The 1,153,433-nt window shown below is 40.2% G+C and overlaps 4 protein-coding genes, 1 non-coding gene and 3 pseudogenes across 21 annotated transcripts; 4 read left to right on the top strand and 4 right to left on the bottom strand.

The window, feature by feature from the left end:
* The first annotated feature begins 113,566 nt into the window (after positions 1-113,566).
* Positions 113,567-113,645, top strand: LOC113267223 (small nucleolar RNA SNORD116; annotated as a pseudogene).
* A 302,946-nt stretch (positions 113,646-416,591) lies between these two features.
* On the bottom strand, positions 416,592-421,863 carry DNAJB9 (DnaJ heat shock protein family (Hsp40) member B9). 3 transcript variants are annotated; one of them, XM_026509399.4, is made up of 3 exons: positions 421,586-421,863; positions 419,084-419,310; positions 416,592-418,102 (listed from the first exon to the last, which is right to left on the bottom strand). In XM_026509399.4, the coding sequence occupies exons 2-3, from the start codon at positions 419,298-419,300 to the stop codon at positions 417,651-417,653; spliced, it is 669 nt and encodes a 222-aa protein (XP_026365184.1). In that variant the 5' UTR covers positions 419,301-419,310; positions 421,586-421,863; the 3' UTR covers positions 416,592-417,650. The 3 variants fall into 3 exon arrangements, with proteins under 3 accessions (XP_026365184.1, XP_026365175.1, XP_057160112.1); XM_026509390.4 differs by lacking the exon at positions 421,586-421,863 and adding an exon at positions 421,089-421,263; XM_057304129.1 differs by lacking the exon at positions 421,586-421,863 and adding an exon at positions 420,944-421,118.
* Positions 421,277-428,257, top strand: THAP5 (THAP domain containing 5). Its single transcript, XM_026509368.4, has 3 exons — positions 421,277-421,550; positions 424,281-424,473; positions 424,969-428,257. The coding sequence occupies exons 1-3, from the start codon at positions 421,471-421,473 to the stop codon at positions 425,872-425,874; spliced, it is 1,179 nt and encodes a 392-aa protein (XP_026365153.1). The 5' UTR covers positions 421,277-421,470; the 3' UTR covers positions 425,875-428,257.
* Positions 428,258-433,316: 5,059 nt separating this feature from the next.
* Positions 433,317-1,123,413, top strand: ELMO1 (engulfment and cell motility 1). Of its 15 annotated transcripts, XM_057304123.1 has the most exons (33): positions 433,317-433,430; positions 466,660-466,730; positions 525,342-525,400; positions 525,926-525,977; positions 534,493-535,105; positions 537,606-537,668; positions 551,584-551,650; positions 563,372-563,568; positions 572,692-572,814; positions 587,541-587,646; positions 596,281-596,349; positions 608,724-608,787; positions 715,036-715,186; positions 738,413-738,453; positions 739,384-739,456; positions 775,042-775,092; positions 779,041-779,210; positions 788,541-788,576; positions 795,617-795,716; positions 803,334-803,485; positions 805,611-805,689; positions 811,043-811,093; positions 813,846-813,968; positions 815,618-815,749; positions 863,763-863,867; positions 895,696-895,804; positions 968,506-968,642; positions 1,082,823-1,082,986; positions 1,090,575-1,090,687; positions 1,099,861-1,099,968; positions 1,107,441-1,107,523; positions 1,116,544-1,116,621; positions 1,122,021-1,123,413. In XM_057304123.1, the coding sequence occupies exons 13-33, from the start codon at positions 715,109-715,111 to the stop codon at positions 1,122,219-1,122,221; spliced, it is 2,184 nt and encodes a 727-aa protein (XP_057160106.1). In that variant the 5' UTR covers positions 433,317-433,430; positions 466,660-466,730; positions 525,342-525,400; positions 525,926-525,977; positions 534,493-535,105; positions 537,606-537,668; positions 551,584-551,650; positions 563,372-563,568; positions 572,692-572,814; positions 587,541-587,646; positions 596,281-596,349; positions 608,724-608,787; positions 715,036-715,108; the 3' UTR covers positions 1,122,222-1,123,413. The 15 variants fall into 15 exon arrangements, with proteins under 15 accessions (XP_057160106.1, XP_057160105.1, XP_026365139.1 ...); XM_057304122.1 differs by lacking the exons at positions 433,317-433,430; positions 466,660-466,730; positions 525,342-525,400; positions 534,493-535,105; positions 551,584-551,650 and having other exon boundaries at positions 525,688-525,977; positions 715,039-715,186; XM_026509354.4 differs by lacking the exons at positions 433,317-433,430; positions 466,660-466,730; positions 525,342-525,400; ... (7 more) ...; positions 596,281-596,349; positions 608,724-608,787 and adding an exon at positions 618,665-618,994.
* GPR141 (G protein-coupled receptor 141) lies at positions 446,264-486,216 on the bottom strand. The gene is made up of 2 exons (XM_026509377.3): positions 486,080-486,216; positions 446,264-449,300 (listed from the first exon to the last, which is right to left on the bottom strand). Exon 2 carries the CDS (start codon positions 449,284-449,286, stop codon positions 448,381-448,383), a length of 906 nt encoding a protein of 301 aa, XP_026365162.1. The 5' UTR covers positions 449,287-449,300; positions 486,080-486,216; the 3' UTR covers positions 446,264-448,380.
* Positions 490,641-491,303, top strand: LOC113262858 (60S ribosomal protein L10-like; annotated as a pseudogene).
* On the bottom strand, positions 500,055-500,237 carry LOC113267302 (U2 spliceosomal RNA). The gene has a single exon (XR_003320696.1). It is a non-coding gene; the product is annotated as a U2 spliceosomal RNA (small nuclear RNA).
* Positions 681,846-682,092, bottom strand: LOC113262874 (40S ribosomal protein S21-like; annotated as a pseudogene).
* Positions 1,123,414-1,153,433: the final 30,020 nt, after the last annotated feature.

The raw sequence follows: 1,153,433 nt of genomic DNA, 5'->3' as shown, positions 1-1,153,433 counted from the left end.
TTTTTATAGTTCATGTTTTTGTGCCCTATCCAAGAAATCTTAGACAAAGAAAGAGTTAACATAACCCTAGGACAAAATTCTCAGTGTATATTTTTATCTGTTCCATGTTCATGTTAACTGTTTTATCCTCCTTTTTACTGACTGAAATTGAAAAGAATGTGTACCATAAGCGTTTACCCATATTAACTTGCTCAAGTAATAGATACCATGTCTAATGAAGCAGATGTTCTCAGGGCTACAATTTGGTTAAGCTTGTAGTTAAGTCCATGGTTATTCTTCAATATCCTTTTGATTTCTGCAGGAGCCAGACTGATAAATTAAATGGAAATACAATAGGTAATATCAGTTCTGCATCCTTGAGATTCTTAAGGATGGCACCAATTTCTGCGAACATCCCCTCCACACACCTACAAGAAGAATGAGATACTGTGTTTTCTTTCTCAGCACAAGAAGGGAGGGCAACCTTTCTCACCATGCTTGTTATTTCCCCACAGGTCAAGGACTCAAAGCAGTTACTTTAACTGCCAACTATGTTAGTTCCATTTATATATTCAGAGACCAGGAGAATGATCATTGATTGGGTATATGGACCCAGTGGACCTACTATAAGCCAGATTTGGGTCAGGACTCCATTCACTACAGGGTCTTCAAGAGCTTCTATTCTTATATCGATCAATGATGCCCCTCTAGTTTTCAGATATCAATGTCAACTTAAACTCTGTGTCTGATAGTCCTCAAAATGTCTGGGTATTCCTCTTTCCCCAGGGTACATTTACCCAAGAAAATAGCTGTAGGTCCTTTTGGGGCATCATTATAATATTTATTTGCCAATGGTTTTACAGGATCCTTCCTCCTGTGGACATGGCTACCTCATTAGTCAGTGGTTTCTGGGTCTGAAAACTGTCTCAGGCACCTGGAAAAAGGACCGTGGCTTTTTACTGGGGAAACCATCCTCAGCTCATCTATTCTTGCTATTAAATTATCCAAGAGTATTTAACAGTACCCTTCTGAGCTGCCTATATATTTTGCCCATAGGGATGCCATGTCCATTCAAGAACTTTGGGAAGTTTTGGCCATTAATTCTTTAAATATTTTTTTTCTGATCCATTCTCTTTCTCCTTTCATTCTATACTGATTAACTATATTTTAAATTTGTTGAAATTTTTTTAACAAGTCTTTAAAACTCTTCTATTTTTTAATGTATTTGATCTCTCATCTGCATTTTTTCCAAATTCACTGGCTCTATCATATTTATCGTACTACTAAACCCATGCACTAAGTTTTTTAAGTTTTGGATATTTTATTTTTCAACTCTAGAATGCCCTTTTTGCTTTTTATATTTTCCATTCAATCTTCTGAGATAGCCCATCTTTTCTGGCATCACTGAATTGGGCATACTTTATAATAACTACTTAAAGCTTATCTGAAAAATTTTTTAAAATATGATCACCAGCAGTTCACCTGATTGTTTTCCCCCCCTGAAAATGGTCGCATTTTCCTAGTTCTTCATATTTTAAGCAAAAACAGATTTTATTCGAGCACCACAAAATTTGTGTTGTGGAGTTCCTAGATTTTGTTATACTGTTGTGAAAAAGGTTCATGTTTTCGATTTAGCAGAAAATGCAAGCAATTAATTTGGTTAGATAAAAACTCCAACTCCATTTCACCTGCAGTAGATGGCAACTCAAATTTCAATTAAGTCTTTTCATCCTTAGCATTGTTGAATGTATCCTTATGTGTGTGGTCTAGGCCAGCCTGACGTTTAGGTGGAGTTCACATATTCCTATCGGTGCCCATACTTTCTGACAAAGAAATGCAATGTTCAGTGTTTCTCTCTCTCCTTTGTCCTTACCTTGCTTACCTCTACCTTGCAGCAAACTGTTAATGTTATAATACACTAATGTTGTCACTAATTAAAGAAGAGAGTTAATCAGATGCTTCTATCATTCTCTGTCTAGAAGTCTAGATAGAGTCTTCATGCATTTATTATTCCTAAAGAGCTTCCCAAATGCTCTTGGGACTCACACTTTCCCTCTGGGAATGTCTATAGGAGTCCCCATACTTTTCTCCCTAAGATTTAAACTGTTGGGGCCAACAGTTTTATTGATCCTGATGGCTCACTGGTCATGCATCTATGTCATCTTTCTCTGGGAAAATACCATGGATCCCTCAGAAGCCACTTAAAGTGTTATGATTTCTAGGAAGGTCTGCCTGACTCTCATAATCACCACCAGACTTTGCTGAATTTCTCTGAACCCTTCTAGTGACACTTTGTATCAAACAATTTACAAAATTATATGTTCCATTATCTTTTATAATTTTGTTTGAGTTTCCACACATACCTGGGGCTTCCCTTTTCCGACTGTCTCCTCTTACTTCCCCTTCAGCTGTAGCTGCCATCAGCTCTGTCCTCTATTACTCTGGTCATAAAGCCAATAGGTTTTCTATGGAAGTTTCCACTGCCCTACACCAAGACGTGAACTTCATCCCCAGACTGAAACCACAAAAACAGGGAAGCTACCATTTGCCATTCCCTTTTCCAAGTTTTACTTCCCTCCCCAAAAACCTATAGGCTGAGTTTAAGATATACGTGGAATACCCAGCTAGAGATGTCAAGTATGAAAACAGATGGGCCAAAACTTGATTGGGTACCCCAACTGTAGATGAGCTATTCATAACTACATTCTCCCTGCCTATCTCCGTCACAGAAGACAAAAGCTTAATAATTAATCTTACAGCCCACCTTAAGGCTATAGATAACCAACTAACATTTCATCAGAAATATATCTGAACACGTGCTTGGTGGGATTTTTAGTGAATGTTTTGCTTTCTCATAAAAAAAGACAGACTCAGCTGTTTATCACTTCCTCCACATTCCCTTTCTGGAACACGGATGTGATACCAAAAGACATAGCAGCCATTGCATGACTAGTAAGAAACAAGCATTAGGACAAAAGCTGATATGCTAACAGTTCTGGAGCAGAAAGATAGATGAAAATTGGCTCATTAATGATTAGAAGGTCTTCTGCAAAAGCCATGGACTGACTTGAGTGTGTGAGAAAAAGTATGCCCTATTTTTGTCAGCTGTTTCTCAGATTTTGTTAGTTACCACTGACACTTTCCTAAGTGATACAATGAAAATATAGAAAACAACTCAAGAAAGAAATCTAGGCAGGAAACAGGTCAACAGGCTAGACCTAGCAGTTGAAGCCCTAGTTTTGAATGAGATCATCAAGTGAAAATATTAAAGAGTAAAAGGAAAACGGGGCTGAGAATCAAGGGTTGCAGAACATTGGTACTTAAGAGGAACTGGTAGAGGAAAGAAGCAGCTGAAAAAAGACATACAATCATAAAGAAAAAGAATTAAAAAGAAAAAATGATGACCTAGAAACCAAAAGAAGAAAAAGCAGGTGTCAGTGTTCAAATGCTCAAAGTAGAGCTAAACAAGTGCAGGAAAGTGTCCATTAGGTTTGGTGATATCAAAGTAGAGCATTTTAGTGGAACAGGAATCAGGTTCTAATAAAGCTGGCTTGTGGATAATCTGTTCCTCAGCCTCAGACTGAACTGCACCCACCACCTCAGTAAGTGTACCTTTCAAGACAGCTGTTGGTCCCAGAGTAGATCATGAAAGGGAATGTGGATGGATCACTGCTTCAACAGGAAATACAATTCAAAGGGCAGGCTCAATTGACAGAAGAACAATAGGACCTTTCTTAATATCAAAGGCAGCATATTTTATATCCCTTGAAAATAAAAATAACAGCTTAAGTTTAGAATGACCTACCAAGTGGGCAACAGAGTAGATTTTCCCGACCCTTTCAACTTTAAAAAAAAACCAGCAAGATTCTAAGGTTCAGTATCTGCCTGGTTCCCTGCAGCTGTTTCACAGCTTTGAAGATAACAGGCACTTGAGTCAGTGATATAGGTGCAGGAAAGGAGAAGACGAGGGGATAGAATGGAAAAACTGAAATGTAATGAAGGAATGATTAAGTGTTTCTTCTGTCAGTAATCAATAACCTGAAAATATTAGCTTAGGATTTAAAGACATAAATTCTACAGAAAAAGTTATTAAAAAGGAACTACAGATGTAAAGAGTGATTAAAAGGGAGGCGGACCAACTTTCAAGGTCTAACTTAGCACTGAGGGGTCTTCATAGCTGCAGGAAACATTCCTTTTTTCTTTCTATTGCTATGGAATTGATAAGAACAACTTGAAAAGGCATGTGAGAATTTAAAACTGTGTCTTTTTTTTTTATTCCTGTCTTTTTGAGAATTCTTTTAACTTAAAGAAGATGTATGGAAAACCCACAAAGCAATTAGTAAAAGTGAAAAGATGGTTAGGAACAATTAAAATCTTTTCTGCTTCATTAGCTTTTCATTGTTAAATGTCACTGATTAATGCCCGGTTGAGATGTTGAATATGTCTCTCAAACAGCAAATATATCAAGAAATGAATCAAAGAAAAAAAGCAATACGAGAGCACTCACAAAATAAGCTTGTTAACAACATGACACAGGTTAAAGGCTCAAATTAAAAGTGTACATCTCTATTCTGAGCATTCCACTGGGCACTTTGTGCTCACAAAACTATGTATGTGGGGTTATCGGCCCTTTTCACATTTTCCAAAATATTCCTCACCAATATAAATATAATACAGGTGAACAGGATTAACTACATGATTTGCAAGGCCCAGCACAAAATGAAAATGTAGGGCCCCTTGCTTAATAAGCTGGAAAAAACAATGCCTCTAAAAGTAAAATATATTTTTTCTGCAGTCTCTCTTAACTTTCTGTGGTATTTACTGTTTGCTATTTAAAGTAATTATAAATGTTTTAAATTACAACTTTAATTTTACCACTCACTTTATATTTTGCAATGTCATTTTAAACAAAAGTATGAAAGGATTTAACTCATATGCAGCATCACAAAATAATGTGATTTGTATGCCTCAGCTTGCACATGTATATGTACGTCATTCTCACCAGAAGAGCAGAAACAATCCACAAAAGTGACTCAACTGGTTTATTTTACTTCTTCTTTAAATTAATTTCTACTGTTTTTAATTGTGGTTAATTAGCATAGCATAAAATTCACTATCTTAGCTGTTTTTAAGAATATAGTTCAGTGGTCTTGGTACACTCACACCACATTATACAATTACCACCACCACTTCTATCTAACTTCTCAATATGCACACATTCTACACTCTACCTTTGGCTGACTGACATGTAAGAAAGAACCAAGGGGGGGTAATACCGGAAGCCTTATTTTTCCTTTCATTTTACTATTTTCAATGTAAGTGGTTGGTTAACGCAAAAAAGTAACACAAGTAAGAAAGGGTATGCTAGAGTTCCTTGGCTGTTTATTTTTTTGCATTCTTTCTGCATTAAGAACAGTCTTGTTTCTACACCTCCCCCCCCCCCCCACCTTAGCCTCCTCTTAACATCATCCCTCCTAGCGGCTCTGGTTATTACTTAACTCCCAAGTATCAGGGATTTTGTGCTGGATGTAATTAAGCGGCGGCAAGGAGATGTGGACATGCGTATTATGCATATTTCGTTTACCACTGGCCTTCACTTACAAAACACAAGTTAGAAGACAAAATTGTTAAGCATATCAAGATGGCGGCAGTGCGACCTTTACTCAAGCGCGAGGCTTCCTGAAAACAAGGTCCTGAGTGACTGCACAGGCCACACGCCCAGGAGGCTTTTGCTGCGGATTAGGGAAGCCGAAAACGGTAAGTCCTCGCACTTACAGTGCACTTTATCGTTTACAGAACACATGCTCACCCTTTCCCTCACCTGTCACGTTATTTCCGTCTGCGAAGAGCTGGTGCGGTCACTCTTAAATTCAACTAGGAAGCCTTTAAAACGAGCGCGCCTAACTCCAGGGCGGTGCACGCAAACAAAACGCTAAGGCACCAACCAATCACAAACAGCCTCCCATTTAAAAAAAAAAAAACCGCTAAGAAACATTCAATCTCAAACAGCCAAGTAGGCTGTCAGCTGTAGCCACGGAAGAGTTTCCTTTCTTTGCTTCCTTTCTTTCGTTAGGGGTCTTTTCTTGTCTCCCGTCCACCTGCCTCTCCTAACCACTCACTGTGTGGCACTGCCCAAACCAAATCTATTTTTAAATTTCTTTAAACACTTTTACGAGTTTCATTGTTTCAGTTCATCTTTCAACACCCCACTTACGTGCTGGAGAGATGCCTGACTAGCCCAACTTCTGTAGCTAACTAGGGGCATAAGGCGGACTAGAAGCCAGGCATCCTGATCCCTGGTTAGGTACTCGTCTCACATTTCCTCTCCACTCTGAGAAGAGCCGCCACACTGCAAACGCACCAACTACATTTGTATGTCCGTGGGATGCATTTTCTGCGTAATCCCAGAGACAGCAAAAGCCATTCAATTACGGTACACAGAATATGTTAGTTACAGAAGGATTAAACTAAAAGGATGATCAGACTCAGGAGGAGTGACCCAGTGAAATCTCCCAGCATGGCAGAGGTTTTGAGGAAGGATTTGAAATGAATATTGAGTAGAGACAAAGCCTGTGGAGAGAAGAAACGTCCTCTCCAAAAAAAGCAAGTGAATGAACAGAGAAATCAGTCTGGGAAGGTCACGACTTGCATGTCTGCATGAAGAGTGTCAGCTGAAGATGCCATGTTTGGCATAAATTAATTTAATCTTACAACCCATCTGCCTAAAACTTTCCTTCTGTATCCCTTACGTAGTTAAATCAGTGGTGTCTTCCTAAACTCTTTTGTTCTAATAGCCAAACAACCCATAGATGCAATTAATACAGGCAAATATATGTATGACATATTTCTGAACTCATGGTTTTTGTTTGGTTGGCTTTTAAATAGGACAATTTAGTAAAACAAATAAATATACACCCCCCAAAAAATCACTGAAAATACTAAAGTAGATAATATATAAATTAGAGAAAGACTTAAATACTCTAAAGATACATAATCAATTTTTCTCAGTAACGCTACCTGTTAAAATCATTTATTAGTTACTACTTAGTCTAACGTTACTTCTTGCCACCCAGCTAAGATAACCCCCTCTTTAACTCATCAAATATCTTCTTGATTGTTCAGTGTTTTTTTAGACTTGGCTTTTCTGCAAAAACTATAACCATATCTGCATCTAAAGCCATTTCAAGAGACATTATTTGAAGACATTCACAAGCAGGAAAGACTGCCTATTTACTAATGAAAGAAACCCTCTCATTCAATATTCTCAGAAATTCTTATCTGGACATAACTGCCAACATCTCACTCACCTTGAAAGAAAGTATAGAACATCAGCATAAGCAGCACAAAACCCCTAGCTGAAAAGAAAATCATAATCATTTCATTACCTACTGTTTCTTACTTCCCCATCCACTGCCTAAAATTTTTCTTAAAAAATTGATTTCATTTGCTACTCTACTCTCTAACATTAAAAACACAATAACTTTTTTTTTTTTTTTTTGCCAAAACATAATATTTTTAAGTCCCTGGTCATAGAAAATAACTTGGTGAAATGATTTCTTCACCCAGGGACCAGTATCACAATGTGAAATTACCTGGGGGGATAGAGGATGAGATAAAAACAATGGAGAGCCTAATGACAAGGTGGGGCTCTAGATACCAACTCTTTGGTGATATCATCTGTCTTATCACTTTTCCCCCAAACATAATACAGTGCCTCTTTTGCTATTTTAGTCAAAGAGCTTTACGTTTTTCAGTATTTGACTCTAAAAATGGAATGTTGAAACTGATTAGGTAAATTAATCCACAGTTGAAAATAGATAAGGAAAAGTTTACTCAGTCATTGTTCTTATTGTGAATTTAAGCATGACATTGTTTTTACCAGCTCTATTTTTAAGAAGCAAATAATCAGACTGTGAGAGCTCAAATATGCAGATTCTTCACCTGAACCGCTCAAGCAGGTAGCCAGATGAGCCACTGTCACCAACATATACAGGAAGATTAGTGGATTGCCAGAAGGAAAACAGCCTCCTCTATCCTGCTACGCCTGTTGTTTCTTTTTTTTTTTTTTTTCAGATAGTGACGCAGGTTGTATCTCTCAATCTGTTTATAATTACACAACTATAAATAACATGATCTCCCTCAGGCATCCTGTGAACAATAAAAAGAAGTTTCCAAGAATAATAATAGTAAAAGTCAATGAACTATATTAATACAGTATAAAAACAAAGTTGTTCTCTGGCAATTTGGTGGTGTAAGGGAGAGGTTTATTGAAAATTCTTAAGTAAGAAAGATTTTTATGTTACCCCAGGAAATCTCTTTTATCTTACTCTGAAAATCCAGTTTTAAATGAATAAAGCCAATATAAAAATCCTATTAAAAAAAAAAGACACATAACCTTCCCCCTTCAAGGGGAAAAAAATTAAATGAAACAAAATTTGTTAATAATAACCCACTGATAATTTTGGCTAACACTACAGTAATCTCAGCCCCAGAGTAGAGATTCACCATATCCAGAGCAATGTTTTACAAATGTGTGCACAAATCACCTGCAATATTCAGATTCCTATGTTCCACACAAATCTATTCAATCATAATCTTTGAAAATGTGGAGATCTGCGTATTTGACAAGGTTCCCAGGTGATTCTTTTGTATACTGAAGTTTGAAAACCACTAGTCTAGAGTTAGCTGGTTAATTTCCAGATAGCATTTCTGGACTGCATGGTGAAATAGTGTATTATGTGCCCACCCAAAATGCATAAATGCAAACTCATACAAAGAAAATCAACTACCCCAGCACTTGTCTTCATTAGGTTTCTTTTTATTGTAAAATTACATCAACTCTCCCTGTTCCCAGTTGACTGTCAAAGCATTTGGGTATGTCTTTAATAAACCATTTCAAAATTCTGTACTTTTGAATCATTTCAGGGAATATAACATTGGAATTTCTGTCATACTATTCATACAAAATTCAATTACAGAATTTTCATGGAGTATTAACTGAAGGATGCTCAGTTCATCTCTCCCTATTCCAGTATTATCCTTTAGTCAAATCAGACTACCTACCAGGCAGTGGCCAGACTTAACACAGATAGGACAACTAAGCTAGTTTTACAAACCTACACTTTGATTACTGTGGTGTGTTAGCAGTGAGCTTTCTCTGAAATTTATTGGGAAGATACAGGTGAGTACTCTGTTGAACACATCATAGTATGTATCTGTTAGAAGACCCAGGGTTTGCTTACCAAGGAAAACAACAGCTCTTCCTTAACCATAAATGATTTTGTATTTCTCTTTATTTTGGCTGCTTGGATTAGTAATATGAAGTATCTAATACCATAAGTTTCATGGTAAACCTAAATTCTAGCTGACATTCTTTCCCTTTCTTAAAATTTCCCTTCTTTTTCTTTTGAGCCAGTTTTCTTCACCTACTTTAATTTTCATCTCACTTGTCATTTTTTTTTTTCTCTGAGGCTCCTTGATTCATTTTTGGAATAATGAAGGACATAAACAAACCTTTATTATACTAATGATTCAGAGTTGCATAGTCATAGCTATTCAAAATTCCACTGGATATAATTCCTATTATACAAATTTTATCTTTCAACCCTCTGTGTAAAATGTCTAATACACAAGTTCAACATTTAACATTACACTTATAATAAGAAAAAAATAATCATTAGGACTTGAGTAAAAATAGGATGGGCAATCATGGGGATATAGTGAGTTCTCCATTATAGAAGGTAGTCAAGGAAATCAAGCAAAAGCTAAGTGACTACTTAATAAGAACATCATGGAAGAGTTTTATGTCAAATAACAGATTGGATGACAAATATCTGGAGTCTCTTCCAACTCTGATATTCTTAAATCTCTAGCTTTAAAAATTTACATATTTAATGTTACCAGAAAAAAAAGGCAGCAAAAGAATTAAAGAAACATGCATTTCTCAGGAAAGAGTATTTCTAAATACATAATCAGGGAAAAAATTATATTTCTAGAAATAGAATGAATAAAAATTTGTCATATTGTATCTTTTTTGTTAATATTAGCAGGCATGCACTGCTTGCCTGGGTCCCCAGTTTCCACCTCAAATTTTATGAATGAAGAAGCTACAATGAGGTCTGAGAGTGATTTAAGGACTTAAGTTCAGCTTTTGCTTCCTATTTCTTCTGACAATACTGTTTTTAGAAGTATAATCGTCAGTGCCAGGAAATCAATTAACTTTAAAAATTGCCAACGTTGCCAATAACCAGTAATATGAATATAACCCTTTTGCATCTGGGGCATGGAGAAATTAAATGACAAAACACATTCTGCTAAATCCAGCCTTGAGAGAAGGTTGTTTCTTTGCAGTGAGGTTCTTTGAAATGAGAGATGGAAACAGCAATGAAGGAAAAGGCATCTGAGTAATTGTACAAAGCCTTCCAAGTGGCACTCAGCCCAGAAGACACTTTTGTCCTGTCCAAAGGCACAAAAATCTATGAAGACCCATCTGACCCCAGCATTTCAGGGCATAATGGGACTCTCTCCACAAGAAGGCCCTTCTGTTAAGGCAAGGTTTATGCAAATTGTTAATAATAGTTACAAATACAAATGATGATCAAGATAGTGAATATTATTATTGAATTCTAGAAAAGATATAAGCTTATAATATAAAATTAAACACAAGGATATTGCAAATAAAGAGATTGAGAACTATCCCATTTACATACTAATTCTGACACTTAATAGGACCAGACCAGATGGGGCACAGAGAGAGGTAATTACATTTTTTTACTTTTTCGAGTCTCTCTTTCTGATCTAGAGTAGTGGCCAGCAAATGACAACTGAGAGCCATAGCTGGTCTGCCCTGTATTTTCGTATTAAAAAAAGGGGGGGAGGTTTTATTAGAACACAACCACACCATCCTGTATGTCCCGTCCCTCACTGCTTTCGCCTTACAGCAGCTGCATTGAGTACTCGCCACAAAGATGATATAACTGGCAAAGCCTGATGGCATCTCATCTGAAGTGTAGTCAAGTTTTATGCATGTCTATGTGTGCTTCCTTTTGAACTATGTTTTTAATAGTTCTTCATGAAAGTATTTGCGAGAAGAAATATCGTTTGCTTTTGTGTCACTGGGAATACCTTAACTTACCCCTCTTTCTTGAATGATGCTTTTTCAGTGTTAAAATCATTCAGCATTTTTTTTAAACATTTTATTTATTTATTCAACAGAGACAGAGACAGCCAGCGAGAGAGGGAACACAAGCAGGGGGAGTGGGAGAGGAAGAAGCAGGCTCCCAGCAGAGGAGCCTGATGTGGGGCTCGATCCCATAACGCCGGGATCACGCCCTGAGCCGAAGGCAGACGCTTAACCGCTGTGCCACCCAGGCGCCCCGCTGTGCCACCCAGGCACCCCCATTCAGCATTTTTAAATAGCATTTCCTTGTCCTCTTGTACTTAGCATTGTTGATGAGGAGTCTACTGTGATTGTAGCTGCTGTGTAAATAACTTGTCTTTCATTCATGCTTACACTTGAAATTTCTTTTTTATCCTTGATATTTTCAGTTTGGAGGTAACATTTTGGTGTGGTTTTATTACTATCTATCCTGATGCACAATGAGCGTGCACTTTCAACATTTAGTTTATAAGTCTTCTTTCTTTTGAAAAATCTGCAGCCATTATTTTTTTGCATACTGATTTTTTTATTCCCTTCCTTTCTCTTCCTCAGTCTGTGTCCACTGCAGTCTGTTACTATTATTCTATCTTCTCTGCTCCACAGGTTCTCCTTCACATTTCTTCATCTCAGCATCTTATTTTGTTAATATCAAGGTACCTCACAATCATTTTTCGATTTGTCGAATTCTCTCTTCAACTGAGTACAGATTAAAGTCTACATTTTTCACTTCCCGGATTTTGAATTAGTTAATTGTCAAATACATCTTTTCTTGTTTTTTGCTTTTGGGTGTTCCTTTTTATAGGTATTAGTTCATCTACCATACTTCTGAATTTACTAATCAAATATTTCAAAACTATTTTAAGATCTTTTATTTTCATTTTATGAGCATACTTTCTTTTTTCTATTAGTTCATTTGGGAGCAGTCTTCCTTTACTTATGCACTTTGGAGTGCTGGTTTGTAGATTCATCTTGAGAAGGGATTTTGGGGCACCTGGTGGCTCAGTTGGTTAAGCTTCTGCCTTCGGCTCAAGTCATGATCCCTGAGTCCCAGGATAGAGACCCATGTTGGGCTCCCTGCTGAGCAGGGAGTCTGCTTCTCCGTATCCCTCTGCCCCTCCACCTGCTTGTGCTCTTTTGTCTCTCTCTCTCAAATAATAAATAAAATCTTAAAAAAGAGAGAGAGAGAAGAGAGAAAAGGGATTTTTGTCATTATTATTGTTGTTGCTCTTCTTGCTATTGCTGTTGTCATTTTTATTCCCACTCTTAGGGCCCATTCTTTTCTATGAATTTTGGGGTTTCCCTTAACTGGCATTCCTACCCCACTCTCCCATGCAGAAATAGGTCTAATACTGGCAACTTGGAGCTCCTGACCCAGAGTGAGCCCAGGGATTTTTAGCCCCTGCCATAGAAGTAACAATACCTTTTTCCTATTTCCATAAATAGTAAATTTCATATACGCCACAACCTAGGCAATTATCAATCACAACTTTCTTTCAGGTTTTTTTGAGAACGTGGTTTCATGTTGTGAACTAGCTCCAGCCCTTTACCATGCTTGAGATACACTTAAATACTGTCCTCCCATAAGAGATAAATTCTTCCGGATTCCAGACCCAGAGTTCCACCTTGCTTGAAGCTTGGGTATTTTTCTTTTTTTCCATTTCTAGTCTATGGAAATTCCTATCTTCTTTCAAGCACTGATATATCTTTTTTAATTTCAATGTTAAATGTTTAATCTACTATTGCTGGTTTTGTTGCCAAAAGAGGAGAGATTCAAACCACAAACTTTACTCTGCCATTTTGAAAAGATAGAAGAGTGAGCACTGAAATTAGAGAGATAATCAGACTGATAAAAAGTTCTATAGTTATGACCCAGAAATTCCATTCCTAGGTTTATACCCAACAGAAACGTCTACCCATATATTTACCAAGACATGTACCAAAATATCCAGAGACATACTATTCAAAATAGCTTTAGACTGGAAGCTATCTAAATGCTCATCAACTGTAGAATAGATAAATAAATCATGGCACCGTCACGCAGTAGAACACTATATAATAATGAGAATGAACAATCTGCATCTGGTCATAATAATATGAATAAACCTCACAAGTAAAATGGCAAGAGAAAGAAGACATACTATAAAAAGACTTGCTATAGAATTCCACTTACATCAGAATCAGAATACGGCTATCAGGTTAGAAGTCAGGATAACAAGTACCCTTGTTAGGGGGTTAGTGACTGGAAAGGACACCAAAAAGGCCTTTTAAGATGTTAGCAATGTTGCTTGTTTCAGATACTGATTCCACAGACATGTTTAGTTAAGGAAATTCATCAAGTTGTGTACCTGTTAGATGTTATAAAATATGTTATGCTACTGTGAAAAGATTTCCACAGAGCTTTATCAATTTCGTGGTTTTTCAAACCACACTCCTAAACCCCTATGGATCTATGGACCTCAGGGCTAGTTCTTGCTTCCAATTAATTGTAGGTTTGGTTTGGTTTGGTTTGGTTTTATTCTCTCAAAAGGACACTGTTTTCCAACACTCGCAGCTATTGGGTAGGAAGAACTTAATCTCCAGAAGAGCAATCAATTAAAGAATTGTAAAAATTATTTTTAACTTCTTTAATCAATAGAATAGACTTGCAAAGAGGTTGTGAAAAGTATATTTACAGAGAACTTTAAAAATTGACTAGAACTTGGAATTCCTGAAATATTATTGTCTTTATATCATTCTAACCCTTGATTCTGAGCCTGGTCAGAGCTTCCTTCCATAGGTTTTAACCAGCCTTATAACTGAACCCGGGCAGAGAAATAGAAGGAACCTCAGGACATTGCTCATCAGTCCAATGCCACCAATCCATTGATTAAAGTGCACTGATAACTAGATTCCTACCTCATTCACAATTACCCTGCTTGGTTTCCTAGACTTCCATTTTAAAAACTTGCCGCTGTTTTATAGAAAATCAGTATCTCCATGCTAGAACGTCTGTCAATTACCTGCTCCAGCGGGCAGCTAAGATCTTGGATTTTGACTGAAGTTGCTAAGGGAAATGGTGCATCCATCATTTCCTTTCACTGATGGATCTTTTGGTTTTGAAAATCCACAATAGCCCCAAAGCCAGATGTTCCTACTGAATCACTGAATTTGGCCTACAAACTCTCAAATTGCACCTAATTTTGTCCAATATTCAGAAGCCTTCTACGACTATGCCTTTTTTTTTTTTTACAAGCCTATCTTTGAAAAAGCAAACAAAAAAAGAAATGTTATCTCCCCAACCAATTCACTTTAGACACAGAGGTACTACGTTATCAGGACCCAGTGAGCATACTCAGTGGCTTAGCCTAAGCCAACAGAATCCTTTTGGAATATATTTCAAAGTCCAAGAGGAAGATGTAAAACCATTACCCATATAAACTAGAAACCCAAAAAGAAACACTAATATACAACCATTCTCAGCTTCCCTCAGCCAGGAACAGTCTGAATCTTTCACCTCAATTTTTTTGATTCCAAGCTAAGAATCGTCTGATATAATATGAATCCACATTTTTCTTCAAGTCTGGGTTTAGGCTATCTTTTATATATAGTTAGTTCCTAGAGTATACATGCACAGGCCGTCTATTCATCATTAAACCCAGTATCTGCTTGACATTAGGAGTCCTACAAATTTTCAGCCCTAATCTGAGCCCTGGCTTATTTAAGAGCCATTTATTTTGAAAGGCCTTGTTCAAGGTAAGAAGTCATGATCACTCTAGACATTCTCATGATCACTGCAGACATAAGTACTTGATTATGACACTCTCACCAGGCTTGAAATTGGTTTCACAACATCCCGATAGAGCAATTCAAGTAGCCACTACTAATTGACTGGAGTTTTCATGGGAGATAAAATGTGCTGAAATTCAAACTTAAACCCTACACAAGTTTTAGTTTAATTATCTGTAGGCTACTCTAACTCAAGAACATAGGGGAAAGTTGGACTTAAATACAAAACAATAGATTAATCAGACTGATTGATTGATTAACAGATTTTCCTTCTTTTCTATCTAAGCTCTCACATTTCTAATTCTTCACATTGCCCTAGTTCTTATCACATATACATCTTTTAAATCTATTTTACTAATTTATTAAACCTTTCCTTAGTTTATAATTTGCTTTCTTAACTCTTTGGCATCCTGTCACATTTGGTGGGGACATACAGGGTATTATTATTATTATTATAGGAGATAGAATATCAAGTCTACCTGGTCAGTTATCTTCTGAGGACTTTTGGCTACATCACATCTGGCAACATATCATTAGCAATCCATTCTGATACTTTCTTTTATTATCACACTTCCTACATATTTCTATAACTTTCTGGCTCATTGCTATCCACTCCCTCTATCCACTGATTCCCGCTTATACTATATTTTAAAAATAAAGCAACTATGCTTTATAGACAGAAGTAATAGAAGAAATAAAATATCTACACAAGTTTACGTCTTCCCACTTTTTTTCAAATTAATGAACAATTACTCATGTTCCTTTGTCTTCACTCTTTTTACAAGGCCACTTAAAGAAATGTATTGTATTATTATTTTTCATTTTTTTTATATTCCATGCACTTAATTACTAATACTTTCAGTAACCATATTTTACTTGAACTAATGTCCTTCTCAACAAGATTTTTTGACCATCACTAGTTTAGGTATTCAGCAGCTAGCTCCTAAACTAAATAATTGCTTGAGGATAAGTCCAAATCTCATGCTAGAAAAAATAATAATTCTTTTTGATTAAAAAACAAAAAAACAAACGAACTTGTAATGGATACTAGAGAGGAACTCTGTCCTAAAAGCCAAAATGTAAAAACAAAAAACAAAAAACAAAACAAAACAAAAAAAACAGAACACCAGCAGGAAACTCATCCTTTGAATATGTTAGTCTCTACCTGTGATAAGAAACTAAGCTTCTCCCTGGGGATTTTATACTCTCCCTTCTAGAACCAGGTGACAACCAGGAGCAGTACATGACTTTTTGACGAGAGCTTTATTTATTTTCCTCTCATTACCTAAGAGGCTGAGATGGGTCAGAGGAAAATGAAGAGCTATGAAAGTTGGCAGTGAGCACAAGCAACATTCAAGCGCTGCATTGTCCAGAAACTATCTCCAATAAGGTAGAATGGGCTCTGGAAGGGTCTTTGGTTTCTCCTAACTACAAACTGATGCTTTGAAGTGCAAATTAAAACTGAGAAGCCTGTCACTCAAAGAGACTGCTGATAGCCTTTACGTGGCTGAACTAATCTCATGCCAAGATGGAAGAATGAATTTTGAAGTAATTTGCAAAGTAAAATATGAAATATAACTTTGAGGGACCCAGAATGATGTTCTTTATTAATTTGGTATAGGGACTCAGAATATGTAGTAAAATTCTGCAATACCATTCTCTATAATGAGCTTTGCCTTTGCAGGCCCAGAATAATTTTCAGTGCAAATTCACTGATAAAGCCAAAGTATATATTTCTTACAGTTTGGGGCATCATAGATAGGCTTTCCAATTATTTTTAGTTTCAATTAGATTGGTGAATTTCCCTGTAACTCATCTGAGTTTAATCATATAATTATGTTCCATTTAATTGAAAATGAGTAGCTAAAAATGTTTGGATTAAAAAAAAAAAAAGTAACCCTCAGATGATGAAAACTCTGTCAAATATTCCAAACAAGACTTCTAATGTCATTATCCTCTGGATCGTAGACCTTGGAGCAAAGATAACATAAAATGTTGAAGTAAAGCAAGCAATATGCAAAGAAAAATTGAGTGTAACTTATTAAGTACAGCTTAATGGTTAGAAATCTAAAATTTAGTGTTCAATTTCCAGCCTTAATAACAAACTAATAGCATTTCTAAGTCTCAATGTCTGCAAAATGTAAATAATCGTGGTAACTACCTCTGTGGGGCACTACATCTCCATCCCAATGTCCTTCTAGTGGGCACTCTCTTAGAGCTAGCCTGCATTCAAGATACGTTCCACCAATTACATGTACTTTTGCATGTTTGAAAGTAAAAGATGAAGCAAACACCACCTTCTTCCTCATTTTGGCTTTGAAAAACAAGGGCATGGAGATGTAGATTTTGTTTTCCTTTACAGTCATATTCCAGTGTGCAGCCCCAGCTTAGAAAGATCAGGAGGGACCAGTGGGAGGGCTGCAGTAGACCCCATATGCCAGTGTTCAGTCACTAGCTTCACATGTCTTGACTGGAAAGTTGCTTCACTGATGGCTCATGGAAGTGGTTTCACGTCACCTCACAATTTTTTAAATGGTAGATACCATGGGAGCCTCTGATTTTAGTAGAAGTCGGAAAGCATCTTCTATGTGCTTTCTAGCCATCTGTGTATCTTCTTTTACAAACTGCCAGGTTTTTGTCCTTTTGTTTTATTGGGTTGCCTTTTTTCTATTTTATTTTGAGGTATGATTAACATGCATTACCCTTACGTGTCCAACTTAATGACTTTTTACTCAAGTATCCACCTGGGTAAGCACCAATGCCCTTAAGATATGGAACATTTTCATTGTCATAGAAAATTCCCATCCTGCTTCTATTTTCTAAATCTACACTATATCACTTTCAGCTTTCTAATGCATTTTTTTCAAGTTTTGCTTATTCTTGAAATTTATAAAAATGGTATAGTGTACATTATATTCTTTTGTATCTGACCACTTTCACATGATTAATCCATGTTGAATTCATCCCTCTTGCTGCCTGAACCATCAGATTGTTCTTGTTAAAAAAAAAAAAAAAAGTTATTCCTGAGGAGTATTCCTTTTGATAAGGAATCCATTTTCCTGTAAGTTTATCCATTTTCCTATAAATGGACTTCAGGTTGTTTCAACTCTTTGGCTATTATGAATGAAGCTGCTAGAAACTTCCTTGTACAACTCTTTTGTAGACATATGTTTTCTTTTCTCTTGGGTCAATATCAGGGGTAAAATCGCAGTCATTGGGTAGATTATATTGAATGAATAAGAAATGCCCAATTTTCCAAACCACATGAACATTTTGTACTCTTACCACCAATACATGAGAACTCTATTTCTCCAAATAGATGGAAATAGTTAGTGTGTCAGTCTTTTCAATTTTACCCATCTTGTGTTGTGAAATAGTATATTACCGTGGTTTTAATTTGCATTTTCATTTCCTTATTAGCTATTCATTTGTATTTTTATGAAATGGCTGTTCAAGTATTTTCTCGATTCTTACATTGAATTGTTAATCGTTTTATTGTGGATTTTAGTAGGGCTTTTTATAGTCTGTGTAAAAGTCTTTCTTTCAGATATATGTGCTAAGAACATGTTTTTTCTAGACTATAACTTTCTATCAATCTTATAATTTTTTAAAGCAGAAATTATAATATTTACAAAAATACATTTTATCAGTGTTTTTCTTTTACTGAAGTCTGTATTCTAACCAAGTAAACATTTCTCAAGATCTTGAAGATATTCTTTATTTTTTTAAAAATACTTCATTGTTATTGGTTTTATTTTATAAAGCCTATGATTAATCTCAAATTAATTTTCATGGACAGAATGAGATTGGGGTCAGGATCCTATTTTTCCACAAATTCAACCAGCTATTCAGCACCATTTATTTTTTAAAATGTATTTCCCAATGGATTGCCTTGATGGCTTGTTAAAAATCAATTACTCATTTTTTTTGAGTCACACAAATTTTATTGTTTGTTTGAAATATTTATCTCTCCATTATACCAACACCACATTATCTTAATTATTGTAGCTTTATAGTAAGTATTGAAACCAGGTGGTGAAAGTCCACCAAGTTTTTTGTTTTTCACCATTGTTATGGCAGTTCCAGAATGAAATTTCATATGAATTTTGGAAATAGCTTGTCTATTTTTTCAAAAGAGCCTGCTGGATTTTGGTGTGAATTATATCAAGCCTCTAAATTTATTTGGAGTGTGGTCTTTATTCTTTCTTACAAATTCACCTTACACTTCCATCTGGCATTACAGTTGACTCTTCCTTGAACAACATGGGATGGAACTGCACAGATCCACTTGATAAAGTACTGTAAATGTATTTTCACTTCCTTATGATTTTCTTAATAACATTTTCTTTTCTATAGCTTCCTTTATTGTAAGAATATACTATATAATACATATAACATACAAAATATGTGTTAATCAACTATAGGTTATCACTAAGATTTCTGGTCAACAGTAAACTATTAGTAGTTAAGATTAAGGGAAGTCAAAAGTTGTAAGTGTTTTTTCAAGTGTGGGAGGTTGGCATCCCTAACCCCTACATTGTTCAAGGGTCAACTCTATTCACTTTCATCCTGAATAACTTATTTTATCCATCTTTGTAGTGCAGATCTGCTCCAGACACATTCTTACAAAATCTGACCCTGAAACAGCTTTATTCACCTACATTCCAAAGGCTATTCCTCTGTGGACTGTTGTCAGATTTTTTTTTTTTTTAATTTTAAGCAATTTAAAGATATTGTTCCACTGCTTTTTGGTCTATTTTGCTTCTGCTGAGTGGTCAGCAGTATTTAGTGTCATGTTACCTTGTATGTAATGTATCTTTTTCCATCTTTTTCCATCTTTTAAATTTATATCTAGTGTCCATATCTGCTCTTCGTCATTGGCTATGATATGCCAATGTGTGGATTCTATTTGCTCTGTGGGTTTTTTCCACTTAACTTCTTAGAAATATAGGTTGAAGTCTTTCATCAATTGCTTTTAAAGTTCTCATCTAGTACCTCTTCAAATACGTCCTTTGTCCCATTCCCGCCTCTTCCCATCGCCATCTGTAAATGTATTTTACACCACTGATTATCAACTAGGAGCAATACTGTCCCCCAGAAAACATTTGACAAGGTCTAGACACATTTTTGGTTCTCTAAACTAGAAGGATGTTTGCTTCTAGCATACGGTGGGTTGGGACCCGGGATGCTACTAAACCTCCTGCAATGCACAGGAAATCCTCCCACAACAAGCACGTCTCTGGTCCAAAATTTCAATAGTGCCAAGGTTTGAAAACCATATTTTAGACTATATGATCATTTCATAGGTCTGAGACATTTTATCTTGCATTTATTTCACTCTTTTTCTTTTGTATTTTAGTTTCAATCTTTTCATTCACTTGTCATGAATTTGCCAGTCTTTTCCTCTTCAATAGTCAGTCTGTTGTTAAGCACAGCCAATATATTCTTTATTTTTGATATTATTTTTTCATTTCTAGTATTTTTTATAACATCCATATCTCTGCTAAAATCATCACTTCTTTTCTCTTGATAGCTACCTTTTTCATTAGAAACTTTAGCATTTTTATCATACTGACTTTAAAGTATGATTCTAATTTTTCCAACATCTGGGCCATTTCTAAGTCTGTTTCATTGACTATTTTTTTAAATACTTTTTTATTATGTTATGTTAGTCACCATACAGTATATCCTTCGTTGTTGATGTAGTGTTCCACAATTCATTATTTGCGTATGACACCCAGTGCTCCATACAATATGTGCCCTCCTTAATACCTATCACCCAGCTAGCCCATCCCCCATGCCCCTCCCCACTGAAACCCTCAGTTTGTTTCCCTGAGTCCATAGTCTTTCGTGGTTCATTCCCCCTTCTGTTTACCCCTGCTCCATTCTTTCCTTCCTCCTCCTACTGATCTTCCCCCTTCTTATGTTCCATAAATGAGTGAAACCATATGATATTGTCTTTCTCTGCTTGACTCATTTCACTTAGCATAATCTCCTCCAGTCCTGTCCATGTTGCTGCAAATGTTGTGTAATCGTTCTTTCTGATGGCTTAGAAATATTCCATTATATATATGGACCACATCTTCTTTATCCAGTCATCTGTTGAAGGGTATGTCGGCTCCTTCCACGATTTAGCTATTGTGGACAATGCTGCTATGAACATTGGGGAGCATATGGCCCTTCTCTTCACTACATCTGTATCTTTGGGGTAAATACCCAGTAGTGCAATGGCTGGATCATAGGGTAGCTCAATTTTTAGCTATTTAAGGGACCTCCAAACTGTTTTCCAAAGTGGCTGTACCAACTTGCATTCCCACCAACAGTGTAGGAGGGATCCCCTTTCTCCACATCCTCTCCAACATTTGTTATTTTCTGCCTTGTCAATTTTTGCCATTCTAACTGGTGTAAGGTGGTATCTCAATGTGGTTTTGATATGAATTTCCCTGATGGCTAATGATTTTGAATATTTTTTCATGTGTCTGTTAGCCATTTGTATGTCTTCATTGGAAAAGCTTCTGTTCATATCTTCTGCCCATTTTTTTTATTTGATTATTTGCTTCTCATGTATTGAGTTTGAAAAGTTCTTTGTAGATCTTGGATACCAGTCTTTTATCTGTAGTGTCATTTGCAAATATATTCTCCCATTCCATGGGCTGCCTCGTAGTTTTTTTAACTGTTTCCTTGGCTGTAGAGAAGGTTTTTATCTTGATTAAGCCCCACAAGTTCATTTTTTCTTTTGTTTCTCTTGCCTTTGGAGATGTATCATGAAAAAAGCTGCTGTGGCCGATGTCAAAAAGGTTGCAGCCTATGTTCTCCTCTAGGATTTCGATGGATTCCTGTCTCACATCAAGGCCTTTCATCCATTTGGAGTTTATCTTTGTGTATGGTGTAAGAGAGTGGTCAAGCTTCATTCTTTTGCATATAGCTGTCCAATTTTCCAAGCACCATTTATTGAAGAGACTGTCTTTATACCACTGGATATTTTTTCCTGCTTTGTCAAAGATTAGTTGCCCAAAGAGCAGAGGGTCAATTTCTGGGTCCTCTATTCTGTTCCATTGGTCTATGTGTCTGTTTTTCTGCCAGTACCCTGATGTCTTTGTGATCACAGCTTTGTAGTATAGCTTGAAATCCAGCAACATGATGCCCCCCAGCTTTGTTTTTCCTTTTTGACAACTCCTTGGTGATTCGGGGGCTTTTCTGGTTCCACACAAATTTAAGGGCTGTTTCTTCCAGCTCTTTGAAAAATGCCATTGGTATTTTGATCGGGATGGCATTGAATGTGTAGATTGCTCTGGGTAGCGTAGACATTTTAACTAAGTTTATTCTTCCGATCCATGAGCATGGAATATTTTTCCATCTTTTTGTGTCTTCTTCAATGCCTTTCAAGAGTTATTTGTAGTTTCTAGAATAAAGATCCTTTACCTCTCTAGTTAAGTTAATTCCGAGATAATGTATGATTTTTGGTGCTATTGTGAATGGAATGGATTCCCTGATTTCTCTTTCTTCAGTCTCATTGTTCGTGTATAGAAATGCAACTGATTTCTGAGCATTGATTTTGTATCCTGCCACATTAATGAATTGCTCTATAAGTTCTAGTAATTTGGGGGTGGAGTCTTTCGGGTTTTCATATAGAGTATCATGTCATCTGTGAAGAGAGACAGTGTGACTTCTTCTTTGCCAATTTGGATACCTTTTATCCCTTTTTGTTGTCTGATTGCTGTTGCAAGGACTTCTAGTACTATGTTGAATAATAATGGCAAGAGTGGGCATCCTTGCCGTGTTCCTGATCTTAAGGGAAAGGCTTTCAGCTTTTCCCCATTGGGAATGATATTCGCTGTAGGCTTTTCATAGATGGTTTTTATGAAATTGAGGAATGTACCCTCTATCCCTACACTCTGAAGGCTTTTAATCAGTAAAGGATGCTGTATTTTGTCAAATGCTTTTTCTGCATCATTTGAGAGGTTCATACGGTTCTTGACTCTTTTCTTGTTGATATGATCTATCACACTGATCGATTTGTGAATGTTGAATCACCCTTGCATCCCAGGGATGAATCCCACTTGGTCATGATGGATAATCCTTTTAATGTACCTTTGGATCCTTTTAGCTAGGATCTTGTTGAGAATTTTGGTGTCCATATTCATCAGGAATATCGGTCTGTAATTCTCCTTTTAGATGGGGTCTTTGCCTGGTTTGGGGATCAAGGTAATACTGGCTTCATAGAATGAGTTTGGTAGTTTTCCTTCTGTTTCTATTTTTTGAAACAGCTTCAGGAGAATAGGTATTATTTCTTCTTTGAATGTTTGGTAGGATTCCCCGGGGAATCCGTCAGCTCCTGGACTCTTGTTTTTGGGGAGGTTGCTGATAACTGCTTCAATCTCTTCATAATTAATCGGTCTGTTTAAATTATCAATTTCTTCCTGTTTCAATCTTGGTAGTTTATAGGTTTCCAGGAATGCATCCATTTCTTCAAGGTTGTTTAATTTATTGGCATAAAGCTGTTGATAAAAGTTTCTAATGATCCTTCCTATTTCATTGGTGTTGGCCGTGATCACTCACCTTTCATTCATAATTTTATTAATTTGGGTCCTTTCTCTATTCTTTTGAATACGTCTGGCCAGTGGCTTATGGATCTTATTTATTTTTTCAAAGAACCAGCTTCTAGTTCTGTTGATCTGCTCTACTGTGCTCCTGGTTTCTAATTCATTGATCTCTGCTCTAATCTTGATCACCTCTCTTCTCGTGCGTGGGTTAGGCCTGTTCTTCTGTTCCAGCTCCAGCTTCTTGAGGTGAGAATATTAAAACTGCATTTTAGATTTTTCTATTCTTTTGAGTGAGGCTTGGATAGCTATGTATTTTCCCCTTAGGACTGCCTTTGCAGTGTCCCATAGGTTTTGGACTGATGCGTTTTCATTTCCATTGGTCTCCAAAAATTGTTTGACCTCCTTCTTAATTACCTTCTTTACCCAATCATCCTTGAGCAGGATGGTTCGTAGTTTCCATGTTTTTAAATTTCTTCCAAATTTTTCCTTGCGATTGAGTTCCAGTTTCAAGGCATCGTGGTCTAAGAATATGCAGAGAATAATCTGTCTTTTGGTATTGGTTGAGACCTGTTTTTTGACCCAGTATATGGTCTATTCTGGAGAAAATTCCATGTGCATTCAAAAAGAATGAGTATTCTGTTGTTCTGGGCTGTAGTGTTCTGTATATATCTATGCAGTCCATCTGGTCCAGTATGTCACTCAAAGCTCTTGTTTCTTTGTTGATTTTCTGCTTAGGTGATCTGTCTATTGCTGATAGCGGAGTGTTGAGGTCCCTTACTATTAACGTATTATTATATATATGACTCTTTATTCTGTTTAAGAGTTGGCTTGTGTATCTAGCTGCTCCCCTATTGGGGGCATAGATAATTATAGTTGTCATATCCACTTGTTGGATACATCCTTTAAGAATAATATAGTGTCCTTCTGTATCTTGAACTACAGTCTTTAGTTTAAAATCTAATCTGTCTGATATGAGAATTGCTACCCCAGCTTTCTTTTGAGGTCCACTGGCATGAAAAATGGTTTTCCATCCCTTCACTTTCAGTCTGTATGTAACTTTAGGTTCAAAATGAGTCTCTTGTAGACAGCAAATGGATGGGTCATGTCTTTTTATCCAATCTGCAACCCTGTGGTGTTTTATGGGAGCATTTAGGCCATTCACATTGAGAGTGATTATTGAGAGATATTATTTTAATGATGTCATGTTGCCTGTGAAATCTTTGTTTCTATAGATTGTAAATTTCTGGTCTGTATCACTCTTGGGGCCTTTTTACTTTTATAGAACCCCCTTAATATCTCATGTAGGGCTGGTTTGGTGGTTACGAATTCCTTCAGTTTCTGCTGATCTTGAAGGTCCTTTTCTCTCCATCAATTCTGAATGACAGCCTTGCTGGATAAAGGATCCTTGGCTGCATGTTCTCAGATAGAGCTTTGAAAATACCCTGCCAACCCTTCCTGGCCTACCAGGTCTCTGTACACAGGTCTGACGTTATTCTAATATTTTCGCCTCTGTACACATTACCCCCTGGCCACTTTCAATACTGTATCCTTGGACCTAATATTTGCGAATTGCACTATGATGTGACATGGTGTAGGTCTGTTCTCATTGACCTTGGGAGGGGTCCTCTCTGCCTCTTGGACACGAATGCTTGTTTCCTTTGCCAGATTAGGAAGCTCTCAGCTACAATTTGTTCAAATATCTCTTCTAGACCTCTCTCTTTCTCCACCCCCTCAGGGATGCTGATGATTCTGACATTGGCATGTTTCATTGAGTCAATAATCTCCCGTAATCTACATTCTTGAGATTGGATTTTTCTTGAGACAAGTTTCCATTTTAACTTTATCTTCTACCATCCTATCCTCCAATTCACTAATTCGTTCTTTTTTTTTAAAAAGATTTTATTTATTTATTCGATAGAGATAGAGACAGCCAGCGAGAGAGGGAACACAAGCAGGGGGAGTGGGAGAGGAAGAAGCAGGCTCCTAGCGGAAGAGCCTGATGTGGGGCTCGATCCCATAATGCTGGGATCACGCCCTGAGCCGAAGGCAGACGCTTAACCACTGTGCCACCCAGGCGCCCCCTAATTCGTTCTTCTGCCTCATTTACCCTGGCCGTCAGAATGTCTAGTTTAGACTGCATTTGATTGATAGCAGTTTTAATTTCTGTCATATTCACTCTCATTTCCATCCTTAGAGATTCTATATTCTCGTTAATATTTTCGTTAATATTTTTTTCAAGCTTATACATCATCTTGACCATTGTTATTCTGAACTCATTTCTGACAATTTGGTTATATCCCTATCCATCAGTTCCATGCCAGAAGCCTACAATCTCTGGCTCCTTTCTCTGCTGAGCCTTTCTCCTCCTCGTCATTCTGATGAGGAGACATTGCGGGGATGCACAGAACCCAAATTATTGACCAGGAACCAGGCAGTGTGCACTTGTTTTATAGGGACCTTAGGGATGTGGGCTTCTTGATTTTTCAGCCTGCCTTCTGGGGGAGGGGCCTGCCGCACTGATACTCAGGCAACCCTGTTTGGGTAGAGTTGCCCAGTCCCCTGCGAGGGGGGATGGGGATGGGCACAATGTGAACTGGTATTTCCAGGCTTTTGTTCTCTGGTGGGTGCCCCTGGTGATTTTCTGTGCCTCTTCTGAGAGTCAGAGCTGCAGTGGCCGTATCCTAGCCTCTGTCTCAGAACAGAGAGAATGCAGTCCACTCTCCACTGAGCTCTTTTGGGCACTTTAACTCTGTTTCTGTCCGTGCTGCTAAAAACCCTGGAGTGTACCGGGATGCGTGCCCCACTGCCGCTCTCCCAGCCCTCACTTCCAGGGCTGGCACGTCTCTGTCCTTTGTGCTTCTAACACCGCCAGCCGCCCCTGGTTCCTGCGCTCGCTCCCGCGTTCCCTATTTCAGTGTTGTTCGCACGTGCTCCAGAGCTCCAGTATTCAGTCTGGTCGCGCGCATTCCCGGGCTCACGGTCTCAGTCTGCTCTCTCGAGGGTGCTGGTCTGGGAGTCCGCCCGCTCCCCAGTGCAAGTGGCTACTGCTTCCCGGTGCCCGAGCGCAGCAGCTCCCTCCCCTTTCCGTTTATCTTCCAATATCTGTGCAGGGATTCACGGCTCCCCGCTTTGTACCTCAATATTCTGCGCTGGAGATGTTCGTTTGTAGAGATCCAGATGTATCTTCCTGCTGGTGATTTAGTGGGTGTTCAGGATGGTCTGGTAGATATTCAGCTCAATTCAGGGGACCAGCTGAAGAAGGGGCCCCTACTCCTCCACCATCATTTTCCTTCCCCCTGTTCCATTGACTATTTTATGTCGACCTTAGGTCCCATTTTCTTGCTTCTTTTGTATGTCTTTTTTTTTTTTTTTAAGTAAGTTTAACACCCAATGTGGGGTTTAACTCATGGCCCTGTCAAGAATTGCATGCACTACCAACTGAGCCAGCCAGGCACCCTTCTTTGTATGTGTTTAAGTTTTTTTTTTTTTTTTTATTTATATGACAGCTATTTTGTGTAACAGAATAATAATGAATGAAGTAATTAATATCTGTCCACAGAAATTACAATGCCTCTTCTTCTTTTAAGCTGCTAGAGTGTAGACCTAAAGTAAGCTGAGATAAAGTCCAGCTGAATTTTAGCTTGGAGCAAATTTAGTTTGATTTAGTTCATTAGTAGTTTTAAGTACTTTGTGAATAAAATCACTCTATTCTTTTTATTAAGACCTGTGATGTAAACTCTACCAGGATTTTGGAATTGCTATGCTTTTTAAATAAGTTGTTAGCTTTCAGAACAGACTTTAAGAACTCCCTTTGCTTTACAGTCTAGCTTTCAAGTTTTTAGAAATTTACAGTCTCATAATTTATTTTTTTAATATTTTACTTATTTACGTGAGAGAGAGAGAGAGAGAGCACAGAGGGAGAGGAAGAAACAGACTCCCTGCTGAGCAGGGAGCCCAATGCTGGGCTTGATCCCAGGACCCTGAGATCATGACTTGAGCCAAAAGCAGACACTTAATAGACTGTGCCACTCAGGCACCCGTCTCAGTATTTTGGACAGTATACTTGCTATCCAATACCAAGTTCTGTTTTCTGGATTTGGGTATTTTCTTTTAGCCTTGCTGCTTGGTACAATATTGAATAGATGTAGTGAGAATGGATGTACTTATCTTATTCTCTATTTTAGGGATAAAGTCTTCATTATTTCATCAGTAAGTATAATGTTAACTGTAGATTTGTTGCAAATACCCTTTATCATAGTAAGAAAGTTTTCTTTTACTCTTAATTAGCTGAGACAGTTTATCATAATGGGATATTGACTTTTGTCAAATGCATTGTCTAAATTTTATTAAGATGATGGCTTATCTGCTTTTTTCCTTTAGTATAAAAAATTAGATTAAGTTTTTGGATTTATTTTAATTTACATAAAGTAAATGTCACATTTTTTGGTGTAAGGTTCTATAAGTTTTTACATGTGCATAGATTCTCATAACTACACCCAGAGGTAGAATACAGAAACGTTCTTATACCTCAAAGAATTATCTCATGTATTTCATTTGTATTTAGAATCCCTTCCTTTCTGAACTCCTGGCAATCACAGACCTGTTCTGTGTTCCTGTATTATTGCCTTTTCCAAAATGTCAAATAAATGAAAGTATGCAGTATGTAACATTTTAATATTGGGTTCCCTTAATTTAGCATAATGCATTAGTGATTCATTCATGCTGTTGTACATATCAATAGTTTGTTCTTTTTATTGTTTAGTTGTATTCCATTAGATTGATTTGCTTTTGAATAATAAGCTAACCTTGCATTCTTGAGAGGAAACCTAGTTGGTTGTAGTATAATTTTGTTATCTTTTATTATAGATTGCTAGATTTATTTGATATGTTTCAGTAGCAAATGTGACTCTATATGGTACATTGTTCTCTAAATTTGTTTTCTTATAATGGCATTGTTAGGTTTTGATATTACTGATATCTTGGATACATGAAACAATTGGAGAAGTCATCTTTCCTTCTTTATTTTCTGAAAGAACTCTTGCAATACTGTTGTTTCTTCATGAAATATTTGTTAGAGTATACCAGTGAATCCAAAATTATTTGTATGAAGACTTTAAATTACAAAATTAATTATTGTAATTGATATATGGATATTCATATATCATGAATTTATCATGGATTTATTATTTTTTCTTGATTAATTTTAGTATGTGTGACTTTCAAAGATTTGTTCACTTCACACAGTTGTCAAATTTATGCTCATTTATAATTCTCCTTTATCATCTTCTAAATATCTGTACAACCTATAGTTATACCCCTCTTTCATTCCTAATATTGAGAATTTATTTTTTCTTTATTTCTTGATCAGTCTTCTTAAAGATTACCAATTTTAATAATCATCGCAAAAAACCAATCTTGATGAATTTTTCCTATTGTTTGTTCATTTCCCTATATAGTATCCTGTAGCTATATTTCATAAATGTTGATATATTGTTTTATTGTTATGATTCAGTTCTCAGAATTTTCTGTTTTGTCTTTTGATATCAACATTAGCCAATATGTTGTTTAGAATTGTGTTATTTTCCCCTCAAATATTAAGATATTTGTGTACATCTTAAATTTCTAATTTAATTACATTGTGGCAAGTCAACATACCCTGCTTGACTTCAACCTTTTTCAAATTAATGAGATTCATTTCATAGCCAATTAAATGGCCAATGCATTAGCCTGCATTGGTAAACATTCCTCAGTCAGTTGTTGGGATGGAATTTTCATTACGTCAAGCTGCCTGATACTGTTTATATTTTTTATGCTTACTAATTATTTTGTCTATTTGTTCTATAAATTACTGAAAGAAGAGCATTGGAATTTCTGAGCATTATTATAATCTATTTCTCCCTTCGGTTCTGCCTGTGTTTCCTTCATGTATTTTGAAGCCCTTTTATTAAGTACTTTGACATTCTGCCTTGCTGATAAAATGATCCTTTTATCATTTTGAAATACGTGTTTATCATTAACGATACTCTTTGTATTCTAGTCTATCCTGTCTGATATTAATGTAGATGTATCAGTTCTCTCATGTTTACTCTTAGCATGGTATATAATTTGTCATCCTATTACTTTCAACCTACCTTGTCCTTAGATTTAATGTACATCTACTGTAGACAGTTTATAACTTGACTATGCTTTTTATTATCCATTCTGGTAATCTCTGCCTTCTAATTGCATTTTTCTTAAATTGAAAATGAGCACAACTATGGTTGGGCTTATGTCTAACGTTTTGCTATTTGTCTTCTATTTATGCTATGCTTTTAGTTCTCTTTCCTTCCTGTCATTTCCTCTTCAGGTTATTCAAATTATACTCACTATCCCAGTTATTTCTCTTACATGATTTTTAGCTGTGTAGGCATTAATGTACTGAGATAAGGAAATACAAATACAGAATGGGAAAATGTGAGAATGAAACTTATGCTGTTGGATATGATTTATAAGTATCAGTATGAACTAATGATTGTTTAAAAAATATACTTCCAAACTTTTCCACTGAAGGGCTCAGAAGAAATGTCACCCAAAGCAATGAGTACATATAGTCAAATGCCCAGATATCAGATTTTAAATGTCACTTCGAACTAAGATATGAGTCTGAAACCAGAAAGTAAAAGGTGAGTCTGAACTATTTTGTTGCATCAGAAATCAAAGATGTGTTCATGTACTAAAGAAGACACATCAGAAGAGTACAGAAGATTACCTGAAAGGACTTCCACAGGTCAAATCTAAAACGAATTAAATACAAAAGGATGATAATGGCTTATAACACATTGATAGGAAGAGAAAGAAAGAAAGAAAGAAAGAAAGAAAGAAAAGAAAGAAAACACCCAGGGAGTTATCTTTTGAGAAAAACAAGAGGCTATGAGTGAGGGAGAGATCTTCCTTACAGAATTAGAGAAATGGAAAAAAGTCACCATTTTGCAACTAAAAATGTAAATAATTTTACAAATTTCATGAACAAATGCTAAAATCAGAACAAAAGAAGAAAGATGTATTCATATTTGAAGATTTCAATACCCCATCTCATTAATTGATAGAATAAGTAGGAAAAAAGCCAGTAAAGATAAAAAGATCTGAACAACACTATCAATCAACTTGACTAATTGCAAATTCTAGAACACAGTAACAACTAAACAATATACATCTATTTCAAGTGCACAAGGAATATTCACAAAGATACCATATGCTCAGCCAGAAGGTAAGTCTTCATAATTATCAAATAATGATATTAAATTGCATTCATTTGCAATTAGATATCCATAAACCCTCAAATATTTGCATATCAAACAAATACCTCTAAATAACATGGATCAAAGAAAAAATTACAGCATAAGTTAGAAAATATTTTCAACTCAATAATAAAAATACATCTCTAAATTTGTGGAATGCTGGAAAACTAGTGATTAGAGGGAAATATGTAACTTTAAACCCTTAGATTAGAAAAGAAAGATATAAGTAAAACTAAGCCATCACTTTAAGAGGCTAGAGGAAAAAATGAAACTAAGCAAATAAAGCCCAAAAAATGTAGAAGGAAGAAAGTATAAATATAAAAACAGAAATGAAATAGAAATAGGGAGGAAATATTTTGAAATGACAGCCTCCTTCTATTTAGCTGGGATATCTATCTTCTTATTCATTTGTTCACAGAACCTATATTTATTTTGCAACTACTTTGAGCTTGGCACTAAGTGAGACACTGTGAAAAAAGCTGTGATTACTGTCCCTTTCCTCATTGTTCTTAGGAAAATAATTATATAAATAATAAAATTCTGTATTTTGATCCATTCTATATACTACTTCAGGATGCAGTGAGATTGTAACAGAGGATTAAAGCATCTCAGACGGATTATGTATTACACACAAGGAAAGAGCACATACATCACCCAAAATGTTCAACTGATTTTATTTAGTAGTGCTCAAAGGTTATAGAAACTTAGCTCGAGTGAGGTGACCATACAGAGCAGAAGATACAACAGATTTTCTTGAGACCTGCCCCATTTCTTGCTCCCTCCACTGAAGTCCTTAGTGGCAATAGCTAATAGTCATTATTGCTGAGTACAAATATTCTGGTCCTGTTCCTTTAGAATAAATGACAACACTGTAATTCTAGGAAGAATTCAAGTGTGCAATTCACTGTGTGCTCTTCCCCCTACCAGGATGATCATGAAAGTTAAAATGGAGCCTCTCCCTTCGGCTCTAACAGAGAAGATACATAGCAGAGATTGCAGCTAACTCACAAGAGACATGTGGCACAAGCAAGAAATAAATCTTTGTTGTTTCAAGTGAAGAAAATCTTGGGAATGCTTGTTAGTACAACATAACCTAGCCTGTACTGACTAATACAGGGGCAGGAAGCTGCTGGCGTCCCTGGGGTCTTGCCAGAACCAGGAAGATTAATATTGTGTTGTGCTACAGCACTTGAAATAAAAGGAGCTGACATCACTATTTAGATTTACATCAGCAAATGACATTACCCTGCCAGAAAAAAATGGACATTCAGCTGTTCGGTGACCCTACACTATATTTCTGCCTCAAATTATCCAAGATTCTTTAAAGCTCATTTCTGCACAGAGGCTTAATCAGGTCTGTTCTGGTCAGGGATCATGCAGAAAAGGTCATTAAGGCTCCCCTGAGAAAGCAAATATGATTGTAATGTGTTTAGAAATTCACTTATTTTACCCTGGAAAGAACGATTTTCCCTTTACACCTATATATAGTCCCCTACACATACACAGTATGAGTTTAATAAATAACTGTTGGCATTTTATTAGATAATCTGTGTTTTTACAAAGGTAACTTACAGAAAATAATAATTGAGGTGAACCATAAGTGTATGTTGAGAATGTTACATAATAAATTTTTTACAGAGCTAAAAGTATAAGTAATGGAATACTAAACCACGGTCAATGGGCTTAAGTAATTAACCACATCAATAATTAGATATCCCTAGTGAGGTGAGACTAATGACTGAGTTTCAGGATCTATTATATCACAAAGGAGTATAATTCTTGCTTATGTGGCACTAGTCTGGTATCAGTGAAATAATTTAACTTTCTAATGACCTTTTCATTCAGATTTGATTAATTCCATATCACGGCATTAGCTCATGCAGTGAGCCTTAATGCCATGGTAGATATTATAATTACCTAGCAGAATCAAGGCCTATAAGCACTCAGAACTGCAATAGAAAATGTCATCATCTGAAAGTGCTTTGGCATTGGAGACAGATATAGGAAAAAATTATCTATTATCCGTATACCAATCTAATATCTAGGTATCAGAGGGTATTAAAATGTGCTTATATTCTCCATAACTTCAAATTAACCAAGGTTATTAGTAATAATACCCTAATGTAAACAACTTGATTGCTTTTCAAAAATATAAATTTGTTTTTCTTTCTTCTCACTTATGCATTGGGTTTAGCTTTTGGCTGCTTCCCCAGAATCCACTGGTCGTATGCTACCTCCAGGGATGCTCTAGGCTGATAAAAACTCAGGCATACTGAGTTGCCAAACATTTTAAGAAGCCACCAATCTGTTATTGGAAAAAATTAATAGTGCTTAAACAAAAAGGTATTGGAGATTTGCAAAGAAGTCCAAAACAGGAAAAAACATCTAGCAATTTATAACAGAAAGCATTTCTAAGAGAAAATGAAATGCTATTCTGTTTTTCATGTAATATATGGAAAAGTTCATTTTCAAGGAGCCTGAGTCAGACTCAGGATAGTAAAGCTCTTCTGGCAAAATGCTACCTCAAATGTCTAACTCTTCGGTAAACAATTTTACATTGCTTTAGCACCTTAAGTTTACAAATTATTTTCAGATTTGATCCTTATGATGGTTCTGAGGAGGTATGAATGGTATCGTTCTCCTTTCACGGAGGAGGCTACTGAGGCCAGAGCTGGGCACAAGTGATGAAAGTCATTAACTATTTAACATCACCATGAGGGTGGTGTCAGTAAGAAAGCGTAGGCCAGAATATACCTAAGATCCCATCCCGACTACTTCTGTGCCAGCTGTGTGTCAATGGTACTGTTTCCAAAATCTTCTGGGCCTCATTCCCCAAATCTACAAAGAGAAGATAATACCTATTTGAAGGACTTGTCATAGAATTAAATAAGAGAATAAAGGAACATCATTTCAGTGTTTGCCAATAGTATACTGACAAATATTAAATAAGCTCTCTGAAGAAAAAAAGTATGCCTATGTGTATGTACGTAAGCTTTTTATAAATGCTATTACCATAAAGGATGTTTAGCACATAATTGACAAATCATAATAAAATACACAATACTTATTATTACAAACTCTGCATAGCCAATTGATGGCTAACAGAAAGCTTCCATTGGTATTTTCCAAACTGTTACGTTGGTAGCCAAATTATAGCTCCAATTCAACCAGGATTTGACAAACAGAATTGGATCCCAATCTGCTCTCTTTCCCCAATTGGTGTACCATCAATAAACCTGATACGTGACATGAATGCTAGTTGATATTTTTATTTAATGAGTTAGGAGAAGAGTGAAACAACCAAGATGCACATCAGACCTCACTTGTTCATCAATGCTGTGAATGGCATCTTTGCTGAATCAGGTTAAGTTTTCAAATGATAAACGAATATTTCCTCAATTTCATACTACCCATAATGGAATTGCATGACACATTTTCAACTTAAATCTGCATTATTAACATTTCCTATGATTAGACAATCCACAAAACAAGAAATCAGCACCTACTTTGTAGCATTTGCCAACCATGCCTAAAATCAACCGCCAATATGATGTCACAGAAAACAAAGTTAAGAAGAGATGGGCAGAAGCACGCTGTTACATAGGATTTCCACCACACAGGGACAACGATGGAAATAGCCTCCTCAAGAATGCAGATAAAGGCAAAATGTAGAAAAATAATTTGGACGTGATGAGCTAGGAGGGGTTATTATCTTTGTTTCATATTTTATGTAAGTGCAGGTTTACACAATTTACTTCTAAATAATAGATGTTTTGAACAACTGGCTTCAACATTTCTTCAAAATTTAATAACGTGCTCTTAGGTGACCCCATACCAACTGGCTACCATGCCACACTGGAACCCACCACATATTGGAACCCAAGGAAAATTTTTTTTTTCTTTTTTTTTTTTCCTTTTGTCTTGTTAACCTTCTCCTTGTATCAGTTAAAGGCTCTACCCAAACCAATTTAGCATTTCTACCTGTGGCATCTAAGAGCTTTGAGGAGGTACCATGATAGCTGCTCTGAATTAAGCCAACTTCAAAAACTTCCAAACATGCCTAGTTTCCCTCAACAGTCATTATGCAGCTAACATATAAATTTAGCAAAAAATGTTTTGAATCTATTTTTATAATCTGTTTTGAGAGAAATAACAAAAAAGAAAAAATTGATTATTTTTTATTATTGTTGTTCTCTTTAGAGCCAGACTATGGAAAGCAGCAACATCTATTAGTATCTTTTCTCTTTGCAAGATGCTTACTCTTAAATCTTGGGGACCCTCTATGCTAAGAATCCATTGCTGACCCAGCCAGTGAGAATCCTGGCCAGAGGCAGGTATTAGCAAAGACTCAAAGCTCCTCCAGGACACCGCATCCCACTATGTAGAGCAAGGTTTCCTCTCGGTAAGAGATTACCAAGTGATATATCTGGCCCTCCTTGTTATTCCTCCCACTCACATATATTCTCCCCCAGAGATTGATGGAACCTCTCTTGATTCCTGCTACCAAATGTCATAAAGCCTCACTGGGAAGTGTGATGAAGAATATGATGTTTATTCATCCTAACCATCTTGATTACCCCACACCATGAGGGAACAAGCCCTGCGTAAACCTGGGACCTTTTTTTAAAACATATTTTATTTATTTATTTGAGACAGAGGAGAGAGAGTGAGTGAGAGAGAGAGCATGAATGGGGGGAAGGGCAGAAGGAGAAGCAGGCTCCCCGCTGACTATGGAGCCCAATGCAGGGCTCAATCCCAGGACCCTGAGTTCATGACCTGAGCTGAAGACAGACGCTTAACCAACTGAGCCACACAGGCACCCCAAGCTGGGACCGTTTTTACCCACTAATCATGTTACAGTTCTGATGGGATGAACGCCTACCTAGCATTGCTTTACTCTTACCTTTCTTTCTTCTCTAATTTTTTGGGGTATGGGTGGGGAGATGGGTTATAAAACGTTATACAAGCATCTTCTTCTCTCAGTCCATACAAAACCCTCTTCTTGCTTCCTTTATCTCCAAATCAAAAGCACTCAAGTGTTTGTTCAGAGGCCACATGTTTTACAATCCCACAATAAAACAGAGCTTCTCCCAGACTCAGGGAAATGAGATGAAGTACACTTTCTTCATTTCATCAACACTTATTTCAACTGCTATGGATGCAGATTTCTGGACAGACTAAAAAGTAATTTGTTATGAACTATCCCCCACTCCTTATGGGGTTGTTAGATTTGGTTTTGTATCCTAAAATAACCTCTTTACTAGGTGCCAGCGTCAGCCCTTCTGCTTAATAGTCTTATGACCCTAGACTTATCACAACCTCTAGTGTCATCCGGGAAATGGAGATGAATAACATATTCCTACTTAGCCGATCAAATGATGGGGGAATCGATTACAAAATGTATGTTAAAATGTTCAATAAATAGAAAGATACAATGCAAGCAAAACACGGTATTATAGTTTATGTTTAACCTTTCAGCTCCAACATGGTTATACACAGTTTTCCAGAGATAGACACAGAGGTTTTTGACAAGGAGCCTTACCATCCTGAGGGGTCTAGTTAAGATACTAGAGTGTTTCTAGGAATACTCACATCGTACCATGAGCCAGCCACTCATTCTGAGAGGCTCCAGAGAGAGAGAGAGATGGATAAAAAAGGCAGAGCAGGCGAGGGGACATTCTTACTATGTGGGACTATTGCTCCAAACGGAGTCCACAGCAGGACTCTGAGGGGGCTGGATTTCAGGAAGCAAATCCTTCTCACCAAGAGTAGAAAATTTGCTTCTGATAACGGACCTGGTGTAATTGTGGAGAACTATACTCGTCAGAAAAGCCGGTAGACGCATTTTGCTGTGACACGTTCTGATCATCGCTTCAGCAACGCTGGCCTGGTAGCTCTTAGAATTCCACACTGCAGTTACCACAAATACCTTCGACCAAGGCGTTCATCTCAACCATCATGCTCAAGTGTGTTCTGAGATCCTCTGCTTAAGAGGCAACTGAAGGAAAATTATTCTGGAATAGGAGTGGGAAAGAACCATTTTTTCCAAAATACCTTTTTAGGGAAGGGAAGTTTAAAAACACCTCTTAAATTCTTTCTTGTTGTTCTTCTCTAGGGTGTCTAAAATCAACCCAGCCTGTGTGTTTAAATAGTAAAATGCCAGAATGTGGAAAGATTTTTAATATCCAAACAGCACCCGTTTCCTAAGCCATGCTGCCTTTCTGTCTGTCCAGTGGCCTCATCTTTAGAAGTCATAAAACCCAGCAAGGAGGCACACTAATAAAGGATTTACGCCTCTCTTATCGACACATAACTGTTAGCCAGTAATGATGAATTAGGAAACATTAACAATAGATGATCCTTAACTATAAATTTCTTGACAGGTGCGAGTTTGAACATTTTATTCTTAAACGTGTTCCAGGGTTTAAAATGTGCCTTTAGAATTACCATAAAACCTGAGGTGTTTTTTTTTTTTCCCTTTGCAGTTTCAATATCAATTCAGTTCTCCTCATCTGCAGTCTCATTCTTAAGTCTTTAAAATAAGAGCTTGAAAAGAAAGCAAACCACGAAGAAGGGCAATCTCAATATGCGATAAGCAACAGAGATAAAAAGGGATGGGTAATCCTTAAGTGGAAAAGCATCATCATAAGGAATGCTCAGAGAGGATTTCTTTCACTCATAAATAGGTCGTATTCGTGGGGATTTGCACCAACACAAGCACTTCAAAAAGACTGCACATAATCTCTTCTCAGATTTGGCATTTAGAATCAAGTCCTCTACTCCCAAACCTCCAAAGATATAAAAAGTCACCACATTTTCTATCAACACCTGCAAACTCACTTCTGATCAGAACACTGACCTATGGAAGTGGTAGGTATATGCCACTGATATAAGCAGGCTAAAGTTCTTCCCTAGCCTTGGTCTTTCACCCTCTGATTTCAAGTAAATCCAATCAATTATAGTAGAAAGTGATTAGTAATGCAGCACCAAAATTTTTATTCTATGTAATATTTATATTATAGGGTGTTATATATTTTATTTTCTTTAAAATATTCCCAGAGATAAAAAAAATTGTGTAGGGCCTAGACCTGCACACTATACCGATAAAAACATAACCATTGACCTTTTATACGGCGCATAGAACACAGTCATCGCAGCACACAGCATGACAGCAGTGCTCTATTAACATTTGTGACGTTATGCCCCAAATTGTTAGCTTATTGGATGCAAGGATTTTTTTTATTTGAATTATCAGAGTTGTCTGTGCATAATAGATACATGATGACTAAGAGAAAAGGTTTTGTTGCAAAAATATGTAGAAAAATAGATCTTCAACATGAGCTGTCACCCACAAGAGGATATATTTCATCAAAAGAAAAATCCAGCAATGGTAGCTGGTAGTGGAGAGCAAGCACCAGATGGAAAACTATTACCTTAAAATGATTGTGCCATAAACTATGAATGTGTTCAGTGTTTAAGCATGTGTGTATGTGTACAGTCTGCTTAGAAAAGATAATCCAGCCTTGGCTCCAATAAACTCAGGATAAAGAATCAAAACCACTGAGGTACAACGAATTGATAAAAATCTATGATATTAAGTAAGTTTTCTTTGATATTAAGAAAAACTTGCTCTCAAAATGTAAGAAACTGAAAAGTCAAGAGAAAGGGTTAGTGAACCTGCTCTGTAATAAAAACAGAATGCTTTGAATGCTCTGATCATTCAGAATATCTATATTAGTTATATGACAGATTAAAGAACTTTAAACTCTCCTCAGTGACAAAGTCTGATCTAGCAAAACTGGGAATTACCTTGTCTTTGACAATGCAAGCTTTGGGTTGTTTTTTGAGAAAAACAAATAAAGCAAATAATTTTAACAAAAACAAAAACAAAAAAAACCTCTAGTGATCCATGTGTTAGTACAGGAGAAAAGGATTTTTGAGGGATGGAAGTCCCAGCAGGGGAAACAAAAGATTCAACCTCCCTCAAGGAAAGAGGTAAAACGCCCCCCTCCCCCACTGCCTTAAACCATACAAAGAACTACTCTCTACCCGGATTAGAGTGCTTATTTGTACATTTCAGCAGCAGTCTCAGTACCTGGGAACAAATGGCAGAACATTACTTCACTTTTCTGAACAGAACCTAACAATTTAAACAGCAGGAGTTCAAGTGTTTTATCAACAGCATGCTACTATCTACTCAAAACAAGAAAAAAGAAAAGAAAAAAGTAAACCCACAAAAACAAAACCCCTTAAGGAATGCAGCATGAATGTTTAGTGAACTATGTGTTTGTAATAGAAAAGGTGTCACGGCATGCAACAAAACGGCAGTCATTCAGAACTGCAGTGAAATTATCTTTTCGCTCTTTTGAGCTTCCAAATATGCCCTCTACTCTATTCTTCTTTCTTTGCAAGCTGTAGGAGGAATACACTGTCTAGAAAATAACTGCTTCCCTTGGGTTGCCTAGTCTGAACCTTGTTGATTACACCATTGGTCATCATCCCGGAGAATCATAATGACCCATTTCTCAATGTCATCAAGTCACGAGCACTAGTAAGTTGTCACAGATCACCGGATTGACCGGTGTAAGCCCGGTCACTGTCACTGCTGAATTAAGATAAGGTCCCTGCCCAGTTTCTGCATTCCAGGGAAAACTCCGAGTTCACACAGCCATGCCAAATTTCACAAAGAGATGGAATGGAATAATAAAACATACGGAACAAATTTGGGGATCCTATTTAAAGCCCATGTTAGTGCTCAGTACACAGAAATCGGAGGTATTACAACAACTGTAAATACCTTTAAAGGTTCCCATAAACTCATGCCATGTTAAAATCTGCTTTGACCACTCCTTCTAAGTTAATACTTTTATTTCATCCTATGAATTGATTTATTATTTCATAAATGTTTATGCTTTCAATAAATGCACCAGAATGCAAGACATTGGGGGTTGTAGACAAGACTCAGCCCCTCACTTGTAGGAACTTCTTGCCTACCCGAAAGCCAAAATATTGGTACGTAATATATTAAGAAGGAACATAACGTATCAAACTATGCAAAAAGGCAGAACAAAGTCAAAATCTAGATGAATGGTTAATTAAATAAATGCTGCAAATTCAGAGTTAGGAAAAAAGTTGCAATGAGGTAGCATAAGAAATGGATCTTGAAAGATAGTTAATGTTTGGATGGATAGAGGTAAAATACGAAGGCATTTTCAATGTGGGCCAAATGAAAATGAACCTGGTTTGTATGGAGCATAAAGGTGACAAAAGTGATTACAACAGGTGGTGTATAAAGATGTCCTTGGAATTAAGATATGAAAAGTAAATTGGATTTAGATTGTAAAGTGACCTGCATTTCATCTTAAGATATACATATCAATATTAATTAAGTTGCATCATACCACGGTCTGAAATGATTTGAAGTAGTTTAAAAAAAGATGCAGCTAACTAAGAAAAATAACCTAATTTACACATCAGGAAAAAATGAGCTAACATTAAAATTAAGATTTAAAATAGTGAGGTGTTCCAGGAAAGAAGTTAATTTTTTAAGAAGCATACTATAACAAGTTATACATTTGTTAAAATAGATAGACAAGATTACGTTGTCACACACTAAAAGGGAAAATCAGGTAACAGATTGAGTGATATAAGGCACGAACTAACCCAATGCTCAGAAAATCACAAGTGATACTAAGACTAAAGACCTAAAAAAGAAGTCAGTGAATAACATGATAGGTAAACGACATCCTCAACAACACAGCAAAAAGTTGACAGAACGATATTCAGAAAATCCCTTAATATAAGTCAACAATAGAACTGTGTTTTAACTGTGTTAAAAACACAGTGGAGTAATGTCTTTGAGGAATGATACTGTCCAGATATGTTTTGCATTCACTGCCTGACTTCATACAAAAATATGAGGTTAAAAGTTCTGAGAGACTTCCAAATAGGACACCTACATATTTAAAGACATATATCAGCTGTAAGATTTCCTCCAGGCTCCCTTTTTGCATCAAAAATACAGAACCTTTGAAAGAGTTTCATCTATTAGCATGTGGACATTGTCCTCACAATTTCTCTTTTAACCCTAGCTCTGTAAAAGATACTCATTCTCAAGAAAAGTATGTTTTTCTTCCCTGAGTTACCAACAACACGAGTTTTAAGGTAGATAGATGCAGGGCTGTAGAAACCATGCATCAGAACTGGGAAAGCTTTAACATGAAAAGATAGGCATCTGGTTGTCAAGGGCACTATTTGCTTTTAAGTTGGTGATGGAGACTTGCATTTACTTCATACCCCATGCATTATTTGAGGGTCCGCCTGGTGGAAATGGCAGTCCCTTCTGAAGAAGGTGCTACTGCAGTGAGGGAAATAGGTCATGAATTAATAATCTTGTTTGAGGAAGTTTCATGACACCTGCCAACACTCTACACAAAGAAAGCTTTTCTCAGTCCGGCGCTTTCATGACTGGTGAATTAACTCATATATTTTACAAAAGAAGTGCTCCACGCTACAATCATTTCTGTCTTCTGACTTCTGCTCTGTGCATATCATTGCCAATCTAAGATATGCCACTTGTCAGTTATAAGTAAATCAGGGTTTATAAAAATATAAAAACAGTACTTTAGGAAGATGTAAAGGGCCTTAGCAGAAATTGACAAAAGTCACCAAACATAAATCACAACCTTTACCCTAAAACTGACAACTTAAAACTTCTCACCACAAAGCTTGTTGGACATTCTTAAAAGGAGTAAGAAATCCAATTTACCTAATTGCGATATATATTTCATTAATCTTGTATGGTTTTTTTTGAATAGTATAAAATGTTCTTTTAACTATTAACTATTTTACAGTAATATATTTTACACTTTATTTCTTTATATTATTTTACATTTAAATGTATTTATTTTTTATCTAAAAATCAAGAAAAGACATAAATCCTTCAATATGATAATACTCTCTGATAAATGTTACATGTGGCTACCTTTTTCAGTAGCCATAAAAATTGAAATAAAATTATTCAGTGAAATAAATAACAATTCTTTAAAGTAATAACACGCCATGTTATTTAGGGCATTGTTATGTAAGGACCAAAATGGATAATAGTACTACAGTTCAAATAGCTAAATCATTTCATAAGTAATGGTAGTATCTTTGCTACATTATAGTGTTGCTGTAATAGCATGCCTTTGAAATGGCTTTCCTAAAGAAATCAAATAAAACCATGATTATGAAAATAGGCTATGAATAGTGTTATTGGGGAATCTATCAAATTAAAAAGTGGTTCATCATCTTTTAGCTACACTTTTCCTGGACATACTTAGATTCATTTCCACACCTGCAGTGTACCCTTGTAGTTCAGATAATCATGTAACAGAAACTACAAGAATATACAAATATATTTGACTAAGAGAGATTTTTCTTCTGTTCAATTTCTTTTTTCACAAAAATACAGAGTCAGAGTGTGTACTCTCTCTAAAACGCCTACTAAAGGCATCTTTTATTTTCTTTAATTGTGTGTGTACGTCTGTGTGTGTGTGTGTGTGTGTGTGTGTAGCAGTTAAGCTATGATGTGACAGGTAGATGATTTCAAAAATGGACAAAATAATATATTTACTTTTCTTAGTATCATTATAACTTGTACAAGAAATGCTTGCCTTGTCCTTAGCCCACTGATTCGTAAATACTTGGGGAAAAAAACAACAAAGAAAGGAAGCATGAAATCAAAGGGCTTTGGACTAATGAGAAAGAAGTTCCCAAGTGATTAAGAAAAGTTAATGATAACACACCCGTGTCCCAAAGAAAACTGTCTGACATCTCTTACTAGACTCTTCTTATAATCTTTACCCATTTATTATTAACAGACATATTTTTTGTGTGTGAGAAATACTCGATGAGGAACTGCAGGTTATAGAAAGTACAGTTTGCAGGAAAGTATTTAGAAGATATGGGTTATTATCAAGTCAATATACTTCCACAAAGTGATTCCACTGTATACAGCTATTAAATTTTTATAGTACAAATATTGCTTGCAATGTATTAGAAAATGAGAAGAACCATAAATACAGTGCTATTTCATTTTTTATAAACAGATACGTCCACACACATGCATGATGAAGGTAAAAGGAAAAAATAAACAATTATTATCATTGAATGGTTGGAGTAAGAGGAGGTTTAGTTTTTTGGTTTTGGGGGGGGGTTAAAGATTTTACTTATTTATTTGAGAGAGAGAGAGTGAAAGAGAGAGAGCACGAGAGTCAGAGAGGGAAGCAGGCTCCCCGCTGAGCAGGGAGCTGATGTGGGACTCGACCCCGGGACCCTGGGCTCATGACCTGAGCCAAAGGCAGACGCTTAACAGACTGACCCACCCAGACGCCCGAGGAGGTTTAGTTTTTAATCACATGTTTACTTTTCTATATTCTCCATATTCTCAGCAATTAACACATGCTAATTATTAGTGATAATCTTAATGTAAAGTGTTAATATACAATACAAAAAGCAAGAAATATTTCAGAAAACTAACACCCAGGTAGAAGGTGCACCCTTTCAACCCTTATATCCCCATACTGGATAAATTTAAACAAATCCTTATTAATAATCATGATAAAAATAAATGAACAAAAGTTCTCGTTCTGCTTAAGATGGCTAAGTGCAGGGCGCCTGGGTAGCGCAGTCGTTAAGCGTCTGCCTTCGGCTCAGGGCGTGATCCCGGCGTTCCGGGATCGAGTCCCACATCGGGCTCCTCGGCTGGGAGCCTGCTTCCTCCTCTCCCTCTCGCCTGCTGTGTTCCCTCTCTCGCTGGCTGTCTCTCTGTCACATAAATAAATAAAATCCTTAAAAAAAAAAAAAAAAAAAGATGGCTAAGTGCATTCCAGCCTATCTCTCATGCTGACTACAACTATAAAAATGGACAGAATGCATGAAGTAGCTATTCGAGGACACTGAAAAGTAAATAGCAGGCACATTAGGTAAGAAACTGAATAACCACCATACCTGCATTGAGTGCACCATCTTTTATTTTCCTTTGGACTTCTAGCCCTGAATGCTGTATACTTATAGAAGTGGGTAGCAGAGAAAGATAATTAAAGCCTCAGTTTTCTGGGCAGAGGACTGAAAAAGGAAGACTCGGGGAACCTAACGGTACCAGGGAGATCACAGACGGATGGCAGGGCTCAGGGAAAAATAAAAACAACAACCTATAGAGTTGTTCATGAATTCCTGGACACTTCGCCAAGTTGTGCATGTGTGGATAGAATCCTAATCAGGATATCAAAGCTACTGAGAACAGAACTCATGCATAAGCCACTGAGTCAGTGGCAAACTCGTTACTGGGTGGTACTCACAAGGGACAGGTCCAAACAGCAGTACAAAGCTTAGAAAACTGAACTGAAATTGGAACCACGGACCACAGAAGGTATGTTGGAACTTTCAGCATAAACCTAACCAGGTTGACTGCCTGCTGAAAGCAAAAAAAAATGTTAACATTTTCCTTGGGATTTAAAATAAACCAGGAGCTTTATAGCATAATATTCAAAATGTGCAAGATACAGGCCAAAATTGCTCTCCATGTGGAAACCTAAGATAATTTCCACTTGCAGGAGAAATGACAACCAACAGATTCCAACCACAAAATGACACAGCTGTTGAAAATATCTGAAAAGACTTCAAAGTAGTTATTTTACAAATGCTCCAACAATCAGGGACACTCCAGAAATGAATGGAAAAACTGAAATTTTTGACAAAGAAATAGAAGACATAAAGAAGACACAAATGGAAGTTTTATAACTGAAATATACAATAACCAAAACAAAAAATTCACTGGAGGGGAGAATCACTAGCAGAACGAAGATGGCAGGGAAAGGAGCTGTTGAACTTGAAAATAGATCAATAGAAATTATCCAATCTGAACAACAATGTGTTATCAGAAAATATATATGTACCAAGATCAGTATCTATTTTATATTCCATAAAAAATAAAAATAGGGGCGCCGGGGTGGCACAGCAGTAAAGCGTCTGCCTTCGGCTCAGGGCGTGATCCCGGCATTATGGGATCGAGCCCCACATCAGGCTCCTCCGCTAGGAGCCTGCTTCTTCCTCTCCCACTCCCCCTGCTTGTGTTCCCTCTCTCGCTGGCTGTCTCTATCTCTGTCAAATAAATAAAATCTTTAAAAAAAATAAAAATAAAAAAATAAAAATAAAAACAAAAATAAAAATGGTTAGTGGGAAAAAAAATTACTTCATTATATTAACAAAAACATAGAATATCTAAGGATAAATTAATAAGAAAAACATGGGACCTATATGAAGAAAACTATAAATCAAATGGAGAGAGATAAACAAGACCAGAACTGATGGAAACGTATGCCAGGATATTGGATATCATGATCAATACCTTAAAACTGCCAGTTCTCCACAAAATTAAAACCAATTATAATACAATCTAATTACTATTCTTCAACAATTTTTTATAGAAAGATTAGGTAGAAATATCTTAAAGTTTATGCAGAAGTTAAATACCAGCAAAAAGCAAGAGAAATATTGGAAAAAAAAAAAAGAACAGCAAGAAGGTACTTGCTTTACCAAATACCAAAACATACTCTAAAGCCACTTTAATCGAAATAATATGGTACTAATGTAGGAAGAGCATAAAAAGCAATGGGAAAAAACAAAACAGAAAACCTAGAAATAGACCCAGGTATATACGATATATATTTAGTATATGACGATTTTGGTGGTTAACTCAATGGGAAAATGATTATTTACTTAATAAATAATATTGGCAAAAGTTACTATGCATTTGGGGGAAAATAAAAGAAGGAATAAAAATTTATATATTAAAAATTTAAAAATCCTAAAAGAGAAAGGCATCTGAGTGGCTCTGTCAGTAGGGTGACTGACTGTTGATCTCAGTTCAGGTCTTGATCTCAGGGACATGGGTTCATGCCCCGCATTCAGCTAAAAAAGAAAAAGAAATCCTAAAAGGGAATCAAGTACATGAAATTAGTATTCCCCCTACAAGAGATCTTTGAACCCATTATTAAACCAAAACTTAGTAAAAATAATTTAACATGTCAATATACAAAATTTTAAAACTTCTGTATAACCATCTGTAGTTACTATTACAATTAGAGCTATAGAAATTGAGTGATATTTAAAAAAGGAAACTGAATGATATTCACGAACTGTTTATATAGTAATAGGAAGATTTATAGAAAATTGCATAAAATAAAATCCCATTTTGTACATCAATGATAAAAATCCTATGTATGCACACGTAAGGTATTTATGTGTACAAAACATCGAGGTGGAAGTATATGAGAATGAGAAACACATGAGGGACTCATGGTACGTGCTTAACATGACACGCTGAAGTGTGAAAAGGGAGTTCTTATGACTGAAAAGAAAAACAGGGGAATTACGGAATAAAGATTTAAAATTGTATAAATATATTCTACTTTTAAAAAGTATGTGATGGGGGGGATGCACATGGGTGGCTCAGTCAGTTAAGCGTCTGCCTTCTGCTCACATCATGATCCCAGGGACCTGGGATTGAGCCCAGTGTAGTCGGGCTCCTTGTCCAGCAGGAAGCCTGCTTCTCCCTCTGCCTGCCACTCCCCCTGCTTATGCTCTCTCTAGTGTCAAATAAATAAATAAAATATTTAAAAATAAAAAAGCATGTAATACTAGATTATATTTATGCAAATTAAGAATATTAGTTGGTGGGACCATGGTCTTCAAATGATTTATGTTTCAACAGAGACTTTTGAGGTCAGATGTTTTTTAACTACAAAGAGCTCAGATCTATTCTTTAGGTACAGTCTAAAATAGAAATTTAAGCAACCTCTGTTTTTAAGTCTCACCAGATCCTCACTGAAGAATATTTATTATGGAGACAAATTAACAAAAGAAAAGGTAATTTTAATTTGTCTCTTTCTTATAAACTTATGGAGAGTTGGAATTTTCTTATATAATTTTTAATCCTTCACAAAAAATAGCAGAGTTGTATGTAAATAAAGAGACACTTAAGCATATTTTAAATTGGATATATTTTCTTTATCAGTTCTCTTTATTTAATACTAAAGCTCTTATTAAGTGCTTTAGGCAATAATAATCATGAAGGTCAAATATGGTAACAGTAATGTCAATACTGTTATGTAATGACCCTGGCTGAGAAATGACACTTTGGAGTGGGGAATGTCTAATTATTCTAGCCCATTATGCACAGTTACTACATTCCTCCCCCGACAATGTAGTATCACACTGTCTATAATAGATCTGTACTTTCTAGAGAAGGTAGATGTCTTATTGTCAAGAAGAGAAAGAAAGATGTCATGAGAGATTTAAGAGCTGCTGATCTCCTGCTTCATATAGTCACCATGATAAATTTCCATGTTTTATCTGAGCTAATCCACCTAAGAACTCTCTGAGGAAGAGATAATACTACTTTCCTTTTTTCCTTAGATGAAGACCCTAGGTTCACAGAATTTAAGAAAAATATCTAAGTTATAGTGAGCGGCAAAGTTGGAATCTAATTTCAATACATTCTTCTTTTCTACGACCTAGTGCTGTCTCTACAATCAGGAAAATAAAAGTTGAATTATTTAGGAATGTCAGCATTATTTGTCTTAAAGTGAATTCTTCATTTTTGTTTGATTTGAGGGTGCATTTTGTTTTACCGGTCCTATCTCATGCCTCAAAAGAACTAGAAATAGACTATCATTCAAAGTTAGATGAAGGAATTTTTTTAATCCTCCTTTAGGAGAGACTCAGTGTGTTTTGGTTGAAAATGAGATAGTTGCATCACAGCAGGCTGAAGCAAGACTTCCCTCTTGTTAATATTTAACTATGTTTTGAAGAAGTACATATTGCTACCAAGTTTAAGTCCTAGAAATAGAACTAGAGTCATTGGTTCCAAGGAACCTCCATTCGGAAGGATATCCAGGTAGTGTGCCCCCACCAATAAAACCATCTTGGCTTTTCACCTTCCCCACCCCCCCAAAACACTGGGAAACCCAAAACTTTCAGTATCATATTCTACTTGCACAGAGCCTGTAGATATTAATTAATGAGATCTCCATTTCCCCTTTTCCTTTAAAAATAAGTATTTAGATGCCAAGTCAGAATAAATTTATGGGATCTTAGATATGACAAAGTTTTGCATAGCATTTTATGATGGAGAGAAGACAGAAGTAGGGTATCTATCAGTCTTATGGTTGAAGGAAATGGCACAGAAAAAGCTGGAGTATGAATAATCAAAAACTACTACAGGTTAACCATGGGCAATAAGATTTAGGATGATCTTGGAGGTAGGAGACTGTTATTACAGATGACGCAACCAAAGAAAAGCCCTTCCTCTTTTTTATATGTATGGATCGGGGTTCAATGAGTGAATCAGAGACACAACTAACGATTTTTACTTTTTTTACTATTTTTTAAAGATTTTATTTATTTATTTATTTGGCAGAGAGAGAGGGAGAGAGCCCAAGCAGGGGGAGCAGCAGGCAGAGCGAGAGGGAGAAGCAGACTCCCCACTGAGCAGGGAGCCTGATGTGGGGCTTCATCCCAGGACCCTGTGACCATGATCTGAGCCAAAAGCAGATGCTTAACTGACTGAGCCACCCAGATGCCCAACAACCAGTGATTTCTTAAAAGGTATTTATCATAGGGATCTAACTTCATGCAATTATAGGAGCTGAAGAAACATTCTTGGTTCTGTTATTTCTTCTGCTTTTAGTGCTGACCTTGGAGTCACAGTACAGAAGGTCAAGAAGGAAAGACAGACAGGAAGCCAGTGAAAGAAGGAACCACTGAAGCATGCAAGGAACACCTGTGACCTATATCTATCTCATGTTTGTCACTCCTCTTCAACATCATGAATGACGTACAGGAAAAGTTGGCCCTTGTTACAGACCCACACTAGCGCCTGATCAAGGATTATAGAAAACCAAAAGAAGAAATCCATGGAAGTAGTAGAACCTCAGAGTCCAGCGGCTACACATGTCAGCCAAGTGTGCCACCAGATACTGACAAACAGGCACGAACAGCAACAAGGCTTGGCCTACATTAAACTTTAATGAGTAAATATGACTACTGCTTCTTTCACTTCTACCTTCCAAATATTACACAGATTTTTCTTGTGGCCAACTCTAACCAGAAACATACAGGCAAAGAAATGCTTAGAAACATTGTTCAGCTCAACCAAGCTGATACATTACAAAGCCACAACAGTCCATCCCTTGTCACCATGGTAACCATAAACATTTCTTTAAACCATACCAAAATTGCAAATAAAGACAGGAGCAAAGTCTTGCTCTGTCTACAGTGCTACTACTATCGCATGGACAACAAAAAACATACTAACCCTGTCCCTAAAACAGTATTAAAAAAAAAAAAACCTTTTCCATCTTGGAGTGATGTTTATCCATTTTTCTAGCTGACTCATAGTCTACTTTTGAAATCCTGTAAATTAAATACTAAGAGAAAAACCTAACTGCTATTAAGACATTTTATGTTCTATGGCAAGAGAAGAAAAGAGGGGGAGGTAAAAAAAAAATTATTAATACTTATAAATGTGTTTATTTCAAAATACAGGGAAAATGTAATACTCATAACTGTTACAGATCTTGTTTCTGCAATTTTTTAAAAAGATTTTATTTATTTATTTGACAGAGAGATAAAGAGCACACAAGCAGGGGGAGCAGCAGGCAGAGGGAGAAGCAGGCTCCCTGGCTGAGCAGGGAGCCCTGTGTGGGGTTCGATCCCAGTACCCCAGGATCATGACCTGAGCCAAAGGCAGAAGCTTAAACGACTGAGCCACCCAGGTGTCTTTGTTTCTGCAATTTATCCCATGGTCATAGTATTTATAATGACTTTCTTCCACTACCCATTCCATATACCCTTTACCCTCAGGAGCACCACAGCTGGTTAAACGTTCTTGACTGGTGTGGGGGTGGGGGGGTGTGACTGAAACCTTCATTCCTGAAGAGAGTGTGTCATTAGTGGTTCTATAAGTTTATTGGGTTGTTGTACATGAATCAAGTACATGGAAATACTGAGAAACACCCTAGGGGAGTCCTTGCATTTCAATTTCAGACATATTGGTCCTTCATCCCTCTATTAGTTATTCCTTGCTGTTTGCTAAATTACCTCAAAATTTACCATCTTAAAATAACAAGCTTTTATTATCTTACACAGTATCTGAGTGTTGGGAATCTGAGAGAGACTTAGCTGGATGATCCCCTGTCCTGTAGTCACTTGCAAAGTTTCACTCACGATAGCTGAGTCTGTTGTCATCTGAGTGCTTCCCTGAGTGAGCCAGCAAGAGAGCAAGGGAAGGCAAGCAAGATGGAAGTTGGAATCTTTCTGTAACCTAATCAGGGAAGTCATACCCAACTTTTCCTGAAGGGAGTCACAAGATCCAGCCCACACTCAAAGAGAGCAAATTACACAAGGGTAGGAATACCAGGACGTGGGGATTATTTGGTGGAATCTCACAGGCTTACCACAGCAACGCACAGAATTAGGCTATATGAAGACTATAATTGAAAACATATTTTCTCTTTGCATTATTAGAACTGGTTGTATAACAATTGGAATTAAAAGAACTTCATCTAATTAAAACCACTTTATTTATCTAATGCCAGTTCTTCATGGTGTTCCGAAGTCTATGATTCCATTTAAAGATTAAATGGATTTTTAAAATGTATTAAAACAACAATTAATGGAAAACATGGATTATGTACCATTACTTCTACATATAATTGTATGTAGAATTTTAAAATAGGGATATTGTATATATATTTTATTAAATAAGTCAAAATCATCTTACGACATTCCTTTAAAAAGAGTGCTAAATTTGGAAAAGGCATTGGACAACAAGTAGTTCAACTTCTTGATTGTAGAAATAAGGAAAATCAGGAGTTACTCAAATGTTCATGGCCATTTGATGGTAAGTCTAGGAGGGGACATGCTGGAATTGACTTGAATGGGCTTGCAGGAATTGTGCACACCTCTTCCTAACTCCACTTTCAGTGACATCATGTTGGTAGCTTGATATTGGCCACAGTGGGAGTATTTACACCATGGAATGTTGCAAACATTACAAATCAGTGTTTTCTTTCCAGTGAGACAAATTATTAAACATTCACTAGCACAACACTAGGCTTTCTCGTCTCTGGTAGTTCTCCGTTCACTATACTAGTTGTGTTATCTTTACCATGAAGACCAAAGCTGCTGAAATAATTATCTTATATAATGTTTTATCCTCCTCAACCTGACCTGGACTTTGTACATAACGTTTCTTTGGAAGTTATATTCAGTCAAATACACTGTTAATGAAATGAAGGTTTATATACCCATAGTAATTACTGGGTCCTCATGATCTGTGGAAAAGATGGATGTCTATTTTTTCTATTCCAAATTGTTTGCCACAAGAAAGCAATTAACCTTATTTAATGCCTACGTACTGTGGCTGTATTTTTAACACTGGTACAGAGTATTAACCATACTCCTGGCTTTTCATGTGATCTATGTAACAATTAAATTTAAAAACCTTGTTTCTTCATCTTATGCATATTATAGCAAACTCTCTTAATTTCACAATCTCTTGTGGGGGCAACAAATACAAACAACACAAAACATAAGCCCAAAAGTTAATTAAAAATAATGTATTTTAAAATGTCCTCATATTATTTCTCCATCCTGTCCTAATTTTCATATTCTTATTTCTTGACCTTTATTATCATCTTTAATTACTGCATAATATCATATGGTCTTTTCTAATTAGAAATAATGACAAGTACAACAAATCTGTCATTCTGGAACCAGTAAAAATTGTGAGTTACAAAGTTTCAACTCTTTGAGTTTGTTTGTTTATGCAAGAATTTCAGTAAAAAATGTATAATTTTGGTAGATATTTGGTAACATAATCGTCCTTTAAAAACCTGCATTACTGGGGCGCCAGGCTGGCTCAGCTGGTAGATCGTACAACTCTTGATCTCAGGGTTGTGAGTTCCTGCTCCAAGCTGGGTGTAGAGATTACTTAAAAATAAAATCTTTAAAAAAAAAACTTGCATTACAGTAATTAATTATCAGATGCTAGTTATCTCCAGGAATTCTTACATAGTGAAATGCAAAAGTAAACCTGCTGGGGTTTTTTTCCTTCAAAATTTATCTAGAAACTGACTATCACCATTTGTGCAGTTACAAATCTGGTCCAGTCATCATTTCTTACCTAGATCATGGCAAATATCCTTGTCTTAGTCCATTTGGGCCACTATCACAAAATAAAACACACTGGGTAGCTTATAAACAATAGAAATGTATATCTCAGTTTGGGAGGCTGGGGAATCCAAAAGTGAAGTGCCAACATGGCTGAATTCTGGTGAGGGTCTGTTTTCTGGTTCACAGCCGGGGACTTCGCCATGTCCTCAGAAGGTGGAAAGGCTAAGGATCTCTGTGGGGTCTCAATTAGAAAGCCTTAATTCCATTCATGAAGGCTCTCCCCTCATGATTTAAGCAGCAGCCAAAGTCTCTACCTCCTAATGCTATCATTCTGGGGTTAGGATTTCAACATATGGACTTGGGAGACACATACATTCAGATCACAGGAGTCTTCTCACTAGTCTTCCTGTTTCTATTCTGGCCTCCCTACAATCAATTCTCTGAACAACATAGAGTCATCATTTAAAAGCTATGTGAAATCTGCTGACTCCCACAAGGACTTCCCATCTCACTCAGAGCGAAAGCCTGAGTCCATATAATGTCTTACAAACCCTATGTGGTCTGACCTGTTTTTTTCCCTGACCTCATCTCCTCTCTCTCCCTCCCTCTATTTGCTCCAGCCACACTGTCCTCCCTGTTTTATTTTGTTTTTTCAAAAGGTGCAGTCATGCTTACAAGCCAGGATCTCCCCATGAATCAGTTCCCTCTGTCTGGAGTGCTTTTCTTTCTGATACTTGCATACGTCACTCTTTCACCTCTTTCAAGTTTTGCTTAAACGTCATATTCTCAGTCAATTATTGCTTATTACTATGCACAAACATGCAACCTGCCCTAATATCTGGCTTTCCGTTCTCATTTTTACTAACTTACTCTTAATTTTACTACTTCTTATGTTAATGTTTATGGTCTGTTATCCCAAGCCATACTAGAATATGTGTGTGTATAAAGTCTGAAATTAATATTTTCAAAGAAAGGAATGAAGGAAAGTAAACCAAAAAGGAAAAAGTAAAATACATATATATAAAAAAGTAGTGAACATAGAAATTAGTAAGCATGCTGGTCAACCTATTTAGTTACAGACTTTAAAAACAAATTAATAATGATGATTAATAGGAAGGGGTAGATCTAACAGACCTGATCATGATAACATGAAAATAATAGAAAGAGAATAGTGTTTTTATATTTTTAGACCCTTGCATTATTATGCGATATTGTTAAGACTAGAATGTGGTTTGGGGTGCCTGGGTAGCTCAGTTGGTTATGTGTCTGCCTTCGGCTCAGGTCATGATCCCGGGGTCCTGGGATTGAGCACCGCATCGGGCTCCCTGCTCAGCGGAGAGCCTGCTTCTCCCTCTCCCTCTGCTGCTCTCCCTGCTTGTGTTCACACTCTCTCTCTCTCTCTGTCAAATGAATAAATAAAATCTTAAAAAAAAAAAGTATAGAATGTGGTTAAAAATATAGGGACATTTGTAAAGAAAAAAAAACAGTAAAAATTAACATAAACAAAAAAGAAATTGACAAATCTACAAACATAGTCAGAAATTTTAGACACCATCCTCAGAAACTGAACATCAGACAAATTGGCAATAAGATTATTGAAAATACAAAAAAGGACATCTTCAGGGCACCTGAGTGGCTCAGTAGATTTCGGCAGAGGTCATGATTTGGGGTTCGCGGCCTTGAGCCCTATGTCTGGCTCTGCGCTCAGCAGGCAGTCTGCTTGAAAATTCTCTCCCTCTACCCCCCCTCCCCTGAATCTCTCTTTCTCTCTCTCTCTCTAAAATAAATAAATAAATCTTTTTAAAAAGTGAAATTATCAAGCTCTCTTTTATGAACCTGTAGACAGCCTTTATGGAACAAAGAGAGAAAATAAATCCTTTCAATCACAAAAATTGCCTACATCCAAAAGAACATCTTCTATAAACCATTTCTTCATTATGATGCTATGGAGTCGGAGCGGGACACACACACACACACACACACACACACACACACACACACACACTAAAAATACACTTCTGAATAACCCACTGCCCAAAGAATAAATTATAAGGAAAGTTACAAACTAGAATTGCAAAATGATGACAGCAGTAGAGATGAAAATGTGCAAATGCCCCTAAAGCAGTGCACAGAAAGAATGTTTAACTCTGAGATCATAAAATCGTAAATCAGGACTAAAAATTAATAAGTTAAGTGCTAGAATCAAGATATCAGGGAATGACAGAGAAAGCCCATTGCATAAGGAGATCATAATGGTGAGAACAGAAACTATTTTTGTAAACAGGAAAAATAGAGAATATCAACAAAATCAAAAAGTGTTAAAAATAATAAAAGATATATAAGCAAGACTGATAAACAGTATTAAAAAGAGATTAGAATTTTTTAAGTTTCGTAAAGTTGAAGAGGATATAACTATAAATAGAGATTCAAGAGCATCAAAAGAAAATATTATGGAAAAATTAGGCAAAAAAATCGAAAATTATATTAAAAGGACAGTTTCTAAGAATATTAGCAAAATTGACTCAAGAATACATAGGACAGAATACAAATGCAACCCTTAAAACACTGATGTAGCAGAAATTCTATCAATTACAAAAGGATGAGATTCTGATAGAGTTAAAGAATTTTACCAATCTTATATGAACTAATATGGTTTTTAGTGTATCTACTGTTGTGCACCATCACCCCTCTCTAATTCTAGAACATTTCCATCACCCTTAGAAAACATGTGCATGTTAGCAGTTGGTTCCAATTTCCCCCTCTCCTCATCCCCTGACAACTACTACATAATACTTGTTTTTAAATTATAATCATTAACATAAGTGAGAGCATTCCCATAGATAGACTTGAATAAATCCAATTTGCATTGGAAGGCAAAAGGAGTGTTTCCTTCACTGCTCTCCATTTCATGTTAACTTTAAATAGGAATCAACATGAAAATTTTTCTATTAAAAGGAATAACTTATTTCTCAAGTGAATTTCTCTCCTGGTAGTAGTATAATTAACATTTTTAATAGACATGTTTTGAAGTTCAGTTCCTAAAGAGTCAGTTAAATATAAATTCATAATGCCAGCTTGTACCATGCTGCATTTTTAAGATTGTAGAAATGTATATGCACTTGTATATCATATGTTAGTGAACTGAGTCAACATCATTTAGCTGTATTGAGTTATTATGACAGTATGCAAACCTCTTTAAATTGGCTAATGTATTAGCAGCATTTATACAGCTTCAGCATAATCTAGTCTAATGCTTCTATTGGGCAAGGAAGAAATTTGAACCCCCTTCCACGGAGTATCCCAGTCTCCAAATCTCCAACCTTCCTGGGCTGGAGACAAGCATCACCTCCCCCAGAAAACCTCACCTCATCACTCTCACACATAGACCTTCCCATTTTGGGAATCCCTCTTTAACACTTACTCATTTTAGACAGCTAATGGAACACTGTGTTACAGTTTAATTGTGTGAACAAAGGCAATGAGAGTGACGGGATATTTTTAGATCTAACAGGTCTTTTGCATCCAAGTGTTTTAGCACTAGAGTCCTGGCAGAAGGAAGGCACTCACTTCAGTGATGGAATCATGACTCCAATCATCTTGTTAACTCCTGGTGTAAATCATACAGGGCAGTTTCCTATAGTATGCTAATATCTTCCCTGGTGAGGATTCATGCTCCCCCAACAAAATCGCTTTCCTTTCTTGCCTTATATTTATTTTATTTTTTTCTTCTTTTTTAAAATTGAAATTCAGTTAAGTAACACATAATGTATTATTGCTTTCAGACGTACAGGTCTGTGATTCCTCAGTCTTATATAATACCCAGTGCTCATTACATTACATGCCCTCCTTAATGTCCATCACCCAGTTTTTAATCTCATCTATCTACTCTGACCATGGTGCTTACTTCAGATCCTAACCTATTGTTTACTCTATAATCTGAGGGGGGGGGAAGAGATTTTTTCTTTCTCCGAGAGGAAATTGGGTGTATAAAATTTTTCACAAACTGAGCATTAATTTCTTTATGAAAATACCTTAAAATACACAACACAATGAGAGACTTCTTAAAGCATAAGTCTCTCCTTCTAGGAGTTCCTAACCCAATTGTAAAAGCAAGCCATTTAAGACCCACTTGTCAACAATATGCCTTATTTTTTAGTACATAATTATAAATTTATATACACCTATTAGTACAATGACAGTTGTCAGGTATTGGTGCTGGAAAATCAGAAATAAATGATATAGTCATAGATTTATTATTTGGTATGAAATGTAGAAAGGAGCTTTACTGAAACAAAATTTCAGAAACTAGAGATACAGGCTAAAAGTGGAAGTCAAGAAAACTGAAAGATGAAGGAAAAAACTAGTTGGTGTGTCTCCAGTGTTGCCCAAGGAAACTGGAGGTAAACTGTTATATCTTATAGGATTAATAAGAAATGAACACAGTCTCTTTCAAAGTTCTCACTTCCTGGTGACTGGAAATTAGAATGACCTTTTTAGTCTCTTCCTAAATCCTGTGAGGTCAAGGAGTATATTTTGTTCACTCACAAGTAGTGATGCTAAACAATATTTGATGAAGATTTTATGAATGAGTGATGAGGCTCATTGATATTAATTCTTAGCTCAGTACCTGGTCAGTGCAAGTGATACTGTCAACTTTGAAAAATTAGCTTGAACTGAAAAAGAGCTGACATCTTCCATAAAATTTCCCCTGTTTGTCTCAAGGTCACATTTTATGAGAATTTATTCTTCCCTAATAAAGGAATACAACTGGTAACTTTTTTCCTTTTCTTTATGAACTTTGTTAGCTTTCATGAGAAAGAAGTCCCAGAAAGCCCTTGAAGAAGTGGAATATAGTGCAAAGCTTTGGGGTTTTTGTCAATGGAGATTTCAATAAATGCATCTTCTTGCTAAAATGTCAAGGCAATGATTGTCAGGTCCTAAGCTGAAAATGGCTCCAATTTACCAATCAGGTTGTATTATTATCTCAGGGAAAAATTTTAACAAAGGTCTTTTTCAGTAAAGAAAGATTACTGTTGATGTTCTTTGCTGTTAACGTTCTCATTTTCATTCCATGCAAATGAACTAAGAATCTTAAATGACTTATTTTCTCAACAATTAACTGCTCATCCAAGTCTCAAACACTATTTTCATGACAGCATTTTGTTGGATGCTGTTAAATCATTTGATTTTGCCTTGCTGTTAATTGATTGTTAAGTATTGGGGAAAAAATGGCTACATAAGCAAACACTGTGATACACTCTTCTCAATAAAACTCACAATAAATTAATTCATGTAGACAGATTCTTACCCTTTATTATAGCGCCTTTTCCCTCAATGAAAGATTAAGACATGAACTTGAAAACTGATAAACAGCTTCATTCGGTGTACCCATCTATGGAGGATCCGAGAGAGTTATTTTCTATTTGATTACTTGTCTGACTAAAAAAATAAATAGCTTGAAAGACAACTGTAAAAGAAATCATTTTCATACTATTTACCATTTTGCCCCCTGACTAAACAAACTGCCACAAAGATGTTGTCTTGTGATTTCCATCCTGATTTGTCTCGGATAATGAAGAGGCTGCAGGTACGTGTGCAGGGCACAATGTTTTGTCTGTCGTGATTTGGCTCCATCTGTGATTCTATCTCTCTAGATACATTTTTTTTTCCTAGATAGGATGATGCTTTATAAAAGTCACACATTAGCTGATGAAATGTGTTTGCAAGTTTTTTGGTTTATCATTACACATGGTGCAAATCAGCATGTCTTCGTGGACATATTTAAAAAGCAAGAGATTTAACTGATTAGAGGAAGCTAAATTTTTCAACAAACAAATTGTGTCAGTTTTCATATACTTCATTCTCTCCGTGAGCTGCCTTCCTGTATGTCACGTCCCTCATTCTTCCTGGCTTTCCTTCCTGTACATCATCTAAAGACTGGGTGCCTTTCGCATATTTTGGTTTGGGTGCATTATGTGGTCCTGTTTACTTTGCACTGGTCATAATAGCACTAAGTCTTTCCAGAGAACACACACACACAAACGTATTTTTCCAATCACTGCCTACACATTAAAAGTTTCTCCGCTTCAGATTTTGGGGACACAAATGGAAGTCCGCCAAAATGGAAAAGTGATATCCTTACAATTTTGCTTATGAATGCACCATGTGACAAAATATTAAAAGAGAATAAAAATGTGATGTTTTCCAAATCTTTGCGAAAAATTCACAGCACAGAAATATGACTTTTCTGCAGCTGTGCACATCTCTACTCATCAGTATGCTACTATTCTCCAATTTGAAGAGTATTGTAGAGAAGAGATGTTCCAGGACATGGAAGACGTAGCCCTGAGGCATTCAAGTCCTATTTAACTAAAAGCCCAGTCTTCCATTTCCTAACCTGGAGAAAGTGTATTTCTGTGTCTATTTTATGTTTCTATCCAGGGCTGACTACCTGGATACAGTTATTCCATAAGAACTCTTTAAAACAACAGCAAAATGGGATTTGCTCTCTTCTGGGTAGCTTGCTATAGAAATTTCCACTGCAGCAGATGAGCGTATATAGGAGGAAAGAGGGAAATAATATATTCCCAGGACTTAACTTCTGGAAAAAGTTAAGACTTTGTGTGACAACATGGAAACTTTCATTTCATAAAAGTACTTCAGCTTTCTCTACAACCCTAGTTTTATGTCTCCATTTCTCCTTCTTTTCCACTTCCCTACCCCGCCATCGACTTTTATTACATCAGTGGTATGTATCTATTATCTTGAAACTTTATTGCTATAGGGTGAACGTACTATCAATGCTACAACCACCTGAGAAACCAAACATAGGACTTGTGCTCACATATGTAAAACATGGTATCTGATGAGAATTGTCCAAAATTAACTTGTTCTCCAATTTGTCAATCAGGATCTACTAGGGATAATGGTACATAAAAAATCTAACTCAGAAAGCCACAGAACACTAAGTCAAGCAGAAAAAGACAATCATCATATGGTTTCACTCATTTATGGAACATAAGAAATAGCAGGAAGATTGGTAGGAGAAGGAAGAATGAAGGGGGGGTAAACAGAAGGGGGAATGAACCATGAGAGACTATGGACTCTGAAAAACAAACTGAGGGCTTCAGAGGGGAGGGGGCTGGGGGATTGGGATAGACCGGTGATGGGTATTAAGGAGGGCACATATGGCATGGTGCACTGGGTGTTATACTCAAATAATGAATCATGGAACACTATATCAAAAACTAAGGATATACTGTATGGTGACTAACATAACATAATAAAAAATTATTAATAAAAAATAAAATAAAATTGTGTTGCAGGTTAAGATCCTTAGGAAGCATACACTGAGATAGAGGCTGGCATTCAGAAAATTTACAGAGAAATGCTCTTAGGATCAACACGTGTGGAAGGTAAGGGAAAGAAGCAGGACTGGGTACAGGGAAGAGTTGGAATGATATGCAGTCTCAACAATGGCTAGAGCCAAATGCCACAAAGAGCTTTGAAGATGGGATGGTCCTTCAGATTTTTCCCACATTATTGTGAGGAAGCCAATATTCTAAATATATATGTATTTGATATATGTGTGTGTGTGTGTGTATATATATATACGTATATATATATGTATACATATATATATACGTATATATATATACACACACACACATATAATATATATATATAATTTATATCTCACATATATTTCAATATATTCTCAAATATATTATATATTATATATCTCTCACACCTCTTATATTCTCAAATCAACCAGTCATTGGATGTAGGCTACCTCTGAGAAAGACCTGTGCCTTTGAGAGAGCAGCTCCTCCGACCAAGGGCTAGTTCCAGAGAAGGATGACAACTGAGGTTTTTAGCAATTACTGTAACAAGCTATCTAGTACAGAACAGGAATTTGAGAGCATATTACAGCATCTGTTGCTGATTATCATTTTTCTCTTCAAGTCATGAAGTATCCATTGACCTTTTCAAACAGACATATCACAAGGCAGATGTTCCTTACTGTAGAAGGAAATAAAATGCACCTAAGTACAAAGAGTAGTATTTTTTAATATTACAGATTGGAATATATAGCCCTGCTTGATTTTTGTTTTATTTAATTTACATTTAAAAGCTTAATTATTACGCCAATTGATACAATTTATTGAAGCCCTTCCATGTGCTAGGCACCATGCTAGAGGCTTTCATATAATCCTGCAATAAATCTAAGAGTTAGTTACTGCCAGACATTGTACAGATGAAGAAAGAAGTCTGGGGTCCTTGATCACACAGTAGTAGATGCCTGAGTTGTGTCTAACTCCAGGGCTATGTGCTTTCTATTATTCTGCACTGCTACTTTGATTAAATGGAATACATTCATAAAATAATTTTATGATTTATTAATCTTAAAATTCTGGATCCCTTGTCCACTCCATTTGTAAATCACAGTGGACACTGCTCTTCATCTTAGTAATTCAAAAACTCATCTAGGTTTTTTGATCAATTTCCTCAAATATAAAATGGGAATAAAAAAGTATTTTCCTGGGGTGCCTGGGTGGCTCAATCAGTTAAGCATCCAACTCTTGATTTCGGCTTAAGTCATGATCTCAGGGTCATGAGATCGAGCCCCGCAGGGAGTCTACTTGAGATTCTCCCTGTCCCTCTGCCTCTCCCCCTGCTTGCTCATGCTCTGTCTCTCTCATAAACAAATAAATCTTTAAAAAAATACTTTCCTTACACATGCAAATAGCTTATGATGAACAAATGAGATAATGAATACTTAAGTGACTTAAAAAACTATAGAGTGCTAAAAAATACATTTTTATATAATACATAATTATTATAAAAGAATTACATATTACAAAATACATAATTATTATTATGATTATTTCTTTTACACTGATTCATGCTAATAACTTTTGGAAAATAGACTCAACATGGTATGATTTCGAAAAAGCATATGCCTCATGCACATGTTCGTTTGATAATATTTAGCTATGGCCTTCACCTTCAGGCTTAAAAATATCAGATAATATGAATATTCAGTAGAAAGAAAAAAGGCCATATTTTTATTCTAATTAAATAAAATGATTTTTTTAAATAATAATATTAATAGTTATAGCAGTCATATAAAGGTATACCTTGCTTTGTAAAAAATCTTGCACTGGATGATTAACGACAGGTTAGTGCTTGAATTCTACCACTCCTTTGCCCTTCTGGGCTTCCATATTCATATGACAGCCAAATGAGGAAGCGAGTATAAGAGGAAACAATAGCTGGGTAAGGTTCCTATAGCTCTACCAATACCAGGTTGCTTGGCAAAAGCTGCTTTGGAGAATGTGGCCTAAGCCCAGACTCAGTTGAGTCTTTCTGTTCCTTTCTGCACCAGCAGAGCAGGAAGTACATCCAGAATCTGTTTATCCAATAAACTGCATGGAAACAGGGCTGGACTTACAAATAAATGGCAACCTGATTCATCAGATACTCAAAGGATGTAGTGAGGAGACCATGACTCACATGGGCATTGGCCTTTAAGACACAGCCATCCCCACAAATAAAACACAACCTAAAATTAGCTACTCTACCAAAATGAAGAACCATCAGGTGCGTGAAGAGAGAGGCCAAAATCAATACAGTCGATGCTTCGAAATACACACTGGAAAGATTCCATGTCTCGTGCACACACACACACACCTCCTAACATGTAGATAGAATCTCTGATGAATTCTCTAGTAAATGAAGACAGAATTCCTTACGCTAAAGAAAAAAGTGCTTAAAGGAGACATAAAACAAATTGATTTCAGACTTCAATGTGCTAAAGATGCCAAATATACCCAAATGTATCTGTAGATTCAATGCAGTCTTAATAAAAATCCTCAGGATTTTTGTCAACTTTAAAAACATATTCTGAAATTTATACGGAAAAGCAAAGGTCAAAATAGCCAAAATATACTTTAAAAAATAAGACCAATAAGGAATACTTGCTCTATTAGGTATAATAATTAAGACAGCGTGGCTATTGGCACAGCAAAGAAAAAACAAATCAATGTAGCAGAATACAGAGTCCAGAAATAAACCCATGCATATGTAAATATTTGTTAAATGTAGCATTGCAGATTAGCAAGGAAAGAATAGATTTTTTTTTTCAGGAAATGCTACTGGGTTATTTTTGTATATATACGGAATAAATTAATTAAATCTCTACCTTACCCCATCCATAAAAATTAATTTCAGATAGATTATAAAACTAAACGCAAATTTAAAAAACTATAAAGCTTTTAGAAGACAATACAAGTGAATATTTTCATTACTTTGTGGCAGGGAAAGAACTCTTAAGACCCAAAATGCTAAATTTACCACTTTAAAAGTAAAAATTTCTGTTCATCAAAAAACACTATCCAGAGAAATAAGAGAAACTGCTAAACTGTGGAGAATATATTTGCATGCTATTTAACTGAAAATGGACTGGTATCTAAGATACACATAATGTCTAGAATCAATAGACATGCTGTCTAGGGAACCAATAAAAATGTGCAAAATATCTTAATAGATACTTCAAAAAGAGGAAATTTATTTTAAAAAAAGATGCTTTATCTCACAAGTTATTCAGGAAAAAATGGGAATGACACCAATTTCACATTTCATCTGATTGAATAAATCCAGAAGTCTAACAATTGCAACTCTTTTTTTCCCGATCTTATACCAGTGTACATTTTTTTAAATTTTTTTTAATAATATTCAGTTAGCCAACATATAGTACATCACTAGTTTTTGTTGTAGTGTTCAACGATTCCAACTCTTATGAGCTGTACGTATGAGTGTCATTTGGAAAAATCCCTTTGGAAAATCATTTGATATCACCCAGGAAAGCTGAAAATGTGCATAGCCTAGGATCCTGCAGTTCTCACAGTACGTACAATCACAGAGAAACTCAAGCACTTGTGCGCCAGAAGACATGGAGAAGTATTCACTGCTGCATTCTTTGTTAAGTTTCACACTAGAGACAACCCAAATATCCATGAAAAGGAGAGTAAGAAAATAAAGAACGGCATAGAATAGAATGCTATACAACACCAAAAATGAATACACTACTGCTAAGTACAGTGAATAGTGTGTGTTGAATGAATGAAACAAGTCATGGGAGTATATAGACAGTATGATTTCATGGTCTATGATTTCATGGATGGTCTATTTCAAAAATAGACAAAACCAAATTATCTTGTTCAGGTATGCAAACGTGGGTGGTGAAACTATAAGAAAAAGCAAGGAACTAATTATGAATAAAGGTGATTTTCCCCCAAAGGGAAGGAGATGTGTTTAAGAAGAAATAAATGTGGTATGGCTGATATGTTCCATGTCTTAAGGTATTTTTGTGCTAATTCGTCTACCAGGTAATTGCGAAGCTTTGTTTAATTTTATTTTCCCAAAAAATAAAAGTTGAGAATTTACTATATGCATGGCACTAAAAATTTTGACATCAGTTTATATATTTAAGCCAATCTCTTTATTTGTTGCCATGCATAATACTACGTGTATTATTCTAGGTTAACTTTCTTCTTTCTTTGAAGGATCTCTTGAGGCATGTTTTCAAATGAAAGACTCAAACTGTCAAAATTGAGGAGATAAAAAAGAGGTCCGTTTCAGCTGGGATAATTGTTTTCTAGAACAGGTGGCACTGGAAGTACACTTGGAAAGGTACAAAGCAAGTCAGCATGAGGGAAAGAGCTACGCAGCAGGCACAAACAGAGATATATATGTTCAATGACTGACAAATAGACTAGTTTGACTGAATCAGGAATTTCAAGTATGGGAAAAATTGGAGTCAAATCCAGAGAGATCAAAAGGTCAATTCTGGCAATTTCTCTGTCTCTTCCCTGCCCAGCCACCCATACCCCTAACACCAATTAAGACAACTCTTACTCATTCTTCAAATCTCTGTTTCCTGTTTTGCCTTAGGGAATCCTCCCTTTAATCTCTAAATTAGGGTGAGCTCACTGCTGCAACGTATAGACATCATAAATACAATAAAAGTTTATTTCTTGATCGTGTAATACCACAGGATGGGTGAAGATTTTGTCAGCCTTCCTCCACAATTATTCAGGAAGTCGTGACTATCCACGCCCTGTGATCTCCATCATGTGGCTTGCGTGGTAGTTCTCGGTTCAGTTCTATCCCAACAGTCACAAGAAAAAAAGATCGTGGAGATGCTGTGTGGTGGAACAATTTTATGGGCCTGAAAACAGATCACGTCTACTTACAAGCTTATGGCCAGAGCTTACTCACATGTGTACATATATCTATAAGAGAATTGAGAAATGCAGTCTATCTGTATATATAGTACATAGCTTATTCACACGCATAGAGGAAAAAGGAATACTTAGGTTTTGGTGAACAGCTAGCCATTTCTTCCACATACCTTTAAATAGTGACAGAAAATTTGAAAAGAAAGGAGGAAATTTGCCAGACTAGTCCTAAAGAAAAGATAGACGGTGTCAAAATGTTATTTAAAAAAAAAAAAAAAAGATTTTGTTTATTGATTTGACAGAGCATACAAGCAGGGCCAGCCCCAGGCAAAGGGAGAGGGAGAAGCAGTCTCTCCGGTGAGCAGGGAGCCCAATGCGGGACTCGATGATGATCTGAGCTGAAGACAGACGCTTCACGGACTGAGCCACGCAGGCATCCCTGGATTGTGTTTTCTGCCCCTGGTATCAAAATGTTATTATGAGAAAAAACAGACTTGAAACCCAGATTCATTATTAGAGATGAACTGGATCACCAAGTAATAATGATATTCAATTAACAAAGAAAAATTAATTAAATCTAAACACATCTATTAACATCAAAAATATATATAAAACCAATATTAACGGAACTGAAAGAATTTCAGAAAGAAACTGACAAATCATTATGGGAGCTTCGAAGATGCTTCTCTATATAATCAAAATTTTAAAAACCACTGGGGAAAAAAGATGAGATCATAGAAGATTGGGACAGAAACTTAATCAATTTTGATCTAATAACCACATACAGAACTCTGCACTTAATAATTAGATTACAAATTTTATAAAAATGAAACACGTTGGTTACACAGAAATACATATGCCAAAAATCATTAGTCTGCATCACCAAGGCTTATATACTTATGGCATTAAGTTGTGGCTTACTAAGAAACATAGACCATATAAAGGGCCATAAATTGAGCCTAACCAAACTCAAAAAACAGAATCATGCCTTTTATTTTATATGGCATCCTATAATCGCACTGTATTTACACGAAAATAGGCAACAATCTGATTTTAAAAATAAAACACCCTAAGACCCAATAATTGCACGACTGGGTATTCACCCAATGAATACAAAAATACTAATCCGGAGGAATACACGCACCCCTATGTTTATTTCAACTTTATTTACAATAGACAACTATGGAAGCAACCCAGTGCCCATCAATAGATGAATGGATAAAGAAGATGTGGCATATATACATATATATATATAAAATATTATTCAGCCATAAAAAAGAATGAAATCTTGCTATTTGCAACAACATGGATGAATCTAGAGAGTATAATGGTAAGTGAAATTAAGTCAGTCAAAGACAAATATCACACGATTCCACTCTTACGTGGAAGAAATAAAACAAATGAATGAAGGAAAAAAGAGAGAGAGAGAAACCAAGAAACAAACCCTTAACAAGAGCAGAGAAAAAACTGGTGGTTACTGGAGGGCAGGTGGATGGGGGGATGGGTGAAATGGGTGAAGGGGATTAAGGAGGGCACTTATCTTAATGAGCGCTGAGTAACCTATAGAATTGTTGGATCACTCTATTGTACACTTGAAACTAATATAACACTACGTTAACTATACTAAATTAAAAAAAATAAAACAAAACAAAACGAACATGGAATAAAACACTACATTCTAAACAAATTATGTTCCACTTCCTTCTTTGTACCTATTAGTTATTTCAGTCTGAAGAAACATGTCAGAATTTGTACTTACTCTATACTCATTTCCTTATTATTCACAGACCCTCATGGCTAATCTGAGTAATATTGTCATGTAGCATAAAGTGGATTCAGACATACTGGCAGCAAGTTTTCTTCATATCCAGGTTCTCACGAATTCCTCCTCCCTTTGCTTTTGTTCTCTTCTTCTCCCTGAATACACTTTTGTAAATGAAGCCATTTATTTTGGAGAGAGGGTGACAGGCAAATCAGTACATGTCATTCGCATGCTCACTGACAGATTCGGGCCGCATGGCTCTCCGCCTTGTCTTGATGTGCCTAGCACTTTATTTATTGAACATCCTTGGCCTTAAACATGCATTTACTGAAAACTCCTTGGCCGTGAGTTGGTATTTTGCACTCCGGGATAGTACACGGTACTAGAAGTCCATGTGACCCCTAGTATCCTATTCTGGCACTACTTGCCAGAGCTCTGGGATAACTGAGGGTCCTACAGAAATGCAGTATCTTAACAGACTCTTTCAGAAACCTGAAAACTAGAAAAATGCTGAATGATACAAATTTTTAAAATTCTACTTGAAGGCTTTAAAACTTCCTGGGCCAATGATCCAGAAATTAATCTGCAATCTACGTTATTTAGCATCGACTCAAACATTTACTTGGTAAGGTTTGCCTCTATGTAAGGTGGTTCTACTATGTATCGATCTAATAAATCCCATCCTCCTCACCAGCTACAGTGTCGGGTACCTACTGACAAAAGAGCCCTATACGAGTCCTGGGTAGTACCTGTCCAAACCCAGAGGTGTGAGGGGTTCGTGTGTAGTTCTCTACGTTCAAAACCACAAAAATAATTAATAATTTATTTTAGGCCAGTTAGTTATCAGTTCTGTAATAGATTAAAAGGCAAAATACCAAATTTGATTGTAAATCAATGGAATGCATTCATATTTGAACAGAACCTCCCCAAACAGTAAGATATCCTAAACCTAAATATTACCAAACATGTTTTATTCTATAAATGAGAATATATTTATAATACAATATTGTATTTTTTTAGTGTTAACTATAAGATCAGGGGACATAACCAAATTGAATACAGGAGACAACTACAGAAGAATTCTTTTTCCACCACATCTCCTCCTTGGGGCGTGACATAGAAACAGCTTTCCTCTGAAGCAACTCAAAGCAGAAAAAAAGAGGCAGGACTCCTTATAGCGTAACTGGAGATTGACTTAGAGGTGATAATACTCATGCTCAATTTTTGTAAATGTTTGATCCTGATACCTGTCCAGTGGTGTGCATTCTCATCTCTCTACCTGCACAAAGCCAAACTCTCTCTAGTTCAATTAGAAAAAAAAAAAAAGTTCTATGTTACAATAAGAATAAAACACTAAGTCCAGAGATTTTAAACCCTTGAGGTGGATAAGGAGATCAGAAGAGTCCCAGGGTAGAGGTGTCCCGAGGGACCTGAGGAGACAACCCCAGCAGCACCTCTAAAAGCTGTGTCCACCATGCCTGATAAAGAATTAGAAGGAGTCCAGCAGATGAATAACCCTAGATTGGGATCGGTGGCTTGTGCACAAATATAAACAGCGTCTCTTAATTCCATGGGTGCATCTTTTTTAACGGACAGCATTCTTCTGCCTTTGCAATAGTGGGAAATTATACAACTCCAACCTCTTCCTCTGTCCCTAACTTGGGCAGAACTTTTTCTATGTATTTCACAACGCCCTTTGTTTCATCTCAGCTATTGTTAAAATGTGATCGAATTTATGAATACGGCCATGTTCTCTTTCTAAGAAAAGGAGGCAGTTAACTTTAATTACTTCTAACCTATTCTGAGTTTCAAGCAGAATGATCAGTGTAAACTATGTGCTTGTAAATATGTTCTATGGTGACACAATTATTAGATGAAAAGTCATAAGACAGCTTCATTCTAGGTGCTCACAGTTACTTGGTCAAGTGACTTTTTTTTTTTAAGATTTTATTTATTTATTCGACAGAGATAGAGACAGCCAGCGAGAGAGGGAACACAAGCAGGGGGAGTGGGAGAGGAAGAAGCAGGCTTCCAGCGGAGGAGCCTGATGCGGGGCTCGATCCCAGAAGCCGGGATCACGCCCTGAGCCGAAGACAGACGCTTAACCGCTGTGCCACCCAGGCGCCCCCTGGTCAAGTGACTTTTAGCTTTACTTTCTTCTTCTGAAAACTGGAGAACTGTAAAGTAGCACCTGCACTGTCTAGAACTTTATGTTAATGTGAGACCAAATGAGGTAACATGTGCTGAATGGATTTTAGAGTATAAAATCATACACTATAGGAAAGGATTAAAGGGTAATGTAGAGACTGCTCCACATGGCATTTTTTTAAACCTAATTTCTCATTTAATGAATATTTAGAGTGTCTCCCACATGTATGGCTATTATGAGCCCTGAAAAGGGTGAATGTGTGTGAGGGAAGGGAAAGGATAAATCATATAAAAAGCACCATGGTCCTTAGCTCAAAGAGCTTATAATATTTTGGGAATCAAGACACATAAAAAAATTGAAAGCAAAACAACAATTTAAAGAAGCAGAGGATTAGATGGTGAGAAACAGGGAGAGATAATTAGTGCTAAAAATGGTCTTTGGAGAGAGGCCATTAAGTGAGTGCTGGAAACCCTAAGCCCCTCCAGGACTTTAATTCCTTAATTAGCATTCCCTAGTACATTAAAATATTTTCAACTTTTAAAGTCTGTATTTTTTACACAAGAAGTACTTGAATACATTTTCATGATTCAACAATCTACAAAGTACAAAATTAAAATCCTACATTGTGTCTCTACCTGCCCCCAACCCTGGCAAACTCTAATCCTAATCCCATTTCTTTCCCCATCAAATACCACTGTTAATAGTTTGGTGGTGTGTGCCCTAGAAATTTTTGTGCATTCACACACACACACACACACACACACACACACACACACAACTTTGTAATACCAAGGGAATCATAACATACAGACTCTTCTCAAACTGGCTGATTTTTACCTAACAGTATGCCTTAGCGACACCGCTATGAAAATATCGTATTTATCGTATTCTTTGTATCAACAAATCATACACTATTTATTCTCCTATTATAGTCATTTCTATGTTTCTACTTTTCCAGTCTTGCAAACCATGAAGTACCACTATCTGAGGGCCCATAGGCTATTTGATCCATCTGCATGGGATGCCATGTGACATCCCATCAGACCAGGGAACCCACTATACAAAAAGGAAGTATAAGAATGTACAAGGGGGTTTGGGACGCCTGGGTGGCTCAGTCGTTAAGTGTCTGCCTTTGGCTCAGGGCGTGATCCCAGAGTCCTGGGATCGAGCCCCGCATCGGGCTCCCTGCTCCACTGGGAGCCTGCTTCTTCCTCTCCCACTCCCCCTGCTTGTGTTCCCTCTCTCACTGGCTGTCTCTGTCTCTGTCAAATAAATAGATAAAATCCTAAAAAAAAAAAAAAAAAAAAAAAATTTACCAGGGGGTATACTGGGTGTATTACATACTGTACTACCCAGAACCTGCTGGCCTGAGAGAGATTTGAAACAGCTTCTTAAACCCCTCTGTGAGGATAGAGAATGTTTTTTTCTGTATGCAGGATACACACTGAGTCAAAGACATTTATATATACTGTACCTTGAGTAGCAAGAATTCATGGTTCTGGGAGCCAGGTGATTAGCACTAGGGGAATTTTGCTTCCTGTCCCTTCAACAACGTTGGGTTTTGCAGAATTAGATATCCTCATCCCCCAAAGAGGCATACCTCTGCTAAAGGACATAACGGAAGTCACACTGATCAATAACATAGTGCTGCCCTCCGGGTCCATTAAACTCTTTATGTTTGGGGCCAGCAAGTAAGGAAAGGAGTCACCACCATGGCAGGAGTTATGACTTTGATTATCAGGAGGCGATGGGGCTGCTATTATGCAATGGGCTTAGGGAGGAATATGTGTGACATACAGGGAATCCACTGCGGTACCACTTGTATCTCTCTTGCTCAGCTGTGGTGGTAAATAAAAAAGTGCAGATGCCCCTGGCAACAACCAATCTACTCTCCGTTTCTATAAATTCAATTTTTTTAGATTCCATATATAGCATACAGTGGAGTACACTATGTAAGTACAAATCATGTAGTATTTGTCTTTCTGTCTGACTTATTTCACTTCACTTAGAATAATGCCCTCAAGTTTTTTCCACTTTGTCACCAATGGCAGGATTTCCTTCTTTGTCACAGCTAAATAATGTTCCATTGTTTGTATGGATGGATGGGTGGAAGTGTATGTATATGCATATATACATTTTTTCTTTATCCATTGATCCATCAATGGATACTTAGGTGTTTCCATGTCTTGGCTATTATAAATAATGCTACAATGAACATGAGGGTGCAGATATCTCTTCAAGTTAGTGTTTTCATTTCCTTCAGAGATAAAACAGTCTCCCCTGATCTGCAGGGGATACATTCTAAGACCTCCAGTGGATGCCTGAAGCAAACCCTAGATGCTTTCTTCCTACACATGCATACCTATTATAAAGTTTAATTTGTAAATTAGGCACAGTAAAAGAGAAGAAGAATCATCTGCTTCTGGATTGTGTTTGACCCTGGGTAACCAAAACCATGGAAAGCAAAAAAGTCATAAGGGTGGATTACTCTGCACCCAGAAGTGGGGTTGCTGGAACATAGGGTAGCTTTATTTTTAATTTTTTGAAGAACCTGCATATTGTTTTCCAGAGTGCCTGCACCAATTTCCTTTCTCACCAACAGTGCACAAGGGTTCTCTTTTCTCCACATCCTTGCCACACTTGTTATCTCTTGTCTTTCTGATAACCATTCTAACAGGTGTGAGGTGATAGCTCACTGTGGTTTTGATTTGCATTTCCCTGACGATGAGTGATGCTGAGAGCTCTTTAATGTACCTATTGGCCCTTTGGGTATTTTCCTTGAAAAAAAAAAAGTGTTCAGGTCCTTTGCATTTTTAATTAGATTATGTGGCATTGGCTACTGAGTTTTTTCAGTCACTTATGTATTTTGGAATATTAACCTCTTATCAGAAAAGTGGTTTGCAAATATTTTCTCCCATTCCATAGATTGCCCTTTCATTTTGTGGACTGTTTATTTTGCTGTGCATAATCATTTTACTTTGACGCGGTCACACTTGTTTTGTTTCGTTTGTTTGCTTTTGTTGCTTGTGGTCTCGGTGTCATATCCAAAAAATCACTGCAAAAATCAGTATCGAAAAGCTTTCTCCCTATGTTTTTTTTTTTCTAGGAATTTTATGGTTTCTTTTCTTACATTTAAGTATTTAATAGATTTCAAGTTAATTTTTGTAAGTAAATGTGAGATAGACGTGTAGTTTCATTCTTTTGAATGTGAATATCCAGTTTTCCCAGCACCACTTATTGAAAGATTATCCTCTCTACATTCTGTATTCTTGGCTCTTTTGTGGAAAATTAATTGACCATAAGTTCATGGATTTATTTCTGGGCTCACAATTCAGTTCCATTGCTCTATGTGTCTGTTTTTATGCCAGTACCATATTTTTTTGATTACTATAGCTTTGTAATATAGTTTGAAATCAGAAAGTGTGTAGACTCAAGCTTTTTTAAAATTCTTTCTCAAGATTACTTTAGCTATTCAGGGCCTTTATGGTTTCATACAAATTTCAGCGTGTTTTTTCTATTTCTATAAAAAATGCCATTGGGATTTTGGTAGGTACTGCATTGAATCTGAATCTACAGGTAGCTTTGGGAGGTACAGATATTTTAACAATTTTAATTCTTCCAATTCATGAATATGAGATATCTTTCCTTTAATTTGTGTCTTCTTCAATTTATTTCATCAGTGACTCATAGTTTTCAGTGTATCGATCTTTTACCTCCTTAATTAAATTTACTCCTAAGTATTTTATTGCTTTTAATGCTATTGCAAATGGAATTTTCTTTTTCAGATAGTTTGTTGTCAGTATATAGAAATGCAACTGATCTTTGTGGGTTGATTTTGTATCCTGCAACTTTACCGAATTCATTAATTAGTTCGAACAGTTTCTTGGTGCAGATCTTCAGGGTTTTTAAATATAAGATCAGGTCACGTGTAAACAGAGACAATTTTACTTCTTCTTTTTCAGTTTGGCAAATTTCCGTTTATTTCTTCTTCTTGCCTGATTACTCTGGGAAAGACTTCCAGTAGTACTATGTTGAATAGGAGGGCTGAGATGGGCAACTTTGTCTTATTTCTGATCTTAGAGGAAAAGCTTTCAACATTTCACCGTTGAGTATGATGCTAGCTGTGCATTTGTCATATATAGCCATTATCATGCTGAAGTACATTCCTTCTTTGCCAGATTTATTTGAGTTTTTATTATGAAGGGATGTTGAATTTTGTCAAATGCTTTTATTGCATCTACTGAGATAATCATATAATTTTTTATCTTTCACTCTATTAAGTATGAGATATCCCATTTATTGACTGGCATATAATGAACCATCCTTACTTTTCAGGGGTGAATCCCACTAAATCATGGCATATGACCCTTTTAATGTGCCACTGAATTTAGTTTGCTAGTATTTGGCTGAGAATTTTTGTATCTATATTCATCAGGAATATCAGCCTGAAGTTTTCCTCTAGTGTCTTTTTCTGCCTTTGGTGACAGGGGAATGCTGGCCTCATGAAGTGAGTTTGAGAGTATTCACTCCTCTTCAATTTTGAGAAGATTTTGAGAAGAACTGACATTAAGTCTTCAAATGTTTGGTAGAATTCACCTACAAAACCATCTAATCTTGGGCTTTTCTTTGTTGATTACTGATTCAACCTCCCTAGTAGTTATTGGTCTTTCCAGGTTTTCTATTTCTTCATAATTCTGCCTTGTTAGGTTGTATGTTTCTAGGAATTTATTCATTTCTTCTAGATTGTCAACTTCGTTGGCATATAATTGTTCATAACTATCTCATAATCCTTTGGACATTCATTTTCTTAATGGTGTCTTTCAATGACCAAAGGTTTTTATGAAGTAAAATTTATTATACTTTATTTCTTTCTGTGTCCTAAGAAGTCTTTGCTTACCCCCAGGAAGCAAAGATATTTTCCTAAACTTTCTTCTAGAAGATTTATAGTTGGGGATTTTACACTTGACCTATGGTCTACTTTGAATTAATTCTTCTATATTCATATAGATATCCAGTTGTTCCCATATTAGTTATTGGAAATAGTTTTCTCTCTTTCAAAATTATTTTGTCACCTTTATCTAAATCAGTGGCCACATAAGTGTGGATCTGTTTCTGTACACTCTGTCCAATTCTCTTATTCTATTATTGTCTCTATGGAACATTACACTATTTTTAATATTATAGCTATGCAATTTCTTAAAATCAGTGTAAATCTTCCAGCATTGTTGTTTTAAAAGATTTTTTTGGACTTTGTAGTCAGTTTGTTTTTTCATGTAAATTTTAGTATTATATTGTCAATTTATAAATACAAAGAAAAGTTTGTTGAAAATTGTATTGCATTGAATCCAGAGTAGTGAGGATATGTGGCAGAGGAGTTGGCCTAGGAATTAAAATATGCACTTTAACTTCTCACAATCTACTTAGTTTTTTGCATTATATTACATTTTACCATTTCATATTACAATATATCCATTAGGCAGCCCACCATCCTTTATGCTGTTACAGTCACATATATTATGTTCACATATATCGTAAACTCCGTAACATAGTGTTAGAATTTCTGGCTTAAATAGCTACATATTTTTAGAAAAATTAGGACCAGAAAAAAAATATATATATATATACATGGATTTTTGCATTTGTTTATGTATTTTAAAACTTCTAGTCCTTTTCTCTTCTTTCTGTAGAATCCAAGTTTCCATCTGGAGGCATTTTACTTTAGCCTGAACTACTTTCTTGAACATTTCTTATACTGCAGTCAGCTGGCAACAAAATGTCTGGTTTATTTTTCTGCTAATGTTTACCTTTCACCATCAGTTTCAGAGGACATTTTTGCTAGATATGGAATTCTAGGTTGATAGGTTTTTTAATTTTCTTTCATCCTTTTAAAATTGGCATTCTGGTGTCTTCTGGCTCATTCTTCCTAATGAAAGAAACCACTTGTCACTTCTATTACTGTTCCTCTGTAGGTACTACGTTGTTTCCTCTGGCTGCTTTTGAGAATTTTTTCTTTCTCTTTGTTGCTCAGCAGTTTGCTGATTGATGTGCGTGGGTGCAGTTTTCTTTGTACTTTTTTTTTTCTGCTTCGCATATACTTAGTTATTTTGCTCTGTGGGTTCATCATTTCCTCAAATTTGGCAAATTTGTGAACATTACTTCTATAAATATTTGTCTTCCCTATTTTATATCTCGTTTCCTTCCTCACTATCCAGCTGCTCTGGCCTTGCTGATTTTTGTCCTATGACTCTAGTACGATTGTGCTCTTTTGCCTCAATTGTAGCTGCCCCAATACCATACATCCTGGGGAGGGCCCTCGAGTGCAAATTTTCCCCAGTGCAGTTCTCTTGATTCTAAGGACAACTCTGCTCCAGTTTCCGCCTCTTTTTAGTTCTTTGTAATCCCTTCAAGTTATTATGTGGGGTTTATCTCTCTAGAGTTTATAACAGTTGTCTATGGGAGAAATTGGGACAAGATCTTCCACCATTATCTGAAGGGGATCTCTCCACCTAAACTTGCAGGAATCTCTTCATTTTCCCCTGCACTCAACCAAAAAGAAGCTGCTTTTAGTTTTTCAAGTATGCTAACTGCCCCTTCCTGCCTCAGACCTCTTGAAATTATCCATCTCCTCAGAGCGCTTGCTTTCCATACCAACACATGTGCACACATGTGCACGCACCTGGTTTAGACTCATTTGTTCTTCAGAACTCAAGTTAATGACTGTATATATTGTAATGAAGCTTTCCCTTATCTCTTAGGCTAGATAAGTTCTTCCTGGTGTCCCTAATGCTTCTTATAATTTTCTCTCATAACCCTTATCACAGTTTATAACCTTAGGCTTTTATCTGTGATTACTTGATTAATATTTGTCTTTATCATTAGAACTTAAATTCCAATGATTTGTGCTCACCAATTTGTACATAGATGAACCTTGTACATTTTGCTAAACATTTTATGAGAAGTGCTGAGCAAGTATCTCGTACATAGTATGTGTTCTCAAAATATTAATTTAACTAATTAATTAATTCACTAATCGATGGCTCCTCACCTGTATTGCATCTTGACTGTTTCTAATTAAATAACTCATGGGTACCTTAAAATCACATGCCTCAAACAGAATACATTTCTTTCTACCAATCTTTACCTATCCTCTTTTATTTCTAGTAAAAATTAATTATTATATCTAATAAAAATTAATTATAACTCTATAGATCCAGGTGCCCAAAGTAGAAACTTCAAATCATTTTTAGAGCTTTCCCCCCTCTCATAAACACCTCCCATAAATGTACTCCTTTGGTATATTTCATTTGTTGAAAATTCTATCATCTTCCCATTATCTAACTGCCCTAGTTAAGGGCCTTACTTTTTCTACCTAGTTCTACTGGTTTTAATCTTTCCCCTAGCCATTCTGCCTTTACTATTCACCCCTACTCTCTCAACAGATGTATATTTCTAAAACAAAAATTTGCCAGGTCCTGCATTAAAATCCTAAATATCTCATTTTTAACTGGAGAAAGTTCAAGAACTTTGACATAGCCTACATATTTTTCACCAGGTCCCAGAGTTACATGGTAAATTCACAAATTTAGGCACTACAACAGAAGGAATACCTCAGCTACTTTATCTCATATAAGTTATCAGATCTTCCCTACACAGTCCCAGCCTGTTATATAAACTGAGCCATTTGCTCAGTGTTCCATCCATTCACAGGTATTCTTAGACTCTCCATTCCCTGTTACTGGGGCGCTAGAAACTTACAGACTCTTCCACACTATGTACAGAACATGAGGAGCCTAGATAGGTCCCTCAGGGCTATCTGTCTTGCCATCTCTTGCTGCCAAAGGTTCTCGACTGCTCTGACAAGATGGTAGAAATGGTCCCAAGCCAAATACTGGACTTCACCCAGGGTCAGAAGGCTGAAGGCTATGTCTTCCAAGTAGGCCATGAACCTGATGTTCCCAGGAGACTCCATACATACCGGCATGTTTTATTGCTCCCTGACGCTATAGACCAATTTTGAACTTGTTGTGGATTGAATCTGGTACCTGATCTCTTTGACTCCCTTTCCCTTCTTGGCCTGCTCCCCTGGAAGGGGGTAGGAGCAGGCTTTCCACTTCCTTTTACTTCTGTTCAAGCCAACATTCATTTTGTCCACTTAGCTGACAGAGTGAAGGTGGATAAAATGTCTTAGCTATAACTGAAGATCTAAAAGTAGTAACCCTGTTACCCTAAATTTATAGAGTTTTCCATTTTATTCCTAGTCATGTCCTCTTCTCACCACCTCTAGGCAGAATTAATTGCTATCACTTCTCCCACAGCACCTTATTCATATTTTTATTTTATCATTTAGCACATTATAATTATAATTAGCTTCATGTTTGCCTTTCCTACTAGACTGTGACATCCTCAAGGACAGGGACTAAATCTTACTCATCTCTTTATTTCCCCAAAACATACAACAGTACCTGATACAGAGTAGGTGTCCAGTGAGTGTCTGTTCAAAAAATGAGCAAACCTGCTAGGAGGTGAGGCTTCATATGAAGGAATAATGAAGGGAATGCAGAGTTGGAAAGGAAAATTGTAAGCACCTTACGTAGTGCTCTGATTTTGGACCATAATCCTGCAACAGGTATCAATTTTATCACTGAGAACGAATATTTGTGAAGATTTTCAGTGAGTGATGAATGTATTTTTAATAATAAAAATAGCATTAGAGATCTGCTGTATACAATGTATCTATAGCTAACAATATTGTATTGTTCACCTAAAAATTAAGGGGATAGTTCTCATGTTAAGTGAGATGTCCATTATTCCAAACTGATGTTTTAGATGATTTTCTTAATTCAATTAGATTTTATTTTGGTCTTACTATAAATTATTTTGGTCTTCTACAGAGTATTTTTTAGATCAGTGAGTATACCAATTTATCATGATAAAAACTAGGTAGGACATAGCTCAACACTACCATATATATAATAACATTACAAATGTATTTATCATACAACTATGGCATGCTTTCTATATTAGAGATAATTCCACAAAAATATATAAGAAATATTCTAGCCCACATTGGTATTACTGGCCTAAAGCTTATGTGAAAAATGGATGCTCATAGGAGTATTATTTAAATGTGAACTTTTATTAATTTAAAACTTTTTGTTACAGTATTAACCTGTTTTAGAAAACAAATATACCAAAGAGATCGAAGCAGAAAGTAAAACAAAAATATTATTCATCAAACAGAAGCCACTGTTGTTAACATAATTCTTTACATCTCTTGAGTATGTATGTGTGTGTATATGTGTGTAGACTAAATGAAAGGAAGATTTAAAATGTAGAAAAGATGATTTATGTCACAAGTGCCATTTTAAAGAAAAATATTAAATATAATTTTCTTGAATTTTAAAGATAAAAATATATAAAAATAGAATTTAATTGATTCTTCAGATAAATGTTACTTTACCATACAAGATAATAAATTCTTAAAACTCTTTCTAAAACAAAAACATAATTATGAAAACCATTAGGAATCTGAAGTTATATTTTCTTTTTAACTATAGTATCAATTGATTCCCTGACTTTAAACCTAGAAAATGTATACATTTAAATCTCTTCCATTTTCCATTTCTCATGCTCTCTGAAAGTGACTTTATTATTGTTAACATTTGGAGTCCATCATCAATCCCTACAATGCTGCTTTCTATTCCTGCGTACTTTATTCTGATTTGTCATTTGTAGAGCTGTAGTACATTGCCAATTAGTTTAGTTTAGTTTAGTTTAGTTTTATTTCAAGTAAAGTTTTTCCATGTTTAAGACTGTGGTCTTTCATGGGGTGCCTGGGTGGCTCAGTTTGTTGAGTGTCCCACTCTTATTTGAGCTCAAGCCATGATCTCAGGGTTGTGAGATCAAGCCCCATGTTGGGCTCAGTGCTGACTCTACTTGAGGAGTTCTCTTCCTCTGCCCCACCCTCCCTCTAAAATAAATAAATCTTAAAAAAAAAAAAAAAGCATGCGGTCTTTCATTTGAAAGGAATAGGCTCTTATAATGTAGATCTGAATTATGTTTTCTGTCCCATTTGCTCTGTTCTTTCCTTAGGGAAGTTCAATTAAGTCTATGAAATATAATTTTACTTTCTCCTATATCTACCTTTCTCTCTAAATCTAATTTATATCTTCCTTATTTTCCACTTGCACTTTTCGGTGCTTTCCTCAAGCCTGTTCACCAAGTCCCTAAGCATCCTTTTCATCCTATTTACTCTTTTGTTGTAGTTGTTGTTTCTAATTTGACTTTCATTTTACTAATGTATTTAACTGTCCCTTTCCATTTCTTTAATTTCCATTCTTTCCTGGCACCAATTAATGTCCCTTTTAATCTTTGAATCTCTTCTTTAAACTCTCACGTTGACTATAATTTTGTTGAGAATATGGGAAACCATTTAACTGAATTATATCCTGATTTTTTTGAATACTTTCCCTTATCATGTACATTCCACATACTGTTAACGGGGTTGGCCTCTTTTCCTTTGCTTGTCTGTGTATTTATTTACCGTATTAGCGTGTTAGACAAGTGCTGGTTCTTTTTTTATTATTATTTGTCTCTGAATGAACTAAACTATTTTGTGAAGAATATGGAGAAAGACACTGGGGAGAACTGTAATATTTGAAATCTCTGTTTCAGTTTTTTGCACGAGAATTTTCTCCCCAGTCCTTTCCCCTTTGAAACAACTCTCCCCTTGGTTTATGTATGGTAGGAATCAATCTAACAAAACCCTTTAACGGTTTGTCTGTGTTGTTGTCTGGTGATCACACTTTTCACCATCCCACCCCAGCCTTTAGAACCTCACTTCTCCCATTTTCCTGAATTAGGATATGGCCCTTTAGAAAATTATAAATGACATGTCAGTGGGATTTCTCTTAACCTCCATTCCCCTAACATACTACAGTATCAAAATTGATTACTACATGGGGCACCTGGGTGGCTCAGTCAGTTCAGCATCCAACTTTTGGTTTCAACTCAGATCATGATCTCAGGGTTGTGAGATGGAGCCCACTGGGTGTGGAGCCTGCTTAAGATTCTCTCTCTCCCTCTTCCTGTCCCTCCCCCCAACCTTCTCTCTCTCTCTCAAAAAAAAAAAAAAAAAAAATGGTTACTACAGCAATATTCTTCATTTTTCCCACTACTTATCTTACTCCTAATTTATGTGTTTTTATCCATTACTTCATTTGTTTATTCAAAATCATTTAATTGTTTGTCTATGTGTCAGGCAATCATCTAAGACTGAGGGGATACTGAAGTTCCTAATTGCTTCAGACTTACATTCTGGTAGAAAACAAGGAACAAATTCACAGATAAATATACAAGATACTTTCTGAAATGACAAATGCTCAGAGCACCTGGGTGGCTCAGTCAGTTAAGCATCTGCCTCTGGCTCAGGTCATGATCCTAGGGTCCTGGGATAGGGTCCTGGGATTGAGCCCCACATCAGGCTCCTGGCAGAGAGGCTGCTTCTCCCTCTCTCTCTGCTGCTCCCCCTGCTTGTGCTCTCTCTGTCAAATAAATAAATAAGATCTTAAAAAAAAAAAAAAAAAGAAATGACAAATGCCAAGAAGAAAGTAGAATTTGGGGCTCGCGATTAGTGGAGGTTAGCTGATGTGCTGCTGAAGCAAGGATGGCAAGTGGAGGCCTCTTACAGGAAGTGATGTCCAGGTGGAAAGATAGAGAAGATGCCAACCCTACCTGGTCTGGGGAATCAGACTTCCAGACATGATGGACAAGTCATGCCAAAGCCCCAGTGGGCAGAAGTCCAGTGTTTTGGATACAACTTTCAGCCTGGCCCACCAGCTTTCAGGGACAGCTACTCTGACCTTGAGGTCTGTTTCAGCTCTCAGATTTCTGTTTATTTTCACTGCAAATGTTCATAATTGAAGGTCAGTTTATTGGATTGTGCTCCCGACTTGTATCTGCTTGCTTATTTCCTTGAATGTATAATCTCTTTCTTGTATTTTGCTATTTGCTTTTCAGGTGGTTTTGTACTTCTTTTGGTGGATTTTTGAGGATGGGAACTGACTAAAATTGTCTATATTATGGAATCTTTATATTCCGGTTCTAAAGAGCTTTAATTTAAAGGTATGTAATTAAAGGTATGACTACACAGACCCATATTGATGATAAGCCACTTGACATTTTGATGAAAATTAATAATGGAAACACTGTTTTTTCAAAAAGCGTTATCAAATGTGAATCCTTCAAACCCCTCTGAAATAATGGGACATGTGCAGTATTCCTTATGGTAGCTAGTTGACCAAGTACATACGTCAAACATATGTCACACTAAACTTCTCATTTATTTTATGTTTGCTTAACACAAATTACCTTAGAAATACAGAAAAAAAATCTAATATCCTCGTACTACATACTGTAAATAAATTACCCTTCAACTCATCAAGTACATATGTAAATCCTTAAGTGCTAAAAGTTCACTTGATAAAAACAAAGTTTATAGTATCAATAAATTCTAAAGATACAGTTTGTCTAGAATTTCAACCAGAATAAATTGCATTTGCTTTTAGGTGGCTTCTCTATTTTCTCCTTAAGAGGAAATAGAATAAAATATGCCACTTGTTTGAAGAAACCGTGGATCTTGAAATAGTTTAGCTTCCCAAGTTGCATATCATTTTGTATTTTTTTATCTGGAAGCATAAATTTGGTAATCTTAGCACACACTGAGATAGCACTGTGTACTATCAAATCTTATCAAGGCCCCTTTAAACACAGAAGTTTAACTCTCTACGGCATCAACTTTATCAAAAATATTCTGCCTTTTCCCCACTGTGCTGCCACACCTTTGGAGGACTGACTCTGGAAGTAAGTTATCTAAGCTGGATAAGCTGCCTACATTTTTCTTCCTCCCAAACAAACAATACCGAACGGACAACAACAGAAAAGTATCAGTAAGCACTCTAAGCCCAAGGCTCAGAATTCAAATCAGAAGGTAACAATGACTGCATTTTTTATCAAAGACAAAGGTCAGGCTAAATTAATCCCATGGTTTAATCTTCTCCCTTTCTCATACTCAGGTATTTTTCTTTACATAAAACAAAAAAGATAGTGCATTACAGCTAACAGTGAAGTCAACTCTGAAACCTATCTATTCACCTCCCTCCTCTCCAAAGAAGAGAATCATGAATTTAGTGAGTGTATTTCTCTTGTCATGTGTATATAAAAAATGTACAATATATCCATTTATAATTAATAGAATATGTAACAAAGAGTATAGCTTGGTGTTGTTTTAAAAGTACATACAGCTACCATACATAAGTATCTATTTGCAACTGGCTGTTTTTATTCATCGTTAAGTTTTGAGATTAAACCACATTGGTACTCATTTATTTCTTTCATTTTAATGGCTGCACAGTATTAATTACATAAATATACAATTTTTAACCTATTCCTTAATGAAAAATTGTGTCTGTTTTTTTAACTATTATGAATAGAGATTCAACAAATTTATTCTTTATCTACATTGAAAACAATTACAGGAATTTAAGATGATTTCACTTTAATCTCTCTTAAGTCATTTCTCAATCTATTGCAGTTTGGTTTTCTGATTTCTCTTTAATTTTCCCCAAATTAGCTTTTTAAAAAATGTTCATTATGTATTGAACCTTAACAACACATTTACCAATTTATTTGTCAGCACTGTTTTTTTCATCCTACTCATTTTTCTGAGTTAGTTTTCTTCTGGTTCAATGCACCTTTAAGTAGCTTTTTCTTGGAATATATGTGAGTTGTAAACTCTTTCTCTTTGTGTCTCTATGAAAGTCTTTATTCTCTCCTTGTTCTTTATAATCATTGTATGAATATAAAAATGGGGGGCCAAGTGTTTTGTTTTCAGATTTTTGGAGGTATCATTCAATTGTCTTCTAATAGAAATAGACATAGAGAAGAGTCTGTAAAAAGCCTGATTGCTATTCCTTTGTAGATAATCTGTGCATATACATATGTAATATAGAGCCTCCCAATAGAAAGCTTTTAAAAATCTGGATTGGTCTATGGTGTACTGCAATTTCACTCTATGTTTTTAGGAATAAATTTGTTTTTACTAATCCTGTTCAGGAATTAACATTTTTTAAAATTTTTGATAATTCTTTCTCTATTTTAACTTCATATAAAGTTCCCTCCCACTTCTATCTTCTCCTGAAATTCCATTACAGTTATGTTGGCTCTTCCTCTTTTCACTGTTCACACCTCAAACTTCTGTTTTTTATTTTCTATCTTTAACTCTTTATACTGCACTTGAGTGATGCTTGTAGATCTGGATACTACTAATTCATTAACTCTTCAGCTAAATCTAATCTTACATTTAACCTTCACACTGAAATTTTTATGTCAAGGACTGCATTTTTCATTTCTTTAAACTTCTATGTGGTTCTTTTGCAGTCCCTCCCTTTCATCCTCAAATAATTTAGTCTATCCTTCTCATTTCTATTTTGTGTTACCTCTTTGGTGTACTTTAAATTCTCTTGAATGTGCTCTGTATTCTATCTGATGCCTCTTCTAATGGTGGTTTGTTTTCTCACAACATTAGTTGTTTATCATAAACTTATCTTTGTCAGGAGTTACTCTCATGGGACTCCTGCATGTCTTAGAGGATGGCAGTAACCCTGTGGCATGGTTTCAGCACTACCTCTGCTTTGGGACCCACACGTGTCAAGTGTTCCAACTTGGATATCCTCATGCAACTACCCGCATGAATCCAGACCCAACCCTGCTCCGGGCTCGTGGGCTTCTGTTCCCTCAGAGGTAGCTCTTCTTTCCACCCTTGACTTCTGCAGTTGGCAAGCTTCCTTGCTGCTTTCCTGGTCTAAATGAAAGTCAAGCTTTCCTATCTTTATTTCACATATAACCTGATCACTCATGACTGTTTTAGAAACGAAGTTCAGCTCCAGAGCTACCATTTTCACAGTGCCTAAAACCGAAAATTTTCTTAACACTTCAACAAAATAGCCGTCTCTCTCTCTCTCTCTCTCTCTCTCTCTCTCTCACACACACACACACACACCCCAGAAAGTAATGCAATGATTAAATCCATGAAAAGAATCCATAAACACTGAATTCCACTGATTTTGAATTCTCTCTCCAATTCTCTGAGGATCTTCTCCTGCTTCTTTTTTTTTTCTTTTCTTCCTCTTCTCCCTCTTGCTCTTCTTTTTAATTTCAAGCCCAGTTTTCTATTTAACATTTCTGTATGTGTTTATATTTTATCCAAAACGCACTTGATGAGGGAAGGTGATTTCCTATACCAGGTTAGTCTAATATAGTAACTGAAAGAATATTTTCAGTTTCTCTTTGGATTCATGAGTACAGAAAGCCACTGATTTCCACAGTTGACTGTCCGGGTTAGAAAATAATCGTTTTTTTCACTTGAAAGTACATTCTACTCCTTTAGCAATTTTAACATTTAGGGCTCTGGTTACTAAAGACCAACCTTTTTGACTCTAGGAAAAATTGTAACTCCTTAAATAAATCTAGGATAGTTTTATTTCATAATGTTATATTCAGCATCAAAAGGTTTTACTGAATGAATAAACTGATATATGAATGAACACTTATTTCCTTCCTAAACACCAAGGCCTAAGATTGTTTTTCTTAGAAGTTTAGCTTCTCATTTAAGAGAGGATATGTTTTGGACTGTGTTTTCTTAGTCAGTTTCCTGTTTTCCTCTCTTCCACTAAAATGCCTTGCTATTTTTTCTTGAAATGGATATTTTCCAATTTTTATAAATTCATTATAGAACTTGGTTTGCACATTATAATGCTTAGTGTTCAAATTCTTTTGTCAAAGGACTCTCAACCTTATTCATTTGGCTATGTATAAGGTTATAACCTTTGTTTCCCTATTCCGTAGTATTTAGAGAAAGAAGAAAGAATCTCCTGATTTTTACTGACTGGATCCATCAATGAACTGGGTGCAATAAAAAAAAAAAAAGACATTTCAGAACTTTTTATTTGTTTTCATTTTAAACCAGTGGTACAAGAAGAACAAGTTGCTCAGAGCCACATATTTTATTTCTAGGAATATTTTTTTATTCTGCCTTCCACATAAGCAATTCCATTTATTTATTTAACTAATCAAAATAAGAATGATAATCCCCAGTATTTCCTCTTTTATAAGGCTAATCAAATTGAAATCTACTCCTTCTTTTTACCAAAAAACTTTACAATCTACAACTAAGCCTCATAAACCTTTTCAGGCATTTTCTAATGGCAGATCGCAGAGCCAGATGCTCTAAGGCCTCAAAGAGTACAGAATGCATGAGAACATTAACTGATGACTAATTGATGAGAACTGTCATCTTTTAAACAATGGCCAATTAGCAAATCCTAAGAAAGCTTTCAGAGGACTCATGAAAGTTAATCACGCTTAAATGCCATAAAGTCACCTCACTTTAGTCAATATATGTTCCTAAAAACTGCATGTCAACTGAACATCTACATGTTAAAGCATATGTTTTCATGGACCTGAATTATCAATGCAGATAGGCTTTGTCTTCATCTTTAATCGAACTGGTATAGGCTATGGCTCAAATGCAGTTTGGCCCTTTCAGCTTCCTGCTTCTTTGTCAAATAACAAATATTCCCATGCCCCAAGGGAAATTATAACTTAGAGTATGTTTTGTAAAGTGAATAATTGTTCTCCTATTGATTAGGAAAGAGAGGTATACTCACAATATGGACACAGTTGTTGCTAAAATATTGTAAGAAATTCTTCTGGGAACTGTGAGGAGAAGGTAATGGAAAAACTCTGCAAGGGCAAATTCTTTCACAGTTATCTCATTTAAACTCACAACACTCCTAAGGGGGAGGAATTCTTGTTCCCATTTAGCAAATTTAGGATCAGTAATTTTAAGGAAGCTAAGTGGCAGAGGCAGGATTTGCATCCTCTCTGACTCTCAAGTCCATCCACTTCCTACATGACCACGGGTCTTAGCTGGGACTGTCTCTGGAAGGTCATTTTCAAATTTCAGGAAGAGCTTTCTCTCTCTCTCTCTCTCTCTCTCTCTATATATATATATATATATATACATATATATGTGTGTGTGTGTGTGTGTAATTATTTATTATTTTAAGTTTTTATCTTAATCACCCAGTGCTCATCACAAGTGCACTCTTTAATCCCCATCACCTATTTCACCCATCCCTCCACCCACCTCCCCTTTGGTAACCATTAGTTTGCTTCTATAGTTGAGAGTCTTGTCTCTTGGTTTGTCTCTCTCTCTCTTTTTTATCTCTTTGCTATTTTGTTTTGTTTCTTAAATTCCATATATGAGTGAAATCATATGGTATTTGTCTTTCTCTGACTGACTTATTTCACTTAGCATTATACTCTCTAGCTCCATCCATGGCATTGCAGAATACATCATGTAAGGAACTGAATATTGCAGAAGCCTTAAAAATGTTTTCTAGGAGACTGTCTTTGAACAATTTAAATTTTAAATCTAAAGATTTGTTTACAGTTACAAGTGCCATGATTCCAAATAATCATACAAATCAGTAGATAGTAGAAAGTTTTCTCAAAATCCACAAATTCAACATTCTGAAAATGGGAGAGTGGATAGAACATACATTTTATTAAGACAGCCTTAGAGAAACATGAAAACTTTAGCTAATGAAAAATATGCAAATGCACCTCATTACATTTTACTATTAAGTGAATACATGGAGTAATGTCGCATAAATGCACCCTGCAAATTTGGAAAAGGTTTACAATTTGTCCCTAATGGTAATGTAGAAAAATTAATTCTTAATTGTAATACCTAAGGCTCTAAGGACAAGGATCGGCTGCCCCATACAGTTTTTATTGAGGCAAAAATAATCTTAATTTTGTGCACTTCTAACTTTACATAAACGGAATTCATTTATGTAAATAATCTATGTAATTTTTAAACGTCCTTCCCAGTAATATGGGCAGCATACATGGATATTACTTTAGATAGAATGATCTGTTATCCTATCTCAACCCAATATTAAACGTAAAATAAAATCAAAATTACCAATAACATCTAGTTGAAGACAAGGCTCAGGGACCCCATCACAGAAAATCTTCCCTAAGCCCCAAACTGATTCAAGCAAGTCTGCTTTGCTTCTCTTCTTTCTCTCTCCCTCTACTCCCTTAGCCTTCATCCCAAAGAATGAGAAACATTTTGCCCACACAGCAACAGAAACTGTAATTTTATATTACTATGAAAATTAAGCAGCATTGAGCTTGTGATCACAGGAGGCCATTCACATTGAAAAACTGAATATAGCTGAGATATTATATAAACTCCCTAATAAAATACAAGCGAACTGGGAGGACTGAGAGATTCAGTCAGCTTGATTCACCACAGATTGCTCACCTAGACTAGGAGCAGTCGGGAATACCTGTCCACAATATTTATAAGGTAATCTTAATGAAGTAGAATCGATCTGACACAAAACTCACGACTACATCATGTTTGGCCATTATTGCATCTAAACATGATCTCCATCAAAATATTTAAGACAGTAGAACTATTTTCATATTTGAAAAAGATGTCTAGTAAAATCTATTTTAGCTAGATTTATAACAACCACAAACTGAGTTTCTAACATCCCACTGTAAATGAGTAGTTGCCATATATTCTCCTTTGATTGGATGCACTTAAAAGTTCTTTGCTGAATTTTATACTTCAACAGGGAATTTTAAGTTTCCATTTATATGCTACATACAAAAGGTAGTTGTAATGTCTGACTTGTCATAAAGGACAGAGCTAAACCATTTTTAAAGTGAAAAATCAAGATGTCCCCAAAAGGCAACTAGAATTAATAAATGCAGTTTCTAAAACATGATTCTATTTTTCACACCAAATGGGTGGAAGGGAATATTTAAGGGAAAAAATGTTATCTAAATATTTTTTTCCTCAAATCTATGAGGTACACCTTGCGTTTACTCTTAAATTTTTAGGAAGTTGGAGTCAGTAACATAAAGATTATGTATTATTTAATTACCCAAGAAAACACAATTCATAAAATATTCTGCCTCTTCGAAAATACTCCAGGTATTTTACAAGGAACAATATAGTTAGAGTACCAAAAATATACACAACCGCACAAGCAATTAAAATCAGTAATAAAAATCAAACATAAAATCAGTGTACCGTGCCAAAGGCCTTTTGAAATAAAAGAGCTTTAAACCTACAGAACATAAAAAGAGGCTAATTCAGTGGTTGTCCTCAATTGAAAAGAGAGGACGTTCCGTAGCCCTAGGCTAGAAGACAGAAGTTCTTGTGTCTGTGCCTGTAAGTTTCAGGATGAAAATTATCTTGCCATGAAAGTTCACAAGTTCTTTAATATTACTCTTCTTTTCAAGATATTCTGCTTCGAGAATAGTGTCACCAAAGGGACCTTAACTATGAGGTTCAATTATAAATATATAAAGACACATTTTTTTCTATCACCATGTTAGCCTTCTGACTTTATGGAAAATAAAATAAAATTTAAAAATAAAATTATTCACTGTTTGTACTTCTAACATCAGTCAAGCTCCTTGAGAATGTAAAAATCTGGACACTTGTGGATGAAATGGAAAATAGAAGACAGCTTCAAAGCAAACCAAAACTACCTCTTTCTAGGAAAAACAAAACCAAATGAAAAACTTTCCCATATGTGTGACTTTCTGATAGGGTGGGAAATGCATTCATTCATCTAGAATAAACCAAAAGAAGATCCAAATACACGTGTTGCCAAATGTTAAAATGCTGCTTTAAAACAAGGGAGACAGAGCTCCTACTTCTTAAACTTTATAAAAATCAAACTGCTAGCTTCTTTCTATGAATGGCCAAATGTTACTCGAAGGCTCTGATCTTAGCATGGACTCGTTGGAAAAAGTATACAAATTCTTATTCCTCTCCAAGAATGAACTCCAAGCCATTGTAATCTAATATGGCCTGGCATGTGGTTGGGATATGAAAAATGGAAGAGAGATACCTTTGTCACCAAGAGCATACATTCACGTGAATTTCAAACGCATATATTTTGCTGAGTATATTTTTAGTTTTTCTAGCATCAAAGTGTTTGAAGAAAAAAACTTCACACTTCTTTTCCACCTAATCAGGGGAAGCTTTGTGAAATTCACAAGGATGGAAGAGGGAGAAAAGAACATTCACAGATATGAAAAAAAGTTTTATTTTTCTTTTCCTTTTGCATTAGGAGAGAAGTTGAAAAAGAGAAAAAGTGAGAAGCTAAAAAGGATAAAGGAGTCAAACCAGTTTACCTGAAAAAGAAACTTCAGGTCAGAAAACAACTCTCGCCTGCTAACTTCTCCTGATCTGGCTTTAAGTGCACACCAGACTTTTGGACAATAGCCTAAAACTGACAGCTTCTGTTCACCACTGTCGGTTTCATGTACTAGGCCTGAACAAAAAACAGAGAATATTCTGTGCCAGCACCATAGGCGATGTATCAACAAAGGAAAGCATTATTCAATATAAGTTTTATTTGAAAAGAATTATATATAGAATATTTGTTTTATCTGAACCATTTTCTATCTTTGTCTTGGTCCAAGAGGTAGAATAAACATTTGATATCAATATCATCTTTAAAATCCAATATTGTCAATGTGGCGTGTACCAGGTGACAGTCATTTTGGTCTGACAGATTTTCCTCGTATCTTAGTCACTTTCATATTTTAATGAGGAAAAAAAAACTATAATAAAATGCTTATGTAATTTTTTTTATCATCCCAGCATTAACTTCAATATGCTCAAATTTTATCCCATAAATGATAAGTTGATTTTATATCCCAAAAAGCCCTTCAGTTCATTCTGGAATCTTTTAGTACGTCAATATTTTGAGAGAGCTAATTCATATTCTTTAACTCTTTATACCTTTAAAATATCACAAAGGGTGTTTATAATTTTGCAAATTAGGCCTTGAAAGCCCAAAAAATCATAAACCCACATTCAAGTACGCAAACATGCATTTCACTGTATACTAGTGTCATGACGAAATGGGAGCACTGGGATAAAGGTGGTGACACCTAGCTTCTGCCGTTGACCCTTGACTGCCGAGAAAATCGATATGGTGTTGAACAAGGCCATGGGTGCTATTTTGGTAGCCTACAGATGAGAGAGACATCTCCTAGAATTTTCTGTGCATACCTGCAAAACTACATTCAGTAATTCTACCTAATTAGTCCTGTATCTTTGGCTCAAATATTTCAAACTTCTCTGTGATTCAATTTCTTCAGTAAAGGAGCTACAGAATCCCAAATCCTATGACTTTAATGATACTAAACAGTCTCCTCTAAAGGTTTAAAAGCCATTAAAAATGCTTCTTAGTCCCTTCCACTTCTATGATGAGTTGGGAGTAATCAGTGTTAAGCTTAGATATGGCTTCAGCAATAGTATTTCTACAGTAGGACTTTGCCAACTGAAAAAATCTAAGCTGAGAAAGAGTGAGCATCAAGAAATAGTCGAGCAACAGACTTTTAACCATAGAGAACAAACTGATGGTTATCAGAGCGGAGGTGGGTGTCAGACAGGCAAAACAGGTGGTAGGGACTAAGGAGTGCACTTGTCCTGCGAGCACCGAGTGATGCATGGAAGTGTTGAATCACTGTATTATACACCTGAAACTAATACTATACTGTATGTTGACTAACTAGAACTTAAATAAAAAACAAACTAAAGAAACTGTCTTAGCTAGGGAAATTCTCAAACGGTGAAACAAAATTGCAAGAAAATGGTATTTTAAAAAAGAGAACAGATCATTTTAAGGGCAAAATAAGACATTAATTGACTTTTTTGGTGCTTGCTTACTAACTAGTTCAGGCTTATATGCCTTTTGATTAGGGTAATTTTATTCTTATGGAGTGTTTCTCAACCCTGAAGAAGTTTCGTTATCAGAATCAGCTTCAGAATTAGCTAACATTAGCCAACTCAAAGTGATCCCACAGGAGACATCTCGTGATAAAGTATCATGTTTAAAATAAGGAAATGCTTTGAGTTTTTCAGCAGCATTGGGTGTATAACTGTATTTCTTAAACACATTGGTAATTTTTCCATATTATGCAACACACAACTATGAGATCTCAAGACAGGCTTTTGGAATTTGCTTGATTATAACTTAAACTGTTTTCTGAGAAAAAGAAAAGGTTAATTTTGATTGACCTTCCCTTTAAGAGAGAATACAAATCTGATTTTTAAAGTTCTACGGATGTGTTTGTTCCCTCTCATCAGTATCGAAAATATACGCTATAATTTAAGGAACATCTAAAGCAAAAGTCAGCATTGGAGAATTCAGTCTTAATTGGCAGAGCTCACTGAACACTAGATGACAATTGAGGCAATTAACTACTACTTTCAATATTTTGAGCCAAAATTATTTAAAACCTAGATTTTCAAACATAGCTCGAACAACCAAATTAAGACTTAGTAGACAAGTAAGAGACATAACATTATTGGCCAGGCACAATTCCAAAAAAGAAGGGGAAGGAGAATGCCAACAATTCATAAAGAGTGCCATGAAAGGGGGATCCATATATTGGGAATGAAAATAAGGACCCAGAATACATGAAAAAGAAATCCCAGTGTAACAATGGAGCATGTGTCCTAAAAAGCAATTTTCTTTGTTAGAACAGGAAATCAGAGCAATCACAGAAGATGGTCTTCAAGAAAAAAGTGGCTCTGATTGGGATCACCTAAACTGTATGATTAAGAAAAAAGATCTTAATGATAACAGGAAGGTATGTACTCTCTTTGACAAGGAAAAAGAAAGACAACTAGAATTTCAAAGGAAAACAAACAAATTATACATTAAATTCACAGTTCGACTAGGAACCAAAGCAAAATACGGCATAATTTTGGCAACTGGTAGAATGTGAGGAAAAAGAATGAATTTTATCGTGACACTTTAAATAATGTCTTCCAGCAACACTGAGTTAGTGGCAGAGGAAAATATTTTGTTGGCAATGTACAAGTAATGCCATATCAGTAGAAACAGGGTTTAGGGCAAAGTTGGACTGACGAGTAGAAACTCCAAATTTCTCATTTCATAATGTGGAGGTTCAAGAGACACTCCAATATGTGTTGATTTTAAACACTGAGTTAATTATTCTAGTTATGGAGCAGAAATAAAAATCAGTAATTAAGAAACACTGGGAAAGAGGTGCCTGGGTGGCTCAGTCAGAAGTGCATGTGGCTCTTGATCTCAGGGTTGTGAGTTCAAGCCTCACATTGGGTGTAGAGATTACTTTAAATAAAACTTTAAAAAAAATTGGGGAGAAGAAAGGAATAGAGGGGTAGTATATCTTCTCCATGATAATGAGAAGATACTAAATTTTATCCAACTTGTTGAGTGAAGAAATAGCTATATGAAAATAGTATTTAGGTGTTTTGAGGGTAACCTTCAGAAATATGCACAGAAAGGGGTCAAAGAAATTACTTATGTGGTGTACAACTGGGAATTGAGAAGGGATGGGAGAATTTCACTTTAATTTCATGTTGTTTTTAAATTGATTTCAAATACATGTAACATCTAAGCTATAAAAAAATTTAAAAATTGAAATTAAAATGTAAAAAAATATGTCTCTGTGTAGTATTATTTCAAGTCCTCATATAAACCTTTCCTTTAGTTCCAGCAATGCCCTTAGTCTCACAGATGGCCATAACCTAGAATCATTGCTGTAGACTTACAGTTCCTGTTGTTTGTAAAACTGTAGTTGATTTTATTAGCCAATATGATATTCACTGTACTGAGACCTTTGAGATATATTCCTGTTTGAGTGCAGTGTCACAAAAATATATTTGTCTCTGCAGATAAATTGTGTCTTTTCTTTTGTCAGAAAATAAAAATTGTGAGGCCTTTGGCTGTCAGGAAACTTAAAAATCAAGGCATTGCTCATCAATTCACCTAGGTGAATTAGGTAGCTAGCAGTTCACCTAGGTGTCTAAACTTTTAAATCATCTTTATTCTGCTCTTAATCCTTTTATTTCCAGTGACAAAATAGGCATTCTGAAAGCTTCCTCAAATACTTGAATTACTAAAACTTGTACTGATGCTAAATATATGAAACGAGATTAGCGCTACTACTATCACCAACGTTTGCTCCAGTCATAGCTGTGCCCACACTGTTCCCTAAAACATTTTAAAGGCCCTGATCATACCAATTGTATGTCATGTATTTATATCCCCACAACTCTAGCGAGTGCTAAGTATATAGCAGGTGCCCATGAAATGTTTCCATGTTGGACTAACTTAATCATGGTTACCACAGTTTCTCAATTTATGGTCAGCAGTAAAAATATTTCCCAAGTTACATATAAACAAAAAGAGTTTTACCTCTTAGCTATTTTTATATGTGCTAATAAAATTCAGCTAAAAGAAACAAAGCAAGTATAAAACACTAACTTGTGATTCATAAACACAGTACTATTGTAGTTACCTTTCACTGAATCATTTTAAATGCAATTTTACTTCAAGAAGTGAATATGTACAATGAGCAACAACAACAAAAATCCTTCTGATAATAATCCATCATGAATGATATATAGTAGTGAGCAGTCTTTTTCTCTACAAACTCCTGCATTTAACAAATATCTGAACTTAAATAGGGATGGAAGAAAAAAACCCAGAACTCTGATATTATTATGAGAAAAATCAATTCCTACACCTTTAATTGAGAGCCCAATCTGTTAAAACAGTCAGTAGTCTCACATATGGAAGTTTGCTTTCAAGGGTCACTGAGCAGTGATGTTTTCCTGCTGCACCACAGTCATAGAAGTACTTTGAAAAATAACACTGCACCATTAATTCATAGTGAAGTATCAATGTTTCATCACTCAGATGCTTCCTTTTTCTCAGAGGTAGGCAAACCAATGTCACTTAACAAGCTGAAAAGGTGATATCACCAAAAGAGCTATTCCTTTGCAGAAGTACAAGGGAACACCGGTCCATGGTGTCACATGGAGACCATAGACTGGCTTACCTGTCCTCAAATGTTACCCCCACCAGCTTGAAACAGAAACAGAAATTTCCCACTATCCTTAGTCCTTTAGGTCATGGAATCATCAGTAAAAGGCTAAAGTTAACAGGATAGTAGCTTACCAGAGACGCCCCATTCAAATATTGACAGCATTGCCATAAATACCTCTATTACAAAAGATATCCAGCAACCAGTAGACATTAAAAATAAGAAAGAGGACAGGGGTATTTCCCTGGAGGGTAAGACTGAGAGCAGAGGGAAGACCCAGGGATGGTGCAGAATGGAGAACCCATGAGCCACACGGAGAAGCAGCAGACACTGAAACGAAAAGAGAGAGCAAGGCCAAAAAGGAATGGGAATGTCGGTCAGAACATAACATCATAGATTTTTCTGTGGTCTCTCATGCATACTGAAATTTTTTAAAAATGGTAAATGAAAGCTAAAATTAATAACAAAACAGTAGATTTTTATTACAGTATGTCAATTATTGCAGGGCAGGAAGATAAATCAAAAATCATTGACCATTTGCTTTTCTTGAAGAAGTACTTTTGACCAGGGCAGGACAACCTCTTAAGACAAGAGGAGTAATACAGAATGACCAGTTCTGGGTGAAATCCTTAAGAAAATTAAACCTGAAAGTGGTTTCACAAAAGGGACACTTAATTATGAATAAAGTGTCAGCAATGATTCTCAACTCTCACTGCATATTAGAATAACCTGGGAAATTTTAACTAAGAATGAATCCGGACACTCGACCCTTACCAGATATTCTGATTTAACTAATCTGAGATGGGACCCATAATATAGATCCGAGTATTAACAGTCGTGCTCTAGAATAGGTTTCCTGTTGTGTGGTGGACCTAGATTTACCCAATTTGTCAAGGCACAAGTAACTGAATTCTAAATGCTACATTGTGGTTGGGAGGCTCATGAATTTAAGTGTGTTGATCGTAAAGACAGTGTGGTGTTAAGAAGTCAGCCTTTCGGGCACCTGGGTGGCTCAGTCAGTTAAACATCTGCCTTCAGCTCAGGACATGATTTCAGGGTCCTGGGATCTAGCCCCACGTTGGGCTCCTTGCTTGGTGGGGAGTCTGCTTCTCCCTCTCCCTCTGCCCTTCCCTGCTGCTCCTGTTCTCTCTCTCTCTCTTAAATAAAACCTTAATAAAGAAAAGAAGTCTTGGCTTTTCAAACTGGTGACTGTCAGGGAAGCATAAGAGAATTACTTACAAAGGGGCATGAGAAAATGTTTGAGGGTAGTGGATAGGTCCACTATCTTGATGGTGATGTTCGTTTCACAGGTGTATATAGATATGTTGGAACCTACCAAATTGTACACTTCAAATATGTGTCCTTTATTGAATGTAAATTACAACTTAATAAAGTTTAAAATACAAAAACTCTTAGCTTTTTATTTTATTTATATTTATTTTTAAGATTTTATTTACTTATTTGACAGAGAGAGAGACAGCAAGCGAGAGAGGGAATACATGCAGGTGAGTGGGAGAGAAAGAAGCAGGCTCCCAGTGGAGCAGGGAGCCCGATGTGGGGCTTGATCCCAGGACCCTGGGATCAGGCCCTGGGCGGAAGGCAGACGCTTAACGACTGAGCTACACAGGTGCCCCAAAAAACTCTTAGCTTTTTATATCTTTCAAGTTTGTTATGTCTTATATAAAAACTATAAAAGAAACATTAATTTCATTGCTTCAAATCAGTTACCCTGTCTTCAAAGATCAAGAAATTTGAAATCAAAAGTGATAAGAAAGATCCCAACCCAACAGCATCCCTCCTACTAACCCATGATGGTACATGAACTCCCTTCCGGTAGTTGAAGCTAATGCCATAAATGTCAGATGAGAATTGTAATGTCATCCTATCAGTCGCCATATAAGCACCACAAATTCATTCCCGTCTCCCAAAGAGAGAAGGACTTATACATAAAAACAGCAAATCTGAGCTAGAAAGAAAGTGAGAAAATGAGCAAGGAAGCCACCGAGTTTGCACTCGGAAATTCTGGACACCTGAATAGTTGGCAGGGTGAAGGTGCTATGATGGAAGGGGTCTACAAATGAGAGCTATGGTCATCCGAGAACAATATAGGCCATGAAGAGCATCAGATGCAAGCTAATCCTTACTGGTTTTGCTGGCATTGCAAAAATAACCATTCTTTAAGAATACTTATATAAATAGTCCTTAAATAATCGATGTCCCTGGGATTGTTCAGGAAGACTCTTTACTTATTGATGTTCTCCAAATGCATTATTCTCATTAAATATAGAAAGCAGAAGATAAGATTGTTGTCACTTTGATAAAGATCGACTAAGTCCTACTAAACTTATACGCATACAGTTAAGGAGGCAGATACTAGGATGTGTCGTCTCAAAACCCCCACATTTATATCAGAGTAAGAACCCCGCATAAAGAAGAATTTCTAACTTAGTAAAACCCCACTGGGTGAATCTATGATAAAAACAGTATGAACAGACAGTGAGCTTAAAATGAAGAAAACATGGAAACTGGTAGCTTCCAATTAATACCATAAAATACAGAGTTTCTGTTACCGTCACCCTTTAATTTCTTTTAAGATTCATAAATTAAAAAACTATATCTTCCAAGACCATGAAATTCCAGGCCACACTGTGAAAATAGTAATATTTTACTAGAAATGCCAGGAGGCTAAATTTATAACATTTTTCATCAATAGGCAAAAATGAGCTTCCGTATTATGATAGCGAATTATCTACCATTACAAAGTAGTTTATGGTCCACTCCAGAGACATTCAGTAGGACTACCTGGTATCAAAGAATATTCATTTCTAGTCATTGCACTAGAGTAAAAGGAAACACTTGAACTTGGAAGAAAAACTGCTGTCACTCTAGTAGTTTCCTAATGGCTTTCCCAGAGTAAAAGCCTTAAGGGAGATTTTTATTATTGTTCTTAATTAGACTAAACACCTCTAGGGAGATGATCTCTTGTGATTCAGATTAATTTACTGGGAACCATGAGAGTATTCTGAAAATAAAGAAAAAAAAAAAAAAAAAAAAAGAAAGAAACCAGCAGAGGGAATACATACTCTGAAAAGAACTCTCATTTTCAAAATGCTGTGCTTATTCAGTCACAGAAATTTATTTACAATATTTACTTTGTGTCTTTTTAAAAAATTTAGGCATTTCCAAGGCCAGCCCTTGGCAACATTTTGCTTAGGGAACCCACAGGAACAAATCGTTTTTGTTTTTTGGGTTTTTTTCCCTTTCAAGGGAATGCCTCCTATTACTTAATATTCTCTCACCCGCCCCTTCTCCCTCACCTCGTTAACATGTATCTGTCCTGTATTTCACACCACTGGATCTGTGCCCTGTTGGATAATTTGAGTATTTTTTCGGGTTTGACTTAAGGTATAGCTAACAATGTATGAAGCCTATTGGAAAACATTTTTTGCATTTCAACAGGGTTCATAAATTCCTCTGCCAAAAGCAGTAAAGAACGATGGAAATTTCACACATAATGAAAGGTTCTAGAGGTCTCAAAATATCTCTTTGAACAAAATGGCTTTTTCCATTGTTCTCCAACAGAACCTCAGAAGCACTCTGAGACAGACCTAATAATGCAACTGAAATGAGTTACAGGTACTAAGTGCTCAATAAGCATTCATTTAACTAAATGAAGCATTGTTTACCTAAATGAAAGAGAGAAGAGAAGAGCCAAAGAACTGATCCCACTGAAAATATGTATGAGACTGGAGGACAGTCTGAGTCAGGATCAGAGAAGTAGGAAGAGAGCCGAGGTAGAATCGATTTGCAGAATCCAGTGGGGAGACACTTTCGGAGAGAATTGGGATTATCAATATTGTAAAATCCTACAGCTCTAGAAAGCAAGGAAATGAGGACTAAAAAGTGATACTGACTGGTTTTTAGGAGCTCATTATAATCCCCAAGAGAGATTTTTTTTCCCCCTAATGTGATGGGAGCAGATAAGACTGTAAACAACTGAATTACAGCAAAGTAGGAACATGGTAACATTGGAGATAAACTACTCTTATAAGCAGTTTGGCTTAAAAGAAGAGAAAGAGAAATGAATCAACATGCAAAGTGTTGACAGGATCAAAAGAAAGAAGATTTCCACAGATGGGAGAGAACTGAGAATGTTTATACTCCAGGATAAAGAAGCAAGCTGAGTGGGAGAGATGGTATCTGTGAAAATAAGGAAATCAAAGCAGATCTAAAGAAGGTTAGAAATAGGGCATTTGGTTTAGAAACAAGAGAGTGAACTACATAATTTAGAGAAATAAATATGGAAAAAAATCATGAATTTAAACTTAAATGTGAGAAAAGGAAGAAGTGAACCTCTACTCCATCAAGCAAAAGTTGAGCTCATGCTCATGGTTTGCAATGGAGCTGGAAGATTCGGCAGACATTAAAATCTTTGGGAAGAGATATTAATGTCCACAAAGAAAACACATTTCCTTTAAAGAAGAGCTATAAAGTCTAACAAAAATGCAAACACAAATCTTAAAACTTGAAGAAATGAAATGTGAAAGTAAAGAAATGAAGTGTGAAGGTGAATAAAGCAATGAATCTACATGCCAGATTTTTGCATACTGAAGTTTTATTTATTCTAGTCAACACTTTAAATTTTAAAACTTAAATATAGTGGCCCAATGCCATGTATTTCATAGATAAGATCAATAAAGGAAATGTGTTCTAAGCTCTTCCTTCAGTGAGTGGACAGGGGACATGGTACCACTACTTTTCTCCATAGTTTCTATACAATAACATTTGTAAGTCTAGCCATTTCAGTGGGAATTCGTGTGTGTGTGTGTGTGTGTGTGTGTGTGTGTGTGTGTGTGATGCCATACTTAATAGCAAAAGACTGAGAGGGAAATGCAAATTTTCAGCTAAACATACTAATGAAACATTGGGAAGTTTGGCTGGCTGGAAGCAAGGGTGAAAGTAGGTTTTCAGTAGGGTTTTGGATTGGAGCATTTAGGAAGAGCTCTGTACTGACCTCTCATTGCTGAAAAGGGGAGAGGAAAAGAAGGAAGATGTAACTTCTTTGCTCTCAGATCTACTCAGGACAATGTCAAAGAAAAAAATTGCTAAGGACTCCCTTTAAAAGGAATAAGGGAATTCAATCATCCCTGCACCTCAAAAACAACAAAGCCACCAGCCACTGAAACATCAGTGGAAACATTGCATTGTGAAGTCTTCAGACAGTAGCAAGTTAAGACAAGCGTTCCATCATGGCGCATGGACTATTCAGTGCAGGCTTGGCATGCTTACTGCCCAACACTGCTTACCAAGGATGCTGGTGAGTCAGGAGGAATTTAGAAGCCCATGGAGATCTGTAAACTAGCAATCAGATGAGAATGGTACAGAAAGAGTCGTTCCTAAGGCACGTATTGGGAAGAGGAATTTATTATACCCACTCAGGATTGTGGACTGGTAAAATATTTTGGTTTCACTTAGAATGCTGTGACTATGGATATTCTTCAGGGTTTCCTCAGAAGCAATTTAATCTCTTTCATTCATACTCCCTGACTTGGATCCCAGCCAAGAAGTGTCATCCTTTGGTTGATGACTCCCATTTCTCCCTCCTTATTTCTGGTCTTTTCACTAGAGCTTAAGCCTTTTATTTCCAGCTGCACTACAGGACATATTTTCTTGGTTACCATCTCACACATAACATGATTAGGCTGATTCTCACCTTCTCTCCCTTCCTAAATTTCCCACTTGTCTTTTTTTTTTCCTGGTCCAAATTTCCCCAGCGTAAGAAGCCTCTCAGTACAAATTTAAATGATTATTAACATTCAAATTTCACTTTATACTTGCAAAAATAGAACTTCATATTGGTTGAGAGTTTCTCCAATTCCTCTAAACATTTCTAGGTATCTCCAGAAAAAAAAGTATCTCATGTCTCTGATCTTTCACAGTGCCAGAGTGATGTGCATAGACAGGATGGATGCCCCTTCCCTGCTCTATACCATACCCTTCCTCCAGAAGAAATAAACAACATGTTTCATGGGTCTCTTAAATGAAAGTGAGTCCTCCCAAATCAGTCTTTAGCTCTCTATTTTCATGCCTCAGACTTAATCCTTGAAATGGCCCAAAGATCCTGTGCCATGCCATCCTACATTGCCTCAAAATCATGTGCCTCCCCCCAGCGCCGCGGGTAGAAAACTTTCTCCTCCAAGCAAGTAAAATCATGCAAACACTGGCCTGAGAGACAAACCAGAATCAAGTCTTTCTGGGACTGACATTCAGTTCAGGCACAGCTGAATCTGTGTTGTTCTATGGAAGTGACACCCAGGCTCTCATTTCCTCAAGCTATAAAACTGGATGTCCCTTTCGAGATAGTCTCTTCTTCTATTTCACATGGTGAACCCATCAAAAATTCATTCATTCTTCAGCTTCTCTATGTCTGAAGTTAACTGGGTGACATGCTGGAGCTAGCTCATACTGGCTTGCCGAAGCCAATTGTTTTCAGGAATTTGGTGAATCAGTTGACCTTACATTGCTAGCTTGAATTCAGTCATCGTGAAAGTATTTACACCACAGAAAGTGGCAAATTTCAAATTAGGGCATTTCCCCCTAGAGTCAACTGTTAAATATCTACCAGCACACCACTAGATAAATCCACTATTTTCATGCAGAATGGTACAATTCATTAAGACCCAGATTTTCAGAGTAATCTCTTAGCTGCTTTCCGTGCCTACTTTCCATCTCATAAACTCATCCAAATCACTGATTTGGGTGCCTGGGTGCCTCAGTCAGTTAAGCGTCCAACTCTTGATTTTGGCTCAGGTCATGATTTCAAGATCGTGAGACTGAGCCCCACGTCAGGTTCCATGCTCAGCGGGGAGTCTGCTTGAGATTCTCTTCCTCTCCCTCTATCCCTCCCCCCAACTTGCACCTTCTCTCTCCCTCTCAAAAATAAAGAAATACATCTTTAAAATAAAATCACTGAATACTTAAAGATTTACATTAGTTCTACTGCTAAGGGATCAAATGTAATTGTGAATGAAGTCTTACAATATGTTCCTGCCAATCTTCAAAAATGGGTTACATGAGATAATCAATGTAATGCACATAGCACGATGCTCTGGGCCATACAAACCATTCAGTAAGTATTAGTTGTTAGTATTATTTTTATTGGCACTAATCTGCTATGCATTATATGTTTATCCTCACTTGTGTTAAGAGAACTTCCATATTATTCTTCAATACACCAAAGTCATTCTTATCTCTACAAGTTTATTCCCCACCTGACATGTTCTCCTATTTTCCTTTCCCTTAACAAATATTTTCAGATCCAGAACAAACTTTATCTTTCTCAACAGCATATTCTGAATAACCCCAGACCACAACTATCTCTTTTGAATTCCTTAAATACTCTATTCTTACCAATACTTTAGCACTTATGAATACAATGCCACTAATATTGCTCTGAATTTTTATTTTTGGGCATGTATATTTGCTTTCCATGATAAAGTATGAGTTCCTCAAGAGCAAGAAGCATAATTTCAACTTCTGGGGACCAATTCACATATACGCTTTCTTACGAGTGGCCTTCATCTGTTCTCACCCACTCTCAACAGAATAGTGTTCATGAGTGTAGATGTTGTGTATAGGAAGCCCTCTCAGCAAAAACAATATTAATCAAACATAATCCCATGACTGCTGAACTTCCAATGATCCATTCTAGTTTTCACTTGGGAAAAAATAGCATTCTAAGGCAGAAAATACACCTCCTTCCAAGCTGTGACCCCTGTGGTACATCCTTATTTTCTTTCAACTCTAGGAACAAATTAAAAATGATTAAAATATGAAGCAGTTTTCATTTATTTTTATTACTTCATAATTCTAACCGTTTATAACTCATTTAAGCATTGCCCATAAATTTCAAAATTATGTGGTAATAAAAGTAATTAAAAAACAGAAGTTAAAACAATGCCAATGGCAAATCCTTTCCAAACTTAATACGAACAGTGTCAGCAGAAAGGATGTTCAAACTCAGAAGGGGTGAGATGCATCTTACACTGGGATTTCGATGTCATCAATATTCAGCTAGAGTCCATCCCCAATACGACAGTAAGGGAATTTGCTTTCCAAGGCTAAAAATCCCACGTGACCAAAAAGGCCCTGATCCATCACAGGAGGAAAGCTAAGCACACTGATTAGCTACATGTCTATGCTGAGTGCATTCGTTCCCCTGGGGTCTTTTCAGGATTGAATATTGAATCCATCAATATGTTCTCTATTCAAACCCAGATGAGAAGAGGTTTATGGAAATTGCAAGGTCCAAGATGGAGGTGATGGCACAACTCATTTAACACTCCTAAAAATAAAAGATACAATTTAGCCCCTTGTTAGCTAAGAGGTGGGAGGAAAAGAAAAAGTTTTTCCCCAAAAGATACATCATTTTCACTGTGTTTATATGTAAGTGTGAGCAGGGGTCTGAGTGTACGTGTATGTGTGTGCATGCATTTATTTCATTAATGGACTCTGATGTGCCGTTAATGCAGTTTTCGAGCTACACGGAACTAGACATAAATATCAAATAAGTTAGCAGCACAGTTCAAAAAATACAATGACTTCATCAGCTTCAAATCATTCTCCTTGGACCAGAATTATTCTCTGGGGTTAAAGATGATTTCCAAAAATCATCTGCTAAAATTCATATCCAAATTCATATCTAAACCAAGATGAGGCTGGGCATTGGAAAAGATAACCTTCGCACCCCATGTATTAATCACAAACAATAACTGCAACAATGGTTTTTATCACACCAGGGAAATCAAAATGTATTTTTGCAGAGTCTTGGCATTTTCATGATTTCAATAAATGCCTACAATCTTGGCGAATAACAATAGATATATGGAATCTATGGAAATAATATTCCCATAGATTATTTTCCATAATCATTATCAAGGGAGAGAACCCTCCTTTTAATGACAAAGTAGTTAATAATCACCAGTACACACATTGGTTTCAATCATGCTGATACCACTAACACTATCTGAAGCAAGGCCCACGTAAGATGAAATCAGCAGTTAATTGCAGAAACTTAAATGTAACAAAAACGGCTGATCCTAAAAACGTTAGTGGAAAGTGAAAGATATCATTTGACTTGTATTTGTGTCTGGTGATGTAGCAGGAGAACATCCACAAACACAATTCTTCAGTTAATTAAATTGAATTCTACTGTGTGAATTCCTAGGACAGGATTCTTCTTAGTAAGAAGTCAAAAGTGTTCTTTCAGGCAATCTCCATTGCGAAGTTTGCTTTCACCACAAACTTTGCAGACTAAGAGTGACAGGGCAATTGAATTTTCATGGATTGGATTAGTGCTGATTCCAAAGAAGGGAGAGTTTACTCCCAGTGTTGCAATCTATGATAATGAAATGAAATATTTAAATTGAATTTCAGGTGGAGCACCGTTTCCCTGCAAGATGGCCCTGGCAGCTGTCTCTGAATTTCTCAATACAGTACATCACCCCCTACATCAATTGCACACTTATGCAAATGAAGCTGCAAAAAGCAAGAAGTCTGAGTACAAATTACTTCTTTTCCAATCTGAAGCATTGATTCAAACCACCCTAAGAAGAAAAGTACTAGGCAGTATTTACTTCAAGGCATCAACTTCTAGAAAAGAATGCCTATATTTATTTTTTTCAGAAGGAAGTAATGAAGAAGAAGAAGAAGAAAGACAGAAAGAAACAATCACAATGAAGGCTTTTCTTAAAAGTAGCTCATTCTTCCGTGTACCTCATTCAAATAAGAAACGGAAGGCAGAAGACTGTTATCAGAGAAAAAGCCAAAATTGCATTTTAACATCCTTAGATTCAATCTATAGCTTTTTCTTCTTTTCTGCTCTTTTTATTCATGGACTCTTTACAACTTCACTCAAAATATGTTACCCAATCACCAGCTCCACAAACAGAACTTTTGAAAGCCTTACAACTGCACCGAGGAAGTAATTCTAAAAATTCAATACAGTGATGAGGAGATAGATCCTTTGCGTAAAACTCTATTAGCTGGGATGGTGCTGGAGGGTGAGGCGGAATTAGGGTTTTACTTCTTCTACTGATAGCTAGAGTTTTCAGCGGAAAAAAAACCTCCTGCCGAAAAGAATAAAAGGCAAAACAATTTAAATTTGCGTACGCATAGAAGTGCTACAAGTCAACAGCAATTTCTCAAAAGCAAAACGTGAGGAGCTTGGAGTTTGTCTGAATCAGCACGCAATGTTTGGGTCCGTAATAGTGCTCCTGTCACTGCAGTTGCCCTATCTTTGCATTTCTGTACCAGTTTCCCACTTAACCCAGACAATCAAGAGTTCATTCAATGAGCATTTATTAAGTGCCTAACCTATGCTGGCATCAGGCTCCATGACCTAGAGGGGAGCTAGGCTTTAACACAAACATATATAAACCCAAATAGTATGCAATCTTTCTTTATGCCTAGGGCACCTTGGACAAAGAGTGGAGAACAAATAAATGAATTTATACATTTGTATCACAGCTGACTTCAGGAACAGCTAACTTTTTACAATGACTGAATATTCTGAACACTAAGCAAAATCAAAAATGTTTAAATAGAAAATACAGTTCTAATTGTTATTCAAATCACTTCAACAAAACAATGTTAACATTTTCCCACTATATCCACTTTAGGCATTAGTCAAGCAACGGGACTGATGTTAACACTACCCACAAGACAATGTTATACCTATACCAAACAGGCTGTAATCTCTTGGTTTGGAGAAAAAAAAATCCGATAATCTGTTCAACGCCATTTATATATTTTTTGTAATTCTTACAAGCACAGAAGTGAGAGTATTTGTTTTCTTTTATGCCATAAGTTCCAATAACTTCTACCACTGGTGTGGCTCAATTACAATACTCGAGTTTAATGAGAAGTACACACACATATTGTTTATATACATATATATATATAACTGTATCAGATTTATCGACAACGACTTCAGGAACTTAAGTTAGGAACATAGACTATAGGTAAGTGTTTACATGCAGAATTTGAACATACTACTCTGAAATTTATTTTGTTATTTAAAGGAGTAAAATGGAGAGTCAGATGGATGCTACGCAATTAATAGTATTTCTTTCCAATTTAAGCTTCAGAGGCCATAGAGAAATTATACTAATTACGTTTCTTGCAAAACTTCTTCTAAATTGTAAATCCAAAAGCCACTTATAAAGAAGTTTTTTTCCTAGATTTAAACTGCTCAAGACAAGTTCATTACAAAAAAAAAGCCAATGTGCAGAAAAATTTTTCTTTCAAAATCATTAAAAAACGATTCTTACGACTAGAATTTAATTTTAAATATATACATTCAAAATTAGCAAAGAATATGCTAATAACTTCAAATATTTCTAAGAAAATATATAATTTTTCCCTTAAAGTTTTTGAATGTCAGAGATATTTTTGCTCTTAAATTATTAATTAACTCAAAACAATACATCCTGTTTAAAATATGACCCTGATTATGAAGGACAAGGAAAGACTGAGGAACTTTCACACAAAGGAGGAAATTAAATAGATTTGACAACTGAATGCAATGTGGGATTCTTGATGGAGTTCTACAACAGAAGAAAAGGACATTAATGGGAAATTGTTGGGATTCAAATATCATTTGTAGTTTAGTCAAAGCATTATGCCAATATTGATTTCCTGGTTTTGATTACTGGACTATGTCTATGTAACACGTTAACATTAGGGGAAGCTGGGTAAAGGGTACGTAGGAATTCTTTACACTGTTTTTGCAAATTTTCTGTAAGTCTAAAATTATTTCAAATTAAAAATGTGAAACAAATCCCTGAGTAGAAATGTTCTTTGTTTCCTTATGCAATTGGGTAGTTTGGGGCTATAAATAAAATATATCTTGCAACATGCCTCAGGGAAGATCTTCTGATAATAAGAAAAACAATTCCTCACCACCTTCAGAACACTTACTTGATGGCATCATTTGCATGAGTAAAAATATAGTTTTTATCTTGTTAAGGAAAATGCTTAAAAATTCAGCAATTAATGACTTCCAAAAACTGTGATAATAATGACAATGATTGAAACTACCTCATTGCAAGCTGTAGCCTCTGCATTATTATGTTAAGCTATAATTATCATGTTTTTTCTCCAGAGACATTTTTGATTCTAAAATTCTAGGTAAAAAGTGCTTTTTCAAACTGCATTCCACAGTGTTCTTTGGGACCTTGTCATAACACCATAAAGTACAGCAGAAATCAGGAAATGTAGGCTAAAGGGGTCCTCCCCAAGAGGGTTTGCTAAAGAAATGACTAATGGATTTCAGTATGAAGCAGTTTCATTTCAAGTTTATCCCAAGACCATTAGCCCTGAGGGCTGTGTTATTGGGAACTTTAAGTTCAATCTACTTTCCTTGTGAACGGGCTGCAAAGGCCATAATTATGGCCTGTCTTCAGATCCCTAAATTTTAACTTCTCCAAATTATTCTTGGTCGGCCAGCATACTTATCCTCAAAGGAATGAGATATAATATCTAAGAAATAGGATTTCCTTTACTTTAGAAAGTAAGCAACTTTGCTATTTTAAGGTCACGATCTAGCACGCCTTCCCAAAGTCAACTCTCCTCTGGCCTTTCCCATGACATAAATTCTACCTTTCAGACACACATTGGGTTTAAATTTTCTGATGGCAGCAGGCTCACAGGAAAAGCAAACCCATTACTTATGAGGGCACCCATGGGTCCAGTCATCCACTAATAGACAAACTAATAACAGGCAGATTGGCTTGTTTTTTAACTCAAGAGAGAAAGAGGACTAGCATAGGATATGGAGAACCTGAAAGTCCAAAACGAGAAGCTTCTGTCCAGGGAGGAGGGTAAGGAGTCGGAGACTCAGGACCTGGGGAAGAGGGAGAAGTGGCAGAGGCACTAATGCAAACTTCACCTGCTTGTAACTGGCTGGAGGAAAGTCTATCAGACACCATCTCAGAGGCGATGACGGTGTCTCTCTGAGGCAGTCAGGGTGCCCCAAGCTGCGCAGTCAGAGAGCAGAAAACACACTCACAGCTGTGAAACGGTACTGTTTCAGATCTCAACCAATGCAAAACCCAAGACGCCACTTAAAATATTTACTTGGAAGTCTGGGCTCAAACAAAAGGAATGCCAAGAACACTGTCATAAAGTCAATCACTGCAGAATAACGACTATTGTGGAAGGGAAAAAATAGTTTCGAAGTTGTTTTGAAACCACAAAACACTACATTGAAGGTTACAATACAGTGTATTTATTGCCAAGGGAACTTTCCCCCACTGGAATAATAGGATTGGGCAAAATACAATGTTAAAACACACACACACAGAAATTACACAGTTGAACTACCACATACACTTTAATTATTTTAGCTGTGGGCCATTGCAGGTAAGCTAAATGCCTCCAGCCTTTTGAAAGCACCTCTTCCCTATGCTTTGCCAGCCCCTCCAAGAGATTTCTTGTCAGTCTTTGTGCCCCGTGTGTATCTCCAGCTGGCTTTCCAATTTCTTGAAACTATTTGGAAGAAACCATTACATCTTTTCATATTGAAAATTTTAATTGGCATAAACAAAATTATCATATGATTTCAACACCTCCTCTTTCCATGGTGCTCCTTCCAAAACTATTTAACTAATTATCCGTTTAAGGACTTGGCCCAAATGCAAACACAGCTTCTTTGTTGAAACAATTTCTCACCTTTTAAAAAGATACTCTGGCAGGAGGGGCTTAGTTTTTATTTTATTTGTATTAGTTATCTTTTCCCTGTGGGTAATACTTTTGGAGTCAAATCCAGTCCTGTGTATCTATCAGATTGAATCCAGGGTCCCCATCATTCCAGGCAGGACTGGCTTCATGGGACATGGGACCTGTGCAGTCACACATGGCCCCATGCTCAGAACTGCCCTGCGCTTGGTTTAATGCTCTGCTGTCACTATCTGAAAATTCCTAATTTTTGAGCAGGGGCCCTGCATTTTTCATTCTTTATTGGAACCTGAAAATTATATACCTGGCCTCAGGTAACACCATAACTAATCCCAGCCATAACTCCCTGCTCCATGGTCTATCTCAGTAGGCCACAATGGAATTCCTACCAGGAATCTGGCCAGATCCTGAAGATATTCAACTTCCTAGAGAGACATTTTTCAGAACGTTACTACAGATTTGCTTCTTAGCTGGAGCCAACGTTCAAAAGACCAGGTAAGTAACAGGATGAGGATAAAGAAGTATGCATAGGGAGGAATCTCAGAAAATGCTTTGTGAGGTGGTTTTTTTTTTAAGTGGGACACAGCATCTTGACAGTTTCTGAACAACAGGCCTGAATTAAGCTAGTACTATATCATCGTTGGATATCCCAAAGGAAACATGACCCTCCTATCCCTGAGCACTTGGATAAAAAAGGGAAACCTCCATTGGTTATACACACACACACACACACACACACACACACACACACACATTAAATAAATAGTAGGCCTGAATTCTAAATACCACTCTCTATGAATGTATACTATAGTCACTACTGAAAGAGCAAATAAACAATTTCAACTTAATGAACATAGCTTAAAAAGTACAAGAGATTTTCGAAATCACATAGATCAACCTTTTCGATTTTCTATTTTACCAGCAACATCAAGATAAAGAAGTCCAAAGGCTCACATACGGTTAGGAGTTCAACAGTGAAGGAAGTCCAGACATTCTGGTCCCCAGCCCAGGGTGCTGTCAAGGACACCACTCACCCTCTGAAAAACTAAGTGCCCTGCACATACCTGACAGAAGCACAGTTGTGATGTTGCCAAGGATGGGCCAGGACATCATCCACACCTATGTACAAAGTCTCCCCCTACAGAGAGCACCCAAGAAGAGCTGGTCATACTACGTGAACACCAATGCCAGATTCCGCCGCCCTGGCCTGGAGAATGGTGTTTGCTGTGGGTCTACATTGCTGTAAGGGGGAGCAGGGGTTGACAGTTATAAAGCATATTTGTCAAAGTATTTTTTTCATAGGAAGTGTATATTGTGGCTCTCACTGTATATAATCCTATATTTTAGACTTGTTTAAATATCGCTGGTTCTGAATAATGGTCCTGTCTTTATTTGTAAGTAAATGTGGCATATGATGCCCCCCAAACACATTTTTCTTTTCCAGACCCTTTTCATTTTATTATTGATTTTTAAGGGGAGGGGGTATCCTTTGGCTATAGGTAAAATTTAAGACAGTAGAAAGAGTTCAGTTCTGGTTTTGTTGTGAAGTTAGAGCTCCCTCCAGTGATCTCTCTGGCTGACTGAACTTAAAAAAAAACAAAAAACAAAAAACAAAAAAAAAACCTTTCCTTTGCAACTGTTCTTCGATGCACACAAACAAATCTAAGCTTTAGCCTTTTCAGTGCAGATTTTTTTCCCTTCTAAAAATTAAACTCAGCCAGTAAATACATGCATATTGATTTCTCCTAAAATCTTAACTATCCATAGTCATTTATCCTCCAATATGGAACATTTGGAGGGTAGAATCAATCAAATAAGACGTGGTCAAGGAACTTTCATTTCGGCAGAGACAGTGTCCATGCATTGTCATTACATATAAACTTTTCTGACTCTGCAGGTGAGAGATCACTTTCACAGTTATTAGCAAACAGAAACTGGATAGGATAAGTGCCTACCATTCACCCTGGAATTGTTATTTATATTTCGGAGGCTTTTCAAATGAACTGAAATAACTTTTTAGATTTATCACAGCCACCTCTAGCATTCCTCCTATACACCACCTTCAATTTACCGGCTCCTACAAGCCAAGCATGACACCGTATCAGTGATGCCACATAACTCGATCAACCACAGGGAGCACCTAAAGGGAGACATGAATAATTCATGAAAATAACTGAGGGCCAAGCAGATATTAAATCACTTTTGACTGTGAGAAAACTAGTTATGATTTTTGTGATTTATTTAGTTACTTATTTATTTAATTCCTCTGAATACCACATTAGGTACTCCTTTGCTCCATATCACAGAATCATAGCCAAGGTAATTGGTAAGATGCTCTCTCAACCACACATTTGCTTATTTTCTCCCCTCCCTCCTCTCGTTCCTTCCTCCTCTTATCACTCCTATTTTATATTTCTCTTCCTTTCCTTTCCCCCTCCTAAAGGTTTCATTGAGGCTCATAGCTTTAGAGCTGGTAACTTACATTAAAGATAATCTGATACAATCCCTTCTGATTGTATGGAAGGGAAATTGAAGAAGGTCGAGAAGCTTGGCCAGTCACACCAGTTTCCTCTTCCTTCCTCCTTTCTTTGCAGCAAGGTCTTAAGCCCCCAATAGGTTCAGCGAAAACCCTGGGCGTTTCTGATACAGCTGGCCCATGGCTCACCCCAGTCCATGTCTATGGTTTGGGAAAACAGTCAAGAATACGCATGCAACAATGAAACTAGAGATCGTAGAAATAGTTTTTTGTATAAAGAGATTTTAGAAAATTAAGAATCTAGGGAAATTACATGAGCATGCAATATTTCAGAACTATCGAGGGCGCCTGGGTGGCTCAGTCAGTTAAGTGTCTGCCTTCAGCTCAGGTCATGATCTCAGGGTCCTGGGATCAAGTTCTACCCACATCGGGCTCCTTGCTCAGAGGGGAGCCTGCTTCTCCCTCTCCCTCACCCTCTGCTGCTCACCTAGCTTGTGCTCTCTTGCTGTCAATTAAGTAAATAAAACCTTAAAAAAAAAAAGAACTATAGAATCTGTTATTTTAAGTTTTCTTCTCCTGAAAAATGCCTCGCTTTTGCCCCTTCAAACAAACCTAAACAAAATAACTTGATTTGACATCCCTTTTCTTGACAATGATGGTAATACCGTTGCATTTTATTTCTCTTTATACATTTTACCTTACTAAGTCTTCTCACCTAGTGTTCCACTCCAGGTAACTAGAACACGATCTCCTTGAACTCACGGACTCGTGCAACAAAGGGCAGAATGTAAGGAAGCAATGGAGACCTCAGAGTGACCCTTGACATTTCATGCCACCATCAGCTCAGGGTCATTGCACAGCTGAGTTCTATATGCATAACGATGTTTATGCAGTTTAAAGGAGATATCAAATTTAGCGCTTGGGGAAAAAAGCTTATCAAGGTATAGACAGTTAAAGCAAATTGCCTAGCCAAGAACAACTGTTGCAGGCTCTACAGCAAGCACAGGTGTCCTTGTCACTGTTGCCCACTGCCTGCAAGTCCAGCAGGAGAAATAAATCTAAGGACAGCGCCTGCTGTTTAACCTGAGCTGCAAAGTTTCCTTTAGAGAAATCCACCTACGTGGGTCAAGATGTTCGGTGAGAGAAGGTGTCGGGAACATCCAGGCATCTTGCTAACTTGGATAGGTTTGCCGGATGTAAGCTATTCTAGTGAGAAAGTAATTGAAACTTACAGCGAGCAGAAAGTTCACTGTGTAGAGAAACAAAGCAATGCCAGTTACCCATACATTGCAAACAATCTCCTCAGCAACAGAATAGCTTCTATGACAAAGGCAAATCAAACCTCTTACCCTGATGCGGGGATCTCAGATTCTAGGAAGCATGCACATTGCTTGAAAAGCTTGCTAGAGTGCAGATTCCGAGATGGCCTCCTCCAACCCTCTTTCAGTAGCTACAGTTATCTTTCTTTTAATCTGGAATTTGAGGTGATTCTGATGGGTACCATGCTTTGAGAAACAATATGTAAACTACGTCAGTAAAATATAAAATATGCATTCAGTCCAGGAGAAGGGTTGACGACTACTGTGTTACTTTCAGTGACTTCCTTTGCCACAGTAAGAGGATTGACGCAGCTCTCTTCCTGCCTCTGCACTAGGGAATCACCTAGGCTTTCTGAGCAGCATCAGCGACCTCATCATTTAAGATGTGCTTTGCAGGGGCGCCTGGGTAGCGCAGTCGTTAAAGCGTCTGCCTTCGGCTCAGGGTGTGATCCCGGCGTATGGGGATCGAGTCCCACATTGGGCTCCTCCGCTATGAGCCTGCTTCTTCCTCTCCCACTCCCCCTGCTGTGTTCCCTCTCTCGCTGGCTGTCTCTCTGTCACATAAATAAATAAAATCTTTAAAAAAAAAAAAAAAAAGATGTGCTTTGCAGAGTACACAAGGTTACAGGGAAGATTTTTTTTTTTTTTTAAAGATTTTATTTATTTATTTGACAGAGATAGAGACAGCCAGCGAGAGAGAGAACACAAGCAGGGGGAGTAGGAGAGGAAGAAGCAGGCTCATAGCGGAGGAGCCTGATGTGGGGCTCGATCCCATAACGCCGGGATCACGCCCTGAGCCGAAGGCAGACGCTTAACCGCTGTGCCACCCAGGTGCCCCAGATTTTTTTTTTTTAATAATGATTTTTTATTATATTATGTTAGTCACCATACAGTACATCCCCGGTTTTCGATGTAAGGCTCGATGATCCATTAGTTGTGTATAACACCCAGTGCACCATGCAATACACGCCCTCCTTACTACCCATCACCGGTCTATCCCATTCCCCCACCCCCCTCCCCTCTGAGGCCCTCAGTTTGTTTCTCATAGTCCATAGTCTATCATGTTTCATTCCCCCTTCTGATTACACCCCCTTTCTTTATCCCTTTCTTCCCCTACTGATCATTCTAGTTCTTATGTTCCATAGATGAGAGAAATCATATGATAGTTGTCTTTCTCTGCTTGACTTATTTCACTAAGCATTATCTCCTCCAGTGCCGTCCATGTTGTAGCAAATGTTGAGAACTCATTCTTTCTGATTGCTGAGTAATATTCCATTGTATATATGGACCACAACTTCTTAATCCAGTCATCTGTTGCAGGGCATCTCGGCTCCTTCCACGATTTAGCTATTGTGGACATTGCTGCTATGAACATTGGGGTGCATATGGCCCTTCTCTTCACTACGTCTGTATCTTTGGGGTAAACACCCAGTAGTGCAATGGCTGGATCATAGGGTAGCTCAATTTTTAACTTTTTAAGGGACCTCCACACTGTTTTCCAGAGTGGCTGTACCAACTTGCATTCCCACCAACAATGTAGGAGGGATCCCCTTTCTCCACATCCTCTCCAACAGTTGTTGTTTCTTGCCTTGTCTATTTTTGCCATTCTAACTGGCGTAAGGTGGTATCTCAGTGTGGTTTTGATTTGAATTTCCTTGATGGCTAATGATTTTGAACATTTTTTCATGTGTCTGTTAGCCATTTGTATGTCTTCATTGGAAAAGTGTCTGTTCATATCTTCTGCCCATTTTTTGATTTGTTTATTTGTTTCTCGTGTATTGAGTTTGAGAAGTTCTTTGTAGATCTTGGATGCCAGTCCTTTATCTGTAGTGTCATTTGCAAATATCTTCTCCCATTCCGTGGGCTGCCTCTTAGTTTTTCTGACTGTTTCCTTGGCTGTGCAGAAACTTTTAATCTTGATGAAGTCCCATAAATTCATTTTATCTTTTGTTTCTCTTGCCTTTGGGGATGTATCATGAAAAAGGTTGCTTTGGCCGATGTCGTAGAGGTTGCTGCCTATGTTCTCCTCTAGAATTTTGATGAAGCCACTCCCAAACTATTAGAAGTTATAGAGCAATTCAGTAACGTGGCGGGATACAAAATCAATGCTCAGAAATCAGTTGCATTTTTGTACATGAATAACGAGAACGAAGAAAGAGAAATTAGGGAATCCATCCCATTTACAATAGCACCAAAAACCATACGTTACCTTGGAATTAACTTAACCAGAGACGTAAAGGACCTTTATTCTAGAAACTATAAATCACTCTTAAAAGACATTGAGGAAGGCATAAAAAGATGGAAAGATATTCCATGCTCATGGATCGGAAGAATTAACATAGTTAAAATGTCCATGCTACCCAGAGCAATCTACACTTTCAATGCTATCCCGATCAAAATACCGAGAACGTTTTTCAAAGAACTGGAACAAATAGTCCTTAAATTTGTATGGAACCAGAAAAGACCCCGAATCTCCAAGGAACTGTTGAAAAGGAAAAACAAAGCTGGGGGCATCACAATGCCGGATTTCGAGCTGTACTACAAAGCTGTGATCACAAAGACAGCATGGTACTGGCACAAAAACAGACACATAGACCAATGGAACAGAATAGAGAGCCCAGAAATGGACCCTCAGCTCTTTGGGCAACTAATATTTGATAAAGCAGGAAAAAACATCCGGTGGGAAAAAGACAGTCTCTTCAATAAATGGTGCTGGGAAAATTGGACAGCTACATGCAAAAGAATGAAACTTGACCACTGTCTCACACCATACACAAAAATAAACTCCAAATGGATGAAAGACCTCGATGTGAGACAGGGAAGATTTTTTAAATACCTGTAACACCGAAGTGAAGTGTTTACTTTGCTAGGGCATGAAATGTTAAGCAAATTTTCCAGCATCGCTTACCATGTCCAGATACATACCTGAACTCAGAATTACCATGTCTCCTGATTGACAAGGACTCCCACATACGCATTCCTTGGAAATCGGAACAAAATGAGCAAAAACAAAAAGAATTACAATGTCTTTTCTCCTTTACTTGATTATTGAAAATGACTGAAGTCAACGCCTCGAAAAGGGTATGAACCCCTGGTATGAACACCTCGAGGAAGATGTACAAAAGTTACAAACAGCATCAATAATAATAAAAAAATAGCCTTGCAAAACTGAACTTAGTCCCTCAGTGCGAGAAAGCACTACTGCTAAATTTGCCCTACTTTTTCTAAGTGGTTTAAGTTAACTTGAAAATGGAGTCCACGTTCTTCATCAAGATAAGCCAAAATCATAAGAGCGGGCATGCTGACCTAGTAACGATGAGAGGGCCTTAGACTGGGACAAAGAAATGCCAAGTGCACCAAATCAAAGCTCTGAGTCATCTTAATACCTCAATCCCCTCATCCCATAAAATGGGGATTAACAATGTTTTCCTCCCCTCGAGGGTTGTTTAAAAGGGATAACTAACAAAGTAAATGGCTGCAAATTATTTTGCAGGCCTGCTGTGTTCCTGCCAAATAGGAAAATTTCGATTTAAAAGCTCGGATCTTTAGAAGCTCCAAAATATTACAAAGCAAGTCACATTTCATGGCTAATTTAAAACATCAGGGGTTCACACAAGTTGCTTATAATGATATTTTCCAATTCCCATGTTATTTGATGATTTATACAGCTTCAACTTTTACAGTTGAATCCAGCCATTCCTATCTGGCCATGATTCTCTTTTATCAATACTACCGGCTCACATAACTGTCTATATCTTTGGGGGATTAAGCACTATTTTTTATCTGGACCTGGAAAGAGTAAATTCAGAGACGATAAGAAATTTCTGGTTGCAAGTCCAATGTGTTATTTATTTATATCAGGAAAAGAGCTGTTATATACAGGTTTAGGAAGACTTTTTAAAGCACTGATAAAATCTTTGTGGGTCAAATGCAATGGCACTGAAAATATTTTAATACCTTAAAGCTCTTATGAGTTGAACTAAACTTTCAGTAAAAGAGTCTGATTTTCCTTCTGGATTTTTGGCCTTCAAAGACAAAAAACAAGCCAAGCAAACTAAAATGACCCAAAAAAACCTAATTGCACCAAATCTTTAAATCACAAATATTAAGGTAAACAATATTCATACACTTAAAGGGAACCAGAAGAATCAGAAACTGCATGGAGGTAGTATAAAGGATAATCAGGGTTTGCCAAAAGTAACTTATACTAAGAATTGGCTAGGGCATTAAAAATACAATTTCCCAGACTCCACTCTAGTCTTCCTGAATGAGAATCTTGAGGAAAAAAAAAAAAAAAAACACAAACCCTGGAAATCTGAATTTTCAGCAAGTACCTAAGATTCTTTTACATAAGTTGTTGGTGGACCAGCAACATCAGCATCACCTAAAACTTGCTAGAAATGCAGAATATCAGCTTCCACTCCAGACCTACTGAATCAAGCCCTGTAATTTAACAAGCTCCCCAAGGTATGTGTATATACATAGAAGTGTGAGAAGCACTGCCCCAGATGATTCCTACATTCTAACGAGCTTGGGAAACAAGCGTAATGGAATGAGTTAGATGATTTAGGTTTGGGTCAAGCCCTGGCTCTGCCACTAAACTCTGAGCTTCCCCCTTACAAATGCCTGGGAGTAAAAAAGAGATTATTTTAACTACGATGAGCCATCAAAGAAGTTCTTCTTTCAAGAAAAGAGAGAGGAAAGACTAGCTAGACAAGAACTGTTACCAAACAGTTGTTGAGGACCTACCATGGGGTAGGTAGGTGCCAGGTGCCAGCCTGCACAGAATAAAGTGTGCACACACACTCAGGTGTGCCTGTAAGCCTGGTGCAATCTCAACGAGGTCAGTGCACTGGACCAATGGCAATTTCCTGGTTGTGAGATGGTGCCAGTTATGCAAGGTGTGGATTAGAGACAGTGAGTGCAAGGTATACAGGGCCACTCTGCATTATTTCCTACAAGTGCACGGGAGCCTACAGCTCTATTAAAAAGTTAGCGGAAAACAAAAGAAAACTCCAAGCCCAACGAGGATCCTCAATTTGTGTTTGAGAAATCTAAGGCCTGGAAGTGTAAGTAACGTTTCCAAATGTCCTTACTAATAAAATGGGTGATTTTTTTTCAAAACAGTAGCCTATGGTGGATGGTGCATCAGAGAAGAAATTTGCAGACTGGACTGCATCTCTGTGACTTCTATATTATGCTATGGAGTATAAATGTCATTGCTTGTATCCTATTCATTAATGCAGGCACTACTGAATCTAGGTACTATATTAATTCAACATAAAACAGAGAGAAAAGAAAGGGGAAAATAAACCTCTACATTATAAAAACTATTAGATCTACTATCAGGGAACAGGAAACAAAGTGTTTTCTTTTGTTTTAAGATTTTATTTATTTGAGAGAGAGAGCAAGAGAGAGAGCATGAGCAGGAGAAGGGGCAGAGGGAGAGGGAGAAGCAGGCTCCCCGCTGAGCAGGGAGTCTGACACAGGGCTTGATCCCAGGTCCCTGAGATCATGAGCTGAGTTGAAGGCAGACGCTTAACCGACTGGGCCACCCAGGCACCCCAGGAAACCATGTGTTTAAAAAAAAATAAATAACTCATTTTTAAATTTCAACCTCTTTCTTTCTTTCACACCTTAAAGTGGAACTATTTTGCTTCTTAAGAGGAACAAGTACTATATACCTACTCCAAAGTGTAAATCAAAGTCAACAGAAAATCTTCTCATCTTGGAAGCACTTTTTCTTAAATGTTATTTTTAAAAATATTTCCGATGAAATTTGTTTAGTATAAAGAAAGAGAAAGAGAGAAAGGAAAGAAGGAAGGAAGGATAAAAGGAAAGAAAGACAAGAGGAAAGAAGGAAGAAAAAAGGCTAATAAAAGAAGTGAACCATTACTAAACCATTGTTTAGTAAGGGCTAAATAATACACAGGACTCCATCATTTTTTTTTAAAAAAATGAGCACAGAACAAAAATAAGAAATTCATAAACAACAAGTCAATAGAGTTTTCTTTTAAATGTCCCTCCCCACCCACCTCAGAGCCGAAGTCTGTCTTCGGCTCAGGGCGTGATCCCGCCGTTATGGGATCGAGCCCCACATCAGGCTCCTCCGCTGGGAGCCTGCTTCTTCCTCTCCCACTCCCCCTGCCTGTGTTCCCTCTCTCACTGGCTGTCTCTCTCTGTCAAATAAATAAACAAAATCTTTAAAATAAATAAATAAATAAATAAATAAATAATGTCACCCCCCCCAATATGTGGATACACATTCTTTACCTATCAAATTGGAAAATATATAGTTAAAAATTGTAAGTTCTGCTAAAGATGTGGCAAGATAAAGCTATCCTGTACTTACTAGTGGAAATGGAATGGGCATAGCCTTTCTGGAATACCCTGGATAGTATGCCTCCAAAAGTACAAAGACTTCTATGAGAGGACATTCATCATGTCATCTACTAGCCAAAAATTAGAAATAATATTAATGTCCAACAAGTATCCATTAAGTTATAAAACATCATAATAGGATGAAAAGTCATTCAAAAAATATATTTGAGTAATATTTATTGACCTGGAAAGTGATGATTATGTTAGAAATAAATATTTTAAAATACTAAGAATGGTGATTTCTGGAAGGTGAATTATTTTCATAAACAATGGATTTTCTAGATTTTTCTCAATAAAAATGCTTTAATTTAAAGATTAAGAATGGATGGCTGGAGGTCCACATTGGAAAAGAAAGGGGAGGGGCCTGCCTCTCTCTGTGATTTCCATTTTCCCCACTAAGTTAGGTAACCATGGGCAGAAAAGGAAATAAAGAAGGTCAAGAAAAGTTCAAAGGTTGGAAAAAGGGCTAGAGGTGTGTGTCTGGCCAGGATTTCTCGAGGACAATGAGGTATGGCCAGTACGGAAACCAGGACTGTCAGTCATGTGAGCTCTGCCTGCCCAGCCCCTTTGTGATCACCTTTGGTTAAGAGTAAAAAATGAGGTATTTCCCATTCATCAGTGGACTCATCCATGTCCATGCTTTTCTGTGTTTTTCCCCCCTAAGTTTCTTATTAAAAGTTTGTATGTAAAAGTTCCACCTTGTTTTGCCTTGTTTTCCTCATCTTGGTCAGGCTAGACGAAGAGCAGTTACACCTGTAGGAGGCCAATGAGACAGTGGTTTCAGTTGACATCTGCTTGGGACCAGGAAGGGCACTTGGAGACGGGGAATACTGAAGAGGTTAGCTAGCTGCAGCTGCAGAAGTTGCTCCCTACTCCTTTTGGACTTGGCTTCTAGTTTATACCCAAAATAAGCTAGACTCTCGCAGCAACTTACAATGTCACAATAATACTGAAATGAGGGTGTCTTTAAATATGATATCAAAGGAGTTCTTGAACAAAAATAGACATTTAAGCACCAAAATTCTGTTTACTTCTTACATTTTTACAAGACAAATGTCTGGAGTCTGTGTACATACAAGCATGTATGTGTGCAGGGTATCTGTGTGTGCTCAATGGTGAGACTTCTTCCCTCCAAAGGAGCATAAAACAGAACGGACTCCAACTCTAATAAAAATTTGAACCTCTTCTTGTACATAAAAATTCCTTTGTAGCAAACAGACCAGTCAGCTCAGGGAGAAGAAAAGGACAAATATAGGCAGGTGGTTAAAATGTAGCCCAACCCACGGTAACAATCAGGACAGGCACCTTCCTCCTCCTTGTGAAATGGCAATGTCGGACGCTGCTCTTGCTCGGAGTCCTTCAGGGAATTGGCAACACACATGAATTTCCATATACTATACATGAACACAGGAAATGACTAACAGCTGTTGAATAAAACCACAAAGCTGAATACTTTAGGGTAGTAAAGAATATGGGGTGGGGAGGATAAAAACAGGGAGGGGAAGCATCTCATAGTCATAACTGCTCTTATTTCTGTACAAATCGTTTATAGAAGGTGCTCTATTTTGATTTCTGATGAAAAAAATCAAGATGTAAATAAAGCCAAGTCATGCAACGGTAGTCAAATTTTGTCTGAGAACGTTCAATACTTTTGAAAAGTCAGCCCACGGAGGTGAAACTCAAATCATTTACTGGATCAAACAAGTTAACAGAGAGGTAGTAAGTGGGGTTTCATAAATTAACAAAATAATACTGGACTTCTGAAAGTCTCTTCTTCCAGCTCACCATTTGATTTTCATAGATTTCCTCTCTTTACACTCGAAAATATCCATCATCATAGAAAGCTTACATAGACTTGATATACAAGTGGCTTCCCTTTGCTGAGTGCCAACAGCTGCAAATTTCTATATGTATATAGTCTTAGAGTTTATGTGAAAGAACATGCTTACATGCATCTCTTACTTCAGTAAAAAGCCTCTACATTTTACTGTTAAGACAAGCTGACTGTTACTTCTTAGGAAAGGATTTCTTCAGCATTAAAATATAGCTTCTTTCCTCCTTGATTTAGCAACACAATCACCCATCGAGTCCTGAAGTCCTCATTCAAAATCAATAATGTTGATCTAGGGTGAGTGTTCATCTCGGGTGACCATATAATGTATTGGACAAACTGCAACACTTTTGATAGTAAATGGAACCACTCAATAGACAGGTAAACCTGGACGCCTGGTCACCCTAGTCCCGTCCCAAACTCAATAGCTGCTTTTGGGTGCATTTACCATATTGCAATCACTCTAGAACAGAATAAGATACAATTTATTTTTCCTACAATGTAAAAAAAAATTTTTAAGGCCAAAAATACAGAAAGGCAGAATGACAATAATGTAAATGATTATAAGGTGATAGCAGGAAAAATATTCATTACCACCCACTCTCTCTGGGTTTGCTCCTTTCTGGCTCAGAGACCCTTTCTGCTGGTATTTTCTGCCCCTGTCATGCTCCTGCCAGGCTGCAGGCTACACACAATAGAGCATTAAGCAAGTTACAATACCAGCAGCAAACAATCACCTCATAAGGTGATTATTTCAAATACAAATGGGATGCAAAATCCGTCACAGAGCCACTGTGGAGAACATGATTCCCCTAGAAAAAATGAAAATTTGCCTTTACATCTGTTTGCAGTTTCAGTACTGGAGAAACCAAATCTCAGAATATTTTATCGTTCTTCCCTTCTTTTCCCTTGATATCTGCTCCTGCTACTCACACATACTCTTGCATATCTTGAAGCACTGGCATTCCCACTCTGATTCGTCTTCCCCTTTGCCACTCTTAGAAGATTCAACCTCTAAAACTCGCTGATTCACATTTACATTCTTAAAAGGTACTAAGTTGAAAAGAAACTAGCTCATTTTCTGCCTTTTTTCATTCTGATACCTGATTTTCCCATGGACATTCAGTATACATCCAGAGACATCAATCTGGGTGATTTTTCAGAAAGATAAGTTAATCCTGAGAAAAGAAGCCACCATCTATTCTGAATTTGCCATATTTCTGGTAATGGAGAGGGAAAATAAATAAGTTTCTACTTCCAGAGCAAAAGAAAGGAATAAGATGAGAAAGGGAATTAGAATCCCACTCTATATATGTGGCCCTCTGTCACCAAGTAGCTCTTAAAAGGATGTTGCTCTAAGCCAAAGCATTATTTTTTTTAATGTACAACTTCATCTAGGTATGACATACACAAGTTCACTGCTCAATGCATTTTCACAAACGGAACACACCTGTAGAGCCAAACCACAGATCAAGAAATAGGACAGTAATAGCACCCTACCCTATCTCCATGACCCACCTAATCAGTACACTTCCTTCCCCAAAGGTAACAATTACTTTAACTTCCATCACCATTGATTAGTACTACTTACTTCAGGACTTCATTATATGATAATGAAAACTCTTTTTGCATCTGGATGTGTTTAGTTAATGTCAGGTTTTCAAGGTTTATTCCTGTTGTTTCATTAAGCAGTAGTCGTTCATTCTCCCTGATGATTGGTATTTCCTTGTATGATTATATCACAATTTATTTATCCATTCTACTGTTGATGGACATTTAGGTTGTTTTCAATTTGGGGCCATGACCAAGAATTGTACTACAAATCTTCCTAAATAAGTCTTTTGGTGTTTATATATTGGATGCAAGAATAGAATTGCTACGCAAATGGTATTTACATTCTGCCAAGCAATTTTTCAAAGGACTTGTATTACTTTAGTGCATAAGAGTTCCCATTGCTCTACATTCTCATCAACATTAGTACTGCCTGTCTTTTAAATTTCAACCATTCATTGATTACTAATGAGATTGAAGTACCTTTTCATATGTTTATAACAACTGGAGTATTCTCTTTGTGAAATGTTTGTTCAAATTTTTTTTTCCTTTTTTCTACTTGGTTGTCTTTCATTTTCTTATTTATTTGTAAGAATTCTTTGTATATTCTAACTCATACGTGATTTGTGCTTTGTGTTTTTGAGATGCTATTAATGTTATAAAATATTCTCTAAAATTTTCCTCTAGATGTCTTACGGTTTTTATTTTACATTTAACTGGAATTTGGCTGTATCCATTACGTGAGATAGAAAGTAAATATTCATTTCCTTCATATGGATGTCCAATTTATTGAATTTACGATTTCTAGAAAAACTCATACTTTTCTCCCTACATTCAGTGTCACCGCTGTCATAAAATAAATGACTACATGTATGTGGCTCTATCTTTAGTATATGAATATAAGGCTCTCTGGTTTTGATATTTATGCATCCCAAAGTTTGTGTATGTCTTATAAGTTAATACAAAATATCTTCTCATTCTCTTGTAGTTTTGTTTTGCTTTTACAAATAGTTTTTTTTTTACTCATAGTTTTGGGTTTTTTTTACTCATAGTTTTATTCTTCTTAAAAAGTGTGTTGCTTGCTCCAAACATTTGGAAATAGTCTAATTATTTTGTAATTGAGTCTCAGCTTTAATGCTAATATCAAAGGAAACAGTCTCTATGATTTTAACTAGTTTAAAATGTATTAATGTACTGAAACTTTCTTAATATCCCGGCATTAATCTGATACCAATTTAGTTATAAATTGTTCCTTTTTGTGTGTCTACATGTTATAATTTTTCCTAACACTTGGTTTTCAATATTTGTTTCAACATTTCCTTTTATTTAAGGTGTATTTCTTTCAAATAGCTTATAAATGTGTTTTATCTTTCATCCAGTCTAACAATTTTCTTTTAACGGGAAAATTTATATTTTTACATTTAATGCAATAACTTCTATACTTAAGTTTAAATCTATCATCTTGCTTTTTATTTCTAGTTTTCCCCACATATTCTATCTTCCCTTCTTTCTTCTTGAAGCAATGGATAACAGGTTATACATTCTTTCACTTGCAGTGATAATATTAGAGATCCGTAATTTATTAGAATTGAACATAAATGAGAATTTTACCACTCCGCAGCTAGTGGTATGTCCTTAGAACACTTAAACTTTATTTTCTATCTCTTACCTTTTGTGTTATCACTGTATAAATTTTTATTATAGATATAGTTAAATACCTTGAGACATTATTTCTATTATTATTTTCACTTAGGTTTACTCACATAGCCACATTTTGCATTTTTTTAAATTTTTTTCCTACTTTTTGTCTGCTATTATTTTTCTTCTGCCTAAAGAGATTTCTTCCACATTTATTTTAATTCAGGTCTGCTGGCAACAAATTCTTTCAGTTTTTGTTTGTATACAAATATCTTTATCTGCCTTTTAAAGGATATTTTTACTTAGTTCATAAATCTAAATTGGCAGGTATTTTTTTTCTCCACACTTTAAAAATGGCATTTCATTTTCTTTTTACTTCTATTGTTTCTATTAAAAATTCAGTTCCACTTAGCCTTTTAGTGCTTATCTTCCTGGCTTCTAAGCCTCTTGTTCTGTGCAGTTTAGGACTCAGCAAATGCCCCAAAGGAAAAACTGTTGTAGACTCTGGGCTTTCTTCTTTGCATCTCCCTTCTGTCTATAACCTTGGGCTCTCAAATCTTAGGTGTTTTGGCACTTTCAAGCTCCGACTTTTGTCTCCTTAGTCTCCTAAGATTGTTTTAAACTCTACTGGCTTCTCAGCCTCCTCAGCTGACCTATCCTTGGCTTCTGAGTCTCTCACTGTGTGCTTGTGAGAGTCAATAAATGCTCTCCAGTGGAAAGCAATGTGTAGAATGTTTGCCCAAGTCAATAAGTCTCTTCTTTCCAAGATAACACCCTGTCAGGACCTCACTGCTTGGCAGGCCCTCTGATATTCTTAAACATATATATATATACATAGATATTTATATACATACATTTTTAAACATATGTTTACAACATACATATACATACATATACAGCTGAATTTTAAATATATATTTAAAATTCAATAAATATATATTGGAATTTATTTTTAGATATTTATAGATATTATATATTATATTATATATTATAATATATACTATATATGTTATATATAATATATATTATATATATATATGTATTTAAAATTCAGCTGTTCTGGTTGTTCTCACTAGAAGCACTGTTCTATGACAAGGCATTCCACAGATCTGGAAGCAGAAGTCAAAATGTTGTTTCTTGAAACTTTCCTATTTCATAATGGTCTTTTCAAGAAGGTTATGGTAGATTTTAATAATAACAATCATTAGCTTTCCCTTCTAGCAGTAGCATAACTTATCCCTATATTCATTGGCATTAGCCTGGCTATCTGACTTCAACTGGAACTTTGAAGAGGCAGTTTGTGGATTACCAAGCCTCTTTTCCTTCTGCCTGAGGCCAACAGTGATCCAGATACAGGCTGTTTTATTCTTGTTTTTGTTTTTGTTTAGATTTAATTAATTTGAGAGACAGCACGTGCCTGCACACAAGCAAGGGTAGGGGCTGAAGAAGAGGGAGAGAATCCCAAGCAGACTCCATGCTGAGCGCAGAGCCCAAAGCAGGGCTCCATCTCAGGACCCATGAGATCATGACCTGAGTTGAAACCAAGAGTCAGATCCTTAACTGCCTGAGCCACCCAGGAGCCCCCAGATACACACTGTTCTATTAGCATGGATCACCACAGCTGACTGGACATGGACATAGAGCATTTATTATTATTAGGGCCTAAAATTTGGGATTGCTTTTATTGCAGAGTAACCTAGCCTATCCTGACTGATACAAGGTACACAAAGGACACTGGTGCATATAACTCATGTGTCTCCATCATGATGTATCTCTACAGTAAGAACAGTTTCCCTTTGGTCCAAAGATTGCTGTAATAGAAGAGACTTGATCACTAAGAGCCAACTTGTCATTTCTATACCTGGAAGAGTCTTTTGTTAAGATTTCCGAAGAAGATTTCCGTATGGTCCATATATACAATGGAATATTACTCAGCTATCAAAAAGAACGATTTCTCAACATTTGCTGCAACATGGACGGGACTGGAGGAGATATGCTAAGTGAAATAAGTCAAGCAGAGAAAGACAATTATCATATGGTTTCTCTCATCTATGGAACATAAGAACTAGGAAGATCAGTAGGAGAAAAAAGGGATAAAGAAAGGGGGGGTAATCAGAAGGGGGAATGAAGCATGAGAGACTATGGACTCTGAGAAACAAACTGAGGGCTACAGAGGGGAGGGGGGTGGGGGAATGGGATAGGCTGGTGATGGGTAGTAAGGAGGGCACGTATTGCATGGTGCACTGGGTGTTATACGCAACTAATGAATCATCGAACTTTACATCAAAAACCAGGGATGTACTGTATGGTGAATAACATAATATAATAAAAATATTATTATGGAAAAAAAAAGATTTCCGAAGGCAAAGAAGATGGAATAGATCCCAATGTGGTTTTGACTTTGACCTTTTCCTAAAATATCCCATTATTAGAATTCAAACCATTATGTAAATTCAGTCATCAAAGAACTAGGTTCTTTTACCAGAAAGTCATTCAAAAGATTTCTAAGCTTTCTTTCATATCCAATGGTAATGAAAACTTTTCCCCGACCTATTTATTTTCATACAGTTGCTAGAAGGCTTATATGAGGAAAATACTTTGAAGAAGAAGAAAGCTTCATACAAATGGAAGGTAGTAAAAAAAATACATATACATAGGTATCCTTTTATTTACAATAAGATTAACCTCAATCAAATATTTCATTTTCTTTTTGTAAAATTTTTGAAAGATTTACTTATTTATTTGGGGGGAGAGGGGCAAAAGGAGAGAGAGAGAATCTTAAGAAGGCTCCCCTGACCCCCAAGATCAAAACCTGAGGTGAAACCAAGAGTTGTATGCTAACTGGCCGAGCCACCCAGGCGCCCCCAGACTGACTTTTTTTATTATTATTTTTTAAAGTAAGCTCTATGCCTAATGTGGGGCTTGAACTCATGACCCTGAGATCAAGAGTTGCATGCTCTGCTGACTGCCTGAGCCAGCCACGTGCCCCAAGCAGACTTTTAAGAGGTGTTATTACGCATTTTACTCTTTTTTTTTTTTTAAGATTTTATTTATTCATTTGACAGAGAGAGAGAGACAGCCAGCGAGAGAGGGAACACAAGCAGCGGGAGTGGGAGAGGAAGAAGCAGGCTCCCAGCGGAGGAGCCTGATGTGGGGCTCGATCCCAGAACGCTGGGATCACGCCCTGAGCCAAAGGCAGACGCTTAACGACTGCACCACCCAGGCGCCCTGACGCATTTTACTTTTCTACAGAAAAAACACCCACTTATTACTTGCACCTAGAAGGTACGCTTCTCATCACCCTCTCTTGACAAACTGTTGTAAGGGAAGAATATTATACTGGAGTATAGTGGGAAAAATGGGAGGAAGTTTCCATGAGACTAGTAAAGAAGATATGTAATATTTCCCTGAAGGCAGCTGAAGTCACTAAAGGATTTAACTTTGTTTCATTTTTATTTTTAATGTTTGTTAATTTTCACTATTATAAATGAATACATATTTGTCAAAACTATAAAAATTAAGAGTACAATGTAAATGGAAAAATTGGGTATTCATGCTCCATCTGTGTAGTGAACATTGTTAATATTTTAGTTAATATTTTATTAATATTTAATTTAGTTAATATTTTATTTCTGCCTAGTATTTTTTCATGCACGTACATTATATATGTTCATAGTTTACATTTATGTGCACGATTTAAATGCAGTTTGATATCCTGCTTTTCACTTAACTGTCTATCATGAACATTTCCCCATACAAGTAAAATTTATTTAAAGCCAGTATTTATTAATTTTTCTTAATATTCCATTATTGGATTCATACAATTTTTTTAAGATTTATTTATTTATTTGAGAAAGAGAGTGAGAGAGAGAGAGAGTGGGGGGGGGGGCAGAGGGAGAATCCCAAGCAGGCTCCATGTCAGGGTGGAGCCCAACTCAGGGCTGGATCACACGACCTTGAGATCACAACCTGAGCCAAAAGCAGCAGGCGGCCACTCAACTGACTGGGCCACCCAGGCACCCCAAGTTATACTTCTTTATTGACACAAGCTTCTTATTTATTTTTTCAACATTTGGAGAAAAAAATATATTGAGGAAAGTTAAAGAACTCAATATAAGAAATAAGTTAAAGATACGTTAAAATGCTTTCTTTGGTTTCATAGCTTCATAAAACTGATAAGAATACCATATATATGTCAGTAGCAGGGCATGCCCATAAAATGAGAAACTATCATTGTGCCCTTGTCTAACGCTTGTAATACTGGGCTCACACTGAAGCCCTACGTGTTTGCTTTCGATCCACGGATTTACATGTTTCTTTTTAACTCATGAATCAGTTGTTGACTCTGCCTGCTCTTCACCTGGTCCAGATCTGACTGCACAGAGGATCTGAATATAAGTAAAGATATGCATGATTCAGCCTAATTTGATGAATGGGGTGCTTGATGCTGAAGTGGCTCAGAAGGGATCACTTTGGATTAGAAGGGAACAGTTATGGGGCATTGCCACCTGCAAATTTGTTCATGGCTTTGCCTGAGTTTACAGCTGAGCTTTGGGCTGAAAAGCTCTTAAACATGATTTATCAACAACTTCAGAAGTCTCCATGGGGTCTGCACTAATTCAACCAGGACTTTCTGCTACTGAGAAGAATTTAAGCACTGCTTTCCAAGGGCATCCGTGACCTTCACAGATCGATTTAACAGGTCATTTCAAAGTTAGAAAACAAAAAAAGTATTTCCAAAGACACTTAGTATTTTTAATTTAATCTACAGTCTCATTCACACTGTACCACATCATACATGTTAGAATTTGCTTCCTTCCTACTTTCTGTGATACGACTTCTGTCACAGTTTTATTGCAATGAGAAGACACTCTCTCAGGGTTATAAAATCTACCCATCATATCAGAACTTCACTTGGGGGCAAATTCTGGGTTCCACATGAGACAGCAGAGGACCACAACTAAGATGCTGCCAGCTATGGGATCAAATAATTTTTAGATTTTTAACTTTGTGACTTCCATTAATTATCAAGGAGGGAAAACTGCTCTCTTGGGTAAGCATAGGATGAAGCTGTTTGGTTAACAAGTTTGAATTCTAATAGTTTGAATTCATTTAGTAAATGTTCAAATATTACTTGGACGAATACATTTTAGAAAATGAAATATTCAGGACTCCTGGGTGGCGCAGTCAGTCAAGCATCCTATTCTTGGTTTCTGCTCAGGTCGTGATCTCAGGGTTGTGAGACAGCCCTGCACAGGGCTCTGCACTCGGCAGGAGTCTGCTTGTCCCTCTCCACTGCTCCTCCCTCTGCCCTCTCTCTGACTCAAATAATAAAAAGACAAAATATTTTTTAAGAAGTTAATCTTCTTAACATTATCACCATTATGATTTTAAAAGTTAGTGGTAAAATACTCTTCTCTACAGACAAATAAACAACTCCTGAGGCAAAACACTCCCAACCGTCTAGCCGTTGGTATATCACTATCTCCTCATTCCATTAATTCCTGTCTAGGTCTGCATATATTAATTCATCAGAGATTCTCTTCTCCCTCTTTCTCTCCTGCAGAAATTTCTCATAACCTTTAGACTAAGTTAATAGGTCTTCCATGAAAACTTTGCCAATAACCCCAAAGTTCTTCAGGTGTTTTTATGTATTACCTTTAGTCCTTCCACATGTTTCTATTAAAGCTCTCAATACATCATGTTATATTTACTGACCACATGGCATTTTCTTTTACCATGCCCTCTCTCCATCTTCACCGCATTACCACCCTGCATCTTTCTCAGATTTAAGCTCTAGTATGCGACAAGCGCAATATTGGCACAAAAAGCGAGGCAACGTGCTGGGTTGTACAACTCTTGAAGACATGTGAATGGAACAGAATCTAAAAGACCCAGGGAGGGCATGTCTTCTTCTCCAAGAGTGGATGAACTCAATTCTAGGAAGCAATTTCTGAAGTTTTGACCTCAAAAGTAAACCACGAAAGGTGAACCTAAAGGGAATCATTTTGAGAATTGCTTTGCCTTAGCTCTGTTTCCCAACTGCCCATCTCCATGCCTTTAGAGAACAGGGAGCAAAACACGCCTATGAGGAACGAAGATAGCTCCATATCTGGTACAGAATCTCCAGCCAGGAGCAAAAAGTATCTATTTCAAGAGATTATTCCCTGTCGTTGGGATTAAGCCCAGCTATAGGCAACTGTGGTTAAGGAAGATAAAGGATGCATTCCGGGTCATAGACCACAAAAATGTGATATATTCAGCAGAATGAAAAAAAATAACATCAATGTCATAATTCTGCTGGTGTCCCCTGCTCCCAGAGTGGGATCTCCTGACTTTCATTGAATGTTCAATATATGATTATTGAATTAATTTTAAAAATTGCCTTACGTGCTTTTTGGTGATATAAATACATGTGTAAAAATCAAATTCCCATTTTGAAATAACATTTCAACTTCCTAACTTCTCCACTAATTTATAGAAAACATGAATTCAGTAAGAAAGGAAAAACAAGCATACACAACCGGACTGTGCAGTTAAATCTGGTTCTATTTCCGACCCAAGTGGAACTTGCTTGTGACGAGAAGCCTCTACCTTAAAGCTGCAGCCTTTGTTACTCACTTGTTAAGAAGAAATACTGGCATGGATGTTTGCTAAGATTCAAGCCAGTAATCTGAGCTAACACCGGCTCTCCAAGGAAGAGATGGTAGGTATTCTTCCTGAGCCTGGCAATGAGAAAAACAGGACAGAGGCTAAAACACAGCTTCATTTCCTCAGCCCTTGGGTTCTAGGATGCCTGGGTTGAAAACGGCTCATCATCTTGCTTACAGAGCTTTTGACCTTGCCCTGCCTTGTCTGCAGGGAGAAGCCATGAGACTTCTGTGTGAGATTACAGTACACTGCCATTGAAATTGGATAGACCACGACTTTAGACAAGCCTTTCAATTTCTCATGCTCTTATTTATATGAAAAGGGTAACAGTAATATCTGCCAGACAGTGTTACTATGAGGACTGTACTATAATGTAATATATTCAAGAGCTCACTGTAACCCTTGGCACATAGTAAGAGCTCATCAAAAAGTAATTATTAGAATTATTACTGGATCTCTTAGATTCCTGGGGCTGCAATAACAACGTAATACAAACTGGATGGCTTAAAATAATAGAAACTTATTGTCTCACAGTTCTCGAGCCTAGAAGTCTGAAATTAAGGTTTTGACAGGGCCATTCTCCCTCTGAAACCTGAGAGAGAATCCTTCTTACCTCTTCTGACTTCCAGCGTTTGCTAGCAATCCTTGGGATTCCCTGGTTCGTAAATGCTCACTACAATCTCTGTTCCTATTGTCACGTATCCATTTTCTTCCTGTGTGTTTCTATCTCTGTGGCCCTTCTCCTCTTTTTATAAGGACACCAGCTTAGGGTACATAGTAATGACCTCATGTTTACACGAGTACCTCTGCAAAGAGCCTATTTCCAAATAATGCCCCATTTATAGATACCAGGAGTTAGGATTTCAAAGTATCTTTTTAGGGAGGGACACAATTCAGCCCTTAACAATGGGACTAGACCTAAGAATTGTCACCTATCTAAATGTATACAATGTGTTTCAAGGGACCATCCCTCTAGAGGAACTTTCTAAAGAGAGCCAATGCACTCACAATACCCCAAGGTTAAGTAAGAAGTATGAGTACAAATGCAATAATTTGTTGAGAGTCTCTGTTGATGACAAATGGGACAATAATGAGGGTCTGTGTTTTCATCGGATCAGAGACTCTTCTTGGTCTACTGTCTGGGGTACCTTCTCTCTCCACCTTGATGTCTTGGATTAGCTGTTTTCTAAGTCACAAAGAACATATCTGGACTAGGGAAAACCTTACTTATTTTTCCTCTCCGGAATCTTCCTCATCCAATATAATCTTCTCGTTGCAGACAGACCTCAAAGCAAGTTGTTCTCCTTCTACAAAAGATTAGCGGCTCTTTGACCCCTTTCTTGCCTGGCACTCAAGGTCTGTTTACTGGTCAGCACTGGGGCTCACTCTCAGAATCCTTCTCGGGTCTTGTCCATTTGGCCTCTGCTTTGTCAACTGGACTGAACTTTTGCTCACTTTCAGGCCCATTCCCTCTTGTGTTTTTACACATGTATTCATATGATTTCTCTGTGCCAAACAACCATCCATCAACCTAAATCCTTTCATCCTTCACATTTTATATCCATTTCCACTTCATTGGAGAAGAAATCACTACAAATGCAAATTCTTTGTCCTTCCTCTGTATTTCTGTAGTTCTTACGTCAATTCCACTGACTTAGTACCTTAGTACCATTTGTGGCCCAGTGATGGCAAATACTGGGCATGCTTTATTCCCAAAATTACAAAATGAAGTTCTCAAAGAGGGTAAAAATGTCTTATCTTTTTACCTCGTACAATGTTTTGTATATGTTAGATGCTTACTGATTCCAGTTTTGTTAGGCAGAATATATACTCTGAGAATTAGGGCCTTAGAGAAGGGACACCACAATTGGAATCACCTGGAAGGAATGTTTATTGGCCCGAACTTCCACAACAGAGCCAGCCAAGCTAAGTCTGAACTTGGGGTTTGACTCAACACACATTATGTGCACTATAAACTCCTTCAAGTCTTAGTAAAATTTGAGCTACAGTGGTCATTTCTAGAGAAAATTAATTTTTTATAGAAAAAGAGAAAAGTGTGTCCAAAGTGTTCCCTAGGCCTCATTTTGGGGTTCTGGCCATGATGTTTATTTAAGGACTGACGTAAAAGAAGAGGGGTCTGTCTGAGGAATCTCTCAGTCGCTCCCATACGCAGACCACAGACCTGATTACTCTGCGCAGTAACTGAGGTTTTCCTCCAGTAAAAGTGCACCTGGAATGATTGACTAATTTGGGGACTTTTTCCAGTGTTCTCCATGTGGTGTATTTTAATCAGCAGTACAATTTAGCAGCTGCATTAATTAATTAGCACATTAATCAGGAGAACATTTTAGCAGCTAATCCCTAGCAAACTAGCAGTTTGTGATAAAATTTTAGCAGCAGGAGAACAAGCAGCATACCAAGTTATTTTTCAATGTTATCATCACTGTGGGCCTAGCAAGGGCTGAAATTATGCAACCAAATTGAAACCTTTCCTAAAATATACCCATGCAGGGCACACTTGAGAAATTGTATGCTTCACGTAGAAAGGTTTAACAATTACTACTTTTCTCTACAAAGCAGCAGTTCTGAAGAAAACTGTCAGGCTCTCCAGGAAACAAACTCTCCAAGTGTTCTTTAAATAGTCCTTGTGTAACTTCAGAATTCAAGGATCCTCTTCCAGGAGCAAGATTATTTATGCAATAATGAGAAGTTTCAAGATATTATTTTACAGTTACTTATGTTACAGCGATTAAAAAGAAGGTAATACTCGCCTTAGCAATGAAACTGTTGCAAGTCTGATTTTTAGCTCTTTAAAACCTTTACAGTGAACCTCATACTTGAGAAGGGCACAGAAAACATATTTCTTCCAATACAATGTGTAGAGATAAATGCACGTAGCACCACAGCCAAATGTAATATACTTCTGATGAAATATAAATTGGAAGATTTCACATGGAAACATCACTCCTTTTTTGCTTCGTTATATCCAAAATGCAGTGACATGTGCTTTTATTGAATCCATGCATATTGAATTCCACATGTTCCAAAATTTAAAATTTGACTGAAAAGTCCCACAGGCTGATATGAAAACTTCCCTTCATTTATGCAACCTGGGGATATTGAATTCTTATATACTGCAATCTATTAGCCCGAACTGTTAGGCAGTTCTTTATCTTCACAACATTTCCTAGGAGAAACCAGCTTTCTTTCATGACTCCACATCACTTTCTCAGCCTCAGAATGAAGAGGGTCAGGGTAACTGAGGGAGCATGTGCTGGCTAAGCATTTCCTTACATTTCAGACTCTTGTTATATTGATTTTTTCCTCTGGTTCATGGAAATTGCACTCTATTTAAATCATATAATACAACTTGGAAGAATTTTAATTTCCACTCTGCCTTTTGTCTCCATTTATAAATCACATTTATATCTCTCCATCTTATACTCTCTCTTTTCAAAAATTTCGACTCCTCACAACATATTTATCAGCAGTTCTATTCCAAGCCCAGAGAAATTCCAAAATCTTCCAGGGAAAGACAAAGGAGAATGAGATATTTCTTTACCAAAAAAAAAAAAAAAAGTATAAATTACGGCATTTAGTAAGGATGTGAATGAGCTATTTTCCTATAAATGCCTTATAAATAAAAGGCCTACTGGTTAAGGGCTACCCATGCAACTCCAACTACAGTTCTTTGGAGACAATGTCATGTCTTGTAGATTCTTACATGCGTAGGTTGAAATTTATGCACACCTTTCGTCACAGCTAAGATCATTGTAATTATGTTGTTAGTGCATTACTTGGCTTCATTTGTGAGCACAGTATTTGTTACCAATAAATGCCTTATGGATGAAAAACCTCTTTTAACTATGAGTCACCCTCTATTGATGTAATCCTTCTTTATGAACTTTTATAATTAATATAAAGTTTGCCTGGGCTCACATTCTTTCTCACTGACTGTATTTCCTATTCCCTTCTGCATTCCCAGTCAGCTTGGATGCAAGTACACACACACACACACACACACACACACACACACACACTGATGTAAACACTCACACAAGCACACACATGAACACAAGTACCAGCGTTTCCCTGTACGCTCCATTCGAGGGGACCCTGGTGCAGTACTGATGAAGGTTGCTCTTTATGAAAGCACTGAGTGTTGCAATACTCACTTGTTCTCTCCCTCATGGCAGATTTTTATATTAAAATCTGGATTAAGTCTAAACTAGGCATCCTCCACTGATTGGATCAGTGTACCTCGAAGAGATGTGATTAAATTAATTCATTTATTTGACCAATATTTATTGAAAACCTATTACATGCATGGCTTTTGCTCTTTCGTTCCTCATAATTTGCTTCCATGTCTAATACAATACATCTAACCCGTCTTGCCAACAGGTCTCCCTCCACCAGTGAACTATCATCTTTCACACTGTTGCTGGAGTGATCTTCATAAAACATAAATCTGATTGTATTACTCCCCTACATCAAATCACTAAATGTTTTTTTATCACATGTAGGATAAAAGTTAACCCCTATAGGATGGCCTACCACATCCTCTAGATCTGGTCCTTTTTCACTTCTACCATACCATCTTGTTGTGATGGTTAATTTCACCCGTCAACCTTACTGGTCTTAGGGATGCCACAGAACATTATTTTGTAAATAAACATTATTTACAAATGCTGGTAAAACATTATTTCTGGGTGTGTCTGTGAGGGTGTCTCTAGAGGAGATCAGCGTTTAAATCAGTAGACTGAGTAAGGATAGTTCTCACTGATGTAGGTGGGCCTCATCCAACCAGTTGAGAGCCTGAAGAGAACAAAAAGGTGGTGGAAGGGTGAATTTGCTCTCTTTGCTTAAGCTGAGACATCCATCTTCCCTACCGTTGGACATGCCACTTCTGGTTCTCAGGTTTTTGGACTCAGACCCAGGTCTGACACCATGGGCCCACCAGTTCTCAGGGCTTTGGACTCATGTTGAATTACACCACTGACTTTTCTGGTTCTCCAACTTGCAGACAGTAAATTATGGGGCTTTTAGATCTCCATAACCATGTGAGCCAATGCCTATAATAAATCTCCCCTTCTATCTATCTATCTATCTATCTATCTATCTATCTATCTACCTACCTACCTACCTATCTCTACATCCATCCATCCATCCATCCATCCATCCATCCATTCATCCATCCTATAGGTTCTGTTTCTCTGAAGAACCTTGAGTAATAGACACCTCTAGTCACCTCTCTACACAAATCCCCCATTCCAGTTTATTCCATATGTTGTTTCCCAACAGACTATGCTCACCTGCTTCTGTGACTTTGTGGATGCTTCTCCCTAAATATGGAGTGCTTCTTCTCTCCTTGCCCTGCATAACACATGTTCCTTTATACAGTGATTCAACAGTTTCATATATTACTCACTACTCATCAAGATAAGTGTACTCTTAATCCTCTTCACCTATTTCTCCTATCCTCCCACCCACCTCCCCTCTGATCACCATCTGTTCTCTATAGTTAAGAGTCTGTTTTTTAGTTTGTTTCCCTCTTTTTTCTTTGTTCATTTGTTTTGTTTCTTAAATTCCGCATGAGTAAAATCATGTGGTATATGTCATATGGCATTTGGCTTACTTCGCTTAACATTATACTCTCTAGCTCCATCCACATTGTTGCAATTGGCAATATTTCATGCCTTTTTTTGGCTGAATAATGTCACATGTTTATTTTTTAAGACTCATTTCTGATATCAGCTATTCCTCCCCAACACATTCTGTCCTGAAGTAGACCTATGTCAATTGCCATCTATGTGGCAAACCTGTCTTAGTCGCTTCCTTGCACTAATAGAATTCTATCTCTCTTATAGAAGTTACTACCTTTAACTTGAATGATTATCTTGTCAGTTTTACCCACTATACTGTGAGCCCCTTGATGTCAGGGAATGCCTTTCATTCCCTTTTCCCCAAGACTTTGCAAAAAGCCAAGTATATTAATTCCTAATGATGTTGGTTGAATAAGAGTAATTTGTGATGAGAAGTAGAGGGTGGTATCAACCTGGAGCAGAAGCTGCTGTTAAAGGTTTAGGGTACCACGATGGAAATAAATGGTGCTAGAAACAAGGAGAGGTGCTTTAAAAACGTGACTCACAAACCTCAAAGTGATGCTGGCGACTTTGACAAAACTTGGACTTTTGCAAATCTCATGAAGTCCATAACTAGAATTAGTAATAGAGTAAAATCCTCAGGCTACTATGGATTTGTCTTATAGCTTCAAGACAAATCAACTTACTTTTGAACTCGTTAAGGGATAACACACCTTCATTGTGCCTAAGCAATGGCAATTTGGGAACAATGAAATTTGCATCACCTCAGTGGCCAAATCTCTCAGAATAAGTTATGTAACTCATGAGATGCTAGCAAGAAAAGTCTCATCTAGAGAAGGACAGTCCTACAACATGGATAAAACACCCATGACCCCTATTTTAGATGAGGAAATGGAAGCTCAGAATCACTTAACGATTTGCCCCAAGTTGCACTGCTAATCAGTAGTAGATGTAGGTGTCATACTTAATTTCTGAAACTAAATCCACTATGCTCTTTATGCTACAAACCATGTACCAACATCTTAAAAGTCTCAAAAGTAACCAGGAATTTGGACTAATGAAACTCATAACTGCTACTGGGTGTGTATGTGTTTCTGTCTGGGGGAGCGAGAGGTAGTGAGGAGGTGGGGCACAATTAATGAATACCATTCTGACATTGAATCATCTTATTATTTTTATACATTAAGTAAGGTAAACCATTTTGGGAACAAATTTCCAATTACTCATTATTAGGAATAAGTGTATCTTTTCACCCAGAAGTAAAGTGTCAACCAAGCTAAGTCTACTGCTCTTATGTCTTCTGAAATTAATCTTTTCTGAAAATGAAGGCTGCTGGTTGGGCCAAGAGGAGAAATGATGGAGACGTTACACTGGCTAAATACATTGATTAGCTAATAAAATAAAGTTACACCCAGCAATAAAAGTTCATTTTATATGGCTTCCAACTATACCTATCACCAAATACTTTAGAGAAAATGTCTCATCAGATAAGAGCAACGAGAAAACATGGAGAGGTCCAGTAACTCAGGAGGAAAGAGAGGAAGTTCTAAGAGGTACTACAAAACAACAAAAGGCCACAAACAAATCGAAGTTCTATCAACACAGAAAGAAATGTTAGAAATTAGGTAGAAATGGTGAGAAAGAGGAAGCCACCTTGCACAATTATACTTACCAGCGGCTTTGAAGAGCTAGACCATCTCCCAACAAAGGAGAAACGTGCACCCCAGCTTTATTGCCTTTATGCCAGTGATGAAAGAGCCCTGAGAAGCTGACACAGATCAAACATCTGGAGGACTGAAATTACTTGCAAACTTAGTTGACTGACTGATGAGGAGAAATTTCTTTTGAGAAACAGGTATTGTTAGGGTTAGAGATTTATAAATTGGAGGAGTTATTTGGGGCACCAACATCAGATTAAAAAATCATTCTTCAACATTGAGCCCACATTCTTAAGAGCCTGCTGTACACATGCTAATGGAGGCATGGTGAGAATAACCATCAGCAGCACAACTGTCTTTAGTTGAATTTCCAAACCATAGCCTAAAATAGTCATCTGGGGCAGGGTTTTGGGAGTGAGAAGGAGAATGACAGTTCTGTCAGTTGTCATTGATGCATGTAGTGGACCCTCCGCCAGGTCTGATCTTCATGACCAGCCACTGTGCCTCAAAAGTGGAAGTGAGAAAGGTTCCTGGGTGGCTCAGTTGGTTAAGCATCCAACTCTTAGTTTCAGCTCAGGTCATGATCTCAGGGTCGTGAGATCAAGCCCTGTGTCAGGCCCTGCTTGAGATTCTCTCTCTCCCTCTCCCTCCGCCCCTTCCTCCCTAAAATAAATAAATAAATCAGAAGGAGAAGGAGGAGGAGGAGGTGAAGGAGGAGGAGGAGAAGAAGAAGAATAGTAGTAAGTGAGAATGACCCCAACCCTCATTGTAGAGGGAGAACTCCCACAAGCAACAGCATCTCTCTTCTGGTAGAAGACAGAGCAGTAACATGCAGCTCTGAGTTATCATGGAATCAATAAACTTTTCCTGTGCTTTCCTCTTATTAGGACTGCCTGGCAGTTATTATCCTAATGAATCTAAGTTTGATAGCAACAGTATTCTAAAGGGTGTTGGTACTCTCTTCTAGGCATAAACTTATATAATTTCTGATCAACCATCTGTCACTAAAAAGCAAGATTAGCATGAAATCCTCAGCAAGAATTGTATAGGCAAATCACAGTGAAATAGTTGAGCAGTTAATCTACTTGGGAAACACTTTTCCTACCAAGCAAATTTTATAAGTCAATCAACTGTATTAAATTGAGGATAAACAGCAAATAAGAAGGCATCGACTTCAACAGGCTCACTCAGTTGTACAGTACACTTATTATCATCAACTATCACTCTTTAATAAGAGGCAGGGCAAGGATCACTATAAATTAGCTTCAAAGTCCTTAGGAGATTTCAGTGGACAGAGGAAGGAGACTGTAATTTAAAGAACTGAAAGGATGAAGCACAAAGGCAAACCTTGCCAGCAATTCCACTGCTAAGACAAAAGTACGAAGAACTTTGAAGGGGAAAGACAGGAGGAGATTGCTAAAGCCAGAGAAGAAAATTCTGATAAAGCAAATCATTGGCAGGTAAATAAAAGATGAGTTGAAGATGCGTAATTAGTAACAATCATAACTTTCAATTAATAACATAGCATTTAACCTCAAAATAATGTAGTTTTATTGATTCCAACAATAATTTCTCTTCTACACAACTGGGCTCAAAATACATTATTAATGCTCTTTCTTTCTTTCTTTCTTTCTTTCTTTCTTTCTTTCTTTCTTTCTTTCTTTTTCTTTTCCTCTTTTGTAGGCACTACCCCATTATTCCAACTACCAGTTGTATTTGTCTTTCCATTTTCTTGACCCACATTAAAATTAGGCAAGTATGAAATTAAAACTCCAAACATTTGCAAAAGCTATTTCAAATTCAGAGATTTATATCCCTTGCAAAATGGGATTTTGACTTTGACGCAGGTCTGGGACGCATTAGATCCCTAAGCACATTTCAATACAGATATGGAACAGTTAGGGTAGTGTGAGGGGTGAGTAATTTTTTTAAGTATCTGAAAGTCCTTTGTGACTAACTTTTCCAGGTTATTTATGTAGGAGCTTTTGACAAATTCTAAATAGGTTCTTTCCAAGTAAAGGAAAATGGACTCTATTTTCTTGGTAGCATTTAACTTATATAATGACATAGAGGTGTTGGAAAAAAGATACCTCTATGATTCTGTCCATACTCAGAATCAAATATAAGAAATGCCACTGAAGGTCATAAAATGCCCTCTAAACCCAATGACAACATGAAAGGCATAGAAAAAGGCAGTCAATATACAGGTGCAGTTATCTCCAGCTTGCTCTGAAATCCATGGTGCAGAGAATGTTTCATTATCACTTAGAATATAAAATGCCACCTTGATTAATATTTAGTGAAAATAAATGCCTAGAAAGACCTTTCGTAAAGAGCAAAAATTTAGAAAGAGCTTGCAGTTTAGCAATAAAAATGTTCCACTTAATACAAATGAGGGCAGGGTCCCTATATACAAAGAGCTTTTAATTAAGCTGAGAAGAAAACTCACACGTGATAAATCAAAGAATCCCTTTTTCATACACACATACAAACACACACAAATCGAATTAAGTCAGAAAAAGTGTTTGCTTAAATCCTGCAGAGTACATTTGAAAGCGGGAATTCTAGGCAGGTGTACCTGGACAAAATCCCAGCTGACATTCACTGGCAGCAGAACTGCCATCCACTTACTTAACCTTCCTGAGCCTTGGTTTGCTCAACCAAACACAGGAGAATATTAGTACCTCCTGCAAAGGAAGGCTGTGAAATTGAGCTGGGAAAATGCAGAGTGCCTGATACACAGAAAACAGTCAATACATATTAGTAAGAAGGAGTCTGTTTTTAGTGCTATAAATGGAAGACCAAATTCTGGAGCTCCAGATACTTTCATTCCTCACTTCCTTCTTAATTCCTTTAAGAACTCAATCTATAAGCAAAACTGTGAGTTAAAATTCATCTTCTCTACTGACACTCATTACCACTGTCACCATCTCATATATTCCCTTCTCCTGTTCAGACAGATGGTGGCCTATCATTTATCAAAATATGCTCAGGAAAGATGAAATCTCGATAGCACTCCCAACTTTCTCCAAAACTTGCCCTTCTAGTTTGTCTTCTTAACACTCATTCTCTCCACTACATACTCCTCTCAATCCACCATGATATCCATGAACTCCCCACCTATAAACAAACCAAAATCGTTGCCCCAATCTGCAACCCACTAGTTCTTACTATCTCTTCCTTTTCCCATCACCAATCTCTCGTGGAATATGTCTCACATCAATCCTCTTCGTCTATAATGAATTCCAGTCCCAATCATCCAACCATATCCTGTAGGCTAATGATGAGCTCCGTACCAGGTCCTGCTAAAGGGATTTGCACCTTCACCTTGTTCTTTTCCTTCCAACAACCATGTGAGTGACCACATCATCATCAACCAATCGCTCTTCCCGTGCCTATGAAGACAACATCCAAACAGGATATCGGATAGAGACTATAGAGAATTTTGTTTGTATTCAGCCCGTCGTGCCAGTTCTCGCAGCCCCTGGCATGCTGTCTTCTTGATCTCTGCGATGACGTTTGCTTCTGTTGCTTCATCCTTGGTACCTTGTAAGCATTTCCATGGGTGGTGTTTCTGCTCCGTTCACTCAGTGAGGGTGAGGAAAGGGCCTCTGATCCATTTGTCATCACCAGGAGACTTTCTTCAGGCTACAGGAGTTACTGCTCGACCCGATATTCTTTATATTTTCAAATGAACTACAATCCTGTCTGGATTTTCTTGTCATGTTTATCAAGTTTCAGTGATATCATGAGAGCTATGAAAAAAATATGTGCATATAATCCAACTCTGTGAATTTTCAAAGTTATTGAAAATGTTGATCAGATGTGATATTACCTGCAGCTGAGTATGAGTTAACTATGCCTTGGTTTACAATGTTTCCAAACCGGTAACATCACAGAACATTTTCATGCAAAAATTTAAGAAAAGGCAATACAGGCACACTGGTAAATGCTTCAATTCTTCCAATTCTGTTAGTAAAAGCTGCCTGTGTTCTTCTCTGCACAGACATAGCTGAGTAATCTAGGAGTTGATCTCCTTTAATAAGTATCTTTATTTAAAAAAAAAAAAAAGCAATTGAAGTCCAACTAGAGATACGGTGCTTTGGTCTATATCACAAATTAGAAAGAGTACTGGCCCTCTTGTAAATTCACTAAATGATGTCTTCATAAATGTCTATCTAGATGATATTACCCACAAATGATTTTACTGAGTTTTCCTTAAAATTAATACATTGGGATCTTTTGGTTTGGTTTGGTTTTTGGGTTTCGGTGGGTTTTGAGTTTTATTTGTTTTGTTTTGTTTTTGTTTTTTGTAGAGCATGTATGTCCTGGTTCTCTTAGTTAGATGTCACAGAGGAATATAAATATCAATGGCTTATTTTCAGATCTCACCATTTATTGTTAAAAAGAAATATAAAGTCTAATTTTTATATCTCAATTTATATTTTTATTATGAAGAGATTTTTTATATTAAAAGGAAAATCCTATTTTATTTTATTTTAAAGGTTTTATTTATTTATTTGTCAGAGAGAGAGAGAGAACAAGCAGGGGGAGCAGCAGGCAGAGGGAGAAGTAGACTCCCTGCTGAGCAGGGAGCCCGACATGGGGCTCGATCCCAGGACCCTGGGACCATGACCTGAGCCAAAGACAGTCGCTTAATCAACTGAGCCACCCTGGCATCCTAAGGAAAATCTTATTTTATTAGTATCAATAAAGTTCAGTGTAGAGGCATTTTTAGTGGAACAAATTATGCAAAAGTCATTTTTGATAGGGTTACACTTTATATACTGAATGACCCATTTACACAAAACTTTATTACTGTAATCTTACACTTTCTTAGCATCCTATATTAAGATATCTAGAAATATAGTTTAATATAAACATAATCATTTTAAAAATAACTTCTTCAAATTGGGATGAAAGTAGCCATCCGCCCAGTATTACACCTGACATAGCTGTCAAACTTCATTTTATGTGATTTGTTAGACATTTAGTATTTTGTTAGTATTTTGAGGTTTTTCTTTCAACTCTAACTATTTTGGCCTACCGATCAAAAATACTGTGTGATTCCACTTATATGAGGTATGTTAAGCAGTCAAACTCATAGAAACATAAAATAGAATGAGAGTTACCAGGTCTGGGGGAGGGGGAAACAGGGAGCTGCTGGTGAAGGGGTTCAGAGTTTCAGTTTTGAAAGATGAAAAAATTCTGGCGAGCTGCTGAAAAGCACTGTGAGCATACTTACCACTACTGAACTGTACACCTGAAAATGGTTAAGATGGTCAGTTTCTGGTATGTGGGAGTCTTTTGTTTAAGTTTTTATTTTAATTCCAGTTAGTTAACATACAGTATAATGGTTTCAGGTGTACAATATAGTGATTCGACACTTCCATCCATCCCCAGCACTCACCACAACATGTGCCCTCCTTCATCCCCATCACCTATTTCACCCATCTGCCCTCTGGTAATATAGTATGTGTTACTGAAAATAAACTTCTAAAAGATAAAAGGAAAACAACAAAACTAATAATAACCCACAACTAAAAATATATATTTGGGCCTAAATGCCCTAATTCCACACTACGATTGTATTTAATTTTCCACCTATATTTAAAGTCATGTTACTTAAGATACATAAGCTAGAGTGTGCTAAAATAAACTATGAATCAGGATAAATTCTGGTCAATTCAAATAAGGAGATTTTGGTTTTTCCTCATTATGAAGTAGATCGCTAGTTGTACTGAAATGAGAGGTCACCTTATTTGACTCTCTCTACAAGAGGAAAGAAATTAGGTGTCTTCAACAAGATGGAAAATTTAGCTTTTAAAATAAGAAGTATGAACCTAGTAAATAGTAAAAACACTTAGCCCTTGGTGTAATCGGCAGAAAGATGGCCCAAAAAAACATATTAGCTTTACAGACATCAACCACATCATCAAAAGCACTGTTAAACTCTTTCTTTCACCTATTTATAATTAATAGTACAAGGTGAGCAAAAAAATTAATTTGCAAAATTAAAGCAATGTATTAGTAATGCCTTTAGAAACAGCTGACATCTACCAATTCTATTTCTGTATTTTCGTAATAATGACTTTTGAAAACAGGTTTCTGCACTGGGAGAAAAGTATTCTCTGGTCAACTTCATCTGTACCACCTTGCCACTGGATCGTTCCAGATGGCATTTTCCAATGGATCAGAAAAATTATATGACCCGGCTAAGCCACGGAGCTATCTGTACACTTGAAACTATACACTTGAAAAATCCACTTCGGAGAAACAAGGCATTCCATACTTATGAAGGCAATATAGGTAGATCTGCCATTTACTGCACATTTTTACATGCTTCAAGATACTTTACATGTGTTATATGTCATTCAATACTAAAAATTCCATGAATTAAGTAATAACATTCATTTTATAAGAGTAAACCAAGTTTCAGTGAGGGGGAGTGACAATGAGAGCATGAACACAAAGACACAGTTCCTAAATAATGCACGTGCTAGCCACAGCACACAGGTTGCTCGGGCTTTTCTTTTTTCCTCCCCCACTTTAATTTCTTTTTTTTTTTTTTAAGATTTTATTTATTTATTTGACAGAGACAGAGGCAGTGAGAGAGGGAACACAAATAGGGGGAGTGGGAGAGGGAGAAGCAGGCTTCCCGCTGAGCAGAGAGCCCAATGTGGGGCTGGATCCCAGGACCTTGGGATCATGACCTGAGCTGAAGGCAGACCCTTAACGACTGAGCCACCCAGGCACCCCCTCCCCCACTTTAATTTCTTTTTCTCCCAATCCTATTCTTTCATTTGCTTAATCTCTCCCCAAACATACCCCCATGGATGCATACATTATCTATATACAGACTTAGTAATGCTTTAAAAATATACAGCTTATTAAAAACACTATAAAATATAATTTATAAAATAAATTAAATTATATTTAAAATAAAAGATAATTCATGAAAAAACACTGTTAAAAATATCTAGATTTAGGGTGCCTGGGTGGCTCCATCAATTGAGCGTCGGATTCTTGGTTTCAGCTCAGGTCATGATCTCGTGGGTAGTGAGATGGCGCCCGCCTGGTCAGGCTCTGCACCCAAAGGGGAGTCTGCTTGAGGATTCTCTCCCTCTGCCCCTCCCCCTACTCACATGAGCACTTTATCTCTCTAAAATAAATAAGTATTTTAAAAATATACCTAGATTTAATAAATCCATAAGTTGACTTTTTTCCCCTTCTGGAGGTTAGCTATTTGTCAACGTTAATCATGAGACAAGGCTCTGAATGAACCACTCACAAAAATGAAACAGAAAGCCTTTCACTGCTATCATGTCCTCACCTTCACAGCCCGCTGTGTTCCTTTACGCTGTATCAGTTTTCACATTGACTGTACATGTCCTTAGTTCTGACCCTTTATAACTAGAGGTAGGACAATTCTATTGTATTTGCCAAAAGTTTAGGGAAATTGTACTTACGTGCTCAAAAAACATGTGACTATGCATTAAGTCTATCTCCACAATTAAGAGTGACAAATCTGATTTCTAATGATAAGTAGCACGGGTGTTTCTACCATTTTTGAAAACTACTGCACAGCAATTTCACCCAATTGTCTATTAATGTCAGCTTCTATGTTGCTACTTCTTTTTATTTGATATTCCCAAGACTTGATTTGACATTTACCCATTATTCTATATTAAATGCTGGCAATTCAAACACATTTTCTATCTTACTGCCAAACTAGTATTCATGGTCCCCCATTGCTAAGTGGTTCTTATTAGTGACATGAGATACAGAATTACATAAAACCATCTAGTTACTCCTTGTGGTATTAGGCAGCTCAACAGGGTTTCCAGAGGAGAATGGGCATTGTTTTCTGTTTTTAAATTTTCCTTCGTTCTTTTATTTTTTATTATTTTTTTTATTTTTTGCTTCTCATCAATCTAAATGACATAAAAGTTTAGACTAGTTCTCATATGAAAAGATTAATACCAATCCTCAAAGACAGGACAGGCCAGCCTCTAGATTGGATTCGCAGAAATGTCTGATTTGTTTCTGTTCATAATGGGATACATTGTTATACAAACATGTTTAATATATTATCCCTCTCTATTTATCTATATATCTGTACATAATTTAAACCCTTTCCAGTTAGAAGAAACCACCCTCTTCAATACAATATGCAAAAATCTCTATACATTGTTATATACTTCCTGTTTTTCATTATTTTTTCTCTCTCCAACATCTGTCATATTCATTGTGACCTTCAAGAGCCACAGCTTCACATTGACATAGCAATTATTCCACCAATGAAGAATGGTAAAGTCACCCCAGATCATGTGCCTGTCCTTGTCAGGGGAGAAAGTGGGCCACATGTTGTTGAAATAGGCTTTGCCAAGGCAACTAAATAAATGTTTCTCTCAGACTCCACTTTTCCACAATCTATTACCTTTAGTCCAACCTGTGCATTAGCAAGGCCACTTAAAACATTAAGGAAACAAAGTTTGCAAGTGCCCTATCTAAACAGACCCATAATTTCCTAGAAATCTGGAATGTTAAAGTGACAGCATAATTATGAGTGTGGGATGTGAGCTGTATCTTATAAAGTTAGCACATCTTTTTGTCTAATTTTTAGCAGACCTTGTCCCCTATTTTCAGACAACTCTCAATTGACTTCTGACTATTGCTGTGTGTGGGAAAATGCTTCCTTCCCACATTCATGGCTAGCTCAAATCTCCCCCACTTGAAGAAAAATAAAACCAGCTGTGTAAAAACATAACCTAATTTTCTTACTGCCACAATTTCCCCCAGACCAATATTCTGGGGAATCTGTAACACAGTTAACTGGGCACTGGCTTAGGGAGTTGACCAGTGTGGTAAGAAGGTACAGAAGAAGTAAACTTTCCAAGGCTTTTAAAATTATAAACAGTGATCCATAATCTAAAACAATGTGGACAGAATGACTTCTCAACTTCCACATATGTACCCAACAAGCTATCAAAGATGGCATTTCTCCTTTTCGAGATGCCTTTGCTTTTCATTTTAAAATGATTCACCTGTTGAATCATGTTGGGGTGGAGAAAGAAGGATCAATAAGAGAGCTCTGGGCAGTGAAACTAAATATTTCTGCCCACTATTTACAATGACCCTTAATAACAATTTATCTTCTCCTCCTACTCAGAAACAGGTTAAATGACCAGTGAGACCAGACAGAGGACCAAAGCTGACTTCAGGAGGGATTGAAGCATAAGACAATTCATCAAACCAAGAAATGCAATTAGTTGTTTTTCAGTCAGTCAACCTCTTAGCCAAATTCAAACAAGCATGGTTGGACTCTCTGCAAAGTGGCATTGACCAAAATGACAGAAACATGCATAGAAATATTAGAAGATGGGGCGCCTGGGTGGCACAGCGGTTAAGCGTCTGCCTTCGGCTCAGGGCATGATCCTGGCGTTATGGGATCGAGCCCCACATCGGGCTCCTCCGCTATGAGCCTGCTTCTTCCTCTCCCACTCCCCCTGCTTGTGTTCCCTCTCTCGCTGGCTGTCTCTCTGTCAAATAAATAAATAAAATATTTAAAAAAATTTTAAAAAAAAAGAAATATTAGAAGATAATTGGTCCAAAGAAGACAAATATGGGTGGTTAGAAATGGAGTTCATAGTTATTGAATACCTCATTTAATCCTTACAACTTTTTTTAATAAATTATGCTTACTATTCTTGTTTATAACTTATATAATTGATTCCTGAAATATCAGATAATGCTTGAGATGAAATGGGAAAATACACCTCTTTATTGTCAAATTAACATTTCTCCTTTCCAGTAACTTATTTAAAATTTTCATTAAAAAGATGGCTATAAAACAATAGTTGGTTCTGAACATTTTTTACATAGATCATTTTGAGAATTTGAATGAGAATTATGGGTCTTCTTTCCCAGAAAGTTGTGCCTACAGAATGTGTACATATACCCAAAATTACTGACACAGTTTCAGGCGACACCACTGACTGAATTTCACAATTTCATGGCCCCCTAAGCATCCTGCTCCTTACTTCAATACCCGTACACTGCACACACACACACACACACACCCCCCAAATTCCCAAAGACTGCAGCCTTGTTCTTTCTCTGAGTCCTTACACCATCCCCTATTCCTTGATATCTAATTTTAAATTTTCCCCATTAATTCCTTGAACAAAATCCTTTTCAACCACAAAATAATCTGTTCAGAGAAATGTGCCCTTTATATTCCAGCCACACACAGAAGATGCTTAAGAATCACGTGGGGCTTGATAGAAAGGAAAATGCAAGGACAGGTAAGCCACGATTACATGAGATCCTACGTATTGCCTTTGGACCGTGGAATGTTTCCACTTAGAAAATGCTGAGACTGTCTCTAGTCATTGCTTCTTCTGCATCTTTTATCCACTAAATCAAGGATTACAGCATGACCCTGTGATGTTTTACACAATCAATGTCGAGCTCTGTCCTATAGTTAACTGAATTTCAGCTTCAGTGAGCCAAATCCACACACTTACAGGACACAAAGTTTGAGCCCAAGTTTTGGAGCTTTAGAAGAAAGATATCCTTACTTCTTCCTCTATCTCTGTTCAGCATGATACTCCCTCATTTGATGTCTTTGCACTGTGGGGTCAAATCTCTTTGCCTTTGTGTCTGACCTAAGGCCATCTGAAACTACCAGGCAAGGACTAGGACTGCCATGGGGCTTCTTTTCATGTGGCAACGTCACAGAGCAAATATGCTCATCCTGGAGAGGAGTCGTGTCCCGCTTTGGTTACAGCTAGGTAGGTCAGTTATCTCAGCTGGCCACCTTATGAAGTCCCCTGAGAACAGAGTAGAAAATTGTTATCTGATGCTGAGAATTGCAGAAATCTCAGAAAACGTTTTGATACTTGATCAGAGCTTCAAACCTACTTCTCCTTTACTAAGAAGACAAAAACAAAAACACGTGCTAATGTGATGACAGGTATCACATGCAATGCCATGTTATTTTCAGCTTCCTTGACTGAACCTAGTTATCATCTGAAATGAAAATACATGAAAAAGGCTTTTTAAAAAGAAGTCTGTACTAAAGATCGCTTCCTAGGAAGTGGATTTAAGACAAAGAATGTATGATGCACATAGCTAGATTTTTGCTTCCCTTCCCTGGTTTTATCACAGTTACACTATGCGAATAATCAGAGAAAGAGAAAACAAGTGTTTCTCCAATTTTTACTGGCCATTTGTTTCTTTTATAGACTCTACTCCTCCTCGTCTTGTTTTCTCAATGAAATGATCAGTTTTTCGTGTAGACAGTGCTGAATCTACAACTAAGAAGTTAATTACAGAATTTGCCATTAAGGAAACAGGATGGATGAGTGTGAGAGGTTTGTGTGAACCTCAGAAATACCAAAGTGAGCTTGAGTTGTGACTTAACGAAGGCCAGCTAGTGAACAGTGGCTGGGAAGAACGGGTAGTCCCAGGGACATAAACTGTCTGAACAAGGCCTCCCGCTAAAGGATCATTCAGCAGCTATCCTATAATGAATGACCTGCTGAATCTTGAAGTTGTTAACTTTGGAGGAACTCACAATCCTAGATTTGGAAGCAATTTCTGAGTAAACCTGGGGCAGGTGCTCTAGTCACTGACCTGCCACAGGCCACAGAAAACCCATCAAGTGGAAACCAAAAGCAAAGAACAAAAAGGGGTGGGGGTGGGCCGAAATGAGAAGGACATTGTGAGTCCAAACATTCTCAGCCCGTAAGGGACAGGCAGAAACCAGGATACTATTCCGTTAATACAACATGAGAGCCAACTTCGAGGAGTTCTCAGAGAACAAATGCCACCTCAAAGACCTTCTTTGGTGCTTGCTAAGACCCAAATGATTAATCATCAGAGGAAACTTGGCCTTTTTCCAAAGCTTGGTGATGATTTGAAGTGCCCTTTCATCTACACAGTTGGAAGCAGCCAGAAGTTTGAGTAGCGGCCCTGTTCCACCAGGTAGAGGGTTAGACACTGCTAAGTAATCTATTATTATTTAATTTCTTTATTGTCCATATATCTGAGTGGAATCCTACACTCAGAAGGGGAAAAAATGAGATAGGAAAATCTCAAAAGGGATATTTCCTACCCGGGGAAAAATGACACAAGATGCTCTTTCCACTTCCTATTACCAGCCCCCTTTGCAGACTGGGTATAACCCTCATCTACATCACGTGAAATCTGACTCCTGAGTTGTTTTTTTCTTTTTTAAAGATTTTATTTATTTGTTTGACACAGATAGAGACAGCCAGCGAGAGAGGGAACACAAGCAGGGGGAGTGGGAGAGGAAGAAGCAGGCTCATAGTGGAGGAGGCTGATGTGGGGCTCGATCCCGTAACACCGGGATCACGCCCTGAAGGCAGATGCTTAACCGCTGTGCCACCCAGTCGCCCCTGACTCCTGAGTTTTGACGAAGGCGCTTAGGGTTGCATCTGGTAAATCTGTTTCACCAGTTTTTCAAATGATGTCTCTTACGGACATATGAAGCAAGTAAGTGAAAAAAAAGATAGTTCTGACCTGAGCCTAAATATGGTTTCGCTAAAAATGAACCATTTATTTAGGAGGAAACCGGCTTTAATAATCATACCACATTTTAATTCAGTCTCCAAAACCTATTCTCTGCATTAGACACTATTAGTGCCTTGGCAAACTGTGTCCAACAGTTTTTCTGAGACTTTTGTTTTCTTTTCTTTTTATATTCTGAGATTTCTTCAAAGTAAAAACAACAATGATGAATCATGAAAAAATTACTTTTGCCTTCCAAAATACTCACATCTGGTCTTTGTTTAAATAACTCTAGCTGTCATTTTTCCCTACAGAAATCAACCACAAACCATGAAAACAGACATCAAGTTTGGTATCATTGTAGTTCCCAAAGGCCTGCCACCTTTATATTGGTTTCCCCAAAAGGCAAAACCACCTAAATACCACAGGAATCACTACCAGCCTATATTTCTTCCTGACGTGATCCCTCAGTGAAATAGTAAATGTTTCATTCCTGCGACTACTGTTTCTCGCTGTCTCCTTTCATTTGCTTTCAGCATGAGTGAGACATTTATTTTTGACAGTTTATTATTCTATGAGGAACTACTCATGTTGGACTGTAAAACACTAGAATCTTTTTCAGAATAGTTACTGAGCACTTCCTCTTCCATCGAAATACAGGCTACACCTTTACAGAATTCCTATTAAATATCAATTATTGCAGTAGCATCATCGAATGATTTTGAAATGTGATAAAAGCAGGTGGTCCAAACTGCCATGTATTTGCCAGCTTCATATCCAAAGGAACGAGGATTTAGACCCTCATTTTTGTTGAGAAGAAAACAAGTGATTTTTTTAAAAGATTTTATTTATTTATTTGAGACAGAGATAGCACGAGAGAGCACAAGCAGGGAAGACAGCGAGAAGCAGGCCTCCTGTGAGCAGGGAGCCAGATGCGGGGCTCGATCCCAGGACCCTGAGATCACGCCCTGAGCCAAAGACAGATGCCACCCAGGCGCCCCAACAAGTGATTTTAGAACTCCCTTGACTGTTCCCAATCTTACTCAGTTAAGAGGCCCTAACCTTCCCCTTAGCTTGACTAAACTTCAGACATTCTTTTTCCAGACTATAGGCCCTGACCTCCCTATTTTTTTTAGAGCATTTACTTTATAAAACTTGTAAATTCTTTCTTTGTCCTTTTGAGATGTAAATTAAAAAAAAAAAAAAAGGTTCTTGCCAGTCTTACAATTCAAGAATATCTTTCTCAAGGACAAGCGAGCCCTCTCTTTGAAATGTAAACACCCAGAAAGCCAGTGCCCCTACGTCCTGGTCTCTTTGAGAGAGTAGGAAACTAACTTGGTGGGCACCTTGCTCCAAGTTGTAAAATTGTCTTCTGTCATGAAGATGACTTTTCCTTTGGGTAAAGCCGATTAACAAACCCAGATGACCTAGGACCCCACCTCCTCACCCACGTCTTAAAAGGACTTTCCCACTCTTTGTTCTAGTGAAGCTGAAACTCACACTCAGTTCTTATGTCTCCTACCGTACTGGCCTTGAAGAAAGTCTTACTTGCCAGGTAACTTTGTCCAGCACAATTTCTGCTTTGACCAATGCTTATAACATTCCATTCTATAGTATCAGTATAATCAAGGTTTCGCCATGCCAGTCTCCTGACATATTTTTAAGTATAAAAAAAAAGAAGATATCAAAAACAGACTTAAGGCTATTACGAGATATCAGAACTGATATAAAATCAAACCAGCTGCTAATAGAGCTATTAAAATGGTCATAGAAAAAAAAAAAGTTCAGGAAAAAGACCAGGACCAAAAAAAAGAAAAGGTGATTTATTCACTTCCTGTATCTTTCTTCAAAGGACTCAAGCCAGTTTGGAATCAATAAAATAATAAACACAAGTAAAAAATAAAAAGGAAGAATAATACAAATACTCCTCCCAGAAGCAATAACCATAGGTGTTGTGATTAAGCCTCATATTTGGTTCTGAAGTTTCTGACAGCCGAGGAAAGAAGGAAAGAGTCAATTCCTCAAGGCAACTTTTCTGAAGTAACTTCTAAACAATGTGTTCATGTAGAATTTCACGTACAGGATACTAAGAAATGTAATAGAGAATGTTTTCATGTTAAATGTGAACTGGGTAGGTTAAATGTCGGACTCTTGGTTTCCAGTCAGGTCATGATTTCACAGTCACGAGATCGAGCCCCACATCAGGCTCTATGCTCAGCACAGGTCAGCTTGGGATTTTCTCTCCCTCTGTTCCACTCCTTCCCTCAAATAAATAAATAAATCTTTTTTTAAAAAATGTGAAAATACTTTAGCGTTTACAACAAATGCTAGAACATATTTGCTATGGTTATTTGTATTAATTTGTCTCTTTTTTATGAAGAAACTTTATTGTTTAGAATAGCTTGAGATTTATAGAAAATTTGCAAAGATAACACAAAGTGTTCCCTATAACCCAAACTCAATGTTTCCTATTATTAACATTCTATATTTGTAAGGTGCATTTGCGGCAATTGGTGAGCAAATACTGATATGTTATCATAACTAAACTCCATACTTTATCCAGAGGTCCTTAGTTTTTATCCACTATCCTTTTTCTCTTAGGAACCTCTCCAGGATACTATATTACATTTAGTCATCAAGTCTCCTTAAGTTCCTCTTGGTGTGACAGTTTCTCAGGCATTTCTTTCTTTCTTCCTTCCTTTCTTTCTTTCTTTCTTTCTTTCTTTCTTTCTTTCTAATTCCAGTTAGTTAACATACAGCATTATATTAATTTCAGGTGTACAATATAGTGATTCAACAATTCTATACATCACCCACTGCTCATCAAGAAAAGAGTACTCCTAATCCCTTATGGTTATTTGTTATAGTGACCACTGATAGAAGCAAAGGGCTTAACCCAGTAATATGAGAAGGTGCAGGAAAGGTGATTCTAGAAGGAGAATAATGGGGTGTGATTGTATCAGGCTTTGCTTGTAAGACTGGAATTGAGAATAAAGTTTGAAGTGCCTTAAGAGATGTAATATTCTCTTTTTCTCATTTATGCTTTGGAAACAAGTAACCCAGTGGCAGAGTTGGTTTTCTATTGTGAATTTAAGAAAGCTAAGAAATGTTCAGAACTGGATGGAGGTCCACCCACCTTTGTCCAGAAATAGACCCTAGAGGCATCACTGGTGTTTTGCACAACTCCAGGAGGCACATTTGCATAAAAAACAATGTGATTCGAGTTTTCTGGCACTATGTGACTTATGGCAGTGCCAGAATATGGGGAACCAAAGTTAGGATTTAGAGGCTGCTTTAGACAACCTCTAACTCCAAGGCCACAAGAACACATGGAATAAATATATTTTAGCAAGAAAATTTTTGTGGCCGGTGGTAGTAGTCACCTACTACCATCTAGAAAGAGTTTAATAATAATTTCAAAGTGGTCTGATTCTGGGAAACATAGCATATGGTGGTAAGGAAAAGAAACTGTAGAATTTTCTATTGATAGTTATTTTTTCTCTCTCAACTATCATCTGAATTGTGAGCATTCTCCTGACAGTTTATTCCTCTGCTCACTATAATAATAATAGTAACAACAACAACAACAACATTACTGGTATTTGTTATGTGCCACACACTGTTCTAAGAATATATATATATACTCATTCAAATTTCATAAGGCCTCAATAACAAAAGTACTATTGTTTCCCCCATTTCACAGAGAAAACTAAGGCACAGTCTGGTTAAGCAACTAGTCTAATGTGATGTAGAAAATGCATAATGAGGAGCACCTGGGTAGCACAGTTGTTAAGTGTCTGCCTTCGGCTCAGGGCGTGATCCCGGCGTTCCGGGATTGAGTCCCACATCGGGCTCCTCCGCTGGGAGCCTGCTTCTTCCTCTCCCACTCCCCTGCTGTGTTCCCTCTCTCGCTGGCTGTCTCTCTGTCACATAAATAAATAAAATCTTTAAAAAAAAAAGAAAGAAAAAAAAGAAAATGCATAATGGAAGCAAGATTTACACTCTGACACTCTGAATTCAGAACTCATTCTTTGGACAGAGACAGAGAGTGCCCTTCAATTATTAGAAGCGCTCCCTTGTAATCTTCAAATGATTTTGCTGGAAAAATGAGAATGGGGTCATGTGAATCCTTACCAATTAGTTATCGGTATAAAGAACATGGGTCATTTCCAGGATGAGACAGTTAGGATCTAATGTATCTCCTCCATTCTTATCTTCCTCTTTATAGTGAGTTGGAAGCCACCTATGAGACAACAGTGTCACAAGATGGAGAAGGGCCAGATCCCAGAGTCATCAGATAGAGGAAAGCACCCATCAACCTACAAAAGACTTTGTATTAAGTGAGAGCTAAACTTGAAATTTTAACTGGAAAGGAAATTTATTATCTCACATAGTCTTTTCTACTTTTACTAATACGGACCTCTTAAATACTACCCTATGGTTCTCATTCACAGCTCTATATCCATTCCCTAGATGATTAGATCCACAAACTTGATTCTAAAAATTATCTATTTGCTAACGGTTTCCAAGAGTAAATCCAAATTTGATATTCCCATATCTAACTACTGTTTAGAGGATGTAGATTCAATATCTTGAAAGCTTATATCCATAATGAAAACTCTCAGTAAACTAAGAATAGAGGGGAATTTTCTCAACTTGATAAAGAATATCTTCAAATAATCTATGGCTAACACCATACTTAATGGTGAGAAACTAGAAGCTTTCCTCTAAGATCAAGAACAAGGCAAGGATGTTCCATCTCACCACTCCTTTTCAACATCATGCTGGAAGTCGTAGCTAATGCAATGAGATAAGAAGGAAATAAATGCTACAGATATTGCAAAGGGAAAAAAAATAAAACTGTCTTTGTTCATAGAGGACATGATCACCTACGTAGAAAATCTGAAAGAACTGACAAAATTTCTTGGAACTCATAAGTGTTTTTCTGACAAGGTTGTAGAATACAAGGTTAACATACAAAGCCAATTCTACACATCGGCAATGAACAAGTGGAATCTGAAATTAAAAACCAATACCATTTATATTAGCACCCCAAAAATGGAATACTTAGACATAAATATAACAAAATGTGTATAAGATCTATATGAAAAAAGTTACAAAACTCTGATAAGTGAAATTTTAAAAAGAACTAAATAAGTGGAGAGATACTCCATGTTCATGGATAGCAACACTTAAATATTGTCATGATGTCAGTTCTTTCCACCTTGATCTATATATTCAATACAATCCTAATCAAAATCCCAAAAAGTTATTTATGTGATATTGACAAACTGATTCTAAAGTTTATGTGGAGGGGCCAAAGACCCAGAATATCCAACACAGTACTGGAAAGAACAAAGTTGTACCTCAAGATGTAAAACAAACCTATGGTAATCAAGATTCTTGAAGAATCAAATCGATCAATAGAACAAAATAACGAGTCCCAAAACAGACCCCCATAAATACAGCTAACTGAGAGGCTGAGACAAAAATAATTGCTGGCATAGAATTCTACACCTAGCAGAACACTCTTTTAAGAATGAAGATGAAATGAAAACATTTTCAGACAAACAAAAACCGAAATTGTTTACCACCCTCACTAAAAGAAGTTCTAAAGACTATATTTAGGATGGAGGAATATCTGCCAAAAGCTGAAGATACAAAAAGAGCAAGTAATGAATAAAAATAATGGTAACTAATGTTGATAAGTAGTAAGCAAACAATACCTCCTAAACATTTAGAAACATGTCTATAGGGATGGTGGGGTGAGGCAAGGGTAGGACATCTATGATTTCCAATTGGTTTTACCCAAAGGAAAAGTAAACTTTCTCATGTCTTCATGATAAGAGGTAATTTTACAACTTGGAGCAAGGTACCCACTGAAGTTAGGCTCCTACTTTCCCACAGAAATTGGGAGATAAAGAACTGTCTTCTTTGATTATTGCATTTCAAAGGATGGCTCCCAGGTCCTTGAAAAAGATATTCCTGGTTCCATAAAACTGGCAAAAGGCTTTTTAAGAGATGTACATCTGAAAGGGCTAGAGAAATATTTATAAAATTGCAAGTTTCTAAAGTAAATGCTCTAAGAAAAGGGAGTTCAGGGCCTAAAGAAAAGAAGTCTGTCTTAAGTCAAACTGAAAAACACAATTAAGGTTTTCTTGATCAGCAGGTGTATGGACTGAATTTTCTCTCCCCAGATTCATAAGTTGACTCCATAACTCCCAATATTTGGAGATAGGGCCTTTAAGGAGGTAATTAAGGTTAAATAAGGCCATAAAAGTAAGGCCCTAATCCAATAGGACTGGTATCTTTATAAAAAGAGGAAGAGACACAAGAGCTCAAGCACAAAGAAAAGGCCATGTGAGGACACAGTAGGAAGGCAGCCAGGAAGAGAGGACCCACCAGACGCCAACCTTACTAACATCTTAATCTTGCACTTTTAGCCTCCAGAACCATGAGAAAATAAATTTCTGTTGTTTAAGCCACACAGCCCATGGTATTTTATTATGGTAACCTATGAGGACTAACACAGTAGGTATGAATAAATGAAAGAATGAATGAACATTACCTCCCATTATTCGGTATTCATTTTAAGGCAAGTCCAGTGAGATTTAATTAAAAAATGAGAATTAGGTTGGCAAATGTGGCATTCTTCTGGCACACTGATATAATTTTTGGTGATTCTATTAGTATAACTTAGACCAGTGAATTCATGAAGAAATGGTGCTACCTTCTTATAATTTAATACTGCAAATTAAATATGACAAGTCTGGGGAGGTGGTTAGTAAAAATCCAAGGCTTATAAATCAGAACACTCAGAAGTTCATCATTAAGCTCAGTAATTGGAGAAATGTACTAAGAGCCAGGACTACCAGAACAATAAGTTTTACTGTCTAATTTCTAAAAGAGAACTATGAAGGAAGCAGTGGTCTAGAGATAGGCACTTTTGATCTGACAGAATGTAGGTTTTAAATACATCCTTACTTCAGTTCTTCTTTGCTTTAAATCTTACCATGCTTCACTTATGCTGCCACTTAATATGCTTTAATCATAATCTGTTTCCATGTTATTCAGAGTTGCCTTTAAGATTCTAATTATTAATTCATAGCCCTGAACTTAGAGGGAACAACATACCTCAGTAAGCCATATACAAAAAGCCCACAGTGAATATCATTTTCAATGGGGAAAAACTGAGAGCTTTTACCCAAAGGTGAGGAACACAACAGGGACGCCCACTCTCACAACTGTTGTTCAACATAGTACTAGAGGTCCTAGCCTCAGCAATCAGACAGCAAAAAGAAATAAAAGGCATTCAAATTGGCAAAAAAGAAGTCCAACTCTCACTCTTCACAGATGGCATGATACTTATGTGGAAAACCCAAAAGGCTTCACCTCAAAATTGCTAGAACTCACACAGGAATTCAGCAACATGGCAGGATATAAAATCAATGCACAGAAATCAGCTGCATTTCTATACGCTAACAATGAGAGAGAAGAAAGAGAAATTAAGGAACCGATTCCATTTATATTTGTACCAAAAGCTATAAGATACCTAGGAATAAACCTTACGAAAGAGGTAAAGGATCTATACTCTAGAAACTACAGAACACTTATGAAACAAATTGAGGAAGACACAAAGAAATGTAAAAACATCCCATGCCCACGGATTGGAAGAATAAATATTGTTAAAATGTCTATGTGACCCAGAGCAATTTAAACACTCAGTGCAATCCCTATCAAAATACCATCAACATTTTTCACAGAGCTGGAACAAGTAATCCTAAAATTTGTATGGAATCAGAAAAGATCCCAAATAGCCAGAGGAATGATGAAAAAAAAAAAACCAAAGCTGGTGGCATCACAATCCTAACTTCAAACTATATTACAAAGCTGTAATCATCAAAACAGTATGGTACTGGCACAAAAACAGACACATAGATCAACGGAACAGAACAGGGAACCCAGAAGTGGACCCTCAACTCTATGGTCAACTAATCTTCGACAAAGCAGGAAAGAATATCCAATGGGAAAAAGACAGTCTCTTCAACAAATGGTGCTGGGGAAACTGGATAGCCTTGTGTAGAAGAATGAAACTGGACCATTCTCTTACACCATACACAAAGATAAACTCAAAATGGATGAAAGACCTAAATGCGAGACAGGAATCCATCAAAATTCTAGAGGAGAACATAGGCAGCAACTTCTATGACCTCAGCCACAGAAACTTCTTGCTAGACACATTTCCAAGGACAAGGAAAACAAAAGGAAAAATGAACTACTGGGACTTCATCAAGATAAAAAGCTTTTACACAGCAAAGGAAACGGTCAACAAAACTAAAAGGCAACCTAAGGAATGGGAGAAGATATTTGCAAAGGACATATAAAGGGCTAGCATCCAAGATCTATAAAGAACTTATCAACCTCAACACCCAAAAAAAACAAATAATCAAGTCAAGAAATGGGTAGAAGACATAAACAGACATTTCTCCAAAGAAGACACAGAAATGGCCAACAGAAACCTGAAAAAATGCTCAACATCACTTGGCATCAGGGAAATACAAATCAAAACCACAATGAGATACCACCTCACACCAATCAGAATGGCTAAAATCAACAAGTCAGGAAACGACAAATGTTAGCAAGGATGCGGAGAAAGGGAAACCCTCTTACACTGCTGGTAGGAATGCAAACTGGTGCAGCCACTCTGGAAAACAGTATGGAGGTTCCTCAAGAGGGTAAAAATAGAGCTACCCAACAACCCAGCAATTGTACTACTAGGTACTTACCCCAAAGATACAAATGTAATGATTCAAAGGGGCACCTGCACCCCCATATTTAAAGCAGCAATGTCCACAATAGCCAAACTATGGAAAGAGCTGAGATGTCCATCAACAGATAAATGGATAAAGATGTGGTATTTATATATAAAACAGAATATTACTCAGCCACCAGAAAGGATGAATACTTACTAATTACATCACCATGGATGGAACTGGAGGGTATTATGCTGAGCGAAATAAGTCAGAGAAAGAAAATTATCATATTGTTTCACTCATATGTGGAATATAAGAAACAGCACAGAGGATAACAGGGGAAGGGACGGAAAACTCAATGAGAAGTCATCAAAAGGGGAGACAAACCATGAGAGACTCTTAACTATCAGAAAAAAACTGAGGATTGATGGAGGGGAGGTGGTGGGGGGATGGGGTAACTGGGTGATGGGCAGTAAGGAGAGCACGTGACGTGATGAGCACTGGGTGTTATACACAACTGATGAATTACTGAACTCTACATCTGAAACTAATGATGTACTATATGTTGGCTAATTGAATTTAAATAAAAAATTATAAAGCATATCAAATGAACCTCATTAACTATCTGAGTTCAGAGTCTATTAATACATTAATAGAAAAATAAAAACAATTACTTTTTCCTTTTTAATAAACTGATTTTGAAGCAGTTAAGAAGGTTCCATTAACTGGTGAAAATGATACTGCACATGAGAGGGGCTTGCCAAGAAGTAGCTTACCTAAGTATGTTCAATTAGTCAATCTAATGATAATTCATTAATTGTAAGCAATTAATAAATAACATATCTTGGACATTCAAATGGTAGCATATAATGCTGCAGCCTCTTAAAAATGTTACCGAATTTATTAATCTTGCACTGTAAAATCATGCGAGTATTTGGATAATGAACAAATGAACTTAGTATGCAGCTCTAACTTCATCTTGGGACTTTTTTTTTTTTTCATCACATTTATGTTGTTAAATAACTTACATTTTAGACATATTAGATTTTCTAAATAACTCATAAGATATGAATTAATGAGACTGTCATATCTAAAATGTAGTGACTTCTTCCTGATCTTAGTGATGTGAGGAGTAGTGGGTCTCAAGATTGTCACTACAAATATTTTCCAAAGAGCTTACTAGAGAATCATCTATGCACAAAACCACCTATGGACAGAATGCTCCATTATCTACGGTTTCAAAGCTCCTTGCCTAAAAATAACCAAAGGGCAAGATGTTCTGCTCTAAGAAGGAAATATAATAACAGTAGCTTCCTCTCTTTATTTTTTTTATTAGTTAGTTGCAGGGATTCATCCCATTTTCAGGGAGGTAAACACCTCCTTTATTAAAGTCTTCTCTAGTAGAAACCAGTAATAAAAGGAGATAATCTCTTTCTCATATACCATGTCTTTCTCTGAGTAGTATATTTTTCACATCATTCTTTTAGTTTTATTAAAAAAAACCATCCTCATAGCAGAGCCAACTTTCAAACTTTTAATACAATACCTTTCTCCAGTTTTACTTCAGAAATTGGGCTTGTCTTATGAAATGGGATGTACATAAGTTTTAAAAATGTAATAGTTTTAGTTTCTATCCCATGTGTTCCAATTATTTGAATTGTGTATTTAAATAGAGAGAGCTCCCTATCAGGTGTGCAGCCATTTTAGATATGGGCAAACTTGGCCGATTTTTAGACAAGTTTTTAGTGGGAAATCATGCTAGTGCTAGATATTATCTATCCTACCAAAAAACTAAATTCTTCAAGAAAAAAAATCATCATGCAAAATAAATTGATTTCCTAAAATACAAAAACCAAATTCTTTGTCTAGCATAACAAAGTTTTTAAAAAAGTAAGCAGGTAAAAACCTAACCCAGGTTTTCAATTTTCAGAAAGCAAACAAGAATGTAGCTATCACTATACCAGGAAAGGGATCTAGGAAAGCCCTGGAGATCCAATTAGTTTACTACCTCCAACTAGGTTTTTTCCCTACTGGGAGATCCATAAAAACAACAGGTGACATGTTTCTATAAGGACAAATGTACGTATGTGTGTGTGTGTCTATGTCATTGCATACAAGGCCAGAAGAGGCCCTGCTCTTGTTGTTTGTGATAATTTGAAAGTTGAAATGTGCAAACCCAAGCTGTCAAATTCTGTCACTTACCTTTTTATTGGTCTGTTTCAGCTTCAAGACTGAAAGAAAATGAAAGCTAACTTACTGTTTTCTCTAAAAACACTATTATTGGAATGATTATAAAACAGAACAATCAAATTCAACCATTATGTAGATCGATACACACATTTTCATTGATTCTCAGTGAGGATGAAAATGTAATTTACTTAAAAATGACAAATGTTTGTAAGAGTTAAAGAGAAGTCGAGAAGACATCATTCATAAGTGTGATCTTGTCGCTGCATGTCAGGTTTGATGTAAATAGCTTCAATGCAGAATTACTCCTCTCCTCAGCCTCCTCAGCCTTTGACCTTTTGTCTAAAAAATCACTTTCCTTTTGGTAAAAGGTCATTTGATTTCTTATGTTCCAGAGACCCTTCAGAAAAAATTCTTTTGAAAGCTGCTATTGTATTCTGTTAGGTCCATCAGTTGCAATTCTAAAAAGCCCGAAGTTCTATTTAAGTAGAAAATTAGGTTTATAACTTGTTGGTTGCTCAATTGCCCTTATTTCCAATACAAAGGAGAACATTTTATGTGAGATTTCAATCAGGAGAAGAAAAGAGGAGGTACAGGTAACTACCTGTACCCTTCTATGGCGCTGGGAGAAGCAAGGACGACAGCATAAGAATATGACAAAATTATTCACTGGAAATGAAATACTGATACACAAATAAAGGACCCTATGACATCTACCACTTAGGGGACACATTTCCCTCCTTATAACTAATGACAATCAAGAAACTAAGTATTTTTTAAAAAGAAGTTAAATACTTAAGTCAGTGTGCTTCATGATTAGAAATAATTCTAAAAAAAAAAAAGAGAGAGAGAGAGAAAGAAATTCGTGTGTCTGTGTGCGTGTGCACACACATGTGGGTATATTACATTTAGTCCTAAGTGTTTTTGTTTTGTTTTGTTTTTTAAGACAAAGTAGACATTCAAAGGTTTGCCTTTGCTTAATTGGGCTGTAAATCAGAAAACACCCTAAGTGCTGTGAAAAGTATTTAATCCACTCCAAAGTCCCAGGCTATTATACTTGCCAAATAGCCAGGGTTCTCTAGAAAGTGGAGCCCAATGCAAGAATTTAAGTCCTGATGCTTTACTTGAGAGGTACAAAATAAGGCAGTGATGACAGTGAAAAGAAAAGTGGGGCAAGAAAGGCTACAAACCAATGGGAGGCGAGGCTTTCCATGTTGTTATCACTTGCCCACAAAGCAAAGAGAGGGCAGCAAGATCAACAGGTCCAGCCACTTAGGCCATGAGTCTTCTCTGGACCAAATGTAAAGAGACACTGTGCCCTGAAGTAGTTGACAGTAATTGAAGGTAAGGAAGTGAAGAAATTTATTTGCCTGTTCCCTCCTGATTCGCTCCCCAATGGTCACCTCTTAGGGCATTAACTCCTATGCACTCTGGACCTATTATCCGGCAGCCCCTTCCACAGCCGCTCAGAATTCCAGATCCTACCCTGGTAACTTGGTGTTTCACCAAGCTCTGAAATGATAGGAGGAGCCAGAAACTCTGCTCGTGTGTCTGGCTGGCTTGGCGGGCCATCCTGTTTGTGCAGTGTGACCATATAGAAGGGCCTACTTCTCCCAGGGTAAGTGACTAACCAACAGACTGACCCTCCTGTCTTAGTGGACAGAACTGAGCGGACTGTATCTTCTGTCCAAAGAGGAAGTGACTGAGGTGGAAGAGAAGCTGGAGGTTTGTGTAGGAGGCAGTGCCTCCGAAATGCAAGGAAGAGCATAATGCATCCGTGTGTGGTAGATAAAGTCACAGGTTAGACTAGAATACAAAAGCAGGAAACACACAAGGGAAGATGCCCAAACAAAGGAATCATTTTGTGGCAATAGGATGGGTTTCTTAGACTGACTTGATACCAGATTATACGAAGTCACTCCAATTCTCAGCAGTTTCTGTTTGATATCATAGAGCTGAAGGCTGCCACACAGTCCATGGCAGACTGTATGAGTGATGGAAAATAAGTCAAAGCTACTGGCGTCTATGTTCCAGAAGATAAAGACATTGTGGGATTCACATACCACTGATGCCACTTCAGACTGAAGGCAAATGGGTAACGGCTGATGTATCCGGTCTTTTTTCCCATGATACTATGGACATCAACACAGGCTCTATGCACATTATATCTGCAAAAGTTACCTGTCATGGCTCATATTAAACAAGACAGAAACATCAATGAAATCTGAGAGTAAAGTCAGAAGAGATGAGAAACGATTTTCTAAGACATATCTTCCTTTTCCAATTGCCCAGAGAGAATAACTTAAAGTGGTGTTTTCTGCAGGGGCACTTGGAGAATCACTGCTTTGGGGCTGACTTCTGCTCCATGCCTCTAACACTGAAAACAGAAAAGAGTGGCTTCAGAGGCAAATTACCGTCTGGATACGGTTATATTGATGAGGTAGAGGATATTTTTCAGTCAATCTCATGTACTTGCGACCAGCAGAATGGGAGGTGGTTTGTCTAAACTCTTGAGGTTGATGGACTGTCCGTGAGAGAAGAATTCCAGGTCTAAGTGTGGTTTTTTTAGACCTGCTGCAATCCTTATTTAAAATGCTGACACCTGGGGCCCATCAGCATTCTGAATCATATTCATGTGGGGTGAGGACTAAAAATCTTCATTTTAATAAAAATAACCAGAGTGATTCTGAAATAAAGGTTATTAAACACTGACTTAATGTGATCTTCAAGGAAAAAAATCTACTTGGTGCCCATAAATGCTTTTGAATATTGAAAAAAAATCACCTGATACCTCAGGGTTCCTTTCTAATAGTAAAGGTGCTAAGGCTTCAAGCCGAGATTTCCATTACAGACCTAAGGAGACAAGAGCACTCCCGTGCTGTTAATTAACAACCAAGACCTATGATCTCCCCACCAATGAAAGGCTCTTAAGTAGCTCTGACTTGATCTCCCAGCACTAATAACTTAATTGGAAACATAAAAGACCATGCTAATGGAACATTAGGCAAAAGTCTTATTCAAGCACTGCTCACTAAGTAGACTGTTAAATTGCTTGATGTTCCCTCATCTTAACTGTAGTTCTCATTTCCGATATCTACCCCATTTATGTGGCTATTGACAGATGTTTGTGGTAGCCAAAGCGTCCTTTAACTCAGATCTTTACAAGTGTTCTAAGAGTCTCTAAAGAAGAGAAGATTATATGCAGGTAGAACACTCACCAAATTTGTACTTTATATAAATTACTACATATTAAAACCGAGGTTTGGCAGAAGCCAAATAACATAATGGGTTTTGTACCCCATAGGAGGCACTAGACCATATACAGAATTCAAAAGGGAAGTTTCTGGAAACTATTCGTGTGTGGTTTAACCATGAGTTCACTAGAAGGATTTAAACAGAGTAAGATTTACATATTTGAAGAGAATTTGGAGGGAGATTTCTCTGGGGAGAGCTGTGCTGCAAAACCCATCCATCATTTGGCAGGGGTATTGAGAATCTAATGGGTGAAGACTACTGGGAGACCTTTCCAGGTGTCATGCCCAGTTTAGAGACACAATGGGCAAGCATCTGACTCACACTTAGGAAATCTAAAGGGTGAGAGAGAAGGTAGCTTGCTGTTTTGACAATGGACTAAAACAGTTGGCACTGGCTTATACATCTGGATTCAGTGCAAAGAATTCATGCTTACTTTCCATGGACCAGATATGGGGGACACACACAAGAGACCTAGTGTGGGGTCATCTCAAGTCCCACCCAAAAGAATCACATAGTAGTTGACAGTGACAGAGAATTTGAAGGCATCAAGAAATTTTAAACGGCTGAGAAAGCAGTGAACAACTATCCAAAATAGAGATGCACTTGGCACAACTTAGGTAAGATTTCCTGAGTGAACATAATTGGGATAGGGAACAGTTTCTAAAGTAAAGGGAAGGAGCCCATTTTAATTTTCTAATAGTCCCAGAGAGTATGGTACCGGCTAATAATAGTACCAGGCAGTTAAGAACTCTTCTCCCTTCGTTCTCCTCCTCCCTTCCTACACCCTGACTATAAAGTGGTCACAAATACAGTAAGCTAGATCAGGGGAAGGAGGTGAGATGAAAAATGGAAGTGCTAGAGAGCCAAACAACCACATCTTTTCCCAGTTGTAGGATTCCAGCCCACAACTGGCTCAAGTTAGGAATAGGTAGAAATCTCAAGTTTAAGGTTAGAATTTTGATTAGTACATGGGAATGGACATTTTAATTATTAACTAGACATTGTGTTTGAACTTAAGGCAACCACAAGTTGAAGAACCACAGACTTGGCCCGTTTTCAACAGAGACAAAAGAAGAGCTGGCCCTATAAAAGAGATTTTTAAAAAACAGCAAAAGACAAATATAAAATTGTTTTATAATTACATCTCAGGAGTCATTTTGGTTCAATGTAATGATTCCTTTTACTCAATGCTTAATTCATTAAATTCACATAACTAAAAAGCAAAACTTGGAAGATTGATTTCTGTGGACATTTAGTTATTAACTGTAAAGTTGATTAATTAAATTCCTTTAAACAATTTAAATGGCAATTAGCAATTCATTGTGACTGATTTTTCTGAATACTTTAAATACCCTAAATAGCAAATAAAACATACACAAACACAATGAGTCAACGATTCCATAACTGTTCAATACCTTAGAATCATACTGGTAGCAAAAGTGCTAATAGCATGAATGAAACTTTGCTTTACTTCTTACTTTTACATCTTCATAAGGTTCTAATTTTTATACCTTCCTAAGCTTTCTGTACCAATGTTTACAACCTTTTCAGAGAATTAAAAAAATTTTTTCCAGATCTATATGAAAAACAATGCTAACTTAGAATACCAGAATCCAGGTTGTTGGCTGGTTCATTGATGTTTGTGGCATGGCACTTGGTAGTACGGTCCAAGGTAAAGCAAACTTCTGTCTCTGTAATAGATCAATTGCCTTTTCATATAAAACTTTCACTCATGGGGCACCTGGGTGGCTCACTCAGTTAAGCGTCCAACTGGGCTCAGGTCATGATCTCAGGGTTGTAAGATTGAGCCCCACGTCGGGCTCTGTGCTAGGTGTGGAGCCTGCTTAAGATTCTCTCTCTGCCCTTATATCTGAGAGACTGCTCTTGCTCTCTCGCTCTCTCTCAAAAACAAAAAAAAAACAAAAAACAAAAAACTTTCCCTCATTATATCCTGAGATCCACGTATCCCTGTCTTTAATATAAATTTTAATTTTTGAAAACTTATCTTTCCATTCCTATGGAAGTCCTTATGCCAATGCCTTGACATTATGATACATTGACCTGGTTTGTTTCAATTATGAAAATATGTGTATTCCTTATCAGTATTTTATTAAAATTCATAGGGGTTTATTCATAATGAGTACAGGCTTCATCTCCTAGGAGATGAGGGATTGAATCTCTACGCTTTTCTCCTCAGAACAGTTGGATCGTTTATAATTTCAGAACATCCTGTTTTGTAATGGTCATTGTGTATGCCTGTATGCCATAGTTGTAATCAACTTTAATAACCTTGTGAGTCATTATTATATAAGGCCATTAATTCTGATAAGTCCTTTAGCATTTAGTATGTTCCCATCTTCTGGTCATTTCTATATTAAGAAAGAAGTTTACCTCATTTTGTGGCAATCCTGTGTCATGTTGGTTCATTCATATATTTTAATTCCTCTTTCTTACACAAGAGTATACGTGCTACACATACAGAAGTATATGCTAAACAAAGAACAGAATGTCATGTGTCAACACCCTCCTACTTATTTAAATCAATAAAGATATAAAGATCCTATTGGAAATTCTTTTGTTGTACTAGAAGTACCTCTTTGCACACGTTGTGTTTTCTCTTCTGAATATGACTGTGAACGCATGGCTTTTTGCAGGCTTCCCAATTGAACCATTGGCATTATTACTCTTATTATTATTTGCTGGTTCTTTTGTCATTGAAGCGCTTCCCCTGATGTTTCAAGAGGCAGCTTTGGTTTCTGGTTAACAGATTGCTGTGGACCCATCTCATTTTGTCTTTGTACTAAACTTAGAGGCAACTACCCTCCAGGGAACAGAATTTGTGTGCTAAGGGTGAACATGAGGGTTGGTAATGAATTAGAGTAGTGCCCCTGCTGTTACGCCATTTATGATAATGATAGAGCTGGAAAAGAAGTCTTTTAAGGACATGAATTCACACTGATTTTTCCAATGTAACATATACTGAACCCAACTTTTCTTGTAGACTTGCTTTTATGCTTATAATAAATATGTAATAAATGGAGAAAATGCGTTACTTTCACAGTTGGTACCAGAATTCTTCCTCAGGAGAAATAGACCTCTCTTTCATGTTTTGATTCTTTAGAGTAAAAGGTGAGCGCTTCTCTCTTCCCAACTCCCACCATCCAGGTCTAAGAAAAAGCTGCCCCCAAAGTTTTAGTGAAGCATGTGGCTACTCGAGGGCTGCTCAGAAGCGATTTGAGTACAGCAGATAAAAGAAGGGGAGGAAAGCAAGGCTTAATGTTGTTACTGCCTCTCACAATGATGCATCGAATCACTACAGATCACAAACCACTAAATTCTCGGTCTGCATACGTGGCAGTGTGTGCAGGCGCTGTTCATGAGAGCCGAAGTGAGGGCTGAGCGCCATCACAGTTTGAGGAGCTGTGAGACAGAGTATGCAAGAGCGCAGGAACACAAAGACTTCGAGAGACCTGCAAATGCAAGTCCTCTATAAATTTGCCAAAAATTTGGCCTTGAAGCTTCCATAGACTAGAATTGGTGAGTTGGACACCAGTTTCATTTACGTACTGAAAAGTAGGAAAGTCCTCTGTCTTTAAAATGAACACTATTTGCCAGATTTAACAAATAAAAACATAGGACACTCAGTTTGGTGTGAGATTCAGATAAACTTAAAAAAAAATTTTTTTTTTAGTGTAAGTATGTCCTGTGCAATGTTGGGGGCATATTTATGCTATCAGGAAATCTACCAAGAGACACTGAATCCACCTAATGGAATGGAATGAAAATTGTAAACAGTTTACCAAATGTGATATATATCTCTAAAACTACAGCTGATACTCAGGTAATTATATGATCTGTATCCCTTATCATTATAAATACACAAAACCCTTACTGATAGATAGAAAAAGCTCCACCCCATTCATTTTTGTGTTTATTTCTGTTTTGGTCATCCAGATTTTGCATTGTCTCTTCATCCTTTGCTTTCCATGGGCCCCATGACAATATGTAACCACTCATGTTTTTTCTAAACCTACTTTCCAAAAATTTCACAATATCTGTGTGTGAGTGCTGAAGAGTCAAGTAGAAGGTCTATAAACTGCTTCTTCAGCTCCAGTTAACTCTTCTTCAATGCACAAAACATATCGTGATCTCAAACACTCAAAGACACCCATGTAAGTTTTACAAAATGATGGTAATGACGTCATCCAGAAAATGGTCCTTCTCACATTTCCACACCTCATCTAGCTCATCAGAGCCTTCTCAGCCTCAACTGCCTTGCAGTGATGCTCTGGGGAAGGTGGGAAGTTCCTTTTCATAGAAATAAACATGGAATTTGGTAGGAATAAAAAACATGGGTTAAAGAAAATGTCTGCCTCATTCTGCAGGAATCCTACAGCGTACTGGGAGACATGGAGCCTTACCTGCATTTTCTCAGCATTTTTGCCCTCTTTCCTGATTTCACACTAGCTGTACTCCTTCTGCACCACCACTCCCCCACCCCGCCCCAGTCTCCTGCCTTCCCAAGCATTTTTATATCCTGGGACTTTATACATGCAGTGATGTGAAGGGAATTCTCAATTTAGTTTTGTCATATGATGAATCAGAGACACAAAATTAAGAATCCATGAGGGATACATATTTCAAGTGAAAGATGCATAACTAAAGATCTTCAGCAAGAAACCAGTGGTTTATGCAAAATCCTTTCCAAATGAAACAGAAAAAATTTGTAAAAGTTACCAAAAACTTTACAAAAGTGATTGTGTAGCAGTGAAATGGATTTGGGAAAAGTTTAAAAACATGGCACTCTCGAAGTCCTGCAGAGAGAAGAGCTGACTAAACTCTGCCCAGCTGTGATAAAGCACCCCCAGTGACCCCAGCCTTCACAGGGATAAGATAAGAAAGGGAGACAGGCTTGCTTGGCTTGCCAAGAAGTGGGAAACACTCTTCAAGCCTCTTTTTATCTGTACAGAAGGGACTGGACTAAATTGGTGATCTGCAAGCTGGGCTCCAAACCTACCTGGTATTTCTGTGGCGACGCAGAGACAGAGGAGGTGGGGCCGAGCATCACATTCCTAAACCAGAACAGATCTAATTTTTTTACATATTGGAATTTGCAGAAAATTTCCATCGAAACAAAGGTTTAGCATCTGTGTGTTTCCCAGGGCTGCCATAATAAACACAAACCTAATGGCTTAAAACGACAGAAAATTATTTTCGGTTCTAGAGGCCTAAAGCGTGAAGTCAAGGTGTGGGTAGATCTCTACTTCCTCCAACAGCTCTTGGGAGATTCTGTCCCTTGCCTCTTTCAGCTTCTGGTGGCTCTTGGCATTTCTTGGCTTGTGGCTTCTCAATCCAGTCTCTGCGTCAGCTTTCACACAGCCTTCTCATCTTCATGCATCTTCTGCCCTTCTTTTCCCTTATAATATCACTCATCATGGATTTTGGGTCCCCGCTAGTCCAGGATGATCCCATCTGGAGATCTTAAATTAATTTCATCTGCAATGATGGTTTTTCCAAATAAGGTCACGTTCACATGTTCTGAATGAACACGTCTTTTGGGAGGCAGATATTCCACTCAATGTTGGTTCTTTTCATCTATGTTTTCAAATATGGACTAACACATGCTTGTTGCAATAAATAAAACATACAAAGACGTATAGATAAAAAGCTAATTATCTGCTTCCCTCCAAAGTCACCTTTCCAACATTTCTCTCCAACTCATTCATATCTACTGCCCCTTCTCCCAATCAATCTGATAACCTATGTTAATAACCCTGCGTTTGTAGTTCTGGGCTTTACTTCAGTCTCATGTAATTTTACACGTGCACGTACATGCATGCATTTACATGTACCTCTGCATTGATAGGGAGTCTGGGATTGATTATAAAAATTGTATCATATTATGCACACTCCTCTGTATCTTATTTTTCTCACTTAAAAATGCCTTCAGTATAACTGGTATAGTTCTAATTTTTAGTATGTTTACTGGAGGCATAGTAGCAAAATATTTCACAGTGTGGACAAACCAGTATTTATTTAAAGCCTTCCCCTATTTATGGATATTTAGTCTATTTCCAACTTTCAGTATTTTTGCCCATCTGAGAAATTCTGTAATACATAATTCTGTACATACAATTTTATAAGCTGATGATTTTATTACTACAGTTGACCCTTGAACAACACAGGTTTGAGCTGCATGGGTCTACTTATATGCAGATTTTTGAGGGCATAGTACTGTAAATGTATTTTCTCTTCCATATGATTTTAACATTTTCTTCTCTCTAGCTTACTTTATTGTAAGAATATAGTATATAGTACACAGAACATACAAAATATATGTTAATCAACTGTTATTGGTAAGGCTTCCAGTCAACAGTAGGTTATTAGTAATACTTTGGAGGAGTCAAAGCTACAAGTGAATTTTTTTTTTTTTTTTTTGAGAGCGAGAGAGAGAGAGAGAGAGAGAGAGCTGAGTGAGAAGCCTGAAGCAGGCCTCCATCTCAGGACCCCGAGATCTTGACCTGAGCTGAAACCAAGAGTTGGACACCTAACCCACTAAGCCACCCAGGTGCCCCGATTTTAAGGTTTTAAAAGTAATTTCATCCAATTCATATTTTACTTAGGATATCCTCTGAAATTTTGTCTAACATGCATTCAATTTCTCCTGAAATTATAAGCTTTTTTTTTTCTCCTTTAGTTTGTTAATTAAGCCAATCATAATGAGATTTTGCTATTGAACCACCTTCGAATTTCTGTATAAATTCTAGGGGCCTAATAAATCTTTTGATACCATGCCAGATTGAAATACCTTTACCAGGTTTGGGAATTAAGGTTGTACTGGCTTCAAAAACAATTTGAGGAACTTTTCATCTTTTTCTATTGTGTAAATTGATTAACATGAGACAGACCTGTTCTTTTGAGATTATTTAGAATTCAGGAAAATATCTGGTCACAATGTCTCTTTTAAGTGTGATAAAATATACATATACAATATAACACAAAATTTACAATTTTAACCATTTTTAAGTGTGCAATTTAGTGGCACTAAGTACACCGACAATAGTGTGCAACCGTCTCCACTATCCATTTCCAGAAATTTGTCATCATCCCAAACAGAAACTCTGAACCCACCCTACATTCCACTTTTTCTCCAGCCCCAGGTAACTTCTATTCTATTTTCTGTCTCTTTGTCTATTCTAGGAACCTCATGTAAGAGGAATCCCAATATTTATCTTTTACAGCTGGCTTATTTAACTTAGCATAATGTTTTCAAGGTTCATTCACACTGTAGCAAGTATCAGAACTTATTCCCTTTAGCTGATCCATTGATCTGTTGATGACACTTGGGTTGTTTCCACTTTTTGGCTCTTTTGAAGAATGCTGCTATGAACACTGGTGTACAAGTATCCGTTTGAGTCCTTGCTTCCAGTTCTTTGGGGTATAGACCTGGGAGTGGGATTGCTGGATCATACGGTTTATGTTTAATTAATATATAAAACACCAAGCTGTTTTCCACAGTGCCTGCATCATTCTACATTCCCACTAGCAAAGTACAGTCTTCATTCACAATGGTTTTTTTAATGAGATCACCTTTCTCTCTTCTTTGGTCACAAACGTTCTGTTCTAGTTCTATACTTTGTTATCAATTTTGGTAATGTTGACTTTGTTGAGAAATCAGTTTTGGGGGGGATTTTCAAGTATGTCTCATTCTCTTTCCCTTTTACTGTACCACTTATCAGAGGGATTTAAGACTAAAATTTCTTTTTCCTATGTGCCATGGGTTTTGATAGTCATCCTTTTTTACCGTTCTCAGATAGTCTAATTTTAGTTTTCATGTGGTTTTGATCCATGAGTTAACCAGGAATGCATTCATATTTTTCAAGTAGTTATTATCCGGGCATTAAAGAGAAAAAAAGGGATCATCATTTCCTTATTTATAATTTTTAAAAATATGGTCAGAGAGAGTTGTCTGTAAATATTATGCTTTTTTCTTTTTAATATTTGCTTATTTATTTTAGAGACAGAGCAGGGGGACGGGCAGGAGGAGAGGGTGAGAGAGAATCTTAAGCAGACTCCCCGCTGAGCACATATAGATCTCACAAGCCCGGGGTCATGACCTGAGCCAAAATCAAGAGTCACATGCTCAAATGACTGAGCCACCCAGGTTCCCCAACATTTTGCTTTTAAAATTTTATCAAGATTTGCTTTGTGGTCAATTACATGATCCATTTTCTTAAATATTCCATGGACAGAGAAAATAATTTATATTCTATATTCAAGGGATATATGTTTCTGAATTTTTCTTTTTGTTTTGATCTCTCTCCATAAGAAAATGTGTTGACATCATTGATCAATTCCCCTATATATTATTCTAAAATGGGTATTAAGGTCTCCCATTATAATTGTAGTTTTGTAATTTACCCTTGTGTATCGAATAGATACTGCTTTCTATAGTTAGTTGTTACGTAATCTTGGGTACTTTGGTGTTTTAGAACCTTCATAAATTGTTCATTTATTCACTTTATTACTACAAAATGACCCTCTGCTTAGCTTAATTAATACTTTTAATTCTATGTACCTCTTTTCCTACTATTAACATTGTTCCTGATACTGCCATACCAGCTTTTTTTTTTTCTTTTTTTGCAATTTCTTAGTATCTCTTTACCCATCCCTATATTACAATCCTTCCTCCAAGTCCTGTGACCTTGGTTCTCAGGTGCTCTGCTCACCCAGAGGGGAGAAGGTCCCCACCAGCACTGTCCATCAGAATTAAACCTTCGCCCGTGGTCTTATTTTGAAACCCCAGGGCAGGCACACCTTTCTTCCTCTAACAGATGATACAACCTTGTTAGATAAGAAAACAAGTGACTGAAAATCGTGCTTCCTTCAGGCCACAGTATTTCCAGAATCCTCTCATCCTCCATTGCTTTACTCCTTGATAATTTTTCTTGTTGCTCTCTGCTCTTAAATTCCCTTACTTAAATGAGGGGGAAGGAATGTTTTTACAGAGAGTTAGGAGACTTGTGTTTTTAATAAAACTCTGCCAGTAGTTGTGTGACCTTAATCAAGTCAGTAATGTCCCCGGAATTATGTTTTCAGTTGTAAATTGTCCAAATTGACAAGATGACCTCTAGGGTCCTTTCTAGCCCCACGATTCAATTTCTACCATTCTAGAGAGGAAAAATCAAGAAGGGAGGGGGAGGATGTGAAGTTAGCACAGGTGAAGTACCTAAGGGCAACTGCAAATTTGCAGGGCTAAGGACAAAGAATCCTTTTTTCTGGTCTTAATTATATAAGAAAATATTATAAGCAAAGCTACTATATGGCATCACTAACTTTTAAAATAATAGGTGTGAATTGGGCTATATGCTTTAAAGCTAATTCTATGGTTCATTTAGACACCTATTAATGTAAATTGAATACCTTAAAATTACATATCGGCCTCCATAATTTTCTAATTCAACCCCGAAGTGACGAACAATTGTGTATTTGATAGGCACCTACGTATGAGAGAGGGAATTATTTTGTGTGTATTTATTTCAAGTCACGGTACACTTATCAACCATTGCAGCTAAAATCAGAATCAAATGCCATAGTATGATAATCCACCTCTCCGAAGTTTAATGGCGAGAGCAGGTTAAATTGTGCAGTGTAAGTTTCCACATCCACTCACAAAAATTGCAGCATTTCTCTTCTTTATCTGAAGGAAGGAGAGTGTGGCAGAAATAATCCCTTAGATTTCTGGTAAATCTTAACACTTAATTGACTGTCCCAAAGCCTCTCTACAGTCCAACAGTGAGAATTCTGGGAAACAAGTCACATTCTAATGCTTCACTCCAAGTACATTGTTTCTTACGTGGTCTGAATATTTGTAGACTCCAGAGTCAAAGCTGAGATTTTGCTTCTCCTGAACACAAGTAAACCAGACACAGGCCTCCATTCTCAACACTCTATTCTTTAAAGTGTTTAAACCAATAGATTTACTGAGTGCCTATTATGAGCATTAGTTTGCATTAACATGTGAGATAATAAAGCAGAATAAATATAAAAACATGGAAGATCTGATATCTACTCTTAAGGAATTCACCTGATTCTGGATATATTTTTTAAAATGCTGTACAAAATAACATGAAAAATAGCTACAAGACAAACTCAGACAACTAAAATGTCATTTGGTCAGCTGAAGAATGGCTACCCAAAGATATCCACATCCTCATCCCTTAGATCTGTGACTCTGTTACCTTACCCAGTAATATGGATTTCACAAATGTGATGAAGAATCTTGAGACAAGAGATTTTCCTGGATTGTATGAGTGGGCAGAATAGAATCCCAAGGGTCCTTATAAGAGGGAGATAAAATGGTCAGAGACAGTAGCAGGAGATGTATGAAGAAAGCAAGCAGTTGGAATGATGTACAGAAAGGACCACAAGAACGCGCTACAAGCTGAGAGAGGCAAAGAAACGATTCTTCCCTCACACCCTTCAGAGGGAATCGGCCTTCTGGATACCTTGACTTTAGCCCATCAAAACTGAGTATGGACTTCTGACTTCCAGAACTGTAAGAGAATAAATCTGTATTGCTTCAGCCACTAAGTGTGTGGTAATTTGTCACAGCAGCAATAGTCATGGTATGACTGGAAGAGATAAAGGTGGAAGATAATACCAAATTAAACAATGAAATAAAGCCTAAGAGAAAGGAATTATTGATAACACAATGATGACATTGTGTTAGATGGGAACATCTTCTCCTGGTCTTTATTTCCATGAGGAAGACTTTTATCTAACACCCCTTCTCTCTCCTGACCCTTTATTCACTCAGACCCTGATAATATAAAATCACGTCTCTGGTGAATTTGGAAAGACTATCTGTGCATGCTCAGCCCAGTTCTGCTTGTAAAAAAGCTTCTTCCGGGGATGAGCATGTCTGCTCTTCTTCCTTTTCCCATGGGTGGGTTGGCCCCCGTGGTGCTGCTATAACAAGTTAGGTGAGTCCGCCTAATTTGGGGCATTACTTACACTCAGCAGACGAATCTGTCTGTCAAACAAAACTGCATTGCCTAATCTGTCTTTATCATTAATAAGGAGCTATTTTGCCGGTGTCTTTTTTTCCCCAAAATTCTCAAGTTATTCAGAACCCCGGGTGGGAAAGAGAAGTGCAATTTTGTTTTAATTTTAAAAGATTTTATTTACCCATTTGAGAGAGAGAGAGAACATGATGGGGGGGAGGGGCAGAGTGAGAAGGAGAAGCAGAGCTCAATTCCAGGATCATGACCCAAGCCAAAGGCAGACACTTAACTGACTGAGCCAACCAGGTGCCCTGAGAAGTGCAATTTTTTTAGGGAGGAGGAGTGGGTCTCAAATTCTCGAATGTTAATGTTTATAGAGTGCATACCATGCAGCGGGTACTATAGAAAGCATTTTGTATATGTCATTTCACTCTCACAAAGACGTTACGAGATTAAGTACTAACGTTACTTTTATAGCTAATAACACTAAGGCACAGAGAGGTTAAGTCACTTGTCCAGGGTGTCACAACTTAGAAATGAGAGTTATGATTCACATCCAGGTCTTTCTCACTTCAAAGCCAAGGCTTCTGAACACTCCGCATATTGCCCTTCCTCCTGCAGGCCATGAGGTTGAAACTGGGTACTAACAATAACTCCTAAACAAAGTTCTGTCTTCTTGGCATAAATCTTGGTTTGACTCCTTTCTAAGAAAGTTGCTAGATATAAAGCGAAAAGAAAAGAAAAGAAAAGAAAAAAGAAGAAAGAAAGAAAGAAAGAAAGAAAGAAAGAAAGAAAGAAAGAAAGAAAGGAAGGAAGGAAGGAAGGAAGGAAGGAAGGAAGGAAGGAAGGAAGGAAGAAAGAAAGAAAAGAGAGAGAGAGGGGCACCATAGATCACAGCAGTCTTGCTCTGTATACTCATTTGAATGCTATTAATTGTCTGGGTGGCTTAGAATTTGGACACAGCTTAGATTTGATTACAAAACAAAACCTCTTTGAAAAGATTTCACCGTTTAAAATACAACCACCCAGAGAGCCTTTAATCTTCCCTGACATGGAACTATCCCCAGTCAATCAGAAGCTGCCTAAGGGGTAATCTCAAAAACGGATGCCTATGGCTGAAAATTAAGATATCAGACTTTCACCTCATTTGACCAGTTTTATTTCACTTTTGATTCCACTTCCTTCCCCTTCTCTTATCCTGCAGGCAGTGGACCATGTATTTCTCACTTCACGGAGGATTTAATAGGTAGTCACAATTCTACAGCTGGACATCCCACAAAGCAATATTCTCGTGATAAATTTTAGCCATTTCTGACCCTCAGCTTTCCTTTGAGAGCCATATCAACCATATTGATAAGACCTCATATTACCATCTCAGGAGTATAACAAGGTTAAGACGATTGCTGTCTCAGCAAGATGCTGAGCTTTTGATTCATGCTTTTATAACAAGAAGGCTGGATTACTACAATTTGTTGTTGGCATCCCTCCCAGAATGCTCACTGCTTTGACTTGACTTTGCAAAGGATTCAGCAGTCTGGATGTTCAACAACGAATACACCAATGCCTCCACATACCGTATCAGTACTGCAAACATCAGGCTGAAATATAGAATTGGTTTGAAAAATTGTAGGTACAAGTCCTTGCTTTTAACCCTATGAAACACAGTGAACCTTTTCGTTCTAGAAACAAGGCTTTCATAAATAACCCTGGTGTAGAACCGACTATGGCTCAAGAGGTCTAAGTTACTTTGTAAGAATGTGACACTTCACTTGACTTAAGGCTCTGATCGGAAATCTGGGGAAAATTTCTCTTTTGCAGCCAATTCCCACTGGCCAGCACACTTAGCTATATTTTATCAGAAAGAAAAGAAAGAGTAATACTTACAATACAATAATATTCTCTAATCTGCATTAACACCTTAGAGAAACTCAAAGCACACAACGCCCCAGTGTCTCAAGGCTCAATGACATGTATTTCTTATTGACTCTTGTAATATCTGGATGAAGTCTCTTTCATCCACCAGACCAGAACTTATCAAAGAATGCTCCTAGAGCCACCCACCTCAAGATCACCCAGAGTTTTCATTAAAAACACAGATTTCAGGGTTCTACTCCTAGAATCATAATCTCTGGGGTCAGGGCTAAGGATCCGCATTTTTTAAACAAGCTTCCCAGGTGATCCTAATGTACACTAAAATTTGAGGACCTCTATCTACTAGCCACTGTAAGCTCTAGGAGGGAACATTCACAAAGCCTCCTCAGAACCCAACATGCTGGCTCTGGTAGCTAGCCACTGTTTCTACCAGTGATGTGTGAATAAACGAGCCATTCACGAATCCACGTGGGAATTCACAAAGGCCAAAGTAATGCCCTTCTCTGCTCTTGTGATCTGCTCAGCATTTCTGTCAGAGGTGGACACGCCATGAATAGAGTTGTGAGACTGAACAAAACAAACAAACAGACAAAAAAATGAAAACAGAACACCCAGTGAAATCTGAATTTCAAATAAATAATTTTTAACGTAAGTATGTCTCGGAAATATTTGGCAATGTGAGCCCCAGACTACATAGCCCTACACTGACCCAGTGTCTTTCTTGGCTGGTGTCCCCTCCCAGCCACAGAAGGATTAAAGGTCAGAGGACCCCTGCAGGGAAGCCAGAGGTTGTCCCTGTGCCTCCAGGAGAGCTGTGGGCTTTACCCTTGAGGAGCAAGGTGAGATTTTCCTCCCAGTCTCATTGCCACTGCCTGGACAGGGCCTTGTCCAAGGGAGGGGCTTTTGCTTCTCTGATCCTCTGATATCTTGTCTATTTTAAAAAAGGCAAAAACGTTCCCTCATAAGGGCTGCTATGCTGATTAAGTGAAGTAACATGTATAAAGCTTAACAATAGTATTTACTTCCTCACTTTTGCTCTCTTCAGAGCTATATCACTTCACTTTCGATATTAATAGTCTCATCATCCGCACCAACTCACTTACACACATGCACACACGCGCACAAGTAAGTGTGCATGGGCTCACCCTCGCACAGACACAGCCACGTGAGCACGCACACACCCTTTTGGACTTCCACTTGTGCTCCAGGCAAGAGCTTGGCATGTTAGCAGAGAGGTCAAGAGAGAAGAGGGTTCTGAAGCCACGCATTCAAATCCCATCTCTGCCATTTATGACTTTTGTGTGACTTTGGCTATTTATTCAACCTCTTCATATCAGAAATTCCTCATTTGTAAAATGGTAATAATGATGCCGACTTTATAAGGTTGTTGCCAAGATTAAGTACGTTTCTACAAGCAACCACTGAGAAGAGTGCCTGCACACGGAGAGCCTCAGGAAGCTACAGCTATTAGCTCTTGTGATTTTTATCACTATCACCATCATCATCATCATCTCCATCCAAACCACATATGTCCCTGATGCTCAGGAACCTCACAGGACCAAGAATGACTTCCCCCAAGTAGTCCCTCTCACTTAGGACAGGAATGACCTCCAAATGCCCATATTTTATTCTCACTAGGACCTAGAAAAATAGTTGAATCATACCTCACTAAACTGATTTCCATCCTCTCAAATTTCTAAAACCTATTTGTTATTGAGATGCTCTTTTAATTGACCTAAATAACAACAAATAGAGGAATGGCTTAGAATTCTTGTGATTCTGCATTTATTTTGGCAGCTAGCTGTTTGGTTGAAAAGGCTTGTCCTTAGAAATTGTCAAAACATCAAAATATGTAAGCCATTATATTTTCAATGTTTCTATAAACACACAGGATCAAAACGTGTCCATTCTTGGGAAAAATGTGATTCCCGCTGTCACTACTGATTTAAACTTTTGTAAAGAATATGCCTGGTTCTTCCTCATTGACCATCACTATCTCACCTAATGCCTTTTACCCAGCAGATAACACTCACATACATGGAATATTAACATGAAAGACATTTATATATTGATCCATCTATTTCATAAATATTCACTGACTGCCTCTATGTGCGAAGTGCTGTAGACATAGCAGTGAACAAAGCATACAAATAAACCTGTTCTCATAGAGCCTACATTCTACAGGGGGAATGGGCACCAACAAAAGGGAAAACACAGAGGATATCATTTGGTAATAAATTCTGTGATACAAAATAAAGCAAGGATTTGGCTCGGAAAGGGTAATGAACACTGTACTTTTGCTTACAGTTGTCTGGGAAGACCCCACTGATATTTGCACAGACACCCAGGAGAGGTGAAGATATGAGTCCTGCAGATACCTCGGCAGTTAGGGCAGCAATGCAACAACTCAGACAGGACAGTGCCTGACACACTTGGTTAAGAGAAAAGAGATCCGTGTGGCTGGAGTGAAGAGAACAGATGGAGTAGTAATGGCGTCAGAGAGGAGCTGGTGGATAAAGGGCACTGTAAGCAATCATACGGACTTTTGCATTTCCCAGGCCGAAATGAAACAATATTGCAGGGTTTTGAGCAAAGGAGTAACAGGATCTGGCTTATCTTTTAGAAGGCTCATACTTGTTGCTATGCAGGGAAGAACAGTTGTGGAGAAAGTATAATAAAAGGAGACCTATTTGGTGTCATTGCAATAATCCAGGTGAGAGATGATGGGGGCTTGGACTAAGATGATAGCGTGAGGGGGTGAAGAGTGGATGGATTCTGGATATATTTTGAAGGTACAAAATAACATGGTTTATGCCATCTAAAATCTAAGCACACAGTTAGAGTCATAACCTAAAACAAGTGGAAGTGTAGTAGAATATTTCTTAAAATATTAAATTTTGAATCAGCAATGATGTCCCAAGGTGTGAAGTTGAGAAGCTACCCTGGGAGTAATGCAAGGAGAGATCAGAAAGATAGGAAAGATGGGGAAACATCCATCATGCACTTCTGAGGAGTTAGATGAAGGCTGTAGATAAGGAAGAGTGTTAAATTTGTTGTTAAACACATCAACCACTTCTACTTTTCTAAAATGAAGCCTGAAAAATAGCAGTATAGCTTTAAGTACCTTGTGAGAAAAAAATACTGGTGGATGCATACTATCTCAAGCTATATTTACACAAGTAAAACGGTGCCTTTTCCCTCAGTAAAGGTCAAGTGCTTTCTAGAATGGAGTACCCCGTTCTGGATGAGTATTGTAAGTCAGCAGACCAAGTAGGCTTCCTGACCAACATTATCGGTGAAAAACCACCATTCCACTACGTGCTTTCTGCATTCCCCTCAACTGTAAGAAATCTGAATTCTCTAAAAATTGAGTTTTACCTGCTAATACTTTGATTCAAATATAATGTATTTCCCAAGAATCAAAGATGGATAAACATGGACAGGAAATGGATCTACAAGTGAAAGGAAATGGATCAGAAGAACCCAAACGAGCCTTGAGAACACAGATGAGTAGACAGCAAAGATTAAATTCAGAGACTTTTAAGTTTCCTCAAAAGAGATTTTCTCTAGGTCAAGCATCATAAAAGGTTCAGAGAAAAATAAAAATATTAAAGGCTTGGAAACTGAATTTTTAAATATTGTAAGAATACTAGAAAATGCAACCTGAAGAAAAGGTAACAAATATTGGACATAAATTGGCTTTTAAAATAAACATATCAAAATTAGGATTTACTACTAAACCTTGTCCGCTGAGAACGTATCAGACAAAAGCTGCAACCCAATTAAAGCTGACATTCCCTTTGCCTGAGGTAAACTCTCTGTGACCAGAATGATGATTCCAAAAGTCTCTACCAGCAATATCAGTAATTATGGACAAATTCATTAATCTTTATGAATTACTATTCATAAATAATAGAAATTTTACATGGTAGCCTAATGGTGGCTATCCTATTGATTTCTGAAGCAGAACTGCTCTCTAAATAGTCTGATGTGGGTTTTTTATCTTTTTTTTTTTTCCTGGACGGGAATTCACTGACAGCCAATCGGAACTCATATGACCAAATTAAATTCAAAACTGGAAAGTTTTTTGCCCAAAATAGGTACTAAAAGCAATCAGTTCAAATCACAAAAAAAAAACAAAAACAAACAAACAAAAAAAAACCCCAATGATTTGTCTTAAATATTTATTTATATTAAATAAATAAAAAGGTGTCCTAGAGGGAAGGCCCCACCTGCCAGGGGACCTACCTATAGAAATAGATTGTTTCTCTATAAAAATTCACTTGTGACAAAGACTGAAATATCTCTTGAAAATGTGTGTAGTTAATCATATTTTGCTATCTTCTTCTGCTAAGTATATCCCTATTATGGTGTCTGGGGCTGGGAAATGCTACAGTACACACTTAACTTATAACACTATTATAATCTCATATGCCCTTATAAATCTTCATTCTATTAATGTTTCCATTCTTTTTGTACCTTAAACTTATTTATGGGCAAAGGTGTTTTGAATTCCTTTGATGATGTATACAACATGGTCACTTAACACAATTTCAGTGACAAGGCAAAAACCGGAGAGTATTTAAAGTCATGGTAATAATAATAATTACATTTATTGAGTCCCTAGATGTGTCATGCATTTTACATATATTATTCTTCACCTCACAATGACCCTGCTGATACACATCATTATCCTCATTTTTTATATATGATAAATTTATTCATATAAATTTAATTTCTTGAAGGAAACAGAGCCAGGAAGTGATAATGTTGATATTTGAAACCACATAAATCTGAATTCAAAACTGCTGGACCTTCTACTATACCACATCATGGTTTTAGTAGCATTTATTCAGTTTATTTGTTTAAATTTGCATTTAAATCATTCTTGTTTGGTTGATATTTCAGAATACTGAAGACTGAAAAATTAGTTTTGTTAAAAATGCTATTTTGATTTATTCTTGCAAAATAGTGTGTATGGGCAACATTTTAAAATGATACTTGGGGGACATTTGGGTGGCTCAGTCAGTTGAGCGTCTACCTTTGGCTAAGGTCATGCTCCCAGAGTCCTGGGATCGAGTCCCACATCAGGCTCCTTGCTCAGCACAGAGCCTGCTTCTCCCTCTGACTGCCACTCCCCCTACTTGTGATGTCTCTCTCTCTGACAAATAAATAGGTAAAATCTTAAATAAAATAAAATGATACCTGGGACTTTTACTTTTTTAGTGTTCTATTATAAATACCATTTTTAGAAGCTGAAAAGATTTTAATATTTGGGCTCTATCAGTGGTGAATTCTGTTCTACGAAATAGATGAACTCATTTAGCAGTGAGACTTGAAAAGCTGAAAATTAACATCGGCTCCAACCAAAAACCATGGTTTGGTAGGCTTTCAGAGAAGACTGCTCAGGTAGCCAAAGCAGAATGATCGCTTACACAAGAGAGACCCTGGAGCACAATGGTCTCTCAAAACTCTGACCTCCCAGTGTCACATAAGGACATTTCTAGGGTCACTGTAAGCCTATGACAGCACCAGAATGAACTTAAAATCAAAACAAAAAACAAAATAAACCATGTTTATTCCCTGTTTCAGAGGGGAAAACATTTTTCAGACAAAAATATTTCTGAGGATTAGAACGTAAATTTCCCTCCCTCTGAAAACAAATAAAACAAACAATAAAATTCAAAGAGGCTTGGGACACCTGGGTGGCTCAGCCGGTTAAGCATCTGCCTTCGGCTCAGGTCATGATCCCAGGGTCCGGGGATAGAGTCCCACATCGGGCTCCTTGCTCACTGGGAAGCCTGCTTTTCCCTCTCCTACTGCTGCTCCCCTCACTCATGCTCTTTCTCTCACTCTCTGACAAATAAATAAATAAAAATCTTTTTTAAAAAATTCAAAGAGGCTAGATTACTTCTAAATTACTTAGATTAAGTCAAGCCACATAGACTCCACGCTGGGGATAATCTGTGGCCCAAACCCAAGGGTTACCTACCAGACTACCACCGTATTGACTCAGCACCTTTTCTGTAATGAATGGAGTAAGAAATTCAGTGAGTGAGCTAAACTGTTGAGGAATCAAAATACTCTCCTTACGCATGTTACCACCATTTTGCTGATGCACTCACCCATACCCTCTCCGACTGCTCAGGGACACATAACTGGGCCACTAGGAATAGTATCAGTTGGTCTGAGAAAGAAAAAGGCAGGGCTTGTCTTGGCGTGGTTGTTTCTGAGAACTCTAATTTCAGTGCTGATCAGGATGTGATTTAAAAAAATGAGTATTTTTCATCATTTCCTGAGCTATTATATTTATATTCAACATCTTAAGTTGATTTTAAACAAAACAAAAAAACATCACTGAAGAAAAATATGAATGCAGAGACACTTCTATTGAAAAAGAACACTTTCATTTCATGGTTGATTTTTTTCTGCCACAGAGTAGACAATGAAATGCATGACAATGCTTCTGTATTTTTCTCTCCTGCAACAAACACAGAACATATATATTTAGATGCTTTATAAATCACACTTGTGACTATTCACCAACCACAAAATCAAAACCCATAAAGGCTACATCTGATCAGAATATTTTGGTTGCAATGATATATTCTACAGACAGAAAACTTGACTTTAAACTAGCTCCTGAAAAAATACTGGCTCTTATAACTGAAGTATTTCTATGTAATTTTAGTTTAGATACTACTTTTCCAGGGTTCAAATGATGTCTTCAGGACCCAGTTTCTGAGTGAAGAAGTACATAAAATTTTAAATCAAACCAGATTCTAAGCCCAGCTCTACCACGTTCTTTCTGGGGAATATTACAGAAAGCATAAGTTCTGTGAATTTCAGCTATTTGAAAAATGGGGATAATAATAACCCTCTGAAGTAGGAGCAAATGAGAATGTAAAGAAAGGTGTTGGTAAAACTCTAAGGTATCATACAAACATTAGAGATGAAAGTATATGACTTTCCTACACATAGAGTATATTACGGAAATTTTCGCTTTGAGAGTAAGGGAGCTGGTGGGGGAGATGAAAGTGAAGAAGTCGGAAGAAATGTGTAGAGAAGTAGGTAAGGAGCATGACAACACTGGATGGCTGATCAGCAAAGGAGAGAGAACACCAGGAATCTGGAGTGTAGCATGGCAAGGGAAGTGGGAAGCCTTATAATATGCCTGTCCCTGTCTGTACAGCTACATGTCATGAAGTAAACTATTCAGTGATGGTATGGTTAATGTGAATATCTCAACAAGGAACTGCCAGAGACTCTTTCCTAGAGTCTAAGCCTTGGCCCACAGCTTTCTCCTTGGTCAAAAAAGGAAATCAAAGTTGAAGTGAAGATAATTTAGATAATGCATTTATGTATGAAATAGAAGATACCCTGACACTAGCATCTAGCTGGCAAGCCAAGACATAAGATGCTTGCAAGTTTGTATTTCTTCATTCTTTGAGCAAATGTGCATTGAAAATCAGCTACTGTGTGCTCGGCAATGAGTATACAAAGATAAATAAAGGACTGTCACTATTTTCTTGGAAATCAGTCTGGTCAAGGAAATTTCTATAAATGAACAATGAAATCATACTGTAAAAAACTGTCTAATAGGTATTTGCATGTTAAGGAGGCATACAGAAGTAACTACCTCTGCAGGGTTTGGGGAAGGAGTCACAGAGGAGAAAATATTTGAGATGGTCACAAAGAAAGAGTGGGAGTTGATGGAAAATAAGGGGAGAGTCATCCATGAACAGGGAAGGACATGTGCAAAGTCACATGAACCTGAAGACTGGCATCTTGCTCAGGGTGACTGCACCATGTTGGACCATACTGTTGACAAGATAAAGATCAAATCTTATAGTGTGTGGTATGTTTGGGCCTTATCCTAGGGACAATATATGCTGAGAATACTTTAAATAAGAAGGGAATATGATCTGACTTATGTTTTAGTGTGCCAACTCTGGAAGACTATAGAAAGTAGATTGGAGTTTAATGGAGATAGGGTGTATAGAAGCAGAGACACTGAAAACAAAGTGTGGTGAATTATTTGAGGGATCTTCAGAATATATGTTCTACGGACTGGGTATCTAATTGGATTTAGAAGATAGCAGGAAGTTTCACAGAATGAATCCCAGGCCTCTAAACTTGACGATAGTGATGGTGTCATTAATAATGTTTGAACTTGAAGGAGGAAGAAAATATTTAGGTATCATTTGAAGTGTGTCTGGACTCTTGCATGTGGCAGCAGAATAAACAAGTCTGGAGCTCAGAAGAGAGTCCTGAGCTGCAGACACAGATATTTAAAGAATATCAGCATACAGTAAAAGTTGAAACTATCCAAATAATGTAATTTCCCCAGCAAGACAACATGCAGTGTAAAAAAATCTGTAAATCAGTGAAATGGGTTGGGGTGTAAAATTCAGATAAGGAACTGGAAGGAGTGACTGTCAAGAAGTCAAATAGTGTCTTTTTCTGGGTGCTGCCAAAATACCTTTCCCTCCTTAGGACCTAGCAAGGTAAATGACACATAGCAGAACTTTCCAGTCTGTGAACTTCTGGAGAAATGAACTATAAATTATTTATCATCTTATCCTTAAGATACAGACAGTGTCTGGTTTTCAATGAATGTTGAATAAATGAAAGAATGAAGGAGAGAATGATGTTGGGGAGAATGCTATCGCTTGAAGGGAAAAATAGAGCAGAGACAGAAGAGATTTTATTTGGAATGGGAAATGGAACATAAAAAGCTACAAGTTCATTGGGTATTGGTCATGAATCTGTGCTGATAGGACTAAATGACTGACTACACAAATGAATGAGGGAGAACAGATGAATCCTCCTTACAGAAATATTCCAAATAATACACATACATAGTCCTCTTCCCTTGAGTGTAGGCTGGAATTAATTACTCATGTCCAAACAATAGAAGATGAAAAGGGAAAAATAACTTGACAACAAGAAATCTGGCAAGCATGACCTTAACCAAGCTATCAAGGTTAACATCACTCATGATGTGCATTGATCTCCTGTACCTCCTAATATGATTTGATGAGAAAGGCCCTTCATCTGTGTGGCATTCCTCCCCAAAATCTATGACTCTAGTTTAATCAGGAGAAAAACATCAGACAAATCCAAACTGAGAGACATACTAGGAAATAATTAACCAGTACTCCTCAAAACTGTCAAGGAAAGTCATTTAAAAAAAAAAAAAAAAGGAAAGGAAAGAAAGAGAAACTGTCCTCTATCAGGGATAACTAAATGTAATGTGTTACGCTAGGTTGGATCCTGGAACAGATACAGGATGTTAGTGTAAAAACTAGGGAAGTCTTGGGAGGCCTGAGTGGTTCAGTGGGTTGAGCAGCTGACTCTTGGTTTCCGCTCAGGTCATGATCTCAGGCTCCTGGGATCGATCCCCACATCAGGTTCTTTGCTCAGCAGTGAGTCTGCTTGAGATTCTCTCTCTCCCTCTGCCCCTTCACCCTGCTCACACACACACATGCTCTCTCTCTCTCTCTCTAAAATAAATGAATAAATCTTAAAACAAAACAAAACAAAAAGTAGGGAAGTCTAAACTGAGACTAGACTTTAGTTAATAGTATTATACCAGCATCAGTTTCTTAGCTTTGACAAATGGAAGATGGGAAAGTAAAATGGAACATTACAGGAAACCACATGGGGAGTGGTCCTGGCTTCCTAGGCTGCCATGACAAATTAGTACAAACTTAAAGCAACTGAAGTATATTCTCTCATGGGTCTAAAAGCCAGCAGTCTGAAATCAAAGTGTCAATAGGACTGGTTCCTTTTGGAGGCTCTGAGGGAGAATCCATTGTGTGCCTCTGTCCTAATTTCAGGAGGCTTCTGGCAATCTTTGGTGTTTCCTTGTTTGTAGAGTCCAATCTCACATGGCTTCCTCCCTCTTTCTCTGTTCCTTATAAGGATACTTGTCATTGGATGTAGGGCCCACCTACATCCACGAGGATCACCTCTCATGATAATTATATCTGCAAAGACCCCATTTCCAAATAAGGTCCCATTCACAGGTATGAGTCATGAGGCTATGATTTGGCAATACTGTTGGGTTACTCTCCAATCCACTACACAGGTGTACGAGAAATCTCAGCACAATCTTGCAACTTTTCTGTAAAACTATTCCAGAACAAAATGTTTATTCACAAAGGGGAGGGGGCAATGGTTAATTGGATCGGTATGATGGAGGTGAAACCTTAGATATTTAAAAAAAAAAAAAATGTCCTCAGGAATGAATACAGATGTTTGTAGGCATGTAGGTAAGATGTCAGGATTGTTCATGGGGGAGAAGAATCCCATTCACTCTGAATATGAAGTAAGAGTTTTATAAGCAAAGTGGGATTGGGAGAGGGAGAGGGAGGGAGGAAGAGAGGGAGAAACAGAGGAGTTTGGAGAGAAGAGCTATGAGTTTCAGAGAGTGGGAGAATGATGCTCAGGAACGGCGCACTAAGCAGTCTGGGATCCAGCAGAGGTCACAAACTGTGAGTAAGCATTGGCCCCAGTCCACTCAGGTCACTTCCTCTGGCAGCCTCAGGACAGTGCGGGTGTAGCAGCAGGAAAAGATGCTGGTTTGACTGATCCAAGGAGGAGATGGGTCAATGGGTACAATGACAGATAAGCACGCCGGTGAGGAACAAACTGCAATGTGTGACCTAGACATGCAGGCAAGGCAGGAAACGAGGTGAGTAAAAACTGTTAGGGGGGACGCTTCAGTGGCTCACTTAGTTAAGTAAGTATCTGACTTTGGCAGGTCATGATCTCAGAGTCCTGGGATCCAGCCCCGTGTCGGCTGTTCACTCAGCAACCAGTCTTCTTGTTCCTCTCCCTCTACCCCCCTCCCCTGCTCACGCTCTCTCTTTCTCTCTCAAATAAATAAATAAAACCTTTAAAAAAAAAACTTCATTAAAAAAAACTGTTAGGAAAATCTGAAAGTATTAGAGCAGTCCTTTTCAAATTTGTGTGTGCATATGAAGCCCTTGAGGACCTCGTTAAATTGCAGATTAGCTTTAGGGAGGGGCCAGGGCACTTCCAACCAGCTCCCAAGTGAGGCCAGGGCCAGGGCTGCTGGTCCATGGAACTCATTTTGAGCAGCAAAAGAGAATCTAGAGGTCTCAAAGATGTCAAAACGCTATATAGAAAAGGCCCAGAAGCTGTAGGAAGAAATGAAGCTGTGGGGATTCAAGGATTCTGTTTTCTGAAATGGGTTCATGTTAGAGAACGACAGGTGCCCAGGGAGTAGCTCTGGGCATGACCTGCTGAGTCCAGTGGCAGTGAACATCATTTGAAGAGTGCTTGGAGTGTTTAACGGGTCCTCCCTGTACACACGGAAGCCACACAGGAAGAGGACAGTTTAAGTCCAGAGGAAAACTGTCAGCCAAGTATCAAATTCTTCAATGCATCTGAAGAAGAAAGACCTAGTGGCTACTGAAGGGTGTTGAACAGAGATTGTCTGAAGGGGTAGATTTCTATCCATATTTTGGAATAAAAACTGTCTGGAAAATACTGAGCCCTGTTTCTGAGACATAGGGAGGTGAGAGAATGCACAATCCCCAATTGAAGCTTTTCAAACGAGCTTCACTAACAACCTGAATTTACTAATAAATTCCAATTAAATAAGAAGGCAGAAAACAAAAATCAATGAAAAAGATTAAAGTGTGAGGAAAACAGAATACAGGGCAAAAAGTGGAGGGAGGTCAACGGAGGAAGGCTGGAGAAAGGTGGTGCAATCAGAAGAAAGAACGTCCAGGGGAGGCACTTGCCCCGCCCACAGGGACCAAGAGAGCCAGGATGAGAGCAGGGAAGGGCGGGCTGCCAGCGAGGAGGGGCCGAAATAAGGTCAATAGAGTGTCAAGACGCCGTAGAAATCACAACAAAAAACTACTTCTCTCCAAAAAAAACCCAAACTTCCTAGTTCTGCACATGTATATAAACGAGAAACAGCAAGACTGCTTCTTTGACAAGCTTCCGATTCTAAGGAAGATGGTTATCTGTGCAACAGCAGTGGGTTGAAGACGTTTCAGTGGTATGATTATCAAGTTTATTTTAAATTCTGATACACAAAACGGTGGCTTTTTTATTTTATTTATTTTTTACCTCCTACCGTTGATTCTCATGGAGACCATGCTTATCATAGGCTGCGAGAAGCGTAGCTCGGGGCCCCGCAGTGACTGACGGGAGTGCCAACAGTGGATGTAATCCAGAACGGCGGATTAGAGATGAGAACTTTAAAGCTGTCCTGCATTCTAATTAGCCGACAGTCATGAAAGATGTAAGCTTCAGACATTGACACTGTCACTTCAGGCAAGGACAAAAGTCATCTAATTTATATTAATATGAGAGAAGTTTAAATATGCCCATTAAATATGGGAGAGTTTAGGCAAATTTTCATTAGCTTCTTTGGCTGATAAATGAAATGGCTGCAAAACTCTAAAAGCCACATCATTTATTCTATAAATTAATAGAGACATAAAATCATCTTATGGTAAATCACCCCTTTTATCAGCAAAAATATCTCTGAACTGAAGCATACATGAGAGTATTTAATTATTGTCTTAAAAATCTTACTCTTGTTATTTTTAGAGCCATTTACATTACTGTCTATCCCATGAATTAACGTGAGGAGAAAATACTTTGGTAGTGAGTTGTGAAATCTGGAGATAATACGGAAGATACTTGTATCCTTAAAAATACACATTTGCTTTTAGTGTTTTATTCCTCCTAATTATTTAGGGAAATGTGGTATGTTTATAGTTTTAAATGCCTCAATCTAATCCCCTTTAACTTTAGTATACTATTGCCTACAGTGATTTAAAGACATAAAATCAAGACTCAGATTTTAATTATTAAGGTAACGCTTACAGTCTTTTTTTCTTTTTAAACTGCAGCGCTTTTGCCCTTACTCCTCAGGTGCAATACAGTGTTACAAGCCAACTGCAGAATAAAGGAAACATTTTCATTTCCTAGAATTCCACTAATGGATGTGGGTAAAAGGCAAACCAACAACCGTTATATTTTTGAAAAGGATTGTCACAACTTGTTTCCTAACCAACAATGCATCCTGAACTTGGACTTGTTCATTTAACAAACAATTTGTTGACCTTCAGTGTGTCCCTGAAAGCATACTAAGTATTTGATTTCCAGGGAGGTTTAAAACATGATTCCTATTCCCAAGGAGTCTAAAGCTTAACTTAAGGACAGAACGTATAAAAATTATAAAGATAACTAACCATCAAGGCAGCATATGATTAAATGAAGGACACTAATCTTATTTCCTTCATTATACAGACTAGGTTTTCCCAAAACAGCTTACCTCTAGAATCATTACCCAGTACTTGGCCTTTAGAAAATCCCGATTCATTCTAGAACATATTCTTGAGGCTTACTATTCTTTTGTCAAGGTCTTCGTCTTGAGCCATTTCTTTTAGTGTGTGGCACAGAGTAGGGACTGAACAGATGACTAAACAACTGACTGAGTGAGTGAATCAAGGAATGTTGAGAGAAAATGCAAAATATACAATATTCCTCAGACATTTCTTCCTCATCTGAAAACACGAGACAATTTAGTTAACTGAACCTAAGTTTTCATCACTGTTTCTTAAAACAGAGCTAGATATTAGGTCCAAGTAGCATAGCCTAGTAAACAGTACTATTCTCTCCGACTTGTTGACCCATGTTCACTTGTTCATCCATACAAATATCTATTCAGTGAGAACTACTTTCTCAGTAATGTTGTCTTGGATGTTTTCCTTCCTCACACTTTTCATTTATTATCTAATTTTTTATAGTAGCTGTTTTCAAGAAATATAAAGCACACTTGAAGGGTCCTCCATCAACTGATGAGTCATAGGAGCCCCCAATATTTCCCCCTCTAGTCCAAACTTGCCCTTCGATTTCTTCCTGTTCTAAGAAGATGCTGTTCTCTTCCTTGACAATCTCCTTCAAATAATATTTCCATGTTCTGAGTCAATCTTCGCCGTAAAGATGCATTTTTTAATGTTATTTCTGCTAATTTAGGATGATTATCTTTAAGTCTTTTTTTCCATTTTAACATGGCTGTGAATCATCTTGATACTCTAGAGCAATAGGAGTAAATTGTGAAAAAAAATTTAATGGTCCAATTTAGAAATATTTTTATTGCTGTTTTCCTCCCATCCACTTGTTCTCATTTTAAAGCCTGGGTAACTATGCTGTCTCTTTCTATGCCTGCCAGAAGGCAGCTACAAAAATAAATTTCAAGGAACAACAGAAAAAAAAAAAGGTAACAAAAGGCATAATACATATTAATAAACCTGAAAAATATTCAACCAACAGCCTATTATTATTCTTTACATCAAAAGAAAACACAGGAACTGAGCCTCAGAAGCGAAAATGAAGGGAAAAAAATGATAACAACAGAACTTGGAAATTAGATGAAACATCAGAAGGCTGAAGGGGGTTCAAGGAGAGAAGTCAAAATATCCAGAAGGAAGTAGAAGAAATGAGTATGGCAAGAGTTATAAATATGCTACTGCATGAGGCAACTGGTAACAATACTCACTCAGAATTAACATTATCTTATAATATGTTCTTTTTACTTTAAAAAAGTAATGCCTTCAGGCTTCACCTCTCCAATTAAATGCATGAGGTACTTCTAATGTGAACTAACTTAATAACTAGTTATTCATGCAGTCACTCGTCAGAAATGAAACATCCTTACTGCTCAAAGAATGCACCCAACTTCCAGAAAATTTCATCGCTTGCTGACCCCAGGGGATGATGTGCTTCAAGAGGACTCCAAAAGACCAAGGTTCTTTCTCACTATAAGTTCCAACTATTTCATATTTTTATCATGACTGCAGATTTCTGACGAGATTTTAAAAATGAGTCAGACACAAAATGTCACCAGAGAGAATGAGCAAGATCCTACACAACTTGTTACTAGCGGGTTGTCTACTCCAACCCTAAAGATGCATAGAGAGTAAGCGCCACTAAGGCAAACGCCTTATTTACTCATGTATCCTCACCACCTATTACTAATGAAAATTAGGATTAGAAATGACTTCACAGAGCCATTCACAAAACTAGCTCAACAATTAGGTGTGTCTTCAGCTACATCTTCCACACTTTCCACTATTCATTATTCAGTTATTTAAGGAATAACGTAGTCATAAAATGAATATTAAATTCATACAAGGGATATCATTTTGATCGTATATTCATATAATATGATATTAACACTGAGAAAACAACTTCTCTGAAGAGTGAGTGTTAGTGACAAAAATTAATCCAACAGATGATAGGATAGGTCTTTAAAGGGCATTTAAAAATGTGGCGAGTTTGCCAATTCATAACTCATATTACAGAGTCCAAAACGTGAAAGCGTGGGGAAATGCAAGGAGTTTCTTACCTAATAAGCAATGGAGAAATAGTACAGAATTGGGCAAAAATAAATAATGAAGGAAACTGGTATTCTACAAAAAAGAAATTAAAAGGACAACTTCAAACAGACAAGGTAAACGGAATATACAGGATTTAACTGGGCCTAATCTGAAAGCATTCTTAGTTCTGGGGAACCTGAGTAAAAAGGAAAGGGCTGCCCAAAAACAGAGTGCCAGATACACAAGGGAAGGCAGCAAAGCTGCAGAACTGTAAGACAACCAGGGCATTCACAGCTCCATTAGGACAAGAGATATTTGAGAACAAGAAATGAAGAATGCTGGGATGAAAACCAAGTTATAGAAGAAGGCATGAGAAGCAGACAAAAAACAGAAGACGGTCAGTACCTATCTAATGAGTGGATGAGTGAGGGGGCAAATAAGTAAGTGGCTACATGCACATTTTAGCTGTTCTAAATAATTCTCTTTAAGAAAAATAAAATGTTCACCCCACAGAAATGATTCTCAAAGTGAGGCAGTGTAAGAACTCTGAGGCTCTTAAACCCAATCCATAAGTCTTGGCGATTTTCTCTGGGAAGATAATTTTGTAACATGACCACATCTACAAAGTGTGCCCATGGAAAGGAGTAGCTATTTTCTTAAAACATGACATGAAATTTATTTATTGAGGGGTGCCTAGGTGGCTCAGTTGGTTAAGGGTCTGACTCTCAGTTTCGGCTCGTCATGATCTCAGGGTCATAAGATGGAGCCCTGCTTTGGGCTCCAAGCTGAGCATGGAACCTGCTTAAGATTCTCTACCTCTCCCTCTGTCCCTCCTCCCTCCTGCTCTTGCTGAAGGTCGCGCGCTCTCTCTCTCTCTCTCAAAAATAAATAAATAAATAAATAAATAAATAAATAAATAAATAAATAAATAAAAAATATTTATTGCGATGAACAAGCAGGCTGGAGATATATAGGATATTTTAACTACTACTTTTGCACTGTTAAGTAGTCCACAAACAACTTTGAAATATCAAAAGATAATGATAGGAGAAAGTTAAAAAAATAAATCTAGTATAAAATGTTAAATAAATACCCTGGGGATAAGAAGAAGGTAAAAGACAAGGGCTAAGAACAGAAAAGGAAAAAAAGAAAGACACAGAGAATAGTGAGTGGATGGGAGGGCAGGGGTGGGGAGTGGGGAAGCCACCAAGACTGACTTAACTTTAGACAAGTTTCCTCCTGGCTTTCCTTTTCTTTGGGCATTTACTGTAGAAAACTCTTCATTGTAAATTCCTTCCCTGCCCCTTTCATATGTATGTAAATCTTTCCAAAAGCCTCTTGGTGGTTTTAAACCCAGGAAAGAACCATTTATGTACAATGTGAGGGTCAGGGATGATAGCGCCCCTATGTACCTGTTTCTGGGGGAGGATAGGAGACTTCTTACAGTGGGCCTGTTTTGCTCCATGTTTTTAAACTACCTCCCATCACAAAGATACAAGAACGTTTACTTTTTCTTTAGGTAAAACCAACTAACAGATGGTCTGTGTTCTCCCTCTCATCTCAATGTTTAAAAATCTCACACCCTCTGTTTCTGGGGAGTTGAGTTCAGACCGAGTCCTGATTTCTCTCCCCTATTGCAATAGCTTTCAACAAAGTCTTCCTTACCTGTTTAACTCTTGTCTGGCGCAATTTTTGTTTTGACAAAGCAAAATTTTTTGACAAAAGAGAAGGGAAAAGAAGAGAAATCAATAATTATTAGTTTTAAAATGTGATAAATGACAGTGGCTGGTGAGCTCAGTTGGTTAGAGCATGGTGCTGATAAAAATATGATAAATGAGAGCTCTTTCATAATCACTGGTTTTAACTGAGCATTCAGCAGATCTTGAAACTACTAGTCCATCACACATGCTAAACCACCACAAAATGGACGTGTCACCAGGCATGAATCATTCATCAAGAACTCACTGAGCCTGTCATAGAACAGGCTCAACTAACAGGCATTTGGGAACCAAAGGAATACAGGTTGGTTGTGAGGAGGAAGAAACTAGGACAGAAACATATAGGTATTGGAGCCAGCAGCTGCCAACCTGGGTATAGGGCTATCTACTGAAGATGACCTTGACCTGATGTTCACCCGCTTAGCACTGGGCCGTTGAACCCTTGGTTCGGGCAGGCACCGCAGACCAGGCTAACAAAAGGAGTACCACAGCAGAAAACCATAGTACAGGTTGATCGAAGTCGAGCAGATTTCCAGAGTACCTTCAGTAGTCAGGAGACAGGGAACCCAGTGGATTCTTCCTGTAGAAAGGACTTGGCAAGGACTCGGGGAAAAACTAGCCAGAGAAACATAAGCCAAAGACCAATCGGGTGGCCTGAACATTCACAATGCCCTGGGGGGAGGAGGAGGAGACTGCAATTTAGTGGACATACATTTGCTCATGTCTTCAGGTATCCTTGGTATTTTCCTTCTGCCAGCAAGACAAATTCCTGATTCCAAAGGCCAAGTGGGCAGACTGTAAAAATGCATCCCAAACACAGGACTGTCTTAGATGCTCAGAGACAGGAACGGGAAATGATGATGGGGCAATGACATGGACTGAACCTTTATAAGGTAGAGACAGTCAGGGCTCAAATCTGAAAGGGCTGGTCAAGAGTGGGTGCCTCAACTGCCTTCATTCTTGCTCCAAGGCACTGGGCCTTGTTCTATCAAGCCTTTTAAGAACTTCTGAAAACTCTTGCTACTTTTCTCCCTGGGGGCAAGCATAGATATTTATTTAAGGGTGTGATACACTAAACTTTTTCATCAACTCACAAAATGTAAACCCTTCCCAGAGAGCAAAACAGCACACTCCTATTGTCTTTCATTTCCAAGTGCCAGAGGGGAATAGCTTTTAATAAATACTTTTACACCGCACTTCAGTCGAATTGCTATCGTGCGAAAACAGGCCTGAGGAGAATAACACATTGCCAAATTCCCTCCAGCGAGTGCAAAATAATGCTGTAGGTTCTGGCAGAGAAATAAAATGGAAATCTGATTACTTTGTTTTATTCTATGTGGAGATAATGTGTGAGCACATTTAAATACATAATTCAACGTATTTCAGCTATGGCCCTAGATGATGATTTAATGTCAGCCTTACACTAACCTTGTAACATGAGAGTTGCATTTAGAGCTGACAACTAAAGAGAGAGTTGATGAAATTACACTTTATTTTATTTTCTGCAGAGCTAAGCAGACCTGTTTATTCCATTCCTAATGCCAGCTACTGCCATAAATTTGAGGAAACTAAACCTACCCAGAGAAGGCCATACATATTAATAAAGCTGAAAGAAGTGTCTGCTTCCCATATTGGAATAGATTCAACCAAGAAATAAAAAATAAATAAAATGTGGAGATCATTTTCATGGGTCAAATTATAGTAAGTCATTTAAAGTCCAAATAGATATACAATGACTTAACTTTAAATTATATAAAATCCACAATTGTATTAGAGATAAATAAACAGCTACTTTTGAAGAAATACAGAACGGTTTTGGGAAATGCAGTACAGAAGATAATTTGCATAAATAGTTAAGAGTTTAGGAGGCCACTAGTAAGATATTAAGGAGAGAATATTAATATTCTTTGGTGATATTCTAGAAGAGTTGAAATAGCTCACATTGGGAAATAGTTTTAATGGTAATAATTTTAGGATGACCATTGTAAATTTGGGTTACTTCCATTTCACATATTTTATTTACTTCTTTGGCAACAAGCATTGGGTAGCCCAGAAAACGGAAACTTCGAATAGTTTCAATCCTAATATTAATTTTCAAGCCACGGACATAGTGGATGATACACTATTAGGAGATTTCCAGAATCCTATGAACCTGTTATGATGATGAAATGCTTCATAATGTCCACGTCAAATTTAGGTTACATGGCAATATTCACATCTGCAAAACAGTCTCTTTTCAAAGGTCAGTTTTACAATTGCTACTTTTGTGGGCCTAGAAGGTAATTGTATCTCCTCCCACAACACAAGCAGGAAATAAAAAAAAAATGAAATTTTAGAGGGTCCACTTAACCCAATTGTTTTTACTTCTTTACCTGTATGATTTTTTGGCATGGAAAAGGAGTTATGAACTAATACAATGACATGGGAGAACCACCCCCAATTTTACTAGATCTTAATGGATTACGTATGACAAGGGTATATTCGCATTTAATGCCAAATTTCTGATATCTTCTAACCACAAGTAAAATAGAGGCTCAGTATTAATGAAATTATCTTTGGTATTATCAACTTTTGAGTGCTAAAACACTTTTCTTTTGCTGATTACTTCATTTGTTTTACAATGTAGATTTGGGCAGCATTTGTCTGTTTACATTTTAATTAATAAATTATAGCTGTTTTTGGTAAAAATAAAAAAAAAGATTTCGTTAAGCATCTGCCTTCTGCTCAGGGCATGATCCCAGAGTCCTGGGATCGAGCCCGGCATCGGGCTCCCTGCTCCGCTGGTAGCCTGCTTCTTCCTCTTCCACTCCCCCTGCTTGTATTCTCTCTCTCTCGCTGGCGTCTCTCTCTGTCAAATAAATAAAATCTAAAAAAAATAATAAAAAATAAAATAAAATAAAATAAAATAAAATAAAATAAAATAAAAGGAGGGGGAGATCTGAAGCAACCATCTCCAGCTTTGTCCTGGCTGTAGGTTTCTTTTGAATTCACTAAATTCCAATTAGGAATATATAAACCTGTCTGCCTTAATTGCTACTGTTGATACCTCTGTTTCTACTCTTTCGCTACCACTACTTTTCATGTGGCTTCTACCTGTCTTTTTATAATTAACAAATCGCACTGAATTGCACAAGAGGCTTGGAAATGCCCATGTCTGCTTGGGAAATTCTATGACTATTTAATGTGCTGCATTTGCACAAAATGTTTTGGCCCCAGACTGAGAGCAGGGCACTGCAGGGAGCCCACATGGTGAGGCTCCACTCCCTTCCTACCCCACTGTGGGTTCTCTCTTCAAGGCCAACGCCTCAATCCCTTCAGACAGATGGGTATGTCCATTACAGTCCTTACCAATGACCTTTTATAAGTGTAATTGTTTGCACTAGTCACTTCCGCCCTTCTGCAAAGGACTCTGGATTTTTTATTAGCCATCTCAGCTGTCACATTTGCTAATGGCCACTTGGGCTATGCTGAGAATTTCCACACCAAACACTCTGGACCCGACTCTGGTCTCATCCTATCCACCGGTCTCATTATGCTCTCTTTAGATTTTCATGTCTCACAACGAACAAGACATTCTGGAGTTTGGACCTTAAAAATGCCGAATATACAAAAACTGCCATTCACTTGCAAACGGCAGCCATATTGTTCCATGGCTCTTCTCCGTATTTTCAACGTGTTCTAAGGATTATGCTTTCAGCGTTGAGTCTAGATGATACCAAAGAAAATCCCTAACCCAGTGCTTTCATTTGCCACAACTCCTGAAGACTGCCGTTATATCTTTATACACAGCATCTCCACATTGCCAGCCACTCCCTGGAATCTGTGCATTAGCCATGGCAGAACTGACCCAGCGGCCTATTTAATACTGCTGGAGTCCTTCTGGACTCGCAGGGATCCAACATCTCCAAGCACCTCGGATCTGAATGAAAAAGCTAAAAATCAGACCAATTACAATTCACAGGGGAAAAAAAAGTATAGCTAGACAATAAACATTGACTCAATGCCTGTCATAACAGAAAATGTAAATTAAAATGCATTAACTGGGGCACCTGGGAGGCGCAGCCAGCTGAGCGTCCAACTCTTGGTTTCGGCTCAGGTTATGATCTCATAGTCGTGGGAACCAGCTCCACGTTGGGCTCCAGGCTCCGTGCTCAGCGCAGTCTGCTTGAGTTTTTCTCTCCCTCTGGCCTTCCCTGCCCCCACCCTCTCTCTCTCTGAAATAGATAAATAAATCTTTAAAAAATGCATTAACCATCATATTTCTTAAAAAATTAAAATATTCAATAATATACAGTCACGTTCATTTAAACATGTTAGAAGAATTGGTGAAATCTTCAAGGAGGCAATGTGGAAATATGTGTCTTTATAAATCGTGACAATGCTGTGTCTCAGTTTCTTCAATTGAAAATGGAAATAGTAATACGTATAGTATGTTGTAAGAAATAAACTAGTTAGTTTATACAAAGTAATTAGAACTGTGTCTGATATACACACACACAAACTCTACGTAGGTGTTGGTCATTATGATCATTATTATTATCAAGATTTAAAAGAGGCAGTCTTCTGACTTAGCAACCTCACTTACAGGAACTTATCCCAGAAACAGAGGCAGATCTAGACTTTGTGAGGCCAGAAGCTTATGCAATCTGGGAGGCCCTCTTTAAGAAAAAGAATACAGCAGTGTGAATTCAAAATTAGTTACAAAAGTGAATATTTATAATGAGAAAAGAAATTAAAACAAATTATAGACATCTTGGAAACCAGGTCTTTTCTTTTTTTATAAGTCGTCTTTAGGATAATTACCAGAAATGCTCACTTAGAAATGCTTTCTGTTTGCATCCTGATTTCCCTCCCACCAAAAATACTCCACAACTCTTGGCATTTAAAGAGCCATGCAAGTGAGGGGTCCTGAAGCTTCGGCTTCATTAAATTCAGAGGAAATCCACCTCTGCTAGGAAGAACGCTCACATGTGTGAACAAGGATATCATTAAAGGTTGTACTTTTTAGACATTATGTATATTTATATATGCAGTAAATTTCTAGAGACATTAAAAAAAAAAAAAAAAGAAGGCTGTCCATTGCAGCATGGCTTCTAGCTAACACAGGGAGAAGAAAATTAATATCTACCAACAGGCAGCAAAGCATGATGATTAAAAGTAAATTCTGAAGTCAGATGGACTCAGGTGAAGTCAGGGCCCCACTCCTCATTGCTGTTTGACTTTAGGCAAGTTCCTTAACCTCTGTGTTTATATGTTTCATTATCTGTAAAATAGCGATAACAATAGTTTCCATGTCATTAGGTTATTACAGAAACTCAAGGAGTGGCTATTTATAAAGTGCTCAAAATAGTGCTTGGCACATGGTAAGTGCTATTTAAATATAAAATAAATACAGGGGCGCCTGGGTAGCGCAGTCGTTAAAGCATCTGCCTTCGGCTCGGGGCATGATCCCGGCGTTCCGGGATCGAGTCCCACATCGGGCTCCTCCGCTGGGAGCCAGCTTCTTCCTCTCTCACTCCCCTGCTGTGTTCCCTCTCTCGCTGGCTGTCTCTCTGTCACATAAATAAATAAAATCTTTAAAAAATAAATAAATAAATAAATAAATAAATAAATATAAAATAAATACAAATCTACTTGGAGATTAAGTTAAGTCCATACATCCATACAATAGAATGCTATATAGGCAAGAGAAAAGGAAAGAGAAATTTATATTAAAATTGAATATTGATACTGAGAGCTGTTATATAAAAAAAAGAAATTACAAAAGAGCAAAATTCAATAGGATACCAAGTATGGGGTTGAGGGGAGGAACAGAAGCTTGCTTTTATATTACTTACAGGCAGGGTGGCTAGATATAATACTATTGAGAGATATTATTTCTAATGTCGGGGAAAATATATAAACAACTCATTATAGTACACCGTTCACACTTACGGAATTTTAAAAACAGTCCCACAAATTTTTTACTTTCCTGACATAAAGAAATGAGGTCTATTTCCCTATCTTAGAATCTGGGCTGTGTCTCTGTTCCACAACAGATAGGGTGAAAAAATGACACTGCCCAGTGTCTAGGCTCAGGCCACTGAGAAACTGGCAGTTCCCACTTCCTGCCTCTTGGAATGCTTACTCTTGAACCCAGCTTCTGCTCTGAGGAAGCCTAGGCCACAGATCTTCCTTCAGCCTAGGCCATCTGTAGATGTTCTGGCTGACAGCCTTCTCAACAACCAGCTGAGGCCCAGTCAACAACCAGCATCAACTACCACACATATCAGCTAATGTACCCCTTGCAGACATTAGTCCTAGCCTTCCAGTCTTTCCAGCAGAGATCCTAGCCCACAAGGAGCAGAGACAAGCCATCCACACTCCGCTTTGTCCAGTTCCTGACCCCAGCGGCTTGAAGTATTAGAAATTGGCTTTCTGGTGTCATTAAAATGTGTGTGGGTTGTTACACAATAGATAGGTAACAGGTAATAGATAACCGGAATAACACATTTATATTTCTTCCCGTGATCTGAGTATTTTCTGTGCTCTCAGCCAATAATGGTATCTCTTTAGCAGACTATGCTATATACTTCCAACCAGTGGGTTCCCAATAGTGCGTACAGAATCAATGAGGTCCATGGCTATAAACTGAGTGAGGTCCACAGCTTTCATTATTTGCTGAACGATGATCTATCTTCCTGCCATTTATCTATGTACTAGCAAACACATTAAATCCATAACGGTTGTTAAAGGTTTGTTAGTGTCAGTGCTAGTCCTGCTGCAAAGGGAAAAGTTCACACTGCTGCTTAACACGCAAGCTTTGAGATGCACAAAGGGCTTCTGAGAGAACAGTAAAAGAAATCAAGGAAAGCCTCACCCAGCAACTGAGAACTAATAGAAGTGCTTTGATGTGAAGGACATGCTAAACATCATCATAATCTGAAAGGAGTGGGCAACAGTTGCATGAAATCAGCAGAAAGCTGGGAAAAATCTTAGCCAGAGGCAAGAGAGGGAGATTTAATCTCCGGGAGATTAAATAAACAGGGGAAAGTAATTGCTCCACATGGCGCATGAAATGTGCCTCCGTGTGGATGATGCCCTCCGCTGTGTTTGCGTCAATTCACTCACTAAGAGTTCCCCAGGAACGCTACCTCGTCCGCTGTCAAACGGTGTGTGGTTGGGAAAGCACCAGCCCATATGTGTGTGGACGGGGGGTGTGGTGTGTGTTTTCCTACACGTACTTTTATATGAATCAAAAATGCCTGGAAGCGTGTGCAAGAAATTCATAATAATAGTTAATAATGGATCCTTAGGGAGAGTCTGGGGATAGGATTTGGGGAAGCAGATGGTCTGTGGGAAGGGTGGGGAAACTTTACTTTTTAATTTCATTTTTTTTACAAGAAGAAGGCATTCCTTATATAATTTAAATGAAAAATCAATTTTAAATAAATGAGTCCAATTAGAAACATGGAGTTTATAACTTCACTTCTTGGCTCTCTCACAGATAACATGGCAGAATGTTTTTGTCCTGGCAGGTTTCCCTCCACTCCCTCTCTGAAAATGACAGGACTGGATAGTGGGTTGTAAGTAGTCATTTTTAGCATGGGATGGTTATAAAATGTCAAACCCTTACGCTTTTCCTTTATATTATTTAGCTCCAAAGATTTCCAGGTTCTAAAAAGAAGATAAATTCTCCTGAGTTTATGTACCTTGGGCATGTTTTAAGTACACAGTAGTCATTTATGAAGTGTGTATCTAAAGGTGGACATCAAACCGTGTTTGCAATAATCATTTTTCTTTTCAAGCTATTTCAGAGCAATCCCAGGAAATGTTCTTTCATGATCAAAGCAAATCATCTCCTGGAAAAATGCACTATTTTCAGTTAACTCGGCTACTAGCAAGTGCCAAACGCATTTGAAGACAGAATGTTTCACACTAGAAAAAGTTAAGTACAGCACTAAAAAGCAGCCATGAGATCACCAAGAGAATCTACACAAAAAACATGTGGGCAGACTGTACATGTTTATTCAGGGCAAAACCACCATCAGTGTGCAAAATTTAGTTTTATATATCTCACAACATGCCCCAGAGAAAATATGCATGGCTCTCAACTGTCAAAACAGGCAGTTGGGCAACTATATTAATCGTGATTGAAAAGCCTTATAACATTCTATTTCGATGGTATTCCATCTTTTCCCGTGCGGAAAAGAATATAGTCCCTATCAGAAAACGGGCAACCAGCAGTTGAACTAACTTAAAAGCCCTTGCTAAGGGCAGAGATCATAGAGTTTCGGTCCCAGTGGAGGGTATTTCCGGATTAAGAAGACCACAAAACCTACAGGTAAGGGAAAGTCACAACTGCAAACTCACAGAGCGGCTTCTGATTAGGGAAAGCTGGTCACAACAGACACATTCTCCCTTTTGTGCTCTTCCCACCTAAATTAATATCAACGTAATGATTACGGAGAAGATGCACACCTGACTACGGGGAGCATGACAGTGGGAAGGGAACATACTCGATCTACTTTAAAGTAGTTAAACAGCCTTGCTACTAACAATGACTCAAAAAGTCACCTCTCGTTTGCCACACAGCTTGTCCCTGTTACTATGTCGCCAGAGCAGTCATTTTTGAAGTGAGATGTGGGAAGAAAATATTGAACTTCCATTTATACTCATCTATAGATAAAAAAAGAAATTAAACTTCACTAATAGTTACTGTTGGATAAACCTGGGTTTGCACTCAGTCCATTTGTCAGAGTCACGTGTCACATACACTCTGCGTAGGAGACCAAGGGAAGGGCAGGACTTTCCCAGCTCACCATTTTCATTGGTTCTTTGGCTTCCAACGTATTGCAATGAATTACAGATGGTGCGTGCCTAATTAGATAGATTTAAAGACTATCTTTATTAAGTTTCCAACTAAATCTCAAGGCGGTCAAAGAGCTTTCAAAAAACCTTTGTAACATAGACCAATGAAACAGAATAGAGAACCCAGAAATGGACCCACGGCTCCTTGGGCAACTAATCTTTGACAAAGCAGGAAAAAACATCCAGCGGAAAAAAGACAGTCTCTTCAATAAATGGTGCTGGGAAAATTGGACAGCTATATGCAAAAGAATGAAACTTGACCACTCTCTCACACCATACACAAAGATAAACTCCAAATGGTTGAAAGACCTCGATGTGAGACAGGAATCCATCAAAATCCTAGAGAACATAGGCTGCAACCTCTTTGACATCGGCCACAGCAACTTTTTTCATGACACATTTCCAAAGGCAAGAGAAACAAAAGAAAAAATGAACTTGTGGGACTTCATCAAGATAAAAAGCTTCTGGGGCGCCTGGGTGGCACAGCGGTTAAGCGTCTGCCTTCGGCTCAGGGCGTGATCCCGGCGTTATGGGATCGAGCCCCACATCAGACTCTTCTATGAGCCCGCTTCTTCCTCTCCCACTCCCCCTGCTTGTGTTCCCTCTCTCGCTGGCTGTCTCTATCTCTGTCGAATAAATAAATAAAATCTTTAAAAAAAAAAAAAAAGATAAAAAGCTTCTGCACAGCCAAGGAAAACAGTCAAAAAAACTAAGAGGCAGCCCATGGAATGGGAGAAGATATTTGCAAATGACACTACAGATAAAAGACTGGTATCCAAGATCTACAAAGGACTTCTCAAACTCAATACACAGGAAACAAATAATCAAATCAAAAAATGGGCAGAAGATATGAACAGACACTTTTCCAATGATGACATACAAATGGCTAACAGACACATGAAAAAATGTTCAAAATCATTAGCCATCAGGGAAATTCAAATCAAAACCACACTGAGATACCACCTTACGCCAGTTAGAATGGCAAAAATTGACAAGGCAAGAAATAACGAATGTTGGAGAGGATGTGGAGAAAGGGGATCCCTCTTACACTGTTGGTGGGAATGCAAGTTGGTACAGCCACTTTAGAAAACAGTGTGGAGGTCCCTTAAAAAGTTAAACATTGAGCTACCCTGTGATCCAGCAATTGCACTACTGGGTACTTACCCCAAAGATACAGATGTAGTGAAGAGAAGGGCCATATGCACCCCAATGTTCATAGCAGCATTGTCCACAATAGCGAAATTGTGGAAGGAACCGAGATGCCCTTCAACAGATGACTGGATTAAGAAGATGTGGTCCATATATACAATAGAGTATTACTCAGCCATCAGAAAGAACGATTACACAACATTTGCAGCAACATGGACGGGACTGGAGGAGATTATGCTAAGTGAAATAAGTAAAGCAGAGAAAGACAATTATCATATGGTTTCACTCATTTATGGAACATAAGAAATAGCAGGAAGATTGGTAGGAGAAGGAAGGGAAGAATGAAGGGGGGTAAACAGAAGGGGGAATGAACCATGAGAGACTGTGGACTCTGGGAAACAAACTGAGGGCTTCAGAGGGGAGGGGTAGAGGATTGGGATAGGCCGGTGATGGGTATTAAGGAGGGCACATATTGCATGGAGCTGGGTGTTATAGGCAAATAATGAATCATGGAACATCGCATCAAAAACTGGAGATGTACTTTATGGTGACTAATATAACAAAATAAAATAATAAAAAAAAAAAAACCTTTGTAAAGAAATGCAGATTGAAGGTAAACTAATGAGGTGAGTTCAAGCAGATATAAAAAAATAAAATGGCAGAGTTAAATGTCTACTCTTAATAGGAGTTCTTTGCCACGCTGTAAATAAAAATTACAACGATCTAATCATATGAGAACTTATGTCAGCCTTCAAATTTAAAATTATCAAGAGGTTTCTATCTACATTCTCTAATGATGAACTTCTTGTAATTGTATATTATTCCCTGAGATATTAACTAGATGTGGTATATACAGCATATAAATCTATAAATACATTTTGGGGCATGAACGCTCATTTTCTTTTAATGATAGGTGTGCATATTCAAAAATATTGAGGCCACTCTTCTAGAACAGAACAAGGGGTAGGAAGAGATCAGTAAAGAATAAAAAGCATGCCAATTCTTAATTTCCAGTGGATTTGCTCTGAAACGCTGACTAAGCCTATTTCCTAAGGAAACACTAATTCAAGCACATACACATTAATGGGATTGTTGTTTTCTTTAAAACCACCTTGTTTTGCTAATGTTGGCCCACCCACCTCCAGAGCCATTTTCCTGATGTGATTAACTTAAGAAATGTACGATGACACCCTAGATTCCATGTGGAAATGCTGATTCACTTAAATAAGTGAGTAATTTCCATCTTACTTAAGTAGTTTAAATGCAAATGATCCATTTTATGTTTTGTTTCTATGTCTTCTCTTAGGATAAATATGCATATTATTTCACAGTGAAAGTAGAAAAGCTTCCTTTGAATATTAACAGCTCCTAACAGGGAAAACACCTGCCAGGACGGCCTCTTCATCTCTCCCCATGGTACAGCTGGAAGGGACATCAGAAATGAGCCCTCCCAGCCTCCTCATTTTACAGACGGCAAACTGGGGGCATGGCAAGATGAAGCTACATTAGCAAGACTGCACAGCTCAACAAGCCACAAAGCCAGGACCAAACTCTTCCTGACTCACGGACCAGTCATTCTGCAATGTAAGGAGACAGAAGCAGAAACCCCGTGGTATCCTTAGCATGGTATCCTTACTCAAAAAATTAATTCAGATACAATTGCTTTTCCTGAAAGGACGACCTTCCATGGAAATAAAACCTAGGAAAGGAGGTGAAGAGCATGAAAAGAGGGAAAAAAATACCTTAGGATATAATGCAACCTTTAAATGGGGCTTTAAAGTAATGGCACAGCCGACTGTTTGACAGCTGGGAACAGTGAACATTTTCAGTCTTTGTACAAAATCTCAGCTATTCCCTGGGAAATGCTAGAAGATAAAGAAACACATTTATGATAGTTTTACCTAGCATAGAGAGTCTCCACTTGTATTTAAAATATACCAGAAAACTGTGTAGATCCTCTTTAATATGGGTAATCCAGTGACCCGGTGACCTTTCTTGGTACTCTATCTCTCTAGTGTGAAATCGCTTTGTCTTCGAATACACTTGGCACTTGTGAGCAGCAGAATTAACTGAAAACACTGCATTTTTCCAGTAAGTGATTTGCTTTGATTACGAAAGATTTCTTGGGGCACCTGGGTGCCTCAGTTGGTTAAGCGTCTGCTTTCAGCTCAGGTTATGATCCCAGAGTCCTGGGATTGAGCCCCACGTTGGGCTCCCTGCTCAGGAGGGGAGTCTGCTTCTTCCACTCCCTCTTCCTCTGCCCCTGCTCTTGCGTTCTCTCTCTCTCTCTCAAAGAAATACATAAAATCTTTAAGAAAAAAAAAAAAAGATTTCCCATGAGCTCCTTACCAATCTAAGGTAACAGTTTTAAAAAAATACAGAATCTTAGAGATTCCGATTCACTGGGTCTGGAAACTAGCATTTTTAAAAAGCACCTCTGTGATTCTGATGCAGTAGCACACTTTCAAAAATAGTGCTTTGTAAGAACTCTTCCATACACCAATGTTAGAGACAATTCCCTTAGGAGGGAGCAAGTAGAATACCCCTACATGTGCTCCGTGCTGTACCTGCTTGATACTGCATAGGCAAATAATCTAATATAAATGAATTTTACGGGGCGCCTGGGTGGCACAGCGGTTGAGCGTCTGCCTTCAGCTCAGGGCGTGCTCCCGGCGTTGTGGGATCGAGCCCCACATCAGGCTCTTCCACTGTGAGCCTGCTTCTTCCTCTCCCACTCCCCCTGCTTGTGTTCCCTCTCTCGCTGGCTGTCTCTATCTCTGTCAAATAAATAAATAAAATCTTTTAAAAAAATTAATAAATGAATGAATTTTACACAGTCAATGAAATAGACTTCTTCAGGGCTTTCCTAACCAAATCTAAATTTTGAGGCCCTTTTTGTATGTTTCAAATAGTCCCCACTTGTTAAAGAATAAATCACATAAATGAGCATCTAATAAAGAAAGCCTTTATATTGCCCTTCAGAGAAGTCTATCACAGAACTTGTCTTGAGATGGAAATGAGGAACTCCTAATTGGGAACTTTCCCCTTTTTCTCTTCTATCATATCCAAAATTCCTCACAATACCTGTTGTCTTCTAAATGCTACCTAGAAGAATCACATTAATCCATCAATGGCTATTAATGTGTAAATGGTAATGGACTTACCAGAACATGGGAGAAGGAACTAATGCCTTAATAAGAATTCAACCCAGCAAAGATCGCAATGAGATTCTAGGTTTGGTGCTCTGGCCTCGGAAGGCCTGCCTCGGAAGCAGCCAATTCAGATAGCCAAGAGAAGCACGAGGGAACTGAGGCCAAGGGAAAAAATGACAAGAAGAGAGGAAGGAGCTGCTAAGGATAAACGAAAGCTACTTCACAACCTTGGCATTGTCCTGACCTTGTCCCTTAGCCCTTTCATCTTGAACATTTATAACAACCCACCCTCCTGAAGGTGGCAAGCTGGAAGCTGCTTGCAAATCCAGTAGACCAGAATTTGCAAATCCAATAGACCAGAACTAAAATCCAAGCTCCAACAGTAACAGTGTGACCTTCTGTGTTACCTCTGTTCCTCGAAGTTCCCCATCTGGGGATAATCCTCAATGGGGATAATAATTGCTACCTGCGGAACTGTGAGAATTAAAGCAATGGGTACATAAAGCTCCTGATACGGTGCTTTATCTCTTCCTCTGCTCCCCTGATCCTTATCTGCTCACTCTTCAGTGCAGGAAAGAAGAGAAGGGGAGGTGTTTCTCCCCAATAACATATCTGAGGCATCTCTGAACTGGTTTCTGAGTTTCCTTGCAAGGATTTGTATCTTTTTACAAATTTTGCAGCATTTCCAGGGAAAAATAAACATCACTTCATGAATGTGAACTGATTATAGCTCATTTTCTGTCATTTCAGTACTCTTGTAGAAAAGGTGAATATACATTTGGAATATTATGCATCTTATGAAATAAAACAAAACCAACATTAATTCGTTGAGGCTTCACTAGGTCTGGCACTAGAAGAAATGCAAAGACATATAAGACACAGTTTCTGCACTAAAGAAGTTAACAATTGATTAGAGGCTCAAGGCAAGTGAAAAGTTTCAGAGACATAAAAAATTAAACAACAGCTCAAGACATAAAAGGAAAGATGTCATGAGGCAGTTCATGATTAATTTCAAAATGAATAGCACAGACAATAATTGTTATATGAATTTCGTGTATATATATATTGAGGAAAAATTTGAAGCAGAAATTGCTGGAAATTGGTGGCCTATAGGCTGAAATCAACCAGCAGGCCTGTTTAATTTGACGCTCTTCCTGTTTGTTTTTGTTTTTGTGTCATTTTTTTAAGAAGTTGACAACATCAAAAATGAAGAGAATAATGCCTATAGTCCAGGGAAGCCTTTCCAGAATAAATTGGTTATTGTGGGAATTTAAAGGAAGAGGAACAAGAGAGAACATCCAATTACAGTCTTCCCCTCCATTAGTTCATTCACTTATGAACAGCATCTCTTTTCTATCTGGGCATTTCTAGCACTGAAATATATCCCCTGTCTTCCGTACTGTCAAAAATTCTTGTTAACAACTACCTTAAAGAGACTTACTATTTCTTGAGCTACCAAAGATAATTAAAATCATCAGGGTAAAAACCAGCCGTTCTTCCTCCCAGGTGATTATCAGCTTAGAGCTGGCTGCACAGGCTGACCACTTCATAAAGTGAACAAGTGGGTAATTAAATCCTCAGATCTGTAGGAATCCACAGGGACTAAATGGCAACAAGCAATTTTCCATTTGAGACATTTTGGGAATCGGGCCAATGAATAAACAGATATCTCAGATTTGATTCCAGCAAATACCCTGACGGCAAAGCAGGAAAATAAAAACGAAGAGCTTTATTCCCAGTCACTGTCTTTTTATTTAGCACCAATGTATTAGTAGAACATTGAAATGTTCCCATTTAAATATTCAGAAGCCCAGGATGGTTTGTTCTCCAAAAACTTTTCTTTATCATATAACATATGTCTATCCTTGTGGGCTTAATTGATATTTACTGCCTCAAGTTGCTTTCAAAACTTATTTTATTCATTGCAAAACATTCTGTGAACCAATATGTATATCCAAAAGATTTTTTTCATACGATGTGTTTCAAAGATGGTTCTACTCATACCCTGACTTCGACTGAGTAGTGCAGCATACTTTAATATCTTAATAACACTTTGGTCTCTGAATTTACCTTCTGAATTTTAATTGACAACCAGGAGAATCACTCCTATCCATATGCAATGTTAGAAGCAACGATTTGGAATAGGAGGAGGAAAGATAAATATTTTCTAACAGAGTAGAGCCACTTAACCATACACATCTTCCTCATACCCACCTAAAACAACTCAGCAGATAAAAAAATTAGCTTTCCAAAAATAAGACATTTTTTTTTTTACTTTATAAAACGTTCTGAGCGTGTCACATGGTACCCATGGACATTGCCTCTGTGTCTTGCACATAGTAGATATTTGATTCATTCACCAAATATGAATAAAATGACGAAATGAAACGATCATCAAAATCCGCATTTTATTTTCAACTTAATTTTCTTAGAAATGTGTATATTTTTATTATTTGAATATACTCTGTGTTGTTTAAGATCTTTTTTACCCACTTTTTTACCCTCTTTAAGAAAAAACAAAAACAATTCATTTTGGTCAAGCCTGGGGAATCTACAACCTAGTCACGTTTAAAGTTAGCCCTGAGGATATCCAGGAATCCGCTGTAAATTCTTTCAATTTATAGAGTTTCAGAGGATAAATGGCACTAGACCACTAACCTGGCAGCTCAGCCACTTGGGGTTATAATTAAACAGATTGCAACCTTTCATTAAAATGTTCATTCTTGTAGATACAGAGAAAAAAATTATGGAGATTAAAGTGACCTTTGTCATTGCATAACACTAATATATTTTCCACCTAACCTGCTATGGGGAAATGGACAAATAATAATAATAATGCGGTTGCTTTAAATGTGAAGTGGATGAGGCTCGGCCGCAAGCTGTCCTAGAGAGGACCAACTACGTCTCCTAAGGCGCGTACAGTCCTGAAACTTGGACAGTGTTTAAATTAGATCCCTCCACTGGGCAAATCCGACCCTTTCAAAGAAACAACACTTCTTGCCCGACCCTCGTGTGAGTATAAAACAATATACAGCCACAGGCTCACAAAGCTGGCCAACAGTCCAATTGCTCTAGAGGATACGCGCTCATTTGGACAGCAGGGGGATAACCCAGGCCTCTAAAGCTCAAGCTTCTGCTTTGTTCCAGTCTCTGCGGCAACGTGCTCTACATCATAGAGCTGAAAACAGGGCAAATATTAGCTGGGTGTTCAAGGCGTGAGCTTAGAAAAGGGGGGATTTCACGGTTTGGCTTTTTCTCTTGCTGTGAAACCTCCTATTCAATTACTGTTCCCTCTTCAGCTCTGGCTTCCAAGCTTATTGCACTGAAACTCATCTTACCGACATCACCCATGACTTCCCAATTACAAAGTACTGTTGACATTTTTAGGCCTTTCTCGAATACACCTTTCTGCGGCATGAGCATTAATCCATCCCCCAGAGCCTCTCCCTCATGGGCCTCATGAACTTGCATGCCGGCTCTCCTTCTGCCTCTGCTCCACCTTTTTCCATCTCCTTTGTAGACCTCTCTTTCTCTACCTCCTCCTAACAGACCAGTCTTTCCAGTTTTATGTTCTCTCTGGCCAAGGTTTTGTTCTGTCTCGTGGCTTTACTTACAACTTATTCATTCAGAAAATCCACACTGGTGGCCAGGGGCTGTGGGGTGGGGGGATGAAGTGAGGGAGAGTTGTTGTTTAAGGAGTATAAAGTTTCATATTTGCAAGATGAAAAGTTCTGGAGATGTGTTTCACAGCAGTGTGGTTACACTTAACACTGCTGGACTGTACACTTAAGCATGGTCAAGATGGCAAGTTTTACGTTGTGCTATTTTTTTCCATGATAGATAAATAGATGGACAGATAGATAGCTCAATCCCGATCCCAAGTTTAGGATAATTCTGGTTACGAATAGCAGAAAGGTCATCCTCAGCATAACGGCTAGCTCATTCCACAGGTTAAAGATAGTTGCACCTGCTCCAGGCTGCACATTCTCACACATCAATGGCCTTATGAGCATTAAGGAACTCTCCCAGCAGGTCCCAAAAGACATCCCTTTATTTCTCATTGACCAGAATTGAATCACCAGCCGCTTCCTAAGCAAATCACTGGCAACGGAAATGGTTTCACTAGGATCAAGCTGAGAGGCAATCCTTGTTGAGAATGAGGTTAGTCTTACCTTCCCAAACTGTACAGAAGAGGCTGAAGACACACAGTCAGAGCTTGACCAGCAAGAAAGAGGTGAAATGCTACAGATTTAGTTGGACAACAACTACATCTGCTACACTGACCTCAACTTTGAGCAAGAGACTCATGGATACAACTGTTTCTAAAACATCAGCTCTCATATCAAACTTAACATGTGCAAAACCAAAGTCATTATCTGCATTCCTTCTTCCATGAGAACTCTTCTCGTATTTCCTATTACATTAGATAACACTTCCGCAAAACCAAAAGCCTAGTCAGAAACCTGGGAGAAATCTTCAGCTTCTTTTCTCCTTAGGAACAATCCCCAATTCTGGTATTTTTGATTCCCTACTTCATTTCTATTGCCATTGGCTCCAAACTCACCTCCCTGCCTTCTCACACCCAGTCCAACCGCTGAACTGATAGTAACCAGAACAATTAATCTGAAGCACAAAGACTTGGGACTCTCTTTAAGCATCATCTACAACAGGGGTTCTTTGGACTATGACTCCCCTGAAACTAGATGTAAAATTTTTTGCATATGTAAATATGTGAACTTTCTGGTAGATTATCCCAGAGGAATCCATGACCCACAAGGGCAAAACAAAACAAAACAAAAACAAAAAACTCTTTGGGCATAATGGACAGAAATGTAAAATATTCTTAAAAAATGAAAATATTTATTAGCATGGAATAGAAGACCTTTTATACTCTGTTCCCTACCTACCTCTGCAGACTCATCCTTTACATCTCTTTCCCTTACATCTTCTGTTCCACTTAAACTACTTGCAGATACTCAAGTATACCCCTGTGCCTATGTATAGACCATTACTTCTTTCTAGATCATTTCTTCTGCCCTAATCCATTTAGCACACACCAACATATCCTTCAAACTCCAGTTTGTATATCACCTCCACTGTAAAGCCATTATTTATAGCCCCAGAACATACCACTTCCCTCTATGCACTTTTAGTCTATATTTTTTCATTTATGATATATTTGACATGTAATGTATGTTTACCTCTTCCCTCCATCAAATTGTGAGCTGCCTAAGGAAAAGATGGTGTCTCATTCTTTTTTGTATCCCTCTGTCCTAGAATAAATCCCAATACAACATAAGTGTGTATGAAGTATTTCTTGAAAGTAACAGTTTGAAAACACATATGCCTATAATTAATAGTGGGATTGTGGATAAACCTAATATTGAGCATTATCCTTATAACTGCTTCATTTCTTTTACCTCTGTCTGATAGCAATCGTCCTCAAATTTTAGTGTTCACCAGACTTAACCAGTGAAGTTTCTTAATGATAAAGAAGCTTTGAACCCTATCCCAGACTTACTAGGGCCAGAAACTCTAGAGCTGGAGCCCTGATACCTGCTTTTTAAATAAAAACATTGAGTAATGTATGGAATTGTCAATTCACTATTTTGCTGTATACCTGAAACTAATATAACATCGTATGTCAACTACACTTCAATCAATCGATCGATCGATCAGCAAGTTACCTACATGAGCATCATGCACACCAACTCCTAATGACTCCACCAAAGCCAAATGTTCTCAAGAATCGAAAGAAATCAGTTTCCATTCCGGGACAAGGATCAGAAAATATTCTTATTGTCTTCCCATTGTGACCTTAGGTAGAAGGTTCTGTCACTACTTACCACATCAGAGGTTAATCTATCTTAGTCATTGCCGACCTGCTTCCCTTGAAGTTCCAGAAGACATGTAAAAGGAGTTTCAGTCCTGGAAGTCATTTAGACAGTTCCAGTTGAAGAGCCATAGCAGAAAATTAATATTCCAGCTCCCAGAAACTTTATTTCCACATTTCTTCTGGGCATAAATAATTTGTAAATCAAATAGAATTGTTCTGGCTCTAGTGATTTTGCGTAATGACTCAAAGCATAGCTCACAGTCAGTATTATTTTCCTTCCATGTCCACAGAAGACTGACCACACTATTCCCCAAGCAACCCAACAGAGCCTCCAACTCACACTCAACCCCCACGCTCGGGCCCATCGGCCACTGAAAGACAAAAAGGTAAGACTGTTATACCATAAATCAGAAATGGCCCAGAAGATAAACCTGGCCAAAGACTTGAGTGCCTGCAGCGACCACAGCTATTTTCTTTTTGGTTGAGGGAGCAAGCACAACTCAGACTCTCTCAAAGTCTGCTAATCAAGATGGTGGTTCTTCTCTGATCATTTACTCTTTAGGAGATGGATCAGACATTGGTGTTTACTTATGCTTATAAGCCTAATTACTTCTTACCATATCTCATCTTCCCAGCTTTATTTATGGAATACTTACCTGGGTAAATAAATATGGCAGCCATGGATGTGTCTTACATTGCCATTCAACAGAACCTACTGTAGGAAGCATAACTGATTCCTAACTCTAGCTATTGTCCTTTGGATCCACCAGGCAATTATTTTTTCTCAGTATACTTCTAGCCAATGACTTAGCACAATGCGGTATTAGATACCACTCATTTTTGCCTGCCATGGACTCCTCCAAAGGGCAACTTTTGCTCAGGGCTGAGACTCTGCCAAGGTTCCATTAAAGTTTGAGTCTTTTACTACCCAATCCTCCTTTCTCTCTTTCCTTTCATAGATGTCAGACCTTCATTGCAGTGTAAAGGCTCTGACTATTCTGCTCTCTCTCTCTTTATGCTTCACAGATGTTTACCCTCAATAAATCTCCTGCCTATCTAATCTCATCTTGGCTTCTAGAAAGACCCAAAACTAAACAGTGTTTGCTGTGTTAAAATCTGTCGCAATTTTTTTTTTTTTTTTACAACTACTTCCATTAAAAGGTGGAGACTCAGGGAGCCCAGTCTTCCAACCATCCACACCAGGATGTCAAGTGAAAATACCTGGGAAACTGCTGACTAGTTCACCTGCCGGCTAAGTACCACTAAGTTATCCCCATCAAGACAATGGAGGAGCAGAAAAATCATGCAGCCAAGTTCTTGGCTGAATTCCAAACCCATAAAATTTTGAGATGAAGTCAAATAGTTGTTGTTTTAGACATTAAGTTTTGGGGTAGTTCTCAGCAGATTTTTCTCTCTTGTTTAGTTGAGTTAAAAATCAATACCCTATGTACATAATTCCTCATAAAAGAAAAAGTTTTAAGACTTTATAAGAAAGAGTATTTTCCATAGTCTCTCAGGCTATACTTTTTAATGTAAGATTAGGTTTTATTCAAATCTAACCTGTTGGGTTCAATAGAAACTTCTTGTAATTTCAGGTGCTAAGAAAGCACCTTTCAAAAGCTCTCCTACCTATAGGTTTTTAATTCATTGGCTTATTTTTACCTTAACTTTAAAGGGAACAACTTATTAATCTTCCAGTTAGTATGCAATTCTGTAAGACTTTTTTATGCTGAAAAGAGGTAGGTGGGGGGTGGAGAGTTTAGTGGGAAGCTTTTCAAAAAAACTGGGGCTGCTGAAAAGAGCATGCTGCTGAAGGCAGATTTGAAATGGAACACTGATTTTATTTTTATCAATAAATCCAGATAACACAAGGCATTACCATTCTCAAACACTGCAGATTTTGCTTCATTTTAACTGAATGTGTCTTGTGGAGTCTTGTTTTATTCTATAAAACAGAATGACAATTTTCTTTCCCCAGCCAGAGAAGTTAGACCTATCTGAAATCAATCTTTCAGCACAGCAAATACACTGTAAATTATAAGGCAATGTGTATACTAAAGCAAGTGTCGTAGTTAATTTTAACAATTTTTTAAAAGCATGTCAGGATTTTGATAATACCAGGGAGATGAAAATTTCTTACACAGCATGCCAGATCAGCACAGTTTTCAATTTGAGATTATAGGCCACTGACTAACGTGTCGTAAGGTTCACATAATATTTATGGTCTATATGCTCAAGAAATTAAAAGCATTCAATCTTGGGCAAGCTATACATGTGAATGACTAAAACAGAAGACCTGAAAATATTACGGTTGTGATAAATACATACCTTTACTAGATGTTTTGATTTATCTTCCAAGGAACCCAACACCTGCTTTAAAATCACAAAGCCATGGAAATTTTCTAATACCCTGGTGTCGCCATGTCCCTTAGAGGCACCTACAGTTCAGGCCATTTCAATACCCTTGTCCGTAAATTAACTGATTCCCAGAGCATAGGGCTGCATAATCTTAGCTTTTTACTTTATCTTTAAATGCCATTTTTTCTTTAACGTTGCTCAAAAATCCTTACTTTTTTGAAGCGTAAGTAATTCATTCGTACATACATATATCCATATATATCCTCTACTGGAAAAGGTAAAAAAAAGCAAAAAGAAGAAGAAGAAGAGGAGGAGGAGGAGGAGGAAGAAAATTGTTTGGCACAACATAACTTGTTTGATTTTTCAGGGAAGGGTGTTTGTTTGTTTTGCCTGTTAGTAGTTTGGCTGGTGATCAAGTTCTGGGACTGATAAAGACAGCTAGCTGGAAATGCACAGATGTCCGGATCTGCATTCCTATCACTTTCGGGCCCCCTCTTCTGTCTTTTCACTGTCTTTTTTGCTGATCCCATGCACCCTTTTAGCTACAGCCGCCACCTCCTGGCAGCTGAGCCACCATCTAGCTTACGACTCTAACCCGGACTTCTCTCCTAAGCTCCGCTCTGAATTTCTGCCTGCCTTTATCACATCTCCACAGAGTTGTTCCCTTTACAACTCAAAAACCAATATTTTACTAAAGTTCAATAAGTACTCATGTAATCTAAAACCTGCATTTTCTGGATGTGAAAACTGAATCCGAGCATGGTTTACCAGGTTAATCTATAGCCGCCTCTTGCAAACAAAGCCATTTCTCTAGAAAGAACCAATAAAGCCTAAAGTTCGTTCTTTGAGACGCCTAATAAAATCGAAAAAACTCTGATTTATCAAAACAAAAATAAAGAAGGCATTTAAAAAATTACCACCATCAGAAAACAATGATTTTCAGTTCTTGATTTTCCACTTATTCTTTATTATAGATTTCAGCTTTCCAGCAAAGTTTTCCATTTGTCATTAATTTTTCCTGAACACAATTTTTTTTTAAGATTTTATTTACTTAGGGGCGCCTGGGTGGCACAGTGGTTAAGCGTCTGCCTTCGGCTCAGGGCGTGATCCCGGCGTTCTGGGATCGAGCCCCACATCAGGCTCCTCTGCTGTGTTCCCTCTCTCGCTGGCTGTCTCTCTCTTTAAGAAAAAAAAGAAAAAAAAAAAAAGATTTCATTTACTTAGAGAGAGAGCATGAGCAAGGGTGAGAGGGGCAGAGGGAGAGAGAGAAGTAGGCTCCCTGCTCAGTAAGGAGCCCGATGCGGGGCTCGATCCCAGGACCCTGAGATCATGACCTGAGCCGAAGGCAGATGCTTAGCCGACTGAGCCACCCAGGTGCCCCTCCTGAACAGAATTTTTAAAGTTATTTTAAATTCCAATATCTGAATCACCTGTGGGTATTTTTTATTATCTACTCTTTCCCAAGGTGATACATTTATATATAATAAATCAGGAGAGTTTATAGAAAAATTGTAGAAGACCAAAAGGGTGATGTCATCTTTTTCCAAAGGGCTTTTCTTAAGCTTCTAGAAGGCAGTGTTGAGCAGGAGCAGGACCATTAACCCACTCAGGGCTTAAGCTTTGTCAGGCCTGATCTGTTTGTTTTGCCCTTACTCCTCGCATGTTGACATTTAGGGCTTTCAATTGAGAATCCGGGCCCATCCACCTGGCAGACCCTACAGTCCAGTTTTATCTCCCCCGTACCACCAGACTTCCCATAACTGCTTTTTGCTCAGCTTCTCTGACTCCTGGCCTGCACTGCCTCGGGGGCAAAAGTGGCTTAGAAGGTAAATCTCACTTCCCTGCAAGTCTCTTTATTCTGGGATTATGACTCCTCAAATCCTGGCTGCCTTGGAAACCATACAATACCTTCAAGCAGATGTTTTCCTATATTTTATCCAGATTTTCTAGTTGCTCTCGGCAGGAGGATTAGTTAGCTCCAAGCCAGTCCATCATAGCTGGAAGCCAGGATATATTCTGAAGATACTGTGAATGGGATTCGCTGACAAATTAGACGTGAGAGGTGAGTGAAAGGAACTAGTCAGTAATGACTCCAAGGATTTTTGTTTGTGTTTGTTTTTGTCCTGAGAAACCATAAGAACGGAATTGCAAGTAACTCAGATGAGCAAGGCTGTGTGGAAGAGACAGGTTTTTGGAGAACGCTGATAAATTCAGCTTTGAGTATGTTACAAGCGAGACACTTACTACACATACAAGAGGCCATGCTGAGCAGGCAGTCGGATATGCACATCTGGAGGTCAAGTCCAAGATGCAGACGTGAATCTGCAAACCTTCAGCCTGTACATTTTGGAGTTTACAAGGTAGAGGCTGAGATGTGCATACTCAGAGTGCAAAACAGTGAGCGTCAATCTTTAAAAGATGAAATAAGCCCCTTCATGAATCTTCTACACTTTTTAGCAAGACTTTCAGATTAGAATGACTCAAGTGCAGCAGGACAATGAGAGACACAGGGGCAGAGTCTGTGCTTACAAACAAATGCGACCGCGCTCCAGTTTCTCTAAAGGCAAACAAGCATGACTACTTGTCTTCGCGCTCAGGTAGGAGGTTTGGCAGCATTAGTTTCCCTTTCCACTCCCCGTCCCAACGGGCCCCATCCGGAGAGACGAGCCCAGCACAGAGAGAGAGGTGTGTATTAAAAGGGAAATCAGAGAGTACCAAAGGACTTGGGAAAGAGAAGGAAAAATGACGAGAAGGAAAAAAGGTGAATTAAAAACACCAGACACTTGAAAGCAAATAATTCTTGTGTTTTTAACATGTACTCATTTCTACCTACTTACATTAGGAAGTCTAGGGGTGTTGTGCTTGAGTCTAACCTCAGTTACCTATAAGGAATACACAGCTTTATCATTAAGTAGCAGTGACCTATTATTTAACTTGTTAAACAGCTTTTCAAGGAAGAAGAATAAATGCTTTTGTAAACTTAAGAATCCCTACGTCTTGTTTTTGAAAAGTCATTTTTTCCTGTTGGCTCCCAAAACACTCTTACTTATCACTGCATAGACACTATCACCTTTGAGTAAGAATCCACCCAGGACAAAATCAGAATCACAAAGGTTGAGGCTTGGGTGGCTGCATGTTCTAATTTCCACAGATTTCAAAGCCTTGGTTAGGAACCGTGACAAATAATTTTTCACTTTTCCCCATTACTGACATTATCCAGTCACTAACTGCTATAGACTGAATGTTTGTGTCAAAATCCATTTGTTGACACCTAATCTCCTATGTGATGGTATGGGGAGGTGGAGCCTTTGGGAGGTGATTAGGTCATGAGGGCCTGACCTCATGAATGAGATTAGTGCCTTTATAAAAGAGACCCCAGAGAGCTCCCTCGCCCCTTCTGCCATATGAGCACACAGTGAGAAGATGCCGATGGCGAACCAGGTGGCTGGCTCTCGGATACAGAATCTGCTGAGGCCTTGATCTTGGACTTCCCAGCCTCCAGAACTGGGAGAAATAAACTTGTGTTGTTTAAGCCACCCAGTCTAGGGTCTTTTGTTATAGCAGCCTGAACAGACGCAGACACTGAATGAAGCGTGGTCCACAGCTGTCACCCATCACTGGAAGCTACACTATCTCATGTCAATTTTGGATCACCTCAGAAGCCTCTGGTATCATTTTCTTTCTCTTGGTTTCTCCCTGACTTTTTGCCAGTATCCATATAAGTGATAAAATAATCTTCCTAGAACATCATAAAAGCACATCACTCCCTGATGAAGAATCTACCTCGGTTTACTGCTGTATCAAGTTCCTTTTTTGTTGTTTTAATTCAAGTCTCCCTGAAATAGCACCATAATTCTCTATCCTTGTCTCTAATGTCAATCTCTCTAATGTGTCATATAACAAAAATTCAATCCTGTTTATATTTTATTTAGTTTCATAAAGCCTTCTTATGATTTATAATGTGCCGCACTGTTTGTGGATAATGTATGATGTAATTAGTAGCAGACTCTTAAGGGGTTGACTCTCCAAGTATTGCCATAAGGGCCACCTCAGAGAGTATTAGGAATATAGGCGCTTCATGACCTAAGTGTCAGAAGACCAGAATTCTAGCTTCGGCTCTGATGGTAACCAGTTATGTGACCTTAGGAAGATCATTTTATCTCTTTGAGCCTCTGTTTTGTCATCTGCAAAACAGAAGTCTTATATTTAATTATCTCTCAGGTCCTTGTAACTCTAAGGCTTTATAAGGCTCTTACTTCTCATAAAGAAGGGTGAATTAATGACTAAAAATAAATAGCATTAGCTTATAAGTTAGTCATTTTATAGGAAATATGCATTTGTAACAACTTAATGAACTTTATGATACTATATTTAATAGATATATAAATTAGCAATGTATTCTCATAGAGATTTTTATTTGTTGTTTTTGTCATTTGTGCAAAGCATTTTGGCTTGTGTTTATAATCTACAGCAGTCTACCTCTGACTGATGTGTCTGCTTTACACAAACTCTAACATTTCCAGACAATTCCAATTGCTTTGAATCTGCTCACATCTGGTCACAATAAAGATAAAGCTGCGATAACATTTCTAAAAATAAGTTAAAATTATCTGAGAAGCCAAAAAACAATAAACGTAATAATAGAGATTGCTACATCTGGTGAAAAATGAAGGGAACTGCTGCAGATTTCTGGCATCTCGGTCATTTTTGCCTCCAAACTTTGCTCAGACTCTCATCCACACAGATTACGTTGTAGGATGCTATCAGTACAAACCCATTATTTCTTTCAAGCTCGGGCTCAAAACTCACTTCACTAGCCCTTCCCTCTCAGCGGTCCTCATGAGACAGCAGTCAGGCTTAGCTCCACTTCACTCCCTATCCAGTTACGAACCCTCTCTCCCATCTTAAACATCCACACCAAAGCAGCACCACCACCGCCATCATCATCATCACCACTCTCCTAGCTGCTCAAGAAACACATCCTGACGGGCCCACTCCTCATCCTCCACCCCAAAATTCTACACCACATTTTGGATATATCCTGGCCTGTTCTTCTGGATTACAGATAGATTAAAGCAAAATACATTGATGACCAAACAGTAGCACATAGGTTAAAATGAAAATATATTTATTACAAGGTGCAGGTTATGGGGCATTTGATAGTGTAAAAAAAGGAAAAAAAAAATCAACAACCAACCAACCAGACTTCTGCATAGTAGAGTTAGCTTTATCATGTATCAGTCTGATTAGAAGTCAAACCTTCCATCAAATGGAGGATGACCCATGGGATTCTTCTGATTGCTACATAGAAGAGAGAGAAACCATTTCAATAATGCTAATAGCCAAGTTACGTAGGCAAAAGAATGAAGTTTTTGAGAGATGGTAAATGGCAGTGGTTAAGGGCACCAGCTCTGGATTCAAGCTGTCCAGGCTCAAGCCCCTTTGCTAATTACCAGCACAGAGACCTTGAGCAAGTCACTCTACATCTCTGTGCCTAAATGTCCCAGGAATACGGTAGGGATGGCACTACCTCCTACCTCATGGAGTTTCTGTGACAATGAAGTTGTTCACACATATGTTAAGTGTGTAGAACAGAGAAGCATTCCCAATTGTTGCTGTTATTACAAGGTCCCTCAATTAAACACATAAAGCAGCCAATTAAGAACCAATAGAGGGCTGGTAACAAAACCTGCACTTAAAGTGTGAGTTTTACCAATTGCAAATGAAACAATTGAGAATTTTCAGCAATGAGTCAATCAATCCTGATTCAAGGAGGGAAAACACATGAAAAAGAATCTGGTGACACAGAAGAGGATCGTCACACACACACAGTTTTCAAAGAAAGACCCAGAACAGATCCAGCATAGAACATTCCTGTAGCATCTGATTCTTTAGTTGCCATCAATAGCAGAATACTGGGAGTCCTAGTGGAGTTTTTCATACATATATGTAAAGAATAATGTTTATGGTTATTCAGTAGTATTATATTAATTAAATACGATTCATATATTTGGGCTCAGCTCCTCTCCTAGTCATTCTTAATGTTGTTGTTTGTAAAACCCGGGCTCCTAAGCAGTGAATATCTGTACCTTGTGATCCAAGTGCCTGGCACGGCTACAATGCTGGACCCGGGACGGACAGGCTGGGTGAGCAGCACTTCCTTCCGAATGGCGCCTTCAGAGGGCTATTCCTTGTTGTGCTGCCAGTTCAATTACATGATGCCTCTGACGCGTCCTATGAATTATTACAAAGGCATTTGAAAGCTTCACTTAAAGGAACAGGTTCAATCATTTCACACAGCCTACCCCCCTCCTTTCCAGACTCCTGCCCATGTACGACTCCAGCACATGCAGAGACAGCCAGCTTCTTGCCTTCTTCCTCCCACTCCTCCCCAAGGCTGCTCCGTCCACACCTCTCCACTCGTGAACTAATACCGTGTCTTCTTCCCAAGACCGCTTTTCTTTCATCTAGGGAACATGGTGTGTGACCCCTCACTTTCTGCCTTTCTTACCCAAAAAACAGTAATTCTCTGTGATTTTCACTCTCTAATCTTTTTGCACATAATTTTCCTCCTTCTGTATCTTTCATTTAACAAATGATGTGCCAGACCACTAGTCACTAACTCAGGAAGATGTGTTCCCTCTCTTCATTCTATTTATGAGTTCAAAAGCTAGCCTAATCTTGATGATTTAATAATAGTGGTGACAACATATGTGTATTAAATAAAAGGAAAAAATTAAGTTTTATCAGATATGGAGTATAACATTCTTATCTCAACTTCTTTATGGCAAGGACCCTGGAGCCTGATACTGGGAGAGCCCATCCTCACCAAACCTCATTCCTCCAACTTACTCAGAAAAGTATGGTGGTGATGTATCTTGCCAACAATACCCTTGGAAACTTGACTATTCTTGTCACTATTCTTGACAATGAGAATGATATGACATTTGTCCATGAGAAAGAGATTTTTCCTTTACTATGGCTGGTCCAGGCTATCAACTACTCTATTTGAACATAGTATCAGGGCTTCATGGCCTTCAGTAGTCAAGAAATATTTAATCCTCAAAGAAGACAGTAGGTGCCTACTTCGTGAAAAGTAACAAAGGCATAACTCGGGGTGAGTATCTGGGAAAGGAGACATGTTTATCCCATAAACAGAGAGGACACGACTCAAGAGGAAAGCTCAGTACTATTATAAGAGCTATGCACATATTTTAAAAAATATTGGCAAAGCTATATTTGGAGAACTCTCAGGCTATCCATAACCCTACCTGCCTCAAGAGCCAGAAAACAGGAAAAGTTGTGATTGACGTTGGTGAAGATATCTGGCTGACCAAGAAAAACAGCACAACTGAAACGATGCCAGAAGTGGGCAGCAAACCCAACAAGCCACTGGACCCAATAAGTAAAAAAGCAACAGTCTGATTAGGCCAACGGGCAGAACACAGGGGTGATATGTATGAAGGACGACCACTATGGTCAACTTCTAAACTGGAAGCCATTCACTATGTTTGCATTTCTTCCTGATAATGCCAAGAGTTGGACCATATGGTTACCATTTCAGATAAGAGAAAACTGAGATTCAGAGAAATTGACTCACTTCCCTACGGTCATAGAAGCCATGAGGGAAACCAGTCTCCTGAAAGCCTGTGTTACTCTACCTTCCCACTGTTATTACCCAGGACCCTGCGAAGAAGGGCAGCTTGGGGAGGGAAAAAGTATAAAAGAAGAATCACAGCAGGGAATTCACACCTGAATAAGAGGATGGTGAAGAAAATTCCTGAGAAAATAACTTGTTGTAAATGGCTGAAGCCACATCTTAAAAGCATTTATAGACACCTTAATATATAGTTAATTTAAGGATAACTATTGAACAACTGTAGATAAGGTATTCTTGGAGTATGGATAAAAATGTCCAACACCTTTTAGTTAAGAAACTTTTGAAGAAAGCACAAAGGCAGGGCTACTTGGCCACATTAGTGCTCCAAAATTACGACAGGGAAGGCTTCATAGAGGGGTGACTCAACCTGAGTTTCATAAACTAGCAGGCATTTACCAAGTGGAGAGGTGTCAGGGAGAAAGAAGAATATAGGGATTCCCAGCAGAGGACATGAACAAAGGTACTGAGACCTGACGCAGCATAATCTGATTTATAAAAAGCAAACCACAGAAGTCTTCTTTGGTAAAATTTACATGCCTGAAATGCAGTTCAATGAATTTTGACACACATAATCAACTGTGTAACTCACACCCCAATCAAGATACAGAGAATCATCGCCCCCTAAAAAGCCCCCTTTGTGACCCTTCAATTCAATTGCTATCAACCACAGTCAATATCAGTTCTAACTTTTATCACTATGGATTGGTTTTACCTGTTCTTGAATTTCTTCCTAATGGAATTTTTGGTATGTATTCTTGTGTCTGGGTATCAACATAGAGTTTCTGAGCCGGGTGCATCAGTTACATTGCTTTTTGTTGCTGAGTAGCATTCCAGCGCATGGATATACTATAATTTGTTTACCTATTCAAGGAGCAGGTTGTTTGATGGCTAATGCACAGAATTTATATGGTGATGGGCTGGGAGTAATGGGAAGTGTATCTCAAAGTGAACTTGAAAAAAAAGGACAAAAATCCTGGCATACGGCTCACTGAGGAATTTGGACTTTATCCCAAGGGCAACATGTAGGCATTAAGGAGTTTTAAAGGAGTGGGGTGTATAAATAATCAGATACCAATACCCAGCCTATCACTGAGGCCAAATCTCAATCTCTAATCAGTAATTACTTACATTTCACCTCAAGGTCTGAGTGTTTGTAACTGCCATCCAGAGTGGATACATTCCCTCAAATATCCCTCATTTTCACGTTCAGTTAACATATTTTGAGCATCTATATGTGTCAGGCCCATTATTCATAAATGCCACACACATCATGGTTCTTAAGGTTCCTGACATCTTCATTGCTCATGAGGGTACCTTACATCCGTGAGATCCACCGCTACGACACAGGCTGGCCATGTGATTCTGTTCTGCATTCTCCAGGTGCCTTGTAATAATGGGAGGATTTGATTCTGCCCATTCTTTTTGGAAGAAAACATAACTCTGTGATTGGAATTGCAGCTGAAAACAGGTCTCCCCACAGTACAAACACAGTGTTTCAGTGGCTCAGAGGTATTAGTGTTTAAACATTTCATGTTCCGTCTCATATAAGCTACTGGTGCCAGTTGGACAACCAGTTGGCAATTGTCAGTTGGAATGGCAGTTTTCTGGACTATCCAATGGAAAGATTTTTCTGACCCTTTTGATGGGACTAGAGCCAAAAATGCATTCACACAAAATACCCTAGACTCCATTTGTCACAGGTAGTTCCAATGTAGGAAGTATAAAAAGAACAAGGGCCATCAATTTCTAAAGCTTTTGCGAAGATTCAAAATCATTTGCTTGTTTTATCCTCCTCCATTTAAAACTGCTTTTATTGAGTACAACTATTTCAGAAAAAATCAGATTTTAGCAAGTATAATTGATTTAATACAGAAAAATACTGCTCACTTATAGAGCACTACATGCTTCATAAAATGCTTTGTGACTCGAGTTTTATGTCAGGGAATTTTGGAAAACAGGTTAGCAGGTGATGCCAGACATTGTGGGGAGAAAAGAAAGAGAAATAGTAATGCCAGAGGAAAACAACTGAACAGACATTCCTGCCCCCTGGTCCAAGATGAAAGGTGAGTGATTTGCCAGCAGTGGGCCTCCCAGAATTCAGGGAACAAAGACTACAATAAGGACGGACTAAGCTCAGGGATCCCAGAGGAAACTGAATGCAGATTTCCTGGCAAGCAGGAGAAGCTGGGACCATGAATGCCTACAAACTGGAAGTGACCCACATGGCAAAGGCCTCTGATGGGCAACTGAGGGCAGAAAGACTCACATTTTGAAGACTGACTGTTTTGCTGGATTCTCTTCTCCCCATTCTCAGTCTATAGATAAAATGGTGTGTGTGTGATATGTGTGATATGTGTGAAACAGGATAATTTTAGTATATATTGTTTGGCCTGCATTCTCATTCCCTTCCTTTGCTTTGAAGCAGACAGTAGGCTCCATGTTTGTTTGTTTCAGGAGAAGTTCATGCCAGAGCAACCTGGTCTTTCTTTTCAGAAGCTTAGCACTTTGGGAAGGATAAGGTTTGAAATGCAAAGAATGTCCCGAGGTTGAATTATGAGCCTTTGGACTGGGAATGGTACTATAATCTGTGGTCACACAAAACTTGAAGGAAACTGAATCCTACCTGGGTCTTCTGGATTGACCAGGACCCCATAATCCAAGAATGGCACGGGGAAAGCAGAGCAAGCTGACTGAAAGAGTGAGGCAGGTTGGGAGGGTAGGTATATCAGTGGTTCTAATTCCCTAAGATCTCCAAGCAATCCCAAACCTTCAGAGCAATAATTAGGGACAGAAAGAACATCTGCACAACAGAGCCCTATAGTCTCCAGCCAAGGTGATGGGTGGAGGAGGTAGGACTGCTTTTTCAGTACAAAGTCCCTTTCAGACCACAGGTAGATGGGAAATACAGGCAGGACCACATGGATTTGCAATGGCTTGGTTGATTGTCACTGAACATCATTCATGCTCTTTTGCCCAGCAGTTCTTAAACCTCCAGGCTAAATTTAGTCTCTTTATAGTTAAAAAATTACTTTCCTCATCATTTTATCTTTTATCTGCAATATGGAACCATCAAAGACTTTTCCCTGAACTCCTACCCCCCAAATGAAGTTGTAAAACCATATAAACTTCTAATTGTGTTCCCTGATCTACGGTCTTCTCTCTGCTCCTGATTCAGTCTCTGACTCTTTAACTTGAAAGAAATCCCTCTTGCCTTAATCCCACTGGAGTTCAGCTTTGAAAACAAAACCCATGAAGCCCTCCCACAAATTGTTCAAGACAAAGGATCAGGAGACCTCACTATTTCCTTGAATAGAGAGGAAAAGGAGTTTTTCTCATTATAATATCATTATAAAATTAAGATTCATCGGGAAACTGGGAGCAGAATAGGTACAGTTTCCTCATTTCTGTAATGTTAATTCTACTGCATCTAACATCTGTATTCTAGGCTTCTCTCCTTCCTTGGGCTAAAAGTACAAAGAGCCTTTTATGCTCCAGTCAACACATTTCTCAATCTACCCTCCTCACAATGGACATTTCAGTCATGCCTATGGTAGAAAGACAACCAGTGGACCACCAAGGCCAACCCGAGAACTTGGTAATATATGTGGAACCTTGCTACTGTAGATGAAAGGGAAGTCACAGGGCTGACCACACTCACATCCCAGCCAGGAAAGAGGCAGCCGGGAAAGAGGCAGAACAAAACTTCCATTGCCCTCCCAGGAGAAGCAGTAATTTCATGCACAGTCTCACCAGCCAGACTTCCTGAGTGGGGAATCCCAGCTCCATCAGGATTGTGTGCCTTTGATAAGGTACCTGGCCCCTCTGTGCCTCAAACTCCTCACTGGCAGAGTGAGAATATGAACAGTATGTTTCAAGTGTTGTGGGGATGAGGAAGTCAAAATTTACAGATACCCATATTACAGCAAGAAGAGAAAGCTGAGGGGAGAGGACACTCCTCCCCTGAATGTTCACACACTGCTTGTGCTTATGTCCCATTGGCAGGAATGTATTCACAGGGACACATCCTGTAGTCAAGGGAATGTGATCTTTATTCTGAGAAGTCACGAGCTAAGACTTGGGGCATTCTGTTTCTGAGAGAAAGGGAGAAGAAGTATCAGAGAACAATTATCACTTTGTACCAGAGATATCTCTTAAAAGACTGAGTTTATGAGTGCAGATTCATTCCTGCTACATAAGCTTATTTCGTCTCCTTTAACACCCTGTATGATGTATGAGGAAAAGATGTTGTTTTTCTCCAAAATGATAAGAACTTCCACAAGATTGGGAGAAGATATGCTAACGAAGGGGGTATTCCTAAATTTAGAAATCTTACCTCCTACAAAAGAGTATGAGCAAACTAAGAGTTACTCAAGATTAATTTCATTTGATGCCAAACCTAGCTTATATGGTGGACAGGACAAGCACTATAATCCTGACTTTATAGATTAAGAAAATTGAGGTTTCTTATTCATACAAAACTTGGTCTCTTATCCATGACTCCCGACCACAAAACCAAGTATTCTTTTCATTAAACTAAGTTTAGTTTGTAGCCTATCTAAATAACTAATCACTATTTACAGCACTTTTTTACAGGAAGAAATGGCTCCGAGCAAACAGTATTATGATAAAGTTGTATTTTAGAAGAAGGGCATCTGAATTCTCTTCTCAACCGACTGCTACTTAGCTTGTGTCTTGGACAAGTGAGTAATATTTATGTGCTTGACTTACCAGATTGAAAAATGTGAAAGCTTTGTAGCTTTACTCTTAGTTCTATATAATGTGTCACCAACTACAGTATGAGCTATTCCCAGGCAAGAATCTAGCCCTTGTATAACAGACGGAAAACCACCTGTCACTGAGCATACAAAAATAACTCTATACTATGTGATCTGTTGGACTAGATGACCTTGAAGGTTATATGGAAAAATGTTTGGATACCCACAAAGCGTCAAGAAGCATTGAGTAAATGACTGGTGAATAAGTAAAAGCACCTCCGATTTATACTGTTTAGTGAATAAATCATTTGATACTTGTGGCAAGTGAACCAAAAGGAAATTGAGATATTCTAGGAAGCAAGGTGAATCAGACAAGAGTCTGGAAAAAAAATTATTTTTTAATGAATTTAACCGCTGGTAATTAGGATTGGCAGTAGAAATTAGCATAAACACACCATCCAAATGATAATGCAACTAGAACATTGTTATAAATTCTTAATGCCTCTTTTAAGAATAGAAAATGACAACTCATCAAAGAACAATTCATCGGGGTTCACCCAGCACTGACCTGAGCGCTTCATTGCTCTGAACTGTGGAACCCTTTCCAATTTACCAGGCAAAATGCTTAGAGTGGAGAAAAGAGAATTTTCATACATTAATAGTCTAGATTGGTAGGTTTCAAAATTTCTTGGCTGAAGAAAATTGTTCCATTTTTCAAAGGAATTAGCAGGCAGAAATCCAATGTAATAACAATAATACTAGCAATAACTAATATTTATTATAACTATGTGCCAGGTACTATTCTAAATATATGTATTAATATATTTAAGCCTCAGAGCATTACACAGAGATTGGTAGTATTATTACCCCCAGTTTACACCAGATGAAGAAAATTGGTAATACTGAGATTAAGTAAATTGTGGAGATCACCCAAGTTGTAATGGAAGGAGCCAGGTTTCAAACAAGTCTACCCCGGAGCTCAGTTATATACTCTTTGCTTCCATATATAGCAGAGCTGTCTGGTTGGAAGTGAATGGATCTGAAGGACCACTCCCCAAGGGCTGCCTACTGGTCTAAATGAAATCAGCCTTCAGAGCATCTCATATGTAGATATCGGGGAAAGTACTCCTGAGGTTGTCCTTGAATTTACTAAACAGAAGTATCTCCTTTACAATTTACTATTTTTTAATATTATCTGACCCCTTTCCATTTAATTTTCCAGAGTCAGCTCTAAGATATAGTCATGTCTGAGTGAGACACAATTTTTTCAAGTCTCTTTTCTGGAACAGAAGTGCAGAAGAAACAGGAGATTGTCGGTAAGGAAAATAAGTTTCAGAGCAGCCACATGTAACTACAGTGGATATCAGCTGATTGTGGTCAAGCAATGACCCATGGAACTCCATCCTTTACATATTCAAGAGATGACCAACAACAATAGTGGTCAGAAGGATGTATAGAGAGGGAAAAGGTATGGTTTCCATTTCCATGTAGTGAGTGTTTCACCTCAGTCTGTTTCTAGGCCAGGACTTGCAGCTTTAATCATGGTGTACTCTCATACGAATGCCAGGCCCTTCTCTCATTCTGACGCCCTATTTTTTTTTCTTTCTCTGTTGGATGAAGTAGAATATATCCCCAAGTCACAGACCCCTGGTCTGCAATACATGCAAGTGACCAAGATCGACTGAGGCAAGAGAGTATGACCAGCAAACCATTATCAAAATTCAACTACCCTAGGAGACACTCAAGCATATCACCCTGACTGCACATCAGTATGATACTGTCTTGTTCAAAAGGCGGCATAATTTTGTATCCACAGGAACACAGACCTCAGATAATAGCAAAGAAACTTCCACATGCTTTAAAAAATCCTTCTTGGGGTGCCTGGGTGGCTCAGTCGTTAAGTGTCTGCCTTTGGCTTGGGGCGTGATCCCAGGGTCCTGGGATCGAGCCCCACATTGGGCTCCATGCTCCACTGGGAGCCTGCTTCTTCCTCTCCCACTCCCCCTGCTTGTGTTCCCTCTCTCACTGGCTGTCTCTTTCTCTGTTAAACAAATAAATAAAATCTTTTAAAAAATTAAAAAATAAAAAATCCTTCTTATAACTCGATTCAGTAAAAGGGTATCCAGCCCCCAATCTGTTCCTGGCACCAGTCATACCAAGATGACAGCGACACAGCATCAGCCTGTCAGTGTACTACAGTAATCATGATCATCTTTGCTCATTTGTAAACTTAATTTGTCAACCACTCCTCTCCTACCGTGGGTGAAAGTTCTCATCCTTAAATACTTTTCCCTCAACAGTGAAAAACTCCACGGCCTCTCCTGACCCAGCCACAGTAGGAAGGAAGTACTCATTTCAGCATCACAGAAACAGCCTCAGAGAGCAAGGAGTTCCCAGAACAGGCCCAGGCTCGGGTTCACTCCCTGGAAATTTAATCAACTTTGTTAGCGCGTGTGAAGAATCCTAGGGCACTGACCACACATCACAATCGTTGTCTTGCTTTGGTACTTGTATTATGAAGGTTTTACCGGCTGGATAAATTGGCTGTTCCAGAAGAAAAATCCTCTATATGAGGGAACAGTGTGTAAGTGGAAAAGATGTGACAGATGATGGTATTGAAGGAAGATCTTTTTTATGTCCAAATCTGAAAATTCTAGTTTATACCAGAGAAATGGACAGAAAGATAGAATACATGCACCAGAGAGAAAATGAGATTTCCAGCTCTAGGCATCAGTTCTTTACAAAAAGTTTTAATTATTAAAAATCTTTTCAAAAAAGATAAACAAAGAACATACATAGTTCCAAATAACACTAAATTTAGCTTAGAATTTTGAAAGCCTATTATTTAGATAAGCAACTAGATTACTATTCCTGCTGTGATCATAGATCATAAAATATGCAAGTGTGAGACTTCTATGCTTCACTGATTACCTTTTCTTACATTTATTTTTAATCTATTTTATTTTTTTGAAGAAAAACAGATGCATGTACAGCCCTTTGGTGAAGTATGACTACCACCGTATCAGGAGTTCATTGGAAAGTTTATAACTGATCACAATAATTTAGTAGTACTTTTTTTAAAAAATTTGATAAAATTGCTGCACGACTCTAGAATGCACAGAAGTTGTGCAATTTAGTAGTCATTACAAAGGAACATAAAAAATAAAGTACCCATTTTTCCCAAGAGAAATGGAAATGCAATTTCCTAAACAAAATCTATTCATGTTGGAATTTTTATTAGCTTTCTGTAATGGAAAGGCTATTAAATATATATTGTTTTGTGCTTCTGAATAGTTTTCACATCTTCTGAAGTGAAGACAAGATCAGTACTGCATCATGAAAAGTACCATCCACGCATTGTAAGCTCCAGTTCACAATGCAATGGGCTGGATAAGGCAAAATAAATTCCAAAATCTAAATAGGGCAAATGTGTTAAGACGAATGATAGCTTTATTACTTACTCCATAGATGCCACAGAAAGGAACACAAAAACCTAAGATTTGAAACTAGCTTTTACTGAAATGGTCCTTAGAGCCATTTATTTGAAAATGTAATGACATCTAGTGGCAGATTCAGCTCATCACTACTGTGTACTCGGAGAGACCTTTGGCCAGCCACCACTCAAGAACATTCCAAAAATAGGAAAATAAATCTGGCATTTGGGGTCAACATGAAAGACGGAAAGGTAGTTTTCAACCAAAGGTACTATTTCAACTAAAGAGCAAGTTTTCATTTAATAGTCAAGGCTGACAAAATGAGCATAAGATAGCTATTTGAGAGAGGGAGGATATTGTTCTCTCTCCATATTCCCACGTGTTAGTGCTCCACATGAACCTGAACAGAATTTTCTAGAGTCCATTCCATCACTTCAATGAGGGCAATTAAATTAACTAAACCTTATTAACGTCTATTCTGGTAACATATGAAAATGTCTACTTGTTCAAAATGATGGGCAAAAGTATGGTCTTGATCCAGCCCCACTTCAAGTGAACCACAGAGCTTCACCTATAGTATCCTATCAACTTTCCCTCTCGTCTCGAAGGAACTAAATCCAGTTAGATCCCCTGAAAGCATTTACTGAGAACTTACAGGCAGGTTAAGGATCCTTTCTTCATACGTGCCTGCTTAGACACCACAGGCTTACATGGACAATTTTTCTCTTCAGAAGGATATGCTCCATTACGTGAAATATTTAGGCCAACTTTAACACCTAAAGAATCCTCCACCGGGTGTGATATAAATTAGAAAGTATTGGGTTATTTGTGGAAATGGTTTGAGAAAGTTTGAGATTTCAATAAAAGCTCCATTCCCACGGAGTTATACTTGGTTCTTAATTTTAATCAAAGACATACTCAGCACCGGCTAAGCCCCAGGCACTGCATTAGACCTAGAAGAGTAAAGTCACATAAGTCCGAAACTCTTGTCCTTGGGACTTCTCAGTCTGGTGGATTATGAAATCAGGAAGCACACCAATGCTAAAGCAAAGGTTAGCACTAGATCCTTTTATGAGACAGGAAAGAAGTTACCTAGCCCATTTTGTACAGGAAAGGGGAGGAAGCAATGACAATGAGAAAAGTCTTCCCTGACCAGATGGCACTGGTGCTGACTTTTAATTGGTGATGAAGAAACGCATGGCAGCGGGGAGAGGGTGGAGCTTCAGGAGAAGGAAAGGATAAAATGCCAGTGGGGTGCTGGGGAGAGTATAGGACGTAAGTGAAAAGCAAACTATTCAACACACATTTTACACTAAAGGTAATCAGCTACCTTTGAAGGATTTTAAGAAGAAACACTTTTCTTGAGGCGCCTGCACGGCATACTTGGTTGAATGACCAACTCTTGGTTTCCGCTCAGGTCATGATCTCAGGGTCACGATCGCAGGGTCCTGAGATCAAGCCCCATATCAGGCTCTGAGTTTGGCAAGGATTCTGCTTGGGATTCTCTCTGTCCCCCTCCCTCTGCCCCTCCTCTCTCTCTCTCTGAAATAAATAAATCTAAAAGAAAAAGTAGAAAAGTGATAGTGCTGAATTGAAATTTTAGAATGATCACTCCCCCCGGAGTGAGGTCTCTATGAGGCCTGTTAAAGTCACAGAAGACTATGTAGGAGACCACTTACTGGATTCTGTGAGGGAAAAAAACCAAGCCCACCTAGTTTAATTCCAAGTTAGCTATAGTTAGACTCAGGATCTATGGAGTTTGGGCAGAGAATCTCACAAATTGGCAAACTAGTCATTTTTAGCAATCCAGCAAATTTCAGTCATTTCACTAATCTAGAAAACTTTCAATCTTACTCCTCTTACCTAACAACAACAAAATTTTAAGAAAGAAAAGGAGAAGATGATAAAACTGACAGTGGTGAGAGTCCTTATGAGAGTTTTCCTGATGCTTTGACTGCTCCCAGACAGGCTGGCCATCAGTCAATGCTAGAACTAATGTCTCCAAGGGGTACAAGCAGAGAAGCAAAATGCAGATCAAGAGAGAAAGTGCACAGCTTGGGGAGAACTGTTGAGTCTAATTCTTCTATGGTTGGGCTGGTGGTTTTTATTGCTTTAGGAAAATGGCAGAATAACCTCTCGGACTGTTACTCTTCCAGATATCATTAGGAGCCAGACTGCCCTAACCTTCCCCTGAAGCACAGTCTGAAGATATGACTATTTCTCCAGAAAACCTCACAGAACAAAATCAAAGCAATGAGCACAGAGTTAATACAACTATTGAAAGCATTTCAGAAGAACTTGGATTTTGTTCCTGATGTGTTCTGTACACATAGGAGGAAAGGAAGGAAGAAGGGACCACTGTGCAATATGCAGGCAAGAAAATAAACACCACGAAAACCAATGACCAAGGCAGCTGCAGTAGTCAAGCCAAGAAACGATGTGGGTCTAAACAAAGGCGGTGAGAATAGAGGGGAAAATGTAACCTGTTTTGAAAATACTAAGGAGTTTGAATAAAACTTGCTGACCAGTAAGTAGGATGTAGAATATAGAGGAATGGAAAAATCTGAGATAATGCCCACATTTCTGGCTCAGAAGGCTAAGCAGTGATGCCACCAAGCTTAAAAATGTAGGATGAGCTAAGATTAGGGGAGAGAAGGAATTAAGTTTTGTTCAAGTAAGGCCGAATTTTCCGTGGGACATCAGTGAGCTATCTTTCAGGGCATTGAGCTGAGTAGGGAGTCTGATACCGGGCTCAATCCCAGGACCCTGGGATCACGACATGAGCCGAAGGCAGACATTTAACCAACCAAACCACCCAGGTAACCCTATATATTTTTATATTAACCCCTTATCACAGACATGATTCATAAATATTTCCTCCCATTCTGTAGGTTGCCTTTTAATGTTGTTGATGGTTTCCTTTGCTGTGCAGAAGCTTTTTAGTTTGAGGTGGTCCCATTTGTTTAGTTTTTCTCTTTTGTCTTTGCTTTTGTTGTCACAAAAAGACTTTTTTATTTTAATAATAAACTACCCAAGCTACGCCCTTATTTTATTCCCTCTTTCCAATTTTCTTTCCTTTACTGCCTGCTTACTTCTGAATGAGGACTTGACTTTTCAGGATGATGTCTCCTTAGCATCCTCCTATATATACCCACTCAGACATGCACACAGCTCCTCTTTGAAATGCCCCATAAAGGAGAGGTTCTATTTTGTTCTACTGCGGGGTGGGGTGGATACAAAGCAATCTCTAAGAAGCAGAATCAGGGACAATGAGGTATATCCATCTACTCCAACATCCCTTCCCTTTATGGACAAAAGAGAGCATCCAAACCCTTCTTGGCACATTTGGGTCACTATGAAACAGACTTGGAGGACAGAACCATCTCTCTAAGGGGACCTCAAGGTTCTCAATTCTGACCATGTTTTGTATCTTCTGAGTTAACTAAAACTCCCAGGGAACAGGTCTAGTAGGCCATTCTGAGTTCTTATTAGATATTGGCCATTTGAATATCGAATTCAAGTTATGATGGCAAATGTCAATACTTACCATGTGGCCCTTCTGAAATCACAAAACCAAAATTAAACAATAAGAAAAATCTCATCTAACCTCAAATAATTTTGTTTCCCTGACTTTTTTTCTTACTAGAAACCCATCCACTACTAATTTCATTCGCTCTATCCTCCAGCAAAATAACCTTATTTAAAAAAAGAAGCATGTGTCAACAAGAAGATAAAAGCATCAATTTTAAATTATTTAAACAACCCTATTACAATGAGATTTAGTATATTTATTCTAATACAGAAGTCAGCCTTTTATTTTTTCAATATTTTATTTTTAAGTAATCTCTACACCCAACATGGGGCTCAAACTCACAACCCTGAGATCCAAGAGTTGCACACTCCACTGACTGAGCCAGCCAGGAGCCCCACAAAAATTAGCACTTTAAAATGCTAAGGCCTTTATATGTAATCATGGCTAGAATATTCCTATGTATGAATATGGAAACCCATTTACCCAAATAACAAGTTGCATGTAATCCAATATTAGTTCAATGGTCAACTCTGCTTTGCCATAATTTCAAAAATGCAGCGATTATTTAGCACTTGTTATATGCTAATGCTGTGCCACATAAAGGTGACTGATGAAGGAGTTAGTTCTTACCTCCAGAAAGCACAGGGTCTAGTGGTGCAAGAGCGCTTCATAGCCCAGGAGCATTGATGTAGTAAGTGTCTTGCTGCTGGCACATAGTTATGATGTGACAGGCTCTTTAAATCTACTCCTTAATTAGATGAGTTAATTCATGTCAAAAGCTTAAAGAGTGACTGGCACACTATAAACTCTCAATAAATATGAGCATCTTTGGGAGGAACATATCAGTGATCCATTTTAGACATGATTGAAACAACATACCAAGAGAGATTAATAACTTAGCAAATTAGCTAGAATGTGGAGAAGCTGTGTTTGGCACTGATGTTGGTCTGACATCAAAACTCACAACCTCCCCCACATTGCCCCACAACTTCTCAAAGTGTGCAGAGAAGAGACGCGAATAGGGCTTCATTCCGCCTCTGGACGGGGAGTTAAGGAGTTCTTCACGGAGGCAGCAGCCCAAGAGCTGGGACTTGAAGAAAAAATTCATTAAGAAGCAAAGAGCAGCAGAAGTAAATTCCAAACAGGGGAAAGCATGTGCAAAATAAGCAAGGCTCAGATGGGCATGACATATGTGGGGTGACAACAGTAGTCCAGTGTGACTGGAGACTCAGAAGTTCAGGAGAAGATGCAAGAGGGGGTGGAAAAGACAAGGCTGAAACACAGATGAGGAAAAGCCACAAAGCCTAATTAACACAATGCTCTTGATAATGAGCAATCATTTGTTGTTTTAAGAAGGAAAGAGACATGGGGGGCTTGAGTGGCTCAGTTGGTTAAGCGTCGGACTCTTGATTTCAGCTCAGGTCACGATCTCAGGATTGTGAGATCGAGCCCTGGGTTGGGCTCTGGGTTGGGGATGGGGTGGGGAGAGTCTGCTTGAGATTCTCTCTCTCACGTTCCCTCTGCCCCTTGCCCCATCTCTCTCTCTCTCTCTCTCTCTCTCAGAAGAAGAAGAAGAAGAAGAAGAAGAAGAAGAAGAAGAAGACGACGACGACGAAGAAGAAGAAGAAGAAGAAGAAGAAGAAGAAGAAGAAAGAGGAGGAGGGGGAGGAGGAAAAAACATGATAAGGGAAAGATATCAGAGGTAATTTGGGAGAAGTATGGAGAGGCATGAAGAGAAATGAAGACAAATAAAGACAAAACCACTATTAGGAGGCTATCTGACTAGACGATTGAAACTCACTCAGAAATGAGAAAAGCCAAATGAGGAGAAAAGCAGAAAAAATAAAGGAAGGAGAAAGGAACCCCAAAGTTAGTTTTGACGGGCCATCAGCAAGACTTACTGACTTACTGACTGGTTCCTGGGGATGTGAGAAAGACAAGTCACAGATGTCCAAGTTTCCTGGGAAGATGACTGCAAAGTAATTCTGAGAAGAGGGAAGAGGGCAGATGTGCAGAGGAGGAAGAGCAAGTTTACCAGGAAACAGAGTAAGCTCTGTGATCTTTGAGGGGCCTTCAGTCCCACCAGATGAAGCTGATAACTGGCAGCTCTGACATGAGGTCTGGACTGGATACAGAGTTTTGTGGAAATCAAGCATGGCTGAGGTGATGGTAAGGGATAGGAGCAGGAGCACAGCAAAGAACCAAAAACTCATCCTTTGGTAATACCCAATATTCACAAGCTCCTGGAAGGAAAAGAAACCTAGAAAAAGACTGGTGAAGAGTGGTCAAAAAATTAAGAGGAAATTGCGGGACAGTAGTGATTCCCAAGACAAAGGACACTTTGTCATGGCAAATGCCATAGAGGTTGAGGAGGAGAACTGCTGAAAAGAAGCCATTAGGTGAGGCAGGCTGGAGGCTATCAGTGAGTGACCTCCAGAAACCGGCTTCTGTAGAGTGATGGGTGTGAGAATTTTGGAGGAAAGACTGAGGCAATGAGTAGAGAATTTTCTTTCAAATGCAGCTGCAAAGAATGGTGATGATATTGAGCGACAGGAGGACTCGAGATCAAGAGAAGCGGAAATAATTCCATGTGGACACTTTTATATATTGACAAGCTGATAAAGGGCCAGTGAAGAGGAAAATTGTGGAGACATGAGAGAGTTGGGATATAAGACTAACTCCTAAGAAGAGTCAGAATGGAGTCTTTAAGGATGAACAAAGCTCTCATCTTATATATAGGTTTTCCTTTAGTCCCTTGCCATGTCCCAGTGTTTTCAGAGGAACAAACTCAGCTCACAGGTGCTAGGAGCCCAGGATAAATTCTTTTAAAAAAACAATAATTGGCGTTTCTCAGGCAGTCATTTTTTATCATCTCTTCAGACACGCAACCCACTATTTTTGCAACGTTCAGCAATCTCGGTCCTCAAATCAAGGTGTTTAGTGGCAGACACCTGCAGTTTCAGAGCAGGACACCTCGTCAGTGCCTTCCTCCCTCTCTTTCTTGACAGGCCTTTTATTTACAGCTAGCTCACTTGCACGTTCCCTCTCTCTTATATCCATCTTATATATCTATCATACGTATATATCTTATATATATCTTGTAAAATGCTTTAGGTATAGAGCACTCTCTCATTAATTCCCTCCTCACTTTCCAGGATTTATCCCACCTGCTACTAATAAATGGGCATGATTTATAACATGCAGTTTACTTGCACCCATTATAGGCATCTCAGCCTAGCTCTGAAAGCTCTCCAAACACTATTCCAAACCTTACTGAAGCTGAGCCTCAATCTATTCTCAGTTATTGCACAGAATACCTTAGAAAGAAATGCTGAAGGCAGCCTAAGTGTCCCTTCACCTAGTGCACGGGCTCCCCTCTAAGAGACAGTTACACTGCGCCAGACCTGGAATAGGCTTCCACTATTTTGTCTTTTTTTAATATATATAGACATACGTCAAATTCATATTGAGGCTTCTATGCATCTTTTCACAGACATGTCATAATAACTACTTCAGAATATGTTTTCTAAATGCCTTAAGGGGATTAGTTCTCCTATCAGTGAGAGTTTAGGTAAAGTCACAACCTCAAGGCAAGTGGATGGACTGGTTTGTATATTCTGGTTTGTATTTTCCTATGTGGCATAATTAACCACATACTGAAGAGACCACAGGATGACATTCTAGATGTTTAGTTCAGGTGTCCGTATTTCATCTTCAATTACCCAAATTGGGGCCATATCTTCATTGTTACTGAGGTGGGGGAGACTGATGGAGGAGCCATTATGGGGAGGAAGAGACAAGTGGAGATCGAGAAGCTTTTGAGGAAAATCCAGATGGAGGCAGATGTCTTACTCTAAAACGTATGCTAAAGTTCAGGCCCAGAAAGTGGACCCCTTACTTATTTTAGGAAAGATCCCTGATATTTGCCGGGTGGGGAAAGTGGCTCAGATAACATTATATTTTATTTTCTTCAAATTGGCACTCAGCAGTCCCAGTGTAGGAACTGTCATAAATGACGAAGATTAGTACCAGTTTTCCAAGGATAAACATCAAAAAATAGCTCTAAGCCTTAAAGATTCTCATTCAGCAACCAAAACATAGAGTAGGTGGAAACAAATGGTGATGAGATTTCAGATGATTGGTTTTCATCCTTGGTATGAGAATAAACGGGTTCCATTTAATCAAGTAGATAGTTGTTTCTTAGCTCATTTTCCCTTTATCCAGCTTTCAAGCCCATACAAATGACTACAGAGGAGGCTGGGAACGGGGCGAAAAATTAATAGTAAATCTGAGTTACAGAAACATGAAGGAGGTTAAGATTTGATGTGCTTCAGCAAAAGGGAAGATGTGGAATTCCTATAAGAAGTTACCATTACAGGGACGCCTGGGTGGCTCAGTCAGTTAAACATCTGCCTTCAGCTCAGGTCACGATCCCAAGGTCCTGGGATTGAGTCCCGCATCGGGCTCCTTGCTCAGCAGGGAGGCTGCTGCTCCCCCTGCTTGTGCTCTCTCTCTTTCTCTGACAAGTAAATAAAATCTTTTTTAAAAAAAGTTACCATTACAAAAAAATACTCTAGAAAAAGATTTTCTCCTTGTTTACAAAAACAGAGAGAAAATAAGCAAAACTATTTTCCTGAAAACAACATAGGCACCACTTCTGCTTTCCTTTGATAAGCCATTATGAAGGGAAATAATTAATCATGGCATCTTGTTACCATTCATCCACAAAACTTCCTTAGCAGAGACATGTTCTGTTCTACAGTTTATAAATGGATCTAGGCTTCCATATTCCATATGAAAGCTCTTATTAAATGAATCACTGTATTCTGTAACAAGGTCCTGGGCTCTCTCCAGAAATCACAGCCGCACACCAAATTCCATGGGGATAGGCTGTCTAATTTTACATGATGTCTTATTCCCTTAGTGCATAGCATTAGGGAGACAGCATGATGTAGTATCAGGAATTTAGGCTTGAGAATCCATAAACAGGTTCTGTCACTGTTACCCACTAAAAAGTGATTTCTACGAGTTACAACCTCTTTGAAGATCAGTTTCCTCATCTGTTAAAAAAAAAAGGAGGAGGGTATGTCTTCTTCAAACTCTTAAAAACTTGATTTTCTTGTTACAACAGAATTTGGTTGATCATAATTTCACAATAAGCTAACATCACTTTTTTTTAATGAGAATGCTTCATTAAAAAACCCAGAGACAGAATTACATTCTTAACTCTTTATATTCTTTTCGGAGTTATCTGTAATTGTAATCGTAGCCGTACTGCTTAATATAAAGGGTAGATCATGTAATTTATATTTTATATTTAGACCAGTTAATGTGTTCAAACGGACTTTGTTCTTTCTGAAGTCCTAATTTCCATATGAATCATAAACACCTTTGTTAGCAGCTGTTCTACGATAACGTCTTTCCTGGAGCACGTAGGTGTGAGAGTATTAAGACCCACCAAATGCACAGAGAGATAAATATCCTCTTAGCCTATTCCAGTCATACAGTATTTCTTCCTGTGGTGAACATTTTCTGAAGAGTCATTAAAACACTATTTTCCCTGCATAACTAATAGCAGCATGGGGTTAAGTCAAGTGAATAAATGACTGAACGGAGATCATTTTCTTAGAGAAATTGTTTTCCCATACATCTAAAGCTTGTGAATTGTCTGGTATTTGTCTGACCCATCATCATTTTTAAACATTATGAAGTAAACAACACATGTGCATATTTACACTCATTTACATATCACACAATAGAGAAACAGACATCACGTCCTAACATAAAAGCCTGAATGGCAACACACATCTAGAGTTCTAGAAGGTGGATTAGATAACTAGCTTCAAACAGTACTGATGCCCATGTTTTATAGGGCACAGACCTCACCCTCATATGCCATTCATTCATTTGTTCGTTTGTTCATTCACTTAAGTACATGGTAATGGACTGGGTCCCAGGCTAAATGCTGAGAAAATATAAAAATAGTCCCTATGATCAAACACTTCTCAACTGATGACAAAAACGGACATGTACTCAATACTATATATATATATATATATATATATACACACCTTATAATTATACCAATATACCTTGTAATAAAGGTATATTCTGGAGACTAGGTCCTGCAAAAGAGAGCACCTTTGTTGTTGTTCAATTATCCTTCCAGATTCCCCTTCTACCCTTCTCTGTGGTGCTCTCAGGAGGCAGAATTTCTGGCGATTTCAGCAGCCTTACCTTCTGGCTTCACACTGAGTCCAGATAATGGAAGACACTGAAAACGGGACAGAAGGTGCAAGAATTCTGAGGACAGGGTATTTATTTCCCCATTCCTCCTTGAGAGACAGCTACAGGTTATACGACAGACTTCATCTCTAGTGAGGTGGTCCTCCCCAGGGTAAACGATAAGGCATTAGCTCCTCTTGCCCCATCGGGCACAGCTGCTGGCAGTTCTAAGACCCTGAACTATCCGCTATGGGTTTTTCTTAATCATATCTACACCTTTGTAAATCAGCCCTATATTAAGCCCTCCTCAAATTACTCATTTTGAATTTCTGTTATCTGTTTCCTGCTGTTTTCTTGATACATCATCCAAACCAAAATGGGCTGGGAAGGAACACTTTTAGGAAACCAAAGTGTATCACCTGGTCAAAAGCAGAAGTAAAAGTTGGCTAGGAAAAGAAAAGGATTGAGGAATGGACTGTGAAAGTGGAAGGAGCTGCATCTGCAAAAATGGAAGGCAGAGGAAGATCCGGCAAATCTAAAGCATCTGGAGTCATTGGGAAAGCGGTGTAACAGACCACCAAGGAGGCTGACAGGGGTCAGATCACGTAGGGCCTGATGGGCTGCTATTCAAGGGAATTTGAGTCTCATTATGAATGCAACTCATTTTCCTTGAAGCATTTTGTTCAATGCAGTTTCAAAAGGTCACGATGGTGGCATTTTTGAAATTAGAGGGTAGAGAAGTGAAATTGGAGACAGGGAGAGCATTTATCAGTTTATTACAATTATCAAAACAATGCAGTTGAGAAGTAATGCAAATCTGGACTAAGGTCATGACAGCAGGGACTGAGAGAAGGAAACAGAGAAGCATACATTTGATAGTACTTTGTGACCGACCAATTCAATATTGGGAGAAAGGTAATGAAACATACTGGCTTAATGGCTAAAAAATGATATTTCGGGGGGATTTATTATGTGCTAAGCACTGTTCTTATAGTTTTACATATTTTGACTTGTTTTTATCCTCCCAGAAGCTCCTAAAAATAACAATAATTTTATCCCTATTTTTTCAAATGTAGCAAGCAAGGTATAAAGAGCTTGAATAACTTACTCAACATCACATGAGTAATAAGTTCAAAAGACAAAAGTGCAGGAAAAGGAGAAAGAGTTTAGAGAGGGGGTTGAGCAAGATTATCATATCAGACTGGAATACCAATAGGCTCTCTAAAGTTGGAAGATAGTCAAGTAAAGAAATCTGATGAACAGATATACTAGCTTGAGATTCAGAAATATAGAAATATCACAGCTAGAGATAAAAACTTGACAATTTTCAACATATATTCTTCCTACCTGAAGTCTTGGGAGAGGATGTGAGGTCCCTAGGGAGATTATGCAAAGTGAAAATGGGTTTGAGGTTGGAGACCAAGGCAACATTACATTTAAGGAATAGAGTAAGAGGGGCTTGAGCGGTAGACTCCACAATCTAATCCTGTCCTAAAACTCCTCACTAATCTTCCACCTTGCCCCACCGAGACACACTCCAGACAAATTTATCTCCTCTTGTATTTTGCTTCTTCTAATTAACTCCCTTGGAGTTACCACTTCTGTATTCCACTCTTCCAAACCTTTCTCAGTCTTCAGAGACCATTTAAAATCCTACTTCCTCATTGGAATTTGGTCCCAATTACCTCAATCTAGGAATTGTAAATAGCACCTGGCTGTAAAACTCAAAGGATGTTCTCAGTTCCTTCTGCAGATATTGATCTTTACTACTGCCCATCTCTGCTTTTTTCTGTAATGATACATTCCCAAATAGATCATAGACTCACTAAAGGAAAAAACATTCTTATTTCTATATCCCATTGCTCCCAAAATAATGTCTCACACATGGTGGATATTTGATAAATAGTGTACGCTTTTTGATTTGGAGTTCACAAGGACTAGACAGCATCCCTGCTAGCAAGTATGTTCTTTACTAAGTCTCTGGGGACAACCATCAGAGTTGAAATCTTTTACTCCACTACCATTCGCTTCTCTCATATGCCCAGCGTATTCACGTTTATCGAGATCACTCTCTCTGAGGAAATGTCATAAGCTCCACACCCTTTCTGATCTATCTCCTATATGAATCATCTGACCACAACTCCATTCTCTCAGTGCCATTCTTTTTACAAATGAGAACTGGTTAACATGGATTTTTTTTTTCCCTCCTCCAAAAAAAAGGTGAAATTTCCAGGCTCCATGTAGAAGAAATGCACTAGGCCTATAAACGTAATTCAATGGCAGTAATCTAGGCACTACAGAATATATTTTGAGACAGGCTGGATTTGTGATGTTCTTTAAATCTTTCTACAGTACTTCTCATTTCTAATTAATTCTAGCATCTTGACTTGAAACCTACTAAAATACAAAGGCCCTTGGGGTAGAATTTTCCCACCTTATAAACTAAAAACTTTACCATTTCTTTTCATGTGGCTTTGGAAGAATTTTTAGGACTAGAACACACTTCACTGAAAACATATAGTAGGAAGAATATCCTAGTCACATTTACATCATCTCAGACATTTGGCATGAGCACACTGTCCACTTCCCTCAACTTCACACTGTATAAATCTTAATATCTAAAATATCTGTAAGTTTACAACTAATGTTTGCTTTGCCTTTAAGATGAATTTGGTATGTCTTTTTAATTTTTCAGTATAATTGTACATGGATTACTAAAAATGGCATGTGTAAGTGATAATATTAATAAAATACTAATTTGTGCTCTAATAACAGTCTCCCACTGATAGATAAATGCTAGGAAAGTTATGTTGACATTATTTCTGAAGCAGTTTTAGCTCATTACAAGAACAGCAAACCCGTCTATCTTTTGTTTTCTACAATAACAGCACAGTTTCAAAGAGCGTCATCCATTTTACTTTCATCTAAAGAAAGGAAGGATATTGATGGCTAAAAGTAGCTCTAGAATTAATAAACTGGATTAAGTGCTATTTCTCACTCATTAGTTTTCCTTTTTGAGAACTAAACTTCTCACTAATTTTTTTATCTTTTAGGAAATAAACTCAACATTTAAAGAATCTATATGGCTACATCCATACTAAATATCTACAGTGACCTGGAATTGGGGAAGTTCTGTGTGCTTGGAAGCAGGTTTGAGTTTTATCTTTATTATTTACCACCTCAAGTTATTAAATAGTGATTTTTCTCACCTATAAGGACCTTAATAATGGGCAAATCACGCAACTACAAAGATTCAATTAGCTACTAAATGTAAAACTTAAGTGTCCTTAACTGGAAAAACCCTATATAAATATAACTTAACATTACCCTGGGTCTTTACAGAGCTTATGGTTCAATGGGGTATCATGGAGGAAAAGTGAGTTTTGGAGTTCAACACCACTTCCTAGTTATGGAAACTTGGATCATTTACTTAATATCTAAATACCAAAAAATCTCGGTCATTGAAATTCCACTTTAACTAAAGATGCAGAGAGCTACATTGTTTCTAACAACAACAAAGAAGCTGGACAATTTACACAATCATAATACATCATGACCCTGTCAGAGAACCGAAGCCACCAGGCGTCCAAACGAACTAAATTCCAGGGAATGATAAGCATCTTGGCAGGGAAATAGGACACACACACCCCTTCATCTTTGGCAGAGCACGGAGGAAGAAGTGGCTGCAGAAAAGGCAGAAAAGAAGAGACCTGAGAAGCAGATACAAAGTGAAAGGCTAGCCTGATATGTTAGCATAACTGGGGTAACTTAACAGTTTAGAATTAGACAGAAATGACTGAGGAAGAATAGGAAAGGAGGAGAGCCTCCCTTGGTGGCATACACGTGCACGTGGTGATCAGCAGCCGCTGTAAACAGGATGAAATTCTGACTACTTCCCCATACCCTTCTCTCATAGAAACAGAGAGCATTAAGCTGTGAACTACTGAAGCTAAACACCAGTAACAGAAAGCTCTCTGGAAAACCACTGAAGATTTAGAAATTAACCACACAATTTTCAATGCGTCTATGGATCAAAGAAAAATACCACAAAGGAAATTAGAAAATTCCTTACTGACTGAAAAATGAAAACACAACATATCAAAACTTGTGGCACAGAGCTAACACAGTGATTACAGGGACATTTTACCATCAATTGCTTTTATTAGAAAGAAAAATAGAATTTTTTTTTTTACAGAAAATGAGAGCAAATTAAAACCAAAGCTGACAGAAAGTAGAAAATAATAGACTGGTAAACAATGAAATTAAAAATAGAAAAATAACAGATAAAATCAACACACACAAAAGCTAGTTTTTTTAAAAGAGCAACAATATTGATAAATTTCTAGAGAAACTGGTCAAAAAAGAAGAAACAGAAGACAACATTTGGATAAGAAAGTTTGATATTTTGATAAGAAAAGGGGGGCATCACTGCCTATCACATAGTTAAAGGGACATTCAGAGGATATAATGAACAGCATAATACTGGTAATTTTGATGACTTAGATGAAATAAAAAAATTTCCTGAGACACTATCAAAATTCACTCAAGAAGGAAAAGATGAATTAAATAGCTAAATGTCTATACAATAAATTTAATTTGGAGTTAAAAAAATCTTCCCACAAAGAAAACTTGGGGCCTAAAGAGCTTCGCTAGTAAACTCTACTAAATACCAAAGAAATAAATACGTCTACCCAAAATCTTCCAAAAAACAGAGGAGACACTTCTCAATTCATTTTATGGGTCTGACATTCCCCTAATACCAAAGCAAGACAATGTTTTAGAAGAAAAAAACAAAGGGGCACATGGATAGCTCAGTCGGTTAAGCATCCCACTCTTGATTTCAGCTCAGGTCATGATCTCAAGAGTTGTGAGATTGATCCAAGGGTGGGGCTCCACGCCCTGCTTAAGATTGGTCCCCTCCCTCTGCTCACACACCCTCTTTCTCTCTCTCTCTAAAAAAAACTTTTAAATAAATTTTAAAAAATAAAAACTTAAACATAGATATAAAAGCTCTTACAAAAAATGTTAGCAAATAAAATCCTGTAAAATCAGACTAAGCGGGCCTGAACTTAGGAATGCAAATTCAACATCCCCAAATCAGTCAATTTAATTTGCCTTGTCAACAGACTAAAAAAAAAGAAATGACATGATGATCTCAATAGATGTCCCCTCAAAAGGCATTTGGCATAATTTAGTATCGATTCATGAATTTCAGCAAAATAGAAGATACTTACTTAGGAATAAGTATAATAAAATATGGGTATTAAGTACATGCTGTAAGCTAGAAACTATTAATGAGAAAAAATAAAGGAAAGTAAAATTAAATCCTGTTCATGGACTGAAAGACTTATTATTGTTAAGATGTCAGATCTGCCCAAATTGCTGTCTACATTCAATGCAATCCAAACAACATCCTAGATGGGGTTTTTGTTTTTGTTTTTGTTTGCAGACATTAACAAGCTAATTATAAATTTTATTACATGGAAATGCAAAGAACTTAGAATAACCAAAATAATTTTTATTTTTTATTTTGATTTTTTTAAGATTTATTTATTAATTTAAGAGAGAGAAAAAGAGAGTACGGGAAGAGACAGAGGGAGGAGGAGACAAGCAGACTCCCCACTGAGTGGGAGCCCTATGTGGGGCTCAAGCCCAGGACCTTGAGATCATGACCAGAGCCGAAATCAAAAGTCAGACGCTTACCCAAGTGAGCCATCCAAGTGCCCCAAAATAATTTTTAAAATAATAATGCTGGACGACTCACTATCATTGATTTCAAGATTACTATAAAGCTAAAGCAATCAACTAGTAGTCTAAGGACATGTGCAGATCCATGGAACATAATGGAGAATTCAGAAATAGGTCCACATGTCTAGGATCAATTGATTTTTTTTAAAAGATTTCATTTATTTATTTTTCAGAGAGACAGAGAGAGCACAAGCAGGGGCAGTGTCAGGCAGAGGGAGAAGGTGGCTCCCTACAGAGCAAAGAGCCCAATGTGGGACTTGATCGATCCCAGGACCTTAGGATCATGACCTGAGCCAAAGGCAGCCGCTTAACTGACTGAGCTACCCAGGCGTCCCTAGGGTTGATTGATTTTTGACAAAAGTGTTAAAGACAGAGATAAATGAAGACAAGATAGTTTTTTAGGCAAGAGTGTTGGGATATCTACATGCAATTAAATAGAAAGAGACAGAGACAGAAGAGAGAAATGAAAAAAGGAAACAAAAAAATATCCTTGACTCTTACCATGTACCATATGTAAAAATTAACTCAAAATCAATCATATACCTAAATGTAAAAGCTAAAACTATAAATCTTTTAAAAGAAAACATTGGTGAAGATCTTTGTGACTTTATGTTAGGCAAAGATTTCTTAGCTGTAACTCCAAAAGCACAAACCATTAAAAAAAAAAAAAAAAGATAATTGAGACAAGCAAAATTTTAAAACTTCTATTCTTTGAAAGATATAGCAAGACTAAAGGGCAAGTCACAGGGCACCTGGATGGTTCAGTCGGGTAAGCAACCAATTCTTGGTTTCTTTGGCACCAGGTCCTGATCTCAGGGTCCTGAGATTGAGCCCCAGGTTGGGCTCTGTGCTCAGTGCAGAGTCTACTTGGGATTCTTTCCCTCTTCCTCTCCCTCTCCATCTGTCCTTCGCTGTGCTCTCTTTCTCTCTCTCTCTTTCTCTCAAATAAGTAAATAAATAAAATCTCTGAAGGGCAAGCCACAGACTGACTATTGTAAAATTCGTATCTGGTGAACAGCTGTTATCTAGAATACATAAAGAATTCTCACAGCTCATTAATAGAAAAGAAACAACCCAATTAAAAAAATGGGCAAAATATTTTAACATACATTTCATAAAAAAAAATACTGGTGACAAATAAACACATACAAATACATCATTAATTATTAGTGAAATGCAAATTAAAGCCATAATTTGATACCATTCTATACCCAGCAAAATGGATAAAACTAAACAAACTGACAATAGCAATTGCTGGAGAAAATGCGGAGCAACTGGAAGTCTCGAACACTGCCGGAAATGTAAAAGCGGAATAATTACTTTGGAAAACAGTTTGTTAAATTCTTGTAAAATTAAACAGATACTTGCCATATGACACAGAAATGGCACCATAGGACCCAAGAGAAATGAAAATATCTGTTCACACAAAGACAAATACACAGTAACACGCATTGAGTTATGAGAATATTGTATTTGCTTCTCATTTTTGTGGACGTGAGCTCAATGATGTGATTTTCAAACATATTGTTAGACTCCTGGATCTTTGATGTCAGGGGACCCATGCAAGACTTGGTGCTGGATTGTTCCCTCTCTAGAGGTACTGAAGGAAAGTTCTATGAGAAAAAGTAACTCAAACCCCAACTCCGTGCCAGCGTGAAACCACTCCCAATTTAATGGAACAGAAAAAGAAAATTAAGAAAGAGCAATCTGTAGACTTGAAGGATTAATTTTATCATGGTATGTGGAAGGAAAACTAATTTTGAAAGTTTACTTTCTCTTTAGTACCAGGGGCTTTATCTCTCCTCGGCAACAAGGAGACTGAGGTGAACAGATGCCTATTATATTGTATGACCTTGAAATTAATAGTCTTTATCCATCTCTTTAGACCATTAGACATTATTAGAAAAGCAGAAACACTTAAGGGATAGCAGAACTTCCCTGACACTCCTCTACTTTTTCCTCCAGGAGAAATGACCTAATTAATTGAAACATTTAATTTTAAGTCCAGGGGCTTAAAGAAAGAACCAAAGGAGGTGGAACGTAAATGTATGAGAGGGAAGCCTCTCAAGACTTTTTCCTTGCACCATCCTTCTTTGGACCCTCCTCAAAGAAGAAAAAAATGTTAATCTGATTCCAGGACTGAGGTTAGCCATGTTTATTAGTAAACAGGGTAACTATATTTAAATGAATGAAAAAATTAAGTGGCCTATAAATACAGCTATCCCCTCACTCTGGTACATTCTTTTTTCTTTCTTTTTTAAAATATTTTATCTTTCCATGAAATAGTGCAGTAAACCCTCAAGCTTGGACCGAGAGGCAAGGAAAAGGTCAGGTAATAAGAACTCTCTGTTGGAACTTAAGGCACAAATAATTAAGGGATTTCTTTGCTTCCATGGTTATATTCCTTGTGCATATATCTTTCTTAGGAACACAGGGGAGGGTCGTCTGTAATTTGGTGAAGGATTTAATTATCCTTGAGTATCTCTGGCATAATAATGCCATATACCCACCATCAAAACCTCACTAAGGCTTCTAATATATATCATAATAAAATTGAGAGAATGTCTTTATTGCTGATAAAGCATATTTGCCACCAGAACTAGGCACATAACTAGCTATGGAATGATTAAAAGCTTTAGAAAAACTAGTATTTATTGGAAACCTACCAAGTGCCACAAGATGTCTACCAATAGCAACAATTTATTGAGGTCCCACAGTGTGCCAGGGACTACAGTAGGTGCTTAATGTGCTGTATTGACTTTAAATCTCACAAAAGCTCTATAAAGTAAAGTTTATTACTCCCATTTTACAAAATGAGCTGAGGGTTAAGGAAAGCAAGGTCAAAATTACTCTATCAGTAAATTGTATCTGCAACTGGAGGTTTAATTTTCCTACTATATCACATTGCTTGGTTAAACCATTTGAAGTTCTTATGTTATAGTAACTTAATAAGTTACAATTGTGTAATACTTTATACTTTAAAAATGTCATAATTTCCAAGAATAGTAGCCCTTGATATGACCCAGTCTCGCAAAGTGTAGCTTCTAATTCTTCACCATCTAGCTCTACATAGCTCTCTATTTATATTTTGAGGTCCCCATCTTAGCTGCATCTCCCATCTCCTGATATGGAAACTCTGTCTTGTTATGAAGCACATTGTTTCCAAATGCAAGTCTCCATTCATATGTCCCCACTCAATCAAAGAAAACCACACCAGGTATTAGAAAAGATGCAATATCTGTTTCCCCATCACTCCTAGACCCAAGTATGGGATCTTATCACTGCAGTACTCTGAAAGCCATATTCAACACACATTCCAAAATGCGGGAGTAGATGGAACAAGAGGAATTCTCTCTCAAGGCTAATGTCAAGTTCATCTAGAAAGAATACGGTCAAAGTCTGAAGCCTAGACCTGGCTGGAAAACCAGAGATGGAGAAGCAACAGGCATATGGAGCTGCTCATACGGAGTTGGACAAAACTCTGGAAAAAAAACAAAAAGGGAGCATATGATAAAACATAGTCAGGATTTCTCTGAGAACACAGCCTCAATCAGTTCATTGCTTCAACTACATTGGGCAAGAAGGAGGAAACTCTGTACGTGATATATCAATGTGCAGTGTCCTTGCCTACTAGCAAATACTGCCCAATCGATGCTTTGAAATTTAACCAATTAAATTAGCATCCCTTCACTTTGGGGAGGACTAAAGAGGGAGGGTAGATGCGAGGAGCCTACAGAGTTGCCACATCAAGACATCAACATTATATATTTAGTAAATGATTTATAAGGAATAACAATCACCAAATCTTTAGAAAGGGGTATATTTTCTTCTATGCCCTCTTTCCATCATTGTAATGACCTTCAGGTCATTCTTATTCTCAAAGATCTCATTTATCATATTCCTCTTTATTTAATATAATTTGTTTTCAGGTTTTATCTCTCCCCTAAAATGGGAAATTTATCTAGTAAAGATACTAAGCTTCATTCCCCTTTTGTGTTCCCTATGGTGCCTTCCATATATTATTAGTTCTACCAATATCACTTAATGGAATTAATCTCCCTACTGCTCTTTTCAAACAAGAAGCCAAGCCAAAAGGAAAGAACTCAGAAGTTTTATTTTGCTTCACACTCTGACTCAGCGAACATAGTATTGACTCTGAGTTGGAAGGTAAATTTTAGCCAAGATTTTATTACTTCTTAGCAAGGTACTTCATTATGACTTTATTTGTACTTTCAAAGTTTTCACTGGAGAATAATGGTCAGTCTCAGATCTACTGGACTGGATGACAGAAATTCCATTTGGCGTCATTTATTATATCCAAACATTATTATGCACTGTCATTAATTTTGTCATTTCAGCTGTGAGAGATCTAATCTTACAAAATGACTTAGAGGAAAAAGCTGAAATATAATTGGCAGCCCTTGTGGTTTCCCTGTGGAAAGACCCATCAGCTGAAAATCTAGAATAAGTCATCATCACCAGTCAGATCACTCATCGCATTAAAAAATACCAGAGCTAGTACTTTCCTTCCCCTGTTGTGTATTTGGAAGGTCAGGAAGATCAGTTTTATAGCTGATTTTAAAGCCACCAGCTATTATAAATCTTGTATAATGTAAAAGCAACTTTTTAAAAGGTTGAACAATCAATGTTTGCAGTGTTCTACAATATTAAAGGAGTTTGGGCCAAACCAGTTCTCAGGACTGAAGCAGGGAACTGTACAGGTGTAGATGATAGTTGAAAGTGTTTTTCATGTCCTGTTCTATGAAGTGGTGTTACTTAATGTTTTGTTTGTTTGTTTGTAACTGTTCCCTTGAATTTCCTTCCAAGAGAGTATAATGCGGTTTTGAAACCCACTTAAAATAAACTCTACAGTCCTGGAATATTGAGGTTTGTTTGCATGTTTGTTGGGGAAATACCTGCTAAATGCAGCAACAATGTGGCATGGAGTTGGAGATCCCAATCGTTTACTCTAAGACATCCAGCACTACAAAATATTTCTAAATTAACGCACTCTCTGACCCACCAACCCAAGACTCCCTGCTGCCCTAACCACTAGTTCTTTACCAGTTTTGACTATTACCTCTCCTTTCCTCAGTCACTGTCAAGCAGGTGCTAATCTAGACTCTCTATCAGTCTTACAGATACCTTCTTGAGAAAGCCCTCGTTAGCTCTGCTACCGTCAAACTTCAGCCACAGCCAATATAGGTTATTAGAACAAACTTCGCTGCCATGAAGCCCAGATCCTGGCCTTACCCAGGCGTGGTTTAAAAACTGACCCAGTCCCTGAGTGTGTCTCAGATTAACCAAACACCTCCAAATCTAGGTTTTCAGTTCTTTATAGAGTAAACCAATGTTGATCAAAGTAAGAGATTCAGATCAGTAGTTAACTATTAAAAGAGTGGGGGGAAAAATCAGGCAACAAATAAATTTATATTTAAAGGAATTTCTTTCTCCCCATAAAAATTACATACACATTATATTTTAATCCTTTTCAAATTAATCATTGGAAATCTCTGGCAGTCTGCAGTCCCTCAGGTACCTCATATCCTATCCCATCATTCACATATTCTTTGCTGAAGATGTTTTCTTTTGCAGCTACTCTAGAAGTGAACGTATTTGCTTTATTTAATTTTATTTTATAAAATTGGATTATATTTCCCATGAAAATGTATAATTAAATCTCTTCTGCTGCTGGAGAGGTTAATTGTTTCAAGTAACAATTGTTATTAGATTTTGCTATGACAACATAAAAACGAAGTTTCTTTTGACACACAACTTTTCATAGAAATTATGGAGAAATCGATCAATAGAGAAAGGACTGTGATCTGAGTCTTCTTGCGTTCAAGAAATCATTCTTTTTTCTGCCAGAATTGATTCATTTTACCTAAGAGTACTAAGAATTCATTTAACAAACTAAACTCAGGAGCTTCTTTAGAACTATAATTTGAATTCTCTAGTAAACTTACTTGCATGATCCATAATTCATATTTTTGCCAAAAAGTATGACCTTTCATTTAATGAGCATTATTGACAAATAGCCCAATTAATTTTTTAAATAAAAAATATTGCATTAGGATCAAAAGGTCTAATGTCTCTGAAGGGATCATAAAAACTTGAAACTAGATGCCAAAAAAACAGTAAACACCTCTGGAGTTTCAAGTATCACTGCCATACTACCTACTTCATCTTAAATGTCAGGTTCACGTGGGTTAAATGTTAGAAGTCCATAAAGTTGTAGGATAAAGGTCTTGGATGCATAAATATGTTAAGCAACTACTAAGGAAAAAAATCCTTATAGTTTTAATAACTTAAGACAAAAAAAGATCATTTCAAAAAAAAAAAAAAATCATGCCCAGCTCTCTTTTTTATTGACATGGAAATAAAATTATTTAGTAAATCTTTTTATTATTATCATTCAATGCTTATGACCAAAACAGATCTGATGGGGAAAAAAATTGGTATTATCTTAATTGAGTATCTCTTATATGGCAGAGAATCTTTCAATGTGAACATGAAAATACGGTATCACTGCTTATGGAATATTCACCCTGTACTTGGCACATTACCAGGGAAGGCAGAGGTATGGTTTCTGCCCAAGGGAGTTACCATCTAAGAAATACAGACAAAGCCATTTGCATGTAACAAGAAAGTCAATACTTGAGTTAAATGTCAGAGTTACAGAAGTACAGACTCTCAGGCAACTCTTCAATTGTTTGCCCTTTCTTCCTCCTATATCTTCATTTTTTTTTTCTTTTCTTCTTTCAGTTTCTTTGCACAAAGAATTTTCATAGAAAGGGTAAAGAACTTTCACGTTAAGCACAAAAGACTAAAGGAAGGGACAGTTCCAAGCACAAAGGGCTGCTGAGAACACAACAGAGAAGAGGGGAAAATCGAACCAGGACACAAGAGACTAAGAAAGGTATAAGGCAGAGAGACAGAACCAATTCCTCCAACTGCTCCTGCGCTCCTGACTAGTGGAGACTGAAGTAAATATTCAGCGCTACCTGGTTTTCTTTGAAGCCACTGGGATTGCGGAGGAAGAGGCAGAGGCTGAAGGCTCACTTTATAACCGTCTGCCTAGGTTCCACTTGGGGTTACACTAACTAATCTTGCAGACAGTGGCTCAAACACGTAGGAAAAAATAACCTGAAGGTCAACTTGACATCCCATGTGGGTCTGAAATATTACTATTTTAGGGACTCAGAAAAGTTAAGTTTAAATGACTCTATTTACTTGTCTTATATTAGAATAATCAAAAAAGCATGTCCTGAATTGGTTCCACTTTCCTTTTGTTTTCACCAATTTCATAATGAGATAACTTGGAATGAATTTACAGATGCAAACACTGATCATCTTTTAATGATATGGGGAGAAAAGGAGAGTTAGAACACTTTGATAATCTTGACTTCTGCAAGCATTACCCTAATAACGCCTCACAAGAAGTCTCCAGGTAAAAACTATCATTATCCCCTTTTTACAAAAGAGGAAACTGGAGCTCACAGAGGTTAAATCACATGTTCAAGGTGACACAATTTGTGAGCAGTAGGTCAGGATTTGGACCCACTCCTCTAACTCCAGGGCCAACACCATGATTCACTACACTACTTACCTAAGGGGCTGGAGCTGATCAGATAGACAGGGAAGATAGGCTCACCGTTTTTCACAAAATGTGGTACATACAGCACTGGTGGTGTTCAAGATGAATTTCTGTGCTATATGGACAGACTTTTCAAAATGATAATACTAATGTATTTAATTATGTGAAGAATTAACATGATCAGCTTATTAAACCCATTATGTCATGGATTTTTTTGTTTGGCATGAGACTAAATTTTTAAAAGTGAGCTGTTCAATATGAATGCAAGGGAAAAACTCAAAGAAAAGTAACAGGACAGATGGGAACTCAATGAGGGAAAGGTACAAAGATAAGAAACAAAATTTGGAAACAAAGTACTCCAAGCTGAAGAAATCACAAGCATAAAGTCATAGGGACGTGAAACAAACAGCGAATGTAAAGAAGAGCAAATATGTCATTATGGCTACAGCATAGGGTGGACAGAAAAGAGACCGGAGGAGTTAGCATATTAAGAAGTTCAAAATTTCAAACAAGAGACATCGAGAGTCATTAATAGATTTGACATGGTCAGGTTTACAGGTAAGAAACAATGCTGTGGCTGTAGAAGAGGATGGATCAGAAGAGAGAGATCCTGGCAACAAAGAAGCCAAGTTAGACAGCATTACGTCACACTCATTATGACGGATACTACCAAAAAAGCCAGCAAATGGCAATTACTGGCGAGCATGGGGAGAAATCAGAATGCTTATGCACTATTGGTAGGAATGTAAAATGATGCAGCTGTTATGGAAAACAGTATGGTGATTCCTCAAAATATTACAAATACAATGACCATATAATCCAGCAATTCCACTTCGGAGGATATAGGGTATATACCTAAATATATAGGGCATGTTATTCAGCCTTAAAAAAGAAGGGAGTTCAGACACATGCTACAACAGGGTTGAACCTTAAGGACATTACGCTAAGTGAAATATGTCAGTCACAAAGGACAGACGTTATATGATTCCACTTATGTAAAGTCCCTAGAAGAGTCAAATTCACAAAGACGAAAAGTGGAAATGATGGTCACCAGACATGGAGGAAGAGGGAATAAGAAGCAATTGTTTAATGGGTATAGCCCCAATTTTCGCTTTGCAAGATGAAAAGAGTACTGTGGCTGGATGGTGGCGATAGCAGCACAACAGTGTAAATGCACTGAATGCCCTTGAATTGTGTCATTAAAAATGGCAAAGGTGGGGGCGCCTGGGTGGCGCAGTCATTGAGCGTCTGCCTTCGGCTCAGGGCGAGATCCCGGCGTTCTGGGATCGAGCCCCGCATCAAGCTCCTCGGCTGGGAGCCTGCTTCTTCCTCTCCCACTCCCCCTGCCTGTGTTCCCTCTCTCGCTGGCTGTCTCTGTCAAATAAATAAATAAAATCTTTAAAAAAAAAAAAATGGCAAAGGTGGTAAATCTTATGTGCATTTTGCAGCAATGTTTAAAAAATTTTAAAGACAAAAAAGAGACCATTACAATAATACACACACACACACAAATGGAAGCCTTTGCTAAAACTTTAATTGGGTGAAGGGCAAGAAGCAATAACTGCAGGAGTCACTGGTCCCGACTCCCAGTGAGAGCTGCATAACCAACAAGGCACAACGAAGTCAACTTCTTGCCAAGTTGGGTCACTTCAGATGTTATCAGTAGAGTAATGCAGTCATGGAGCCCATGAATTTGTCTCTATAACAAATAATTATTGAATAATTACTGTGTACAAGGCTGTGTAAGACCCAGGGATAAAGCAGTGAACAAAATAGATACTATCCCTCTGATTTTTTAGAAGAGGACAGGAAGGGTGACAGGTCTTCCTACATTGACAGGTTTGTGCCCTTCAATTATTTTTACCTTGTGAGTTCAGATAGCACCTTCCATCCCCAGCCCATTTCCTTAGCCAAGGTTTGGACTAGGGAGTTGCCAACTTCTTATTTTGATAAGGAAAGATAAAGATCTTTTCAATTACCATCAATTCAGAAAAGGAAGAAAATCCTAACATACAAACAATAGTCTAACACTAGACATAATCTTAAAATAAAGAACAATCCAATAAATATATTTAGTTTTAACTTACAACCTGGACATTATTTTTTTCTTTTTTTGCCATGAAACAATAAAGGCATCTTCAAGGGCATTCCCTTTCCTTTGGATATTCCTCTGGATTAGCAGTAAGATACCACTGGATTTAGGTACAGCCCATTCCTCAAAAGTCTGGGCCAGGTTCTCTCTACCCTCTTTGGAGTAACTAATGGCTTCATGAGCTCCCACTTCGGCTGTCTTTGAACATTAATACCTATAAATAATAGGTATAAATAATAATACCTGTAAAATACCAAAGGCTTCCAACAGACCTCTAACAGTTCTTATAGCCATTAAATGATAAATTCAAGTCATACTCAGATAACAGGCTAAGTACTAGAAATAAAAAGCCCCTTCACTATAGGGTGGAGATATTATCTATTATCCAAACTGGGACACTTCTAATGAAACAGGGCTCTGTTAATACTTATGCCAGAAAAGCTGACCCAAGCAAAATAAGACCGATGGTCACCCTACTTATGGAACTCACAAGTTGATAAGTATCGTGATCAAATTGTTATGAAAACTCAGAGGAAGAGGCAATTCATTTGGAGGAATAGGAAGGCTGAGGGTGGTGATCAGGGTATGCTTCCAGAGAAAGTAAGGCTTCAATTAAACTCCAAAGAACGGGTAGGATTTCACCCCTAGGAAGAAAATGAGAAGTACATTTGAAGCAAAGGAAACAAAGAAGAGCTCATTAAAATACTGGTTGCAATGCTAATATTGTCAATTACAACGGAAAATATTGAGGGTTTGTAAAATAAACATTTGTCAGCATTCTTTACTTTAATGGAGCTTGTCATTTTTAAAAAATGTAAACACAATTTTTAAAGGCAAAATAGTGGACAAGGCTTTTCCCTGGACTAGAGAACACATACACAAGGTCCAGACATGAACAAACTACCAGATTAAAAAAGGAGGTGGGGGGAGGAAGAGTGAAAGACAATTTACCAGTATAGTTCAGCATGGTTCTTGACCTCCACTAACTTCCAACATAACAGCTTTCAAAGTTTAAGGGAGAGTCCAAGGATGGATGGATGGTAGATTATGTTACAGATTCAAGGACCATATTTTCAGGAGCTGTTGCTTTGTTGTTCCAGAGTCACTAACAGAAGACAAAGCTGGTCTGGTTTATAAAATATCTGAGTTGGGTTTTTTTTTTTGTTTTTTGGGTTTTTTTTATAACATGAGGTGTTACTTCCAGAAGTGAATGTGTGAGTGTCTCCAAACCCACTCCAAGAGTTGCACATTTGAATGAAATTTAGGTAAGACACCCTCTCTAATTACAATATTTTATAACCTTCTCCCAGGTTCAGCTTCTTCCCATCATCATGACAACCCCAAAAATTATCAGGTTAGAGTCAGCCTGCCCCATAGTCCTTTACTTTCTATTCCCTTTGCTAATTTTCATCATCTTTTGATTTTTAGCTAAGCTTCATGGCACCTGGCCCTCATGTCCAGTGTCATTAAATCACGCATATGTAAAACTACATAAATTCTACATATTAACTAGGGCCAGGTTCCAAAGTGTGTTTTATTGGCCACCCACCTCAGATTTACCTGAGCAGTACTTACTAAAATGCAGATTTTTTTTTTTTAAGATTTTATTTATTTATTCGACAGAGATAGAGACAGCCAGCGAGAGAGGGAACACAAGCAGGGGGAGTGGGAGAGGAAGAAGCAGGCTCCCAGCAGAGGAGCCCGATGTGGGGCTCGATCCCATAACGCCGGGATCACGCCCTGAGCCGAAGGCAGACGCTTAACTGCTGTGCCACCCAGGCGCCCCTAAAAATGCAGATTTCTAAGCCTAGTTTCAAACCATTATTTCAGAAGCTTAAAAGATGGGTCCTGGAAATTTGCATTTTTAACAAGTTCTGTGGAAATTTCGCCTCCACCCTCCTGCCATTAAGATATGAGGTTTGAAATAACTCCCATTTCTATTTGAGCTACCTTAACAACTTGAAGTAAAAAGGAAAAATCATTTCAAAAGGAACGAAGGAAAGGCTATCTCAGAGGCAACAACCAGAGATGTTGTAAAAATAGTATATTTCATCATCTAATAACTTACTTGGCTACAAATGGCTCACATGCTAAAACTACTTCGAGAGATCGTAAAATTTTGTAATTGAAGGGTGTATAGGTGAAACCTTAACTCAACCTCCATACTAAAGCTGAGAAAATCAAGGATTATGGAATCCAACTATTATCTATTATTTTACTTATTTTGAAATAGAGGATTTTTTCCTTGCTTTTTCAAGAATCATACATAATAATGACACATATAAAATAAATGCACTTTTCCAGAATAGCCAGTCTCCCCATCCACTGAGGGAGTATAATCATAGCAGGCCTAACTTATTTTGCTATAATTTAATCCAATTATCTAAACTCCAAATGTGAAAAAAAAAAGAATTTATGTGAATCACTGGTTCAGTCTCACAGTTATAAATAGGTTACGATTGTGTCAATCATCCTATGCCCTCAGAAGGCAATGAAGATACAATTTCAAATGTCATGCTTTTGCCTGCTAGGAGCCACATGAAGGTTACTGAATTTTAAACATATTTGTTGCTTAGTAAGTACAGATTCTTCTACACACATGCCATATGAGCACAAGAACATTTTGCTTATTTCTGTGTTATGTTTACAGAATCATCTAACATGACTCAAATCACAAAACACCATAGAAATGAGATTTTTTTTCATGCCCCATAGAAAGAAGCATTTGACCAAAAGCTAAACAGATTTAACCGACTGTCCAGCAGAAATCCACAAAATGCAATCCTCAGCAAGAGAGGGAAAGTGGTTTCTTTTTTCAGGGCATGTAACTAATAAAATGTGTTTTCATTGGGAAAATAAAGTTGTTAATCACACATTGTTATAATCACTCCAACACCTGCTTCTGTCTCCTTGCTCGCATTGCAAGTTTCCATTTCACTGAGAAATCAGATGCAATCCTAAGAGAATGTCCACCAGTTCTGACCATAGCATGAGCACATCTGTGCTTATAAATCCTGCCTTCTCTCCTTCAACAGGAATGAGCTATCCATTCTCCTCAAAAAGGCCAAGCTTTCTACTCATACTAAATCTTAATCCTCTTATCCTCTCAACGGAAATCACTCCAGTGACTATTTCTCCCACATTCTCAATGGTTTTTCCTTTCTAGTAGATTATTCCTATGGGCATATAAAAATCTGCAATATTGCACATCAAAGGAAAGGAACCAAAGAAGGGAGGGAAGGGAGGGAGGGCATGGGAGGGGAGAGGAGAGGGAAAGAAGTTAAGGAAAACCCCTCCCATACCCCTGTACTGCCTCTGGTTACCTAAGAGATAAGGCTCACCTTGTCAAGACTAATCTCCTTTAGTATGGGCTCCCAGAAAAGAATTCATTGTCCTACAGAGCTCCCATGGAAACTGGGGAGTTAGTACTTATTGTAAGCAATCCTGGTCAACCAGAATCTTGAGCCCCAGCCCTGTGAGCTGTTAAGGCAGGGACTGAAGGAATCAGGCTGGAATCAAAAGTAACACTACAGTCCCAGATCACATCAGGAGAGGAGGTGGTGCAGCTTTAAAGCCCCACAGCCTCATGTCAAAGTAGCTCTTCTAGAATCTGACACTCAGCCCTGCTAGCTCTCCATGAATTGCCCTAAATGCGTCAGGCAGTGGGGGCTCAAGCACCCCCCCCCCCATACTGGTCCTGTCCATCTGAGTTTTCCCCAAACACACACTGCTGCAGTAGGCATGGCCTGTGTGCTGTCTGGCCATTCACCCAACAACCCAATTCCGTTTACAGCAAAATTCAATAATTATTTATACTACTCTTTATTTTTTATCTTCTTTTTCTCACTCCAGAAAGACTCTGTCTCTATCATTCCTCTGAGCAACTCACAAGATGGTCAATAACTCCCAGCTACCAACTCAGTCCTTATTTTACTAGCCCTATCCATAGCTTCTGACTCAGGCATTCCTCCCTCCTTCCAGAAGCGGTTACTTCATTCAGCCTTAGAAACACCACTCTGTTTTGTTTCTGCTTGTATGTCACTATCTGACCCCTCAGTCTTCACGGCTGATCCTCCAACCCCTAACCCTCAGCTCCCAGAACTTCTCTATCTAAACTTTGTCCTGAAATGGTCTCTTCCGGCTTCCTGTCCTTAATGGAATTAAATGGCAATTTTATGCTGATGATTCCTAAATTTTATGTGCAGCCACGACCTCTCTCTTGGAACTAAAAACTAAATACTAAACTCTCCAACATCTTTGCTTGCTTTACTTCACACTCAACATCAAATCCATCAGGAAACTGTCACCTCTATCTTCGAACTATGTCAAAAATCTAATCACTTTTCACATCCTCTATTTTTATCATCCAGACCCAAACCACTATCTCCTATTGCTTGGATTTGAACTGGCCCACCCTAGTGTTTCTCCAGTCAGCCACCCTTGCAGTTACTCTTGCAGCATCCAGACTTATCCCTCTCAATGAAAATAAGATCAGGTCACTTTTGTCTTATGACTCTCTCCTGGCTCCCCATCTCACTCAGAGTAAGAGTCAAAGCCACACAACGGCTTCCAAGGCTTTGTAAGATCTAAATCTGTCTCCCTCCTTAGTGATATCTGCTATTCTCGCAGCCACACAGGCTTCCTTGCAGTCTCTTTAATATACTCCTGCCTCAGGACATTTGCCCTTGCTCTTCCTTCTGCCTGGAAAACTCTTTCATCAAACACCTACATGGCTGACTTGCAGCTTCTGTAGGTCTCCAGAACGGCTTTCCCTAACCACCATATGTAAAATGCCTACCATCAATCCACATGCACTGGTATCTTCTATTGCCTCTATCACCTTCTACCAACCTGCTCTATTTTTCTCTCTATAGTACTTACTGCCACTCGATATATTATATAACATTTTTTAATTGCGAATATTTATTCTCCAGAATGGGAACACCATTAAGACAAGGATTTTCTTTGCTTTGCTCTCTAGTGTACCCCCAGAAATTAGGACAACACCAGCCTATTGCAGGCGATTATTATTTGTTGAATAAACAAATAAATATATAAATATTAAAATAATGAACAAACTAAACTGTTTTTTTTTATACTTCAATCACGGTTTGACTAAAAATATAATTATTTCATATTCCAATGAAAGGTTTTTAATAGTCATGCAAGAAATTACTTTGAGATGGCTGATTAAATATTTCACTTCCCAAACTAAATCTCTACCCTTGGGTCACACTTTCAAACAACCTTTCAGCCCTTTTAAAAGAACCCCTCAAAGATTATTATTTACTCTTTTTATTTTTTCCTAACATTCTCAAAGATCAAGTAAAAAACACATGTCAAAGCAATTTTTCCCTGTTTCTTCTGATTAAAATCAATATTCTCCCTGCTCTTACCAGCAGTAAAAATCAACACAACAGTTTCTGTTAACTCAATAGAATGTCAAGTGATATCTTAGTGTATTGTTACCAGCAGGGATATCAACAGAAGACTACCAACAGCCTATAATCATTGCTGTTTTTATTATCTACAAAATGTCATGTGTGCATATGGCATTTTACAAAACAACACAGTGAAAACAAGGCTCCTATCACAAGCAGCTTAGAGCTTATTTAGACAAAGAACTAAAGAATGGGGAGCCATAACTTAAAAGGAGGGCCTGCTGTTGCGAGAAAAGAATATGATTGATCCAAGTGTTTAGGGCAGGGGGGTAAGTCTCATTCCTTACGTGACTGTACTGCTTGATTCTGCTCTTTGGATCACAAACAACAGCCATAACCCTAATTGCCTTTCTCCAAACACTGAGCCTGTTAGTCATAAAGAAGAGAGCTCAGAATACGTCCATCAGCAAATACATTGTTAGAAATGTCCAACAACAATATAAAGCCACATACCACCAACAGTTGCTAGCAACATCTTGTAATATTTAGTATTTTAAGAAAACTGATCTTTCCCAAGAAGTCTCATAAAAACTACCTTGAGCATAGCTTAATAGTGAATATCTAAGTTTACATAATTTAGAACACCTGATTAAGGATATGTACAATAAGGGTTATTAGTAATAGTTAGTAGCAATTTATTTCAATTACTAAGAAATGATTGTACAAATACATAAAAATGTGCAATAAAAGGACTAAATACAGTAACCAAAAAAAGAAACAACCTAAATGTCCAAGAAAAGTTGTTTAAAAAGATTAGGTAAATAAATTAAATCTATACCACACCATACTACAGAATACCACTAAGTCATTAAAAATGGCACTTTGGATCTATATGGATCACTATAGAAAGGTGCTTTTTTTTTTTTAATTACAAGGCAGCATGTGTCTAATGGTCCTATTTTGATATAACTATATGTATATATACACACTTACACATATATATGTTCATATACTCCATACATATGAATATGAATACAGAGAATGTAAAAAACAGCAAGAGTGTGACAGAAAGAAGATCAAAGGCAGAGAAGCCAAAATAAAAGATAAATAGGGAAGCCCTTATAGATACAGTGGAGAAAAGCATGTTTAAAGAGAAAGCTCAACAGAGAGAGAAACAGGACAACCCAAGCAGGGCCACCAAAGACACCCACAGAATGAGGCATACAGATTGCATTACACCCACACAGGTTCATACAGACAGGAGAAAGTCTGAAAGGACATATACCAAAAGGTTAATAGTGATTAAATCTGAGTGGAGAGGTTATAAGAAAGTGTCACTATACCTTTCTCTATCACTTGATTTCTTTACCATGAAAATGTGCAGCTTTAGTAATCAGAAACGATAAAACAGAAAACTACTTACAAAAGAAATTGGAAGTCAAGAATATAATGGACACGCTTCAAACATAGAAATAAACAAATAAAATCTTTGAATTCTTAAGTGCTAAAATTTAATGAAAATTTCAATCACCCCTTAAAATCTTGGAAGGTTTGGTCTTTATTTACTCAAAAGTGTATCTTAGTGTAGTTGAAGAAAAAGCCCAAGCCTGTCTTCCAAGTGCCTCTTAACTTATTCTATAAGACCCAGTGCATGCCAACAAAAAAGTTATTTCTCATTCAGAATATCATTTCCATATGAAAACACCACATACGTATTTGTATTTCATCTTTTCTTTACATCTCAGAACTTCAAAGCCTGGAGGCAATCTCAACATATCTAAGTAGGAACAAAGGTAATCACCATCATGTCATCCAAAATCAGATACAGAAGGGAGTTTTTCAGAGAAAAACAGAATTCTTGATCAGAATTATATAGTTCTTAAAAGTCACTTCAGAGACAGACGCAAACGTAAGGAAAAGTTTGCAAAGGTGGCACACAATTTTTGCTTTAGAGAAGATCAGAAAAGATACACAACTTCAGCAAATCATAAAATAAGTCACTCTGTATGCCCAAGAGTAATGAAAAATAGACTGTTTTTAACTCACCAAATTAGGATTTTTAACTCTTCCACCAGATAATTCATTAGTCTGAAGAACAAAGCTAAAGATGACCATTGCTTTAGTAAATTAAAAGGACTGGTATGTAAGTTTTATTTCTGAGCTTAAAAATCAGTAACTTTTAAATTAGAGAAACTGAAAATCAACAGTACAGTAAAAACTGATGATTTTCCACTTAAACAAATTTCTTATCATATAAATACAGCTGTGTGCATTAAAATAATAGTAACAATGTATGTTAGATTTTCAACATCAGAGAAACATAATGCTTTGAGGATTACAGATTAGTTTTCATTTCTACCAAAATTTTGAATAAACTTCATTTAAAATCATTTTATTCTAAAGATATTAACTCCAAATACTGAGTAGAATAACTCTGAGTCACTGGAAGTTTATTGGTGAATATTATTTACAGAAACCATAATAATTCCCTTAAAACACATCACTCACAGAATCATCACTTAAGTTTATTTCACTGCCTCCAAAATAAAATTCTAGAATTAAGCACTTTCCATGATTTTCTAACCATCTACTATTCCTTAACCTTAATCATGAGATTTATTCATTGTAAGCTTTCTTTTTTGCCATTCACATACACGTTTATTGCCATCTAAGTTGAACTATAATATCAATAATCAATTAGATATGTAATATTAAAATATATATTATATATTGTGTATAATTGCATATTATTATAGATTATATATTTTGTAGATACTATAAAATATATTTTAGAAAGAGAGCTATAAAGAAAAATCAGAGGTCCCCAGGGCTTACTATCAGAGAGCCTGATTTAGTAAACTGAGAGTAGGGGCCCAGGCAACAAAAATTTAAAAAAAAAAAAAAATACTGAGGTAGCAAGTTTGTTAAAGGACTTTGGAAACCTTTAGATCTCAGCCCTGGCTACACCACCTCATGGTATCACATTACACTTTGCACTTTTCAGCACTTCATATAAATTAACCTAATTGATAGAGGTCCCATTTCATCCCAAGAACTTTTCATTTTCACTTCTCAGCATATTCTATGTCTCCTTTGAACTCTATTTATTTCATATAGAAAATATTTTGGCACAATTCATATAGGGTCTTGAATGACAGTGTGAATGTCTTTAGGCACATGTGTATTCTCTCCTTAACTCATGAGTTAGAGATTTTATCTTAACACCTCCGTGGTCATCTTTCCTCTCCTGTTCTCTCATCTCTATGTGGTTCTGCACCTATTTCCACATCCCAGACCACTCCTTCCCTTGTCCATCTCTCCCTCATTATCTCATAGCTGACCTTCCTCTTAATTATTTCCAATTCTGGAGTTCCCAATTCCATGACAAATACTCCTCTATCTCCTTGGTTGCTTTACAGGGTGTTCTCATCCTTGTGCTTACATAAAAACGGAAGTCTTCTCTTAGGAGAAGGCTTGTCTTACAACTGCTCTGAATGGAGGCTGCCCTTGTGCTCATGACTCACATACACCAAGGCTTTAAAGGAGATGGCATTTGTATCTTCTTGGCTTCCCACGGGCACTTTCAAATCAATTAATTCAATCCACCCAAGTGTGAAAAGAAGACATTTCTCCTTTGATTCCCATACCATCAGACACTCTAACTTCTCCCCTTTCCAATGGGGTCACTTAAAAATCAGTGCTCATTCACTGCAGATGTTAGTATTTAGATCTCTCAGATTACTTCCAGTTTTTATCCAGAGGGACACTAATACCAACGGAGAGCCTCCTAATCTCTTGACCTGCTCAACTGTTATTCCCTTCACTCCTCTTCAATATTTCTCTTTTAAGACTATATAATGAACCTTATCATCTAGTCAGAAGTCTTCTGTCTCTGAAAGAAAGGAATTCAACAGCCAATTCTGGTCATATTATCTCAAACGGCAGTGGTCCCAGGTCTTGGCTCCACCCCAGACTTCCTGATTTGTTTTCTCGTTGGGAAATCTTAGTCCTGCCAGTAGATTCAACTTCCCCTTATTTCCTGTTAACCACCATATCTATCTTTCTAATTCAGATTGCTCCCCTAAACTACAGGTCTCTATGGCTAGCTCTGCTGTAAATTTCTACTGTGCTGTTTTATAAACACTTTAAACTAATAATCAAAGCTCTAATTTCCTCGTCCATCCTCTCATACCTACTACTTTACTCTAGGTTCCAGTTTATCAGAATAATGATGCAGTCAACTACCAGCTAACCAAATAACTGAAAGAATCATCCTGGATGCACCTGTCACCCTGCCACACAACTATCAACTGTTCATTTTACCAAGAAAATCATCTTTCTCTCTCTCTCTCTCTCATCTCTACTACCTCTACCCCAAATCTAGGACCTCAACCCTCACCTTCATAATTACAATAACTTCCAAACTCAGCAATTCTATAACATTGTTTACAAAAGGATCACTTGATGTACATCTTTGAAAATGCAGATTTTTGTGTCCCTTGCTCAGAAATACTGTTCAGTTGCTAGAATCTTCATTATTAACAAAGTACTTTATCCGTTGCAGGTGATTCCAATCCCAGTGACCCATTTGGTCACACTCTGGGAAGCACTGAATTATCTGGTCTCCCTGCCCCTTCTATTTCTTTTTCATTCCATTCTCCCACTGATGACAAAATTACCTCTTGTTATATTCAACGATCATGTCTCTGATTGTTCTAGGTACTTGTATTGACCAAAATTCTTCAGTTGCAAATGGCAAAAACCCACCTCAAATTAACTTAAATTTAAAAACATACACATGCAAATTGGTTCGTGTAAAAAAAAAAAAAAAAGCCATAGGAAAGGAAGAAAGAATTTGTTGACACCAAAAAGAAAGCTCTCAAGCACCGTAAAGAAATTCTTTTTCTCTCTTATTTCCACTTCTCACTGTAGTTTACTTCACTCTCCCAGACTAGCTTCTCCAGAGCAATGAATTAGTGGCTAAGAATTCATACCCTAATGATCTTTTGACATAGAAAAGAAACGCCCATCCTCAAACTATAATTAGAAAAATCCACAGAAGTATTCTGACCACCTCAGTGTGGATCATGAGCCCATCCTTGGAAAAGTCTTTCTAATGGAGGGGCTGGGACAATGATTTCTCCAGCTGTAATAGAGGCCCACCCCCCTACCATTCAAAGCCCATGGCTAAATCTGCAAAAGGAGCAATTCCTCCAGAGAAGGTGAATACTGATTTCTGAAGAAGAGAGAGTACTGAGTAAGCAAAACATTAGTTTCTTATTAGGTTAAAATCTTAACTCCTCTATGGGCCTTGTAAGATCCTTCAAAATCCAGTCCTCACCTTTGTCCTTAGTGCAATTCTATGCTCCAGTCAGGCTGGTTTAAGAGCTCTTGCTACCGGGGCGCCTGGGTGGCACAGCGGTTAAGCGTCTGCCTTCGGCTCAGGGCGTGATCCCGGCGTTATGGGATCGAGCCCCACATCAGGCTCCTCTGCTATGAGCCTGCTTCTTCCTCTCCCACTCCCCCTGCTTGTGTTCCCTCTCTCACTGGCTGTCTCTATATCTGTCAAATAAATAAATAAAATCTTTAAAAAAAAAACAAAAGCTCTTGCTACCATACCTCCATTGTATCTTACCTATATCTCCTTTGTGGTACTTACCACACTGAATCCTATTTCTTTGAGAGACGGACGGTGTTATGTCTGAATCCCTGGAATATCTCAAGATATCTTCATAACTTTAGTGTCTTGCAAAGTGTTTGGCATAAAATATGGGCCCTGTAATTAATCAGTATTTGTGTACTGATTATGTAAATAAATTTTAAATATAGAAGCAAAAGGCTGAGGTCTCTGACCCAGACTCCAACATTAGTGACTTGAACTGGGAAAATTCTTTCTTTCTTTGCCTGCTAGGTCAGTCAAGACATTAATTCCCAGATCCTGCCACCAAAGCTGCAGTTAGAAAAGACATGTTCCAGGCATTCCAAAGTAGAACATTGAGTTTCCCCATTACAAATATAATTACACGGAAAGTTTAATTTCTAAAACAGCATTCACACAGTAATATTTTGGGCATGTTACATAATAAATTTTTATGTTTGTGCCCAGAAGCTAACATTATTTCTGTGATGGTAAAAGAGTATGCTTGAAGTCACAACTAAACATCAAATCTCTGACCATAATATTCCACAAATTGAGAATTTTCTTCTGAATATACTTTATTTGGCTATACTTACTGAATTCTCTTAGCATATCAAAATTGCATTTATAATATATATTACTCTTAAGAGGAGTATAATCTACTTCAAAATAGTTCCTCCTTATTTAGACTTTATCAGCTATTATGGAACGCCAGCAGGTAACCACGATGACAGTCACCACCTATTTGAACAACACAGGTACTATCTACTTTCCTTCTAGTCATTTATAGATACAGTCAGTTGATGTCTATGAAATACCAAGTAAAGCATCATCAAAGTGACTTGTTTATGGAGATTCCAGGAATCATTGTTTTTATCAGTTATTACTGTAATAAGTGTTCTTATTATTATCAGTTGATTCTTCAGAGAAACTGAATGAATAGTATATAGAAAGAGATTTATTTTAAGGACTTGGCTCACGTAATTATAGGTCCTGACAAGTCCAAATTCGTAGTGCAGGACAGCAACCCAGAAAGTCAGACAGGAGCTGATGTTGTGGTCTTGAGGCAGAATTTCCTCCTCTTTGGGAAAACTCAGTTTTTGCTCTTGTGTGTGTGTGTGTGTGTGTGTGTGTGTGTGTGTGTGTTGATTCAGGGATCAGACTGAGTTAGCTTCTTTCTTTCTTTCTTTCTTTCTTTCTTTCTTTCTTTCTTTCCTCCTTTCTTTTTTTAAGATTTATTCATTTTAGAGAGAGAGAGAATGGGGGAGCGGCAGAGGGAGAGAACCCCCAAGCAGACTCCCTGCTGAGAGCAAAGCCCAATGTGGGGCTCAATCCCACAAGCCAGGAGATCATGACCTGAGCCAAAACCAAGAGTCGGACACCTAGCTCCCAGGCGCCTCCCTCCCCCGCAGTTTCTGCTCTTAAGGCCTTCAATTGATTGAATGAAGCCCACACACATCCTTGAGGGTAATTACCTTTACCTAAAGTTTGTAGATGTTAACCACATCTATAAGACACCTTTCAAAAATACCCACGTGAGTTGGATTAAATAACTGGGTTCTATACCCTAGTCACATTAACACATAAAAATAACCATCACACTATCGACAGGACAACTATCTGGCAACTTTTTGGTATTTAGCATTCAGGCCTCAGGGTTACTTATTTTGAAGTACTGAGGTACCAAGGTATATTTCTTCTGTCTTAATTCTCTACAGGTTAACCTGCCTTTTTCTCTAAAGAACTTATGTGTTTAGTTGCTTGGGACCTTGCAACTTCAGGGAAAAGGACAAAATAACCTACACCAAGTTGTCCGATTGCTCAATAATGAGGAGGAGGAGGAGGAGAGAAAGAAGAGACAAAGATGAAGACAGAGACTAGGAAGATGACAAAGACAAGAGCAGCGCTGAGGAAGAACAAGGAGGAAGGGGAGGAGTATTCTGAGGAACAGGAGGGAGAAGGAGGAGAAACTGGATCCTTTAGGAAAGAACAAAGGATTTCAAAACGTGTGATTACAGAAAATCTCTCACTCACTCATATATGAATTTAAAAAGTATAACACAGCATTACAAAGAGCACAGGAGTTATTAAATTTGGACTCTGATCCAGACACCTCAGTCAATCAGAGTCCAAAACCAGAAACTGTCTTCGTTCACCGCACCCTATTTATTTGATGACGGTGATGGGAGCGTGTGTGCCTGTGTTTGTGTTTGAGTGGGAGGGTCCCTGAGTCACAAAAGTAAACAGATTGGGGGGGTTCTTTAAAATCACCTCACATCTGGTAGGATGGCTATTCAAAATAATAATAATAATGTGTTGGTGAAGATGTGAAGAAAGGAGAACCCTCCCGCATGGCTGGTGAGAATGTAAATTGGTGCAGCTGCTGTGGAAACAGCATTGAGGTTCCTTAAAATATTAAAAATTTCTTATGATCCAGCAACCCCACTCCTGGGTATATAGAATTGAAATCAGGATCTCAAGGGGATATCTGCACTCCCATGTCCACTACAACATTATTCACAATGGCCAAGATAGGGAACAACCGAAATGTGCACTGATGGATGAATGGGAAAAGGAAATGTACATATGATGAAATATTACTCAGCCTTTAAAGGGAAAGAAACCCTGCCCTATGTCACAAGGTGAACTCAACCTGGAGGATGGTATGCTAAGTAGAAAGAGCTGAACCAAATAAAAGAACAAATACTGCATGAGATCCCATACCCATTAGATATCCAGAACTGTCAAACTCATAAAAACAGGGAGTACAATGGTGGTTACCAGGGATGAAGGGAAAGGGAACTGGAGAACTCTTCTCCGGTGGGGATAACATGTCAGTTATGCAAGACAATTAAGTTCTAGAGATCTGCTGCACATTAGAACTCATAGTTAACACTACTGAGTCATTTAAAAATGTGTTAAGAGGGTAGACCTCAGGTTAAGTGTTCTTATCACACACATGCACGCTCGCGCGCGCGCACACACACACACACACAAACCCACATAGAAACAAAGCCAAACCACGTATTTTTAAATGTGCTAAATTAGAAAAGATACATGCACTGAAAATATCAAAATGTTATTTGGATCAAAATAAGACTAGTTAAAAAAAAAAGACTAGTTTCACTACTTCATCTGGTTCCCATCTTTCACTCAAGATACATAAAATTGGAAAAGATACAGCCTCTGTGCTTCATTCAGGCTTTTTCACTGATAAATCCGAAGGAAAAACTGATCCATCACATTCATTCATTCAGCAAACATGTATTGAGTGGGCCAATACAGGGAGTCACTGTATTAGGTGTCACACAGTAAAGAAATATAAGATAATGTACCCGTAATCAAGAAGCCTATAATCTACAAGTGCAGACATGCACATAAACAGCTAAACATTACACAAGGGAAAATGAAACAAGGGCTGCGAGTAGAGGCAGAAGCAAATTGCTGCCAGAGCACAAAGGAAATAGCACTTCAAACGGAAAAGGACAGACTTCAAGGAGGAGTTTTCACAAAGCCCTTAAAGAAAGTCATTGTCAACTGCTAGAGACTGTGGAGTAGTTGACAGATGTCATGGGGCAGGAGTGAGCATATGCACAGAGGGTGAAACTGCACAGCAGGTTCTGGGAATAGTAAATACTCCAATGGGATAAGGATACCCAGTCCGGAGTAGCCCTGAAGCACCTCGTCCCGTCTCTCCAATGTAGTTAGATGTTCATTTTCTAGAGTGATCCAGTCACACACCTGTACTTTCCCTGGAGCCTGATCACCCTGAAGGGCAGATAATTTTATTTTCTTCTAAAATGTTCTCCCACATAGTAGAGTGAGACACTATCTTATCGGCAATATTCCCCATAAACACATGTTCACATGGAAACAGAAAACTATCCATAAGGTACAAGGACAAATGGTGAAAACTGTCTCAGACTTCCCCTTTTGTCTCTCTCTAAGTCTCTCTCTTCACCTAGAAGTAAAGCAAGTTTGTACAAGCCCTATGAAGCACACAACAGTAGGTCCACACTGCAAGGACAGCAAGCAGGTGGAAACGTGGAAAGAAGTAATCTAGAAAGAGATTTAAACTGACTAAGAAATATGGATTTTAAGGAAAGAAAAAAAAAAAGGAATCAAGGTCCCAGACACTGAAAAGACTGCTCCACCTCTCTTACTATCCTATCCTGGTTTGGAAAGCAAGCCAGGTCTGTAGACAAGCTTCGGTTCAATCTTAAAGGAGCCCTCAGAGAATTTCTTTGCCCTCCCTCTACCCCACGGTAGGGAATAGGTAGGGAATAGCCGTTGTTTTCCTCTCACCATCAATTTTCACCTTGTTCTAGGAACAGCCCGCAGATTTCCTTTTGGACAGCTACCTCTCACAGCTTGGAAATATCTGAGAAAATGAAATTGGTGCTTGACTAGTGACTAAAAAGAAGGCACGTAGGAACTGCTTTAAGGCATGACAAGAGTTTAAGGGTCAGTATCCCAATGGAGGAACACATTGTTACACACTCTTATCCCCCTTGCATTAACTGATTGCTAATCTTGCTTTTATTCCTTAAAGTTTTATTGACTGTTATTAATGGGATGGTCTTTAAAAAACAATTCCAAGTAGCTAAAAGAAGGATTTGCTCTCCAACAAGAAACAATAGCTTTCTCCTCTCTTCAGTACGCCTGTTGTTCGGGTTAAGATGGAGTTACAGCCACCTCTAAGGACACCGCTCAGCCGCCCCTCATGTTGTCACTCCAAAGATAATCTCACAAGCCACATTTTTCACATGATGGCTTTGACAGAGTCACTGCTGTATTCTGACAACATTTCTTGTTAAAGTATTCACTATTCAACCACAGATAATGGCTTTTTTTAATGTATACCTTCTTTTTTTAAAAAAGATTTTATTTATTTATTTGACAGAGAGAGAGACAGCCAGTGAGAGAGGGAACACAAGCAGGGGGAGTGGGAGAGGAAGAAGCAGGCTCCCAGCGGAGCAGGGAACCCGATGTGGGACTCCATCCCAGGACTCTGGGATCACGCCCTGAGCCAAAGGCAGACACTTAACGACTGAGCCACCCAGACATCCCTTCCTTCTTGTCTCTAATAATGGTTAAGAAAAAAGGAAGGAAGGAAGGAAGGAAGGAAGGAAGGAAGGAAGGAAGGAAGGAAGGAAGGAAGGAAGGAAGGGAGGGAGGGAGGGAGGGAGGGAGGGAGGGAGGAAGGAAGGAAAGAAGGAAGGAAGGAAGGATGGATGAAGGGGGGAGGCAAGGAGGGAGGAAGGGGAGGGAGGGAGAAAGGAAGGGAGGGAGTGATGAAAGGGAGGGAGGAAAGGAGAGAAGAGAGAGGGATAGAGGGAGGAAGGGAGGGAGGGAGGAGGGAGGAATAGAGGGAGGAAGGGAGGGATGGAGGGAGGGAAGAAGTAGGGGAAGGAGGGAAGTAGAGGAGGGAGGGAGGAAAGGAAGGAAAAAGCTTTCTACTTTGGTATTCTCATCTCATTTTCCACATCTATAAGAAGAGGGAACAGACAAGATGATTTCTAAAGGTCCTTTGGCTCTAATAACCTGTGATTTGAAAACACACTAACCATTTCGGTTGGCAGCACCGTCAGGTGGAGTGACCCTCACCCTGTGTTACTATTCGGAGCAAAAGCTATCATTCAATATGTAGATGAATTGGCTCAAGACAAGTTGACATTGTTGCACCAGGACTTGCAGATACAGACCTGAAGTCTGAGACCCCAGTGCATTATAGAAATGAGTTTCTGTAGAGCAAAAGCACCGGGATTCATAGGCCTGGAGCTGGGAGGTAAGTTTTGGCTGGGAGGGGGCTGTTGCCTCCTCTATAAATGTTAAGCAGTTCTTATAAATCCCATTTAACAAAAAGACATAATCATAATGACATTTCCAAGGAATCCTATAAAAGACATAAAGCACAACCAGCCCCTTTGTCAATGTCTTCTATTATACTATGAGTGATTTAATGAAATTTGAAGTTGACAGTAATGGTCTCATAAAATAACATACTTTAGCTCAATAAAACAAAGGTGAAACAAAATATAATCTAGACCATATGCCTGGTATTTTAAAGATACATACTTGCAACCTATCACAGGAGTCAATTATCCTGACACGTTGTATTCATGTATATGAGTGCATGTAAAATACGCACTCAATTAAAGGTTTCAACTTGAGTCATGCAGTCAGTACTAAATACGGGCCACCCACCTGAGACAAGACAGCAAGGACAGACTCTTCATGCCTTTACTTACTTATATTTTCCAGAGTATGTAAAATGAGGAGTGGGTTTTCCTTCCCATTGTACCTAGAATTCAACGACTTTTTCTCCACTTCTACAATAGATTGCTACCACTCTGTACAGCGCTACCATCTTCTCTTACATGATGACTGCAGTAGCCACATTTTTGGACACCCTGCTTTCACCGTGGTCTCCTCCATCTATTTGTTACACAGAGCCAGATCATGCTTTTAAAATGTCACTCCTCTACTCTTCCCCGTCCATCGGTTCTCATATCATTCAATAAAAGCCCAAGTGTTTACCATGACCTACAATGCCCTACAACATAGCAACTGCATCATCTGAAAGTTTGTTAGAAATGTAAATTCTCAGGTCCCACCCCAGACCCGTTGAAACATAAAAATTCTGGGAGTAGGGCCCAGAAATCTGTCTTAACAAGTTCTTCAGACGATGGGGACAAAGACTAATGTTTGAGAACCACAAACTTATAGGACTATACTTCCCACGCCCTCTCACTACTTCTTTGACCATCTCCTATTCTTCCCTTTGCACACCATGTTCAGCTCCAACTACAATAGCCTTGAACTTGCCAAGCATGTCCCAAGCTCAAGTGCTTTGCACATTTTGCTACTTGCACACATAAAACTCTTTCCCTGATAACTGTGAAACTTGTTCCTTCACATCCTTTAGATTTCTATACAAATGCCATTTTATATAACAGCCTTCCCCGACTACTCTATATAAAATAGTAAGGCCTGGCTCCAGAACTCCCTCTCCTCCTTACCTTCCCTTATTTTTGTCCATTGCATGTATTATCCCTTGACATACAACATGTATCCGTTAATAGTCTGTCTCATCCACCAGAATGTAAACTCCATGAGGATGGGATCTTTGTTATTTACAAATAACCAGTGTCAAGAACATTTCCTAATATGGAGCAGGCACTTATATATTTATCGAATATCGTATAAATTCAGCTCCCAAGTCTGAGAAAAAAGACAGAGAGACCCAGGACCAGACCAATGTGTGACTGTAACTTAAACATCTACCAAAGTTCCCTTCTTTTTCAAAGTCAGCCTTCCCACATCATAGATTATGAGAGCATTAATAATTGAGTCCCCTTAAAAACTTTATTAAGAGAAAATGCATTTTAACTAGCTACAACCATATCAGAGACATGTTTACCTAATTAACTACCACATATACACATAGAACATAGACTATGTAGCCTATGGCACACAGGCTCTTTTGGGGGGTGGGAGGGTACAGGAAGGTGATGGAGGGCTGCAGAAGAAGTCGGAAGCTTATTGAATAGATTCTTCATTGGCAGCCTCAACAAGCAAAAGACCCATTAAAACAGAGTAGGGAGCTACCAAATAGCTGCGAAAACAATTCTGTCACGGGCATTACTGCAGACATCAGGAACCTGGGAGCTGGAGTTCATGTGGTGGGTGCCAGAATCAGAATCACCAATGAGCAGAACAACAGACCAAACATAATAATTTGAAATCAAGAAACCAGAGGTGCAAAAAAGAAGGGGTTGTGGTTTAATGGTACCATAATGGAAAAGAAAATGAGGATTTCAGTTGACTGCAAGTACAGTCATGTTGTTCAAGTACTAGAAAAGTTCTTGGGAACATCAGTTATTATTTGTAAAATATAATAATTAGGAAAATGGAAGAAATAATTGCCCCCATTACTATGCAAGTAGAATTGGTATGGCATGCTCTGACAGGTCACAGACCAAAGAGAATTGGTCAAGATAAAAATAAACAGAATATTGAGAGGGAACAAAGCTATGTCATGCAGGAACACCCAGCTCACAGGAGTTAACAAAATCTGGGACATTTACCCACAAAAATAGAAATATGAGAAAAGGAGACATTAATGGTTGCCTGTAACTATATAAAGGACTGCCATACAGAAACAGAATTAAGTTTGTCCTATGTAACAAGAGGAGAAACTAAGAAAAATTGGTGGAAATTCCAAGATGGTGGATTGACTCTGTATAAGAAAAACTTAATCAATAATCAGAGCTATCCAAAATTAGTAGAGGATGGCCCCAAGAGGTATTCAGACATATTCTGATCATAATCCAGGTCATCATCCCTCTGCCTGGCTTACTGCCACGCCATCCTTGGTCTTCCACCTCCAGCAGCTCCTTCTCCGACAGCCTGAACAAACCATTCAAAATATAGAACTGCTCTGATTCCCCCACCTAAAATCCTCCCAAACACCTATTGTCTTCAGGATAAAATCCAAACTTCTCCTTCACAACTCTACATTTCCAGCTTTCTGGTTTGCAGTCCTAACCCTGTACTCTGGGCTTCAGCCCCAAAAAACATTTTCTAGATCTTTGTACAGGACATGCCTCTCTCACTTCCAGACTTCAACCCTCACTTGTGTCTCCACATACAATACGATGGCTTCTCGATGCCTGGGCAAGCTCCTTTTGTTCACAGATTGAAACTTTGGTACCCAGCTCAGATCTCCTTCTCTGTCCAACAAGCTAAAGTCACCCCCAAGGTCATATAAACTAACACAAAATCGCACTGATTGTTTTAAATATAAATCAGACCACCTCACTCCCATACTCAATCCTGAATGGCTTCTATTCACATTTAAAACAAAACCCTCCTCACCATGGTCTGCAAAGCATCCTGTTCTGACCTCTGTCCATTTCCATCCTCACTCGCTACCTGTCAGTCCTTCCCTCTGCTCTAGCCATGCTGGTCTCCTTGCTGTTCTTCAAACACATGATGCCTCCTTCTGACCTCATGGTCCTTTCACTTGCAGGCTCCTCTACCTGGAGCAAACATTTCCTAGATATTTGCAGAGTTGGTCTCTCACTTCATTGAGAATTCTGCTCAATCATCACAGCCTCGGGATGTCTTCCTCACCACCGCCCCAGCAAAATAGACCTCCCCACTCTTTCCCTTTCTCTTTCATTACTTCATCTTAAAACCTGTATCACTATGTGACTTCCTACCACACAGTTTTTGTGTCTTGTTTCTCTTCCTTAATAGAAATAAATGAAAGCTCCATGAAAAAAGTGACTGTGTCTTACTCTCTGTATGCCCAGCTCTTAGACCAGTGCTAAGAAAATACCTGGCACTCGTTAAATCTTAACATAATGAAGAAATAAATCATCCTGTTTTTCTACACGGCACTCATCACTGCCTGAAACTTACACCATTCATTTTCTCAGGTGTCTGTTCACTGTGTCTCTACCTTCCAGATAGAATGTAAGTCCTATGAGTTTATCTGTTGAGCCTTGCCAGAACAGTGCCTGGGAAGAAAGCACAAAGTGACAGATTAATGAGTGAATTTAGACGACACATTTTTAGAAATATTTACTGAAGCCCTCATCCCTACTTCACCTAGATAAGGTACGTGTTTCTTATACATTCTCAACGTAATACCCTGTGCTTCCCCAGTCATGGCCCTTGTACTTCACAATAATGCTTGTTTTGTTGGCTGTATTTCCTGCCAAACTGTAGGCTCAGAGAGGTCAAGAATGTGGTCATTTTTTTTGCCAGTCATATCCTCAATACTTACCCCCAATCTTTCATATAAAAGTTCATTTCCTAAGTGTATCCATGTTTGTGCAAAGAAGGGACAGGGGTAGAGGGAAGGACAGATGAAGAGATAGAAGGAAGAATGAACTAACTTTTCTGGGATTTTAAGAGATTATTCAGTTTCTAATACTGGTTGAACAAGATGACCATTGAGGTCCTTGAGTTTTCCCCAAGGTAAGCCACAATGGGATAATTTCTAACTTGGGGCTCTAAATTAGATTCTAAGAAGCCAACTGGAGTCTCAGGATCCAAACACTTGCTTTGGTCAGACAAAGGGGCAGTGCTCCCATTAATGCCAAAGACATATCAATCACTTGCATAAACAGTGTTCAAAAAGTTCAAATATTTTTGTTTGCAGGACCTGAGGAAAATTCTGTTTTTCTCCTTGAATCTGTATTTCTCTCCCTTGTTTCTACAGCATGCTATCTTTATAGACATATTTACACTTGAAAGTCATTCATTATCACCTTATCAACTTATCTCTGCCACAAATGTAGAAATTTATTTTTAATTTCTTTTAAACACAAGGCTATACATTTTCTGTGAATTAAGAATTCATTAAAATTATTATTGGTATAAACTTGATAAAATAATCTACATCAATTAGCATACATAAACTTAAAAGATAAACACAAACATAAAAGTGTTAATATATAAGGTAAAAATTCTAAATACAAAAAGCAAAACTTTATTGAGACCATCTCTTCATGAGAAGGGGAAATTTATAGTCCCTTAATTAGAAGAATAATTGGACTGTCCCTCTGTTGTTATCCTAAAGGTTTTGAAGTCCCAAGGTCATGCCCAAGAGCTAGACTACTGATGGGAAAAGTAGGCTTTTCTTTTGTAACACAGGTAAAGACATATTGTGGATGAAGAGGTAGCAAAGAGAATGTCTACCTCAGATAATTGCTCAAGTAAATCAGTTTTAGAAAATATCATGTATGACGGCAATTATCTGGTAAACAGTTTTCCTTAAAATGACCCACCAGTGTAACACTTAGAAAGTCCTTTGTACCTGGTCTGAGGATCGCTAGTGGACACCATCCTGTGGGAAAACTTGTGATGCTCTCCTCTCCTAGGCATGTCTCCCTCACTCTCCTCACTGCAATTCAGAGCTCTGCTTCTGAATTCCAGACCATCATTTCCAGCCCCTTGCGTGGCAGTCCCATAGGCACACCTATCTGTTAACTCATACTCCACATGCGCCACAGTAGAACTAACCCTGTCTCGCTCCCAAACAAACTACCCTGTCTTATATTTTCTGTTTCACGTAATGGTATCCACCAGAAACTTGGGAAAACTACGAGACATACTATTACAGAGTCTGGAGATATGAAGAGATTTAAGTGCTCTGAACTAATATTTTGCCACCCTCCATAAAGACTCACCCGAGGGAAGTGTATTGGACAATAATTACTAATATGAGACTATTCCCACAAACGCTGCTAAAAGTGAGCATTATACAGGACTCCTTCCATTTCAAAAGGCAGAAAATCAACCTAAATGGCTGAAGGGGGAAAAAATGGGATTTCTTAGTTTACGTAACCGAAAAACTCAAGGGGGTATCCGCCTCAAACACAGCTGGACCAAGATGTTCTTAATGCTAGTTTTTCTCCCCATTTTCCAGTTCTGTTCTCTTCTTCAGTCAAATTCACTGCATCCAACTAGGGAAATGAAGGGGAATAGATGCTGGCATTTCTACACTGTGATCCGCATAGCTTGTGATACACAAAGGAAGGAAGTCCATACACCCAGTCTTCTGGGGGTGAGGAGGCTCTGACTGACCCAGCTTTGGCCATGTGCATGTCCTTGAACTAATCATTTTGGCCAGTGGAACTAGGGAGTCTTGTAGTAAGTCCTCCAGGGGAGGGGCTGAGGTAGGGCAACTTCCTTGATGTGATTTGGGGCAACTTTGAAAAGAGAAAGGTAGTGTTGTGTTTGTGTGAAGAAAATGGGTGAGAGATAAAGGAAGAATTTCAAGTATTGCTTTAGATTGTGTAATGCCTTTCATGTGGTTTGAGCAAACAGGGAAAGAGAGAGCTATTCAGAATTACTGTTGGGTTTCTAAATTATTCCTTTGACCACTTCAATAGGACTAGATCCTTTACTATACAAATATATTCTATTTGTGTTTGCATATCTATCTCCCCCACTAGATCCAAGTCTCCTTGAACATAGTAGTTGTATCTTATACTTATTTCCATAGTGCTTTGCACACAGAAAGGAGGACTCATATGTGTATTTGATGAATGAATGACAACTTCATGATAAATGATTTTTCTACTCTCAAGGTACTCCAATAAAGTGTGTCCTTCAAATTTTTAAAAATCCTAAAGAAGGTGTTTCCATGGCCTCCAATTATAACACTGACTGTAAGTAAACAAGAATTTCTTTGTACCTTTCATAAATTCATTCTGAGGCATGTTCTCTGTTCATCTAAATCAAAACAGTTAAGGCAATAATAATCCTTCAACATTACAGAATCAAAGGAATTCAGGCATGGAAGAGAACCTGAAATACTTAAACCAATTTCATGTTTTATGGAGATGGAAATGAGATCTCTTTTTAGTTAAAATTATTTGTTCACCCAAATATTATTTAGTGCCTAAAACCAGTACCTAAGTTCCTAAACTTTAGTTTCAGGATGATATCCACATATCACCTTGCCCCCTGAACGTTATACTTCTTAAAGACACATTCAAACCTCCTCTCTTCTCATCATACTAAATAAGCATAATTGTCTGCGCCTTTCCCATAGTTCCTTCTATACAAAATGTACGCGAATAATACGGGTAGTATAAAAACATAGCTTTAGAGTCTGACAAGTCCTGAGTCTGCCTCTTTAATGCTGTATGATCTGATGAAAGTTTGCTTAAAATGAGTGTAGTAACACCTATAGCTAGGGAGTATCTATATGGTAATGAATTGTGAGCACATAACAAGATAAAACACCGAATATATCATAGACCCTGAACAAGTCTTGGGTTTTTCCCCCGCCAAATTCAAACTCCCATCCATAACCAAATAGCATCTATGAAAAACACTGAAACATACAGATTTCTATGCTGGAAGTCTATTTTAGGTCAATGAAGAAAGTGTGGTCGGAAGTTGGAATAAGAAGAGATTTCAGTACTCTGTTAAATTAAGCATTCTCCAAGTTAATAATATTTCTTGACCAATTCAATGTCCCATAATACTAATGAAATGAAATATTCCTTTAAATTTATTTTTATCATAAGAATGTGTTAGCAGCAAACAAGTGCTGTAGCCCAGACCACAAAGTACTCAATGGGGTCTTATGGGATTTACTTAAAAGACAAAATTATTTTGTCAGTAAGAGAAGCAGAAATTAGAAACTAAGTAACAACTCCCTTTTTCAAACATTACCACCTAATTTACAATACCATGGCAACAAAGAGGGCAGTGGTGAAGATAAAAAGTAATTTGATAAAATAATGGCTGCCATTTTTCTACTGCAATTGCTCTGCGACATAATTTATAGGGACCATACTTCTCCTCTTCTTGATGACAGGTAATGGGAAAAGTTCAGCAGCAAACCTTGGTAGCAGGCTACAACCATTGGATCAGTACAACTAAGTCATTTTTAACTGTTTCCTCAATTATTTTTTTCAACTTCTACTCCATCAAAAAGAAGGACAAAGATTGATGATAAAAAAAAATCTCTGTTCAAAACTGAGATTTGTAGACTAAAAAACAGCTCTAAAATGATTTTTACTCTATATTGTAAGGATAACGGTTCATTTTTTACATTGAGATGATCATGAATTAGTGTATAACTTGTCACTATGAATATTAAAGTATGCAATAAAGAGTTACATATACAACTCTTATGAAAATGAAGCTCATAGCTTTTTGTTTAATTGACTCTGGGTCCTATGCATTTCAAATAAATCCTGAAGTAATTTAAAGATTATCACAGATTGCAAAATCTGATATTTAAGAATAAAAATGAAACAGATCACCTGAAGGATGCAGGTGGAATATTCCTTTTAAGCACCTGAGTTGAGTTGATTAAGTTCCTTAAATCCTAAATTTAGCTGTTGAGTTTCTGGAATTAAAACATATAAATAATGGACAACTGCAGTAACTTTCATTTTCAGCCACTCACGTCATACTTTTCCTCATATTTTATATGGATTCTAATTTCTCCTTTACTATTTCAATTACTCTTTGTATGGATCTTCTCTTCATCTTAAAATTATGTGGAATAAAATAATGAGTAGATAATTTAGATCTTTGATCTTTAATAACTTGTACTAGTAATCGCTCAGGTTGCCACATCTCTATGCAAGATAGTAGGAAAAAGATGATTCAAAAACTGAAAGTTTAGTGGGGTGGCTTGGTAGCTCAGTTGGTTAAGCATCTGCCCTCAGCTCAGGTCATGATCCCAAGGTCTTGGGTTCAAGTCTTGCATCAGGCTCCTGAGCAGGGAGCCTGTTTCTCCCCCTGCTTGTGCACACCTTCTCTCTGACAAATAAATAAATAAAATCTTAAAAAAAAAAAAACTGAAAGTTTAAACAAGAAAGTTAAGACATGACCAATTATATTTTATAAATATGTGGTAAATATGACAACTCAGATTATGCTATTGATGTTTAGCTACTCCTTCTGGTAATTGCTAAGTATGAAGCTTAACTTCATAGAAACCACTCCTAGAACAAGGCAGTATATTCTATTTAATATAGTCAAAGAAGCTGCCATCGGTTTTTACACAAGACAACTATACAATCCATCTAAAGAAACCATTCCAAAATATTCAGATGAAGGTCTGTATATTCATTTTTTCAGTAGGTACTCAATGGGAAGCTTCAGTGTTCTAGATACCATTCTAGAAGCAAGAGATTCAATACCAAAGCTGCCTTTGTAGAGTTTCCTTCCATTCTAATGAAGAATACAGACAAAAATAGTAGATAGGGAATAAAAGGGGTAAATGCTCTGAAGAAAAAGGAGCATTAAGAGAAAAATGTAGGTAATACTTTACATATTATTAAATATTAGTTGATCTAGATTGATATTTTCCAAGGTGACCAGAGAAAACATCTTTAGGAGGAAGACTTTGGAGCAACCTCATGAATGTAAATATCTTAGGAAAGAGTATTCCAGACAGAACAGCATCTTTCAAGGTCTGGAAGCAGGATATTAGAAAGGAATCCTCAAGTATAAACCAGGCTACTGCTAATTAAAAAAAGAATTCCATATAGTCTTATATTCTTCCTCCCTCTAACTGGGTTTTGACAACAATGTTTTAAAAGATTGGAGAAATAATCAAAAAATTAAAAAAAAAAAAAAAGACTGGTGAAATAATGATTGACCAGGATCAACTTCCTGTGCATTATTAGGCCAATATATGGTTCCTGAATGTTGAAGAAAAGGATTCTGATAGTTTAATTAATCACTAAATAGCCTTTAATCATCCTTGGCAATTTTTCCTAATACTATGAAATTGCTTTGTGTAGTAACCAATAATAGAACACATGTCTTAAATTATGCTTCTTATATAAAATACAGTTTGACGAAATGATAGCTCAACTGTTTCTAAGCTAAAGGAATTTGAAATGTGTCTCAAAAACTTTATTCATAATTTCGAGGTTATAAAGTAATCCCCATCCTGAGATAAGCAAAAAAAAAAAAAGTACTAATTGAATTTAATAGTTTGGCAAAGATCAGGGCTCATCACTGAGGAAGGATTCTGCAGCATTGTTCAACTTGACCTGTGAGAAATTCTGAGGGAAATGATGCTGAACTAGCCTAACTGTGGTGGGGGTACTGACGGATGCTCTGTGGAGAGACAAAGTCTGTCACGTGTATACCACGATGGAAACCGCAAGGTTTTATGAGGAACTTGGCAACAACTAAAACTGTTTTCTTTGATACCCTAGTTGGCCAGCTCAAATAAAAAATCTCCAGCCTGAGGGGCACCTGGATGGCTCAGTCGTTAAGCATCTGCCTTGGCTCAGGGCGTGATCCCGGTGTTATGGGATCGAGCCCCACATCAGGCTCCTCTGCTGGAAGCCTGCTTCTTCCTCTCCCACTCCCCCTGCTTGTGTTCCCTCTCTCGCTGGCTGTCTCTATCCCTGTCAATAAAAAAATAAATAAAATCTTTAAAAAAATAAATAAATCTCCAGCCTGGCCTCTCTGCTAGTTGCCAAATAAGTAGTTTACCCTCAAAATGTACAAACAAGATTTTTTGTTCTCAGGTCAACTATAGTTGTTGTTTTTCTTTTTTTTAATTACCCTCACCTCTCTCTCTTTTAATCCTGATTTTTCCTTTGTCCCTTGACTCAGTCTCTCTCTAACATTTGAATGTACAATTTTTATTCAAAATAATGTTTAAAGTGCACAACACCCAGCTAAATGTCTCCAAGTTATACTTTGGTTAATTTGGTCTTTTGAAACACTGTACTTAATCTAGATTGATCCTTCAAGAACCTGATGAAGGTTACTGAATCTCTTCCCCCCAAATGCAATGCATCCATACACATCAAATTTTACACAGATTCGCAGGCTTCCTGAAGCATCCCCTTGTTCTAAGGACATAAAGGGAAGAGCCCCTGGCTGATACAGAGTTATAGACTTCTCCCATCCCATCCCCAAAAAGCTTTAGATCCACTTACAGTTCAGATAAATAGAAACTTACCCTTGAAGTCATTTACAAACACTAGCCCTTCCCAGTTCTGCTCTAACATGAAGCCATACCAAAGGCACAATATCTCCGTATCTGTCAAGAGCCTATCTTAAATACCTGATAAAACCTGCCTCCTTAGAGAATGTGATATGTTTAAATTGTTATGTGAGCCAACTAATCCTTTGAGTGGATTTTATTGACTTGCTTATAACATTGTCAAGATAGTTTTACCTAATAGTTCTGGCATCCTATGGGATTTTGCCAAATAATAAAGTCAATATTATCGCTCTATTTCTTTAATCGAGACTGATTGTGGCACATCTACTCTCTGTTTCACATAATTAGAATTGCTCTTAGTGACAAGAATGAAAAAAAAATCTCCCTTTGGAATAAATTTTGGCAGACTGGCTAGCATCTTCTTTATAAGAACGAGGCTCAAGGATTCCTCAGCTGTGACACAGACCCACTATGTGCACACCATTTAATTAGGCCAGTCTACATCACTCCACAGGACTTGGGGGATAAGAGGAACCATTGAGAATATGGAGCTCAAGCTTCTTTGCTGGGTCAGGAGTAATAAATCCTTTGTCTCTGATCCAGGAATCTCATGTCTTCTGCCAGCATCCTAAAACTGTGGCAAACTAACTGGTTAGTTTGCAAGCAGGGTAAAAATCTCAGGCCCTTCACAGGACTAAATAAGCAAAAGTTTATTTAAGCTAAATAAGCAAAAACAATTGAGATAGAAAATAATATCCAGAGATTTCTGCATCTGGCCTAGATCGGGTAATGAGTCAAATTTGGCCTCATGCTTAAAACAACTAGAACACTGAAAATAATAAATGAAAACAATGCTTTTAAGACATTTGGACATCAGGCAATGAGGCACAGGGCAAGGAATAGTTTGTGTTCCCAACAGCCAGAATGTAAACTCATAACTGATAGAGAGTAGAAGAGTATTGCCTCCGTAGTGGGATAAAATTATCCCAAGACCAAATATTATTCTGGACCCACCAATGCCTCAAAAGGATCAAACTATTCCCAAGTTAACTTAGCTGCATCCTAGAACAAAGCTGAAGAATACTTACAAGAATACAAAAATATACAGCATCCAACAAGGTAACATTCATTATGTCTGGCATCCAATCAAAAGTTACCATACTTGGGAGGGTGCCCGCAGGGGGGGAAAAAAGTCACTGTACATTCAAAGAAGCAGAAAAATGGAGATATCCAGGGGTATTCTTTCTGTTCAAAATGTGGTTCCCAGACCAGCAGAATCAGTGTCACCTGGGAGCTTGTTAGAAATGCAGAAAGACTGAAGCCCAACCTCAGCTCTACTGAATCAGAATCTGCATTTTAATAAGATCCCCTAGGAGTTTAAATGCACATTAAAATTTGAGACACAGAACTAAAACTCACAGTCAGGGGAGTCTCTCCGAGTGACTTAGAGGAACTACTTGTTCAGAGACGCCTATGACGAATATGTGGAAAAGGAATATTTATTCCAGATTTCAGGTATTTTCTTTCCTAAAAATACTATAAGGTAATACATGCACTTGTTTTAGCAAATCAAATGCTCTAATAAGTGTTTTAAATGAAAAGTAATGGTCCCCAAGCCATTTTTCCAATCTGAAGTCTGGCTTCCAAAAGGTGACAGCTTCTAAGTTTTTTGCTGTACCTCTTCTAGTAGTTAGTTCTTTAAGCTTAAAAACATACACTAAAATCTCCTGATCTGTCAAATTTGACTCTGGTATGAAATATAAAGATTAGCTTCACATTATTTCTACTTCCTCTCTCTAGGCTCTCCTATTTTTTGATGGGCTTTATAAATTTTTACTATAAATTGACTATTCATTTCTACTGGACACTATATAATTTTAAATAACAAACATATAGAAATATAATAGTCTTTTTCCATGAATTTGTGGCAATATTTCTGTACTCTCCACTCTGTAGCACAAGGCCACTGGCACCTTCTCTTATCTGTCAGCTCTCTCTTCACCTTTATATTGTTAAGGTTGCTAACATTTACATCCTATTCTGTTTATCAAAGTGTATTAAGCTTTGTCGATAAACTGATTATTGAAAATGAAAATGCACTAACAGCACTTCCATGATTATGGCTACACACATATCATTTACCCAAAGCTAAGAAGTGTATTAGGATTCTGTATTTGTTATCCTAGTATCCAGGTCATATGGCTTCTCTTACACCCCACTAATTTCTCAAAAGCTGCCAGTTTGTTTACTTGCTTCATATTTGGATTATGGCTTTGCTACAGAGGTCTCTTTGTGCATGTGTGTGCTTGCTGGCATGTTTTCTTGAGTTCAAATTTGCCTTTATTTTCTCGTGTTGAGAAAATTAACTGTCTTCTCTACTATATCACTAATGTCTTCCAGTTACTTATTTTACTCTTGAAATTCTTAATCTACTGCTTGGATTCTATTCCATTCTTCTTTAGCAAATTATTCCTGATACTTGATTGTAGGCCTGTTGTATATCTGATATCCTGAATGTCTCCAATGGACTTGGGAGTTAATTCTACATTTTTTGAGTCTCTCATCTTCCCTTCTATTGGTTTTCAAATTTGTAGCCCTTGAAAAAAAATCCTCAAGTAACTAACTTCCTTATATATACATAGTGAGGGTTAATTTTCTGCACCTCTGCATATCAGAAGTGGAACATCATATCTGAGTGGGTATGGAAGTCTAGATTCAAAATAATTTGAAACCATCAGAGGTTTAAAGATATTGTTCCATGCTTTTCTAGTGTAGAGGATTGTCAAAGAAAATTTTGATGCCAACCATTCCAAAGGGAATGAGAATTGTTGTTGTTGTTGTTGTTGTTGTTGTTGTTGTTTTCCTTTTCTGTTTGTAGGATGTGTACTTTTATCTTTGGTGTTCTAAAATGAAATGATAGAATAATCACTAGAGAGGTGCGTGTGCATGTGCACACGTGCATATATGTGTATATTTTCATTCACTATATTTTATACTTGGTGGCTCTTTTCAATCTAAAAACATTCATTTTTCCTACTATTGGTCTGATAATGTCCTCATTTCTTTAAAGATTTATTTATTCATTTTAAAGAGAGAGAGAGCAACAGTGAGCGTGAGCAGGGGAATAAAAACATTCATTTTTCCTACTATTGGTTTGATAATGTCCTCATTTCTTTAAAGATTTATTTATTCATTTTAAAGAGAGAGAGAGAGAGCAAGAGTGAGCGTGAGCAGGGGAAGGGGCAAAGGGAGAGGGAGAGAGAGAATCTCCAGCAGACTCCCCGCTGAGCGGGGAGCCTGATGCGGGGCTCTATGCAGGCTCGATCTCACAAGCCCTGAGATCATGACTGAGCTGAGGTCAAGAGTCTGATGCTTAACCGACTGAGCCACCCAGGCACCCCATATAATTTCCTCATTTTATCTTCTTTTCTCTATTTGAAATTCTTATTAGATGGATGTTATGCTGACCTTGATACAGATACTTCCCTCTCTCTCTGATACATTCTATATCTTTCTCTTTCTACTCTGGAAGATTTTCTACTTTACTCCCTGACTAATTTCTGACCAATTTACCATGTTCTTGTTCATTTCACATGAATATTTCTAATTTTTAAGAGCTCTTGGTTTTGTTTGCATGAGATGTTGACCTGGCTTTATCAGTCCTTGTATCTTATTCTTCCTAAGTATAGAAATTAGATGTTTGGAATTTATTGTTTATATTTCTTTTAAGCTATATTTTGTCCTCTGAATTAGCTCTTTTTTCTTTGAGATGTTTCTTCTGCTGTTAAACACATGCATCTTTTTTCCTACTAGGTCTCTTCTAAATAGGAAGTTTGACCAGGAGCTGTATATGTGGACAGGACTTATGACCTGACAGACTTCAGTTTATTTTTTTTCTTAATATTTTTTTCACTTATGTTTTGAGAGAGAAAGAGAGAGTGTGAGTGAGAGAGAGCACGAGCAGAGGCAGAGGGAGAAGCAGACTCCCCACTGAGCAAGGAGCCCGACATGGGGCTCGATCTCAGGACCCTGAGATCATGATCTCAGCCAAAGACAGACACTTAACCAACTGAGCCACTCAGGCATCCCCAGACTTCACTTTAAAGTAAAGGGTAAGGAAGCAGCTTGTAGGTAGGAAGAGAACCCCAAATGTCAGAATAGCAGCCCTAACTGTTCCCAGGCAGTTTATTTAATTTCTGTGTAGAAGAATCTTCTGGATTTTCTTGTCAAAGTTTAAATATTGAGTTGTCCACATTCTGCCTGCCAGAGAACAGGAAAAGGCAAAAGGAAGGGAGGTGTGGAAACCAAAGTATTTTTGTTCCAGCAGGCACACTTTTAATTCCCTCATGCCTGTTAACACACTTTCCCATTCTCACCCTCCTATACTGGCCCACGACAAGTCTGGTGCCTTCTGAGGGGTTCTGCCAGACTTATTCTGGCCTCTGGTCCCAACCGGGCTGCATATACCAGCATGTTCCTATCTGTTTCATCTTCCAGATAAGAACTGAAATACCCTGTCAGCTGTTGCTCCACTCTCTTCACCACTATGAATATTCCATTTCTTAGTCTTTCATATTTTACTTGGATCTTGAGAGGGAAAGGAGGCTAATACGTGTGCTCAATTAGCCATCTTGAATGAGAAGCCAAAACAAGCGCGTTGCATACATTATTTCACTTAGTCCCAATGTAGCCTCTGACCACAAAATAAAGCCTATCTTTTTATCAGCTTCTGACCACAAAACAAGGTCATATTTCCTCTGTGTGTGCAAAGTATGATGGCATGATTTTTACCCCACACAATGGCTTGACTACTCTGCTCATTCTGGGGGGACCCAAAGAGGAGGTTCTAGCTGCTTTCAAGAGCAGTCTGCCTCCACAGCCATCTTCTGGTACCTGGATAGTCTTCCCGACCTGGGCGACCTACGTGGTCATGTGCAGCCAGAAGCTACCGCGAGAAGCCTCAGCAGTGTTTAACAGCAGCAGCACATATATGCCAATGCCCGGCCCACGTGCCGCCCGCAAGCGTTCCAAGACGCCGACGGTGCTGCCTGCAGACATTCCAGAGCTTTAGCTCCTCAAAGCATCAGAATACTGAGGATCTTCTTCACTCGGTACCATGCCACTCTTTAATAATCTGTCCCCAAAACAGTTCTGCCTGCACCCAGAAACTTAGAAAATTGAACCTGTTCTCACAGCGTCTTCAACCCCTCTCTGGGAGCTCAAAATTTTAGCCCCTGGAACCAGGTGAGAAATTGATAGCAATCTCTCCTCTTCATCATCATTCTCATCCTTCCTGCCCTGCCTCCCCATAATCCCCCCTCATGTCTCCTTGACACGTATGCAAGAGTCCTCATACCGATCAGCAATACACACTGTTAGTTCCTATGGGACTGAAATGGGAGTCCTATGGGAGCTAACTCTTAACTCCTATGGCAATTAAATGGTACTGTTGTCACATTGATATAGAGAAGGTTTAAGATACAGCTGTGAATAACATATAAAGTTTCTCAGATTATTTTTAGGTCAACCTGAAAATCAGAATTCATTATGTTCTTTCCATTTCCCCTATAATGGTATATGGTTCCTCAATGTAGATTTGGTATTTGCTTCAAATTGCTGGTAAATACTTACTTTATTTTTATATTTAGAGAGAACTTTGGTAGGGTGGATTTCTTAAAGTGTTTTAGTTCATGACTTAAATTTCCATCCTGAGACCCAAATTCCACTGCTCAGCAGAACCCTGAGAAGCATGTCAAGCTCACCACTGAAAGCAGTATAATAGGGGAAGCGTGTCATGCCAAGACAGTCCAACAAGGTCTTTTAAAATCTGCCACAATTCTAAAAGGGAGAATAATACATCATATGACAAAATGGAAATGTTACCTGACTCCTTTTTAAGTCTGGATGGGCTCAGGCTTTAAACAGACTTCAAAAACCATCCATTCTTTTTCTACAATGAAAGAGCAGCTGTGTTGTTGATAGTATATATAATATTACTACAAACAGAGAGAAATGTGTAGTGAAGGATCACCCTGAATTTGGCAGATGAGAAAATGGTAGCTCCCCTTTCTCCAGAAAATAACCACCTAAACTCTTTTTTATGTTAGAAGAAAAATTCCTGGGTCTTTTCATGTTCAGATTTCTATACTAGCTTGACTCGCAAGGGTGAACTAGTTTCATTGCTTAAACTAGTTCTCATCCCCAGTATTAAATCTCTGCTTACGAAAGGGTTTTTCTGTGTTAGGCTATAATTGTAACCATCTCTGAACTATCAGATTATCAGCATTGATATGAAATTTGTGTTAGATAGAGATAACGCTCCTCATTTTTGCCACTTAGACGGTTCAGCTCCTTCCCTAAAGAGAAGGATAATTAAAGGAAGGTAAACATGAAAGAAACATGTCCAGGGCAAGCACCAACTCCCGAAAGAGATTAGACCATATTAAGAACACATCAGCTAACTGATTAATTTAGGATCACATTCTAAGCAGACACAGTTCACCAACGCAAACCCTAAACCTCTCTTCCAATGGCTACAGACAGCATGTAGACTCTGCCCAGACAATTTAAAAAATGCAAGTAATTTTTGTAAAAGGAGAGTTAATGGCTCAGCACAATCTAGCACCACTCCTGGAAAATGTAGACAAGTTTGTGCCATCATTTGTGAAAAAAAAAAAAGTAATGCACTTGAGGGCATTCTAACCTCATATACAGAATCAGACCACAAATATCTGCACACCCAGAACACTACCCCCAAAGAGTAAGTATTCACCTTGCCTAGATGACAATGTTATTTATGGTAGTCAAGTGACTCACTCACTCACTCTCCATCCACATTTGCAGGCCTAAGAAGAACGATCATTTTCCTTATCATTTGAATAGAAAAGCAAATTCCTAGCTCAGTAGCCAAAACGCTGGTCCCCTTTGGGTCTCAAGAGCCATCATTAAAACTGACACTAATTGGTATCATTGCTGACAGCACAGAGTGACAGGGAAGGCTCTGCAGAAGAAGCACCATGCATCCCTAGGAGTGTGTGCCAGCTTATGCATGGATGGGGAAATTCAGGTAACCCCACACTGAGCCTGCCCTTGTCATTCATGCTCTGTGAAGACAAAGGACGACAGGACTTTTGATCCACCACTTCCTCCAAACACTGTTTACAGTCTTTGCCTCTGCACATCACCTCCCTTCCCAAGCTGAACTGATGAGTAGGAATTCAAAGGCAATGAAAGCGTGGCTGTGATCAGTGATCCACGCATGGCAGGTGCTGAGAGGCCCACGGCAGTACTCACAGCGCGTTTGGGTGTTATGACAAGAGCTCAAGACTGGGATGCTAATGAAGCCGTGCAGCAGAATGCATTTTCCAGCCCAAAGAAGCACTACACACCTGAGTAATAGGAAACTTCTTGGGTTCCACTGAGGTTCACTAATGGTGTGCACAGCAAAACTCATCCCATTGCTAATTCCATTTTATTCACATCCTTCCTGTCTGCTCTTAAACACGCTCAGCTTCTTCCTACCACAGTCCTCATGTTCCATACCTACATATCTGTTGTTGAACTCTAAGAGTGTATCAAAAAGTTTGCATTATAAATCGAAAAGAACGTAGACTTTCATCGTACCTACTCACAAAAAGAGTTTGTTCCTGTTAGGGTGTGATCCAGAATATTCATCTCGAGACAATTTATATACAGATTTAATCACTAAGTTAAACAAAGAAAGAACAAAAACAGCCTTAAGAAAAAAAACACCCATGTACAAAATGGAAATTTTTCAAGTAGGGAAAGGAAAGGTGAATAATTTCAAAATCAAATATTGAGCAGCCACTGAAAAAAGAGATGCATGATGGGGTTCATAATAAATGCATAAATATAGTGTAGTATCTTGAAGAGACAAATTTTAATAAATCTGTATACATACTTTCTCTGCCTTCTCTTGAGCTTACAGAATAGCATAAGTTTCACATGTCATTTCAAAAGTCATTCTATTCATCCCAGTACCTCCATGAAGGGAATGAGATGCCATTAATAATTCTGGGGTTTATGTTTCCAGTGCCCTGCACAATCTTTGGGAGGGTATGTCCTTATTAGCAAAATCATCTTATGCATTGGAGTGGGCAGAGATAAAAAGAATGAGTTCTATTTATCCAAAAATAACAGCTAGCTAATCAAATTTGGAAAAGCATTGCACTTTGAGATTAATTGTTGGGTTTAAGACCATGCTAAATCCAGAGGTGGAGAGAAGGTCATATTGAATCTGTGTGTCTTGGACTCACCCACTCAGAGCCCATTCAGAGGAATAAGTTATATCAACACATAAGACCACCAAATAATATAAAGTAACTACAACAGTTAGGAATGCCTTAAAGCAACAAACTCATAAGAAAAAGACACAAAGTGGAACTTTATATTGGAAATAAACATTCAGTCTAAGGCCATACCACTCTCGTCTGAAAATAAGTATTCCTAAGAAAAAACTGTTGAAGAGACGTTATCTGACACTGAAGAACAAAAGTGATTTTTTTCAAATATGGTTATATCATAGATGTCAGAAACTTCCCATTATTCAGTGGTAGATGAAATTAATATTATTATGCTACTTTAGCATAGTAGCACCCAAAACAAAGAGTACCACCATTCCCCATGAACCCCTCAGGCAAAACTGAGGAAGATGTAGGAAGTGAGATGTTAAATGTCTTTTTCTAAATTCTTCTTTGGTATCCCACACAGCACCTTACACATTATTTAGTAGATCCTTGTTGATTAATGATAAAGTCCTTAGAAGAGCATAAGGAGCTCTACCAAGCAAGCTAAAATGATTTCCCTCAGGCAAGGAAAATTATACATTACAAGGTTCAGATCAAATTTTAGAGATCTGAATTCAATCTTTCATTTTTCTGAAGGGAAACTTTAGGCCTTGAATGGTAAAGGATTTTCCCCAAGGTTATTCAGTTCATCTGCTAGAAATGTCCAGTCCCTTCAGGAATTCAAGGTTTCCTTTGCTCTTCCTGTATGCCAGGATTCTGCAAGATAGAGCCAATGGTAGTACCCTCGCCTTCATGAGATGACAATCTTTGCAGAAGATCAACATTGAAAATAGCTGCTGTGGGGAAGGAATTGTGTTCCCCCAACTTCTACATGTTGAAGCCCTAATTCCCAATATTACTCTATCTGGAGACATGGTCCTCAAAAAGCAATTAGGGTTAAATGAGGAGCTAAGGGTGGGACTGTGGCCTTATTTAAAAAAAAAAAAAAAAAAAAAGAAAGGACTCTCTGTATGTGTGTGTGTGTGTGTCATGTGAGGACACAGCAGGAACGTGGCTGTCCGTTAGCCAGGAAGAGAACACTCACCAGAAACTGAACCCTGCTAGAAACTTAATGTTGGACTTTCCAGCCTGTAAGGAAGAACTGTAAGGAAGTAAATTTCTGTTGTTTAAGCCACCTAATCTATGGTATGTTATGGCAGCCCGAGCTGATGAAGACAACAGCTACGATAATGTGTAGAGAAAGAGAACAAACAGCATTCCTCGCAGACTTCAGTCCAGACCTCTAAGAGAGCAAGCACCACAGCCACAGTGATCCAAACTGAGAACCTCTCCCTGATGACGCACAGAGCTGACTAGAAAGGGCAGAACTTTAAGAGAGTAAGAAGGAGGAACAGCTGAGACAAACCACCCAATTGCAAAAGCAGGCCCAACCAAATGAAACATGAATGAAGAGGCATCCCACTGAAATCTGTAGGTCAGACATCCACCATTGGCAGCATGAATATTTACAGAGTGACTTCTTTAACAGACACTCTTCAGAGTGACGGGCACACAGCAGTGATACCCCAGACATTGGCCCTGCCCACAGGATCTCACATTTATGGGGGAAGACCATCTAACGGGGCTGCCATCGGCCCTCGTGTTCCCTGAGAACCCAATGAATTCTACAGATTGTCCATAAAATCTGTCTCCATCCATCTTATTCTGCACTTTAGCTTCTAATGGCAGGAACTTCTGATGGTTTTACAAACTTCTGCTACAAGCTTCCTGATGTCATCTCTGGAGAAAAAGCACTAATCGGACCATAGTCTATAAGGATTCATCCCTGTGGATGACTCCGGGGTCATGAACAAAAGTCTTTGTGTGCAAATACAGCCAACCAGGCTACTAACGTTGCTTGTGGCCAGGGAATCAATTTGTGCACCCCAAGAGTTGGTGGCTAATCTACATCTCAGCCAAATAAGTCCAAGAGACTATTGTCCTCTGGATCTCCAAAGCAGAGCCCTCAGAAAGTTACCATTAAGTGGATTATTTGCTAGATGCAGGACATAAATCACCATTAAATGCATGCAGCAAAGGCTGCCATTGTTGACTGGCATCTACAAAGCCCACTCTTATTGGATCCTGGTGTCTGGGAGATAGGGTCTAGATATGATCTCTGACAACTAGGACCAGTGAATACTGCCACCCAGGAAGGGCAGGTTTTAATGCTGCAACAGGCAGCCATGGCATTTTCAATGCTCGAAGTCCAGACTGAATGTTAAGCCCTTAATCACCCATAAGTTTCCTCTAGAGAGGGCCCTGGAGATTTTTAAGAAGTCCATGAAGGATTTCAGATTGAAATCCATGCTCAACTGCAAACCCCAATAGCCAGAAATCCCCGGTTCTCTGTCCCCATTCCCACACTCTCAGCATTTCGGAGATTAAATGTCTGAATAGGATAACCTCTGATGAAGAAATTTCTAATCAGTGGTAAAAAAAAATAACTTGAGGGGCGCCTGGGTGGCACAGCGGTTAAGCGTCTGCCTTCGGCTCAGGGCGTGATCCCGGCGTTATGGGATCGAGCCCCACATCAGGCTCCTCCGCTATGAGCCTGCTTCTTCCTCTCCAACTCTCCCTGCTTGTGTTCCTTCTCTCGCTGGCTGTCTATCTCTGTCAAATAAATAAATAAAATCTTAAAAAAAATAACTTGATATAATGCATTATAACAAGAAAGTCTTAAGCAGAAGAGGGGGTGTGCCTTAAAAAAATGCAATTAGGGACTGATTTCAGAACTTGTAGCTGGAATATTTTCATGCCCAGCCAAGCTCAGCAAAGGAAAGCAGAGCAGGCAGGTGCTAGAAGTTCCCCTTCTTCCTAGGATTCCTTAGATGTGCAAGAAGAGAAATCTTCAATTAGGGTTCCTGGTTCTACTATGTGTATGGCCAGGAGGAGGGATTGGTGAGTTGTAAAGAGACAAGTTCATTAAGTTTTATCTGACCTAGAAGCCAATTTTAGTGGAAACCCATACTCCAAGGTCTCAGATAGGGGGTTGGCAGTAGTTTTAAGTGCTTTTGGATCTGATGATAAAAGGAGACTAAAAGAAGGGATGGGGCTCTATGGAATAATCAAACGGAATTTTATGCTAATTTAAAACCACACTTTTCTTTCCCTTAATGTTGATATAAGTTGCCAGAGACCTGTCAAAACACAAATTGAATGAGGATTATGATAATCAAACCATAGTGATCTCTGAAAATATGTCACAAGGGGTCTTCCAGGATAGAGTCCTTCCTGAGAAGCTAACATTTAAACTTGGTCCTGATGCATGATTAGGAGTTGGCCCTTTGAAAGGAGAATGGGAAGTGGTAAGAATGTCTTAGTCAGAGGAAACACCATGTGCAAAAATCCTAAGGCAAAACATGCGTTCGAGGCACAAAAAAAGCTGAGTGATACACCTGAAGGGGGGGGGGGGGAAGAGATGAGGCCAACAATCTAGAACCAGTCCAGGTCGCAGATCTTACAAACTGGATTAAGGGATCTTAACTATGTCTTCAGGACAATGGGAAGCCATGAAAGCATTTGAGTATGAAACTTAAACTGTAAACTTTCACGATGCTGCTTTAATTAAATAATGTAAAAAGGATTTAAGAGAAACATGATTATGACCAGGCAGGTAAGTCAAGGGCTGTTGGAGAACTCCACGTGAGAGAGAATAGCCAAGATAGAAGAGGTGGCAGTGAAGATGTGAAGAAGACACTCTCCGTACTTGACATTTCCTGCTTGTGCAGGCAGATCTTGGAGTCTTCTGAAGCAAAGCATATTCAACACCCTACTAACGATCTTCAGTCTTTTCAAGTTCAGTCAAAGGTATAATCATTCTGGAAGTGGAAGTCACAAACCTTGGAGACATAATAGATCTTTCTATTCTCTTTATTCCCCCCCCCTCCATATCCACTCTACTCTGTTCAAAAATCCCATCAATTCTACCTTCAAAATTAATCTTTGATTGTCTTGGTTCATGTTGGAAACAGACTCAGAGAGATTTGCACACATGAAGTCTACTGGGGATGACACAGGACAATATTTCTAAGGGAACAGGGAAGCAGGATGGGCAGAGGCAGAGGTTGAACTGCCATGTCAGTGTATTTCTTCCCCTCACACTCTCTGCTTTGGACCACATTTCTGCCAATTGCATTCTTCTAGGACTACAATTAATATTAGTTGATCCCTTCTCCAAAGATCCAACTTTCACTACGTTCAAGTAATGCTATTTCCCCTCAACCCCAGGGGCTCAAATGGCTTCCTCTGATGCTAGTTTCTAGGTGTCTTAACATCCCTTACTGGTTTCCTGAATGCTGTTCACCCTCCGTGAGTGGCCCTGGAACCAAATGATTTATACTTTTTTTTCTTCTGAAACTCGACTGGCACATGCATATAGAAACTGAATATTAATGTTAAGGTGACTGAATTAAATATACACCCTCGAGGCTGCAATGCTGTATACAGAACTGTAATTAGCTGAATCCTTAGTAGAAACAGCAAGTGGAAATAGTTTTCAGTTTGCCTGGGGTATTGCTTGTGCTTTTTATCATAAGGAATAGCAGTCGTAGGTCTACAAAGACCAGCTCAAAAAGGGGGGAGAATCAGAGAAAATCGGATTCAGATACTTTGGAAAGTGTCACCTCTCTCCCCAATCCTGGACTTATGAAGTAGTTGAAGTTCATGCCTCAGAAACACCAGTCAAATAGAAGTAGTATTAATTACATCTGAAACAGCGATGTTATCAGAAAATGCCAGAACCCTGTCTGAAAAATTGCTACATTACCTGCAAATCCCTGACAGCTCAATTCGATGTTAAGGTGTTTTCACCAAAACAATGGCTTAATCACTCCATTACGGGCAAAACTGCTGTATTAACTGATAAGGCTTATGGAGCACCAACCCTTATCCCTGGCGGCAGCGTACAGGTCAGCCCGTGAGAGCGTCGCTCGCGAGAACATATATCATAAACCCATGCTTAGAAAAACTTCAAGCTTCAGCAGTTCCTGTGTCTCCCAGTGACTGCACTCACTTGGAGATTGGGAGAAACGACACAGATATCTTCTGTAAGAGTTTAAATACATGTACAAGCCAGTACCGCCAACACCGTACCATCTGCCAGGATGCACGACTTAAGGAACTGCCTGTACCTAGAACTTTTTTTTTTCGAATGCCAACAAATGACCACACGAAGGCAAAGAAATATAAACCTGACCCATGTGGACTATTGGTATTTTATATTCATTTCTTTCACATTTAATCGTCTGGAAATTATGTGACTTTGGTCATTCCCTTACCCATTATTTATTCAATCATTCATTCATCTGTTTGTTTGTTTACTGGAATTATGGACACTAAGGTTCAGAATAGTTAGGTTGCACTGGGTCAAACATGTCCTAAGAAGCAAAGCCCAAATAAAGAAAAATCTTCTGACTCCAAGTCCCATGGTCTTCCCTCCAACATATCGTGCATTTGTTCAGACTGTTCAAAAGCATGCTATGTCTTCTAAGAGAAAAGTTAATAAATACTACTCCAATTATACTTCCAAATATGTCCCATATTAGATTTCTCCCCTTTTCCTTCCCATTTCCCTATTTCCAGCTGCCATCATCTCTCCTCTGGGCTTCCCCCATCTTCCCGCTTCCACCCTTACCTGCTCTCACTCCCATAGTCCTTAATCCACAGAACAAGAGAAACTGTTTTAAACATAGATCATATGATGTCACTGCTTTGCCTTGAACCAAGAATGAAACCCAAACTCCTTACCTGGCCTGTATGATCTTACTTCTGTCTGCCATGTTGAGTTCCTCTCCAATCACCATTATTCACCAGGCCTCAACTACCTTGGCCATCTTTCACCTTTTGAGCAAGCCAGGCTCATTTCCACCACAGGGCCTTTGCACCTATTATTACCTACATCAGGACTGCCTTTTCTCCAACTCTACCCATGACTTTCTCTGCTTATTGTACAGCTTTCATCTAAAGTCACCTCTTGTCTGACCACTTTATCTAAAGGAACTTCTTGTTCTAGCTCCAGATAATATATCCTATTATCTGATTGTCTTTTTTTTTTTTTTAGGATTTTATTTATTTATTTGAGAGAGAGACAGAAAGACAAGAGTGAGCACAAGCAGGGGGAGGGGCAGAAGGAAAGGGAGAAGAGCCCTCTGCTGAGCACAGAGCCCGACACGGGGCTCGATCCCAGGACCGGGAGATCATGACCTGAACCAAAGTCAGATGCTTAACTGACTGAGACACCCAGGTACCCCAATTTTACTTTCTTTATGATAAACATTATTTTCAAAAAATTAGTCACTTTATTTTTTGAGGCAGACTCAGTTATTTTCAGCAAAGAGTCACTCTTTGCCACAGTATCCCCTATGAAATATATGTATTTCCCCCGTCCATTGACCTGACACTTGGCCATATGACTTCCTTTGGCCACTGATATGCAGTTGGAAGTGACAATGAGCTTTAGGGAGCCTAAGTCTCTTCAGCCCTCTTGTGCTCCTAATCCCCACTGCCCCCGCCCCCTCATGAGAAAAGCTTGTCAGAGGCAGCCACTGCCCCTTCAACTTGGTCCTGGAATGACAGATACCTGGAACAAACCAGAACCCACCCGTAGCCTGGAACAAAGTCACAACAACAACCCCCTATCTAAGAGCGTGAAATAAATGTTCTTTCTTTAAGGCACTGTGAATTTATCATTCTCTGTTGCCGTAACAAAAATGCAGAGCACTTATCACTCTGCAAGTTATGTGTTTACTTGTTTAATGTCTATCTCCCCGGCTAGAAGGCAAGCTCCATGAAGACAGAGACTCTGTCTCAGTCCCAGCACCAAAAATGGCTCTGGTGTGCAGCTGGAACTCAATAATTAGACCTGTTACAACTATTAGCAGCGTCTGATACAATCTACAACTGCAGAAAATTTAAAACTCCTTGGACAATATGAGGCTTTAAGATGCAACATTTAAATATCAACATGTGGAACACTTCCCTAAGTTCTTCTGTTGAGAGCAAAAGGAGTTTTTATTATTCCCCAAAATCAAACCAATTGAAAATGAAAACAACTGAACAGTAAATATGTTAGGCAGCAAAAAGGAGCAAGCCTGAGTTGCTTCTCCGAGAATAACAAAGAGCTGTGTGCTGCGAGTATGTCTCAGTCAGAACCTGAAGTAGGAGACGAGGTCTCTAACCTCTCTCCCACTCAGACTCTCCAGCTCCACCCAGGCCTCCTCTGCCTTCCTGACTTTGCATTTTGGCCCACGCTCCTCGCTTCATCGGGAGCACCCTATCCCATATCTCTACATGTTAGGATTATAGCTATTCTTCAGGTGCCAGCCCCTTGCAAAATCTTTTCAGTCTTTGCCATACGGAATTAATCCTCTCCTGGGAACTTACGGAGGCTATCTGTACTCCCTATATAATATTTGTCACATCTGGCTTCTATCTATATTTTCCTATCCTCTAATAAGCTATGAGAGGACAAGAGTCATGTCTTATTCACTGCACACTGCCCTGCAAACAGTGTATTTCCAAAAAATATTTGTCACTTTGAAAAATATACTAAAGTTTCCAACATCCCCTACCATCATGGTATGCATGAGGACTAGAGAAAAGAGACAAGACCACATTACTAACCAGGCTTTCTCACAGTATGGGATTTTTTTGGAAGTAGAAAGAGAAGTCAATAACTAAACCCACTTCTTGTAAATTCAAAGACGCATAAAGAGGCTGAGATTTTTCTCTTATGGCTGACATCCGCAGATAATAATTACCCAAGTTGATTCTGAAATGCTTTGTATATATGTTTGACTTTACCACTAAATAATACTTATGAAGCTTATCACTTCCTTCATGAAAGGGTCAATCTTCATATCCAAGCAAAGCTCATTTGTGGGGAAAAGAATAGATATGTGCATTATTTGGTATGATTTGAAAAATATCAAAACATACCACCCACTAAACACAACACATCATTCAAGCTTCATTTCTGTGGGGTAAAATTAAAATTTAGATACACTTGAGATGGTCCACAAATCAAGCTAAATAACAGTTATTCATATCCTAATTGAATTAATTTAATGAGCTTGCTTCCCTCCTGATGTCCAGTAAAAATTGCTGGCCCTGGAAAAAGGTTTAAAAATCAGAGAGTGTGGACAGGAAACTATAACAAATGAAACTGCTCTGGGAACTCGATGCCAACGGGAGCCTCAGCTGACCCTGAACAGCAACTGTGGGTTATTAGGAATTGCGGGGAGGGAGATGCCAGAGATGAAAAGGGAGGGCAAAAGAGAAGATACATGGCTGCTAATGAAACTTCTAAAACCTCATCCAACAGCGCCTGGGAAAACATTTACATAAGCTGAGTTTATACAATGCCAAGTAAGTCCTTTGGGTTCAGTCGCTTAATTACATTGGAGTGGGGGGGGGAAAAATCAACATTATCATCTCACTGTTTTAACTGTCAAATTCCCTGATTCACATTAAGAAATTTCCCCAAGGTAACTCAGAGGCTGTATTTATATGATGGCAATAAATAAATAAATAAATAAATAAATAAATAAATAAATAAATAAATAAAATGTACATTGAAAGACATCCGGAACAAATGTCTATACGACCAGTTGATCTAAGACAAAATTTTAGAATGAAGATTTGGCATCACCCACAAAGATATTAAGATGAACTACTTTTTTCACCATTTTGATTCAGACATTTGAAACCCTGCTATGATCCAGAAATTGGAAATTGGACTAGAAACAAAAATAAATAAGACAGATTGGCTGTCTTCAAAGAGCTAGTAGTCTAACAAGGGAGACAGACATAAAGAGGTCACTGCAGTACAACGTGAAAGGGCTGACCCAGCGCGGCAGGGCAGGGCTCATGCAGAGCGAGCGGTGCAGTGAGCTGTCTGAGGAACCGCCATTAGTTCTGCCTACACTGTGAACTGGCAAAGATGGAGCTTTTGCCTCATGGGAGACAGAACTCGTACAGCCTCCTCGGCCATGCTGAGCAACTTCGAGGCTCTTCTCTGAGGAATGGAAACCCAGAGAAGAGTTTCAAGCAGGGGAGTGAAATGATTAATGTGGTGATGTGGCTTGATGTGTGCAACACTTTAAGTGATACATACCAGGAGCATGAACAGGGCAAAGCCAGTCAGGATCAAAAAGGACAGGGCAAAACTGCCGTTAATGTTCTGGCTCTTGGGAAGGCGTTACGTTCACTGGTGTTCTATTATTAGAGGAAGCACACATACTTTAACATACATACTTTTTTCTGTATTAACTATTTGATTTAAAAGAACCAAGAAAAAGGAGTTGCAGATTACAGGATATTTGAGTGTTCACAATTGATCTGATATGTGGGTAAGAAAGTAGAAGGATCTAGAATGAGGACTGTCCCACAGAGTTATGCATGGCATGCCCTGAAATGAGGGGGAAAGCAGGGACTGAAATCTAACCTGATCTTTGCTCATCAAGTAAGATTTGTGTGTGCATGGAGAAAAGTCAACTTCTTCTAATTTTCATGAAAGTGCTGCATGGGCAGGTGGCAGCCCTGTCTAGAGTAACCCCCACTTTTCTGTCTTCAGCAACAGGATGAATGTTGATAGTACCAGTGACTGAACTACTAGAAGAGGTATTCTTGGCTAACGCTGGGGGAAGGTCAGCGGGGGAGAAGATCATAATATTAATTTCAGGTCATGTATGATACCCAAATGAAGATATCTACCAGAAATGTGTATATATGATTGTCACGGTTAGGGGAAAGGTCAAAGCTGGATACAGAGAGCTCAGCGGCACATATAGGAGTTAAAGCATAAAAGTAGGAGAGAGCAGTGAGTACGTACAAAACAGTACCACTTAATCTGGAGAGACAGGCAAAGATGAGCCCAGGAAAGTGATCATTGAGCCTATTGCTCTAACCAAAGATTTAACATTCCCTAAAATGTTGTTTCAGTGACATCGTACCACACTTACAATTTTCCTAAGAACTTAAAACTTGTTTCCTACAAACAATGCGTTCAGTCCCCTAAGCACCAGCAAGCCCATTTCTCATCAACATTAAGGCTTTTAACTATGCCCTTATCTCATCTTGAAAAACAACTGATTGCCTGTCGTTGGCTTATACTTTTCAAGATGGATTCTATAAAAGGTATTTCATCTTACACATTGCGTTAGTCAACCAAGGATATATTGCCTCATGTTTCAAGACACATTCAATTCAAAACTGAAATTTAAGCTTCTGTCTTTAGCACTATGTCCTTTTGCCCTGTGGAAAATGGAATTTTTATATAATATTTTTGGTGACATTCTTACCATTCAAATGGCCCAAACATTTTTTAAAGCAACATTGTACTGTAACATCTTATTAATAAAAAGGAAGAAGTCTGAGGTGAATTTCTGAAAAAGTAAAGTACTTTCACCCACAAACGGTTCACAAAGGTCTTAATGGGTGACTTCTCAGCCAAATACGGTGGGGTTATCTAATTAACAGAGAATTTACTATTATTAGTTACACTTCCCTTTCAAGGGAGAGGCCAGACTTTATGTTAGACCTAAGGAATTCAAAAAGGACATTATCCCCATACTTTAGAGATTCAGCTTAGCAGATTATCAAGAGTAAAACAGCACAAACTGTCAGTTAACATTTTCTCCAGTTCTAATTATATGAGAAAATATGGAGAGGTCTCCATCTTTATTAAAATTTTATTTTAAGTTTACTAAAAAATGTTACTTCATAGCCCAATTCACTCCATTATTGCATCCCTTCTCCCCTAAGTTTTTTAATATTAAGACTCCAAAATAGGACAGCCTTATATGACTTATTATTTACGACATTTTTAATATACTCATCACTATTCAAGGTAAATGCTATACAGAAAGAGATAAATTATGTGTCCAGGAAGGCTGCAGTTCATAATTCTTGCTCTCTTTAATGTCAGTGAGCCCCAGACAAGTTTTCAGGGACAAACTAGCAGTTAATGTAGATTATGTAGATTCAACCTTAACCATCATTTTATGATCCAGAAACTCCTAGATTTCCAAGCCTGAATTACAAATCAATTTGATATCACATTTATTTTTATTTTATTCACCTGGTTATACCCTGCAAAATAAAATGAAAAGCCCAAGACAGTGTATCATGCCATTTACTCTCTTTGGAACCAATAGAACGTGTACCTCGTCCACTCATCCAACAAATAATAATTGGGTCTATACACTGTAACAGACCCTGTATTAGTCAAGAATGGTGTCTGTGTTAATGACACTACAGTCCCTACTACACTACTACAGTCCCTGACTTCTTAGAAACTTAGTACATTTCTATCACTTTTTTTTAAGTTTTTATTCAATTCCAGTTAGTTAACATACAGTGTTATTACATGAAAAAATACTCAACATCACTCAGTATCAGGGAAATACACATCAAAACCACAATGAGATCCTACCTCACACTGGTCAGAATGGCTAAAATTAATAACTTAGGAAACAACAGATGTTGGCAAGGATGCGGAGAAAGGGGAAGCCTCTTACACTATTAGTGGGAATGCAAACTGGTGCAGCCACTCTGGAAAACAGTATGGAGGTTCCTCAAAGAGTTAAAAATTGAGCTACCCTACAATCCAGCAATTGCACTACTAGGTATTTATTCAAAGAATACAAACATAATGATTCAAAGGGGCACATGCATCCCAATGTTTATAGCAGCAATATCCACAATAGCCAAACTATGGAAAGAGCCCAGATGTCCATCAACAGATGAATGGATAAAGAATATGTGGTATGTGTATGTATATATATGTATGCATATATATATTCCATTCTAAACACATAGAATGGAATATTACTCAGCCACCAAAAAGAATGAAATCTTGTCATTTGCAAGACATGGATGAAACTAGAGGGTATTATGCTAAGTGAAATAAGTCAGTAGTAAGAGAAAAATAAATAATCTATGACTTCCTTCATATGTGGAATTTAAAAAAACAGATGAGCACAGGGGAAGGGAAGGAAAAATAAAATAAGATGAACATTGAGAGGGAGACAAACCATAAGAGATACTGAACTCTAGGAAACAAACTGAGGGTTGCTGGATGGGGGTGGAGCAGGGAGGGGATGGGATAATTGAGTGATGGGCATTAAGGACAGCACTTGCTGTAATGGGTGTTATATGCAACTGATGAATCACTAAATTCTACCTCTGAAACTAATTAAAAAAAATACAGTGTTATGTTTGTTTTAGGCATACAAAATAGTGATTTAACAATTCTATTTATCACCTGGTGCTCATCACGATATCGCATTTCTTTGTAAGAGTTTGTAAATTCTCAGGGCACCTGGGTGGCTCAGACAGTTAAGCATCTGCCTTCGGCTCAGGTCATGATCTCAGGGTCCTGGGATCGAGCCCTGCGTTGGACTTCCTGTTTGGTGGGAAGCCTGCTTCTCCCTCTCTCTCTATCTCCCCCCCCTACATCTATCTCTCATGAATAAATAAATAAAATCTTTAAAAAAAGAGAGCTTATAAATGCTCAAAAAGATACTCATTAATTATCTCCTAAAACTATATTTGGGGGAAAAAGCAAAATAAGTCTCTCAGGATGAAAATTATCGTGAGCTTATTTTAGTGGAGTCATATTACATAATATCACAGAACAACCAAAAAAGGTTATAGGGAAGAACCTCATCCGTAGCTCAATTCAAATAAGTTTACTGTGTATTTTGATGGTTATCACAATGTAGTGCAAGGGCTAGAGAATCCACAACTGAGCTGCTCAACAAATACAAAACTGTAAGTACTGGCAGCCCGGGCATTATTAAAGGGGTAGACAGAATATCTTCTCAACAAAAACTGCAATATATTTACATTGTTCCATTTACTTCTTTTCTGATCCCCTACGCTGGTCTTACCATTCCCTTTGAAGACAGAAAAGAGAATGATTCATCCTAATTTTTCTTCTCCCTTCTGAAACCATGTTTAGATTTATTATTGCCCTTAGATTTTCAATAACTCCCATAGCGCTTCTCTAGGAATCATTCTGGATCTCTAAAGAGCTTCCAAATAGGCAATTATTTTTGTGTTCTTTAAAAAATCAATGTTTGGGGCACCTGAGTGGCTTAGTCGGTTGGGCATCTGCCTTCGGCTCAGGTCATGATTCTGGGGTCCTGGGATTAAGCCCTGCATCAGGCTCCCTGCTCCTCGGGGAGACTGCTTCTCCCTTTCCCTCTGCCTGCCACTCCCCCTGCTTGTGCTCTCTCTCGTTCTGCCAAACAAATAAGTAAAATCTTAAAATAATAATAATAATAATAATAATGTTTAAGAGGTACCTGGGTGGCTCAGTCCATTAAGCATCCGAGTCTCAATTTCGGGTCAGGTCATGATCTCAGGGTTGTGAAACTGAGCCCTGCATCAGGCTGTGTGCTAAGCACAGTCTGTTTGGGATTCTCTCTCTCATTCTCCCTCCGCCCCTCCCCCCAATCGTGTGTTCTCTCTCTCTCTCTCTTAAATAAATAAAATCTTTAAAAAATAAAAAAAATCAGTGTTTAAAAAAATGTAAAAAATATAAGCTCAAATCACCTCCTGTAAATGTAGTTCTCTAATCCTTAGAAGATATTTCCCTTGATTGTGCAAAATAACTACCCCTCCTACACACACACACACACACACACACACATACACACACACACACATACAACTGCATTTATCTCCTTTTCCTCTACCCAGGATTCAAAAGGACCTGAATTTCAGATATGATGATCGCAAGAAATAAACCAAGGAAAGAACAGATCTATAGACTCTTAGTTGAATAGAACATCTGTAACAGGCTTATAATCAGTAGCAATTCCAAGTAGGTCTTGTCCTGTTCATGATGGATCATTCCATTCATTAAATCTACCTATAGGCTGCATTCTTTCTGGTGACTACCCTCTACAGGAGTCAGGCTCAAAAAGGTTTTTTTTGTTTTTGTTTTTGTTTTTTTTTGCAACTTATATTTGGCATTCACTGCTTGGAACAACGCATTAAATCACATTTAGTGGCTCTTTCAAAATGACCTTGAAAAGGAATAAATGTCATTCTTCCAAGCATATTACATGAGCAAAGGTTAATACAAAGGCAAAGATTTTTTTGTCTTACTTTTGATTAACGAAAGGTACAAGAAGCCATCGCATTATTTTAAGTGCCCAAGTTGTTGGTGTGCCCCAATATTCCACCGTAATTCATGGTCTAGTTAAGATATATATATATATAAAGAGAGAGAGAGAGAGATACATATAACATATATTATATAATTATATTTATATTATATAAGTATTATATGTTATATATATATATGTATACCACATATATATACCATATATACCACACATACACCATAGATATAGATATATATCTATATAGATATATATTTTCATAAAGTCTGCTGTCGTATCCCAAGGTGTCACTCTGGCCAAAGCTGACGGGAAGAAAAAGCCTAAGCCAAGCCAATTACATGTCTCACAATGATCATTTTATTGGAGTTTGAACTAAGAGACCCCAGTCAGTCCCTGTTGAATATTTTAGCTAGGAGATAAATTTTAAAATACTGGAATGGTCATTTTTTCACCTAATTCAAAATGATATAAAGAGAGTCAGTTAAGAAAGAAAGAAAGAAAGAAAGAAAGAAAGAAAGAAAGAAAGAAAGAGAAAGAAAGAAAGAAAGAAAGAAAGAAAGAAAGAAAGAAAGAAAGAAAGAAAGAAAGAGAAAGAAAGAAAAAGAGAGGGAGGGAGGGAGGGAAGGAGGGAGGGAGGGAGAAAAGAAAAAGAAAAAGAAAAAGAAAAGAAAAGAAAAGAAAAGAAAAGAAAAGAGACACAAGAGAACTGGAGAGCTGGAGACCCTGAGGACAGGAGAGCCGGGGAGAGTAACTGCCTTGCACTTGTATGATTTTTCACATCCAGTGCCAACCCTTCCCAAGGTCAGACTGCATATCCACCTTTGAGTTCTGTAAGATCTACCAAATCCGTCTTCTGTCATGGCATATTTTTAATAGGTTCTATTTCATATAGTCAAATTACATTTGATTCAAACATTGATCTCTTTTAAGAACAGAGGTAAAGGCAAGGTACCAGGAGTTGTCAGAAAAGCTGACTTTGGCCTTGTCTTACACTTAGTTTCCCACAGAGGATATCTGGTTGTCAAAGGGCTGTGTGATCTTAGGCAAGTCATGGTAACTTTGAGTCTGTGTTTCCTTACCTTTGAAATAAAGGCGTAAGGACGTCTCCATTTGACAGTGTGACAGATATCCCAAACAACCTTTACAATAAAATAAAATATCAGGTAAAATTTTTTAACTATATTTTTTTAAATGTATCACTGAACTAACACAAAAGTAATAAAGGTATATCAAGCCTCAAAAATAAAGTAACCTGGAAACTCTAGGAGATAAAAGAACACCAAGGCCTAATTTTGACTTGAAGATTTTTATTGAAGTTGCAAGACCTTGAGCTTCCATTTTGACACCTACTTACGAGGTAGGGGATGTGAGATAAAGCCCAGGACTCCTAAAGGCTGACTAATCTAATAAGTGGTTCCTGCCACCCCAGTTGTGTAAGGATAAGTGAGACATAAACCCCACTGCATACAATGGAACAGAAAAGAAACTCACCTATGTCAACCAAGCTCTCTTAAAGGGAAAAAATACACATATTTACCCTAGTAATTCCTAACCATAAGCCATCCTTACACCACATTTGCAATCTGAGTTCACACTATCTATGTGATCTGAAAAAATTCTCAAGAGGAAATTTTAATTTATGGTGGTTCAGGTTGGTAGCAGCCCCAGGGAACCGGGAAAATTACTGCAAATCTTATTTTGAGTTGTATTGATCATCAACTAATTAAGGAATAATTCAGACAATAAATTAAATGCAGCCCTATTTTCTAAATACAAAGTTGATCATATCACTCCTGTGCTTAAAAAATGTCACTGCCTTCTAAAAGTCAGTTTAGCTTCCTCCCAGTCACATATAACGATCCACCACCAAGTGTTTTGTCTCCTAGCCCCAAATACTGGAGTTGTATAGAGGTTTTTACCACACAAAGATGCAAATTCCTATACAAGGGAAGACTTTCTACCACAGAGCACCAAGAACAATGCACTGAAACAAAGCTCTTGACAAGCTGGGATCCTCATGCCATTGGGAAAATAGGCAAAACATCTCAACCAAGATCCTAAAGTAGTTACTACTATAAAATGGGTTCAGGGAGAATGGCTGGAACCCAGGTACTTCCCTGGAACACATTCTTTTGCAATACTGCTTAGTGATAAAAATTAATAACTTGATTTTTAAAGTGGGCAATGGACTTGGATAAACATTTCTCCCAGGAAAGCATATAAATGGCTACCAGATATAGACAAGGTGCTCACCATCACTGAGGATTGGGGAAATGCAAGTGAAAACCACAATATCACCTCACATCTATTAGGATGGCTATTATCAACAACAAAAAGATAAGTACTGTCAAGGATGTGGAGAAATTGAAACTCTTTTCACTATTGGTGGGAATGTAACGTGGTGCAGTTGTTATGGAAAACAGTATGGATGGTTTCTCAAAAATAGAAAAACAGAACCACCATGTGATCCAGCAATCCCACTTCTGGGTACACTGAAACCAAGATCTTGAAGAGATATCTTCACCCCCACGCTCACTGCAGTATTACGCACAATAACCAGGATATGGAAAAAAATCAAATGTTCATTGACAGATGAATGGATAAAAAAAATGTGCCACAGGTTTCCCTCATTATAAGTGGAACATTCCTATGAAACCTTTCATAAATCAAGGAAGCAATTACCATTAATTCATATGAGAAAAATTTTAGCATTTCCCAACCCCCAAAATAACTTCTCCTAGGCTTTTCTGATACTTGAGGACATATTTTGCTAATGGATACAAAAAATAAATCGAGATAAAGCATAGATGCTCACAGACACTGTTCAGAGCTATGGCAGCTTGATGCTGAGTTGCTGAGTGTAGTTCTTGGTGAAGAAACTTGGTGGGGCCACTCCTGAGGCTCAGGATGGCTCACTTCAAAACAAACACTGAACACTCTTTTCACCTTTTTTCCTAAAAGTGAAAATCCTTTTGGGTTTCTTTCCATTGGTGGAAGTAGGTAGTAATGTAAGTCTTTCATAAAAGCAAAATGTTGTAAAGCAAACATTCAAACAGTGGGGGATACCTGTATAGACCTAAATGGAATATTACTCAACCGTTGAAAAGAAGTCAATGGGGGCACCTGGGTAGCTCAGTAGGTTAAGCATCTGCCTTCAGCTCAGATCATGATCTCAGGGTCCTGGGACTGAGCCCCGCATCAGGCTCCTTGGTCAGTGGGGAGTCAAGCCTGCTTCTCCCTCTCCCTCTGCCTGCCACTCCCCCGCTTGTGCTCTCTATGTGTCAACTAAATAAATAAAATCTTTAAATTAAAAAAAAACAAAAGAGGAAAAAAGATGGCGGAGGAGGAGGGAACCCCTTTTTCAGCTGGTCCCCTGAATCGAGCTGGAGATCTACCAGACCATCCTGAACACCCACGGAACCAGCCTGAGATGCAGGAAGATACATCTGGATCTCTACAAATGAAATCTCCAGTGCTGAGTATTGAGGTACGAAGCGGGGAGTCATGAATCCCCGCACAGATATTGGAAGATAAACGGAAGGGGGAGGGAGCCGAGGCGCTCAGGTACCAGGAAGCAGTAGCCACCTGCACTGGGGAGTGGGCCAGACTCGAGGACCACACCCACTAGAAAGCCGACTGAGACCGTGAGCCGGGAAACGCGCGCACGACCAGACTGAAAACCGGAGCTCCGGAGTGCTCACTGGCACCGGACTGATACGGGAGCTCGGGAGCATGTGCGCAACCAAACAGAAAACAACACTGAAACAGGGAGCTCGGGGCCACATGCGGAAACTAGGGGCAGCTGGCGGTGTTAGAAGCACAAAGGACAGAGACTTGCCGGCCCTGGGAGCAAGGACTGGGAGAGCAGAAGTGGGGCACACATCCCGGGACACTGCGGGGTCTTTAGCAGCACTGACGGAAACAGAGTTAAAGTGGCCAGGAGAGCTCAGTGGAGAGCAGACTGCGATCTCTCTGTTCTGAGACAGAGGCTAGGATACGGCCACTGTTGCTCTGACTCTCAGAAGAGTCACAGAAAACCGCCAGGGAAAGCCGCCAGAGAACAAAAGCCTGAAAATACCAGTTCACATTGTGCCCATCCCCATCCCCCCTCGCAGGGGACAGGGCGACTCTACCCAAACAGGATTGCCTGAGTATCAGTACAGCAGGCCCCTCCCCCAGAAGGCAGGCTGAAAAATCAAGAAGCCCACATCCCTCAGGTCCCTATAAAACAAGTGCACACTGCCTGGGTCCCGGTCAATAATTTGGGCTCTGGGCATTCCCGCAACCTCTCCCCATCAGAAGGACGAGGAGGAGAAATCCCCCCAAAAAGAAAAGATAATGAGTCTGTGGCAGAGGCCACAGAATTGATGGATACGGATACAACCAAATTGTCAGAAATGGACGTCAGAGTAACAATGGTCAAGATGATGTGTGGGCTGGAAAAAAATATTAACAAAATATTAAAGAGAATATAGAATCTCTAAGGGCGGAAATGAGAGTGAATCTGGCAAAAATCAAAATTGTTATGAATCAAATGTAGTCTAAACTAGATGCTCTGACGGCCAGGGTAAATGAGGCAGAAGAACGAATTAGTGAATTGGAGAATGGGTTGGTAGAAGAGAAATTTAAAACAGAAACCTGGCTTAAAAAAATCCAATCTCAAGAATGCAGATTATGGGAGATTACTGACTCAATGAAACATTCCAATGTCAGAATCATCGGCATCCCCGAGGGGGTGGAGAAAGAGAGAGGTCTAGCAGAGATATTTGAACAAATTGTAGCTGAGAGCTTCCCTAATATGGCAAAGGAAACAAGCATTCGTATCCAAGAGGCAGAGGACCCCTCCCAAGGTCAATGACAACAGACCTACACCACGTCCTGTCATAGTGCAATTTGCAAATATTAGATCCAAGGATACAGTATTGAAAGTGGCCAGGGGGAAGAAAATCCTTACATATAGAGAGAAAAAATATCAGAATAACGACAGACCTGTCTACAGAGACCTGGCAGGCCAGGAAGGATTGGCAGGGTATTTTCAAAGTCTATCTGAGAAGAACATGCAGCCAAGGATCCTTTATCCAGCAAGGCTGTCATTCAGAATTGATGGAGAGATAAGGACCTTCCAGTATCGGCAGAAACTAAAGGAAATCATAACGATCAAACTAGCCCTACATGAGATATTAAGAGGGGGGGGTTCTTTTTTTTTGTTTTTTAAAGATTTTATTTATTTATTTATTTATTTATTTATTTATTTGACAGAGAGAGAGAGACAGCCAGTGAGAGAGGGAACACAGGCAGGGTGACTGGGAGAGGAAGAAGCAGGCTCCCAACGGATGAGTCTGATATGGGGCTCAATCCCGGACTCTGGGATCACGCCCTGAGCCAAAGGCAGAAGCTTAACGACTGAGCCACCCAGGTGCCCCTATGGGGTTTTTTTATAAAAGTAAAAAGGCCCCAAGAGTGATACAGAACAGAAATTTACAATCTATAGAAACAAAGATTTCACAGGCAACATGACATCATTAAAATCATCTCTCTCAATAATCACTCTCAATGAGAATGGCCTAAATGCTCCCATAATACGCCACAGGGTTGCAGATTGGATAAAAAGACATGACCCATTCATTTGCTGTCTACAAGAGACTCATTTTGAACCTAAAGATACATCCAGACTGAAAGTGAAGGGATGGAAAACCATTTTTCATGCCAGTGGACCTCAAAAGAAAGCTGGGGTAGCAATTCTCATATCAGACAGATTAGATTTTAAACTAAACACTGTAGTCAGAGATACAGAAGGACACTATATTATTCTTAAAGGATGTATCCAACAAGTGGATGCGACAATTATAAATATCTATGCCCCCAACAGGGGAGCAGCTAGATACACAAGCCAACGCTTAACCAGAATAAACAGACATATAGATAATAATACGTTAACAGTAGGGGACCTCAACACTCCGCTCTTAGCAATAGACAGATCACCTAAGCAGAAAATCAACAAAGAAACAAGAGCTTTGAATGACATACTGGACCGGATGGACCTCATAGATATATACAGAACACCACACCCCAGAACAACAGAATACTCATTCTTTTCGAATGCACATGGAACTTTCACCAGAATAGACCATATACTGGGCAAAAAAACAGGTCTCAACCGATACCAAAAGACTGAGATTATTCCCTGCATTCTCAGACCACAGTGCTTTGAAACTGGAACTCAATCACAAGGAAATATTTGGAAGAAACTCAAACACTTGGAAACTAAGAACCATCCTGCTCAAGAATGATTGGGTATATCAGGAAATCAAAAATCGGATTAAACAATTTTTGGAGACAAATGAGAATGAAAACACAACGGTCCAAAACCTATGGGACACTGCAAAGGCAGTCCTAAGGGGAAAATACATAGCCATCCAAGCCTCACACAAAAGAACAGAAAAATCTAAAATGCAGTTTTTATATTCTCACCTCAAGAAGCTGGAGCTGGAACAGAAGAACAGGCATAACCCACACATGAGAAGGCAGTTGATCAAGATTAGAGCAGAGATCAATGAATTAGAGACCAGGAGCACAGTAGAGCAAATCAACAGAACTAGAAGCTGGTTCTTTGAAAGAATAAATAAGATCGATAAGCCACTGGCCAGACTTATTCAAAAGAATAGAGAAAGGACCCAAATTAAAAAAGTATGAATGAAAGGGGAGCGATCACAACCAACACCAATGAAATAGGAAGGATCATCAGAAACTTTTATCATCAGCTTTATGCCAATAAATTAAACAACCTGGAAGAAATGGATACCTTCCTGGAAACCTATAAACTACCAAGACTGAAACAGGAAGAAATTGATTATTTAAACAGGCCAATTAATTATGAAGAGATTGAAGCAGTGATCAAAAACCTCCCCAAAAACAAGAGTCCAGGAGCTGACGGATTCCCTGGGGAATCCTACCAAACATTCAAAGAAGAAATAATACCTATTCTCCTAAAGCTATTTCAAAAAATAGAAACAGAAGGAAAACTACCAAACTCATTCTATGAGGCCAGTATTACCTTGATCCCCAAACCAGGCAAAGACCCCATCTAAAAGGAGAATTACAGACCGATATCCCTGATGAATATGGACGCCAAAATTCTCAACAAGATCCTACCTAATAGGATCCAACAGTACATTAAAAAGATTATCCATCACGACCAAGTGGGATTCATCCCTGGGATGCAAGGGTGGTTCAACATTTGCAAATCGATCAGTGCGATAGATCATATCAACAAGAGTCGAGAACCATATGAACCTCTCAACTGATGCAGAAAAAGCATTTGACAAAATACAGCATCCTTTCCTGATTAAAACCCTTCAGAGTGTAGGGATAGAGGGTACATTCCTCAATATCATAAAAACCATCTATGAAAAGCCTACAGCGAATATCATTCCCAAGGGGGAAAACCTGAAAGCCTTCCCCTTAAGATCAGGAACACGGCAAGGATGCCCACTCTCGCCATTATTATTCAACATAGTGCTAGAAGTCCTTGCAACAGCAATCAGACAACAAAAAGGGATAAAAGGTATCCAAATCGGCAAAGAAGAAGTCAAACTGTCTCTCTTCGCAAATGACATGATACTGTATATGGAAAACCCGAAAGACTCCACCCCCAATTACTAGAACTTATAGAGCAATTCATTAATGTGGCAGGATACAAAATCAATGCTCAGAAATCAGTTGCATTTCTACACACGAACAATGAGACTGAAGAAAGAGAAATCAGGGGGGCGCCTGGGTAGCGCAGTCGTTAAAGCGTCTGCCTTCGGCTCAGGGCGTGATCCCGGCGTACCGGGATCGAGTCCCACATCGGGCTCCTCCGCTATGAGCCTGCTTCTTCCTCTCCCACTCCCCCTGCTGTGTTCCCTCTCTCGCTGGCTGTCTCTCTGTTAAATAAATAAATAAAATCTTTAAAAAAAAAAAAAAGAAAACAAAGCTTATTTAAAAAAAAAAAAAAAAGAAAGAGAAATCAGGGAATCCATTCCATTTACAATAGCACCAAAAATCATACATTATCTCGGAATTAACTTAACTAGAGAGGTAAAGGATCTTTATTCTAGAAACTACAAATCACTCTTGAAAGGCATTGAAGAAGACACAAAAAGATGGAAAAATATTCCAGGCTCATGGATCAGAAGAATAAACATAGTTAAAATGTCTATGCTACCCAGAGCAATCTACACTTTCAATGCCATCCCAATCAAAATACCAATGACATTTTTCAAACAACTGGAACAAACAGCCCTTAAATTTGTGTGGAACCAGAAAAGGCCCCGAATCGCCAAGGAATTGTTGAAAAGGAAAAACAAAGCTGGAGGCATCAAGTTGCAGGATTGCAAGCTATACTACAAACCTGTGATCACAAAGACAGCATGGTACTGGCAAAAAAACAGACACATAGACCAATGGAACAGAATAGAGAACCCAGAAACGGACCCTTGGCTCTTTGGGCAACTAATCTTTGACAAAGCAGGAAAAAACATCCAGTGGAAAAAAGACAGTCTCTTCAATAAATGGTGCTGGGAAAATTGGACAGCTACATGCAAAAGAATGAAACTTGACCACTCTCTCACACCATACACAAAGATAAACTCCAAATGGACGAAAGACCTTGATGTGACACAGGAATCCATCAAAATCATAGAGAACATAGGCTGCAACCTCTTTGACATCGGCCACAGCAACTTTTTTCATGATACATCTCCAAAGGCAAGAGAAACAAAAGATAAAATGAACTTGTGGGACTTCATCGAGACAAAAAGCTTCTGCACAGCCAAGGAAACAGTCAGAAAAACTAAGAGGCAGCCCACGGAATGGGAGAAGATATTTGCAAATGACACTACAGATAAAAGACTGGTATCCAAGATCTACAAAGAACTTCTCAAACTCAATACACAAGAAACAAATAAACAAATCATAAAATGGGCAGAAGATATGAACAGACACTTTTCCAATGAAGACATACAAATGGCTAACAGACACATGAAAAAATGTTCAAAATCATTAGCCATCAGGGAAATTCAAATCAAAACCACACTGAGATACCACCTAACGCCAGTTAGAATGGCAAAAATTGACAAGGCAGGAAACAACAATTGTTGGAGAGGATGTGGAGAAAGGGGATCCCTCTTACACTGTTGGTGGGAATGCAAGTTGGTATAGCCACTTTGGAAAACAGTATGGAGGTCCCTTAAAAAGTTAAACATTGAGCTACCCTATGATCCAGCCATTGCACTACTGGGTATTTACCCCAAAGTTACAGACATAGTGAAGACAAGAGCCATACACACCCCAATGTTCATAGCAGCATTGTCCACAATAGCTAAATTGTGGAAGGAGCCGAGATGTCCTTCAACAGATGACTGGATAAAGAAGATGTGGTCCATATATACAATGGAATATTACTCATCCATCAGAAAGAACGATTACACAACATTTGCAGCAACATGGACGGGACTGGAGGAGATTATGCTAAGTGAAATAAGTCAAGCAGAGAAAGATAATTATCATATGGTTTCACTCATTTATGGAACATAAGAAATAGGAAGATAGGTAGGAGAAGGAAGGGAAGAAGAAAGGGGGGGTAAACAGAAGGGGGAATGAACCATGAGAGACTGTGGACTCGGAAAAAAACTGAGGCTTCAGAGGGGAGAGGGGTGGGGGATTGGGACAGGCTGGTGATGGGTATTAAGGAGGGCACATATTGCATGGTGCACTGGGTGTTATATGCAAATAATGAATCATGGAACATTACATCAAAAACTAAGGATATACTGTATGGTGACTAACATAACATAATAAAAAATTACTATTAAAAATAATAATAATCAAAAAATTAAAAATAAATAAATAAATAAATAAGAAAATAAGGAATTCCTATCATCTGCAAAAATACAGATGAACTTGAAGGATATTATACTACATGAAATAAGCCAGTTTCAGAAAGACAAATCCTGTGTGATTCCACTTCTAAGAGTTAACTAAAATAGGCAAATTCCTGAAAACAGAGGACAGAATGGTGGTTGCCAGGATATGGGGGAGGAGGAAAGGGGACACTACTGTTCAACAGGCATAGCATTTCAGTTATGCAAGATGAATAAGTTCTAGAGATCTGTACAACACTGTGCCTATAGTCAACACCGAGGTATGGTGCACTCACAAATTTATTAAGAGGGCAGATCTCACGTTAAACCTCCTTACCACTAAAAAAAAAAAAAAAAGGCGAGGAAGGGCACACACAAGGTAACTTTTGAAGTCATGATGGATGTTTATTACCTCGATTGTGATGATGGTTTCAAGGTGTATATGCATATGTCTGAACTCACACACATCAAGCAGGTGCCTTTTTTTTTTTTTTTTTTTGGTGGTTTTTTTTTGGTTATACCTGTTTTTGTTTATACCTTGATAAAGCTGGTAACAGAAAGAATCAATGGCCATGATGAATCAATGGCCAGGGTTTCAGACATTTAAAGAAGGCATATTTGGGACATATCACCAGGCAAACAACCCCCACCACAGGCAAAGGGAGCTATAAATGTGTACTGCAGAAGAAATCCTAAGTGCAAGAACTAAAAACTCTAACCCTTACTCATACTCCCTTCACTGCTGAGTCATTTTTCTTTTAGTAATTGCCCTTCTCTTTGCCGGTGCCCTCCACCAATACCATAGAATGGTGTTTAGTGATGGTGATTAACCTTGTCATTTAGTCCGTAATGTGGGTAGTATCAGGATGGACGGATCACAGGGAAACCGCAAGGAACGAAACACCACCTATGTATCTCACACACCGAATGAAATGCAGGAACTGGCCACAAGTTCAAGCTTTCTCCCTCAGGGAAACGAGTGAATACAGTTTAGGTCGTAAATAACATTAAGAGGTAAGAGCATTTTTGAAACTCTATTATTAGTGTTTCTCAACCTTTTATTAGTATCACCCCCAAGGAGAAAGATTAAATTTAATTTAAATTCTCCCTAAATAGAGAAATTAAAGAGTAAGAAATAAGATTTTGGGATGTAGGGTTGAGCTTTGGAGAACCACAAACCATTGAAATATTGTATTTGGCTCTTATTCGTGCAAAAACTATTACAATGTAGCAGCATAAAGTACAATTGTTTTCTCTTACAGTTCTGGAGCTCAAGGTCCAAAATCAGTTCTACTGGGTTAACCATCAAGGTGTTGGCAGGTCTCTGTTCTTTCTGAAAGCTCTGGGGAAGAATCTATTTCCTTGTCATTTCCAGATTCTAGAGGCTCCCTGCATTCCTTGGCTTCTGGCTCCTTCCTCCACCTTCAAATCCAGCAGCATAACTTCCTCCAATCTCTTGCTTGTGTCATCACATTACAGACTCTGAGCCACCTGCTTCCCTCTGAGAAGGACGTTGTGATTACACCAGACCCACTCAGATAATGCAGGATCCTCTCCCCATCTCAAAATCCTTAACTTAATCATATCTGCAAAGTCCCTTCTTACCAGGTCAGGTAACACAGTCACATATTCTGGGGATCAGGACATGCACATCTTGGAGGGGCCAAAAGCCTACCACAAATATCTAATATCCCTTCCCCCTAAGAACCAATTTTGCCCCCTTGAGAGTAACATCACCCCCATTTAGAATGCATGCTATATATACAGGAAGGATACACATGGATGCTAGGTAGCCAAACAATGAACTATACTGAACAGCTTTGGGGGGTGGGAGCACCTCCATCCATTCCCCCCTCTTCTTGGTACTAGCAAACCAGATTTCCTTTGGAGAATGGCCCTTTCTTCATTGTGTGCAGCCTTAATGGACCCATAGATCAAGGTGCCCACTTTCTGGCAGTCAAGGCGCAAGCCTCTGGTGGTCAACTAGACCCTTTCTGTGAGCAATAAAAAAAGAAGCAGCTGGGGTTTCATTCAGCATGTAAGGAGACGGTCTCAGAGCCCTGAGGTCTTTAATTACTGGTTTTTCTGCTTTCCTGGCTCTTCAGCCTCCCCTCACTTCCCACTCCACTTCTAAGGTTCCACCAGATCCTTCCAATATATTCCGTTTTTGATTGAGTTGGCCAGAGCTGATTTTTTTTTTTTTGCATGCACCCAAATGACTCCAACTCATTCACAATAAGATGCTATAATTTCTGATACTTATATAACATTTTTGTGGTCTAGAATGTCAGGAAAAATGAATGAATAATCACCAAAGTCATTTTACTTTCATTTTAAGTCAAAGTGAAATTGGGCAATTTAACAATGAAATAACTAGAGGAATGCTAGCCAACAAAACGTTCTGTGATGGTAGTAACATCCTGCATCTGTGGTATCCAATCCAATAGTCCCTAGCTACGAAGAAGCTAACTAGTACTTGAAACGTGGCTAGCGGAACTGAGGAACTGAATTTATAATTTTATTTAATTTCAACTAAGCTTAATTTAAGTAGCCACGTGTGACTGTTTGCTATCATACTGGACAAAGAAGAACTGGAGCTATTATATTTCTATAATTAAGAATGGTCTTACATACGATACAGCATCTTTAAATAAACGATCAGATCTTCAACCATGAGAACTAATTACTCTAAGTTTTATAAATACTCTGAAATTTCATAACAAAGACCCATGGCCCCTGGGCTGGATACTTTGTTTGTCCTTCCCAATCAAGCCTCTATTATCCTTCTCTTCAACACTTTTGGCCCCTGAGGCTGATGCCTATGGATTCTGTAAATGGACTCCTTTGCCCTCTGGCTTCCATTGGTGGTTGTTAACTGGGAATTTCCTGCTGATGGAAGGGAAGGAGCAGAGCAAAATTGACTTATCCCTGTTCCCTTCCTGCAAGGTAGCTGTGGGCTAACAATACCCCTCAAACACCAGCCACAGCTCCTTTCAGGCACCTGTCTGCCTTTCTGTCTCTAGGTTCTGGTAATAAGCCTTCCTTCTGCCTCTTCTGGCCTATGGTTAGTGACAGCACCCCACAGTTACTAGCTCCCAGGTATTTATTGTGCTCTGCCTTGCTCCAAAAACCCCACCCTTATTTATTACTCCGTTTAAGTACCCTATCTGTTTTCTGGGACACTGACTGATCGAATCAGTCAACATTTTCGTTTAATAGTATTTTAGAATAAGGTTTAAAACCATAAGCTAACAAATGGATATATCTCACCATAGAGCTAAAAGAGGACCCTAATCAAAGATGTCATTGATCATTGCTATAAATATTAATCATTAAACACATACACACAGTACAAATGCATATACTCAGAGGTAGGAATAAAATTCAACTCAAAGCTCAAAGGGATAGTAACAATATTTCTATCATTAACAGCAGATACCAAAGATTCTTCTACAAAAGCAATTACAAATGTGTTGACACAGTTCCTAAATTGCAATTTGGTCAGACCCTTGGGAACTTGTTTTCAAATGCAGGTCCCTTGGAAAAGAAGATAAAATATCAGTGGATTCCCACCAGTTCAGCCTAGTTAGGTTACTATTAATCAAAAACGAAAGTGGAAGCAGAACGGAGTGTTATTTGTCAACTAAACACAGCTGGAAACAAAAAATGGAGAAACTTGTTTTTCCAGGAGGATGAGAATATGTTATATCCATAAGAAACTCTAGAGCTCACGCAACTGAAGATATTCCAGAATATCTGTGAGTGGTCCTTTGGGAAGCTTCAACAGAGCCATCCTTAATCTAATCTGATGGAAGTCAGCCCTCCACCCTCCTTTCAAAAGAAGCAATTGTAAAGTTAATCCCCCTAAATTTTAATTTGAACAAACAGCTAAAAAACGAAAAATATGAAAGCCACTTCTGCTTCAAAGCCATCCCTACTTCCCATTAAAAATGGGGTCCTATCTAAGATAAGTTAAGGGATTTCCCCCAATAACCATCTTGCCTTCTACATCAAGTCTCTAGAGTATATACTGATTGGTCTTACTATTATATTCCAGGCATTCCAATTAAAATATCATCAATGTTTTCCTTTCACATATGTGTTTGTGCATAAGTGTATGTGTATTGTATCTGTGTAAATATCTTATATATAAAATTTATATCCATTACATATACATACATATAGGTATTTTATATTTATTTATGTATAAATTTTTTAAGAATCTTTAGGAGAAGTGTATGGTCCAAAGTTTAGTTACTGGTTATATTGGTTAGAGTAATACTAGCTGCCACTATGAATATTGCTTCAAGCTCAACAGATTTTATTTCTTGCTGGGCAGGTGACCAGATCAGTGGGGTTGTCCTCCTCACAGTCATTCAGGGACCTAAACTGACAAGAGGCTTTGCCATCCTCAATATGTAGCCTCCAAGGCTCTCATGGCCATCTTCCCCCCCCTCCAGCCAGCCAAAAAAGGAAAAAACAGCATGGAAGATCACACTTGGAAGATTTTTCAAGACCGAGAAAATGTGGCATGTATCACTTCCAGTCACATTCTATGAGCTAAAGAACCCAGTCACATAGCTATCCTGAACCGCATAGGAGGCTGGGAAACGTGCCTTGCTGTTTGCTCATGAAGAAAAGGAGAACAGGAATTTGGTGAACATCTAGAAGTCTCTGCCACAGGGGCATTAAGCCTTTCTTTCAACCCCTAAAACATACCTAGGAAACAAGAAGAAAGAGAATGGCCCGTTTTCCAAATGGCAAAGCTAAAGCATAGACAGTGTGCTGATTACAGAAGCAAAAAGGGACCTCCCCCACCCACGCCATTAGGAACACAGTGAGCTGAAAGCACAGCTTACACGAGAGGAGAGGACTCAGAGGAAGAAGTAACTGACCTCGCTCCACCACTGGCTTCATTCACTGCTTACTTCATCTATGAAATTCACTGCCCACAAGAGGGGAAATTGACCCTATTGACCCATGCCAGAAAACGGTACGCCCGCTACTTATTCATCAAGTAGTGGTCTAGGGCCAAACCCTCTACAGTAGTTCCAAAGCCTCACCGTGGTTAGTGAAGATAACACTAGCGACTCTACGAACCAGAAACGCTGACATCTCCGCCGCTGAACACACAAATTTCTCTCTCCTGCATATAAAAACAGAATGCGTGTTCCTGGTCAGCTGCCGGCATTCCTGTGAGTGGTGTTTGAAGACCCAACCTCCGTCCAATTTACTGCTCTCCTATTTTCAACGTGATTTCCAAGGTTATCCCAGGGGTGTTCATCCGGCTGGCAGGTGAGAAGAAGAGGGGATGGAGAAGGTGTGTCTCATTCTTGACCTTCTCTTCCTGCAAGTGACCCATGCCAGCTCTGCTCCTAATTCATGGCCACACCTAGATGTAAGGGAGGCTGGGACAAATGAAGTTGTTTCCCAGCAACGGATTTACACTATAATAGCAAGGACACACGTTTTTGATGAAGAGCTATCGCTCGCTGTCACAACCCACTAGGATCCAGTGGAAAGAATCCTTTTATTTTACTAGTTGTTACCTGTGCCACAAAGAGTTCTGTTTCCATAAATAATTACTTACAGTGGGTTTTCTTTAGCCCGATGTGGCTGAGCTTCAGAGGTAAATGAATACTTATTCAAATTTTCATGAGTGGGTACAGACAAAATTTTTTAAAGGGTCTATAGCCTTTATTTCAAATTTTCAGAGAGCTTCAAGACCACCCTCCCCCCCAGATGTTTTTAAATCATCGCCACATACAGATTCTCTAAACTAGCTTTGTCCTTCTAGGCCTCATTCCCTAACCCAGTGGTTTGTGAACTAAGGAATCACACCCACTGAGAATCACATTGAATGTACAGATTGCAGGACCCTACCCCAGCCCTCATTCAATGATATTTAAGCTGGGGGGGGGGGAGTTAGGCAGTTGGGGAATATGTGTATTTTTTTAAACTTTCCATGTAGCCATTGTTCTTACTCCCTGAGCTAAACTGAACAGGTGCACCGCTTGTTAAAGAGAGGTGAGCCTGCTTGCTCCTCGCTAACGCTGCCAGTGATTAGCTTCCCCCTTCTCAGAGCACAGCCGCATTCCCTGCAGTCCATCCACAGCTCTCAGCCTGGTTCCAACATACACAATTTTCGGTCTATTCAGCAGACCCACTTTCAATTTCATGTAGCCCTTAAGGATCTCGTTTTAATTACAATGACTGATTAAGCATCTCCCATGGGCCAAGCACTATGCTTATCGCTTCACATTTCATTGAAAACTCACAGCCACCCACTTGCAGATGGGTAGACTGGGGCTTCTAGCCTTGTACCATTTGTCCATTGTCCCAGAGCTAGCAAGTGCCTAAACCTAGAGTCAAACCTCACTGCCTGATTCCAATCTCTTTGTCTGATACGAGAACCTATTTTTAATCCCTCCTTCTCTTCACAACACTGCAGAATACTTTCAAGGCTTTATTATTTGCTTCTCCTCTCTTGGCAGTTTTGCTCCGCTCAAATACTACTTGAGGTTTTTATCTTTCCCCAGTTTAAAATTTTAATTCTGAGGGGCGCCTGGGTGGCACAGCGGTTAAGCGTCTGCCTTCAGCTCAGGGCGAGATCCCGGCGTTATGGGATTGAGCCCCACATCAGGCTCCTCTGCTATGAGCCTGCTTCTTCCTCTCCCACTCCCCCTGCTTGTGTTCCCTCTCTCAATGGCTGTCTCTATCTCTGTCAAATAAATAAATAAAATCTTTAAAAAAAAAATTTTTAATTCTGAGTCGTCCGTGTATAAAAAAGAGGAACTCTGTAACTGCTTCCCAGTGGAAACAATGCATATATTATTTGTCATCAATTTTTCAATTCAGAAGCACCAAATGAAGTAGATGTGAAACATTCAGGATGTCGGGTTGAGCTACAGAGTTCTTTTTCTCTGCCCGAACAAAAAAAGAGAGATGTTGGCTGCTACGAGTCTACAGATATCCTTAGAGCTTTGATCACAACATGCATACCTGACTGAGGCTGTTAATGACAAACACTTCAAAAAATAATTAATTGTTCTATCTGACTTCACGTCTCAAGGAATCCAAGGTGCAGTATCAGGAATTTGTGTTGAGACTGTAAATTATTTTGTGGCCAGATGGCACATGGTTACATTTCCTAAATTGCTCTGTATAAATGTCCCATGCTATGTCTTCCCGAGTCCCATCTCTGCTCACACTCTGCTAACATGGTGTGATTAAGCTCCACTGGGAAGGCCAGTCTGGAATCTCCAACACCAGAAGGAAGTGGTTACAACTTTTTAAGTTGCAAAAAGGTCCTGATCATAAAAATTTTAGTTTTCCTACTGTTTAGGCCACTTCAATCACTTGGTTGGATTTGGGGTGGTGGAGAGTATTCTGTTAAATCTTTTTGCTGGAGGAAATGTTGGAAATTTTTTTTCTCATTAGTATTTTTTCCTGGGGGTAAGCTCTAAAGGAAAGAGAGATAAAACGTAAGTCAATCAATGACACTGTATTTTGAATCCCACTAAAATATTAGGCAGATCCAAATGGTTCAAAGTAGTTTAAAAATAGTTTATAATGAACTATTTGGGGATTTCAATTTGTTCCTGCCATCATTATACCAACAGCATTGTTGTTTGAAAAACACTATAGGTAAGAAAAAAGGAAAAGGAGAGGAAATGCCAACACAATAGTAGATCAGAGACACAGTCTTGGGGCAGAGATCAATGACCTAATAAACTGATTTAAAAGTTAATTAGACAATACAGCTTACCTATATATACTTCATAATTACTTACTGGTATCCAACTCAGTCCCCTAACACCCTCTCACTCGGAACTGTCAAGGTGTGTGCTGGGCAGGAGCGAAGCAGCCAGGGATGGGGCACAGCCCGTGCCCCTTCTGGGGAGTTGCTTTCTTCCCCCACCTTGTCAGGAGCCCTCTTGTTGGGGAGCTTGTTCTCTGAAGGGGCTCAAAGCGGCTGCAGTCAAGTGCTCCCACTCTACTGGCCTACATCCAGGAGCCTCACTTGGAGAAGGGGAGCCTTGCCCCGTCTCCTTTCCCATCTCTCTGGACGTGTTTTGTTTTTGCACTTTTCACATCTGCCAAAACAAACTGCCTACACTGAAAAACACAATAACTTGGAATCTTGGTCCACATTACTCTTCTCTTAGCTTCATTAGTACCATAATTTTTTTTCAACCCTTCAGTTCCCTTGCATCCTCCAGTTGCCTGCCCCTGGTTAATAAACATACCCAGATTTCTTCTATCCTAAAACCGTATCCTTGCTTGGTCCCTACCTCTAACCCTGTGCTTGCTTTCTGTTCAGCTATGTCTGAAAAATATTCTGTTCTAACTATCTCCACATCCTTGCTTCCCATTCCCATTTTCTCCCAACCACGAAAAGCTGGTTTTCACCTCCTACCCACCCCACACTTGCCTCCACTCTGCAAAAACTGCTCTGGAAATGGCAACCAACAATCCTCATAGTGCCCAAACTGTCAATTGTCTATTCTTATACTACTGGTCCCTTCTGTCCCATTTGAGAATGATAGAGACCCAACCCTTTCTAAAATTGTATGTCTTTGGTTTCCATGGTATTCTTCTCTCCTAGGTCTCCCCCCTCTCTGACTATTCTATGACTATCTCCTACACGGGTATTTTTGCTTTCCCTATGCCCGTTCCTTAGAAGTCGGTGTTCCACATGGTTTTACTCTCTTCTCACTTTTTCTGCACACTGCCTCTCTCACCATATGCTCTTCTTAGGAAGTCTCCTTTGAGCTAATGATTTGAACTCTTACTTATGTGCTAAGGACAACAAAAGCTAGTTCTACAGCCCTGCTCCCTGTCCTGAGCTCAGACTCAACCAACCAAATGCCTTTTTACGTTTACCCCCTTGGATACCTAGTCACCTGTTCAACACCAACAAACCTCAGTGTGACACCTTCTTCCCCACAATACCTTGTCTCCAGATTCATTCCCCCCTTGTTCCCAGTAACATTATTGATAATACTGTGTTCTGGAATAATACCTCAGCCATATACTCATGGAATCATTTACTACCCACTGCCCCTGCTTAATGGACAACAGGCCATTGATTCTCCTGACCCACAGCTGGTTGGCCCAGAAGACAGAAAGACACAGACATTTCAAATGCAGCTCAATCCCAGGAGTGGTTAAGCACAAAGGAAAAATGCATAAGCTCCTGCCACTAAGGTTCACGGGCAACCTTGAATCTAAAACCACCACCCTAGCAAAACCCAGACCTCTTATGACTCCTGGTCTTAGGAGAGAGTCTACTTGTGTTCAGCACACTTGAGAAGTGTCTCTGCTTCTTGCTACCAATATAACCCTGACCAATACTAAATAACAACTTGCAGCTTTAAATCAAACTGACCTCAACACTTGAACAGGATTACCATGCAATCCCTATTAGCATGAAGTGTCTCTACTGCTCAGAGTTCCTCATTGCCATGAAACCCCCAGAATTTACTTTAATTATAACATGGCGACCTAGATGCATCGAGCTAAGTAAGATCTTAGACAACGTGCTGTCTCTGTTCCAATTCTCTCCTCACTCAGGAACCGCTCAGAATCAAAATGTCAAACATAAATTATTAAAGAATACATTTAAGAAGTCATTTCTGTAGGTTTTCAGAATTTCTGGTGCTGCATTTTTTGCTAGCTGTTTTAATAACCCTCTTTTAAATTCCATTTGTCAAATTACCTTTAATCAACAAGAGTGCTGTCGCATGAGGTATAAAAATGGGAAAGAACAAAATGTTCCTCAAGGTGCCTCTTTTTGGAATGAGCCCGGAAAGTGACACCTGGGCAGACTTGATTTTAGGGAAACGTACACTCTGAGTTCTAGCATGAAATGTCACACTTGATGGTAAAGGAAATCCAGATGTACCAGGCACTGCCTGACATCCGATGCTAATATTCATAACTGTTAAGTTTAAAAGCATTTCACATATAGTTGCTTCTTTCAGGAATAAAATGAAGTGCTTTCTTCAGCCTTGGCTTGCGATTCCTTAGTGAGTCAGAAGTAATACAGAGTAGCTAAAGGTTAAAGCAATTTGTCACCTCCCATGCGAGCAATTCGAAGTTCTTCAACCCCTCCATTTTGAAAGGAGGTTTTCCTTAAAAGCAGACTCGGACATTATTTTATAGCTACTAAGTAGCTCATAGTACACAGGAGAACAAGAATCAGTAACCAGCTTCCCCGACAAAACTCTACAAGGAAAAATTTTAACATAGAATCTTCCAGTCGAATTAATTTTAGCTAATTGGATGTTTCATTAAGGTTCCCATCTTAGAAAAATGATAAATACCTCCAGCTTATATCATGCTACTCATAAATAGTTAATCCTGTAGTTTTTCAAACAACTATGATTCACCATGAATCATGGTGAAAAGAAAAAAAAAGGAAATCAAAGGGGGAAAAAAAACCCACCAGGTTGAGCTGCATTTACTCCCTCAACACCTTGGTTATTTGTTAAGCTTTTTAAAGTCACCCTTTAGTCATACCCCTAAAAGCTTGATGCTGTATTCAGAGCAAAACATGAAAGGAGGAAAGAGTTCCAAAAGAGTTTGTTAAACTTTTCCTTTTACACGAACCAAGAAAGATGTGGGCCAAGTCACCATGTGAATTCATCTGAGCTCCGCTGAAATTTGGAGATAGATATTTTTATTAAAAGGCTACAGTCTTGGGGCGCCTGGGTGGCACAGCGGGTTAAGCGTCTGCCTTCAGCTCAGGGCGTGATCCCGGCGTTATGGGATCGAGCCCCACATCAGGCTCCTCTGCTATGAGCCTGCTTCTTCCTCTCCCACTCCCCCTGCTTGTGTTCCCTCTCTCGCTGGCTGTCTCTATCTCTGTCAAATAAATAAATAAAATCTTAAAAAAAATAAAAAAAGGCTACAGTCTTACTTGGTCTACTCATGAACTCAGAATGTCATAATCTTGGTTTTCATATATGGGATATAAGAGCATATTATCATATAGTTAAATTGCCAGCCTAGCTTGTCTAGGCTATCATTCTGTGACTTAAGCGACATGCTGATGAAGCACATTAATACATTTTAATAAAAAATAAGTTTCTGATTACACCGAGTGGGGAAAAATAGGATCATGAAAAATGGCTGTCAGTAAGACAAGATAATAAAATCAAATTTTCCCTCTACTATTTAATATGCCGCTTTGGAATTTCAACAGAATTCAATTTATATACACACATACACACATACACACATACACACATTCACACATTCTCCCATACAACTTGTGCCAAAAATGACAGATTGGGATTACCAAATTAGAAGGAATGTGGATTGTATTCTATCAACTTTGAAATATGCTTAAGCAACCTAGAAGAATGGTTTATTATAAGTAGATAGACTACAAGTCAAGTATTTATTCAAAGTATTTATGTATATGAGAGGTAACATGACAAATTATACAGAAGAAAATGCACCATGAAGAGGGGAATGGGAAGCAGAAAGTCAGGCTCTGTAATTTGATAGGAGAGGTGAGCTAAGCAAAAAGTACTACTGGCAAAAACCCGAGCCACCTGGCACCCCAGACAGAGCTTCCTGTGATGGCATTCACTTAGTGAGAGCCCCACAGCTCAGAGCACGACCTTCCATTTTACACATTAGAGAATATCAATTATCAGCTGCTCAATTCTCAGAAACCTGTCTCAATAACTGAACTCACAAAATATCGAAGTATGGGCCAGAATGCTGAAGAATGCCTTTTCCATATGAGACATATCTGACATATGTCAGCTATCATACTGACATTGGGGCCAAGCTATAGGGGAAGCCAGATTGCAGTCAAGCGTTGAGTGTAAAGAATCAGAACAAGGATAACTAATTGTACAATTTCCATGGCCAATACAGCAAGTATGGAAAGCTGGATGCTTCCATCTCGTCTATATATGCATACGTGATTCATGGGCCAGATCCCCAGGCAATTTCAAAGCCATTTTTCTCCAAGATGATGCTCTTGTCATTTTTCTTTGGTTTCACGCTCTTGCCTGCTTCTGTTGGTAAATTCTTCCTTTAGCAATGTTAACATCGTTGATTATATTACATTTAAGCTTGGTTTATTCTTTTAGATTTGAATCTGGGAAGCATATTATCTCTTATAATTACATATTGATTGTATTTTTAATTCTCAGAGATCTAGAGAAACCTTAATTTTTTTTTACCTACAGAACAGAATTGGGATAAAAGTCAGAGAACTGAAGCAGAGGAGACAGTTTCAGAGGAAATGAGAAATCTGTTTGTACAGCTCTGATGAGGACAAGAATCCTGAAATGTAGTGTACTTATTTATTTATACCCCCCAAGGCCGCTACCAAAATTCTGAACATAAATTAGGCTATTTATTTGAATGTTACATATGGATATGTTTACACATGTATTATATATACATATAATACATATATATTTATAATTCAATTATGTATTATATAATTCAGCTCCCTGAGCACTTATTTATTTGTATTTGCTTATTCTTAGAGAGTAATTTAGCTGGTAATAGGGCTTCCCTCTTTCTTTCTTGCAACTGTTATTTCTAGAGAAACTCTTCTCACTATAGTGCTATCCTCGAACTCTAGATCAGGTTGGCTTCTGAATCATAGTACTTACGCTATTTCATGAGATTAATCCCTTTTTCATTTCAACAAGATATTAGTGTTACAAGATGAAATCAATACCTTGATTTTGAAAAATTCAAATAAGAAAAAAATATCATGATAACCTGCCCAGAAAGCATCTATGGGTGTTGCTGCTGAATTATAAAAAGAAAGGAAATATCACTTTTAATCACTGGATTTAAAAGTAAGTTAGTCATTTTAGTTCTTCCTTTGAGTGGAACTGAAGTCTTGGTTCATTGGGGAAAAAAAAAAAAAGAAAACAGAGATTAAGACACCAAATACACTTATGTTTTATTAGGATTGGTTAGCTTTTAGGTGATATTGACACATTGTCATTCTACATTTAAGCACAGATACATCTCAAAGCACTTCTGGAAGGTCGGTGTGATTCACCCAAACTTCAGTTACCAAGAAATTGATTCAGAGGAGCTATGCTCGTGAATTCATGCTCTGGATTCTTAGTCCATTGGCTGAATTAAAGTCATGCTTAGAGGCTGAATTTACCCTTATGTAATGACCCGACTGATCAACTCTCTCGCCGGGCACTCTTTTTCCCAGTTATCTCTAATGCTCACCGAAGAGTTTCCATGCCCCCGATCATCTATCTCACTTAGCATTTTTTTTCCACTGAGGAACTCATTTTAACAGACTCAATACCCATACACCTGAAGTTCTGCTTGTTTTCTTCCCATGCTCCAAATACTTCAGTTTACCAAACATTCCATAAATTAGTAATAGCACCCTTCCAACATTTTCTCTAACTGATCCTCAAATCAAAAACAGAATCTTAAAACTTACCCCCCTCTTTTTCTAAAACCTACGATTTCTCTCTCCTCAGAATATATGGATTCATTGCTTTTAAACAGTTGTGGCAGGTGAATTTCAAGGAAGAGATCAATATCTATTTTTTCTCTAAACTTGTAACTATACTAAATGCTAATGGTTCCAGAAACTCTCCAGAATCCTTCAACATTTTTAAAAGAATTCAGTTGCGTGAGGTAGGATTAGATGTATCTATTGAGACACTTTCTCAAGTTATCCCTTCAAGAAAAACAGATGGTTAAATTTCTATCAAATATTTAGGAAGTTTGGGAGGTTACGGATATCTTCTGTGTTATAGAAACAATCTTTCTTCTCAATGGTCATTTTCAAACCCTGTAAGAATTTTCATCTGAATGAATACAAATTACTATTAGAACATTAACAGCAACTAATAACATTCAAAATAGTGTAGTCTTTTTTTTTCTGAGTGTTTTGTTGTTGCTGTTGTTGTTGTTGTTGTTGTTACTAATCTAATCATTTTAACATAGTCGTGCCTGGAGAATTTCAGCCAAACAGCTCACAGTCAGAAAACAAAGTCATTAAAAATATATTTTAAAAAAAACAGGAGAGAGCATGTGAGAGAGGGAGAGGTTAAAATGAAGTACAAACATGTGTCTGAGGCCAGAACAACACAGTAAATTCACACTTCTTAGTCAACTTCTTTCATACCCAAATTTTCCATAGACTTTCCCAACACATCAGGAACACCACCACCACCAAGTCCACCAACGACAAGTCAGTGTTCTTGCATCTTTCCATTCCTACAAAACCCTAGGCTAACAGTTCTTGCTCATACTTCTACAGATGCGTCATTGTTTTAGCTCCCTTCTCACTGGGAAAATTGGTGAAGTCAAAAGGGCTTTCTATTTGAAGTAAGAGGTACAACCATTATTCAAAAAGCAAGACTTACTTTATGAAGCTTTAGCCACATTTATAAGAGGTCGGTTGCTCTGTCCATTTCCCCATCTGTCAAACACGTATGATAGCACCTACCAGGGTCGTTGTAAGCACAAGGATAAAGCCTGGCGCAGAGAAGGAAGCGTTTTGGAGTCATACTGCTGGGTGACGCTTCCCCATATAAGAACTGAGGGAGACTTAATGTCTCTACTGCTGCCTTAAGCAAACAACAGTTTTGCCAACTAATAAATCCAACCAGAATTCATACCGTCTCTGGCAGAGTTGAGAGAAGCCCATAAATATTCTACTCTAAGAGCGGGATGACTTTTCTGCATAGTTTCTTTATTTTAGGGCACAAGTGTGATATGGTTATCTTATTCCTTTAAGTTAATTTTTTTGAATCATCAGTATCCATTATTTATTATTTTGTAACATAATCACCTCTAGTATACATATTAGGGTTCAGTGAGTTCAGATTTCTGTGTACTGGGTTTCCTTAAGGGACATCTCTGTGTAGTGCCTCAAACAAGTATGTCCTTTAGATGGCAGGCCAAGATGTGCTCTCATAAGCAAGCAATGTTTGGTCAAAAAGATTAAGTGCATCTGGAAACTGAGTCCAAGGCTCACTTCTGAAAATGTGATTATGAAACAACACATTTCTCTGTTGTTCCAAGGACAGAAAAGTTGGAGAATACTTTAGAGAAAATATACAGGTACTACTGTGAAAAACAGTAGAACAATTCTCCTCAGCAAGGAAGATGCAGAGTGAACATGAAAAACCCATCTGAGGCGGGTCCCAAAGGGAGGCCGAAACTCCACAGAAAGCTTTTTGCATCACAATTCCTTAAACAAACCTAAATTAGCAACATTAAACACAAGTTCTGCTTCCCCAAGGAATGGCCTCGGGAATCCATACTCCCTCTCTGGAATTCATCCAGGCCACCCCCACTGGGACTCCTCACAACACTGCCTACTTCCTCTCAGGTTCGCACCCCCCAAATTCCCAACGCGCAATTTTGCTTCATGCTTCAGCTATGTTTTCCTGACTGACCCAATTGATTTTCACAGCTCAATCTTCTTTGACACCAACACTCTTCAAAACCAGACTGTCACTATTTGCAAGAACTGTGGACAGGAGGCACGCAGGCTGGAATCCTAACTCAGATCCTGAAGGAATAAGTGGCCAGACCTACTCCTCAACAACAGCTTCTCTCCAGAGGAGGGCGATGGGATGTTCTGCAGAGGCCAGAGAGATAAATCAGGGAGCAAAACATCTAAGCCATTGGAAGTGGTCTGAAGGGGGAGAAGCAGTCTCTGGATATATATCTGTTGATTCATTTAATGAATAAATATTTATTGAGGCATGTGCTAGGCAATGTTCTAGACACTGAGAAGACGAAGGGATGAACAAGAGAATGTCCCTATTCTCCTGGAGCTCACTTACTAGTTGCGGGGGAAAGACATCAAACAAATAAAAAGTAAATACATACATAAATGCATAACTACAGCACTGATAGTGCGATAAAGCAGAGTAAGGGAGTGGAGGCACCTCGTTCGACTGGGCAGTCAGGAAAGGCTTCTCTTAAGACACTAGAGCTTAATCTAAATAAAGAAACAAAGACAGTTATGAGAGGATACAGAGTAAGAGAATGCTAGGCAAAGGAAATGGCGCATGTAAAAATCCTGAGCTGTCCACACGCTTGGCAAGGTGAAAGGACAGGAAGATGTTCCGTGGGACTAGAGCACAGCAAATGAAAGTCACGGATGCTGGCAGAGATTAGTGGGGCCAGGATACACAGGACTGCATAAAAGCATGATAAAGTGTTCAGATTTTATGCTAACAGCAGTGGGAAGCAATTAGAGGGTTTTAGGTAGGATAATGCATGGTGTGATTTATGTTTTAAGATCTCGCTGGCTACAAAATGCAGTATACATTATAGGGTTCAAAAGTGGTTGCAGAAACAGCAGTAAAGAGACTCATGGCCAGGAGAGACGTGACGTTGGCATGAATCGGGCCTTGCAGTAGCAGCAAAGGGGCCGCATAAAGTGAGCTGGAGTGTATTCTGAATGGGGCACCAGGACACTGGCTGAAAATGCACTGGATGTCAGCTGCAGACTGAAGTGCCATTTACTGACATGAGAAGTAGAAGAAGAACCAGTCTGGGGCGGGGGGTGGGGGAATTCAGGATTCTTCCGGGGATATACTACTCTAGATGCCTCTAGATACAGAAGGAGAGGCATCCTAGTCAGTCCGGACTGCTGTAACCAAGTACCACAGACTGGCTGGCTTATAGATAACAGGTCTTTATTCCTCACAGTTACAAAGACTAGAAGTCCAAGACCAAGTATTAGCATGGTCAGGTTCTGGTAAGAACCGTTTTCTGGGTTAGAATGCTGATTTCTTGTCTCCTCAGATGGTGAAAAGCAGTTGAGAGAGCTCTCTCTGAAGTCCCTTTCATAAAGACATTAATCCCATTCATGAGGGTTCCACTCCCAGGAGCTGATCACCTCTCAAAGGCCTCACTTCCTAATACCATCACATTGCAGGTTAGAATTTCAACGTATGAATCTGAGGGAGACACACACATTTAGTTCATTGTAAGAGTGGACAAACAAAAGTTAGATTTATGACTCTTAAGCATGGTAGCTTGGAATTATGGTTAAAATCTTGGACTCACCAGCACATAAAGACATGAGACTAGATGAGAGAAACTAGATGTAAGGTCATCTAGGACTGGGCCCTGGGGCACACACCACCATGTGTAGATCAGAGAGCAAAGAAGGAGCCAGCAAAAGAGCCTGAGAAGAGAAACCATGGAAGCCAAGAGAAGAAAGTATTTAAAGAAGGAGAGTTCAACTGTGTCAACTGCCACCAAGTCAGACGACAGAGAAGGGACAGGGGTCAGAGTGGGGTGGGGCAGATGTCGGGCCCACACTGCCAGACCCTGAGCGTGTGTGCCTCCTAAAAGTTTGAACCTTGCCACAGCCACCTCACCCTGGTTCTAACTCTGTCTGCAACTGACTGTTGAATTTGGCAACAGGGAAGGTATAATGAGCTTGAGGAGAAAATTATCAGTGGAGAGGAAGGAACAGAGCCGAAGCAGTCAGTGATGGAAAGACCAGCAAGGAGGAAGACAAAACAGTGAGGGTTGATAATGATACTTGCTCTCAGTTGTTTCCAGGAAGGGAACAGAGACATGGAGCACAAGCTGGAGGAAGATGTTAAGCGAGGGTAGCTGCGTAATCACAGTAAATACTGTTTTATGCTGATAGGAATGATCCCTGGGTGACACAATTAATGGAAAACAGGAAATCGCAAACCCAGGGCAGGGAGGGAAAAAAAAATGTCCCTGCTCCAGGGGGAAAAGAGGGAGAGGTGAGAACTACAGCAAGAGGCCCACATTGGAAAGAAGCCTGGGTTTCCCCGATGTAAAGCAGCCACTCAAAACTCCACATTGCAGATCCGTAACTCAGGCCGCAGAAGAGGTGCCCTGCTCCCAGATTGTGCTCTAAAAGCCTTAGCTCTTACAATGTTAGCCACGTTTGAGCCTGGGCTACACTGAAGTGAAAGGCATTGCTAGTCCTGGTGGGTACAGCCCCATCTGTAGGGTCACAGGGAGACGGCAGAGATGGTGGCCATAACAGCTAGCCAGAGAGGACAGGGCATTTGTGGCAATGACAGTGGCTCAGCCCCAGAGCACAGAGGTGCTCATCAAAACATCTGCAGCATTGATGTCATCTGTTACATGGTAAAGGGGAGAAGGAAGAAGAAAGAAGAGGAACAGGGGGAACAGAGGAAGAAAGAGAAGACCCAGCCCTACTCTTGCCGCAACTAGCTTGCTTTTTGGTTTGGTTTGGTTTGCTTCTGTTTTGTTTCAGCTGCAATTCATAGTATGTGCTCGGTACATTATTTTCTAGGCTGAGAAGTGGGATGAGCATCTGGGTCCTGTGCTGAGCACTTTCTACTGTGTCTAAGCCACACAGCAATCCTGAAAGTTGTGTGTTATTACCCCATGTTTACAGATCAGGAAACTGAGGCCCAACGAGGGCACATCATTGTCTGTGGTCAGAGAGGCATCAGCAAAGACAGGATTCAAACCAAGCCTGTTGGAGTCCAAGGCTTGTAGGTGCTGTGGACAGAGAGCAGAGAGCCTGGAAGACAGCACTCGGTGTGGACATCTGCCAGCCCTGGACAGAGCCACAGCACGGACAATGCGAACAGCACCCATAACGCTGTCCCGATGGGGAGGACCGTGGGGAGAGCAGAAGACAGGGCATCTTCCTGGTGGGCAGAGATTATGAGGATTCTTGTTGATGTTGCTACTGTTACTGTGACCATGACACCTGCCCCTTTAGGTTGGTGGGCAGGGGAAATAGTGTTCCCGCACGGAGTAATTCTGCAGCTAAACACACAGTGTAACTTCCCACTCCGCTCTCAAGTTGCTGCAGCTAGGAAAGAAAAAAAGAGGCTTATCTCCATGTGTACAATTAAATCTCTACAGAGAGCAGTGTTAGTCCTACTCAAATACATCTGCGTTCCCCTCGTTTTATGAAAGAATTATGAAAGTGTTCCTTGCTGAGTTGAGTTATGTCCTGGAATCTTTGAAGAAAACTTAAGTCTCTCTGGACTCGCCTAACTCTCTTGAAGTCTGTAAAACCTGAAGGAAAGATAAGGTTGCATAAGCTTCAATTAAAGTTTCTTTTCAAATATCCACAACTTCATACACGTAAAGAGTAAGCTCTCGTTATGACTCGCTTGCACTATAAACATTGATAATGTTTTCAAATGTATATTCCACAGAAGAAACACAGTTTCATACTTAAAAAGTTTTACATTTTCATATTTGGAAAGTTGGAAAATGGGTCCTCTGGCCTCTAACTGACTCTCTACTTTATCAAACTCTAGAAAGCACCGGTTTTTCACCACTGATACTCCCTTTCCCTCCACGACTCACCCAGATATCAACTCAAAAGGGATCACAGGCCTACATGGAAGAGCTAACACTATACACGTTCTAGAAGAAAACCTAGAAGAAATTTGTCATGACCTTGGGTGGAGCAAGAGCTCTTAGAAACAAGAGCAAAAACATGATAAAAGAAAAATGATAAACTGGAGTTAATCAAAATTAAAGTCTTGCCTTACAAAGGACACCATTAAGAAAATGAAAGGACAAACCACAGACTAGGGGAAAGTAGTTGCAAATCATATATCTAATAAAGGACTTGCGCCCAGAATATACATAAAGAATTCTTCTAACTAATTTTAAGGAAACACAACCTAATCTGAAGAGATGTTTCATAAATATGTGAAACTTGCTCCACAGCATGAGTAATGAGTGAAATGATAGTGAAATTACGAGACACCACTGTATACCCACCCAAACGGCTGTAATCAGAAAGACAGACAGCACCAAGTGTTGCTGAGGACATGGGGAAACTGGAGCTCTCACACACTGCTGGTGGGAATGTAAAATGGTACAGCTGCTTTGGAGAACAGTTGGGAAGTTTCTTTAAAAAGAGAAACGTAAACTTACCATTTTACGTAGCAATTCCATCCCCAGAAATTTACCCAAGAGAAATGAAAACATATGTCTATGTAAAGGCGTGTACCCAAATGCTTATGGCAGTATTATTCATATAGCCAAAAAGTACACACAAATCAAATTTCCATCAGCTTGTGAATGGATAAATAAAATGTGGAATTTCCATATCATGGACTACTAGTCAGCAATAAAAAGGACCAAACTACTGACTGGTGCTGAAACATGGATGAATCTCAGAAACATGCTAAATGAAAAGAGAAAAATGCAAAAGATTGCATAATTCAATTCAGATTTGCATTCTTCAAAAAGTATGATTCTAATCAGAGGAAATATCCAGGAATGGAAAATGGGTACAGACAGGTGGAAAGCAGATCACTGGTTGTCTGGGGCAGGGGTAGGAGTAGGGATTGACTGCAAATGGGCACAAGAAAACTCTGGAGGATAATGAAATTGCTCTAAAACTGGATACTAATGACTGCAACAACTTTATAAATTTACTAAAAACTATGGCATTTTATGAATGAATTTTATTGTATATAATTATACTTCAATAAACTTGTTTTTAAAAAAAAAAACTTTAAAAAGAAAGAGCCATTAGGTACTTGTTGGTCAGCAAGTTATATCTATGGCTTTCAAAAAGAATTCTTTAATTCCCTGAAAAGAAATATTTTAAGATACCCATTAAGTTGGGCAACAAGCTTATAGTCATTTAATACTCCACGCTGGTGAACACATCAGTCAGGATGTGCTATGCTATAGAGCAGTAAGAAACCAGCTCAGAATCTCTGCTCTAAAACGGAGGTCAGCAAACTTTTTCTGCAAAGGGCCAAGTAGTAAATATTTTCAACTTTGTAGGCCACATGGTTTCTGTTTCAACTACTCAAATCTGCCTAGATAATATACAACAAATGGGCATGGCTATGTTCTGATAAAACTTTACAAAAACAGGCAGTGGGCCAGATTTGGCCAATGGTACATGGTTCTCCAACCTGTGATGTAATTTATTTACATCACTGATTTATTTACAACTTACACTTTATTGCAAGTCAACAGGAGACATTACTCCATGTCATCTTCACTGAGACCCAATATGATGAAGAAGTCACCACATGGATCATTAAATTTTGCTGAGGCAGAGTCCAGAGAATGTGACAAATTTCTCACTGGCCCTTAAGATCCTGCTCACATTTTTCACCCAGAACAAATCTCATGACTATGCCTAATTTCAAAAGGGGTGGGAGAGTGCAAGCCACCAAATGCCTACAAGGCAGAGAGCCAGAAGTCACGGGTGAACCATGCTTTATTACCACGACAGAGAGAATGGAGGGAAATGTGAACTCTCATCCACTGCTGAGGAGAATGTAAGTTGGAAAACCACTTCGGAGAATCATCTAGCATGTTTAGCAATGTTAAACATGCTCTACAAACCAAAATTTCCACTTTCCGGTGGGTGCCCTGCAGAATCTTCCACATAAGTCCACTAAAAAAATACATACAATGATATTCACGGCAGCATAGTCCACAATAGAAAAAACAGAATGCACCTTCAATGTCTATTAATAGTAGACTAGGTAAAATTATTATTTTTTAATAAAATGACATCTTACATAGCAGGCCAAATGAATAATACATGGATCAATGAAAAAAATTACTTTATCAGTATGCATATATCTAAAGAAAGTAATTTTGAGTGAAAAAGTTGCAAAAGAGTACATGCACAATGATTTGGTTTATTTCAATTAATTTTTTTAAAGATTTATTTATTTATTTGAGAGACGAAGGGGAGTGACAGAGGAAGAGGGAGAAAGAGAATCTCAAGCACACTCCCTGCACAGTGCAGAGCTGGACTTGGGGCTCGATCTCATGACCCTGAGACCATGACCTGAGCCAAAATCAAGAGTCGGATGCTTAATCAACTGAGCCACCCAGGCACCCGTTTACTTCAATTATTAAAAACACACAGCTTGTAGAGACATAATATAAAGAAACACACACACATTAACTTTATGACAATGCTTATCCCTGAGGACATTTGGAAGTTAAGGGACTTTCCTATCTGCCATGTTGTATTTCATTAAAAGCATCCGAAGAAGTTATGTCAAAATATTAATATGTGTTAAGTCTGGATAGTGAAAAATGTGGGCTTCTGTTATATTTCTTTTGTTCTTGAAATATCTTTTAAATTAAAATGAAAAATAATGACTGCAGCTAGTGTATGACCGTCAGCAGAGAGAAGTGCCATGGTGATATTAAATGACACAAAAGAACTGGCTGAGCTAAGAGCAAGACAATGAGCTGCCCTTACAAGCTAGAAAAAAATGAGCCATGAAAGGGAACAAACCAACCTCACTGGCTGAGCAGTCTGAAAGCAAAAATGTCGGGACTAACTCTCTGATTTAGGAAAAGTTAATAGTGAATAAAACCTTCAAAATAGAAAGTCCATCTTTTCATAGCTTTGAATAATACCTTGTGGTCATTTAAGAGACTGTTGTCAGGACTTTCATGATATAACAATTATTGTGTCTTCCACATTGTGGAACAGAATATAAAATGGAACAGAAATAAAATGGAAGGGAGGAAGGGAAGAAGGAATAGAGAGAGAGAATGAGAGACACGTGGAATGGAGAGAGGGAGGGATGGGGGGTCTGTGGGGAAGTCAGGTAACTGAGCTCTATCCTTTAGCTCTGTCACTACACCTGTCTTGAGCAAGTAACTTCAGCTCTCTGAGTCTCAGTTTCTTCCTCCCTAATAAGAGGACAACGACCTAGATTCCAACTTTATATTCTATGATCCTTGAAATATCCATTCAGGTTCACATTTGGAGAAGAGGTATTACCCCGGGATAAAAACCCTCATCCTCTGTCTGATCCAGTGAACAAAGTACTAGAATAAAAAGTTAGGGTCACAATTCAGCATGAAGGTCAAAGCCACACATCATTCATCAGGGCAGTTGCTATGCAAGGGTAGGTGGGGTGGGAAGTGAGTGAAGGTAACCCAGGGAAACTGCTGGGCTTCAGACCTCCATTCATGATGAGCAGGATGCAATGGCCACAATCTCAGTCAGGAACACCTAAAAGACAACTGTGAGGAGAAGCAAAGATTTATGCCCACCTCCCATTTTTCAGGATCCCAGAGCAACGTAAGAAAACAGGAAGCTCTAGTACAATCAAACCTTTAACTTACCCCAAAGTTTGTGTGGAAAGGTTTAGATTATAGGATGTAGGACAGTCTCACCAGAGTGGTTTCTAGAATACCAATTATGTGCCAGCCACTACCCTAACACCAAGGAAGAACTATAGAAAGATAGGAAGGAAGGAAGAGAGCAAAGAAGGGAGGGAGGGAGGGAGGGAGGGAGGAAGAAAGGAAGGGCAAGTCTCAATTGTTCTCTTCCCATGACCCATTCCATGTCACCCACCCCACAGTGTGCCAGCCCCTCCCTACAGAAGCCATAACAACTTCTAACATTTCCCTCCAGCCTCAGCTCTTTGCCTTTTAAGTGGGATTGGGCCACATCAAGAAGCCATTTTCCCTACAGCTATCCACAAGAAGTCATAGACAAAATACAATCTGGAGGGGTGAAGTTAGCACGTGGGACCTGTGATCTGGAGAAAGTCCCTTGAGAAGCAGAATGTCACAGGTTTAAAATAATTTTTCTTCAGAATTACAGATAGACGCTCTCAGGTGAAAGTTTTCCAAACAATCCAACCATCTCTACATTTGATATGATGTCATCACAAACCAGGATCTTTCCATTAAAGTGTCAAGACTCAGATTTATACAACAGACATAAAAATAAAAGCTAAACATGGAGGCAAAGAATGTTAATGGAAGTTCTGTACATGCATTAAAGGGAAAATGCACCTCTGAGTGTTGTTTATGGAAAAGGCTATTTGTAAGTTTGAGCTTGCACTTCCTTAGACATTATTTGAAAGTGTCTCTATTACTGATGTGCTAGAAACATTTCTCACATTTTAATTATGCTGTGGAACATGCTGATTCCAATCAGCACAATGAGGACAGTTTTAAAGTCCATAAGCAAGAAAGAATTCTCATTCATACAGAGTCCATGCTTTATATATAAAGATATTAACATGCATTTAGTACCTACCATGTGCTTTACTAAACACAGGTATTTTTTTTAAGACTTTATTTTTTTATTTGAGAGAGAGAGGGAGAGAGCACAAGCAGGGGGAGCAGCAGGGGAGAGGGAGAAGCAGGCTCCCCACCGAGCAGGACCAGAACCCTGGGATCATGACAGAGCCCAAGGCAGAGGCTTAACCAACTGAGCCACCCAGGCGCCCTAAACACAGGTCTTTGTTAAACACAAGTATTTAGATATTAATCCCTCTCTGCTGCATGGATAATGAGGTTTCTCCTTTGTGCCCCCAAGGTGACACGAGGATGACATTTTCTATGTGGCAGAGAGCAGCCAGACATCAGCACAGGGAGGCAAGCAGAGGCCAGACTGCAAAAGATCTTGTGTCAGACCATACATAATCTCGAAAGCTATAAAAACTACAGAAATTTTTCATTTCAGGAGGTAGGGGTTGGATTTTCATTTGTAAAAGATCATCCCGGCCGAGGTGGAAAGAGCAAGGCATGTGCAAGGGCAAGGAGATGGGTTCGGGGTCCACACGGTCTGATAAAGGGCTGGAGTGCACATGAGCGTTGAACAGGTGCATTGTCATAATGCGGTGACCAAGTGAAGTGGAAGTGACCGACTGAAGGCAAGGACAACTCACTGTTCCCTGGCTTCAGACACAGACAGAAATGGTACCACTGGCTGAAAAGAGAGAACAGAAGAAGCAGGCTTGCAAGGAGAGGAGAGTGATAGACGATGAATTCCGTTTTGAACATGCTGAGTGTGACGTAGCTGTGGGCAGTCCCTGTGGGAATGTGCAGGGAGCCCGATGAGATCTGCTTTGAGCTCAGGAAAGATATACGGGGACTACTTGAGACTTTGGGTGTAGATGAGCCCCTGCAAGGAAAGTCTCTCTGATGGAAGAGATGGACAATGACAATACCCAATACTTAAAGAGTGCTTCCTAGGGGCCAGGCCCTGGTCTAAATCCTTTACATATATTAACTGGTATGTCCACAGAAACCCACTGAGGCAGGCATTATCATTCCCCCCTATTGTGGCTTGTGAGACTATGGCGCAGTTAACATAAGCAACTTGCCCAAGGTCACATGGAGCTAATCAGTACCAGCTGGGATATGGACCCAGACAGACCGTCTCCACCCTGGACTCTTAAATCCCTACCTGATACAGTCTCCCTAAGACAGGATGCGGACAGAGGCACCCTGGACAGCAATGATGTGAAAGGAAGGAAAGGATCATTTGAAGAATATTGAGAATGAGAAGCTTAAAAAGGGAGTGGAAAGGCCAAGGGAAGAAATAGTTTTAAGAATTCTGGAGGGGGGCGCCTGGGTGGCCCAGCGGTTGAGCGTCTGCCTTCAGCTCAGGGCATGATCCCGACGTTATGGGATCGAGCCCCACATCAGGCTCTTCCGCTGTGAGCCTGCTTCTTCCTCTCCCACTCCCCCTGCTTGTGTTCCCTCTCTCGCAGGCTGTCTCTATCTCTGTCGAATAAAGAAATAAAATCTTTTAAAAAAAAAGAATTCTGGAGGGGTCAGGGACGCCTGGGTCAGTTGAACAGCCAACTCCTGCAGCTCAGGTAGTGATCTCAGGGTCGTGAGATCAAGCCCTGGGTGGGGCTCCGAGCTCAGTGTGGCATCTTGCTTGCATTTCTCTGTTTCCCTCTGCCCCTCCGCCCATGCTTGCACTCACACGCTCTCTCTCTCTCTCTCTTTCACTCTCTCAAATGAACAAATAAATCTTAAAAAACGAAATAATTTAGGGAGGGGTCGGGAATGTCAAACACTGAAAATATCATTATCCTATCATTTGTAAACACACAGGAGGAGAAAAGAAAATTCTCTAAAAAGAAACCAAATAAAAGTTAGAAGCCATCTAGTAATAATATTACAAACATTTATGTTGAAGTTATAAAGGGTTTCTGTCCCCAGTGACCACAGAAACATGAGGCGGTTGGGCAATAGGCATGAATTTCAAAGTACAGTTATATGTTATTTAAAATAAAGTTTTCTTCTGCCCCACTTCTGTATAGTTACCTGGACTTCAGCCTTGCCTTTGGTAGGTAAGGGCCACTGAAAACCAAAATGATTCATCCCGCTGGGACATCGTGCCCGAGGGAGACAGATCAGTGAGGGCATTGCCCAGCAAGGGTATTAAACCCAATTTGGCCAGCACTAACTCCCCACTGCCACAGCCAAAGAAATGAAAAGAGGAGGCAGAGAGAAGGCAGCTTTGCAGTTCATCCTTGAAAGAACCACAATCAGATCAAAAGCAAACAAAAATCAGTAAAGCCTTTAGATACGCTCATTGAAGCTGCTGATGTGTCATAAACCTTGACATATCATGCATATTCTAAGAGTCTGAAAATGACTGAGCATCCGGAAATCCAATCCCTCATCCCCAAAAGAAAACAGTAAAGCCAAACTTTAGAAAGACTATCCTTTTCTCATTTTCAATTGGGGAAATACACTAAAATATCCTGCTCTGAAGAGTTTGAAGTTGGTATCTCACTAGCACCATTCTCTCCTTCAGTGGCAATATATCTCCCTCTTGTGGATTTCTGGGATATTTCCACCCAGAAGAGTCCTTTCTAACTTACACCTCTGACTTAACCACTAGGTTGTGTTGCGTAAGCATAAATAAAAGATGAGATATCTACTGTACCTTCCTATTAACTGAAGTACTAGATAGAATACACACCCTAGCAACTCACATTCATTCTTCTTCTGGAAATGAAGTAGCTGTTAAAAACAAACTGTGATCATGTATCAAATATTTATTGAGCTATTATGAAGAGCATGGACACAGGGCACTTGAAAATACAGAGCTTGTTTCAGCAAAAATTTACAACCTAAAAGAGAAGACCAAACAGCTCGCTGAAAACTGTGACAGCTGCTCTGATGGTTAAAACACGCGCGCGCACACACGCGCACACACACACACACACACACACACACCTTGGACAAGGACCGCTGCCCAGGTGGAAATCCCCACTTGTGACCAGTAGTGCCAAACACCTAGATTCTAAAAGATGAGAAGCCTGGGGTGAAGTATGCTGAAGTCCTAGGACTATGAAACTGATATTTTCCCTTATATGCATAAAAAGTCAGTCAATATAGAAATTAAATTTCATCATTCTGTACGGAGATAATGCCTCCAGACAGAAACACCGAGTTCTTGTACTTCTACCTTAAATTTTTTCAATATCTAGACCTACCTCTTTCTTTTCTCCCATTTCTGGGAAGTATCATTCCCTTCCAAGGTTAACCGTTCACACTTTTCTTAGCTTCAAACTCCTCTGCTGTCTGTTTTTCCTCTACCTACAATTTCACTTAGGTCTCTTTCATACTCTCCGCTGACACTTCTTTGAACTATGACGTCCGCTAGAATTATTCCCATCCAAGTTAAGCTCTATTGTGTTTCATTCATTCACTAATGAATCCCCAGCACTAACAACAGTGCCTGTCACATAGCAGATATCAATATGGGTTTTTTTAGTTATTGTCTATGAATGTCTTAACTGAAATATAACTCATACCATAAAACCCAGCGTACATCCACTAAGCTGAATGACAGTGGTAGAGTCATCACCATTAGCAATACATTTTTTTCTTTTTCAGCTTTACTGAGGTATAACTGACACACAAAGTTATATTATACTTAAGTGTATAATGTGATAATTTGATATACATACATATTATGAAAGGATTCCCATCTCAGCTGCATAAATGCATGAGCCAATTTCTCATAATAAATAAATAAATGCAAACATATATATTCTGCTTCCCTGGAAACCCTAATACACATAGCTTTAGGAAAAACTAGATAATCTCAGTGATAACCTTCCTATCATTGTTAACTCTTCTATCTCATTCAACTAGGTATCTTTGGCTGGAATCACAATATGCATAGTTAATTAGAAAATCCTATAGATTTTGTGGGGCACTTGGGTGGCTCAGGCAGTGAAGCGTCCGACTTTTGGTTTTGGCTCAGGTCATGATCTCATGGGTCATCAGATGGAGACCTGCATTGGGCTCCAGGCTCAGTAGAGAGTCTGCTTGAACATTCTCTCCCTCTGCCCCTTTCCCCACTTGCGCATGCTCACTCACTCGCTGTAAATAAATAAATAAATCTTTAAAAAAAAAAAATCCTATAGATTTTGTGATGTTAAACTTCATTCACTTAAGCATATAAACTATGTAAAGTACTAGAGAAAGTACATTTTAATTTGCTACAAAATTCTAAAAATATGTGTGAGCTTAGTGATAATTTGAAAACAACTGAGATGTGTGAACGGATTTATATCAAATAAAGCTATGACATAATTTTACTCTCTAATAGAAACTATGTTATGCACTATAATCAACTAATATTTTCTCCTGAAAAATAAAATTCCACAAAATAACCTATACCCCTTTCAACATAGAATTTGTTATTGCTATGGTCTGAATTTGAGGGCCCCTCAAAATTCATGTATTGGAATTCTAATGCCCAAGGTGATGGCTTTAGGAAGTAGGGCCTTTGAGAGGTAATTAGGTTATGGGGGTGGAACCCTCATGAATGAAATTAATCATCTTATAAAAAAAGATCCCAGAGAGCTCCCTTGCCCCCTTCCACCATGTGAGGACACACCAAGAATTTTGCAACCTGAAAAAGGGCCCTCTAATGCTGGCATCCCACTGCGGGACTTCCAGCTTCCAGAACCTTGAGCAGTCAATTTCTGTTGTCTATAAGCTACTCAGTCTGTGATGTTTTGTTATAGAAACTTAAATGGACTAAGACAGCTGTGTTCGATTCTCTTTCTAGTGGTCATTTTGTCTCCATTTGATGTCTAGAAGAAATAAAAATCTGATGTGGTTTTCCTCAGGAAACACAAAGGAAGAAATGAATGAGGTATTTCCAACCTCTACCTCGAGACTCCAAAATAAAGGCTGCTGTTGATGAACTGAAATGTAGTTCATTTTTTTTTTTAAATTACATTTCTATTTTTTTTTTAAGATTTTATTTATTTATTTTGACAGAGAGAGACAGCCAGCGAGAGAGGGAACACAAGCAGGGGGAGTGGGAGAGGAAGAAGCAGGCTCCCAGCGGAGAAGCCTGATGTGGGGCTCGATCCCACAACGCCGGGATCACACCCTGAGCCGAAGGCAGCCGCCTAACGACTGCGCTACGCAGGCGCCCCTGAAATGTAGTTCATTTTTAAATACAATAGAGTGGTGCTTCTCAGCCTACGAAGGTATAATTATTCAAGAATCCCATCCTGGAGGAGCACAAGCAGAAAAAGGACACAGTTTATTATCTTTTCATGCCTTAGCTTCTCTAGAATGTGGGATTCCCAAAGGAATTTATACTATTTCCTGACAACCCCTAAGCATAAAATTAATAAAGAAGGTAAAAGAAAATTTGCTCTAGAGATTCAGAGCTGATTAACTTAAGCCAAGCCCGTCCGTCCCTCTCTGGAAGCCAATTAAGTAAAGTACTCAAATGCAACACTTTAACACCATAAATTAAAGTTGGCAAAAAGTTTAAATTCTATCATAAAATTAACCATTGTAAGTGAAGTAGTTGTGAAAATGTACCTTTTAAAAATAAAGTATATTTATGTCCTAATTGCTAAGCAAAATAAAGGAAATTTTTATTGTGAAACAGCCAAAATGACCTCATCAATCTTTTCTAGCTTTCCATTGGGGGAAAGAGGATCTTTAGGTATGAGGTATGTGAAAATAATCTTCTCCAAGGGTATTATTCTTCAGGATCTTATGAAAAAACCCATGTACAGTACCTTAAAAATAAAGATGGACAATTTACCAGATTACATTCCTTGTGAACTATTAAAGTCCACTCAGGGCTGCAAGATGGTCAGAAACACAAGGAACGGGATTCATGGGCCTGATTTACTGTTTCCTCTCAGTAATTTATTTGTAGACACTGTTACCCCCAACCATATCTCCACACAACAAATAAAGAAATGGACAGACTGATAGTTAGATAAGATAAACTAGTCCTGTAAGGCTGTCTTGTATGCCTGCTCTCTATACATGTTGCTTTGGTTTTTTTACCTCAATTGTCAAACACCTGGCTACTGAACCATGGCTTTTATGACATAATCAGGAAAAAAGTCATTCCGATGAGGAAGAAGAGTCCTGTGTGCTAAACCTAAAAGGCCCTGAAAATAAAGAGCCTTGGTTAACTGATGATACTAGGTGAATCTAGCATTACGTATTACCTCCACCACTCACACAATTCCACCCTTATTCCATGCCCTGGAGCTCTACGAGCACCAAATAAAACTGCTCTTTCCCCATTTCCACATTATCCTTTACATGAAGAGGAAGGTCTCCAAACTTTCCATGCTACAGATAAAACCCTCCTACATCAACTCTCACCACCTACGTGCCTTGAGACTCAGATAGACTTACCCGTTTATTCCTGATTCATTGATCACCTCAAGAAGCCCATACTCCCCTCCTCTACATATGCCCTCATGCCCGGGCTCTCTTTACCAGATGGCTGTGTCTTTACCTTTTTATGAATTCATCTCCTGCCCAACCTTAAGTCCTAAAACCCTTCCAACATGTCCTCTAAAACCCACCATCAAGCATCAGCAAAATCCCTTATATCTTAATCTCAGCAACTTGACCTGACTTTCCCGCCCCCATCCGCCCCAGCCCCAGAATATGGCTTCCATTCATCTCATCAAACTATCAACCCCTTTCCCCTCCTTGTCCCAATTATCTACAGACCTGGGGCCTTCTCTACCCCTCTAAGAATTGATTTCCTAACTCACTGTTCTCTTCCAGCACTTTGCTTGTCATTATTCTAGGTGATTTCAAGATCCACTTCATGATCTTTCCAAGCCATTTGAACTCACCTCCTCCAATGATCTTGTCTTCCACCTAACCCAGCCACCTTCTCATTACCAAACGGCAACTCGCTCATAAGCTCAATACCGAGCATTCCACCCTCCCCACCACCACCACCTCTGGTTCTCTATTATTCCAATCCCAACCAGGACCTATCACTTTTTCCTACATCCTCTTCATATGTTTAATATTCTCTTTATGTGGTTTAGAATCCACAGACCATCATCTCTCTTTTGCATAAAACCTCAACTTTTTTTTGCCTCCTTTTGCCCCATGCTTATGACCTGACAAAACTCTAATCACAGTTAAATCTGACACTCCACCTGCTCTGTCCTGACACCCATGAATCTAAATGTGGCTGAAGAAAAACCATCTCACTGGATCTTTAAATCATGATCACTAATCTCAGATACTTTCAGTGCTGCCTACTGAATAAACTGCATTTCTCTACTCTACTCATTTTTTCACTCTCCTAAATGACTTCTTCATACCTCTTCTTTCACCTAAAAACTCCAGAACTTCCTCTTCATCTCAGTTTTGCTTCCTACATGTCTAAGGAAAGAACAGTTCTAGAAACTACTGCTGCCACCTTACCCACCCCAGCTACACATACTCCACTTTCTTTTCTGTAACTATAGGTGAATTTTCTGTGCTTTCATCCAGAGCCAACTCCTCTATTTGAGCACTGCACCCCAGAATTTCCCAACTAAATGCTATTGCTCCAGAAATTCTTGCTCTTTTTCATGATTTTTTTCACCTCTACTAGATCATTCTGTTAAGCATAAAATCACCAATTCACCAATACTTCTATTGTCAAGTTCACCTCCATTTTGCTAAATTAGGTCTCAGTCTTCAAACTAAATAACATGTCTGCAATATCTGACTTAGCTGATCACATCCTCCTCCTTGAAAGACTTTATTCGCTTGGGTTCCAGGACACCACACTCTCCTGGTTTCTCGCCTACGTTTCCTTTGCTGGCTCCTCCTCCCCTTTTTGACAACAGCACTGGAGGGCTCTAAAGCTCCATCTCTGGGTCTTTCCTCTATCTGTACTTATTTTCTTGATGATCTATCAATCTATAGGCTGATGACTCCCAGATTTATATTTTCAGCCTGCCCTCTCTCATAAACTCCCTATTTAACTGCATTATCTAACTGCATTTGTCATCTCTGCTTTAATAACGCTATGTAACAGATACCTCAAAAATTTCAGTGACTTATGATGATGCATTTCTTGCCCATATATCTGCAGGTCTGCAAGGCACCTCTGCTTCACGCTACAGGATCAGTTCCAGTCTATTCCACATAGTTCTCATTCTCAGAATAGCAGCTCCTCAAGGGCATGCTCTTTGCATGGCAGAGAATTCTTCAAAGGGATTGTCACATTTTTGCCATACCACCTATAGCCTCAGCTCAATTGGCACACTATTATTTCTACCCACATTTAACTGGTGAAAGAAAGTCACATAGCCAAGTCCAGCATCGATGAGTCAGAGAAGTACACTCCACCCCAGGGAAGCCATGATAAAGCCTGAGAGGTAAGGAAGAAATTTGAGCAAATAATTTAATCTACTGCACCAACTCCCTATTCAACATCTTCCAATAAACATCTCAAATAAAAATATCCAAACTTGTGATGGACAAAACTGATTTTACCTCCTAAACCTGCTTCTCTCACAATCTTCCCCATATCTACAAAGGACAGCGTCATCGTTTCAGTTGCTTCAAGAGTCTTGAAGTCATCACTGACTTTCTTTCACACACCATATCCAATCCTATTGCCTTTACCTCCAAATATGTCCAAAATCTGACTTCACCAACTCTATTGCAGTCACCTTGGGTCAAGTTACCATCATCTCTTACAAGGAGTACAATAATAGTCCTCTAAGCACTCTCCAAATTTCCACCCTCATCTTCCTATAGGGGATTCTCAATGTGACAACGAGAATGAGGCTTTAAAATTAAAGTAAGTTATATTGAGGCATCTGAGTGGCTCAGTCAGTTAAGCATCTGACTCTTGATTTCGAATCAGGTCATGATCTCATGGTTCTGGGATCCAGCCCTGCATCAAGACCTCAGCTGAAGGCAGACATTTAACCGAGGCACCCAGGCACCCCTGGGGGGTTGTCTGTTATACAGCATTACTGCAACAAAAACCTGAAGGTATTTTCATACACAGCATCAGCACTATCTAGAAAGGTAGCTACACTTTCTCCACTGATTTTTTTGCCCACTACATCTCACAAAGTGTTTTATCCTCTCTCTGGTACCCAACTACCACTATCACTCTTTCTTCTTCAGTGCTAACTTCTTGAATCAATAGTCTATACATACTTGTCTCCTTCTACTCATTTCCCAACATGGTATAACCCCTCCAATCAGGTTTACATCTTGCCATCATAAAGATCATTTTCTCAGATTTTACTCATTCCTTTACCAAAGGGGCAGATATGACACAGAGCTGGGGCAGTGGGAGTCATGACAACTAAGTCGATCAATAAGTGACAAGTAAAGTGTTGGGTTGAACTGGGGAAGAAAATGTAAAGCAATTCGAAAAGCACTAAATTTTCAATCTGCTGAGTATTTAATCCTATCCCCTCCCTTTCAATTTGTATATTAAAAATTAAAATAGTTTATCTGCTAGATGAGGAATTGATCTGTTTTCTCAAAAATTGATTTGGTAACTTTATGCAATGACACTTCAGTTCTCTGGATACTGGTATTTTCATTCATAAATTTAGAAAGCTAAAGTGCATGGTTTTTAAGCAGAAATTTCTGGGAATTTTTCAGAATTCATAACCTACTCCTCCATCCAACTCTGATAGAACCCCTTAGGGTAGAGAGAGATTTGGGCAATCTGAAATGCTCAGCAATTGATTTCTTATCTTCTCAAGTCCTGTTACACATCCCTGACACACATGCACACTGGACATTCAGGACCGCTGAGGCAGATATTCTCCAACATCCCTTTAAAAACTTAGGAGGTATATTTACCTCCTATAGATTTTGATCTGAACATATTAATTGAAATAATGTTTTGCATCTCTAAAGCAATCCGTCTATGCAGTCTAATGAACATAAAACTTTTTTCCTTTTAGAATATCCATCAAAGCACGAGATATTAATACTCTTCATATTAATTTACCCTCCCACACCCTCAAAATACCATATATGCAAGGCTCTTATGTCAGGCCAACAATTTTGCAGTGACATATACTAATTTCTTCATATAACCGATAGCATGGAGGCTAAGAAGAATTTGAAAAGTAGTGTGAGTTTGGTAGCTGTGTACTGCAGATATAAATTTCTCCCATGACATACACATTTGAAAGCATTATAATAATTGGATGTTTTCTTCTTCTCATTATCTCTCTATTCTGAAAAATAACGAGTATATAATTTTAATTTAATTTAAGATTTTAGGATATGAAGCATTTCTTTTTTTCATACTTTTCATCACTCATTTCAATATAAATTCACATACATACACATGTACCCACCTTCTAAAGTCTAACACCCCTGCTGCACAGACAGACATCAAGCAGTTTCCAAGGGAACATTGCTTCAAGGCAGTGATCCTATTACAAAGATCCCTCTGAGAACAAATATCTCTTCCCTTCAATATCATTCAGAAGCATTAAATTAGAGCCACTCCTCTTGAAATGAAGAGAACAATCCTGCACTTAACCATCACAGGGTAACAGAGAATGTTCCCCTTAAAAGCATAATTATTCTACAGGGCGGCAGTACTGGTATGGACCATTAGCTCTGACAGTGAAAAGCTTCTAATTTCTCTACAATTGAAAAGTTGCTCGAGATGACAAGAGATCTACAAATCATGATTATCTTAAAATCAGAGAATTAGGCCATGTAGCTGAAAAGACTCTCCAGAGATCTGATGCCCAAGTCCTCTGGCTTGGGCAAGGAGCATAGCCAGCAACTAGCCTTGTCGAGGGGTCTTTCGGGGGTGCTGCTTGCCTAGTACTAGCCATCAGAGCACCAGAATGCCTCTTTAGAAGTTATTGTTGGTCTTTTTCTCATTACAAAACAATAAAATTTAGAACACATAGAAAAGCACAGGGAAGAAATAAAAAGCAACCACACACCTAGCACCTAGAGAGCCACTGTTAACATTTCGGGACAGTTCTAAACTTATTCTCTGACTCCATGCCGACTTTTTTAAAGACTCAAATGAGCTCATGAGCATACACATAATGTACTTTTCCACAGAATACTTTATTGTAAATATTTTCCCATATTACTAGATATACTAATAAAGATTTTAAACTCCTGCAGTAAATTCCAATTCACTATACTGGAATTTATTTAATACATACCCATTTTGGCTCACTTAGATTGTGAGTTTTCACTCTTACAACTAATACATAAAAATACATCCTTATGTACAAGATACATAATTTCCACAGAACAAATTCCTAGAAGGACAACTGCTGGATCACAGATATAAGTGTATTAAGACTTTTGATATACTTTGTCAAAGTACTCCTCAGAAAGGTAGTAATAACTGAAAGTCCACCAGGAGGGTATTGGGTATGAACACCAGAAATGGCATTGGAATCCTCGAATGAGGTCCACCCAGGACAGTTCTATTTGCACACAGCAATAGCCAGGGGAATTCTGCCATCTCTTAAAGGCCAGAAACTGGATCACTGAGAAATATTACGTTTACCTTAAAAGTTAAGAACTAAGTTAGGTTTGCTAATAATGTTTATTTGTAAATATTTTTAAGCATCTGTAGATAACTCCACAGAAAAATTATAGCAGCAAGCTCCAGCTCCTCCTCAAAATGAGAATAAGAAAGAAAGAAAGAAAGAAAGAAAGAAAGAAAGAAAGAAAGAAAGAAAGAAAGAAAGAAAGGGAGGGAGGGAGGGAGGAAGGAAGGAAGGAAGGAAGGAAGGAAGAGAAAGAAAGAAAGAAAAGAAAAGAGAAGAGAAGAGAAGAGAAGAGAAGAGAAGAGAAGAGAGAATACTGAGCCAGAGCTAAAGGAGTTTTCTCTCTTTGGTTTGTTCTGGAAACTTCTTACTGGTTTAAAAGAGCCTCCTATTGGGGCATCTGGCTGCCTCAGTTGGTGAAGCAAGCCTCATGCTGGGTGTAGAGATTACTTAAAAACAAGAATCTTTAAGAAAATAAAATAAGATAGACTCCTATTAGTGCTTAACATCAGTCTTTTCTTATACATCCTTGTGATACGATAAAAGGACCCTTACTACAAATGCCTGATTATCAGAGAGCATAAGCTCAATCAGCTATAAAGCCCAGACAGGGATATAGAGATAGAAACTTTGCCAATATGGAAACACTGGAAGTAGTGGAGTTTGTAGCAAACTGGAATAAAGTACTTTTAATTCAAGTGTGTTTTTTTTTAATCATGAAAGACAAATTATATTATGGAGGCACTTTTTTTTTAACTATTTTTTAGAGTAGTTTTAGGTTTACAATAAAATTAAAAGGAAGGTACAGAGGTTTCCCATGTACCCCTGTCCAAACACATGTATGGCCTCTCTCATTATTAACATCACTCACCAGAATAGTACTTTTTCTTTTTTAACCAAGGATGAACCGACATTGACACATTATAATCTCTAAAGTTCATAGTTTACTTTACGATTCACTTCTGGTGAGGAACATTCTATGGCTTTGGGAAAATGTATAATGACATATATCCACCATTATAATGTTATATAGACTATTTTCACTGTCCTAAAAATCCTCTGTGCTCTGCCTATTCATATCCCCCGCCCTTTCTCTAACAATCACTGATTGTTTTACTGTGTCCATAGTTTTGCCTTTTCCAGTATGTCATATAGCTGGAATCAGACCAGTGTATTGCCTTTTCAGGTTGACGTCTGTCACTTAGTAGGACATCCTGGTTGCTTCCAACTTTTGGCCATTATGAATAAGGCTCCTATAAATATCCCAGTGCCAATTTTTGTGTAGACGTAAGTTTTCAACTCCTCTGGGTAGACACTAGGAGCACAATTGTTGGATTATATGGTAAGAGTATGTCTGGTTTGATAAGACACCACCACACTATCCTCCAAATTGGAGGTACTATTTTAAATTCCCACAAGCAATGTATAAGAGTTCCTGTTGCTCCACACCCTCACCAGCATTTGGTGGTGTCAGGGTTCCAGATTTGGCCATTTTAATAGGTGCGTAATAAAACAACACTGTTGTTTTAACTTACATTTCCCTGATGATGTACTACGTGGAGCAACTTTTCATATGCTTGTCATCTATATGTCTCCTTTGGCTTGCTGTCTAAGGTCTTTGGCCCATTTTTTAATCAGGTTTTTTTTCTTTATTGTTGAGTTTTAAGAGTTCTTTCTATATTTCATGTAACAGTACTTTATCAGATGTGTTTTTTGCAAATATTTCCTGCCAGTCTGTGGCTTGTCTTTTACTTCTCTTGACACTGTCTTTCACAGAGCAGAAGTTTTTAATTTTAATGAAGCCCAGCTTAACAACTGTTTCTTTCATGGATCATGCCTTTGGTGCTGTATTTAAAAAGGTATCACCATACCCAAGGTCATCTAGGTTTCCTATGGTATCTTCTAGGAGTTTTAAGGTTTTACACTTTACATTTAGGTCTATGATACATTTTAATTTTTGTGAACAGTGTAAATCTGTGTCTAGACTCACTTTTACGCACATGGATATTAGTTGCATGTGACATTCCAGCACCATATGTTGAAGAGACTATCTTTGTTCCACAGTATTACCTTTGCTCCTTTGTCAAAGATCAGTTCACTATGTTTATGTGGTCTATTTCTGGGCTCTCTATTCTCTTGCATTGATTTATTTTTCTATTCTTTCACTAATGCTATGCTATCTAGGTTACTGTGTTTATAATAAGTCTTGACATTAGACAGCATCAGTCTTCCACCTTTTGTCTTTTCCTTCAATATCGTGTCGGTTATTTGGCTCTTTTGTCTCTCCCTATGAACTTTAGAAGCAGTCTGTCAATATCCATAAAACACCTTGCTGGGACATTTACTGCATGAGAAGAACGGACATTTTGACAATATGCAATTTTTTATTCATGAACATAAATATCTTTCTATTTATTTAGTTATTTAGTTCTTTGATTTTATCTGCATCTCATAGTTCCTCTCACATAGATAACATACATATTTTGTTAGATTTATACCACAGTATTTCAATTTTTGGAGTGGAATGTAAATGGTATTATGCTTTAAATTTCAAATTCCATTTGTTCATTGTTGTTGTATAAGAAAGCAATTGACTTTTATCTATTAACCTTGTATCCCGCAACCTTGCTAAAATTGCTTATTAGCTTTTGGAGTTTCCTAACTCAATTTTTTTTTTTTTTTTGGATTTTCCGCACGGACAATCATGTCATCTGTGAACAAAGACAGTTTTATGTCTTCCTTCCCAAACTGTACACTTTTCATTCCCTTTTCATTCCCTTTCTATAAGCAAGGGCTTATAGTACAATGTTGAAAAGAAGTAATGACGGGACATTCTTGCCTTGTGCCTGATCTTAGTGGGAAAGCTTTGCATTTGTCACCATTAAGTATGATGTTACCTGTAAGATTTTTGTAGATAGTTTTTATCAAGTGGAGAATATTTCCCTCTATTTCTAGTTTAATGAGAATTTCTATCATGAATGGGTTTCAGATTTTGTCAAATGCTTTTTTTTATCTATTGATATCATATGATTTTTTTTTTTAGGCTATTGAGGTAACGGATTACATTCGTTGATTCTTGAATGTTGAACCAGCCTTGCATAAATGGGATAAATCCAACTTGGTCATGACGTATAAAACTTTTTATGAATTGTTGGATTCAATTTGCTAATATTTTATTGAGGATTTCTGCATCTATATTCATGAGAGATATTGCTGTATAGTTTTCTCTTTTTGTAATGTTTTTGTCTGGTTGGTGTTAGGGTAATAACTCATAGAATAAGTTAGGAAGTATTCCCTCTGCTTCTTGTCCTCTGAAAAAGATTGTAGAGAATTAGTATAATTTCTTCCTTAAATATTTGGTAGAATTCACCAGGGAACCCATCTGGGCCTGATGCTTTCTGTTATTAAACTTTGATTCAATTTATTTAATATATATAGGCCTATTCAGATCATCTTATTTCTTCTTGTGTGAATTTAGCAGATGGGGTCTTCCAAGGAAATGGTCCATTTCATCTAGATTATCAAATTTGTAGACATAGAGATGTTCATAGTATTCCTTTATTATCTTTCTAACATCCCTGGGATCTGTAGTGATGTCCCCTCCTTCATTTCTGATATTAGTAATCTGTGTCCTCTTTTTTTTCAAGGTTAGACTGGCTATAGGCTTATCAATTTTATTGATCTTTTCTAAGAACCAGCCTTTGGTTTCACTGATTTTCTCTAACGATTTCCTTGTTTTTTGTTTTTTGTTTCACTGATATCTGCTATAATTTTTATTATTTCTCTTTTTCTCCTTACTTTGGATTTAATTTGCTCTTCTTTTTCTAATTTTCTAAAGCGGAAACTTAGATTATTAATTTTATATCTTTTTTTCTTTTCTAACATATGCATTCAATGCTATAAATTTCCCTCTAAGCACTGCTTTGCAGCTGCCTGCAGATCTGGAGAAGTTGTGTTTTCACTTTAATTTCAAATTCATTTTTAAAATCATCTTGACAGGCGAAACACATTAAGGGGAAAGTTTCACTCATGGACCTCCAGACTACAATTGCTTTTGTTGTTTTGTTTTTTGTTTTTTACTACTGTGGATTGTTCTCAGACTCTGACTAATGTTTGGTCAAAGTATGCTTTGAGCAACAAACATTTACTGAAAGATTTTTATGGATGTTTGCTTCAATGTACTCTTCAAAAAGAAGACCCAACCTGTGACATCTTATTTACTAATACTGAAATGGGGTTTCTTTCTAATGAGCCTCTATCCTATGTTGTCTGTGTTCTCCCTTGCTGCAGCAATTTGTGGTCTCCAGACCCATGCAGTAGAAAGTCGTTGCAAATTTATTTTGTTAACAATAATAATAACAACACTAGCTAATATTTATTGGATTCAGGTCAACTGACTGCCTTAGCTAAAAAAAAAAAAAAAAAAAAAAAAAAAAAAAAAAAAAACATTTTTCCATTACCCACCTCCTCATGGCAGCTCTGGAAATATTCCTTTTAACCATTTTACCCACAAAAACATATGAGTCCTTCCCTTATGGTAAGGATAAGGTCATTCAGGTTCCAAAAGACTGAGTTGCTCAAAGTTAAATGGTGCTTTTGCCTTTGGATACAGCAGCATACTCTAGTCACTAATTATAGAGTTAAAATTGTTACAGATCTAAACCCATACAACTGAGTCTCCTTTGCTGCAAGGTCTCCCAAAACAAGTGAGAACACAGGCAAGGAAGGAAAGGAAACATGGGCAAGGAAATGCAATGGGTGGCCCCTGCAAAGTTTGATTTTGAGTTGGTGAGGCTGATGTCCCAAGGGACTAGAACTCTCTTTAAGCCTAATGCTTTTTGGGGATGGTAAATTTATTGAACTCACAAGCTGAAACAACCTCAAGAGGGCTGTTCATTCAGAAGAGACATATTAATCCATTAAGCTAATGCTTTAACCTAAAAGGCTAGACTTACTACATTAGCTTCAGTGACCCAAGTGATTTTACCCATTTGAATAAAATAACCTTTGGTGTGAACAATATAAAAAAACAAATGAGCATCAAATTCCACTGTGTGTGTGTGTGTGTGTGTGTGTGTGTGTGTGTGTGTGTGTTTTCCATCTGTTGGGTTAAATTCCTAGCCTAGGCCTTTGTATTACTCTGAAAATCACAAAATCTCCCATATCCTGAAACATGCATCTAATCTAAAAAGAAATTGCAACCAAAGGCCTATACTTATCTGGATAAAATGAAAGTTTTCTGAATGTGTTTAAGGGGAAAATGCTGCATAAAAGGAAAGATAAGTTGCGACAACTTGGGGCTCCAAAATGATAATAAAATAAAATGATATCTTAATTGTAATTAGAAAGGTTTGGAGAGTACTGAAATATGGGTAAATCATTTATGTTTTCAGGGAAGTTTAATCCTTAAATATGTTGAAAAAATTTTTCACTAAATCTTAATAAATCATTTATGGCAGATGTTAAGTGTCTCGGTATAACAGGATCATGCAAAGAAGTTAGTCAATTCCAACCTAGTAAAAGCATAAAGCAAAACAAATGCGCATGATTAACAGTGACAGTTTGAGAGAATAGTTCTAAGCAATTTAAAGAGCCAGGGACCAAAAGATCAAAAGAAACAAGTTACCTTCATTGGGTGAATAGAAGTAACTTTAAAATTGGGATTGTTATAAAATGCTACTTAAAATGAGCTACAGGAAAGGAATGAAAGAGGACCACTTTATGCTTGAAAACCCTGTTCTGTCAAGGTTGTTGGAGAACCAATTATTCTTAGGAGTTCGTCAAATAAATGCCTCTGAGCCTGTCTCAAGCTAAAAAATTACATACAAGCATTTAGCATGTATTAGTTTGACCCCATAAGCTGACCTAATTCATGAGATTTCAACAGAGTTGTTGAAAAATACTTCAACATGCTAGCATACCTTAATTGAACATGGCATGTTTTATAGCAAAGGGTATAATGTGGGGAATTGCACGAAAATGAGAGTAAAAAAAGAAATTAATTTAATGCTGTTCTATATCTCAATACCACTCAGAATTTAACAAGAAACACAAACTAGATAACCACTAAATTCTGGTTTCATCAATCCAAATCCTCTCCAACTTACCCAACCAAACCACTCACTTGCCTTGTTTTAAATATTTATGAATGCAGCTTTTATCTGGAATAATTATCAATTGCTAATTGTTATATTAATAATAGAAAATCACATTCAACACTGAAACAGATGGTCTCCTTTCATTCCACTTCAGTCTCTTTATCTTATTGAAAACTCTCCTAAAAGCCAAAAACTATCAATCAGTTGAATGGGTTTTACAATATGTTTATTACTCAAGACGGGGTGTCAGTGAAAGCTTTTCTTAGTGAGAGGCAATTATTTTGATATGGAAAAAGTTCACAATATGTTTGATAATCAACATTTGCCTAAACATAAATATTTTCTCTTTTCCCATTAAAAAAATGTAATCTTGTACCTTCCAATCTCTTACTCTTTGACATTTTATTAACTATTAATCTGATGAATATTTATTTGATAGTCGGTAAAAATATAGATAATATATTTACATACATTTGAGAGCATTTCTTTAGTGTGGCTTCTCTGGGATTTCGATCTTCATGAATATTGCCTTCTCTCTCCATTCTGTGATCCCCTTTTGTGGCCTCCCGCGCCTCTCCAACAAAAATAGACCTTATGACCCGTTTGAACTCCAGATACTTTCCCAACTAAGTCATCCTCCTTCATTCATACACGGTATGACTAAAAGCCAAGAAAACCTTTCTAACATAAAAGTATTATATATATGATAATTTTTAAAAAATATAACAAAGATATAAATACAAGTTTGATTTTTAAAGGTCTAGTACACATTTTACAGCACTGCTTTATTTCAATATATGTATTTATTTTCTATGAACATAAGAAAATTTAATGGCCATAATTTTCATGGAAAAGCTAATCAAAAATAAGATCTTGTAAAGGAATTGACAGCAAAACACTTCAGACCAAACAGGTGAATTATAAACATTTTAGTCATATTATTAAGGTAAATAACACTAATGTCAATTCTTTATTTGCCTAAAATGCATTTATTCTGAGTATTTTTCTTTAACCGTAACCATTAAAAAGTATTTCAATAAGATGAGTTAATTTTATTTATCATAAGCAATGTTCTTGTTTCCTTTCATTAATCAATTGCATTTCAGCATGAAAAACAATAAAATCAGGATAGCTAGTTTACTTCAGCTGTTGTCTGATTATTTATTAATAGGCTAAGATATCAGTCAGGAAATTGTGCTTTCCTGCTTTTTCAAATCCTAAACTATTTCTCCACTGCAAATAATTTAGTAAATAGAAACCATTCTTTCTAAATCCACAGAAGGAATTCTGTTCCTAAAAGTTTAATGGCCTCTACAGCACTACTATGATAGCTTTCTTGGGGGGGGGAAAAAACTGCAAATAAGACAAAACTCTGAGATGGAACTTTGCCCCTAATAGTCATGGTTGGCCTTGGTTGTGGCGCTAGAGACCCTCAATCCCGATGCTTGGGCAATTGAACCCCTGAACCCCTTCTGGAAAGTTTTGCCCCTCCCCTCCCCTCGGAACAGAGTTTCACTCAGAACTGACGCACTGATTCTAGTAGAACTCTTGTTATCTTTCTCCACAGCAACTGAGAGCGACAAGGACAAAGGGAGATTCTCAAGAATAGGCAGGGTAGGGTGTGAGAAGTCAAGGGAGGTGAAAGCGAGGCTGTGCTTAGGAAGATAAATCATACATTAAAAACGGGAGGGATAAGACCCATGTCAGGATATGATACCTCAAAGGGGATCTGGCAAGCACTTCAGGATGAGAACTGACCAGTGCACGCGTGTTCTGTGATACTGGCTATGCGGCATGGCAAAGGGCTTTATAGCTAATAGGACCACGTAAGCGTTAGCTTCTATTCTGTGGGCAGTAGTATTCAGAATCCTGAGCAGGAACATGGCACAACCTGATACGCACTTTAGAGATTTCAGTCTAGTGTCCGTGTAATAAACTGGAGAAGAGGTCATATTAGCTGAAGGTAGCAAGGACATTAGGAAACAAGAAATGACGAAGGTGTAAATGAGGGCACTAGAATTGGGGACATTTGAACGATATTTAAGGAATACAACTGATAGGAATTGGTAAAAATTGGCTGCTGGGTCTGTGTGGGGGCCTAAAGTAGTATTTTTGTATAATTCCCCGGTGTGGGTTGGCCAAATGTGAGAACAGTAGTTCTATTCGCAAAGATGGGAAAAGAGAAAGAAGGGCAGACTTTTGGGTAAAATAACGAGGTCAGTTTTGACACTTCCCTTAAGCAAGGTAGAAGTATGCTGACCACACCAAAGAGAGGCCTTCAGCCACTCAGCCTTGGTATTCCCATTCTTTGGGAGGAAGTACAACTTGCAGCCAGAATTTCACTGTATTCACAGATGCTCAGAAGTGACTATAAATGATTATCATTAAACCTTACTTATTGTTTGCTTTTTAGTGTAAATCTAGTATTTCTCAGTGAATCAATTTCTGGCCTTTTAAGAGGTGGCAGAATCCTTGCTATGTACAGACATAACTGTCCTGTGGGGGGACTTGCCCAAGGACTCCAGGATTCGAACACTAATGGTGGACTGAAGGAAAACTTTTACAAAGTGCATCAAAAGTCTTAACACACTTATACTCGACGATACAGCAATTTTCCATCTAGGAATTTGTCCTAAGGAAATTACTGAAGACGTACACAAAGATTTATGTACAAGGATGTCTTGCACACTATTAAGTGGTGACTGAAGAATTTAAGGACCACCCAATGGGATTGTTTAGCCAACAACTGGAAGTAGCTGATCCCTAGGAGCCCATCTTCACCATTCAAATGAGCACAGTCATCTGCAGATCCAGTCCTTCTTTATCTCTTGCATCTTCCCCTGACCTCATTCTTGCCTTCACGTTGCCTCATGCCTGTTCCATGTCTGACCCAATCCTGCCCTCCCCAGGACTATCCTGCACTCTGAATTTTACCTATCTGTTCTTCACCCAAACCCCACAACTCTGGTCTTCTCAAGCTAACGGACGATTAATCCGATATTCAGTGCATGAAGCAATACCGGCAGAAGGCCAGATCCACTGTGTGCTCTCTATTCTTCTCCAAGATGAGATGCTTACTTTAGCACTAATCTCCTGAACCCCAGGCACTCTGTTTCTTGTGTTCACAAAGGTGTAATTCCAAGCACAAGAATTCCAAACAAAGCAGAACACACGAATGCCGTCGCAGTGAGTCAGGTAAATGCTTTAGAAAGTGGGTTTTTCTGGTATCACCCTTCCATCTGGTCATTTACTCCAGTCTCCAACTGGGTCCATCCTGGTCTGAATCCATTTGAGGGCTGCTTATCTACTGGTTTTCTGGAAAGTTACAGACAGCCTTTCTGAAAATATTTACAGAGAGGAGGGGGGTAGGGGGATGGGGTAGCCGGGTGATGGGTATTAAGGAGGGCACGTGTTGTGATGAGCGCTGGGTGTTATATGCAACTAATGAATCGTTGAACACTACATCAAAAACTAATGATGTACTGTATGCTGGCTAACTAAACATAATAAAAAAAAAGAAAATATTTATTTTGCAAAACATTACCATTATTCCTGCAATATATTAAAGTAATTATGGTAGAAGGATGCTTAGCGAGTATATGAGATATATATATAGCCAATACCTTCTTTGGCAGTTAATAACTAATATCAGTGCAAGAACTGAGAACACTACAAGAAATGTAGCTTTAGATAGTTCAATTATATTAAGACATATCATAAAACTTTTAAAAATACATTGTCCTAAATTCTGCCCTTCTCAAACTGCACAGAGCCAGCCAGGGGAGCCAAAGCAAATCCATAAGGGTGCCACAGCACATTTTAATTGTCAGAGGAAACACAGGGACAACTGTCAGACACCACACAAATTGCAGCTCTGAGATAATCCAGTTTCTACGTCAGATCTACTTACGTTCCTTTTGACGAGGTTGTATCTTTTTCCCAGTCTTATTAAGATACAATTGACGTATAAAACTGTATTCGTTTTAGGTGTACATCATGAAGATATACACGTACGTATTACGACAGCATCGTGAAACACTTTCAGATGTGTCTGTGATACGAAGCAAGAACTAAACAAGAATCAACATAAAACAAGAAATGAGGGTGGTAGTTCCATCTGACTAGAGTTGGAGTGGGCATGCAGGGCCCAACAGTCAGACACATACTCTTAGTAAATAATTGTAGGTATGTAAGAATAAAAGTGTTATTTTTCTTTTCACTCCATGTGTATTATTTTTCCAAATGGATTCCATGACGTTAAGGCATAAATACTTATTAAGTTCCTTGGGCCTAAATACTTAATAAATAGGTATACTATGTATTTTTTTGGCCTAAGGACACAGTAAAAAAATTACCAGACACTACGGTACTTGCTGTTTACAGAGACAGTTTGGGGACTTCTGCCTAAATGCTATGAAACTCTAGACATAAACTATACATTATTAGTGCATCTTGGCTCTTTGACAAAATTGAACAAAACAATTTTCATAAAATTTTATTTGACTATCACAAAAAGTATTTAACTTCCAAATATAATGAAATTCTTAATATTTACCCATTTTTTATGAAACTAAATACTGTTAGCCATTGTATAGGACTTCATAAAGATAAATTAAATCTTTAGGTCCGGAAGAATTAGTTTTTCCTTCTATCTTCGGTTTCATATTTTTGTAATTTACGAAAGTACAGACTTGTAGGCAAAGTGCCTCCTAACTAGTTGCCACAGAATTTATTCGTACGGAAATTTTTCTGCAGCCCTCTCTCCTGATGCATAAATATCATATGTAAAGTTTAACCTCGTTCATATAGGAAGAAACACCTGAGGCATGCCAATCAAGCCAAAATCTTTTATAAAATTGCAGGTGTGTGTTTTGTTTCCAATATCCAAGCTAGTACCAATTATTCAAATCAGCTTACTCTATGTAAATTAGTCTTTTCAGAAAACATCCTTAATCCAAGCATTTATTAAGTGAAATGGGATTTACTTCAACTAATGTCAGCACAGAGAGGGAAAACACATACAAGGGTAACCCTATTATAGCTTGAAGAACTGGGCTCTCCTTCGGCAAGAACAATGAGCTGGGTGTATGCATTTATTTATTTGAGAGGTGGGAGGGGGAGGGGAGAGGAAGAGAGAATCTTAAGCAGATTCACACCAAGCTCGGAGTGCAGAGCCCGAAAAGGGGTTCCATCTCACAATCCTGAGATCACGAGCTGAGCCAAAATCAAGAGTCAGACGCTTAACCGACTGAGCCACCCAGGCACCCCATGTAATTATTTTCTTGACTGTCCTTTTACAATTTTAATTTGATCCTACATCTTAAGGAAAAGAGAAGAGGCATACAATGAAGAAGCCTTTTTTTTCTATACCAGTCTGGCTTAATGATTAAGAAAGGGAGACATCAATTTCGCCACTAATTTCAAAAGGGACATATTTAAGGAAACCCGTACCTTTGTTTTTGGAAAGTAAGATAGTCTGATTTTCCAACTGGTGTGACTATTTCACTGCTCAAAATCAGAAAGAATTTTCGCTAGAAAATAGATAACCAACTTGGATTTTTTTTTTTCCCCATTAAATAGCAATGCATTTTTTTTTAAAGTAAGAGCCCTCAAGATTTACAATCTTGGGACATGAATCAAGCACAGGTTTTATAGTATTAAACTAAAGAAGTTTAACCAGGAGGTAAAGGTGAGGGCTTTGATGTCTGTTTGAAAAAAGTCTCAATTGCTCTATGTCATAATTAAAGAATAGCCTGAGAGAAAACCACTAATGTTTGGAACAAGTCCACAGTCACTGGTGACAGACTTACATTCTTTTATCTATGTTCAGACCTCGCATGTGCTAATTGAAAGCTGACAAACAAAAGCCTTATCACCCGGAAGCCTGAGAAAATGAGTTCTCACAATGTTCCTTTGAAGGTAGTGGCTCACATCCCATCCTCAATGGAAAGTGACACTAAATTTGGCAGATCCTGGTTTTTGGAACCCAGGAGAATAATACAGTCCTGGTAACACAAGGTACACAACCGAGGTTGGGTCAGGATGGAACCCACATTGTCAAAATGTCATACGCAGCCTAAGTCCGAAGCCAGGGTGAAGCTGGTGGAGGGGGATTTTGAGGAAAATGATGGAATTGATTATTCTATTTCTCGCTATTTTAATTTTTCTAAGACTTGTATTTTGCCAAGTGATTTTTCTTGTATGACTTTAATATATGAGACATTCATTCCAGACTCTAAATAAACATAAATAAACCTGAAACACATACTAGTTGTTACACATATATGCCACGTTATCACTAGCCTCCCAGTCTCAGATGAACCCTGCTAAAGGAATGACAAGATGATATTTTTGGTCCCCCTGACTTTTTGAATAATCAGTGCATAAGAAACTGCGAGACCTAAGTAAAAGTCACCCATAAAAAATGGGAACAAAATTAGAAAAGCCATCCTCTGCAACTGAAATTTATATTAATTAATGTGGAATGAATGTGATTAGCCTTCTGCAGGAGTGACCATCGAGAGGCATTTTGAAATGAGTTGTGCAAAAGATCGGGGCGTCTCTAAATCTCCTTAGGTCCCCAGTCCAAATATAAATCACTATAGCCTGGGCTTTGACTTTGGATAATCTGGATGACTACACGCTTATAATAAATGAAGACACAGTGACGTGCACTGAACTGTGCACAAAGTTTAGAAAATGTAAAGTCAAAGAAGAATCATTTGTTGGGGTTTATTTAGAGAGACCTGGAAGATGTGTCATTAGAAACACATACTCAGCGGTAAATAAAGCAGGAGTGACTCTCCCGTTTTTGCCACAACCCCAAGAAATACTCTCTTCAAGGCTACTCAATTAATTGTACCATCATCTCATAGGTTCATGTTTGCCTGACAACGCCTTGTCAATGAGGGTTTTCTAGGGACAAGAAAGGCAAATCCCCACTGAATATTAAGTTAGCGCTTGTTTATAAATAAATCCATGAGACTTGTTAGCCTAAAGTCAGTCCCCAGGAGCTCAGCTTTCCTAAGTGAACTGAGAGCATCAAGTTTCTTGAAACTGGATTTGGGACCCACCAGGCTTTCCTATCAGTCCACAAAAGAACCCTGCTTGAGCAAATGTGCAAAACGGTTCAAAAGTGATGCATGGAGTATGTCATTAAACATTTGTCAAAACCCATAGAATGAACCCTAATGTAAACTACGGTCTTTGGGTGATACTGATGTGCCAACGTAGGTTCATTGATGGCAACAATCATACCCTTCTAGGGCAGACTGTTAACAGCAGGGAAAGATGTGCTTGTGGGGGCAGGGGGTATGTGCTACTTTCCATTCAGTTTTGCTGTGAACCTAAAACTACTCTAAACAGTAGTGTACTTGAAAAAGGAAAAAGTAATGCCTATAACCAGGAGTTAAGACTCACACTTCGGAGGCAAAGAGACCTGGAAGAAAATCCTGAGACTGGCCCTGGTTGGGTGACATTTGTCCTCGCTAAGCTTCAGCCTTTTTATCTGTAAAATGGAGGAAATAAATATGCATCTTTGGTGTTATGACAGTTACATGAAATCATACACGTAAAGCATGTAGAAGGGCGCCTGGCACAGAGTAAGATTTCATCATTTCCAAGCTCTGCCCAAAATAAATCCTATTGGGCCTGAGTTAGAAGTTATTCTTCACACCAAAACGTATATAGTTCACTCTAACCATCTGAGAGCCTGCGCCCCACAGAGTAAAAAGCAAGAGATGGCAGGCTAGGGGCGCCTGGGTGGCACAGTGGTTAAGCGTTTGCCTTCGGCTCAGGGCGTGATCCCAGCGTTGTGGGATCGAGCCCCACATCAGGCTCCTCTGCTATGAGCCTGCTTCTTCCTCTCCCACTTCCCCTGCTTGTGTTCCCTCTCTCGCTGGCTGTCTCTATCTCTGTCAAATAAATAAATAAAAAATCTTAAAAAAAAAAAAAAAAAAGAGATGGCAGGCTACAACAGCAGGCCCCTGGAGAAAGAAAGCATCCCCAGGTAATAAGCTGTTAGGGTTAAAAATATTGCAAAGCATATTGGCTGCATCAAACTTTCTTATTAAAGCATCTGATATAGGGGCACCTGGCGGGCTCAGTCGGTGGAGCATGGGACTCTGGATCTTGGGGCTGTGTGTTCAAGCCCCATGTTAGGTGTAGATATTACTTCAAAATGAAATCTTTAAGAGCGCCTGGGTGGCTCAGTTGATTAAACATCTGCCTTCGGCTCAGGTCATGATCTTAGGGTCCTGGGATTGAGCTCCCACCCCATGAATATAAATATAAATATATAAATATGTAAAATCTTTTAAAAAATAAAGTAAAATAAAATCTTTTTTAAAAAGCACATCTGATGTAAACTTTATTATACTGAACCTAAACTACGTGCCAGTCTTAAATGATGGAAATCCGGAAATTCATAAGGTTATGCATTCTATCCTCTAGGGACTCAAAGAACAGTGAAGAAAACCAATAATCATAAAAAAAACAGATCATAAAAGGTGCAGCAGAGCGCTACCCCACACCAACAAAAATTCTTCCCTGATCAGCATAAAAGTCTCTAAAGAGGAAGTAACAGGTGAGTCTTGAGAAATACTGCGCTCAGAAAATGCTCAAGGAAAAGAAATGCACTGAACAAAGCCCCGATCGTGAAGAGCTTGCAACTTTCATGTGAGGAACTGGAGCAATAGAAGTCAAAGAGGCAAAGCACTACTTTTAGAGGATGCTAATAAGAATTAGTGTTTAAAAGAAAAGTATTCCATAATCTCATAGGTACAGCACATGCTGGGCTTACAAACACAAACAGTGACAAATAGATTTCTTTACCGCAGGATTTCTTAGCACTTTTAACATGCAATTGTATATTGTGCATCTCCAAGAGGAGAATTTGATGTGGCACATTTTCCAAACTTATCTGACTCAGAACATCTTTTTCTCATGCTCCTCACAGGATATGTCATTCAATCCATTCTAGGAGATGAGGCTGTTGTCTAAGAAGAGTCAATAAGGAGTCTCAGCAGAAGAAGGTGAACAAACTCCACGTGCATATCCCAACAATCTGCAGGATAAAGTTTGAACTCCTCGTCCTGCCCTCCCAGCCCCTCCCGGCTTGGCCACGTACCACCTCTTCATCCACACGTTTCAACTCCCTCCGTGTTCTCCAACCTGGACAAACTGGACATTTCCTTTTTTCCTAAGCTTGTTTTAAATCCCCTTGCTTCTAAGCTCTTGAATGGTCTCCTTTTAAATTCTACTTGTCTTTCAGGATACATCTCGAAGACTACTTCTATTAAGTCTTTCATGATCCCCCGAAATCACATTAATAACACACCCTGTGTGTGTTGCTTTTATTTCTGGCCAGCCCATATTCCATTCTATTTTGTCTAACAGATGGCAGTGCTCTTGTGCAATGGAAGAAAGTTGGGGGTGGGGAACAATGGTAACCACTTGCCAGAAGCACCCAAGTACCAGTTCCAAATTTTTCCTTCTATATCACTGCTTCCTCTTCCTTCGCCCAGTGACTGCCCTACCTCACCCACACACACACACACACACAGCAAAGGGGACCAAAATATCACTCACTTCACACAAATGTGCAGAGAAATGTCAGCTTCTTTATTTTGTCTGTAACCAATCTAATCTTTCTCATTAGCACCCACCTGCTGAGTATTGATAAATCTGAGTTTATTCCAATCTTGTAAATCAGTCTACTTTTTTCTAGAGAACCCAGTCTTTTCTGGATAAATGTCCAGGTCCTCTCTCTTCCTTCTCTCCTGCAAGAGGGCATCTGGGCAAATAAGGTGTGTTTCCTGTGTCCTCCTGACAGTAGGGGGAGGTCTGGGATTTATATTCCCCATCCTCATGCTTTTCTCTGAACTGGCAATCATAGACACACCACTGAGCCTGCCCCTGGGTGTTCTGCTGTTAAATTTGGCAGCGGTTAAATTCAACAGGTGGTAGGATTCATGCTCTGCCCTCTGTTTCCTTAAGCCCTCGTGACTGATTTAAGCCCATCTTCTCTCATTGAAGCAGTCAGTCCAGGCCCAGGCGGTTTATCCGTGACTCTCAGCTACAAGGACACCTCCACTCTGCACAGCAATCCTTGGCCTGCCAGAGTCTCACTTCATTCACTCTTCCCCCTCCCCTCTGGGGCCTGCAAGATAACCTGGGACTCCACCCAAATAGGACAGCTTGGGAGGGCTCAAGTCAGTAGGTGCTCAATAAAAATCTGAATTCTAAGAAGAAAAGTTTTACACATTTTCATGTGACCAGTGCCCGTGATATTATTTTCAAGAAGATCTTGCTAAATGAAAATATAAATTTTATCCGAAGATGTCAATGTTTCTTATAACCATTTTAACATATACAAATTTATTTCTTACTTGTTTTATCATCATCACCATCCATTTTACAGGACCATTGTTTTACAGTAACAAGACCCTACCCTCAGATACTTTAGATTTTAAGAACAATAATCATGATATAGATATATGAATGAGGAATAAGCAAGAGCACCATGTTAGCAGGAGCAAGGCTCCTGCCCACAGTTATTTTAAATTTTAAGAAAAACAGTTATGGTATAGATTAAAATGAGGAATAAGCAGATAAGAATACTTGAACAAAATATAACCTTTAAGTCAGCAGGAAGGTCAAGACACAAACAGTCTGAGAATGAGATGAGGGAAGCAAAGGCATGAGACAAGTGAACTATGGAATGTAGGCAAAGTAGGATCAGGGAGTCTCTGTCATTGGTTATTCTCCATAAAAGTAACAGTACAACATTATTCAAAGGATGTAAAGCATCTCTAAGAGTGACCTTAAGCTCTTCTCCAAATATGAGACTATTTGAATGAAATCCAAACTGACAGAATCTTTCAAATAGTTCTCTAAAACATAGGTTCAGAAAAAAGAAAATTAAAGAGAAAAGAAAATTAAACCCTTTCTAATACGCTAATCAGATCTTCTCTTACTCTTCTGTATTAGTTCACAGGTCAGAGATTGGCTTCCAGCTTCCTGCTAATTGTGACATTAGCAGAATGTAACGCTTGCTTTTGAAGGAAAGGGAAATCCAGACAGCTTTTAGCATCTGAGTAATTAATCGTTTAGTAGGTAGTAGTGGATGTTGAGTCAGGGGAGGAGGATTAGAAATCATTTTAATAGTGGATCAAAGGAAGTCAGGAGCTTTAGATATCATTTTCCTTCCTGGGTATATCCCAGACGTTGTCATTAAGAAAAAATTATATCTGATACAGAGTCAGTTCATTGGTTTATTTCTTTTTATTTTTCATTTTAAGTCAAGTCTTCCCAGAAGATTGCTGTACCACGTAAGTATGAAGCCAAGCATAAACTATTTCATCACACCAAACACCATCTCTTTTCCTCTGAAAGGTGTTGAAAGGTTCATTTAATCCAATGACTCAAATACAAACTTTAACAATGCATTTTATATGACACACAATTTATCTAGGTTTTAAAAAATGCATTGGAAGAATACCTTTGTACATTTCACCGACCCTGAGAGAACCCCAGTTACTTTAGATTATATGGATATTGTGCTACAACCTAACTGTAAACTTTTATCTCCAATTAACTTCTGCCTATGATCAATTTAAACCCTCAGAGAAGGTGAGAGAGGTAGTAAGTCAGGCAAAGGGTTCCTCCTGGAATAAGGCAGCTCTCAATCAGCTTACAAGTATCAAAGGACGAGAAAAGCTGCAGAAAGCAAGGGATCTTGACTTCATTCAGCCTACACTCAGCCTGGTGGGCATGAAGTGGCAAGTTGGGCTGAAACATACAACATTCCAAGCAGGCAAAGGCACAAAGAGAAGGTCCTGGCCAGTCCTCCCCAAGCTCACCAAGCATGGACTCCATGTAGCCACCGGGGTTCAGGATCAGAAAAGCCAAACAGTAGAGGGCATTCATTAGCACAATGAGAACAGAGCAGAAATAAAACCCCACAGCCTGTACAAGTGTATGCATGTCAGCCGGAAGAAGGCGGTATATCACAGATGACCAATAGCTGATCCAATAATAAGAGAGCCGAGGTCCACTACAAGTGAAGCCAAAGGAAAGATGAGAGACAAGACGTCCCCTCCCAAAGTGAGCTGTGTCCACAGTGCTTGCAGATCAGCACAACTCTTTGGGAAAGGCAGAGAACTTCCTTCCACATGCCTATCATCCTTTCTCACAGAGAACATCTCCTCTTGATGGTGCGCACGTTTGTAACATGCTAAGTTCTACAAGCATTTAATTGGCACCTGTAGCACTAACTCTTCCAGAAAGATAATATTAGACCCCACTGAGTGCTTGTTCTGGGTTAGCTAATACCACTAACAAGTCTGCTGCTCTCCACTAAGCCACATCAACTACTCCTAGTCACAATGTCCCATGGCCCTCTGTGTCCTGGGCTCCTGCTTACAACAGACAGAAGGAGGATATCCAGCAATTCCAGGTCATAGTCCCTCATTAAGGTAATGATCTGGTTCAGGGTCAAACGCTGGGCTTCACATTTAAATCAGCTGGGGGAACGCCTGCAAAACAACCAGAGTCTGGGAAAGGCCTGGATGTGGATATTTCTTAGAGCTTCCCAGAAGAATGTCACGTGCCCCCAGGGTTATATGTATGATTGTCCAAACGAAGGAATGACACACAGACAGCAGTAAAGGAGAGAGCTTACAGTTTTTCAAATCAAGGAGCGCTCTGAAACCTGCTAACTCCTGTGTAACAAAGGATAGTTCATACCCTCCAGAAAAAATGATTGTAAACTGGTTTGTCTGTTTGTTGCTTTTGGGGGGTTGTTGTTAACATATCAGCAGCCCATCATGGATATGTCTAAGAATCTCCTAGCCAGGAAACCTCAGTGGTATGTATTCATTTAACCCAGACTTCAATGGACCACACAGAGTGCAGACCAACCCTACCATAGCCTTGCAGACAATCACCAGGTGATTGATTCTATCCCAAATCCCCCATCCTGTCCTCTGCTGCCCTGGAGGTCCTGAGCGGTTCATATTCCTCCTTTGCAACACTTTCCGCTTTTCTGCGCCACTGTCATCGGTATCCCTTCTCCTACAGCTCCCACTGTCGGAGGCTTATTGACCAGCCACGGTGTCAAACAGGAGACAGGGTCCTCGAGATAGTATCTCATGCCTTCCCTGGCCACGCAGGTTGGGTTAATTAAACTTCCCACATGCTGAAACTCTCTCAGACTCCATGCTTGCCTGTTTTCTTGCCAATATACCCAACATAACGCACCATGAGAATAGCACTAGATTTTTAGCCATTATTCTATCCCCAACAATTTCTCTTTCTCTCTCTATTACAAAGCAGAACACGCTTAGAGGGAGTCCACCTAGAGGCAGCCTGACACTGAACAATACCGCCTGATTTCAAATCCTGCCTGTCACTTCCTGGCTATTGGACCCTGGGCAAGTTTCTTAGCCTCTCCATGCAAGCATTTCCTCCTCTGTAAAATAAGGATAATTAATAAATGACAATAAGAAATAATAAATGTGTTACTCATTATCAAGTGTTTAGAACAGAACGTGACATTGATGACCAGTGGTCCTGGTTTGCCAAGGACTGCGGGGGCTCCCAGGATGCAGAACTTTCAGTGCTAAACCTGAGTAGGTCTCAAACAAACCAGGATGAGTTGGTTACCTTACTTGGCACGTAGTAAGCACTACATGCATGTTAGCTTTCTTTGATTGATGTACTTGATGATACATGGAAAGATGGTTCTTTTGGACCATAACTAGATTGTCACAGATCTCTAATATCTGCTACTTTTCCAAAAGTCAAGTCATTTGAGCAAGATGCATGCTGAGACCAGGACTATCAGTGTGCTTATGGATTCCTTTGTCTTCAAACTTATCCAAAGTAGACGCCTGAATCATTTCTGTTCCATCCTCCCCAAGGTTTTTACTTAAAATCACCAACTCATTTCTCATTGGTTTATTTACTTCAGGCCTGCTTGTTAGAAATGGGCTTACCTCATGTTGGCTCATTTGTTTGATCTTGTTTAATGAAGCAAATTTTTGTAACACTAGGAGGTAAAATATTATTACTGTCAACAGCACCCAATGTTATTTGGCTTTGCATCACAGCGCTTGCTATGCATAAACAAATGGCATTTCTTCACCTTTCCTCCTCTCTCAAAGCTACATAATCACAAACAATATTAAAAATAGCTCTTATGTACTGGCCTAAGCTCACAGTGATAGGTTTACATGTACTATAATTAAAAAGTAATGTGAATTTTCACAAACACAACAGAACTTAGCCTTGCAAAATGATGTTGTCACCCTGGAAGGAAACAACAGGGAGTGTAAAAAGCAGCAGAACTTCAGTGCCAGATAAATCCCAACTCCACACTCGTTCCAAGGGATCTTAGATCACCTAACCATTTTGATTCTGTTTCCTTATCTGGGTGACAGGGATCATACTTGCATCATAGGATTCTGTGAAGATTAAATGGGAACAATGTATATTCATCACTGAGCTGCCTTCTTCTTTCTTTTAAATCGAAGTTATCCTGGGGTAGAAGAGGCACCAAGCCATTCCAGAGAGGATGCTGCTACACAAAATATTTTGGAATTGCTTATACCTCAGCCTGGTAAGTTTCTAAACAAACAAAAATTCACGCTGACTCCAGTTTGAGGACTAAAGTGGAGGCCCCAAGTATGGCAACACGCTCTGTAGTAAAAATGTGGCTCCCAAGTAATAAGGGCCGCTCCTAATCACGTCTAATCTGGCACTGCCCAAATGGAATCAATTTGTGTGCAAATAAACTCTTAAAATGTTTAATATGTCTCAATTTATCTTTTAACAGTTCTAGTGTCAGAAAAGGGAACCAAAGGAGACCCGCAACAGCCCCCAGGAGCAAAAAGCAACAAGATGTACCTTGAACTCTCCCGCTTTCTTGCTGCCTCTGGAAATGGCGGAAAAGCCGTTCCTGGGGTTTGGATCCTTGCTCCAAAGCTTTTGCATTACCAGTGTTCGGACTTATTTGGGCCTCCCCTGCCCCTGCCCCTTCTGGTTCCAGGAACTGGCCGCAGTCAGACTGGGTCGGGGGTTGGAGTGGGTCCGACTTAGAAACCGAACCGATATCAGGCTGGGTGCGACTTCAAAACCACACCGGGTCGAGCGTTAGCCTGGGTCCATGCTTAGGAACCAGACTGGGACCTGGACGGACTGGGTCCAGGGACCGACAGGGTCTGACTTAAAAACTGGACTGGATCTAGGGTTAGGCTGGGCCCAATTTAGAAACCGGATTGGGTCCAGGAAAGACTGGGTCTGGGAACGGCCAAGGTCCGACTGAAAAACTGGACTGGATCAAGGTCAAACTGGGCCAGATTGGGTCCAGGGAGGACTGGGTCCAGGGATACACCGGGTCTGACTTAGAAACTGGGCTGGATCCAACTTAGAAACTGGACTGGGTCTAGGACGAACTGGGTGTGACTTAAAAACCGGACGGGGTCTGAGGACAGACTAGGTCTGACTTAAACTGGATTGAGGCTAGTGTGAGGCCTCAGGTGAAAAAAATTTTGTTTTAATGCTGAGCAAGTAGACAGAACAACCCATGGGATTGTTCATACTGCCAGGAATATTTACATTTCTCCCAGATAAAACCTGACAACGATTTTTTTTTTAAGTACCCCTGTGGTCAGAAGTTGGCCACATTGGGAACTAATATTTAGAGCCTGATAGGAACTTTTTTTTTTTAAGGCCTTCTCCCCTAAGCTAAAATGAAACTATGTACCCAGAAGGAAAGAAAAACATTCTGAAGCCATTGTCGAAGAATTTACTAAAACTTTCCAAAGAAACACAGCTTTCAATCTAGAACACAGGAATCTTTTGATTTCTGTCTTAGTCGAAGATCTTCTCCCTGATATAAAGAAGCAAAGTGAGGATAATGTAGTAGGATGACTAGGTCAGTATCTTGATATAATTCAAGTTGCAACCCAATTCTTTGAAGAATTTAAAATAATTGTACTTGCCTTCTAATTGAGTCTCTATGAGAACAAAAATGCAGCTCTAGAAAGAATCCAAACCCCACCTGTCCTTTTTTTACTGATCCTCAAAACTCCTCTATTTACCTTAAAAGGCTTGCAGGTATTGTAAAAGATCTAAATTGAAGAAACAAAAGCCCTTCTTGGAGAAAACTTACACTTTTTTCTCTGTGCCTTTGAGCTGTAAATGTTCCACTTTTTAAAAAATCTTATATAGAAACTCAAAGCCATTTCTTGAAACGCAAACTTGTAAGAGGTCATTCTTATAAGAAAAATAAAAAAGCTATTTTGAAATTAAGCAAATGAAAAATCTTAAAGTCTTTCCCACAAATATTAGTAAAATTTTTAGCCATCTGTCTTAGCAACATTTTTCTAGATGTGTCTCTTCAGGCAAGGGAAATAATAGCTAAAATAAACTATTGGGACTACACCAAAATAAAAAGCTTTTGCATAGTGAAGGAAACCGTCAACAAAATGAAAAAGCAACCTACTGAATGGGCAAAGATATTTGTAAATAGCATAACTGACAAGGGGTTAACTTCCAAAATAAAGAACTTATAAAACTCAACACCAAAAACCCCCAAGTAATTGATTACAAATGGGCAGAGGATCGGAACAGACATTTTCCAAAGAAGAAATACAGATGGCCAACAGATACATGAAAAGATGCTAAACATCAGGAAAATTGGGGTCATCAGGGAAATGCAAAGAAATACCACAATGAGATATCACCTACACCTGTCAGAATGGTTAGACCAAAAAAAGGGAAAGAGAGAAAGAAATAAGAAATAAGTGTTGGCAAGGCTGTGGAAAAAGAACCCTTGTGCACTGTTGGTGGGAATGCAAATTGGTACAGCCACTATGGAAAGTGGTATGGAGTTTCCTCAAAAAATTAAAAATAGAAACACCATACAATCCAATAATTATGTTACTAGGTATACCCCCAAAAAAACCCCACGAAAACACTAATCCACAAAAATTTATACACCTCTATGTTTATTGTGGCATTATTTTCAATAGCCAAGATATGAAGTAAACCAAGTGCCCATAGATAGATGAATGGATAAAGAAGATGTGGTATATAATAATAGATTATTATATATATGTATATAGAATAGAATATATATAATAAAATATATATATATTTATGTGTGTATATATATATATATATATAGAATAGAATATTACTCAGCCATAAAAAGGAGTTCTTGCTATTTGTGACAACATGAATGGACTTAGAAAGTATTGTGCTAAGTGAAATAAGTCAGAGAAAGATACCATATGATTTCACTTACATATGGAATCTAAAAAACAAAACAAACAAACAAAAAGCAGAAACAGACCCATAAATACAGAGAACAAACTGGTGGTTGCCAGAGGAGAAGGAGTAGGGAGATGGGCAAACTTGGTGAAGAGTTGTAAGAGGTAAAGGATTTCAGTTTGGAACAAATGAGTCACAGGGATGAAAGGTACAGCATAGGGGATAGAGTAATGGTATTGTAATAGTGCTGTGTGGTGATAGGTGGCAGCTATGCTTGTGGTAAGCACAACATAAGTAGAGAGTTGTAGAATCACTATTTGTACACCTGAAACTAATATAACATCATGTCAACTACCATTTTAAAAAAATGAGTAACTCTAAAAAAAATGTTCAGCTGTTTGAGCAGTTAACTTTAACTTACTCTGTCTGCCAGAAAAACAATTTGTATCCAACCATTATTTTATAAACTAGGGAGTTTTGCATCATCATCATACCTGTCTCATGGCTAAAATTTCTTTTTCAAAAGATTTTATTTATTTGAGTGAGAGTGAGCGAGAGAGAGAGTATGAGTGAGTGCACAAGCGGCGGGGGGGGGGGGGGGCAAAGGGAGCTGGAGAAGCAGACTCCCCACGGAGCAGGGAGCCCAATGCAGGACTCAACCCCAGGACTTAGGGATCATGACCTGAGCCAAAGGAAGATGCTTAACCAACTGAGCCACCCATGTGCCCATCATGGCCAAAATTTTTAAATGAAAGCTATGAGATCTCTATGTGTCTATGTTATAGATGTGTGATATTTTTCTACCTCTGGGTGGTATTGCCAGAGTTAATCTGTAAAGAGCTCTATTTAATTGACTTAAAGACAAACAAGCATTTAAATAAATCAAGTATACTCTCAGAAATATAGAATCTAACCCCAATGTTTTTCAAGTTTACATGATGTAGGCTAATCTTCAGTAAATAAACGCTACTTTAAGTTTATTGGCTTAATTAAAACAGGCATGTCATTGGAGTTATCAGCACTAAGTATAACACTTTTATTCTACTTAGGTTTACTAAAAGTCCCATAAGCTCATGTTATCTCTGTTACAGAATTTGTATTAGAAAGAAAATAACTTAAGATGATGGCTAGCAGTTTAATTCTCATGAAATTTTCATAAGTTCCCTAAATACGATTGTTAAGAACAAGTAAAGTAAATAGGTATAAATAAAATAAAAGTTTATAAATAAACTTTTCAATAATAATTATGCTTTATGGTATGTCTACTTAATAATAATTTCCAAAATCTTCTTGGTAACTTGAAATCTTGAAGTTATACTGAGATAAGTTGAATGATAGCTATTCACTGAGTATCCAGAGCATTTCCAAATAAGATAAAAACCTATAAAACTTACAAAATGTTGCTGAAACATTAATTACTGAACATAGGTTATCCACTGTTGGCTTCCTTTCTTACAGAGGAACTAGAAATATTTGGGTCTATTAGTAAATTAGTCTACTAGTCTATTAGAATGCTAGTATAGCAGACAGTCCACAATTGCTTGCTTCCTAGTTTTCACTAGGAATAAAGGATTCTAAGGGTTAAGAATTCTAATCAATATATGGGATTAAAAGTACTTAGAAATAATAAGGGTGAAAGGAAACAACTGTGTAGGAAAAGTAGGTAAGGAAAATAGAACGAACAACTGGTTTTCCAGCATGAGAAAGAGAAAAAACATAAGACAAAATCTGATTGGATATTTTTAAAAATTATAGAAGATACATGGACAAGGAATCTTTGAAAAGTAATTTTATGTGTGGTTAAGGTAACTAAAATTGGAATGGATTTATTTAAGTTTTGAAAGAATGAGTTTTAATATCGAAAGTACTTTGGTGCAAAATTAGAATTTGGTTTTCTCTCTGTTAAAGGGTGACAACAATTTCTTGGTCTGCTCTTGATAAGAGATGTGTGTAATCTCCCTGGAAAGCAAGATTCGTGTCTTACCAAAATAATTTACTATGTTTTATGTTGTGTTTATCAGGTCTTCGATTACTTAAGAAAAGCCAGTCTTCTCAATATTAAGAGCTAAGTTTTATTCACAGCTATGTGTAACCTTGCGTATTTGCCTTCAAAATCTTCTGCTGTCACTCAAGTTAAATAGGTATTATTTCATAATGAGCTGAGATCCTATGTAGTCCAATGTTCAAACTTTCCGACATTTTGACAACTTCTTAAACTAGTTTTCTAAATGGAGTCTTTCTGACCCAAAGTCACTCTGAGATTTCCTAAAAGATGTCTGAAAAATCTCAAAGGATTTGTCTCACCTTGTAAAATAGAGATGTTAAACTACTTAGGTTTATTTGGTGGTTTATTTGGCATGTTAAATTATGTGAGAAGCATTGTCAGATAAGAAGGAATGATAAACCTTCTTAGGTTATCTGTGTATGGATATATGTTACTAACATAGGCATCCCAGAAATTATCTGAAGTTTACAGAAACTTGTCGATACTCTCATTGTCCAATTATTATCCTAAGTTATTGTCTGTCACAGAAATAACTACATTTCCTTGTCAAATGAATTCTCATCTGGTCTTTAACCATGGACATTTTTAAGGTCTTTTTGTCATTTACAGTTATTGTGTTACTCTAATGCTTTTGCAAAGGTGCTTTATGTTCAGAGAGATTCATGAAAAGGACTCTGACAAGTACTCTAGAATATAGGTTTCTGATAACTTTAAGATCATAAAATTGAACTAGATAAGAATTTCTAGAGCCAATGAAAAAACTGGATTCAAGCAGAACAAGAATTAACAATATGGTATTAAATGAACTAATGAGGATAATTATATTTTGTATAAATTTTTCTTTGAAATATTACTGGTTCCTTAATATTTTATTTTGCAGATTTAAGAAAAACTTTTTTTCTTTTCTCATAAGCTATCTGTGACTTACAGTAATTGTATAAAGTGTATCTATGTAAACAGAATTGAAACATTTACGAGGTGTCTGTCAGTCCGGAGAGCATGCTACTCTTTATCTCGGGGTTGTAAGTTCGAGACCCATGATGGATGTGGAGATCACTAAAAAATAAAATTTAATTTTTCTCCCTTCCTGATTTCTCTAGAATTCAGAAACTCATTGAGTATTCTTATTTTCATGGCAACATAGTTACTTGTGGAAGTTCAATGAGAATCTGTTGTCCTTGTAACAGGACATAACTGGAAACTAAGGCTTTGACTAGAATGTCATATTTGAGAATATGCATGAAATCAGATATAACCGGACAGTTTTAAGGAACTAAGGTTGACATTATAGAGCCAATAAAAGCCCCTTGGAAAAACCGGTCTTGTACTTGCTTACAGGGTTCCCAGCAATCTTACCACCTGACTATGAAAAGTCACTTCCTGGCAGGCCCAGGAACCTCAGGCTATCTAGGCAACCTCTCAAAGACAGGAATTCACCCAAATCTTTAGGTATTACAGGCAAAGTCTGATGGTGGGTTCTTGGCTTGGCTTCTAAGTCTGGAGAGGCTTTTAAAAGTCCAATCTAAGGTTCCTTATGAAAAGTTCCAGCAGGGACGCCTGGGTGGCTCAGTCGGTTAAATGTCTGCCTTTAGCTCAGGTCATGATCCCAGAGTCCTGGGATCGAGTCCCGCATCGGGCTCCTTGCTCAGTGAGGAGCCTGCTTCTCCCTCTGCCTGAATCTCTCTCCCACTCTCTCTGACAAATAAACAAAAAAAGTCTTTAAAAAAAAAGAAAGAAAGAAAGAAAAAGAAAAGTTCCAGTAAAGCAGATTTAAAAAGAGCCTCTCTGGATGATCATAACTCTTGCTGCACTTATGTAAATAATCAGGCCAATAGACTTATTTTATAAACAAATTAGCCTTGCTGTGATTATCTTTGATAGAAATGACAGAAATTTTAGAGGAAAGAATTATGTTTCAGTATAAAATTATAGCACAACTTTGCAGGTACCAGATCCTAGTCCTGGTCGTTGTCTTTGAGGTTTTGTTATATAACTATAAACCAAACCGGATCAGTAATTTTTCTATTTTCCTCTAATATCCTACAACTCTCCAGACTAATATTTTCAATTTCCTCCCCCTCTCTGATTTCGAATCAGTAAGAACAAAGACTGCCCTTGAACACTTTAGAAGGGGCCATACCCGGTCCTCCTCACTCTCCAAATAGCAGCCAAACTGTAGGTACTTGACCCCTGGGTCCACATCCCCCAATCAAAAAGGGACCCTTCAGTTACACACTAGCTGGAGATCTTAAATTTAAATTGATGAGGAAGGTTTCTGCCCAGAAGCAGACAGTATCTTGAAGTAGACAGCTCTCCCGAGATCACAGATCAAGATCTTTATTTCCAATATAAAACCTTTATTCCTTCTGCCATTTTGCTACTTGCTTTTTCTCTCTGTTCACACATGGGAAGACAATGCTCCTTAACTTTGGCAACGATCATTGAATCTACTGGTGAGACTGTAGCTGCACAACAGTCCCTAGATTTTCTTCCTAAGGTGGGTTTAGATAATAGAATTGCTTTAGAATACCTGTTGGCTGAACAAGAAGTCCGCGCTGTGGCAAATATCTTCTGCTGCAGCTGGATCAACACCTCTGGTATTGTAGTAAATGCAGGAATTTAACAAACAAGCCACTTGGCTGAAACAAGCTGATGCTCCTTTAGGTACATATTTTGATTTATTTCATATCAGATGGTTTGGTTGATGGGGGCCCTGGCTAAGGAGCAGGCATCAATCTCTGTATGATCTTCCTAATAGTTATCTTTGTAGTCTCCCTGACGCACTCTGTTCTAATAGGTCTTAAATGCATGTTCATAAGCATCAGCAGTACATTGGATGGTCTCACTGTACGTGAAGAAACAGAAACAAGATGAACAACGAGATGAACTGCAAAAGCAATTCTTCCCCAGATCTGACATCACAACCTGTGAGTTTCACAATGAGACAAGAGCAACTTGACTCTGACGGTGACTGAGAGTGGCATTAATACCAAATTTTTGGTCACTCTCTCAAGTATGAGAGGATGACCAAAAGGTGGGAATTATCAAATTAACTAAACAAGGAAACCATTAGACTGATGTGGCTCTAATGCCATGGCAGCCTATGCAAGCAAACCCAAATCCAAGCCTGAAATGCTTCAAGGCTGCAAAATCAAAGCCTAAGAATGAGTAATCACAAACAGCCAATGAGGCTCTATGCAATAGCCAATCAATAACTTCCTCCCTTCTGCCTTTTCTCTATAAAAGTCTCTCCCGGAGCTCCTGACAGTAGAGCCCTCCTAATCACTTTGGGTTTGGTGCTGCTGGTTCCAATTGATTTTTGCTCAAAAAAAATCTTAAAACAAACAAATAAAGTCATAAAGTAATAAATAAAGTAGAAAGGAGAAGTAGATCAAAAACTAACTCTGAGGCAATTCTGATAGACGGTTTCCTAACCCCAATGATTGCTTCTATGTTCGTTTTTTAAAAAAACATATTTACTCTCATCTCTTTTATATAATTAAAATTAATTCTGATTTCAGACATTGACTTAGATACTCTATTCACCACTGATGCTTGATATGTCCTAAACCAAAGTTGAAAATTTTTTCTTATGTACATTCTTCAAAGTTTGCATAACAATGAATAAGGTTGCATGTATTACACATTACTCTTGCTGATGGCTACCTGACGGCAGATTTCCACAGCCAGAATGAAGAATAGATTGGTGTTTCTCATCTTGACATTTAGGATAAAATATCCACATAAAGCAGTTAAAAATCTTTTGGTTTCTGTGTGACTAAATAATATGCTTGCATCAATATCTGTTCACTTTGCTGTGAACTCTTGCCCTCAATATGCATTATCAGAAACAGTGAAACATGTTCCCACTTCTCTTATTTCTCCAAGGAAGAAGCTTTTCTACTAGTACCAGCTGCCATGACTGTCTCAAAGAAAAAAATATGCTCTTGGCCACAAAGATAAATTATAGAAGAATTAAAAAAAGTTAGGTTTACTGATTTAAGAGCCACTTGGTGAGCTTTCAGACCTCAATTAGGCTGTGATTTGAGAAAAAGAAAATGAATTTTCCAAGCAATTAGGTGGTAATAGATCTAATGGCTTTGGGGGGAAAGAAATGGGTATTTTTAACTTTGACAACTGGCTGCCATTCATTTGTTATATAACCTCTTTTGATAAGTATTTTTGCTCCAAATACCTTTTATAATTATCTGAAAATGCCTTTTGCAGGGAATTATAAAGAGTAACAACCACAAAGGAGACAGGCATTCTGCCCTACAGAGTCAATGGCATTCACTTTTCTAAAAACATCTCACGTTAATTTCATAATACTCATTTTAAAAGGTCCAAAAATATGTGCTTACCGATAAACCATATGGTCTCAGAAGGATATTTTACAAGATAATGTGTCAGCTTTCATAAACTTCCACAGGGGACCCTTTTCCTTTTGAAAGGAAAAAACCTGACATTGAAAACACAGTGGAATTTGAACATGAAAAGATTTTTTAGCAGCATGAGAATGTAATAGAATCCAACAAAATCAGTGTATTTCATATTAAAGTAAAGCCCTGTCTTCAGCTCATTCATGGGACAAAAGAACAAACCATTGGTTACAATGATGTAGCTGGGGTATTCAAAGTTAATGGAGATTTAAGTTCCTCATTTACTTATTGTTAAAGGAAAGGCTAAGATTGATTCACCTGAAAATAGAGCTGTTTTTCTATACCTTATGCTATGGGCAAAATATTTTTTTTAAGCTTTTTTGTTCACGGTGTGCAATTTTCTTCATTACTTAACCCCACTTTTTCCCAACCAAGTCTATAGAATGTCGAAATGTGCCCTACGAAGCCTCACAAAGATGGAAATCCTCCATCCACCACTTTCGTATGGGCAGGGACTAAATTATTTGAGCTTTATTGCCTTACTTCTCTAGGCCCCAGAAGCTTGGCCTCTCTAACCCTCAAATAGCACTAATACTTGGCTTTAGGGGAGCAGAAAATATTTCAACCTAATAACTGAATGAGATTTCTCTAAAAGAGGACATAAAAAATTAAAACACATAATGGTCGAACCTAAAACTTGGCTCGAGACAAAAGAAGTTTAATGTCCTCTTTGCTGGCCTCAGAGTAATTGTTCATGAAATGGGGATTTTCTGAGATCATACCATCAATCAATCAATGACTAATGAGTGGAACAATAGCCAACTGATTCAGTCACTTTAGCCACACTGATAACGAATATTGAATTCTAAATCCAAATCATTCAGGTGGTGATTTGGTAGTGTTTACTCAAACCACAAAACCAACAAGTCGGTCCCACTGCCCACTGGGCCCCTTGGTGGTGGATCCAAAGAGTGCTTGCTCTTGTTTGAGATCAAATCATAATGATATGGGTGCTAACCCTAACCCTAAACCCTAAACCCTAATCCTAACCCTAACCTTAAACCCTAAACCCTAACCTTCTCCTAAGCTCAGGAGCTCTGTCTCCAAGGGAAGAAGCAAGGGGATCTAGAAGAAGCAGAGGGTGTACCCAGCTCAAGAAAAGCTGGGACAGGACCTCAGTGCCACAGAATTAAGCAGAAAAAACCATCACAGGTCACAGAACTACAGTGACACAGGATCCAGCTAAAAGCAAAAACACCTAATCGTAATAACAACAACAGCTGGCGCATACTGAGCATAAATATTTGTTAGGAGTTGTAACTAATCTCAGCAATTTTGACAATAAACTTTGAGGTAAATTCTATCCCTGTTTTAGAAAGAAGGAAACTGAGACTCAGAAATCCAGTCTTGGAATCAAAGTTAAATCCAGGCAATCGGACATCAGAGTTCTTACTTCTGCTAGAACGTCTTGGGAGCACTGGGCAGAAGTGAGGAAATACGCAAAATGAACATGAACCTGAATTAATCAGCCAGACATGGAGGGAGGGGTAAAAGGAGACAGTGGGCAAACATTCAAGCAGCTGAGCCCTAGAGCCAGGACCAGCGGGTAGGTGTGTGATGCTGCTTTGGAAGGCTGTTCTCAGCCGCATCCAACAGCCATGGCTTGTCTCCCTCTAATCACCTGAGATTATGAGCTACCGTCAGGCAGGGATAACTAGAAATAGCCATATTGGCAAGTATGGGTAATTCAAGAGCAAATTCTGCAGGTCAAATGGAATTCTTTCATGTCTCCTCACATTTTAGGAAAGCGATTATTTTAAAATCCATTTGTAAACCTTGCTTGAGAGGAGGGTACTGACGTGGAATAGCAGGTCTTCATCTGAGAAGCTCAAAACATTTCATAAACACTCTCACGTGGCCCTAGTAAAAGAATCAGTATTCAGTGCCCTGAAGCTAGGGTTGGAGGATTAGAGAAGAATCCACTGTATTCCTAGGGCCCTGAGGGGCATTCTGCACTTCTATCTGGGGTAGAGAGAAAACAACGGTGATTTAGAAATTGGAATCTCACAGCCTTTTTTTTTTTTTTTTTTTTTTTTTGCAGAAATTACACACATTTTGGGAACCTCCGAAGGTTGAGTGTGTTGCTTACCGTGAATCAGGGCGTCGGTGGCAGCGTCTACAGGGTCTACCAGATTAACTGCTTTGCCTGCGTTGATTTGTTAAGCAATTGGAACATGTGCCGTTTAAAGTCTTCCACCCATTACGCCATGCTGGTAAATAGCCAGCTTTAATTTTCAGTACCTTTAAATGGTTACCATTATATTATATGGTCCCCAGTGGATCCACGCATCTGCTTATAATCCTTCTGTTTCTGGAAGTGTGGTTTGTAAAGAAATAGATCTGACCAGTGAAACCCACAGTATGAAATTGATTACTAAATATACATGTGACACGACATTTACAAAAACATTTTGTTGTTGCTGCTGTTGGTTGTCTTTTTCAATGGATCTGGGTAGGAAAGTATGGCTATTTTTATCCTACTCCTGAAAGCGGAGGAAGATCACATTGCTACAATTTACCCACTGAACTGGCCACTAAAACAGAAATCATATGCCGACGCCCAGCATAGTGTTTGGCCTTTTTTTCCCTTCACTTAGGCAAAAGGTAAGAAATATGGACAATTAGCCAATTTCCATTTAACTAATCATTATAGATACATAGGTTGAATGATTCAGACCAAATTCTCTCCTCATCCTCATTTTACATCAGTTCCAGTATTTCTGTCAAGAACTACTCAATAAACAGCATATGTACTGGTATTTTTTTTTAAGATTTTATTTTTTAAGTAATCTCTACACCCAATCTGGGACTCAAACACACAACCCAGAGATCAAGAATCGCATGTTCCACTGACTCCGCCAGCGAGGCGCCCCAGTACTGGTATTTTGATTTGTTTTGGTTAAGATTTGAGTGCACACATATTATAGACCAAGCACCGGACCAGCTCTATAAGGCTGTAAGGGCAAGCACAGAGACAAAAGGCCCAGGCCCACTTCAAGGGACAGTGCGCTCAAAAGCCACAATATATAAAACGTCCTAAAAAACCGGTGTACCCAAAAGTGCGTGACAATATTCAGGTCAAATTCCAATGAATAAAATCCATCTGCAGAAAGCTTTCTGAGCCACTGTCAACAGCTGCCTGGCTTCGAACAACATTTAGCCAAACCAAATTCCAGCATACCAAACAAATAAGGAATGTTCTTTAGACTTTGGTATGATGGTATTTGATAGTGTAAAGTGAGTGGATACATCCTAAAAGTACGGTCCCAAACCCGAAGCATCAGCAGCTCCTGGAACTTGTTAGAAGTACATGTCCTCGGGCCTCTCCCCAGACTCACCAAATCAGAAACTCTGGAAGAGGAGCCCAACAATTTGTTTTCGCAACTTTCCCAAGGGATTCTGATGCCCACTAAAGAAGAGGCAGCTGCTTAAGGTGGAATGAGATCAGGAGTGTTTCTTGAAGGAAGAGAATATTGAGTCAGACTTGACAAGAAATAGAAGGCTTGCCTGATTTTCTCTCTTGATAGAAGGCTGTACAAGCAGGCCAAAATAAACCAGATTAAATATTTACCTTTTCGAATAAGTTTAGGCTCTGTTTAAAGATGAAACCATATCATGCAACTACTTTGGCTGATCTGTTTTCCACAGATGTCTCAGCCTCAAAAATATATACTCCCAGGCAGCCAGTCAGCTATCTTAAGAAGACTGATAATCACTCCCAAATACTTGAGATTTCACATGTTATCATTCAAGATGAAATGTGAAGTATTTCCCTCACTGACAATTGTTACTGCTTTTCTTGGTCCATTTTGTAAACCATATGTTTTGTTCAAAGGTGACATTTGTAGGACATTTACAAGGTATAAAGAGGGTGAAATTAACATGAACACGAGGCGACAAAGATTGCTAAATTCTAGTCAACATTTTTTAAAGTTCTTATTTCTTGCTAGAGTACAGTTTTTAACAGGAATCATACCACACCTTTTCATTAGGCTCCCTTTGAAAACACTTTTAGTGTTCTACTTCCCCCTTGTGGTGAAAATTAGGATCTTTTCTATTTCTGAAATACAAAGGTTGACAGAGAATAGCAAAGACGTTTATGCCCAGCATCAAGTTTAAATATAAATTGACATTTTCAGCCAATCATTTCATTGATTTCCCTATAACATCCAAATTCAGATCTTTTTAAAATACCTGATGGCCAAATTTGTTTCTTTTCATCTCAATATGTGGAATTATCTAGATGCAGACAAAAACAACTGATGGGAGTGGCCAATCAATATTTTTTTCAAACAACATTAAATTGTTAATTCTTTAGTGTGCCTGAGCATAGAAATTCAATACATCGGAATAATGCAATCATTACTGTTAAATACAAAGTCACTATTGACTATAGAGAGAATTTGTGGTAGGCTTCTCAACGTTTATTTTGTAAATACTGTACTAGTTAATGGATAGCTACCACTGGAATAAAAAAAGCCCAGTGTAGTCAAAATTTCACTATAAAATCTGAAATTTACAGCTGTAGAGTTGACTTCTCAATGGTGCCAAATTAAATGCCATCACAGCAATAAATTTTAGTCATTCATCAGAATGTATTTTGCATTGAATTACTGCAGTTGAGTGTGGGGTCAAGTCTGACAACTTAAAATATAAAACCCTCAAAATTCAACAATTATGTTTGCATTCACGTTGCATTCAAGTTGTCAACTCCTATATGGTGTCTGCATGACAATCTCAGAAGCATTGATTATACGGGCCAAATGATGAACCACACAGGATTCTGATTAATGAAGATGAACTAGTTAGGATATTCAACCTCAATCTCCTAGCAAAACTAGGAGAAACAATGGACTCAACCTTCAAAGAATTCTAGTTTCCTTCATCTCTAAGATTGTTAAGCAATGACGTTTATTAAACATTTGCTATATTCAGGATGCTGAGCTAATGAGATAGAAACCATCTTGTCCTTCAAGGACCAGCTCAAATGCCAGTGTATCTCTAAAGCCAGACAAAATTAATTCCTCCCCTTCACTGATAGTGCTTTATTCCTACAACTAGGAATGCACTTCACACATTATAACTATTGTGTGCCCATTTGTCTTCCTCACTCAGGATCTGAACTCTTTGAGGAGAGGAACCATATCTTAGTTATGTAGAATTATTAACATCTAGCATAGTGCCTAGCGCATAGTAGGTGCTCAATAAATTTTTCCTAAACGAATTGAATAAATAAGGGTGAAATGTATGATACAAAGGAGTTGAAAGTATAATCATTGTCCTCAATTAGTTTATGGTTTATCTGCATAGGTTCCCTAAGTGTATAGTGACCTGTGAAGTCTTTGTATGATTGTAAGAAGTATAAGAAAGTGTGCGTGATCTCTTCTGCGGTTAAAGAGAACTGAGAGGGTGTTTTATTTGCTAAATGCCCTTTAACTCAGCTTTTCCATTAGGCCTTTCTTGAAGACACAGAACTTGCAGTGTAGCCAAATGAAACTGGGCCTCTTTTCTTGATGAGTGTTATTTTTTTTCTCCACAATATCTGTAGGACCCCCCAGCTAAGGCTGCCCTTTGGCAGAATTGGAAAGTGGTCAGTAACATGTGTTTTTAAGCATAAGAAGAAGACCCCAATGGTCTATGTTAACTACAAATCCCCCAAAGTAAAATTGATTCCATTGTGTTATACATTTCCCTAACCATTTTAAAATGCAATATCCCCTTGGAGGGGCAGCCCACCCAGTTCCTGGCCCCTCGGTGTGTGTTGATGTTGATCAGACTACCTACCATCTGCTCTAACAAGAACTGAGAAAGAGCATGAGGATTCTGGGAACTTAATAAGGGAAGGAAAGTGCTGAGGGGTGAAAATGAACATAAATGCTCTGACAGTGAATCAAGGAAGCCCTACCATTCTAGACCCCTGCGTTCTTGGGCTGCCTGAGGACCCATGCAGCTGGTCTTCCTGTACATTTTCTGCTATCACCTATCCACCCACAGTTTATTACTATGACGCCTTCCCTTCAAAGTGACAGCTAATTAGAGAGAAATCATTCCTTATACTATGAACCCTCAGAATGTTCTTCCTTCCCAAGTAACATATGCTAGCTTATGGGATGGGGCAGGCTGTGATTAAACCAAAACCAGCCTCAGCTTAGCTTCCAATCAGTAAATACCATTCCTACCAAGGTTTGAAAGCTTTCATCACACAGCGTTGGGGCAGAGTAGCCTGGTTATGCAGCGAGAAAGCCGTCAGCTAAAATGCACAGACCCAGGGCGAGATGCTGTGGGGCAGCTCCACACGGTCCTGCTTCCTCCATAAACTAGCAAAGCCAGCATCCAGCATTTCCCAGAAGACACTGACAAGACACTGTGACCTGAACATCAGTACATGGTAATTTAGTCCTTCAAAACTATGCTCTGGGCCAGAGCTCAACTGAAGACTAACAACTCCCTATGATCTGCAATATGAATCCTAAAGCAAGAGGGAGACATGCTCTTGCAGACAGGGTGCCAAGCGCAGCGTGAAACCCCCGGGAGAGGAGTCACCCTGGACAGATCCCTAGATCTGAAGCAAGGAGTTAGAGTCAAGGGGACAACTGTCATTATTGTTGTCATTGTTATTATTACTGGTGGACCAAACAAGATTTCTTCCTTCCTTCTGATGTTATCCTAATTCCCTTTAGGGGAATTGCTTCTCCAGCCCTCTGTGAAGTCTTAGTGGAACTGTACTTTACCCTAACCAGAGACTGGGCACCAAGTCATGGCCTGGGACTCTCTCCTTGTACACTGAATGTATTGAGAGGGCTGCTACAAATACTGGATTTGGAGAGGAGTAATTTTTGTTGAAAAAATAAAATCTGGGGTACATTCATTCTGGGGCAGAGATGGTAAAATATGGTCAGATACTTTCCACTGCTCAGAGCCTGGCCAGACTGCCACGGGTTTTGTTCTTATCCTGGGATTGTATGGAAGTCATCACATTTCTGAGCCTATGCATTCTGTGATGAATCCCTCCAATAAATTTGTTTTCTGCTGGAGTTAGCAAGAACCAGTTTAGGTTACTTATAACTAAGGAGCCATGACGAACATACATCATAACACATATACATATACATGTATAACTATATAATGAATCTAGTTATTATTCTTGAATACCTATGCCAGGTATCTTACCTGACTGATTGAAGATGCCCATAGAAGGCAAAATCAGGGCACACAATTCTATCTTAGAACTTATTTTTCTGGGGCACCTGAGTGGCTCAGTCGTTAAGCATCTGCCTTCGGCCCAGGGTGTGATCCCAGGGTCCTGGGATCGAGCCTGGCATTGGGCTCCCTGCTCTGCTGGGAGCCTGCTTCTTCCTCTCCCGCTTCCCCTGCTTGTGTTCCTCCTCTCGCTGGCTGTCTCTCTCTCTGTCAAATAAATAAACACAATCTTTAAAAAAAAAAAAAAAAACGTATTTTTCTGTGGATATGTCATGTGCTACATTTTATCAACTCATTTCCGGCCTCTTACTCTGGATGATCTCTGAGCGAGTCAGGAGAACAGAAGCAAGGATAGGCTGTTGAGCATAATCCTCTTGACCTCATTGCATGGACCTATTGAATGGAGAATTCAATCTCAGTCTCTTGAAAGAGGGAAAGAAGTTATTTCTTATACGAAGTAAAGGAATCAATAAGTGGTATCAAACCTCTAGTCCATATACTCTTGGATTCTCTCACTCCCAAGCAAGATTACTCTCGTGATTAGGGCATTTTGTCTCAGGGTGGATGTGGCTGGCAGCAGATTCACATTAAAATGAACCTTTCTGGACCATCACTGGGCTGGGTCACCACTGAGGCTCCCCTGAGAGAGCTGAAGAGGCCAAGTCCAGTTGGTTCCTGTGCGTCTTTGTCCTTTGGCTGTATAACAAAGTACATAGACTGAGTGGCTTATACACAACAGAAATCTACTTCTCAAAGTTCTGGAGGTTGGAAGACCCAGATCAGGGTGCCAGCATGGTTGGGTTCTGGTGAGAGCCCTCTTCCAGGATGCAGACTGCCGACTTCTCATTGGATCCTCACGTGGTAGAACAAGAGCAAGGGAACTCTTTGACATCTATTTCATAAGGACACTAATCCCGTTTATAAGGGCTAGTGACCTAATTACTTCCCAAAGACCCCACCTCCTAATAGCACTGCATGGAGGGTTAGGATTTCAAAGCTGAATATGGGGGCACACAAATATTCAGTCCATTGCACTGAACGACAAAAATGTCCCTGTGCCCCAGTAGTGTCAGTTGGACCTCAGACCATTTTCTGATCCATCTGCTCCGTGTAACCCACTCCTTCTCAAGGGCAGAGCTTCATTGCCATTGGTTTGTTTGCCCTGAGGCACCACTCAGAGAAATAGGGGTTTAATAATTATAAGAAGAAAATGATTTTCTCACAGTTCTTGTGGCTAGAAGTCCAAGATCAAGGTGCTGTCAGGGGCGGTTTCTGGTAAGACCTATCTTTCTGGCTCTGGGAGTGGGGGGCAGATATACAATTCACCCATCACTGGCTGCTGTAACAAGTACTACAGATTGGGAGGCCTGAACAATGTAATTTATTTTCTCACAATTCAGACACGTTTCTTCTGAGGCCTCTCTACCTGGCTTACCAATGGCCATCTTCTCTCTGTGACTTCACATGGTCTTCCTTCTGTACAGGTTTGTGCTCAAATTTCCTCTTCTTAGAGGGACACCAATCATACTGGATGAGGGCTTACCCTAATGACCTCTTTTTACTTAATTACTTCTTTAAAGATCCAGTCTCCATTACATTCTGAAGTACCGGGAGTTAGGTCTTCCACATATGAATTTTAGGGCCCTGGACACAATTCAGCCCATACAGTAAAATAATAAGTCAAGAAACTGGGCAAATGATAATAGGAAAGATGATGAGAATAAAGAATGAGACATACATCAAGGCTGGGTCCCAGCTCTGCCTCTGAGGCTCATAGCTGCCAACACAGAGAAAGGACCTTGATCAGTTACAAGACACTCATCATGCTTTGCACATGGATTTAAAGGATGCTGTTCCACAGGCAGTGTGGTTTTGTTAAAAAGTCATGACTCTAATGGTAAGAGACTCAAGCCAAGAAGGAAAAAAGAACAGCACCGTGACAGCCCAGTGAGAAATGCATTCTTCAGTAGTCACAATTTTAGGAATGCCTTCAAAATATGGTCACGGGGCAACTATCTGTATTTCAAGATTCTAGGAGCAGAAAGAGTGCCCCCAAAGAAGCCAATGTTTCATAAATAATATATACTTGTATGTGTTTGCCTGGGGTAATTTTCAAAAATATCTACTGCAGTTGTTTTAAACAACCACCTAAAATTAACTACAGTTTTTTTGGTTTCTTTTTTTGGAAAGAGAGAGGTGGGGGAGAGGCAGAGGGAGAGGGAGAGAGAGAATCTCAAGCAGGCTCCATGCCCAGCAAGCACAGAACCAGACATAGGGCCTGATCTCACAACCCTGAGATCATGACCTAAGCCAAAATTGAGAGTCGGACGCTCAACCAACTGAGCCACCCAGTCACCCCACTACAGTTCTAATTTCTCAACTCAATAACAAAAGTCATGAGGGATCCTTTGATCTAAATAGGCTCTTCAGAGTCTCCACCATGTCTGTGTCTCTTACAGACCATTACATCTCAGTGGGTTAGAGATGAGGCATGTCCAGGTCCTGGAATCATAAAATTTAACCTCTGGCACCATGTCCCTTTGGAGAACTAAATATTTGGGAGTAAGAAGACAAGAAGGCAGGGGTGCCTGGGTGGCGCAGTCGTTAAGTGTCTGCCTTCGGCTCAGGCTGTAATCCTGGCATTCTGGGATCGAGCCCCACATCAGGCTCCTCTGCTGGGAGCCTGCTTTTTCCTCTCCCACTCCCCCTGCTTGTCTCTCTCTCTCACTGGCTGTCTCTGTGTCAAATAAATAAATAAAAATCTTTAAAAAAAAAAAAAAAAGAAGACAAGAAGGCATACTTCAGGATGAACGGCTGAAGATACGTGGTCAGCCCTTCCAGTCCCATTCAGAGATAAAGTCTATCTACAAAATGAAGGGAATCATCAAGTAAGCCACCTTTTCTGCCACAGATAGGAAGTCTTATGTAGTGCTGAAGGGTCACAAACCAGGGGGACAGTCTGTCTGAGTTTGAATTCCAGAATCACCATTTATTTATTTATTATTATTTATTATTATTTTTGAGTATACTTGACACACTATGTTACATTAGTTTCAGGTATACAATTCAGCATCTGTGTTATGCTGTGCTCACCACAAATGTAGCTCCTGTCACCATACATGACTATTACAACACCACTGACTATATTCCCTGTGCTCTGCCTTTTACTCCCAAGACTTAGTCATTCCATAACTGGAAGCTTCTATCTCCCACTCCCTGCACCCATCTTGCCCATCCCTCCACACCCCTTCCCTCTGGCAACCATCAGTTTGTTTTCTGTATTTATAGGTCTGATTCTGTTTTTTGTTTATTCATTTGTTTTTGATTCCACATATGAGTGAGATCATATGGTATTTACCTTTCTCAGTCTGACTTATTTCACTTAGCATAATAACCTCTAGGTCTATCCATGTTGTTGCAAATGGCAAGCTCTCATCCTTTTTATGACTGTATAATATTCCATATATATATCTCCTATATCTTGGCTGTTATATATAATACTGCAATAAATACAGGGGTACATACATCTTCAAATTAGTGTTTTTGTTTTCTTTTGGTAAATAAATACCCAGGAGTGGAATTATCTGGTCATGTGGCATTTCTATTTTTAAGTTTTTGAGGAACCTCTATACTGTTTTCCACAATGGCTGCACCAATTTGCATTCCCACCAACAGTGCATGAGGGTTCCCTTTCCTCTACATCCTCACCAACACTTGTCATTTCTTGTCTTTTTTATGCTAACCATTTTGACAGGCGTAAGGTAATACCTCACTGTGGTTTTGATTTGCACTTCTCTGATGATGGGTGATGTTGAGCATCTTGTCAAGTGTCTGTTGGCCGTCTTTGGAAAAAGTTCTATTCAGGTCCTCTGCCTGTCTTTTCAATGGGATTGTTTGTTTCTTGGTGGTCTCAGAATCACCATTTATTAAATGTATGGCCTTGGAAAGTTTCATTAAGCTTTCTACATCCTGGTTCCTCATCTGTTGAGGAAAACAACAACTGCACCTATTTTGGGGTTTGTTATAAGGATTTAGTTAAATATGTAAAGTGCTTACAACAGTGGCTACAACAGTAGTAAGTGCTATTATTATTAAATATTTCCTTAAGCTCCGAAAATTACAGGTTGGTATAGTCAAATTTTTATTGTTTAACTAGAAATGAGAGAACAGTTTCAACCATATGTGCATATTGACACGGCCCAAACTGTAGTTTGTATTGTGAACAAGGTTCACGTATTCCGATATGTAATGAGGGACACGAGTTCTTTCATCAATGCCTCCTAATGAGACACTTCTGCATTTAAAATCCCAAAGGGAATTCTCTTTCCGAGCTGTTGTAATACCTTGCAATTCAGATAGAATTAGCTATCTGCTATCACTCCAGGTCCAGGCTTTACACCTTTTCTTCTCCAACTGGGGATCTTGATTTAAGATTATTTTCCCCAGATGTGTTTGTGTTCACTCTTCTCGGTTGAATCTTGTTATGTTTTTGCTCAAATCTCTGAGCTCCCTTACGTCTTTGTAAACTCTCTCGGTCTGTGGTGTCAGCACCATCATTTTCTGCTGTATTGCAAGCTTCACTGCACGTCTTCTCTCTGCCAGATCACTAATGACGCTTTTAAAATTTACATCCAAGACTTTTTTCAGTCTTTTTCTTGCATCCACATGCCTTTCTCTAGAAAATGTCACTGGCTGGTTGGTTCTCTCCCTTTGTTCTCTGTCATTCATTTTCTCTTCTTTGTCCTTTTAAGAATGAAGGGAAACTTTGTTACCCAAATAGGCTCTGTTGTTCCAAGACGGCTTTTCTCCTTTCATGTACTCAGTGCAGATACATAATTAGTATAGAACATATATGAATGGGATAATTTGTTTTATAAATCACAGCCACAGGCTCATCTGTTTTTGTGTACTTTCTCTTCTTTTCCCTAGTATCTAAAGTAATAGGATTTACGCTGCTACTTACGTTGACTCCCTGTTGTTCTTGTGATATGTGACATCTGTTATTTCACAGTGCTTAGCTCATGTGCACTGGCAGCCAGACGCCTACTAGAAATAACAATTAAGGGCATAAATAACACACATCTGCATGAGTTTTGGCATTCACTCAGGTATTAACTCTGCTCGCCATCTTCCAGATTTATTCTCTTCTGCCCTATAACAACCATTTGAATTTGGAGAGTTTAACTTTCCGTCCTGTGGAGATTTGGGCATAGATTTACGTGATGGTCTGTTTTTGTAGGTTGGGACAAGTGTGTGGCTGTGTGTGTTGTGTGCTCTTTGATAATCGCACATTCAGGAGAGAGAGACACTCCCCATCGTATTCTTTTACTGCAGCGCTAGCCTTCCCACCGGAATAGTTTTTACAACAGCATCGAGCATGACTCATTGGTAATCCCTGCTGATATAAAATTCATATGCCTGTGTGCTTCCTTCTGAAGGCAGTGATTTGCATTTCTGTAGAGGTTTGAAGAATAGGAGAGGGTTATTATCTGTTATTATTTGCTGGCCACCCACAGCATTCACAATGGGGTACAAGAGACAGAAAGGAGAGAGGTCAGCTCTTTCAAATGTACGTGTAACTAGCTCAGAGCCAATGAAAGCATCTTGGTGGCACTTTAATTAGCAGCTTCCAGGGTCAGAGGACTCTAAAAAGCTTCCTAACATCTACTTCGAGCCCATGGAAACTGTCACTTCACAGCCTCAGGAGATGAGAGGGCTGGCAGAGAACAGCTGTGAATTCTCTCTGCTTCACTGTGGAACAAGATGGCTAGTGCCACCTCACTCCTACTTTTTAGAGCTTGGGGCTGGGATGCTCCACAGATGTCACTGGCATCTGCTGGGTGCAACACAAAAGCCTTAAATGTTGATTTCCCTTCAAGAAAACAGGAACAAAGGAGGAAGGAATCATCTGAACTCAGTGACTGAAGGGTGCCTCTGTGGACGGGATTATAATGGCAGGACAAGCAAGATCCACTGGGAGAGAATGGAGCTGGAACAGAACCTGGAGAGGGAGGATTCCGATGGTTAAGTCAGACTGGAATCCTAAACCCATGCTTCCCAGAACTAGCCATCAGAAAGAGAGTGAGGAGGCTTTTTCTTTTTCTTTTTTTCAAAACAAAAGCATAGCTTGTAATGCTAACAATTTTCTTACAGCCATCTTTTTCTTTTTTTTCTAAAAACCTTTCAAATGTTTCTAAATGACAGAGCATGAGGTCAGAGAGTTTTCTGTTTGTTTTCGGAGGATGACAGATGAATGAGAAGGTTGAAATGGGTTATTTATAAACTATGTTTTCCAAACAATATGCAGGATTCTAGCATCAGAGATGAGAGCAAAGCTTTAAGTACTAAAATATGTCAAAATATAATACTAAAACAAAAAATCCAGATATGCAAATGTCCAATGACAGGGAAATGGTTTAATTATGTTATATCTATATGGTGGAATTATTAGATAACCATAGAATTAGGCTTTCAAGTCATTTTAATGATCAGGGAAATGCTCACTGTATAATGCCAAGCAAAAGAAGCATAATACAAAACTATACCTTTAGTATTATTTATTTATGAGAGCGTATGTACAGATGTCTACACACACACACATAAACTCACAACACAAAGGAAACACATCCAAGAGTCAATAACACTGTTGTATCCAAATGGGAGGATTAGGAATGATTTTATTTCCTTCTTGATTTTTTCTCAATCTTTCCGTGATTAATGTATCTTGCTATGAAGATCAAAAATAAATAAATAAATGTTTATAAATGCCTAGCCGGCTCTAGAGAGATAACTCATCTCACCAGTAGGACATTCATTCATGTGATATAAATTTAAGATTTTTAGAAGTCTGTCTTGGGGTGCCTGGGTGGCTCAGTCAGTTAAGCGTCCGATTCTTGGTTTCAGCACAGGGCATGATCTCAGCGTCCTGAGACTGAGCCCTGTGTTGGGCTCCAAGCTCAGTGTGGAGTCTACTTGAGATTCTCTCTCTCCATGTCCCTCCCCCTCCGCCCACTCCACCCCTCACTCGCACTCGAGTGCTCCCTCTTTCTCTCCCTCTCTCAAATAAATAGAATCTTAAACAAAAATAAGAAAAAAAAATAAGTCTGTCTTAACCCAAATCTTTTCTGCCAGTCTCCTGCAGGTACCCCCAAATTCCTATAATTAGAAATTTACTCTACAACATATTTTGGACAAACAATATATATTGTATGATCCTATTTCTTTTTGTCTTTTTAAATAAGTATATATTCTAATATCTATTTATTTTTACTTATTTGTATTATTATATGAGTGTTCAGAACTGACCCAACCCAATTGGTTCACAAACATTAGGTTCTTTTTGATAGACAGCTGCAGGCTCTAAAGGTTAGAAGTAGGTGATAGGAATGGTCTCTTCCCCCACAGCTGCCCCATCAGGGGCTATCTGATACAATGAACACAGGTCTCAGAAGGACTTTGGCACAGGAGACGAAGATTTATTAGCAGGCGGGTACAAACACAAACATGCTCACTTCTCTTAGCTCCACGTGCACACGGGACAGAATGGAATCCTCAGCCTAGTGTGCCAGGCTAGGGTATAGGACTGGACTTAATAAATTCTTACTCCCCATTCATCATGCGCAGGTATGCCTACATAACATTTTTAGCCAATTCACACATATTAAATACTAATGATTTTACAAAGGAAAAATTATTTCTAATATCCATTATATGCTAAAAAATAAATGATTGGGGGCGCCTGGGTAGCGTAGTCGTTAAGTGTCTGCCTTCGGCTCAGGGCGTGATCCCAGCGTTATGGGATGGAGCCCCGCATCAGGCTCCTCCGCTGGGAGCCTGCTTCTTCCTCTCCCACTCCCCCTGCTTGTGTTCCCTCTCTCGCTGGCTGTCTCTGTCAAATAAATAAATAAAATCTTTAAAAAAATAAAAAAATAAAAATAAATAAAAAATAAATGATTGGAGAGCTTCTAGTAGCTCTTCCAGAGTGTGGTCTCCTGATCAGTTTTTCAACGGTAGCTGGCCATCCCTTGAATGTTTACCTTGACTAATGCATGTCAAAGATTAATCAGTTCTAAGGTACTGATTAAAGCTAACATACACACTTAAGTAATTTATAATAAGTTATAGAGCATATAATTATATGCATTTACCAAAAAAAACCCTGAAGAATAACTAGCAAATTATTATTAGTGGTATTCTCTAAAAAGAATGGAATTAGGAAGAAGGGACATTTTTTTTCCCCACACTCTTCTGTATTATTTGAAGAGTTTACAAAAGCAAATATTACTTTTGTAATATATATTTATACTAGTGAAATTTTTTAAAGGATGGGATACATGATAATCAGGATTTATTCAGAAATAGGGATCGACCTCTGCGTGCCTTCAGAAGTACACAGCAGTGTGCTGGGGATTTGGAAAAGCACAGAATGAACAAGCCATATAAAGAGTGAATTTTGCTGGGAATTTCAGATGGGTTATAGCATTAAGCAAACTAAACGGTAAGCAATTTAAAATAAAATTTTTTTAAAAGATTTTATTTATTTATTTATTTGACAGAGAGAGACAGTGAGAGAGGGAACACAAGCAGGGGGAGTGGGAGAGGAAGAAGCAGGCTCCCCGCAGAGCAGAGAGCCCGATGTGGGGCTCGATCCCAGGACTCTGGGATCATGCCCTGAGCCAAAGGCAGATGCTTAACGACTGAGCCACCCAGGCACCCCTAAAATAAATTTTTAAGCAGTTTCCCCCTGACCTTCCTTTCCCCAACCCCATAACCCTACTTCCCAGCCCCTTGATTATAATGGGAACATTTGAGAAGTTACACCCTTTGTTATTACTATGCATTGGTAATTGTTGTGAATTAGTTTATCAGATTATAAGAGATCCTGACAAACAATTACCTACAAGAGCCAAGGAATAAGTGAGAAGAGGATGTAATTGGTGGCAGTTAGTGGTTGGGAGAGTTGAGGAGGAAATGCAGGAAGGAGAGAAAGAACAGTCTAGAACTAAAAGGTAAACTGCGAAGGGATACCCCGAACCCCGGGGGGCAGCCAAGCCATCAGCTCTCTGGCGACTAGAGCTGAAGTGGTGTATGTTGGGGGCAAAATAGGAGGAGTGGAGCAGAGAGGTCAGGGAGCATTCACACCAAATAATTTTATTTCACAATTTTATCCCTTCCCAGAAAAAGTACAGATATAAATTCAGCAGCCACAGCGCTCTGTCAGTCATGAGATTTGCTGCTGCTGATATACATCTGTCAGCTGATTTGCATCAAGCAAAAGAGCTGAAACTACAATGTGTTCACGATAAACGGAGATTTGGAAGACATTTGCTTTATCCGGCCTTTTGCTTACTTAGGCATCATGCAGATACAAAAGACACCGCCAGCATTTGCTTAGACAACACTGAACCTGGGGTAAGAGCGAGAAGAAAGGGAGAAAAATCACAATGAAATACTGCCACTTCCATTGCAATTCTGGAACCATCATTCTAAATCGTGAAATGCTTGCTTCTGCAGACAGGAGTGGGAGCCTTTCCTGATTCAGCGTCACTGGCAGGGGGCTTCATGTGTCAGGGCAGGAAAATGCATAATTCAGAAGGAAAGTCACCTGGCCCTGATAACTTGAAACAAATGAAGCAAAACTTCATTCTCTGGTTCAGTGCCAGGGAACCACTCCTGTTCCTCTAGAGAGGGACAGTCACCCCCCCAACCCCCACCATTTCTCACTTGCTAGGAGACCTTATAAGCCTAGTGCAGGAAGTGAGAGGACATTGGGAACATCATCAGGCTAATAAAAATTAACTGCTTGTGTATTTGACTTCAGTAGCCTTAGGAAAGTAGCACTGATCTCTCACTCACTCATTGTTCTCCCACTGCAGGACAGCTTTGATTCTGCCTTCCTGTGTCTGAGTGATTACAGACCACTCCAGAACGTCTGCTCACATCTTTCTCCTGACATTCCCCCTTTCTCCCTTCCCTTTCTTCCCAACCTCCTCCCCCATAAACCCAAAGTCTAACTCAGGCAGCTGGTGTAGGATAACGAGTCCTCCATTCGTCCATCCCCCATCTTTCTGACAAATATTTATTTACAGCCTGTTATGGATGAGATGTTTGAGAAGGGAGAAAAGGCAACCCCCCCACACCCCTTCCACGGTTTATGTTCTTGAAAGATTCCGAAAACTCTGCCCCTAAAGTGACTGTAAACAGTTTGCTGCTGTTATCTGTATAGATCTATAAAGAGAAGGTGTTACATAAAAATTACAAATCTATTCTAACAATGCTCAGTGATTTCTAGCTGAATGCTACCCTCCTCTTTCAGCAGCTAAGTAAAATGAACCAGCAGAGCAAAGAGAATCTGGTGCCCATGGCAACATACATCCCTGCTTTGAACTTGTCAATCCACCACAAGGAAATCACATTAATGGGATGTTTTTTTGCTACAAATAGCTTTTGCTTTCACATTTTAATTACAGGAATAGATTTTTCTTAATTTCTAAATTCTTCAAAGACCTGGGCAAAAAGGGAAAAAAGTAAAATAAATGTAATGTTGTTTCAAAACGTCCTTGAAATTCCAAGCAGCCTTTTTAGTTGAGGGAAGGAAGGTGGAGGAAGAGAATTTATTTGTCCCCATTTTTCCCCACTTATAGGACTGTGAGAAGTCAAAGGCTTAGGCAGACACTCTTTCAGCAATTTGTTTCCTAGCCTTTTTAAGATAGTTTCCTCATCTGTAAAAACAGAGATAACAATATCTGCCTCACACAGAGTGTTGTGAGGTTTAATTAAGGTTCACAAAGTGCTGAGGATAACTGTTGAGGATTATCAGTTAATATTGCTGGTTAATCCTGGGTGGGGGAGCCTCAGTTTCACCTCAGGCCCTGAGCTGCTTCATTCAGTCATTATCAGCCCGAAAATGCTCATTTTATCTATCTTTAATTGCATAACTGTGGACCATGACTGTACAAGGTTATGAATACATTTTATGAAGAAATTAGTAAGTTCATAAAAAGGATGAAATTAGAACGAATCTCCACCACTGAAGGAGCTGGGGGCATAGGAGATGGCACCTGGATACCCCCATGTGTTCTACAGGGAACTCCAAGGACAGATTTGGACAAGAAGGAAAGACACCATGATTATTTAAGTTGCAGATTTTAGTAGTCTTTGGTCTGACCTCAAAACGAGCCATATGATGAAAGGGGAGGGGGTGGAGATAGACACTGTCACTGAAAAAGAGGGTTGAGAATTTCTGATTTGCGAGAAGTCTATCTCTGCAGCTCTAAATCTTTTAATCTCAATTTTTGAGAAGAAGGGAAAGGACAAATCTATACAAAATTAAGAACATATTTGCAGGCCTTGGCTCTACTCACTTAGTCTACCTGTAGGCATGGAAGATAAAAGAGGTAGAACATGACCCAGAGCTCTGGGCCCACCTTGCTCTTAGTTCTTAAGAAGGAAGACCTGCTACTTTAGGATCTGGTTGACTGAGGAAATCCAACCAGCCTCAGCCACTTCCTAACAGTCACCGCCATCTGACTGCTTCGGGTTTGTTGGACAAACTGGACTCCACAGCACCCCACCCCGCATAGAGTGCAGGCAGAGAGTGACTATCGGTTCTCCCCTCAACTCTCCTCACTGGCTCTCACAGCTTGCTCTTCTGCGCCCTTGAAGGAAATCCTGGGCAGGTTTGTAGATATTCAGATCTGTACAGGTAATAAAAGTCCTCCAGAGTGTTGGTGAGGATGTGGAGAAAGTGGAACTCTTTTGCTTTGCTGGTGGGAATGTAAAATGGTGCAGCTCTCTGAAAAAGTTTGGCAGTTACACAAAAAAGTTAAACAGAATCAACATAATCCAGCAATTCCACCCCTAGGTATATACCCGAAAGAATTAAATACAGGAACTTAAATACTTGTAGGCCAATGTTCATAGTGGCATTATTCACAACAGCCGAAAGGTGGAAGCAACCCAATTGTCCAGCAGCAGTTAAAGGGATAAGCAAAATGTGGTACTTAAATGCAATGGAATATTATTCAGCCTGAGCAAGGAAGAAAATTCCAACACATGCTACAATATGGATGATCCTTGACTATGATGCTAAGTGAAATGAGTCAATTACAAATGGACAAATGTAGCGTGATTCCGCTTATATGAAGTATACCTAGAATAGTCAAATTTGCAGTGACAGAAAGTAGAACCCTGGTTACGATGGGCTGGGGGAAAGAGAGAATGGGGAGCTATTGTCTAGTGGGTACTGAGTTTCAGTTTAGGTGAAGAAAAAGTTCTGGGAATGGACAGTGGTGACGGATGCATGACAATGTGAATGTACTTAATGCCACTGAACTATACACTTAAAAAATGGTTAAAATGGTAAACTTTCTATTATGTATATTTTATCATACTTAAAAACTTAAGTCCTCAAAGCATTTTAGGTAACAGAATACCTGACCAAGGTTAAACTTTAGTCTCCCCTCCTCCTTTCTCCATCTGCAGGACCCGCCCTTGAGGCCAGAAAACTTGTAGTGGGGAAGTCCAATGCACAAAAGGCCATTCCAGGAGCACAGTATGAGATGAACCAAATATGCATACGAATCCAAATGAGGAAACGGGACACTGAAAAGGTATGTCTTAATATACATCAGGAATGCCAATCACGCATCCTATGTGTCCAAGAGCAGGGGACAGGTGGGGGTGGTGATGTGATGGGGAAAATGGAGGGACTGAAGGAAAACCCCTGCCTTCCTCACAGTGGAGCTTGTGCTAGTAACAGTTCTACCCTCTGATTTTTCCTACTGTCCCCGCTTCCGACTTGATCCTCTCTTTTATGGCCCTCTCCAAAGGACAAAAGCATGCACAATGTACAATTGATGGCTAACAATAGAAAGAGCAAAGGAACACAGAAGAAAAAGGAAAAACCCAGTAGAATGCTATGCATTTTACAGCACACTGCAGCGGCCAGGCTGTCCACAGTGTTAAAGCAAAGCAAGGCCTCCATCTAGTGGGGAAGCGGAGCTGTCCAATGTTAGTTGCAAATTTATGAAACCCTCCTCCACCCTCCATATTAAATTTGGCAGCTGTTCTAAAGCTATATGCCAACTAAATCATGCTTGACAATCATATTTGTTTCTGGCTACTTAATTCATTCATTTAGTCCAGTAATAGATATTAACAACATTATATTCCCTACAGCAATGCAAACAATTACAGACATTTGTAATGTTCCAGCTTCTGCTGTGTCACAGATGCTAATGCATCAGTGAAACCCAATGAAAAAATCTGTCCCTCAGGGAGTAGGCTAAATAGAATAAAGGTAATTTTTTCTTCTTTACCAGTAATAACGGAGAAAGTGAACAATCTGGCCATTTTGAAAAAAGTCTTTTCATCTTTGGGCAATATGTATTTTAATCCATCTAATTAAAACAAACAATACATCTGAAACTACAAATCAACCAATACATACCAAGTGATTTTTATAAGAAATAATGGCAAAAGTCACTCTTTATGTTGTAGTTTAATGTGGAAAATTCTTCAAGATGTATGAAAATTGGCATCTGACTACCCAAGACACAATCAACAAATAAAATTAAAGGTCTGAGAGTGTAGTCTACACTTTCCTATCACTACTCAGAGTAGCTAGGGGGAAAAAAGGGGGCTGGCTACAATGTGACCAAGTACCACCAATATAAGAACTTACTTGTTCAATGAGTGGTATGCTTCCATGTGAAATGACATTGAACTGAATTTTTCGTGTTTTTATTATACAGCAGAAGCTGAGGAAACTGTTACAAGTCAACTTCTAATTAAAAGCTTTGGGCAGTTGATAGACAAATGATGATTTTTAAAAACGTGTTTAGAATTCAGTGGAAAGGTGACCAGAAGAAAATAAAATCAGAGAATGGAATAAAAAGAAAGCTTCCAACAAACTGCAACCAGGAGAGTTAAAAAAAACACAACTATTTAGAACCCCAACAGAGGGTAAAGTCATGCTCATTCATGACAATCAGTGCCTACAGATGTCTTCAGAAATGAGAAGGGCCTAATGACTTTCACCGAGGTGGGAGATGTTGTCAAGAATAGGAGAGATGAGACTGTAGTTAGCTGGGTATTGCTGAAAGTAGATGCAAGGTGAAGAAGGGATCAGGGAAGTTTAGTGGTGATTATCAACAAAGAGGGAGTAGTGCTATTGCTGGTGAGGAGATGCGCATAAACTTCAAACAATAGAAATCCTCCAGGAAAAGGACGATGGAGGGTTTTATAGACAAGGTTGTGAAGACTTGAAAAAGTAGCTTCAAAAGAATATAAGTGAGCAAAATTCAAAACCGGTATTATGTAATTGGTAAGGACTTTTATTGGGTACAAATATGTTTCATGATACTCTGATGTAAGTACCTAATTTTGCAGATAAAATTAAATCTGGTTTGGATCCCTTACCAACCTGCTGATGGAGTGGTCAATATCATCATTATCGATGTACTCTGCCACCCTCTGAGAAATGTACAGGAATCCTGGGCTAACCAGTGACAGCAAAATGGGGCAGGCCTGGCCTTTAGTTCACATCTGTCATCATCCTCCACCTGTGCTGCCTGACATTGTCGTTAAGCACTGAACCTCTGTCCTCTATGAGACGCCGTGTTCGTTTCCTACTGCAGGTGTAACAAACTACCACAAACGCTGTGGCTTAAAAACAACACACATGTATTATAGTTCTAAAGGTCAGAAGTCTGAAATGGGTCTCACTGGGCTAAAATCAAGGTCTGGCAGACCTGTATTCCTTTCTGGAAGTTTTGAAGGGAGAACCTATTTTCTTGCCCCATTCTGGCTCCTAGAGGCTTGGTGAATAGGTCCTCCTGCCATCTTCAAAGCCAGCAAAAGTAACTCAAGTCTTTCTCCAGATACCATTTCTCAGATTTGACTCTTCTGCACTCTCTTTCCCATTTAAAGACCCTTGCGAGTACACCAAGCTCACCTGGACAGCCCAAGACAATCTTGTTATGTTAAAGTCAGCTGATTAGTGATCTTAATTCCATTTGCAAATTTAATTCCCCCTTGCCCTGCACCTGAACAGATGCACAGATTCTAGGATTAACATGGACATCTTTGGGGGGTCATTATTCTATCTACTACAGACACTATGATAGAAGCTCCACATGGCAATCCCCTTCTAGTGCTTCCCAACCTCTTTTTACATCAGAGAACACAGTGGATATGAAATATTTTGTAGCATATTGAGGCTATTTTACAGCAACTGGATAACCCTGTCATGCCCCAGCACAATATTTGGGCAGCCCTGCGGTCTACACTGATCACAGGATTGATCACAGGGGCTCACACTACTGCTATTAAGGCTGAGGCACTCATCCACCTGCATGTACTGTCTCCATGGAGTCTTCCAGGGCAGCTGAGTGGGAGGGGAAGATCTGTCATTTAATTTGCCACTCCTACTTCCTCCCATTCTCAGGGGATCACTCTCTCCACCAGGCCAGCACATATTCATCTTCTTACTTGAGCATTACCTTCCCTTGTGTTCCTGTCTCCCCCCTTCCTTCTGTGGGGCAACTCAGTGTGATTCCTTGCTGCTCCTGACACTTGATGAAGGGTTTACTTGAGTGTTGAGTGCTAGAATTCAGCTCAGACTGTCTTCAGCAAAAAGAAGTCATCTTTGGTCTTCCATAACTAAAGACTTCAAGGGGAGTGCTGGCTTCAGGCATAGCTGGATCCAGAGCTAAAAGCCCCTGAAATCCTCTGTGGAAGCTCTTTTTCAGCTCCCACGAAGTAGCTCTTGGCAGAATTAGGTTCACGTCAGTCTTTCTGTTAGCAGTCCCAGGAGAAAAGAAACTTTATAATCTAAACATGAATTCACTGAGATTTCTTTTGGCCTACTTTATGATCAATTTGAGAATATTCAAGAAGTGTTGGGAAAGATAAAATTCTTTTGTTTATAATTACCAAATTGGGGAAATTATCAGTACACCATTTATTTTGGCTTTAAAATGAAATATAAAGTATATGTTTAGGTTCCTATGCCAAGACACACAGCTCAAAGGGGTTGGGAGAAGAAAGATTCTTTTAACAGTTTTTAAAAGATAAGTTCCCACAGCCCCATTCAGGAAAGAATGTCTATCTAAGAAGAGCTAACACGTGACTTTAACTTCTTAACTCAATGAAAGTTTTTCTAAAGTTCCCCTTTGATCTTATAACTGAGGGGCAGTATCTTAGTTTTCTGAGTATCTAGGATCCATCAGTATCCATATATAAACTGATTTTTATCTCCTTTCAAGAAAAATTTCTCATGAGACAGTATCTCTGACAGTTTGGACATGGTATATGAACAGAAAATTATTTCCTAACACTAAAATGCCTGACAAAAAATGAGAAAAAATTAATAACAAAAGAGATGTTACTTGGGATAAAAAAAAATTGCCAGATGATTGTCAGATTCTCAATATCTTCATAAACAGATGTCACTCTTATTTAGTATAGTCAAATAGCTCTATTCAGATTAATCTTTTATGAGATGAAGGATTCTGTAATGTTTCAGACAATCAAATTGCTGATATGTGCACTAAGATGTCAAATTCATTCATTCATCATTTATCGAGTATTCACTCTATAGCAGTCATAGATCTAGGCACTTAACACATACCAGTGAACAAAACAGAGATTCCTATCCTAATGGAACTTCTATTCTATCAAGAGGAAACAGATGATAACATACTAAGTAATCAAATAAGTGCTATGAAAAAAAATGGAGACGAAGGAGATAAGGAGTGTAGAGGAGGATGGACATGGTGTGGTATTAAATAGGATGGCCCAGGAAGTCCATTGAAAAAGTAACATTTGAGCTAAGGCTGGAAGAAGGTGAAAGGGTTGGCCCTAGGGTAGAAGAGTGGCCCAAACTAGAAGAAACGATTAGTGCAAAAGCCCTAAAGAAGAAGCATGCCTGGCATGTTCCTGGAGGAGTAAGGAGTCCAATCTGGCAGGAACAGAGTGAATAAGGGGATAAAATTAGTGAGTTAAGGGGGAGGGGTGGGATGATTACATAGGACTTTATAGACTATTATAAAGGATTTAGCTTTTAGTGTGAATGAGAAGGGAGTAAATAATAAGCTCTGATTCACCTTAAGAGAAGAATACTAATTGCTGGTTTGATAACAGACTGTAAGGGGTAAAGGATGGAAATTTACCTTTACTCAAAAATCCATATGAGATGATAATGATATTTGCATTGGGGGTGATAGGAAGTTGTGAGATTCTGGAAATAGTTAGAAGGCATAGCCAGTAGGACTGGCTATGGGGTGGAAGTGCAAGAGCATGAAAGGAATTAAGTCACTCCAAGGTTTCAACCTAAACTGGAAGGATGGATTTGCAATCAGCTGAGATGGAATGGATTTCACGTGGAATATCACAAATTGTATTTTGGACATGTTGACAGGAGCTGTACTTTAGATAGTTGAATATATGAACATGGAGTTTAGAAGAGATCTGGGTTGGAGGTAGAAATTTGGAAATGGCAGGTATATTGACAGTTTTAAAACCAATAAAAGAGAACACATAAGTAAGAAGTATAAGCAGAAGAGAATAGAAGAAAGGAAACAGGAAGGAAAAGGAAGAAGAGGAAGGAGAAAAGAAAAAGAAAGAAGTGGAAAGGAGGGAAGAACCAGGACTAAGAAGATGCAAAGGACAAGAAGAATCAACAAAAGAGACTGCAAAGGAGCAACCAATGAGGGACAAGAAAGACAGTTTGTGCTCTGAGAGCTAAGCAAGGAAAGAATATTCACGAGGATAGTGTTGAAGTGTGTAAGATGAGGCCTGAGAAATGATCAATTTATTTGATATTTGACATCAATTTTGCAAAGTGGAGCTCATCGACAAGAGAACACTGACAAGAAAGTGTGGGTGGAGTGTTGTAGCAAAACTTCTCCAAAGAAGTAGACATATGAAACAGCAAAGTGGAGTCAAGAGAAGAATTTGTTTTTAATGTGGGAGAAATAACAGTAAGTTTGCTCATGGGAATAACTGAATGGAAAGCAAATCTTGATAAGAAGGGAAGAATTTCTGGAGCAATGTATTGAATGCCCTGAGTGACATGATCCTGGGCACAGTGGAAGGGTTGGCTTTCAGCAGGAACATGAAGGGTTTCTTGATGGTAATGGGCTCATGCAAAAGCACAGAAAGTAGATCTTATGCTTTAGAAGGATGGTGGGAAACTTGGGAAGTTCTTTTCAGATTGCTTTAGTGTTCTCAATGAAGAAAGATCACCAGCTATGAATGAATACAGATACATTTGCCTTCGCATTTTTTTCCCATCCGTGTGAAGTTTCTAATTTCCCCAACACTGGCTTTCTATATTCATAATTTTTTTTTAAAGATTTTATTTATTTATTTGACAGAGATAGAGACAGCCAGCGAGAGAGGGAACACAAGCAGGGGGAGTGGGAGAGGAAGAAGCAGGCTCATATTGGAGGAGCCTGATGTGGGGCTCGATCCCATAATGCCGGGATCACGCCCTGAGCCGAAGGCAGATGCTTAACCGCTGTGCCACCCAGGCGCCCCTATATTCATAATTTTTATGTCACTTTCCAGGTGGCAAACAAACACAGAGAAGTCAAAGAGCACTCTGGGAATAAGAAAAAGAGGACTTTTGGGCTCTTACTCCTTTTGAGATGCATTGCCATAATACAGGTATTCTATCTTTATGACCAACATCCAACTTTAATCTGGAGCTTCCTAATATTTGTAACAAAGAAAAGCAAGGTAACACCATACACATGTATGTTGCACTTTTAATATAACTCTGCTCAAATCACTCTTCTAATAAATTCCCTCTACTACCCAAAGTGGCTCTCTGAGGACATTAGTTCTAACGCTTCTTCATGGAAAGCTTTTAAAGGTTTATTTTTTATTTTTATATTTTTTAAAGATTTTATTCACTTATTTGACAGAGAGACAGCGAGAGAGGGAACACAAGCAGGGGGAGTGGGAGAGGGAGAAGCAGGCCTCCCGCTGAGCAGGGTGACCGTCGCGGGACTCGATCCCCCGACCCTGGGATCATGACCTGAGCTGAAGGCAGATGCTTAGCTGACTGAGCCACCCAGGTGCCCTAAAGTAAAGTTTTTAGAAGTTTACCTTTTCTATAAATGTTTGTTCTTTAATTAGATTTAAAGATATGTCTAGTCCACAGTTTCCAAAGAGTATCACACAGAATTCTTTTACTTAACTGGTCCAGAAAGCTGCTGCTTGAAAAAGGGTTTCTTGTCATAGATTTTAGAAATGCCTCAAACTGTATCTGCTTCTTGGAGATATACAACATAAATTAGCATATTAATGACTTTGAGAAGTCTTAAGATAAGTCTTAAGGAAACTTTCATAATCCAGTGTTTTCCATACTTGACTATAGAATTCTTACTTTCATTAAACACACATACAATGCACTTTGCAAAAAAACTAGCAGTATTCCTTTTATGGATATATAGTATTCCTAATAAAATCACTAGACATATTTTATTTTTCTAACATTTAAGAAAATGAATGTAACTAATACATTATTGCAGCACAGATTAACCCATGACAACTAACATATACCTCTACCTACACAGGAAAAGAAACAGAGATGAATGGATCATAACCTTCCCTGAAAAGCAAAGAAAAAGTTTTTCTCCCTGTCTTCTATCCCAGATCTATCTAGGCCTCTATTCCTGATCTATGTGTCAGAAAATAAGAATCAGTATTATCTAAATGACAGGAATGAATACAAATAACCAAATAATGTGCATTAGCAAACACCAGCTCATTCTATTCTTAATTATGAAATATGTAATATAGAACAGGCTAAGGTAAAACAAGAAAATGTAGTACTTTTAATTACCTATATATTAATACATTTAGTTGTAACTAAAAGTCAATTGTTAACTATCAAAGAGTTTTAATGACTTTTCCCTAATATATGTAATGAATCATGTAGTGCTTCAAGTGATTATTATTATGCAACATTATATTTAAATAATAGAAATTACATTTAAAATATTGAGTAGTTGAAAGTTCTTGCAATACTGATTTAAACTGCTAATTTAGTGAGTGATAATTACATAATATGTCACACCCCAGAAAAGATTCTACCATGAGGCATCCTTGGGGCCTTAGCCGCACAGGTTGGTCGGGGAAGAGATGAAAGCAATGAGTTGGTAGGGCCACGATTAAGAGAAATAATCTAGATGTCGATTTGATTCCTTACAGGCCAGTAGATAAAAATTCAAAGCCAGTATTCTAATAAATGAGGAAAAATGAGGTTTCACTGAGGCACGATGGGGCAGAACAGAGAGGTGGGTGGCAGAAGATTTGATCAGGTAAATGGGCCATAAAGAAAAAAAAGGAAGAAAAAAAAATGGAATATAATAGCCTTAACTTTGATGAAAGGGACTTGGATCTCTAATTTAGTGAACACCATGTAGCAAATAATTTCACTCTTAAAATGCCTACATAATTAACAAATAGAAACTATCCAAGGATATTTTGATACATAGATGTTGAATAGGTGGCTAGGCCTGCTTTCTACCTAAACGAATAGTAGACTAGTAAGGCACAGAATTCAATTTTGTACTTTAGAAAAATCACAAATTACTTTTTTATGGAACTCTGGGGTCTGTTCCAAAGAGTTGAAAGTATAAATGTTAAAACTACAAACCCAAGATTCTACAGTATTTAGAGTGCGGTTGGTTCCTAACTCAAACAAAACCTCAGCCACTATTTGGGGATACAGAGAGAAGATTCTATTAAAGATTCTATCTAAAGTAAAGAATAAATCATAAAGGAAGTAAAAATGTTCAAGACCACTGAAGTCATTTTTTTTTCTTTCAGTATTCAACTATTCATGGTATACACATCCTTCCCCTCTATCCTTCCAATTCCTCTCTAATAGAGCACCAGATTTTTCTCCAGGTGTCAGTACTTTTCCAGGAGACCATGAGTTGTAGGGGAGAAGAGGCCCAGCGCATGGTCTTGACTGGCCAAAACCAATCATGGTGGTCATATTCCCCTTGTTAGTGATTGGTCTAGCTGTGGACATGTAGCCACATGAAACATTTCTGGCCAATAAGATGGGAGGGAAAGTTCTTTGAAAGCCTTCCAAAGAAGGTTTCATTGCTCATAACAGCCATGAGAATGAAGCCAACAAGGAGATCAGAGGACAGCTACAAAGAAGCTAAGCCAGATTCCTGGCAAACTCCTAGAGCTGCCTGACCTCCGGACTCTTTGTTAGAGAAGAGAAGAAGCATTTTATTGCTTGTGTAAATTTAGGGGTTTTCTATTAGCTGTAGGCATCCTAGCAGATAGACCAGATTTTTGGTTTTTTGTTTGTTTTTCTCTAAGTATATACTAATGTAGAAAAAAATGCATTCACAAACAGAAATTCAAACATCACAGGTTCATGTAAAATACAAGTAAGTTTTCCCTGGCCTCTCAGTGCTACACCTCAGAAATGATGATGTTAGCAGCTCTTCTCATGTTGGTCCTTAAAACTGCAAGTGATATATGCTTAAATTACTGGTCTTTGATTTATCAACTTTCAACAGAATCAACTGATTACCTACCATGAAAGATGGTAGAACTAATACACTAATCTTTTCTTCCACCTTGCCTTCTCTCCTTTTTCCTTCCATTTCCCAATATGTGAGGTACATTTTACATAATTCCTATAAAAATAATTAAATCTTTTGGGTATTATTTAGAGATTGAAAAATATTTATAATTATGTAAACAACTTAGTTGTAAATTAAGTAATTAGATCCATGAAAGAAACAAAATTCTTATTTTTCAAATTTCCCAAGTGTCAAATTCTAATGTATGTTCTTGATTTCTTTCTAGCTTTCTTTATTCCTTCATGAAGATAAATACTCAGCTGCCACCCTCTTTTCCTCGTACCCTTTCTTGCACATTGTAATTTGAAGTAAAATTCAGCATTTCTTTCATAAGGGATACGTGGGTAATAATCTTTGAATTCTTGCATTTTTAAAATGGCTTCATTTTTGTCTTACCTTCTGTTAATAATTTATCTGGTTACAAAGTTCTAAGTTCAAAGCATTTTTTCCTAAGATCTTTGACGACATTGCTCCATTCCGCTTCAGCACCTGGTATTATTTTTCAGATGTTAAATTAATTCTTGCTACTCTGTAGGGAAACTTCTTTTAACCCCACTTAGCCAAACAATTTCTTGGCAGCTCTTCCCAACGAAACTCTATACACTGCTTTTCTAGGCTTGGTATCTTCCATCCTCTCTCCCCTTTCTCTCTCACCATTTTGTAATGATTTTTTTTTTGGTGTGGTTGGGGTTGGAAGAGACACTAATCCTTATATTCTCTCACAAGATGAGACCATCTTGCCAGCACTTGCCAGAAACTTTATTACGAAAGTTGGTACTAGGAATAAGGTAATTTTTACTTATGCATATACAAAGAGAAAAAGGAATTAATTCTCAAAAGACAGTGATAAATTATTCACTATATTAGCATTTCGATCTGTTTCCATTTACCTCATTATTTTGCAGACACAGTCAAAGGATATTTCACCAAGAAAATGTATGTATACATATAGGAGCGGGTGTGATTATTCTATTCCTCACTGACTAGAAATAACCTCAGTTCATTACTCAAGTGTCAGAACCTGTTTGATACCACTAGCTGCTAATACTGGTCCAATTAGAAAAGGGTGACACCAAGAATCATTTGCTCTTTATCCTAATAGTCACATTTTAATTTTTGTTCTCAAATACTATCTTTTTTAAAAATACAATTTAGTAACAATGACTAGTTTTTATTTTCTTGGGAGAATAAAGCTTTTCATTTAATTAAATTGTACTGTCCCATTTTGCTTGGTGATGACTTTTATAGGTGTATAGTCCTGAAAAAACAATGTTATTTAAATAACTACAGCAGTGATCAAAAGAAAAGCATGGTGATGAAATGTAGGCAAGACTAAATAAACTCATAATGGGTCTGTAGGATCTTTTTCAGGTCATAGTTAATTCAAACAGATAGTTAATTCAAACAGAATGGAAACACAAGCACATCATTTTTGCTCTAAACTATTACTATTTAATGTGTTCATGCACACGTTCCAAAGATTCATTATGATTTTTTACTCAGTATTATTTAGGTCAGTATTTACCAAAATTTGTCGGTGGCGCACTTGGATATAATTAAATGGTTCCATGGTCCAGTAACTATGGCAAACAATAACTGGTGTATCTGCTAGAAATTCATAATATCGACTAGCATACTGAAAGCTCTGAGAAGCCAGTAACGGTATGTTCTAGAAGTCAAATTTCCAATACATGGGGGCATGTTTTCTCCCCACACCACAAAGCAATGCTCTGGAGACCAGCTGGGCGTCCTATAATTCAACTCACTTCTGACACTAGCTACCTGGAGACATCATCAGATCCCACAGGTTAAGGGCTCAGTTAGTCCTACTAGACTGCCCCACTTCAGATGCCAAATGCAAGCCCAGCACATTACTTGTGTATCTGACCAACTGGCTACATGATTGCAGGTTCGCATCATTTCCTCCTCGGGTTTGATTTGTTTGCTAGAGCAGCTCACAGAACTCAGAGAAACATTTTACTTACCAGATTACAAGTTTTATAAAGGATGTAACTCAGAAACAGCCAGATGGAAGAGATACGGGACAAAGTATGGGGACAGAGCACGGAGGTTCCACCCCCTCTCTAGGCACACCACTCTCCCCAAACCTCCACGCGTTCACCAACTGGGAAGGAAGGTTTCTGAGCATTCTCCTTTTGGGTTTTTAAGGAGGCTTTATCACGTAGGCACAATTGATTAAATCATTGTCATTGGCTATTGATTCAACCTCCTGCCCCTGTGCCCTACTTGGAGGACCAGGGATGGGACTGAAAATTCCAACCCTCTAACACTTGGTTGGTTCTCCTGGCAGCCAGCCCCCTCACTGGGTGTGGTCCCAAGGTCACCTCATTAACAAAACAAAAGACACAGTTATCACTCTTCTCACAGGAAATTCCCAGAGGCTTGTGAACTCTGAGCTATGAACTGGGGACAAAAACCAAATATATATGAGAAATATATTATGATCATCTAAATGACCAAATACGTATTTTATATAATTCACAATATTGTACCCACCTATTAAGAAACATATCTGACAAGGTTTGAATCTTAATCCATATTTCATAAAATTATTTAAACATGATTTTTTTGGTAACATATTTATTAACATACTATAGAACACCACTCTGAAGAACACACTATTTGCTACACAGATGGAGTAATAATTGAAACTGCTAAAACCTCCATGTTAAAAATTCTGTCCAGAAATATATCCACTATTAATTATTTTCCAAATAATTTCTTTAAAAGCACTTAGTTGGGCTGCCATTCTCTTAAACCTGCTTCAAACAGGTGGAGGAAGCCCTACCGATAGAAACTGGTCCTGTCAAAGTCATTTCTGACGTTTATATTGCTAAGGAAACCCACAATGGTCAGTTCTTAGGGATTATCTTACTGGACCTAGTGGCAGCATTTCACAAAGCTGATCACTTTCTACCTCTTGATAAACTTTTTTTCACTTTCTTCCAAGACAGGAAACTCTTAACGCATTAGCTATTTCTTCTCATATACCTTTGTAGGTTTTTCATTTTCTCCTTGTACTTTTAGAGTACCTGAGGGCTCAGTTCTTAGATTTTTATATATACTCCCTTGGTGCTTTCATTTAGTCTCAAGGGTTAAAATATCATCTGTAAGTTGACAATTCCAAAATATACATTTCCAACTCAGCTCTCTCCCCAAATTTCAGACATATCTCCACCCTCTCGGCATTGTCTCAAAGTTTGTATGCCCAAGTTGGAACTTCTGATGTTCCTTCTTAAATGTCTTTATCCTGTAGCCTTCCCCATCTTAGTTAATGGCAACTATCTTTCTGGTTCTCTATAAACACAAAGCTTGGAATCATCCTTTTCTCCTCTTTCATGCCTATATCCAAACCATAAGTAAATCTTGCTGGCTCTACTTGAAGATTATGTGTGGAGTCCAAACACTTTCCACCACCTCCACTGCTATCATCCTGGTGCCTTGTGTGAGCTGCACCAATTTCTCGTTGTGGAATACTGACATAGCTCGACTGGTGTCCCTATTCCACTGTTGTCTTCTCTATAGTCCATTATCAACACAGCTGCTAGAATGATTTTTTTTAACGTGCGGAAGGTGAAGTCATTATTTGCATACTTCAGCTATCACATCATATTGCAAGGCCAAATTATTTACAGAAGCCAAAAAGCCCTACATAATCTGTCCTGCTCTCTACCCTTACTACCTTTATGGACTCATTTCCAACTACTCTTCCTTGTTCACAGGCCTCTACCTACACTGGCTTTTTTGCTGTTCCTAGAACTTGTCATACATGCTTCTATTTTCCATGCAAACAACTCAAACCTATGCAAATTCACATTCTCAGTGAGGCCTATACTGACCATCCTGTTGATAACTGCAACACATGCGTGGCCTCCCCGCCCTCCCAATATCCCATATCCCTCCCCTGTGCGACATTTTTTCTGTAAAGTTTATCATCTAACATAGTAATTTACTTATTTACTATGGTTATTGCCTGTCCTCTTGCACTGGAATGTAAGCACTGGCACCCTATGACATTATTACAATATTCAATAAATAGGCCTGCACAACAAATTATCTACTATAAAGAAGTAAAAATAATTTTCCCTCTTCCTTTCCAGGTTCTTGACTGAGGCACCTCTTTCCTCACCCCCTCCCTCCGTAAAAAAAGACAGAATAAAGGAAGAAAAACAAACAGATGCTCAATAATATGTATACCTCCTGTTATCTGTGGGAGATACCCAGAAACACTGAGTAACTCTCCACAATGGCCCAAGCTATCACCTTAAATACCGTCTCCAGAGAAAGACAAAAGATGTTGGGGTTGAGGGAGCCAGTTATGGAAGGTTTTCAGGTAAAGCACAGAAAACCAGAGTGAGGTTGTTAAACAGGGTTTAAATCCATGCCTTCTCCATTGATCAGTTTCTAGAGATTAGTCATCCTCCTCTTCCTAGTGCAGAGGGAGACACCCTAACAAATGGAGATTTTCCTTACAAATGTAAATGTATTTTACAAAGGGCAACATATTCTTGGTTTTCAGAGCTTCTATGGTGTCTACATTTTTTTTTTAAAGTAATCAGCCTAAAATAATTCTTATGCCTAAAAGGCATATTTTGAGGTGGCAAATTCTGGTTTTCTTCACTAGTTTCACCATAGAATAACATCTGAAGAAAAGTTTGGAAGGAATTTGAGTAGCAAAGTTGAGGTAAGAGGAAGAATATGAATTTGTAGAAGGGTCAAAGGCCTGCAAGGGTAGGGAACATATGTAACACGTATCTACTGTTATCTTCCAGTGACTGGTTGTAGTTGATGTACATGTAAATTGCTTCGTCTATCCTTTCGGACACCATCATCAGATAGAAATCTTGAAGCAGGTTAGGTAAGACAACGACCTATGCCTGATTCACTGACGTAATATTTTATCAAAAGTCTGTAATACTACAATTTTATTTTATTTATTTATTTTTTTTTAAGATTTTATTTATTTATTTGACAGAGATAGAGACAGCCAGCGAGAGAGGGAACACAAGCAGGGGGAGTGGGAGAGGAAGAAGCAGGCTCATAGCAGAGGAGCCTGATGTGGGACTCGATCCCAGAACGCCGGGATCACGCCCTGAGCCGAAGGCAGACGCTTAACCGCTGTGCCACCCAGGCGCCCCTGTAATACTACAATTTTAAATAATCTCCTAGTATTGCAATTATCTCCTGAATTATATTTCTTCATCAGGGTTGGATGTTGGGGTTTGTCTTCCCTGCTATTGATTTTCTTTAAATGTCTGATATTCCTTGGACATCTTTTATGAAGGACTACATCAAAACGCAGATAGGTGTGAAAAGCAAGTTTCCTCAGCAATTATTATCTATGCCTGCATCAGACATCCATTTTGAACAGAAGCTATGGTTCTGTGTTAAGTTGGCAGGACATTTCAACCAGCAGGCACCTACAAGTGAGTATGTGGGCAGCATGCAGAAATTATCCTTCCCTACATTTGCCCAAGTAAGGAGGCTTTACTCTGGCAGTGGAATGCTGCCATTACTCACCCTCCCCATCCCTAAGTGAAAATTCACTTTGCCTCTACTCTACTTTCTATGGCACCTTAATACCCTCACGAGGAGCCTCCCTATGAATAGGATCATCTGTATCTTTGAAGAGTTATTCTTTAAGGCTTTAGGGTAAAGCCTAAAAACTATCTCAGTAACAGTTTAGCTGGAAGAAAGAAAGGGTGGGGGTTCCCAGGACAATTCTTCAATGAATTAGCACGACTGAATATTGGTCCATTCCTTCTCTTTGTTTCCTCCCATCCCCAACCACCCAAATCTGAGCCTTAAAACTTCTCCAGGATACCTTGGCCGTGGTTCTTTTATTTTTCTCTCCATCCAATTACTTCTGCTTTATAACTCCCTGCCTGTAACATCTCAAAACTCTTGTTTTCCAAGCACTTTTATGAGTTCATTCTTATACTTAGTCATTGGGACCAAGAGAGAGGGGAACAATCATGGCTGGATGATTATATTCAACCTGTCATCTGGAACGGAAGGTACCAGCATTGACATGAATATAAAAACTTTTAGAAACCTACTGGTTGTACCAATATCTTCTTTATTCTGCTTGACAGTGGTCTCTTCTTCCCCCAGTGTGTTCTTTTAATTGCTGAACAAACTTCCATTTCAGAAAATTAAGTAGGAATGTACAAATTTCTAGTTGTCTTTGGGCAACCTCAATTTTCATAGAACTCCGTTTGAAACTGAAATTCACAGCACAAAAATTGCCTAAAATCAACCATAAGATCAGGAGTTAATTATGCCAATTCTGGAGCACCAAAAAAATCTTATGTCTACTATATCTATGGCATCCAATTCAAGACATATTCAAACCAGAAAACTTGAATTACAGAAATTTGTTCAAGACAAGATCTTTTGAAATTTTCATAGGTACAGAGCCTTTGTCAAATAAAGGACAGTAATATTTGGTTTATCCAACATTATTGTAGAATTAGTTTTCTAGGCAGTTCTCGCTTACCCTTGACCAATAAAACCTTGCTTTTTAAACCTAAAATCTACATCAAGCTCTAATCTAGTAATGTCCCCAAAAGACTAAAATTCATGTTATATTTATTACTACTTTGCCTAGAAGGAAAAAAAAGACTGACAGATTTCATGTGTTGATTTGCATAGGGAGTATAGAGCTACTGTATTGGTGATTTTTTAAGAAGTTTTCCATTTTCTATCTGTACACCTACCTGTACAGACTAAAAAGAAAGAGCTATTGAGGAAACTTCTATATTGATTACTGGTCTAACTTCCAGTTGCTTATCTATCAAACCACACACACACACACACACACCCCCCACACCCCCGCAGATTACCTAAGTATCTTTTTGATACTCATAAGATTCAGGGTCCATTTTTTCCTTGCAAAAATTATGCCAAAAAGTCAAAAGGGAGATTTAAAAAAAAAGAAAAAGAAAAAGAGGGGGTTCAAATAAATGTTCAGAATGGGAAAAACAAGGGATAATCAGGCCCTGAAGAAAAAGGGGACAGATGCTAATAATATAAAGTTAATTCTGATTTGAAAATAGCTTTTTTTTTCCTTGCCTCATTTGTTCTGTTTGATAGGCTACAGATGATCCTTAGAACAAAATTCAGGGTATGGCTATTTTCTTATTATCAAACAAAAGCAGTAGGTATACCTTTCAGAAAATACTTAAGATACACAAATTTAATAGAATTTCATTTTCTTCACAGTTTTCAAATTAAAGATTGTAATTAACAAATATAGCTTTATGCAGTGTCTCTCCTTTTTCCCAATGAGGCCTAAAGAGGGAAGAATACTTGCTCCTAACAAGCAAAAACACCAAATTTATAATTAACAAAATATTTAAGCTACCAAAATTTGTGAAGGAAGGAGGATGATAAGAAAGTAAGAGAAATTACCAAATGGCAACCAAACAAGGCCATATCAGGGTTTTCAGGTTAGCCGAAAGTAACTTCTGGAAAATGGTCTACGGTCAGCATAAGCAGCTGCCTTGTTTATATACCCTCCATAGCTCTAGAATTACAGAATAAACTTTTAACAATAAAATGAGAACCAAGAACATCGTATTGTAAATATTATATTTCTTTCACTCACATACAATGTTGTATGAGACATTTACTAGTTTTAATATGTATCCATAGGATTAATACTCATATGGAGTATAATGCAAAAAGTGCCGAACTAAAGAAATAAGTCTATGTGAAAACAAAAGCACACATTTCTTAGGATTTAAAAATATTGCACATAATAAGGTTGCACAGAAATTACTGGCTGTTTTTACAAACAGAATGAGGTATTAGTCAATCTCTAGATAAAGATGAGTGCAAAGAAGAGGAACCACACACACAAAAAAATACATGAATCCAAATAAGACCTAGAGTGCCAACAACTAAGAAAGAAATGTGAAAAGATGTATAAATTAGCTATGATTTCAACACTACAAAATCATTAGCCAGGGACCAAACATGTAACAATCTCTTGGTAATATTTCAAAAGTTTTTAACTTTCTTTCAGCCTAAATGGCTAAGAGCATTACAATCATTTCCTTTACTCCAATTTTACTGCAGAAAGGTATGGTTCTGTGGTAAATATTAAATCATGCCTTTCTGAAGCTTTCAGTGGAAAGATACTGCTATCCTTTGCTGAATGACTCAATTATAGTTTCATATACATTTAGCAACCCAAGTCAGAGATGCTGCAGAGCATGCAATTTTAAATTAGCAAAGGTTTCACTGCAAAAACCATTCAACTTCACACAATTTAAATCTACAATAAGTTTCAAAGTTTAACCTTTAAATATGTATCAGGCGAACTCAATCTTTTCTTGGTAATAAAACTGGCCACGCAAGTAAGCCCAAGGGCAGGTAGAGAAAAAAGACCAGGCAGAATTATAATATCTTTTTCTTAAAGAATCTTTCCTAATCGGGGAAATTAATAATTAGCTATTTCTCTACTGAGTGTTGCTGAATCTGTCAAAAACCATTTAAATACATTTAATATCTATATCAAGTTAAGTGAAGTCATGCACTTGTCAAAATAGTTCACAGAAAATTGTTTTGCATCAAAGATATTGAAGAAAAGTCAACTAGTTGGGTTTAGTGAGAACAGAAAAATAGTGAACTACTGTCCTGAACAGTCAGTGTATGTGGTAACCATATTTCCTCTTCGTTGAGTGACAGTCCTGCAGTGCTTGCTAGATCCGTGGAATCTATTTTCAGTCTGTATTGTATGCCGATTGGTGGTGTCAAAACCACTAAAAGAAAACATTTTCTCCATATCTTCAAACATGTCATCAAAAAGTCCACCTCCAAAAGAAAACTCCTGGAAATGATGTCTTTGTCTACTGGAACCATCCTGGCGTGTCTGGAAGTGATTCTCAAAATGCTTCTTGGACCGAGTGTTTTGGTTTTGACCAAAAAACCCAAAGTCTTTAAATAAGTCATCAAAATTGAAGTTAAATGATTGCTCAAAAGGACTTCCGCTACCTCTTTGTCCTTTACCGTTAGTAAAAGCACTGTGTCCAAGTGTATCATACTCTTTTCGCCTATTAGCATCTGAGAGTGTTTCATATGCTGAGGGAAATAAAAATACTTTAGTAACTGAAGATAATGAAAATTACATATACCCAAATCTCTTCAAATAAGTGAATTCAACTCTCTATTTTAGGGAAGGATTTCACACCACCAATAAAGCCAAAACATTACAAACATAGGAAAAAAGTTAAAATGAAAGTTACAAAAGGTAGGGCCTTTGTCCTATTTACTGTGTAGTATTATCAGCTGTTAGAATAATGTCTGCCCCTAGTAAATATCCAATAAATATTTGTTAAATGAGTGTTACCATTACTTACGAATAAGCATGTGGGCAAAAATTAGAGTTATTTTTCATATTATTTGGATAAAACCATGACTTGTATTCAATAATTTAACGGCCCAATATAACCAATTAAGAAGAATTCAGATTTTTTACTTCCTTACTATTTGAAGTGTTTAACTCCAACTCTCTACTCAATTACCTCCACCCACCATTAATTACTGAATGCTCAGGAGGTGCAATTTGTTTTAGAACTAGTCTTAAATAAAAATTCTTTCATATTTTTCCTTCAAAAGACAAAAGTGGCTTTTAAATACAGACGAAGAAAAAACCCAAAACATTTCAAAGTCTATTTAAATGTTTTATACTTAGTATTTTTATATTTAATCTCCATACTTAGTAAATAACTGTTCCATCTCAGCGTAGAAGTTTTGAGTACCTAAAATTCCTTTTAACATGGAAACAATAAGCAATTTCATAAACAATAGAAGAATGAAGTGATACATTTTCAACATTTTAAGATCTGACAATAAAAATTTATACTACCATTCATTCATCCATCCCAGAATCCAAGTAATTGTGATAATAAAAAGACAGTCTCAACAATCTCACTTTATTTAAATGTAGACTCCATTCTGCCACCCATCATCACAGTATCTCCAAATACATACACTTCTTAGCTATCATTCTCCTTTACTAGTTAGTATCTGTGAGACCTCAGACATAACCATTTAACTTACCTTCTGCAATCTCTCTGAATTTTGCTTCAGCATCAGGGCTCTTATTTTTGTCAGGATGGTACTTCATGGCCAACTTGTGAAAAGCTTTCTTGATTTGGCGCTCTGATGCTGATTTTGGCACACCTAATATATCATAGTAACTTTTTGACGCCAAAATTAATTCCGTTATCATTAAAATGCAGATTGCAAAGACGAAAACTGATTGGGGAGTAGCCATGTCTAATATCCTAAAAAAGAAAAAGAAATTATCCATGCAGCTAATTTCAAGACTTTTTCTTTTAAAAGAAACCCACTGAACTTTTAGGATACAAGGTATACTTAATGCAGAATCAAAATGTTAAGCATATAAGATCTTGTACTTATTCCCATGTTATTTCATTTTTACAGGCTTTATTATCTCTATGTTGGTTGTAACCTTGTCAAAAAGCAAATGTAATTCAACCAAATTGAGATAAAAATCTTTCTTCGATTTACCTTTTCACTAATACTCTGGTCATAAACACAAAAATATTCAATAACTATTTTTTACCAGTAAATACTGAAGACTCATCATTTGTAAAAATTGTAAAAAGGGTGGAAAATCCAAATAATTTTTAAAGGATGTCAATTTTCCTTTCAAGAATTCAAAGAGGATTAAAAATAAAAGTATTTAATGTCACAGAAAAAAAGTACATTACCAAGGTAAACAGCCCAGATTGTCTGAATTGGTAATCCTCCCTCCCAAAGAAAGCACCAACCTCAGTTTTTATTTCAGCAAGGATTGCAAACAGAGAATCTCAGTCTCATATTAATATTGACAATACAATAGAATGTAATGATTTTTTAATTCTAAGATCCCAAATATTTAAACAAAAAAATGTACAGATGGGTTTTGTTAAAAACTCATAATAGAATTTAAGATTTCTCCTAAGGCTACCAGAAAAATAAACTTTCATAGTCTGTACTTTAGATAAGTTACTTATGTTCAAACTTCTCCGTAATCATTAAAATATTTCTCTAACGTTAAAGAAGCTTTACCTAAGAATTCAACTTAGAATTCTGGATAGTATAGATTTAATGACTTGGGATGCGAAACGAATGTGATCCTGTTGTTTGAACTCTGTATTAGTTCTTAATAACCTATGATGACATAACGAGGCTGACGAAAGACACTATGGTTTGTGGAAATTGCCTGCCTTCCTCTCCTGTGGCCTCTCCTGAGCGTAATTAGCAGATGGATTCCTCCTTTCCAAAGAGTTACTCATAGTCACGGGTACTAAAGATCAAGTACAACCTCCTCATTTAAAGAAAGCAAACCAAGCGAGTGCTGTGGACGCCACAAAGACTGCAGGTACTTCCCTAGTCAAAGGGCGAGTCTAAAACTGATAGGGAGGCACATTACTGGTTTAATAAAGGCTATTCCACAGCCCAAGTTTATTATCTGACACTTTTTTTGTAGGCCCACTTTTGTATCATACTGACTTCTTCCCAAGAGCGACCCACGGGACGGCTGCCTGGGCCTTACTCCCCAAAGCCGATGGCCGGTTGGGTTGCACCTCCCAGCCTTCACCCCAAGACGACCGGTACTCGTCCAGTCCGTCCTGGCGCCGCCCTCACGGCTGTTCTCGGCCCGGAGGCCAGCCCTGGGAGGAGCTGTCCGACGCCCGAAAAAGCCAGCGGCCAACCCAAAACACAAAACGCCCTATTCTGTGGTTCGGTCATGTCCTTTTTCCTAATCCCTCAACAACACCAGACAGCCTGAGAGCCTTGAGACGACCGTGGCGGATCCCGAGGCCAGGTCAGTCCACAAAGACCGGCCGAGGCCCAGAGGACGCTCTAAACACCCCTCCCCGCGACCCCGGCCTCTTCCCTCATCCGCACCCTCCGACCGCTGCTGCCCCGCCGCAGAGCAGAAGCGCCGGGAGACCGACGACTGGCTCCACACAGCTGCTCGGCCCTGCCCCTCGCCCGGGTCTCCGAGGCCTCCCGTAGCTGGCGCGCGCCCCACTCCCGCTTGCACACAGACCTAGCGCTCCTCCAGCCGCCGCCGCGTCCCCTCTCAGCCCGCTCCCCACAGGCCGGCGGCCGCTGCTGCCGCCACCTCAGAAGACCTACACGAAACGCTTCCTTATTGGCTCCTGCTTCCCCACCTGACCCTGGCGCCCTACGCGCACGTGGAAAACTGTTGTTGCCGCTCAGCCTGTGCGTCACTTCCGACCCCAACCTCCTGAAAGGGCGGTGCTGAAGCCCGCAGAAGCGGAAGTGAGTCGGCGATTGCGGCGCCTTTCCTCTCGGCCGATTTCAGCGCAGGCGCAGTGGCTCGGGAGGCCTGGATTTGCGCTCTACCTTGGCTAGGAGGTTACGCTGCCCCCGTAGCGGGCCGGCCTTTTTGGGGCCGCACGCGAGCGATGCCTCGCTATTGCGCAGCGATTTGCTGTAAGAACCGTCGGGGACGAAGCAGTAAAGACCGGAAGCTGAGTTTTTATCCGTAAGTCGTCCCTGGAGCAGAAGCGTCAGCCTTACCTTTGGGCCACGGTCCTGTGGCGTCTGGGGCTAGGGTTTGAGGTATCTGGAAATTCGTCCTCGGCTCTCCCGGTGTGGTCCTTCACTGCGCGGGAGAAGGACGTGAAGGCTCGAATTCAGTTTATCTAAAAATGTCCTAACTGAGCAAGGTCACGGGGCTGGTGACGAGGCATAGGGGCCTTTTGGGGTGTAAAATAACCCACTTAAAAAAGTACAGTTTGGGCGGTGCTCCGTGGTTTTCGGAGCGTTTCCCCACCGCAGCTGATCTTATGTCATTGACGTTAACCACCATTTAAGGTACACATCAAACCTGCCAAGCGGGAAGGTGCACCCAACAGTTAGCTTACACCTTCTCTGAGTTAGGTTACATAGATGTTCCTTAATTCCATTTTTCTCCCGAGGAAACTAAGGCCTTTCAGAAAGGTTACCTTGAAAGTTTTGTGAGAGAGCCAGAATTACTACCTATCTCCTGCTCAGGGCTCTGTATATACTCTTCTTTCTTCATTCGTACAGAGAACGGGCTAAGTGTTGTGCCGAATTACTACTGCCAGGAAATATTTCCCTGAAACCACGGGAAAAATAATAATGTCAGAGAAAGTCAGTTATAGATTTTTTTCCTCAAAATGTGAATTTACCAAAAGTAGATTTTTTATTAGTTTTTTGTTTCCGTATATAATCCTCGGAGTAAAAATTGTATTAATTTTATTCCCCTAGTAGCACTAGACTTGAAGAAGTGAATTCGTTAAATGCTAACACTGTAGCAAGCTGTACTGTATATTAATTTGAGAATTCACCCTTTGTATGCATATAGTGTTAAGTTTGTACTGTGATTATTTTATGCTTTTTGGGTAATTAATAAGACAGTGAAACAAAATTACCAAACAAAATGAACCATTGTAAAAGTACTAAGTTGTTTAGGAAACCTATTCCAGAGATTGCTTAGAGATTGACCTGCTGAGAAAGCATTGCAGTCCAGTTACCAACAAGTATATTCATAGAGTGATTTTTTAAAATTATTTGGTAACGTAGTGTATAGGAACTATAGAAATAATTTGCAAACAGCATCCTTATACATGAGATTACATGTGAAAATACTGTAAAAGGCATATTCTCATTTTAGATGTAGCAGAAAAGGTGTGAACTTTTCTATGGCTAACAGAATTCAGGTCCTCTGAAAAAATTCTCTTTGTCTTTAAATGCCTTTTCTGGCTACGTCTATATAATTATAACCTGAATTCTTGATGTGTGCAAGGTTAAGGAATTTTCAAACCATGTATGAACATCCTGTCTGTGGTAAGAACTTCCAGAGATAGATCATCTGATTTTCCCACGTGAGGGTATCTGGGTTAAAAATTATTTCCGATAAAGTACCCATACTCCTTTTCCTTAGCATCTTATAATGTTATCAATATTTGCTGGGAAGGAGGGTGAGGGATGCTATTATAAAGCATGAACTAAATGGTTGGGATTGAGAGGGAATGTACAATTGCTGCTTTTTGGATGAGAAACCTTATGTTACTATTTTTTGAAAAAAGGGTATTAGACTGTTGTCATAAAATCATTGAAAGAAACAGAAATACTATTAATACAGTTTAACTGAAACCTATTTAGACTGGTAAGAAAGTTTTCTCTCCAATTCTGTCATTAGCTCAATTTTGCCTATAAAACACATTTCAGTGTGTTAGCACCATCTCTAAATAAAGGTTATTGTCAACACAGGAACAACACCTATAAAGACCTGTCTTACCTTTCTCTGTATTTTGTTTGATCTATTTCATGTTATAAAATATTTGAGTGTTCTTATAACATGTTTAGTTCTTGTGTCAGTTTTGTTTCAGAGCTTGAATTTTAAGGTTTCCAGTTAGAAATATTAGACTAAATTACATATGGGTAGAATTGAGGTTGATTGTGGTAAAGGGAATGGAATATTAGTAGTTTTACAGGATTTAGTATTCATTGTCCATTAAATCACTTGTTTGAACTAACTTCTTATTTTTAAAACGTTAATATAAATAAGAGCCTAAAGCTTAATACTTCCTTGAATTACAGACAAGACACCGTTTGACTTGTAGTATTAGTATAGAATACATTTGAATGGGACTTTGTGGTTTATGTAGTTCTAGGCAAAATACATAACAAAATAAAAATAAAACGTAATCCACAGAAAATATGAGATTTTATCCTTTGTTGGAACACACATATTTTACTTAAAGGGACTCAAGTTATGTTTTACTAGCCTTTCTTCTTCTTCTTCTTCTTCATCTTCTTCTTCTTCTTTTTATTTTAAAGATTTTATTTATTTAGAGAGCAAGTGCGTGTGCATGCGAATGCAGGAGCAGGGGGAGGGGCAGAGGGAGAGAGAATCTCAAGCAGGCTCCGCACTCAGCGCAGAGCCTAACGTGGGGCTTGATCCAGGATTCTGAGATCATGACCTGAGCCTAAATCAAGAGTTGGATGTTCAATCGACTGAGTCACCCAAGTGCCCTTACCAGCCATTCTTCTGAAAAGCTTTGTCTACACATCTTAGAGCTTAGTCATCTTTACTGTGGAGATGATGTAGTAATGCCATGAAGGTGCTCTTATATGGTGTGAATGGTTGCTTTGCTTTTTTGCAGAACTCAATGCATAGGTTACCTATATATGCAGTCCCGGAATTTGCAAAAAATATAGCAAAGTTTTCCTTTTTTAATTTCAGGTTTCCTCTGCATGACAAAGAAAGACTTGAAAAATGGTTAAAGAATATGAAACGAGATTCATGGGTACCCAGTAAATACCAGTTCCTGTGTAGTGACCATTTTACTCCTGACTCTCTTGACATCAGATGGGGTATTCGATATTTGAAACAAACTGCAATTCCAACAATATTTTCTTTGCCTGAAGACAATCAGGTATTGAAGGCAGAGCATAGGGGAGGAGGGATAATACTGAGCAGGGTGGTAGGTTGCAGGGTGGCAGGTAATGAGGTTAAGGGAGGGAGAGGGAAAGGTGACTGCTGGGAAAACATGTTTAAGAAAAAGGAAGACTAATTTATGCTTTTACTAAAAGTTTGATAATTAAACAAATTTAAACCATTAAAAAAATTTAAACTGAAGAACAAAAGGTAACATATACATAAATCATTAAGTTATTAATGTAAGTTAATGATCTAAGATTTTGTTACCGGTCTTTGAGTTATCAGAAATATTTCCATCATGTATTGAATATGCTTAATATTTTTTAAGAAACACTTTAAAGTGTATTTGAGTTGTTACGTGCTTAGAACATTTTTTAACTGTGTAAATTTACTTGGCCAATATACTGCTCATAGTTAAATATTCAGCACTGACTAATAAGAGAATAAGGTTAGTGAGGACATCTTTAGATTTGAAAATATTATTTTCTAGGAAAAAGACCCCTCCAAAAAAAAATCTCAGAAGAAAAAGTTAGATGATGAGAAAGAAGTGTGCCTAAAAGCCAAGTCACAAGAATCATTTGCATCAAATGAGCTAAAGAAAATTACAGTTAATACAGATATCCTCCCTGAACACACAGAATTACTTAATTCATCTACCTTGGTGAAGCTACCACCTCCAAAACCAGAAAGTATACAAAATAACAAATTAACTCTTAATCTGGTTAAACAAGATATTGGAAAACCAGTATCTACTTTGGAAACATCAGTTACCCAAGACATAGGTGGTTTTCATACATCTTTTCAGAATGTAAATTCTACAACTATTACTTTGACAACTTCAAATTCAGAAGATATTCAGCCATCTTTGGAAACCCAAGAAGTGTTTGAAATAACTACAAATCATCTTGCTAACCCAAACTTTACAAATAATTCCATGGAAATTAAGTCAGCAGAGGAAAGTCCGTTCTTATTCAGCACAATCACTCAGACAGTTGAAGAATTAAATGCAAATAAACAATCTGTTATTGCCATTTTTGTACCCACAGAAAATTCCAAACCAATTAATTCTTTTGTGTCTTCTGAAAAAGAAACCGTGGAAAATGAAGATCTAGACACTGAAGACTCCTTACATAAGGATATAGACTATGAGACAGAAGTTCTACAAATTGAACATTCTTACTGCAGACAAGATGTAAATAAGGAACATCTCTGGCAGAAAGTTTCTAAACTACATTCAAAAATAACTCTTCTTGAGCTACAAGAACAACAAACTCTTGGAAGATTGAAGTCTTTGGAAGCTCTCATAAGGCAGTTAAAACAGGAACACTGGCTATCTGAAGAAAATGTCAAGATTATAGAAAACCATTTCACAACATACGAAGTTACAATGATGTAGTGTAGAGGTTTTAACGCTATGACTTTTATATAAGCTTTTTGCAGCCAAACCAAATTATATGTAAAGTGAACTTTTTCTTGTATAAAGTTCTCATCTTTAGCTAAGAAAGTGTTCTAACATCAAAAACTGCCTCCTGTTCTTGTAATGTTCATTTTTAAGAAAAACTAGAGAGTTGTTGGGCTGTAGAGAAAAAGTTTCCCTACTTGGTAACCTTCCAAATTAAAGTAGAGTGAATAAATAAGATGATTCATAAAATGAGAACATGGATATGGTGGAAGGAGCCCAGAAGAGAAATCAGGCTCAGGTATCAGTCCTGGTTCTACCATTGGCCTCAGTCTGTAATCTGTAAAATAAGGGCACTTATTAAATCTAGTCTGTTTGTTTATAGTTTCTCTCCTTTCTATTAAGATACTTTTTTAATAGAATGACTTTTTTATAAGGTAATATATCCTTATATAATACTGTATGTTGGCTAGTATTTGATGTTATTTACTATTGGATTATCCTCAAAATTGAATTCTGTGGTGTTTGACTTGTTGATTACAATTATTTGTAATAATAAAGGAAAGTACTCCTTTTATAATTTTATTCCAGTTGAACTAAAATAACCTTCCATTAGCCCAGTTTGTAGGAGAGGTACTTTAAACTTGAAAGAATATGTATTTCAGTACCTTCTATGTAGCTGACCATTATAATACATAGTCACTTAATCTTAACATTCTGTATTATAATTTATAAACCAAAAATTTTAATGAGGTTAATTTTTAAAATGTATCTATTACTATATTTTAGAAATCATAGCTTGCATATGTTTAATGTATAGCTTTTTAAAATGTGTGCTTTTGTCATCTTTAAATTCCAGAATGATAGAGTAGTACTTGATATTATACATGCCCACGTACATATATTTTATTAAAATTTATAAGCAAGAAACTATAGACATATGGTAATGTTCTTAGACAAGTAGGAAAGGAAATGGTGATATAAATAAAAATACTGCTTATATCTGTATGAATTTTTAAAAATGTGAAAGCAAAGATTTAGTGGGAACAACAGAAATGTGAAAAATAATGATCTTCTAAAATTGGCAGTTAATATAATTAATGTTGCTGGTTATATTATTGAGCAAGTTCCTATTGGTCCAATTCATACTTTTCTCATCTTTTTTTATAAAAAATACTATTACCTATCTCAGAGGGTTTTGAGAATTCTGTGAGGCAACGTGTTTTTGGTTCTTGAAAATAGGAGGTGCTCAATAAACATTAGTTGACTGCACAGCAAATAGTACTAATTATTTTCATGGTGATTATTTTTGGCCACACTTCAGTTTTTTTTAGTTTTTTAGTTGTTTTTTTTTTTTTTTTTTAGTTTTTTTCAAGCTAATAAAATTAATTTATATTATATAAATATGCGCTAAATACAAAAAGTTGATATAGAGATATCTTTATTATATGACCATGGGAGGAAAAAAAACTTAAATTTTTGCATAAATTATATGCAGATAATTGGTAGAATTAATATGTTATTTTTAGGTAGTCCCATGTTGCATTTTACAGTACTTCTTTAAAACAAATAGTGTAGATGAAAATAACTTTGATAAGTCATTATAAAATAATGTTTCAACTCTGTTTTTAATTGTGTACATTGTAATTTCTCTTTGTTTAAAGCTGTAGCTTACTCAGGAATAATTTAAACTAGTTGTATGTCTTCAAACTTAGTAAATTATAAATATGTAAGATATTTTCTTGGCTTGCCTGTATTCAGTTCAGGATGTTTTCAGCCTGTTAACTTCTAAATATATTTGGGGGTTCTGCCCAACTTTATTTCTTACTTGGATTATTATAGGGTCTCTTAGCTAATCTTGCCAATATTTTCAGTCCCTTCCATATCATTCTATATTCTTCTGTCAGCTTTTTACTTCAGCTGTAGATCTAACTGCATCATCCACTCACTACTTAACTTTCCCAGCTCAGAAATCTGAAATTACTCTTGAAAACCTACAGAATAAAGCCAAGCTTGTTACCATATATGATCCTCTGTGATTTTCTTCATCCTGCCACACTTGGACTACTTAGCATTTTCCACACATGCCATATAGGTGACTTTCTTCATGCTTATTTTATTCCCTAAATTCAACCAGTCAAAATTGCAGCTTTGGTTGAATTTTGTTTCCCTTTTTCCAGTCAAAATTGTTTTCTCTCTGATCCTACAGGGCTTTGTTTTATAACATTGTAACAATGTTTGCCTTACGCTTTTCTATATCATGATATCTATGGCTGTTCTTTTGACTAGATTGTAAGCTTTTTAAAGCAGGGTTTTCATTAATCACTGGTTTCTTTGACAATGTAATTCACTCAATAAATGTTTGGACGAATATTTTGAATTTTGCCTACTTGATTCTTGTCACTTAAAGTCAAGAACCTTCTTACAGAATTGGTCCTTGATACCTTTAGAATGTTGAAGGATAGACGTAAATCTTCACAATCTTTGAAACATTCCATGTCTTCAATGTACAGTACAATTCACCAGTTACCTGCTATGCTATCTGAAATTATTTTCTTGTGGAAGGCTATTCCCACCCCAAAATATTTGCTGTTTTCTATCCTATATAATTAAAAAGTAAGTTCAAATATGGCTACAGAATATATCTCATTCTATATTCTCTTCTGTAATGTGACCTTGTCACTCCCTTACAAAGAGGTGGAATTTATTTCTGTATCTTTTGGGCTATGTGAGTGCTTTGACCAATAGAATACAGTGAAAGTGATAACAGCCAACCAAACTTAGACCTTAATTGACCTGGCACCCTTCACTTCCTCTTTGGAACAGTATCTCTTAGAATGCCCAATGCCCTATAAAATGTGTGTTTTGAGACCAAGCTGGAAAAGCCAAAGCCACATGGAGAGGCTCTAGAAAATGAGACATCAGACATATTAGTGAAGAAGCCAACAAGCGACTCAGTTTCTATCACAGAATCATGAAAGACGGTAATTGAAGTCAACAGATACCTGGAATTGGAGGAAAGAGTGTGAAGAGATGTTAAAAAAAAAATACAATTGTTATTAACAAGCAGCAGTCATCCCACACAGCTTGGCCAGTGTCCCTTTTCTAAACTGTCAAAAGATTGGAAGTTCATTCTCTAGAGAGGATGAAACAAGTTCTTCAGAAAAGATAATGGGCAGGGATACTATACTGAAAAGGGGTATTAAGTGAAAGTTTATAAGCCAAATAGCTCCAACTCTACCTCTATCACATATATGGTTTCCAGAACTATGGCAACCAAGCTTATACCCTCTAGTTTTCTCTTGGGAATTTGACCACCTCATGAAAAAAGAACAAGAAGATTTTACATTGGAGGTTCCAACTGAGTCCAGCTAAGTCACTGTACAGCAGTGATTCTTAAAACTTCACTGCATCAGAATCACTTGAGAAGTTGTAAATTTTTTCATTACCCAAACTGATTCAATTGGTCTGGTATAAAATCTGAGTATCTGTGGTTTAAAAATTTTCTCCAATGAGTCTCATACACAGCAAAAGGTGAGAATTATTGCTTTGTAGTAGAGCTTATGGAAATGACTCATTCCTGAGTACAGAGATTTTCATCAGTGTCCTGCCAAATGACAGTCAACAGTCAACTGAAAGTTAGTATTAAAGATAGCAAAATGAGTAGAAAGCAGCAATTTAGAGAAAACACTACGTAAGTAGAAGAAATGTTAGGGAAAAGAACCCAACTATACTTAACATTTACTGAGAAATATGTTGCATCCTTGAAAACAAACAGTATGTTTTTTTTAATAAAGGAGTATTAATGAAAATAAAAAGAGCTCTAGTAATTTAAAGTGTGGTATTAGGGACACACCAAGGCACATTATTTTTAAAAATCAGTACTTTAGACACAAAAAGAGGATCTTACAGACTTTCAGCAAGAAAAAAACCACAAAGAGCTAAGAATAGAACAGCTTCAAATTTCTGAATGGTTACACTGGAAGCAAGAAGACAAGAGAGCAATAATCTGAAAATTCTGAGGAGAAAAGATTTCCAAAATAGAATTCTATATCCAAAGTCTCAAAATATTGCCTCCTCTGTATCCTTTAAGGCAGCTATTGGGAAATGCATCCTATGGAAATAAGGCCATAAAATAAAATGGAGAGAATGGCTTCTAAAGTTATTTCCTAGATGATAATTTATCATTCAGTTGATCTAGAGATTAGAAATAGGAAAAAGGAAATGACCACAGGCCTAGAAAGCCACCAGTCCAAATTGGAGTAGGTCAGAAGGCTCGAGGATAGAGTTCTTCAAGAAGATGAAGATTGATAGAATAACTAACGTGTTAACACCTTCAGAGGAATCTCACATATCTGGGGTAGAATTGATGGTTGAATTAATAATAAATACAAAGAAAACTGTACAAACAAATCAGAACAAATGTTAACACAAAATATGTAGAAAGGTCAAGCCATTATATCTTAGTACATGCTGCATTTACATAGTCGAAATAGCGTAAATGCAATAACAACACCAATATATTAGGAAGATGGGGTATGTGTGTGTGCGTGCATATGTCTATGCTGGGGCCAGGAGCAAGGAGTGGGATGACGTAATTAAAGAAAGCAAAGTTCTCATCAACCATAGTGGAATACCAAAAGATAATGCCTAATTGCAAAAACTTTAAAAATAGCAAATTAAACATGTTGAGATAAATAGGTAAATACATAAAGAACCCAAATATATCATTGGAAAGGGTTGACTTAGGAGCAAGAAATGAAGGAGGACTGCAATTTTTTTGTAGCAAGGCTTATAGAATGCTGACTTTAAGCATATGTTTAAGACTAATGGGTTTATTTCTTTTTTTAAAATAATTTTTTATTATATTATGTTAGTCATCATACAGTACATCCCTAGTTTTTTATGTAAAGTTCCATGGGTCATTACTTGCATATAACACCGAGTGCACCATGCAATACGTGCCCTCCTTAATACCCATCACCAGCCTATCCCATTCCCCCACCCCCCTCCCCTCTGAAGCCCTCAGTTTGTTTCCCAGAGTCCATAGTCTCTCATGGTTCATTCCCCCTTCTCTTTACCCCCCCGCTTTCTTCCCTTTCTTCTCCTACCGATCTTCCTACTTCTTATGTTCCATAAATGAGTGAAACCATATGATAATTGTCTTTCTCTGCTTGACTTATTTCGCTTAGCATTATCCAGTCCCATCCATGTTGCAGCAAATGTTGAGAAATCGTTCTTTTTGATGGCTGAGTAATATTCCATTGTATATATGGACCACATCTTCTTAATCCAGTCATCCGTTGAAGGGCATCTCGGCTCCTTCCACGATTTAGCTATTGTGGACAATGCTGCTATGAACATTGGGGTGCATATGGCCCTTCTCTTCACTATGTCAGACACTTTTCCAATGAAGACATTTACCCTAATAGGTTTATTTCTATTCATCATTTAGGACTGATCTATTCATTATTTTGTCTGGAAAGCCTTTATTTGCCTTTCCAAATGCCCATTTTATTTAATCTATTGGTTACCTCTACTTAACGCTATCATAATACCTATCTTCCAGTATTATTATTGCTTCTTTTCTTGTTCTTATACCCCCAATATAAATTTTCATGCCTTCAAAGTGTAAGCTTTTTACAAACTTTTAAGCTTCATTGTGTAGCACAATTTCTTTTAAGATTTTATTTATTAGCATGAGCAGGGAGAGGCAGAGGGAGAGGGAGAAGCAGATTCCCTGCTGAGTAGGGGGCCTGTTGCAGGGCTCGATTCCAGGACCTGGGATCATGACCTGAGCTGTAGTCAGATGCTTAACCAGCTGAGCCACCCAGGTACCCCTAGCACAATTTCTAATACAAACTAGGAGCTCCATAAATATTTGTCCAGTGAACAACTTGTCATGTACTAAATCATACTTCAGGAACTGCTTTGTTGGGTCTAATTCTGTCTCCACATTGAGACAGTCACCAGATAACCAATTTGCAGCTCCTTGGTGCATTATGGCCCCATTATTCAGGCAGGCTCTGCTAAATTCATTATAATATAAATAATGCTACTTTTATTTTTCAATTTTTTTATGTTTGGAGATGTTACAGCATCCAGTGCCTGCAGTTTGCGATCTATACAGACATTTTCTGATCTTTTACAAAGCTTGAGAACTAAGCTTTGACATGTGTAATGCTACTTTAAATTTTTCGTTGGCATGCTATAAATAGTGCCTAGTAAAGGTGAAGTAGCCTTCCTTTCAGACTTGAGTTTTGTAACTTGCAGTGTGAACTATCCAGGAGGGTCACTAGATGCTCTAAAATTTAATGCAAAATATTATATGTATAGACATTTTTCTGGAAAGAGAACCCATAATTTCTATTATGTTAGGAAAGGGATAAATGACTCCAAAAAATTTAAACAGTGCAATAATACCTTACATTTTACATCGTGCCATAAATCATAAATCAAAAGCTCTTTACATACTTTATTGCCTAAGCACTCTGAAACAAAAAAAAATGGGAAAGCTTCTATTCTAGATTTGAATACATAAAAAACCCACCAATTTAGCTACGTGGAGTAGAACTGAAATTAAAAGGAAAATTGGCCCATATCCAAAAGTGGGCTGGGTAAATTCTACACAGAATTCTTAAGAATTTCAGACTAGTGTTATTACATATTTTCTGAAAAATAAATTTTAATGTTCAAATTACTGTATAGACTATTAGAAAAATAAATCCAGAGATTATGTAAGTACTATTTTGATTATTGGAAAATACTATTATAAGTTCAGTTGACTTGTTTCTTGGTTACTGAAATATAATTCAAAATGAGAAGCAATGGTTCAGGAGCCAATTTCAGAGGGATCCTAATCTTTATTTCTTTCAGTGCATGGTTCAGGTTTTCCATTAATAAAAATGTGTGGTGTTTTAATATGTACAACAGACTAGAATATCATAAATGTGAAATGAGGTTAATTTTATTAAACTTGCTAACTTGCTTAGTCTAGATGAAAATGAATTTCCTGACATAAGACTAGAACATATCTGAACCATGGATGAAAAAGAAGTCAATCAGTTCAATGAAGGAGTATTAAAGTATGGGAAGGAGTTTTTGAGGGAATGAGGTGGAGGAGCAAAGGGCCTCATTCAGATTTTCCAAATAATCCCGTCACTAAATAAGAAAGCATTCATCTATTCCTCTTTGGAATATTAAGTAATATGTTAAAGACGTTTGGTTTGCTTTGATAAATTTGGTGCTTTGGAGCTCTGAAACATCTTTTGGCATATCAGCTTGCAGTCCACCTGCAAGTTTAGTTTTATTAACTTGGGGAATGAGAAAATATGGAGGGAAAATATGTGGTAGAATATAGGAGGGGGACAGAGCTGAGACTCAGAAGCCTGAAAAATCTGTCTTGCTTCAGTAATATAACCTAGTCTCCTTTGTCAGTAGGCAGAAGCACATTACTGGGTATCATCACAGAAATGAATTTCTGAAGAAAAGTACTGTAATCAAAGCCTTTTAATGAGAAAAAAGCCAGCCAAACCAGTCCAAGTCACCCCGAGGTAAGCTGCTCCTTCCTTAGCAAGAGCAAAATACTGAGGAGGAAGAGACAGTACTACTAAGAATAGAGAGTGGAGCATCTAGTTTTAAACAAGTAATATTTGGTATGGGAGAAATTGCTTCCAAACTTAGATAATGTGGTCCCACAAATCTCTCTTGTCTTCTTTCGTTAATCTGGGCAGAACTGAAATAAGAACTTCGTGGGGGGTGGGTTCTGTGTATCACTGAAGAACCAGTTCAGATGTCACCTTTTCGATGTGGTCACACACACACAACAGTTTTTCACTCCTCTGTCTTCACAAATTCTATTTATATCATTATAACTAGATCATTCTTTGCCGTAATTACCACTTATTTATCAGTCTCTGATTAAACTGCAAGTTAATGAGAGGTGGAGATTAACACTTACTCATCTTTGGCACTATAGAGGAAGAAAAAATTTCTCTGCTGCCTTAGATTCACTGTCTGGGCCTGCAAAACAAATTTGATAAAAGCTAGATTAACCAGAGAAAAACAAACAGTTTATTAGCACATACATGTACATATATGTGGGATAACTCAGTGATGAGTAACTCAAAGGTGTGGTCAGGATTTGGGGCTTATATAGCATCTTTTTTTTTTTTTTTTGAGAGAGAGAGGGAGAGGAAGAGTGTGTTTGCACATGTGAGCAGGGCAGGGGCAGGAGTGGAGTCGGGTGGGCATAGGGAGAGGGAGAGAATCCTAAGCAGACTTCGTGCTGAGTGTGGAGCCCGACACCAGGCTCAGTCTCATAATCCTGAGATCTTGACCCCAGCCGAAATCGAAGAGTCGGATGCTCAACCAACTGAGCCACCCAGGCGCCCCACTTATATAGCATCTTAACAAAGAAAAGTGATAAGACAAAGGAAGAGGGTTTGAGGTCCCTAGGGATGGCAAGCTGTGAGAAGGTAAAAATATGGAAGATAAGGGTTGTTTTAGTAAGGTTTTGTATGTAGCTACTCTGACGTTAAGAGTCTAGAACTGTCTTTGGTGATTAAGAATTATCCTGCTCTTCCTAGTGTAAGGGAGAGCAGGGAGGTTTTTTTGTGTCTGCTGCTTCTCAGTTGTCTTCATCTGAAAACAGTCCTTATGTCAAAGTGGTATGTTTTAGCATGACATACTCTGAACCCCTTTAGCATCTAGTAGGTCCTCAGTTAGTTTTGGAAAAGCATGATAATAATATGCTAACTCCTGTGGCTGTATTTGAATGATGGATGGTGGATAAATTATACTGGATTATGCTTAGATCTAGTCACTTTTAAATGCTATAGAATGCTAACTTAAAAAGAATTTTAAATTGTTCGGTCTCAAAGCCTACTCTAATTTTGTGCTGGTTCTTTTGCCATAATGTGTGGCATCTCAAATTTACCTCTTAACAGCAAATAGAAGAAGCTTAAGATAGTTAAATAAGGATGTCACTCTTTTCAATTTGAGGCCCCACCCAGAAAGTCACAGAATATTTAATCCATGGATTCTCTTCTCAAATGCAAAATGTAGAATGATTTAAAAATAAATAAAACTCAAAAATCTAAAAATACAGTGGTACTAAAGGTAACTTATTGGCCATTACTAAGTCTTCCTTATGTTGGCTTTACCTTAATTCTAAACTGAAACTTTTTAAGTCAAGCCTTTAATTCTATACTAGATAATTATCTTCATCTTGAGTTATTTATCTCTTGATTTGGATTTTATTTTAAGAAGTTTAAACTCTACCTACATTTATTCTATAAGTTCAAAGACCTTCAAAGACATATTTCTAGGTGTTTGTTTCAGTCAGTCATGATTCTCACAATTGAACTGAGAGCATATTAAGTATACTTGGAGCTTTATAGAGAACCTGCCATTTGACTTTATTGCCATGGAATGTTTGCTGCTAACTCCCTTAGAGTGAAACGTTATTTACTGTTCATGATTGTTCTGGGAACTACACTTAGCCATTCAGACTTGAGAAGTCACTTTCCCTGCACTTTAACACAATGTGGCTTTTCTGAATGCTGCATCTTAACGTCAACAATGCTATGCTTCATTTACTGAGCTCCTTGAACCTTACATCTTACATTTTATGAAGCAATTCAACTGTTTTGTCATTCTTAGAAATGTGTCTATTTTTTAAAATATAGCATCAAATTCCACATGAACTATGGCAAGTTACATTTCTCTGAGTAAGACAAAATGAAACAAAATATAATTTGGAATTATCTTTCCTAAGACATGTGTCTGGCAAGTTTGATTATTTCTTCCTCCTAAACTTGTTTTACTGCATTTCCTCTGTGGAATTTAAAGAGAACCTGTAGAAAATTTGTTTCACACTCATTTTTACAACTCTTTTGGGTTTTTTTGTCTTTTGTTTTTGTTTTTTTAGCTTATGTCAATGTCCTTTTTTATTTAGAAGATTGAAAGTTTTGACCATGATTATCTCATTTTCTTCCTTAAATGTTTGGTAGCAAAATCACCTGGGCCTAGAGTTTTTTTGTGTGTGTAGAGGTTTCTGAGAACAAATTCAATTTTTAAAATAGAAACAAGGCTATTCAGATTTTGTTTTTGATCTTGTGTTTGTATTGGAAAGTTGTGTTTTTCAAAGACTTTGTTCATTTCATCTAAGTTATCAGATTTATTGGCATATAGCTGTTCATGATACCCTTTTATTATCTTTTTGATGTCTGTAGGACCTGTAATGATATCTATCCCTTCTTTTATTCCTATTATTGATGGACCTCTGAGTTAAGTATCATCTTTAACCTCCTTTACATGTGGGAAAATAAGGCATCAGTGGTAACTTGTATAACTTGCTGGCTCAAGATGGCATGATTTGCTATTAACCTCTGATTTGCAGGGGACTACGTTTTTCCGTGTGTATGTTTACCTGAAATACCTCACAAAATTTTATTTGGCAAGCAGTCAAAACTGTAACTGGGATGAAAAATAATACGAGGGAAAAATCAGATCATGTAGGTCTTGGATACCCTTGGCTAGAATAATTCAGTATAGCTATCAAAAATACTTAGAAATATTTCAGACCTAGAATAAATTAAAGATCATAGTTGCTACAAATTGCAGCATTTTATTTATTTTTTAAAATATTTTATTAATTTATTTGTCAGAGCACGAGCATGCACAAGTAGGGGGAGCGGCAGGCTGAGGGAGAAGCAGGCTCCTTGCTGAGCCAGGAGCCCAACATGGGACTCGATTCCAGGACCCTGGGATCGTGACCTAAGCTGAAGGCAGATGCTTAAGCTACTGAGCCACCCAGGCATTCCAGATTGCAGCATTTTAAAGATAACTTTTCTTTTGGAAAGTAATCATTTGGTGATGCAATGCTTAACATTGGTCCCTAGTCATCATGATTCTAGTACTATCATGATGGTAGATGGCTGTCATTGATTTTTTTCCCTCCATGTACAAGCATGTCATACTTCCATCAAGAAGTAGCAGATAGACCTATTCTTCCCCTTGAATCCGGGCTGGCCTTAGTGACTTGCTTAATGAATAAAATGTGACAGAAGCGATATTCTGGGACTTTCAAAGCTAGATCATAAAAAGCCTTGCAGCTTCTGCTTGGGCGTCTTGCTCTGTCTTGGAGAAAACAGTTATAATATAGGAAGCTCACCATGTTCTAGAAGCCATGTGAAGGTGCTTCAGTCGATAGTAGCATTCTAGCCATATCCACCAAAGCACCAGACATGCAAGTAAAGCTATCTTGACCACTCCAGAGCAGCCAGTCTGCTAGCTGAAGGCCACTAAGTGACGTTAGTCACTGCCATATGGAACAGAAGCAGCCATGCCCAAATACCTGACCAATGAAATTTTGAAATATAATAAAATGTTCATTGTTTTAAACTTCTAAATTTTAGGATTGTTACACAGAAGATAACCAGGACAATGACTGTTATGTAAATGGTGGCAAATATCCCTACTATCTAGCTTAATAAAGACATAATGTGATATTCCTGATTAGTTGAGAAAGAACCTGGAAAAATGCCACCATCAAATCTGCCATGCTAAGTGGTATATCCTAAGCAACTTTGTTCTCCCCCACAGTGCTAAGATGGGAATATAGCTTCTAAAATTTATAAAAGTGCTAAGAAGGCATTAAAAAGTTTTGAGCAGAGAAATAAAAGATTCCTTTAACTGCTGCGTAAGCGACAATACAGGGGCAAAAAGGAAGCCCTGAGAGTAATTAGGAGCATTTAGGAGGCTATGGCAAGAAAAGATAGTGCCTTGGAGGAGAGTATGTTCTAGATGTTTTCTGTTTGCTTCTCCAGATGAACTTTCCATCCTTCTCTATGGTGTTTTGTGTCCCAGGAGGCTGGTTTGATTCAGCCAATGGGGGACTCTGGCAGAAACTGGAGGGCAGGAAGAGAGTAAGGAGAGTGTCTGTTGTCCTGGCTCACTTTCTGCAGAATCACAGGAATTGGTGTGTTCCTTTACCCCTAGCTCCTCCCAGGCAGCCCTCTTCAGATGTTTATTCTTTCCAGGTTCTGTGACATCTAGTATTCACCCCTTCAAACCTATGCTAATAAGGGCTCTGAACTGTTGCTAACCCTGAGATTTCATACCATCTCTTGTTGAATTTCCTAACTCTACTTACACCTTTAAATAGTCCCTTCAATACACCCTCAAATTACCGAGCTTTAATGAGCCACCTGTTTCTTGCTGGGCCTTGATGGTACAGAGTGATGATGGTGGTAAGAAGTGGTTGGATTTGGGAGATATTTTGACAGGATCTGCTTAAAGACTGGTTGTGTGCATACAACATGAGATATGGAGAAGGGATACAACTTGCTTTTTCCCCTTAACAATAGGGAGGTTTTCTTCCAAGTCAAAATAAATACCTCTATTTTCAATTAATTCATAGAATTCCAAAACATGGATACACCGTAGCTTATTAATTAATCACCCCACTTGACGACATTAAGTTCCTTTATGACTTTTTGTTAATATAAATAATGGTATAGTGTGCCCCCAGTGTATATACCTTGCAGTACACATCCTGTATATTTGTGCATGTGTGGATTTCTTAAGGACAGGTATATGAAAGTAGAATTGTTATACCCAAGAGATAGGTACCTTTAAAACTCCTATAGGTATTTCCAAATTGCTCTCCAGAAAGCAATATTAATATACCCTCCCAATAACAGTGACTTTTACTCTCACAATCAAGAGGTGTTATCAAACTTTAAAAAATCTTATGATAAAAATGTTTTGTTATCTTATTTGCTTTTCTTTGAATGCTAGTGTTGTTGAACATATTTCCATGATAGTTGGCCAATGTTTGATGAGGAATATGATTACACAGATTCAAAATAGCTCCCACAAAATACTTATTTACAAAGAGAAAAAAAGAACTTCACAGTGGAGAAATCTAGCAAATATTACCTTAATCAGGTGACCAGGGCACCTGGGTGGCTTAGTTGGTTAAGCATTGGACTCTGGATTCAGTTCAGGTCATGATCTCAGTGTTGTGAGATAGACCCCTGCTTCGGCTCTATACTCAGTGGGGAGTCTGCTTCTCTCCTTTGTATCTCTGTTTCCCCCTCCTCCTGCTTGCACACTCTCATGCTCTTCCTTTCTCAAAGAAATAAGTAAAATTAAAAAAAAAAAAATCAAGTGACCAAAGTGAATGTCATCAGTAATGGGACAAGTCAAAATTGTGGTCCACCTAGTGGTAATGAGATATAATAAGAAAACAGCATCACTTCTGCGGTCTTACTACCAAAGATACATAATATGAATCTAATCGTGAGGCAAACCCAAACTAAGAGATAAACCACAAAAAACTAGTTTGTGTCAAGGTCACAGAAAATAAGGAATGACCAAAGAACTATTCCAGAGTGAAGGAGACAGAAGAAACATGACAGTTAAATGGGGTCTGTGAATTAGATGATAGTCTTGAATCAATATTAACTTCCTGATTTTTAAGTTTATGTAATAATTTGTAGGAGAAAGTCCTTGCTTGTGGGAAAATCTCACTAAAATATTAGGAAGTGATGGGGCAACAGGTCAGCAACTTATCCTGAAATGGTTCAAGAAAAACAAGTCATTTATATTCTGTTTGTAATTATTCTGAAAGCTTGAGATTATTAAAATAACAACAACCAACTTTTTAATATTAGAAATCATAATACATATTCCTCATGGGTACTTCTTTACTTGGCACCCAGTGGACACCATTTATTCTTGTGGCAGACAGGATAAATCTTAACTTGCTTTCTCTTCCCTGGATTTTTTTTTCTTGCTAATAAAGGTTTCAACAGTCATAAATTACATCCTAGTGGTTAGAGAAATATGTCATCACACTATCTACAAGTCAGAAGAATAAAGCTTTCTGAGAGCTAGTCAAAGGCTGTCATTGGAGAGAAAGACTTAAGTAAGGTCCAGATTTGCTCCTCATAAACTCCAGGCTTTTCAGGATTTCAAATGTAGTGAAGTTTCCTGAAACCCTGTCTTAAGAGCATTCAAACTATGGGAAGAGCACAGATGTCCATTGACAGATGAATGGGTAAAGAAGATATGGTATTTATACCCAATGTAATATTACTCAGCCATCAAAAATGAAATCTTGCCATTTGCAACGATGTGGATAGAACTAGAGGGTACAATGCTAAGTGAAATAAGTCAATCAGAGAAAGGCAATTATCATCTGATCTCACTCTTGTGTGGAATTTAAGAAATAAAACAGGATCATAGGGGAAGGGAGGGAAAAATAAAACAAGATGAAATCAGAGAGGGAAACAAACTGAGGGTTGCTGGGGGGGGGGGAGGGATAGGGAATGGGGCACCTGGGTGATGGACATTAAGGATGGCATGTGATGTAATGAGCACTGGGTGTTGTATAAGACTGATGAATCACTGAACTTTACCTCTGAAACTAATAATACACTATATGTTAATTAATTGAATTTAAATTAAAAAAATAAAAATAAAAGGAAGAAAAGAATTCAAATGTTACGCTAATTGGCAGGCATTCAAAACAAAACAAAACAAAACAAAAACAGGTCACCAAAATCCCAATCCTCTACAAAAACAATTGTGTAGTCTACACATTTTTTGTAAGAATCAATTTAATTTGGGATAAAAAAATTAGTTGCAACAAACCATTATTAAAATAAAGTACAACAGTCTCTAAATATGAGCTAAGTCAAAAAATATTTGCTTTCAGAATTATTTTTGCTCTTATAGCTAGAGGTATATTATAACAGTATCTTCTCAGCCAACTAATCACAAGAAAACGAAGTTGCTATGAAATTTTTTTTTTAAGAAAAAAACCACCAAACCTGAGAATCTAGTGCAGAGTTCTGAAAATGCTGAAAAATTTTTATCTTTACTTCATTTTCTCTTCTCTCCCACCTCCTGTTTTTAAGTATATTAAACTTAAAATTCAGGTAAAAGCTTTGAAAAGTAGATACAATTTGTTACTTTGGGCTGCCACCTAGTGTTAAAATAAAAACATTTGCCTTTCCTTTTTTGCCTTTGTAAACTTTTGTATTGATAGTATTTTCAATATGACAGAAGGCAAAGTTAATGCTATCATTAAAAGATTTTTTTATTTTTTAATTTTTTAAAGATTTTTAAAAAAGATTAATTTATTTTAGAGAGAGAGAGTGGGGGGATGGGCAGAGGGTGAGAGAATCCTGAAGCGGACTCCTTACTGAGTGGGGGAGCCCAACTCAGGGCTCAATCTCATGACCCTGACTGAGATGATGACCTGAGACAAAACCAAGAGTTGACCACTTCTAACTGAGTCACCCAGGTGCCCCAAAGATTTTAAGTGGTCACTACACCCAACATGGGTCTCGAACTCACAAAACTGAGATCAAGAGTGGCATGCTCCACTTCCTCATTAAAGGATTTTTAAAATAAAAATTAAATACATTTAAAGTGTATAACATGCTGATTTTATACATATATTCATAGTGGAATGATTACTATAGTAGAACTATTTAACATATCTCCTCACATAGTTACCATATTTGTGAGGAATATACTTGAAATCTACTCTTTTAGCATATTTCCTGTGTTCAGAATTAAATATAGTCATCATGCATGTGCATTAGATTTCTAAACTTATTCATCCTACAAAGCTACGCATTTGAACCTTTTAACCCAACTTCTCCCCATTTCCCCACCATCCCAGCCTCTGGTAACCACCATTCTACTCTCTGCTTCTATGACTTTGACTTTTTTTTTTTTTACCATTCTACTCTCTGCTTCTTTGACTTTTTTTTTTTTTTTAGATTCTACATACTATGTATGGTATCTTACATACACACGTAAACACACATATGCACACACACAGTAGACCCTTGAACAATGCAGGGGTTGGGGTGCTAACCCCTTACGCAGTTGAAAATGCATGTATAACTTTTGACTCTCCCAAAACTTAATACTAATAACTTACTTGGAAGCCTTACCAATAACATGAAAAGTTGATTAATACATATTTTGTATGTTGTATGTTTTATATATATATATATATATATATATTCTTAGAGAAAAAATGTTAAGAAAATCATAAGGAAGAAAAAATACACTTACAGAACTGTACTGTGTTTATTGAATAAATCCGTGTATAAGTGGACCTACCCAATTCAAACCCATGTTGTTCAAGGGTCAACTGTATATATCTTCTTTATCCATATATCCATTGATGGACACTTATGTCGTTTCAATATCTTGGCTATTGTGAATAATGCTGCAATCAACATGTGGGTACAGATACCTCTTCAAGATCTTGTTTTCAATTTCTTTGGATATACCCAGAAATTGGATTGCTGGATCATATGATAGTTCTATTTTTAATTATTTGAGGAACCTTCTTACTGTTTTCCATAGTGGCTGTACTAATTTACATTCCACCAGAAGTGCACATGGGTTTTCTTTTTTCCACATCCTTACCAACATTTGTTATCTCTTGTCTTTTTGGTGATAGTCATTCTAACAGTGTGAAATAATACCTCATTTTGTGGTTTTGGTTTACATTTCCCTGATGATTAGTGACTTTGAGCATCTTTTCATGTACCTTTTGGCCATTTGTAAGTCCTAACTGGAAAAATGTCTACTCAGTTCCTTTGCCCATTTTTAATCAGATTGCTCTGGGTTTTTTTGCTATTGAGTTGTATGTTCTTTATTTTGGATATTAACCCCTATCGGCTATATGATTGCAAATATTTTCTTTCATTTGGTAGGTTGTCATTTCATTTTGTTGATGGTTGTCTTCACTGTACAGATGCCTTTTAATTTGATGTAGTCCACTTTTTTATTGCGTTTGTTACCTTTACTTTGGATGTCAAATCCAAAATTTCATTGCCAAGACCAGTGTCAAGGAGCTTACCCCCTATGTTTTCTTCTAGGGTTTTTATAGTTTCAGATCTTAAATTTAAGTCTTTAATCCATTTTAAGCTGATTTTTGCACATGGCCTAAGATGAGGGCCCCATTTCATTCTTTTGTACGTGGCGGTCCAGTTTTCCCAACCTTTTATTGAGGAGACTATTCTTTCCCTATTGTATATTCTTGGCTCCTTTGTCATAAAGTAATTCACTGTATATGCATTGGTTTATTTCTGGGCTCTTTATTCTTTCCATTGATCTATGGGTCTGTTTTTATGTCAGTATTACACTGTTTTGATTACTATAGCTTTGTAATATAGTTTGAAATCAGGAAGTGTCATGCCTCCAGCTTGGTTCTTCTTTCTCAAGATTGCTTTGGCTCTTTGGAATATCTTATAGTTCCATACAAATTTTAGGGTTTTTTTTTCTATTTCTGTGAGAAATGCCATTGGAATTTTGGTTTTGCAATGAATCAGTAGATTGCTTTTAGTGGTATGGACATTTTAACAATAATAATTCTTCCAATCCATCTTCCCATGCATCTTCTTCAGTTTCTTTCATCAAGGTCTTAGAATTTTCATTGTACAGCTCTTTTACCTCTTGGTTAAATTTATTCTAAAGTATTTTATTCTTTTTCAGTTGTAAATGGGATTGTTTTCTTAATTTCTTTTTCTGATAGCTTGTTCATAGTAGATAGAAATGGCTAGAAAGTAGATAGTACATAGATATCTAGATAGTATACAGAAAACTGTCTTTTGAATATTGATTTTGTATCTTGTAACTTTATTAAATTTCTTTATTATAATAGTGTTTTGCTGGTCTTTAGGGTTTTCTATATATAATATGTCATCTGCAAATAGAGACAATTTTACTTCTTTCTTTTTACTTTGGATGCCTTTATCTATTTTTTTTTTTTCCATACCTAATTGTTCTGGCTAGGACTTCTAACACTATGTTGAATAAAAGTCATTAGAGTGGACATCTTTGTCTTGTTCTTGATCTTCAAGGGAAAGCTTTCAGCTTTTCAAGAAACCACTTATTGTTAATGATGTAAAATACTAGGACAAAATTCAAATAAAGCAGTGGTATCCAGCATCTTCTCATCTGCTGTTCAAAACTGTCTTTCTTAAGGGTTGTCTTATTTGCCCTGTTTTCCAAGGGCTCAACATCTTCCTGCTGTTCCTTGCTTGCTCAGAACTCCTAGCCAAGGCTTACTCAGGCCCCTCTGCTCTCAGCTACTTGTCATCAGACGCAGTCTTCTGTCCCTGATAGCTTCTGCTGGTTGTCCAGATTCCTCTCCATCTGAAGGCTGAGTTGGGCCTAAAGCATAAGGCTTTTAGCAGTTTCAGCATCCGTCCTCACCTTTTCCATCCTGACCAGCACTGCTAATCCTACCCAAAATGCGGTGCCTGCTGATGCTCACTGTGCTTTTACAATGTGTCCCATGTTGAAGCCTCCATCTGGTATATTTTGATATTAGGGCCCAGCTCCTAATCTCTGGAAGTTTCAGACAATACATTTCCTCCTTCGGGTAATAGAACTTGCTCATTTTTCTGAGTTCTGTCTTGTCAAATACCTGGCATGCCCATTCTTTCACAGAAATAGGCTCAGCCAAGCAATGGCCAACGTTCTTCTCAGGGTGCCTAGTTTCCGGTATCTGTGGATGCCTTTTTATATCCTGAGCTTTCTCAGCATTATCTAAGCAACTCCACCATCACTGTGTCCCTTTACCATAGGGTTTTCATTACTAACTATTTCCAACTCGCTGTAATCAGCCCCTATCACAAAGAGAGTTTCCTTGTTCTTCCCACTCCCAGTAAGTGTGAGAGTCCTTGGTCTGTGCCTCGTTTTATTAGAGATTAAGTGGGCAAAATCTGCATAATCTAAGAAATGGCAGCTTCACAGTTTCACCTCACTGACTTCTCAAGAGTTGATGACTGAGAACATCTTGGCTTGGTGCCCTCCTTCACAACTGCTTTATTAGCCTAGGAATGCAGTTTTACAGCCCCATTGAGGAGGATTAGAGGAGGATTTGGAGATTTTCACCACTTCTTGAATCATTCCACACAAAGCTCATTTCACCTACAGGTAAAATAGTTTCTTTCTCCCTAATTTATGTCAGGTTAAGGAGGAAAGGAACTCAAAGACCCTTTCAGAGGAAAATTAAGAGACAAACAAAGGCTGAGTAGAAAGCTATTTAATGGGTGCCAGAAGCAATCTTTCTTTCTATGCCTTAAAAATTGTCATTATCACCTGAGTTTAAAATCTGGTAGATATTGGGGCGCCTGGGTGGCACAGCAGTTAAGCGTCTGCCTTCGGCTTAGGGCGTGATCCCAGCGTTATGGGATCAAGCCCCACATCAGGCTCCTCCGCTATGAGCCTGCTTCTTCCTCTCCCACTCCCCCTGCTTGTGTTCCCTCTCTCGCTGGCTGTCTCTCTGTCAAATAAATAAATAAAATCTTTAAAAAATAAAATAAAATAAAATAAAATAAAATAAAATAAAATAAAATAAAATAAAATAAAATAAAATAAAATCTGGTAGATATTGACCATGAGCCAGTTTGAGAGTTGTGAGGGTTAGGGAAATGCCTTTGTCTTATCAAAAAACAAAAACAAACAAAAAAACCAACCCACATGTATATATTTTTTTAAATTGTACTTACTCTTTTAATCACTACAAAAAAAAAAAAAAAGAATTTAGAATTGAATCAAGCTGAGGTTAAATATTCCCAAAATAGGGGTGCCTGGGTGGCACAGTCAGTTAAGCATTCGGTTCAGGTTGTGATCTCAGGGTCATGAGCTTGAGCCCCACAAGGGGCTCCATGCTCAGTGTGGAGCTTACTTGAGATTCTTTTCCTCCCTCTGCCCCTTCTTCCCCCACCCCAGCTCACACACATGCACATGTGTGCATGCACTCTCTGTCTCTCTCTAAAAAAAAGTATTTCCAAAATACAGGAATATTTTTTCTGTTCGTAATGTTATAATTGGTAAATCTCCCTTTTAAACTGACTGTGCTAGCTCAGTTGGTCTCAATGCTTGCAGACCCAAAACCTTACTTTTTATCCCAAATATTTGGTAACGCTTTTACCGTTCTAAAACAAAATTTACAGGTACTATAACCCTCCTACAGTCTTATATATATAGTGTTCTAACTAACATAAATAATGAAGGAGAAAGTTATTTATAATAAAGTAATATATATTTTAATGTGTAAATGCTCAGACATGATCACAAAAGGAGACAATATCAGGCAGTCTGATGTTGGCACCTATATCTAGTATCTACCTGAATACAACAGCTACAAATATTGTTTACAGGTGTGTTGTGTTGTATTTTAATGGCACAGATGGTATTGATATTGAAAATGTGCTTTTCCAAAGGAATGAACAACTCTTGGTAAAGTTCTGAGGAAAACAGAATAAAATCTTTCCTCCATATCCATGGTACCTACATTTTGGGAAATTTCAGAAAATTAAAACCACACCAAAAAATACTATGTGTTTATGAAAGCTGAATAAAACCTGTCTAATTATTATAAGTAGATGTTTCATTTCATAAGTCTGGAAGAACATTCAAATACACAGCAAGACGTGATAATTATTTACTATGGAGAGAGTTGTATGCAAGGCAAGAGGTCTAGTCTCTGGCTCCAGCAACAAAATGCCAGTAACACACTCTTATAATTTTGATATCCAAAAATGGCCTGAGAGGCCAGTGATGCCCCCACTCCTGCATGAGATTCATTTTCTTAGCAATTAGAGACAATGAACAGACAAATTGAAAATTTCCAATTATATTCTAAATATTGATAAGTTATTTTATATTATGGAATACTGCATCTCTATATTTTGGGTAGTATTGCTTATCGGTCCAAAGAAATAAGCCCTTTATTATAAGATATAATAATACAGGGAAAAGCATAATCTCTTGAGCTCAACATATTTAAAATCTGGAAGAGATTATAATATAACTTATAAGCTAACAGATAGTATGATAGTAAGACACAGATATATAAGAAGAGAAATTTGGTGTAATTTCCATAAATAATTGTTTAGAAATTTTAATATTTTACTATTTATATCATTCTATACTATTTTTACTATATTTTACTGTTTTCTTATTTATGGGTGTAACAAATTTCCTTAAAACTTCTATGAGTCTTAGAAATTTTCTTACAAATGTTTTAAGTCAGAATGAGAAGGAAAAAACTAAGAAAAAATGGAAAAAGAAGACAAATAAGAAATAAAGGAAATATAACTTAGAAAAAAGGATGTAAATTTTAAAACAGGAAAATTTGGGGAACAAGTCTATGTAGCATGTTGCTGCTTTTTCTTCCTCAGAATTAATTTCTATAACCCAGTAACTTTAGTGATTATAAAAACTCATAGGGATATTTCTTATTCATCTGGTAAATTTGTGGATCCATAGAGTATAACAAATAAAGGAAAAAGTCTTTAAATTCTGATCCTTTAATTTGCTGGGAAAAATTTTTTACCTTAATTCATTCTATTCTTCTATTTCTGTTATAAATTACTGTCATTCTGAAGCATGAAACTGGATCAGTTCCTTCAAAATTATGAAACTTTGGGAAATAGTAGAAATATGGGCAAGAAGGGAAAAAAGCCCACAAGCCTATATAGGTTTCAATTTAGCAGCCTGATCTCATAGTCTAAATTACTTTTTCTATATATTTCTCAAAAGTTCTTTTCTTAAGAATATTGTTTTTGTTTATTTAAAGACTCATAACCCTAAGGGTAGAAGGAAACTCTAAAAGAGTGTAACTTTCTGTTTCCAAGGTAAATCTAAATTAACTGTGGCCTAAAACATCTAGAGATTTTTCAAATAACAGAAAGGGAAAAACGTAATCACTTCCCTCAGGAACTCATTTTAATGCTTAGCAGCATATTGGTCAGAGATATTCTTTAACTTATATTTTCACCCCTATTCATATATGCTTAGTAAGCTTTTAAATGATTTTTGGAGTTATTGAGGATGTTGAGTCTGTGTCCTTAAACTTGACCTTTCAAAGAACAAATCTAGATAACCTTGTTATAGCAGAAGGTCACAAGGACTTCTGTTTCTCTTGATTTCTAGATAAGTGACTTCCCACCAAAGTTATGATAATCTAGAAAAGTTTCTTACTCTTCTCCCCCTTTATCCGCTGTTCGTCAGGGTGGGAGTTGAATGGGCATCTTATCTGGTTAGCCAAGTAGAGTTTGTGTCTTTGGGGCTGATTCATTGCCAGGGTTAATTTACCTAAGGTTAAGTAGAATGAAAAGAACTAGAGGGCTGAATTCAATCCAAAGCCTAAAGATAAAATCATGTTTCAAACCGACGAAACTAAAATAAACTGGTGAAACTCAGAAACCATTAGACCCAGAGTGCCCGAATGGGCCAAGTACACCTTTTATATTGGAAAATAATGCAGTATTGCAACTCCAGGTGGACTGAACATCACTAGTCTTTCTATAGGGCTGACATTTTATAGTCCTTTTGTTTGGCCACATTAAGGCATTGTTTTAATCAAGTAATGAAATAACCCTTCCTACCTCTCTATGCCCATTTTTACTCCCAATATAAAGGAATTCTGAATACTGTAGTTTGTGGCTAATGGCACAAGAGGCAATTCCATAGGTCGATTATCTTTTGCTTACAATGGCTTCCTCCAAGAACAAAGAGCAACAAGTCAAAGCAGCTAATTGCTGTTACACTCAAGAAGATTTCATTATAAAATGCAGCAGTGTCGTTACAGTCACGTGATTGTGCCACCGTGTACAGGTAGTAGATCCTAAAGAACTGGTAGGGAAGGAAGCAAACAAAGATGACTCCTATAAAAAATAGGTTTTTCAGCTGGGCCCAGAACTCCTGGTGGGATAGTAAGGAGTGCCGAAGCTTCCGCACCATTGACAGAATGATGAAGATCTGGAAGACTAAGAGAACCACTGTGGTGGCTATGACGATAGTAACTATCATATAGTTGATGACTTGCACATATACACGATCAAGTTCTTTGTGGAATTTAAAACAGTGCTGCTCATCATACACCTGGTGAGTTCCATACTGAGAAGCAAGAACGGGTACCACAATGACAATCACCAGCAGCCACATGCCAGTACTGGCAGCCACAGCATGCAGCTTTCTGTAGAATTCCACTTTGTCCTTGCGCTTGAAGAAGATGAGATACCTAATGACCAGGATCACCACGTAGAACAGGAATGTGAGGTACATGTGGATGTGCAGCATGGCACTCACAAATCTGCAGAAGGGTAACCCGAATATCCAGGTGTGCTTGATGAGATACGTCAGGCGAAAAGGCACTGTCAGCAGAAAAACACTGTGGACCACCACCAGGTTAACAACTGCTGTGGTAGTTACAGATCGGGTGTTCATTTTCACCAGCAGGAAGAGAATGGAGATGATGCCAGCCAGCCCTCCAATGAGTACCAGGAAGTAGAGCCTGGTTAAATGGGGTGTCAATATCGGACTGCAGGATGAAATGTTGTGGTGAGCCATACTTCAGAAGTCACCTGGAAGAGACAAAACACCAGTGTACCTGACAAACTTCCAGAGCTTTGTTCTTCTCTCCTTCTTAGCACTGGCAATGTGATTTTGTCATTTATCTGTTTCTTTGAGGTAAACTTTATGTACCTTAAGAATAAAGACTATGTCATATGCATATCTGTGTACTCGAGACTGAGAACATAGTAAGTCATTGATTCTCAAGCATTAATAGGTTAAAGACCTCAGCGACAGGCCCCCGGAAGTGTGTGTGTGTGTGTGTGTGTGTGTGTGTGTGTGTGTATACATAGTCAAAACAGTTTGCAGAAGGATACCTGGGTGGCTCAGTGGGTCTGTCTTCGGCTCAGGTCATGGTCCCAGGGTACTCTCTCTCAAATAAATAAATAAATAAAATCTTTAAAAAAAAAAAACAATTTGCTTAAAACTAGATTGCAGACCATCTGAAGCTGATACATGGATACTAGTACTGCAGCAGCCAGTGGGGGAAAAATTACAACAGGAAAGGAAAGTTGAGTGTGTATGTTAAGTACACAAAATATTCTTTTTAAGTATGATTCTAATTCTCTAATTCCTTTCAACTCATCAGCAAATGATTCAAGAATATACATAATTCATTTAGGATACTGATTAGCTTGAACAAAGAAAATTGGCTGAGTCAAAGCAACAACAATCAGTGGGAGTGTATGTGTGAATTTCTTGTCATAGTTTTGTTACCATCTAGCAGTGAGACCTTGGCTAAGTTTTCATGGGTCCCACTGAAAATGCAGCATATCTCCCAATTCTCCCATTCCCACACCCTCAAATGCTTAAAGAAACATTATCATTTTTCCTCTGGAAAGATCCTTTCTCTAAATAGTCTTGGTCCCTTCTAACTCATTATACACATTCTAATTTATTATTTATTAAGTGAAAAATTAATGCTCTGTTAATTACACTGATCAAGTCTTTTCATTTTCTTATTTAAATCCCTTCAGTGGCTTCCTATTTCTTTTAAGATTAAAAAATCCTTCCGTGTCTAGAATGTTCTGAGTCATGGCAAAATCTGATCCCTTGAGACCAGATTCAAGAAATAATCTAGAGGGGGGGCACCTAGGTGGCTCAGTTGGTTGAGTGTCTTACTTTGTTCGGCTGGGGTCGTGATCTCAGGGTCCTGCGATAGAGCCCCACATCTAGCCCCACATCGAACCCCGAATCAGGCTCCATGCTCAGTGTGGGGAGTCTGCTTGTCCCTCTGCCCCACACCACCCCCCGCTCATGCTCCCTCTCTCTCTCTAATAAAATCTTTTTTTAAAAAATGGAATGTATATGGGGAAATGAAGGGAAAGAAGATACTTCAGTCACTCCTAGATTTCTTTTTTTTTTTTTAAGATTTTATTTATTTATTTGACAGAGATAGAGACAGCCAGCGAGAGAAGGAACACAAGCAGGGGGAGTGGGAGAGGAAGAAGCAGGCTCATAGCAGAGGAGCCTGATGTGGGGCTCGATCTCATAACGCCGGGATCACGCCCTGAGCCGAAGGCAGACGCTTAACCGCTGTGCCAGCCAGTGGTGTGGCACAATTGTGTGATTAGAAATCTGTTTACCGACAACAGGGAGACAGGATCAAATTTGAGGAAGAACTATACTTGAATTATACTCTTAGTACTTTTGTAACATATTTGCAGTTAGTTTTACTTGCTTCATGAATGTCTCTTGATATAATCAAAATTACCCAGCAACAAAAATGAACCACTGATGAATCAGAAAAGCATTGTACTTGCATACATGTAAATCATATATTCTCAAAAGTGTGTTCTGGAGGTGTGAAAAAAACCTTACTTTCTATGTATAAAACATAAACATACCTAAGTACATAAACAGACATAGAGTATAACTGTGGTATTAAAATTTCATAAGGAGGGGAGAAACAATCAGGGAACAAATGGTTAAAAAGGCTCTTTACAAGGTTGATGATTTTTAAAGTTTAAAAACATGGTACTAAATAAAAGATGCCAGCCACAAAAGGCTACATATTATATAATTTCCTTTCTAGAAAATCAAAATTAATGAGACAGAAAATCAATATAACCCAGGGCCTACATTTCAGGGAAAGGGGTTGACTTCAAAGGGGTATAGGAGAATTTATGGAAGGAGGGACTCTTTTATATCGCGTTGGTTACAATTCTAGTTATTTGTCAAAGCTTACCAAATTGTACATTTAAAATTGGTGAATTTTCTTGCATATAACATATTTCTCAATAAAACTAATTTAAGAAAAAACAATAATAATAACCTGACCACAGGGAAGCTCTGCTTTTGCGGGCATGGAATAGAATTTCCATGTGATGCACTTAAAAGATTGCTTCGTGTTATACCTGTTCTATGTGATGTGTAATCTCTTCATTTGTCTTTTATTTTTCCCTTTGAAAAGTAGTTCCTTCAAGTAAACATGTAATTGTATTGTGTTTATATCTGAATCAAGGGTGAATGTGCCATCATTAAGTTCTGTCCATCCTTTTCTTCAGCTATTGAACTAGAATCTGGACTGACTTCTGAAAGAAGAAAGTATAATCAGTCGTCTGTCATCTGTCTCAAATCCTCTTCCTTTCTTATAAACTGCCATGATCTCTCTGTAACAACCAAGCCTGGTTCCAGACATTCCAAGATACTTTGTAAGGTATTACAGATTATAGACACCTTCTGCTTAAATCAGCTAAAGCAGGTTTTGTTATCTGCAATTAACAACCCTAACATACTTGGTTAATTCCTATCTCTCCTTCAAGAATCTACTGAGGCATCATTTCCTTCAGGAAGCCTTTCGTAATCTCCACTCTCAATTTAGGTTGTGGATCATTCCTCTCTTGCCCCATGCTTACTCCCTTTATGACATTTATCACATAGACCATAATTCTCAGTTACCCTTCCACCTTCCAAACAAGACTGACCAGGGAAGATTTGTGTCTTTCTTTTATCCACAGAAACTAATGAATTTTTTAAATTAATGTAAATATTGTTACTGAAAACTAACATACATATGTAGTAGAGTGCTCAGCTGTAAGTATATAGCTTAATGAATTTTAACAAAATAAACATATCCTCACCAAAGGTAATCTCTATCCTGACAAATAACACTATAGAGTAGGTTTGTCAACTTTGAATTTTACATGAGTTTAATGTCCTTTCTTTGTGTGTATCTAGCTTCATTCACTTAACATTATGCTTTGCGATTGATTCATGTGTGTGGTTTTAATTAGTTCATTCTTATTGTGGTATATTGTATGAATATATCACAATTTATCCATTCTATTTGATAATAGTATTATTTTCAGTTCTAAGGCCATTATAAATAATGCTACTCTGAATATTCTTATAAATCTTTTGTAAAAATAAGTATGCATTCTGTTGGGAATTTACCTAGGTATGGGTTTGATGGATCATAGGGTATATATATTTTCCTGGTTTCAAAGTCTATATACCTGGAAATGGTACAAATGTCTTTATTTACCCAGTCAATTATTTATTATAAGATGAACTGTTTGCAAATAGTATAGCTGATCTCTTTGAGACCTGAAAGAAGGTAAGGGATAGTTTCACTTCCATGGAGATGATCCATTACTAGTATAAGGAGCCAAGAAAGTTCTCTAAACAACATCTGCAACATTTATTTGCTGATGCTATTTAGATGTCTCATCCATATACCTTCATTGTTTTTCCTCTTCCCAAAATATTCTATCCTATTCAATCCCCTTTGTGTATCCTTGAGATCTAAACTCAAATTCCATCTCCTTCAGGAGTCCTCCCTGGTTCCTTTAGACATTCTCAGCTGCTTTCTCAAAATGCTTTTCTACTTAAGTGCCTCATTCCTTCCTTCACTGCTCTATTAATTCCCATTTTAATTCTTTATTTGTCATTTGTGTACCAGTTTTTGACATTGGATTTCTTTCAGAAATAACATAGGTTTTTTTGAGAGAAAGAGAGTGAGCGTGCATATGCGTACATGTGCGTGGGGAAGAGGGGAGGGGCAGAGGGAGATGAAGAGAGAGAGACTCTTAAGCAGGCTCCATGCCAATGCGGGGCTCGATATCACAACCCTGAGATCATGACCTGAGCTGAAATCAAGAGTCAGATGCTTAACTGACCAAGCTAACCAGGTGCCCCAAATATTTTTTAATAGTAGGCACAAGTTGATAATTGAATGGGTGAAGTAATAGTGAAAAACTGCCTTGACTTTATTAAACATATTCTTGTTAGAGCCCCATTTGGATCTAATCCAGTAACTGATGTCAAGATCCCAGAAATAAACTACAGACCCAGAGCAAACTCTCCTAAGGGAGCGCAGCTATCTCCCTGTTTCTCCATGAACCTCCTTGCCTTGGCAGGGATTTCTTCTTCATCTGTGACTGACCCCTGAAACTCAGCAAGAAGCCTGGCCTCAAATTCAGTTTCCCTCTGCCCTCATTCACTCCCCTGCTTAAAATCCTTCTTTGATTCCTTTGGCACCTACCATGTCTTATAAGCCCTTTTCAATCTGACCCCAACTTATGTTTCAAGGCATACCTTCTGTTATGCCCACCTTCCCCCTCCCATTTCTTCACCCTCATCCTATGCCCTAGACTTACAGACCTTCATGCCTTTCCTACAATGTTATCTTTCAAACCTCCAGTTTCTTCTCTCTGTAGACCCTTTGTAGACCCCAAATGCACAGCTAGACACTGAGGCTGAAGTCCAAATTCTATGATAAATGATTTTATATTTCTTCTTAAAAAACTTCCCCTGACCTCCCATTGTCTCTTGGAGATGTGTGAACTTCTTAGCAGGCCATGCTAGATCCTTTCCACTGGCTTTCGTAATTCTATATTTAGCCTCTCTGTCACTAGAGCACCAGGATTCCCCTGTCCTGTCTGAATGATTTCTTCATCATTCTGTTCTGACCTCAGCCTACGTACTGTAGAGCTCCTCAGCTTAGCCTGTGGTTTGGCTGGGGGCTATTTCTTGGAAGTTCCTTTGCCAGTGCTTTTTTTTTTTATAATACTTTTTTACTATGTTAGTCACCATCCCTAGTTTTTGATGTAAAGTTCCATGATTCATTACTTGCGTATAACACCCAGTGCACCATGCAATACATGCCCTCCTTAATACCCATCACCGGCCTATCCCATTCCCCCACACCCCTCCCCTCTGAACCCCTCAGTTTGTTTCCCGGAGTCCATAGTCTCTCATGGTTCATTCCCCCTTCTCTTTACCCCCCCTTTCTTCTTCCCTTTCTTCTCCTACCGATCTTCCTACTTCTTATGTTCCACAAATGAGTGAAACCATATTATAATTGTCTTTCTCTGCTTGACTTATTTTGCTTAGCATTATCTCCTCCAGTCCCGACCATGTTGCAGCAAATGTTGAGAAATTGTTCTTTTTGATGGCTGAGTAATATTCCATTGTATATATGGACCACATCTTCTTAATCCAGTCATCTGTTGAAGGGCATCTTGGCTCCTTCCACAATTTAGCTATTGTGGACAATGCTGCTATGAACATTGGGGTGCATATGGCCCTTCACTTCACTACGTCTGTATCTTTGGGGTAAATATCCAGTAGTCCTTTGCCAGTGCTTTGCCCACAAACTTGCGTGGGCCTCGGTGGTCATTGCCCATGACCCAAGGACTGCCTTAATATCAGAAGTGAGACATGGAAGTGGCTTCTATAGTTGTTTTATAAGGAATCCATGATAGAACCAACATCAGAGACCAGTCTACAAAGTGCAAATCCTAAAAAATTTGTAAAGTCCTACAAAATGGCAGTAAGTAGTCCATGTCCTCATTAGATCTTAGGTCCCAGACCCCCTTCTTTCTAAACAGAAAAGCAGCTACAATCAACTTGGGATTTTTCGTTTCATTTAATAAAGAAGTCATGTCATTGTGTCTTTTGTATACTGCATAGTGAAGATTCTGAGATGAACAAAACATGTCCCTGCATTTAAATCTCTTTCTGTCTGATAGGGGAGGAAGAGGTACATAAATTATTTACAACACCTACCGGTACATAAAAAAATGCCACAAGAATTCAGAAAGGAGGGTAAGTAACTTAACAGACAGTGGAGAGTGAAAGCATCAGAATGTAGTGGCAATAGAGTAATTCTTGGGTACAGATACATGACAGGTTCTGGATCTTAAAGGATGCTCTGAAGTTCCAGATGCAGAGAGGAAGAGATAGAGTACTCCAGCTATAGACAAGAGTCTGAGAAAAAGCATGGATGCATGTTCAGAGAATTACCTATAGTTTGATGTACCTGGAACATTAGGTAAGTGAGTAGAACACAGGTGAATATCTGTAGATGTAGATGAAGCTTGCCAAATACATAGCATGTTGCCACTCTGAGGGTTTCTTATTTTATCCTGAAAATTATGAGAGATGCAAATTTTAAAATATAAAATGCCATTTAGCATTTCAATTCCAAAAGCTGTTTTTTTGTTTTATTAGAGAAAAGATTAGAGGAGGGCAAGACAAAAAGAGTGATACCATTAGAAGGCTATTATACTGATCAAGTTTAAATATCATAAGGATCAGTGCAAGTTGGTACCACTTAGGGAAATTTGCCCCCAGACTAAACAAAATTGAAGACTCTGGGGTTGGAAGGGATTTTTTTGTGTTTCAAGTATGTCCATTAACAAATGATGACATCCTCATATCAAATCAATGATAAAAGAACAGGAATAATCACTGAATATTTTAAGAGAATAAATGCCACATTAAAAAGACATCAAATCCCTCAGGCAAAAGAACTAAGAGACTAGTTAGTTTTCTAAAAGAGAAAAGAGGTAAAAGTAACTTTAAATGTAATTGATACTGTCAAAGAGAAGTGAATGATGAGAAATTTAACTATAGTTGTTATTGAATAAGAGATGTACAGAACCAACACAATTAGTGAGCTTGAAAGAATGTTCAGAAGGATTCTCACAGATGGAACAACAACAACAAAAAAAAACCCCAAGAAATAGAAGATTTAAAAGAAACTCTAAGAAACACCTAGGACATATCTAGAAGTTCCAGCAACGTCTGGAAACCACAGAATGGAATGAAATACTCAAATAAATAATCAAAGAACATTCCTTACACATAAAAAAAATAAAATTTTTATGTGAAGGATCTCACCCAGTGCTGAGCTGAATTAATAGAAAAGACTCACATTTGGACACATCAGGATGGGATTTCAGATCACAAAAGATGAACTCATACCCACTTGGATGTCTAACAAACATCTCAAATTTAGTACATCTAAAGCTGAACTCCTGTTCTTTTTCTCGCCAGCTCCCAAACATACACATAAATTGTTCCTCCCAATATCCTCCCAGGCTCAGGTAATAGAAACTCCATTCTCCAGGTGCATGATTGAAAAACCTTAGAGTCATCCTTGATTCCTCTTTTTCTCCCCAAATTCACCCCAACTTCTTAGCCAATTCCTATCCTTTCTCCTCCAAAATAATCCACTGAGCCAGAGTTTTTTCTATAAAGGACATAACTGAGACAATTGGCAGAACGTGAACAAATTCTATAGATTAAGTAATAGAATTGCATTAGTGTTATTTTCCTGACTTTGAGCATTGTCTGTCTTTATATTAAAAAATGTCATGTTCTTAGGAAGTATACACTGTATACCCTAAAGGCATCATGTCTTCAGTGTACTCTCAGATGGATCAAAAACTCATAATATATATTCACACACACGCAGCACATATTCATACATCCATATATATAAAGTGAAAAGCAAATGTGATAAGTATTAAAATGGGGAATCCCGATGAAGAGTATATTTGAGTCCTTTGTACCATTCTTATGATTTCGTAAGTATAAATAAACATTTTTAAGTTAGAGGCACCTAGCTGGCTCATTCAAGTCTTGATCTTGGGGGTTGTGAGTTCAAGCCCCATGTTGGGTGTACAGATTACTTAAAAATAAAATCTTAAAAAAATTATTTCTAAGTTAAAAAATTATGAAAAATCAGAATATGTCTACTCTTTGCTTACACTGCTACAACTGTGATTCAAGTCACATAATCTTTCCCTGGGAATATCAGACAAACCCATGAATTTTCCCTTCTTTGACTCTTGTCTCCCCTACTGTCTATTATCAATTCAGCAACCAGAGTGCTCTTTCAGTGTCATTCCTCTTATCACAGTTTTCTAATGTCTTCTTATTTTACTCAGAGTCAAATCAAAATTTGGAAAGTGGTCTATTAGGTCCCACAGAATTTAAGCCTGACTCCCCCACATCCTCTCTCTTTGATCTTATCTCCTACAACCATCACTTTCATTGGTATATTTTAACTAAACATAGTTTAACTACTTGTTTTTCTTCAAACATCCATGGCATGTTCCCACCTCAGGGCCTTTGCACATGACGTTTTCTCTTCAGGGGTGTTCTTCTCTGAGATATCTGCATTGCTTGATCTCTCCTTTACCCCCTTCATGTCTCTGGCCAAAGACAGTAGAGAATCCCTTCCTGTAAGGGATTCTCTCAGTAATTCATTTCCTGGCTTTCATATTTAAAATGTCAGCGCTCCACTTCCACCCAGCACACCTCATCTCCTTTTCCGACTTTATTATTCCCATGTAAATCCTACCGCATTTACCACTGATGCATCATATATTTTGTCTCTTTGTTTGAATTCTCATTCCCTCCACTAGAATTCAAGCTCCTTGAGGACAAGAAATTCTGTTTTATTTAGTTTTTGACCTCTAGCATCTGGAACAGTGCTTTGCACATATTAGCTTCTTAATAAATAGTTGTTGAATGAATGAAACAAACACTTTAAATGTTCCCATAGAGTAAAAACAACTCGAGCACAATCTGTAAAAGAATTAGAAACAAACCAGCATTAGGCATTTGACATATTAAATGCTAGGGAAAAAATCTGAATGGTTTTGAAAGATGATTTCAAATTTAGAGTTCTGCTTTCAACCAAACCTCCATTCAAGAGAAAGAGAAGAAGAAAAGCATTTTCTGATACCCGAACACTCAAAGTTTACCTCTCTCAGATCCTTCCTGACTTATTAATGTATATTCCAGCAAAATTGAAAAGGATGTACCAGATCCCAAAAATACAGTAGTGAACCAAAATATAAGTGAAACACAATTAAATCTACATTACTGACCATACGAAACTAACTAAAATGGTTTCAGCATGGTGGGGGTGGTGAAAACAAAAGGGAGAAGTCGTATGTTAAGATTCTTGTTTTATTGGGGAGGAGATTAAAGGTAGTATTTAACTGTAGAGAAACCAAAAAATGTGAGTTCAACTCTTGCTGAAAATTAAGAATGGTCACTTGCTGAATAGCAGTTGGTATGGCTTACAAATTATAAGAAGAGAAAATGAAATACAGTAAAGCCAATAAATCTAAGCAAAGGAAGGGAGGAAAAAATAAAAACAAACCAGGTAAATAGATAAATTTAAAAAGAAAACAGTAAGTCCAGACACATCTAAAATCATAATCAATATACACTATAGTGTTTCTCCGATTAATACAAAGAGGAATTGTATGTGTCTCTGAACATACTAAAACCCACTGAACTGTACACTTTAAGATAGTGAATTTTATGGTATAGGGATCATAGCTCAATAAACCCGTTATTTAGAAAGAGATGCTATCTGAACTGAGCCTTTGGTAGTGAGGAGGAAAGAGAGAATCATTATTGACAAGGCAAAGAATTAAGAATCAATGGTACTAAGCAACAGACTGCTTTCCTGTTGGGAGCAGAGGAAAGAATTGTAACTCACAGGTCCCGGTTTAGACAGATAGCTCAGTGGCCACGGTGCCAGTGGGTGACCTGGCCAAGCCCATGATAAAAGGCCTGGTCCCTTTGACCTTACACTTCATTCTTCTTTGCTTCCCACTCCATCCCTGGATTCATTTCCTCCTACTGCATTCTGAACAGTTGGGACTGTGGGCAGATTCATTCAATATGAGAAAACAAGTTCTATCCCAGTCATTGTCTTCATAGTGCTTATCACTCAGTTTTTCCTTATGTTTCATACCCATCCTTGCCCCCAGAAATGAAGGATCCATAAATGATGTGTAATTCACCACTGTGTCACCAGGACCAGAGGAACACCTGTGCCAGGGATCAGACGACAACATCACAAAATCTTAGCATTAGAATGAAACCTAGAGATCATGGTATCCAGCACACCATTTAAACCGAGGAATACACTGCAGCCCACACAGGCACCTTTGTTTCCTAACAAGTAGTCACCATCTAAGCCTCCAGTCTCCTGTTCCAGTGCAGAATTGTTTTCATAACATGTGACCACTAAGAAAGACTCTAGAGACCCAGAGAGATGAAAGACAGCTTCTGAGTGGCAGTTCCTTGCTTTAGGCACCCCCAAGAATCCCTCTTCAGGGATATCAGTTAGGAGCCAGGATGAATATCCAGCCCAACTAGAAGAGGCAAAACAATGAGAAAAGGTTGTTGGTGGACAAACGGCTTTCCCTGCCTGTGAGACATCCTTAGAACAGATTATATTTTGTTACGTTTACTGAAAAAAAAATAGGAACATTCACTTTAATCACTCTGGGAAAATCAAGCAGCATTTTATCCAAAATATTTTGAGAAAAGACTCTGGAATGACAGCTCCACATTAAGGATCACCTCAGGGTAGCTTAAAAAAAACAAATCTGTCTAAAATACCAGAAGCAATATGGAAAACAACAAAACATAAATGTCAACTCTACAGAAATCCATTTGACAGAATGATATGCCTAAGTAAATATTAAAAAATCGCCCTGCATTTTTTGTGTGTGTTTGCAGTCTCTCACAGTCCTCATCCTTTGCTCTCCTATTTCTGAAGTTTGAAAGGAATCTCCTGGGTCTTCAACTAAAATTGTAAAAAATGCTTGCTTAGGCAATGTCAAATAAAGTTAGGTCTACAGCCTCACTGATCAAAAATATAAATCCCAACCAACAATAATGTTCTGGGTTTGAGCTATGATTTCTCCAGTTAATTGAGTTGTTAAACACTGTTGACTTTACAACTTCTGCTTACCCATAAGGGAAGTGAGAGCTGATGTCAGAGCCCCATGAGGTTGAAACTCAGAGGCTTTGTGTTTGTACAGAGTGAAAGTTACACTGCTTCATAAGCTACCTTAGCGCACTGTTTACCACATGTTTTCTCCCCAAATAAGGAGCACTCTGTGAGGTCTTTCCATTCCTAGAGAGAGCTTTGCACACATCTATAAGTCTGTAGGTATTAAAATGTGCTATGAAGTCTGAACCAACAGTATACTCTCAGCCCTCAGTGAGCAAAGCCAACAATGAAAGAAAACTGCCAGAACTTTCAAAGGTTCTAAAAGTTCTCCTGTTCAAATTGTGATTTCCCTTCCCATCTAAATACAGCTCTGGAAAAATCATTGACCTCTGCCTTGGAGCCCAATATAATCTGCCAGTGAGTCAAGGTGCTAATGGCCAATAGAACACCTGAGGAGGACTGGAAAATTACTTTAGAGAATGTTGAGCCTCTTTATTAAGGGAAAGATGGCATTTCATTTGAGAATTAACCACCATCTGTGGTAGGAGGGCACCATAGCTTCAAGGTAAATAGGAAATACAAGTTCACTCAGAGCAGAAAGACTTCCCTAAAGGAAAAAAAAAAAAGACTTTCCTCAAGTCAAAGCTGCTGAGAAATTAGCCAGACAATAGCCAAAAATTAGCCAAGGCTCACCCTCCTCCCTTCTTCAGTCCCAGGTACCTCTGAATTTATGCTTTCTTATCAACAGTGGGCATGTCTATTGAACACAATTTGTTGGTAGTGATAGCTGCCTTGCCTCTGTTCTTGGCACTATGATGGAAATTTCACATACATTGCTTATAATCCTCCCAAGAAGTCTAGGGCATGGGTATTTTTTATCCCGAATATCAGGTGAAGAGATTGAGGCTCAGGGGGTGACTCAGTCGGCTAAGCAGCCGATTCTTGATTTCAGCTCAGGTCATTATCTCAGGGTCTTGGGATCAAGCCCTGCCTAGGGCTTTGCGCTCAGCAGGAAGTTGGCCTGGGCATTCTCTCCCTCTCCCTCTGTCCTTCCCCCTGTGCGTGCACTGTCTATCTCTCAAATAAATAAATCTTAAAAAAAAAAGAAAGAAAAGAAGGAAATTGAGACTCAGGAGAGTTAAGTAACTTTCCCATGGTCACTCAGCTAAAACAGTGGCTAGCACAGAAGCCCAGATGTAGAGTGTCACTTCACTGGGTTGCAGCAGTACAGAAGTCCTCCTGGACAAAAAGTGGACATTCCATCTCTGCTTGTTTCTCCAGTGTACTTGTTTATGTCTCGTGACCAGGGTATTTAAAGATAATTAATTTGAATACTAGCAGGAGACTTAGAGAAGTAATTAAAATAGGTCCACTCAATATTCTCTAATGTCAATAGATATTTGACAAGCAGTTCATCAGATTGCAATGTAATAGAAAAAAAGCTGCATTAAAATTTAACTACCAAAATTTAATTTGTCCTAAAGATAGATTCCTGAGCCCCTTGTTTAATTCCTTTTCACTTTTTGAACTATTGCGTCCTTAACACCCCCCCTTTTTGAGATTGAAAATCATAGAGAGAGATTGTTATGATAGGCCTTGACCAGCTGCTCATCCCCAGAGAGATCTAGCCCAGTAAAGGCCATCTGTACCCATTGATAGGCACAAGGGGATGGTATCTGCAAGTGCCTGCTGGCCTGTACCCAGGAATCCCTGGTTAAAGAGCTGAACAGCTGGGGCACAGCTCTCTCCTAGGAGTGCCAGGCTCGAGTCATGCCAGTTTTGCCTCTGACTGCTCTTTTGCCTGGTTCCTAGTTCACTTCCCAGCCTCCCTAGATCTTGAGCCTCCCCGAACCCCATCTACTTCTCCTTGTTTGGGCACTCCTTTCTTTCCCTCCATGCCCTCCCATTTATTTAGTTGTAGCTTTCTGATCAGTGACCCTCCTAGGACCAGTCAGCTCCTCAGATATTGGTTCCAGCCTGACTCTAAAGTTCTCTAGGGTCTGCTTCCCCAATTATTCCTGCTGGCCCCTGTTTCTAAGGGCTGCTCCTAGTTCTCTTCATCCTTGACTTATTTCTAATGGAATCCCTGGAAGGATTCAAGATTTGCCTTATGCTCTTATGCTCTCACCTCTTCCTTTCAGAGGCTGAAATAGAACCCTACTGAAATCCCCAGAGAACAAAATGCCACTAATTTCCTCAGTTTCTCATCTAATTCTCAGCTTCTTTGTTCTTGGTTTGCTATCCAGCTGCTCCTGAACTGCACATTCTAACCATGGCCAAGGTGAGCTCAAGGATTAGACAGTTTAGGCCCTTCTTACAATAGTGACTCATGACTCTCAGATATATGTGGCAAAGGGTAAGTTTCAGTATTTTTGAAGAGAGGAACTAAGCCATTAGGAGCATTTTGGTCCTTTATACAGGAAGACAAGGACTAGTTTGTCTATTAAGCAGAGGGTAAAACCCATGTTAAAATAGAAGATGCTACTAACAATGCTGGATGAAGGAAGAGGCACCGGATATCCAAATATGGATCAGAAAACTTCTTGGCAGGTTGTTGTACAGATAATTCATCACTTAATCTGATGGTCAAATAAGATGACCAATCATGAGATTCTGTGATTGAACAAAGTCATGGGTTTTGAAGGTATCTCTTACTCCCTCTCTTAGCTCCACCTTAGGCTCAAACAACAGAACTACCTACAATAATGCTGGTTATTAACTTCAGTCTTGAAGGGCCTTAAAATAGAATATTCAAAAAGGACTTAGACCTTAAAGTTCCAAGACTGTCCTGGGGGAAAGGTGGCATTCACTAGAGATCTCAAACTTGTATCATTGACTTGGCTTAAATATCTTCCCCTGGATAATGTTTTTTCATCTCAGATGACATGTATTGCTATTAATGTTCTCTATTTTTTTATTATAGCTACAACTGCTATGTACAATGAGAGCAGAAATGCCTTGTCTTTCCCATATTTTCTGAATGGGATGGTGTAGTGAAGTTGAATGGTGGCCAGGCCCCAAAGATATATATCCAAGTCTTAATCCTCCAAACCTATGAGTGTGATTTGATTTGGTAAAAGAATCTTTGTAGATGTAATTGGGGATCTCAAGAAGAGATTTTCCTGGATTATCCATGTGGGCCCTAAATCCAATGACTATTGTCCTTACAAAAGACATGCAGTGGAGAGGCAGGAGAAGAGGAGAAGGCCATGTGAACACAGAGGCAGAGATTGACAATATGCAATCATAAGCCAAGGAGTGCCTGGAGTCACTAAGAAGCTGAAAGAGGCAAGGAAGGATTCTCCTTTAGAGCCCTCAGAGGAAGTGTAACCCTACTGGCACCTTGATTTCAGATGTCTCATCTCCAAAGCTGTGAGGGAATAAACTTCTGTTGTATTAAGCCACCAAGTTTATGGTAGTTTGTTATGACAGCCCTAGGAAACTAATACAGGTGGCCATAATTTTGGCGTTTGCATTATCACCAGAAGGAAATCTGAATTGTGGCAGAACCTCTGGGTCTGTAATGTCAGAACCACCCACATCTGTGTGGACATGTTCAAGTACAAATTGTGCTGCAAACCACAGCCTTCCCAGATTATAGGAGAAAGTTAAGATCATCTGATAAAACTCCCCATTTACAAATAGTAAAGTTTACTCTTCATGCCCCTTATAATGTCCCCCACAAAACCTATCAGGAAACCCTAAAATAGAAGAGTTTTGTGAATCTGAGCTCTGCTTGAGATACTGTATCTTCAGATTCCACACTGTTGGTGGGCATGTGAAACTTAAAATCCTTGAAGTATTTTTATATTCTCCATCACCCTTGTTATCTCAGAAGAACCCACACTTACGTGAGGTTCTCATCTCAGTTCTTCTCTCATTCCTGTTTAGGGCAAATATCATGTTTCCTTTGCCTATAAGAAGCTTTTTCAAGAAGTTCCATGAATGCCTGTCATCATTCCATTTATTTCAAGTCAAGGCTGATCAGCAGAAATGACTTTCTAACCCTCATGTTCTCTAAAGCTTCTATTTTATCCTGAATCACCATTCCCTTTCTTCATAACATTTAATACAATGTCTAACTATAAATGTGCCTGTTATTTTGTACATTGATTGACCATTTCCCTCACTAGACAATAATCTCCCATGAGGGCTGTGACCATGACTATTAGTCCATTACCAGTATGATGGTAGGTTTATAGTAAACATGAAATATTATGTTGAATATTTATTGAATTTAAGGCTTCTCATCTCCCTTATTAGGTATAAAGCTTTTAATGATGGCAACTTTCAATGTAATTGATCGATTTCATCCCAAAGAGAGGAAGCAATACATTGCAAAGCTATGAGAGCAGAGACCTATTTCCTGTATTACCTTTAAACAATTTTATTTAAGATGTAAATGTTTTCCCGAGAGATGTGTAAAGATTATATAGTAATGAATGAGGGGCACAAATAAGAGAAGACATTGTCCTGCCCCCAAGCAGCTTATCATCTACTCAAAGAGGCAGATAGATGTAGTAGAAATACATGAAGGTAGAATGCAAGAGTGCCTTGAGAGCAGACTAGTGGGAGAACAAGCAGAACTGGGAGAAAGAGAAACCCAGAAAGGCTTCACGGGAGAGGCTGCATTTGAAATAGAATTGAAGGATAGAAAGGATTTGGTAGACAGAGTATGGAAGAAAAGGAGAAAACAGGAAATGTCCGGGGATAGAATAACACGAGCCAGGAAAGACAGACACCAAACTTGGGAAGGTTTGTTTAATGAACAGTGCGGTCTTCTTCGTTACAGCCTGAATACATCGATCAGCAAATAGATGACCTCTGTGTAGACTTTAATTATCTCGGCCTGGTTGTTCAGAGATGTCCTCAATCTACTAATGTGGGGGGAAGGAAGGTGACAGAGGTATATTTGTATTTCTCTTTTTATTGGTTCTATTTTAGACCATGTGCTCTAGACTAGAGGAAAGAAGCATAGCTTTTCTTGTCGTAGATTTGAAAGCAGCTTCTCATCCTCACAAGGCCTCAATCTATATTTTCTGGCCACATTTCCTGCTGAGGGTTATTATGTGTTTAAGAAATGACGTAATTGTTAACCATAGTCAGACACATAATTAGGAAGGCCCCTCTATAATCAGACACCCCTATGGTTTCGACATGTCCTTGTTCCCTGTTAATCACACCCATCATGGAAAATTGAGGCTCACTGGCTAGGGAACCTTCCACATATCTTCCGGGGCACCTTATATAGAGCTAGGTTCTAATAAATGTTTATAACACCCTTGGCCCCGTGGGAAGCACTTTATCGATCTCCAGTCTATAAGGGAAGACCTTCACTTTAATGTTTGGATACAAAGCTGAAGTTCAGCAACTTTATGTCCTCTTTTATAACACATGAGATAAAAGCAAATAAGTAAAGTTGAAACTTCATTCAGAAATAGAAATTCTTAGGGCGCCTGGGTGGTTCAGTCAGTCAAGCGTCCAACTCTTGATTTTGGCTCAGGTCATGATCTCAGGATTGTGAGATTGAGCCCTGCTTTGGGCTCCACATTGGACATGGAGTCTGCTTAAGATTCTTTTTCTCCCTCTCCCTCTGCCCCTCTCCACCCCCTGCTCATGCTCACTCGCTCGCTCGCTCTCTAAACAAAAAAAAAAAAAAAAAGGAAAAAATATTCTTAAGAAGGGATCCTTTAAACAAAGAAATATAATTTGCAGTACACTGGCTTCCTGAGCAACAGAACTAACTCACTAAAGAATACAGAATTTACCACTTTCAGCCAACAAGAAATCATACTTTCATCCACATGTTTATTTTTTTGACCATCCCCTTAAGAAACTAATCCCAAATAAAACAGTGAAATAGGGTAATATTTTTTCTTCAGGGTGCTACGTTTTTACTAAAGCCCTGGCTATTACTTATTCTTATCTTTCTGTCCATCCTAGTCCCTAACAAAACTTATTTTTTCCTGTGTCCTGATTTCTCTCAGCAACATATCACACATGGCCAAGAAAATTCCTAACTAGTCCTTTACGTTCTAAGTCATCTTTCAACTCTTTTGAGAATTTTCTATTATTCCTCCAGAAATGTAATTATCTTTCCCACCTCAATAGTTGTACCACTTTTGTTTCACATCATTTCAAGTTTTATCATAGTTGTCAATTTAGCTCCTCCCCTTCCATAATAAATATATAGACACCTAGGGAAGGAACTATGTTTAATTTTTTTTTTTAAGTTTTCCCTCACAGTTCTTAGGAAGACAGTTTGTTGTCTACATGGTTCACTGAAAGAATGAATAATGTGGATGGTTGTGTTTGCCTGCTTCCTCAGATTCCATTTCTGCCTTCCTCAAAACCCATCATTTCCATTTCAGGATCTATGTCATTCTGAAGAAGTTGACTCCATGTCTCAACTCCAAAGATGGGACTCTAATCTTAGGCTAAGGTAAACTGAGCAGAACATTTCATTCCCTAATTCACACCTAATCACAATTATTGGTTCAAGATGGATATATGATTCAGGATGGTCCAGCTGCAAAGAATTTCAGGACTCTTTCTCTTCTTTTTTTATTTACTTTTTTTGTTTGTTTAAAGGTTTAATTTTTTTTTTTACATTATTTGGGTTTTTTTAAGATCTATTTATTTGAGAGAGAGAGAGAGAGAGCGTGGAGGGGCAAAGGGAGAGAGAGAGAAGCAGACTCCTAGCTGAGCACAGAGCTGGACACGGGGCTTGATCCCACAACCCTGAGATCATGACCTGAGCCAAAATTAAGAGTTGGTTGCTTAATCACCTGAGCCACACAGGCACCCCAAGAATTTCTGGACTCTTTCTGGGAATGCTGGGCAAAGGCACGTTCTCTTGCTTTAGAGAGTGGAGTGTGTATATTTGAGACTTAAAAGTGCTGCAGTTAACATACAGTAAGTTCATGATGTTGATACTGATACTGATACAACAGACAAGTTTAGGTATCTAGTATAGGAAATATGTTCTCATATAGGAGGAAATATCCCAGATTTTGAACCCATCAATGTCTGATAACAACAACACAAAAGTTAGAGTTTTCTTCAGTTTGCATTAATAAAAATGCCATTATTTCCTCATCTGTAATATGGGACCAATAAAGAGATAAATTATGTAGGGCACCCAGCATGGAGCTAGACAGTGTGCAGCTACTGCATAAATCTCAGTTTCTCATTCTTTTCCTCGCCATCTAGAAGTCTTTTTAAAAAACAAACCCCAAAACCAGAAATATATCAATAATGAAAAATTCTTGTAATAACATGTTTTGAAGAACTTGGGATGAGATAAATAATGCTCAGGAAAGAAACTTCATCTTCCAGCTTTCATGAGGGTAAAACTAACCCAAATCAGGACTCACTGAGTTTTGCGAAACTCCTAAGGAAGGCTTGAGACAGAGATCAATGGCAAGCCATTGCAAATAAGGTAACAGCTTACATCCTGTTTCTACACATCAGAGTAACAAACCATGGTGCAACAGTGCTTGCTACAAAAATGGCAGATCAAAACACAAAGGAAAGTAAATTCTTGATTCCTTAGACCAGATCTGTACATTAAAAGATGTTCATTGGAAATTGATTTATTTCAGTTTATTTGGATAAATTCAAGGTTGTTTGGTTTCTTTTTGGATTATTCCAGAAATTGAATTGTTTAAGAAGTTATGTAACCAGCAATTAGTTACCAAGACTTCCAAGTTATTGAAGAATCCTGTTATAAACCTAACACTCTAGAACCTAGTCGACTATAAGACTGAATAGTAACTCTCTTCTAACAAGATATTTTAAATTATTTTATTGTAATGCAAGGAATACTCTATTATTCCCAAATTCTTCTAGAGCCTTATAGGAAAATACAGTCCTTTGGAGTCAAGTTAACTGGCTAGTTCTATTACCAAAAATGCACACAGTCATTCTTTCAATTACTGGGATTAAATGTAGTAATTTAAGTGATGTAAGAGAAAAATAGCCTGAGCCTAGGTCCTAGCTCTGCCACTTATTAACTGTGTAAATCTCTTTAGTTCAAAGTATTAGCCCTCTCAGCTTTATAGAGGACAATAATACATGCCCTGCCATACCCATGGGCTCTCAAGAGAATAGAAAGGGTCCCGACCAACATTTGCCAACAAAACACCTGGCATAAAACCTATCCCTCAGTGTATCTCAGAGGAAAATCTAGAAGCCCAGGTTTGGGGGTAGGTGGTAGGTCGTGGGGAGGGGGGATGAAACAAAAGTCATGCAGAAAACAATAGGAAAACCATTGGCTTTGCTGAATACAACCATATTTGAATTCTGATACTATTACCAATTTGATCTTTAAGCAATTTATTTAATCTCCCTGGGTTCAGTTCCCCCATTTGTATAATGGAAATTATACTATCGATATATATATCACTATTGCAGAATTGTTAAGTGAGACAACAAAGAGATATAAAGGGCCCAGTATAGAGTCTTGCATTAAGAACTTGTTAATGAAGGGTCGCTGAAATTACACAGGATATTCAAGTACAGAAATAAAGTTTCAGTCATGTAAATATATAACTAATGGGTACTTTGAGCCATGAATTGGAGGTTATTTAGCAGCAAGACAGCATGTATTGAAGATGGCATGTACTTAGAGTGATGGAGCAGTTGAAGCTATAGAGTTGGGAACTTCTATTAACTAAGAAGGCTCTACACAGACAAATGTAACATTGGCACCATGTGGAATACAGAAAAAGAATTTAAAGAATCTAAACAGCTAAAGAGGAGGAGAAATCTAAACAAGAGATACGCCTTGGATACATTGGCTGACGTATTTTTTGACAGCTTACCATAAGAAAGCATTATAGATTAGCATCAGAATCTAATGGTATTTTATCTGAATTTCTTATATGTAATAATATTTAATTTAATTGATAACACACTATATATATATTTGTGGCAGGGGCATTATTTGGGAGAGGAAGAAATCAAACCGGAGCAGCCGTAAGTCAAGTGGTAGCTGAGTGTAGCTGGGTAATGGGTACATGGGGGTTCATTGCTCCTGCTGTGCTGTGTATTTCAATTTTTCTATAATGGCATTTTTAGTTGCTAATCTGAAAAGAAAATAATAAAGACAGAAAACATCCCCCCCCCAAGACAAACAATGAAAGATAGATATACTTGCATTTTCTATTATGAAGGGTGAATGTGGTTAAATTCAGTGCCTCCAAAGGACACATTGCCAGTGGGGGTCCCTCCAGATCACCAAGTGCTCTCACTTTCTGTACTTAGAACCCATCCTTGTTTTATCCTCTGCAGAGAGGGCTTTGTGAACAGAGAATCCATGCTGTGAAACAAGTGTTGAGCAAATGTTCTTGCGCACAGCAGGCACTCAACATGTTCACTCAATAAGAAATACCTCAAGTAGAAGAAAGAGAGGCCAGTTGACAAACAACAGACACATTTGAGTCCCTGCTGCTGTGCTCCCTGCTCTCACATTCAATCCCCAGGCCTCCCTCACCCTTAGCCCTTAGGTATTTACCACACCCACTGGGAGTTACTTGGGGTGATCTGATCTTTACCATTGGTGTTGGCAGAAACATCTAGTTGGTTTTCTTTAAGATTTTATTTATTGATTTGAGAGAAAGAGAGAGAGAGTGAGTGAGAGAGAGCACAAGCAGGGTGAAGGGCAGCGGGAGAAGCAGACTCCCCGCTGAGCAGGGAGCCCGATGTGGGGCTTAATCCCGGGATTCCAAGGATCATGACCTGAGCCAAAGGTAGACACTTAACCGACTGAGCCACCCAGGCGCCCAGAAATATTTAGTTTAAGACTGCTCTTTACAGATACTTCTTTTATCTCTGCCCTTAAAAAATTGTGTTCACAAAGTAAAGTGACCTGCCGTCAATGGTTTTCAAATAAATGAAAATTAAAATGGTAAGATCTTCTTCATCTATAAAATTAGTGAAGTAAAATATCATGACAGTCATCAGTACTGGCAAAGATGAGGTGCCACTGTTCATTAGAGTTGAAATCAGCCCCACATTTCCAGAAGTCAATTTGGCAATCAATGGCTAGGTCACAAATGGTAACCATGCTCTTTGAGGCAGTAATCCCTCTTCTAGGAATTATTAAGGTATTATTAATAATACCAGCAATATGTCCAAAGTGTACAGAGTAGATGCAAAGAGACTGTTAATGGTAAGTTAATTATGCTACATGCATATAATGTATTAAGCCTCTGAAATGATGCTTAAATAAAATAAAAAATTCATGTGATAAAGAAGAGAGGACTGTTTATACACTGATCTCTCCATAATCTGAATATATGTACTTACTGAAAATGACTATATCAAATATTTAAGAGTAGTTGGTTTGGGCAGTTAGATTATGGATGATTTTCTTCCTGTATACTTTTTCAGTGGTTTTTATAAAAAATTTTTATAGTAATAAGAAAACTTCATAATTGTAAAAATTTTTAAACATTAGTTTTAATATTTCTTCATCATGCCGAATTTCTCTATACTTAATTGCCTGATGTTAATGACTTTTATGACAGAAACAAAAGAAAGCCATAGATACACTCAGGTTCGGTGCTATCGCTTGTGCATTTAATGTAGTTTTCCTTGGCTCAGTTAAAAATCTAGTTTAGAAGAACTCCAACTCAAGGTCATTTGGATGATAAATGAGATACTATATCAAAAGAATCTTTAGGGGCGCCTGGGTGGCACAGCGGTTAAGCGTCTGCCTTCGGCTCAGGGCGTGATCCCAGCGTTATGGGATCGAGCCCCACATCAGGCTCTTCCACTATGAGCCTGCTTCTTCCTCTCCCACTCCCCCTGTTTGTGTTCCCTCTCGCTGGCTGTCTCTATCTCTGTCGAATAAATAAATAAATAAAATCTTTAAAAAAAAAAAATCTTTATAAGCCTTTAAGTTCTGACAGGATCAGAGACTAGATTCAGATTCAATCATTTTTCCTCATCATGCTTCACTATGGCCACTTACAAAATTACATCCTTAAATCTGGTGGACTGCTATGGTGGTTTAAATAAGCTACCTCCCAGATCCAAACCCTCTTAGAGGTTACATACTATCTAAGAGGTCATACACACTCCAATGTTCTTTTTCACTTTAGGACATTTCTTTCACATCCAGACACTTCCATCACCATAGAATTCATACTCTGCTTTGCAAGGCAGTCTGTAGCATTGTAAGACAAAAATAATTGCTGGGAAGTTCTTTATTATATTGTACAAAAGTTTACCTCCCTATAACAACCCCATCATAGTTATAGTTCAGTTCTTGGGAGCTTTACAATGTCACTGTTTTTTTCCCTTCTAAATGATATTTCTTCATCAACTGAATATTCCTGTCTTTTCTCTTTTCTGTCAACTTCTGTCTATACCCTTCTGTACTTACTTCAGGCAAGTCAGTAAGATTACCAGCATATTGTAAAATTATAAGCTTTGGCACTGGAGTCCTGCCTTTATCATTTACTAGCTGGGCCGTCTTGGGCAAGTACTTCATTTTCCTCATCTGTAAATTGAATTATTATAATGTTGCATATTTCATAAAGTTGTACTGTTTCACTTGCATGCAGATAATCTACATAGAACCCATCAACAGGACTTGGTATAGAGATGGCACTCTATAAATGTTCATCATGAATGAGGGTGATAAAGATGGTATGGTTTATTTTCTCATATGGCCAGACTGTCTGGACACTCTGGTTAATCAATATCCTTCTTCAGTTATAATGCCGCAACTGGAGAAATAAGCTTGTATAGTCAGGAAAACTCAGATTTGGTGGGATGTGTACCACTTGATCTGGATATTAGCTATTTGAAACTGAACAAGTTACTTTATTCCTCTAAGCTTTTATCTCCTCATCTATCAAATAGGAATGATAAGATTATCTGCCTTGCAAGTTTGTTGTGAAAATTTAGGAATGATACTACACCAAGGTACTAAATATGTGCAAATCATGGTTCTAAGGACTATATTTAAACACACTTAGTGTGATCATCTTGGCAAGCAGTAAACATTCAATATTATGATGACAGGAGAAGATCTGGGAGGTTCAGAGTGTAGCTGTCTGCCTCTAGGGTGATATTTTTGCCCTGGGCTCAGAGTCTGAGGTTACTCCGCCCCTGAGAAACCCCACACATATCTAACCACAGTTCTGCCTGGCTCCACTGCCAGATACTTTAACAGGAAGGAGATAAAGGGAAGAAAAAGAGAAGAAGCTTGGGGAAGCACAGGGGAGAAAGAGGAAGAGGGAGAGACTGTGGGAGTGAGAGAGAAGTAGGGAACACAGCAGGTGGGTGGTTGCTCTCAGAAAGAGGGAACAGGAGAAGTGCCACTAACACGAGAAGGGGCATCTCTTATTTTCCTTCATCCATGCCCAGTTTTTTTGCAAGAGTTTATGGTCAATCATTATGATTCACGTGAAAAATTTAAAAAAGAACCCTACACAATCCAAACCGTCACTTGCTTTTAAAAAGGTAATGGCATGAAGAACAAAGAATATGAGCTTTGGTATCAGACACACTTTCCTTTTTTTTTTTTTTTAATAGTTGCATTTTCATGGTACTCATCATTAAACCTTCTATTTGAATATCAGATTCAAAGTGTTCCCTTTAATTCATTGACTTAGATTCTTCTTTTGCCCTTTGTTCGTGAATTCTTTAGCCCTGCCAGAAACGTTAGGGCCCTGTAGGGGAGCGAAGATATTCCCACTTCCTCTTGGTACTTACAGGAGTCTGGAGGATCAAGAAAAATTGTCTCCACTGGGAGAGTTGAACCTCGAGCCTTCTTGAATCTGGATAAATGTTTTAAGAAATATTTTGATGTTCAGAGTCACTGATAGGCCTGAGCCCCCCTCTGCTCTGAGTTTTGGAAGTTTACCCTTCCTAGTCCGTGACTCTCAGCACCATTTCCCCCCTTCTCTGCATCCCCTAGACTTCCTGGCCAGAGTTTAGAGTTAGATGCTACTAATAATAAGGGGTGTCCCTGTGGCAGTTTGCAGGTGAAACTAAAGAGAAGCCATCACCTTTCCTTTGTAAACAGGATGCAGGCCCAAGGGCTTCTGGAGAGAGCAGATAAGCCATTCTGGAGGAGGGCCTCAGGCTTCCACTGAATCACCCTCCTTGGAGCATAAGCAGCTGTAGTTTTCAATGGCAATTTTCTGAGATGCCAATTCCTATGCTATTTATTTTCTGAAGTTTCCAGAAAAAAAAAAAAAAATACAGCACCTGCCCCTAATCTTTCCTCTCTCAGCCCTCCCAATGGTGTTGCAGCGTCTGATACTCTACATCCAGTCCTTCCCTGTTTGGAACAATGGGAGTGGTTTCAGGTTTTGTTTCATGGTACTCTTGTTAATGCCAGCTACACAATAGAATTGCCTGGAAAGCTTTTGGAAAACATTGATGCATGGCTCCCACTCTGGAGAGGGGCCTAGGCATCCATATTTTTAAAATGCTCTCCAAATATTTCCGGTGGGCATGCAAAGATTAAAAGCCATTGTCTCAATCTCAAATTGATTTCTCAATCTCAGGCTTTGGTTTCTTTTTTGTCAGACTCTCATTTCTTAATAATTTCAAATCAACTTTATCAAGTCATAGAACTTGCTCTATCCCTTCCCTCAACATGTTTTCCCAACACATTGATGAGAAGCAATTTTCAAAGTGGCCTAGGGTTAGTTGGTGTTTTACAGAAGGTACCTGGCAGAAGCAACTCTCAATGCAAATTTAAAAATATAAAGAAATAAAAGAATATATTAAAAGTAAATGATTAAAAAGATTGACCAGGCAGTTTGAAAAATAACCAAAAATGTACTTTTGAAAATGAAAAATACGCCGCATCTCAAAGGACATATTAGACAAAGAAAATAAAAACTGGTGAACCATATAATAGATACAAAAAAATTCCTCAGAATGCAGCACAGAAAGAGAAATATTAAGAGCAAACACACTGTCTACCTTTCTTAGCACTTTACCTATCATTTCTCTTGTAATCTTTACAATAATCCCATAAAGCAGATACGGTCGCCTCCGTGTTTTAGAGATGAGGAAACTGAGGAATAGGAAGGTTAATTAACTTGCACAAATTTACATACCTAACAAGAGAGCCGTTATATTCAAACCAGAGATCCTGGCCTCAGTTTTGTTACTCAGCAACTATGTTATGTTCTTATCAAGAACATTGAAATCACAAAAAACAAGTGACGTGGAGGCTAAATTTGTTCTAGAACAGAAGATAAAGCAAAGTAAAGGCAGTTTTTTGAGAGATAATGGCTGAGAATTTTCCAGAACTGATGAAAATAAGCAATCATCAGGTTCAATAAGTTCAAAAAATCTTAAGCAGGATGAAGAAAAAAAAAATCCATATTTAGACACAACAAAGTGAAATGCAGAATACTAAGGAAAAGGAGCTGCTGATGTTAAAGGCAGCCCATTAGAGAAGGCAGAGCACCTAAAAAGAAAATACTTTAGAGAGACAAGTGGCTTCTTATAAGCAGCAGCGGTGGCCAGAATACAGTGGGATATTATCTTAAAAACAATGAGTAAAAATAACTATTGATGTACGAAGTATACCCAGCAAAATTATCTTCCAAGAATACGGGCAAAATGAAGACTTTTGTACAAATAAAAATCGAAAGAGTGTAACACCAACTTATCTTTACTAAGAGAACATGTAGAAGATATATTTAAGGAAGAAAGAAAGTTACACAAGAAGGACAATCTAAGTTACAAAGGAAAAAAAAATGCTAATCAAAGAAACTGTAAATATGTGGGTAAATTTAATAGATTTTGTATAAAACAACAATATTAATATCTAATTTATTGGGTTAAAATACAAGACAAAACTAAAATACTGGGCAAAAATACCATATAACTTGGGAGGGGGTTTTCTGTCACTGTGTTCTAGAATCTGTGTATTGTTTGAGAGGAAAGTAAGACACTGTTTAACTTTAGGGCTCTTGAACTAATATGGAAGTTCATATTTCTTTGAAAGTTCTAAAAGAAAAAAAATAGAATGTATATTTTCCCTCTATCAAATAAATAAATAAAATCTTTTAAAAGGGGAGGGGCGTGCCTGGGTGGCTCAGTCAGTTAAGCGTCTGCCTTTGGCTCCGGTCATGATACCAGGGTCCAGAGATTGAGCCGCTCATCTGGCTCTCCGCTCAGCAGGGAGCTTGCTTCTCCCTCTCCCTCTGCCTGCTGCTCTGCCTACTTGTGCTCTTGCTCTCTCTCTCTTTATCAAATAAATAAATAAAATCTTAAAAAAAAAAAAAAAAAAAGAACGTACATCTTCCAAACTAGTAAAGAGGAAAATTAAATGAAGAAAAAGCAAGTTCATTTGATTAAAAAGAAAAGAGAACAAGGAAGGAAATAAAGAGGGAAGGAAGGGAAAAATGAGACCTACAAAAGGTACACAAATAGCAACAAATTGAAGGGTAGGAATAGATGCACATTTCAGTAATAATTTTTTTAAGTGGACCTAACTCTCTAGTTAAAAAAGATTATCAGACTTTCTGTCTAAAAATCCATTAGAAGCCCATTATTTAGGACACACATTAAATAAAAGAACCTAGAAAGTTTGAAAGGAAAAAGTGATAAAAAGCTACTCCCCGGCAAACACAAACCAAAAAAAATAAATAAAAAGGGAGAAAAGAAAGGAAGGAATTGATATGTCTATACCTCCATGATTACAAAACAGGCCTGAAGTTCTATATAATGAATGCTATAATAGAAATAGGTGCAGTTTAGGGGTGCCTAGGTGCCTCAGTTGGTTAAGCATCTGACTCTTGATCTCAGTTCAGGTCTTGATCTTGGGGTGGTGAGTTCAAGCCCCACTGGCTGTGGAGCCTACTTAAAAAAAAAAAAAAAAGAATAAGAAGAGAAATAGGTACAGTCTATTGTGAGGGAAAAGGGAGCAGCACCTAAGTCTTCTCAGGGAAGTTAGGGGAAGAATTGAAAGAATTTTTTTTTTTAAGATTTTATTTGTTTATCTGGGGGGGGAGAGAATTTAAAGGAAGAAAAGGAAATAAACATTTGGCCAATGTTTGTTGAGCAGCTGCCTATTCGTGGCCCTAACCTAGGGGATTTATTTGCATTCTCTCCTTGTAATCCTTTGACAGCTCTCTACAATAAGAATTATTACCTCCTGGTCAAGTAGGTTGCCTAGGCAAGGCTCATGCGTGGCTAAGCAGGGAACTGAATTCAATTCTATCAAACCAGTGAAGTCACCATGTGAAAACTGAGGTGTAAGTATTCGTACGTAGAATTGACAGAAAAAATGGAAGATACCCAGTTGATTTGAAATCCAGATAAACAACAAATAATTATTTTTGTACAAGTATCCCATGCAATATTTGGGACATACTTATACTAAAAAAAAGTATTTACCACTTATCCAAAATTCAAATTTAACTGGGAGTCCTCTATTTTTGTTTTCTAAATCTGGCAACTCTAGGCAGAGGTGAAATGAAAGGGAAGACAGAAGTGTGCTGAGAAATAATGGTGCTTAGCAAAGTCCCCCTCGTGTCATGAAGCGAGATTCCCCTTCTTTCCTCCTGTGACAACCCACTTAAATGTATGAAAAAATATTTATGGACTACTATTTTCTTAATTGTTATTTAAGGGGGGGGTTTAACCTGAGCTTATGGATGAGGAAGAACATAGGCTGGATTCTTCTAAATAAAAGAATATTATCTAGTGGGCTATATCCATAGAAATATGTAGGAGCTGGGTATAACTTAATATATAAATATTATGTATTAATTTGCATGAAAATATCATTGTGTGATATTCAATTTTAAATTCAGTCATATAAATACTCATGTGCCAGTTACCCATACACACTTGTTTAACATTTCTGCACATTTGGGGAATGGGAGATTCTAATTGAAAATTCCTTTTAACCAAGAGCAGCGGCATAGCGTGTAGTTGGAGAGGTTCAGAGTTGAACATCTCTCTCAATGTGCCCCACCCCGTCCTTCTACCCTCGAGCCACAGATGGCCACAGTCCAATACAGTGGTGATAGGTGATCTTTGCTCTCAGCTGGCACACGATGTTATGCATTGCTAAAAGAGGAATCTATAAAAAGGGAATTGGGTGCTGAGGCTGGATAATACAATGTTCTTCTGATGCTTTGGTACTGAATTCCAGTTTCCACATTTACTCCCAAATCCTAACTTTTCAAAAATCAAACTGTAACAAAATGCCCTTTGCCCTAAGTTTATTCTGATCATATACTCTTTCTTTGAAGATTCAGAGGTTAATGCAAGGGTCTTTTTATGCTCTCGAGCCACCAATTCAATAATTTATTAAAATTGAGACATAGGGCCCCTTCTGGAAAAAAAAAATGAGGCATAGGGTATAATGAAACAAATCTAAGGCTTAACACCAGCCCTACCGTAGTGTAGATAACTGAGGACAAGTATTCAACCTCTGAGCTTTAGTTTAGCTAGCAAGAGTTTTCCAGTAAGGGACAAGGAAAGGAAGCACAGAATAATTGTTAGGTAGGCCCTTTGGCCTCTTGAGAGGCAGTTCCCACTATACAGGATCACAGAAGCAGATCATGTGAGGCACCATCCTGATTCTGTCATGCTCAGAAATTGGTAGTTTGTTTAAAATATTTTTGGCAGTTTTTCTAGGCTCCAGACTGTGAGAAATAAATTTCAATGGTTTATTTAAAAAATGAAATAAAAGATAGTATAATTTTTTGGAAGTTTTATTAAAATAAACCACCACAAATTTATATTTACACATATTTAACTATTATATATATTTACAGTTTTTTAATTAACAATTTACAAGTATTTTTTAAAGATTTATTTGAGAGAGAGAGAGCAAGCTGCACACGTGCACGAGTAGGGAAAGGGGCAAAGGGAGAGGGAGAGAATCTCAAGCAGACTCCCCACCCAGTGCGGAGCCCAAAGTGGGGCTTGATCCCACGACTCATGAAATCATGACCCGAGCCAAAATCTCAAGTGGGATACTTCACCCAGTGAGCCACCCAGGTGCCCCCTACAATTTTACATACTTAATTTGATTATTCAAACTATAAAATAGATTTTTTAAAAATCCAAGTTGATTTGGGATTTCTGGCTGCTCATAATCTAGGTCAAGGGTTTACAAACTACAGTTTAACTCCAAATTCTTCCTACCAGCTCATTTTATAAGTAAAGTTTTATTAAAACACAGCTACATGCATATGTTCATGTATGATCTATGGCTGCTTTACCACTACAAGGACAGCCGAGTGATCATGGAAGGGACCATATGACCTGCAAAACAAAAATATTGACTATGATTTTTTTACAAAGAATTTTTTTTTGCCGGTCTCTGATTATAAATCAAAGGATTTTTTTTCTTTTATAAGTAAAGTTAAAAGCAATTTATTTATTTATTTAGATTTTATTTTTTTAAGTAAACTCTACACCCAGTGTGGGGCTCAAACCCACAACCCCAAGATCAAGAGTCACACACTCCACCAACTGACCCAGCCAGGCAGCCCAAAAGCAATTTATTTAGAGTGATGGGCAAGAATTTATTCATGGGTTCCAATGATGCCAACAAGGCAACAGATTACCAGACTGGATGGAAGCTTTTGTGGTTAGAGGTCAGCTAGATCTGGCTTCTAGCCCCACCTTATATAGATGATACACTGTGAGATTGAGAGGATTAAAGCTTAGCGTAATGTTGGACATAGTAAGTGTCAATAAATGTTCAATCTCTTTAAACAAATATTAAAATAAGTATCAGCTTTTCCCCTATACTCTCTTTCATTTCAGAAGTGAGAGAGAGTAAAGGGGAGCAGTCAGGTGTGGTCACCCTGATAAACTGAGACAATAAAAGTCCCCTTTGTAATTTTGTCTAAGCACAGACAAAAACAAGGTCACTGAGCCACACATGAAGCACCAAACATCCCCTTTTTTAGTTGAAATTAATGACTGCTATTTCTTCACTAAAATATAAAATTGCCTCTGCTTTCTGACAGTGTCCAGTATGGAACAACCCCCTACTTTCTTAGATGCCCCTTCCCCCACCAAAAGACTACACCAAAGCCCAAATCCTATAATAGATTGTTTCTAACACCATCTTACTGAGTTACCCCATGGTTCCCCATAGTGTGTGTTCTCCCTCCCTGCAATGAGTAATAAACCAGAGTTATTCAACTACAGGCATCCCTGTGGTCTTTGACTGAATGCCATTGACAGATGGGACAGTGAGATGGGAATAGTTTTAGTTTGTTTTATTATAAGAATGATAAATTCTACAGTGGCAGTAGGAGGGAAGAAGGGTGATAATTATTGAATAATACTGTGTCCTGGGCATTTTTCACTTGTTAATACTTTTGACCCTTATTATTCTCATTTGAGTTAGATGTGATCTCTTTTATTGACACAAAAGCTGAGGCTTATTAGAGTTGACCAAGGAGTGGGGCATGGCAGATGTGTTTGTCACTTAGAAGCATGCAGGGGCTGAGAGGCTCATGACTTTTTATTTTTATTTTTATTTTATTTTATTTTATTTTATTTTTTAAAGATTTTATTTATTTATTTGACAGAGAGAGGCAGCGAGAGAGGGAACACAAGCAGGGGGAGTGGGAGAGGGAGAAGCAGGCTTCCTGCGGAGCAGGGAGCCCCATGCAGGGCTGGATTCCAGAATGCCAGGATAATGACCTGAGCCTAAGGCAGACACTTAACGACTGAGCCACCCAGGCGCCCCAGGCTCATTACTTTTTATAAAGAAAGCCTAGCTAAAAGGAATTAAGTTACGTCTCCCCCTGCCATAGCTTCTCTTGTATGTATAGAACAGTGCTGGGCACCCGGGCCAGGATGCAGAGATCGTCTCTCTGAATATTTTAGAAACTTCTCTATTCCTCCTTCTCGGGAGGCACAAGCTCTTGGAGCAGCTGTTAGTTATGTCCTTGCTATTAGCACTTAAAATAGAAGATTACGGGGCGCCAGGGTGTTTCCATGGGTTAAGCGTCCCACTTATGATTTCAGCTCAGGTCATAATCTCATTTGTTGTGAGATCGAGCCCCATTGGACTCCGTGCTCAGCAGAGAGTCTGCTTGAGATTCTCTCCCTCTGCCCCTCCCCCTACTCTGCACGCGTGCTCCCTCTCACTTCAATCAATCAATCAATCAATCATCAATCAATCAATCTTTTTTAAAAATAGAAGGTTAGGAACCCTAACCCTAACCACACAAGGAACTCATTCAAACTACTGCTTCCCCATCTCAGACCACTGGATCAGAATTTATGGGGAGACTTTGAAATTGGTGTTCTTAACAAGTTGATCAGGTAATTCTGACACAGACCACTTTTAGAATCACCGCCTTAATGTAACTGACTGTCACATTCCTTGTTAGTCCTCCAAATTTCACACATCAAGTCTCAGTTGAGAGTCCCAACCTTCTGACCTCTCCATCTTCCCTGACCTTCCTACTCACTAAATTACCCCAGCGCTCAGAGTCCACACCATCCAAGTCATGCCTGAGTATGGAGGCTGCTGGGGAAAACTCAGAACTGGAAAACAAAATGCACTTTCCTGACCAGCAACAGTGTCCGGGTGACCTTGATCTTTGATTCTGTCATTAGCAGTGTAAAGGAAAAATGATCTAAACCGAGCCTGGAATAGAATTTTTTGTGTAATCCACTTCAGTCTGTTCTTCTGGGAAGCAATTAGGATTCTTGATAAAAGGCTTTCCGTTTTTTCTAATAAGCCTTAATAGTATTAAGACCTGGTATAGAAAACTAGCTACCTACACATCATTCGGCTAATGATTTTTACTCAACATTATTTTTCTTTTTATGCAATTAATCTAACCATCTTTTTTTCTGTAAATGTCTGCCAAGAGCAACATCTTAGTATTGGCCTGTTTCAGATCTTTTTCTGTGAAGATAATTTGGCATTAAACTTTCAAGTTCTTTTAATTAAATTTTCTGAAAAAATTTAATAGTAAAGATTATTGTACCTACCTCCCACTTATAAGCCATTAAGAAATTTGACAAATATAGATTCTCATAATGACATGAACTTTGCATTTGTTTTACATGGATAAATTGTATCTTTCCAAATGTATTAATGTCTCCTAGATAGAAGGGGTCATAAACACCTTTGAGTATTTCTACATGTCTCTCTACCTGTAATATTATAAAGAGTGAAATAGGTATAATAATGCCTATTTTACTCTTAACATTTTTCCCCCTAAAAACAATTAAGAGAACCTAAAAAGTTTTGTGTGATATTTATTTCATGAGAAGAGATTTGAAACAGGCCAATTTAACAATTTTGCCTCAGGCTCTAGAACATGTTTTTAGGATATATTGTGTATAAAATGGTGTATGGAGAGAGAGACTGGGGGGCCATTGATGAATGAGGAATTTTTCATTCATCAATCTGCCGAATTTTAAAAATTCTTGCATATCTTATCCAAATCCCATCTAAAGCTTCTCTAAGTTAGGCCCCTGCATAGAGTAAAGTCTATGCTAGATACAGTCACTGCTCTGCAAAGAGATTACAACCTAAGGAAAAGATAAGACCTGCATTAAAATAATCTTAGGCAGTGTGTGATAAATTATAAGAGTGCCATTGTACAGATGTGAAATAATAAGAAATACATACATTTGTCTCTGCCCCCAGTCCCTGACACAGGACTCCCTGACCCCATCTAAATTCCTAAGTGATAGGAGCACTAGGAGCGTCTTCTGTTTCATGGTGGTGATTCTGGGTGGGCTCCCAGATAGCCTCTGGGTGGGGACTGGTCACGAGAAAGACCAAATCCCAGTTAGAAGCTTGGAATTATCAGCCGCGTGCGCCATCTTTGAGAACGGGGAGAGGGGCTGGAAATGGAGTTAGTAATTGTTCATGCCAAATGAGGCAGTCTCCATAATATCCCAAGAGAAGGGGAGTAGGGGCTTTAGAGAGCTTTCAGGTTGGTGAACATATCCACACTGGGGGAGGGGAGGGATGAGAGCTCCAGTGCTCAGGGCCCCCACTCAGACCTTGCTTTATGTATCTCTTCATCTGGCTATTCATTTGTTCCTTTATCATATCCTTTCATAAACTGGTAAACCTTGAGGAAGTGTTTCTGTGAGGTGCTCTAGGAAACTTTGAAGCTTTCATTTCCCTCTGCAACATTGTAATTTTTTCAGTTGTCATCAAGCCTTCAACATAGTTCGCAGGCCAGCAAGCTACAGCCTCTGGACCAGGCACTTGTTTTTGTAAATAAAGTTTTTGACTGATCACAGATATTCGTTTACGTATTACCCGTGGCTGCTTTTGCATGACACCTGTAGAGTTGAGTAGTCGTGACAGAGATTGTACGGCCTCTGAAGCCCAAGATATTTATTATCCAGCCCTTCAAGAAAAAGTTTGCCAAAAAAATTTGTTATGGATTCAAGTTAGTTGTGTTTGAGACGGAACCAGAGGCAGCTTGTCCACTTTCAGGAGTGAAGCCAACCAGAAAGGGTCAGAGGTGATCTGTAGATAGATCCCAGGGCAGCAATCAGATGAAGCACACACACTGCCTTGGGCTTATAAAACATGGAAGCACTGCCCCAAGTGTCCCAGAAATCCTTCGGGAGGGGACTGAGCATCCTGTCATAACTTAAGAAAGACCTTGGATGTTAAACACAATCGCGTTATTTTTTTGAGATCCCATTTATTAAGGTCTTGGGTTTTGGACTATATGTGGACTAACCTCAAACCCTAAGGAGATCCAGGGCTATGACTTTAGCACAACCTCTAAACAGTTGAACAAATGGTGCTATTTAATGCAGCGTGACACTGCACAGGCATGCTCTATAATTACAACCCAAAGTGAAAAGTATGTTGCTATTTTCTTAACAGCATTTTTTTTAAAGATTTTATTTATTTATTTGACAGAGATAGAGACAGCCAGCGAGAGAGGGAACACAAGCAGGGGAAGTGGGAGAGGAAGAAGTAGGCTCACAGCAGAGGAGCCTGACGTGGGGCTCGATCTCATAACGCTGGGATCACGCCCTGAGCCGAAGACAGACGCTTAACCACTGTGCCACCCAGGAGTCCCTCCCTAACAGCTTTTTGAGGGGGAGAGGGAGTGAAGGCAGGGACGGAGGTGGGGTGCACTTTTTTGAATAAGGACATTTCAGGCATAACTCCAGACATGTACAGGACTATGCAGGCTTTTCATTAACACTTCTTAAATTTTTTTAAGTCTTAAGATTTAAATTTCCCCAGAGAAGTGAATGAATCACAAACCAGCTATCATAGCCTGAATTTCTCTTTCAGAAAATGAAATGATTCCTGGATAGAGAAGAGAGGTACATTTGGGTCACAAGTCATTCTCTACCCCATGTAGCTGTGGGGAATCACCAGTGAATGGTACTCAGATTTTGGCACCATCAATTGGCCAGGCAATGGAATTTAGGCTGAACTTCTTTATTAGGAAGCATAGTGATACCCTTAATTCTATTAGATCTGACTTTTGGATTGCCCAAGAAAGCCTACCATTTATGCATAGTATTCCGGGTGGTACAACCTCTTACCTGGCCTCAGCAGGAAGGGCTGAGATGCTGAGCATGCTGCTGTTCCTTGAACAAAACATCACTCTCCCGTCACCCCATCCCATAGACTAGGTTATTGGAACATCTGTAACATGTGAATTAAATTAAACAAACTTCACTCTTTTTTAAAAAGATGACTTAATCCCCAGGAACTGCAATCTTTAGTTGACCAAGTATTTTGAAATCACAGTTGTGTCTAAAGTTGAAAAGAGAAGCAATTTTTGGCCTTGGCAACTGTTCTTAGAGCATTTTGGGTTCTAAGCCTTCAGTATCTATGACACATAATCTGCATGATGGTGTCTTCATCTTTTCGTTCATTCATTCATTCATTCATTCATTCATATATCCATTCCAGAGATGTTGAGCACTTAGTATGTGACAAACATTGTCTCCAAATACAAAGATGAAAAAAAGGAAATCATATTTTTAAGAAAGAGATTTCTGCTTGGGTTAAGTTTGATTATGATTGTCATGACTAATACTATTGTAATCAAAAACAAGATGAGACAATAAGAATATTTGACTAATATTTTGACATAATTCATACTATATTTGAAGACACTTTGCAAAGTAATATCTCAGAAATTTCTGACTAATTACAGATTTTTTTTCTCAAAGTTATTACTTTGAAGGATATCAGCAATTTGTACATATTATAATCTTCTTTAATATATTTTTGACATGTTATTTTGGTCATAATGTGTTAACATCTATTATAGTGTTAGCACAGTGGCTTAGACAGAGTAGACATCCAATAAACATTTCATTGAATTTTAGATTTGGGAAGCGTCTTTAGGAATCAGCCCTGTGGTCCTTGACCTTAATTGGGTTTTGGACCCTTTGAAAATCTGATGAAATATGTGGACCTTTTTTCCCATTAAAAAATAACATAATTACATACATCAGATTTTTGCATACAGTTTTAGGGGATTGGTGGATTACCCTATGTATCATCCATCAACTCCTGCATATTCCATTTTATAATTGATGAAAATCATTCCTAGAATGGGGCTGGAAAATTATGGCCTTGAGGCCAAATATAGCTCATCTCCCATTTTTATTCTGCCTGTGAGCTAAGAATGGCTTTTACATTTTTAAATGGTTTTTTATTACCGTCATATTATCTTCAATTTTGCTTGTTGGCCCGGGAGACCTAAACTATTTACTATCCAGTTCTTTATAGGAAAAATTTGCCAACCCCTGGCCTAGAATGGTTAGAAAATATTTTCTAAATCACACAGCCAATTACTAGAAAAATAGAAGACTAGGATTCATACCATCTGATTCTTCATCTATTGGTCTTCTCATTACTCCTGTTAATCAGTTAAAATATTGAGTAATTGATTAATTTAAGCCCAATAAAAAAGAAAACAAGGAGTTGTAATTCTGGTTCTTAATAAAATTCCTTAGATAAATAATTATGCAGTTATGCAGGAAATTGAAATCCAGGAGTTAAGTGACCCATCCAAAATTATATTATAAATTTATTAAAGGAGCAATATTAAACTCTCAAACTCAAGTTGTACATTACTGACTTTTTAAAAGTTTATATTATATTCTATTTCACATATTTGAAGTGTAATACTTCTTGTAAAAAGGAAATAAAGGTATAAAAGGAGCTTAATATAAATTATTTGAACAGATGTTGTTCTTAACTTTTAATTGTGTGATTTTAAAGTTATTTTCAGATTCCTCCTGTTATGTAGTACTGCAAAAATAGGATGAAAAGAATTACATAACCATTATTACACGTCATTTTGAATGTATTTCTTTTAGACATTTCTAAGTACCTGATTACTGTTGATTGTTTTCTTCTATTGATTAGGGCTGCCAGAACAGTTTTAAATCATATGTGAGGATATTACTGGTAATAGAGTTTAAAGATTTTCATAATGAAAAAAAACACTTAAAATAGAAACATTTCAATAATGTGTAAATGCAATATCAAATGCCCTAGAGATCTCTATGATGGTTCTAGCCAAACTTCCTTTTTCCTTTGTCCGATTCTGAAACCACTTTTGTTCATATTTAACCACTTAGAAAAACTAGGTGTCACCTTCAGAGCAGTGTGTACTACTCAGGAAGATGTAGACAATTCTTTCTATAAAGGAAGAATTGTGGTCAGAGTAAATAAGCTAGCTTTTTACAGCAAGACTGAAAATTCTGAATTACAGCTTCATTGGCAAGTTTAGCATGCTCTTTTTACGCATACCTTCATTCCTGAGCCCCCCACCCCAGGTCTTCTGTACTTACCTGAAAAAGCTAGACTTCTCAAGGAGTTGCAGAGATGGGCCACCTGTCTGAATTCCATATAGGATTCTTTTCTAACAGTAAGCCCGCTTGGGTACTCCCATGGTCTGCGCGCACTTAAAAGGCCTGGCCAGTTCACTAAAGCAAAAGGAAACCAAAGTGTTCTAAGTTCCGCAGAGTGTTAACAGCAACCACAAAACCTCAAGACTATTTCAAACACACTAGCACTGAAAAACCAACCTCTTAAAATGAAAAGTCCAGGTTGCAAAATGGCAGCAAGGCCAATTGCCAAGAAATACTAAGGTTTACTACTGTAAGAATCCATTTTTTAAAAAATTCAAACTGAATTTTGTAGATAATAGGGGAAAAAGTGATATTATCAAAAACGAAAAGGAGAGATAAACTATGTGTTGTGTTTGGGATGAAAGATTATACATATATAATATTTCCTTTAGAAAATGTGTGGAGTTGTTCTGTAGCTCCTTGGGGACCTAGCACTACTATTCTTATAATGCATTTTGGTGATTATATACATATGTGTGTGTGTATATATATATATCTGTCATTGATATATAATATTGACTATGAGAAGAGATGAGTATGTTTGTCCACAGCCTCACTTTTTAGACTCTTAACGTTATCTCCAAAAGAAGATATGCACACAGTCACAGAGATAAACAGGAAGTATTAAAAGAAAAATAAGTTCCTTGGGGCCCCTGGGTGGCTGTCAGTTGAGCATCCGACTCTTGATTTTGGCTCAAGTCATGATCTCAGGGTCATGGGATCTGGCCCTGTGTCAGGCTCTGGCTTCAGCAAGGAGCTGGCTTGAGATTCTCTCTCTCCCTTGGCCCCTCCCCCCACTTGCTCTCTCTCTTTAAAATAAATAAATAAATCTTAAAATAAAAGTTCCTCAGACTGCTCTAATTTGCCTATCATACAACACTATAGTATTCTATAAATATTATAATTATTGTGTAAATCACATGGTAATGTTGGATAGAAATCTGTGGGGTAAAATTGCTGATTTATTAAATATCAGCATTTTAAATATACTCCAATTTTTAGCTCTAATTTGACATTTCTGCATTAAAAAAATATGCAAGTATCAAACACACTGTCCCTGGGTTCTCTCTACTTTAAAGGCCCTAATCAGAATGATAATTTTGATAATTTGTGATGATTTCTGGTCTCCTATACAATGCTGTAGAATATGCTTAGTAAACATTCTGCAGTTTCTGTTTCCTATTGTTCCCATTTCTCATTTTGAGCATAATGTTATTAGTGCACCTGACTTTTGTTTTTTTAGTTTCAAGGGAAGGCCTCTTTGTCTGGGAAGTCTTCAGTTTCTGCAGGTGTGCACTCTTTGTGTTATAGGAGTAGAAATGTTATATGTGTCAAAATAACTCATGCTGGAGAAATTTTAGTTTTTAGTTGTGAGGGAAGACTGTTCCAGACAAACCCACCTGAGAACAACGAAAAAAATTGGATAGAATATGAAATCTATTGGTTTGAAGGCTATAGACAGCTGTCCAGGCAGTGAGAACCTGAAAAAACAAAATCCCCAGGGAACGGGAAGTACAAATGGTGGACCTGATTCTTTTTTTTTTTTTTTAAGATTTTAATCATTTGCTTGAGAGACAGCGAGGGGAGGGAGTGGGGGGGGAGGAGGGAAGCAGATTTCCTGCTGAGCAGGGAACCTAACACCGGGCTCAATCCCAGGACCATGAGGTCATAACTTGAGCCAAAGGCAGATGCTTAACTGACTGAGCCACTCAGGCACCCCAGTGAACCTGATTTTCAACTCTAGTTTTCACTCAAGGTATTTCTGATTTGTAACTGGTCACTGAAAGGCGGAGAAATTGAGCAGAAAGGGGTAGCTAGGAAGCCCAGAAGTGAATGACACCTGGTTTTTGGGCAAAATTAGAGTTCAGGGACCACTAAGAAGGTGGTGCCCTTATGGCCAAGCTTTCAAGTGGGCCGATTGTAGGACTACATCTTTGGAGAAGACGTGAACTAGAAATGCTGTGCCATCACAAGGTTAAAGGCCAGTTTCTAAGCAACTAAATTAGTTAGGTAAATAGATAATCACCAAATAGATTAGGGGATTCACCATCATCATAACAGCCTCCCTCCTACCCCAAGCAAAAGTAATATCTGGAGAATGATAACACTATCTAGTAAATTAGCTATCAAAATTTTTACATATAATGTTCAAGTTTCAGCAAATATATATATATATATTTTTTGAAGATATAATTGGCTTTATGAAGTGACCCATGGATCAATCAGCATCCCATCTAACAAGTAGGGGGGAGTTCCTCAAGTTTCAATTAACATTAACAGGCGTGTCAGAAGATAAATCATGAAAAGAAACACAAAATAGAAACAAATGCATATAGAGATCCAAACTGAGGGACTTTAAAATAACTGTGATTAATAGTTTGAAGAAATAAGGTGAAATATAGAGAATTGTATATTTTATTCTGGGATCTATCTTTTAAAATTCAAATGGAAATACTGAAACAGAAAAATAAAATAATTAAATTATTGATGGGGGCTAATACACAATGAGACATAGAAGATGGAACTAGAATAAGTCAGAAGAAAATATCAGATTGAAGAATAGAGGAGGGAAGAGAGGGTAAAAATTACATGAAATCACAAAGAAGACACAGGAAAAAGTTCTTAATATGTTCATAATTGAAGTCCTAGAAAGAGAGAAGAGAAAGAACTAGGCAGAAGCAATATTTATTTATTTATTTACTTATTAATTTTTCTATACATTACTCAGTGCTCATTGCTGTAAGAGTACTCTTTAATCCCTATCACCTATTTTACCTATCCCCTTACCCACTTCCCCTCTGGTAAGCAGTTTGTTCTTTTTTTTTTTTTTTAATTTAAATTCAATTAATTAACATAGTGTATTACTAGTTTCAGAGATGGAGTTCAGTGATTCATCAGTCTTATATAATACCCAGTGCTTGTTACATCATGTGCCCTCCTTAATGTTCATCACCCAATTACCCCATCCCCCACCCCCCTCCCCTCCAGCAACCTTCAGTTTGCTTCCCATGATTAAGAGTCTCTTTTGGTTTGTCTCCCTCTCTGATTTCATCTTGTTTTATTTTTCCCTCCCTTCCCCTATGCTCCGCTGTTTTGTTTCTTAAATTCCACATGTGAGTGAAGTCATGTGATAATTGTGTTTCTCTGACTTATTTCGAGAAGCAGTATTTAAAGAGGAAATAAAAGAAAGAATTATATAACCCCCTAATGTAATAATATATAAATGGGTGAGCAGTCAAAGACAGTTTTTTAGACTAGATGAAAAAAGTACACATGACTCAGTGTTGATTAAGAGATAAACCTAAAATACAACAACACAAAAACCCTGAAATAAATGAATGAAAAAAAATTTTGAGGCCAGTATAGCTGTGTTTTATATATTTATCAGATAAATTAGACTGTAAGGCAAGACACTTTATTGGCAATGAACAAAGGACATTTTATTATGATATAAGAGTTAATCTTTCCAAAACATTAAAGTTGTAAATTTGTTGCACTTAATAATGAGTTTCCAACTATATAAAGCAAAATAATGATGCAACTAAAAGGAAAATGGACAAATCCATTATCATAGGAAGGTTTTAACAGATGTCTGTTAGAGGGGCACCTGGGTGGCTCAGTCATTAAGTGTCTGCCTTCGGCTCAGGGCGTGATCCCAGAGTCCTGGGATCGAGCCCCACATCAGGCTCTTCCGCTGGGAGCCTGCTTCTTCTCCCACTCCCCCTGCTTGTGTTCCCTCTCTCTCTAGTTGTCTCTCTCTCGCTGTCAAATAAATAAATAAAATCTTAAAAAAAAAACAAAAAACAAAACAGATGTCTCTTAGAAACTAATATCCCAAGCAGACAAAAATTCAATATAGGTATAGTAGATTTAAACAATGCAATCAATAAACTTAACCTAATTTACAAACCTTATACTCAGCAAATGCAAAATTCACATCAAATGCCAAGCCAATTAACCAAATAATGAATCTGAAAAATATCTTAAAAAATATCAAAAAAGTAAAATTTTACAATGTACGTCTTCTGACAACAGTACAGTTAGGCTAGAAATCAATAATGAAACAAGGTAATAATAAAAACTTCATGTTTGAAAAGCACTCAAACATACTTCTAAATAATTCAAACACTAGGGACACCTGGGTGGCTCAGTTGGTTAAGCGTCTGACTTCAGCACATGTCATGATCTCAGGGTCCTCGGATCCAGTCCCAAGTAAGGAAAGTCTGCTTCTCCCTCTGCCCCTCCCCCCATTCGTGCTCTCGTGCTCTCTCTCTCTGTCTCTCAAATAAATAACAATCTTTAAAAAATTATAATAATTCAAATACGAAAAAAAATGAATACAAATGAAAATCAGGAAATATTTTTCTTTGAATTATAATGAAAATTCAACTTATCAAAACTTTTGGAACACAACTAAAGTCAAACTTAAATGCTTTTATTAGGAGTAAAAAGCTGAAAATAACCTCTTCTTCACTGCATCGCTGAAGATCCTGGTGTCAACATGGGCTAACACCTCGCCCGGTGTTACCAGTATCATAAGAACACGCGGTTCTTACAGAAGTCTCACTTTTGCAGAAGTGTCCTGGACGCCAAGATCTGCATCTTGGACCTGGGGCAGAAGAAAGCGAAAGTCAGTGAGTTCTCACTGTGTGGCTACATGGTGTCAGATGAATATGAGCAGCTCTTCTTTGAAGACCTGGAGGCTGCACACATTTGTGCCAAAATGTATGTGGTGAAAAGCTGTGGCAAAGATGGTTTTCACATCAGAGTGGAGTTCCACCCCTTCCACAGCATCCTTATCCACAAGATGTTGTCCTGTGCTGGAGCTCACAGGCTCTAAACAGGTATGTGGGGTGCCTTTGGAAAGCCCCAGGGCACAGTGGCCAGGGTCCACATTGGCCAAGTCATCATGTCCATCTGTACCAAGGTGCAAAACAAGGAGTATGTGATTGCGGCTCTATGCAGGGCCAAGTTCAAGTTCCCTGGCTGCCAGAAAGTCCACATTTCCAAGAAGTGGGGCTTTACTAAGTTTAATGCAGACAAATTTGAAGACATGGTGGCTGAAAAGCGCCTCATCCCAGATGGCTGTGGGGTCAAATACATCCCTAATTGTGGCCCCATGGACAAATGGCAGGCTCTGCACTCATGAGAACCTCAGCACTGCCCCCTTCTTATTCATGCCCACCAATAAATCCTACTCTTGTCAAAAAAAAGCTGAAATCAATCATCCAAGCATCCATTTCCACTAGTTAAAAAAATTAACCCAAGGAAGAACAAAAAGAAACAGATAATAAAAATAAAAACAGATCTCAGTAAAACATAAAACAAATATGTGCTAGAGAAAATAAATCTAAAAGAGGATTTTAAAAGACTAATGAATTTCGTAAGTCCCTGGAAAGACAGATCAAGAAAAAAAAATGCACAAAATACCAATATCAAGAATGATTTTTATAAAGAAGGGGCTTAATTATAGATCCCATAGTTAAGAAAATGAAAACAAAAGGATATCATAACAATTTTGGGGTGATAATTTCAATGAAATGGTGAAATAATTTAAAAAGCCATAATTTACCAAAACTGCCAAAATGCCACAAGAAGAAATATAAAATGTAAATAGTTTATTTAATATCTAGTAAATAAATTGAGTCTGTAACTAAAATCCTTTGAGAGAAATTTCCATGCCTGTCAATTTTATTACTCAATTCCTCTAAACATTTAGAAATAAAATCAACCTTACATATACTATTCCAGAGCTCGGAAAAAGAGGAAAAATTTTCCAAGTTATTTTTTGAGGTCACCATAACTTTGACAGTAAATACTAGTAAGAACATTACAATAAAGGACCTAAGAGAGGCCAACTCTCATTTATATAGACAAAAAAACTTCTACCTAAAATATTAGCACAGAAAATCCAGTGATTAAAAAAAATGGTAATAGGGCTGCATGGGTGGCTCAGTCAGTTAAGCATCTGACTTTTGATTTCGGCTCACCTCAATACCTCAGGGTGGTGAGATGGAGCCCTGCCTCAGACTGTGCTCAGCAGGGAGTCCACTTGACATTCTCTCTCCCTCTCTATCTGTCCCTCCCGCCACTCATGATCTCTCTCTCTCAAATAAATAAATAAAATCTTAAAAAAAAATGATAATATATTATGGCCAGGTGAGAATTGTTCCAGGAAGGCAAGATAGCATAACGTGTGCAAACCTAATGCAGTTCACCAACATAAACAGAATAAAGGAGAACACTCATATGATCATCTCAAATAGAGACAAAAAAATCTGTCAATAAAATTCAACATCAATTCATGCTTTTATTTATTTATTTATATTTTTTTAAAGAGAGAGAGAGTGTACACCCACGAGCAGGTGGGGGAGGGGCTGAGAAAGAGAGAATCTTAAGCAGACTCCATGCTCAGCCCGATGGGGGCGCTCCATCTCACAACCCTGACATCATGACCTAAGCCGAAATCGAAAGTTGGATGCTTAACTAAGTCGCCCAGGCACCCTCATTCGTGATTTTAAAAAAGAAAGCTGACTAACTAAGAATAGAAGGATATTTACAAAATCCTACAGCAAACATCATGTTTCATTTGGAAATATTGAAGGCTGTCCTCTTGATATCAGGGGTAAGTAAAGGATGCCTTCTGTCACTACTTCAATTCAACGTGGTATTCTAATCTAGCATCTATTCTAACCCAGTATGATGAGGCAAGACAATCAATAAAAGGTATAAATATTGTAGGGGTGGCTGGCTGGCTGGCTGAGTGGGTAGGTAGAGCATGTGACTCTTGATCTTGAGGTTGTAAGTTCAAGTCCCATGTTGGGTGTAGAGAGTACTTACAAAAAGAAAACCCTCAAAAAGTTATAAGTATTAGAAAGATATAAAACTGTCTCTATTTGCAAGTGACATGATTTTATACATAAAAATTCCAAAGAGTACAGACATACTAATAGAATAAATTTATTAATTTGACAAAGCAAATAGTTACGTGTTAATTTGCAAAAATCAATTGCATGTCACACTTGCAACACATAAGCAGAAAATACAATTTTTAAAATATCATTTAAATTAGCATTAAAGAACATCAAAATAATCAGAAGATCAGCAAATCTTCTATGTAGGACACTGTATAACACTGAGAGAATTTAAAAAGACCTCAATGAATGAAAGACTATACATTACTTTCAAATAAAAAGATTCAGTATTGTAGGATGTCAGTTCTCCCCCAAACTACCTGTATTCAATGCATCTCTTTTTTAAATTTTAATTCCAGTGTAGTTGACATAGTGTTATATTCGTTTCAGGTGTACAATTTAGTGATTCAGTAGTTCCATAGGTAACTCAGTGCTCATCAAAGTAAGTGTACTCTTAATCCCCTTCACCAGTTTCACCCATCCCCCCACCCTCCTCTCCTCTGAACCATCTGTTCTCTACAGTGAAGCATATGTTTTTTGTCTCTATTCAATGCACTTCTAATCAAAACTTGAACAATTTTGTTTCTGTGGAAGTTGACAGGCTGATTTAAATACTTGTATGATAATGTAAAGGAAAAATGTCAAAAACAATGACATATTTGAAAGATTTAAAATACCAGGTATTGGGGTGCCTGGATGGCTCTGTCGGACGAGCATGTAACTCTTGATCTTGGGGTTGTAAGTTTGAGCCCCACATTGGGTGTAGATATTACTTAATAAAATCTTTAGAGAAATAAATAAAATTAATTAATTAAAAAATAAAATACCAGGTATCAAGATTTGTTTTAAATCTAAAATAATTCAGACAATATGGTATTAGCACAATAATACACAAAGAGACCAATAAGTAGTATAGAGTCCACAAACTAATCCACACATATATGGACACTTAATTTACAAAAAAAGGTGGCAATACAGAATAGAGGGAAATAATGATCTTTTCAACAAATGGGGCTGGGTCAATTGGATATTTAAATGAAAGAAAAACAAATCTTGACTCATTACCTCACACTATACATAAAAATCAGTTCCAGATAGAAAGTTGATCTAAACGAGAAAGGTAAGATAAGTAAGACTTCTGTAAATAACAAAGAGGAGTATCTTTTTGACCCTGAGATATAGAAGGAAATTTTTTTTTTCCCTTAGGATACAAAAACCACTAATCATTAAAGAGATACTAGATAAGCTGAACTGCATTGAAATAAGATTTTTATGCCCAGCAAGGACATCATCAAGAGAGTAAAAGGGCAAATCATGGGGTAGGAACAGATTTTTATAGTTCATAAATTGACAAAGGACTCATATCAAATATGGATCAGTAAGAAAAAGATGATACAGTAAAGTTAGTATATACAAATACACAAATAGGCAGCTTGCAAAATATTTCCCAATATTATCCCAATAATAGAGACAAAAAACATATTAGTAATTTGGGAACTGCAAATAAAAACTGCAATGGAACACTACTAACTATACACCAGATAGCTGAAATTTAAATAAAATTTAATACCTCACAATTAAAATTTAAAATTTAAATACAGTTTAATGACTCCAAATATCAAGTGTTGCAGAGGATATGGAGTAAATAGAATTTTCATACATTGCTAGAGGGAGTTGAAAAGTGGCACACTAAAGCTGTGTTTTTACGGCTGAACATACAAATGTCTCATGAACCAGCAGTTGCATTAAAGATACATACCCAACAGAAAATGCATATGTGGGTGTACCAAAAAGTCACAGGAATGTTCCTAACAGCAGTATGTAGAGCAGTCCAAATCTGTAACATCCCAGAGGTCAATCAAAAATAACATATTACAGAAACAAAAGTGTGGAATGTGTAAGATTGCTCTTGCCATGAAAATGAAGTAATGCTACATGCAAAAACATGGATGAATTTTGTAAACATTGTATTACTGTATCATTCCAATTTTTGTATATGTGCTGCCAAAGAGAGCCCAACGTTGTATTAATATAAAGAAGCCAGCCACAAAAGAAGTCATTGAGGGATTACATTTATGCAAAATTTAAATACTGACAAAACTGATACAGGATAAGTAACAAGTAGGAGCGGTGACTGAAAGAAGGAGGGCTTCTATGCTATCTCTTGATCTGGGCGGTGGTTCCTCAAATGTGCTTGCTTTGTGGTCATTCGTCTGGTGTTAACCTTACAATTTTTGCACTTTTCTGTCTATAGATTTTACTGAAAGAATAAAAGTTTATTTTTAAAAGTGACCCATACTGGAAATGCAGTGCTAGAAGTTATTTAACGCTAATTATTTTCACAGTTCTATTTTTTCCAAATAAGACTTCCGCCAACATTCTCTTTTCTTCCTTGAGGCTTCAGATGGAATGTTCTCCTTTTCCAAATTACTTGCATGCTACTGATCCTTTTCCTAGGTTTGATGCTAACACATCCTCTTCCTCCCTTTGAAATATGTTTGGCCAGTGCTTCATCCCCAATGAAGTAAGTGCCAAAACAATTAGCTCCCAAATCCAGTTTAGGAGCTCATTTAGAACAAATTTGCATATGGCATTTATGAGCTTCCTTCTCTTACCTATTGAATCAATATGCAAAGTAAACTCTATTTGAACCCTGCTGCAGATATTCAAAATCATCTTAAGCACATAAAAGGAGTGATTTCCAATATTGGGACCCTGTGTAAAAGTGAGGCTGGTGATGATATCATGTCAAGTATTTAAAGAGCAGGGGAGGGATCTGTGAAGCTCAGAATCTCAGTGTTTGAAGATACACACTATTACTGGAAACACCCTTCCAAGTAATCAATCATCCAGTCTGCCTTCTCATCTTGTGACAGTACTGACATTTAAAGTGACTCATTGCTTACTAGCTGAAATGTCATATCCTACTACCTACCCATATCCTCAATTCCCCCCCTTATAGCCACAGAGAAAACGCTTCATCCCTTTTCTGCACAATAGCCCTGCAAGTACCTGGTGACATTTGCCTTGACCAGTCTTGAGTCTTCTCTTCTCCAAGCCTGGGGCTGTGATCTGTTAAAAGAATACTCATGTGGTGCGGCTCTGAGTTCCTTCACACTCTTGGCCTCTCTGCTTTCAATACCCTTCAGTTTATTAAATTCTTTCTTCTTAGGGGTTCATCCAGATCTGCAGCAAATGCCTTTAGTGTGCTCAGACCTGTGAAATGATATCTCTTTATGTGCTGCTTTTTTTTTATTTAAAGAACTGCCTCCGTATCTCCTCCCATCCTGTGTTTTGGAACCAAGAGAAGACCTGTGCATTGATCTTTAGTAAGTTTTATTTTGCTGCAGGGTTTTTCAGAACTTCTTAGATCCTAAATCTGACCACTACATCTTTATTCAAGATGTCCAATAGAACAGAACTGAAGTTCAAGGTCTCAACCCATCCAAAAGTTTCCATTTGAGCACCAGTCTATTCATGAGTGTCCTGCGGGAAAGTTATTCTCCAAATATCATACAGCCTGTGTTTCCAGAATGTCGACGTTGTCAACAGAGACCTTGCAAATGCCTGGATGAAAACCACGTGTCTGTGTCAATGAATATTGTTCATCTTCATTCTGGTAACCTATACAAGATATCCCTGTCATAACTTAACTTTCCAGCCACAGGAATTAGGATGTGGACTCTGCAGTCACAGTAGAATGCAAATTGGAAATTCAGCTGCATTCAAGTTTCTCACTTTAACTAGTAAACTAGGTGTCCTTAGACCACATAGACTCAACTGAGCCTCATTTTACTAATTAAGACAATGGGATAATGGCTGTGCCTCCACCGCAGAATTTTTAAAAATTTGCTTGTTTTATGATTTGTGTGACCTTTGTCTAAAGCAGTACTTTCCCTTTAAGGTATTCCATAAATTTCAAACTCCACATATAGAATGTTCTGAAACAGAGACCGTCAAACATCCTCATCAGTGCAGAGGCCCAAGATTTTCACCATTTAATGCATCCACACACTATATTTACTTAAAAAAAAAAATTGTCACCCGTAAAGAAATACTGTTGCAAGGGATGGTGACGATGATGACAACAATAATGATGATGATGATGATGTCCTGATCTACAAACTGGGGCTCCACCCTGAAGTGAAGTGTTGCTAGAATAACTGATGTCACTCACTAGGCTTCCTCCAGAGTATGAAGTGTTCTATTTATATGCATGTTAGGATATTATAAAGTATTTTACGGTAGTTGCTAGGGTTGACAAATGAATTTTATGGAGGAACCTCGAATCTATACTTCCCCTCAGCAAAGGACTAGATTCAAGGCTAATGTAATTTTCAGGAAACAAGTTTTATGGTACTATTTTTAAAGCACAGCTTGTTTTCCTAGAAGCAGAGCAGGAGCCCCTGCACTTTGGGAGACCACCTCCTATTGAGAAGAAATCTAATGATATAAATTACGAAGTCTTACCACATGGGGGAAGAATTCCAATCTTCCATGTGTTTATTTACCAGTAATTTACATGCATATAGATCTAGTAACTGAAATCACCAGGCAAAAACCTTTATTCCAGGTTAAGCCAGTCCAGCGCCTAATTATAAGCTTCAAGCATCCTGGTCCTGTTTACAGAAATAGTCTTAGACATTTTCTCTTGACCTTCACCTTAATTTCTTTGCTTACCTTCCATTTCTACATCCACCTAGCTCTTGACTCTTTTGCTTTGTCTCCCATTAAGGACCCACTGCTTGCTTTTTGTAGTTAAGGGTGGATTTGACTTCTTTTGTTCCAGGTAGCCTCCCCACCTGATTGAGCCCTAGCTTGGAACTCATCATCCCTGATGGCTTCCTTGGTTTCTTAACACTCACTCCTCAAGTGAGAGGTTCACCGTTCTGAGAATGGCCAGTTCTTGCCAGAGAAACTTAAGAGACAGTTATAGTGGGTCTTTACTTTAGCTGCCCCTAAAGTTTCATTTTAATTACAAAACAAAAAAAAATCATCCCATATTTTCCTGTTTACTCAACACGTATGTATGTCTCAGTCCTTATTTGGTTACTGCACCTTTACAGTCATTTTTTTCTAGAGGATTAATTAATTAACTAATTAACTGAAAGTTTTATTTATTTGAGAAAGAGAGAGAGCACGCATGCAAGCGGGTAGAGGGGCAAAGGCAGAGAGACCGAGAATGTCCAGCAGACTCCTTGCTGAGCGCAGAGCCTGACATGGGGCTCGATCCCACTACCCTGAGATCATGACCTGAGCCGAAATCAAGTGGGATGCTTAACCGACTGAGCCACCCAGGCGCCCCTTAGAGAATGAATTTATTGATATACTCAGCAAATGCCTATTGTGCCATTGTACTTACGTACCTAATAGCATAGCTCCAGAAGCTGCCTATTAGTTTGATTCTACCTTTCTGGGGAACTTGTCTCTGCTTATACAACACCATAGGCCTCATCATACTGGTCAGCACTCTGCTGGATGATATCGCTTTATTTTTGAGTTCCCTTTGCCTTGGTACACAAGTCTTCCCATTCACACACAATCTCTCATTTGCTATCGTTCCCAACTTGTGAATAAAAACCTTGATTTATCTACCATAATAAAGTCATATGTTTAAGTCAATATCCATATTTTGCTTATAATTTAACAGAAAATGAAGTCTATGAAATTAGGGACTATGATTTATCTACAATGAGTGTTCTTAGCACAATAGCACAAAACACTGCATATGCTCAATAAATGTTTGCTTAGACGGTAGATGGATGGATGGATGGATGCTTAGAATGTGCCAGGCTGATATTAAGAATTTCATTTAAATAAATAAGCCCTGGAGATGTGATGTACAGCATGGTGAAAACAGTTAATATTATATATTTGAAAGTTGCTAGAAGAGTAAATCTTCAAAGTTATTACAAGAAAAAAAAACTTGTAACTCTGTTTGATGGATGTTAACTAGAATTATTGTGGTGATAATTTCACTATATATGCAAATGTTAAGTCATTATATTTTACACCTGAAACCAACATAGGGTTATATGTCAGTTGTATCTCAATTAAGTAAATAAATAAGAATTTCATAATTTTTAAAATATTATCCCCTCAGCAATTCTTGTAGAAGTCATTAGTCTCATTTTATAGATGGGAAAGAAAACTCAGAAATATTGTGGTAACTTTCCTAAGACTGTTGTTAACAAATACTGTGATAACTTGGTATTATGTTAGAGGTGCATTAATGATTATGATTAATAATCCTATTAGCTAGCATCTGTTGAATACTTATGCCTCCAATAAGTATTTTCCTCACATTATCTTATATATTCCTCAGGGAACCCTGTAAGATAGGGCCATTATTATGTCCATTATGTGTGTAGTCTTCAGTGTCACATCCAAACGTGTCCTATCTGTGCATGACCATTGAATTGAGAGGTGTGGAACACTATATTTTCACTCACTCACACTTCTCTCTCCATGGCCAATACAGAAAGTGGAGCTTACAAAGAACCTCTGCTTCTGCTTTCCTGGAAACGAAGTAAAATCAGTAAATGCCTACAGTTGCTCCTCCAGTTCCCCATTACTAGAAAGATCCAGACTGCTAAACTGTCATCACTAAATTAATTTGAATCTATCTCCCATTAATGATAGGGATTAGGATAGGACTGCAAGGTTTTGACATGCTGTGGTAATATTAAATATATAACTATATATTTGTTTTCTCTTACATGTCATCTCAGGCAATTAAATAGTTAGCTAAATGGGGTGTTTTTATAAGAAAACTCAGCTATGAATTGGGTTCATCTAATATCATTCCTCATTTTATTTATTTTTTATTTTTAAATTTTTTATCAAAGTATAATTGACATATAACATTCTATTAGTTTCGGGTATACAACATAATGATTTGATATTTGTACATATTGTGAAATGATCACCATAAAAAGTCTAGTTAACATCCTTCCCCATACATAGTTACAAAAGTGTTTTTTTCTTGTGATGAGGACTTTGCAGATTTACTCTCTTAGCATCTTTCAAACATGCAATACAGTATTATTAACAATGGTCACCCTTTATTCTTAGATTGACTCTCTTAATTGAGTCTGATGGTTCTCATAGGGTTTCTTCACTTTTTATTAAACTGATAAGAACAGATACTACACTTGATCTTAGCCAAAAGGCCGAGAAGCAATTCTTCACTTTTTAAAAATTTAATTCTCTCTCCTTTTCCACCTGAATAACTTTGAAATTCCTATCCTCCAGGTTGTTTATTCTCTTTTTTCTTCTGATCTGTCCTATTCCCAGAGCTTTCTAATGCATTCTTCATCTTATCTATTGACTCCTTCAGTTCCAGAATTTCTGTTTTGTGGGGTTTTTTTAAATTTCAGTCTCTTTGGTACAGTAGTCCTTCTGTTCATTGATTTTATTCTTAGGTTTATTGAATTAATTGCCTTTCTGCATTTTCTGTAGTTTATTGAATTTCTTCGTAACAGCTATTTGAGGATTTTTGGTTTTGTTTTTTGTTTTAAATTTTTTTATTTGAGTATAGTTGACACACAATGTTACATTAGTGTCAAATGTACAACATAGTGATTCAGCATCTCTGTGAGATATGCTATGTTCACAAAGTACAGCCACCATCGTTACCATAACGCTATTACAATCTCATTGACTCTGTTCCCTCTGCTGTGCCTTTTATTCCTGTGACCTATTCATTCCATAACTGGAAGCCTGTATCTTGTACTCCTCTTTCCCTATTTTGCCCACCCCTACCTCCCTTTCCTCTGGCAACCATCAGGTTCTTCTCCATAACAGCTATTTTGAGTTCTTTATCAGTTAGACTGCAGTACTCCATGTCCTGAATAATCGTCATCTTCTTTTTGTGATACCATATTACTATGACTTTTCATAGTGTTTCATGAAATGTGCCTCTGCTGTCACATTTAAAGTAGCAAATTCCTTTCTTATTTATGGAAGGCTTCATTTACTTTGATTCTAACAGTTCAGGAGGCGGGCAATCAGAAGCCTTTCTTTTCATTTCCAGAAGGTGGTGCTATAGCACAAGTTTTTGGTTCTCTTACAGCCCTGACTGTGCTCTGCACACTTCCACTTGCCACTTCTTCTGCCAGAGGTAGCCGCTGCCAGCTGCCACGCCGCCACCAGCACAATCCCAGCATGTTGCAGTGTTGGCTCTCAGGAGTGGGGCTGCCTCACCCGTTCCTTCCTTTCCTCTGACTCCAGAACTGTCTGTGTCTCACTCCAAAGACTTGTCAGGTTCTCCCATCAGGAGGGCTGGTCCTCCACAAATTCTCTATTTCCCATGAGTGCCCAGTGGTATACTCTCCAGATTACCTTTCTCCTGATAGCAGCAAGTGGGGGTGGGCCATGCTCAGACTCCCTTGGGTACATGGTGTCCTCTGAGGTCCTCCTGACCCACTTTTGGATGCACACGTGGGTGAATCTCCCAGTTGTCCTGGTGTACTGTGTAGAGGCACTTTTGTTCATTTCTGATGCCCAGTTAGTTGTAAATCAAAGGGGAGGGGGAGAAAAGGAACAACCCACACTGCCCTGATGCTGACCTCACTCTCATCCAAAACTTTCCTTTGAAGAGCGATGGCCCTAGGGTAACTATTTTCTTGGTTTGCTCAGAACTTGCCTAGTTTTAGCATGGACATCCCACATTCCAGAAAACTCCTCAGTACTCAGCAAGCGGGGATGTTGAGGCACCCTGCATGTCCGTTCAAACAAGCCTCTAAGATCTGATCCCAGCTCCACACAAAACTGGAGCTCCATGAAAACCTATCAGTCTACAACTCTGTTCTCAGATAAGTCACATTTCTATTTATTAAATATTCCACCTTCTTTGAAAATACAAATCTAAATGATATTTCTCGGTCCTGGTCAGCCTTTATCCTGATGGTGATGGTGCGGAAAGGGTAGTCGCTCACCAGCTTGGGTGGGACTTGTGAAAAATGACGCTCATTATGTCAGGGTTCCGGCTGCAGGCCAGGGTGCATCTCCTCAGGGGTGCACACTGGTCTCTGACCAGCGGACGCTGCGTTACAACCATGTACACGTACAGAAGATTAAACCCCCTGGAGCTGTGGTGCCGACGGACGGGGATACCTATGGGCACACCCCATAACATGGCCCGTGTCTCTGGCGGTTACACAGTAGTGACCCCAGCAGGCTTTAGGATCTTTCCTGGATGGGCTCACAACAAAGGTTACTTGAGTTTGAATTTTGTCCGCACTGATGCGTTCATTCATATTTTGTAGCACATTATTATTCACCACTCTTGTGCCCTCATTTGAATGAGCATCTTCCAGAAGCTTGTGTCATGTTATGGGATGCTCTAGGTAGGGGTCAGAAAACGTTTGCTGTAAATGGCCACATTGTACATATTTTAGGCTTTGAGGGCCCTATGAGCTCTGCCACAACTACTCAAATCGGCCGTTTTAAGTCAAAAGCAATCATAGACAATATACAAATGGCTGTCTTCTAATAATACATTATTTATAAAAACAGGGAGCAGGCCAGATTTGGCCTGTGGGCTGTACTTTGTGAACTTCTGCTATTAACAGAAACAAATTATAATTAGTCACGGGGTTCTAGAGCAACAAATGTTGAAGCAAATCTGGAGAGTGTCATATAAGATCCAGTTTTATCCTTCTTCAGACCGCTAAAGATCTCAAATCATTGGAATCTTGATCCAGTTGTTAAACATTTTTTTTAAGATTTTATTTATTTTTGCATGCACACAAGAGAGAGCAAGAGAGACCACGAGCGCACAAGTGGGGGTGGGGAGGGGCAGATGGAGAAGCAGAATCTCTGCTGAGCAGGGAGCCTGATGCAGGGCTCGATCCCAGGACCCTGAGATCATGACCTGAGATTAAGGCAGACGCTTAACTGACTGAGCCACCCAGGCCCCCATCCATTTGTTAAACTCTTTGGGCCACTTCAGACATTTCAGTAAAGCACTGCCATTCTTACTTGTTGCCCAGGAACTTTGTGGGAGAATAGGTATAGATATTTTGAAATTCATCTGATTGAAAAAAAAAAAGTTTTTCTCTGGACTGTCTTTGAGTATATAAACTGGACAGGACCTCTAGTTTAAAATGTTTTCCAGAATAAATATCTCATCTGAATGCTGGTCTTAATATTTTTCAAATTTCTCTTTTAACTTAAAGACGCTTGTCTGTTCACCAAGTACATAGCGGGCTTCATAATTGTTCTTGCTAGCCACAGTGCAAAAATCTCCCAGCTCCTCAGAAATTTGCCTGAGTGATTACAGATTGCTTGGAAGTATGAGTGCCCATAGCCCATTATAATCTTGAAGGACACTTTGTTCTGAAATGAATTTTAAGCTGTATGCTCACTCATTTTAAATTTTAGGGTCTCATTAAGCCAGTCAACAATTCTTACCTTAACTGAATCATTACATACAAAATGATCTCATTAAATATAGGCTTTTAAAAACTTACACTTTCAAAGATTTTGAAACCTATCCCCTAATCAATTTCCCATCCCTTTCCTCAAGATGTACCAAAATAAAGTGACCCCTATTTTGGCTACCCACAGGTCCCCAGAATAGTAAATCTATTTTCATACTGTCTGTGCCGTAGTCATTTTAGAGAACTTTGCCATAAGAAAAAAAAAATTACCTTTATTCACATAAGCCAAGTCTAGGGAGAAATCTCATATTTATCACATCAGAGAAAGTTCTTGCAGATAAGACCTATCTTGGGGACATAGTTCAGACAAGTCTCTAAGTTGGCAGGTAGCTCACTGGGGACACACGCATTCGAACCAACTCTGCTTTAATGATCTTACATAATACTCCCATAACATCTGCAGAGGCATCACCAGGGTATGAAATTGTGGCAAACTTTTCTATGAGTTTTTCATGGTATAAACAGTCTAGAGTTGCTATCATAAAATTAACAGTTTCTCTAATAAAACACAACATCTGCATTTTATATCCCACTGTGAGTTATCAGCCCCAGCCAAGATTTTGAGTTTGCCTCCCCTTCCTCAATAGGTACCAGGTACAGGAAAGCTATTCTAAGTTCCAGATTATATAGATTATACATACAGCCATCCACCAGAAGATATTTAGAAATAACCCATATCCAGGAGGCCTTTCACATCCATCTCACACATCGCTTCACTGGTCTAAGAAAAGAATTTTGAACAGTAGATGGTGGAGGCTGATGGTCCCTTCACATTGGCAAACAGATTCATACCCTTATTCTCTTAGACATAAAACCTAACATAGAGAAGGAAATAACATGAAATAAAATGAATTTCTATGAAATACAAAGCCAACCCTAGTAATACTAAAACCCACCCCGACTGGAGTCTCAAACCCCTACTTGGCCTTCAGCTCCCCAAATGCAAAGCGAATACTAGCTTTGCTGGTGGTAGCAATGCCCCAGATAACAATTTTTTTCCGTAAGGTCAGAGCCAACCTCTGCCAACATGTCGGCCTACTGTTTTCTCTGTCGTGAATTCTGGGAGATTTCTCTTTCAATCTCTTAGACCACTAATTCGTGTTTTAATCATGTCTACTTTGCAATCTACTGTTTTCTTTTAAATTTCCAAGAACTCTGTCTTGATTTATAACAGCTACAAATCCTCTTTTGTTAATTTTGTTGTTGTTTCCCCCCATTAACTCTGCATCCTTGTGTATTTCTTGTGTTTTCATGATATCAGTGCCTCTGTTTCATGTTATTAGTTTTCTTGAAATATTTGAAAATTTAAAACTCTATGTCCCTATTTTTAGTTGAGGGTTTAGACTTAAAGCTCTGTTGGTTACAAGTCTATTTTCATTCCCAAAGAAGAATTCTTATTTCCCTGCTCTGACTAGAAGTCCTGGCTATGGACTAGTAGTGTTTATTGAGAGGGGGGTGTGGGGATGAGGCGGGGCCGAGTGCAGAAGCCTAAGGGAATAGAGTAAGGGTCCCCATTTCTATTACCCAGATGCTTCTCTGAGAGTCTCTGTATCAGAAATGTCTCTGCAGAAACTCATTCTTGGCTTTAATCCAGGGATAAAGACTGGTGTCTACTGTTCCTTTTCCATTTTTAATTCCCGGCTGTCCCCCAAAGCTGCAGCCTTATCTCTACTTTGCTTTGCCTTTTGGTCCATTCCAGAGTCTCCCCAGGGCTCTTCCTGGTGGGCAGTGTGAGCAGAGAAGAAGCAGGCTCAACTAGCCTAGCTATTTTGAAGGAAGACCTTTAATGAACTACCTTGATGGTTGTCTTATTTGCATTTGTTGAATCTGACTTTAAAATTTGTCTTTGGAGGGGCATCTGGGTAGCTCAGTTGGCTAAGAGACTGCCTTTGGCTCAGGTCATGATCCCAGGGTCCGGGGATACAGTCCTGTGTCAGGCTCCCTGCTCAGCAGGGAGTCTGCTTCTTCTCCCTCTGCCTCTGCCCCTCCCTCTGCTCGTGTGCATTCTCTCTCTCTCTCTCTCCCTCTCAAATAAATAAATAAAATCTTTAAAAAATAAAAAAATAAAATAAAATTTCTCTTTGGGGAGGAAGATCCCATCTGAGATACTTGTCTCTAACCTGTATTTTGGGTTGTATTCTTTTAGCTCTGATTCCTTCATAATTGCAATGCCTTATGACTTATGCTTCACTGATAGCAGACTTTCATATTTTTCCATCACTGTTAGGAATTATTTCTTGTAAATTACATTTTTCAGATCTGTCAATGAAACTTGGAACAGAAGAGAATAGAGGCAAGTGCTGCATCCTTCAACTTAAAGCAGAAGTTCCAAGAGGTTATTTAACCTTGTTAACAAAAGGCAAATCTTCGTAAAAATATATGGATTTACTTACCATTTTTTCCTCTCTCTCTCTCCCTCCCTCTTTTTCTCTCTCTCTGTTTCTGTGAGCTTTTGCATGCATGTGTATACACACATATATATGCGTACATTTTTTCCAAATCTTAAAATAATCTTTTAAAGTACTGGGTCATCAATTTTATGGATGAAGAAATTCAATTAAGGCTTAAGAACTTTCAGTTACCTTGATCTAATTTCAAATAAGTAGGAAGCTTTGTATTATACTTGACCTAGTACCTCCTTTTTTCTATTTTTACCTATTTTAAAGTGATTTGTCTCAACTAGACTTTGAACTCTATCATTTTGGGAAAATGGTTTATTTACCTCTGTCACTGCCTAGCAGTGGCTGATATGTACAGTAGGTACTCAAAGCTTGTTTGCTGAATTCAACTGAAGTGAAAAAACCAGGATTCTAAACCCACTATGTCTGATTTCAGAGCTTACATTGTTTTTTTTACCTCACTCTATCATCCGAGCTAACAATTGCTTTAATTCTTCAGAGTTAAGACACCACTGTCTCCCAATGCAAATGTAAGGAAACTGCATTTTCAAGCAATCCCTTCCTCTAGCCTGAGGCATTTTCCCAAGTGATCATTCGCATAGTCAGAGACTGTTCTGGACAGGAAGCTCCAGAAGTGAGTTTTAGAGACTAGAACCCTAGAGAGGACAAGCAGCATGTGTCCTGTTTGCTTTTCTAGTTGGTTCCCTCATGCCACAAAGTTAATATACAAGTTGGAAATATTAACAAGATGTGAAAAATAGAATAATGTCAGGAGAAACAGCTTTGGAGACAATGGGGGCAACCAGTTTAAGCTGAGGCTGCACCAGTGCTGACATTCAACCCTGATCATGACTAGCAACCAGCACTTAAAGAACATCTGTTCCCATAGATCCACCTATGCTAGTGCTTTTGCTTTGATTTAAGAGGAAAACGGAGGCCATACATGCAGGCTTATATGGATATATAAAGGCTGAAAATGGGCCAATGGCATGCAACTTCAAGCATCTTCCCAAGATTGAATCCATGGGCCTCATTCTAAATCCTATGGAGAGTAAAAGATCTCTTTCCAAGGAACATTCTCAGACTTGGGCACGAGTAGCATTGCTTGGCTTCCCAGACTGTAGATAAAATGCAACAGAGTGAGTACCATGAGCACGGTCTTCATTTCTGTTCCAGACTCATTAACCATTGTGATTCTAGCCCTGTGAACTAGTGCATTGATGATGGAGGCTAGAGTAGTCACAGGACACCCACGAGGACCAGGATGTTCAGCAGGAGGTGATGCAAACCCAGTGGATACCTGTGCAGAAAAGTAGTAGTACCTAGACCACACTTGTAGTTATTGTAGACAAATGACGTATCTCGTGGGGGATCCCTCAGAACTTGTGTGGGGAGCCATTTTCTTCATTCCTAATATCATGTCTGTTTAGGCATAGTAGTCTAGCTTACTTAATAAAATAGTTCTGAATTCTAACTGCCCAGTCTGGACAAAAAATGTTGCCATTTGCCAGTTGTGCGCTGTATTTACTCCTTAACCTTTCTGTGTTCACAGTACACATCTACAAAACAGTACTTCCCTCAAAGCATCATTGTGAATATTAAATAAAATAAAGGACCCAAACACAGTATAGGGTTTTGTCCAATATAGGCATTAGTTTGTGTTAGCTGTGTTGTTACTGTAATTAGTATTATCATCATCATTTTTTTAAAAAATTTTATTTATTTATTTGACAGAGATAGAGACAGCCAGTGAGAGAGGGAACACAGGCAGGGGGAGTGGGAGAGGAAGAAGAAGGCTCCCAGTGGATGAACCTGATGTGGGGCTCGATCCCAGGACTCTGGGATCACGTCCTGAGCCGAAGGCAGACGCTAAATGACTGAGCCACCCAGGTGCCCCTATCATCATTATTTTTGAGTTCATCTTCATTTGGAGGATTAGACCGGCTCATCCCACTCTACTTTTCATTTTCTCAACACTGTTGGGTTATCATAGACTTCAGAGGTTTTCTTAATAGTCATCTGGATGCAAATGCTAGATTCTCACTATAAATTTTCTCTTTTCCTTATGATAGTGGTATTTGTTGACATTTATTCCTTCACTATTCCCTGCATCACTTATTTACCTATTATTTATCATGTCTACTATATGCTAAGGATTCTTCTAAGAACTAGGTATACAGCATTAGGCTACCCTCAAGGAGCTTACATTCTAATGGTAGAGATAGACAATAAAATAAACCCATATATAATGTAATGCCAGGTCAATGTAAGAGCTATGAAGAAAAATGAAGCAAGGTAAATGAAGAGAGAGTGACAGGTGATATCAACTTAAATAAAGAAATCAGGAAAAGCAGTCCTTTATTTGTAACAGAGCATAGGGAAGTTCAAGCCCAGGGGCATTAATGAAAGCAGTAGAGTTCTCTGAGGTGAGCAATTAGGAGTCTCATTTTTTTTTAAGATTTTATTTATTTATTTGACAGAGAGAGAGACAGCCAGCGAGAGAGGGAACACAAACAGGGGGAGTGGGAGAGGAAGAAGCAGCCTTCCAGTGGAGGAGCCTGATGTGGGGCTCGATCCCATAACGCTGGGATCACGCCCTGAGCCGAAGGCAGACGCTTAACTGCTGTGCCACCCAGGAGTCTCATTAATAACAACCAGACAAATTGTTGAGCACCTAGAAGAATGACAGAGGAAACCAAAAAACAAGATAGCTAAGAAGAGGTCTCCTGAGGTAAATCAAGCCTCAAAGACTACCCCGCAAAGGAGGCCAGCTTTAACTGGATCAGACTGTGGGACAATTTATGACCCAAAGTGTTGTCAAAAACGACAGAGAATTTGGGGCACCTGGGTGGCTCAGCCGGTTAAGCGTCTGCTTTCAGCTCAGGTCATGATCTCAGGGTCCTGGGATAGAGCCCCGCATCGGGCTCCCTGCTCAGTGGGGAGCCTGCTTCTCACTCTCCCTCTGCCACTCCCTCTGCTTTTGCTCACTTGCTCCCTCTCTCTCTCTCTCTCTCTCTGTCAAATACATAAATAAAATCTTAAAAAAAAAAAAGAGAGAAATCAGCTATTAATCAGTGGAGACTAACAGCTAGGTGTGATAACCAGCCTGAAGCTTAACGTGGGGCTCAGTCAAAGAGAAGTGGCTAGAACTGTACTGTCCCTGTGAAGGAGGCCAGAGAAACTGTGCATATGCCTAAGACAGATCAATAGAGATTATATAATCTGAAGAATGGAGAGGGAAAATGACAAGAACCACATGACAATCTTAATAGACACAGAAAAAGCATTTGACAATATTCAACAGCCTTTCATGAAGAAAAATTCAACAAACTAGAAATAAAAGGGAATTTCCTCTGTCGGATCAAAGGCATCTATAAAACTTCTGCAGTGAATATCATAACTTAATGGTGAAAAGCTGAAGGCTTTACTCCTTAAGATAAAGAACAAGACAAGAATGACTGCTCTCACCATCTCTATTCAACATTGCACTGGAGGTTCTAGACAGAATAATTAGACAAGAAAAAGAAACAAAAGACATCCAGATTACAAAGAAGTTGAACTATCTCTAGTTTCAAATGACATCATCTTTTATATAGAAAACCCTAAGGAATATCTTTTCTATGGACAATCCTAAGGAATCCACTATTAAATGAGTTAAGCAAGTTTGCAGGATGATCAACCTACAAAAACTGATTGTATTTCTAGATAGCAGCAACAAACAATCTGCAATAGCATCAAGAAGATTAACATACCTAGGAGTAAAATTAATAAATGAACTGCAAAACTTGTAGTGTTAAAACTATAAGATATTGTTGAAAGAAATTTAAAAATACCTAAATAAATGCAAAGACGTTCACATTCATGGATCAGAGACTTAATATTTTTAGGGTAACCATACTCCCCAAATTGATCTACTGATTCAATGTAATCTTTATCAAAATCCCAACTGACCTCTTTGCAGAAAAGACGTCATGAGGACTGTGGAGTAGAGAACAGGTGGAGGAGGAGGTGAAAGTGGAGGTGGAAAGCCCACTCTACAGGAAATTCTATTCATCTAAGTGAATAGGCTGGGCTAGGCTTGTGGTGGTGGGGATGGAGAGATGTGACTAGATTCAAGACATATTTACTGGGTAAGATCTGCAAAAATGTGAAAATAAACCTGGGGGTAAATAACATGAGTCTGTAAATGAACATGATATTGGAATAATTTACTCTAATGAGCTCTTCAGAGAATAACTGCCAGATGAATCTAAATAAATAATGAGAATTTGCTCATTGACTAAGCTGCAAAGCTATTCTTCAGTGAGTGTTCTGCATAAAGAGCAACATCTTTCTTAATTGTTCTTGGCAACTTCTCAGAAGTTCTCATGTAATTGTTTTATTATGGAGCAGTAAGTCTTGCTGTATCTTCCGAAAACTTCTTCCCAAAGTAAAGTCTTTAGCAGAGAATAGGGGGATAAAACAGCACAGGTGCTCAGGATTCCTAATAAAAAATAGAAAGTCACTTACTCAGAATGAATATTTAACACTATTATATTATTGACTTAAAGGATTCAATAAATGGGGGGTCTGAACTTTGTTTGATTTCAGTTTTATTGAGTTATAATTGACATGTACAATCATAAGCTATTTTTTTTTAAAGTAGACTCCATGCCCAGCATGGAGCCCAATGGGGGGCTTGAACTCGTGACCATGAGATCAAGAACTGAGTTGAGATCAAGATTTGTACGTTCAATTTACTGAGCCACCTAGGTGCCCCAAATGTAAGCTATTTAAAGTGTGCATCATGGTGATTTGATATATGTTTACATTGTGAAAGGATTCTCTCCATCTAGTTAACTAGCACATCCATCACTTCATATATTTGTCTTATTGGGGGGAGGGTAAAACATTTAACTTCTACTCCCTTAGCAAATTTCAATTACACAATATAGTATTATCAACTATCATCTGAACTTTTAAGCCATTTTTTTTCTGTCTCTCTTTAAGATCCTTTCGCAGATAGCAAGAAAGACGAATAGGTTAAGTAGTGGTTTTCTTGTAAATATGAGTTCATTCTCAGGTTGCTAAATCAAACAGATTAAACCTACTGCTGTCAATTTAATCATTTAACTGAGTAATGGCATATTTTAGCCTCATATTTTATACCTCGGGTTTGAGGTTTTTCCATCAGCAAAATTCATCCTTTTAATTTGTGACTTTCATTCTGACTATTGATTTTTATACAATTTATTTAGCCCTGTTTCTGTACTTGTGATGATCTCATTTGAAGCTCATCTTATCAAATATTATTTTAACACCTGATTTTTTGTGTGTGCTTTCAGAATTAGATAGCCTAGAGAGAAAATGCTTTGCTGAACCAATAATAAAAATACCATTTAAACAATTCTATATCATCAGATACAGTTGACATGGATTATTAGAATTTTTAGTTGACTATGGTTATTCTAGGATTTTATATTCACTGAAACCAAAGCTCATGTTTTTGCGTTATCAGAAGGAACTACATTATTTTCTACAAATAGTTCCACCAAATTGAATTCAATACTAATATCAAAACTAATGTATTTTTATATTTAACCTTTCTGCTGTAACAGTATTAAAATGTAAAAGTTTTTAATGTGACATGGTTATAGAAATTTCAGGATCTGAAAATTAGGTATCTTTTATGACAGATAACGTTTTTGTTCTAAGAGTTAATTTAGTTTAATTTAATTCTAGGTAAGTAAAAATCAGGAAAAGTTTTGATTAATAAAGTTAAGGAAAGAAAAGAGTAGGTCCTTAAAGGAAACCCTGTGTGGAAATGTTTTTAAATCAAGTAATTTTATAGATATAATATATAAATTATATATGTATGTGTGTATATATACACATACACACACACACATACCGCCATATATATCCATTTACACAGGCTCCAGATATAACCAAGCAAGTGTGACAGACCCTTATGCAGGCTGCAATGAGGCTCCACCTATTTGGATAATCATCCTTTGGCTTAACTCACACTACATATCTTTCCTTGACAACCAAATTAAGTTAGAGGGGAAAGAGAACATTAGCAGTTACTATGTGCTGATCATGGGGCTTGGTCCCAGCTTCATAAATTGATTTCAGACATTTAGGACACCAGGAACTCCAACGTGTTTTTTTCTCAGTGAAACTATCTACAATTAGTAATAGCAGCACAGTTAACTCCAAAGATACCAGGCCAAATTATTACCACAAATAAAAAATAATGCATCCAGAATTATAGCAAAAAACTGAGATAGTAGTGTCAAGAAGCAGTTATGATAAATGTTAATAATTACTCACAAATATTACAAATATTTCTCTTGGTGTGTTCCATAGCACAGTGTAAGCACAGGGCACTCACTTTTCCAATCTGGTAGTATTTCAAGGGGAGAGGAGGTATTTTTGTTGCGTGTTCTCATCTTACTAGTCCTCTTTGGAAAAGGGTTAAACTTTAGATGCAGCTCTATGAATTCAGTGGGTCACTATCTCTAACGTGATTTGGTCTCAGAGAAGCAGGTGTTTCAGACCTTGATAAGCTACCCTGTAGGTTATAGATACATGATGGATGGGTGCATGGGTATCTAGACAGAAGTGTCTACTTCCTGAGTACTTGTATGCATCAGATATGGTACCAAATGGTTTGCATAATTACTCCTCACAACAGAACTATTCTCTCCATGTAAAAAGTGTGCAAACAGCAAGGTTTATTATTGTACCAATGTTAAATGGGGGCAGACTAGGAATCCAACTCAGGCTTGTCTGTTTCCAAATCATGTACTTTTAAAAAATCATTACATTGTGCTCTGTCTTATTATATTAACAATTGTATAGGAGATGTTTACTGGGTACCAGTGTGTTTACTCTTTGATCATATGTTGTATGTTTCAAATACATAATCTCATCTGAGCTAGGTATTATTTTACATATGAGGCTCAGAAAAACCAAATATTAGTTTTATGACCACCAAATCCTTGGGCTTCTGTGTTGATTTTCCAAATTCAATCACTTGGAAAATATGATGTCTTTACTCTTAAGAATTTTAATAATCAATGCATAGGAAGCAAGGGGCAGTATCTTTTCCCCCCTTTTATTTTATTTTTATTTTTTTAAAAGATTTTATTTATTTATTTATTTATTTATTTATTTATTTATTTAAAAGAGAGAGAGTGAGTGAGAGAGAGAGAGGAGAGCATAAGCATGGTGAGGGGAAGAAGCAGACTCCCCTGCTGAGCCTGATGTGGGGCTGAATCCCAGGACCCTGGGACCATGACCTGAGCCAAAGGCAGTCTCTTAACCGACTGAGCCACCCATGTGCCCCCTTTCCCCCCCTTTTAGATGAGGTAACTGAACCAAAAGGATTCAGTGACTTGCAAATTCTCCTTATCCAGTCAGTGGTAAAGTCAAAATTACAGCTCCTGGATCTGAATCATGCTGTTTCTCTGGAATGCTCCTCACCTGAAGAGACTGTAAGTCAGCTTTCGTTACTCCACCGCCCATCAAGCTTCCTGATTTTCACATTGCTTGTCTCCTGTTGGTGGTCTCCAGGGAGACCGGGAGAATACTACCTGTTAGAAATAGTGTCTGTCTTCTAATATACGGCAAGACCATGAGGGTCTCTCAGCAGCGTGGGGTTTTTCCCCATGTACAGAGTGTGTATGTGTATGTTTTGTTTTTAATAAAAGACACTTTTGGGGGGATAATGTGCTGGCTTAACTTCAGCTTTAAAAAAATCAGTTTTTCTGCTTATAATCAAAACACTCTCCAAAGATGTGTAAACCTGATAACAATCCATAATAAAGGGCGCGGAAACAGAACCTGTCCTGCACATACATTTCCCAAGGCGAGAACCAAAATGATTTGCAAAGCAGGATCTACAGAAAATACAGTCTCTTCCACAGGCAGGAGAAGTGTGTCTACTGTGAGAATGCAAAGATCTGCTTCCCAAGTGGTCTTGGCAGAGGAGAACACTCCCTCTTATTACCATGACACTGGGTAACCTGGACTGTTAGCTGTAACGGGGGCAAAGTGGGGCCGGCTCCTCGTACTGAGCCAAGTGGCCACTGTTGGCAAGAAAGACCTGAGGAAGCTCACACCATCCTTGTTCCTATGAGGTTTAGTGAAAATAGCAAGTACTTAATCAGGTAACCTGAACTAGTTACCTTTCGTGGTCAGAAAAATGATGATAAGAGTAATGACAACTACAGTGGTGACCTTACAAGGAAGATTGTTGAGAAATTTTAAAGCCACTCTGGGTGTGTGTGTGGGTGTGTGTGCTGTGTGTGTATGAATGTGTATTGTGTACTCGGGCATCAAGCTCACAGCACCGTGTTCATGCACCGATTCACGTGTCCACTCAAACACATGGTAAGGGCTGGCTTCCTACGTTCTTTTTGTTCTGCCCCCTTTCCCTACCTAAACCTCATTTTTGTCCCAATGCTTGGGAGAGCTCTGAAATCCCTTTTTCTATTTTGATTTGAATTTAAAACTCATTTTGGTGGTTTAAAGAAAACATCATCTCTTCTCTTCTACTATGAGAATTATCACTTAGATGTTTCTGTCAGCTCTAAGCAACTGACTTTTCCTCAGTAAACCACTGAAATCAGAGGGTTTCAGGGCTTGGTTATCTTGCTTTTTGAGTCACAGACACAAAAGGCAAAAAAAGAGATAAGAGAACCAGCATTCCCCTGAATGTGTGCTGCTCTCTTAAAACTCGATCTTTTCCTCCTGCAACCTCATCTGCTCATCAGTCCACAGCATTCCCTCATCCCCATGGATATTCAAGAGCTGAGCTGAATTGGTTATCCTTGATGTTAGGGTCAGAGTATGTTTCCCAGTTAGAATGCTTGAAATAGCATCTCTAGGTAATGTCCTCCTTGTTCTCTGCCTCAGTGTCTTTACACAGACTATCCCTTCTGGCTCAGGCTCTTCAGTATCAGCCCTGCAACACTGTCAGCAAGCCCCAGGGACCCCTCAGCCCCTGTCCAATCCCCTCTTACTTAAGTCCTATGAAGCCTTCACATCCTAGCCAGCTGCTTAGGTAAATTGGATCCTCTTATTATACATTCTAACAAAAACCACATTTTTTCAATGCACTTGCCACAGGTTGCAATTATATGCGTGTGTGTATGTGGTTATTTGACAAACATCTGTCTTCTGCACAGCACCATAAACTACAGAACAGTGGAGTTTGTGTCTGTTTTCTTCTCTGTTATATCACTGTACTGAGTACAGTGGTGGGCACATGTGTGTTTGTTGAGTGAATACAGTATTGGTAATGACCCAGTAGGAAGACTCATTCCCATAAATATTCCAAAGCCTCAACTCCACCTAGGATAATACTGAAATGTCCCCTTAGAAGGGGTATTTGCTGGAACAATGAGTAGAACAGTCAGAGTCTTGGGAAAAATCAAGGATGTTTTTCAGGTCCATCATGGTTTTGTTTAAAACCTATTTCACATACTATGTGTGATGGCAGCTTGTATACAACACCCAGGAAATGGGAGCTGGTCTCTCTGTTCCACGACTGTGTCACCTGCCCTTCTTCTTCTTCTTTTTTTTTTTTTTTTTAAAGATTTTGCTTATTTATTTGACAGAGAGAGAGGCAACAAGAGAGGGAACACAAGCAGGGGGAGTGGGAGAGGGAGAAGCAGGCTTCCCGCTGAGCAGGGAGCCCTACGCAGAGCTCGATCCCAGAATGCTGGGATTGTGACCTGAGCCGAAGGCAGACGCTTAACGACTGAGCCACCCATGCGCCCCCATCACCTGCCCTTCTGAGCAACAACAAGCACATGGAAGAAGAAGGGCATCAACCTCTGTAGCTCTTCTGTGAGGTGCCCAGCACTTTGCCTGCACCATTTCCTTAAAGGGAAGGACTGTAATGCTGCTTATTCCACGTTCCCTAAGACACCCCTGTGAGTCTTGGACACATAGCAAGCACTGTATTAACCATTCATTAATGCTTGTCAAAGACATTTCATTTATGAAAATAGGGACTCTATGACATGTGGGCAACTGTGGACAAACAAAAACAATGGGGGCTTATGAGGACATGTTTTACACGTCTGTCACTTAGAAAAGAGGACTGTAGCACAGATGAATTGTGAGAATGGAAAAAAAATGTGTTTTCTTAGTGCTGTAGGAGAAAGTGTTGAAGTAAAGGCAATTAAGGATGTGTGCTAATCACGGAGATAAGTTCTTGGCTAACTGTGAAAAACTAAGATAACCAAACTTTAATAGGTGTGGATAAGGGGTGCTGATTACATGGCGCCTTGCTCCAAAGACATCCCCTAAGGTGTCTGTTTGGCCTCAACATAGGCAAGCCCTGAAGACTTTTTTGTTCAATCTTCAGTCATTTTGAACACCTGGAAAATCTTCTTTCATCTATACCTCCACCATTTCTCCCCCAAATACTAGATTACTTTGAAACAAATCACTGGTATTATAACATTTCATCCACGAATATGTCAATATCTTTTAGGATTATTATACCTTAAAAAAAAAAAAGAATTCCTTAGTGTCTTATTCAATCAGTGAGATCTCCCAGTACATCATATAAATGCTTTTATTGTTTGTTGGTTGGTTATTTTTTGTTTTGTTTATTCTCACAGTTGTCTTCTTAGAATCAAATCCAAACAGGATCCCCCTTATGCATTGGTTGATATATCACCTGTGTCTCTTGTAATCAATAGTTTCGTCCTCCTTTGTATTTTTATTTGCAATTTATATTTTGAAGAAAGTGGGTCATTTGTCCTGTAGAGTCTTCCACACACCGCCTCTCATTACTTTGTCAACAGGATATTGTTTTTTTGTTTTTTGTTTTTTGTTTTTAAAGATTTTATTCATTTATTTGACAGAGAGAGAGACAGCCAGCGAGAGAGGGAACACAAGCAGGGGGAGTGGGAGAGGAAGAAGCAGGCTCACAGCGGAGGAGCCTGATGTGGGACTCGATCCCAGAACGCTGGGATCACACCCTGAGCCGAAGGCAGACGCTTAACCGCTGTGCCACCCAGGCGCCCCAGGATATTGTTTAATATGCTTTTCTGTCCCTTGTGTTTCCTATACAGTTGTAGTTAGAGCCTTGGTAGGTTCAGGTTCAATGTTTGGCAAGAATATGTTATAGCTGGCATTTTGTACTTTCTTTTGCATCACATCAGGAGGCACATAGTTTCTTATTGTCTTTCTTTATTGTTATGTTAAAATTGATCAGTAGATTCAAGTGTTGTCAACCTGAGCTTTTCATGGTAAACTTTTTTATTAGCTTTTCACCAAATGATTTTAATAATCTTTGTTGCTTTTTGCCTGGATCCAGTTTTCATTAAGGGTTCTGAAACGTTGATACTCCTAATTCTATCATTCTTTCTGTATTTATCACCTAGAAATCTTTTATAAAGAACATTCTCTTATCAATGGAATATGAATTTGTGTGTGTATGTAAATATTCTTCATTATAATTTGTACACAAAATGCAGGATCAATGCCTTTTCTTTACCAGTTTTCAGATTGAGTGGGTTCAGTTGCATCTTCTAATAGGTGATCACAAGTTTGGTTTTCTTTTCAAAATATCTATGATGTCATGGATTTAAACATGTTTGATATGATTCAACTCGTTGTGGTTATTATCCTTATTGATGGTTCAATTCTCCCATTTTTGAGACAAGCGGAAACCAATTAAAGTCAGCTCTAGAGTTCTTTTTTTTTTTTTTTAAAGATTTTATTTATTTATTTGACAGAGAGAGAGACAGCCAGCGTGAGAGGGAACACAAGCAGGGGGAGTGGGAGAGGAAGAAGCAGGCTCCTAACGGAGGAGCCTGATGTGGGGCTCGATCCCAGAACGCCGGGATCACGCCCTGAGCCGAAGGCAGACGCTTAACGACTGCGCCACCCAGGCGCCCCGCTCTAGAGTTCTTTTAAACGACCCAATGATTTTCAATAACTTCCTTACTTTCAAGATTGAGGTGTCAGGGTTTATGTTGTACATTTGCTGCCGCAGACCTGGAATCAGCCATTTCTCCAGAGTTTTATTGGTAGTTTTCTTCTCTATTTCTAGAAGCTCTTTATACATGAGGTGATATAAGCAGCAGTATTTTTTCCCAGTTGGCCTTCTGTCTTTTTACTTTATATATGTGAACATTGCTTCAGAACATTGAGTCCTAAGTAGGAAAGTTCTCTACACTCTATAAAGGAATGCATCCATGTTTTCGTCTAGAGTATATGTAATTCACTTTTTAAACTTAAATTTCTAATTAACTTGGAATTTATGCTAGGACACAGTTGAGGGATAGATCAATGTCCTTTTCCAAACGGCTATCTAATTATCCTGATAGATACTTAGATTTATTAAAAGGTCCATCTTGTTCTTTTCTTCTCTTCCTTTTCCTCCATTTCTAAAACAATTACCTATTAAAGCCATTTAGTGGAGTATCCCCATGTAGAACAGAGTGGTGTGGGCTGAGGCTCAGTAGGGTGAGAAAGCTCAAAGGGGAAAGGACTTATACAGGATATCAGAGTCCAGATAGGGTCTGGAGGGCGTGTGTGTGTGTGTGTGTGTGTGTGTGTGTGTGTTGGGTAATGATGACCCAGTGTTAGGAATCAGAACCCAACAATGGGAGGTAGACATTTACATGTGTGGGAATCAAGGTGTGAAATGTCAGGGCCCAAGCAGAGTGAGGAGGGCATATATATATATATATATATATATATATATATATATATATATATGGCTGGCCAGGCATGGGGTTGAAGCCCAAGCAGGGAGTGGAGGATGTCTGCGAGAGAGAAACCCAACACGGATTGTCAGCACCCATAGCATGATGAAGTCATCTCTGGCAGGGAGGAGTGTGGCAGCAGTGATGGGGGATTGATTATACCCAGAAGAATTGATCAAACAGGTAAATATGTAAAGGATTTCAAGAGTTGATTATCTCATTGTTGGAGAAGGGAGTCATTAATATAGAATGAAAGAAAACTAAAATTGTCACCCTTCACTGAAAACTAGAGAACAATGCAGAGAGAAATTAAAAATACCTAAACAATTGAAAAAATATACATTAGTGTATTGCAAAACTCATTATTTTTTAAATGTGAATCCTTCCCAAAGTGACTAGTAGATTCAATATCATCCCATTCCAAATTCCAGCATTTTGGTAAGAATTAACAAATGGATTTTAATATTTATAAGAAAACACAAAGGACCTATAACAGCCAAAACAATCTTGAAAAAAAACATTAGAAGAAGAAAAAAGTTAGAAATCTTTAACTAGGGGTGCCTGACTGGCTCAGTTGGTTAAGTGTCTACCTTTGGCTCAGGTCATGATCCCAGGGTCCTGGGGTGGAGCCCCGCCTCGGACTCCCGATTCAGTGGAAAGTCTGCTTCTCCCTCTCCCTCTGCCCCTCCCCCCCATTTGTTCATGCTCTTTCTCTCAAATAAATAGATCAAATCTTTAAAAAAGAAATCTTTAACTATATGATCTTAAATCTTATAAAATTATAATAATTAATAAAGTATTTTTATTAGGGATAGAAATATATCTATGGTACAGATTATCTTTAATTTCTCCTTTGCGACAGTTTGCTGTTTTCAGTATAGAGATCTTACATGTTGTTTGTAAGTATATTAGATTTTTTATTCTATTGCAAATGGTATTGGTTTTTAAATTTGATTTTTCAATTGTTTGTTGTTAATACATGGAAATATAATGAATTTTGGGGCACTTGGGTGGTGCAATCAGTTGAATGTCCACTCTGGGTTTTGCTTTGAGTCATGGTCTCAGAGTCCTGGGATCAAGCCCAGCGACCGACTCTGCACTCAGCGCAGAGTCTGCTTGAGACTCTCTCTCCCTCTGCCCCCTCTACAACCTCCCCCCCACTCTCTCGCTCTCTCTTAAATAAACATTTTTTTAAAAAAAGGAATACAATTAATTTTGTATATTGACTTGTATCCTGTGTGCTTGCTATATTTCCTTGTTAGTTCCAGCGGTTCTTACAGATTAATTTAGAATTTCCTACATATATAATCATATCATCTATGAATAAAAATAATTTTAATTACTCCTTTCCTATGTATACCTTTTGTTTCATCTTAATGTCTTATTGCACTAGCTAGGACTCCCTGTACAATATTAAATAGAGTGGTAAGAATGGGCAACTTTGCCTTATTTCTGGACTTAGGGAAAAAAGCATTCAGTCTCTCACCACCAGGTAGGTTAGGTGTAGATTTTTTTGTGGATATCCTTGATCAGTTAAAAAGCTCCCTTCTATTACTAATTTGCTGAGAGGTATTGTCGTAAATGAATGTTTAATGTTTTTTCTGTTATGTATTAGGATGATCATATGGTTATTCTTCATTCTATTAAGACGATGAATTACTTTGATTGATTTCCAAATATTAAATTTTGCATTCTTGGGATAGAGCTCACTTGGTCATAATGTGTTATTCTTTTTATATATTTCTTGATTTGATTTCCTACTATTTTGTTAAGAATTTTTCCATCAAGGGGCGCCTGGGTGGCACAGCGGTTAAGCGTCTGCCTTCGGCTCAGGGCGTGATCCCAGCGTTCTGGGTTCGAGCCCCACATCAGGCTCCTCTGCTATGAGCCTGCTTCTTCCTCTCCCACTCCCCCTGTTTGTGTTCCCTCTCTCGCTGGCTGTCTCCATCTCTGTTAAATAAATAAATAAAATCTTTAAAAAAAAAAAAAAGAATTTTTCCATCTATGTGCTGATAGATATTGGTCTATAATTTAGCTTTCTTTTAATGTCTGCTGTTTTATTATCAGGGTTATGTTGACCTCATAAAGCTGGTTTGGTATGTTTCCTCATCCTATGTTTTCCAAAAGCACTTGGGTAATATTAGTTTTATTTCTTTTTAAAATGTTTATAGCTAAACCCATTAGGGCCTGGAGATTTCTCAGAAAAAAAGCTTTTAATTATAGATTCAATTTCTGTAAGAGAGATGGAACTATTCACCTTTTCTATTTAATTTTATGTTATTTTAGATAAATCTGTTGGTTTTTTTCCCAAGGAATTTTTCCATTTTATCTAAATGGTCAAAGTTATTAGCATAAAGTTGTTCATTATTTTTTATTATCACCTTGTCAGTACCTTTGAGTCTTATATTGATGTTCTTTTGTCCTTCTCAATGTTAGGAATGTGTGCCTTCTCTCTTTATTGTCTTGATCAGTCTGGTTTTTTAAAGTTTTTATTATTTATTTGAGAGAGTAAGAGAGAGCACAAGTGGGGGGGGGGGCAGAGGGAGAGGGAGCAACAGACGGCCTGCTAAGCAGGGAGCCCGATGTGGGCTCAATCCCAGGACCCTGGGATCATGACCTGAGCCAAAGGCAGCCACTTAACCAACTGAGCCACCCAGATGTCCCTATTGTCTTTATCTGTCTTGACAAAGGTTTGTCAATATTGGTATTCTTTCAAAAACTGTTTTGGATTTATGATATTGTTTATTAATTAATTTGTGCTTTTGTCTTCATTTTGGTCATTATGTATCCCCAAATATATCAGATGCATTTCAATACTCAAATGTGTTAGAGTGACCTGTTCATGCACAGAGGCCAATCACTCAGGAAATGAACTTCTATTTGTCAAAAGTTACAGATTGACTTTCAATAGAAGCTGTTTAACTAACTGCTAAACACTATTCAATTAAGGGAAAAAAACAAAACGAACCCTTTAATAAACAAGAAAATGGATAGAAACATTAATATTATTTGATATTACTTAAATTTTACTGTAAAACCTAAATGGGATAAATTATTCAAATTCAAGCTCTAGGGCTGTAAAAAACATTTTATCTTCACGGTATATAATTTTTCAGAACCTTTTGACTCTTAATGAGAAAAAAGAATCACAGACTTAAACTTTGAGACACTGAAGAAAGTGGTTCGCAATTGTACATTTAAATGTATGCCATTGTTAATTAGTAAATTAGTTTTTAGTTAATTTAATAGGATTTTTTTCCTGAGAAGCTGATATAAAGCTGGTGATGCTTGTAATTGATTATATCTCTGAATTCAAGAAATAAGTATTTTGCAGAGAAACTGAAATTTTCATTAATATTGATGACCTTTTAGGAAAAAGAAGAAACCAAATTAAAGCAAGATGAGGAAAAAATTCTGAGCTGAACAATAATCATGGAAGAAAAAGATGTAGTTGTCAAAACATAAAAGCTGCTGGCCCCAAGGGAGCCACTTCTCAGGCATGTTTGTTCAGATATTAAAGAAAAGATTATTTCTTTGCTATTTAAATTCCTTTTGATCTTATAAACAGATATAAAGCTTCCTTATTAATATTAGAAAGCTAGCATAATCCCGATACCTAATTCTAATAGAAATAACACACAGAAGAAAAAAACCAAAACACACTGTATGCTCATTTGTAAATGTTAATTCACAAATCCCAATAGAAAATTTAATTCTGAAATATAAATTTCAGAAATTCAATGGTTAATATTAGAATTTCTAGCTATATCATTAATTAGTTGAACATATCTTAAATGTCTTGATGGAATAAGAAGAAGGCAGAAAGCTGAGTTAAACAAAGTCAAAGAAATTTGCTGACTGTAAGTCTCCTCACAACTTTAATTTGTTCAAATACAAGGAAAAATTGTCTTCACTCTTTCCGAACTTAGTTAACCATAAACCTTTTTTTTTTTTAGATTTTAATTTTTTTTAAGTAATCTCTACACCCAGCGTGGGGCTTGAACTCACAACCCCAAGATCAAGAGTCGCTTGCTCCACCGACTGAGCCAGCAAGGCTCCCCCATAAAACCTTTTTAATGCTAGACATAGTGTACTTTACAACTCAGTTTGAGAAATGTTGAAAACATCAGTGTATGAAAGGGGGATGGATAGCAAGGTGATCATTTTGATAGATGTTAAAACAGCAAATGACAAAAAAGAAAAAGAGGAGTAAACACATTTACATATTTAAGAACGCTTGGAAATTCTAACTGGAGTACTGGTGCAAGAAAAGAAACAACAGAAGCAAATGCAAAAAAAGAAAAGAATATATAGTATTACTTTATAATGACTGGTTATCAGGAAAATAACTCAAAAATGTCAACCAGTAAATGTTAAAATCATAAAAATGTTTGATAAGATAATCAGCAGAGAGAAAATAAAAAGTATATTAACAAAAAATTAACTATTAGGAAATAGGTGGGAAAAATATCCCATTTTCAATAACCACAAAATACAGAAATTAAATAGTAAAAGAATAAAATTATCATGGACTTACATGAATAAACGATTTAACTCCAATGAATGACATAAATGAAGACTTGGATAGTTAGACAACATGAATCTGACAAAAAGAATATCAAATTATCTAAAGAAATGCAATATAAGAAAAGCAAGTAGAGTTGAGGCATCTGGCTAAGTGTTTGGGGGGAAAAGAAACAATTAGAGCTCCACTTCAAATATTACATAAATATAAATACCATGTGGATTTAAAATGTGATTACCAGGATAAATCATGTAATATTCATATAATCATGCAGTGGGGGATCCCTTTCTAAGCCCAATGCCAGAAGCAGAACCCATAAAGGGAAAGATTGATAGATTCAGTTATCAAAATGTTGGAAAACTTTTTTTTTTTTAAGATGTATTTGTTTTAGAGAGAGAGAAAGCGCAGGAGTAGGTTTAGGGAAAGGGGGAGGGACAGAGGGAAAGAATCTCAAGCAGACTCCCCTCTGGGTGTGGAACCCAACACTGGGCTTGAACTCATGACCTTAAGATCATGACCTGAACGAAAAGCAAAAGTTGGATGCATAACTGACTGAGCCACCCAGACACCCCAGAAAACTTTTTTCCTATAGCTTCTATGCAACAAAATACCCATGAACGTAATTTACCAAAAAACAAAAATATTTTCAATATATAATACAAAGAGTAAATATCCTTAATATAAGATCTGATAAGAAAAGAATTAATACAATAAATGACAAAGGTTTTTAACAGACAATTTGGAAGAGAAGAGAAAATTAACCAACCGATATGTGAAAGTAGGCTTTACTTCATTATCAGAGGAACACGATTGACAATGAATTACTATGCTTTACCTATGACACTCTCAATTAAAAAACCTGATTGGTACTAAGTGGTTGAGGTGACGTAGGGCAGGAGAAAGGCTGGAACTGTGTTTCAGTGGGCAGTTTAGCAGCATATATACCAACATCTTTAAATACCTTAAATGCCACTGCGAATGTTTATTCCATGGGAATTTTTAGAGATCCAAAATCTAAACCTTTTAGTGAAAGGTTTAGCTATGGAAGTTTACCACGGCATTGTCATCTGAGTGAAATTTGGAGAAACATAAATGTTCATAATAAGAAATTGTTTAAATAAATAAATTGTACAAAAATAATTTATTCTATTATTAATTATGCTGTACATGAAATTTTGTGGTATGGAAATACTCGCCTGATATATTAAAAGGAACATACGGATTAAGAAACATTAAGCAGAGATTGACAAACAGAGATTAAGAACAGGATAGAGGGCGCCTGGGTTGCTCATTCGTTAAATATCTGCCTTCTGCTCAGGTCGTGATCCCAGGGTCCTGGGATAGCCCCCATCGCCCCGCGTCAGGCTCCCTGCTCAGCGGGAAGCCTGCTTCTCCCTTTCCCACTCCCCCTGCTTGTGTTCCCTCTCTTGCTGTGTCTCTCTCTGTCAAAAACATAAAATCTTAAAAAAAAAACAAAAAGAAAGCACAGTCTTTTAAAAAAAAAGAACAGAATAGAATCACGGAGAAGACGACTCAGATGGATATACACTAAGCTGTTAAACGTAACTATGTGAAGGTGTTTGGGGTGTCTTTTATTTGTGTTTTTAATTATCTGTAATTTTTTTTTAACAATCAACGTGCAATGTTTGTAACAATAACAAAAAGAAATAAAATGTGTAATCTCAGTTGTGAATAATAGTACACCAAAATATTAACAATAGTTAGAACAAAAAGACTGTGGGGGCTTTTCATTTATATTTTCATTTATAAGCCTTTCTTTATTTCCCTTTAACAGACAGGTGTAACTTCTGCAATCTGAAAAAAAAATGTAATTTTTTAAAAAACAACCCCGAGATGCTCTCCGTTGCCCTCATGATAAAAGTACAAAATACATTAGAATGTATATAATTTTTTTTCATGATTTGGCTCTTGCTTTTACCACAAGCCAGCTCTCTTACTATATCCTCTACCGCAGTCTGAGGCTGGACAGAACAACTTTCAGTTCTCTACAAACAGCAAAGCTCACTCTCCTCTCTAGGCATTTGCTCCTGCCCATATGTCCTCTCCTCTCTTGTCACAACTCCTTTACTGGAAAACCTCCCTCACCCTTCACATGCTGCTTGGTCAGGAGCCTCGTGCATACCTACATCATTTCATTAATCACATATCATTTTCTTTTCTTGTCTTTCTCACTCACCAGGTTCTCAGCTCCTATGAGGAAGTACTTTAATGAGTGATCAACTATTGTTGTCAAAAGAGGTAATGAAATAAGAAAATGAAGGAAACCAGCCTCCACGTATCAGATGCTGCCGTGGGCATCTCATTTATTTTATCTCATTATATGAAGTAGGTATTATTTTGCCCCTTTCCAGATAAGGAGACAAAGGCCCAAAGAATTTAGGAATTTGGATCACCCTGAGCAGCCCCCAGCACATAGTAAATGCTAATAATTACAGAATACAATAACACACATAGTCTATGGTAATTTCTCTAACGGCGAAATGAAATGAAGAATTGAGCTTATTATTTGGATAACTAAAACAAAAAACACCTTGTTATGAGGATGAGATTGAGAGTAGCAATGGGAATAGGTTGTTTATTTTACTTTTTCCTTTTTGTCCTGAATTATTTTAGATGGCTACAGAGAGGGCCTGGATTCATCTGCATTAAAACCCCTGGAGAATTTTTATAGGTTGAACCAAAACAGAATAATGAAATGAACCCTCCTAGGCAGAAAAGCAAAAGCAGACATGAAAGATGATTTCTCTGGATTTCCCTTTATAGGAAGAACCATGATGAGCTTCTAGAAAATACATTATTGATGTGATGTAATAAGGTGAGCTTTCTTTTTTCTTTTTTTCTTTTCAAATAATGACTTATTTTATATTAACTGTGGTATGAAACATTGCCACTAAAGGTTGTTCTCAGCACAAGTGAATTGTATTTGATTTCATACCCTGCCTTTTCCATCTATTTCAATAGCTCTCATGTTTTGTCAATGAGTTTTTATTCATGTCATTATTCGATTTCCAGTTCAGCATAGATTCAATGGGTTCAAGAGATTTTTCTTCCCCAAATCACACCCTCTCTTCCCTACACTCTTCCTTTGATTTCTGAGTAATGCCTAGTCAGTTCATGCTTATCTCCATATTTCATTTCCTTCTGCATAAAAATAACACTCTTTAATTGTGTTACAGTTGAAAAATAGATGTTTCCAAATAATTAAATATTTTTTTATTTTAAAAGGGCAGCCACTACTTAATATCTTGAAAATTATTAAAATCCACAGCCCTGTTCTCTTATTTTATATACAAATCCCACTTGCATTCAAGATTGTTACTGGAGCACCAGGACAAACAAACTCAAAATCCAATCGATAGAGGGAGAATGGTTCATTAGGGCTTACAAATATTAATGTTCTTCCCATTTGATTCTTCTCATTATCATTCAGTAATGATTTATTTGTTGTCTATTTAGCATTCAGTTGGCACAAACATAAATACATACTGAGCAAATGTCCATTTTCTTCCTTTCTACAACAGGAAGTCTCATGTGCCAGGCACTGTGCTAGACACAATCTCTATTCTCTTGGAGCTTACAGTACAAAAGGAAGACAGATGAAGTCACACTAATGAATGTTCAATTACATATCAAGATGAGTGCCCTAAAGAAAGGGAATTTGGTTGGAGGAACTTCTCTGGGGTGGGTCAGTCAAGTGGCACACTTGCCAGACCTTTAAACTGTGGTCTCTGGCAAATCCGTAGCCTGCCTAGGCTGCCTGTGATCACACTGAAACACTTTCCCTGCTAAACACTTGAGATAAAAAAACTTGCTAGACCTGACCTGGCCTGAATTTTAAAATTCAGTTGGAAAATCTTCTGCTTCTACTGTTAGCACCGTGACACATTATATTTTCAGGTTTAAAATAAGAAGTTTCATCTTGGAGGTGGCTGCCCACCTACCAAGGCATCATTTAGAACATGTAGTCCCGAGTGTTTGAGTACCCATGGCAAAGAAGGGTGTAGGACAAGCACCAGAGAAAAATCTTTGAGTGTGTGGCAATGGCTAGGCAACATGGCAGCGTACAGGGGCTTTGGCAGCAATGCATGTGTTCCCTCGACGACTCTGTCCTGTTTCACCATTGCTCACAAAGAAACTCCCTTTGCACGCACGTGTGCACACATGCACACATGCACACACACCCCTTCGCATCAATGCATACACTTAATTAGAAACATTAGGGAAAAAAGTAATAAAGCAAGGTACTTGAGTCCATTAGGAAAACTTAAACCCAGGGAAGGAACTAAATAAGCAAAATGAAAAATTGGCCTTTTGGCAAATATTCATGGTCAAGGTAGACATTGTACTTGGGAATGATTGACTGGGTCTAAGGTTTAGTGAGTTCATGTCAGGTACTTGATGACTTCACATGGGACAAGTATCATCTTACCAAATTGCAAAAAAATACAACTCAGAAAGTTAAATCACTTATCCAAGGTCACTTCACTTCTAAGTGGCAGACTAAATTTAAACTTGCTTGTTCAGAGTTCTTTTCCCATCATCATTTTAGGAAAAAGATGTTGAAATTAAAAACATGATGAAAAACCCAGAGTTCATCTTGTGATTGCTGGAAAGGCTTATAGAAAGGATCCTGGGTGAGGAATGAAAGGTCTTATGTCCTGGCTGCCAACATAATAGGTCACCACATAAAGGACAAGCCATCCTTCTTTAGAGAGAACCGGTTATTTCTAGGGTAAAAAACAAGGCCCTTACAAGACCAAAGGCATGGCCCATGAAAGAAATAATTGATAACCTGGACTTCATTAAAATTAAAAACTTCTGCTCTGTGAAAGACACTGTCAAGAAAAAGAGAGAACAAGTCGCAGACTGGGAAAAAAATATTTGCAAAAGACACATCTGATAAAGGACTGCTATCCAAAAATTCTTAAAATATAACAATAAGAAAACAACTCAGTTAAAAAATGGGTCAAAGACTTTAACAGACACCTCACCGAAGAAGATACAAGGATGGCAAATAAGTATATGAAAAGATGTTCTACATCATATATCATCAGGGAAATGTAAGTTAAAATAACAATGAGATACTTATTATACACCTATTAGAATGGCCAAAATCAGAACACAGCCAAAACCAAACACTGATGAGAATGTGGAGCAACAGAGACTCTCATTCGTTGCTGGTGAAAATGCAAAATGGTATGGCCCTTTTGGAAGACAGTTCAGTGGTTATTTACAAAACTACATATACTCCTACCATACAGTCCAGCAATTGCACTCCTTGGTATTTACTCAAAGGAGCTGAACACTATGTCCACACAAAAATCTGCACACAGATGTTTATAACGGCTTTACTCATAATTGCCAAAACTTGGAATCAACAAAGATTTACTTTGCTAGATGAACAGATAAATAAACTGGTACATCCAGACAATGGAATATTCAGTGCTAAAAAGAAAGGAGCTATCAAGCCATGAAAAGACGTGAAGAAATCTTAAATGCTTATTACTGAGAGAAACCAATCTGAAGTCTTCATACTATATGGTTCCAACGGTATGACACTCTGGAAAAGGCAGAACTATGGAGACAGTGCAAAGATCAGTGTTTGCTGGGGACTTGGGAGAGACAGAGATGAATGGGCAGGGCACAGAGGATATTTAGGGCAGTGTAACTCTTCTGAATGATACTATAGTGATGGATATATGTCATTATACATTTGTCCAAACTCATAGAATATACAACACCAAGTGGGAACCCTAAATTAATCTCTGGACTTTGGGTGATTATGTTGTATCATTGTAGGTTGATTGATTGTAACAAATGCACCACTACAGTGGGAGATGTTGACGGGGCGGGGGGGCGTGCAGGTGGATGGGTGGGGCATACCTACCTTCTTCTCCATTTTTCCATGAACCTAAAACTGCTCTGAAAAAGATAATAAGGTCTTCTTAAAATAAAATAAAAAACATGGTCTGTATAATATTTTACTTTATCCAGTTCTCCAGTTGATAATCTCTGATCTAGAATCCAGTTGGATGAGTGATGATTTCATTTTTTTTCTCCAAGATATCCTTATGATGTACTCCTTTGCTCTCTCATCTCTTTTCTAGTTTTTATCCTGATTTCTATAATAATGTGAGTTCCTTGTTTGACAAATATTAGTTTATTATCTTGATTCTTCTATTCCTAAATGCATATTGTGATCAATACTGTAATAGCAACTTAGCATTTGTGGAAAGGGAAATTTGTAGGAACTTGTAGGAAAGAAACGTGTACATACTTACTAGTTTCCAAGCAGTTTACTTAATATAGAGAGCATTTAATCCTTATTACAGCACCATAAGTCAATATTATGACCATTTTACGTATGGATAAACAAAGACTGGAAATGAAGGTCGTATAGCTCATGTTCCCATATGCTATTTGGCATGTAGTTATTGCACTGTAACATCTAAATCCACTGCAGTAGGGAGAGGGTGGTATTTAATGATGGTAGCGGTGCCATAATATGACACAATTCAGGGCTCGGTTTTAGGTTGGAAGTTAATCTTCCCACTTCTGTCACCAGAGCATGCAGAACAGTAACCCTGCAAGAGGACACAGCTGGCAGTGCCACGACGCACAGCAGGGGCAGGGGCAGGGGCTGCAGCACCACCAGCCAATTGTAAGCCAAAAAGCAATAGCCAGACAAGAACAACAACAACAACAACAACAACAACAAGCAATAGCTAAGGACTGTGGAAAGGCCAGAAGGGGCTATTCCTCCATAATGAGGTACAGAAGGAAATGGATCAGATTCCCCCAGAACCAGGCCATTAGGCTTGTTGTTTAAGAGTTATTACCAGTTACACAGTGAGTGGGGTCTGGACCCTCTTGCATACCCTTTAGAACTAATCGAATATAACCATAGTTATTCCATCAACTTGTACATGGTTCTCATCACAGAGTACGAGCTAACTCTATAAATTTGATTGTCATCTTCATGAGGGCCTAATTTAGACACCTCTGTGCAGGTGTTTTTGGTTGTTTGTTTTTTGTTTTTTTACCCTTCAGGGGTGCTCAAGTAGCACCAGATGCCACTAGATGGCCGCTGGGAACAGATCCTTGATTTGTTCACCATGATGATCGGGTACAAATGGCTGTTAAGAATTGGGGCCAGGTTGAATTGCTCTGCCTAATTGGGAAGGAAATTATTTTAATGAGACGAGAAGAGGAGGGAAGAAGAGAGCCAGTGGATGCTGTCACGGGAGAAGAAGAAGAGGCTGGTGTCCAGAGGCCATACTGCCAGGAGGTAACTTTAAAGAACAGAAATCTCTAATGGGAGGTTTTAAAGTGATTTGCTGTGGAACATCTGATGTAAACACCCTCCTCTGCCCCCAAGGACTCTTCAGTAAAGTCTGCATCATTCCCCAATGCTTCTATCCGTGGCTTCTTAGCAGAGAATTAGCCAAGTGCTGAGCATCTGTGCGGGTGCAGGGTGCAGACAGATGCAAGAGGCTGGGGGAGATGGCACAGCTGGCATAGACCTCGCCTATGGAGGCCATCTCCGTCATCACTCAGAGTTGAGATTCTGATGTCTTACAGGAGGAAGAGGGGCAAGATACAGAAGAAGAAAAACAGAGGAAGAAAGAAGGAAAGAAATGTTGGGGGCAGCCCTGGCCTCAGAGTTGTTTAATTTCTCTTTGGTTGTGCAGAATTTGGGATTTGAACCCAACTCTCTCTGACCTCCAAGCCCTGTATGGTCTACTAAAGTGTAAGCATACAACCTAATCCGCATTTCTAAAAGTCAGCCCGCCACGTAAACTCAGTCCCTGCTGATGGCAAGAAGCAGAGCAAACTGTAATGGTTCCCAGGACACAGTGAAAACACCCAAAGTGCCAGAAAGGCTTTCCCAGCCTCCCCTCAAACAGCTCCAGACTACTGTCTAATCTTACTTTCCATTTCCAGGAACAGCTGTAGTCTGCAGCATTTCATGCTGTCGCTTGTCTCCCTCTGGGCTTCCCTTTTGCTTCTCTTTTCCACCCACCTGAGTCCTTTGTGTTCTTCACGTCCCTGCTTCCATCATCCCACCCCCTTTAGGAGGGCTTCCCAATTCCCTTCCTGATTCTGCTCACTCTCCCATACTTCTGTCGCCTGTCTCAGGTCTGAGGTCGACTTTAGCCATCTGTGCCTTCCCCCATAGACCCAGCACAATACAGAGCATATAATGGGTTCCCAATAAATAATGTTTACATTGAACTTCAAGACGATGGGTCTCTAACTTTATTTGCAGCTAACCTTAATAGCCCCTAAAGGTTTCTCCTAAACAATAGGAAAATCAGATTTCAGTGGTCTAATGCAGAATTCAAATGCAGCAAACCCAGCATAGCTGTCTTGTAATTGGCACCTGTAACTCCTGGTGCTTGATTTAGAAGTTGCCCGCCGGGCCAGATTATATGTTTATATGAGAGACAATTAGGAGGATGAAATGATGCTGGAGAGAAAAAGTTCTATTGATTCTGTTTCCAGCACCTCAGCCTATCAGCAGGGTCTGTGTGCCCGCCAGATCCAGTGCATCAATCACCAGAGGCTTGAGGTTTTTTGAGGTGAGCCACAAGCTCGAGTGGGCACAGTACAGGGGGCCCAATGGTTGCTCGGGTTGCTCGGGGAGATGCACCTGCTTAGATGCCATTGGAATTTCCAATTTTTTTGGCAAAGGTCCTTATACTAGCTGGAACCACAATTCCAGAAGATTCTAGGAGGGGCTGTCTACACTGCCCTCAGGCTCATAGCTACCAGACCTGTTCTGCAGGAATCTAGAAAAGCAGTGCCTGTCTCTTCCTTAAAGCCTTAATTGGCACAGAGGAGATTTCATCCTCCCAAAAAGGCCACGGAGACCGACAGCAGTGTGGTAAATAAAGCATCCTGACCATTGAAATGGTAACTATTTATCCCATGAGCACTTACACCCAAATGGAAACAAACAAAATCATGAAGTGGTTTATGTCCTTATTTGTTATTGCCAACATCATTCTTTTACAACTACATACTGTTTTCCTTTACAAAGGCCCCAAAATGCTTCTCAGATGTATGGACACTAATATTCCTAAAAATGAGCAGATACTGTTGAGTGCCATATCTTATCCCTGCTTCGACAGGCTTCTTCTCTAAGTTTAGCATCATTTGAAGATGAGGTAGAAAAAGTGGTAAAGGGAGGAGCTAGACAGACAGACAGACAGGGATAAAAGAGAGGAGCCAGAAAGAAAGACAGAGAATGAGACAGACACCAGGAGGGAAAGAAATAGTGTCAGAGTCAAAAATAGAGACAAAGTGATGGATGCACAGATGGAAACACAGAACCTGGCAGAGCAGACTGACAGACCACTACGGCTGGTCCAACATAGCCTTCCCCCTAACCAGTGCCAGGGGTGCCTGGGGCTAAATCATGCCTAAGACTTTTTTCCCTCACAAGCAGCAATCTCTCTGTTTCCAGCCACATCTCCCCCTCTCTTCTCTCCCTCAAAACACATCAGCCCTCTAAGGCTCCTGTGTCCCTCCCTAACTGTGACCCAGTCTGGGGTTGGCAGTGACAAGGAGATGCTTCACTGAGTAATAGAGTAAGAAAGAGAGTCAAGAAAAGAGAACACAAGAAAACAGCTGTGGGGAATAAAAAAGGAAGGGAGAGAAGATGGGTGATATGTAATACGGATTTTCACATTACAAAGTATGCCTGCTGGGAGTCGAGTGGGCAGGGGGTGGGAGGGTTATCTCCTTGCTTCACCAGACTTCCTGGAAGGTGAGAGTGGGGCCTTTTCTGTGCTCCCTGCTTTATGACTCAGGTGCCAGCCATCTGGTGACCTCCAAGTTCCCTAACTTTTAGGGCTGACCCTTCCTTTTAATAGTTAAGTGATAGTGGCTTATATTTAGGAAATACACGCTTAAGTTCATAGAGCTCAAATGTCATGATGTCCTGCAACTTATATGCCAATGGCTCCACAAAGAAAGAATAATACAAATAATAAAAATTAAAATCATACATAGAAAAGGAGAAATAAATCAAACATAGCCAAATGTTAACAAATCTTGACTCTGTGGTGAGCATACAGGAAGTCAGAGTGATATTCATTCAACATTTCAGGATGTTTAAATTTTTCATTTATAAGAGGTTGGAATTTTTTTAAAAAATAATAAAAAGGAAGAAATAAGTAAGTAGAAGGCCTTGCCCAGTGGGGAGGAAATCAATGCACTCCCTACATTTCCTCAGGGCTCACTTGCTCTGATTTCCTGTGCCTATTACATTATCTTCCTGTTTGATGGTGCCCCTTTCTCTTCCCCCCACATAGACCCAAACATGGACTACAGCCCCTTCTTCCTTGATTTCCACAAAACTCACCTGCAAGGCAGGTGCGTACCATCACTTTGACCATGGGGTAATGTGATGATCCTGGAGCAATGGGGGCAGGCTTACATTGCACACATCATAGGATATACATGAAAATGGATGATTCTTAAGTCAAAGCCACAAACACTGTTTGCCTTTATGGATTCTAAATAAGTATACGCTTTAACATCTTATTCTTGTAGTAATATTTTCAATAAAGTGAGACAACTAAAGGGTGATGTTTCTAGAACTTCCCTGGCTAGTCCTTCCACTAGGAGAGCCAGCTTTAGTTTTTCTGCTGGTCATCTCTTCTCACGACCCAGCCTCCTCAAGAATCATCCTCCTCCCAGCCAGCAGATTCTCTTTCCTCCTCCATTCCCTCCCTCTCTCTGTCTGCACAAACTCTGAATTCAACTCAATTTTTCATGCAGAACCACTTACTTCTCTCTATATTCTGTCCCCTGCTTCCAAACCTTAGATCTGTCTCGGTGGTAGGAGGGGGAGCTGCATTCTACAGAACCACAGATCTATTAATTCATTTGGTTAAGCGAAAGATCATTTGCCCCCTGAGAGCAATTATGCTAGCAGAGGGCAGAAACATCCATGCCGTGTTTATTTTAAACATCAGTTTAAAAAATTCTTGCTACCCTGAACTGTGGCTTCACCAAAGAACCCTGTTTAAAATGTGGCAAACACTCAGTAGCAATTTGTATGGGGACTTTGTCTGCAAAGCCAGCCACAGAAAAGCAGTCCTGTTTAAAATGAGCTATAAGAATGCTGCTGTCATTGTATTTTCCTGGGTCACTAGCCTGGGAGAGGACAATTGAAACAAAGTAAAGAAGTCTTGCCTCCGCCCCATTTTCCCAGCCTGGTGATCTGCCCAACTATCATTGGGATTTGACTCAACACCCTGGCCGACAGCTCTCTTCTGTCTGCTTCTCTTTGGGGCCTTACTTTGTTCTTTTTATGCCAGGGTCCCATGCCTGTCCTGGATCTCATCTGTTTCTGGAAAATCTGCTTTACCTGAATTGTCCCCACGTTGTCCAAGCTGTTTGGCTTCATGTGAGCTGGACTCAGTGACCTCTGTCCCGCATATGATTTTGCCAGACCCAACTTTCACAGCAACATGAAAACCTTGAGGAACATCATCCCTGCCCTGTTATTTCTTCCTCTGCTATCCCGACTCCTACAAGATGTTGCTTACCAGAGAGGCTTATTTCCATTCTCCACTTTGAAGGAAGCCAGTGCACTCCTGCACTCTCTGCCTTGCTTCTGGAACTTCATACCATCAGAAAGAACTTTAGAAACATTACTGGTCTATGACTAGCCAGAAACACCCTCGTTCTGGACAAGACCACCTTGGAGTCTTTTACTTGCGATAAAATGGAAGCTTCAGGACAGTAAGAAGTAGAAACGTGTTCAAAGGTCTCACTCTCCCATCCCCTATCAAATGAAGTACCAGAGAATATTTAAACAGCACCTGCAGTCTGGATAAAGGGGGGCTTCTGCAGATGCAGATCCTTCAGGCCCCAGATCTGCATGGAACCCCACTGAGTGCATGATGGTCCTTGCAGCAGCCACACTCTGTGAGTAACCAGCACAACCCTTTTCAGGGCAGGGTAGTCTTTTCCAACCTCTTGCTATTGCCATTCAGGCCAAAAGTTATGATCATCATCTTACCAGATTTGGGGCACTATGGGGTAAATGTTATTCTAGTTTCAGTAGAAACGTAAAAGCAAGATTTCCAGACAAATGGGTTTTAGTTTAGGGTTTGCAAAAGTTACATGTTCTCATTCATTGTCATTGCAGTTGCCCTGCAGAGGAGCATTTAGACATTCTTGTGCTTTTCCTACAAATCTGCAATTAATAGCCACGGCCTGTTAATCCCGTTTCCCATAACTGACAGGGTCAGGAGTCTACTGAAACACCCACATGCCAGCAAGTGGCACCATTTTGAAAATATCCGCTTTTCTTGAGAACCCCATCCCCATCCTTTTATAGGTATATGACTACACTCTGCCTCAGTGACTGGTCTGGGGTTGGCAACCTCTTCATCCTGGAAATCAAAGTCCTTCCCATGGAATGAAGCTCAGGAGAGACAGCCCTTTCCTCTCCAGAGGGAAGATTTGGAAAATGTTGAGTCCAGAGCCACTGCCTGCCCCTGTGCCGATTCTATGTCCCAAGCCACCCTATAGAAAGAGAGAAGGAACCCAACACGAACAAGAAAAGCAGAGGTGAATGGTACCAAGGGGGCCCACGTTTCTAGGGTCAGAAGTCCTGAGAAGAACCTTGGGTACGGCCTTCCAAAGGTTCTGCTTTTAAGTTGTGTTTTTCTTTTCTGATGTTGGTTTTGACTTTCTCAAGTACCCTAGCCCTTCCAATAAATATTTTTATGCTTAGGTGAATCTAAGTTTGGTTTTCTAATTCCTGGACTTCAAAGAAACTGACCTGACAAATGGGCCATAATTGATTAATCTTATCTTGACAATTGATATAATTACTATATGCCAGGAATTGTGTCAGGCCTTGAGCAAATGAAAAGAAGTAGGATGGCTTCCATCCTTCCTGTGCTCACAATGTGGAGGTGGGTAGCAGTGCAGGGAACATACCTGCATAGCACTCCTTTCTCTCAGTGCCTGGATTTACCACCCTATATGCCCATGACCCATTCTCAGGATGCTCCAGGACACTCACCCCACAGAAGTAGCAACTGCCCCTCGGCCCCTTTATATTCCTAGTGTTTAGTGCAGTCATAAAGACCTTCTGAATATTTGTTATGGGAATAAGTGAAATGCAGCCATGATAACAACAATGCCACCTTATGATTTTCAGAGCCCTTTCAGATAAATTATCTCAAATGTCAAGAATATCCAGTCCATGGAATCTTTATAGCAGAAAGTTGATGTTTATCAGGCATCACAGACACATAAAAACATCCTGTAAGACCTTCCACTTCCTTCCCTTGTCTTATCTAATCTTAATTTTGCTAAGTAGGCTTCCTTACTGGGAAAAGAATGAGCTAATGGCTGGGAGCAGGAAAGGAACAGTGATAAAAGTATCTGATTAACTTGGTTACGTTTCCTGAAAATAAAATTATTTGGTTTCTATTGAAGATGAATCTCAGGGGCTCAGGTACCTAAGAGCGTGATCCTCCAAAAGTGACCTGAGAGCCAAAGTTCAGGGTCTGCAAAGTTGCAACCCCAACGTCCCATTCACTCACTCATTCATTAAGCTCTGTTGGGTGCCCTTATGTACCAAGCATCATGGTAATTGTAATTGTCGGCACTCTCATGAGTTCACAACCTATTACAGTGGTTCTCAAGTTGACGTATACCCTGAAATCACTGGGAGAGCTTTAAAAAATACTGATACCTGAATCCCACCCCCCAGAAATTGTGATTTCATTAGTGTGGGGTATGATCTGGATATTTGGAGTTTTAAAATGTCCCCACGTGATCCTAAACATTCAACCAAGGCTGAGAACCACTGGTCTAGGAGAGAAAGATGAGTAAGCCTGGGATTATTGGAAAGGGTTTAAACCCATCATGCACTGGGACCCCGTGAGGCCCTCTCCACTCAGGCTTATAAGACCCTGTGCAGCTTCACAGAGGAGGCAGCTGAGACCCAAGGGATCAGGATCAATCAGGTGATAATGTTTGGAAAATGGGAGAAGAATATTCTGAGCAAAAAGAACAGTAAATGTCACAGGAAAGTGCACTGAAGAGAGGTGTTGAACAGAAATGACAGCAAAAGGGAGATAGGAAGTGATAAAAATCACGCTTGATGAGGTGAGCAAAGATCAAAACACAAGAATTGAAGTTTTGAGATGTAATTCTGAAGGCAGCGGGGGCTCGCTACAAAGCATGCTGCGGGAGAACGAAGGCTGGGCTGCGTTAGAGACTGCCCCGCCTGAAGCCGTCACTCATCAGAATGGCTCCGATGGCCACGCCTATAAATAGGGCAGCCCCATAGCAGCAAGGTTAATGTGGAATGGTGATTGTGTTCGTGATTTATTTTTCTTTTTAAAATCTCCTCTATACCTAGTCATAGTGTTTGATATATTTATAGGCTTCCTTTCCTCCCCAGGAGATCAAACTCACTGCACCATCCCGTTAACCTTCACTTGGCATCCCTAAAGGAGATGGCAAGGTAAGTAATATTAGGGAAAATTTTAAAACACTTAAAGTTTGAAAGACTTGCCAGAAATACAGTACAATAACCTAAGAAAACACCAAATTCTGGGGCTGCTTTTTCCTCCAGTTCTTAGGGTCCTATTTACCCGCAAGATGACGTTGTGGAGAACAGGTCAGCTTGGAGCATTTTTGCAGAGCAGGGTAGTGCTGAGTTTCAAGCTAACCTGCACTTAGAAAAAAATCAGAGGGGAATGAAATTGCTTTTTGCTCAGGGAAGCTCGTCCAATTTCAGTTCTAGGGGAAATAGTTAATTCATGAGGCGAGCTGTGAGAGAAATGAATGCACTGGTTCCCAGAGGAAAAGGGATCTGGCCAACTCTCTAACTGCTAATACAAATTTTAGGCTATTTTACATTTGCCCTCATGGGGGAGAAACTAGATATCGCTTATCTAAAACTAAAACATTTTGAGTTGGATCCGACCTGGTAGATTTTTGCTAACTCAGCCACCACACGTTGAGGTTGGCCCATTTATTCGGTTTTGAGTCAGTCAACTGTGTTCCCCAGCAAACTGCTAGCTCTGTCAGGGAGGCCCAGATCTGATTTTTGGCTGCTCTTGCCTGTATAAAGTTCCCTCTCACTTGAGCACCTGGACAAGGTAGTTTCAATTCACTTTCCGTTCCAGCCTGAGTTCAGACAAAGAAGTCAGAGTATGGGTTAGACCAGTGCTTCCCACGCTGTAAGATACCCCCAAGTTACCTGGGGACCTTATGAGGGTGCAGACCCCACAGTCTGCCCTTCTGCCAACTTTTTGGTGGTGATGCTGCTGCAGGTGCAGGAACCATGCATTTTCTCTACCTGTTCTGAAGCTTTGAGGTGACCTCTCCTCTCAAAACCATCTTCCCCATCAACCTGCTTCAATTTCTATCATTAGAGAATCTCTGAGTCTCAAAGGCCTTTTGCCCTTCCAGAGTCTCCTTTTTAAAACACTTTCCCTGGAGGATTAACATTTGATGCTCTCTCAGCTAACAGTATCAGGGATTAGGTTTCAATTGGTTGAAATCCAGACCAAAATAGAATGAGTTAGCACTGTGGATACTAAAAGGACAAAGGCAGCAGGGAATAGAGAAAGGGACTCATTAATGACACAATCTTCCCCAGTGAAAGGGAAACTAACAAACAAATAAAAACAAAGCCACTCTTTCTGTCCTCAGAGGAGTTTCAAACCAGAGGGCGTTACCTAGAACACACTGGAGAGTCATAGCCTTGGAGCTAAAATCCCACTGTGCCCTAGGATTCGGACTGGAGGCAAATTATGTAACCTTCTTAATTAGCTCCCTAATTTGTGGAATGGCTATGACAATACCTATCATCCACCTGGTGTTGACGTGAGGGTTAAATGAGATTTTCCATCTTAAATATTGCCAAGCAGCTAGTATGGTAGCCCCAATAGTCATTCAAAATATAATCCAAATGTAACTAACACAACTGGTGAAGTTTGCAAAGTTCAGATTAGTAGAAGGACTCAAGAAGGACTTTAGGGATCCAGTGATCTCCAGTCTGGGGATGAAGGGGATATCGTTGATCACACAATTTGTCCTGTCAGATCTTGTGTTCTATCTCAGCTCTCAGCCTGGAATGATGTCCTTTCTTCAATGACTGTCCCTGTTGAATATACTTGTAGAGTTTTCCTCTAGAGAAATGTCGTATTCAAGAAGAAAAACTGCCCTAGCAGTTACTATGGATCCCTGTTGGTATACCTTGCTTAATTAGAAGGCAACACTGGAAATCGATTACTTCACTTTCCAGTTACTAGTTGACCTTGTGCAAATAACTAACTTTCTCAACCTTGGTTTCCTGTTCTGTGAAGTGGGAGGGACAGCAGCTGTCTCAGAGGGCCAAGGTGTGGCTTAAATGAAGGATTGTATATGGCCCCTCAGTCACTGCAGATGGCAGGCCCCCTCTTCCTCAAAATCCCCCGTCAAGATCACTTCAGCCCATGCGACACATGGACAAGTCCCTTGGGAGCAAACAGACCATGCTAAAGATTGATTCTGGCCTGATTTCTTCATTTTCCCCCTAAACTTGAAATGTTCACTCCTGTCCTCTCAACCCTTGCCCACGCTGATGCTGCCAGTTTCCCCCCAAATTGCAGCAGCCCAAAGAACTGTTGGAGAAGCTGAGTTGAATGTGATGTTTTAGGGCTGTTCTTTTTGAACAATAGATCCAAACAGGAAAAATTCACATGTCTAAGGAGGTCAGCATCCCAGCCACTCAACCTCAGGGTGGGAACCACTCCCAGGAAATGCACAATACTGATGGGGGCACAGTGAGGCCTGGAGAGGGGCTCTCCTTCTTCCCCCTGGAACTCAGCTGGCCCCAAGCCAAGAATTGGGAATCAAAATTGCCAACATATGGTTTGTTTCCCAACAAGTGATGTTCAATTAGGCCATGACAATTTTTCTAAAACCCCATTTAATATAAATTTTGTTTTATATGAGCTAGCAGATGGGGTCAGAGGCTGTAGAGCAGAATGTCTGTATGGTACGTGGGAAGTCATGTTGGTAGGGTGATAGGCCCCATGTGTCTATGGGGGGGTAGGGAGCTGTTAAAACAAATAGGAAGACAATCAGGACCACCTAGGTATTTTGAAGGTGAAAAACAATCCTAATCTGGAAACCTAGGGGTTGTTAATCTGATTTTTCTCTTTTTTTTTTTTTTTTTTTTGAGCTGGGAAATGCAGTGTGAAGATACAGTGGAATAGAGCACCACCTTTATCAATGCTCTTATTCTCTTGGGGCCTCAGTTTTCTCATTCAGAAAATGAGTTGTGTTTTGGGTCGGAGATGGTGAAGAGATGTCTCCCCATGTGCTAACTCTAACCTGGGGCACTGGCTGCCATGGGGTCTGGCCTGAGAAGTCTGAAGCTCCAGCTGGACTGGTGTCACAACAGATACTTAATATCTGTCATGAGTCTGGGGTAGAGTCGGCCATAGCTGTGCGAAACACTTGCAACACATGGACATTAGATGGTCTCGGAAGTCCCTTGCATTCTTAGTAATTCTTGGGTCTAATTCACCCACCATAGGCTGAAGGGCACAGGCAGAGGAGGAGCCAGAGAAGACTAGACTGGGAGGCCCAAGAGAGAGGAGTCACCTAGAGATCGCTAGGAGCATAGCTTTGGCTAAAAGACATCTTGAAGTTTGACTTGCCTTGTCACTAAACACCACTCACAAATTCAAGCTCAGGCAATAGGTGTGACACAGAGACCAAAAAACATTTTTTTAAACAACAAAGATACAGGTCCTCACGGTTCCCGGACTCTTGGCACCTATGATGAGTTGAATGGTGGTCCCCCAAAAGATTTTTCCGTTTCCTAATGCCCAGAACCTGTGATTTTGAAAAAGGGTCTTTGCAGAAGTAATTAAGTTAAAGATCTTGAGATGTGATCACCCTGGATTACTCAGGTGGACCCTAAATCCAATATCAAGTGTCCTTATAAGAGACAGGAGAGAAGGCACAGGAAGAGGAGGAGGCACTGTGACTACAGAGCAGAGATCGCAGCGACACAGTCAAGGAGGCCAAGGAGTGCTGACAGCCACCAGCAGCTGGAAAAGGCAAGGAAGGATTCTCCCCTGGCCTCCAGAACTGTGAAAGAATTAATTTCTGTTGTAAGGCAACAAGTTTGAGGTGATTTTTACAGCAGCTACGGGAAATTAGTACAGCAGCCTGAGGAGTAATAGTGGCCACAGAGTGGCTTAGGTGGGCCAGAGGAAGAGGCAGGGCAGTGGCTTTGTGGAGAAGACATCAGCCCAGATCCTCACCATTCGTTTTATAGTCAAACTCATCTACCAGCTTAATCATTAATCATAACTCTCTTTGTACAGAATGCTCCTGGCCATGTTGGAAAACACACTCTCAAGCTAGATGCCCTCCCCTTTATTACCCAATGACAGCTTACAACTGCATGCAAAATTACTGCCAAGACTACCAGCATTTGGCAGCTGAGGAATGGAGCAAAGGAGGAACTCAAAAGCAAGCGAACTCCCTTTTACCATGTTTGATAAGCATACATCCCTCTCTAATTTGCAGTAAATAATGGGCAAAGGGGTCATTTCTGAAATTTCATCGTTATGGCCTCAGAATTACAATCTATAAGGACAGCGATTCACAGTAGGAACAAGTGGACCAAACCATGAATTTCTTTTGATGCTGTTGTCATTGCCCTACCTTTTCCAATGCTGTGTATTGCTTGACCATGCTGAGAAAATCTGGATTTCACCATATAGCAGCCCTCTCCACCAACCCAGGAACTTGCATAGTCTCACTTCCACTTTTCGTTTCATGCCCAGCCCCTTGTTTATACTGAGACTTCTCTAGGACAAACTGTCCTGTGAGCTCTGCGTCCCCACCACTCTCACGGCAAGGGGCTAATCTGGTTCGCATCTCTTACTTTGTGAGAGTTGTGGTAAGGAAAGCCCAGGCCGCAGATTCTAGTTACCATATGTTACCATGTGATATCATGTATTACTGTAGTCTACTATTTACCATCTGGGTGATGTGGAGCGTTTACTTAAAATCTGGTTGGCACTGGCTTCTCATCTATGAGAAATGAGTAACAACAGCTTCCTTACATGATTACAATGAGAATCGACAGGGGTGCCTGGGCGGCTCAGTCAGAGGAGCATCGGCCTACGGCTCCGGTCATGATCCTGGAGTCCCGGGACATTGGGCTCCCCACTCAGCAGGCAGTCTGCTTCTCCCTCTGACCCTTCCCCCTCTCACGCGCTCTCTCTTTCTCAAATAAATGAACACAATCTTTAAAATATGAGAATCAACGTATCTGATCCAGGGCGTGACACTTCTAAAGTCCTCAGGAAATATTAGCTACCATGACTCCCATTGCTATTATTGTGATCATTGTCATTACTGCCCTCCCCCAACGATACATAATCCCTTACGTTCCCCTCCACCATTTCTGCTTGCTTCCATGTGTGCTCATATAATGACTGAGGGAGGGATGAAGACAGGAGAAGAAATGTAAGGGAAAACTTGGTGCCTGCTGGATCAAAAGAGGTCTGAGCCATTCAAGGAGTAGGAGATGCATTTGAATCTCAACCTCTTTGATTATCTGTTTCATATTCTGTCCACAGAGTCCTTGTTAGATAGTTTTACTTCAGAAATCACAGCAGCCCAACTGGCACTGGACTTTGTTTCCAAAACCACCAACTGGCATATGAAATAGACACCAACTCAAGAAACCCTTTTGTTTTGTGAACGATGAGACATGTGACTCCAGAATCACCCATCATGGATAGCCTCAATCCCTCCCTTCTAACTGACACCACCACTGGTGTCCTTTGGCCAAGGGCAGAGGGAAGGACTTCTGCTTCTGTCTCCACCAGCCTAATATTTGTCCACTGAAAGCCCCAGCCTTGTCCTCCTTGGCGTGCTGGCTCAGTGCAGCACTTTAAACCATGATACCTCACACTGTACCCCTCCACCGCCTCAGCTCAGACTCCTCCCCTCAACCCGCCCACCTCTGCCCTTACCTCTCCATTCAGCCATGCTCTTCTGTAACTCTACACACCTGGTTCTTGACAAAAATGCAGGTTATTAATATTGCCTCTGAGCTCCTTAGGCCAACTTCATTCAGCCTTCCTGGTTGTTCCCACCAACTTAACCCCAGCTCTATTCTAAGTGGGAGCAAGACTCTGGGAAGTATGCCTGGCCATCCAGGTGGTGCCCCGAGTTCCTCCTGCAATCTCATCATCACCCTAGTCAAAAACTGACTTTCCACCATAATGTCAACCAATCTCGTAGAAGTGCGTCTGATGAACTTGTCACATGGCCCCATAAATGACAGATGAGAAAGCAAAGGCACTAACCTTGAGACTGGTAACCCCCTAGGCATTCCCTCCCCCAAGAGGCATTCTTCACAGTCCTCTGTTGGCCAAAACATTGGGTAGGTTTGTACCTCCCCCAAAGTGGGTTATTTCAATAAAGGTCAGTCAGTCAATCAGTGTATTAGTTTGCTAGGGCCAACCTAACGAAGTATCACAAATGGAGTGGCTTAAACAACAGAAATTTAGTGTCTCACTGTGCTGGAGGCTGGAAGTCTGAAACCAAGGTGTCAGCATGCTTGCTGCCTTCTGGGGGCTATGAGGGACCGAATCCTTCCCATGCTTCCAGCTTCTGGTGGTCTTAGGCAATCCCCAGCTTGTAGATGGCGCTCTCCCTGTGTCTTCATGTCATCTTCTTTCTGTACAGACCTGTCTGTGCGTCCAAATTCCCCCATTTTATAAGGACATTAGTCATATTGGGTTAGGGACCACCCTAATGACCTCCTCTTATTTTGATCATCTGCAAAGACCCTATTTCCAAATAAAATCACATTCACAGGGTCTGGGGGTTAGAACTCCACCATCTTTTGTGGGGACACAATTCAACCCGTAACACTTAGGTACAGCATATCCTATTGATGTCAAGGATGCATTCCCAAAGACCTCTTGGAACTTAAAGCTCTCATAATTAACTTTCCTAAAGGAAAAACAATAGTTGAGGGCACGGTGGAAGGACTTATTATCTCAAAATGTATCTATTCACAAACATGTAACATGTTTGCCCTTCCATATTTCTTTTTTCTTCTCTCAGTATTTTCTCTAATATTTCCCTTTGAGAGTTCACTGAATTTACTGCTTGGCCTGTCTCAGTGGTTGTCCGGCTTCTGTAATGACGTTTTATGTAACTTGCACTGCAAAGTCACTGAAATCAAGACCTGGTTTTCAGCACTCACATGAGCCATATGACTTAATGACATCTTGGATGATATTGTTCTGTGATTCGGAAAGCTTTAAATGCTTAAGTAGCAATGAATATTAAAATAACAGCACAAAAGTGACCAAAATATTTTGCAGAAATTCTGGTGCATGGGAACATGAGGGTGACCCACAGTTCACTGACAAAGGAGGCAGGGTGTTGCCATCAAGCAGCCAAAGTGACACTATCAAACGTGAACACGGCATATAGTTCATGTGCCCCCCTGCTTTTAAATTGTGTGATTTTTTTTTTAGTTTGAGGAATGAATTTTTTTTTTCAATTTAGGTAACCAACTGAGATAATTGAGATAACCAATACTTAATCTATAACGGGGTGCCTAAGAGATTCCTCTTAGGCAATATTTTCAGGTCACACTATCTCAAATTCACATAGTTCAAATTTGCATTAAGTGCCATTGGACTGTGTAATAAGCACCTTTACTTCAGTAAAAAGAATCACAGAGCAAAACTGCCCAGAGGAAGAAAGGCAGAGGGAAGCAACATGTCTAGTTACAGGGGCCAGCCTTGTGTCGATTAGGAATAAATGGGTTTTAGCCATGTCTCTGGCCCTTGGTCTTTAAATTATTTATTCCTTCATCCTCTCTGCCTGGCTCTGAAGTCTACTAACAAAAGAAAAACTACCTTTATTATATGATTTTTTTTTTTTGTCCTCTCCTGCCTCCAGCCACCAAGATAGGCCTTGCTATAAATGTTAAGCTCCTAAAGCAGAATGACACGAAGGTGACATGGGGCCATTGAGTAGTCAGCAGTGCTGTGCTATGGGAGGCCACAGGTCAGGAATCCTGAGACTTGGCTTTCAGTCTTGGCTCTGCCACTAAGTTATGCTTCCTGGAATGATTTAATTTCTCTGGGCTTCCATGTCTCTGTAGTGAATTGTTTTGTACGTTTTTGTTAAAAGGATGAAAAGCCAAAGACTATAGACAAGATGCACAACTATTTTCTTATGGAGAAAAGCAGCATGGGTCATGTGAAGGGAATCTCAGATCATGAGCCCTCTCTTCTCCCTACTAAATCCATGGTCCTCTCAAGTCCTCAGGTGGAGCTGAGGTCTCATGTGCCACAGGAAAACCCCGGGGCTGCTCTCACTGGTTTTGCCAGTGGTCTCATTATGAATGGCCTCACCTGCCCCACCCTACCCCTGCTTTCATCTACACCTTCACCCGGCCCTGGTGGGGAAGGAAGGCTTATCTTTTTAGGACATTGTGCTGACCCTGACTTTGATTGCCTGGCAGGTCCTGGACAGGCCCACCCATTGGCTCCTGAATAGAAGGGCCCTAGGTAGACACGGCGTCCACATTTTCTGAACCAAAACTCGTGATTTGTTTCACGAGAGACTTATGAATTTTCAAAGTAAAATATTAAAAAATATGAAAATCAAATATTTAATTTAGCCTCTAATTAATTGCCTTAATCAAAAAGGAACAAAATTACATTAGATTCATCTACCTAAGGAAACCCAGAATGAGTCACATGGCCACACACTTCCCCTTTCTAGTGAGGAACTAGAATCCTCTCCTCCTACCCAACTGCTCTCTGTTGCTAATTCCTTAGCCAAGCCCCATTTCTCTTTTTCCAAAATTCTTTCCTCTCTACATAAAGGAAGAAATTAATTTTCAGCTCCTGGAAAATAAACAAAAGGCAGAATACATCTTTTTCCGGTTTTTAGAAATTTCAATTTAAAAACATGTTCTGTTTGTAGAGCAAAGGCTTGTTATTTTCACTCCATCTTCAACAGCGGCGCTTTCCAGAAAGCTTTGGAATTGTACCTTTTGGTTTCATCTTTAACATCTGGATGGGTTTGTTTATGTTTGGTTGTTTCTCATCCTATGAGGGTGGGAGTGGAGAAAGAGAGGCATTCAATACTCAGCTCTTGCCTGCCCCACCAGCACTGGCAGCAACTGATATCAGTAAAGGAGAATGACCTGGGGTTCCAACCTCTGTGAACCAGGTTTCCTCTAGAGCTGATGCAAAAGTCGGAGGCGGGAGGGAGGGATTGCAGTCAGGAAGACAGTGCCTTGCCTTTGCAAGGTGCAGTGGGGACAAATGACTTCTTAAGGAAGCAAAAAAGGCCTCAAAGGCGTGAGTATCATCCTATTTTCTTCTGGAAATAGTGCTCAGAAGAGGGCTGATGAAGAGGTCAGAACACACAGTTATTTTAGAGCCATTCGACAATTTTTTTCTGTACTCAACCAAAAGGTCATTAAAATTGCCAGCAGCTGATGTTACATGCCAACTTGTTTGCAGGAGAAACCAATTCTCACAAAGCCCTCTTGTCTCTGATCGGTTTACTGTCGTGACAGCTTTCAGATAAGAGGAAGAAGCAGATGTTTCTCACGCTCTGACTTCAATGGGCTTCCCACTGACCCCTCCAGCAGCAGAGATCTGATTTTTAAGCCCAGTGAGTGCCTCTGAACCAAAGTGCTGCCTCCCCTCTGGCACCTGGTCCCAGACCCCAAGCCTCTCTGGCACAATCAGTGGAACCAGGACACGGTCTCTTCTAAGTTGTGTTTGGTGGGTTTTTTTGTTTTTTGTTTTTTTTTTTTTAACAGAGAAATTATATTTTTCTGGTTTTGAAAATAACTGAGAGCTTGCAGCACTAACTCTCAAGGTGAACTTGGCCAGCCGAAGCCCAGTTGTAGACTCTGTGACCTGCCAACTTGAGTGACAGGCTGTTTACGCTCATTAGGAGACTCTAAGAATTGAAGGCCTCTGGATTTCTTAATTTTGGGGGGATACTTTTAAAAAATAGAGTGTTTTTTTTAAAAAGGGCATCATTTAGGAATCATCCAACTATCTTATGATTCCTAATCTGTGTATTTAAACTAATGTGGAGTTTATCAATACAGTAGAGGCATTGGTGATTAATAGTAGTGAGGAGCCATAAAGGTTCAGAATGTGTAGTCATTTAGAGGGCAGCACAGTACAGTGGTTAAGGCCCAGGATCTGGAGCCAGCCCACATTTGAACCGTGGCTCTGTGACCTTGGACAAGTGACTTGCCCTCTCTGAGCCTACTCCTCCACCTGTAAAAATGGCAGGAGAAAAGTACTTTTGCACAACATTGTTTTGAAGGTCAAGACCCAAGCATCAGTATCTTTCAAAACATCAAGATGATTCTCATGTGCAGCCAAGCTCTCCAGCCAGGGGTACCCCCTGCCTGTGGCCTTTGGCTGCTCCTCAGAGAATGATGAAGTGGAGGAGGCCGGATTCGATGGGACACCTGGTAGGCTGAGAGGATGGCAAGCGAAGTCCTGCACAAGCTTCTCTTCCACAGGCACTGCGCGCAGGGAAGGGGTCCTCTCTGCCCTCGTGTGCCAGGCACAAAAAAAACCAAAGTCCTCCAACAGCACCACCAGCCCAAGGCACAGCCATGGCCTTCCCACACGCTAGGTGGGGTAGCTCTGCTCAAAGTGTACCAACTGCGGAGTGCCTTTTCTGTGCTGGGAGGCTGAGGGCCAGGGAGGTCTGACAGGACTCCCGCCAGGTGTAGCTTTAGCCACAAGTCTCAAAATTGGGTGCTTCCAGCAGTTTGTAGCGGAATGTTCCTTTGATGACTTCCATATAGCTGTAACCATGCCTCCTCAGCAAATAAGAGCCTCCTCATTATTTCATAACCGTTGATATAAGCAATTTCGACTGAATTTGAAATCCAGTTGCATTATCAAGGCATTTTCAACCTAATGTTTGTCAATGAAAGAAAAGTAAGAGCTGTTTTGATTCTTCAAATACCATTTTTAATTATTGTTACATGGTTTTAAGATTTTTATTTGCAACCTTGAGGATAATGGTTTTTGTCAAGAATTTTTAAAGATCATCATTTAAAATCTTGGCCAGAAACTGCATGCATAAAACCTGATTTTTTAGATTCCATGTGGAAGTTTTATACAAATTCATTTTCATAACATAATTATGTAATATAAAAAATTTATTTTTTTCACCAATAATCATGAAGGTACCCCCAAATACCCTCTAGCTTTTCCCAGTGTGCTGAGCAAACACTGTTTTCTGTGTGTGTCATGATGGGTCAGGAATCGTGGCCTTAAAGAGAAACTTTTGTGTGAAACATATGCAAGAATGTTTATAGTGAAACAGAAACCACCCAAAAGTCCATCAGCAATACAGTGGATAAATGATGGTGTGCTCATTCATTGGAATAGGTTGCAGCAGGGGAAATCAATGCATTTCAGCAACATGTCAACATGAATGAATCTCAAAACCTTCCTATTACATGAGGAAAAAAAGCAAGTCACCGAAAACCTACAAAGTTCAAAAATAGGCAAAACCAAACAATATATTTGGGGGAGAGAGGATTCATGATATTTTGAAGGGAAAATAGGGCCATCCATTCATTCATTCAAGTCTGCTCAGACCTCAGAGACTTGAAGTTTGTTTTTTCTACCTGAATCCCCTTTCCCCAGAGTGATTCGGTTTGTCTTTCCCTGCAATTAGGTCTCTGTTCAAACAGTGCTTTATCTGTGTGAGGTCTTCCCAGACCAACTGACATAAAATCCTGCAAAAGAACATGCAACATACACACACCTAGCAATGTACACATGCATACACCACACACAAATACACGTGCACACATCACACACAAATACACATACATCTCTTACCCGCCTTATTTGACTTTTCTTCATAGAATTCAATACATGGCATACAGATTTGTTTCCTTTCTATCTCACCCCAGCCCCCAAGAGGGCAGGAACTTATTCTGTTCACTTCAGTCTCTCCAGCACCCAGAACCATGGCTGGCACATACTAGGAGTTCAGTTAAAATCTATTGGCTCCAAATGAGCATTTATTTAGCACTTACTTCCTCCCAGTCTACCAAGTTCTGCTGCAGGTACAAAATTTAGAGTCCCCAACTTGGGTATATAAAAATGAAACTTCGTTTTGCCATAATTGCATTTTATTTTGTTCTCAAACCCCAATTTTCCCTGGTTGAGAAAAATCTAAAACTTTCCATTCCAAGGCAAATCTTTCCCTTTGGGGTTTTCCCTCAGGCTCTCCTTTCAGTAAATGGCCATTATAATATTTTGCCCCACTCATCACCTGGCCCTTGTTCCCCCCCCCCCCCCCGCCTTGAAGATGAGTTAGTTCCTGGGGCATGGACGCTTACACTGCACTGGGAGGGCCCACCTCCTTGTCCTCCTATGCAGCCTGCCGCATGCTGACATCTATGACAGTGTCACTTGTCCTGCTAGATCTTTGTTCATAGACATCTGTCTCCACCGTACCCACTGATGAAATATTTGAATTCCTCCTCCGCTCTCTGCTCTCAGGAGCCACCCACAGTCCTGATTATTTTTGTTCTGACCACGTGGCAGCTCCACCACCTGTGAGCCCCTCTGAGGGGCAGAGGCAACTTTTAGATAACTTCCTGAAACACCCAAGAATTGCAAGAGACCCAGGAAAAGGGATGCAAAGGCTTTTCTCTCACACCATCTCATGTCTACTGCACCTTTCCCAGGTTGATCTCTGGCTCTGCTGTCTCTTCAGACTTCACACAGAAAGAAGATGCTCTGAGGTGCCCCCAAACTCAAGGGGAGTCTCCCTGGTGTCTGCCTTCAGCATCCTCCTCTTCCTAGGGAATCATGCTTGATCTCAGCTCCCCACGTGACAAAAACAAGATCTTCCATCATCCTGAATCCTTCCCTGTTCTCTAAAAACTCAAGGGACTTTGTCTCTCTCAAAAATCTTTGTTCTGCCTCTATTACCAGAGGTTTTCAAAGTAGTTGACTCTTCAGAAACTCGACTGAGTCTAAACCCATCCTCTTCCCGAGCAGTGGATGACTCAGTGGGTGGAGAGCTGGGGGCAACAAGCGAAGTGAGGAAAAGAGGAACATCTGTTGTTTTCTTGGAGTTTTATCTCACCACAGCAGAACCCGTGGCACCACAAGAGCTTAGTAAATGGGTTTATAAGTTTAGGTAATGCTTTATTTATCTAATCCTTTGGGAAATCTGCAGAAGTTTTTTTTTTTTTCACTCTAACAGATGTTCACTACCTGCAATTCCCATTTTTTTTTGTTGTTTTTAACAATTCTTGATGGAAATATTTGTACCACATATTTCACACCTTACAAATTTATTCAGTGCATAATCCAGAAGAAAATGGCCTGATTTTCAAAAGAAAGTTGTCTTATCAAGAATATTAATTATTACCTCATGCTATTTGATAGTTCCGGGCACTGTCATGGGTTAGGGAAATGGGCAGGGTGGCTTGACTTCTACTACATCCTGGCTCATCTCTTATTCTTTCTTTCACCTCCTTTCTTACCTCAGCTTTTCTCAAGGCTGCTAGCATTTCTGGAGGCCAGGAGGAAGGCCCAGGCACCCTTTCTGCCGATGAAAGATTGTTCTTGCTTTGCCAGGTGTGGTCCTTGGGCCCTGGCATCAGCATCACCTAGGAGCTTTCAGAAATGCAGGATCCTGGACCCCTCCCCAGATCAACTGAATTAGATTCTGCATCTTATCAAGACCCCAAGGTGATTCATGGGCACGTTAAAGTTGAAGAAGCACCACTCCAGATTCAGTGCTTCCCAAACCAGACTGAGTCCTGACCTCACTCCCAAGACATCTCAGTTCAGTCCAGGCTCAGATCTGAGCTAATGTCCTACCCACCCGCCCACCATGTAATTGTGATAGATGACCTGTGGACCAGCACTGAGCTGACATCCCTAGGTATAGAATAATTCCCAGTATAGGCTGAGCTAGGACAATTGTCCCTCACCTAGAGTCTGGACAAACGGTGGGGCAATAAGTCAGGGAGGCAGCTAATAGGAAAAAGAATGATGGAAAAAAGCAGCCTCAGACACTTTTTTGTACATAAACCCCATCAGTTTTATTGCAATGATAAATCATTGCAATTGTGGTTACAAACACACGTATACTTTTCCCCTGCTCATCCCCCAGATTGTATTTTTGTGACTTATTTTTATCCATGAAACATCCCTTGGTATCTACCATGAATTGCTTTGACCTGAATTGCAATTTTCCCTGGGCTAGTAACATGAGTGTGGCCTGGAGGGGGGAGGGGCAGATGGGATGGGATCAGCTGGGCTCTTCTGACTCCTGTCTGGATCTCATAACTGTAGGTCAGGAGAATGTGTTCTGGAGCTAGACTGCCTGGTTTCAAGTCCTGACTCCCATTGTCACCGAATGGTACAGTACCAGTTTGTTCATTCATTCTCTCTCTCGCTGTTTTTTAAAGATTTATTTATTTATTTTAGAGAGAACTTGCGCAAGTGGTGGGGGGTGAGTGGAGGGAGGGCAGAGGGGGAGAGAGAGAAACAGACACCCTGCTGAGCACAGAGCCCAACTCATGACTGAATCCCAGGACCCTGAGATCATGACCTGAGCTGAAACCAAGAGTCAGACACTTAAACAACTGAGCCACCCAGGCGCCCCAGTACCAGCTACTTCAACCTCTGCCTCAGTCTGCTCATTTATAGTACAGAGAGGATCACAACTGCACCCAGCTCTCAGGGTGAGTGTGAGAATTATATGAACTAGTACATGTAAAGTGCTTAGAACCATTGCTAATACATAGAAAGTGCTCATTGTTATTATTATTTTTTTTAATGATTTTTTTATTATATTATGTTAGTCACCATACAGTACATCCCCGGTTTCCGATGTAAAGTTCGATGATTCATTAGTTGCGTATAACACCCAGTGCACCATGCAATACGTGCCCTCCTTACTATCCATCACCCGTCTATGCCATTCCCCCCACCCCCCTCCCCTCTGAGGCCCTCAGTTTGTTTCTCATAGTCCATAGTCTATCATGTTTCATTCCCCCTTCTGATTACCCCCCCTTTCTTTATCCCTTTCTTCCCCTACCCATCATCCTAGTTCTTATGTTCCATAGATGAGAGAAATCATATGATAATTGTCTTTCTCTGCTTGACTTATTTTACTTAGCATTATCTCCTCCAGTGCCATCCATGTTGCAGCAAATGTTGAGAATTCGTTCTCTCTGATAGCTGAGTAATATTCCATTGTATATATGGACCACAACTTCTTAATCCAGTCATCTGTTGAAGGGCATCTCGGCTCCTTCCACGATTTAGCTATTGTGGACAATGCTGCTATGAACATTGGGGTGCATATGGCCCTTCTCTTCACTACGTCTGTATCTTTGGGGTAAACACCCAGTAGTGCAATGGCTGGGTCATAGGGTAGCTCAATTTTTAACTTTTTAAGGGAACTCCACACTGTTTTCCAGAGTGGCTGTACCAACTTGCATTCCCACCAACAATGTAGGAGGGATCCCCTTTCTCCACATCCTCTCCAGCAATTGTTGTTTCTTGCCTTGTCAATTTTTGCCATTCTAACTGGCGTAAGGTGGTATCTCAGTGTGGTTTTGATTTGAATTTCCCTGATGGCTAATGATTTTGAACATTTTTTCATATGTCTGTTAGCCATGTGTATGTCTTCATTGGAAAAGTGTCTGTTCATATCTTCTGCCCATTTTATGATTTGCTTATTTGTTTCTCGTGTATTGAGTTTGAGAAGTTCTTTGTAGATCTTGGATACCAGTCTTTTATCTGTAGTGTCATTTGCAAATATATTCTCCCATTCCATGGGCTGCCTCTTAGTTTTTTTGACTGTTTCCTTGGCTGTGCAGAAGCTTTTTATCTTGACGAAGTCCCATAAGTTCATTTTATCTTTTGTTTCTCTTGCCTTTGGAGATGTGTCATGAAAAAGGTTGCTTTGGCCAATGTCATAGAGGTTGCTGCCTATGTTCTCCTCTAGAATTTTGATGGATTCCTGTCTCACATCGAGGTCTTTCATCCATTTGGAGTTTATCTTTGTGTATGGTGTGAGAGAGTGGTCAAGTGTCATTCTTTTGCATGTAGCTGTCCAATTTTCCCAGCACCATTTATTGAAGAGACTGTCTTATTTCCACCGGATGTTTTTTCCTGCTTTATCAAAGATCAGTTGCCCAAAGAGCCGAGGGTCCATTTCTGGGTTCTCTATTCTGTTCCATTGGTCTATGTGTCTGTTTTTGTGCCAGTACCATGCTGTCTTTGTGATCACAGCTTTGTAATACAGTTCGAAATCCGGCATTGTGATGCCCCCAGCTTTGTTTTTCCTTTTCAACAGTTCCTTGGTGATTTGGGGCCTTTTCTGGTTCCATACAAATTTAAGGACTATTTGTTCCAGTTCTTTGAAAAATGTCCTCGGTATTTTGATCGGGATAGCATTGAAAGTGTAGATTGCTCTGGGTAGCATGGACATTTTAACTATGTTAATTCTTCTGATCCATGAGCATGGAATATCTTTCCATCTTTTTATGTCTTCCTCAATGTCTTTCAAGAGTGATTTATAGTTTCTAGAATATAGGTCCTTTACGTCTCTGGTTAAGTTAATTCCAAGGTAACGTATGGTTTTTGGTGCTATTGTAAATGGGATGGATTCCCTAATTTCTCTTTCTTCAGTCTCATTATTCGTGTATAGAAATGCAACTGATTTCTGAGCATTGATTTTGTATCCCGCCACCTTACTGAATTGCTCTATAACTTCTAATAGTTTGGGAGTGGATTCTTTTGGGTTTTCCATATAGATTATCATGTCGTCTGCGAAGAGAGACATTTTGACTTCTTCTTTGCCGATTTGGATACCTTTAATACCTTTTTGTCGTCTGATTGCTGTTGCAAGGACTTCTAGTACTATGTTGAATAATAGTGGCGAGAGTAGGCATCCTTGTCGTGTTCCTGATCTTCAGGGAAAGGCTTCCAGCTTTTCCCCATTGAGAATAATATTTGCAGTAGGCTTTTCATAGATGGCTTTTATGAGATTGAGAAATGTACCCTCTATTCCTACACTCTGAAGGGTTTTAATCAGGAAAGGATGCTGTATTTTGTCAAATGCTTTTTCTGCATCAATTGAGAGGATCATATGGTTCCTGAGACTTTTCTTGTTGATATGATGTTTCACGCTGATCGATTTGTGAATGTTGAACCACGCTTGCATCCCAGGTATGAATCCCACTTGGTCATGATGGATAATCCTTTTAATGTACTGTTGGATTCTATTAGCCAGGATCTTGTTGAGGATTTTGGCGTCCATATTCATTAGGGAAATCGGTCTGTAATTCTCCTTTTTGATGGGGTCTTTGCCTGGTTTGGGGATCAAGGTAATATTGGCCTCATAGAATGAGTTTGGTAGCTTTCCTTCTGTTTCTATTTTTTGAAATAGCTTTAGGAGAATAGGTATTATTTCTTCTTTGAATGTTTGGTAGAATTCCCCAGGAAAACCATCCGGGCCTGGAGTTTTGTTATTTGGAAGGTTGTTTATCACTGACTCAATCTCTTCATAATTAATTGGCCTGTTTAAGAAATCAATTTCTTCCTGTTTCAGTCTTGGTAGTTTATAGATTTCCAGGAAGGCCTCCATCTCTTCCAGATTGCTTAATTATTGGCATATAGCTGTTGATAAAAGTTTCTAATAATCCTTCCAATTTCATTGGTGTTGGTCATGACCTCTCCTATTTCATTCATAATTTTATTAATTTGGGTCCTTTCTCTTTTCTTTTGGATAAGTCTTGCCAGTGGTCTGTCAATTTTATTTATCTCTCAAAGAACCAGCTTCTAGTCCTGTTGATCAGCTCTACTGTACTTCTGGTTTCTAATTCATTGATTTCTGCTCTAATCTTGGTCAACTGCTTCCTCGTGCGTGGATTAGGCCTGTCCCTCTGTTGCTGTTCCAGCTTCTTGAGGTGAGAATATAAAAACTGCATTTTAGATTTTTCTATTCTTTTGAGTGAAGCTTGAATGGCTATGTATTTCCCCCTTAGGACTGCCTTTGCAGTATCCCATAGGTTTTGGACCGTTGTGTTTTCATTCTCGTTGGTCTCCATAAATTATTTAAATTGATTTTTGATTTCCTGGTTTATCGAGTCATTCCTGAGCAGGATGGTTCTTAGTCTCCAAGTGTTTGAATATTATTATTATTTCTAAACCCAAATAGAAAGGCTTAAGCCACTTTTATTTCCTCCTTGAGCCATTTTCTAGCTGTGAGACCTAGAGTCAATTTTTTTGTCTCTGAGCCTCAGTTTCCTCATCAGTAAAAGAAGATAAGCATGGTGCTTACCTCACAATGGACTAAGAGTAAAATGAGAAGATTTTTAAAGAAGCAGCTAATAGAGTATCTGACACATTTGGGCTCTGAGCAAATTTTAGCTCATTTCTCTCCTTTGCCATGAAAACAAAGAGTCAACACAACTAAATATTATGTTACTTTACATGCAATTCCCATTCAAGATGCCAGTCCCAGGAAAGACCTATTCACCCTTCAGGACCCAACCCAGGGTGAAGCCTCCCCACCCTCCCTCAGGGACCCCATCACTCTCTATTCCAACCTCTCCCAAAGCATTTAGTGCACTGGTTCATGGCATGTCTGCTTGCCTGTACATCCCCTAAACTCGGCTGTGTACTGCTTGGGGGCAGGTATCCTATTTTATTCATATCTATATCTCCAGTACCCCACACAGGCCTTACCCAGAGCAGGCAGTGTTTGTGGCATGGAGAGGTGGATGAATTGGTCAGTGGGTGGGAAGATAGGTGGATCGACGAAAGCCTGGGGAAGTTCCTTAGCCCTCTTGACATGGAAAGATATAGAGGCCTATTTAGCTCCTGTTGTTTCACAGTTGTGTTGGATGACTGGAGCTACACGCTCCAGATAAAGAGTGCAGGACTCGACTATGCTATGAATAAGGAACACTTCATTTTCATCCAGGTGCACATACAGACAGAAATAGAAACAAGTTCTTAGAGTTTAGGTGGCTTCAACTCCATAGCTGAAGAGTATGTATGTATTAGGGTTATTCAGAGTTTATATAAACCCTTTAGGATGGTGTCCTAAGTCCTCTCCACTCTGGCCCCAACCTCTACTCCCAGTCTTCCCTCTTCACTACTTCCTGAGAACTGATCAGTCCAAGAGCATTTTCCAGATGCCCATCTCAGTCAATTGCCCCCTCTCTGCACACTCAGAACACCACTGAATTTTTGTCTTTGCTTTCTATTTTACAGATAAGGAAGTTGAGGATTAGAGAGATTAAGTAATTGGCCCAAGCTCACATAGGTAGTAAGAAGCATAAAGATTTGAATGTGGCTGCATAGCTTTAGAGCAAATGCTCTTGAACACCATGCAGAGAGCAGGGATATTAGGTTCTTTTAGCAGGTATGTCAGTAGTACTCCGGAAAAAAGGTGCTGATGTGTTGCCAGAGTAGAGGCTGAAGTTCAAAGTGGGGTCAAATTAACAGTAACGATTATTCTTTCATTAGCACTTTTTCCTACTTGCTACTGTAGGACTTAAAACCAGTGCCAAGCCTCCCCAGAATCTGCTTATATTGGGGAATCCTTCTTTTTTAAGATTTTATTTTAAGTAATCTCTACACCCAATGTGGGACTCCGACTCACAACCCCAAAATCAAGAGTCACACACTCCACCAACTGAGTCAGCCAGGCCCCCTTCAGGAATCCTTTGAGATGTCATGGACATTAAGGCCATGTTGGTTACTGACACGTGATGGACCTTCTCTTCATCTGTGTTCTGGACACCTTGGATGAGGCTTGTTAATGCTGCTCACTAGTAGGACAGCATCATATTTCCCCCAATTTACCAAAACCATCTTATAGTTGAGGTATAAAGCAAGAGAATGCTTGCCTCCTTTATTATTTCCCTTAGGACTCTGAACTCCAAAGCAGTTTTAGATTATCCCCATGTCCCCAAGATTTTAGCAAGACCAAGTCTTTTTGACGAGACAGTCAATCACTGGGCAACTGACCAGTCCCTAGGATGGACCCTCCACTCCTGTTCTCTAGATCTCTACCTTCTACCGCACTCATTGTCCTCCCTCTGTTTCCAGAACCAGACTCAAGGTCTGCATTTGACTTTGAAGCCTCTCTGGACTCTTGTTCCCTGTAAATTTCTTAGGGTAATGACACCACCTTGTATTTTTTTTATGGTTCTTTTCCAAATAAACAGTGCCTCTTTGAACTTCGCCTTATTAATCTTTGTCACTAACCTTGGAGATAGGCAAGCCTGGTGTTAATAACTGCCTCAATTTGTACGTGAGGGAGCACAGACAGGTATTAAGGAAATACAGAAAATAGCATATGATCCCTGAAGAAAGGCCAGGATGACCTTGTTTAGCATAGGTGGAGGTACCTGAGTCACCACACAAGCTTGCTTTTCAACTTCTATTACATTAAAGTCTCTTACCTAGTAGCTTGATGGGGACCAGATGTCCCTTTTCTAAGTTTAGGACAAAATGAAAAGAAACACTTTTCCTGCAGACTTAGAGTCAGTGTGTAGAAAAAGATGATGATGAATACAATGGAATGGCATTAGGAAGTGAAGTTGCAGACAATGGCTAAAATGAGCATGGACTTCCATTTCTTTGGGATTGCTTAAGGACTCTCTGAGAGTATAAACTGCGTGACCACAGGACTTTATCTTGTGATTTTGGTTCTTTATGTCATCCCATTCCCAACGTGACCAGAAGAAACTGGGAATAATATTTTCCAAAGAAGTTTCTGCTCTTCAGAGAAGAGTAGCTTATCTGTTCACTTAACTTTAGGAAATTCTGGGTTAAGAAAAGCTAAACGGGTTGTTTTTTGTTTTTGCAATATTTCTTGTTTTTGCTCTTGGGGATATGAATCTCTATGAAAAGAAAATATTTTCTATTTTCTCAAGTATTTGTCCACATAACTCCTTCCTCCCAGAATATTTTTTGTAGGGCCCAATTTCACAAAATGCACTTTGAGAAACATTGCCTTTGATCCAGTGTGTGGACGTTTCTGTAGAAATGTGTTTGCTTCCACCCTCTGCCTGCCCCCCAAAAGGCAGATACAGGCCCTTGAAACAAGGGATGAGAATTGTCTCTTGCTTGTGGGTGTTTCAACATTTTCCTTGAGAATGTCATTGTGTAATAAAATACAGTTTCTCCACCTCACAAGGCTAAGGGAAGATGGGGATAAGAATGAGTAAGCCCTGGAATTGTCAGAAGGCCACTTGGAGTTCAATGAGAACATTAGAGACCAGGAAAGAGAGGGGTATGAAAAGTGACATGAGCATAATGGATTTTATCCAAGGTGGCCTCTTTTTTAAAATCCCTAATCTCTCTAGTCTGGCCTTTTTACCCAAGTCTTCTAAGACATACCTTTATCCTAAGCAACCCTTCCTTTTGGCCCTGCCAAGGACTAACTTTTTCCTAGGCAAAACCTTTTGAAGAGGTGGTAGAGTCTGCCCTTGGGTTTGCGACAGCAGAATGCCCAGGAATCCAATTAATTCTGAGGTCCAAGCTCAAATTCCCAGTCCCTGGCCTTCGTGGTTTCCGGGCTCTGTGTTCATTTCCCGGATCAGGCCATGTTATGGATGGAATTTTGTTCTTCCCTCCCCCAAATTCATATGTTGAAGCCCCAGCCTCCACTGTGACTGCATTTGGAGATAGGGCCTTTAGGTAAGTAATTAAGGTTAAATGAAGTCATAAAGGCAGGGCCCTAATCCAATAGGACAGGTGTTCTTATAAAAAGAGGAAGAGACAGGGGCACCTGGGTGGCACAGTCGGTTGGGTGTCTGACTCATTTTCGGCTCAGGTCGTGATGTCAGGGTCGTGAGATAGAGCCCTACGTCGGGCTCCACACTGGGAATGGAGTCTGCTAAAGACACTCTCTCCTTCTCGCTCTGCCCCTCCCCTCCCCCACTCTCTCTCTCTAATAAATAAATCTTAAAAAAAAAAAGGTGAAAGAGACAGATACCAGAGAGCTCCCTCTCTCTATAAATGTACACAGAGGAAAGGCCATGTGAGGACGCAGCAACAAGATGCCATCTGCAAGCTGGGGAGAGAGGCTTTACCACAAATCAACCCCAGCAGTACCTTGAGCTTGGACATCCAGCCTCCATTATGGCAAGAAAATAGATTTCTGTTGTCAAAGCCACCCAGTCTGTGGCATTTTGTTACGGCAGCGCTAGCAGACTCGCACAGGCCATAAACATCCAAACAGGTCTCTTCAACAATTAGGAGAAATATCGGTGCAGTGAAATTCCCCATAGCCTTCTTCAAAGAAATACATTCCTGGGACTCCTTTTGCCCCATTGATTATTCCTTACTCACTGGCGTCTATAATTCAGAGAAATGTTCCGCTGCCTTTGAGCATCCTGTAGAATAAGGATGCTCAACAGGAGAGGCATCACGTAATCTCCACCATAGAAAGACTCCCGCAGGGACCAAAGAACACAGGCAGAGAATTTCATTCTCCTGGCATCTCTGCTCCTGTGCAAACAGGGGTTGCTGGAGAAAAGATTTACCCCACCGCAGAAAATTGCCATGAAGTAATTGCTAATGACTTTCCAACGACTACTGCTTGGTGCAGAGCACCTGCAGCTACCCGACACAGCACAAATCCTGACATTTTGGCAGCATTTCTTTGTCTTAAATCATCTCATTTTCACAAGCAACTGGAGCTGCCAAAAGCCCCAGTGAACAAACACAGCCTGGCAGATGTCACGATGGGACCAAGAATACAAGGTCCTGGAAAGGGGACTGGCAGGCTTACACACCTCCTTAGGTCCCAGGAGACGTAGGGAAGGCAACAGACACAAACTGACCTGCATGTTAATGTCTCCAAAGTCCAGAGACTAGAACACGGGAGACACAGGAGGAGAAATTGATGTGGAAGTGTTTTAAAGGGAAATGGCACACTTCTCACCACTCTAACCACTGAGGAGATTTTCAGATTATTCAAAGGCAAAGGCAGCCTACAAACAAGGTACAAGCACATAAAACATGTTTTTAACTGGAAAGAGCAATCCAGAGCTATTTTAAATGCTTCATATAATAGAAATATTTATATTTAAATAGAAGGAAGAAAAACAGTTAATTGGATTCTTTTGAAAGAAGGACAGTTAAAACATATTTTCACAATAATCGGTAGCATCTTGCCCAGGGACACTTGTGTCTCCAGGAGTCCCTTAGAGAGTATCGGAAATCACCCCGTCTGCAGTGGCAACCTCTTGGATATATCCTTTATACTGCTGCCTGCCACCATGAGTTTTTCAAATGCAGAACCCTTTACATCATCCCCTTACTTAAAACCCAACAGTGGTCCTTTTTTGACCTCCAAATGCAATCTAAAATCATCAGCATGGGCCACGAGTTTCTTCATAATGGCTTTCTGCCTATCCCTCTGCAGTCATCTCCTGGCCCCGGACATCACCCTATAGTATCACTATCCCAAACTACTTGCTCTCTTCATCTCCACAACTTTGCATGTACTGTTTCCTCCTGTACTCTGCTGAGTGAATTATGACTCATTGTTCAAGATATGGTTCAAATTTATCCTTCTTTTCAAAGCTTCTCTGATGTCTCTAGGCCATGTTACTTGCTCCCCCCTCTACACCCACAGAATGCTCCATTCTTCCCTCTGATGTAAGGTTAGTATTTGGTACTGTGACGGGATGTATTGATAAATGTTGGGATGGTAGGCCCAGGGGGCAGATACCTTTCTTATTCCTCTTTGAACCTTTTTGATACCCTCTAGGCTGAGCACATCATCTGTTGGCCTAGAAAGATATTTTCATATTAAAATATGTAGAAACAAACAAATGAAAAACACAAGGTGATTCATAAAATATCCCAAAGCATATGGAAAAGGTAATGTTTCCTGAAAACTTAGAACAGCATATATATATAAATGTGTTTCAACAACCAAGGAGAAAAGAAAGAAGGAAGGAAGGAGGAGAAAGGAAAATTTTAGAAGGCATTGGCTTGGTGTCTTTAAAAAGACATGGAGGACATGACCTCCAGAAAATAGGATCAGGGAACTACAAGGACAGGAAGGTTGAGATGCAAGAATAGATATGATAGGAACTTGTGGAACTGGAAGAAAAAAAAATACAAAAAAGCAAGGAATTACAAAATGCAAAAGCAAAACCGAGACTGAATTAGAGCCATAAACAGCTATTTCTCATAGTTCACCTATGCCCACCTGGCACATCAGATCCTGGCTTCTTCCTTCTGCCTGGTCTATGCTGCAGAAGTCCTAACAGATCTTCTGACTTAGCCCTCTCCTGTTGTGACTCTCTACTATCTGAGGAATCTCAATTGAGGTACACGGTGACAGGAGGGGTATGTAACTAGCCTTCTTGAATAGGTAATCAGCTGCAACTTGGTCACTAGATGCCAAAAAGTTAAAGAAAATAAGTCGTCAAAGTGAGAAAAAAGAAAAACAAAAATAGAAATAGTAGTAAAAATAAGAATAGAGATAAGGATTCATTATCTTTACAAAATTGGTATTTTGCTTTTTTAAAGATAGTATATTAGGGATCTGAGTCCAAAAGCAAAGTCAACAAAAGCAAAAAGAAACAAATGGGGCTACATCAAACTAAAAAGCTTCTTTCTGTGCAAAACAAAGGAAATCATAAAGAGAAAGAGAAATCTGCCTGCCAAGTGGAAGAAAATATTTGCAAATCATATATCTGGTAATGGGTTAATATCCAAAATATATAAAGAACTCCTATAACTCAATAGCAAAAGCCCCAATCTGATTAAAAAATGGGCAGAGGATCTGAATAGACATTTTTCCAAAGAAGACCTACAGATGGCAATAGATAAATGAAAAGATGGTCAATATCACTAATCGTCAGGGAATTGCAAATCAAAACCACAGTTAGGTATCACCTCATACCTGTTAGAATGACTATTATCAAAAAGACAAGAAGAAACAAGTGTTGGTGAGGATGTGGAGAAAAGGGAACTCTTGTGCATTGTTAGTGGGAATCCAAACTGGTACAGCCACTACAGAAAACAGTACAGAATTTCCTTAAAAATTAAAAATAGAACTACTATATGATCCAGCAATACCACCTCTGAGTATTTATCTGAAGAAAAAAAAACACTAATTCAAAAAGATATTTTTATTCCCATGTTTATTGTAGCACTGTTTATAATAGCCAAGATAGGGAAACAACGTAAGTGTCCATTGATGGATGCATGGGTAAAGAATATGTGGTATGTATGTATGTATGTATGTATGTATGTCTATATACATATACAACAGAATTAAACTTTGCCATTTGCAATAACATGGATTGCACTTAGCCATTATGCTAAGTGAAATAAGTCAGACCAAAAAAGAGGAATATCATATGATCTCACACATATGTGAAATCTAAAAACAGACAAACAAATAAGCAAAAAAAAAAAAAGCTCCTAGATATAAAAAACAGATTGGTGGTTGCTTGAGGCAGAGGGTGGGAATGGGTGAAATGGGTGAGGGGGGTCAAAGGTACAAACTTCCAGTTATAAAATAATTTATGGGGATGTAATGTACAGCATGGTGATTATAGTTAATAATACCATATTGTATATTTGAAAGTTCCTAAGAGAGTAGACCTTAAAAGTCCCCATCACAAGAGAAAAAAATTATAACTATGAATGAAGACAATTATTAACTAGACTTATTACTGTAATCATTTTGTAAGATATATAAATATTGAATCATTATGTTGTAACCCAAAACTAACATAATGTTATATGTCAATTATACTTCAATAAAAATTTTAATAAAGATAATAAGTTATATTTTTATGACAAACACCAGAAAATTTGGAAAATACCCTAAAAGCAAGTATTAAAAAGAAGTAAAAACTATCCCCAAATTACCACTAACATTGTAGTTTACATTTTCCCAAATTTTTTCCATGATAATATGTAAAAAGTTACATAGTTATCCTATACTCATACTCATATCCTACATCATTTCCTTAAGTCCTTCTTGAAGATATCCTATTAGAGTAAATAAATCTAGCTGCTATAAGAGATAAACACAGAAATCTGCATCTAAAATGATTAAAGTGTTTTACTTCCTCAGATCACAGACCACTGCAGACAACAGAGCCATTCTGCTTGTCACACTAAGGCTCCTTTCAGCTTGTGATGCTAGGAGCTCAGAGGCAACATCTTCATCATGCCTCCAAGGCCACTGTGGCTGGGCTTCTGAGAGTACAGGGCTGGAAGAAGTGTGCATCAATTCTGCGGACATGCATGGACTTGATTTCAGTCACAGAGGTAAGGGTCTGACTCCAAAACCAAAGGTGACAAGAAGGAGTAAGGATATAAAATTTAGCTGCATGCACAACACAAAAGGAGACACACAGAGATTGGTGAGCAATAGCAGTCTTTGAATTGTGGATTTCAAAATATGTCCACCAATTATCTGGTACTCCTCCCTTCAAAAGGTAGAGCCTAATTCCCCTCCCCTTGAGTGTGGGCTTAAGTTCTAATAAAGAAATGCAATGGTGAATAACTTCTGAGACTAGGTCGTAAGAGGCATTGCAGTTTACGCCTTGCTCATTCTCTCTTCTTTCTTGAATCACTTATTCTGAAGGAATGCCAGCTGCCATGTCAGGAAGGCACTCAATTAAACAGCCCTGTAGAGAGGTTGAGGTAATATGGAATTAGGACTCCTGCCAACAGCTACCAGCAACTGAGACAGACTTCTTCTTAAAAGCCATGTGTGAGAGGGCCATCTTGGAATTAATCTTCTAGCCCCAGTCCAGCCTTCAGATGATTGCAGCCCTAACCAACATTATGACTGCAACCTCATGAGAGAGCCAAACTAGAAACACCCAGCTAAGCTGCTTAGATTCTGACACACAAAACCCATGTGACACAATAAATGTTTAATATTTAAGCCACTAAATTTTAGAATAATTTGTTTTGTAGCAATAGATAATTAATGCAGCGTAGATTAACACACACAGCATAAGCCTAGGCAAAGTGTCACCTTATCACCAAGCGGGACTTTGGGCCCAGACCCAATATCAAACCCTAAGGAAGCTCAGTGACTCAATTCTTAAACGTGGCAGCTATGAGAGTAAGGGGCAAAGCTGACAGACACCTGCTCCAAGCATTTCCCTTAGGCCCAGATGCATATTCTGACCCTGGAATTATTGCCATGGAAACGGGCAGGTAAAGCCATTCCAAGGGAAATCACACCAAAGAAAAGCAAAGAAGAGGGAGCTGGAATCTGAATCTGATCATTAGGTTCCTGGAGGTCGAAAGAGGAGGCAGCCTCTCACCCCTTTTTCAGAAGTAGCGCCAGGAGAAAGGAAAGCAAATTTTCAGAGAGGAAAAAGAAAAACAGAAAACTTTCCATTCTGACCTGGAATCAAAACCTCGTTTCTCAAAATTCTCTACATCTAAGTGCCGGGAGTCATTAACTACCCTTATACTCACATCCATTCACTTCAGAATTCTCTGACATGGGATGGGGAGGGTTCATGCAGAGGAGCTTTATGCCTCCCCTGGAGGCCAAATGGTGTTATTTCCTGGCCTCCTTTTCTGCTTTCTGATAATAAAGCCTGGAGTCTGGTTCAATTCTATGATAGAATAACAATTTCTACAAATAGCCTGTCTTCTCAAGTTCATTTTCACTTAACATCATGCTCTAGTACATGGAGTTACTCAAATAATCTACAAAGTGTTTCCAAACGGAGACCCTGCTAAACTGCCTTTAATGGACAGAGTACTTAGTACATTAATTGTTTATATCCAGCAACAAACATTAACTGCGCGAGTTTGTTACCGTCTTAAGTTCTTAAATGATTTTTTCGATAAATTAAAACTGCCCCCTTTCATTAAATTATCACTAATTACTTTCATCTTGACAGATAGCTCATATTATGCTTTGAGTAAATTATCAACAAATTCTGAATGTAGCTCAAATTAAAGAAACGTTTTTCCAGCAATAGCAATTTGGATATTGCCCAGCTGTCAATTTTATCCCATGTTTAAAAGCCTAACTTGCATGGGTCACCTGGATGGCTCAGTTAGTTAAATGTCTGATTCTTGATTTGGGCTAAGGTCATGATCTCAGGGTCATGGGATCTAGCCCCATGTCAGGCTCTGTGCTCAGTGGGGTGTCTGCTTGGGATACTCTCTCTCCCTCTGCCCCCACCCCTGCCACTGCTCACACTTGCTCTCTTACTCTCTCTCTCTCTCTTAAAAAAAAAAAAAAAAGACTAAGCTTTAAAAAAAAAAAAGACTAACTTGCCTGGTAGGCCCTTTTCTACATGGATAGAAATAGGTAGATAGGTAGATAGGTAGGTAGGTAGGTAGGTAGGTAGGTAGAAAGGGAAAAAAAAAAAAAACAAGAGAGAGAGATGGGTGTACAGAAATAAAAGGCAAAACTGAAACACACGGGAGACACGAAGTCCTGATTGCTGGTCAGAAAGCACAACGCCCTGGGGTCTAAGACCTGGTTCTATGTCCTGCTCTGGCACTTACAATTTCTTCACCCACAGCAAGTAACTGAAACCACTCTCAAGTCCGTGTCCTTGTCCCTGATCAGGAACACCACCATCCTGCCCTGCCTGTGGTGTTGCAGTACTTTATGTTGGTGCCAGCGCTCCAAAAGAACCATCCAGAGTGCAAGAGATCATGGGGATGAAGACAAAAAGGCCTCATGTGGCCGCCACCTCCAATTCCTAACTCTCCACTTCCAAAATTGCTTTTGCTGCTCTAGTGGGAGTAAAGGCAGCTTCTCATCAGGATTCCAGAAGGGTTAGTTCCTTTGAAGCCCACCTCTCAGGGACCGTAGGCCCAGTCCCTTGAGGATGAGCCAGAGAATATTTGCATCAACGTTCATGTATATCGTGGTTCTTGCCTACCTCAAACCTTCACTTCCAGAGTGGATCCAAGCTCCTGCTAAAATAAAAATTAACTATAAAGGTCTTTAGTATCTCTAAGCACACAACAGCCAAGACCCAAACTATGAATAAATGCCCTAAACTCAAACCAGCAAGAGCACAAATTTGTTCACGCTTTCTCCTCCCTCCTCACGTCTAGGGTGTTGGAATGACCTTTGATGACATTTTCCTTCCCTCCAGGATTAATTTTCATCATGGTATCCCGGGGCCTTTCCCAAAGCCACCAGATTTGCAGCATTTTACAGACCCTCCCCCGAGCTGCCAAGACCAGCGCACAGTTAAAGTCCCCCGAGGACATCCCCACTCCCACCTCCCCCAACACAGGACTGTGCACAAAGAGCAAGTTCCCTGCCCATTTTTCCCATCACACCCTCTGCTAACCTGTGACATGGCATTTTGGTCCAGGCATCATTGAATGAATCATGAAGAGTGAAAAAGGATCCCCGCTTCACAAGTAGTTTTCAGCATGGGTGGCGCCTTACCTTAGTGGATTTGTCAACTGCGTTTTCAGGTTCAGGAATCCCGGCAACCTTAGCAGCACAGCATAGAGCTCAAGTAAAACCAGCCAAGAAACCATTCGTGAGATAGAAAATGGCAAGTGTGCCCGGGGCTGATGGAGGAGAACGCGTATGTGTCATCTTCACCAAATGATTCACAGCACTTCTTTTTTTTTTTTAAAGATTTTTTTTTACTTTATTTATTCATTCGACAGAGATAGAGACAGCCAGCGAGAGAGGGAACACAAGCAGGGGGAGTGGGAGAGGAAGAAGCAGGCTCATAACGGAAGAGCCTGATGTGGGGCTCGATCCCACAACGCCGGGATCACACCCTGAGCCGAAGGCAGACGCTTAACCGCTGTGCTACCCAGGCGCCCCTGATTCACAGCACTTCTAGGTCCTCTCAGGATGCTCAGGACCCAGGAACACTCGCATCATCATTGCAACTGTTTGTATGGACAAAATAAGTTTTTCATTGGAAAAAAAAATACTCAGGGAGGATCGATTTCTGTTAATCCAGTCTGAATTTTAGGGGAGCAAGGGAATTCCAGGGAACTGTGGGTTTTTATCACCTGTAAGCAACCGACTGAAGCTACTAGTCACTTTAAGATCCTTTTCCACGAGCCAACAGAGTGCCATCCTCTTTGGCTTGGTGTCGTCAGTCCCGCCAGGAAAATCTCCCAAGCATCCACGCCCACTCTAGATCTTCATACCTGTGCCTCCCTCCATGACCACCTCAAAATGAGGCAGCTTGTCATGTTTTGGGGAACCTGGCTTCAGCTCAGTGTTGCCATGACTTTTGTGACTTTTTTTTTAAAGATGTATTTATTTATTAGAGAGAGAGGGCAGGGGAGGAGGGGCAGAGGGAGAGGGAGGGAGAAAAACTCCAAGCAGACTCGCTGCTGTGTGTAGAGCCCGACACGGCTCGATCTCACAACCCTGAGATCATGACCTGAGCCAAAAGCAAGATCAGACACTTAACCGACTGTACCCACCCAAGCACCCCTTGTGACTTTTTAGTTCCATTGCCACTACTGCCACCACAGACAAAGGATTATGAGAAACCAGATCTATTACTGTCACACCAAATGGTGGGACCAAATAAATTTGAAGGTCCTATAGGAGTGACTGTGTCATATTTTAAAATCAGGATGGGAGTAGGGCTTTGGTCATTTTCTTATCCTAAGTAAGAGTAAGCTCCCTGCTGCCGGAATCTGGCTCAGATTCATGGTCAAAGACCTGGGCTTTGTGGCCTTGAGCTTTCTCCACCTTCACTCCTTTGTTCTGAGCAGTGTGACACTCTGCCTGGGGCCTTCTCAACAAGACAGGTTGCACAGGGGTACACCCAGGGGGTGGGAGAGTAGAACTCTGGGGGGAACCTGGGTAAATGCCCAGCCTGGCCATGCGTGGGTGGGACAGTCCTGAGGCGTGCTCCACAGTTTCTCAGAAAGTTCCTAGAAGGACTGAGTCCCCTTGTGTCCCGCAGCCGCCTCATCTGTGTCCCCTTTGTTGGCTTTCTCACTGTCCTCCCTGCTTCTACTTCCTGGGATTATTTCCCGGGAAGCCCCCTGCACCTAAACTCTTGCCTAAGAGTCCGCATCAGGATGATCTGAAGAAAATAAAGACATTCTTATTTCCTTTATTTTGCTAAGCTGTGCTGGAAACTCACCTTCCAGGGGCAAAGCCGAGGGTGCTGGATGGGTGCCCGAGTCATGGGGAGTGTGAGTGTCAGGAGGACCCTGAAGAATGCCGAGGACATAAGCTGGATCAGCCGGTGAGAAGCCTGGCTAATGTCAACAGATTCCATGATGACAGTTATTAAGAGAAGATAGGCATAAATGTTGCCCTTGCTCCATTTTCCTGCATGGGAACTCCTCAGGGTGCTCCAGGGGCTGAATGCCAACCATGGCTGTGGCTTCCTGCACCCTTACCATTGCCTGTACAGGGAGGCACACTGGGCAGGATCTCTCTCAGTCCGGCAGAACTAGAAAATTCCCCCCCAACACTGCCAGCACCAGCAATGAGAAGGTTTGTCTATCTGCTTATTGTTTTTAAAGAGATTTACAGGATGAGAACATTGCTTCTCCAGCTAATGCACACACTTGTCAAGCAAAGAAGAACACCAACAGCCAGGCATTAGAAATGCAGCAGATCATAAAAACTCTGACTTTCAGTGGGACTTGAAGCCCTTGCAAGGGGAGAACTCACCACACAGAATCTAGATGCCAGGAGTCCCGTGTCGAGGGCGTGAGAGCTGAGTGAGGGGCGGCAGCAGCAGAATCCGTGAGCCATGCCCACTGTTCCAACATGCTAGTGACCGGGTGCTAACCCTGGAAAGCACACCGAAATTCGCTTTTCTTTTTGTTGCTCAGTTGTTGGCTATACCTGTGCTTATTAAAAAATAAGCAGACGAAACAGGGTAGTTTGTCCCAATTAATCCTTTCGCCGATTCTACAGATAGACAGTTTAGAAGCTCCTCCTCACTCCTCCCTTCTAGCGTGGGAATAACCTTTGACGAGCTTTGCCTCCATTCAGGCCCTTTTAAAGAATCTTACTGAACCAGGGTAAACCCAAGTGACAATGACTGTCAAGATCCTGGGACCTCAAGGGGTCCAAGCTCCAGGTAAACAGCCACTCTTAAGTTATAGTGTTTTAGACCAATAGAGGATACTTGGGGTTCAAGCTCTCAGAAGTTAAACATATTAAAATTAATCGATAAGTGACCAACCACATGTAGAGAAAACAGGGAGAAAGGGACATGTTCTTTATCGCTGGGAAATTTCTTAATGCTGTAAAAGATGAGTAACTGCACTAGAGGAAATTGGTTAATAAAATAAAAATATCAATGCAGTGAAACTTCAGAGTCAGAGAAACCTAGGCTCAAACCAAGCTCTGCCACATAGCAGCCGTGTTCCTTGTGCAATTTACTTACATGGGGCTTCTTTTGAGCTGAAGAGTTGGAACAGTGAGGCACTTGCCAGGCTTTGCTACACTGCTCCCTTATCCACTTGCCACTTTGTTTATGTTAACTCCCTGCCTCCTTCATATGCTTGCCAAATACTATGATATACTCTTTCAGTTTCCTCTCTCCTCATTATTACCTAGATGTGCTTTTCCTATTTCATTATGAGCTTTAAAAATAAACACCAGATCACTAAAGGATGACTACTATACGAGGTACCTAGAGTAGTCAAATTCACGGAGACAGAAAGTAAAGTGGCGGTTGCCAGGGGCTGGGGGAAGGAGGAGTGGGGGAGTTCGTGTTTAATGGGTATAGGATTTCAGTTTTGCAAGATGAAAAATGCTCTGGTGATGGGTGGTGGTTGCAAAGCAATATGAATGTACTAAATGCCACTGAACTGTACACTTAAATAGTGTTAAAAGGGTAAATTTTATGTGATGTATGTTTTATCATAATTTTATAACTAGTAAAGAAAAGAAATAAACACCGGACTCACTCCCATGATATTTACCTATAAGATTTAGCAGAATGGAATTATTTGTCACATCCAGACCCACCTTAACATTGTTTTCTAGAAGGAATCGAGGTGGCGAAATCCACACCTGCCACACACTGCCCCTGACCCCCAGACAAGGAGGCTATATGCAATACCCAGCAGAGGGCAGAAGAGAGTCACGATGGCAATTCCCCCTGAATTTTGCTTTTATGATCCTTCTTGCATCTTCTCTAATTTGCTGTCTTAATTAAATGCCATCTTTAAAAATGAACGTCTTCCTAAGATGGCCACATTAGAGGACAGAGGATAAACAACTCTCCCACTGCGTATCTTGGTTAAATTATCACATCATTTAAATGATCACATGAAAATATTTGCTCCGTGCTGGGTTTTCTGGTGGTAACAGGGTTTCAACTTGGCTAGTCTTTTTTGTTTTATTTTGGTTGTATATTATTTACCCACATCATTTTGCAAAGTGCTCTATGAATACTCGTATTGATGTTCCCACAAAAGGGCACTCAGGACTGCACTAAGTCTCAGCAGAAACCCTATTGAAACACTATTATAAAACTGACGGGCTTTGGGTTTGTAGGTGTTTTCCTTCCACCAGCTGAGCTACATTGCCGTAACCAAATATCATAAAAGTGCTACATTGCCAAATATCAAAAAGGAAAATACCTTTCCTTCCCTTCATTTCCCACAACATATTTTCCAGTTATCCTTTATGCCCTATAATTACTTGGAGGAGTTTGCTTTTTGGCTTAAAAGCCTGTTGCCGTTTTATTATTTGAGAACACCAAGGGAATCATTTTCAAGCAAGAGAGCAGCGTTTTCATGACAAGGGTTTTCTCTTCTCTCTTGAAGGAAGCCAGACCCTTTGCTGTCACAGTTAAGGCTGCGGATTGTTTTCTGACTTCTGGTTTCAAACAGCCTGGGAGCAGCATGGATGACATATGGATTCACGAGGAAGGTTTTGGTTGATGGCACTGAGCAGCAGCTCTCTTCGCCTTTTCCCTTGGCTGCTGCTCGGCATCATGTTAAAGCAGGGGCGGCAGCAGTATCTGCCCAGGCAGTTCTGGTTCTTCCATTTATCCAAAGAATTTGGATGCAGATAGTCTTTCTCTTGCAAGCATCGAATAGGATGCAGGTTCCAAATAGCCATTATTATTTCACCTGCCTTGAAATGGGAATTGTAAGCACTCTGATAAATGATTTGAAAGACTGTCTAATTTCCGTAACTACCTCTGTCGGCTGTTAACTTGCAATTTTGTAACATCTAAAATATTCTGAAATTCCTCTGTGCATACCCGAGTGAGCTGACAGCCAAGTGTCCCCTGCATCACTTCTGCCAAAAAAAGGAAGGAAGGAAGGAAGGAAGGAAGGAAGGAAGGAAGGAAGGAAGGAAAGAAGGAAAGAAGGAAAAGAAAGGGAAGGGAAGGGAGTAAAAGGAACTATTTTTCTCTTTCTCTGGCGGTGAAAGAATACTGCACTCAATGAGACCAGCATGTGTGAACAATGACTCTTTTTCCATAGAAAAAGAAATAACAGGGGAGTCCATCACAATACACACTAGGTTGGGCTTAATTAATTTAATGTCTATTTCCAGAACGCTTCCTTTTCCTTTCTCAGAATCAAGGTGAGGGAAGAATGGGAGGGAACAAAGATGGGAAGCTGGGAGATTGAAAAAGAACAACAACACGACTCAGGAGCCCAGTGTTGTTTGAGAGGCTGAAAACCCTCTGAGTTGATGAACCATGTGTTGTGTATTATGTGAATAGTTGTTGCAACATAAAGATAGCTTGAGGTCATCTCTAAGCTCACCCTGCTGTACATGGTGATCAGCCGGTTTATTATAAGCTTCAGGAAAGCCAGCTTTCAAGAGGAGTCCGCCACATTCAGGAGCTCTGTAAGAGTTACTTTCATAACCTCAAATCCAGAATTTCCATGAGGACACTCTAAACAAACTGTATAGACTAAATAAACATCGTTGTGGGGAAGGGAGGGCTCCAACGTGGAAATCATGGCGACACATGCATTGGCAGGAGTTGCATGCTACGGTAAATTAAAATGTAAACAGCTCTCCTTGATAGAAAATCCCATATGGGAAATGGAAGCCAGCTGTAGACTATAGATCACATAAAACACCATGTCTCTGCGCTGAGTAGCAAAGCTGAAGAAGGCAGTCCGGGGGCGCTTGTGTTTATCCAGTCTGCACAGGCGAGGGTGAACGTGATGTGTTGAACTTCATTATAAAAGGTGGGTGCACAGTTCCGCAGAGGAACATTCTACTTCGGCTCAGGTTTACAAGCCAGAATTTGTTTCCTTGTGTCCCAGAGTAGAGATGCCAGCTTCTGACAAGGGATGTGAGAAAGCATCTGAATCCATAATGAGTCTTCCCTATATGCCAGACACTAGAAGAGTTTAATTAAACACTTAAAGAGAAAACCAGAAAAAATACAGAAAATAATTTAACAAGCACTGTCTCCAGATGAACAAATGTCAATATTTTTTTTCTCCTTGCTTCAGATCTTTGTGCAGTTGTACAAAAGAGGCAAAATATTCCAGTTAAGATGGAAGCTCCCTTTGCTCTCCTGAGTCCCATTCTCCTCCCTCCCTCCCTGGGGCAGAGAAGCCGCCACACTGCACTTGGTGAGTATCTTCCTCATGTGGATTATGTGACTGCATTACCTCATTCAGTCCTTCCAGCAACTCTTAGAAAAGAATATTATCCCCATGTTACAGATGAGGAAACTGAGACCTAAGGAGATCAGTATTTGCCCACAGTCACACGGCAAGTAGGGAAAAGAGCTGAGTCTCAAATCCAGGTTGCTCTTATTCAGAACTCGTGCCCTTTTTACTGCTTCCCGCATCTGGGGCAGCTGGTCTTCTTTCTCGTGCCACCTGAAGACTGTAGGAATTCTTCCCAGCTGAATCATTTCGCCTCTGTGGATCTTGATTCTTTTTTTTTTTTTTAAAGATTTTATTTATTTATTCGACAGAGATAGAGACAGCCAGCGAGAGAGGGAACACAAGCAGGGGGAGTGGGAGAGGAAGAAGCAGGCTCATAGTGGAGGAGCCTGACGTGGGGCTCGATCCCGTAACGCTGGGATCACGCCCTGAGCCGAAGGCAGACGCTTAACCGCTGTGCCACCCAGGCGCCCCTGGATCTTGATTCTTAAGCTTTACTTTCTGATTTCTTAATGGAATCATTTTTAGATTTTTGCCTTTTTGTAAAGCCTAAACATGAATCCAACCAGAGAGGGATAAAATAGAAGAATTACACTATCTTACGACATGCATTTGGGCATCCTATCTGTTTTTAAATATACCACTGGTTCATGATTACCTTCCTGAGGGCCAACAGTGTATCGCATATTTCACTAGTCCCCTGCCATTAGGGCAGCTATCTGTAAAGCAGTTTTTAAAACCCTCCATGGGTACTTATTATAGCTGTAACACTCAAGAAAAGCTTCCAGAGAAAGGTGGGACAAAAGCAAAGTACAACTTAGATTCAACCTATAGTAGATAGGCTACTATACAAATAGAAAGAAAATGCTTTTGTAAAGCAATTTGATAATATGTATCATGAACCACAAAATTATCCATAATGTTTGACTCTAAGAACTACATTCTGAGAATCTATCCTAAAGAAGTAACCCAAATAGTTGGAAAAGCAACATTCAAAACACTTCTAGTTATGTTATTTATTGAAGTCTGGAAGTGACCCAACGGTCCAACAAATGCTGTTAGATGTACCGTAGAAGGACCCGTTGACTGAATCATGTATTGTCATTAAATTGATAATCTTAAAGAAAAGCAAGGCACCCATCCTCACTTTGCTAATTAGTTGTGTTAAATTTGCCAAGCCGGTTAATCATTCTGATTTTCAAACTTTTCATTTGCAATATACAAAATACTGACATCTACATTAAAGATATGAGAAAATTGGATGGGCTAAACATGAAATAACTTATCCCACTTACTGGCACCGCATAGTACCCAATAAATTGTATCTAATAGAATGATTATCTATGAAAAAGGTGTAGATTTATTGCAATTACTACAAAATAGGTCAGTAAAAGAGACCGGATTCAAATATGTAAGAAGATAAACTAATTTATGTTACACATTTTTTGTTACAATGAAAAATTAGAAGTATCTGATTTGGGATAATGGTATAGGAGAGGCAATATTTTTATTCTACCCTCTTAGGTTCACGTCTTGGACCCTGCAAATTAAATATAAACTTAACACGTTGACAGGGAAACAACCAAAGCTTCTTTATATGCATATGGAAATACACAAAAGAAGTGGCTTTCTGAACAGTGAAGATGGGAGTTTATGCCATACCTAACTTAATGTGGGAGAGGGGGGAGGAGAAGAAAAGGCTTCTATGGGAGGAGCAAATGGATTTCTAGAACAAGTAAGAAAGTTTGTGATAATGTTTAGGCAAGTCAGACTGGCATTGGCCTTTTTCTTCACAGCCGTTAAGAATCCCCTCTCCAGGGGCGCCTGGGTGGCTCAGTCGTTAAGCATCTGCCTTCGGCTCAGGGCGTGATCCCGGCGTTCTGGGATCGAGCCCCACATCAGGCTCCCTGCTCCGCTGGAGCCTGCTTCTTCCTCTCCCACTCCCCCTGCTTGTGTTTCCTCTCTTGCTGGCTGTCTCTCTCTCTGTCAAATAAATAAATAAAAATCTTAACAAAAAAAAGAATCCCCTCTCCAGCCCCACTCCCAGAAATTTCTGTAAAGGAAGGCTTTTTGCTGCATCTATTAAATCTCAAATGTCTTTTGCTTTAAAATAATCTTTATATTAATTCTGGGGGGGCTAAAGGAGTCTCCACGTTGGCATTAAAACACCATCCCCCCTTATATATTAAACAAACTTGCTGTAATATTGTTAGGCAGATTTTATAAAGTTTTAAAATAAAGCGGTATTTTCTAGGCTGTTACTTGTGTAATCTGTGACAAAGGAAACTTTCCAATACAGGAGAAAAAAGTACAATCTATATTCAGAGACCATTGCAATGGTAGAAAGAGCCCTGGACTGGCAGCCAAAGGACCTCTGGTCACATGATAGGAACAGGGTTCACCTCCAGTGTTCTACCATCCAATGGACTGGAACCTGCTGGTCCTCAGTTTCCTCACCTAGAAAGTAAGGATGATAATAATGTCTAATTCACAGATTTCTTAAAAAGAACTGAATAAGATCTGTGTAGTTTGAAAGGTCATTACATTAATAAAGACTCATTTGTATTATATTATAATATTTTAATACATATGATCTTATAAATAAGGTGATATTTTATTCATTTAATGAATAAGAGAAGAGGGATGGTGATTAAACCTGAAACTTAAAGGATATATATGTATTCACCTTCAGGGAATGGCAAGCTGACATTCACCCTTAGGCGTTCTGTGGTTATAGCTTACGTCAATGCTGTTGTTTTAAAGACGAACTTGTTTTTTTAAAACTGGAGTTAAGTAAGGGCTAGAGACCTTACTGAAATAAAACAGTAGCTACTTAAGGATGACCTTGAGCACCATGACCTTGCAAAATGAGACTGTTATTAGAGAACATTGCGCTGGATATTTTGGCCTTGTTATTTTCACAGCTCAAACCAGAAATGCCAGCCTCTTAATCCACTGGAGTCACTGATGTATTTATGAACAGAAACTGGCTGACAGTGGGTTCAGTTTTGCTTGGGCAATCATCAGTTAGACATGGGATTTATCTGCTAATTTAACCAATATTTCCTAATATAGCCCCCTCCCCCAAACTATCTATTATAAAGAATTTTCCCCAAACCTTACAGCCTTACCTGGAAAAAACAGTTGAGCCATCCATCAATGTAACTATTAGTATTAACTTTAGAATTGTCCTAACAAGGTCCAAATGAATATAAACATTGGAATAAAATACACTATGCACAGTGATTCTTTTATAATATGCTTCTAAAAATTAAGCTTTTCATGTGGAAATTATCAAATAAATAGCTGTGCTCATTTCTACAGAGATAAATAGCTCCAAGATTTCATTATTTGTTACAAATTTTCAAAAGAATTGGTTAAAACTCATATCTGGCTAACAGCCTGACACAGCCTCTCCTATTTTCCGCCAAAATACATACAAAGGGTTTTTTTTTTTCTTTTAATGACAGTCATAATATACATTTTTTTTAAAAGGACTATTGCCAGAATCTGGGAGAAATTTTTCTAACTCCAAAGTCAAATGATAGACAAAGGCAAGTGACCAGTTGGTGCTTTACCTCTGATAATAATGGAGGCTTTCATTCTGAAATATGGACAGATATCCCTCATCCTTTCCCAGCTTCATCCTCTGATTCAGACTCTGCCATGCAGCCTCTGTTCTAATGCCTGGGTAGACATTTTTAAGACAACCAGAAGACCAGTCAACCGTTCCCCAGAGCACCTGTCCTTTCTCCACATTGTCAGAAACTGTGCCCCCCCAGAACGACGGGAGTCCATTACATCCTGGGCATCTCCACTTACTGATGTGCTGGAGAAATAAAGACAAAGGACCCGCATTGGTAACAGGACATGCTAGGGACTGTAAGTTTTTAACTTTCTTCATTTGCTCAGAGTATCAGGCCATCTCAAGCCTGTAGAAGTGCGCTAAATGAAAGGTCACTAAAGCCTAAGAAGTCCGTCCTAAACCTATATGAAACGTGGTGAACAACTATATAGATGCAGCATAGGGCCACGGGCAGCCATGTCTACCGTGTTAACAATCTCCAAGCCACTATTTATTTGAGGATGTGTAATACAAGTTGTGTGGAGGTAGCTTATAAAAAAAATGCAGATAAGAGAAAGAAAGTATCTTAAATACTCAAAGAAATCACTAATTCCTGAAACTATTTTACTGCAGGAACCAATAAAAGTCATTTTGGATTCTCTGTCATCTTCACTAGCACTACAATACTTGGGTTCAAATCTGGCTTCTCTATCACCTTGGGCAAATTACTTAATCACTCTGATGTTCATTTATCTGTGAGTGAAATACAGAGGTAAAAAGTCGTAAAATTCTTACAGGGCTGTAGTAAGAATTGCATGGCATCATGTAAGTGAAATGCTTGAATGCTTAGAAAATGGAGACGACAGCCGTGGTTGTAGCAGAGAGGAGGTGGTGGGGGTGATGGTATTTTCAGCGAAACAGGGACCGTCAAACACACAGCTTTATACAAAGCTACCTGTGCTAAAAATAAAGGCTCCAGTAGGTAGATGATGAGTTACTAAATTGCTCTCCAGAGATGAGTGAGAGTCGGCTTCCCAATAACACAACCTCTTAAGTACAGGGTAACGTTATTTTTTTAATTTTATAGACAACAATGGAATTTCTTTGCTGTTTTAATCTATATCACCTCTTAACATTTTTTTTAAAGATGTTGTTTTTAAGTAATCTCTACACCCAACATGGGGCTCAAACTCCCAACCCTGAGATCAAGAATCACATGCCCCTCCAACTGAGCCAGCCAGGAGCCCCCAGTCATTATTACTCCTTAAATCAGTACATGTTTAATGACTGTACTTTCTCCTTCATGAAATCCCTCTTTGTATCCATAGCCGATTCTTCTATTGGGTTCTTGTTCTATTTCATTAGTAACCATTTTAACATATTAAATACAGTATCTATTTTTAATAGATACTGAAAATATTTTTTACCATTTTCTTTTACTTTTGCTTATAGCTTTTTAAAAGTACAAAAGTTTTTAGATTTTTTAAAAAAGATTTTAATTATTTGAGAGAGAGAGAGAGAGAGAGTGCAAGCGCACATGAGCGGGGAGAGGGGCGGAGGGAGAAGGAGAACCAGACTCCAGGCGGAGGAGGGGAGCCTGATATAGGGTTGGATCCCAGGACCCTGAGCTGAAGGCAGCCACTAAACTGACTGAGCCACCCAGGCACCCCAAAAGTTTTTAGATTTTAGATAACATCTGCGGTCCTTCCTTACCTTTACATTTCATCTCGAATTTATGTTTAAATACCTTGTGAGGAAGAATACTTTGTGACAAATAGCCATCTAATTTCAATTCTGTTTACTAACCAATTCATCCCTGATCTTACTGAGCCTCTGTTGTCTCATCCGTAAACTGGGAATAAGAACAGCTCTAGTTCATAGGCCTGTTATGAGTATAAAATGTTCTGATATTCTCACTTCAATGTCTGAAACCCAGTAGACGGTGAGTGTGTTAGCTATTGTCCGTACGTCATTATTATAACTAATTCTTTTCTGTATTATTTCAATCTTTTTAATTAGCATATACTTCTTTTAAAATCATAAAACCACAAAAATATTTATTTATATTTATTATGTACCTACTGTGTTCCAGGTCCTGATTTCACAACAGCATGAATGTACTGAATGTCATTGAATTCTGCACTTTAAAATGGTAATAACGGTAAAACACACGTAAAATAAAATTCGCCACTTCCACAGTTTCTGAAGTGCATAATTCAGTGACATTAAGCACATTCACTCTGGTGTGCAATCATCCCCACTATCGAGGTCCCAAACATTCTCATCAGCCCAAAGGGAAACCTTGTACCCATTAAGCAATCATCCCTCATTCCCCTTTCTTCCAGGGCCTAGAAGTCACTAATCTGCCTTCTGTCCCTATTATCCTGTTCTGGATCTTTCCTATAAGTGGAATCATTCAATATGTGGCCTTTTGTGTCCGGCTTCTTCATTTAATACCATCTTTTTCAAGGTTCATTCAATACTTTATTCTTTTATATGGCTGAATAATATTCTGTCGTATGAACAAACCACATGTTGTTTATTCAATCATCAGTTGATGGGCATTTGGATTATTTCCACCTTTTGGCTATTGTGGCTAGAACTGGTATGAACATGTGTGTACATGCGTTTGTTTGAGTATGTGTTCTCAGTTCTTTGGGGGTATACATAGAAGGGAGATTGCTAGGTCATATGAAATTCTATGTTTAACTTTTTGAAGATCCAAAGTCTATTTTTAAGTAAAGAAATTGATTGCATAATAATATGAAAGCAGTAGAGAATAATGGAGCCAGACAATTGGAGTTTGAATCCTGGACCCACCATTTGCTAGTTTTGTCATGTTAGGAAACGTACCTCTCTATGGCCCCATTTCCTCATCTGTCATTTGGCATAATAATAATCCCTATCCCCTTGAGTTGTGAAAATTTAGGGAATTAATATATGTAGTATAATTAGAACAGTGCTATAGGCACGTGTTGTTACCTATTATTATTTTGATCTGATCCCATTTATGTGTGTGTATGTAAGACTACATGCATAATTCTTTGCATCAAACAATTAAGACTGGTTACCTGTCAGAAGTAGATCTGAAGGATAAATGATAGGATCATGTCTTCTTTTATTTTGTTTGTGTATTTTCTTTCTGTAATGAGCATGTATTTGTTTTCACATATTTTTTTAGCTAATGAGGTTTTCTGTTTAAGATGCATTGTGACCCACTCAGTCACTCGCTCAAAACCCTCCAATGATCCTATAGCAAGAGTTCCCAAAGGCCTTCGTGCTGACTGGCCACATCAAGTCATCTGAAGAGCTTATCAGAAACACAATTCCCCCATCTAACCTGGCCCTACTGGATGACAATTTCTGGTTAGTTCTGACGTGCCGAGATGTTTGAGAACCGCTGTGTCCAAACTCCTTCCAGGACCTGGCCTCTTCCTACCTGCAGGTTCAGCTTCCCCTTTTCCTTCCTAATAAACAGGAACTCCCACCTGTTATAGGGCAGGCCCTTCTATGCCCAGAGCTGTCCTTTGCTTAGAGCACATGCCCCACCTCACTCCAATTCTCTGAATTACTTATCCCTATTTATGCTTCAGTATTCCACCCAAGCATTGTCTCCTTCAAGACCTATTGTCTATCAAATGAAATAAGTCCAGCAAATGAACAATTTCCACTTCCGTGATCTCCCAGACCATTCTGTAACTGTAGCTCAATCACATCTTCTCTGCATTATGCTCAAACTATCTCCTCCATGTCTGCTTCTGCTCCCACCCAGCTGAGATCTTGAGAACAGAGCCCATATTCTGTGTAGCAATTCTCCACTCTAGATTCACCATGAAATGATGATTTCTGTTTTATGGTGGCTAGTTTAAAATATGTTTTTTAAACACTATTCTCACATTAACAGTAACTATGTAATAAATTACAGAGCACTGAACAATGGTCCAGTTTTTCCAAATTTGCATTTACTATACGCATGCACAATATTTACATGTATGTGTGTAAAATACTTCTGTGTTAAAATAACTTATGAAGCCAACATTTCCCAACAGTTAGTTCCTAGAAACACTTGTTTCATGAGCTACTCAGTGAAAAAAGGGTAAATGAATTTAAATATGCTGAAATATCCTACTCTATGAATGTTGCTGACATTGTTGCATACGATGGTTCTAAGAGTTATTTGATTGTGATGCCACTTTGTCAAGTACACTTACAAACCTTCAGAGTAAGTAGAGGTCTGTGGACACACATTTTGAAAAATGCTGAGTGACTTATTCCAACCAGTCCTTCTGTGAAGGTGGCAGTCAGGACAGACACAGATGTCATGGCACAGAGAGACGATTTTTGTTGGCATGGCTATACTCTTACTATAGCACAGCCAGAAGCAACAGACACATTCCAAGTATATTCTGTTGGGTGACTGTTCACTTCACCCTTTCCACTCCTAAGGATTCTACTCTGCTTTCACAGGCAGTCCTTTTAATTCAGTGAATAATGTTTTCCCCTTTTGGGGCATGTGTAAATGGATTGCCAACTGTTTTAAAAACCACCAATTTACAGCCACTCTGGAAAACAGTGTGGAGGTCCCTTAAAAAGTTAAAAATAGAGCTACCCTGTGACCCAGCCATTGTACTACTGGGTGTTTACCGCAAAGATACAGACGTAGTGAAGAGAAGGGCCACATGCACCCCAATGTTCATAGCAGCATTGTCCACAATAGCTAAATCGTGGAAGGAGCCGAGATGCCCTTCAACAGATGACTGGATTAAGAAGTTGTGGTACATATATACAATGGAATGTTGCTCAGCCATCAGAAAGAACGATTTCTCAACATTTGCTGCAACATGGACGGCACTGGAGGAGATAATGCTAAGTGAAATAAGTCAAGCAGAGAAAGACAACTATCATATGATTTCTCTCATCTATGGAACATAAGAACTAGGATGATGGGTAGGGGAAGAAAGGGATAAAGAAAGGGGGGGTAATCAGAAGGGGGAATGAAACATGAGAGACTATGGACTATGAGAAACAAACTGAGGGCCTCATAGGGGAAGGGGGTGGGGGAATGGGATAGGCTGGTGATGGGTAGTAACGAGGGCACGTATTGCATGGTGCTCTAGGTGTTATACGCAACTAATGAGTCATCGAACTTTATATCAGAAACCGGGGATGTACTGTATAGTGACTAACATAATATAATAAAAAATCATTAAAAAAAAAAAAACCACCAATCTGTGACGAGAGTCAGGCTCTGGGCAACAGTTAACTGAGACAACTTGTGAAATGATTATACCTTACAAATAGGAGGGAAGAAAGGAGGGGGGTTCTAATTTCTTTATAATATATTTACTTTTAATATCATGTGTATGATATATATTTGTTTACAGTATCATATTTATCATATTTTCCCATTTAGGTTTTTTTTTAAATTAAGGCATAGTTTGGGGAAGTATGTACCAATATGTACTCCTAATTTACAATTTTGGGTGAAACAAGGACAGAACTTAGCTTCTCCTATTTTATTCATGAAATCTTAGCACAGGAAATGCTATACTATCCATTTATGTTTGTGGCTTCGTATTCAGCACAAAATTAAGTTTTCTGCCTGGTGTCATTTGTCAAGTAAGCTTTTTAAGGCAGTAATTTTCCTGTATCCCTTATAAAGGCAGACTGTTTTTAAAACCAAAATGTGCCACGTTATTCAACAAATTATCGTTAAGGAGAAGGAACAACACGAGAGCTGGGAATTATAATGCTGACCAAGTGCAGAGCAAATAATTTTTTTTGACCAGCATCTTATCTCAAATGCAAAGACTCAAATATCAACTTTGGTAATAATTCAGAAGGTTAACTAACGTTCTGGCCTAAATCTGAAATAAGCATAACTACATTATACACAAAATTGTACATGTGTTGTGTACATGTACTTTTGTGTACAAAGGTGCCCAATGTACCATAAAATATACGTGTATCATATACAAAATGATGAAATGCCAGTCTAAATATTTAAGAAATTTTGACTCTGAACAAAATATTTGTTCCAACAATAAATAATTTTAAATATTTGATATCATATATAATTGCTAAATGCTTAAGATTTAATGGTGCCTTCAAGAAATTATAGGGAGTCCATCTGTCATTGAAATGCTGGATGGAAAAGTCTGGTTGCTAAATCTCTACCTAAAGTCATAGAAGCATTCAAATCATTTTGCGTTTTCAAAGGAACGTGCAATTACCTCTCTTCACACTAGGTGGTGTAGTCAAGACCAAAAAAAGCTATCAAATGGATGAATACATTTGATTTAGCAAGGTCAAAACTAAAAAGCTTCTGCACAGCCAAGGAAACAGTCAAAAAAACTAAGAGGCAGCCCACGGAATGGGAAAAGATATTTGCAAATGACACTACAGATAAAAGACTGGTATCCAAGATCTACAAAGAACTTCTCAAACTCAATACACGAGAAACAAATAAACAAATCATAAAATGGGCAGAAGATATGAGCAGACACTTTTCCAATGAAGATATACAGATGGCTAACAGACATATGAAAAAATGTTCAAAATCATTAGCCATCAGGGAAATTCAAATCAAAACCACACTGAGATACCACCTTACGCCAGTTAGAATGGCAAAAATTGACAAGGCAGGAAACAATTGCTGGAGAGGATGTGGAGAAAGGGGATCCCTCCTACATTGTTGGTGGGAATGCAAGTTGGTACAGCCACTCTGGAAAACAGTGTGGAGGTCCCTTAAAAAGTTAAAAATTGAGCTACCCTATGATCCAGCCATTGCACTACTGGGTATTTACCCCAAAGATACAGACGTAGTGAAGAGAAGGGCCGTATGCACCCCAATGTTCATAGCAGCATTGTCCACAATAGCTAAATTGTGGAAGGAGCCAAGATGCCCTTCAATAGATGACTGGATTAAGAAGATGTGGTCCATATATACAATGGAATGTTGCTCAGCCATCAAAAAGAACGATTTCTCAACATTTGTTGCAACATGGATGGGACTGGAGGAGCTTATGCTAAGTGAAATAAGTCAAGCAGAGAAAGACAATTATCAAATGGTTTCACTCATTTATGGAACTTTGGAATTTATAATAAGAAGTAGGAAGATCGGTAGGAGAAGAAAGGGAAGAAGAAAGGGGGGGTAAACAGAAGGGGGAATGAACCACGAGAGACTATGGACTCTGGGAAACAAACTGAGGGCTTCGGCAGGGGGTGGGGGGGCGGGGAATGGGATAGGATGGTGATGGGTAGCAAGGAGGGCACGTATTGCATGGTGCACTGGGTGTTACATGCAAGTAATGAATCATGGAACTTTACATCAAAACTTTACAGTTAGTCACTGTATGGTGACTAACATAATAAAAAATATTATTAAAAAATAAAAATAAGAAATAAAAATAAAGAGAAGACAATTTTAAACTCGAAAACAGGTGTGTATTTGATTAGAATTCCAGTGTATTTGAGAAAAAACGAAAACAAAAACAAAACAAAACAAAACCACAGACCAAGAAACAGTAAATGAGGAATGGAAATCCTGTTCAAATGGCTCTGGGAATAACAGGACTTCTCAAGGAGTAAGTCACCCACTACCAGGAGTGGCAGTTAAAATGCACATTCCTAGGTCATGCTGCCACACTTCAGAATTACTGCATCAGAATGGTGAGGATGAAGCAGGAACCCGAGTCTGTTTTCCGAACATATACTGGAGTTGATTTTTATGCAAAACTCTGAGAACTGGATTTCGAGTGCACTAAATCTGTCTGGTAGCAAGAAACCCCAGTTGACAAGTTTCTGATGTTCAGAAACTTTTTTTTTTCTGCTTCCTATAGCTCTATCTTGAAGATCAGGGGTTATACCTTTCACTATGAAATCTCCAGGTGAATTTTTGCTAAGTTACTATCACTGCAAGAAAAATCAGAGTGGCAGATTCAGCCCTGTGTGTAATAGAATATTTGGAAAGCAGTTTGAGCTTCATAGAATGGGGAAAATGTATTTTATGGAATGCAATGAAACTGAATCTCTTCTGGGAGGAATGCGTGGTAGTTACATTAGATATTCAAAAGTCGAACCACATTGATCTGCCTTTTGAAGTAATTACATTGATATCTAGAGTTTAAAGAAATGTATTGCTTGTTCCCTGTGGATATTTTCAAAAACCTTTTTTTCTTAAACCAAAGCAGTTTTTTTTTTCTCTAGTTTTAGTGACAAAGGAAAGCATTTTCCTGAAGTGCAGCTAATTATTGTATAGGAATATGCATATGGGTGTGCGTGTGTGTGTGTGTGTGCTTTCCAGAACCTCCTGAAATGAGTTTTCTGTTTTTTATTTTAAATGAGATTTTTTTTTTTTTAGTCAAAATCTTGCTCCTTTAAACTCACTCGTTTTAAGATATTTGTAAATGGACAATATACTAAGAAGAACTTCCCACCATTCTAACTCAAATTGAGTATATTGAATAAAATTTAACCATTTCTTTAAGACTTAGCACAACCCATGGGGTGCCCATCTGGCTCGGTTGATAGAGCATGCAGCTCTTGATCTTGGGGTCATGAGTTTGAGCCCTGTGTTGGGTGTAGAGTTTACTTAAACGGGAAAAAAACCCACTTGGCACAATCTGTGTGAAAATGTGTTCTATACAGTGTTGAGAAGCAGCTGTTTCTTCAGGGCTCATGAGGACTATTCCCCTACAGTACATGAAACCAGGCAACTTTGTTCCTTGAATTTCCACACCTACGTTTTATGGTTTTCTTATTTTTTCACCTTACTTTCAATTGTTATTTCATGTTGCCATCAATACGCCAAAGCAGTAGGAAGGACTCCTTTCTATTTATTTATTTATTTATTTATTTATTCGTTCGTTCGTTCGTTCATTCATTCATTCATTTTGGGGGGGGAGCAGAGGGAGAGAGAGTCTCAAGCCCTCTGTGCTGAACCCAGAGCCCAATGTGGGGCTCCATCTCACGACTCTGAGATCATGACGCGGGCCAAAATCAAGAGTTGAATGCTTAACAGACTGCAGCACCCAGGTGCCCGGGAAGAGTCCTCCTGTGTCTAATCTGCAGAGGTCTTGGAAGGCTGATAGCCACATTTAGTTTTTAGAAATGTGTACAGAGTGAGGAAGACTAGGGGCCCAGCAGAGTGAGGGGAGGCTGCATTTGTAAAGCGGCAGATCTACTCTGGCTATATTTTCTCGTTCTTGATTGTTATCCCAAAAGGTGAAGTTGTAAATGGTTGAATTGTGGATAGTTGAACTCTCTTACTAGTCTTACTAGTCTGTTTTTACTTGTGGTTATAATCATAACATTTAAAGAAAAGCTTTGTGGTTATATAAATCCCCTCAAGTTATATAAATCCCCTTGTTTTATTTTTCATATACTAATAGCATAGTGTATTTTCTTTCTTAACAAAAATGTCTGCATGTGCTTCAGAGTTTTCATTTCTAAACAAGCATATCTGCATTATTCTATGCGCATGGATGTGTATGTGCATATACACAAATATAAATGCAGATATGTGAATTTCAGTTTAATACAGGGCAGAAAAAGGAGCTCATTCTTCCACAGTGGGAAACAATTTCATATGAATCCGTTTTCTTTTGAGTCATTTTCATTGCTTGCTTAATTATCTTTATCAAGGTCACTAAATGGTAGAAATGCCAACAGGAGAAGGAATAAGGGTGCTTTACAAAGGAACAGTAAGGCCAGGACTGTGACTGTTTGTCTGCTCCCTCTGGGGCAGGGTGGGGGAGTTGGTGAACAAAAGCAACAGTTTCCAAGAACAAACAATGGCATTCTCTGTGACCTGGAGCACAGCTGGCAACACTGTATCCTGAAACATCAGCTTCCTCCCTAAGATGCAAGCTAACTTTTCCTGCAGCCGCTTCTACCAGGCCAGCCAGCATCTCAGACACTTTGGACATCCTGCTTTTTCTTTTTGGTTTTAAAAACCATTCCTTATAATGATCATAAAAAATAGCACTTTATTTTTTTTAATTAAAGAACAACTCCAGCAAATTTCTAAACCTCTAAACACATGAGGGCCTAAGGTTCTTTTGTTGAGACCTTTATCTGGAATTGCTATATACTTCCCTGACCCTGAGCTCAATGAAGGTGAAGACAGGTTCTGCTTTGTTCAACAGGGTCTTCCTGAGTGGCCAGGGCCAGGCATACAGGAGGCCCACAACATTGTTGATCAACTAATTGACTGTAGTTACAGAAAGAAACTTGCCTGTGGGACGAGATTAAATTTAGCCCATACAAGGATAAGTCAGATCAAAACATTAATGTGTTTATGTTTGTGTCTCTTACAGATTTATTTCCTCTTGTTTCTCCTCATAGAGCTTTGAAAACATATTTAAATTTTATGAGGAGCAAACGACATGTCCCACTATGCCATCTCAAATCTTCTTTTCTGAATTCTGGTTTCATCTTAATTGTAGAAAAAGTAAACACAGGAAAGTATATTTTTAAAAATACCCATAATCGCACTGCCCAGGAACAATAGTCACTCACATCGTTGTTGTTTCCTTCATATTTTTCTGTATTTATGTCTTTAATTTATATCTGTGTTCACGTAATTGAGGTGGCGTAAATATAATTTCGTTTCTGCTTGTTTCATGTTCTTTCACAAGCATATGCCAGTCATTAAAACCTCTTTAAAAAAAATAAGTTTAATAGTCATGTTGTGTTCCGCCACAGACAGATGCCGTGTAATCAAGTTAGATTCATTTCTCTATTGTTGAACACTTAGACCATTTGGAATATTTTATCTTTATGACCATCTAAAAAGAGTGTTTGTGCATATCACGTGCACATAATGTTTGCGCGTAACAGATTACTTTCTTGGAACAGTTTCCTAAAAATAGACTTGACTATTTTTAAGGCCTTTGATTAAGTATTACCATATTGCTTTTGGGTTTATTATAATTTGTGGATTAAACTTCTACCAGCAGTGACTAGGACTGTCATAGTAGCTCATAGCAGCTACCTCTTTTTTTTTTTTTTTTTTTTTGGCTTGTGTGCCAGACACTGTGCTAAATGCTTTATGTGTGTTATCTCATTTAACTGTAACCATAGCGATATGAAGTAGGTATTATTTTATGCCTATTTATAGATGAGAGACTTTTCCAACGTCATATAACCAGATTTGGGAACCAGATGATCCAACTTCAGAGCTCTGGCCCTCACTCTACTGAAGGAATCTGTACCAACGTTGAAAGGTAATGCTGTAGATCCAGTATTTTAATTCCTTGCTAATTTCATGAAAGAAAAGACAACATGTTGTTGTTGTTTCTAAGGTTCATTATTTTAATATTAGCAACTTTATGTGCTCTCTTATTACAGTAACTAGCAGTTAAATTTCTTCCTGTGTGAATTGTCTCTATCATTCGCTACTCAGTGACTCTTCTCCCTTTTTAAAAATATAAACTTTTTGAATATTAAAAATATTCTGGTTTTTCTGTGCCTGTTGATGGCTAAATATTGCTCCTGTGTGGCATACGATTGTATTCGATGTTTGAACTTGTGAAAATTCTTTGTTTTTAAGAAGTCAAATATATTATTTCTCGTTGTGATTCCTTTCATGGCTGATTTTATGCTCTGAAAGTATTCCATATCCACATATCAGATATTAACTTAATTTTTCTTTAAAAACTCTACACTTTCCTTATGTGGATCAACTGCTCTGTTTACCTAGAAAGTCTTGCTGGTAGCCGCAGGTTTCTTCTATTTGTCTGAGACTGGCACTGTTAGAATCCAAGTGGAAACAAATATTTTCTAATATTTCCAGTACTCTAAAAACACAATTCACAGAAATTTGAAGGCAGCAAATTTGTCTGTTCCCTCTCCCCAGAAGAGAAAAACCAACAGAGCATAGATACACATTGCTAGTGATGATGATTTAATACAGAGGATTGGGTTTTGGTCCTGGGCATTCTGCTTTGGTGGCACCAACACAAGTTTCCTTTTCTAGCACTGTAATTCACGTGCACTGGCTCTCGGTATAAGGAGTCAGAAGACTAGAATGACTCGAGAAGTGTCGGTTTTTGAGACATAAGCCCTAAAAGGACATCTTTCCAATCACAGATATCTGCCTTTTGTGCTAAATCACTGTGGAGCAGTCTTTGTTTACAAAGCATCACACTCTCTGGCGACAACACCTCATAACGCCACAATTAAGACGCCTTTCATTTTCCCAACACTATTTGCAGATAGTGCTTCACCCAAAAACTTCGAGATTTTTTTCATTCTACTAATTTATGCTGACATAAATGGGAGTATAATACTCTGTTTAAAAAGAACCATAAACATATTTTGGGAATACACTGTAAAATCTGAAGCCTAAAATGATTTACATGCAATTGCCAGTGATGTATTAATTAACAATCAACTAAAGTAGTGCTGATGTTGAAAGGGTAGATTTGCTATTGGTTCCTAAACTCCTTGAACTGCCAGGAAAAGAAAACCTACAATTAGAAGCAAGACGTAGGCAACCATGGTAACAGATCTACTTTTCACAACAAATAAATATTTTTCAAAACCAATTAATGTCCCTTAATGTTTGACTAATTGTTACAAGCACTTCCATGATATCTGTTACATTTTTGAAGAAATGATGTCCACATAACCATGGATCTAGATTCATTAACTTTAAATTAGTTATATGGACCTAGGTTATATTAACATTAGACTTGAAAGCCCTGTGACTGTGTTTTGATCCAATTTCAGACTATTTTATTACGCACATACCTTATCAACAATTAATAATCTGGAAGTTATACAGTGACTTATAATGCACGATGGGATATTGAGCAGTTACTATTTGAAAGGAATAACTGCAATGGAAATCCAAATGGTTTTCCAAATATGAGGAGCAGTCAATCTCCTCCAGCTACTTCTCATACCATAAGACTAGAAGATATTTCACAAATTATCTGGACCGGCTTTAAAGAAACTGAATGCAATAAAAATTATTTCCCAGAATACCCTAATCAGAAATGATTATTCAGAAAAACGGCTAAAATTTATTGATCACCTACTCCACGCCTGAGATTTCCAATCAATTGGCATGGATTTCTCAAGTACTATGTCATCTTCATTTTATGCTTAAGAAAACCAAAGCTTGTAAGAGTCAAGTAACTTGTTCAAAGTCAACCTTCTGATAAAGGGCAAGGCTGGAACTTAAACCCGACCTGAGTTCGGGAGCTGAGCTCTTGTCCCCTAAGTAAAAAATAAATGTCATCCGCATTTTGCCAACCCATCCTAGGTACATGAGTATTAAAAAGGCTGGCTTTTCTATTCTTCCTAAGCTTCATTCAGCCAACAAAGTGGTCAAGCTATCTGGGGAATTGGATTCCATAAAAAGATGCCAGACGTGATCCAATTAGCTAAGAACACCTATTTTTAACGGTAACTAAGATTGTTTTTGAAGGTTCCTTATTTTTGAAAGCCCCTCATTGTGAATAATGTACCACCTTTTGCATAGAATCTTTTCTGTGGCAACAGAGATCAAAAAAGCCTGGAATGGCTTTTAATAGGATCCTTCTTTTTTGGGACACACGGAATGTCCCTGTGTGACTAATTTATAGCCATTCTTTAAGTAAATAAGTAAGTTTGGACCAAAACTCTGAATACTAAGTACACATTTGAGGCTTTTTAATGCTTGTTCTCCCTTGCCATGAAAATATTGCCAATTTCCTGATTGTGTTAATGTGCTTTATTATGTAAGATGGTATCATTGGCGAAAGCCGAGTAGTGGGAACATGGGACCTCTCTGTACTATTTTTGCAGCTCCTCATGTGTCTATACTTTCAAAATAAAAAAAGTTTTAAACTATTGCCAAATTTCCATCTTGCTAGGGAAATGAACTGCTGGGTTTTGCAGCTGGTAACTTTCATCCAATTAAAGTTCCTCTTGGGGTCTTGGTCATCGATATGAAGAAGCACTGATGTGTGAAATGGGCACAATTTGTTATCATACGAGAACCAACAGAGCACATCCATAAGCCTGCATCAGAGGGTCAGCCACATGCCCTTCTCCTGGTATCTAGCTGAGGGCCAGGCTGTTTTCTGAAAAGCCTCATTAGAAATGAACGTCAGCCTATTGAGGAAGAATCTCAACTGCCTCTACTGGCACTAATCTCCCTGCAAAAAGACAGACTCACCAGGTACAGGATGAGTCCCAGACACAGGTCTTCAGTGAGTTGGAAGGAGTTAGCTATGTTCCTTCGCCTGGCTGCTGCCTCTGGATATTTACTTATACATATCAGTGCCAAATCCTGACAAGGACAGATCACAGGAATGCTGGGTTCTGGGAAGGGAACGTGTAAGAGAGAGAAAAGCAGAGCAATCTTGCGCAGGCGAGCAAGGCCAGTCCTGAGCAGAGCTCCGAAATCTTACAGGGCCCCCCTCATTTGGGGGGAACTGCTCGCATGGTCCTCCAGGAGATCTACTCTTTGTAGGCTGCCTTGAGCAACTAGGAACAGTTCCCAAAATAAGACATTGATTTGAAGGATTGGTGGAGGGTAAAAGAAAAAAAGTGAAGATCTGTTCTGAAGGCACCTGCCTGAAAAGCAGTCCCTGCTTTTTCTTTGTTTATGTAGAAAGAGAGGAGGGAGAAGAACCCTGATAGTTAATGAGGCTGATTCTAGAAGTTCATGGAACTCACTTTGGCCCATCCTGCCCAGAAACACTGCCAAAAAAGGAGGTTTGCCCCAGTTGGTATTCAGAAGAACCTGTTCAAGGTGGCATCCGGAATAAGGTTGCAACTTTGAAAAGATGGAGCCCTCCACGCAGCATGAATTCGGAGGTGGAAGAAGATCTGTTAACAGAATTTGGGAAGACAAATGAGGGGGCAGGGAATACAAGGAACTCTCGCACGAGCCATTTCATAGGCTGCCCCGAAACTGCCCATTCGTCTTCTGCCGTCAACCTACCAAAAGCCCTATTGGCGTCCCTGGAAATAGATTGCTAAATAAGCCTAAGCTTTTTTGGTTCATAGAATTGGTGAATCAAAGGGGCAGAAGATTTATCTTATGCCTCCAAAGATCATTTATAACTTGGCTAAGTGGCCCAGGATAAAACCACAATAAAGGTGATTCATGCAGGAAATCCATTCTGTTGAGGCAGAAATGAAAATCCACATTAAATCACAGTCTATTCTGTGCACGGGAGAATTGAAGTGAGCCAAGCTCAGTGGATTCCCAGGCACACTGAAGGCTGAAAACCATTGTTCTTGCAAAATGGGGGAAATGAGACTCCTTTAAAGTGAGAATGCAGCCTCTAGCTCTGAGAGCAGGGAGGTACTCTTGACCGGGGTGAGCAGTTCAGTGGCCCTGCCAAGCGGGTGTCTGGGACTATATTCCCGGATGGCAGCCAGCCTGGGGATCTATTCAATTACTGCAAGTTCCTTGCCAGGAGGTTTTTATCAGCTGCACTATTTATCAAGACAATTGGACCTAGTACAAAACCCACCTTTGCAAATTGCCATGAAAGGACTGTCTATGTGGCTGAATCAAGGATGTCTGCTGCCTCTTGGCTTTTGAGCTCAACTGTAAAGTTACTGCATTTTCTCCTGGCTGGGATCACCTGAAAAATTTGCTTTCCCCTTTCCTTCACCTTTCCTTCTTGGTCTAGAGGTCTCGTGCATTGAGGGATGATGTAAGTGCCAAGAACAAGCTCACGGAATGATCACAGTGGACCCATTATTTTGCATGTGACTTATTATTCTTTGTGTGACATGTAAGTCTTCTCAGCTTCTTTCCCTTCCTACAGCTGCAACCACATTTCTTCCCTTTTTCCTTCTCATATCTATCTGTTCTCACTCTTGGGCATTGGTTATGACCAAGTGAGATGATTTCCAAGCCCACATCCTCACTTTTCAGTGAGAAGTTGACTGATGCTGCATCAGAAGGCCTCAGTTTTATTGTAAATTAACAAAAAATATAGAGTCTTTTTAGTATATTTAATTTGGGATTTTCCTTCTCCACTGGTTCTTTCCTTTACATTAGCCTTTATTCATACAGTAACATTGCATGTGACTTAAAATATAGTTATTCAGTCATTATGGACAATCTCTAATTTAGCAAGTCGATTGACAGCAAGGGAGTCCGAAATGGAGATAATCTACAAGTGCATACAGATCAGGGTGGCACTTGCCATAAATCATTGGTACTCATCTGTTGTCTTTACTGAAAGCTGACAGTGGCCACTGTGACACATTCTAAAGGGTGGTCTAATTTGCATGTTCCGAGCTGTGATACAGGTAGGAATTGCATCCACTATGTATTTAGCAAAGACAAAACCATCAAAGTAAAGCCCCTTCCCTGAAAATAAGTAAAATCTATAACTTGTTACACTCTTATCAAAAGTGCTGGTGTCCGCATAGGTGATAATAAGCTATCTTGTCTATTGACAAAACACTTGAAAACTGGATTTATATGAGAATCATTGGCTTTCTTAGAAAATAATTCATGTCTCTTCTTATGCCTAGAAGGGATGCACTGCAAACATCAGCAATAAAGAAGGCTTATTTTATGGTGAAAGCAATCTGGTAGATTGTAGATAGAACACTAAATTTGTCTGGTCATACAAATCTTATGAGCACGAATTAAAACATACTGAATGCATCAGTTAACCAGGGTTCCTATTGGATTTTTTTTTTTTTTTTTTGTACAAAAACTGTTTCTCTGGGATGCCTGGGTGGCTCAGTTGGTTAACCGTCTGCCTTTGGCTCAGGTCATGTTCCCAGGGTCCTGGGATTGAGCCCCACCTTGGACTCCCTACTCAGTGGGGAGTCTACTTCTCCCTCTCCCTTTCCCTCTGCCCCTCCCCCAGCCATGCTCTCTCTCTCTTTCTCCCTCTCTCTCAAATAAATACAATCTTTCAAAAAAAGTTGTTTCTCATCTCAATACAGGCAGTACTTTGATTCTTTCCCCTTTCAAAGACTAAGGTAACAGGCTGCTGCCCATCAAACTAGATGGAGAGAATTAATTTAATGAAGAGTTTCTATTTAGGAAGAAGCAGTAGGAGGAAAGGGCGACGGTTGGAGCTTCTACCAGGTTGGCTGGTGTTTTACATGCTGGAGAAGCAGCTGGAAATTTGGATGACAGTTTTGAAAGCCCGATGATAAGGAAAAGGTCACTGAAATTGAAATGGTGGGCGGGAAAGTGGAGCAGACCAGGATAATGTGGCAAACCTGAATCATCTCATGCGTGTTAAAGCTTTTAAGGAACTCTTTTCTTTTTGCTTCAAACAGTTTGCTATTCTCTCTAGTGACTACTGTCCCATGAATGGCATAGATTATTTGCCTTTTTTTCCTTCCACCTAAATCAATTCTAAAAGCAATTTTTAAAAGTTCAGTTTATACGATAAAGAATGTTCCCATCAGACCTGAGTCACATTGTGAATGTGTGTCTTTTGCTTTAGTATGTAGTTTTTTTTTTAAGCCAAAGTTGTTCCCAAACTACCTTAGAAACAATGTGTGTATTTACAAAAATAACAAACATTGTAGCTTGGAAAATTCCTTTGGCACAGACAAGAGCCTTCAGCCACAAACGCTCCTGACTTAAAAGCTGAACCAAATAAAACTTGACAGCAAGGCAAAATATTTTATAGGCAAAGTGACATTTTATAATAATGGAATAATAAATGCAGAAAGGAAAATGAACCAAAGTTGAAATATCATCTGAGATCCATTGGATACTAAAGGGATGTGAATCTCATTTAGACTTTTCCTGTTTTTATTACACTAATAATTATGTCTATGACTGACGCACTCTTCAACTTGGAGAACTCTAGTATTTCTAATCACATTGTCACATATCACCAATCACTTGTCTGTATGAGATCTGGACGATGCAATGCAGAAGCCTTGGTAGCATGCTAAAGTGGATGGATACAGAAAGAAAGTGATGGAAAAATCACAGGACCACTTCATCAAACACTTCAATTTGCAACCAAATCAAGCAATGTTTAAATCAACCTGATGAACACAATCCAACCCAAAACGTATCTACAACTTGACATTAAATCAGATTACCAATGGGATTAATAAAGACCAAGGAAGCTTCCTTGCCAATGTCTCATCTTCCACCCTACTACAAAGCTCAGTGCCATCAGTTTAGGAGAATCAGCAAGGGTCTATCAACCACCTTTCTAGTCCATAGGACAATGGTAAAGAGGGTACAAATCATTGATGTTTTAGTCTAGGAAAGGAGAAATAGTCAAGGCTGGTTTTAACACTTGGGGTTAGATTAGGATGAAGAGAGAGCTAGGATTGCAAGGAAAGTTGGCGTGTGGGTCCTCCCCCAGGCCAGGAGATATGCGTCTGCCTTTCTGAAGTGCTGGTCAAATAAATGCACTTTGGGCTCATTCCAAATGGATGGACTCCAGGCTGGGAAAAGCTCATCAGTCCTCGTGTTCATCACACAGAAACAGATATTTCCCGAAAAGAATGACCATGGTGTAATGCTGAAGAAACAAATGAAGGCAATGGGAAACTCACAGTCATCGAATCAGTGGATAAAACAATGATTTTAGCGAATGTATTAATTATTCATTTGACAGACTTATCATTTAACAGTAGTATTAGACATCATTTGACCTACTTTTCCACAGTAATACAAGAAGTGCTAGAGGACGGTTGGAAATGCTGTAAGCATCGTATCTCTGGATATTGCTTTCATTAGGTCTGGAGTGGGTCTAGAAACAGGTTGGTTGGTTTGTTTGTTTGTTTGTTTGTTTGTTTGTTTGTTTTAAACTCCTGAGATGATTCTAAGGATTAGCCAGTTGGGAACCCACTGATCTGAAACAGAGAGTCTCAGTCTCTGTGTTGCCTGGTAGGTCAGAGAGGGAGCAGTGGGGAGAAACCAGAGCTGATGCAGAAAGCATTGGTCATAGCTCCAGTCTCTGTGCCTGTACAGCACAGCTGCTATAGGGTGTGTTGCTGGGGAAGACTCACAACTTTTGCTCCAAACACTATGTTACTGCTTAGAAGCTGTGAGACCAGGAGCAAGTGATTAAACTCCTCCAAGGGATACTTATTACACCTCCTTTCAGAATTGTTAAATGTTCTAAGTGCGATTGTAACAAGGCCTTGTCTGGCGCCCGGTCCATCAACAGGCTTAGTTTCTGTCCTCCTCCCTCGCATATGGTGTAGCCTTTCTTCCCCACCTCCTTTAATGCTAAAAATTGTTTTCATTCTCCACAACCCAATCCCAACCTACACACTGCATGAAAGTTTCTTGACACTTCCCCCACCCCCGCCACCAAGTTCACTGACTTCCCTCCTCTTTGTACTTCCTTGGCCCTTATATTCAGGATCACACAATCTGATACTTAATTTTCCTCCAATTTCTTCACGAGGGCTGCTTTAGTTTTCCTGTCGTAGGTCTCCCTGAGCATTCGGACAATGTTTTCTTCATAGAGGTGCAAAAGAATTATTTGTTGGCTGATCATAAGTACCTGTTGGGCTGCTGCCATAAAAGACCTCTAAAGAGGAGGGGGAAACCTTCAATTTTCTGTCGACATAATGCAGTGGAGACCAGCCAACACTGCTATTGCTTCTTGCAGGCATTAGTATTCTGAAATAATCATCAGAATGCCAGTCTCCTTCCACCCCCACTCACTTATTTTGTTGGAAAAATGCAAAACCTGCATTTTCCATGAACCAGATCTCACTGTATGCACAGAGTGAATGCAGTGTCTGTGTTTAGCATCCCAATGTGATAATTATGCATTATGCTTACTCCATGGCTAAATCGTACATTTCTATACTAAAACACAAAGGAATGACTAAATACCCTAGTGTGTTATCTTGCCCTTCCTTACCATCGTGTTTTTTTTCTTATCATCTAGATTGCCCCCTTGCTGAAGTATGCCTGTAAAAATAACAGAGAAACTTCAGATGTATATATGACTTAAAAGGTGAGTGATGAGAAGAGGTGAACTGCAGGGACATCTGTGCCAGCAAACACATGAGCATATTGGGAAGAGGTAGCACTGTGTGTGTGTGTGTGTGTGTGTATGCCTGTGGAGAAAGCAGATTTTTTTTTTTAATGAGGAACAAAAGCTGGGTTATGTAAGCAGCACTGTTCAAAACAGCTTGTATAGCAAGAATGGAAACAAGGTATGAATATTCATAAGTAAAATGGAGGAAGCATTCATTTGCAAGGAGGAAGTGGAGATGAAATTTTGGATATTGTTTGACCACAATTTTATCCAGGAAAGTTTAGATGTGTAGATCACATAACATAACATACAAACACAAAACCAACTATCCCCATTGCCTCAATGTTCCCCTTCTTCAACATACTAATAACCAGTTTATTAATATTTCTACACATTATTCAGTCAGGTTGTCTTAAATTTGAGTCTTCTCTGGACACGTCCACTAAAAGTGGAAGAAGACAGAGATAACAAAAATAAGAATCATATACAAAAATTAGCTCCAAATGAATCAAAGGCTTAAATGTAAGAGCCGAATCTATAAAACTCATACAAGAAAACATAGAAATAAATCCTTGTGCCATTGGATTGGGCACAATGGATTCTCACATATGACATCAAAAACATAAGCAAGATAAGAAAAAATAGATAAGTTGGATTTTATCAAAATGAAAAACTTCTGTGCTTCCAAAAGACATTACCAAAACAGTGAAAAGGTGACCCACCGAATGGGAGAAAATATTTGCAAATCATATATCTGATAAAAGCTTTGCATCTAGAGTATATAAGGACCCTTATAACTCAGTAGTAAAAAGTCGATAGCCAAGTAAAAACAGGCAAAGTATCTGAATAGACATTTCTCCAGAGAAGATATACAAATGACCAATAAGTACATGAAAAGATGCTTAACATCATTAGTCATCAGGGAAATGCAAATCAAAAGCATGAGATGCTACACTCACTACAACGGCAGTCATCAAGAAGTCAGATAGCAAGTGTTGGTGAGGAGATGGAGAAATGCACCCTTTGTACACCGCTGGTAGCAATTCCTCAAATGGTTGAACATAGAATTAGCATTTGACCCAGCAATTTCACTCCTACATATATACCAGGAGAAGTGAAAACATGTGTCTATGCAAAAACTTGTATACAAATATTAATAGCAGCATTATTTATAATAGCCAAAAACATATAGAAACAATCCAGACATCCATCATGTAATGAATGGATAAACAAAATGTGGTTATCCATACAATGGAGTATTATTCAGCCATAAAAAGGGAAGTACTGATTACGTGCTATACCACGGATAAGCATGCTGTGCTAAGTAAAAGAAGCCAGTCACAAAAGAGCACATATCACGGGATTGCATTTAAGTGAAATGTCCAGAATAGGCAAACCTCTAGAGATGAATAGTAGATTAGCGGCTACTGAAGGTGTTGGAGGGCATAAAAGGGTGAGAGCTGAAAGGATATGGGGCTTCCTTTTATTTTTATTTTTTGTTTTTATTTTTTAGGGATTTATTTATTTCTTTGAGAGAGAGAGTGAGAGTGGTAGGAGGAGGGGCAGAAGGAGAGGGAGAGAGAGAATCTTCAGTATATTCCTCGAGGAGTGAGGAGCCCAATATGGGGCTCAATCTCACGACCCTGAGATCCCTATGACTGAACTGAAATCAAGAGTCAAACGCCTCGCCGACTGCGCCACCCAGGCTCCCTGGGGCTTCCTTTTAAAGTGATGGAAAATGTTCTAAAATTGACCGTGATAATGCTTCACAGCTCTGTGATTGTACTAAAAACCAATGAATTGCATACTTCAAATGGGTGAATCATATGGTATGTGAATTATTATTTCAATAAAACGGTTGCAAAAGAAAAAAAGAAAGAGAAGAAAAAGGAATAAAGAAACATTCACCATGATCTTGGACTCTGTTAGAAAACCCAAACTTTTTATCAAGCACATCTCTATCAATGAAATTACCAACGAATTGAATGATACATGAAAAGAAAACGATCAGATGAAATCTATGTCAACCTCTAATGCATTCTCAAGTCTTATGTACCATGATGTGCCTTTTTAATGATGGGGTCTTACATAAGTGAGATTTTTTCCCCCTCAAGTAGAACTTTGATCCTTCATAACCTTGCCTTGTAGATTGGAAGCTCAGGGCAAAGTCGATGTAAACTGGCAGACTATATAAGGTAGCAGTAGTCACAATGTTCAATCTCCAGAGCTTAAACTTGGTAGTATTTTTCTTTTCTACATGAAGCCAAGGACAGATGAAATAATCTTCCAGAATTTGATTAGGAAATCAGTGGATCTTGAGAATGAGATGAAAGTTTTAACTTTGGTATCAGTTATGGTAAGGGCAAAAATTAAGTACACTCCAGCCTGTCCACAGTATTTAGATAATCAGCCCAGAATTGATCTGTAGGCCTGTGTTTTCAAACTCTAGTCTATGGAACCGTCTGTGGAGGAAGAGAGTCAAGGAGGGTGTGTTCCAGGTTCTCCATCTGGAGAAGCTCCACTTTTACCTGTTCTGAATATGGAGATTCTGCTTAAGGTAGAGGTTCCATGGCTAAACAAACAAGTGTTGAAACATTCCATTTTAATTCACAGAAGCATCCCGAGCTTTCCCAGCCTCACAAGGTTTTTGGCAAAACATGAGTCAGGTTAAGGTTCCAACTTCACTCACAGAGGAAATCCCACCAGTTCACAGAAGCCCTGCTTCCTGTAAAGGACCTCCCACCCCAAATATGTATCAGAGTCTCCTGGAGGCATTTTGCACACACTCAAGAACAAGTCACCAGGTATTCATTTAACAAGCATCAGTTTTGTGCCTGAAACAATGCAGTTCTCTGCCAGGGGTCAGGTGAGGACTTCCTGCCCTGCCCTCACCCTTGACCGTTGGTCTTTTGGTTAGGCAGGACTACTACTTTCAATGATGAAGGAGCGAGAACTTTCCAGTCATTTTCGACCAGCTACTGATAAAGAGATGACAAAACACCTGGAGGAAACGTGATCCTCCCTAATTCTTTCAACACAAACACATAACAAGATGTTCTGGCTGTTCAAAAAAAAATCTAAGGGGCACCTGGCTGAATCAGGGGAAGAGCACGTGACTCTTGCTGTAGGGGTTGTGAGTTCAAGCCCCACATTGGATTACTAAAAAAAATAAATAAACTTAAAAAAATAAAGTATACAATTTAATGTGGTTTTTTTTTTTTTTTTTAATCTATACTGCCTTGGGTCAGAGATAAAGCTAGGATTTTCAACATGTAAGCTTTAGACTATGGAATTTCAAAGATTAATGGAATTTCATTGTTTGTAGAATAAAAGGGCTTTTGAAAATCTAACTTAAAACGAACCATTGCTGGTTTCATGTGGCATCTAACTAGCAGTTTCTGACTTGGCCTCATCCAGTGTCCCACTGAAACACCCATGGAAACTCAGAGAACAATGAACCCCCAGACAGACAGCTCACCTATTACTAGCACACGTGTGGCACCTGAACTAACTCATTAGTGGAGTTAATATTTGAAGAGCTGAAGCCGCATTTGCTGGAACCAACAAAGTATTTTGTGATTGAAAAAGGCTTATCCCTCTCACCCTGGCTCAGGGAACTGAGTCTTTCCCAGTCATAACTTGGATAAATGTTCTGCTTCCCCCCATCAGGAGGGGAGGAAACCAACCTTTTTAGATCAAACTGGTTAGAAAAGATTAGGTATTTTTTTTTTAAAGATTTTATTTATTTATTTGACAGAGAGAGACAGCCAGCGAGAGAGGGAACACAAGCAGGGGGAGTGGGAGAGGAAGAAGCAGACTCACAGCGGAGGAGCCTGATGTGGGGCTCGATCCCACAACGCCGGGATCACGCCCTGAGCCGAAGGCAGACGCTTAACCGCTGTGCCACCCAGGCGCCCCAAGATTAGGTATTTTGATTTTTGTCTCTATATTTTTGGCAATATTGCTTTTATATGTGTTTGGCCAACACTATGGTGAAATTATCTTAAATTTAAATTATGATACAAGGAATTCAGTTTTGTTCACTGATGCATGTCTAGGACCTAGAACAATGCCCTGCAAAGAGTAAACACTCAATTAATATTCCTTGTTTGAATGTTTGTATGTAATTAGTTTTTAAAAGTCAATAGGACCACAATTAACTTCTAATCACACTTGTACTTTATTTTTTAAAGAGAATTTAGGTACAACATTCTTTAATAATGGTTAAATAACTTTATGAAGAATTTTATCATGAAATTCACCAAGCGCTTAGAGAAATACAGGAGTTGGTTGAAAGAAGGAATACACATTTAACAGCAAGGGAACTAAAATAGCCTTTGTTTATTAGTGACCTTCAAGGAATCAGCCCTGTGTCCTCTCCCCGCCTAACCAAAGCAAGTGTTAACAAGCCTCCTCATTTGCTGGAGCAGAGCTGGGTTCCCTGTCAATGCTGCTGACACGGGAAGGAAAAAGAAATAATTACTTCTTAAAGCCATGCATTAATTTAAGCCCTTGGGAAAACTCAATTTGTGAAAAATAAAGCATTAAATGGGAACAAAAGAAATACTGTGTTTCATGTCAGAATAGAAAGGTTAGAGACGGGAACTCAGTGAACAGAATGAAGTGTGTGGTAACACAGTGCGCTGAAACCGATGGGGAGACCAACCCCACACTGCAGGGTGGCTGGCATGCACCTCTCTGTCTGTGAATGGGGACGTTACACTCTGCACACCACTACCACTGGCTTCCCTCTGTTTAGACAAGGTGCAGAATGCTCACTAACCTCCTGGCAACCTACTTGTTTTAGGAAGGACATTCATATCATGAGCACTGATTGGAGGTTTAAGTGTCCATGAAGTGAAAGGTAGCTCTGAGGCTTTCTTTATCCTTCTCTTTCCAACCCTGCACCGAGCTCCTGTGATTTCTATATCTAAATTACTTTCTTATGGTAAGGCCACCAGATCATAAGACAACTGCCCCTGAAAAGATCCCCTTGAAAAGATCCTTTAGATCCCAAGAGGAGGGTCGGGCCATGCCACGCCACAGACGGCTACATGGGGAAGCACCAGGGTTGGTCAGGAGGCAGAGGGAGAGGGGAAAACTGTGAGCCAGAGCCTTTATTGTGATTTCTGTAGGAAGACATGGGCCTGGCATGATAAGCAGGCTTAGGATTGACTAGTTTGGATAAGTTCAGTGGGTTCTGGGCCTTAGGATTTGTCCCTAGTTGTCTAGTACCTAGTCCTGGGTTGATCAGGGCACGTGGATAGTGGCCCAAAGTGTGAAAGCCAGAGGAAGGGGGGGGGGGCGTGAAGGCTCTGGATTGGTTGGTTTGCATTTGAAAGGCACGCTCAGGGGCCGGTTGTTTCCTCTCTCTAAGAATTGGCTAACCCTGGGAATGATAGTCCTTCCAGGTCAGCCAGGTCCCAGATGTCTAAGCATCAGATTACTGAAAATAAAAGACACAGTTAATACAAAAGGCACTTGCATAGATTCAGTTTACCCGAGTTGTAAACCAAGCATTTCTCACTTGGTGACTTCCATTACAATGTGAAACTCCAGTATTGGAAGGTCGGCCTACCTCTAAATTCAAACCCATAAAAAAGGGCTTCAAACTGGATATGAATGAACTGCTTCTATTGCCAGGGTCCATCCTCATCCTTGCCCTGGCCATTTGCCGTATCTGAGTACAAAGAAAAATACTGCAGGAGGACGCTCTGTGCTTTATTATTGACCATTAACTTGTCACACCGTGAAGGAAAAGGATGGTTTAGAACTGCTGATAAGAGCAAGAGGATTTTCTCTCTATCACAAGGTGGGAATCCAACCTTGTGCATCGATAGCAGAAGCTCTCTCTTATCACTCAATAGAAGTGCAGAGCTTTGGAGAAATGGGCCTGCAGGAAATTACTTTCATGAAGGAGAAAAAAAAATGACATCAGGTTATTGGTCCCAAATGGCTCGTCCTAACCTCCAAAAATAAAATACAGATGAAGATGTCAGGAGAAGGGAGACATTCAACCACATTTAAAACCAAGACTTTCTACCAGCCTATTATTGGAGTTTGGAATGAACACTCTCTAGCACTAAGGCTGATGGAATTGGATAGAAAAATACAATCAGTGGCTCATTCAATGAATGCATTTGCCTAAGGTGGGAAGTGCTTGCCTTCATCCTGCCCTGGCTATTAAAATCCAAAAGGGGGTGTATGGATTTTTCGTCCTCTGGGGTGAATAGGCAAGCAAAACAAAAACAGACGCAAAATATGCCCGTGGAAAAAAAAAAGTGTTACCAAGGGATAAAGAATGCCAAAACAAGATGCTGAGAACTCCAGAGGAAAAATAAGCCTCTGAAATGACTTTGTTTCAGAAACCGAAGGAAATTGTTAAAAACTGTCAACCTCAGCAGGATTAAAGAAGACATATCCTTCATGAAAAAGCAGAAAAAAAAAAAAAAAGGAAGAAACAGAAGAATCTGAGGTGCAAAAGGAAATGGATAAGATAAGGAAGGTATTCAAGAAAACGAAAAATGTAGTAACGGCAGAGCCCAGAACCACAACAATTACTGGGACAAAAAACGAAACTGCTAATTCTGAAAAGCAAATCAGTGACAGAGACGGAAAGATTAAGAAACTCTTCAGGAGGACAGAAGAAGAGAATAAAGAAATAAAAAAAAAAAAAAAAAAAAAAGACAAGAAAGAAGATGATAAGTGTCCAGGACAGAAAATAGAGGCAACAGAATAATCAGATGGTGTACCTGAAGAAAAATCAAAGGACAGAACAAGAGCAAGCCCGAATCAGACGTAAATGTATCATACTTTCAAAGACCAGAAAACACTGGAGAATTCAACTCAATTGGGTTTACCACATTTCTAGAAACTTAGATACATACTGACAAAATACTTGCTTTACAAGAACTACAAGAAAATGAAAAACAAGCCTATCAACTGAAAAGTGGGTTATGTGCAAAAGATAAAAATCAGGCTGTCCTTAGCCTTCACTTCTGTGACACTAAATGTTAAAGACAAAATATTGACAGGGTTTTGAGGCAGAAAATTGAGATGTAAGAATTTTATCGTATGTGAGGTTGTCTTCTTGCAGTGTGAAGTCAACATAAAAACATTTCCAGAGTTGTAAAGTTCTGGAAATATTAGCTTTTTACCTTTTTTTTTTTTTTTAAGAGAGAGAAACGGAAAGAACTGAAGGTCGTAGATTTAAAGTCAACCAATAATGATAGGCAGCACTTAGTTCAAATAGCTGTTGAAAATTTAGTTGCAGTACCAAATGCAATTCTAAAATAATTTTTGACGAAGGTTTCTATGACCAAAGAATGATTTAATTCTCAAAATCTAAATCAAAAACTTCAACTTGTTACAAAATCTAAGAATTAGGGTGATTATGGTAGAAGAAAAGGTTTTTAAATTCCGCATTTCATATAAGGAAGACTCAGAGGATTGCTTTTCATTCTTGATTTTGATGTAAGAAGATTACAGTGTTTTCATGTTTATTGAAGAAAACCTTAAAGATAGCCAACAGCAACACAAAATGCACAATATATGACCTTCAAATCAATGAAGATAAGTGCCGACATATTACGATGTGATCCTAGTTTTAGTTTTAAAAATGTCTATGAAAATCTATATGTAACATGGCAGGGTATATTTTTTTTTCAATTTTCACTGTTTTCTAAAATGGACACATATTAATTTTAAACATCAAAAAAATTTTTTAAGAGATGTCTCACATATATAAATGAAATAAATTCATTGGCATTTTCCAGCCAGTTTCCATGAGCAGCATTTGTTTGCTTTGTGCAATTTGCCATCAGAACTGTCTTTATGTGCAGAATCAGTTGAACATCCCGTGAGAAAATGGGCTTAGTGCAAACTTCCAGGTGTACTTTTGGAAAAAAACAGACCTGCATCACTTTAAACAACACTTTGCACATCAAACATCATTTGCACAACATTTGCACTGAGGTTGTAGAGAGGGTTCTTTTCTTTAAATCCTAGAATGGCAACTACTCATGTAATTTCATTAGATAGTGATCTCTTTCAAGCCCAAGATTATTTCTGTTTTCATTCCCACTACCCAGCCCTGGGCCTGGTGATATGTTTGTCACATTCGAGTGAAATGAAATGATGTAAATGAAATTGTTCTGCCAGATGACTGTTGCCGTCACCATGTTCATTCTCCTTATTGATCAAAAGGCACAACCTCAGATTTCTTGAGTTGCATATTGAGCCATTCCAAATGATTCCTTCCTCCGTATTTTTTTTAAAGTTTACTCACACCTGCAAAACCCAGGTGGTATTTGTTACTATATATGCTTTTAATTACCAGTAGCTTAAATGAGCCATACTTGTGCAATTGCATTTTCTGCTTAAAGTTAAAACTCTTTTCCCATCATCTGATATTATTTAGGTCCTGACTTTTCTTCCCCCAAGTTCTATGGAACTGCATTAATTTTATTTTCTTCAGAAAACTTGTTTGAGCTAACAATTTAAACATGGCATGCCTTTTCATACCCCCAGGCCTTTGCTCATGCTGTTTACTTGGCCCACGTATCCTTTTCCCCCTAGCATATTTATACTCATCTGAATTCAGATATCACCTCCTTGATGAAGCTTTCCTCCACCTATGAGTTTCCACTGCACATTGTGTAGTCATAAGGTTTATCAAGTAGCGCGGGGCCTGTACCTCCTTCATAAACCCCATTTATGGAGAGTTGTGTGCAAGGCCCTCTCCCAGACTCCCAGGATATAACATCGAACAGGAAATGGACTATGACACGGTACTGTCTTCATGGAGCTCCAATGCTTATCTAATAAGATAACGATTAGTTTTGACAAAGCCATGATCAAAATAGACAGAATGATATTCATAGAGTGTGTGTGTGGGGGGGTCTACTTTACATAGGTAGTCAAGGTAGACTTTTTGAGGGCAAACTAAGGCCACAGTCCAAAGTCCAAGGAGGAGCTGGACATGTAGAAACCAGGCAACTGCCTTCCCAGCAGAGAAAAGAGCAGATGCAAAGGTCTTGAGGAAGGCACAATCTTGCTCTGTTCAAGGAAAAGAAAAAGTTTAGTATGTCTCAAGCAGAGGGTGACAGTCACCCACAGGGAAGAAGAGTGGCATGAGCTGTCACTTAGGAAGAGGGACCCAGGTCGTGATGGCCCTGCAGTCAGTGGGAAATTTTGATTTAATTCCATTAGTCAAGAGTCACCATTGAAGAGTTTTAAATAGGGAAGTGATATTACCTCGTTTTTATTTTTAAAAGAAATGAAAATTCTTCACTGGGGAAGTAAATTGGCATGAGACATATTTTGGGTGGATAATAGTGCCATTTGCTGAAGTTGGGAAGAAGGTGGTGCAAGCGGTGTTGGAGCGATTGGGTTTTAGACACAGTATGTTTGAAGGTGGAAGAATCAAGTAGGTAGGTGGATTTATGAGCTTGTGGTTCATGGGACATGTCTGGCTCAGAGATTTAGTTTGAAAGATATTCTCATATGCATGGTATTTAAGTCTATGGGATAGGAATGGATTGCTTTGAAAGGAACCAGAATAGGACTCAGGCCAAGTCCTGAGGCAACCAAATGTTTGGAGGTCAGATGGAAGAGGGAAAGCTAGCAAAGGAGCTCAAGAAGGAGGGGCCGGTAATGTTGGGGAGTGTGATTTGAAGGAAAACGAAAGGAAAGTACTTGAGAAGGAGCAAACAGCCCAGTGTGTGGAATGCTGCTGGGAATGGAGTAAATGAGGACGGATTTCCTTCCGAGCCGATACACCCCAGCTGGTTGGTGGCTTGTCCAAAGCAGTGTCGATGGGGTGTCAGGAATAGAAGTTAGATTGGAATGGATTGTCGACGGGACCGGGTGGAGGTGGGGAAGGAGAGATGATAGGGGAGTAGCTTTGAGAGAAACTTTGCTATGAAGGAGAGCAGAGAAATTACTTTCTGCCTATCTCCACAAGACATAGGTTTTTGAACACACTACAATACTTCTTTTCCAAGACTACTCAAAATATAAGAAGAATCATCTGACCAAATAGTAATATTTATAATAAATAGTGTGAGTTGAGAGAAGTCTTCTGTTAATCATAGTACTTGTTTTGTTAGTTTCTGTTCTATCCTACACAGCTAAATAAATAATAGCTGACATCTTAGAAACAATTGAAATTTGCCAAATAAAATAAATGATTTTTTTCAGCACTCGTAACAGCCCTATGAGGCAGGGGCTCTGACTACCCCATCTTATAGATGAGGAGTCCAAGTTTTGGAAAGTTAAGAGATTGCATCAGACCAGAGACCTAGTAAGTGGTACAAGCTGGTTTGGAACCTAAGTTCTGACTGCAGAGTATGCATTCCTAAACTTTGCAAAACAAGAGTTGGAGATAAGAGAGAAGGTATTAATGACATAGGATCAAAACTAGAATCTAAGCCACCCTCATTTACAGAAAAATGGTCTTGTCTGTTCACTCATAATTTTGGTAACAAGATGAATGCCTTTGTTAAATAATCCTCAGCAGTAATGTAGATAATTCTGCTGGTAGCTGAGAATAAATGAATGGAGGCCTTTGATGTGATCCCTCTACCCACCCCCCAACACACACACCTTTTTAATGCAAGCAGGAAAGAGATTTAGGAAATGCCATCAACGTCCCACGAAATCTGGAATTTTTAAGACAATATTCTAAAGTTCTCTAACATTATGCCCCAAACATTCATAAAGGAAGTGTCTGAGTAGAAGTAGTATGTCCTTTATTTATGGGATTTATGAAAATGTGCTTATAGCAATAACTTCTAGGTATGTTTAAAAAAAAAAAAAAAGTTGGTTCCCCAAACATATGACTAACCAGAACCCACATTCCATCAGGGTTTAAGGCAACATCCAGGTAGAAAAGTTGAGTCTCGCCCATTGCCTAAAGAGATCACCACATATGTACATGTAAAGAAGACAGAGCTGGTGTGTGAGCCTGTGCTGGATGAATGCCCCCTTAAGACAGAACCCACTTGGCTCTCCAAACCAATAGCTGTGCTACTCGTTGGGAGAGCAAAGAGACACAACTCAACTCTAATAAATGTTTAAGGCACACATCCATGCATTTAGTTATCTCACAAATGGTTTTGAGTTTTTCAAAGCATGTAGCATTGCAAAAGAGGCAGTTCAATCTTTTGAGGAATTTATGATCATCAGGAGGAAGATGAGTTCCTTGGCTTACCCGCCAAGTGCCACAGGAGTGATAGACACCAAAACAAGGTGGCTGTGAGAACAGAAAAAAAGAGTAGTGAATAGTGTGAGAGACTGCAAGGCACAGGTGTAATATAGGTTGTTTTTGTTTAATTTTTGCAAAATTTTCAAGGAAATATGTTGCCCACTGTTTAAATTGCAAAGAGAAGAAGTAAAACAAACATACAATTCATTCTCAGGGAGCACTGGTATTTCTGGGTATGCATTTATACAATTGAAATATAATGTACATATAAAAGTCTGTCTCTTTTTTTCATTCAACAATATGTTGTGTTTCCTGTCACATTATATAATTTTTGACATCATTACAAATTCTTCATATATACAGGCCATTTTAATGAGTGTTTAATACTCCATTATATGGATAAACTGCAACTTATTTAAGCACTGCCCTTTTTTTTTCAACTTTCGATTGTTGTAGCTTATAAGATGACTTGGGATAAACACTTCAGTGCTGACCATGTTTGTCTTTTTCTCTCATTATTTTAAGTATACAATACTAGAGTGAGTGGGAGTGCCTGGGTGGCTCAGTCAGTGCCTGGCTGACTCTTGATCTTAGCTCAGGTCTTGATCTGAGTGTTGTGAGTTCCAGCCCCACTTTGGACTCCATGCTGGGCTTGGAGCCCACTTCAAAATAAGAAAAATTAAAAACATTGCCAGAGTGAGTGACACTTCTGGATCGAAAGACAGGAACATTTTTAGGGCTCTTGTTAAATTATTTTCCAGAAAGACTGCAGCAATTTCTACTTCTTCAAGGAATTTACAGGTGTGTCTGTCTCACTAAACTCTAGACGACCAGTGTCATCATTTTAAAAATATATATATTTATGAGTTCGATGAATAAAACAGTTACACATAGTTATTTGAATTCTTTGAGTTCTTCACTTAAATTCTGTTAGTATTCCATCGCCACCTGCATTTTCCCTTTTATGAATAATCTTTTAATATCCCTTGCTCATTTGCTTTTTGGAGTGCTAGCATTTTAATGATGTGTTTGAGTCCATTGTATATCAAGAATCATAACCCATGATCATATTTGTAACAAACATTTCCAAATATTTCCCTCACTAATGGTTTGCCTTTCAATTGTCTTTGCTCTCTGTCCGCAGGTGGACAAAAGCAGAGGCAGAGACGCATGAGAGCATCCGATGCCTTTGGAAGAGGAGGATTCAGGTGGGTGTGGAGTTTCTGGACACATGTGTGCCTCTGTCCTGGCAGATGAGTCTGAAAAGTGGCTGTTAAGAGCTATGTATGGTTCGTAGTTTGGATTATTGTTCATATACAGTGAAGAACTATTGGAGGCTTAAGAGAAAGAAAAAAAAAAAGGAAGTGACAAAATCAGCCCCATCTCTTAGAAACAGAGGTCTAGCAGTAGGGAAAAGGATGAGTTGGAGGGGACAGGGACCATCCCAGTCTATTCCTGGACTGTTGACAGAGCCTCCTCCAGTGATCTCCTATGGTTAACTTACAGGACTTTATCTTTATGCTTCAATTTGAATATTTACATTTAAGCTAAAATAAGGAATGGAGTATAAGATGGAAATTTCTCAGAGAAAGAAATAAAATAGGTAAAGATGAGTGAAGATATCAAGGAATTGAAAGTGTTTGTGAGGCTGACATGAAAGGAATACATGACTTTCTTTTCTAAAACGTGCTTGTTTGGTGAATATATTTGTCTAAATCCCAGAAATTATCTAGAAAAGGGGGAGAGATAAAATCGTAAGAGATAGGCTAGCCTGAGAGCAGAAGGCATTGAGTGTTAGAGTTTAGAAGTATCTTTAGGTGATAGGTAACCTTTATGTTTTAGACATAAATAAAGTAGCGTATTGGGAACATTAACCTGGGAATGTGTAGAATGGATTGAAAAGGGAGGGAATAGAAGCAGGAAGATCAGTTATAAGTTTATCGCTTTGATACAACGTTACTGGAGGGCAGTTTGGTGATATGTAGCAACAAATAGAGTACATCCATCTTTTGATCCAACAATTTCATTCCTGGGAATTTATTAAAGAAATAATAGAAAAAGCGTTTAAAGTTGTATGTGCAAAGATGCTAACTGAACTGTCATTTATAATAGAGAAAAAAATTTTAAAACTAAAAATCCAACAATAATTCATAAGATGAAGTACTATAAAATTGATTAAGTGTCATGACACAAATCTGTATTTATTAACCTTGAAATGGTTTCAAAATATATTTAAATGAAAGCAGAGGGATGAAAAACAGTATATTTAGAATGCCTCCACCTTTACTTTAATCATATATATCATGTCATCCTGTTAATGCTTGTAGAATTGTCATCTCAGTGGTGGTTTCTAAAGCAAACCTTATTTAGAGTAAATTTCACCAAATACATTAGTCAAATTCCTCTCTTTCCTTCTTCTAAGGAATGAAATAAAATCAGATAGGGGCTAGGGCTTGTTTATATACAGTCCCTGATCCACACTGGCACCCCGCATGTCTATGCCTGATGTTAAATTAATGCCAGTTCCATGTTCTGTAGGTTTGTAATATACAGTTTAGACCAGTTCTGTTTCATTTCAATAACTGCAAAGCTACTTTTCCCCAAATACAATTGATCATCTGATAGCCTTCAAACTCAAATCTTCAGCAGTCGCCATAAGTCAGCTGTAGAAGTGTGGCATGGATTTCTGTTGTAGCAGAGTGATCACGGTTCTGGTTTGAGAAGTCTGCTTTCAATCCTCATCCACCACTTTATAGTGAATTTGGCAAGTCACTTAACCTCTCTGAGTCTGTGTTTCATCCTTAAAATGAGGATAATAAAATATCTTTCCTTTAGTTGATGTGAATTGAACACAAATGAGAGCCCTTCCTTGACTTAATTTTTGTCTCTCTAGATTAGGAATTTCAGACAAGGAATATAAGTGCTAGACTGTTTTACTTTTTATATTAATTAAAAGTAACACACCCAGGGGTGCCTGGGTTCCTCAGTCAGTTGAGTGTCTTACTTTTGGTTTTGGCGCAGGTCATGATTTTGGGGTTGTGGGATGGAGCCCTGTGACGGACTCCATGCTCAGTGTGAAGTCTGCTTGGGATTTTCTCCCTTTCCCTCTCCCTTCCCCACTACTCCTCCCCCTGCTCAAGCTCTCTCTCCCTCTCTCAAATGAATAAATAAATAAAATATTTTAAAAAAAAGTAAAATACCAACAACCCACTATCTAAAATGCTGAAATATGTTTCCTTTATAATTAGTCTTTTTAGAATAAACCACAGATTATTTTCCTCAAATATTACAAAACTTTCCTATTTTCATAACTGTACATGCAAACTAGAGGATCTCACCTTAATTATGAGTATTTAAGATAAATAATTATGTTATTCATGTAACCTACCTCAGATTTATAATCAAATTCATAGTCTATTTTCCAGAAAAGAAATCCTACCTTCTTTAGGTTCATCAAAAACATTTTGCTCATGGAAACAAAATGCTATTGAAGATTTTTGCCATCAGGCAAATATATAAGGATTCCTACTTGCCTTTACTTTCCCCATTCACGCCCCCAGTACTAGACTCATTAGGGGAACAAATCCACATACTCGGAAGTGAGTAATTACTGTTCTTGGTCATAAACGCTGTTGTGTTAACATGAGATCTAATATTGTTCTTCCTCCTAATTTCACCTGAGTATTTAGCAAAACATTTTCTGTCTTTTTTTTTTAAATGATTTTTTATTATATTATGTTAGTCACCATACAGTACATCCCCGGTTTCCGATGTAAGGCTCTATGATTCATTAGTTGCATATAACACCCAGTGCACCATGCAATACGTGCCCTCCTTACTACCCATTACCGGTCTATCCCATTCCCCCACCCCCCTCCCCTATGAGGCTCTCAGTTTGTTTCTCATAGTCCATAGTCTCTCATGTTTCATTCCCCCTTCTGATTACCCCCCCTTTCTTTATCCCTTTCTTCCCCTACCGATCATCCTAGTTCTTATGTTCCATAGATGAGAGAAACCATTTGATAATTGTCTTTCTCTGCTTGACTTATTTCACTTAGCATTATCTCCTCCAGTGCCGTCCATGTTGCAGCAAATGTTGAGAACTGGTTCTTTCTGATAGCTGAGTAATATTCCATTGTATATATGGACCACATCTTCTTAATCCAGTCATCTGTTGAAGGGCATCTTGGCTCCTTCCACAATTTAGCTATTGTGGACATTGCTGCTATGAACATTGGGGTGCATACGGCCCTTCTCTTCACTACGTCTGTATCTTTGGGGTAAACACCCAGTAGTGCAATGGCTGGATCATAAGGTAGCTCAATTTTTAACTTTTTAAGGGACCTCCACACTGTTTTCCAGAGTGGCTGTACCAACTTGCATTCCCACCAACAATGTAGGAGGGATCCCCTTTCTCCACATCCTCTCCAACAATTGTTGTTTCTTGCCTTGTCTATTTTTGCCATTCTAACTGGCGTAAGGTGGTATCTCATGTGGTTTTGATTGAATTTCCTTGATGGCTAATGATTTTGAACATTTTTTCATATGTCTGTTAGCCATTTGTATGTCTTCATTGGAAAAGTGTCTGTTCATATCTTCTGCCCATTTTTTGATTTGTTTATTTGTTTCTCGTATATTGAGTTTGAGAAGTTCTTTGTAGATCTTGGATGCCAGTCCTTTATCTGTAGTGTCATTTGCAAATATCTTTTCCCATTCCGTGGGCTGCCTCTTAGTTTTTCTGACTGTTTCCTTGGCTGTGCAGAAACTTTTAATCTTGATGAAGTCCCACAAATTCATTTTATCTTTTGTTTCTCTTGCCTTTGGAGATGTGTCATGAAAAAAGTTGCTGTGGCCGATGTCGTAGAGGTTGCTGCCTATGTTCTCCTCTAGGATTTTGATGGATTCCGGTCTCACATCGAGGTCTTTCATCCATTTGGAGTTTATTTTTGTGTATGGTGTGAGATAGTGGTCAAGTTTCATTCTTTTGCATGTAGCTGTCCAATTTTCCCAGCACCATTTATTGAAGAGACTGTCTTTTTCCCATTTTCTGTCTTTTTTATGTAAGTCTTAAGAACCATATCAAATTAAAGCCTTAAAATTGTCAATTAATAGTAAAATTACTACTCTGTCTTTAAATGATCTTTTCACATTTAATCTCTCCACCCCCTTTTTCCTTGGAAATGAAAGAAGAAGAAAAAAAAGAGATAAGGTCATATTTGGGGGCAAGCATTATAGGGTGTTGACAAAGAACTGCAAAAACTGGGACATTGTCTTGAAATAAAATTGATGGTGTGGTGGATTTTTGAGAGTTGAAAGTAACCTTCAATCAATCCGGGTCCTAAATCCCCCCCAAAAAATCAATGCATATAAAACTACAGATGAGCCAAGTTTCTCTAGGTATATATGTCTTTGGAGAGACCAAGCTGGTAGATGAGCTGAGGTGTGCTAACCCCCTGAATTGTATGCGGTGACCCAGGAGGGGAAGCTGGAAGATGCAATTATGATTCTTGGAGATGATGTAAGGAAAAATGTGGAAGAACAAAATGGCTCAGGGTGTCTAATTAGTGTGTCATGTGCCTGGACAAAGAGGGAACGGTGTTTCAGGAGAATTCTGAGTGCTCTCTAGAGGGTACAACTGAGTGTTCTGTAGACCAAAAGGAGAGCTTTTTAAAAATCCATTTAAATGAGGCATAATTTATATACAATAAAGTTCACCTTTTATTTAGTTTAAAGATTTTTATTTTGAGATAGTTGTATATTCACACACAGTTGTAAGAAATATACAGAAATATTCCTTGAACCATTTCTCCAGTTTCCTCCAATGGTGAAACTAATAAAATATCACAATATTGAATATTGTGCAACTGTTCTGCACTGTATTGATGTCAAAGTCCTGATTGTGACATTGTATTCTAGTATTATTGTAAAATGTCATGTATAGTATACGGTACTACTGTACTGTGCGATATCACCACCAGAACATTGATTGACATTGACACACTCCAGATAAAGAGTGCCTCTATCACTGCAAGGATCCCTCTTGTAGCCCTTATACAGCCACACATCCCAGCTTCCCCCACTCTCCCACTCCACCATCTCTGATCCCTGGCAACCACAAATCTGTTCTCCATTTCAACAGTTTGATCATTTCAGGAATGGCATTTAAAGGAATCAGATGGTATGTAACCTTTTAGGGTAGGATTTTTTCCACTCAGCATGATTCCCTGGTAGTTCATCCAAGTTGCTGTAAATACCAATAGTTCATTCCTTTTTTTATTGGTAAGTAGTATTCCACTACATAGATGACCCCAGTTTGCTTACCCAGTGAAGGACAAACGTATTAATTTTAAGTTTATATTTCTGATGAGTTTTGACAAATTGATACACCCATGGATCATTGCCATAATCATAAATGGGACAACAGTAATGAAAATATATGTTCACATACAGACTACATGAATGTTTGTAGCAGTTTCATTCATACTAGCTAGAAACCAGAAGCAATCCAAATGGCCAGCCGCAGGTGAATACATAAATGAATAAATAATCTATAGAGCACAACACCACTCAACAGAAAAAAGGAATTACTGAGGTAAATATCACACATAGTAAAAGGAAAAGACCTAAAAGAATACATGCTCTATGATTCTATGTATGTGGATTTCTAGTAAAGGTAAAGCTTTTTTACTGTCACAGAGCAGATCAGTGATTGCCTGGGGCTGGGTGAGCCAAGGGGAAGGATTGATTGCAGAGGGGCACAAGAAAACTTTTCATGGTTTAAGAGGACATTTTTTAACCTTAAGCTGGGGAGAATCTGTTAGATTCTCTAGAATAGAAGAAAACAAGGAAGTGCTGAAAAATAAATTTGTTTATGGAGGATAGTAAAAAGAGTAAAGTAGGGATAATAGATGCCCAAAGAACCAAGGTATAGAAGAATAATGAACCCCAAAGGTGAAAATAGAGGAAACTTGAAAGAAACTTATCAAAGCTTCAAACTGCAGAAAGCTAATTGGAGCATTGCAACACCAGGGATGTGAGTCTCACCTACTTGACATCAAGTTTGTAATATGCAGATCCCCCCTACTTGGCTTGTGATCTTTACACAGATGTGTGCCTTGTTCTTCTCTGGGTCCCCAAATAAAACTTAGCCCTGTAAATGCAGAAGGAAAGAGTATGTAGCCCGCAGGTATGGAAATTCTGCAGGAAAATTGACAGCAAAATTCTCTTAATTCCACTAATTGTTAAGACATGAAGTTGAAATTACCTCCAAACGCAGAAAGCGAACAAGAAACAATTTCTTTGTTTTTCTTGGTATTCTTTCATGACAAAATACACTGTGATATTTTCTACCAATGCCCTGCTGGGAGCCCTCTCCATTCCTCCAAAAAGTATGTAGTGCTGATATAGCAAACGGCATGCCCAGTTGGAAATAAGATCTTTTAGCCCAATATATATCCCCAGATCCCCCCACCCTTGAAGGAGACAGAACTTTCCTTGTTGTAGGGAGAAAGACTGGGAGGAAAAACAATGAAAGACAATAGGATTGGAGATACGAGTTCAGTCTAAAAGAGAACATAAAAACAGAGGTCCAAAGCCAGGTGAGAGTAGGGGGGAAGGTGGCAATTCCAGGGAGCCTGGAGGTGGGAGAGAAGTAAGATATGGTTACTGGAATTCAGAACTGGGAAAATAAACTAAAGTAAATAGGAAGCAAGCCGGAATTAAACTGTAAGTGGGAAGACTTATTGGGAGGTGCTAAAACCACTGGGTAAAAGATCATTGTGGAATAGGATATTCACATACTGCAAAGTATCCTACCACACATTTCTTTTTTTAAAAGATTTATTTATTTATTTATTTGTTTATTTATTTATTTATTCATTCATTCATTTATTTATTTGAGAGAGAGAGAATGAGAGAGAAAGAGCATGCTCCAGCGGGAGGGTGAGGGGGGAGGGAGAGAGAATCTCAAGCAGACTCTGTGCTGAACATGGAGCCTGATGGGGGTTTCGATCTCATGACCCTGAGGTCACCACCTGAGCTGAAACCAAGAGTCAGAAGCCCAACTGACTGCGCCACCCAGGTGCCCTCCCAGGACAGATTTCTTATTAATTGTAAAGGGCAAATGCACTTTTTTGCTGGAGTGATCTAGTTGTGGTGACACTTTAAGTGGTTAAAGTTAGTACCACGGAGAGTGGCATAGCCTGACAATGCATAACACTGTGATGCAGTGTCGAGTGCCCATGCCACTCTACCAAAAATGATTAACCCGAAGCTCAACTCCTACAGAAAAAGTACAAAGGTTAAAGGGGGCAGTGAAATGACACTGTAAGAAGTGAAATGACACCATAAGAAATGAACAAATCCAGAGTGTGAGCTATTCTCTAAGAGGGTTTGCCAGGGCCCTGCCCCTTATTATTAAGAATGATTAGAAATACAGGTTCTAGGTAGGAAGAAGGGGACATATTATCTCCTAATACTGTAGGCCATAGATAAAGTTAATGGACAAGTTAGAATCTGGATGACTAAAGAAGAAACCTCAGATAGACCCTTAGACCCAGTGCTTAACAGGAAAAAAATTGGAGGTTAAGAACAGGGTCTCGTTATATAGCATTTGTGGAATATAAGTAAGAGGGGGTGAAAGGAAAAGGAAAAAAAAAAAAAGAGGAACTAGTGAACCTGAAAAATCTGATCCTCATCATAGCAGAGGGAGCCCCTTAGTGGGGTGTCATCCAGAACCCTAGTATTCTTACCTAATCTGTGGATGGGGGGAGACACTGGGTGTCTGCATCAAATCTGAAAAGACTTACAGAAGGTGGACCAGGGACTTTGGTCCCAGATATCAACCCCATGAGCACAGACATGGCCTAACAGTAACAGAGCAAAGAATTTCCGGTCTTTGCTTTGTCATTGGATCAGCAGTGAGATAGATGCATTTGAGAAAGAACTGACAAGACCCCAGGCAGTATTAATTGTTTTTAATGGTTACTTAATTTATATGACAGTTAATTTTTTTAAAAGCTGAGACTGGCATCCTTCAAGGGAACGATGGCTAAGATGAGAGAGATTTGAAACCATAGGATGTGAAAAGGAGTTAGAGTAACCGAGAACATCTAATCTTCAGGAGAGAATGTTTAGATAGAATTTGATGTCTGTCTTCAAAGATCTATCTGTAAGGTTATCTCTTGGAGGAAGGATGTGACTTCCTCCATGTTAACTGCAGAGGGCAGAGCTGGGACCAAAGGTTACAAGGAGGTGGCTTTGTCTAATTGCTGTGCAAGGGGAGACACAGAGTTCCCTATTTACTTTTGGAACAATTATGACAGCTAACATTTACCGAGTGCTCACGATGACTGAACTATAATTGAAATCTTTATATGCCTTAGCTAAAAAGTTGTGGATCAAATTCTTAGTTATCAGAGCATAATTTAGTAAAGGCTCCATTTACTAACTGCTTATTAAATTACTTCATTTTGATAGTTACCCTGTTTACTATTATATCATTATCATTTTACAGATGAGGAAATAGAGAAGGTAAATTACTTTTCTGAAATATCCTATTTTAAGTTATTGGCTTATAATAGTCTGGACCCAAGTCTTTCTGCTACTAATATTGTCTCCAGAGGTTATGCATATAATAAGAGGTCAGATCAGGGCTGTTTGTTAGAAATATAAGCCACTGAAGTGAGCCACTAATGAGAGCCATATGTGTAATCTTACTTCTATTAGCCACATTAAAAATGTAAAAAGCCTGGTTGGCTCAGTTGGTGAAGCATTGGACTCTTAATCTGCTGGTTGTGAGTTTGAGCACCATGTTGGGTATAGAGATTACTTGAAGAAATAAAATCTTAAAAAAAAAAAAATTAAAAATGTAAAAAGAAACTAGTGAAAATATTTTAAATTACATATATTTACATTTTAACCCAAGACAATAACCCAATTGACTCATCACATTTTAAACTATTATCATTTGTTGAAATGATGTAATAAACATAAAAATTATTAACAAGCTATTTTACACTCTATTTTTCACACTAAGTCCTGTGTGCATTTTACACTTACAGAACACCCCAGGACTAGCCACATTTAAAGTATTCAATAGTTGCTTGGGGCTCTTGGCTGCTAATGAACAGCCAGCACAGGGTTAAAATTTAAATCTCCTTGGGGGAGGGGGTGGGACTGCAATTTAAAGAGGTGTTTTGCCTTCTACCTTAGATTCCAGTGCCTCCCTGCTCCAGATTTATCTCCTTTGCCAGTTTGAAGGGAATGCATTAGTAACCGCCTTTGTCTTTTCCGGCAGAGCCAATGTAGGTATTTCTGATTTTGGAGAGGGCAGGTGTTTCTCCTGCAACCTTCCAACGACTGTTATTTCCCTCCTGGCAGCTACGCTGGAGGTTAGTTAGTTAATTAATTAATTAATTAATTAATTTATAGATTATTTATTTATTTATTCGACAGAGAGAGAGAGAGAGACAGGCAGCGAGAGAGGGAACACAAGCAGGGGGAGTGGGAGAGGAAGAAGCAGGCTCATAGCGGAGGAGCCTGATGTGGGGCTCGATCCCGTAATGCCGGGATCACGCCCTGAGCCGAAGGCAGACGCTCAACCGCTGTGCCACCCAGGCGCCCCAGTTTTTTAATTTTTGCTTTGAAAATCACTGAAGTAGGTTGCATTAAATAGTGTACCCCAAATACCAAACTGAGGGTAGAAAGTCTTGCTTTATGCAAAGTTATGCCAAGTTAGGGAGTCCCTGGTTTAACTAATTAGAAATAAACCGTGTAAATGCATAGTTGACTATAAGAGGGAGGAAAGGTTCTGTTATTTTCGCCACGCTGCTCAAGAGTAGAGGCAGAGCGTCAGAACAAATACATCAGCCTTTTAAAAGTAGCTTTAAAACAACCCACCGAAGTTTCCCCTCGAAATTCCAAGCCAGTTGACAAAAATGAAAGCATATAAAAAGATGCCACGCGCTCTCGGCCTCCCGGAGGTGGCGCTATGACGGTGACGGAGTTAATTAGTGCCTGCAAAACGCCGCGTGTGAGCTCATCCGAGAAGTCATGCTCTGCACACATATTATTTATAGCCGATCTGAGGCGTGCACGGTGTTTGACATTTTCCTTCTTTTTAAGTAGGGGGACTTCAAAAAGTCGTGGGCCCCCTTCTCCCCCCAACCCCCCACAGGCAAAGTGCAGTAGGCAGGCTCCAGGGTGCGGGCGGGAGGTGGAAGCGCCAACCACGCGAGTCCCGGCGCAGGTGCCGGGGGCGGCGGCGGCCACTCGGCAGCGTCCGCTTGGGAGGAGAGTTCGCGGTTGATCTTGGGATGCCTTGCAGATGCAAAATGTGTCTCTGGCCAGCAGGAGGAAGGAAGAGGAAGTGAGAGCAGCGGCAGCCGGCGGCGCAGCAGCCGGCGGATCCCTAGTGTAAGTGCGTGTGCGCGGGCGAGGATGGGCACGGGATAGAGGCAGAGCCACCCACACCGCCGCGGCCCTGAGCTGGGGGACAGAGCCTCTGGACCCCCTTCAGTGGTCACGGGTAGCCAGAGCTCTGGTCGCGGGGAACGCGCGCCGCCACCGCCGCTGTCCTGCGACCCCGGGCAGGTTCGTAAAGTTTCCTGGGCTGGCGCCGCGCCCCCGACTCGCTGACCTCAGCGCGGCGGGTGAGGGAGCTGGGGCTGGGGCACGGGAGGAGGTGCCCTGCTCTGGGGGTTCTCCGGGCGCCGCGGAGACACTTTTGTTTCCTCCCCGGGGGCTCCGCGGCTGGAGAGGGGGTGGCCGCGGCGCTCTGCGGTGCGAGGGCTGCGGGCGCTCCCGGGCGCTCGGCAGTTAGGGAAGTCTGGGCAGAGCCTGGCGGCTGGTGTGGGAGTGGGAGTGGGCGCGGAGGGAGGGGGCGCGGGAGACCGAGCGCAGGGCCCCGGGCCCGGGAACCCGCCGAGAGGATTTGGCCGGGGCTGGCTGGTGGAGGCTGCCGGGGGACAGTGCTGCTGGCGCGGGGGGACTGGGGACCGGAGAGTGTGGGATTTGGGGGTTGGAGACCCGAGAGGCTGCGCCGGAGGAGGTACTGGCGGCTCGGACTCTGGCTTTTCTCCGGTACTGGCAGATGGGAGGGAATCCCTCGGCTAGCGCGCTCCTGGGAGGGGACAGCGATGGGTTAGAAGGATGGGAGGGCCCGAAGGGGCAGGAGGGGCGGCTGGGGCGGCTGAGACCCTCGGGGGAGACAGTTAATACCCGCCTACTGGGGACATGCCGGGGTCACCCGCTGGGACCGGGAACGACGGCGGGGGAGGGGGGCTTCGATGGGAGATCCCGGCTTGGAAGGGGGGGGCACCCGGCGCGCCTTCCGGGTAGGGGGCAGCCGAGCTCTGGGGGTCCTGGAATCCGGGCTGCGAGCGGCGGCGGAGATCGCAGGAGTAGCTTTGAGGAAGAGGAAATACAGAAGTCAGCCGGCCCGGGGGTGCGCGCGTGTGTTTGGGGTTGGGAAGTCCGTGTTGTGTCGCGGGCGCGCGCGAGGGCGGCGAGCGTGTGAGCGAGTGAACGTGTGTGCGTGTGTGAGAGAGAGAGAGAGAGAGAGAGGGAGAGAGAGAGAGATAGAGACTGCGAGGGGCTCCAGAGCTGGGGACTTCCCGCCAAGTGAACCTCTCCCGCTTGGGGGCCGCTTGAAGTTGGCAGCTCCGGGCAGAGGTTGTTGGCGGTGGGACCTGTGTTGACCTAGAGCTGCAGGGCTTGGCCTCCCCCAGTGACCTGGCCCCGGGGGCCTCTGGACAGCTCCTGGGACTCACTGAGCATATTCTGTGATGCCCTGTGCCTCTCACCATGGGCCTGCTAACATCCCTGGCCATGAATGATGCGGGCTTAAACCCTTGTATTCAAGATTTCGGAGAAGCTAAGACAAGGATTTCTGCCTCGGGAGGCAGAAGCTGCAGGCTCCCGGTTTAGCGCTGCCCCTGACTTGGGTGTGGGTGGAGGAGGTGGGGCAGTGGAAGAATTTAGGAGTTGTTTGTTTGTTTGTTTGTTTATAAAATAAAAGTAATTAATGATCTGTATTTATGCATTCACTCTTTGAGGGTTAACTTTGGAAACTAGAGGAACTTAACCCCACTCAGGTTCACTTTTAGATAAAAAAGGCTGGCAGCAGCTATTATTAAGGGCCTCTCCTGGTCATGGTTTTTCGTATCTCCCCTCCATATCTACTTCCCAAGGTTATTTCAAGGATTATCCTCCCCCCATTTGCAGAACCTCAGAAGCCCAGATCCCCTGCTGTCATGTGGCAGACTTTTTTTTTTACAGTTGCCCTTCTGAACCTCTGCTCTTTACTATGGTACATTTCCTCTCGCTAGAGGGCTGTGGTTAAATGTTGCCTTTTTTCCTACTACATTTATTACTCATTTTTTTTTTTTAATTGGATGGACTGGTTGTCTAATTGGGAAATTGTGAGGGAGTGACCTGGAGTGTTGGAACTCTGCAGGGGGGATGGGCTCAGGAGGGAAGGGAACTGGGGAAGAAGCTTAGTAGATATCAGGGAAGTGGAGGTTGTGAAGCAGGCCCAGGCCTGAGTCTTGTGGAATTCAGGAGCAGGCATTGGGCTACAGGGTGGGTGGTGTTATTAATGGTCATATCTTCACCCCCATCCCCCATTCCCATGTCTTATCTTTCTGCTTATTTTTTTAAGATTTATTTATTTATTTATTTTAGAGTGAGAGTGCAGGAGGGAGGGGCAGAGAGGGAGGGAGAGAGAATCTCAAACAGACTCCCCACTGAGCCACTGAGTGGGGAGCCTGAGGCCCAGGCTCCAACCCACAACCCTGAGATCATGACCTGAGCTGACACCAAGAGTGAGACTGAGTTACCCAGGTGCCTCTCTTGCTTTTCATTGCAGCCATCTGACAAGCTTACATTCTTTTTTTTTTTTCAACAACTTCTCTCCTCAGGGCCTTTGCACGTTTTACTCCTTTTGCACCAAGAACGTTTCCCCACACATCCAGATGGCTCATTGCCTTGCTCACTTCAGGTCTCTGCCCAGTTGTCAGCTTACAGGCAGCCTTTCCTGATTACCTCATGTTAAATAGCAACCAGCCTCTCTCTGGTCCTCTTGTTTTCCCCCTTAGCACTTATTACCCCCTGGCATTATATATTCATTTGTTTATTTGATTATGTCTGTTTCCTCCATTAGGATGGAAGTTCCATGAGGGCAGAGGCCTTGTGTATAGGTCCAGAACCTAGACTGATTCCCAGCAGAATAGGTGCTCAATAAATACTTGCTAATGGACTGAATAAGAGATGCCTATTATGGGAAATATACCAGGAAAATATTGCAGCATCAGTGGCAAGTGAACCCAGGTAACAGGCTTTTGTGGTTTTTTTTTTTTTTTCTTTTGTCCTTCCCACCATGCCCAGCCACTCCTCTTGCAGACCCTTTGTGCTTGAGCCGGACTCAGAATTTTAGCCTGAAGAAAGGAATAGAGAGGTGATTCCTTGGGAGAGTGGAAAACCAGTACAACTTATTGATAATGCATAACCACTTCAGATCTGGTGTTTGTTTTATCATACTCCTTGGAGAAAGTCTTTTCAAAGCATGAGTTGCTTTAGCCAAAGAAATACTCCCCTAGGAAGAAAGGCATTACTGTGTGTGCAGTGAAGTCAGAGATAGCCTCTGTATCCCGCTCTGCCCTCCCAGAAGATGGAGGTGAAGGCAGAGGAGGAGAAGGGGGAGTCAGAAAGAAACTGGGTGGCAGATGCAGGGGAGAAGACAAATGAGAAATGTCTAGAAGGAAAATAAGATAACAGATCAGGGGCTTCTATGGTGCTTCTAAATCATAAGCATTTATGAAATTACAGTATTGAAATAGGACAATACGTAGGTGTTTTAAAGTAATTTACCCCCTTTGGGTATTTGGTGTGAATGCGTGGGGAGAGGTGGAGGAAGGGGGTGCTTAGAAGTCCTTGCAGAGAGGATGTGGCTGGGGCTGTGCCAAGGGGCTCTACTGAGTGCACACTTTGCTTACCTTATCACCTTTCTGAACACTGAAGGTTTAGCTTAGGGCTAATCATTTTTATGGAGGACATTTCCTGTCCTGATCAAAGACAGTGCATACCCTTAAGGTTTGTAACCGAAGCCTGCAACCACTTTTTAATGCCTGAAACTATCCAAGTGGGTAGTTTGGTTTTTTTAGTCATTCATTCTGTTGAGTTGGGAAAAGGTGGGGAATTGCTCAACGCTCTCTGCATCACAAAGCCTCAAGTGTTTGCTGCTAATTACACAACTCAAGTTCTGCTTCCTTCGTGTCTGCTAGCGTTGTTGAAGTTTAGGCTTGCAATCCAGTGGATCAGACTATCAATTTATCAAGTCCGAAACAGCAGTTTAAAACATGAAGTGGAAGAAAGTACAATGGCAAAGTAGAGTGTTTTACAAAACAGACACTGACTCTTAATGTCAAATGTATTGCTTAATGTGGTAAAAAAAAAAAAAAAAAAGTCTGGTTTAGTAATTCTGGAGGCTCTAGGAATCTATCTTTTCAACCAGTTTGCCAGAGATTCCGATGAAAGTGGTTCACAAGGCCATATTTTAAGAAATAATTAACTGCTCCCACCACTTACCAAATGCTATTGGTTTAACCTTCTGCAAGAGCTGCTGTTTACAAATGTTCAGTCAGATGCAGTGAAAGCGTCGGCCACGGACTTAACTTTTAAAATGCTCCGCTGATAGAACTTGATGGTGCAGCAGGTCGTGATTCCGCCATGTTGGCAAACTGGAAATCCAGGTGGTGTGTTTGTCACCTGGCGATTTGGAGAGGCAGCGGATTCATCCGAAAAACTCTTTTATCTTACTAAGAATGAAATGACTGAATGTACTCTTTTCTGGCCAAGTTTTAGTTCAGAGCTTGGGAGGTCTTTAAGCTTTTCAGGTGTTTGGAACTAGACTCTGCTCAACTTTTCCTTGTTTACACCTAGTATTCCCCATATGCCTATTTTAATTACTTTTGGACGTTTGCAAAGACAGTAGTCACGTTTTCTGGTGGCAGCCACACAGGTGCTATGATACATAATTAGATAAAACATTTTAGGTGACTTGGGCTTGGGACGGGCCAACCAAAGAAGAGAAAGGATGAGAACTTGAGCTCTGTCTGAAACAAGGATGTTGAAGACCAAACACCCAGGCGACAGAGTGTGGCTGCCATGAAAACCTTTGACTGGGCCTGGCACCACGTTATCGGGTACAGCGAAGCCACCCCTGTGTGCATCCCACACACGTGTTGCAGTTTGCAGTCCTCCAGGTGATTTCGGTTGTCTGAGTGTTAACAATTAGAACTTACTTATAAGAGCCAGCTCTGAAGCCCAAGACTGCCGTTAGGATGCAGGATGAAGTGAACTGTGTTTTCCACCCTTTCCAGGATAAGGGCAGGTACAGTTTGAGCCGAGTTCTGTCACCCACCTCAGGTGGGTTAACGGTGAAGTATCCAGTAGGAATCTGTGGGAGAAGGAATGCTGGCTCATCAAACAGAATTAACCACAGCGACAACCTGGCGTAGCGCTGACTGGGGAGATGAGTCACATGTATAAATAGAAGGAGATGACGATTCTCAGTCAGTGTTCTAGGCCCCCACAAACACTGATTTCCAGAATCTGAGCGGGATTATTATTGGAACCTCAATTTTAGGAATTGAGGCTACAGTTTTGGCTATTTTAGTTCTCACGGTTAATTCAGGGAACAGAACTTTCCTCAGTTAGAAACGTTTACTACTTGCTGGACTCCAGGACTGCTGTGTGTCTGGTGGGCTGTGAACCATGGTTCTTGAGGGCACCATGTTTCGGTAAGCCCTGACCCAGCATCGTCCCAGAGATCTTGGAGTCACAGGATCCATGTGAGATTTCCCTTCTTGCCTCGACAGCTGACACCCTTCTTCCTGGAATGCTGCTTTGGAAATGGTGGAGAACAGGCAGTAGAGTGTTATTATCCTATTTTATAGATGTGGCTTGGAGGATTGAAATGTCATGGGGATCGTTGGAGAGTATATCTGAGCCCACACCCAGCTTTTCCAGCTCTTCCCCCCCCCCCCCCCACCGCTGTTCTTTTCCCAGGCACCCTGATGCCTGTACTGGTGATTTTCTGCCCTTGTTGATTCTCCTCCCCTGGCCTGGTGTGAGGACAGGACCCCTGTGTCGAGCTATGCTACAGTGCATCCAGGGAGCCCTTCACTCCTGTATGCTGGTAGAAATGCTCTGGGTTCTAATAGATGTGCTGGGTTGCCATGGCTCCCAGGGAGGTATCTTCCACCACTGAGGCTGAGTTGGGCTGAGTTGGTGCCTCTCTTTGGATATCTCATTCCAAAGCTAAACTTCTTAGCCTTGAGAGAGTTAGAGGATCCTTCTCTTGGGGACAGCATGCCCATCACCTAAGCTCATGATATTGAAGCATATAAGCCAGAATGGAATTCATTAATCAAAAATGAGAACAGTGTTTGCCAAGGAGAATAGACACATATTCTTTAGCAAACACTTTTTTCCCCCCTCTGCAGATGAGTCATGGTAAAAGCAAAGGCATGGAACCAATTGGTGGTGGGAAGGGACCAAGTGGGGGTAGGGAATCTTTTGCTATTTCTCCAGCCCTGTAGATTAATACCAACGAAGGGAACCAGAGACTGGAGTCTTTAACCAGGGTGATTTCTCCCTTGGGCGATGCCAAGGCTACTGATTCTGTTTGTTTTCTACTTGCAGGCTATTGTCCCTTCTACGTTGACCCTTGATTTCAGGTAGTCTCAACCTCAGCGCTCTTGACGTTTGGGGCTGGATAATTCTTTGTTGAGGGGGATAGCTGGTGCGTTGTAGGAAATACTAGCTTTTTCTGGCTTTTACCCTCTAGATGCCAGTAGCAACACCCATTGTTGATAACCAGAAGTGCCTTGAGACATTGCCAGTGGTCCCCTCCAGGGCAACCCCTCACCCCCACCCCCCTGGAGAACCATTGTTTTGTTTTCTTGCATAAGTTAAGACTAATGGTGTGCTGTCAGACAGGCTAGACTTGACAGCAATTATAAGTGCCCCAGTTTTCTCTTTCCTTGCTTAATCCTTAGACCCTAATGTGCTATATTCTCATATAGGTGGTCTCACCCTGTATGTTCTTTAATTTCCTCTAGACCTTCGGATTTCCTCTGGAGCTTCCGTCCCTCCTGTATTACCATTGTCTTCCTAACCCAGCTCCGTTTTGTTTAAATTTCACATGTGTTCCTTCCTGGTCTTCTGTGGCTGAAGAGACCGATAGCTAGTGATTTTATGTTTGAGTTCCACACAACGTCTAGAATCCTGGCCACCGGTTGCTGTGTTAACCATAACCTTGGCATAACGGGAATACGGGAAAGAAACGAGGGAGGCGGTTCACGAAGCTCAGTGTGGCTCATTCAGAGGCCTCTATCACCAGATTAAGGGAACGTCTGCGTGGAAATGAGTTAACGGGGTGAAATGCCTCCTGCTCTGATTGTACAATGTACCTTGGCTAGTTGGTAATAGATATTGATATTCCATTAGTGTGACCAGGACACTGTACCGGGCAGGGGAAAAGCTTTTGGGTGTGTCTCTATGTGAAGTCCTTTCCTGCTCCATCCATTAGATTTCTGTCCCAATCTTGCCACATTTATTTTCTTATGTAATTATCTGTCTACCTTTTATTTACCTTCGATGTCAGGCTGCAGTGGTAGCGCAGAGCAGCATCTAGTGGTTTAAGCAACACAGATACCCTGCCGGCTTGTGTACCGGCCCTGTGTCCCCAAGGCGGCAGCCTTCTTATAAGTCACAGCCCTATAAGCAGCCCTCCACCCTTCCTTCCGCCCTTTGTGCCTTTTTTTTTTTTTTTTCTGAGTTTGCAATTGCATTTAGAGAGCCAGCATTTTGTGCTGTGGGGTTCTGTGGCTGAGCAGTACTCGATGAGCTATATTTTCCAGGCTGCTACACACAATTACCCTTAATTTTGAAGCGTAATGCATTTCAAAATAATTTTTTTTTCTGTTTTCAGGCTCTTTAATCCAAATGCAGAGCCACAGCTGGCTTTGCCCAGGGCCCTGAAAAGGCATGTGGCTTGGGAGGTAGAGCTAGTGGAAGGACTTTGGTTAGATTGCATGTTTTTGGCCGAGTGAGGAGTGAATTCCAATAACATTCAGTAAGGCTGGTTTTTTCTTGACTCCTGACCACCTTCCCCCTTTGCCCTGCCTCACCATTTTCATAGCATTTTTGTAGTGGACCCTGTGCCTTAGTCCAACACTGGGCCGCTCTGTGGGAAGTGACTGAGTACTCAAAAATTCAGATTTGGGGGAAGGGGACTGTCTTTCATACACGTACTAGTAAGCATGTGTGTATGTATGTATGAGAGAGAAAGATACACACACACACATCCATGCAGCTCTCCTAATAATGAAAGGTCTTTAAAAGCAAAGAAACTTATTATATCAGCTCCTAAATCCCATTTTCTCCAGTGCTTGTCATATTTATAGCAGGTTTCTACAAATCTCATTAAATCAAAAGCTTTATCAAGAAATGAATATGTTTCTACCATCTTTAGACTTACTCTATTACCAGAAAGTGACTTCAACTCATTAGGACTATTTTCTCAATTACTGTCCATTCTTCAATCAAGAGTTTGGGGAAACATTTGTCTGGGTTTATATGAGAGATGCACAATAAAGATTTATTAATTGAAGTATTTAAAAAAAAATAAATGTGTGGCTTACACTTAAAATGCATATAAATGTTTTCAAGTTGAAATATTGCTAGGCTTACAGCACCCATCATAATACATTATTTACATTATTCATTCATTCATTTATTCAACTATTTTGATTGCATTTTATGCTCTATAGTTAAGGCACTGCCTGCACATTATAAGATCCAATTCATACGAGCAGTATGGAGAGGGGGGCTGTATGGGAGACAGACCCACTAATAGTCATAATGGAGTGTGATAAATGTATGTGAGAGTGTTTGCAGATCAGAGAGGAAAGAGTTCACAATGAAGTGACTTTAAGAAAGATCTGGAAAGCTGAGTATTAAAAGAGAACAACATGATGTGTCCAAGGAATACAGCAATCAGGATAGTCAGGAGAAAGTCTGGAAGAGGACTTGTGTCAACTCTTCTGGGAGCTGGGCATTTGGATTGAGTAGAAAAGTAAAACAAACGATTTTAGGGAAGAAAAAGACACAATTGGACGTCAGTGAGCAATCTAACTCCCAGGGCAACAGGAAAGGTAGGTTAGAGGGTGTGGCAGGAAGGAGGTGCCAAGGAGAGATGGAAGCTGTCAGCTCCTTCCTTCTGGGCCTACCTTCACAAACACTCAATCTTGGTCCATTGAATAAATAAATAAAGCAGGGTGCTTGCTGTGTAAATGCAACTTAAAAACAGGTCTCTTTGCCCCCATCTTCTAGTCTGAGTAGTGGACCATCCTCTTCCTTTAAGGAGACAACTTCTGGAGACCCACTGGCTGGATGTAAGTCAAAGAGAAAGGATGTTGACATTGATGGGGAAAAAAAAAAAGATCTGGTGGCTGATTGGTTTTGGGAAGAAGGGAAAAGCAGGAGTCTTTGAGTTTTAAAGCTAAATGTATCATGCTTGGGTGAGGGTTCAAGTATCTTTTTGACTCTACCTGCTGACCTACTTATTGTAAGTTAATTATTCTCAGCCTCAGTTTTCTTACCATTCAGATACAGATAATCTAAGTCCTTACCTCTTGGAGCTGCTGAGGGCATTAAACAGAATAATGATCGTAAAGTAGGGTACCCCCAAAGCAGTGCATTGGATTTGCTGAGGTTATTATTGCTAATTCAATAGTTCCTATTCAAGTGTTTTATTCAAATATCTTGCTAAAATCCTTTAAAGACATGCATTTATTTATTTATTTTATTTATTTTTTTTAAAGATTTTGTTTATTTATTTGACAGAGATAGAGACAGCCAGCGAGGGAGGGAACACAAGCAGGGGGAGTGGGAGAGGAAGAAGCAGGCTCCCAGCGGAGGAGCCTGATGTGGGGCTCTATCCCATAACGCCGGGATCACGCCCTGAGCCGAAGGCAGACGCTTAACCGCTGTGCCACCCAGGCGCCCCCTAAAGACATGCATTTATTATTTCATCTTCTCTATGAGTTGTAAGTAGCCCAAGAAATTCCTCCGAAGATTTTTGCTAGACTGTTAGTTTGATTTATGTAACTTTTCCTCAAGCACACAGAGAGGTAGACTGCTGAAATACAGGTCAGGGAAAATTACAATCGATTGTGAATTAAAAGAACTGACATAATGAATCCTATTAGCAACCTGAGGTCCTAAAGAAAAGCTCTTGTAAATAGGTCTCTATCTCCCATTCACTTGGAACTAACCTGGGGTTTCGCTGTTTTATTTTATTATCATTTTGCCTTGTGCAGAAAGAATGGAGGTTGCTAATGGGACTCTTTCCTTTTCCTTGAATCCAGCTTTCTGGCGGGGCTGTTTGCACTTGCTCAATGTGGATGGAAGGCCAGTGAGAAACCCCCAGTTAGCAGAGTACTGGTGGAGGAGCCATTGGCAGGAATTTAATTCACTCATCTAATCACGGGGTTTCGTGCAATTGTGCTGCCTACTAAGGAAATTTAGTCGTTTCAATAACACTTGGTAAACGTCTCTTTTTGAATCATTTGGAACATTCCAGTAAATGGGGGACTGTTAATGTTCATTGCCAGGTGGGCGGTAGTAAAGTGTTAATCTTTCTTCTTTGATCTGAGCCTATCAACCTAATTAGAAAATACTCTGGGGGGAAACAGAAAAATAAAGGTAGGATGACTATAGTCCTGAGTGTTAGACCCAGTATAGATCTGTTGGCCCAGCATAATGAAGTGTACCAACTTTCCCTTTCCAACGTGTCTCAGGTTGGACAATTCATTTGATAACCACCTAAGTAGAAGCCACCTGTTTCCATTTCTGCTTATTCTTTCCGGCTATTGCCAGTTTGTTTGGGTGACTTTTCTGCTTTATGTGCCTTCAGGAAGGCAACAACTAGCTTACAGGCTCACCAGCTCATTAAGCAGTAGCTCATGTACCTGTCACTTGGTAATGGCTTTCATGAAGTGGAAGGAAAACAAAAAAATCAACCTCAATACAGACATTAAACTGTGATGAGGTATGGATGTGCAAGAGAACTGTGCCAAACGGAAACTACTTCTCTAAACTTGTGCTTTGAAAGAGTATAGCTTCCCCCGTTCACCGCCCCAACTACTATAGTCGTGAAAAGTCACTCATCTAATCACTATATGCAAATCTTGTTTGGTACTTGACAAATTGCACACTTTTTTCAGTGTAAAATTATTTTCTGGTCACTGTCTCTTCTCCCAAGTAGGGTGTAAGTATGGGTTGTTCAGGTGCTAGATTGTCAACTGTGTGGCCATACCTCTACGCTATGTATCAGGACTGGCGTGTAACTGTACATAGGATCTGAGGTTAAATAAATGTTTGAAGACCCATAAAAAGATTTATATAGTGAAATACAGATATACAGTAATCACTGGAGAATTATATCCAGGCCAGACTACATATCAGTTTCACAGTGATTCAGACATGTTAACTTACCCTGTACCCATTTTACAGATGAGGAAATCTATCTGTCAGAGAGGCAGGTTGCCCAACATCAGGCAGATCCAAACCAATGCTCTTTTTTGCAGCACACCTAATGCGAACTCTCCTGTGGCCGAGTCCCCCTCAGTCTGTCAAATTCATTTTTGCTTCAGTTGAACCTGTTATGTTGGGACGTTGTGTTGAGTGGCCGTGCTACTTGGTGAAGGATGGGGAACAATATGCCATGAGAGCTTTGCTTCGGGAGCAAGTGAGAGAACATCGTCAGGGTCATTACCTGAGCCAGGGCTGACTGCCAGCAAGATGGCAGAAAGAAGAGGGCAGTCATGGTGGATTCACTTATCTTCCCAGGAGACACTGTTCTGCTGTCATAGAAATTGTGTTGCGATCATTGCAGACTTGTGTAGGGCCATTTTCAGTCTTTGAATATGTTGCTAACGATTCTGGCATATGGAAGCGCCATGAAACAGTCTGAGAATTGACCCCTGGAGCTGAGGACGTTGAGGCACATGAAGAGGTTCAAAAATATAAGAAGCCAAATCTCCAGGTTTGTTGTTATTTCAAAATATATCTTTCAGACAACGAACAGGCTTTAGGGTAATTGTTCATAACCAGATCAATGCAAGGCCCAGAGAAATGGCACAGTAGCAGTTTTAATATTGAGTTTCACTCTTCTTTCAGACTCCGGGAATTGCATTATGAAGAGTTGGGCTCATCCATTTGAAGTGATAAGTGCCAAAGAAGGTATCGAGTATCCTATACAGGGGAAGGGAAACTACCGTAGGACTTTAGTCTTCAGGTTACCAGAAAGACATTGGAGCCCTTAACTTTTAAGAGAGGGATCAGGGTATATTTGATGGCTACCATGGGTCTAATTTTGATTCGAGCATTTCCTTTTAAAATACTGTTTAATTCATGTGTTTATCCACAAATATTTATTGAGCACCTGCTAGGTACCATGGAGGGAACTAGAGGACACATGAACCATGGTGAGCCTCCTTCCTACGAAAAATAGCAGACATGCTGCTGCTGCCTTGGGCTGCTTAGATACTCATTAGCAGAGGAGAGGTACATTGATCAAACGATCACACCGAGGAATGTGACATTTAAGCTGGGCCCAGAGCTGGGGAAGCAAGGTGCTGATGTTGAACGAGCCTACTGCAAGGGATCAATGTAGTCAGAGAGGGCTGGGGAGAGGGTGGGCTTCAGTGGGGAAAGAGGAGTCCCTGCAGATGCCTAGTGTATGTAAAGAGCAGGCATGGGCATTGAAGGGACCGAAGATCAGAGCACCCAGGGCTGGGAGCACACCAGGCCGAGGAGGAGGGCTCCTGGGGATCCGTGGTCTGGGTCTTTATCAGAAGAGTAGTGGAAAGTCACCAGAGTGTTTTACCCGAAGGAGTGATGTGATCAGTTGTATGCACTGCGAAGGTCTTTCTGTCTTCAGTGTGTAAATTTTACATTATTTAAAATCATTCACAACGTGACCACACTCTTACTACGTTTAGAATCTAACAGTTTCTAAAAGAATCAATTTAGTCACTAGTGTCTCCTTCAGATTTTAAACAGCAGCTTAACTGAGTGATTTAGCATGGATGTCGCCACTACTTAAGAATGATACAGTACCTAGTTCTGTGGTTCCCAGACTTCCAGATGCCCAAGCATTGCTGGGGGCCCAGAAACTGCATTCTGGTAGGTCCCTCAGGTGACCTGATGCCCGCGGTCCCGTCTCCACTTTGAGAAACATCATACCCAAAAGTGCTAAGGAGTGAAAAAAGAATATAAACCCTAAGGCAAAGCATTGCGCGGCCGCCTAGAGGAGGGAGCCTCTGTTCCTGCCTGGGTTTTAATTTGGACCTGTTCTCTCGGTCCTGCAGGGATTTTCTTCTAGTGCACCTGAAATGGATTCTAAATCCTTTGAGTTTCTTCTAATTTATTTCCTAATCCTTTCATATGCAGCTGTTTTCTCAGATCTGTGGCTTATTCCCTCTGTGTCTCTGATATTTCACTTTACATTTTGTCGCCATTTCAATAAGAATCTTTTTACATAAGTCCCAGATGAGGTTATGAGGCACAGAGGTGGTGGGGAAGGCCAGCCGGACGAGGAGGGGGATGAGAAGCCCCTCCGTGGATTTGCTTACTTTGCCCTGCAGAGCGGGAGGCTGAGTGTGTTCTGGAGTTCCGCCAGCGTGAGACCAGTCCGTCCATAGTTCCCGTAAGAGGGGACTGTTTTTGGCTGTTCCCCAGAGAGTGTAAGAGCCCAGAATTCCTGCTCAGGTGCAGCTGGGTTGAAATGACTATCAAGGGCAGACTTAGAGCAGAGAAGAAGTCATAGAAAAGGCATCAGACTATTTGGTGGGAGAGCCGAGAGTAAAAGTGGCCCAGACCCATATCTCCCTCTGGTCTCCATGACACAACTTTGTAGTCACCTCCTCTGGGAACCTTTCTTGATTTCCTGGTATCCTCCCCTAGGACACATAGAGTCCTTCTCTGTGCTGAGTAGATGGGAGGTTCCGAAGGTGCATATCCCCAGTGCTGAGCCCATAACAGGCGCGCTCAGTGAATGTTTCCAGAAAGAAGCACTATTATCCATGCATGTGAGCACTGTGTCCTACAGTCCGTTTGGGAAGAGCTCTTAAAAATGGCTTCTTTGTCCCTGAGTGAGGAGCCCAAGGACACGTGGTTCAGGGATGTAACTCTCATTGTACCCAGTTTTGCTGAAGACCAGTCCTGCCTGAGGTCCCCGTGACTGAGGCGTGGGCCAGACAGATGTCCGAGGCTGGGGAGGTGAACGGCCGTGGCTTTGCAATGCCTAATCCTGTGGTGGCAACGGTCAACGCCTTCCTGTGCTTCCACTGCACTCGAATCTACCCTGGATGTAATGAACTTTCCAGAGGAGGAAACTAATGTTTTGTCATTTGTATTACTGTCTGCAGAAGTACTTTTTACCTCCTGTAGCTACTTCTCATTCTCTCCTAGTCACTGTAAATCCTGTCGGGCATAGATATTAGAGACCATAACTTGTAAGAATGTAGAAAACATTGCTTGGCTTAAACCCCGAAACTTCTCTCCCTTTGTGCCTTCATCCACGGTTCAGCCAGTGTTGAATCTGGAGAGGATGTTTCTCTCTTCCTTCCTCTCCAGTGCCTGTGGGCGACCAGGCATTCGTGACACACACTGGGGGTTGGGATCCCTACCACATATGTGGTTACCCACATTTCATTTATTACAATCTGAGAGCGCCGTGGCCTTGATAATTTATGTTTCTAGGCTATAATTGCACATTATTTTTCTAGCAGCTATCAAGGGTTTCAGCTAGCAATTGAAACTTGATAGGTGTCACGGCTCTTCATTGCTAGAATGATTAATCCTGATGTTCCAGCGCCGAGCCAAGCCCATTTCTTTTAAGCCAAATAGCACACACACAGTAAACCCCAAACTTCTGTGTTCTGAGTTCACTCCGAAAGTAGAGCTTATTCAGGCCTTTGGAACCACATTCTCAGATCTTCCACAGCCCCTTTCTCCCTTAATAAAATAAACAAACAATGACTTGCTTTCCCAGTGTGGGCATTCTGCCAGTTGCTGAGTATGTCTGTTTCGATGATACATTCTGGAGCTGGAGAATAACCACTGGATGGGCTCCGGGACCTACTGGGTTGACTGTGAGATAGATCTGAGGTAAAAACCTCCACTGATCACCTGAATTCCAGAAGCACCTACTCTGGCTGGTGAGTCACCAGTCACATTTTGGGTCTCCTGGTATTAGTGTCAGTCAGAGCCCGTGTCTAGTCATCCCCAAAAGGTCTGATTCTTTCCTTTTCCCTAATTTACATCCCTCCTAAAGAAAGGCTGGAGGCCCCTTCATAGGAAGACTAGGAGAAGGATTAACAATATACATTTTTGGCATCCTACCAGGGTCTTCCTCAAGGGGACCTGGGCTCCCCTTCATTTAAGGGGTCCGGAGTCTCTAAACTGCTTCAAGCCTGGGGATTGATGGAGAGGTCATGACTGTGCTTATGACTCAGGTCAGACTTTTGTCCACTTGACTTCCAGATTTTCTGCTTCTACAGATTAAGTAAGAATTTGGTAGGTTTCCTGTCTTCCCTTCTAGCAACACTGTGACTGACTAGCCAAGACCAGTATTCTGATTGGTCTTTGACTCTGCTGTCCATATGGTAACCGCACCGCACTGGAAAGTGCTTGGAGCCCCTGATCGGCTGGAGGGCTGACCTGCCTGTTCCCTTGGACACTTGGCGGAACTGCCTTGGGGGAGCACTGAGGCAGAGGGGCTTCACAGCCACACGGATGGAGGTCGAAATTACTCATCGTGTACTTGCTGGGGGCAGATTCATTAAGTTCTCACGACTCCTGTTTCCTCCTATTGGAATGGAAATGGTGCCCATGTGTTGTCGCAACAACATGAAAAATGTCACCAGGGGATGGAGTTCTTTGGCCCCAGCAGGTGTGCAAGAGACGTGAAAGGGTATAATGCTTTCTGAACCTCTTCTCCAGAGCTGCGTGTTCAGGCCCATCAGATGGTTGGAAGGGATGGAATTAGGAGTCACAAACGGACTCCCAGGATGCACGGTTTGTGGCTAGCTTCCGACAGCCTTCAGGTTTGCTGAAGACTCTGAAGTATGTGCTCGATTTTAACTGCTGTAGAAAAAAAAAAATGCCATTTTATTAGAACAGGTTATGCCTACAAAAAAATTTCGCGTTTCCTGCTCTCTGCATTATGATTTAGATTTCAAGTTCACTGTGTTTTCCAGTATCGGAGTTTGATTGCTGGGTCTTCTCTTTCTCTCTTTAGAGAAATAAGTTGAGAAATCAGGTGACCTTCTTAGTACCCACCTGATACTGTGGGGAGTCCTGTTTGTGGGCCCCATTTGTGGACTTCGTTCTTGAACTCATTCTTCAAACACTCAATGCCAGGGACATGGTGATACACGGGGAGTGACTGCTCCCTCCAGGGAAGGGGGGGCAGCAATGGACACACCATAATTCAGTGGGACTAATACCCTCATTTCGGCACCAGTGACTGTCGCTATTGGCCAAAGGCATGCTTTGTGGAAGATGTACATGGTGAGCTCTGTAGGCTCCGGTGGTCCAGGCATGAAATTCAGGATCAAGAGGCCCAGGTCTTAGTCACAGGCTGATACTGAATATAATCCGTGGCCTTCCTTGGTTGCCTCGGTTCTCTTAGCTCTCTAATGTGGAAGGAGGGTGCTCGACAGGATGGAGAGATCCCAAGAAAGAACCATGGACCAGCTGCTTCGGGATCATCTCAGCACTTAACACAATTAGAAGCTGGGCCCTCAACATCAGAAATTCTGAGTCTGGGCAGGTTCTGGAATTTGTATTTACACAAAGACTCCCGGCCCTGGATGACTTCTGGTTGCGCTTCTTTCCTAGAGCTCCATTCTTCATCCTTTAAAACCTAACACCCTTCTTCAATGTCTCCTTCAGAAAGCCTTCTTGACCTCTGACTGATTGGCTCTTGATAGAGAATTCATTCATGCGTCTGTCCAAAAAAATGCAAACAAAACTCATCAATGTGTGCTTGTGTCCGTTTCCGTCTCCCCTGACGGCTCGGGAGCTCCTGAGTGTATTGACGGCAGTGCCTTCGTCATCATGTCCTCTGTGCCCTGCTCACGGGCACAGAGAATGTGCCCAAAGGGGGATTTTCAGATGGCAAGACGGGAGAGCAGTAGACTGCACAGCAGCCCCTCTTTTGCTGCCTGTTAGCACTCCTAGAAGAGATTTCAGGGATGTTTCAAACAAATCACTCCAACATATTTGGGATTGCCCATTGAATTTCTTAATCCGTGCCAGCCCTTGCTCCCAATATCTGCCTGTTCGGGAGATGCCTGCATTCCTCCTGTGGCCTCGAGACCCCGGGGGTGGATGTGGAATGGCTGAGAGAAGCGAGGACGAGAAGATGAGTTGGAAACTGACAGTTTAAACTCAGGTGTTTTGCAAATATAAGTACTCCCAAAATATTATTTGGCATTCGCCTCTCTTTACCTCCTCCCTTCCCCAATTGAAAAAGACAAGCAACAATACGTGGGCCCAAATCCTCCTGCGGACAGAATGGAGTCACACTGAGAAAAGGGAAGTTGATTTCCTGGTTGCCCTCCCACTCACCGAGTTCTGGGTGGCGCCATCCCACACTATTTGCATCACTGAACTCCACACACTGCCAAGACTGCATCTTCAATTTAAACATTTGGAGGAGGATAAAGAAAGCCTGAGGGAAAAAGGTAACACTTCACCATAAGTGGTGCGTAAGCGCTGTACATCGTATGTTTTACTTCTGCTTTTGGATTAAGGACAGAACGTTAATTAAAAAGTAAAAAACACATCTTCTGAGCAGCAATTAATTTGTGTTTGCTCTGCTTTCATCTGTTGAGTCTTTGAATTTTTGAACACATAAAGGCTTGAAAAATCTCTCCTAGGGGTCTTTCCAGCGCGCCTTCCCATTCGATTGTTTTGATCGTTAGGCTGCATATTGACTTGGAAAGCAACCAGTGTTATAAAAGGAAGTGTCGTTGCAAGGTTCTGGCGTCTGATTGTCATCTGGATGACACAGATGTGACAGGGCTCTCAGCATATACTCTCTTGTTCACCGGTCCGGCCCAATCCCTGTTCCAGAGTCCAATGTTCCGTTTAGCCAGGACCGCTAAGAAGTGACGTAACTGGATTCATTAGCCTGAGTTCTGAAAGCTCCTCTGAAGAGTTATTTTTGTATCATACAATTTTAATTTTTGGGGACAGGCTGTACCACTTTCCAGGTGCCAAAAGTGATCACTCAGATTTTTTTATTAGGTACTATTTTAGCTTCAAAAATATTTTATTTTTTATGGACTGCTTTGTGTCTTTGACCCAGTTCTCTTTTCCCTGGGATGTGTGTCCTAAGAGGATGAGGTTTATGATGTTAACAATACCTGGAATATTAATTCCTCTCAAATGAAATCTCTGTCCCCATCCCCCTCCCAACACACACACACACACACACACACACACACACACACCCCACACACACATCTCTTCCCAAACATGCATCCTTCATATTGATATAATGTGTTTGGAGCACGTATGGGGAAAACTGATTTTTCTCCCTTTTTCAGCGGAAGAAAGAGTAGACAGAGGTCTTGGGCGACACAGCTGGAGTAACCAAGGGCTCCTGATTGGCAGACGTGGGCCCTGTGGTCTTCGCTGCTCCTCGTGGCAGGACGTTGGTACTCCTAGTAGCTGTGCTGGGAAGGAGGGACCACAGACCTTGCAGAAATACGAGAACGTGCCATTTGCAGACGTGAGCTGTCAGCAGCCATCTCCTCAACTGTAATTTGCTACAGCCTAGAAATGAATAAGTGACAGCTATTAAAAGGGCTTTAGAATAATTGCAGTTAAAAGTAAAGATATTAATGAAAAGACATTTTAGACTACCACTTATGCTTACTTCTATTCATGAAAGGGCTGAATGTTTGCGGGCCATAAAATGTTTACAAAACAGAATCCTTGGTCATTTTATTTATGACCAGTCTACAGTGTTCTTTATGCTTCCCCTCCCCCCCCCATCTCATAGTGGCTTTGGTTTTGCTGACATCTGAAGGAGGGCGGTATTACATTGGAGTGAGCTGTGACGCATTTTCATCATTGGTCTCTGCCAGCGGGGTGAGGTTGAGGTGACTGGGGGCTATTTCATCTGAGGTGTCAGAGTTCTTCACCATGTGCTTTTCCTAGGGGGAGGGGGTGGAGCAGGTGCTCTTGTTCTTGGCTGGGTGCCATCATCCTGTTATGTGCTTTTTGTGAGTTTTAGCTTTAGAATTTGAAGAAGTCTTCACCCAAAATATAGCTTAAAAAACATCTCCCTACCTCTCAGCTAATGTAGCACATTCTGGAGATGCCCTTCTATTCTGTAAATTGAACTGCAGTGGTTGTCCATTTTCACAAAACATTTTGTTCCAAATAAGTACACACATTAATTTGCTTGATAGAGAAAAAGAGTTGAAATATCTGAACTTGAGTGAGAGTTCTAAATGCCATTTTTGCCTTGGAAAGTCACAGAGTCAGCTCCATGCCCTTTGTCTTCTCTGATTTCCAGCTGCTAAATGATTTGAACCTAGTTTTAAAAAGGCCTAGTTTTGATAATCTGAACCGTGATCCTTCCTTAGGGGGATCAGGTTAGCTTTGGAAAGTTTAGTTTGTGATTTTTCAGGAGAGAAGATATAGAATATTTTATTGAAAGGATCTTGGAGATTCCTTTTTTCCCCAAAGATTTATGTATTTATTTCAGAGAGAGAGAGAGTGTACAAGTAGGAGGGGCAGAGGGAGAGGGAGAGAGAATCAGAAGTAGACTCCACACTGAGCATGGAGATGGTCGTGGGACTTGATCTCATGACCCCGAGATTACGACCTGGGCTGAAACCAAGAGTTAGCCACTCAACCGACTGCCCCAGAATCTTGGAGATTCTAAGTTAATGTTTCCCTGGCTATGATATTGAAGAGGGGTTAGGTACTAATGCTGGATTTTAAAGTATATTTAAATAATTGTTTATTCATTTTAATATGTATTAGAAAAAGTATAAGAGCATCAAACTATGATATCACAGATTTTTTTGCATAGGATGAGACTAGGATGCAATAATCTTTTTTAAAAGATTATTTATCTGAGAGAGAGAGAGAGAAAGAGAGGGGAGAGGGAGAGGGACAAGCAGACTCTGTGCTGAGCATGGAGCCCCACATGGGAGGCTTGATCCCAGGAACCCGAGATCATGACCTGAGCTGAAACCAAGAGTTGGATGCTTAACCAGCTGAGCCATCCAGGCATCCCTAAGATGTGATAATATTAATATTAAATATAATAGGGCTGGAAAATAGTCCTTGAAGGACAAGATTTTGGGAAACGCTGATGTAATCCAAAGGCTGCCTTTTGCCTGTGATGAGGCTAGGCAGGGATCCACTTGCCAAAGCCTGCTTAGTGGTGAAGCCGAGACTAGAATCCAAAGTATGAGACGTTTGTGAAGAGTAACAAGAACAGCTAACATTTATTGAGTGTTTACTGCGTGTGATGCAGAGGGATTTACGTACATTATGTGATTTTATTCTCACTGCAGTCCTTTGCCTGAACTGTTAATATTCTTATTGTATAGATAAGAAAACTCAAAGCTTAGAGAGGGCGAGTCACTTGCCCAAGGTCATAGAGCCAGAAAGGGGCAGAGCCAACCGGAAAGATGGCCTGCACAGCTGCTGATCTTAGGTCAATGAGAAGCGTTAACATCAAAGACGACCCTGGAGAAGGGATCCTTTTGTTAGGAGACTTTAAGGCCTGTGGAGCAAATATTTATTGAGAGCTTAGCATGTGTGAGGAACCGCTAGGTGCCAGGGGCCCAGAGAGCTGCCTGAAGACTCTGGTGAATTAAGGGTTTGGTAGCCTCACTGGAGCGGGGGACTCCCGTAGGACTTTCCTGGGGAGATTCTCTTCATATTTTTGCATGTTAAGTGCTGAGGAGCCTGCAGTCAGAAACCTGTTTTCTTCGTAATATTGTTGGTTGTCAAACACAGTTAACCACAGGTTCCCTTTTTCTCCAATAAAACCTATTACATTTTGCAGAACCAATATTCTGTGGAGCATGCCCTTGGGACCTAACCTAATCCTTTTAAACTCATTTTACACATGAGAAATCTGAGGTCCGTGATGACTTGGCCAAAGTCAAAACTAGTCGTTGGCAGAGTTTGTGTCATTTACCCACTCATTCGACCAGTATCCATCCAGTGTCTCCCAGGGGCCAGGCATTCTAGGAATTGGGGCTTAGCAGTGAACAGATGGACAAGAGAAAGATATATGAAAACAAATCGATAATTTTAGGTAACAGTAAGTCTATGAAAATTGGACATTTTTACTTTTTCGGCATTCTTTTCAAGACAGAAGGCATGCCCTTTTCATCTTTGTTTTCTCAGTTTCTAGCACAGGGCAGGAATGCATTTTCAATAAGTATTTGTTGAATAAATAAATGAGCTGTTGATGATTTGGGGTCTTTCCTATTATGTAACAAAATGGTCCATTGAAAAAAATACCAGTTGCTGTTAGTTGTGGTGTGTATTACTCTTCGGGAAGTTAAAAATAAAATGTTCTGGGAGGTCTGCAGCCTGAAGTAGGTTTCTTGGTCACCCCTGCTAAGAAGCCCACGTCTGAACAGCATCAACTTTAGACAGTCATTAGAAAACAGATACTTTTTTTTTTTTTTAAAGATTTTATTTATTTGACAGACAGCCAATGAGAAAGGGAACACAGCAGGGGGGGTGGGAGAGGAAGAAGCAGGCTCCTAGCGGAGGAGCCTGACGTGGGGCTCGATCCCAGAACGCCAGGATCACGCCCTGAGCCGAAGGCAGACGCTTAACCGCTGTGCCACCCAGGCGCCCCCAGAAGACAGATACTTTATGAGAGAAGCCATGTCTGAAAATCATCTCTATAGGTTTCTCAGCATTGGTAAATTGTTTCATTGCCTAGAATTTTCAGACCACATCTGTTTTTTGATTCCTGGGCTTTTGGCCATGTTGTTAAAGTGCCAGAATCTCTAAGGCTCTCCCCAAATTGCTAATATCAAGATTCCTGAGGAGTATATAGCTTGTTCAGATACAGCGGAGGTGGGACACAGGATCTTATTAGCTGGCTGGTCCTTCATGGCTTGAATTAGGGCGTACCTGTGGGTACCGGGCAATCTGTCTGGTGATTTTTCTGAACTATAGAGCACACTGTGGCCTTCTGAATCTCTGCCCATGAATGCTGGAAAGGACTAAATGGAAGGATGCTTTATACATTCAAGCATTCGAAAAATGGCTGATGTTAGTACAGTATGAAGGTTGTATGAGTCCATTGGACTAGAGGTTCTGAGCTTCTCAGGTGGTCAGCACCAGTAGGAAGGTCTTGTCAAGAAGGTCAATAAAGCAAATGGCTTTCCCACTTGCATAACTCCTTCTCTAAGGAATTCATGACTGAGGAAGACCATTCTGCTATGGGGGAAATGATGGTCTGATACTGGCACATTCATCGCTCTTGCCACTTTGCCTTGTCCCAGGAAGAAGGGAAGTGCCATGCTGGACCTTGCTCTGCATTCCTCAGGGGACTCCCTGCTGCAAGGGACCCCCACCCATGAGGTCCACCAGTAGAGGCCTCAGGAAGCACTCACCCAACACATCATCTCAAGCAGATCATTTCATTTAGGCGGGCATTTCAGAGAAGGGCATTTTAGTGGTTAGAAATGCAGCCTCTCTGGTAGAGGGCACTTATAATTTAAAAGAAGAGAAAGGGAAATGAATCTGACACCGTCTGTCAAATTCATTTCTAGGTTTCTCATGGAAATCTAGGTTTCCCCAAGAGGGTATTTCCCTGAGAAGGGATTATTTCATTCTGCATGGCTCTGTGCATCACAGCAAAATCAGACATCTGTTTCTCGGGAAAAGAGGCAAAGAGAAATTGGGGTATTTGAGAAATAAAATAAAATGGAAAGCTGCAAGTTTTATTTAGCCTCAGAAGTGAAAGCAGGTTAGAGGTTAGGTCAAGAGACACAGGCTTAGTTGTATCTGTAGGAGTTTCCTGTAGGCTGGAAGAGGAATGTCGGACCAACAAAAAATGATGAAATGATGGCATATGTTATTGAAGGGAAATGGTGGATGTTGTACCCCTTCCATATTTTAGGTAAATAATCTGTAATGTAGAAGACATTGGTGCAGGGTAAAGAGTATGGTACTTAGAGCTGGAAGGAGCCAAGCCTGAATCCCACCTTCTCCATTTATAGATATGAGAATTTAAGCAAGTTATGTGATAGTTTTGATTCACAATTTCCTCATCTGTAAAATGAGGATAATACTACAGACTTCTAGAGGATGTTATATGATGCTTAACAGGCTTGGCACATAAAGAGTACCCAATAAATGGTAGCTTTTATTATGACCTATAAATAGAAAAATATCTAAATAGTGTCCACCACACCTGGAGTGGAGCTCTGAAATGCCCTTTGGAGGTGCTTTCAGACCCTGTGACTTGATTCAGTATGGCATCATGCTTATCTGATTTTTTTTTTTAATTTCCCAAGAAATCTTATATTGAATTATTGCACTGTAAGAAAGAAGACATTTTGGAATTTGCACAGTCCATTAACTAATTCTAAAACCCTTTTCCAAAATAGGAAGGCAGGTGTTGCCTGCTGCATCTGCCTATTTGTACACCTGTTTCAGCATTTTGAAATCCAGCAAAACATTTAAAACCACGAAAGCCAATTGCTTCACGACTAAACAAAATTCCCTAAAAGTGTTGTGTGTTCCTGTCAACAGCTGAACGCTCCAAAAGAGGCAGGAAAACCACATGAGCTTCTTTGTTAATGCTGTTGATGTGTGGAGACTTGTATCAGGTCCCTTAGGCGAAAAAGAAGCACAGATTTGGGAGGGGGTGGGGATCTCAGATGAATTAAGCCAATAACACTCGATCTCTTGGCCAGAGAGATGTAAATTCTTTGTCTAAATGCAACAGAAATAAGGCTCTCAGGTCTGAAAAGACTTTGATAAATAATGCCAATTCATTGCCTTATTGAATTTGTTTCTCTGGATGCTATATACGTAAATGGGAATCGATAAGTATTGTTTGCTTGCCTTGTGAAATTGTTTCACATTGGGGTAAGGATGAGTCTGTGGTGTTGAAATAGAGGAAAGCCAATTTTCTTATGCTGGGATTGGCTTTAATCTTATTAGCCAGATGTTCCAACCATTATAGCTAACCAGTCAGACTAGGCCACAAAATCTCAGTTGCACAATATAATTGGATTGTGAACTGCATTCTTTAAAGGTCACCGTTTGTATGGGACAGAGGCACCTCTTGTCTGCATTTTGGGAGCACAGGTTGGCTCCCTGGTCTCATTCAGGTCAGAAACACCACTGCCCGTCACTCTCGGCCCCGGCTCCTTGTGGTTAAATCCCAGTGCATTGGTATGCTCCAAGCACGGGGGCCAGTTTTGGCCAATGCAAGTGGTTCACCCCGCTGCCTGGCCCTCTCCTGCCTCTGTTTATGAGGCACGGCTCTTTCCTCCCTGCCTGCTGGAAGAGCGTGCAGAACAATCCGTTGCAACTCCCGATTTCGATAAAGCCTTTACGTTTCCATCCTTTCCTTTGGCAGCTCCATCCATTTGCTGCGTATTCAACTCTGAAGAAGCTAGGGTTGAATTGAGGCTATACTTTCAGAACGGCCTGGAGTTTAGAAGGTGTGATTATATTAGAGAATCTCCAGCCTCGAGTTGCTTGGCTTTGAAATCTGGAGGATTACACTCTCCTCACAGGGAAAGATTTACGGCCTCTGGGGAGACAGTACCGTGGCCCGAATGAAGTGTGATATTTTGACTAAGTGCTTGGGGAGGTTGCTGGATACAGAGCAGGGTAGGTTTCTGATGGGTGCAGGCAATCTTGAGCCCTCCTGGGTGATAATTACGAAATGTGTGAGCGCGAGCAGATGAGAAATCTGTGGCGGGCAATATAGAAAGAGTTGAGTTGGCTTAAATAAGGAAACAGGGAAAAGGAGCCGTTTGAGAGAGAACTTGGCGTCTCTTTGGTATTTGTGTCTGCTTTTCTCTTGAAATGGGCTGATGTGTTGGCAAGACGCTTCTGGCTGTTGTCAGAGATAGGAATATCTGTGCTCCTTTGCAGAAAACTCGGGGTTCTAAAGTGTTTGGTGGAAACTCCGTAACTGCCACTCACTCTGTCTCCTCATTAAGAAGTTAAGCCTCTACTGCTCAGAGTGTGCTTTTCAAAGGAGAGCTTGGCTTATGGCTCTGGGCTTTACTTTTGCACAGCACATGGCAGAAGAGAGTTTCCAGCTATGAAATCCAAGGCCAAGGCCAGCAGATTCAAGTGTGCAGACTTGAGGCAAATCAGCTTTCCTGGCTTGGTGGGAAATAAGAATGAAAAGATGCCAGGTCAGCAAGGTTTTTGTGACACAGGCCAGCAGGCGGAGCCAGCAAGAGGTGTGGTTAATTCTTGGAAGGCTTTGCTTCAGCCACTATTGTTAGGGGTACCTGCTGTTACAGTGATCCCAAAATATCAGTGAAAACACATTAAGAGTGTAGTGATTGGTCACCTCAAAGTCCAGTGGGGTCACCCTAGGCATCAACACCTGGCCAGCACACTCCCTGTCTCCTGTCTTCCTTTCTCCAAAACTCAGTCACAGTGACTGAAGGTAGAGGGTATTGAAAAATGGGGTTTAGTGATGCGCTGGAAATGCAGTGGAAATGCAGTGGATTGATTCAATGCATAGCATTGTCTCTACCACAGCCCTAAATGTTCTTGCCGAACAGTTGTGGATCCAGGTTTTGTGGGGCCTGAAGCTTAAGCAAGTTTGGGGCTCACTTTAGAAAATGATGCAAAGTTAGGTACAAAAGTGAATATTCATTTAGAGTGAGATGGGAAGGGATCCGTGAAGGGAGAGGCCATGCAGGTAAAGAATTCTTAGCGCCACCATAAATGCAGCTCTGTTCCTACATGTCCAAGTATAAACTGTATTTTTCCCCAGCTTGCAATGTAACGAAACTGTCCTTGCTCAATGCCTAACCCCCGCCCCTCCGCCACAGAGCACTTTGTGCTAGACGGGGTGTGCCAGGCCACCTACCTCACACTGCCTTCAGAGTGAGAATTGTGGCAGCCTTTCTGGGGAGCCACTTGGCTCTGTGCACTGAGAGCCCAGGACCCTTCATGTGCTCTGACTCAGTGGTGTTACCTCTCCTCCTCCGTGTGCTGCAAGGGGCTGAGGGCTTGGGTGTGGAGGCGGATCCAGAGTGATTGTAAGCCAGCCACCCACTGTTCACTCCCTGTTCCTTAATTTTTCCAGACTGAACATTCCCTGCATGGGTAAAATTGGCATAAACAGAGCAGGTGTTGCTATCATGATTAGATGGGATCATGCATTAAAGTGCTTAGTGTAATGCCCAGAACTTAGTAAGAGGTTAATGCATTTGGTGTATTTTTATTACCATTCAGACTAGGCAAAGATTTATGTTTGAAGATGTTCAATCTGCATTAGTCACATGTAAAAAAAATGAAAACACTCTGATGACAGGTAAATGCTTGAATTATGTCATGATACGATGGACTAATACAATAATTACAGATGATGATAAAACACTTTATGCAAGGGAAAAATGCATATAATAAGTGAAAACAATGATATGAAATTATGTAAATACTGAGTAAATTAAAAAACACTGAAATAATGAAAATGTTAGCATTGTTCATTTCTGGATGATAGACATATGACCAAACTGTATTCTCATCTTTATAGTTTTCTGCATGTCACAAATTATATATAATTATTTAAATAATGATATTACCGATCTTCCTTTATGAATAGCAATGTTGCAGCCTTAAATTTGCCTAATATTTACTGTTTCTAAAGGGCTGTCACATCTCATTTAATCTGCACAACGGCCCTGAGAGAACAACAAAGAAAAAAAAATTTGTATTTTTAATGGAAAACAGATAAAGCAAAGAAACCCATCCAGCCACTGAAAACTGAATTTATTGAAATTTCCAGATAGCATAGTCACTTCATCACCTTCCTTGAAATTTCCATCTCCTTCCTCATGTTCCCTAATTAATTCTGTTCACCAAGCACTGTAACAAAGGTAAATTACCACTCTCTTCTCAATTAATATGGTTTTCTATTTAGATTTTTAATTACAAATATTTTACAAGTATTGGTTTGCATTATTTTTTCATGGAAGTTCTAGAATAGAACTTGGAACCTTCGCCTTGTTCGATGAGAAAATGCTTTCTGCATTTCAGCCAAGGAGTTGAGGAATCCACACTTCGGGTCTGAGGCTGTCTGCTTCCTGAGCAGCTGCCTGTGCTCCCTGTCGCCAGGCGCCCCTGCAGCTCCAGCCCCTGGGGCTGCAGAGGGGGGTGGTTGCAACAGTCTCTAGGACCATAGGGACCGGCACCTCCCCATCAGCTCATCCTGGATGCTCTTCGGCCCTGGCTGCCTGGTGTTCTGTACCTGGCTTCTGTTTTGTTCCAAGTGCCAGAATCCTTGCCAGAATAATCCATTGAGAGGGGGGCCTTTGGCTCAGACCGGACCCTCCTTCTGGCCGTAAAGGCCTTCTGCACAAGCTGACGTTTGCTTCCCACCAAAGCCTGGTTGACTCACGTCTCCTTATAAGACCTGTGTGAAGACTTCCCTGGTTCCGACTACCTGCTTGTACCTGAGCATATTGTGTTCCTAGATTTGCCCTCTCCACACTTGGCCCTGCCTGATGCTGCCTGCTTCAAGTCTGACCTGTGGGTGCTGACCCGGTTACTTGAGCTAACTCAGATGCATCCTTGGTATCGATATCCAGCAGGTAGAGAATTCCACCGGTGCAGAGTGGACTCCCTCCCAGCTATGGAAGCTGCCTCTCTCCTTGCTTTCGGCCTTGCTCACGCCAGGGACCTGGGCAGATCCAAGTCGAGGTTCTGAACTCTCCCATGGGTCTTACCTCCCTCACTGCAATTCACTGGGCTAGGCCATCAGATACTGCACTTTGAAAATACAATGTGTTTTGAAGTTGCTAAGGGCTTGGAGGACAGCAGAGTTGCAGGCTGCTGGGGGTGCTGGAAATTGGGTAAGCAGGGTGCTGATCTATACCTAAGGGTAGAATCCTCTTATTTTAACTGTAGTTGAAAGTGTCATTCAAAGCAGTTAAAAATATGTTGCATTTTCTACCTGTAACAGTTTCAAGTCCATTAAAATATCCTGGAATAGAAGTTTTCCTGTCTCTTCTTAACAGGCAGGTCAGGTTAAGTGGAAAGTGTGGGCAGGGAAGAGAGTATTCAGGGAGCCTGGGTTGCTATGTTAGATTCCTAGGGCTGCCTTAACAAATTGCAACAAATTGGGTGGCTGGAAACAAATTTGTTCTTTCACAGTTCTGGAACTAGGAGTGCAAAATCAAGGTGTTCGCAGGGCCTTGCTCCCTGGGAAGTCTCTAGGGGAGGATTCTTCTTCGGCTCTTCCAGCTTCTGGTAGTTCCAGGCATTTCTTGGTTTGTGCACATGACTCCTGTCTCTACCCCCATCTTCATATGGCTGTTTTCTTTTTGGGAGTCTCTGTCTTTGCAGGGCGTTTTCCTCTTATAAGGACACCAGTCATATTGGAGTAGAGCTCACCCCAATGATCTCATCTTAACTTGATTCCATCTGCAAAGACCCTGTTTCCAAGTAAGGCTAGATTCATAGATACCAGGGATAGGGCTGCAGTGTAACTTTTTGGGAGTTACAATTCAACCCATAACAGTTGCCTGTGATCCAGTCTTGCTGTACTCACTCCAGTGGTGTGGCCATCTGCAGGACTGCTTGGGGTCTTTGCTTCCTTGGCTTCAAGTGAGGGTAATAATAGTGGAGGTAATAATAGTGGAGGTAATAATAGTGTCCTCTAATAGAATCGTTGAGAGCACTAAATGAGATAATGCTTAGGATCAGATCTGGCTAATAGAAGGTGCTCAGTAGGTGTTAGCTTTACGGCCAGTTACTTCCAGTCTTTTGATTTCATAAGCTGGTCCATAGAGAAATTGAGGAAGTGAATGAGTCACACACATAGTAACGCTATGGTAAAGCAGAAGGTTAATTCTTTTGGAGCTCATCTGCACACAAATTTTGATCCCAAGGTTGTGGTCAGGACTGAGTTTGCCCAAGTATTTGCTTGATCGAAATCTCCTATGCTGCTCTTTAAAGTGAATGCAAAATGACTCTTAGGTAAGTTCTAGAGAATCTAGGCCTTGAGCTGGAACGAGCAAATGTTTCTATCCTTCCAGGGTCTTCCCGTAAAACATGAGGCACCATTCATAGGGTGGCCTGTGTGAATGGCGCTGCTGCTGGCATTCCAGGGGTCATGGCCTGGGCCGTCGTTGTGAGGTGACTCAGAGTTCTTTGTGGGGTTATATGGCATTGGCAGGTCACACAGCCGTAGCGTGAAACTTGAAACATATTCTGCTGGCTTAACTCTTTGATGGAAATGGGATTCCCAAGGTTCTAAACCATAGCCCATAGCTGTGCAGAAAAGATACATATATTATCCACCAAGGTAAAACCTAAGAGTTGATCTCAAGTCAAACTCCTGTTTTCTTCCCCCACGTTGTCTTTGTGAAGTTTGTGTCATCAGTTTTATAATTGGAAGGACATCTGACTTGGAACATAGATGCTACATGTTGAAGGCCTAAATAAAGCTTAGCTTTAGATTGAAGTCCAATAAAGGAATTATCTATAGTTCGTTCACTTATTTCTGTTATAAGTCGTTGCGAAACTGAAAATAGAGGCTTGAGTTTGCATGCTCATTTAGTGGTGTGGATCATCTGAAACGGCGATTATTAAGGAAGATTGTAGATTTCATTATGGAATATACTTTGAATGTAATTTTATGTGGGTTTATTGATGTTCTGGGAATTTTGTTCTGATATTTGTTGAAGATGTGCTGTAGCTATTTGGTTTATGAATTGTTGAGGTGCTGTTTATTTTTAATATACTCTATTCTTTCTTCTTCCCAAAGCAAATAATCAAGAATTAATGTTTAACTTTAAGTGAGATTCATTTACTTTATATTGAGAGTTATTATTACTTTATGTTCCTTTTTCCTTGGAGCTCTGATGTCTTTTGGAAGATAAATCTTTTTGTGTACTTTTTTGTATATTAATTATTTTTCTTTTCAGTATTAATTATTACAACCACAGCAATGAATGTTATCGCACAAATTACCATATGCCAGTCACTGTGCTGACGGCTCTAGATAGATTATCCTTATTATTTAATTTTATATCAATACTAGATTTTTAAGTAGTGTCTGTTAGAATTCACATTTTATAATGAGGATCTGAGGCCTGGGCAGACAAACTTGCCAACATTGTAAGTGGTGGAGCCAGGGTTTGAGCCCTGATACTCTGACTTGGGGTCCCATGCTTCTTAACCCTGTACTTTTCGTATTGCAGATACTGTCAAATCTTTGTATTCAAGAAACTGCAGATGCAATCCAGAATTTTTCAGTGATTCAAAAGGCCCCTGCATTGTCATGTACTGTGAATTTTGGACCAGTAGATCGATTCACTTTGCTTAATTTGTTTTGGTCAGGTTGACATTATGCTAATTTGCACAGGCAGTCACTGAAAGCAGTGGGAATATCCCAGGCAGGCTCTGGGTTGCAGGGGGAAATTAGCATGGATTTAAGAAATTCAGAGGTTTCATACATAGATAAACCTGAGCATTGACTCATTGTTATTGAGTATGTGTTTCCAAACAGAATGTTACTTGCTTTTGTGTAATAAATAATACCAGGTCAAATCAACTTAGATAACTGGTTTAAAAGTTAAATAGGTTTTGTTTTGTTTTTACTTCAGGAATTTCTCAAGGCTTTGAATATATGCTATGTGCATTGCAATCCTCAGGAGAGAAGAAAAGACTGTTAAGTGTTTTGGCAATGTACCTGACAATTGTTTGCTTGTTTATTTGTTCTTATTTTATTGTGGCAGCTAAGGTTTCTCATAATGCACTTAGGAGGTGTTTAGATTTTTGCGGTGTACCAGTTAGGATGAATGTGATTGTAAGTAACAGAAGACCCAGTGCCAAGTGGTTTAAGCAATAAAAGCTTATATATGTGCAAAGGTTAGAGGTATAGTGAGACATAGAATTCGTCTAATTCCACCACTTAGGATTTGGTTTCTTTTTTTATTTCCATCCCTGCCACAGTTGAACTTTAGATCTGGACCTGGGATAGCTTCCCCTGGCAAATGAACAGGGTGGTGACCAAAGAAGGCCAGAAGAAAAATCCGATCATTTTTAGGAAGAGTGAATGGGTGCATGGGTGCTTGAGAGGCGGCCAACAATGGTCCACCATGGCCAGTGACTTGGATGTGCCTAATTTAGATTAAGGAAGATTTGATTCCAGTTTTTCTTTGCCTTGTATGTGTTGATATTCTACATGTGACGTATAGCCCCCCCCCCCCCCCCCGCCAATATCTGTGGTGAACATTTCTGTGGTTACCTCTAAACACAGAAAAAGTTTCCAGCAGGATACTCAGAGGTACGGGTGTGCGTATTTCAGTTTTCCATGTGTTAGTCCCATAGATCTGGTACGACATTAGTGTTGGCTGCTAACATCCATTAAAGTTTGTAAGTTTTCTTAGCAAAATGAGTGCTGTAATGGCATCATACCCATTCAGTGCTATGGGACTCACATTTACACTTAATATGATTTTGATGTGAAAGTGTCCTGGTGAGTGTAGAGTGACTTCTCTCAATTTACCCTTTCACTTTACTGCTTGTGTGTTTTCCCTCAGTTCTCAGAAAAGTGCTGACGAGTGTTTTACTGAATGACAGGTCAGGGACGACGAGAAAAGGAGAACGTGGGCTGTACGTTTGCACGTCACACCGACACTCATGTTTTGGCCAGGGGCATTTCTTCTGAGAAGTGAGAAATGCCTTCAGTTGACTCGGTTCGTTTGCTGCTTGCCCTATTTATTTGCCATACTGCACCAACAGCTATTTCCTTCTATTTTTCCGTTATCGGTTGAATGCCTGCTACACGCAACAACGTATTTTGTGTGGATTCTAGGTTGATCGAGACTTTCTTTAGAAACACAGCTTTCTTGGTCTTGCAGTCTGGTCAGGGAGAGGAGACAAGCACACAGATAACTAACACAAAGGATCAAGTGCGAAGGGAGGCTCAGAAGTTCTAAGAGGTTCGGAGGAGGGAAAGATTCCTTGGGAGCTAAGGAGTCATGTGTGAGTGGGGGAAGGAAGAATGGTGACTTCAGACACAGCAAGTGTTAGCCAAAGGATAAGTAATCTAGTTTGGCTAGAGCCTAGATGTTGTGAGTCAAAAAAGAAAACAACAGCAAAAAAAAAAAACTGGTTGAGTCACGTCTTGTACTAGTGATATATTGCTGTATAACAGTTACCCCAAAACTTAGTGGCTAACCCAAGAGGCTTCTATGACCCCTCCTCGTTTCCATGGGTCATGCGTCCAGGAGCAGCTTGGCTGGGCAGTTGTGGCTCAGGGTCTGTCCTGATGTTGTTCTCAGATGTCAGACTGGGGCTGGAACATTTGCTCCAAGGTCGCTCGTTCACATGGCTGGTAAGTTGGTGCTGGTCTTCTTGACAGGATGGCTGGCCTTCACCAGAGTGAAAGTTTGACATAGAGTCAGTCAAGTGGCAGCTGTATCCGTTTTATGAGCTAGTCTTGTAAATCACACAACATCATTTCTGAAACATTGTAAGTGTTAGAAAAGGCCAGTTTAAGGGAGAGGGGAACTAGGTGTCACCATTTATAGGGAGGAGTGTCAAAAATAGAGGAGTTTCAAGGAACGTGCACAGATATTTTAAAAGCTATACTGTTCTTGAAAAAAATGACAGAAGCAGAAATGACAGTTGTATTGCCGTGATCTTTCTTTAGCTGTTTCTCCATAGTCTTTCCTCATATTAGTTGGCATGCTAGACTATTTTGATTGGTAAACCGTGGTATAAATACTGTCTTAAGTATGTTTTCACCTACTAACCTAGTTATTTAGAATAAAAGTTGGTGATTGATTTAAGAAGGTATCTTGTGGCAGAAACTTACTACAGAAGGTAGTAGATAAAGCAGAAGTGGCTCGGGCTGAGGTGGAGGCAGAGGGGCGCAGCCTCCCCTGAGCACCCAGGAGGGCCCCACAAACACCTTGACCCCTGAGAACAGAGCTCTGTTTGAAACACATGCCATAGATCCTTCCAGTTCCTTTTTGTTTTTCCTTAAGAATTCAGTTTGTTCTTTGGAAGAGCTCTTTCCTATTTGATGATTTAGAACTGCTTTGTAAAATGCATTCTAAGCGTAAGAATTATTTCCAGTATTTTATATAGATGGTTGGGCCGTGGCATTGAACAATAGTATTGTTCCATTCAAAACGTATGTTTTCGGGTGGAGGTGGGAGGTGGTTGAAAGTGAGGAAGACGACTTTAAATGGAATTTTCCCCTCTGTGGAGCACATATTAGTTAAGCATATACTTGGGACTGAAACGAAAGGGTGGTGATTAGCAATGAGAGACATGAGCCACGATTCCCCGTGATATCAAAACTGAAGCCATCCGTGATGACGTAACCTCAAAGTGTCACAATATTACTGCTGGAGTGGGAGGCAGAGTTCTGAGAATAGAGACGATGTGTACTTTTGGCTAAGTGTTTTTCATAATTACCAGAGGTAACAGGAAATTTTTATGACCCAGATAAAGAAAATTGTGCTCATTAGTCGTATGCATATTAGTTTTCTCAACGTAACAATATACTGCTAAGGTCCCTCCCCTGAAAAAAGCCATTTTTTTTTGTACACTGTGTGCAGGAAAAGAGACCCTTTAATAGAGAAATTGGAAAAGTAGATTACATTACCTCTCTTTAACACAGTTAAAGGGAAATCGCCAGCAAAATTAAATTTTATTTGAAGAAATTTGAGGATGAAAAGCATGAAGATATTACTTTTTCTCTACTCTGACCTTCCTTCCTTCCTTCCTTCCTTCCTTCCTTCCTTCCTTCCTTCCTCCCTCCCTCCCTCCCTCCCTCCCTCCCTCCCAAGATTTTATTTATTTATTTCACAGAGAGAGAGGCAGCCAGTGAGAGAGGGAACACAAGCAGGGGGAGTGGTAGAGGAAAAAGCAGGCTCCCAGCAGAGGAGCCCGATGTGGGGCTCGATCCCAGGGCTCTGGGATCATGCCCTGAGCTGAAGGCAGATGCTTAACAACTGAGCCACCCAGGTGCCCTTGACTTCCCCTTTCATTGCTGTTACCATGAACTTTACCCACTTGTTCTTGGAAAAGAAAGAACATGGAGCTTGCTGCAGAGATTTCTTTTTAAAATAAAGAGGTGTTATAGTAAACGTAGAAAGCCTAGAAGACACTAGGAGCTAGTGGTTAACACAAGAAAGATGACTGCATTTGTTTTCTTTTCTCTCTCTCTCTCTCTTTTTTTTTTTTACAAAGATGTGTGTATGGAAGATTATTGTTCTTTGAATTCATCCATTAACAATCACTATTCATACCTGTGGGATTTCCCATTCAGAATATCGGTGAGGTAGAATTAGTAGCTCTATCTCCATAATTATTTCTTAAAATGGTTTTCTAAGAGCCAGTAAAATGCTATGCTACTTCTCCTTCCTCCTTCCTGTTGTGGCCGCTCCAGGTTTTATTATGAAAATGTACGCGTGGGAATAAAAGCCCAAGCTCTTACTTAGCAGAGGGCCTGGCATGGAACAGTATCAGTAAACAGGAATTCTTTTCTTCCTTCCCTTATCCTGATGCCTTCTGTGCTGCCCCCATCATTGAAGTAGGGAGACCATCAAAAAGTGCTAGAGTAGAAGTCTTATGGATAGCATCCTTTTCTTCATTCAGCCAAAAATCTTTCCACTATGTCTTCTTCCCTCTGCAGCTTTATCTGTTTCTCCCCAACATGCAACCCACTGTTTTTTATTTCTTCACCAAAATATAAGTCATGTTGCCATCGTTGAGAGCTGGACCTGCAGGCCCAATGATGGGATCTTGTTTCTCTAATTGTACTAGTTTTCTCTTGTTTGAGTGAAGAAAATTATTAGATATTTGGATTATTGTTCATTCTGTTTTCATTCCTATATGTCATGTATGCATTCATTTCTTTGTTCGGCAAAGCATTTATGGAAGGCCCACTGTGTAGGGTTGCATGTGTGTTGGGGTGGGGCATGGTCACGGAGACTGCTGTGACCTAGACAGCTGGCCCTTGGTCCCTGCCTTTCAGTAGCTCCCATCTGGTGGAGAGGTGGAGAGAGAGACATGTAAATAAGTAAATACATTTTGAATAAGTGTTTATCCAACTCCTGCTATGTGCAAGGAAATGACTCGATTTCATGTAAGTACCAGGTTATGCTAAAATTGACCCTTTCTTTCAAGGGTGTTCATAGTTTAGTACAGAAGAGAAGACACATCTCTAATTTAGCAACAATTTAGAGACCATTCTTTATGTCAGTCACTAAACTACTATAGTTGGGAAGTTCCAGTTTATTTTCATGTGACTTACATAAAATGGCCCTTAGTATGCAAAGAAAGTAAGTATCTTTGGAGCTGGAGTACTTAGAGTGGGAATTGAAGAGGAAGTGGGAAACAGAGTGGTTAAGAATAGTTGAGTAGTTAAGGGCTCTGAACTCTGGGAGTCAGGTATATCTGGATTGGATCTTGGCTCTATAACTTAATAGTTTTGTGACTTTATGGGGGGGCAGTTAATTACCTTTCCAAAGTTCAGTTTCCCCATCTACAAAATGGGGATAATATTGATAATACTGTGGCAAATTGTATTTTCCACAGATGGCCAAACCAACATTTCTCATTCCGCGTGTTCTTACAAATGTCACTTTGACAGTCATCTCACTTAGTAATAGGGTTTCTGTCTCTTCTCTTTGATCTTGAGGGGAAGGTTATGACCATCTTGACCGACAGAGTGTAGCAGAAGTAGTGTTACATGACTTGCAAGGCAAGATCATAAAAATGCTATGCACCTCCATCTTGCTCTTGGAGGTCAGCCACCATGCTGTGAGGAAGCTCAAGCCACTCATGGAGAGGCTCAAGTGGGAGGAATTGAGGACCCTGGCCCACAGGCCTGGCTGAGCTCCCCGCTGACAGCTAGCACAGCTTGCCAGCCACTTAAGAGAGCCATCCTGAGTGGATCCTGCAGCAAGCCCCAGGTGAGTTGCCCTGGCTGACTCCACATGAGACATAGATTAGCCATGCCTGCTCAACCCTGCCAAATTGTACTGTCATGAGCAAAATAAATGATTGTTGCTGTTTGAAGCCACTAATTACTGGGACGGTTTGTTACACCGCAATAAATAACCAGGACATCTGCCATGTAAAGTTGCTACGAGAATTCAGTGAAATGATGCATATAAACCAGCACAAAACTAATGCTTCACTAATGACAACTCTTTTCATTATTGTTACTGGTTGAGACGATAATGGAAATCAGCATTAGTTTGAATCATTTAATGAAAATCAGCATTAGTTCAAAGTGAGGTCACAGTCTGAAGTTCCCCCCATGAACTTCTGGTATCTGGTAGGTTTTAGGGAACTTGATTTGTTCACTTTCTTGTCATTTGCAAAAATTGTTGTGTGTCAGCTCCCCAAAGTTCTTTTCTCCTGGGTTTATGATACTGATTTTGCTACACTCTGTCCTCCTTTGAGTCAGGGTTTCCCTCAGACTTTCAGTGTCATGACCGGATTTGTAATCAATGTTTAAATTTCCAGAATATTCTGTGAATGCTATGCTCTTGATGTTATTAAAAAATATTTTTAAAATTGTGGTGAGAAACATAACATAAAATTTATCATCTTAACCATTTTTATGTGTACAGTTCAGTGGAACTGAATATTGTTGTGCAACAGATCTCTAGAACTTTCTAGAGTGAAACTCCATACCAACTGAGCAGTAACTCCTCATTCTCCATTCTCCGTGCTCCCATCCCCTGGCAACCACCACTCTACTTTCTGGTTCTAAGAGTTTGACGATCTCATGTGAGTGGAATTGTGCAGTATTTGTCCTTTTGTGACTGGCTTATGTCACTTAGCATAAGGCCCGCAAGATTCATCCATGTCGTGGCATGTTCTTCGGGTATAAAGACATTTTGCAGAATGTGCTTCTTTTGAAGGCCGAATAGTATCCCATCGTATGTCTGTCCCACAGTTTATTTACCCGTTCATCTGCCAGGGGACATTTGGGTTACTTCTACTTCTTGGCTACTGTGAGTCATGGTGCAGTGAGCATGGAGATGCAAATATCGCTCTGCTGTTATTTTTCCCACCTCCCCCCAATACCAGGATCTCATTGAGATGCGTTTTAGAGAGGTAGAGGCTTATTTGTGTTCACTACCATTTTTTTCCCAATAGATCTTAGAGAGTCACACATCATTTAGATAGCTGAGGTGCCCAGACTCCTCCTGGGGGCTTCATCAGCATGGCTATCTGTTGTGTAACCTGAGCAAGATTAGAGTTACACTTCTCTTTGCAGGGTTTCTCCATGCTTTCCAAGCAGTTTCACAAGCATGATTTTATTTTACCCTTGCTGAACGATGACTATTTCTTTAATATGGGGAACATGAGGATACAATTATGGATGTAAATTCCGGGCAGCTGTGGGTCATGTAGTATTCATGTTCTCTACCAAAGTAGATTTTATTTACGAATAGATTTGACGTAGGTTTTTACTTTGTTTTTTAAATTAATAGGTGTTATTGTTTTAAGAGAGGTTTTAGGTTTATAGAGAAATCAGGCACTAAGTACAGAGAATTCTCATACGCCCCTCTCCCTGCACAGGTTCCCCTCTTACGTCCTGTATTAGTGATGTACATTTGTGACCGTTGAACAAATAGATGATGCGTTATTTTTAACTGAAGACCATAGCTTACATTAGAGTTCACTCTTTGTTTTGAACAGTTCTGTACATTTTAACAAATGTATAATGTATGGCTGCATTGTTACAGTATCATGCAGAACAGTTTTACTGGCCTAAAACTCTCCTGTGTTCCATTTTTTCATCCCACACTTCTGCCCACCCCCACGCAGAGCCCCTGGCAACTCTTGGTCTTTTTACTCTCTATAGTTTTGCTTTTTCCAGAAAGCCATATAATTGGAATCAAACTGCGTGTAGCCTTTTCAGACTGACTTCCTTCACTTAAAAATATGCATGTAAGACTCATCCTTTTGTGCGTGTGGCTTGATAGCTAATGGCTGAATACTATTTCATTGTGTGGACTGACTGCTGTTTATCTGCTCACCTGACGAAGGATGTCTTGGTTGCTTCTGACTTTTGGCTATTATTAATAAAGTTGCTACAAACATTGGGGTGTAGAATTTTGTATGGACAAAAGTTTTCAACTTATTTGTGTTAATCCCAAGGAATGTGATTGTTAGATCATATGGTGGAAGTATGTATAATTTTGTAAGGAACTGCCAAATTGCCTTCCGAAATGGCTGCACCATTCTGCATTCCCACCAGCATTAAATTAGACATCCTTTTGGTCTACATCCTCACTGCATTTGGTGTTGTCAGTGCTTTGGATTTTAGCTATTCCAATAGATATGTAGTGTTATCTCATTGTTGTTTTAACTTGCAGTTCCCCGATGACATATAATGTTGATCATTTTTTCATATGCAACCCGGTTTTAGCTTTTACTTTAAAAAATTTCATATTGAGCTCATAATAGACATACAAGAAATTTAAAAAAAACAAACAAATGCATATAGAGCCATCCCTTAATCCAGCTTCCCCCAATGGTAACATCTTACTGAATTAGAACATTATCAAAACTGGGAAATTGACAGTGCACAATACAATGAACTAGACTATAGACTTTGCTGGGATTTCCTTAGTGTTTTGTGCACTGATTCTATTTTTGCGTGTGTTTCTAGTTCTGTAGAGTTCTTTTGCTTATGTGGATTCATGTAATCACAACCACAATCAAGATATAGACCGTCTGTCACCACACAGACACGCCCTAGAGCTCTGCCTTCATAGTTGCGTCCCCCCCCCCCCCCCCACCGAACCCTGCCCTGCCCTAGTCTCTGGCAACCACTGTTCAGACACATGTTTTTAAATATCCCTGGAATTATTGATCTAATTTTGTCTCTGCATCAGTATAATAAGAGGGTTCTTGATTGATTGATCTTCCTTTTGACTGTTGATATTTATGGGCCTAGTTTCAGGTTAGTTAGAATGAGTACATACATCTTCACGTACCTTTTGGAACATGAATATTTTCTTCCTAGAATTTAGGTATAAAGAAATTTTGCAGGCTGTGTTACAAAGTTTTGAATGGGTAACAAAAAAGAGGGCAGTTTAGGGATCTTGAGTAAAATGAGAACACTGCAGGAACTTGGGACAGGTTTGACTTTAATATGTGTGTGTCCAGCTACAGATTCTAAAGTATAGTCATTAATCCTAAAAGCAGCAGATGAATTTGGCTGGGATTATTATGTGATAAAAACCTCACCAAAGTTTCATTAGCAAGTTTCTTTAAGTAAAGATTTATCTTGATTCATTTAAAACATGGTTTAAACTTACCAAAACAGGGACGCCTGGGTGGCTCAGTCGGTAAAGCATCTGACTCCTGGTTTCAGCTCACTCAGGTCATGCATGATCTCAGGGTTGTGAGATCAAGCCCCTTGGGGGATTCCGCACTGAGCTGGAGCCTGCTTAAGATTCTCTCTCTTCCTTTCCCTCTGCAACCCCCTCCCCCACCTGCTTACGTGCTCTCTCTCTAAAAAAATTAAATAAATTTACCAAAACATAATTTACAAGTAATTTTTCATAAGAAATTCCAACTGGTAGTTACTAACTAGCAAATGATACCACTATTTGACAGTAGGAGAATCATGGGAAAGACAGGATGAGATGGAAGGAGGGAGGGAGTCAGTGTGTGTGTGAGCCCATTTCAGGCCTTGGGATGTTGTTTGACAATAGTGCTGGAGCCCATAGAAGACATTTATTTAGCATATTAGGGACATTTTAATCTCTCAGGTTTCAAAAGGGAGAAAAATGTACTTGGGAAGCCTCTGGAGATTCTTCTTCTTCTTCTCCTCCTCCTCCTCCCCTCCTCTCCTTTTTCTTCTAGGAAAAGGAAGCATGGCATGTTGTATCTTGGACTTGGTAGCATCCACACTCCAGCCACTGGCTGCTTAGAAGGGTTATACATGCCAGGAAAGTCAAATTTATGCCCGGAGGTTATTAAATAATTAAAATCTACAAGCAACTGTATTTTATAATTCTAGAGCAGTTTCTCAACCTTAGTGCTATTGACATTTTAGGCTAGGTAATTTTTTGTTGGTGGGGAACTGTTCTTTGTATTGTAGGATGGTAGCAGTGTGTCTGGCCAATACCCAGTGGAGTATTGGCCAATACCCCCCACGTCCAAGTTATGTCAAAGAAAAGTGTCTCCAGACATTGCCACATGTCCCCCAGGGAGCAGCAAAAGGGGAGTCACCCCTATCTGAGAACCACCGATTTTATTCATATATTTTCACACGCACATATCCTTGAAAAATATATAGTATTATTTTCTAATTTACATAAATGGTGTGGTATTTATGTATTGTCCTGCATCTTGTTTTGTCCATTTGTTATTATGTTATTATGTTTCAGCCATCAATGTAAATACACTTTATCCCTTAAAGTGCTATATATTGGGTGTATCTGCATGACATTTTATTTATCTATTGATGGACATGTAAGTTTCCAATTTTGCCATAAAAAAATTATTCCTTGATGTGCCTGGGTGGCTCAGTCGGTTGAGTGTCCAAATCTTGATCGCAGCTCAGGTCTTGATCTCAGGGTCGTGAGCTCAAGCCCGGTATTTCACTTCACACTGGGCATGGAGCCTACTTTAAAAAAAAAAAAAATATTCCTCAGTGAATATTTTTGTCTGTGCCACCCTGAGCATATATGTGATTATTAGAGATATTGAAGAAAAGCCCCACTGGATTTATTCAGCTTTACTCTTAAATTACCAAATTGTTCTCCAAGCAATTTTTTGTTTTGTTTATTAATTTATTTACACCCCCAATAAGAAGTATATGTCATCCTATTTACTCCATAATCCTACCGACACTTGATATTGTGAAATTTTTATTCTTTGCCCTGAATATCTTGGTGCCATGGTATCTTATTGCTATTTTAATTTACATTTTCCTGATTACTAGTGAGTCATCAAGTTTTAAACTGGAAGGCCCTTCGGGATCTTCTAGGCAACTACATTTTTTTTTTTTTTTTTTAGTCAACTACATTGTAAGATGAAAAAACAGTACTAAGAATGTATTTTTACTTCTTTTATGTTACTTTTATTTGCTAAGAATTTTTCTGTCTCATTGTTTTATGTCCCTTACTTTGTGGCTGAATTCAGCATCAGATCAAATGGAAACCTTTCACATTTGCAACGAAGGTGGGAAATGTGTATGTAGAGAAAAAAATAAAAATGTTGATAGTATAGATTTACCAGCCACCCCAAGATGATGGCTGTTTACTGAACCGATTGTGTTTGGCACGGGGCCTAGTCCAGGGAGGGCACTCAAGTGTTTGCCTGAATGATGGAATGAACCCTGAGATGTAATGAGCTGAAGTCAAAGTCCTAGGAGCATTTAAAAATACCCTTAAAACCGGGTTCTCTCATCTCTTGCAGCTTGAGTTTTATTTCCTGAGTCTGCCCGTACCCACAGTGGACCTAAGAATTACTGATAAGGGGAGGAAGTGTCGACATTTTCCTTATTAGGATGGGTTTCCCAGTGAATTTTGACCCATGCTCCTGAGGGCAAGTCGTCCTGAGGCCATCCTCCCAGAGGCCAGCTGATAGGCCCAGCAGAGTTGACCCTCTGGGGTAGAGCACTGTCCTCCTAGGGACACGCAGTTTCCTCTGGAAAGGCCTCTGGAGACTGACTGGAAGAGGTCCAGCCAGTCTGCACTGTAACTGCCACGACACTAGTAAGCTTATCTTCCAGACAGCCTCATTCCCATTAACAAGCCCAGCATCCCGAGTCCCAGTAAGTACGCCAAAAATGATTTCAGTGCCCCACGCACACGCAAGTCTAATTGCTTTGTGGTTGCATAAGATGCGAAATGAAGGAACAGTATTGCCTACAAGGAATGCATTTGTGTTTGTGTGCAATTCAGGGCATCACAGATATTTGTGTCAATCAAAGCAACATGGAAATGTATTTGTTTTACTTTGTGATTTGGAAGAATAACTGCACATAATCAAGCTTTCCCTAGAGTTAAACTTTGTGGCTTATTTTTGTGCTAAATGATGCACATAATGCATGTTAATATTTTGTCAAACTGAAAAATATTTCTTGCTGAAAGACACTCTGTTTATAAAGCTTTTTAAATCTACCACATGGAGGATGCTATAAAGTCCTGTTTGTGTTTATTTCTTTTGTGATCCTTGTTTTGGGTAGGCATCTGTTGATGACCTACTATGGGCAGCACACTGTCCCAGCTGCAGTAGCTGGAAAGACAAATAAGAGGGAGGCCCTGTCTTTCCAGCTTTTGGTCAAGTGGAGATAAAGACATGCAAACAGATAGTCACTGTGAAAGGTGATAGGTACCAGGTGATATGGGGCAGAGAGGAGGAACTGGATAACCACTTTAGGAAAGTTGCAAGTTTCTCACTGTATCCTGAGTAACGAATGTGGATGTGACAAAGAAGGAGCCAGGGCTGGGGCTGAGGCTGGGGGTGGGTATTCCAGGCAGAGGGAACAGTATGTGCAAAGGCTAGGAGTTGTGAGAAAGCCTGACATTGTGGGGAGAACTGTTAGTTATTATTCATTCTTGTTGTTTGGTCTGAATGTATTAAAGACACCCATGCCCTACTTGTGGGAATAATTCATTCAGATAAAAATCCCATTATCACCCCAGATCATGCTATCTAACACAAGCGTTTTAGTCCCCAGCTGGTGGCCCCCATTACCAATGCTTCATTGATCTGGCCATAGTGATTTCTCTCCAGGGAATGTTTGCTCAGCAAATGCCTTCTTCCGGCCAATTTCATAGAGTCTACACTTTCAGTGAGGATACTGATCATGTGCCCACTTGCATTTTATTCAGAAGAGATGAACAAGTTAAAAAAGAGGGGAAGAGATTTGAGCCAAGTAATCACTGCTTTTCTTTTACTAGATTTTGTTTTTTTCATCAAGTCACAATTATCCAGCTATAACCTCAGTCTGTTTAGAACTAAAATTTGAAGTCTGCCTTCCAGACCCTAGAGAAAACTGTGGAAGAAAAGATCTGAGAAACATTTGGGACTGGCGTGTGTGGGACTTTCTTTTTAAAATATGTATTGAATTCAGAAACTGCTCCCTTTCCGCAGAGAAGCTAGATCTCCACAGTGGTTGAGTTCTGGGCCCTGCTGTTGGGGAGCGGGTGAACGTGGCTTGGGTAGAAGACAACCCCTATGGAAACCACCTGGAGGGCTTGGGGATTTATTATTGACTAGATTATTACTTCCATTAAAGCAGGGAAGCATCTGAAGACCCCCCCCCCCCCCCGAGATGTCATTATCGAGATGAAAATAACATGGGAGCTGTAGGGATGCCTTGGAAAGCTGAGGGCGTTTGGGGGCGGTGAAGGGTGGAGAGAGGGCCGTGATGCGCAGAGAGCAGCAGCACTGTGGAAATAATGGTGCGCCCTGCTGGAGAGCGCGGGGCATGCGCAGGAGCGCCCTGCAGTACGCGGCGTGAGGGGAAGATGGAGGACAGGAGGCGCCTGAGGTGAAGGTCAGAGATCCTTCTTGGTAGGAGTAGGAGGAGGTGGTTTGTGGAACAGTGAGGACAGAAGGTGCTGGTTCAGACCTTTCCATGCCTTCCTGAAATTGAGTGAGTTTCCAGACTGATTTGAGAAGAAAACTTATAATTTGAGATTCCTTCGCCCGCTTCCTTTCCCTCCTTCCCTCCCTCCCTTCCCGCCTTCCTTTTGTAATAGACTTTATTTTTTTTTTTTATTTTTTAAAGATTTTATTTGAGAGAGAGAGAGAGAGAGAGAACGAGCAGGGGGGAGGGGCAGAGGGAGAGAGAGAGAAGCAAACTCCCCGCTGAGGAAGGAGCTCCATCCCAGGACCCCGAGATCATGACCTGAGCCAAAGGCAGAAGCTTAACTGACTGAGCCACCCAGGTGTCACTAGACTTTATTTTTTAGAACAGTTTTAGATTTACAGAAAAGTTGAGCAGATAGGACAGAGTTTCAATATACATTTCCTTTTCTGCACACAGTTTTTCCTGTTATCAACATGTTGTTTTAGTGTGGCTTCGTGAAGGAATTAATGAATCGATATTGATACATTATTATCATTAACATCCGTAGTTTACCTTAAGATTCACTCTTTGTGTTGTACAGCTCTATGTTTTTATTTTTAAAAAAGATTTTATTTATTTATTAATTTAAAAGAAAGTGAGAGAATGAGCGGGGGAGGAGGGGCAGAGAGAGAGAGAGAGGGAGAAGCAGAGTCCCTGCTGAGCAGGGAGCCCAAGACGGGGCTCCATCCCAGGACCCCGGGATCATGACCTGAGCCAAAGGCAGACGCGTAACTGACTGAGCCACCCAGGCACCCTCTATCGTTTCGACAAGTGTATAATGTCATGTAGCCACCAATATAGTATCATACAAAATGGTTTCACTGCCCCCAAATCCCCTGTGCTCTGCTTGTTCTTCACTCCTCCTCTCCCCTCGCCCGCACCCCTAGCCTCCAAACCCCTGGTAAACACTGATCTGATCTTTTTATTGTTTCTATAGTTTTGTCTTACCCAGAATGTCACATAGTTGTAATGAGACAGTCTATAACCTTTTCAGACTGACATCCTTCACTTAGAAATACTTATTTAAGACTCACCCAGGGGTGCCTGGGTGGCTCAGTTGATTAAGCAACTGCCTTTGGCTCAGATCATCATCCCAGGGTCCTGGGATTGAGCCCCTCGCCTGGCTCCCTGCTCAGGGGGGAGCCTGCTTCTCCCTCTTCCCCCTGCTCGTGCTCTCTCTCTCAAATAAATAAATTAACTAATAAAATCTTTTTTAAAAATAAGACTTATCCATATTATTTCATGCCTTTATAGCTCCAGCACAATTGCTGGATTGTATGTTAAGACTAAATATTTGGCTTTGTAAGAAAGTGCCAAACTTCCTTCCTAGGTGGCTGTACCATTCCTCCTTGCTTTTTAACTCCCACATGACTTCAGTTTGGGAATAGAAGTCAGGGATAATTTATGGAGAAATGCAGGTGCTACTTAGGGTGCAGCACACTGACTCTGAAGTGCCTGGAGGAGTGTTTTCTATTACATAGGATACAGTAGCAGAAGACTTGACCAACAGTGCTTTTACCGTAAGGACATTTATTGTTTACTTAAGCAGAAGTCAGGAGCAAGTACCTTCAGACTCATTAAATAACTAAAGGATGTCATCAAGGACCCAAACTCTTTTCTCCTCTTCTGCTTGCACACTAAGTGTGTTGGCCTTTTGTCTTTTGCTTGCACTTCATAGTCTCAAGATGGCTGCTGGAACACCAGGCATCACACCCTCACATGCTTAACAGGAATAAAGAGGAAAAGGAAACACCAATAGCTCTCCTCTTACTTTTTCTCTGCCATCAGAAAAGTGACTGTTGGCAGATTTCCTCTGACATCTTATTGGCCTCAGATGGGACATATAGTCACTCTGGCTGCATCAAGGCCAGGAAATGGCTGTTTCGGATCCCTCTAATGTTTGACCAGGCCTCACCCACCTATCCATTGGACTGTTGCCACTTGTCACTTTTTTTGGCTTTGGTTGTCATTCATCTGTGATGTGATATTGGCGTGTTCTCTCACTTTCAAAGTGTGTTTCCATGAGCCCTGAGTTTCTGAAGATGAGCTTAAGGGTTCCTGCTGGGAAGGGGAGTGGGGATAGAACAAGCCAGGTTCTGGCGTCCCACTTCTGGACAAGCATATACTTCCAGCTTCCTCAGAGGTTAGGGCTCCTGGAGGGTTTGCTTTGATAAGGCTTTGCAGCTAATATTAAGAGTGAAAGCATCCTGAGTTAGATGACAGTGAATGTCTCTTTCAATTCTAAGAGTCAGATTTTTGGACCAAGGTGAAACAAGGCTATTCTTCTCCTAAGTGCTTTGTAAAATCCTTGGAATTTTTGTCTTGAAACCTTTGCCAGATGCATATGTCGAGCACCGGTTAAAAGAAAATTGGTTTTGTCCTCTGTCCTAAAGGAGGAGAATTTTGGTTTAAATCTTACTTCTTCCTTGACAAGGAAATGGTCTGGAGGTGGTAGATAAGAAGATAGTCAGCAGCTTGAGTGTTACCTCTAAAAAGTAAAAAATTTGATCTTTCTTAGTCTTTTCAAACATAGCTAATCAAATATCCTTGAGTCATTGGGGAAAAGGATGATTTGTGTTCTCTTCTGTCCTTTCCTAACTCCTGTCTGTGTTTATGTGAAATTTGTGGCCTTTCAGATGGGCATTTTATATTTGATGTTAGTTATTTTTTTTGCGTGCTGGAGAATGTTGTGGGCTATTAAAATATATTTGGTTAAAATGCTTTATAATCAGCATTTATGCACTGGAGTGATTTTATGAAATTTTATGGAATATAAAATACATTAAACAAAACAAAGCTAGGTGTGTGCTCCCTGAGGGTGAATGGGTGAATCTGCTGCCGAGTGAAGCTGACATGTTTTGTTTTGTTTTGCTTCCTTCCTTCCTTCCTTCCCCTTTCCCCTTTCCCTTTCCTTTCCTTTCTCTCTTTCTTTCTTTCTTTCTTTCTTTCTTTCTTTCTTTCTTTCTTTCTTTTTCTTTTCTTTTCTTTCTTTCTTTTCTTTCTTTCTTTCTTTCTTTTCTTTCTTTCTTTTCTTTCTTTCTTTTCCTTCTTTCTTCTTTCTTTCCTTCCTTCTTTCTTTTCTTTTCTTTTCTCTTTTCTTTTCTTTTCTTTTCTTTTCTTTCTTTCTTGAAATAACTCCAGTAGCTTCATGATTCACATAGCACACTGTGATATATGGACAGCATGCTGATGCTGATTCTAGCCTGGGTTCCTCCCATGAACCTGGGCAACCTGTGCCTTTCTGGTGTTATTGGTACAGTGTTTAAATAAAGAAACCCTGCTGTGTGCAAGACAAAGGGCCTCAGTTCTAAGTGAGCATATGCTTTCTGATGTTTCATGTCGACATGTGTCATCTCATTTACAACGCATAACTCCCTCCAAAGTAAGTGTTATCTCCTTCTGCAGTGGAACACAGTGAAATACCAGACTTGTGCCATATTGAATAACCAAGAAATGGCAGAACTAGAGATGGAGTCTACCCAGAAACCTGAACAGTTGCCACGAAATCCATTGCCCTGTCCTTCCAAAATAATTGGCATGTCTCACATAAATGCAAGGGAAAGAGAATTATTAATTTTTGGAACACTTTTTTTTGTGCCAAATAATTTGCATATTTTAAAATGTTTACTCCTCATAACAATCCTAGGGAAAAGAGAGTTTATGCTGGCATGTGGTATGAGGGTTACAGTATTATTCCCATTTTATGTCACAGCAAACTGAGGATTGAGAATTGTAGAGGAGATGTGTCCTCCAAGGACACATGAAAATCTGCTAAGGATGTTGGAGAAAGGGTACTCCAGATAATATGGCTTCGGGCTTCTGTGGATTTATAAAATCGCCCCAAAGCAATCACTCAGCTTATTCCTATGACTGATGGCACACTCATGTGTGGTCCAAAAGGGAGGTGAATGTTTGTCTCCTGGAAGAAAAAGATAAAAACTTCAGCCTTTCCTCCTTTCCTACACACTTTCACAGGACTCGGGATGCCCCTTTTTGCCCGTATAGGGCTGGCATTGTGGCCAAAGAGGAGGGCGTGATGTGCTGGTGTGGTGTAACTCTTCACAGGGCCTTCTGAGAGTGGGTTCATGCCCTGGTGAAAAACAAATTGGTGGTCCCTCCAGTGAGGACTCACTGGCTGAAAATCTACATAAAATTGAGATTGACATGCAACAAAATTGCCTGATTACACCCCCCACCTTCCCCAAGTCTTCGGAGAGAATCATTTCCCTCTTGCTCTTCTTTCCCCCAAGAAGTTTGTTGAGTGAGTTGTATAAAGGGCTTGATCCTAGCCCTCATAGTCATGTCCTGGCAGAGTGTGGTGTGCTAATGACATCCAGCAAGACAGATCAAAGAGGAACCAGAACCTGGAATGGATGTATGTGCCTCTTGGATTGAGGCAGGTTCCAGATGGGAGGGCAGAAACCATTGGAGACTGAGGATCTTTGTCCAGCCAAGTGGCAGAACATGGTATATCTACTGGAGGGTCTCAGGGGCAGGTGTTGGATGGTTGCCTTGTTAGGTCAGTGAGGGTACCTATGAGCGGTTGGGTCCTTGTCCCGTTAAACTTTAGCATTAATGAAGCTGGGTCTAGACTGGCTTCGTCTGGTAATTCAGTACATCTGAAATGGAAAGTCAGTTCTGGGTTGGAACATGCCAGCAAGGTGGGGATGATCCTTTTGGGAGGTCAGTCTTAAGCTGAGGGTGGTGGCTCCCAGAGAGGAGCTAGAAATAGAAAGATTTTCTGTGCCTCTGGGGATGGATATGGGGGCCCTGGGAAGTAGTGAGGGAGGGACTTACACACTGGGCACAGACCTGTTTAACAGCTCTATCAGGGGACCGAGTCTAGGAGAAATAGAATCACAGTGCCACGGTGAAGGTCATCCTTTATTTCTAGTTTCTGAGTGGAATTTATGGAGGAAGGCGAGGCTGACAGTAGCAGCAGTACACAAGAGTCTGCCTGTCTTCTCCCTCGCCTTTCTTTGTCATTCCCTGGGGGAGGAAACTTTTGCCCTTTGGTTTCCTTGCTTAGAAAAGGTTTTTTTTTTTGTTTGTCTCAATTGTCCAAGAATCCTATGTCAGGAGGTAAATAAAATAGTGGAAACAAAGCAGGGAGATAAACAACGTTGGTGAAGTCAGTCCCTTTTGGATTCCCTACCTGAGTTTCCTTATCCTGTTTCTTGAATTAAATAGTGAAAAGAGCTTCAGAAGAAAGAACATTTGATGTATTAATTAAATGCTTACATTTAAATGAATATGTGATTGAGTTTTCATGTAAAAGAAACTTTAAAGTACTAAAGGTAGGAAGGGAAAAGAAAAATGAAAAAGATATTGACCTCTTTCCATTCTAGGTGACTGAGAATACAGTTCAAAAGCACTTTCCTGCTTTTCATGTATTTACACATCTTTTAGAAAGGTGACCCTGGGGGCAGAAAAAAGTAGGACATATTTACTAGTATCTGTTGTGTATCAGGGACTGTGCTAAAGTTTGTATGGATGTGAGCTCATTTAATGCTCACAAAAGTCCCAGTGAAATGTGTGTTACTGGCCACGTTAGTGAGAAAATTGAGGCTCAGAGAGGGTATGTGGGCTGCCTAAAGAGAAATCACTGGTAAATTGACCCACGGGATTCCGACCCTGTCTTCACAAACATGCTGTCTGTAACCCTGTTGGTGTGTAGATGCTGCCGAATGGGACTGTCTTCTATAGCCATTACTTTTACTGTACATGTTCTGACATGGATTCAAAGGTGAGCTTGAACTTTCTTTCAGTTTTCTCAACCTTTGATAACTAACCCTTCCATCTTGAGCATGATGTATTTTAAGCATTGCTATTCAAAGGGATAGAAAAGTTAAGAAATGAAATTAAGAAAGTTTATACTGTGAGAGGCCATAAAAAAGTATTGTGAACTTCTGTTGGATCTTATTTTATTTCTTGTCCTAATATATAAGTAAATTGAAATTCAACTGATTATGTATTTTGCAGACATTCCACCTTATTTATTAGAGTTTAAGACTATGCCCAATTTTATATATCCAGCCAGTTTCTTTCTAATGAAAATTCCTATCTTCATTCTGTACTATTCTGTCTTTTTTAGGGTTCAGCTCTCGTATTTGGGTTAATAATCTTCATAACATGATGCAGTCATTTTTTTATTTCTTCCTTTTTCTTGTTCAGTGAAAGCATTTGATGCTATGAATTTTCCTTTTAGTACATTTTGCCTAAGTCTCTTAGGGTTTTGTATATAGCATTCTCAAATAATTAGTCTCTGGCCAACATTTGTTGAACACCAATGATATTCTAGTATAAAGGAAAAATAAATATACTTAAAACTTGAAAATAGGCAAATAGGGGAAAGGGTGACTATGTGTCTCTTCAAAGTCATCCTAGATTATTGGCACTGCCCAAGGATTATATAATTCTCTAGATGTGTTGCCTTTCTTTGCTTTTCTTTTTACTGTTTTTTTTAAAGATTTTATTTATTTGAGAAAGAGCACAAGCAGGGGGAAGGACAGAGGGAGAGAGTAGTAGACTCCCCACTGAGCACAGAGCCCCACATGGGGCTTGATGCCAGGACCCTGAGATCATGAGATCATGAGATCATGACCTGAGCAGAAGTCAGATGCTTAACTGACTGAGCCACATAGGCACCCCCACTATTTCCTGTTGGTTAAGGTATTTGACAAGTAGGTAAGTGTAGATGAATACCTATAGGAAATGGTGCAATGCAAATGATTCTTGTCCATTAGAAAAAATAATCCCCCAAGATATAATTTTGCTGCCCTGCAACGCATTACCCAGTTTTGTATCTACTTCAGTGATTTTATTTCAGCAGTCCTTTCAGTGACTATATATAAATATTTCTCTTCTCCTCTAATCCTCGGAAACAACTTTTCTATCCCGTTGGCGTTCTCACTGAATTAAATACATCTTTAATATGTATTCACCTTATATTTGTATGAGGGTCATGTTTTAAATGTTTTGAAAATTGCTTTACACTAGGAAAAATGTAAGAGGCTTTCACCAGTGTCAAAAAGACCCAGAGCTGGGCAGTAGTTAAAATAGTAAGCCTGATGTTACAGGAACTATTGTAATAGGGGAAAAAGAGGACCGGGCTCAATTCCGAATGCAACAAAAGAAAGTGGAGATTTATAGCCATGCATCAGGGAGGGGGTCAGTGGATGGAAAATTACTAAGAGGAAACATCAAGAACAGGGGATTCTTGTGAAACCAACTCAACAGGATTCTTGCTGAAGGCAGACCATGGTGATTACCTATCACCTGGGGATAAGGGAGGATGAGGAATTTGGTCAGATACTGAGGGTGCGAATTCTCTCTTAAACTGATTTAGCAGGATTCTTGCTAAAATTGGACTCCACAGGAACAGAGGTGGAAGGTCATGGCTGGGCTTAGTTGAGCAGAGGACTCAGGAGCTTGACTAAAATTTGGTCAAGTAGAGAATCCTTGTCATATGCATAATGAAACTTAATCTTCATATAAATCTTAGGTGAGCTTATCATTGTCTCTAACTGTACTTAGGAAGAAACAGGCTCAGGAGTGTTCAGGTGGGTGTAATGTAGAGACACCAAGTGAGCCCAGGTTTATATGAATCAAGATCAACTTCACCATGTTACTCTGAGGAGTCACGTGCTTCTCACCGAGAAGAGCAATGACAAAGTGTGACCCAAGACAGTGCACAAAAGTATATGGGTAAATAAAAGGAAGAAATAGGTGAAGGGCAAAGTTTGAGATCACTTACAAAACAATGATATTATTGTGTTTTTCCTCCCCGCAGGTCAAAATTAAAGTGTGCAGAATGTCTATGCAATTGTAGAATTAGATGGGTTGTTCTTGGATAGTCCCTATGTCCTGCCTCAGACTTGACTATTTCTCAGATATATAGAGAGAAGTGGTTTCAAACAAGAAGTAGCAAAGGTGCTTGCTTTACATTAACAAAACAAAATGTTGGGAGAGGAGAAGAACGGTGATTACTTCTAGACCCTGGGCAGACATTGGGTTTTCATCTTTCACTATGGAAACGTACAGTTCCAAAGCTTAGCTTTTTAACACTGTGGGGTGTTTTCAGTTTTTCTTGAGGATCTCATAAAGTTCTCAAAACAAAATTGATTATAATTCACTTTACTTAAAATTTATTTTTAAATTTTAAACATGAGGGGTGTGCTATGAAATTAAGTCAGCAATATGCTGCTTCAAGTCCAAAATCACTGGAAAGGATTAGGGAGACATAAGTGGTAGGTGGTAGCGAGAGAGGCAAGGATGAACAAGTCTGAAAACATCTCTCTCTCTCTCTTCCTGTAAAACTACTCCCAGCTATGCCCACAGAAATCACTGCAGCAGGTAACGTCAGGAATGCAAATATAATTAAAGTCCTAGGGCTGTAACTCAGCTCGCTGTGGTATCCATCTGTAGCTGCAAACTCTGTCCTTGAAATACTCTACTAACCGGGTTGAGTGTAACTTCCCTGGGATTCCAGATTAGAGGTTGGGAAATTGGTTTTGTGTCTGGAAGTGCTGAATCAGCAATACCTACTGTTGTTATATTATGGATCCTGATTACAGATACCCCCCCCCAATCCATTTAATCCAAAAGCCCTCTGGGCACTCCTGATACTTTTCTCTCCTCCACTTCTCACACTCCTGCAAAATCCTGTGGATATTGCATCCCCTGCTTCTGAAGAATCTGCCGCCTGTTGCCTCTGCACCGTTCCTGCCCTGGATGAACCCTCTTCGGCCTCTGGTCTGAAGATGACCTCAAGGGTCTCCTAACGTATGTCCTTCCCTCTGTTCCCTGCTTCTTCCCCTCTGTAAATGGGTTCCTCTCCTTGTTGTAAAAATACCTATATGATCTTGCCAGTTGTCTTCAAACCCTTTAGTGGTTCCCCAGGGCTTATAGACTCTTGCTGAGCATCCAGAGCCTTTCTGACCCAGCCCCCCGTCCACCTCGTTCTCCAATCTCCCCTCTCCTAGTGTTCACCTTTGCGCCAATCTGATCTGGAATCTGTTTACATCTGCTTCCAGGCAGAACATGCAGCTCTGTTGAGCCAGCCATTCCTGTGCTGGACTGCTTCCCTCTCAGCCTGGACTAGGTCAAGCATCTCCTTCTCCACACTGCACTGTAGCTGTTTGTTTACAGCATTTCTATAGGAGACCATGCTGTCCTCTGAGGGCGGGGCAGCATCCTATATGCATTGGTGTCCCTGTGCTTAACCAGGAGAGGCTCCCCAGAAATGTTTGTTGCTCGAATGAATGAATGAGTGAAATGGGGCCTTTCTTGAATGAAAAAACTTAATGCAAATAACCTCTGTTTAGCTCTGGAGAATTTGTGTGAGAAGGATCTAAGGTATTCTGTTATTTGTCCACAAAAGCATGTCATCTCTTCTTTCTTTTCTTCTACTTTATCCTATGTCTTTATATAAATGTATCTGTATAAATCAGTTGTCATTACTATCACTACAGTTCCCTCAAAGGAGGAGACATGTACACTGGAGTAGAGAGCGTACAGACTGAGATATGCCCAAGCCCTCCCTAGGTCAGCCTGACTTTGGAGTGGGCAGGCAGTCTTCATAGACATGTGCGGATTTGACCACCAAAAAAACAAAAAAAACCCCAAATCCAAAAAACCCCAAAACAAACCCAAGCTGGATGAAAAAAGAAAATAAACGTCACCAGCAATGGGACAAATCAGAATCAGGCACCACCTGGTGACATGCAAGGAAAAGGATGCAGCTTCACTTTTCCGTGATTTTCCTGCCAAAAACTCATAACCTGACTCTAATCACAGGAAGCATCAGACAAAGCCAAACTGAAGGACGTTACACAAAATAAACAGCCTGTAATATTAAAAACTGTCAAGGTCAGAAAAATCAAGGAAAGACCTAGGGAGGTGTTTTAGGGTGAAGGAGACCAAAGAGACATGACAACTGAAAGCACCTTGTGATTCTGAATCAGATCCTTTTGCTGTGAAGTACATTTTGGGGACATTTGGTGAAATTTGAATGGGGTCCAAGGAGCAAATGTAGTATGTATTACATGTTAATTTCCTGATGTTGATGGTTATGTTGTGGTTATGGAGAAGAATGTTATTGCTGTAGGAAATGCACACTGAAGTATTAGTGAGTGGTGGATCTTGGGATTGGCGAGTTACTTTCAAGTGGTTAAGAAAGAAAGAAGGATCTTTGTACTATAGTTGCAGATTTTTTTTTTGTAAATTTGAGGTCGCATCAAAATACATTTTTTTAAAGGTTTATTTATTTGAGAGAGAGAGCAAGCATGTGCACAGGTGTGGAGGGGGAGGGGCAGAGGGAGAGAATCTCCAGCAGAATCCCAGCTGAATGAGGAGCCTGAGGCGGGGCTCGATCCCACAACCCTGATATCATGACCTGAGCCAAAATCAAGAGTTGGACACTCAACCGAGTGAGCCACCCAGGTGCCCCCCAATAAAACATTTTTTTTAAAGAAAAAAAGTCATAAACAAACTTGGACTTGTCCCCATAGACAGGTTGTCCTTATGAGATGTGACCCTTGGTGTATTTATGGTGATGGAATTGTGCTGAAGAGGGGCTTGGTTTTCCTTGAGCTGAATTGGAAGTGAAGAGGTGGTGAAGTTGAGGGGCATGGCTGAGGCCCAGTCCACATCCTGTGTCATCGTCTCCCCCACAACCAGCCCTCAGGAGGTCTCCTTACCTGAAAACAGGCTCAAAAGACAGACTGTCAGCTCCAGGAGAGCAGAATTACCTCCCAGGGGTAGGTGCAATTGGCAGGTTTCTAGCGACTGGGGAGCAAGATGCCAATTTGATGATGATTTACTGTGAGAAATGTAACCAAGGCCACTGGCACTCTTTGACGAGCAGATTTCCTTTGTATAGCAGACTTCAGGGGAAGCTTGGTGGTAATCAGGAGAGTGTGTGATAAACGAGGAATCACAATGAGAAGAGCTGGCCAGTGGGATCAGGGTCCAGAGGCATCCTGTGGGGGGAGCCTGATTCCTCCATTCTGCCCGGGAGTGTCACGGTTGGCAATGGGACGTGGAGGCGTGAATCTGTGGCGGGGCTTGTACTCCCTTGGGTAGAGCTGGGGAGGCTTCCCAGACTCCAATTTTTGTCTGCTTTCATGGTTGGCCACCTCTCAGCTTCTGACTGATGTGTTCATGCTTTAGATATGGTAATAGCCTCAGCCGGGATGTAGACTCTTAAATGCCTTTGCCTGTCTATGATTCTGTGTTGGCTCCTGGGTTGATTTTATATGTTCACTCTCAGAGGCATAGACTATTCTATTTGAGTTCCTTTGAGGTCCCCCCCTTGCCACTACTGGCCACGTGGGAACTTGGACTAGGAGAGGCTGCACTCTAGAATAGCAACTTCCCTTTTGCTGTTTGTTTTTTTTTAAAGTCTGGAGCCATGTAAAAGGAAGGAAAGACTTAAAAAAAAAAAAAAAAGGCTTACCTTCTTGGAATATCTTGTTATCTTTAGAGTTCTTTAACTTCCCTAGGTTGCAGACTTTCTTTCAGAGATTTGGCCAAAATAGATACTTCTCCCTTTTGAGAACAATGTGCTGCTCCACTGTGAACCAAAGGTATTCAGCTTTTTGGGGCACAGTCCATGTGGGGCTGGCTGTTCTGTGTGTGTGGTGAAGAAAGCTCGCTTTCTATAGCTGAGTAGTGCTCTGTTAGGCATGAGACTCCCCGGCCTCTTATCCCCACTTCTCTGGAGTGTTTGCAGTTCCTTCTTGAACAGGTGGTCACATCTCTGCCAGGGCATTTTAAGACACCTGGGTACTTAGCCCTGGAACTTAAGGTTCCAAAAGGCTCCATATGTAAAAGCCATATGTCTCTGGGTGGGTGTTGCATGAGGTTGCCCAAACCTTGAGGCTCTTGAGTGCCAGAGCCTGTTTTTGAAGAGTTGCCTGAAATCTGAAATGCAAGTCAGCCTGCAGAAAGCAGCAGTGGTTCTGTATGGCTCATTAGTTAGAGACCAGCCAAAAAGGGTCTGGGTCCTTCTGGGAGTGATGAAGGGCTGGACGCTTTCAGGCATGAGCCCCATATTCTTCAAAGGATGGATGGAAGGTGGTTGTGATTTTTACAGAGGAAGAGCATGTACGTGTATAGATTGGCTCGCACTCGTCTAACGTTAAGGGTCCTCAGTTTAGTGTAATTTTATATTTTGTTTTCTCCTTTGCCCATGCCATGATTAAGGCCCTTCACACAAATGCTTTTAGAAATGATAATCGGGGCACCTGGGTGGCGCAGTCGTTAAGCGTCTGCCTTCGGCTCAGGGCGTGATCCCGGCGTTATGGGATCGAGCCCCACATCAGGCTCCTCCGCTATGAGCCTGCTTCTTCCTCTCCCACTCCCCCTGCTTGTGTTTCCTCTCTCGCTGGCTGTCTCTCTCTATCAAATAAATAAATAAAATCTTTAAAAAAAAAAGAAATGATAATCAGAACATGCCTGATTTGGCGTTTCCACACCGTGGGAAATTGAACCCCAGGTTCAGTTGGGGATGGGGAAGCAGCGTCTACATGGTCACCAGGTCGGCTGCTGAGCTCTGGTGCGGCCATCTGTGATCTGTGGTGGATGTCTGCAACCACATCATCTTTTCATGTGAAAATGCTACCTCATGGAGAGCACTTAGCACCTGGTGGACAAACACAAGAAACTGGAGGGTGGGGTGGTGAGTGTCTGCAAGGCTCAAGGAGAAGACTTGGTTTCCATTTGCAAACAAAGCAAAACCGAAAGCCCTGAATGAATTCTGGCACTAGTCTTTGCCATCTGTTTGATTTTTTTTTTTTTTTAACCGGGTCAGGGGCTGTGATGAGTATTAAACTCTGTGGGCCAGAGAAAGGATTAGAAATAGAATCACCTGAAACATGCTATTCAAAGCAGGTAGGGCCTGTGGTACGCTGAGGGACCTATAACTTTCACTTTCATTCCATCCCTGGGCCTCCTTGCATCTGGGAGTCAGAGAATAATAATAAAATAAAGGCAGGCAGTAACAAGAAATGTGATCCTTGGGGTACCCTCCTAAGCTGTGCCTCTGTCAGTCAGATTTCCTATTTGTTGGAAAGACTTCTGCCCTTTCCAGCTCTGCCAGGCATTCCCCTCAGCGAGGGGGCATGAGCTGGGTGTGAAACTGATCCCTCTTCTTGCAAGTGGTGAGGCTGACAGCTGTATAAGGAAACGCTCTTTGGAATGGGCTTCGGGTCTCTGCTCCATCAAGAGGCAGACTTTTACTCCCAATGACAGCTGCAGAGTACAGATTTATGGTGGGGCACTAGCTCTGAATCCCAATTACCACTTGAGTTTCCCTGCCTATGGTGCATTTTTACAACTTACCACTGTGATGCCCAATATACAGCCGTCCCCAGTTACTAATATTTCTAACCAAATGATTTACAGAATGAGAGCAGAGGTGATATATACTTAAGGCTCATTGTTCCTTGTGAGGTGAAAGTGCTGGGGAGTTTGCTCTGCATTTCAAGAGGTAAGAGAGTCAGCTGAGATGGGGAAGGCTAGGAGATTTTGGAAGCTCGGTGACACCTGCGGGGCTGTGGAAGACATGTTTTTCTGTTTACAATAATTAATTTTTGTTTCAGAGAGCGGCTGAGAGTTAAAGGATTTTGGGGGACGGTTGTATTTCATGCTTTATGCACACCCACGGTGTACGTGGTAGCGTTCGGTTCTGCAACTCTTGACGGTCTATTTCCTCTGCTTGAAGGATGGCTATGTTAGCTGTTGTAAGAGCAGGATATTGAGGGTCCGGAGACCAGCGTGTCCCTGGAGCCCATGCTGTCGTCCTTGCCTGTTAATGCTCCACAGGGCAGGAGGATGAAAAGTGTATCTTCCAGCTTGACAATCTGTGGCTCTTGGAGACTTGCATAGCCGAGATGTTTTAGCAAGGGATTGAAATGTACAGGTTTCAAGTAAGGACTTCTTTGAGTCTGTTAGAGGAAATCCACGTGTCTGTCCACATGCACGTCACAATGGAGGAAAAAATCTCAACGTTTTAAAATAGATCTTTAAAAACATTACCAACACTACTTAGTGCTTTAAAAAAAAAAAATCCTCCTTCTGAACTTTGAAAGTCTTTTTCTCCACACATAAAGGAAAGGTCTTATGTGGCTGTTTTGCTTAATGTGGGCTGGTTTTATTTTGGACTCTTTGAAACCCAGCGTGAAGACTAAAATTCTGTGTGGAGAAGTAAAAAATGAAAGGAATGGCGAAGTTTTGGTTGTGCTAAATTAAAGTGACAAGGTACAGATAACAGGGCACGGCTGTGCCCACAAATTAGCCCTCTCTAATTTGCTGCTGTGGAAAGTACTGCTTTGGTGTGCATTGTAATTTCTTTCTTGAATTAAAAGTTTAGAAAGTCTAGTTTGCTCAAAAGCAAAAACCTGAAAAACGTTAAGCCTTTCAGTTTTGAAATGGCCCATGGTTCCCTATGTTCAAGGAACTGTTTGGGCAAAATCTTGCTTCAAAAATATGTAAATTACATGGTTTTATTTTTGGAAGCCACACTGTGTGTTGCATTATTTTGTCTGTGTCTTAAAGTTAGCCTTTTCCAAAGTTTTTTTCTCAATCCAGGATGTGTTTTGTGTTGAGCAGGTGGCAGCTGTATTTTGTGTGATAACTTCTGTAAATGAGGTACCGTATCATGTTCGGAGTGGGTTTCTGATGGGGAGGAGGTAAAGAAGACCCAAGTTACTTTCTTCAACTTGCATGTAGTTCTAGGCAGCAGCTCAACATCGATGGGGAGCCAGGATGGCATTTGGTTTCTCTGACTACAACATGTCCTACCCTAAATTACAATATTCCTGTACCCCAAGGTCAACTTCCCAGAGGGTTGAAATGTCACTCTGTGAGATGAATTACCATATTGTAAAAAATTGGCCACATAGACTGTGGAATAAGACTCAGGATTGTTTATTACAATACTGTGAAAGGGGGTGCCTGGGTGACTTAGTCAGTTAAGCTTCTGCCTTCAGCTCAGGTCATGATCCCAGACTCCTGGGATCAAGTCCCACATCAGGCTCCCTGCTCAGCGGGGAGTCTGCTTCTCTCTCTGTCCCTGCCCCCTGTTTGTGATCTCTCTCTTTCTCTCTCTCTCTCTCTCTGTCTCACACACACACACTCTCTCTCTCTCAAATAAAATCTTAAAAAAAAAATACTGTAAAAAAAAAAAAGCAGTTCATGATGATTTACCTTTTGTTTCTAGTTTCTGTGGGTGTTTTCTCAAAGAGAGACCCACTGCTTCCAGATCAGATGGTCCATTCCTGGGCACTGGGCACTTTCACCCTCATGTGAGGCTTTAATTCATCACACTTAGACGGTTATGGTGTTTCCTAAATTGTGTTCCATAGGTGGCTAATAGATGCAAGGTGGAAAGTGTTTCATGGTTGAATAGATTCGGATAAACAAAGCTGACATTGCTTTACTGAAAGACTTTTCTGGGCCTTGAACATGTATACATGCATGTTGTAAATTGTCGGGACAGTGAGTGAAGTGGACATCTGGCAGAGGAATATGTTCCTAAGTGCATCCTTGGGGAACACTGCCTCAACTTTTTGTTCTACCTTCCTGTTATGGGTTAAATTAGGTCTCTCCCAGAAAAGATATGCTGGAGTATTCCCCTAGCCCCCAGTACCTCAGAATGTGACATTATTTTGCAATAAAGGTGTGATTAGTTAAGATGAGGTTAGACTGAGTAGGGTTAGCCCTAAGCCATTATGACTGGGACCCTTAATAAAGGAACTACTAGAAGCTAGTAGACAAGCCTGGGATAGGTCTTTCCTGAGCATCTTCAGAGGGAGCATGTCTCTGCCCACACCTTAATCTCAGACTTCTAGCCCCAAAACTGTGAGACAACATATTTTTGTTGGTTAAGTCACTCAGTTTGTGGTGCTTTGTTATGGCCACCCTAGCAAACATTGCCACTCTAGACTTGAGCTTGGTACCTCAGGCTTCTTTTCAGGATGGGCTAGAACCACATCCCTAGTTCTAGAAGCTTCCTAGCCAAGCTACTCTCTGATCTCTTCTGAATTGGGGGTTCCTTCTTTGTACATGCTGTTTGTGGTACTTCCATTAGGGCCTGGCCTTTCTTCCCACTCACCTGGAACAGTGACCTCTAGTTGTACAGAGGAATTATCTAGAAAGCTTAAAAAAATACTAATGCCTAGACCCCACCTAATTAATTAGAATCTCTGGGAGTAGGGCTCAAGTATTTCCTTTGGAAGTTCTCTAGGTGATTCTAATGTGCACGCAGGGTTAGGAATTACTGAAGGAATCAAGGGTTAAGCTGTGAGTGTATGTTGGGGGGTGGAGGGGCCAGGTGATAGAGGCACCAGCTACAATTCAGCAGGGGATGGTGGGTCCTTCGTTGAAGCCAAAGAGCTGGGTTTGAACCCTGGATCTTCCACTTACCTGTGGTGACTGTGTCAGAGTCCTTTAGAGGCTCTATATTGCGGTTTTCTCATTTATACAGTAGGAATTATAATGCTACCCAGTAAGGCTGCTGGGATTTGTCTTAGCTCAAGCTGCTATAAAAGAATATGATAGATTGGAACAACACTAATTTATTTCTCACAGTCTGGAGCCTGGGAAGTCTAAGATCAAGGCATCTGCACATTTGGTGTCTGGTGAGAGCCCATTTCCTGGTACATCTTCTTGCTGTGTCCTCATATGGTGGAGAGGCCAGCTGAGCTCCCGGGGGTCTCTTTTTATAAGGACATTAATCCCATTTATGAGGGCTCCACCCTCATGACCTAATCACCTCCCAAAGACCCCCACCTCCAAATACCATCGCACTGGGAATTAGGTTTCAACATAGGGATTCTGGGAATGTGGACATTTAGTCTGTAACACGAGGGTTCAATGAGATGCATTGAGTCCAGGGTCTGGGTGATAAACATTAAAGACTGTTGGTAAACTAATCAGGAGACCCTGTGATCCTCTTTTCAGTGAGTCTCCCATGGCAAGAACAGTTTGTCCCTGCAACCTTATGTCCTTTATCTAAACCTATCCCTTGGTTACTCTTTCTTATTTCCCCCTCCCTCCCCAACCACCTGCACATTCGGTTGGCTTCCAAAACAAAGGAAACCTGCATGCTCATGCTCACACCCTCTCGTCACAAGTAAAAACCATTGGTTAAGAGAGCATGTTTATTCCTTAAGGAAGTGGGCTCCAGGCTGAGGATGAGGTCACTGTGGCCCATACCACCGTGGGCTGCAGGCATTGCTTTTATAGGTGGTCATTCATAGCCAAGAGTGGGCAGCTAAAGGATGGCATCTGAAACACTGCCCAGGAGTCCTCCAATTGAAGAGGAGCCTTGATCTTCAGTTAATAGGTAGCTTAGCCTCTTGTAAGTGACTTCTGGCTCCTGGCTCTGAATCAGAATCTAGTCTAGGAATGCCTGCTGAATCCAGATCTCCAGGGGTTGGACCTGGCATGTAGAGTTTCAAAGCTCTACAGGCCATTCTGATGCAAGGATGAAGTTGCCACCTTCCATATTCTCTATGTATGTATTATTATGTGTGTGTGTGTATGTGTGTATGTGTGCATGCATTTTGTCACGTGAAAATCTAAGCACTCCTTCAGTGCTTCATTCAACACATGTTTATTAGGTGTCAGTGTGTGCCAGGTTCTCTTCTAGATGGGATATGGTGGTGCACCAAACACTCATGCTCATTTGAAGCTTCTTTTCTAGTGAAGAATCCAGAACATAAACAAGTAAACAAATGCCTGAAATAATATCAGACTTTGAGGAGCACCAATAAGAAAATAATGTATGGGAGGCAGGTGGGGAAGGACAGGACACTGTTTTGCTTAGGGATCAAGGCAGTCTTCCCCAAGGAGGCAACATTAGAACCTGAGTAAAGCGAGGGAACAAGCCACAGGGGAATATGATCAGGTAGTGGTGGTGGAGGGGATGTTCTAGGCGGAGGAACAGCCCTGTGCTTGGTGTGCTGGAGAACAGCAGGGCCAGTGTAGCTGGACTGGAGAGGGGCAGGGAAAGAAGTGCAGAGAGGGGTGGAGGCCAGACCATAGAGGGTGACAGACTATAAATAGGGCTTGGAATGTTTTCTAAGTGTGATGAGATGCAAGGTTTTAGGCATGAGAGTGACTTGATCTGATCTATGTCTTAAATGGATTATTCTGGAGAATGGACTACTGTGGGCCAAAGATCCCAGAGTCCCAATGAAGCCAGCTAAGAGGTAGATTTTCAGTCACTGTCCAAGTAAGTTTATGCATTTGCTGCTGGAAAAATATTAAACCAATTCTTAGGCAGTGTTGGCTATGCTTAGAACTTCAAAACAAAGTATAGAGTGTATGCCTTTTACACTTTGTCAAATAATTCTGTATATTTTTCAATATGATATCTGCAATGCTATTTCAACAACACCATAAGTTCAAACAAATTTGCGTTCATTTGCATTCCTATCTTTTTTCGTGTGTGCAATCCTTGCTAGTTTTATTACGGATTACAGTAAAAGAGGTAATTTGTCGGGGTCAAATTTCTGAGGCAGGCTTTTGACTAGATCTAGAATTTAGTGTTTTTCTGACAAATGGAGAATTTCATTTTCCTGCAATCTAATTATTTTCATCACTGTCGTTTGTAAATATTGTATCTTTTCTAATGACTGGTGCTTTTTATTTGCATCTGTATCACTTTATTAATCTTTTTGAATATAAGTAATTAAATGTATGTTATCGACTAAATGGTTGTGTCTCTCCGAAATTCATATGTTGAAATCTAATCCCCAGTGTGATGGCATTTGGAGGTGTGGGGCCTTTGGGAGGTGGTTATGTGGGAGAGCTCTACCCTCATGAATGGGGTATGTGCTCTTATAAGAGGCCAGAGAGCTAGCTCACTTTTTCTTTCTGCTATGTGTTGTTGAAAAGGAGAAGTAGGCAGTCTGCAGCCAGGAAGAGGGTCTTACCAGAATCCAGCCATGCTGGCAGCATGATCTTGGACTTCCAGTTTCTAGACTGTGAGAAAAAAAGAATTCTGTTGCTTATATAAGCCACCCAGTCTATGGTTCTTTGTTATAACAGCCCAAATGTACTGAGACAGTGTGCATATTGGCATATGATTCATTTGCATTTGTTTTCAGTTTGTATGACCAAAATGGGTATTGACATTCCATGAATTGTCTAAGCAACATATTCTATACAAACCATAAGTAAAATATAGAAGAACCCAAAAAACCCCCACCCCACCTATATGTTTGAAAATTTACCAAAAACTAGCATAATTTTATTTATTTACTTATTTGGAGGGTTATTATTTATTTGTGACAACTATCCCACATCCGTGATCCTCTCCAGTCAGAAGTTCTTTGAAACCATGTCATTGGCCTTGGCCAGTTGGAGGATGGAGTCATCTGACTCACCCATCCTGCAAATGGCCCCACAGGTAGCATAGGTTTTAAATTGGCTGTTGAACCTGCCTGTTCCCTGTCAGGCTCGGTCATATTCACCTGGATGGACATGAGTCCTTGGTGCCAGTGATGTTGCTGGCAGAGTATTTCTGTGATATATGGAGGTCCATGAATTCGCCAGCATCCTTCTGCATGTTGAGGCCATACCTGCTCCCACCTCTGCGAGCGCAGCAAGGAAGAGCTGCATCCCCATGGCCGCCAGAATGAACATTATTTTAAATGTTGCCTAAAATAACCTTTGATTAGACACTTTTCATGTAACACCTTATCAGATAAACAGGGAAAGTACTAGAAACATTATACTTGGTAATAAAAAGAATAAATAGATAAAAAACAAAGATGAGCCCTCAAGTAAAAACTCTGAAAATATAATAAAAAAATAGAAGCCATTGAAACTATGTAAGTAGACTCATTTGTGAAGTGTTTCAAAATTTTTGTGTCAGATGCCTGTAACATAAATGACAAGTAAAAATTCATGAACTCACTGGGCAGATACAATCATAACCAAGTATTTAAAGTGGACACCCTCATCAATGGGACAAACCAACTGCATGAGCCTCCTGATAAGAGGTATGACACCATTCCTGTCATATTTCTGCCAAAAATTCATTACCAGAATCTCATTGTGAGGAGACAATACATGGACCCAAGTAGAGGGATATTCTACAAAATACCTTTTGTAGATTTTACCTTACTTTTCAAAAATGTCAAGGTCAGAAAAGAAAAAGAAAGACTGAAGAACTATCCTAGATTGAAAGGGACGAAAGAAATTCTTAGAGCTCAATGCTGTCAGTGATTGTTGATTAGCTTCTGACCAGGGAAACAAGCTCTGTTCTTTTATGATAAAGGACATCATTGGGATAGTTAGTGAAATTTGAATAAGGCCTGTTGATTTTATAATATTGTTATCAATTTTAATTTCCTGATTTTGATAATTGTGCTGCAATTATATAAGTGAATGTTCTTGATCTCCAGAAATACACATTGAAGCATTTAAGGATACAGGAGCATCACGTTTGCAATTTTCTCATAGATAGTACTGGAGGAGGAAAAGCTCTTTTTCCTCTATTCCTCCAGGTTCTCCAGCTGGGGTCCTGTACATTAGACTGACAAAAAATGGAATAATGAGAGAAAAACAAACAAGCCTATTAGCATGTCCGGCATGCATATACATGGGAGAAACTCAGTAATGGGTAACTCAAAGGGCTGGTTGGAACTTGGGCTTATATAGCATCTTAATAAAAGAAATAATACGTTTTAGAGAAGTGATAAAGACAAAGGAAAAGGGTTTTAGGCTTAAAGGTAGCAAATATAAGAAGGTGAATATGTGGGGCAACTACTGGAAGATAATTTAGTAAGGCTTATTTGTGCAGGTGTATCTCAGTGCCATCTCAGGTGATAAGGATGTCCTCGTCCTGGTTTGGGAAGCAGGGGACACCTTAATGGGGGAATTTATGTTCTGTTTTCAGGCAGGATGGCAGAAGGCAGAAAGCTCATTCTGTGTCTGCTCTTTTAAAAATTGCTTTCAGCTCACAATAATCCTTATGCTAGAGTAGCACATTTTGGGGGTGGCATATTCTGAATTCCTTCACTGTCCAAAAATAATACAAGAAAAAGAGATAAATCTGTGATAAGATGTTAGTATTGGGGGAATCTGGGCAAAGACTATATTTCATATTCCTATTGGAATTTTTTGGTGAATCTTAATTTATTTCAAATTATGAACTCTAAGTTGAGTTTAGGAGTTTATTTTCTGCCAATTTCAACCCCCCACCCCAACTAGTGTTTTCTAAATGGTAGGAAGAAGACTTCTTCTTTTTTTTTTTTTAATGTAAGTCAGGTATTTCTGAGATTGCCTTTAATATTTTATCAACTAGCTAAAAACATTTCAGGCATCATCTTGTATCAATAGAGCAGCGTGAGTCTTGACATGCCAAGAGAGCCAGTTAGAATAAAGTGGACCAGTGGGAAGTATTTTTCTTATGCTTGATTCTTAAATAGACTTAAATAGTCTCAAATTCTTGAATGGAAAACTAATATGTAATTTAAAATATTTTGCTCATACTGATTGTAAACCTGCAGATTGGTCTCCTTGTTTTGAATGTGTTTTAAAAGAGGACATAAAAATTGACTAAGAAGTGAGAAATCCACTGTAGAGGGGACTTCCTGAATAGTGAGAGTGATCAAGTACTGGAAACTTGTCAAAGATTTTGTCCACCCTGTAGACTAGAAATAGGCAAGAATACTTGATTTCTCATGTTCTACACGTAAAATTACCTGGACATTGGTCTGTAGATGGTTCAAGCTTTGACTTCTAAAAACTTTTGTAATCACATAAATTCATATTTTGGTTAATCTTAGAGCCTACGTGGCGTTGAGAAATCACCCACTATTATTATAAGTAACTTGGGATTCCCTTGTGAATTGTCACTTAAGAAGTAGTAGCTAGTTCCTGCCGTTTAAATTTTTAGTGGTACAGAGTTGTAGATTACTGAGTACTTTTATACAGACTTTTGTCCACTTCATGAAGAAGAGTTTTGCAGCTTTCACTCTGCGCTGTCTACTGGAACTTTGATAAAATGGCAGTCCAGGGGTTTTAATCATTATGGCCAGTCTACCTAGAGTAATGGTACTGTTTTTGAAAGAGCAGTTCTTTCCTTGTTAGTACTGATCTAATGAATAGACAAAGGCTGTGAAGTTGGGTGTTATCTGGGGTCTGTCCTCACTCTACAGCAGCTCTGTAGCCTTAAGTAAGCTCTCATCAAACCTTACTCTTCGCGGATTTTGTATTTGTGAATTCACCTACTCGTGAGTATTTATTTATAATTCTACATCAGTGCTTACAGTGCTTTTGCAGTCATTCACAGACATGCAGCAAACTGAAAATTTTACGCTGCTCAGGGAGCACACTGACTGCTGAGGTTGAACAAGACAACACTCTGCCTTCTTGTTTCCACTCTCCTGCTGTAAACAAGTGTCCTTTCATGGTCTGTTCATTGCCATGTTTTTCACATTTTTATGCTTTTTGTTTGTGATTTCACTCTTTAAAATTAGCTCTAAGTGTAGTGACAGAGTGCTGTCTAGTGCTCCTAAGTGCAGAAGGTTGTGCTCTGCTTAAGAGAAAATGTGTGTGTTAGATAAGCTTGTCAGGGGGACGTTACAGTGCTCCTGTCATGGGTTCAATGCTAGTGAATCAATAATATATATTAAATAAGATGTCTTTATTTTTATTTTTTTAAAAGATTTTATTTATTTATGTGACAGAGAGACAGCCAGCGAGAGAGGAAACACAGCAGGGGAGTGGGAGAGGAAGAAGCAGGCTCCCAGCGGAGGAGCCTGATGTGGGACTCGATCCTGGAACGCCAGGATCACACCCTGAGCCGAAGGCAGATGCCCAATGACTGCACTACCCAGGCGCCCCTAAATAAGATGTCTTTAAACAGAAACACACATAAAATCGTTTATTGATTGGCTGACAAAAATGTGGCCAGTGGCTCACGGGAACCTAACTCTGTATTTCCCCTAGGAGTAATAGTTTAGCATTTGCCAATTTAGTGTTCCTGTTGACTTTATAGAGCATAACTACTGCAGATAGAGAGAACGGACTCTTTATTTGATCTCTCTGAATTTTAGCTTCCTTATAGGTAGGGTGACCACATATCTTACTCATCATACAGCCCAGAATGGAAATAGTTTTCTGGATCATTGGGTCTAACAAGGACTGTCAAGCAAACTGGGTCATATAGTTATCTTATCATAGGTAATATGGAACTTAAAATAGCTAATTTCAGTAGCATTCAGCAAATATTTATGGACTATCTCCTACTTTCCAGGTAGAGCATGAGGTAGGATAGAGCCTGACCCTTTCTAGGAAGAACTAGTCGCTGAAAAGTAATGAACAAGGAGAGAATGAGGCAAGATAAGGTCCTGTAAAGGAGTCTAAGAGTAATGGGAATCCACTGAGAGATTTTAAGAAAGAAAGTGATAAGACATTATAAAAGTTCTCTGTAGTTTAGGAATTGCAAGTGGAGGGGGAGGAGCAAGTGAATCCAAGGGACCTTTCAGGAGGCCACTGCAACAGTCCCAGCAGAAGTGATGGTGAAAGTGGAGGTGGAAGAAGACTGGAAGAGTCTGTTTGACCTTTTTAGGTGGTCGGATCTGTTGGTCTTGATGGTATATGAATGTATGGAATGAGAAAAAAAGCTATCGGAATGATTCTCAGATTATGTGAATAGAGGTCCATCTTCTGAAAAGAGAAATGCTGAAGGAGAAACATCATGGTGAGCAGAGTCAAGAATTTAGCAAGTTAGATATAAGTGTATTTACATGAATACATCTATAAATTTTAGTCTCCCCCCTTTTTATTCCTGGCAATAGCAATTTTTAAAATGATGTTTGTTTTTTTCTTCCCTTCTCTTTATCTCTGTGAATTTGTGCATATTGGCGTCCAAATCTGGTTACTATTCTTTAATTTTCCATATCAATTTTCTGAGCATTCTTTTGCACACATTAATTGGAGGTCCATTAATGCCCCATCTCTTCGGTTCTGCCACTCTTCGTAAAGGAGTTCTCCTGGTCCAGGTTTTCGATCTGCTTCAGGCTGCCCAGGAGAGACAGAACTAGGGGCCACATCTGGGATCTGGTCCAGGTGCCCACACAGGCCAGCCCAGGCGCTCCGACATTGGCCTTCTAACGGTGTGCACACACCGAGCTGAACTGCTGCTCCAGGCTCCCTAGGCCAGCATGACTGTGGGAGCTTTTGTGGGATTTTCTCTAGACCCTGTTTTTGAACTTGGGTTCTACTTCTGACTTCTCCTGTCTTTGGGATCTATTGGGAGGAAAACTTTCCTCTACCCTTAGCTTCAGAAGGTCTGGGTCCTACCATTTAACTGACCATAGACAAATTAAGAGGCAAAAGGGAAGGTTTATTTACATGTGCATGCAGGAGTACCCAGTACTGGGTAATTTGCTGAATACTCAAAGGTAAAGGTTATGTACCAACTTAACAAAAAAGAGGTGTTGAGAACTTCAGTGAGAAAGTATGGAAAGTTCTGTTGGGCTTTTTGATGCTAAAGAACAGCTAAATTCATACTTCCTGGTGCTAAGGGTCAGTCTTCTCCCTCAAGTGGGGTTGGGGCGGGGGTGGGGGGGAGTCGGTGCCAGTGGAGGGTGTATTTTCTGGAGTCTCTGCGTAAGTTTAGATAATTTTCTTTCTGTGGCTGCTGATTGTTCTGATGTTTTCAGTTTAAAGTAGTTTTAATACCACTTTGGTGGACTGTTAATTAATCCCTTTAGACTCTAGGTTTCCTTTTCTGTCAGGACAAACCCTACTCATCAGAGTCTAATTAAAGTGGATGCTGTAAGTGAGGGATTCTAGATTCCTTTTTTTCCTGTAGGTAGAGCATAGCTCCTCTATCCCTATGCAAATGTATCCACCTTCTCTTCCTTGATCTACTCTGCCCATCAAGGAGTATTGGAAGGGGTAACCCTGCTCAGGTCACAAAAGGTCACTCCTCCTCCCCTTCAGTGGTACTAGGTCACCCCTCATTTGCATAACTGTGAGGCTGCTGTGTTGACTCATCTCTGAAAGATCTGCTTCTAGTGATTTATCTTTGTCCACCAAAAGACAGACACTTGGTCTGGCAGTTTCCCTTTTTTGAAACTTGTAAGACCTGCCACATCCTGTGGATACAGAGATTTTTAACTAATGTGTAAGTAAGAGATGCTGTGAATTATAAGTTCACAGATTCCTTGCAACATTTTGATCTTGGATAAATGAAAAATGCTTAAAAAACAGTGAACATGAGGTCAGGGCTTTGATCAAAGGTATAATCCTAAACCTTTGCTAACTGGTTCAGCCCTTCCCTTTCGAGCTGCATGAATCAGTGCTTTTTGGCTAGGAAACATTTGGTATCTGTTTACTGGTTCCTAAACACAGAAAGGCTTCTCTATTTCTGTTACCAAGTTTTCAGCAGAGAAAGGAGTAACCTGTTAAGATGTGATTGTGTGTGCTTTTGAGTACTGCTTTGTTTCCAAGGAGGGGAAGTATTAGAGGAATCAGGGAGATAGGAACAAAGAACCAAAAATTACTTTGTAGAAGTTCTAGATTTTTTAAAAAATGACTAATGTTCCCTTTATCTGGCAAGTGGTAAGGATGCCTCAGATACAGTATATTCAGCTTTTAGCAAGACTTCCAAAAACATATTAATAAGTTCTTGGACAACGTGGAGAAATGGGAGCTGGCTGCTGATACAGTCAGACACAAATGGTTGCATAACATCACATCTTCTGCCGCCACCTCCTCTTTCCTTCCTGGACTTCTTGGGTGTCCAAGGCTCTGGCCTTTAGCCAGGACTCACTGGTATACTGGTCATGGCCAGCATCCCTTATGATTGGTCATCGTGGACCCTGTGCTGGTGTTAGATATTTTAAATGTGATCTCAAGATATAATAAACTAGAGCTCTTGGGAAAAGCTGGCCGAAGCTGGACTAGGGCCAGACTGGCTCCTTGGGAACTTCATCCATGGTGCTCACACCCCATATATAATTAAAATGAAAATCATAAAATAAGTGTCAGGAAATCCAACACAGTGCACATTTTCTCATGATGATGACCTTGTATTTTTTAGAACCATTAAGTAACAAATAATGTTGTATTTTCTCATCGATTTGATGCTCTTGCTTTGTTAGTGCCTTAAACACGAGGCTTGGTTGAACTCCGAGTGGGTCTTCTAAAGCAGCAAGGAAAGGAGAGAACTGGGAATCATGGATTGATTCTATTTACACTTTGAGCTTCTATCAGTAGTTGCGTTGGCTTAAAGTGAGTAAAAATTGTTTGCATAGCCATTAAGCGTTTATGATAACGTGTCGAGTTGTTTAAAAGAAAAGCACTGCTTAAATTAAAATAGCACCATGAACAAATAAGCCTTAGACTTCTTGTAATAGAAAGATGAAGCATAATCCTCAACAGAGGGATTTACCACAAAAGTCTAAATTTATTAAACTGCCACTTTTGCATATTGGTTTAGTCAGATTGTTTGCTTTTGGCTTTGGGGTAAGTAAGTGCGCGCTTCCCAGAGCAGACCTCCCCGAGTGCCATCTTCAGTTTTATAGCTGATTCTCTTGCTGTGAGGTGAGGCGCTGACTTGCAAAGCTGGCAGCGTGGAGGGTTTTAGGTGAGGGTCTCTCAGGTGGTCTTTCCCTCGGGTGTCACGGCACACGGGGACTGTTTCTCAGCACTGAGGGTGAGATCAGAAGAGTAGAGGGGAATGTTCCTTTTACAAGCCTCAGCCACCTGGGCTGGCTGTGGCTACATTTGCCATCATTAAGAGCCTGCCTGACTGGGGAGATGATGTCTCATGATTATCGCTCTCTTCTGCTCAATGCCAGGTTGAAAAAGGGAGATAATTATGAAAAAAGACTGCTGAGGAGAGGTGCCAACTGCCAGATCCCTTGATGAGTGAGGGATTTATCTAGAAACACAGCTGAAAATACCCATTAAATATGTAAACTGTACTGAAGGGATTGGCAGAAAGGAGAGTGACCGTTATTTACTGAATTACTGCATTTTTATTAGTTTGGAATATACTTACATATGTTTCAGTTAGCCCTGGGGAGGAGAGAAAAGTTTATTAGTTTGACTCAACGTTATAAAAAGTGTTATTAAGTGGCTATAATTTCAAAAATGAGATGTGTAGGTTAGGGGTGGATAAAAAGGGAAATCTATAGAAAATTCTATTTTGGATCTTCCTGGCTTTGTGATTTCAGGACATAAAAACAATGACGGCATACTGAACATTTATTATGTGCCCATGTGTCATGGAAGCGCTTGGCATCATGTAATCATCACAGCAAACGTGTGAGAGCAGTACTACCCACATGTAACAGAGATACTGAGGATTACGGGATTTGCCCAGAGTCACCCTGCTGCTTAGTGATAGAGTCAGTTAGTGATCGTCATCTCAGACATTATGGTCTTAATCACACGATGCTGTGTTTGTTGCCTCAGTCACTTTTCTTGTAGCTTCCTTATTTTTAAAATGCGGGGACAGGACTAAATTATTTATAATAAATAAGTGAGTTTTAGAACTAGAAGCTCATTGCTTTTTTTTTTTTCAACCAAACAAACTGAACAGACCCAGTGTTCATCCTTTACTCACTGCAAAAGGTCAAGATAATGACTAAGTGGTAATTTCTAGCAAGTATTGTAGCAAATGAAGTCATTTCAGGATTTTCGTTTTGACAGATATTTTTATTATTTTAGTAATGGGGACATGGAAAGAAGGTACTTCTGAGCCTCCATCTCCGTTGCTTTCTCATTTCTCTCTGTATGAACCTCCGCCCCACCAACCCCATCGTCCTCGGGAGTTGCTAAATAATCACGACAAGCCATCAGCTCATCCAGGGAGTGATGAGTAAATGCAAAGGGGTGGGTGAGAGAAGGGAATTTCAGGCAAAGAATAAGAAACATGCCAGTGATGAAGAGAACCAGGAAGAGACTGCATTTATTCTGTGCTTTTCAAATGTGAAGGTTATTTAACTCTACCTCAGTAGAAAACATGCTCTTTCCTTCTTTGGGAAAGAAAAGATTTATTCTCTAGCAGAGCATAGATTGTTCTGCATCATGCAGTTTGTGGAGACGTAGCTACTTTAAATATATACAAGAAAGTTTAAAGGTACTTCCATTTTGTATTAGTATAGGAATGTCTCATTCGTTTCTTACGCTGAAATCTGGTGTTTCACATAAGTGGATTTTCTAGGTAAATAAATACCAACACTTAACATTTTTATTTTAATAAATTATGATAGAATTTTACATTTTTCTTAAGTATACCATATAGGCAAATGAGGATATATAACAGATATGTAGTGTTTAATGAAGAATTATAAAATATTAATACATACCCACCACCCAGCTTGAGAAATAGAACATTACCAGTACCTTTGAAGCCCTGATCCGTTTCCCCTCCCTCACCTTTGTAACCTTTGTCCTGAATATTTCATTCATGATTTTTTTTTTAATTTTTAGGGTTATATAAATATAGACAATGCATTTTAGAACTTTATAAAAATGGAATTATTCTTTTTGAACTTTGCTGTGATTTGCTCAATGCTAATATTGTCTTTCTGATATCCACCCATATTGATACATGTAGCTGTAGTTCCTTTTCACTCTTTATAGAGTATTCCATTTTATGAATATGCCACAGTTTATTTTTCTCAGGATAGACATTTATTTGAGTTGTTTCCAGTTTCTTGCTGTGAGGATGATGCTATGAATATTTTTGTATAGCTCTCCTAGAGTAGATGAATAAGGGTTTCTCTAGGATGTATACCCAGGAAAGGAACAGCTGTGATGTAGGGGGTTTACACACCTACCTCTTTACTAGGCAATGTTATCATGTTCCCAAAGTAGTTGTGCCAAATTAAATTCTCCCCGGGAGCACATGAAATTCTTGTTGCTCCACATACTTTCAACACTTAGTATTGTCAGATTGTATAAATTTTCTAGTCTCAAGGATGTAAAATGGTATTGCATTGGGGTTTCTTTGCATTTTCCTAATTACTAATGAGGCTGACCATCTTTTCATAGGTTTATTGACCTTCATGTTTTCTCTTTCATGAAATGCCAACATGACTTTTGGTTGCTTATCCTTTTCATATTGATTCATTGGAACTCTTTTTATATGCTGTATAATAAGTCTTTGTTGTCCTTATAAATGTTACAAATACCTTTTCAATAAGTGATGTTAAAAAAACAAAACTTAACCAACTAAATTTTTAGATCTCATTGGCCTTATTAAACCATTCATGAATCAGGCAGCATCCCATCTAACAAGTAGAGAGATTCTCTAAAGAGCTGTACAAAATGCAGAGTTTTCATAGGAAGGAGGGTAGAGTAAGAAAGGTATTAGCAAAAGAAAAGAAAGAATTGTTTCAGGTAAGCTGGGTTGTCCTACAGATTACCTAATCTTGTAGCAGATCCATGAGAGAGATTACCTCATTGGTGCCTACTGGAAAATTCCTGACTAACCCTTTACGATTACATTTTGGGGGAGGTTGAATCTGCAATTAGGTTGGGTATTAAGTCCCAGTTTGGAGACTTGATCGAGCGTAACTGACTCCATCTTAGGCCTGTGGTTTTCTTTTTAACGGTGGTTTATGTTTGTTATTACATTTTTTCTTTCGGTACCTTTTGATGAATGGTTCTTAATTATTTTGTAGATGAATTGATCTGTTTCTTTATTTTTTGGGCTATTTGTATCTTTCTTAAGAAATCCTTCTTACCTAATGATAAAATTAAGATATTCTTGTATATATATATTTTCTAAGATTTTCCTTTCTGTTCATTTATACTTAATCTCTGGAATTGTTTCATTTTTTTTTAAATTTTATTTTTTTTAAAGATTTTATTTATTTATTTGACAGAGATAGAGACAGCCAGCGAGAGAGGGAACACAAGCAGGGGGAGTGGGAGAGGAAGAAGCAGGCTCATAGCAGAGGAGCCTGATGTGGGGCTCGATCCCAGAACGCCGGGATCACGCCCTGAGCCGAAGGCAGACGCTTAACCGCTGTGCCACCCAGGCGCCCCTGGAATTGTTTCATTTGATGTAGATTGTGATCTAGGGCTTGAGTTTAATAATTCCCTACATTGTTCCGGTGCTATTTATTAAATGGTCCGTCTACCTCAACACTAGTCTGCAGTGTCCACTTTAGCAGTTATTAAGCTGTCATCCGTGGGTCGGCCCTTCTCCTGCCTCTCCTCTCCTGCCTTACGTATCCTTGTTGATGTCTTTACTGTATTGTTTCCTTTTACTCAGACTTTTATGTCTCTCCATCTATTTTGGGGTATTTAAAATTTTTCAATGAATTTTATTTTATGTAGAAAGCTCTTGTAAAATTTTGTTTGATATATTCCTATCTTTATTATTATTATTATTATTATGAAGTGTATGTTTAAAAGATTGCTCTAATTCTTTATTGCTGGTGTATAGAAATGAAAATAACTTCTATGTATTGATCTTACATTAAGAAACTTTGACAAACTATCTTATTAATACTAATAAAGTTTCTGCTAGATAATTATATCCTCTGAATAACGACAATAATGACAAATTTGCTTTCCCTCCTGAATCCTTTTTTTTAAAATGAAGATTTATTGATTTATTTATTTGACACACACACACAGAGAAAGAGAGAGAGAGAGAGAGAGAGAAAGGGAGTGCAAAAGCAGGGGGAGAGGAAGAGGGAGAAGCAGGCTCCCTGCTGAACAGGGAGCCCGGTGCAGGGCTTGATCCCAACCTGAGCTGAAGGCAGATGCTTAACTGCCCCATCCCTCCCTAATCCTTATAATGTTTGTTTTTTTTGTCTTACTTTGTAGGCTGGGATTTCCAACGCAATATTTAATAGAGAGGTTGTGCTATTTGACGTTTGTTTTCAATTTTAAAAGGAATGCTCAGTGATTCATAAATGAGAATGATGATTGCTGTGGATTTTTTTTAGACATTCTTTAGGAAGGAAGTTTACCTCTATTCCTAATTTGTTTAGTTTTCTAAAAGGCTTTAAGAAATTGTGATTGGCTTGTGTGTTAGTGATTCTGATGTCCTATTTAGCCATGGCAGAAGGGAGTTAGATTTATTATCAGTGATTGATGATGATGCCTGCAGTGGAGGTTAGTGTAGATGAGGAGATAGTGGGAAATAGTATATGGTTGCTGTAGTTTATTTCTGCTTGTTTTATATGCTGTAAAATAATTTCTTGTAAAGTACTGCATTTCAGCTATTATTTCTAGCTTTGTTTTTGTTTTGTTTTGTTTTGTTTTGTTTTGTTTTTGTTGTTCAGAGTATTCTGATTCCATGACTGTGACTGGAACCTGGGTCCAGTGCTCATTTTTTTCTATTACAGTCTGGTGATACTTATTTTACATCATGCTTAAGTAACCAATTCTTTCTTCTGTAGTCTTCCCGAGGCTCTCTAGGTCACACACTTACTGAGTTGAACCTGTTACCTGCTATTTTTCACTGTACTTCTGAGGAATTTCCTTAAAGTGTCTAAGAAATAAATGGCCTACCCCCAATCTAATCAGTATATTGATTTATTAGTTACTCATTCACCAGATATTTATTGAGAGCCTACTGTGTGACTAGAGGTAGAATGGTGAAGAGGACAGCATCCCTGCCTCACAGTTTACACTCTAGAGTGAAATTATGATAATAAACAAATAGGTGAGTTTATAGTATGGTGCAAGGTAGTGATAAGTGGGGAGTAAAGGAGGGTGAGGGACAGAGAGGGGAAGAGGGTAATTGGGAATATATGTGTGCTGGCATGTGTGGCAATTTTACTGGCATTGGGTTATGTAGAGAAGGCTTCTGTGAGGATATGCCATTTGAGTGAGTCCTGAGTAAGGTGAGAAAGCAGCTATGGGAAGTTGTGGGAACAGTGGGTGGAAAGCATAGTATTTCTGAGGAACTTCAAGAAGTCCCATGTGGCCAGAAGAACATGAGCCAGGAAGAGTAGTGTAGGAGATGGGGACAGAAAGAGGAAGAGACCAGAAAATGTTGGGCTTGTAAAAATTCCTTATCAGAGAGATTTTGCTTTCATAGTCTTACTGATGTAATGAAACTTTGTAGGTATAAAGTATTTTAGTAGCATCTGCTGTCTTTTTGTTCTTTTATCCTTTCAATGATTTCTTTAGCCTGTTGTCTGGTTGCTGAGAATAACAATGTAAAGGCCTTGTGAGTAGCAGCCTGGGTTTCCTTCACTCTTGTGTCAGGATCTACAAGCTCCATGATTGCTGGAAGAGAGGCCCTTATAAATATTTGTGAAATGAGCAAAGAATCTCTCTTTCCCCTTGGAGGAGTTTGGAGAATGCTGTTACTTAGTTGGGGCTGGTTCTTTGCATCAGGTTGGGAGATGTTGCTATTCTACAGACTCTAGAGGAATGAACCCTGGAAAGGGCATGTATTAGCAACGTGTCTTTCCAGCCTTGAGTTGCTCTATGGATAAAACTCTTCAGTGTGAGGTGGAGAACTCTCAGTCTGACTTCCGCTCTTCAAAGAGAAACATACAATTTAGATAAGTGCAATTGATTCATACACAATCCCATAACTTTGTCTTATTTCAGCTACTGTTTTGAATATTAGGGGTTAAGATATTGGAATGAGTCTGATTGATTCTGAGCTGGGTCTTAACTTCTGTGCTTCAGTAACCTATTCACACGATCAGATTATGTGACAGTATTTGCTGACCTACCTCAGAGATCCTATGTGTGACGAAATGAGAAAGATGTTGGAAATTTGGTTTGTCTATTTTAATATATGATAAATAGTTAATGCTAAAGTCTGATAGACAATTGTTATTACTAATAATGCTTGTTGTTGTCGTATGCAACACGATTTAACTTTGAAGAAAAAAATACACTGGATTTTCCATTCCTAAAGGATGTGACTATAGTTTCTTCCTTTGTCTTATAGAAGAATGGCACAGGTATGAAAATTCAGGGGCAAAAGTAAGGCAACTCTTCCTAAATTTTCCTTCTCATCTAGTCCCTTTGATTATGATAGGTTTTTCTGCTTAGAATTCAGAAACAATTCCTGGGTCATTTTAATAACCTTGGAAACCTCATTGGTGGAAAGGACCTTGTTAGCGGGGAAGAGAAGTGAAATCTTAGTCTGGCGATTCATTTATTAGATGTTTTCTTATCAATATAATTGTTGTAATCTTTAGTCGGTCATACAATGAATATTAACTATTTTACACTTTTGTACTTATGAAGCTTAAAGTCATTGCACATATTTGGTATGATGACAACATGGGAAGGAAAGTGGTGTTCATGGTGATACTTTCTATGTCTCAATATTCCTAGAAAAGGTAAGTGATGAGTTGGAATAATTGTAAGCAACTGAGACAAGAGTCTACTATTGAGGAAAAGAATTTTCAGACTGTCTGCATTGATTAACTAGTTGGTGAGCTCTTCAGCTCTCCACTTTACCTCGGAAGCCACATTTTCTCCTGTGTCTTCACACTGGGTTTGAACTTTTATAATCACTGAGATCAAAGTTTTGGTCATAAGAAATAATGACTGAGATGAGTAGTTTGTATTTGAGAATTGGCTCTTTGGTGGTTCTGCAATAGATGATAGTTTTCTCTTCTGCTGCTTCTAATGAGGAGAGCTTCTTCTGGGACCAGTATTGAGCAGATCTCCCGCTGCCCTTTATGTCCTGCTGCTGCTTTGGTGTTGGCCAGCGCTAACTAGCAGGAGCTTGGATACCATCTCTTTCCTGTTGAGCTCTGAAGCTCCTGGCTTCACTCCTCCTCGCCACACTTCAACATGATCCCCTGCAGCAAGCTTGCGAATTGATTCACAGAAACAACTTCTTTCATTTCCAGGTGCTCATTTGAAGGACTCTTCACTCTGTGAAGTTTCACAGCCTTTGATTACCGTAAGACTTTAGGACCACATCAGAGAATTTAAAACACAAAGTAAAATGTGGCCTGATATTAGAAGTTATTTTAGTAAAAGTGGATGTGTTTTCCAATCCATGGGAGGAGACAGGAAAACTACTATTGCTTTCCCATTCCATGTAGGCTCAGATAGAAACCTGTGCGGACAAAGAGCTTTTTATGCGGTAAAAGCTAAAAACGTACCCACATTTCTCACCTTTCAAGTTATGACAGTCATTCACAACTGTCAACTATGAAGATGTTTTGGATACCATCCAGAGATCGTCTTTAACAAGACATATAAGAATTTATAGAAACTTTTTGAGCTTTCTCAAGAAACTTTCTGACTGATCTTCAGTAGGATTCACTTTCTGAATTTTTTTTTTTATCAATGGTGATAGAAAAGGGAAATACCCTGAGCTGTCTTGCACCTGAAGGACAGGATGTGTCTACAAAAGCACTCTACTTTGCTCCCCTTTCTCAAATAAAACTTACAGAATTTTAAAATGGTGAAATGACAGAAAGAGCAAAGTTGGTTTGACTTGAATTTTTCTTATTTTAATTACAAGGATTAAGAATTCTGGAAAAAAATACCATAGCAGAAATAAAGACCAGAATTAAAGCATTTAAGCATGCCTTATAGAACTCATGTGTTATTTTTCCTGTTCACTAATGATTTTTAACACAAGCAAACATGAAAAGAAAGTATCTTTCTCCAATTGGATTAACATTTAGTTGAAAGCACAAATGGTCAAGTGTGAGGAAAACTCTTCAGGAGATTCCTAATTTAAGCGTTAAGTATGTTTCAACATTCTAGATTTTTGTCTGAAGCTTGGAACACTTTTAGTCATGGATTTAATACTGTATTTGGCAGAATCAATGTTAGACACAGCCATAAGAAGGTCCCCTGAGTATCTCCAAATTCTCATTTTATATTAATAAAGACACAGACAAAGACTATTTGGAGAATTTGATCCTAATGGAAAAATGTATTGAATGTTCCAGTTTGTCTTGCTGGGAGGATATCATCCTTTGACACCGCAGTGGCCCAGAGATGGGGATGTATGAGAGCATTCTCTGGCCTTCTGTCAGGAGGAGACTCTTTTACATCTGAGAGACTTATGGCCTAGGGCAGAGTCTTAGAGCTGAATTAAGTGAGGGATTCTTGAGGGATCCGGATTAAATACAGAAATACTGATTGGAGTGGGTGGTGGTGGTCATAAGCCATTAGAGTCCTCCCAGGGTATAATTTTCAGAGAACCCTTCCCTGGCCTCTTTGGTTTCCTACTCACTCTGTTTAATTCCTTTCCCCAATTCCCAAGCACTGGAGATAACTTCCTTTCTCTTGCTACTTTTGCCAGTGTTTAGATCTTATGGTATTTTAAATTCTGAGAGCTTAATCTTATCACTTCTCGAGATTTTTCAAGAGTTATTTTTCCCCTTCAAGTAAGAAATGAAAGGGAAGAAGTAAAAGGAGTAGTAAATGTGTTTTAGAGTGACTTCAGGTAGCTGGGGGCAGAAAGGAAAAATGGAGAGGAAGGGAGACTAAGTTCCATGGTAAGCATTTGGCATGCTAGAGCAACCGAAAGAGGGCCTGAGGGACTGAAATGGGATTGGCATGTGCGGAGAGAGAAAGGGAGAGTAAGAGTGAATATGAAAGAAGTCTGGACAGGTGGGCACTGGTTGGATTATATAGGCCTTTGTGGACCTGTTAAAGACTTTGGATTTGAGCCTGAGTACAGTGGGGAGCCATTGAAGACACTTGAAGAGAAGAGCCGTTAGAAAATTTTTGTGGTTTCCACTTTGGTGGCTGTGTGGAGAAGATACTGGAGACTTGTTAGAAGAGTCCAGTTGAGAGAGATTGTTTTGGCTTAGGGAATATCAGTGAAGATGGAGAAAGTGGGATAGATTTGAGAGAGTTTAGTTGGATTAGTGGTGGATGAGAAATGGCAGGTAAGAGAGAAGGAGTGTCAAGAAGGACACCTGGGTTTTTGCATGAGTAGCTGAAGTCCTTGTGTTACTCAGGGAAGACTAGGTCCTGCAGTGGTAACAACAGCCTCAAAATCTCAGGCCAATAGCGCACAAAGATTTCAGTCATGCCAAGTGAGCTACACATCCAGGTGAGCCTCCAGGGCAGCTGTCCTGTAAACTCAGTGATTGGACTGCCCACCATTTTAACACATTTGGGTCCACCAAATTTGCTGTGACAGGGAAAAGAGGACATGAAAGTTCATGCACGGACTCTTCAGTACTTCTGTCACTTCTACTCACATGTCATTGGCCAGAGTAGGTTATGTATATGGGTATACCCTTTTATTTCAAGGACTGGAAGTGTAATCATCTCCAGTGCTCAGAGGAAGAGGAGAAATAGAAAAGCCGGTGGAATGCTCTACCACAATCCCATTTTCTGATATGGAGAACTCTGAAGCAGGAATAGATTTTGGAGGAAAGAGTTTCGTTTCAGATATGCTATTTGAGGTGCTTGTGAGATAATTAAGTATCTGTATCAAGTAGGCAGGTGGCTATTTGAGGAGGAAGGAAGGAAAGAATGAAGGAAAAGAGGAAAGGAGATAGAGAGGAAAGGAAGGGGGAAGGGAGGAAAATTTGGGTTTGTATATATATTTAAAATATATGTATGGGATCGTATGAGATTGCATAAAGACAGTGTCTACAGAAAGACTAGGATGAAGAAACAAGCCCTTTATTAGTTAGTTACACTAAGCTATAATGTGGGTACACTATGGGTCATTGTGAGAGTCTGCCATTTTATACTGCACTGTCTGGGCGGAAGCTTGGTCTGAACATAAAATTCAATGTCACCTTCCCAGCACTTGGAAGGATACCTTGAAAGAGGTAGTACCTGGTAACACCTTGTAGGAGGTAGTAATTGATAAATTATATTATATTACATGTTCTTTCTGGTCAGCTTTGTGGAGATAGAACAAAACCAATCACTTTTCATTCAGCGAGTGTATCTTAACCAGTGTGTCCAGTCATGTAACCATCACCACAATCAAGATACGAACCATTTTCATCACTCTGAAAAGTTCCATTGTGTGCCCTGTGAGAGTCAAACCCCTCTTCGCACACCCTGGTCACCACTGATGTGTTTTCTGTCAATATAGTTTGCCTATTAGAGAATTTCATATAAAGGGAATCATACAGTATGTGTTCTTTTGTATCTGGCTGCTTTTCTTTAGCATAAAGATTGGCAAACTTTTTCTTTAAAGATTCAGACAGTAAGCCTTCTTGTAGGCGATAGGGTCTTTGTTGGAAGTACTCAACTCTGCTGATTACGGCATGAAAGCAGTCTTGGAAAATATATAAACCGAAGGTACGCAGCTCTGTTCCAATGAAACTTTGTTTACAAAAACAGGCAGAGGGCCAGATTTGGCCTGTAGGCTGAAGTGTGCTGACCCTTGATTTAGCACGATACTCTTCAGAGTCATTTCTATTATTGTATATAGTAATTTATCATTTTCTATTGCTAAGTAGTCTTCCATTGTATGGATGATATTCCACAATTTGTTGACCCATTCCTTAGTTGATGGCCATTTAAATTGTTTCTAGTTTTTGGCTTTTATGAAGTTGCTATGAACATTCACTTACAAGTCACTGTGTGAACATAAGCCTTTGTTTCTCTTAGGTAGATACCTAGAGGTGGAATTTCCGGGTCATATGGGAAATGTACATTTAATATTATAAGAAACTGCCCAAACTGTTTCTTAAATGAGACCTACCATTTAAAGATTTTCATTAAATTTATTTATTTGAGAGAGAGAGAGCCAGTACAAGAGACTGAGCAGGGGGAGGAGAGAAAAGCAAACTCGCCCCTGAATAAGGAGCCCAACTCGAGACCAGTCCCAGGATTTTGGGATCATATCCTGAGCCAAAGGCAGACACTTAACCGACTGAGCCACCCAGGTGCCCAGGAGACCAACTATTTAACCAACAATGTATGAGAGTTCTAGTTGCTCTGAGTTCTTGGCATTGTAGTGAGTGTTAAATAATATTAATAAATTAAAAATTAATAACTTAAAGATTAATTAAAATTAATAAATATTTATTAATATTTAAATGTTAATAGATATAAATGAATCAATGAAAATATATTGGGAATATTGTCTAGTGTCAGATGTTTTAGATGTGATTTTTTAATGACTACTTCTTCTTATGGCTTTACCATAAATTATTAAATAGATGTCCTATTATTAAACCTTAAGACTTTTAAAAATTTTCCTGTTGAGAATGAAGCAGTCCCCATCTGTGTTCAATACTGCACTTACTGGGTAAAGGTACAGAGTGCAATTACTCTTTACTCTTCTTGACATGTCGTTACTTGCTACAACATGTACCTTTCCTCGTCGGTTGATCTGGGGATTGGGTTGAAATCCTATGGAAATTTGATGAGCCTAATTTAATTCCACTTTTGTGTGGGCAGCCACCCTACCTCTTCATGGGCATGTCAAGGAGTACCCTCAGGCAGATCCTGGATTTTTTCTTAGAAAGGTATTTTGTGTCTCTTGGTCCCCCAGTAATTTGTGCCTTAGCATGTAGCTAAATGAATTTTTGCCTGGACAGTCTATAAGTTAATGTCTGAAATGTCTATCTACCTCAGGTTTTTGTTTTTTTTTTTTAAATCTCGGTCAAGTTTTGTAAACTTCTACTTTAAGCTGTGTAACTTCCCAGTAAGCTGTCTTATACCTAAGTGAATTGATTTGCTATTTAGGTTTTTGCCAAAATAAGCTCATTAAATGCTGGGGCCTGATACCAAAAAGTCATTATTTCAGTTTTGAGTACTTGTTCTGAGGCTATATACTTAGACAGAGCTAGATGTCAATTAAGATTATTCCTTGTTAGTGGGAATAAAATCATGTTATCGGCTTATAAAAGAGTCCCTCTGTTCTTTGTCTAGGGTTGTAGGAATGTATATTCAACTCTTAAGTGGAAATGTAAAAACATAGAGGCCATCAGGACATTCCAGTTTTACCTGACCAGAAGTTATGCTGAGCCATGGGGTACTTTACCTGCAGAGCTCTCAGAGGTAGGGTCAAATTACAGGTTCTGTCACAGTGTCGAGAATTAAGTCTGTGTTGAGCCTGAAAGGCCATAGATTCCTTCCATGGAGTCAAAGTCAGAAGCAAGGTTACTAAGTCACCGTCAATATTATGTTAGTACCAAGTGGGAAGGCACAAAAGGGTCCATAATGGAAAAGTGCCTAAAGCCTCCTTCTTCCTCATGAACCATATTTGTTGTAAACCCCTGGAATTTCAGAATAATAGAGCTAATATTGGCTGGCTCTCACCTTGTGCCAGGCCCTGTTCTAAGCATTTTGTGTGTATTAAGGTCAAAGGAAGTTCAGTGTAATGGTACAGACACAGGCTTTTGGGCTGGCTAGATCGTTAACCAGCCAACTTAGTGGCTGGTTTCCTCAGTGACTGCATTTCTTCATTTTTAGAATGGGGATTATGACAGCTCGGATGTCCTAGGACTGTTGGGAGGACTGAATGAGTTCATATACCTGTACGGTTCAGGAGGGTGCCTGGCGCTTCGTAAGTCATATAAACACTAGCTGTTACCATCATCATCTTAATACTAATCTCAGGGAAGCTGTGAGATAGGTCTGTGTTTTCCCCCATTTTACAGTTGAGTCAGCTGAGGCATAGAGAGCGGTTATCCCAAGGCCACAAAGCTAAGAGGCAGTGAAAATAGGATTAGAATACATGCAATCTGAGTCTAATCTGTGGCTGTAACTGCTGAACTCTGATGCCTCTCAATTTACTAAGAAGGAAATGGCCATGAATTTTAGGTGTAATCTGCAGTGAAGCAAAGAGGCCCATAAGGAAGAGGTGAGGAAGAGGAGTGTCTCTTGTACTGTTGGCTTGGGCTTCACCACCGGTTCCTCTGGATGAGTGTATACATCTATTGACTTGATGGTGGTCAACAGATAGGCCGAGAGCGTATCTTCTATTTAGAGTAGTCCTACTTCAGCAAATGGTGTCGCCATCTCTTCTGTTAAGTAAGCCAGAATCCTGGGTCACCCTGAACTCCAGCTTTTCCCTCGTTTCTATATCCAGTATCATTAATTCCTGTTGATTCGCATTTTTTAAATGCCTCGTAAATCCTTCACCTTCTCCATTGCCAAGGCACTATATCAGCCCAAGCCACTGTCCTCAATCTCTTTCTTACCAAACCCCACCAGTCTGGCTATTCTTGCTGCATTCCAGTGTGTTCTACCAATAGCCTAAGGCAAAATGCAAATCTTATAATCTTATGCCCTGGCCTAAAACATTACCCATTTTCACATTCAAATCCAGATCTGTCCAATTTCAAAACCTGTCTTCTTTCTTATGCCATCTTGCCTCTATAAAAGTTTGGAGCAGTTAGCTTTGATTTGAAGAGATGAAAAAAGTAAGATTCTTAGGTGTCGAGTAGAATCAGGTTTTCTTTGACCTCATTCATTAAATTCATGCCTCAGATAATTAGGTCCTAGAATCTGACCCCATTACAAGACCTGTCAGCAGAACTCAAGTGTTCCACAAAGATTTATAATATCTGACCTCTTTTCTAGGCAAGGCAGAGTATATTGTAATAGGAAAGTGATAAGATGCATGACAGCCTTTTCTAATTCTTTTTCACAATCTCGTTCACTAATCTAGCTAGCTGGGTTTTAGTGGGTTTTTGTTTGTTTGTTTTGTTTTTTTGGTTTTTGGGGTTTTTTTTGGTATGTGTTTTTTTTTTTTTAAAGATTTTATTTATTTATTTGACACAGAGAGAGACAGCCATCGAGAGAGGGAACACAAGCAGGGGGAGTGGGAGAGAAGAAGCAGACTCCCAGCTGAGGCGCCTGATGTGGGGCTTGATCCCAGAACACCAGGATCACGCCCTGAGCCGAAGGCAGACGCTTAATGACTGAGCCACCCAGGTGCCCCTGTATGTGGTTGTTTTTATTATGATTGGTTTGGTTTTTGCCTGACTGAGTCTTTATCAATGCAGATATTAACAGGTTGAATACCAAGTTTGCTAGAACTGAGTGCAGATAAAAAAGACTTTTTTAAAAAAAGATTTTATTTATTGATTTATTTGACAGAGAGAGAGCACACAAGCACAAGCGGGGGGATTGGCAGAGACAGAAGCAGAAGCAGGGAGAAGGAGCCCAATGTGGGGCTCCATCCCAGGACCTGGGGATCATGACCTGAGCCAAAGGCAGACACTTAACCAACTGAGCCACCCAGGTGCACCTAAAAAAGGCTTTAAATTATCAACATCCTGTTCATTTACCAAAGTAAATTTTAAAAGGTACTCAGCAAACTGCCACACTGAATTAGAAGTCCCTCTGTTTTCTTCTTGTCAGCTTTTAATCTCCCCTCTTCCCAGGGCACACAAACTTAGTGTAAGGAACCTCTCCCCAGGGGAAAGTGAAGAGGAAATGAGCTTGCAACAAAAAAATCCATCCAGAACGTGATCCTCGGGTTGGCAGTAAGCAGACTGGCAACTCCAGGGTATAATCAGTAATATCGGTTTTCAGGACATAACTGCCGGCTATCTTTCCCCCGGTTTGTACTAGTTTTGTTTTCATTTTTTATTTTTTAAATGAACGTGGTAAGGAATTTCTAGATTCACATACATGCCTATGGAAGAGCAATCCTTTTGTTCACCAACAGCAAACCCTGGCCCACTGGATCCACTATGATCTTGGTGTTTGTGTGAAAAACTCTTCAAAGTGTGGCCCCTGTCCATGCTGATAGCATGTGCCCTGACAACATTTTATGTTAAGGCAAATTGCAGCAAACTTGTGAGGGAACCCAGATAAAAACCAGAAGAGGAGATTTCTATCATACAATCCTGGGAGTCTTGACAGAGCCTCCCAAGGTGAAGGAGATGAGAGAGAAAAGTCAGGTTTTGGTTTTTGTTTGTCTTGCTGGGGGTGTGGGCTTATGCCTCATTACCGGAGGGATAAGCTGTCTAAAGCCCTGAAAATGGAGGAAATTCATGTTTTCGAATGGAAACTTTCCTGAGAAACATTTCAAAGTTCTGTCTAGAGGCAGGATGTGATACCCTAGTAGTGGTGCTGTGTCACCATTGGCCACGGTGCCTTGGTTCCTGCTAAAACCCCAGCTTCTGGGGAATGGTGGGGCCCAGGTCGGGCAAGCAAGCTCATCAGGCCCCAGGTATCTCACGCGTCCCCTCTGCCAACTTCCTGGGGGAAGCATTGCCACTGTAGGGCTACTCACTTGGAAAACAGGACAGCGAGGTTGGAAGTCATTCTGCAGGGCTGCAGTGACATGCATCTGGGAAACTGTGCAGTGATAGTGGGGCAGGTCCCTCTCAGTGTAGAGAGCACCCCTTCCATCCTTCTTGAGGGATTTTTAACATCTAGTAGCTGAAGACCACACCCACTTGTCCTTGGAGAGAAAGGATCGAGAAGTCGAGTCCCTGTCACCTCTCTATACTTAGAGAGCTTTCCTGTGAGACATGGGTCTGGGGAGAAAATAGAGTCTGTTTTGTTCCATCAGGTTATCTGGTCAGGCATTTCTGCCTTTGAAAGGCAGGTGGATCCTTCCAGAATCTTAACACTAACCTTCCCCTTCCAATTCTTCCCAACCTAGTCACTCACCTAGAAAATTGTGCTCATCTTTTAGAACCCAGAAAAAAAAAAAAGTGACCATATCTATAAAACCTCCATGGACTTGAAACCAAGTTATCTTTCCTATCTAGTGTCAGAAGAGTTTGTCCAGTTCTGTTATGATGCCAAAGGGAGAAAGAACCACCGTGCGGTGGGACCTCTGTGTGTTTCACTAGGGAGGCTACAGGGGGCTGAACCCAGGCACCCCATGCCTGCTAAATCAACACTCACTAATACTACCCTAGCTGGCCCTGTTATCATTGCTTTCTATGTTTAGTCTTCACAACATCCTATGAGAAAGGTTCCACTGTTGTTCCAGTGTCACAGAGAAGGACATTGACGGCTGGACGTGTTATGTAACTGTCCCAAGTCACAGAGCTGTGGGCATGGTGGGACTCGGCTTGACACCCAGGCGGCCGTCTGACCTCACGCTCACTCCGGCTCGTGCTCCTCTGGAGGATTAAACGTGAAGGACTGAGGAGGGAGAGAAGGGCAGGGGCTCGTGCCATCCTGTGTGTGCGGTGCTGCATCCTGTGTGCGCTGCCGTTCAGAATGACTAATTCTGTGCTGAGCTGTCAGGTGGCAGCCTATGGAGGCACAGCCCAGCACTCCGCCTTCTGCCAAAGGCCCTCACTGCTCATCTGATGCAATCGAATTTCCTAGGGTGGCCTTTAAAGTTCAGCTGTTGCTGGAGAGAGAGGGAGAAAGAAGTTTCACATATTGTTTTTTGATCAGCAGGTTTGGAAACTTTGAGTGTTTGGCTCACAGGATGGTGGAAACGCTCCAGCATTTCCTGTGGCCTCGAGTCTGGGTTCTGAGATAGAGAGCTGGGCCCAAGCTTTGCCTCCTCCACTGGGGAATGTCAGCACACATCATGAGTGACAAGCCTTGCCTGCCGGGAGCAGGGGAGCTGGGGGGGCAAGAGGGGAGCAGTCAATGGCATTACGACAACTGAAAAGGAATTTGAAAAGCAAATATACAAAAAAACCAGAATAAAGGAGGAAGTGTGTGCATTAGTTGGTAAAATAATGAACTTTCCAGTTGAGATGCTGATTCCCAAAGTGCAAGAGAGCTCCTAGAGAAGGGCAAAGAACCAGCTGCTCAGCTCCTGTCTCCCTCTTGTTTCTGACAGAATTTCTTCAGGAGGAAAACAGATCTGGAGTAGGCCCTATTCTCACTTCTGAGAGCCTCTATTTCTATTCCTGTCCAATGAGACAAATGAAAAGCTGCTGCTCAAAGAAGTGCCTGAAGGTTTTCTGAGAAAGGAATTCTGGATTTTAAAAATGCATTGTTGGCTTGAGTAATCCTTCACATTTTTTTTTTTTTAAATCTCTGACTTTGCTTTTAAGGAAAGAGCCATTCATTCATTTATTCATCCAGTTGTCTGAAAACTATTTATTGAGCTGCTATTTGCCACACTGTCTCATCAGGACTGAAGTGCTGAGATGAATAAGACCTATGACCCCCACTCTTGGGGGACTCATAAACTAATAGCATCAGGTATGGAAAGGTGTTCTGACGGTGCATCGCAAGCGCCTAAGACGACGCACGGGGCAGTTGCTTTTTAGCTTGGGTGTCTGTGGGGTCAGGGAAATCTCTCGGAGGACCTGGCACAGGAGATTGGCTTTGAAGCCTAGGTGGGAATGTTTGAAGCCAACCCAAGGGTGGCAGGGAAGGACATTCCAGGGAGAGGGAGTGTTATGAACAAAGGCAGGAGGCACAAGAATTTGCCATGCCCAGGAAACGGCCAGCAGTTTGAGGAGGAAAGAAAGCCGTTACTTGTCTCGGTGCTTTTCCTCTCCACGCCATAGAGCATGGCACACCTGTAGGTAATCCTCACCTGGCTGGTCTGGGACTTGCCTTCTGTATGCAGTGCTCCCCACAGCCCCTGCAAAAGGACTGTCGATGATCTTGAAGAAAAACCTATTTGCCGTGACTGACAGAGTTGTCGCGTGCATACTTGGGAGTGGGGCTCAGGGGTACAGTCGGCAGGGAGGGTGCACTGGTGGTGCTCAGAGGCAGGTGGAAGCCAGGCTGTGATATAGACCCTGTTTATGTGATATAGGCCCTGAATCACCATCCAAAGTTTTTTTTTTTTTTTTTTTAAAGATTTCACTTATTCATTTGAGAGAGAGAGTGAGCGAGAGAGATAAGGAGCAGGGGGAGGGCCTGAAGAAGAGGGAGAAGCAGACTCCCCGCTGAGCAGGGAGCCCGATGTGGGGCTCAATCCCAGGACTCCGGGACCATGACCTGAGTGGAAGGCAGACGCCCAGTTGACTGGGCCACCTAGGCGCCCCACCATCCAAAGTTTTAAAGGAAGAAGGGAGATGTTGAGATTCAAGCTCTCACAAATACAAATATTCCATTTCCTCTGCTGTTTATCTTCTGCTTGTTTGCACAGAAGTTGTAGCTAATTTACTTTTTACTGTCCAATGTGAATTGGAAAGAGTTGCTCAAAAGAATTAGGCTGCTTTCGTGGAGATAATCCCATAGACGCAGGTTATGATAATTCAATATGGGACTAAAGGAAAGAGTTTTCTCTACCACTTTCCACTGTATATCTGGCCAAGACTATTCAGCACTTCTTTTTTTCCTGAGAAACAAAGGAGGTAAATGGTCTCAAAGCTTCATTTCCCAAAGTGTGTCCCATGTGAAATCGGTGCTGCAAGATGTTCTGCGAAAAAAAATTTTTTCTAGAAAGATACATTTGGGGAATATTATGTATTGCATATGAAAATTTCCCAGTACACATATTTTACATTAAAGGCCCAAGAAGCCCTATAGTAAAGGCACCTTTTTAAAAATGTGGTATAGTGATTAAAAGTATGGCTGTGGAATCAGACAGATGGGGCTTGAGTTCTGGCTGGGCTCCGTATTTGGATATGATATCTTGGGCAAGTTACTCAGTGTCTGTGCATCTTAGTTTCCTAGTCTGTAAAATGGTTTAGTAATGGTACCGATTTCATACAGTTGTACAAAAAGTATATGGTACATGAACTAGTTGTTTCCATAATTACCTATTATTTCATTCTGTTTCATAAGAGATTTAACTTTTTCTTTCCTTTCTTTTCCTTTCCTTTTCTTCTTCTTCTTCTTCTTCTTCTTCTTTTTTTTTTTTTTTACATTACATTACTTAATATCCAAAGGAAGTAGTGTTGTGTGGGAAATGCTGGGCTAAGGCTAATTCCTGAAATGCTTGCGTGACTCCTGGATGCAGACCAGGAAAGGAAAAGAAGCTTTAAGGCAGTGAAGGCTCCATCAGAAATGTGGTCATGCAGGTATCTGGGCTCTAGAACTGGTGGATAAAATATCATTACTATTTGGCTCCAAGGTCAGATTGTGTAACTTCAGTGTGTGTTTTGTGTGCCAGTTGTCTCTCAAGGGACTGGCAAGTTTATAACTTGGAGCAGTAAACAGATATGATAGGGTTGATGTATTAGTTAGGAGCTTTTCAATTACAAGTGATGGAAACCTAACTCAAACTCACTTAGCATAACAGGGAATTTATGGGCTCATATATCTAGGAAGAGTATTAGGAGAGCTCAGAGAATGGAAGAAGACGTGTTAAGGAGCCTGGAACTCAATATATTAGGACTTGTCCTCTTTTCCTCTCTCCTGTCTCTCTTCGCTGCTTGTCTTTGCTTCTCCTTGGCCCGTTCCTTCTTATCACCAGTGGCCCTTCCCCACACGGAGGAAAGAAGGCTGCCAAAGAACTCCCGACAGAAAGACAGAATTCTTTCCTTCCACGCCTCATAGAGCGAGCCCCAGAAATTGATTCGCTTGAATCATGTGTCTGTCCCTCGGACCAGTCAGTCGCTGTTGCCAGGGAGATGGGCATTGTCATTGGCCCCACACATGCCCACTCTTGGTTCTGGGACAGAATCTGCCACCTCAAGAGAAGAGATGGGAAAGCTCCCTAGACGGACAAAAACCAAAGCTACACGAGTTCACTAGAGCTGCGAGTGAGGGAAAATGCGCTAGAGTAAAAGGTTACAAAATTGTCCTTAAGTGGTAGCAAAGTTTTCATGTTTTTATATAAATTCCCTTTTCTACTGATTTTAGCAACTTAAAAAAAAAACCCACATTTTTATCTGTTAAGTGATTCTTGTTCTACATCTCATCTGTCCTTTTTTTTTTTTTTTGGCAGTTAAGATATTATATTGATGACTATTACTGCCCGCTTTGCAAAGTTGGTCCATATAATATGTTTTTATAAAAGCAAGATGAGAATCAGTCACCTCAGTGCCCTGCTTTTCAACCAGGGATGATTTTGCCCCTCAAGGGACATCTGGCAATGTCTGGAGACATTTTGATTGTCTCCAATTTATAAGCAATCATTTGATTGTGTAACTGGCGTCTAATACTGGTCAGAGGCCAGGGATGCCCGCTAAACCCCTTGCAGTGCCCAGGATGAGCCCCGCAGGATAGAAGTATCTGATCCAGATGTCATTACTGCTGTGGTTAAGAAACCCTGCTTCAGTGGTTTCAGGGGAACAGACCTAATAACCAAATTATTTCTCTACATCTTATGGATTAAAAAAATGAATTTTATTTATTTTTAAAGGGCTTTTGCTTTTGCTTTTGCTTTTTTTTTCTTGATCGTATCAATGTATGAGAGTGTTATTTTGCCCACATTCTCACCAATCAATAAATGTTTATTTCTTACCAGTGTAGTAGACAAAAAGGTATGATTTGCTCTTTTACTTTGCATTTCTCTTATTACTATTAAGGGCGATCTTTTGGGTACTTATTGATCATACATTTCCTCTTGTGTGGATTACTTTGTGTGTGTGTGTTTTAGGTTCTGCAAGGGTCTTTTTTTTTTTAAAAAAATATATTTATAAGTGATCATTATTAAGGATATTTATACCAGGTTGCAACAGCTATTGCAAATATTTTCTTGATTGTTTATTATTTGTTTTTAAATTTTTATGGCGCCTTTTGGAATGGTCAGATTTTAAGCGTCTTTGTGTCAAATCGTCAGCCTCCTCTTTATGCTGTCTTCAGTGTTATATTGGTTTGCTAGAGCTGCCATTACAAAGCACCAGCATGACCTGGATGAGTTCAACAAGAGAAATGTATTGTCTCACAGTTCTCGGGGCTGGCAGTGTGAGATCAGTGTGGTGGCAGGGTTGGTTCCTTCTGAAGCCTCTCTCCTTGGCTTGTAGATGGTCGTCTTCTTACTGTGTCCTCAGATGGTTGTCCTTCTATACCTGTGTCCAAATTTCCTCCTCTTACAAGGACAGATAGGAATACGGCCCATGCTATTAACCTCATTTTAACTTAATTACCTCTTTAAAGGCCTTATTCCAAATACAGACATATTCTTAGGTACTGGGGATTAGGACCTCAACATTTTCAAGGGAACACAGAAGCCCACAATCATGTGAGAGGGGCCTCCATCACCTTGGGAATATGTAAATATTTGGGGGAAGTTATTCAAACTTGCTAACCCCCCTATTCCCATTATCATTATAACTTATTATTTGTCACCAGTAGATAATGCTGGCCAGTGGGGCAGAGGACAGTTTTCCTGGGGAGGAAGGAAGGGACAGAGGAGTTGAGGCAAATAATTTATCCAGCTGTTTGGTGTTTCTTTCCCATTGATCTGCCTTTTGGCTTCTACTGGCCCATCTGTCAGGCTCTTTCAGTGCAATCGTGGGGGCACACAGTTCACCAGGGCAAGTGTGTTAGTTTTTCCATTACACAGCTCCTATAGGAATGTCCTCTTAGGCTGATTTTTTTTTTCTCTCTCTCTTAATAGAGTTTGCTGGTTTAACAGAAAGACTAGAAATAGGATAAAAGGGTTTAAAGCCATTACAGGGACCCAAAGTGAAAACTGTATGGGAAATTAAGGGGAAAAAAAAAAAGATCAGGTATTTGGGAACTTTAGGCATCCCAAGACCTAATCAGATAGACTAGAAAACATGTAGAGATGTAACAGATCTTTAAGAGACTACAGTGAGGTGAGCTTCAAACTCAGAGACGTGTAGAACTTTGGGCAAAGAACAATGTGTAGAGACAGACAGATTTTTAGATGGAATCAAGACCGGTTTCTCTCCGTTGTCTAGGAAACGTGGCCCAAAGCTAAAAAGAGACATTCAGCAGAATGATAAAGAACATTTCTACTTGCTCAAGGGTCATGGAGTCCCATCTAACTGACACGTAGACTTCAGTAACTAACTCCCAGATAAAAAGCGACTCCTCCATCTCTCATGAAATTCACTCAACTATAAACAAGCCATTTGACATGCATATTAAGGTTGTGGAATCTTCCTGTTAAAATGGAAATAAAGTCAGTCAGTCAGCAGGCAAGCAGGGACATTGTAGAAGTCTCCACCCATTTCCTAGTTGCCTCCAGGGACTTGAGAGTTACCTTACAAGACAGAATGGTTGGAGTGTCTAGCCAGCTGCAGAGACTTCCCTTTAGAGGCTCTTAAATTTTAGTTTGCATAAGAATTATTATATCAGGCTGTTTACACAAATTTACGAGCCTCATATTTACTGGGCAATTTTGACAACATTAGGCTCAGTTTTACTGCTGGTGGCTCTGATGAGCTAGAATTAACTGTTCCTCATGCAAATATAAATTCAAGAGGATAAAGTGTGGACTTCTGAGGATAACGATGTGGACTGGATTATTCATTCTGCAATTGTGCAGCTGACCCTACCCCACGGGAGCCCCATCTGTGCTGTTTGTTAGTGTGGGCAACGCTGATGAGGTCTAATTGGACTTGTCAAGTAAATTCCCAGGGGACTCCCCCTAGCCTGTTGGCTTTCTCAATGGCTCCTTTGTACACCGCTGCTATCTTATTCTCCACAGAGACTCAGGGAGAGCCACATCATTGTATTCTCACCTGTTGAACAGGTTTGGTCTCAACAGTCTTTGGGAAATAAATACCAGTTAAAGGGGAAGAAAAGCACCCTTGGTTGTTGATTCCTGGGTGGTTAGATGACCCCTTTCAGTGTAATTCTAGACTGTTTTGTGTAGAGGAGGGAAGAAGGGGCTCAAAATGCATTTTAATTTTCATTATGTATCCTCTTGACCCTCAAAATTGTGTGTTCTTTGTTTGAATAGTGTTACCTGATATTTATACAATCTGTTTTCACATTAGAACCTGTTTTCTTAATTCTTATTCTAGGGTGTATAACTGATCTGGAGCCTGAATTAAAGTGATGTGGTATAGACATAATACATTGTCTGTAGAGTTCTCAAGTGAATAAAAGAGCATACATACTATGAAGAAGACGACCCCAGTACAGATCGTCTACTTGTATTTGCATACATGAGATTTCATGATTATTTAACAAAGTCCCTGTTGTAGAATATTCAATTGTTTTTAAGTTTTGGGAATCATAACCCAAACAGCAATTGTCATTGTTATAGTTAAGTGAATAATTATTTCTTGAGGAAATATTCTAGAAAAGTAAAGTAACTTAGAGAATATGAAATTGTAAGGCTTTTGATACAGTTTGCCAAAGTACCTCTGGAAAGTTGTACCAATTTATTCTCTGAATAGATGAGTATGGACACGAGCTTTCTTCTTTAGGAGTCATAAACCAAGAATGTCAAGAGTCAAGAGTATGGTGAATGAACCTCCCAAGTTATGATCCAACTGCTATTGGAACTATTTTTGCCCTTATTTGTTTTCAGCTGCTTGCCTATTTCAGGAATATGACAGGCCTGCACCTGCCTCAGGGCCTTTGCACTGGCTGTTTCCTTGGCCTGCAACATAATTTCTCCAGATGTTCTCCTGGCTCACATCCTCATGTCTCCCAAGCCTCTGCTCAAATGCTGCCTTCTCAGTGGAGCTTTCCCAGATTTCCCTATTTACCATTGTACTTCTGCCCCTCTCACACAGATACGTTCACACACTTCAGATGCTCCTTCCCTGCTGCATTTTGCTCCATATCCCATGAGCTGTCTAACATCTAGATTTGCTGCTGTACCCCCAGCACTGAGAACAGGCCTGGCACAGAACAGGTGGGGCTCAGTAATTGTTTGTTGAAGGAGTGACTGAACCACTGCTTTGTAGGTTTGCTTTTGCCGGTTAGCACTGATTAGCCTCACAGCAGGCATCCCTCATCATCCTCTGCCAAAGAAGCAGCAGTTTTGTTTGTGTTCATTTCTGGTACTTGTCAGCTCGGTGAAGTTAGTTATTTCTATAACTGCCGGTGTTGTCCAGGCAGCCATTAGTAAGTCTGCCATCTCCTTCATCTCAGTGATGTCCAGCTGCCACTGAGAGGCAGGTCATAACTGACAAGGCCTACTCTGGTCTGATAAAGAGCTAAAGGCACATGTTTGATCAGAATCTTCATACATAGATCAATTTCTGAGAAGAAAGGACCAAGAACCCAATAGAAAAGGGACAAAAGATTTGGACAGTTCAAAAAAATGTAGACATGGGACTTTGCCTCCTTACATTCAACCTCACATTAAATACACATTAAAAGTACATGTGATATTTTTTTCAATGCATCAGGTGTGTAAATGTTCAGTCTGTCGGTGAGGCTGTGTGTAAATAGGCAGCCTCTTCCATTGCTGGAGGGGGTGTAGATCGGTGCAATGCCTATGGAGGGATGTCTGGAAATGGCTATCAAAATTTAAAACTGCATATGCTCTGGATGCCTGTGTTGCTGAGTCAGTTAAGCAGCAGACTCTTGGTTTCAGCTCAGGTCATGATCTCATGGGTCGTAAGATCAAGCCCAGAGTCGGGCTCTGAGCTCAGTGCAGTCTGCTTAAGATTCTCTGTCTCCCTTTGCCCCTCCCCTTAAATATATCAATCAATCATTCTTTAAAAACATAAAATAAAATAGAACTGCATATGCTCTTTGACCCACCAGTTTCACTTCTGTGCATCTATCTTAAGGATGTATCTGGACATGTGCAAAATGATGCATGCATGGGGCTCTTCACCACAGCCTCATTTATAATAGCCAGAAGTAGGAAATCACCTGAGGGCCCAGGTGATAGAGAACTAGCTCATCATATGGGATACTTCCATATAGAGAACTACTATGCAGCTGTAAAAGGAGCCAGGATCCTTTATTTTACTAATATACAATTATGCAAAATAAAAAAAAAAAGGTATGGAATGCCGCCTCTTTTTTATAAAGAAAGGGGGAAATGTAATATATTTTTGCATTTTCCTTACATACATGAAGCCATGCTGGAGGGACATACAAGAATTGGAGAGCTGGAGAAATAGGGGTAAAAGTGGATATTGGGTGGATGTTAACTTTAAGAGGAGGGAGATTCTACACTGTATTTTCACACACACACGTAAGTTTTGAATCACATGAAATGTCTCACCCGTTCAAAAATATTAAGTTAAAGATCATCCTAGAGACACAGGCTAATCAGGGAGAGGCGGCGGAGGATTATCTTCCTTTGTGAACGCAACACTATTAATTCCAGTGAGAATTCAAGGTCTGTTCTGAATGCTGCACCATCCGCCTCGGTCAATTTGCTTCCTCCCCTGAAGGTGCCGTGTGTGAACTGGCCTTGGGGAGGGAGCGTGTGTGTGCATGTGTGCGAACCTCGGGGCATTTCTCCTTCCTCATGATATCCTGGTTGCTATAGTGCGGAGCTCTATTTGTGACACACAGAAAACACTTTAAAGAAATGCTGCTTCCTGACCATGACTTCCTGGGCAATCTGTTCTTCCGGAGACTGTTGAGCGCGAGAAGTTTACGTGTGTTTCTGGACAGAGTGAGCCCAGCTCATTCAGAGCCTGGGCACCGTGCGGAGCCCACCCCGCTGGTAAGGGACACGCTGTCCCTTGCAGGGGCCGCTTCTCCTGGCGGCTTTGACTCTAGGGCGTCGGCACCTTCCCCTCATCTGTCTTCTCTCCTCAGCAGTGGCTGGTGGTGCCGTTGGTGCCCTGTGTGTTCTGCACCCAGAGCCGTTTCTCATACCTAAAACCACCAGTGAAAACAGGAAGTGATGAAGCAGAATTCGCCCTGCATCGGCACCGAGCAACTTTTCTTTCTTTTTGTCATTCCTCAGTAGGTGTAGACACGTGCGGCCGTCTGCACCGTAGGATTCCAGTTACACCAGCTTTGGACTCTCCGGGCTTACCATGCCGCCGCCCGCGGACATCGTCAAGGTGGCCATAGAATGGCCGGGCGCCTACCCCAAACTCATGGAAATCGATCAGGTCAGTAAGGCCGGCAGCAACGTGGGGTTATTTGCAGTCTTCTGTTTTGGCGTTTTCACAGACTTTGGATGGTTCTTCCCCCCCCCCCCCCCCCCGCCCTTCTCTCCCTGGCTGTGTTGAAAAATCTGTGCAATAATAGTTGCAGTGTAGTTTGATTTCTGTGCCACATACAGTGGCGATGGATGGGGTTTTTATATTCGTTCAACGTCGGCTCAGATTGTGTCAATACAGGGTTTGTGTCTGAGGCTGGGAGAGAGGCGGGAGGGCCTAGTGGACGGGGCTCTGGGAAGTGGACACGGTGGAGGCTGTCCCAGCCCTGCCTGGCAGGGGCTCATGAATATGTGCAGATTGTCTTATTATAGGCAACACAGAACTTAATTTTTTGACTCACTTTCCCCTTCAATCTTTTCAGAACCCAACAAGTGCATTATATTAAGAGCTTAACAATGAGATTATTATTTCTATAGAAGGACTCAGTCTTGCATCCCAGCCAATTATAATTTTGTTATTAGTGTAAAATGCACTGTGTGTTCAGTGTATTGTCTGGCATGTAATAACTACTCCATAAATATTTACTGAATGAAAAAATATCCAGAAGATGTTTTAAATGGCCTTAAAGGGCATCCTTTAGCTTGGATCTTGACAATCTTTTGATGTGGCTTTGATTGGATTTGATTACAGGTTATCTCAGGAAGGTTACTTATGTCATTCCAGAGCAAGTGATTTAAGGGGGGAAAAAGGTTGAGACTTAACGTACACTTTGGGTTTCATAAAGCAAATAACGTAGGATTCTAGATGGCTTTCAACATTTTCAAAATTAGGGTACCATGGCAACTCCACTTTTTATTTATGCTCTCAATACTCTTTTATGATTATGATCTATACTTTTTTGCCCCCAGTCAGATTTTATTATCTGGCTGAAGACTACTGCAAGAGTTGTATGGCATTATGTAGATCCAAAGACTCATTAAAATAAATTATAAAGGTCGAATCAGAATTAGTTGGGCTTGAGTGTGACGTAAGAAAGTGTAAAATTTTAGGATTGTCATCAAAAAAGGTATCATCAGTCCCTCTCATCATTGTCATTTTATTTTATTTTTTTAAAGATTTTATTTATTTATTCGACAGAGATAGAGACAGCCAGCGAGAGAGGGAACACAAACAGGGGGAGTGGGAGAGAAAGAAGCAGGCTCATAGTGGAAGAGCCTGATGTGGGGCTCGATCCCATAACGCCGGGATCACGCCCTGAGCCGAAGGCAGACGCTTAACCGCTGTGCCACCCAGGTGCCCCCATCATTGTCATTTTAACTGCTCTCTGAGGTAGTTTTTGTGAGGCTCTAGAAGCAACCCGTGCAGATATAGAAGCCCGTATCGGTAGTTTTATCTGCGTTTGTGTCAGGTAACAGATGTTTGTCCTTTCTCATGTGCTGTTCGAGAGAGGATATGAGTTGAATTTTAAAATATGTCTGGGACTACTTGGTGCAGACTCAGTATACTTAGGATTAGGTTTGGCTACAACTGAGAGAACCAATGGCTTCAAAGAGAAGTTGGCTTCTCATACCCACATGGGCAGTCCTGGGCTGGCATGATGTTCCAGGTCATGGACTCAGGCCCCTTCTGTGTTGTTGCTTTGCCTTCTCCATCTGTGTGGCTGAGGACAGTTGCTTGGGCTTCACCTGGGAGCTCCCTGGAAATGCAGAGTCTCAGACCCCACCCCAGACCTGACCCAGAATCTGCGTGTTAGCTAGATCCCCAGGGAACTCCTGTGTGTAGTTAAGTTTGAGAAGTGCTGAGCTGGATACCTGGTGCCCAAGTCTGAGTCTTATCAGAATCACCTGGGGCACTTGTTTAAATGTTCTTGGGGACCCTCTGCCAAGAGATGCTAAATCAGTGGTTTAGTAAATTTCTTCCTTTTCGTTCTTCCTTTTCATCTGGGAACTTCTTCTGTAAGACAGCAGCTCCTGATAGACATTCCTAGGGGTTTGTGGAGTCTGTGTCCTGTTCTTGCCTTCTTGTTTTTTGCTGTGTGTGTATCTTGATACTTTTTAAAAATTATCTTTTATATTTTAGAACAATTTTAGATGTACAGAAAAATTGCAAGGATTATATTGAGAGTTTCCATAGACCCTTCACTCAGTTTTCCCTAATGTTAAGATCTTAATGTAACTGGTACATTTCCCCAAACTAAGCAATTAATAATGGCACGTGACCGGTAACTAAATTTCAAACTTTGTTTGGATGTCAGCAGTTTTTCCGCTAATGTCCTTTTTTCTGTTCCAGGATCTAATCCAGGAATGCCCGCCGCACTGTAATATAGTCGTCATGGTTCCTTGGTCTCCTCCAGCCTTTGGTAGTTTCCCAGTCTTTCCTTGTTATTTCATGGCCTGCTAGTTTTGAGGAGTAACTTTATTTCAGTACAATTTCAAACAGAGAAATGGCAAAGAACTTCTGGCTACCTTTTATCCAGATTTTTAAATTATTAGTGTTTTGCTTCATATGCTTTGTCGTTTTCTCTGTTTTCTTTCTTTTTAATACATATCTTTTTTTCTGAACCATCTGAGGGTGATTTAAAGGCATCACCTTTCTTTACCCCTAAAAACTCAGTGTGTCTTTCCTAAGAACAAAATCATTCTCTTACATAACCATTATCTCCTTATAAAAGCCAGGAAATTGAACATTAGTTCAAAACTATCATCTAACTCCAAGTCCACAGTCCGTATTCAAGATTCATCACTTGTCCCAATAAAGTCCTTTATAGGTGTTTCCCCAGTCCGATACCTCTCTGAGATCATTTATCATTACATTTATCGTCCTGTCCCTCTGGTCTTCATTGATCTGGAATGTTTCCTTAGGCTTTCTTTATCTTTTGTGAGCTTGATAATATTGTAGAGTACAGGACAGTTTGTGGAATGTCCTTCGGTTTGGGTTTCTCTGGTGTTTTTCCCCCAGGTTTTGCATTTTGGGGGGAAATGCTGGAGAGATGATGTGTGTCCTTCTTGGGGCCTTGTATCAGGAGGTACGTGATGGTTCCTTGTGTCATTCTTGGTGATGATTCTGGTTTTACAAATGCAGATATTCAGGTTCATGGAAGTTAAGTGATTTGCCAGTCCATGGAGACCAGGACATAAACCCAGGCCTCCCTTACTCTCAAGACTGAACTCTTAAACAGTGGGTTAAATTGTGGGCCTCCTGGCATTGCCTCACACAAAGAGTTAGAATCCCAGCCCTTGATGGCCTTGCAGCTGCTGAAGTTGGAGGGACAGCCTAGCAGCAGTGTTGGTGTCAGGTGGTGTTTCTTGATCACGTCAGACGTTGGCACAAGAATTAGAAACGTACTTGCACATGCAGTAAGGACTTAAGCGATGACTGTCACTTGGGTTTTCTTCTAACCTTCTCCCATGTTCCGTGAGCGTCATATACCCTGCCTCTCTCCCGTGGCACATCACCTTTGTTCAGAAAGCTCTTTGTCCCCTTTTAGCCTGGGTGGCTGCCGTTTCACTAAAAGGTTATTTCTGGAGGTTGGGCTAGGCATCGCTGTCTTGTGTTCTCCTAAAACTTAGAGTGTCCTTCCACTTGTCACCTTGTGTTATCACCGAGGGTTAACTTAAACCAGTGGTCTGACTCTATCTGGAGTGTGCCCAAGAATCACCCAGGGAGCTTGTGAAAAAGGCACAGTCGCAGCCCAGCCGCAGAGATGTTGATGCCGTTGGCCAGGGGTGGGGGCTTTTCACCTGCTTTGTGATGAGCACGCAGTGAGTTTGATGTGGGGACTCCCACACCTCCTGATCCAGGGGCTCGTGAGAAATAGTCAGGAGTCTGTCAGTGGCCTTATCTTTGAGTGCTGTTTCTCTAGTGCCCAGAGACCTGTCCGTCCTTAATACATGGATATTTAATTAATGGATAACTGGGAGAGGGAGCTTCCTGGTGAGTGGGGATCATTTCTGCTCAGCCTTGCTCTAACCATGCCTGTTTGGTTCAAGGGGATGTCTGCACGGACTAGACTGGTTTGTCTTTTTTCTAAATTGTGAGGAGACATTTCTGTGTTTCCACTCAGCAGGAAAAGCCCTGAAGGGCTTTCTACAAGTGGCGCTTGTGCTGCCGAATGAGGTGTCGGAGGAGGTGTAAGCTCTCCCGCTGGCGGCTTCTGCTTTGGCCTTCGCTGTCTGTTGCTGAGTTTTCACCCTCAGGAGCCACTTGAGGCTGCAGTGGGCGGTTGGGGGGGCACACTGAGCCTGAAAGGCTCCCACCCACTCTTCGGGTTATCTCACTGTTTTCTGCACGGCGTATTGCTCATTCAAGAGCGTGGAACCCTCACCACTCTGACAAGAGGCATCTGCTGAGAGCTAGTGTGGCCTAACGGATGCCCTCCAGGCTCCAGGACACTGAAACCTGGATGGGAGCCCTGGAGCCCCCATTTCTGTAAGAGCCTCACTTACCCCCTTTGAGCCTCATTTTCTTCGTTTTGTTAAAGCTGACATCGTAATTTTCCACTTTCATGATTGTTGTGAAGATTAAAGGAAACGTGTGAAAAGAATTGGACATGGCCCGGCTCAGAGTAATAGCTCCGTAAAGGCAGTCCTCATTGCTGCTAGCTTAAGCACGTTCTCATTCAATTAGAAAATGAGACGCGAGGCGCCTGGGTGGCTCAGTTGATTAAGCGTCTGACTTCGGCTTAGGTCGTGGTCTTGGGGTCCTGGGATCGAGCCTCCTGTCTGCTTCCCTGCTCAGTGGGTAGCTGGCTTCTCCCTCTCCCGTTGCTCCTCCCCCTGCTTGTGCTTTCTCTCATACTCTCTAATGAATGAATACAATCTTAAAAAGAAAGAAAGAAAGAAAATGAAATGCCCTGGTTTTCCTTTTTACCCGCCCTTCATCATGAACAGTTCCCTCACTTTCTCCTTCTTTCTCTGCCTAATGTTTTTAATGTTTAGGAAGGAGAGACAACACAAGAGTAAGTAAGAAGCATCGTCAAGCAGTAAGGGAGAAAGGCCAGTTTGTATTGTGGAATATTCACTGGATCCCTAGCACTCCTCTGCGATATCGTCTTCCATTCCTTGGCCACTCACCAGCATTCTGGGCAGCAGCTGTTCTGTTCCTGCACGTGCTCCTCAGGCCTCCAGTTGCTCCTGCCTCTGCCCTGCCCCCGCATGCCTTTCTTTCCGAGGAGTACACGGAGGCCAGAAAGCCTCCACTCCTGCCTGTGCCTCACAGCTCCTCTGCTGATGTGCTCGTACGCCTCCACGGAGCCTGTGACGCCTTTGTCTCCTGACGTCCTCTTTCCCCCCCACTGCCAGCAGAGGCGGGAAGAGGTGGTCCTGCTTTTTTCCCAGGGCGTTCAGTCTGCCCCAACCCCCGTCTCTTTGGCTGTTCACCAGTAAGTTTTTCTCTTCTTACCTTGGAAGACCCTTCTCTCAACCTAGTAATTCTCTTGCTAGTGTGTGATTTATTTTTGCTTTTCCATTCCAAGTTGATTTAAATGTTGTCAGTATATGCCGCCCCTGTGTGGCATCAGTAGCTACTTAATCTCAGGATGAGTAGTAACAACTTTCTCCTCCCCGGAGCTGCCTCTGATGGCCACAGTCTCTTCTGCTTTGATAAATCAAGTGGTCTTCACTCATCACTCTGTTGGTCACACTTGGCAAAGCTGCTCATTCTTATCTTCTAGAAACACCCCCCTCCCTTCATTAAGCTGCGGTTCTGAGATTCTCCCACTTGTCTGATTAGGTGTCGTGCGTTTCCTTCATGATTCCACGTCTCTCCTTTTTTCTAAATCTGTCCCAACCTCAATGCTTAGCCCTCTGGTCTGTGTTTACTATGGATCCTCTTGGTCTGGATTCCATGTTTTCTCTGGGCTTTAGGTATAATTTCTATCGAAGGTAATACCAGCTCTGTCACCAGCCTGCCTGACTCGCGGGCCACCGTTCTTCTCTGTTTGATGGATATGCTATTCTCTCTATAAACCTTCACGTGCCAACAGAACACAAGCAGGTGGTTGGTGAGACTGCCCAGACGTAAACCTGCAGAAAGGCGGTCTTGTAGGTGTTAACCAACTTTTAGAACTTACATCATGTAGAAGATGGATGGATTAGATGTGTTGCTTATAGCCCCAAACAGATCTACTCCATCCTGCCCATATAAGGAGATAGAGCCCACTTCTACTCAGGAAAAGCTAGCACAGGCCATCTGGGTGGGGAAGGGGTCTGGATCATCTCTATTATCTGTGCACCAGAAAGATACTCAGGAAGACTGTTAGGTCTCAGGTTCAGGCCCAGAAAGGATGATGGGGAGAGATACATGGTTTTCAACCTTAGCTGGATCCTTCTCAAGGATCCTTCTCAGATGCTTCAGGGGTGAGGGGCTTATGCAGTGTGCTTCCAGGCTCTCCATGTTCATTCCTGCAACAGCAGCTTGTATTGACCTCTGTCATTTTTGGATGCTTTGGGGAAAGAGTTTGTTTGAAGAGAATATGCCACAATCGGAAAAAAAAAAAAAAAAAGTCATGGAGATGATTCTTGAGTGATCCTGAGACTTGAGTCAGATTGTTTAGCTTGACTTCATGTCCCGTTCCATGATTTCCCTTCATGTTATCCAGGGCTCACGGGATCTGCAGGTGTTATGTGCAATTTTCAAGTACCATCTTGCTTTAGAGAAGCTGCCCCTTTAGAAGTGTGTCCCTGTGCCTTTATGCGCTTGTTCATCTCTTGCTGCTTCTTTCTAAGAGTAAACCTGCTTGGATTCCTCCTGCCCTTGTGTTCAGCTCTTCATTCCTTTAGATCCTGGCTTTGCGACGCACTGCCCAGAGCCTCCTTCCTACTCAAACCGTTTTTTGTGTGTTATCATGCGGTTGTTTCTCCATCCTTCTGATTTCTTATACCATTTCCTTTGCCTGTAGTATTTATTCAGTTAATATATTCTGCACAGAATGTTACTTACATTTTTTTTAATGTACCCATGTCTTTAGAAGTAGATTATATGCTCCTGGTGGTCAGCCTGTGTTTTATGCACATTTGTATGCTATGATCCCTCACATTGATTTCTGTTTCTGTGTGGATCTGCTTTAGGTTTGAACTATGAACGGTAAGGATGAGGGTAAAACATTGATACTGTCCATCCTCCAAACAAAAATTATAGTATTACCTACCCATATATGGTTGGGGATTTTATTTCCCTAAAAGAAACCTAGATGATGTGTTTTCAGGCAAGCATGTACAGAATGACTTCCTGCATTTCCCCCTCAGCTATCCTATTTCTGTAGTCTATTTAAGATGTAATCTAATATGTATAAATTGGATTTACCCAAGACTTTCCTGAAGCTCGTTAATTGCAAAAAGTACGTTTACACTGTTGTGCTTGACTTTGGAGTAATGACAGCAGCAGTAGTGATGATAGCATGGACGACGAGACCAGAACATACGATGTGCCAGGCAGTATGCTAAGTGCCTTGCATGGGGTATTTCATGCCCTTACTATAGCCCAACAAAGCAGACTGTAGACTCCCTAGTTTGTAATTTTTCACAAGTTCATTAACCTGCCTCAGGTCACACAGCTAGGAAGCTCCTGGTTTGAATCTAGCACCACATGATGCTAAAACCCAGGCAATGTCTACTAAACCATAAATCTGTTTGATAGCTCTTTTTTTAAAAATTTCATTTCAGCTTTTTCAAGGTATATTGACATATAAAATTATAAGATATTTAGAGTGTACATCACAATGATTTGATGTACAAATATACCGTGAAAGGCTTCTCCCCCATTGAGTTAATTAACACATCCATCACTTCACATATTTATCTTTTGTGTGTGTGTGTGTGTGTGTGTGTGTGTGCGTGTGTGTGTGAGAATGTTCAAGTTCTACTCTCTTAGCAAATTTCAATTATACAAGACAGTGTCATCAGTTATAGTCACCATGTTATACATTAGGCCTTATTCATCTTGTGGATGATAGTTTGTACCTTTTTACCAGCCTCGCCCTATTTCCTCCAGCCTCTCCCCTCCCAGCCCCTGGCAACAACTTTTCTATTCTCTGTTTCTGTAAGTGTGACTTTTTAAAAAAAATCCACATATAAGTGATACCGTGTGTAGTATTTGTCTTTGTCTGACTTCTTTCACTTGCCGGGTAGTACTTTTTCAGATTCTCCATCTCTTAATGCCCCCTCCCCAGTCGACCCCACCGTTAACAGCAGCCTGATTTGAGCAGACACATACACCATTGCCAGTTTGCTTACTCCATCCACTCATGATGTGATTTCCAGGGACGCATTCTGTTCTGAAAGCAAAGATGGTATTTTTTTTTTAAAAAGTAGGGAAAATGTGGCAAGTGACCTGGGTTACTACAGAAGGAGCCCACCTGAAGCGAGACGTCCTTTTGAGCCGGACACTGCTTAGAGGCAGTTTGGCTTGGTGCTTACGAGCATGGACTGTGGGCAGACTCATAGGGACTCAAAGTCTGGGCTGTCACGTAAGAGCTGTGTGACTGGGGACAGCCTCCTGCTTTGTAAGGAAGAATTGGCAATATTCATACATCCTTCCTAGCATTGTGGGGATTCAGTGAGATAATCACTCAACACTCTGCTTCATAATGGTAACCATTAGGAGTCAATTATGAATTTTTCAGAGTGGTACATAGAAGAGAACAAGGTTTTTGTGTTTTGGGTAAGATTGGAACCAATAATACAAATGTCCCCGTTAAGTGCATTAAAGCCAGTTCTGTAGCCTGAAAACCCATAATTCCCTTGACATTTAAGTATTGACAGCCTGGTGAACTAAAATGACAGCTGAGCTCTAAATAAGAAATTTTGAATTCAGAGCTTTCAAGATTACATAGCACACAGAATACACAATAGGAATGTACTTAATACCACTGAACCATGCATTTAAAAGTGGTTAAAAATGGAAATTTTATGTTGTATGTAGCTTCCCACAATAAACAGTTTCAAAATTCCAGAGTGTCAGGAAAATGAGACTGAATTTCTGGAATGGGAGGTTCCAACCTTGCATGGCAAAAATTAAAAGTCATGTGATTTTCCTAGACTGTTCTTTCCCGAGCAGTTGGATTATATCAGGATTTCTCAGCCTCAGCACCACTGACATTTTGGACTGGATGATTCTTAGTTGTGAGGGCCATCCTGTGCATTGTAGGATTTAAGCAGTATCCCGGCCTTACCCAATAGGTGCCAGTAACATTCCCTCCCCCACTTAAAGCCGCCAAAAATGTCTCTAGACATTGCCAAATGTACCCTGGGCAATAGACAAATTTCTCCCTTGCGGATGGACTAAATCAGCGGTTCCCAAGCTTGGTTCTGCGTTGAAATCGGGTATGAAACCTATTGAACATACGGACAGGATTATTTGTAGGTACAGTTGGAGGCCCAGGGATTCCTGTTTTTATCCAGCTGCCCGGTGATGCTGGTGCTCTAGGACCCAGATTTGCAAATCACCGTCGTGAGGCCTTCTAGATTTCTAATGCTCTGTGCTGGCGACCCCTCTGGTTCCCATAGTAGCCTTCAGCGAGTGCCTCATGCCTTCATCAGTAAAATGGTCCTACTAATTCCTCGCCCTCCTTGCTCTCGGAGAGTACGAACACCACCTGCAGGAGCTGCTTTTGTTCCACGTACCACAGATGCGCCAAAGCCTGTGTGCTGCTGTGCTAGTTTGTGATGTCGTAATAAGGTAGAATGACACTGTGACAGGAAGAGTCATCCCTCATCTGAGTTTTGCACTTGTTGGCTTCGGCATCATAGCAGTTATTTCTTAAACTTCCTTTAAAATAAAGTGACCGGGCTACTTCCCTTTCTGGTTTTAGCTCTTTCTCTCTGCGTGACAGAGTCTATCTAACCTCATAAAATAGAGTTTGCTGTGCTTTGGAAGAGAAAGACAGCAGACATATTTCTCCCCTCAATCAAGAGCTCAGTTTAATTGAGCAAGAATGAAGTCTAGCATTCTGCTTTTCCTTCTGAAAATGAATTGCAGATTTTAGATTGCTTTCTAGGTAGATTTCAGCAGGGAAATCTCTCTACAAGGGGGTGGCTGTGGTGAGAGGAACGTGCTTTCCTTGTTCCCACCGTGCATTCTAAATGTATTATTACATTTTGTTAATCTACTTTATAAAGATTTACTTTTGTCCTTCCATCAAAGCCATCCATAGTCAAAAGACAACCAGATGCCTTTTTAGATAAGATATATCCATTTTCAAAATGATTGTGGGGGTGCCTGGATGGCTTAGGTGCTTAAGTGTCTGACTCCCTTTTTTTTTTTTTTTAGAGATTTTATTTATTTATTTGAAAGAAAGAGCGAGCATGCACAAGGAGGGGGAGGAGCAGAGGGAGAAGCAGACTCTCCACTTAGCAGGGAGCCCGATGGTGGGGGAGCCCTCGATCCCAGGACCCCAGGATCACTACCTGAGCCAGAGACAGACGCTTAACTGACTGAGCCACCCAGGTGCTCCAAGTGTCCGGCTCTTGATTTGGGCTCAGCTAGCGATCTCAGGGTCACCAGATCAAGCCCCACCTCGGTCCCACCACAGGCTGCGCTGGGCATGGAGCCAACTTGATGTTCTCTCTCTCTCTCTCCATTTGCCCCTCCCCCCTCTAAAACAAACGAAGAAAAAACCCCCAAAACCAAAATGGTTGTGGATGGGTCATTACTGTGAGACAAGTTTGTGGTGATCTGTTTGGATTTATCAGCCTCATCACCATAGGGTGCTGGTCATTTCTGGCTCACTTTTTCCCTGACCTCCTGACCCATATAAACAACTGCCTATCCGCCCATTAGCCTTGCTCATCTATATGTCCCTTGCTCCACAAACTCAATATATTCAAACTGTCCTTATTGCCCCTTCTCCAAAACCTGTGTAGTTTTGCTTCAGAATCTTCATGTTTTCCTCGTCCCAGTGATAGATGTGAATATACACCCATTTTGCTGAAGCTGAAACCGTATGTCCTAGGCTCTACTATCTCCCTTAGCTTTTCTGTCTGATCAGTTATCTCCAAGGACTTGCCCGCCTCCGGTCCCTCTTCATCACATTTGCTGCTGCTGCTCTGGTTGGCCCTGTTCTCTCTGGGCTGTGTGGAGGAATGGAGAGAGAAACAAGGGAGGGCTTAAGCATAAGTGTGGCACATATCCCCCAGAGGGCAAAACTTTAAAAGAGAGAGGACAATGTCTACACAAGCAGGAGATTATGAGCACAAAGTAGGCAGATAAAAATTGAGGAATATATGAATATGGGAAAGAACCAATTAGAAATCTTAGAAATGGAAAATATAGGGGCGCCTGGGTGGCACAGAGGTTAAGCGTCTGCCTTCAGCTCAGGGCGTGATCCTGGCATTGTGGGATCGAGCCCCACATCAGGCTCTTCTGCTAGGAGCCTGCTTCTTCCTCTCCCACTCCCCCTGCTTGTGTTCCCTCTCTTGCTGGCTGTCTCTATCTCTGTCGAATGAATAAATAAAATCTTAAAAAAAAAAATGGAAAATATATACACGGTAAGTGAAATACAAAAAAAAAAAAAAAACCCTACAAAAGATAAATAAAAACAATAAAATGCATAGACAAAGTAACCCTAGAGTAGATTTGGCTAAAGAGAGAATTGATAACTTGGAGGATGAAAATGAGGAATTTATCCAGAACATAGCCCAAAAGATGAAAGAATGAAAAATATGAATGCGAAGTTGTCTTAAAAGGGCACATTAAGAGATTTTGGCTTATGTCTAATTGGCAGTCCTACTAATAAAGAATGGAATGAATGGTGGAGAGGCAATATTTGAGGAGATCTTGGCTAATATCTTACCTTTGTGGAATTGAAGAGAAATTACACAGTGGGAGAGAGCTGGGGCTCTGAACTTGTCTGGTTGGATGAGTAGAGGCTCTGCTGTGAGGAGCTGTATGGACTTAGTACTTCGTCCAAGAGCCACAGGAAAAGGAAAGGTTTATAAGCAGAGTATCGCCATGGTATGATTTATACTTTTAGAAGATTTCTCTGCTGAAATCCACTTAGAAAGCAGCCTAAAATCTGCAATTCATTTTCAAAAGGAAAAGCAGAAGAGTTCATTTTTGCTCAGTTAAACTGAAATCTCAGCTGAGGGGAGAAATATGTTTGCTGTCTTTTTCTTTTTGTTTTGTGAGAGAGAAAATGAAATAAGATTAATTAGGCAGTCCTCGCAATAGTCCAGGCAAGAAATGATATGCTGTGGCTTAGGATAGTGATGAGAGACAGAAAGAAGTGAAACGTATGTCTCATCAAGATGTATAAGAAGATTAAATTAACAGGAAATTAATGATTAATATGAGGAGGGGTGGGAGGGAGATGGAAATGTTGATGATTTCAGGATTTCTTGTGAATAGCTGGGCAAATGGTTGTAGCAGCTATCACGACAGAAAACACTAGTGGAGGGGTATTTAGATGGACTCAAAGTCCAGAGCCTTTCAGATGGGTTCAGGAGAATAAGACAGGTATCTATATAGCTGTACCTCCTTTCAGATTTTCTTTGGGTTTCAGTACACTTGGCCAATTTGTCCACCTGTGTGTTCTCTCAGCCTCCAGGGCAATCACCTATCATTAGAAAATGCACATTTGATTATGTCACTTTCCTGCTTAAAAGCTTGTGATGGGTCCAAATCATCAAGAGTTGTTTACAGGACTTAGACATCTTTCGCCTCTCGCTTTCTTCTTTGTTCCCTCTCTCCCATTCGTGCATATTACATTGTCAGCTTCTCCGTTTCCCACACGAACATCCATTTAGCCATGACTTTGCATTCACTATACCCTCAACGAAAAGTGCTCTGAGCATCTATTTTTAATTGCTTCTCTGTTCCCATGGGCAGAATAAAGAAGAAGGTTTAGAGAGTCACCTGTGAGATTGACTTGGTGGGGCTGACAGATAATCGGAAGGGCAGGGAAGCTGTAATGTTGATTGCAAGCTTATTTTCTGGCTAACTGGAAGAAGATGAGTAAAAGTTGAAAACTGAGAAAGAGAGTTTTGGGGTAAGGTTTGAGTTCGAGATTATGGAGAGATAGACACTCAAGTTAAAATGGCTGAGACAGAAAGGGACTATAGGCAAGTGAGGGCTGGAGGTGTGGATTTGAGATTAAGGTGAGAAGGGGACCCAAGCACGGAGAATTCTTCTACTGGATATCAAAAGTCTCAGGGTTGGGGCTCAGTTGATTGGGTGTCTGACTCTTGGTTTCAGCTCAGGTTGTGCTCTTATGGGCTATGAAATCGAGCCCGGCACTGGGCTCTGCCCTCAGCAGAGAGTCTGCTTGAGATTCTCTCCCTCTGCCCTTTTCCCCAGTCGTGCATACATGCATGCATGCTCTCTCTCTCCAATAAATAAGTAAATCCTAAAAAAAAATGGCTTAGTGTTGGGGCATGTGGGTGGTTCAGTTGGTTAACCAACTGCCTTCGGCTCAGGTCATGATCTCAGGGTCCTAGGCTCAAGCTCTGTGGGGAAATTGCTTCCCCCACTCCCTCTGCCCCTCCCCCCTGCTCATGCTCTCTCTCTCTCTCTCTCTCTCTCTCTCTCTCTCAAACAAATAAATAAAAATTTTTTTAAAAAAAGTTCAGTGTTACCTTAGGATTTCATCATAATTTATGTGGATAATGCCTGATGCAGGGTCATCTACTATTCTCATGGTAGTGCTAAAACATCGTGCCTTTAATTGTATTTATCATGAACTCACTATGTGCCAGTCTGTCCATAATTCCAGCACCCTTCCCCTTGGCTGTTAACTTTGGGCACTTGGGCTTGTTCTCAGTGACCAAGACACCAGATGTGGGCTGGAGTTAAAGAGCAAGGCTTCTGGAATTATATAGGTCTAGGTTCAAATTCTGGCTTTGTTCCATATACTTTGAAGCTTCGAGCAGCTACTTAATATCTCAAGATCCTCATACAGTTTTCTGTTTTGTAAAATAGACTTAGTAATACCATCTTGTAGGAGAAATATGGTAGTCGCCCAATAAGTTGCTACTACTATTATCATTAATATCAGAAAGGCTGGCCAAATGGTAGATAATAAAAGTCTGAGTTGGTGATATGTCAAAGGTAGTAGGGTTTTAGAAAGTGTGTGAGGTCGTGGCCCTTGTTTGCATATTCCAGACAGTTCCAGAAGAGCCTGTTTTACTATTCAAGGCTATAGTTTAGCTTTAGATTGTCATTGTCCCATTCCTGGGACCTATATTTGAGAATTGGAAGCCCATGTCCTTCACTGCTTGCTGGCAGATGTCTTAGCACATCCATTACTATTCAAGAAAGAAGGACGAATTGGCATTAGTGCATCCACTCATGAAGAAGTAAATCCACTACATAGTGAAGAGAGTCAAGAAGTAAAAGGGGGGGGGAACTGGAAAAGTAAACTCACTTCTTAAAACTCCCTTTACCACCAGTTCCTCTCAGTGTGCTTTTGACTGCTGTGTTATATCCAATCTCAGTTTCTTTGCAGTTGATAAGCCTTCATAATCCTGTGTTTAAATTGAACCTGAACCTTACTTTGCCTTCAGAGCTTTATCTGGCTTTCTTGTATCTCACCAGGTCTGATAATACCCTATCCATTGGGGTTGACAGTCATTTCCGTTTATCCTACTAAGCCTGCCTGCCTTTTAAATTTTATTTATTTATTTATTAAGATTTTATTTATTTATTTGGCAGAGAGGGAGAGTGAGAATGAACACAAGCAGGGGGAGTGGCAGAGGGAGAGGGAGAAGCAGGATCCCCTCTGAGTCTGATACAGGACTCAGTTCCAGGAACCCAGGATCAAGGCCTGAGCCAAAGCAGATGCTTAACTGACTGAGCCACCCAGGCACCCTGCCTTTTAGATTTTAAACCATGCACATAAATACTGTTCACTTCCACAAATGAACTTGACACCATTAGTCTATTTCATGTGAGTGAAGATAGGCAGACCATAAGACCTGGCTTGGTTTGCAGTGTGAATCCTTCATTTTCACATAGAGAACACTTGGTTGCAAGTGTGTGGTGGAGTAAAATGGTATGCCAGCCAGTGGAGAGTCATCTGGGCGTACTTCTTGGAGAGGACAGATATTAAGGAAGGTTGAGAAGGATATGGGAATTAAGAAATTGTTGCTCCCTGAGATATTGAAATTTGGGGAAAAATTGTTTCTTGTATCTCCAGCAACATTGGTATCAGGACAATATAAAATAGTCCAGGACTACGAAGGAGAATCACAGAAGATAACCGATATGAGTAGTGCTTCATTTTTGCATTGTTCATTTTTATATTTTTGTCACTTTCTAAAATTTCAGTTTCTCTTACAATCAAAGAGAAATACAGGGTCTGCTGAGAAGTATATCAGAATATCTAAGAGAGAAATGTTTTATCACTTGTCTTTAACCCACTAACACATGAGTGCCAATGATTTATGTCTTTGCTCATCTATGCAGTCCAGTGATTTTTGTGACACAAAGATTGTACTTTATATGCTAAAATGTATTATTTAATTAGTTTCATGAAGCTTGAAACAAATCATTGTAAGGAAACTATTTTTGAAATGAATCCTCATTTGTCAAGGAAAAGGTGGCATAGTCTGTCATCTTCCAGTTTTTAAAATTAACATGATACACAGGGTTTTACTACTCTGGAGATGTCGTTGTGAGCCCCTTTGTCACTTCTGACAATTCCTGCAGTCTTGTGTCAGTGAGTCACATTGGAACTGTTGTCAAAATACCTGCTTTCCAAGAACCAGCTAAATTTTCCCCAGAAATGTGTGGTTTTTGTCATTCTCCTGTAGATTATTTAGGCTGCTATTAGGAAAACAGAGGAAGCACACCCCTCAGAGTGTATCAGATTCCTCCTTGCTAAAGGTATATGGCTCCGAAGCATGGAGAGTTGTTATAGGGCTCTTTGGGGTGGGGGGGGGGAGATAGAGCTGTTCTAAGATGACAGGTGTCATTGACACAATGTCAGGAAGCACCTCCGGGAATGAGGCTGGTTATTGTACATTAAAGTTTCTCCAAATCATATTGTAGGCTAAGTCGTAGTTAACATGCGTTTCCCTTCTCAGAGGTGTCCTGACGTTTAGAAGCTGGGTTTCTTTTCTTCCTGGGCCAACATTACTCATAACTGCCGTGCAGAATATGTTCAATGAATTTCCATTTATAAAAGCAAAGTAGAATCCCAAGTGCTGTGCTGTATCGCCTCAAAGTGTCAGAATAAAGCATCTGTCACATTCTTTTAAAGCATTGGAGAAAAGCGTTTTAATAGTCTAGGCCAAAAAACTTTTAAGTCTTTGTGGAAAACAGTTTTGCAATTAAAGGACTGTAAGGCGATGGCCATATGGAAGGGCCGATGCATGGCAGGGATTGGGGATTGCTTCTGCTTCCCTCTTGCTCCGTTCCGTCTTTAGCTCCTGCCTGAGTTTCAGCGGCAGTCAGAAAGGGACCAGAAGAAAGGGAAAGAAGCTAAAAGTCTGAAAAAAGAAGATGTGTTCTTAATCAAACAGTATGCATTAATTGCATGCCGTGCGGGGATCAAGCAGCCACTTGCCTGGGAGGTGACCGAAGGGGTCTCCAAGGTGGTCTCTGCCTCCAAAGCAAGTATGATCAAGTGGGCAGACGAAATGAAAATGAGCCGAAGGAAGAAGAACAGGAGGCGATGAGAGCCAAAGGCAGCAACGGGGCTGGAGTCACTCAAGGAAGAAAGAGGAATTGGGTATTCATCCATGTATTTATGTAATCAACTTTTTAAAAAAGTACCTGCAGAGTGTCCCAGTGGTATATGAGAATTGAAAGAGCCTACTCATTGGTACGTCATGCAGAGCCGTACTCTGTCCTAGGTGCTGTCTCAGAGGTTTTGTTCATGCCGTCTCAAGTCAGACTCATGACACTGTAGTGTGTGAAGGACTGTTTTTGTTTTCAGAAAAGAAGACGGAAGCACGGAGGGAAGTTGTAAACCTAAGGTTACAAAACCTGGAGCTGCAGAAGTTTGGGGGTTCAAGCCCAGGAAGTCATTTTCTAAAGTTGTTCGAGAGCTCAGAGTTGAGGGAACATTTCCAAAAGCGGGGAGTAGATAAAAATTCAGCATTCTAAGTAGTTTTCTGATGTCCATTAACTTAATGTCATCACAGAAACATCCCCCCCCCCCCCCCCCCGGGTCATTAAAAACATTCTAAACGAATGCTGTTTCAGTGAAGCCAGTTTTTCTTTCTGGGGGTTGTCCATTTTAGGACAAGTGTGTGCCTGAGAAGTGACTGTCAGGGGCAAGAACTGCAGCCCACCATCTGCAAGTGCTCACAGGAACGTGGTCATATCGGCTGGGGGTGCTGCCCACCTCCACAGGCCGGTGTCAAGGCTGCAGCGTGGGCACCAACAGGCTTAAAACCCCCGAGGTGAGCCTTTGGGCTCATCAGTCGCCAGGCCTCGACCAAAGGACAGGAATAGGCGGTTAAATAGGAAGTGTGCTCCTCAGAGGCATGTCAGGGAGGGGAGGCGGCTGCAGCAAACCGGTGGGGCTGTCTCAGGGAAGGAGCCTGGAGGCAGGCTGGACTCTGCACCACCCCCCCGCCCACCGCCCAAAATAAACAAGTAGGGATTCCCAAGGATGTTTCTTCTCGGGGTTCTCTGATGCCTTACAGGAACCATGTGGTTTGGGTGGGAGAACCAATATTTTAAGAGATAAAAGGGAGCCAAGAGGAAGATCTGGTTTAGTAAGGAAGATGAAGTGTTAAGCCTGAAGGGATGACGGGACCCACGTGGACCCGCGAGAGGGGTTATTGGAAATGCTGGAGACAACCTTAGAAGCGGGGTCAGAGTGAGAGGTGTGGATTCAGGAATTTATGATACTGGCATTTCATTAAAAGCAAGGGAGAGATAATAAAAAGGAAAGCAAAGGACCAACACCCACTTTAAGGACCAGAGAGAAGAGAATGTTGCCAGAGACAGAGATTAAAAATGAATTGTTAGGGAATTTGGCCATTCTCAAAAATCTAGCTGACTTTATGAAAAGTAGATCAACAAATCTTTTTGTATGGGAAATTTGCTTTCTGGACTCACTGCCTTGGGCAAATTAAGTTAAATAAAGGAATTATTTTGGAGAATAAGAGTTAAAAGTAAAAGGGAGGAGTAAATCTTAAAAAACAAAAAAAGCTATTCCTTGACTATAACTGTTGGCACATCGTACTTTGCCAATCAGATTCATATGGAAACGCATACTTTGTTTGACAAATAAAAATATTTCTGCCAACATTAAGATTTTCCCGGAATAATATAAAATGAAGAAATACTTTCGTATGCTGCAAGATGACCTCACCATTGCTAGGGAAGGAGGGAAAAAGAACGTGGTGGTCTGAGGCCATCCCTGATTCCCTGCATGTTGAAATCTGATAACTGTCTGACCCTCCAGGTTATCCTTAAAAACATTCCTGCTCTTACCATCTCAGTTCACTGCTGAGGCCAAGAAGATAGTTTTGACCTTCAAAACAGAAAGCTTAAGGAATTTACAGTTTTTTAAAAATAATTTTAAGTAGGCTCCACACCCAGCGTGGGGCTCAAATTCACGACCCTGAGATTGAGAGTCGCATGCCCTACTGACAGAGCCAGGCAGGTGCCCCAGTTATGATTTTTTTTGATTATGAAAACATACTCAGCTAGTTAAAATAATTTTGTCTCAATATTCTAAATCCAGATATATTCAGAGTGTAGAATTTTATTTCTAGTTCTTTTAGGTTTTTGAAATCACAGAGAGAAGAATCAGTTTTCAGCCTTTTAGACCACATTTTCTTTTCTCCTGAGCCTTTTCTCTCAATGAGGTGAAAGACAGATTGTTCATCGGGTCTACTGAAAGCTATCAAGATGTCACCCTACTCTCAAGTCTTAGCCATCTGGGCAGACAGGCAGAAGCCTCTTTTGTCGCCTGAGCAAATGTTAACTAAAACACGGGCAGAGCTGGTGTTTGGCTTGGAATTTAAGTCAGGCAGAGAGCTCGTGTTAGACTGAGGGCTGTATAAAGGAAGTGAGAAAAGCGGTGACATCAGACTAGCATGTTCTGCTTGGGGCATCTTGTTCAGTCCTGTGTATGGTCATGCTGCTCACCTGTGTGACCTTGCTAAGGGATGGTGACAGTCATTTGACTGGTATCTGTTTTATCATCTGTTGAATTGCGCTCGTCAGCAGCTAGCTTGCTCAATGCTCTTCCAAGCCATCAATCACAGAACTCCTTCTAGCGTTGTCTGTGCAGGGAGTAGTGACAGCCTTCACGTGTCTAACCACTTATGGCCAGCAGCTGCTTAGAGCCACCCGGGGTAGTTTACATGGTAGGAAGGAGGATGTGTGCTAATAAATCCAGGCTATTCTTCAGAATAGTTTGCTTTATGTTCAACTTTTTTTTTTTTTTTTTTGGTTTGTTTTTAACAGAAAGTGAATGTGTGGATTTTCCATTAAATAGAAATGTACTGAGTCTCTTTGTAGATTTTATTAGCACCTGTATACTGTGGTAACTAGTACTGAAGGCTGGAGATTAAATAGATGAATTAAGATTTCTTGTTCTCAAGGGACAAGAAGATAAGACAGGCAAATAAAGATAAGACAGATACAAAGTTTTCAGGAGTGATTTATTTAATGTGCTAAGTACATAGAGGGAGTGATCTCTGTGTGGTTGGGGAGATAATGGACATCTGCTTGAAGGAGGTGGCTTTGACATGGATATTAGGGATAGTAAGTGTTCATTGTTAGAGCTGAAACAGAAAGAAGGAGAGGGACATTTCAACAAATGGTGTAAGGTGAAAGTATGGAAGTGGGATTTTTTTGTTTTTTGTTTTTTGGTGAATCAGAATCCAGAAACATGGGCAACATATACAACATTAGTAGAAAGTTTGACTGCTTGAGCCCAGATCATGGAAGGCCTCAGATGACAAGTTAATGAAGGGACTTATACCATATAGGTAATGGTCATTGGGGATCTGTGGAGGAAATTAGAGCGACAAGAGTGACCTGAACAGAATTTGTAGGGAAAGTCTGATTTTGTCTGGTTATGGTCCTTGTAGGGGTTGGAGAGCAAGAAACTGGAGATGTGGAGACTTATTTGGAAGGATCTAGTGATGGGGTCTTGAGAACTCTTAATAATGGTGGTGGTAAGGTCTGGAAAGGATAAAGGGGAAAGAGGTTGTGGAGGAAATAATGATGAAACTCAGTGTAAAGTTGTATATCACAAAATAGGGTAAAGAAAAGGGAAAGGCAAAGATGAATTCTCTAGAAATATATGTGGGAAAAAAAACTGCCCAAAGTAGGCAAGTCTAGTGTCAGAAGTCATGGAAGATAGGAATGAGAGTTTGATGTGCCGGTGAAACATTGACTGAAAATTTGTGGTGAGCGGTTAGTAATAAAGAGCTGGCACTCAGGAATGGTGCTGGGACTCGGGAGGCAGAGTTAGAGGTGACGACACTGGGGGAATGTTTGTCTGATAGCAGTAGTTGGGACGAGGAATGTCTGTATTTTAGAAGAATAGTTAGGAGGTGAGAAGTCATGTGAAAATGCTATAGAGCCTTGTAACTAAGTTGACCTGTAGAGTGAAGGAATGAGGGCTAAAGATGTTCCCAAGCAGGAATGGTGCCCTGAGAGCAAGGCGTCATGGTGGGGGTGGGGGAGCTTTGGGGCCAGGCTATTGTTGGGGCAGATTGGTGGGTGAGCGTGATGGTTTTTGTTTGTGTCTTCAGTAAGATGCCTACAGGAAAGTCAAATGCTATATCTAGCAAGCTGTCAGGGATTTGCAAGAGAGTATTTGGGGCCCGAACTATATATATGCTCAGGGCAGTTGAAGTGAATGAGGAACTGACCGATTAGGTAAAAGCGGAAGAGACAAGCACAGAAATTTGGTGTTAGGTAGCTGGAGGCAAAACAGAAACAATGAAGGCTCTCTTGGATTATATTGAAGGTTTATTGTTTTAAATGCTAGGAAACTGAAGGAAATACTACAGGAGCTCTGGAAATACGGTTTCAAAAAGAAGGTAGTGGTAATAGTGTCCAATAAGGTGGCCTAATTGAGGGAGCTGAGGATTGAAAGGTCATTGCAACTAGCTTCGGGTGTAAGGGCTAATGCTTCGTTGGAACAGCAAGAAGAATGGAGGGGCAGTGTGGGAAGCGGGTCCTGGAGCCAGCCCCCATCCTCACATAACGTTCAATTTAAGTGGCGAAGTCTGCATGATGCGTGCATTATGTTCAGTTAACTGTGATTCCTTTTTTCATTGATAGTTTAGAGCTTTTCTGTAATCTTTGTTAAATTTCTGAGTTCCCCTGTGGTCTGTACTGCTTTCATATATTCAACTGAAGAATATTCTAAATATAATAGTACCCCATAGACTGCTGTCTTTTCAGATTTGTTTCCAAATCTATGAATCAGACCTGAATGAAAAATCTAAGAAATTCCTCTCTGATACCTCAGTGAGGAAGTCTAATTCTGGGAGCTGTTGTTTTAGATGTGTTCTCCTACGTCAGCCGCAATGCTTTCTTGGTCTGATCTCTTGTTGTGGTATAACTTAAGGCGGACACCCAGCCCTGTGATTTAGATTTCAGTTTTGAGGGGGCAAAAAGTAAGAGGAGGGGGCTTCTTGAAATACGATTAGCCTGGAGAAGGCTCTGACAGTTGGAAGTGCAAAGTCATCTTCTGGGCAGAGTTTTGTTCCCAAATTCCTTTGTTATCCGGTTGTGAGAAACCTTTGCCCCTTAACTCACTGCTAAAGCCATCAACAGTGGACAAGTTCTTACGAAGCCCTTGGCTTGTACAACAGGTAAGTTCATTGTAAAACCCAATCTCCATTTCTCATCTCATTCTAAAGGAGACCAGCTCAGGATGTTGGGATACCGAGGTACCTTTCCACTCCTCAGTGATTCTATGTGCCCTTTCTTCCCACTGGGTTTTTAGTCAGCCATTCTTTTGATCACATGGGGGTGGACTCAGTCACAGAGGCCAGACCTCTGGTGGCAGGGAGTTCATTGGAGGAATACTGAGGACCAAGCTTTTAGCTGGGGCTGGAGGCCCTTAGAAAGGACTGTGAACAGTGTTCAGAATTCACCAACAGGGCAGATATAGTAGCATCTTGGCCAAAGGCAAGGACGTGAGGAGAAAATGGAACCTATTCCGTGATATGAGAAGGTAAGAAGCCAGAACCCTCACCCTTTTTTGAATTTTTTTGCTCATTCAATTAATTCTCATTTAATTTAATTCTTATAGCAGCCCTGAGGAGTGGATGGGTCCTGTGCCCATTTTACAAATAAATTGGTTGAGGTTCAGCAAATTAAGGAAATTGTAGATTACACGGCTGACAAGTTAACCGAACTAGGATTTGAATCGGTTCTGCTTGATTCAGAATTTCTTTCCCCATACCATATTGCTCTTCAAAGGGACAGAAGCAGAACATGTTTATATGTAGACAGCTTTTTGTATGTTTGTATCTGAAAATCCAAGACCATGTGTTGTATTTCTTTGATTTTTCTTCCCCCTTTGTTTCTTGTCTGTGATTTGTCCTTTCGTTTGACACACTACCGCCCACCCCAGGGGACAGACAGGGTCTGTTTGCATCCAAAGTAGAGAAGTTTCAACTTCCCTGGGTGAGCTGTGTGTGTGTGTGTCTCTCTGCTGCATTCCTTCTCTGGGGAGGCAGGCGGAGCACAGCTGTGGCTATTGGGCCCAGAGCACAGCTGTAGTCAGCCGGCCAGTCGACACCGCGGCACATGGTGTCACGATCTCATTACTCAAGTGTGTCCAGCTCAAGCTGCTGCATGATTGGCTTTGGTCAGGGCCACGGTTAGGAGAGGAATTCTATGCACTTGGCAGGAACAATTTCGCAATGCTTCATATTGCATTTGCCACACGTTCTCGTAAAAATATCATGAACCCAAGCTTGTTTGCATAAAGCCAAACTGCTGGTTGCCAGCTTCATGTACTAATCCCGAGGAATTCTGGTTATCATTTGACCTTGGGGCTTTTGTTGCCACCATGTTTTCATCTTGATTTTAACACAGCTAAGTTAAATATGATGCATATTTTGTTCAATTAATAATGTTAAGAATAGAAAAGAGGACCACAAGGTCAATAAATCATTAATGTATTTGGTGGTGATGGCAGTAGATTATACTTTGAGAAAAATAACCGACTTATTGACAACAGCCAAGAATAGCAAATGTAAATTCTCCTTACTTAGATATCTTTTTATTAGGCTTCTTTTTCTTCTTCTTTTTATTTGAAATGATGAAATGAAACTAACAGCATTTCCCTTTTTTGCTATTTTGCAGAAAAAACCGCTGTCTGCAATAATAAAGGAAGTCTGTGATGGGTAAGTATTACTTAGGATTCATCTGAGTTGCTTCAGTCCAGAAATTGAGAAGCTAATAAAGTATTCCTGAGCAATTATAAAATGTTATTCCTAACATGAATTACTATGTAAGATTTACATGCCTTCTTACACCAAAAAAATTACTGTTGTTCCTCAAAGAGCAGAACGTGTGAAATGGCTGGTGAATGCACACTGGGATCGGTTTTATTTATTTTGAAAAGTTGTGGTTCATTCGTCCTACTCAGCAGGGAGCCATCTGAAGTTCCTGAGGTTAAATACACACCTCGTCTGATATAAATTGAGAGGACCATTTAGGTTCCCATAGAAGATAAAAGAATTAAAAGACAAGCCCGCGTGTAGTTTGGCTGCAGGAACTTCCTGGTGTTGGAGCTTTCTGCCTTGTCTTTGGCCCTAACAATCCAAAGGAGAAGCACATAGAGAAGTTGCATGAGGTTTTTCTGCTTTCAGAATTAGGAAGCGAGTCTTACTTGGAGTTTATTTAAGACCTGGGATACTTAAGGGGAATGTTTCCATCTGCAGCAAGCGTACTGATTGGGGGGTTGTAGAACATGGAGGGAATGGGAATGAAACAGTTATCAAAAATTTAAATCCCATTCCCTCTTTCTGCTCCACTCCTTCAAAATGGGGAAGAATGTAACTTTGTATTTAAATACCCTGGCTCAAAGACACAAAGACGAAATATTCCAGGCACTAGGCGAATAAGACCAAGAAGATCATGGTGATCCTCAGTAGGAGATGGTTGGTCAGGCTAATGTCCTTTTGTTTTAGGAGCTGCACTGTGGGGGGTGGGGTGTTGGTGTGGGCCCAATTCCAAGGGTAGGGTGCTCCATTCATCTAACTGTGTCATGCTGTAGAAATGAAAATGACCATCCTTTGTTTTTCTGATCAGTTCATGCTTGTGTTTTTAAGGTGGTCCCTTGCCAACCATGAGTACTTTGCACTGCAGCATGCTGATAGCTCAAACTTCTATATCACCGAAAAGGTAGGTCAACCACATTATTTGATCTGGGGCACTCGTATCTAAAAAAATGAAAACATGACTGATATTGCCTCTGTTCAGGACTAGACGAGACATAGTGGTCTAAATTTTAAATCCCTACTGTCCATGAAAATAGAGGGTACAGAGCAAACAACCGGTACTATAGTATTAACAAGGCAACATGCAGCCCGTTGAAGAGTGAAGACCAGACATGTTTCTGTATCCCGTTTTGGGAACTACCCTTGCCTTCTGACAGTGAATTCACAATAATTTTTCTTTCTTATTCCTTGGCATTTATTTGATATTTAATGACTCCTTTCTCAGACTTTTTGTTGTTGTTGTTGTTGAAGAACAGTCTCTAAGTCCGATTTAAAGTGGTTGAAACGTGACAAGAAACCTTTCCAAAGGTGGCATTGTGTAGACACGGAGTGTTCTATGGCTCCTGAGAACTTGCTTTCTTCTTGGGTGATTTTTTTTTCTTTATTCTTTAGGAAGCTTGGAGGAGAGGGAGGGAGTGGTAAAGACTACAGTTGTTCTGGCAGCAAGTAAAAGCAATGTCTTAGGGAGATCCTTGATAGGAGAAGGGAAAGCTAATATGGGCCAGGCCCGTTTATGGATTTATTCCTCAAGTCTAACCTGTCTAACGCAATACTGGCTTTGGATAACAGATAAGAAACTGAATCATAGAAGTCCGATGGCTTGGCCAATATCTCAGTGGTAGTAAATGATAGAATCAAAAAAGGAAGTCCAAACTTGGTACTTCTGTCACTTTGCCTTTTGGAAATTTCTAGAAGAGCTTAGCATTTAGCTCAGTTTTATGGAGAATTCACTGAAATAACATAGAGCCAGTATTGTCCTCGTGGAACTTTATAACCTTGTGGGCTTGGTGGGGAGGGAAGGGTCAGCCCTGTGAACAGTTTTCATTACAACAAGGTGGTCAGTGCTGGGACAGAAGTGAATACAAAGTGCTCCTGGTGGAGGGGGCATTGGATGACCTCAGGCTCCAGGCTTTCTCCTCCCAAAGAGCAGTCCCTAGAGTGACTGTAAGTTTACCCATGAATCAAGTGTGGTGCAAGGTGGAGGCAGTAACAAGGGTCCTGTTGCTCTGTGAGGGCTTGCTTTCCCCAGAGGAGTGTGTGTGTGTTGAGGGGAGGGGGTTTAGGTGGGGGAGGGGCTTCAGTCCAGCCCAGAGGGAGTATAGCCAGAGGCCTGGAAATGCTTCTTAGAAATTGCTTTGTTCTTCCCAGATGGACCCTGGAATTTTCATAACTGATCATGTTTTCCTCTTCATACTAATTGACAGAAAGCTGAGAGTAAACAAGTAGACTAGATTTCCTGGCCTGTGTTGTATTTAATTTTGCTTGTTCCTTTGATTGATTCCACAAACACTTAATTTCCTGTCTTTATTTTCCCTTAGCTTCATTTTCTCAATATTTTCCATTTATTCTATACTGCATTTATATGCTCTGCATACTATTCTTTGTGAGATAAAGAGGATATAAATAAATAAGTTAAATATTTGCAGTTAATGTATTGCTGTGGCTATCTTTCAGCAGAATTCTGCCTCGTTTCAACTTGGTTAGCCTTTTAGAGATATTCAAATATTTCAACTTTTGTGGTATTATCAGAAAGGCGCTTGGATGGTTTTCTGCTATTTGGAGCATAATATAAGAAAGTATAAAAATTATTAAGTGATGCAATTATAGGATAATAGAAGTTATAATAGGGTTTTTTAAATATCACCAATTAGTGGGTGGTGATATCAATGTTATTGGCTGCAATAGCATTAAAAATGAGAATATAATAGAATAAGTCACAGCACATCACCTATGTTGTCCGTAAATCCTTGTGTCGTACACACACATACACAATACATGTATATTGTGCTGGGTTTTTCCCCTGGGTTGTGGTAAAACCACAACCAAAAGTCATGGAATCACAAATATCCCTGCTTTTGATTCATCCGTATTGGCTTGTGTCCCCTGGGATTGTCCTGTCTTCTGTCCTCATTGTCAGGAGACCTCAGTTTACTGGAGATTACTATGATGAGACTGAAGGGAGAACCTTTCAGATATGTACGTTTTCAGATCCCACCCCCAGAGACTCAGACTGAATCGGCTTTGGAAATGGCCTAGGATTTTACATTGTTTTACAGCTTCCCTGAAATTCTAATGTGGAAACCCCGGGACTTGGAGGAGTACAGGACTGGGGCTGCTTTTTAGTACCAGTACCCTGTGTACCAGACTGTGTATCATGAACAGAGGTTATGCATGAAGTTTGACTTAGGAGTGTGTTTGTGTGCAGCCAATTCTTAAAATAATTTAAAAATTCAAATAATATTTATGCTTCTGTTCTAATTAAAATTAATGTATACTCAGAAAATTAAAACTACTCAGAACAGTGGGAAAATTGTTATTTTATCAGGCATTCCAGTAATTTTTTTTTTTTTAAGAAAATCTTGTGTTGCCTGAGGAAACTATTAATGTTGAGTTTGAAAGGGACCGCCATCTAAGTCTGTCACCCAGTCTGGCCATCTTCAGTGGGCGATAGCAGAGATTATTCTTCTATTAAGAGTTTAGGGAGTGAGAAGACTCATCTTCCCAATCATTGCCCTTTGTTTGTAAATAAAATGTCATCACTCTTCCTCCCGCAGCTGTTCCTGGGCACAGCTGTGTGTGCATGTGACACAGAACTCAACTTGACATGCATAGGGCAGGGGAGGGACCTCGGATCCTGGGTCACAGGGGTAAACGTGGGCTGCCTCCAGTCTGCTGTTAGGTCTGTCTAGGTCCTTGCAAGTACTCCTATAAATAGAGCCCGTTTTCCATTTTGAAGTAACGTATTTAGTATCATCTTGGTTACTTACAGCCCAGTGAGTTGTTAGGTAATATTTGCATTACCATAGTAACTGGTGACTAATTTTTGAAACTTATGCATTTTCTTCTTAGTTACTGATTTTCACTTGCATATGAGGTGGTCTCCCTCCTTCTGCCAGAGATAAAATATCACCTGTAATTTTAAAGGAGAAGAAAAATTCTCCAGGCTCGACAAGCTAACACATTTTGCGACTGATGGATGGGTGCTTGGGACTCTCTTCTAAGAGCCTCGGGGAGACACCTCCCCTACTTTTCTCATGTTAGCCAAGCATATTTTCCAAAATAGTCTTCATTTGCTTATTGGGTCATTAACTTTGGTTTTTCAGTGCAGTGGGAGAGATTGTCCTGTTGTTGGGTAGCACTCAGCAAAAGCATTGCATGCAAATGCCTTACAGAAAGTTAAGTCAGCTACTCACAAGTTCAAATTCTGCCCCAGAAACTTTTATGTTTCAGGGTGATGGAGGGGGGGAGGAGATAAAAAATAAAAAGTGAATTGTGTATCTTTTTTTAGCTTTATTGAGGTATAATTGACAAATAAGATTGTAAGATATTTAAGTGTACATCATGGTGATTTGACATATGTATACACCGTGAAAGGATTCCCCCCATATAATCAACACATCTATCACCTCGTCTATTTATTTATTTGGTGGGAACATTTAAGTTCTACTCTCTTAGCAAATTTCAGTTACATAATATAGCATTATCAGCTATAATCATATAGTTTACATTAGGCCCTCGACCTTGTTCATCTTGTAGCTGAAAATTTTTGTTCTTTTACCAGCCTCTCGCTATCCACTCCAGCTCCTGGCAACCACTTTTCTTTTCTTTTCTTTTCTTTTTTTTTCCCCAAGATTTATTTATTTATTTTAGAGAGAGAGAGTGTGTGAGTGGGGGGAAGGGCAGAGGAAGAGAATCTTCAGGCAGACTCCCCACTGAGCGCAGAGCCTGACACAGGGCTCCATCTCATGACCCATGAGATCATGACCTGAGCCGAAACCAAGAGTCAGACATTCAAAAGACTGAGGCACCCAGGCGCCCCAACCACTCTTCTACTCCATTTCTATGAGTTTGACTTAAGTGATACCATGCAGTGTTTGTCTTTCACCGTCCCACTTACCTCACTTAGCATAATGCTTTCAAGGTCCACCCATGTTGTTGCTAATGGCAAGATTTCCTTCTTTCCCATGGCTGAATAATATTCCATCGTATACATACACCGCGTATTTTTTATCCATTCATCTGTGGATAGACACTAAGGGTGTTTCTGTACCATGGCTGTCGTGAATAATGCTGCAGTGAATATGGAAGTGCATGCGGTCTCTTCAGTAGCCTATTTTCATTTCCTTTGGGTAAATATTCAAAAGTGGGGCTGCTGGTTCATATGGTAGTTTTATTTTTGAAATTTCTCCATACTGTTTTCCCTCTTGGCTGCACCAATTTACATTCCCACCAACAGTGTATGAAGTTTCCCTTTTCTCCACATCCTGGTCAACACTTATTGATGTATTTGCTGATGGCCATTCTAACAGGTGTGAAGTGATAGCTCATTGTGGTTTTGGTTTGCATTTCCCTGAAAATGAGTGATGTCGAGCACCTTTTCATGTACTTGTTGGCCATCTGTATGTCTTTGGAAAAATGTCCATTCAGTTTCTCTGCCCATTTTTTAAGGGGATTGTTTGTTTTTTTTGCCATTGAGTTGTGTGAGTTCTTTGTGTATTTTGGATATTAACCCCTTATCAGATATATGATTTGCAGTTGTTTTCTCCCATTCCGTGAGTTGCCTTTTCATTTTGTTGATGGTTTCCTTTACTATCAAGAGGGCCTTTTAGTTTGACATATCCCACTTGTTTATTTTTGTGAATTGTACGTTTAAGTATTCCAGTGGAATTTGTCTTTCCCAAAACAGTTTTATTTATTTGACAGAGATAGATACAGCCAGCGAAAGAGGGAACACAAGCAGGGGGAGTGGGAGAGGAAGAAGCAGGCTCATAGCAGAGGAGCCTGATGTGGGGCTCGATCCCAGAACGCCGGGATCACGCCCTGAGCCGAAGGCAGACGCTTAACCACTGTGCCACCCAGGCGCCCCCCAAAACAGTTTTATATAGAGCGAATGCTAAGCATTTCAGCTCATTATCTCCTTTCCAGCAGGTGATGCATGTGTTATTGTGTCCATTTTACAATGCGGGAGACGAAAACGAGAGAGGCCAAGCAACAGGTTGTTGAGGTCATGCACATGGGCAGTGGTCAAGCTGAGGCTTGGACCCAGGTGATCTTTCTGCAAAGCTTTCTAGGTCATCTCCTGGAAACCCTTAGTCCCCACTGCCTGGGCCCCAATTTGTTCATGATGCCTTATCTCTCTCCACTGACCCCAGGCCAGTGATCCTGATGGTAACCAGCTCAAGAAAATTAATGCAGGAAGTTACAGCCTGTGAGCACAGCTTCAGTCTGTGGCTTCTTTATTCCCTAAGAGGATAACTTGGAGGAAGTTGTAATAGGTAGTCTTCCACTCACGGGGGATTAGCAAAATACAGTTGACCCTTGAACAACATGGGTTTGACCTACACGGGTCCATTTATACATAGATTTTTTTCTTTTTTTATACATACAGTACAGTTACTGTAAATGTATTATCTCTTCCTTATGAATTTCTTGATAACATTTTCGTTTCTCTAGCTTTATGTAAGAATACAGTATATAATACATAATAACATACAAAATATGTGTTCATTGGCTGGTTATGGTATTGGTAAGGCTTACAGTCAACAGTAGGCTATTAGTAGCTCAGTTTGGGGGGAGTTAAAAGTTACATGTGGATTTTTGACTGTGGTGGGGGTCAGTGTCCCTGACTCCTGTGCTGTCACTGGTCAGCTGTACATTTTCATTTGCCTTTGGTATGGATTGTATGATTGTCTAAGGTAGTATTATTGCACTAATACCGTTCTTTTAAGGGAAGTTGCCTGGTCATCCTTAACCCTAAGCATGCAGAGAGCATGGGGCATGATGAAGGCTGCCGTCAGTAGAGTGTATACTCTACTGTTAACCCCTACTACCACCTGTTTCAGAATGTATGAAGTATGGTGATACTCCTTGACAGGATCTTATTTAGATGAATTCTTATTGTGTAGTAACAGAGATGACCATGACTCATTTGGGCTCTCTCGGCAAAGGTGGTGCCAGCAACCTATGGGAAGGAAATGAGGTCATTTGAGGGGCACCCCTTTTTATGCCATTTTCACTTCCCAGGTGCTCTCGGTTCTCAGAGGCCTTGAGCCTCCCAGAACGTGGGCAGATAGGGATTGTGTCCCTGGGATTTGTATCCCTTGCCCAATCAGGAGACCACTTGATTATCATGTGGCATTCATTTCAGTTATCATGCATTGAGTCCTGAGCTCCACAAAGAGCATAGTGAGAAGAATATGTTCCATTCTCTGCATTTGTGACCTCAAGGTCTAGTGGAGGAGATAGTCTTGAAATGGGCACAGGTTTTGAGGAAGGGGAGGAAAGGGCCAAGTAATTATAGAAGAGAAGAGGGAACCAAAAGGGTCCTGGAGCAGGCTAGCTATGTCTGACCTGAATTTGGGAAATCTATTCCTTCAAAGACCGAACTCCCTTTGTGAGTTTTAGCACCCTGGCTGGCCAGTTTAGGAGTTACTTGGCTGGGGGAGCAACTGCCATGAACATTTGTTGGATGATTGTTATGTGGCAGTTTCTCCCTGGCAAGAGCTTCACATGGACTGTTGTCTTACTGCATCTTAAAAAAAAAAAAAAAAAGCCTATGAACCAGGTTTTGTTGTTACACATTGCAATTTCCAGAGGGCACAACTGAGGCTCAGGGTAAGTGAGCTGGGTCTGGGCCCTGGAAGACTGATTCCAGAGCCAGCGTCCCAGGCTATTAGGCTGTTCTGAGACAGGCAGGCATTTCGGCAGTTCTCATCATGCCATACCATGAATGGGAGGTATGCCAGCTCTCGGTGCTGGAGATCAAAGTAGATCTTTCCATCCTCTTCTTTTGCCTCCCCGGTTTCCTCTGCTGAACGTCCTCATTCTACCAGCTCTTGGTCCTCCAGAAAGCGTTTGATACATACACCTTTGACCTAGTAACCCAATTTGATCGGCATTGCTGAATCAAGTATTTCGCCTCAGAAATTTCGCAAAGGTACACACGTCACTAGTAGAGCTTCTTTTCCATTTGGGACAAGGCTAGTGAGCCCAAGGGTACTGGTTTCAAACTCTGTGTGGGACGGCCAGCTTCATACAGAGATGGTGGATGGCACCTCTGAATGGGCTCAGCTAACACAGGGGCACATATCTCTGCTGGTCGCTATACCGAATTAGAGCAGGGCTGGCTCAAGAACACCATAATGAAAACGATACAAATTTGTATGTATGCCTTGGGTAAGTTTTATTTCAAACGTACCCCTTTTTGTGTGATGGACATAGGCTATCTAACAAGAGAGAGAGTAGGGGCATTTGTGTTAGCCACATCTTCCTGTTTCGTGTTGGTGTCCTTAAGCACTAGACATCTCACGCCAACTTGGTTCATCTTTTAAAAGTGGTTAAAATTTTGTGGGGTTGGAGGTACTTCTGAGAAAAGATTGGTGAATTTTCTTCTGTTTTAAGTGTAATGTGAAAGTGTAAAACTTTTTGAATAATAAAACTACAGGACAATAGAATTAATAATATTTTTCAAACTGTAGATCATCACTCATTAGTGGGAATGAAATCATTTTAGTCAGCCAGAAGAGCTTTAAGAATGGACTATAAAAGTGTACAAAAATATCAGTCTATTATATGTGTTGTTCTGTGAAATATTTGCTTCTCATACATTCATAGATAATACGTGGATAGTCTAAGTTTTTCCCTTGCCTTGGGGTCAGAAATGTTTGAAAGTCACTGAAAAATCATTACAAGGGAGGGTTAACTAGGGAGAATAAAATACAAGGCTGTATTTAAGTTTAATAGTTAAAGAAAGCCTCACGTTTGGAGTGTGCTCTTCCCTGAAGAAAGTAACACACATACACAGACCACCACCACCACCACCACCACCACCACCAAACAAAATACAGAGCCAACTGAGGCATGTCTTTTCCTGGGGAGCTGTCCTGCTCCTGGTTCCTGGGAGGAGCAGCTCTATGACCTGGTGCCGTGTGTCCTTTTCCTGTTGCCCACAGCTAATGGCTCCAGGAGCTGACACCTTACCCTAGCTGGGCCCCCATGTGTTCTCTTCTGGGAATCTGAAATTGAGAGGTGAGTGGGGTGATGGTGTTTGCTGGAATGGGTCCTATGGAATCACATTTGATGGCAGATAAATCTTCCTGCAAGCTTGGTGGACCGAGCTGTAAGGGCACAGAGTAAAACCAGCCTGCAGGAAGGATTGAGATTAAGTGGGGATGAAGTCTACTGAGGGAGTCAGAGGAGCTGGAGAGGGAGAAGCTTCTCATCCTGATTTCTCTCTCTGCCTTCTGTTTCCTGTCTTTGCACCCCTGTGAGAGGACCTGCGGGGGCCTTTCAGTCCTGCCCCTTTACTTAAACCACTTTAAGTTGGTTTTAGTTACTCTTGATCAAAGAACTTTCACTAGGATTGGCATCTTAATTTGAGCAAACCAGAACCCAGGAATGTTGTAAATTTCCTGACCCAGCCACATTACACTGGCTTTTCTGCTGCCTGTGGTATAAGATTCTAAATTTGTTCAGCAGAAGCCACTGTTGCTGCCTCTGCAAGCCTACCCCTCAGCCAGGTGTGACCAGCACGGGCCACCACCTGCAGACCTGGGCCAGTGCCCCAGGCCTGGCTCTCAGCAGGCAAGAATGCAAAGAAAAATGTTTCTGCTTTTCACCTTGCCCTGTGCCTTCAGCTCCCCTAGGGCTCCTGACTCCAAGCATTTCTCTCGTGCTGCCCCTTTGCTCTCTCCCTTGTCTTCCCTCACAACCTGGTGCCTGCTGTGGACTTGTTAAAGACTCCACATTCACACGTGCCTTGCTGCTGAGTTCTTTCTTTTTTGACTTGTGATTGAACCTGACTTCTGTTGTGGATGCTCCTTGCCCTAATGGCTGCTGGAATGCCTGTTACCAGCTTTTGGAAAGCACTGGACTCTACTAGACAGGCTACTTGTACTGGATCTGCCAGCTCATAATCCAGGTCTGTCAAACAGAAGCAGCCATGCCAGCAGGAAATAAAAAAACACAACAACAACTATGTATGCATATATTCAATAAAAGAAACTTGTATTGATTTTCCCTATGTGCCAGGCACTGTGCTGAGCTCAAGATAGTTCCAACTTCTTGATTTTCAAAGTCCAGAATGGGAGAGAGACAGATAAGTATTTACCCCAAATTAGCCAGCTACAATTTTAAGTGTCACAAAGGACAGATGAAAGCATCCAGACCTAATTTAGCCTGGAACAGGTGACATTTAAGCAGAGATCTAAGACAAAGGTAAAAGGGGAGGCACTTAAAATGGGCAAGATGTATCTAGACAGTTTTTACAGAAGCCTCAATTGTCAAGGCCTTGTAAGGCCATAAGAGGGATTTTAACTTTTTTTTTTTTTAAAGCGGGCTCCACGCTATGTGCTATGCGTGGAGCCCAACACGGGACTTGAACTGAAAACCCCGAGATCAAGACCTGAGCTGAGATCAAGAGTTGGATGCTTAACCAACGGAGCCACCAGGTGCCCTTAGGATTTAGACTTTATTGTGAGAGCACCAGGGAGCCTTCAGAGGGTTTTAAGCAAAACCATAAATGATTGGACTGCAGGCTCCCCTGGGCTTAGTCTGAATGCACCATATGGGAAGAGTGGTCAGCCTATGCTAGAAATGATCAGAAAACCATTTATTATGGAGAGGAAAGAAATGCAAGGGTAGTTTGAAATGTATCTAGAGACTGACATCAAATGCTGAGTGGCACTCTTGATTCCAAGGTGAAATGGGACCAGATAAGAATCTTCTTGAAATGTCTGCCTTTAAAAAGCTTGCTATCTATTAACCTTCTTGATATCCTGGCTAAGGTTAATAATAACACATTGCAGTTAAATAAAACTGCTCTTTTTATTTATTTCCGTATCTTCTTGATGAATTTGTTAATTTACACAGCCAGATAAAATGTTAAACTTACACTTACCTGACTAACATTCAATTTTAACTTCCCTCTTGGGTACTCCTAATTTAGGATGTAAAAATTTTCAACATATATTCATAGGCAAATAGGTAGAAAAAAATCTGTAATAGATAAGGGCATAGGAATACAAGAGGGAGAAAATGATTTGCTCAGATTTGACAGTTAAACATGTGCTGGGGGAAAGATAATGAAGTGCCTGATTTCACAGTTTTCAGTCTGGAGGTAGACTGGATTGACACCAATTGATTATTGTGGGGGGTCACGTTTGGAAAGATTATTGGGAATATGATTTTTGAGTCAATTAGGTTTACGCTTTGACCCTGTGTTTTTGGACCTATATGATTCAGTACACATTAAAAAAGATCTTTTAAGTAGAATCTGAACTCTTCTGCTTTATTTTTTAAACATCTGACTCATACACCATAAAATCTGCCCAATTAAGATATATGCTGCAATGGTTTTAGTGTATTTATGGTATAACATGTAGTGCTTTACCCGTCCCCCCTGGGGTATTTTCATTGTCCATAACTGCAGCTCTCAGACTTAAATGTAGATCACGTGTTAAATTAGAGATTTAGATTCAGTAGATTAAGGCTGGGGTTCGAGCATTTTTAACAAGCCTGGGTGGTCCTAATGCCATATTTGAACACTACCACTGGAAGTGGGAGCAGCTTCTGGATCTTTCCCCTGATTCCTGCCTATGATGAAAACCCATATTACGAATTCTTACTGCCTTGTAGGCCTGTGTGCTCCCTGAACTGGAGGCATCATTCTGGTTGGTTTCTACTGTTGCTGAGAGAGAATGAGGTCCAACCTCCTCACTTCCTTCACCTGGCCATCAATGTGCATCACAGTCTAACCCCATGCAACATTTTCAATGTTGCTGTCTTTCTCTTGTTCCCTCAGCTTTAGACAAGCTGCCTTAGTGTTCTCCAAATAAACCTTGCTCTTCGAATTTAATCCTGCTCCTCCTGCCCCTCCCTCCCATTGTGTTTCAGGTACAAGGTAGGTGTTGGGGGTAAAGACAGGAAATGACATACTCCTTGCTTCTGGGGAGATGACTCTTAGCAACAAACACACATTGGAAACAGTGTTATTAAAATAACCACCACTTCAGGACAGCTGACCTCCTCTTCAACCAACCCTAAGTTGTTTGAGCTGGAAGAAACCTTGACTACTTGCCTGAAATAATCTTTTTTTTGTTTTTAGATTTTATTTATTTATTTCAGAGAGAGAGAACGTGTGTGAGTGTGTGCACATTGGGGGGGGGGGCGGGGAGTGGGGAAGGGGCAGAGGGAGAAGCAGACTCCCCACTATGTGGGGAGCCCCGCTCTGGGCTCCATTCCAGGACCCTGCGATTGATCATGACCTGAGCCAAAGGCAGATGCTTAACCAACTGAGCCACCCAGGGGCCCCTTGCATGCAATAATCTTAACCAGAGTTTTGGAGATTAGTTTCTTAATTTAGTCCTTTTGTGAATTTCTTCCCTTCTCTACTGCTGTCAGAATCATTGCTTCTTTAGGTTACTGTCTCTTAGGTTCATTTGTTAGCTAATCAGAACCTGCATCTCTTTACTGTTGCCTTGAACTGATATTTAACTATTTGTGTGCTAATTTGTATTTCTTCTCTGTGGGCTTAGAAATGCCTTGCAATCAAAAACTGTGTATTCCACCTCTAGATCCCCATTACAGTGTCTCACCTGGTTCCTTGAACAAAATAAGTAGGTGTTTGAGGACTGTTTGTTGATTTAATGTGATGCAGTTTTCTTTGCAAATAGAAAGTACAATTAGTCTCTTAATAAATTATGTATGATGTTGGTTAATTCAATTACCAGAATATGCACATACACTTTCAGATTATTCGCCGTGGAGGAATTGTAGGGTGAGTAAATGAATCTTACTGCTTCTCTTGGAGTCTTAAATCAGTGTTAAAAAGTTTCGACTGGCTTTTGGTCCCCCACAGCTTATTATCTTTTCCAAAATAAGTACAGTATATACATTCTCTCTCTCTCTCTCTCTCTCTCTCTCTCTCACACACACACACACACACACACACACACCTATACTTAGTTGGATATCAATTAAAAATGTTTGAAGATACATGAGTTTTCATAAAATAATAAACCAGTTGCATGGATTGAAGTACTTCCTGTTTGGAATAAATGATCCATTTCTGAGAATGTGGTCAACCTAAGGAATTTATCTCCAGTTCACAGCAATAGCCATGGGGAGGGAAAGTAAGAGCCCCCCCGCCCCGTACCTTATATTATACAAATAAATCTTTATTGTGTAGATAATCAGCCAGTAATCCAGTTTCAAAGTCAGTATAATCATTTTTTCATTGTGGCAAATAACAAACTCTAAAAAATCAAACTGTATTTGTGAATGATAATTTACCCTTAATTATGTGATAGTTCATTTCTGAGAAAGTGTGTTTTACTTTATCTCACTGTGGGGAACCATTAATATTCATGTGGCTCACCCATCTCAAGTTCTTTATTTCAGGCAATTGGCTCTGAGGAAGCAGTGGTTACAGGAGAGCAGAGAGAATGCTAGGCTTAAATAAATACTTCAGAGTTTCCGTGAAGGAAAATAGGACCCATGACTTAGGAACCTTGTTGGCATTCTCTACCCCACCCCCCACATACTCTTTTTCATTAAATGAAGGAGAAGCTTAGGATAGTCACACTCCACTGTGGTGACCCATTTTCCAATAACCAGTGAACCACTGAATGCAACTCTTTGCAGTTGGCATTACGTGTACATATGGTGGAAACAATTCACCAAGAACAGAGGTTGGAGCAAGAATTTTGACCAATACAAAGAATGCTTTGAAATAGGTCATCTTGTATTTGCTTGTGTCTTAGTCCTTTCAGGCTGCTATAATAAAATACCATAGACCGAGTGGCTTATAAACAACCAAATTCTATTTCTCACAGTTCTGGAAGCACCTTCATCTTGGTGGATTTGGTGTCTGGTGAGGGCCTCGCTTCTTGGTTCGTAGATGGCCATCTTGTCACTGTACCCTCACATGGCAGAAGGGTAGAGAAAGCTCCCTAGGGTCTCTTTTATAAGGGCATTAATCCCATTCATGAAGGTAAAAGCCCACCTTCCCAAAGCCCCACCTTCTAAAACCATCACTTTGGGCATTAGGATTTAACAAACAAATTTTGGGGAGACATAAACATTCAGTCTGTAACATCTGGCCACATGCGAACCAACAGTGTTTTATAATCATCCCCAGACCTTACATTTTGAGTTTCTTCAAGTCAGGAACCAAGAGATTATTAATATGATTAACATTTAGATTTTATTAGACCTATTAGATTTTTCCCAGTTCTGCAGATGAAGACAAAAGGCTGGCGTTGAATGACGGGCAGCATGATAGCCATAGGGTGCACCTGGTATTTGATTGCTGTGATGTTGTTTGGGATAGGAATGATAGGTACTACTATTTCTTCCCTCAGCCCTTCTCAATCCATCAAGCCCAACTTGTGAAAATTTAAACACACACCACTTATGAAAGTTGAAACACACACCCCCGTACACACATACACACACACACACACACACACACACACACACACACACACGCATACATGCCTCGGATTGTCCTGAATTTTGCTCACAAGCTTTCCAGCCCTGGCATTGGGCTTTCACCAGCCGTTGCCTTTTCTGGGAATGTCATCTCACCTCTATCCTGCTGTTTTGCTCTCAGTGACTCAAACTAAATTGGCAGTAGACTTTCTGAAGTTTTCTGTAAAAACATTTTTTTGGGTGGTTTTAGAATTTCCTAATTAGAGTTCGGGAATTGGATGGGAGCTATCATTTTAAATCATTTGGTGCTTTTCCTCTAGGGAAGACTTGGAAGAATATATACTTATTTCAGGATGAAGGGGGAAAAAAAGCCAGTCTAAGTTGAGTCATATAAATGAGAGGGTGCAGGAGAGAGGAGGTACTGACTGCCATCAGTATTACTCAGATGTCAGTGGTTTTATGACATGTTATTTAATGTTTACCACTGACTGTTGGATAGAGGCTATCATGCTGATTACACAGGCAGCTAACTTTTTTTTTTTTTTTTTTTGCTTAGGCTCCCTAGCTTGGGTTTGGTAAGATAGGACTGCTTCTAGAATTGCAGGCAAAGATAAATGCCAGAGGTCATGATAATTCCATGTTCTCTAGTTCAGCTATTAAACCAATGAATAGATTGACTCAAGTACTCAAACATTTAACTGTGTAATGCTCAGATACAGAATGAGTGACACACTCTGAAGGCAGGCACTTGTTTACCAAAAATGGCCCGGAAACACTAGAATACTCCTTCTAAACAAAGCTAACAACAATAAAAAACAAAATCCGATATCAGTAGAGGAGAATAGCTCTGAGACTCACTTACAATGTGTTCCAAAGCCAGCAACTTAATTGCAATTTCCTAAACACAATCTCATTTATGTTTTTTATACTTCAGAAATGAGGTTTATTTTTATCTAGATTTTAGACTATGTTTCTCAAAGTTTTAGGATGGAAACACAATATAGACATCATGTGTTTGTGTCAAAGGATAAAGGATTCATGAAACATTACTCACTATACTACTTGGAAATTCTTTTTTGTTGTTAGTTTTAGTCTGTTATTTTCTGTATTATTTTTATTTTTAAAATGTTTGCTAGGACCCATCAGGATGATTTAGTGATTATTAATGGTGTGATTTTTGAAAACCTTTTTATTACAAGGTCAAGGACAAAGTTAGATTTCCTCACCTTTGTTATCCTAATATCTAGAACAATGCTCAATAAATACTTGTTTCATGAAAAATGAATACCCACTACAACAGTAAATCAGTGACCCAAGGGCAATGTTGAGGGGTGAATATGAACAAAGATCAAAAGAAAAAAGAGAAATAAAAAAAGAAAGTTAGATAGACAGACTGGGGAGAGAGCAGAAGAAAGATATCTTAACCTCCACCTGCTTGCAACTGTTTTCTGGCTGTGACAGTGGGTGACATAGGGGTTCTAGGTTGCCCACTCTTTCCACTGTGATCACAGTTTATTTACAGTACTAGTTACTGTGTGACCATTTCTTTTTAATCTCCATTCCTCCAGTTATCTATTGTTGCATCAAAGAAACACCCCAAACTTAGAAACATAAAACAAAAACCCATTCTCAGTGGAAACGATTAGTTATACTCATTGATGCTCTGGGTCAGGGATTTGGATGCGGCAAAGCAAGGATGATGCCTTGCCATTGCTTGATGATGTCTGGAGTCTCGTTTGGAAAGACATAAATATCTGGGGGATGGAATCATTTAGAAGCTTCATCACTGGTATGTCTAGCCTCTGGACTGGGATGACTCAAAGGCTCAGCTCAGCTGGGACTGTAAACTGGAGTGTCTACATGTGGCCTTTGCATGTGGCTTGGGCTTCCTCATAGCATGTGTCAGTGTTCCGGGAAGCTCCCTGAGAGGGTACTTCCTAAGAGCCAGTGTTTCAAGAGAGCCAAGCAGAGGCTGCATGGCTCTTTGTGACCAAGCCTCATAAGTTCTCCGGAATCTTCTGCTATATTTGATTGCTTGAAGCTGAATAAGCCTGCCCAGATTCAAGGAGAGTGGGCAGGAGACCTTCCTCTCTATGGAAAGAGTGGCAAATAACTTTGGGGCTTTTTAATTAAACCACTGCATGCAACATCTTTTTACCTTTCTCTTTCAGCGAAGAGCTGTCAGATAAGTTTACTACCTCCCAGAAGTTATTCAGAGATTAAACTCTGCCTTTTCACTGTTGCTAGATTTCAACGCCTTAAGCTAAGAGGAAGAAGAAAACATAAAGTAAGAAAAGTAGAAGAAATTTTACATTATTAAAACATAGAGCAGCAATGAGACGATTTTCTACATTGGTGAAAGATATAGGAGGAGGAAAGATCTATTGCTTCTCTTTCTTGAGGGGGGGGGAGAGGGGAATAGTGATTGTGTAAACTGAGGAAGTGTTCACAGGTATTTAGAGGGACTCCATTAGGCACATTGATATTTATACCTTCTTCTTTTGAGTACAATTTTGGGGGATAGATTCACTTCCTCTACCATACATGAAGTTTAAAGTTAAAAAATAAAAACGCTTTGTTACATCAGCTGGTTTTGTAAATTAGTAACTACTCTTCATTTTTCAAAGGTAGTCTTGAACTTGGTGCTGTAGCTAAAGAGAAAGATCTGAAAGAGACCTGGTGGATTAGTAGCAGTCCTATCAAGTCTCAAACTGGTGCAGGTTAAGTTAACCTTGGCGATCAAGCACGCTCTTCATTTCTCACTCCTATGAGGAAAAAAAATAATAAAAACCAAAAAATAGCTTTAAAAATGATTCATTTTGTGATCTTATTTAAGATTTTCCATTTTATTAAGAGATGAATAGGAAGGGATAGCTTCCTCTTGCGTTACGGTTGTTTAAAATGTATTTCTTCTTTTTTGCCATTCTTTCTCTGCTCCCTAATGTTTATTTTTTTTTTCTCCTGTGACCCTGTTTCTTTCCACTGATTTTTTCCTTTCTGTCTGTGACTTCATTTTTCTTTCCCTCCATCTTTCCATAGTAACATCTTTAGGTTATTAGCCATATTTTATTTTATTTTATTTTTTTTAAAAGATTTTATTTATTTGAGAGCAAGTGAGAGAGAGAGAGAGCACATGAGGTGGGGGGAGGAGCAGAGGGAAAAGGAGAAGCAGACTCCCATCTGAGCAGGGAGCTGAATGTGGGACTCAATCCCAGGACCCTGGGATCATGACCTGAGCTGAAGGGAGACGCTGAATCGACTGAGCCACCCAGGCACTCCTGTTAGCCATCTTTAAAAAAAATGTCTCTTCCTGATCTCTGTTCATCTACTTTTTTTTCTCTTCCTCTGTGTTCAGATGTCCTCTCTCTTGCAACTTCAGACTTGCATGCCCTGTAGTTAGGTTTAGATTTTTAGATATAAAAAAAATAACAAGGTGCCGCTTTGCTAATTTAATACAACTTATATAAAATAGTCCTTTTCCATTATTTGCTGCTTCTCAGCAAACCAATATGAAGTATCAAATTTCATTTAAAAAAATTTACGTGGAGTAAGCACTTTTGAGACATATTAGAAGAAGAGTAAAAATTGTTTAAATGATCACAGTCCTGTTATGCAGTGAAAACTGACATTTTAGTGTACATACTTCAAACATAATTTGAATTTGGGTGTGTATTTGTTTTTGTAAAATGAGATCATATCTTACACATTCTTTCATAACTTGCATTTTAACATAATACATAGTGGACATCTTAACATGTTGTTAGTGTATATATTCTGTCCGTTTCATTGTGTAATGACAATTAAAATGCTTAATGCCGGCAAGACAGTATGCAAGGCGCCTAGCCCATGGTCATCCCTCAGTGAGTCATATTTCCTGCTTATTTGTCAAACTTCCTTCATGGCTGAAAGTATTCAACTCAATTTTAAAATCAGTTCTTTTTGTTTGGACTTCTTACTTGCCTTTTTTCCTCTTCCTTTCCCTCTCTTTTTATTTTTTAAAACAATGCTAACATGTCTGTTCTTGAAACTGAGTCTTTTTGTAATTATTTCACTGTTTCCTTACAAAATTAAAGTTTAACGATGAATCAAAGAAACTGGGGCATCCTGCTTATGCAGTCCATTTATTAAGGACCCCAGGCGCTTTAATGGGTGATTTCATTTAAGCATTCAGGGCTCACAGAGGTCTTAGGGGCTTTGGGGCTTTACGTTACACAGCTTCTGAGTATCAGTTTTGGTATTGAAACCAAGATCTTCTATATTATTGTGAAGAAAGTTCCATTTCAAGGGTTTTCAGAGATGGTTCAGGAATTGCAGATGTATTTGATTTATATAGCCTTTTAAAATATTATTTTGAGCATTTTAAGCATGAGTAAAAGAATCAACATAAACTGTAATAATAGCTTCATCATTTTTAACTTAAGGTGCCGGGGTAAATTGACTTTAAACAGACCTCACTAGGAAGCATTTCACTTCCTCTATACCTGTGCATATATTTAAACTTCTTATAAACGTGTCTTTGACTGGGAAGGTTGTACTGTTGTACTTTAAATCAGGCATGAATCCATCCATTCAGGCAAAGTCATGAAGCAAGTGCAGTGCTGCTGCACCTGGGAGCTTGCTCACAGAAGGTCATGGTGGGTCAGGAGTAGGGCCTGTGTCCAGTAACAGGTGAAAATTCAATCTTATTCCATGCCTTTCTGTGAGTTTTGAATATTTTTTGTCTGACTTTGAATATTTATTAGGAATAAATGAGAGTTGAGATTAGATGTGAGGTATATAGATTTGAAAGAAAAAGTGTCACATTGTACCTTCTCCAAGCATCTGGAGAGACTCCTGAGATTTCAAGGTAAAACTCCCATGAAGAGTTACCACTGACAGGTAGATACTTGTGTGTGGTTGGCAGAATCTAAGGTGGCTCCCAAGATACCCACCACTTAGTGTTGCATGCCCAGCATAACTCTGTCTCTTTTGAGCACAGTCTGGACCTGGGAATATGATGGGATGTCACTCTTGTGATTCTGTTACACCGTACGTTACAAGGGATTTGCAGATGTAGTTAAAGTCCTTAATCATTTGACTTTGGCTTCATCAAAAGGGCAATTATCCTTGTGCACCTGACCTAATCAGATGGGCCCTTCAATAGAAGCTAAAGCATTACAAAGACGCTCTCCTGTTGGCCTTGAGAAGGAGCAGATTGTCATGTTGTGAAGTCTCCAGGAGAAGGATGTGAGAGCAAACTCTGGTTGCTGAGCATGGTTCACGGTCAACAGCTAGCTAAAAAATGGGGGGAAGAGGGATCTTAAGTCATACAACCATAAGGAAACAAATTGGCCAACAACTAGAATGAACTTGGAAGAGGCCTTTGAGTTGCAAATTAGGATTCAGCCAGTCAACACCTAGATTTCAGCCCAGTAAGACCCCAAGTAAAGGACCCAGCTAAGATGTACTTGATTCCCACCCCACAGAAACTGTGACATCATACATTTGTGTTGCTTTACGCTCCTGAGGGTGTGGTAGTTTGTTATGCAGCAGTCGAAAACTAGTCCACTGTGGGAGTGTATCCGGATTGTCTCCACATTGAATAAGATAACAAAACACAAAATAAGTTGAATGTGGGACCTTGTTATATTATTGTGATAACATCCACAATACCAGATATTGAATTTTTACGTTAATAAAAAAGCCTCCTTGTTCCTATTGATTACCTTAATAAAATACACATTTATAAACCTAAGCTCATAAAACATGTTAATATTAATACACTACCTCTTTGTCTATTTTAGCTTCCGAGGCATCATCTGAGGGATTTTTTCCCCCCTTTCTAGAACAAAAGGATTTCATTATTTGAAAACCACTGGCTTGACTAATAGGCACTTTTTAAAAAGACTGCATTTTGGTTGTTTTAAGAATGTGACTGTTGGCAGAGAAAAGAAGAGCAGGATTTTGCAAGGCTAATTTATAGTCAGCACATTGTTTTTAAATATATGTTTATCCTTAATTATTCCCTCATTACAAAGTAATGCATAGATGTGAGAAATGCAGCCACTACTTTTGATTCAGACAGATGAGTTTTGCTCTACTGATACTGTTGTTTAGCAGAATTCATTTAAATGATAATTTAAAACTTTATAATCATGCAGTGTTTCAAACATACCAAAAAAGCACAGGAAATGATGTAACTGACACCCATACACCCAACCATCTAGATGTTAATAGATATTAATAACTTGCCTATTGCTTCAGATTATCTTTGAAAAAAAAAAAGTGTTGGTCTGGCTAAAGCCTTACTCTGTCATTTTTCCTGTTTCTCTTTCTATTCCTCCCTCACTGGAGGTAAATACTCACCTGAAATTGATGTACATTATTTTCATGCATGTTTTATAGGTTTTCTACCTATTTATGTTTTCATGAATAATATAGAGAATTGTTTAGCATTTTAAAATTTGAGTTATTGTTATCATACTGTAGGTAACATTTTGCTATTTAAGGTTTTCAAAGTTATATTTTTAAGAAGATTTATGTATAATATCCCATGGCATGAATAAAACCCAGTTGGTAAGCTGTTGTTTCCCCAGTGTGGTTATCACAAATAATACTGTAGTGAATATCCTTGTACACGTATTCATGCGACCTCATTTCAAGGTTTCCCCAGAAAAGAATGTAGAAAGCCCTTGGGTTGGGGCGCCTGGGTGGCACAGTCGTTAAGTGTCTGCCTTTGGCTCAGGGTGTGATCCCGGCGTTCTGGGATCGAGCCCCGCATCAGGCTCCTCCACTGGGCGCCTGCTTCTCCCTCTTGTGTTCCCTCTCTCGCTGGCTGTCTCTCTGTCAAATAAATAAATAAAATCTTAAAAAAAAAAAAAAAGAAAGAAAGCCCTTGGGTTGGAGGGTGTGTCCATCCTTAGCCTTCCCAGGAATTGCCCAACTGCTTTCAATCATCCTACTGCCACCCATAATGTAGAGTTCCTATTTCCTTCGTCCTAACCAGTGCTTGCTGTCCCAGTCTTGCCTGATGTTAGCCACGCGGATGGGGGTGCCATGCGGCTTCTTGTGGCTTCTTGTTAATATTTCCCTAACTGCCGAAAGCTGAACATATTTCCTATGTTATTATCTCTTCAGACCTTACCATTTTCAAACTGCCTGTCCGGTCTCTGTCCAGCAGTGGGAGGGGAGTCTTCTGTTGTTGATGGATCGGTGCTCTTCATAGGATGTGGACACAAGTTGTTTTTTATATATCTCCACTTAGTCCATAGCTGTTTGTTAACTTTTCTATGGTGTCTATTGTCAAAAAGAAGTTTAAAAATCATTTTAATACAATCACATTGATCGTTTTTTCCCTTAATTGCTTGGGTTTCCCAAGTCTTGTTTAAAAGCACTTTCTCTAGCCATCTGTCAGAAACATAGTCTCTTGTGTTTTCTTTTGAAAGCTAGAAAATCTTGATTTTTATTTAAGTAGTGTGTGTGTGTGTGTGTGTGTGGATTAGGTAGGCATCTAATTTTATCTTTTTTGTCCTAGCACCATTTATTGACAATTTGTTGCCTGTCTTCCCACCTCTGCCAGGAGTCAAGTTTTCTCAAATAAAGGCATCTCTGTGGCTCTGTTTTGTTCCTTACCATACAACTTCGTCATTTACAAGTTGGTCACAAAACTGGATACCTAGTAGGATGAACCTGTCTTCTTTTTCTTCATCAAAACCATCCTGCCTAGTCCATACTGTGCCATTTATATGTATTTTAGCATCAGCTTTCAAATCCTGTTAGGATTTTAATTAACATTGAACTAATTTATGGATTAATTTTGGGGAAAAATTGCTTTCTTTCAGATATTTTTTTCCTTAAGATTTTATTTATTTGACAGAGAGGGACAGCCAGTGAGAGAGGGAACACAAGCAGGGGGAGTAGGAGAGGAAGAAGCAGGCTCCCAGAGGAGGAGCTTGATGCAGGACTCAATCCCAGCATGCTGGGATCATGCCCTGAGCCGAAGGCAGACGCTTAATGACTGATCCACCCAGGCATCCCTCTTTAGGATATTTTTCTATCTCATCCATGAATACAATATATCTTCATTTTTTAGAATGTTTTTTCACCTTTTTCAATTACTGTCTTATAATTTCTTCCTTTAATTACATTTAGTAAATATTTTAGTGTACATTTAGCAAAATATGCCTAGGCACCTCATAATTTTGTATCCATCATAAATTATATCTGTTTTTAAGTGTTTCCATTGTTTATAGCTTTTTATGTATTATTTATTGATCATTTGCTGTTTATAAGTTATTCTGTTGAGCTTAATTAATTTCTGCAAACACTTCAAAACCACTGAGATGTATTTACAAGTCAGTGTATTTCCTGTTTTTTTTTTTAAGATTAACAAAATTAAGTATCAGAGAGATTAAGTAACATTGAATATGATTGCATATGACTAATTGTACAGCCTGGATTTTAACTCAGTTTTATTTAAATCTTTACCTTTTGCTAAAAGCCATGTTTTAAATGGCTTTTTAAATCAACCAGTGTTTCTCTGATGTATGTCATCTTGTTTCACAAGATCTTTTTATAGTGAAAAACCCAAAACCTCATTATAGAGTCTCTATGTGAAAAAAGGCATTTAATTCACCAAGTAGTTGTCCCTTCATACCAATTAGTTAATTCATCTGGATTAGACACATTTATGACAGAGAATAAGTCTATAAACGAAATGCTTTCTTTGGCAGTTATTTTTGGATCAACTCTTAAGGAAAACACCCTTCCTAATTGAATTGGCACGATCTTGTTTTTGCTGACGACGTCACTGGTGCTTTCCACGAAGGTAGAGTGAGTTCCCCCACCCACCCTGACAAGACAGACAGCTTCTGGAGACAAGGCCTGGATGTCTGAATGCGGTGTGGGTGCTCCAGTGAAAAAGGCAGAGGAAAGCTAAAATGCAGATGAGTTTTTAATACTATTTAAAGGTTTGACTGTTTACTTACCTCCTCTTACATCTATTATCCCTACTAGCTCCTCTAGAAGACTCAATTTAAACTCTGATTTCACTCCTGGTGCAAGGAGGGAGAGGAGAGGATGGCATGAAGGCAACTCATGTGGATTCAGACCAAAGCCCACTCTTTCTTCGGTGTGCACTGCTGGCTACTTCCCCTCCCACGCCCAGTCTGCAGCCTGCTTTCCTAGGGCAGCCCTTCCACCTCTTTTCATCACAGGGCTCTTCTCTTAGCGCAGGAGCAGGCGAATCTCTGGGAGTGGTTCTGGACAGTCTCCTGAGCCGCAGAGCTCAGTTGTTGCAGAGCTCGGGGGCTGTTTGTGACTTCGCTCCTGGGCCCGGGAGGCCTGAGGCTGTAGCTCAGGTGAACACTGTGGTGGAATAGAGCCCATTTCCATCCAGGACACCCTTGTGGACGCAGGGATTGATATTGGAGCATGAGCAAATATATCTCAATTCTCTCTTTTTTAAAAATAAAGATTTGAGAGAGAGAGAACATGGGGGGCAGAGGGAGAGAGAGAGAGAGTGTGGAGCCCTGTGTGGGGTTCGTTCTCTCCCTGTGTGGGAGCCCTGAGATCCTAACCTGAGCCAAAACCAAGAGTCAGATGCTTAACTGGCTGTGCCACTGAGGCACCCCTCAATTCTCTCCTTTAAAAAAATGCTAAACGAGGGGCACCTGGGTGATGCACTTGGTTAAGCATTCTACCATTAGTTTCAGCTCAGGTTGTGATCTCAGAGTCATGATATCGAGCCCCGTGTCAGGCTTTGCACTCAGCACGGAGTCTGTTTGAGTTTTTCTCTCCATCTCCTTCTGCTCCTCTCCACTGTGCACTCTCTCTCTTTCCCTCTCTCAAATAAATAAATAAATCTTTAAAAAAATGCTTATGCTTAATGATGCATGTGCCTCATAGTAGGCATGAAAAAATATCCACTTGTTGACAGAAGGTTGTAGAATAGGGAAGGGAAGGAAAGATGGTTTGAGATTTATTTGCATTTTGGGAGGAAGAAAGGGACTGTATTTCTGTCTTTGAAGACATAAGTGGCTTTAGTTTACAGATATATTCTGGCTCTCCTTATTATGATTAAAATACCCATTCCATTCATTTAAAAAGTATTTCTTGAACACATTTCACCCACCAGGCACTGATTTAGGCACTAAGGATGACAAAACGTGAAGATGCCCACTCTTCTCTTGCATATGTTCTCGTGTGTGTGGACACAGACAGGAAATTTTTAAAAAATGAGCAAGGCATTTATTTTCAGATTGGGGTAAGTGGTATGAAGGAAGTAAGTGACGTCTTGTGATAAAGCTCTGGGGGTAGAGTGTGGTAGGGGTTGCTATTGAGGTTTAGGCTGCTAGGCCAGCCCTAGGATACAGGCTCAAGAATGGCTCAGAAGTATGACATGGCTTGGTTCAAGTTAACAAATAACCAGATAAAAATGAAATAAAGCTACAAGAGTGTGGACGTGGTTTTCAGCAGCAGGACCTTAGGACCCTTGTTTTTCTAACATTGTGAGCCCCAAGAATAAAACTTATACCTCCTCTCTAAGCAGTGATTCTCCTGTAAGGATTTGTGCTATCCAAGGTTAATGTTTGGGTTCTGAGTCTTCATAATGGTGTAGTGCCAGCTCTAGGGCAATCCGTATCTCTCTGCGAGGCCCTGGATGTCCATCTGTGAGCTTTGGCCAGGGTTGCCATGAGGCATCAGGAATGTCTCCCTAATAAGACTTTTAAGCCAAGATTTGAGGATAATAAGGAGGCAGAACATAACATTTCAGGGAAGGAACAGCCAGGATGAAAGTCTGAAAACATGAAGAACTTGCTGTGATAGGGAACACAAGGGAACAGGATAGTGAGCTGAGGGGTGGGAAGTGGATCCAATGTGATTGGGAAGGTTGGCTGGGGCCACATCAAGCTGAGTCTTGTGAAGCATAGTAAGTATTTGGATTTTCTTCTAAGTGCAGTGGAAAACCATGATTTTCACCTGGGGTCCATGAACTTATCTAGGAGAAAAGTTACAGCTCTGTGAGAATGTGCAATTTTGCATTACTTCAATCGTGAGTGTAGGCAGGAAGCCATAGTAGTATAAGCAGTAACTGTGCCAATGTTACCAGAAAAAATCATAGTATTTCCATTTATTACTGTTATTACAGATACCTCAACATGTCATTTATCATCATTACACTTAATTAGAAATTATGGTAGTTACTAGACCTTATAATATATCTTGTTGTTTCATTCATTAATACAGGAGTCAACAAACTAGCCTGTGGGCTGAATCCAGGCTGCCACCTGATTTTGTAAAGAAAATTTATTGGAACACAGCCAATGGCCATTTATGTATGTGTCATTGTTGCAGACCTTCTGGCCTGCAATGCTTAAAGTATGTACTATCTGGCTCTTTCTGGAGAAAGCTGCTGATAACTGCATTGATAAAGCAGAATGGATGTTACTATGATACAATTTAAAAAGTATGTGTGTAACTATTGTTTTTTTTTTTTTTTTGCAAGCTTATGCATTTTATTTATGTAGTTAAAGACATTATTCAGAGAAGCCATCCCATAGGCTTCACCAGATGGCCAAAACCTCCACGATCATGGGGAAAAACAGAAAAGGCGAAGAATCCCTGCACTGCAGTGTCCTAAAACAGATGAACACAATGGCCTGATCCATGTTTCCTTTGCTTCGGATTCTCTTCCCCCTTCTTTGTCAGGCAAATTTTCCATATTTTCAGTGCCCCTTCTTTATGAATGATGTGTTGTGTGCATATTGTGTGTAAGACAGAGGCTTTATTAGCACTGTCTAATTTAATCCCCATGCCAGTACCATTTAGTTGAGGCAACTGTCTTTATGTGGCAGTGAGGCAGGCCCAGAGATGTTGTCCTGTGCATATGTCATTCATTTAACAAATTTCACTGAGCACCTGCTATGTGCCAGGTGCTGTGCCAAATGCACAGGTGACAAAGCTGTTAATGGCGAAGCCATGCTTTGAATCAGGTCCTTCCGCAGCCAGTGTGTAGGTGGGTCACACCACAGCAGGTTCCACTTGGGGTGCCATGTGACAGCATACTGTCCGCTTGAAGCCAGCCAGCAAGCTTGGTCACTTCTCCCTCCCTGGTGTCTCCAGTCCCCTTTGTTCCACAGCTCTGTGCTACAGAGGTGTATGTCTTGTTCTCTCTCTCTAGTCTGTTGTTTGCACTAGCTCTGCCTAGAATCAGCCATGAAGTCAACATTTTCCCAGCTGTCGCAGCATCCTTGGTGATCCCTGCCAGTGCCCTTGGAATGGCCCTTGAAAAGTGTGTGTTTTGCAAGTGTGCGCTTCTTTCCTGTAAGTGGAAAGAGAGAATCACTTCTCTTCTCCAGAGCGTTGTGGGTTTCTGGGGCCAGAGGCTTGAGCTTGCCAGCAACATTGTAAGCTAGGTTTAAACATCTGCATGGGACATTTGATTGGGGGGTAGATTAACATTGATGGCAGTGGAGAGGGGCTGGGGATCAAGTCTGTCTCAAATGGATGACAAAACAGGACTGCAGGGTAAGGACTGTTGCTGTGCTCACTCCAGCTTGCTGTGGTTCCTTCTGTCAAAACCAGGGAGGTTGCTCTCTCCCCCAGAAACGTAGATCATCTTCATTAGCTGGGTTGGGCAAATACCCACAATAACTGGTATTTTTCCTTCTTTCTTTCCTTTTTGCACCTGTTGTGAGTGAAAAGCATTGTTCTTGTAGTTATCTACATGGGCACCGGTATTTTTTTGGTGTATACACACGTTATATTCCATCAATTTGCACTCATACTACAATAGTATTTTGCAACCTCCATTTTTCACTGCACAATATAATGTGACATGTTCGTGTATTATTAAACATTCTTTTATACCAGCACTTCAGTGGCTGTATTATATATCATCGGCCTGCCTAACCATATTTACTTAAATTTTCTTTCATATTAGGGAAGCTTTGGGAGATTTTGTGTATCAGTCAGGGTCCCATCAGGGTGTAGAAACCATACCATTATTTGAACAGGAAAATTTTATTTTAAAAATTGGTAACTGGTAGGAGCTGGTTAACTGCCAGGAAAGGGGTAAAAGAGAACTCTGATGAGTCCAGAAGAAGCAGTTGTAGCAAATCAGCTGTGGCCTTTAGTCTGAGGAGTAGACAGTTTGAAAACTAAAGACCAAGAGAGGGAACTGCCCTTCTCCCCAAGGCTCTTCAAAGAGAGCCTGGCTGCCACAGGGACATCACCACCATGGTAAAGGATGCAGGCCTGTGTTGGACGATAGAAGTGAGTCTATTGCCGGCAGGTTGAGTAGGCAGAGCTGTAGGGGGAAGTAGGGCAGGAGGCCTGAGGGCTTAACATTAAATAATAATGGTGGATGGAAAGAGAACTGCCCTGTTCTCTGACCAGGCAAGATCATTTCAGTGCCCTCTACTTAACATTCTCCCAGATGGCAAAGGGGAAATGCCTGGGTTCAGCTCTAGTGTCCCTAAGTGGGGCCAAGGAAGCTGGGTTTTGAGATAAGAAACAATAAATAATTGGGATATTTGGATTTGCCGTTAGTGTTTTTCTCCATTATAACCAGTACTGCACTAGACATCCTTTGTAAGATGTCTGCATCTCTGATGTTTCTGTAGGACAAATCCTTAGATTTTAATTTTGAACATTTTTAAGGCTTTTGTTAAACATGACAGAAACACCCACCAAAAATTTGGCCATATTTACTCTTTCAAGTTATGTATGTGAGGAAAGGCATATATTTTTGTCATAGACCTTAAGGCTTACTAGCTTTTCAGATCTTGGGTTCTTGTATTAGCTTGTTACCTTGGAGACTAGAGATGCCCGAGGCCAGTTGTCCTGGGGCTGGAGACTGCAGGCTGACTCGGGAAGTGCCAAGCCCTCCAGTGATGGTGACGGAGGCAGCAGTGTGATGCAGGCATCCTTCATCACCTCAGCCAGCCTCCTCCATTTCACTGCAGCTAACAGATTCATTTCTCTGAAACATCCCCTTCATCATGATCAGTCATTTTGCTCAAAAGCCTGAAATGTTTCCTCTTTGTTTGTTGTGCTGAGAATGAAAGAGAAGAGAGAGAATTGACCTTTGGCGCTGGGCCCCTTGCCCCATTCTGTTGATGAGGAAACTGAAGCCGATTGACTTGCCCAGGGTCACATGGGAAGTTCGCTGGCTCAGGCCCAGGCTGGGCTTCCTTCCTTGTGACCCACTGCTCTCTTCGGACTCCCAGACCCCTATCGGTCCATCGTGTTGACACCCTTACTGTTCTCCCAGGGCAGTGCCTATACTGAGAGGCCTCATCCCCACTGGTGCTCACAAATATGCCCTCGTCGGTGCTGATGCCACTATCTGGGTTGCTAAAATTGTCCCCCTCAGCTTCTGTGCTCAAGGGAACTGCCTCCTTTCACTTCAAGGCTGAATCTAAGGCTCACCTCTAAATAATATCCTCCCATTACTTCTTCACAAATTGGACTCAGTCAGTTCTCATCCTAGGGTGTCAGAGGGACCTGGATATGGATTGGATTCAACCTCAAGCTTTGGTCTCTGGGCCTGGACACCAGGTGAAGATAGGTGTGTGCTCATTTGTGCCACGTGAACTTGGCCAATGAAGCAAGCAACTTCCCTGCCTTACTGAAAGGCTGCGTGGTTTTCAGCAACAGCGAACATCTAATAGTGCATGTTCCTTTAAGATAAGACAAAATGTTCTTCTCCAGAAAAACATATTGTTCTTCATCTCTGTCTTCTACAAGTGGTTGATTAAAATGCTAAGGGGGACAGGCATTCTCCCCATGTTCTTCCCTTGGGGCTCACTACATCCTTGTTGACTCCCTGGGCTCCTGCAAGCTGTCTATCCACTTCTTTCCACTCCTTTTACCTGGGTCTCATTACCGATGGAAAGAGAGCAAACTGGTTCCTGTGCAACAGGCCCTCCACCTCCATGGTCTGTGTTTACACACCACAAATAGGTAGTTAGTGGATATCTTTCTTAACGCCTGCCTTGTTCTTCCTTCTCTCCATTTTGGGAATTGTGTACAGGAAGCCTGGGTGCTGTGAAAAGTAAAGTGATGGAAGAAAAGCAACCGAGAATAGAATCTAGTTAGGTGCCGGGAAATAGAGTAGAAGAGAAATCAAACCCAAATCCTTCAATTAATGGGTAGAGATGACCTGCTCAAGTTGTCTTGGATGGTGGGGACATGGTCCCTGATGGTAAGCGAAACTGGGAAAGGCCAGAATGTTAATTACAGGAAATGTGCATTCAGAACAGGTTGCCACCCCTTCTTTCTTATCCCTCTTCCTCACGCACCGCCTCTCAGTCTTTTTTTCCTGGTTTCGGAGGTTCAGATTTTATTTTAGGGTATTTCTGACATCCCTCCTCGAATGTTAGACCGGTAGTCCTCTGTCTGGAGGCATCGCTCTGTAACCTAGCAACCAGTATATCATGCACTGTCCTCTGCTATTTCCTTCAGCCTGAAGATTTGAAGCTCACTCAAATGGACACACAAAGGACAAAAGGGATCAGGTTTACATGCAAAATCAGTATTTGTGATGATTGAGTAATGGATGTGAAGAACAGTGTTATTTAGTAGTAATACATCCAAGGTGAGGACCCTGTCACATCTGGAGAGAGAGAGAAAAGGAGAGAGACAAAGACAGAGAGGAGGAGAGCTGGAGCCAGCAAGACGACTCTGGAGCTGCCTGCCCTCCAGGAGTCTGGATTTGCAGGGCTGTAAGCACCCTCTCCCCCTCTGACCTTCTCTTTTCCTTGCTAAATAACAGGAACAGGGGTACCACTTGGATTTTTGACCAGGGAATAATTCTTAATTTGTCTGGCTGGAGAGAAAGTTGGCATACCGAGAAAAACAAATTTCAGAGGGAAAAATAGAGAACAGTGACATTTTTCAGCGGGATCTTATTATCCAACCCACACAGAAGCCGAGTCGCTGAGCTAGTTCTGTGAAGAAACACAAAGACATCCTATCGAGACAACTGTGAATGTCAGGGGGCTAGTCCAGTCTGGAACTGCTGGGCGTGAGTCACTACGACAGCGGGGCTTTAGCTGGCTTTCACTTGGTCACTTCTTCTCATACACTGTGTGCAGTTGGGACATTTCCCTACACAAATGTTCTTGCTGCTGCTTTTCTCCTCTTCATTTTTGAGGAGCTGGCATTAGTCTTGTTTGCCTCAGACTTATTTCCTTGGAATTCAGAATACTTATTCTAAATGTGCTCCGTAGTCTTATGAATGAGGCTGGGATGATTCTAAACTTTGTTGTGCATCCGAGTTATTTGGGATCATAGTGGAAATGCAGCATCCCAGGCCCCTGAGTCAGTGGCTCTGGGTGGAGTGAGAGCCCCAGCAACCAGCATTTTCATGTGCACCTGTGATGATCCTAAAGCAGATGAACTGAAGGTCGTGCAAAAAATGTAAGATTGCAGACTGTTTTCTCAGAGAGGGGCGGGGGCAGTTTCTTGGCCTGCGAATTGATGAATGCATTCTTCATTTTTGCAGAATACCCCTTTCCATCGGGGGGAAGGAGTTGGCCCATTCTTTTCTTTTCTTCCCCACATGTTCTTATATGTCATTTAGTGGTGGTGGTCCTTACCTAGCTCAGGAAAGTGACCCTAAGCTGGTTGAACACTTGCTGGATTGGCCCTGTTTACAGCTGCTCCCCAGGGGTCACCAGTACAACCTGTTGATGAGACAAAGCTGGCCAGTGCATTGCTCACTGCAGTAAGGGAAAACACCGCCAGACAAAGCTTTGGCAGTGTCTCGGCAGGTGGAGGTCAGGTATTGGCCAGGGTTCAACTAGAGATGCAAAACCAGTTGGAGATATGTGCTAAGAGGTTGATTGCAAGGAATTGGCTTGTGTGATTGTGGAGGCTGCCTGGGCAAATCTGAAATCCGTAGGGCAGAACTTCAGGAAATGTAGGCTGGAACTCTGGGGTAAAGGCTGAATCTGCTGTCCCCTGGTAGAATTTAAGGCTTTTCAATCTATGGAATCAGGCCCAGCCAGCTTACCTGGGGTAATCTCCCTTACTTAAAGTTAACTGATCATCAACTTTAATCACACCTGCAAATAACTATACAGTAACACCTAGATGAATATTTGGTTGAATAATTGGGGATGGTAGCCTAGTCAAATTGGTGTATCAGAAGACTATCATAGAAAGTAACATCAGAGTTTATTGAGAATTGGAAGTTTGATTTAGGTTGGTCTTTCAAAGCATGTATGGATCATGGTACACCAGTCCAGGATTCATGTTAACAGCAGAGAATTTCTAATTGAGAGATTCAGAGAATCTTTGGATGAAAAATTGATGTTTTGCACTGAAGAGTTCTTATAAGAAAATTCCTGTACTCCTTTCTAATGAAGGAAGACATACCACTTTTGTTCCCAAAGCATGAGCCTTGTGATTCTCTTCCTTACTTACGGGTAGAAGTGTTAAGCACAATTATGTCTGCCTCAGAGAGAGGATACATTCATGGACAGCAAATCAGAGCTGGAATTTCACGCCACATACACCTGCCCCTCCCTCCTTAAGTGGCTAAAGACCAGTCTACCTCATAAGTGTCATATCTTTCCATTCTTTGTGCATCTTAGGCTCGTAAGTGACCACACAGGACTATTCTCTGTTCTATGAGGATGTCTTGTCCTTTGCACTGTGCTGTTTCTTCTTTCCTGGGAAACCCTTGCTTATAGATTAAAAGGCCCTTTTGAACTTCACCTCCACTAAAGGCCTCCACTGAGTATCCTCTTCCTCTCCTTGTCACACATATGTGCTTGTACAGTGCTGGTCACCCACTGTAGAGGCCATGGCTTTTTCATGGTGCAGATATAACACCTCAGTCTTCCACTTTATTCAATTTCCAGAAGACAGCAGTTAAGTCTTATTTAACTTTGTATAGCATCTCATGTTTGGCCAGGTGAGTAATAGGTTTAGACTTTTATTCAACAAATATTTATTGAGCTCTATCCATGTGCCAGGCCACAGGTATTCTCTGTTTTAGGAAGAGTGACACAGCATCGACTCACGGAGGTGACATTCTGGGGATGGAGGGAGACACGCGCGGGTGCACACACACACATACACACACGTACAGCGCTTACTAAATGCTTGGAGGACTACATCAAGGAATGCCTCTCCAAAATTGAGGTAGAGGCCCAAGAATGATAAAGCAGCGAGTGCCGGCCTCCCAGCCTTTGGGTGAAACACACTGTGGGGCACAACTCCTTTGCCATGTTGGTGTGTTGATAGAAAATGCATACATTTGCGAATATTTGTTACTCTGCTCGATACAGGCTACTGAATTTAGGGTCTTAGACTTAGGATAACTTAGATTATACTATTATTTTTATTATAGAGAAGCTAGCTAAAAACAAAGATGTGCAGCAATGTACTTTTTGGGTGGTATTTTTCTACCTAATAATAAACAGCCAACTTTATTTTTTTTTGAGTGTTTGCCACGTGCCAGGCATTGTTCTGAACACTGTAAATGGATAATTTCAGTTGTATCATGTGATTTCAGCACAACCTCAGGAGACAGGTACTGTCCCCATTGTGTAACTGAAGGAGCTAACACAAGGGACAGCTGTGTCACTTGTACTGGATTCCCCGGGTAAGAAGTAAAATGCGGGTCACATCCAGACTGTCTTGCCTGGAGACCCCGCTCTGACCTGAGGCTCCACTTGGCGTGGACGGAATTTATGGCATCAGGGCAACCACCAGCCTTTTCCTTTGCTGCCCAAGTTAACATCCTTCGGAGGGTGGAAGGCGGCATCAGTCAGGGGGAGAAGAGTGTCATGTGACTGATTCTCCTGGTTGAACACAGCCCCCGAAGGGCCTGGTCGATGCTGTCTTTCCCTTTGGGGCTCATCCACCTTTCTTCTGGGACTTTAACATTTTTCATGCATATTTCATAGTTCTTCTACGTATCTGCTTTTATTCCAAAATGCAAAACACTGTTTTAAGAACAACTCTTTTAGGAAAGAGAGAAGGCGAACGAACTGCTGCCCGAGGAGACACAGGCAGAGGGATGGGAGCGGCTCTCTGTCTGACAGTGGCAATCACTCTCGGTTTGAGCTGGTTCGAGGCCAGGCTTGGCACCTGTGTCACCTGCAGTTCTTACTGTTCTCTAAGCAGCTACTTGTTCTCCCCGCTTTAGGGAAGAGCAGACTCACATCAGAGTGGTTAAGTAGCTTGCACAGAGCACACACATCCGGTGGATGAGGAATTTGAACCCAGCTCTGCCCATCACTGGTTATCATACTGCTTTTGTTTTCAACAAACAATCCTCAAGACCCTTTCTTCAAAGAACTTGTCCCTTGATCCCAGAAAGTTAGGAGCCAATGTTGCAGGAGTCAACATGGGGGCCAGCTGCTTGATTTTACCCCAGTTATGCCCCCACCCAGTGTCCTATCTGTGACCTCACAGGGAGCCTCTGAGACTCCATGCTTAACTTCTTTGCTCTCATGGATATTGACCAGTTGATGAGGATAATGTCCCTCTGAGGATAAAGGCAAGAGCTTGGTCTTCTTCCAAACGGATAGGGTACAGCCTCTGGTGTCGGATCTCCCCCTCCCTCCAGGATGGGTTTACATCTGCCTTCCCCCTCCATGATGTTGGGCAAGTGTCTTTTCTTTAAAATGGGCATGGAGTTGGGGGTACCTGGCTGGCTCAGTCGGTAGAGCATGTAACTCTTGATTTCAGGCCTGTGAGTTTGAGTCCCACGTTGGGTGTAGGGAATCCTTTAAAAAAATCTTTTAAAAAACGGGCATAGGATTATTATGATAGTTAAATAAGCATGACAGCAAAACCCAACAATACTTCAGCTCAGGGCCTTCCAATAAATGTTTATTGCTATTATTAGGAATCCCTTACCCCCACTCCAGATTTCCATGAGGAGACATTATCCTAAATCCTCCTGGCCGCTTTGTATCAGCAGGGCCTCTTTTTCTTCTTGACTGGCTTTTTGGGAAGAATAAACTGGGCCCCTTTTTCCTCTGGGAAGGAAACTGCCTTAGGTCCTACCTCAACAGGTCTGCCAACCTGAGGGCCCAGTTAGCTGTCTGCTGGTTCTCACTCTGAGCCTTGTTCTCCGTAAAAATTAATAAAGGGGCTATTTTAGGTTTTTCATCTTCTGACTCTGTTCTTTCTCAGTTCATTTAGAGCCTGGGCAGGAAAGAGGTATGCTATGTATTCCACTTCCTTAATATGAGTCTTTGCTGTCTTCCTCTCCCATTCTCATAGAGTCACAGAATTTTAGGGTTAAAAGATTTTTTAAATGACTGAAATTAATTTCACCAGTCCTGCCCACTGGTGGTCGTTCAGCCCTTGCTGGACCCTTCCAGTAATGAGGAGCTTGCTTTCTTAGGAGGCAGCCCTGGGTGTCTGGTTGGGGGTGGGGATGCTCTAGATTGGGCTGGAATTGCCCAAGGGGGTTTGGATCTGGCAGAGTGGGGCTTTCCGGCCATCCTGCGCTCGGTATAAAATGTTCAGATTAGGTTTTCTTTGGGAGACAGTACAGGCCTGAAGCCTGCTCCCTTTCAGGTAGTTATTTTAGAAAATTCATTTTCCAATGTGTAGTCAGAATTGGCTGAGGGAGAGAGTGAGTGTTCTATGTGCTCTTGGCATCTTATCCTGAGAAATTTCCCACTGCCTCAGTGTACCTGCTGAGCACATTCTAGCTTGTCGCTCGTCTTGAATGATGCAGGCGAATGAGCCTCATGGCACTTTATTAACTTCCTGGCCTCTGTGCTCCAGAGTGGGGCATGTGCTTGTGCGACTCCCATCAGGTCCCCTCCTGAAAGCTGAGTGTGGTGCGTACTCTGGTGGCAAGAAATAAAACTGCCGGTGAAATTCTACTTCAATGCCAGAGATGCTCAGTGACAGCTTCCGAACGCTCACCTCAAATTTACCTGCCCAGTGCAGGAGAACTGATTTGGGATCTGTTTATTTATGTTGTTTGTTCTTAACATTAGGGCGACACGCAGGGGGCACCGGGGCAGCTCAGTAGGTCAAGCGTCTGCCTTTGGCTCAGGTCATGATCCCAGGGTCCTGGGATCGAGCCCCACATCAGGCTGCCTGCTCAGTGTTTTTTTTAATGTTTTCATAGATTTGTGAAATCCTCACCACAATCAATTTTAGAACATCTGCAACACTTGGAAAAGAAACCCTGTAACCATTAACATTCATTCCCCTTAGCCCCTGGAAACCACTAATCTTTCTGTCTCAATGGATTTGCCTATTCTGGACATTTCATATAAATGGAATGATAACACATGTGGTCTTTGTGTCAGGATTCTTTCACTTAGTGTAATGTTTTCAAGGCTCATTCATGTTGTGGCACGTATCAATACTTCTTTTTATTGCCCAATAATATTCTCTTGAATGGGGATACCACATTTTGTTTATCCATTCATCAATTGATGGACATTTGGGCTGTTTACAACTTTTGGCTATTTTTTTTTAAAGATTTTATTTATTTATTTGACACAGAGAGAGACAGCCAGTGAGAGAGGGAACACAAGCAGGGGGAGTGGGAGAGGAAGAAGCAGGCTCATAGTGGAGGAGCCTGATGTGGGGCTCGATCCCATAACGCCAGGATCACGCCCTGAGCCGAAGGCAGACGCTTAACCGCTGTGCCACCCAGGCGCCCCAACAACTTTTGGCTATTATGAACAATGTTTTTGTGAGCATTCATGTACAAGTTTTTGTGTAAATGTATGCCTTAATTCTAGCAGAATTGCTAGGTCGTATTTTCTAAATAACCTTTCAAACTTGCTTTTTTTGTTTGCTGTTCTTGGGTCCTATATTCCTATTCTTTGGATTTATATTCACTTTTGTGCTGAATGCTGCCTATGACTTGATATAAAGTTAATACATCTGAGACCCAGTTTAAAGTTCTTTGTAGAAATAATTAAAAATTACTCAATAATTTTGAAAATAAAGTGATAATAAACTGAATCATAAGAATTCTTATTATATAGTGTTACTACTAGGTTATTTTTGCCTTTGCTCTCTTTTTTACCAAGCTTCTAAAATTTGAAGATTTACAAAGATTTTATTTTTCTTTTCCAGAATCGCAATGAAATAAAAAATGGCACTATCCTTCGATTAACCACATCTCCAGTAAGTTGATCTTAGTGTATAGCTTTCCAGTAATTACTTTGCTCTCTAGTTCTGCTATATGTGATTATGAGATGTTAATTTTTGAGGGTGACTTGAGCGCAAAACAGAAGGTCTCTGGAATGTCCGCACATGCAGATTCTGGACTAGCAGGAATGCCCTTCCTTGTATTTCCCATTACAGAGGAGGAAGTTTTTATTTCAGGTTATGTGCAAGTAAACTGACTTTAAGGTTTGAGTTTCGTAGTCATTTCAATAATTTTTCTATTACAGGTGGGATAACTCAGCTCTGCTGATTGGTTTTACCCACCTGCCCAACATGTCCACCTAATGCCATCTGAGCAAATTTGGTCAACAAACAAAGCAAACAGAACCAAAGACAGCCCGTTACTTCTCTTCAAAGTCAGGGTGTGTCTACGTGTAAAAGTGAGAGAGAGTGTTTAAGCATTTTCTAGTTTTGGCCAGTTATGATGACGATTCATAATAATGTAGTTTGAGAAATGTTTGCCCCTTAATCTGTTTCATTGACAGCTGATTCTAGATAAAGCACTTTCAAGTCTCCCAAATAAAAGCTGCTAAATGAAATGCTATAGAATACTCGGATTACTGTAGCTGGTTGTGTTGCTCATCTCCATCCTTCTTACTTCCTTGTAGATCCTTTGGATAGTAACATTAACATATTTAAACTAGATTATTTCACAGTGCAGTTTATTGCTTTCCTAAAAAATAATCTGCACAAAATACACCAAGTGTTACTATTTTCACTCTGCATATGTGACAAAAACTGTCTAACTCTTATTTTCAGTTTCCACTGAAGCCATGTGGTAGGCTAAAAATAAATTTAAAAATAGGGAAAAGCATCTGGCTAAAGTTAAATTGTGGGTACTGTAACTACCACACATTCTTCTTGTTGAAAATTACATTAGAGAGGCTTAAAAACTCCTAAACATTTTACCCAATAACATCTTGAACCTAAGCAGGGCGACAAGCGCTACAGAATGCATGGCTGGCGTTGGCCAAACCGTCTTTTGATGCCTTCTTTTCCTCTTACTGGAAATGATCATTCATACTCATTTTTCAGTGGCCACATGATGAGCTGAGACATTTTTGTCTGACTTAGCATTGACCTTACTTTAGTCAGCGTGAATTAATGCTAATTTGACCTTTCAAGACCATGGTTTCCGCTGGTTTTTGTAGTTTCTGTTTATCCTGTTACAATCGCTCATCTGCTGGCTGGGCAGAAAGAGTACACCTTGCCTTTTGTTAGGTCTTAGAGTTGGAAAGGCTCATTTTTTTACACTGAGATCTTGTCTAAGCCAAAGAAGTTAGTTCTTTTTATTTTTTTTTTATTGCCATGGGTTCATGAACAACATTTCCACAATGTAAGCCACTCCTCAGAAGAAGGTTAGGTGTTTGGCAGGGCGAGGTTTTTCAGCATCCCGAAAGTCTGTGCTCTTCAGGTCGTGACCTTCACATTCCCAGCGCGGTGAGTGGTGATACTACAAGGCAGGATCGTAAGATGGGGTCCACCTACAAGAGACTGGTTTACGTGTTCTAAAGAGCACGTAAGCCTGAGTCATTGGTGGAACTCTGAAAATGCTGATGTTTGGGCCTCTACAGAGAAGCCGAATTATGGTATCTAGAAAGGAGGTCCAGGAATCTGCATTTTAAACAAGCATTATATGATTTGGTCTAGAACCGGGCATTATTCTATAAGCAAGATATTTTGGATCTGTAAACTTCACTTGTTGTTAGTAGATTTTTTAAAAAATTATTTTATGTTTAACTGAAAAATATGGGTCAGCATATGCTAACTCTTTCACTTTTTATGTACACATAAAAAATGTTAAAAAATATAACCGTCTCCATCAACTTTGCTAGGAAGTGTTAGTGTACCATAAAGAAATGAGCAAATGGTGTTAGAGCATAAAAATGTTCAGTTCTTTCATCTACCTCGGCTGAACTCTATAGCCAGACAGAGTGCACACACACCTACGTGTGTATGCATGTGTGTGCACATACATGTGCACACTCTTGCTTTAGGTAATGTGCAGCTGCGCTGACTTCCGCCTCTGTGACCTTGGGCAAGTTACATAACTTCTCTGAGCTTCAGTTTGCCGTGTTCAATGAAGATGATGAGGACACCGACCTCATAGGATTACTGTGTAGATTAAATGAATTCCTTCATGAGAGTATTTAGAACGGTGGCTCATAAAAAGCCCCAGGTAACTTTGCTGCTTTTATTACTAGTATTAGCAGCACCAAACACTGTTAGTTAGCATTAATACTGACAGTGAGATAATCTTTGAGTACTCCTTATTATCATCATCTGTACAGTAAATGCCAACATCTTGCTTGGAGAAAAATGTATTTTTTGAGGAATTCACCCTCAAATTCATCCACATGGGTTAAATATATGTTAATGCTGTATGTCCATTTGAAAAGTGTAAGAACAGTATATCTTTGAGTGATTTTAAAAGATGAAGTGATTCTTGCTCAACTCCCCATTCTCCCTCTTAAGAACATGGGCATTAGGGTTGGGTGATTTGTCAGTTATCTAGGGATCTGAATGAGTAGAGAGAGTTCTCATTCTCCTCCTTCCTTCTCCCCCTTCTTATTTCTGATGCAAGGTGTCAGTTGGTGGTTGTAACTATGATCGAGACCACTGTATGTCTCTGACCAATTGGCGGGGGGGCATGGGGTTCATTCCTGTCTTGGTCCCTGGCATTCGTTTCCCTGTTGGGTCCCCTTCTCTCCTAGGGGCTACTTCCAGTGAAGCGAAGGGGGACCTGGACAGGGAGGGAGAGAGGGGTCCTTGGCTGTGGAGCTTGTTGGGGCGGAGAACCTTTGGTCTCAGTACCTGTGTGAATTCCCTTCCTTCCTTCTGCAATCTTTTAAACCCGTTATAGCTCACATGGGGCTCCTTGGATAGTTCTCATGAGTTTCTGTTCAGAAGATACCTCGCTGTTGGGGACAACTACCCCCTCTTCCCCTTTCTCTGAAATATAAGAAGCTTCAAAGGAGAAAGCAAGTGCCTAAGAGGGAGAATAATGAGGATGGCAATGGCACATGGCAGTTTTGAGTTAAATAATAAGTACAACAGATGTTGAGTTATTTCCATTAAGCAGAAATACAGGCAGAAAAATTTAATATTTTATTTTTCTTCCTGTCCACCCCAACTGAAAAGTAGATATGAAAACCGTTACTGGATGAATGAGAAATATAAACTGCAAGTTATTATCCAGAGGGTCAGCTCCTCCAATATATTTCCATTTCTCCCTGCCCTGCCTGTAGTAGCCAAGGGCAGATGCCTTAAAAAGAAGTCTAATTTTAGGCAAAGCGGCTAATTTGGTTTCCAGATTATTTTGTTTTATATTTATGCAGTAATTAGCCAATGCATGTGAAACACATGGTGTTGAAAAGTGAAATTTATAAGCACCACTGTGTTGTGCTGGAAAATTTTCAGTAACTGGGAGAGATTATTTGGGCGTCTAATGAAGCTTTTGAACACGGTGTGTAGGCAGTTATTACTCAGAGTATTGACTGAGCAGGTGAATGTGTTGCATAAATTTGTATAATTGTTTAACTAAGCAAATAGCTTTTTGTCATTTGTAGATAATAATTTTACTTAAAAGGTAAACATTTCCCCCATTTTCCCCTCCTTACTGCCACTCCGGTTCTGTTTCTGGGGCTTTATTGTTTTTGTGCTCTTGCTTTCCCAAGAGATGGAAATATGGGCTCTGTCAGGAAGGCAGTCAATTCCCATCATGAAATTAACAGCCATTGCCTGAAGGTGGAGTCATTAGGGTTGGAAACCTTTCCCTGGTATAGAGTATGCATATGGTCTTGTGCTTTCGGCCTCTGTATCTTCGTTTTTCAACGAAACGGTAGTTTTTTGTCTGTTGTTGTTTCCTCTGTGAACACTCTTCCCTTTGTTTTTGTCCTCGATGAGGCTCAAAACGCCCAGCAGCTCCATGAACGAATCCAGTCATCGAGTATGGATGCCAAGCTGGAGGCCTTGAAGGACTTAGCCAGCCTCTCCCGGGATGTCACGTTTGCCCAGGAATTCATAAATCTTGATGGCATCTCTCTCCTCACGCAGATGGTTGAAAGCGGCACCGAGTAAGCATCTTTCATTCAGACTTCGAATCTGTCCTATTTTTTCTGGTATTCTGAGTATTTGTTACTTTCTTATACTTGCCATTTCTAGTTTCAAAGACCAGAAATTGACCCCCCCCCCAAAAAAATCCTTATGTTTCAAAGTCTTAGACCAGGTCAAAATAGCATCCCTGAAGCAATTTTTCAAAAATCATCATTTGAGGGGCACCTGGGTGGCTCGGTCAGTTGAGCGTCTAACTCCTGATCTTAGCTCAGGTCTTTATCTTGGGGTTGTGCGTTCAAGCCCCATGCTGGGCTCTGCACTGGGCATGGAGCTTACATAAAAAAATTATCATTTAAATGATGAAATGTATATCCTTAATTATTTAAAATTAAATACAATAAATGTTTATTAAGTACTACATACAAAGAGTGAAAGTTGGTAGAGTTTAAGAAGATATGAGCTTTGCCATTAAAAAATGTATGGTGGCAGAATTCAACTGCCATATAATTCCTTCTGAGGGCGGGGAGTCCAGAGGTTGGACCAGTTACAGCTCACATAAGCTGACAGAGGGGGTGTCATTGAATGGGCCTTGAAGGAGTTTGAGTTCTGTCATGATCAAGAAAGGGATGGCTGCCTTCCAGCTCTGCCCTCACATGGTCTTTCCTCTATGTCCACTCATTCTTGGTGTCCCTCTGAGGGTCCACGTTTCCTTTTCTTATAAAGACACCAGTCAGATTGGATTAAGACATACCCTCACAGACTTATTTTAACTTCATCCCCTCTTTAAAGGCTCTGTCTCTAACTACTGTCCCATTCTGAAGAACTGGGGGTCCAGGACTCAACATATGAATTCAGAAGGGACACAGTTTAGCCCATAACACTCATCAAAGGGACACTGCCATTTCTGCTTGAGAAGAGAGTGAACGCTGATGCTATGTATTTGTTTTGTCAACACTATTACTTATTATCTGTGTTATTGCCTTGCTCTGTAATGCATCTTGACGTGTAGAGGGGCCCCAGAAAACCACTACTCCTCAGACTGAGGATTGAGGAGGCATGTCTGAATTCTTTCTCCATGTTGCACGTGGATAACCGGAGAGGAGGTTGACACTGAATGTACTTTATGTGAACCGCAGTCATTGAATTCCTTTTTTTGAAATGGGTATTATAGTTATTAGTATTTTAACAATTTGTAATCCATAAGCCATGTTGATATGTTCCATGCAGCCGGGTTTCAGACAAATAAATGACTCAAGGTCAGATCTTGGCCGAGTTCTGATTTGCATTTATCTCTTATGCTTTCCCATTGCACTCTGTTACGGGAAGGAATGGTGTCTCTCTGGATGACGTTTGCTGTCCTCACTGTCTCACATCAGTTCAAAGTCATGCTACTTTCGGGGATGGAGGAAGAAGGCACTGGTACCATGCGGCCTCCTGCCTTGTTCTGCTGGGTCCTGCTGCTCATCTTAAGAAGCTGCTTATTTGATGCCCAGCTATTTTTCAGGTCTTTTGCTCAGATTAAGAAGATAAGAGGAAGGCATTTTTCTTATAAGGAAACCTGGCTTTTCAGTTAAACTTATAGCAAGACTTTAATTAATTAACAGGAAACTTTGGGAATAGAAACTGTACAAATTAAATAGATCCTGCAATTTGGAATGCATTTAGTCATGACTTCTGGGCAGATTTCCAGCTGGGGAAGGCAGAGGTTGCCTAAGTAAGACCTGTGGAAATTTTTAGGAAACACTGAAGAAGTGTAGCTGGAATTTTTCCCCTTACTTGGAGCCATAATGAGATTCAAAGATTACTCACCTGCTTGTCATTATTCCAGGCTGAGCTTTTAAAGGTCTCTCTCTCCAGTTGGTCCCAGGAGAGGCCATGGGGCAAAACGAGCAACACAGGAGCAGTGGGAGTATCACTTTGGCAGAGCACAACGTTTAAAACTGGAATTGAATTTTTCCATCCTTGTGGAATTTTGAAATTCCATTCCTAGTTTAAGCTTGAAACATATGCGTGGAAGCAGGTGAGGCTGTGGGGAAACATGTCGGCTCAACCTGAGCAAGGCAATGGTGTCAGGTAAGGAAAGTCAAGGAATAGATAGTGTTTTTCAAAGTGGATATTAAGAGACCTCTCAAGGGGTTAATATCCAAAGCATAGAAAGAACTCATACAACTCAATACATACAACTCATACAACTCAATAACAAAAATAGCCCAGTTAAAAAATGGGCAGAGAACTGAATAGACATTTTTCCAGAGAATACGTACAGATGGCCAACTGGTCCTTGAAAGATGCTCAACATCACTCATCATCAGGGAAATGCAAACCAAAACAACAATGAGATGTCAGCGTACACCTGTCAGGATGACTGCTATCAGAAAGACAGGAAATAACGAGCGTCGGAGAGCATGTGGAGAAAAGTGAACCCTTGTGCACAGTTGGTGGGAATGTAAATTGGTGCAGCCACTCTGGAAAGCAGTGTGGAGGTTCCTCAAAACATTAAAATTAAAACGACCATATGGTTCAGCAAATCAACGACTAGTATCTAGCTGAAGAAAATGAAAACATTAATTTGAAAAGATACACACATTCCTGTTTATTGCAGCATTACTTACAATAGCCAAGATATGGAAACAACCTAAATGTCCACTGATCACTGATGGATGAATGGATAAAGAAGATGTGAAATATAGGTATAATGGAATATTACTCAGCCATTTGTGACCACCTGGTTGGACCTAGAGGGTATTCTACTAAAGTAATGTAAGTCGGACAGAGAAAGGCAAACACCACGTGATTTCACTTACATGAGGAATCTAAAAAACAAAACAAAACCAAACCCAGACTTATCGTTACAGGGAACAGATTGGTGGTTGCAAGAAAGGAGAGGGCTTTGGAGGGTCAGCAAAATGGGTAGAGGAGATCAAGAAGCACAAACTTTCAAGTATTAAATAAATAAGTCACTGTGAAGTAATGTACAGTACGGGGAATATAAGCTATAATATTGTATTAACTTTGGTGATGGTAAGTAGACACCATGGTGATCATTTCACCATAAATACAAATGTGGAATCTCTATGTTGTACACCTGAAACTCACATAATATTGTATGTCAGTTACATCTCAATAAACAAAACGGTCTCTCAGAAATGACATATTTTAATTGAAAGAAAAAAATCGTACCTGCCACCCTAAGTCCAAGGTAGTGAATAGCACTGCTTTTCTTGGGCTTTCAGTGAAACACCGTGCCCTTAGTCTATGCCTCTACGCACACAGTCCAGTGGACCGTTTATCCTGTGTCCTTCCAGTGCTAAACAGAAGAACGGGGGAACATTTCCAAGAACGAAAGGGCAGGATTCTTATAGTTTCCTTCCCACTTGGCTATGTGACAGGAAAATTACGCCGTTGGAATATGAGTAAGCTGTAGCACCACCCTGGGCAGAAAAGTCAAGAGAGAAAAAAAGTTAAATTCATGTATTTACAAAAAACTTAAGACAGTCTTTTGAATTAGTTTTCTCTCCTTAATAAAAAAAATATTTAAAAAATATAAGTAAACGGAGGAGGAAAAATAAGAATCATTTGTAATCTGCCTTCCCAGAGACATTTTTAACATTGTGGTGTATGTCCTTTTTGTATTCTTTTATTTTATTTTATTTTATTTTAAGATTTTATTTATTTGAGAGAAAGAAAGTGAGAGAGATCACAGAGGGAGAGGGAGAAGCAGACTTGCCGCTGACTGAGCAGAGAGCCCGATGCAGGGCTCAATCCCAGGACCCTGATATCATGACCTGAGCTGAAGGTAGCCACTTAACTGACTGAGCTCCCAGGCGTCCCCTTTTTGTATTTCTTTTAGATATACACACACATGCACAGGCTTTGCAAAAGGAGAATTAAAATGTTCACGCTCTTTGTTGCCTGCTTTTTGTACCTAATAATATTTCCATGTAATTAGTATTATTTCCACCATCATTTTTGTTGTTTGTATATTATTTCATTTTAAAAACTTTGTTGAGGTACAGTCGAGGTACAGTATGATAATTTGGAGGATGTGCACAGTATGATTAACCATTTCACTGTTGTTGGACATTTCCATTGTCCTGGGGTCTTTTTCACAATCGTGAACATTCTCTAATCAGTTTTTCTTCTGGTCAAACCTTTGTGAATATTTAAAGTATTTTGTTGGAGTACAATTCCTGATTCAGAGGATATACACGTTTTAAAGCTGTTTTAAAAAAAGAACAGCCCCGTAGCTCGCTGCAATATCCTCATTTATACTTTAACGCTCATGGAGGAGTCTCTCCATTTCTAACACCCTGGCCAGTACTGGACTGGTGGTCCCTCAGGGATTTCAGCTTTCCTAAGAAAAATAGCAGTGAGATAGTTGAGGGCTTCTCATTAATCTGGGGAATTTACAAGTGCTTTTTATTTTATTTTATTTTATTTTATTTTTGGTTGAAGTCATTTCTCTAAAATTTGGTGGTATTAGGAACAGTGGAGAGAGTCCCAGAGTTTGAGAGATATGTAAAAAGCTCTCAAGTAATTGTCTTAAAAACAAACAATGTTAATTGTATAATTTATTAGTCCCCTTCCCATTCTGTCATACATATGACACAGATGAGGACCTTTGACTGTGCATCTGTATAGCTATGTGTGTTTATGTTTATAAAAACTATTGTCATCATTCATTAACACACAGACAGTTTCATATGAACCTTTCATTACTCGAACCATTTTCTCCAGGCCAGAATCAGAGCTATAGCCATTCCTTAGGAGACGTGAAAATTGATGTATGACTTGAATTAAGCACCTGAATGATGTCTCGGCTTTGATGTTGCCTAGTACCCACAGTTGACATTGGATTTGCAGATTTTATTCATTTAGTAAAGTGTATATTACTTGAGTGCTGAGTATTTCTGACACTGTGTTAGGCACACGGGAGCAGGTATATGGGGGAAAACATGAAGATGGATATGACAGTTTTGGACTATGTATGACCTTTTTTGAACTTTCGGCTTCCACAAAATGACTCTGTTTTTTCGAAAGTAACTTCATTAACCTCCACGGACATGGATTATCAGCTTTAACTTAATGCTCTTATTTCTAAGAATTTGGTGTCTCTCATAAACCTTGGCTGCTTTGGAAGGTCCAAGCCAGGCCAAGCTGATCAGTGACTTGCTGTCTAGCAGCTAAGTACAGGTCACACAGTGCGTGTCCTGCACTTCACCTTGGACAGAGGCCACAGGGAGGAGCAGGCAGCTCCCTGGACCAAAAAGAAGCTGCTCTGTGTGGTCTGTGGGCCCAGCTGTGAAGGCTGCTGGGTCTCCCCAGATCTGTCTGCCGGATTTCTTGGATTCCTGCACTCAGCAGAGCGCAGGGAGTTCCAATTGGAACAGCCCTCCTGGGGCCCGGCCAGAAATGCGCATCACAAATACCAAGGAGGTCAATCATCTTGGGCTTTGTCAGCGGTTGTGTGGCAGAAGACTCCTTATACTGGACCTTTCCCCTTCCCAACACTCTTTGCTTTGTCTCTGAGTCTTTGCCCATCTGTGCAGCCACATGCCAGCAGACTCTAAGTCAAGGGAGGGTGAGGGTCCAGTGAGGCCAAAGAAAAGACCTGGAGACAGTGGTTGACACACAGGTTGATTGGGGAAACTTACAAACAAGGAGTCCAGAAGCAGTGAACTGGACAAAGCGTCTGCTGCTGGGATCTCCGTGCAGCAAGCTTTTACAGCACAGCAGCTTAGCCTGGCAACTCTCTTCAGCCTCTCCCTTCTTGCATGGCCAGCGTTCCAAGGAGATCAAGGCCTGCCATCTGGACACCCTTCGGTACCAGGGAGACACTCCGGGTTGGGCATCCCCGGGAGCCCCTGACCTTGAAGGCTGGACAACACATCCTTGTATACATTCTGCTTGATGGGAATAGAGAAGGAGGTGGGATCTGTACGTTCTCAAGATAGTGATTAACAGGGACATTCAGGGTGTGCTTGCCCAAATTAAAATGAAATGAAAATGGAAATGAGATGAGGTCACACAGCCTGTTTGGAGAAGAGATTATCTTCTGCTAGGGAACAGAATGCCACACCTTGGGCTCAGGTGAGAGGCTTCTGGCCACCCCGAAACATCAGCCTTTCTAGAATCATTTGTTCCTGCTCACATTTCTTTTAAAAATGGGTATATTGAGAGAGAGAGAGAAAGAGAGAGAGAGAACTTCAGTTAGGAAAAGAGACATCACAACAAAAAGTTCCTCTTTGTTTATGCTTAATCTGAACCCAAAGTGAGGGAGTTGAGAAGAAGCACTGGTCAGGGAGAACCTTCCAAGGCCAGAGTCTGCTACAGCAAGTGGAACACATATAAAAAGCTGAAGGTACTCAGGCACCAGGCCAGAAAGCGATTTGGAAAAGTTGCAGTGATAGCTTTTTATATACTACATGCACGCATCACGCATGCACACACACATGCACACAGATACATCCTTCACATACAGTAATTTTGAACTGGTTCTGTTAAACAATAAACTGAAGCATATTAACATTTTTAAGAATTTATTTGAGCAAAAATCAGTTGGAAGTGGTCAGCGCCATACTGGAAGTGGTTAGGAGCGCTGCACCTGCTGGAGCCAGGGTAAAGACTTTTATAGAGAAGAGGAGCTTAGAGCCTAGCTGGATGTTTGTGATTGGTCATCCATAGATACTGTTTTGGATGTTTTGTTTTGTTTTTGTTTTTTGTTTGTTTGTTTGTTTGTGTTTTTGTAACCTTGTGGCATTTACAGGCTTGTTTTGGGTTTGCTTATATAGGCCTCTGGCCTTAGGGCCACCTCAGTTAATGGCCTCCTTGTTTCATTAACTGAACGCCTCTCTACTTACTGGAAGAGTTACGAGATAAAGTTTCACACTTGCCTCTGTTGTGTCCTTTAATCCAGTCATTCCAGATAGCACCTTTGCACCATTTGTCCTGTCTTCCTGATCTCCTTCCGTGTGGAATTATTCCTTAGGGGTTCCTTTTCTCTCCTGATTTTGGCACTTTTTAAGATGATAGATCAGCCACTTTTAGAATATCCTCCAGTTTGGGTTTGCTAAAAGGTAATTCATTACAGGTGATTTTTAGGAAAAGATAAAAGCATGGCTCATACAGATATAAAAATGAACATGTGTTAAAACAATTTTACTCCGGTGATTTGAGGGAATGAGGCAGATGTTTTAATGGTTTCAAAGGAAGAGTCAAAAGGGCACCAATTTATGTGGAGCAAAGGGATGTTGAAATGAACTGCAAATGGAGGCAGAACTGGATTTTTACCTGCAAGGAGGAAGTCCATTAAATCACTATGAGATGGGACAAAATGTACATATTCACCAGTTACCTACAACTTAGAGAAAACCGGGCTGGCATCTGATAACTCAGAAGAGTATGCACGGTTTCCCATGGGGACACAGCTTTTTTTCTACAGACTTAGCCTGTGTTGTGTTCTTGTTGTAAACCCATGTTACGCATCTTTGGCTGGCATATCACTGATGCTTGTGGTTTTCTTCATTGCATCCTATGGCTGGCACATGATGTCCGTGTGTCTTATGACTGGTTTCACTTTGACCACTTAAGAGAGTGCCTTCCAGGGGTCTCTACTGTAACACGTTTACCCCACTTTGTAATTAATTAATTAATAAATAATTTTGGAGTAGTTACAGGAAGGAGGACAGAAAACAGTACAAATCAGGTTTGCATGTTTTCCTCCAGAGATTTGGCTCTGCTACAATACCAGCATGCCACTCCTTGAAACAACGTGGACTCATTCGGTCCTGTTTAATTCAGGAAGCTGTGATCTGTCACTGTTATTATTTATTTTGGTGCTCAGTCTGTCCCAGATTTGGCTGTGGAAGTTTCAAGCAGCCTTCTGTGCCCTTCTGACCTGTCTGCCATTATTCTTTGAGCATTTCATTCCTTTCTGGCTCAGTGAGCTGCTCTGGGCTTATCTAGAGCTTTCCTTGCCTCAGTCCTGGCAGGAGTCATTTCTGTAAGGAGCCCAGTTCCTGTTAGTGGACAGTAGTGTTTGGCCCTGGCAAGAGGACCCAACCTCTGCTCAGGTCTGCCTCCCTGTGGTGGGTCACCTATTACTTTCACCCTGCCCAGTGGCTTTTTGAAGGAGGGAGGGATGGAAGCTAATAATGTTTTTTTTTTTCAAAGGTAGGTAAAGGTGGGGGATGGGAGGAGGAAGAAGAAGATGGCTATACACATTTTTACCCCCATCACCCAACACCCCGCCCCTCGATTTACCAGAGACTAGATCTGATCTCCTTGTGGTCAGTTAGGTTTCTGAAGTGGTTACATTTTACGTGGATGAAAATGAAACTTCACTTCATCTGAAAAGCCAAATCATTCATCAGCTACTTATCTACTCTGCATATGCCTGACATTATAGTACTCAGTCACAGTGCTAAGCCCCTGCCTTCAGGAAGCTGGAAGGACAGTGAGATGTCCTACCTAAGTCATACAGCTGATGTTTCTCTCACCAAGTACAGGTGTGAGTGCCACCCTCAGTCTGGTCAAGGAAGGGAAATCAGAGGTCAAGAAGGCTTCCCAGAGGAGCCCAGAATCTGGGGAGTTTGGAGTAGAACTTAGCTAGTTGGACAACCTGGTTAGAGCAGAAGGGTATTCAAAACAGAGGGAAGAACATACTTAATGCCAGAGAAATTTGGCAGACTGGAGGGCTGGGAAGTGGATTGATAGGATGAACATTGCTTGTTTCCTTATCTCCTTGACCTGTTTTTTAAAGAGGCATAGTTGTCCTTTCTTGCAGATGAGATTTGTCCATTTTTTTGCAGGCTACCATCACAGAATTCCATCTGTTGTTCAAGACTATTGTAGTAGCTTGTGATGTCTTCCCTACAAAGAGGCAGTCTTTTCTCAAGAGGGGTCAAAGTAGAATGAGTGGGCATTTTCCCAAAGAAAGATAATCAATTATTTATTCACTGTTGAGCTTATACTTAAGAACTGGTCTAGTACCTTTTGGCTCCATTTTTTTTTTTCATTGAAAATATGCCCAGTCTTATATTGAGGGTTTTTCTCCCCATTGAACATATACTCACTCTGATCCAGATAGAGTGTTCTGTTGCCTTTACTCTTAAGTAAATGCAGTGGGTTCATTACAGTAGCTTAATCCCTGTCTTTTGATTGTTTCTTATCATCGGGGAACACCAGTTTATTACTTTGAATAATGTTTTGAAATGAATAAAGTCCTTTACATCATGGCAGTTAAATCTCCCCTATATCTAGTCCTGAGCTTTCTTCAAGGTAATGTTCTTTGTGTAAAAATTATTGCTTTCAAACATGCTCCTCATATTGTTTTTTTTCAAATTTTGCAGACGATACCAGAAATTGCAGAAGATCATGAAGCCTTGGTAAGAATTTGTGATCAATTAATATAGATGATGTAACACTTCCTTCTTCTCTGTATAATTAAACCCTGTCCTTTGACTGACTGTATAACTATGCATCTAGATATTTTGAGTAAGTGATTTTTTTTTTTTTGCTCATTTGATGTTCTTATTAACAGGTTCTTCAAAAATTTACTCCTCCCTGCCTATTTTTGCTTTGTGGTAGAAAGGATATTTTATGTTTGTAGCCACAAAATGATTACATCAGAATTGCTATCCTTCTCCTGGAGCAAGGCTAGGCATAATTTTATGTATTACTTTAAACAAAAACTTATTTTTTTGTGGCCTATGTGATGTTCAAAGTTAAAAGTCTTTGATTTTCTTCAGTGGCTCAGTATGAAAAAGATCCACGTTAAAAAAAAGCATTCAGGATTGAAGTGCGGTATGAAAATTATTTACTCGGAGTCTCAGAAAGTGTTCAGTCACCTATCAAGTGAATTGCATGATAATTGTGTCTGGAGATCTCAGAACTTTTTCTTAGAGTTTTTCCTCATCAGTGCCTTTCTTATCCACTGAACAAGGTGAGTCCAAATAGGGTCTAACAAACTCTCTATAGTAGGCAGAACAAATTTCCATTTTGCCAAGTTGTTAAGCAGATAATTTCAATTTGAGAAGCAAGACTGAACAGCATCTGAAAATGTGCACCTTATTTTTTCAGTCCTCAGAGGAAATTCTAGTCGCCCTCAGTGTGTAATACTGGTCTCTTTCCCTACCCTTCCCACATAGAAAAAAAGTATATACTCCTTAGTTAGTAAATCCTGATAAAGTAGAAAGCACTATTGAGTTTTTAGGGTAAAATTTTAAAAATATTCTTTATATGCATATATATATTTAATGAAGTAGACACAATGGTAATGGCAGCAGAAGCCCTCTTTTATGAGAGTTTGTTCTGGGCATTGTCTCAGTGTTTACATTCATTTTAATTCACACTTGTATCCACTGCACAAGATCAGTATAATGAGAATTATTTCCTTGATGCAGAAGTTAAAATCAGGTGGTGGAGCTGGGACTCAAACAGAGTTTTTCTCTAACAACCTCATATGACTTGCTAACGTCGAGGAATTTGGGGGCTCTGAAACCAAAATAATTTCTTAAAATTTATCTTCCAATCATTTTAATCTTTTGGTATGTAGGGATGCTGGAAGTGTGGCTACATGTGAACCATGATTTTCATTTATCAAACATAGACAAAATCAGTGTTCAGGGCCTTAATTCTGGTAATGGCAGAATATCTTAATTAGACTAATACCGATAATGATTATAAAATTTGGACAAATTAGTGTAAACAAAAACACCTAAAAACAACAGCTTTAAGGAACTGGATAGCAACCTAAAGTAGACAGAAAGAGAGGGTGGTCAATCCTCGGAAGAATAAATGGGCCTCAGATGAGATTTGTGTGTTTGTAGCTTTTGCCTGAAGATACATGCTCATCCAGTTAGCATGGGGTGGCTGAAAGCCTCAGTTTTGGTAAGTTACTAATAAGATACAGTCTGGGGCTAACAGAGCAGCTACCTTATGAGGGAGAATCCATGAAAGAAGGGTATGAGAGCCCATATGTACATGTCTACATCTATCCACCTATAAAATTGACCCAAATCAGTAGTGTGAATGTACATGTGTGTGAGTGTGTATGTGTGTGGGAACCCCCAAGGCCTGGTAAAAACAGCAACTAGAAAGGGCAAGAATTGAGAAGAGATTTTAAACTGCCACTCACTGCAGAATTTGGAGTTTGATTCTAGCTAGGTTTATTTCTGCTCTAACAAAACACTCTTCAGAAGAACAAAACTGGATTTTGAGACTTGGCAGTCTTTTATTCTCAATGTTCAGAATATAATAAAAAAAATCACTAGATATATGAAGACTAAGAAAAGATGACGCATTCTTAAAAAAAAAAAAATAAAGCAAGTAGTAGAAGCTGAACCTGCAGTGACCCAGGTGTTGGAATTAGCAAATGAAGATTTTAAAGCAACGCTTATAAATATATCAGAAGAAGAAAGTATAATGTGTGCACACACAAGAAGTCTTAGCAGAGAAATGGAAAGCATAAAAAATAACCAATCGGAAATTATAAAACTGAAAAGTATAACATTTAAAATGAAAAATTCACTGTATGGGACTTGAAGATGGCAGAAGAGATAGTAACCTTGAAGATAAATCAGTACAAATTGCTCAATCTGAAGAATGGATTAAATGGATAGTGACTAATTGATCTGTGAGATGGTAACAACTGATATAAAATACATTTAACTGGGGTCTCAAAGAGAGGAAAGAGAGAATAAGGCAGAAAAATACTTGAGGAAATCCTGACAGTTTCCAAAATTTGTTGAAAAACATAAATTTATAGAGCTAAGAAGCTCAGTGATCCTAAGTGGAATAAATAGAAAGAAAACTATTATCTGGAAACATCATAGTCAAACTTCTGAAATTTAAGGATTTATTTATTTATCTATTGAGATTGAGCGTGAGCTGGGGGAGGGGGAGGGGTGGAGAAGGGCAGAGGGAGAGAGAGAATTCCAAACAGACGCTCCGCTGAGTGTGGAGCCAGACACTGGGCTCCATCCCACAACCCTGAGATCATGACCTGAGCCAAAAACAAGATTTGGACACTTAACTGACTGAGCCACACAGGTGCCCCCAATGCAATATGATTTTTTAAAAAGAAATTGCAAACCAATCCTAAAATTTAAGGAAAGGATCTGGAATAGCCCAAATAGTCTTGAAAAAGCAACAAAGATGAACCAAGTTGGAGGATTTCATTAACTGACTTCAGGACTTACTATAAAGTTATTAACACAGCGTGATGTTGGTATAAGGGGGTAGACAGATGAAAGGAATAGAATAGAGTCCAGAACTGATTTGCAGTTCAGTTTTTTAACAAAGGAGCCAGAAGAATGTTTGCACACGTCATGCTATGAATCTGAAGGCCAAGGGAATGTCTAAAGGGTGATTTAGAAATGTATAACCTTTTATGTGTATAATTTTTACCACATACAACAGAAAACATTTGGAAAAATTCAAAGGGCGGGCAGAACTATGTTCATTAACTTTAGGAATTAAGGATATATTGAGTATGATTTATCGATAACTTTAAAAGTGGCCTTTACTTGCATCTTATCTCCACTTTTGCCTTGGACATGGCACCCAATCGAAACATTTGGAAGCACTGTTCTTTTATAAATTTAGCAGCTTAAATTTGAAATGCTTTGAGATTGGCTGAATTTAGTTGGAATGAAGATGGTCTCTACTGAGTTGATGAGAAACATTTATTTGAATCATTCCAGCACACATGGTGTGTTGGCTGTGACATGGCTCTCGACCAGAATGTAAAGTTTGCAGTCGGCTTAATTTGTGGCAGTCAGTACTGCAAAATCTTTAGCTTAGCACTTTATAAAAAAACAAATAAAGCAAACAAATAAAAGTGCTCCCGCATGTGCCATGTGGTTGCTTTATACTTGCAACCCTTTTAGCCTGGATCTTGTGCACGCGGCATTGACTTCAGAAAGGGAGCCTTGGCTCCTGCCTTTGTCTTTGGAGCCTCAGTCTCTCCTCTAGGCATGAGAGTAAACAACTGTGTCGGGGTTTGATAAGGGCTTTTATAGCTGCACCATTTGAAATTAGATGATTGAGTCCCTTGATTTGGAATGTAATAAAAATATAGCATGACCATCTTCTCTTTGCAATTGAGGGTTTGAGGTTGAATTTTTAAAAAATTCTCTCTTGTGGAAACCTGGTATGCCATCTAGCAACCAGTCACAATGAATTGCATTTATGGTATATATGCACTATGTATACATATACACACACACATATATATAGCATATTGTATATGTGTGTGTATATATATTTTTATCATGTAATAGATAATACAACACACATATATTTAATAACACCTTTATGTTATATATAATATAAAATAGAATTATATGATCTAATAACATACATAGAATATATAAAATATATGATGTGTGTAAATAAAATGGTATTAGATGATATTTCTATAAAATAGGAATATAAATAATGCAACATTTATAGACAGAGAGGCCTAACTGCAGTTGTAGAAATGGTGCTCCACCCCCTTCACAACCATGGAGATTGAAATCCTGGCCCCAAAAGCAAAGCTTGGAGATTTGGAAACCAAATGATACTCTTTCTCTCCATCTTTCATCCCAAGTCCTCACAAACTGTCTGAGGAGTCCAAGGGCAGAGTTCTTGAGCATTTGAGGAAGTGGGACAATCCCTAGGGGTTACTAAGGCCACTTGAATTATGGGCCCCTTGAGTGGGGAAGAGAGTCATTTTGCCTTTGAATAATTAGAGAGCATAAATATAACTTATTTTTGGCAGGGGTGGGTGGCGGTGCCTGGGTGGCTCAGTCGGTTTAGCATCTGCCTTTGGCTCAGGTCATGATCCCAGGGTCCTGGTATAGAGTCCTGCATCAGGCTCCCTGCTTGGCGGGGAGTCTGCTTCTCCCTCTGTCCCTCCCTCACCCCCACCTGTGCACTCATGTGCGCCCCCTCTCTCTCTCTCAAAAACAAATAAAATCTTAAAAAAAATAAATACAACTTATTTTTCGTTTCTTAAAGCAGTTAAGGAAGACTAACACCATCTCTGTTCTCAGCCTCAACCAGCTCCAGGGGATGTAAAGAAGAGTTTGACTGCAATAGCGTGTGCTTTCCTTTGTCACTGTCTGTATCAGTGCTTGTGTGTGAGTGACAACACGAGGCTGTGTTTGTGCTGTATGGAGGCTGTGGGTGCCATTCTCCAATGTCATTTACATGGGAGTCTTTTAGCGGGTGAGGTCTTTTAACCTGCCAGGTGTAAGCAAATGGCAACGATTAGTTACCATATGCTTGTTTTCCCCCTTTTTAAGCAAAAAGGAAAATAAATTAGCTAATAATGGTTACTAATAACACTATAATAATACATTAGCTAATATTGTTTACAACAAATACAATACATTATGTAATAACGTTTTCACAGCACTACTAATGCCAACACACTTTATTAATAAATCTTACTAATTGCTTTTATACCTGGCTCTCTTATTTACCTGAGGCAGTTTCCTTTTTTTAAATTTTATTTTCCTTCCACAATCTGATGTTTGGATTTTCTTATGATTCATTGTAGAGAATCATTCCTGGATTTTTTTTTAACCTTTCTTGCTACTCTTTTTAACCCATTTTTCATCTTTCTACTCTTTATGTATTCCTTCAAGGAAGTTTCGGTTTTCTGGCTTGGAATTTATTTTCGGGGGGCATGCCACCTAAGGAGCCCCTGTGAGATTGGTATTGCCAGTCTCTGACCCAGAGAAGCCTTTAAAAAAAAAAGTATTTCTGGCCTGAATGGTTTGGCTTTCCTTGCCTTTTTTTCTCCCTGGCTCCAAGGCCAGAGAATCCTTGACACAACGAAGGCAAACATTTGAAGACCGTGGACGTCGTTTACCTTTCTAGAAGATCACTTTTGCGTAATGATCATAGCTAACACTCACATGTGGCTATGTGCTACACACCGCGGGAGAAGCTTGAAGTAAGGTAGCTTGTTCTGTTCCCCCAGAAATCCTGAGTAAGGTATCACCCCCCACCCCCACCATCACTTTTAATAAGCAAGGAGACTGAGGCACAGCTTACGTCAGTAGCTTGCCCACTGAGCGCTGGAGGGGAAACTGCTGTCTGACTTCAGACCCTACCCACACCACGGTGTCTACCTAAAAGAAGCACATCCCATCCTCTCTGATCTCAGGTCCCTTCTGATCACGGTCTTCTCCTGAGAGCCTCGTGGCCTCTGAAGTGATGCAGGATTCCCAAGGTCATTCCCAAGCCTGGGCTGAGAGCCCTGGCAAGAAGGAAAGTTAGGAAGCTGTTTTCTAAGAAACAGGAGACTATTTTCTATCCTGTTAGCTGAAAATAGATGGGAAGATTCGGTCTAAACATTCCATGAGCCTTTGTAGTATAGCAGTTGTGGTTATGTAGGGGTCGAGAGATTCAAAATCTGAACAACCAACTATATTTTTAAAAAAAATCAGATGAATCTCTGAAGTTGCATACAGTGCAGAAATCCTGCTGGGCCTCATTCAGGGTACTTGGAGAGAGTACTTATCTTGAGAGTTAACATTTATTATGATGATAATTTACAGTGGAGGTGAATTTCCCTAAAAGATTCTGAGTGTTAAGTGTTGTTTTGAGAGCATTAGAAACCAGAATATTGTCTGATCAGGGACATGGGTGGAGCTGTTTTAAAACAACAGTGCTTTTGCTTGAGTGCGTCTGATCTCTGTTTTGATTTCTCACCCACACATTAGACCCTTCCGACAGCCTTCCAAATCATAGCAAGTCTATGGCTAGCAAATAATCATTATTTTCACAGATATTCTATAAGAAAGATAAAATTCTGGCCAGTGTAACATAGAAATGAATATGCTTACTTACATATATATATTTGTATCTATGTTTGTGTGTGTGTAAGCACTCACCCAAACACACACACACACACAAACACACACACCGCTCAAATCCTCTGCAAAGTGCTAACACTCTTACTAGAATTATTTCTAATTATTAGATACCCATGAATAATAAAAAAAGCACATTGCCCTCTCTTGGCTGAGAAGCTTTTCTTTAAGCTATCATTTACCGAATGCCTATATGTTGCACAGGGTATTAAGTGCACTGCAAGCAGCCCTACGTTAAATAGGTATCACTCTTCAGTTTTTCAGCTGAGAAGACAGAGGCTCAGAAAGATTAGGGAATAGCCCAGTGTGACGTAGCTCACCAGAGTGAGAGTCAGCCCAGGTCTGTCCCACTGAGGCCCTGGCTTTCTTTGTAAAGCCCACCTGCCTCCCTCCCGTTGACGCACATTTTTGACGAAGTTTCCTATGGCCCAGCTGCTTATCTCAGTGATCTTTTACAATTCTGTTGTATTCACTCTTCTAAAGCCTTGTCACTTCTGTGCCTGTTCTTGGGCTCAGCTCTTGGGCGCATCTCCATTAATCCCCTTTGTGTTTTCCAGCTTTGGAGACATGCTCTCTTTCACCCTGACGGCCTTTGTTGAGCTGATGGACCATGGAATAGTGTCCTGGGATACATTTTCAGTGGCATTTATTAAGAAGGTAATGTAGATTGTTCTTTTCTAAGGCTTAAATTACTTTCATAGATACATTGCTCTGCTTTGAGGATATTGTGTCATTGTTTCCTTTAGTTCTTTGTGTTAAAGGTAGGTGCGGCTGTTGAAAGTATTATGAATGTGGGGATCTGGATATCTAAATCCTATGTGGAGATGATGTTGTCTCCCCACCAGGATCATAAGGGCTTGCACGTGAGAACCCATAGTCAAAGGAAATCAAAGTGTCATGTTGTTAACACCACAGAAGCAGTCCCTGCATATTCCCTGTCCAGGACTCGGTTATTCTCAGGACCTAAGTAGAGTTCCTTCTGTCCTCCTTAAACCTCCTGCCCTCAATCAGGTATTCAGGGAACGGGAAAGAGACAGAGTATGTTGATTTCCTACATGCCTGGGTTTAAAGCAGGGATATAAGAGAAGGGGGTGTGCTTGGGTTCATCTTCTTAGGTTGAGACCACTTACTTGTAATCACGGTGCAGTAAATGTCTCTGGGATCGGTTCCTCCTTTAGGAGGAAGCTAATAAAGGGATGGGAAAGGTGGACTTGGTGTGGGAACAGAGGGCAGAGGAGCTCCCACCACTTCCTGCAGTTGAGTTGTGTAAAGACACATCTGCAAACTTATAATTCCTTCGAACAATAAATATATAGTCCTGCCTTGATAACTATTAAATGTGGCATTAAATCATGGATTATTATTACTTATTAATTGGTTAATTTGTTTTTCCTCTCTCTGTAATTGTGAAATGGTTTATAAGAGTATTGGCATTTTTCTTCCTATTGTATTGGGAGTGAAGAGATGTTTGGAATTCATAAATTTATTTTAGAAGTATTGATTTCTGGGAAGGGTTGTTTAAAATACATTCAGAGAATCTGTGCAAAAGCTGAAAAGTCAAAGCAAAATCCAGAGGAGTCACTTGAATTTTTTAAACCTTTTATAGTGAAATCGTGGTAGACTTATAAAAAAGTTGCACAAAATAGTACAGAATGTTTCCATATGCCCTTCATCCAGCTTCCCCTAGGTTACATTTTGCATAATGATGGTACAATGAACAGTGGTGCGATACCATTACCGTTATTTGATTTCACCATTTTTTTCTACTAATGTCCTTTGTCTTGTTAAGGACCCGATCTAGGATCCAACATTGCATTTAGTGGTCATGCCTCCTTAGTGTCTTCCAGTCTGACAGTTCCTCGGTTTTTCTGGTCTTTCATGATTTTGACAGTTTTGAAGAGTCCTTTATTTTGTAGAATGTCCCTCGATTTGGATTTGTTTGATATTTGATGGTTAAATCAAGGTGATGCATTTTTGGGAAGAGTACTAGAGAAGGAACATTGTGTCTTTGTCAGCACATTGTATCGGGGTATGTCATGTTGATATGTGTTAGTAATGGTGATGTTGACCTTGCTTGTGTGATTGAGGTGATACCTGCTGGGTCCCCTCACTGTGAAGTTACTCCTTCTCCTTTTGAAGTTAAGCCGTATCTTGAGGGAGGTGCTGCCTTGAATCGAAGGGCAGAGGAGAGCCCCTAGTCTGTTGAGTGAGGGTGTTGGGAAGGGAAGCCCCCCAGATTGAACGCTTGCACGATGCTGCATATGTGTTTCAGACAAGAGCTGATTGGGAACCCAGGGCCTTCTTGACACACCTCTGAATTCTCTTTCCTTGTGTAAGGGCATAAAGCCAAGGGAGATGATTAATGGGAACCACTAGAAAAGGAAGCTTCTTTTTGCCTCTATTAGTCAGTGGTACGAATTGCTGAAGAGAAAGGAAACAATTGTAGATGAGAAAGCCAAGGAAATGGAAGCCGTAAATTATAAATGCAAGGAACAAATGTCACTGTTCTGTCCTTCTAGGCTAAAAGATCTAGAGAAGCAAGTTACATCTGAAGATACTGGGCTTTGTGGATTTTTCATACTTAACAAAAAAGGTTAACTCATTCTGGATTTTTGGCAGGCCTTTCTTTCCTACATCCCAATTACCTAGCTTGTCTGTTGTTAAAGCCTCTTTTGCTCTAAAAACAATGCTGTCCTGAATGCAAATTCCTTGAAGTTGTATTGTGCTTTCATCCATAGTATCTCTCTCTCTCTTTTTTTAAAGATTTTATTTATTTATATGACAGAGAGAGAGAGAGGGAGAGAGGAGAAAGCACAACCAGGGGGAGCAGCAGAGGGAGAGGGAGAAGCAGGCTCTCCACTGAGCAGGCAGCCCGATGTGGGACTTGATCCCAGGACCCTGAGATTATGACCTGAGCTGAAGGCAGATGCTTAACAAACTGAGCCACCCAGAGGTTCCCATCCATAATATCTCTTTTGATCTCACAGCAGTCCTTTCCAGAATAGAGCAGGCTGTCTTGCTACTTCTGGCCAGGAGGCGAGGATGCAGTGGCTTGGGGAGGTTAAGTGATGTCATAGGAAGTGGAGTGTCATCGGTTCGGTTAAGGGCTCCTTCCCCCAGGTCATGCACCTGTGCTTTCGAGTGGTGGAAAAAATAGCTCCTGAAGACTTGTTGAACCAGCATCACCTTTGTTCAGCCCTCCCCGACCTCACTGGTATGGAGTTAAGTGATTTCTTTTGCTCTCCATTCTCCTTGGACCTTGTGTGTGTGCCTGTGCTAACACTTACCACATTCTGTGGATTCTTTGTTCTTTTTACTGGCTCCCACCAGACCATGAGTCCCAGGAGGCTGGAACCACGGCTTTCTGCATGACTTTATCCATGGGGCTTGGCAGAGAGTAAGAAGTTAATACATTTCTGTGAAATGAATGAGTGAAATTTGTTTTGGAAGCATATTTTTAAACCCTAAAACTTGAAAAAGAGAAGGAACATAGTGACATTGTATTTAAATATATTTCAAGTCAAATTTCAGTCATGAATGGAAGGAAATTACAAAACTGTCTTTCGTTAAATGATGTGAGAAGGGGTTAGAGAGAATGACAATAATTTAATATCTGACTACTTAAGAAAATGGTTTTCACTCACTGAAATTAAGTAAAAAAAAAATCTAAGGAAATAAAGTAAAAAAACCAATCTAGCAGTCTTGGCAGTTTAAATAAAAAATTAAATATTTTCTCAAAAGGTAATACATTTAACGAATGTCATGTTCTTATTCCTGGTCATTCTCTTTCCTTTGCATTGCTACTTACATTTCAATCCCTAATGTGAATCTGAAAAATTCTCATCAGAAAATGACTTTATAATTGATAGTTTTTGTAAGGTTAACTTTTTTATTCATTAGCTGGTTCAAATTCAGCACTTAGACAACCCAGGAATTGTATGCAGGCAACTATCTTTTAAATAGAGCTTTATCTCGACAAAACTCAACTAGGAAATGCACTGACAAAAGATGCCTATCTCTGTGGTCCAGACTTGGCTTCCTATTAATGCCAAATTCATACCACTTTGGATAAATATTTTTTCCCTGCCAGCCCCTGTCTTCTTCCTTACTATCTGTTTTCTCATGTGCAGATCTAGATTCTAGTTTACAAACTTTGTCTGCAATAAATAACATCATTTCATAAACGTTTTGAAACATAGAATTCCTTGATGCCAATACGTAATGTTGCATTTTAAAGTCTTGCTGCTTAGGGAGAGGGTAGGAAGGTATGGAGAAGAAAGAAAAGAAAAAAACCAAAACCAAAATAAAACAACACAAAAAAAGCTAGGACTTTCTGTATTACGATTTGGTTTTCCCTTAGCCAAGTATAACACCAGTGCCTTTTCTTGGAAGGAGTGTTTCATACAAATTCTTTTGCAACCTTAGCTCTGCAGGAAGGTCTGGATCACCCTACAGTGTTCTCCGTGCCTGGACAAACATCCAGCCAGTTCAGTGTAGAGACCCAGCAATTTTTACCTTTTAAAAACTTGAGAGATTTATGGACCGCTGCTCAGATAATTTAAAATACGGCAGTGGAGCCGCATGTTCTTTATGGCTCTTTCCAGTTTTGATAGCATGGAAGAATTTTAAGATCTCATTCTAAGTTATTCTACGAAGTGTTTATGTGCTTTTAATAGTCTATGTCATTGATTCATGCACTGTGATGCCCCTTGGCTTCTTAGAAGCCGTGCAAATACTCCTCCGTGTTATTTAGGTAACATTTTTAAATGACTGGAAACATGCGGAGGTCGTATATATAATTATCACTCTTCTTTCTTGTGGTACAGCCTTACTTTCATGCAGCTGTGCTTTGGCTTAGCCTAGCTCACCTGTGTCAGCCAAAAGTGCAGTCATGGATCCAGGAATAATCTAAAGGCAAAGAAAGTCATTACTGATTTTTTGACAGGGGTGGGGGAGGAGACAAGAGAAATTAAAATTTAACCAGAAAATCTTTAATGCTCTGTAACTATTAAGATCCATAGTTTTTTAAATAGACATAGAAAATAACATTTGTATTTTGGTGAATTTGTATGTGCACTAATAAGGAGCCCGTCCACAGTCATTATGTCCACTCAGTCAGCACTGATGTCTTGGTTATTAGTACTCGCTAGATGACAATATTGGGTCATTTAAATGTCTGGCTAAAACAACTGACACATAAAGACAAAAGATAGAAGTTAGTTTAAAAATGCCACTAATGGGGTGCCTGGGTGACTCAGTCAGTTAAGTGTCCGTCTTCTGCTCAGGTCATGATCCCGGGGTCCTGGATCAAGTACTACGTTGGGCTCCCTGCTCAATGGTGAGCCTGCTTCTCCCTCGGCCTGCCGTCCTCCCTGCTTGTGCTTTCTCTCTGTCTCTTTCAAATAAATAAATAAATAAATAAATAAATAAATAAATAAATAAATATCAAATCTGTAACCTGCACTAGATTTACTGAAATGTTAGGTTCTATATATCACCAAAGAGGTGAGGTAATAGGAAAGAATAATTTTAAAGAATATTTTGATGACGGTAAGGGATTAGTTATATGGGAGAGAAATATATAGAAATGGCAAATGGAAATGGAATATGTATGTGGAATTCAAATATGCCTGAAATAAAGCAAAACTACGAACTATTTTATACAACATTGAGCAAGCCCCTTGGGAACATGACTGCCGATAATTTGTAGAGAACTTTAAAACCCATTAGCAGAAGGTGTACTTTGTATCAGAAAACATCGTGAGTTCTGGTTGGATATTTTGAGAAAGGAAATAGTATCAAAAGGTTATTTGTGAAAGTAGAGGATAAAATTGTGTTAGAGGGGAATCTTAGAGAGGAAAGTGAAGAAGATGCTGTCTTAGGGATCCAGGGATGAGTGGGACCCTGGGCCAATGTTGTGCTTGTACACCTGAATGTGTACCAAAGGGGGGACCTCATAAATGTGTTCACAGAGACAGAACATAAGGCACTGAGACTATGAATCATTAATGATGATGGCAAACTTGATAAAAGGTGATCATTGAGAAAGGAGGATTAAGAAGACAAAGAGATTGGTTTTCACACCATTTAATTTTAGGCTTTGTTGGAATATCTAAATGGAATTATATTTTTGGATGCCAAGAATAAGCAATTAACGTACTTCATAGTAAATGCCTTTTTATCTCTCTGTCTTTGCTAGACTATAAGGTCCTTGAAGTTCAGCATCCTGTGGGTTTTGCTCCTTTCTCTATTTCCAGAGCCTAGGACAGTGTAAGCCTGTTTTGTGGCACCCAACCAATACACATTTCTTGGATGAGTGAGAAGAGGGTGTGAAGGCTGCAGGGTGGGGGAGGGAGTTGACAGTAGGCTCTCAGGTGGAAGATTCTCCATGGAGCCTTAAAGGTACATCCACTTTGACTAAGGACAAGAAAAGGAGCATGGAAGATGGCATGAGTGCTGAGAAAATCAGAAGTATTGTCAACAAACTTCTGTGTGAGTTCTTCTAGTTTTTTTTTTTTTTTTTTTTAAGATTTTATTTATTTGAGAGAGAGAGAACACCAAAAGAGAGAGGCAGAGGGAGAAGCAGATTCTCCCCTGAGCAGAGAGCCTGATGCAGGGCTCCATCCCAAGACCCTGAGATCATGACCTGAGCTGAAGGCAGACGCTTAACCAACTGAGCCACCCAGGCGCCCCGAGTTCTTCAGTTTTTTAATAAATGCCAAGAATTGTGCTGGGATAATGGAAAATGGTGGAGGAGGTGTTGGTGAGGAAAGTGCGGAATTGACATTCTGTTTAGCAGAGGTCTAAAGGAAGTGTTAAACCATGAGCTCAGGATGAGGGTAATTGGATTTTTGTCAGAAAAAGATGGTCTTAGCTTGGTAGATTTGACAGAGGGGAGCACACTGTGAGGATTAAGGCAAAGGCTTGCCAGGGACAGTAAACACATTGGAGAAGTTTATTAGCCATGAAAGGCGCTCAAGCAGCCTTTTGAGAATCTTAAAGTTCTCATACTCTTCCTGTACTTTGTTATAAAATAATAGCTTTTTGGAGTTATAAAATCATCATATTACTATACTATACTCCTTTCTGTCATGTATTTCCTACCCCTGAGATCCAGATGTGCCTGGGGGCAGAGAGGGTATTGTTATCTGTACTGGCTACCCCTACTTCCACCAAGGAGTCATTGGCTAGAAACAGTGGAGATGGTACCCGCAGTTGCCATGGGCTCCTTTGCATTTTATCTTGTCCAAGGATGGAGAGAGGGGATGAGGAGAAGGGGTGGATGGGACAGCAGAAAGGAAGAATCACCCCCCCCCCCAAACTGGGCAGGGGGGTAAGCGAGCAAATGTCAGTTTGTCATGAAACCAAATTATTTAGCTTTTAAGAAAGCAGTCATTATGTTGATGTAATAACAGCCTTTTAGTGTGAGTTGTCAACAGACAGTAATAACTTTTAATGAGGCCTCTAAAATAAAACCTTTATGGTACCCATGTGTTTGGGTTACTGTGATCCATTATTCTAACCCTTATTTTACTTCCTTCTTACGTTGTGATTTATTATGTTTGAGGCCTCAGTGATTAATTCCTTAGAGAACGTATTTTAGTGCTTAAGCTATTATTTTAACTTTTAGCACTGCTAATTTAAATGTTTTCCTGTTTGCTAAATTTGAGATGAGAAGAATTTGTTTTAACCATAAGAAATTGGAAGAATGGGGGAAAGAGTGTTTCATTGTGGAATAACAAGGAGAGTAGCCAATGACTGAGAAGTTGCCAGTTGAATTGTGTTGACAAGTGTGATTTGTGGGAGTCCCTTAAGAATGTAACAGGGTCATAATATGAACATAAAAATCATGCATCGTGTGGGTGAAGGAGTAGCCTGGGAATAGAAGGGAATGGCTATTAGTATATGTTGAAATTACTGCCTCAAAGAAACACAGGAGTCCTTGCACTGTATGTGTTGAAATCATCGGCCTCTGAAAGCTAAAACACAGAAGAAAAATCCCAGAGAAACCAGACAATAATTCCTTGAAGCTGTCTCCTTTTTAGAATTGCTTATTATTGAATTATAGAAATAAGATATCAATAGTGCTTTGTAATAATATGAGCAATCATCCCTGACTTGATGTGTTTCTTACTATTCAGCTATAATTCCAGAGACTTTTCATTCTGTGTCTGGTGTTTCTTAAGTGAGCTCCTGATTTCCTTGATTTACCCTTCTGTACTTCTATGCCCTGTTTACTTTGAGTGGTCAATTGTGTCCTCCTTGGATTTCCAGATAGCAAGTTTTGTCAACAAGTCAGGCATGGACATCTCAATCCTTCAGCGGTCCTTGGCCATTTTGGAGTCAATGGTGCTCAATAGCCACGACCTCTACCAAAAGGTGGCTCAGGAGATCACTATCGGCCAACTTATCCCACATCTTCAAGGGTAAGCATGTGGTCACCTCCCATGTGGGAAGGGGAAATGATTCTGGTAGACAGCCGTCATACAGCCCTGGGAAAGGTTTTTGATTGGTTTGATTAAATACACAGAAAAGGAATCTTGATTTGGTGTCTAACCACACCATGTACCAAACCAATCCCCCACCACACTGAAATGGTGCAGTGACTGGTCCCTTGTGGGGTGGGGGGTCCCATGCCTATTCTTGGCACCTTCTGTCCCCAGCGCCTGGCAAAACTGGCCTTAGTTTTGATGAATGTTGGTAGATATCGAAGGAGTTTTACTTTTAACATTATAGGACAATTTGCTGTCTTAAGTTCTCAACAGCATCTTTCCTTTGTCATTAAAAATAGTTTTTTCTGTGATATAATGAGTATTTTCATAGATAATTAAGAATTTTTCAAGATAGTCTTCCTTCTTAGGCTTGAGGTGATTACAGTAACCTTCTTTTGTCTTTTCTAACGTATGTGTTTTATCTCTAGAGGCTTGAACTCTAAGACAAGGCACTTAGCAGCCTGCAGGATTTGGGGTTCTTTCCCCTTCTCTCCACTCAGGTGATCAGTAAGGTTGTCCCTGAGAAGGACACCACTGTACAATGCTACTTTATAAATTAAAGTATGTGGAGTTACAGGTGGCAACAAGCCCCCTGAGGTGGCTTACACAAACAGGGAGTTCATTGAAAGGATCCTGGGGGACTTTCTAGAGCCCAGGAATGACTTCAGTAGCTAAGCCTTGAGAAGGATAGAAACTATGGCCTCCTGGACTGGTCACAACAGGCCTTTTCTCTAGTGTACTGGTTGGCACTAATGTGACCTGACTCCCATTAACTGCCATCCCTGGTCTCTCAGGTCACATTTGTAAATTTCAAGAGGAAATCTGATTGGCCTGTTTGGGTTGAGAATGCAGGCTGGGGCTGTGAGGAAATATTCAGTAGTTCTCAATATACCAAAAATGTTAACTGTTGTGTTTATAATGCAAACCTACCAAAGTGCATTAGATGTTGCCTTCATTTGGGAGAGGGGAAGGTGACCAAAATGTAAAATTTTAAGTCACTCAAGCTGTGGATTGTGGCCTCGGGGAAAATGAGCACATGCTCTAAAATGATGCTTTTGTGTGAAACCGCTCTAGAAATAATACCAGTTTCACATTTCCCTGAATGTGAAATGTATTAATTCTACAGTCTGTGTCTTTTCTCTGAATCTCGAGGGCATACTTGTGCATTCACATACTTGTGCTCTGCCAGAGTGGAGAGTTTATTTGGCAAGTGCCATACTGAGGATTTTGTATACATTAACTCATTTTATCCTAAAAGCAGCATCTTAAAGTAACTGTGTTCTTCCCCAGTGTTACAGAAGAGCAGACTGTTTTGGGAACACCCCCTGACCCCATTCAAGGCCACACAGCCAGCCTGCGGGGTACTGGGCTTTGGATTCCATCCTGCCAAAGTCTGTGTTCTGCCCTTGGCCTCTCCCTGAATTATCTCTGAATGTAGCTTACCGGCTGCTCTTTGTTTCTGGCTTGGGTCCTTATTTACTGTTTACCATGCGGCTTCTTTGAAATTTTTGCTTCCTTTGGAATTTCTGATTTCATTTCAGTGAAAAGCAAATTTGCAAATTTTAAAAATAAAAACTTGTTCTTTTTGTTATTAAAAAGTTTCTATTTGGAAATAGATTTTTAGAATACGTAATAGCATTGCCATGGAGACAAAGCAGTTTCCAGGAGTGTAGGGATACCCACGTCTAGTCCCAGATATACTTCATATATCAGACAGAAAATCACAGTTCCCCGCGTACATACACATGTACAACCCCTGGGTTCATGTATTTAAGACCATTAGAGAAGAAGAGGAGAGCCAGCTGACTACCTTTACTTTCTGGGTGATCTCTGCTGAGCAGTGAATTGTCCAGCTAGTAATAGTAATTGCCGCCGACCCTCCCCCCCCAGCTGTGTTTCCTTCCTCATGATGGTTAAAATACATTCTCACTCAGTTGCCACCTGCATTTTCTAGGTCATCCCTTTCTCATCTTTTTTTTTGGGAAGATCATGATCCTTATCATGGTCTGACTCAGAGATAGCCTATTTTGACTTTCTGTATTGTTCTGTGTCTTTATAGGACAGATCAAGAGATCCAAACCTATACCATTGCAGTGATTAACGCACTTTTCCTGAAGGCCCCTGATGAGAGAAGGCAGGTAAGTTGCATTTCTTTGGTCATAAGACTGTACTCGGGGCTGGCAATTTTCAGGGCATCAAGTGCCCTCTCCTTCCCATCCTGGGGACTCCTTGGGCCTCCCGGCTGCCCTGCAGTTTGGCTGGCCAGCCTGGGGTCATTCACAGATCCAGTGGGAAGTAGGTGGAGGTGCGTAAGCCCTTGTCTGAGGAAGAATGCTAGGAATGTTCCTGAGGCAGAGCCCTTGCATCAAATGAAACCCAACATAGAAGCTTGAAACATAAAAAGATGAAAGCCTTGCTGCTGTGAGGGAAACAGAGGCAGAAGGCCTGAGATCTTCTGTCATGCCCCTGAATGCTCCCTAGGGCAAGGGAGGGATTGTCCCTCTTTTCCTGATGAAGACACTGAGACCCTGAGAGTTGTCCCGCTTCGCCCGTGAAGTTTATTTAGATGGAAAGGACAGGAAGAAGACCACACCGTTCGCTGCCCCTGGTTGAGATAACTGTTTCTAAGTCAGGGTGGCTCTTTGCTCCATGACATTTCTGTGTCCATGTGTGTATGTGGCTGGGGGCGGGGGAAGACTGAGCAACCCATTTCCTTTCCTCTGTGTACACTAGAGAAGGGAACCCTTTAAGTGTACCTATGTGAAACCTATCCTTTGATACTCCCCTTTGTCTATAGATCTTTGGTTATTCTTCAGTGAGGTGTAAAGGATCCTTGTAGAGGGGGGTGGAAGAAGTAGAATCTTGTGTGTCTTGGATTGTAGCTGGCACCTCAAAATCCATTCATGTTTTTTTCCATCAACATAATATATACTGTGTACCTTGGTCACACAGTTTACTTCAGTTAAAAAATGGGTGGAAATATGAGCTCTTTCAACCAATAGAAAGTGTATTGGGAGCTCTGTGACAGTTACCACTAAATTGTTTTAGAAGAATTTAGAAGCTAGCGTGCTACTGAACACTGAACATTCGAGAATTTCATTTTTTTTCATTTTATTTTTTCATTGCCAAGGATTTTAAACCTCAGTGACTAAACGTGAGGGTTTCTGGTTTGTTTTTCATTTAGAATTGCTCATTCCTTGGGGCTATGTTTGCACAAAGAGTGGAGTGACTTTATTGTTTCCTGTGCATTGGGTTTGGTGTCATTGGGAGCCAGGAGTTGCCTGCCCTCCCTAAGCCTTATGCTCCAGGCTGGCTTTTTAAGGGTGGTTTTGCAGGTGGAATCCTCGGTGGGGCTGCTCTTTTTATATCTAAATCTAAATGCAGAGCTCATGATAACTTTTGGCAGCCCAGCAAATTGCCTGACAGAGCTCACACAGGCAGTCCTGACATGGCCCTGGAGAAGCTTGATCCTTCTACTGGCCAGACCAAGGACACCTGGCCAAACTGGTAGCTGAGAGTAGAGTGGGGGGCAAGAAGCCATCTAGTCTGACCTCATGGGCCTTTTCTTTTTCCAATGGAGGAAGAGTTTGAATTAGAGGAAGCAAAAACTCTATGATTTGGATCCCTGGATCTAGACATGCGTAAGATGCATACACTTTGTATCTTCCCGTTACACTAAGAACTACTGTTAATCTACTGAATTGGATTCGCATGAGCACGGAGAAATAGGGAACCAGCTGCCAATCTGTACTGACTCCAGAATAACGATCACCATGAAACATAATGGCAGACCAGTATAACATTAGGTTTGGATTCTGGGAATCAAATTTTATTTTTTGAAAATCAGACAATATTTGAGATGACACAGATTGGCAGTATACTGCTGTCATGATAATAAATCACAAAGGAGAGTCTAATAACATTACATAATTTAAGAAAACAATCCAACTAAGAAAGATAGAGTATATATAATCATACAGCAGCATATCTAGACTCTAATTTAGTTTTCGAATTAAAAATAGCAACACAGAAAATTGGACTTCATAAATTGTGTTGAATTGAAGATGAGTCAGTGACTATTGTTTGGAAAAGGAATATTTTGATTTTTAATTTAAAAAATATTTTTCAGTGAGTTAAGAGAGAGTTGGCTCTAAAAAACTAGTTTCAAGTTCATAATGAAGAAAAGTTTGATGTTATTTTCTGAAGGCTAGTGGAGCCTGTGAAGCAGAAGACCAAGCTAATTGGGCATATCATCTGGGTTATATTATGTATTGTTATGGGCCTTTCTTGTGAAAAATTAAACGTTCTGAATTTTTGGGGTAAATAGAAAAATTTACCAAAGCCTGCCATCGATGATGATATTCTGAGAGTTTGCCTTGTGCCAGGCTCAGCGTTCAGCGCGTTATTCTCCTATCAGTGGAAAGCCTTATTTTGCCTCTTTACAAATGAGGAAATTGAGAGTCAGAGGGAGGAAGGAATTCGATCAGTTGCTGAGCAGATCAGAGCCCCACCTAGGCCTTGCACTTCTCTGCAGAGCATTCCATCGTCCAGGAGGCATCACACGGAGAACTCTCTGGTATTTGCCGAGTGAAGAACTCCCTGGAGCCTGAAAGACACCAAGCCCTGTTTCTCCAATTAGATTAAAACATAATCTAAACATTTATTTATTGGATTTACAGGAACAGCTTTGTTTGTTTTTTTAAAGCCTTAAGACATTGGATAAATTCCACTTCAGTGAAAAGATTTTATTTATTTCAACTTCTCTTCCCGACTTTGGGCCAGACACATTGGTAGGACTCCATTTATCTGGGTTTTTCTTTATTTTTCAAAACGTGTAAAATGAATTCATATAGATTTTAAACACCTATTTCTGCTTTTCCTGAAGAAAAATACCACCACGGTCAGATCATTTTACTTAGCAAGCAGACTGGAGTGAGTGGGCCTTACTGAAAGAGCGCTAGATTGTTGAGGGCTGGGTTTGTTGAGGACTGGGTTTATTGGGAGCCGGGTTTGTAGAGGGCTGGGTTTGTTGAGGGCTGGGGTAGAACTTCCTGCTTTGCCCAGGCCCCCTGGGGGCCTTCTGGTTGGGTGGGAGGAAAGTAGGGAAGAGATGTCCTGCTTCCCCCTGCCTCCTGGATATGGGACATTCTCCCTTTCTCTACACAAATTAAGGGAAGGGGTGCTTGTTTTATGGAGGTGGGGGCAAAAGGATCCTTTTCCTTCAACTCCTTGCCATTATTTTACTCTTCTCATGACAAACATGTTGGTGAGGTCCCTTCCAAATTTCTCTATGAATATTTATGATTTTCATAAACATCATTAAAAAACCTTTTTACAAGTTAGAAGATTTGGTGGGAAAAGCAGAAAATACAGATTCAAAGGAAGAAGTTTAAAAGACTCTTCTAAGTGCGTGCCCCAAACAAGAGAACCCTTGCAACTAGTCACACTGCGTGGCCATGCTTTGTTGTGCAAAGAGTCTTCTACCTACATAATTTTTTCACTGGATGGGCTCATACTACTTGCACTGTTTATTTACTTATTTTTAACTCCTTTTAAAACTAAACAAGATTTTTGTGAACATCTTTCCATGTCAATATCCCTATATCCATATTTATATCTATCTATAGTTTTATATCATCTCGATGGTATAAAATATTCTCTGTGGAGCATCAAGTTTACTCAAACCATTTTCTAATATTGAACAACAGATCCATGATGTGCACAAGGATTTTTCTATTTTCTCTCTGACCAAGCTTTTCTGTTCCTTAGGAGGGTAGTAGAAAATATTCTTTCATTTTCAACCAAAGATTTACTGTCCACTCTTTGCCAAACATGGTGCTGTGGGCCCAGAAATACAAAGATGAAAAGGACAGTCTTTGTGCCCCTGAGGTGACCATGGTCTTATGAAGAAGATAAGCAATGTCAAAGATAATTACGACAATTGCTGTACATATTGGAACTGTATTGTCCCTTTTAACTTATTTTAAGATTTCAAAAATCAATAGGCTAAAATAGACATGGAGAATATTCTTTTTGTTTGTGTGACAGGGTATAATTTCGTTTTTATAAAGAAAATAAATTAAAAGAGCCATAGGGTCCTTTGGGCCCTTTGTTTTTCATCGGGTCTGGGAGAAAAAGTGGACCATTCTATTTGCATTTGGAAGCAAGCCCCACTTCCTGTGGACCATGGAAAGATAGGTTCCTTCTAGATTGCCATTTCCCTTGTTTCCGAATGCATGATTGTTCTTGTTTTCCACAGATTGGAAGGTGTCTTGAAACACCTCACAGTATTTGTGCACTTTTCTCTGCCAGGCAGTGGGTCAGCAGGGGTGTTAACATCAAGTTGTAACCTCTAACAGAGCGCTCTGAATTTCCATCCCTTCTTCTCTCCTGCTTGCTTTCCTTTCTGTGGTGGCGATGACGCCGTTAGGTTGGTGTAGAGAGCAGTGTTGACATCCTTGATTGTCCTCTGACTGTAAGTCCCCACCTTCCGCTCCTGCCCAAGCCTGCCTGCGTGTCCCCCTCGCACTTCCTGCCCGTGTGTCTGGGCTGTCCTTGCTTCCTGCGAGTTTATTTTCGCCATGATTGAATTCACGGTTGTGGTTTTGAATCGTAGACTAGTTTCTTCTCTACTCAGCAAGAGTAGCAACTCTAACTCTAAAACCCAGTCCCTCCCCGCCAAAAAACACTCAAGTGCCTTCCTGAATGAATATGAGCAGTATTTTTGTTTTTGAATGTTTGCACCAAGGTTGTACCCAACTTTATAATTTCAACTTCATATCTCTGTCTCGATATTTAGAAAGAGTGTCCGAATCATTTGTTTTAATAAAGTCACCTGCAAATCCTCTGTGCTAGGCAGGCCAAAGCCCCAGATACGACTTATAGAAAGGAGGCCTAGCAATGCGGAGTGTGGACTCCCGGAGATTATCCCCTGCTCAGATATTTGTCCCTCCCTAAAGTGCCAGAGAGTTGACTTGCCTAGACTGTTTTCAAGCCCAGGGGTATGTACCACTTGCTCTTCGGTTTTGCATAGATTAAGATGAAATGGATCTTAGACTTCGAGGCTTAAAGTGATGGTGCTTGAATATTGGGACTCCTTGGTGCAGGCATGTTTCCTAGCAAAACCTCTCTGCATATGTACAGTTGAAGAAAAGCTGATGAGCCTTTTGAATGGAGAACCACTGCCTTTATCCACAGTATTTGCTTTTTATTCCGTGCTCACCTTTTCCTGGAAGGAGGAAATTCCTAAAAAAGGAGAAGTTTGCGGGTGCCAGATTTCCTTCCTTCGCTTTTGGACAAGGCTCTGTTACCTGAACAGACCATTCAAAAAGCAATGTGAATGAATACTACTGCCTGTTGGAGTCTATTCTTTCATAAGAAATACTGCTGATATCCAGTTAGGATGCACCCCCAGGATAAAGTCATTTGGGGCCATGTTGAAATGTATTTTTCTAACCTAAGGTTTTGTGTGGGTGTGTTTTTCCTCACCAGGAGATGGCGAATATTTTGGCTCAGAAGCAACTGCGGTCCATCATTTTAACCGTGAGTACCTATGCGGTGTGACCTCCTCATTGGGCAGGAACGGTTTGGTGCATTCATTAAGCTCCTCTTTTGGCTTCAGTTTGTGGTTTGTTCTGGGACTTGCTTCCATGATAAAGCAGTAGTAAGAAAGGAGGAAGAAGTGTGCTTTTGGAATTGGAATAAACAAGGCTTTCCCACAGGAATGGTCTGATATGATTGGAAGGATCAGTCTCTGAACTGCCCTAGAAAGACATTCTGGCAGGAAGGGGTGGCAACTTCTCCCAGTGGGGCAGGTTTATTACACTCACCATCACTTTATTTAATTTTTTAAAAAGATTTTACTTATTTATTTGAGAGAGAGCATGAGAGAGAGAGAGGGAGAAAGAGGGCTCTCACAGGTTGGGGGAGGGGCAGAGGGAGAAGCAGACCCGCCCAGCTGAGCAGGGAGCCCAATGTGGGGCTCGATCCCAGGACCCCGGGATCATGACCTGAGCCGAAGGTAGATGCTTAACTGACTGAGCCACCCAGGCTCCCCCTCACCATCACTTCAGCTTTGCATTTAGGAAATCAGGGGCTCCATGACTTAAAAAAATGCACTGGTGTGAACTTACACTGTTTTTAATGAGGAAGCTAACTGGGGACCCGTCAGACTCTGTCAGAAACCCTGAAATTCTGACCAACATTTCCCTGGGCCCCTCTGCAAGAGACGGGCAGGAAAGACGTACATGGAATCCGCTTGTTAACTGCAACGCAAAAATGACCTGAAATGTCAGTGGAAAAGAAGCCCTGCCTGTTACACGGTGAATATTTAGAAATAAATCAAATGGCATGATTTCCTGAGGCCTTACCCGTTACTTGACTTTAACCAAAGACTGAAAGAAGCACACGTGATTGATTCCCAGCTTACCAGAGAAGCAATTTCTGTTTCTGTGATTTCAAAGAGGAGTTCTACAAGCTCACAGTCACACACACACATGCGTGCACACACATTCCAATACAGTGAGGCTATTGAAAATTAAAAACCTTATGAGGGCAAACAATAAATATTCTAGAATCCAAAGCCAATAGCAATGACTATAATTTGTCACCGAGTTTGATTTTGAACTGCCTGGCTGATAAGGATAAAAAGAAACATATGAGTGTAATTTTCATTATTTGATAAAAGAGGTACCCCAGTTCTTCGGGGATGACATACTTCTCCCCCTGGACCTGGAATATGAAATAGGTGTTGGTAGAGCATTTGAATAGATTCTTGGACCAAGAATGGTTGGGTAGAGACTGCAGGAGGATTCATAATATGGTTAATCTTTATCCTGATTCTTAGTAAAAGTGGAAAGTGCAATATTAGAGTGTAGTTCGGAGAAGGTATTTGTGGGAGAGGAGGAAGGTGGGGAGACAAAGGGTGAGAAATGTTAAATTAAGGTCTTAGCCCTGCTGGTTCTTACCTGGGTGTGGCAGTCAGAGTTGGAAGGCCCAGAGATGGGGTGGGTAGAATGGCTGTTGCCCCTGTGTATGAAAGATCAGTTTGCTTCAATGGGATTTCTCCTATGAGACCTTAATGGCTGGAAGTTCAAGGCTGGCATTCTCAGGCAAAAACTTGGGAATGCAGATACTTTGGAATTGGTAATAAAATAGATGGCCTATATACCTCAGATATGAAACATATACTCTGAATTAACATTCTGTTCTGAAAATGGAAGGATGTGCGGTTTCATTCCACCCCCATCTCACTGCCTAGCTTCCCATCCCCACCACCCCCATTATCTTGTTTCAGTGACTTTTTTCTTTTCCTCATTCTTCTTTCCAGCCCTCCCTCTTTAACTGGCTATTTTGACATGGTACTTAGAGCCAGGGTGTGGAGTCCAAGTGCATGCTGGGTTTGGTCTGAACTCAAGAAAGTTCTTTCAGACGGCAAGACCGTAGTTGGTTCTAGCACATTCAAAATACCACATTGACTGATCCTTTGGCATTTTTAAGGCACAACCGTGGTCTCTGCTAAAGAGCACATATGCTAGGCCCAAGTGTTCAATTTCCTTTCTGACCCAGCTCCAGTGGGGGCAAAGGCCCCCATATCTAGTCCCCTGCCACTTTTATATTTGTTCCATTTTGGTTCTGTTTCTAAGGGGAAGGGTCATTTTATTTTTCATTTAGTTGTTAGCAGGCAAATGAAGTTATGCACGGGAATTCACTCATTGGGTTGTGATGGGTGGTCTCTGGATAGTTTCCACGGTGAATTAACTGCAGGCCTGATAGGTACTTTGCTTTTTTATGTTGCTTCTAAAACTTTTTCCCATTTAAAAGTTGGATAACCTGCCAGAGACAGGTGTGGGGTAAGATGATGGCAAAATTGCTTATAACACATAGGCATGATTTGTTTTTCTACTGCATGCAAGGAAGTCTTCCGTTGTAGAAATTCACAGCTCTCTTCAAGATACTCTTAAGTCAGGCACACTTTCTTGATTTATATAGCTGCAATTACCTATGCATTTCCAGTGCCTTCCTTTCTTATGCTCCCTGCTGCACACAATAGATCTTTACCTGGATTCTGGCCTAAACATCAGGAACTTTATTGGGCCCTGTATATAAAGAAAACTCCAAGGTCACCTGCATCCTCACCTTTCTTCTGAAGGGTGGTCCCACCAACCTACTTTCCCCAGGCCTCCAAGTGAAGACTTCTGGGGTTTTACTTGGCATAATGATGGGCGTTAAGTTAATTGTTGCTGGCTTTTTCTTTCTTCCTTTAAAAAAAAAAATTTCTGCACTATCTCCTCAGCATGTCATCCGAGCTCAGAGAGCCATCAACAATGAGATGGCACACCAGCTGTACGTGCTGCAGGTGCTTACCTTTAACCTTCTGGAAGACAGGATGATGACCAAGATGGACCCCCAGGACCAGGTGAGTGCTCACTAGACAGCAGCAAAAGCACATACGGGAGAGAAGGTGGTTATTAAAAATCTTTTCTTGGGCTACTCCCAAACCAGGAATTTGTAGATGATGATATTGTTTTATTATCATCTTAGAACTTGGGGGGAATAAATATATTTTTAAGATTTTATTTATTTATTTGAGAGAGAGAGAGCACAAGCAGGGGGAGGGGCAGAGGGAGAAGCAGACTCCCCGCTGAGCAGGAAGCCTGACTGGAGGCCCCATCCCAGGACCCTGAGATCATGACCTTAGCCGAAGGCAGATGCTTAATGGACATGTCCCAGAACTTGGGGGGAATGTATTTAAAATTTAAGTGAACTTAGGTCAGAGGATAAAGTAAATGGGTTCTTTCATTATACATCAAACACATGCATATTCTTCCTTTATTGGATAAGAAAACCTGGTGTCACATGGCCACAAATCTTGGTCCTTGGTTCCAATACCTTGGATGGTAATAGCTTTGGAGTCAAGTTCCCAGACAGCTCGGGCCATTTGGTGGCCCTGTGTGATACTGGTTCAGGTTGAGGAAGTAATTTCCATTCTCCAGTGATCATTGCGGGGGGTGGGGTGGTGGGGAGTGGGGGATGGGGGCGTGTCCCAGGTTACACCTGATTTCTGGGCTTGCATTTTTGTCAGTTGGCTGTTTCTTATAATTCTCTCTAGGTCTCTGGTGGTTGTGCGTGAAAGGTTATGTGTCCATCCAAGAGGCTTTTGGGGGAACTTTACTGTGTGAGGACAGAGTGAGAGGAAACAGCTGGGAGTCCTGCTGTAGCCCATTTTCAACTTAAGCAGTGCTGCAGCTTTGGAAAGGAAAACACTCATTACTGGCACGTGAGGGCCTGATCTATCGCAGATGTGAGCTGCACATGCGAAGTGTGTAACTGCCGCAGCACTTCGTCCATGGCGTGAGGCCATGCGATTAAGAATGATGGAGAGGCTTGGAGAGGCTGTCCAGCATGCCCCGGACTTTTGGCAAGGCCAAGTGTAATCATCCTGGAGAGAGGAGACTGTCAGCTTACCACTTGTAGTGACGGAAGGCTATGGATCTTCATGTGGAACAGCCCTCCCCACTTGGAAATGCTTCCTTATCTATTTATTGAAAACATATATTTATATATATTTTTTCTTATTGTGGTAAAATAGACATAACCAAAATTTTACCATTTTAACCATTTTTTAAGGGTTTGTTTCCATGTAGTCACTTCTTAGTGAAGTTAGGGATCCCTTGTCACTTGAATGCTGTTCAGAAGTCTGCACGTGCCTCTCACTCTGTTCCGGACAGTGTGGAACTCCCAGGTTCTTGAACTTGGCTTTCCCCAGATCCAATCTTTCCATCATATTTGGGACTCCGTTTAGAACTTCCAGGTAATTGACCTAAGTATTCCAAACGACTTGGCTGTGAGCATAATCGTGGAATGAAGCCAGGGCTGACCAGCAGGGAGAGTGGCAGGGGAACTATGCAGGGCCTTAACTTAGAACATTGGTTGTCTTTTGTCTGTTTTTCTTTGGCCTGAAAGTAGTGATTCATTTAGACCCTGCGGAAAGAGGGAGTATATGTAATGTCACACAGTGAAAGCAGCTCTTCCCTCCCCTTTTTTTTTTCTCCCTAACACCTTCAGGCTCAGAGGGACATCATATTTGAACTTCGAAGAATTGCTTTTGATGCAGAGTCTGAACCTAATAACAGCAGTGGCAGCATGGAGAAACGCAAGTCCATGTACACACGGGATTATAAAAAACTTGGCTTCATTGTAAGTAAGCTATCTGCAGTAAGTGCTCTCCTTCCAACATCAGGGGTCTGACCTCAGCCACAGAAACTGATGTCTCCTCCGAGCGTGTGGTCCTCTTGCGCCTCACAGAATAGTTTCCACATTTTCCAGATGTTTAGCTGGTTTAAACAGGATCACATGAAAATCTCTTCTGGCTGCAGTGCAGCGGAACAACTTGCACAAGTGTGACTAATACTGAGTTTGTTTATTCAGGTCTGATTAAGTGTAGTTAGCCCAGAATGCATGTAGATTTCATTAAATCTACATCACAAGATGCTTTAGGTTCTATCTGAAATAAATGGGTGATGGCAGCTGTGGGATGGATCTTATTATTGGGTTAGTGCTTGGATCACTTATATATGTGGATTTCATATCAAAATCAAATTGAGAGTCTCCTGAAATGTATTCACGATGAGATTTATGCAATTTGTACTTTCCTAAAAGTTTTGTCTTGTTATGGACATTAATAAGACAGCTTCTGGATTTCCTTTTTTTCAGTTTGCAAATCAGAACACCGCTTTTCCTGAATATAATCTGTTGTTTTTGTTTCTACGTTAGTTCCATTCTGGCCTTTATCACCATGGCATTTCTCCCGTGACTTTGAGCTAATTAATCTCAAATTCTGAGGATGTAAAATTAGGTTTCCATTTTGGCCTGCATCATAAATGGCAAAAAATGAGGTTTGGCTTCAGTGATTAGACATCATTAGGCATTACTCTATGATTGCAAAGACACTCTTCTTTAGTACACACACACACACACACACAAATATATTAATCTTTATGTACATCAGTATCACGCTTTGTATGTTATTTGGGAAACCCTGTCTTTCATGGGGATTGTCTTTGGAAATGTTTCCACATTGGTTAACATGTATTGTTTTTCATTACTGAGGAGTTTTTCATTTTTTGGATGGACTACAGTGTATTTAACCAAACCCTTTTGCTGAGTAATTCAATGTTTTGAAATTACCAATAAGTCTAAAATTGACGTCTTTGCCACCCGATGTTTACGTGCATCCATGATCATGTTATTAGGATGAATATGTGGGACTGTCATTTCTATGGCATTTATTTTTTGAGGTTGTTGATATTTACCAAATTGCTTTCCACAGTGAGTCATTTCCACTTTAGCCCAATGGATCAGAGTGACTATTTTTTTTTTTTTAACTTCTCTCATGTTTCCTAAACTGAAAAAAAACCCCAAAACAATCTGGTTAAGTTATTGTTTTTATGGTGATAGTCTTAATATGTCTTTTCTAGTAAGAATACTTGTCAGACGTTGTATTCAGCTTTGCAACTTACTTTACAGAGGTACTGGGACATCATTTTTATATCATCATATCTCATATTTTGATATTCCATTTAAATTTTTTAGTAGAATCTATTTTTTAAAACTTCAGCACAGTTTCTTGGCCAAGGGACCAGGTGAGAGCTCCCTGTACTTGATGTGAATCAATGGTCAAGGCTAACTGGTGGTCCCAGCCCTGCTGTCACCCATCTGTGTGTTAGCAGAGCCCGTGCATCAGGGATATAGCTGAGGAGCGTGGATGCGGCTCATGTCCTACCTCCCCACCCAGTTCTTTCCAGGTTTTACTTTTGTGTGTTGAGCAAGGCCTATCCGAATCACGTGGGAAGCTTCGCAATATCACCCCATCTCTGTTGCCATCCAATCATAGCAAAGTGGCCTGGAAGGAGATCAAGGGATGTGTACTTCAAGATGTTCCCAACTGGTTCTGATACCCTGTCCCAGTGGAGAGCCTGGGTGTAGGGTATGCCCGAGTTACTCCCATTTCATTGGCTTCCTCTGCTACTACCTGGATTTCCAGTGCATTTGAATTGTGTAGAAAATGCAAAACTCTAGTTCTTGATCCGTGGTGTCCCCGGGTCCTCATCGGGGGCAATTGCAGAATGCACAATGTCATTTCTCCTTCGGGCTGTGTGTCTGAAGGACAGAGGAGAAAAGAGACATTGGGGAAAGAACACTTGCTGGGATTCAGATTATTACAGGTTCCTGGGGTTATTACAGATCTCTAGGAAGGGTATATATGTAATGGGGGTGGGAGGTATGAAACATCACTCTTTTTATTTTCATGTTCTGGTCCTGTGTGAAATCATCAGGGTATTTCATGAGCCAAAGTCTGAGTGACTTTTCTCGGTGGTAGCTCCATCTGCGTTAACGTGATGTTCATTCCTTCCACAGTTCAGTATTAGAGCATATCTCTGTCTTAGTTTTCAGAGTCTGCTGAGTGTTCTGCTTCAGGTAGTTTAGGAAGAACAATGTATATTTTAACTGAAAGCTAATTTGATGTGGTTTTAAGACTTAGCTCATATGTAGCCTCCTTTCAAAGGACTTGAAAAGTCATTTTAGATAAAGCAAAGATCTGCAGCCTAGAAAAACCAAAAAGAGAGTGTTGGTTTCCTTTATTTTTCCATGGTTCTTTTTTTAGTTTTCAATTTTAGTCCTTCCCCTGAAACTTCTTCCAGGCCACGATCTTGCATCAGAAGAGTTGAGAAATTGGAAAGACTAGTTAGTAATGATTTCTAATGGTGGAAAATTTCCAACAGCTTTGAGGAGCAGAGATTTTCACTTTTGAATGCCCAGCCCGCCAGAAAGAGACAAGCCTCGGTAAATGAAATCACATGCTCATTGCGCCACCTAGAGACCATCGTGCAAAAACGCTGGAAGCTGGTGGCGTGCAGGCATCTAGCCCTAAAATCTCTAGATGCTGTAAGCTGTCCAGATGCAGAATTCTCTCTGTGCTTCTGAAAGAGGAATAAACTTGCCTATTCCCTTAATGAACTCCTTCCTGTTGCCTCCTTTAGAAGCAGTTGAGGTTAGGATAATCTTTTGGATCTCGTTGAAGAAAAATTCAATTCGTAAGATGAAGATTCTTCTTTCTCATTTTCTGTCTCCCGAGTAGGCAGTGCCCAGGAAGTGTTAAACGACAAGTTTTTGGAGTCGAGTGGGCCTAGATTTTAATTCTATCTTTCCTAATTACCAGCCATTGGACCAGTGGGCCAATTGTTGAACCTGTTTGGGCATTAGGTTCCTCAGTTGTGCCACAACTCATCTATTTCAGGGTCATTGGAAGGTCATGAGAGATCATCCGGTAGTGCCTGGCACAGCATCTGGAATGGAGGATGTACCCAGCAAACAGTACTTCCCTTCCTTGCTTTTTGGAGAGCACATATCGTGGAAATCACCGGCAGCCTTTTCAGTTTTCCACAGTAGAAGGGGCAGTTGCTCCAACAAGGCAGGCAGAACAGTTGTTAAAGGATAAGAAAACACAACACCTTTGAGAAGGCAGATGGCCTTACATTCCTTCTCAGCACAGCCTCCCAACAGAGCAGATTTTCCTGATGAAATAATTCTGAAATCTCAATTTAAAATGGCTAAATGGCGCGTTACGGTTAGTCATAACACAGAAGAGCAGCTGCTTCTAAAACAAAGCTGCTTAATCTTCTAAGGTCTCCCAGTTAATGATTCTCTAGTTCCCAAAGGGACTTGTAGGTGCCCAGGCGGGAGGAAGGGTCAGGATTGTCTGGGATTATACTGTTCTTATTGGAAGTCAGAAGGCAAGGGCACATGTATTTCTCAAGGTGGCGGAAGGCAGATTCCAATACTTAGAATGGCTTTATTTTGAAAACCAGGGAAATGCCAGGATACAAACTGTACCCTGTTGATTATAATGACCAAGAACTGTGCAAAATGTTTTTCATACTCTGTGAAGAGTTGCGTTCCTGGCCAGAAACCCTTCAGAGTTTGTCTTGATGTCAAATTGGTAGCTTCTCTATTTGTGAATTTTACCTTCGTCCAATCTACTGGACAGTATTTACAAAGGACATACCTGTAGTTCATTTTTCTGATCTCTCTTGAACCAAGGCAGGCGTTGAAGAGACATTGAAGTTGGACAAGGCTGGTTTTTTTCCTAAATGCCTTTTCTTTCCCATTCTTTTAGCTTGACTGGGCCCCAAATAAACTCATCTTAAATGAATGAATGAATGAATGAACGAACAAATGAATTTAGTAGGCTTCACACTGGGGTGGAGCCCAACGCAGGGCTTGAACTCCCGACCCTGAGCTCGAGACCAGAGCTAAGAAGCTCGAGACCTGAGCGGTGATCAAAAGTCGGACATTTGACTGACTGAGCCACTCAGACGCTCCAATGAACTCATTTTTAAAACAAATAGTTTCTGAACAATATATTTTAATATGAGAGGTTTTGATAAATATTTCCTCTAACATTTTCAGATTGTCTTAAAAGAGAAAAGTGACTAAAATGTGGAAGTGAAAAAAGGTCATGAGAGAAAGATAACTTAAGAATTAAGATTCTCTTTTAAAGCATAGGTTTGATTGTGTTTTGGTATGGGGAGGCCAGCACCCCACCTGGAGAAAAGATAATATATTTACTCGTAGTTCTCAAGAGAGGGAGCGTGCCACACCACACAGGGCACATGGACAAGCACTGGGGTAGGGTCAGGAGGCAGAGGGAGTGAGGGGGTAATGTGGACAAGAGCCTTTGTTGTGGTTTCCACGCAAAAAGCAAGGCAAGATAGTGTAAGCAGGTTTAGGATTGGCCGGTTTGAATAATCTCAAGGGACTTTGGAGCATAGGGGCTGCCCCTAGCTGTCAGCCTTGTGGTGACAAGGGCTGAGGAGGGCTGGGGGACAGTGGCCCAGAGTGCAAAACCCTGATAAAGGAGATCTGTTGGGGTCTGGGATCTGGATTGGCGAGTTTGCATATGAAACGCATGCTTCCTATCTCTAGGAGTTATGAGTTAGCTAACCCTGGGAAGGGCAGTTCCTCCAATCCTAGCAAGGACCCAAGATATCAAAGGATCAGAGAATACAAAAAAATTTAAAAAATGACTAATACAGATTCATGTTAAAATTTTTAGAGGATTTTCTGCTTCCCAGATGATAGAAGATAATTATGCATCTTTGCACAAGTATAATTATATGTAATTGCATATGCAGTGCTTGGTGTCATTTTAATATATTTTTTCTCAAATACAGATGGCAGGGAATGAAGTGAGATGCATATTTATCTATGTCTTCCTCCATCTCCATCTCCATCCCCATCCCCATCCCTGTTTCCCTAACACAGCAGGAAGCCTCCTGGTCTAAATGTGGCTAGAATTCTACTGTAACTGGGAGTGTGACTTGGGGATTAAACTTGGGCTCCAAATTCAGGCTGCCCAGGGTTGATTCCTGGCTCTCCCGCGCACCTGCCGATGACTTGGGCAGATTAGTTGACATTTTCGTGTCTTAGTTTCCTTATCTTTAATCTGGGGATATAAGAGTTCTCTCCGTCAATAAATTTGTTGCATAAGTTAAATTAGTAAATACTTGTAAATCATACAGAACAGTGCCTGGCACACAGTAAGCAGACTAGGAATTCAGATGCAGTTATGCTGATGTTATAATTACTATTGATATTATTATTGAAGCATCGCACTGTGTCCCATGACCCTGTGACGGGCAGTGTTGGGAGGTGTATGAAAGTTGTAACTGTGCCAGCAGGATCGCGAGAAAATGCGTGGTTGTAAGTATGAGTTACTGATGAAAGAGTGATCTGTGCTTGGGACACTGCAAATGTGTGTTTCCAGCTGACATTTAGGTTGCACGGGGAGAGAAGTAGAGTTGGCTTTTGCAAATGACAGATTATAGAGAATTTTAAATTCAATAGGTTTTGAAATATTCTGTCAATCCTCCATCCTCACGGTGCATGGATTCCATATTTGCAAATCCAGCTATTTGCTAAAATTTATTTGTAAGCCCAAAATTTATTTGAAAGCTCACGGTGGTTTCATGGTCATTTGCCGACATGAGGTCAAAGCAAGGGGCTCTCTGCTTTCTTGTTTCAGCTCTCCTACTGTAAACGGGAGTCCTTTTCATAGTCTAGCCAGGGCCTTGATTTTTGAAATTTGCGCTTTGTGTTGGAGGTGTTGCTGTTTAAAGTGGTCCCCAAGCAGAGTTCTAAAGTGCTGCTTGGTGTTCGTAAGTGCCGTGATGTGCCTTATGGGGGAAATACGCGTGTTAGGTAAACTCAGGTCAGGCATGAGTTACAGCATCGTTGCTGTGAGTTCAATGCTAATGAACCAACAATATATATTAAATAGATAAAAAAATAGATAAAAAAGGTTATGTATCGACTGATTGAGAAAGTCTTGAGACCAGAGACCGGAAGTCACCTCACCCTGTATCTCCCCTCAGAAGCAATGGCTTTGTATTCGTTATCTCAGGATTTGTAATGATGTCATAGAACATAGCTGCCGGGTGTGTGTGTGGGGGGGAAGCAGAATGGACTGTACTTTGAGTGCTTGGGGAGTTTTCAATCAGGGGTAAGCCCTGGAGAGGAGAATCCTAGGCAGTCCTAGGCTCATTCCCTCCTAGCCCCATGGCCTGTATGTGCTAAGCGGGGAAGAGAAAGCCCACCGCTGACTAGCAGACAGATGTGTGAGGTGTAACAGGGCATTTGCCCTGCACTTGGCACACTGCTCAGGACGGTCACAGGGGTGCATGACAACCTACTGGGATTTGATTCATTTGTTTGAAGTCAGAAGCTGGCTTGAAACTGCTGCTATCCGGAAAATACCACGTCCTTGAGATCAGGGGAATTTTCAGTCCACAATCATTGTCCATAGAGGAGGACCCTGCCTCTGGTGGGCTTGGCTTATATTTCTGCATCATTCCCTACAGGACTTCCTCATAAGGTTTTGTTGCTGAGAATGTGTTTCAGTCCCTTGGAGTCCAAGGATGGTGTTAGTAAGAATCCAGAGTACATGTGTGGGAATTGAAGAGAGTAAATTTTGACATTTACTTGATTTTGTGGTGCTCCTCATCTCTCCCCCTCTTTGCAACAAATCACCTCTGATAACCACAAGGTAAAGCAGCTTTTTGAAAAGTAACTCACTTTTTTCCCATGTGAATGATTTAATTATTAGGATAGTATTCCTAACCAAGCACTTTGCTTTCAAATAGTTAAATATGTGACTCATAAACAATAGGTCATAAAAGCAAGAAGACAACGATTGTTTTTTTAAACTGTCATTTATTGAAACTCTCCGAGTTTTAGCCATACAGAATTCAGGAGGTCCCAGTGTGGGCTGGGGTGCTCTTCCAGGAGGCTCTGGCCAATCCTTGCCAGTCTCTCCAGCCCCAGACAATTCCTTCCACCTGAGAGATCCCTGAGGGATGTTGGTGAGGGATTATCAGTGACTGAGACTCCAGCGTGTTGGTGAATTCGCAGGCAGATACTGTGTGTACCTGCTCCTTGGAACCCGGACTTCTCTGTTCTGCTGCATGGACACGGCAGCCTGGTGCGTTCTGATCACACACTCCCCTGGGAGATTTCGTTATTAGTGAAGCTGGAGCAGAATCAGCCACCAGATGGCGCAAAACCACAGCCATGGACTCCCAGCCAGAACCCCCACCCTCACTCTGCCCCCAAACTTGGACAGACAGCCGCTGGGACACCCAGTAACATTGCAGCTCTGCTTATCAGTCTGCAGAACGTGAAGTTGTAGGACTGAAAGAGGGGCCTTAGGATCTTCTTGGGGTGGATGGGGGTCTCTAGCCTTCGTGGGGGCCTTTCAGGGACTAGGAACACTCTAAGATGCCCAGCTGGCCTCCCTGTTAATTGAGATTTGTCTGTTGTTCGTGGCAGGTGAGCTTTTATCTAGTACCTATATATTCAACTTTCATTCTCAGTTCTTTTTCCTTAACGTTGTCAAGGCGGTCTTTTATATGAGGTCCAGTAGTCTGTGCATCTAGTATTATCTTTGGTCTTCACACGGACATGCAGGAAAGAATGTGCCGGAAATGGAAAATACAAATGAATATTGACTGTAGAACAATAAAAATAATGTATTTTGAGTTAAAAATACACATAATTAAAATGTGTGGTGCAATAACATGGAGGGGGTAGGAGTGGTCAGTGGAGTCCTAGTAAACCAGCATTGTTGGGATGGGGGTAAGAAGCTGGTTGGGGAAGTCGGAGCTGAATTCATTTCTCTTGTCTTGTCTTTTCTTGTCTTTCCTCTTCTTCCTCCCCTCCCCTCTCCTCTCCTTTCCTTTTTAAATATTCATTTGAGAGAGTGGGAGAGAGGTCTCTAGTGAGCAGGGGGGAGAAGGGCAAAGGGAGAGGGAGAGAGAGAATCTGAAGCAGATTCCCCAGCAAGCACGGAGCCCAACAGGGGGCTCAGTCTCATGACCCTGAGCTGAGATGACCTGAGCTGAAATGGAGAGTCAGACCCTCAACCACCTGAGCCACCCAGGTACCCCTGAGCTGATTCTTGATACACATTTCTCAGATGAGTAGAATCTTATAGAATCATTTTTCGACTTTCTCTTTTAAGTAGCTACTTTCTGAGTTATATGTTCAAAGATGTCATTGAGACTTCTGCCTTGATGACAGAAAGTACTTGAGCCTCGTGGAGCCTTGTGGACAATTTTTTGCTTTTATCTCTGCCTTTGCCTTCCTCACACCAACAGACAGCAAGGAGGATTTGGAAAGGAACCAGCCAACTGAGGGCATTCTATGAGGCTGCCAACAGTTGAGGCAAAAAGTTGCAAGCAGTTGTGTTGCTCACTTCCTTGACTGGTGAGCGGGAGTTGTGTCTTTCAAGGGACTCCTTCCTTACAGGTGAAGAGAAGATCACCAGTGTCCTGTCCTTACATGTCTAGGGTCGGCTCAGCGGTGTCTTCCCTGGATGTTTTTGGTTAAATGCTATAGAACATGGCACACACTGTCTTCACCTTTGGTTTTAAGTGCAGAGACCATAGCTTTGGTGTTGTTGTATATGTAGAAGAGGAAATGTCAGCTCAGGAAGGATCTCTCTGGCAGAGCCCAGGAAGATCAGGTATTGGTTTGTATTTCCCATCAGTGAACCCAGCAGAGCAGATTACTGGGACAGAGCTCCTGCAAGGTGGGCTCTTCAGGTTGGTGCAGCCTCGTGGGGCCACCTCTCTCTCAGGTGGGCGTTATCACACTTCCTAGTGCTGTAGAGAGATAGTCAAGAAGTTCCATGCAGAATACTTGCAGATCTTTTCTTCCCTGATCTTGCTTTGCTCTCTGGCTTGATTGGGGAAGGAAAGTTGAAACTGGTGCAGGGTGGCTTGCAGGGGCAGCCCCAGCATGAGCTCTCACTATGGGAGGGTGGACCCTCTTTTCCTCTGCCCTTCTCTTGCCGTGGGGCATGTGTCGTCCCCCCCCCCCTTTCCATCAGGTCAGTGATTTACATCTGTGCCATGCTATTCCCCTCATCCCCACACTAGCAGGGGGCAGGAGGGGCAGTGGAGCTGGGGGTATCTCAGATTCATCTCAGAATCAGCCCCCAAACATCCAGCATTTACCTTACCTGCTGTGGATGCCCCCTGAAGATGGTGAAAAGTACATCTGTCCTTACTCCCGGACAAGGGACACATGAATAATTATACTTGGGGAATGCTTTGATATTTTAAAGGAAATATTTTAAAAGAAAACTTTTTAAAACAAATGAACTATGATTCTTTGTCATGATAGTATTTGAGCTTCATCTTCCTCTTGTATTTTTTACTGTAATTTATTTTAACTCTAGGCAAAATTTTATAGGGATGACTACCGAAAACTGTGAGGAGACAGGTTTCCCCTGCTCCCTCTTTTCCCAGCTCCTTTCCTGTTCAGCACTCATTGTATCCTAGGGCCATTTAGAGCTTCTGTTAGAGTTGAATCTGTTTTCTGTCACTAGGGGGCGCTCCTAACAAAGGGATGTGTATTCGTTGCTATCCAGGCTGAAGATGTCTTTATAAGGAACAATTCAGATGTGCTTGAGAAGGTGGAGTATTTAGTGGGGTTATTTTATTTTACTTTAGAGAGAGAGAGAGAACAAACTTGAGCGGGAGAGGGGGAACAGAGGGAGAGGGAGAGAGAGAATCTTAAGCAGGCTCCATGTCCAATGCAGAGCCAGATGTGAGACTCAATCTCACCACTGTGAGATCATGACCTGAGCTGAAATCGAGTCGTACACTTAACCGACTGAGCCACCCAGGTGCCCCTAGTTGGGTAATTTTAAAAAGGTTCAGAAGAATCCTGCCCCAGCCAAAACATTTCACCTTCCATTTTTAGCTTAAAACCCACAAGAACTTTGTCCCTTTTAAAACATGACTGTGGCAGAAGGAGGCAGTTTATTGAACAGTGTTAGCCATTACCCTCTTAGAGTATTGTGCACACCTCTTTGGCATCCTTTCTTTATACATGGAACTTTGGAGCCCAAGGGCATGACCCATAGGTGCAAGGATGGTACATGGGAGATGCAGGCTTAGTGATGTATAAACAAGCCAATGTTATTTGAAACTATGTAGCACAGTGTTTGTGAGCACAGTCTCTGGGAGGCATCCCAGCTCCCTTGCTCATCAGCTGTGAGATCTTGGACAATTGATCTAACTTTTCTATACTTCATATTTTCATTAGTAAGATGGGCAGCATAATAGTTCCTACCCAGGCTTGCTATGGAGAATAATGAGTTAATAGTTGTTGAGTTCTTAGAAACCTGCCTGGCACTGAGAACATGTTAATAAATTCTGATTATTAATATAACCATTTGCATCTGATGGCCCTAATGAGTCCAGGGTCTGCATTTTCTCCTTAGATGACTGGGATAGTTCTCCATTTGACCATAACCAGCTGGGTCAGAGTAGAAATATGTAGCTTCAAAAGCAGAGCTAATCCTAAGGGGTGACATGTCCCAAAGTCCATGAATTCTAGAGGATTTTCCTAAGACTGCTTATCAGGGCATGAATTTTATACCCTTCGAAGAGCCTCTTTAATGAAGAGGTGATTCTTTTTCCTCTGCCTTTGTGCTGCTCAGGAGCTAGCCCACAGGTCCGTGGCTAAGTATGTCCTCATGGATCCAGTCTGTCACAGCAGTCTACTTCTGTGAGAATTTCCAAAGGCAAGGAGGGCTGAAAACCACAATGTAAATAAAAACTTCTGTTCTCCACAGCAGGAAGCACTCTTCAGTTGGCTGACTCCAGCCCAGAGAACCATTTGGAGCTCCTTGAGCTCAGGCTGGACAGTACTAGAACCAGAGCGTTAGATCAGAGTCTAGAATAGAATGAGCAGTTATGGGGTTCTGGCATCTAGGATGAGTTGTTGCAAACATCCAGCACCTCTTCCCCTCGTGCTTTGCTCTCGTTGCCTCTCCTGGTGGTTTTGCCCCTGGTGGGATCCTCTCAGAGCACCCTTGAGAACAGTCCTGGCTTTTCTGGGGTGCAGGCAAGAGGGTGAAGAAATGGTCAGTCCAGAGACCCCTGGTACAGTTGCCTCTTTGCTGTTGACCTTCCTTTGACAGCCATGGATCAGCTCCCCATGGAGTTAGTGTGCTTTCTATTTTTATTCTTTTTTTCCGGAGACTTTATTTTTTTCTTTTCCTTTTTTTCCCAAATGGTCACCAATTGTCATTGTGTCTCATGGCTCTGAATTCGGTGTGATGTGACCTTGGGAGAGGAGGTGTGCGCACACCATCCAGACCTGTTTCACGTCTGGAAGGAAGTAATTTATACACCAAGAACTGGCTTCGTGGCGTGGGATTCTAATTCTGGGGATGGCATTTTGTATGTGTAGGAAGACTGTCAAAACCTTTCCAATGGGAAGGGACAAGAACCAATTTGAGAATAATGTGGTTATATAAAAACTGTCCTGGTGCAGGCATCTTGGCACACTTCCTGTCCTTGTTCATTCTGAAGGGGAGAGAAGCGGGGGCAGGAGGAATTCTCTGGTGGACTCCTGCAAACCTCCAGACTCTCCAGCGAGAAAATACTCCCACTCTTGAGATGGTTCTGGAGATCACATAGTTAAAAGGGTGACAGGTGTTCATTAACTTTTTTGCTTTCTTATTATTCTTGCCCCATCCTTTCAAAATGTTTACCAAACTGATCATCTGCTGAGAATAATACCATTTTTAAGTGGCCTATTGGGGTTTCCACTGGTTTTTTTTTTTTATCAGTAACAAAACAACCACAGCAGCCACCCCCCACCACTGCAGCATTTTGGGGGCACGTCCTGGGGCAGGGTCAGATGGCTCTCATGCAGTATTTCATTGCATCTCTGCAAAGCACAAGGCACAGTGACTCATCTTCCTCTTTTGGAAATGAAGAAAACGAGGCTTTTTAGCTTTAGGAACTTAAAAACCTGCCAAGGGGACTGCATTGTTTTGGCAGGAAAAGGACACTCTTGCAAACGTATTGTAACTCGTTGAGTTGTTTAGCCAAAGAAACAGACCACAGTGGAAGGGAGTTGGAGAAGTGGGTGAATGTATCGTATCTCAGCATGACTCTTTTTCTGGCCTCTAGGAGCACTGAGTGGGTGTGCAAAGCTGAGACATTCTCTACGCCCATCGAGTCCTGCCACGGCTGAGAAACCCACCAAATGCTTGTCTCACTGTGGCCTTTTCATTCTCAGAACATCACCACGAATTAAGACTGCACACCAACTGTCTGCTTGCTTTTCTCTCTCTCTCTCTTTTTTAAGATTTTATTTATTTATTTGAGAGAGAGTAAGAGAGAGTGAGCATAAGCAGGGGTAGCGGCAGAGGGAGAGGGAGAAGCAGACTTCCCGCTGAGCAAGGAGCCCGATTCAGTGCTTGATCCAGGACCCTGGGATCATGACCTGAGCTGAAGGCAGATGCTTAACCGACTGAGCCCCCTGGGCACCCCTCTGCTTGCTTCTCTTTAAGGGAACGTGTACAGACCACTGACTTTGCTGGTTCTGAAATCAAACCCAGCAAGAGCAAGTCCACATCCTTGTCCATGGGTAGAAAGTAGAGGAGTGCTTGCTTGTTCTTGAAAACAGAGGTGCTTCCAAACACTCAGGGCCAGCAAGCGGCAGCACCAGTGTTGAGTATCACTGCTGCCTGACTCCAGTCTCCTCCTCTGCCTCTAGGCTGTGCTGTCTGGCTATTTACGGAAGAAGGAAAATGCCAGATGAAAGGTCTCACTCTCTGGATACAGTTCAGGTTAAACAGAGAGGCCTTACTTGTTTCACTGCTGCCTGCCCCCTCCAAGTTTTTCAGTCATTTGAATTTCATCAATTTTGTTTCTGGGTTTTCTTTGCCCTTCGCCTCTTCTTCCTCCAGATTTGGAGCCTTTTCCACTCGGAGATGCTTTCTCTTTACCACACTGATTTCACCTTGCTCTAGAACTAAGAGCAATGAAGGAAAGCAAGCGCTTTGATGACCAAGGTCTTGAGTGCTCACCTACCTAACTTTTTGGAAATTCAGAAATTGGCTTTAATTCTCTGCCTCCTATTGCTCACAGAACCTGATAGTAGCAATTGTGATTTTGTTTCTCTTGACCATCCAGCCCTTTATATGGCTCTCTGAAATGTCATATATGTTCCTTCTTGGCTCCCAGGAAGGACTCTTCCACACTGCAGCCATTCCTTGTCACTTGTGAGCAGAGGGGGAAAGAGGACAGTCTGGAGAATGGAGAACAGGAGGAAGGAGATCACTGCAGTTTAGCTCTTGTTCTGGGAGCGGAATCTACCACAAACAGCATATTTGGGACCAGGTCTGTTAGGGGAAGAGCCGCGGCAGGCCTCACTGATAGGAAAGCTGCATTAAGAAGCACATTCCTCCCCTACTTGGGGAAAGCATTGAAAAGCCCAGCAATTTTTGTTCATTGAAGGGAGACCCGCCTCCAGCTGGCTGGGCTTGGCTGAGCACCCATACTAGCTATCCAAGGCATGGGAGGAGGCGTGGCCCTGGATTTCAGCTGTCTAGCAGGAGTGGATCACTGAAAGATGGCACCCCATTGGGCACCTGCAGAGTTCTTTGATAGTAATGGATCAGGCAATGGAATAGGGGCATATAGAGTAATAAGGAACTCATGAATTGGCTCATTTTTTTATGCAACCAATATTCACAAGCATTTATTATAATTAAGGCACTCTAGTCACAAAGATGAACCAGGCAGAAGCCAAGACCTTCATGGAACTTGGTGCTTAGTGAATTCCTCGTCCATCTGGACCTTCGTACATGGTATTACCTCCCCTTAAACGCTCTTCTTCTCTCCTCTCCAGTTCTCAGTCCAGTTGTGATTCTGGTGGGATGTGTTACATTCTTAGACTAGAGAAGGTGTGTCTGATGGGAGGTCCAGGACCTTCTCCTGTTTCAGCACCTGTCACCCCCATTATTTTCACCTGTTTTGCCAGTCTGATGTCTCCCTAGAGGGATAAACCCTTTCCTGTTTTGCTCACCATAGCATCCTTTGTACCCAGCACAGTCCCTTACGCTTGATTATTGGATAGGCATATGGCTGAGATTTCCCTTTGGAAGTATAAAGATGGCCTTTTGGTGCATATGCTCTTAGTCTTTTTACTCTGCGTGCCCATGAGGACGCTCTAGGACTTCTTATGGGCATCTTGGACTAGAACTGTGTTGAGTACCCAAGGCAGGTTCTTCTGAGCAGAACAAGGTACTAGACTTATGTGTTTATGCATGCACATTAAGTGTGTGCACACATGTCCCTGTGTGCGCCCATCCACCAGCAGGAACCAGAGTGATGGCTAGAGAAAATCAGGTAGCCTGTAACACCAGAACTCTCCGATTTATTTGTAAGAGCTGGGAAACATAATTAATACTCTTCCTATAGAAGACCATTTGCTAGTCCTATGTTAGTGTTTCCTAGTGATGCAACACTGTATATATAGTACTACCCTATTTTTAGTCCTGGGCATGAATATACTGCATAAGGCTGTTGGTTACCAAGAGTGTTGGTTCTTTAAGCTCCCAGTCCCGCAGGGGCCACCCTGAGTCGTGGCCTGTGGCTCTGCGTCATTCCCTGATATCCCTGAGCCTAGCAGAGCATATCCGTACACCGGTGGTTGATGGCTCTGTCCCCTTTCCCCTCCACTAATGCTTATCTAACAGCCTTTTGTTTCCACTCAGTTTACATCTCAGAAGGAATTACCTCCCTCTTAAAAGAGATTGCTGGGAAAATAACAGCCTGGCCAAACACAGGAAGCCAAGGGGCCTTGGTTGGATGAACATGATCTTTCGATCTTTCGGGTTGTGTGTTGTAACCCCGTCTGGCTCAGGGGCTTTGTGTGCACTTGGCCTCCTGGAGCCATATTTCTCACTTGTGTTCTTTCCCTTCCTTGCCGAGAAACCAAGGGGAAGACGGTCAAAAGCGTCTTCACAAAGTCCTTGGCAGTGTTGACATGGTAGTGCACACGTGTAATAAACCACAAAATAACACTTGTCAGGTTAAATTCTTCAAATCTCTCCTAAAAATCTCCTCCCCAGATCTGAACACTTATCTGCAACATTTGGTTCTGCTTTTGGTACTTTGACCTTATGCACGTTCTCTTTCCACTTTTTAACAAGATTTCTCTCTGCTGCTCCATCTGGTGTGGGCCTTTGATGGAAACTCTAGAGAGCAGAGGCGAAGAAGCCAAGTAACCACACAGGAGACCACAAGAAAGTACCTGCATTCCCAGCCTCCGCAGGCAGACACTGCTACTGGTTAGCCTCTCTCTTTGCTGCTAATTCTGTGAACTCTGTTCTTGACAGTTGAGATGAAACTCTGTGTTCAGTTTCCTATCACTTCCATATGTCATCAGTAATCCTTGATGGATATCGTGTGTAGTGGCTGAATAACATTCCATTAAGTGATTGAACCGTAATTTAGTTAGGCCTTCTCCTGTATAATTAAGGATTTAAAAAATATATTACAAAAAATGATTCGGTAAACATACCATGCATAACTATTGGTCCACATTTAGAATTATTTCCCTAGGAGGGATTATTAGAGTTTTGGGCCAAAATGTAAGGACATTTTTGAAATTTTGTGTATTTGTATTTCTTGTTTTAAAATTCTTCTTCCTGCTTTCCATGAAGCAGATTTTTATTCATATCATTTTTACGACTTTATTCGAATTTTTGTTGTTGTGGTTTAACCTAATTCTAAAAGCAGGATGTGGCTGTTGCAGAGAATTCAGAAATATAGATAACCACAGTGATTTAGGTAAAAATCAGCATACTCCCTCACATGTAAATAAAATACTGTTAGAATTTTGGTGAATATCTTTTCAGATATTTTCTATACCTCTGTTGATAAATATGCTTTTATTAAAATTGTGATCATACAGGTTTTTTAAATTTTCAAAATCGGTTTTATTTATAAGGATTCTAGTGAAACGCTGAAGTGGGAGAGTTTATTATGCCATTTCAGTATCTGCTTAGATATCTGACAGAGCGCTATGAGAGATTTTCTTCTTTCATATGTCAGATATAAATTTTTGATAATAAAAATAATTCCTATAGAAAACATATTGAGACTTCTCTCTGCATTAGTCGTGGGGTTATTAAATGATAATTACTGCTATTACTTAATATCTACCTGAGACTAATCAACACGCTGCCTACAGAAAAAATGAAGGGTGTCACCTTGGAGCAAAGTAATTTTTTTATGATCAATAGTCTGTCCTTAGCATAATGTTTATTTTATGCATTTGCAGACTTCTTATCACCTGAATTGTAGTTTATAAATATTAACCTATTGATCTTTGCTGCTCTTTCATTTGCTATTAGAGTTTCTGATAAATATCATTTTTTTTTGTAGGTGAAGGACAAAACAATAAAGTAAATCTCTAGATATCTGATGATTGGACATGGCTGTTGAAAGATTCAGAATCCAAGGCTGCTAGCGACATAAATCTCTCAAACTTTCCTAGGGGCTTACATTCCAATTTATCCGTACAATCCAAACTGATAATAGGTTCTTTTTTAAATAAAAATGTAGAGTGAGTACAGTAACATCACATACTTATTTTACCCAATGTGGTGATTGTGACTTTCATATGCTTTATCAACGATCAAATCCCAGGCTGAAGATGTACTTGGCTTTATTTCACCAAAATCTTCGGCCATTTATTTTCTTTCTCAAGTTTCAACAGTAATTTATTAAGCATTTTTCCTTGGAAAAGTGTCTTTTCGTTCCTTTAGGAGTTCATTCCTTAGGCTAGATAGGTATCTGATTCCATTAAGGTAGTGAAGATTGGCTCTTTGAACGACCAAAATAACACACCCTTGCATCCCCGAGAGAGTGGCTTCTCTCCTCATAGCTTCTGAGCATCAGTTCCCTAAGGTCTAAATGTTCATTATCTCTGCCCTTGGGTCTCATGAGCCCCCACTGTCTTTCTTGAGTTATAGCAAGTGTTAGGTAGACTCATTTTTCTCAAAGGTTTAGAGTTCAGGTAATTGTCCTTTTTTGGGTAAGCCACTGGGATCTCTTTCGGAATGATTTGTGTCCTTATTTTTTGCCATGCGAAGTGGTGATGATTTTATACACTCTTCCCTTACAAAGGTGTTACACATCAGAAGAGAGGGTACGCGCGTGTGTTTGTAACTTCTGAAGCATCGCGCAAATGATAGCAACAATTGTCATTGGAAACAAGATTTTGATGATTTTATTTTTAAAAACTTTATGGATAGAGTTTCTCGTCACAGAGTGCTAGGAACCAGTAAAGTGAAAAGACTACTCAGCACATATTTACATATGCAATACCACATTTAATTAATTAAAAATTTAAAAGATTTATTTTTTTTATTTGAGAGAGAGAGAGAGCATGAGCAGGAGGGGCAGAGGGAGAGGGAGAGAATCTCAAGCAGACTTCATGCTGAGTGCAGAGCCCGACCTGGGACTTGATCTGTCAACCCTGAGATCAAACCTGAGCCAAAACCAAGAGTTGGGTGCCCAACCAACTGTGCCATCTAGGCGCCCCAATCACATTTAATTTATTATGTGTCAGTTGATGAGCATTGCGGTTGCTTCCTCCTTTTGGTTATTAGGAATGATGTTGCATATGAACGTTTGTGTAAAGGCTTTGTGTAAACATGCTTTTATTTCTCTTGGCTGTATACCTAGGAGTTGAATTATTGGATCACATGGTAACTCCATGTTAAACACTTTGAGAAATGTCAAGATTTTTCAAGGTGTTCACACTCAGTTTTATTCTCACCAGCAGCTTCTGAGGTTTCTAATTTTTCCACATCTTTCTCAACACTTGATATTATTTGTCTTTCTGATGATAGTCGTTCTAGTGGGTGTGAGGTGGACATTGTGGTTTTGATTTGCATTTCCTTGGTGGGTAATGATATTGAGCATCTTCCTGGGCTTATTGGTCATTTGTATATCTTCGTTGGAGAACTAGTCATATCCTCTGCCCAATTTTAGTTAGGTTGTTTCTCTTTTCGTTCTGTATATATTCTGGATTAAGTTCCTTATCAGGTATATGACTTGCACAGTTTTTCTCCCTTTCTGTGAATTGCCTTTTCACTTTCTTGATCATGTCTTTTGAAGCATACAGGTTTTTAATTTTAATGATATCTGTTTTTTCTTTTATTGGGAGTGTGTTTGGTGTCATAAAAGAAATCATCCTCAAGATACAGACCTCTGTTTCTTCAATGAGTTTCGTCATTTTAGATAGGGAATTTCTATCCATCTTTTCCTTTTCTAAGGAGTTCAGCTTGAGGAAATAAAGATGTTCTGGAATATTAGTAGTGCCGTGAGAAAGTTGAGGATTGGAGAGTACCTGGCAGTCTTTGACCCCTCTCTTCTCACTGCTAGAAGTGTACTGTGTTCACACCTCTGCTTCTTTTCAGAGAGCAAATTCCAACTCCTCTCCTAGTTTATCTCTCTTCTCCACTGCGCCCCAAATAACAGGAGGTCAGCTTCCAGGGCTTTCTTATCTCTTTTCCTAATAGGAGTTGAATGAATGGGTACTGAACAAATGAGCAAAGCATTTGGGTCACTCAGCTACTACTGTTACCCCCTGCCTTTTTGTCATAACTGTCATATATTTATTGCAAATGCTTTAGGGTGAGTTACAAGAAATGATATTGGTTACTGAAACAATATTATTTACAGAGTACAGTGGCAGAATGTCTGCCATTTTTCTTTATAATCAGGTTTTATTTTTGTACGACATATTTAATCACTGTGAAAATGAAGGTGTCAGTCTCTGTATATAAACCTGTCCCCCCTCCTCCTGCCCCTCCACTCTCGCCCGTCGTTACCTTCTACGGTATTAGCAGCTTAAATTCCTTCATTAGTCCCCCTGGGCCATTTTTGCAGGGTCCAGTCCTAAAATATTCCCCATTAAGATGGTGCCATAAAAGCGAGTCTACACACTGACTGCTTTCACCACACCCATCTTGGTCATTGCATTTTACGTCTAGCTTCTGTGTTTTGGCCATTTCTGACATTTTTTTGTAAGGCTTTGAAGGAAAAGAGAGAGTAGCAGAGGTTTAAGCCCTCTTTGTGGATTACCAGCCCTATTGGGGGAGGGGGAGGGAGAGAAGAACTAGAAATTTGTCTACCTGTTATCTTGTCTATCACCAGAGCCTCTCCTGGTGTTTGGCATACTTTTCCTTTTTCAGTCTTCACAACTACCTGGTGAAATAGATGGTTGGTCCCTTACTTTCTATCTGAAAATACTGAGGTTAAATAACCTGCCCAGGGTCTCCAGATAGTAAGAAGTGACATCAGGATTCAGTGATGATTTTGTCTCATACCCAAGCCATCTCTGTTTGGTGCTAAACCATGCTGTATGTCTCTGAAATAAAAGGTGGAGAGAACTCAGGAATGCAAATGAGAAAGCAGTTGTAGGCAAGAGTAGGTTGATTTAGTTTCCTGTGTAAGAATTTTTAAAAAAGCCTTTTCCCGCTATGAAAGTACATGACGGATCTCATACATACCCCGTCCTTCTGATTTGAGAGCGGTTATGTTTCCTCTCTTGTTCATTCTCAAGGACACATCAGAGTGCAAGTGAATAGCTCCAGATGGTTACCATGAATCTGCTTGTGGTATTTGCCAGTGTAGAAAGCACACCAGTGTGTAAGATGCATGGCCAATGTTATAAAACTGGGGAGAGGGTGAGAAAGTCTGGTCTTTGTTAGGTTGTTCTCCTCACACTGCCAGGAGGGGGCAGCATCCTCACATAGTTTCCTACTTAGTGGGCATGTGGGAGAGACAGGGCAGTACTGTCATCAAATGACACCCCAAACCTGGTAGCTCTTCAGCTCCTATCCTCCAAGCCTGACCACCCAGCCTTAATTAGGCAAAGTGAATGCAAGCCAGTTTTCAATGTTTTTTTGTTTTGTTTTGTTTTCAGGCGTGCAATGAAAAGGAAATACTCCCTGTATGTTAGCATATACACTAAAATATTTTGTACTTTATATGAACGGATGTGTTCTGTGTATTTAGGGTTCTTTCCTCTACTGAGAGTACCTGTTCCCTTTGCCACAGCTGCTGTGCTTGATGTATGTCTCAACCACAAGTTAAACCTTATTTTCCTAAAGAAACGCTGAAGTCTTACAAGGTGTTGTACAGGGTTCTAGCACTTTCGGTAAAGTCCACTGTCCAAAGTGCTGATTTTAGAGTCAGCCAACCTGCGTTCAAACCCCAGTTTAGCCACTTATTAGCTGTGGGACCATGAGGGTTATAATACATTCCTGTTTTCTTTCATTCAAAGAGAGGTTTTTTTTTTACAGGTAGAACATGGTATTATGCTCTGTGTATAATGGTCTTTGTATATACCTCCCAGTTCAATGTCATAGAAATTGGCCTTTTCTTTCTGTAAATACATTTGTATTTCTGTCAAAAGCCCTGTCTGATGCAAGGAGATTCAAAGGTAATAAAATCTGGGAGTATAAAACCAAGTGACCTCAGGTAATGTCAAATTATTTAAGCTGGAGAGTGAAAGTGGAGTGACCTACCAGGTGCCCTTGTGAAATAGTCCCTGCAAGGGCAGGAAGTAGGGATCCTTTTCTCAGCAGCGTAGCCTTGCTACGAGTACATTCTGAGATGGAGTTCTTAGGGAAAGGATTTGACCCTTGTTTGAGGTGGGCTCTCTGTGGCCACTGGACATGTTTATAGCTTGATGGCTCCATGTTGAGTTTGAGCAACTGTGGCCCCTGGGGACTCTCCTGGAACTCTCACTATTATTTTTATTTTTACTGAGATGAACTTCACATAACAAAATAAACCACTTTAAAGTAAATAATTCATTTAGTACATTACACAGTGGACAGCTGGCCCCTCTATCTAGTTGCAAAAACTCATATTTTTTAACCCTTTATTTTGATAGAATTTTTAATTTAGGGAGAAGTTACAAGAATGGTACAAGGAACTCCTGCATAATCTTCACCCAGATTCAGTTATAATGTCTACATTTTCCCATATTTTCTCATTGCTATGGTGTCTTGTTCTCTCCTCTCTCTAGATGTACACACACACACACTTTTACAATATACACATATATATACGTACATATGTATATGTAATATATGTAGTATAGGCATGATGTATATTTTCTATTAAATTTAGGATACACACTTACATTATATATGTGTGTATATATACATATATATGTGTGTGTGTGTGTATGCACATACCCAAAATGTATACATGTATACATTTTTTCCCCTTGAGCCATCTGAAAACATGTTGGAGACATTTTTTTTCTCACTAATTTTTTTCTCACTAGTATGTATGTTTACATACTAATAAGGGTACATAATACAATTACTATAATCTGAAGATTGAACATTGGTAAATACTGGAATTTCATCAAATAGCTTTCATACCTTCATTTTTTCCCAATCCAGATCCAACCCACAGTCCTACATTGCGTTTAGTTGCCATCCTCTTTGCTGTCCCTTAATCTGAAGCAATTCTTTTTCTTCTGTTCCTTGACCTTGACATTTTTTGAAGAGTACTGGCCAGTTGTTTTGTATATTGTCTCTCAATTTGAATTTAGCTAATACTTTTCGTGATTAGATTCAAGTTCTTAATATATTTTATACCATCTTTATGGAAAAATGAGTCCTGACTTCTGAATGCTAGACTTATGAGGATCATTTATCATATGACTCTTTCAAAAACCCGTTGTGTTTAGTTGGCATTTTTTAAGCCTTACATTGTGAAGATGCCCTAACCCTGTGGGCCATGGTGGTAGAATTAGATTTACCTTCCCTGGGATCACTGGAAATCTGTCGCCATGAGGATTCAGAAGTCATTAAGCTGTAGGTTTATGGCTTTAAGACTGGAAGGCAGTGACTGAGACTCATGTTGTGAGCCCTCTGTGTTAAAATCATTGTTCTTTGATATCTCAGAGCCAAATGGAGTTTACTGGATGTTCATTCACTTGTCAGATGTTGAATGAGAAAATGACAATTTGCAATGTAAATTGTTAAGATAATTAAGTCAGTCTTCTAGGGCATGGCAAAGAATACTTGAGGCTTCCTTGTTGGGCTCCTGCACCCCTATCCAGGGAGGACGGAGCAGTTCATTTCCCTGGCAGTATAATTTCCCTCTGCCGGGCAAAAGCGTGTTACTACTCCAAGAATAAAAAGCAAATCAACAAAGTCAATTTTGATATATGGCTAATTTCTTATGATTATTTTATTATTATTTGTACAGCTACTGTTAGAAGCAGACCCAGGGAAGTGAATTCTGCCCTTCTATTCTTATCTCTTCCTTTTATCCAGCCTCTCCCCAAATTTGCTTTTTCTTTTCCTATCCCAATGTAGTTGATAACTCAGCTTTTCTCAAAAATATTTTGGCTTTTGTTTTAAAGGTTGAAATGAAAAAAACTAATGCAGATTAAATTTAGATTATTTTTGGGACACCTGGGTGGCTCAGTTGGTTAAGCATCTGCCTTCAGCTCAGGTCATAATCCCAGTGTCCTGGGATTGAGTCCTGCATCGGGCTCTTTGCTCAGGGTGGAGCCTGCTTCTCCCTTTGCCCCTCCCCCCCACTCATGCTCTCTCTCTCTCTCTCTTTCTCTCTGACAAATAAATAAAATATTTAAAAAAATGAATTTGGATTATTTTTAAGTCACATGGACAGAATTCCCCTGGCTAGTCTGTTCCCACAAAGGAAAATTCCTGTGTTGTTGCTTTTAGCTTTTAAACTTTAAATTTTGAAATAATTTTAGATAAGCAGAAGTGTGGCAACTCTAGTACAGGGAGTTACTTAACGCTTCACAGGGCTTCTCCCAACATTAATGTCTTATATAATCATTGATATATGTATGTCAAAACTAAAAATTAACATTGGTATATTAGATATTAACTACAGAGTTTATTAGGAATTTGCCAGTTTTTCCACTAATATCCTTTCTCTTTCCCAGGATCCCAGGATCCATTTAGATGTTAGGTCTTCTAGTCTCTCCATCCTATGGTAACTTCTCCGTTTATATACGTGTGTGTGTGTGTGTGTGTGTGTGTGTGTGTGTGTGTGTGTGTGTATACATATATATATGTGTGTGTGTGTATATATATGTATACATATATATATATATAATAAACTTCCTTGTTTCTAATGGCCTTGACACTTTTTTTCAAGCTCTAGTCAGATATCTTATAGAATTTTTTCTCAATTTGGGTTTGAGATTTTCTCATGCTTAGACTGGGATTATGGCTTTCTGGAAAGAATACGACAGAGGTGAAGTGCCATTCTCATCACATCGTATGGGGGATGCATGTTATCTTTGTTGACTTTTGAAATGTTCTGATTTTCTTCCTCTGTTTTGCAGTATTAAATATCCTTTCATGATACTAAAATTATCTTTAAAAATGGAGCACTATGGATCAGTTACTGGGTTGTTTATGCAAAATCCCTAGAACCCTTTAAGTTTTCTGTATAATGTGGGCCATCTCCATGAAAGAAAATCAAATCAGTGTCACTCCCTCTTTCTCAAATACTTTCAACCTTTCAACTCCACCTGAAAAGCAGGGGTATACCACTTTGTAAAGTGTTTAGAGAGTTGTGGACAAACCATACCAAATCTTGAGATTTCTTTTAAGGTGATTTTTAGTGAACTGGATTCATACATGGGAATAGATCGTACATGAGGAATAGAAGTGATTGAATGAGTGAGTTCCATGGCTCTGAACTCCCCACTGAAGCCAAACTTTTACCTTGACTTTCAGAGAGGGAGTTTATTTGGCTAAAAAGATCTGGTTTTTTGTTTCTTTTTTCAGAAAGCTGATTTTAATTGTAATATAAACCTCCCCTTCAAATATAAAGAATCACGTAGATGTGGGTTTATCTCATGTCCCTTCACTCATGAACTTTCTAGGTCCTAGTTTATAGTGAATATTAAACAGTAAGTCCAAGTAAGAAAGGGCCTAAGTAATCCACAAACATTGTCAATGCGTGACCACCACCAAGTGAAATTGTCACTCTCAAGCTTCCTCTAATTAGTGGCACACTTTAAAAATCTTTTATTGTGATGTCCCCTGGAACACAGAATGACAGAAATAAAATAAAACACATAACAAAAGAAAACAAATAGATACATTTTAAAAATAAAGTTAATCTTCAGAAGGAAGGCCATCCTTGTTTACTTCCTAAGATTTAATTCTAATTATGGCTCCCAGAACACATTCTGAATTATTATGGCGAAGCTTGACAATCACTAATTACCTATGTTTCCAATTGGGAAACAAAAAAAAAAAAAAGAAAAGAAATGAAAAAATTTAATTAGCCCTGAAGTTTGAGAACTCTCGAAACAAGCACTGTTTCCATGCCACTTCTCTGCACTTTCTCTCACAGATGATGCATGTAATTGCTAATATTTCTCTCATGATGAGTGAATGTGTTTGGCAGCCATCACCACAGAGTTGAGTTTCATGAGCTTTCATAAGTCATATATGTTCAGAATGTTTTCTGACGGGGCAGAGGTAAAAACAACTCAGATCTCCTGCAGCCCGCAGTCTCCTGCTAGAACATGCCTCGTTTAGAGGACTGATGACTGAAGTTTCTAATTGGAAAGGTGATCTTTTAAAATTCCTTGAAGCTCTTAATTTCAGTTCCACTGAGAACTCTTCCTTCTGCATTCTGTCTAGTTTTTAACATGCGGTGTCTGTTTGCATGAGTGGGTCTGTTTCCCCACTGGAATATACATCTTTGCTCCTTCCTTATCATTTTTAATTGCTGTGCCGTCTCCAAACTTTCTCATTAAGCTGTGTGCTCCTCGTTGGTCTATGTCAGTAATGTATGACATTGATTGTATATTTTTCTAAAAGCTGTGAACTGTTTTTGCCTCTTTCCTTCTTTAATTTTTCTTTCAATTTCTGTTTATTGCATGAACACCAGCCCAACAGTAAGAAGAAAACAAAAGAAAAATAAGTTCTGTGTTCTCATTAAAATGGACCAGTTATTTTTGTTCTGTTTCTTTCTAGTTTTCACTCCATATGTAAATGTTGACTTCATTGTAGTCCCAAAGGACAGATTCTTTTATATTTTACTTGAAGCATTTTATCATAAAGGTTTTTTCATAGTCTTGCCACACCATCATCCTAATGGCCATTTATTTCATTGAGTTGACACATTGCCATATATTTAGATATTTTCAATTGCTGGACATGAATGTTGCAGTGTTTTTCTATTTACAAACAGTATTCTTTTGTGTATCTTTGTTCTTAAAGCATTCATCTTTCCTTTCCAATTACTCACTGTGATAGCTCACTAACCAAAGTGCTTGAAGATTTTCGTGGTTCTTAGGCTCTATCTATGCTGTGTTTTGCTTGTGTTTGTTTTTAGCACAATGTCATTTATAAGAAGGCACTTTGTCAGTGTCTTGGGATGAAGTGATGTTAAGGAAGCCTATTTTGGAAGCAGCCTTCTTCTGTGATATTGTCGTTCGGATTCTGAAAGATGTCTTTTAGTGAAATAGTGAAAGGAAAGCAGCCACTGAGTCTTGGGGAGCTTGTCAAATCATTGGCTTGTGAAAGGCCATTCTGAAACTCATTTGTCTAGCCCACTTTAAAGTACACTGAAATTATTCCTGGTGACTAAAATGATATATTCTTAACAATATTCAAAAGCTATTTTAAAACCTGCTTTGGTCTCCTGTATATCATTCAAAATATCATCTGAAAGTTTTCTTTTATGTCTTGCCCAAATCTCAATCTGCTGTGGCAAATCATTTTCCGGAATTACAGTCTGACTTGCAATTAAATGTAGCTACATTCTTCTGCACGGAGAATAGAGGCACATCCTAAAGTCCTTTGTAGGGTTTTAAGCTGGGCGTGGAGGAGAGTGAAAGCAAAGCATCCCTGTAGGGTTAAGAGATGTGTTTGAAGGTGATCCTGGATACCACTCCAGGGCGGGGTCCTCTTTCTCGGCATCTCTCTGATTTCAGTTGTCCTAAGGGGAGGATTTGCTGTGTATCCTGATGATGCTTTCTGTGGTGGGTGACCATTGTTTTCTCATTCCAATCAGACACTCTGAAAATCTGAAGAAAAAATTTTTTAAAGATTTATTTATTTATTCCAGAGAGAGAGAGAGCGCAAGCATGGGAGGAGGGCCAGAGGGAGAGGAAGAGAGAGAGAGAGAGAGAGAGAGAGAGAGAGCGAATCTCAAGCAGACTCTCTGCTGAGCGAGGAGCCCCACACGGGGCTCAGTCTCACGACCCTGAGATCATGACCTGAGCCGAAATCAAGAGTCAGATGCTCAAATGATTAAGCCATCCAGGTGCCCCTTTGCTGAACAAATTTCAAGAACTGTGGGCGGTTACTCACTTGTATTGGGTGAGGTGATGATCGTGAATGACAGCTTGCTCTAAAGGCCATATTCAGCATTTGGAAGTGGTAAACATTTTATTAATATGCTCATTCTCAAAACCCACTTGACCTTTATTTCTTTTTTACTTTCTTCTCTTTTTCTTCTTATTTTTCTCCCTCTCTGTTTCTTTTCTGATGTTTGAAATGCTGGTTTCCCCCCTTTCCTTTCTTTTTTCCCTTCCACACTTCTTCTATGTCATCCCTGCCCCGCTCTTTCATCTTTAGCACTCCCTTCTTTCTTGGTTTCTGCCATTCTTAATTCCTTTCTTTTCCTGTGGGAAAATAGGCCTTAAATTTTGAGTGTGCTAAGGGAATGCCATTTCATGGTGAAAAACTGCAGGATTCAGGGACTGCATTTGTGGCTTATTGATAAAGAGAGGCTGCAGGAGCTAGTGCTTATGGGGGTGATTTAAGGGTGATGGCTCAGTGTCTCAGGTGGACTTGATTATGTTGTGGGACAGCTGGATTCCATTTCAGCCTGATTTTGACCTCTCCTTGCCATGTAATTAACAGTGGGCCAGCCACAGATCATAAAGTGAGTGCAGTTCAATGAATAATATGTACTGGTGCCTGGAGTCTGTCTTACCCACGGGACCCAGTGGGTATGGGGTATGCCTGGATGTCTAGCCAGGAGTGACATTTAAACTGAATTGCCTGATGCTGGGTGATGAGAGCTCTGACATGCATCCCCAGACAGCTGCTCAATGCAGATGGCTGATGAGCTCTGAAGCTGCAGGCTGATGTGTCCAGGAGCCCAGGGGCAAACTGACCCTTTTCTCTTTAGGCACAGCATCTGTGTTGGCTGTTTAGAAATAATCAGAAGACATTTTAATTTGTTTTTCAGCCAAAGATGGGGGGGGATTGAAATTTTGGTGATTAAACTAGACTTCTAAACAGATTTCCTCTAACCCTGAACACCATGTAGTAAAGTGGGTTGGCCTCCCTTGATGAGTGTTGCAGTGAATTCAATCCTTTTCATGGCTGTTGTGTTGTATATTGATTAACAGAAAATGAGCTGACTGCCAGGTACATTCATAGAAAAAAGAAGTGGGGGGTTATTAATCATGGAGTAGATAACTCATTTACTTGAGACGCATAAAACAGATTGAGATAGAACGGGAAGGGTACAGGGCAGAAGATTCTCTCTCTCTCTCTCTCTTTCTCACACACACACATACACACACCAATCATGGTTTCATATACTACTAATTGAGGAATTTGGCAAGGTAGTTCAGACATATTCAGGCTAAATATGTAAACAGTCTTCCAGTAATCACCAAGGTATTATTCAGAACCCAAGCCAGTTGACTTCGGTTTCACCAGAAGTTGGGCACATATGGCCAAGTGGTCAGTTAGTAATTATAGGAATTCCCAGAGTCTGAGGGAGCCGCCACGATTGTGGTTTATCCTTTTCCATCCTCATGAAAACCAACAGAGCGGGTGCCATCTGGGTGGCACACTGGGGTTTGGGCTGGTGGTCCTGAGAGGAGCCCAAAGGAGAAAGTGGGGACCTTTAAAAGCAAAAGACATCTGCTCTCTAAATACGTTCTGAGTTTAACAAACTGACATAGAGGAAGATATTCACCTTGGGTTATGCATCGTGCCTGCCTGTGGAAAGATGCCACCACAGGGAGGGAGGCGGACTCCTGATGAGAGCAGGATGGCGCCCGGGGCTTGTCCTGCGTTCCTTGCAGATTCATTTATTTCGTCACCCACTCCGAAATAGCACGGGAGGGGAACTATTCGAGCTTTTGCAATTTAGCTTCACTGGTTATTTTAGAAAATTTTTATTTAGGTGTAATTGACCTACAGTATCCTATTCGTTTCAGGTGTACATCATAGTGATTTGATATTTCTGTATATTGCAAAATGATCTCCAGGATAAGTCTAGTAACATCTGTCGCCATATCAAGTTGTTACAATATTATTGACTATATTCCCTATGCTCGACTTTACATCCCAATGACTTCTTTATTTTGTAACTGGAAGTTTGTACTTCTTAATCCTGTTCACCTATGTTGCCTAACCCCTCCCCTACTCTGGTAACCAAAGTTTTGTTTCTGTATCTTATGAGTCTGTTTCTGTTTTGTTTTGTTTGTTCCTTTGTTTTGTTTTTTAGATTCTACATATGAGTGAAATCATATGGCATTTGTCTCTCTCAGTCTGACTTAATTCACTTAGCATATACCCTCTAGGTCCAGCCATGGTGAGGCAAAAGAAAGATCTCATTCTTTTTTATGGCTGAGTAATATTCCTGTGTGTCTGTGTGTGTGTGTGTGTGTCTGTGTGTCTGTGTGTGTCTGTGTGTGCATCACATCTTTTTTATACTTTGTTGATAAACACTTAGGTTGCTTCTGTATCTTGGCTATTGTAAATAATACTGCTTTTTACTTTGGAATGAATTCTAAAGGCAATTTTTTCAATACTCCATTCCATTGCTTCCTTCCATCAAAGAACAGTCATGAATTGGCCCCTAATACCTTAGTGATCCCTTTTTTGGACCCTCAGATGGTGACATGGGGTCCACAGGAGGGACACAGGAAGAAATGGGTGCTGTCCCATACACCCATAGCTGCCAGGTCTGAGAATAAGGGGATATTACTGTGGTCACTAGATCGAAGCTCTAAAAGTGTATCTCTAGAGTTAAATGAGTTTGTCTTAAATTCTGAATGGTTGCAGCTGATGTAATCCTTTGAGACATTTTATTAGGAAGATTAAGTTAAGATACAGGAAATGCTATCTCACATTTCATTGGACTGAAAGACAAGTCTTGTGAAAGTTGTTTACTATAACAGAAGGTTGTTGTGCATCTGTTTTGCTCAGTTTTCTCATTGTTTCAGGATCTGTGTTCTTGCTGCACAGTAGAAAATCCAGTCTGCTGGGAGCTTGTCGAGATGAGTAAGGGCCCTCTGCCAGTTGTGGGAGATTTGGGCTCAATGAAGATAGTCGGTGAAAACCTCTGTCTGCTGTCTGACTTAAATGCATACACAGAACCTGTTTATTTAGCTCCAGAACTATACCTAAGATGTCAGTTTTCCTTCTCGGCATAGCATATACATACACTAATTTGATGGTAATTGAGTAGTTGACTTGGGTTCTATTTCTGGTGGTGTTGGTGATGTGCCCTCCATCTGAGATGAGTTTTTTGGCTGCTGTAGACTCTAAAATCCCAATCAAGGCTGTCAGTACCTCCTGATAGCAGACTAGCTCCTCAATTTACTAAGTGTCACACCAAATCGTACCATTTCTTAACTTAGCTAATGAAGTCTATGAAAGGATAGGGAAAATGAGAGACCGGTTTTGGTGTGTGTGGTATTTTGGACAGGGGGGTGGGGAGGAAGCAAAATGAGGGATGCATTGAAATGTTTCACGTAGCCTTTCTTATGTAAAAAGAAATACTGAGAAAACGTTTCCTAGATATTGAGAGTAAATTTCTTCTCTGAAATATCCTAAGTGGCTCAGAAGAGGATTTCAGTATGAAATGACATCTTTTTTTTTTTTTTTTTTTTTTTGTAATGAAAGCACAGACAATTCTCTCTCCACCCTCAACCCTTTACAGAGTTTCAGAGGAGAGGAGAAATAGAAATGAAGTTGACAAGAGAAGCCATCTAAAATTAAAACTCTCCATATGGAATTGCTTTTTCTTTTCCTCTAGATATTGTACTCACTCTAAGTCCTAGAGACTCCGTTCCATCTTTGAGAATTTTCTTACAAGATGGTCATCAGAGGCTCTGTTAACTCTAGCTTCTATCATCGTGCACAATCTGTATCTTCTAGTGGTGAAAATATGTTCTTCTAAATGACAAGTTTTTATTTTAAGAACATCTTTTCTAACTTTACTTGTGTATTGAATAGACGGTAGTACAACATTCAAATGTTACAGAAGGTAAAAAATAAAATTTGTAAAAACTGTTCCTTTCATCCCTTTCCTTCATCCCCCCTTTTCCCTTCTCCAGAGGCAAATAATATTATGCCCACTTTCTTTGTTTGTTGATTTTTAGTCTTTGGTTTGGAGGCTATTGTATCTAGGACCTAATAGGGTGTAAGTAGCTCTTTATACTAGATGTGCTTTATTGGTTCCCATCAATTTAAATGTAGTTGAAGACAGAGTAAGGCCTGGTTCTGGTAATAAGCTAATGGATCATATTTAGCTACTCACATAAGCTTACCTAGAAATCTCATAGGTAAATCTTCTTGCTGTTCTATCTACATTTATGTGCTTATATTTCACTGTATGAGATGCCATTGATTAGTAGACACACATTTTATGTACAACTAAAAAAGAAAAAAAAAAACCTAAGTAGTTAACTATTACTCAATATTTCCATTGTTTTAGAATTTTAGAAAATATTCTGTTTATTGAAAGAACCCTACTAGACTTGATGATACGCAGGTGATTCAGTTTAAAAAGAATCTGAAAAAAGAATTAAAACTATTGGTGCTAAGCTCTTGAGACACCCTCCTTCTGCAATTTGGTAGAGCTAACATACTTCCGATGATTACTGGGCTGGAAATGTATTGAAGGAGGCCTGGTTCGCCCCAGCTTCCTGGACTCCCCACAGACATTTGGTGCTTGGGGTTAAAAACTGTTCTAGCATTGTCTCAAGGTTTATTCCAGACCTGGAGACCCATTTTGCTCATGTGATGCTGGTGTTTTTAGTATTCACACATGCCCATACAAAGAAAATTCCTTAGTGACTGTAGTCTGCTTGAGAGCAATTCATCGATGCCATTCATGGTGAAATTTTACCCAAATTTAGAACTGTTAAAATATGAAAAAGAAGTACATCTTAGAATTAATGGAAGATGGTAATATTAATTTTAATCCTATTAGTTAAAAATAGAATTTCTCAAATTTTTAATCTTTCACATGAAAAGTATCTCTAAATTGTGGACTTTTGCAGTGCTCATAAATCAAATCCTAAGTCATAAGCACTAAGCTTTGAGATTTTGAAATATCTTAGATTCTTAAGTAGGAACCTGCCCTTCCTTAGTATGCTCACAAATAATGATGACACATTCCTTTTTCAAAATACCTGGGGTTAGTCAATTTGAATATTTAAGTGGCAGGTTAAAAAATCTTTTTTGCCTCCTAACAAGTTAACTATTTGTTTTTGTGAATCCATAAGTCAGATATAAGGATGATCTTCCAATTAAAGAAGGGAACAACAACAAAATCTCTATTTGCAACCCAGCTCGTTGCAAGTCATAGCTATTTTTTCCTTTCTTTGAAATGTGTAGTGTTATATTCAATAGGCTACTAAGAAAAGTTATTCAAAACTTGGCAATATGGCAAAAATGTAGAGCAGCATATCCTTTCAATGTGACATTGCAGCAGTCAAAATAGTAATAATAATAATAGGCCTGACCAAGGACTATTGAATCTTCTAGGAGAACATCCTTATATTTGACTTGCTTATTTACTGTGTTTAGAACCCAGACACTGGGCAGTGTTACACTGATGTGTAGAGTTTTAGCTGGTAGAGCTGTCCAGTAGGAAAGCTTACCCCAAATGTTGAAATGCTCTGTAGGACATTGACCAGTTTTGTAGTTAACATAGCAATTTTACACAAAAATTCTTTTCGAACATGTGGCAAAACCCCTTCCCCCTCAATGCTCTTTGAATCAGCTTTACCATCCTGCTGCTTTCTTCATTATCGAGCTGAAGAAATCTTGACACCTGGTTAGTCTATATTTTTATAGAGTCCTGTTTTTAATTTTCTGAAACTTTTACTCTGTCAAGATTTAAATCTCTGAGGTGAAACAGAGTTATTACCGGTTGCTGTGATATATATATTCGTAGATTGACAAGTGTGCTCTGTAAGTGGTCCACAGTAACCTGACAGCATGCTAATGCATGTTTACCAGGTTCGAAAGTAGGTTGCCAAGGCGGTGCATGAGTTAGCCTTTATCCAGTGGTTCCAATATGAGTAGCAAATGATTCTATTCGTGTGGATGAAAAAGTTTCAGGAGCTGGAGCTGGGCTTGTGTAAGGAATTGTGGGATTCCATCCAGAGCTGGAATTGTAAAGAGAATTGTGAGCGCCTTTCCAGGAGAGCAGCCTAGGAGTACAAGAGTGACCACGGAGACAGATGCTGGTGTTCATTCCTTTAGCACCAGGAGCAGGGGCTTCTAAGCTCTCATCCATGTGTGGAGTGGTTCCCTGAAGTTATCACCCTTGTCCTTCAGGGAATATCAGACACCAAATTCACTTAGTTCTGGTGCCCCTCCCACCCACCCCCCAATTAATCTTTGATTATCTCTCTCCTTCCTCCATTAGTCTCATTTTTCACCCTCTCTCCCTTTCTTCTATCTGCCTCCCTATCCATTAACAGATGTTCTCTGTATTGGAATGGTGTGGAAGATGACATCATGTTTAATCGGATATATATTTATTTGATTACTTCAGGGCTTTCTAGAATGCCTTAGTGGCAGCCTCCACGGTAAATGCCAATCAGTGAAACATGCACAGATCAGTGAAGAGGAATCTCCTATGTATTGTAGAAGTGCATGGATCACCTTATCTGGTAGCCCTAAGTCATTTTGAAGTGACAGGATACTCAAAGTACAATGCTGCGTTACCTTATATAACTTACCACCTGGCAATCAGGTAAAATGCTATTGAACGTACAAATGAGTGAAAAATGAGAAAAGCTATTGAATCATCCTTGCCAGAAGTCCTTATAAATAGAACAAGTCAGCAACCATTCAGTGTGTGACTGAAAATTTCCATGCTTGAATGCAGGAAGATGGAGAAGGTCGAATATCCTCCAGGATCTTTTGGGGACTTTTTATTCTTTAGTTAGTTGATGTCCGATCGTGGGGTGGGGAAATGGTTTAGCAGTCAGGAAGGAGGCCTCTTTAGCACAATGCTGGTGAGATCTAGGAGTAAGTATGGGCTAAGAGTAGCCCAGGGAATCAGAACCATGGGACCAGTGAGAAAGCCAGACTTCAAATTAGTGATGGCTGATGCCTAAGAACTCAAGGTCGGTTGATGTCCTGTGGGCCACCAGGCCTAGAGTATAGACCAGGATTTCCGAACTTAGTGCTCTGACAGAATATGGTGGAAGACAGGGACGCCACTCTTGATGGAAAGTGAATAATTCCCAGCTACCATTTCCCTGGGGCTTACCTGGTGCTAGGCTGTGTTCAAGGTGTTCTCTATATGTTATCTCATTGGAGCTTCTCACCAGGCCAATGAGAGGGGCAATGCCTATACAGTCATAGGTGAAAAAGTGCATTTTAGAAAGGTGACATTTCTTTTCTGAGAACAGCAGCTAATATTGCATGGGAACCGGGTTAACTCTCCAAGCCTGGGCTGCTTATCCCCCATGCTGTGCTGCTCCTGGCATGTGCTTGTTTGGCCTTGTGTGGTTGGTTAGTCAGGCTCTTCCCTGACGAAGTCCTATGAGGCTTTCCCGCCTGTGCAGAGCCAGGTGGGGTGGAGCATCCGGAGGCCACGCCCCATGAGCATGGTGCGCACAAGACCCAAGTAGTCTTTCTCCCAGCACTGTACTCCCAGGGTGGGCTTTTCTGGGATCTTTTGGGGTGAGGGGCAGCTGTCCTTCCTTTGAGCTCTTCCTTGATTTTTTCCCTTCCCACCCCCTACACACAGGGCCTCTGAGGGAGGTACTACCTCTGCCAGCTTTACAGATGAAGAATGAGCACTTTGTGAATGAGCAGACCCATCCTGCCCCCTCTGCATGTTGTCTGCCACGTGAGAAGTTGGCAAAACTCCTTCACATCAGGGTGCTGAAGAAAAAAAATGGTCGTTGACTAGAAAATGGGGAATAGGAGAGGAAATCATGCTCTTTTGGAGACAAGGGAGGATTTTATATAAATATGTTCAGAATGGTTTTACAGAAACTGCCCCTATACACACAGAGTCTGTTCAAGAAAGATTCATTTGTGGAGGATTGAAATGTTCCTATTAATATTCCTTATCTAAGAGAAACAGAGGAGTCTACTGAATTTCACAAAAAGGTAGTGTGAAAACTGATCTCTGAGGGTCTTCTTTAATATTTTGCTTCCTCCTTTGTTGTTGAAAATATATTTCCATCCTTTACATGCCTGTCTACAGCAGAGAAAAAAGATAGCATAATCAGTATGAAAGTAGTAGCAGACGAAAAGTATCCATTTGCATTTCTGGCAATAACTACTTTCGATCTTACATGTATGATTCTGTAATATTTAAGGTGCAAAGTCCTGAAGTTATTAACCTACTTTAGTTTGCTGAGGTTAAATAAGATTAATAAAATGTAGACTTTCTAAATTTCAATTTTAATTATGGAATATTTTAATCGGAGAAAAATAACAGAATCTGAAAGGCATTCACGTACATACGCACCACTCAGATTTAACAGTGACTAACATGTTGCTGTATTTTCTTCAAACATCTTTATTTTGGGAGGGGAACTATTAAGAAAACAAAACATCACAGGTTCACCTGACACCCAACCCTCTTCCCATCTGTCCCCTCTCTATCCCTCCTTGGTCCCGTCATGGCTCAGATGTGTATTGTTTCCCTGTGTATTTTCTGGGCTTCAAAAAACCGGTTGTGGAAATATTGAGTGAAATTTTCTTCACAAACATGTTCTGTGATAACATGATCAGTTTAAAGCCATATGTAAATTTTCAAGTAATTTTTCTGGGAGGTATAATTATCAAAGCACCAGTTATTAGAGGAGGTTGAAGTTTGTAAATAACTACCAAAAAATAAGTTAGACTTTAAGGAGTCCGTTCCAGTTTCTCTTGCCCTCAACACTCTGAGAACCTTATAGATCGTTCCATGTGTGTGTGGAGGGGGAGCTTCTGGACCAGTTTCCTAGAGCACATGAGGTTCACAAGGACAAGGACAAACAAGAGCTTTTTTTTTTTTTTTTAACATAGTAGTTTTTAATTCCATCTAATCTGTTTGCTAAGGTTAGGGGCAACTTGGTATTCACATGCTATTTACCTAACATTTCCAATAGTTCTCATCCTCTTTTAGAGTTTATTGCCTCTCTGGTTGGTAGTGGTCTCAAATTCTGATTTTTCGGATCCTCATTCTCAGGAATGAGAAAGTCACGGCCACTCTGTTTGCAGATGGCAGATTTATATGGGTGAAACTGAACCAAAGGATTGCTCCACAGTTCTACTGGCTGTGATGAGTGGCACCCAGGAGGGGAGCTAATTCCTCCTCGGCATTGGCTGATTTCAAAGTGGAGGGACGTTGTGTCACAAGAACTGCTTATAAAAGTTTATTTAAAAAAGTAATTTCAGTAGTGATTTTCAAACCGATACTGTGGTACACCCTCTGGTGTTTTTATCGTCAGCTTCAGCTGATTCCCTTTGGAGTTGCTTCCAATTTATTCCCTAGAAAGCATCTCCTTTCAATAACTTTCAACATCACTGGGGGTGAATGCATCTATTTAGCTCAGTTGTTATTAGGTTGAACCTTGTGAAATTCCATTTTTGTAGGTCAAAAATGGTTGGATGTCAGCAGTTTCAGTTCTTCAACACAGTAGGTTGGGGGAACCCTAAACATTTACAGAGAGCTTTCGAGCTGATAATTCCCTTTAAGATCATATAGTTGTCCAAGTGCCACCATTTACAAGCCATCACCCTGGTGCTGGCCTGGGATTGCCCAGTTGTCCCCTGACAAACTGTGAGGTGTGGTGCAAACTGTCAGGCTCTAGCAGCTGCTGGCTTAAAAGGGTCAGGATAAATGAGGGGAGCTCCTTTAAGCCCAGAGGACTTTACCCTGGCAGGGCAGGCACATTGAGCAAACACCCTGAAATGGCCCAAGTTCATGAGGCTTCAGGACCTGAGTTTGCCCCGGGGTCTGAGAATTTGTATCAGACAGGATCTTTTCTGGGCTTCCTCCATCTGAATGAAACCCTTCTCATCTCACAGTGTCTGAAATGCTGTTTGTAGGATCCAGGCCATACACCTGCCTACACAGGACTCACTTGGGCAGGTGAAAATGAGCCTTTCTGCCCAGTGTGTCCCTCTGGCATAGCTGGATACCGACTTACAGGGAAGGCTTCAGAGCAGGGTCCTGGATAAGAATTCAAACTGTTTCTCATGTTCTTCTGCATAATGACCTCTGTTCGCTTTTGCTAGAGAACAATGGGCACACTTCTAATCAAATATAAGTAAAAATCAATGCATTTTCATTAGAGAAAATTAGATGTGTGGACAGGTAGAAAAAAAATCTCCCACTTTCCCACCACCATAAATAATTACTATTAATACTTGGTAGATTTTTTCTCACTTTTTAAAAGCGTTTAAAAAATTCCTAATTACATGCTAAGTCTATGTCTTGATATTGCTAATACATATATACTGTATGTGCTAAGAATATATAGAGTACTCTAGATAAAATATGCATTGCCAAGGAATACATACTACTATAGAAATTCTACACAGAGTACAACATACATTTTATATTCCTATCTTTTCCACTTATGGTAACCAAGTACTCTCTGAATACAATTTTTAAAGGCTGTGTAATATTCCACCAAGTGATTTTTTTTTTTTTTTCTATTGTGTAGTACCCATTTCTCTTTTTAGAATACTGCTTAAGAACATGAGTTCTGAACTGTTGGGTTCAGATCTCAGCAAAATGGTTGTGTGAACATGGCGAGATACTTAAGCTCACTATGCTTCTATTTCTTCATCTTTTAAAAGAGGCGTAAGAATTCTACTTATTCTGTTGTGGAAAAGAGACCATAGTCTCCAGGTTTATTTATTTGCTTATTTATTGGTTTAAAAACTTTTTTTTTTCATAGTCTCCAAATTTAAAAGTCAGGTTTTGCCATTTACAAGAGCTGCATTGAAGGGAGGAAGGAGGAGAACACTTACCAGCCACAATCCAGGTTCCTAATTTGGCCCCTGGGCTGTAGGAACCTCTGGCTCAGAATAGCTCTTGGCACCTATTACGTGCGGTGTGTGTCGGCTCCCACAATCAGAGTCGTTATCACGATCACCATCTCTATCCCAGGGCCACTCAGTGCCAGTCCTGGAGGAGGTCAGGGTGGCTGCACGCAGGCCCCTGCATCCCTTTGACCTCCTGGGAATCCGTCTGTAGCAGCTGCGGCTTCATCAGCTGTTGGCTTCATCATGGCAAAGTGCTCCTTCCCAAAGGCTGCTTGGAAAGCTGTGCTGGAATCTGGGGACCGGACTTCCTCACCAGTGAGCTAGGCCTGCTCGAGAGCTATGGTAGTGCCTTCCGCGTCCTCTGGCGGACCTTGACCCTGTGCTCTTGCTGGGCATGGGTGACGAAGGGAGACGGACACACCTGCCGTGCATGGCTGGTGCAAGTTCACATCCTGTTCAAAGTAACAAGGGAGGAGAGAAAAGGGGTTTCTGAGTGAGGTGGTAGAAACCCCAGCTAGAAGTGGAGGGAAGATCTCCCCGGTAGTGCGGAGTCACTAGCATGAGCCACGGCACTTGGATTGGGCAGAACCCTGTGTGTGCTCAGCTCCGTAGAAAAATTGAAGATATGTTTATAAACCTTGACAGCATTTCATTATTCATGGAGGCTTTTTTTTTTTTAAACCATAACAAGCTTCCTTTTAAAGGAAATTTATTCTCAAGGCATTTTTTTAATTGAGTTTTTATGGTAATTCTTTGTGTTGATTGTTGAATCAACATTCCAAATAAACTATTCACGTTTATCCTTTTATTCAGTAAGTCTCAACTCTGCCTGTTCAGGATGAAGGGAGAGGAAACCCAGATTTTTCTGAATTGTATACATGGCAGGGCATGGCCTTTTCGGACCTTCTAAGAGTAATTTTTAAAAGGGACATTATTTTTTTTTAATATTTTATTTATTTATTCAACAGAGATAGAGATAGCCAGCGAGAGAGGGAACACAAGCAGGGGGAGTGGGAGAGGAAGAAGCAGGCTCATAGCAGAAGAGCCTGATGTGGGGCTCGATCCCATAACGCTGGGATCACGCCCTGAGCCGAAGGCAGACGCCCAACCGCTGTGCCACCCAGGCGCCCCAGGGACATTATTTTTTAACTAAGGAAATTTGCCTTGAATCGAGAATTTTTGGTTTGATCTTCCATTGTGTGTGCATGTGGAGTTATTTATGAATGTGTGTGTGTATGTGCGTGTGTGTGCACATGTGTATTTCAAAGCGGTATTGTGAAGACTTTTGATAAATATTGAAACAATTTTTTGAAGGCGATTACTATTTTATTTATTATTTTTTAAATGCCTCTTAAAAATGATTTTATTTTATTTTATTTTATTTTATTTTACTTCCACTATAGTGAACATACAGTGTTATATTAGTTTCAGGTGTATAATATCGTGATTCAAATACTATATCGTGTTAAATTCATCTTTGGATGAAACTGATCATGTCAGGCCCCATGTGCCTTGTGCAGGAATAGAGAGCCAACATTATTTGATGAGAGGAAGAATAAACTACGGGCTATGAGGCATCGAGAGATCATTGGCTCCAATCCTCTGCCCTTGTGTTGTCTCCGTGGCACTCCTTCTGTACATCCAGTCCTTGTCTCAGTATTTCCTCTTTTTTTTTTTTTTTGAAGATTTTATTTATTTGAGAGAGAGAGAGAGAGACAGCAGAAGAGCACGAATGGGGAGGAGGAGCAGCAGAGGGAGAGGGGGAAGCAGGCCTGCTGAGCAGGGAGCCCCAGGCAGGACTTGATCCAAGGACCCTGAGTTCATGACCTGAGCCAAAGGCAGACACTTAACTGACTGAGCCACCCAGGCGCCCCCCGTCTCAGGATGTCTAAGGTCAGGAATTTCTCAGCTAACCCTATTTCCTTTAAGCTGCACAGAATAATATTCGTCCTTCAGATTACTCCAGACAGTAGGCGTAGTTCAACCCACAACGCCCATCCCGCCTCTAACACCACACCACCCAACCCTTTCTTTTCTCCCTGGGCCAAATAACTAAATTAGTTCCCCCCCCCGCAACTTTTCTGTTATGCCTTCTGTTCAGACATTTCTGCTTCTTTCTGGCTACCCTGGTGTGCATGATTTCTTGCGTGTCAGGAGCTGGCTCGATGTGTGTGTGCTGGAACTGTGTACTTTGTCCAGATGGGACCTGACTTGGGACCAGTCCGTGGAACCTCCTTTGTTCTTCTTCTTGTGCTCCTCTTAATGAAACCCAGCATGTCAGAGGCTTCTGACTGCTATGTGAAATGGACTTGTCTTGGACTTTCTGTCAACTCTGATTCCTAGTTCTTGATACTATCAACGGTCTTGAACTCTCCTAGATTTCAGAACAGTTCCAGGGAGGGGGTTCCTTTAGTGACAATAGGTGGTTGCAGATGGTCTTAGAGTTCCTTTAAGCCAGAGGTGTTATCCAAATGTTAAGTGTGAACTTGCCAAACCAGGGGAGGCAGCCAGGTTGAAGGGCGGGAGGTAGCAGGTGGGGAAAATGAATGGCAGAGGCCAGCAGAGGTATTAGGCCAGGCAGGAGAAGAGCAGGTGCCGCTGAAATGTGGGGAACTGAGGTGGTTGAGAATCTGCTGTCCTGAACCCTTACCTTAGCATCTTACTGGGTATTTCTTTCATGCAGATCTTGTGTGTTTTACTAAAAGAATCAAATTTTAATGATGAAGAGCTGGGCTCTGGTGAATTATTCATAAGCCAGATTTCCCTTATTCTCTAGATGTGTGCTTGAATTTTTAAAAATTTTTTTACAGAACTCTACATTTTTCTGATTAAACTTCTTGCTAATGGGACCCATCTTCCTATTCTCCAGACCTTTTGAACTTAAATAGGAAAAAAAAAAGCTATAGAATTGAAGTGGTGACTCTGCCACTTACTAGCCATGATCTTGCACAAGTGAGGGGTTCTGACCCCCATCTGTACGAAGAGATGAATAACATTTATCTCATTCATAATACTCCTTCATTGGGTTGTCAGAAAGATGAAATGAAATCCACATTTGGAGTGCCTGGCATCATGCCCACCAGAGCCAGTCCCAGCTGGTCACAGATTTTTTTTTCTGCTTCTCAGCATATTCGCCATCTTGCCTATTTGTAGGACAGATTTGATAGGGTGCCTTCTCTGTATTTTAATCATCCAAACTGTTGATTTTTATTGAATTTAATGGGGATAGACCAGGGCCAGAATCCAAAGATTTCTAGAAGCTGCTTCTAGGATTCTTTGGAACATTGGTTGATGTTGGGGATCACCTTGGTCGATGTTGGGGAGGCTATTGAAAGCCTCCTTACATAAATGTGTCTTCTCCAAAGAAAACACACAAATGGCTAATAGACACATGGAAAAATGTTCAACATCATTAGCCATCAGGGAAATACAAATCAAAACCACAATGAGATACCACCTTACACTAGTTAGAATGGAAAAAATTGACAACAAACAACAAGTGTTGGCGAGGATGTGGAGAAAGGGGAACCCTCTTCTTTTGGTGGGAATGCAAGCTGGTACAGCCACTCTGGAAAATAGTGGGGAGGTTCCTCAGGACGTTAAAAATAGAGCTACCCTGCGACCCAGCAATTGCACTGCAGGTATTTACCCCAAAGATACCAATGTAGTGAAAAGAAGGGGCATATGCAGCTCAATGTTCATAGCAGCAGTGTCCACAATAGCCAAACTGTAGAAGGAGCCGAGATGCCCTTCCACAGATGAATGGATAAAGAAGATTTGGTTCATGTATACAATGGAATATTACCCAGCCACCAGAAAGGATGATTACCCACCATTTGCACTGACATGGATGGAACTGGAGGACATTATGCTAAGTGAAATAAGTCAGGCAGAGAAAGACAACGATCATATGGGTTCACTCATACGTGGAACATAACGAATAGCGTGAAGGACCACAGGGGAAGGTAGAGAAAACTGAACGAGAAGAAATCAGAGAGGGAGACAAACCGTGAGAGACTCTGGACTCCAGGAATGAAACAGGGTTACAGAAGGGAGGGGGTGGGGAGATGGGGTAACCGGGTGATGGGTATTGAGGAGGGCACATATGGTGATGGGCACTGGGTCTTACATGCAACTAATGAATTGTTGAACACTACATCAAAAACTAATAATGTATTATATGTCAGCTAATTGAACATAATAAAAAAATGTGCAGAGTAGCCAATGACAGAGTGGTGGGGCCTGCACATCCCACCTAGAGCAGCTTCTTTTTTTTTTTTTAGTAACAGCTGATTGATTTTCAACACAGCTTTATGTTTGTACATATTGAGTTAAACATCAATTGCATGCGATTTTGTTGTTTCCTTTTCACACAATTCTTTTCTTTTTCATTTCAAGTCCCAACCTAGACCCAGTAGAAACCTGAACTTAATTCAAACAGTTCTTTTTTTTAAATTTTATTTTATTTAAATTCAATTTATTAACATTTGGTGTATTATTAGTTTCAAAGGTAGAGTTCAGTGATTCATCAGTTGCATTTAACACCCAGTGCCCATTACATCAAGTGCCCTCCTTAATGCCCATCATCCAGTTACCCCATCCCCCCATCTCCCCTCCAGCAGCCCTCAGTTTGTTTCCTATTGTTAAGAGTTTCTTATGGTTTGTCTCCCTCTCTGAATTCACCTTGTTTTATTTTTCCCTCCCTTCCCTATGATCCTCTGTTATGTTTCTTAAATTCTATATGAGTGAACTCATATAATTGTCTTTCTCTTATTTTGCTTAGATAATACCCTCTAGTTCCATCCACGTTGATGCAAATGATAAGATTTCATTTTTTGATGGCTGAGTAATATTCCGTTGTATGTGTATACACACACACACACACACACACACAATATACAATGTGTAAATGTAAAGTCCTGTAAAAAATGTGTATATATACACACACACAAATATATACCACATCTTCTTTATCCATTCATCTGCCAGTGGATATACGATAGAGCAGGCATTTCGATAAAAGTCACTGCCTAACCGAACCCTTGGCACAGGGAATCAAGGTTCCAACTCCATCGGCTGGTGGATTTAAGTCCCTAACACACTCTTGTGTTGGGTTACTGTGGCTTTAGAGCAGTGTTCTCAAAGTATGGCAACCATCAGCAGCACCTGGGAATTTACTTATACGAATGCAAATTCTCGGCCTCACCCCAGACTTACTGAATCAGAACCAGAGTGGGGGAAGGGGCAGCAATGTGTTCGAACAGACCCTCTAGGAGATTCCAATCACTCTCAAATTTGAGACTGATTTAGCAACATGTTCTCAACTGTGGCTGGACATTGGGTCATCTGGGAGCTTTAAAAATCCAGTTGCTTGGTTCCCACCCACAGTTTCTCATTGAACTGATTTGGGGTACAGCCTGGACATCAGTATTTTTCAAAGCTCCCCAGAGAATTTTCAGGTGCATCCAAGGTTGATAACTGCACTTCTAGGGAGCCTGTTGAAATGCCCACCTACTCCTTTCTCCTGGGTGGGAGGTGAGGAGTGGGAGGCATGTGTCGTTTGACAGAGCTCCCAGGTGATCTGTACCAATCAAACCCTGCCTCCCCTTGGAGAACATGACCTTAAACTACCAGCCTCATGAAATATCCTTGAGAGGGCTTTTCGTGGACTGAACATTCACTCGATGTGATTTGTTTTAAAGGTTGCTTTTAATGCCATATTTGTTCAGCAAATGTAGACGCTCATATAGCACAAATATTAACTCCTAAATTCTCAAAGGCTTTCCCCACAATATGCCATCTGGCAAGCATTATTGTAATCATCTCTTTATTATCCACACTAATGAAGGACTAGCATGGCATTGGTAATTGAAAAATACAGATCATTTAAAAATCATTCAGGCTAGTGCTGGCCCTGCTTCCCCAACGAGGAAGCATTCAGGGGTAGAAAATATTGACTGATGACAGTTTCCTGCCTTCCCTGTGGAGGTACTAATACATCTTATTTTAGTCAGAAATTTGAGCGATAGAGGAAGCGAGAGGCTTCTAAATTATAATTACTTTTTTCTGAATAAAGGAGTCTGTTTTCTCAATGAGAAGCCAAAAGCACAAAGCAGATAAACAGTGAATATATTTAAAATGCATTTGTACGTTGGAACCAGTGGATTCACAGTGCGCTTTAGTAATAGTTTGCATTGGATTTGAGGAATCAGTGGGTCTGGATTCTAGATCTTATTCTGCTATTGCTTGTGTTATTTGAAATGAGCCATTTCAGCCACCAGTGGGGCTCCAAATGTCCCCATCTAGCAGCATCAGCATCTGAACCCATTATAATCCTTCTGAATCAGAGACTATGGGCTGAGACCAGGACTTGGTGCTTTAACAAGCTCTCCAGGAGATTTGAATGGCAGTTCAAGTTCGAGCATCACCACTCTCCACCAGGGTGTAGTTTTCGCATCTATAAAATAAGGCTACCAGCCTAGATAGTATCTGAAGGCCATTCCAGCTGTCCAGTGGCCTTGGTGTATGGCCTGGAACAGGCTGAAAGATTCTCAGTCTTGGGCCTTGAACCTTTCCTTGGATGTGTGATTGAAATAACTCAGCTAAAAAGTTAGCAGGTGGGTAGCAGAAGAGAAACAGATCTCTGGGAACTTGATACCCAAACACCCCCTAGAATGTTCACTATAAAATAAATTGTGCTATCTTCAACTGCTTGGTACCATTTTCCCAAAGTGAAAAACCCAGTGCTTTGGAAGGGGAGGCAGACGCTACCCCCTTCTCTGGGGGCCGAGAGCTGTCTGTTGTGATTCACGGAGCGGCGCTTCTACAGGAACTAACAAATGGTGTCTTCGAAACATGTACGGGGTACACAGGCTTTGCAGTAAAACAAGGAAATTTCAAGCTATTTATCAAAGCTCTTGCAGCTTCCATTTCAAGACAGGTGGAAAAAAATAACATGGAACAAGAAAAGAAAATAAATCTGTATCTACAGCATCTCATAAATAAGAAAGGAGTGGGGAAGCTGTTGGCCTTGCTGGAGTCTCAGAGTATTTTTGTCACAGCATAGAAAGCTTTCAAATGTTTTGGCGTGCAATTCATATACTTTTTTCATTATCAAAACCTGCGGTTGTAAAATCATTTCACTGGCTATTAAAATCAAAAGAGAAAAAGGAAACAAGCCTTTCAGAGAGAGGGAGACTGGGAAAATGATACCTGAAGTTAAAAGAGAGCAAGAGAGAGAGCGAGAGAGTGAGAGAGTGCATAGTTCACCCACAAATACAGAATAGTTTTTTTCATCTGAAATGCAGTGATGCTTTATAATTTAGGGCAACTCATAGGAAATCAAAGGCAATTTTCTAATTGGCCTTTGTTTGGTAAGAGCCTATTTGTTTTAGACAATGGGGCATGGTTTATTGAACATGAGAGAGACTTTGTTCTGTTATGTCTGGGAGGGATGGAAAAATTATAGCTTTTATTAAAAAGGATGGGTCACAGGCCCACTTTGCCTGAACGAATGATGTTGATTGAGTGGAACCACAGCCATTGAGGACCTGCATTGGTCGTCTTTGTGAAATTTTCAGCAGTGTCCTGTTGACCAATGACTTGCCACTAAAATCCTGGTTGAAAGCCTGTGCTCCGAGTTCAGATTCGGCCTCTGCCACATACTGGCTCTACAACTTTGGCCAGCTCCCCAGATACTCAGCCTGGTTCCTTGTCTTTCACAGCAAGATAATAACGGAACCTACTTTGTGGGAGTTTTATGAGGATTAAGAGTTAGCATATGCAAGGCACTTTACATCATGCCTGACGTGTAGCAGGCATTATTGTATGGGGGCTATTTGCCAAATAGCTATATGTCTCTTTAAAAGAATCCTAAAAATAAATTACATTATTTCTTGAGAGCAGCACCGCCCTATTTGATACCCTCCATGTGTGCCTAAGGAGGGGTATGATTGATAGGAGGCTCCGTGCGGATCCTGGGAGCACAACCGACACAAGACAGATGACTCTTGAGCCGTGGGGACCTGCTGCCTGGTCAGCTTCCCTGACATAGCTCTGCGGGGTTGTTCGAACTGGATTCGGAGGAACTAATTTTTGTCATTTGATTTCCTTTTTGTGCGTCTATTTTGGGAATGAACTCAGACCAACGCTAGAAATAGGTCTGAAGTAAATGTCATGTTTTTCTCGCTTACATTTGGCACACTCTTCTTTGTTGGCTGGGCCATGTTCATAGCAGCTAATATTGATTAGCCTGTATTTTTCTCAAATACACTTTTCTCAGGCTATGTGAAGTGTAAATGCTAGCAGTACCAAAATAAATGCATTCAACTTATAAGCCTGTGGTAGGGAACAGAGTAGGAACAAAAGCATGCTGAGACATATTGTCCAAACAAGACATTGCCTGTTCTGCCAAATCCAAGCTGTGAGACCCTGGGCGAACTCCTTGTCTCATCTGAGTGGCGGTTTCCCATCCATAAAAGTGGGGGTAATAGTAATGCCCGGCGCCTAGTTATTATTAGAGAATACATGGAAAGCACCAGCTAGTATTGGCCCTCAGGAAGTACTCAGTAAATACCAACTTTTAACATGTTACTTTAAAATGTTGAAATCTAATGTATCAAAGTCAAAATAATAAATTTATGTATAATGCAGGAATTCCACTCTTCTAAAGAACTAAAGCCATCATAAAACCTTTCATTATAAGTTACTTTTTAGATAGAATCTCTGGTCGTTTATTTCCAGCCTTTCGATTCCCTTGTTATTGAATACAAGTCTGACCCTCTTATTCCAGTGAGTATCAGATGAAGGCTGAACCCCACTGCATTTGATCTGCCCAGTGATTTTCATTTTTGTTACAATTATATTTATTTTAGAAGATGTATCTTTCTTACCATAAGTGGTAGTACTTTGGTGTTTTAAAATCTTTCCAACATCTTGTTTTTTTAAGATTTTATTTATTTATTTGAGAGAGAGAGAGAGCACAAGCAAGGGGAGTTGCAGAGGGAGAGGGAGAAGCAGGCTCTCCGCTGAGTAGGGAGCCCAATGTGGGGCTCAATCCCAGGACCCCGAGATCATGACCCAAGCCAAAGGCAGATGCTTGACTGAGCCACCTAGGCACCCCAAATCTTTCTAACATCTTTAATTAGAGTAAAATGCTTAAATAAAATATTGAAGTCACTGCACTGACCTAACTTGCTATAGAGATATGGATAGAGATGCTCTTGAAATGGGCCAGTAGGCAGCATCACTGTCCTATAATTTTAGATGTCCTTTATTAGCGCATATTTTTTTTTCAAATCAGAATGGAAAAGACAGTTTAAATGTACTCTTCAATAATGTAGAAAAGTGTCGGTTGTTTGAAACTTGAACAAGTGAGCAAGAAGGCCTTCTGTACTTGAATTAGAAAAAATTGCAGTGAACCAAAATTTCCCTGGCAAGTCAGAGATTCAAGCTGTTTATTAAGAAATATTCAGGAACAAAACAAAAATAATGTAGTTACATACGAATTACCTGGGTTATGAGGTAAAAGCAGTATTCTTTATTATCTCTTTAACATTTCTTTTTCATCTCTTGAACACCAAAAAAAAAAAAAAATGACTTTCCTTAAATCATTGACCATTTGGATCTGAATTTTCAGGACAGATCTTGGTGATCATTTTTAACAATTCACGGTGGAGAGTGGCTTGCTGCTCCGAGCAGCAGTCTTGTGGTGTTTACTGAGTGATCATGAGCATATGGAGAATTTGCTGGGCGTATTTATAACTATTATTCTTTTTTTTTTTTTTAAAGATTTTATTTATTTATTTGACAGAGATAGAGACAGCCAGTGAGAGAGGGAACACAAGCAGGGGGAGTGGGAGAGGAAGAAGCAGGCTCCCAGCGGAGGAGCCTGATGTGGGGCTCGATCCCACAACACCGGGAACACGCCCTGAGCCGAAGGCAGATGCTTAACCGCTGTGCCACCCAGGCGCCCCTGTAACTATTATTCTGTCTCTGTGGCTCTTGGCACTGTGTGTAGTGACCACAAAACCAGAACGCTGCCCGACAGCAGGCTGATGTTGGGACCGTGTAGACGCCTGAATTTTATCAAGTGTCTGTACTCAGAGGCCTTCAGATGGTGTAAGCCTGGACAGGTCATGAAGTCCATGGGCAGGTGTGGCCATACTTAGCCCTGACGCATGAGGATGAGGAAGTAAAGGCGCAGAAGGGTGAATGCCAGAGATGTAGCCTCATCCCGGGTCTTTCTCCCCAAACGCTGTTAGTTCCACCAACAGCACAGCCCTCGGAAGTGCAGTTTTTACATTATTTTCTTTTCCCCACATAGTCCTATGTCTTAGAATAATCTTATATTTCGCTCTTCAGTGAGTTTCCTAACCCCGGATGGGAAAGTGCACCTGTAGAAGGGAGCGCCCACTGCCACCACAGGAGATTCACATGAAGATAGAAAATGTCATCCTCCTTGATTATTTGGAGCTGGAGAAAGAATTAACCCGATCAAACATTTTGTTTTAATCACAGAATCATGTCAACCCTGCCATGGACTTCACTCAGACGCCTCCTGGGATGTTAGCCCTGGACAATATGCTGTACTTCGCCAAGCACCACCAGGATGCCTACATCCGGGTAAGCACGAAGTCTTTCAGCTGGTGTAGGTTTCCTACTGAATTTGAATTTCTGACTCACAGATACGGAGGAATTACCTTTAGATGAGTGGCTCCAGAGTTTTGGCTTTCCCCATTCAGTAAAATAAATATTAAAATTAAATGAAATCAATAAGGACACTTGAAATCAAGATTTTTAACTTAAATTTTCTCACGTGATGACATTAAAAAAACAGTAGATACAGGAAAAATGTCTTGTATATAGTTCAATAATGGATTATGACAAAAACTCTTAGACTTAAATAGCAAGGAAGAGAGATGAACTATCCACCCCAAACCTGCACAATCCCAACTTTAGGGGAGAGACCCCTGAGGCTTATTCCACTTGTTGGAAAAGAGACCGAGGATTCTCTCTGTTCTGCTTCTGTTCAGTCCAATGCAGGAGGCACAATAAGATAAACAAAAAGAAAGAGAAGAATGGGAGTGATGGGGATGGAAGAGAAATGCCTTCTTTCATATTTCATAGCAAACTAGTGAAACTCCCACAACCGAGAGAGAGACTCCGTTGTGGGCGGGACAGAAGGAAACGGAAGTTGAAGTTGGCCGAGTGGTGTGCTGAGTGGGCCGCGCAGGTTTGGGAAGGACCAAGTGTGAACCAGCAGGAGCCTAGGGACGGTGACCTAGGGCTGCCCCACTGGAGGCCCTAGATTTGTGCTGACCCCTCTTCCCTGTCCTCAGGGAGAGGGGCCCAGATTCAGTGGGATTGAGGTATATCATCCAAGATTGAATTGGAGGAGGATATGAATAAATGGGCAAGGGAATTGGCGAGTGGTTAAAATGATGACTAGATCTCAGCTTAGCAAATACTTGATGAATGAATTGCCTAATGCAGTAAGAGTAAGGCTCAAACTAGAAGATGAGTTTATTATTCTGACATTGTCTATTGGATCCCTCTTGGCGGCACTGGCTTCCTGGACACTGGGGTTCAAGACCTGGCACCGTCGTGGTCTAGTGATGTAAATGTGCGCAATTCCTTTTGTCAAGTTTCTTCTCCAAACAAGGGATCAGTACTCCCCCAGGGGGCATTTAGAAACATGTGGGTAGATTTCGTCATTGCCTTGCCAGTGGGGTACTGCTGGCCAAAGCCTGTAATTCATGGGATACTCTGCATAGTGAAAGATTGTTCTGCCCAGTAGCGGCCCCCTTGAAAAAAATCATGCCAGATTTCTGAGTTCCCTGTCGGCATGATATTTTAACTTTATGTGTTTTTCTATATATGCAGTTTGACAAGCTTTGATTTATACTGAAATATTATTTGTAATTTGATTATGTAAAGGATTTTATGCATTCCTGTGAATGGTCTGGATCAGGTGCTTGGTCAGAAATGCAGTCTTTCATAAGAAAATTATTTTTTCATGAAAGTTTAATTTGGCTTATATATGTGTATATTTATTGCACAGGTTTTTTTTCTAAGAGTATAATCTGCTCTCACAGTAAGTAGATTAAATTTTTGAGACCATATAGTATAGCCTTGGAGGGTTGAGTGTGTGTAAAAACAAGAAGCCAAATAGAAATTGAATTTACCATTAACTGATTAATCTTTGTGGATGAAAGTTTCTAAAATTAGAGCTTATTGATGCTGAATGTATTATTAATTGCATAAGAAGCATATGCCTCATGAAAAATAATTTAACATTTGGAGCCCATTTTCCTCAATGCATTCTCTAAACTGTTATAAGTAAAATCAATATATGGCCACCTGAAAGAACTTTATATCTGATTGGAACTTAAAAGAAAAAAAAAAACTATTTGTGAAGAAAAATGTGGCCCTTTTTGTCCACCTGCCCTTTTTTTAAATTATTATTTTTTTCACATGCTCCTTTCTTTACTGATTAGACAATATCTTTATGTGATCATATTTATATCTCTACATCTTTAACTGAGCTGTCTGTTATTTTCTCAAAAGCGTCACTTTCCTGATGTTTTCTGTGTCCCATCTGACTTTGGGGCATTTACTCCCGGATGGAAAGCCAAAGCTGTTTACATGAACAATTGGAGTTAGGGGTTCACATATTATATCTGAGGTTTCTGCAAGGAAGTTTTGGGGTAACTCTGGAAACAGTTATCTCAGTAAGTGAAATAGTGGTACAGGCGGTGGAAACCGTCAACCTAGACAGCTAATTAAATTTTGATCTATGAGCTGAGTGGTCTCTTTTGAAACATAAAAATGGGTTCTTTTTAAAAATAAGTTTATATTTTGATGAAATTTGCTTTGTTTTTGACCAGGTAAATCTCCTGTCTGAATGCAGTTATTCACTTATTATTTATATCTTTCATTTGATAAACTCTTATTCTGTGCCTGAATATGGCCTCACCCTTCACTTTGCCAGTCACAATTACAGTTGAGATCTTTAAAAGGAATTGTAACACACACATACACACCTGTGCACAGGCACACACACGTATTTCCTCTTCGCCCGACACCCCTCTCCAGCTATCCTGTTCCCTTAAACACCATGTATTTGTATTTTTCCAAATTGTTCTCCTGCCAAATGAGAACAGCCCTCACCCCCCCCCCACCCCTCTACCTTCATTTCATCTGCCTTTCCATTGACAGTGGACACTGTTTGCCATTGACCAGTTTTTTCTTTTTGCCTGAAGCCAGTCCTGTCTGTCTTGGTTCTCTTCTTGTCCATTTCTCTTAGTCTCTCTGGTGGGTTTCTCTCCCTCTGCCCGTCCATCTAATGCCCACTGTCCCAAAGACTCAGCTGTAGACCTTTTTTCTTCTCAGTGACTCAGGCTGCCCAGCGGGGAGCTAGGTGATAGGGATTCCCCAAGGAACAAGTCATTCATGAGTCCTGTCATTGAGGAGTTTACTGTTAGAGATGGAAAGGAGGGGGTAAAGAGGTAAATACCTGGCACGTTCCAAGCCACTTGGAATGTATTTTGATTGGCTAGTGGTGGGGCAGGGAGGATACTGGGGACACAGAGGAGAGTCACCAGCACACATGTGGGAGTCAGGTCTGGAAAATTTCCTGGAGGAAGTAACATCTACACTAAGACCTATTGGATAATGCTAGATAATTAGGTGAAAGGAGGGAGGCATGGGAGAGCAATGCAGGTGGAGGGAGACATGCAAACAAATGTGTAAAGAAGTGTGCCTTTTTTAGGGAACTAAAAATAGTATCCTATGGCTAAAATGGGGAGTGCTGATTCTGATCTTGGCTTGAGGCAGATGTGGGCTGGTTCATTAGGGACCCTGGAGGCTCTATGATGGTGTTTGTTTGGACTTTAACCTCAAGGCATTGAAGAATTTCTGAAGTGTTTTATGTAAAGATGAAGTGTGTTAATTTTAGAAAAATCACTTTCCTGCCAGAAAACAAATGTGAAAAATCAAGACTAGAGGCAAAAATAAAATTGGGGAACTTAAGGAGAAACTGAACTAAGGTAGTGGCAGGGGCACTGAGGAGATGCAGTTTGAGTGAATTATCTTTGAACTGAAATAACTGGGCTCTCTCTCTGAGGAAGAGGGAGATACTGGCTTGAGTGAATGGAAGGATGGTAGTGTCATTAATGAGACAGCGTGGGTCTGTGAGGGGCTGGTAATTCGGAGACATCCACACCCTTATATGCATGTGGGACATCTGTCCAGTGGATGTGTCTAGTAGGCAGTGAGATGTGGGCAGCAGAGCTTGAACCCAGGTAGATGCCACATTCTGTAAATTCTGCATCCTTAAACTTGATCATTACCTTTAATCTGTTCATCTAGATTGTTGCTGTATTATCTTAATGGCCTTGCTACTGAAGTCTGGTATCTTCATGCCCACCTTCCATGCCAGCTTCTAAGATGATCTTTCTAAACAGAGTTCAGAACACTTTGGGAACTACCCCTGGCCCACAAGTGTGCCTCTTGTGGTACCTGGCAACATCGTAGATTTTAATAATTTCTTGTTAATCGATTAGAGACTTTCTTTAGTTTTTATTTAAATGGCTTCTTGCCAAGCATTAATTCATTCTTATCATCTGAGAATCATGGGCTTCATTCCTTTTAACAACTACATAAAGTATATTTTTTGCAACATGAGTTTATTGACCAGCAGCCTGGTTTCTTGTGTGTTATTTAAATGTACTCTGTAACTGTGTAGTAATGAAAGCACTGGATGTAATTGAATTAGCCCACACTTGGACAGGCCTAGAACACGAGGAAGAATTGCAAATCTGAGCATCCCACTATGCCGGGAGTAAAATCTGGAGGCATAGCATGATTTCAGACTTCTGGGTCTTATTTACTCTGGGCATAATTGCTTTCGGTTTTTCTGAAGATGCTTCCCTCCCCAGCTCTCTCCACCAAAGCTCTCTCTGTGAGAGGTGGGGGGTGGCACTTGGCTCGCTCCCATGATCCTGCTGTCATTATTTCACAGACAGGATAATGGTACAGAGCTAAGTGTGTTGCATGTTTTGTTTTTGTTTGCTTTTTTGTTTTGCTTTTTTTTCTCCTCCCTGGAGTGGCAATTCTCAATACCTTGGAAGAAAGAAGATTAGTGACTCCACTGGAAATAAAACCTTTGGACTAATAACATGTATTCTTGTTGTATTTAATTATTCATTGGGAGCTGCTGAAAAACCCAAAATGACTCGGTTTTACATTTCGTAAGAGACTCATGTTGGCTATTGTGGGAGTCAAGATTGAGCCACAAAGCAGGAAGTAATGACGAGGAAATCTCTGGGCTCCAAAACACACAGCGGCCAGGTCTGAGAAAGAAGTAGGATCGTAAAAAACACTTAAGACATGCTACCCCTATACTTAAGTATACAGCTATACAAAATACTTCGGACTCGCTACAACTAAAAGAGTGGTTTCAGGATGCCGTTCAGTCTTCACGGTCCCATTTGTCATCCGCTGTTTGATCCCAGAAAATATGTCCCTAGAGAGGGTTGGGTAGCATATAACACATGTTCCGTAGATTAGCTCAGTCTTGAAGAAAATCCCCTGAGAGAAGCATTGTCATCACCATTTTGTAGGCTTAGAAACTGGGATCTGGAGAATTGCAGACAGTTCTACTAGGTCAAATAGTCAATAGACAAGCAGAACTTGCACTTAGGTCTTTGGCCTTCAAATCTCAGGCTCCTTCCAGTCTCCAGCTTCCTGTCTCTGGGCTTGGAGTGTGGTGGACACAGCAGTGCTGTTCTTGAAATGGAGGAAAAGAGGACAGAGTCCAAGACACATGATTAGAAGAAATAGAGAGTTGATGATGCCATCAAGGAAGTGTTGGTATTACTTATAGTTCCTAAATCTAGTATAATCAGGAAGTCATTCTTAAAAGTAAGAGAGGTGATCCCTTCTCTTTCCATTTAACTACAGACTTTGTATACAACATCACATTGTCTTCATTAAATTGTGAATCCTTTGAAAACCAAGGCTGTCTTTTTCCTATATGTTACCATATTTCTGAATATGTGATTGAGACTCGAATGATGTTATTTAAAGGAATAAATGAGCCTGGCAAAGGTATCACTACAGAGCTTTCCAGATTTCTGATGTGGTTGTAAGTTTCAGACTAGTGACATGAGAAGTGACATTTAGAAGATCAGGGGAGCTTCAGAACCTATTGTCAGTCATCTGTCTCCCTCTTGGCATTGCAGCCAGACAGAAGCGTGCTGTGCATTAATCCCAGGCCCTAAAGACGTCAGATAAGCTATTTAAATGTGCAACAATAAAAGCCAAATGCATGCAAATGAGATATTTCTGTTATTGCTTACATCTTTTTCAGAGGAAAAAAATTCACACAGAAAAGGAAAACAGACCATCTTCTTAGATGCTAAAAAGCATCTAACTAAACAGAAATTCCTTTTAACATTCACATTTATTTATTCACTGACTCGTTCAGGAAATATTATTAAACACCTGCCATCTGCCAGGCAGGTGCCATGCACAGTGGATGTAGTGGTCAACAAAAAAGGCAGGGTCTAGTTCTTAAATATTGGAAATTAGAACAGCAGGCAGAAGAGAGTACGGCTTGTTTGTTTTATTGTGTTTTCTTTTTTTTTTCTCTGCCTTGGGGTTTTCTTCTTTCCTTCTGGATTTTTAGATGTGACCTATCCTGGCCACATCTACCAAGTCACAAAACCTTTACTAGATAGTTCTTTGCCATTTCCTACAATATATTGAGCAGGTAAACATTTCACCATTTTATAAATTATGATGTTTAACTCTATCCAAGTCACTTAGGACTTGCTTTCTTCACCAGTGACCTAATTTGAAGCAAAAGCACTACTTCTTAGAGAAATATTCTGGTGTTGGGTCAGTGGGGACTAGAACAAACCTTGACCCCCTTGTATGTTTTCTTTGGTGTGGTATTTGTCATAAATAAAATGTTTTCTTAATGAAGCTGTTACACAACTAACACAGAATTTATAAAATCTTGAGGCTTCTAGTAACAAAATTTAAGAGTAAACACTGGAAACTACGTGTTTCTCATGCACCCTGCAATTCTTGCCTCCTAATTTATGATGAACATTTCATCTAATTGGAATATCTTGGCACCCTGGGTGACTATGCTAGACGATAATGGATTTCCCGAGTGGGGAAAAAACAGAAATCCCTTTAAAAATAAGATTAATTATAATGGTTTCATGCAGTTGGGAGCCAGGGCACATGTATGTTTCTAATGTTATACCAAATCAGAACAGAAATATTTATAATATGTCAAGTAAATTCGATTATGGGAAAAGGTGGGTATTTGTACCTAAGAATTGTTTTCTCAAGCTTCTTTTACTATAGTCATTTTTTTAGTAGATGAAAAATTTGAAGTGTGTTTACACTATTTCAGAACCTTTAAATGGATTCTTCTTCTTCATGATGCATACATAGTAAACAATACTTTTAAAAAATAGTTGGGAGAAATATTGGCTTAGACCCTAACTCACCACTGAGATGTGGAGACCTAGGTCTGGAGGCAAACTGAAAAGAAAATGCTCCAAGATGACCTGGGATGAGAAAAGCTGCCATCTTTTAAGCCTTTGCCTGTTTTGAGTATTTAACATAATTATTTGTAATCTTCCGTGCAGTGCTCCCAGAGATGGGAAGATAAGGTGACCCGGGTACTCTCTTCTTCCAGTACACAGATCTCTCTGTTTGCTGAGGCCCACCTCAAGTTCAAAGCCATTTTGGAGAAACTTTTTTTATATCTCTCTCCTGCACCAGAGGGCATAAACATACTTGCGATCACAAACACAGAGCTTGCCATGAGATAACAACTATGCTAAGCACATTTATTAATCTTTCACAACACTCCTGTGAGGTCAGCACTGTTGTTATTTCTATTTTACGGATGAGGAAACTGTCACACAGAGAGGTTAGGTGGCTTGCCCAAGGTCACACAGTGAGGAAGTGCCAGAGCTGAATTTAAAGCCAAGTAGTCTGCTTCCAGTGGCTTTCAGGGATTTGTAGATTCATATGGGGGTCGCAGCTGTGGTTCAGATGACTCTGTGGTTGTGTTTGCTCAAGTGGCACAGTATTTTTAAGGGGAAGAGAATTTGAATTGCCTGTAGGCAGGGCATGCTTCCCTCTTCCATGAGCCCCAGAACTCTCTATTATATTCTGTCTGGCTGCTTCATGCATTCTTCTTATCCGCCTTGTACCTGAGGGACTTGAGTTAGCCATCACTGATACTGGTGGGCTTCAGTGAACTTTGTGAAGTTCTGGATATGGTATCAGCACACAGTAGGTGCTCAAACCATTTTATTGGCCTTTTCCCTTTCCCAGTACATGAAGCTGTGCTGGCTAGATTAATGTCTCATCTCCCTCTTGCTAAGAATAAAGGACTTAAATTTCAACCTCCCAAGGGCAGGCAAAAGGAATAGGCATGCTTCTCAAGTTCTCCAGTTGTAAATTTTAAGGGAAAAAAGTCATCAGATCTTATTATAAATACACTGGACCAGTGCTCTTGGGGCTCAAAGCATGGTCAGCCCTCCACACTGTATGTCAGACCATGCAATGGGTCCCTTGCTGCCCACTAGCTGGCATTTAAGGGAACAGGAACCAAGGATCCTACATGCACCAAGGCAGGGTGCTGATGGAGGCAATGCTGAGTCTTTAAAATAAATTAAGGAACTTTTAACATTTCAAGGGGGAAATTGGCAGTTTCCCAAGCGGCATAATTACAGGACAGTGTGTAATGTGTAATTAAACTTAACTATGAAGCAAATGATTGGAATAAAGCTTGGTGGCACATCATTTTTTGTTCCCACAGTGCTGACAGATCCTCCCCTCCCCTTGTCCCTGAAATGGCTTTAGCAGCAATTGCTCCTAATTTTTTTTAAATGAAATTATATGTTGCCAGTTAAACACACAGTTTCATGTAAGGGAACCTTTTTTATTTGAATGACGTTTTCCTTCTAGGTGATCTGTAGCACAGAATCAATTTGGAATAACAAGGACCCCAAGGCATAGCCTTGCTGGGACTTTAAAATGACTCTTTGTCTAATAATTCATTTACATACTTTATTCTTTGCTTTTATTTTTATTCTTTCTTTGACCAAGGTCCACAGCCCAGAGACTTATTTTCATGTAGCATTTTCGTGTTATAAAAATAGCGGCATTAATTTCATTGATTGTGAATAACCAAGCTGTTACTGCCAGTCAGGACCCCTTGAGAGTGTGAATATATGTGATTAGATTTACTAATTGCACTGGAAGGCAGAATTTCTGACTTCCGAAGTCAATGATTTGAATGGGATGCTTCAGGCCTCCGGATGAGATCATTGTTCAATATGGGCTTGGTTTTGTCTCCGAAGACGCATCATCTGAGGGAAGGCAGACAGGTTCTACATACATTACTTGCTGGGTGTAACAGTGTACACGCTCTGTGTTCACCCCACCTGAGCTCTTTTGGTACTGGATTCAGTATCTGAAGCAGGGATAAAACATGATAACTATCTGTTTCATTCTCCTTTGCTACCAGCTGAAGCTGGGTATTACATTCAGAATTCTTTATTTAGCTATATTTGATGGTTTTCCTGTTATTTTTTATTTTAAAATGCAGTAGGACTTTAAAACAGTGATAGATCGCTTGAGAAAAAAAATGAAACCAAGCTACATGATGAACTCTATGTAGTTGACACACCGTAAACCTAAGCCCAGTGTGAATTACAAAGTTAGAAAGTACAAACACCCTCGCTAGAGGACCAGTGAAGCCCTGAGCCAACGGTCACTGACTGTCCTGAGGTCTCTTAGACTCAGTGATACCTTGCCATTCTTTCTCCATACTGGGCCTCCCTCAGTCCATATTGTCCATTTTTATGTCTCACTATGCTAAACAAATATTCTTTGAGTACCTGCTCTGTGACCAGCTGCCTTCTTTCTGCTGTTATTGACCAAGCTTCCATCTTTGATTATACATTTTTTACCTTCATGGTACAGAGCTCAGTAGCTAAAGTGCTGGGAATTTGCTGTGGTTTCTCCCCTTTTTGCTGTCATTGATGCACCATATTGCAGTGCAGAAATTCCAGAAGTTGATGAAGTTCCCTATCAGTATTAGTTTGTTAGGACTACTGTAACAAAGGACCATGGACTGGGTGACTAAAACAACAGAAATCTATTCTTTCACATTTCTGGGGGCCAGAAGTCTGAGATCAAGGTGTCAGCAGGATTGGTTTCTTCTAAGATCTCTTTCCTTGGTTTGTAGATGTTTGTCTTCTCCCTGTCTTCACATGGTCTTCTGTCTGTGTCTGTGCCCTATGTAAGGACACCAGTCATATTGGATTAGGACCCACTGTAATGACCTCATTTTGACTTAATTACCTCTTTAAATAACCTGCCTCCAAATACAGTCACATTCTGAGGCACTGGAAGTTAAGACTTCAATAAATGAATTTAGCCCAATTTATTAGCACAATTCAGCCAATAACACCCTCTATTCCTAATTTGCTGAGAGTTTTTATCATGAATGGATGTTGGATTTTGTTAAATGCTTTTTCTACGTTCATTAATATTATCGTATGATTTTTCTCCCTTTGCTGTGATGAATTACATTGACTGATATTTGTTGAACCAACCCTGCATATCTAAAATAAATCCCATTTGATTACAGTGTATAATTCTTGAGTTTTTTTTTTAAAGATTTTATTTATTTATTCGACAGAGATAGAGACAGCCAGCGAGAGAGGGAACACAAGCAGGGGGAGTGGGAGAGGAAGAAGCAGGCTTATAGTGGAGGAGCCTGATGTGGGGCTCAATCCCATAATGCCAGGATCACGCCCTGAGCTGAAGGCAGACGCTTAACCGCTGTGCCACCCAGGCGCCCCAATTCTTGAGTTCTATTTGGTAATATGTTGTTGAGCATTTTGCATCTGTGTTCATGAGAGCTTTTTGTGTGTAGTTTTCCTTTCTTGTGATGTCTTTGACTTCGGTTTAGAGTAATGCTGCTCTCATAGAACAGATTAGGAAGTGTTCCTCTGCCTCTATTTTCTGGAACAGATGGTAGAGAATTGACATCATTTCTTCCTTAAATGTTTGGTGGAATTCACTAATAAAACCATCTGGGTGTGGTGCTTTCTTTTTTAAAATGGGCTACTAATTATTGATTCAGTTCCTTTAATTGATATGAGCTTGTTCAGATTATCTTTGTCTCCTGTCTTTTGAGGAATTGGGCTCTTTCATCTAAGTTATCAAATTTGTGGGCATAGAGTTGTTATGATAGAGTCGTTATAATATTACTTTATTTTTACTATCATTGGGTCTATAGTATTGGCTCCTCTTTCATTTTCAGTGTTGGTTATTGATCTTTCCCCATTTTTTTTCTTGGTTAGCCTGGCTACAGTTTTATCATTTTCATTGATCTTTTCAAAGAACCGCCTTTTGGCTTCATTGATTTTTCTTTGTTGATTTGCAATTTTCAGTTTCATCGATTTCTGCTCTAATTCTTATTACTACTTTTCTTCCACTTACTTTAGATTAAATTTTTTTTCTAGTTTCCTGAAGTGAAAGCTTAGATTACTGATTTTACATCTTTCTTCAAAAATATATGCATCAAATGCTATAATTTTCCCTGTAAGCATTGCTTTTGCTGCATCCCACTAATTTCTAAAAGCTGTATTTTCATTTTCATTTATTTCAAAATATTTTCAAAAAGTTTTTAGGCTTTTTCTTCAATTTAGATGTGTGCTGTTTAATCTCCAAATATTTTGGGATTTCCCAGCTATTTTTTTTTATTATTGATTTCTAGTTTAATTCCATTGTTGTCTGAGAACATACTTTGTGTGATTTCTATTCTTTTTTCTGTTAAGATGTGTCTTATGGCCTGGATTATGGTCTATCTCGCAAATGTTCCATGTGAGGCTGAGAAGAATGTATATTTGACTGTTGTTGAATGACGTATCCTATGCATGTCAGTTAGATCCAGTTGATTAATGGTAGTGTTCATTTCAACTATATACGTAAAGATTATCTGACCGCTGGATCTATCAATTACCAAAATATAGATATTCAAGTCTCTAAGCATAATAGCAGATTTGTCTATATTTCCTCACAGTTTCATCAGTTTTTGCCCAACATAATTCAGTGTTCTGTGGTTAGGTGCATGTATTTAAGGATTATTATGTCTTCTTAGACAATTGACCTCTTTGTCATTATGTAATGTATCTGTTTTCTCCCTGACAATTTTCCTTGCTGTGAAATTTGCTCAGAATGTCTGAAGTTAATATAGCTAGTTGTTTTCTTTTGATTTGTTTTACCAAGTGTGGGGTGCCCCAATTAGATAGGAACCACCAAATGTGGGGTGTCCCAATTGGGTGGGGGCCAGCAGTGCAGTTGGTGAAAGAATTCACCCAAGGCAGAACAAGAGAAGTTTGTTGAACACACTGCAAAGGAGCAGCAGGCGGGACAGCAAAGGAAAGACTGTCCTGACAAGGTAGTAGTGAGGGACCACAGTTAATAGGGTAGAGGAGGTATGGGAAAGTATGGAATTTTTCCTTTTTTGGTAATCTTAGGAACTGTGCCTGGTTGTAATTGGCAGTTGGGGACTGTGACTATTTTGAGGTGGGTCACTTAATATGCCTGTTTGCATTGCCTTTTTGCATTCAGCTCGGTACCTTTTACCTTACTCAGGTTTCCATTGCTAAGCTTGTTGCCTAAAATTGGCCTTTACACCAAGATATATCTTTCTCATCTCTCTACTTTTATAGTTTACATATCTTTATATTTAGTGCAGACTTTTTGTGGACAGCATGTAGTTGGGTCTCAATTTTTATTTAACCTGACAGTCTCTGTTTTTTAATTGATATATTTAGACCATTCATGTTTAAAGCAATTGTTGACATAATTGGATTAATATCTACCTTATTTGTTTCTATTATCTATTTGTTGTCCTTTTTCTTTGTGTGTGTGTGTATGTGTGTCTTTTCTTTTCTTTTCTTTTCTTTTCTTTTCTTTCTTTTCTTTTCTTTTCTTTTCTTTTCTTTTCTTTTGTTTTTCACTCTTATTTCTGCCCTCTCTGGTTTTAATTGAGCATTTTCTGATTCCATTTCTCTCTTGCCTTGGTATATCAACCGTACTTCTATTAACAATTTTTAGTTGCTGCCCTAGAGTTTGCAGTACACATTTACAACTAATCTAAGTTCACCTGGAAATAATATAATACCACTTCACAGGTGCTTTATAAGAGAGTATTCCCAGTCCTCCCTCCTTCCCCTTATTCAACTCACTTATCTGGAAGCTGTAATCACTCAATGTATTATTGGTATTATTATTTTGAACAAACTGTTATCTGTTAGCTCAATTAAAAATTTAAGAATATTTTATTTTGCCTTCATTTATTTCTTCTCTAATGCCCTTTCTTTCCTTATGAAGATCCACGTTTCTGACCTATATCATTTTCCTTCTCTCTGAAAATTTTTAAAAAATATTTCTTGTAAGGCAGGTCTATTGGTGACAAATTCTCTCTCTCTCTCTCTCTCTCTCTCTCTTTTTTTTTTTTTGTCTGACAAAGTCTTTATTTCTCCTTTATCTTTGAAGGATAATTTTTTTGGACACAGAATTCTATGCTTTTTTTTTCATTCAATGCTTTAAATATTTCACTTATTCTCTTTCCTGATTGTATGATTTCTGAAGAAAAGTCTGATGTAATTCTTATCCTTGTGCCTCTTCTCTCTACCTCTGTCTTCTTTCAAGGTTTTCTTTGTTTTTGATTTCCTGCTGTTTGAATATAATATGCCTAGGTGTAGACTTTTTGGTATCTATACTGCTTGTTGTTCTCTGGGTTTCCTGGATCTGTGCTTTGGTGTCTTTCATTAATTTTGGAAAACCCTTAGCCATGTTTACATCAAATACTTCTTCTCCTACATTCTCTCCTTCTTCTCCTTCTGGTATTCTCATCATATGTGTGTTACAACTTTTGTAATTGTCCACAATTCTTGGATATTCTGTTCTATTTTTTTTTCAAAATTTTTAAGCCAACAAACCATGCTGATTCTGTAGAGTTAGAAGATGTTGCTGGAGAGGTGGACAGGGGACAGATCATGAAAGACCTTGTATGCTTTGCTAAGTAGTTTACATAATTTGGTAGAGCATTTTTGTATTTATTTGCTTTACATGTTGCACTTCTATGTGAATATTTCATTTAGATACAGGGTCTACTTCTAAAACTGCTATAGACAATGACAATGACAGGAAATTTGAGCGAGAGAGTGATGTAGTCTGATTTGCTTTTAAGAAAGATCAGGCTGGTAGTGTGGAGAATGAATTGGAGGTATCTGTAACTAGAGGCAGGGTCATTGTCATGGTCCAGATGAAAGGTGAAGAAGTTTGATGTAGAATAGTGTAGCAGGAATGGGTTTGAGATACAAAATTCTTTTTTCTTTTCAGCTTGGGAAGTTTGTATTGCCTTATGTTTAACTCACGGATTCTTTCCTCATCCCTGACCAGTATACTAATGAGCCCATCAAAGAAATTCTTTATTTCTGTTACAGTGTTTTTCATTTCTAGCATTTTCTTTTGATTATTTCTTAGTGTTTCTGTATCTCTGCTTACCTTGCCCATCTGTTCTTGCCTGTTGTCCACTTTTTCTGTTAGAGCCATTAGCATATTAATCACAGTTATTTTTAATTCCTGATCTGAGAAGCCCCAAATCTCTGCCATATCTGAGTCTGACTGGAATGTTTTCTTTGTCTCTTCAGATTGTGTTTTTTGCCTGTTAGCATTTCTTGTGATTTTTTGTTAAAAGCTGGACATAATGTATTGGGTAACATGAACCAAGGTAAATAAGCCTTTAGTGTGAGATTTTATATTTCTCTAGTTGGGAATTATCTTGTGTTCAAGGTTTGCTGTAGCTGTGGTGTCAGAGGCTGAAATTTCCTCTGGTATCCTTGTTTTTGTCTCTCCTGTTGTCTTTGTGTTTCCCTAGAGACTCCTTCACAAATAGGGTCCGAGGCTTGTAATTTTTTTTACCTGTGATCTCTTGTTATTATATAGGAGCCCTGTTGATGTGAAGGTAAAGTGTAGGAAGAAGGGAAGTATCCTATAGTCCTGTGATTACATCTCATTTTCTTTTTTCCATGAGCCTGTGCCTTTGTGCTATGACCTTCACATGTCCTTCTCAGTTCCCTTCTCCTCTTTCAGATGAAACAAAAGGGCTAAACATGTCTGTAATCTGGTATTTCCCCTCCCCCAGATTGGTTAGGTTCTGGTGAAATCTAGGTAGTTTAAGCTCTGGTAAAATAGCTTCCCTTAAGGGCAGGCTACTGTTAAAAAGAATGGAATGCTCTGAGCTTAGTCCAAAATACTTACTTATTCTCTCCCTCTGATTGAAGAGAGGATTTTTCTCTGATCTTTGCCTTGAGAACCTGGCAGTGCTCCTGGAGATATAACTCATGAAAATTTAGGGACCCCCCCCCCCGTAAGGCTGGGCCCCCAGTTTTTCCATCTTAAGGCACATCCAGTCTCTAGCAATGTCAGTTACCCATTGAGTGCTCCCAACACGTCCAGCATTGGCTTCTGCTCCCAGTAGCTGTGATCCTCTGTATTTGCCTGTTTCTCCAGTTTTGAAGGGGAAAGTTTGCCCTGTGGCCTTACTTCTCTGATGGAACTAAGAAGAGGTGTTGATTTTCAGTTTGTTTGGCCTATTTCTTGTTGTGCATGTGGGAGTGATAACTTCCAAGCGTTTTACATGTCTGACAGGGAACCAGAAATCCCCTCCTTGGTTTTTTAGTAGGAAAAAAAACAAAACAAAACATTTGAATTAAAAAATAGCTGGCAATTCTATTCTATTGCTGTACTCAATTGTTCTTTTGCTACAAATTTCCTTCCAGGATCTACTTTCTTTAGGGGTTAAGCTTGGCTAAACCTACTTAGAACATTAATGTTTAAATGTTTAGTGGCACTGAGTGTGGGTTGCCACAGTAGACCCTTCCAGAAACTCTAAAATCCCTGGCTCAGAGGATTACTCTTTTATTTCATTAACACTCAGTTGCCATTAACATCCATCAACAAATTCTGTTGACTCTACCTACAAAATATACACAAAATCCCACCTCTTTTCCTACCTCTGCTGCCATTATAGTAATCTAATCTATTGGGGCACCTGGGTTATGCAATCTGTTAAGCTCTTGGTTTTGGCTTAGGTTATGATCTCAGGGTAGTGAGGTTAAGCCCTACGTTGGGCTCCGTGCTCAGCAGAGAGTCTGCTTCTCTCCCACTCTCTCTCCCTTTTCCTTTTCTCCTCCCCACTCCATGTGTGTGCTCTTTCTCTCTCTCAAATAAATCTTTTAAAAAAATAATGTAATCCATTAAATATCTCTCTTGTAATATTGTAGTAGTTTCTTAATTGGTTCTTCCTGCTTCCACCCTTCTTCTTTTTTTTATTATAATAATTTTTTATTATATTATGTTAGTTACCATACAGTACATCCCTAGTTTTTGATGTAACGTTCCATGATTCATTACTTGCGTCTTCTTGTCTATTCTCAACACAGTAGTCAGAATATTAGGAAACCAGAGCAATCTTTCTAAACTTTTTTCTCATCATGTCACTTCTCTGCTCACAATCCTCCAATGGTTCCCATCTCACTCCGTGTAAAATCCAGAGTCATTGCCGTGGCCCCTAAGGCTCTCCGATAGTCTGCCTCTCTGTCTTTGTCTCTGTACCTTGCTCACTCCAGCCTCAGGGACCTCCTTTGTATTAGTCTCCTAGAGCTGCCATAACAAAATACCTCAGACTGACTGGCTTAAACAATAGAAATTTATCATCTCAGAGTTCTGGAGCTGGAAGTGTGAGATCAAGATGCCACCAGGGTTGGTTTGTTCTTTGACCTCCCTCCGCTTACAGACGGCTCCCTTCTTGCTGTGTCTTCACATGCTGTCCTGCTGTGCACTTATATCCCTGGTGTCTCTTCTTCATACAAGGGAAGCAGTTGTATTGAATTAGAGTCCCTCCCTAAGGGCCTCATTTTTTCTTAGTTGCCTCTTTAAAGGCTTTCATCTCACAGTACAGTCATGTTCTAAGATGCTGAGGGTTAGACCCTCAACAAATGAATTTTGGCGCATCACAGTTTGGTCCGTAGCATCCTGCTGACCCTCTACCTACCAGGTGTACTCCAGCCTCTGGGAATTGTACTTGCTGCTTCCTCTCCTGGAAACCTGCTCCCTGGTTAGTCCTGCCACTTCCTCCCTCATTTCCTTTAGGCTCAGTGTGCCCTATCCTCATGACCAAATATTAAATAGTGATTTCATCCTTTTGCTCCCTGTCTCCCCCCAACCTTTGTTTTTCTCTAAATGTAATGCTTGCTTATTATACTCCAAATTTATTTTTGTATTTATTTCCTGTTTACCTGTGCTTGTATATAAGTTCCATGAGGGCAGACACTGTGTGTTGTGCCTCCGCTATGCCCCAGTGTCTAGAGCAGTGGCAGGCACACGGAGGGCACTTGGCATGTATCTGTTAAATGAAGGCCTAACTCAGTTGTGTTCTGGTATTCTGCCTTCTGGCTGGGATTGCCAGGCACTCCAAAGTAGGAAGCCATGGAAATAGGTTACCATCTGGAACATGCTATAGCCTTCCTTGCTGTAGCCTTTGTCCTTTGTACATCCTGGAATGGAAGCCAAATTAGCAACTCTACTGGTATGCCCCAAAATGGCCTTGCCCCAGATATGCTGATGCTTATACTTGGGTGAATCGCTGCTGACTTTTGTTTTTAAGTTGTATTCATGTGACCAGAGTACAGCTGGTATTAGCAACCTGCCTACCAAATCAGAAGGCATTTTGTATTAGTACAATAAAATTTAGGTGATAATGTTCCCAAATGTCCCATTGTATATGATAAAAATAACGTTTTCCTTAGGAACTGTGCAATACACCTGGTACACCCAGGAGTGTTTGACAAGTCAGGTAATTTTATTTTTACATCGACTTTATTTATCAACTTTTCCCATGCATTGGTAAAATCCAAGATTCCAAGATTTAGTATAAAATCATAAATAATAGACAATATTTTTCTTGCATTTTATAAAGCAGTTTAAACACTATTAGTGACAGATATTATAGCTCTGATGACTAACTTCTCACTGGCTGGTTTATTAAATTTTATTTTGTATAAGGGTCCTTATACCTTATACTTGGAGGGTTTTGGAATCCAAGACCCCAGTGTATGTCATTCATACCTACCTACAAAGTCATGGTTACCAAGATCAGGGAGGCTAACTTGGCTAACTTTTCAGTTCTTGAATGGTGATGCTCCACTACCACAGGACCTTTGCACTTGCTGTTCCTTCTGACTCAGCCCCTCTTTTCTCTACCCCTACCCCTTAACTGAGTTTTCATTCTTTAAGACTTCATCCTTAAGCCTCCTTTTTTTTTATTATGTTTCCTTATTTCCTTTATAGCGCTTACTGAAATTAGAATTATATAATTGCCGCAACACCGCCTGCGGAGCCACAGCATTGATTCGGGAGAAGGACAAGGCACAGACAGGTTAGCTTGTGAAAGAGAGCGTGGGTGCAGGGGATGACCGCCAGGCGTGCCACTGCCAAGACTGCGATCGCCCCGAACAGCAGCAACCTCGCGTATTTATTGGCAATAAACAATCAAAGACAATCAAGGAAATGATCTGTATTACATCCTAGTGAATAGTAGTACATCACGGGGAAGATCACGGGATTAGATGATGTAATGTTCAGCAAGTGAGGCCTGTTCTTACACATGTTTCTATGGACCCCGCGGGCTATTGTCAAGAGCAATCAAGTTTCAGTCGGGGCAGTGTTCTGCCCTGAGTGAGCCAGGCATTCCTGGCCGCTGGGCTCTGATGTTTACGCTAACGCCCGCAAGGTCACAAACATGTTTTCCTATTATATCCTTAGCATAAGCTCTCGGCCAGGGGCTGCTGCATATAATCATATGTTTTATTGTTTGATAAAATGATATCAGTTGTGTTCTGGTATTCTGCCTTCTGGCTGGGATTGCCAGGCACTCCAAGGTAGGAAGCCACAAAAATGATAATTTTTTTTTTTGTCCTTTGTCCTCATTCCCTAGCACTGGACCATTTAAATTGTTTGATAAATGAATACTTAAAGACTTGATATGTTGACTACCTGACCAGTGTTATTTCCTTCTTTTCCCCTCTGAAGTCCTTCATGGCCATATTGATACATGTCAGAGGATCAAAACTGAAAACAGACTTGGAAGAAATCTGCCTTTCAGTGAGCTGGTGGGATCATCTAAATGGCCATAGTTTCTTAGGACTGATGAGCCTACATGGTATTAAGTCTCACCTAAAGTGTCAGTTATAAAAGCCATGAGAATATGTGTATGCTGCATGAGTAGACATGAGTTCTATATGAGAACATGACTAAGAAGACCAAAGTTTAGTTAATTATTTTGGCAGTGGGGTCAGTTCTGCTGATGGCCTGGTGTTTGGGGCTCTGCTCGTATATGGTAGGAACAAATAAAAGGTAAAATGTGTTGAGTAATGAATGTATACTAGGGGCTGCTGTGACTATTTTACATATATTACCTCATTGAATTCTTAGGACTCTATAGGTTAGACACTATTGTTGTCCCATTTTGCAGATGAAGACACTGAGGTTCAGAGCTGTTAAGTAACTTGTTCATTGTTATAAGTAGTAAAACACAGACTTGGAATTTCGACCAGACAGTTCTGGGGGTAACTTTTTAGTACTTTACATTTTATTCAGTGACGTGCTAGTCAGTAAGTTTTCAAACAAAACAAAACTGATTTGTCAATTCCTGTGTTATAAATACTCCCACTGTGGCTGATTTCAACCTACCAATGGTTTATGGCTTGCAATTTTTTTAAGTTAAACAATTGCTGGTTGGCTTGTTTTAGCACACCAAGCATGCAGTCCCTCTGGAGCTTTCGCCTTCACATCCATTATCCCATTTTCTCACAATATGATGAACCATGTGGAATAAGAGGGATTAACCTCAGTGTCCTGATCTTTTCAGTGGGTGGATGGCATGTCCAGTTCCCATTGCCAACAAGTGATGGAGTTGAATGAGGGGCACTCTCTCTTACTGACACTCCTGCCTCTCCACATGCACGACGTCTTCCACTGAGCATCACCCATCAGAGTGACAGATCATAATCACTCAAAGTCCATAGGTTGCATTACAGTTCACTCTTGGTGTGGTACATTCTATGGGTTTGGGTAATGTATAGTGACCTGCATTTATCATTATGGTATTCTATAGAGTATTTTCACTGCCCTGAAAATTCCCTGTGCTCTGCCTGTTCATCCCTCATCACCATGCCTAACCCATGGCAGCCATAGATCTTTTTTACTGTCTCCAAAGTTTTCCTTTTCTAGAAAGTCATGTGATTGGAATCGTATAGAATGTAGCCTTTTTAGATTGGCTTCTTTCACTTAGTGATATGCATTTAAGTTTCTTCCATATCTTTTCATAGCTTGATAGCTCATTTCTTTTTAGTGCTGAATAATATTCTGGATTGTACCAGTTTATTTATCCATTCACCTACCGAAGGACATCTCAGTTGTTTCCAAGTTTTGACAATCATGAATAAAGCTGCAGTAAACATCTATGTGCAGGTTTATGTGTGCACATAAGTTCTCCACTCCTTCGGGTAAATACTAAGAAGTATCACGGGATTAGTATGCTAAGAGTATGTTAGTTTTGTAAGAAACCACCTAACAGTCTTCTAAAGTGACCATACCATTTTGCATTCCCATCAGCAAAGAATGAGAGTTCCTGTTGCTCCACATCCTTACCAGCATTTGGTGTTGTCAGTTGCAGATTTGGGTGGTGATATGATTTTAAGGGAACGCTCTCCCATTTAAATGGAGTGTGAAATGACCCAAGCTTCTTGAATGATGATTTGTCAATATATTTTCCGTGGCAAAAATATTGAGATCGTTTGATAGAACACTTCCATTGCTAGAAATGTATTGAAGGGAAATAATTTGGAAATAAACATAGAAAGTGCTCCACAAGGATGTTGATCATTAGGCTTGGGTAATGTGCAAAGGAGAGCACTTTGGGGTAAAGGAAGGGGTCTGGACACAAGAATGTGAGGGGGCGGAGACTGGCGCCAGTGCAAATGCAAAACCACCATGCCTCTTTGCCTTGACAGCCTTATGTACTTTAGGATGTGTGTCTTTTTTTTTTTTTTAAGAGAATATTCTAAAATGAAGGAACAAATAAATTCTTTTTTGGATATAACAACTGTGAGGTAATTGCTCTCTCTGGTATTTAAACACTTAAACTCTTTATTATGTTGGCTGCTTGGGGACAAGAATAGCCAGCCTCTCTGTGATGCCCAGCGTGTGCCTCATGTAGCATAAGAGGGGCTTGGTTCATTCCAGAAGGCAGTTTTGGGTTGGTCAAGGTTGCTTCCTGGGAAAACCTCAAGCATTGCTTTGGCTTGCATTACTCTCTTTCCCTCTCTATCCATATCTTCTGAGATCTATGTCAATTACAAAGTAATTAAGAGAAATCTCATTAATATTGCTATAAAGGAATACTTTTGAATGTCTTGTTTTCCATTTCTCATGATCTACCTGAAAACATAGAATTAACAGAGAGGCCAGTCATCAGGCAAGGAAAATGGGGCTCACACTGAGGGCCTGTTTCCAGCTGGAACAGGGGACTTGGAATGAGAACTGGTCCCCAGATTGTGCAAAGGGGAAGGCAGGCCTACTGGGGGCATTATCACCTAGGAAACATGAGTAGGTTTCTCTTTCAGTACTTCAACATGGGATGCCAGCCCTGAAACTCCCTTTGCAGGTTGTCCCTCCTCTGCCACTGACCACCCATGCAGGATTCCCTTGTAACAGGAGGGTAAGGAGTGGAGCCAGCACACCCATGCAGGGTATGTGCAAAGAGATGTCTTTCGCGATGGAAGCTGGCTCCCTGTCATCTCATAATACATTTCTTCCTGCTGGTTCTCACTCACAGTATTTACAGGAAGCATTTATAGCAAATACTTGCCAAGTGTTTTCCATAAACACAACTAAGGACATTTTCACACATTCCAGCAGCTCTGTAAATGTTTGTTTTCACAATGCACAAAGAAGGTGAGTGTAGTTTCCCTAAACAGGCCTTTGAAATGTGGGCTTTGCCCCAGTGAGAATTTGCATCTGAGTTGGTTCCTCATGGTGGTCACATCTCCCTGGGCGCACATCGGGCACTTGCAGAAGACTCAGTTTCAAGAGGAGTTTTCCTCCACAGTTTGATTTCTTGTGTGGCTAAGTTCTCCAGCTGTAGAGAAGCTTCTGGGTCCTGAGCACCCCCATGAGGAAGGAAAGGGTGAGGTTGGAGGTTGCTGGGAGCATCATGAAGTCATTGCTGCTGATGAAGTCCACAGGGAAATAGAATGGGGAATATGGATGGCAGGGATAAGAAGGTGATTATAACTCTGTGAAGATGTGTGAGAATGTACAGGAAAATTCTCATGTTAAAACCAGGCAAGTTGATTCTTGCCATAAAGGACAGAGATAGATGTCCACTGGACCCTTGGTGGTCACTGCCAGCACACTTAGAGGCCAGAGTTGTATCCTATGGTGTCGTTCACTTGTTTAGTTACTGTCTCATTAATACGTGCCTAGCGTATGTGTAACTTGGCTACACCGTGAGGGATTCACTGGTGATTGAGATGTGGTTCTACCCACTAGCGAAAATAAGACACATACACTTTGCCACAATTCGGGGCAGAAAGGGAGAATTGCTGTAAGAAAGAGAAAGATAAAGGGCTTTCGGGTTTTAGAGGAAGGAATTGCGTAAGATTTTATGAAGAAAGTGACATTGAGTTGGGTCCAAAGGAGAAGGGAAATTTAGACAAATGCTGGAGGGAAAAGAGGGGTGGAAAGATATCAGGGGAAACAATCTTCATAGATGGGAAACCACATGGGGACCCACCCCTGTAGGATGAGTACCCCAAAGAAGAGATCTCTCCTTGCACAGAAGTAGCCAAGATTTGGGATGCTTATATAGAATGAGCTGGAATGAGATGAATTCCATTTAAAAAGCTAGATTTAATAGAAGAAAGATTTCCTTTTCACATTACTTCAAGTAAAACAACATATAGCCTAATTTCTGAATTGGGTTTCAAAAAATAATTTTCTCATTGTAGCTAATTTAATATGTGTGTAATCGGAAAATCAGCATTTTCAAACAGAAAAGGCTAATTATTGTCCAGAAGAAGGTGATAGGAAATGAAGAGTTCTCGCCTTTCCATCCCCACAAGTCCATTCTCCCCAACCAGAGTGAATTTATAAATATGTGAGCTAAGTGAGAAAATGAGGTGTGATCTGACTTGCAGGGATTCGTTTTATCACTAGCTCTCCTGGAATGTGTTTGTTTAGTAAAGTGAGTTATGTCCAAATATGTTTCAGACAATATATGTGGAGCGTAACTTAGCTTTAAGACTGCAATAACTGTTAAGGCAGTGGTGACAATTTCTCAGTAAGAAATCAGGCTTGAGAAATGTCAAGCCTAATTTTTCATCCAGCAGTGACTGTCAGACAATGCCAGCATCTCAGTGTCTTTGCATTCCATTGAAGGAGATGGAAGGCATTTGTATTCAGTAATGTAATGTTGAGTGAGTCAAATTCTGCCCCGTGATCTTGTGATTTATTGCTAATACTGCCCAACATGCAGAGGGGCTTCTCTGCCTTCATTCAGCATCCAATTCCCAGTTGCAATTAATCTTTATTACGTTCCATAGCTCACCTCTGGTCTGGAATGTTAAAAAGATGCCTCAGGAGAGAGTCTGGAATCTGTTTCTTCCCCTTCAAGGCTCACCCTCTCTGTGAACTTGACTCTGCTTGCCCATTGCATGCCACGTGCCCTTCATGCCAGAAAGTAATACTTCCTTGTAAAAAATGCAGACAATCTAGGAGGAGATAAAAGAAGGACATAGCAAGTGAAAGCCTGTCCACCCTCCAAATCCCATCCCCTTGCGTCTTCCAAATAGATTGCAAGCCCTTAAAATGGTATTTTGTTCATAGATGTATTTTTGGCAGTTAGCAAGTTCCTTAGCAATGGTGAATGCTTAAAAAAATACTTGTTGAAAAAAGAAGAAATAATTGTCGAATGAATGAATGAGTGAACGAATGAATGAATGAATCAAACAGTGGGGACTAGAATTCATATGACAGATTTGGGAAGTATAGTACCTTGCTTTTCAAAATGTGGTTTTCGGCCCAGGAGCATCAGCATCCCTTCGGAGCTGGTTAGACATGCAGGACCTCAGGTTCACCCAAGTCTTTTGGATCAGAATCTGTATTTTAACAAGATCTTCAGGCAATCCATGCAGTGCTTTAAAGTTTGAGAAGACTTGAGTAGGGTATGTCTACAAAGCAATATAAACGAGAGTTTTCACAAATAGATGCAAGGCAGTGCATGTGATTTGCGGGTAAGCAGTGAGCAGGGAGCTGCTCCCCATCAGTAGATACTGAGGGGTTTGTAAGGACTTCATGCTGTACTCCCCTCACGGGCCCCATGTGGCTGGCTGTCTTTGGGTGTCCTATAGGACTATTATCCTCGGCCATTTCTGAACCTCTGGGGCTTCTGTCTGGTCAGTCCTAAACCCCAGCTTGGAGATGGAGACACTTTATGCCACCCAAGAAGCAGTTCAAACCATAGCGTAGAAGTTATGAGTGCCGCCCGTAAACTCAGGATGCGGGCGCACCACATTTAACTGCTAGACAGCAGACACATTACTCAAGCTCCAAGGCATGGTTTCCTCATCTGTAACAAGTAGTCCTGCTTGATGGCTTGTGGGGACCAAATGAATTAAACACTTGAGAGTTTGCACATGGTAATCACTCTATCTGTATTCACTCTTGCTTAAATTGAGGTGAAATTCACATCAGATCAAATAAACCATTACAAAGTGAATTATTCAGTGACATTACATTCACATGTTGTGTGCAAACACTACCTCTGTGTGGTTGCAAGACATTAATTACCATCATCCCAAAAGGAAACCCCGTATCCATAAGCAATCGCTCCTCCTGCCTCAAGCCCCGGGCAATGACCAATCTGCATCCTCTATGGATTTTAACTCATTAATGACATTTTTCATTATTCACAGAAAAAAAAATCAGAACAATCAGATTTATTTCTCCTTCATCAACTCTTTTTGCTTTTCATGTCTTTAAAAACAGGTTTGCTACTGATGGAAAATGAGAATATAGACGTGGCATAACTTTAAATCAGTGGTTCGTAAAGTGTGGTCACAGACTAGCAGCATCCACAGTAACTGGGAACTTGTTAGAAATGCACATTTTTGGGTCTCCCCCAGAAAAGCTGAATTAAAACTCTGGGGCTGGGACCCAGCAACCTGTGGTTTTAATAAGCTTCCAGATGATCGTAGCACAAGCTCAAGTTAGAGAACCACTGCTTTCAATAAACAAGATGCTCCCTCTGCAAGCTTGTAGCGATGCCTGCAGGTGCCTGCCTCGCCTGCGCCATCCCAGGGCCCGGGAGCACACGTCCTGGCCTGAGAGGAGGTCTTCTAGCTCTGTTGCTGTGATGCAGGCATCAGCAGGGGCATCACTCCTGCTATCCGCTGGCCTTTGGAAGAGTCCACAGAGCTGATGTCTCAGCTTCTCTCAGTGACACCGGGGCCACTATACAGGCATAAACTCACGTCATCCCTGCTCTTATTTAATCTTTCCCTCTTGGCACCTCCCAACTCCCTACTTGGAGGGAGGGCCTTCCTGCAGAGAGTGGCTCTGATTGCTTGGTGTGTTTCACACATCCTGCGTCGGTTGCACTATATCAAAGTGCAGGCAACGCATCTTTTTGGTTGATTAATGTTCAATTTGAGGTCTATTATGAACCTCCAGGCTTTAATTACTACACCATTACCCAGTCAATTCCTTGCCATTTTATATTTATGGCTTTTATTATGCCTCTGTATGTGCAATTGCCTAGTTTTAATCTGGAAGGATTTCACCTCATTAGCTGGGTTTTATACCATTCTTCTCATTTGTCCAGATTGTTATTTATCTCAATTCCTTGTGTGCGTTTTGTACTCTGTTTTCTTTGCTAATCTGACCTCTTATACATTCTTTTTTCTTCTTTTCCTGGGATGCATTGTTCTTTTGTCCTTGGCAAGAGCTCTTGAAGTTTTTGTACACTGTGCTCTGGGTTTCTCTTCCCAGGTCATGCTCTTGACTCAGTCATTCCTTTGCGCTGCTTGGTGTCATTGGCCTTGTCCAAAGGCCTTGAGGCCTGCCCTTCAGCCCTGGACATACCATGGACAGCTTTATTATCAGATTTATTTCTTTTTCCACCCAACTTCTGTATGCGCAATTAGAAGGTGCATAGATGGAGGCTTTTTCTTTTTTTAAGAGTATGCTGCTGAAAATAATTTTGAAGTGTTCTCTGAAGTGCTTTGTAAGACACCTTCCCTCAATCCCTCCAGTGTCTCAGAGGAATCTATGGTTTGGTTGACTTGCTTGCGTATTTTGTTCGGTTCCACCTCAGACCTGCCAAATCCAACTCCGAGGGAGCAGCCCCCCAGTCTGCGTCTGGCAAGCCTTCCAGTGATTCAGATGCCTACTCAAGCTTGAGAACCACTGTTCCAAAGAGATGCTGAAAGAACCTTAGGAAATCCATCTAAGTCAGAAATAATATTTATTCCACCCGAGTCCTTCTTTTGCCAAAAAGCAAGATTAATAATCTCTATAACAGTTTTGTTTTGTTTTCTGTTGTGTGTTTTTTTTCAGCAGCTTTGCCCTAGGATTATGAGAATATTTCAGTAAAGTGAAGAGTAATACTGTAGAACAAGAGCTCATGTAATTATTTATAGCAATAGTAGATCAGTCATCTCTATCGTTTGAGAAGTCTCAGGCACTAAGAGATCTTTACTTCCACTATGTACAACCCCTATGGATAGGTGTTCCTGTCCATTTTTATGGGAGAAAACTAAGATTAAGGAATGTGCATCAGGTCACCAAGTCTGTTAGAAGGAAAATCAGTTCTGTCCAGAGCCACAGTGCTCTCTGCTCATCTGTTACTGTGGTGAGGACTTCCCTGATCAAAACTTTGCTGCTGTCTCACCCTCTGCCTTTCTCAGTAGGACACAGGTATGGTGTGTTTCCGTAGGAATCAGTAAGTAGGAATGTGTGCTCTGGTGTCAGGCCACCTAAGTTCATGAGGCAAATTTGCCTCAGTTTGTCCATCTGTCAGGTGGGGTGGTGCAGTATTTCTGTCACGCAGTAGGACATGTACCTTAAATGAGACAATCAGTGAAAGTGCTCAGAACGAGGCCTGGGAAATGAGTGCTTTCAGTAGATAGCAGCTGCTGCTTATCTTTCTCTGCCCTCTCGCCTGCAACTTGAAAGCCATCTCTTTTAGGTTCATTCACTCTGGGGCCTCACTTCCCTTATCTGTAGAATGGGGGCAGCGGATCAGGTGGATGAGCAACTGGGATTCTGATTTGTTCTGGTTTGTTTTCCTGCTTGGCATACTTTCTCTAATTACAGTGTTCCCTGTTTCTGCCCATTTGAAATCATCTTATTAGGGTTCGGCATGTTTGTTTGATTTTATGGACTTGCTCAAAATTCATGATCACAATTAAGTTCTTGTGCAGCTCCCTTGAGGCTGCTCAGTGTACTTTCTAATGCTTCTCTCTGGCTTTCTGGGACCAATCACCATTAGCACTTGGTACCATTAGTACCAAGGGGGAATGTAGGACAAGTATTCCCTTGTGGCCCCCAAGCCGCTGTGAGAGGACCCCAACCTGGGCTTACACTTTGACCTCAGAAGAGGTCTGGGTCTTGGTGATGTGATTTTCCTTCTGGGGGTGTTCATGATCCTGTTACTAATGTGAGTTCTTTCTGTGTTGGAGAGGAAACCTCACGGATACAAATAAGGGATTTTTTGTGTGTTTTATTTGTTGGCTTACTATAGGAGAAGATTGGCATTTCCTCTGGTGGGTCAGGAGACAGGTTTTAACAGAGCCTGTGAGGTTGACAGGACTCTGAGGACAAGTGTCCCATGGTGGCCGTAACGGTTTTGTATTGGGATCTGTTGCCCAAATCATCAGACCATGACTGGTTCTTCAGGCTCCTTGCTTATTCCTGCACTTGACTGCTGCGTATTCCCATGGAAGACTTCCACTTGAATATGAGCACATGGGGCTTCCTATCTGCATTTTTGGTGTAAGCAAGTGAGGACACTTCTTTATTTATATGGTTCTCCTGCTGAAATGATGTGAGAGCCTCTGGATTACTTACCTATGGCCCCCAGAGACCCATTCTTGGTGTAGTCATGATTTTGGTTTAATTGCTGGTGAAAGCCTTGTGTGGATGTCGGCCAAGGGGTCACACAGGAATAGGAAGAGGGAGGGCAGTGAAGAGATCATAAACCACAAGTGGGTCAAGTCTATTTTAGGCACTTTGTCTTTGTTCTGTGATTTAATTTGTACCACAGTCCTAGGGAGTGAGCTTTCTGTAACTTCTGTGTATCTTGCAAAGAGGTGGAATGCCTTGTGCAAGTGAAACTAGTTTTGCTCGGCGCTGTAGATTCGATGCTTCTCCTAGCAGCTTTGTGTCAGAATTTGAGCAAGACGGACAATCCTTTCTTTTTGGAGAGAACACAGTACAAGTTCAGACACTGTCTTCGGTGGCCTGTGAAGAGACCACTGTGCTTGATCTGACTCTGAGAGTCAAAGCAGCATGTGAAGGAAGACTTCCTGGGTGAGAGGCAGTGGAAGAGGCCCTCAAGGCTCTCACCCCGGGCCGGCTGTGGGGAAGACAGAATGGCTTGGGCTCGCCCTGAAGAGGACAGCTCAACAGAAAGTGGAGGAACGTGTGTTGGAGACAACCAGCTGAAGAAGTCAGCAACGTGAGGCTGAGGCTGAGGCCAAGGCCGCCCTGGGAACCAGAGAAGGGTGAGTGCTAGAGTGTGGCTGGCCTTGCATTCAGCACTTCAGTGCCCAAGCCAAACAGGTGTGTGAGCTGAACCAGTGGAGAAGAAGAAATGCAGAGCACTCACAGAGGTACTCAGAATTGAGAGATGGAAAGCCTGTGGGCTGCTCCACGCAGCGTTGGGTCACTCACCTTGACCAATCGTCACTGATCTTCATGGGATAAATGAGATAAGAGAGAACCTTATACTTTTGTCGGGGAGGAGCCAGGATTTATAGACCTACTTCAGTGAGATAGAAGAAATCGGTCAAAGTTCCTTAGCCTCTTTAGTCACGAAATCCGTTGAATTTTGTGACAATATGTACAGGAAGGCCATCTTCACAGGAAGAGATTTGGAGATTAAAGACTTAACAGTGAAATTCCATTGCTGACCTAGGCTAGCTCTATGATCTGAGCAAGTCTACTCTTCCCCTTGTGCCAACATTTTAAAGACAATCATAGTAATGCCTTCCTGATCAATCATTTGGCCCTGTTGAGGATCAGTTGATAGAAGTCATGTAAATATACCCTGCAGACCAGAAAGTATTTAAAACACATTTTGTACTTGATATGGCACCAGTATCCAGTGTTTTATTTTACAAGACATGCAGGTGATTACAGCTTCTTTTGGGGTATGGCATATTCTAAGATGAGTGATAATAGCAGGTTTTTGTGTTTCATCCATCATGGTTTCTGTTCCAGTATGTTTGCTCTTAAAACTAAAGAGTGAGGAAAAAATGAAGATGGAAAATACTCCTTGATATTTTCAAATGGAACTTTTCAAAATGTCTTTGGTGAACACGGTTAATACCAGAATATTGAAGTTGAGTAGAGATAGACCAATCGTTAATTTTAAAGCAAAAAGTTACCGTCTAGTTTAAGAATTATCTCTCACTGTCGTAATACCTTATTAGTAATGTTCATAATCTTAGTCTTTTCTGCAGAAATGTGGACCTTAAGATCCACGCAGGTAACTTTAAAGACTTGTGTCCGCCTTGTCTAAAGACACTCAAGAAGGAGGGTTTGTTTTTCTTTAGGTGGGTAAATATGGTAAGATGGATGGTACATTAAAGAGTAAAGAAGGGCTTCTCAGAGCTTATTTACATATTGATTACTTAAATTACTCCTTAATTTAGTGCCTGCTAATAAACAGTGCCTTGGAAATGTTTCCGGAACATTTATTGGCTGCAGTAATTCTGTCTACGGTATATGCAGATCACATCCTCATTAAATATTGATGTGCTCATGAAATGTTAATAGAATGTTAATGTGAAATGCAGGGGAATGTCCTCAGTGGGAGCTGGGAGCTGGCTGAACACTACCTGTCTTCTGTCTTTTCTTTATGTTGTCTTCTTGCTCTGTTGTTTCCATTCGTTCCCCTGTCATCAAGAGATTTGGATTTGCTCCTTGATACATGTATAGCTGTTCCAGATACAACATTTTTAAAACAGAAAGGTTCCCCGATTGATGGGAATTTAGTTGTTCTCCCCTCCTGCTTTCCTGAACTGGAATTCCTGGTTAGAACTAGGAAGAATTCCCCTAAACGGAAAAGGGTGATTCAGGCTCAACCTAATGAGTCTACATGCTCAGGCAACTTGCCCGGAAGAGACTGTGAAGAGGGAACGAGCCTTTCAAAGAGTCTAGCACTGGTCCTTCCTTGCTTGGCTGGAGAAAGGATTTAGTTGGAGTTTACATTCAGCTTTCTCAGAGAAAAAACAATCAACTCATAATATGTGTTCTCTAAAGAGAGTGCAAGGAAGAGTTTTTATCATAAATCCCAAGGACAATAAAGGTTATGCTCTGATGATATTTAAGACATATTATTTATGTGAAACATATGTTCCAAACGGTTGAAAAGTCTCACAAAATGGGATGGTTCCTTGACTTCTTGGGCCATCATGAGGGGGGTGAGGTGGTAATGGGGAAGGCTGTGAAAACTGCTCATGGAACAAGTGGAAGAGAAGATTGAATGTGCAAACTATGTGGTGATTGTGCCTTGGTGTTAATGCAATGTTGGCAGAAATAGCCCTAAACAGTTGATTTGTTATTGAAGTACTGTCAATGCATATAATAATATATGTATATACATGTGTCTTACAGTGTTTCTGCAGCAAATAATTGGAGAACATTTTTATTAGACTCCTACTCCCTTGGTTTTGACCAATGCACCCGTAGTCAGCTCCCTCACATTAATTTCCTGTTTGGAAACCTGGCCATATCAATAAGATAGCACTTTCATTTACTTTTCCTTCTTCCCCCTTTCTTCTTTCCTTCCAAGTATTCTTTCTTTTCTCTCACTTTTCTAAAAGGCTTCTGCTCCTTGCCCCCTTCATTCCTTGTCTGCCTTCCTTACCTTTCTATGACCACACTGTAGATGCCCCATGCATGCCCGGTCTGAGCCGCCTTCGTCTCTGATAGGGATACTGCCTAGGCGCTCCTTTCTTTCTTCCTCTCTACTGTCTATTCTCTGTACTCATTGATCTTTCCAAAACAAATCAGGCTGTGTCACTCATGTCACTTGCTTGCCTAAACCTCATGGTTAGCGTCTCAAGGTCTTAGAGTGACACCTTATGCAGCCCTGGGGCAGAGGCCCTGCCTCTCCTGTCTTTCTTTGCGTTTGGGCTTGCTTTTCTTTTATTTCTTTTTTAAATTGCAGGCTCGCATTCAGGTAGGTCTGGCGCTCATACCTCTTGGGTACTGTTAGCACAGTTGGGCCATTTTATTTTCCCTTTCTGTAGGATAAGTCTCAGGGACGAACTCTGGTTGGTTCCATTTGTGTCACATGTCCCTTAGGCATGCTCCAGTCAATGAAGCCTGGGGTTTTGGGTGCCTCAGTGGCTCAGTCATTTAAGCATCCGACTCTTGATTTCGGCTCAGGTCATGATCTCAGGGTCATGAGATTGAGCCCCCAGTTGGGTTCCAAGCTGGGTGTGGAGCCTGCTTAAGATTCTCTCTCCCTCTGCCCCTCACCCCCCACTCACTCTCTCTCAGGGAAAAAAAAAAAAAAGTTTTAAACTAATGCCAGGGGTAAGATCCTGTAAGAACATGGAAACCTCTGTGGGAGATACATGATAAAAATGTAGGAGTTGAAGGCCCAGAAGAGGTGCTATCCCAGAAAAAGGAAGATGTGACTGGGAGAAAAGAAAGCAGTCTTATCACTTCTGTAAAAGGTCTTTATTGCCCTGTTTTGAAAAACTCTCCATCCACAGGCACTTCTGTGTAAGTATAAACTAGTGAGCAAAATATCCTCTTATACGGTGGAAAGTTTTAGGATATCTGGAAAACATGAACATATTAGGTTCTAGATACTGAGAATATACTTAGAGTACAATCTTGTTTTGGCCCCAAGCCTTAGTTTGGTTCATCTGAAGTGGCTCTATTGCTTTGTTACCACAGAGCGAAAATTTTTGACGTGTTCCACAAACTGACTTCCCTTTCTGCCCTGTTTGTCCCCTTCTGCTGGCAGATTGTGCTTGAGAACAGTAGCCGGGAAGACAAGCACGAATGTCCCTTTGGCCGCAGTAGTATAGAGCTGACCAAGATGCTATGTGAGATCCTGAAAGTGGGCGAGCTGCGTAAGTAACACCTGTTTCTCACACGGGCGTGACGCTTGGCAGGCACCCCGCTTCCAGGGCTGTTCCTGGACCTACACGAAGAATTCCCGAGGGGCTGACAGCATGGGCATCCCCGTGGACCCAGCATGCTTTGACTCAGATTTCCAGTATATGTATTTCCGCATGTCTGTTCTGGGATTACACATTCTTAAAATCGACAAGAATGGGAAAATTGGCAGGTATTATGACTGAATTTCAAATATTATAAAAATGAGAATATATTAAAGGAGCCCTGCACTTAGTAATCTGTTAAGGAAAGAGATCTATGGTTTTCTTTTTTAAAATTCCAGGTTTTTAACCTACCAGTCGATCATTTTCTTTTCTTTCTTTTGAAACCATTTTTCTCTATAAAGAGAAATTGAATACCTTAATAAAATCCTCTTGCTCCCAGGATCTCACTTGTTTAGAATGCTTTCTCTAAGCAAGAAGGAATTATAGAAGAAAATGGGTAGCTGATCATGACAGATGTGGTCAGAGCTACGCTTATTGCTCTGTCTCTTACTTATATTGCAAAATTAGGAGAGGACACCCAGGAAAAAGAGGGTATAATTTTCCTGCCTTTTGCTCATTTGTATAATTTGGGTTGAATCTGTTAGGATGCATCTGATTTAACCTGGCCTGCAGTTGTTGTCAACACCGAGCCTCCTTCAAGTGGCTGACTTCCCTTCCTGCCAACATCTCTAGAGCCGACACACATACACATCTTCCCTTGTAGGCTTAGTAACCTGGGCGCCAGAGAGATGTTGGGTGTGTGGTAATGTGGTGAAAGCATAAATATTCAGTTACCTGCTCTGAGAGCTTCAAATAATGGTCTGAAATGAGTCATGGAAAGGAATCTGATGATTATATTGGAAAGGGGGTTATGCCTTATTTACTTCGTGAGATGTGACTGTAGGTACTGCTCAGGTAAACAGGGAAATGGAGAATGTAGTAAGGAGACATTAAGAATTTGAGTCTGTTTGACCAAGCACAACAAACTGTTGTCATCCTCCGGTATGGGTGGATAGGGGAAAGAAGCTAAAGCTGACATGGAACTGCCACGAAAGTTCATGACTGAGGCCCAAATTAGGGCGTCTTTGCATGGGAAGAGTAGCAGCCTGACCTGCGAGATTCCTGTGTCAGTCCACTCCAGCTCACTGATCACCAAGGTTAACGTTTCCTTTTACCTGGATCCTTGACCTGAGTAGTTTCCCCTCCTCCTCTCCATCAGACTAACTTGTTGAGATTTACATCTGCTGCCGAGCTTACTGTTCATTCAGTTGAAGGATTAAAGTCCTGAATCAAGCAGATCCTACCGAATTCCTTAGTCTGATAACTGTGACTGTTTCATGTTTATGTCAGTTTTATGGGGGGAGCTGCAGGAAATCACTTGCTGAGAAGCATTACAAGAGCATCTAAGATTATCAGAAACTGGACGGCAGTCCTGCTGTACCTGGCTGGGGCTTGTCACGTCTTTGTTTTTGCCCCACGTGGCCCCCTTCCCTATGGCCTGCGATGGGCTATCAGTTCTCATCTTGATGGCAGCAGAGAGTGGATTCTTTCATGCTTCACTACTATCCCAGCCCCTGCTCTTTCCCTTTGCCCGGCCGACATGTATCTGTCATGCTACAAGTTAACACAGAACAGAGATACAGAGGAGCAGAGGGAAGATGCTGGGGCTAAAGGGGAGCTGGGTTCTGTCCCTGCCACGTAGGACCTTCGTGTCCTTGGGTAATGTACTCACAGACTTCATGCTCCTGCACCTCCACATTTCCCCCAGAAGTAGATTGGTAGTAGTGGGGTGATGATTTGAGTACTTGTGTTCATTTTGGCTTGGTCACAGGTATGGACCCTGGGAACAGATTGTATTCAGCCTAGGGAGACTAACTTGGAAAAGAGGGCCAAGTTCTAGGCTGTGTTTGGCAGGGAAAATGTGGATCCAGTTTGGACTCTCATCCATTTCAGTGGGGCCCTATTTGGTGGGCAGGGGAGTGGGGGGACTGTGGTGACAGGAGTCAGAGCAGACAGTGGCCGCTTAGGTGAATGGCAGCTCTGTGCTTCTTGGGAGGGGGGTGGGTACAGAATAGTAACCAACCTCTGGCAGGTGCAGAGCAGCCCTCCCAGACCGATGAGGACCTGGGATGAAGCCAGCAACAGGACAGAACCCCATTCCTAGGGGCTGAGATGAGGAGTGGGGATAAAGTCAAATACTTTGGGGATCTCTGGGGGTGCCCCAGCTGCTGTTCTTGCACTGTATATTATTTCATAGCTCACCTTCTGCTGCAGAGAGGGTTTAGACTTCTGCTACAGCTCATTCAGTACCTGGTCAGGCCCATCTCTGCAGCGAGGTTGGGCTTCATTACCCAGGGCCTGGCCTACTCATGGCAAGCTCCCTTCATCCAAGATGACAGTGTATTCATCTGTTTAATAAAGACCTATTGATTACTTACAGTGTGCCAGGGACCACAATGGACACTGCAGATACAAAGGTGAATCAGATATAGTCCCTGTCCCCAAAAACCTTGCACGTGAGAAAGTATGAGAATGATTTGGGAATGATATCTTCTACTGTTATAAATGATTACATATTGATTTTAAATGCCCATTATCTATTCTCAGGCATGATTTTTCCAATGTTCTGATAGTTTGAGTTTTCAGGCCTGTTGCTGGCACTGCAAAGGTCATTCTGGATATTTTGCAAGGCCTCCAGAGGACTCCACATTTCTGGAGTCTACATGCCCAAATGAGTTGTTCTCTGCTCATAAAATATTAAAGGATTGCTACATCTGATTGAGTGCTAGACAGCAAATGATAAAACACCCTGTGGTAGGAGGAAAATTGCTTTTTAATGGATTGCCTTTTGCCCATTGCCATATTAAATAAGTTACTAATATGGAAAACAAATCTGAGTGCACCCTGATGTTGAAGGAAATATCTCTTTTTCTTCTGAGGAAAATTAGTTTCACCTACAAATCCATCTTCCTTTGGTTTGCCTGTGTCTGGTTTTCTTTGTTTCTAAGTTCATGGCTCTTTTCAGATTTGTGTCAATAATTGACCTAGAAGATCATGGTTGCTCTAGATCTAGAGCAAGTGTGGAGATCAAAGAAGTACCCGTTAAAGATCTCACTGATTGAGAAAAAGACCTATACAAAAGTGGAAAGATTCAATTTTCTGCGAATGCTTTGTCCTTTGCTTTAACTTATAGTCTTTTGAAGAAACCCACTTCTGAAATACCGATTGTCTTTTGGTGTCCAAAGCTAGCATATTAATATTCAATTAAATTACTGATACCAAATATTTACACGCAGTGTTTTTAAGACTACTTTTTGAAAAGCACTATTTTTCTGCTTCCCAGTGATTAACATTGCAAGAGGCGAATGTTTCATAGTGTGGTATAAAAAACAGTATCTGATCATTTATATGCTTAGAGCACTTTATCAAGCTTATTTAAATGAAGCCTATTACACCCCCAGGAGTTAATCAAGATCAATAGTATCTATGTTTATTAATGAAAAGAAGACTTACGCTTACTGGATATTGTCTGAGGTCACTGAGCTCAAACCAGCGTTCAGGAAGCCCAAAGAATAGTGTAGAAAGAAATGGAAAAGTGGGGTGGTTGCATTTTGGCACTGGAATGACCCGTCTTTGAATCACAGATCAGTTACCTAATTGGATGCCTTGCGCATGTTTCCTGTCTGTTCTAAGCTTCTGGTTCCTTATCTCTAAAATAAGGATAATCCCTGATGCACACAGTAGTTGGGAGGATTCAGTGAAATAATGGGTGCTGCTTTTGTTGCAAGATAGATGGTTTCTTTGCAAATGATAGAATCTTGCTTTCTACAAGCAGACTTCAGGTTAAGTGATGGAAGAAGAACACTCTGACTTAAGTAACAGCTGGAACCAGGATCTGGAACAATGACTCTCCTCTCTTCACTCTTTACATTCTGACTAAAATTATTCCTTGTAACCTGCTTTGTCCATGAGGCACTTTTGAGAGCAAGGCACTTGTTTTCCCTTAGTTTCAATTTTAAAGATCACAAAGAAGAATACTTACGCATCTTGGTGTGGTCACAGATCCCCATAGTGTGGGTGGTGTAATTGGCAGCTCCAGTTAGAAGAACAGGATTGAAGTGGAGTGAAGAGCAAGTCTTCAGAACAGGTGTATTCGTGTGTGTGCGGTGGGTCAGGGTGTGGGGAGGTGGGAGATGGTGCGCTGACAGGAGAAGGGAGGCATATCACAGACAAACGCAGAGATGCTCGCTAGAGGTGTGAGAAGTCCTTAGGCTGATCCCTAGCTCTTAACTAGGGCTAAAGAGTGGTGACTGTTGTTTGTGTTATTATAACACTGTTCCTAAAACCAAGTAAGTTGTTGAAGGATAAAAGGAAAACTTGATTTCTGACACAATAGGTTAATTACTTATCTTTTGGATATGTAGCAACTCAGCCAGTTATATTCCAATAGCAAGTAGAGCAGAATATTTCTTTTTGCCTTTCTTTCTTTCTTTCTTTCTTTCTTTCTTTCTTTCTTTCTTTCTTTCATTCATTCATTCATTTATTCAGTATCTACAGGGCTCTTCTCTATGAGTCAGGATCTAATCCCCGATGACGTGGACTTAGAACACACAAACCATCGTCAAGCAGCCTACATGCTGACTGGAGAGTCTTTCACATAAACAAATAATTAGAAAACACATTGTCACTTGGAGCATTATAGTTAAGTTATGTTAATGTCACTAGAAGGCAGTTGTAGGTTCTTTGTGCTCATGGGAAGTTGGACAGACTAAGGAAGGTAGAGTCTTGGGAGGTGTGACACAGAAAAGGAGATACTTGAGTATGTGGAATCAAGAGATGAAAAGAAAAACCAGGTGAGCACAGGTATATGTATGGTGGGCAGCAGCTGTTAAAAATTTCAGGCAGTGAGATGTAGGTGAAATACTTGGAGGTTCAGAGAATTCTAGTTCCATGTGGCTAAAGCAGATAGCTTGAGGGAGCAAGCAAATGGAGGAGATGCTGACAGAAAAAGCAAGAGTTAAATCATCAAGATATGCCACATGGAGGAGCTTGGACTTTACAAGTAGTGGGAATTGATAGAAGGATTTTTAGTAATAAGAAATGCCCCTAGTCCTGAGCATAAAATTCTAGAATCAGATTATGTCTTCTGGCTATGACAAGAACTTGTGAGTGTGATAATGTACGGAGCCAGGATCAGGGACAAGCTTACCTCACTCTAGCCCCAGCCCAGCCAGGATAGCAGTTAGGAGGCTTTCAGCTGCAAGTAATAGAAATCCCAACTCAAAATGGCCTATGTAAAAAAACAAAACAAACCCCCAAAAACCAAAATGGTCTATGTAAGAACAACCTTTATTGAATATCATAACTGCAGAGTTGAGTAAGTCCTAGAGATGGTTAACTTAACTGTTCAATAATGCCAGCAAGGACCCAAGTCCTTTCTACATTTTGGTTCTTCCATCCTTGTTGTACAAAATTTGTCCTTAGGCAGGTAGAAACATGGTGGCCATCATCACATGGACTAGGGGAACAAGAGCTGTATCTTCTGGTGAGTCTCTTTTAGATGTATGGAAATGTTTCCAAAAGCCCTTTAGAAAACTTTCTCTCATGTCTCATTGGCAAACACCGTGGCCTATGCCTTTGCGTAACTGAGTCTTTGGTAAGGGGAACAGGATCAGTCATTAGCTGTTCCTTAGACTGGGCACGAAACCAGTCTTCCTTTTTTTTTTTTTTTTTTTAAAGATGTTATGTATTTATTTGAGAGAGTGAGCAAGTGAGAGAGCAAGCACGAGTGGGGGGAGGAAGAGATGGAGAAGGAGAAGCAGACTCCCCCTGAGCAGGGAGCCTGATGCGGGGCTCCATCCCGGGACCCCGAGATCATGACCTCAGCTGAGGGCAGACACTTCACCAGCTGTATCACCCAGGCATCCCGAAACCAGCCCTCCTTGAGAATCACAGGATGATAGGTAGCTAAAGAAAATTGAGTTTCTGTTCAGATAGGGAAAATAGCTACTTGCAGCCCTTAATTCTGTCCCTTTGCTTGGAAAACTCTCTTCTGCATTTCCCTTACTGCTGCAGAAAACTATAACAAATTGAAGTCAGATTACAGCCCTCTGTCATTTTGCCTTTACTGGGAATTGGGGACTACATTAGTATTTTTTTTAATGTAGCAATATTAAAGGTTGCAGAAAAATGGTAATTGAGGTTTGATTATAATGTATTTCATTTCTCATCACTAAGATGCTAGGGCTCCACTACCTTACTTTCCTTTTAGCAAATGTATATTTTTCACTTCCTCAATTATGCTTTTGTATGTGGGTTATTCTCAAATGTATTTTGAAGGGCAGGATGGACATACATTTGTGATTAAAGTTTTCATATTTCCCTGAAACAGTTTTGTCATCTTCACCTATTTGACCATATATAATTAGATTAAAATTTAATAACTACTCTGTTTTGAAAAATACAAGAATGAAATCTACATCACATGCTATGAAAATACTCAGCATTTCCTTACTTTGTCTTTCAGTGGCAATATTTATTATAACACACCAGTGGTGCTGAGTGAGGCACCTTGTATAATTCATCACCTAGACACCTCTGCTTTAGCAAGTAAAAATAACACAGATGAGCAATCTGAAGAACTCTTTGGAGTAGAGCAGCAATTAGAATAGACACTTAACTCTGGGACATTGGTGTTTTTGTACTTTGAGAAGTACCATCCATCACTTTCATTCTTAGAACATTCTGGCTAAAGAAAACTCAAGAAAAGTAGTTTTTAACAATTAATCCTCTTACGGACCTTTTCCCCCACCTCTTAATACTAGCTTATACCCATGCTCCATGGAAAGTTGAAGCATCTCAGATCTTGACTCTGTCTTGAATCTTTATTTTCGACTCTGCTTTCATATTATACTTCAACCTTAAGTTTAATGTAATAACAAACAAAAATAAAATAAAGTAAAATAAAATAAAATAAAATAAAATAAATTAAAAAACAATGTTTGAGGCCTGAGCCTGTATTGAGAAAGTTATATCCACTTTTGGGCCAAATTAAAAATGTCAAAGGAGTGAGTATAAAAGTCAGTCGAGAGTAGTGTTTATGATAATTATAAAACGGTTATCAGGATTTGTAATAGTATCACAAGACAGAAGGACCTAATGTAAGATTCTTGCATTCAGAATCAGAGGCACTTGGTAATTGGCATAGCTGATATAAGTAAGGGCTTTTGTGTAGATGGTTAGCCTTCTTGCTTCTTAGTCTCTCGCATTTGTAACCTGGGGACCAACATCATCACCATCACCACCACCACCATGACCACGAGCACCACCACCTTCATCATCGTTCTCATCTCAGAGTTAGATGAAGAAATATAGGTTGAAGTGTTTTGTTAGCTGTAAAATGCCTAATTGTGAAGGAGATAACAACTGAAACATGCACACATTTAGAGACACCGAGATGTAGCTCATCCTGTAGCGAAGTCAACTCTGTGCATTTAGTGACTGCCTTAAGAATTTGAAGTTCTGTGGTGATTGGTTGGTGTTTCAGAAGGCGGGACTTGTAGATCCTTCTAAAATCACAAGGGAATCCTTATCGCCATAGGAAGTGATTGCTGAGAGAAATTAAACTTGGCAGTTTAAAAGAATATCTCAAGCACATCTCAATTACAAATGGATGAAAATAATTCATATTTACCACAGGCATTTTTAGTACTTACTCCTTGTCACATCATTTCTGCGAAGATATGTAGCTGAGAGCATCCAGCATCCGTTACTGTTGTCTCTGAGGTTCTAGATTGAGAGGTGAGCCTGTCTCTGAGGTTTTCGATTGAGAGGTGAGCCTGGTAGGTTTGCCCAACCCCATGATGAAGGGAGACAGACGCAGACCTGTCAAAAGAACACAGATGCCCACTGTCTTCCCTCCCACCCTATAGAATACTTTTCCACCAGCTTCATCTCAAACCTCAGTTTTGGGTGACCGTTCTGATTCCTCCTCTGAGTTCCCACTAGAGAGGGCATCACATCCTCCTCGAAACTCCTGTAGCATTTTATCTCTGCCTCTTTTATTATGCTTCCTCCTGTTTAAGAATACTTTTTTTTTCTTTAATTCCTGGTCCCGTTTCCCCTAAAAGTTGAGGTGGTTTATTATACAGTATAGAGATAATTTAAAAATACATGGTGAAAACAAAGGTAAATAAAAATTACAGCTAAAATGGATTATGAAGGTTTGCATAGCGTATGTTTTAAAGGCCTTTGTGTTTACCAGTGGTAGACTTTGAATTTGGCTCAAAGATTAGTCCCAGGGAAGCAAGAGGGGCTCAGTGATAGAAAACAGATGAGTGCACATCTCATATGAAGAAGCTCGATGTGTAAACCCGAATGCTAATTTCAGTTAAGGATAAAATAGTTAATTTCGGTTAAGGCTAAAATAACACTTAATATTTGTTAATGATGATGGAATAGACATATTCTGAGCATTATTTTTTAGAAGCTAAAGTAAACGAGCCAACACTATATTTAAAATTGTGATAACGAAACAGTTTTCCCATTGAAAGCTGGAACTAAGAGTAGGGTGCTATCAAATGCTAATATTCACCAATATTATTTCTCCTTGATCTAGAAGACACAAATAGAGGTATAGTTCACTGACAGAAACAACGTATTTTAAATTATAGACAAACTATCTATGTAGAAATTCCTGAAGGAGCGAAGAAAAGCGAAGAAAAGTTAGAATTCATATAGTTCAGAAGAGTAGCTACACAGTGGGTAACAAAAAATTGGTAGCCATTCCATGTGTGTGTCAGCAGTAATTAGTTAATTATAGGATGGATAAAAAAGATTCTTTTTAGTAGTGTCCAGACAAATGTAAACTACTTCAGATTAATCCTAATGGAAAACATCTCAGACTTAGATGTGAAGAAATCTGTAAGACTTCACTAAGATATACAAGTTAAAAATAAAGAAATAAATGAATGTTTTATCTGGTAGGAAAACATTAATATTAAGATAAAGATGTGAGTTCCTCCAAATTGGTATGCCGGCTCTAGATCATTCCAGAGTACCCACAGAAACTGGGATGGAAACTCCACAGAATGATTGTGGGGTTCATTTGGAAGAATAAGGAGGGGAAATTGGTAAGGAAGGACTGACAAGGGGAACGCTGTAAAACGAATGGACATAAAAATATATTCTTTTTTAAAACATTTTTTTCAAGGAAGTCCAAAGAACTCATTCATATATACCTTTCACCCAGGTTTCCCTATTGTGTTAATGTTTTCCACATTTGCTTTACCATTCTCTCTCTTTTTATGCGCACACACATGCACACACAGACATGCATTCACACATATTATTAAATTATGAAAACTTTTTATGACAGGAAAAAAATTAAATATAATTTGAAGAAAAATAAATTAAAAATGATTTTAAATTGGATCCAGCTCTGGCCTGTTGTCTGTTGGAGTGAAAGGTCCTGGGAGCCCTGCCTAGCAAGAGGCTTCCCCAGAGAGCTGGGAGGAGGAAGGTTCTGGGTGCTGCGGGATGAGCCATCATCACGAAGCAGTGTTGAGAGCCTGGCTTAGAATACTCAGCACCGGAAGTCTGAAAGAGGCTCGCCGCCAGCTGACAGCAACCCAGTACAGGTCAGGGGGTGTGTGCTGATGAAATTTATGCCCACCTTTCCTTCTGTTCTACAGCCCTGTGGGTATGGCTGACCTAAAACCCAGTAGTAACATGGATGAGGAACTATGGATTTCAGGACATATAGCTTCTTATAGAAGTTAAAACATTATAAAAAAAGACATAAAAGTAACAGGATCCCAGTAGATGAAAGAGACCATTTGCATGAATGGTACCTTCACTTCTCATCTGTTAAATCATTCTAGTATTAAAGTGCGTAGTCTCACTCCAAAAGTGTAAAATGTAAAACCATCTTTCCCTAGTTCTGTACCCTGGGCTTGGACCCACTGGCTGTTTTTCCAAAGCAGTAATTTAATCAGCCTCCCCAGCGTTTATCGTAGGATTGTGATGTGCCAGGCCATGAGTTTAAAGGTCCTTGTATGCCATAATAGTAGCATATTAATTTGGAAAGGAAGCATGAAATTAGAAAGTATAAGCAGAGAGAGATTCAAATCGGTGGTAAAGTAAAGTAGACCACGAAGAGAAAGGAGTTAAAACAACAATCAGAATGCCAAACTGCACTGAAATAGTGGTGAAATGCTATCCTGTAAGGTTTTTAAAATCAAAACAGACATGAGTAAAACAAAAACAAACGCAAAACCCAGAAACACGTTCACAGCTTTGGTCTTTAACTCACTTGCCACAAACGTGCTTTTCCTCCTGAGGGAGTCCCCAGTGGTTGGGCGAGCAACAGAGGACAGAACGCTCTAGGATGCCTTTAACAACTTCTCATCCTTCACCTCAGGCCTTTGGATGGAGAGATTTTCCTGGTGGTTGGAGTAGATTAGGAGGTAGAGGCCAGTGGAGTCTCCCACCCCTGGGCTCTTGAATTTCAATCAGAAACCACTTGCTGCTTTATGGGACTCCTGGCTGGCTCAGTTGGTTAAGCGTCTGACTTTTGATTTCAGCTTAGGTCATGATCTCAGGGTGGTAAGATCAAGCCCTGTGTTGGCACTGAGCATGGAGCCTGCTTAAGATTCTCTCTCTCCCTCTCCTTCTGCCTCTCACTACCCCCCACTTGTGTGCACCCTCTCTGTCTCTCTCATAAAAGAACGAACAATCCATCCAAACACTTGCTGAGGTCAAGATAGTAAAAAGAATTCATTTCTAAAAATGAAAATGATCAGTGCCATTTATTAGATGCTTCCTACATGGCGGGCGATTCCCTGAGGTCAGTACTCTGTTAACCCTTTCAACATCTCCATTTACAGACGAGGGGCCTGGGCCCCTCCGACAGGTTAAGTAGAATGAGGTCACATAGGCAGTTAGATCCAGTAGCTGTTGTGGGATTCTGTTGTGCTCTTTCCTCTTCACTCTTGCACAATGCTGTAAACCACTGCTTTCATTTTTTAAAATGTCTCGTCTTCCTCAGAGGCTGTAAGCTCCTTGAACAGGAGACTCAGTGAATTCATCTTCCATCCTACCCTGTAGTCCAGTGCTTTACGTATAGTGTGCACTTACTAAGTATTTATTGCATGAATAGAGTGGCTTTCTATTTACTTTAGGGTCAGCTCCAGAAATATTTTTCAGATATCACTGAATTTTTTTTGAACTTTCTGTGTTACCCTGAAACCTCTCAAACAGCATTTTTTTTTTTCCTAATAAAGTGAGAATGAGTTCTACAAAAGGGTGCCTCCTCAGTCCTCCCCCTTCTCTTCCTCCTCAGGATAATTTAGTGAGAAGGCCTACTGAGTCCAAATTTAAATCAGAAAATATCAACACTACAGTATGTTCCCCAAAGAGGAAAAAAATGATCTATTTTCAGTCTTGTGTTTCAGAACACACAGCTGTGTGACTTCCTAATTTATTGTATTCCCAACTGCCTCCAGACAGTTCTCGGCTTGCTTCTTCTTTCCTACCCACCCCGTGGATATGGGAGATGGGGCGGACTTTAGCAGTCCAGAATGAGGATGCAGAGAAGCCAGTGAATTGCTCCTCCAAAGACGCCTGTTGCCTGCGCAAGTGCGCCCAGCAGCTAGAACCTGAAGGGAGCCGGGTTTCCTGAGATGGCTGCTGCAGGCTAGGAAGCCAGCCACCAGCTCCTTTAGGTCAGTCCCAGCTGACTGTGTGCTGCTTTGGGGGGTGGTCATTCCCCTGCCTCTAAGGAGCAGGACACCGCCTTGGATCCCAGCAATCAAGCCCCACGCGGCTTCCCTTAATTTGGCTTTCCAAGGGTTTGACCATGAGAACAGATTGCAGCTGTGGCCTGAGCGTCTTTAGAAGTGTGAATCATTTTTTTTTTCTGAAGAAGCTATTTTGAGCTTTATAATTGCATATTTCATGTTGTTTTTTTCATAGAGTAAGGAGAATGACTTGCATTTTTTTTAATAGCTATCTGCTGGTTTCTTTGCTCTTCTGTCTTGTATAACCTAGGCCAGTGATTTCTGAACGCGGCTGTGCATCAGATTCATTTGGGGGAGCTTCTGGGAAATATAAATTCCTGCCATGGAATCCAGAAATCAGTATAGGATAGGCTGGTGATGGGTAGTAAGGAGGGCACATATTGCATGGTGCACTGGGTGTTATATGCAACTAATGAATCATCGAACTTTACATAAAAAAATAAATAAATAATAAAAATTTAATTAAAAAAAAGAGAGAAATTTGCCAATTCATTCCTAGGCAGCTGGCTCTCCTCTTCTAAGTTTGGGAATCTCTGTTGAAATTCCTTCATGGTAATTTGGATGTTGGTTAAATGGATATCTTGACGGGGTGGTAAAAGCTCTAGACTGGGCATTAGAAGTCGCAGATTCTAGATCTGGCTCCATTCTGACCAGCTCTAGATAAGCCTCTTCTCCTGTGTGGTCTCCTTAGTCTCTTCTGGTATAAAACCATTATTGCCCAGGTGGCTACCAGTTCCAGTGCTGCTGTGTTAAGCAAAGTCCTTTGTGTGTACCCAGTCTAGTGGCTCTAACCACTAAATAAGTTGACTAAAACTTGGCCATCATCAGTTCTTGAGTGATGTGTATAATCTAGGTTGGTATTGGATTCTGTGCCAGAGAATTAAAGAATGTCCGAAGACCTTGTTAGGAGGGGTTCCTGGTGATAAGACAACCTGGCAGCCTGGACCGAGAGGACTTGCTTTCTGCCCTACAGATATGACTGCTCTCACCTTCTGAGTGTAAAATTTAGTCTAATGTGCTTTTTCCCACTCTGAATTTTTTCCTCTTTTGAAATATCAACTTTCTTGCCAGCAAAGAGTTCTTTGAGAAGAATTAAACCTTAATTTTGCCAGAACAGATAAAGGAAATGGCAAAAAACATTCCTCTGAATTTATTCTTCCCTGCCTGGCTGATTTCACACTGTCGTTTCCCACCTTGATTCTCTCGGCTGGGTTTGGTGGCTCTTGCCTCTCTATCATGTGGGGGGGCTGTTGGCTGAAGCAGCTGCCTCTCCCATCTTTACTTGGAAACAGGAGAGTTTAAATAATCCTGAAACTTGGAAGAAGAAACAAGCCTAAATCCAAATGCTGTTTAACATTTCTGCAAGTCATACCTATTCCCACCCTGAGAAACACAGCTCTAATGGTTCTTTGGCTTTTATTGGCTGTGTAATAGTTTGAGGAATTGCTTTGTACTGGAGCCCAGACAAAGCCGACCAAAAAGCACACACTTTATGTCCCATCTCTACATGCCCAAGTCATAACTAATCCTGACTCTTCTCTGTCTCATTTATGTTATCAGAGGAAAACCTCAAATTTAAAGCCCCATGGATTGACAGTTCTGATCAATTAACACACTTCTGTTTTGAGTTAGGCGTTTACCTTAATGCATATACTTTAACAATCTTTCCTATTCAATTTTATTCTAAAAATGAGCTAATACCATCCTTGGTCCTTTGTCACCTGATTCTTTTCACTTAATGTGTTACAGACCTCTTTCTTTCCAGTAAATGTATTCATTTGCAGTTTATTCAAACTTTCAGTAGTTTAATAGTATTTCATTTCATATGCGTATTGTCATATTGTGGATATAGATATAAACAGTACCACATTTTATGGAAGTATGGGTCTTTTATCAACAGATTACGTTGTTTACAAATTTACAAATTTTACAAAATTTGTAAAATTTTGTTTTTATAAAGAGCACCTGGATGAACATTTGGCCAGTAAATGCGCTTAATCAACACCTTAGTACTAGGGCTGTAGCAGGGAAATAAAACAGAATACCATCTCTTTCCTTAAGTTGCATATATTTATTTTACTTAGAGAAAAAAACAGACAATAAAGAAAGAAGTGTGCCGCATGGTGGAAAGTGCAATGCAGAAAAATCAGAACAGGGAGGATGCATGACATTGCCTCACTGAAAAGACTGTGTTTATCACAAACGTATGAATCTAGTGAGGGAGTGGGCCAAGACAGTATCGGGACAAGAGTTTTCCCCAAAGAAGGAATAGCAGTATAAAGGCCCTGAGGCAGGAGTGTCGAGCTTAAGAAGCAAAGAGCAAGGAGGCCAATGTGATGGGAGCAGAGAGAAATAGGTGGGGAGTAGCAGGAGATAAGGTGGGGTTGGAAAGTGGAGACATTCTGACACTGTAACAAATTTAGCTTTTACCCTGAATGAAAAGAAAAGCCATGGAGCGGAGTGAGCATACCTGTGACATTATATAACTTACCATTTGAAATAAATCATCTGGGTGATCTGTGGACATTAGACTCTAATACACTCCATGACAGTAAGCAAGCTGAGAGGTGACAGTCATTGGAACAGGGTGTTTGCAGTAGAGACACTGAAAAGCGGTCGGAGCCTAGATGCCCTTCAACAGACGAATGGATTAAGAGGATTCCAGATATATTTTAAAGGTAGAACCAAAAGGATTTCCTTGACAGATTGAATGTGGGTGGGAAATAAAAAGAAGAGTTGAGGATGGCCAGCCAGAAGCATGGACTTGTCATTGAGATTGATGGAGAACATCAAGGACCAGCAGTTTTGTTTCGGTTATGTTAATTTCAAGATGCCTTTTAGACATGGAGTGGAGATGGTGATTTCGTAGTTGGATATATATATGACTAGAGTTTAGGGGATGATTCTGAGCCAGAGATTTAACTTTGGGCATCATCAGCATGGAGACAGTATTTATAGCTGAGATTGGATGAGACCAGGGTTCAGCCATGAAATACCCTAAAAGTCGCTGACTGGGGAGAAGAGGATGAACTGGGAGAGGAATCGTAGGGATGTAAGAAGCATATCAAGAGAAAGTTCAAGTAGAGGTGGAGGAGAGATTGCCTGTAGGAAATGCTGTAGATGGTGGAAGTACATGAGGACTAGGAATTGACCGTTGATTTTAGCGATGATCAATGCGGTCAGGGGTGACCTGAGCAAGAGCAGTGTCACTGGAGTGGTGGGAAGAGATCCTGACTGGATGGGGTAACAGCAAGTGAGGTACGGTACGGGGATTAGGATGGTGAACACGGAAGAGTGACAGCATGGTGTGAGGCGGGCTGCCAGGGGGGTGACGCAGAGTCAGCCTTCAGAAACCTTTGTAGCGGTTTGACATGGCCACGTATTCAAGCATGAACATTTTTCTAGTATTTTTATTTTATTTTTTAAGAGTGTCTGTTTCCAGTCAACACATTCAAAGGGAAAAACAAACTGGTCCTTCCCCTCATAGTTTGAGAGGTACCAGTGTAGGTGACTGTTGAAAGAGTTTTGCTTTAGAGCGGAGTAGAAAAATAAGGGGGAAGCTGGAGGGGAAGTTACAGTCAAGTGAGATTTTTTTAAAATGATGGTAGAAATTATAGCTTGTTTATGGCTCATAGGAATGATTAAGTAGAGAGGGAAAAAGTGATGATGAAGGAGACTATATCTCTGTGGCTACGTCTTTGCTCACATCTTTAATAATTTCCTTAGTGAAATACCTACCAATGGATCCTGAATCAAACAGTACATGCCTTTCATGTTTTTGTAATCCAATGTAAAATATGTGCATTGTTGGAATATTTTTAAATGTGGAGAAGGAAAACTAATAAATCGTCCATTATCCTATCATCAAGATAGGTTGGTATTTTTTTTCCCATAAAATGAGATTAAATTATGTTGTTTTAAATATTCTATTCTCTCCATTTAATATATTGTGACTATCTTCCTACAGCAATAAATATATACTTATATCATTATTTAATGCCTGTTTAATATTTCATTGTGTGGATCAACCATAACTATTTTGACCAGACTCTTACTACAGGATATTTAGGGATGTTTCCATTTTTAGTGGAACTAGCTCTGTGATGAACATCTTTGTAATTCCGTCTGATTATTTCCTCAGCATTAATTCATAGAAGTTTAACATGTCAAGTGGTCTGAAATTTTAAGGCTTTTTATTCCTTTACAGTTTTCCCCCAGAAGGACTGAAGCATCCGCACCCACTGAGCAGGCCTGTAGATTTTAGGACAAGGTTGAACACAATTTTTTGAACTACTGAGAACCTTGGGGATGGAGGAAGAAACCTGAGATGGTGAGATTTGGGGTGGTGATATATAGGGAGACATTCAGACAGGTAGACACAGACCTAATGGATACAGACATGACAGAGATTTATAGAGTTAGATATGATCGATACTTATTTATACCACAGCCGCATTATGACTTTCATGAGACCTAGGTGCTTTTGCCTTCGTGGGCCTCTTCCTCTTTAAAACTGTGTTAAAATTTATAGTTTTGACTACATTGTAATAAAGATGAATATCATCCAGGCTGGCTTATTATATATTCATTATTATCCTATTTTTGTTTTTCTTCAATTTTAACATTTCATGGGCTTCTAAAGTATCTCTTGCTTGCAGAACTGTGCCTGCCTGGCCCAATGTATGGGTCAGCCCTGATGATGCTTCTCTACGCTTTTAGTATTTCTAATAATGAATAGATATTACTTAGGACCAAAAAGAAAAAAGAAAAAAATGACAAAATTTATAAATACTCATGGTCCCTAGTAGGTTTCTTTAGGGTTTTTTTGTTTTTTTTTTTTGTTTTTTTTTCCGCAAAGGGAGAAGATATTTTCCTCTTATATTCCCTCCCACTTCCTCCCTAGCAGTGGGCTGTAAAGGGAGACCTGGCTCCTGCTATAAAGAAAAAATAAATCCTAACTCACTTCCCTCCCAAACTTGGTGCTACTCCTGATCCCTGGTGTCACCGTTTACCTAATTGTTTGCCCTGAGACTGATGTCATCCTTGGTCACAGCCCCCACATTCATGGCCAGTCAGTGACTCAAGTCCTGTCCAGTCAGCACTTAAAGGTTTTTCTTTTCTTTTCTTTTTTAAATTGAGATGTAATTGACATCTTACTTTGTATTGGTCTTAGGTGTGCAAATGTAATGATTCGGGAAGGGAAGCTGATACATGTTTATATTGTGACATGATCACCAGAATGAGTTTAGTTAATATCCAGCCCCTCACATAGTTCCACATTTGTGTGTTGTGATGAGAACTTGTATGATCTATTCTCTTAGCTCCTTTCAAATATACAGTATTGTTGACTATAGTCACCATGCTGGACCCTACATTCCCAGAAAGTTTGTACCTTTTGACCCCTGAAGATTTCCGTCTCCTGATTGTTCTATTTCCACTGCCGTTACCTGAATTCAGATCACCGTGGTACTGCCTCCACACCGGCCTCTCTCGTCCATCCCTGCTCCATCCTGCAACCAGGGCTTTATCTCAGGCATAAATCAGGTCTGTTTACTCTCATTTATTAAAATGCGATGGCTCTTGTAGGCTTCTGTTTTCTCTCAGAGTAAAGTCCAAACTTCTTTTTACCACCCCCATGCTCCAGAAATCGCACCATGATGTACTTCCTGTTTACTCTGGATCTTTACACACACTGGCTCCTGATCCTAGAACACCCACCCCCCACTTCTTTGTGTCCCCACCTCAGACCCACTCTCCAGCCCCCCACTTCCTGACAGCACCCTTCCACAAGGCTGCTCTTGACCCCTTATCTTTCCCCATTGAGGCACATCTCACACTACATGGAAATTACTTGTCTGTCTTTGCACATTTTTCTCCCTCCAGCTCCATCTGCTTCATAATTAGTGTCAGTTCCATCCAGATTCTTGTGTGAGGCTGTCCGTCAATCAGCACAGATAAGAGGCCTGTCGAGGTTGCATGGGTGGCAGCCGGTGGTGCCATATAGAACTGGACATCAGACAGTTTTGTTGAACCGATTGTCTCTGGGGTTATAATTTGGACAGTTAGTAGTCAATAAAACCTCTCAGTCAGGACAAGCAATGTCATGTGGGATGACAGAAGGCAGTGGGATGGGTCTTAGCCGCAGCATCTGACACACAGGAAGAGCTCAGCAGATACTGTTTGTCACCATCATCCCGGTGGGGTGGCATTGGGAATCTTGGCCCACCAGGGCTTGTCCTCTGCTCTCTGGAGGCTGCCTGTTGGGTGAGGGGGTAGCCCCAGGCCAGCATGGGTTACTGTCAGTCAGATGGAGGTCAGAAGCCAGCAGGTGAATCCTCTGGTTGCTAAATTGTCACCGGCAGGATCAAGCTCTTTGTTTTCTTTGTGTGAGCGTGGGGCCCAAGTTTCTTTGCAGCTCTTGGCTTTGAGGAAAAATCAGAATCACAGCCCTTGACACTTACTGAGCTATTTTGGTTAGCTAGAGGGTTGGGTTTTCAGAAAACAAATGATGAGAAAACAACAAGACAAAGAAAAACCAGACAAAACCCAAATATATCTAATCCTCTGGCTGTTGACCCATTTTGTTTCTCTCTTAAAACATTGGCCATCATGGCTGGTTAGAGGGTAAGAAGAGGACCCTAGGACCTTTTTCTCTCTTTCTGGGGTCTTTTGTCCTTACTGCACCAGTTCTATGCCAAGTGGTTGCCAGCATTTGTGCTTAAGATAATAATATAATTTGTATTGTTTTTGAATATTCTTTGTGAGTCATGACCTTGAGTCATTTGATTTCTAACTTTGAATAGTTCATGAGATGTGGTTGTAGGTATTTTATCTGAAGGAATAAGAAAAAATATATATCTGTAAGGAGGCAGTCAAATGGATTACTCTCTTGAAGTAATTGCAAATAGTGACTCATCACGGGTAATGAAATCACTTTGGTGAATTTTGAATAGTGTTTTAAAAAATGGAATAAAATAATTTTTCGAGTGCTTCACAAGTAGCAAAGATAAGTGTTTCATTAGATCAGTTTTTACATTCATCTGCATGCATATTGGGACGTAGCACAAAATGTGTCTCGTGCTGTAGGTCACAGGTGAAAAAATTTAAAAGCCCGTATCCCCTGCCCTGTCAGAAGGCAATTCACTCTGAAATTCCTTACTCAATAGAGCATTGTCTGTTTTTGCATTAATGTCTGCATCACTCCTTTTCTGACTCAAACATGTTATTCTGTCAGAGCTTATCCGAAAGGGTGAGTTGCCTGCCACGCCGTGATCCGAGTGAGGTTGATTATCATCCGTAGACATCTGCATGGTTCCTGCTCACATCTTTTCTCTTAGTACTACTCCTGGCTCTTAGTGATATCCCTGAATTCTCAGGCTTGTTCCTCTTAGAAGAGCTTCCTTATAGATTAGAAAATGAGAATCGTGTATGTTGACATTTCCTATGTATGCATAAGAGGGAGCCCCAAGGCACATCCTTAAATGAAAGGACGGTGTCAGTCCTTTGTGCCAAAAATGACTGGTACCTTAAAACAACTTTTGTGTTTCTGATTTATTTTGGTGTTTTCCCAGTGTTGTGTCTGAAAGGGGATATTGTGTTTCAAATAATTCCAAATAGAAAGCCATCAGCCGCCATTTATATAAAAGCCTGTATCTGAAACCCAAGCAGAAATGTCTGGTTCAGTGATAAACACCCTTCATTCCTCCCGGGCCCCCTTTCACTCACAGTTGAGGGAATGTGAATGAGAGTAAGTGGGGCGTGAGAAGGCAATTTCCAGGTCCTGACTAACAAGAAAATTGAATGGTCATTCTCTCCTGTGCAAACCCAGGACTGTGGAAAACCCGCTATTGCTTGGGGTCTTTAAAAAATCTGGCCTCTGTCTGCTCTGCTGACCTCATACCCCTAAACCAACTTCCACAACCAGCTTGCGTTTTGTTGAGCTAGAGCCCATTTGCAGCTCCCTAAGTAAGTCAGCCCTCCTCCACTATGCCTTGGCTCCTTGGCACAGTCTCCTGCCGCTGCTTTTGGTCTAATGTCCACCCAGCTTCTGTGGCCCAGGTTAGTGCCACAAAACATTTGGGGACCCTCTTTACTCATTTGAATTCACTGTACTTCTTTTGATCACCTACCATATTCTAAGAACAGTACTCAAGTATGATAGCAAAGAAAACATGATTCCTGTCTTCATCCTTTCTCCCTCCAGAGACCCCAGCTTACAGAATTATTAGACAGATATCTGCTGAGCATCTGTGGTGTCCCACATCTGTTCCAGGCACTGGGACTCCACTGATCTGTTGAAGATAATCTAAAAGTCAGCTGTGTAGAATTACCTTTATGCTCCTCATTAACTTATATTCTAGAAACAAAGTAAAAGACTAATAAGGCTATTTTCCCTGTGGTAATCCTTTGATTTCTATCACTGTTTAGACAAGTGATGTTTTATAGTATATATTTCTTTTTGAAATTTATAACCTTTAAAGAGGATCAGTATTCTAATTTTTTTAAATAAATGATCACACAATAATTGCCCTTGATTTTTTCCTACCATTTCTCTACCAAAAAAATCACATGAAAGTAGCATCATATCATATATATATATATGTGTGTGTGTGTGTGTGTATGTGTGTATAATTAAGATTATAAAATTAATACATTAAAAATAATATTTTTAAGAAACAGTGAACAACCATTGTTGAAATTTTACAAAGTAGGAAAGACATTTCAGGAAGAAAATTAAAGCCACTCACTCTCCTGCACCCGGAGGTGACAGCTATAGGCACAGTGGTATGTTTCCTTCTACCGTCTACTGTGTCTCTATTTGTACCCACACATTATCTGTATTATACGTATGTTTGCATATACATGTAAATAGAAAAAATATGGGCTCATACTGCCTCTATAGTTCAGAATCCGGTTTTTCTCTTCACTCACAATGATCATATCTATAACATCTTTCTATAACTTCAAATATCCCTCAGAGACACATTCATTGATGACTCAATATCATTCCATTGTGTTGCTATATCATAATTTATGAAATAGGTGTTTACTTTTATATGTTGGAGTTTTTCCTAATTTTTACTATTATAAACACCTATAAATTATCCTTGCAGATAAATCTTGCATTCATCTTTAATCTTTGACTTAGAATAAATTTCTAGAAGTTAATTGCTTGTCATGTCCACCCTTAAGTTCTGGGTACCTCTTGCCAAACTATTCTCTGAAAAGGTCATCTCAGTGTGTGTGTCCCCTGAACAGAATATGAGAAAGTACCTGTTTACCACACAAAGTACAGTCGTAAAAGAACAACAAAACCAAGAAACCAAGAAATCGTTAATCTGAGAGTTCAAAATGTTGTCTTGTTCGTGGCTATATCATGAGAAATGTTAAACAGTTTTTGATGTATACACTGGCTATTTTTAACTTTGTGTATCAAAATGTTTATGTCCCTTCTAATGACATGAGAATCACACATGTCTTACATTGTATAAATATGGAAAAACAGTGACACTGTCAGGTGGCATGCGTTTTTCATACACAGTCTGGTAATATTGATTCTTTGAGATAATGAGACTAGGTGATTCTCCTTTGGAAAATGCATGGGGTCATGATTTATTTTACTTAGATATTTCAGGCTGTTTTAAAAATAGTAAAATGGAGGAACTATACATTGACTTGCATTCCGAAGTAATAACAGACCAAGTTGTGAGCGGCCAATCCCTATTTTCAGAGGGGACTCTTTTAGAAAAGCCCCCTTTTTAGGCATTTCATCACTTTGGGGGGGCTCTTCTCTATATTGAGTTGCCAAAAAACTGTGGGGTAGTTGGGGTAGTATTTAATTTTTCAAGGTTTTAGATTCTTCTTTATTTAATACTTTTATTAAAAGAGTGGCATATGATACTGTAAAGTATTTTATTTAGGAGATTTAAAATGAAGAGAATGCCTCTCTCTATCTTCAACTTGTTTCTTTTTGTTTCCTAGCTCTTGGCAGTGACTTTGATTTGATGGGCTCTGTTAGTGCTTTTTAATTGCATGTACTAATGTGTGTGTGTGTGTGTGTGTGTGTGTGTGTGTGTGTATAATATCATAGAACTCATTGTTTTTAATGGATAAATAATATTCTAGAACAAGGTCTGATCTAAGATAATTCTTGAAATTTGAGTGCAAATAGTGTTAGGTTTATCTACAGGGAATTTTGTTTAATCTGTTGGAGAAATTGAAGGGCCTAGGAGATGATCTTTTTGGCTAATGTTAGTAGAGAAGATATGGTAGAATGAGTTTTTATTTTTTTTAAGTTATGCCAAATAAAGGAAGATGATACCAAACTTAATTAGCCTCTTTACTTGATAAATTTATTTAACTTTGGGAGCCTAATTAAATTTGGAGGAGAGGAGTAATAAACTGAATGTGCACTGTCAAGGGGCTGTCTCTGGAAATCTGTCTAGGAGAGTTGAATCAAAACATCCAAAACTGATTGCTGTTTTGGAACAATAGTCCCACTCAAAACTCTTCCATACAATTATGAAATCCCTTGCTGGTTTCTTCTTGAGAGTGTGAGGCTAGCTTTGAGAAGAGACATTTTTCCTAGGTTTGGGAGTATGGTGAGGAATATGAGGTGTGTTTGGATGTGAATGTGGATGGGAGGGATGAGTGAACCAGGTAAGCTTTATTTTGTTTTGCTTTTTTCCTTCTTTCTTTGAGTCAGGTTTATTGAGATATAGTTAGCACAGTAAAGTTCACTCTTTTTAGAGGTACAGTTCTTTAGTTTTGAGAAACATATACAGTCATGTAACCACCACAGTCAGGATATAGACTATTTCCATCTCCTCAAAAAGTTTCCTCTTGACAGTTTGCTTAAGTCTTTGATCAGTAGTTCTCAGCCAGGAGAGAATCGTGGGGGAGGAAGTAGTGAAGTTAAATCTAACATGACTGACATAAACCTCCAGTAAGTTTATATATTCATTTCTTAGACTTACACTACTATTCCTTGATGAAAGTGTCCCTCTACCCCCTTGTGAATCACACAGAAAGGAATATCACAGTAGAGAAAATAGATGGCATATTTTCCTTTCCACTAGATTACCACACTTTGCTTAATCCAGGTATGGTAGTTCCACAGGATGGGCCAGAACCCCTCCCTGACAACCAACCAAAACTGACGTCCACCATTCTGAAATTCACCACATCATCTTTAACTGGAAGTCAATAATGGCCAAATAAGAAAGACTTGCTCAAGAAAATGAGGGGTCATAGGTGACAACATGAAGGTAAACCCACTTCATTTGCTAGTCTTTGTACCTGACTGACAGATATGATCCAAATTTGAGAAACACAGGTTCTAAATTTTTCCACACACATGCACACGGGCCCACAAAGTTCACAGATGTCCATAGAAGTTACAAGGGGTGTGGTGTTCAGTGTACTAACCAAGTTGATAAATAGGTCCTTTTCTAGGTCTTAGCCCTCTGCAAATGAAAAAAAAAAAAAAAGAATAAAAGAAGATTGCATCTTTAAAGAGTTCTTCTCAGCCTTCCGTATCCTCTTTAAGTCTGTTTATTGCACTCCCACAAGATATGGAAATCTCTGGAAGCACTGAAGAACGAAGTGACTTCAGCAGCGTGGCCCCTTCTGCCGTCAGACAGTGCCATGAACGTAGGGTAACAAGGATAGAAAATGGTGCAGTTGCACTTTTCCTCTCTTTTACCTCCTGCGATTGCAATCTTCTCACCCCCTGGCGGAGTAGCTTCCATGTCTAATCGGATGAGGTGAAGAAAAGAAAATTGCATTTATTTTAAGCTTAAAGTTTAGCCAGATGGGAGCCAGCTTAAGTTTCGTGTGAATGTAATTTGATTTTTCCCCATCGCACCAGCCCATGTTGAGTTGCTTCTGACAACTGATAAAATTCACATTTCCAAGCAAATCTCGGATTTAGATATAAATATGCAGAGTGAGCACGCAAATTAACTCATGTTCTCAAAGTTAAAAAGGGTGAAATCGGACTAACTTCACATAAGAAAATTTTCAACTTAATGCTGGTGAAACGGAGAAAAATAGAATATAACCTATAATTAGACTCCAAAATCTTTCAATTCATAATTTTTAACAGAATGAGTAGCAACATTCTAGCAAAGTTGATTATGAAGTCTGAGACCCATTTTCTCATTAATTCTTGGTATAAAATTGGAATGGGTTCCATTTGAGATAATTTCCCAAAGATTGACCTAAAAATTCTTGCTATGAAATAAATTTGGGAAACATTATGAGATGTGAAACATTAGAAATGTTAGCACCTATTAGCAGTTCACGTTACTTTGCTGCACCAAGGCACAATGTGAGCATTTCTAGGGAATTTCTTCATTTCATGCTTGTGGCTCCCAGACCTTTCTGCTCTTAGTTAACTCTGCTTCTGGATTTTTATCCTGTCTTGTAGGTGAAGGGTTTGGGAAGTGATGGAGTGGAATCTAGTTTTTCATCATCAGTCTGATTGAGGTTTAACTTTCTACTCCAGTGGTTTGGATCTAGAAACATATATATATATATATATATATATATATATATATATATATATATATTTTTTTTTTTTTTTCTTTTAAATAGATCAGCCTTAGGAACAGACTTGCAAGGTACAGATTAAGTGAGCTTTTATACGCTTGAGAGGGAATGGGATAGAGTTTCACCTCAATGGCTGGGAACTACGTTAACTACACGGCCCATCTTGTATCTCTACAGCTTTAATTTAGGGCGCACCTGGAGAGGGGATGAGGCATGTGAACATTCGTATGTGTCAGAGTGGAATAGTTGACCCACATTCAGCTCCTTTTCGGTACGGTGGTATGTGCCGATGCCATCCATGGCCTGGGATTACCTTTTGGTCTCTTAGCTTAATATTTTGTCTCGAATATTCAAATGCAAATGTGTTCGGTACCTCCATAATGCTAAATTTGGTATTCTTATAACATCAGGCAGAGGTTGAACTCTTATTTATGAGTGAGAATAACCTGCCTAGAGTTCATATTTCAAACTCGTCCTTTTGAGATTTGTGAAGGAATCCAATCCCAAGGAGAGCCTACAAGAACACATTTATCAGCCACGTAACCTTCATTTCCAGGAAACTTTTTAACCTTCACAGTGTTAGTAACAGAAGAAAATTCTGCCTCCTTTTTAAATTTTATGTGAGTTTTCAAGATGGTCTAGACTAACAGTTTCTATTTCTGGATTGTTAATTTTCTGATTCTTAAGTTAATAGAGATAACCTAGAAGCAAAGCTGTTTTAATATTTTAGCAATCTAAAGCCATTTCTGAAATTATCTCCTTTTTGACATTTTTCTTAAGCAAAACTCTTTTTGTTGTTTTCTGGTGGTGAAACAGGCTCTTATACCTGAAAGAAAAATTAGGAAATGTAATAAAAATTAGAAAATGAAATAAAAGGTATCATCCCAGTAGCCATTGCTAATATACTTTGCATTTCTGCCAGTCTTTGGTGCATGTGTTTGTTTTCTTAATTTTTAAAAAAGATTTTATCTATTTATTTGAAAGAGAAAGAGAGAGCATGAGTGGGGACAGGGGCAGAGGGATAAAAAGAGGGACAAGCAGACTCCCTGCTGAGTGCAGAGCCTGACACAGGGCTCCATCCCAGGACCCTGAAATCATGACCTGAGCCAAAGTTAGACACTTAACTGACTGAGCCACCCAGGTGCCCCTTTGGAGCATGTGTTTAGAAATTTTGTTCATTACTGTATCCCAGCATCCAGCAGACTTTCTCAAAGTTGTTAAGATGTTCTGCACATTTTTGTGGGCGTATGATCTTTCTTATGTTGATTATTCATTTTTTTTTTCAATTGATGGGGCACCTTAGCACTATTTGATTGAAATATTTACTTCCGAAGCATCATATCTGCAGATCAGTGTGTGGGCTCCCTGCTGCCCCTCAGTAATTGGTGACATCCATAAATTTAACACCTTTATCTAAAAATGAATGGATGAGTTTCCATAGGATACATGGATCCCAATTTTTATGGGTTCCTTATTAAATTCTAGCAAGGTTTGCCTCATAAATACGTGTGCAAAATTGTTTCTGCCCTTAAAATTGCTCAGATAAAGAATTTATTCCCAAGTCCTCTTTATTGGCATCTCTGTTCAATCAATTGAAAATCTTGCAGGTTATTGCAACCTACTAGTTTTTCTTAACTGGGCAATGCAAGTGTATTTCCAAGTAGCAAGTCACAAATATGTTGCCTTCCAGTTTCTTTATTTTTAAAATTCATTTCATTCTCCCCTAAAATTGATATGAGTCCTTGAGTCCGGTTTTCTTAGTATGAGTAGCTCTTTGAGGCACTAAGGCCCACAGACCTGAAGCCATAATACCTTCTCAGAGAATCACCCTTGAAGACCTGGGTGCTGGATGCCAAGGGACACCCTTGTTTTTGCAGCCAGGGGACCTGCATTTGTTCCTGGAGAATTACTTTGTGCCAAGGAAGATTCCATATTGTCTAGTTCTTGCCATTGCCCTCAAATTGCTGCATAGATTCAAAAGAATTGGGCCTCACACCCAGGCATAAATATTTATATTAATGGACATGCCACATTCAGTAGTAACTGCAAAGCTCAATCCTACAAATTTGGCTCCAATTCTTCCTTCAGTGACATACAAGATTGACTGTCCTTTCTTCCTGTGTAGCCTGAATGCTGTTTGAGGCAGGCAGCATTCTTATTCTTGATTTGTTCCTCCTGTCTACTAGGATTATTGCATTTTCACTGTCAAAATAGATACATGATCAGATCAGAGAACACAGAAGAAAAGCCTGAGCTAGAGATAATAAATTGGGAGTCATTGCCATATAAGTTGGTGTTAAAGTCACAGCATTGGTTAAGATTGTCTCGAGAGAACTTCAGGTGGCATGAGCAGGAGTCCAGGATGTAGCACCATGGAAAACCTTCACTTAGGAGCCTCACAGAGGAAGAGGAGGACCCTGTGAAGGAGAGCCTGGAGGTGGAAGGGCACAACCAGAAGACAAAGAGACACCAGAGAGGCTGCTAAGTATTAGGTCAGAAGAGGACTAAAATATGTCTGGGGGATGTAGGAGATCTTGGCCAGAGCAGTTTCCATAGAGGAATGGAGATGGAAGGCAGAATGGGGTGTACACCTAGTGGAGGAGAGATTTGGACGGGCAGAAGCCCTGAGGGAAAGAGCTCATTCCAGGCACCTAGCCGGCGGGCAGGAGCAGGTTGGGGGGGGGGTGATTCCTGTGAGGTTTTTTTGTTTTGTTTTTGTTTAAGATGCTCTTTGGTGTTTTTATTTGTTTAAAGATGAGAGAAATTACAGCATACATCAATGATGTGCTGGAGCAAATTATTAAATTTTCAGCAAGTTTGGTGGCCAGTTGTTAAACAGTTGGCAGTTTAATTGGGCATGGTGGAGGTATGCACATCACAGAAACTAGCAAAGACCAATACGCCCCCACCGAACACCAAGAGTTAGTGGTTAAACATTTACCAGCATACCTCTGGGCGTACCTGAATATAGATAGATAGGATCTGCTAGAGTAGGAAAGAGAGGAGGTGCTGATGGGACCTGGTCTCTGAGGATGGAAAAGGAAATGGAATCCAACTAGCTATGGAGAAATTGGCTTTTATAAATAGGAAGGACATGACCTCTATTTTAATGGGATGCCAAGAAAAGAGGATGAGAGAAGAGAGCACCAAGACTTATAAAAACAGCGGTAATTATCAAGCTACCATTTCTGAGTGACTATGGCGTGCCAAACACTTTTCCATGTGCTTTGTCTGGATTATTTCCTGTAGCAGCAACACGCCGAGGCAGGTATTGCCATGATGTCTTCACAGATGAGGCATCTGGAGCCCAGAGAGGTGAGGTGGTTGGCCAGGCCTATCAGTGGTTATATCAAGGAGCCAGGATTTGAACCCAGTTGTCTGATGCTGCAGCCCTTGCTCGTGGCCTCCATACTTGAGAGTGCGTCCCGGAGAATGAGTAGATTCTGTAGCCGGAAGTTGACCCAAGTTCTCTGCTGATTGCTTTTGTTTTCTCTCAGAAGAGTGCAACAACATCCATATCTCCTCAGAGTGAGGGGAGCTAATCAGAGACATTTAAGGAAAGTAGAAAATGTGTAAGATGATGTGGCCCGTGGGTGAGCAGGCTTACCAGAGAAGGCTAGCTGCCTGTGGAGTGAGGCCATCCAGTGGGATCAGTCACTTCAGCTGTTCTGGGTGGGCACAGACAAAGTGGCCTGTAGGGCTCTTCCATGGTTAGGATGATGACGCAGGGATGGGAAAGAAGATTGGAAGGACCAAGGAATTGAGGGACTTTGGAAGATAGAGCACAATTGTAGTAATGCACCATGGACTCTGGATGGGAGAATGAGAATGTGGAGGTGGGAGGGGACAGGTGAACTTGAGGTTTTGATGAGGTTGAAGAACTGTAGCAGTAGGAGTTCTTGAACTAGTTAGGGAAGTAAGAAAGGAGACTGTCTTGAGTATTGAATCTTTTTTTTTTTTAAGATTTTATTTATTTATTTGACAGAGACAGAGACAGCCAGCGAGAGAGGGAACACAAGCAGGGGGAGTGGGAGAGGAAGAAGCAGGCTCCTAGCAGAGGAGCCTGATGTGGGGCTCGATCCCATAACGCCAGGATCACGCCCTGAGCCGAAGGCAGACGCCCAACTGCTGTGCCACCCAAGCGCCCCTTGAGTATTGAATCTTGATTCTGGTGATAGCACATTTTCCTCCTTAATAGTCTCAGTTCAGGTGTGATTGTGGAAGGGATCGCCAGTGCGAAATGGGAGTCACTGAAGATGAGGCCAAGGGTCCTATATGTGGACCTAAAAGTAGTGCAGGATGAAGGCAGAAGTTGTGATGCAAAGAAAGACTATGACCCTGGTTCTAAAATATTATTAAATACCATGTCACTTAATATCTTTTAATGAATGACCTTTAGATATTGCTGATATTAGTTGACAGTTTTGAGGGTCAGTGGCTGTACTAATTTGTTGTGTTTATCAGAGAGGGAAGCGATCAGACTGTGTCCGGGGGTGAACATCATCAACTGGATTGACAATCACATAAGACTTGAAACGTTCACGTTCATACAAGTTTCAGATCCCTGCCCCATTTCCTCTCTTGAGCTTCCATTGAAACCTAAAGAGAATTGGCATTCTGAAGTAATAGTGTTACAGTGCGCTTACTGTGTCTCTTCTCACTGGCTGGATGAAAAAAATCACATCCCATGCCTTGGTGTGGAGGGAAAAGGTGCCTGTGTTTATTCTCTTCGATCCGTCTGAAATTCCTGGACTCACATGCACTGCCCTGTCACCTAGTCAGGTGGTGCCAGTGGAAGGGGACAGTTCTCTTCCTGTAGTGAGTTACTAATGTGAGGGTTGTTGCCCCTGGAGCTCATCTTGAGGAAAGTGCGCTGCTTTGTTAATGCAAACTTTGACTGACCTGTGATTTCCCTTGCTTAGGGACAGCAGTTCCTTGTGCTCCAAGTGGGACTAATTTTCATAACTTAATTTACTAGGTCCAGGAGGTGAGCTGCAGTTGCTATGGGAACGAGTAACTGAATTTCCTTCCTTTAGTACACTTAGCACATCGACAATGATGCTGTCGCGGCATAGGTACGCCTTCCTTTCCCCGCTTTGATGTCCTTTTCCTTTTTAGATGGGTTCTTGTTGAGGAAGGGAGAAGGATTTAATTTCACAGACGAGTTTAGCTAATTGGTGTGTCCTGATGTTCACCTGGCCAGTTGTTTTCATGGGAATTACAAGTCCCAAGGGTGTATGTGTCTACGCTTTATTTCCCGCCTTGAGTTTGTGCTAGTTCTGGCAGCCTTTCTAACATCACGGAGGCCTTCGCAGAGAGAGAGAAAAAAATGTTGTTTATCCTCATAGCCTGGGTACCCAGCCTAGTGCCCCAAACTGAATAATTGCTTATTGAACTTAACATGGCTTTGTGTACCATGATAAGTTGTGTTCATTCACATTTCGTCTTGACCGCCATGCGTCATTTCTTCACTAAAATTGAAAGGCCTTTTGGGTTAGATATCTATAAGCACATCGAGTGTGATTGTCTGAGAAGTACTTGCATTGCATTTCTAGGCCACATAATCTTTAGCCTAACATTTGCATATTAATGGATAATTGTAAAACATTATGTAAATTATACATGGTGGTGAATATATTTCCAAATCAAATGACCTTTAGGGGTAATTACAGGATGTGCTGTGTCAACCAGGATGCCGCCGGTTGAATGCTGAACACTTTCCATAGAATGAGATATATAACCTGACTAGGGTTTATTTCTGTCCAAAGTCACGGGTTATCTTTCAGTGTGATTTTTCCTTTTGTTAAATGATGAATCTAACACTTGGGGTGATATTAGATGCAGAATATTAGAGATTAAAAGCACAAAATCTTGACTGAAATACATTAGACTGTGGAAACTTTTAAGGTTGATAATTAATCTTAAATATTTGAGTCACAGAGAAAGTCCCACGAGTATTTACGTCTTTCGTTGTCCTTACTCTAACATACGTTCTTTTTCTTTTTTTCTTATAATCCACACTCACAGTAACATGCAAGAGACAATGCAGCCTTCTCAAATTGCCCCACTGCTAGGTGACTTCGTTCCTTTATTGACTGCTTACCTGTGCCCTCCTTGAGGACCACTGTCTGACTTCTCCATGTGTCTAACTTGGTGTCTGTTCTGTATATGCTGGCAAGAGAACATTGTGGAAGGAAGGAATGAAAGGAATGGGGGGAAGGAAGGAAGTAGGGATGGACACAGGGAGGAAAGGAAAGAAGGGCATATAGCAGGAGGAAGAAAGTTGGGCTAATAAGCGCTATCACCATGGGACTGAATTCTGGGCAGCCGTAGCCATTTCTTGGTAACAGTAACAGTCGAACTGTCCTTTATCACCATTTAAGTCTGTTCCTTAAAAAAAATTTTTTTTTAATTTATTTATTTTAGAGAGAGATCGAGAGCACACAGGGGAAGGGGCAGTGCGGGGAGGGGAACAGGCTGACTCCATGCTGAGCCCCATGTGGGGCTCAGTCTCAGGACCCTGAGATCAATGACCTGAGCTGAAACCAAGAGTTGAATCTCAACCAACTAAGCCACCAAGGCGCCCCAAGTCTGTTTCTTTCTAATCCCTTGTTCCTTAGAGTCCCAATCCTACTTGATTTCCATGCAAAATGACCTCCCACCCCCATTATTCTATTTCTGGTTCTCAGAGTTCTCTGTTCTGTTTGTGAAAACTAAAAAGGTGAAACATTTTATCCTAAAAGAAACCTGATATTATGGCAGGTATCCACCTTCCAGAACCAAAATGCAAACAATGAACAAATTTTGAAGATCAAAACCCAAAACCCATTGTGGACCAAAACAGTCGTTCAGATGTGTCCTGCAACTCTGAATTTTTGCATGAGGAACCTCTGAGATCAGAAACCGTCTGTGTCTGAATGCTCTGCTCCTCCTCTTCTGTGCTTCCCTTGGCCCCAGCCCATCACCAAATTGGGCTCTAATCAGGTGACTTGGGACTTTAACCCCCAATTTTTGACACATTATTTACTCAGTTTAGTTTCACTGTAAATAAAATAAAGTTAACGATCTCAAATTATATAGGCAGTAAAACTCAAAAGAATTATTGACTGAAGTTTTTATATTTTGGTCAGTTCTAGAATTTTGTAGGCCCGTTTCTAACCAGATACAGAAGAAGGAGCTCTGCCTCACTAAGAGGTTTTTCTTTTGCTTTTTTAGCACCAGAGTTCGGGTCTGATGGTTAAATGTCCCCCTTTGCCTCTTGCTGATTCTGTGACCTTGGGCAAATACCGACATAGGCCCTGCTGCCCTGGACTTTCCCAGTGTGGGAAATGATTGTAACTCACAGGACTTGTGGTGAAGGCCAAAAGAGATCACAGATATGAGCCCCTAAGAGAGGGCCTAATCCATAATGGGTGCTCAATACGTGTTTTTCTCTTGTGCCTGTCTTTCCTTGTTTCCTTCCTTTTCCGGTGATGATATCACAGAAACCTCTAAAAGTGATCATTGCTCAAACTAAAATGCCAACAGGCAGTAAGGTGTAAGTCTGCACCTGCCCTTGGGCAAGTCCTATATTCATCATCAGTTTGCCTTTTTTCCATTTACAGCTCAGATTTATAATTTGGAGCCATTGGGAACTAATGAGAAAATGAAGCGCATTGTTACCATTATTGCTCTGGTGCCGCGAGGTCTCCTGTGGGAAAATTTGAGAGAGGAAAAGGATAATAAAGGGGAAAAAAAAAAAATCCTGCCCAGTATTAAGCTGTGCTATCTAGAGCCTCCCTCACATGACTTCAAAGCCACGTTTCCTTATGTGGGTGTTAAAGGTTTAATCTCCTTGCCAGTTAGAAATAATTCCTAATGATTAACATAATAGTGAATCATTTTTTAGCTCTGTAAGATACTATTGATGACAATACCGAAGAGCAGGGAAACACAGAAATGGCCTCTGCCATACAATGAAAGAAGAAAATAGAACAGTTAATTAATAAGCTATAGAACATTCTCTACTACTATGTACTAAAACTTTGACACACATGCTGTTAGTTTTCAACAAGGATAAGTTATCCAATTTTTATGGTGTTCCATATGCAAAGAGCTGATACACTGGTCCTAAGCTTGCATTCCTGCCTTGAAATCATTTTAATCTGACACTCGTGACAGGCGCTGTAAAGGATTGTGGCTAATTGGGCTCCCTGATTTACAGAGCCTCTGTATGTAAAAGTTCCCTAACTAGTGTGGTAATTGTCCCGGGCAAATCAGAATGAGCCCCCTTGGGTTCATTAAGAGAATTCATTAATATGGACACAGAGGAGTGAAGGTAAGGGAGCTATTTCAGGGTAGTTCGCTGAACATTGGAAAAGATTCTAGCATCCAGCTCTCATCTGAGACTCTTAACAGAGGGAGACCTCAGGTGCCTCAGGTGGCCCTGGTGGGAACTCTCAAACCAACAGGATGCCTCATGGATAGCAGAACTATGCCTGAAGGGCATTGGCCCCCTCCTCATAGGCCCCCAGAAGGGGAGGATTCCTACCATGGGTTCCAGAAATCCTTCTTGGGTATGGATGAAATCAGACCACCATCTTTAGACTTTTCAAACAGTTCACCATCGTTGAGGAATCCTTCAACCAAGTATTCTTGGATGGGGATATGATATTGCCCCTGTGGACTCTAGGGCCTCTTGGTTTTCTGGAAGTAGCTTCATACTATAGTCAATACCTAGAGTGTGTCCTGGTCCTGGGGAGCCACGCTAGTGGTTTCTGTACTGAGAGTCTCTGAAAGAGACATCACAGCATGCTCCCATGAAAGGTGTTCAGACCTTGCTGAATCTGCAGGAGTTGTCTATTGACTCATATGGCAGCACAGAATCATTTCCCATTTTCTCCTCTGGTTAATCTGATGAAAACTTAGCAGCATTCCTTTTCCTCACTTTTTTCCCTGGTACCCAGTGGATGCCTGCTCACTCTCCCCAATGTGGCAGGAAACGGCCGGGGCAGTGGAGGAGTGCCCTTGAGGGTGAGAGAGAACAGAGGCTACATGGCTCCTCACCTTTCAGGTTTTTAAAGTGAATTTTAAAATCTACAATGAAAATGTGGTGAACCAGCTAAATCTCTCCCACAAGAGTGGGAGATTAAAAAAAAAAAAAATTTAACAACTCTGTTGCTTTGACTTGAGCGATATATCCTGGAGAATTTAACATTTGTATGAAACCAGCTCCACAGAATCAAAGAAAGTGAGAGCAAGTAGGGATCTTAGCATAAAGGAGCCCAAAAAACTCTGGATTGAGGACCCTGGACAGGATTTTCACTGTTCATCAGCCAGCAATATATACTATGACGTATAATGTGTGTTTGTGCATGCGTGTGTGTGTGTGTGTGTGTGTGTGTGTAAAGTCTTCTGTCTTATAGCACCGAAGGACTAATCTTTTTATTTGTGCTCTGGCAATTTCTTTAGTTAAAAATGTCTTGCTCTTTATTAAGTGTTGGTGGTAACAATAGAGGACTTTTTTAATGGCTTTACTTGACACAATGGTAAATTGATAACATTATGCCAGTGTCCAAATTTACAAGAAAATGTTTGCTACTTTGTAAAGGCCCAAAATAGAGATCATTAACTAGCAGAACTGCCAGTACTCACTTCCCACCAAACTCAACTCTTCAGATGAAGCTCAGAAATGTGACGAGATGTTTTCTTCCTTACAGACACACGCTGAGCTATTTGAGAGCATGTGCATGTATGTATGTGCACACATGTACCCATGTACATCAAAAGCTTAGACTAGCCTCTCCTCTTCTGATAATCCTCTAAATATTCTTGGCTGAGGGGTTGGTACTGAGCTGGGTAGAGCTTCTGTATTTTGGAGACATCTGAAAGGAGGAATGATAAAGGGCTTGTAAGAAAAAACATCACGAAAGAATCTCTTTTGTAGACAATTTCGTGAGAGTTTCATGGCTTTCGGAGGACTTGACTTCTGTTTCCAAATGGTTTTACCATTTTCTGTCTGGAGTAACAGATGGCAGGACATCTATTGTACGAAGAGCAAGCCTGGTGGAAGTCACTAAAAGAGTCAGTCTCTAACCCTTTATTTTCTTTAATCCTATAAATTTAGACATTTGCACAAATGGTTGTTAAAATTTAATTTTTTTTCAAAAGAATGGCAAGTCTGCCCCAGGATATCACTGATTTTAACCTTAAATCAGAGCCAGGATGCAAAGTCCACCAAAGAATGTATAAAAGGAATAAAATAGTATAAAAACTGCCATTGGTAATAAAATTGCCCTCAAAATAATCATAATCGATGTCTCTCTTGTTACATGTTTGCCTCAATTCATTTAACAATTATTTATTAATCACCCAACTTATTGTTTTCTCTGTAATATTTTTTTAACAACAGTAGTTTTTTTTTTAAAGATTTATTTATTTTAGAGAGAGAGTGTGCAAGCAGGAGGGGGGACAGAGGGGGAGGCAGGGAGAGAATCTTCAGCAGACTCCCTTTTCAGTGGGGAGCTTGACATGGGGCTTGATCCCATGACCCTAAGATCATGACCTGAACTGAAACCAAGAGTCAGTCGCTCAACCGACTGAGCCACCTGGGCACCCCTGTGATACTAATATTTTTGAATACTTACCATGTGTTAGATATTTTGCTAAGAATTTTTAAGCCGATTATCTCATTTAATATTTAGCCATCCTATGAAACAAGTACTATCTTAATCTCCATTTTACTGATGAGAGACCCTGTTTACAGGTCCAAGGACTAGCACAAGATTGCACAGATAAAAGGTCCAGGTAACATGTGAAACTCTGGACTCTGGCTCTAAGCCTTTGCCCTTCGTACTGGGTTCCATCGTCGTGACCTTGAATGTATCATTGCATTTCTCCTCCTACCTTCCCACCACCACGTGCACACCCACACAAAGTCAAAAGAAGCTGCTTTGATGATGGACAATTCCATCTGCTAGTCCTAGAATACCTTTCCTCTATGTGTCCAGTGGGGGCCCACATTTGATGACTTACAACCCAAGTAGGCTGGGTAATCAAATCTCCTTGCTTAGAAAGAACCAGAGGCAAGAGCATATTTCTTTCATTTTCCATGTCATCCCTCTCATATTTAAAAATCGCCAGATTAAATAGACCCAACTTGTGATAGGGGTATCCTGTTTTGTTTTCTAATAGCACTTACACTCCATCCAGCAGACCATGGTTGGGTTTAAACTTTTTCATAGGAGCTGTGGTTTGTCTGAAAAAGGTGGTTGCAGTAGGAATTCTGAAGGTGCGGCACTCTCAGCATTAGTTATCTCATGAATGGATGCATGGAAAGCAGGCCCCACCTGATGCTTTTGTCAAGAAAGTCACTTAGAAGAAATTGCAACTCTTGTTGCTTTTTAATCTCTGCATGTCTTTCCTCTTGGGTACACTGACTTCATAAAGAACAAGCTAGGGATCTGTAGTCAATAAAAATAGCTTGTGTTTATAAATCACCTTTCCTCCAAGATGAAAGAACTACTCCACAAATTTTGCTGAAATTAAAATACTTCCTGAAATATTATTGAGGGAGGCAAGACTATTGCAAATCATAAATTCTTTTGGGGTAGGATTGTGCTTTTACATGTCTCTTGTTCCTTTCAAGGTACCAGTGTTTACTAAATATTCTGTAATTAATTGGTTCCTAATTAAGGTCAATGTTAAATATTAATGGATTACATGGAAAGAAACATGAAAATCCAGGGCTGCCCCTTCTGTAGCAGCCCATTGTGTGTGGTAGGGTATTGCCCATCTGTAGGTACACCACTCACATGGCCTGTGGTCATTGCGGTGTCCCTTAGAACAGGGCACTGCTCGACCATATACAGTAATGCAATTGTGGGCACAGGAGGACCCATGACTAAGATTTAACACAGATGTGGTGAGCAGGTGCATTCCCCAGACAGCTTCTCTCTCTCAAAATCTCAGGAGATTGAACCAATGAGAGATTCCACCTGCTGGAGGGCTGGAGCTAACACCCTGTTGAACATGACACATAAGCTGGTTGGGGAATATCTTGCAAATGGATAGTTAGTGACCATGCTTTGTTGGTTCTTGGGAGAATATCTGGGTTGTGAGTCTGCAGGGGGAGGGTAGATATCTTTTTTTTTTTTTTCTTTAAGATTTTATTTATTTATTGGAGACAGAGAGAAAGAGCACAAGGAAGGGCAGAGGGAGAAGCAGACTCCCAGTTAACAGGGAGCCTGATGTGGGGCTTGATCCCAGGACCCCGAGAACATGATCTGAGCCCAAGGCAGACGCTTAACTGACCGAGCCACCCAGGGGCCCCAGGGGGTAGGTATCTTGACAGTTTGATTCTAGGCTTAAACACATAACCTGAAATTCTTAAATTTATGTTGTAATGGACCCAGGAGTCTTTGGCTCCTGCTATCATGTCAATTGCCAAAAGTTGAAGAAATTGAGGTTCAGAGAGGGAACTCCTTTTGTCCAAATTTCCATATCTACGAAGCTATAGAGATGGAGTTCACCCAAATCTTTAAAGCCTGTGTTCTTTGCAGTATACTCTGTTGCTTCTAGTTTGAACAAGTTTTTTTTCTTTCTCTCTCTCTCTCTCTTTTTTTTTTTTTTGCTGTAGACACCCCAACTCTTTGTTTCTTGTTATCCTCTCTGTGTATTTTTCCACTGGCCACAGAAGCCATTTTCTCATATTCATTTTGATGTTCAGCATTTATGTTGAGGGATGAGTTGCAACTGCTTTTTGACATGGCTGACAGGGAGACATGGGTATCGTGGGGAAACTAAATGATAAGCTTCTTAGAAATCTGTTTCCTGGGTGATGGAATATGCTCAGCTCTATTGTTTGTAAGCAGTAGCATTATTGCTAGGACAAGAAATGCAATACATATGCTAATATGTGCATGAATGGTTGGGAAGATGTTTGAACCAAAGAAGCTTGTCTGTTTCACATTTACAGGCAATGGAAATTGAAATTTTTTTTAGCATGTTTTCAATGAAGGTGGGAGAGGTGCCAGAAACTGGAGATTGCTACAGAGTGGTGCCTTCCTCTGAATTACTATAGATATGCATACTATTTGCAAGGGCTTGGGTAAAATTATTGTGAATCTTGAAATCCTGTGATTCTGTAAGATATTATGTAATAGAGGTTATACAAATCCCCCGGACATATTGAACATAATCAGAGTAAACAGAAATTCTTAAATTTAATTTGAATGAAGATTATACAGAATGCTAAAATCTTACCTCTTTTCATAGTATCTCTTGAGATTTCCTTAAAGTATCTAATAAAATATTAGTACATTTTGTCTGTTATAGCTAACCCCAATGTAAAAGTGGCCCTTGTAACTTTATATATTACTTTATTATAGTACATATTACTGTTCTCCTTACAGTGTGATTCTTGTGCCCATAACCAATCCTACCTTCTTCCCAGATATTTGAAAATATAGGCCAGTTCTTGTGCATCTTTGTGGCAGGCAGGTAATCAGTGTATGCTGAGGGACTAAGGGTGAATGGTATCATTTTCATAATCTTTGAAAGTAGATTCTGAAAACCGTTTTCACTGATAAAATTTTTAAACAGATTATTGAAAAGACTAGTGTTTGGTTTTTACGAGAGAAAGTCCCAAATACTTACAGACATTCTGGGTTCCCTAGATTTAATTTCTATCAAAAATCACTTTCTTTTCTGTCATAAATTTATCATGAAAAATTAGAAATGTTGTAAATATAGTGTATCTTGTTTCCAGCATGAGGGCATGTTTTAAGAATTTCTTAGAATCATTTTCCTGGAGGGAACATGAATCTATCCTTGGCTCTATCTTTTTAAGGATTTGAATCCATAATCTGAGTGAAGGCATGTAAATTGTACTCATCAGACTTTTTAGAATACTCAAATTAAGAGAAGCATTTCATAATTACAGATTTTTAAATGTCCTAATAGCCTAAAAACTTGGGACAAATATCAAGATTGATTAAACTTTGGTAAATTTCTTCACTTGGATTAAAAAAAAAAAAACAGTTGCACTAGTTTAAAACTGAGGAGACTTTGATCAGTAACTCTGGATAAAGGACCTGAGCATTTTAGTTGATGACACTGTCAATCTAATCCCATGGTAAATGGTTGTTAAGTAAAACCGTGCAGTCTCAGACTACACTCACAGAAACAGAGTTTCCAGATCCAAGGAGGGAGTTAATAGTCTTGTGATGAATATACTTGCCTTAGACCATGCCTGGAATACTAGGAATCATTCTAGGACACATATTTTAAGAAGGTCTTTAGCAAGCGAGGAGCATATATAGAGAAATAAGTGATGATGTCTTTAAGCAACAATTGAAGAAATGGTGTATGATTAGCCTCAAGTCGAGAAAGCTAAGAAGAGGCACATTAACTTTCTTCAAGAATTTCAAAGATTGTTAAGTAGAAAGGTATTTTACTGCATACAACTTTAGAGGGTAAATTAGGACCAGCATGTGTGGAAGTTTCAGGAAACCAGCCAACAGTTTTTTGTTTGTTTGTTTGTTTTAAACACATGAAACTGTACTGCAAAAGTGTGAAGCAGGGCTCCTGGTCCAACCAAAATTACATGACAGTCTTTCATGAGTGTTGCAGTTAATAAATTTTTTTTAAATGGGTTTTTTCCATGTCTAGAAATGCAAATTCTTAGAATATTCTAACAAAAGTACCTCCAAAGATAGAAAACAAAGAGCCGTATGATTTCTACCTGACAATCACCACACTTCAAGACATCTGTTGAACAATCCTTAAAACACATACTGGTTCCAGGCTTTCTCTATGGAGGAGACTAGATAGCCATCTTGGTATGTGGGGCCTATGGTTGTTACTGTCCTTGGTGCTGAATGTAGGCAGGGACTTTGGGGCCTCTCCCAGGCTAAGGTTTACTTTCTTACCTGTCTCTGCCCTGCCACAATTCAGGTCGCACCTCTTGCTTACTGATCTGCCTTCATATTATGGCTGTATACCATTTAGATTACATCCTTACATCAAGATTTTTGATAATTTTATCTGCCTTTCTTAAATCTGACTGGCACCCAGCCTGCCTTGACCTCACTCCACTGACCTCTCAAGAAAGATGAGTTATGGAAGAGATTTGAGATTTGGGTAGGGATCTACAGGAGATGAAACATGACATTCATAGATCTCTCTTGACCTATTAAGCAATTGCATTTCCTATCACTTGAAAACTCGTCTTATGGTTCATATTCATTGATTCTTACACATAGACATGAAGGCAAATAATAGATAAGGTGGGTATCCAGCTGAGGAAGAGGGGCTAGGATTTAATGAGGCTACTAATGAACTAGATATAAAAATTGGAGTTTTTAACCTACACTTTGTTTTCTCTCATACATATAAAAGTGCTGTTCAGTTCTTTACACTAACATGGCTTTGCATGGAAATGAAAAGCTTTTAGTAAAGGTCACCACATGACAACTAGAAGAAACACATTGACAGGACATCTTGACAACAGAAGCAGAGATCTGGGCTTTACAGAACAGACAGTCATGTTCCACAGATGAGAGAAGGACACTGCTGGACTAGCAGGGACAGGTACTTCTATCCTTCTGTGAGGTCTCACCAGACATAGAGAAATTGATGGGAGTATTATTCCCTATGGACCCACAGAGCTAAGACTGAGCTCAAATGAGAGAATCTTGGAAACCTAAAATAAAAAGGAAGAAAAGGAACTACTAATGGAAAAGAAGAACATGAAACATAACAGAAGGAAAAGCCTGAAAATCTTTTACATTGAATGATAATTAACTTGTATAAAAACTTGCACAGAAGCCAAACTACTTAAGGTTCATAAATTATATAGCCAGATTTTAATGGTAAAATTCCTTAAGGAAAGAATTCATTCAGAGTTCACTAGTTATAATTTATAAAACATTGCTATACCCAGTTATGCAGTTAGTAAATGCTTTCCATAATACATGTGATTTTGATAGGAAGAGAAAAAAAATCCCTTTTAAATTAAGGGGAAAAATAGAAACATAATTTCAGGAAATATAACAAATGAAACTGTTAATCCTCAAGATTCATCCACTGAAGTTTTGTGATTAAATAATATGTCGTATAAAGAACTTTGAAAGTGAAAGAATCTACACTGTTTCATAATTTAGACCAGTCTTTTAACAGCTGGTCAAACTCAAGGTCAGATTTATTAGTTTTAGAAAAATTATACAAATTGGGAAGAGTAACTAAAGAGGCAGCCCATTTATTGAATAATTCTCTTTGAAAGTTTTTTTTTCTGAATAAAATATTCTCCAGAGCTAAGGTGTCCCAGTGTCCATTTGAAAAGCCCTTATTCTCCTATATTACCCAATGTGATAAAAAAACAAATAGACAGGCCTTTCTCATCATCTCCTCCATCCCTTATTTTTTTAACATTGCAGTTATTTCAAACATTTTGATGCTACTAATCTCTACTCTGAAAGAAAACAATATTTGATAAAGCACTAGTTAGTACCCAGAGGAGGAAGAAAGCTGAACATGCCCAAGAAAGAATTCCGATGGGAAATTCCACATTTATGGCAGGGCACCCTGCCTGAAACCCTTAGAGTAAACTAGGCCCTCCATATGTGCTGTCCTCTGTGGTTAAATTGTCTCCCTAGCTAACCTCAGTTGGAGCACGCTAAATATCAGCAACAAATGTGTGACATTCTTCCACTGAAGCACAGATGAGACTGTTCTAAAAACACTTAAGGTTAGTCAGCCTCTGAACCTGGCTTCTATGTGTATCAAATGGCGGTCATATCAACTACCTCATAGAGTTGCTCTAAGACATTTGGGTCATTGTAGGGGCACAATGACTTGGGGTTTTTTTCCACTTTTTTTTTCAAGGCTATGTTAAGCAATATCACAAAAGAAAATTACAAAGTAAGTTTTTATTGTTGCCAAATACCTAAGTATCATTTGTCACTGAAAGTCTTAAATGTTCATACTCAGTAAAGTCTATGACGGATCCATCATCTCTGGAAGGGAGGGTCCAGAGGGTGGCTTACTTTGTTTGTTTGGGTTTTTTTAATTGTCTCTTTTTATTTAACTTTGAATATGCAGCGTTTACTGTGATTTAAAATGTGAAAAGCTGTAATTTCTTTTTTTAATTAACATATAATGTATTACTTGCTTCAGGGGTATAGGTCTGTGATTCATCAGTCTTATATAACACCCAGCGCTCACCACAACACATACGCTCCCCAATGTCCATCACTCGGCCACCCCATTCCCCCACCCCTGCCCCTCCAAGGACTTTGAATACCATAATTGAATGTGACAAAGAAGGCTGCTGACCTAAGCTCTTGGTTTATCCAGTTGTCCTAGAGAAAACTGTAAAAGACATACTCCCAAGAGAAAGCCACACATGGAGAGGCAAGAGTCGACTGATTGATGTAATTCTAAATTCAAAATATATTAAGGAAAATAAGATCTTTTTCAGGGATCAGAATGATAGAAGGTGGAAAAGTAAGATTTAAAAACAAAAGGATAATGCAGAGTAACTGCTAATAGGTATGAGGTTTCGTTTGGTGGTGATGAAAGTGTTCTAAAATTATATTGTGATGATGGTTGCACGACCCTCTAGGTACACTAAAAAACATTGAGTTTCATATTTAAATGGGTGAATTTTATGATATGGAAACTATATCTCAGTAAAGCAGTTAATTTTTTGTGAGGGGTAAAAAAGTGGTATTCTCCAACAGCATGGGCACTGAAGGCAAGGCTTGGGTTCAGATCCCTGTAAGTTGATAGTTCATAGTTGGGTGGCCCTGGGTGAGTTATTGAATGACCCTGCAGCTCAGTTCCTTGTCTCTCAAGCGGAGACAGGAAGACCTACTAATGGAGCTGTCGTAATGATAATCGGGACAATGTAAGACATCTCCCAGAATGCTTACCTTAGAGAAAGTCCTCAGCAACACTAATTGTTGGGAATGGGGGAATTTGGTGGAGTTGATAGTGTGAATAGAAGTAGGTCTTCAGTAAGAAAGGTTAGAGCCTGTAAGAAGCTCTCGTGAGAGAAAATTTGACAATCCCTTTTCAGGATGTATTTCTTCTCCCAAAATTGTATTAAGAAAAATTGAGTTCATTGTATTCCATCCATAAGCCCCTCTGCCTTCACCCTCTCCCTGGGCTGACCTGGAGACAGAATCAGCTCCTTCACTTATGTAACTATGGGGCTAGAAATCAGACAAAATTTGTAAGCTCTTCAAGGAAAGCAGGGCAGTTCTGCACCTTTAACATCACTCCCTACCCCCGACCTGATTTCCTTTATAATGGGAAAGCTGAGTTGGACAAAGAAAAAGGGTGTTGAACACATCCCCTATCTAAATTAGTATAAAAGGGCCACCAGATGAATCCTTTCTGCAGCAGAATGGTTTTTTCATGGGAAGTTATGCAGCCAGAAGAGACCCCTTGCTGGAAAGCTGAACCAGGGACTTTGTGGGGAGAGGGCCCTGGGAGTCCCAGAGCAATACTCGCAGGGCTCAGGCTGCAGGAAGTTCCCCCTGTTCCCCAACTTAGATCCTGTATATATTTCCCCAGCTCATTCAATATACATGTATTAAGTCCCAGCTGTGTCCAAGGTGGTATGGTAAGTGCTTAGTATTTATCCCTGAGCAAGACAGAGGTGATGGTCCCAGTCTTCAAAGCTGACATTCTGGTGGGAAGACCAAGAAAAACAAGTTAAAGAGAAATTAAATAATTGCAAATTGTACCAAGTTATGAATAAATCAGAGGGCTAAAAAAGAGAGTAACAAGCAAGTGCTTGCTTTCCAAGGGGTCTGTCTGACCATATCACATCACTAGAGTAGCCCATTCCATCCATTTTCACATCTGTGAAAGAGAAAAGAAAAAAGTGACCACATCAAGAAATGTAACCCAAGCCATTTCAGTGAATGCATGATATTCTGGGTCAACTGAACTTTAATTATCCAAATACATTACTTCTTAGGCTCTGTTTATAAAAATCTTACAGAATACAGTGACTTCAGAGTCCAAAGAGAGACAATGTGTAGAAAGCACCTCGAAAATGTTAAAGAACTTAGGTAGGAATCACTCTGATGATTATGTCTGGAATGTTTTAAAACATGTGTCCAGCTATGTCCTTCCACAATAACTTTCAAATATAAATTCTTTTATTTATTTCTTTGTTTTGTGAGCAGGATGGGGAGCTGATCCTAAGACAAAGGCTTCTAGTCTATAATACCACAGAGACAAGAATCTTTTTCAGCATTTCAGATAACAGAATAGTCATAATTATTGTGCAAATACCCAGGAAGAAATGCTTTTCATTTACTTGCTTATGAAATAATTAAAATCTATTTCTACAACAGATTATTTCATTTTTATAATTTAAGGAAATGTATTTTGTAAGCATGTAATATATAATAAAGTAGGTTTTCCACTAGATTTTAACGGCTTAATCAGTGGCTCTCAAGGAGAGTTAGTTTTGCACCCCAGGGCACGTTTGGTAATGTCAGGAAACATTTTTGGTTGTCACACTGGTAGGGATTGCTACTGGCATCACACAAGTAGCGGTTGCTAAAAATCCTTCAATGCATAGGACAGTCCCCTCTCAACGTAAAGTTATGTAGCCCCAAATGTCAGTATGTCAGTAGTACCAAGGTTGAGAAACCCTTCCCTTAATCAGTAAAACTTTTTATCATACATTTCAAGATGTGAAGATTTAGTTGTACAAGGGAAAAGCAATGATTTATGATAAAGTATAATGATTTTTCAGATAAACTGCCATAGTAAATATTTAACATGGTGACTTATATTTTGATCAAAGAAAGCAAGTTTCTCTTATTTTAAGATGTCTTTTTTTAAAAAAAAAATCACCGTTTCTCTTAGTAAGAGGATAGGGAAAGAGAAAACTATGATATGAATTCCTTTCCTGGGGACACTTAACCCAATAGCCTCAACTGAATGCAGAAAGATCTCTTGGTGACAGATAACTTCAAATTCAAGAGTTTAAGTTCATGAACTTTATTTAGGAAAGTCTCTCAAACTCAGGCACAGGGTATGTTCATTTGTAGGTTAGGCAGAATTCAGATATGTTTATGGTGGCAGGTTTGGTTACACATATGACCATTAACTGGAATGGACCTGTGACCCAGTCAGATAGAGTCTGCAGTGGTCGTGCAGCCAGAATCTTCCTACAGAGGAAGATTCTTGAATGCTGATGCATGGAGCCCATAGGGAACAATGACACTGGGGTGGCTGCCTCCATTTGTTTTCCTCTATATCCCTGGTAACACTCAAGTGCTCATAGGCCAAAATGGGCCCCGCTTAACTGGGGCCAAGCTGGTGTTTTCGTTCATTACCTAACCTGGACCCACTTTTGTGATCAGTCCTGCTCTCTAGGTTGTGTGTTTCAAAGCTCATACAAGATACCAAAAGTCGGCTATGTATAGAGAAGAAATTCTGTGACAGGCAGGTACCCTGATTAATGAGCTATTTCTGTATTTAACAAGCTATTTTGTTCAGCTGGCCTATAAAATGCAATGCCAGGTCATTTATATTCAACAAACATGTTTTGCAGACAAAGTGCTAGAGGCTGGGAACAGAAAGGTGAGGCAGCCCTAGCCCTGCCTTTCTAGGCTTTCACTTATATAGCTCAACACTTTCTTTTTCTCTTCTGCACGTTAAAGAAGCACCCACATCAACTGCTGACAACAAATGGTGCAGATAATTTTTTTAAGGGTAATGTTTGCTCCTAAGTTATAATTTCTTTATATGGGAATCTGTGACTTGTAAACACAGGAGGATTTCTGTTTCATTATAAGCCTATAGTGAGTTGTCCCCAGCATTTCCCAATCTCTTCCATAAACTGAAAGGATCTTGAAAACCCTTTTGTGCTTTGTACTGCAGTGGCTTAGAGAGTTCCCAGGTTCCCTTTAAAAAATCAGAAAGTGAATTTATATCAGCTGTTATTTTGCTCCAGAAACTCCCTTGATCTCTCAAAGATCTCCTTTCTCGATCTATCAAAATCTCATGCAAGGTACATATTGTTGCTTTCCCCTTGATCTCGCCATGAGTTTCAAACTGTTAGGGTTAACTGCAGACATTTGCCTCAGTCTTTGATTTGTCTCATGCTTTGATTTTTTGTTTTGTCCTGTTTTCATGATCTCATTCTCCCATTTGATTCATCAGTGATTATCAAATATCAAAACATGAAACCTAAACTGCTGCTCTAATGAGAGCAGACACACTGGGGTTCTTTCCTCGGCCGATCTAAAGCCTGGAGGGCAGCTCCAAGTGGGATGCTTACAGTGCTGTCATCCTCCAGTAAGAAGGTGGCTGGCCAGAGGCCTGGGCCTCTTTTTGCCTCACATTTATTCACGCTAACGTCTTGGGATTCCTTGTGGGAAGGATACAAAGAAAGCTTGATGTTTCTGGTCGAATCATCTGAGAGTGGTTCTGACTTCTAACAGACATTACTGTATATGTGTAGAAAACAGTTTTCTCCCTTTCAGAGGCTGACCTTGAGTTAGTCTGTTGAAAGTGTGTATAATTGCTGGGCAGTTACACATACTCTATAATTCAAAAAGGAGACAGGTAAAATATATGTCTTTGGCGACAGTGAAAGATCAGCTGGCTCTTGGCTTATTTATGTTTGGGAAGCAAGGAAGTGGTGTGTAGGCAAAGGTGGACACCGTGATTATAAACTGAGGATTGATTTAGAATTTGGCAAGATGTTTCCGTGGGCTTTATCCACAGAAGGCTGCCTCCAGGGTGACCGTGTGGGCTCCAGCGCCGGCGGGGTGGAGGAGAGGTCACGAGGCCAGCAGGTAGCCGACAGCCCTGCATGGCCTGAAGGTTTTACTTTGCCTCTGAGAACCTGTTTTCTCATCTCAAAATAAGGGTAATTCTCTTCTTTTAAGATTTTATTTATTTATTTGAGAGAGAGCAAGAGTGCAAGAGGAACAAGTGTGAGAGGGATGGAGAGGGACAAACAGACTCTGTGCTGAGTGTGGGGCCCAACGTGGGGCTTGATCTCAGACCCTGAGATCCCGGCCTGAGCTGAAAGCAAGAGTCTGATGCTTAACTGACTGAGCCACCCAGGTGCCCCAAAATAAGGGTAATGCTAAGCCTCATAGTAGTTACCTGATGTATGATAATGTATGGGGAAATGCTTTAACTCTGAAGTATTGCATAAAATATACTCTTTATCATGGAAATATAGACTGTTTTGTAATTTTAGACTATTTTGGAGTTTAGGAAAAACAAGCCTTTATTGAGCTATTTTCCTTTTCTCTTAATTCCTCTGTGGAAGAAGCAATGCATACATATATAAATAACTCTTCCTCCTCCCAAGTTCAAATACGTGGTATTTTTAAGATTTATTAGAGAATAAAGGGCAGGGAAATTGCTGTAGAGCACAAGCAGCCAGTGATGGGGAAAAAAAGCATTTTTAAAAAAAGCTTTTGAACTGTTGCAATTTGAAAAAATGTATATACCATTTTATCAAAATAGAGAAGTTTTTTTTTTTTTTTATAACAATGACATGTCATAAGTTTGGGGCAGTAAGTAGACAATGCAAAATCTAAGCTTCTTGTGTCACTATTTTTTTTTTTTTAACAAACTGTATTTCTTTAGTACAGTGTTAGATTTACCAAAAAATGCACAGATAGTACAAAGAGTTCCCATATACCCTGCACCCAGATTTTGTTCTTGTCTTAGTATGTTACATTCATTACCATTAATAATAGTAACATTAACTAAAGTTCATAATCTTTTCAGATTTCTTTGTTTTTACCTAATGTTCTTTTTCTGTTCCATGAGCCTACCCCGGACACCACTTTATGTTTAGTCACTGACTTATACTGTAGGAAGTCCAGAGTGTAGTCCTAGGTTGTGGTGTCTGTGTGTGTGTGTGTCACTGTGTTAAACTAGCTCCCCTTTCCCAGGGTCTCTATTGCTCATCCTTGTGAAGCATTCAGAGCCTCGCCCTAGGAGAGTAGCATTGCCTCCGTCACAGAGCCCAGCTGTGTAACCGCTTTATCTGAGCAACACGTGGGCAAAACCTAGCATGCAAATTTAACAATAGCCTGGAACAGCCTCAGTAAATGACAGAGTGTTAACCATATTCATGTACATCACTTCAGCATTACTTCTCTAATTCATTTACTTATTTTTTTTTACACACACTCCTAACCCATTTCGTACCATAGAATATTTTGGAGCTTTCAGAATGAATCCCGTACCCATAAACAGCTGAAGATGACTTAAGATCCTAGAATAAATCTTAGAAGACCTAGAAGTTAGTGTGGATGAAAGTGTTACTCTTTTAATGATTTTTAGTAGCTTTTGAATTCAGCGTGATGGTAAGTAAAGATGCCTATGATCATGATAATAAGAATGTATTAAGTGTTCAAGGATGCAGCCAGTGAAGCTCAATGTCTAAATCTAGGCTCTGCTTATGTCACAGAAACTTTTCCAGAATTTTCTGTGGAGTATATAGATGAACTATAAATCATCTTTTTAAAGCTAGGAGGAATCAAATGACTCAATAATTGGGACTTACAGGGCGCCTGGGTGGCTTAGTTGGTTAAGATCATGATCCCGGGGTCCTGAGATTGAGCCCTGCATCCGGCTCCCTACTCAGTGGGGAGTTTGCTTCTCCCTCTGCCTCCACCTCCCCCCTGTTCTTGCTCACTCTCTCTCAAATGGATAAATAAAATCTTTAAAAAAAAATAATAGGGACTTACTATTTCACCTGGGCTGCTCCAAAGCCCCTGGGTGACCTGAGACAGAGGAATGGCCATTACAATTATTGTCCTTATTAATTAGTAAGCACTCTCAGCCTCACCCAGGAGCGACGGAAGTAGGTACACTGGGACAGAGCTCTTCCCTGCCCATGCCTCACTGAAGATTTTCACATCTTCTCCAAAATAGCCTATTTGCTGTATCACAAACAAGCAGAACAAAAGCAAAACTTAAAAACAAGCATCTATTTATTGTAATTCATTGAAAAAAAAATTAAGCAGGTTGTAGCGTTTTTCCCTTATGAACCAACGTTCCGTGCTTCTCCCCCTGGCCCCGACTCTGTCTGATGCGTATAAAAAAGGCTACTCATTATCCCAGCCCCTTGTGGGGCATCAGGGCGAGCGTCACTGTAATGAAGTAAGGGAAGCACACATCTCACAAACCTCCGAAGTGAGAAGCCTGACTTCTTTCTCTAGAGCTGGCAGCATGGCTGGCCTTTGGCCCAGCCCCTTCTCTGTTGGCTTCCCCTCCTTTGTGTGACTGCTGTGTGGTCACGGGTTCTGGACTCACATCGGGCTCCTGGCTGCGTGTTCGAATAACTAGGGATCTTTTAAATCCTCTTCTGGCGCAGGCTCAGATTGTTTCATTCAAATCATCTGGGGTAGACTCTGACCTCTGCAGTTCTTCGTTCATTAGGTTTATTGAGATAAAATTTATACAGAGAAGAGTTGACCCTTTTCATGTGTGTACAGTGCTTTGAGTTTTGACACGCACATGCAGTCATGCAGCCAACACCACAGTCAAAACACAGACGATTTGTACCACCCCCAACACCTCAGGGTGCCCTCATAGCCAGCCTGCCACCCCACCTCACCTGCCCTGGAGACTGCTCATCTGCTGTCTGTGGCTTCAGCATTTTTAAAAAGTAGGTGATTCTGGTGTATAGCCAGGGTTCAGAACCGTGGTCAGTAGAGCTGCCTTGCAGCCTTTAATAAAATTCGGGATGCAAGAGAGGAAAGCTGTGGTGCCCTGTCAATACATTCAGGGAATCCATCAGTTTATCTCCTGTCTCTGCTTCCTTTGTGACTATTAGCTGAGAAAAGACTGCTCTGTTGCTTATGGTTTGCTGGGGTGGTATGTTTGTTTTAGTCGTGGTTTGAAGAGAGAAGTTAATAGGGTGATTGTGGGGCTCTGAGATTCTGCCTGGGAAGGCAGACCTCCTGTACCTTCCTTAGTGGCAGCTTGAGGTCACCAGAAACATTCACAGTCTTCTCTGTGCTGTCTGCGCTGTTCTCAGCAGTGTGGACACAATGGGAGGCTGCACAGACAACAGCCCTGCCCACATGGGGCTTACTGCAAGTGGGTAGAGAGAGGCAGTGAATAAACATGTCATGTTGCAGAAGATGCTCCGCCTGGACCGAATCGGGTGATATGCTAGAGGCTACGTCATACCGGGTCTGACTGTGAAGAGATCACACTGTTAAGCTGAGACCTGAATGTCACAAGGAAAGCCACCATTCAGAGTTAAGGAATATTCCAGGCCGAGGAGACAGGCAGTGCAAAGGCCTTATAGTTGGAAATGAGATTTGTGGGTGTTAGGACAGCAGGAAGTCAGGGTGTCTGGATGTAGGAGAAAAGGAAGGTCTGTGATGAGGTGGGAGAGGCCAACAGAAGGCAGAGCTCCTAGGGCTTTGTAGAATGACATCTAAGTAGATTTCATTCTAAGAGTGATAGGCATTTGATTTGAAGCAGGAAACAGCACATTCTGATGTGTTTTAAAACATCACCTTTGGGTACTGTGTGAAGAATGGATTACGGCAGTTGGAGTGGGGCAGGAATGGAATGACGAGGTCTTGTTAAGAGCTGGTGAGGTGAGGTGACAGTGGCTTCCTTGCACTGGGGACGGAGAACAGTACCCCCATTCGTGTCACTGTTAGAGACGTGTGAGAGACCACTCCTGTGGATTTGCCGTGGCTTGGGTGTGGCGTGCCAGGGGAAGAGCAGAAGCAAGGCTGTCTCAGATGTGGAATTGAACTTGTGATCTCTTGTGGTAGATTTCCACTGGCTTCTCCCCACATAACCTGAATCTTTATTATAGCTTGCTGGGCCGAAAGACGTTAAGCTGTAATCTAATCCTGACGTCACCAATGTGGTAACTGGGCAGCTCAGCTTGAGCGGATGTGCTCCTGCAGATTAACTCAGGAAAGAAAGAAATCAGGCCATGACTGAGAGAGATCAGTACCAAGCAGGAGGAATGCGGTTAACAGGGAAACGTTTAATTACTACAATACCACCTTAAACAAACCAGGTTTTACAGAAAGACCTGGCTCTGCATATGCCTTTACAGTGAAATGCAAGGTAAAAGTCCCTGTGAACATGTAACTCTCTTGAGCAGAACAGAGCTGTTGAAAATACATTCAGCTCAGGTCACGATCCTTGATGCGGGGATCGAGCCCCACGTCGGGCTCCCTGCTCTTTGGGGAGCTGCTTCTCCCTCTCCCTCTGCCGCTCCCCCTGCTTGTGTGCTCTCTCTCTCTCTCTCTCTCAAATAAATTAATAAAGTCTTTAATTAAAAAAAGAAAATACATGGAAGCAGTTACTTATGTTGTGAAACATAAATCATGAATGCCTTTATTTTCAAAAGTATAATTAGCTACATGTATTTCATCAGGATAGCAAACAACGTGAAGAACACCTAAGACCACTTCAGGGTAACTGGATGGACAGCGGCTCCGTTCAGGTGTATATGTGCATGGGCAGCTGCTCTGCCAGCAGTAACTGGTGTGCTCCTGTGGGCGAGGTCACCCGTATGCATAGCTTGAGATTCACATTTTTGCTCCCCTTTCTTTGGCCAGTATGTTAGGTGTTGTGACTTCATTTTCGTTCACTGCATTCCTTTTAAACTTATGTCAAAAACTCATCCTTTTTGATAACAATAACAACAACAACAACAACAAAACTCACCCTTTTTTCTCCTTGGTAGTGTTTTTCAAATAATACCTCCATCCTACTCCCAATTCCCTCATTCTGGCTGAGAATTTCTGGGACTAAATTAGACAGTATATATATATATATATCACCACTGTTCTAGTGGTAACTCAAGAGCCCACAGTAGATCAGCAAGGTGGGCAAAGACCTTCCTATTTGAAATATACCTTGTATATTTCAGAGGCCTGTAGCGCAGGCATGATGAATAAGGCTTCATGTGTTCAGGCTTATGGCTATAAAATGACAAATGGTAACAATCTTTGCACTGTTCCTTTTCCTTAAGGACATAATAGGGAAGCCAAGGTGGTGCAGTGATGTAACCTGAGTGTTGTTTTTCTTTATTTCCTTTCCTATAAGGAATGCTAACATTGCCTATTATATATGCTACGCTTTCTTTGATCTCCCCAACTTCCTTTCCCTGACTGACATAGAATCTTAATGATAGACCTGTAAGGAATGTGCAACACCCATTTCTCATGCCCACTATATTGTGGTTGATGGGGTGGGCTATATAATCTCTGGTAGAGAAATACACTAACTGGGGGTAGCATGATGTGAGAAACATGCACTTTAAGTATGTCACTGGCTTCTTTTTTCCAGGGCCCAAGATGAATGGAATCCTGTCTTGGGAAGGAGGGGGGATTTGCCCCTCTTAGAGTACTGCACATCACATCAGGCACACAATAATAGCAGCCAGGTGCTCTTGTGTTTACATTTCTGCTATTTCTGTGTCAGCTCATGTTATTGGCATAATACTGCTAAATCCTTTCCATGTGGATTCACTTCCGTTGGTCATGGATTGGAAGACCTAATATGTGAGAACTCACAGCAGTTTTTTTCTTGAATAAAGTCACCTGTTTAACCTGTGCCAAAGAGAGTACTGATGAGTAAAATGATCTCAAACTATTTCTGTTCCGTTTTAGTCTTGTGCTTTGTGAATGTTTTGTCTGATAGTAGGTGTCTAAGCTGAATATGCATCTTTCTAGAACTGCACTGCCCAATATGTTAGCCACTAGCCATGTGTAGCTCTTTAAATTTGAATTAAGTAGAAATAAATAAAATTTAAAAATTCAGTTCCTCGGGCACCTGGGTGGCTCAGTCAGTTAAGCATATGACTTCAGCTTAGGTCATGATCCCAGTGTCCTGGGATTAAGCCCTACATCGGACTTCCTGCTGAGCGGGGAGTCTTCTTTTCCCTCTCCTTGGCTTCCTCTGCCCCTCCCCCTGCTCATGCCCTCTCTGTCTCTCTCTCAAATAAATAAAATCTTTAAAAAAAAATAAAATAAAAATTCAGTTCCTCAGTCTTACTAGCTACATTCCAAATGCTTAATAGCTCTACCCACCACACACACACAGATTTCCATCATCACAGGAATGCTTGACAGCATTATAATATAACAACTTTCCTGAGTAAAATGAAAATTTTACGTTGTTGCATTTTTAATTATCCTGGATTGGAGCCTACATTTTATCTTAAATCATCATTATGTTGATCATATGTAGAAAGGAGATAAACCTATTTACCTCAGACCATGGCATGTCATGATCTGTACATCTTACCCTTTGACAGGATGTAAAGGGCCCCCTGTTGTGTGAGCCTGTGTGTGCCCATGTGCATGTTCTTGCAAACAAAGTCACATTTACTTATAGCAGCAGGGATTCGTTTCCTTAAATCTTACAAAGAACTTTTTCTAACCCTTTGAAGGAAAAAAAATGAATCTTAGAGTTTCCTGAGATGGGAAAAGTAGTATTAGAAACCATGTAACCAAGAAACTTGTCATATCTCTTCATTTCCAGCCTCTGTTGCTAAGAATTCAAGGTGTAAGTGATGCTTAGAATATTTAGAAAAAGCAACAACTTTAATAGTAAGAATTAAGAGAGACCAGAAAGTCTGTTCCAAAATATTATGAGCATCCTTTGGGTCACTGTCAGGGACTTAATTCATTCCACAAGGTTCTATTAAAATAAGAGAAATTGTCCTGTGAAACCAGGGTACACTTGGGTGGAGTTCCAGGGACATGAGTCTGCACAGGCAGGTCAGAGACCTAAAGCAGCCACAGGGACTGAGTGCGCACTGTGTCCATGAGATTAGAGCCAACTAGGCAGGGGAAAAGTCAAGGCTGTTAGAAGCAAGGGAGACATTAAAACTGATGTAAACGGGAAGTGCAAGGGTGTGTATAAAGCTGGATGATCCCCGGGAGTTGTTGCCAAGAAGCTCCAGACTCATGCTTGTTTTCTTTGGCTTCCATTGAGGGGATCTGTGTGGTTCCATATTGAAAAGCATGGGACAGGACAGTTAAGGGATATATCTTTTGGGTGTATGGTGGATTGTGGGCTGAGCAGATGGGTCCATTCAAGCATTACCTCTGTTAAATTGGAACTGTCATCTCTGGAAATATTTATCATCCTCTTTTTTTTTTTTTGAGATTTTATTTATTTATTTGAGAGAAAGAGAGAGCGCACGCATGAGCAGGAAGAGGGGCAGAGAGAGAGGGAGATGGACAAGCAGACTCCCCGCTGAGCAGGGAGCCCGACACAGGGCTCTATCCCAGGACCCTGAGATCATGACCTGAACCGAAGTTTTGATAACATTCATTTAGTCAAAATGAGAGTCCCTTGAAGCAAAAACAAAAAAACCTTTGAAAATGAGCTGTCTTGTTAGTAAGAGTTTCTGTCTTCTGTAAGAAAAATACTCAGAGAGAGTTCAGATTATAACAGACATGGAGAGAGAAAGGAGAAGTATTTACAGATACAGATTTTAAATGTTACCCACACTGACCCTTTGTCCTCTGTGTTCATTCACTTAGCAGCCTGACCTTGACTTCTGACTTCACGGACTTGGTTGGGTGCTGCTGGGGGATCTGGGCTGATAACTGATTTCTGTGGATTCTGTCACAGATTGTTATTTGCCTCAGCTCATGTCCCCTCCCTCCTTCTCCCTCTGTCTGAATTTTCTCCAGAACAGTGTTGGCCTTTGTCTCTGTCACATTCCTTTGCCAGAGGCTGCAGGCCTGTGTCCAGGCTGCTCAGGCCTTCTGATGGCCTGATTCCTGGCATGGCTTGCTGAGTCCTCACCACGGGAGATGGTTGTATTTTCCCAGGTAGCAGCTCAATTATATTCCAGTCTCCTTGGCCATAGGGGTTAGGGGACAGAATTGGCCAGAACCCAAGGGAAGAATGGCCCATCAGTTTTTTTGGCCGAATTGGAGAAGGAACTGCAAACATAGATATCAGCCTGGAGTAAAAACAAAAGCTTTTGAGGTTAATGAAAATAATGGGAAAACGTGTGTGACTCTCCCACATAATGCACAGGAACTGTTGGCATCAAACCTATTCCCATGAGAAACCTCTTCATTGCAGATTTTCTTCTGTTAAAACATTAAAAGTCACATGCTGCTCTTGCTGAAGAGAATTGCCACTTTGTTTGCTGTGAGAATGACTAGCGGATGCAAAAAATTCCGCCAATAAACTTTCAGCTCCTCATTTTATTATTTTGTTAGAAGCTTACTTTTTGTTCTGTTCATTGGTGTTTTGCACCAACAAAGTCCTCACTCCTCCCCATTTTGCCACCTTCTTTCCTCCATCCAGCTTCCCATTTACACCAGCCATTTTATTCTCTGATTTGTGCAAACTCAGGCTCTCAAAGTGACTTTGTTTTTGAATTTCATCTTCTCTTCCATGTGCAATTTGTCAAAAATCTGTTTTGAATATTTCTCTATCATGGAAGTCCAAACCCTGGTTATATCACTTACAGGTTACTGGGTCCTTTCCAGAACCTTCCCTCCAACCCCAGTCTTGCATCTATTCCTTGGAACTCAGCTCAATTACCACGTATGATACCAGAACATCTTTGAAGATACTTTTTATACATTTTCTCCTTTGATTTTCTCAGCTATGTGAGGTTGTGAGAAATTAAGTAATTCACCCAGAAAACATATGTCTGTTCCGTATTGGAGAGTGGACCATTACTTAAGCCTGCTAACAGTCTGCTTGCTTTCTTTTACACTGTGCTGCAACCTAATTCAGAGAGTTTACTCTTTAACTGTTTACACCCTTTCTTTATCTTCTGTTGTCTTTATTCTGTACCACTGAATGTTCCGGATCACCTACCCCTTCTTGCTTTGGGCGCTGAATGGTTTTTCTCTGTGTCCTTTGTGTGTCCTCTTCTTGGCTTTTAGAGAATCAATTCTGATTATCTTGGATGTGGATTTTCGTACCTGGTCATGAGACAAATTGACTCACATTTCCTTTTGTAGATTCTGTATTCTGATAGGAACCCCTGTCATCGAAGACCCTACATTTGCCTTATTTCCGCATAGAGTCAACACACCCTGGATCATTATGCCCCTGCCCTCTGGGAATGAACATTCAGGCCTTGGCTGTGCAATGCTGACTTGCTCGAAAGTTATAGTCTAGTGTCTGTTTTTTTTTCCTTCTGAACACATGTTCTAGACATTGTTTTTGCTTCATTTTCACCCAACATTCATGATAACAAAGCTCTGTTTTCATAGAGCACTTTTCTCCTTAAAAAATCCTAAGTGCTTTGAACATTATCCATCCTTGCAGTGTGCCTCTGAGGTAAGTGGGTGGTAGTATTTTTATCACTTTCTATTAAAGCAGAGGCAGAATTCACTGCACCAGGATCCCCTGGAAAGCAGAGCGATCTGGACTTAGTGAGTCTCTGCTCTGTTTCGTTTATTGGCCACCATAAACCTGCTCCTGATAGAACTGTTCGTAGAAGCATCTTTGCCGGCAGACTTCTATGCATGCATTTAAATGGCTTCCAAGAGACGTTGATTATGGAATTTGGAGTCTGAATGTAAGTGGAATTTGAAATGAGCCTGACTGGGAAATTGTTCTGAAAGAAAAACACATTCAGAACTATGAATTAGATTCTACCCACCCTTAAGTCCAATTCAAATGCCAATTTCTCTAAGAAAATAAACCCATCCTTCCCCTGGATTTCTCATAACCCTTTGCATGTTCTTCCTTTGTGGTCTGTAACTCACTGTACTTGATTTTGCTGTTCTTCGGGGCAGCGACCTTGCCTGATTCACCTCTGCAAATAGCCACTCAAAATGTTTCCTGGCATGGAACAAAAGGAATTAACCTCTATTGTTTACAGCTGTGGTGGAACCTAAAACTTCTTCCACTGGCAGCTCCGGAGTGCCCTAGATGGCATATAGAAGATGGCAGGCATTTGATTGTCCTCTCACTTTGCTTCACATTCACTGCTTGGCCACTGATGATGCTGGAGAACGGCTCTCTTCTTGGTCAAGGATTTGTATCATAACCAAGAGCAAATATCCAGCCAGCCATTTATCAACAGCAGCTCTGGGAGACCAGCTTTAGGAGCCAACCCCGCAGAAGGGTATGGTGCATGTCTTCACCTCTTTAGAGTGTTCCTGCTCCCCACTGGTGACAGGGCAGAGGGAGACTGACCAGCTACTCGCCTCCCGGGAGTGCTGTGAGCCTCGGATGTGTCGAGCCATCAAAGTATCTACTGCTCTGATGAAAGGCATTTTAAGCAGAGTTGCTTGTTAAAAATAAATAATGCCAATTCTTGAGCTGCCCCTGGCTCCCTTAGATGTTTCTAAGAGGTGCCAATGAAGCCCACAAAACATCAGTAATGAAAAGGAAGGGAGAGCAAGTTCTTTTTGTCATAACAGTGAACTGCGAGTCACGTCTCCTAACTCATCGCGAACATACAAAGGAAGCTAATCAGTGGGGGTGCACCCTAATAGGATGTTTCTCCAGTGACTCAGGCAGGCCTGGAATGAGGAGCAGCCTGAATCAAGCCCAACAAGGATATTTTTAAATATGGGAGGGCGCGCTTCCTGGTACAATATGATGATGAGTCCTGCACACTCACATGCTTATTTTAGCCCAGGCACTGAAATGTGTGGGCATGGTCTCTGCAGAACCTCCTCCTGTGGTCATGTTTTGTTTTGTCAGTGGGGAGGGATGTTTAGTGGTTAACAGGCACCGGCAAGAATATGTTCCAGTGCAAAACTTCAGTGTAAGGAGACCAAGTATTTTTGAGTGTTGTGGCTTCAGTCGCTTTGTGCCATCAGACGAGAACCACTTCACAATGAACCATGCATCCCACAAACATTTTTTGAAGACCTGAGTACTGAGGATACAAAGACGGGGAAGGCATGGTCCCGGGTCCCAGGATCTTGGAATTCCTATGGGGAGACACAAAAGCAGACAGAATTGGGAAATTGGCAGAGGGTGAGATGGAGAAGCTTGGAAGTGTCAGCCTCTAGATACTAGGAGTAAAAGCATTCCCTAGAGGTGTTGACAACTGCATCGGATCCTAAAGACCTGTAGGGATTATCACTGAGGAGGGGAATGGGATGAGGAAGGGTGTTGAAGTCATACGTTGGCATCTCGAAGTATTGCAAAGGGGTATTTGGTCTGTTTGGTCATTTTAGTTTGTTCTTAAAATTTTTAAGTTCTTTTTTCCCCTCTCCCCTGACAAATGCATTCTGGGAGTTTTATTTTTAAAAACTTGCCTGGAAATTGGCTTCTTCAGGGCGAGGCATGGTCCACATTTATTAAGGATTTTCGACTTTATCTGAGGGATTTTTAAGCAGAATGGCTTAATTATTGTCACTATGAAAAAGCATTAAAAAATTAAACTCTTGATATTGCTATATCTGTGTCTTGCTGTGGCTGTAGTTAGACTTTAACAAACTCTGTACGTGGGCCAGTGAGGAAAATGGATGTGTCTTGAGGGTGAGAGACCATTTTGTCATAATCTGGGAGATGAGCACTTGCGCCAAGACAGGAGGAAATATCTTTAGGATATGAGGGTGACTGGGAGAGAAGTCAAGGCTGACGTAGACAGCCAAGTAGATTAGTAGCTGAGGTGGAAAACCCAGTAAGTTTGAATAATGAGTTCAGTTTGGGTCACTTTGAGTTTGAGGTGACTAATGGACATCCAGGTGGACTTGTCCAGTAAGGAGCTGGTTGTCTGGAACTCAGGGGAAATACGTGGGCTTGAAGTGGAGATTTGGCCGCTGTGAGCATGGAATTTGCAGAACAAGGTGAGTTTTGCTAGGGCAAGAGTGAAGAGAGAGAAGAGAAAGGTGAGAACAGAACCTTGGGTAGAAAGGAAACCTGAAAACCAAGAACAAGTCTGTGAAGGAGACAAGCGAGAGCAGTGAAATTGGGAAGAAGCAGTTATCTAGTGTTGGTGGGCTGTTGTTGTTATGTTTTTCCCCTCTAAGATCCTAATGGCTGTTGGATAATTTTGAAGACATTCAGGAAAAATCCACCTGCATATATATGTGCCAGATAGAATGTCTTTCTTAGCAGGAAACATGGCGCCATATTGGGTATCTTGTGGTACATTCTAGTGACCATAGGAGATGTTCTGGTCTCTTGTATGTGTAAGAGAATAACACTTATAACAGAAATGGGCTCTGTTTTTAGACAGTTGGAAAATTTTTATAAAATGGAAGTTCCTGAATGCATTCGTCAGGGGAGAGGGAAAGAACTCTCTCAAAATATCAAGAACAAAATTGAATGACCAAAAAATAAAATAACTGCCTACAAAGAACGAGAATTAAAGTGTCTGAGAGCATTAACTTTCATTTCGTATAGAAGGAAGGTCTGAGAATTTCTATCAGAATCTTCCTACTGAGACTAAAAGCACCTTATTTTTAGTCTTATCCTTATTTAGGTTTTCATTAAGATGCATCCTTATCTAAAATGACCTCTTTTTGGTGAGGGTTTAAAAAGAAAGAAAGAAGAAAAAGATGATGGCCAAGAACCTGGAGGCCAAAATAACTCTCGCTGAATTTGGTTTAAGGCTAATTCAACTGGAGACAAAGTCTGCAATTGGAAAACAATCACCCCAAAATACAGGGATATTCTAGAAGCTGCAGGGGTTAATTATCATTATGTTAGCAAGACTGGATGGGGGAGGGGGCGTAGTGGATATTCAGTATAAGAAGAATTTAGATAACTAATGAAGGGTTAGAGTATATCTTCATCCATCAATTTAAGACTGAATTCTTCAGAAACACACATTTCTAAGACAGAATCTTTGCATATGTTCATTCCAATGGCCCAGGGACAAGAAACCAATGTTCAATTCACTGGAATACTAATTAGTCCACAATGCTATGTAGGATGAAAAAAAAAATAGTCTCATTAAAACAGTAACAAGAGCTTAAACCTAATTTTACTAGTGCCTTTTAATAGTGAAAATAATTTTTATCAACTACAAAACCAGATTCACTTCCAGGATGTGTTGTGTGCTCAAGACAAGGGGATATGTTCTGTGGGTCTGTGAGCACACCCTAGGGAATAGATATGCCATGTTCCACTCAAATTCATGTTGCAAGATATCAACCAGAACACTGACAGCTGGTTGTTTGTTGGTTTGTTTGTTTTTGAGTCTGTTTCTGTGAAATAAAGAGATTCGGTCCTAACATAATCTTTTTTGAAAAAGAAATCAGAGTGCACAGAACTTTTTTTAATGAGTGGAAGTGACATAATTTGGCTCTTCATTGATGAGAGAGATTCTGAAATCTGAGACACTGGGGGTGATCATGGATATGTGTGTGATCAGTCAGGGTCAGAGGGGCCTCGTGGTCTGATGTGAACTCTAGGCAAACTCTTATCTAACCGTGTAATAGTTAGCATAGCAGTAGCACAAGTATGTAGTTAAAAAGCTACTGGGGCAAGGAGAGCTCCGAGTGAGTGCACTGGTTATACACATATTGATCCAGGGCACAGCCTCTGCCCGCGATTGCCTCCTGCAAGCACATCTGGCTGTGTGACCTCGGACAAGTCTCTTAGCCTCTCTGTGCCTTGGTTTCCTCACCTGTGACATAGAGATGAAAATGAAACGTGGCTTATGTTTACTTCTCATGTGATTAAATCATTTAATCATTTTAAAGCACTGAGAACAGTGGCTCGTATATATTAAGCACTATATAATTGTTCGATGAAGAAAAAGATTGGTCTCACTAGCTTGATTTCTTAATCTTTCAGGATATTAGCCTGCATTAAAAGAGATAAATTTTATATCTTCTTTATTAGGATAAGTATCTATTAAGCCAATGAGCAAATAAATATCCCTGAAATTAAGAGTCTACAAATTGTTGATTCCCCCCCCCCCAGCATGAAAACAGAAGCGTTTCAATGGGCATACATGTCTGCCATAGATAAATTGGCAAAAGCAGTTCCATCTTACCCACTGTAAGAATTGCATATCCAAAAATTATCCTAGTTAGCAAGATGAGGTCCTTGTTAAAATGGTGGGTCTGAGGAGGAAGAAATGGAATTACATTATTTTAAAAGCACAATAAATAGGCATTCTAGAAAGTATTCACCTTCTGATGTAAAGATCATGGGTGGAGGGAAATCGCTGCCCGGTGAGCAGCAGGACAGCAAGGACTCTGGACCCAAACCATTGTGAAACCCTGGCTCTGCCTCCTGTTAGCTCTGTGAGCCAAGCCACATCGTTCCTCCGCGCCTCAGTTTCTTCATCTGCACAATGGGATGATAAGAGCTGCATCTACCTCATGGAATTGTTTTGATGATTAACTGAGAAAATACTTCCAAGGAGCTTAGAACAGTTCTTGGTACATGCTCATTGCGATATTCTGAAGTAAGTAACACCCTTTTCTAGGCTGCTCACCTTCTAATTTGCTGAAGCCGTTTCCCCCAAGTGTCTAGTTATTCAGATTATGTCCTTTTCAAGTTTTCCAGCCAGCTGTTTCTGGTTTGATATTTAATGCCTTATCCCTTAGTTTCCTTGTTTTTGGTAAATCTCAGTCAGGTGCCTGTGTAAAGCTTGACCTTTTCCTAAATCATTATGGTGATGCTTGAGGATATGCGTGGGGCCTGGCGTTATGTTCATACACTGATGCCTCTCCATCCCTCCACACCGACCTGCCCACGTAATCCTGGGCAAGAGAGAGACGTGCTTCTTATCATGCTGTCTTGTTTAAGAGGACTGAATGGAACTATATATAGGCAGAAATATTAGGGACTTAACTCCGTTGCGGTTCACTGATATAAATCTCCATCCTCTCAAATCCCACATTGGCAAAAGCATGACTGTCAGTGGATTATTCCCTAAATATCCCTCCATATCTCCCTTAATTCCACCACCCAGGGTGAATGCATTGTTCACACTGTCGTGCAATCCTTAAGGCTGTATGTTCCTTGCGACAGAGTCCAAGAAGGGACCAAGATGAGCACTGGACCCAGTGTTCCCGCTCTGAGTTGGGTGCACAGCGAACGAGGCGGGGTGAGAGACGGTGAAGCGAAGCCCCTGCCAGGGCCTGGGTGTTGGCAGTTGATCTACAGAGGAGGGTTACGCCTCTGTATTTTAGGAACATCATCAGATTTGTTTTTCTTTTCTGTTGAATTGGCATGATTAATTTGCTTCCTTTATAACATCCCTCATTGTTCTCCTAGGAGAACAACTATGAGGGTTCAGAAAATTGGGGGAGAGGAGGAGGAGGACTGGATCATTTTGCAGGTTGGACTGTTTTAAAGCAGGGGGTGAAGCATGTGTGGAGCCTTTCGAGTGCCCTCATCGCAGCAGAAGTGCAGAGGTGTGTGTTGTACAAAAGTGGGGGGCATCCCTCCTCCTTTTCTTTAAGCAGTGCCTGAAGCGGGGCATGATGGGAGCCATGGGGAAGAAAAGCATGTCACTGGAAGCACAAGGAGGGTCAGCAAGGAAGGACGTGCGGACGTGTGTTAGTGGGAGTCTGGCCATGTGAGAACCATAAAGAATGCAGAAGTTACTAAAGCCTTCTAGTTTTGCAGGCTCATAAGCAGGAGGGGGAATCCAAACAGGTAGAGGAGAAAAATTAAAGGTCTGCAGAAACACAAGGGGAGAGGCAGGTGGTCAAGGCAGAGTGAAGTGCCTTTAGCAAAGGAATGGGCTTTGGAAGACAACTCGGTGGGCTCCGTGAAGAGGGAAACCCAAGAGCTTAACATGTAGAAATACAAGTAGGGGTGGTTTATTTGATAAAGAGATAGAAACTGTGATTGATTTTAGGGTTCCACGAGAGGTCAGAGAGAAGTTAGAAGGAGTGGAGTAGGGCCAGACTGGGAAGTGCTAAATGACTTGCTAACACAATTGCATTTTATCCTAATAGCTATAGGTAATCACTGAGATTTTACGGGGAGTCATTTACTGAGCAGCAGAGGCAAGAAAGAATGATGTGATGAGCAAGCCTTGGCATGTTCTCTTCATTTTGTATCTATTGGATTCAGGATTACTTATTTTTAGCCCCTTTTGCCAGCTCCCTGGCTCTGGCTAAGACTCTGAGCCTCGGGTCAGGTGTAATCAATCCATGGTCACGGGATGGTGTACAGAGTTCTTGCTGGGTTTTCAGTGAGGCACGTCCCAGCTGCTCCTGAATCTGCCTCTATCCCAGCATAACCTTTGAGTGCCCATCTCACATGGTTGGACAGGCAATTATTTATATCCATGCTAAATTTGCTGTGTGACAGGCTCTTAATGTGCCACTTCTCAGAATAATTTTCCTTATAAAGGAAGTTTTAACAAAGGCATGCAGAAATTTGCTTCTTGACTATGCTCTTCTTTGCCCTGCCTTGGATTATTTACCACCCCGCTAGAATTGTTTTCTTTCCTGATCTTCCACTGTATCTCCCAATGCTCCAGCCACACCACCCCCAGAAGGTAGGTAAAATATAGTTAGCAAGGTAAATGTGCTTCACCCTTGGTTTTTGCATCCCTAACTCACACTGCAAACTTGATACTCCTTTGCAAAGAATTCCTTTTTTTTTCTGCTCTTTTTTTCTTTTTGGGCCAAGAAAGAGCCCTTTCATAGACCTGTAAGTAGATCCAGAAACCATTATTTGCCAACAGATCAGGTGATAAGGTGTCAAGGATCCAGGTTCCGTTTTCCTGCATGTCTTAGTTGTTTCAGGCAGAGAACAAAGGAAAAGCACAAATGCAGAGTATATCAGCAAGACCATTTTTAAATTATAAGCAAACTTCCAGGGGTCACTTAGCTGGCTCTTATCGGAAATCGTAATGTAATGGAATTTCTGCACATTGTGTCTTTTTGTTAATGTCTCACAAGATGTCAATGATATTGTTGCTCTATAAGTTTCCAGAGAGTCTGAGTACCTTCACAAAGGGAGGTTCAAGTATATAAATTTCACCACAAGCTAAACCTTGTGTTCAATTCAACATTTGGAGGGGAAAATCACAAACCATATTTGTATTCTGCACAAGGTTTTATGGTTAATATTTATTGAGTGCTTATTATATGCCAGGCACTGTGCTAAGTGTTTTATGGGAATCCTCAGACTCTGTCTTCCCTCGGTTGTACAAGCTGTGAGTTACTGTTATTGTCATCATAATAAGGGACTTTGAGACATTACTGAGCTTGGTTGCGATACAAAGTTAAGGTGCAGAGGGAGGATTCTAGCCCCGGTCCTAACTCCAGAACTGACACTCCTAGCCACTTAGCTCTGACATTTTTATCTGGTTTACCACTCGTCTTTAATATACTAAAATACCAAGTAAGTGGATTCCAGAATAAGAGGAGTCTTCAAACTACCTGAATGTTAATGCCATTAAAAAGAGAAAAAGTAGAGTAAGAAAGGAGAAGGGAAGGTGTTACTTTATCATGCTCCTATTTAAACCCCTGTAATGGCTTCCCATTGCAGGAGGAATAAAGCCTGAACTTTCAAAGTAGTCTTGTCTCCAAAGAGTTAGATGATCTGATTCCTGCCTGCACCGTCAGCCGCATCTTTTACTGATCTGTCTTTGTTCATGAGCTCAAGGTCATTGGGATAATGAATGGCAGAGCCAGGATCCAAGCTCAGACTGATTGGCCCCAGGGCTATGCTATCTTAACCACCTTGTTAGTTGGATGGATGGACAGGTGGACATGCACATGGACACATGGGTGGATGGGTGGATGGAAAGGAGGGAGGAAGAAAGGAAACTCGTTTAAAAGAAACTTGTGACTCTTCTTAGAGTTCATACACAACCAGCCAAATCTATTATAGCTTTTCCATCAGCATCTGCAAACTCTTCAGAGAGGTCAGGATCTTCATTTGCAGAAGAAAATGCAGACATATAGTTTTCCATCCAACAGATGAAATTATACTAGAGTCCAGGTGTGGAGTGGTGCACCTGACCAACTTTAGAAGCTGATACCACTTAGGTAATTGGACTAGGATGCCTAAACAGACAGGTTATATGCTTTTATCCAGTTAGTCAATCTGATGAGATGGGAGGCATTGTCTTTTTTTTTTTTTTTATCGAGGAAATTGGGGCCCAGGAGAGGTATAAGTTGATCAAGGCCACATTACTATTAAGTGGTGAGACCAAGTTTTGCGCCAGGGCCAACCTTGCTCCTGAACTTCTGCTCTTTTATTAACACACACTGCGTTGCCTGGAATGGGCCTCGGCTCCTTCTTGCTGAATTGGCTGTCCTTTGGTGCTAGAGTCTGATTTTCAGTTCTAACACTATAGTCAGTATTTTTTTTTTTCTCTCTCCATGTCCTTAAAAAAGGCCCATAGGGAAGGTGAACAATGAAGCATTGGATTAGCTACACTGTGTCTTTTTCAGTGTGGGTTTCATACTATTTTTAGGCATGATAGAGGATAGAAAAGAATATCTAGAGTTCTGTTAAACCAGGCTTCAGGAGCTGGAAAGAACTGAGCAGGTTTCAGACCTCTGATCCCCTGTCCTGAAATGGTGGGGGTGGTAGCCTCTCTATTGGAGAAACTCAGCCGCGGTTGGGGAACTTCAAATTCTTTGCCCTCACTCTCCTCTTTTCACCTCTCCCACCTACAAAAGGTTCTGAACTTTCGGCATCTTCCCACACAGTACCAAACCCCCAAAACCAAGCCATGAAAGAATATCAGGTCTAAAAATAGAAAACTCAGAGTCTACAGGGGTACGATTTTCTGCAAAGGTATGAAGGTATAAGTATACATTTGCATCTGAGAATTCAGAAATATATTATCCAGACTGACCCACAAATAATTCCGATTTGAATTTCCATGCTGGGGATAATTAGTAAGATTTTATAACCACTCTGGCAGTTTTCATGTATTAAACACTTTTGTGTGTATATGATTTATCCCCTTCTTCCTGCAGCTCATAATTTTAGAAGAAAATGCCCTTTATGTTAAGCCAGTGCTTATTTCTTTTTTGGTAAAAATAATCAGAATTTGCCTAGTGCTTCCCAAATCTGTGTCCCTCCGGTCACCTGCAAATGGGTTCACGGTCTCCCTTAACATGACAAGGGTCATAGAAAGCATGGAACAGAGCTTTTCAGCATCTCGAAAATTCTATTTAGCTTACAAAATTCCTATGAAATAGCAGAAATTTTGTGCATTTGCCTATGTCATCTTGTCATTCTATCTGTAGTCAGGTAATTTTCTTATGTAATGGTCTGCATTAGGTGATATTAATAGGTTGAAAGGGTATAAAAACATCTAACAATTTTCTTATGAAAGACAGCATAAGTACTAGCTCATCAAATATTTTCCAAGCCTAGCAAATGCCATTTCGATGCCTTAACACCCTAAATGAAATGTGTAGCCATCCTGTCATTCAAAGAAATAATAATTTAGGAAATAATTCTAAGTTCAGCGCCGGTACAGCCTCCAGGTTGTATAATTGTTGTTGGGCATTAGGGAGTTGGAAATACATCATCTGGTGTGTGCACGTATGTGTGTGTGCGTAGTTGTAGAATTTTTTACTTGGCGGAAACTTTACCAGCCCGTCTCATTTACAGGTAAGAAATCTGGATCCCAGGGATCAAAGGTGACCCTGTGAAGGTTACGAGCAGCACTAAAACCCATTCTGTGTACACCTTTCTCATTGTTTCCGGGCTGTACCACAGTAGCCCTTGTTCTCTGAGACGCCAGTGACGATCCCCGCCTCATCTCGCATTATCCGATGGAAAATAGGAACAAATCTACTTTGAAAGGCAAAGTGTGACAAAAGTGTACAGCATTCTTATTTTTATTTTTAAAACATATGTGCATGGATTATAGCTGCTTTCAAAGCTGGCCTATTTATAAATGAATTCGATGTCAGCAAATTAATAAGAACCCATTTTACCCTCAGCCCTGAAAATACCTTCATATTCCAGACTTGAAATACCATTAAGTTCTTTTTTACAAAGTAGAATCTCATTGTGTTAAAAATAGTGTGCTTAAAAACAATTTGGTTTTTGAAAAGTCTTACTATTTTTGTCCCATTGAAAGTTTCTCTGTAAATTTCATTTATAAAATCATTGCCTAGTAATTTCAACACTCTTTCCTTTGTGTTGTTATTTTTAAAAACCAATAATAGGTCTCACCCTCTGTGTTTTTGTTTGTTTAAACCTCTGAATTAAGGAACCCATTCTCGAGAGTTAGGCCATCCCTCTGCTGAAGCAAGCTCACACTTCTCAGTGGGATGGCCTGGCCCCGGGGTCCACTTGACACCCGGGCAGCATCATCATTCTTGCCTTGCACCTGCACTGGGCTTGCTTCTTATAGTCACTCTTTCCACTGAATCCTCACAGCAACCTGATGAAGTTTATACTGTTGTTGCCCCCAGTTAACAGATGAAAAGAGTGAGGTACTGATAGATGAAGTGACTTGCCCAGGTGACTCAGCAGTAGTGAAAGGACCAGGATTTGAACCTGACAGTCTGGCTCCCTGTGTCTTCGCCCCCTTTCTGGCATCATGAACTCTTGGGCAACCCATTTTGCCTTTCTCACAGCTCTTAACTACAAAGACAGGAAAGCAGATCAGACAGTCTGGATGGATTCTTCCTGCTCGATAAATTTCAGTCTCGAATATCTGTAATCCAAACATTTTAGAGAAAAAATATATTAATATTTAATGCTGTATCCTTGCCTCTAATACTGGAACATCCTTAAAACAAGGCATGAATCCCAAAATACATCAGAATCTTTTCATTGTTTCCCTCGTAACATGTCAAGGAACAAATTGTTTTTGATTTATTTTTATTGAAGTGCAGTTGACATACAATATTGTATTAATTTCAGATATACAACATAGTGATTCAACATTTATATACATTACACAGTGATCACCATGATAAATCTAGCTACCATCTGTCACCATACAAAGTTGTGACATATTATCAACTCTATTCCCTGTGCTGTACATTGCATCCCCGAGTCTTATTTATTTTATAACTGGGAGTTGTTTGCCCATTCCTCACTGCCAGGGATGAATTTTGAAGAAGTTTAGGATAGAGGTGCCTGGGTGGCTCAGTCTTTGACGCGTCTGCCTTTGGCTTACGTCACGATCCCAGGGCCCTGGGATTGAGCCCACATTGGGCTCCCTGCTCAGTGGGGAGCCTGCTTATCCCTCTCCCTCTGCCTGCTGCTCCCCCCGTGTATGCTTTCTCTCTCACTCTCTCAAATAAAACAATAAATCTTATTTAAAAAAATAAAGAAGTTGAGGATACTGTCATGCCAGTCCCTTCATGTGGAGGATGCAGGCACATCTCTGGTGAGAGAATGCTGGGTTTGATTCCAGGCCCTGTCACTGTAAGTGACTTAATTGCACTATTCTCACTGTCCTCCCCTGTGAAATACGGATGATAACAGTAACTTTGCTGTTACTGAGGATTCAGAGTTGGGTCAGTCCGAGCTCTTACAGCAGCGGCCAGCATATAGCTTCCGGTAATTGCTGGCCAGTACCATTCTTATAGTTCAGCTGGTCACCTTTATTCCTCAGGAAACCTCCATTTAAGTTGTGTTCTGCAGCGCTGCCATTCCTCACTAGGAACGCAGACAGGACTGCTCATCAGTCTCGAGAATCACTCCTGCAGGGAACATAATATGTCCTGAGGCTGACTCAGTCCTGCTGTTAGCTGTGACTGTCCTGTTCCAGTGTTCTTCAGTGAGGCCTGTGGTTTCAAAACACAAAAAACAAAGGGAAAGAGGGTACTCACTCTAGTGTCCATCCTGTGTGACTCCCGGTCTCCCAGCCTCTTCCACTTGCCCCTTCCTCCCTCGCTGGAAGGGGCAAGGAATTGTGCCCTCATACATCGACTTCTGGGGTCTGGCCCTCTGTCTGGGGACTATCCCACTGTTAACTTTTTAATGAACCATTATCAGTATTTCTCTCATTAGCAGCTTAGAAGAATTTATGAAACTTAGATATTATTTGAAGGTTTGAAGGAGAGGATGGGAATGTAGATTTCACTGTGTGTCAAGGCCCAACCTCTGCCAGACATTTCACTCCCTACGGCCCCAGGAGGTTACTAGCAGCATGTCCATCTAACTGATGAGAAAGCTGGAGAGAGAGATGCTTGCATCACCGACCTGGTGAGAACTTGAATCGAAACTCACCTGATTCTGAAATGTATGTTCTTTTCATTATGTAACACAGTGGGAAGGAGCCAGGTGCTATTTTTCTCTGGAGACAGTGTTGATCTGCCAGTGTTGATGGGTACATCTACACTCAGCATGTGAAAGTTCAGCTTTAGGATCTGAATATCCCATAGGATTTTGACATAATCTGTAAGAATGATTGGTTGACCCTATCCCTCCCTATCGATAGGACCACAAAGATCATTCACTAGATTTTTCTTCTTCCCTTCCTTATCTCCTAGAAATGTTCAAATCTTTAAGAAGCCATGTAGTATACTTATACTGAAGATAAAAATAATACTTAATAGACACTGTTTACTAAACCTATCTATGTGCTAGGTATCTTATCACGTACTTTACATAGACTAATTTGCTGCTTATAAATTTTATAGGGTCATATATTTTACAGATTTGGGGAGTTTCATGGTCTAAGGTTATATAGTATGCTAGGGAGCCTCAAGTTTGATCTTTGAATGTGGTAGTTCTGTTTGACTGTAACCATTACACAGTCCTTCCTCCTCATTCCTGCTTACTCCGTGGCCTCCCATAATCCTGAGCGTGTGTTCTCTTATGCTAATATCTTTGTGCTTGCATGAGTTTAAGTTTCCATATTGGTGATTTCATATGTCTAAGCGTAATGGAAAACCCGAGAACAGTGACTTAAATCATATACATGGAATTCCTTAGAAGGTCAGTTTGGGGTTGGTCTGATGATTCCACAGTGTCCTCAGGCCTTATAAGTCTCCACTTGAGAGGATAGCCCTCACTTTTATGCTGACAGAATGGCTGAAGGAACTCCAGTCATTACTGGACATGAAGTTGTGTTCTGAACTTGAAGAGTTGAGGTGTGAACGCAGAAGCAAAAGGAACAAGACAGTCTAGTGTCTTTCCTCTTTTAAAGGTCTTTCCTGGAAACTCTACCCAGCACTGTCCATGTATCTATCACTGAATTGGATTGGCTCATAATGATCACTCTTAGTTATAAGAGAGACTGGGAAATGTACTTTCTTTAGGTGGGTGCATTGTCGCAGTGAACAAAATTGGGGCTTATTAACATGGAACCCAACCTGCTGATTTCTCGAAATAAGTTAAATAAATTCATCTAGTGTCACTCTTCCCCAGGGACTGACTATCTAGGGGAAACTTGGTGTGTTCCAGAGGCTGAGACTATCTTGAGAAGATGAAAAAGTTGGTTCAATAGAAGCTTTAACCAAGTAGACTATGTCTTAGGTATTCAAGAGAGTTGTCAGGAGTCAGCATGACCCAACCCAAGGAAAGGGGAGGTAAGATCCAGAAGAGGAGTATAACCCAGTGATTTGAATCTAACTCCACTTAGACCAGGACTAATGGGGGAAAGGAGAGGAATCCTAGGTTCTAAATATACCCTAAGCATTAATAGTTAAGGTCATGCCACTTATAAGATTTTACTTCATAAATATCTTCTATGGATATAAAAGCAATTCTTTCGTATTTGTGTTGGCTGGGGGAGGTGCAGTAGAGGCAGAGTTAATTGGGAAACAGAATCAGGAAAAAAGTATAACCAGACAGTGATGGGCTTTGATGATGGGAGTTGGGGTCCCAGCTGTACCACTTGCAAGTCTTGCGACCTGGGGCCTTGGAGAAGACACCTAACCTTTCTAATCCTCCTATTTCTAGTTAAAAAAAAAAAAAAACACAGAGAGAAGAGAAATTGATGAACTCTTCCTCACATGCTTCTTGTAACATCTAACAACAGTGTAGAGCCCAGTGCCTGACATAAGGTGATGGTGGTGGTATGGCTGCTGTTGGTACTATCACGTTGCAGGTGTTGTCCATCAGCAGGGGCTGGCTGTATACTTGCTGTGAGTCCCTCTGGACTGGGAGGTCAAGATCCTGGTTTCTCTGGAAGAAGCCGTGCAAGAGAATCTGGGAGAGTGGGTGGAGAAGTTAATTTCCAAAGCAGCAGTCACAAGGAAATGTCCTGAGCTCTTGTCAACTAAGGCAGGAAGCCTGCTGGGTCAACTAAACGGCAGGTTTCAAATGCTCATTTGGGACCTCCTAAAGAAAGCTCATGATGGAAGGTTTAATTTCTCCAAGTTTTACCTTCCTTATATAGAAAATGAAGGTAAGCATAACGCCTACCCTCCAGGTTGTGAGGATAGTACCAGTAGAGTCCCTAGGTGCTTGATATGTACCCAATAATATGCTCTATTATTAATGATGTTTCTTCCCTCCCTCTTCACCCAGGCAAGAGCAGGGCTGGTTGGTCTCAGTTTTGTCTGGTTATCGCAGCTTCAGTAATCCCATAAAAACTTTAACTGGGGCATAAAGCACACATATAATCACACTGGGCCCCAAAAGATACTGTGATAATGTGATTAATAAGGAGTTCTTGGATGGCAGTCGTGTTTTAGAGCGCTGCTGTAGCCTTGTAAATTCCATTGGCTTCAGTGCTTATGAAAGTGAGACTGACAGCTCATTGCCCGGGGCAGCAAACACATAGTCCGCCTGTATTTACATTCCAAGTTCTTTAAATAGCTTTGTGTCCCAGGTCAGAACTTCACTCTCACCATTTTTCTGCCAGTGACACAGGCTGGGGGTTGGGGTGACATACGTTTTTGCTTCTCGTTTCTGAGATGGGAACAGGCTTGACTAGGAACTGGGGGAAATCAAAGAACAACCCATGTTCTTGGAAACCATGCACTGGCACAACATTCATTATCATCGCCACCACCTTGCTCCACGTTCGCAGCAACTTCTGTCCTTTCAAAGCACTTTCCCATGAGTCATGTCATTTGATCCTCTCTAAAACCTATGGAGATGGACAAGGAGATGTCATTAATATTTTTTTTTGGTTAAGAAAATCGAGGTTCAGAAAGGTAAAGTGACTTGCTCCTGATTGGCACAGGCTGGACTTGCACCCAAATCCTCTGTCCTCAGACCCAAACCTTTCCTATGTGACTGCACATTGCTGCTAGCCTGTGTCCTTACTTCATCTGGAGGAAAACAGCATTAATGTGTCTTCATATCTACCCTTCTCAAAGTCTGGAATCCACTAAGATAGAAGAGGTTGGTGCATCATAGCTTGTGGCCCAGCCAGAGCAGAGTGTGTCCCCTTAGGTTTGGTTAGGGTTCTCTTGCTGGGGCCAGCGCCAGAAGATTCTCTCCTTGTGGAATCAGCCACGTGGCAGGCACAGGGCTTTCCCCACCTGCAGAAGGTCTTTGCTATAAACCCCTCTCCGGCCCTGTCCCATCCTCTCCTGGGCTTGAAATTCCACCATTTCGAACCTTGAAGACTAATTGGCCTTTAAAGAGATTCCAGTTAAAACCAGAATTCTTTCACTATACATAACAGCTTATATTAAAAAAACAAACAAACAAACAAAAAAAAACAAAACTACTTAGGGTACTGTTTTCGGTGGGAGGTGGTCACAAAACCTGGCTCCTTCCAGTGTCCTCATTCATGAGGCATTAACCAGAAGAAACATTGTAAAGATCCCATGAAATATAGGTACAAGGGCTATAAAAGTGTAAGCGGCCCAGGTAGCAGGGAAGAAGAGGGTGGCTGGGGTGCTGGTCTGGGAAGGAGGAGAGAAGTAGGCACAGCTAGAGTTTGGAGTGGTGGCTCTGACCCCCAGAAGCTCTGCAATGGGGAGGCACAAAGGTAGTCTGGCTGATGTCACAATTTGTTCCAGGACTGGACCATTTGTGGCCTCCAGAGCCATTTGGGTTGCTTTGACCTCCAGCCATCTGTGTCTAGGAATGTAAAACAAATGGTTAATGACATCAGCTGGTATATGATCTCAAATGTCCGTGTCGTTCCCCTCCCTGCCCTTACTGCCATAAGAGGGAAAAGAGCCCCCTGGAGAAATCATCAAGGATGCTATTTTCAAAGTTGCAATTAATTGTATGCTGAGGAAAGCTCATTCTCTACCACTTATTCTGTCAAGAAAGGGGAAATTAAGGGTGTTGGAGCTGTGACTGAGAGACTAGTTTGAATCGTCCTCATAACGTCAAAGAAGAAGACACAGAGCCCATATTCAACACCAAACTTCCTTCAGGTGAAATATGTGCCTAGGGATAGGTCTGACTGTCTGACCTTAGACTTCACAGTTGCACGGGGACTGTCATCAGGTTGCTTTTTCAAAACGCCTCACGTCCACTGTGGCTTGAGCCACACATGCCTTCTGTCCTCTCTTTGGGACCCCTCCATGTGGCCGTGTTCTCTCATTTCATTCTGCAAACTCTCTCTTCCAGCCAGTGAGACCTGCAACGACTTCCACCCAATGTTCTTCACCCACGACAGATCCTTCGAGGAGTTTTTCTGCATCTGTATCCAGCTCTTGAACAAGACATGGAAGGAAATGAGGGCAACTTCTGAAGACTTCAACAAGGTAAGGTTGAATCTGAGGCAGAGGCAGCAGCTTCCTGTGTCCCCAAAGGAGCCCTGACTCTGCGTGGTCCCTTAGCTGTCATACCTGTATGGACATGAGCTGTGTGTTGGTGATGCTCTCATCTCTGTGGGGGTAAGCGTGGTGCAGCTTTGTTCCTTTTGGCTAACTAAACTGGAGCTACCCGCAGAGACCCTTTCTTGGAAAAATATTGTCTAGGCTAACTTTTTCCTCTGAGGGCATTGGTCCTGGATGCCTTGTTATGGCAACATCCACTGAGGGAAAGACCTCCCCCTCCACCTGTGTGGGCGGCTGTTCGAGAAGGAATGACATCGGAAAGGCTGCTCTGTCTAGGTGACTTGGTTTCTTTGTGGATTATGGACGTGTTGAGGTTATCTGCCCTTTCCTGTGTCAAAAAGAGTTTTTATTCAAATGCAAAATCTCTTTCAGAAAGTTGAGTAAGTTTATATGGAACATTTTTTTTTTTTTTTTAGTTTACAGAAAGCGTTTGATTCTTAGAACAGACGTCTTCTTTGGTTTTCTGTAAAAGTGTGAATTTTGTGTTTCTCTTTGTGAGTGAATGTTGGGTGCCGAGAAGAGTGTTGACCGATTTAGCAGAAGCAGAAGTATCATGTGAACTTTTCAAGAGAAACAAAATCTTTATCCTTAGAGGCCTTGTTAATGACAGTCACATGACTGGTAATAACTGATGGTTGGCACAAGTATATTTAGGAGAGAATATTAGGAGAGGTCTTCAGTACCTTTCATTTGCTACTATTTCTGGATCTGGGTTTGATTGGTTCCATCACCCATGCCTGCTGACCCGGGTCTCGGGACATAACTGTCGCTAAGAGTCTAAGGGTCTGATCCCACAGTCGTCCTGTGGGGCCTTCACTGCTGGTGAACAGAATGTCAGAATTCCAACTGCACTTGATGTTATTGTTGGTCTTTGCCTCCCTGTCACCTTTCCTCTGAACTTACATTCCATCCTTCTTTTCCGCTATATTTCTGGTTCGTGGTATCTTGAACTGATACTAGTTGAAAGGAAAGAAAACCAGGAAAAGGAAATAATACTCTTTGCAAGCCTCAGTTAGGTTCTGACCTGTCTCCATCGGCACGATGATCTTCCCTGCCGTTGAAGCAGACAAACGCAAGGTGTCTTAGACACCTTAGGCCATCTATTTAATTCATTGAAATAGGCCCTAGTGATGCCCCTCTGTGGAGAGCACTGATCTGCCAGCTATAATCCAGAGCTGCCAAGGGTCTAAGCAGTTATGCCCAGGGACAGGCATGACTGAAGAAGGGAAGCGAAGGAAAGAAATCCAGTAATTCTGCAATCTCCTAAGTGTACTTCACTTGATTATGAGGGTCTTTGCAATTCAGGTGCAAATCATCCCTGGGAAAGAAGAATAAAGGCACAGGGAGACCTTTGTACAATCAAGCCAAAACAAGTGGAGAGTTAAGTAGTCTCTGAAATGGCCAAGGCCCCTTTGCCCTGAATCAGATCAGTTTTTCACGTACTACGGTGTTTCTGAAAGCCGTGCAGTCCTCAGCTCCTATGTGTATGGGACACCTGTTCTTTTAGGAGAATGGGACTCACTGGCTGTCATGTGCTCTGCTATCAGGTATCTGTCTGCTTTCCGAGAGGATTTCATTCACCCTGCTTCTTCTGAATTACAGAAACCAGCATTTTTGTAAATGATAATAATGCAAACATTATTGTTGTTGACCTATGCACAGATAAGGTATATGGGCAATATTCCCAAATTCCTATGGAGGAATGGCTCAAGAGGGTTAGCACTTAGATGCTTAAATCCAGCAGAACGTACAGTTTACAAAACGAAGCCCCGAGAATACATCATTAGCAAAGGGAACCAGAGGCCTCCGTCCGGAGGAAGTGAGCGTGGCTGTTGGGTCCGTGTTCATCACGGCCAGGTACTTGGGTCAGTGGTAATGATATCCTGCTTGTGCAGGGTGAGGTCCTCAAAGTGTCACTCTGAAACTTTTTTCATAATTAAATTATGTGGCTGTAAAAACTGCCTTTGGCAAGATCTAAGGGCCAGGATTGGGGCATAGTTTCTTATCATGGCCCTAGTACCGTCTTTTTGCGTCGTTTGCCGATCATAGACATCAGTCTAGTGTCACATACGTGAAGACAGTTTACGGCTGTGAAGAGACAGTCGGAAGCCTGAGAGGCAGAGGGTCCTGTCCTATGTACACATATCCCTTGGTCAAGAGTGGATACCAGAGGAGGGTCAGGAATGGGAATGCCAAGGGATTTAAATTTTGTACATGAAATATTTTTGCTTTGTTTGCTTTTTTTTTTTTTTTTTACTATTACGCACACCTTACTTCTGTAACAGAAAAGTCTATCAGTTATATACTATTTTGTCATGTGTATACTAGTTTTCTAGGGTTGCTGTCACAAATTACCACAGACTTTGTAGTTTAAATAGTACAAATGTACTCTCCTGTGGTTCTGTAGTTCAGAAACCAGAAATAGGATTCATGGATTAAAATCAAGGAATCAGCAGAGCTGTGGTCCTTTTTGGCCACTCTAGGGGGACATCCATCTCCTTGGCTTTCCAGGTTCTAGAAGCCACCTGCATTCCTTGGCTTGTGGCCCTTTTTGTTTATCGTCAAAGCCAACCAGCTGCAGGTTCTGCCCTTCTCACATCACACCTCATCACTCTGATCCCTCTTTGGCTTGGATCTTGCACTCTTTTGGACCCCTGTGATTACATTGGACCACCTGGATAATCCAGGACAATCTTCCCTATTTTAAGGTCAGCTGATTAGGAACCTCAATTCCATCTGCAACCTGAATTCCCCTTTGCCATATAACATAACATATTCACAGATTCTAGGGATTGGAATGTGGACATCAATGGGGGGTGGTGCATGTTTCTGCCTATCATAATGTATATTTAATTTGTAGGTGTATTACATTTGTATCTGTATTTTTGTGTATCAATTTAAAGTATTGAAATGTGGACAGATGTGCTTTTTGTTGTTGATTTATTTGCTGGTAGACCAGCATAATACCAGTCAGAGTTCTGCCAGTGGCTGCTCAAACACAGATTTAGCTATGTCCCTTTTCTTTTATGTCCCCGTTCTGCCTCTAACAGGCTTTTGAAAAAAGATGGGCCCTGTATGAGGGCCTCTAGGTCAGTTCTTCCTGATTTTTTTCCTGCTGCGTGTCGATCAGCCACTGCTCTGCTTTGCCAGATAATAAATTGGAAAGGAGAGAAGAAGAGCTGAAATTTTCATCAGTTCACTTTTCTTCTTGTTATTAACTTGATAGCAAAAGCTATTGAATTTAGGAACAAGAGTGGATTTGGTGTTATTGGTAGATTTAATGTTTTTCTTGTTTCCAAAGATTGTCCAAATTCGAATTCAGATTATCTTAAAAGAGCCCAACATGAGACACACTTTCTTTTGAACATTCTTGGACACCGTCTCAGACTGTGCCACTTTGAACAGAAGCATGGATGGCGGATTTGCTTGTCGACCGACGACCCGGGTTCTGTAAGAAGGGGCTTAGCTCTCTGCCTTCTTCAGCTCATTACTGAAGAAGCAGTATCCCTCAATCCAAAATTCTGATTTTACAAATAATAACTAGATTCTAGCAGATGCAGGAATTTCTTCTACAACCCAGCTTGCTTGGGACACTAGTTTGTAGATAAGTTTGTTAATGCTTCTGCTGGAAATGAATGTTTGGAAAAGCAGCTGCCTTCTTACTGCTCAAGCCTGGGAAAGCAGAAGATGGGATGTTTCTTATTTATGTGGAAGAAGTAGAATTAGAGAGTGATTAAAATATTTATGCTTTGAAAAGTACTTTCTTCCAGTTTCCCAATATAGCAGTCTCTGCAGAATAATCCATTGATTCAGGCCATTGAGTTTGTCTTCTGTTTTTGCCTTTTATTACCAATATTTTAGAGCATGCATTATTCCTTTTTATGGGCATTAGAGAAGAGCTTAAACTGCAGCTGGATAGCTCGGCACACAAGTGGCCCCATAATCATTTCATTGAAACCCTCATTTTTTAAGCAGTGTAGGAAAGAAGACACAAGTGATTTGGATATTTCAGGTATGGGAATCTCATTTAAAGCTTTTGTTGCAGACCATGCCACTTTAGAAATTCTAACAAGGGTATACCCATCAAAATCGGTATTTGTGTGTAGCGGTGTTTCTCAACCTTGTCAAACTTGCCCGAACCTTAGAATCACCCAGGGGGCTTTGGAAACCTCTGTCATCCCAGTGCCCAATTGTACAACATACCAATTACTTCTTTGGGGTGGGGCCAAAGCTCTCAAGATTTTTCATGAAGGCAGATTTGATCACCAAAAGGTGAATCACATCCATAGAATGACCATCAGTTGATACAGACCACCAACTAGTACAAACCGTGTGCATCGGTGAAGTAGTCTGTCCGTTGGTTTGTAAGGCCCAGGTTCTCACCCTGGTTCTGCTACTCAGGGACTCTATGCCTGAATATTAAAAAAAAAAAAAAGTGGATGCCAGTATCTCATTGCCTTCTCTTATGGTGGTGTGATACTAAATTGAAGTAATAAATGTAAAAATGCTTTGAGGAAGTAAAATGTCATATGCAGTTGTGTTCTTTTTATACATTATATGATAAATCCTGTCTATGAAAAATGAGTAAATTGCCCTTTTTGAAAGAAAACATTTTTGGGGGCCATTATGTTAAAAAACGAAGGAAGGAAGGAAGGAAGGGAGGGAGGGAGGGAGGAAGGAAGAAAGGAAGGAAGGAAGGAAGGAAGGAAGGAAGGAAGGAAGGAAGGAAAAGGAAGGAAGGAAGGAAGGAAGGAAGGAAGGAAGGAAGGAAGGAAGGAAGGAAGGAAGGAAAAGGAAGGAAGGAAGGAAGGAAGGAAGGAAGGAAGGAAGGAAGGAAGGAAGGAAAAGGAAGGAAGGAAGGAAGGAAGGAAGGAAGGAAGGAAGGAAGGGTGAAGCTGCTTATGTACCACAGATTAAGTTCTGAACTGAATGAACTATTTTAACTTTGGCAGAAATAGGGTTTAAACTGAAAACGTCATGGGTTTGGGAAGAAACAACTTTATTAGGTACTTTAGTTTTCCATGTGACAGGCCATGGGTAGCAGCCTAAAAACCAGGTTTCACAAAAGCTCTGGTGCTTAATGGCTGGAGAGAGTTAAAGCCTCTGTAGCCATTACCTAGCTGCACAGACCTCTCTAGGGATGTCTGAGCCTTTAGATACCTTCAAAATACTTGTTCATGGCATTGGTGTTACTTTAGATGCTATCAAAATCGGCATTAAAAACAAGATCAAATGACTTTGCCATGCTTTCAAATTGCCAAAATGGAAGAAACTAATGGTTTGAAAAATGTAGTCATTCTAGAGCAAAAGCACTATTTTGAAACTTCACCCAGCAGCATAATATGCAAAGCACACACGACAGAGGTTAGGATCTCAGGCTTGCAGATGAGAAGCCATCCCTTAAAATAGGAGAGCCTGTGCACAGGGAGAACCCAGGCCCATCAGACAAAGCCGCAGCTGCCCCTGGCTAGGCTACGAGCTCCATCTGAGTCAGTGGGGGAAAATCTCAATTAGGAAGAATTGGAGAGCAGAACAGAGCAAACATCCTGGGAAGTCCCCTGGAAGATTATCCATGGAAAATAGCCACTAACTAGTCACATCTAATGGATTATGGTGCGGTGTAGAAAAGGGATCGTTTGAGAGCTTGAAGGCAGTGATTGCATGAATGAGAAAAGGAAATATGTTCACTCCCCGAACTGTTTCCAGCTTACTGACTTTCTGTGCATGCTTTTCAGGGGGCAATTATATATTCCGGAGTCCCCTTCCTAGGCCAGCTCAACTTCACAGTGGTGCAGACGGCGCTCTTGTTGGTTAGCTGAGCTGGCCTAGGGAATGAAAGGTGGTCTGTAACTCTCACCATGAATAAACATGAATCTCCTCATTTGCATGAGGCAGGTGACTGTAAAATATCTTGGAGCAAGTTGTGAAAGGAGGCTTTGTGCATCCGTGCCCAGGGGAAGCTGGGGAGGACTCAGTGTTGTTTATCTTCATTAGAATTCCATCTAGGGCTGCTGGTATTGATCTGAACCGGGCCTGGGGTAGCTAATAAAGTAGGTGTATGTTTTAATTGAAACATGAATATTTAAGTAGAGGAGAAGTCTTTTAAAGGGCCCCGATGTCATACAAGGAGGTTATCCATTTTTCAGCTGTCTAGGCCATTTACAAGTATTTATTCAAAAAGCTTCTCATGTTTCACAAAGGTCTTTAAGGTTTGACATGAAGGAAATTGCACTTCCTGTAGAAGCAAATGCATTGTACGAAGAGATTTATTTTTTTTCCTTTGATGTTTCCTGTTGGATAGGTAGCAAATGGTTTCGTGTGTGTGTGTGTGTGTGTGTGTGTGTGTGTGTGTTTAAATGAGGGCTTTTAAGCTATTCGCTTAATGTAGTGTTAACCTTTTTTAATGGAGTTTGCTACTCCCATTGGGACAGGAATCCAGGTATGTTTCCTACCGTCCTCATCAATATCAATAGTGTTATCTAGAGACGACAGAAAGACAGAAAGAGACCAACTTTACGAACTTAGTTTTTTACAAGAGGTATCTTTTTAAATAGACCCTGGTAGATGCACTTTCTAAAAAAAGTGCATTAATTGCAGGTAACATGGGCCTGACCAAGACAGGTGGTATCAGAGGGTGTTATTTCCCAGACTCTTTTGCATTACCACCCCTCTAAGGATCTCTTTTAGACATTTCTCCTAATCACCCTCCTCCTGAAATTTTAATTATGCAAACACATTGTTACCTGTTTATGTATTGTTTGTATATCTGTGCTTTATACATTAAGAAAGTAAGAATTTTTTTTTTTTTTGGCTCCTCCAAGAACCAGATTCTTCCCCCTGGGGGCACGATCCCCTGCCCCATTGAGAATACCAGCTGGAGAGGAGAGAACGGAGGGGGAGGCTGAGCACAGCAGGAGAGTCCGGGGGCAGTCCTGACCCAGGCACTGCTCACCAGCAATGTGTCCTTGGACATGTCCTTCAGCCCCCAGAGCCCTTCTCACCTGTAAACCGGTAGCAGCAAAACTAACAACAACAACAACAATAATAACAATGGTATTTCCCCAAATCACTGTGAGGATTAGGCCCTTAAAGGTTGGCTTTGTAAATTGCCCCATACAAATGGGAGGTGCTGGTGTCAACAGACAAAACCTAAATTGACAGTCATTTGCTCTTGGTCTTGTAGTATAATTGAGCTAATTTGATTTTCTAAGATAGTTTGTTCAAATATCTAGAAATACAGATTTTCCCATTCCTCTGTGTGGAAACCCACTGAACTTTGGTTTGGCTGCAAAGGGAGACTTTGACTACAGCGGAGACAGATCCCTAAGTGAGGAGGAAGATCTCTGTGTGGGTTCCGGATGGCAAGGGGTGCCCCTCCCCAGCCTGCCCACAGACATACTGCAAATGACTGAGGGGCTTAGCCGCATCTCAGAGGCACAGCACAGTGGTCCTTCAGGAGCCCAGGTCTCCTCAGCTGCATAACCCCAGCTGCATACCCTCGTACAAGGGATTCAGCCCTCTGAGGTCCAGATTGCTCATCTGTGAGATGGGGACTGGGATGACTGCCTGTAGGTGGGCTCTGAGCCCTGGACCAAATCCAGCAGATAAACTACTTAGCTCAGTCCAGCCTGGAGCAAATACTAGGTGACACCCGCTTCTAAATGCCTCTGAAAAGGAAAAGGCTAGTCTTGGCAATGCTGATGGCAAACACTTTCAGAAAAAGACAAGCTTCTCCTGTGGATATAGTGATTAAGTTAATAAAACACACATCCCAGCATGCTGTCTTGGTGCTCCCGGCAGCACAGGGTCTGTGCGACTTTCATGAGAAGCGTGGGGATCATCATAAAGTGGTCCATTTCCAGGGACTCTTCTGGGTCATGCTTTTGATAGCCTGGCCATATCTCCTTATGAAGGGATTGTATCCGGAGTCATACAGAAAGAGGTAGATTTTGTTGACTCTGTTGATGTAATTTCCCTAAGAAATGGTTAAACTGTTTAAAATTTGTTTAAAGATTAACTGTTAGGTTCAGTTGGCTGAAAACACTGCTAGCATCTTTTGCTTTCTTGACATTTGCCATAACTGGAGCATGTATAAAAAGGATAATTACCGTGATTGAGTCTGATGAGTAATTTCGGATAAGCCCTGACAATAGTAAATATACATCTTGGAGGTTGCTTTGCATGCAAGATGCTCATTTCCGAAGTCTTCCTAGAGTCAGTGTATCTTTCTTTGTATCTGTAACATGTGCTAAGCTGACATTTGCCAATGACAAGAAAAAAATAATTGATAAGGTACTTCTACTGGGCAGCAGCAAGATCCGTCAGTCGCTTGGTTCAGCTGCAGACTATCCCTGATCATGGAAGTAACGATGCCTCTAAGTTAGCTGCTGTATATCACTCTGTTCAATGACTTCTGAAACTTCTTCCCCTTTTGTTAACTACACTTTGGGGCGCCACATGAGTTGTTAACTGGTTCTGATGACCTGAATTCCATATTCCATTGTGGATTGTGTTAGGGATTTGATAATGGCACAGAAATCATTTTATTAGCATATGTCCAATTAAAAAGAAATTGCCTACATTTTAAGTAGGTGTAATGAGATTTAGGCATTTTAAATTAAAGGACAGATAGGAAGCAGAGTTGGATAGCTAGGAAGAGTACCATTAGATGGGAATCTCTCATGAAATACGAGTCCTCCTTGATTTAAAAGAAAATATTTATCTTGTAATTGCAGAGAAAATGATGTGCTATGGGAGTTAGGAACACAGTTGTACAAAGGGGTATGTTTCCTAAGGTAGAACAGGAGAACATAAGGGTGCTGTCATGTGGGTGCTCTTTATTGCTGACTCAGGGTGCCAGATGTTAGGAAGAGACAAGGGACGGAAGGCAAAGAGGTGCCCCAGATGAGATGAGAGTGGAGTCAGAATGAGAGAGTAGTGTCAGAAGTCATTTGTTAGGACTCCAATATAAGAGCTGGGAGAAGTGAGAAGATCCCAAGTGAAATTTCTAAATATCTCCTGCAAGAATACCAGACCTAAGGGGTCAGAAGTTTAAAAATATATTTTATTATTTAAATGTGTATAATTCACCTGCTAATCTAAATTCCTTCTAGCTGTGCAGGTTTTTCAAAAGTGTACTTTTATATCTGAGCAGCGGTGAATAATGGGTTGAGCAATCCCCCTGGACTTACCAAACAGGAGCCAAAACACTCACTTGCTGGTCCAACACCAGATACTAGCTGCCCTCTCCATCTCTAGCATAAAGCTGAGCCACTAGGCCAAATAGGTCAAAAGCAGGAGCAAAGGTGGGGAAGCAAGAAGAGGATACCACAGCAAGGCTGAATTTGTTATAGGGAGAAAAAGAGACAGGGAAACTTGAATTTGAGAGATGAGAATTATAAACTGTTCGTTTCTTCTTCTGCTCTCCTCCCCTTTGCCCCTCCTTTTGTTCTTTCTATGTGTTTCCCATGGGGTTCTGTTGAAATGAAAAATAATAGTAGGTGCGCAGTGAAACTATGTGGGAGGAAGTCATTTAGGCGGGTAGTTAACTCAGATATCATGCCCACATAGGGCCTACAGCTTCCCTGGCTGGCTGTTGTCACTTGTGGCAACAGCGTCCTCAGATGTCCCTCAAGGGATCGCCTTGCTCTGGCCCTATGAATAATACCGTTACCCTAGACCTTACCACAGTGAACTGCAGTTGTCTGTTTAATCCTCAGACTCCTTGAGAGCAGAGCCTGGCTTTTTCTGTATTCTCAGGATCTACTCAGTGCCTGGGAGGTTGGCGGTGTTCAGTGTTACTATCCCACAACCATCATCCACACAGCATGGCCATGCCAGCGTTCCATATCTTGGTAAATCGTGTCAGTATTTAGCCTACACTTCTAATGCTGTCCATTCTTTCAACAAATATTATTTCGTGTCCATGACATGGAAACCATGGCGCTAGGCACTGGGAATACAAGTGGGTTCTGCCTTCATGGAGCTGGCAGTCCAGTGAGTTTCTATTTAGAAGTTTACAGACTGGTTCCTCTTTGTGAAACCAATCAGCAGCCAAAGTCACTACAATCACGATAAGGTCCTCTGCCTTCTCATTATGGCCTTAGCTCAGATCTTCCTCTTTCCTCACTCCAAATCTGCTAGGTGGAATGGCTGGTTGCAGTTCTTTACTGCTCCATAGGAGTCCTTGCCACAGTCTGATGGGAGTGAAGCCTATTCCCCCTGCCCTTTAACTTTTGACATGGGTCAGTGAGGTGATCACAATGTGCAGGGAGCAGAGGCCTGAATATTGCTTGTGTGGTTGGCTTGGGCTCTTGCACTTCTGCCTTCACCATGAGATAGAGTACATACCCTGGGTAGCCACTGCCCCTAAGTGTAGGTCTCAGAATGAGGCATATGGAGCATAGTTTCCCCAGTCAGACCACAGAATTACAGCTTAAAACTGCCACCTCAGCTGACCTATAGACCTGTGAGTATGAGAAGAACTTCTTAGCTATTGGGATTATTTGTTACACGGCATTCATGTGGCAGTCACTGACTGAGACACCAGCTATTGCAATAACTTACCTCCCAGCTTTGAAAACTTCCCGCTTTTCAAACCTCCTCAACATGCATCTGACCATATCATTGTCCCTTTTACTCCATCTGTGCCTGTCCATTGCCTGCCTCATAAAGTTTCATGGCCTTAGCAAGATGTTTAGATTTCTTTTTAATTAGCCTAATGTACTTTTCTTGCTTCATCCTCATGTCTTCACCCTGTAGCTGCTCTAAGCTCTGCATATTTTGAACTGCCCACAATTCCTTGTGTAAGCCATGTCATATCACAGATACGTATTCACTCTTATTCCTTTTGCCACTAATGCCTTCCTCCATCTGCTCGTTGAAATTCTATTTTAGGATTTTACACATGGCCACCTCAGGGCTACCACCTTGGATGGTTATCATCTCCCTTTCATTCAGAATGAAATTCTGTACACCTGCTCCCATGACATGGAAGTCTGAACTTCTTTTGGAAAATATCTTCTAGTTGTACAGTAGTAGTTGCTTATTTACAAACTTCTCTTTCTCAATTAAATCAATATAGTGTAGGGAGCAAAGAACTATAGCTTTAGACTTTAATATTTTCCAGATGTTTTTAAAATAGGATCTGCCCAGTTACTTTGGGTTGAATGTCAAATGAATAAATGACCAGAAATGTTTAATTCACACATTATTTAAAACAGTCTGCCTAGCCAATAAGCTGAATTATTTTTTACACTGTTTTAATATGGGATGGTCACTCTTGTTCAGTTCCTGGAGACCATAGGTATTCTGCAGTTCTACAGAATGAAGAATTCTCTTGCCCAAAATGCCAATAGGCCTTATTGAGAAATACTTCTAGATCTTTCCATTGGAATCTCTTCTTCAAATGTCAATACTTTGAGGGAATTACAAAATGATTTTGCCATTCCTTTCTTAATAAAAATGACAGTAATTATTTTTCCACCTACATAGCTTTATATAAGGTAAATGAAAGTCTCAAAGACATAGAACAGTCACAAAATAAACTGAATTTCTCTTCTGAGGAGAGTGGTTGGATCCCCTCATTAAAAAAGAAATCCCTCTGTTTCATTTCCCCCCCCCTTCATCTTAACCCACATACGCTGGCCATTTGGGGAGTACTCTGTTTGCCACTAGTCTTATTTCCAGGCCAGTGAGGAAGATAATATCAATAATGGTGCTTATCCTTTCACAGGATGGCTACTGAGAGACCTTCAGTGCAGAGGACAAACATGCCTGCTGGCAGTCCACCCATTTAGGGGACTGCTGTCTCCCTGAGTACACTCAACAGACAACTGCCTGTGGAGCAGCCACATTCAATAGTAAACGTGAGCACACCGTGCCATTCACAAAAATTGTCTTTTATGTTTTACCTTTACCTCCCAAAGTGCTCTTAAATTAGAAAAAAAAAATTGCATTTCCAAGACTGTCATAAGAGTAGGAAGATTTGATTCTTGCCACGGATTGTGTGTTTTAGGTGCTGGAGGCGATCAGCCCCCAAGAACTTTTCTGGTCCTGATTTCCTTATTTCTCTTTCACATTTCCATTTGCGTGGCTTGGCTGGATCTGAGGTGTATGGCATATGGCTTTTTGCTGCTTGAGCTGCCACAGAAGTGAATGTCACTGGCATCTAATGCCAGATTTCCATTTTGTGAATCACAGAGCGTGCGATTCTGTCCGAAAGCTCCCAGGCCACTAGGAGTCCTTCTAGCAGAAGCAGAAAAGGGTAAGACCTATGCCTCAGAGATGGTGTTCCTATTAAAATGCGTCTGTCATGATAGAAGTGCATATAAAATAGAGATGCTCTTGCCCCCGAGTGTGTTGGAAAAAGCTGCTTTGGCTTGTTTTACTGTGGGCAGTGCACCAGGCAGCCCTGGATCTTTGCTCCCAAGTCTCAGCTAAGCAGACCTGGTCCATCAAGGATGTAGGGTTGGTTTTGAATTTTTTCAGATAGATAAGAATTCACTTGTGCACATACCAGAAAAATAAGGCTGTGAGTAAAAGATATCGATGGCTTTTGGATGCAGTTTACCAGCATTTTGTATTCATTGAATTTTCAAGTTATAAAATGCTTTAGGACAGAGTTGGATAATAATGGGGAACCGAAGCTGCCACAGACATAGCATCAGCCTCGACTCCCCACCTCCACCCGTCACTCCACACCCCCCCTGCTCCCTGGCTGCCTCCTGCACCTGAGGAATCAAAAGAAGGGTTTGGAAATTCACCAAGAAGAATAAGTTCAATCAATGAATTAGTACATTTAGTCAATAGATTTAGTAAGTCAAGAGCAGTGACCTTGGACTCAAGGAGTGGGCTTCAAACCCTAGCTCCATTATTTCCTTGCTGCATGACCTTGGGCACAATAATATCCTTACCCTGTTTTTCAGCCTTTTCATCTGTGAAATATGGAACTTTATGTGTGTGTGTGTGTGTGTGTGTGTGTGTGTGTGTGTAAACGTATATATGTTGTGAGGATTAAATGAGCCTATATTAGGCTGATAATATGCAATGGCCAATACTTGACCCATGTCTGAATTGGAAAATTATGCTTTATGCTTTATCCTAGTATATGTAAAGCACATGGGCCATTTCTATGAGGTTCGGAAGTATAAAAATGATGACACAATGCTCCAGACTAGGTGTGGGAAGACATGGATTCTAGTCCAGCTCTCCCTCGAGCTGACGACACAACCCCAGGCTTTTCTCCAACATCTGCCCTCACCACCCCTCTCCTTTCTAGATGAAGATGTCCCTGGTGGCCCCAGAGATGGATTCTTCCTTCCTCGCTTTGAATTCTCTCTCTTCTCATCCACTCTGGGACACCACTTGATCAGTTCATCCCGTCTGGTCCTTATATCATTAATCTCGTCCTCTTGGATGCTATCTTCTTACCAGCATATAAATGTACTCACATGTCCTGTGTTTGAAAAAACAAGTAGATAAGTCCTTCTTGATCTTCATCCAGCTCTCACCCCAAGCCAGATTTCCTCACATAGTTGCCTTTGTTTGCCACCTCTTCTTTTCACTTCCCAGTCATTTATTAATCCTGTCTTCGGCCCTCACTAAAAATACAACTAAGCAGAAGAGGCGCGACACTCTAAAAAGCACTAAATTATATTTCAGTACTTGAAAACCTCTTCAGCCACAAAAGCCATTGGTTTTGATGAAGTCAATAATGACCTCTGATGAACATTTTAAAATCTCTTTCTTGTTTGCCTTCTTTGCAGCCCTTGGTTCTCTCCTTCTTAAACGTGATCTTCCTGTGGCTTTGGAAATGAACACTCACACAAAATAGATACGTGACACACTATATATATTAAAGGAAGAAATAAGATAATTATCATTGTTCCAGTTACTAGTGATATTTTTAGAAAAAAATTAAAAGGTAACTAAACTATATAACTAAGCTCAAGAAAAGAAACATGCCACTGAAATGCCTTAATAGGTGTCTTGAATACTCAAAAACCTCTTTAGCCACAAAAGACATGATTTCTAAGAGGCAAGTGGAGAATGAGAGGAATTGTTGAGTTGTTCTAATTTAAGACTGGAAAGAAGTCACATTGTTATGACTCCCTGCTCTGATGAAAAAGATAGACATCAAAAAATTTGTAAAAATAAATCTTTTATCCCTTACATTTTTATGCTTATTGGCATCTTTTCTTCCTCCCCCTTGATTTCGTCTCTTCAACCTAAAAAGCTACCCAAATCTCTCCTATCCATAAAAAAAATTTTTTTTCACCCCCGTTCCTCTTTCAAGTTCTTATCCAATCTCTTTCCTTCCCTGCACTGCCAAATTTTCCAAGAGAGAATGCCATCTCCACTTGCCTGCCTCCTCCACTCCCTGTGGTCTGATGTTCACCCACGTCCACCCACTGAAATCGCTTTATTTAGGTCAGCAGTTACCTCCTCAGTGTCAGGTCTCTTCCCAGTGTTGCTCCCGCTGCATTGCCCTGAAGCACTGGCTGGTGTCTCCACCTGTGCTTCCTGGGATCCTGGCCATTGCCTGACTCCCGAGGCACCACTACGACCTCTCACTGACCCTTATGTTTATGTATTCCCCAAGCCCTTCTTTGTGATTCTCTCCTACTTCCTCTCCACTCATAGTCTCCCATCTTCAACCATTCTTCCACTCAAGGAGTGGCATGGCATTCCACCTCATCCCTTAGACTCGGAACCTTGGGGTGATCCTTGGCTTCCTCTCCTTTCCTGCTAGGTCCCATGTTCTGTGGATTCGCCAGTGCATAAGAAGGGACCATCTGGCTTGTCCTGCTATACCCCTGCTTCCCAACACCATCATCTCTTGTATAGACTGTGTCTGTCCTTTAATTTTTCTCCCTGAATCTGAACTCAGCCCACTTGGAAGTTCTCTCCCCACCAGAAACACCTACCTTCCTTCCTTCCTTCCTTCTTTCCTTCCTTCCTTCCTTCCTTCCTTCCTTCCTTCCTTCCTTCCTCCCTTCCTTCCTTCTCTCTCTCTTTCTCTCTTTCTTTTTAAGATTTATTTATTTATTAGCAAGAGAGTGAGTGGAGCCAGTCCAACTCAGGGCTCGATTCCAGGACACTGAGATCGTGACCTGAGCTGAAATCAAGAGTCAGATGCTTAACAGACTGAGCCACCAAGGTGCCCCCAGAAACACCTTTATAGAACATAAGTCTTCTCATAATACATCTACACTAAAAAGATCTCAGCCTCCCTCTTCTTATAGCATGATAATAAAAGCTCCATATTCCATTGCAAACCACTTTTCCAAACAAAATGCACTCTTCAACACACCCCTACTAACCTCTAGTTAATCCTATTGATGGCTCCCTGAGCATGCCTTGTACTTCCAAGTCTCTGTCCTTACCCAAGTTCCCTCAGCAAGGAAGACCCTTCATCCCTCAATGCCTGGCTCATGGCCTGCAGAGCTCTTCCATGAAGGGGGAATTAATTGTTTCCTCTCAGGCACGCTTTCTTTTTCCCTGCTTTGTAGCACTTAACATACTCAGTCATACATTGAGTTTGAAACCTCCTTTTGCCAAATTAGCTTGCTTAAAACGGGTCCCTGGCCACCCCTTGTCCCACGTCATAGCTGCTTTGAGACCATACTGCAGAATCCTAGAGGAACCCATTGAAAACCATGGTCATGGACTATACTTAGTTATCTACACCTTCTCCCCCTTATTCCTCAGAACAAGGACAAATTCTTCCTCACCCCTCCACCCCAGGGCACCTACCAAAAAATTTATATAGGTGCTCAACACATGTGACCTGGAATGAATCTTTTATTCAGCCACTAATGGAAAAAAGGAAAATCAACAATGCTTGGTTTTTTTTTTAAATAAGCTGATAATGTTTTAAAAGGAAAAAGTACATTCTAGAACAAACTTTTCAAACTGTAGAACAAATTCAGTCCATATGTGAAGGGCATTGTGTGGCTAAGATAGGATAGGCAAAGAAGTGATTCTTCAGAGTGATGATTTCTTTTAGGACCAGGAAAAAAAATGAAGCCATTTCCAGAAGAGAAAAAAAGGGGGGGATTGAATTTTGTGTGTGTGGCATAAAAACACTTTAAGAATTTATTTTGGTGGTATTTACTACCTGACAAAAGCCAACTGATTTTTTCCTGCTGGCATGTGCCTCCTGCACAGAGCCCAGGGGCCGAAATGCTTGCAAACACATTCATATCTCAAACCAGGCAGTGGCCGAGTCTGGGAGACCCAGCCTCCAGTTGTTTGTGAAATCAGTTACCCCTTCTCTGCCCCTCTCTTGTTTATGTGGGGCAGAAGACCCTGGAGCTCCTTCTATAAAAAGGAAAGGAAGGCTTGCCATCCACAGTGGCATCAAAGGGCCCCTTGCTACTGCTCTCCTGGTAGAAACCTTGACATTTCAATAGAATTTTAAGAAAGCTGTTGGGACAAAGTGCTATTGGGAAATTCACCAATAGTTGATTACTTCATTTATAAGTCATGCAGTACAATGTGGCTATTTAGAATCAAGCCATTCTGGGGAGAAAAAGAAAGGTATGCATATAGATGTTCATTTCATTTTTATTTATAGCAGCAAGAACATGGAAAATAACCCACAGGTCAGCAAAGAGGATATGATAAATTAATTTATGGGCACATTTATTGATATGTTAAAATTTTCAGTCATTCAAAATGACATTTGTGAATGATATCTAAATATAAGAAAACATCTTTTTATATTATGCTAAATGTAGGGGAGCAGAATGCAAAATTGCATCTTAACTAGTAAAAATAAAAACTAAGAAGGTTTAAATCTCTTTAACAACGGTTTCTTCTGCATGGTGTAATTAATTATATATTTTTCTCTTTTATTATGTTTTTAATGTTGTACATTTTCTCTACGGCACACGTATATTCTTAAAGTCATGGTTTTAAAACCAACTTTAAAATATGGGGATGTAGAACTGTCACCAGGCTCCAAATCTGGTATGATTAGTGGTTCTGGTCTAGAGGGAATTCTTTGATCTCAACACCCCACGTTATAAATTCAAGCAAAGTTTTGTTTATTCTTCCTTGAAATAAAGCATGGGTTTAAGCCAGCTGTACTGGCTTATTCAGTCCCTGCATCTTTATCCTGAAGTTGATTGGTACAAAGATCAAAAGCCCTCTGAGGCTCCATTGGAGGAAGACTCATTAACTGGAAGGGAGTTCTGAACAGATGTGACATCCTTGAGAGAAGGAGCCAGACAGCAGACAGAGCTGGGCCCGGCACCTGGACTGCCGAAAACATGCGTTTCCAGAAGGGAGGTTTCAGGAGTGCTTTCCAGCGCTCACTCTTCCCTCTCAGGGATTGCAGGGGTGGGAGGAGGGAGGAATGGGAGACACATGAAATGAGTCACTGAGAGGTTTTCAGAGATATCCTAACTTTATCCGTGATGTTGGGTAGAATGACAGAGGAGCTCTCAGAAAGGTTTTGTAACTTCTGTTAAGTATAAAGGTTTGCAATAAGATTTTGTATTTTGGGCTAAGATATCAGAGTCATGTAGAGATGGTGTTCCTGGGGTTGTGTTAATAAATGTGACTCCCAGGAGTTCACAGCAGTGGGGAAAGCTCTGGAAAGAGATAATTATGAAATAACATGACACATGCGAGAGCGCAAGCCCATGCATTATATGGAAGTAACTCAAAGGAGGGAATTCCATAGAGGAAGCACCTTCCTTAGGAGGGCTTGAATGTATGGATAGAAGCTTACCTGGTGAGCAGAACAGAGTCGACTGCGGAACAAAACATGAAATTTAAGAAATGCATGAAGAGAAAACTTAGTAAGTTGTCTTTATTTCTAAGATATTAAGTCTACATTCTTGAATTCCCAAGACTTGAAGGAAACATGTGGCAACATGTGAAAGTGCATTATAGGAACTTCTTTTTTTTCTTTTAAAGATGTATTTATTTGAGAGAGAGAGAGAGAGCACGCATGTGCACGAGAATGGGGGGTGGAGGGGGGAGCAGGGGTTCAGACGGAGAGGGAGAGAATCTCAAGCAGACTCCCCACTGAGCATGGAGTCCTGACACAGGCTTGATCTCAAGACCTTGAGATCATGACCTGAGCTGAAATCCAGAGTCAGACACTTAACCGGCTGCGCCACCCAGGCGCCCCGCATCATAGGCACTTCCTAAACTTCGGTTGAATGAATGGAGGCCAATTTTTTACTTCCGAACTGGACATTTTGGTGAAATATATTTTTTCTGTGTATGCACAGAAGAGCTGAGATGTCTCACACACAATAGATTCCTCCCAAATATAAGCAAGAGCCCTTACTCATGGTTGAACGTGTGTGATTATTTGAAACATTTGCTCTACAATTCTCATGCCTGTCACTGTGTCGAGAGAATTGTAGGCGATGCATTTTAAAAATCATGTTTCATATTTGCCTTAGGATGACTTGGAAAAGGAGGATTTTTGCATGTAAATGGATTGGTTATTGCCCTTTGGGGCCAATTTTTATTTATATTATCAAATTAACTCCTTCCTGCAGTTGCTAGCTTAAAGATACAGGCAAGTACTGAGCAATAAAATAAAATTATATTTTTGTGTGAATTTAATTGCCACACAAATTAGGTTTCAGGGCTCATTCTTTGTGAGAGTTGGGAATAACCTGTCAATATCACTTGCCTAGAGGGTTACGGTTCACATTTCAAAGCTTCCTTTAATTGGAAGTACAATAGAGAGCAGTTTGAAGTGATCTGGCTCTTACAAGCTGATGGTCTTGAAGAACTGAGTTTAAGAACAGGCCTGTCCTTGTGGCGGCAATGCTGGTTCGCCAGGAGCAGGCACACTCCGAGTGGGTTTTCCTAGAGAGGTGCTGGGCTGTTACTGATATTCGTTGAAACTCTGGGTACGTTGTTGTGATGTGACTGGCTTCTGGCAATGTCAACTTCTTTACCATGGGACAAAGTAAAAATAACTGGTTTTAAATAGGACTCACCCTAGAATTCCATATGGTGCTCCTCCTGGTCCTGGGGGTATCTTCACCTTGTGGCTCCATATCTGGCCCTGTACAGACCTACTGGACCCCCTTTCAAGCCCTCAAACTCCTTCTGCTCTGCCCATCCCCTTTTGCACCTCAGAACCTGACCCCCAGGAACTGACTGCCTACATGTCTAGAACCTCCTCGTCCTCTTGCTCGGGTGAACTGCACCTACTCACCTTCTTGATCTTGGTTTCCCTCTGGCACAGCAAAACCTCCATTCTTCCCCCTGTTCTGTTGCAATGTGATCCCTGTTGTAACAAGAGACCAGGACCACGGATTATCCACGAATCTGTGAGCAGAAAGAGCAGAGAAAGTAAAGGCATCAAATGTTAACTATTTGATAAACATAGATTTAATCTCTACCAACTGCTGTGAAATTGGTTCTCTTATTGAGAATATCAGAAACTAATTTTTTTTCTCGAAAGGTGGAATTACTTGTGTGTGAAATTGATATGTGTTTCAGAATTGAAAGAGATTTACTCATGCATGAGAGCTGAAAACCAAGAAGAATGTGATAACATCCCCAAAGCTTCCCTTTTCCTAATGGCGAAGAAGCTGTTTCTCATTTTGTGTCACCTAAAGAATATCCTACCTTTGGCCCAGTAGCTTTTTGCCACCATATTGCCAGTGGACATGCTTGGCAAGGCTGAGTTAAGGATTTTGGCATTTTCATTTTTCCTTTTGGCATGATTTTTCATCAGCCTGCATTTCTGGAATGCATTTCCATGGTATATTTGGAAGATTCAAGCTGGCAAGATGATAAGCTTTCAGAATTTCCCCCACTCTTCCTTTGAAGGCACTCCAGAATTACAACAGAGGCATCACACTGGTCCCTGCTCTTCTGGCCCCCATGTTGGTCTCAGGTCGGTCTGTTCCATTTGGTCAAGTTTATCACACCTCAAGGACTTCCAAACCTTGACTGTCCAACCCCATGAATGCAAATCATAGTCACCTATCAGAAGTCAAGCTCTGCAGGAGGAAAGAATGAAAGATTTATTTATAGACATGTTTGCATTTTGTAGAACTGGTTTTATTTTGGTGTTTGTAGGTTTTGCTTATATTTTAGGCATTTTTATGGGAAGTGCAAAAATGGCAAAGTCCAGGGGAAATAAACCTACTCACATTAATGTCTCATAAATATGATTTACAAAATATAAGTCGGCCTTAGAATGCTATTGGAATAATCCCACCTGCTCCAGACAACTTGTTTATGGGAGCTTGGAGGCAGTGGTGTAATAGACTGCTGTGGTACTTCACAGACATCAGTTTGAATCCTGAGTCTCACCCTTACTGGATGGTGACTATAGACATAGTACTTAGATGTTGTGGGTCTCAGTTTCCCTTTTTGGAGAATGGGCATTTCTTTAATGGTATTGGCCCATTATAGCAGACTTGGTAAGTTCTGCTTATGGCCCTCTCCCCATGAGGGTAGGAAAAAAAAGAAGCATCTACCTTTGTGTGGGGATTTCCTATGGAATATTGTTACAGTCATTTCCCCTTGGGGGTAAAAAAGATAAGTAAAAGTTATCCTGGCCATGTTTAGTTGAAGTTTTACGTATGTTTTGGTTTTAAAATGTACCATGTAAGAAAAAAAAGAGAGAGAGAGAGAGAGAGAGAACTATCTACTGGTTAAGCCCAACTCACTAAAGAAATATGTCTCTTGAATGAAATAAAACAGTTGAACTGAGCCAGTAGTAATTACACTTCTGACCTATTAGGGCAGAGTCGCTACCTCACATCCTTGGGAGATATAGTCTGGTTTGGGCTTTACTGGGCCCGTTTCTATTTAGGGTGGAAGTGAAGTCAGTGTGTGTGTGTGTGTGTGTGTCTGTGTGTACGCGCGCGCGTATGTGTTTGTCCGTGCGTATGCTCATATGCATGCATGTTTGTGTATATGGTCAGGAGAGGGAGTGTGCCTTGAGAAAGCTAAGATGTAGTTAGAGGTAAGCCTTCTACAATATATACCCTACATGTTCAGAATTTTTTTGAGGCTCAATTTGACCCTAATGACCTCCTTCTTAAGAATCAATTGACCAAACAAAAGTGGGGTTCAGAGTAGCCATGTCATGAACTAAGGAAGTCATTACCATCACATCCCTTACCAGGGATGAACATGCAGCCTGATGAAATGGATGCCCAGATTACGGAAGTAATCTGTTTGGGACCAGGAGCAAGAAAATGGAAGGATTTACTATTAGTGCCACCTTTCCATCACCCAGTACGTGAAGGGGTTCAGCTCCTTCTTAAATGCTCATTGTAAATGGTGTTCATTTTAGTTAAGACCAATAGGCAAACTAAGGGAAATTTAGCCAGGTAGTTTAGAAATCATTCTACAACAGTCACTTTATTTTCTGATCCAAAAATACATACCATCTAACAATTCTTTTTTGATTTGTTAATTTATTTAAAAAGCACTACAAAGGTATATGAATTATACATCAAATTTGGTAATAATATATTCACTAAATCATGTTTATGGAAAGAAATAGAGTTTAATTAGCTTGAATCTAACCCAAGAAAGTGCAGGGTAAATGGTACGAGCAGTGCCTACCCAGCTCAGAGCAGAGAATACAGGCTGTAATGTGCGGGTGAAATGGAAAGAGCTTTCTTCTGATTTTTATTCAGATGCCCAGGGGTGGTTTTCCCCCTATCTTCCAGATTGATGTTGTGATTCCCTTCTATCTGTTGACAGCACATAATAAATCTGAATGTGTCCAGAAGCGTGATGACATGCCACTGATAATACATTTTGAGCCTCTATAGTGAAGGGCCATTATACTTCATACCAAGTCTTGGGGGCTTTGTTTGTGTATCAGACCAATAAAATGCAGGTTTACCTTTTTTGAGGTTCAACAGCAGCTCTGAGGCTTGTATAGACTCTTTCATTGCAAGTCTAGAAAGGAAAAAATACACAGCAATGGCCAAATTAGCTAACAGCCTGTGATCTCAGTTAACAAAACTACTAGACAAGATTCTATGGAGAAATTCTTTGGAAGTTTCCCCAAAGACCGTGTAGCTATTTGGTATAAAGTGACCCCTGTGGAAATGTAGGTGAAGCAGCTTATTTTTCAGAACTAACACCTTGACTAGTTTGGTGAACCGAAGGCCCTGCTTGCTAGCTTTTGAATAGATGAGGAGAATAGAACAGAGTGAAGGACAAAAAATATTCTCTGTCTACCTTGCAATTTTGTCTTAAAAATAAACTTTCTAGGAAAAATTACCTGAAGAAAACTTACGACATTTCATAGTCTCCACAATGCTACCTGATCTACCTGTCTAACTGTTGGCGGGTCTGACAGCATCTCTACCCACCTAGTGAATCTGGTCTTTAAGAGATCCCATGTTCTTTCTTCACATACCTGCTACCAAGCCCCCAAATCTGCAGCGGTACCCACCCTCAACTCGAGAATTTGTAGTCAATCAAATGAAGGTAACCTTGGTCTGATATAGATGTGTCCTTTGAGATGGCTTAGAGTAGTGAGCTCTCCAGCTCCCCATTCTCAAAAAAAAAAAAAAAAAAAGCTCTTCTCCATTTTGTACATTAAAAATGAATTCATTTCCTTTATGCAAACACCTCTTAGCAGTGATTCTCAAGCTCTGGTGTGTGTAGGAATCCCCTGGAGAGCTTGAGGAAATATTCCTAGATTCCATTCCCCAGGATTCTGGTTCAGGAAGGAGGCAGTAGGATCCCAGCAATCTTCATTTTGAGGAGAACTCCCAATGATTCTGATGTAGGTGATCCCTGTGGATCACACTTAAAGAAGGTGGAGCTAGAATCCCTTGGTTCAAATCCCAGCTCTGCCACGTTGTATCTTGGTCAACTTGGTCAGGCTACTTAGCCTCCCTATGCCTCAGTTTCCTCATTCTGTACAATAGGGATAATGGCAATACCTCACAGCATTTTTGTGAGAATTAAATCAGTTAATTCATATAAAGTGCTTAGAATGCTATCTGGACTATTAATTTCCCAGTAAATGTTAACTAGACCAGTCCAACAAGATACAGATGCCTTGAAATAGATTAATATATAGAGTTACATTGGTGTTTGGGGGGAGGGGGGGAGGGGATCATTTAATGGAGTACTTCAGTGGTTTGTCATTGCAAACAGGATGAAAGCCAACGTCCTTAATGTGGTCTGTAAGACCCTACAGGTCTAGCCTTTGCTTACCATCCAAGCTCATCTCATACCATCCTTTCAGTCATTCTCACTGCTGTCAGCTGCATTTGGCTTATTTCAAGTTTTCCAAGGACACTGTGCTCCCTCCTAGGCAGTGTGCATCTAGGCAGGCCCTTCACATGTGCTATTCCTTATGTCTGAGACACTGTTCCCCTCACTTTTAGTTTATTAATTTTTACCCTTCTTTTAGATCTTAGTTCAAGTATCACTTCCTCTGAGATACTTTTCCTAACCTTACTAAGTTAAATCTTTTCATTTGTGCTCACGGCACATAGATCTCCTTTATATCCCATACGAAAGTTATACTTTCATATTTTTTTCCTCCTCTGCTGAAGTTATTGTCCCCTAAGGCAAAAACCACGCCAGTTTGTTTGGTCACTAGCACAGAGCTTGGCATATAAACACCCGCTGTGTATTTGTAGAACAAATGATTAAATTTTGCTTGAGGGAAGACCAGGTTGGAATGCCATGTTTCTGCATAAAAACAGTGGTGATTTGGGTGGTCTCAGGAGGGTGGAAGGGAAGGGGGTAGATGTTCTCATGGCAGAGGAGAGTAGGCAGAAGAGGTTAGAGATATTCCAGAAAGGCAGTCAAAAAAAACCTGAGATATCCACCATCCTTCAGGGTGGATGTCATCTGGACAGAGCTGAGAAAGATTGCCAGAGTTGGGTTTGGGTGCCAGAGAAGATGAACATAGGTGAGAATTCCTATCCAAGCTCCTATCCAAAAAGAGATAAAATGGAAAACCAGGATTCAGATTCTTGAAGGGACAAGTCCAACATCGAGACCACTGTGCCAGAGCTGAGCACTTGGAGATAGAGGGGAACGGGGTTTGGACTGAGAGTCCTTTCAGAATAAAGGAGGCCCAGGGCTGCTGTTGCTTATGAAACTGCGGGTGTATGGTAGGTGGATAGTTCACCTTGGCTTCAAGAGCCAGAGATGCGCAAAGCCCCCTCTGATGCTTGCTCCGTGTCATTGATGGTTTGAGGGCACCAGGTTTGCAGAGACTTTCAGGAAAGAGAAGGTTCTCCTTGATATTCATGATGATGGAACAGAGAATAATTCCTTTCTCTCTAACTTAAGCCAGAGTCATAGCCTTCTTTGACATTTGCCGTCTTCAGTCAGTCTGTGTAGAGTTGAAGGCTCCGACAGGCACACAGGTGAGATTACCACCATCCCAGTCCTCTCTTGTATCTAACCTCGCCATGCAGCCATTCATTGCTCAGTGGCGGCCCCTGCTGTTAAAGAGAAAGATAGCACATCCAGAGTCTGATATTAACTCTGGTACCTGTAACTAGGAGAATTTGGAGCAAACAGGAGAGGAGTCGGGGGGGGGGGATGTAAATGGACTCAGGACATCCCCAGGGAGAACCCCCCTCCCCATGTTCAGGGTGCCCTGTGAGCTGCTAGTGCGAGAGAAGCTGAGCCTAAATATTTTGTGCTTAAAAATCTTCTACAAGCTTCTCCGTTTAATCACTTCATTACAAAGGTTTACTAGGAACCATCACAGTGCCCTCTGAGAAATGCCATTGCAAACTTTTCCGTGGAGACTTTAAGGCTATTAGGTGACAAGTATCTTAAAAGACACCCCACTCACTCTTGAGGTTAACTTACAGTAAATTTTCATTAGGGGTGGAGGTGCAGCGTTCATGCTTGTTCACATTCTGGACAGGAATCAGAGTATAGATCCTTCCGTAGGAGTCCTGCTGGGATGCACTCCTGCGTGCACGCGTTTCTGGGCATGTGAGCACCTCTGGTGTGTGTGTGCTACGTGTACAAAGTAAGGCAGTTACATGCCATTTCTGGACAAAAACTGCATGTGAGAGAAGAGAAAAAGCAAACTCACAATCAAATAAAAGTAGGGAGAGGGGGAGAGATGAGATTGCAGTTGATTATGGGTCTGGCAGCAGATGTTCTACACGAATCCAACTCTCTGCAGTCAGTCTGTTTCCATGGCAACAGAATCAGTAATTATTGAGCCCAGGCGCTCCCCCCTCCTCTCTCCCAACAAGGTGGAGGCTGATGAATATGAACTATCTCTAGCCCATCACCAGCTCGTTCTTTTTCTCCTTTTCACTCTTTTTCTTTCTTTCTTTTTAAAGTTCTTCATAAGAAAAGTGGAGGTATTGAGGTACACCAACAAGAGGAGCTCTATGCCTATTGATGAAAGAGCATAGGGCACCAAAATTGAAATGCAGTTATTCTTTTTCTCCTGTGATACTATGAGAGAAAAGCTCTTCCTAGAAAAGCCAATGATCTCTGAAGATGCTAAATAAATGAGCAGGAGTTTCCCTGAAATGGAGGCTCCCTTTGATTGGCTGATCTTTCTGCGACTCCTGCCAATCGGAGCACCCCTGGGCTCGAGCTCCATAAACATAAGCAAAGCTACATGCTTATTCTTCTGGACTTGAAGTGTGTACCATTCAAAGGTGTGCGGCAGGTCTCCATTCACATGGCTCAACTGGAAACCTATTTGGTGAACAAGCTTACTCAGGAACCATCTGGTATTCCATCACATTGTTCTCCTGGGGGACGACTCTAAGGCACTGGTGGCGGCAGCAGCTTAGTAGCAGTATTTGTAGTTGGGAAAGATGGACTTACGGGAGCTTGGTGAGTACACCTCAGTCTTACACATCTGTCCACCAGTGTTAGCAGCCGGAGCTGAAATGCAGCTTTGTCCTATTGTCTGCCGGGAAAACTATGAATCGGAACAGGCACATGGAAGCACAGGCATTCTGGGGTTCCTGTGATGTGTGAGCTTCTGTATTCCAAAGCCTGCATGCAGTGCTTGGGTAGGATCGGATTTGTAGTTGACTGTGTTATTATAACTGGACCATTGGCTTGTCTAGTTAGGATTAGTGTGAGGCGTGGAATTTTGCTTTATCTGCCTGGGTATAGATCCATTTCAAAAGAAGATGCTTTTAAAACTAAATTAATAAGAGTCAGCCTTGTGCGTTGCTGGGAAGAGGGAGAAAGGTGCAGGCACGGAGCTGAGCGGTAAGCAGCTTGACTGTGTTGCTGGTGTTTGCATTGTGAAGGGAGATGTTATTACAGTGGTCTGTCGAGCACTTCTTCAGACCCCCAAGCACAGAAGGGCGCATCTCTTCTGCATGCTCTGCTGATCTCGGCTTGGGAAGTGTGCGACTGAGCTAGGTCATGCCCCTGACTTCTTTCATGAACCCGGTCTCTAAATCAAAATATGTTCTCTCTCTTTTTAAAAACTAATTCCAAAGATGAGCTGAAGTACAGTCAGGGGGATTTTAGCTGCCAAAAACCACGCTTCAAAATGATTCTGTTTTGCATCCTTTTCAAGCCCTGGAAACCAGACAGGATTTGCAAAGTTATATTCAAGGATTGGCTCTTTGCCAGGGAAGGGTTGCTCTGAGCTATTGCTTTGCTCCCTGGGGTTTAATTTTCTGACACTGGTGATGAAATTCTCGATTTCTTTGGGTAGAAGCAGGAAAAAATAAGAAAGCAGTGCTGTAAACAGGCAATGGAGAGGCAGCATGTGGAAGGAAAAACTCTGCTTTTGGAGACCCTTCTAGCCGCAAACTTAAAAATATATGTGGCAAGACAGAACTCAAGCACAGTGTAGGATTCCAGAGGAACTATAATCTTTCCGAACATGGAGAGGAGAAGCATTGCTTCTGGCGTGGGTGCAGAGAGCGGGGGCTGAACTTGGGGCTTCCATCTCTGCTGAAGAACCTCTCCCCAGCGTCTCTGCTGGTTTGAGGCTTCATCACTGTTACTTTTTTTTAAATGTAATTCCCTATCTCATGTGCCAGGAACACTGACAGCACACTGCACATCTTCTATTTACAGTTCACTTGGGTGCAAACAACGGAGAGAAAGAGAGAGGAAAGCATTATCATCTGGTTCAGAAATATATGCACGTGAACTAGTTGAACATGGGAAATCTTCCCGGCTAGTCCTTTATAACAACGTCCTTTTGACAGAAGAGAGTGTTGTAGGTCTTCACATGGCTATAAAAGGGAATTTACTGTGTCCTAAATGGGCTCTGTGATGAGCGGGTAAAGAAACAAAAGAGCTAGGAATGTTTCGCCTGGGGAAGACCCGAAAGCAGAGTGGGGGAGGGGGCGTAGAAGAGACCTGACCTGCTCCTCTGACCTGATGCCACGGGAGGAGATGTCCAAGTTTCTTCACCGTGGGTGACAGTACACAGCCGAGGGGAACCCAGTCACTTGACCAGATCAGTGACCTGTTATGTTAACTGAAGGCCCCCCTAGAAATGTAGGCTGTCCTCTGATCCCAAGTGACTCAGGATGGGGTGCCAAATGGAGAATTCCACCTGATCGGAAGCAAGTGTGTGCATGGGAACTCTCCCTATTACATCTCACTTCTAGGTACACCTTGACACACACCCAATTTTGAGGAAGTCTGGTTTCTAGAGGGTGTGCATTAAGTGACGTCATTTCATTAGAATGACCCTCCATCCTCTTTTGGTCTCTTCTCTACCCCAGTAGCGTCACTGACGCGAGTGAGACACTGGCACCTGTTGGCAAGAATGAGAGAAGAAACAGCCTTTTATGGAAGCACTAAAAATGTTTAAAAAAAATTAAGAGTAGTTACTAACCTATTTTTGGATCATGGAAGTCTGAGAATTTGCAAGCTGTGAAACTCTCCCTGGCCCTAAGAAAATACATGAATGCATGATCACATAATACTCTGATGACAGCCCCCATTTCAGGGTCATGTGGGATCTCCATCCCGGGTAAATACCCAAGAATTTATTATACCCTCAAGTTTCTTATCTCCTTTTGGCAAAGGGTCCACTACTAAATACTGCCACAGTCCTGTGCCAGTCGACTTCTGACCTAAGCGGTGGCTTCAGTACCTGAATGAGGTCCTGCGTGTTCTCACCGAAGGTTGGAATTGAAGAAGTCTTGGTACTAATTCTAGAACATGGTGGTTTTCTCACTTCTCAGCTTGTGGTGTTGGTGAAACTAGGGTCACAGGACTTGAAATGAACATGCCCCTTCAAGCTACCAGAACAGCTACCAGTTTACTCCTGAAGGAGAAGGCTTCTTCATACTGCCTCTTCATGGCATTTGTGGGATGTAGGAAACTTAAATATAAAGATAAAGAAAAATGAATTCCCTGAGATTGTCACGTGACCATCAGAGTTGCCCGATAGGCCAAAGTGAATATGAATGTGTTAAATCCAATCTCTGACATTCAGTATTGAGAATTGGAAAGATAGAATCCTTCATTTCTCCTAGCAATTGGAATGTAATCAGTCACAATGGGAAAAGCTAACCTGCCTCAAGCATTTACGGTGTGGCAGGCACTGTTCAATACAATGTATGTAAACGTCATAACTCACTAAAGCTTTAAAGCATCCCCAACAGAATGATTTTTATACCTAATTTCTAGATGAAGAAATTGAGTCACCAAAATATTAAGGAACTTGCCCATGCTTACCAAGTGAGGATGTGGCAAGTGGTTTGTGTTTTCACACATGTTGATTTACTTGTTTGCTGCATCCATGGGTGGAAGGAGTGTGAATGGACAAGGGAAGGAGGTCTCCTCAGCTATCAGTCAGTCTAGTGGAATGAGGCCACGGGGAATTGAATTCAACAATCACTGTGATACACTTGATCTTAGCCAAAAGGCCGAGAAGCGATTCAACAATCACTGTGATAAAGTCAAATTAGAAAGGCATTTTAGGGTGGTTGGGTGAATTCTTCATAATGTCATTTAGGAAAAGATGTTGGAGGTAAGTAAAACCTTGTTACCAAAATGCCCCATTTGTTTATCCCCTTGTGTTATTGTATGATATGCCACCTCATTCCAAGGACTGTTTCTTTGACTGATATGAACTAGGTCAGTCTCTATATGAGAACGGCTCCTCCTGGGCCATCTGTGAGAGGGGGAAGGTCATCAGTTCCACGGCTGCCCTTTGCTCGCATTTGCCATGAATGATTTGCAGTTGCCGTAGCAACAATGAGGGTCATGAAGGACCATGAACAACAGTGCAGTCGGTTTGGGGGTGTGCATGACCTGCAGCGGATGTGGGAATCACCAAGGCTACCATGCTTTCTGAACACCCTGCGAACAGGCCCAGCTCAGAAAGAGATTCCAGGTGGTGGCAGAGCAGCTGAAGACTCAGAAGATTAGACCTGAAAATCATTGAATGTGACATAGTTTTCAAACCATGTCGCTTAGAGCTGGGGGCGTTGATGGGACTGGGGCAATGTGGAGTGGGGGGTGGGAGGGGAATCAGGGGTGGGAGTCCTCCACTCCCACTTCAGAGCATCTCCATTTCTGTTTTATAAACTGCCATTCCCACTGAAGACTTACTAATGAAAAATGGAGGGGAAGGAGTCAGTCCACTAGACAGAAGAAGAAAAACTATTGATGTCCTTGAAATTTCTAGTTTGACATATAAAGAAATAGCAGACCAGAGCATACAAGCAAGATTGCATTGCTAGATGGAAAAAGAATCTGTAGGGATCTCAATAGCAGGTTTTAAAAACATGGGTTATTTGCTATGCATGCCTAATATTATGCGCTTTCTACTATTACACTAGGTATGTGAATGTGTGAAGACAATTTCAATAGCTATTCAAAAAATAATGTCCTACAGAGATAATATGGCAGATCTCTTTCTAGACCAAAACTGTCTAGTGGAAATATAATGCAAGTTATGTATGTAATTTCAATTTTTTTAGTAATCACATTTAAAAAGTTAAAAAAAAAAAAAAGCAGGTCTATAAATTTTATTTTTTAAAGATTTTATTTATTTATTTGACAGTGATAAAGACAGCCAGCGAAAGAGGGAACACAAGCAGGGGGAGTGGGAGAGGAAGAAGCAGGCTCCCAGTGGAGGAGCCCGATGAGGGCTCGATCCCAGGACCCTGGGATCACGCCCTGAGCTGAAGGCAGACACTTAACGACTGAGCCACCCAGGCGCCCCTATAAATTTTAATAATATGTATATTTAACTCAGTATGCCCAAAATATTTCAACATGCCAGTACAAAATTATTAACAAAAATATTTATATTCGATTTTTTATGTTAAGTCTTTGAAATCCAACATGTAATTTACACTGACAGCACAACTCAATTTGGATACTGAATTTTCACAGGAAATCTGTTTTTAGATCGTAAAATTTATATTTAAAAAGGTCGATTCACGTATCCAACTTGTTCCAAACATACACGAAAGTTTTTCAATAACTAAAGTATCAATTTTTTAAATATAAATTAGCTAAAGTTAAATAAAATTTGTAACTCGCTTGTGCAGTCCTACTAGCCAGTGACTAGTCTACTAGACAGTGCAGTGCTGGGCTCTGAAGAGCTCTCCTGATATACCAGGCCAATGACTTGTACCTCATTATCGCGCCATGGCACCTTCCTCTTTTCTACCCCCATGAAGTACCTTGAAGACTAGCCCTGGCAACAGAGACAGAAATAGAACATTAATATTTACAAACTTGTTTACTTTTGCCCTTAACCATTGTACATAGAACACTCAACATGTAGCAAAATCTTGGTTTTTCCATTACTTTGTTTGGCATGGGGGAATTAAAAGGTGTGCTATTTCCTATTGCAGAAAGTCAACATTCACCATCTGTGGCATTTTTCTGTCCCCAAATATTGTGGGCCCACCTCTCACCACACTTTGGGCCACCTCCTTCAACTCTGTATGTTCAGGACACATGGGTTTAGTTTTAATAATAAGCTAAGCAAACCTTGATTGAGAGGGTAACTCTGCTGCAAACAGAAAATTCTTTATGAAGACAAGTATAAATTGAGGCCAAGGGATGATTTAATTGCTGTCTTCTTATTCAATTCTGCAAATTTTGTTTAGCTAGAAAATATTGACTAAGTAGTTCTTACAGTTAATTTGGTCTTAAAATCCTTACCTTCAACATCATATGTTATTCTATTTATCCACTCCCCCAAGGTTTTTTTGTTGTTGTTTTGTGGGGTTTTTTTTTTTGATGTAAAACCAATTATGAAAATGTAATCAACCTTTTCAGGAAGCTAGATCAAAATTATGCTGCAAAGCCTCCTTACAGGCATCCAGTCCCAGCCTCCTAGAGATGTCCTGACATTGACAATTGCAACCAGATCTGCACGTAGAAGGATAAAGCTCAGTCTCGTTTGGTCCTCTTAAACCTTCGGTTGATAAAGAGGTCTTTTAGAAATGTCCCAAAATACTGAGAAAGGGAGAAAAAAAATCCATACTGTTCAATACCATCCCTAACGTCGGGATGCCTTTTGGTCCAACTATACCCATTTCCTGCACGTTGAACAGAATCGGCTTCATGCACTTAAGCACTCAACGAATGTTTGTTAGATTAAGTTATGTGGCCCTTTGGCGACTTCTTTCTTTTCATGGCAGGATCTTATCATCTTTCTGAGGTAACACTGGCAGACCAAGTAGATTAAACCATAGGCAGGGTTGAATCTAAGAGCGAGATGACTTATGAATCTGCTGATGTTTGGCCACACCAAGAACTATCATGAGTGTAAGGAAGTGCTGTGGGATTTCAATGAGCACAGAGACACTGGGAAATAACAGTATCTTACAGAAGTGAAATTAGTATTATGATAATTATCTTTGACTTGCCACAAGATTTTGAAGTCCACTAATTTGCTAACTAATTTTAAACAATCTATGATATTCTAGAAATCCAGGACTAGAAAAGTATTGTATTGATGACAGAGCAGTAATCTAGAACCTAAGGCCTTGAATTATTGTCTATAGTTTAGCAAATGAATTTTGTAAATCATTTAACCTTTATGCTCCACAGCACCTATACATGGGTAGAAAGAAGTTTAGACTTGGCGATTCCCAAGGTCAAGCTTCAGAACAATCTATTCTCTAGGGCCCATATTGCATGGATCATAACAATCTTTTCCACTGTACCCAGCTGGAGCCTCAGAATCCCTCTTAACACAGCACGAAGTCAGCCACTACCAAGCAATCAGAACTGGCTTACAGCTGAAACTGATTTTTCATCCCTCTCCTATGTCTTTTTTTCAGCTGTGTGCATTGTGCAATACTTTGAAAAGGAACACACGGAATTATCATCAGTATGCAGGGTTTCAGGGATAAGGGAACGTCAGTTCTTTACTCATCTTCTTGCTCAGCTGTTCCATGGAGGTGTTGCCATCTGACAAGGAGGGCTGCAGCCTGGCACTTTGGGAGCTCACTTTTCCTTTCCTTTGAGCTATAAGTGATGAGAGACCTGTCAAGGAGAGCAGTTCACTGGCATCATTCCCAGACCTGGAAGCATAATGAAATAAAGTTTCATTCTGACTTGGTTGGAATTTTTATAGCTGAACATTTGAGATAGCATCTGGGGCAGTTCTAACATCCATTTGCCTGGTTGGAATGAAGCACCCATCAGCTAATGGAACTTAGGCCTTCATACTGGCAGCCCATACTGACAGACTTGACCTTTGGGCGAATCATTTCTAAGTAGAGCCAGCCAGGCCACCGGTCCTAGCAGCTGAGGTGGAGCTCACTCATGTCTAATGGTCCAGCAATGTAAAATACGCATTATAGAAGTTTTATCATATACAAAGAATGATATCAAAGCAGGAACTGGTCTGAAAGCCACCCACATTTGTACTGAGCATCAATTTAGACCACTTAATGTTAAGGGTTCAATCCAAGGCTTAGGCTCTGGGGATACTATGTTGGTACGGTCCACTGGCACTCTTCCTAGTACCCACACCCTTCCAGCTTTAGAGAACAGAGGGGGTCAATGAACAAAAGCCCCCACTCTGGATTCCATAAGCCGGGCTCAAATATATCTGCAAAGTAGACCCAAGAAGTTTTGCAAATACCACTTGATGGGAGATCCCTCTGTCCTCCATAAAATTTCTTGAGGACTAGGTAGATGACTACTTAACCCCTCTGAACCTTAGTTCCCTCATCTGTAAAAATGGAAGTAAAGGTGCATTTCTCACAAGGCTGTTGGTGAATGAAAATTAAATTATGGTATCTGTGTAAGTGTTGAGTACACCATAAAGCACTTTGCAAGGAGAAAATAGTATGATTACATTCCTTGGGTGAAAGCCATTTATTTTTTGTATCTCAGAGAATGTCTAGCTCAGCTCTTTGGCTATGGAAGGTTCTCTAATTGGACAGCTAGAGTGCTAGGAGGGCACATACTGTCTGCTCTCAGATCACTCTCCTGAATCCTCAGAGACAACCCTAGCTCTGCTAGCACCAGAGGCCACCCAGAGGGAAAACGACACTGCCCTTAAAACAAAGAGCCTAGGGTGAAGTCCCAGCTTAGCCACTAGTAAGATTTAGGTCTTGCCATATTGCCTCTCCAATCTTTAGTATCTTTTTTTCTCATGTACAAGATATAGATAATATCTAGCCTATCAGATACATAGAAATGTTCAGAGAACAAATAAATTAACATATCCCATGTGCTCTGTGGATTGTACATAAGGTAATATATATAAGATATTACTATCATTACTTCAAATCTAGTATCTCTTAACAACTTAGCCATGTTTCTAGAGGAGGAATCACTGGAAACATGTTTTTGGAGTGAGAGTTCCAGAAGCTCCAGGATAGCGATATAAGCTTTTCTGATTTTGGAAGCCAGTCAAGATCAAACGATATTGTGCTTCTTGACAGATGCCTTGTGGCATTCAGGAAGGCTGTTACCCGTCATGAATAATTGGTGGCTTTTACATTTGTAAGTCAAAGATGTTCTTGGTCTCTGCATATGGCCCATAAATCTTTCTGGATTGCCAAGTTGTAGCCATACTGCCCCAACTCTGTCTTTCTTCTTCATGAAGACATAATAAAGCTTTGGAAAACATACATATTTTTGGTTCTTTCATATGGAGGTTCCCAGGCACTTCTTGGTAGCTTTCTTCTCTCCCCCGTCCCTCCTAGCCATGTACTTTACACTCCTGAATTACGTATTCTGTCAAGAAAGGAGAATGGGTGATGTCTTCCTTTGTTATGTCCAGTTACCTATTTACTATAAACCCATCACATTCTAGATCTTAAAGAATCCTGAGCCCTGGAATGGCAAATAGATTCCATCTGGTGACAACTTGGGTGTTCTGATAGAGGCTGCATAGGGCTGTCATCTGGACTCAGTGGGCCGTTGGGTGGGGAGGGAAGGGTTGCAACGTGCAGTTACTTTATTATAGGTGAAGAAAGTGAGTCTCAGAGGAATTAATTGACTTGTTAATATGTGTGTTAACAATGGACAGTGTTTACATTTCCTTGCTCTCTCAATTCAGTCAACAACCACTATTTGCTGCATGCCCGCTCTTTATCAGTTCTAAGTCTTGATATTTTCTATGAGCATAAATAATCTGTGAACATCTATGGATTAACCTGCATGGAAGTTTATTTTTCATGCAATCATTAGCCTCAAAGTTGTCCAGAATTGAGAGGCTACAATAACAAAATTCCCAATGAACCACTTATTTATATAAGTTGACCCTTGAAAAACACATGTTTGAATCCACTTACAGGTGGGTTTTTTACAGTACAGTACTATAAGTGGATTTTCTCTTCTTTATAATTTTCTTAATGACATTTTCTTTTCTCTAGCTTATTATAAGAATACAGTATATAATACACATAACATACAAAATATGTCCTATTTGATCACGTTACCAATAAGACTTCTGATCAATAGTAGACTATTAGTAGTTGAGTATTGGGGGAGTCAAAAATATATGCAGTTTTCAACTGTGTTGGTGCATCTAACCTCCACCTTGTTCAAGGGTCAACTGTATTCACTAATTCATTTGTATATTCACTTATGCATTCATTTTCCTGTCCATTTACATAAGGAATAAAAATCCACTTTTTAAAAGTTGGGCTCTTGTAAGAGTTCTTTCAAAACAATTTGAAAGTGATTGATAAAAACAAATTGGCCAATAACTGCCCTTGATTTTTGCCTCTGTTCCTCTTGGTCTGCTACTTTATATGGCCTTGCTGGCACAGAGGTGAAAATGAACAATGAAGAAAAACTAATCCATAAAAGCAAACTCAAGAGCTGTCCACTATCCTCCTTTTTGCAAAGCGGCCTGGAAGATGAAACATAGACAAACCCCAAAATTTTCACTTTACCAAAGGTTTCTGAACTGTTAGAATTGTCAAGGGGGAAAGACTTTGCAACGATGGTGATAGAGAGCTGCTGCAATGCCATGTCACCTGGGGAGAGGTACGAGTAGCAAGGGGTGGGAAAATCTCTTAGCCCTCTGAACACTGTAGTAACGCTACAGTAGTGACACCCATAGTGTGTGGTCTGTCTCTCTCTCTCCCATCCCTGGTGTAGTTGTAAAGGCTCACTCCCAGTCACTGGCTTCAAGGCCAGAGCAATGTCAGAAACACTTGCCTGGTGTGGTTATAAGAATTGTGTCCTCTAGGTGCTAGGCATTTTACATATGCATAGGTCCTTTTCATGGAACTTTCCAAGCTGTTTTTTTTTTTAATTATTCTTAATGTAGCTGTTATTTTAAAATTACTACATGTAGCAGTCTGTCAAGATACAGTTTTTTCCCTGGTTTTATTGAGAACTAATTGACATACATCACTGTAAGTTTAAGACGTACAGCATGATGGTTTGATTCACACAGGTGCAGTGATGACCACAATAGGTTCAGCTAACATCCATCTTCTCATATAGATACAATAAAAAGAAAAGGGGAAAAAAAATTCTCCTTGGATGAGAACGCTTAGGATCTACTTCCTTGACTTTCCCATATACCTCACAGCAGTGCTGTGCTCATTGTGTTGTATATCACATCCCTAATATTGACTTATCTTATAACCGGAAGTTTGTGTCTCTTGACCACACTCCTCCAGGTCTCCTTTCCCCCCCACCCTTCATCTCTGATAACCACTAATCTGATCTCTCTCTTTTTTTTTTTTTTATGAGTTTGGTATTTTGTTGGGGGTGGTTTGTTTGTTTAGATTCCACATATAAGTGAGATCATACCTTATTTGTCTTTATCTGACTTATCTCGCTTAGCATAATGCCTTCAAGGTCCATCCGTATTATTGCAAATGGCAGAATTTCCTCATTTTTTGGTTGTTTTTTTTTTTTTTATGGCTCAATAATATTCATTGAATAAATATACCACACCTCTTAGGTTATTGGTTTTTATCAGAGAGCTCATCCCCCTATCTTAATAGGACGGAGGGCAGGTTTCAGGGAGGCTTTAGCACCGATTCTCGACCTCTGTCCTTTATGCTAATACATTTCATTGCAGCATTAAGAGTAATGTTAAAAGGCATTATATCCCATTTTACAGATAAGGAAACAGATGTAGAGAGCTAGCTCATTATCCTTCCTGTAAGTGGCAGAGTGAGATTCAAATCCAGGTCTGTCTGAGTCCCAAGCCTGTGTTCCTTTTTCTGAAGTCTAATGCTTTCATTTCAGCGTCACTCCCTGTACATTGATTTATAACTAATGCTTTAGAAAAGTAGTCTTCAGTCTGGAGTGCTCATTGCCCTGAAGAGAATGAAGACTTTTCAAGGGAAAGGCAGGCATGGATAGTTCTAAGGTGATTCATTTCCACATTCTCAGTTTTCACCTGTTCATTAAAACCCATAAATGGGTTCCCATCTTAATAAGAGATGGGGTCCCAATAAATCTTTCCCTTGGGTTTAATAATCATCAACATTTGTAATGTATTTGTTCTAATTACTTTATATTAATAATGGTACTGTTAAACTCAATGCGGAAGAATATTTTTATCACAGCCTCCTGTTCACAGAAAATGTATTTTAAATTAGGTTTTAGTATACAGATGTTTTTGTTTCAGAGAAGTGTAATAGTATGATTCACAGTTGACTTTTAAGCATAAAATTCTATCATGCTAAAATTCTGTATGAGTAGAATTGAGGTAGAATGGGAACAATAGGAAGTGGAATGGGAATTTGAGTTCTAAGACAGGGTGGCAAACAGTGACCCATGGGCCAAATCCAGCCCACTGCCTATTCTTGTATATAAAACTTGCTGGAACATAGCCATGCCTATTCATCTGTGTGCTGTTTAAGACTGCTTTCATGCTACAGTGGCATCATCGAGTAGCTATGACAGAGACTGCTTGGAAAGCCTAAAATAGTATTTGGCCTTTTACGTAGAAAGTTTGCAGACCTGTTATTAAAGGAGAAAAATGATGTAAAATTTCCAACTATTAAAAAAAGAGCTTATTCATATATTTTTAAATGAGTAATTATAGGTATAAAATCCCTATTGTATGTATACCCAAGGATACATTTAAAAGAGTGATGTAACAGTTTTATTTTTTCTATCAATATTGTAATACGCTGAAAATTATGTTCTTTGCAACTATTTCAACTGTGATGAAAAATTTCAACCATCAACTTAAAAATGTGTACGTAGAGATATGCATAGATTTTTTTTCAAAATAGGGAGGAGACCACTGCCCTTGAAGACAGGATCAGGGATGTGACTTTCCATAGTTTAAGGCCATCCTATGATGGATGGGAGCTTGTCTTTTTTTCATGGAGCAGAGTGAGCCCCATGTGAGTACCTCAGCCGTCACTGGAGCTGTTCTCCCACAACCTTGGTGGGTAGCTGAGGGAAATGTTGGACTCTAGCAGGACAGTGTCAAAGAGTGGTCTCTTAAATGTCTGGGCTCAGTCTTAGAGATCAGAAAAATCCTTCACAAGCCCCTATGTTGGCCCTTCTATTGGCCAGCTAGGGGAAAGAAAGAACACCAATGCCCTTCCAGGAGGTAGAAGGCTGGGTCTTTTAGGATGTCCCTGCGGACCTGATGGGAGCCTGTGCTGTCCTCCGGTCGCACTGATGGTGGATTGCACTACACAGGTGGCTGTTTACACCTGCCTAGTAACCTTGATGCATGTTTTGGGTTGAATTCTGTCTTCCTCCAAAAAATGAGACGCTAGTCTTAGTCACCAGTACTTCAGAATAGGACCTTGTTTGGAGATAGGGTCTTTACAAAGGTAATCGAGTTAAAATGAAGTCCTTAGAATAGGCCCTAATCTCCTTGTGTCCCTATAAAAAGGAAAAATTTGGACACAGGGAGAAGATGGCCACCTACAAGCCAAGGAGAGAGGCCTGGGACAAATCCCTCCCTCACAGCCCTCAGGAGGAACCAACCCCGCTGACACCTTGGGTTCAGACTTCTGACCTCCAACACTAGGAGGCAATAAGTTTCTGTTGTTTAAGCCACCCAGTCTGTGGTATTTGGTACTTTCTGAGAGTAGCCCTTGCAAACAAATACAGTGCACTGAAAAGCACAGGTTCTTTTAATGGACTTTCCAAAGCCCAGTGATTTTTATGTTTAGCTGTGTTTTGAAATTACTACATGACATGGTCCATCAGAGCACAAGTTGTTATCAGAATGCATCTAAAGACAGAGGACTGGAACCAAGGAGACTTTGATTCTGACCCCTAGTCTCCTTCCTTCCCCCTAGAGCAGTCCAGCAGAGCAGTTAAGATCAAAACCTCTGGAGCCAGAGCCCTTGGGTTTAAATTTTACTAGCCATGTGACTTTGGGGCCTGAATGGCCTCACTGTTAAATTGAGTAATAACAGCACCTGCCTTGTTAGGTTATTGCGAGGACCAACTGAGTTCATAACATGTAAAACTCAATGCTTGGCCCATAGTAAATGTTCAACAGTCAAATGTTCATTGTATTATTGAGGGACCAAAAAGAACAACCTCTGCCTAAGACCACCCCAGACCCAGGAATCACCTAGCAAGTACTGCTCACATGTCCCCTGAAATTAGCTCTAAGTTGTGTTTGTGAAATTGCCATATGAATGTTAGAATGACTTTTTTTAAAATCTAGGATTGTCTTTTCTCTTGTTTTATCCTGTCTTATTCTTGCAAAGCCTAATATTTGAGAATAGCTAGCATGCCTTATTAATCCTTAAAAAAGTGTCTGCTCCAGCACCAGTTGGCAGTTAGATTTCATCAGTCACTTGAGATTATGGATTAACTCACTGATCTTTTTACCCTTCGAGCTAATTAGCCTTTGGACAAATACAGCTAGTCACAGAAGCCAAACACAGCTGACCAAACACATTTCAAAGAGTAAATTTGGTGGGTAAATAATGCCAAGCTTAGATCTCTCAGTAATATTGCTTTTCTGAGTCACTGGAATCTTGATGATCTTTCCTTCCCAGTTGGTAGTGAGGTGTTTACAACCCTTCAAAGCAAAAGGGACAATGTGACCAATTAAACCAGCTAGCTCCTCCCTACTTAAGTCTCTGCCACCCCCATTTAAGATGATTCTTTCTCTGATGTTCTCTAATAATTGGCCCAGTTTGACTTTAAATGACTGAAGTATATCCTTTGGGACCCCTGTTTAACAGACAAGGGAGACTTTCCTAGATCCCCAGCTGAAATGTAATTTTACTCAATTTAGTATAATTACCGCTACCTGCCAAGACTTTCTCACACCTCCATAAAGCACCTTAAACAGTTCATGCCTCACCCTGGTGCTAAGGTCTGTTAAGTACTTGTAGATAATTATCACATCCTCTTAGACAATGTTTGGTGAAACTCAATATTTTTAGACCTTTCATTCTTTGCTAAAGAAGACCTCTCCAGGTAGACTTTTTCAAGCTCCCTTTAGTTGAAATTATTCCCACATTGTAATAGGCACAACCTCACCAGGGAGTTGCAGGGAGTTGCAGGGGGAGTCTCTCCCTGCCAGCCCCGTGGTAATGGGCTGGAATAGTGTGCCCATCCTGGTGTCCAGCTCTATTGGGCAGGCTCCTGGCCCCTCCTCTGATGTCCCCTTGCGTGGGCAACCTTACACTGTGTGCATATATGATCTTCCGAGTGACCATTGCTTCTTTCTGACCTCACAGGGCAAAGTTCTGGTGAAAGGGAGATTCCAGATTGAATGACAGCTCTGAGATTGCACAACCACATCTCTACTCATTTCGGTTTGGTTTTTGTTCATGCATTCAAGAAAACAGAAACAGGAAATGGTTTAGCTCCTATCTCAGAAGAGTAGAAGTGTGATTGCTTTGCACTGTCATCAATATTCATTGACAAAAAACATTTGACAAGCGAATAATAAGTGCCTAGCACTGTGCTTTGGTAAATAGGAGGAATCCAAAGAGATTACAATCTAGACTTTGCTCTCAGGGATCTTAGAAAACAGTGAAAAGCTTACAAGATAGTAAATCATATTGAACAGTGTTAATCTAGCTAATAACAGAATTGCAAGCTTCAAGTGAAGTAAGTCCTAGGCCACTATTCTGTAACTAGTTCATTTGGAAAAAATATCCCATGGTGAAGAGCACCATATGTTACACTTGCGTGGGCTTTCCCAAACCAAGATATCGTGTCTGATACCAAGTGGCATCTGTCTAAACGAATTATGATAACACGAGTTTATTATACAGAATGAACTGTATATGTATTTGACAAGGAAAAATGACCGAGAAATATTTCTCAGTGAACAAAGAAGGTAATATGATAATATACAGCATATGATCCATGGGGTGTGTGTGTGTGTGTGTGTGTGTATGTTTTGGGTGTATGAATAGATGAAATGTTCATGTTCTCACAAAACAACCCCCCAAGCAAATGATAGAAAAAAGATTTAAAAGGAAAAATTCAGCGCACAAATGGGGAAAAAATAGGAACAGCAATATGGACATCAAAGAAGAAATGAAGCCAAAAACCTTTAGATGGGAAGAAGAATCATTTCATAGAATAAACAGTCAAACTGACATACAAATAATCATGAATCTTTGTTCACAACAAAACAGTATCATCAGAATGAAAAGAAAAAGCTAGAAATACAAGAAGAAGCGGTCAAAAATACAGCTTTGAGAAAACATTATTGCATTATTGTTATATTTCAAGTGTAGTATATAGAACATTTTAATATAATTAGTAAGTGTCAATAGGTACATACTGAGTTGGTATCTTCCACTGGAAGCATGCCTTCTTTTCTAAGGATCCATGGAACTTTTTAAAAATATGCCACTTACATGGCCAAAAGTCCTCAATACATTCCTAAAGTAACAGGCTTCTCAGTAACTACTGAATCAAAATGGAAATTGAAGCTGCTCTTAAAGGCTGTTTAGAAAATGATGACCGTGAAAACATGGTGTGACAAAACTTATGTGACACAGCCAAAGTGTCCTCAAATGGGAGAGCCTAAAAATCGTTCTTTTAAAATTATTATTTTTATAGAAAGAGTGAAAATAAATGAACCAAGGATTTAACTCAAGTTAGAAAACAAAAGCAAAGAAGGCAAGAGGAAAAATATAATAAAGGTAATAAACTAGAAAACAGAGAAATAACAGAACCTTAAAGTAAATCCAAGAACTACTTCTATTAAATAACTAATAGCCAGTGACAATTTTGTCAAAGAAAATATAGAGGAAACATGAATTAAATTTATAATTGAAAATGATATTGAAACTGGCATGGAGGTGACTAAAACATTGTTAATGAGTTCTATGGGTGGCAATATGTGAATAGACTGGGTAAAGCTCACTTAGCATGTACACACACACACACACACAAGTAAAATAATTATAGGCCACTAGGTATGCATATATTTGGAGCAAAATATACAAATTGCTGGCAGGCAAATTCTGTTACTTAGTTGGTTGAGACATATATTTGTGTGTTCTTCCTGAAAATGGCAGTATCAAGAACTGAAAAATTCATATAATCCTTGACCCTCTTATTCCAAATCAAGTAGCTTATCATAAGGAAATCAGAAATGTGGGACAATATCCTTTGATAAGAGACAGATTTTAAGAAGACTGATATCATGGGAGTGTGCTGATGATATTACTCTTTGTGTGGGAAAATACAAAAATAGAATGATTTCATCTAGAAAACAAAACATGTCATTACCAACTGAAACGATTCTGACTGCTCCACAATGTTAACACTCATTTTTTTGAGTGTAGGGATTACAAGTGATCTTTATCTTCTTCCATGTATTTTTGGGTATCTTCCAAACATTTCTCAATGAGATTGCAATCTTTTGTAACTAGACCATAAAATTACTAAAGTAAAAGGAGAAATTTTAATATAAAATAATAGAAAAACATTTGACTGAAACAGGACGTACAAAAAAAAGCATGACGTGTATGTAAGCCTATCAAGACCGAGAGTGCCAAAAAACCCTCTCTTGTTCACTCAGTAGTTTGTATGCTTTACATTCCCTTGAAGGAGACACGGATGAGAGGTGGAGGGAGAAGGTACTAGCGAGGACATGTTCTTCCCAAAACCTAAGGTCTTGGGTGTTACCAATGATTCTGAGGGTGCCATGAGCACCCCCTCCCTTTACCAGAAACATAAAGTTTGGTCAACACTCCCCCTAGTGGCAATTTAACAAATCTCCTAAAATTCCTTACCCGAGAGTCAGGGGCTGAAAATGGATGCGAAGTTCAGTTAATTGAGGCACTTGTTAATGAGACATATATTGCTGGACTCTACCTCAGGAGTATGGCTCAGAAATATGTATTCCTTTTTTAACGAGCTGCCCAGCTGATTAAAATATTCAAGTATGGAATCTATTGACCTAGATTATACATCCCTGAATTGTTATAGAAAAGAGAGGCAATGTGAGAATTAATTCTTGTAATCTAACTTGGTATTAACTTCCAAAAAAGAAGGGAGGCCAGAGGTGTTTGTATTAATTTCCTCTAATGATCATTGTGAGAACACTAGTTGCTACTTTTTATTCCTTGTGCTATCTACAAATATACGGGAGTACAAATTAGAAACAGGTGAGTTATACCTGGTCATTGTTGCTTAATTATTCTCCATTCATATTTCTTAACATCCTCCATACCTTAGATTTTCTTCCCAGGTTCTAGACAGCCAGCCCATTTGGAACAGCTCACCAATTTAATCAACATGCTGCTTGTCATGTTTTCCAGATGGTTAATGGATCTCTTAAATAAAACTGGCCCTAATTCTAACTGGTGTTTCTATTCTGGTCCCTTTTGTAGAATAGTTTGTTTCAAGGCCAAAGTTTCTTTTCATTATTTCTCTGTAGTCTTTGGTGATCCCTTTTTACCACTTCTTTGTTCAAAACTGTCGAATGCCACATTAATTCAATTCACTCATGTTAATCATACATGCAGGAAAGAGGAGACTGTTCGTATTAATATCAACATGCTACCCAAATCATTTGTCATTTACATATAAAGTTTTAGAGAACAGGTTTCTCATCATTATCGATCTAGAGAGGAAAGAGCTTGCTTGTGGAACCACAGCCTGCTGGTCCCATTGCTGCTTCTGCTTTGAGAAGGAGTGTTCTTGTCATATGAAACAACATTATTTGGGGAGCAGTATCCATGTGTCGACTTTTCAGGAGTCCTACTTGAAAAACCTGTGGTCTTAATATTCAGTGCTACACAAAGGATTCCAAATATAAATAACCTTTGAGCTGACCCATAGATTTACGTCTGATTCCCATTTCACAAACGGTTTCCAAAGTATACAGTTAGGTTGTATAAAAGTGACATTAAAAATCATGTTGGCAGAATGCCATTATGGCATGACTTCTGCAATAATGAATGTCTGAAAGTAGGCAAGATAATGTAAGATTTGAATGGGGTTGCATTCTGAAAGGAAGGCAGCCAGAGGTCCTGAGAACTAATGGAGGAGCTGCAGAAAAAAATATGACTCTATTACACCAAGCACTTTCCTCTTTTTCTTTCTATTGCCTGACTGAGATGATTTGGCAGAGTTTAAAAATAAATGAGCTGTATTCATTTTTCCTTCAGAGCTTTGCTTTGAAGGCATTCTCTAAGGAAAAAAGAAAAAGAAAAACTAACACAGGCAATATAGGAGGGGATGGAGACATGAAAATATAAGCATTCTCTCCAGCAGTATCTATTTAATAGCCTAGGACTCCTTATGAGGGGAGATATGCCTGGTTCCAATTAAGGTCATATCATACAGGCAAATGTGGTGGCTTCAAAGAGGTGCTAATGATCTACTAGGTAATGCAGAGGAAATGCTGTTTTGAATGGGCTTCAGCAGCATTTGAGCCTTTCCACTGTCATCTGTACACTGTACATACAATGACTGGGACTAGGTTTCTTACAGCAACTCGCTGGAAATTTTCAGTGCTAACTAGAGGCAGGATTCCTTTGCAGGCATATCATTTATGTTGATCATTGCTTTTTCACATTTTTACTTTAGCTGCAGAACCTTATTTTCGACAGAGTGGACTCTTAACTATAAAGCACATGAAAGTACAGTTCTGCTGGAAACCAGGTTGCCATCTCAAAGGTTCCGCCCCCCAGCGCCCAAGCCTCCGCCACCCCCCACTAACCCCGCACCTAGCTCTTCTTCCAGCGCCGCCCCCAGTGTCCCTGTGGCAGAGCTCAAAAATAGTCTTCTGGGAAAAAGAACAAGATTTCTTCCCTATAACCTAAGGAGGGAGATGCCTTTAATTGTTCATTCTTTGACGGGACAAATATTTATTCAGTGCCCCCTTTGGAAACCAGGCCCTTTTCTAGGCACTGGGGATGGTGCATAGGCAAGACCAACAGCCTGCTCTGCTCTCCTGGAGGCTGCAAGGGCGACACCGGGCAGCCAGGACATGTTGGGTGCTATGAAGAAAATATAAAGAAGGAGGCACAGGGAGAAAGGGGTTCCAGTGAAGAGGCTGACAGGGAGAAGGGTACAGTCTAAGAAACCAGGGCGTTGAGAAAGAGTGGCCATAGCCAGAGCTTGGGGGTGTTTCAGACGAAGAAATCTCCTGCAATCCCTGAGGCTGGAGTATTGGAGTCACACTGGATGTCACGGCCAGGATAGGGGAGTGATGGCAGCTGTGGCATAGGTCAGAGGTAAGCAAGCTCCTTTGTGAAGTGTCTAATAGGCCATGATGGAAATTCCCTATTTTACTTTTTATTTTAAATTCATTTTCAATCATAGTTTAATTATTTATATTAAACTACTTGTGATTAAGCTCTTTATATTTTTTTTACAGATTTATTTTTATTTTTATTTTTTTATTTATTTATTTTTTAAAGATTTTATTATTTATTTAGTTGACAGAGATAGAGACAGCCAGCGAGAGAGGGAACACAAGCAGGGGGAGTGGGAGAGGAAGAAGCAGGCCCATAGCAGAGGAGCCCGATGTGGGGCTCGATCCCGTAACGCTGGGATCACGCCCTGAGCCGAAGGCAGACGCTCAACCGCTGTGCCACCCAGGCGCCCCCAGATTTATTTATTTTTAGAGAGAGAAAGAGCGAGCGAGCATGGGGGGAGGGGCAGAGGGAGAGGGAGAAAAAGAATCTTGAGCAAACTCTGCTGCACTGAGCGTAGAGCCTGACATGGGGCTCCATCTCACAATCCTGAGATCATGACCTGAGCCAAAATCAAGAGTTGTTTGCTCAACAGACTGAGCCACCCAGGCACCCCAAACCCTTTATATTTTTATTCCACCAGCTTCCAAGGTAATTCACATACGTGATGCCGAAACACCGGTCCCTTCAAATAAACGCTCAAAACCAGGTGGAGGGTGAATGAAGTAATAGTGGGATTGAAAATGAAAAATGTAATTCTGTGTTCCATCAGATCCGGGGTTTAAAAAGAAAGGGGGGGAAGGAAGAAAATGGTGGCTTCTGTAATTCCGATTAGTTAAAAAGGAAGGCTTATCTGTTCTTAAGGGAAGAAACTTCTAAAATAAATTCTAAACATAATGTATTCCATTGGGCCTTATACAAGAAACATCAATAATTCTCTTTATGAGTATTGAATACCTAAAACATGCAAACTGTTGACACTCTGGGGAATATAAACCTTAATCAAACATAAATTCTGCCTTCCAGGAGCTTGCAGTTTAATATGGTCTATAACAAATGGACACAAATAACTATACCATAAGGCAGGAGATATAAATATTAGTTTTCAGAGTCCTTAGAAATGGGCATAACAGGTATCACGGTAAAGCGTGACTCTGGAAGCATTTCAGGGTTAGGGGAAAGAGTTAAAGTGACCAGTCAGGTTTATGGCTTTCCCGTAATTCAAGGATCTCCTGCATAGTGCTCAGGGGCCAGGCAGCTGGGCTGGTACCTTAGGCTGTCTTCCTCTGCTCTCTCATCGCACACCTAGGAGCTGGTCCTCACTCAGTTCAGAGAGGACTCTTTGTCAGGAGCCTGGGAGGCAGGTGTTCTGCTCTGCTAATTTAGAGACATTCATACTTTGGATATTGGGTGTGTAGGTGACAAATTGGCTTTGTTATGAAAATGGAGTTAAAGTAGAAACTGAGCATCATAAAAGGAAAAAAAAAATGCCTATAATCCATCTATCCAGAGAAATCTATAGTTGATTTTCTGGTCCTTATCCTCTCAGACATTTCTCTGTGAGTTTGATGAGGAGAGAATCACACCATCTAAATGATTCTGTGACCCCCTTTCCTTACCTCCTTAAGCTTTAAGACATGCAGTCAGTGATATCATTACTAATTGCCACGTGGCACTCTGGTGTGTAACTGTATCATAACTGGCTTAACCAATTTTCTAGAGGTGAGACAGCAGTTGTCCCTGTTTTTTTACCACTAGAATCAACACTGGAATGAACATTCTTTAAAATACATTTTCCCACACCTTTCCAATTTTCTGGAGTACTTTTCTAGAAGTAGAGAGAACAGTGATTTTTGGTAACTGTCCTAGTTCTAACTGAGTTACACAAATACCCAAAGCTTTTGCTTCAGACTTTTTTGCTCACTGGCTCTAACTACAGGCAATGCTAAGCTGTCCTTTTCACAGAAGGAAGGGGGCCTTCAAAGCACTGAACAGGTTCCTGAATTTTAGATTCTCATTTTTTCTCCTTTCTTCCCATTTCAACCTCACTAATTGCTCTAAGTCAATAACCTAAGCCAGTGCAGGGACAGCATCCAATTAGTCACCAAATTCCTTAAGTTCTGTCTCCTAAAAAGTGTCCTGGATCTGTATGCCACCCTCCTCCAGCTTAGGCCGTGACCGCTGACCCTGGATCCCTATAGAATTTCCTCCATATTCTTCTCTTCTTGGGTTTGCCTCACCCTTCAATTTGTCTTTCATACTTCATTTCTATGTAAATCTGATGATGCCGGTGCTCTGCCCCAAAACTTGCAATGACTCCATATTGCTTTCTAGATAAAATTCAAACCATATGGCTTAGTGTCAAGTCACCTGGGCAGAATCCTGAGAATCTGTGTGTTTTAAACTTCCCCTGTGATTTCAGTGCAAGCAGCCTGGCCCTTCATGAGTCCCAAGGTGGGCGCTTAGGAAGCACTGCTCTGCTTGGAACCTAGTCTAGAGCAGAGGCCAGCTACAGCTAGAAGTTTCTCTCAGCCACAGCTTAAAATGATCCAGCACACTGTGATTATTTTAGGAAAAATTTCAAAAACATTCCACCAAAGAGCAACATGTTTGCAAGTATAGATTATAAAATCATTTCCACTTAGGAAGCCTAATTTAATTACGTGCCAATTTTTAAGCTCTGAAAGCTTTTCCTGCTGAGTCAGGATTTTCTTCTATAGGTTAATGCAAAGCAGGTAGTTGAAATTAAAGGCTGGCTCCAGAGACTACTACGTGCTTGGCCGCGTCAAGTTCAGAGCATCAAGTTTTGTTCTGTGGGACAGAGGGACGAGAGGGCATTTTGTTAAAAATCTTATTAAAGCACTGTGTTAAACTTTTTTTTTCAATTAAGACACTCAAATTTTAGGTTTCTTAGAAAAATACTTAAAAGCCATTGTATTCTTTGTATGTCTTATAGGAAAGGGTATTTATTCATATCATCAAATTGTTAGAAAAGAAAAGAAAGAAAAAAAGATTTTTGAGAAGTTTTGTGTTTCCTTGGGATTAATGGTGAAGTTGTTAAAGAAAAACTACATTTGTGAAACTGAAAACACTGCTACAATAATAGCAGTTTATTTGATCTCTTACTAATTCTTAAGGAGTCTGGTGGACTAAAATCCCTAATTTTCATAGCAGGTTATGTGAACACCCATTATTATATAGACATTAATATCATTCATATTACTCCTGAAAGATACAGAGTTGGGATTTAAAACAATTTTGGTTACTTTTCTTTCTGTCTCCTCCACTAAAAGGTAATTTTTACAAAGCCAGGGTCATTGTCTGTCTTGTTCACACTGTGTCCCCCGCTCCTGGTTCATGGTAGGCATGGGGTAAATATCTACTGAGTTATGACTGCATGCCATAGAATGAAAACTTTGCATGCGTCCTCCTCTAAAGAGATATAAGAGGAGAGAGAAATTTGATTCTTCACCTGAAGAAAGCTTATAATAGTAGAGAATACCTTTTCTTCAAATCCATCTGATTTATCAAATTGTTGTCATGCTGTGTACATTACAGCATGATTCTCAATAGAAAATTTTTTGTCTTCTTTCATATCTATCCTGCCTTATCACCCTTGTTGCACATATCAATACATATATTCCAACATTGTCATCAATGTGTATCTTATTTGTGTATGTATGTGGTAGGGGCAACCTCCTCACAGTACATCTTCTGGTCTCCAGATATGTCAAGACATTAAAAAATCATTTTCAGAACACCAGGCAAGAATTTGCAGGAGACACTAAGCCAGATGATCTGTATCAGTGCTATTCAAAGTGCTGGTCACTGAACTCTTTGAAACTGATCTGCAACAGGATGAGGAGCTTGTGCTAAAATGCAAATCAGTTATGTCATTAAGCACACAGTTTAGTTCAGTTCATATCCTTTTCCTGGTAAGACTTTCTCAATGAAGGAAGCAGGGTGTTGGCTCACATTCTCATACAAGCTCTGCATCTTGTTCTAGACCAGTCTAAAACAGTTGAATTGCGCTACTCTATAACCATCCTTTGAATAGCACTGCTCTCCATCAAGGTCTTGCCTACTTCAAAAAATCTCCAAACTGCCTTTTAAAAGCATCATTTTCAGTCTGTTAAATGGTTATTTCTTCAGTAATTAATTGTACAATAATAATTAATAGAAATCAAGTAATTATTTAGATAATGTTATGTCAAATAGTAACAATGTCATGGAAAAATAAATAAGGGTAAAGGATTAGAGAAGGATGGGGGCTGCTTTTTTGGTCAGAGTGCTCATGGATGGTTTCTGTGAGGAGGTGACATTGGAGCTGTGATAGCTGGGGAAGAGGATTCCAGGAAGGGAGAAGTAAGCTTAAAGGGCTTGAGGTGGGAACAAGTTTGGTACATTTAAAAACAGCCGGTCAGCATGCCTGGAGGGAAGTGAGCAAGGAGGAGAGTGGTAGTGGATGGTGTCCAAGAGGCAGCCAGGTGTCAGGCTTGGTAGGCCACAGTTAGCACCTTGACTTTTGTTTTAAGTGAGACAGGGAACCGTTGGAGGGTTGTGAGCACAGGAGCAACATGATATGACAGGCTTTAAAGGATCACTGTGCCTGCAGGGGAGTAAGGGTGAGATGAAGCAGATGAGAAGGCTGTTGCTTAAAGCAGGTCGGATTAGGTGTGACTGATGGCTTAGACAAAGGTGGAAGGGTTGGACATGGTAAAGACCAGTCATGTTCTAAAGTTGTGGGTTTTTTTTCCACTAAGTATTTTATTGAATGCTTCTGGCATTGTATATAAAATAATTACCCTTGGGAAATAGGAATTAATGAAGATTCAGAGAGGTGGGTGTTAAGGACTGACAAAGCAGGAGTTTAGATAGTATGGCACGGGTTACAGGGATAAGCTTTAGTACAGGCTTCAAATTAAGTTCTCCTTTGAATAGTCACTGGTTCATGAAAAGTGGTTTAGAAAACCATCCAAAGACTTGTTTTACTACAAAAAGGAACAGCCTTTCTGGGGTCTGAGGGGATTCGTCCTTGGGGATACTCCAGTCAGCAGGGGGCTGTCTTGAGCACTCTGCAGACAGAATTGTTTCCGATCTGCAGCTGCCTGGCAAACCCTCACACACTCGAACCCGCCTCCAGCAGAGCTGGTGAACTACTTTCTTCGTGGTACTCGCCAGAGCCGGGCAAATTCGTCGGTGCATGGATCAGTCAGGCAGTGGGTCCACAGGGCAGATGGCAGGGCAGAGCGGCCCTGAATTTGTTTTAAAGGCAGAACCAATAGGATATGCTGACTGGATATCGTAGAGGGGATGTGGGATGGGAGAGAGTGAGTGAAGTCAAGGATGATTCTGGGTTTTGATGGCACCATTTACAGAGATGAAGAGCATGTGGGAGGAAGGGACTGAGGCAAGGAAGAAGAAAGAGTTGAGTTTGGACCTGTTGGATGTGAGATGCCTGACAGACTTAAAGGTGAAGATGTGGAGAGTGCACTGCCAAGGTATGCCTCTGAGTCCAAGGAAGAGGTAGAATTTGGGAGTTGTCCATACATAGAAAGTACAAGATCAGATCATCAAGGGAGTGATGGAGATAGAAAAGAGGTCCAAAGACCAGACCCAGGGCACTCCCAACAGCTAGAGGTAGGGAAGAGGAGAAGAACTCAGCAAAGGAGACTAAGAAAGAAATGCCAGGGGTAGGAAGTATGCAAACAACAGCAAAAGGTGATATTGTGAATACCAAGAGAAGAAAGGCTTTCTTAGAAAGAGGCAGTAACCATCTGTTTCAAAGCTATTGTAAAATGAAGACTGTAAATTATCTATCAAATTGGGCCTAATGGAGGTCACTGGTACCCATGATTAGAGCAGTTTCAGCGCTCATTCACTGCCTGATTAAAGAAGTTCTCTTGTGATTGGTTTCAGTTTCTTAGTGAAATGAGAATCAAAGTTATCTGATGAAAACTGAGGAGGTAGGGGTGGGGCTCCAGAGGTTTGCTAATGGAGGAGAAGCTGTGAAGAGCAGATCAACTGGGGATATACAGTAAGAGTGCCAAACAGAACTAAGAACTCATTTGTTAGTTAAGGTGATAGGTTTAAGATGAGCACCACTGTATGCTTTTCTCCAGCCATGTTCAATCGGGTGGAGGCAGAGACTAGGATTTAAGGAAGATCAGTGTTTTGCCAGGCAAACATAATGCAGGGAAGAGGTTCTAGAGATTTGAGAGTGAATGTAAGGGAGTGATATACAATCACAGCAAAGGATGGCTCAGGGGAGTTATAATGGTTGAGATCATTGGATTGAGGGGACAATGGAACTAAGAGGCTAGAGGTTGGGTGGATCATCTGTGAGGATATTGAAACGACTGAGAATGATAACAGAATGGTGGCAAGGAGAAAGAAAGGGTAGAAAATCTTCAATACATTGTGGCCATGAACAGGAAGGGAGCAAATAACATAAGGAGAAATAACATAGTGCGTACTACAGTCTGATGGCAGGCAACTCAAAGGAACTGACTGGGAGGGGCTTAGGCAGATGAAACATGGCGGTCTGGAAGCAGCAGGAGGAGCGGGAAGGACAGCCTATCCAATCTCCAAAATCACTAGTACCAAATGTGGGATGCAAAACTTGAAAAGACTGCAAGAGAAACAGTCTCCTGGAAAGTCAACCAGATTTCTGTCAGGGCAAGAAAGAGAAACAAATGCTTGGAGAAGATACAGGAGAATTCACTGATGACAGACGGTGGGTTCCAGAGGACACAATGGAAAGGTTTGGAGATGGGGGCAGGGGTGACCAAAGCTTCAAGCATTTTAAGGAATAAGCAGAGCCTTTGGGAATGTAGATCTGTGAGATTCTGGGTGATGGAGGATGAGCTGGCTTCCTGGGAGTGCATTCAGGACTGAGGTGTACAGGAATGAGAGGTATGATGGGCTGATTCTGGTGGAGTCTCAGAGAGAGTGGAATACTCAGTAATAAAAGTAGTTACTTATTGCATCTGGTGTCTTTGGTGGTTCTTACGGTGAAGTGGAAGAACTGGAGGAGGGAGAGTGGAAATTACACCCGAAGGCCGGTGTGTTCTTGCTTGAGGACTCATTGGCTGCCAAGGGGATTAGTGTGTCAGGGGCTACAGAGCTCTAGGAATTTTGCCTCATTCCAGTCAAGGACAACCTCAAGGCTTCCAGAAACCATACTCCTTTATCTGTCCATTACCTTCTCTAGATTGGAAAATTGTCACTTAGTGATTGAGGTCTTTGAATGTATTTCAGAGCTGCTAGTTTGGTTGAATGCTTCAGCAAATACTGTTTTCATGAAGAGCACTGCAAATTTACATTGTAAAAGAGCTGGTGCTATTCCTTTCCACAGAAACAAGGCTGACAGTACCTAAATAGCTTTGGCTATCTCTTGGGGAGATCACAGTTGGTGGGAAATTGACAACATTACCATGGAACATAACTTGGAAATGATACTTTTCTTTGCTCACCATTAGATATTTTGGTCTTAGGAAATTCAGATTACCCAAGAAGTAATTAATGTGTGAGGGCAATGGGGACATGCTTCAACTAATGATTTCTTGCCATTTTTTCCTGCACTATAATCAAATCTATGGACCGCTTATTATTTACCTATTATAAGTTCAGCTTTCTTGCTTTTCAAAGTAGTCGTTGAAAAATTGCCCAACTGATGCGTTTTATGTAGGCAAAACATATTTTTGGTGATAGTCTTTCCAAAAACTGCTATCAAGCTTTGTCACTACAGGCTGTAATCGCAAGATGGCCTCACTTCATAGTCTTAAAGTCTAATTAGTTTTCTTGTATGCCTGGGTGCATTTCTGAGCTGTAAAATGAAACTCTTTGGATAAAGTGACCTTTTTTCCTACATGCAATCTAGCTGATTTCAGAATTGTCCTTTACAAACACATAATACATTGATCTGATGGCATTTGGGTCTAAAATTACTTCTTGGGTACAGAAGAGAACACGACCTTGTTTTAAAAGTTTCTGACTTAATTATTTTCTTTCAAAAAAGAGAAGGCAAATTCAAGAATTTGAAATGAATTATAGATTTTTGCTTTGACCTGTTCCTGAATCAAAATGTTTATAGCCTTAAGGACACTCCAGACAAGAGAAGGTTTTTAGAAAGGGAACAGATATTGGGACAGATAAATTTGAATCAGGCACCTATTTATGTGTCAAGCACTGACTAAGAGGGAGATATAAAAATGAAAAAGGGATCTCATCTCAAGCATAGAATGGTCTAGCAGTGGAGACAGACACATAAACCAGTAACTGTTGAGTTCCATTAGACTTAAATGGAGGGTGTGGGGTCCTCTGGGGGGGAGGAAAGAGGGAGGAGATGGAGGGTGGGGAGCTGGGAACCTACCAAGAACAGAAGATATTTGAATAGGGCTTTGGAAGATGGTTAAGAATTTGCCAAATGTTTTGGATAGGAGTGGAGTGGGGTAGGTCATCTGAGAGGGAATTCAAAGAGGAGCCAACAGCCTGAGGAAAGGATGGATGCATGAAGAGGATAGCCTTGGGGACCCTGTGGAGGCAGCAAGGGGACTCTGATTGAGATTCCTGGCACCCTACCTTTGACAGATTTAGGGAGAATAAAAAGATGTATACATGTTTCCAAGACATTATGGAAAACACCCATTTTTATTTGTTACTCAGAAACTTTCAGAAATCTAATTATTGAACTGAATGATATGGAATTGGATCATTTTTCTGTGATGGGTCTAAATAACTCATCTGGTGGGTGTTTTCATAAAGGAAGGCTTTACACCTGCTCAGTGTGCTGTTTTACCTGGGAATTTGTTCTTAAAAATGGCTTCTCCATCTTTTGGTGAATGGGAGCCAGGGGGCTTAGTGATGGGAATTACGAGAGTTAAGATGGTGTAGAGGAAGAGAAAGGGTTTGAGCCAGGAAGGGGTATTTATATCCTCGTGTGAGCAGTTAAGAGCTATGTAGTCCTAAACTCACCTGACCTCCTGGAGTTCATTCCTACCTCTGCGGAGGAGCAGCTGGTGAGTTGTTCTGAGACATACGACAGCATGTGTGGGGTAACATGAAAGCCCTCTAGCACAATAGACACGAGAGTGGCTAGTCATACTAATCTCTCAGTAATGAACTTGGCTTTATTAAGGCCGCAGGGTCATAAATTGTAGGATGAACTTAGGGAACGGTTCTCCAACTTTGGGAATGTCCCCAAAACATTTCTCACACGGTCTATTTATAAAAATGTCAAATCTTAGGAACCTCCTCCGGAGTTTCCAATTCAGTAGGACTGAATGGAGATATGGCTTAGGACTCTGCTTTTTAAACAAACACCCCATGGGATTCCAAAGAAGGTGATCTAAGGAGACAATTTTTAGCGAAACCGTCCCAAAAGACCTTAAAAGATGTATGCATCCAGCACAATCAGGCCAGAAAGTGCCCAGCCTATTAATAAAGCCGTGGGTCCTTACCTTCTGAGACAAAGTACGCATACTCCTTGTGGAGCCGCTGCAGACCCTCTCTGACAGGTGTCACGGCTGAAGTTTGCCTGGCTACCTTGAGCCAAATCAAGGAAGTGCTGACTTTTTTGAAGCACTGTGATTGTGCTTGGGGTAAGGATTGAAGAGCACAGGCTGTGGCCCTTCGGCTCCCAGGGCTCTTTCCCAACACGCTGATCCTTCTCGTGGCAGCAGTGTCCCCTGCCGAGGACCAGCCTGCCTTCTGGAGGCGCCTCTCCCTCCCTTGCTTCTCCACCAGCCCTGCCCCAAGGGCATCTGCCATCAGGAAGGTGCTCTAAGTGTTTGGCCCGAACCCTCATTCTGATACTCAGCATTTCAGTGACCTCCAACAATTCCCTTACATTCCCCATTTCCCTTTCTCAACCGTAAACGAGGATGACAGAACCTAGCTCGCAGCACCACGATGGAGATGAAACAGGATGTGCTCAGTGCTCTGTGTGAACCTGCTGTGTGCGCTCCTCCATCCAGACCGTGAGGGGCTCGTGCACAGCGACTCGTGCGTCTACGCTCTTCTGAGCACCAACAGTGTGACAAGGGTGCCTAGGAGTCAGAGCACGGTTTCAAGTGTTAGGCATGGAGTCAAGAGCAGAGAACAGCTTTACAATTTTCACTACAAGTCTATTAGCTTCTGAATAAAGATGGTAATTTTGGGTGTTGCTATCGGAGTATAGCTGACACGAAATGTTCCAGTAGTTTCAGATGTATGGCATAGTGATCGGACAGCTCTATACGTTATGCTCTGCTCACAAGTGCAGCCACCATTTGTCACTATGCAATCCTATTACAATACCGTTGACTATATTCCCTATGTTGTGCCTTTTATTCCTGTGACGATTCATCACATAATTGGAAGCCTGTACCTCCCACTCCCCTCCACCTATTTTGCCCATCCCCCACTCCCCACTCCCCTCTGGCAACCATCAGTTTGTTGTCTGTATATATAGATCTGAGTGTGCTTTTTACTTGCTTATTTGTTTTGTTTTTTTAGATTCCATATGTAAGTCAAATCGTATGGTATTTGTCTTTCTTTGTCTAACTTATTTCACTTAATGTAATACCCTCTCAGTTTATCCATATTGTCACAAATGGTAAGATTGCATCCTTTTTTTTGGCTATATAATCCTGTGTGTGTGTGTGTGTGTGTGTGTGTGTGTGTGCGCGCGCGCGCGCACCAACGCGTGCGCATGACATCTTCTTTATCATCATCATTCTTCTATCGATGGAATCTTGGGTTCCCTCCATATTTTGACTGTTGTAAATAATGCTACGATAAACATAGGGGTGCATATATCTTTCCAAATTAGTGTTTTCATTTTTTGGAGTAAGTACCTAGTAGTGGAAATATTGGATCATGTGATATTTCTGTTTTTAATTTTAGAGGGGAACCTCCATACTGTTTTCCACAGTGGCTGTACCAATTTGCACTTCCACCTGACAGTACACATGGGTTCCTTTTTCTCCCCATCCTTGCCAACACTTGTTATTTCTTGTTTTTTAATTCTACCCATACTGCTGACTGGTATAAAGGGTTATCTCATTGTGGTTTTGATTTGCATTTCCCTGATGATTAGTGATGTTGAGCATCTTTTCATGCTTCTGTTGTCCATAAAGTTGACAAATTGGGATTGGAACATTTAATTCTCCTTTGTCCAAAATTCCCTTTGAAATAACAAAACGCGTGCGCGCGCGCACGTGTGCACGCACACACACACACACACACACACACACATACTGTACAAGTCCTGGAGCAAGAAATAGGGCAACCTAGTCATTTGTTTAGCAACATGAGACATATACACCCATGTGGTGCCAGACTCTCAGTGGGCCCGTGTTATACTGGCTAAAATAGGAGATAATCTACATGTTCAGCAATAGGAGTGAAGTTAAATAAATAGAAAACTGTGCTTTCCCTAAAGATGGTGGTGCATTAGCATAGTTATTTATATAGAAAAGGTGTTTAATTGTTCTATGTAAAAGTTTTGAACGTACTATATACAATATTATACTAAAACTATTCTTATAAAAATTTCTAGAAAGATGCATCAAAATCTTTTACAGTGTTTTTTTTTTGGTCGGATTAGAGATTATTTTTAAAAATAGTGCTTATCTATTCTTTCTAACTTAATTACACTGAATTTAACAAACTTCTGTAATAAACAAATATATTTAACCAATTGTAACAGTTGGGGCCTTCAGACTTTAACTTCAGACCTAAAAAATAATTGTGCACGTAATTTAAGGCTTTGGTATGATGCTTATCTTTCTGTCAAGAGAATAGTATCTTCCATTATGTGGCACCCTGACCTCATTATATGGAAATGTCATGAGAGTCTTGTCATCTTCCTGTGAGTCCCCAAAGCAATGCTTTGGGGGTAACAAGGAGATTTGTCTCCCCCAAGAACAGAAGCAACTTTAGTCCTCTTATGCTGTCTGTATTATTTTCTTCCCCATCTATTCACATACCAGAAGAATTTCTCTTATGTAAGTGGACCTCTCTTGAGGCTCTTCTGTGATAGAAAAGAATGTGTTGTCTTTTTTCTCTCTTTTTTTAAGAACACCATTACAATTCCCACTTTCCTTCCATTCATTTTCATAACTGAGTCTAGAGTGATTGCTTTTTCTTTGAACCTTGCTTGAAAGTGTCTCAGCTCCTTTACAAGAGCCTCTGTAACCTAGGGCCTCGAAGGTGAGAGCGGTGATATGGAGGTGCTGTCTTATTAATCAAACGTTTGCTCCGCGGTGGGCATTAATCATATAAACCTGCACAGCTGGATAAGATTCATTAGTGTCATCTTTCACTGCTCTTGTCTACCCATTCTGCTCACTGTCTGTGACATTCATTAAAATTCCACTGACGCTTTGGTGGCTGCCTCCATCTCTCTCTCTTACCTCCCGTGGCCAGGTGCCATGTTTGACCCCCCGGGGACAGGGAAAGATCACTAAGAGGTTACCAAGCAGAACATTTAATTAAAGTGCCTCTGATGGTCTCTTTGACTGATTTCCTTTCAAATCTGCCTTGATCCTCTGGGAGCTTCTTCTCAGGATCCGTGTTCTACACTGAGCCAGATGGCAGCCCCCAGGGGTGAAGATGGTCCTTGGCATGAGGCTGCGCATCTGTATGCTGTGGGTTTGCCAGTGAGACACACCTGTTCACCAGTCACTGCCCCTCCCCTGGGGATACCCTCCTGGTGCCCAGACCCTCCTCCCTGGCTCCTAACCACTTCCTTCTTCAGTCTACTTTCTAACTTCTATGTAGGGGTCTTTGAGTTCAGCATCCCTTGCTCTGGCCTTTAAATCCCCCCTTTATTTAGTCATTCTTTCAGCAAATACTTATTGAGCACCTTCTATGTGCCGGGCCCTACACCAGTCTCTGTGGACACGATGCTGAACCAAAGAGACATGGTTCTGCCCCACGGAGCTTATATTTTAGCAGGGGAGACGAGCAAAAGCAAAACAAAGGAGTAAACAAGGCAAAATTGTCTCAAGTGTAAGAAGTGCTGTGAAGTAAACAAAGAAAGGGCAGAGACAGAATCTGCCAGGGCTGGCAAGCCTTAGTGTGAATAGTGTGCTTGGAGAAAGCTGTGCTCCCTGGACTGGCACCTTCCGTGTCACCTGCGAACCTGCCAGAAATGCAGATTCTCAGACTGTACCCTATGCCCCTGAATCAGAGACTTTGGGGGTGTGCCCAGCAGTCTGTGTTTAGTAAGCCCTCCAGATGATTCTGATGCCCACTCATGTTGGAGAATGAGCAATTTCGGCTGCGTCTACACAACGGGAGGAGGTAGCCATACGAAGTGTGGAGGAGAGTAAATTCCTGGCAGAGGGTGCAAAAGACCCAAGACAAGGAAAAAGTTTGGTTTTTTTTCAAGGAAGTGAAACCAAGACTGCTTTGGCTAGAGCCATGTGAGGGGGGAAATGACAGAAGATGATGCTAGTAATGTGAGCAGGGTCAAACCATGCAGGTTCTTATAGACCAGGGGGAGGGGGCTGGACTTTAGTTAAAGGGAGAAAACACTGAAGCGTTTTAAGCAATATCATGCACTGATCTGAATTACTTTTAAGATGATCTCCATTGCTGAGCCCAGAGCAGATTGGAGTAGCATCAGAGTGCGAATGGGGAGACCAGTTAGGAGGCTGATGTACCGGCATGGGTGCCCTGGGCTAAGGTGGTAGCTGTGGAGATAGAGGTAAGAAAGTATTTCCAAGGTATGTTTCAGAGAGAAGTTCAAGAAGACTCGCTGGTGGTCTGAGTATAGGTGGAGAGTGGCTCTGGAATGGGGAAGGGTCACAACTCTCCCCTGTTTTCTGCATCTGGGTAGATAGAGGTGTCACTTACTGTCTGAAGACACAATAGGGCAGGCATGCATTTTTGGCCTTTATCTCAGACTCTCCTAACATGTATGGGCAGGCATCCCGCTTTTAACAGCATCAGGGAGCCTAACCTCAGCTTGGCTCACAGGCTACCTCCTCAGTACAATCAGACCCCCAGAACAGGAGCCATTCAGACTGATCCCCCATAAGGTCTCTATCCCTTTAGCACAGTGTCTTGTGTGCCTGAGGGTTTGCGGAATACCTAAATGACAGTGTCTGCATGTAAAGCAGAGCCCTGATGGAAAAGGATTGAGTCTCTCCCCAGTCTTGTTGCGAGGTGCATACTTGTTATCTTCACCTTAGGAAGGAGGAAACAAGTAGAGAGAAGAGAGAGAAATTGCCTGGAGCCATGAAGCAGAGACGCTCTAGAATCCAGTGGGAGTTGAACCAAAAGAAGCAGAAGATAGGAGTGCCCAGGGGCAAAGGCAGAAATGAGAGAAATCTGTGGCTCAGTAGTGAGTGACCCTTTGCTCAGTCACCTACCATGAAGAGGGAACTGCAGGAGGGGATAGGAAGGAACACAGATTTTTAAACTCTGCATCTCCTGCAGAGAAGGTGGGCTGGTTACATAAAAAGCTGCTTGTGGGCTGCTCAGTTCTTGAGCCTTGCTCATGAGGCTAAAGGAAACGTCACCTCCTCTCTTACACCTGTGAATAATGAGCATGTCAGTCAGTCTAGGCAGTCAAGACTCAAACCTCCAGCTGTCCATGCTCCTTCGTTCATGCGCCATGCATATACCTTGTCCCATCATTGTACCTGTCTGTTTGGAGTATGCAGGTGGCTGCGTCTTCTAGCTTTAAACCTTGAAAAAGATGGTGAGCTACAGGGGATGGGGATGGGCAGATGTAAAGAAGACACAAAGGAGCATGGGGAGAATGGAGAGCTTGGTAACTCTGGCCCCAAGAGCCATGACATAAGAAGGTGGGAGGTTGATCCAGCAGAATCAGCTTAACCAGGAGGGTCTTAGGGAATTTGCCTTAGAAATATGTTTGCCTCGTCTCTGCGATTGGCACTGAAGACTGGTGGTTCTCAAATTAGGGGAGGAATTTACCCCAGGGGGCATTTAGCAATGTCTAGAGACAGTTTTGTTAGAGTTGGGGGGGGGGTGCTACTGGCATCTAACAGGTGGAGGCAAAGGATGCTACTCAACATCCCACAAGGCACAGGACAGCCTCCAGAACATGGAATTATCTGGGCCAAAATGTCCATAGTGCCGAGGTTGAGAAACGCTGGGCTAAGCCATGCGACAAGAACAGAACGAAAAAGCATGGTCTGATGGCTGTCACGAGAAGGGGATACGGCAATCCACATTGGGAAGGGTGCATCAGCTGGTCTGCCATTAGAGAAACGAGACGAGGAAATTCAGTGAAATCCCAAATAGAATTTCAGCTCTTGTCTGAGTCTCCTTGGCTGTCAACAAAGATTTGCTGCCCTCCATCTGTGCGCAAGGCATCAGGTGAGGGGATGTGGGAGTGCTGGGGGCTGTGCTAGCAGAAAAGTCAGAGGTAACAAGCCCAGCCCATTTAGGGAGAGTCTAGTAGGCCATGATGGAAATTCTGTATGTCTCATCTACATCGTAGAACCTTTGTAAGGGTAAAATGATAATATATGCGAAGTGCCTGTACCTGGCTGACATGCTAAGCAGATACGAAAGCTTCTCCTTGCTTCAGAGTTTAGCTGAAGGAGTCCAGCTTCTTCCACCCACAGTTATGTGAATTTGGATCCCACATGTGGCCTTAGTTTCCCCCACCCTCTTCATCAGCACGGAAGCAAATCCCCCCTTCTCTGTCTATCTCACGAATTTTAAGGACAGTCTTCTCTAAAGTATTCCTAAGCTGCTCTAAGAGAAGTTTTCATGTTAAATCAAGATCCTATTCATTCTGGTTATGCTTTTCACCATTTTTACTGCTTAGTTATACAATCTGCATTAATTGAGCATATACTGCATGTGAGGAACTGTCCTAGAAGCTGGGGAAATTAAGTCAAAGAACTTATCTCCCACTTGACTGTGTTTATCACAAACAAGTGTTTGCTCATCTTCTGTCACTTGAAACTCACCTTCATGAATTTTGTCATATTCTTTAACTGATATACCCGGGCTACATCCTGAAGACGGGCAGTCATCCAGAAGCATCCGGGGGGTAGAGGGCACTTGTGGGACATTCCAGGCAGAGGGGGTGGCCTCCTCATGGCCATCCAGGTGACTGGTCAGAGTGTGAATAAGTCAGGAGCAAGAAATGCAGCTCCAGAAATGAGCCAGGTCAGCTTGGAAAGAGCCTTCTATAATCTGCTGTGCAGTTCGGGCTTTGTCCCATGGTTACTGAAGATTACAGAAATATTTTAAGACAAGGAGAGATATGATCAGATTTGTGCTTTAGAAAGATAACTCTTAAATTGAAAAGTCCAAGATTACTAGACGAGAGACCAGTTAGGAAGCGGCTGCCTAATCCAAGCAGGAGATGATAAAGGGCCTGAATCAAGGGAGTGGCCAAAAATGGGAACTGGGTCAATAGATGTTTAGGATTTGGAATCAACAGATTTGGATGATTCATTGGAAGTAATTGAGAATGAGTTGGAGAATGAGAAATTGAGGATGATTTCTTGGCGGATTTTGGAACCTCCAACCCAGATAGAAGATATGGAAGGGAGTAAGAGCAAATCAGGATTTGGGGGAGAGAGGAGTTCAGTTCCCGAGCTAGCTGTGAAGTGCTTTGGTTACATCTAAATGGAAATAATGTTTTGCTCAAAGCTAAAGCATCTCATGAGCGAAGGTGAGTGAGGGGCTGGAGACACAAAATTGGTGTCACAAGCCGGAGCTACAATTGCAAGGCATTTGAACAGATGAGGTCACCGAGGGAGAAAATGAAGAGTGAGAGGGGAAAGAGAGGGCACAACTGTGCACCTGCATCTGAAGAGCCTGCAGAAGAAGGCAAACCCACAAAAGACACTGAAGAGGATGATCAGAGAGGAAGAAGAGATGGCTGTTTGCAGGGAAAAATAGAGGGTCCCGATGCTTTCAGAAGGAAGATGTGGGTTTTTATGGAAAACCACCCCACCCCCATCCTTACTCTAGATATCAGTCTTCCCTTGGAAGGCAGGGAGCAACACATACACACACACACACACACCGTTATACACACACACACACACACACACACACAACGCACAACACAATACATGTAACATAGAGGTTGTTGCAGAAAATGCCATTCTGGTTTTGACCAAGGGTGACTTGGAAGCTTCAACCCCAAAGAAGTAATGGGAGGATTTCACTTTTTTGTCCTGACAACCCTTTATCCTCACAGCATAACAGGAGGGTCCTGTGGCTGCTCGGACGACAGATGAACTTTCCTGTAACCATTAATACTACTCATTCTCCTACCTACCTGGAGGGAGTGGAACCCTCATAGCTACCCCATGCCTCTCTTCCTGGTGATGGAAATTTCCATTATTGACGGGGAAACAGCAGGCTAATGGCACAGATGAATTGTAAATTTTGACAGCCCCGACAGGTAAATATTGGCTTTGCACAAACAAGTTTCTATAAATAACCTGTCTGCTGTAGAAACTCCACAGATGGCAGCAGGGCTGCCCAAGCGTTGATTTTCCCAGGGCGCTCAGTGCAGAAAAGCACAGCTGTCAGCTTTGCTGTTCTCGTCGAGAGCTCAGGCCGCCTCTGCTGTGCCTGCAGCCGGGCCCGATCCCATCCTCCTTTGGCAGGCAGAGGCAGGGACAGGCAGAGATCAGTCATGTCAGTAACCCGCCTTCAGTGCCTTTCATGCCAGGATGGAGAAGGGATTTCTTTAAAAATGTCACTTCTTCAGGTTTGGCACTCAGAAGTGAGAATGTGTCTGATACGGGGATTTGTTGGCCCCGTGTCAGTAAAGCTGGTCCTCCATGAAAAGCAGATCAGGTGAAGTGAGACACAGAGTCACTCTGCACTGTGTGCCATGGGGCTGCGTTGCTAAAAATAGCACTGTCAAGGGCTCTGGGCAGATGTTGGGCTATTGTCCTCGGGCACGCCACGGACACTGACGTGAAGGGGAATGTGCACAATGGGGAGGCATTCACACCAGCGAGGCATCTTGCTGGGAATTTTGTCCAGTGACCATCTCTCCCCACGCAGGGAGCCAACAGGAATGTTGTAAGCCACCATTGGAAAAGTATAGAGGCGTTCTCATTTCTCAAATGTTGGGCTAAGGGCCCATAGCTGAATAATTCTGACCAAAGCGATAGCATTCTAGAGATGCCCAGAAAGCTTAGTGCTAAACTGAACGCTCTGTCCTTGTGGCTGGACCCTAGTTTGGGGTATGCCTATCACTCCCTTTCTCCCTAATGTTTATTTTCTGCTGCTTCTTATTTCTTTGGGCACACCGATGTAGTCCATTTTATTGTAAACCCATTTAAAGTCTTCTGGGAGTAGACAAGGTAGAAATCAGAGAAGGCGAGTCAAATGATTCTAGAAGGTGTCTAAGATAGCAATAGTAATCAAAAAAATTACTATTTTTCTCCTTCTACAAAGGCTTTGGGAAAACAAATGATAATAATAGACATTGTGCAATTAGACAATTTGTGATAGAAAATTAGGAGGAAAAATATTGTGGAGAAATGTGAATAAGGAAGTAATGAGTTGTCACACCCAAAACAGAGGTGTCTGTGGTGTTTTCTTTAGCCTTATCCCCAGAAAGAAGAGCAAAGCTGACATGGGTCGTAGTCATTATAAAGTATAGGATGCGTTTGCCATGCTCTGTGTTTAGAGTGAATTCCAGACTTTTTATTCCTGCTCCTGGGCAACGGATCACCATTAGCACAGTGTCCTTTGCTTTTTAGTGGAGTTCCTTCTAGCTATAATTCTATGTTCTGAAGAAGTACTAGTCTTTTAGGGTTTGGGGCTTCGGACTTTTTCTCCTGTTTTGGCTCCATGCAAGATTCTGTTTTCAGGAATGGCCGTGAACCCTTGGAGCTGGGCTGTGTCCATGCGTTCTGCTTCCCAAGCATTCCATAATGTGCCTGGTGGGCCAGCAGGCAACAGATCAATGTTTGTCAAGTGCAGTAGACACAATGAGCGCTGGTTATCAGGGGAATCTAATTTCCATATTGGGGAAGAAACCAGAAATATTTTTCATGGCTCAAATTACTGCTTGATATTCAGTAGTATAGTTGAGCAAGACGCTCAGCAGAGAAAATAATGAGTCATCTTCCACTAAATCTGTAGAAGGATGGAACATATAATCCAAGAGGCCCAGTAGCTTTGTAATCAGACAGACTAAATTTTGTATTATGCACTCCCTTCATGTGGACTGGTGGACTCTGGCCAAGTTATCGAGTCTCTTTGAATCTCAGCTTCTCTGTTTTTAAAAAAAATAAATGATAACAATCGAATCCTTAGAGTTGTGGCGCCCACAAGGCAGTGTAATGTCGCTGTTGCAAGCAGGGACTCCGGAGGCACATCTCCAGCTTCACATTCCTGCGCTGCCACTTACCAGCTGAGTGACCTGTAACAGATCTCTTCACTTTTCTGTGCCGAAGTGTCTTTATCTTAAAAATGGGGAGCATGGCTGTGTGGAATAAATAATTAATAGGTGGAGAATGCTTAGAATAGCAGGGCATATGCGCGTTCACTGTGTGCTTGTGACAGTATCAGGAGGCATGGAGAAGGGACAGCCTGCCTCGGGTGCGCTCTTCCTCCATCTTACTCTCTCAAGCTCCTGCTTTTCCAAACAATTTCCTGATCATTTTATTTCCTAAAGGATTGCACAGCCCTCGTCTAGTACACGTGGCCACTCGAAGAGCGGGCTGGGTCAGCTTCCTCATAGAGCCAGGAAGGCAGCCTCTCAGGTTCCAGGAGAGAGGGGGGTGAGTGTTGTTATGCAGTGCTGGAGTTAGGGTTTTTTTCCTTTTTTGTCATTTTGAAAATATGTTCTTTAATTGAAAAATAAAGGGCCAGGTGTTCCAAAACCCTTATCTAGTAAGGGCTGAGTGAACTCTATGGAGGCATACTGTATACTTCAGTTATTCAAGATGTTGATATACACTCTATTCATTTGTTCAAACTTTCTTTTTTTTCACTATTCTTAGATTTTATTAATACTGAATTTAGTTAACATACAGTGTATTATTAGTTTCAGGGGTAGAATTTAGTGATTCATCAGTTGCATGTAACACCCAGCGCCCATTACATCAAGTGCCTTCCTTAATGCCCATCACCCGGTTACCCCATCCCCCACCGACCTCCCCTCTGACAACCCTCAATTTGTTCCCTATAGTTAAGAGTCTCTGATGGTTTCCCTCCCTCTCTGCTTTTATCTTTTTTTTTCCTTTCCTTCCCCTGTGTTCATCAGTTTTATGTCTTAAATTCCACATATGAGTGAGATCATATGGTATTTGTCTTTCTCTGACTGATTTATTTCACTTAGCATAATCCACTCTCGTTACAGTGGGTCCTATGCCAGGTGCTGGGGATAGAAATAGGAACAGGACTGTCTTTGCTCCCCCCATATTCCAATCAAATTGACAATGTCAACTAATGAAATTTGATAGCACAAGAAATTGGACAAGATCTGTTCATGATTGATGATGCTGGATGCCAACAGGAAGATTACAAAGGGAAGGCAGTTAGCCTTATGTTAGGACTAGTGTAGTAACTTAGCTGGAACAGAGCATAAGAGAGGATGTGGGAAAGGGAAGACTGAATTAATACAAACACCAACATTACTTTGAAATTTTAAGAATTAAAGAAAAAATAAATGATTATGAGTGGCATGATGGGAGTACTTGATGGGTGTGTTTCATTGTCATTTGCCAACTCATTGTCCTCGAACCAGGTGGTCAGTGGCGTCCCCACTGTACAAATGAAACTGGAGCTCAAAGAAAATTAGGAGATAACACTCACAGGGAGCCCCTCTGAGATGGGAATCTAGGCTCCACAGGTGGCTGCAGTCCACAGTCCACTGTTCCACGATGCCAACTTACAGCAGTTGTGAACTGAAGGTGGTTGGTCAGGATGGCTTATCACTGCAAGAGCACTCTGGGATTTCTCAGTGGCAGGTTGTAGCAATCACCTTTCTTTCTTCTGGCTCCTAAGGTATCTTCTCCCTTCCTTCCTGGGAGCATCTTATCAGTTAGTATAACTCTTGGGCTTCCTTTACTGCATGTTCCTTTTCTCAGCAAGTATTTGTCATATGTGTAGGATTTTTCACAGAACCTAAAAAATATCCTGGCCGGGGCAGTCAACCTCCTAATTAGCATGCAATGCCACGTACGCTTTCATGTGATAATTCCTTCAGGCTAAAACACAGTGAACCTACCATCAAAATAAACACTTCCTTTAAGAGGAATAAATCATGCCATTTATCCAGATTTACTCCTTCATGGCGTAAATCTGTGGCTTTCATGTAACTAAGACAATCCACTGTCTGCAGCAAAGCAAATGCCCTCTCTGTATCTCTCCAGAAATCCCCATCACACAACCTAAGCTTCCTTAGATGGCGGCGCCACCAACCTGTCTCCTGAGACGAAGAATGCGCCACTTTTGAGCCTGGGCACAATTTGAGGACTGTCACTTGTAATCACTTCATGTTTCTATTTCAAGGGTTGTTGACTGATGCTTTGGCAAAATCATTTTGTTTCCTCCAGATATAGCTGAGGGGTCTTAGAAGTGACATACAGCTGCACTTCCTGGTAGAAGATGAAAGATATTCTAGAGGCAGCTGAGGAGGGGACCACTTAGCGAGTCAGGGCTGGGTACTGCTCAGTGACCTCTGCTAGTCTTTGTTCAGTGTGGAGATCTGGCCTAACAGGGAGTTTGTGGAGCTATCTTATCTTAAAAATCTCCCTCTCTAAATATCTACTGATGAGATGATGACTGTATAACCCATTGGCTTTATGTAAATTACAGATTGCTGTTTGTCTCTGCCCCAAAAAACATTTGTTCCCTAGAATTATCCAGAGCTAGACTAAAGAGATGCTAGCTTCCTAGCACTATTACGAATCTAAGGCAAATAAGGTGGAATGAAACAGGGAGGCTTAGGAAACAGAGTTGAAGTCCTGCCACCTCCCAGTGGTACAGTCTTAGAGACATTGGTTAATCTATCTGAGTTTCAGTTTGCTCATCTGTGAAAAGGAGAGGAATAAGGCCCACCTCACAGGATGTTGTAAAAGTCCAGGTAAGGGTGTTTTATAGAGTGAATGCAGCGCCTCCTAAATGGAGAAGATGAGTTAAATCGTTTGGAAGTCCATGTTTGATCATCTACCCAGGAGTTATCACAAAACTGGAAGCCACCAACCTTTTTCCCTAGGTTTCCAGATTGCCTAAATGGGTTTAGATTTGGCATATTCTAATGACCCTTTGGACATGCCATGGCAATTCCTCAATTTCCAGGTTGAACCAGAAATTAGTACGTATTGTGCCAGAGGATACAAGTCTTACATGCCCAAATAGGTTTTTGATATCCTAGGTTTAATAAGTTAGATAGATTTAACTTATATATGCTAATATGTGTAGTGAACTTCCAGGAGGGAGATAGAAGAAATGAAGTTTCTCAAAACCTTACGTCACTGAATTCCTTCCTTCTTCTCACACTTCTTTCTTTCTCCTACCCCATCCAGCATGTCATGGAACTAGTGTTACCCAGAGCATGCATTGAATGAAAAATGCAGAGCCAGGGGAGTACCCTCAGCTCTTTACACCTGTGGTAATAGAAAGGCACAGTGTCATAGGTAATGTCAAATACCAAACACTGTATAAGGTACAAACACATGACTTTGGAATATACCATGTAGGAAGTGAAGGTCATTGGAGCAGTAGGCTTTTTTTCCTACCTGGTCTCTGTTTAGCTGATATTTCAGAAATCAATTTATTTTTTCTAAAGCCAATATGGATAAGAGTAATGAAATTTATCCCAAGAATGTATTGTATAATTGGAAGCTAACTCAGAATTTAGTTTACATTGGTTAGGGATACTTCATAAGGCACATAGCTGAGGGGCGCCTGGGTGGCTCAGTTGGTTAAATGTCTGCCTTCAGCTCAGGTCATGATCTCAGGGTCCTGGGATGGAGCCCTGCATCTGGTTCCCTGCTCAGCAGGGAGTCTGCTTCTCCCTCTGCCCCTGCCCTTCCCCCCACTTTTGTGCTCACGCTCTCTCTCAAAGAAAGAAATAAAATCTTTAAAAAATTAAAAAAAAAAAAAAAACACATAGCTGAGGGTCAATGCCACCTCCTTCATGAAGCTCCCCTAAATTCCCTGGCTAGAAGTTATACTTTCTTCTTCTCAACCTCTTGCCACACTTTACCTGTACCTCTCCTGTGCATTTATAATTTTCCACCTCACACAAGAGCTAATCATGTACATGGATTACCTCTCCTGCTGATGAAGAAACTCCTCTTGTGGAGTGCTTCTTAGAGCTTCACAATGTCTAGCAGAGAGTTTACATGTGCTAGACACTCAGATGATTGACTTGATGAGAGAGTTTCTTATATTTCCCTAAGATTATTTATTTACTTTTATTCTTGTTGTTAGCTAGTATTTTTGAACATCTACTATGTGCTAAACACTTTGCCTTGATTATTTCATTTAATAATCATAACAAAGCTCTGAGGTAAATACCCTTTTCCCTTAGTTTGTAAATAAAAAAACCGAGGCTTTAAGAAATTATAACTAACTTGCCCAGTATCAGAACCAGTACTCCAAACTCTGGGTGTCTCTTGCCTAAACCTGTCCTGCAGATCATTAAGCATCACCCTCTCTAGGGCGAAAGAATAGACAATACCCACAGTCCAAAAAAGCAGCCTCAGAGGTACCTTTGTGGTGCCCATTGTCCTTAAGCTCCAGTGTACAGATAATCACATCCAGAAATGAAAGACTTGTGGGCCACCAGCCAATTGCTTTTTCTCCTACAGTTTGAGCGTGGAAGGTTCCCCTTGGCCTGTTCTGTCTGAGGTTGCTTTCACCAGATTTGCCCTGCTGTGACTGTAAGCCCTTGTTAAGTTTGGGTTAATTGCCAATTTAGGCAGTGTTCTCCTTTAGAAAATCCCTCCAGAGAGAATGGCCTCAGAACTGGGAAATGGTTGTCTATTTGCTCTCCACTTGCCCAGCTGCTAATGGGGTTAGGAAGATGCCAACAGCATATGCCACTCCAGATTCTTCTCATTTACAAAGTCTTAATGATTTCTGCACCCAGTGATTCCCAGCCTATTGCCACCTGTGGAGTCAGGATGTCCAGTTAGCACTATTTACTAGACACATGACCCATGTAAGGATAGGGTGGCACTGTGAACTCATTCACACTCATTTTGATTCTTCTTCCTGTTTGTTTTTGCTAGAGCCATACAGTATGGAGAGTAAGACAGGAAATTTGAGTTCTCACTCTAGATCAAATGTCCCTCCATGCATGCCATGGGCAAGCCACTTGGCATCTCTGGCTCCCAGTCTCGTCTCCTCAGCTAAAAGCAGGATGGGTTGTCACTCTTCCTGTTCTCTCCTTCTTGGACTGGCTTTCTCATAGTGGGTGCAGCTCCCCAGGGAAATGGTTTATCTGGAATCTGGGAATGGGGATGCTTGTGTACATATGAACAGTCTAGAACTATTGCAGTACCACTGATATGTTTTATTTACTACTTCATATCTGAGAATGTTCAAAAAAACAATTCTTGTTAAGTTAATGAAATCAAAACAGAAATCTAAGTTGGAGTGGGATTTATGCTCCGTAGACTTTTAGTTGCAGACGGTGAAACATTCAGAGATAGCAGGTAGAGCCACTCTAAGGGAGCTTCCCCTACTCCGCACACACCTGAATTGGGTCAGGTTGTATAGCAGGTATCTTTTCTCTGTCTCTGGTGAGTGACTGAATCTTTGACTTAGATATGATATGACCAGGAAGTCAACAAAGTCCTTTTTGAGACTCATGCCCATTATACAATTATACCCACAAGGAGATGGTTTATAGGTCAATTTCCATTTTTTAAAGTAGTTTTATAAAGTTATACAAGTAGGAGCACCTGGGTGGTGCAGTCGGTTGGGCATCCAACTCATTATTTCGGCTCAGGTCATGATATCAGGGGTCCTGGGATCGAGCCTCACATCTGGTTCAGTGCTCAGCATGGATTCTGCTTGGGATTCTCTCTCCCTCTCCCTCTCCCTCTGCCCCTCCCGCTCATGCAATCTTTCTCTCTCACTCTGTAAAGTGGATAAATAAATCTTTAAAAAAAAAAAACTAAACAGGTAAACACATGTTCCTTTTTTAAAAAATTGACAGTATCTATTATGTTTTGAACCAATAGAATTTTTTAAAAAATGAACGTTACTGAACAAGCATTCCCTCCCTCATGGAGCTTACATTCTAGATGGCCATTGACGACTGATGTAAAAAAGCAGCATTTGCCCATCCAAAAACAGAGCATCCAAAATAAAGCAACTGCAGTAAAGACCCTCTCACCCCATGCAAGTGGACTTGGCAGCTGATTAGTTAAAAAAAAAAATGGTTATGGTTAATCATAACATGATTTGTGTGTACCTTCAATTTTTTATTTTAACTTGAAGCATATAAATGCATGTTCACGTCCCAATTTTTTTCATGCAAGACCAAAGCATTCCTTAGATTTGCTGATTGGAGTTTTTAATGGCCAATAAACCATACCTAAAAGTCACCATCTGCAATTTTCAGTTCCAGCTTGCTTAAAATGGAATGAGATCTTGAAGGCACTTACGAAGCCATCTCAGTACAGAATCTTCCAGTCTTTTGTGGTTGACCCACCCACACCTGGTTTGCCAGCAGTTTTTATTTTGTTTTAGCAACTTTTTTTTTATCCACTGTTCCAAAGCATGCAACTTAGAGCATTTTCTTTTCACACTTACATTTCATCAGTGTATATAATCTGCAACCAGATTACGTAATTACACTAACAAGACAAACTGGCAGAAACAGGTTTGAAAACAGACTCCAAAATCTCACATCTCAAGCGGTGGAAGCAGAAGCACCAGGGGCACATTTCATAGATTCAGCTTGGGTATCAGTCACTATATTTTACAGAAAGGGTGGAGAGCATTTCTTAATTTGGTGAGTCAGCTTTGTGGCCATCAGTCAAGAGAACTCCTACTCTACTTCTGAATGTGGTGGTAAGCACCCACAATTTACATTCCCTAGAACAGTGTTTCTCAGTCCAAGTGCTGTGGCACATGGTTCCTCGGGTGTGATCCAGGGTCACAAGAGAGAGCTGGCAGCAGGTGTGAATCTTGCCAGTTCCCTTAAACTGTAGGAGCTGTACTTTTATCTATTTTACATAGCTGGCTACATCATTTAATTTCGTTTTTTAAAACAAGGATTTAGAGAATGGTCAAACCTTTAAATAAATGGATATTGGGAGGCTTTTAGAGAGAAAATGTTAAAGTTTTAACTGCCTGGCATAAACTATCCTGGGTAGGGGACACCTGATAACATTTATAAGTCTTTTAAAAAGATAGATGATTGACAATGTCTGGTTTCCATCTGATTTCTTAGTATTTCTGAATAGACACTGTCTTTATTTCTTAGAGCTGCCATAACAAAGTACCACAAACCAGATGTCTTAAAACAGCAGAAATTTATTATCTCACAGTTCTGAAGCCTAGAAATCCAAACAAGGTACCAACAGGGCCATGGTCCTTCTGAAACTTGTAGGGAAATCTTCCTTTCCTCTTGATGGTTCTTGCTGTTCCTCGCTTGCAGCTGTGTAACACCAATCTCTGCCTTTGTCGTCACATGACCTTCTTTCTCCTGTGTGTCTGTATCTTTGAACTGCCATCTCCTCATAAGAAAACTAGTTATGTTGGGTTAGGGGCCCACCCTGCTGCAGTTATGGCCTCATCTTAACTCATTACATTTGCAGTAACCCCATTCCCAAGTAGGGTCACATTCTGAGTTACTGACTTTAGGACTTTGACTTATTTTTTGGGGCGGGGGACACAATTCAACTCATAACTGGCATTAAGGGTCCTTTGGATATAGTTCTTTCTGCCCCAGCACCCTCAATTTTTAGAAACTGCCAATGAGTAAAACAAAGCCTCTCAACATTTGTAATGCCAGAGATGTCCCTGTGCTTGAATAAAACTGAAATAGATCCTCTGGGAGAATCCCTTAATTGAGATGAGGCAGTGTTGCCAGAAAAGATCCTCCAGTGAAAGGAGCTATCATGTTTTGAGTGCTTACTCTGTACTTAGTTCCATGTTCAATGCAACACATCTCTTTTTATTTATCTCCCCCCAAATTCTAATAGCTATCTCTATTATTTTATATACTTTAATTTGCAAGTAATGGAAAACTTAAAATTTTTAATCATCTTCAACAAGAAGAAAATTGGCTCATAAAACTAGAAGGTAGAAATAATGTGGACTTTAGGGCTGGCTTAATCCAGGGGCTTCATTTTTCTGCAATTCCTGGGGCTCTGCCCTCCTCTGTGTGGCAGCTTCAGTGGTGTACGTGGCACACCACAACATCCAGTGAAGGAGGGGTCACGTTAGGACATGACCCCAGAAGAGGCGAGAACATTCCTAGAAGCACCCAGTCAACCCTCTGCTTATCTTCTTGGCTTGAATTTGAGCCCACACCCAGTTCTGAACCACAGTCTATACCAAAAAAGGTTGGGTTACACTCAGACCAATCAGATCTACGTCTGGAAGCAGGGTCAGCATTTACTCAGGCTCAAGGACTGCCTGGAGGATAGCCAGACACGTGAATAAAAGTAGGAAGAAGGAAGGCAACCATTAGGTAAGCCACCAGCAACTGCCCCCCTCAGCAGGCCCTGTATTACAGATGAAATATCTCAGATTTAGGGAAGATAATCCCTTCTTTGCAAAGTCACACAGCTCGTGAACGTCAGTCGAGCGTTCAGCACCAAATGCCTCTGACTTGCTCATGGAACACGTTATCACAAAGCACTTCGGAGTAGTTTCCGAGGCTCTGCTTTTTAGAAACTTTGTTCCACACCCTTGACTGTGTGCTTTCGAATAAGAACACCAAGATGGGGCGCCTGGGTGGCACAGCGGTTAAGCGTCTGCCTTCGGCTCAGGGCGTGATCCCAGCGTTATGGGATCGAGCCCCACATCAGGCTCTTCTGCTGTGAGCCTGCTTCTTCCTCTCCCACTCCCCCTGCTTGTGTTCCCTCTCTCGCTGGCTGTCTCTATCTCTGTCGAATAAATAAATAAAATCTTTAAAAAAAAAAAAAAAGAACACCAAGAGCCTCATAATGTGGAGTGTCTCTGTGAGTGAAAAATGCTGTTGAGGTGTTGAGTGTCAAGAGAGAATTCTGGGAGGGCTCGTGCTGGGAGGATGGAGTCCCACCTCATTGACGGCCGCAGTAGGGCCACTGAATTGGTAGCCATGCCTTGGGCTTTATTGCACTATGTTCAAGATACCAGGCAGGCTGGCTCTCTGAGTAAGGATATCAGAGAGAGAGAACAGCCTCCCTGCAACTTTGCAGTTAGGCTAGTTGGGTACCTTTTTTAGAAGAGACAGGGCAACACCTCAATAACCTCTCAGAAGTTTGCAGTGGTGGTGTTCACTGTGGTTGAGCAGGAAGCAGAAACTCCAAGATGGAAGATTGGAAACTTTCTTACATGCCTGGCATCTTCACTCTAGTGACGAGAAATGGGGGAAGAGTTTCCTCACACTCAGACCTGGGGGACAACCTGGGTTTTTGGCTCTAATCCTTACTTGAACTACTTCCCTGAATTTTCTTTAGAATTTATCTGGCCCTTGACTATTTGAAGTTTTTTCTAGTGTCTTCAGGGAAGGATTGCAAAATAGAGAAGTTTTTTCAAGGACATTTCCTCTTGTGAGCAACTGTATTGTCGAGGAGAAAAAAAATTATTTTGCCCATTATTAACCTTCATGCTAATTGTTTTTTTTCATCCCTTAATCATCAAAAGCACATGTTCATTTCCATTTCAATCATTTCAATTAGTTGTATCCAAAGTAGAAACAATCCCAATGTTATTAATTTGTGTACTGCCCAAAAGGAAACAGCTCTCAGCCTTCCCTAGCCATGCCCAAAGGTTCTCTTCCCCCTCCAGGTTTGGTTTCCCAGGTGTGTGGGGCGAGAGGGATGGATATCATGTGAATGCTCTGAGCCTGTGCCCTTCCCTACCTGCAAGCTCTAATGCAAAGGCAGATATCCTCTCCTCAGACCACTCTGGCTCCTGAGCTAATTGGAAAAGTACTTCAGCAGCCTCAGTCCCACTGTCTAGGTTGGGGGACCAACTGAATTAGATTTGCAAGTAATAAGCCTGATTTGCAGAATGCCAGAAATGTGACTTGCCATCTGAGTTATCCCCAGTTCTCCGCATTGTTTGTCCCTTGCTGGGCTGGCCCAATCTCTTTAAGACCTTACTCCTGCTTTCTGGTGCTACAGATTTCTTCTAGGAATGAGACCTACTCTCAACCGAGCCCCCTTGGCTTCAGTCCCACAGGGCTCTTTCCAGGCCCCTACCCATCCAAAGGCTCTGGGATCCAGCCAGGAGAACTAGATCAGCATATTTCAAACATTTCCACAGCCAAACCCTTCTTTCCTTCTCCAGTGGGAGGGAACAACTTGAACTCTTGGCCTTTGGTCTTCTGAGATGGAGTCCCTCACGTCTTTTGAACACAGTATAGAAATCATGGACCTGAAAGCACAAGATCACTGCTTGTCTAGCTGGGATCCTCAGCTTCCCCTGCACTCTGCTCCCCAAGCTCCCTGCCCTCTCTGCCTAGCAGTTGGGAGACCCCAAACTTCCCCAAGTTCATGTGCTTGGAAGACTCTCATGGAATTGCTCTTCTTCCCACAGAGATCCAGCCCTTGCATGCAGAAGAGCTTTGCCCTTATCCTGTTACCCTGGTTCTGGATCTCTCTCATCCCAAGGACTTATGTTGGTCACACGCCTCTCACTGTAGCTCACCCGCCTCTCACTGTAGCTCACCCAAGCCCAGGAAATATTTCACAGAAAGCTTTTTAAAGTGTGTGTTGATAGACAAGCTTGGGTCACTGTTGCTCATAATCGTATGATTATGATTTTACCACTAATTTCTCACCTTGGAGGGTTGAGGAGAACCCATGTTCCAAGAGAAGAGCATAGAGTTAGATTCCTCCCAGTTCTTCAACTAGAAACTGCCTGGTCTTCCTAGAAAAAAGTGACTAGTCATTCTTATCTGGGGTGCCCTGGACCAAACAAATTGGTATCCTTGAAAATGCCACAGTTGCACCCCGTTCCCGTAAAGTTTTAGCTACACGAAGTTTGTGACACTGTGAATAGTCCCTTCTAAGCAAGCGTGGAGTACAGTCACTCCCAGCCTTCAGCCTGTGAGAGGCATAAAAGGTCCTTTCTAGCCCCACATGCTCTGAGCTGCTTTGAGGCAGGCGTTACCTCAGTGAGCCTCTCTGGGTTGCTATAAAGAGCAAGGTTGATTCTTCTTGTCCTTTCAAGGCCAGTCTAAACAAAATTCCTGAGCCATGGCGGAGCACCAGCTCTGAGAAGACTTTTCTCTTTACACTGTCTCTGTTGCCTGCAGGAGGAACCCTGAGGTGTCAGACAGGCATTTCCCATTCATCTGCCAAGTCAGCAAATGTTTACAGAGCCTTTTCTGTGCTGGCCACCGAGCTTGGTGTTGGGCGCTCAGAGGTGAATGAAGCACACAGGAGAGTGTTGTCAAGTTACTCAGCAGGCTGAGGGGTTATAGGGAAACTTCATCTTAGAAACATCCAAGAGCTTTTTGGGTGTTTGAGACCTAGAGAAAAGAACAAAATCAGCTCTGTCCTTGTGCTCTGTCTCTGCTCTCTGGAACTTCTCAGCCCATTCTTTCTCCCCAGTCAACAAAAACATATGCCAGTGGAACCTTCCAGCTGTGTCTCACTTAGTATTTCCTTAGCATTCTAGCCTCCCACCCTGTGCCCCTACAAGGGTAAGCAGAGGCCACCCTTTTCCTAATTACAAAGTCTTTCAATTCATGCGGTCTGAATTAATAGCATTTTTTATACTGTATTTCAGTATTCCATTAGAACCCAAATAGACTTCTCAGTCCTAGCACACTTTTTTCGCCTCCATCTGCAAATCTGGAAGTGACAGGAGGGCGTCAGCCAAATTGCTCTCTGTTAGCATTTACCCCCCATCCTCGAATTGATTTTCGCTTGTCTCCCAGTTAATCAGAGATCTCCTGGAGGAGGAAAAGAAGGAAACTAATACTTCTAGTTAAAGATACTGAGCCAAGAACTGTGTGGAAGTTCTCTCTCATGCATCAACAGGGGCCATGTTTTATTAAACTGTGTCTAATGGTACCTTGCCTGCCTCCTAACACATGCATGATAAATGTTTAACAAATCAATGAATGAGATTTACCTTCTAAAGAGCAGGTCATCTTATATCTCAGTGCATGTTTGCCACCTGAGCCCATGCAATTTCTTCTGTATAATATCTGGTTACCTGAAACAATACCTTGTATTAGACAGAGCTTTCTGATGGTCGCTTACGTCCTTAAAGAGAGACACATACACACAAAAGTCCCTGGCACATAAAATTTGCTCAATTACTCTTTGATACCTACAGATGGTCATTAAAAGAATTCTGTGAGATACGTAATGCCATTCCCCTTTTCATGGAGGTAATTTTGTGTGTGCCCAAGGTCACACAGCTCATGTTTTTGATTTGTGTTTCAGTTACACATATTGAAGACCTACTATGTGTTGGGTGCTGTCAATGTGTTTGTAATCTAATCCTACAACTCTGTACAGTCTATATGAGATTGGGGAGATTATGAAACGGAGGCCCTGAGAAGATAAATGAGTTTTACTTAAGGCCACAAATCCAAACATGGCAGGCCCCTTTCCCAAGAGCATTCATTACAACTCAAGCAGCGAGTCCTGGTCCTAGGAGATTGACCCTCTTGAATGAATCCCAAAAAGACACCTCACATGTTCTAAAGGAAACACCTCTCTTTCCAAATTTACACCCACCTTTCCTACTATAAATTGGCATTCAATAGTGCAATCATGGCCAAAGTTTCCATCTTTCAAATTTTGCATTATTTAAGACTCAATGTATCAACTATAAAATTGATGCTAATGGATCAAGTGCAATAGGAAAGCCAGAAACTCATTTCCATTCTGACCTTTTTCAATGACTAATAACATGATAAAGATGGAGATGGAGAGAAAGAAACTAAAAGTGCCCACAATCTCACCTCACAAGTAAGTCTGTCTGAAAAGTCACTGAATTCATCTGCATGCCCTCATTTTACAGTAGAAGAAGCAAACCTTTACCACTCTAGAGAATACTCTCTGGCCTTTTTTTTTTTTTCTTTTTTCTTTTTCTTTCTTTCTTTTTTCCTTTTTCTTTTCTTTTCTTTTTTTTTTTTTTTTTTTTTTTTGCACTTGCCTGATTGGGAAACAGCTGAAATTGCAAATATGACATGGTTGGAATGATAGACTTTCTCATTGAGAGCAGAAAACGGAGCCAAGTTTACTTAAATTATGAGCATGCCCTGTAGAAGGTGATTTTATCCTATTTTAGGGGGTATTTCAATTATGGCTTAATCTTAGAAGGAGCAATTCTCCAGAACACAGGAGTGAGTAACGGAGCACAGTGTGTGGCTTGGGAGATTTCCCAGTAAATGCAACTCAGCAAATTAAAAGCATAAGTAATTTTAATGATAGCGTAAGAGAAACGAACCTTCAAAGGTTAGGAAATTTTAGCTTTAACTTGGGGGAATTGCACACAGGTAGGCTTTAAGCTCTTTTTATCTTAAAAAGCACCTTCTAAAATATTACAATATATGCCTGTGGAATAAAATTTGTCGAATCTGTAATTTGGAAGCAAAACACAGCTTTTGAATTTCCTAACATTGGCCTGCATTGATTATATTAACAAGACTTCCTCAAGCCCCAAATAGCCCATTTAGCATTTTTAGACACATCCGGGGCCATGGCTACTCCCTGGTCAATGGCAGCTGGCTGGGGGCTGGGGAGTCTTATGCAACAGGGTGGTCAGTTCAGTCGCAGTACAGTGAGAGAGCTCATGGCTGCTCACTGACTGGATGCGTTTCTCACCTCTTTTCGCATTGGGTTGACCAGTTCTCCACACAGCAGGAATGCTACCTAATGAGCAACATAATTTAGGCCCTTGTGGAGATGCATTATTTCGTTAGGCCATGTGGCTCTCATGGAGCAGGAGACTCTTCATTTTCTCAGTTGCTCCCAAAGCGGTGTGCAAAGCTGATGAACCTCCTTACTTACACTTTGGGAGTAACTCATTGACCAGATAAGCACTGGCCCACATCCAGGGCACTCATTGGGAAGCAGTGTTGTTCAAGTGCATTTGGAAGCCAATACAATGGATTTGGACATCGTAGTCTTTAATATTTAATATTTTAGTACACCCTGCCAGCTACTTTTATGTTGTTCTGCTACAGCGATTTTAAGACCTACCTGCTTTTAAATCCATCAGCTGATTGATCCATTCATTGTTCATTTATTCAACAAGTATTTACTGAGTGCCAACCATTCAGAGCTGGGCCACGCTGAATATCAAGCTAGAGGACTTTAAGGGTGCTTAGTAAAGGTTTGAGGGTGATCCTGAGGGTCAGAGTATATTTGCCCATTAAGAAATAGCTATATGACAATTTTAATTCCAACCTAGAGTGAGAAATTTTCTAACTAGTACCTTGATATGGATTCACCTTCCTTCAGAAAACAGATATGAGAGGCAGGAGGCCCAACAGAAGAAGGGAAACTAGGAAATGAAGAGCACATGACAGTAACTACTGAAGCCTCCACACAGGAGGGAAGGCAGGGCTCAGCGGTATGGCCTGCCCCTGGACATCGGGAAGCGAGCCTGGCAGGAGTCCATATCCCAGCCTGTAGCTGCCCAGACGGAGCTAACTCCTCAAAGGCAGCAGTAAGGAGTATGTGCTTTGCTGTCCCCTGGAGCTGTTGTTCGGTTCCCAATCGGATACTTACTAATTGTGTCACCTTGAGTAAAGCTCTTACCGTCTCTGAATTGACCTTTCTTGGTCATGTGGAGACAGTAATATCTCTACTACTAGGACAGGTACAGCACTCAGCTCCATGGCTGGCCAGACAAAGCCTTCCATGAATGTGGCTAAGCTGCCTTGCTCTCCGTTACTGTTGTCCTTCTAGCCCATTGTCGGTGACCTTGCACCTGCAAAAGCTCCCGCACTCACTCTGCAGCTCTGTTTGTATCAGATGTACAGAATGTACACTTGGGTACATTCTTGCCATTCAGAAAAGCTCGTTCACAGTCAATCTAGTAGAAAAAGGCTCCTACTTTCTCTGCAGGGGTTGTCTCATTCCTGGGGCCTCTCCAAACAGCCCCATGGGGTGGGATGACTGACTGCTTTATAGACCATAGTTAATATTTACAATCAGGGAATGGGGTTGGGAGGATGGCTGGCCAACTCTTTAGAGGCGAGTGTTATTAACTAGGCAGTGGGATCCAAGCAGGGCCTGAAATATCTTTTTGTTTCAGGGTGTTGCAGCTCCTGCTGCTTTTCTTGTCAGTGCTTCCTCGATGGGGGTGAAAGAAAGATGGCAAAGTATACCGTTCTTATCAGAGACTCAACTTTTCAAATATAGAATGCTATTTGTGTGCCGCTGATGCTGTTTTAATTGCCTTCTGCACCTGATTTACAGATGGTTCTTTTTGACTGGTTACACTAAATGATTTGCTTAAAGTCCTATTGATTAGATGGGGAAGAGTAGGCATTACTGCCAAAGCCCTGGATTCTGCAGAGTAGCAGCTAGAAGGAGATTCAGAATGTCTTAAAATCATCCTATTCTTGGATGGAAAGTGCAGGTAGCAAGAGACAGCCAGCTTTCTGTTTTCTAGGGCTGAGGGAAGACACATTTATGAATCCTGGACTTAATCTTGAAGCCTCACCTGAACCTAAAGGAACTTATCTTCTTGGTTAACAAGGGGCAAAAAACAAAAACAAAAACAAAAAAAGCTTCAGAATCTTCTTTTTCCTGATTTGCCTTTTGAGCTTTTCAGAGATTTACCAACAGCCAAGGTTAAATTCAAGTCTGGTTTCCCAGAAGAGTTGAGAGACCATTCACCTACTTCCTGGGATTTGAACCCCAAAACTTCTCTCCCTTGAGCCTATTACAGTTGTTGAAATGACAGTCTTTGAAATTCAGTAACCAATTTCTTTAAATATGTAAATTGCCCATGGGCCTCTGTCAGTCATTCTGTTTCCTTCAAGTTTGATGTCTAGAGTCATACTAATGATATGGGAAGAAGGGCCATGTGTTTTACAAAAAACAAGACAGTTTGGTACTGTCTTCCAAAAGTAAGACTGGATGTGGTACTGGAGATAAAGGGGAGAAGCTGATCACTTTGCTACACTGGGAATGACGGGGCGTTCATAAGCACAGGCTTCATTGATTCACAAAATATTTATTGCCCTGTACCTGGGGCTGCATTTGGGTGTTCTAGTGCTGGGAGCAAGAAAAGGCATCTAGTCTTTACTCCAGCCATACCCCAAAAGAAATGTGCAAAATTGTACCTTGATGATACATGTGAGAAAGTGTGGATTCAGCTTGCCGGAAGTCACACAACTGAAAAGGTCAGCTTAGGATTCCCATCTAGCTCTGCCTGACACCAGCTTCCATGCATACCCCTATACACCAAACTGCTGCCCTCCTGGAGCTCCGAAGTCACTCTAAAACTTCCAAATTTCAGCTGTCTGTCAGGGGATACAACTGGTGATTTTAAATGTTTGAGTAAATCTTGCTAGTTGTGGGTTCCTCTCACTGACATGAAAAATGAAAATTAATTTGCAAAGATAAGTAACAGCAGCAAACACCCCAGCTGTGAGCCTTGGAGCCTCCTCCAAGGATGCCATGTCCACCCAACGGCATTGCCCACAGTCCTGCATCTCTCCCATGGGCCGGCCCGTGGGTTTTGGTTACCAAAAGTGTCAGGAGCCTGGATGTGCTATTTGGCAGCCTCATCTAGCAGGAGTCACTCAGATTCTTTAAGCTGGAGGCAAATATCCACTCCAGGCGAAATGGAAGCAGCAATTTCCAAAGCGTTAAGGAGAGTGAAGAAAGACAGGCTGAGCCTAGATGCATGGAATGTCTCAACCATTCTTTTGTCATTTTCCAAGCCCTGGTCATTTTTGGTTTGATGGAAAACACAGTGTACGTTTTATGTGGTTCTAGATACTCCAACAAAAATAAAAAATAGAGGAGTGAATCACGAAAATCAGTAGATTAAGATATACAGGGATTTATTTTTCTCCAGCGTCTGTAGAATTAGGACACAATTAATTTAAACAGCAGGAAACAATAAATTATGGGATTCCGTTGCATTAGATATAGAGAAAAGTATAAATCCTAAGAGTCTAATGGGAATTTGAACATGATAGTAGTTTGGGAACTAGAAGGACAGCCCTCTGGGCTTCAGACATTCACATATGAAATGGAAGCACGCAGAGCAGATCATACGGCGGCTCCTGCTTGCCCCTCTGTGTATTGGGAGCGTGCGTGAATGCAGCCTCCTGGGGAGGATACACAGACATTGAGAGCTGGGTTTCCTCTCCATCCTCTCTTTGCTCACAGTGAGGGGAGAGGCGGGAGAGGGAAAGCTTGAATCATGTGAGGTTTAAGTGCAATCCCCAGCAAAGGCCAAAGCTAAAAAAGGCAAAGACCTGAGATCCCAGCCTCAGTTTGAGTGGGTCGCTTCGCCCATGGGACTCTGGAGGACCATGCAAAGAGCCTCTAACCCTACCACACATAAGATGAAAGGAAAAATTTCCCACTTGAATATAAAAATTCACGGCCATACCCCACAGAGAGTCTGGAGTTCCAGTGAGACCTGGGCCCTATCTGAGTCACTAACTAAATGCATGACCTTGAGCAAGTCACTCCAGGCCCAAACCCGGTTCTTCATCTGTGAAATGAGGGGGCAGGCCTGAGTCTTACCCCTGTCCTCCTGTGGGACAGCCTGCCATTGTCCTGAGGACAGTGAATTCTGCTGAGACTACACAGCAGGGGAGAAATGAGGACGGAGCCTTGGTCACGAATTCAGCGTTCTTCCCCCCCCTCCACCTCCTTGCCTTGGGCAGCTGGGATCTTCCTTATGTAACACGGTCAGGAAAAGGAGGGCAGGAAGGTAAAAATATTACCCCAACGTTGTCGCCAAGCCAGTACCGCTCTGGGTTCTGGGGACAGAAGAATGAAGATGAAGGGGACTCGGAGGGAAATGGGAAGGAACAGAGCACGCGTAAAATCGAGATTGATTCCTCTGGCCCAGGGCACTCATCTGTACTCGGTCCTCCGTGTGGCTGCCGGGTCTGCGATCAGAAAAGAGGCCATGGGGGTGGGCTGGAGGGGAGATGCATCCGTCACATTGTTCAGAGTGTTTAATTTTCCAGAGACTGTCATTAAACAAATTTCTGCTAGAGTCTGGCAGGCCTCACAGACATTTGTTGGAAGAAAATTACGAGGAGGTGATTTGTCTGAGGTAACAGCCAGCCTGGGCTGTGGATTCTTAATGGCATATAGACCTTTTGCCTTTAAAAAAATTGCTTGTTAGGAAATTCATTTTCTGGCTTATCTTTGCAATCAGAGTCAGAGGGGTGGGGTGAAGCTGCACAGACACTTTGCTGGGGTTTCAGGACTGGAATTAGGGCCCAGGAAAATTGAAATGAGTAGGGGCAGCCTAGGGACCAAATGCTAGGGATTGAGTGATAGGATGGAAGGGATTCTGGGCATTAGGAAGGACGCCTTTCCTGGAAGTTTCTGGCTATTACCTGCCAGGAATAGCATCCTTTCATAAATTAAGGTCTTATCTCTTGCTGCAGCAGCCGGCCCAGAGAGGCCAGGGAGGCGCGGCGCAGGGAGGATCTGAGGGGCTGGGAGCTATGTATAGATTGCAGGGTTGCTCTTCCCAGCCTTTGGAAATGTTCAAGCACTGAGAGAGTCACGAAAAAAAAAAATGATCGCTCTGTTTGTTCCTTGAAGTATAAAAATGGTTTTATTTTTAGACATTACGGTGTTTTTTGTTTTGTTTTGTTTTTTTAATCTACTGGCAGTTGTCTTCAGACACAGCCATGGAAAGTAGAATAGTGCTGCCAAGGGTGGGCACAGGCAAAAACTTTGTAAGGGATCAGGGTTTTCTCAAGCCTTCGCACTACTGACACTGGGGCTGGGTAATTCTTTGTTGTGGGGGCTGTCCTGTGCATCCTGAGACGTTTAGCAGCATCCCTGAAGGCCAGTAGCACCACCCCTACCTCCAGTGGCGATGACCAAACATTCCCTAATATTCTCTGGGGAGTCGGAGCCGGGGTGGGGGGCAAAATTGTCCAAAGTTGAGACTGCTGCCCAGAAAGTGGTCTCTCCCATGTGCCTGCCTTCCATTTTTTTCCTTCTGGTTGTCCCCTGCCAGCCTCACCCCCGTGGAGGCACCCTTCCCACTCAGTTCTCTGATTGCCTCTGTCAGATAAAGGGTGTTCCACTCCTACCTCCTGCAATGCATCGTAAGTTTCATGCACCCTGTTCTTGTCATCAGTGTTTGCTTTGTATTTACCAACTTTATGTCCTTTAAGTAGAAGTTTGCCAAATGTGCCGCTTCAGCAAGAGAAAACACATTTCCACTCAGTGTTTCCATTTGGTTTTGTTTACGTGTGTTTTTTAAGGCAGTGCCAAGAGGACGTATTCGTCCTGAGATCTCTGTGGTTCTGCTTTTTGTTAAGGTTTCTTTTACACCTTCCATTATCGAGGGCCCCAGAATGTGAGCAGGGAGACAGGCTCTGCCAGCGGTAGGACCCCAGTTTCAAAGCACCTGTATATGAGATGGTGGTGATGTGTACTGAGTGGGCACAGCTTCCAGCCCGTGCACTTGCAAGCGTCTTGCTCCTAGATGCAACACACATCCAAGGAATAAAGAGAGACATTCGTCCTAGGAAAGATGAGCTAAACCATGAGGTCCAGGCCAGGGCTGTTGGGCAACAGTTGAAGATCTAAATATTTAGTAAGATCCAAATTTAGGATTTGAAGTGGAGTCTGGCTGGAATAGGTGGTATTTCGAAGGGCGATTTTTCTAACACACAACTTTGGTGGCCATGTCCCTCCCTGTGTAGAGAGCCCTTTGGTGGTTCCTGCAGGAGGAGGCCAACCTCCTTGGCCTGGAACATAAGGTTTCTGTGATTTGTCCACATAAGCCTCATTGCCAGTTTCCCCTCTGGCCAGGTCCCTCACTGTCTGTGTTCCAGCTAAGCACAACTGTTCTCAGTTTTCCCATGTGCCAGGCTATTCCATACCATGCCTGTAATGTCCCTCTCATCTGACTACCTGGGAAATTGCTACTCATCATTCTTGACTCACCTCCAACATCTCATCTTTGGTGCTACCTCTCTCCTAATAAACTATGGTATATTTAAGGTTCTTCTCACAATACGTTAGAATTATTTATGATTTTTTTCTAATTTCCAAAACTTGGTAGAGAGTACACCCTCCCTGAATGTAACTGAATGAATTGATTAATGATCCCAGTCCCCATAGAAGTCATTTAAGATTTGCTATTCTTAGGAAGGGTTTCTCTCTTTTCTTTTCTTTTCTTTTCTTTTCTTTTTTTTTTTTTCTTTTTTTGAAATGCATTCATTTTAGAACTTCAGTTCTAAATTCCAGCAGGTCCCTTGAAAATTCCAAGGTCCCCACCAAATTCTTCTTTGGAAATCCCAGCCAATGGGATTGCTAAGCCCGTAGGCCAGGCTCTCCACTGCTGTGTATCCAGCTAACACAAGGGTGTTTAATCATGGTTCCCTTCCTTATAGGGTTTTCAGTTGTCATGGCATCCTTGGAACTGTTATCCCTAAACTGAAATTGAGTTAACTTTCTACCTTTACTTTCCTACCTGAAGATATAATATTGACATACAGGGTTTTTCTGCAAGATGTGAGCCCAATTTCAGAAGGAATTTCACTTGTTACATTTATGAACCCTTAAGTTCTGTAAGTTGCATTCTGTCCTATGTGTTTGACTAATCTTTTTTCTCATTCATTAATTAAAGAGTTCCACCACCAGGAAGCCCACAGTCCAGTGAGATACCTATTTCCTTTAATATGTCCACTGCCCAGAAAACATGCTCCCATCATCATGTGCTGGGAGTAGGGAAAGCCCACTGGGGAGAGAGATACAGTTTGTACGCAGGTCCAGACAGACCGCACAGAGAGGGGATTGGGCTATGAGTTCTAAAGGTCCTTAGATGCCTGTGGCATGCCCATCTCAGTCTCAGTTCTTGTCATCCATCCTCCTAGACTACTTTAATTGTGGGTATTCTTACTTGTTATCACCCTTAAGACAGACAGCAGGTATGAGAGGCTCTGAGAGCACATTGTAATAGGAAATATGTCATTAGGATGAAGTTTTAAGCTGACGCTCGCCATTTTTTAAAAACTATCATGAAAGATGAATGTGGAATGGAGCTACTTAGACCTTGATTCCTGCTGGCAGCCAAGTGCAGCATCTACAACGGAAGCTCGTCCTACTGTCTGGAACTCAGCCACCATTTCCCCTTGATACCTCCCAACAGAAGAGAGTTAATTATTAAGTCACATTCATTTACAAGATGGAGGTTTTCATATTTTTCTTTGTCTTCCGTGTTTTTCACTTTCCTTTCTCTGCCAAATCATGTTTGTGAAGATTTCGTAATTTCAGAGAGAAAAGATCCAAGATATACCATTTACCTCAATTAAAAAAATCGAGACATCGTGGGGATCATTTCATAATGTATAAAAATATAGAATCATTATGTTGTACACCTGAAAACTGATAGGATATTATATGTCAATTTTATTTCAATTTTAAAAATCCCAGAATCCAAGAATAAAACTAACTGTAATGACAAATTAACCAAAATGAGAAAAATGACAAATAATCTGTGGGCTGAAATTTTCCCAAAAGCCAGGAATAAATAAAATGTCTCTTAAAGTGCTTAGTGGAGGAGGCTGATAAAAGAATCTCAATTATCTGTTGTTTTTTCTTCAGTCTGTGATATCTAACTTTAAAGGGGAAAAATAGTAAAAAAAAAAAAAATTAAGTATATGAAGTAAAATAATAAATAGAAGTTCATGAGCTTCTGTGAATTTCCAGGTTGAGAGAAAATGTATTCATAATAAAATAGCCAATGAAGCTGTAGATTTGCTTCCAAGAATAGCATCACTCAGCTTAGTCTCCTCTCTTTTATAAAAGTTAATTTGCTTCAGCTATACAATTGGACACCTGACCACCTACATATTATTATTGGAACTCTTACCTGTTTTACTGTAAATAGATACCATATTTGTTTCCCTGAAATTTGTCTCATTCCCATAAGGGAACAGAAGAAAATGATCAAGGAGCAAATCTATAGAATTCCAAGTGTTTGATGGAGAATGGGAAAAGTTCCACAAGAAAGGGGAGGAGATTCGGACAGTGTCAAGTAGGCTAAAGCCCCCCAAAATGCTGTAGAGACAGATGTGGTCCTTCTTCAGAGGATTTTGTCAGGAAATAAGCAACCCTGAAAGATAAAGGACTGCCATAAATATGGGGGGGGGGTTGCAATGAATCTGCTATGGTCTGAATGCTTCTGCCCCCTCTCCAAATAATTTGTTGAAGCCCTAACCCCCATAGTTGTTGGTATTAAGAGATGGGAACTTGGGCCCTCACGAATGGGATTAGTTTTCTTGTAAAAGAAAACCCACAGAGATCTCTAACCCTTTCTATCACCTGAGGACATGGTGAAAAGATGATGCCAGCTGTGAACCAGAAACAGGGCCTTCACCCAACCATGCTAACACCCAGATCTTGGACTTTCAGCCTCCAGAACCGGGAGAAATAAATTTCTGTTGTTGTTTGTATGCTACCTAACCCATGGTATTTTGTTAACAGCAGCTCAAACAGACTAAGAGAGACTCCTATCTGAACCCTTTCTTCATTGAAGAACATTTTGGGAAATTTTCTGTATTGAAAATAAAGGTTTCTGGAGAACTCAGTTGATAGTTATTGAATGTCGCAGTAAATCAACAATTATACTTGACTCTTGAGCCAGGTGCAGGAAAGAGACCCTCATCTAGCTGTTGAGGAGGTCTCAGACTAGATAGGAAGAGAGTACTAGTAGTAATAATAATACTAATGATAACAATAACTATTATTATTATTATTAACACAAGGTAGAGTACTATTATTTCAATTTTATAGTTGATGTAACTGAGGCCAAGAAACGTTAAGTAACTTGACAAGGCCGCATAGCTAGTAAGTGGCAGAACTAAGTTCTAAAGGCGGAAGGTCTGATACAGTGGGCCAGCTCTTAACCACAGTGTGACTATACTGCTTCTCAAGGGCATAGACATTGAAATCCATCATCTAAATGTGTTCGTAAAGGCCTGTGGGAAGAGCTTTGGATGTACAGAGACTAGAGTGACTAGTTGGGGAGTCAAAGGAGGGTGACATTTCAATAGGGGCAAGATGGTCAATCTAACAGCAAATGGTAAAATGGTAAAAAAACAACATGGAAAATTTTGTTCTTAAGTTACCGTTTTGGAGAGAGATTTAATATAGGTATGTTTTATGCCAGATTTTTAAAAAACCTTTAATGCATGAAACCATAGTAGTCAATTGATATTCATTAAAAGATGTGTGCATATATATATGTGCATGAGTTTCATTATGTAGATATATAAGTTAATGTGCTGGGTGAGAGATTATGTTTCAGGATAGAAACCAAGCACCACGTTGTGATTAGATTTTAAAGAACCATATAGTTTTGGACATTGTGGCAGTTGTTTGAATCTCCACACATCAGCTGAATGGGAAAACATGAGCCCTTCAGAGCTATACAAGGTCAGTGTCTCTCTCCAGAGGCAATGCCAGGTGATGGTTGCCTGCACTGGGCAACAGTCCAACCACCCAATCAATCCAAAACTCATTCAGAAATGAAGAGTGACACATTTCATTCACTCCATCACTTTATTTTCATGGACTCAATGACTCGTATTCAGCAAATATTTTTTGAGTAGGTTCAGAACCCTATATGTTGACTCTTGAGTGGCTTGGCCAAGGGACATATTACCCAAAGCCAAAAGGGTGGGATCTGGGTCTTGCAGGCCAGGCTAGAAGATGAGGTCTTAGGCTGGCCCTTGGAAGAGAACGGTATTAGACGTTACTCATTACTTTGGGCACATTTTAGTTCTGGATGGTCCACAGAATCTAAGATATCAATTTCAGACATTGTCTGGAGATTTAGTGATGTTAGAAACTAGGACCCCAAGGAAAGGTGGCTGGTAAGAGTTAGATGGGTTGTTCCAGTTACAACCATGTTGGCCATTGAGTGGGTTCAGGGAGGGTTCCATTCTCACAAGAGCTTTGGATTGCAGAAACTCTTCCCCATGAGCCCAGCATGTATCACAGAGCACAGACATATAAACTGGAGCTCTGAGAGCACTGGGGGGCCAGAGCTTTCACAGAAAGACTAGCTACCGACTTTGTAGCAACCCCCCCTGGAGCCGCAATAGCTTCACTTCCATATTTTCCAGGCCATGCTGTTCCAGGCACTGTCCATTCATTTTCTCATGTTCACAGCAACCCAGCAAAGTTGATGTCATTATCCCATTTCACAGATGAAGAGGCAGAGACTCAGCCAGCAGGTAACAGAGTCAGGTTTCAAACCCAGGGTTAGTGGACTCTAAAGCCTGCATTTTTTCTGTTTTACTAAATGCTGCTTCTCTCAAGCTAGTTGTAGCCTTAGCCACTGGTAAGGGAGATTGGTTCAGGAATGTATTGGTGATAGCCTTAAGCCTCCACGGTTCCAGCCTGCTTCTGAGCAGTGCTGGAAAAGTCAGAGATTCCATGGGAAATAAAATAGAAGTGAATGATTGTCCTACTCCATATTAACCAAATGCTGGATTCCATGAAGCACCTAGTGACATCCAGCAGAGTTACCTGAACCATCCTCAGTACATCCTCAGTACTTTATTTTAGCCCAGGTGTTGGCTGAATGACGAAATGAATGAATGAGTGAAGGCACGTTTGCTTGCTCTTATAGATTAGCTTTCTTGCAATGGATAAACCAAAGGAAAAAATATTTTCCCATACCCTCTAAAGCGAGTCTACTTTGTTTTGTGGGAGGTAGCAATTTATAGACCTATCTACACATTATTTTCTAAAACTCAAGTATTTTGGAAGAACAGATGGAGTACCATACTGTATACACTAGTCATATATTTTGAAATACATTTCTTTTTGAGCAATTTGGTTCTGCTTTATTTAGCAAAAGCCGTTGAAGTTTTTAAAAGCAATGATGCAGAAGACATGAGTGGCTGAGATCACAATAGACAGACCCTCAGGCACAATGCAGTGCTTTTCAAATTCTGCTCTGCAGACCTCAGCCCAGGTCCCCATTGCCTCCCACCCCTAGAGGTGATAATCCACATTGTTCTGGAGGGTGACGGGGGAGGCTGTTTATCTGTATTTTTTTGGTAAATCCTTAGGATTCTGATGTGCGACCTCTATACCCATGTTTGAGTGCTATTCTTTTACCCCATTTTCTTGAGACCCTCATTTATTTTAATCTATTAAATTATTAGAGAAACAAAGGAAAGAGAACTCCATTCTTTCTATATCTTCTGAGAGTCATGGGGGAAGGAAGCAAATTATATCTTATTTAGCACCTCTTATTTAGCCAGGAAATTTGGCTTACAGATTCCATGTAATCTTCACAGAACTTAACAAAATTTGAAGAATCAGTGGTCCTCAGATATAGAGTTGAGTCATGCAGACTCTTCAGCTCATAGCTCGTTATTATCATAAGTCCCTAAAAGACTTTCCCCTTATTTTGTCATTGTTCCTCTTTCCCCTTGCTCCCCAAACCCGCTCCCCTTCCCCAGTAGAGAACTACCTAAGTATGCTGGAACTAAAATGTGCATGTGTCCCTATAAAATATATCTTTTTATTTTTGTATGTGTATGTTGATCATTATGTAAATGATACATCTGTAATATAGACTATAAAAAAGTAAGAATTTTTGTTATTTTTTTCACTCAGCATTATGTTTTCAGATATATCCCCATTGCTATGTAGACTTCCAACATTTGCATAGTACTTCATTGTCTACGTTCACTCCATTTGATTTATATCCTTCCCAGTTGATACACACCCGTGCTACCTCCAGATTCCCACTGTCACGAAAAATTCTGCAACTAACATCCTAATTTGTGATCCTCGGGGACCTGTGTGAAAGTGATTTCTGGGATGTGTGCCCAGGAGTTGGGTCTCAGAGTCATAGGATATACACATATTTAATTGCAGATTGGTCGTCTAAATCGAAACAGTACATGAAAGTTCTCATGTCCCTGCATCCCCACCGACATTTGGTATGAACCATCTTTTAAATGTTGATCACTCTGATAGCTAAGAGTCATTGTTGTTTTCATATTTATACCTTGGATTACTAGTGAGTTTGAGCATCTTTTCATGTGGCTTTTACATATTTGGACTTCCTCTTCTGATGATTGCCTTTTTGTGTTCTTTATCTACTTCTCCATTGCTTTTTATATTCTAGACATTCCTCTGTCAGCTTTAGCTGCTGCAATAATTAACTCCCGGTTAGTTATTTGATAACTTATGAATAATTTCTATATTTGAACAAAAATCCTTACTACTTAAAAAGGGCAATTGTAACACTTTTTCATTTTATGGGACATGATTTTAAGATCCTTTTTTATGAGATACCTTCCCACTTAGAGTAAGGATTATGATTCACATTTATATAGACAAGGAAACGGGATCCCAGTGTTGTTGCTCAGGGTCACATTATTGGCAGTGTGATTGGAAACAACTAATGAATTAGCTGTTAATAAATTAAATCATGGTATTCACAACACTTTTAAAGCGACCAAGTATTGTTCGCACTAAAAACAAGCAAGCTTTCAAAAATTGCAACCTACAGCCTCTCTGTCAGATTTCACTGAATTTTCCTTTCTGCTCTGAAATTCTTACAAAGTGTCTCAAATTGCATTACAACCAGGCTGGTCGTAATTACAGCTTTGGCCTTCATTAAGCTAATTACTACTTGTACTCATATTGAGCCATTTCACTCAAATAAATACCATAAGCCAGTCCTTTCTCTGTGCTGTCTCTGCCTTTTCTAGGAAAGTACAGGGGCTGATATCAGAGTTCTGTCTCCGCAGAGCAGGGAATTTCAAGCTGTCTTTCTCCAAGGAGCCCTGAGGGGCAGCTCAAGTGTCTTCACAGGCTGTGTGAGAAGAATGGTAGGAGGAAGTCAGGGACCCAGAGGGACGCTGAGCCCAGACCCCCTCCTCCAACTGAACCCGATACAGGCTTTGCCTTTATTTGTTGTATGTGTTGGATAATATGTAAGACCTACTTGAGAAAGGATTCTACTGCTTTAAAAGGGGCGGCGGGGGTGGGGGGTGGAGAAGCACTGCCTCGGAGAACTAGACTACTTAATATAAACTGATACATTTTCATCTCTCGGCTTGTGTTACATTTATATAGTGCTTTACATTTTGAAAAACACTTTAACATGATTTGAATTTATAAAACCTTGTAAGGTAGGCATCTTTTAACAGCTGCCACAAAATCTTCCCACAATTGAAGCTCCGTATTGCGGTACCCGTTCTTGCAGGCAGGCTGAAGGGCCATATGTCAAGAGATGGTAGAGATGATCACCAGCTTGGCTAGAAGGCAGAGCTAGATGATCTCTAATCTCTCTGTTTGTGCAGAGATGTTATCACTGGAAATGATTAGAGAAGAAAGTAACATCAAAAGAATTACCTGCACTAAAGGCTCTTGTGTGTTGGGGGTAAGACCATTTATTGACCTCGTGTTCTGGTCTAGTCCCAGGGCTAGAAGCCTCATTGCATTTAATCCTTACCGCCACTCTGGGAGGGAGGTGTTATTGTATCCATTTCAAAGGTGATGAAACTGAGCCATGTTGGGTTAAGTGGAAAAGCTCAGAGCCCACAGTTCTCCAGCTCCCAAACCAGGACTTTGTCCACTGCATAAGAACGCCTCCACAGAAGCATTGTATCTTTTTAAACAGTAGCTTCCCTGAAGTTTATGTAAGCAGTTATTATTTTTGGAAGGAAGTTCTTAAGCAGTTCTCTGTCATGCCAGGCATCGTATTCACGGCCCCGTCCTCTCCCTCCTTCCCTCTCTCAGGTCCAAACCTCCTGCTTTGGATCAAGCCACATCATCTGTCATCTGTAGCTGCCCTCAGCCTCCTTACTGGCGAGGTCACTTGCCATGACTCAGCTGTTAGCATCTTCCCTTGCTTTGATTTCCTGGGTTTCCAACACCAGCTCATGCTGTTTTGGGTTTTGCCTCGGATGGGAAGATTGGGAAAACAGCAGTCCGGCCTTCTGGCTCTCCAAGTTGTTGATTCGATTTGGCTTTCTCTCTTCATTCATGAATTCTTTCTGTGCTGCAAGCTGAGAAGGTTTGCATGTTTGAAAGATTCTTCTCTCTTCTAGGAGGGTGCACATCAGGGACAAACATGGGGGCCGAATGCGGTGGTTACCTTTGTCGCCACGCTTCCAGTGGGAATCCCTCCAACTAGTAAATCATCCTTTCCCCTCCTATTTCTTAAAGAGAAGAACAAACATATCGAATAATACTGTTGAGTAGTTTCACTTCAAATAGGTATATTTAATCTTAGTCTTTTATTATGAGGGCAAATAGTTTAATAAACTGTGCTCTGTTAAATTAAAGCTCTCCAGATTTCACAACTTGAACTTGTGGAATCTTGCATTTTACACTAAGAGCCAGTTTATTCGAATGTTTCTGATCATTCTAAAACAATGGAGAGTGAGAATGTACAATTCTTTGTATAACACCTTAATCGTTTATGAAGGGTTTTCGTACATGTTACATGTTTTCCTTTAATGACTCTACAGGGCAGGTCTTATCATCCCTGCTGCACATCAGCACATTCAGATGAAAAAGCCTTAAGCTTTATAATAAAGCATTCATTTTGAAAAACAACTGTATGCACAGAGATTCATCAGAGTCACCCAGACCTGGCACGTGCAAATCATTAGCTTCTTTTGCCACCAACGGTGCTGCGTTGATGAAGAAATGTTGTTGATTTGAGGGAAAACCGATCCATATAAAAAATTGAATAAGGTTGAAATGTCATGCAGCTGGCTGACTCTCAGGTTAGAGTTTTGGTGCTACAGGGCTCATGGAATTAAGCAGGGCTTTATATTCTCCATGTAAAAAGTCAGGACCTTTATGAGTGAACTGTTTTGCTCCTCACCTTTTCCTTTCAGTATAGCTCCCTGCTGCTATCTGCTGTTGGCCAAGACTCCAGAGCAGCCATGATACTTTCAGGATAACCCAACCAGAAGAAAATGAATACCCTCACAAATTCTCAGCAGACTAGGCAATATTTTAGGTATTGGGGGTAATGTGATTCATAGGAAGTGTCCTTGCCCAAAGAATATAACAGTATGGTGGAGAGCATGGGGTTGTTTGCTTAAATTAAGCCTTTAAATACAGTGGGATCAGGCTGTGATGGGGTGACAAGCCTGCCTGAGTGAAGGATGAGCAGTGAGCCCGGTAGAGGGGGCATTTCAAAAAGAGAAATCAGCATAAAAGAACAAGGAAATTACCAGTATGCTGGGGTCTCTAGAAGGCAGCATCTGAACTGAGAGATGGGAAATGGAAGGCAATGAAACAGGGAGACACAGGCAGAGGCCCAGTGATAGAGAACATTGTTTTCATTATTGAATAATTTGGCTTTTATGCTGCTGAGCACCTGGATCCACGGGGTCAGATTTGTGTTCAGCTCATCACACTGTCTGTCTGGGGAGAAGGGATGGGAAGGATTGAACACAGGGGGAGTGAGATAAGCTAGGAGCCTCCTGAAGAGTCCAGATAAGGGCGTTGAGCCTCAGTAAGCAGAGGAAGGAGGAGGAGAAGAAAAAAGACAAAACAGAAACACTGAGAAGGTAGAGTCGTAACTCGATGATTAGATACAGAGCACGAGAAAGGAAAACATGTCCAAGATGACTTCATTATTTTTGGTCCAAAGGAGGATACTATAAAACCTTATAGGAAATGTTCCAGGAAGGACATTTTAAAAAGAAGATAATATGTTGAGTTTTAGAATGTTGTGTGAGAGGTGCTCATGGAACACTTCTAGAAGAAAATGTTCCATAGACAAAGAAATCCATTTGTAGCCCAAAACTAGAAATGCAGCTTGGCTCTGGTTTTCATAATTCTTTTTCTCAGGCTACCTGTTTAAATCAACGTTTCTTATGGACTTGATCACGACCAACTTTGAGAATAAGGAAAGCGACAGATTCCCTGGGGGTGGAAGAACACATTTGTGCATGTTCATGAGATGTGACACACCATTTCAGGTAGTTCGAAGAACTCCAGGTTAATAATCTTTACTTTAAATAGGACGTGGGGCTTTCAAACTGCATACAAATCTCTGAGCTTCCAAGTCATACGTTGAGAGTCTATCAAGAGTCCTCTGCCGCTGTTGTGTGATTGGAGGAGTCCAGTTACAGCCACATGGTTTATTATCAACACAAATCAATAGAGGATCAGCCAACAATGGCAGTCAGTACCCAGAAACTGTAGCACACAGGCTCATTTTAGCTCTTCCATTCACTACTCAATATCTTTTTATTATGACCCCGTTCTTCACCTGTGGCATAAACTCCTCCCCAGATTCTCCTCCAAGGCAGAACTAGTAGAACACATATTCAGATTCTGTTGCTATTTATTGAGGTTCTTGTGATCTTTCTTGTTACAATTTGTTTTTGTCATACAGTGAGGATCCTATTATGAGGACAGTCAGCTCTCTCTCCCACTGTATCCTCTGCTCAAGTTGGTTAGACTGTATCTGCGCCCGGAACTCAAGTCGCTTTCATTTTTACTACATTCTGTAGTTTTCACCTCTATATTTTGACTGTTTTCCTATAAGCTCCCTACATGTTCCTCTGAAATACATTTTTTCACACATTCTGTTCTCCCAATGAACCTTGTTGACATTCTCTCCTCTAATGCAGTAGTCTTTCACATCGGCAGAGTACCCCAAACAAATACAAAGAGGTATTAAAGTATCCTCTCATTTAGTATTTATTCAGTACTTGCCATGTATGAGGTCTCCATTGAGGAATCCAGTCTAATGAATGAAGCAAATGTGGATTTATAAATCATATACAGTGTGATCATTGTGTTAGTAGAGAAGTGGGACCTGGGGGTTCATATTGTACAGGCTGTACTATCCCTTGCCTGATGCGCTTTGCAGTGAGCGTTTGTTGTACGTCTCCTGAGCAAGCTGCAAGGTGCTATGGAGGTAGATACTCAGACAAATCTTGAACTTGAAAAACTTCCACAGCTTAACAAAGGCAGACAAAATAAGCTACAATGGAAGCTACATGTGATACATGCCATAAATGTGAAGAAAAGAAAAGTGGAAATGACAATTATTGAATACCTAGTATGCATCAAGAAATATTTTCGGTACTTTTATTTACATTTTCTTTTTTCTTTTTATTATGTTCAGTTAGCCAACATATAATAGATCATTAGTTTTTGATGTAGTGTTCACTGATTCATTAGTTACGTGTAACACCCAGTACTCATCAGATCACATGCCCTCCTCAATACGCATCACCTGGTTACCCCAGCCCCCCAACCCCGTCCCTTCTGGAACCCTCTGTTTCACGGGGTCCAGAGTCTCTCACAGTTTGTCTCCCTCTCTCAGTTCTTCCCATTTAGTTTTTCCCTCCCTTTCCCTGTGGTCCTTGGTGCTATTCTTTATGTTCCACATATGAGTGAAACCATATGATAATTGTCTTTGTCTGCTTGACTTATTTCATGTAATATGATTCCCTCCAGTTCCATCCCTGTCAATGCAAATGGTAGCTATCCATCCTTTCTGATGGCTGAGTAATATTCCAAACCACAGGAGACTTTTTTTTTTCTTATAATAATATTTTTTATTATATTATGTTAGTCACCATATAGTACATCCCTGGTTTTTGATGTAAAGTTCCATAATTCATTAGTTGTACTACAAAGCTGTGCCGGATTTCAAGCTGTACTACAAAGCTGTGATCACAAAGACAGCATGGTACTGGCACAAAAACAGACACATAGACCAATGGAACAGAATAGAGAACCCAGAAATGGACCCTCGGCTCTTTGGGCAACTAATCTTTATTTACATTTTCTAACTGAATATTCCAAATTATGTTTTCAAGTATTATCCCCATTTTACAGAGGAGGAAATTAAGGCTCAGAGAGGATAAGCCAGTTACCATAGATCTCCTTGTTTCTAACGCTCATGTACTTCTACTTTATATAGCTAAAGAACCTTAGGAAATATATCAGAATAATAAAGTAAGAAAGGATATGACCCACTTAGTTACTACCTAGTGTTCCACTTTCTCTTAACTTCATCTGTCTCTTTCCCCCTGCCCATTATGGTTAAGTATATACCCTGGAACATCCTTAGGGTTTGTCCCTTACCAGCTCTAACTATTATTAATATCCTGGTAATTTAAAAAAGATCCCTTTGGATGTGGCTCAGAAACTGTCCCCTATTTTCCTCCCATGATTTACCCAATCCCAGATAGCACTAATAATAGAGATAATTAAGTGTGCTGCCTTTACAGGATGATTGTCCATGGGCATGCCATCTTTTTTTCTTTTTTAACAAGATATGAACATTTTTTTAAAAAAGATTTATTTATTCTTTTAGAGAGAGAGAGACAGAGTTGGGGAAGGGGGGCAGAGGGAGAGAATCTTAAGCAGACTCTGTGCTGAGCACAGGGGTGGAGCTCAACCCCATAACCCTAAGATCACGACCTGAGCCAAAATCAAGAGTCAGATGCTCCGGAAACCGGGGATGTACTGTATGGTGACTAACATAATATAATAAAAAATCATTAAATAAAAAAAAAAAAAAGAGTCAGATGCTCAACTGACTAAGCCACCCAGGTGCCCCAAAGCATGAACATTTTAAATAAGACATAAACATGGCAGGTACCTTTTCTTGTAATTCAGGGCGTCTTATGTCCTTTTTAACAAAACCACTAACAAACTCACTGGTATGGTTTCCTTTACTGGATGGGAATTATTACAGCTCGGCTACATTTATCCAATATCGTAGAAATTGCTGAGTCTACTCCCTAAATGACCCAAATTTTATCCCCCTTTCAATTTAACACTTTAAATAAATGCCAGCAAGCTTCAGTGCATTGGAAAATTACTATATGTCTGAAACAATTTGGATATCAATATTTGTCACACAACCTTCCTAGGTGTAACATCTGAAGCAGTAGTCACTTAGCTTGTTCGCATTCTCTGTGTGCTATTTACCCAATAGTCATCACTCATGTGTGTTCATTAGGTCTTGGGGTGATGAGCCAAGCCACTATATTCTCAGCTGGGCCTGGAGCCTGTTTAGTTTGGCACTGATTAATGATGTGCGGGGAGTGAGCAGTTTGCAGAGCTACCTTAGAAACCCAGTTAGCGAAAGACAAATAGCTGAAAGTTGGCTGTTGAGAGCATGGGAGGTGGGCTTTTGAGAGAGGGGAGTCATTTTGAAACACCAGTATGACTTTTGGTTATCCTAACTAGGGGAGGGACAGGTTTTGTAGTCGATGATGCTTTTGGGTCTGGTTTCTTGATATGCACCCCAGGATAAGGTGTAAGGCGTGTCATTGATGTGTTCATCCAGCCACATCCTTCTCTATGCCTTGGTCCTCACCATTTATAAACTTGCTTACCAGAGCCTACCTGCTTCCCAGTCACCTTCAAACAAAATGCCCTTGTATCAGTAAAGTATCTTGAGATGTTCTTTTTTTGAGGATCTTACGCCAAAAGAGCAAGGATTTATAGCTTTACTTTTTTTGTACCCACTGAATCTTATACTGGGAGGAAAAAAAAGGTTTTAAGTGTAGTATTTATCTTGACTTACGTACTTCCTATCTCTTGTTTTTCCTTCTCATTCCATTCACCTTTTTCACCATGTTGGTTTGGCATCTATTCTTTACTCAAATTTTCTCCTTTTTGCCTCTTTTCATTCTTCGGGTGGGGCAATGAAGAGAGATATGTTGATCTTGAAGTTGTAGAGAAAATGTCTCAGTTCTCATTGGGGTGCTGTACTTTCAGTTGCATACCAAAACTAGGCACAACACATTTTTTGTAGTCTTTTCCAGAATAGACTCTCCCTATTACTGACAGGGAACTGATGGAAAACTTATCTAAATTTCCCTTGGCAACTCCCAGGTAGAGACTTTATGAATATCTGTTTCATAAAGATAAATAACAACTTGTTTAGAGGGCTTTTTTTTTTTTTTCCACTAACCCAACCAGAATGCTCAATTCAAAAGTTAAGAGGATGCCCATAGCCATTGGGGATGGGGAGAAAAAACAGAGAGGTGGGAAGATGTGCCCAGGGTTACACGGGAGGCAACACAAGAAGAAAGATGCAAAGCCAAATAAACACCTGGCTTAATTATTAATCTTTGACTTTATCACTTAGTTCTTCTCAAGATCTTAAATTTCCACCACTTCCTGCAAAATACAGTTCAAATTCTTTTTTTTAATATTTAAAAAGTGTTATTTATTTATTAGAGAGAGAGAGAGCACAAGTGGGGGGAGACGCAGAGGAAGAGGGAGTAGCAGACTCCCCCACTGAGCAGGGAGCCTGACACAGGGCTCAATCCCAGGACCCTGCAATCATGACCTGAGCCGAAGGCAGACTCTTAACCGAATGAGCCACCCAGGCGCCCCTCAAACAAATTTTTCTACTTGGCAGTTACAGGCTTCCATAGTTTGATTTCAGTCTATTTTCCACTATATCCTTCCTCTCTCCCTAAGTGAATAAGCATAAAGAATAGCTATCATTTTTGTCTGGTCCTGTAAAAGCTGCTTGGCAAATACTCTTTTAATCCTGTATCACATTGTGAAGTCTATACTGTAATTTCCAGTTTATTGGGGGAGCTCAGGCTTAGAGAGCTTCAGAAATTTGCCCCAGAACACATAGATGGTAATAGTGAGAGCGCCAAGAATCAAACCCAGGGCTTGCTGTTTTCCTTTGACCTTTCCCTAAATTCAAAGTGATATTGAGCAATTGCCTTTCTATTGACCTGGGAAGCCCTAACCCCCTCACTCCTTTTTTCAGATCTAAATTGTACCCATCCTGCAGGACCCCACCCAGAATCTGCTTTTATCCTACAGTGTTTTCTAATCCCCCAACTAGAAGTGGTCTTCCTTCCCTTGAACCATAGAGTACGTGGTAATGAACATTTGACATCAGTGCCCCAGAGCAGGTAGCATGAAGCGGGTAGGAGTCAGGAGCTTTGGCGTCAAATCCCTGCTCTGCCAGTATCTACTGCGTGATATTGATTAAATCACTTAATTTTATCTTAGCATATGCTGCAATCTGACCCCTAAAGTCCCACCCAGGCCAAAATGCTAAGATTCTGAAGTTGTATTATATATATAATTTATTATATGCATTGAGTCCTATCCATCTTTTTATTCACTTAGTCATTTATTCATTTATTTACCGAGGATTGAATTTCAGCATTGATCTCAGAAGCACCGAGATCTTCTAGAGGCCTCACCTCCCCCTTTAGACAATAGAGTTATTGTTTTTGGAATAAAGTCCTTGGGGGCAAGGACTTTTCATTTTTTTATACCCAAAGCAGATAAAACAGAAGGAAAAGTCACTTTGACAGGATGAGAGCTCAGAAAAAAGAAGTTTGGTCAAATACCAATAAGCACTTTGCTAACATTTTCAGTGTCCGAGTTTTTTCAGCATCTCATCAATCCTTCTGCACCTGTACATACAAGCTTGTAGTTACCAACCTGCCAAAAATGGGAGGGGGGTTGGTTATCAATTAGTTGAAGTCACCAGATTTCAAGTTTGGTTTCCAAGGACTATCATCTTCTATGCCACCTTTAGTAACACTTGTCCCTTTTGGCTCCCAAAAATCCTCAAACATTCATTTTAGCAGATGGCAGCTCTGCTTATCCCATCAGCAGACACCATTTTGCAAAGTAGATGTAATCTTCCTCCCCCCAAAGCCTCAGCAAATTCCTTGGACCCCATTTTTATTTGTCAGATGTTTATGCTAATTCCCGGACGCCCTTGTAACAATAATAATAAAAGTAAAATTCTCACCTGGATTTTACTTATAAACACTTCAGGAGTTTGCTTACTACTTGAGTGCTTACTAGCTAGCAGGAGCTATGTGTTGCTTGCCAGTCTTTTCACCAACTTAGTGCGGTAGCATTTGTTAACTGTAGGTTAAAGTTGCCAACATCTTTCATTCAACTCTCATATTCTGAAATCAGCTGCACCTTGGTATTTCCATTTTAATAATTTAAAACATAGGCTTTCTTTTTTTAATTTTTTTTTTTTTGAGAGAGAGAGAGCGTGAGCAGGTGGGGATAGGGCCAGAGAGAGAGAGGGAGAGAGAGAGAGAATCTTACGCAGACTCCACACCAGCGTGGAGCCTGCTTTGGGGGTCCATCTCATGACCCTGAGATCATGACCTGAGCTGAAATCAAGAGTTGAACATGAGGCTACAGAGGGGAGGGGGGTGGGGGAATGGGATAGACTGGTGATGGGTAGTAAGGAGGGCACGTATTGCATGGTGCACTGGGTATTATACGCAACTAATGAATCATCGAGCCTTACATCGAAAACCGGGGATGTACTGTATGGTGACTAACATAATATAATAAAAAATCATTATAAAAATAAATAAATAAATAAATAAAATAAAATGCACTCACACACACACACAAAAAAAGAGTTGAACATGTAACCAACTGAGCCACCCAGGGACACCTAAACCATAGATTTTCTAAATTCAGAACTTGGATTCAAGTCTCTCCCCTGTTATTTACCAGTAGTTTCTGGAACTGAAAGAAATGAAGGGTCCCTATGTGGTAGGATTGTTATGAAGAAACAATGAGATTAATGATACCAAGCTTAAAGCACTGTACCTCCACTTAGTAAACCACTGGTAAGCACTAAGAGTCACCTTTCCATTGCCTCTGATAGAGAAAATGTGCTTAATGAGTACCTATCCCATTTGACCCTTATGACTATACCTGATTAAGTAAGGGAGAGGGTGGATATTAAATTTGTTTTCGGTTTAAAACTATATTTTCTAATTCAAGAATGCATGGTGGGATGCATGGTGAGATCCAATATAACATGCGTACATTTCTTAGGTGAGAAATTGAAAACTTTCATAGGTATAGTTTCATGTGTTTTTGTTTTTTGAAGCTTGCTTTGCTTGTACCACTTTACATGATTCAGGCCTTTTTTCACCTTCGATCACAATTTCTTTAAAAAAAAATAACAAAACTCAACAGAACATTGACTCTTCAATATATCTGAACTCTAATACAAATTATATCCTCTTGGAAATCATTTCATTTGTTTTTAATAAATAAGTAGCAAGAGGGTTTGTGATATAGAAACAGATATTACTCCCCAAAAATCCTCAGTTGATTTCACCTAAATTATAATTCTAGGAAAGTTCCTTAAACATTGGTTGTAGTCAGAAATTTTTTTCCAGAGTTATAAAAATCATGGAAATTTGAAAAGAAGGAAAAAGGTGATTGTGTTCAACATCAGAAGGTTTATAATTTGACCTAGGAAACACATGTCTCCCCACTCTTTCACCACGTCAGCAAATAGGTCAGCTCTGAGTGTCTGGCGCTATTCTAGGATGAATGATCAAGTCCTTACTGCAGATAGTACGCCATTTCCAGAAGTGTTAGTATTCATTTCAATCGCCAAGATGGTGAGTTGGATAGAAAGACTGTGTAGTTACTGAACAACTTTTGCAAGTACATAAAATTGAACACAGGTCCAGGCCCTGAAAGGACTTGGGCCAATCCTCAAAGATACTGGACCTTGGGTCTTTTAAGAAACTAATCCAAAGTTATTGAACAGTTGGATGTGTTAGGTAAGATTAACTGTTGATCATCTACATTGATTTCTTCGGAGATGGAGGATGGGTGCCATCGTGAATGCCAAATTCAGCTGGTCAAGGTGGTTGCCTGCAGGCAGAGTCCTTGTTCAGCAGGGAATAAAAAAGTGCCCTAATATATTAGTGATGCCCACCATTGACATAGGAGACATTGACATATGCCATGCAACTACCTTCTATGGGGTTTCCTCCAAAGGACGCATCAGTAGGCAATGGACCACATACAAGTGAAGCGTGGCAGATGGAGTGGATTTTTGGAAACCGTGGGAACAGTTATGTTCCTCCAGCTGTGAGAGATATAGCAAATGAGCAAAAAAGGGAGAGGTATTGAGCAGAGAAAATAGGAGCCATTTCAGATCTTTGGGCTCATTGGATCCAAACCACCAAGTGACTATTGGGATTTTGCAGAATCAGAGCAGTCTGGGCTATTTTAATTGTCTGAAATTTGTGCCGTGGTGGTTGACAGGTTCTCCTTTAAAGATAATAAATGGCTCACAATTACTTTAGTTTGGAAAGTGCTCTTCTGCCCTGGGACACTGTAATAACCAGCCATGGAAAAGAAAAGGCCTGGGGATTTATGAGGTGTCCCAATTTACAACCATCTGGGAAAAATACAGCAGGACGTTGGTATAGCAGTGTGTTAACCAGAGTTAATCTATCATTGCTACTGTTATAAACCCCTCTTTCCTTCTGCTTAAAACTATCACAGGGATTCATCCCTGGCCTTCACAAAGACGCACCAGAAATCATTTTTTTTTAACATGCAACTCAGAAATATAGTCTAGTTGACCTTTGCTTTACTGGACTGAGTGGGAAATTTTCCAGGTATGAGGGATTTTAAAACCCACTAGTGATAAAAAGATAAATGAGGTATAGTGTCTTCTTTCTGCAGGCTCAAGGTCCTATTGGGAGACCAGTAGTGAATACATAATTTCAATACACTCTGAGAAGTGCCATTGTTGAAACAATAGGGTAGTAATACAGTAGAAATACATTTATATGTGCAAAAAAGTGTCGTGTGCTTAATAATCACTTTGTTTTCCCTGCCCCCGGATTATGTTGTTAGCCCATACCTATAATAGGACTTACTAAAGTCCAACGTTACTATTTGTTTGCACATCTACCTCCCCCTAAGGGCGAGTTTTGCACGGTGGGCACTGGGTCTGGTTCTTTGTCTTCCCAGCACCTCACCCAGTGATTAGCCCATATTAAGTGCCTAATAAATGTTAGCTGAGCAAGTACAGGACTGAATGTATACTTCTAAAGCTTGTAATACCATGTAATACCAGAAATTGACAATTTATTAGGTAAAACGTAGAAAATCAAAATACAGTTACTCTTAAGATATTCTGTTGATGATTCAGATGAATTTATTTGGAAATTAAAATGCATACCATGGGGTTTTAAATTTCTCAGCAGAGAATGGTCCACTCAAAATGTCACACTGTTAGTTGGATGAGTAGTGAAAAGGAGAAAGTATTTGGAGAAGGATAAAAAGAACAATCCTTCCCCATATATATCACAGAGTAGAGACCAACGGGCACTGCTAGATTTTAAGTCCCACTGTGTGGCCAGCTACCCTGCCCCATCTGTCTGCTGAGGAGAATCTACCAACACCTGCATTTTGGTGGCACTGTCCTTCTGGGGTGACTCGCTGAAGCAATGATTCTGATCTCCCTGAGGTTCGGCAGCCTTGCCTGATGGCTGAGCTCATTTATGGGAACCAGACCTCATTTTTCCCACCCTGGATCCCCTGTGGTCTTGCCTGAGCAGTCTGCTTATGAAAAGTTTATTAAATCTCCCTTCCAGCGGGGCAGATTGTCCCATTTCATTTGTCACTGTGTAACAGGTTATGCAAAACATGCGGGGAAATCTCAATGTGCAGACCTTCTGGTTTCACCTCCACCTGGGACAGTAGACATTTCATTTATTTCTTAATGGCATCTAATTTCAGAGTAGTTTGAGGCTTAATTCATCAGCGCCCACTGATATTCCTAATCTCCGTCTTCCTTTAACCTATTCAGTCACTCTACAAATATTTATGAAGCTGATCCTGGACACACAGAGATGAATTAGGTGAAAGCCCACCATCCATAGAGATTGAGACACACCAGGGTAGATCAACACATGAGCAGACATTAACTACCATTCACTCCTTCCCTTCACACCTCGCAACGAATGAGCGAGGAAGGGGCAGTGAGTTGATCCCAGATTTGTTGGTAAATAGTCCATAGTGTTTAAAGGGATATCTGTGGTTGCCATTTATCCATTAACAAGGACAGTCGGGAATTGCTCATCATTTAGCGGTGTGTATTTTGGCCTTATGACTATGTAACTTAAAAAAAAAGGAAAATCCTCTGAGGCTCAGTTATTTCTCCAGAGAAATTCCTTCTCTGCTTTTGGGGACCTCCCAGGAGAGTCAATCTACCACCACTCTTAGTCATGGCAGCCACAGCTGCAAGAGAACAACACCTCAGTAGGGACTCCAGTGTGGGAGACTTTCCCACTGGGAAGGTCATTGTTTGTGACTTGCAGAAGACTTTGCCTTCCACATCCATGCTTGACACAGTATGGCTGACTTTGGTGAATGAGCATTAAAAAACCAACAGTAGTATAATTATTTAAAAAAATCTTAGCCATAATAAAAATAAATAAATAAACAAACTCTCATTTAAAAAAAAAATTCTTAACCATTTCTCCCAACCCTATGGAAGAGTTCCTCAACTTTTGTAAGCAAACTAGCCCCATTGGTTTCTGCCTCTTTCTCCTCACATAGTCCCATGTTTTGACTGATTTGCTTGACATGTTGTTTGTTCAAAGCTGTGGATTAAATGTCACCCACTAATGTGATTTGCTCAGACTCTGCTTGCCTGAGGCTGACTCCATCAGACACTGGTGAAAATAGCTTCCTGTTGTCAACCAGGGTCTTCAATTAGCTGACCAGCAAATCTGCCCTGATTACTGTACTAATTTGGCTCCCTATTTGCAGTGGAGAAAGGAAGTTTGGTCACACCGCTGTTTGTCTCTTAATTGCTATCCCTTCAAGGGCAGGCTGCAAAGAGAAGGTTGTGATCCCTAACTTCACCTTTGCTTCTCCTCTTTTGAGCTGGCTTCCTGCGGCTGCTGAAGAAAGTGAGAAGTGTGTTGTTTCCATATCCATTGTTCTTCAACAGACCCTGTGCTAATTGATTTTAAGGTGAATTGCTGGTTGAAGGGTTTATTTTTTTTTACTGGCCATAAAGATGCCTTAAGTCTTAAGTTAAATGCCCTCTCATGAGGAACAGGACAGCTGTTAGTGCCATGTGCCTCAGTCTTCGGAATGTGAACTCACCCAGTTAGCTCCTGCACGGGACTGTGGGGTCAGGCCTTGTCTGACGAGTTATTTGGGGGACTAACACCGAGGCCCTCAAAGCTCTCAGTTTGGATTATGATCAGATTCTCAGGATGCTTGAAGCTGCCTGAGTGTGTCTCTATCTCCTGCCATCCAATTCCTCTTTTATTAGCAGTTAAAACCAGAGGAAGTTCTCAAGTAAGGGAACAGTGCTGAGCAGCTAGCTTCCTTTCTAACAGCTCCAGTGCCATCTGCTTGGCTCTCAGGGTACGTTTGAAAAATCACCTCTCATACTCTCTAATACTAGTGCTCCCTCAGCTTCCCCAGGCCCCTGTGGACCCTGCCGGCTGCAGGTTGCCTACTCTGGCTGGCACGCAGGGCTGCTGCCCTGTGTCAGGGAACACGGATGCTAATTGCTGCCCAGGGGATTGTGGGCTCATTGGGAAGACGGTGGCTGCCCTTGCTGCAGGGGGTCCCTACACAGCGCTTGAGCCAGGCAGGCATTTGCCCACACCATGGTGGCTTTAGCTGCCTCCGTGATAAGGAGAGTGGTCTGTCTCCTGGGTAAAGGTGGCTTCTCAAAGCGTGCTCAGAGCCAGCATGGTCCCCTGACCACCTCTCTGACTGTCCCAGGTGAGAACACTCATCCTGCCCACACGGTAGCTACTATCTGAAGACCAAGCCTTGGGGGAACTATAGGCAGTAACAAGCTGAGGTCTTGGTTCCTCATCTGTAGGTTGCATTGGACAGTTTAATGAGAAGGCAAGCATGTCCCTTCTCTCTATTCCCTGGAAGGGCAGCGGTCATCGCTCCTTCCTTTCTTCATATGCCTTCTCATTTAGACAGTAGACCTCAAGCCCAGCTGCATGTTAGCATCCCCATGGGGCATTGTAAAACATGCCCAGTGTCTGGAACCCATTGCAGACCAAATAAATCAGAATCTCGGGGAGGGTGAGGCCAGGCCAAGGTATGCTTTAAATTTTACTGTAGGGGCGCCTGGGTAGCGCAGTCGTTAAGCATCTGTCTTCGGCTCAGGGCATGATCCTGACGTTCCGGGATCGAGTCCCACATCGGGCTCCTCCGCTGGGAGCCTGCTTCTTCCTCTCCCACTCCCCTGCTGTGTTCCCTCTCTCGCTGGCTGTCTCTCTGTCACATAAATAAATAAAATCTTTTAAAAAATTAATAAATAAAAAATAAATTTTACTGTAGACTGAGGGTTGAGAATTACTGATTTTTTAACCTATTTCTTTTTTTAATTATTGATGAGTCCATTGGTCATAAGTTAAATAGATATTTTCTTTTTTTAAAGATTTTATTTATTTATTTGACAGAGAGAGAGAGCACAAGCAGGGGGAGTAGCAAGCAGAGGGAGAAGCAGATTCCCGCTGAGCAGGGAGCCCCATGTGGGGCTCGATCCCAGGACCCTGGGATCATGACCTGAGCTGAAGGCAGAGGCTTAACCCACTGAGCCACCCAGGTGCCCCTAAATAGATATTTTCTCAGTAACTACTATGTGATTTGATTGTACGGACTCTGGATATGCAATAGTCAACAAAGGACACAGTTCATGGTGTTACAGTACAATCCCGTGATGGGAGAATGGGGGACCAACACCGACTTCGGGGGAAGGACAGCAGGTCAGAGAAGGATTTTGTCGACTTGAAGAATGAGCAGGTACTAGGAGGATTTTAGTCACAGGTGGAAGGAAGAGCACAAATGAAGGCACAGGGGTGAAGTTCAAGGCACTGAAAGGATCTCAGTGTGGCTAGATCATGGAGGAGGAGAAGTCTGCTGGAGCAGGCGTTGGAAGGCCCATGTGTCACACTAGAGAGGCTGGTCTTCATCTGCAAGCGCTGCTGAACTGTCAGAGGTTTTAAGCAGGTAAATGATGTGCTCAGACTTGCATTTTTGGAAACAGTCCAGCTTCTGGGAGCAGGGGCTGGAAGCAGCAGAGTTAAAGTCAGAGGCATATGGGTAAATCAGGACAGGTAATGATGGGTCAGAGGCCCAGGGAGGGGCTAGTGAGAATGACACAAAGTAGACAAAAGAACAGCTATTCAAGAAGTGAGTCAATATCACAGCGCTCCTAAACAGTATAACCCTCGGAGCAAAATTCCCACTTCCAAGCCCAAGTGATTCTGTGATTTTGATCATTGCTACATAGTTTTCCATCACTCACTGAAGGTAATGCAACTCAGAGTTGCATTTCGGTCACAAGTACAGATATATGGCCCCGGAAGAACAGACCTCGACTTTCAGCAGTCTGCATTCCAGGCTCTAACTTGAGAGGAGTCAAACCAGTGGAAAGTTTGGGTCTGCACTGAACTCTTCTTTCTCTCAGCGCTGGGGTATATATCCTGCCTGTGGTGGGATGCCTAACAAGCCTAGCTTGTGCTGGGTTGAGAAATACCATCTCAGAGAAGAAAAATGGCAGTAACCTCACTGCCCACGTCACACACAGCACTGGCCTTTGGCTCTGGATTCAGTCATCATCACCCCCTCAGACAGATACCCTAGGAGTTCAGAGCTTGGAGAGCTGTTAGGGACCCACTAGAGAAACAGGCAGGGAGGGAGAAGTTAAATGACTTGCTGATTCTTATTATGATAGCCTGCGAAGATCAGATCATGTCTATCGTGAAATGCAAAGGAGCTTTTCTGTATTTATTAATGAACAAGTTTTTCAAATTCTTCTGGTATAATCGAGGACACATGATGAATCGAGAGGGGCTGGGGGTGGCACACCAGCTGGGCTGATCCTCCATGATTTCAGAACAGTTTCTTTTTTTTTTTTTTTTTTTTTTTTTTTTTTTTTAAAGATTTTTTATTTATTTATGTGACAGAGAGACAGCCAGCGAGAGAGGGAACACAAGCAGGGGGAGTGGGAGAGGAAGAAGCAGGCTCATAGCGGAGGAGCCCGATGTGGGACTCGATCCCGGTTCGCCGGGATCACGCCCTGAGCCGAAGGCAGACGCTTTAACGACTGCGCTACCCAGGCGCCCCTCAGAACAGTTTCTGTCCACTCCCATTAAGCCTGACCCCACAGGGCCCCTCACCAGGCGACTGCACTGGTCAAATCCCAGCAGGAGACATGGCAGGAGGGAGAAAGGGCAGGCCAAAACATCTTCAAGGCCCTGAAACCATTCAGGGAGGACAGTTGAGAACACTGTTTTTGAAAAAAACAAAAACTTTAAAATATCAGAATCTGTTCTGTGCACAGTGCAACTTAAATATAACCTTGAACCGCCTTACACGTGTTAAGAACACACTGTGTCGTCATGAGGTGGTTTGCATGCTGCAGGGAGGAATTTTTCCTTTGGATAAGCTGTCTTTAGGACTGGGATTCACAGGAGCCCTCATACTGATGGGTATAATGTTTGGGCTTCTCCTGATCCTGACTGAAGATGATCACGTCCACTTTATAGATAAGGAAACACGTTCAGAGCTTCTGAGTGACTCACCTGGCTCAGGGGGTCAGGGAGCCAGACTTTGAAATGAGTACTGCCTAACTCTAAAGCCGGATGTTTTTCCTCTGTCCCAGGGGTTGCCAAAGTACTGCCCACTGGCCAGATGTAGCTCGCCACCTGTTTTTTGTAATCAGGTTTTATTGGAACGGAGCCACACTCATTCATTTACTTCTTGTCTGCAGCTATTTTCAGGATGTCCAGGCAGAGCTAAGTGGTTGCAGCAGAAATGATCTGGCCTCTAACAGAAATTTGCCAACCTCTGCTCCATGCCCACACCACCCCAGAATAAATACGGGAAACTTAGATGCTACTCCTTGGGTCCAGAGAGCATTTTTTTCTCTCCCCTTCATTTAATACTCTTGACACCATTCAGCAAAAACTCTCATTTGCGTGGACAAACCTAGGCAGTCCACACCCCAGCTGTGGCAGAAGTATAAAGGAAAGCCATTTTTAGTTTCCAGAAGGTGTCCTAATTTTAAAGACCTCAGGGGGCTGGAGGGGAATCAGCAGCCTGCATCTAGGTCAATACTTGTCCCTGACACGTATGTCACCAGTTTTTACCCGAACTTCTAGTACTCTCTGGGCAAGGCTGCTTCTCCCCTCATCTTAAGCTTGGAGAGTTAGCTCTTCAAAGTGATCCCTGGCTTCTGGTAAGTTACCTGTCTGTAGATGAGCACCTAGACCCCTCTCCAGGCAGCATCCTTCCCATTTTTTGGTCCTTACAAGTCTTCAGTCATGTTGTCTTGTGTGGAACATTCTTAGGAAGAAAAATGGTCTAGTGCCAAAGCCCAGCAATGAAAATTCTCCCACACGACTCATTTTTAAGCTGGACTGTGTTGACATCTGTCTTCCCCGAGACAGCCTTTTCTCTTATTATGAAGATAAATCCGTTTAATGGGTTGCTACTGATTGGGTAGATTGTACATTTTTGTAAGTGCTGACCACCACCCCTCCCCCCGCCGCCTTAAGCAACAATGCCCAGTAGTGGCTTCTCCAGAAACCCTTTGCTCAGCTTCAGACCAGCCTTTTCCAGCTCAGCCTGGGAAAGGAAGCCCAAAATGACCTCTCAAACCCTAAGATAGCATTTCAAAAGCACAGACTTTAATTTTTAGGCTTTGTAAATGTGCACTTTGAAAACGATGTTAACAGTCTTATAATTCTGTTACGGATGTAGTTGTTTAATTCTACAGATGACAGGTGGGAGCCTAAGAAGCTTGGGCATTGAATATGTCAATCATTATTACAGCCTGGAAGGTACTTTGTTAAGTACTGGGGGCCACAATGTAAATAAGAAACAGTACCTGCCCCCTGGGGATTTACAGTCTAGGCGTAGACTGTAAATAACCAACTTAACTGCTTTATTGTGATATGACAAGAATCACCACAGACACCATGCTGAAGGCTGAGAAGTGGTGCTGGACCTTTGCTGAGACCAGTGCTTCTCACATTTGCGTGCTCGCTGGAATCACCTGGAGGGGCTGTTGAAACACTGACTGTAGGGTTTCTGATTCAGTAGGTCTGGGGTGAGTCCGAGAAGTTGCATTTCTAACAAGTTCCTAGGTGATACGGATGTGGTCTGGGAACACTGTCGAGGATATTTTTTATAGGCGAAACCACTGACATAAGTCATTTCATTCTCAGAAGGTAAGGGAACATGACATCACATTTGTTGTGTTTCTAGTATGTTCCATTCAGTGTATCGGTACTTTTCAAGTAATATCTTGTTTGGATTTCGCAACAACCCTATGAACCCTGAACTATTACTTCCACTTTATAGTGAGCAAACTAAAGCTTAGGAAGGGAAATTCATGTGTGCTAAATATCCACAAGGTACCATAAAGGATATGAGGCTTTATCTAACGAGCAACACCTCGATGAGTTCTAAATGGTTACTACTTATGGTTTATAGATGATAAAACTGAGTCTCAGAGGGACTGAGTATCTCGAGGAAGGTAGGTCACAGCCTGGCTTTACAGTTGTGTGTGTTGGGCCCTACAGGCTGAGAAGTCATCCTGCAACCAGTAGCATCCATTTGCTGAAAGCTGCTAACGTGGGCTCCGAAAGCATATTTTGTCTAATGCCTGAGTCATGCACTCCCTCCTTCCAGCCTTTGCTCTTGCTGGTCCTTCTGCCTGGACTCCCTTCCCTGCTTCACCTCAGGAACTCCCATCCATCCTTCAAGTCCCAGCCAGTTTTGTCTTGGCCTTGCCTCCTTACCTGACTGATTCTATTTTAAAATTGCTTCTTCATTTTTGGTATTCTGATCGCTCTGTCTTTGTCTTTCTTACATGTCCTACCTCCCATATGAAGGTCAAGTAACATTGGGAGGTGATAATTATCTCCTTGACCCAACTCTGAGTTTCTCTAAATGGGGAAAGGGGTAGTTCTTGTGATGTCCCTCTCATGAAACAGCAAAGTGTTGTAGTTCAGCCTTGACTAAATTTAACCACCATTTATACCACATGATATAAGATGGTCACAATTTCAAAATTTGTCAAGCATCCCAAATTTAGCATTTTGCTTGAGTGAAAAAAAGCAGCAGATCAGATGGAAGGTCAACTGGAAATTTTCCTTGATGCCATTATGCTGGGAGCAGGAAACAATGCTTATGTAACTGGTTCCAATTCAGATGCAGCCCAGGTTCAAAGGGGTTAATGGGGGCTCGTGTTCAGGTTATTCATCTCTTCCCACAGGGTTAAGTACCCATTCTCCCTGCAAAGCCCATATCATGTCTTCTTTGAAATGCCTCCCCACCTGCCACCAAAGGCCACCAGTCCGTCTTCTCTATCACATTCACTCTTCTGTTGTCATGATCATTGCTCATGTCCCATGTCTGGCCCTCTTATTAGACCACTAGTTCACAGCAGGCAAGGGCCATACCTTATTCACCTTCGAGTTCCCACTGCTTCACCCAGTATAGACACATGGTAAGTACTCAGTGATATGTGTTGTGTTGACTTCATAGCTAATGCTTCTCAAGCAACTTTTTATTAATTCCTTCTATCAAATACTGTCTGGTTTATGGTAAGCTGGTAACCAGTGGATTGAAGGACCCAGCCATGGTCCTCAAAACTCCCATGAATCAGAGGACAAGAGGACAGTTGCCTTTATGTCTTTACACCGCTGCTATCACCAGCAACCACCCCTGGACAGCGCAGGCATGGCACACGGGTCCTTGGATAAAGCAGATCCATGAGGACGTAAAAGAGATCTGTCATCCCTCAAGTTTTCTTCTGTAGTTTCCTGAGATTCCTGCCATTAGATCCATTTTTTTGTGATAAGACACTACCTCCCAGAAAGCCCTCCTGAAAATGCTAATATGTTACCTAGTGGAGGGTATCCTTACTGCGAACTTGGGTTCCTGAATGTCAGAAGCATATAAATAGGAAAAGTGAGGGTTGATATCATTTGAACTATTTTCTAGGTTTGTTTTTATTCCCGTCACCTATGACTCATCATCCCTTTAGTTCAGTCATTTTCAGTTGACTAAAGGAAAACGTGACTGAGCCAAGATCCCTGGAATATGGGGGCACTGGAAGCAATGGGTCAGCAGATGACCAAAGCATGAGAGCACCTGGCATCCCTGACATAGGGGTTCACCTGCAGCCTCCTGGGCAGCACCCAGCTTTTCCTGAAGGCCAGATTAATTTCATTACCAAGGAGGATGTTCTACCTCCCAGTGTCCTCTAGGCCCCCACAGGTCACTAGATGGGCCCTTATGTGGACAGGACAGCTATCAGAGAGACAGATACTTGGAGAAAGAAACCTGAGTGGATTGCTTAACAACCTGCACATTGGAGAGGGGCAGCACCATTAAACAGAGCTCAGCAAGTGCAAGGAGCCATCAGGTGTCTGCCTGATATTTTCTAAGTTGGTGAGATTTTCCCATCACCTAGCACTCAGGCACATTTGGAAGTTCAGGTTTGCCACAGTCTTTCCCACGCTGTAAAAGTGTTCCCTCTGTTACAGTAACGCTTCTTGAAAACACATCTCAGGGTAAGACTAGTCCATGAGCAATTGCTGAGTACCTACCGTGTGTGATTTATTCAACGAACAACAGATGAGAAGACATAAGGAGTATAGTGGGATCATATTCACAGTGATAAAGGATAAACAGCATGCCAGGCTATTCAACATCAAGTGCATGCAGCATCCATCATGGGGGGCTACTCGGTGTCATAGAATTCAGCTAGATATGTGTGGCCTTGGGTTAGTCCTCAGTCTTCAGTCTCAGCCTCTTCATCTTTCAAATAGTGATAATAACACCTATTCTGTACTGGAGGGAAGATTAAATGAGATGATGAATAAACATGTGTCTGGCACAGGATCTAGCATATAATTGAGGTGCATTTGTGATTTTCTTTCATTTTACATTACTAAGTGACCCCAACAGTGATGGTATGATTGGCAGTGGAGTAGCGTTCAAATCTCAGCTCATCCACCTACCAACCAGTGGTATGATTTTGAACTAGTTACTTAACATTTCGAAGCCTCAGTTTCTTCGTATGTAGATAGAATGATGACCACGTCTAACTCCTAGGTCTAAGTGAATTAAGAGACGGAACATACATAAAGCTTCCACCACAGTATAGGGCACATAGTAGATACCTCGTCAGTGGTGGTGTTCTCCTCTGCAGTGGAGGATTAAAAAAAAAAAAAAGAAGAAGCAGGAAGACTACTATACATCCCTTGGATGCCTCTATGTGTTTTCTGGTCTTTTCCTGCTTTATAAATTCTGATGAAGACGAATCCACATTAATAGAGGCAATGTTTAATTGCCTCCTGTGGGCTGGACCTGTCCTTAGGCAGGACATTACCATGTTCTTTTTTCTTAAGGCTTCCAATGGGATATGTCTGTTCTATTTAATAGACCTCTTTTTTAGTGCCTGGCTCAAGAAGGCAAGAGCCCATGCACAGTTTCAGGTCCCTCACATGTATAAACACTAGGTCTTCACTACATGGGGAGAGCATTTTCGGAGGGGTGAGTGTGGGTATCATTTCATGTTCATTTGAACCAGTGCCAACCAGACTTCCACAGTTAATTGTATCTCAGCGATCTTCTTCCAGAAAAAAAAAGTGGTGATGCGGACTCCTAGCTGTTGCTTGGACTAATTTCGCTTTTGAAGTTTGCATTATTCGCAGTGTCATTTCAGCAGTAGTCCCGTAATATGTTGAGCAAATGGATCACTCCCCCAGCCAGGCCTGCCCACCCCCCAATTCCAAGTTTGTCAGTCCGTCTCCTTCCTTGTGGTTCCAGCAGCACAGGAGAAAGTGGAAGATGTACATTATGGTAGTTTACTCTTTGGAAAAGCACTCTCAGGGTTGGGCGGAGAGTGCAGGTGAAGGGAAGCAGGGGGCTGGGGAACAGGAAAGCAGGGAGCCGTTCACTCTAGAAGATCTTTCCAAATGAGCAAGGACATCCCCCCAGGAAAGTTATGGTCTTCCTTTCATCTACAGGTAATGCAGGTGGTGAAGGAGCAGGTTATGAGAGCTCTTACAACCAAGCCTAGCTCCCTGGACCAGTTCAAGTGCAAACTGCAGAACCTGAGCTACACTGAGATCCTGAAAATCCGCCAGTCTGAGAGGATGAACCAGGAAGATTTCCAGTCTCGCCCAATTTTGTAAGTACCGTTTCCGGTCTGAAGGCCTATCACACACAGTGCAGTGGGCTGTGTTGTGAGCTCTTTACAAGGCCAACAGAAGACACTCTGGAAGACCTCAGTTGGGTTCATGAAGTTTCAGCAGTTCCCTGAGGAAGGTGGCGCAGGGACGGCCGAGGGGAAAGTGGGGACAGGTGCTGGCAGCAGGACCTAAACCAGGAAGTGGCCTGGTTACTGATGAGTCCCCTGAGAATTTGTAAATGAAAAGCGGGGGGGGGGGGACCTTTCCTAACACTTGGGATAAATTTTTTTTTGCCCATGAAGCTATTTCTTGGGGGCTGCCTTTGAGTGGCAAGATACTCCGCCCAGCCAGAGCAAGGCCCACTGGTAATTCAGGCAACATGAACATTGAAGTAGTGAGTGGGAGGAAGAGAGACATTGAGAGGAAGAGAGAGATCTACTTGTCCCTGCCCCATCCATCGGCTTTGCCTCGCCCCAGGGCATCTTGCATCGCCCCCGTGACTACCAGCCTACAGGCCCGAGGTCGAGAGCAGCAGGGCCCCTGCTTATAGGACTTCGCAGCAGGGGCCACTTGCAACAGTCATCATGTCGAGTACCTCCGTCTTTAGAATGCTCTGAACCTCCAACACGAAGACCGTTTGGTTTGCTTTGTCTTTTCTTAGAACTGGCCTATTTATCTTCCCTTGTCCTTTTCTAAGAGCTAGGTCAGCTCTGTTACCCTTATAATTTATAGGGCAGGAAGCAGGAGAGAAGGCGGGGGTGAGGAAAGTGTGTGATATGTACCGTCGTTCGTCCCTCAGCAGACTGGACATGGCTTCTTCTGAACTTTTGTACGAAGCCGACTTACAACACAGGTGTCATTATGACATTAACCCCCGCTCTCTCTGTTTCTGATTCTTTCTTTCTGCCCCTCTTTCTGTCCTTTACGCTTATATATATGACATTTTTAATGCTTGGCAATTTGCAAAGCAGCCCCTCCTGGTATTTCGTTTCCTCACATCTATGGGAAGGAGGTCAATCTTATTCCCATTCAAGGAGCAGGACTAGTTCAGAGAGGAGAGAGGGGAGCAGCCGGGACTCAAACTCCAGCCCACGGATCCCTCACCTCATGCTTTGTCCATGCCAGCAGAGCTCCTTTGCAAAGTGCAAAACTAAGATGGGGTGTAAAAAAGTTCGCAGGCCTGCAGCTCCCTACAGCGCGTTTGCTTTCAGGCCCTGGGAAGCACGGTCAGAGGCTGCAGAGCGGAAGCGCAGACTTGAGTGAGGGTGACGCCGGGCATCGGGGGGGAAGTGCTTCCCGGGCCTCTTTGGCTTGCGTCATGGTGAGACCCGAACCGGACTTGCACTGAGCGCCAGCCCGCTCTGCAGCAGGCGCTGCTGGGGCTTTGCGTGGGTCCTCAGCCGGAAGGTACAGCTAGAAACACCAAACAGAGAGCCCTTCCGACAAATGCTGGACTCCTCAGAGACACCGTTTCTTACCTGCGGAGAGGACAGCCCCAGAATGCTGCATTTCCTGAGGTGTTTCAGCACACACGCAAACACACGGGACTTCACTATGCTTTTGACAGAGGCTCTTAAAACCTAAAGGGAGACTTGAGGAACCACTTCAGTCAAGGCCAAGGGATCCCAAATCATTGTGGGACCACGACTTGATTCTAAGTAAGAATGTTAACTGCATGTGAAGTGTGAACACTTTGCTCCTGTTTTGGCTTCATATCTTTATTTCCTGAGGCTCTGCCCATGACATTCTGATGTTTTCCCCTTGATTATAAGAAGCTCTTCTGTTTACGTTTACCATGTGAGGAGAAACAACGCAAATATAAAGGAAGTCTTCTGTATGCATGTTGCTTTGGCATCGTCGTTCGGCCACGGGACTGAAGAGCACCGTGGCTCACTGGAGTCCTGTCGTTGTTGCAATAAAGACTTGTCAGAAACTATAGCATTTAAGAGGGATGCCAGGAGCCAGCCTGATCATTATCCCAGCCTCCGAAATGGGCAGGGGGAGCCAGCCTCCAGCTGCTTGTCCAGTGATGTTTTGCCTGTTAGAATGACCTGTTAGACAGGAACTCGTTGTGGGATCGGATGAAGCCTAAAGGCTGCCGACCTGGCTCACAGGACAAACCCACGTCAACAGAGAGAAAGGGACAGCACATATATGATGGTTTGCATTCGTTCACTCATTCATTTAACAAATATGTCTTGAGTGACTCCTGCCCGCCAGGCCCTGTGCTGTGGACAGGCAGAGAACCAGAGACACTTGACCACCCCCTCCCTTGTCCCAGGTTGTAAAACTGGGGTTGGAGGGTTGGCACAGACCGTGCTTAGGTGAAGGAAACACAGGTAGGTGTTGTCATGAGAGCACACTGGGGACACATCTCCCCAAGCTCAGGAGTTAGGATATTTGAAATTTAGAACCGAAAAACGCCTTTAAGGTCATCTAGTTCAAACTTCTCAGTTTGCAGACTGGGACAGTGACTTGACTGGGGCTTGCCTGCTAATGCAGAACCCTGCTGGCCATACCCTCACCAGCCTCTTGACCCCCATAGCACTCTCCCCATGGCCTGGCTCCCCCTGTGCCTGCTGCACACAGCACAGTGGCAAACCTAAGTGCCCCACAGATCCTTTGAGGCACACGTCCCATTATTATAAACTGTTTATGTTTCCTGAGAGGAAAAATGCACACTCTGTGTGAGCAAATTTTGGGGGGAATATTTGGTGGGTTCAAGAAGCTCTGTTGTATTTCTTAGCTCTTGACTGATTATTTCAGAGAGGAGGTATTTGTTATTTTCCACTTAGCATGACTTTACAGGGAAGATAAGGCCCTCCACACAATTAATCCGAGTTAATGGATATAAAAATCTTGAACAGTCCAAAAACAGGTCATTTAACACTATACTTGGGGGAAGGAGAGATGCAAGGATAAACACCAGTGAAGCATAGTAGCAAAAGGTAGAAAATCCACACCCAGGGAGCTAACCGATCTAGGATTAGACTCCAAGGCCACTACTTGGACATGTGGGTCCTTAGACAAGTTACATAACCCATTCTAAGCCTGTTTTTCTAACGTCTAAAAAAGAAGATGATTAAAGTGTCCACATCGTCATGCAGTTATGAAGATTCAATGACATAGTGCCTGAAAAGCACTTAGCATATATGCCCAGCACATAATACCCACTCAGAGAAATGGTCCGTCTTATCATTAGCTGATAACCAGAATGGGACATGTTGTCACACTGTTGATACGTAAATGCCAAAACTGATGCTATAAATCTATTTGTATATGCCTTGCCTTATCTCAGAAGGTACAGTGGAAGTATAGTGAGAAAGGAAAAGTAAAAACGGAGCCAGAAATCAGGCTAACGCCTACCCTGCCTACCTGCCTCCTCACTAAAGATTGGCCACAAGCTTTGCTCAGGGCCTTCCCTCAGCAGGTTCCAGCAGGATGGTCTGGTCAGGTACACAATTTTCAGTGTTCAGTGCACTTGACAAATGCTTATCAAATGCCTGCCACGTACATGGTACTGTTCTGTGTGTTGGTGATTCAGCCGTGAAGAGGACAGACGCAGTTCTCGCCCTGGAGTGATTGTATTTTAGTGGGGAGACACAGACAATCAACATAGTAAATAAGATTATAGCATGTTAAAAGAGGATAATGACAATGGAAATATAAAGCAGGATAATGGAAATGGAGACCTGGCAGCCTTAAGTAATGTGGTCAGAGTAGATCCCTCTAGTTGGGATGGAAACATTTGAGTTAAGATGCTTAAGGGACTAAGGGAGCAGGCTATGTGTATATTTAAGAGAAGGGTATTCCAGCACAGAGAAACACCAGTGCAAAGGCACTGAGGTAGGAGTAGGTCCGGGTGCTCAATGAATAAGAAGGCCAGTGTGGCTAGAAAACACTAAACAAGGAAGAGAGCAATAGGAGTTGAGTCCAGAAAAGTGGCTGGGAGTGGATTATGGAGGGACTTGTTTGGGAGCCATTGGAGGGTTTTGAGCAGAGAATTGATGTGCGCTGACTTGGGTTTCTAAATAATCCCTCTTTCACTGTATTGGGAATAGACTCCAGAGAGGCAAGTCTGGAAGCAGGGAGATCAGTAAGGAAGTTAATTCAATAATACAAGCAAGAGATGATTCAAGTGATTAAAGTCTCTACTATAGATTAGATAGATTTTGAAGATAAGAAACAATGGTATTTCCTGATTGATTGGATAAGAGAAAGAGAGGAGTCAAGGAGCAGTTCATGGTTTTGTTTGAGCCAAACAACCAAAGGAGAGAAGGAGTAGAGGAGGTCAAGACAGGGGGTCAGGAGTTCAGCTTTGGACCTGTCAAGTTTGAGGTGTTGGTGAGACATCCAGATCTGGCATGTCTCACAGTTGGATTGATGAATTTGGAGTTCAGCTGAAAGGTCCATGTTGGAAATATAAATTTGGGAAGCTGTCAGCATAAAGTGGATATTCAAAGTCTTGAGTCTGTAATATAAAGAATAGAAGAAATATAAGGACTGAATTTGAAGGCCCTCTGGTGTCAAGACAGATTGAGTGCCATGGAACAGACACTGTCCCTCAGCCCACCCAAAGTCTTCACAGAACCCTTTTAGATCAGAGGTCGGCATAGTATAGATAGCTCTTGGGGCAAATCAAGCTCACTACCTGTTTCTGTAAATGGAGTTTTATTGGAACACAGCCACGCTCATGTGTTTACCTGCTGTCGACTGCTTCCACTCTACTATGGAAGAGATGAGTAGTTGCAACAGACAGCTATGGCCCCCAGAGCCTGAAATATTTGCTGCCTGGCCTTTACAGGAAATGTGTGCCAACCTCTGTTCTAGGCAGACACTCTAGTAGCAGCTGAGTGGGGCAGATCGCTGGTCCAGGGAGGCAGCTCACCGGTCCAGTGGTGCCGCCTGTCTTCTGTGTGTGGCTCTAGTCTCACTGGCCTTGGACCTGAGATTGTCTCCCAGAAATGGTGCTGGACCTGGAATTGCTCTTCACACACTCATTTACCCTACCCCCTTTAATCTTCCTTCTTTTATTTATTTACAAGGCCTTTAGACAGAATTAGAAGGTTATCTATCAAAACAAAGGCAGTGAACCCATGACCTTGGCCTCATTGACCCCAAACTGAGAATCTCTATTCCCAGTTGCAGCCCATGGTGCTATTGGCTGGATTACGCTGAGGTCCAGCCTCATCTGCAGACACCCCATGTAGGTGTTATATATGTTTTCCTGATATGAGTGCATTTTATAGCAAGTGGGTCCATTTGCATGGAAAGAAGAGGAAATCACTTAGAAAAAAGAAAAGTTGTCCTCTTTTTCTCATTGCTCAGTCATGTTTTGGAGGCCTGTGGGGTTCACAACAAGGACAGCTAACTCTTGGAGCAGCTTATTCACGTACTCTGGAAGTGCCTCCCCAGGAATGTTTCCATAACAGGGTGTGTCACGATGTGCACATCTGGGTCTTACACTAAGATGTCATGAATCATCGACTAAAATGACTCGGAAGTACTTTCAATTATTTCCTCCTTTTGGTCCTCTTTCCTGCATCTTTATCTCCATTTTAGTAATTCAACTCTAGCCTACTCAAAGTCTTGTTTATAAATACATCACAACCTAAGAATCAGTGAAATTCCCAAACCCTTTCTCCAGGGATTTCTCCATCCCTTGGTGCTGTCTTGTCCTCTCTGCCCCATCACCCTGCCTTGGAAGTCAGGAGCAGTGATTTATTGTCACATGTGGCTGCCCTGGCATTCCCCCCCCCCACCTTCTTCTCCCATTCAGAGCAGGGTTCATCAAAGTTGCAATATACTAAGTTCATTTTATAAAAGGTGAACACTGATAATAAATAGTTTTAGTGGTCTGAAAGCCCGAGGTGAGACGCTGGAGGTCTGCACAGGAGAGCTTTACAAATGTACCAAGGTGTGTTATTAGGGCTCGATCTCCATATTATGCTTTATAAATATTCAGTTGCAACAGCATCAAATGGCAGGAGGTTTGAAGCCATTCGAGTTTAAAATATGTATTAGCAGAGTACGGACACACCCATTAGATGGCCAGATCCTTTGATGTGACTTTTTAATTCTCTTTATCTCACATGTAAATAGAAGCAGTTTGTATGCAGAAGATTGAGTTCCATGCTTAACCCCTGTGAGCTGTTTCCCCCCCCTGTAAAATGAAAATAATATTACCCATTTATTAATGACACTAATACGTATTCCCAAAACTTGGGGGTTTTTGAGGGGGAGTGGGAAGGGGATGTTAGCTGAGCTAAAATCGGATGGTACTGACTACAGTGAAATGTGGGCATATGGAGAGTTGGCCTGAGGAAAGGAGAGAATATTATCAAAGCAAATTCAGTAATAACCTCGCATTCCTGCCCAGAGCTTATAAAGCACTTGCATTCATACCATCTCCTTTGGGAGTCACAGCAGTTTCCCAGAAAAGATTCTTATCCCCATTTTACAGGTGGGGAAACTGAGACTTAGATGAGCTACATGAAATGTGAGTCATGTGCAGTCTAGATCAAAACCCTAGTCTTCCTAGTTCTAGATCTATGTTCTAATCAATACTTTAACACTACTGAGGTTCTCCCTGTCCAGCATCAACTAGAACAACTCTAGCTTTACTTAGACTCAAGTGCTAGAGCACTACATAAAATTTCACATGATTAAAAAACAAAAAACAAAAAACTATGCTCTTGAGGCATCTGCATGTCCCAGTTGGTTAAGTGTCTGTCTGACTCTTGATTTCAGCTCAGGTCATGATCTCAAGAGTTATGAGACCGAGCCCTCCATTGGGCTCTGCACTCAGCGCAGAGTCTGCTTGTCCCTCGCCCTCTGCTCCTCCCCCTGCTCGCTCGCTCTCTCGCTCTCAAATAAATAGAATCTTTAAAAAAAATTTTTTTTAAACTATGCTCTTAGAAAAAAAGAGATTTAAAAATAATTGTTCTCTGTTCTGATATCTTTAAGGCATAGTACATCTAAAACTAAATTATATTCTATTAGCTTGACTCAAGATGCAAATAATCCCTAATTTATCCCATCATTATCCCAATCTCTGTGGGCTAGAATGGGGGATGACATGTTGCTCCCATTTGTAAGTGATAGAGTGGAAAGCAAAATGTGGTCCTGTGGTTTGCTGTGGAATCAGTAATTACAGGGCTGCCCGTTATTGCTGTTTGGTCAGATCACAAATGTAGCCTGGGAGTTTACGTGCTTTTGGGGGGGACATGTGACTGAAGATTTATTGTCCTGGCAAAGCCAAGTGAGTTTCTGCATGACCTTATATCTGTGGCTCTGTGAAACAAGTGAAGAAATTTCTCAGGAGACTTTGGTGTAGCAAAACGTCACTGAAGCAGCTGGTGCTTTGGTGGGTATTCTGTAAATGTCAGAGAATCTATAATGTTGTTTTAACAGATAACCCTGTCCACTAACTCTTAATAAATAATTCTCTAAAGCACTGCCTTGGGAGGTATTGGGATGGTCGTGGGAAGATGCAGCTTGCACTTCCCTGCCCCATCTGCCCGGATGCCCTTTCAGCCAGGCGCTGTTCTCAAGGCATGCTGTGCACTGCGTGTTTGTCCTTCACAGGGAACTAAAGGAGAAGATCCAGCCAGAAATCTTGGAGCTGATCAAGCAGCAACGCCTGAACCGCCTTGTAGAAGGGACCTGCTTTAGGAAACTCAACTGCCGGCGGAGGCAAGGTATTGTGTCTGGGGCCACTGTGCCCCCAGCTAGGGTGAGCGGTGGCCTGCTCCATGGGGAAGCATAGCGCATGGGTGCCGGTTTAAGAGGAGGCCTTGCAGCATTGGACTCAGAACAGGTATAGCAGTCCAGGTAAGTTCTGACTCCCCATGCGTACCTTGGGAAAATCAAAGAATTACCAGAAGACCCATGGTACTGAAAAGCCACCTGAGCTCTTTGGTGCCACAAGTCTGCTAGTAGGTGTGCAAGAACAGCCAACATGTATCGAGAGCTTACCATGTACCAGGTTCTCATTTTACTTATTTTAATGCATTTCATCCTCATGGTAACCCTAGGTAACCCTGTGATTATACCCACTTCACAGATAAGGAAACTGAGACACTGAGGAGTTAAATAAGTTGCCCAAAGTTGTGGAAGAGCAAGGATTCATACTCCAGCAACTCTATGGCCCTTTCTTTCATTTTATTTTTATTTTAAAAAAAAATTTTTTTTATGGGTTAATGACTCACTCTTCTGTCAGGAGAGCTGGCCCCCATAGCTGGACTTGATCTTGGAACTTCCAGCATGGATGGCCATAATTCTCAAATCCCCATACTGATTCCCTCCTAGGTGAAAATTACTTTATCTGGAGATAGAAGCAACAGTGAACCAAGGTGGGATAGAATCGGTTTTCATAATCTTGCAAGAGGAACGTCTGAATTGTCTCAGTGAATTTTAATCCCAAAATACCATGTCCAAATGGGTGCCATTAGACTAGTTCCAAGAGGCAGGAGGCACTTCCAGCTGGTTCTCAGTCAGGGATGTAAAGTCCTTTGATTGCTTTCTTCCTCTCTTGACAGGCTGCTGATTGCAAAGTCACAGGATTCATATCATACTGTCCTCTAAACAAACAGAAAATAAAACTGAAAAATAAGATCTGGGGAGAGGTGACGAGATTGAGGGACAACCAGGAATGAGTCTAAGCAGTAGAACCTCTACCAGGAAGAACACCCGTTACGGCCCAGGAGAAACTCTGGCAGATATTTCTGACAATCAGTGGCTGCTCTGCCCAGATGCAGAGCTCACCCACTAATGACAAACATCATTTCGTGTTTATGCCGAACCCCTCCCCTGGCCATTTACTTTAGTGGCTTTGTGCTGAATATTGAGTAAATTCAAACTATTTCAAATATTACGGTTAAAAATCATGTTAAGGAACTTCCAAAGGCAGAACTTCCTTGAGAAATGAACACGTAGGTTGTTCCTGGAGGATGGCAAGCTATGGCACTGAGCTTCCAAAGGGCCTCAGGGGAGAGGACAATGGGTAGGATAATAATAAGAGCTGAGTTCCAGCTGGGACTGAGAAAGGCTGGCGTTGGGAGAGCAGCTCCCTCCTTTCTCACCGCATTCCTTGCATCTAGACATTGGTCATCAGGGCAAATGCTTTTCCAGAAGATAGTGTGGCATGGTGGTGACAGCAAGAACCCTGGGGCCAGATGAAATGGTGCAGTCCTGCCTCTCCCCCAACCAGCTGTGTGACGGTGGGCAGTCTCCCCATCAGAAATGGGGATAACAGTGCCTGTGTCCTGAAGTTAGTGTGAGGAGGGAAGGTTGATCATGAATGTAGCCCTCAGAAAGCCACAACAAAGGGTAGTAGCTACTCTTCTAGGAGATTGTGTAGGAAAAGAGCAATGAGCTGGGAGTGAGTAGACTTGCCTCGAGGCTTCACAACTCTAAGTAACCAACTGAGTGCCTTTACACAGACACGTGACCTCTCAGGACTACAATTTCCCATCGATTAAGTGGGAGAATTGGACTAGATGATCTCTTAGCTCACTTAGCCAGATAGTCGATTCTATGCTTGAACTCTTCACCACCTTTGGAAAAATCAATAGTCAGGACATACTGCTCCCATAAGATGATTTATAAAGTTTTTATTTACTTGGCATGGGCAAAGGACATAGAAGTGGGAGGAGGAGAGAGGAGACGGCACAGGGATACATACCATCCAACGCCTCCACTGATGTCTAGCTAGAACCCTCCAGAACGTAATTCAAAGAGCTCAGCTTAACCTTCTAGTCTACTTTACCATGAGTCTTCCCTTTCTAGGCTGAAATGGATAAGATTCTACTAGACTAATACTGTTTCTAGATATAATAATGACAGTCTTTTGGCTTAAGAAGTATTAGCCCATTATCCGTAAATTTTTCCAGTTTTGTAAAAACGAATTACCTAATGAACAAAAAAATATTAGCACCTAGATTATGAATTCATTAGTTAAGCTCTATAGGGAGGCTGGCCATCTGTGTTTAATATAAAATCATCCTTCTGGGTGCAGAACGGAAGGCCTTTTGGTATTTGGTAAATGGATTTAAAATCTGTGTGCATAAAAGTAGGGATTCAAAGCAGACGGTGATGAAATTTGTTTCTTACCACCCCATTGAAACATTCCACTTAGATTTACACAGATTAATGAGGATATGACGTAAAATCATTTTTTAAAAGATTTTATTTATTTATTTGAGAGAGAGAGAGTAAAAGAGAGCATGAGCAGGGGGAGGGGCAGAGGGAGCAGCAGACTCCCTGCTGAGCAGGGAGCCTGGCTCGGGGCTCCATCCCAGGACCCTGAGATCATGACCAGAGCAGAAGGCAGACGCTTAACTGACTGAGCCCCCCAGGCACCCCCGTAAAATCATTTTAATCCCTTCGAAAGATGTGTACTTCCACAGGAGCTCTCAGAAGGCAACAGACACATGCCCTCCCAGGTTAAAGAGCAAGCGAATTATAAAGGAATGGCGGCCACACTCCATTTAAACTTGTTCAGCAGTGAGTCAGATACAGATGAGCCCGATTTAAGCATTAACTGTACAGGGGATAATATGAAAAAGCTTTCTGTCCCACAAAACCAGAAAGCAGGGGAGCAGACAGAGTCCTTTACCACACCATATTTGGCTAGAAGACCCAGGTTAATACCTGCCCATCCTTCTGCGTGCCTCACTCGCAGCTCTGCTACTTGGTTAGACTGTTGTCGATATTCGCAAATCTGGGTTTCTAGGAATTCTGGCCACATTAAAACTTGGAGGCAGTAAGTCATGTGAGACACATCAAGCGGCATTGAAGTCCCTGCTTCCCCACTCGCTAGCTGGGTGGCCTTGGGCAACCTACTAGATCTCTCTGTGTTCCTATTTCCTCATCTGCCAAGTGATGTCAGTTGTAAGTAAGGGTTAAATAAAATCCTGCATTTATAGCATAGTGCTTTGCACATCGTCAAACATGCTTTAGTGATATTTAGCATTAATTTTAGCTTGTAGATCCTCAGAATAGAGGTTTTTAAACATAGGTGGGAGAGTGGCAATGGATGTCACATACCAACCTCACTCCATTCTGTTCCCACCACAGAGTAGCTAAGGTGCCTGTCAGACTCCTTTACAATGAGATCGATTGGCTTGCTTCTGTGTCCTCTGGGCTTCTGCAGGACCGACTTCAGATGAAATTCCAGAAGTTGTCTATGGTAGAGCCATTATTTGCATCGTGAGAATCTGCAGGATCAGGAACTACTCCCTATTTTCCTTATATTTCAGAGATTAGAGTCTTTCAGGATCCTTCATGTTGAATATTCTTGGTAAGAGCCCAGGGCTACACATTGGAGTGTCATTACAAGAAATGATCGCATGAAACGTTTGCTTCTCATTGAAAACATTGTCCATTTTGTTGGCCAGCATCCCTTCTCTGAGCAGTAACACAGCAACCTTCTCTAAGCACTAACATGGCAAACTTAATTTGGAACTTGGATGCGAGCAAAGCATGTGCCCCGAGGAACTGGCGCTTCCGTGTCACTGCCAGGGGTGATCTACCTTACCTTGGTCTCTCCGTTCTCTCAGAAAACCTAGAGCCAACTGGTATATTCAGGCACAGTAACCAAATGAACCTTCCCTAAGAGCAGGCTGTTTCTTCCTCTATCCTCCATTGAAATTTTTGTTTACTATTTAATTAAACTTTATCATAATTCATTTTTATTTTAAAAAATGGGATAAATCACATATTTTCAAAGGAAGAAAATCCAGTTGATTTTCAGGGACAACGTACTTTCCAGTAGCTCAAAAGAAGAGATGATCGTTGTTCTCAGAAGGTGAAGGAAGCAGGAGTGGACAAGAGGGGTTACTATTAATGGGAAGCACAGGAAGATGCTAAAAGCTGTGAGCCAGCTCTGTGCAGGGTGCAGAAATGGAAATTTTATATATGTTTTAGATAGTAATTAACATTACTTAACAAAACAGGAATAGGGATCCCTAAGGTTCTTACAGCTTGGCCGAGGCTGCTTAGCTGATGTATGAGGGCCGGGTGGGGAGCCCAGGTCTCTATGACTCCAAAGCAGCAGTTAGGCCAAACCATCTTCGAAAGGATTTGGAGCTCTGGAGTCATCTTCTGTTGTGAAAGGAAGCAGCAGTCTGCAGGGGGCCGGAATTCAGAATCAGAAAACCATCCCTCGTTCTAAAGATTCTCCAGTGCAATGAAGATTTGGAAGGCAGGATGACCTCTGTCTCTGTCTATATTCATTGTCTTCCTTTACTGGACCAACAGAGCAATCTGGTATCTCATCACCTCAAAGAAGACATCTCCCCTTAAAAACATGGCTGGGGTCCCTCGTGTTTTATGACTCGGAAAGCTTCAGGCCTAGGCAGGAAAAAGAACTGAACACACTAAAGATATTGCACATTTTAGGCTAACCTACGAAAGCTCCAAAATCCTAACAGAAGTGCTCTAAGATTTTACTTCAGTAAAGGCCACCTGCTTCCCAAACACAGAACTCTCAGGGCTCCCTGGGCCAGCAGCCACCTGTCAACTGGGGGCTTTGCACCCAAGACAAAGATGTCCCCGTGAGTCCTCGGCAGAGCCGATCAAGACTCCGTTCTTGCTGTGCCCTGTGTCTCAATTACCCGCCCAGCGTTTCACACTCAACAATGGTAGCTAGTATTCAGTTTGCCCAACTGCCCTGCAGTCCCGCTGGCCAGCCCCAGACGTGTCTCTAGCCTTGAATGCTGAAGACTAACGGTCAGTCGTACTGTTGGGTATAGCTACCTATGGCTCATTTAATTGAACTAAAATACAATTTAAAACTTATTTTCTTACTATTTGATAAGTATCTATGGAGTATTTCTGTCATTGCAGAAAGTTCTTTCAAACAGTGCTGCAAGAATTAACAGTTGTCCGTGGTTATTAGCTCAGTAATGATCTGTGCGACATTGGGAATAGCTTTAATCAGCCCTGGAGACCTTACCAGTCTTGTGAGCTCTGAAACCAGCTTTTCTCTCTGATCCTGCACACACACACACACACACACACACACACACATGTGCACACACATCCATGCACGCCCACACACACGCACTTATACAGAGACAGACCAAGAAAGTGAAGCACACAATTGTCTCCATCTTGTCAGTTTTTTAATTTGGAAAATGAGGAAATGGCTATTAACGTGCTAACACTCGTAATTGACTGGAAGACCCCTATATTAACTACTGTTTATTCTTTAAATGCTAGTAAGCAATCTTTGATAATGTTCTCACTGCTTCCTGCTAATTGCTTTTAGTGACACAATCCACTCATTCATTGCCCAGAGGGCTTGAGAAACTGGTAACATCATGCTGGGTTTTGAAAAGAAATACACATTTTTCTTACCATAAAAAACTGCAAATCAAGCTGCTGCTGCTGGCTGACACAGAAATTGTCTCACGCGACGAGCCGGCCTGGTTTGTCGCTCGGAGCTGCCAGTTCCACTGTCCTTGAGACAGACACACACCAGTTATGATGCCTCTAAACCTTCCCCGAGCTAACGACTCCAGGCTTTATACTGAGGAGAAGGGCCTGTCATGGCATCTACCCTTTTGTTTATGAGTCAAAACAGCCTCCCCAAGACTTTTCAGCCCTGTCTCCAGTGTCGTCATCCATCCAAGACTTGCTGTTTGATGGGGAGGAATGGAGCAATTGGTTACATGCATGACGTACAGATCTTTTCGCTCTCTCCCTATTTCAGTAGTGGCCTGAGAAAGAGAAGCTCATATAGGACAGGAAAGCAGTTAGCCGGAGGTAGGAGGACATCGATCAGCCACACACCGCAGGCTGTTACAGCGGGGTTCCAGGAGGTTTTTTGTGTTTCTCTTCAGCGAACATCCACCACAACTTTGCAAAGACGGTGGTTGCTTTCCTTGCAGGAACCCTGATAAATAGCCACTGTTCTCTCAGAGTTTCTGAGTAGAAGGAAGAACACGCCACACAAGACACCTTCCCTATTCCTATTTTCCCTGCCATAGAGTCAGAGTTGCTGAGTCCCTGTGCGTACTTCCCAAACCAGGAAAACAAGCGTTTCCACCATGTTTCTCTCAGTTGCCACCAAGAACCGAGGGAGCTCCTCATCCTCGAACTTCTTGGCTCTGTCTCTCGTGTCTGCCTTTCACCCTGGTAATTTTTTGCTGTACACAGTAGAGTGCTGTGTGCATGGCGGGCACTCGGCAAATATTCATTGGATAAGAAAACGTCCCTTGAAAGCATATGCAGCAGAAATTCTTGAAGTCTTACAAACGCATATGAGTCGTGCATTTTACTTCACAGCATATCTGCACTACTTCAATTTTGTTATGCTCCGCCAGTATCCTGACAATGAATGATCTTTGGTTGCATCATATTGGCCCTTGGGCTTTACGTTACTACCGTTACCCCTAGAGCTTATCCCAGCTTAAGAAGTGAGGAACCCCTGAAAAGAACAGTGTGGGTCCTTACTCCGAATAAGACCAGCGTGTCCCAGTGCACAGCTCACCGACTCCCTTGCCAGCTTTCTGTGACCCATCAGTTGCTCACTTAGTTAAAAATCCCACCGCCGATGTCTCAGGGGAAGGAAGCTTCATAGTAAATCTCTCCAGCCTACTTTGTGCAGTCTCAGCAGGCCGTTTAGGTAAGGTGAGAGCTCCCTTTGGGGAGGAGGAACCGACACAGCCTGTCATGCAGGCCCCCCGAGAGCACTCTTGATGGTCATGGCCAAAGCACCGCCTGCTCCTTTGCAATTCACAGTTCCTATTGTGCATCACGAGTCCGATTCCCAAATGTGTTCTCCTCATGGAGAACTGGTGATTATATGTTTGCCTAATTGAAATGACTGTAGATTAGTCAGGGAGTAACTTTATTTTCTCCCTTTGAAATAGTCTGTCAGGAAAGTGACTTGTGTTGTATGTGTAGATATAACATGATTTTGAAAATTGAGCAATGCCAGATGTTTCCCTAGCCATCAAATAACTTTTCCTTTCCTCTCAAATTTTTCCAGCAGAGTTCAGATTCTTTTTAAACTATATGGATTGCCATATTCTGACTACATCCAAGAATTCTCAAACCCTATTTATAGATGAGGAAGATGGGAATCACAGAGGCATTTTGCTTTTGTGAATCAAGTTTGGGCGTTTTCTTTGTTCATTGTGTGGCTTTTCCTTCCATTTTTAATACTTTATTTTTCTATTGAAAGAGTCCAAGTTAAGACATAAGTTTTGCAGTAAAGGCAATTTTGGATAGGAAAACACTTTCCTTACAATGTTACGGAGCACTTTCTGATCAGAGTAGTTTCAAAACAATACGTTTGTAGACGCAGTAATGAGGTGACTTGACCAAGGCCACCATGTTCGCCAATTGTGTAACTGCACAGAGGGGCTTACAGGTCATAGATGCTTTCAAGGTCATACATGCTTTGTGTCTTAAGTCCCCTTGGGTCCTCATTTATCAATTTAGCCAACACCAACTGTGCTACTCCTATGTGCCAGGCACTGTGCCAAGAGATTGGGACAGTAGCATTATGAAGACAGGGGCCGTCATTAGAGAGCCCTGGCTTCTCCACACTGTCCGGGCTCATGAGTATCCTGAGTCCTCTTCCTTCAGTAACTATTCACAGTACACGTGCTAGGGCAAGTCGCTTACCTAAGGTTTGTGGCAAATAATGAGAAACACCACGATGTAACATTGTATGGTGACAGATGGTAACTATGTTTATTGTGGTGACCATTTTGTAAAATACAGAAGTATAGAATCACTATGTTGTACACCTGAAATTTAAAAATATTTTTTTTACTTAAGACAAAAACAAAGAAATAGACATGACCAGGGCCTTAGGGTCATTCTTATAAATAACTCCCTCAACTTAACCTGCCGTGCATTCCAATGTAATAAAAATGTATAAGCCTGTGAGATAGGAAGAAGTGTGCTTTTGGAATTGGAATAAACAAGGCTTTCCCATAGGAATGGTCTCATATGATTGGAAGGAGGAGTCTCTGGAACTGCCCTAGAAAGACATCCTGGCAGGAAGGGGTGGGAATCTCTCCCAGTGGGACAGGTTTATTACACTCACCATCACTTTATTTTTTAATTTTTTAAAAGATTTTATTTATTTGAGAGAGAGAGAGAGCATGAGGGGGGCAGAGAGAGAGAGCACAGGCTGGGGGAGGGGCAGAGGGAGAAGCAGACCCGCCCAGCTGAGCAGGGAGCCCAATGTGGGGCTCTGTCCCAGGACCCCGGGATCATGACCTGAGCCAAAGGCAGACGCTCAACGACTGAGCCACCCTGGCATCCCAAATCCCTGAATTATTTTAAGATGATTTCCTCATGAATTCCACTCCTTGTGTGTATCACTAGCATCCTAACAATTCATTCTTGGATTAATTGATGTGTATTAGTCCCAGGGGTGGGGGTCTGGTGTACCAACTCAGATATGGCACACAGCTATCTCAACAGTCTTAACAGCTCAGAGAAGACTGTGGAAGCAGAAGAGTTCCAAGAAACTTGGTTTTTCTACATCTCCCTCCCCACTTTTGCCAGGCCTACATGGACAAGGAGTCCATTCCCATAGTCATTACAGATACTGATGAAATAACCCTCTGGAAACCACCACCTTGGAAAACCTGGTGCCATTATTCCTGAAGGATTTAATAACCTCCTGAGTGGTTAACAGGACAGTGCTAACTAAACATCAACATCAAAAGAGGACTTACTACCCAGGGCCCTAGAATTCCTTCCTTCCTGAAGACTTAAAATCAGATGCTTTGCTTGTTCTTCCAGGCAAGACTATTAGGAAATAAATTTGTTGATATTTTTGGAAATCAGAATCACTTACCTTATAAATTTGTGTGTGTGTTTTGTTTTGTTTTTTTCCCTTCAGACAAATTTTGGTACTGTCGGCTTTCACCCAACCATAAGGTCCTACACTATGGAGACTTGGAAGAGAGTCCTCAGGGGGAAGTGCCCCACGATTCCTTGCAGGACAAACGTAAGTGGCTCTCCTGTGTAGGAGGACTGAGTTTGGGTGGTTGGTTTAGCTTCCTGGTCACAAAATAGCGTGCAGGAAAGCTACCAACCCAAATTAGAAAACCCACTGGGCATGTCTCATCTTGTTCAGTCCCAGCCTGCACATTCTCATCATGCATGAGACCCTGATGGATTAGGGATTTGGGACTGAAGAGGGGAGGGTGCAGAAGGAATCTTCACATATCTTTCCTGAAGGACGTAAACCTAGGGTTCAGACATCCACTTTTGCACTACTTTCCAGGTGTTGTTTCAAGGAGCAAAGACGATATAAACTTGACTCCGTCAGTTGTCTTTTTCTGGTGACCCAAAATGATTTTTAAAAAAATGGAGCACTGGGTGTTATACGCAAACAATAAATCATGGAACGCTACATCAAAAACTAATGATGTACTATATGGTGACAAACACAACATAATAATAAAAATAAAAAATAAAATTTTATCTATTCATTTGAGATAAAGAGTGAGCAAGAGAGCAGGAGCAGAGGGAGAGGGAGAAGCAGGCTCCCTGTTGAGCAGGGAGCTTGACGTGGGACTCGATCCCAGAATCCTGGGATCATGACCCGAACCAAAGGCAGACACTCAACTGACTGAGCCACCCGGGCACCGTGACCCAAAATAATTTCACATTTATTCATTTGTTCATTATAGGTTAGTGTATCCCATCATTATAATGCAGAGCTAATGGCAGACCCCAGTATGGCTAACCTACTTCAGAGAAGTAACTGAGACACTTAGAAAAATCCATGATCAGTTACATTCTACTGTCAGCTAACTATTCCCTGAAATATGTATTATTTGTTTTTATTTGCTGTTTCTGTATGATGTCTGTTTTAACGTGTATGTTTTGGAGAGCCAGTAATTTTCTAGACTATTTTAGCCCAACACCAAACCAGGTTCCAGGTTTTTAGACTGTAATAAGTGTACAAATTAAACAGGTATTATAGAAACATTAAAATACACAGGGTGATGAATTAATTTGGAAAAGAAATGAGATAAAATGAACATAACCTCAGAGGATATCCCAGGTAGAAAAACCAACGAGTGAGAGATTGAGAAAAGAAATAAAAACACTTTTGAATAGACTTCAAAATTCACATTGACCCTGCATGGGTCATATAAGCATGTCCCAGACCAAATCCTTACCCCTACATCCTAGCACCTTTCCGCTTGTCACCCCAGGGCGCACTGAAGTCAGCTCTGGACTGCCTTCCCTGCAGCCCGTGGCCACCAAAGGCAACAAGTAACCACAAGTGAGAAATTCCTGACACATTCAGACTCTGAGCTGACATGTCAGGCAGATAGCCTGGAACATTCTCCCTTCCTCTAGCTTCAAAATGAAACAGTCTGGTCTTTGTAGAGTCATTTAGTTCAGAAAGCTATCTTGTTTGCTGTCATAAGAGCACTGCCTCCCTGGCCCACATTATTGGCCCCACTGGTGGGAAGAGCAGGAAATCCGAAAGGCACAACTGCAGAGTCTGGGACGGCGTTTGTGCATCCCTACTGTGGCGGTGTTCTGGGCCTCTGCCAGTAACGAGGACCCTGCCCCATCAGGTCTCAGAAAGCCTTCCCCTTTCCACCATGGACAAGCTGGACCAGTGGTTCTGAGGGTGGTCCTTGGACTATGAGCAGCATCTCCTGAAAACTTACTAGAAATGCAGATTCTCTGGCCTCAGTTCCAGTCCCACTGAATCAGAAACTGGGAGTGGGGGCCAGCAATCTTGGTCTTCATAGACTCTAGGCAATTCTGATGCACACCCAAAATGAGAACCCCTGAGCTGGATACTGCCTGATACTCTTCTCTTCATGGTGATTTCCCAAAGTTGGCTTCACCAGTAAGTAAATATTTTAAAAGAACAAAAAAAAGTGAATTGATGGTGGGTTAATTTGGGGGAAAAAAAGTATTAAAAAATGAGATCCAACTAAAATTTATTATCACATTCCTTTCATTAAAAAAAGGGCTCTTGATCATGAAAAACAATAAGGAAGACCTGAAAGACCTAATCTTGGAATATAGGACAGTCCCGTCTACTAAATTAAATTAGCTTTATTAAAAACTCACAGCTGTGTCTTCATTTTCCTCTCTTTGCTATTAACTGGTAAAAACTCACTGGTGAAACCTCCTTCATGAACTTGGAGCTGTCCAGAGGCCAGCAATTTGGAATCACTGCTCTACAGTGGTCAAATGAAGAGGTAGAGGTTACTGTTGCTCAAGGCAACCAGAAGTACCATACAAAGTCTTCCTTAGTCTTGTTCTTAACCTGCCCAGGAGATAGGGAAAGTGGCCTGAGCAGAACACACACACGCACATGCACATGCACCCAGAGCTTGAGTCATCGTTTCCCCACGTGGGCCAGTGAACCGGCTCTCCCACTCACTGGACATATTATTTATCCCTATATTTATAGGGACATAATCCTCTTCCCAACCCACAGATAGACATTTGGTTGGCACTGTTTGCAGGTTTTATATGCAGCACTCCCATTCTAGCTGGTTCTGTTGCTTAGGAAATTGGTAGTTCTACTCTTAGAGAAGGTCAAGGCTCAGACAACACCTGAGTCTTGTAGGGGAAGTTCCTGGGCTTACCTGCAAGCAGATACCCCCCAGCTGTAGCAAGGCCTGCACCCCCAAGAGCCCAGGGTGAAAGTAACTAGCTATAAACCCAGAGTGGCAATGCCGGGGAGAACCAGCTTGCCAGAATGGTTGCAGAAGAGCAAGGCCAGAGCTGCAAATCTCCACACAGGTTTTGGTTGTGGCCATGGAGTGATATTGGTTCTGGGAAAGGTTTACAATGGTCCCCTCTGACAATGGCTCCAAAAACTCTAGAATTCCCCTTCCACTGCAGCCTTTGAAAGCCCGTACCTCAGAGTTCAGAAGAGCTGCTCTCTCAACAGTTTATCCATTGTAGGATAAACCAGGAATGCATACCGGTATGGGTGTATGCACATAGGAGGGGGGGTGTGTGCGTGTGTTGGTGAGATTGTATCTGTATGCACATATGAGCCAGGGAGGGTGTGTATTCATGTGAGAAGTAAAATGGACCTAATATGTGCCTGGGATAAGCAGGCCCCAGCTTAGGAAACTCAATTTGGCTGCTTCAGACCTGCCACTGGTTTGCATTTAATTCCAATTCTGCATTCTGCCCATCCTCTTAGAGCCCTTAGAAGTCATAAACCTCATTCCACTAGAAAAATGAAATGTTCCTTTAATTAATATCAAGTGCCATCACTCTTGCCGTGTTCGATTGCCCTCTCCTGAGACCAAGGGGGAAATTGTCTTCCGACCCTTGAGTTAATCAGTGCTGAATATTGAGATATTGATGAATCAAAGAGTGTAATTGAATCTTCTTAATACAGAGAGGGTGAGTGGAGATCGAGGGCCTCTCCTTAGCTGTCGTCACCCCTAAAGGCTTAGGAAATCTCTTCTCATATTACTTCTGTTTGGCAGGAGATATGGCCCCACATCCCAATCACCACGTTTACAGGCTCTCATCACCCCCACTAGACACTAGACTCCGCAGCTTTCCAGCCATGCCCCAGGCCCCTCAGTGCTGCCCTTTGAAAGAATCTAGGCCAGACCTCCTCACTCCCACATCAAAGGGGCCAGGGAGGAGAAGGCTCACCCCTCACAAGGCGATTAATCCTGTTATAGAGGATGAGAGGAGCAGCTGAAACAGCAAAGCAAAGTGGGCAATTTGGGTCACCGAAGCACAGTGAATAATTCAGGTCCCTCGATCTACAGAGACAATTAATTTTGATTATTGATAATGAGAATAATTGTGAACAACATTTATTGAGTGCTTACTATATGCCAGGCACTGTGCTAAGAGCTCTACATAAATTACCCTCTCACCAACCTGGAGAGGTAGACATCATTGCCCTTCCTTTACAGACAAGGAAACTGAGGTACAGAAAAATTTAAATAACCTGTTCATGGTCCCATGGCTAGTAAACGGTAGAGCAGAGATCTCTGCTACCTTCCAGCTCCGTAGCCCCGGCTTCTACCCACAACCCTGTCCTGCCTAGATGAAAAGCCAACAGTGATCCCGCTCCAGCACTAGGACATCATTCTTGGAGCAGCTCTGGGACGCAGCTGCTGCTGGAGCTCCACATGGCAGGCGAGGAGGCTTAGGCTCCAAGCGCTTCGGCCCAAAGTGGAACAGATCCAGGGGTGGATCTAGAAGTCAAAGCCAGTCTGTGACTCCAAAGGTACGCCCCTCCCACTGCTCTGTGCTGCCAAGTTAGAGATCAGATTCTTCACTGAACCGTGCAGGGGTAGGACCCAACTGTGCCCCTCTGTATCGCCACTCACAGGAGCGTCTGTGGAGCTGTGTGTACAGCAAGTGCTCATGGCTTCCTAGCTACTTCCTGGGGTAGTTTCTGCCTCAGTCGGGCTCCCAGTGGTGAAACCTAAAACTATTTTGGGGGCCCCACTTCCTTTTTCAAATGTATTTTTCTTTCAAATCACAATTCCAGTGCCTTCCACAGATATTAGCGGTCGCAGAATTTCCTGGAGTATCTGAAGTGATCACCACATCTGGGGCTGTGTTCAGCATGATTTGGGGTGCTGACACCTTCCAAACATAAGGAGAAGCCATGACCAAGCTAGAGAGCATAGAGTGGAAGAAAAAAAAGTCCCAACTCTGCCCCCCACTATGTGACATTACATAATTTACTTCCTCTCTTTAGACCTCAGTCTTCCCATCTGTAAAATGGTAGTATTAAATGAGATTGTCTCAGTCCGGCTCAAAGTGAGAAAAGGATTGGAAGAAATGAGGCCATGCCCCAAGGATTTAGAGTGGGGGGTGGGGTGCCAGCAGGGACCCTTTTATCTCTCCTGTCTCTGGGCACCACTTCTTTATACTGCCCCCACATAAAAAAGCCTAATGGAAACAGTACCCTGACTTTGAAGCAATCAAGATCCCTCCTCTGCCTCCTCAGAGTGTAGCTTCAAGAGACATGAGTCTGATTCTGCTCATGGGAATAGAAAGGACAGCGTTCTAGCCCTTCTGATGCCTAATCTTCCAGTGCATCTAGAGACAAGCTATGCAAAGAACAACCTTTAAAAGCCACACTGTATTTTTAGAATTTTGTGTTTCCTCTTAGCCATAATCCTGTGAGTAATACAGCAGCTTGTCTCCTTGACAGGGGACAATACATATAAAAAACAGAATATGTACTGCCACAAGCACGGCGGAGAAGTGCCTTTCCTCCCCGGAAGCCTTCTCGTTAGAGACTCTGAAACTACTCCCTCTGTGGACTTTGTGTTCCTCTTGTCCTGTTCCATATGATAGGTTTTCAAAGCCAAAGGGTAACTTAGTATTTATAGGTTGTAGAAACTCTTTCTAGTTCGTTGACTGTGTTATATAGCATACAACAAAAGATTTTTTCCGTAAGGTACTTGTGACTTGAACTCCATCTGAAGCTTGAGAAGGCTTTTAAATGGGTAGGTTAACTCTTTCACAAATTCACTTCGATGCTGGAGGCCCAATTGAAAAGTAAACACGGAGTCAACCCAATTTCCTGAGGTGCCCAAATGTCCCCTTCCTGGGGTAGTGATTAGGCAACCAGATTGACCACCGAGGGGAACAGGGCTGATTATTGGTTATAAAAAAGGATTTCAGGAGAGCTGAAGTCAGTGAATGTTGTGGTCAAAGTAGGTCCAGGAATTATAGAGACCACGTATAGGAAGCTGCCAATCCAAAGGGGCAGGAAAGGCATCCCAAGTAAAGGATTACGCCACTCAAGATGGGCCACATTGCTGCGTTCTGCTGCAGGAACAAGCCCAGATCTCAGTGGCTTACGACAAGAGTTTCTCACTCCCGTTACATAACTGACATGGGCTTTGAAAGGACTATGCCACACAGTCCCTCGGGGATACAGGCCAGTGGCTGCTGTGCCATCCCACACCTGTGCCATCTGGATGGAATGTGTGGCCTGTTCAGTTTCTGAAGAGGCTGGAGGAAGTGGACTTTTTACTGCCTCCTTCAGGAAGAGACATGCATGCCATTGCCTTTCACATTTCACTGGCCAGACCTGATGCTATGGCCCCACATAAATGCAAAGGTTGCTGGGAAGTGTAGTCTTTCATACACCCAGAAAGGGAGGAAAGCCAGATATTGGTCAGCACAAGTAATACCTGCCAACATGATCTAGAATCAGGACTGCAAGATGAAGGAATATGTGATGGGACAGAGAGCAGGGAGTATGTGCAGAGATTCCTGAAGAGTTCATTACAACCCTACTTTTCTCTAGGGTTAGAGAAAGCTCTAGGGCTGTCAACAGATTTGAACAATGTCTTAGCAATTTTAGGGTACCTGGAAAATATTAGCTTTTAAAGGGCCTTCCTGTTGTATCATTTTTATATTCTATATGTTTCATAATTTCATCTTCATCTAAATCTCTCCCCCACAACACAATTCATCAGTAAAAGTATGTGAACTTTAATTATGAAATCTCTCATCATCTTCCTCATTAAGGGAGACTAAGGCATTGATTACTCCAAGTTTCTGCAGATCCTAAGTGGGTCCCTAAATTCACAGTCCCTTGTGGAACTAAAAGATTAGGGATTGACGAGGGACAGGTGACTTCACAGTTTTTTAAAGTGTGGTTCCAAACCATCTTACTGTCTTCTCTCTCAGATGATCTTGACAAAAGTTTGAAATGCACAAACGTGTCCATGTCTTTTATCTTCCTCCAAGTCCTGAGTAAGACATGAGATAACATCATTTTATCTAACTGCATTATTCTCAGAATCTCCAAGATAAATACCAGCTACCATTTCCCTATCAGAAAAGAATGTTCCCTTTCTTTAATTGAGTTTACTTTCGTTGTCTGTAAAATAGGGATTAAAAAAAAAAAAAATACCTGCCTCACAGAGTTGCTGTGAGAATTAACGAGATGGTAGAGAGCGAGAATTTGGAGAGTGAGTGTTCAGATCCAGATCGATTTGGGGGGGGGGGAGGGGTAAGGTTGCTTCTCCTCATTATCCAAAACTCAGAAGCTAATAGATGCAGCTACTGTAGCCGGAGATCGCAGTGTGTGCAAAGCACCTCATGTGTTCCTGGCAGCAGGAACTAATACCAGTACTAGTACTGCTAGTAGTAGGATGATTACTGCTGATTCTGATACCATCACTTTTACGCAGTGATGATGGGTTTTCTTAGGGATTTGTTTTAGTGAACCAAGTTCTGCTTGTGAACATAGATTTTTCTCCCCAGGGATGTTTTTTAGCAGAATATGAGAATCCATTTTAGTTTCTGGTCTTGGGATTTTGCCTGACTTCTCTTTCTCTTTTTATCTCTTTTCTTTCCTCGTGTTGCAGTAGTTCAGGAATGACAGCTGTGCTCGCAGACTCCATGCTCAGCCCTGCTTCTTTCCTGACATCTCAGCTCTCCCACAGTGTAGTGACTTTCATTTTCTCTTATGAATTGCAGTGCCGGTGGCAGATATCAAAGCTGTGGTGACGGGGAAGGACTGCCCTCATATGAAAGAGAAAGGTGCCCTTAAACAAAACAAGGTATGATTTCCAAATTCTTGTGAATAGTGCTGTCTGCACAGTGCAGTCCGCAACGGCGGGGGGGCCCAGTCCCGCGTTAGTAGCAATGCATGTGTGTGTGCATGTGCGTGCATGTGCGTGCCGTGCTATTGCACGTCACTTACTCAGCTCTCCTTTCCCCTTCCCTGACTGCTTTTACATGCCTTAGCCTTATGCTTTCACTGATCACTTCCAAATCCCCCACCACCACCTCTTCCATTCTCTCCCTTCCTGTCTCCTGACAGCCCTAAGAATTGCCACCCCCCCCCCCACTGTTGTCACCCAAGCCACCCTCAAGCCTTCTCCGCTTATCCCCATCCATTCTCCGGGTCTCTCCTAACCTCCCATTTATGTTCATGTTCTCCATTCCCTAACTTCCACCCCAATCTCTTCCATTTCTCCTGCTGTCCTTACCATCCCAGTAGCCTCTCTGGAGTCTCTGTGAAGCCAGGGAAAAGCAGAGACCAGAGGATTCAAAACATTTTAGAAAACTTAAGGGCCTGATAGCCTTCCGCATCATGGGAAATACTGTAAAATAACTAAAACCCAGCTTAAAGGAGAAAATTTCCCCAAAGGTGAATATTTCTTAAATCCTCTTCATATCACAATATTTTTCACCCTCCCCTCCCAGTTTACCAAGCAGCTGTTCATCATAACAGCCCATGTTCCATACTAGAGGGCATGGGAGGAGGCACTATCTGAAAAGATGGAAGAATTTCCTTTGCCCCCACTTTGAAGATATTTGCCCTTGGAAGGGCCACCAGGGGGCCAATTCTTTGTTTCTACCTCGCGGCATCTTGTAATACATAGTAACCATCCATGAACAAAATTATCTAGATTGATTTGGGTGCTCCAGCCACCTTGGTACCAAAAATACCCCATAGATCAATTGTACTGCAGGAGTACTATTTAGGAAGATAAAGGGGAGCAGATACAGCCAAGAAGGCCGATAGCAAGATCATTGCTTTCTAAGTCACGTAAGTATAACTCACCTCAACTCTATATGAATTCCTTCTTTGTCACGCCTGTCACAGCACCATCATATAATGCGCTTAACTGACAAGCATAATGATATAAGGGCATGCCTCTGAGTCTGTGGGTCACATGTTACACAGCTCTTATCTCTTCCTCATGATATGGGGAAACAGGGATGTACCGCGCTCATCACATCTCAGAGGAACATCCTTAACTACACCAGTGAGTTCCCAGTCTTCATGGTTTGCCTCCTCTACCACCTGATATGCACAGCACAGTCTCAGGAAGCACTGGCTCTGCTCAGTTCCAGCACTGGCTCCACTCAGCCCCATGGTTATATGACAGTTGGAGCTGAGCAGGAAACAATGTGGGGCAATCGGCAGCAACAAGAGTTTATAACCCAAAGAAGGCCAAGAAGGGTGTAGCTGGCAGCAAAACAGACTGCCAGGACTCATGCACTCTGAGTAGGGATAGAGAGAATTAGGTAAAATACGTGTGGAGAGACTGGTTTCAGTCCCAACATGTAAGGCACTTGGGAATTGTCACTCCTATCCTTGTAGTAAGAAGAAACCGAATAAAGTGAAAGTCAACAATTTTCTTGGACCTACCAGGGAACTGAGGTTGCTGGGCACATGGCCACCCTGGAATCTAGAGAGTCAAGTGCATCCAGAGAATCACAGCCAGATCTGCTCACCTGGAGCAGAATCCACTGGAGCTATATAAACTGTAGGATCACTTAAATGACAATTCTGACTAATTGCTGTAGGCCGAGTACGGGCTAGTGTGAGGGTGAAAAACTTAGGGTTTCAGTCTCCTAGGGGCCATACTTTCATGGGCTTTACCTCCAGTAGCCCTGGCGGATTCTCACAGTGAAGAACTGGGAAGAACCATCCCTTGTATCTCCAGCAGCAGAAAAGGAAGAGTAATCATGAAATATGTCAGAGCCTTCTCCATAACAATGTCCTGTTCTTCTGACCTTCTTTTCCTATCTAGGGGAAGAGCATTTCTCCCATTTTATCTCATTTTAGCCTTTCTGTCTTAACTGTGGGATTGCAGGTGGGGGAGACATAGTCAACAGCAGTCAGAGCCTCAAGGAAATCCATAGGAAACTCTACAGCCAGGAGAAAGGGGAGAGGGTGGGAGGCGAAGGGGAAGCCTATACCATTTGAGACAGTGACAGCCAGAAGATATAGTGACCCTAAAAGATGAAGATTTAATTGGGAAATTATAGAATGCTATTCACCCATATCCTACCACCACACTAATAAGACTCCAAGATAATATAACATTGGATTAGGGCTGAAAGATCTGCAAGACATAAACACTCTGAGGAGGAGTACTTAGGGAAGCCCAAAGTAAATAGAGGAGACAAAAACAGGGACACTAGAGGAATTTGAGGTCTCTGGCACTTAAAACTACAGCAAATATTAAACATATCCTAATTCCTTTCCAGATTAACATAAATCATCACCATAAGGGTCTGTATATCTCACTTCCTGTTGCCTGACACAACATGTCTGGATCTCAACAAAAATTATAGGCACGCCAAAAAGCAAGAAAAAACAGCCTGAAGAAACAGTCATCAGAACCAGACTCCATTATGACACAGATGCTGGCATTATCAGACAGAGAATTTAAAGTAACTAGATTATAAGTGTCTTAGGCTCTAATGGAAAAAGGAGACAACCTGAAAGAACAGATGGGTAATTAAGCAAAGAGACAGAAACTCTAGAAATGAATCAAAAAGAAAGGCTATAAATAAAAACACTGTCACAGAAGTGAAGAATGCTTCTACTGGGTTTATCAGTAGACTTGATGTGCCAAGAAAAGGATTAGTGGCTTAAAGATGAGTCAACAGAAACTTCTAAACTGAAATGTAAAGAGGGAAAAAATGAAAACCCCAAAGAACCGAGAGACAATTACAAAAGGTATAACATATGTATAATCTGAATAGCAGAAGAAAAAAAGAACGATGCAAAAGAAATGTTAAATCAAGAATGGCTAAGGACAGTCCAAAATTAATGACAGATATAAAACCACAAATCCAGAAAGTTTAGAGAACACTAAGCAAGATAAATATGCAAAACAAAACAAAAAAACCCACCCACAACACTTAGATGTGTCATATTCCAACTGCAGAAAACCAAAGACAAAGAACTAAAAGGAGACATTCCCAAATCCATTATTATATGGGGATTTCAATACACCTCTGTCAGTAATTGATAGATGAAGCAGACAGAAAATCAGTAAAGATATTGATTATTTAGAACAGCACCATCAGTCAACTTGACCTAATTACCACTAATAGAAAATCCACCTGACAACAGCAGAATGAATACACATCCTTCTGAAACTCACAGGAGACATTCACCAAGACAGACCACATTCTGGGCCATAAAATATATCCTAACAAATTTAAAAGAATAGCAATCATACAAAGTATGTTCTCAGGCCAGAGTGGAATTAAGCTAGAAATCAGTAATAGAAAGATAGCTGGGAAATCTCCCCAATATTTGGAAACTTAAGAATACACTTCTACATAACTCATAGTTCAAAGAAGTCACAAGAGAAATTACAAAATAAACTAAATAGAGTTAAAATGTAACATCAAAATGTGCAGCATGGGGCAAAAGCAGTGCTTAGAGGGAAACTTATAATATTAAACACATATATATTAGAAAAGAAGAAAGATTTAAAATCAATAAATTTTCCACCTTACAAGGTGTAGAAGAGCAATTTAAGCCTAAAGCAAACAGAAGAAAAGAAATAATATTAGAGTTGAAATTAGTGAAACTGAAAACAGGGAAAATCAACAAAGCAAAACTTGGTTTTTGGAAGAGATTAATAAAACTGATAAACTTCGAGCCTGACTAAACAAAAAATTAGGAGAAGACACAAGTTACCAATACTGAAACAGGTATGGAGATGATCTCATTTGAGCATATGATATGTGTGGATGGATGTGGCCTTCCTGTGTCAGACTCCTCTCCCTATAGAGGAGACCAACAAAACAGTGTAAATGACATTTTCCCATCTATTTTTGTTTTTGTTTTTTTGTCATGGCGCTCATGGAAAATTGGATGGGTGGATGGATAAATGGGGCACACTGATATAAACACATAGATAAGATAGCAGGTAGAGGCTATTCCCTGGTATTCGCTGGTCAAGATGTTCCAGTCACCCCCAGCTTTTCCAGGCTACTTTGGGGGCTGAGACAGGCAGCCTGGTGCTTTCATTGCATGCACATGAAAATTGTTTGTCTTGCAATGTTTTGAGTGTTCTTACACCTGGTTCATCAGGCAAAACATCAAAAGGCAGAAAGGAAACCCATGGTTCTAAGAATTTCCTTCCTCAATCCCCCATACCCACACCCCTTCTCCTAGTACTCCATAGGCCTGCTGCTCTCTACCTCTGGGACTTCTGGTAGAAAAGGGTAGCCTGCAGCTTAAAAGGAGAGCTGACCAAAATTTGTCCACAGGAGGTCAGTTGGTACATGATAGTGGACAGTACCCAACATGTGTTGCTGGCTCTTCAGACAGTTTTTCCAACTAGAGGGTAGGCTCTGACATTTTGTGCCATGGGACTTTGGTTAGTTTAATCGATGAGCAAGGCAAACTGAGACATTAGGATCCATAATGGAGACACTTCGTTAATAGCAATACATTGGTAACTGACAGGACTTCTCATTCAACTTCTGAGATGCACTGTCCAAGGTCCTAAGAATAGAAAAAGGAAAAGAACCAATCTGACCAGATCTCACTGATACAGATAGGAATTTATTTTGACATAGCAGAAGCTTCCATCTCACCATGTCCTAGAATCCAGCTTTTATTTTTCCAGTGTGATTCATGAAATAAGAAGCTGATTATACTAGAAGCTAATGTTCTAGCATCAGCTTGAAAACCCTGGTCTTAACCCAAAAGCCTTCTATTGACGTTTACTTCATTCATCATTCATACTCATATGAGATTGAGTGTCTTCTTTCTACCAGGTCAGTACCAGGAGCTAGGAATTCAAAGAATAACACAACCTGGCTCCTGGCCCTGAGTGTCTGGTAGGTAGAAGATTTATGTGCCAACATGCAATAGTAATCCAATGTTGTCTATACTCTGGGACATTTAAATACAGGGAGAGCCCAGAAGACTTGAGAAAGGCTCCTGAAGGAAAGGGTGTCTGATCCAGGTTTTGGAAAGAAATTGCTAAGGGGGGAAGTGAGAGGAAGACTTTGTAGGAAGAGGAGAGAGTATGTGAAAAGGCACAGGGTCTTTCCAACATATGAAAGAACATCCTCTGATTGCGAAACATTGAATTCAGAGTATAGGATTGAGAGACAGAAGACAGAGAGACAGAGGACCGAGAAATGAAAATAGGTTGGAGAACTATTGGCTGATAATGCTAGGATAGATTGGGGCCAGAAAGTTACATCTGCCCGAAGAAGGCAGTATCCTCTATTATTATGTACTACATGAAATGAGTAATTTTTGCCTTCTAAAATAGAAACTCAAACTCATAGATCTATAGATGAGCAGCAGTGTATTATAGCTATGAAATCTACTGCTATGCTTATGGCCACATTTAACACTCTCACATGCCAAGTTATACACTGTTTCTTTGCCCTCAAGATGACCTGAATAGATGGTGGAGAACCAACATAGTTCAAGGGAATGCTGGCAAAAATGGTCAAATGAGACCTGTCACCCCAAAACAGTAAAGGAATGGTGTCCAGTGCCATATACTGAAAATATGTTGCATAAAACTCTACTCTTGTATTCAGCCTGTCATTTGACCCCTGGAAAATGGCAGTCCTCAAAACAAGGTGCCATCCATGCCTAGAATTTCTCTGAGCCTCCCCTGACCCAGCATGCCTTGTCATTGCTCACAGACCCAAGAGTTGAGGTTGGGGTCCGAGGCCCCAGGGCATGGTTGGAGGAGGGATATTCAGATTCTCCTGCCCCCTCTACCCCAAGAATTCTCCATCCTGGGCCTTCCTCCACATGCTGAGAGTTGTGAATTAATGGAATAGAGGATGAAAATAAGGAGCTCCTGAACATAATTTTTCACGGAATTAAATCCAGAGGGAATAGGGGACCTTAGGTCATGTGTAGCAAAGCCCCAGAGTATCAGATGTCTGAATGCTGTGGAGTGTGATGAAACCCCTGAGGGGGACACTGCCCCATATCCATGACTGCTCCTCTACCAGCTCCTGGCACCTCTATCCCTCACAGACGGTTTGGGCAGGTGGCAGCTTCTGGAGTGTTAGTGTGAGAGGTGCCATCGCTCCCAGCTCTGTAGCCTCTGTGCTCGAAGTGCTGAAGAGCTGACCTCCACCAATCACTCAATGACAACAACCCAGGGATGTCAGTAAAACTCATTATAGGCAATAGCAGCCTTTAATGCAGACGTGTGGTTCAGAGAATTAACTCCTCCCACCCTTCCCAGGCAGCTTTGCTGAAATGAAAGTGGGGGTTGACATTCTCATGAATTTCCCATTTCCTGCCTGTTTTTATCAGGAATCTAGGTCATAACAACTCCGATCATTCACGTCCTCACTGGTTTGCACCTTAGGAGGGCAAAACCCAAAGTTTGCAGGCCCCCTCCTTTCTCTTCTCTGTGCCTCTGCAGAAGAGAAAGTGTCACAAAGACAGCCACACTGACACTCTGGCCTCAGGTGACTTCAACACCTAGTCAGTCCAGAGGCTGCATCTGGGCTCTAGTGGTGTTCGCACTGGCTGTCGTTAGCAAGAGGATGATTCACACGAGCACCAGTTGTCCAGTGTCAGCCCAGATATCCATTTTTGAATCTCCTCTTTTCCTAGTGTCCTCCAAAGGTCGCCTACAGCTGTCGCCATATACTGACTGGTCATTCACAGCAAAGCCCACCCTCTCCTTTCTCCCCAGCCCCTCAAGAATGAGTCAGGGAGTTTTCCTAATGAATGACACTGGGATTGGTATGAAATCATCATTTATATCAATGTTCCTAATCTAAAAATAATCTTTATGAATTTATGAGATCGGAGCTTAACATTTTATGGGAAAAAAAGTTTTATGTTTTTTAAAAGAAAAAAATAATCATCTATAATCCTAGCCCATTAACATAATTATTTTCATTTCTCATTATTTGCCTCCTGTCTCTGTCCACAGGTAGACATGGTTCGTATTTTGATCAGTATGTAAATAATGTTCATTTCTCCTGCTTTTTTTCCCTACAGATCACATCTTCATAAATCTCATACTAAATGGCTGGCTGAATATATTTCTCTGCTAATTTGTGATTTCTTTAATGGTTTACCCAAATTGGGGAAGACATTTATTTAGTTCTCATGTTATATTTTTATAGTAACAATGTATATGGCATTTGCTTGCTTTTCGATTTTTGAGGAATAATCCCAGGAATGGGATCCCTGGTTCTTGATATGGATTGCCTGACTGGTTTTTTTTAAAAGGTGATACCAATTTATGATGCCACTAGTAGGGCCCATGACAAACTAAAAGACCCAAGAGAGATGCCAAAGTTAATGGAAAAAAAATGTTTTTGTTTGTTTTGATGAACTTTTTTTTTTCTTTTTAAATATTATCGATCTTCACTGGTCAGGCCTGGATGGAGGCCTAAGGAAGAAGTAATGAAAATGAGAAACCAAGGTAGTTTTACAGAATAGCTCCCGTTCCTGACTCGGCAATCTTTCCTTCACTTGCTCCTATTTCTGGCAGAGTGAGGAGGCCGTAAGAGTTTGAGATACCAGTAGGTCTAGGCTCAGAACAAGAGCTGCTCCCTCTTAATAAGGGGACAGCTGGAGGCAAGTCAGACACAGACGAACCCCACGAGAGCCCAAGTAGCCGGAAAGTTGACTGTGTCAGGAGAGGCATCCAGCGAATGGCAGGCCTTTAGAGTTCACTTGGCAAGAATTCTCTAACCCATTTGAAATTCTGAAATCTGGAGGCATTGACCTCATCTGTCTGCCTTCCACTTCTTTCTGGGGCCTTCTTGCTGTGAGTTACTGGAGAAAGGCAAATCCTCTGACAGCTGTTAGGCAGAGAATGATGTGGAAAGATCTGCCCTCCTAAGAAATTATGAAGTATGTGTGTGTTGTAACAATGCAGAGCACCAATGTGGGTACACTTGGCCCTTTCCCTCCAGATGTGGAGCTTTTAGGGTGCTGAGATGTGCCATGACTCTAGTCTTCCAAATGTTGTATCCTGCTGACTGCTCAAACCAATAGAATCATTGTACCCAATAATGTACAGCACATATAATTTAAGAAGTGTATTTTAACATACATATTAGACATGACACTGAGTGTCTCAGCCAAGCTCATATAGCTACAATGAAATGACAGTGTCACTTAGTCCTTGGCCCTTTGGGTCTGGCTCACAGCCCACACTACATAGACACTCACCAATGAATGAACCTACGTATTCTAACATCAGGCCCTTGCTTCTCCTTTATGCTCTGCAGCTTCTGAATAATATCTAAGTTTTATGTAGCCTTGCTCTATAGTACTTCAAAGATCAAAGGATCTAAAGATAATGAGTTCACCCACAGGCCTCATTGGCTCCCACGTAGCTTCCATGTTTTAGGAAGTTCATACCTCTGTGGACATCTATCTGTTTGGGGCTGATCAAGATAGAGTAGCCCTCATCTGCTGGTTGGAGAAGAGTTTACTGTTTCTCAGGGTCACTCTGGACCTGGAAGGGAGAAGCTGAAGAAAGGAGAGTGGCGTGGCTTAGGGGTTATATGGCTTTGGACAATCATTTAACTTCTCCAAACTCCTTCCCATTAAAGAGGAATGATCACACTTGCTACAAGGCCTATCTTGAGAAGTAAATGAGTTGGTTCATGCAGCCCTGCCCTGAATAGAAGGACATTTGCTGTGAACCTTGAAAAAAACAAAAAACGCTCCTTCCTCCCATCAGCCTCACTGCTGCCCCTCGTGTCTGGACTCACTCCGTGTTCAGTCCGCAGCCATTTGTAACTGCAGAATGAATGTGCCCATTTTCCTCACTGTGGTGTTTTCTCTGATCTCTTGTAGGAGGTGCTGGAACTTGCTTTCTCCATCTTATATGACTCAAACTGCCAGCTGAACTTCATAGCTCCTGACAAGCATGAGGTAAGGGCCTCTGTGGGGTTAATTTGTGAGAGAATGTCACTTTTTTTCCCTAGAAAAACAAGCAAGAGAGAAATATTGGAAAGAAATTTCATTAAAAAAAAAAAAAAAAAGCCTGCCTAAGAAAAATCATGAACAAAGGAACATCTCATTGATTTGGAATAGAATGGAAACTTCTTTAAAAACTGCCAGTTATAACAGATTCAACCTCTTACTAGCTTGACTAACAGTTCATGGTAAAGAAAGAGAATGAACAAATGCTTTGTACGCAGCAAGGGCATAATTTTGTCAACCCCAAGGAAGAACCAGCCCTGATGAAGCTTTGGTCTTCATTGAGTGTTGAATTTTTAGTCAGGATCCTCCCAAGATAAACTTGTCTCTATTCTTTAAAACATTTGATGGAGTAGGTTTCCTACCATGTTTCCTTAAGTTATTTTAAGAGATTTAGGGCTGTCTCTGCTGTTGGAATTTTATTTTTGAGATGATTTTATTCCTTTCTGACATCTTATTATATGTATAATTTGTTTTTCTTCTTGAAGCATGCCTGTCAGCTATATTTAAAATATTTAGCATAGATCTAGGAAGATGTATTTGTAAGGTGAAATAGCAGCTATGGTTGATGTAACTTGCTCTCTTGTAAACGAGAGCCCAACATTATGCTCGAAACTCTTATTTTTAGATGATACCATTCAAATTTTTGTTTTACATGCGGTTGCATAAACAGCTTTTAGAAAGGAAGGGAACATTTCAATAGAATCTGACTTTTGTTTCCCATTTCCCCTAGGAGACTCTGCTCATTTAGAAGTTGTTCAGTATCTGCTTTTCACTGGTTTAAAGCTTTTGAATAAAGTTGTACATTCCAAAGAGAGAGGAAAGATTAGATGCAAATCCTGCATTTAGAATGGTGCTTAAATGTAATTCTGTGTTACTTGACATTTAGTTTTCAAAAGGGTATGACTTTGTCTTCATCTTTCTGAAAATAGATACTGAGGCCTACCGCTTCTCTTTTTAAATAAAATTGTGGTGATACACAGGCAGGCCACCGTATTTAAGAAGTACACAGCTGTATGGAAAACTACTTTAGAAAGTAGAACTGTGGGTGTTATTCAGATCTATTCAAGGCTGTTTTATCCAGTGTGCATTAATTCCAGATAAGGATAAATGTTCTCGGACTGCCAAATTTTTATTTGTAACTGCCACCTTTTATTGATATGGTGAGGAGAAAAATGCCATACACTTGTGAACACTTTTAATTTCTTCAGATCTCTTTCATATGTATTACCTCATTTTATTTGCATAATCACTCAATAAAATAGGAAGTCCTGTCACAGATATCTTCATTTATCACATAAGGAGAGAGGCCTCCCAAAATTGAAGACCTCAACATTAGTAAAGATAACAGTAATTGCACTAGCCTGGATTTCTGTGTGCCAGGCACCATCCCGTGTCTTATGCACTTCACCTCACTTAATCTTCATTATACCTCTGAGAGAAACAAACTATTAACACCCATTTGATAAGGAAGGGAAGTAAGTCACAAAGAGGTTAAGAAACTTGTCCAAGGTCAAACCAGTAGTAAGTAATAGAGCCGGAATTGAAACCGTGGAGCCTTGCTCCAGGAACCCTGTCTTCTTGGCCCCTGCACTGTGTAGCTGGGGAGGTAGGAAGCCGGACCCGACCTCCTCGCTTCCTGCCCGTGCCCATCCTCCAGTGTCAGCAGTTAAACACCTCAGGGCCAAAGCGGCGCCATCTGTACCCACACCCACACCCAGCTGCCTCCCTCCAGATTCCTAGCAAAGCAAATCCAGATACATCTTTTATTTGTAAATATGTGTGCATCTCTAAATAATAGCATCCCTTTTGAAACCAACTACAATACCATTATCACAGCTGATTCTTTAACATTTTGATACCACCATGTGTAGTCAGTTTTCGGACTTCTCCACTTGTCTCCTTTGTGTGCTTTATTTCTTTTGTACTTTGTTCAGATCAGAATCCAAATAAGATCCATGCATAGCAATTGGTCAACATGTTTCTTCACTTTCCTTGAATCTGTGGGTTCCTCTCCCTCTCTCTCTCTCCCTCTCTCCCCACCCCCCCCCCCCCACCTTGGGAGCATCTGCTTGTGCTTTTTTTTCTTGCAATTTATTCATTGAAAAACCAGGTCATCTGTCTGGTAACCTTGCTGAGAGTCCAGATTTTGCTGATTATAATTATGTGCATGAGTTTACTGTAGCCGCTGCCACAAATGACCACAAATTTAGTGGTTTTAAAACAACATAAATGTATTACCTTACAATTCTGGAGGTCAGAAGTCTGACGCAGGTCTTTTCTGGGCTAAAATCAAAGTACTGGCAGGGCTGAATTCCTTTCTAGAGGTTCTAGGGGAAAATCCATTTCCTCGCCCTTTACACTTCTGGAGGCCACCGGCATTCGTTGGCCACGGCCTCCATTCGTCCACAGTGGTGGCGGTCAAGTCTCCACACCACCTCATTCTGACCTCCTCTTCCGTAGTCAAAACTCCCTCTCTCTCCCTTCTCTAGCTCACTCCTATCCTGTTTCCCTCTTCCACTTTCAAGGACCCTGGTGATTACGTTAGTCCCCCCTGGACAATCCCAGAAGACCTTCGTATTTGCAGGTCAGCTAATTAGCAATTTTTTAATTCCCTTTGCCGTGCACCCTAATGTACTCACAGGCTCCAGGACATGCTTTCCCTTCAGAGGAGGGTGATTCTGCCTGCCGCAACCTGTGCTGTTATTTCACATGGTTATCTGTCTCCCGTATTTCCTATTAAGTGGCAGTTAGAGGATTCATTGAGTTGAGGCTCAACTTGAAGCAACAGTGGTATTGTATTCTTCTGTGGTGTCTGGTTGTCTCTCTTTGGGGGATGTTAGCGGCCATTGATGATTTTTGCCTAGATCCTTAGACCCATTAGACATTGGAAAGGCTGATATCTCAATTCAGTCACTCCTTCTTCATTTATTAGTGGGAAACTGGCCTCATATTTGAGGTTATACAGTTTATATATAATAAGCAGGATAAATACTTTATTCTCCTTGTCAGTCTTCAAAATAATGTGCATCTTCCAAGTGAGAACAACAAGGTGGTTTTGGTGTTTGAGTATCATTATGAAGTAATAAATGTAAACATATTTGTGTTTTAATGGATTGCAGTGATTGTCATGATCAGTGTCCAAAGTATCCTGTCTAGAGAAAGTAGGAGCACCTTCTGGTTGGCTTCTGAGTCCTAGTGACATGACCCCAGATGTCTTTGACAAACTTTCAGTCATTCTGCTGTGACAAAATATGCCAGGCTCACCTCGCACATTTCCTGCCTTTTCTCTGTGGAGTCATGGTCCCTTTTGGTGGAAAATGGTACTTAGCAACCAGAATCTGGGCATTAGGTGTGGTTACTATTACTTGGTTGATCATTATTTTTAGGCCTTTTTATGGGCAGAGCTAGGAGTTACGTTATTTCTTTAAAGATAAAATACACTGTTTTTTCATCTTGATACTTTCAACTCAGAATCAGTTGTACAGAATTTTTATTTATTGGGTGATGTACTCTTTAGTAAAATCTCCTGTGCCTGCTGCTTCTCAAAAGCAAGGCACCACAATGTGTTCCTGTGGGTTAGATTAATCTGTCCTAGGAAGCTGGCCAGGACTGGGATAGCTGCACAAAAAGCAGTAATCCCAGTACTTAAGGATTTACAGTCAAACAGCGTTAGAGCTGGAAAGGGCCTCAGAGCGCATGGAGGTCAGTGGTCCCCATATCTGGAAGTATATCAGAATTAGCAGGAAGCTTTTCTAAGTAAAATTTATTCACCCAAGGTCTACAAGATCAGGATCTCCAGGGTAGGATCTTAGTATCTATTTTTATGAAGGTTATTTATGTGGAAAGGAATGTTTAGATGAGTTCAGAATCCGTCTAAGGGATTCATGAGGACATGAATACTTCCAGATGTCTCTTAGCACTGAGCTGGTGTTTAGATGGGTTAAATGCTTTGGCAGAGATCACACAGCCAAGGCAAAGTTCTACGCCTCAAGCTTCAAGGCTGCGCTACCCAGACATACACCCTCATAATATACCCACAGTGCATCTCCTCAGCTTAAAAAGTGGTGCCACTGATGTGCATTATGGTGAGATTTCCAGATCACTGTGACTTAAGATTCGTAAAGTGCTTACAGTCCTGTAGTACATTTTATGCTGACATCTGCTCTTATATTCCAGAACCTAACCCATGTAACAACAGTGCAAAGGACAGGCTAAGTGTGGGGTCTGGAATTGTAACTTGACCCAATGAGGGCAGAAAAGGGGAGAATCTAGAGCCCATTCTAGGAAGATTAGTCTGGCAGTAAGAACAGAGAAAATGCTATCACAGAGGTCTTACAGAGGATGAGGATATCCTAAACGGTGAGCGGAGCACAACTTCTAGAATGCAGGCAGTTTTCTCAGATGCTGGCAACACAAGCTGGTTCGGCCACCAGGTATCATGGCTGTAATGCCAAGTTCCAGGGCTACAGCCTCTGGGAGGAAAAATGACTAGAGCAAAGCATGTCCTCAGATAAACAAGGTAGAGTTTCTGTCCTCAAGGAGTTCATAGTCTGCGGGAGAAACACAAGGCATCATCAGTTTTAATGAGAAAGGAAGAACCAGATTCTTAATTGAGTGCTCTGGAGGGCTTCCCAAGATTGATGATGTCCCCAGGAACCAGGCTTCCCAGACCCGGAGGAGAAAAAAAACCTGGAAACTGGAGACTCAGGGAGAAGAGACAGGCAGCCAGCCCACCTCTCATGAAGATCAGCCAATAATTGTAGCCATTTTGTCCACCAGACACCGGGCAGCAGAACATCATTTCCTAGCCCTTTGCTGAGAAATGCCAAGGTGGGACTACCATCGGCTCCAGGTTGGGAATGTACTATCGTCGTGAACATTGGGAATCAGAGAGGAGAGGCAGACATTAGCCGCTAGACTAGAAATCGTGCTTGGAGTCAGGAAAGAAGCAGGCTCGACCTAATGCTGAATCCAGGCATGTTGGGATATAACCTACCAATAGCTTAAAAGCAGACTCGCTGGTAAGATGTTGGAGGTATGATGCTGCAAGGTCATGCAGAACTCAGATCCTCCCGCTGTTACATAAGAAGACAGGTGCACTAGAGTCAGATGGGCCTGAGTTCCAGTTCCACCCCTCCACACGCTACCAGCTTCCTCGGCCTCTCAGCGCCTCGGTTCTCTCATCTGCAAAACAGAGGTGATAACAGCAGTGTCAACTTTGTTAAATGGTGATGTAGGCAGAGCACTTAGCACAAAGCCCGGCACACATTGAGTGGTCATTATTAACCACTATCACTACTCTTGTCATTGTCATCAGTAGTTACCCTTGTCACCTCCTTTTCCACTAGTACTGTATCTGGACGGATGGGCTGAATGCGCTGCTGGGGAAAGACATGATGAGTGAGCTGACCCGGAACGATTTGGACACGCTGCTCAGCATGGAAATCAAGCTCCGCCTCCTCGACCTGGAAAACATTCAGATCCCCGACGCACCCCCACCCATCCCCAAGGAGCCCAGCAACTATGACTTCGTCTATGACTGTAACTGAAGTGGCCGGGTCCAGAAGCACCCCCTCCAAAACTGGAAAATCTAGCTAATGGGAGAGAAGAATGAAAACACACCCACGCCTTGGAGCCCTCTCGTGGTAAAGAGAAGCTGTGGGTCAACACTGTCTTTGGCCTCGCCTCTAGCCCCAGCATTCTTCTGCCTCATCCTGGCATCTTGCTCACTGCCCTGATTCTGTTTCTAGACTCCGTTGCTTTAGGTCACTTCACACTGCTGCAGTCTATTGGTGGGAGCAGAGCAAAACCCACCGCCAACAAGAGAGCCAAAGGGCCCTTCCATCCTAATCCCCCAGCAGGCATGTCCTCCCTCCCTGGAGGGCGCAAGCCCCAAAACCTGCCCGTCAGACCGAAGGGAGTGCCCCAGAGCTTGTGTCTGGAAGAAACAGCCTAGCTGCTGGAGAAGATCAAACCCCACCTCCTCATTCTCCTTCTCTCTAGAGTCCGCTCACACCCCCAATTCCCTGTGAATTGAAATCTGCTTTCAAATCCTTTCCCTCGTCCATGCAGGCCTTTGTCTTGTGCTGTTCCTCTCGGTTCCAAGAGCAGCAGCAGCAGCCTCGTTCTAGGTGTGGCCCACACCAGGTCTCCCGGACACAGTCCCAGGTCCTGTGCCCACTTCAAGTCTGCACTGTGACTGTGACCAAACTTCCTTCCTCGCCAGCTAGTCTTGGGTGTCCTCTCTCTGCCCCAGCCCACACCTGCCTTCTTCATGCCTCACGCCCTTCCAGCCCCTTAGCTGAAAAGCACAAATGGTGAAGTCGGTCATCACCCCATCTCTAAGATACTAAACCTTAACGCCCCTGTGGCAGGCAGCCCCCCTCAACGGGTTTGCTGGTACCTTCTTCTGGGGGTCCTGCTCCAACACAGGCCCCACAGGATGGTGAAGCTGTCAGACATCCAAGTTTACATCACTGTAATTATTACAAGTATTGACAATTTGCAAGGGTTTGGGGTTGGTTGGTTGGTTGTTTTTTGTTTTTTGGTTTTTTTTTTTTGCTTTGTTTTTGTACAAAAGAGTCTAACATTTTTTTGCCAAACAGATATATATTTAATGAAGAGAAGAGATACATAAATGTGTGTACTTTCAAGGTTTTTTTTTAATTATTTTAATCCTAAACATCTTCCTGAGAATAACATTCCCTTACACATGCTGTGGAATAAAATGAATTGTGATGAGTTGGGGAGCTGGTGTTTTGATTTGGTGACTTGGGTGCTTGCTGCTCAGTCCTTAGCATCACTGGTGAGCTTGTCAGAAACATCTTCAGCCCCACCCCAGACCCGTAGAACCAGGTGACTGGTGTGCACAGTAACTTTTGAGAAGTGCTGGCTTAGGGGACTCAACCCCTGCTAGGTCACCATAGACTCCGAGCATCAGTAAAGCATGTTACTTCTAAGAAGACCATCTCAACTCACGGAGAAAATCAGACCCACTACATGAAAATATGATTATTTTTCACTGTTGCCTCCTGACTGGAACGTTCCTTTTTTCTTCTCCCTTACCATTATATGATGTACAGAACTGACGAAAGTAAACACATCACACTTTGAGGGAGAACATTTAGCCACGGAAAAGAATGCAGACCCATGGAGCAGAAATAAATTAAGTCAAAAACGAAATAAATCTAACTACGAATTAATAAGATACGGGTCAGAGCCCTGCAAAGAATTTTTCTGAGGTCAGTTCCACTGGAGGCGTATCTGGATCATAAACTCTGAGGGCTGCGGGGGATGTCAGAAAGGTCCAAGCGTGCAGATGAAGCATGGTTTGCAGCACAAGCCACTCCGGACTCGACGCAGAAGTGTTCGATGCCTTCAGGTCACTGCTCTGGACCGTCATCAGGATGTGCAATTACAAACTGACTGGAGTTGAGATGACATGGTCCAGAGCCCTCCATAAATTGCAGGGGAAAAAAATCCTTTCTAATCCATAGTAATTCACAGGCGCTATGCTTTCCATCAGAGCACTCACACCTGACTGTCAAGTCGATGTGTCCCTTATCACGAAGCTCTAATGATGTGAACCCATATGTCCTTCTTGTCAGGAGCACTTATTGATCTGCCCATCGTCATGATAAGATGACAAATGTTAGGTAAAAGAAAGTAGACAGAGTCATACCGTCCTTTACTTCGGAGTTTCAGATCTGTCCTGGAGAGGGAAATTCTTCGGAGCAAAATATCTGAGGTCCTGGGACTCTGGGTTTAAGAGACTGATCTGTCCTATCCGTAACCCTTGCTGGGAAGAACCAGCCCCTCTCCCTTTTGGCACTCGTGCTTTGGTGCATTAAATAGAAACTAACCCTCTCCAGATGATGAAGAGAGCCTTCTACCTCCCCCTGAGACCCTCCGTCTACGGACGCGTGAGATCTGGAAAGTGTGACATCATTCCTTCATTTTGCAGCCGTATGCTGCAGGCTTGCTGTCCATATCTGGACAGCTCATCTCGTATGTCTCAGCTGCCAAGGCTTCCCAGACTGAGCCCTGCCCCTTCAGCTCAGCTCCTGCTGCCTCAGGTTTCCAAGCTGGGACGAACCAGGAAAGCCAGAGGAGCAGTGAAGTAGGAGGTTGACTTTGTCATCAGGTCTATGCTGCATTCTCCAGTTTGGCTTTACCTGAAATAAAACTGAGCATTGCATTTGAAACTGCTGATTTTTAATTCTTGTCTAGTTTTTCATTCAGAATCCTTAGGGGGAAGGGTAATTAATTGGCCCCCTCAAACTCAACTACTTATAAGGGTAAGAAAACCTAACAGTCATTACAGAGGAAAAGTGCCAGGTTGAATGTTTCTTGATTCTATTTGCAAATCCATCCTAAACCATCTTCCAATTCTCAAATAAAGCACGTCCTACCGCCTGCTCTTACAATGAGCTCAGCAGGTGTCCCGATGACATACACGCCTTTCATCTATTTTGTTGTAGTTATGCAATATTTTACAATTAACATAAACCTTTAACTTGAAGGAAATAAAATACCCACGCCATAATAAAAAATGTGCTCACAGCTAAGCACTAGGAATGCAACAAGAATAAAATATGTAAATCTAAAGTTTGAAAAAAAAAGACAAAATTTATGAAATCAGGAGAGTTATAATCAAATAAGTTGGTGAAACATAAAACCAATTAATTGCAGCACAGTATGGTAAACGGTACTATATAAATATGTACAGCGTAGAGAACTAGAAAGAGGTTGTGCTCAACATTTTTGATAATGGAATAAAGGGAAACAAGAAAGGAATAGAACTTTGAGTTAGGTCTCAAAAGACGGCAGATGTTCACCATGCAAGAGATGAACACTCCATGCACAGCAAAGTGTGGAGGACGTGGAGGCATGAAAACCCTCGACTGACTATTCACAGATCTGTAAGTTGCTCGGCGTGGCTGGTCTGTAGGATGCATTCAAGAGAGAGTACTGCAGAGGAGGCGAGGCACAGATCCTGAAAATTCTGACATAGCTGGCAAGGGACTTTTACTTGAGAACAAGAGAGTGCAGTCAGATGAGGAATGTTGTTCAGATTTGCCACTCGGAAATATCACAATGACAAAACACCCAGATGGGGGAAAGACTGGAGTGGGAGAAATTGAAAGCGGAGATATTAACAAGAAGGTGATGGAAATAGTTCCAAGCCAGAACCACAGAGCCCAGACTCTGGTACAAGCGATGGGAAAGAGGAGGAGAGCAAAGGTATTAAAGAGGCAGGACGAGCTGCCTCTCAAGTGACAGAGAGAGAATACAAGTGACTCCTCAGTTTCTGGAATGAGTAAGCAGATAACAGAGCTGTTTTTTTTCTAAAATCAGGAAGAGAAGAGGAACAGGAGATTTTAGGAAATGACAATGAGATGAGATCATAAACTGTGAGTTTGTTGGACTTCTCCAAACAAAGAAATAAAATCTTGGGCAAGCCATTTAACCACTGTGAGCTTCTTACCTTGTTAATGAAATGGAACTCTCATTACTTAAGAATACTAGGATGGGGTGCCTAGAACCATCAGTGTTCAGGAAGTAAATCCCCTCCCTTCCCCAACCATGGCTTCCCCTTTCCTCCCACCTCTTCCTTTCCTTTGGTTTGAGTGAACCATCTCTACTACAGCTCAAACTAAATGACATGTTTCGACCAATGCAGCCTGCTTTATGAGAAAGAAAAATAAATAAAAGAAAGGAACAAAGGAAAAACTGAAGATATTAACATACTTTTGAAAGAAGGATTTTGATAACTTGCAATAAAACCATAATTTAAAATAAATTTGAGGGAAAAGGAGGTATGATATAATCCCATACGAAAATATACACTAAATTTTTCTTCTAATGTAATTACATGTTTTCTGACATTAAAATGTAAAATGAACACTTCAAGTTAAGTGGGCTTTTTTAATTCAGAGAAATAATTAGAACACATCCAGGTGAAGGAAGGAAATAATTCTACCAGAAACATCATGTAAAGAGAGTTGTCAACTTGAACATTAAATCTAAATTTCCTCCTGGAAGCCAGTGTAAATAAGGGAGCCAACCGGGATGTATAGCTCTCGTTTTCTTAGTACAAATTTTATTCGGCCATAAGAAAACCACCTTTCCCAGGCACCATATTTTGGAGGAGATGTGCTATTCAAAGCACTTACCACCTTCAATAGGCACCTCTTAGCAGGTGCTATTTGTCTGTCACTCTGTTTTGCAGAATGAAAGGGGTTGCCCTTGTAGCCCCTGAAAAGATGAAAGCACACAGGAGCTAGAGGCCATCTGAGTGCTGGCGTGGGTACAGGGACAGAGTGATAGAAGAATCAGAAGAGGATTTTGGGAGTAGAGCAACCAAAGAAGGCTTGGCTAGAGAAAGAGGTTCAGAAAGCATGGAGCAAGGCCAGGGCCAGAAGAGGAGCTGCTCAGGAGAAGAGCGGGGTCTGGGAACCAAATTCCACTGAAATGTAACCAGGTACTCGCTATGCACCAAGCACATTGCACAGGAATATAAAAATAAGATGTGGACTCTGTCTTCAAGAGGCTCATAGTCTAAGACAGGACAGAGAGTACAGTCCATGGCTGAGACCATAAAGTACAACCTACTGAGCTGTCACTCAGAGCAGGTCGTGACCTCCCCTGCCTGGGGGATGGGAGGTCTGACAGAGTTGGACCGGGACCTGGAAGCCATCGGGTGCTAGGGGAAAGAAGGACAAGCTTGCTCCCTGCTTGTCCTTTGGGTCTCACATTGGTCATCACTTTCCCTGGAAAGCATTCCCTGGATCTCAAAGTCAAGACTGAAGATTCCGCTGTGCTCCCACAGCCCCCTCTACTTACCCTGTTGTAACTGAGTCTCTCACTGTCTTCCTAAGTGGCCGGTAGCTCCGTGAGAGGAGGAACCAGGCCAATGGTTCCCACCACACTTGTGCGCTACCTTTAACACAGTGCCAGGCACTTCACTGGACTCCAGCAGTACTTTCTAGAATAATTCTAAAGGGCATTTCTGGAAGAGGTAAGAGCATGAGGCCTTAGAGAGAGGAAATGTGTTATGGCTGAGACAGAAATGAGCATGGGAGAGAGAACAGTAGGAGACAAGCTTGAAACAGAGTGAAGAACCATGAAAGGCAGCTGGAAGTGTATTCTTTCCCTCACCTGGGGCCACTGGCATGCACACAGGTGACTGGCATGACCAGATTTGCATTTTAATATCACCTCGTGGTCCCTGGAAGCAGCACAAAAGACAGTTTGGACAAGAGTGGGTCTGGAGGCAGGCAGATTGGGCTGAACCTGTGTCAAAGGCGCTTCACTTTTAAGAAGCCTCAACGTGCCAATCCATCAAATGACGGGGATCACACTGTGTCCAACAGGGATTATATACAGGTGCTGTCAAAGGGGTGAACTTGACCATCATTGCAAGGACAGGAAAAAAAAAAGGCGAAAGAATATGTTTTTGAAGCCTAATGTATAAATACAAAAATAGAGATAAGACCAAATCTTCCTCAGACTGCCTGTGAAAGCAGCATCTGGACAAATGCTGGTTACAGAAAACATAGGGAGTCATTGGCAATACAGAGATGGGTAAGATACACCGGCAAACACAGGGTCACAGTGGTGCACCCAGGAGGGAGGTGGCAGGGAAGGAGCAAATAAATTTCAGACAAGTAAAATAGAAGATAAAAGACTGTGGAAAAGAAAAGTTATTTTGTAATTCTCTTTGACATCGGTGCAATTTACCATGTTGACATCACTGACAAGAATGTCTAATGCCAAATAAAATGACTCTGAAACACACAAACTAAGACTATTATAAGTACAAGAGAATTGATGAGCACCATACTTTATGTAGAGACCTTAAATAATGGCATTAGGCTTGAAGTAACACGACTAACTGGATTCAATAGATATTTCAATATATATAATCTACAATAAATGTACATTATTCAAAGATCTTTGGAATATGTTCAGAATTAATTGTGTAGTTGTCTGCAAAGAAAATCCTTATCCCGTAAGATAGGAAGTACGTAGGAAGGATTTTTGGCTCCATGACAATACAGAAAACATCCTCCAAAAATTATTCTAAATGTAACAAAATGTTTAACTACAATAAAAATGATTTTAAATGATTTTACCTGAGCTTGTAGGAAAGAAAGCGAAACCCACAGGTGCCCACGATGAAGAAAGAACTCAATCGGAAGCACTAAGCTGTGGCTGAGGGGGCTGGCAACTTGACAGGGGTGCGGGCTCTCATGCCCAGGTGGGGAAGGAGACCAGGCGTCGTGTGCAAGCCAGATGAGAGGTGGAAGTGGGCTCTTCCGGTAAAAGAGAGGGCTCGGTTGCAGGTTAGAAGGGGAAAAGAATCTATCCACTGGTACAGGACGATAACATGAAATCTTGAGACCCTCAGCCTGTGACTCCTGTGGTTTCAGGCTCCCATTTATACTGCCCCCATCGGTTCTAGAATGCCCACTTGAGAGACTAACAAAGAACATGGTCCTGGGCTGGGCAGAGCTGGACTCCTGGAAGAAGGAAATGAAAAACTATGCTGGGTGTGACCCCCCCACGAGCCAATTTACGAGGGATTTCCACAGAAGAAGCATTAAAAAGTTGTGCTTATAATCAAAACAACACTTGGAAGCCATCTGTAGTGGATAAGTGGAAGATTATAAACTAGAATTCTATTCCCAGTTAAAATGGCAATCAAGAGTGAAAAAAAAGTCATTTTCTAACAGGGTTCAAGGGAGTTTGTCACACGCAGATGATCTCTGAGTGTGGGAAGAAAATGGAGAGTATTGGGAACAAATCTAACAACAAAGGGCTGTGTACAAGACAATAATAGTAATAACTAATTTAAGGTGTATTAAAACAACATGGAATTAAAATGCAGGATGACAAGGACATAACCTACAATGAAAGGGCATAATATAACTTGAAGCATTTTAATCTTTTAACCTTCAGTATGTTAGAAATACTGACCATCTTTAGACTTTAAATCAATTCTGCATATTAAAAATTGGGGAGTAACTACTGAAAATACTAGAAACAAAAATGTGTGACTTCCCTATCAATAGAAGAAAAAAATGTAATAAAATTAAGTCAACTCAATAATTTAAAAAGGAGCACCCAAAATATGAGTGATCCAATTGAAAACTGTGGAAAGAAAATCAAACAGGTCAAGAAAAGATATTCACCACCACACAAACTGAAGAAATGCACATTAACACGAGATGCTTATTTGGCCTACCACATTGGCAAGTGGCTCCATGATTACAGGTTATTTCTCTTACTATGTAAGTGGATCAATTAGAAAAACAGTAACCTAACACAGAATAATCCAAAAGAAATGTGGGTTAACAAGAGGAATAAGTACATCCTCAAAGAATCATGAATATACAATGAGCAAAGAAAGTGTTCATGGTCACAAATAATTTTAAAGGGCATGTTGGTAATACCTTAAGACGGAATTTTGTCTAAGAAATTTTTATACATTCAACGATGGATGGTAAAAGGATAATGAAACAAGCTCTCACAATCTGCTGGAGAAAAAATCGGCAATATATATCCAAAATTTTCAAGATATGACTGACTCTGACATTGTACTTCTCATCAAGCAGAGCTGCTCTGTTGGTTTTGCTTTATCCATTTTACACACTAGGCTCCTGTGTATGATTTTGTTTTAAGAAGAGATTCCGGTGTTTAAAAATATATCTTTAAAACCTCAGGATTAAATAACTTACGGGACATCTGTTTCCACCATGACCCACGACTGGCTCTCAAAATTATATGAAATGTTTCCTTAAAACGGAAGATGTTAATAAATTGTTATCTGAAAAAAATAGGTTATAGAATAGTAGGAATGCGTGTATTTTATTTTTAAATGTAAATGTGTATATTAAATATGCATAGAAAAGGATTTAGGAGAATATATACCAGGGTGTTTATAAAGGTTTTCTCTATTTGGATGGAATTCTGAGAATTTGTTTACCTGTTTGTTTCTGGCCAAGTCTGTGTTTCAGATTTTTGTCATACATAGGCCCTGCCTTTGAAATAAGAACAACTTAATTTTGCTTTTTTAAACCCATTGCCAGTAGATTAATGACCTGAGCTAATTCTTTTTTAAGATTTTATTTATTTATTTGACAGAGAGAGACAGCCAGCAAGAGAGGGAACACAAGCAGGGGGAGTGGGAGAGGAAGAAGCAGGCTCATAGAGGAAGAGCCTGATGTGGGGCTCGATCCCAGAATGCCGGGATCACTCCCTGAGCCGAAGGCAGACGCTTAACGACTGAGCCACCCAGGCGCCCCAATGACCTGAACTAATTTTATCCACTCCAATCACTGGTTGCCTGTTGCCCATACATTCTCGTTTCCTGCTTTCTTCTGCCTCCTCCAATCCTCCATGTCTTTGTCTGTTGCTGCAATTGACCTCACTTAGCTGCCCTTGTCTTCGACATCAGCTCTACCTTCTCTGGGCTCATCTCACTCCTCCTCCGACCAGCCCCTCCTGCAATGGCACTCCTGTCGCCCCCTCTTGTCTGCCTGTTCCAGGTTCTTACAAAAGCTGTCAACAACTCTGAGGATATCCACGTTTTTGGATGGTGAGCCTTAATGGGTCAGATCATCTTAGTAGTCAATGAATCCTACCTCCCATCCAAGTGTAGACGCCCATCCTCAAGCAAGCCTGTGCTGGAAAACTAGAGTGCCTGGAACCCAACCAGTCACCAAAATGTCCCCTCCTCATGCAGAAAAATCGAACACAGCAGCCTCCTCTTGTCTGAGGGGGGTACATTCCAAGACCGCCAGTGGAGGCCTGAAACTGCAGATAGTACTGAACTGTTTATACACTGTGTTTTTTCCTATACAGACATACCTATGATAAAGTTTAACTTATCAGTTTGGCATAGTAAGATGAACAGCAATAACGAATACTAAAATAGAACAGTTATAGCAATATACTATAATAAAAGTTATGTAAAAGTGGCCTCTCTCTCTTTCTCAAGATATCTTATGTACCGTACTCACCCTTCTTCTTGTGATGATGTGGGATGGCAAAGTGCCTCCGTGATGGGATGCAGGGGCGTGAATGACACAGGCAGCAGCATGAGGCTACCACTGACTTTCTGATAATACATCAGATCTTACCCCCATAATACAAATCTTACATACAATACAAATACAATACTCCCATAATACAAATACAAATCTTACCCCCATAATACATCAGAAAGAGGGTCATCTGCTTCAGGACCGCAGTGGAGTGGAGGTAATTGAACCCCAGAAAGTGAAACCATGGATGAGGGGAGATTACTGTACATATAAGAATAAAAGAACATTCATTACCTTTGCTGACTTTCATCTACCAGACCTGCGTGCACCGCTTAAGGCCATATGCATACATTCCATCCATCTTCTTCATGATGACCTTTAAATACTTGAAAGCAGCTATTAGGGTCCTTTTTAGTCTTTTCCTATTTCTTTTGAAACTTCCTATGTGACATAGTGCTATGGATCGAATGTCTGTATACCCTAAAATTCATCTGTCAAAAATATAACGCCCAAGGTGGTGGTATGCGGGCCTCTGGGCCATGATCAGGTCATGAGGGTGGAGCCCTCGAGAATGGGATTGGTGTCCTTCTAACAGAGGCCCAGGGGAACAACCTCACCCCTTTCCATCCCATGAGGATACAGTGAGAAGCTGGCAGTCTGCAACCCAGAAAAATGCTTTCCCCAGAACTCTTCCGTGCTGCACCCTGATCTTGAACTTCTGGTTTCCAGAACTGCCAGAAATAAATTTCTGTTGTTATAAACCACCCAGTATGTGGTATTTTGTTATAACAGCCAGAAAGGAGTAAGACACATGGATTATAGCTCACCATCAATAAATAAACTCTAGTGTGATGGGTTCCACGTAAAATATGTCGCTTGAAACCAGTTTTCTAAACGTGTTTTGACAGTCCAGCAAACAAAAGACCTTAAGTCACAGAATATTTTTTCATGAATAAAACTTAAGAACATGACTTATTTTACTATGTTTTATTTTCATTTCATTTTTTTTTAAGATTTTATTTATTTGAGAAAGAGACAGAGATAGCAAGAGAGAACAAACGGGGAGGAGAGGGAGAAGCAGGCTCCCTGCTGGGCAGAGAGCCCACTGTTGGGCTTGATCCCAGGACCCTGGAATCATGACCTGAGCCGAAGGCAGACGCTTAACTGAATGAGCCACCCAGGCGTCCTCATTTGATCTTTAGAACCCCATAATATTATTGACCAAAGATCCTAAGAGATTTAGCCAAATCTGACGATATGAAATATATGTTTTAAAAATAAATGCACTGGGGCGCCCGGGTGGCACAGCAGTTAAGCGTCTGCCTTCGGCTCAGGGTGTGATCCTGGCGTTCTGGGATCGAGCCCCACATCAGGCTCCTCCACTATGAGCCTGCTTCTTCCTCTCCCACTCCCCCTGCTTGTGTTCCCTCTCTCGCTGGCTGTCTCTATCTCTACCGAATAAATAAATAAAATCTTTAAAAAAAATAAAAATAAATGCACAAAATTGGTCCCAAAATATAATAACTCCTGAGTGTTTTTCTAGCTAGTTGTATGTGTGTTTGAGAGAGAGAAAGAATGTACATGCATGTTGAGGAAAAGCCCAACTCTTGTGCAATGTCATGGTTGTAGAGTTGTTAAGAAAATACAAGCTTTGGAATCCTGTGTACCAATTCCAGTTCTAATGCATGTGTGACTTAAGGTAAGTGATTTCCTGATTTGTGGAACTTTCTCTATAAAATCCTTTTATAACAACTGTTGAAGGATTATATTAATATTTATAAATTTCATAAGAAAGTATCTAGACTATAGTAAATTCTCAAAAATAGTAAATGATAAATACCCATAGCAGACATTTCAGATACCCACAGGCAAGCACATCTACACTGGGTCCCTCTGAGTTTGAGAATCAGGTCACACTCCACTCCTCCTCCCAGGCTTGCTGCTGACCCCATGGATCTCATAGTTAACTGTAACTTTCACACTTTTCCTCATGAATTACTATTAGACCTCATCTCATTAATCAAATCTTACCCCCACCCTCCTGTGTGGTAGTGGCAGATGCTGGATACGTGGACCAGACCCAGGACCAGTGGTCCAAGCTGCAAGAATAGAGCCAAAAGTGGAAACTGAGTCAACCTGCAGGAGTCAAACACAACGGCAGACAATGGAAGCCAGGTGAGGAGCTAAGGGGTATTCCAAGAGGTGCCAGGAGTGGTGGGGTAATCTCTGTACCTTGCCTTTATTGGACAAGGGAAATGTGGTGCCTGTGTGGTTCTGGCTACCCTTTACTGACCACCCGGTGGCAGGCGTTATGCTAAAGGCTTTCCACTCATTCTGTCATCTCCCTCTCCAGGAGGCTGGTAATGTTACTTATCTCCCAGATGAGATGTCCAAAGCTCTGAGAATATAGGTCACTCTCCAAGGTCGCACAGTAAGGAAGGAGGTGAATCTGGAGCTGAGTCAGGCTTTCTCTGATTCCATGGGCTCTATTGACTCCAAAGGACAGTTGTGATGGACCTTTATCCCCTGATACTCAGACTATTTTTTTTTTATTCTAAGTTTAACTTTCAGTTCTCTCTTCAATGGGGGAAAGCAGGCCATTGCATTTTGCTAATGGAATCCCTTACCTCCAAAATTCGAGGCTTCTCTAGAAACCCCATGAACTGTGTGCTGTCCCCTAGCCTGCCTGGGATCCTGCAGTCCCTGATCCCTCAAACCATCATGTGTGCAGCCTCACATCTGAGCAAGTCTCCACAGTTGCATCAGTTCCAGATCTTTCACCAGGTGTCTATAATGCCTTATCCTGGTCATTCGTTGTAACAGAATTTCCTCACTGTTCTCAGAATTTCCCCACAAACCTTGATTTATTTATCCTGGATTCCACCAACTTTTCTCCTCTTGGCCCATCTCTGTCTTTTATATTTGCTCTTAGATAACTTCTTTAGCTACCTCCCCATTTTCTGGGGTCATCATGGTCCTTGAAAGTCAGCAGGATAGCTTTTTATGAAGATCATATTCCAAAATATATGCCCAGAAACTTGCGAGGAGGTGCTTCAAACACAAAAGCAAAAAAAAAAAAAAAAAAAAGAAAAAAAAAAGAAAGAAAGAAAGAAAAGAAAAAAGAAAGAAAGAAAAAAAATGACCCTTCCCCTATCAGTGGGTGCCATTGGGTCATTCCCTTGTGACAAGGAGCATCCGTGGCTTTTCCTATAATCGGCTTTCCAGCACTTCCCCCCATTACAGACTAGTGGCTCTTTGAGAAAGGAGACCATTCCTTCTCAAGACTGGATTTTGTGTTTTCCCGTTTACATTTGGAAAAGAGCGATATGCTATCACCACAGAATGCAAAGCAGAAGGGGGAGTAAGAGCCAGAATGGGAAGGGAACTCTGGGCCCCAGCAGAGCCTGCCGTAGGGCCGAATTCCCAGGCTGGCACATTTGGCAGGTGCCACCGCCCTCTAAGAGCAAGCACCCAGGGCTGACTCTGCCTCTGCAAAGAGGAAGGCCGTGTCATGTCATTCCTTCTTCCGCATCGTGGAGCTCTCTTTTCTGCACCTACTATGAGCAAAGTGAGGAGCAATAAAGCGTCATACGTGCAATTTTGTTTGGCCCAATTCATTTTAGCATCTGTAAAGCAACGATGAATTCATCTATCACCAAACAAAGTCATTATCGAAGCAGCTGTTACCCAGACATGGCTCCTAGCTGGGGCGGTGGGAGAGCAATTTATCTCTTAGCAGCAGCTTGCCAACATCTAACTTGCAATTTACAGAGAAGGAGAAATCCTCAAAATGTAAGGTTCAGGCAGACGTGTTGAAATGGCTCTTTAAATTCTTTTAAAAATAATATCTACTGTTTTTCAATTTATAGAATACTTTTTGAAAATTTGGAAAATTCAGAAGCATGTACACAGGGGAAAATGATCTAATCAAGATAACCATCATTGATATTTAAACATAGTCCCCTTCCAGGCATTTCTATGTATATTAACAGATAGATAAACAGATGATAGATGATAGATAGATAGATAGATAGATAGATAGATAATAGTGTGTTATTGAGAACATGCTGTATATTTGTATGTATTTGTATCAGCAACTGAATGGAAGAGCCAGGGAAAATGCGTCTCTTCCCTTCACTCTGCCCTCAGTTTAGCCAAGTTTCCTTGGGGTCCAGAGATTCTATTCATCCTTTTCTAGTGTTTGGCATCTGTTTCATGTGGCCACTCTCCCACGACTTCTGGAGAAGTCCCCTGGCCAGTCTGAGCACCCTCAACGTCATACACCAGGGTATCTCTCTGTGTCTGGTACTAACAGATGAGGATAACAAACAAGTCAATCCCATAAATCAAATGGGGAAAAGTCAAAGGAAATGATCAGGATATTAGAGAAATGTTAACAGAGCCCAACTTGAAGACCAAAGAGGAAAGAAATACGGAACAAGTCAGACTGAATTGTGATCCCTTCCCCTTACACTCGATAATTAGAGCAATTCCATTTGAATACTTTCCCAGTGCTCCTTCAAACCTTCTTCATGAGAAAGCAAGCTGTGTAAGGCACATTCCTTATGTTCCAGGAGTTCAGGGATCAGAATGTATACCATCCTCTAGGGCCAGGTCCTCCCCCCTGGCACTCACGACATTTAAGGTCAGATAATCCCTCGTGGCGGGGGCCATTCTGTGCTCTGTAGAATGTTTAGCAGGCTCCCTGGACCCTACCCACTAGATTCCAATAGTACCCCCCCCCCCAGTGAGTTGTAACAACCAAAAACATCTCCAGATCTTACCAAATGTCCCTTGGAGGGCAAAATCATCCCCAGTCGTAAACCACCAAACTAGATGTAGACGATGGGGACAGGGAGACACTCCCAACTGCCTGCTGACGTCAAACAGAATGATCCTATTGGCAAATCCTGAAAAAAATGTCAGCAGCAATGTCCCTAGGGACATCAGGGCTGCAAGCACCCAGGGCCGTTCAGGTTTGGGAAGGACAAAGGACGGAAAACTGATTCACATATCTTATTTCTTTTAAACCACTCAACAGTCCCTCGAGGTACACCTTATTTCCCTCCTTTTGCAAGTGAGAAAACGGAGGTTCAGAGGGGATAAGTCAGGGATCACAGAGCTGCTGAACAGTGGGTTCCCCGCCCTACAAAGCTATACCCAGACAAAAAGTAAGAATTCCTACAGTTTGGACAATGGAGACCTTATAAATTCTAAATTTATACATTCTCAATCAGAAGACCTGGAGCATAAGGAGATGGGTCTGACCAGGGTCAGGCTTTAGCAACACCAAAAACTGAGTGATCCCTCAGAGAAGATATTACCCCTTCAAAATCCTCTGGTTTGTTTAGATTTATTTTGTCAGCAAAACTGTCGTCGTCGTATTTTGTCTACTGATTGGGCCCTGCAATTAAGCCTCCCTTGATGAAGGCACGTTAAAGCTAATTTTAAATCTGATTACCATCAGCATGACATCTACGTGAAGCTGGTTTTCAGACAAGTGGCGGCGATTTTCCTGGGGATGCCAGTTCAGGGTTTGTTGCCAGGAATCTCCGCAGCCACATCTTCCTCTCCCGCCGGGGTAGCCCCCTCCAGACGCAGCCAGTTCACAGCATGTTGAGCCCAAAGTGCCTCCGCCAAGGAACGTGCCAGCCAGTGCTTCTCTCCAGAGCCCAGAAATGCCTTGGTGTCTAAGTGCTGGTCTGAGTCAGATAGCAACGGGAGATTGTGTGTCTCATCAGACCCGTGAGGCCAAAGGCTCTGGGCCGTGTCCTGAGGTCCCTTGCCTTGGATCCTCCTGTATTAATAACAAAGGGGACTTGTGTAGCCCTCTGCTCCATTGTGGAGTGATAAAGGCAGAGATGGACTGATCGGATCGTTGAAAAGCCTCTTGGCCCCACAGCCTTCCACTGTCTCTCAGATCTTCTGGTCTTTCTTTGAATAAAACATGTTAAGCAAGACAGGAACTCTGAAGACTGTCTCTCCAGACCCTCTTCAACCAACGGAAAAGCTGACATCCTACTTCTAATGCTTAAGTTGATCCCACGTCCATTCAAGTGTGTCAAGTGGGGCAGCACCGAGCACGCCCAGTGCTATGGAATCAATTCTGGATTCTGCCCATTGACCTGGGTCCAGGGCTAATCATCCTTTTTCTGACTTAATTTTCCCAGTTCCTTCCTATCCTCTGCCTTGGAGATAATACACATCCCTGTAAACTATAGTCTTCTCAAGTTTCTGGCAGCAACACAAGGAGCCTAAAGCCATTTGTGTCCGGGCCCTTGCTTATCTCTTCGGACTCCTCTCACAATGAGGGCTTGATGGGGCTCCTGGGTGGCTCAGTCAGTTAACCCACCGACTCCTGGTTTCAGCTCAGGCCATGATCTCAGAGTCATGAGATCAAGCCCCAAGTCCGGCTCTGCACTCAGGGCAGAGTCTGCTTGAGATTCTTTCCCTCTTCCTCTCCCTCACCCTCTGCCCCTCCCCACCCTCGTACTCTCTCTAAAATAAGCAAATTCATTAAAAATCTTAAGGAAAAAAAAAAAAGAAAACAGTGAGGGCTTGACAAGCGCAGAGGTGACAAAGCCAGAAGACAGATTTGGAGGTTAAGAGGCAGCGCCTGGTGGCCGTTGGATGTGGGCATAGACAAAAGGGAACAGTCCGGAGTGACTCCGAGTTCGCTTGCTTCATTGATGAGGGCAACGGTGTACGTATTAAACAGCAGAATGAACTCAGGTTGGGCAGGGTGGCGTGGGAGGAACACATCTGCAGGAGGATGGGTCGTTGAATTTAGGTCATGGGGGCCGGAACACTGAGGGCCACTCCAGGGACTATTGCCGGGGGAGAAGATCAGCTCCCTCTGCCAGGAAGGCTGATGTCCCTCTACTTCTCCCTTATCACTGCAGCAAGCCCGATCACAGCTCCGTTGGCAGGAAGATTTCTTATAAGTGGGAAGGTGACCTAAAGGGAAATGGCAAGTCAGGGTCTTAGTGTAAGATTTTTCATGGCGGGGGAAATGGAGAGAGAAGAAGAAGGCAACTGGTTTCCTCCTCATGTTTGCAGACCAACCAAAAATGGGCATTGTCTAAGGGACTTGGCCTTCAGGCTCTGGAATAGCAGCTGGGCCACAGGCTGGTCATGAGGACCTCAGTCTCAGCCCTAAAGAACCCAACCTAGGGCCTGGAAGAGTCGGCAGCCGCCGCCAGATGCAACCCACCAGCTTATGCTTTTCATTATTGGTATTATTATTATTAATATCTCAACATTAAAATGCCTTTTTGTTCTGTCATTTTAGTGTGTTTTATCCTCCTTTCTAAAGTTTCTCATCTTATTTACCTGCTTTCCCATTTAATCTTTAACCTCCTGAGTTTTAGAACCAGTTTCTTTCATTGGTTTTTCATATTTTCATTACCGTGCTACCTTACCTTACATACATTTGAATTGGTTTTGATTTTCATTTTAGCTTTTCAGCTCTGGGTTTTTTTCAATTGTTTAAATTTTTATCTCTAAAGCTTTCCTTGGTATCTATTGAAATTTTTACTTTAATTCATTTACTGATTCATTTAAAAATTCTTTTTTTGTTGTTTTATTCATTTTCAAAATCTCTACCCTTAAATTTTTAGCCTGTCTCTGCCAATCATTGTCTTACTAGGTTTTCTCTTTCTAATTTCTTTGTTTGCTTATTCTTAACTTTAAGTGCATTTTTGCTCCATTTGTGGTGGTGGTTGTCGCGTAAAGGTTTTGGAAATAATTCCCCCACTTCCTATGCTAAACAGAGATTGGATGTCTTTTTCCCTCTAAAAGTGTACCCCCTTCCTCTCTGTCTAGCTCCAGTAAATTTTTCCATATAGATTTTTAGAAAAGACCATTCTAAAATAAAGTGGGCACGTGCGCATGTGCACGTACACACACACCTCTGACCTTACAAGATGAAATTGCTTCACGTCCATCATGCCGCCTCTACAGATCGCACATCCGAAGAGCTGGAGTGATGGTGTGTCACATGATCACATTATAAGGAGCTGTGGGTTTTACAATCTCTGTCTGGCTCCAGAGAATTCAAAGAACAGAAGAGAAGGATTTCAAGGGGCTACAGTTCCGTCTAGGAAGAATGCATGTCCTGGGAGCCACGGAAGAGGAAATGGAACCAGTTAGAGAGATCATTGGAATGCTAAGGCAGGGTGGATTGGGAAGAGCAGTTTGAGAGAGAGACGTTCTAGAACCCCTGCTAGGAGCTAAAGACACTGCACTGTCTGCTTCGTAAGCATTGCCCCCTTCCATCTTTACAATAACAACCCTGCTTTGGAAGGTATTACCACCATTTTACAGATTACAAAACTGAATCTCACAGAGGTCAAAACTTCTTTCTATGACCCATAGATACTAAATGATGGAGCCAGAATATGAACAAGTTCTCCCTAGTTCTAGCATCTGTGTCCCAAATACCATCCTCTCCTCTTCCCTCAGTAAAGATAAAAGAGCAAAAGATTGCAGAGGGCACCTGGGTGGCGCAGTCGTTAAGCGTCTGCCTTCGGCTCAGGGCGTGATCCCGGCGTTCTGGGATCGAGTCCCACATCAGGCTCCTCCGCTAGGAGCCTGCTTCTTCCTCTCCCACTCCCCCTGCTTGTGTTCCCTCTCTCGCTGGCTGTCTCTGTCAAATAAATAAATAAAATCTTTAAAAAAAAATTGCAGAGCAAAAAGTAGAATACAGGAAATGTTCTCCAGGCCCATAATCAGGGCATTTTGGAACACTGAGGGGTCTTATAAGTCAGGCACGGACGAGGTCCACTAGGTGCTTCAGCAGCGGGGATGATCTGGAGGTGCCTGGAAGGAAGAGGACCAACGCACAAACTGCAGACTGGACAGAAGCCACACGAGTGGGGGAATGGCGGTGAGAGCAGGGCTGAGAGAGCCCCCAGCCTGCTGGGACTGCGCCGTGCTAACGGGAGCTGCTGTGCACACAAGCCCAGAGTGGTCTGCAGACATGGGGGTCTCCTGGGTCTGTCATAACAGACTCCCACAAACTGGGTGACCTCAGACAGCAGAAATGTGTTCTCTTATAGAAGCTAGGAGTCCGAAAGCAAGGTGTCAGCCAGCTTCTGAGGATTCCCAGCAATGCTTGGTGTTTCTTGGCTTCAGCGACAGTACTCCCATCTCTGTCTGTCATCACGGGGCTGTCTCCCCCTGTGTCTGTGTGGTCACACGACATTCTCCTCTCTGTGTGTCTGTGTCTGTGTCTATCCTCTTCTTATAAAGACACCAGTCATATTGGATTAAGAGCCCACTGCACTTCAGGATGACTTCATCTTACATTCACAGATTACATCTGCAATAACCCAATATCCAACTAAGGCCACAGTTTGAGGTTCGGGAGGAACTTATGTTTGGGGGAGGCACTATCCAACCTCCTATAAGGTGGCAAGCAAACAACCTGTAAGAGCCTGCAACGCTCCATCACCAAAATCTGAGTCTGGGGCTCTCAAACCTGGCTGCGCCGGGGAATGGCCAGACTGCTCTAACCGATTGGTCCCCACTGCCCGGCCCCACCCCTGGAAATTCTCCCTGAACTGGTTTGGGTGCAACCTGGGCTTTGGGGTTTTGAAAGCTTCTCAGCTGAGGTAAACCCATAGTCAAGTTTGAGAACCACTGTGTGGAAGCTGTTGGAGGTGAGACACCAGGCAGCCTCCAGTGTCCTCACAAGTTAGGTGACCGAGGGGGCTTTATGTCATAACCCGCAGAGTGGGGGCCACCAGATCTCAGCGGGAGAAGCTCTGCGCTCCGTCTCACAAGCAGCTGTCGGTTCAACTCCTGTTTCATTAGCTCTGTGCTCTCTCTCAACCGCAGGCTCTTTATACACAAGATGGTTGTACTAGATGTGTTCTGAGGACCACTGATGCTATTAGAAAACCCTTCTGGGGCACATGGGTGGCTTAGTTGGTTAAGTGCCAGACTCTTAATCTCGGCTCGGGTGGTGATGTCAGGGTTGTGAGATTGAGCCCCATGTGGGGCTCTGCACTGGGCGTGGAGCCTGCTTAAGATTCTCTCTCTCCCTCTCCCTTTGCCCCTCACCACCCCCTCCACTTGTGCACTCTCTCTCAAAAATAAATAATTAAAATTTTTAAAAATTTTAAAAATTTTAAAAATTTAATTAAAGCTGTTATTATAAATTAGACCTGTTTATTATTTAAAATGTGATATTTGCCCCAGCCAACCTGTCTCACTCCCCAGAAGTAGCAATTATTCATCATAGCCTCAATCTTTTTGTATATATCTATCTAGATATAGATAGAACTGTTTTAGTACAACAAAGCAATTGTTCTCAAACTTTGATGTCAATGACACAACCATCTGGGAAGGTTGTTTCAAACGAAGATGCGGCCCAGGTTGTTTACAACCTGGGTGATGTTGATGCAGGCGTTCTGCCTGCCAGCCTCCGTGATGGCCCCCCATCGTTTACGACTCCTGGTAGACGGGCCCTGCGATTCCCCTCCCATAGCGAGCAGGGCTGACTTCTGTGACAAGTAGAACAGTGCAGAGACAATCAAGTGTGCCTTCCATAGCTGGAGCTGTTGGAGCCCCCACCTTGCACGCTTGGATTACTCGCTTTGGAGGAAGCAGCTGCTGTGCTCTGAGGCAGTCAAGCAGCCTTGTGGAGAGGTCCTTGGGGCAGGGGACCGAGACTTCCCGACAGCCAGCACCAACCTGCCAATCCTCTGAGTGAGCCACCTGAGAAGCAGGTCCTCCAGCTCCAGTCACGCCTTCGGTGAGCAGAGCCCCAAGCCAACTTCTTGGGTGCAGTCTCAGGAGACACCCTCGCCGGAATCAGCCAGCTCAGCACCCCCGCCCCTGAACTCCTAACCCACAGAAGCTGTGGGAAATGATAAATGTTCGTGATTTTAAGCCACTAAGTTTTGTGGTCATTCCTTACAGAGAAATCGATAACTAAAAACAGTTACATATTTTGCATCATCTATTTTATGCCACAGGTGATGTTAATACTCAACATTATGGAAGCTAAAGTTTTTATAGATGTAAATTAGTTTGTTTCCAAATGTTACTGGTACTAAACATGAACACTTCAGAGGGTGATCTTTCCTGCTTTAGTTAACAATACTATAGTTCCCTGGCTGAGGTTAGACATAGATCTCAAGACCTTCAAGAGGTTGTGTGTGTGTGTGTTTTTATGTCAGTGATAAGCCCAAGTACATCTACATAAATAATTCACTATTTATTAGCAAACACTATGCTATGTGATTTACTTTCATTATCTCCAACTCTTACTATTCCTTCACTAGGTAAATATTATTACTCCCATTTTAGGGGATGGAAGTTCAGAGAGCTGAATTAAACTTCTATACTTTCATAGAGTGCCTGGTGGCTCAGTCAGTTACGTGTCTGAATTCGGCTCAGGTCATGATCTTGGGGTCCTGGGATTGAGTCCTGCATCAGCTCCCTGCTCCGTGGGGAGCCTGCTTGTCCCTGGCCCCTCCCCCTGCTCACGCACTTTCTCTCTCTCTCCCGTTCTCTCTCTCAAAAACATAAAATCTTTAAAAAAATAAATTCCTACAATTTCAGCTGGTAAGAGGAGGAACCAAACCTACTATTTTTAAAATTTCAGACCCAGGTTTTGTTATCGGCATTTGATTAACTACTGTGCCACAGGTTTGGGTGGGAGCCGAGGCAGGTTATCAGCACTGGAACATTCTTTATACACTAACAATCAGAGAATCAACAAATATTTTTTGAATCTCTTTTGTGTGCCAGACACTATGTAAGGGCTAAGAAGTCAGTGGTGGAAGAATGAAGATGTGGGCTCTTCCTCCACACAGTGTATAAATTGGTAGGCAGATTATATCCTCATCAGTAGAAGTCACAGAAGCTAAGAATTCCTTTAGCATATATTCAATACTTGCCAGTAATTAATAAAATGATATGAATGGGTTTTTTTTCTTTTTTTCTGTTTTTTTTTTTTTTTTAGAAAGAGAGTGTGTGCACACCCAGGCACCCCTCTACATTCTATATTAAAGTTGAAAGAGATCAAACAGTATAAGACAACATCCAAAGGGGTGTCTAAAAATGTTTTAAAAATTGTTTAATTGGGGCACCTCGGTGGCTCAGTCAGTTAAGCCTCCGACTCTTGGTTTCGGCTCAGGTCATGATTTCAGGGTCATGATATCAAGCTCCAAGTCTGGCTCTGCACTGGGCATGGAGCCTGCTTAAGAGTCACTCTTTCCCTCTCTCTCTGCCTGTCTCTCTCGAAAAAGAAAGGAAGGAGGAAGGAAGGAAGGAAGGAAGGAAGGAAGGAAGGAAGGAAGGAAGGAAAAAAAGAAAGAAAGAAAGAAAGAAAGAAAGAAAGAAAGAAAGAAAGAAAGAAAGAAAGAAAGAAAAGAGAAAAGAAAGAAAAGAAAAGAAAAGAAAAGAAAAGAAAAGAAAAAAAGAAAGTAAACCAAGTTACAAGGACGTAGCCTCTAAATACTGACTTTGTCTCCTGCTATTAAGACAGAGGTTAGAATTCCATGGAGTACCACTAAAGGGAATTCACCTGCTCTGGCCCTGCTATTGGAAGCCAGTCTAAGAGGGACAAGGTAGCCCAGTTTCTCTTCCTTTCCATTTTTTTCACTTAGCTTCTATGTGTCCACAGAATAGAGATCACACACTTTGGCAGAGAATGCACTGGTGCGAGTGAATGAGAATGTCCTTGTTTTAACACTTCAGCTGCTTTCACTGTCCCATTTCCAAACATTTATTTACACAGCCTCCAGAGATATTTTCAGATCAAAGCTCCCCAGATGATTTTAACCGGTCGAAGCCAAAAGCTTATCTGTGTTTTTTCTGGCGATCTTAGGGAACGTCAGGCCCTGAGCAACTGGGGTAAGTATAACAAGACTGGAGAGGAGAGGGGAAGAGGAAGGACCACTTGAATTAGTGCCTTCGGCATATCTGGCTTGGTATTTATGATATCCCATTACCAATATTTTTCCATTCTCCAGTCAGTGTGGGTGGGCTGGGATAGGGTGGGCAGGTTGACTCCCTCAGACCCAATAGTGCCCACAATCACTATTCTGTGCTGGAAGACCTTGGCTCCATCCCTGTTTGTTAGTCCTTTATTGTTTGGGCAGTTAATCTGAGTAAGCATCTCTAATTATCTCTTTAGGATAGATTCCTAGAAGTAGGATTACTAGGTCAAAGAGTGCAAACAACTTTGAGGACATTGATTCATGTCCATTCATTAGGCAAGTGTTGACCAACTATAGACGAATGTTCTGTAACAGACATGTGTTTATGGGCACATGAGTTATAAATTATTAGAAATAGTAAAGCTTTAATGCTCTTCAACGTACATAACACTTAACTTCCCCCAATCTGTTGGTTTGGCTTTAAATATTTCAGATTGTTTGGTGGTCCACAAAGCTTTCAATGGCAGTGCCACCATCTGTGTAAAAGAAACGTGTAGGATTCCTGGTGCAGGTATTCAGACCGACGTGGAATCTGTAGTTCAGATAGGCCAGGCACACCGTGTTGGCTAATCAATAAACTAACGAATCTGTCAAGGAGTGGAGTTGCTAATTCATAGGGTGAACTTATATGCACTTTTAATAGATGCTACAGAATAGTTTTCCGAAATAATTATACCAAGGTGCCATCTCACCTTCAGTGTTTGGGTGTTATGGCCGCTTCACATCCTTGCCTCGCAGGGCTTATCTGTCTTTTTCATTTTAGCCTTCTGGTGAAGGTGTGCTGGTATCACATTGTAGTTTACAACTATTTCCCTACTGATTAATGAAGGTCAGTACCATATCATATAGTTATTGGCCATTTAAAGCCCTCTTTTTTGAAGTGTCCTTTCAATGCTTTTCCCCATGTTTCTTTTGGTTTGTCTGCTTTTTTTCCTAATTAATTTGGGGGAATTCTTTCTATTCTGGATTTGGATCTTTTGTTGGATATAGGTGTTACCAGTAACATCTACTTTGTCAATTGCCTTTTCACCCTCTTAGTGGTGCCTTTGATAAACAATTTAAATTTTAATGTAGTCCCAATTACACATGTTTTTCTTTATGGTTAGTAATATTTTTATATATCATGTTTAGGAAAAATTTTCCTACCCCAAGGGCATGAGATTGGGTTTTGATTTGTTTGATATTGATGTGCTTTCTATCGAAATGTTCATTAATTATCAACTTCATACTAAATTGTGGATATATCTCTGTTATGGCCCCATCAGGAGGGCACACAATATCCTTTTTTTAATTCAACAATTATTTATTGAGAACCCATTTTGTGGTTCAACGCACTATTGTTTCCCATAGACAGTGGGAAAGGAGACCAGATAAAGAAATAGTGAGCCCCCAGAGGGGTTGGGATTACCCTGCCTTGTGGGTTTGATGGGAGGCAGGTAAGATGGAGGTAGGAGTGAGAGATGTTCTGAATGGAAATACAAACAAAGGAACAAATCAGAGCATGCAATCTGCCAACACCCAGCAGAGATAACGTACCTCTCTCCGCTCACCTTTAAGGGAAAATGATCCAGGCTTTCTTTCAACTTACTGTTTCCTGTTGTATCTCTAATTCCTTTCCAACTTATACATCATCATCATTTGTCACAACAATTAACTTTGATTCATAAATCTTTGTCTTTTTATCTAAATATAAACCATACTTCATGACTCCATTAGTCAGCTTCTAACCATCCAGGCAGGAGAAAGGAAATTTGTGGAAAGGACAGCTCAACCATGTTCCAATAGATTTATCTCTCCTGCTGAACCCTTCTTGAGGATGCCAAGTGTTCTTTCAATTACCAATCTGGTGACACGTTGAGCCGCGCTATAATTTATGTCACAGGGTGTCTAGGGGGCAAGAAAGAGAAATCAGACAGATTTTCAGTGGCATTGCACTGTCACATGAAACAGGAAAATTGTGCACAGGCCAGCTTCTCTTCAAGGGTCATGGCGCCTTCCCGGGCTCACCCTGATACACACAGTATTGGCATCAAACTAACAGTGATGATAGACTGCATCACACCGCAAGCGCAAAACATACCCTTCCTCCAAATGAACTGCCGCTAAATTATATGATCGGACAGAGTGGCACAACCAGATTGCTGAGGAACGAGTGATTCACTGGGTGTTTAGAACAGCTAGCCAATGCTTTGGAGGAGCTCATGCCCTCACAGAGCACAGCAGCTGTATCTCGCAGTGATGGTAAGCTATTTTAAGCTTTCCAAGCATCAAGAAGAGAGGCAAGACTCACAAAATGGAACCATGGGAGAATTAGTGGCAGCAAAGCAATGAAACACATGGTCAAGATGACATGTCTCCATTCCAGTGACACTACTCAGTTGACACCAAAGGTGTTGAGTACTAAGACTGAGGGCCACGGAATTGCTTCCTCAGAGGCTGGGCAAGTGAATGGCTCAAGAGGATGTGACAAAATATACTTGATCTTGTCTCCAAAACTCGTGATTTTTCTCAAAGTTTTGGAAGAACAGGTAAGAAGCTGAGAGTATAAAAAAGTGCTTGTTAAAAACTGCCATGTTGGGGAGCCAGGGATTTCTCAAATGCTATTTAGTAAAGTGGGCAATAATATCTGTAAAACAACATTCCAATAAAATAATCTATAAGAATATTTCCTGCTGTTCTTCAAAAAGTGCCAGGGATCTTGGAGGAGAGAGGAAATTGTAATTAACAATATGCCAAAGCCAAATACGTGGTTGCTATGCTGTGAATTAGCGACACGCTGAAGGGAATGCGGCTCCCGTGGGCATCATCACCTAGGGAGCCTTTTTCAGGAGGGAGCCCTGAGTTCAGATAGGGACTCTGAAAGGAAGGATTGCTTTCTGCTCCACTTCATCCTTATGGCCTGTTGGAGGTGTTCATTGATAGGACATGACCCCGGTTGACCTGTGAGCTGGACCTGGGCGATTAAGGACCTGGACTCCTCATCCCTCCCCTTTCCTTGGAATCTGCACCCTGCTTGCCTTCCTGCTCCCAGAAGAGAGTGATGTGGTGCTGAGACCATCTGGATGGTATACATGACTGAACCCAGTTAAGACCTCCATATAACCTTGAAGATTCTGGCAGGTGGGTGCAGAGATCTGCTTGTCTTACAGCTATCCAGGACAAACCATGCCAATAAGTTCCCCTACCACCTACCAATCTAGAGTGGCCTGCCTCTTTCTTGGGTCTCTCCTCGCCCTTCACAAAGGGAGCTGGTTTCAGATTACTCCTGGGAACTCCGGAGGAGAGTTTGAACCAACAGGCTTCTCTTCCCAGGCCTACCTTCTTTTTCACCCCCAGGTCTCAGCTTGAATACCACTCCCCAGGGAGACTGTCCTGCCCAGCCTCTCAAGAGAAGCTGCCTTACCACAGCCCTGCAGCTGGTTACTCTCACTCAGCTCACCTGTTTATTTCGTCATGAAAACTATCACTATATGAAATTACCTTTTCAGTTCTTCATTTACTTTTTAAGGTCTGTCATCAGTAAAATGAACCCTGCACAAGGGTAGGGACTTTGTCACTTTTGTTCATGCTTTATTCATGGGGCCAGAAACAGAATCTGGTATTGTAGGTGATTAAATATTTGTTGAGTAATGAATCAGAGTCACAAAAAAGATTAGTTGAGGATTACTGGCCAATATTCTAGAATATAAATAATATGTCTTAAATTGGCAAAAGCATCAATATATTATAAGTCGTAAAGGCAGAGAGCAGTTTCTGATATTAAGTGTATAAACCTCTCCACTGTAGAGCTGTCATGGTGTATTATCTGTTTCTTTGCAGGCAATAGCCCCTGAACGTAGCAGGTGAAAACAATAAGCTTTTGTAATCTTTTCATTTCTTGGGGGTCAGGAATGTAGGAGTGGCGTAGCTAGGTGGTTCCTGCTCTAGGTCTCACACGAGGTTATAATTTGGTGCTACAGTCTCTGAAGAATTGACTGAGGCTTACCCATCCATTTCCAAGCCTACTTCACATGGCTCCTGGCAGAAGACATCAGTTCCTCCCCACGTGGGTCTCTCCATAGGACTACCCCCAACATGGCTCACCCTGGAGTGAGTGATCCGAGAGAGAGGGAGAGTGCACACAGGCAAAGGAGACAGTGCCCAAGATAGAAGCTGTAGCCTTTCACAACCTAATCTCATAAATGACATCTCGTTACCCATGCCATATGCTCTTGGTCACACAGACCGAATGGGTACAGTGTGGGAGGGGACTCTACCAGGGTGCAAATAGCAGGAGGCAGGGATCACCGGGGGGCCATCTTGGAGGCTGGGCACCCGATGAGGCAAAGCGAGTGCTCTTCCTTCTGGTCCCGTCTGACTCCCTCTCCTCTCTGGATGGTCTAAGAGCTGCGGACCCTCTGGGGTAGGTCCTGTTGTGCTCCTGCTCCGTGTTATCTGCCTTGGGATGTCTGTGCTTTGAAGCAGGGTTCCTCATCCTCAAAAACTAGTTCACTTTTCGCTTTAATTATTTCCATTTTCATGATAAAGAGATTTTACTTCTGTCCAATGCAGCCTGCAAAACACTGGCCACTAATTACTTTTCTCCTCAAGTGGGTTCTGTTGTAGTATATGGCCCCTCTGCTCTGTGCTGGGAGCATCTCTATTCTGTAACTTCAGGGTCTGTCCTAAGTTCAGCCTGCTCTGCACACGGGAAGTAGAGGTTTTTCTGCTTGCTTTTGTCTGAGCTGAGGGCAGGCCCTGCAATGGGCAAACACGTGGAGACTGTGAAACCTCACACGACCCAGGCAAACGTCTGCCTTTCTGCAGCAGAAAGCTGGTCCTCTGACTCCTGGTCTAATTAATGGCTGCCACAGTTTAAGCAGGCCCATGAATTCCAAACTTGGCTCCTATTAAGAACCTCTCGTGGGCAGCTTCTGAAAAATACCCATTTCCTACATCCCATTCCCAAGTTTTGGGGTTCATTTTTTAATCTTCCTCTTCCTCAAAGCTCTTCAGGTAAGTCTGATGATCAAACAAGTTTGGAAACGGCTGGGGTAGGTGAGAATGAAAACCAGACCCTCTCAAGCCTCATGGAATGGGTTCTCCACCGTAAAGGGGGTTTATTACGAGAAGATGGGGGAAAGAAGAACAGGATAAGCCCATGGAGATGCACACCACAGAGAAGTTTCTGGCATTCTACAAGCATCTGTTCAGTGTTTAGCTCTTAGTAGTGTAATCCAGCTTGGAAGGAAGAAAAGACAACAGGGTACACTACTTCTTCAAGCCGCTTCTGCAAGTTGGGTGATAACAAGTTTGAGAATATTTGAATGATGTCATGCTGAATCAGTTTCTGGGAGGATATCATGGTGCTGCATAGAAAATATCTTGGTGCCTGTGTTTTTTTTACAAGAGATGATTTCAGCTCCAGCTCAAGCCAGAAATGACTTTCCCCTCCGAAAGGAGTTTAAAACATCCCTCAGCTTGTTACAGTAGGCCAAGCACATGGTCACCAGAGCTGAGAGCACCGGGTGTAACAGCCAGAGCAGAGACTCACGGAAGCTACACCCACAGCTAGCACCAGTCAGGTGCATTGGAGGCTAGCGATGCCCATGCTAGAAATCAGTGAGGAAGACTCAGAATGTAAACATGGTATTTGTAGGAGACACAACCAACAACTAAGACTTCTTAATGAAGTTTTGAAACAAAAGAGAACAATTGGTCATCTCCTTTGTGGGTCAAGAGCAATGTATAACACCCAGGAGAAGAACAGGCAAAAGGAGGGATGTTTCAGAGACAAGAAGCCAGGGATTAACATCAGATTTTACTGTCTATTTTTTGGTAGTTTATTGCATATATGAATACATGTCTGTCAGCCACGTGCGGTTTTCATTAATGGGGTGGGTTTATCTCTGGTCATCTCCATCCAGTCTGAGCTAGAAAATCTTAGGACCGGGAGTTCCTAGCCACACAGTGGGAGTCAAAATTCCAGGGTTCAAATCGAATGCACACTTTCCCTTCCAGAATTCTATCCTCAACAAAGCTTATTTCTTTCTGGGAGTATGCAGCAGTCTCCAATACCATGCTATGATGCAAATAAAAGTTTATAAATGGTCGTTAATTTTTAATCAACCAAATTTATACATTTTGAATGCAAATTTTCTTTTTAAAAATATCAGATGGCATTTAAATATTTATTTCATTCAGTGTTTCTTTGGTTGATTTGTTTCAGAAACTGACGAGAACTTACTGTTAATTATGTTTATAAGTTTTCTAACGAATAACAGATTATCTTCACAATGATAATGATCAGATTGCCCTATTTATAGAAAATGAATGCAAAACAAAATAATAGTCATTTCCATATCTCAATTATTTCATCCTCACAATTCTGTTACATTCTAAAGAAGAACTGTTTAGTTCTATTTTTAAAAACTTAATATCTGTTTGTGGTTCCTTTAATGAATTTCATTATTTTAGCTTGTTTCTTGTCTTTTCTTATAACCAGCACATTATTTACTCTCTTGCTGCTTACAAGCCAGTCTACATTAATATGGGTGGATATGCCTCTCTTCGTTTCAGCACATGTAAGTGAACGAACACAACTTAGCATGCACGCACGCATGCGCGCACGCACACACACACACACACTCTCCACACCTGTGCGATCACATGCAGAAAGAATTTGTCTCCCTTAGTCTTGGAGTTCATACAGAACAATAAATTACCAGGGATATGAAGGATGGTGTTATTGATCTCCAGATCAAATACCATAATTTTTATAATTTAGTTTTTATTTTTCTCAAAGTTATACATGTATACATACAGAGTCAAATAGTTCTACCAGGATTATTACCAAAATCAAACCAAACCAAGCCAAAACAATCCCATTCCCCACCCACAATCTCAAGTTTCCATTTCTAAGAGGCCACCTTTTGCAACGGTTGAAACTGTGAGTCTTGTTTTTCACCTGCACATCAATAAATTACATCCTGCTCTTAGCACTCTTTGTCATTTCTGTGTGAGGCGGGATGAATTGACTTCCTATCTCTTCTTTACTCTTCCTCTCACCTCTCTCCTGCACCCATTCTTGAACACACACACACACACACACACACACTCCTTCCCCTCAGATCCCACTTACACCAAAATTTTTATTAATTCAGTGTTTAATGTTGACATTATAACTATATAAACACTATTCTCAGTTGAGTTGCCTCGAATATGCACAACTATTTGTTTTCTCTGAAATTAATGACAGGCTTGTTTTTTAATTTAGTTTTCTTTGTATTTGCCCAGACTCAAACTGTAACTCTCCCCCAGTACTTTAGAACACATCAGGAATAATGCCAATTTCATCTTCTCACGGACACTCTCTCAGAGTCTGCTCTCTCAATCTCCCTTCACAGTCATCCAGAGGATACTTTGGGTTCTCTCCAGGTGCATCTTCGGATTCCTGGATCCCAAGTCTTCTGCTTTCTTGGTTTGCACCCTCATTTTGGAATTGTTTTTTATTGAGATAAAGTTCACATAGCATTTATCGTTTTAACCATATTAAAGTGTGAAATTTGGCATTAAGTGTATTTATGATGCTGTGCAACCTTCAGTATTTAATTCTAGAATATTTTCATCTCTTCCCCCACCAAAATACCTCCTTACCCTTTAAGCGATCACTCCCGTCTGTCCACTCCCAGTCCGTCCAACCACTCATCTACCTTCTGTGTCTATGGATTTGCCTTTTCTGTACATTTCATACACATGGAATCATACAATAGGTAGCTTTTTGTTGCTGGCTTCTTTCCCTTCGCATAGCGTTTTCAACGTTCTTCCGTGTTGTAGCACATAGCAGTGTTTTCTTCTTTTTATGGATGACTGCTATTCCGTCGTAAGAATACACCACATTTCTTTAGCTATTTATCGGATGAGGGACATTTGAGTTGTTTCTACTTTTGGCCATTATAAGTAATGCTGCTGTCGATATTCATGTGCACGTTTTTGTGCGAACATCTGTCTTTAGTTCTCTTGGGTGTATGCCCAGGTGACGGAGTGCTCCTCATAGGGAAACTCTATGTTTACTGTTTTGAAGTACTATCAAGCTACTTTCCCCAGGAGCTGCCACATTTTACGTTCTCATCAGCAATATGCAAGGTGTCTGGTTTCTCTATATCCTTGTCAACACTTCTCATTTTCCATTTTATTTTATTATTACTGCCATTGTTGTTATTATTCTAATGGATGTGAAGTGATTCTGACTTGCATTTCTCTAGTGGGTAATGATGGTCACATTTGTATCTTCTTTGGAGAAATGTCTCCTCGAGTCCTTTGCCCAGGTTTAAAATAAGTACTTTGGCTTTGTGTCATTGAGTTTGAGCTCTTTATATGTTTCTGCTACCAGACCCTTATCAGATGTATGATTTACAAATATTTTTTCCCATTCTGTGGGTTTTTTCACTTCATAATAATATCCTCTGATGCACAATTTTTACAAATTTTGATGAAGCCCATTTTATTATATTTTCTTTTATAGTTTGTACTTTTGATGTCATATTTAAGAAAGTATTGCCTAACCTGAGGTTGCAAAGCTTTACACCTACAGTTCCTTCCAAGAGTTTTATAGTTTTTGCTGACACTTAGGTCTTCTATTCAAGTTTATTTTTGTGTAGAGTCTGAGGCATAGGTTCAAATTCATCCTTTTGCACATGAATATCCAGTTGCTTGTGCACTATTCCTTCTCCACTGAAAGGTCTTGGCATGCTTGTTACAAATCAATAAACCATATATG

Source organism: Ursus arctos, unplaced genomic scaffold, assembly GCF_023065955.2.
Source record: "Ursus arctos isolate Adak ecotype North America unplaced genomic scaffold, UrsArc2.0 scaffold_3, whole genome shotgun sequence".
Classification (NCBI taxonomy): Eukaryota; Metazoa; Chordata; class Mammalia; order Carnivora; family Ursidae; genus Ursus; species Ursus arctos.
This window is presented reverse-complemented; position numbering and strand designations above follow the sequence as displayed.

What these genes read in the sequence shown, in the direction of transcription:
- DNAJB9 (XM_026509399.4), bottom strand. Translation starts at nt 419,300, where the DNA reads ATGGCTACTCCCCAATCAGTTTTCGTCTTTGCAATCTGCATTTTAATG. An exon ending in ATTCAGAGAGATTGCAGAAG is followed by an intron (nt 418,103 to 419,083) that starts GTAAGTTAAATG and finishes TATTTCCCTCAG; the next exon opens with CATATGAAACACTCTCAGAT.
- THAP5 (XM_026509368.4), top strand. Translation starts at nt 421,471, where the DNA reads ATGCCTCGCTATTGCGCAGCGATTTGCTGTAAGAACCGTCGGGGACGA. An exon ending in CGGAAGCTGAGTTTTTATCC is followed by an intron (nt 421,551 to 424,280) that starts GTAAGTCGTCCC and finishes TTTTAATTTCAG; the next exon opens with GTTTCCTCTGCATGACAAAG. An exon ending in CTTTGCCTGAAGACAATCAG is followed by an intron (nt 424,474 to 424,968) that starts GTATTGAAGGCA and finishes ATTATTTTCTAG; the next exon opens with GAAAAAGACCCCTCCAAAAA.
- GPR141 (XM_026509377.3), bottom strand. Translation starts at nt 449,286, where the DNA reads ATGGCTCACCACAACATTTCATCCTGCAGTCCGATATTGACACCCCAT.
- ELMO1 (XM_057304123.1), top strand. Translation starts at nt 715,109, where the DNA reads ATGCCGCCGCCCGCGGACATCGTCAAGGTGGCCATAGAATGGCCGGGC. An exon ending in AACTCATGGAAATCGATCAG is followed by an intron (nt 715,187 to 738,412) that starts GTCAGTAAGGCC and finishes GCTATTTTGCAG; the next exon opens with AAAAAACCGCTGTCTGCAAT. An exon ending in ATAAAAAACTTGGCTTCATT is followed by an intron (nt 815,750 to 863,762) that starts GTAAGTAAGCTA and finishes TTTTAATCACAG; the next exon opens with AATCATGTCAACCCTGCCAT.